This window comes from Triturus cristatus, chromosome 2_1 (assembly GCF_964204655.1).
Source record: "Triturus cristatus chromosome 2_1, aTriCri1.1, whole genome shotgun sequence".
NCBI classification, from domain to species: Eukaryota; Metazoa; Chordata; class Amphibia; order Caudata; family Salamandridae; genus Triturus; species Triturus cristatus.
In genome coordinates, this window is record NC_140581.1 from 271,233,722 (window position 1) to 272,309,073 (window position 1,075,352).

The following is a 1,075,352-nucleotide window of genomic DNA, read 5'->3' on the forward strand; positions in this document are numbered from 1 at the left end:
TCTATCCCATTTATTGTTAAGGGTGGCGTTGAAATCCCTGCCCCAAATGAACGTGTCACCTCCCGTTGCCAGCAACTTAAACCACACTGTGAGAAAAAAATTGTGGATCATCAACATTTGGACCGTAAATAGCCACTAAGGTAACCTGTGTGGACAGGAGTGTACCATTTAAAATAACATCGCGCCCGTCTGGGTCAGACTGCGTGTGACTGGTTGACCACCCAAGCCTGCGTCTGAACAGCACCAAGACGCCTCTTGCATAGTTGTAGTACTTCTCTCCTCAGTATCTGTTGTGCAGTTTAGGGTCCGTGCCAAATTTCAAGTGAGTCTCTTGCAGAAAGCACACATCTATGTGGTGCCTGATTAAGTACGAGCAAGAGACACACAACTGATGGACGGAATGCAGAACAAATCAAAACATTCACCCCCAGTCAAGAGATCTGGGTTCAATCCATCATTCTTTTGCTCACCATGCCACCCCAGTTTAGACCTGACCATATGCGGATCAGTCTTGACCCTGTACCTCATGGAAACAGTCCAGCCCTGATTAAGTACGAGTGCATTAATCTTGGATTTCCTAAAATCATTAAGCCCTCTTAAGTTCCATGTGAGGAATTTAGTTTGTCATGATACAGCAGGTACGTTCCGTAGTATGTTACTTGTGTAGGAAAGGTGCACATTGAAGACGAAAAAGAAAAAAAGGTCAGATGACGTTCCTAGACTAACTTTGGACTTTACGTCGGAAACTAAAATAACTGTGAAAGAAGACCAGCTGTACTCTACCATATGCATATACTGTGTAGTTAACAACGGTCTGAAAATACTGTGAACATCCTAACCCCCCCCCCCACACCAACCTCCCAATTAGGTTGTGACATGTGCCCCCCAGCCCCCTACATCCCCCAATCAACAAGAAAGCAAAAACACATGGGAGATCTCCCTGTGGGGCTTGGGACGCCGGCTTAGACCTGTCTGGTGACAGGGTGGCCAGGCTGTGTCCGTGTGCATGGAATCCGCCAAATGTGAGAATGGTGTTAGAGTGGAGTAAGAGGAAATGAGCAGTCTCTGACTTTAGCAGTTAAATCAACCAGGGTTATTATAAAATGTAAATAGTATAAAACACTGAATGATGTAGCTCACTAATCCCGGATAAACAGATCAGTCATTCTCGCTCAGTTTCTGTTCAGATTCAGTTTGCTGAGATAAGCAAAGAGGTGATTTTTTGGCACAGATCGGTTTGGTGTACTTTAGGGCTGCTTTGGCCTCGGTGAAGAAATGGGATTGCCCTTTGTGTGTTATCTTGAGCTTGGCTAAGTACAGCATGGCATATGAAATGGAGGCATTTTGTAGAGTACGTTTTGCCGGCGTGAACTCTATTCAAGTGAAGCGGGCTGTATGTAGAAATATACTACACTGCTTTGCGGTGGCAGATTAGGATTAAGGATGGCGATATCCTAGGATATTTTGGCCTGGCGAGCCCCTTTAGAAGGCAGCCATACTGCAGGTCTGCGAAATCACCCCCAATGCACTTCATCCTTCTTGATGCTACTCCTTGGTGCTATGTGCTTGACATGTGCAAACGGATGTTTCCATACTCCCGTCTCCTCTGATTTTATACAACTGTTTTGGGTGCGGGTTTGCTCCATGTATTGCGGTTTATCATGACATAATAAAACAAAAATATATTTTAAAACCAAAGAGAACGTGAATAAAAATGTCCTTATTAATCACAAGGAAAGATAGAACCCTTGGAGAAAGAAATATTCGTCCACGCTGCCCTCAAAAATTGAAACCAGAAGGAGCCTAAATCATAAAAGTTCATAGCCCAGTATTTTAGCTATTGATTCTATTAGGCATCCGGTTACGTACCACACAGCTCGTTATAGGTATTATGAAAGAATTTCATAAAACATACTGCAGTACACACGTCATCAAAAATCAAAACCAAACATTATGCAGGCATCTTCTACATGCACAGACTCTTTATCGTCGAATGTTTTAACTTTTTACTCACTACAAAGCAATAATGTTCATTCACATTAATCAAGAATCTGTTTATTCAAAAAGTACAGTTCAACAGGGCTATGGGTTCCCCGCCCAGATTGACAATATTCAAATCTTTCGTGCAAACAACAGTCAAATGGTAAAATATAACAAACGCACTCTTACCGTAAACTTTCAATAATATGCTGCACATTTTTTGTATGAATATGATGCCGCTCCAACAAACCATTGTAATTAGATCCTTTCAATGCAAGCTGTGAAATACAAGCATATAAATAATTAATTTATCTGTGGCTATAAACACTAAGAGGCACTAACTAGATCAACAAGCAATCCAAGAGCTATTGGTAATGTCTTTTAGCAATGAGGATTAGCAGCACAACTGTTCAGTATGGCTGAAAGTCATACAAAACAAGCATTGGTATAGCCAATAGGTCTCGCCTTTGGGACCTTATAAGTGTTTAGCCATGCAACAGTTGCATAACTAAATACTTATAAGGTCCCAAAAGCGAGACTTATTGGCTATGCAAAGCGGCCGTGAAAGTGATCGCAATCGCGATCATGATCAAACATCAAAGCGGCCGTGAAAGTAATCGCGGTAAAGCACAGCGCGCGCGCCCATGCACTGTAGCTCTAGGCTGGCCTGGTAGCACTTTTTGGAGCCCTCTCAATAAGTCTCGCCAGACCAGCGCATGCGCTGAGTCAGGCGAGACCTAAAAGCACCATGACCCAGTTTGCACTGTATTCTAAAGCGAAGAACCTCAATGGGAGATTTAAAATTATGAAATAAGTTATAGTGAGAAGCAGGCAATTTTAGTTTTGATCCAAATCAGCAATGAAACACATTTTTGGCACTAGGATATCCCATCAGGGTCACGTCATGCTCAATAAAAGTTCTTCATTCATTAACTTACTAACAGTGTAGTGCTAGAAGGAGCAGATGACTTTCAATTGGATACTACAAAGAACAAGCATTTGAAAGTTTGAGCTATTGTTGTTGCATTATTATTTGCAAAGCCAATAGCTCAAACTTTCAGTAATGCGGGACCTATTGAATTGTAAATTCACCTCTGTCACTAAGATTTTTGTATGGAGTGGCAGCGGGACAGTGGTGGTGGGGTTATTACAAAAGGTAAGGGACAACTGTTATTTCACAATCTGGAGTAACTGCTGGTCTGTGGTGATTTTATTGCCAATTCTGAAAAACCATGCTAGCTTACCCACAATCGGATTGTCATGAGAGTTCGGAAGCAAAATTCTAAACTAGTTTTGGATCACACAAAAATGGTTATTCAGCACTGGGTAGGTCGTGGCGGCCTGAGCTCTGGGATGCATGCAAGAGAGCGGAAGAATGGCAGAGAGACGGCTGACTAGCCACTGCAGTTTTATTTACGGATACAAGACAATGTATTCCTGCCTTGAAGCAGCGGGGCCTCATCTTTCCCCTTCATCCAGGCCGATGCGGAGCGCTGGATGAGCGCCGTGCAAGAGCTAGGGAAAGGCCGCAGGGCAGCAGCAAGGATTCCCCTCCGGGGGAAAGGTGGTAGCAGCAGCACACATGCTGAGATTGGCTCGCAGGCAGTTTGTGCTTGAGAAGGAAATTGAGAGGAAGTCTTTTACGGGCAATACAGTACTGTATTCACAAGCTCCATTAGCTATTTCTCTCCCCTCTTTAAGTGCATTTAAAGAGGTATACAAGGATTCACCCCGCAAAACTAAACAATCACTGTTGCACACTGGCCCAACAACAGCAGGGGGAGCGGCTGGAATGTTAAAAGATGAAGCCCGGCTTATCATTTGTTCGGTGCGGGTTTATTTTGGAACTTTTCGCGATGTGCGACATTTGGATGTCCCACATTATTTCAGCGTACGCAACAGCATATAAACATACGAAATGTACAATAAACATTGTTACAAAATAAAAAAAAAATGCATGTACAAAGCCTGCCAAAAAAACAAGCACGGGATTGAAACCAGTGGTGCGCCACAGAGGAGCAGGGGCGAGGGAGCGCGGCAGTGAAGCGAATGCGCGCTGCTGCGCGTAATAGACACCGATGGGAATGGGCGGAGCAAAGGCAGGACATGCGCCCGCCTTTGCCCAATTGTGGGCCTTATTTAAAAAAAATAAACATTTTAAAGCCAATGGCAGACGGTGAAAGCAAAACGACAGGCACGACTGGGTGGTCAGCTTTCAGAACTCCCTACATGAGGTCTCGCACTGCAACGCTATGCGCGAGACCTAAAAACGGCAGATAAACCTATTTCCCATTTGTAGGAAAGTACCCCCTTCTGACCTCATTACTCACCCCGCTCCCCTTTTTGCCTTACTCTGATGCATCTCTCATTGAATGTGCACTGGGTTCCTACTAAAAGGTTCCCAGGCGCCTGCGTGCTTTCCCAAAACCATACCTTTGTTATCAAAATTGGCACACATACAAGTCCCATGTAAAAGGTACCAGTGGTACCAAGGGCCTTGTGACCAGAGGGTCTCTAAGGGTTGCAGCATGTATTATGCCACCCTAACAGACCTCTCACCAAACACATGCACACTGCCACTGCATATTTTGATGCAGATAAAAGTGGAGTCTACCATGCACACACCCCAGTATGCCAAGCCTACCAGCACGGCAAGAGGTATAGGTAAGTCACCCCTACAGCATGCCTTACAGCGTTAAGGCAGAGTGTCACTATACCTCACATGAAGGCATAATTGTATAACAGCTATGCCCCTATAGTGTCTAAGTCCATTCTTAGTATGGCTTCACTGTCCACTTATAATGTCGGAGTAAATGGGCTGGGAGCTCGTCAATTAGAGTACCACAGCTCCATGATGGCTTCACCCAATTCTAAGATGTTTGATACCAAACATCTCAGATTAATGAGACCACACCGATGCCAGTGTTGGATTCACTAATAAATGCGCTCAGAGGGCACCGCAAAGGTGCCCCCTGAAAACACCAATCTAATAGTGTCTGCCTGACTGTTCTGCAACAGCCTGTCACCTCTAGACATGTTTCTGATCCCCTGAGGTGGGAGCATTGTGCTCTTGTGGGTCAGAAACAAAGCCTGCTATGGGTGGAGGCACTTCACACCTATCCCGAAGCAGGAACAGCATTAAAAAGCGGTAAGCCTCACAAGCTTCCAGTCCTTTGATATGCTGATCGGCGCCGCTCCAGCTAATGGAGATGCCATGTACCCCCAACCAAACCCCGCTTTTGACAGCAAAGTCAGCAGGAGGTGTGCCCCCTCTCAACCAGGGCCACCCCTGAGGTACTCAGAGCTCAAGTAGCGCCTCCCTCCTTTCAAAATCCTCCATATGGTTTTAGAGGAGACTAGCCAATAGGGCTAGGGGTATGCCCCTCCGCAGAGGGAGCAGACATACGAAGGGTGTAGGCACCCTTATGGTAAGTAGCCTGTTGGCTACAGCCTTCTAATCCCTGTAACGTCCCTGAATTGAGAACTTAGGGGCACCCCTGAACCTTCACCCTCAGATTACCGATGACCTACGAAGAAGAGGACAAAGAAGAGCCAAAGACACCTACTGACTTGGCCCCAGGCCTACTGGCTGGTCTGCAGCCCTCAAAGACCCTGCTAAAGAAGAGCAACTCGTCCCACCGCACAGCGATCTCCAAAACCCTGGGAAGACTGCCTGCCTTCTAAAAAGACTGCTAATCTCCTGTGGATAGTGGACATGACCAGAAGAAAACCAACTTTAAGACAAAGCAGTCTGCCTGTGGAATCACAAAACTGACCACTTCTGCACCGGACACCCACGGCCCGAGTCCATGTGGACCACCGGTCCAGAAGAGGTTCCTCAGCGATCCATGGCAAGTGTCCCTCGTGGGATGAACCCTGCCAGGCTCCACGTCGACACTTGCAGCCTTGGCACAATGACCCCTCCTCCCACCCTCATCTGCACTTGTAAGCTGATTTCTGACACCAAAGAATACCCCTGCAGCCAGAGCCTGTGGGCCTTGGGGAGATCTACTGACTTGTGTTCTGACACTCCAGCACACCCCCAACTTACCTCTGCAGTTGTAGGTTTCCATCTTCCAGGCTTTTGGCCTAAGCATGCAGCCTTTTTCAGACTTCAAGATTTTCCATTTGTTTGCACTGGGCGCCAGACGCTGTGTTGGCACTCTGCACCTGGCCTCCCCAGTGCCACCGAGGGTGTAAGTTTGGTGCTGCCTTGTGGCCCTCCCCCCTGTGCTTCCCTTAACCCCCCCCCAGAGATTGGGTTACCAAAGCAGTTCTACTTAACTTAGTAGTATCACTTCGATTGCCCCTTACTGCATTGGATAACAGTGGCACCAGATCTCGAGTTTGACCTCTGCACCCGGCCACTCCAGTGCCGCTAGTGGTGCAGTAAGGTCACTTCCCTGAACGTTGCTTGGTACTGATTCTTCATTCAAAATCTCAATAAGGCAAATCATTTACTTACCTGCATACTGCTGATTGCGTTTCCTCCAATAGGATATAACCAAGAAGGGGGGACTTAGGGCTTTTATATAGGTCCAGCATACATGCCCAATTGTAAACAAGCAGAAAAGGGTATGCAGTTCCTAGCAGGTAAAGGAATGAGGATGGCTAAGTGATCGGCAGTGCTCACTAAAAGGTGGGAGGAAAAAAAAAGGGGGGGTGGGGCGAATTCCTCCTGGTGGAATAAGGGCCCTCACACACCCAGCCAGCTAGGTGTCCTGTTTCATCCTAGGGCTTGTTCTGTCGTTTAGTTCCTATATGATATATACAGAATCTACATGTTTGGATAACAAACTGTGGGACTGGTTGCAGACTGATTCCGTGCACCACCACCGGGTATGTTAGCCTGTCTGTATCAACTAGCTCACAAGGAGAGAATAGATTCTGGCAACCTGAGAACAGGACAACCCTGATCCCTCAGGACCGTGGAAACAATATACTACCTTTTGCTCAGTCACTCGTGCTTACTTAGTTGGTCTCGGAGAGATACACCGAATAAAACAAGCTGGCGTTTTCAATAATCATTTATTTGTTGTTATTCTGGTGTAGAACAGATGTGCTGCAACAACCATTAGACAGTATAGGATAGAAATGATTAACAACTATGAAAGTAAAAGGATGGTATAGTTCTACCATCTACTAAAATCATGAATACATTCAAGTATATAAAACATATGATAATAAAAAGGTGCATACTCCTACGATGCCTCCCTAACTAGATGTACCCAAGTGTACCTGGCATGGGTGTAGGTGTTAAGCCAAGAATCCCTCTAGGATCTAGTCAACCCTATTACCTTAAGTGAGACTCCGTCCTGGTCTCGAGCTGGACACCCCACGAAGGATGTTAGACCACTGCGAGCTGAAGTGTTTGCATGCAGGAACCTCGGCGTCTCTGGTCAGTGTTTCGGACGGGAAGTCTTGGTCTCCTCTACATACATCTTAGCAAGATGGGATGTATATATACCCATAGGTCTCTCCAGGGGTCCTACCTTGCTGTATGACTGTCGGCCTAAGGAGGACGTCGGGCAAGAACTATATAGATTTTAGACAGGAGTTGGCAGTCCTACTTTGCTTCCAAGAACCATCTTGCATAATGTATGGGATTTGGAACTATGGAAAGCCAGCATTCTGAATGCAGTGTAATATCTAGGTAAAAGGTCATCCCTCGTAAACCGTGACAAGTGTAATGTAGGGATAGAATATAGGTGAAGGGTAACGAGTTTACCAAGGCCTACATTAAAGTACCTAAATGGAATATAACACCCACTCCTCTTCCGAATAGAAGACAAAGTATTAAATTCTACATGTACTACTAGGTGTTCTAGGTATGTGTACGCAACTATACAAAACATTAGTTTGTTTGTGTTACAAAAATTCTTTTTAAAACGTTTTTCTATAAAAAAAAAAAACTAAAAAACAATTGTTAAAAAAGAAAGTATTAGAAATTGATAGAGAGGCTATTGCTCGAATATGTCCGTAGGTATAGTTCAAACTACTACAAAGCAGTTTGAAAGTCATACATGCGTAAAATGAATGTTAATTTTGATATAGAGTTGGTTTTCTGTTTTGTTTCCAAAAGCCGAATTTCTTCCCAGCACACAATGGGCCAAATGAGTAAAATGTTTATGTGTCCTGGCTGGCAGATGCAACATTCTCGTTGCTTGCTTCCGCAGTTGGCAGTCCCTGTAACACCTCACACATTATGTGTATTGAGCACAGATGATTTTCTGTACTGTTCACAGTAGGTGCTGGGGCAGCTTGTGCAACCTGTCAACCATCCAAGGTCTGGGTGTCAGAGGAGGAGCCGGTGTCCATACCAACAGGAACATATACTACCTGTGGTGGCTCTAGAAATGCTGCCATCAACATGGGAATACCCTGGGGACACTGCAAAACACGGGCCGGTATTGGGTCCAGTAAAGCATCAACGTCCGGTCCCACACATGATGGGAGTGTCAAACAGAGATTCAACACGCATTCTTCTCAGCAAAACAGGCATCGGAGGACAGGTAAGATGCAGTTCATCCATGCTGGTCTAAATGACAAGAACCAAGGAGCACTTAGTTCCCTTAGGCGAGATGTGCCTAGAAGTTATACCATGCCATCACGGTATTTTCTCTCCAGGAGCACGGTTTCCATCTCCTTGGGACGTCCATTGCATAGCAAAAACACGACAATCAGGATAGCTGCTATTAGAAACAGGATCAGCAGCAGTCCTCCAAAAATGCTTCCCAATACGGAGTGTAAAAAGTTTGGAATAACTCAGAGGACCGTCTGAAAGGTGCTCAACAGTCCAGAACCTACGTTCTTAAATAGGTGGACAATGCTTGTCGTACCAGACATGTTAATATGTGAAAACATTCCAAAGGTTAGCAGATTTATGCAGAAAGTGATGCCCATAATGTTGATAGCAATACATTTTTTCAAAGTCTGATGTGTCTTCTAACATTTCATTATTAGAAAAAGCAGCAGATTTCTCCAAATCAGACAACATATTATTTACAGTTTCATAATCCCAATCGTCGGAAAATTTACTTGAGGTAATGATTACTCTCAATGTTTTCAATAAATGTGGCATTTTTAAAAGTTCAGTCAGGCCAAATATATCGAAATCAACCTTGTACCATACTATACCATCAGGTATAGGAAGTGCTGTAATGTTCACTGATGACAGGTTTCTTTCACGATGTGATGATAGGTGCGGTTTGAGGATCACATTCACTTTTTGTGCCGCAGAGCTTTCTCTAAGGTAAGTTCCATTAATAATTACACTAAAAACAATTGCAAGGCCTATCCAGAAAAGCAAGAAAAGTATTCCTGTAGATACCCAGAGTATCAACCAAGGTGATACCAGGTAAGTCTTTTTAAGAAAGTTCAGAAAAATCTTTAAAATCGCTGTAGACTAGTTTTTTGGGCTAGTGCAAAAACAACAATTGATGGACAAAATGCAGAACAAAGGCACACATTCGCCCCAGTACAGAGATCTGGGCTTAAATCCATAGTTTTTTTTGCTCACCATGCCATTCCAGTTTGGACCCAGCCATATGCAAATCAGTCTTGACCCTGCACCCCAATGGGAACAGTCCAGCCCGAACTGCCAGGCCAGGTCCTCCCTGGACTGGAAACAAGCATCCTGGGGACCGGTTTCGGGCTTTCAGCCCTCATCAGCCAGGATAGCTTGACTCCAGTGGCATGGAGAGCACGGAACCCACGTCTGGGCATATCCGTCCCACTTGGGGTGACAAATGCAAAAAGAAAAATTGATGGACAGAATGCAGAACAATGTCTTAAATTCACTCCAGTACAGAGATCTTGGCCTATTTTTGCTCACCATGCCAATCCAGTTTGGACCCAGCCATATGCAAATCAGTCTTGACCTTGCGCCCCAATGGGTCGCTTGCTCACTTTGCCACTGGAATTAAGCTAGCCTGGCTGAAGAGGGCTGTGAGCCCGAAACCGGTCCTAGTATGCTTGTTTCCGGTCCAGGGAAGACATAGCTTGGCAGTTCGGGCTGGACTGCTCCCATGAGGGACAGGGTCAAGACAGATTTGCATATAGCGGTCTCTGAACTGGGGTGGCAAAGTGAGCTGAAGAATGATGATGAATTCAACCCAGATCTGTGACTGGGGGGGTGAGTGTTTGAAAAGTTATAGCACTCCATCCATCATCTCCTAGTGTTTGCTTAGTTTTTTGGGCTGGCATCGTTTCAGGTTCACTTAGATCTAATGATAAGGTGTCAAAGTCAAAGAAACAGCCAGATGCAGTTCGATCAATTTTCGGCAGTTACGCAGGTTTTGTTGAAACTGTAGCTGCTAGTTGGGGCATGTTGACGTAGATATCAGTGTTTGGTAGAATTGCAATTTGTCTTTCAGTGGAGTTCTCATTTTGAACTTCAGTTTCAAGAGGAACGAGTTCAATTACATTGTTGCTTAGTCCTTCATTCCCTATAGGTGACCCTCCAAACGTGATGAGTCTTTCGGTTTGAACTTCTTGTATAGTTGCGAGAAGAGGGTGTCGGTTACTCCGGAGTCCAAGCAGCCTACTATTTAGTATCAGCTACATAGTGTGGTTTGATTAGGTCAATTGAGACAAATATTTTCTCCTTTTTACCACCAAGAGGTGGCAGAAGTACAGTTCTTGTTCCTTCAACTGCCAGGACAGGTACAGGCTCTCTGTATGATGGCCCAAATTATTTTTTTGTCTGCTATTATCTCTTTGACAAGATCCCAGATTTTAGGGATCCAGACAGGTCTTGCCGTGACACTTTTTACATCCCCAGTGGCGTACTTCTTTATATTGACATTACTCTGTTGTTCCCTGGTTTCATTCAGGTCCTGTAAAACAGCCAAACGTTTATGGATGTCAAACGTTTTTTATCCGCCACGGTGCCTTCACAATCAAGATCAGGTACCCACATTCTCGTCCCAAATAGAAGCTCATAAGAAGTGACCCCCCCCTAAAGAGCTTCTTGGCTGATTATTCAACGCCCTTTGTACTCCATACAGATGTTTTACCCAATTTCCACCAGAGCCTAATACTCTAGCTGTTAAAGATTGCTATAAGTCCCGTTTTTTTCCTCTCCACAACCGAATTTCCCTGGGATGGTACGGAGAGGAGAACCTTAATGCTACACCCAGACTTCCCATAGCTTCCTTGTAAGCCCTAGAGCTAAACGCAGGGCCACGTTCAGGATGAAGTGTGCCGATTGCGTATGTCCATATAAAGACTTCAAATCTTTTATAACACTTCGAGCATCAGCCGAGCGCTGGGGCCACACCCATAGGAACCTAGAGCAGGAATCCACTCCAACCATGATATACTTGCAAGCCACATCAGATTGTAAGGAGCCTGACAGATTTCACATTTCAAGACATATTCTTTAGTCTGCCTTCTTAGTTCTGGCCACCAGTAGTGTTGTTTCAATAAAGAAACAATAGCAGAAACTCCTGCGTGTGCAGACCTTATATACCCTCATGTGCTGCTAGGATTAATCATAACCTCCGATCCATATTTGGTATTACTCTATCCTCCACTCCAGGAATCTGAGCAAATGGAACATTGTTTGCATCTAACTTGTAGGAGTACTTGAGTGGAAAATTTTCGGTACTGCCAAGTTATTGCGTGTAGCAATAATTGCAACCATTATTTCACCGTCTATTCTCGATTTTGAACGAGTGATTGCAGCTACGGAAGCAGTGCATACAGCCCCCTTTCGTGGCCTTGTTTGCCAATGAATTCCATTCAACGTGAACGCCATCACGTTGATGACTCAATGTGTGTATCACATGAGCCCTTGGTAGTTCGTTTTTCAACTCCACTACCTGTTCCCAAAGCGTGTTGTGCTTAATTGTGCAACCTTTTGCATCTTTAAACCCATTCTGTCCCCAGTGTTTTAGATATTCATTGTATGACTGTACACAGTAAAAAGAATTGCACACGATTAGCGTGGGGAATTCTCGATCCGTATTTACCAATGCCAGTATTAGTGCTTTTAGTTCTGCCAGCACGCTGCGCAGTCTCCAAGAGACTGTTTTTGTGCAATTTGGATGAAGTTTTCCATCTTGCATCCGTCCTTTAACGATGGCACACGCGGCGCTGTATTGCGGTTTACTCCCTATGGCCGGTTGCGCAGAACCATCACCATAAAAAAATTATTTATACTGATCTAGAGGAATTCTCATTTGGTAGAGGATATTTTTGTTCGTATTGCAGAAACGCTCGTGTTTTTAAATTTGGGTTGTACCTGTATTCTACATCTGTTGCACTGAGAGAACTAGCCCATTGTATCCATCTTGGATGCAAGGCTTTAGCGTTGGGAACGCTTGCCTTTGTCGCAGCTTCAAGCTGAAACCGGGGTCAGGACTATTATACGTTTCCCTTGAGCCAGGCCTCTTTCTCCGACTACATTCTGTGCTGCTGTTAAAATGTTTTCTGTAGATGCGAAATGCATTTCAGCATTTGTATACAAGTGAGATTTACATGCTATTAGTACTGTTTCACCTTAACTATACGTTAGATAGGTGTACCCTGATTGACCCGCAACTATTCGGATCACCAGGTTGCGTACGTATACGCGTGTTTGTAAGTGTTTTGAAGCTATCATGTCAGCTTGTAAGGAACAAAGTGCATCTGTGTGTTCCTGTGTCCAATGTCTAAATGAGAAATCAGGTTTTATTAAATCGTAGAAAGGTTTTACTCTCTCTGCGTAAACCAAAATGTATGTTCTACCAAAATTAAGGAATCCTAGTATAGATTGTAAGTTTTTTACTGATTTTGGAGGTTGGAGCAGCGCACACTTTTCTAAAAAGTTAGCTGCCAGGCTTTTTCCTTCACTTGAAAACTCATAGCTTAGAAATAGGACATTAAGATGGCCAATCTTTGATTTTTTTAAAGTTGAATTTGTAACCCTCGGAGGCTAATCCCAAAATTATGGTATTCACCCTGTTCAAGTGTTCCTCCAAGTCATCGTCCGTTAGATAAAGATCATCCACATAGGACAATGCCTCTTTATCCAGGTTCTGAAGTAATTCAGTTACTCTGGCTGAAAACGACCCCGGGCTGTTCTTATACCCCTGTGGGGGTCTGGCGAGCGAAAGTTACTTCTGCCGCACTCCCATTCAGTAGTCGAGTCCTCAGAATTCTGGGCATGTTTGATCTTTAGACCTGTAACCTTCTTTTTGAACTGTGGTTTTGGTTTGGCTTCATCATCTTTTTTGGAAGTATATAGTCTTGAACATTCTGCTGGTCTCTTCTTGTCTGTCTGACCGTCCTTCCCGCTGAGCTTTTCGATGAACACTGAAAGGAATGAGAGGAACGTGTATTAGTATCCCAATACCCGTCAGGTTTCCTAATGTTATCCCTATTCCTAAGGTTATACCTCCTTTCAGAGGGCTCCTGTGAAGGAGATTTACCTCTGGATTGAGATCTGTTCTCTTTAATATTGTGTTTTTTTATTATTGTCCCACTTTTTAGAAGCGGTAGGCGTCCTTCTCGAAACTACCCACGAGTTGTGGTTTTAACGCTTTTTCACTAAACTGTCCCTGCCTAATTCTGCATACTCTCATTAAATTATTTTGGAGAGTTCCTGTTCCTGTTGCAAAGGGCTGAACTCCCTTAGGCGTTGGCATGTTGCGTCCCTTGGGCATGTGACACATTTTCGGCAGGCGGATGGGGTTCCATGGTGTCCCCCGCGTATGACTCGCAATTTAGCACCTTGTGGCAAGCGGCTTTGTGAATCGGCTGCCATTTATTCAGGTGGTTGCACCACTTGACCTGGCGCTGTCCACCTTTCTGTGTAACGTTTTCACCCCTTTTGACCCTTACCTTTCCTAGGACACTACATCACAAGGTGTCTGTACATGCCTGGAACTGATAGTATGAGCCATTGACCCTACAAGGAGGAGTCCTCCCTCTGTCCAGCTACCACATTAATACGGGTACCTTTTCAGACCCTTTGTTTTGAACTCATTTTGTTTTCCACTCAATGCACGAGCATTACACAACTGCGTGATGCATGCTTTTAAACACTTTGATTGTTCCACCACCACGTCATCGTGTACACTGTGTTCGGCGAATTACGCACGGGACACTTACTATGAATTGAATGGCGTCCTCTCTTTTAACAATTGTGTTTTGTTTTTACCAGGTTGGCTAACCAGATTTTCAGGTACCACATTTAGGGTGCTTCTTGTGGTCTATCACTGTGACTTTATGAGACTACCACAAGTAGTGTAGATAGATCAATAATTTTAGGTCTTGAAGAATTGCAGTCTATTAGACGCAGTGGCAAGAAACAGGTCAACCTCTTTCACGGAGAGCAATATCCTGTAGCATCACAACAGAAGTGTGCCACATCTTTTTTAATCTGGATAGAAGCCATTTTCATTAAATTTGTCCTGATTGGACTTCTATTCCTGTTTTAACCTGCACACGGTCTAGTGACCCACATTCCACACATCTACACCCCTTCGGTCCCTCACACGCACTGCACCAAATAATAGGAATAAAATATCTCCGCCAAAGAGCCCCACATAGGGTGCATGTCGGGTATTGCAGCGCCGACCTGAAGAGGAGCAAGCCCTATGATTAAGCAGGACACCTAGCTGGCTAGGATAGCGAGGGTCCTAACTCCGCCAGGAGGAATTGCCCCCCCTCCCCCCGTTTTTTTTTCTCCCACCTTATAGTGAGCACTGCCTTTAACTTAGCCAACCTCATTCCGTTACCTGCTAGGAACTGCATACCCTTTTTTGCTTCCCATCCCATAGGATAATACGTAACAGATTGAAAAATGCAGTGCCCACTTTTTACATTGAAAAACCGTGATATTGCAAAACGTATTTTACTGCAACTAAGTATCTTTAGTTCTATAACATAAATATACTAAAAAGTAAGATTCTTACAAACCATCGGTCTCAGATTCAGTCATCAAGTGTGTGTAATCATTGCCCTCTGATAAGCCCAACTGCTAGCCCTCACAACTACAAAAAAGCATTAGTAATATATACTTTGGCCTCTGAAAAGACTTTATGGATCCAATGGACTGTGCACACTATAACTTACTTTGGTACAGTATGTACAGAGCCAGCTTCCTACACTATTCACAGGATTTCAAAAGCGCATTGTTACCCAGAAAGGCCTCCCAACACTAAGACAGCAGTCAAGTCCCATGTCTTGCCCAAACATTTAGCTAAAAAGTATCGTTTTTAACACCGGTACTAAATTTTAGTTCAGTCTTAGCTTTCCTTATTTGTAGTGGGAGAGCATTCCAGAGCTACAGGACAAGGCATGCGAAGTAACGACTACGTCCCTCCTTTTTAGGTCTCGCCTAGCGCAGCACGCATGCGCTGCTCTAGGAGAGGGCCTCTTGGAAGCCCTCCAGACTTCCAAGAGACTTCTCCGTGTGGGTCAGACTCCTCCCACACATTCCATTGGCCTTTGCGTGTCGCTTTTAAAAAAGTGAAAGCACGCAAATGGCCAAAGGCGGGCTATGTCCCGCCTTTCCTGTGAACATTCACTCCCATGGCCTATGGGTCTCGGGAGCGAGCAGCGGCATTCAGTGTCCAAGCTGCATTCCTTAAATTCCATGCAGCGCGTGCACCACTCACGGGCTTGTTTCATTAAAGTGATCGAATTCAGACCCCACACTCTTCAATGAACATCTTACTTATATTGAGAATGGTCCTGTTGCAAACAAAATCTTTTAATACAGCACTCATTTATTCCTCTAGGCTAGGTTTACGCAAGAGATTTATAAAAACAAATGAGAATAAAATAGGCTCTATATTACGCTGCAAAAAAGTTCAGTAGCATGTCAGCGTTTCACAAAACAATTTAAATTAACAATTGTAGTCGTATAGGACGTCAGGGCCCACTGGTGAAATGCATATAAGACCAAAGGCTGAGTTATTTGTATACATCACCTAACAGGATATCTATTATAGGAGCCTAGGACTATTTCTCATGCATTTTTGTACACAATGGCTGCCTGACGTCATTCTGTGAATTACTAGTGTTCAACCCACTGGAATCCCTGAAATCTAAGAAGAATGATCTACCTCATTCCTAAAACCTGTTCCTTGGCACGAACAGATCCTGTTTAGGCTGGAAACTTTCACCTGAATCGGTCACCCCCACAGAAGAGATAGCGAGACCCCCTCTGCACACGTGCGTGTTGTGGAGGTCTACTAAGGGTCCTTAGGACTGGATGCTCATAGCCATGACTCACAGGGCTGTCCCAAACAAGAATCAGAGCAGGTGTCCTCAGGTGCACCGAGGAATCAAAACATGTCTGAGCCCCGCCAAGGCACGGCACATTCTTCAAGAGTTAGCTGGGGCGGGAAGATTCCACAATTTTAAGGAGGAAAAAAAACAGCTTGCGTCAACTCACGCTTGCAACTGCGAACCTAAGCCAGGGAGAGCAGTGTGCTGGACGCATAAACTGAAACAAAGTGCTGGCCTTTGGGAAACTCTGGATACAAACTGCAAAGCAGGCACATGCCCGGTTTCACATTTTTAATTTTTATTTATGCACTCAGGATTTCGCGCCCGCGCTTGTTTAAATTGTATTTCCTTCTCTTCTGTTACTCCTGTGCACACTCCCCATTGCTCCGGTCTCCCGCAGTGTTTACTCTCCCACCCCTGCTCTAGGGGCGCATCACACAGCAGGATGTCCTCTGCCACAGTCACTGCTGCCTCCTAGTCAAGGATTTCCGGTGCACACCCACCCAGATAAGGGAGGCTTTAGCTGAGCACAGATCTGTGCCTGCTCTGACTGCTGTCAGAGGGCTGCTCGGTTTTTACTCTTTTATACATGCCGCAGAGAGGCATTTTTTGGACGCAAGTAGAAGTGTCATTCGGAATATACCTTTTTTTCATGCTCATGCTCCCGCGCCCCTCCCGGTGTCTGCATTTCCTTTGCTCCCGCCCCCTCCCGCTGTACTTTGTTTTCTACTTTGCTCCTGCCCCCCTTCCAGCCGTGTTCACGATGCTCCCGCCCCCCTCCAACCGCTATTTCTGCAGAGCGGCAGAGCACCCAGGATAATGTGCAGCATGACTAACCACTTATACGGACCCAAAGACTTATTGGCTATGCCAATGCTTGTTTTCTTTATCCTGGGAACTATGAACAGTTGGTGGAGTGCAACGTTCTTGTAGGGTCGTAGGGTGTTTCTAATTTTTGGATCAGCCTTGGTCCTTTTTTTATACATAGCTCAATGAGCAAGGTGGAGTGCCTTAAAGTGCATTCTTTAAGTGCTGGAAGCAAGTGCAAGGTTGCCAGAGCCGCAGTTGCAGATTGATGGATAGGAATTTTCATCAGAATTCGGGCTGTGACATTTTGTATATCCTGGAGTCTTTTAATGACAGACTCGGAACTCCAAGTATAGGGCGTTCCCACTGTTAGGTAGCGAGATCACCAGGGCTTGTACCGCCACTCAGCGAGAGGATTCAGGCAGCTATCTCAATAGCTTTCTCAGAGTCCTGAGAAGGCTGAAACAAGTTGCTGCCAATTTCTTAGCTTGAGTTGCCATTGACAGCTTGTTCAGCCAAAAGTTAAAACTCTTTACCACAGATTAATGGGTGGGTTGGCTGGCAAGAAAGTTTGGCCAGTTCACCTCCATCCACCTGGTGGGGCGGTTTCCCAACATCATCACTTCCGCCTTTTCTCCGTTTAATTTAAGGCTACTTGTGCCCATCCCTTCTACTACATGTTTAAGGCAGGTATTGAGGTAGGTGGACTTCATTTCAGTTTGAGGATAGAGGGTGATAATGTGTGTGTCATCAGCATAGGATATTGAGGAGAAACCATTTTATTTTCTGATCTCTGCCAACAGGAAAACGTACAGATTGAACAAAGTCAGGCTTAGTGAAGAGCCCGGTGGCACACCACATTTTAGGGAATAAGCGTCCAACAGCTTCTTCACACACTTGGAAGATTCTATTTTGGAGGACGGAGGCGAGACATTTTAGTGCTGCTCTGGGCATACCTTCTACTTTCAGCCTCTTGACCAGTATTGGGTGCTAGACGGTGTCAAAGGTCACACTTAGATCTAGTAGGCTCAGGGCTGCGGGCCCATTTGATCCAGAATCGCATTGAATTCCTACAAAGCTACAAGCAAGGCATTTTGTGCTGCTACCTAGTCTAAATCCAGTCTGATGAGGATACAAGACTCCATTTGTCTCCAGAAACAGTGAAAGATGTTTATTCCGAAACTTTCCAAGATTTTACTGGGTCCTGGAAGATCAGAATTGGGGCAGTAGTTTTTCACATTGTGAGGCATCAGCCGATGGCCTTTTTATTGGTGGTCAAAGCGTTTCAAACCTTTCCAACCTTTAATGAATAGTAAAACCTGATTTTAAAGATATTAGAATTTCCAGTCTCGTTCCCATTATCCCCTTCAAGTGTGAGGAGAATATTTACTCCAGGAAAAAGTTGGCAAGCATGCTGCACCGAGATTCTGATGCAGGAGGAACAGATTTGTTCACCAGGTTGAACAGTTTTTAGATGAGTTAGATGAATTTTCAATCTGAGCATAGAAGTAATTAACACTGGCTTTCCTAATGGCATTTTGTTTACTGCCTTCTTATAGGTGATCTTGGCTCACATTTTCTGTGAGTTGATTCCTGCAGAGGCAGGTATTCATTATGGATCTGAAGTGTAAAAGAGACCACCCAATGAAAAATAAAAGCTTGTGTTTCTCACATGCGTATCAATTTGATTTTATTCCAAAGCACAGTACCGCTCACAATTTACGATGACTGGCACGTCTGGCATGCTCACGCTATTAAAGAATGGCTGTGCTCTTGCGCTGCAAGATGCAGAGGAAGCTTTTGATTCTGTAAGCTGGTCTTGTATATGGCGACTGCTCCATCATATCGGGTTGGGTTCTGGATTCATCTGATGGGTCCGCTTGTTCAATTCGGCTCCTTCTGCTATGATACATTCCAGAGGAATGGTCTCAGGCAAATTTAGGCTGTACAGAGGTGCCCTTTGTCACTGCTTTTGTTCGCGATCACTATGGAGCTGTTAGCAGAGACCCTGAGCTGCATGTTGCGATTATGTGGTATATCTCAGGGGCGGACCAATCATGTGGTCTCCATTTATGCTGATGACACTTCAGTGTATCTTCAGCAACCTGTTTATTCTGCACCTCTCCTGCTTAAGGTTTTTCAGACATCTGGGGACATCTCGGGTCTCCAAATTAATCAGAATAAATCTAAGTTGATTCCCTTGGGGAGACTAGTGGGAACACCAGATGATGAATTTCCTGAGGGGGGGTTTTCCTCGGTGACTTAGAGGGCTCACTATCTGGGGGTTCAAATGGCCCACACATCTCCGGCATATTTGGAACTTGATATCGGAAGGGTTCAAGCAGATTCTAGAAGAACCTACCCCCGTCTTTTATGGGCAGGATTACAATAGGGAAGATAATCTTACAACAATGTCTCTATGCCCTGCAAGTTATAAGCAGATTCCCTTTAGAATGCACCTGGAGAATATACATACACACTATAGCCCCATACAAAGCTAATATAGCATTCACAAAACAAAATATCACAAGCAATTTTTTTAAATATCTTACACGTCTACTACAATAGTACACAGTGTTTCTTTAATAAAATCACATTCAAAGACCATACAATTGATCCAATAGAAAAAAGGAGAATTTTACATTAAAACATTCCATAAAATCTCTACAACATATACTGTATCATTACACAGACATAAAAAACAATCACATGTACAAGAGAAAACACAATTCCAGACTCCTAAATTAGTCTTTTATAAAGACATATCATCTAAATCAGTGAGGATCAGGTCTGGTTCAACTTTTACTCGAAAGATAGCACGACCATATTCCCTTAGAGATTATGTCATCCAAGAAGCGTCGACACGTTTCGATGGTTTAACTCAAAATTCTCCCAGCTTTTTCAAGACATATAATTTCATAAGGTTTTCTCTACCTCGTGTCCTCATTATTAAAGATCCTGTGTGAAAATAAACGTATATACAAATTGGTATTTTCTATTTAAACTATGGTTTGCTGTTTACTACATTTATCACTAAAATATCAAAAGTTTACTTCTTTACATGCTAAAAAACTCATGCACTATTATTTTTCATTTGCCACTAGAATACTTCTGAATAGATATCTATCTGCATTAAACCTCATCACTTCTATTATGTACAATCAGGAGTTTTCCAATAAATGTCAAACTATTCCCTAATTTCATTACATGATGTATTGTGTTAACAGTGTTTTTATGCAACTCCCCTCATTCCTTTGAATTTGTTATTCCATACATTCATACCTTGTAAGGGTCTCTAGGCGCTGGGGGCCGTAGGGAAGATTAAGCAAGCTATCGCCCAGAGTCACATGGTGCTGGGCTAATCTGCTGCCGGCGCCGGGGATCAAACCGTGATCCCAGATTCCGGAGTCAGTCGCCCTGGCCGCGGCGCCACACCTCTTCCAGGAAGGACAGAGGGATTCGACACTGCATCCAGCAATCTAAATAAATAACAAGCATTGGCATAGCCAATAGGTCTCGCCTTTGGGACCTTATAAGTGTTTAGCCATGCAACAGTGATGTTGCACCAAGAACAATGTGCTGCATAACTAAAGACTTATAAGGTCCCAAGAGTAAGACCAATTGGCTATGCCAATGCTTGCTTATGTTAGGCATTATGCAATCCAATATACCTCTTCTGAATTCTCTACTGTTCAGACGCACAAAAAATATCAATAGTGCCGGTCTTCGAATGACTGCTTAATAAACAGTGATTTCCCTCCCCACACCGCGCAAACAGAACCAAAAGAACAAACGCTAGTAGATTTGGTCCCTTTGATTTTTATCTTTTTTAAATCTTCTGCAAATATATAGCACCACTGTAATGCAGTTTGGGCACAGATGACACGCTTCCCAGTCCCTAACTGCACATTTTGACTCTGGACTATTCTAAGGAAAAGGTAGTTTGGTTTCAAATCGAGCTTTACACAATAGCCCACGCTTGAAAAAAAAAACAGACATTTTAAAAAGTAGCCATTTCACAGGCTCGGAAACCGGGCATGTCCTCAATAAGTGGCGCACTTAAAATCATGTGCGCAATACGTGTTTTCTACTACTTGTTACCGTAGCAATAACTTTGGAACATAAAAGCAGGTTTTGTCAACAATTAAAAAATATCTACGCCATCTCCCGTTAAACGGAAACTGAATTTTACATTAAGGGCTTTACATCACACACAAACGTTCTACATTAACAGTAAATCATTACGTGTGTAAATTAATTTACAGGATATATAACATAAGACGGTAAGGGTTACAGGGAGTAGGAGCCACGTCTTTCATAGCTCACTATACTGTATTAGAACGATTACAATTTATGGACTGCACGTAAAAAAGGATCTTGGTGTTAAAAGTAGTGACCTACTTACCCAGCTACATAAAATAGAATTCTATCATCAGCGTGTCACATTACGTGCTTTACAGGAGACATATTAACCTTCTGTGCTACTTTGATTCAAAACTGGAACTAGGCAAAAAACAGATCTCTACAGGAAGTACACAAACCTACAAATTCTTACCATTATTATTATTCCTTGCGATTTACTGAGCATACAAAGATCTATGCAGCAGGTGCCTTAGCCCCATAATCTATCTTAAAATGCAGACTTTTAAACCAATGAAACAGAACAGATATACTGCAACGTTTCTCCTGGTTGCCAGTTTCTTTCTAGCAGAGTTTTAAAAAACAAAAGTACAAATAGAGGCCCACATTTTGCGCTGGGGGTATGTCACTTTTATGGCACAACTTCATTGCAAAATTTCATTTGTCAAATAATGTAATGCGCTCAAATGTACTCATGATAGACCTGCAAAATATACGTGTGAGGTCTTAAGATCTGATGTCACTTCTTGTGTTATCACATCCTGTGAGGTCATGGGTTGTGATGCCACCTGAGTTGTCACGCACCAGGATGTCACTAATATACTGCATAATTTGGTTAGCCCCCCTCTTCCTTTTTTTTTTTTTTTGGAGTCACCCTGTTCAGCAGTTTCTAAAATCAAGCCACCCAACATTGCACCTGCAGAACACACGGACGGAACCAAACACTCACCACAGCGCTCCGACAACTATCGCAACTCTCGACTGTGAAAGCAAGGGCTTCGCTCCTCTTGATCAAACTGTGATCTTGAGCAAACACTGCCCCAGATCCCAGCCCCTTAGATTCCCTATGAACAGGGCTTCAAGTGGGCCGGGTCTCACCAGGTCTAAGCACAGGCAGTTTTTTTTAAGGGGGCCTCAAAACGGGTCTCTATCGGGCTCTGTTTTGTGCCCTGGCAGAGACGGTCCGTTTTTTTTCCTGGACTGTAGTGACAGCAGGCACATGGATGTGGGTGTGCTCACACTGCTCACTTCTGACTAGTGTCGAAGTTACGGCATGACGTCATGCCAGATGAGCGTTGTAAGAGAAGGGAAATCCTTTAAAGAGTAATTTTCTCTCTGGATTTCCCTTCTCTTTTTGAAACTTAGTAGCAGCAACATTGTCGTGGTGTCACCAGGGCTTTAAGTGGAAGCTTTTTCAATATTATATACAACAAGCCATAGTTGCGGCTTATTTATCTTATGCAACTAACAACCACTGACAAAGCCAACAGTCCTGCCTGGTTGTGGGTATGATGTTACTTGTATCAGACATCTGCCACAGATTAAACTGAACGAAATGTAGGCATGCGGGGACCGCACAGGTTAAATTTGTTGTTTCGGACATGCCCACAACCGCGCAAGACCCTCTTTTTTGAACTCGCCTCCGGGCAGGCAGGCAGCCAGCCCGTACCTCCCCACTTGTCGGCGTTCCCACACCCAAAGAGCCTCGGCTGCACCCAAGACATCTGCCGGCACTTCCCTTCCCCGCTCCCACGCCCGTCACATTTCTGCAGCACCCAATCACTTCCACTTCTGTTATTAATCTGGAAAGAAGCGCATCGCAGGCGCTGCTGGAGGCGCGTGGGTCCACTCCCACCGGAGACGCTAGCGGAGGCAGCCACTGAGGGAACCGGTCTGTGATCACTACGCACGATGGCTCCGTTATCTCACCAGCCAGAGCAGGACTGAACCAGGCTGCCTTACTGCACAATTACCTGTTTTCATGTCTTCAATTGAGAAACAAATCTCCGGCGCCTCCTTTCCCCCCTCCTCCCCCAGAGTCCCCCTCGCCATGCCACGGGTGAAAGTACAGCGGCCCCTACTGAGAGTTAAGTGCTGTCCATATCGTGGTGCCTTCCACCTCTCCTGGGTGCAGCTGTTGTTCGCTGGACGCTGCTCGGGCTTCTGCAGCTCCACTAAGCAGCCGGGGCCAACCTGGCGCATTTGTTTCTTTTTTCTATTTCAAAACACACCCAAAGACTGTGTCAAGTGCACCTCTCCGGAAGTACTTTGATTAAACACTTTTCTGCCGGAGTCGTTATGCTCACATTTGGACTCGCCATGAGTCTTTAGCAGGAGAGAAAAACACAGACGTGGGGTTGGGCTGACAGACTGCCGTGCAGACATGAGGTCACAGAATTTCTCAAGCCAGCGTTGGATGTTCAGTTCCTTAACGCTGTATAGTCAATGAAATATTATGCAGTTGCCTCCACCCCCCCACCTCAAACGATGACCGGCCTCCAGCTGTTGCTCCGCCATTGAGAAATAGGAAGAGGCCAGAGAGTGCTTTCCATTCATAAAAATAGTGCGTCCCACCTAATGAAGGAGACCGTGTAACGCCGCAAGTGAGAGATCTAATCCCGGTAGGCGGGGCCAAAAGTGGACAGGGCGGTAACAAGGAGGGACTAAGAAGCCTCCTTTTCAATCGTGAGCCAGCATTTAGCATGTAGGATGACGCCAGCGAAAGAAAAAGATGGGCGAGGCTTCAAGACCACCTCTGAAAGCTACGGAATCCGTATTGATTCCAAGAAGCCCTCGCATGGCGAGAGCAGCGCATGCGTGCTAACGCCAGAGGAGACCTAAAAACAACGGATAATGGAGGCAACACAGTAGTCTGTGACATACAATACAGAAACACACCAGACACACAATAGAGAATATAAAAGAAAGGCAGAAAAAGAGGAGATCAGTGAATTTGTGCAGAGCGTTTTTATGGAAATCTTTAAGGAAGACAAACTTCTACACTATGAACAAAAGGGCACACAAAGTGAGGAGAGAAAGGCAAGACAGAGACATGGCCAAATGGCATTGCTCAAAGTGTCTTGCTTTTACCTTAAAGAGAAGATTATAAAGAAAGTTAAAAGGCAGGCTCTATTATGCTGCAGGAAACAAAGATAAAGATAAGACCTTTCAAGAAACTACCTGATAAGGATTTGGGAGAAATTTCCTTGGAGGTGAACCAAGGAAGATAGAATATACATTGTTCGGTGTCCTTTACTTTAAACTAGATGTCCAGCACTATTTAAGAAAAACCCATAAGAATGAAGACATTTTGAAACTGATGGCAATAGCACCAGAAAAACACGGGATGATGACTTCATGCAGGTCAAGATATTTACCATAAAAAGGTGGACACAGTAGATGTAATGTAAGCTTCCGAGCAAATGAAGGCGCTCAGGGGAGCACACCAGCTCCAAGGAAACGGAAACATGTGCCTCGAAAACTAGAGCGATCACAAAAAAAATTATATCAAACACTTTATCTATGAAATCTATACTAAGAGGATATTTGAGTGGGGAACAGGCCTAGTTTTGGGAAGTACCACCTTCATTTGTGGCTTTTCAAAGAGTAGTACACATTTATCAGGGCATATATTTAAGAAACTGTGTCTTGGTATTCCGTCAGGTTTTTAGTTTTGGGTCAGAGAGCGGAGGCCGGGGAAGGTTAATAAAGGGATAAAGAACAGATGTCTATGCCATAGGAGATGTAAACAAAGTTGCTGGATGTAAGGTTGTAGTGCCTGCATGCAATCAAGGCTTCTGTTTGGGAAAGAAACCGGAATGAGCAGAAACTTTCAAATAGAATACAGGAGGGCAATCCTTCATGTCAAGGGCTTTACTACAATAAAAAGTAGTTAGACATTACTTTTTATGTCTCCTCCGAGACAGCGCAGGTGCTGTCGCTTGCAAAAAGTTGTGTTAGCGACAGGGCACTTATACCATGCCCATTCGTTGACTTAATCGTCACTTATTTCCTTGCTTCTCCTTGGTCAGAGCTTACTGGCTTCCCTTCCTTTATCATGTGTTTCTCCCTTCTCTACTGCATGAGCTAAGTACTTGTGTCCTTCCCCTGCTGACACTTTGAGCTACTTTTATTTATTTATTTTAAACTGTATTTAAACAGTTGCTGTGGGACGTAAATACTCAGCAGGTTATCTATAACTCCCTGAAGAGACCCCTCTAAGCAGAGGGATCCGCCATGTGGATCTATGCAGGTCTTGGTATGGAGTAGTGGAAAGGACTTGCGTACAAGATTTGCCACTCCCCTTGCACCTCTGGTGAAGCCAGATTGGAATGCGCGGTCATAACCGTAGCGGCAATCAAAGGAGCATTTCGTGCCCAGGAAGTGGGTCTCTTGAAGCATAAGGCCCCCAGTAAGTTGGCTCTTGGTATATCGGAGAATGGCAGATCCTTTGATCCTGTCTAAAAGTCCATTGACATTCAAAGACAATACAGAGGAGTTAACCATTAGAGTTCAAGTGGTAGTGGAATGTTTCCAGAGGACTTGTTAGGAACCCCATTTGTCCCTTTAGAAGCTGAGGTGGGTGTTCGCCATTGTGTGATGTGAGACAAATAAGAGTGTAAAAATCAATTCCCAGGTTGGAGAAGGCTAGTGCAAAACATATCGAATAAACCCCCAAATCCTCCTGTCCCATATTTACTGCCCAGGAAATTCTGTCACCACGAAACACCTGAAGATGGTTTCTACTGAGTGAGAGTCTTTGGGGGACCTCCAGTAACTAAGAAGTGGGGAATCAACCACCGCAACCGGTGGCCGCGCACAGGGCCTACCGCTGTCAAGGCCTTAGTAAGCGAGGTGGGCACTGAGAAATCCTGACTCTCATTCCTTGTCCAGTGGACCTCATCATTGGGGTGGTGAATGGTCTGAGTGTCTGCCTGGGACTCCAAAGAGCAACCCGAGAGCGCCCTGGCGTGCTGGGTCCATCTTCACGTAGGACAAATCCTGGGATCTCTGTAATGTATTGTGATTTTTCCTGGATCTAGTTTTAAATTGTGAGCAAGTAACCGTTGGGTTCCGATGACTGGTGCTGCCCCTGGATCTGTCACAGACATACAGCCCAGGGACCTCTCGCTCTGCCGCACAATCCCAGGTCTCCTCTGGGGGGGCTGAAGAAGTGGGCCTATGAAGTATGAAGACTCTTCAGGGAAGACCAGTATATTTTTTTAATATACTTTTTATTGAACAAAAGAAAACATAAAACAGCAGTACAGCAGTGTATTAAGGTCACATTATGCATAAAGATTTCGTAAACTGGTCGGCATATAAGCAATAACATCGCAGGTCCCCATTTTAAGGTGCACTGTCTGTATTGGACAAAGCAACAAGTCTCATTCGTTCAAGCCGTAATTCAATTGTTGGAGATAGGCATATGTCCCCCCTTTATTTGTTCCACCCACCAGATTTGCGATCCTATTTTTTGGGGCACCCTTTGTTTTTGAAGACGTCTTTTTCGACTATCATGGCCCTGGACACTCGGGATCAAGTCCACCCCCCATTTCTGTGCAATGTTGCGTTTTGCGATTAACCATTCCAGTGAGACCCATGTTTGCTCTGTCTGCGCAAGATTGGTGGTGTCCCAAATGTTCAGTAAGCAGAGGTACAGGGAGGCCTTCAGGGGCTTACTCCACGCCCTTTCCATTGGTTTGGTGGCAGCGTCCCATTATAATCGTACAAGATCAGCATTTGTTGGAGGTTCATTGCCTTCAGTTTTTGTTTAAAGCTCTCAAAGGACTTTCACTTCTGTTGAACCAACTTTGAGTAGATCATTTTGTGAGCAGAATGATATTTAAGGGCTCCAGCTTTCCTTAGTCAGAGGATTAGGTCCAAATACCTGAAGTTAAGTATGACGGCAATCACTGGTCGCAAAGGTGCTCCCGGTGGTGGCTTGTGCACTAACGATCTGTAAGCATACTCCAATACAAACCAGGAAAAGAGGAGGTTATCTGGGATCCTGGATTTCAGCCAGGTTTCTAAAAGTTGTGCAGGATCGTTGCCTTCTTAGCCCTCTGGAAATCCTACGAACCGGAGGTTAATCCTCCAAGAACGATATTCCGATTTTTCTGCCATGGCCTAGAGTTGCTTCGTCGTGAGGGGCAATTGACTGACATGAGACTTGAGGGAGGACATCTCATGCTATAAAGTGGGACAGTGAAAGAGCCTTAGCCCACGCCCATCTACGTGGGCACTTTGCGGCACCTCATAGTGTATATAAGAGACCTGTGTAGTGAAGCCTCCGCTCTGACAAGTTTTACCAATGCGATTTCCCTGTCCGTAGGTGCCAAGATCAGTTAGGTGCAGCACGAGCAGTCAGTGAACCTGAGGAGTGGGGTCAACAGTGTCCACGGCTCAAGCAGATGTCTCGTTGGGACCCTCAGGGGGTGACGTCCATTCTAAAGTCCGCCGGTTGTAGTAGTAGTGGGCCAGGCACAGGGTAACATGAGTGGTCTGTCTGCTAGCTGGTATCGGCGAGGCCAGGTGGTCTCTGGGGAGTTCCTGTAATGGCTCACCTGAATTTGCTGCAGGGGCGCCAGGGATGGAAATGCTGCTAAACCCAAACTTCCCTCACCCACCTCCTTCGCCCAACTAAGTCAAAGCCAAAGAGGGAAGGTGGGGAAGGAGGGAAACAAAACAAGGGAAGGAAGAAGGGGTAGACGTCCGCAGGATCCTCTGTGGGAAGAGTCATCTACCACCCTGAAGGAGACGACACAAGGAATTTATATGCGGACAAAAGGAGCTGGCTTTGATTACCACTCCCTGTGTCTAACGTGTACCTTGAAGGGAAATTGCCAGGTATGTGTGAAGATAAGATTCCCAGGGACGACAGAACACCCCCACTGCCCATCATAAAAGATAAGATTCAATAGGTCATAGGAATGCAGAGGTCTGCATTCAACAAGGAAAGGGACAATAAGTTACACACCTAAATTAGAAACACCATAAGAGAGAAGACCCTTAAGTCAAAAGAATTACCAAAGTACCCGTTACTCCTACAAGTAGGGAAAAAACACATTCCCCTAGAGAGGAGGATGCACGAGACAAAAAAAATGGAAAAAAAACAACAAGGGTCACAAACTAGTCAAAAACACAATAGCGAGGCTCTATGATACTTTGCAATAGTGAGTATTCTTTTCATCTTTTTTGACAGCCAGAAAGTACCAATGAATGAAGTGAACACCAAGAAATATTTGTCAAGAACACGGTACTATCAGATAAGTGCAATTTCCTATTTCAGAAATTGATTTTAAAAACAACCAAAAAGAGAAGCATATGATCCTTTGCCTTTTTCTTGTCATACAGGAACAAAAGGACGAGGACGCAAAGGGTTAACCGGAGCAGAATCTCGTTAGCAACAAAAGGATCACCCAGGAAGGAGCAGCAAGTCAAGAAGTCCGAAAACACCCCAAAATACCCAGGAAGCAGAACGACAGACCAGAAGCCTAGCACCACGAACGAGGGACTGAAGCAACCAAAGCACAAGACCATGGAGACAGGCAAGTTGCGAAATGAAACGGCGGGAGGCCTGGCGGGATCTGAACTGGAATGCGAAGCGCGTTACCAGCAAGGATCCTGACTTTAAATACCCTCATCTGCTGCCCTCACCCGCTGACAGGAAACAGCAGGCGAGGCTCTCGTCTCCACGCTCAAGCACGGGAACAGGCACCGCTGCAGGCTCATCACGCCGAGCCTAACAGTTCCCTCCCCAACAACCAATATAGAGGGAGATATGCGTGTCCACAGGGGCCTAGGAGAGTCCTGCGTCGTGAGCCTCTATATGCTATATCTATAGGGAGGGGGCTCCTCAGTCATACTCCACCCCACCCCCCCTCCTCTATGGCCCCTCACAAGAGCGTCCACACCAGGACTCACTATCCCAGGAGCGGTTCCTCGATTGGAGCGCTGGAGCTTTGCCCTGCCTGTATTTTTTTGCCCCCATATTAAATTACATTTAAAAAAAAAAACTGTCTGCATTGCTTTTAAATCACAGATTTGGTGCCTTTCTGCATGAGGGTGGAGGTGGGGCTTAAATGATGGATATAAGGCATCTAGTCTAGAAGTGCGCATGTCAGGTTAGACGTGTACCTTCCTGTGTCCAGCACGACAAGCGCATTGGAGGCCTCTCCTATCTGCAGATTGTTAGGAGCTGGGGAATCAGAACCGCAGCCACCCAGTCTCCTGGTTTTCCTGCCCAAGCCAATCCGACACTGCTGTCACATTGTTCACTAATATGGAGATCCCGGGAGCAGAGTCTGGATTGGCAGTGGCACAGAAAATGAGAATAGGGAGGTTCTCTAGTTCCGACGTTCGAAACACGGCAATGAACAGGAGAGAAGTTAATGTCTAAGTGCCCTGATGGCTTCAGCACACGAGCACGCCGTTGCCTTGGAGCGGGTCCTGGACTTGCTGGGTTAAACTACCATCAGTAAGTAAATTAAAAATCACTAAGTAGCGTCCATCAGAACACACGCTCAGATTGAAGTCACAACGAATGCCGGGTGTGGTGTGTCTGTATGAAATGACGAAAAAAACATGCACAGACAAAGTTTGAAGGTGTTTGCTGTTGTGAGCGAGATCCATTTTAGCAGGTCTGCTGGCTGGCGTGGCATGAGGGGGGAGCTGGAGCGGCGAAGTGGTCTTGGCTGTCAAAGTTGTTGTAGATCATCTTGATATTGTGGCGGAAGAAGGTGCCAAGTCTGTTGTTGATGGAGGAGAGTCATTTGGTGTTGTATGCGTTAGTGAGGATTCAGTCTTGGCCGGATATTTTCCGTGTGGATTGATGAGTTGGTGGTGTGCAGTGGTGGCTGGTTTGTAGGCAGCGTGTGTTGCCAGGGTTTTGTTGTTCCTCCATGTCTTTGAGTCGTCTGCAGGAGCGTCTGGATTCTTGGAGAGCAGGAGTGAACCAGCTTGTTTTCTTGATATGGCTTCTGGTAGCTTTCTTGTTGGTGGTGGTGGTGGGGGAGGGTTTAGTGTGGCGGGGTTAGTGTGGCCACACACTTCGTTATCCAGTAGTGGAGGTTGCATGCTGCGGTGTTTGCTTCTGATGTAGTCGGTGGTGCGGTGCCGACGAGCATGGAGGTGAGCTGGTCTTCGGTGAATTTGCTCCAGCTTCTGTGGGGAGGCGTGCTTGTGTATAGTGTTTTTTTCTTTTTACTTTTATAAGGAGAAGTCGATGTAGTGGTGATCTGTCCAGAGGAGTTCCGTGGTGTGGCTGTAGGAGGAGCCGTTTCCTCCAGTGAATACGGGGTAGGGTGTGTGTCCCGCTGTGTGCGTGTGGGCAGTGACTGGTTGGTTCAGTCCTATGTTGGCAAGGTTCTCTAGGAGGGAGGCAGTGTTTGAGTAATCGTGGTTATCAGGTGGAAGTTTAGGCCTCCTAATAGGATGTAGTCGATGGATGTGACTGCGTGGGGTGCGAAGAGGTCGGCAAAGGGAGCACGGGCCCGGGAGGGTGGTCATTTGGAGGGTGCTTTTGGGAACAACGGTGATGCTTCCTCCTGGACAGATGGGGCAGTCCTTGCGACATCAGGACCTTTGAGAGTTTGGCAGCTAATTTAAGGTCAAAATAAGTCGAGGGTTGGCACAAACTTCTCTTCAGCGATTGCATTAACTACCCGATTTACCCTACCACCATACAATGTGATTCGCTGGTTACACACAGCTATCAGCGACTGGTGCCTTAAACCCCCCAAACTATTTTAAAATGCAGCATTTGATTTGCTAACTAATGCAGAACAGCTTTACTATCAGTCTCCTGCAATTGTGCTCTATAGAGCGGTTTGCCAAGACATTTCCCTTTGATAAAGTACAAATCAGTCAACCATGAAATTGCCCGAAGTTACAGGAAAAATTCCAAAACGTATAATAATACAACTTCTCATAAAAAATGTGTGTATTCTACGTGTTGCAGTCAATATTTGCTTCAACTGGACTATTACAGTAAAGATACACAGCCTTCTAAAAAGAAACCCCTGGTACCTGAAACCGTGTTCTGAACACCCTTAGTAAGCACATGAAGTGGAGTTCTTCACATAACATAGCCCTGCTGGCACTGAGCTCTAATTTGGGTTTTAATAGTATAACACCATCTTCAAAGTTTTTGGATGGGGAAAAACAGACAAAAAAATATTTCAAGCCCTCGTTCTACCCTGGGGTCTTCAGGTACTAGTACTTTATAGAATCTGGACAACAAGTACCAGCTACAGAGAGGTATAGTAAACAACGGAAGACAGTGAAGTGAGCTATTCTCATTTGAAATGGAGCAATATAGGCTATGAGCACACAACTTCCAAAATATAAGGCAAACATTATGGAAATGTGGTATATACCGACACTTTATGGCAACCGCTTACAAAGAAAGCGCAGAAAACACGGAGCCTGTGAAATCATGACAAAGAGAGATCAAGCATTGGCATAGCCAATGCGTCTCGCCTTTGGGACCTTATAAGTGTTTAGCTATGCAACAGTTGCATAACTAAATACTTATAAGGTCCCAAAAGTGAGACCTATTGGCTATGCAAAGCGGCCCTGCGGCCGCGAAAGGGATCGCGATCACATCAAACATCAAAGCGGCCGTGTGGCCGCGAAAGTGAAAGTAATCACAGTAAAGCGCGGCACGCTAGCCTGCGCACATGCACTGTAGCTCTATGCTGGCCTGGTAGCACTTTTTGGAGCCCTCTCAATAAGTCTCGCCAGAACAGCGCATGCACTGAGTCAGGCGAGACCTAATAAGGGATATTTACTTAAAACAAAAGGGGGTTGATCCGCCCAAGCTCAGGCAGAATCCCAGGCTAAGAAACTTCATTTGTGGTCTCCATTCTCATAAAAGGCCACAGACAACAAAGGGACAAGCTTCAACAAGGTCAATGCACCGAGCAGGTATTAGACTCAAACTATAATTAGCTTGTGTCTGTAAATTGAGCTGGTGTGCCTAAAAACAAAATTAATATGAACCTGTGCAATGTGACTGGTGCTCATGTGAAACGTTCCAGTAGTTTCAGGATGTGAGGAGTTTGTTTAGTAAAAATGCTTTAGAAAGGGAGGGGGAGGGGGGGGGGGAACAAGCATAGGCAAATGCATTAGGTTCCGCCTATGAAAATACTACTCATTTTTGGGGAGGGTTAAGTTTTAAGTTGGTGAGCATTTGTACAATACAAGTTAAAGAAACTCTAAAAGTGTTATGACTTGTTTCTTCGCAAAAGGCAATATATTGTGCAGTATGTGGTGGAACAGAAGGGGAGATACTAGCGTTATAATAAGAGGTGGCAAGAGACAGTTTAGAGATTGAGGAGCTGGAAACAAGTGTATGGAAGTTGAGAACAAGTGAGAGTGACAGGAAAGCCAACAAAATGGTAAGCAATGGGCGGGCTCCAAGCCCCTCTATGTTCTTGGTAAACCACAATATGACTTGAAACTGACAGCGCATGTGCGGTCTGTAGGCTCAACCTCATGATCAGTCTTCAAAGTTCATTTTCTGCCATTGTCTCACAATCAATAGTTTACAAATAAACGTACTTTCTGAGTTTTACTGCAGACCCAAAGTTTATACTGCAGTTTACACTGATCAGGATTCTATGAACCGTAATGTCATTTACGCTCATGTGTCACTTTTTACGAAATTACACACAACTTAGTTGTGCTAAGTGTATTGTGAAACTGTTGAAAAGAAAATAGCTTGGCTACGACCGGGTCCAATGGTATCCAAATTAAGCAGTAGGGTTGGCAAAATTACGCAGCAAGAGAAGGCAAATTATGCAGCATAAATCAGACACACATTAGTTTGTCATTGTTAAACTTCCTAACATTGTCTGGGCATAGGTGTGACCTCATTATTACCAGTTTAACATCCATAGATAACAATAAGCAACAGAAAGGTGACCAGTTAACATTCACAGTGTGTCTTCCACTGTGCAGGAGCGCATGTCGCTTAGTTGCTGCATTCTTAGTAACTTTTGATCGGTTTGAGCTAGAATTTATTCCACAAATATGTAGATTATGCAGCATCATTGTGTGGCTTCGCCCGCAAAATTGCGTAATTCCAGTGGCACTGCCAATGATGAAAAGCCTAAGCGCTCAAGGTATTTTGGTTGGAACCGGACGTTAGTAGTGTATATCTTCGAACAATGAAGTGCAGCTAGGAGAGAACAACTACAATGCAAGACATAATGCAATACACCTGTGATGGATGAGCAGAGTAACTATGTTGGTGAAAGGTCACACTGCTGTTGATCAGGTAAAGTAGAGAATAAAAGGTGTACAGACTTCACACTTCAACAACAGCCTAAGTCCAGTTAATGTGCGCTGAGGGCATTTTAAGGAAATCCCATATGTCTATGTGAGTACACTACAGCAGGGCAGGGACATTTCAAGATTTGATGGGAGCTATTTGCTCTCTTCTGGTATTTTATAAAAGAATGAAGTCTATAGACAATAAAAAATTAAAAAGACACGCAAAGGTGCTGACTGGAGGAACTGATCATTGTGAACACAATGCACACATCTTGCAGAATATCGAAATCTCATGTGTTCGCTTGTTTAAATCTTGCGCATATCTACAGTGCAGCAAACAATTTGTGTGTACACACACACTCACACACACTCATTCTCAGGTAAGACCAGGAGTGTTTGCCAGGGAGGGAAGCAATGCCTCTGAGATTGCCTGGTACCCCAGTCTGGTGATACAGTGTGGGTACATGTAGGTTACCTAAACACCGTGACATATGGGGTCAGCAGAGAGGCGGGCGCCTGGGGAATTGCGCATTTGGCAAGGTTGAGGAGGGAATAGGAGCACTGCACAAGAGGCGGCCCGCTGACAGTGCAGATGGGGAGGTGGAACAATAGCCCAATAAGGGCACCCGAGTGTGCAGCAGAACAGTTATTCACGGTTTCATGACATCTTTCCTCAGCGGTATCCCCAATCGCGGCCAAAGGTCATAATCGTTTGCAATAGGGTACTTATGCAGATCCCTGAAATTCTTCACTGTGGAGAACTTTGCCTTTTGCTAGCGCCCAGTCTTTGGTCTTCTAGTACCATGTAGGAACAACAGGGGCAGCAGGCGCCTTCAGGCAAAAAGGAATCACTCTTTTTGCCAGCAGCAATATTAAGTCCAAGAACCGCTTGGCTGCCCTTTGCACTATGGGGCATTTATAAAAGCCCAGAGTGCATAGCTCCCACATGGGCTGGATGTCTAAGCCCATGCAAGGAAACAAAGAAAATCTGCTGAAGCCAGGCTGGGGAATGGTAGGCCTGATGAAAAATAAAACAAGCCTCAGCAACAAAAGGGAGCACTAAAGTGAGTGCCTGCTTCGTCCCCAGGGGGACTGATGAGTGCACGTTGCCCCAGGGGACTGGTGAGTGCCGTGCCAGAACTGGATTAACCAGGTCTCCACTGAGACCAACACAGTGAGCTGAGCCCCCAACACTCGGGCAGAGCAGTAACTTTAAACCAAGGGTGTTGCTCTTGTTTTTATTTTGGATCCTGATCGCTGCTTGAGACGCTTAAAAGATGTTCCACATTACCTTGCAGATGGGAACCTGGTAAGAGAAATGAACAGAAGAACAGTAAACAGAATGCCTACACCAAGAGAAACGAGGAAAAGTAAAGGGACCAACACAAAGACCAATGAGAAGTGAAGGTGGGATGCAAATCCCTTTAAAGATATATTTAATACAAAATATTTCACAAGCACAGCACAAGCGTTGTGCAGGCAAAACCTAAAAAACAAATAATCTCTCAATCTCAGCATGAGCAGCAGATGGACATTATATTAGAGAAATCAATCTATGCATGGTTCCTGTTCCACAGCAAGAATCGGAATTGATATTTCGGCTGCACAGCCCAATTAAGACAGCTGCAAAGAAGAGTCACGCTGAAGCAGACAAATGGTAAGCAACGGTCAGGCTTCAAGCCCTTTCTGTAAACAATATAGTACATAAGTGAGACGCATACACTACCGCATGCTCTCACCGCCTCGCCCTAAAAATATAACAGGAGAGACGGCATAATTGTCTATTTTAATATGTATACAAATTGTTTGTCAATACAATTGTTTTTCAAATGACCGTATTAAGACAGCTTCTGTATAACTAAAGTAACAAGTACAGGGAAAATATATCATTTCCTGTTCATTTTACTTAAAATTTGTTAATGAATCAAATACTTGGTTTCAGTTTTAAAAATGTCAAATTTCCCCCAATATCTTAGAGGATCCGAAGTACAGATGTTCTGGAGGAATATTATTTGTTATAGCAAGTGTTTGCTGAATTAACTCATATGATATAGAGTTATAAATCTCATTTTAGGTAGATACTACAGCTAAGCAGAGGTAAGCACCCAGCAGATTGACACAGAGTGGCGATATCCATGGTCTTGGTTTTCTTGCTTACACTATACACATTTCCTCAGGTCTAATACTAACCTATTTCTATTTTTCATGGTTGGCTGTAGATATGGACAAGTGTGGATCAGTTCAGGGCATTCTGACATTCGCTCACCATTACGGCGTAATAGAAATTTGCCTAGCCTCGGAGAAGGTAAGTTTCAATTCTATTAAGGACATGGAGGCGAGGATTATGCTTTCCTTCGCTTTATTTTCCAAAATTCATAAACTTGCAGCTAATAACGAAAAACTACATTTCCCATGAAACCAGGGAAAAATCAATAACAGCAGTTTCATTAGTCCTATTTCAGTGTCCACATTCCAGGCTGCATAACACTCCGTGTCCCTTCCTGCAACCCCTCTTTCTCCGCGCGAGTGACGCCATTCCTTCTTGCTCATGCGTCTTGCTTCGATCCATCATTACCTAGAAAGACAACGTGCGTTAGTCTTGGTAATGCAAATTTGGTCGTCATATCAGCAACACGTCCGATAACAATTAAGCAAAGCAACATTGTACGGTTGAGTCACAGAACAAGCAATAATAAAAAACTGATTACTTACTCCCATACGTGTGGGTCTGCATCCATTCTGGTTGCTGGAAGGATAAGCCTCACCTCCGAGTCCTTAATAGAAATGAAACTAATCTTCTCCGAGGCTAGGCAAATTTGTATTCTATGTCAGGAACAGAGGCAAGGATTATGCTCCTTCAAAGCTTACTCACAACCACCTGGGGCGCATTCAGCACCGACTTGAAGTAACAATTCTTAAATGTGGAGTCTTCCACTCTCATGAGATCCTCCAAACAAGCGCCCAGACTGAAGGCCTTAAAAGCTATTGCCCCCGTGCTGAATGGGCCCCAAAGGCCTTTGTATTAATGCCTGCCTCCTGCATTACCCACCTGACCCAACGGGCTATCGTGGGTGAAGAAAACGCCTTGAACGGTTTTTTGAGAGCAATCAAGAACGTGGTCGGACTTCCTCCATAGCCTCCTCATAGGCCTTAAGACACTTTACCACACAGAGCTTCGGGTAGTCCGCGAAAGCCGGCTAAGAAATTGTACAGGTGTTTGACTTGGTGCGTCTACTCACTGTGAACGTTACCGCGTCCGGGGAAAAGACTCTAGCCGAAATATCTAAGGCTCAAACGTCAGACACTCCTGCAGGAAAAGAGGCACAATAACCGCCAACTTTGCTGACATTTTTTTCTGCGATAAGAACTGGTTGGGCTGCCAGGATAAGAAAAAGATCCAATCCAGCGGTGCCCCTTCCACCGGAGCGTGTCCCACTGAAATGGCAGACCCGACAGTGTTAATTGACCTATAGGCCAGACCCTTTTCCGCTAAGCTTGCCAAATAGTTGAGGACGTGCGTAAAATCTGAGCCCATGGGATCCACTGCCCTTTGCATACACCAGCAAACCCTTCATGTCCATGCAGACCGGTAACACTTGGATGTGCTGTCGGCCCAGGCTCTGGAAAGAGCTCAGCGTGGCTCGAAAAGGCCTGGGAGCCTCAAGCCATGAGGGGTAATGAACCCTCCTCCACCAGGCGATGGGACTCGATGGGCTTCGCCCTCCAGATTCATCAGAATGTGAGGAGAGTGGGGGAGTCGGACTGGAGAAGCCCATAAAGTTCCAGTAGAACCGTAAACTACACTTGCGATCTCCATAGTGGTGTGATCAACACCACCGTCATTTCCTGCCTGCGGATCAGGCCTGCCGTCCGCGTGATCATTGAGAACGGGTGAAACGCATAACTGTTCTCCCAACTCCAATCTTGGAGCAATGAGTCAGTAGCTTCCGCCATCGAATTCGGCCTCCAACTGAAAAACAGAGGAAGCTGGTGATCTAGATGGCACGCAAACAGGTAGATGGAGAAAGGGCCCCATTGATCCGCCAGCAGATGAAACACTTGTGGATCCAGCTCCCAGACACTGGTGTCCCGCAGATGGCAGGAGTGCCAATCTGCCACTTGGTTGTGCCGACCGGGGAGGTACTCCGCCATCACCGAGACCTGGTTGTCCAAGCAGAAGTTACAGAACTCCTTTGCCATGTTTGCCAAGGTTCGAGACCTGGTGCCTCCCAGATGGTTAATATATAGCACCGTGGAGACATTTTCCATCTTTAGGAGTACCAAGGACTGAACCCGATCCTTGGTCCAGCAGCAGACCAAAATGACCCTGCCAAAAGCTCCAGGCAGTTTATATGCAGGTGTTCTTGAAGAGACCAATTTCCGCCGGTGGAGAAATCCCTGCGCTGAGCGCCCAATCCTGACCTGCTGACGTCAGACTATCACCAAATCGGAAACGGAACCTTGGATAGCCCTTTTGTTCCAGGTGCATCATCCAATCGAATGGAAGCAGCAGGTCCCTGAGGAGATGGATACCCTCCCTCCATCTTGAAGTGGTGGTACACAAGCCACTCGTTAAAGTCCTTGAGGTTGATGACCGGTCTTCGACCCCCATCGGCCATGTCGACCAAGAAGATATTGCTGAGGAAACCCCCCCCAGATGAACCTGCGTGCGACAGACTGCTCCCTTCCACAGGAGAGCGGAGACCTCTTTGTCTATCATCACCGCATCGGCGGTGGAAAAAGATTCGCCAAGGGCAGGCGTACTGGTGGCGGGAGCCGCAGAACTCTATTTGGAACCCCTGTACCATCTCAAGAACCTAAGCGTCACCCGTAACTGCCTTCCAAGCGGGGAGAAACAATGCTAGCTGGCCCCCCACTCGCAGCTGCCCTGAAGGCAGAACACGCACCAATGGCGCCTCAGCCGCTGCCGCCTTTGTGTCCTCCGAGGCCCTTTAAGCGTTGACCACTTGTTGAGTAAAAGTTATTGAATCGTGGGTTTGCCTGGTATTGCCAGCATCCGGAGCCTTGGCCCCCTTACCCCCACCCTGCGGGGGGTGTTGAGGTGCGTTCCGGCCGGCAAAAGGACCTTAACATGACCAGCTCCTTGGAAAATCAGACTGTGGAATAACTTTTTAATATTTGACTGGGCTTTGTCCAGGGACGTGAATGTTGCGATAAACCTGCCTAACTCCTTGACAAATGGCTCGCCAAACTAACCCCCTTGTGCAACTGCCCCTGCCTCAGAGGAGGCTAGGTCACCCAACTTTGGGCCAACCTTAATCAAAAGGGAGCGCCGGCGTTCCGTCGACAGGGTGCAGTTAGCATTATCCATTAAACAGATAGCTCCCTGCGCCCATGCGGAAAGGACGTCAAGAGCAATCGGGGAACCGGACAGGTGGGCCTCTTCAGCCATGTCCAGAATCTTGGTCATAGGGCCAATAGTATCCAAGAACTTGTCCCGACAAGCTTGCCAGGACCGATCAATCCCCTTTTTTGGGTCTGTGACAAACTTTGCCAAGAACGTGGCCATCTTGGCATCGATATCTGGCATAAGCGCCACCTTCCCCTCCAACATGGGGCGGGGCACTCAGCCCCAAGTCAGCTGCGAGCCTCATTCCCTAGGGGCTTCCTGAGGCACGTCACCACATACTTCGCCACTTTATCCGCGGTACTCCTCTCTGCCAACTTCGGATGGACAATGTCGTCTGGGTCTGACAGGTCCTCCTTGGGAGGTTCCGGTGGCCCTGACTGCCGCCATGATCTTGAGGCCTCTGCCTCCTCATCCGATTCCACAGGGGAGTCTTGGTGTTGGGGAGAATCTGGCTGAGGAGACGTAGTATAAAGAGCTGGGAGCATTTGCGGTGGCTCTACATGCATCTTTATTAACCCCTTGCTCACATTTCTTCTTGGGAGGGGGGAGACAGGACAGCACTAACATCCTGGTCAGGGCCCTGTAACCGGCACAGTCCTGCGCTATCCTATCGGCCAACATCTGTTCCATGGGCGTCAGTTTGTTTACGGCCCGTAAATAGAGGTGGGAAATTTAGTTTTTCGTTATTAGCTGCGGTTTATACATTTTGGAAAATAAAGCGAAGGAAAGCATAATCCATAATCCTCGCTTCCCGTCCTGACATAGAATAATACTCCCAATCTGCTTTCAAATATTCCCTTCAAGGCCTTCAAAAAACAGTGAGCCTGATCTGCAACCTATAAAGTATAGAGTTCTCATCCAAGATAACTCCATTCAAATGGGTATAGTGTCTGGGTCCTTGTCTGGAAGTGAGAAATGCTTTCTCTACTAGTTGCCGTTTAATCCACCTTGTTCCCACAGAGCTGCTCACAGAGAAACCCTCGAATTTAAGACCCCGTGTTCATGGATTTCCCTTGCTCCTTCAACACCCATTCGCTGTATAAGTCATCCCTGAGCCCATATACTCACTCCCACAGCGACACTCCACAAGAGGGAGAACTTTCAGTGCGATGGAGAATGGTTTCTCATCCAGACCCTGAGAAAACCTATGGTTCAGCCCTTCAACTTCTGGTGGCAATCTAAGAAGCTGAAATTGGACTGCTGTATAAATGTTAAGAATGCTTGAACAATGCAGATTTATTCTCATCAATGCAGTGTTCAACGATTCAACAACTTCCACTGCACATGCAAGCGCTAAAGATTTTTTTAAAGAAATCTTCATATTGTGCCTGAAATCTAATTGTAGGTTAGAAGTTGCCAATAACAGTAGTCCTGGCATCTGGTTTTCAATCTAATCCTTGGCCTCCATGAAACTTAATGGGCATCAGTTTTCGAATAGAAGCCAGCCACTGATGCTGGGGGGAAAACAAAAAACACCTTAGGTTAGAAGTGAGACAATCAATTATCAGTAGACTGAATACACAGATTCCTATGTGTGCTGGTAAAACTGAAAACTCAAATATACTAGTAGGCAGGTTAAATTTCGAAGTGTTAAGTGGCAATATAATCTCCAGTAATCATTTGTATACGTTATGATAGATTGATCAATTACTAAGTGAAAGCATAAAAGGAGCATTTGACTAAAATGTTAACAGTCTCTTTATGACTATTTATATCTTTTTTGGGGTGGGGGGGGTGAATAGAGAGTCTCATTTAGACTGCAGGATTTAGTCATTTCAAAATATATTTCAATTGAGGCCTAAATTAGGTGTTTGGGTGTTTTGATATTGGTTTGCATTGAAAAACATTTAAATTCCTGCCACCCACCTGTCCTCATGCTATCTCTGTTTAAATTCTGCCAGCTTTCGTGCAATACCAATGATCAATCCCGTAATGCCTGCACTAAGTCAGAAACAAGTGAATGGTCACCCAACGTTAAGAGCAGTTCAGTCATTTCAAATAATGCACCATCTTAAATAAAATGCCCAGATCTTATACCAGAAACAAACCAGAACAGGGAACGTAAAACTGTGGGACTGTATTGAAAGTGTATTCTTGGGGGCGTGGCCAACTGCCAAGGGAAATGGACGCACGGTAGCGAAGCTCCATTGCGCCACTCCCGGACTATCTGTGAAACACAACATTGCCTCGAGCGAAACCTTCTTAAAATATCTCCATTTGCCTCTCATGCGGTGGCGCTCCACTCTGCCAGCTGTGGTTCCGAACAGACGAGTGTAGCAGCAGATCCGAAGCCGGACCTGGGACGCATTGGAATGTAAGGATCAACCCGAAGGTCGCAGACCGCCAGCGTACGAGCTCCAGGCAGCTCGGGGTGCGGCCCCCGCTTGCAGTATTTCGCAGTGGCCGCTCTGCCAGGTTCATCGTGCAACGCAGACCCGACTGACTGGCGAGGACTGCGTCACTGGTTGTTCGGCGGTGGGGCGTAAGGAGCGCACCGCAGCACCCTCACAGCCGGACCAGCTCGGAAGCGGCACCGGAACACTCAACACAATGGGCGACTTCCGGCGCAGCAAGTAAGAAGCCTCCATTGCTCCAACTCCTCCTAAAGGGACTCTGGCCTTAAACGCCTGGCCTATAATTGCACGCTGCCCTGGCACGACCACCCAAAGACTGCCTAGTGCTGACGGAGACACCGGGGCAAATACACAGCGCGCGGATCATGCACCGGCGCCCTCAAGGTCTCACCTACACCAGGATGGAGTGATACTCAGCGTGGCATGACCAGTGCGCCTACTTGCTCCCCCTGCGAACACCTTATCAATGAGCGCACAGCACGTAGCGACAGTACGGCAGACAACACAGCACAGTGGAAACTCCCACAGGACATAACTGCCCACCGGAGGCGTTAACCCACGGTGAGAGGTGCCTCGTCGCGGCGGTTTGTCCCCGGGGCCCAGAGATGACCCTAAGCTGCAGGCACTAGTGAGATGAACAATCAGCTACTATAAGGAGCAACACAAAACCAGCTATACCGTATTGGTCTAAAGCCACCACTAGGACCACACTATCACCGCATGCAACATCTGCATCGATCAAGTGAGTAGCTGGGTAATAACCGCCTCCCCCCCCCCCCCTTCGCTGGCTGATCTGAGTGCGGCTCCGCATACACCGTCCTCAGCCCCACCCAGCTGGTGAAACCAGACAGGCCGGACTGTGCGCAATCCCACACGCAGGCAGCGGTTATTAACCAGCTGGAGCCACTGTCTCACTTGCTGAGCCCGACGTACGGTTAACACCATGGCGAGTGGCTGTGGCGGACGAAAAGCGCTCCAGGCAAAGCTGGAAAATTTGCCTGGCAGAGGGGGCAGGAAGAGGCGCAGTCTACCCCAAAACAGACGGTTGACCCGCCAGAACCTACGCTGCTAGACATACTGGCTGCCATTACAGCGGTGCGCACTTCCCTGGAGGGCCGAATCGACAGTTACGTCGGAGTTCTCCCTGATCAGGGCAGATATGCGGAAAATGGCTGAACGTCTCACTGCAGTGGAAACCACAACCAAGGACCTAACGACAGACTCCAATCTTTTTAAGCGCCAGGTCACTGATCTCCAAGTTACACAGGACCAGCTGGTACGCCAACTCGATGACTCTGAAGGCCGCATGCGACGCAACAACTCCGCATAATGGGTGTGCCTGAACCGGCGAAGGGTTGAGTTTTAACGGGGTAAACCCATGAAACCCTACCCAACCCGGGTCAGTAATACAATATGCTCTAGAAGTTGTCGTGGTAGTATTTTTTGTAAAAACACATACAATGGAAAAAGCATTCACCGCTTGGAGCCTCAATATGATTCAAAAGACAGGAATTTAATTCCATGAATTACGCAGGTATTAAATGCAATATAAAGTCAAAGCATTAATGGTTAGCAACTCAGTTGCTCCAATCAGTAGTAGTGCCTTCAATATTTACAGTGCTTTCATTGTGAAGAAAAGGAAGGTTATGGTCAATGGTAGTGAGTCAGTGGGTGAGGGACAGGGTAAAGGTATAGTGACATATATACATATGTTGTTACATAGAACTGGACCTTTCCAGCCTAACATAGGTCAGTTGTTCCCATGTTTGAACATCGCTCAAAAGTACATATTGCTTTAGTCGTTTAATTCTTTGAGCTTGCGGACAGGTGGTAGATTGTCGACGTTTCGACCCCTTGGATATGGAGGGTGATTTATTCCTCACGTTGGGGTCTTCGTCAGGGCAAGGCTGGGAAGAGCACCTAGGGATAATCGAAATAAGTGGGGTCAGTGTAGTGGCGGTGTGTGCATAAGGGGTGAATGCTATTAGAGGTGCAGTGACTGTCACCTACTTGTAGAGGGAAGGACGGTCAACGTGCGTTGCCTTGTGGGCTATCAAGTAGCTCCTGAAATCTAAAAAGATAGAGTGTCAATGTAGTAGAATGGCGTTTTTCCATTGAATGCGCTTTTACAAAAATACTACCATGAACCGGCGGAGGGGCAGGCGGCAGACTTATTCGCAGAAGACCTGGTGTTGCAACACCTCCAACCTAAGGGCCTATCCAACTATTTCTCCATCGAGAGGGCGCACAGGGTGCCAAGCGGTAGACCAAAACCAGGAGCACCGCCCGACCTCTCCTGGCGCGAGTGTATAACTATCGAGACCGCAATGTCATATTGCATACAGCGAGAGCAGCCCGCCGGTTACTGTTGATAACAGCCAAGTCACCTTTTTCCCCCCAGACTGCACAATACGGGCCCAGAGACTGCGACGCAGTTTCCTGAAGGGGATACATGCCCTGCGCGACCAGGAAATCCAATACGCCATGATCATCCCTGCAAAACTGCATGTTGTCTCCGAAGGGAAAACATGGTTCTTCTAAAGTCCTGAAGACGCATGGGACTGGCAATAAAGATCGCCGCGGGACCGGACACCAATATCGACCGAACCAGCAACATGGGTCCCAGAGGAGCGGCGGCCCCGCCACGGAAGACTCATCGGAATCGCACCACACGGACTGAGGACATAAACACAGATACGGGTCTACATGGTTGACTCGGTGGTACCTTGCTACCTGAATCGAGTTATGTACTACTGTACAGCGGTGATAAACCACGACCACCTGCCGCTGCTACCCATGGACCCTGAGACGTAACTATATAACTACTGTTGGGGGCTAGGGGTACTTTGCGCATGTAATGAGAGATGACTTAGCTTCCTCTCCGGACACTTAAGCTCGGGGACAATGTAAATAACGAATCATTGCTCAAGAGAGTAGGGTTGATCCATGTACCCAATGTTTTTCAGTTTGGGCGATAAGCACTCTGCAAGTTGGGGGTGGCGGGAGGTTCATTGCCCACCGTGCAGGAAGGCAGGGAGGGGGGGGGGGGTTCCTGTTCGGGGGGTTCGACTTATTTTTGGGGGGGTGGGTGGGTTTGTTGTTGGGTAAGGTACACAACATGCAGCAATACTTCTTTTCTACAACGTCACAGGTCACAGCTTACACTCCAATTACACGAGGTGGGGGTCACGAGGGACGCCTGTGTGTATCCTCTCTGGGTCGCCCGCATATGCCGGGACCACGTGGACTCCCACACAAACACGCTGCTCAGTCTATTGTTCACAGTGTCACTAAAGTGCAATCCTTGACGCATTCCCCCTACTCTGATTCCCCATAAACCGACCGTCCACACATGCATGAACCACACGTAGACCTTAAGCTCCTCACGTGGAATGTTAACGGCCTTGGGGACAAAATCAAACGAGGGCTAGTCCTCCAATATTTGAGGAGACAGGCACCGGACATAGTCCTTCTCCAAGAAACGCACCCAATTAGCAATTCTTGCAGAGTCTTAAATAGGTGGGGATATCGACTGATCGCACATGCGGGATTCACATCGGGCTCGCGAGGGACGGGGATACTACTATGCAGAGACTGACCCTACACGATACATAAGACTTGGATTGATGACCAAGGCAGATACGTGGCACTCACCGGCACATGGAAGGGGAGGACACTAAACGTCGTGTCGACCTATGCCCCCCCTGGACTGCAGCGCTTTGCGTTACTGGACCTGGGAACACTCCTCCTTGATCTTCCGCTCGGCTTGTTGGTACGGGAGGGGCTTTAATCTTGCGATAGATGGCACCAGGGATCGCCTCCCGCCACGCAGAGACCTCCCCCAAGGGGATCCCTGCTTGCCGAGATCCTGTCCGCTATGGGCCTTGTTGAGGTCTGGTGGCAACTCAATCCCACCACAGCACAATTCACATTCCACTCAGGGCACACAACAGCCAATCGCGGATCGACCACATGTTCACCCACGCACAAGACATCCAAGAGTTCTCAGAGTCACGATGTCTTGCATGCGGCATCTCGGACCACTCACCTATCCTCACCAAGATAACTATTGGCTTCTCTTCGCAACGTAGGACCTTCACTATAAACCCCTGGGCCCCATATCAAAAAGACACTACTCAGGGAAACCGATTTGTATTTCAAAGAAAATGTATCAGTCTTATCGGCTCAAATTCTATGGGGTGCATGCGGTGCAGTAATGAAGGGTAGAGCATTAGCTTTGATGGTCGGCCATAAAAAAAAGAACTAGTTAAGCGTATAGAAGAGCTCGAGAAAGATATCCTGGTAAAGGAACGGGCACTTGCCCTCGCCCCCGATCAGGAGGCGCAAAACACGCTTGCGGTGGTGCGTCTGGACTACCAACAGCTCCTTACAGACGCTGCCAAAGCAAAGTACAAATCGACCTGCCATAAGATATACGAAGATAGAGAGAGAACTGGCAAACTACTTGCCTGGCTGGAAAAGAAGAAACAACTGTCAAGATGGGTACACCTACTACTAGGGCCCAACGGGAAGGCAATCACGGATCCCCTGCTGATAGCAGATACATTTGCCACCCATTTCGCGTCAGTGTATACATACACGGGTACCACCCAGTCAATTGCAGAGGTGGAATTACTCTCGACTATAAAGGTCACCCTTTTATCCCCAGAAAATAGAGACTCCCTGGAAAGCAAATTTACTGAACTAGAAGTTCAAGTAGCCAAATAACATGTCAGCTCAGGGAAAGCCATGGGACCCAATGGACTCCCGATTTGATTTTTTTAAACCTATGGCGTGCAAACTATACCCCCACTTACTTCAAATGTATATTGAAAGCAAAGGGATGCTGCCCGCAGGTATCCGAATGGCCTCCATAGTGGTTATTCATAAGCAAGGCAAGCCGCCAGCCTACCTGGCGCTTACAGCGGGACTGTCTCTCGGACCAGGTATTCAGGCATGAGCAGGAACATAGTATTCAGGATTACTTTACACACAATGCTGGTACAGCGTCTTCCACTTTGGTGGAATGGGACACATTTAAGGTCGTGGCCCGGGGAGAGTGCATGAGCCAAATAGCGGGAGTTAAACGGATATTAGAACAAGCGCTCACCACAGCGGAACAGCACCTCGCCGCGCTCACAAAACAGGATACCGCATCCGAGGGGGGGACGCAGCGATTAGCAGATGCCAAAACAGCATATCAGGCCGCCTCTGCGGATCTTCGTCGGTATAACTTCAGATCGTATGCCACACGGATGCATAAGAAGAGGGACAAAACTAGCACTCTCTTGGCATGGCTAGCCAGGCAGGACTCGGATGTCAAGCCCATTACCGAGATCCTGGACTCCCGGGGTGTATTGGTGCGGTCCGGGACGAGATTTTGGAGGCTTTTCACGACTATTACGCAAAGATATATAATGATCCAGTCGCTACCCCACAAGCCGTAGTGGAGCGATTCCTTGCTCCCTTAACTATGCCGAAAATCTCACGGGCAGATAAGGAGGCCCTAGATTTACCAATAACAGCAGCGGATGTGACTCTGGCCTTACACGCCCTAGCCCGCAATAAGGCACCAGGCTTAGACGGGTTCCCACTGGAATACTACTACTAAACATTTGCAGCGCATCTGGTCCCTCGCTTGGTAGCGTTGCTGACGACTGCGCTTGAGAAGGGAGAGCTACCGAAATCTATGAGAGAGTCAGTACTCATGACCTTTTTAAAGCCGCATCGAGATCGGCAGCAAATGGCCTCCTATCGACCCATAACATTGCTATCCGCTGACTGCAAACTTCTCGGGAAGATTCTTGCAGATAGATACCTACAAACAATCCGTCACCTGGTCCACTCGGATCAGTGCGGATTTATTCCGGGCAGACGCACTTCACAGAACATACGCCGGGTTTTCCACATCCAAGATCAGGTGCAAGAGATTTACCCACAGGCGGCCTGTCTCATCCTAGATCTCGAGAAGGCTTTTGATTCCCTAACATGGCAGTATCTCTTTGCGGTCCTACAGCGGGCGGGCTTTGGTTCCACCCTTCTCGCGTATACGCAACTTCTGTACACTAAATTGACATCACGGGTGCGCCTCGGCCGGTACGTCTCAGCAGAGTTTGCGGTCCAGAGGGGTACGAGACAGGGATGTCCACTGTCCCCTTTACTTTTTGCCCTGGCAGTCGAGCCCTTAGCCATACGACTCCGTCAGGAGGGGGCTCACTGGGGCATCCCTGTCGCGGGCACAGTGTCTCTTTGTATGCTGACGATCTGTTAATCTATATACGAGATATCACGGACGACCTGACCCCCCCTATGGGTGACTTTGTGGGAGTTCGCGGCGGCCTCTGGACTCCAGGTAAACTGGGACAAATCCACGGTATACCCGTTGCACCCAGGCCTTCCCCCTCAGGAGATTAGGCTAGGTACCCAACGCATCCCTTGGAGTGCGGATGCCGATCGGTACCTGGGGATTCGTCTCTACCACACTCCGACAGATATTTTCGAAGGTAACCACGATAGGGCATTAGCGGGCGTTAGAGCTGCAGTCAGCTTTTGGAGGAGCCTCCCGTTGGCCCCAATTGGGCGAGTGGCTTTAGCCAAAAGGATCATGGTCCCGCGATTATTATACTTTTTCACCAATCTGCCGGTGATTCCTCCAAGAACCTTTTTTCGGGACTTAGACTCCCTCCTTAGCACGTTAATTTAGGGATCCGCCAGACATAGAATAGGACTTAAAAAACTGCAGTTGCCCACCACGCAGGGCGGCTTGGGTGCTCCCTCATTCGAGGCCTATTTTTTAGCTGCGCAACTGCAATGGTTGTCCCATTGGACGGCAGACAAATACACTGCGGAAACGCATACCATGACGGGGCGGATCTCGGTTCCGGAGATACGGCGCCTGCTGCTCCCTGGCACTAAGCCGAAACGCGTGTACCCCCTCCAGGTGGCGGTGGCACGGAGGTGCATGCAAAGGATTCACCATATGTCCTCGGGGACACCGTTGTATTCCCCACTGCTCCCTCTGGTAGGATGGCCCAACCGGGAACACTATTACACAAGTGGTGTTCTGGGCACATGGACATCCTGTGGCATCACTGAGATGGATACCCTCTTCGAGGACGGGCAGCTTCGACCCTTCCACAGTCTGGTGGATGAATTCGACCTACCTCCAGGGCAGTTCCTGCTTCACCGTCAACTACTAGTTTAGCTACCGGCCATATCACGACCTTGCAAGGGGGGGAACCGCGCGCACATCCAGTCCTCCACACGATTCTACACATGGGAGCGGGTAGCCATTTAACTACATGGCTATACAAGGCCATACGGGAGCTAACCATCAGGCCACTTGAGACCTTGCGGGCCACATGGGAAACTGAAATTGGGCGAGTGCTTCATGAGAGGGAGTGGGAGAGGGCTCTGGAGTACCCCAAGAAGGTATCTAGAAACACACGCTTTAAAAACATTCAATACTACCTACTGCACAGAGCGTACTTAACACCCGCGTGCCTCCAACGTTACTACCCTGACACACAGTTCCTTTGTCCCAGATGCAGCGCGCAGGACGCAGATTTCCAACACATGTTTTGGAGTTGCTCCATCATTCGAGTGTTCTGGCAGCGCATTCACGCTGCTCTGTGTGACCTCACGGGGATTACCACTATGAACACATGGGAGGCCAGCGCCTTAGGGATCTTCCGAGCACGTAAGCAACAAAAGGTGCAGACTCGTTTTCTTTCCCTAAAGATGCTATTGGCCAAAGGCAGCATAGCCATGTACTGGCGATCCCCCACTGGCCCTCCTCTGGCAGCTTGGGTGGGAGCGACACATCGGCGGCGGCAGAGGAGGAGACATTACGGGAGGAGGAAGTGAGAGGGGCCCGCAAGAACCCTATATCAATGGAATGGGCCATGTTACTATTTCGATTCAAGCAATGGACCCCTGGCGAGGACCCTACAGATGACACATTCACACAATCTGCCCCAATAGAGTAGTCCCACATAGCCGGATAGGGCACACTAATGCCGCTGCCGGTCGACCCCAAGAGGAGTTCCAAGCGCGAGTTTACGAGGGGCCACACCCACACGACAGTTATACACTCGGCCACGCAGTCCAGAGGTAAATTTCCATGCCCTTCCCCTAGTTTAAACCTGTGTTACACCCCTGTTCACGTGACATAGTATTCATGCGTATCCATGGGATACACACACTGCCTCGTACTTGATCATAACATCTTTCTGAGGACTCTACATCAGGATTTACAGTTGGTGTGCAATACCGCATACTGTACTTTATGCCATACTTACTGGAAAGATGTGAATGATGTACAGTATATTAAATCTGAAAATGTCAATAAAAATATGTTACAAAAAAAAAACAAAAAAAAAACAAGGCAAGCCGCCAGACGATTGCAAGTCCTACCGACCCATCTCACTCCTAACAGTCGAGGCCAAAATACTGGCTAAACTGCTGGCTAATAGACATATTCCCCTCGTTGCCGATTTGATACATCCAGACCAATCAGGCTTTATGCCTGGGCAGAATACAGCCCTGAACTTAGGAAGGCTGCAAGCGGTACTAGGTAGACGCAGTACGATTAGAGAGGACGCCACCTTGTTATCATTAGATGCCACGATGGCATTAGACACCATCGAATGGGACTTCCTTTTCACGGTAAAGGCAAGGATGGGATTCGGACCCAACGTCATAAAATGGATCCAACTATTGTGTGCCTGCCTGAACGCACAAGTGGTGGTAAACAAACACACTTCCAGGCAGTTTCAATTAGAAAGAGGGACCAGACAGGGGTGCCCTCTTTCACCATTGCTTTTCGCCCTAGTGTTGGAGCCACTCACAGTCTGGATCAGGGGAGACCCACTTATTTTGCGGTCTGAAGTGGACGGAGAGCCATGAGGACCGTATTTCCTTATACGCAGATGACATCCTTTTATATATGGCCACACCATCACAATCACTCTGGCAGGTCCTACACATATTCCATATATTCGGCGCTCACTCAGGATACACTATCAACTGGACCAAGTCTCAGCTTTATGTGCTGTGGGGGACACCGCCATGCAACCCAAGAGGCTACGATATCCCAGTGGCATCGCGGGGCTTCCGATATCTAGGCATATACATCACAAACGATCCGGTCCTATTCTAGGAGACGAATCTGCTCGAACCCCTGGCGCATCTTCGAGCCGCGGTTAAGCACTGGCACTCCCTCCCCTCACTCTCATGGGACGTGCCGCCCTTTTTAAGATGCTTGCACTCCCGTGCTTCCTATACGCCCTGCAAAATACACCAGACAAGATCCCGGATACTTAATTCACTAACACCGAAAGCGCTGTGAGCACGTTACTTTGGGACGGCTGAGCCCCACGAATTACCACTAAAAACATTTACAGCGGGTTGGTACGACGGGAGCATCGCCCTACCAGATATTGAACTTTACTACCAGGCATCCCAGTTGGTCGCAGTTAACAAATGGCCCCACGGGGCCCATGATGATCCAAAGTTCCACACTGATTGGTGGCTGATGGGACAGGGGGGGATACCAGAGGGCACGATACACGAATTCCCGGAAATTAAACCTCACAGGGCCCACTGCGGGCACAGTGGAGACATGGCACAGGGTTAAACAAATGGGCTGGCGCAACAAACTCATGCGAGCCACACCACTTTGGGAGCCAGACCGCTTGGGCCGCCTCGGCACCTGCCCAGGGTTTGATAAATGGGACCTTATCGGTATCTTAACAGTGGGTGATCTGGTTTATCTCAGGGAGGTTGGCCACATTCGCAGAACTCCAGCAAAAACACCAACTTGCACAGACCGAAACATTTGGATGCCTACAAATAAGCCACGCTCTTAAAACAACACTTCCCAAAGACGGGCCTATACCGGAGGCCTCCCCATTGGAAGATAGATTAGTACTTGACCCTATGAATAAAAAAGTAGTATCACTCACGTGCAAAAAAACTACGGAATAACCGTCCCGACCCCCTGATACGCCTCAAGCAAAATTGGGAGTCAGACCTAAGCAAACTTGACTAGTAGCGGGACGCTCTGGCCTCTCACAGGGAGGTGGCTATTCCTATGAGACTACGCCTGGTTCAACTGAAAATCCTCCACCGAGTGTACCTGGATGCGGAAACCTTAGTCCAAATAGGTAGGAGAGACGACCCGCTGTGCCTTAGACACGGTCATCAATAGGGGACTTTTTTCTAGATCATTTGGGACTGTCCTGGTGTGCGGAAATACTAGGATGAAGTCACCAAGCAAATGGGAAGGGCGGGAGGTAAGAAGCTGAAGGCCCCCCCGCAACTCTGCCTATTGTATATCTGGGAAGCCACTGACCTCACACAACCGGAGAAAACGTGGGCCTCACTGGATTGGGCCATTGATAAACAAAATATCGCACACAATTGGGGGGTGGGGGGCGATCCCGTCAATGCGTGGTTGGGCAGCGGACATGGACAAAGCAATGATAGCTAAAAATGATGTCTTTAAAAACAGGGACGCCCCAAAAAGTGGGATCGTAAGTGGGGGGGTGGAATAAATACAGAGGGGACATCTGCATGTCTCCGCCACTTGAACTGCAGCGTGAACGGCACCGAATGGCAGACATATCAGATGTTGATAATGTGAGCTTACATGGGGATGAGTAACGTAAAGGTCTATAACTTGACAATTGAACAATTTATTTATGTGAACTACGACCTCATCGCAACACCGTACTCCAATTAATGACTGTGTAGGTTATTGAAATTATGCTTCTGTGTGGTGATGTGTAACGCGATTCAGAAATACATTTCCTTCTATACTGTGACCTGGACGCATAGCTGTAATGCAGTGTTTTTTAAATTTTTGAACAATAAAAAAAGTTTACAAAAGAAAGTGTCTTCTTAAATATAAATTGCATCTATGAACCGATGCCATGGCTGAAGGAGATACTATATTGATTGTAGGAAAGTAGGATCTGCTTTCATGGTTAGCCCCAATTTTGCTGGAGTCATTATGTTTTTCTGACTAGTCTGACTGGGATCCTGCTCATCAGGATCTCAGTCTCTGTGCTTCCTCCCTAAATTGAACCCTGGGGAGTACTTGGGTACCCTCCCCCAGATTGGTTACTGGTGTACCCTTATAAGTTCCTAGTATATGGTACTAAGGTACCCCAGGGATAGTTACACCAAGGGTCCCCGATGGGCTGAAGCATCTATTATGCCACCCATAGGAGACCACCCAAATTGACTACAGGCCTGCCACTGCACCACTTACGACAGATTTAAGTTCTCTTATATCTGAAGTGAGGTCACTACAGTTAAAACCTACAAGTCCTCCTTAAGGCAAGACTTTCAATTCTGAAGGCAGGGTGCTGGGTTATAAGTGTGAGGGTGCCCCTGCATGAGCAGGACATCCCTACAATCCTCGGAGTCCATTCTCCAGGGTTGTAAGTGCATCAGCCATTATGATACGTAGAGTGGCCATGCGTCATTACGCAATGGCTAACTCTAAACAGGCTTTAACAAACCCTGGCGTGTTTGGTATCAAACATGTTGGAATTACCCCAATACCATAAACTGTGCTAGAGGTATGATTCCAAACACTACAGGGCTCCTCTGGGAAGCCCTCCGTGCTCCCGGTACCAGTCTTCCAGACACGGACAGCAAACTATGGCTGCTGCTGACCAGAGAGACGATTCTGCCATCCTGCTGCTGAGCCAAGCTCGAGCAGGGGAAGGCAGGACAATAGGGTTCCTGTCACAGGAGGTGTGACCACCTCCCAGGAGAACTTATTGTAATGGGCCAAGGTGGGGGTGCTTGCCAGCTCCACTAGACCGCTTTGAAGGGCACATTTGGAGCCCTTCTTGCATACTCCAGTAGGAACCAGGTCTGGGAGCCGTTGGCTCCTGCTCTGGCGTGAAACTGAAAAGTGACATGGGAGTATCCTCCTCACTTTCCAGCCCCGCCTGTGGGAGGGACCATTTCCATTTCTTTAGGGAACTTAAGGGCTTATCCTGTGGGTCGTTCTTTAGATGCATAGTGGGACAAGATTCAGATCCAAAACCACTTCATCTTCAACTATCTGGGCACTTTGGACTTCACTGGACATCACCTTGGGAACAGAGAATGCAACTGGGAAGACTACTGCTGCTCCTGGTCTCATCGTCCTGTCAGTCTTCTGCATTGTCTGTGCCTGTGACTGTGCTCCATACAGGTTCTTCTACAGGCCTGTGGACATCTAAGACACCCGAAGGACTCACCTTTGCAGATGCGGGTGAAGTGTTGCCTTCACTTCAGACACTGCAACAAAGCGGATCAGTCTGCTGTTCCCCAGCTCCTATGGACTCCAAAAGGTTCATCTACACAGGTGGTGGTTCTGCAACTTCCTAGAGGCCTGCACTGTCTTCACAGTAAGTTTGAAGCCAGTATCTCTCGTCGGAACCACTGGAGCAGTACCCCTGTGCACTACTTCGACCTGCCGTTGCCAAGGCTTGTTGACTCTTCACCAGAGATCTTCGGGCTCCAAGAAGCTCCAGTCTCAAGCATTTCTTGCAACCAAGATCTTCGTCCACACAGCATCCTCTGCACCGTGAGCCTTCATCATTTGGTGAGGAAAGATGAACCAACTTGACTGGTGAAAACCTTGGCTTAAATTCTGCCCTTCACCCCAACACGTAGTAGGGGTGGAACAACCCTTCAAAAAACGTCAATTAGATTACACAAAGCCCCTCACCCCGATACACCGTAAAGGTGGAACACACCATTTGCACATAACTTTAGGTTTAAACACAGCCCCTCGCCCTAAAAAGTGAGAGTGGAACACCACTTCACACAAACCTAATTTGACTTCAACCCTGCCCTTCATCCTAACCCATAGTAGGGGTGGAACAACACTTCACACAAGTCATTTGGCTTAAACCCTGCCCTTCACCCTTTTCCCGTAGGTAGGGTGGAACAACGTCGTCAACTCTGCCTTTCACCCACACTCCCATGGATAGGGTGGCACACCTACATAATCCACAAGTAGTTTGGGCTTCGCTCCGCCCTTCTATCCTGAATGACTACTACTCAAAGTCACTACTTAAGCTGCAATAGTGGGTTATATTACTGCACTACCCAACACCCACGTAGAGTGGTAGACCTCAACCCAACCGCTACATCGTCCCACAACCACGTAAAACATGAATGGCTTCTCACGCAGTGATCACATACCCAAACACACTAGTACAAAATGGGTGACTTACCACCTCAAAGTCATCCCCAAGGATACATCACTACCAATATTTATGTGGTTATTTTATGGGGAAAAACAAAAAAAATGACAAGCAAGAACAGCACCTATAAACGGCATTCCCCCGTCATGCTTTAGTCATTTATACATCCTTACATCATATGTAAAACAGCATGTCAAAAATGCACATAAAAAGGTTTAAATATGGTTAAACATTTAAAAGCACACCATCATGAGCATATGCGGCACAAATACATGAGAAGGAAACATGACATTACTTTTGGACCGAAAATGCCCGCCAGTACGTAGGTTTCGAAGATGAATGGATCATCCTTCCGATACAGCCATATGTCCGTTTGACGGGAACTAGAGCTTCCTTCCGATACTGCCCATAACAGAGACAAGTTCCAATTGCGGTATGGCTTGCACATCTCTCATGCTGCACAGGCGGTACATTTCAAATCATAACCACAGCACTGATCATAACCGCAACGCAGCACTAAAGTACTCACTGAAATGTATCATGTCGAGATTTCCACTCTATAGGTTCTTGCACAAATCAATCCTCTGTAAGTAAACTCATGTCGATGACACTGGCACAGCTCTGGTAGTTCTCTCACTACCACTTCTCTGCTGCCACTACACTCCAGACAAGTGTTGGCATTAACAGCTTGTCACACATGACATTGGCGAGACACAGCTATGTCCCCAGCACAGCTCACAAATTCACTAGTTCGTCAGCCGGTTCACCGGACTAAACCACTGCTGGTTACTATTTCAACCGGTCACAGGCAACAGGCATCATCCACATAAGTCTTTGCCCTACTTTCACACCATCCATTTGACCAGTGAAAGTGGTGAAGTCCTGAGACAACAAACACACAGGTCACTATCTGTGCCGATTCTCCTCATTTCCAATTGTAACAGAGTCCCACAGGGCCACATGAAATTCCCATTCCGGAAACCTGGTGGACGTCATAGCAACAAGCTGTTCAATTTAAGTATGCCCTGGCAGGTAGGCTGTCCGGTGGAACTGGACACCGGTGAGGCTGAAGGGCATACTATCTTTCTCTGTACTTTAGGTTGCTTTAAAATTCTTCTTCCAATTGTTTCCTCAGCTTAGTTTCTTGTCAGTTAGTATCCATAGCTTCTGTCTCACAGTTCACACGCGTAGATTAGTCTTCGGTTTCTTTTCAAATCGTCGCCGAAATCTGTTGTACAAAGTAGACGTCCGGTTCCAAAGTAGGTTATGTAAGTAGGTTTATTAAGTAAGATAAGAGCCCCGCCAGGAGAAGCCTTCCTGCTGCTCAGCCCATCTTCCAACTGACCCCTCACTCTTCCAACATTCCACAGCATCATCACACACCAACATTCCACACCACAGTCACACTGCCTGAGCAGCATTTATAACAGTGAGCTGCTCGAGGTCCTCTTGCAACTCCTGGGCCTTCGGCTCATGGGTCCTCTTGAGTATCTCCTTTGGCTCCAGTGGGCACCCCTGCGTGCTCAACGCCTGCTCTGACTTACCTGCTCGTGGGGAGTCACTTGGACCTTGCTGGTCTAGACACTGCACCTTTGTCGCATACATTTGTTGCCATTGCCAAGGCTTGTTGGAGCTCATAACAGACACCGACCCCCTGGCTCTTGACATCGGACGTGGGACAGCTCGTGAGGATTCTCAGAGTAAAAACGCAGTCTTTCACAACATTGCCCGGTCCGCACAGCTGCAGCTCCAAGGGCACCGTCAACTTTTCTGTATCTCAGACATCGGTGGGCATTTGTCTCCTGGTCACTCCTGAGTGGCACAGGCTCTTTACCCTGTGCTTGCAGGTATCTTGAATCCATCTCACCGGACTCCATCTTCAGAGAAGTCCTCCATTGTGGCCTACGGACGGTTTCCGGATCCTGGTTATCCACAGGTGGAGTGACTCTCCAACCTTCCATCTTCCACTGTGTTTCTTCAGGGTCCTCTGGGAAGTGTCCTTAAAAACTGCAACCGCGACGTGCCCATTGACTTGTATTGAACACAAGGTTGTGTTCCCACTCTGCACACGGCCTTCGTGGGGTTCCTGGATACTTACTATGGGTAGTTACTTGGGTCCCTCGCCCTTCCAAGTCTACTGGGTCCAGTCTCGACATAAGTTGTGGTTCGCATTTCACTCTTAGTATATGCTTTGGGCTCCCCCTGGAGACCACTGTGTATCTGTGCTACTTACGTGTTCCATTACTAAAGTATTGTGAATATATCTCCAGGTAGGCGATATTGCAATGTGTTAGTGAATGTTTATTATAAATACATAATTTTATAACTACACTGTGTGGTTTGTTTTCCCTTAACCTACCCTATATGATTAGTACTGGTAAAACAAGCTGCTTTACACCTTCTGAACTAAACCTGAAGGCTGATTTCAACAGTTACCACTTGGAGAGCTTTCTAAAGTTTTCTAAGACCACTAAAATCACCATTAGGGTTGTCTGAATTAGTGCAGGGTGCTATACATAAGTGAGCACCATATATTAAGCCAGCCTCCTACATTGGTCTACAATTTGCCTAGGCAAAACCATAAGCTTCCAATTTGTCGGTTGTACTAGTCTCTTAAAGTCCTTAGTGACAACTTTATCGGTTATAATGTCCTAAAATTATGGGGACAAGTAGGAAACTGTAAGCCTGAAAATTCTTAGTTCACCCAAATGGATGTAAAACTGGTTTATTTAAGAGATTTCAAAATCTTTTTGAATGTTTCACCATATGAGAGCAGTATACCATAAAAGCTTCATTTATTTTTTTTTTACACAAGATTTGGAGCAATTGCATTTGGTTAAAAAGCCAGGCAGTAAAAAAAAGACTGGGGCAACAGGGATGAAAATACATCCAGCAGAAACCATATACAGTGCATCCAGACAGCCCATTAGTACTATTTCTAATCAGGAGCAAGTAATCTGTTGCTTCTAGCTTACATGTTTTTCTGGAGGAACACACGACTTCTTGTTATACCAGATCTGGTAACGCATGACTAACTTTTCAAAACATGAACTAAAGATTTATGTTGGGAAAAGGTGGCAGAGAAAGATTTGGGCTTGATTGTCATTTTAATATTTTTTTTATATCTTCCCATTTCTTCTCAAAATAAAAAAATAATTAACAGATCAATTTGTTTGAGGATCCTGACTTGCAAGTATTCATGTTCTCACATGGATGAAAATTTGCCAAATTATCATTGTCAGGAAAATGCCTTTTCATGATTCCGGGTTTCTGAACAGTGATTTTATATACTAAAAAAAGAAAACGAAAAGTAATTAAAGTTAGTTACATAATTTATGGTGGGGGGGGGGGTTGTAATTCGTAGTTAGAACTAAAATTATCGACATACAGTGCAGGGATGTGGAATTCCTATAGCCCGACGCCCAGGACATACTGTTTGAGAAAAACAGCAACAGGTTTTCATGTGTATTTTGTCCTTGGAACAAGTACGCCCAACCCCCTGCAGCACAAACCCTTTGGCTTTCAGTTTGCAGTACCACATTATAGATCAGGGAAGGACACGGTCTGCAGTTAAGGTAATATTTTTGTCCATCTATTAATGCTATTCAAACTTCTATTTATGGTTCATTAATTGAAAGCCTTTATTATTAGGGTGAGCTCTCTAAGTAAATGTTGTAAGCTCTAACTGCACTACTGACTGGTTCCAGTATAAAAAAAGTGTACACACGTTTTCAAAGTTTAGAAATATGAGGTTATGTTTAAGGGTCCCAGAATGCTCTCTGATTTGATGCAAATATTTGCAGATACTTGAAAGCAAGATTAATTTGATGATACTTTGCTTTCAAAATATAATGTTAATAAAAAAATGAAAGCGGGAAAAAAGGCATTTAGCTAAACTACTGTAAAACGTTAGGTACCATTTCTTTACATACAGCATCATTTAGTAACATGTGTTGATGCATGCTAGTATGTCCCAAAAATATTCACAAGCATTGGCATAGCCAATAGGTCTCGCTTTTGGGACCTTGTAAGTATTTAGTTATGCAGCACAATATCCATGCTGCAACAAAATCAACTGTTGCATGGCTAAGCACTTATAAGGTCCCAAAGGCGAGACCTATTGGCTATGCCAATGCTTGTTATATCTCTTCTGGCAACCCTCCATGATGCACTGAGGGGGTCACTACTGGTAATCTTGCATCGGATGCCCACTAAAGTAATCTTGCCTAATGTGGTCACTATTGAAATAGAAGCTCCGGGGGATTTTCATTGAACAGCAGTAGCTTATATTACAGAAAAGGTTGGAGACTTCTGTTCTTTGTAATGATCAAAGAGTGGTTTACCAGTAAGGAGATAGCAGTCAAATGTATAAACAAGTACCAGCATGCGTTGCAAAGTACAGCATGCCCTGCTCATAAAAGGGAATGGTAATTAGGGTAAAATTTCATATGGCACAGACAGCCTTTCCTGATGTTGCTCACTTGCAGTTTTCCTTAGATGAATCAATTTAGACCTCTGTACGTGGAATTCAGAATTTTAAAGCCAACTTGGCAACGCGTACTTGAGCAGTGTGAAAATACAAGGAATTTGCATAAGTCCTCTGTGCTAATTGATACTTTCCCATAAGTAAGCCATTTAAAATGGTAGACAGACAGATGCTTCAGTAACAGCAAAGTGAACGAGTGCCAGCCAGCTGAAGGAGGAGTAGTGATAAAGAGCCCTTCTAGGAGACCGCTCGCACCACAACTGCAGATTTACAACAAAGAAATTGCTTTGTGCGTTTTTTTTTTTTTTGAAACCGTTTATTGCAATCTCAAGTATATACAGGTATGGGCCTACAACCTTCCGGCCGGCCGCTAGAGTGACAGGAGCACATGACAAACTTACAACAGGGCACTTGGCGTTACAAAGAAGCAAATCAAGAGACATCAACGACGTGGGCCACATGACTCTAAGCCCACAATACGGTTTCATTTTATACACACGCAACAACATAGAAAAAACACACCCGCAAGGCAACCCGCAATCGAAGGTAATCACACGTGCTCCTCGAATGAGGGACCCCGACCATCCACAGGAATCTGAAGAGGGGGAAGGGAAACAGGTCCAGGACTGGGGGAAATCTGTGCCCGGGGCTGGGGGAGGGGGTCAACTAGGGGGACGGAGCCGGTGAGGCAGCAGGCAGCAGTGGTGGCTCGCAGATACCCCCGCGGTAGGCGTTCCAGGGGCCCCATATTTTCACCCACGCCCCAGGCTTGCCCCTCGCCACATACACCACCTTTTCTCGGAACATGCACCAATCCATATTTTCTTTCCAGGCCGACACCGCCGGGGGCCGCTGGGATCCCCACAGTTGAGCGATGTCACGCTTAGCTATCATATATCCCAGAGTCACCCATCGCGTCTGCGGAACCGAGTAATCAGTTGGTTCCCACACATTCAGCAAGCATCTCCTCGCTTCAGGCAACAGTGCGACATGCGTAACCACTCGCAGGACCTCATGCACACCACGCCAGAATCGCTCCACCTTCGGGCATTCCCACAAAATATGCAAAAAAGTCGCCAAAGCACCACACCCACGCTTACACAACCCATCTCCAGCATAACCCATACGCAGAAGCCTTGGCCCCGTCATGTAAACCCGGTGGAGTATCTTAAGCTGGACGAAGCGAAGGCGAGCCGGTATGGCCACCTCCTTCGGAGAGGCCACCGCGGAAATCCAGTCTTCGTCGTCCAACCCCAGCCCGTCGGCAACCCACGCCTCACGGAGGCCGGTCAGCAGGCCCGAGCGGTCATTAATCAATTTTTTGTAAATGAGGGAGATCGTGCTATCCGGAACGTGGCCATCCAGCACTCTATCCTCCAGGGGGGGAAGACTCCGGGATGGAGGCGGCGTCTGGGAAGACGGAGCCCAGTGCATGACGGACCTGCAAGTACCGAAAGTATTCACTGCCCTGCAGCTGAAACTCCGTCTGCAGCATCTCGAATGTTTTAAATCCCCCTCTCGTCCAGAGGTCCCCAACTTTACTGATGCCAATCGTGTCCCACTTCTCAAAGCCCTTCGAGGTCCACAGGGAGCCCAACCGCTGAGGCGCATACAACGGCGACGCCCGGGTCAAACGGTCCTTCCACCCCATAGCTGCATTGGCCGCGTGCCACACCCGCACCATGACACGCGTGGGCCCCGTCAAGCGGGGATCCGGCGCGCCAGAGTAGAGCGCTCGATTGTAGTCGCCACCGGGCAGGAGCATCTTGTCCATTTCAAATGCCGGGTTCAAGGCGGGCCCATAGAGGCCGTGATTAATTGCAGCTAGCTGGGAGGCCCAGTAATACCGCTTAATGTCCGGGAGGGCAATCCCCCCCGTCATACCACGGGAGCGTCAACTTCGCCAGAGCTATACGCGGCCTCCCGTCCCAGAACAGGCGGCGCTGTAGACTCTCCACCTCACGGAAGTAGCGTGCCGGGACTAGGTCCATAGTGTTCTGGAGAGCGTACAGGAAGCGCGGCAACGACATCATCTTAAACAATGCCGCCCGGCCGAGCGGCGAAAGCGGCAGGTGCCGCCAGCGCGCGACGTCCTCCTTCAAGCGCTGGAGGGGGGGAAGCAAGTTTCGCTCGTAACGGGCCGCCGGGTCCAGCGTGATATAGACACCCAGGTACCGAAACCCCTGCGAGGCAATCTGGATCGGACATCCCCGCGGGAGGACGGGAGCCTCCCCGGAAAGCGCATAGACACACGATTTAGCCCAGTTGATGACTAGGCCTGAGTTACGGCCAAAGGAGCGCAGGACATCAACCAGGACAATCAGTGATTTGCGCGGGGAGGCTAGGTACAACAGGATATCGTCAGCGTAGAGGGACACGCGGTCCTCATACTCAGGGGTCCAACGGAGACCACGGATGGAAGGGTGCCACCGTAGCCACTCCGCCAGGGGTTCCAAGGCCAATGCAAACAGGAGCGGCGACAAGGGGCAACCCTGTCGCGTGCCCCGTCCCAGCGCGAATGGGGCCGAGACTCGCCCATTCACTACCACCTGCGCTAACGGGCCCGAGTACAACAATTTGACCCAGCTGATGAATCCCGGTCCAAATCCGAACTTCGCCAGCATCGCCCAAATGTATGGCCATTCGAGCGTGTCAAACGCCATGGTGGCGTCTAAGGACGCCAAGATGGCCGGCTCCCGCACAAACGGAACACGCGCGAGCACCCCGTGCAAGCGCCGCAGATTGAGGGCCGTGTTGCGATGGGGGATAAAGCCAGACTGGTCTTGGTGGACCAAATCGCCCACCACGCCGACCAGCCGGTTGGCAAGCACCTTGGCAAGGATTTTGGGCTCCGCATTCAAGAGCGAGATAGGCCGATAGGAGGTAACCCGGTCTCGGGGTTTCCCCTCCTTGTGGATCACCACGATTGTAGCCAGACGTTGGTCCGGCGGGAGGGAGCCCCGTGAGTGGGCCGCAAGGAACATCGCGCGGATGTGGGGTGCCAGTACGTCCGGTCGCAGCTTATACAACTCGATAGGGATGCCGTTCGGGCCCATGGCCTTGCCAGATGCAACCGAGCGTATAGCGAGGGCAATTTCGTCCGAGGTAGGAGCAGCATCCAAAGACTCCCTGTCCTCCACCGAAAGGGAGGGCAGCGCGATCTCTCGAAGCAGGGCATGAGAATCCGCCTCCGAGCAGGGAGAGACCGGGGAATACACCTCGCGGAAATAATCCGCGAAGCAAGAGACAATGTCTTCTGGCTCGGTGACACGTACACCATCCATCCTCTCAATCAGCGGAACCACACGACTCGCTCTCTCCTTTTTGTCCAACCACGCAATCAATTTACCAGCCTTATCACCCACATCATACAGTCGCCCCTGTTGCTCTCTGCTGAGGCCCCTGGCTGCCTCCGTGACGAGGGCCCTATAGGCCGCTTGCTTAAGGTGCAAAACATGCAGTGCAGCATCCGTCACCCCACTCCCCAAATCACCCTCCAGTTCAGTAATTTCGGCCTCCACTCGGGTCACCTTCTCCTGCTCGCGCCTCCGGGCATGGGATATGAAGGAGAGGGCCTCCCCCCTAATAACTGTCTTGAAGGCCTCCCAAAGGGAGATAGCCGAAGGGACAAACCCCACATTCTCCTCGAAATACCGCTGCAAGGATTTAATCAGGTCAGCGCGAATAGTGGGGTCGCGCAGATACCAGGCATTGATTGGAGCTACCCTGCCCTCCCCCCTCGGGAGGACACCAAAGTGCAACAGGAGCGGGGAGTGATCTGAAATACCCCGCGCCAGATGGCGCACCTCTCCCACCCTCCCAGCATAGGCCGCAGGGACAAGGATATGATCAAGCCGCGAGAGGCTACCATGGGCACCCGAATGGAAGGTGTATTGCAGCTGCGTGGGATGTTTTAAGCGCCAGCAGTCCACCAATCCCAATGTATCTAAAAGGCCGGACAGCCATGCCTGCGCCCGGGGGAGGTCCCTAGGGGGGTGACGATCCATAGTCCCAGAAACCACCGCATTGAAATCCCCCCCCCAACCACCAGAAGCCCCCCCGGAAGGTCAAGGAGGAGGCGCCCCAGGTCCGCAAAAGTGGTAGACTGTAGCCCCGGTGGGACATACACTGAAACAAAGACAACCACTTTGCCCTCCATTCTCCCCACCAAGGCAGTATAGCGTCCCCTCTCATCATGGCGCACCTCATCTATTTCCAGCGGGAGCGAGTTCTTAACCATGATGCCCACCCCCCGCGAGCCAGACGTGAAGCCCGAGTGGGCCACCAAACGATAGCCACGCCGATTCATGGCAAAGAAGGAATTACCAATAAGGTGTGTCTCCTGCAGAAAGACCACATCTGGCGAAATTCGTTTCAGATACTGCAGGACCACACCTCGCTTAATCCTGTCCCCCAGGCCATTAACGTTCCAGGACAACAAAGTCAAGTCCCTACCCCCCATCACATACAGAAGCCATCACTCGTCCCCCCGAGAGCACATCAAAAACACCAATACAGTAAAGGGTTTGCCTTGCGGTAAAAACGAACAACACCCCACCCCAACCCACCCATCCCAACAGAACTCCCCCCTCCCTGCACCCCTGCATGAGCCCGAACAGCCCCCCCAAAGTGCAGTGTGCCTGTCGCCCCATAGATGAAAACACTAACTAGTCCCCCAGAGGAGGAGGGAAAGCCCCCAAGAGACCTCGTACGACCTCCACGGGAGGGGAACTTACACAATCAGTCAATGATGACAATAATGTTGTCCAGAGCAAGGCCTACTATTAGTCCCTCAGTCCTGATCCGGCAAGCCCTCCCCACCAACCGCGCCCCCCCCACCCCCCCGGCCCCGATCCCCGGGCAAAGTGTCCAACCAGTCCCCGGCCGCCTCGGGACGATCAAAAAAGTGCGTGCGGCCATCCACCTCTACCCTCAACTTCGCTGGAAAAAGCATCGCATACTTGAGGTTCAGGTCCCGTAGGCGACGTTTGACTCCGAGAAAACTCAGTCTCTGCTTCTGGACCGCCGGAGTAAAATCAGGATAGAAGTTTACATCCATATTGTCGAGTCTAACCGGTCCTTGTTGCCTAGAAGTCTGCAGGATAGCGTCTCTGTCCCGAAAGTTGAAGATCCGGGCAATGAGAGGCCTCGGAGGGGCTCCGATCTTAGGTCTCCCTCCGGGGACCCTGTGGGCACGTTCCACTGCGAAGAGTTTACTCAGCCCCCGGGGCTGGAGACGGGTGAGGATCAGGTCTTCCACAAACAGATCCGCCGCCTCCTCCTCACGTCCCTCCGGCACCCCGACAATGCGAACATTGTTCCTCCGGGCCCGACCCTCGGAATCTTCCAGTCGACGATCCATCAGGGCGCTCGCCTGGCCCAGTCGGCGCACCTCCTTTTGGAGGGCCGCCACGTCCGTTGTGAGGCCCGAGGTGGTGTGGGCCAAAGAGTCGACCCGGTCGTTCGTCTTGGACAAATCGGCCCTCACCAGGCCCACATCCACAAGGACCGAGTCAATCTTCTGCGCCAGAGTGTCAAAGCGCTGGTCGACTGAGGCCTTCATCTCGGCGATGGCGCCCATGACGTCCCGGAGGGTCAGATCCGCTGGCAAAGCAGGAGCATCAGTCGGGCCAACAGGGGACCTACGCGGCGCCTCTGGAGATCCCTTCTGGAGGGTGTAGCGGTTCATACTGTTAGACTGAGGGGCTGCGCCACGGCGGGTCGATTTCACCTTTGCCCGGTCGCCATCTTGTTTCGTGGACATGGCTCCAGTCCCCAATTCGTGCCAATCTCCTTGAAAGGGGCTGACACACCGGTTCACGGGCTCCGGGGGAGGGCGACCACCGCTCCGAAGGGCAGATCACAGCTGGCGGGCCGGCAGGGCACCCCGATGAAGTCACACCACCGCACGCCGCCTCGCGACCCTACCTCGCTTGGCAGCAAGGAGGGCGCGAAAGCGAAAGTGTGGGGTACGCGAATCGCCCAGCCTCGCCCGCCGCTGTTGTTCACTTTGTCTCCGGATCGCCCCACAACTCCAATCCGGGGGGCCGGCGTGGAGAAGGCCGCAAACCTCAATCGATGCTCCCGCCGGTGTCCGAGGTCCGATTTTGAAACGGAAAACGGATGGCACCTCAGCTCGGTCTCACGAACACAGTCCCCTCGTCAAGGACAGGATATAGTCAGGATTTATGCAGGAGGTCGCGGAGGTCCTCGGGAGCCTCGCACCTACGCGGCCATCTTGGTTGCGCGCTAGGCTCCTCCTCGCTTTGTGCGTTCTTGACTTGGCTGCCAGCACTATATGTTGTACTTTGCAAAACAGTCACTCCGGCTACACCTGGACAAATACTCATACCTCAACCAGACACCTACCCGAAAAGGACACACCATCATAGATATACAGACAGGCACACAAAAAGACACATACATGCACAAACACATACAAAATGTATATAGAAGTTTCCCAAATTCTGACACAGCATACAGAAACACAAACATACCGCACAGCCAGGCTACACCAAGACACACGCAACCCCATGCATATTAAGAAACACACCATTCACACGCATTTACAAAAACACTTAAATGAAAAGAAAGGAACATACAGACCCACTGAAACACGCGCAGAAACACATGCATTGAACAAGCACACGCACAGAACCATAGTCTTGCTAGAAGAGATTACCACCACATAAAGGCACACTAACAAGCACACAGGTAAGCAGGTCTACAAAACAAATAAAACCAGATGCACACATGCATGCACGCACAACTCGGAGAAAACCACAGATGGCCATTAGCACATGTAGGTAGATGCAGACATACTTGCACAGGTACACACACCCACAGGCAGAAAGAACACAAAGATACACACAACAAACATGCTGATACACACATACCCCAAATAGCCCCTTCCACACAGAGATACCCATAGACATGCACCTTTCCACATAGTGTGCACGCACATGCATGCACACAAGCAAACACCTTGAAGCTGCTGGACGTCAGACAGCGCAAGAAATCATCTTAATATTGCAGTCAGTATATTGTCATTTGGTAGTAAACCAGATTAATACATTCTCTGCGCTAAATCGGAGCTACGTCTTTATCTCGTGTCGATTGTAGGCTAGATTTGCGTGATTAGTGATTTGGAGTATCTTAGAGGTGGGTGACCTCTTCATTTGTGAACAAAAAAAGTTGAGCAAGTAGAACGGCGACAGTGTACTGAAATCATCCTTCGGCCCTGCAAAAGAATGCTAGTTTGGTTAATACGATTGTTTGCATTTATTCGAGCTGTTATTTGAAGTTTTTAGTAATTTTGTGGTACTGTATAAACCAGCATAAACTGGTATTTTTTTTCCAACCTCAAAATATACCATTACTTGAAATGCAGATTAGATTTTGCATATTTGCACTGAATCCTTATTGTTCTATTTGCCGGAACGCAATCAGACTATATTATTCATACAGGGACTTGTTTAATCAATGAAACTCAATGGAAGCACAAACGCCCTCTGCTGACCTAACCCCCTGGGTTTACAACACACTCCAGCCCTGGAAAGCACCACAGATGCAGACAGGCTGCTAATAGTCCTGTGCGAGCCGAATGCACACAGGGGGCTGGACGGGGAGAGGTGTTAGCCCCCTGCATGCCACTGCCTAGGAAGGGATTGAAGCATAAAAAACCAGGGCACTTTCCCCACAATATATACGTATTGAAGCAATAAAAAATGAAGGCGACCGGAGGGGTACAGTGGGGTGGTGCTGGGAGTGTCTTGAGCCTGAATAAAAATACAGTAAACAGCGCTGCTTCGGCATCCTCATGAAACAGACTACAATATGGGGGATCAAAGCACTGACGGGGATAGTATGATTTGTGGACAGAGCAAACAGACAGGAGGAAGGAGGTGGACGAAAAGTTTTCAAATGGGCACCCACCATTCCTTGCCCTTTCCTTCGTAAATAAATACTTAAATATAAAAGAAGCTGTGAAACAAAAGGCATGTATAAAAGATTTAGAATAGAAAGGCTCACTGTGCCTACTCTTGTTGCTGTGGAGCTCTGTAACTAGTTGCAGTCTATCTCTGAGGAAGACGTTTATAGGAGTGCAGTCTGTCTTTGATACAAAGCAATGGAGAAAGATTTGGCTGCGGCATCCGATGCTGCTCTAACAGAATGTGCTGTGTTTATCGCCGTGAAGCTGTGAACGCCGCGGTACAGTCCTATGGGAAAATGGCGGTGGCCCCAAAACAGCTGCTGTTGCCCAGACCCTGGTCCCGTCTGCTGAGCCAGGACAGCACCCACCAATAAAGACAAACACAACACTACTTGCCCTGGTGTGTGATGAACTGAAGGATTGAGCTGTGCGCCGTCGAAAATAGACTTGGTTAGGAGCGGCACATCACCCATTGTACTTTGCAAACATATTTAAAAAAAGCATTGGCTGCGCGCGCGCCTCGCGCTCAGTATGGGGGGGGGGGGTAGTGGAGGCCAGCAGAGTGGCGCGATCTATGGTGGGGGAGGGGGTAGGGAATTGAAGCGCAGAGAGGCACGCAAGGCTTTGTGAGCCTTGACAGAAACCCACATGGCAGCTGCGCACGTGCACGCAAGCGTGAGGCCAGCAAAAGCCTCTGATAGCACATTGAAAACCCCCTTACTAAAAGTCGAGAAAGCAGCGCATGCACTGCTCTAGGCTCGACCTAATAAGGGAAAAATCAGTGTAAGCAGTTTAAATAATATTATGGGAGGCAAAACTAAACAAGCATTGGCAAAGCCAGGAGGTCTGAAATTGGTGGTCAGCTTTTTAGTTTTGGCAATGTGTGAATTGTTTTGGCACGGTTTGTATAAAACCTTATTGTGTGGGAGCTGCCGGGCCCTCACCATTATAACAAACATTGGCAAAAGCAAAAATTATTTTTGGTCTCAAAAAGCACACACTGCCACAGTAGTTACAGAAACTGAACAAAATTCCAACTCTGAAAGAAGGTTTATGTCTGCCATTGTCAGAAGTAAATTTCCAACATTTCTCAGTATGGGAAAAGATTAGAGAAGAGTTGTTGAAACCCCTTAAAACATGCAAGTGAGCATGTTTGCACAGACTCAAAAGGTCATTCTAAACCTGGAACTTTTGATTACCACTACTTTCAGCCACAGTATGTAGATCTGTGGAAACGTGGCAACATAAGGGGATTGCAAATATTCAAACACTACTCTGGTATTGACCCTGGCATAACCAGAGAGGCTTTATCAAAGTTCTTATATAATGAGATTGCTGCCATAATGTGTCGCCGCACTACATGGCACCAAAGGGACAAGTGGATTTTGTTACAGGACAAGTAGATTTATGAAGCAACCTGCCCTATAGACAAGTAGATATTTTATTAAATTCCACACCCCTGACTGATTTTGTGGAGACTTTATTGATCAGATATCCTTTATTTGTGGAGCTCATCCCAAGGGTGGCTCCTAATGTTTGAAGTTTGAATGTTTACTAAAAATGGAATACGACACCTTAAGAGTGTGCATCGTCTCCTTCTGTCTTCCATACACCACTGCAGCAGACGGACTAATTTTTACCAATACTATGGACCAAGACGAGACTTACCTCCAGTAACACATTATCTGGTAGAGCCAATATTTAGCTGTAGATTCCTTACCTGTGAATTTCCCAGGCATCAAACTGGATCCAGAAACTTTTGTATGAGCAGTACTCCCTCCGCGCCATCGGGTGGCTCCGTTCAGCTCCACCTAGCGTCCGAGGCACCGGATATGATGTTGTGGTCGCCTACAAGGCACCACCCAGGCATGCGGATGTCAGTTACTTTTCACGACTTTCCACGCCAGGAGCGCGGAGCCATGAATTAGACTGACCAGTGTGTGTCCAAATGAGGGCCGTGACAAGAGAATCCACCCTAGCTCTAAAAATGTGTTTGCATAGCGGAGAGGAATGGGTGGGTCTGTAAGGCATATGCAGCTAGATTTGTCTCTACCAGATAATACTTTATTGAAGGTAAGTAACTTGGTCATCTGAGACACTTTTAGCTGCAGATTCCTTACCTTTGAAAAGATACCCAAGCCACTCCATCCTGGTGGTGGGCTGCAGACGAATTACTAGGCTAAAAGGTCCTGCAGAACTGAATGGGCGAAATGCCTGTCCCTGCGGAGCGGACTGTTCAGGCAGTAGTGCTTGGCAAATGTGTGTAGAGATGCCCACATTGCTCCTGGCTGATATACAGGATTGGAACATCACAAGCCAATGACATGGCCGCAGATTTTCCCCTGGTGGAATGGACGAAGCCCTCCAGAGGCTGTTTTTTAGCCAGGGCGTAGCAGATTTTACTACAGAGAAAGTTTCTGAACTGTCCAACCTTTTTTAGCTCCCACATATCCCCTGAAGCGTTGGTTGTCCACTCTGAACTCTTTTGTGCAGTCAAGGTAGAACGATAATGCTCTTTTTGGGTACAGGTGAGGGAGTAGCTCCTCTTCATTAGGAATAATGTGGAGGAGCATAAAATTTGGGCAGTGGGACCGACTGACCCAGAGGGAATGGGGTAACCACTCTAGATAGGAAAGAGGCTCAGGTGCGAAGCACCACCTTATCCAGAAATATCATAAGATAGGAATGCTTGGATGATAATGCCTGCAGCTCACTGTCCCTCCGGGCAGATATTGCCACTAGAAATGCTGTTATGATGGCAAGCAACCGGAGGGGACAATTATGTAGTGGCTCAAAGGCAACACACATAAGGTAAGTGAGAACCAGGTTCAGATAACACCGAGGCATAACGAAGGGCATAGGAGGAAACATATGTACACGCCCTTTCACAAACCTACTAACAATAGGGGACTTGAACAAACAGGGTTGGTCAGGCAGCTGCAGGAAAGCGGACAGAGCAGAAAGATACCCTTGAGAATACCCAAAGCAGAGCCCTGCTGGGCAAGGGTAAGAATAAAGAAAAAAGATCTGAAAGTGAGGCAGAAAAAGAGTCAGACTTTTCTGTACAATATTTTACACATTTGTGACAACAGCAGGCATATACAGTTTTGGTGAAAGGCTGACTGGCCACCAAAATAACTTTACAGACTTGGTGAGGAAGGTCAAAAGTCACCCCTCAGGTGGCGGACCCTCACCTGTTGCTGCGACTGAAGATCCTCCGGAAGCGGCAGTCTGATGGGAGGATCGATGCTCATTCAAGGAAGCTCATGTTACCATACTCTCCGTGCCCAGTCAGGAGCAACAAGAATGACTTGGGCCTGGTTGTTCCTGATCTTCTTAAGAATTCTGGGCAGGAGTGGTATGGGCGGGAAGGCGTACAGGAGGCCTGGGCTCTATTTGCAATGAAAAACGTCACAGATCGATAAGCGATTCGGAAACTCCAACGCACAATACTGCGGACACTGCACGTTCTCTTCAGAGGCGAACAGATCTAACCAAGGCTCGCCCCACTGCTGAAAGAGACCTTGCGCCACCTCCTGCTGGAGATGCCATTTGTGATCTGCTAGGCATCGCCGGCTGAGTCTGTCTGTCCTGGCATTCAGAGAACCTGCCAGGTGTTGATCTACTAGTTATGCACTGCTGTTCCATCCATGTCCAGAGATGTAGGGCCTCCATCAAAGGTTCAACTACCCACCCTGTCCTGCTGGTTTCAGTACCACATGGCAGTGGTGTTGTCTGTTAACACATGCACCAACTTCACCTTAACAGTGGGAAGAAATGCTTTCAATGCTAGTTCGATCGTTCGGAGCTCCAACAAGTTGATGCAGAGCCCTGATTCTCCTGGAGACCAGAGTCCTCTGATCCCCACTTCTCCTAAATGGGCACTCTATCGCAGGAGTGATGCATCTGCACTACTGTGTTATTTGGTTGGGGGAGGGAGAAGGGTCTGCCTCTGATCCAATCGTGGTTGGTCATCCACCACTGCAGAGCCTTTACAGTATCCTCCGAGATCGGAACCACATTGGACAGATTCCCCTGATACTGCACCCACTGGTACTTCACGTCCAACAGCAGAGCCCACACTCGCCATCTGGCATAATTTCCAAACAGGATGCAGGAGGCCATGAGGCCCAGCAGTCTCAGTTATTCCCACCGAAATCCGGGATAGAGGCCAAAACATCGGCATCATAATCCGTATATCCTGGATTCGCTGTTTGGGAGGATAAGCCTGAAACTGCCCTGTGTCCAGAATACCTCCAATGAAAGGGAGCGTCTGAGAAGGAGTCGGGTGTGACTTTGGCATGTGTATAGTGAACCCAAGGGGCTACCTTGAAGCGCAGGTAACGTCTGTGAGCAGGCAGGTTGAGGATGTGAAAATACTCACCCTGCAAGTCCAACACTACCACAGGCCTAGACCTGAGCCAACAAGAGAGTTAAGAATTTCTGCTTTTTGAGGAAAAAGATTGACTGTCTGGGGGTCTAGAACAGGACGGAGACCTTTGTTCTTTTTGAGTATCAGAAAGTAGCAGGAAAACCCACCATTGCCTACTTATAAAATCGGAACACTTTCTATTGCCACTTAGGCCAGTAGAGCTGCAACTTCCTCTCAAAGCAAGAAAAGATGATCCTCTGCCAGTCGTTCTTTAAATGGCAGTAAAGGAGGAGGGAAGAATTGCAAAGGAAGGGAGTAACCATTCACAAAAAGGAGAACATATAAAGGGTGATGGATTTTAGTTACAATATAAATCATTTATGGATGGCACCATCCTGGCTTTAGGAATTGTGGTGTGTTCTAAGGTGATTTTACCCTGAGGGAAATTCTTCTGCTGGGATTTCAATAATCATGTTTGAGAGAAAACTCTTTTCCCATGATTTCCCCAGAGAGATTTTAGAAGGTGCTACAGGGGCTATTTTCTGTAAATTCACACTCTTTCTCAGCCATATGAAAATTAAGTCTCACAGTTGATTCCCTTCTGTTCTATTGCAGCCTCCCAGAGAGCTCTAAAGCACAAGTAGAGCGCTAACAGTGTTACTCACAACAAAAGTATGGCACACCTGAAGCCATGTTGATAGAATCAAACTGGTAAAGCTTAAAACATTTAATTTACAAAGGAACAAAATGAGGAAGTTCAGTTTGTCATGGAAATTATAGTTAGTGCTGTAGAAAGAAAAAACTTAGACACATGTGAATGAGTTCTCAAATATCTTCATCTTCTATTTCATTAAGACATTCTGACATGCAGGCTGAAACCTGCACTTTCAACACCAGCAGCAGGCTGCCAGTTAACTCAGGGGATCTGCAGTTTTACTACAGTGTTCTGATGAGCAACTAGAGTGCTAACATTCTAACTTTATGCCGAAGGTGTGGCACATATCAACACCATCTTGATAGAAATCAAAGTAGAAAACTGAAAGCCTTTTTTACTGAGGATACTACAGTAAATGATGAAATTGGGGAGCTTCATAACAAATAAGTCTCCCAAGATGGAAACCGGGGATAAGAGAGCCCAAATATAGAACAAATGTAACCAATATGTAGTCCAGGTGTAGTCAAATGACAGAAATGTGCAAACACTTAATTATAATTATGTTTTTTGCAGTTTTATATAGTGCAGACTTGACCCAAAGGTACAGGAGTGTTTTACATGAGCATCAGTTACATTACACAAGGACACATTCATTCTGGTTTTAGGCATTGGGAGATTAAGTGACTTGTACAGAATCACAGGATGTCGAGCTGACGCAGAAACTCAAACCTAGTTCCCCAGTTGCAAAGTCTGCAGCTCTGGCAGCAGCGCCACATCCTCGCTCTCAAGTGTAACATATAATCAAGTGAACAATTGGAGGAAAAAAAATAAAGATATCAAATGATTTAAAAGAGTTTTGTTGCTATTTGAGAACTCAGAAAATGTCCTCATTTTAGTTGTTTAGAGCTCCAACCAAAATTTCTATGGGAATATACCCGCTCATGGAGGAGAGTGCACAGGCAACAAGTTGTCCACGATGTGCAGGCGGAGGGGCAGTGGCAGCACAACGGACAATAGAGGGCAGGAAAAAGGGGGGCAGGCGCAACAAACCAACCATGCAGTACAGGCTAAAGAGGTTGTGGCACTTTAAAAGACCCTTGAGGGCAGGGGCAGTACAACCATACATGCCAACAGAACTGATTCAGGTAGAAGACCCCGATGTTTTTAATCCCAAAAGGCCTTTAGTTTCCTGACTAAAATCTCTTCTTTTTCAATGTAAGTAAATGGGAAAATCAATCCTTCAGGCTTTTTTTCAAAATCTCCCTCTTACCAAGTTCAAAATGTTGGCAATAGGTTTGGTACTTTGGACACAGAGGGCAGGAGGAATGGAGTAGGGACACGTACTCGGACAAGAGTGGGTAATAAGAATTTCTTTATTCGGATGAGAACACATCCATAAAATTTACAATAATACAATCATGCAGTATAAAGATCATTACAGACCAATAAAACAACGGAACATTATTAAAACAAAGCAAGTTACTAGAACCTCGAGGATCTAAGGCTAAACACCCCAACAATGACCTAAAAAAATACAAAACTATGAGAGCTCAATCAATTCTTGATAGCCTGGATCTACGAGCTGCTCGCAAAAAACATCACTGCGTGGAGGGTATAGGAGTTTAATTAAAACTGCAAGTGCAAAGAGCCACTTTGGCCTGCCTAAACTTCAAACTCTTTAATAAAGGCAGGAGAAATAGTTTTCTTGGCATTGAGATCAGTTTACACAATAAAACAAAGTGACCCATATCCTGTGGAGATCGAAGATCTCAGCCACATGGGCCTCTTTGAATTTAAGGAAGAAATACAGACGGAGATGCGAAAAGATGGTGCAATTGATTGAATCTAAAACATGCAACTAACAAGCATTTACAATGCAATAGGTCTCGCAATTACATTGTTTTGAGCTAATCTGCATTATAAATGTTAGTTTTTTTTTTCCCCTTCGTGAAGCATTATTCAAATGGTGTAATGCAAAACAGCAAAAGCTCACTTTGTTGCAATTCCGAAATCTATTGCATTGCATTAGTGCGAGTTTTGTACTGTAAATGGTACTGGCTTTTATTAATGTTTTTTATCACATTAATCTAAAGCATTAAAATAAATTAATACCGGCTAACTAATCTCCATACGATATCTATTTCTTGCTAAAAATACGTCGGACGTCATAAGCAAACACGTGAATTTAATAACTGCACGGAAATGGAATAGTCGTGCTCACTTTATACCGCATTTACTGTTGTAAGGCGCATCTACATTCCTTTCTGCTCCCCACCTCTATCACGCACTCCTATGACCAAATTCAGAAGTGCGCTTTGTAGCTGGGAAAACATAACATGCAGACAAACTATTCTAGACAAAACGCAGATGTGGCCAAGTTATCTCAACAGAGACCGCTTTAAAATAGAACTGATTTAGCTAGGGGCTTTCGTGTGAATCGTACTAAAGACCAATACACCTACAAAGGTTCCCATCAAGGGCGACAGAAGCCTCTTACAATTAACAAAAGCAAAAACAAAATGTAGGGGTTGACGAAGAGTAAAAGCCATGAAGAGTTTATGACGTAATCTGTAAGTGAACTCAATCAGGGGGATAGTGATGATTGGGGGGAGGGGTATAAGCAATGGGAGAACTGGAGGGTAGGAGAGCCAGTTTACATGGTAACTTTATTCTGAAGGAGTTCATTTAGAGGTAATTAACATTCACATTTTGACTTTCGCACGGTTTGACAGAAAAGCCACTCTCCCACTACAATTTTGATAACTTTTGTCCAGCAGTTCAGACTTCTGAGCGGCATACTCTAGTTACGGAAAAACCCTTGTTAAATTCAAAAGGGACACATGTCGGGAACCCCAGCCCTCTGATATACCATGCGACCAGTCTGCACCGAATCCAACATGCTCATGGTTTCAATTTTGGGAATGGTTTTAAGGATGCTAAAAAGTTATTAGCTTAGGATTGAGGCATCGACAAGCAGCAAATCATATTCCTAACTGTGTTATCAACACATGTAGTAATCTCGATATCTCGTCTAAAGTAACACTCACATAACATTTATAAACACTATTTTTGTAACGTGTACCTTGCACTCTGCAAACAAAATAATTATTACTTTATTATAAAAAAGGTTATTTATGCTTAAACATTTGGACGGGGTGGCGAAAAAACTGATCTCTTAGTTAAAGGCTTTACCTAAGAAATATGGATTTGACAAATTGCTAATTGAACCAGAAGAAAAGTAGGCCATGTCAGATGTGAACAGAACATGGAAACATGGACATCTTACATGACACTATCTACAAAATAATCCAATAACATTTTTTTATCAAAAAAATGTTTAAGAAACTTGGATACTTAATATATCCGCTTGAGAAATAAATAAAAAACTAAAAGAGTAGGTCAGTGACAGCAATAAAAATCGTTTCACCAATCTCGACAAAGCAAGCCGGTAGTAATACGCCTCCTCGCCCAGCCCAACTACATCCCCTTGCCTTTATCAATCCCTGCTATCTTCATTCAGGCAGCCAAAGATTTCTGCCAAACGTGGGGGGGAGGGTTAAGTGATGTTGACATCTTTCCCTTCGAAACTAGCGACAGACCACCAACTCGTATCATGAAGAAATGTGTTACTTACCTGTAACTGCAGTTATCCAGTATTGGTATCTATCATAGATTCACATGCCTGAATTATTCCCCGTCATCGGGATGGGAGTCCCCGGTACATAAGAAAAGTAATGTCTCACTAGACATATAGAGAGATAGGCTAAAGGCCTCACATTAGTAACATATCCAGGTCCTTTTGTAATGAGGACCAAACTCTAGAGAACAGCCAATCAGCTATCACCACCCTCTGGAACCTTCCTGGAAAGAGCTCTAGTCCCTCAGTTTCGTAAGCACAGTGCTAAATAGATGCATCACTGAGAGAACCAGGCGAGCCCTTCCAGGGGAGGTGGGTGGGTTGCATGTGAATCTATGAAAGATACCAATACTGGATAACTGCAGTTACAGGTAAGTAACGCATTTCTTATCCAGTATTAGGGTATCTTTCATAGATTTACATGTCTTAATCAGAATAGCAAGCAATGATGGGCACATTTCGGATGGAACAGAATGCATAAATTCATCAGATAATAACATATCAATGCGAAAGCAGAGAAGTAACAACGTGCAATCAAAAGAAAACAGCAGAGAACCCAATGGAGAAATGTGCTTGTAAAAGAAAGGATGGTGGGATGAAAAGAAGGCTCACCTCTCTCGAAATAGATGACTTAACACCGCCTGCCCCACTGCAGCATCCTTCATGAAATCCGTATCCAAGCAGTAATGCTTGGTACATTTATGCGGCGTCTTCCATGTTGCCGCTCTGCAAAGGTCTGTGATAGGCACAACCGCAAACAGTGCCATGGAGGTAGAAATCGCCCTAGTGGAATGGGCTTGAACTGTCGAGTGCAAGAGATGGCCTGCTTGCTGGTGACAGAAAGTAATAGCGCCAGAGATCCACCAAGAAATACTCTGTTTAGTAAGTGGAAAACCTTTCCTAGGTAGACTGTAAGCCACAAAGAGTTGGTTGGATTTGCGGAACGTCTTTGTCCTATCAAGGTAGAATTTAAGGCAGCGTTTAAGATCCAGTGAATGCAGAGCCCTTTCTGCCGCCGTTTGAGGATTCGGAAAAAAGATTCACAAGACTATAGGCTCATTGAGGTGAAAGTCTGACGGGACCTTGGGAACAAAATTGGGATTAGTCCAAAGTATAAACCTATCAGGTTTGAATTGAAGAAAAGGGTCTTGAATTGAGAATGCATGAAGTTCGCTTACTCGCCTTGCAGATGTAAGGGCTAGAAGGAGTGCCGTTCTCCAAGGGAGAAACTGGAGGTTGGCTCGGAGTATCGGCTCAAAAGGGTGTTCATAAGCAGAGCAAGAAAGATGTTGAGTTGCCGAGGTGGAGACTTCACGGGAGGTAATGTCCTAAACAGACCTTTGAGAAATTGTTTAATCAGTCTATGTGACCAAAGAGAAGGACCCGTAGAAGAGCTCCTGAAACAGGATATCGCTGCCAGGTGAACTTTAATAGAGGCGTGAGCCAGACCTGAAGTCGCCAAATGGAGAAGATAAGGCAATATTTGCTCTGGAGAAGAAGTGAAAGGGTGTACATTCGCAGACTTACACCAGATGCAGAATCTTTTCCATTTCAAGGAATATGTTTTGTGTGTACTGTCGGCTCGAGCCAGAACCGCCCTGCAGTCTGGAGTAATGTCTAGGCCATGGAACTTTCGGAACTCAGGAGCCAAGCCAAAAATATGAGAGATGCTGGATCCGGATGTCTGACTTGTTCCCGGTCCATTGTGAGGAGAGGGGGAAAAGGTTGCAACGGAATTGGCGGTTCCAGGAAGAGAAGATGGAGCTCCGTGAACCAATGCTGGCGAGGCCACGCTGGCGCGATCAGGATTAGCGTGCAGAGTTCTGCCTTCAACTTCTTGAGAACCCTGGGAATCAGGGGAATTAGTGGAATCAGTGGAAAAGACGTTGAACCATGCTATCGAAAATGCATTCCCTAGAGATCACCGTTGGGGATGCCAGCTTCCGAAGTTTTGGCATTTGGCGTTGTGCTGGGTGGCAAATAGATCCAAGAGGTGTGCCCCATTGAGAGAATATGCCGTTGAGAACCTGCTGGTTCAATTCCCATTCGTGACATTCCTGGAACATATTCCGCTCGGAGGGAAATGTTGTGTTGGAAGTAAATCAGTTCCAGATCTTTTGAGATTCGCGAGAGAGTGGCAGTGAACGAGTACCCCCCTGCTTGTTCAAGCACCAGAGAACATTTGATCCTGGGAAAGAACGCCAGGAGGGCCAGATAAACAGCCCATAGCTCGAGAAGGTTTATGTGAAGCTTCCGTTCGGAAGGAGACCACTTTCCGCTGATCCGAAGTTCCTGGAGGAATGCTCCGCAACCCTCCAGGGACGCATCCGTTGTGATTATTTGTGGCGAGGCTTGAAGCAAGAAGGGCAGGCCTTGAGAAAGATTCCGTGGACAAGTCCACCACTGTAGAGCAGTGGCTATCTGAGGGGTCACCTGAACGGCATCGAAGGATCCTTCGGCTTGAATCCACTGAGTGGATAGTGATTCCTGGAGAGGGCGCATGTAGAGGCGCCAGTAGGGAACCAGAAGAATACAGGATGAGATCATCCCGAGAAGAGATTTGAAATTTTTTAATGGATCTGTAGTTTTAGCGGATCAAAATCACTGTATCTGTGTAGTGTTCTGGATCGATAAAGATTTGTACATATGTGAAAGTGTCTCTCATATATTAACTTACACTACTATGGTGGTATAGTGTTTATCCATTTGAGCACAACATACTCACTGCAGTTTTGTACTCACCCTAGACTCGACGGTTGTGCTGGCAGTCTGATTACCACTGTCATCTTGCCCTTTTTTCCGGTCCTATAAAATCTGATTGTCTATGGCCCACAAAGACAATCTGGATAAAAGGACCCGGCCAGGACCTTTACTACAGCCTCGATAAGAGTGAGCGGTACGATTGCGAGTTGTCCTTGTCCTCTTTTTTGTAAATTGGAATTATTGTAGCAGTAGACCAGGAGGGCAACGTCCCCTTTGAGGCGGACGTATTTAGGACTGGTGTTCAAAGAGGGGCCCAAACCTCAATATTATCACAAAAGAGGACCTGGGGCCTTGTTTAGCTCAAGCAGCTCTATGCTTGAGCTAAACCTCATCCAAGGAGAAGCTAATAGGGATTAGATCAGGACTAGGGGGTATATCTACCCACGGCTCCACCAAGGAGCCTGCAGTATAAACCTTTTCGAAATGGGAAACCCATTGATCTGACGTAATATGATGGCACACAATCGGTCTAGCTGGGTCCGTAAAGCAGGTATTATTAATGATCTTCCAAAATAAGGCTGAATCCCTCAACTCCTCCGCTTTGGATAGATCCTTCTAGGCCTGCTTTTGTAACTGGTGCCTGCGCACTTTCACATCTTCTTTGTAAAGACGCCAGCACTGAGCCACTGTCTTTCTCCCAGGGCACCAGCTTCAGAGCTACCTTTAGCCTCCTCAATGCTTGCGAGCACTTGCGGTCAACCCTCGCTGTCTGTGTAGTTAAAAGTTCAGACACAACCTGGCCGATGGAGGTAAACAAACTTAATATTTCTTCGCTCTGGGCATAAGGGTCCAAACAAAGGCCTATCTCAAGCTGACAGGAGGAGAAAAGGTTATGATTGAAGGCCTTGGCATTTATACTTGACCAACGTAGGCACCTAACCTGGTCTGTTGGAATTAGGGGGGCCTGAGATTTAAGAGGACCCGTTGTATGGCTACCCACCCCCCACAGTATGAGTGTCAGGGGATTAGGGTCACTGAATGGATTGCGTTTTATGTTGAAGGAACCCAGGCCCGCGCCCAAGGAGGTAGACACAAACAAAATCCAGAATAGTAGCAGAACCTCTACTTTTGTAGGAAGGGGCAGATGTGAGATAGGGGAGCACAACATTATGAGCGAGTAACCTTCCATGGTTTGCTCCATATGCAAGTTCTCTGTAAATGGACAGGGCTGTGCAATTGGGGAGGGGGGGGGGGGGAATCTTTATGAAAAGCTAACAGGTGACAATTAAACCCTCCTCCCCACCCCCCCCAACTAAGATAAGGTTCTTGCGCCCTAGGGCCTCACCCTTTAGGGAATCAAGGGCAAAATTTAGGGCATTAAAGTTTGTAGTCCGGCCCTTATCCTTCTTCAAAATTATAAAAGTAGATTATAGCAAGTGAGGGCTCTCGTCCCATAAGCAATTTTATACACTAGAACACCTGGGAATCCCACTTTCTGGTCTGCAACTCCTTGCATAGTTCTAATTCCACAAATGTGATAGGGCCCCCACTAGCTCTACCCATGATGGAGTCTTGTGCTGTTCTTGGTCTCCCAAGTTTCCTGTAAACATATAATATTGTATGATCTGATGTATGAAAGCCATCGGTCATCTGAAAACTTGGCAGACAAACCGGCCACATTCCAGGAGAGGAGCTTGAATTTTCTTCCGGGATTGTGGTTGGTACCTCCTAAATGGACTACAGGAGGGTTAGGTATATAAGGCCTTACCTGGGAGTCAGAGTTGGCCTTAGGGCACACCTCCAGAGGAGGATCTAATAAAATCCCAACTGGGCTTAAAACAGGTAGGACCCTCGCTGCCTCTGGACCCCGACACAAGGGGCCTAAAAATAATGGGGTGGCTGAACATGTATTGCCTCAGATTCACATAGTCAGTCCAGCTCGTCCTAGTTATCTAAGGGAGCATACAAGTTTGAGTTGCAGCTGCCAGCCCATACCGCCTTCAGTAAGCCCCCCCACCTCCTCCCCCCAAAAAAAGTTCCTCACCCGGATTGCTCAGTGGTGGTCTATGGAAAAAGCCCAGTGGAAGTAATTTAATGCATGAGCCTACTCAAAACGATTTGGATGCCCCAAAGAGGCTTTTCGTGCTAACTCGGGGTGACGTGTAGAGATGATGATGCAATCTCCATTGAACATTTTCCTTGATGGGCCTATCCAGGCCACCTTCCGCGCCATCAAACTATCATAATAATCACTAGCAGAAAACCCAGAGTGCTGTGCTAGCCAATGCAAGGCTTTACAGATCAATTGGATGGTAGTTTCATCTTTGTGTGCAGCCCGGCCTAGAACCCCCGACAGGACCATGGTGTTAGGAGCACATGCTGGTGGGTGGCAGGGGAGGAGGTGGGAGGTCAATCACTGGGAGCTGTAAAACCTTGGGCAATTGCACCCCAAGATGGGGGGCATCTACCCTATCTGGGGCCCAGGTAATACGAGAGAGGGAAGTCGGGTGCCCTTTGTCAAAGCACAAGCTACTGGGCCCTTGTGTTGCATGCTGAGCCGACACCCTTGGGGGTATTAGCATGCGGGTTACCACTGCTACTCCGGGGAATACCCAAAGATATAAAGTCAGGTAAGGGGGGGCACAATGGCAAATGGTCAGGTAGGGGTTTAGTCAGAGAAGTTAAAACCGTGTCCAAATTACGTGCCAACTCCCTAGAAGCCGACTCCAACTTGTCCAGTCTGGTCAGGATTGGTGATATAAGGTCAATAACAGTCACCTTAATTTTATGTAGTGCTGGGGCCAGCTGATTCAACAGTTCCTTCGTATTGGGCCCTGATATATCACTCGCCTGTTCCTGTTGTGTGACCGCAGAAGATTCCTTTACCCTCTTAGCCTTCCTCTGCCGTTTTGGAGCTGGTGGGCTTGCCACATAAACAGGAGGTGTAAGCTGGATAAGGGAGGGTAAGGGCTTGGAGGCTGCAGGCTCAGAGTTTATGGACAAAGGAGATGGGGCTGAGGATGGAGCGCCCAAGAGGGCCTTGACAACCAATGTTGGTGTAGATGTAAGACAAAGGCCTGAGCTTCCTATATCAACAGAAAGCTGCCTGTTAGTCCGGTCTATCTCCTTATTAATTGCACCCACAGCCTTTGCCAGAAATGTATCAATAGTGAGGCGCGACTGCCCCGAAGGTGTCGCAGGCTGTGCCTTCTTCTTACCCACTGCGCTATATCAAACAATAACAAAGGAATTAAAACCAGCTGCCCAAAGTGTCAGAAAGAGGGGCAACGGTGATTCCCTCTGATGTTGCACAAGAACCGAAGGTATCTCGCCAAACACAAAAAATACTTGCTGATGGTCTTCTGTCCTGATTCTGCCCCTCAATGTGGCGGCATTTGTCGGAGCTGTACAAGAATCAAAAAACTGACCCCAAGGACCAACTGATGGCAGGTGCAGGCGAAACCACTCGACTGGACACACGCTGAAGGGGACGAGGCATCGTTATAAGAGCTCCCAGTTTGACAGTTGTCCCCCCGATAATAATAAGAGCCGAGTAACAGTCTGGAGGGCTCTAGACAAGTAATCCCAACAGGGCAGACGACAAACAGGGGCTGCAGATGATTTAGAGTGCCCCGAGAATACCCACTCACCATCTTCAAAGACTCCACGGACCAGGCTCCAGAGGTAAGAGGGATGGCCCAGCCCGGCCTCTTCCGAACTTTGATGGCCTAAGACGAGCTACAATGGGCCAGTCTCGGCCCAGTCTTAAGACAGGCCCGTCTTCGCCCGGGCCGAGCCGGGGGATGGCCGACGCGCATCTCATGCTGCGTGACACCTCTGCTGGGTTTATGGCACTCCGGCGCTGCCTCGCCACGTCACGGTCCCCAGGGCAGGAAACAACTAGTGCGGTGGATGGAGATGGGAAGGAGTACCAAACTGACCCTACAGGGAAGGCATCAGGGGGACGCAGCAGCACATTACATCACACAGGGCAAGCGGGATGGGAGTGCAGCAAACTGACCATGGAAATAAATGGGGAGGGAACAGGGTCATGCACATGGACAACAGACAGCAGAGGGGAAGGAGGCAAGGGAAGCAAGCTGCCCATAGCGGACAGACAGTTGCAGCATAACTGATCATGAAGGGCAGGCGAGAGGGGGCAGGGGAACAACAGTGGACCAAACACGGCAGGTGGGAGGGGATAGGGGTCTGCACATGGAAAACCGAGGGCATGGGGGAGGGCAGGCGGGATGGGCACTGGAAGCACAACACACGATTAAGGGCAACAATGAGACTATAATGGCATACACAGAGAAGACGAAGGGAAGGTGGGAGGGGTTTAGGGGCAGCAAGCTGACCACACAGGCCAGATGAGGAGGGCTGTGGTAGCACAGAAGACCATGCATGGAAGCGGGAGGGTTCGTGGTAGCACAAGGGCCATAGTGGGCAAGCTGGAGGGGGGCAGTGACATGCACATCAGATCATGAAGGACAGAAGGGAGGGGTAGGGGCTGGACCCAGACAAAAGAGGGCAGGGAAAGGAACTTCACAACAGATCATGCAGAGCAGACAGGAGGAGCAGTTGCAACACAACAAAGCATGGAGGGTCAAAGGGAGTGGCAGCAAAACAGACCATGGAGGACAGGTGGGAGAGGATAGGGACATGGCAGGCAGGTTGGAGGTGGCAGGGACAGGCAGCAGCCATCTGACCATGCTCTGCAGGTGGGAGGGCCAGTGGCAGCTCAACAGAACACTCAAGTAGATAGGGGGTGGCAGGTCCACGGAATATAGTGGGCAGACAGGAGGGAGCAGGGCATGCACACAGACATGGGGGGGCAGGGAGAGGAGAGTAGGAACAGCAAGCTAAGCATAGAGGCTAAGCAGGAGGACAATGAAGCTGCATAGGATTGGGGTACAGAGGGTAGGCGGAGTAGGCAGGAACATCGAGCTAACTAGAAGGCAGTGGCAGCACATCGGACCATGCAGGGCAAGAGGGAGGGGCTGGTGCATGGACTTGGACAACAGAAGGTAGGGAGAAGGTGGATGGGGCAGCAAGCTAACTGTTTAGGGCAGGGAGAAAGGGCAGCGGCAGAACAACAGCCACACACAGTTTTATTGAGGGAGCAGGGTAATGGGCAATGGATGGCAAGGAGGAGAGCAGCAAGCTTGGGTGAGGGCAGGAGAATGCCAGGCCAGGTCCTGTGTTCAACCCTACCCCCACTGTGCATTGAGAGTGGCACCTTACCACACATTGGAAAAAAAAAAAGTGGAAATTCACTGAAAAAAACCCCACAAAGGTTACAGGGTCATTATACTTGGGCTCAGATTTCACTCGTACAAAACCAGTGAAATTCAGCAGTTCTAGTTAGCTGAGCTAACTAACTCGCACCCCTACAATACACTGCTTATGACCTCACAATTTGCATCCCTCATGACATGGTCATTGACATCACTGATGACATCATCCATAAAATCACCAATGCACCCACTCACATCCCCATAGAACCTTTCATACACCCATTCACAAACCCATTCACAGACCTATACCAGTACGCCCACTGATTCTTAGATCTACACACAAAACCACTCACTCACCCATACAGCCACTCACTAATACAGCCACTGACATATACACTCATACAGTCACACACACTGGGTCAGTCACCAATAGAGCTACTCACACCTACTCACTCACCCATACATAGACTAACACGTGCTCACTCACCTATACAGTCACCGACACAAGCACACTCACCCACACAGCTACTCTCACATTCACTCACCCAGTCACTACTATACCCCATCACTCACCCATACTGCCTTTTACATACCCAGTTACTCACCCATATACCAATGACACATTGTTGTAGTATGCTGCTCAGCCAGGATGTGTGTGTGTTAGAATGTTGGGAGTTAGAATGTTGGAATGGTTTGAGTCAGTTGGTCTATGGGCTGAGCAGCATACAGGCTGCTCCTGGTGGGGCTCGCCATTTATATACTTTAATACCTGTAACTTCAATCTTCAATAAATATACTTAAAGTTACCAACAACGAATGGACAATGATTCTTGTTCATTACAATTGGCGACGATTTGGAAAGGCCCTGCGCTTCCACTTTCAAGTAACCTCAAGATTAAGAATTCAAGCTACAGAAAACCGAGAAGCAGCATCTCAACTTATCTGGCACTACGAGCCCCACCAGTGACCTCCCACCGGTCGCCCTCAACTCCAAAGTGCCACTTCCTAACTGCAGATTCTGCTGCCTCCCAGTTTCTGCCTACAGTTCTTGCCTGCATGCCAGCTCTGGCTCTCCACTGCTTGTTTTCCGGCTGACTACTCCCTCGGAGCAACGTGTCCTTCTGTCTGCCTTTGCATACCGCTCCGGCTTGCTTGTTCCTCACAGTGTGACATCAGAGCTCATAATTTCCTCTATACTGCCTCCCTCTTTTTAACATCTGCCCCAGCTACAGGCATTATTGCCCTGCGAACTTTACATGCAGTTCGACTCTTTCACACCGACTACAGCGTGAGCAGACACTCACTGTCACCTAATCGAGGTCAGTCTTATTTTTTTATTTCCTGCATTTTTCAGAAGAAATGCCCTTTTCCAGCACCGTTACCGTTATTCGCCATGCGACATTTGAAAGTAGCGCGAGGCACCTCCTTACCTCGAGCTGTAGTCGGGCGGATCTTCTGTGGCAGCACCTTCCATCCATGGATATCCTCTCTGTGACAACTCTTCCCTGCGTCATCACCGCTTTTCAGCATTTGTCGAGCCTACTCTTACCGAGAGCCACCCTGCCCGACGTCTTCCTGCGTGCCGCCATTTTGAGTTTGGTATTTTACATCATTTCATGTGCACCTTCCAGCATACTTCTCATCTTGCTAACCACGTCTGTTTGCCATCCAATCTTCCCACAGTTCCCTGTTTTGCCATTCCGTCGGTTGGAATTTCTTCAAGGACATCGGAGCGCCTTTACGGATTTTCAGCAGGTTCTGTCTCATTTTATTTTTAAACCTGCTGCCTGTTCACATTTGTTTTGAGACAAGCCGTCTTCTTTGGGAACATTATACACCGCTTCGATCTGCTGTCTTCTTTCTCGAAGTACTGTAGTTTAATTTTTACAACAGCGCCATCTAGTGGTTATCTTCACTAACGCATCTCCTCAAAGGAAACAAGATTCCAGCTGATTCAATGCATATGTTCCTTCTATTATTTTAAATTGAAGTTATTCCATCAGGCTCAACCTCGCCTGGAGTTACCTGCAAGGCTCATATCATTACCATATGGCATTTACTATTTTCATGACTTTGACATCATTTTATGTACTTCACTTAACATGTGATTTGCGCTGTTACTGCAAATTGCATTTTTACTTAGTAGTATGTTTAGAAAAAAAAAAAGGGGGGATGGGTAGCTCTACAATTACGTTGTTCACATCATATGTTTTTATACTGTGTGGCACTTACAGCCACACCAAGCTATGAAGCTTCCTCGTTTTATGTTGCACTGTATGGAATTCATCACCACACTTTTACTGTACCATGTGGTATTGTCCACTCCACTTTGTTGTTTTCTTCATGTATGAATCGTACACTGTACTGTTATGTACCTATCTCAATTTCTACTTTTCATACATCTTACTTTGCTACGTGTGGTGCCTCCCCACACCTCTCTTCCCAACATGCTTTGAGGGAGATTTTCACAATTTCATGTGGCACATTGTGCCGTGTGCTGCTTCCGCACACCTTTCAACTCAACTTGCATTGAGGGAAATTTTACTGTTTCATGTGGTTTCACCACATCTCAGTCACATTTTTACAAATTGCATTTATTTTATTTCATGTGGTATTACCGCATCTCATGCACATTTCTACAAATTGCAATTACCTTCTTTCTGGTGGTACTACCACATCTCCTGCACATTTCTTAACTTTTTCATTGTTTCATGTGGTACTACCGCATCTGGTGTAAATTAATGTATTGTGTCATGTGGCATTTCCATATCTACTTTTTACTTATCTTGTTTAATGTGGTACATCCACATCCTATGCACGTTCTACTGTTTTATGTGGTGCGTCCTCACATCTATTTTATGTGATGTGTCCCCACATCCATTTAATGGGTCACGCCACATCTGTACTCTTGCATTTACATTGTTTCATGTGGTACTTCCACATCTCGTGTACATATTATTGCATCGTTTCTTTTGTTTAATGTGGTACATCCACATCTTATGCACATGTTCTACTGATTTATGTGGTGCGTTCCCACATCGATTTTATGTGGTGTGTCTCCACATCTATTTAATGTGGTCACCCCACATCTGTACTCGCAAATTGTTTTTGCGTCATGTTGTGCATTCTGCTTTCCGGGTTTTCTTCTTCACTCTCTTGATCGTACTCTTGTACTTCCTTCGTGTCGGCCCGGCCAGCTCTCATGATCTTTGTTCCCGAGTCGCTACTTGTTCTTGTTGTGGGAGTGCGTTGGTTGTTTTGTGGGAGAAAGGGAGATGGGTGATTGAGTCTTCTTTCGTGTCTCCCGTCTTCCTTATCGCCCTTTCCCACTCACCACTTTATCTTATCGCTTTCAATCAATTTTTCATGCAATCCGTTTTATTCATCATATCTTGTCATGTTTTGCTTAATTCTTTTAATGTGACTTTTGTTATACCTTTTTAAAGTTTGTCTCTTCTCATTGTAAAGAAGGGAGATGTTGTAGTATGCTGCTCAGCCAGGATGTGTGTGTGTTAGAATGTTGGGAGTTAGAATGTGGGAATGGTTTGAGTCAGTTGGTCTATGGGCTGAGCAGCATACAGGCTGCTCCTGGTGGGGCTCGCTATTTATATACTTTAATACCTGTAACTTCAATAAATATACTTGAAGTTACCAACAACGAATGGACAATCATTCTTGTTCATTACACACATCCACTTACTCTTCGACACAGACATACGCACACTCAATCACCCATACAGCCCCTCGCCGACACACACACCCTCACCAATACATACAGCCACTGACTCACCCACTCACTCATCCAATCACACACACCCTCACAGACACTCAGACAGGTACTCAGACAACCAATCACCCATCCAGCCACTTAGAAACCAACTGACAGATTGATACAAACATTCACACAATCAATAACTCACCCATACATTCGCTGAGACACCTAATCGCTCAAACACCCAATGAATCATCCACACAGGCACTCATTCACCCAATGATTCACCGATACACCTTGGTATATATATTTAACTCAAACGTTTTAAAAAACATTCAAAGTCACTGGTTGAGGTCAATGATGTCTTTTGAGAGGTCATCAGTGAGGTCACGGACCAAGTTGTGAGTGATGTAATATGTGAGGTCATGCCCAGTGCATTGCGGGGTTCTGAGTTATAGTTAGCTTTGCTAACTATAACTAATGAATTTGACTGATTTTGTACAAGTGAAATCTAAGCCTAACTATAATGTCCCTGTAACCTTTGGATTTTTCAGTGACTTTCCAAGGTTTTTTAAAACTATATTTCCTAATTATAATGTCCCTGTAACCTTTGTTTTTCAGTATATAATATATATTTACACACAATTTCAAATCAGACTCACGCAACTAATTAAAGCAAGTGGCTCAATACCTAGTTACATTGGTATAACTATTTGTGACGTGCACAGTCACCAGTTGTCTGAAAAGCCTCACAATTTGTTTAGCAAAGAGTTCCAATATTTTTCACAGCACACTGACAAGATTCTACCAGCTTATTCAGTTTTATTACATTTAGGAACTATTAAAAAATGTGCTGTGGCTGAGCCAAGGGATCTAGGGGTGAATACTTTTAAAGCTAGGGAAGTGTCATGTAAACCACACAAAGTATCATGAATTGCACTCGCAGAATTCTTCATAGGGAGCAAGTGCAATTGGAAAAGGGAAGAGGTGGGAGTGTAGGAGAATTTGAGAAGATCTGTGAACCAGACAAGGAGCATTGTTTTGAGGTGTTTAAAGGCTCCTACATAAAGTGGGGATATAAAAGGAGTCCAGCCTCGACCCAATTAAAGTTTAGATTGCACATCTTTTCCCACTGCTATTTAGGTAAGGGAAAACATTTCCTCAGATTACTGCAAATTGCTTTTCTCTACTGATAATATTTGCTATTTTGTGTTACATATATTTTGAGACAACATAGGAATTGTTTTACCACTGACAAATTAAAATCAAAATATCACTCCAAGACTCTTTGCTGGGGAGACAGGGAAAGGAGGAGTACTAATGTCCTGGCACCAGTAAGATCTTGCTTCCTCTGGACTACCAAGACTTCAGTCTGGTCTGCATTTAGTTCTAGCCATTAACTAGCCACCCATTTCCAAATAAACTTCACGGGCATTAGACGGTCTGACAGATTTAAAGAGCCACCTAAGTGGATTAATATTTGTGTATTTGCTTCTAACAAGTATAAATTGAGCACCTCTGTTTAAAGTGATAAGCTCAAGTTAAATAGATGAGGTGAGAGCAGTACTCCACACTGATTGGAATCAGCTAGTCAAGAATGTGTCAAACCACTTTAAGACAGTGCCTCCTAGACCAGCTATTATAAGACAGGCATGTAGAATACCATGGTAATCTATATCGAATTCAGCCAGCAAATACAACAGTACCAAAGCGTTTATGTAAAGATGGGTCTTAGACAATAGTTGGATCAAGCTGTTTATTCATAAGTTGCATATAAATAAACCCACCAGTGCGGATAACAGAGGCCCTCCAGCACCGGTCAGCACAGAACACGAAGTGACTCCAAGCATTCTTCCCAGTAACTAAGCAACATAGAATATACCTACATCATACAACTGACATCAGGGAATTCCATATAAACATCCTACTAATAAAAAGGACACTACACAACATGTCCCCCCTTTTTTTTTTATACAAATGAATCCCTGTGAAACCAATAAAACAAAACAAAAAAACAAATCATTTTAAAACAAAATCTTCGATTTTTTTAGGTAATTTCACAATCCTTTTCACAGGAACCTCATAAGAAGCCTCCCCAGAAATCAACTCCTCAGAGGAAGAGATATTGTGAGAATCAGTATTAGAAACGGACATCAGAACACAACTTGGAATTATTATCAGATGAGGAACTAGCTACATGTGTACCTTCAATAGTGTGTCTAAGATTGGAATCACATACACCTTTATCGTTGGAAGATCCTATATCCAAAAAAGACTCATCAGCATCAAGTGCACTAAACAACTTTTCTTGCCCAGGCTTAAGAAGAATTATAGAACTCTTATTCCACCACCCTCTTTTGTGTAAAAGAACAGCAGTATCAGAGACTTTAATAACTTGCACAGGAGCAGAAAATCTAGACAGACCTTTGCGTGGCAGACCAGGATTAATGATGCGTACCCAATCACCAACACTTATATTTTTGTGCTTGGTCCTGTGTATGTCATCATGATAAACCTTATTTTTAGATGCAGCTTCGTCTAAACTGTCTTTCACCTTATCTAGAGTTCTCTCAAAATCCTTATGAACCACTAACTCAAATGATGGTGACACTAGTGTACAACACCCTCTTCCTCTCATCAAATAAAAGGGAGGGACTCCTGTCACTGAATGCGGCATGGTATGATATGCCCAAAGCTTCTCATTAAGAAAATCCAAAACGTTCTTCTTACTCTCCAACGCACATTGAATGCCATCCTTAACGAATGTATTAGCCCTCTCCACTTGACCATCGGCTTTTGGACAATATAAAGGAGCTCTCTCAGCTCTAATGCCACACTTTAAGAAGGAAACCATTTTAGAAGAAATTAACTGGACGCCATTGTCTGACATAAGTATCCTAGGAAAACCTTCAACAATAAAAACCTTTTCTAAAAATTTGATCACTTCATCAGTGTTGGGATTTTCCACAAAAGTGTGGTAAATCCATTTGGAAAAATTCTCAATTAACACGATAAGAAATCTGTGTTGCCTACCTAAGATGTCATAAGGACCTGAAAAGTCAATGGATACCTTCTGCCAAGGTCCCTTGGGAATTTCTTGTAAACCAATAGGCTCACAGGAAACATTGTAATGTTTATCAGAACGAACACAAATAGCACAAGCATCCACAAATCTCTCCACTGAAGTATCCATACCAGGCCACCTGGTATGGAAAAAAGCCGAACTTGGACCCTTTGGTGCCAGCCAGTTTCAGGCCCATTTCCCTTTTGCCGTACCCGGTGAAACTACTGGAAAAATCTGTGAGCAAGACCCTATCTCAGTTTCTGGAGGAGAACCTGCTGTTGGATCGGGATCAGTTCGGTTTCCGCCCAGGTCACGGAACCGAAACAGCTTTAATCACCATGCTGGACCATCTTCGCATGCGAGCCGACAATGGGAGTGCTATGATTTTAGTGCTCCTTGATATGTCGGCAGCATTCGATACGGTAAGCCACTCTGTCCTGCTGGAGAGGCTGAGGCAGATAGGTGTAAAGGGCAGAGCGCTGCAATGGTTCCGCTCCTACCTTGAAGACAGACAGCAGGTTGTCACCCTAGCACCGTTCTCCTCTAGCAGATCCCCAGTTGCGTACGGGGTGCCGCAGGGATCCGCAATTAGTCCCATCCTCTTTAACATCTACCTGCGGCCCCTGTTTCCGTTAATGAAATCTTTCGGAGTCAGCTTGGTGAACTACGCTGACGATACGCAGCTGGCTTTCTCTCTGGAAGGGGAGGATGCATTGGCCATGGATCGCTTCCATCAATGCATGAACCAGACCATGGACTGGCTCAGACGGAACTCTTCAATTTAACAGCGGTAAAACTGAGGTGGTATTCTGCTCACCATTCAGGATTCCCAAACATCTTCCTCTCGAATTCAGTCTTACACCGGAGGAAGGACCCCTTATACCAGTCAGAAAGGTCCGCAATCTTGGGATAATCATTGACGACGATCTCCAGATGGTTTCCCAAGCCAGTAAAACTGCAAACGTCTGCTTTGCCCTGCTGCGACTGCTCCGAAGTATTCTACCTCTGCTCCCTAGGGAGTCGCGAGCTACAGTGGTGCGCAGCACGGTATTAAGCGGACTTGATTATTGCAACTCCCTGTATCTGGGGGCTCCGCAGTATGTCCATCAAGGATTGCAGAGGATTCAGTCAGCCGCAGCCAAATTGGTGCTCGATAGGCAACGCCGCTCTTCATCAACCAGAGCACTAAGGGACTTACACTGGCTTCCGGTGAGAGAAAGGATCCTCTTCAAGTCCTTGTGTCTGACTTTTAGAGCAGTGCACGGACTAGGTCCAGTCCCTTTACAGGACAGGTTTGCTCGCTACCTTCCAAGCAGACAACTACGCTCCTCTACAGCTGGACTACTGACGGTCCCGAGATTTAAGCGTATGAGGGTAGGCGGAAGAGCCTTCAGCACGGTAGCCCCTGGAGAGTGGAATAAACTCCCTGCGACAGTGCAACTCCTTACTCGAATTTCGTAAGGGACTCAAGACCTGGTTATTTCCTGAAGCTTAATCTTGGCATGTTTATTCGGTCCTCCTCTGTCATCTCTGATGCTCTCCTCTCAGTCTAAAGCGCCAAGATGCCCGTAGGGCGATAGCTGCGCTATATAAGTTTCACAATCAATCAATCAATCAATCAATCACCAGTAATGTTGTCTAAGAGATCTTTTAGTTCCAGATACACCATTATGACCAAGATGAGCTAATTCTATAAGCTTGGTCCTGAGACCCACAGGAGGAACTAACACACTATGTCTGACCAAAAATCCATTCTCAATACTAAGTTCACTTGAAATTTGTGCAAAACTGTGTAGTCCTGCTTCAAGATTCCTGAAAGGAGGCCAACCTCGGATCAAAAACTCTTTGACTTTGTTAATCAAAATGTCTTCACTGTAAAATTTGACCCAATCAGCTTCAGAAATGTTTCCTTCACAACTGTTTAACACATCCACCAAAGCAACTACACACTCATGATTATCAACAAAGGAATCTTCAGTGACATCTGCAGCGGGCAATCTAGACAAACAATCTGCAGTGATGTTCTTCCCTCGAGAAATATGCTCAATTTTAAAATTAAATTCTTGTAACCTAGCAATAAGCCTAATGAGTCTAGATCCCATCCTCGTCGCCAATGTAAAGATGGGTCCTAGACAATAGTTGGATCAAGCTGTTTATTCATAAGTTGCATATAAATAAACCCACCAGTGCAGATAACAGAGGCCCTCCAGCACCGGTCAGCACAGAACACGAAGTGACTCCAAGCATTCTTCCCAGTAACTAAGCAACGTAGAATATACCTACATCATACTACTGACATCAGGGAATTCCATATAAACATCCTACTAATAAAAAGGACACTACACAACAGTTTGTTTTTCCCAAGTCAGCTCCTAGTCCAGAGTCATCGTGTATGGCCTGTAGCACACATTCAGTCCTGTGGGTCTGCCTGAATCCTGCTGTATTATTTCCTAGAGTAGCAGTATTTTAGAGGGTTTAACATACTTGTTTTACTACTCGATTATCTAAGTTTAGCAGCAGCTGGTAGCAGAAAAATAGGTCTGTAATTTTTCATATCAAATGAATCCGATCCAGAATTCACAATTAACAGCTTAAAAGATTCTGCTCTAGAGAAGAATTAAGCAGAGATCTCAGAGATTTTGTGAGAACTGTATGATTTTTCTAATGATATTAAAAAGGACAACTTTCAAAAGGAGCTTCTGAGCGTAGTTGGGAGAGAGGCAATCTAAGGTCTAGGGAAGCAACAGGTGTACTGTATGCCCAAATTGGTGTATGGTGAGCCAAGGTGTAGAGTTTTGTTTTTTCAATGCCTGCTTTTAGAGTGCTGTGTCTATTTTTAAATGAAGTATTCAGTGGCTAGCACAGTAATTTAGATGTGAATATTTCCTGACAGACTGTTGAGTCCAGTTGCAACCTGTTCCTGCTTGTGATCACTGCTCCAGATGTCGATCCGGAAGTGGAAGTCTTGAGCACTCTTGTGTTCACCTCACGACTTTGTCCCGCTTGTGCCTTGTGGGGACCTTATCTGGCCTCACCCAACCAGTGCGGAGCAACCCGAGCTGCACCACTGATCCGCCGAGTCGAACCGCATCCTATAGCACGCCCCCAATATCCTACACCAGGAGCCGTGCCGGCTGTGCGAGGGAGGGCAGCAGCTGGAGCATTCCACTGGCAGTGGCGCAGAGGGGACAGAAGGAGTGGCATAAGAACTCTCCTATAGGGGGATGCTGTGCTCCAGGCTACCCTGCTCCTAACTTAACCAGCTCCTGCACTCAATCCTGTATCCATCGGGATGAAGGAGAGTACCACATTCATACTCATCGATCCTTATTCCCCCCCCCCCCCCCCATCAGCGCCTCAATAGCGCAGACAGTAATCAGGACATCTTTTCAGTGGGACTCTGCCCCATGGTAATTTGCACTAGGAAGCGTCTCGTGCATTAATGAGCGCTGAAGGTCAAAGCGCTGGCGGAGGAGAGTATGGCTTCGGTGTTAGAGCCCCCGCAATGCCCTCCAACCGGATAACAAACTGCCCTCTATGGTCCGAATAATCACTTGGCAACAACCCAACATTAAACCTGCCTCATCAATCCCCCTGACCCCTGTAAAAGATCTTCAACAAAGCTAGTCGGAACAGTAAATTCATCCTTTAAAAACAGCCTTTGCTCTTAAAAGGCTATTACTTCAAACGCAGAAGAAAGATGTTCTCTGGGAGGGTCAGGGCGTAGCTAATCCAGACACGGAGGAAGAAGTTGCAAGCTACTGTCGTTTTAAGAAACACCAAGGCAAAAGTCGACCGGGAGGCTCCATGTTTAATCTCTCCGCTGGCTGCCATGTTTGTTAAGTACACCAGAATACCTACAAAATTTGACTTTTTAAAAAGACCCAGCCTGGACAATATTCACTGCGACAGTGGACATGGTAGGACTAACTACACCGATTTCCCCTACAATAAGCCTTACCAGCCATAACAGTACGTCCAAAGTGGCCTCCCCTGGACACGGGGGGCCTCGAGGCAGACGATTATTTAGATATGTCACAAATTTAAACTAGGCAATATAGAAACTGCTTCGGGTCCAGTAATTAACATGGGGCTACTTTCTCTTGGGTCAACGTCACTCCCGACGCCTCCCAGACTACTACTATAAAATGGAGTCCCAGTACCATTAGAGATTCAGACCATTGTGGAGACCGGTTCAGACCACTTGAATTAACACATAATAAAAATGGCGAATATACAAGAAACATTCACAGGAAGTGGCAAATCAACAGGTAGCCCCATCTCCATGCACAGACTCTAATCTGGGCACCAATCAAGTCACGTACCGATCAAGTCGTAACCTCTCAGCCTCTGTCCGGGAAGATCAGGATCAATTCAAGGCAGAACCTTGTATGCCCACCAAAACAAAGACGGGGAGAGCTGTGTTACAACTGGACTAGCACCAGTGGGAGACCTCAAAAGACTAACATAACCAACAGTAGAGAGGGGAAAAGTGGTTTCAGAACAAATCGAGCTTGCCCAGTAGCCCCAACGGTCCGTCACCTTCCGCCCAAGGCTCTGTGAAAAAAGGACCCAAACAGGATCAGCCAAAGTGAGCTTGGTGACCCCCCCCCCCCCACCCCCCAATGAATAGCCCTCAGACACCCAGCCACAGGTGACCCAGAAGCCAAACAAGACATGGAGACATAAGGGAGCTGCTCCTCAGAACTTTACAGCTGACCACAGACGCCCTATCCTATCCTATCCTATCCTATCAATCACAGAAAATGGACATCCAAGTGGACCAATTAATACCCTAGCAGTACACATCACGGGGATCGAGCATAAGCTGGCAGAATAATTAGGGCTCAAAACTACGGTGAGATAAAACACGGAATGTTCCTGCACACTTATGATTGACAAACTCATCACAATAGCAAATGTCTTTGTGACACTAATCGAAGATCTGGAAGATAATCTAGTCCCCTCCTATTCTGCACGGATCATATGATCACCAGAGCAACATACCGGGAAACGCCAACTTAAGGGCAGCAGGTAAGACAAATAACAGGCCTCTTTCTGGGACAATTAGGGAGCCCAGGCCGTCCACAAATACTAGGACCATCTTAAGGGGATGATCCCTCACAGACCCAGCCAGTTACCATGCCAACAAGCTTATCTCTAGAGCAAAAACAAACATACTGGCAATCCTAATACGTAACTAAACTCCAAAGCCAATAGCACCAGATGAGATCAATAAAATTCACAGCCGAACATAATTAGAAAATGGATTGGAAAAGAAACACAAGGACAGAATAAAGTTAAAAACGGCTCGGTTCTTTAACCCTACACAAGCAAAAATCAACCCATAACATAATATGTCTGATGAGGAAATCCTCACTCCAGCACCTCCAGCTAATAAGGATCTCTCCAAGGAAATTAAGATCTTCCTAATCTTTAGCAAAACATTGGGAAATCCAAAGCATTTTAGTGAAATCACTCCACTCCACTCCCCCCCAAGGAACCAGACGTAGGTGACCAACTGCTTCCAAATCCAGATAGGACAAAGCCAAAAATTAGTTAACTTCGATAGAACCACCACTTGTAAACACATCCAGAAGTGAAACTGGCAGGCATAATCGTGTGCTTAGGATTGGGGAACATGAAACCTTGGGGGACACATCACCAATCATACAAATAAAGTCCCCTGTTCATCTTCGGGCACCCAAAAGAGATATCGACCTCATATCAAACAACAATGAAAGACGACAATAAGGGATTGGCTGACTACCTAAGGAGTTTCCATATCATACTGCAGCAAGAAACTTTGCAGTCTCAGCTCCGAACCCTTGAAGGATTCATTGGCTACTCAAGCCCAGCACATAAGATCAAGAGGTTCGGCTGCTCAAAAGGGGGCTTCGCGATTTTCATGGCTGCTTCTCTCAACCTAAAGAGCCAGTTGGTGGATTCAGGTGAGGAAAACATACTAAATGGTAAAGCTGGAGAAGTGGCATTTAAAACACAACACATCCCTCTAATTACTCAATCTTTACATTCACTCGGATCAAGGGGCAAGGAGAACCATATCACAAAAAATAACAAATATCCTGTTAAATATCAACATGTCCATGCACATCTGGACGTTTTGGTGATAAGTGATTTTAACATGAACCTCCTCCTTATGATAAAGACTACACTATGCAAGAGGATAATTTCTGACTTCTTCCTTACCAAACATAGAAGGAAAATATAAAGTCAGCGTCATGGTAATGGACATCAAATCTCTTGGTTTGAGGATATTTAATGGCAGGTATCAAGCAGCCTGGTATGATCAGCGGACGCCCACTAAATAATAGATTTTCAGCAACCACCCTTTCCCTATTCCACTTAACATTTTTTCATATAGAAAAAATGTAACAGACAGCGATCACGCCTCACAAATAATGGAGCTCAATATCAAACGTACCCTTCATCAAGCAACCACACTGCCATGGGATATGGAAACAGTACAAAACAAGAAAATCAGATGGCCCAAAAAATCTAGAGGAGCTATTGGAAAAGCTGCAGCCGATTTTTATTGAACTCTGCTTTAACAACAAAAATCATAACCCAATTCCCAAATGGGAGTGTTTCACAAAAAAAGGCAACAAAAAGGAATTGAACATCAGCCCTGTGTCTAAACACAAAAAGGGATCTCAATAAGGACCTATGGAGCGAACAGGAGCAGCCCAGCAACCAACAGATGCAACTCAAAGTGAGGTGCCCAACAAAAGGCTACAGAAAGATGATATGGTAGGAAAAACAAATAGCAAGACAAACTTAGTGGACTAAAACTCTAACTCAGCAAGATGAACTTGAGATTGTTGCGGAGGTTGCTGAACAGCCTTAACCGGCCATCAAATGCTATAAATCACTCACATCTCACAGAATCTAGGTCGGCCAAGTTCATATAGGGTCACTTTCACCTATCATGGGACAGACCTACACTAACACACATCATACCAAAAAGGCCAAACCCCAAAACGGTTGTATCATTGGACAAATATGGCATTAGCTTCATTGAAGACCAGGCCTGCAAAATTAAGGAGTGCAGACGGGATTGAGCCCCACGCCCGAACAGGATCCTCCAGGCTCTATATAAAGCCAATCACACATTCTAGCCAAAAACGCCGACCTCGGTCTTCCACAGAACACTGCAGCTAGAAAGTATACCTCACTTGTGAAAAGGTTCAATTATCAACCCCGTATTCAAGGGGGGTGACCGAGCACAGCAAGAAAACTCTTCTCATCACCCTCTTGGATACTCGGACAAACATTTTGCAGGTCTCTTCTACTAACAGAGCTAACCTGCTGGCCACAAGGGAAAAACATCATCCCTCCAGATCAAACCAGGTTCACACAAGGCAGGGGTACAGCAATTATTATCTTGGCACTATCAAGCACAATAGATCAATTGAAATTTATTGAACAGTGCCACCTCTGCTTTGTGGACTTCAAAGCTGCATTCTATTGCGTCCAGCGTAATCTGCTCTGGCAGAAATTGTCACAGTGGGGCATTCCATCAAGCAATCCAGAGGTTATAAACCGGTACCTGGACATGAATAAATTAGGGCTAGCCCTTCCCTATCTAGGAAAATATATACCTCCCATGGTGGGTGCGTATTAGCGCCATACTTATTCAACCTAATTCTAGCGGATTTGACCATATCCCTGGATGAAACAAACACTCATCCACCAAAGCTAGGGGACCTCCACGTCACAAACCTATATGCAGACTGTGTGATACTGCTTAGCCAACTGAAAGTTGGCTTACAATGTCTCAGTAACGAATTAGCCAACTATACAGAGAATAATGGCATGACTATAAAACAAAAGTTATGGTAGTGAGTAGTAAGATCCACAGACAAAACCAGTGGTTTCTACAAACTCATCCCCTGGAACGGGGTAAAACATACAGATATCTTGAGGTCCTGTTCGATGACGGAGGGAGCTTCATTCAACACAGGCAGGATCTTCAAAGGAAGGGAAGAGCATTAACTCTTGCAATCCAATCATTAAGGAGGTCCCTGAATGGCCTAACTTTCACACTACTTCTGAAGGTAATAGCAGAAAACTGGCTCCACGTCTTTCATATGGGAGTGAGGCCTTATGTGGCAAAATGCAATGACCCTGCACACAATTATCGCAAAAACATATTGGCTTCTTTTTCATCTCCCTCCTAATGCATCTCAGGCCTAAATTAGACTCGAATTTGGACAAGTCGGCCAGCAACTTGCCAGAAAAGGGGCATACATTAAAACTTGGAAAATAATCAAATCCACGTAGGGCAATTCACTGAACAAAGTCCTCTGGCATGAAATACAAAACAATCCAAGTGCTCAAGCTGCCCACTACCTAAACACAGACATTGATGACTTGAGAGTCCAAGTACCATGGGACTTAACATTCTCACGGGGTCCTTCAAAAAATGAATAAATGGGATAGTTAAAAAGATCTGTTGCCATGGACAAGGAGTCTCTAACAGACCACATGCCTGGACAGTAATAAATTAATATAAAATCCTTAAACCCCAGTCGTACTTGGACATTGGCTGGTCTATGCGGCTAAAGGACATTCATTAGGTACCTATTTGGCTTCCTCCCCAGTCATGTGCATGCCATGCCTTGGCTACGGAATAAAGAACTCTGTAAATTCACAGATTTTAAAAAGGTAGGATATGGTTCTAATAAACATTATCACAATTGCAAAGTGGATTTTACCTTTTTACAAGGCCGGGCGGTGAACTCTGCTTCATTTGCGGGGGTTTTCGCACTCCGCGGAGTTATGAAAAATGAGTTTTTTCTCGCTCGTGCTCGCCAGTGTTAAGTTGTGGAGCGCGAGCAAGGAAAATCCAACGCTAGACCACTTCCCAGCGAGATTTCTCAAAGCGGCAGTCGTGGATGATCGCTACAGTTCGCGTTGCGTTACCTTCCGTTGAGGTTGCTGCTGCTCAAGCAGAAATTTTACTCCAGCGGCACAAAGAAGCAGCGCCCTCTTGCGCTGCGTGTGATGCCGTTCGCGCTGATTTTACAGTGCGTAACAAACACCCGGCGCTAAAAATGAGTGCGAACGGCGCGAGATAACACACTCCACCACTTGAGGAACTCCACATAGCTTGGCAGAGTTTTTTTGTGACTTAGCGGAGTTCTGGCAGCGGAACTCCGCGAACTCTGCCCAGGCCTACTTTTTACAAGCACCTCTGTTTGTTACACTAATCTAAAGGCCCTTAATGGAAACAAATGTGTAATCAATATGTAAACAAACGGTTTAGAAAAAGCTGGATAGTGTCAATTATTTTTTCTGATTTACTACCTGTGTAATGGTTTTAATTACCTATGCACTTTACAAATAAAACTTGGACAGACTGTTGCGTCATGTGAAAATTCATTTAATGATTGAAAAAGGGCTTATTGAAGATAGTAATTTTAGTTGAATAATGTTTTTTTTTGCCCCTTAGATAATTTGTTCATACATATTCTGAGCTTATGTGAACTCTGCTTTTGCAAACTCTTCATAATTATTCCTCAGTTTCTGTTTATGCGGGCAAGTATTCACAATTTTAATCCAGAATTTGAAAACTCTATACTGTATATCTATTGAAGAAAGTTCTAGGTAAGCTTCTAAGTCTCCTATAAAGTTCACAATATAAGATTTATTCCATTATCGAACAGTTGCACCTTTTTTTAGGTCACTTTTTTGTAATTGAATAAAAAGGTCAGTTTCATAACAAAATGATCAGACATCGAACAAGTAGATATGGATATTCGCAACCTCTGGGGTGTATGTCCATACGTGGGCTAGGGTATGACCTTTTTCACGAGTACGAATTGTAATGTTCTGATGAAAGTTAACATGGCCATGAATTGATTGCACCCTTAGGTTTTTGGTTCCGAAAGGTAAGCCTAATTATTAAACTTCCCACTTGACAGTACTTTGGAATAAGTGGCATCCAAAGAAACATTCCAAATATTCTGTTGGAATAGAGCAAATATGATTCAGGGGGCGATACATTAAAAGAATGGGACTCGTATATGAGGGAGTTGGCGATATTTTTAGAAGCAAGTTTTAACATCCTTATTTGGATGAATTGTTTTGTGGATGCTTTAAGGGTGTTTAGCATTATCACAGCAAACACTCATCCTTTTTTATAGGTTATATTTATTAATATATTCTGAGTAAAAATGCAAGAATACTCTGGCAGCGCCACGAGAATGCAGGCATATTACAGCAAGTCACCAAATGTCGGTTAGGAGGGGCGATCAATACATTCTTGATTAATGAGATCTGACCTCAGCTGCGTGTTCACTAGTGAGCGAGTTTTAGTCTTATAAATTTAGGACTCCTTACTAAGTAAAATGCCAAAACGATGTTATTCTAACCATACCTTTATTATGAATTCTTTAAACTAACTGAGATATTGAACTTATCGAATAAGCAGGAAGAAAAAAAAGAGATCTTACTAATCTTTAATGAAAATAAAAACCCTTCAAACTAATTCAAATTCTCATTACTGACTAAAGTTTAGCATTAGGAATTGTAATTGTGATTAATGTGATTGTCTCCTTATTCTCATAAACGTTAGCCAAGATTCGTAGCACACTTGGGAGAAAATAAATTGAGGAACAGCTCTGTACACGAGACGATAAACCATAAATAATTTAAACTCTTTTTCGCTCAAACATACACAATATGTAAATAAATATGAGAAACCCATATCATTTAATATTGACCCCTACACCAAGAACGGTAATACGAGAGTTTTATACACCTTCGTGGCTCACCTAAATATTTGTATCAATGTTTATAAATAATTCTGTAATAGCTATGTGGATGGAAAATCAATATAGCTTCCACTGGAAGCTATAACCGATATTGCACGCTTAGCATCTTCCCTTCTTTTATTTCTCATGATCAGAAAATCCATATCATAAAAGAGAACACGGCTGCACTAAGGTGTTATTCAGGCAGCAGCTTCGTTCTTAGAGGCTAAGCCATACATAGCAGGGTCTGACCACCCAGCTCTTCTACTTATAGTGCATTGATAAACACCAGGCGGTCCTGTAGGTCAGAAATAGATGCAACTCACTGCACACTCCCAAAACAGCCACTCGTCATCTTTCGTTGCTCGCACATGCCAAGTCGAAGATTATAGACCACGTATGTCCATTTGTCTTCCTCCAAAAACACACATGGTTTCTTAACGGACACAGCAAGGAAGGATTTGTGGTTGGAAATGAAAAGCCAGACAACGAAAAATGCACAGGCGGGCATCACAATAAAACAATACACACCACTGTGTAAGGTGCACTAACCTATACTCTCAAACGTTGAAAGAAAACCAAAGTGACATATGCATTCTCAAACCTGCCCCATTGTGTCCGAAATACCCGACAATGAAATGGCTGTCGTGAGACCAGCAACTTCTTTCAAAGAGGGGCCAAAGAATTGTCAAATGCTAAAATAATTAAACTGTGCGTGTTCTGCACGAACTAAACTTGTACTTCTTAGGTTTGCGTCACTCGTTTTTCTACTACCTATGGATTACAAGAGCTCCGAAACAGGCTGGTCCCTCCTCAATTTAAAGACTGCCAAAAAAACACATCGGGATGGAAATCTCAGCTGAGCCCCTTTTGCAGAAACACTGTGACAAATATTACTCAGTAAGTTATTGTATCGTAATGAAGTTGCAATTTCAACAGGCTGTTTCAGCACTCCCTGTATAATGCAGGTATGTTAGGGTTGAAAAGTTGAGGGCTCGAGTTTCTACGACATTTAAGTCCCTTGACTCCTTGACCATTCGGACAGCACTCACTTTCTGGTGTTGGAATATAAATTCAACACCATTCTCTTTGTGCTCTACAGATACATGCTGCAGCAAAACTCTGAAGCCGTCTTGTTCAATAGGTATGGATTTCAGTTGGCAAACTCTGCGTTTTATCTTTCCACTGCTGATAAAATAAGTACCAATGAAAGAGTTAATAGGAGTTCCTTCCTGCAGCACTACTTAATAAAAGAAAAAAGTAAGCAATACAAGTTAAAATCACCTTTCAACATTTAGGAGTCTAACCTAAACCACACAAAATGTGTTTGCTACATACTATACATGCCAGTGTAGTGCACATATGTACTGTACGGGCAACAGATCTTTCTGTAAACTGCTCTTCATTAAGTTGTCCTGTAAAGAAAAGAAAAAAACAAGCATTGGCATAGCCAATAGGTCTCGCCTTTGGGATCTTATTTAGAAGTGTTTAGTTATCCAGCAATATATCCTTGGTGCAACAACATGAAGTGTTGTATGGCTAAACACTTATAAAGGTCCCAAAGGCAAGACATATTGGCTATGCCAATGCTTGTTTTGAGTGAGTGGCTCGTGTAGGTATGCCACTGTGAGGTAGAGATGCTGAGAGTGCTTTTACAGGAGCCCCTGTGACATTGCCTCTTCAAAATGTATCTTGGGTCTGGTGTTATACTTCTAGCCCCTATTCCCGTCTTCTCGCATCCAATGCATTCTTAAATGTCCCATGTACAGCCGGGATTGACACTCATATTACCACTGCCCTCCAGTGACACTTTACCAGTCATGGGTGGTGGTGGTGGACGTGGTGGTGGCACTGGACGTTGTGGTGGTGGTGGTGGACGACGTAGTGGTGGTGGTGGTGGACGACGACGTAGTGGTGGTGGACGACGCAGTGGTGGACGACGTGGTGGTGGTGGACGACGTAGGGGTGGTGGTGGTGGACGACGTAGGGGTGGTGGTGGTGGACGACGCAGGGGTGGTAGATGACTTCGTGGTGGTGGTGGACGACGACCTAGAGGTTGCAGAGTCCTGAAAGAGAGCAGATGCAGTGTACGAACACGGTAACAAACCCGGTCACAAACCGCGGGATGAAGAGCGGGCTGAGTTTTGTGACACCGAGCCGAGAGGGCTAAAACACTCTGCAGAGCCACTATAAACAAAGAAATGAGCATTAAACCGTAGTCACTCTTGGAAGCAACATTGAGGGAGGGCTTCCAAGTACTGCAGCCACGGTGAGAGAGGATAGTCTCCCCACCTGTAAATTATCTTTCTTTTGCGAACAACGATTTGTATATGCAATAGAACATAAGCCATGACAACGGCTGCTTCCAGGGCAGGCAGCACTTACTGTGAACGAAACGCAAAGCTCCAGTGGCGGTGCAAAATAATCATGGCAATGTCGCAGCTTCGCACCAACTACGTGACGCGCCGCGAGGACACATAGGGTGGAACCCGTGAACAATTGTCTAATGACTGACCAAGAGCGCGTGAGCAACGTCTGAGTTACTCTTCATCACAACAACGTATCCGGACAAGTACAGGATCATGTGAGAAAACCACAGCGATGTCGATGGGCTGTGGCACCTTCCACGAGGAAACCGCCCTTGGGCAATATGTTCTGCAATAAGTAGTATCACAGTACGACAGCAGCAGACAATATTCCCGTCGGCACTAGATGTGCCAGGAATCGGTCCGGACTCCTGGCACGTACACAGATTATTCATTTAAACCCACAAGGATTTAGAGGATTTAAAAGGCGTTTTGATGCACAGGACTGCGAAAATGAACAGACCAGGGTCTGTAAGGCACACGTTAACATTTAGAAAGTGACATTTTGGAAATAAAAAAAAATTAAAGAACAAGCGTGGCCCTGGCGAGCCTAGCATACAGGAAGGGGAGTGGCCACGTGAAGAGAGAGGGGGAGCAAGAGGTGAGCCTGCGAATGGTGCGCGCGTGCTTGGGAGAGCAGTCTGCTCATTTTCAAGCACTGCACTCAGGCTTGTGGCGTGCCGCTGCTCGCTCCTGCAAGGTGGATGCCGCCACAAGCACGAGTGTGCTTGAAAATGAGTAGAGCAACGGCTAAAGGCCCTCCTATGCAGCGCGGCATAGGCGAGACCTAAAAAAAAAACTAAAAAAAGAAAAAAACACTGGAGGCTGTCGTATACCCTCCACGCATCAGGAAAGTGCAGAGCTCCTGTTTGCATATGGGTGGAGACACAGTTCTCTTGCCTTTTCAAATACGGTGAATGTCGGCTCCATTGTTTGGCAAATTTCAATGTCCAAAGCCAATGTTAGAGCAGCAATTCTCAGAAGGCTCACTGCGTAAAAAGTTGTGCAGAAAGCAGTTTGCATAGAGACAGAAAGACGAAGCGACATTAGGGCAGCCCTTCCCCCATCTACGTGCACAATTGAGAACAGTGGCTCTTCTGCAACGCTCGTATACAGAGCGCTCAGTTATTTACCAGCAACGTGAGCTAGTTTCCCAGTGAACGATCAGGGATGCATAACCTTGGTTTGGTTATTCAGTAATAAGTGTCACAGGTCAAAGTAAAACACAGTGACTGAGTAGGTAGATCCGAATTACAAACTTGTAGTTGTGGGTGGGCAGGGTTGCTACTGCATTTGGAAGACTCTAGGACCATAGCTTAATCCCAACACGAATGAGCATTATGTGGGGTCTCCCGCATGTGGTTCTAAGATTAGAATCACCCGCAGATTAGTAGAATCAGGAATTTCATAATGTAAGGTTCCATAATTGTAATGTGTGTGATAGTGTGTCAGTTTGTGTCTAGACGACGATGGATGAGGTGTACAAAAATAAACCTCTGAAATGGTCCTTCACACGCATGTAGGTACAATCTTCCAAACTTTACAATGACCACAACGGGTGTAGGTACAGATTAACATGGAGAAGGAGGAATAACTAAGGTCAACAGTGAAGGAGGTGAAAAACGAAACTGAACTTGCAGAGAGAAAGAGCGGGTATTTGGCAATTTGCGGCAAGCATCTGTAGTTGTAGTGCTGCGTGTTGACCTTAGCAAGCGGATAACTTGGAAGGAAGAGGAGGGGCTTAGAGGCGGTCCATAAGCAAGAGTAGCGGCTGAAATGGGTGACGTCACGTGAGGCCGACAAAAAGTGGCGACAGCGCTTGAGCGTTTTCAGCTTGAACAGGTTATCAGTCCAAGACACGACTGACATCAGCTGTGCTCGATTCCCAAAAGAATAAGAAACTGCTACCAGCAGATTACAAGCGTAACAGGCCCCATCGCCTATTGAAACTTACATAGCAGCAACGTTACATCGGCCATTTTGAGAGCACTCGGTATTGCATTGTAGGACATGCACCAGCTGGGGCATTTGGAAGTTTGAGTATGAGAGGTTGGCTGGGTCGTCTAAAAGCAGTAAAGACGTGCCATCCTGGTGCATCGCTGAGAGGAACTGCTGTATCAATTACAATACAGCGGTGACTGGCACACCATAAAACAAGACGACGGACGATGCCAGTCTGCTCACATTTCAGTGTGATGCACACCTGCCTGTTTACATTTCGGTGACAGGCGCACCACAATGGGTCATCATTTAGTTCAATTTGTTGTAGCTGCTGCAGCGACAGGTATACCAAGGCCTGTCACTTGTGAAGTATTTGCTGTAGTGACAGGCATATTTGAAATCTATCGTTTTGACGTAGCACTAAATTTCAATGTGGGAAGAGAGCCCAGACTGTGGGTGGAGAGCTATTTGAATGCGACGGAGCACATTTTATGTGACTACTTGTTATTTTAGAAGACTTTCAGAGGGACTTCTAGCAAATAATCTTAAATTAACCCCTTCGCTGCTAGGCTTTTTCCCCCCTTTGCCAAGCCTTTTTTTGGCTATTTGGGGTAGTTCGCACATAAGGCCCTGTAACTTTTTGACCACATAAGGTATCCATGCCAAATTTGCATCCTTTTCTTCCAACATCATGGGGATTCTAAAGGTACCCAGGGTTTGTGGATTCCCCTGGAGTGGACCCAGAAATTTGCCAAAATACAGCTAAATTTTGGTTTTGTGGAGAAAAATGGGAAAGTGGTGCTGCAAATGAAAGTGTTTTCTTTCCCCTGCAAATGGTATCAAAAAAGGGTTTGTGGGGCTGAAATCACAATTTCCCCAGCTTTAAGGAAATGACAGGCTTTTGTCAGAAAACAAAAAAAAAGTTAGAGTTTTGGCATTTTTCTGGGACATATCCCATTTTTGCTATTTTTGTGCTTTCAGCCTCCTTTCAGTTAATGGTAGAAATGGGTATGAAAGCAATAATGGATCCTGAAGAGCTATATATTTCAGAAAAGTAGACATAATTCTGAATTCAGCAAGGGGTCATTTGTGTAGATCCTTCAAGCTTTCTTTATAGAAACGAACAGTTAAATATAGGAAAAATTGAAAATTAGTTAGAAAAAAAACAGCCATTTGTGACAACGTTTTCACCTACAACTTCTTCTAATTATGACAGCTCTTTGAAAGCAATATACCGTTACATCAGCCGGACCTTACTGGTTGTGGGGATATATAGGACTTGTAGGTTCACTGTTAGACCTGTCAGCCCTAGGGTGGTCTCCTCTTCTATTTTTGACCGTGCCTCATTTTTTCCACCCTCATTTTTATGTTGGACTAGGTCTTCGGGCGCCTTTTCATTGCCAATCAGTGTTAAGGTGCAGGTGCTCCCTTCTCCCAAGATGGCTGCCACAGACCCCTGCTACTGCAGAGTGGTCTTTATTAGTAGCACCCTAGCTGCCAGGAGCTGGCTGGAACCCCACAACAATGTTGCGACACCAGCCCGCCTTTTTTGTCCCATAGGTAGAATGGGGAAGCTCCTGGAATGTGCTGGAACCTTCTAGAAGGGAGGTGTGGTTTTACTTTTGCCGCCTTGGCTAGAGGTCACCTGACCTAGGGCTACATAAGTGAGGGAGGGAACTTTTTCTAGTTAGTTGGCCAGTGGGGTAAAGCAGAGCTGGAGTTTAGGCAGTAGGGCCTAGCCAGGGACTTATGCCTCTGAAAGTGACAGGGCTTAGGTGCTGCCTCTTAAGTGAGTGAGGGATCCTGTGAAACCCACTGATCTTGCCCAGCAGTAGGAGGAACCTCTGCCCAGCCTGACTAGGAAGGACCTAGTCGCCAACTCATCCCCTTCCCACAAGGAACAGAGCCCCCAAGGGCGCCAGTATCACCTGCGCCGCAAGAACTGAATGCTGAGACTGCATGACAGAAACTGAATGTTTAAACGTCGTGCCAAGAACGGACTACTGAAACTTCCTGCCACAACCGATTGCCTGACTGCTGGGGATCAACCAGGTATTAGCGAGTTGTTCCCTGCGCTTCTAAACCCGACCTGGGATCCCCTGCGTCGATCTACCGTCGAGCACGGAGCTGGCAAAGCTCCTGCTTAATTTGGCTACATTTTCGAAAGATGGGAGTCTAGTATCCCCTATCCTGGTGACTATCTGGATTTTACCCGCTAACTCTTTGGAACTTGCCTTCACGACTCGCGGCACCCGCTGCGCGGGCGCCGCTCGAGGGACCAAGACTCTGTTTTCCATACCTCTGGAGTCCTACTGGTGTCTTTGCTAAACGCTGCCCGGACCACCGAAGTTCGCCAAAGATCGGCGAGGGAGCGCACCCGGTCACTCTGTCCACTGTGAGTGGCCGGTGCTATCGGGACTGCGAGGACCAGGGTGCTGCGCGTGGCGCTGATCAGTTGCACCTGGTCCTCTTCCCGACTCCTCCCCCAATATTGTTTTTCTACTTCGTTAAGAACACAATTTTGCCTTCACGCGCTAGCGGGACGCGCGCGGGTCTTAGCACGGGCAAAGACCGGGCAAAGACCGGGCAAAGACCGGGCAAAGAGCGGGCAAAGAGCAGGCCGTTAGAGAACGGAAGAGACCGGACCGGGCCATCCCCCTAACACCCTTAACTCTGTGTGATTCGTGTACGTATTACTTGAAGTAATTTTAACATATTATATTATTAGTGTATATTTATGCTTTTAAAAGTGCGACGATTCCTGAATACGTACAATTAATCCCTTATCCACTTTCCACTGGTATCTAGGAAACATGGTACTAACGAGAGGGAAAAAATCTAAAGTGAAGGGGGGTGGAGGGAAACGCCTAGGCCCCATGGACGACTTTATAGCCAAGGCAAATACATTTATTGACCAGAGTATTAGCCTAATAGAAGATAGGGTCTCTCTGGATTTAGCTTTGGCCAAAAGATCATCCATAGGAACGCAAAAAGCCCGGTAACTCTTAGTACTGATGGGCGCAGGTCACCCTGCGAGGGTAGGCGTAGCCTCCCAAATAACGTTGATTTATCGGCCTCCCAACTATCTGAGTTCCAGACAAGTTTAGATTTAGAGAGGACACCAGACAGGATTCCCCAATTAACACCGGAAGAAGTGAGACAATCAAGAGGGAGGAGAGAGGGTGCCATAAGGAAACGAAAAATGCTTCTAAAAATTCTAGTCTTCGCCAAATTGCTGATCAATGCAGCAGGGAAGAGATAGAACCCCACAATGCAGAACATCCATCTGATCTAATAGCGATAAATCAGTCTACACAAGACATTCTAGAACTAACAGGCGAAGAAATTCCTATGCACTCACCTCACAGCAAAACAAGAAATGAGACTGACAATTCACAATTGATTAACAATCTTACGACCCTCCTAAAATCTTCCCTTGCTCCACTTGAATCAAGACTAATGCGGATAGAGCAACAGCTAGCGAACCTGATAGAGGATATAAAACTTAAGCAAGGCTCAGGGGATTGTAGCAAGGAGAGAACCAAGTTGCCCCCTCAAAAGCCAGCAAACAGACAACGTAAAGTTTTAGAAAATGTATCAGTAAAAGTAACATCAAAACTACCTCCTACTAAAGTGCGAAATGGCAACAGAGTAGTGGAATCCACCCTAAATCTCGTGACAACTCAGCCCCAGAATAACACCCTGTTATATCCTACTTAATTGAATAACATGTAGTCCAGCCCTGCTGCCACTAGCTGCTCAGCCAGAGCGTGAGTTGGTCATAGAATGTTGGTGTGCCTGTGATGCATGGAATGCCTGGGTGTCTGAGTGGATGAGTGTTGGCAGTTGAAGATGGGCTGAGCAGCTAGGGAGGCTGCTCCTGGTGGGGCTGGTACCACACTAGGCTGGCTGGAGTAGAGACAGATGTAACCTGAACTGGAGACTGAATAAAGATGGCATAAGAATACCTCCTGGCTCCAGGCGTCTTTCTACACAGATCACAACATTTATTTTGGCGACGAGCGGACTTGAACCCTAGAGACTCTTGGTGAACCACTGAAACAAAGGAACTACAAAGGAAACAAGGAGAAACCAAGAGATCCTACAAGCTACTACATCTATAAAGAAAGAAAGAATTCCCAGGGAAGCCAGCGCCAGCCCCACCAGTGTCCTTTCCAATGGACAGCCCACAGAGAAGTGTCATCACAAAAGGACACTACAGCCTGGGAATAACACAGCCATTTAAAGGAATAAAGTGAGTTGGAGGAGTAGCTAAGCTACAGCCGCATCTGGTGTTCCAGCCACAACGTTTATCACTTAAAGGATTACAGTGAGTTGGAGGAGTAGTTCAACTACAGCCGCTTTTGGTGTTCCAGCCACAAAGGAGATGAAGAAGTCAATTTGGGATTTTTAGTCATGAAGATGGAAGACATTAAAAGTCAATTTGGGATTTTGAATCAAGATGTATGAATGTACAGTGTGCAGTGGCTGCACAGATGGAGAATTTTCTTTGGAGGTTGGATTCACACTGCCAGTGTTTCTAATGACCACAGTGACTTTAATTAAAAGGTTCTATGTCACAACTATCTTCTTGCAGCAGTAGAACAAGTGGTCAATGTTTGATGCCTGACAGTACTTTCAATCGGTGTCTTGGGGCACTTTAGGTTTGTTGAACTTTGTCCCCGTCTGCATTGGAGTGGAGATCCATTCTTATCGTGTCTTGCACAGGAGTTTGCAGCCACAGGTTTGGCAGCGTCTTGCAGTTGGTGCACAGTTGGGGGGATAATGGAGTGTGCACACTGCCCTGCGACGACGCTGTTTACTAAGTGGAAGGATAAAAGGTGGTGATTCGACATCTTAAGGGTGATATATATTTATTTTTATCCTTGTGTAGCGCATTCATTTGGACAGTTCAACCGCTGTCTAGCGGTTTGAAAAACATCGCGCGTGCTGTCTCCTGTCCGCGCGCAGCTTTACCTCCTCTTTGGTTTCCTTCATTTCTCCATGGATTCCGGGTGACGTTTGTCTTTGTGCTGCCCTGCTGCCTCCAAGATCATAATGCACTGTCGTGCTGGGAGCCACCCGGCGCAACGTAAAAAAAACGTGCCGCCATCTTAGGGTTGGTGGTGGTGTATAGCCAAATATCGTTCTTGGCTGCCCTTTTGGTTTGCTCGCCAACCACGGTGTTTGTGTTTCTCTTCAATAAAGTTTTCTGCAAGTCGGCATGAGGGCCAGTGACAACGCGCTACTTTTCTCTCTTTCTTCATTTGTCAAGTGTTTTGTCAGGTGCACCTCTGGACGCCGGAGACTCGTAACACCGTATGTTACTTCGTTATGCAAGCGGTCTGCATAAGTGCTACATTAGATCCCGTTGTGCCTTGCCTTGGTATCGTATGTGGAGGTAAGGTTTGGTAAATTAATGAGACGGGTGGCGGCTTCCAGTTGTGACTTTGGCATGTTCTGAGTACAAAGGACAAGAGGTACGAGAAGCTCTGCAAGACTGTATTCAGAGAAGACTCTTTAGAGTCTGTGTGAGGAATTTGTAGTATTTTGTTTTTCGGAAAAGAATACATGCTCAAGTAATTTAGGCTACAGTGTGGGGTATTACTATTTACTTGTATGCATGTATACAGTGTTGTAACAAGTCATTATGTCGCTGTCTGGACTACCTCAGAGATTAGTCCTCCGTTTCATGTATGTCGGAGCGTTCTAGTTTGAGGGTGTAGTTCTTTGCAGGGAAAGTCCAGACCTGTCACAACTCGGGTGAGATATCGCTCACCGGTGAGTAGCACAATGTACTACTGTTTTACAGTTAACGGAATGGCTTTAATTGTTAGTATTGTGACAAGAGGAAAAAGTTGTGATGCCACAGGTGTATAGTTTGAGGATGGGTCTTCATTTTACAGTGATTGTTTTCCTGTGGGTGGTCATCACATTGTTCCCATACACGAGGGAAGGTTTTGGGTAATTACCCTGTGTTTAGTTTTGTGTGTTACTCCCATATGGGGGTATGTAACCTCTATAAGGGGTTTGGAGTACCTAGGTTAACCCTCACACAGGGTAGGGTTATGGTTTAGTCCATAGATAGTTGCGCGCAGTACTAATGTACATCTTTTTATGGTTAACCCTCACACAGGGTGGGGTTGTAGTTGCGCGCAGTACTATTGTACGTCCTTTCACGGGAGTTTCTATGGGTGACGACCCATATACATGTTTAGTTTCCTTTCTTTTGGGATTGTAGTAGTAGGGTATGCTATTTTTTAGTGCTACTCTAGGTTATGACTTTGGGCATTGGTTGTGTGGGGTCTTTTACCATTTCCGTTGTAGTGCATTACGTCACAGTGTTTAATGCAAAATGCTTCAAATGTATTTCGGGTAATGTTATTCTTGCTTCAAAATGTTTTTTATTTCTTTAAGGGAGGGATGGGAGATATTGTTTATCAAATGTATTTATCTTATCCGTTCTTTGTATAATGGTTCTTTCTCCTGCGATGTTTTTCTTTTATGTTTGCATCCTTGGGACTTGTACCATTATTCTTTTTTCTTGTGGATAGTTCTTCCTTGATGTTTTATCACTTGCATGTTTGTTTTCGTTGAAGAAAAAGGGATAATGTTATATCCTACTTAATTGAATAACATGTAGTCCAGCCCTGCTGCCACTAGCTGCTCAGCCAGAGCGTGAGTTGGTCATAGAATGTTGGTGTGCCTGTGATGCATGGAATGCCTGGGTGTCTGAGTGGATGAGTGTTGGCAGTTGAAGATGGGCTGAGCAGCTAGGGAGGCTGCTCCTGGTGGGGCTGGTACCACACTAGGCTGGCTGGAGTAGAGACAGATGTAACCTGAACTGGAGACTGAATAAAGATGGCATAAGAATACCTCCTGGCTCCAGGCGTCTTTCTACACAGATCACAACACACCCCGAAAGAAAAAACATCAGCTCTGATAACCCTGACACCAAAAACAGTCATGCCTAACAAAAAAATAACGCCGACAAACAAAGCCCCCAAAAAAACCGTGGTGCCAGATAGCAACAGTGGCGACGTAAGGAAGCCTCCTGAACCTAGACTGACTGTGGATTTGCCCCCAGAAGCAACTCCCTTCGTGGTTGTAATGACAGGCGTCCCTGAAATAGATAACCCAAATACAGAACCTACGTGGTCTTTAAAAAATAAAGTCCAATACTGGCTTAATACTAATCGTCCTGTACCAGTAAATTGGACTTGTAGGATTCTGATGGTACGCAGGACCCCATGGGTGGGAAACAGTAGAAAAACTATTCCAGGAGATTGTATTTTGATCACATTTGAGGACCCAAGAGTGGTTGACTATATTTGCTCTTGGGAGTTCTCGAATGTAAATGAGGAAATAGGAACTAGGAGACTCTCCTTTTTCTATCCTTCTGGCCTTGTTAAAGGGATCCCAAATCATGCCGTTCGCCCCTGGGAAGCAATAGTTCTACCTCAGGGGAAACAACCTAATCATTGGCAAATAGCGGGCTCCCGCCATCACGACCATGATGGTCCCTGGCATGCATCGGGACCACAACACTGGAGAGGAGGGCGGGAGGACTGGGGTTCTCGAATGGTATACAGAGAGCCACCCCAAAATGATTTTTGGACTAGTATTCCGATGACAAATAGGTATAGCGTTCTTGAATCAGTTGATTGACTATTAGACATGACAGAAACAACAACATGTAAATTAAAGTCCAAGGAAAAAACAATCTGTCCAACAACTGATCTTGTGACCAACCCGGAAATTACAAACCCCAAGACATGTTACCCAGAACCTAAAGAAAAAATGACCTATATAATAAATAAAGCCCCGGAAAATACAGAATTGCAGTATTTACCTATCCTCTTTTGGAACGTAGCGGGCCTCCGCTCCAAGATTAACGATGGGACGGCTGTTACTTTCCTGGAGTCGGGGAAAATCATATGTCTCCAGGAGACATGGTCTATGACCGAACTCCATCTTCAGGGTTATAAAACATTTTTCACACCCGCTCAGGGTACCAATGTAGGTAGACCCAAGGGAGGTTTGACCACATACATAGCAAATACAGTTAACTTTTTGAAAGTCTCTGTAGTTGTGTATGAACCAAACTTTCAGTTACTCTCCCTCGTGAAAAATAACAAAGAGACGATCCTATTGCTTAATCTTTACAACAACTTGGAAGAGGACAAATTTTTGTCTGTTTTATCCAACATTAAAGAAAGGATAACCCACAAACTAAGGATGGGAAAAGGGGCAGCCCATCTTTTATGGGGAGGAGACCTGAATCTACACCCATGCCCGCATGTCGGGAAAAACCGTTGCGGGATTGTGGATGAAAATGACACTCCCCTGATGCATTTTTTTCATAGCAAGGGGGGAAACGCAATGAATAATGTTTTGACAGACCTGGAACTTGTAATTATCAATGAATCAAGCCCAGGTACAAATTCCCTACAACCAACATAAGTGGGTCGGGGCCATAAAACCACAGTAGATTATATCCTTGTATCAACAGGACTGTTGCCCAGAGTCAGGCTGTTTGAGGTTTTGACAAACGATTTAAGTGATCATTCTGCCCTCAGGATGGAATGTCATCTAACCGATTGTCAATCTCCAACTGCTGTTATAGCGAAGACCCTCGCACAAAATAATCTTGAGATGGGAAGGCAAAATGGTTATACATTAAAATGGGGAAAAGTGGACCCAGAAGAATTTACGGGCAAATTGGTCAACGAGGCATATGAAAATATAATTAAGTGTTTGGATTTAGGAGTAACAGATGTAGAGGTCCTGAATAATTTTGCACAAATTTTAGAGAAAATTAAGGAACTTCTCACAATAACTTTACATAACTCAAATCCAACTACTAAAGGATGGTTTAACCATAGCTGTACTATGGCCCTAACTAAACTAAAGGAGGCATTAAACAAAACCAATAGAGATCAGGTTCAGATCCAATTCTTGAGACATCAATATCAACGGGCTCGTAAGCAAAGAACCAAAGACTTAAAAGAGAAACTTTGGAATGATTTACACTCTAGCGCCGTTTCCAAAAATAGCGCTGCCTTCTGGAGAATTGTTAAAACTCCTTACCTACAAGATAAAGACGGCCCAAAGATAGAAGTTGCAATAGAGGAAGATATCTGGGTGTCTCATTTCTCCAATATTTTTAACACAGTTACACCGACTGGGGAACAACTGCTACTTCCTACAGTTGTATACCCAATCTCTATGTACTTTGATATTTCCGAAGTTATAGAGGCCTTGGTAGCGAGCAAAAGTGGGAAAGCCCCAGGCCCAGATGGGGTTCCAGTGGATCTTTTTAAATTTAACTTAGATCTCTGGTCCCCCATCCTTACGAGAGTATGCAACGCATCAGTGAAGTTGGGCCTGTTAAAATCTTGGACTAAATCGATTATGGTCCCTATCTTCAAAAAGGGAGATCGTCAAGATGTGAAATGTTACCGTCCGATCTCCCTATTAGACTCCTTGGGAAAGGTTGCTGGCAGAGTCGTGCTCGAGCGACTCCGGAACTGGGCGGAAGAGAAAGATATTGTCTCAGACCTTCAATTCGGTTTTCGGGAGGGCTTTGAAACCGTGGAGCAGGCCCTTAATCTTAGCATGATAGTGGCCAAATATCTTCAAGCAAAGAATGACACAGTCTACATGGTTTATGTGGACTTGTCTGCTGCGTTCGACTGTGTCTCGCACGCAAAACTTTGGATGATTTTGGCCCACATGGGAGTGGATTCCCCCATTCTAGACTTTTTAAGAGAACTGTACTCAAATGCAACAGCAAGGGTTCACTTTGGCACAAGAGGGGAGCTGACAGCACCTTTTGCAGTAGAGCGTGGAGTCAGGCAGGGATGTGTCCTGGCTCCCTTCCTCTTCTCTCTATACACAAATGGATTAGAGGAGGCGATGTTGAGGGGGGCGCAGGACCTACCACGAGTAAAACAACGCCTGATTCCCGCCCTGCTCTACGCAGACGATGCTGTCATTTTGGCACGTACACCTCGAGAACTGCAAAGTTCCCTGAACAGATATGTCAATTTTATGGGCGGGCTGGATCTACAAGTAAATGTAAAAAAAAACTTTCGTCATGGTAGCGGGAAAAAACGTTTAAAGAACATTTACCTTAATGACCAAAAATTGGAGCTAACCACTCAGTACTTCTACCTGGGTATCATGATTGATGAAAAACTTAATTGGAGACCAGCAGTAGAGGCCAGATGTCATCTTCTCAAAAGAGCAATAATTTCCTTGATGAGTTTTTCTCAGAGATTGGGGAAGAGGCCCCCAGTGGAACTACTAAGAATATATATAGCCAAATGCCAGGCCATTGCATTATATGGGGCGGGACTCTGGGGACACGTAGATGTTAGCGCCCTACAGGTGGTTGAAAACACCTTTTAGTTTCCTGCTAGCAACACCACGTAGCACCTCGATCTACGCTTCTCACCTAGAACTCGGAATCCCTTATTTAGAGGACCTATTAAAGATCCAACCATTATTGCTTTGGCGGCGCATATGGACCTCTGATAAAAATAGTATAACTCAGGAAGTTGTTGCAGATTCAATGATCCTTGACCAATCATCAAAAATTAAATGGCTCCGATACATTAGAAATTTCTTCAAAGATCTTGGGTTGGAGAAATATTATCTTGAACCCAAAAATGTTATCGAAGTATCAAAACGATCACTGAAACAACTGGCCCTGACACATTTAGAAACACTAAGGATGGCAGCTGAGTGGTCGAAACCCTCGGTTCTCCATGCCAATATGATCCAGTTGACGTTTTTAATCCAGCCCTACCTTACATTACAGATTAGTACCTATGACAGAATGCTCCTAACAAGATTCAGACTAGATCTTTTTCATAGACTAGTAGCATTCCCTGACAGCAAAAAGTGGGATCTAACTCGCTCTACTTGTCCCTGTGATGAAAAATCAATACAGTTAAATTTACACACAATATTGTTCTGTAAATTCCATCACCCACACAGGAGGGTTTGGCTACTTCCCTTATTAAAGCAGTGGGGATTTAGACAATGTCGTCCAGCCATGTTACGCCTGCAACTGCTAGAATCTGAACTGGTCTGTTATTGTGTTCTCAATTTTTTAAAATGCATTGTAAAACACAGGAAAAATCTGTAAGACAAAATGTTACTGACATCATTAGAATTGCTCTCTGTAAAACACCTGACTTTGAATTTATGTAACTATTTCCCACGATCATCATTTTTTATTGTACATTTGCATTTTTTTGTGAAATGTACCTTTTATGGTTTTACAATTTGTAAAAACCGAATAAAGTTTATTATTATTATTAATTTGGACCCCCCCCCCCCTGGCGCAAGGGCCAGCAGCGCGATCACCGCCGCGGCCCGGAGGCCTCAGGGACGTGCCAGCACGAGGTCGGGGCCCGCGGAGAAGCCCGGGGCCCAGTCGCTGCCATCGCAGCGTGGTGAAGAGGAGCTGTTGGCCGTGACGTGTACCGCGCCGTTGTGCGTCTGAAGTGAAGGGCCCGGAGCGGAGCCGGATGACGAGAGAGGTAAAACCCCCGGGGGCTGGGAGGTAGCGTGGCCGTGGGAAGGCCCAGGACTCGCGCCCCCCCCCCCCGCTCCCCGAGAGACTTAGGAAGGCCCCGGTGCGCCCCCTGCCGAGTGGGAGCGACACCGCGTGGAGAGACTTTGACTATCACCCCTCCGCGGGAGACTCCCCTTCCGTCTGGGACTCTACTTCCCCCCCTCAGTGGGATTGCCCTTACCTGGGGACTGCCGTCAATCTGAAAGTTGTGCTCTTAGATGCAATGCGCTCCATGTAAGAGTAGCGCTCTATCGGAAAGTTAAGTTCTTCAATGCAGTGCGCTCCATGTGCGAGTAGCGCTCTAGTTTCAAGTTGTGTTCGTAAGTGCAACGCACTCCAGGTGCGAGTAGCGATCTCTCTCCCGGTTGAATTCCTAAGTGCAATGGGTCATATGTACGAGTAATGCTTTATCCTCAGGGTACGCTCAGAAGTGCAATGTGTCATATTTACGAGTAACGTTTTATCCTCAGGGTATGCCCCGAAGCCCAATGTGCCATATATACGTGTAGCGCTTTATCCTCAGGGTACGCTTGGAGGTCCTCAAGGTGCTAGGTGTACGGGTAGCGCGTTAGCTTTACGTTGCGCCCAGGTGTGCCTAAATCTTTGAATGAGCAGCGCTTCAACCTCGCGTTATGCTCGGGGGTGCCCAAGGTCATATCAGGAATGCTTTACCACTGGGGTGTGCTCAAGAGGGTGCACATGCACAGATGCTCAATATCGCTGTAGGGATCGCTGGAGGAACCGCCATGAGAAGCAGTAGTACCAATGTAAATATGTGCAAATTGAGAACCATTGTCATCTGAGAAACGGTGCGTGCTCTTTGACTAGATAAATCTGATTAATTTGCATTCACATTCACTGTGTGGCGTCCCTTATTGTGTGCGTTTACTACTTCAGAGGATGTGTGTGTTGTATGGTCGCTTAACACATAGGCCTTTGGGTGCCCAGCCGCTCATGTCACGTTACCCCCTTAGGGCCTGGTGACCCCAGGTCTTACATTGGTGGCAGCGGTGGGATTTTAGGACCTGTGACCATACAGCACCCTTCCGTGAAGCGGAGGGCGCCACAATTAAACGCCTATTGTTTTTTTTTTTTTTTAAAGCTCTGAAACCATTGATTGCTGTGTTTATTGATTCCACTGTCCAGGCTGAGTGTGTAAAAGAATCCTGGTTAGCTGGTAACTGTCACCCATATCCTAGGAATTTCTTCCTTAGTATCTAGGTCCCCACCTCTCACCGGTTAGCTGACCTCGAGGGGTACTCAGTAAAGCAACTGAGAGAGTTCGGGCAGGGGATGGGGGTGCCTGGGGTGCGGAAGGCCAAAGGACCGGAACTTCGCACCGCCATCAGGGCATGGGTAGAGGCCCACCCAAAAGGGAGAGGGGATGAGGGACAGGAAGCTCCAGATGCACCTCAGGAGGAGAGCGCCCAGGAAGTACTAGAGGTACTAAATATAGACGAGTCTGAAGGTGTGCCACCAGGGAGACGTTCTGGGGCCAGTAGTAGGACAGGGTCTAGGAGGAGCGCGTCTCCAGAGGAGTACGAGGACAGGAGGGAAGAGAGGCAATTAAAATGGGAGCTAGCGAAATTTGAACACGAAAGAGAAAACAAGAGATGGGCAATGGAGGAAAAGAAGCTGGCGCACGAGCTTCAGCTAAAAGAGTTGGAGCTGCGCGCCCTCCAATTGAATGCGTCCAATAAGGACAATGGTGGCAGCATACCTAAAGAGTCTCACGAGTCAAAATTTTACCTACCCAAGGAAGTCATTGCCAATTACACAGTGGGGGACGACATTGCTAAATGGTTGGAGGCATACGAGGTAGCCTTGACTGCCCATGGGGTACCCGAGAGTAATTGGGGAGGTGGTTTATATCGGTATATACCTCCGAATGTCAGGAACACCCTGTTATATTTGGCCAAGGCGGATCAGGTCAGGTATGCCCCCATGAAAGAGGCCTTACTCAAGAAATTTGGTCTTAACCCCGAGAGGTACAGGCAGAAGTTCCGTGGCAGCCATAAGCTGTCCACACAGACGTGGGTGGATTTTTTTGATTATGCCAGCAAGGCACTAGATGGTTGGGTGCGTGGCAGCGAGGTGCAGGACTACCAAGGGTTGTACAATCTTTTTTTAAGGGAGCACCTCTTGGATAAGAGCTTTCCGGAGCTGCGCCAACATCTGGTGGACCGCAAGTTGATGGATCCCCGTGAGCTTGCGGAGGAGGCGGATATTTGGGTGAGCACCCGGGTGTCCCACAAGGGCCCCGGGGGAGATGGCTCGAAAGGCGGACAGGGTTTCCCCCAGAAGAAAGAGTGGGGGGGGGGGGGGGGGGGGGAGATAAAAAGGTGGAGTTCTCAAAAGGCTCCCAAAATAAGTTTGGGAAGGGAGTAGAAACCCCACCCCCGTCCAATTCCACAAGACCCACTTACCCTGACAGGAGTCAGCAGCCTAGGATTGTGCGGTGCTACGAATGTTGGGAGATTGGACACTACAAGGGAGATCCCAAGTGTCGCAAGCGGCCCCCAGCCCAAACGGGCGGGAAAAGCCCCGGGGTGAGTAGTATAGCGCTTGGGGTGGAGCTGCCCTTAGATAGGGAAGGGGAGTGGACAGGCCTGACGCTGGATTCACTCGGGGATAGAGAGGTGGCCCCCGTAGAGTCCCTGCCCCCGAACAATGCTAAATATCAGCAGAGGGTGAGAGTTAACGGGGAGGAGGTGAAGGCTCTGAGGGACACAGGTGCAGCATGACCACGGTAGTGAGGCGGCTGGTGTCCCCAGACCAAGTAGTCCCCGAGGAGTTACATCCGGCCGTATTGGCTGACGGCAGTGTGAGTCACTATCCAGTGGCTCGTGTTCCATTTGAGTGGGGAGGAGTCAAAGGCCTACTGAGAGTTGCTGTGAGGTGCTTGCTAGGGAACGACCTGGAGCACACCAAATGGAGAGATGTCGAGTTTCAAGCTCACACAGAGATGCTGGGATTACCAGGGTGGACTTGCGTAGTCACGCGGTCCATGGCTGCCCGGCATGGAACTCACCCTGGGTTGGAGCCTGAAATCATGGCCCAACCCAACGCCAAACATGGAAAGAAGAAGGTGGTAGAGGACACGCCCCGTGAGATGGATGGGGAGGCCGCAGAGGTGCCCCCGGAGTCCGCGGAGGTGGATGTCGTTCCCGTGGAGGACTTGCCGACCCTTGCTGACTGGCATGTGGAAGGAGGGCCTACCCGGGAGGAATTCTGTCAGGCACAAAGGGCGTGCCCCACGCTTGAAGGCATGCGGCGACAGGCCGAAGCCCAAGTGGCCAGTCAGGAGATGGGAAGATATCATGTGTATTGGGAGGATGGTCTCCTATACAGTGAGCCCAGGGTGCCGGTACATGGATCTTCGAGGGCCATAGTGGTCCCCCAATGTTACCGGGCCTTCCTGCTGGAGTTAGCGCACGAGATACCCTTAGCCGGACATCTGGGTCAGGACAAAACCTTTGCACGGTTGGTCCCACATTTTTATTGGCCCAGGATGAGGATTGCCTCAGACACCTTTTGCAAGACCTGTAAGTCTGGTCAGGCAAGTGGCAAGACTGGGACTAAATTGAAGGTCCCGTTGGAACCGCTCCCGGTGGTCGGGACCCCTTTTGAGAGGGTCGGTATTGATATTGAGGGGCCATTGGACCCTCCGACCGCAGCGGGACACAGGTTCATCTTGGTTTTGGTGGACCACGCCACTCGGTACCCAGAGGCTATTCCTCTGAGGACCATCACTGCACCGGTGGTGGCGCGGGCACTGTTGGGGATTTTTTACCCGAGTGGGATTCCCCAAGGTCGTGGTGTCGGACAGGGGCACGAATTTTATGTCTGCCTACATGCAGGCCATGTGGAAGGAGTGTGGGGTGACCTACCGGTTCTCCACCCCTTACCACCCCCAGACTAACGGACTTGTAGAACACTTCAATAAGACATTGAAGGGAATGATCCGAAGCCTGCCAGAGGGCTTGAGGCGTAAGTGGGACGTCCTCCTCCCCTGCTTGTTATTCTCCTATCGGGAGGTCCCGCAGAAGGGAGTCGGGTTCAGCCCGTTTGAGTTGCTCTATGGCCATCCAGTTAGGGGGCCCCTCAGCTTGGTGAAGGAGGGGTGGGAGAAGACTTCGCAGAAGCTTCCCCGTGACATTGTCAGCTACATGCTGGCGTTCCGCAGCTAGATGGCCAAGCTGTGGAAGGCGGCCTCTGAGAACCTAGAGGCTAGCCAGACCGTTATGAAGGAGTGGTATGACCGCAACGCTCGGACGGTCGAGTTGGACGTTGGACAGAAGGTGTGGGTTATGGAACCTGGGGAGCTTTGTGCCCTCCAGGACCGGTGGACTGGCCCGTACGACATTGTGGAGCGACGAGGCCAGACCACGTACGTTGTAGATTTGAAGAGCCCCCGTCAGCCCCTCAGGGTGTTCCACGTCAACTGCCTGAAGCCGCACCATGAGCGATCAGAGCTTGCTCTCCTTATGGTGACGGATGGGAGCGAAGAGGAAGAGAGTGAAGCTCTTCCTGACCTTCTAGCGGTACAGGAGAAGGATGGTTCGGTGGAAGGTATAGTCCTCTCCCCATCCTTGACCCCAGAGCAACAGAGAGAGACTGTCGCCATGTCCTGGGACAGTATGCCTCGTTGTTCTCCCTCACGCCGGGAATCACTCATTTGTGTACCCATGATGTGGACACAGGGGACACCCCCCCCCCCCCCGGTGAAGAACAAGTCTTACCGGCTCTCTGACCGAGTGAAGGATAGCATCCAGCGTGAGGTGGCAAAGATGCTAGAGCTGGGGGTGATAGAACCTTCCAGCAGCCCGTGGGCTAGTCCAGTGGTGTTGGTGCCGAAAGCGGCCCCACCGGGTACGACGCCGGAGCTTCGGTTCTGTGTGGACTACCGGGGGTTGAACTCTGTCACGAAGACAGATGCTCACCGCATCCCACGTGCAGACGAGCTGGTGGACGGGCTGGGAGCAGCCCGGTACCTCAGCACCATTGATCTGACATCCGGATATTGGCAGATTGCCATGGCCGATGGAGCAAGGGAGAAGACAGCGTTCTCCACCCCCGAGGGCCACTACCAGTTCCGAGTGATGCCCTTTGGGCTCAAAAATCCTCCGGCCACATTCCAGCGGTTAGTGAATCAGGTACTATCTGGTCTGGAGTCCTTCTCAGCGGCCTACCTGGATGACATAGCTGTCTTCAGTAGCACCTGGGAGGACCATCTGCAACACCTCCAGGAGGTATTGCAGGCGCTGCAACGCGCTGGCCTAACAGTTAAAGCCAGCAAGTGCCAGATTGGACAGGGATCTGTCGTGTACCTGGGACACCTGGTGGGCGGAGGTAAGGTGCAACCCCTCCAGGCCAAAATAGAGACCATCTTGGCTTGGGAGCCCCCCAAGACCCAAACAGAGGTCCGAGCTTCCCTCGGCCTCACTGGGTATTACCGCTGGTTCGTCAAGGGATATGGTGCCAACGTAACCCCCTTGACAGAATTGACCTCGAAGAAGCAACCTCACAAGGTTGTATGGACAGCTGCTTGCCAAGAAGCCTTTGACACACTGAAACAGGCGATGTGTACCGCTCCAGTACTGGCAACACCAGATTTCAGCAAGGAATTCATTGGGCAGACAGACGCCTCAGAGCACGGCATAGGTGCGGTGCGCTCGCAACTCAACACTGAGGGCCAAGATCAACCAGTGGCCTTCATATCCAGGAGACTCCTCCCTCGGGAACGGCGATGGAGCACCATTGAGAGAGAAGCCTTCGCGGTGGTCTGGGCTCTGAAGAAGTTGAGGCCATATCTCTTTGGAACTCATTTCCTCATTCAGACCGACCACCGCCCCCTTCGCTGGCTCATGCAGATGAGAGGCGAAAACCCCAAGTTGTTGAGGTGGTCCATTTCCCTACAGGGGATGGATTTTCGGGTGGAACATCGGCCCGGAGTTGACCACGCCAATGCTGACGGTCTCTCTAGGTTTTTCCGCCTTAGCGATGAGGTTGGGTAGCTCTCCCCCCTTTCGGCTGAGGGTGGGGGGGGGGGGGTGGGGAACACGTGTTAGACCTGTCAGCCCTAGGGTGGTCTCCCCTTCTATTTTTGACCGTGCCTCATTTTTTCCACCCTCATTTTTATGTTGGACTAGGTCTTCGGGCGCCTTTTCATTGCCAATCACTGTTAAGGTGCAGGTGCTCCTTCTCCCAAGATGGCTGCCGCAGACCCCTGCTACTGCAGAGTGGTCTTTATTAGTAGCACCCTAGCTGCCAGGAGCTGGCTGGAACCCCACAACAATGTTGCAACACCAGCCCGCCTTTTTTGTCCCATAGGTAGAATGGGGAAGCTCCTGGAATGTGCTGGAACCTTCTAGAAGGGAGGTGTGGTTTTACTTTTGCCGCCTTGGCTAGAGGTCACCTGACCTAGGGCTACATAAGTGAGGGAGGGAACTTTTTCTAGTTAGTTGGCCAGTGGGGTAAAGCAGAGCTGGAGTTTAGGTAGTAGGGCCTAGCCAGGGACTTATGCCTCTGAGAGTGACAGGGCTTAGGTGCTGCCTCTTAAGTGAGTGAGGGATCCTGTGAAACCCACTGATCTTGCCCAGCAGTAGGAGGACCCAGGGAACCTCTGCCCAGCCTGACTAGGAAGGTCCTAGTCGCCAACTCATCCCCTTCCCCCAAGGAACAGAACCCCCAAGGGCGCCAGTATCACCTGCGCCGCAAGAACTGAATGCTGAGACTGCATGACAGAAACTGAATGTTTAAACGTCGTGCCAAGAACTGACTACTGAAACTTCCTGCCAAAACGGATTGCCTGACTGCTGGGGATCAACCAGGTATTAGCGCGTTGTTCCCTGCGCTTCTAAACTCGACCTGGGATCCCCCGTGTCGATCTACCATCGAGCACGGAGCTGGCAAGGCTCCTGCTTAATTTGGACCCCCCCCTGGCGCGAGGGCCAGCAGCGCGATCACTGCCGCGGCCCGGAGGCCTCAGGGACGTACCAGCACGAGGTCGGGCCCGCGGAGAAGCCCGGGGCCCCGTCGCTGCCGTCGCAGCCTGGGGAAGAGGAGCTGTTGGCCGTGACGTGTCCCGCGCCGTTGCGCGTCTGAAGTGAAGGGCCCGGAGCGGAGCCGGACGACGAGACAGAGGTAAAACCCCCGGGGGCTGGGAGGTAGCGTGGCCGTGGGAAGGCCCAGGACTCGCCCCCCCCCCCGCGAGACTTAGGAAGGCCCCGGTGCGCCCCCTGCCGAGTGGGAGCGACACCGCGTGGAGAGACTTTGACTATCCCCCCTCCGCGGGAGACTCCCCTTCCGTCTGGGACTCTACTTCCCCCCCTCAGTGGGATTGCCCTTACCTGGGGACTGCCGTCAATCTGAAAGTTGTGCTCTTAGATGCAAAGCGCTCCGTGTACGAGTAGCGCTCTATCTGAACGTTGTGCTCTTCAATGCAATGCGCTCCATGTACGAATAGCGCTCTATCGGAAAGTTAAGTTCTTCAATGCAGTGCGCTCCATGTGCGAGTAGCGCTCTAGTTTCAAGTTGTGTTCGTAAGTGCAACGCACTCCAGGTGCGAGTAGCGATCTCTCTCCCGGTTGAATTCCTAAGTGCAATGTGTCATATGTACGAGTAATGCTTTATCCTCAGGGTACGCTCAGAAGTGCAATGGGTCATATGTACGAGTAATGCTTTATCCTCAGGGTACGCTCAGAAGTGCAATGTGTCATATGTACGAGTAATGCTTTATCCTCAGGGTACGCTCAGAAGTGCAATGTGTCATATGTACGAGTAATGCTTCATCCTCAGGGTGCGCTCAGAAGTGCAATGTGCCACATGTACGAGTAACGTTTTATCCTCAGGGTATGCCCCGAAGCCCAATGTGCCATATATACATGTAGCGCTTTATCCTCAGGGTACGCTTGGAGGTCCTCAAGGTGCTAGGTGTACGGGTAGCGCGTTAGCTTTACGTTGCGCCCAGGAGTGCCTAAATCTTTGAATGAGCAGCACTTCAACCTCGCGTTATGCTCGGGGGTGCCTAAGGTCATATCAGGAATGCTTTACCTCTGGGGTGTGCTCAAGAGGGTGCACATGCACCGATGCTCAATATCGCTGTAGGGATCGCTGGAGGAACCGCCATGAGAAGCGGTAGTACCAATGTAAATATGTGCAAATTGAGAACCATTGTCATCTGAGGAACGGTGCGTGCTCTTTGACTAGATAAATCTGATTAATTTGCATTCACATTCACTGTGTGGCGTCCCTTATTGTGTGCGTTTACTGCTTCAGAGGATGTGTGTGTTGTATGGTCGCTTAACACGTAGGCCTTTGGGTGCCCAGCCGCTCGTGTCACGTTACCCCCTTAGGGCCTGGTGACCAAGAGCCAAAAATTGAGCAGCGACTTGCAATGGTTTTTATTGTGTACCGGATATATAGCAATTATTCTGGGAAAATTTATACATGGAAAAATCGGTACGAAAGACACCTATGTATTGCTGAAATGGGAACAAAATATAGAGTTTACAACCAGTAGATATTTGCACATTTCCGAAATTGGGAATACTCATACTAGCATGAGAATTACCTGTCATTTTTCAAAATGACTTCTTTTTCACACAGGTCTTTCATTTGGAAGGCAGAAAGTCAATAGGTAATAACAGTTGCTCTACAAATCTGCATTACCCTAAGTCTCCCGATAAAAATGGTGCCTCACTTGTGTGGGTAGGCCTAGTGCCCGCGACAGGAAATGGTGCAAAACACAACGTGGACACACCACATTTTACAATGAAAAATTACTCTTTTTTTGCTAAGTGCCTAGCTGTAGTTTTTTTAGCGCTAGCTCTGCCGGCAGCTAGGGAAACCAAGCAAACCTATAAATTTTTTTAAACTAGACACCCAGGGGAATCCAGGATGGGGTGACTTGACTGGCTCTCACCAGGTTCTGTTATCCAGAACCCCTTGCAAACCTCTAAATTGGTCTAAAAAAACCCACATTTTCCTCACATTTCTGTGTGGTAAAGTTCTGGAATCTGCGTGGATCCACAAAATTCCACCCACTCCGCATTCCCCAAAGTCTTCCGAGAAAAATGGTAGCTTACTTGTGTGGGTAGGCCTAGTGCCCGCGACAGGAAACGGCACAAAGCCAAGATGGCTACCGAGCCCGGGGCCAAAACCCCAGGTGCCCCCCCCCCACCCCCCCAAAACCAGATAGGGACGTCCCAGCTGCGCTTCTGTCACTTGATGCACATATGGCGTTTGACAGTATTGAATGGCCATACTTGTTTGCCGCTCTTACAAAATTCGGATTTGGACCGAAGATCCAAAGAAGGGTCAAGGTTCAATGTCCAGACTCTTCTGGCTCCATAGGGGCATGCGACAGGGTTGCCAACTGTCACCCGTGCTCTTTGCACTGGCTCTGGAGCCATTGGCGTCATGGACGTGAGCAGATCCGATAGTACAGGGGATTGATATGGGGGAGGGGGGGGTAGGTGAGTGGGAAGAACGTATCTCCTTGTACGCAGACGATATCCTCCTGTATACCGATAGACCCTGACAGACCTTCCATAGATTAATTCATATCATACGATCATTTGGGCAATATTCTGTTTACCGCATTAACTGGAAAAAGGCTTTGGTATTCACCCTTGCGGGGGAGTCACCGGTTTTAACGTGGGCCTGTATGGAATTGGTTCACAGGGATCTTTTCAAATACTTAGGCATATGGATCACTAAAACAAAAGAGGAGTTTATTCGTTTGAATGTAAACTCCTAATTAAAGAGGCTGAAGGGGGATGTTGTTCATTGGCGGCGCCTGCCAGTCTCCCTTATGGGGAGGGCAGTGCTGTTTAAAATTATGGTCTTACCACATCTTTTATATGCCATACAAAACAACCCGTTCCTAATCTCCGAGGGTTTTTTCCGTGCGGTCGAATCCGAACAACGGACATTAATATGGGGGGGGGGGGGGGGGGGGGCGGGGACGCCCCACGATTGCTCTGAAGGAACTACAGAGTGGGGTTTACGATGGAGGACTCGCGGTTCCGGATATAAGAAAGAATTACTGGGCAGCACAACTCGTCAACATTAAGGGATGGGTCTTCTCACCACTTGAAGAACCGGCCTACCGGGTCGATCGCCATGCTATGGAAGATGATGACTGGAGGGAGGCCATGTAAAGCCTCAGAGATCGCTATACGGGCCAGGTTTAGACTGATTCAGCTCCGCATTCTACATAGATCCTATGCCTCACGGTCTGCGCAATACCATATGGGCCACTGCACGTCAGAAATATGCATGAGGGGATGCGGGAAAACAGGAAAGATTTTTCAAATATTGTGGGAATGCTCCAAGCATTCAGGAGACCGGTGTCCCAGGTAATGGCAACGGTAGTGGGCGAGCAAGTCCCCGTAGAGACGAGGTGGCATATCCTGGGGGTGACGGGAGAGGCAGTCTTGCCTAAATGGGCCACAATGTGGCTAGCTCTTGCGGGAGCGAAACATAATATTGCCTAACCTTGGGGCGCCCAGACATCCCCAACAGTGCGAGCCTGGGAGAGCGACTTGGATTGGTGCCAGCGGGCTGAGCAGACCGTATATCAGAGCAGGGGGTGCCCACGCAAATGGGAGAGGATATGGAAGGCAAGGATGGCCTACAGAACTGAGCAGCCCACACCTTAATGTGAACATTGTTGATAACCTATACTATACGTTTTATGGCCCGGGCCCTGCTCTCCTGATGGGAGACACTGGGGGGGTGGGGGGGGGGGGGGTTCTGACTCGCTCTGCTCTTAATGTATCTGTGTATGCTGATATAACCGCTATGTATGATGTAATGATTACTGAAGCAATTGTTATGTTTCTTTATTTGGTTAATAAAAACTTTTTTTTTTTTTTTTTTTTTAAGTGAATGAGAAAGAAAAGGTGAGCATGGGTGGTGATGCAGGAAGTTGTGGAGATGTAGGAAGTTCAGTAGATGTGCAAATCAAAAACAAACAAGATGGTGCAACACTTCCTAATAGACATTTGCCCTGGCACCTGCTGCTGTACTTTTCCACTCTGGAGTGCGCAAATTAATTAATCGAGATTAAAGTACCAAATATTTGCCATACAGAAACTATTGGTTAATCATGCTTGGTAGCTATAAACGTGATGAGGAAGAACTGCTGTGTGCTTGCTAGTTGAAGAACTGCTGTGTGCTTGCTTGTTGCTGCTCTATACTATCTGCTCACCCCTCGCTATCATCCACATCTAGGCTGCCCTTGTGCCACCTTGCTGAGGTCAGTAAGATTCCCCAAGTGCAACAGGTATGCCCAGATGTGGTCCCACAGCTCATTGTTTCTTGGATCCATGCTCCATCTTGCTGATTAAACACAATACGTTAAAAATTGCTCTGGGGTTGCTGGTATCCTTGTTCAGAGGGACATGGCCTAGCAGCTCAGAATGGACTCTGGGGTTGCTTGTGTCCTTGTTCAGAGGGACATTGCCTAGCAGCTCAGAATGGACGGTTACTGTTATAACTGAACTACGGACGATTTGCAAATAGCTGTTGGCTCCCATCTGCAGTGGCACAATAAGGGACAAAAACACAACAGACTGGAAGGCGGGCGATCCAGAGTAAATCCTAGGGATAGAAATTTCATCAAGTATTCGGGGGAGGAGCCTAGCGCTTGACCAAGATGGCCGCGTGAGCTCTGAGCTCCCGAGACCCTCGCGCCCTCCGTCGACTATCCTGTCTCTAATCCTGTCTGCATGCATGGCATCGTGTAGATGACTTGTCAGGGAGGCGATTGATGCTACCCGAGGTCGGATCGCCCACCGGGAACCGGAGTTATGCATGGCGGAAGATTGCGGCCTATCTCCGAGGGATGCCAGGGGCTGGAGTTGGCAGGATGCCCGACCTCTAGTTGAACAACAGCAGCCAGGCGAGGCGTGAACTGTCGGATGGAGGTCCCCGTCCTTTCACTTTCACTTTCTCTCCCTTTGTCTGCCCTGCCCCTGGAGAGCCCTTGGTGGCTTTATTTTCCTTTGGACGCTCTACATGCTACTCTGGCGGCCCACTGCAGACCTGATCACTCCCGATTCCTCTTGCTGAGAGAGGGCCGTCTTATCGGAACCGAACTGCTTGGTGCCAACCATGTCGGGCAAAGCAGAGGTGGATCGGCTGAAGCCTAAGTCAACCAGGCGGGGAGCCTATTCTCAAGCTAATAATATGGACCGCTATGCTCTGCAGAAGGGGTCACCGAGTGGGTCGAGCCAGTCGCCGGATACCCAGAAGGAGGTCTCGCCCCTGGCCCCGGAGCTCTCGCTGCAGGATGTCATGGGGGCGCTCGAGGGGATGCAGACCTCGATTGGGAGACAATTTGATGCCCTGGCGCATAAAGTGGATACCATCTTGGTGGACGTTAACCTGATCCGTGCAGATTTGGGCAAAACCAACGAACGGGTTAAAACCCTGGACCTCAAGACCACGGGCCTCGCCGATGAGGTTTCGGAACTGCAGACCGAGGTTCGTAAGCTGAGGACCGAGAGTGATCTCGCCGCCCGTCGGCTGGAGGACTTTGAGAGCCGGGCCAGGCGCAACAACGTGCGCGTTATCGGGGTCCCGGAGTCCTCAGATGAGGCTTCGGTTGACCTGCTCGTGGAGGATTTGGTGCTTAACCACCTGCAGCCTAAGGGTCTTGGGAAGTTCTTCGCGGTTGAAAGGGCCCACAGAGTGCCGGGTGGGAAGCCCAGGGTGGGAGCCCCACCGAGGCCGATCGTCTCCCGGCTCTTTCATTTTCGAGATCGGGACGCTATCCTGCAAGCATCGAGGGTAACGGGCCCGGTCCCCTTCCAGAACGCGTCGGTGAATTTCTATCCTGATTTCACCCAGCAGGTGCAGAGACAGGGCTTTCTGGGGGTGAAGAGGCGCCTTCGGGAGAGGGATCTGAAGTATGCCATGCTCTTCCCTGCCAGATTACGTGTGGTGTACGAAGACCGGACATTCTTTTTTGAGTCTCCCGCCATGGCCGATGAATGGCTGGACGCTTTGCCCCGACGACGGACGGGAGAGGACACTGCCGCGGATGGGGACAGTGGCCGGGATGGGCAAGGGTGATGTTTTCAGAGCTGGTCTGACTTGATTTGACTTTATCTAATGACTTGAATAGAGTGCAGTAAATGCGGAGGGTTGCGGGAGGACGAGGGGAGCTCTTTCCTCCCTTAGGGTACTTTTTGTAGATTTGGGTTTGGTAGGGCGACAGGCACACTGCAAGTTGGGGGGGCTTTGTAAGCTGCAGCAGGGGTGCAGGGTGGGGGGGGATGGTTGGGACTTTGGGTTTGTTGTTGGGGGGTTTGTTTCTGCAAGGCGTAATGATCATTCTCGGGATTGTTCCATGGTGGCTCTTCGGGTGGGGGGTGGGCCTCTTTGTGTTTGGGGATGGGGGGTAGAGGTTTAAGTGTTATTAGCTGGAATGTTAATGGATTGGGAGATCGCATTAAGCGCGGGATAGTTTTGCAACACTTGAAACGGTCAATGCCAGATGTTGCCCTACTGCAGGAGACACACCTCATAGGTAATACGTGTTATGCTCTTAATAGGAAGGGTTATAAATTCATAGCTCATTCTGGATTTTCCTCCGGGTCCAGGGGTGTGGGCATCCTAGTCAGGGCCTCGCTACCATTTGAGGTGGACTCCACAATTGTTGACGATAGGGGGAGGTTTGTGGCGGTGGCGGGGAGGTGGGAAGGTAGAACTTTGGTTTTGGTTTCGGTTTATGTCCCTCCAGCCCTGCAGGCCTCCACGTTTACAGATCTGGGTAGGGCCTTGCTGGATCTCCCGGGAGGTATGCTAGTGGTGGGGGGGGATTTCAATGCTGTCGGCTCTGGGCTGCTGGATAGGTACCCGCCCAGAGACACTGGGGGGGCTCAGAAGTGGCTCCCAGACTTACTAGACACACTCGGCCTGATAGATTGCTGGAGGCTCCGGCACCCCACACAGCGTCAATACACCTTCCACTCCGGGGCGCATGGTAGCCTCTCTAGGATTGACTACCTGCTCACTTTGGCTGCGCACGCCCCACTGGTGTCTGAGGTCAGGCACATGGCGTGTGGCATATCGGACCATTCGCCAGTGTGGGTCAGGCTGGACATAAGCCGCGAGGGAGGGGGAAGGGTGGCTCCTATTAACCCCTGGTACTTTCGAGATTCTAAGATGCGCAGCGCACTGGTGAAGACAGTGGATAATTTCTTCAAGGACAATCATGGGTCCGTGGACTCGGCTGTGTCGTTGTGGGAAGCATTTAAGACCGTGCTGCGAGGGGAGGCCCTCTCACTTGTAGTGGCGGCCAAGCGGCGGAGAGATGGCGAGGTTATGCAAGTGGAGGAGGAGATCGGGGCTTTGGAGGGAGCGTTAGAGGAGGAGGTAACAGCGGCCTCACTGCATGAGCTGAGCTTGAAGCAAGCCGAGTATAAGGACCTTGTGACAAATGCCGCTAAGACCCTCAGTAGGGAACAGCAGGGCCGCCTGTATGATGTTGGTGACAAGGCCGGGAAGCTCCTAGCTTGGTTGGATAAAAAAGAAAGGGTTAATAGAGTAGTGCCGGAGTTGACGGGAGAGGGGGGGAGAGGTGATTGTGGAACCTGAGGGGATTGTATAGTCTTTCTCGGACTATTTCTGTAAGGTTTATGCCTCAGTGTCGGATAGGCCGCCCGAGGACTCGCGTGACCCCTTGAGGGATATCGCTCTGCCCTGTCTCTCTGATGTAGATAGAGATGATCTTGATGGAGACATAACGGTCGATGAGGTGGCGGGAGCTATTCGCGCGCTGAACCCGGGCAAGGCCTCGGGCCCGAATGGCTTGCCGATTGACCTGTATAAGCTGTTCCCGGATAGGGTAGCCCCTCACCTGCGCGCCATGTTCGTGGAGGCGCAGGGGAGTGGGACTCTCCCGTTGGACCAGAGGCTGGCGACAATTGTTGTGATACATAAAGATGGTAAACCCCGAGATAAGTGTGCCTCATATAGGCCCATCTCACTCCTCAACGCCGAGCCGAAGATTCTGGCTAAAATCCTGGCGGGCCGATTGGTCAGGGTACTTGGAGACTTGATTCACCCGGATCAATCCGGTTTTATTCCGCATCGCAACACCGCGTTAAACCTTCGGCGCCTTCATGGTGTGATCGCCAGGGCTGGCACGCTGCGAGAACCGGCTATTGTGGCGTCTCTTGATGCCACGATGGCCTTTGATACGGTGGAATGGGAGTATTTGTGGGCTGTGCTAGCCAAGTTCGGCTTTGGCCCTTGTTTTGTGAGTTGGGTGAGGTTGCTGTATGAGGGACCCCTTGCGAGTGTGGTGGTAAATGGCCGAGCATCGACTCCGTTCCGGCTTGGGAGGGGGACTCGGCAGGGCTGCCCCCTGTCGCCTCTGCTGTTCGCCCTTGCCCTTGAACCGTTGGCGGCGTGGATACGATGGCATCCGGACATACGTGGCCTTCGCTGGTCGCCCGAACACGAGGATCGCATTTCGCTATATGCTGACGACATCCTGTTGTATCTTGCCTCGCCCAAGAATTCATTCATAGTGGTTTGTGACGTCCTTACATCTTTCGGTAGGAACTCGGGTCTCGTCATCAACTGGAGTAAATCGTATTTATACGTCCTTAGTGGTGAGGTTCCACCGGTCCCGCGAACTTGTTCGATCCAGATTGCTCAGCAGGGTTTCATGTATCTGGGGATCTTTATCTCCATGGACCCCGCTTTGCGGTATGAGAGAAACCTGCTCCCCCCCCCTGGCGCGCCTGCGGCGGGATGTTGAGGGCTGGCGGAGGTTGCCGCTCTCCCTCGTCGGGCGCGCTGCCTTGTTCAAAATGATGTCACTTCCTCGGTTCCTCTACGCATTGCAGAATACTCTGGATTGGGTGCCGGCCAGGTACTTTCGGGAGGTCGAAAGCCTCCAACGAACGTTGTTGTGGGATGGGCGGCCGCGGATAGCGATTGCTAAATTGACGCTTCCATGGTATGACGGGGGTATCGCTCTTCCAGACATCCGACGCTATTACTGGGCCACCCAGTTGTCCGCGATTAACCATGGTCTTTATGGCCCGGCTCTCAGCCCTGGTTATGCCATGGACAGATGGTTGCTGCGTGGTGGGAACTATCTTAGGGCATTGTATTCGCGGTCCCTCGACTCGTCCCTCACGGGGCCCACTGGGGTGGCGGTGCGTGTATGGAAGATGGCTACTGACTCTCTGGGCTGGAAGGATAGGCTCACCCTAGCTGCCCCGTTGTTTGAATCTGAAAGGTTGGGTAGGCTTTGGCATACGAAAGGGTTTGATAAATGGGACTTGATCGGCATCTCCAGGGTTGGAGATGTGCTGATTAAGGGGAGGGTGAAGTCCTTTGAAGAGTTGCAGAAAGAGTATGAGTTGGGGGCATCCGAGTTTTTCCGATATGCTCAGGTGCGTCATGCCCTGCGGTCAGTCCTTGTGGAGGGTGAGAGGGTGCCTGAGTCCTCTCCTTTGGAGGACCGGATCCTTGATGGCCATATGCCAGAGAGCACGATCTCGCTCATCTACAAGAAACTGATAAATGTTCGGGCTGATATGCTTCTGGGGCTGCGGGACCAGTGGACCAGGGACGGACTCGAGGTGGATGATGAAGACTGGCAGTCTGCTGTTTCCTCTCCTAAGGAGGTTGCGATCCCGTCGCGTCTGAGGCTGGTGCAGCTCAAGATATTGCATCGAGTGTATGTGACGGGGCCGCGACTGGTTCATATGGGATTCTCTGAGGAAGGCCTATGCAGGAGGGGATGTGGTATGGTGGGTACTTTCCTCCATATCATTTGGGAATGTGGTGTCATCACGGAATTTTGGAGGCGAGTCCATGCGGTGATGGGGGAGGTGACGGGCATTGCTATGCAGCCGGAAGCGCGGTGTTGTCTCCTGAATGTCTGGGGGCCCACTGATCATGATGAGGCGCAAACCCAGTGGGTGACTCTGGGTAACATGGTTGCTAAGAGGGACATCGCGCGCTTGTGGGGTTCCGCGGGGCCCCCCACGTTAACCGCGTGGAAAGAAAATATGGACTGGAGCATGCTCAGGGAGAAGACAGTCTATTGCGCTAGAGGCCGCCCTCGGAAGTGGCATGCCATCTGGGGGAGGTGGAATCAATACAGGGGGGGGGGAATATGTCTTGCCCCTGATCTGGATCCCCCCGAGGAACAGCTTTCTTCTTGATCTTCTTTCCAGCTTAGTATGCAGATGTGATGGTTAATTGACTTCTTGGGCCTCTGCGTTCCCCCCGTTTTCCTCTTTTCACAGTACTGTAACTGTTAGACGATTGGGGTCCGGCTCCCCCCTGAGGGGCTAACACCGTGGGTATTCAGTGTTGTTGCCTTGCTGGGGTTTGTTGTGTGTTTGTAATTATTTAAAAATGGAACCTTTTCACTGCTCCTTCAATGCACTGTGGACGCTTCTTTGTCCTCTCCTACCGAAGCTGCCGAACCTCCGGGTTGTCGGCTGAATAGCTGTGTCCAGATTCTTGAAGAAATAAAGGTTTTATAAAAAAAAAAAATTTTAAAAAAAAGTATTCAACCAAACACTGTTTTCCCCATTTATCCATGTTCTCCTATCCCAGGACGTCTGCAACAACTCTGGCTGTGTGCTGAAGTTTGTCAGTTATTTCTGACATCCAGTTTCTTTACTCCGTGGTATAACCTCTTTAAAAACTTTGTGGGAATTTAGATATTCTTCTACTCAGACGTGCAATAATCTATTAACTCCCCTTTGTGGCTAATCAAGTACTGAAATATGTAGACAATTTGTTGTTCATAGGTGGAGAATGTACAGGTTTGTTTTCAAGTTTGGGCTACTCGATCATAACCTAGTTCTTAACTGACTATTTCGACTTGCTGTTTCAAAATATCTTTTAATATTTTTTTTGTCTTTCTTAAAATTTCACCTTAATGTTTTGACGATTCTAAAATCATTTTTGAAATTTCACAAAAACACACCTGCAGGACAATGCATCTTTAATTATAATTTTTCACCTTTAAAGGGAAGAAAAAAACAAAACGAATTATTGAACAACTTGCACCCAAATCTTCAATTTTATCAAAAATAATCGTACCTGCTTACGTCAGTCAATATATCCTTCGGTTATCGTTTTCAAATGGATAACTAAAAAAAGCAGATAATTTTTGGATGAGTCATGTGGTTCGTAGATGTTCCTCGCAGATACCAAGGCTGGTCCGCGCCCACTTACTTTCCTGGCATGTAATTTGTTCACCTTTCACCAGTTGCAATCCAACAAGTGCATGGTGACTGCTGTATGTTGCAATTTTGTTATTGTAACATATGTGTCATACTGTGCTCTGTGGTTCCTTCCAACCATTTCCCATTGACATTTTTTACCGCACTTTGTTTAGCCAAGATGGCTGCCCAGCTGTAAATGAATGTCTGGCACTGCCACCTGCACCAAATCGAAGGGGTGATAGTACTAGTGTGTGTCCGCATTCATTTTCACCGGCCACATGTGCAGTTCCTTCACTGGCGAGGAGGCAAGCATGTGACCTTGAGCATCACTTCAGCACAAGTGGACGACCTCCATGCAGTACCTATGCACTGAGACAGTGCATCTCACCACTGCTGATGTCCACTATTACCGCACAGGCCTTCGCCCTGCTCTGCACGAGGGCAGTCCGCACGGCCCCCCCTCCTGGAGCTCCCTTGGCCCTGGGGACCGCCACCCCCCAGGCCCGGCTCTGGCAATGTCCTGGGGTGCCCACCCCCTGGGACATTGCAGTTTGCAATGGCAGGGCGGGAGCATTGCAAATTACTTCACTTCATGGAAGCGAGAGCAGGAAACCTGCTCTCGCTTCCATGGTGGCCCACCTCCAAATTAAAAAAAAATAATAATAATAATAAAGGTGGGCCAGGCTCTGGGGGATGGGCTCCTGGCGTGTTCTGGGTTGGGTGATTAAGTCCCCTTGAATGCAAAAGGGTCCTTAGGGCCCAACTAGCCCACCAGGTACCTCCAGTAAGCCCTACACAGTGGGATTGCTGAGAGGTGGTCCAAGTCCAAGCCCCTTTTTACACCACTCTTCAAATGCGCCTCTTGGCGCATTGCTGGTGGGGCGATTAGGTCCTCTTGTGTCCTGAGGACCTCAGAACTAATGTGGACTTCATCCACCGAGCAGGGGGCGTGGCATCAGACACCACAGTTGACTACTTGAAGCTAGGGCCGGACTGGCCGTAGCGGGCACCGGGCAATCCCCCAGTGGGCCGGTTTTGGGTCCCTGGGAGCAGTTTGTTACAGGGCCGATTTTGCAGCTATAACAAAATGGGCCCAAAACCGGCCCTGACAAAGAGCTCGGACGCACCCCCAAACCCCCAGGGCGATGCCGGCCGAGCACTTTGCCAGGGCCGGTTTTTGTTCCCAGTCCGGCACTGCTTGAAGCACTCTACAACACCAGCAGAAATTAACCCTAAACTCAATAAGATATTAACCACCCAGTATCTAATCCATGGCTCATGCAAGGACAGCGGGCCTCTGTTCGAGCAAAAGCGTTGGCTGATTACCTACACTTGTGGACCATCAACCACATCAATATCTCACAGCGCAGACCTAAAGCCAATAGGGAATCCAAGAGCTTTATGCAGGTCATAAATATAAGCATCAGGAAACCTCAAGAGGCGAGACTGAACACCGAGATGGCTCGGTGTACTTTCTACAAGAGTATCACCTATTGCCTTGCCTGACTACTGGATGTCTGCTGGCTCAACTATGTATGGTTCTTACGATTAATGTCACTATCCTCAATCACAAGTCGTAGGTCACGACTGCTACTGACAAAACTGCTATACTGTCCCGCAGAGATTAAAGGAACAATCAATATCCACTGCCATGAAACCCTTTCTGAATTCCACAAGTGCACTCTGTGCTGGTCCGACCGTCATCCAGGCAGCAAGTTTCCTTCACCTACTATTTAAATCCTCATCCTTGAGGGTGAATGCGACAGAGATGGAGACAATTGCTCCAAACAGATCATTCTTCAAGAAGGTCATCCTTTGTCAAAACAGGATTACCAGAACAAGGATATGCTTGGTGGTGCCTCTGCACTGCCTGCATCACCAAGGAAACCACAAGATAACTCATCTGCTGGTTATACCAGCAAGGAAGAGGCTGATTAGTTTAAACTGTGGGACACTCCTCAGGTAGAGACCCTATTTCGCTGTCTCCCCTAGCAGTGCTGCCACCAGCCGGAACAGTTATGGCAGCACAACTATTGCCTCACCACTTTCTTCTGTAAGTTCCCAGTAGTCATGTTACTTCCTCAGACATATCCCTATTCCATCTCAGAAACATAAGGAAATTGTGCAGAGACTTTTTAAACAAGCTCAGTGATTTCGTTATAGAGACGTATGCAATTCAGACATCGAAGCATTGTTCATTTTGTTTGCTGGAAGGATAGAGGTTCTGCACATGTGCAACACTCTTTGATTCTTTCCCCCCCGTTCCTCTCTTCACATATTTAGCAGCTTTTGGTTTAGCCCATGACAATTTCCCTGCTATAAATAAAATACATTGTGCATGCCGCCCCACTGATGCGGCAGGCAGAGTAATACTATGTAATGTATCTTTTTTTTCTCCCTTAAATTGTAGTGCCCAGGTTCTTTATAAAGAATGTTATTGTTTGTTGCATCCATTCAGGGCCACTGGAATTATGAGAGTGCAGCCATGTTGTTCATCGCCTAATTAGGGATTTCCATCATTTGCCACATAAATCATCATCTGCTGCATAATCTGCAGATAACAAAAAATAAACATTGTTTCTAGCTCAAAGGGTTCAAAAGCTACTAAAAGTGCAGCAACGTGTGTTGACATGCAGTGGAAGGCCATTGGCAAAGGTTCACTGGTCATCTTTCTGTTGCTTATTGCTACATGTGGGTGTTTAGCTGGTCCTAATGAGGTGCAATCTATGCCAAGACAGAGTTAGCAAGTGTAAAAAAAAGACAAATGAATGAATACATAAAACTTGCCACATAATTTGCCCTCCCTTGCCGCATAATTTAGTCAACCCTGCCGCATTATTTACCCTCCCCATTCGCATAATCCCAGTGACCCTACATATATTTGAGGTTACAGGTCAGTTAAGCTCGATTTTGGTTTTAACTGCACCCTAGTGTGTGGGCTCCTAAACACTGTTCCTAAAGTCATCCGAAATACATTTATTCCTTCATATTTGATGATTAGATGCTTAGTGTCCACTGCGGCCTTCTTTGGTCAGTAGACTGCCACAAACCAACACAATTCCTTTTCTGGATGCACCAGTCAAATTCCTTGGACATTTCTCAAGGAGTACAGTGCTTTAGTGATCTCAGTGTTTGTGTAAGCAGTGGTGCAATGTCCCACACTACTGTATTTTGGTTCAGCGCAGAGGTAGGCTTGCAATAGATCAGCCACACATTGTTTGAATCAATGTGCTATCTCTACAGACTGTTTACGCATCTAGAGGAGTTTTTGGCTGGCTGTGGGGGAAAAAGGAGAGGAAGGGAGGTGAGGCTTTGCTACAAGTCAAACACTTTCTCCAGGGTTTGCCAGGCGCAAATCCCAACAGAGGATCTCTTGTCATGTAACATCAACTCTTCTTCACTCATCAACTCTTCTTCACTCAACATGCTGGATCTCAGCAGATTATGCCAAGTGTGCATTTTTATTTGCTCTTGGTTGTGTTGCGCATTTCACATAATGGGATTCTCTACTGTGCTTCCTTGTCACACGATTATATTATTGCCTTCTCTTTTGGATGTAGAGTTTCCGGACAACGTTTCATAATCTCCATTGTGCCTCAGTAAGAACTACTTTTTTTTCTCTTCATCAAGTCTGGTTTTCATAAATTGAAGGACTATTTGGGTGTTGTAAACAAGTCTTCTGTAACGATAATCAACATGCAGTGTGGTAATCAGCTGTCAAAGATTATTTAATAAGTATATACTAGCTATTGATAGAAATTCCTTTCCGACTGAAAAAAAGGTTTGCTATTAAATGTTCTTAGAAGAGAAGAGTCTACTCAATGTCCACTATTACTGCCTCCTCAAATTGTTAATGCTGCAGACTACGATTGTTACACAGAAGATTTGGATTGGTTGCAGAATCATTACTGAAGAACCTCATATTGTTATGGAAAGATGTTCATATGTGCAATCAACTTGTAAATGAACCTGGTAATTTGTACGTTTCCATTTTAGGAGCCTTGGTTGGCAGCTGTGGTTTTGGTAACACAGCAGATACATATATTCTGAAGAAAATTATTATTAGACATTTGAGAAAGAAAATCCAAGGGCAATTACTTAGGCATCACAAGTAAACTTTGGTGGAAACTGTTGGAAATGTGTCCTTTCTGCATGACTCCCCACCCCCAAAATTGTTTTACCTTTTTGCTCAACGCCATTTTTGTAGGCTATAGAACTATGTACACTTTGGCCCTGCTAACCAGTGGTAAAGTGCTTGTGCTCCTCCTTTCAACATGGTGCAATTGCTATATTCAACTTACCCATAAATCCCTATTCTATTGTGTCCAATGTGTACCCATGACAGGTAAGTTAAGTGTCAGCAGGGAGCTGCAACACTCGTTGTGCCACTCAATGCAGTGATAATGCAAACACGAATGCAGGCCTGGCTGTGCAGGTTTAAACTGTAAATTCAACCTGTCAAAATACCCTCTTTGGACAGATCTAAAACCATCCTTTTAACTATATACAAGTCACCCCTAAGCAAGGTTTACTAACATTAAGGCAGAGGCATTTAAAAGTAGTACATGTAAAGGTTAATGTTAAACATGATCTTACAGTGACTAGCACCTCAAAGCTATTCTCACTGTAGTAGGGTTGTTAGTTCCATAGGAAAGCACTAGAATGCAATATTAAGTACTAATACTGTATCTCAGGAATGGGACCGGCTAGAAAAATGATAAATATTTAAAAAAAACTTCAATGGTGAAGTCAGATTTTTTTTCTAGATAATATAATGGAAAAGTAACTTATAGAAAGTTACCTTTGCCTGCCTGGTCCCTGGAAGCTAAATATAAATTTTACTCTATAACTTCTGCCAGTCAGTAATTAGCATTTGAATTGGTGTGAATAAGTGTGAAATTGCTCAAGGACATGGGCAAAAGGCCCTGGGTGTGGGAAGGTGCTGTTTTGCCCTGGTGGACAGGATAGCCTGCATGCTGGGCCCAAGGTCTTAATTAATTTCAAAGAGGCCTATCCTGTCACAATCAGATGTAGCTAGCACTCAGGCATGCATTCTTCTATTGTCCCCAGAGCCAGACTGGTTCCCATCACAAAGGGCCTCTTGTTGACATCAAAGTCTCAGATCATGCTAGAGTATCCATACCTGATTAACTATGCTATTCTTTTTTTCCATGCGGCATTGAGACACTTCAAAACAGGGAAACAGAATGGCAAAACAATTTCTGAATATCCACAATATGGTTACTGAAAGCTCACCTTGGTGCCATTAGACTGCTGTCTCAGAGTTTGTGGGGGGCACAGGGACTGCCTAAAACTAGACTTTTATTGTCAGGTGTGGAAGGACAATAGGATTACCATGGTAGACTCCCCGCACACATCCCAACCCCCTACAGCACAAGTTTAGTGTGGTCGAAGACCTTGGCCAGCTTGAAAATGCCCGAGGGTTAGCCCCAGGAACTTTTACCCCATTGGTTAAGGCACCTCCAGCAGTAATTCCCACCCACTGGCTCGAGCCAGGTATAAATGGGGCATGTCCAGACACCCTTTTCAGAACTCCCCTGGACCAGTGAAAGATAGCAAGGGGACTGGACCAGCCATTTGATAAGGGCCTTAAAGGACATGATATGCTCTCCCTCTTGTACCCAGGACAAAGAAGCAGACTCAAAGGAGCATAAGGGTCGCCTCCTGTTAAAGCTACAGGGATTCAACAAGCTACAAGAGGCCTTTCCCTGAAAATGCCCAGCTGAATAAAGGTAACCAAACCTGGACTGGATCCTTTGTCCTCTACCTGACACCCTGTGACATTTTAAAGTGGTGAGCGCAAGAGTGTCTATACGAGTGTAATAGACAAGACAGAGAGTAAGAAGACAGAAGTGCATGCATGGAATATACTAGCAAACAGAGTACAGTGGAAAGGATCTACAAGATTTCAGATGCTATTCATAAGTTCCAGAAAATCTGAGCACTGGTGCTTGAGCTAGACAATCAATGTCATTCTTATTTGCTTTGATTTTGTTGCACCATTGTCAAGAACTGTGTATGTTGTATCTTGTTTGTTAGCTGTATGAAAATATAAAGCAGTTTTGGCAATGAACTGCATTTCGCCAATTAAATAGGATTTACAACAACAACAAAAAAAAGACAGTTGATAAGTGATGTGTGAGGAGACAAACAGACATCATGGTGTACAAAAGGGCTGAAAGACAATCTGCATGAACGGGGCAATGACCCAATATATTTTCCTTAGTTTACTTTATAAACGTAAGGAAATATATACATGCACTTTTTATTTTTGCTTCTAAAATTGTAACTTTTTCCTTCAGCAGATGTATTAATTTCTCACCATGTATTTACTTGTCCTTCTCTCACCCCACCAGGCCTGCAGTAAGTATTTGGAGTGTCTCTACACTTGATCGCTACTCTTGGATAACACTGGACTAGTAAATAAACTGGGTCTGCTAAACCGAGTAGTTAACTACGAATAAACTGATGTGGAGAAAAAGCCTACTGGTGTCAGGTGCATTAGGCATCTCGTTATTGGTGCATTATATAATGTAGGATCACCTGTGTAGAATATGACCAACAAGCAAAATCTGGATCCAGTAATAAACAACGTGTAACTGGTCAAATAGAGACTGAAACTACATTGCGGAACGCCATGCATGTAGAAAAGGTGGAACGAGTCCTCCAACTATAGGACTTCATCAGTGAGATTGGAACTGCAAAAGTGAATTTTGAGATCATACAGAACGCTTTCGAATCAATGATGTGACAATACTCGCTGTGTCTCACTACCTGACTGAGAGCCCAGAAGAAGTCCGTGAGGACGAAACGTGTTGGCTACGGTTCTTAATAGAATATGAAAAGAAGATAATGAATAATGGATTCCAAATCTAACGTGCCAGATTGCTGTTATGCACTAAAAAAGCATGTATTGAATGTGTATTATTTGAAGAAACTTTCTTGAAATATCATTTAGTCCAAGTGATAGGATATACATATTTTAGGGTGCTGAACCATTGCAGATTGATTTTGAAACTGGAACTTCACTAATGTGTTACGGAAATTAAGATACAAATGTGACTGACCTCTTCGGATAATCAGACAAAATGAGCAAAATTTAATATTTGATTAAATATGCTCATGTAGTTAGTATAAGAAACTCAGACATAAAAGGTTTGCCTATTAAGTGAGCTGGAATCTGAAAGTGTGGCGATGTAGTTTATGTAAATATTGTAGCAAGTGCATTGGAGAATAGAAAAACATGCTTCAAATGGACCTCACATGGCCTTAGTTGTGCTTGTAAACCCTGCTCTTCTGCATAAAACAATGCTGTTTTAACACACGCACTGTGTGAATGCGTGCAGCTCCTGCTCTGGCCCTATCCATACACAATCCCTGTACACTCCGCCTAGAGCTCCTGGACTTGCCCTGCTAAGGGTGTTAGCGTAATGGTCGCAGCTGACCGTGTTTAAAAAGAAATGCCCTCTCCTATAGAATCAGGTCCCACAGAAACTCCAAACCGGCGTCAAGACTGGGACTCATGGCAGTGAAGGAATCGGTGGGCAATCCAAGTCCTCTCTTTTGACCCAAAGGCTCCATGTCAACCAGCCTTGATCTTTATGTCCCATCGCTGCTGCCCGCCTTAATGCATGCTGCGGTCCCAGCGCAGAGCTGTGTACTATTGTTGACTGCCAGCGCCAACTACTTCAATCCTGATTCTGCTTTCATGTTGTTTCTACTAGTGAACAGCATAACAGCAGCACCCAGATTGGGTGAGGCAGGCAGACACGGCGCTCATGTAGTGACTAGGAGGCCTGATCTGATTTCTTCAGGCTCATAGGCCACTGCAGATTACGAAGTATGCATATCAGATTCGCCGTGGGAAACAGAAAAAAACCAAATTGACATGCGCAATTCATTTCACTGCGATGTGCAGGGTGTCTGCCAGTCATCCTGCGTTAACAGCCCACAGTATGTAATTGATGCCGGTGCGGTGATAGAAGTCACGGCCGGGCCATAAATGAATTGCTTAAAACTGGAAATATAGGGGGCGTGGCTAGGCAGGCCAACATGGTGGACGTAGCCTGATCGAGCTCCGTCCATCCACACTGTAATCCACCCCAAATCCTACCTTGATCCTGCCCAGAGACGTCTCACATCGATGTGACGGCTGCCCCTACGTCCTGGTACCGAGACACTACTCCCGATGAGGCGGTGAGCTGCGCTGTGGCTGCCGATTCCTGATGTCCCCACCTGGTTCACTATGGCCTGCTTTCTTCGCAGCGGCCTGACCTGAAGAGGAGGCGGTGAGCTGCGCTGTGGCTGCCGATTCCTGACGTCCCCGCCTGGTGCACTATGGCCTGCTTTCCTCGTAGTGGCCCGACCGGAGCCTCTGGGTTATAGCTGCGGGGGCTGGCTTCAGCCTGAAGGGGGTTGCGACAAGGTCCGCTGCCGGGCATCCTGTGCCACTTGTGGAGGCCGGTGCCAGAGAGCCTGAACCGGAGAGGTGATGCTGCGGTCCCCCCTGTTTCTCGGAGTCGCCGTCTTCCCCGCGTGGGGCGGAGTACATGGGGGAGCAGATCCCTGGAGTCTGTCCGGGTCCCGGAAGGTAGAGACACACCTGAGAGGACCAAGGGCTGACTGGTGCCCTCTAGATTATCCTGCTGCGGCTCGATCGATGGGGACAGTGCGCCCCGGCCCTGGTGGATTGGACCACACACGGCTGGTGCTTGACGGCGCTGAAGCCGGGTCGCGGACTCAAGAGGTGAGCGGGAGGCCCGCGCCCTGTGACGCCTCGGTGACTGCTGCTTCAGCCCTCCCCTCCCTCCTTCTCAGATCTTTGGGATTCCCTTCCCTGCGACGGCCTGCGTTGGAACTGCCGGTGCGTGGGAGCGCATCGGGGCCTGCCTCGGACTGCCCACAGATTCCAGCGGTGGGGACGGTGGCCTCTTGGTTGCACCGGCTGCCCTAGGCACGTGATGCGCAAGTGCCAGTAGTGATTTGCGAGGGCCCCCACTGGTTTTCCTGCTCTGTTGCCAGGCCCATGTGAGGCCTCCCTGGTGGGGGGCGACTGGCACTTTGTGTGAGGCCCTGGAGGACTGCAGCCGGGCCTGGGACAGATCGAGGCATAGAGACCGGCGTGCTGATCCTTTCCCCTTACTGGTGAGTGCGGCTGGCATTCGCCTGCTCGGTGCGGACCTCGGGGGTCTTCCTCCTGCAGCTAGTGGTGTGGCTCGGTGGCTCGGATATCAGAGTACGTGTGCCATCATAGCGCGCTCAACGATTGGGGTCAACACTATCTTCTGACCGGCAGGTCGCCTTGGGAGCTGTGTGGGAACTCATCCTTATTGACACTGCTGGGCTAAAGACCTGGGCCGAACCCTCCATCGTGTCATAGTCTCCTCTCGCACCCGGGTCTACTAGAGATGGGCAAGGGCAGGCACGGGGCCCTGGCCCCAAATAGGGCACCATTGATCAATTTACAACACCCGGAGGGCCCACGGGAGGAGATGGTGGCCCTGCTGCACCCGACAAAGCGGCCCTCCTGGCAGCAATTAATCATGCCAGAGACACTCTATGCCAAAATTGGCGTGGTGGGGATTGAAGTTTCCTTCCTACGCCAAGATCTTCGTACGGCTGTAGACCGGATTGCTGAGACCCAGGTCTCGACGGTAGAGGACACAGTGTCATCCCTCCCAAAAAAAGTGAATAAGCTCACCGTGGTGTCGCAGGAGCTGGCCTCCAGAGTGGAGGAGGCGGAGGGACACGCACGGCGCAACAATCTACGCTTTGTGGGCCTGCGGGAGGGATGCGAAGATAGATCGATGACCAACTTAATCGCCAAATGGCTCACAGACATCTTTATATCCTGTCTATGTCCTTTGTAGTGGAACGGGCCCATCGAGCTTGGACATAAAAGCGTCCTCCAGGGGCGGTCCTGAGGTCGGTCATCGCCAAGATTCGGAACTATGCTGACCGTGATGCGATCTTGCGGTTCGACAGAACACATAAAGATGGCCTTCAGTATTATTCCCACCCCATCATGGTGTTCCCAGACTATACGCGCCTGGTTCAGCAACAGCGCCAATCCTTCACGGCTGCGAAGCGCAGGCTACGCGAGCTGAACATGCAATATATGTTGCTATATCCAGCCAGGATGCGGGTGATTTACAACTCCAAATCCTTTTACCCCTGAGGCTGTTTTTGCATGGACTGATGAACGCCCACAGCTATGACCCAACTCTCCCCCAGTAGTGGACTCGGACTCCTCATGCACTCAACGCCCGCGGCGCACTTAATGCAAAAAAAAAAAAAAAAAAAAACATGGCTCTGGGTCCAGCAGAAGATCGGCAAGTTCGGAGCGGCCACATGGATGACTGGGAAGTCGTGTGTACATCTTAATTGCAAGTTGACTTGGGGGTCGTCTATATAGTAACTTTTTCCTATTGGCCTTCCCTGGGCGATGATCCGGGAGAGGGATTTTCTCCTCTTAAATGCAAGTTGACTTGAGGGCTGGGTTATATAGTAACCATTTATTCTCAGTCTCTGCTGGGCGGGTGTGGGGTATGGCCATGGGGTTGCAAGGCCACAGATTCAGTGCCCCCCCCCCCCCCTTGTTGGGTATGTTTATAGGGTGGGAAGGGATTCATTGGTGTGGGTGCGGGGGTATCCTACATTACACACCGCGACAGATACTCCTATTTTTGGGCAGTGTCGGTGGGGGGGTGATGGAAATATGGTTTTGTTGTATTTGTAGTAATATGTTTTTTTCCACAGACAGGTCATGCTCTCCTTCCTCCTTTTGATGCGTTTGTTACCCTAAGGGGTGTTAGTATCAGGTGAGGCTACATCGGTTGGGGACTTAACGGTGGTCTCTTGGAACGTCAGGGGCCTTCTTAGCAAGGTGAAACGTGGTGCAATCTTACACCAGGCCAAAAGGTGCGGGGCCAATATCCTATTATTACAGGAAACCCATTATTAAGCACCAAGACGCCCTGTCTAGCTCGATTTGGCTTTAATCATGTGTATCACGCCGGCTTTGTTCGGGGATCCAGGGGGGTGGCTATCCTCATCCATCGTAGGGTCCCCTTCCAATACATTACACATCAGGCGGATTTGGGTGGTAGATTCCTTTTCGTTACATGCACGTTATCAGTGAAGCGGGTCACCACAGGCAGTATATATGCGCCCCCTCCATTAGGGACTGCATTTATCGACAAACTAGTCGCAACCTGGGGCGAGGTGCACGAGAATTTGACACTGTTGGGGGGCGACTGGAATGACACCATGTGTCCACTGGATCGTCAGCGCAGTCCAGTCAGTGCATCCCTACCAGGCCAGACAAAATTGCATACCCTGGCCAGTACCCTGGGGTGGGCTGACATATGGCGCGAATATCATCCCTCCGAACTAAATTTTACCCATCTCTCCATGGCACACGGCTCACAATCGCGGCTAGACTATTTCTTCACTCCGCGGATACACTTGCACAGATTCTCTCATATTACTCATATGCCCCGGGGGCTTTCTGATCACTCACCGCTGCGATTACATTTTCATACTCTCTCCCGTAAACTCCCCTTCCGGTGGCGGATGTCACCATGGCACCTTCGAGACCCGGCATACCAAGATATGCTGCACACCGCAGTTAACACATACATTGAGGAGAACGGCCCCACAGCCCCCTCCCGGACTACTCTATTGAAGCCCTAAAACCGACGGTTCGCGGGGTTGAGATCAGTTATCGCACAAATGAAAAAGCGAGCGCAGCGGGACCAGTTGGAAGCTTTAGAGACATGTCAAGCGTCACTCGCTTTGCAACTCAATACTGACCCTAGTCCAGTTCTTCGCCGGAACCTGCTGCAGGCACAGCGGGACCTTCTGCAGCACCTCATGGGTGAAGCGAAAGATATGGGAGGCTTCCCAACACCGAATTTATCACTGGGGCGATAAGTCCAGTAAGATGCTCCATAGACTTTGCAGAGCGTATACGTCTCCGGCAGTAGTCCCCGCCATCCGTGGCACCGATGGGTCCCTCCACACAACACCGCAAGATGTCGCTGCGGAATTCACCAGGCAATTTACTGCACTCTATAACAGGCAGGAACATATTTCACTGGAGCCGATTGCAGAGTTTCTGGTGGATATCCCTCTGTCGGCTCCCCGATCACCTCTGGGAATGACTGGACGCTCCCATTACCAAGGAAGAACTCACTGGGGCTCTTAATGCCCTCCATCCCGGCCGCACTCCCGGGCCCAACGGGTTCCCAATTGAATTCCTCAGGCCCAATATACACACGCTGGGGCCCCATCTATTGGCTACAATACAAGAGGCTGCGGAATCTACCATCTTGCCTAGGGACTGGCGGCACGCGGAAATTGAACTGTTTCATAAGCCTGGCCGGCCTTCGGAGGACCCTTCCTCATACAGCCCCATCTCCCTCAAATTTTGAACCAAAATTGCTGGGGAAGGTGTTGGCCGATCGCCTGCGCAGCTGCATCAGTGACTTGATCCACACAGATCAATCAGGCTTTATGCCACACAGGGCTACTCGACATAATATCAGACGGGTACACAATGCCATGGCGGCAGCCCCGACATTGGTTCGACCAGCTGCTTTACTTCTCGCCGACATAGATAAGGCGTTTGACTCCCTGAGTTGGGTGCATCTATTTCAGCTCCTTGAGGCAAAAAACTTGGGGCCTCGTTTCGCGGCCTATGTGCGATTGTTATATACGGAGCTGACTGCGTCGGTCCGAGTTGCGGGATACCATTCACAGCCCTTTTTTTATCCAGCGGGGCACCAGACAGGGTTGCCCCCTGTCCCCGCTATGATTTGCTCTCGCGATAGAGCCCCTGGCGGTGTGGGTTAGGAGCGATCCGGTCCTTCGGGGGTTCGACTGGTCCCAGTGGCATTCAGACCATATAGCTTTGTATGCGGACGATGTCCTCTTTTTCATGACCGATCCTTGGAACTCTGGCCCTCGTATACTTGAAATCCTTAGGGTTTTTGGAGGTTCCTCGGGCCTCCATGCCAACCCCGCCAAATCTATTCTATTTCCTGTGTGCGGACATCAAGGACGCGACACCTGGGCATCGCAGCTTTCCCGGGCGACGGAGGGATTCAAGTATCTTGGCATATATGTTTCCCCTTGTCCGAAATATCTCCCCTTTGACGGCTAGTCTTCATAACGGAACCTCTGTGTGGTCCTCTCTCCCTCTTTCTCTGAACGCGCTCTCAGCCATTTTTAAAATGGTATCACTGCCCCCTATTTTATATAGTCTCCAGAATTACCCATACCAGATTCCACGTACATGGTTCGCACAAGTAGCAGCCATACGAAATAAATTCATGTGGAATGGCGGGGCGGTCAGAGTGGCGCTTCGCACATGTACACAATCCACATATTGCGGCGGGATCGCCGCAGTGGATATTTATGCTTATTATGTAGCATCTCATGTGATGGTAATAAACGAATGGTTGTACTGCTCCCCCACAGATCCCGCATATTCGGCAGAACATGCTGCTATGGATCAGGTCCCGCTCCTTCATTTATTATACAGCACAGTTCGCCTCGATGACTTACCTCCGGCCGGTAGAGTGGTGTTACAGCTCTGGCTCGCCAAGACCCGACAGATGGGATGGAAGGGGACGCTTACTCAAATGACCCCCTTATGGCAGGGCACATATCTCCGCGCCGTAGCAGCATTAATGGGGTTCAAAGGGTGGGACCGTGTCGGGATTTCGACTCTTGGCGATGTAATGGGCGGCACCACCATGAAATCCTTTCAGCAATTACAGACCGATTTTGATTTACATAAAACGCAATTCTATAAGTTAATTCAACTGACACGCACTTCGTCCCCAGATCCACACATTAGAATCCCTCCCCGAGTTTCACCCATTGGAGGGGCGACTGCTTACAGGGGATCTAGGACCTCACAAGATCAAATAGGTCCATCACACACTGACAACCCATTCACCCACCACACTGGACAATACAAGGCATGCTTGGCAAACAGACATACCTGACCTCACTGACGATGGTTGGGCCGAAGCCATCACCAGCCCTAGGTGTGCAGCGGTGTCCATGCGCTTTCGGCTTATCCAATTTAAATATCTACACTGCGCATATTACACTAGGGTAAGTCTGTGGCGGATAAGGGTTATTCAGTCCCCTGTATGCCTGAGATGTGGTGGGGAAGAGGGGACCTTCCTACACACGGTTTGGAGCTGCTCGGCGTTACAGCCATTTTGGCGCAGAATTCGCTCGAGTCTCCATGAGGTGCTGTCCTGGGATCTCCCGCTCGACCCCCGCCTTTTCTTGTTACATTCCACGGATGATATAGGGGGCAATAGGTATAAACAACACCTCTTGTTTTTAGCTCTCGCAGTGGCCAAAAGAGATGTAGCCCAAATGTGAAAGGCGACATCACCCCCGGCCCTGGGTAAATGGAAAACTGAACTGGACAAATGTATGGGGGCTGAGATTGCTGCTTTCGAGGCCCGTGGATGCCCCGCTAAACACCGCAAAATATGGACCAGATGGGCGGATTATCGCGGTATTGACCTTCCCCCCGCCTGAGAATTGTTTCATTGTGTTGTTTTGTATCGGTATACCCCCAATGAGCGTTTTTCTTTTTTAAAATATGTGTAAGCAGTATATTAAATGTGGCACACTATGATGATTGCACCGTTTGTACAAATTTGGAGACCGGAACCTGTCTATAAGTTTATGGTTTATGACACCTACGTATTTGGTAGGTGTTATTTGTCAGAAATATGGTTATTGATACAACTTAAACCTATATCGCGGTGGCAAAGGTGGGCCTGTGACCCCTATAAATTGCAAGATAACAAATTTAAAAAAAAAAAAAAACTGAAAATATTTTGTATGTGACAGATGGTGCACCCAGGGGGGGAGGGGGGGGGGGGGGGGGGGGGGGGGGGGACACCCTGGCGCTCCTGTGGACGGTCCACCCTGCCTGTGAGATTCTAGGTGCCTCCGCTGAGGGACTTTACAAGCGTACTCCTGTGGGGACTTAAAGGACTAAAGTCAGAAGGTAAAATCTTTGACCAGGACAAAGCTGGTTAGTGTCACCGACCCGTGCTCCATCACAGTCACCATCAAGTTACACCTAGGCCCTCTTATACAGCAACCATCGACTATCATTGACGCTTTGTGATTCCTGCAACCATCTCTACTTAAAGACTTTAAAATTCATATTTCTGGTTCCCAATATTGGATTTTGTTTATCAAACTATACAATATTCTTCTTTTTGAGAATTTTTATTGTTTTGCATTTCAACTTTATTACAGTTTTAGTACTGCATACATACTTAACACACTGCCTCCAAGTTAAGCCTGTCTGTTCTGTGCAATAGCTACCAGGGAGGTGGAATTAGGATAATTTAGCAACTTTAAGGGTTCACCCTGACAAGATCTGAGATTATTACTTGAGGTGGGTACTTATCCCTTTCAACTAATAACCCAATTTCTTACAGAACTGTAGTGTTTTGCAAAGCATGGCCTTTAAATGCTTTTTCTTATTCTCTTACATCTCATCACATTAAGTCGCCGCCATCCTGGGAAAATATTTCTCATTTCATTTTACAATACGAGGCTTTCTTAAAAATCTGGATGTGGTTCAATTGTCTTAGAAATGTATATAAAACTACTTAATTACACACAAAGGTGAGAGCATTTAGACTTTCAATAGAAATGGTTAACAAGTACATATTACAAAGAAGACAGGTCTTCTCTGTCAGGTAGCTTCTGGTTTTTCTAGAATACTTTTGCTGCCTTGTACTGTAACATCCCCTCTTCATCGTACCCCTAAAATGTACATTACGTTTTATATCTATTGATTATAAACAGCAATAATTTAGTAATTCATTGTTACCACGTAGCTCGACTACATTAGTTCAGTCTAGAAAAGTAGACCAAACATGGGAACACACTGCAAGACAGTAATGGAAATACTGTATATTTTAACACTTCTGGCTCAGTGCCACAACAATTAATTTGCCCACTGATCCACCCATGCATGTGGTTCTAAAAAAAAAAAAAAAAATACCATCCTTTTAGTGAGACAGTACAATTGGTCACCTTAAACAACTTAAATGTTTTTTTTGTAGAGCGCATAGCTACCCAGGACCGGGCTTCCCAGAGTTAGTAGGACCCAGTAAGACATACACAATTTTCGTTCAACAGATGTGATTTCAGCTGTTTCCTAAAGCTCAACCTATTTGTATTTGCTCTGAGCGCAAGGCTGAGTGAGTTCCATACTTTTGCAATCTGATATTCAAAGGAGCGGCCTCCACCTCTTGCTCTCCTGATTCTGGGGACCATTAATGGGGAGAGGTCATTAGATCTCAGCTCTGCCACCTTTGTAAGGGATAATGAGAAGCTGAAGTATATGGTCGCTGGTTGTATGTTTTAGCGAGTGAACAATACATAAAGCTTTAAATTGTGTTCTTCGGCTATTGGCAGTCAGTGAAGGTTGGCAAGGGCAGGATGCATGGATTCCCGTTTAGAAAGACCCAACACAAGACGGGCCGCTGCGTTCTGAATACGTTTTTTTTTTTTATGACATAAGAGGGACTTCCTATGAAAAGGGAATTCCCATAGTCCAGGCGTGATAACATAAACCCTTGGATGATTATCCTTCTGCTTTCCATGGGGAGCCACTTAGTTGTTTTCCTAAGAACTCTAAAAAGGCCAAAGCATGTTCCTATCACTTTCCAGACCTGTGAGGCCATGGCCAAATCTTTGTCAAAAATCACCCCAAGGATTTTGACTTCAGGGTTAGGGAGGGGACGCACCCCTAGGACGGATGGCCACAAAAGCTGATCCTATAGGGAAGGATTGTTTCCTACGACCATAACCTCTGTGTTGCCCCAATGTAATTTGAGGCAACTGGCCACCATCCAGCTAGAAACTCCTCCGCCCAATCCTATAATAGTTCCAGTTGGGGGATTAACAGAGAAATCAGAGTCCTCTAATAGCGACAAATATATGCCTAACTTTTCCCAAGAAGTAGCTGGCCAGTTCTTCACATCGTACTTGAGGAGGAGGACCCATTTCGGTGACCTTGGGTTTTAAGAATGAATTTACAATACAATACATTTCTAGTAGGCTGGGAGGAGTGATTGATTCTATCCGCAACATCTTTTTACCTAGCTTTGCGGATCGCATGCTGGTACTTCTTTAAAGCTTTCCTGTAAATTGTTTTCCATCATCATATTGAGTTCTCCATATCCTCTTACAATTGTTTTGGAGTTCCTTTAGCTCTGAAGAGAACCTTATTGCACAAGTTCTGGCTTGGGAACGTTTGCCTACTTTCATGGGTATTAACTTGTCCAATGTCGAATTTATCCACTCCCTGGATGTAGAATAAGAGGTAGAAACATAGCCTTCCAGACTTGGGATAGTGTTGGCAAGAGCCATCTCTCAGCTCTTAACATCCAACTTAGACCATTGTCTGGGTGGATGTGTCAGAGCTGGTTACTTTTTTTCCAGGGAATATAGAACTGCACCATTAGATGATCTGTCCATATTACTGGCAAGGTAGAGTCCACCTTCATGTTAGGCATGTTTGAATAGATTGGATCCAAGATTTAACTTTTAACATGGGTGGGAGAGAGGAACTGTTGAGAAAGCTGTATTGCTAATAGGTGTGTAGATGATGTGTCATCTATGTGAATGTTCCAAGTCCCCCAGCAGCATGCAATTTGCTGACTGAAGGCTATATGTTGCTACTATCACGGATATGAACTGAACAAAATCCGCAGCTGACCCTGGTGGTCTACATAAAAGCAAGCCGGTAAAGGTCAACAAGTCCAATAACTTAATTGGGAAAAGTAGGTTTTCAACACCTGCAATCTCCAAAGGGGAAGCTTGGCACCCAATTGTTTCCTTAAAAACAATAGCAACTTCTCCACCTTTTTTCCCCCAACCTGGTCATTCCTTACCATAGCGTACCTGGGAGAGAGTGCAATCACTATATCTGCCCAACTGTTCTCTGATAACCAAGTTTCCGTCAGGAAGAGAACTTCAGGCTGCTCCTCCTCCAAGTGAATAAATATCTCCAGCTTATGCTAAGGGGGGGTTTAGTAGTAGTATTTAACTACAAGCGGCAGGTTTTAAATTACTGAAATCCTGACAGCGGTTCAAGTTGACATAACATATCAAACAACACAAAATAATACAATCTAAGTCATACAAATCAATTAAGAAACAGAAAAAAAGTAAAGAGAAAGATAAATATGAAACCCATGTAAACAAAACATCAATTCATAGAAAATGTATTATTCATTTCATTAAAAATATTAAGACGGGGGGTGTGGCTAGCAGCCGACGAGCATGGCCGCTAGCTAAGAGAGTTCCCACATCCCCGCCGAATATCCTGCATTATCCTGGTCGTAGGGAGCTGTAAATTTGCTCCGAGATTGCGGCACAGCCTGTGCGACCAGCTGTGGGCGAAACGAAAGTGAGGAGAGCCCTACCTGATATGCTGCAAAGAGCCGAACGGACAAGGACGGAGGCTCCAATATGGCGGCGCCCAGGCAGGCGAAAGTGGGGCAGTGATTCCGGCAGCGCCTGCAAGCCGACACCTTATCTAGATAAGCTGTGGCCGGGAGTAGTGGAGGGGGGGGGGGGGGTCGGAGAAGGCGGCTGGCCTGGAGGAAACGGCTTGTGGGGTCTCCATCGTAGAAGCGACGGACTGAAGGTAACGGGGCAGATGTCCCGGGGCGAAGGCCATAAATTGAGGCCCCGGCTTTGAGGTTCTGATGGGCCTCGACCGGGCCTGGCCAGAAAGGGACTGTTTGCTGAACGGGGGAGAGCGGCAGGGAGAGGCGGAGTGTCCCAGGGGCAGAACCAACAATTTCCAATAGCAGTGCCTCACCCCCCCGCCTTCTCGAGTGGACTGGAACGTAGGCCTAGCGGAGGCACTGCGGATAGGGTAGCAGCTGCTGACATGATCCATGAAACCGGGGGTGTCCCAGAGGCTGCCTGAATAGCCTGGGAGGATATAGGACACAAGAGGGTTTCAGGGTGTGCATGACCACCACCACCACCACCACCACCACCTGAAGAGGCAAGTTCATTGTGCAGAGGGAGGAGACATCCCCCCGCACCTCCCATTTTAGTCAGAGGTGCCTTTAACCTCCGGAAAGAGAGCCAACCATCAAGAGATAGCTCTGGTCCAGGAGCAGCTGCATTGCCAGTAGGGATAGGCGACATCACCTCCAGGCCCAACCGCAGATATCGGGGAAGAGTAGGCGATTGGAGCACAGCTCCTTGAGGTCCCATCGATGTGGAATACCCACACACAGCGAGTGCCCTCACATGGAGAGGAGTCCTAAACACTAAGAACCGAAGAGAAGGGACCTTAGGGAAACCAGACAGGCCGACGGCGAGTTTGCTTGACTCGCTGGGTAGGCGGCGGGAACTACTGCAGCAGGCCCCGATTTTACAAAACAAGCTTGCCAAATTCGCCTGGAATAAAACAGGGGACGACCGAGAAGCGAATCAAACGGACAAAACAGAAACGCCATACGCCCCCAATCCGGGGTCGGAACCAACACTCCACAACGTCATGGCGCCCATAAGTGGAGTGTGTACCTCTCTGGACTCAGTTAACGTGGAGGTATCTCTAATCAGAGCGGACTTTCGAAAAGTGGACTAAAGGGTGAAGGACCTCAAAATTGTTCCGACAGCATTGCAGTCGGACACATCCCAGCTCCAAATGTAGGTGGCTGAATTGCAGCATAGACTGGAGCGAACGGCGCAGCAACTTGATGAATATGAAGGACGGGCCTGTCGCAATAACATGCGTATACTAGGCGTTCCGGAGCGGGCCGAGGGGCCAGCAGCCGACCTGTATGTAGAGGAATTGATGACCACACACCTACAACCAAAACCTTGTTGCGATACTTCTCAATAGAGAGGGCCCATAGGGTGCCAGGAGGTAGACCTAAACACACACCCCCCCCCCCCGACCCCTCATCGCCCATGTCTTCAATTATTGGGACAGAGATATACTGCAGACGGCAAGAGCCAGCCCGCCTCTGAGGATTGATAACAACGAAGTCACATAATTCCTGGACTTCACGGCCAGAGTACAAGCCCAGCGACGGAGCTTTAAGGCAGTGAAAAAAAGAGCTCCAGGAAGTGAACTACACCGTGCTGTTTCCGGCGAAGCTCAGGTTGGAATCTGACGGCAGGACATGGTTCTTCACATCGCCAGAGGAAGCGTGGGACTGGTTGGAGGGGTGGCGCAAGGTGGGGGGGCCAAAGAAGGGATCGTAATGGAGGACCCAGGCCAAAGAGGAGACACTTGGAGAACCCATCTGAAAGTGCAAATATCGCAGAAGTGGCGAGACTGTTGTAATGGTCTACGTACAAATGTGGTTGATTGGGGATTTAACTGTTGCATAAATTGTTTCAATTGCACCCCACTGAGGGAGAGACTCCCAAGACATTTTACAGGAACTGCCAATGGATAGGCCGCAACGGACAAGGTGTAATGTGCAACTAGCAGGGATGGGGGCTGGCTGAGCCCGAGTACTTCGGGATTTCAGGGGGGGGGGGGGCACTCTGACTAGTTGGGGAGTGGGTAGTTCTAAATCCACGGGCAGGGGGGCAGGGAAAGGAGGAGGGAGGGGTGTTCATTTTCTCAATGTTTGTTAGACTTGCTACGTGATAATTGTATATTGCAACGTACCGATGTTCTAGCCGGTTTCAGCAGCAGGGGAAATATGCAGAGGAAGGTTACTCGGGACCAGCTAGTATCGAATGCAGATTGTTCATTCTCATTGATTTACTGTATTGTAATTTTCACCATGGTATGAGATGGTGGATGAAAGAGATCGGTCCCTCTTTGTTCTAACCAGGAACGTGAACGGGATGGGAAACAAAATCAAGAGGGGTATTGTTCAACAGTATTTGAAGAGAATCTCCGGACCTTGTACTACTGCAAAAGACGCACTTGCTCTGGCATAAAAGCAAAGCCCTTACTAGGTGGGGGTACAAACTCCTAGTACATGCAGGCTACACCACAGGCTCCAGGGGAACAAACATCCTGGTTAAGAGAAGTACACCTCTTATTGTGCACCGTACGTGGGCGGACCCTGGGGGACGATTTGCAGTCTTGGAGGCCCAGTGGGAGGGGAGACCACTTAACGTGATCACTATATCTGCCGCCAGCATTGTGTCAAGAAGCCCTGGTAGACCTTGGTAGGATACTGACCGATCTTCCCGTGGGCACCTTAATCCTGGGAGGTGACTATAATATGACGATGGATGACACAGTTGATCAGCACCCACAGTGACTAGGAGCGAGATCGAAAGGGCTCATGGCGGACTTTACAACAGCGATGGGGCTGACTGATGTTGGGCGAGCGCTGCAGCTGACTGACACAATACACATATTTTTCCAATGCACACAGAAGTTTATCTCGTATCGATTATTTCCTAACACACACATCCTCATTAGGTAACTTTAGACACACCCCTAGTCCTGCCGAGTGGCATTTCGGATCATTCCCCGGTAAGGTTCGAATTCACACACTGGGAACGACAGCCACGCACCACGATTGTCCTAAATCCGTGGCTTCTGAAAATTCCTGACATAAAAGAGGAATTATGTATACAAACGGGCAACTATTTGAAAGAAAATTTGGGCTGGGTTGATTCGGCACAAACTATATGGGAGGCGTATAAAGTGGTCTTGAAAGGGCAAGTCTTGTCCTTAAAAACTGGGTATATTCAAAAGAAGTGCTGATTATTAGTTCAGGTGGATGAAGAACAACAACTGGAGTCTGACCATGCGAATAGCCCATCGGAAGACACTCTCCATCGCTTGGCTCTTAAACAAGAAGAATACAGGATTAAAACTAGAGAACATATGATGGCCAAACAACACGGAACACAGACTGTGTGAATTGGGTGACAGGGCCGGCAAAACTCTAGCATGGTTGGAGAAGCAGGGATGTGGAATTTAATAAAATATCTACTTGTCGATGGGGCAGATTGCTTCATAAATCTACTTGTCCTGTAAAAAAATCCACTAGTCCCTTTTGTTATATGTAATGCGGCGACAAATTATGGCAGCAATCTCATTATATAAGAGCTCTGATACAGCCTCTCTGATTATGCCAGGGCTCATACCATAGTAGGGTTTGAATACAAGCCATTCTTTTACATTGCCATGTTTCCGCAGATCTGCATACTGGGGCTGAAGGTAGTGGTATGCAATAGTTCCAGGGTCTGTGCAAACCTATTAACTTGCATGTTTTAAAGGTTTTCACTCTTTTCTAATATTTTCCCATACCGAGAAAGGTTGAAACTTTACTCCCGACAATGGCAGATGTGAAACTTCTTCCAGGGTTGGGGAAAAAATTTGTTGGCGGGAAAGTGAACTTGTAAACACTGAGATTTTCACGTGAGCAAATCTAGACATGCATATTTGCTCATGCTAAAATGCAGTTCACAAATATTTTCCAGGAGTACTATTTCTTAGCCTCCTCCTGTGTAAACTTGTTGAATTCCCAAAAGTTGGATATCTGCACGGACATATACCATGGGTGCACTTTTGAGACTTTCTTTAATAATTGGACCCCTAATTAGGTCTGGCATTAACCATGACCTTTTGTGTAAATTCTGTCTCTCTCTATCAACTGTTTTCATTGTGAGTGACGTCATTCTGCTCTTTCACAAGGAGCATATCAGCACACAACATAGTTTTGTTCAGTGCCACAAACTACTGTGGAAATGTATGCTTTTTGAGACCAAAAACAGTTATTGCTTTTGCTAATGTTTGTTATAATGGTGAGGACCCAGCAGCTCCCACACCAATAAGGTTTTACAAAAACCATGCCAAAACAAGTCACACATTGACAAAACCAAAAGGCTGACCACCAATTTAAGACTTACTGGCTTTGCCAATGCTGGTTTATTTTTATGTTTCCAGTAATCTTATTGAAACTGGTTACACTGATTTTCCATTATGAATCTTCTTTGGGTAATACTCGCATGCATCAACACATTTTACTAAATGATGCTGAAAAGAAATGGTACCTAAAAGTTTACAGTAGTTTAGCTAAAGGTTTTATTCCTACTTGCATTTTTTTGTGAACAATTTGTTTGAAAGCAAAGACTCCTCAATCTTGCTTTCAAGCTTATGCAAATATTTGCATTCAATCAGAGAGCATTAGGGAGCATTATATGCAGCATCGTATTGCTAAACTTTGAAAACGTGTGTGCACATTTTTATACTGGATACTGGAACCACTGTGAGTAGTGCAGTCCGAGCTTACAACATTTACTTAGAGCGCTTATCCTAATAATAAAGACTTTGCATTAATGAACCATATATACAGGTTTGAACAGCATTAACACATGGACACAAATATTACCTTAACTGCAGACAGTGCCCTTCTCTGATCCATAACGTGTTACTGCAATCTGGCAGCCAAAGGGTTTGTGTTGTAGGGGGCTGGGCCTACTTGTCCCAAGGACAAAATACACATTAAAACTTGTTGCCCCTGACCCCAAACAATATGTTCTGGGCGTCGGGCTAGAGGAATTCCCCATCCCCGAGAAGCGAGAACGGGGAACACGATGGGTACCTAGGTTAACACTGCCAAGTGGTGCGACACTTACTCATCCTAGGGACATAGCGGAGGAATTCGCTGGTCACTTCGAGAAGATATACTCCCCTCTACCGAATACACAGCAGAAGACTTTCGTCAACTCCTCTCGGACAGCGACTTGCCGACACTCTCGGAATCAGATAGGGATACCGTTGATGATGACTAGATTCAACGGGCCATTGGTCGAATCAGCTGGGGGGGGGGGGGGGGGGGGAAAAAAAAAAAGCGATGGGACCGAATGGCACTCCTGTCGAGTTTCTAAAAGTAACGGCCTCTCAAGTGGCCCCACACCTACCAGCTAGTTACAACGAAAGCTATGAGAAGGGACAGCTGCCTCAAGACCAGCGTCTGGCTACTATAGTAGTTAATTGCAAGCCAGGGAAGCCTGGGGACAGGTGTGACTCGTATAGGCCCATCTCGCTGATAAACGTAGAGGCTAAAATCCTAGCAAAAGTCCTGGCCATGCGACTAGTTGCAGTCATCTTCTCCCTAGTCCACCCTGATCAATCTAGCTTCATGCCAGGAAGAAACACAGCACTCAATACTCGTCATCTCCACAACGTGATGGCGCGCAGAGAATTCCTGGCAGAAGATGCAGTGGTGCTGTCGTTGGATGCCTCCATGGCATTCGACTCTATAGAATGGCCACACCTATTTGAGGTTTTAAACAGGATGGGATTTGGCCCCAAATTTCTGGGTCCGGGTTAAACTGCTCTATACCAATATACAGGGGCAAGTGAGAGTCGATAACTACACGTCCCGCGCATTCACGCTCGGAGAGGTACCCAACAGGGATGTCCTTTGTCTCCACTGATACTTTCTCTTATTCTGGAACCCCTTGCCGCGTGGATATGTCGTGACGCAATGGTAAGGAGGCTGAAATGGGTAGAGGGTCAGGAAGACCAAATATCCTTATATGCCGATAACATACTATTGTACTTTGCCTCCCCCTATAAATCCATACACGCTGTCCTAAATATATTTACAAACTTCGGAAAATATTCTGGATATGCAATTAATTGGAGCAAGTCGTATTGTTCGCGCTTAGTGGGCAGATCCCTCGTCTTCCAGTGAACTGTACAATAAAAGTGGCTAGAGAAGGGTTCCGATATTTGGGTATATTTGTAACGTCGGATCCGGCTCTTTTTCACAACCATAACCTAGCGACCCCGCTAGCCAGGCTACGAACTAATGTAAAGCACTGGCGGTCCCTGTCCCTAGTGGGCCGAGCCACCCTCTTCAAGATGCTGGCCTTTCCGCTCGTTTTCTACGTTCTTCAGAATTACCCAAACCGTGTCCCGGATGCATACTTCACAGCAGTGGAAAGTTTGGTCCGCACGCTGCTGTGGGATGATAGGGCCCACAGAGTGGCGCTGAAAAGCTACCAAAAAGTTGGTATGATGGGGTATAGCGCTACCTGACCTTAAGCTTTACTATTGGGCCGCACAACTGGTAGCTGTAAATCATTGGATATATCACCTCCCTAACGATCCAGACTACGCCCTGGACAGATACCAAGCAGACCGCTCGGGGTATCTAGGAGCCCTATATTAAAAAACCAGGAAGGGTAGATATTTTGGACCCACCTCGCACACACTAGGGATTTGGCACCACGTGAACTCTCGACTGGGCTGCCACCCTCACCAAGGCAACACCATTGCGGTACACCCAGAGATTAGGCATGCTATGTCACCAACCAGGGTTCGACAAATGGGACATGATAGGAATTTCAGCGGTGGGCGATTTGGTTAAAAAGGGTTCTATCTTAAATTTTGAGGAACTCCGGGGACATTACCAGATGGTTCAAGGGGAATTATTCAGGTACCTGCAAATACGACACGCCTTACAGACAGCTTTTCCAAATCTTAAAGATATACCAGAATCATCTCCATTAGAAGACCGATTGTTAGATGGGCCACTACACTCGAAAGCCATATCTTCAACATATAAAAAAACTATGTAACAATCTGCCCGACACCTTTAGTAAACTTAGAGAGCAGTGGCAGAAAGACTTGGGACCCATGGATGAGGAGGCAGCCGGCCCTAATGTCTCCCAGGGAAGCAGCCATCACACTTTGCTTTCGACTAATACAGCTTAGGATTTTACATCGGTCCTATATGACAGGGACCACCTTGGCTAAAATAGGCGCACGGCCTGGCGACCTCGGTCTGAAGGGCTGCCTACGACCTGCCACCTTCTATCACATTATCTGGGGTTGCCCTGCCGTCCAACGTGTGCGAGAGGAGGCCACAAATTACATTCAGACCGCACTGAGAAAAGAGGTGACTCTTGCACCACAGCTGAGACTACCAAATATCTGGGCAGCAACTGATCTTACGGAAATTGAACAACAGCTGTGACCCTGGGATACACACTAGTCAAGCGGGAACTGGCGAGAGGGTGTGGGGGGGGCTCCGCCTTCCACTCTAGTCTGGGCGAAAGAATTAGACAAGTGCATGATAGCGGAGAAGGAAGTATTTATAACCCGGGGGTGCCCCAAAAAAAATGGGACAGAAAATGGTCCAAATGGAATGCATATCGTGGAGACATATGTATATCCCCAATGATTGAGTTGGAAATACGCAGAAGTGAGAACAGAGATGTAATTGATTAATGTATACGCTTTGCTGACCCCTGCATAATATACAAAAGTATGAGTAACTGTACTATCCACTACTCTGTGTTGCATGTATGATTACTATTTAACTCAATAAAAAAAATTAAAAATAAATAAATAAAATATTAATTAAGACAGAGGACAATGAAGCTCAAGCACAGTACACGAACAATAAATAAACAATACAGTGTGTAATCAAAAAGGTGGCAAAGGGAAGGGTTTGTACATAAACAAAAGGGTTTGGGACAACACTAGAACACAATGCATAACAATGCGTTCTTCATCACTTGTCGGCCACATCAATGCGTCGACGTTTTGACCGCTGTTGACATTATCGGTCATCATCAGGACAAAACAATAACTACATGAGCGTCCAAAACATTTAAGTACGAATCTCTTCTGTTCTGGTAATAATTACAGCAGATTTGTGGTTTATAATTTACCAAGGACTGGTCGAGGAATGAATTAATTTAAATTGACGATATCATATAGGATGATCCACATAAAAATTTGGCAAATCAGACCGGAATTTCGTTAAAGAACAAAGTCCAAGTAATTGGCATTAGCCTGGTTTTACAGTTGGTACTCGCCACAAATTTGGGGACCCTTAGTTTACCACTGTATCACGTATACAAAAGATTGATACGTTAAGGCATGTTCCAAATAAATTAACCTCGAATTCCTCGTTCACAATTACAGCAGTGTTCCAAGCATAGCCCCACAATGAGCACTCACTCTGCACATTCGCAGGATCCAGAGGATGTTTACCCATCATGTTGGGCGAATGATTACATTTATTCAGAGCATCTGAAGAGTAACACAAAATATCTGATTTACAAGGGGCAGCGGCTCTGGCCAATGGCCCCTGGCACAGTCTGTGCACCTACTCGCTTGCCTTTGGCAGGGCCGTGCACCAGGCTGCATTAAATACTAGAGCAAGTGCTTGCCTAAATGTCTATACAAAGACGCGAGTGCTAAAAATAAAAAAAAACTACAAACGTTCCTGACAGAATTGGTAGTGCATTGAAGTTAAAACATCAGTTAAACAAATCATTCACTGTGTCCTAATCTTAAATTAATAATAAATACATTCTAAACCTCATCTCAAAAAAAAAAAAAAAAAAACCACACACACACACAAACAAACTGGTGACCAATTTGAGGTCCCTCTAGAACCCTAAAGTTCTAAACTCGATTTTGAAGGACCTGTAATTATGCGTACATATCAAAACTACTTATCAACGCATTTAAATTTTATTTTTTATTCTGAAGTTTTTTTGCATTTTACTTTTTGAAGGAATGGTAATTTATGCATATATAATTTTTCCCATAATACCATTTTCCTTTATATATGGAATCCACTGGCCATAGTAGTCTGTCAAACTGGGTGGTTTTCCTTAACGTGGCTTTAAAAACTGCACACGCTTTCTTACGCCATCATTCACCCAATCACCCTCTAATCAGACCTTCTCACTTGACCTAGTCTGCACTTTATTTTAATGTAGATGTACACACACACACTTACTTGTATATTTTATTTCTTACTTAGCTAAACACACAAGGAGCTTGTTTTGCAGAGCTACACAAAATTCAGGACCAATAAAAGCTCAAACTGAATTAAATATCGCAATGGCACAGGGCATTATCGTATTGCAATTTAGCCAACTTATTTAGTTACACTTTTTATAAACCACGCACATTATCCGAAGATGACAGCGCGCTGTACATTAGAAATATTTTGATGATGAACGTTTAGGTCATCCATCAGTGGACCCTTACTTCAACAAGTTGACACTAATGCCTGTCCCACTGCCACCTACGCCCCAATGGCACTCTAACCTTACAAAACCCATACCCCTCTAGTCCGTTGTGGTCCTTGCTCCTGGGCTCCGCCTCCCAGTTCCACGCTTTTCAACGAACCATTCTGCCGAGCAGACAGACACTCACTCACCAGTTCTTTCAGGTCCTCTTCGCTGAGCCCAGCATAACGATAGCGCTGCTGCTCGAACTCGTAGCGAGTGGTCTTGTCTACCACAGCCACACGGGCTGGCCTGAAGCTATCGGAGTGATGATTCCGACGAACGCCCAGAGCTCGGGCACTTCTGCGGCCGGCCAGGCATAGGAAGCACATGAGCCCGGCGGGGTAGGAGCCCATGCTGAGGACTCAGCCAGATTTAGCACGCAACTGCGTGGCTCACAAAGTCACACCTCCAACTTCAGAACTACGTTCCTTCTCTGCGCCGTGACGTGCAGCCAGATAACCGACGACCGGCGATAGGAGGCACGTGGGCTCTAATACCCAAGGCAAAATAAACAAGAGTCTTGTACCAACTTTCCCTGTCATAGAAAAAGGACTAGGCGACCGCCGGTATGTATGCGTAATCGTTGCGGCCATCTTGAAATGAAGTCACTCAAGTCTGCCTGGTCTGTGCAACCCAGCAAAGATGCAAAGGTATGATATTGCGTATGCGTGACATTTTCAGGATTTCAGTGTACATAAGAGTGACATTCAACGACCAAATGTGTGTCACTTAAAGTGAGCAAAAGTAAGCAGAAAGTCCATTACCCACCCACCTCACATCATCGCAGGATTTTACACCTCCTCTGACAACTAAAGCTGAGCTGCTTGTAGGACCATTGATGGAGCAAGGACTCGTATAAAAGAGACTTGCTCGGATGCAATCGTCTCATATAACTCGTAACACTGTATTCAAATCAAAACTTTCTTTATTCGGCCTTCCGAAGAAAGGTCTTAAAAGATACAAGTAAAATACATAATAAAATGTCACACAAAATCTCATCAATTTAAAATTCATCACAGACAAGAGTGATCACAGTGATTTCATTCACAAATTTAAAGTGGCAATGCATGCAAAGTATCTGGGTAAAGAGCATCAATTCAGTTTTTAACAGTCAGTTTGACAGTAAAATCAGATGAATAAAATCAACCTAGGTTCGGTCTATGTCGCATGGTATTCTGTAAGAAATTAGAAACAATGTAGACCAGCCCCTCCCCCTCCAGTGACTGTAAAAAGAGTAGAGCTGAGCGACAAGTACGAAAGCCCAAACGTTTTAATAAGGGGATTAGTAATTTTCTCCGTTGATCCATATAATATTTACAAAAAAGAATAGTATGGATTGTAGACTGGGAGGATCTCCCGTCACAAGGGCAAGGTGATAGTGTTTTAGCCCAATTATTTTTCAACAGAAAAACCACCAAACGATGGAAAAGATTCAGCCTAAACCTAACCAAAAGGAACAATTCATAAGAAGTAATACTATAAGTTAGGTAAGGCTGAATCCCAAATACCGTCTGGACTGTTAGACTATGCCTGACTGTTTGCTTCATAACCTCTGAGTTAAGTCGTAGGTCTTCAACATGATTGAAACAAAGTTTATAGAAAACCTTCCTCGTTAACTCCTGAATCAGAATAGGGTCGTGATAGTATTTTACTAACCCTAGATCAGTAAAAAAAAATTTGACATAGACTAACCATCTAGATCTATGTACATTATCAAGGGCCTTACAGTCTTGAATAATTTTTTGGGTGAAGACTGTTCTTTCTGATGACCAGATTCGGTGCCACAATAACAAAGGCTGGATTCTCGCCAGGTCTGTCACGTACGGAAGACCTAGTTCCAAATGGCAGGAATAATTTGCGGCTGTAGTTGGTAATGCGAGAAGGTATCTAAAAAAACCATTCTCTACTGCCTGAATGGGGCCCACAGCTGCATGGCCCCATACACCCGCTCCATATAAAGCCACTGAGATACATTTGGCTTTATAAATTTTGACCATTTCCACAGGTGCTTTTCTCCCGAGTTTCCTAGAGAAATTTACAAGTGCGGAAGTGGTTCTTACAAATTGGAGTTTTCTCACTTCAACTGCCGGTTTCCAGCTTAATTTTTCGTCGATCATGACGCCTAAATAGGGATATTTATCAGTGGTCGATAGTCTTTCCTTATTCAAGTAAATGGACCTGGTTTTATTTTTCTTGCCAACGCCCGCCTTCATAACAAAGGTTTTCCCAATATTGACTTTAAGGTCCAAACTGGCCATAAAAAGTGCATAGCTACTTAGGGCCCTCTGAAGTTCGTTTGGGGTACGGGCCAATATTACCGCATCGTCCGCACACAGGAGAGCCGGTATGCGGCGATTGGCTACCATAGGAAGGTCCTGAGCTCCTCTCAGCATCGCCCTCTCTAAACCATTAGTGTAAAGGGTGAATAGAAATGGAGCCAGGACACATCCTTGTCTAACGCCCTTCTCCACCCCAAACCACACAGTGAGTTCTCCACTGGTCCCATATCTAACCCTGGCAGTTGCGTCGGCATAAAGTTCCCTCATAAAGGTAACTGCAGTCCGATCCATCCCTAGATCTAATAAGATGGACCAGAGTTTAGAGTGACTAACGCAGTCAAACGCGGCTGACAGGTCTACATAAACCATGTAGAGTGCTCCAGCCTTGATATTTACATATTTATCGATCAGGAGTGATAAGTTCAAGGCTTGATCTATGGTCCCCAAACCTTCACGAAACCCATATTGTAGGTCGGATAAGATGTTATTTTCCTCTGCCCACTCCTGCAAACGATCAAGAATTATCCGCCCCATCATTTTCCCCGTGGAATCCAATAGGGAGATAGGGCGGTAGCAGGAAACTGAGCTCCTGTCCCCTTTCTTGAAAATCGGAACTAATATAGATTTTTTCCAGGATTCCGGAATGTCGATGGTACACATTGCGTTGAGGACCCTGGTCAGGAGAGGGATCCAAAGCTCAGTATGGGTTTTAAAGAAGTCTATTGGGACCCCATCGGGGCCCGGGGCCTTCCCTTTCTTGCTTGTATTTAGAGCCCGAGTAACCTGGTCAAGTGAAATGGACAAGTCAATAGGAAAAGGCGAAGGCTGTTGACAATAAAAATCGTTATCCCTGACATTAATTGATAATGGATTAATCATAAAAATTTTAGAGAAGTGCTCCACCCAGTCCCTTTCGTCTATAGCAACCTCTACTTTTGGAAAGCCACCCTCATCAATCAAAAAAGGTGATTTTACCACTTTCCAAAAGGCGGCACTATTATTGCTGAAACAACTCTCATGTAGTTGGTCCCAGAGTTGTTTTTTTAACTCCAATTTTCTTTCCTTTATAGCGGAGTTATAAGCCCTCCTCAATTCGGATATTTCTGCGGGGACCCTGACTGTCTTGCGTAAAGCAGATTTTAATTTAGAGTATGCTGCTGTGCATGTGGGATTGAACCAGCCCTGTCTATTCCTTGCGGAATGATTCTTTTTTGCCGTTAGGGCTTTTTTGACGGCCTGAATCACAATGCCAAAATTAATAATAATGTCAGCGTCTGTGGTAGTCAAGTCCAAACTTTTCATAATGGACGTGTATACGTCAGTAACCACAGTGTTAACAATTTCAGTGGGATCAACTAGGGCTCAATTAAGAGAATAGACATTAAGTCTGGTTAGTTCTAGGTTATTTTGGTCCAGAAGACTGGATATTTTAGGGTTGGGCCTGTCGGGAAGATAAAAAGTAATACTAAGAGGATAATGGTCGCTCAATACGATCTGGTGGGTGTGGAAGATGGTATCCCTTTTTATGGCTCAATTTGAGATCAGAATGAAGTCAATGGTGGAATTACATCCCCTCCCATGGTAAGTTGGGGCCAGCATTATGTTTGAGTTGGCTAGATTGTTGGCGATTCCCAGGTCTAACTTAAACATAATTTCGTTTAGGGAACTGCCTAAAATCGAGTGAGTGAAGTGGGAAATAGGGTTATCATCCTCGTCGTTTAAACCACATAAAAATTGATTTAAAACACGACAGGAAGTCTGGTTAAAATCACCACCCCATATAATAGTCACCTCTCTGGCTGATTTCTTAATAGTAGATAATATTAAAGAGGAAATGGAATTAACTATTTCCACTGCTTCTAAGTCAGAAAGATTATTATAATAATTGACCAAGAGGAAAGAGTTCTTCGCATTTAAACTGAAGCTAAGAAGCTGGAAACTAGGGTCAAGTTTTATGACCCTTATCTCATCCATCTTGATCAGATTTGATATATAGGTGGTTAATCCACCCTTAGCCCTACCAGACTTAGAAGGTTGGGCAGGTAAAAAATACGTTCTGTAACCATCCAGATGAATCACTGTTGTCAGCCATGTCTCCTGTAAGCACAAAATGTTAAAATTTAAGATAAAATTAATCCAAACGTCGTTCCCTAATTGTTACGAGCCGTCCCGTGGGTTCGTTGTCAGGATCGAACGGCGGCCTTTCTGAAGAATAACTACATTGCCCAGAGGTCTGTGCGGCGCACCTGGGACGTGCCTACGCATTTCCGGCACGTGATGACGTTTCCCGAGGCGCGCGTTGGTGAAGAAGGGAGCAGACGCGCAAGGCTGTGTCGGATATTCCTAACGGTTCCTGAGGTGCAGTAAGGCCAGGCGAGAGGCGGTCACGGTTGGGTAAGGGTGCTCATGCACCGTGAAGATTGCTCTTGGAATTCGAACGTTGTTTCTCGTTCATGCATTTGCTTCAGGCAGGCGATCCTGCCGCAGGATTGGAAATTACCAAGCTGTCATTCCAGGCTGAGTGCGAGTATGTTTAAGGAATCTACTTGTGTGCAGCGTGTATGAGAGCGAGAGAGAGAGAGAATTCGCGCCGTGAGGGAAACGGCTATATTCAGTAAAAGAGAGAAAGAGAATACGCGCCGTGAGGGAAACGGCTATATTCAGTAAAAAACGATTGTATAACTAAATCCCGCTAAACTCTGAGAAATAAGAGTTTTGAGGCGGAAACAAACTCTGGTACATGGTGGAGCACTGAGTGCCGAAGCCGGGGTGCGAACCGGCAACTAAGTACATTGACATTCCATGGGCGAAGCCGTGTTGAGAAACGGTGGAGGTTAGGGAATATCAGAGAGTGAATTAAGAAAGACTTTTATGGATGTAATAATCCTTTTGGTAAAATTGGCAGGTTCATTGTTGGGAAATATAAACTATGGTAAATAACTAATCTGCAGAAAACCCCATGAACCACTGCACTGTTCAGGACATTCTGTTAAATTCCTGGTTATTTTCTTTTACAGGTACTATAGCTTCCTCCAGGCATTTCCCATGTTACATATGTACTGTATAGAATACGCATAGATATCGTGTATAACCGTGTGCTTTACTTGTTGCAGGTCTGCCTCCCCGCTGTCCCCATCCTTTCCTTCCCTCACTTGATCCGCTCTATCTCTTGTGCTATTATAGCTTTCAGAGAGGAAACGATCAAGGGGTGGAACCCTTTTGAGCAACGAACCAATCCTGAAGAGGTCCAAGGATTCCACTCGAAGCTATCGGAGCTGACAGAATATCCGACCTTACCTATTGTTACTTCACGGTTGGTTCGGGGCACAATGGCCACCCTAGAAGACGTTATAGCAGCGTTACAAATAGTCCAAACTGAGGTAGCGGCCTCTAGAGCAGAAACAGCGGCGTTACAGGAGCGCGTAGAACGATTGCAGCGTAATCCGTTTGATGCAGTAGGGAGTAGAACTACTGGTGGAGGTGCATGGGGAGGGGGTCCGTCCCAAATGCAACCCACTCCAGTTACAGTAGAAATCCCCACGCCCATTCCCTTAGCCGCCCCAGAAAGATTCCATGGGGATGAAAAGAAGGTACAGGTATTTTTAACGCAAATCATGCTTCATTTCACGTGCCGGCCCAAGGTATTTAGCACCAACCAGGCTAGAGTAGCCTTTCTGATCTCCTATTTGGCAGGCGACGCAGCACAATGGGCGGTTCCCTTGGTAAGGAAAGATGATCCCTTTTTATACGATTGGGACGGGTTTCGGGAGGAGTTTGATCACGTTTTTGACCAACAAACCCAGTCTTATTCAGTAGATAGGGAATTGTTAGAATTAAAACAAGGGAACCGGGAGTTATTGGTATATGTGAACGCGTTTCAGCGATTAGTGGCAGAAACACAGTGGCCCGAGGATAAACAAGCAGCCATCTTTCACCATGGTCTTAGGGATGAGTTGAAGGACGTAATAGCCCAAATAGACCCTCAACCTCGATCCTGTACCGATCTCATTAACCTCGCTAGACGGTTGGATCATCGTCTCTCAGAAAGAAGGGGGGACAGAAAGAAATATGACCGTCCTTTTGTGAGGAGCGATAAACCACGCTTGTCGGTGGGGGATCTGGTTCAGTAACGGAACCTATGGAAATAGGGTCAGTGAGGGCGGCCCTTACACAGGACGAAAGGGAACAGAGGAGAAAGCAAGGATTATGTATGTATTGTGGGAAGAAAGGGCATTACATAAAGGACTGTTTGGCTAAACCCAAAGCTAGAGAAGGAGGGTTTGCGCAGGCTACTTCACAGATCGTACCAAAGGCGGAAAACTAATAGCCCCAGGGATTGGGGGAGGAAATGCCAAGGGCCAGTATGAAATTCCTTCTGTGATAGGCGAGAAAAAACACTTTTTTGTGAGTCTGCATTTACGTCTCCAGGGAAAAAAGGTAGAAGTAACTGCCCTTTTGGATTCCGGTGCAACAGGCATCTTTATGGATGACGACGTAGTGCAGAAATTTGAGATTCCAAAGGTAGCTAAAGAACATTTGGAAACCGTCCTGACTGTAGACAGTAGGAATCTGGTTTCAGGACCCATAGGATTTAGTACCCCCTCCTCCCTTGAGGTCAGCTGTGGGGAAACCCATCTCAAATGGTTAACCTTTAATATCATTAAGACGCCCTTGTATGGGGTGATCCTAGGATTACCATGGTTAATGATACATAACCCTACCATAAATTGGGCAGATCACAGCATAGTCTTTGATTCCCCGTTCTGTGACCACAGCTGTCGTCCGGAACAAAGACCGGTAGAAAGATCATTGGGAAGGGAGTACATGATAGCCACAGCGGCAGAAAAGGATGTGGTGTTACCTGAAATATACGGAGACTATGTAGATGTCTTTAATGAAAGACAGGCGAACCTGCTTCCTCCACATCGCCCATATGATTGTCAGATAGATCTGGTTCCGGGAGCGGTGGTGCCATGTGGAAGGATATATGCCCTGTCAGAAAAAGAAAATGAGCATTTGCGAGACTATCTGGAGGAATGCCAAAAGAATGGGTTTATTAGGCCATCCAAATCCCCAGCCGCATCACCCCTTTTTTTTATACCAAAGGCAAATGGAGAGCTACGAACGTGTATTGACTTTTGCGCCTTGAATAAAGTAACCATCAAGAATAGCTACCCGCTTCCACTGATATCGGTCCTACTGGACCAGGTAAAGAAGGCCGTAGTATACACCAAACTTGATCTCCGAGGTGCTTACCACCTCGTTCGTATGAGAAGGGGCGACGAATGGAAAACGGCTTTTCGCACCCGATACGGCTTATTCGAGTATCAAGTAATGCCGTTCGGACTTTGCAATGCGCCTGCCGCATTTCAGTACTTTCTGAATGAGGTGTTGCGGGAGTATTTAGACAGGTTCGCAATAGTGTACATAGATGACATTCTAATGTACTCAGAAGACGTCAACCAGCAGAAACAACATGTAGGAAAGGTATAAGAGGCATTGAGAGCCAATGCGCTATACTGTAAACTCAGTAAATGTGAGTTTCACGTAGACCAGGTTGAATTCTTGGGGGTGATGTTGGCAGCACACGGGCAAACCATGGCAGAAAGAAAGATCAAGGCAGTGCAGAAGTGGCCTACCCCTACAAACGTCAAGGATGTACAATCCTTTCTAGGATTTGCCAACTTTTACAGACGGTTTATCTTCCACTTTTCTGATATAGTGGCCCGATCACTCAGCTACTCCGGAAAAAGATCAAATTCACCTGGACTCCTGAAGCCCAACAGGCATTTGTACAGCTACGAGAGGCATTCACAACGGCCCCCGTTCTGGCAGATCCAGATCCTGAAAGACCATACTTGGTGGAAGCCGATGCCCCTGAGGTGGCCATCGGGGCGGTATTATCTCAGAGAGATCCCCAGAACGGCCTTTGTCAAATGTCAAATGTCAAAGATTTTTATATAGCGCACAAATCACCAAAGGTCGCAGGGCGCTAGTAACCAAGACAGAGAGACCGGGTGGTAACAGGATGTTCGAGTCCCTAGGCATTTTGAGAGAAGAGCCAGGTTTTTAACTTTCTGCGAAAGAGTAGATGGTCAGTTACGGAAAGTAGCTCCAAAGGGAGTTTGTTCCACAGCGTGGGGGCCAGGTATGAGAAAGAGCGACCTCCGTTGCGGGCAGTCCGGACGCGAGGTTGAACAAGGAGGGGTCTGGAGCTAGACCGCAATGAGCATCCTGGGACATACCTATGAAGTTTTTTCGCCAAATATAGTGGACCTGTGCCTTGCATTAGCTTGTGTGTAAGACAGAGGATTTTAAAACGCCCTCTTTGACGGATTGACAACCAATGAAGGGTATTTAGAGTGGGGGCAGAAGGAGTACGCGGGGGGAGGTCCAGAACTAGCCTCGCGGCCGTGTTCTGAAGAATTTGAAGTTTGGAAAGTAGGTCCTGGTTGAGTGCAGTAAACAAAGCATTACCATAGTCTAATCGACTAATGATTAGGCCCTGGACCAAAGGTTTCCTGGCTTCTATGGGTAGCCATTTAAAAATCTTGCGTAGCAGACGCATGATGCCGAAACAGGTGCCAAGTACTTGATTAATGTGGGACTTCAGGGACAAAGAATTATCAATTATAATACCCAGGTTGCGGACTGCAAGCTTGGGCGAGGGACAGGTACCCAGCTCTGGAGGCCACCAATCACGAGTCCAGAGCTGTTCCGCCTTCCCGAATAAGATGACCTCAGTCTTCCCACCGTTAAGCTGAAGCCTATTTAAGTGCATCCAGTCATTGATCTTAATCAAACAGCTCTTAAAACGAGTTTGAACATCGGGCTGGTCGGGATCACAAGTCACAAGCAGCTGAGTATCATCGGCATATGATAGTGTGTCAAAACCATAAGACCTGATGATGTCAGCCAACGGGGCTAAATAAACATTAAACAGCATTGGACTGAGGATGGAGCCCTGCGGGACCCCGACCGTCACTGGGTATGAACAGGAGGTGAGTCCATCCATAGAAATCATAGTAAAACGATCTGCCAGATAGCTCACAAACCAGTCCAGTGCCCTCCCTCTGACACCAATCTCCCACAGACGATGTTTAAGAATGCTGTGGGAGATGGTGTCAAATGCTGCCGATAGGTCCAAGAGGACAAGGATTGCCGACTCTCGACGATCCAAGGCTAATCTGATATTGTCCACCACCTCAATAACTGCGGTCTCCGTGCTGTGAGCCGCGCGGAAGCCGGACTGGGAGGGATCGAGGAGCCTATGGGTTTCGAGATGGACCGTAAGACGTTTATTAACCAGGAGCTCCAGGACCTTCCCAAAGTAGGGGAGCAAGGCGATAGGGCGATAGTTGGCTGGCACACTGGGGTCAGCTGAGGGTTTTTTAAGAATGGGCTTAACCTGAGCCAGTTTCCAGCTTCGGGGGAACGTGGCTTGATTAAAAGACAGATTAAAAACAAAAGTTAAAATATCCACAAATAGTGGTAAGATTTTGGCACAGGAACTGGGGGGGAAGGGATCAGCGGGGGAGCCAGACTTAATTCTTCCTAGGCTCTCACTGACTTCGGTGCTTGTTATGGGATCGAACTCAGTTAATAGAGGAATGTTTTTTAGTTGTGGAGGGGGACTAGTTTGGCTCATAGCGGTGTTGTGGCAGCCGTCATCAGTTACACGAGGGGAAAATGAGGCATAGATAGTCTTAATTTTGTTGTCAAAAAACAAGGCAATAGAGTCGACCCAGTCTTGGGTTGGAGCAAAGGAAGGTTGCTCAACCTGGGGAGCGGTGAATTCCTTCAGTATTTTATACAGCTCTTTACTCGAATGGGCTGCTTTGTTAATACGCTGAGTAAGATAGTCCCTTTTTGCAGATTTAATCTTATTCATATAAATGGAATGGAAATTTATATAAATTCTGCGGTGCTCATCGGTCTTAAATTTTCTCCACTGACGTTCGGCAGCCCGACATTTTTGTTTGTCGACTTTTAATGCCGCAGTGAACCATGATGAAGCACTATTTTTTATTTGGACCCTTGTAAGGGGGAGGACTTTATCAAGGGTCTTAGTGATAGAAGATTCTAAATTACTGACTGCAGAGTCAACCGCGTCAACTTTTGTTCCTTGTGAGAGAGGCCCAAAGTGAGAGAGAAAAGTATCGGTTGAGAGTTTGCGCCAGGGCCGTATCCAGGTGTTTTTCTTTAAACTATCATTGGTTGGCATAATTGCATCCCATTGCTTACATGTCCCGAAAGCTAACTGGATCCGAAATCAATTACACCATAGCGGAAAAAGAGCTGCTCGCCATACGGGACGCCTTCAAAGAATAGCGGCACTATTTAATGGGGGCCAAACATACCACTACAGTGTATTCCGATCACCGGAATTTGCAATATATGACCTCAGCTCGCCTGCTATCCCCCCGACAACTCAGGTGGATGTTGTTCTTCGAGGAATTTCGGTTTGTGCTCACCTACAGACCAGGGAGTGCGAACCAAAAAAGCGGATGCTCTTTCAAGACAAGAAAGCACACCCGCACCTACGGAACCAATCGCACGATCCATTATACAGCCAGAGCAAGCAATCTGTGTGGTGAAATCCGAGCAATTTCTCACTAAGGTAAAGACTGAGATGGAGAGGCCAAGATGGAAAAGATGGTTATCGGACCACCCGGATTGGAAGGTCCGTGAAGGCCTCCCTATGAAAGGGAAACAGTTATTCATACCTACCCCGAGCTTAAGACAAGAAGCTCTACATTGGTGTCATGCTTCCCCCACGTCGGGACACAACGGAAGAGAAAAGACACTAGAAAGTCTCCAAAGACAAGTCTGATGGCCATCAATGGCCAGTGATGTGCAATCACTGATACAGACATGCCTTGTATGTATGCAAACCAAACCCGATCGTGGTAAACCCTACGGGCTGCTTCGACCGCTACCAACCCCTGATACGCCTTGGGAACACATATCATTGGACTTCATCGTGGGATTGCCGAAAGATCAAGGGTGTACCACAATCATGGTGGTGATCGATAGTTTAACAAAGTTGGGCCACTTTATTGCATGCCCTCGGCTACCCACTGCTGGTCAAGTAGCCCAACTATTGCTCACGCATATAGTACGACTACATGGCCTGCCAAAGACGATAGTCACAGACAGAGGCACCCAATTCACGTCGCAGTTCTGGAGGGTGTGGTGTTCCGCATTGCGTATTGATTCAAACATGTCTACTAGCTTCCATCCCCAGACGGATGGACAGACGGAGAGGCTAAACCAAACCCTGAAACAATATTTAAGATCTTACGTCCACGGTGCTACCGAAGCTTGGGTTGAGTGGTTATGGCTTGCCGAAATCGCCTACAATAGTGCACAACATAGCACCACAAAATATGCCCAGTTTTTTGCCACTTACGGCTTCCACCCTCGGTTCCTACCCTTCAGTCTACCCAGAAGAGCCACAAAGGTACCAGAAGTACAAACGAGGGTAAAACGGATCCAAAGAATTCTCAAAGACACTCAAAGCAACGTTCAGAACGCAAAAACCGCATACAAAAGACAAGCCGATAAACACCGAAGACCAGAACCATTGTACAAAGAAGGTGAGGTGGTATGGTTATCCACCAAAAACATACGCTTTCGGCGCTACAGTATCTTCAACCCTCGCTTCATAGGTCCTTTTAAGATCCTTAAAATCATCAACCCGGTAGCAGTGAAACTAGCATTACCTAATCACATGCGTATTCATCTGGTTTTCCACGTCTCCTTGTTGAAGCCAGCTCACACTCCCGTACCCCGACACCCAAAACCCATCTTGATAGACAACGAACCAGAATATGAAGTACGTGCAGTGATGGACTCCAAGAAGAGAGGGAGGAAGGTGTGGTACGTGATATCCTGGAAGGGATACGGCCCGGAGGAAGACTCCTGGGAACCCGCGGAAGCAGTCCACGCTCCGCGACTCGTGCGAAAGTTTCATTTGCTGCATCCGGATAAACCGAAACCCTGACAACGTCCCTCGGGGGAGGGATGTACTGTTACGAGCCGTCCCGTGGGTTCATTGTCAGGATCGAACGGCGGCCTTTCTGAAGAATAACTACATTGCCCAGAGGTCTGTGCGGCGCACCTGGGACGTGCCTACGCATTTCCGGCACGTGATGACGTTTCCCGAGGCGCGCGTTGGTGAAGAAGGGAGCAGACGCGCAAGGCTGTGTCGGATATTCCTAACGGTTCCTGAGGTGCAGTAAGGCCAGGCGAGAGGCGGTCACGGTTGGGTAAGGGTGCTCATGCACCGTGAAGTTTGCTCTTGGAATTCGAACGTTGTTTCTCGTTCGTGCATTTGCTTCAGGCACGCGATCCTGCCGCAGGATTGGAAATTACCAAGCAGTCATTCCAGGCTGAGTGCGAGTATGTTTAAGGAATCTACTTGTGTACAGTGTGTATGAGAGTGAGAGGGAGAGAGAATTCGCGCTGTGAGGGAAACGGCTATATTCAGTAAAAGAGAGAAAGAGAATATGCGCCGTGAGGGAAACGGCTATATTCAGTAAAAAACGATTGTATAACTAAATCCCGCTAAACTCTGAGAAATAAGAGTTTTGAGGCGGAAACGAACTCTGGTACATGGTGGAGCACTGAGTGCCGAAGCCGGGGTGCGAACCGGCAACTAAGTGCATTGACATTCCATGGGCGAAGCCGTGTTGAGAAACGGTGGAGGTTAGGGAATATCAGAGAGTGAATTAAGAAAGACTTTCATGGATATAATAATCCTTTTGGTAAAATTGGCAGGTTCATTGTTGGGAAATATAAACTATGGTAATTAACTAATCTGCAGAAAACCCCATGAACCACTGCACTGTTCAGGACATTCTGTTAAATTCCTGGTTATTTTCTTTTACAGGTACTATAGCTTCCTCCAGGCATTTCCCATGTTACATATGTACTGTATAGAATACGCATAGATATCGTGTATAACCGTGTGCTTTACTTGTTGCAGGTCTCCCTCCCCGCTGTCCTCATCCTTTCCTTCCCTCACTTGATCCGCTCTATCTCTTGTGCTATTATAGCTATCAGAGAGGAAACGATCAAGGGGTGGAACCCTTTTGAGCAACGAACCAATCCTGAAGAGGTCCAAGGATTCCACTCGAAGCTATTGGAGCTGACACTAATTTGGAGCGTAGACCAGCTACGTTCCAAAATGCAACCGCTATTTTTGATTTGTTGGTCTCTTGATCGTGCATAGTTATGGGATTTAATGGAGGTATCAAAGATGTCAGCGTTTCATCCGTCAATTGAGGGTCGGTGCTTAATGCCGAAAATAGTGGCTTCCTATTATCAGGTACGGTATAAGTTAAAGAGGGAAAACAAGAATCACTATTTACTTGTACCTTCGTTGCACCATCAAAAGGGACCCGGGTATGATCTCCAATAGAAAGTCAATCGACGTCCTCTAACCCTCTGAGAGAAGAGAAACGATTGGAAGTAGGTATATTAAAATTAGAGCACCCTAATTGGGGCAGTAAATAGGTACTGGGCTGTGTTGAGTTCTTAAGTAATATCTGGGGGTAAAAATAGGTCAGGTCATAGGTTCTAATAACACTCTGGTCTTGACCTTGGAACCAATTGATTATATGCCTAGTTGCCCTGCGATCTCTGAAGTTGACAATAATCACATCGCCTTGAATTTCCTTCGGCCGTGAGCCAACCCAACCAAGTCTGCGGACATTCAGGATTTCTCCATTGATGTTAGGAGGTAAGGGTCTATTCTGTCCCAACCAGCGTATGACCTTATTTTTTAGGTCATAATAGCCCTCTTTTTTCCGTGTTTCTAGTGTTGGAACTCCTGTCAAAACTACAACATAAGGGACCGCCTCCGGGGGCAAATCTATATGATGCCAATTCGCGCCATCGCTTTTTCCCAGGGTAATGGCAGCAAATACAGTACGTGTTTTGGAGTCGGGCCCATTAATTTGGGAACAGGGATTTGTCTGACCACAATCTAGCTCGATGTTAATCTTTTGATTAGGTGACAAGTTTTTTAGGCTTAATGAAGATGGTAAAATTTTATTTGCCTCTAGATTAGGTTGTCTATCATCTATTGCTGAGGGTGGTTTGGAATGAGTGGGACTGCTTAAAGATACCAATCTATTGGACGTTAACTCTTTCAATTGATCAGTATTATTTAAAATCAGCTTCTCCATTGACCCAAGTTGTTTGGACATTCCCTTGATTCTTTCAAGGAGTGGAGGAAGAAGTGATTTAACAAGTAACTCCTATCGACCTGTGAGTTCATTCATTAAAGAGTCATAATTATAAAGGTCCGAGTGGGTTACAGAGCCTTGTGTCTGTTTAACAGCTGGGGGAACATGAATCGCAGTTTTTTCCACTTGGTTACACTTGTTATTACCCAGTGGGATAATTTTATTATGTTTCTTCCCTCCCCTCTTTCTTTTTTTCGGAGGAGGGCCTGCGTTAGTGGTTCCCCTGCCCTTCTTCTGGTGAGGACTAGCAGCGACGGCCCTGGGGGACATTAAATCCAATGTAATACAATCAGAAGAAAGATCAGAAGGGGACTTAGAAACATACGATGTTAAATGGGTATGAGGTTTTAACGGGGGATTAGAGTCTCGAATGGGCAAAGAAAGTCTGGTAGCATTCTGAGAGTCGTTTATTAAACAGGGAACAGGCGGTGCAGGCGCCGGTGAAATGGCCGTCTGAATGGATCCAAGCGAGGAGCGTTTGCCTTATAGATGTTCGGCCGATAGGCGCCGTTCTACCAAAGCAATCTCCTTCTCGAGGACTGAAGCGGCCCTTGTAATGAAGTTATCCAGTGTGCCTCGCACTGAGCCTCCCAACAATGAGGGTCTGCTTTTGGGAGTACGTGTTGACATGATAATAGTTGGGTGAAGTAGCTCTAAAACAGCACTGGGAAAGGTGATTGTCAATATCCAATTCACGCAGAATAAGCAGTCATGAACAAAAACAGAATGCGGGGTATGACAATCACGAAAGAGAATTTACAAACAGTACCTTTTCGTAGCAATGTGAAGGTATCAGAGAGTGGGACCAGCCCTGCCTCCTCCTGCCCCGGACGGCCACAGACGGCCCGCCCTTTGCCCGGGCTTCGTCCGGCTTCGCCCGCGTGCGTCCCGCGACGCGGAGAGAGCCTCGGTCTTTTCTGCGCCACCGGGCGCGTAGGAGGCGTCGGCGGCCGCTAAGATACCTGGGAGCTGTAGTCTCCCCCAGCTCACGGCCGCGTGATGGAAATGCGGCAGCAGGGGAGACAAACAGCGTTGGACCCCCAGGAGCGGCAAAAGAGCAGGCAAGTTTGCAGCAGGACCCCACGGCTGGTAGGCAATTAAAAAATGAAGGTTAACACTGTATTAATAAAGTATTGTATAAATTAATATGCACTACTGTTATGTTATGTATTTTACTCAGTTCCTTTCCTGCAGTCTGTGCCTTCGCGTTCCATAGAACATGTAACGCGAAGCGTGGAGAGGCGGTGAGCAGTTAGACAAGAGACAGCCAGCTGATCAGTTGTGCTTCTGTACCTGCCTGCTTTCTAGAGAAGCTTGTCTTAATGAAGAAATGATCTCCGGTGTCTAACTTAACAAGTGGCGAAGAGCGGGACTTTAAACGGGCCAATTACGGAAGACATCCTTTTAATGAACGCAGGCAGAGTTGACGCGACACTGAACAAGGTATACTCCGAAGGAGCTCATTTGTATTGAGCTGATGAATTCACACTGCGTAGGATTGTAATGAGCTTTCACCTGTGAGCAGTTATTGAAATTAATATTTTTTTCCTCCCTTGGGAACTAAAATTAAACTTACGCTATGCTAGGCCTTACCGTTCAATGCTAGAACTCTCCGAGTTCAAACAGTGGCTCCTTAGTAACGTGCAGAGTGTTGACTGCTCGCGACCGGCTGACGTCTGCCTCCTCAAGCTGCGGGTGATTCTGGGAGTATTCAGCTTACGCGTCACACGTTTCTGGTAACGGAACGTGGTTCGTCACATGACTCAGAGCGGCCATTTTGAATTGGGAAGGCCGACTTCGATTTGTGTAGCTTTTTTTGGAAATAAAACATATTTTTTCTAGCATTTCAAATCAAAAAAAAAAAAAAGGAAATTCTACATCAGCGCTTGGATTATTGAATATGATCCTTACATTCAGGTGATTTTGTTCCTATATTTATTTTCTTTTGACATTTCGTCATTTTCTGACTTTGATTAAAGTGGTGAAGAGAGGAAAGTGTTTTGCTGTGGTTTACAATGAACAATTCCACTTTATTTTGTGGCCATTAATATTTCCTGGAACTTCATATTCTTCGTGTTAGCAACTATAAGTCAGCAAACCTTTTCATTAAGTCCTCTGAAGCATTTTGGCCTGGTGGCTCTGAACCAGTTCTTAAATGGACAGAATGGAAAGAGTATTTTTTAAACTATATTGAAACGGTGGATTCAGATGGCAAGATGTCAGCTCAACATAAGAAACGTATTTTATTACATTCTCTAGGCCCCCAAGGACTTAAAAAATACAATCAGATGAACAAACCTGTTGTAGGTAGTGGTGACAGCAATGTTTTCACAGTAGCTCTGGACAATCTAGATAAATACTTTGCTCCAAAAGTCTGTATAGGTATTACTCGATTCAAATTTTTTCAAAGAAAACAACTGAAAAATGAATCTATTGATGATCACGTAAGTGAGTTAAAAAAATTGGCAACGGATTGTGCTTTTGGTGGGTTGTTGGAAGATTTAGGGGCCATATGTAGGTACCTAAATACCGGTCGGTAACGGCCGAAAATCGGTAAATTTCAGGTTACAGACCGGTATTTAGGCAATTGAGATGTAGGAGGCTGGATTTAAGGATTCGGTAATTTACCGATTCGTTATTTTAAGGAATAGGTAAAATACCGAATCGGTAAATTACCAAATCCTTAAATCCTATGTAGGGAGCACTCAAGCGAGTGCATTTTTATTTTAAGGATTCGTTATTTACCACCAACCACAGGTTGGTGGTAAATACCGAATACCTTTTAAAAAGCAATTGTGTGCTTTTCTAGAAATGCCATGTGGCAGACATACATGCCCTTAGGGCATGTATGTGTGCCACATGTGCATACATGCACGATTCAGGGGTGCGACAGGGTGTCAATGTGACACCCTGCCACCCTTGAATATGCTCCCCCTATTACCGATTCGGTATTTACCGAATCGGTAATAGTGAATGGCTTCCCATTCATTAGGAATGACTAGGAATGTATTCCTTATTACCGATTCGGTAAATACCGAATCGGTAATAACGAATATTACGGAATCGGTAAAATTTACAGATTTTTTTTATCTACATTCTATTTACCGATTCTTAAATACCGAATCGGTAAAATTCGGTATTTAGGAATCGGTAAATAGAAATGACCTACATATGGCCCTTAGTGCTTGATCAAGTTGTTATGCATGCCAATAATCCTGCTATTCAGGAACGTCTGTGAATGAATGGGGTTGCATGTTTAGACGATATTCTTGCTGTTGTCCGCAAAGCTGAAACATCTAGTAGATGTGCTAATGTTTTAAAAACTGAAAGTGTCGCTAAAGACACTGTAGCTAAAATAAGTCCTAGCACTAAAAAAAATGTTGGTAACAAACCAAAATCTGAAGGATGGAGTAAGTACAGATCGAACAGTGAACCACCGAAATGTTACAGATGTTGAAGTCTCGAGCATTTAGCTTTTGCTAAATCTTGCCCCGCTAAAAAGACTAAATGTGGTGCGTGTGGTATTTACGGACATTACACTAAAGCATGTAGAAGAAGAACTAAATCTGTTAAATGTGTTCAAGAAGACGTTGATTCTGATGGTGATGCGAGTAGTAGTGATGAGCAAGTCTCAGAATGTTCTGTAGCCGTAAAACAAAAATTACTCCTGAACATTAGTGATGGATGCTTACTTATTGAAAACAAACCGGAATGTTGGATTCACATAGGAGGTGTGCGTGTTAAAAGTTTTGCAGATTCAGGTTCACCTTATTCCATAGTTAATGAAGATGTATGGGAAAAGAACATCATAAGTAAGGTGGGTTCCGAACTATTTCCCTCCAATATCAAACCCGAAGGCTATGGTGGCGAAAAAATAGATATAATTGGCTTTCGCTGGTTCAAATTTGAATTAAAAAATCGCCATTCCTATGGTAAATTATATATTTCCAGAAAAGGTCCTTTAGTACTGGGATGGAAAGATCAAAGGAATTTACATATAATCCTTGACCCTAACTCTGTGGAACAAGTCCTGGTTATGGATGAAGGCACCAAAGTTGGTGAAAAACTTAAAAAAAGTTTCCTTCTGTGTTTCGAAAGAACATTGGAAAATTAAAGGATTTTGAACACAAAATAATTCTTAAGGATAATGCCGTACCAAAAATTCATAAGGTTAGAAGTATTCCATTTGCTTTAAGGAATGACGTTGCTGTAGAATTGGATAGATTGGTTTCATCTGACATTATTGATCCTGTAGAAGCGTCGTCATGGGTTTCTCCCTTAGTAGTGGTAAAACGTAGTATTGGAAAATTGAGGTTGTGTGTTGACTTGCGCCATTTAAACGAGAACATCGTGGTTGATCAATTTCCGTTACCTAAAACAAATGAAATGTTAGCTTTATTAGAGGGTGCAAAGTGGTTTGTGACAATTGACTTATCTGCTGCGTATCACCAGATTCCTCTTTCAAAAAGCAGCAAGAAATACACCACATTTATTACTCCACAGGATTGTTTCCAGTTCAAAAGGATGCCTTTAGGCTTAGCATCTGCTGCGGCTGTCTTTCAATGTCTTATGCATCAGTTGTTTTTTAACATTAAAAACACAAAATGTTTTCTAGAATATATTCTTGTTTTGGGAAAAAATAAAATGGAGCATGACAAAACTTTAGAGACAGTTTTGTCTATTTTGGAATCAAAAGGTTTAACAATTGATTTTTCTAAATGTACTGTTGCCAGTAATCATGTCACTTATTTGAGACATGTTATTGATAGTGATGGGATCAGACCTAAGCCTAATCTTATTGATGCTATTAAGTGTGCTCCTGCTCCCAACTGCAAACGATGTTAGATCTTTCATAGGTCTTTCTGAGTTTTGCTCAAAGTATATCCAAAATTTTTCATCAAGAACTTACTACATTAGGCAACTATTAAAAAACAAAAATTAATTTGTCTGGTCACCAGAGTGTGAACATGACTTCAATGATATAAAAGATTGCATTACTAAAGTTGCTTCCTTGAAAGGTTTTGACCCTGATGCTCAAAGTATAATAACAACAGATGCAAGTATCAAGGGTCTAGGAGCTGTTCTGGCCCAAGTGGTTCCTAATGGTAATGAACATGTTATAACTTATGCGTCCAGATCCTTGTCACCTACGGAGGAGAAATACTCAGTAATTGAGAAAGAGACCTTAGCATGTGTATGGGCTGTTGATCATTTTCGAGCATTTGTATGGGGTAAACAGTTCACGTTGCGCAGTGATCATAGACCTTTACACAAAGTTCTAACCACTGAAGGCACTATAAATACTTCAGCAAGGGTTGCTAGACTAGCAATTAGATTACAAGACTATTGTTATAAAATGGAGTATCTTCCTGGAAAGAAAAATTGTATAGCTGATTTTCTTTCTAGAATGCCTAAACAACTTGATATGTGTGAGGATGAAATTTGGAATTCTTTTCAAGTTGCTTATGTACAGGATTTGGGAGATTCTGGTACTCTGTAAGAAAAATGGGAAGAAGAATATTCAAAAGATGATGAATTATCACAAGTCAAATTACATCTTGCACAGTCTTGACCAAGGAAATTGAGCAAAGATCACACTCTAAAACCTTTTGGGGAAGTTAGGTTTGATCTTAGTGTTCAGGGTGAAAATATTTGGAGAGGTGAAAGAGTTATTCTCCCTAAATGTTTGCGTACATCAATAATTGCTTTGTGTCATGAAGGCCATTTTGGTATTGTCTGTTCTAAACAAACAGTCAAAACTTCGCTTTGGTGGCCTGGCATGGATGGCGATATTGAGGCATTTGTACGTGATTGTAAACCCTGTAAAGTTGCTGACAAATCGTTGGTGACTTTCAAACCTCCTTTAGGTGTTATGACTAGACCTAGTTCACCTTGGGAACATACTGTAATTGACATTATGGGCCCTATAGTAATTGAGCAGAAATATATTTGAGTACTCATTGATTTATTTTCTAGATGGCCTTTTGTCAAAATTGTCAACAAAGCTGACACTGATACTGTTCTTCATTTTCTTGACCAGTCATTTATAATGGAAGGCATTTCTTCTGTTTTATTAGATGATAACGGTGTACAGTTTATGTCTATTACAACCAAGGAATATTTTAACAAACTGGAAATTAAAAACAGAACTACCTCTTTGTACAACCCAAACAGTAATGGCATGGTTGAGCGCTTTAATAGAGATTCCAGGCATTCCAAGCATGAAAAAAGACCTCCTGTCTGGTTAGGGGATTACATTTCAGAAAGTTTTCCTTTGTAATTTCACCATGCATTACTTGCATTGTAGTTGCTATTCATATTTTCATTTGTATTAGCTGTGATGTTTTTTTTTCTCTTTGTGTTTAAAAGAAAAAAGGATGGGGATGATATGTTACATTGCATTTTTGTTTTATTCAGGATGGGGATGTGTTATGTTATGTATTTTACTCAGTTCCTTTCCTGCACTCTGTGCCTTCGCGTTCCATAGAACATGGAACGCGAAGTCTGGAGAGGCAGTGAGCAGTTAGACAAGAGACAGCCTGCTGATCAGTTGTGCACCTGTACCTGCCTGCTTTCTAGAGAATAAAGTTTGTCTTAATGAAGAAATGATCTCCGGTGTCTAACTTAACAACCACATTACATTTTTAGTAAAGATGAAGCTTGCGTACGTGTTTTACTAACAAGTAGCCTGAGTGAAATTTAAAATGGAGGCTAACGCGAGAAACTATACTGCGCTTGCGTCAGCTGCATCTACACAGAATGACGGAATAACGCTTGGAGGGAATTTTCTGCACTTGCGCATAAGCACCTAAAATGGCTGCTTGGAAGCTCACATGCTGAGCATCTGCCTTGCCGAAAACTAAAACATGCTATTAACTAAATGCTAATGCGGGGAGAGTTATCATAAGTAAATGGGATTAGAGTAGAGATAGGTGGTACATAGTGAAATCATTTTATTTTGAATTTAATATGTTTCTTTTTGACCTCTCTACTAGTTTGTATTTGGGCCTCCAAGTGAGACAGAAGTCCATACTTCACCTGACTCCTCATGCAGACGCAGAAATAACAAGTCAGAAGCCATGATGTCGTTTTTGAAACCCGTCCAAGGCCATCATTGTTACATATATAGGGAACCTGCTGGACATCCTGCATATTGAACAGACAACTGTTATATGTATTCATTTTCATTGATAAAGATGTGAAATGCGGGTGGGAAATAAAGCCTGGGAAAATAAATTAATGGGCGGGAACATTAAACAAAGAACCAAAGAAAATTATTAAAACTTAGCATGGTGTGATGATCATCCCCCCTTGCCTGTCCAATCCGAATTAGGAGTGCCATCAAGTTGAAACATTAAGAGGTGGTACATGCCATTAAGAAGGTATAATTGAGGTAGTCCTTTTAGTTAGGTAGGCTCGAGAGACGAGAATTCTGAGAGACCGGGATGCTGTCCCAGAGCTGAACGAATGCTGAAGAAGAATCGACTTGCAGACTTAGAATTTAAGCCAAGAATTAGAAGATCGCGGAAGAATCGAGGGGGAAGACAGTGTCAGAGAGGGGTGCGACGCAGGCTTCGGATCTAGAGGAGGTCATCTATCCTGTCCTGAATCCTGTCCTGAAACCTGTCCTGAAGACTTTGTCACCTGATCTATCCCAGGGGACCTTTCCATCACCTTGACCAAAGGGTTGGTTTCCACACCATTCTAGGTAAATATACTTCTGTGTAGTATGTCAATGTACTGCTCTCTCTATCCTCTCCTTTCTAAGTACTGTCATTGTGAAATCTCGTTTTAATATAGATGACTGATTATTGGATTAATTGACTTTTTCTTCCTTGGAGAAATGGAATTTGTACTGTATTTTTGAAATTTGTCTCACATGAATTTAACTAGATAAACATTTAAAACTTCTCACAAGTCTGTTGTTATTTCAAATATAGAAAGGAAATTCACTTTATGTCATTTCACCATCAACTAGTTCCAACTAATTGGTCTATTGACCAGTGGAAAGAACTTTTTGATCTGTGAAAGATTAGTTAAAATGACAGGTAACTAATCTTATAAAAAGCATATACAAAAATTGCCCCCCAGCAGTATTTACTAGCCTATGTGAACGTGTGTGTTTATGGGCCCAGGTGAGTATATGGTGTTTGAGTACCTGAGGCTGGTAACCCGCTGGATCAGTTTTCTGGTAGCAGAGCTATGGTTATTAGTGACTAGTTTGGTGATTATTAATTATTGATTTATGTTTTTACCAAACCCGTTTGTATCTGTTTTATGTTGTCTGGAAATTACCGGGAATTGAATAGCGGGTGGTAAATTGAAGCCACACTGCAGTGAGGTTACCCATCTGTTGAAAAAGCACTGAGAAGCTATGCAGGGCTGGCAGTGTTAAATTAGGGACTATTTTCGTATAAAAGTGAGAGTGATTGATAGCAAAAGAGTTCGCTGGCGAAACTTTGGTCTTATATCACCTAGAAAGGGTAACACCGAAGGAGTAACAGGTTAATCTGAGCTGGAGTGAAGGGTAAGCGGAAGGTTTTACCCCACAGTATATGAAAAGTAAGCAGAAGGTCTTACTTGCAGCAAAAGAAATAAACTATTCTTTGGTTTTAGCGGAATAGACAGAGTAGTGAATGTTTTTACGTTGTTATTAATGAAAATTTGATGCAAAGTTGTAAGAAAATAAGTTTTCGTGTTACCTTGTAAAGCAAAGGTCAGTTGCCCAAGTTGCACTAACGTCACAAAGGGCCGCGCTGGGATTGGTTGAAACAGCGGGTGTGTGACTGACGCGAATTTGTAAAGGAGGGGTCAGTAGTGAGGAGTGATACTGACATCACTAGTGTTGGCTAAATTAATTGCGTGAGCTCGAGCTTGATTGGATGAAAGAATAGAAGCCGCTCTAGGATTGGCGAAAAATCCTCCACCATATCAGGAAGGGCCTAATAGAACTACTCCAAGTGCCCCTGTTTTGGGAACACCCTTGGTTCCACAGGTTGTACATGATACAGTATCTGGAAGGGCACTTCAGGACAAGGAAAGAGAAGCAATAAATAAAAATAGAGAAGAACTGATACAGAAAATAACCCAATTGAATACACACCCTGAAGCATTGACTATACCAGTGATTATAGGTCCTGTTGTTCCATTGTATGGGGATAAAGCAAACTGTCCCAAACCACCAGTTATGACAACTCCCATAATCGAACCTAGAAAAGAAAATATAATAATTGATGATCAAGCCAGTGAATGCGATTCGGTCATTTCATTAATGGATTTGCCGATAAGAGGGCGGATAAATGAAACCCCACGAAGAGCTACACCTAGCTGTTCAAAAGAAATACGCTTAGAAACATCTGCAAGAACCAAAAGTGCCACAATAGTATCCCCGGAAGAATTAGAAAGATGGGTACAGGGAATAGACAAACCGAACCAACCACCAAAGATTTTAGATATTTACAAATTGAAAGTGGAATTGGAAGAAATGATAGCTGGTAACGTGGGATTAGATAGGCTAAATGCTTACAGCGAAGAAGAATTACTGTTCATTTGTAGAAGCATCACTAGAAATACCAAGATATTTCATGAGAAATTGACAGATCGTGCTTCCGAAAAGGGAATTGAAATAGGGAGATCTAAACTATTACAGAAACCATATAGAGCAGAATTTACTGATAAAGATCTGGAAAATATGAATGTGTCTGGAAGAAAATTACAGATTAAGGAGTTAATGACCATTTTACAAAAGTGGGGAGACTTAGACAAATGGAAAGCTAGGTGGATGAGGAAAAAGGAGGAAGCACAGGCAAGTCGAACAACATCAGAATTCTTGTTGACAGAATCGGGAAAAGCAGAGAGATTGTGCCCAATGAGAGAAGTTCCAGGAGGGGGATATGTACATGTTCCATTGTCTCAACAAGATATTTTGTCATTTACTAATGATTTTCTAAAGTTAAGAGAAAAACCAGATGAATGGTACAGGCAGGTTGAAAGGTTTGTGAAGGTTTCTAAGGTTTTGTTAAAAGACTTTGATGGTTTATTCGATATAGTGGCGCCTGCTGATTTATGGAATGAATGTAAAATCACAGTTGATTGGCCTAGTGATGAGTACCCGAGAGATGAGAAAATAGGAGCCCCTTCAGAGGAGGTAATGATGAAATATCACCAGGTGATCACTTTCTTAAAATGCGGAGATGATATTGAGAATAGATGTAAAAAGTTGGATGAAAAAGTGATGTGGGCACAAGTGAAATGGGCAGAACATCAGGAACTTAAATGAAACAGTCAGACTAATGATCAAGTGAAAGGACAGGGTCAGAATGATAAAATGGGGGAAAACCAAGAGGACGAATGAATAGAGAAGAAGCTAAGAAGAAATTTCCTTGTCATGGGCGCGGAAAATTGCGACAATGGAAAAACAAGTGTAAAAATATTCAGAATAATAATGGCCCAAATCAAAATTTAAATCCACACACAGAATGAGGTGATAATGAGTCAACCGCAGCAGGTTCTTAATCAGCACCTGCCCCCATGCCAAATTTTGTGAACAGAGCAAAGTACAGTGCGGATTTCCAGGAGGAAGTGGTAAGAAACATTTTGTAACTTCACAATTTCTTTTACAAAATAGTTACACCCCGGAAGATGATCAATGATGGTGCCTGAGGGGGGAGGAAGAGGAGTGCGTACTTGGCGCATTCTTACCGGTAGTTCAGTCAGGTCCATATATTGATGGCAAGGTAGAAGGAAAAGATATTACCCTTTTGTTGGACACTGGTGCTACCCGTTCTACTGTGAGAACAGCAGACATCCCAAACCTACCCCTCTCGGGAGAAGCCATCCAAGTAGTAGGTGTTTCAAACAAGCAGATTAGAACCCCAATTACAGAACCCATGGAGGTGCGCATTGGCAATTTTAGAGAGATGCACAAATTCGTGGTGTGTGACTCTAGTCCAGTAAACTTGCTAGGGAGAGATTTATTGTGTAAAATGAACTGCACAATTTATTGCACACCGGATGGTGTTGCGATTCAGACCCCTGATGAAGACGGTGTCTACAAAATAATGTCAGCAAAACAAGGCACAGAGGTAGATGAAATGTATTCAATGATGACAGAAGATGTTTTTACCAGGTGAATTAAAAACGACTGTGAATCCAGAGGTATGGGAGCTCACTGGAAAAGAAGTAGGGTTAATGGCAAATGTAGATCCACTAAAGGTGACTGTAAAGGAAAGTGCAGTCTATCCAAATACCAGACAATATAAAATGAGCCCTGAAGTTAAAGCAGGTGTTGCAGCAGAAATTGATCGAGTAATTAAACAAGGCATTTTAAAGGTAATAATGAGCAGTCCTTGTAATTCACTTATAATTAGCATTAAAAAGCCTAGCGGAAAATACCGGATAGTGCAAGATTTAAGAAAGATTAATAAGATTGGTGTGCCTTGTTGCCAAATCCAGCACTGATTTTGTATCAAATACCATGGAATGCAGGATGGTTTACTGTAATTGATTTATACCAAGCGTTTTTCTCCATTCCTTTACACCCAGACAGCCAGTATCTCTTTTCATTTAAGTTTGAGGACCGTATTTTAGCATGGAATCGAGTTCCTCAAGGGTATACAGAAAGTCCTTTAATTTTCAATCAAATTTTGAAAACGTGTCTAGAAACATTAGTGATGCCCAGAAATTCAGTTCTGGTCCAATATATCAACGACTTGCTCATTGCATCAAAATTGCGAGATGATTTTTTTTTAATTGTTTTATTTTTTTTAAACTCTATTTTCAGTTTATACATCATAAACAATAACACACAACTGGTATCAAGTCAGTGTATGCAAGCAGATCGACGACCTTATTAACGGCACTTAGGACTACAGGCGGCATCAGGGAGGGAACGGACTCATGGGGAAAGGAAACTATAACATACAATTAAAGCACCGTGAGGATGGAACCAGGCATGGCACTGATGCAGGTGGTGAACATCACTGGGGTCGACCCTCTCGCTCCCCGTCCGACCCAGACCCAACGGGCATGTCCAACCGCTGCCCTCACTGTCAGTTGTACCCTGTGGGGAGGGCTCCTCTTCTGCCAGCCCAGACGCACACATAACGCGCCAGGCCATTAAGTCGTCCTGCAGCTTCTCATCCCTCCGAGGGAGTTGCATGTGGGTTTCTCGGACATCTCTAAGCCAAGTGGGTACCTCCGGGGCCCTCTGCCCCATCCAAGTTATCGCCACCCTGCGTCTGGCTAGTACCACATTAGTTGTAGGAATTTATACGAGAGTTTATTTTTCTTGGTTTTCCGGACTAATGCAAGCAGACAATGCAGGGGTTCGAGTGCCAGCCGAAGGCCTGTAGCTGCAACTATTCGCTCCACCACCCCCACCCAGAATTGTTTGATCAAAGGGCAGTCCCATGCTTAGTGTAGGAAGCCCACTTTCTCAGCGACACATCTAGGGCATCCATCTCCCCTATCCCCAGAGATACGCTTCAGGGATACCGGGGTTAGGTAGGTGCGGTGTAAAAAATTTAAGTGCATCAGTTTAAACCTTGCGTTGCATGAAACCGTGCGCGTGAGGGAGCCTATCCGTGCCCATTGTCTCTGTTCCAGCGGAGTGTCGAGATCCGCCTCCCAGGCAGCCCAGGATGGTGGCACAGGGGGGGTTGAATCCTGTTTCATGGCCTTGTACAAGAGAGACATTAGTTTACACCCCTTGCCGCAGGAAAGGAGGATGTCCAAGGTGTAGGTCAGTGGTGGAACGTCTGAGTACTTGGACCAGGTGATCTTCACCACATCCTGGAGTCCCCGGTAGTGTAGGAATTGTCCCCGTCCAAGGCCAAAGGTCTCTTCCGCCTGCTCGCAGGTAAGGAAGGTCTTGTTAGGGTAAAGGTCAGCCAGAACTTCGCAACCACCCTCATTCCAAGATTGAAAGGACATATATTGCCCCATGTCGATGAAGGGGGCCAGTATCCAGATCGGGAGCTCCCTGTGAAAGGGTACCCTCCGTAAGACCTTCTCAACAAGCTGCTACCATATACCGGCCGTGTGTCGCACAACATAGGTAAGGGACGTGTCTGCCCCCCTACCCTGCATCAGGGTGACCTGTAACGTCTACCCTACCAGAGAGGAGGCGTGTCTCCCAATTGTCTGTGTCTGTAAACCAACGGGTCGCATGTCGTATCTGGGCCGCGTAATAATATAGGTCTAAGCGTGGAGCTTCGAGGCCCCCCTCCTCGTAGCTGCGGACAACGGTGTGAAGAGCTACCCTACTGCGTCGGCCCGCCCATAGCAGGGACGTGAGTAACGTATTGAGAGTGCTGAAAACTCGTGGTGGGAGCAGACATAGTGAGTTCTGGAGGACATATAACGTCCTAGGGAGCATTACCATCTTGGCGACGGCCAGCCGTCCCATCAACGAGAGTGGTAGAGAATTCCAAAAAGACACTTGACTGCTGTAAGGACATGATTATGCGATCCACATTCCGAGCTAGCGCCTGCATGTCTGTCGGAGCCACCTGTATTCCAAGGTAACGGAACCCTTCCCGTTCCCAGCGCAGCCCGAAGTCTGGTAGGTCTCCCAAGGGCACTGAATCCAGCCCTGCCAATGGAAAGATCAGTGACTTACTGCGGTTAAGTCGTAATCCAGAAACCTCCTCAAACCGGTCTAAGTGTTGCAACAGTATCGGCAGTGCATCCCAGGGAGAGGCCAGATAGAACAAGGCATCGTCCGCATACAGGGAGATAACGTTGCACGTGTCCCCCACCCTGATACCCTACTGTTGCATATCTGTCCGAACCCGGACAGCGAAGGGCTCTATGGCTAGGGCAAATAGTAACGACGAGAGGGGACACCCTTGGCGTGGTGTACCCCGTCCCAGCCTCCACTCTTCGGACCGTGCGCCCCAAGTTTCACCCTGGCACGGGGGCCGTATACAAAATGCGAATCCAGTGACAAAAATTGGGACCTAGCCCCACAGCGCGGAGGACCTCGAGGAGATAACCCCAATCGACTGTGTCGAACGCCTTGGCGAGGTCAATAGACACCATTTGCTCCTCCTGACCACGCACCTCATGTAGAATGTGATTCAACCGCCGCAAATTCATAGCCGTGTTGCGCCCTGTTATAAAACCGAACTGGTCCTCGTGGACCAAGTGAGTCATGTACGGCGCTAAGCGCGAGGCCAGGAGCTTGCACAAGATCTTAACGTCCGTGTTGATCATCGTGATTGGTTGATACGATGAAGGCTCGTGGGCGTCCCCACCCGGCTTCAGGATCATGCATATTTCCCCCAGCGTGATGCTCGGCGGTAGAGTCCCGCACTCAAACGCCTCAAGATAAACCTGCAATAGGAGTCGGGGAAGTGTACCCTTGAATGCCTGATAAAACTCAGGAGGGAATCCATCACTACCCAGGGACTTGGCTCTCGGTAGGCGCTGCAGGGCGGAGCGTACCTCGTCCAGCGTTAGAGCTTCGTCCAGGTCCTCCTGCGCTGACTTGAGGATAGACCGCAGGGTCAGTTCCCGAAGGTAAGGGAGATGAGACGCCTTGGAAACGGCGGGGTCGGCTGCATACACCCACTGTAGATGTCATGTTCCCCCTCCCTCGCCATAGTGTCAGGGGCCTCAGAGGTCTGTAGCTCCAAGAGGCGGCTTTCCGCCTCCTGCAGCTCTCGTTGGAGCTGCTTCCAAACCCCGTAGGTGAGGCTCATGCACGCCCCTCTCACCACCGCATTTAGGTGCGTCCCATTTCGTGGCCAGTGAGAGATCCCTCTCACCCCAGTTAAGGTCAACGTAGTCAGTTATGGCAGTTTCTAGGTGATGCTTCCCCACCTGGTCCTCAAGAATCTCTGTTGGTAACCTCCAAGTCTGTGGGCGACACAACGGGGCCCCCCAATTCACCACACAGGCCACAGGGGAGTGATCAGATAGGAATCGTGCCTGATGGGTTACCTCAAGGGACATGGTGGCCTCTGGATTTGCAAGTAAGACCCTGTCCAAGCGACTATGTGTATTGTGAGTGGAGGAAAAACAGGTGTATACCTTCTGAGTCGGGTGTCTCTGGCGCCAGACATCCTGGGCTCCTATATTCCCCATGACCTCCTGGAGTTTCGCTGTCATTCGTGGTTTCGTGCCAGCACGGGGTGGGAACCTGTCGAGAATGGGCTCTAGGCCACAATTAAAGTCCCCCAACCAAAGTAGCGGTACCTCCAGCTCCGAGACCAGGACCTCCTGCAGGGACTGAAAAAAGTCTGGGTCATTTGTGTTCGGTGCATAGGTGTTCAGTATGGCGACATCCCTACTATCCAGTTTAGCTTTAAGGAGCAGGTACCTCCCATGGATGTCAGCTTCCACATATTAAACGGCAAACGGGACCCCGGGGGCCACCCAGACTAGGACCCCCCTGGCATATGTGGAGAACAAAAAGTGGAAAACCTGTCCCCGCCATTTTTCCCCAATTTCTGCCCCCCTTCGTCCGTGAGGTGAGTTTCTTGGAGGCATGCTATCGAGACCTTATGCCTGCGAAGGGAGGACAGGAGCCTATATCTCTTGGTGCATGTACCCAGCCCTCTCACGTAAAGTCGCGAGATGATTGAGTTACTGATTCAATTGCCTTGTTAAATCATTTGGCTGATGGAGGACACAAAGTGTCTCCAGAGAAATTACAATTTTGTCGAACTGGAGTCAAATATTTGGGACACCAAATAGAAAGAGGAGTGAGAAAAGTGACCCCTGAAAGAATAAAGATAATAAAACAAATGCAGTTGCCACAAACCCAGAGAAATCAGAATGTTTCTTGGGGTAGTGGGGTATTGTAGGCAATGGACTGTAGATTTTTCTTTGTTAGCTAAACCACTAATACAGATGACACAGAAAAGGGCAAAGGACCCAGTAATTTGGGATGATAAAAGCATGGAAGCTTTTGTGAAATTACGAAATTGTTTGCGTGAAGCTCCAGCTCTAGGTATGCCAGACTATATAAAAGAATTTGCACTATTCTGTTGTGAAAGAGAAAATTGTGCCCTTTCAGTGTTAACCAAACGACATGGTTTGATGCGACGTCCAGTAGCATACTTTTCTGCTACCTTGGACCCTGTAGCGTCGGCATTACCTGGCTGTTTAAAAGCAGTAGCTGCTATTTGTATGAGTCTGGAACAAAGTGAGTCCATCGTGATGGGACATCCCGTGAAAGTGTTTGTTCCACATTCAGTAGAAATTCTTTTGACTAGAACACGAACACAGTACCTTACCCCTAGTCGAATGACTAAGTACGAAAGAATCATTTTAGGAGCAGAAAACGTGACTGTGGTCAGGTGTACTATACTAAACCCTGCTACTTTATTACCAGATGTACGTGGGGAAGAAGTAAGAGATGAAGTTGAGCATAACTGTCTGGATGTCACTGAGTTATGTACCAAGCCCCGTCCAGACATACAGGAAGAGCTCCTGAAAGAAAGTGAACATGAGCTATTTGTAGATAGCTCGTTTATGAGACATGGAAGGAGGATTAAGTGCTCCTTATGCTGTATGCACATTGACTGGAATAGTCGAAGCATCCTATTTACCATGAGTTAAGTCTGCACAAGTAGCCGAATTGATAGTTTTAATTAATTCATGCAAAATTTGGAAAAATTGGAAAGTAACTATTTACACTGATAGCCAGTATGGTTACGGGATTGTGCATGACTTTGGCCAGCTCTGGATGCAGAGGGATTTCATGACTTCTTCAGGATCCCCTATTAAAAATGGAAAATCTGTGAAAGAACTGTTGGAAGCAATACAATTGCCAAAAGAAGTGGCAGTGGTCAAGTGTGTTGCACATCAGTCAGGAAATGACTATGTGGTAGCTGGAAATCAATATGCTGACCAGGTTGCCCAGTATTTTGACAGAAATAAAATGGCACTAATCAGGAAAATTGAAACAAGTGGAATCAGAAGCCAACTTATGCTACTCTCAGCACTAGAAACATGGGATGAAGTGAGACAATTACAGGATGAGGTGGAAGTGAGTGGATAAAAACAGGGTGTCAAAGGAGAACAGAGGATGATGTGTGGATTTACCAAGATGGCAGACCAGTGATGCGAAATTGTTTACTCTCTCAAAAGGCCCAAATGTATCATGGAGACACACACATAGGCAGGGACGCCATGATCAGGCCCTTTAGACAGGATTGGTACAATCGAGATTTAGGGCTGTCGCAGAGAGTCTTTGCCAGAGATGTTTTAACTTGTCAACAAATAAACCCAGGCAGGAAAACAGTGGTCAGTTGGAGAAGAATTGGAAAAGCAGAAGGACCATTTGTGAGATTGCAGATAGATTTTATCCAGTTATCACCATGCAGGGGATTGAAATACGTCCTTGTCGTAGTTTGTTTATTCTCACGGTGGGTGGAGGCATACCCTCCTACGAGAAATGACAGCATAACAGTTGCCAGACTGATGTTGAGGGAGCTAATTCCGCGGTTTGGTTTTCCAGTAACTGTGGAATCAGATAGAGATCTCACTTTAATAATGAAATCATTTAATTAATCTGTGAAGCATTTAAAATAGAACAAAAACTGCACTGTGCATATCGCCCAGAGGCTTCTGGAGTGGTAGAACAAATGAATGGCACAATCAAATCAAGACTGGCAAAGGAGTGTGCATCCACATCACTGTGTTGGCCAGATACATTGCCTCCTGTTCTGATGGGACTCAGAAACATTCCTGATAGGAACACAGGATTGAGTCCCCATGAAATTCTCATGGGAAGAACAATGAGACTAGCATTTATACCAGGACATAAACTGTTGAGTATAACTGATGATCTGATATTAGATTATTGTAAAGGATTGGCTGACCTAGTGCACTCTGTCTCTCACCAGGTTGGAGAAGACGCAGTTGCCAGTCAGCCGGATCAAGCACATGATCTAAATACGCAGACTGGGTGGTGGTGAAGAATCGCACCCGAGAGTCGTGCCTAGCACCCAGGTGGTATGTGCCGCGACAGGTCATACTGGTTACGACAGCAGTGAAATGTGCAGGTTTGCCTAACTGGATACACGCCAGTCATACCAAAAGAGTACCAGGTCCTGAGGAAAAAGAACCACAATTGACACAAACAGTTGAGGACGCTGAAGGTAGTGCAGCTGAAGAATCTAGAATAACAGATTCTCAAGTAGCTGACCAAGAACAACCAAGCACAAATCAGGAAGACTGGATACCAGTGGTTGACATACCTGCGGTGACTATTAAAACGAAAAGCAGAATCAGATTAGAAAGGCAAGAAACTAGAGAACATCACACAGGTGTAGATGAACAAGCTCAGGAAAGGCTGAATAAAACTGTTGGAGACCCTGAGCAAGATCAGACAAGGAGAGAAAAATATACTCAGACAGATGTGAACCAACACATTCACAGATCTTAGGAGGGACAGATAGGCCTAGAAGAACACGCTCAGGCTGCAGAAAAGCAAAGTGCAGTAAGACCTGAGCAGGACCAGTTAGGAAAATAAGAACAAGTTCAGGAAGGAGAAGAACAAGCCGAAAGAAGACCTGAACAGGAACATATAGAGGAAGAAGAACACGTTCAGAAAGATGAAGTCACAACAATACGCCCTGAACCAGGACAGATAGAAAGGGACTCTGAAAATGAAGATAATCAAATTGTGCCGCAACATAACGAAAATAAAAGAATACTTGAAAGAGACGAGGAAAGTGAAAGTGCAGTACAAGTCAAAAGGGTCAGAAAGGGTGATTATTAGCCAGGTGGTGATAAAAGGTTAAAATATCACTTGAAAACAATAAGTGAAGAACCTGAGCAAGTAAATGAAGTCTCTAGTCAGTATGGGGAATTGACTGAAAAACCCAGGCGAAGGAGTCAACGACTGCAAATTTTGAACAATAAGCTTAAAGGTCCTGAATGGACCTATGTGATTCTTGAAGAATTTGGGAATCTAGATTTGAATGAAGAAAGTGACGAAGAAATCATTTTTGAACAGATTGACGAAGGAGAAGTGAGACCCCCTTGAAGATCAAAAACATAAAAATTCACAAAGCAAGTAAAGGAAAAGAAGAGAAATCTTCTTAATTAAAATGGCTGATGATAGAGTTACTGGAAGACCAAAACAAAATTGTATAAGGAAATGTTGTAGAATATGTATATGTAGCATACTTTTAGTACTCATAATTTGGTTAGTATTAACAATAGCCATCCCTAATTTGATAGTGTCAGAAAAGAAAAATAATACAGATACTAATGTAAAGGTAGCTAGCATAAAGGGAAACAGAGTAGAATTAGAAGCACCAGATGAGTTAGACTTACATCAAACTGTGACAAATAATGACACTGCTTTAAATGTTTTCACAAAATTATTAGGGCAGTACGTAGACACCATGGAGGTTAGTGATTGTCATGTAAGTATGAAATTACCAGCTTCAGTAGCAGAAGGTCTTACATACCACCATTTACCATTAACATATGGTATTTCATCTAGTATATTAGCTAGTTTATTTTATAGAACAGGGAGATTACAGTATTATTATTCTAATGTAGATGTGATATTTTCAGAGGTTCCTATTCATAAGAGTATGAATCCAGTTCTTAGTACTAAAGATGCACAATTTATGGGTGAATATTTCTTAACTATAAAAACAATAGATTTAGCAGAAGCAGACAAAAACAATGTAACATATTTATTACACGAAGAAGAAACAATATTTTTGAATTTAGTAGAGCAAAGGAGACAGGACTTCCAAAGAAAGGCTTCTGAAAAGAAACCTCAGATTCCTCAGTGGGCTGAAGAGGAAGAAATATATACAGCTGGCAAGACTCATGCTGCAATGTCCTTAGATTTTAAAAAGAAAGGGAAGATCTGCCTCCATAGATTGAAAACTGACTATAACAATGTTTTTATTGGTTCCAGTGAATGTGAACATAACCTTTTGGTTATTGGAGGATGGGGACTAAAAGGGGGAACAGCTCCAGTATTTCCTGGAGTATATTATCTGTGTGGGAATAAAGCCTATTTTAGGCTACCTGCACATTGGTATGGGAGTTGCTATTTTGGAATTGTATCCCTGTGATGGAGAGCGACCCCCTGACCATCACAACGACGGCGGCGACCTACTCAACATGGCCGCCGTCCTCGATCCCGGAAGTACAGGCAGCGGACTAGTTGCCTCTCCGGAAGAGGCGGGTGTTTCCGCTATAAGCGGCCGGCCGGATGGGACGAGAAGTCGAGAGGCGGAGGAATCGAGACGTGAGGCAGAAGAAGAGTGGAGAGCGAACGGCGACCAGGAAGAAGAGTGGAGAGCGAACGGCGACCAGGAAGAAGAGTGGAGAGCGAACGGCGAGGAGAGTGGAAACCCAGGAAGGAGAAGAAGGACGACGGCAGCTCGAGGAGCACTGCCCCTGAGACCACTGTTCTCCCAGGAAGTGAGGAGACTGGGTCTCCCATCACCACGGCCCCGGGGGAGGGTCGTGGCAGCAGGCAAGTGCCGAGCGGGTACTCGGGATTCTTTAGTGGGCTGTGGGGACGCATGAGGGGCACCCACGGACAGTCACCTACTATCCCTTCACCTTAGGCACCCAAACACGGTCGATAGGGCCCTGGTGACGGGCGGCACTACCTTCTCCCTCCTCCCCCTTTCCTTTAAAACAGTATCCAGACTGTGCTGTAATCTAAAGCCTGGTTTCTTTTTCTTTCCTTTATCCTTCCCGTTACGTGCCTAAATCCACGAGCACCTGTGTGAAGATACTGGGGAACTGGAAGAGGCCCGAGTGACAAACCCAACCAGAGGGACTCTATCGTCAAGGAGACCCTGCGGAGTTACTTACCTATGTGATGTCAACATATGAACCCTAAGAAATAAAATGAACGCCAAACCAGCAACTTACTTGTGTGAATAGTACTTGCCCGAAGGAGGGGTTTAGAGGGTGAGGGAACTCCCCACGAGGGAAAGACCACAAAGTGGTGTCAGAAGTGGGATACTCTCTGTCTGGAAAAAGATAGGACCCCACCATGGAGACCATAGTAACCCAGTTGGCAGAAGGGCAACGCCATCTGCAGCTTGTCTTCGAGGAACAGGCCAAACTAGCGCAGCGTGACAGAGAGGCTCTGCAGACTGTCGTAAAAGACCAAGCAACCCTCCTGACTGCCAACCAACAAGTGCAAGATACTGCAATCCAACGCCTTACAGACACCATAGCAAGCACCAGGGTACACCCAAATGTGCCGGGGTCAGTACTGCAGAAATTCCAACCAGGAGATGACCCTGATTATTTTTTTGTGAACTTTGAGAGGGTGGCTTCTACTGCTGCGTGGCCACCAGAACGATGGGGACAATATATCGCGCCTCTTCTATCGGGAGAGTTACAGGCTGCGTATCAAGCGGCCAACCCAGCCGGGGTCACCAGTTATGCAGATGTAAAAAGGGCTATCCTGGAAAGGTTGGGTTGTGATCAGGAATATTATAGGTCCCGGTTCCGGAAAGAGAAATGGACTACAGGCGACAACCCAAGGGCCCTGTATTACCGGATACGGGATTTGGGAAATCGGTGGTTGCAACCCACCTCCTCCTCCGTTGACGAACTGACCGAAAAAGTATACCTAGAACAGTACCTCGAGGCCCTACCTTATACCACAAGAGCATGGGTCAAACAACACCCCAACCCGTCGGTTACGGTAGCTGTGGACCTTGCATGTGCCTACCACCGATCCCCTGAATTCAAAGCTCCTCCACCCAGATCCAATGTAGGACCCCCAAAGACCCCAAGTAAACCGATCACACCCTACGTTGAACAGAGAGGTCAAGCGTTCCCCCGGGCCCCGGTCAAAACCACTCCCGCCGGACAGGTCCCATCAGGACCACAGTGTTTCCACTGTGCTGAATGGGGACACATCGCCCGGCACTGTCCTCCCCGACCTCCCCCTCAAGAGCCTATGGAAGTGGGGTATACTCAGGGACGGATCTTAGTTACAGGGACTGCTCCTGACAGATATAGGAAAAAGATACATTTAAATGGAAAACCGGTTCTTGCCTTTTTAGACACAGGGTGTCATCACACGGTAGTGGACAAAACCCTAGTACGCGACTCCCAATATATCGGTAACGAATGTATACAGGTAACATGTGTCCATGGTGAGAAGAAACTATATCCCCTAGCCGAAGTCCACCTAGACATAGAAGGGGAATCCCTGTTACGGAGGGTGGGGGTGGTATCATGCCTCCCTGAATCGGTCCTGCTGGGAACAGACCTCCCTAGATTCCATGACTACCTACAAACGTCCGCCCTTTCCCCAACCCCGGTAACATGGCTATGTGATGCCCCTTTTTACACTGAAGAGTTACAGAGAGCCTCCCCTAAGACCCCAAAAACACAAAGGGAGAAAAGGAAAGACCAGATCAGATATCTGTCCACCAAAGCTGTCTTAGCCTCCCCTGTCTTTGTCTCCTCAGACTTATCCCCAGGAACAGGACGGAGCTTCAGAGCAGCCCAAAAAGACGATACCACCTTACAAAATGCGTGGGAGCAGGTCCAGAAAGAACAAACAGACAAGGTAGGACCCTTCTTTTGTGTAAAAAGGGGGTTGTTGTACAGAATATCACAGGAAGGGGACAAACGAAAAGAACAGTTATTGGTCCCACGTCCCTTTCGAGAACAGGTACTGGCTTTAGCCCATAGCCAAACTGGGGGTGGACACTACGGTAAGGAACATACACTAAAGTACCTCTTACCTAAGTTTTATTGGCCAGGAGTCTACCAAGAAGTTGCCAGATACTGTGCGGCTTGTCCCCGTTGTCAATTGATTAACGTCCCTCCTATACCTAAAGCCCCGCTCCAACCCCTACCCATAATCGATGTACCATTTAGAAGGGTAGGGATGGACCTGGTAGGCCCCCTGATCCCGTCTGCTCGGGGACACCAGTACATTTTAGTATTGGTAGATTACGCCACAAGATATCCAGAAGCCATACCTCTGTCATCCACAACGACTACAGCAGTTGCCCATGCTATGGTCTCGTTCTTTTCCCGTGTAGGGTTCCCCCTCGAACTGTTAACCGATCAAGGAACCCCGTTCATGTCCCGCCTAATGAAGCAGGTGTGTGACATTCTCAAAGTGAGACAAATACTCACATCAGTTTACCACCCTCAAACGGATGGACTGGTGGAACGTTACAATCGGACTATAAAAACCATCCTGAAAAAAAGTATAGACAAAGCAGGAAGGGATTGGGACCGACAGCTACCTCTCGTGCTGTTTGCTATCAGGACGCATACACAAAAATCCACAGGGTTCTCACCTTTCGAACTCTTGTTCGGAAGAAGCCCACAAACCCTCTTAGATATGGCCGTGGAACAGTGGACCGAGGACGAGGACGGAGGAAAACCCCTCCTTCAATACTCTGCCTCACTGAAGGACACTTTATCCTCTCTATGGGAGGACGTCGACTCCAATATGGAAAGTGCACAAAGCCGACAGAAAAAGCAGTACGACCGACACGTGCGTCTTCGGGAATTCTCTCCTGGAGACCAGGTACTTATCCTATTACCAACCTCCGAAAAGAAACTCCTAGCCACTTGGCAAGGACCCTACAAAATAGTGAATAAAGGTACCCCTGTCACCTACCGGGTAGCGGTACCGCACAAAAAGGACGTAGGTCAAACATACCACATAAACCTCCTTAAAGCCTGGGAGGAAACCCCAGCCCACACCCTGATCCCGGAGACAACCGTCCAACACATCACGGTGAATAGGCCCCTCGAAGTAATCCTCCCGCCCCGAGACCAGAAAGAAAAGCCACCCCTACAACTGGGACCCCAACTAACCGAGACCCAAAGAAACCAAATGCTTACACTGTGTGCTAAATATTCCTCTGTCCTGTCAGGAATCCCAGGAAGAACGACATTAGTAGAGCATGACATCATCACCAACATTAAACAACCCATTAAACTAAGACCCTATCGCATCCCCGAGGCAAGAAGGCAAGCAGTAGATCAAGAAATCCATCCAAGACATGTTAAAGGCAGACATAATTGAGCCCTCCAACAGCGCTTGGTCATCTCCAGTAGTCCTGGTCCCAAAACCCGATGGCAGTATTCGTTTTTGCATTGATTTCGCCAAGTAAACTCGGTGTCCAAATTCGATGCATATCCCATGCCAAGGGTAGATGAGCTAATCGAGCGTTTAGGAGAGGCCAGGGTAATGACCACAATCGACCTAACGAAAGGTTATTGGCAGATCCCACTCTCACCAGCAGCCAAAGAAAAAACGGCCTTCTCGACCCCTTCAGGTTTATTCCAGTTTAAAGTACTGCCCTTTGGCCTACACGGGGCCCCTGCTACCTTTCAGCGGTTGATGGATGCCCTCTTAGCCCGACATCGTCATTTCGCTGTTGCCTATCTAGACGACATCGTCGTGCACAGCCCCGATTGGAATACCCATCTCACTCATCTAGAGGCTGTCCTACAATCCTTAGAGAAGGCTGGTCTTACCCTCAATCCAAAGAAAACAACATTTGGTACCAACCATATAGAGTACCTAGGTTACGATATTCGTGACGGCTGCATAAGACCTCAAACCAATAAAGTAAAGGCTATCGCAAACCTACCCCGACCCGCTGATAGGAAAGATGTTCGCTCCTTCCTTGGATTAGTGGGTTATTATAGGAGGTTCATACCCCCGATTCTCTGAGCTCGCAAGCCCCCTGTCCGACCTCCTCACAAAAACCTATAGCGGAAAACGCATACCTTGGTTCACACCACAGGAAGAGAGCTTCCAACAGTTAAAAAGGTCTCTTTGTTCTGCCCCCGTCCTTCTATGTCCGGACTACCAGAAAACCTTTGTACTTCAAACCGACGCTTCAGGGAGGGGCCTTGGAGCAGTGCTATCTCAGCCAGATGACTCCGGTGATCTACGCCCCATCCTATATCTCAGTAGAAAGATGTACCCCAGAGAAACCAAATACGACACAATTGAGAAAGAATGCCTTGCTCTCAAATGGGCGATGGAAGCCCTACAGTATTACCTCCTAGGACGCTCCTTTCTGTTACTAACTGACCATGCTCCTCTCACCTGGCTCTCACTCCACAAGGACTCCAATCCCAAGATCTTACGGTGGTTTCTTTCTTTGCAGCCTTTCACCTTCGAAACGATTCACATGCCGGGTAAACTCCAAACGAACGTGGACTATCTTTCCAGGGTTCCGATGCTCGAATGGCCCGAACGTCCATTCCGGGGAGAAGGCAATGTGATGGAGAGCGACCCCCTGACCATCACAATGACGGCGGCGACCGACCCAACATGGCCGCCGTCCTCGATCCCGGAAGTACAGGCAGCGGACTAGTTGCCTCTCCGGAAGAGGCGGGTGTTTCCGCTATAAGCGGCCGGCCGGATGGGACGAGAAGTCGAGAGGCGGAGGAATCGAGACGTGAGGTTGAAGAAGAGTGGAGAGCGAACGGCCACCAGGAAGAAGAGTGGAGAGCGAACGGCGACCAGGAAGAAGAGTGGAGAGCGAACGGCGACCAGGAGGAAGAGTGGAGCGCGGGCGGCGAGGAGAGTGGAAACCCAGGACGGAGCGTTGAAGAGTGGAGAGCGAACGGCGGGAAGGAGAAGAAGGACGACGGCAGCTCGAGGAGCACTGCCCCTGAGACCGCTGTTCTCCCAGGAAGTAAGGAGACTGGGTCTCCCATCACCACGGCCCCGGGGGAGGGTCGTGGCAGCAGGCAAGTGCCGAGCGGGTACTCGGGATTCTTTAGTGGGCTGTGGGGATGCATGAGGGGCACCGACGGACAGTCACCTACTATCCCTTCACCTTAGGCACCCAAACACGGTCGATAGAGCCCTGGTGACGGGCGGCACTACCTTCTCCCTCCTCCCCATTTCCTTTAAAACAGTATCCAGACTGTGCTGTAATCTAAAGCCTGGTTTCTTTTTCTTTACTTTATCCTTCCCGTTACGTGCCTAAATCCACGAGCACCTGTGTGAAGATACTGGGGAACTGGAAGAGGCCCGAGTGACAAACCCAACCAGAGGGACTCTATCGTCAAGGAGACCCTGCGGAGTTACTTACCTATGTGATGTCAACATATGAACCCTAAGAAATAAAACGAACGCCAAACCAGCAACTTACTTGTGTGAATAGTACTTGCCCGAAGGAGGGGTTTAGAGGGTGAGGGAACTCCCCACGAGGGAAGGACCACAATCCCCTAAAGTATATCATGTAAAAAGAATTACTGGAATCAATGAAAATACAAAAAAACTAACACGCAGAAAAAGAGCTAGTTTTTCAGAAATAGTAGGTGATATAATTAGTGCATTGATACCTTCAGTGGGAGTCATTCTGAATTCACGAAACATTTGTCAGTTATCAACAGTTGTTGATCTTCTAATGACTGATACTGCTGGAGGATTCTTAATGATCAATACAGAAATGGTTGCAATTAGATCAATGGTTTTACAAAATCGACTTGCTCTTGATATATTATTGGCAAAAGAGGGCGGAGTCTGTAAAATGCTGAAAGCGCAACATTGTTGCACTTATATTCCGGATAAAAGTGTAGAAATTGAGGGTTACATTAAAAATATTTCTAAATTGGAAGAAGACTTGAAACCACTGGAAGTTGATAGTGTATGGAAGAAATTAACAAATATTATTACTTCAATAGGGAATTGGTTTACTAATATAGGCAAGAGTAATATAGGTCAAATAATACTAGCTATTCTTGGAATAACAATATTAGTCTTAGCAATAATGACATGGTTCAAATGTTGTAGAAAGAGGAAAAGATTTGAAGTAAATGAAAGGGGAAAGAAAAGAAAGTATGAAGGAATTTAGTTAGAAGAAATGAAAGTCAAACTATACAAAAAGATGAACAATTTAAAAGATAAAAATGAAGAAGGAAATGATAAGACGAGAAAGGGAATTGAGATGTGCTAAAGTTTGGCATCTGGTTTGGGGATGGGTAAATTTGTGATGGCACAGATGCCATCAGAGAGGGGATTGATGGAGCAATGACTCGTATAAAAGAGACTTGCTCGGATACAATCCTCTCATATAACTCGTAACACTGTATTAATAAAGTATTGTGTAAATTAATGTGCACCACATTACATTTTTAGTAAAGATTAAGCTTGCTTACGTGTTTTACTAACAAGTAACCCGAGTGAAACTTAAAATGGCTGCTAACGCGAGAAACTATACTGCGCATGCGTCAGCTGCATCTACGCAGGATGACGGAATAACGCTTGGAGGGAATTTTTCTGCACTTGCGCATAAGCACCTAAAATGGCTGCTTGGAAGCTCACATGCTGAGCATCTGCCTTGCCGAAAACTAAAACATGCTATTTACTAAATGCTAATGTGGGGAGAGTTATCATAAGTAAATGGGATTAGTGTAGCGATAGGTGGTATACAGTGAAATAATTTTATTTTGAATTTAATATGTTTCTTTTTGACCGCTCTACTAGTTCGTATTTGGGCCTCCAAGTGAGACAGAAGTCCATACTTCACGTGACACCTCACACAGACGCAGTAATAAGTCAGGAGCCATGATGTCGTTTTTGAAACTTGTCCAAGGCCATCATTGTTACATGTCCCGGCAACCTGCATATTGAACAGACAACTATTATATGTATTCATTTTCATTGATAAAGATGTGAAATGTGGGTGGGAAATAAAGCTTGGGAAAATAAATTAATGGACGGGAACATTAAACAAAGAACCAAAGAAAATTATTAAAACTTAGCATGGTGTGATGATCATCCCTCCTTGCCTGTCCAATCAGAATTAGGAGTGCCATCAACTTGAAACATTAAGGGGTGGTACATGCCATTAAGAAGGTATAATTGAGGAAGTCTAGTTAGTTAGTTAGGCTCGAGAAACCAGAATGCTGTGAGACCGGGATGCTGTCCGAGAGCTGAACGAATGCTGAAGAAGAATCGACTTGCAGACTTAGAAATTAAGCTAATAATTAGAAGAATCGAGCAGGCAAACAGTGTCAGAGAGGGGTGCAACGCAGGCGTCGGATCTAGAGGAGGTCACCTATCCTGTCCTGAATCCTGTCCTGAAACCTGTCCTGAAGTCTTTGTCACCTGATCTATCCCAGGGGACCTTTCCAGCACCTTGGCCAAGGGGTCGGTTTCCACACCATTCTAGGTAAATATACTTCTGTGTAGTATGTCAATGTACTGCTCTCTCTATCCTCTCCTTTCTGAGTACTGTCATTGTGAAATCCCGCTTTAATATAGATGACTGATTATTGGATTCATTGACTTTTCCTTCCTTGGAGAAACGGAGTTCGTACTTTATTTTTGAAATTTGGCTCACATGAATTTAACTAGATAAACATTTAAAACTTCTCACGAGTCTGTGGTTATTTCAAATATAGAAAGGAAATTCACTTTATGTCATTGCACCATCAAGTAGTTCCAACAAATAGGTCCATTGACCAGAGGAAGGAACTTTTTGATCTGTGAAAGATTAGTTAAAATGACAGGTAACTAATCTTATAAAAAGCATATACAAAAATTGACCCCCAGCGGTAATTACCAGCCTATATGAACGTGTGTGTTTATGGGCCCCGGTGAGGTATATGGTGTTTGAGTACCTGAGGCTGGTAACCCGCTGGATCACCATGGACAATTTATAACATTCATTGGTTTCTCAGGACAATGTAAATTTGCCATGCCATTGTAACTTGGCTACATAAACACCTTTAATCACTTAGAAGTTAGAAATCCAACTCCTGTCCTCTATCTATACAGTACTACCACATCATCCCTGCCTAGTACCACGCATCAGGTGTTAGACTAATGCATTACAGCGTGGTGGTCTGCATCACCGAACTGAAATGCTTAGTCACTCATATTAGCGCCTGTGCCTTTCAAGCGCTGGGTCACAAACACTGGCTGTTAATTATTATAATAAAACAAAGTTGAGTGAAACAGGCAGGCAGAGCAAGGTGTGGCTGCCCACAGACTTTACTGAAATTATGAAAATGTCATACATATGAATCTGAAACCTTGGCAGCTATGAAGGTTTGGGCTGCTGGTTTTCATGCAGGTTTTGTGGGTGGCCTGTCAGCTTAGGAATTGTTACCTACATCGTTAAGGTGGCGTGGGTCATATTATTAACCCCTTCGCTGCCAGACCCCTCCCCCGTGCTAAGCCTTTTTTTGGCTATTTGGGATAGTTCGCGCTTAGGCCCCTGTAACTTTTTGACCAAATAAGGGCCAAATTTGCGTCCTTTTCTTCCAACATCACAGGGATTCTAAAGGGACCCTGGAGTGGACCCAGAAATTAGCCAAAATACAGCAAATTATTATTATTTTTTTTTTAAATGGGGAAAAAGGGCTACAGATGGGAGCGTCTGATCTTTCCCCTGCAAATGGTATCAACAAAGGGGTTGTGATGCTGAAATCACCATCTTCCCAGCTTTCAGGGACAAGCAGACTTTTGTCAGAAAACCAAAAATCTTTACACAGTATTGGCATTTTTCTGAGACATAGCCTATTTTTGCTATTTTGTGTGCTTTCAACCTCCTTCCAGTTAATGGTGAAAATGGGTATGAAAGTAATGATGGATCCTCGAGAGCTATACATTTCTGAAAAGACCACAGAATTTTGAATTCAGCAAGGGCTCATTTGTGTAGATCCTTCAAGGTTTTCATATAGAAACTAACAGTTGAAAATAGAAAAAATTGAAAATGAGTTAAATAAAACCATCCATTTGTGCCAAAGTTTTCACCTGTAACTTCTACTAAATATGACAGATGTTTGAAAGCAATATACCGTTACATCTGCTGGACCCGTCTAGTTGTGAGGATATATAGGACTTCTAGGTTCAGAAAGAACCCGAGGAACCCAGAGCCAATAACTGAGCAGGGTCTTGCAATGGTTTTTTATTGTGTACAGGGTATATAGCAATTCATTCGGAAAAACATAAACAGGGAAAAATCGGTATGAAAGTTACCTATGTATTTCTGAAATGGGAATGAAATATAGAGTTTAAAAACAGTAGCTATTTGCACAGCTACGAAATTGTGGGTACCCATATCAGGATGTGAATTATAAGTCGTTTTTCAAAGTGACTTATTTTTTACACATTGTCTTACATTTGGAAGGCAGAAATGCATTGAAAGTCAATAGGTAATACCAATTGCTCCACAATTTTGTATTCCCCTAAGTCTCCTGATAAGAATGATACCTCACTTGTGTGGGTAGGCCTAGTGCCCGCGACGGGAAACATCCCAAAACGCAACGTGGACACACCAAATTTCCACAGTGAAAATGTACCATTTTTTTGCAAAATGCCTATCTGTAGATTTTGAACCCTAGCTCTGCCGGAACCTAGGGAAACCTAGCAAACCTCTACATTTTTAAAAACTAGACATCCAGGGGAATCCAGGATGGGGTGACTTGTCTAGCTCTCACCAGGTTCTGTTACTCAGGATCCCTTGCAAACCCCAAACTTTGTAAAAGAAAAAACACATTTTACTCACATTTCTGTGGTGGAAAATGCTGGAATCTGCGTAGATCCACAAAATTCTACCCACCCCGCATTCCCCAAGGTCTTCCAAGAAAAATGGTACTTCACTTGTGTGGGTGGACACACCACATTTTCAGAGTGAAAATGAGCCCTTTTTTTGCAAAGTGCCTAACTGTAGATTTTTAACGCTAGTGATCCAGCGAAAGGCCAGGATATATCACTTACTTTGGGCCCATATATGCATTTGGATTTCCTGACTGTTTCGCTGGGGGTCAAGTTTTATTTTCCTTCGATCTGAATTTGTCTATGTCTAACTAATCTTCAAAGATCAATACTCTTACTTTTCGTCAATTAGTAGTTGATGGTTATATTAACTAAATTCATTACAATTCTCTTATAACTTTGCAGTAAATAATCACAGACACCAGGTAAGATTCAATAAATTTCATCTAATAATTTAATCAAAATGAACACTCATTTGTACAGATTCACAGTGCAAACTCCATCAACTTTCATGGGAGAGAAAAATTAATTTATCAAATTTCATTCAAAATACAGACTCTTTCAACAACCTCAAATACATTAAGAGTGATAGATGAAGAGAGAAAAGACACAATAATCTATACTTTGCAGCAAATATTCAAAATTTAAGGAAGAGTGATAGTTACCAAAATGAAACAGGAAACACAACCCCTGGCCAAAAGGATTGATGGAGGTCACCGGATTAAGAGTCAGGAGACAAAGACTTTAGGACAGGTGCAGGATAGGATTATACTTACTACACTTTTCTAGAAACCGATGCACCGGAGCGCATCCCTCTCTTACACTCTCTCCCTCCTCGATATTCTTCCGCAAATCTTCAATCTAATCAGGCTGTCTCTCAGTATTGAATCTTCCCAGTCTGTGCTTCTCAGTAAAAATTCTCGCCTATTCCTCATTCAGCATCAAGGACTCTCCTTAGCAGCAGCAGCAGCTCTCATCATCTGTTATGTTATGTTATGTTATACTGCATTCATAGCGCGCACGGATACTTTGGAGTGTCCCGGTGCGGAGTGCTAGTAAAAGGAAACAGAGGAGGCTAATCGTGCCAGGAGTTAATTAAAGAGCAGGGTTTTGAGATGTTTCTTAAACAGTCTGATATCGTGGACATTGCGCAGTTCCAAGGGAATAGCATTCCAGGCTTTAACCACCTTAAAAGATAAGGAGCTACCGCCCATTCGAGTGAGGCGGAAACGAAGAATTACTGCCAGACGGTGAGCAGCGGAGTGTAAATGTCTACGAGGAACATAGAAGGTGAAGCGCCTCCTAAGATAAAGCGGCCCCTCGCCGTGTAGAGCTCTATGCGCCAAGGTAAGAGGTTTAAACTGAACCCGGCGGGCCACAGGAAGCCAGTGGAGGTCCCGTATATGTTGCTTCATGCTTGACCTTCCAGAAATACCAGGCAGAACCCTAGCTGCCACATTCTGTATAGTTTGCAGTCTTCTTAAATGGTAACCGGGCAGGAAAATGCATAAAGCATTGGCATAGTCAATACGTGACAGGATAAGAGCACGAGTCACCATTTCCTTAGCTGACCGGTGCAGCAGGGGAAGAAACTTTCTGAGGGATTTCAGCGTACCAAAGCACACTCCTGCTAGTTTTTTGATCTGCGTAGAAAACCTGAGGTCTTCACTGAACCAAACCCCTCGGTTCTTAAAGGGATTGCCAACAGAATTGGGTAGGGGGTATTCTGAAGGCCAGATCGCTTCCCTGAAAAATGGGGGAAAGGATCCATACAGGAGGACCTCTGACTTGTCTTCATTGCACTTCAGCTGCGCCAGTGTGAGCCATTTAAAAACAGCGGAGAGACAGTCTTTCAATTTGTCCGAGGACAGATCATTTTTCTTCCAGGTGAAGATGAGCTGGATATCATCGGCTTACGCTATGATCTTCACTCCCTGCTCCTCTGCTAGGTAGATCAGGGGAGTAACATATATGTTAAAGAGCAGGGGGCTCAAAGTAGACCCCTGCGGTACTCCCGTAGTCACCTGTCTGGGAGCCGAGGAAAACGGGGGCTGTCATACCTGTTGGGTCCTGTCCTCTAGAAAGGATTTAAGCCACTCCCAGGCCTGGCCAGAGATCCCGATACTTGAGAGGCGAGCAAGTAGTTGGTAATGGGGCACCGTGTCGAAGTCGGCAGAGAAGTCCAATAAAATCAGAGCTGCTCTGCCGCCTGCTCTGCCGTCTGCCTCAGATATTTCAACTACGGCCGTCTCATTGCCATAGGATGCCCTGATTCCAGATTATGCTGGATGGAGGGCGCCGGAAGCCTCCACAAAGGTGGATAGCTGTTTAAAAACTGCTTTCTCGCATACCTTAGCCAAGGCCGGCAGAAGAGATATAGGTCTACAGCTAGCAAGTGTAATGGAGTCAAGGGAGGGCTTTTTTAGAAGCGGTAGCAGTTTAGCCTGCTTCCAATCCAAAGGGACTGTGGCAGTATGGAGGGATACATTTATAATGGTATTCACCTCAGAGTTGACCATCTCTGCTACCACAGCAAGTAGCCTGGCCTGACATGGGTCAGTCAGAGAACCTGATTTGAGTGATTTAAGAATGGACAGTGTATCAGGTGGGGCAACAGGTGAAAACCCTGTCAGGAGGGAAACTAGCTGGGCGGAGGCAGAAGTGAACGAGCTAACAGACCTAACTTGCCCATGTGAGTTAGAGCCCAGACTATCCTGGATGGCCTGAATATTCTCAATAAAGAAACTAGATAACTTCTCACACCATACGGTGGAGGCAGGAAGGGAAGTACGTTCAGCACAGGGCTTTAAATAACTCTGGACAATAGCAAAGATTTCCTTTGAGTTGTTTTTTGACCTGACGATGCGTTCCGTTTAGAAGCAGCTTTTTGCCTCCCTGATAGCGGCATAGTAAACCCGCCGGGACTTCCTTAGCACTATCTTGGCCAGGGGGCAGTAGGCCAATCTCCATCTCTCTCTTTATACTTAACCTTAAGTCACTCGAATTATACCCTTTAATTTTGCATGTCCCACCCTCAAAAGTTGCAAATGTCTGTGAATTCTGAACTATGATTGGGCCAGGGCAGGGGAGTTGTCATCACCTCATGTGGTCATCCTAAAATCTTTAACTAATTCTTTGTTTAGTAAACCCTTCCCACTTAATTTATTCACTTCTCATGACTCTTCCTGTTCCCATACATCTCACACAATAGATAGATACAAATTTTATATAATTTCTTCAGTAGAGGATCTTTTCTCAAGCTCTCGTCCTTGGGTTTTGGCAGGCGATCAATGTCCCGGTCAGCGGGTCACTCCGGGTCTTCAATGCGCAGACTCAACTTTCATTACGTTTCACCCACCATCTTTCTTTCGACTTAGCATATCAGGCCCAAAACGCTCACTATTAACGAAAGAATCATAAACAGATGTTAATTTCTCAAATATGTTATTATCACTGTGTACCTCCCCCTTCTACTCTATCATGTGTTATTTCTTCTTTGTTAAGCAAAGAGTTAGCAGCAAAAAACGTATTTTAAGATTCAGGCAAGCATATGCCAGACATGAGGTACTTCAAGACCTACAGTTACCAAGTCTTTGCGCATGTGTGAGAGTTTTCTTCTCTCATGGTTAATCACGTGGTTACTTGCACAGGACAGGTTCTCACATGCGCAAAGCGATTTTCGGTTTCAAGAGGATTTTAATTACGTAGCGAATTAATTTTTGTTATTTAACCAAGCAGGACGCCTTTTTCCCCGTGCATGAATGTTGTATGTATGTTAATTTTCATCTAACTAGGATTTCTACTTGTTTGTGTCTGTTAACGAGAGGTTGATCTGAGCAAGTTTCTTTGTCTCGAATCATTGTTCCATCACTAGCTCTGCCAACACCAAGGGAAACCTAGCAAACCTATACATTTTTTAAAACTAGGGGAATCCAGGATTGGGTGGCTTGTCTGGCTCTCACAAGGTTCTGTTACCCAGAATCCCATACGAACCTCAAAACTTGTCAAAAAACAAATTTTCCTCACATTTCTGTGGTGGAAAGTTCTGGAATCTGTGTGAATCCACAACATTCCACCCATCCCGCATTCCCCAAAGACTTTTGAGAAAAATGGTACCTCACTTGTGTGGGTAGGCCTAGTGCACGCGACAGGAAACAGCCCAAAACGCAACGTGGACACACCTCATTTTCACAGTGAAAAGGACCCTTTTTTTGCAAAGTGCCTAGCTGTAGATTTTGAACCCTAGCTCTTCTGGCACCTAGGGAAACTACCAAACCTATACATTTTTTAAAGCTAGACACCCAGGGGAATCCAGGATGGGGTGACTTGTCAGGCTGTCACCTGGTTCTGTCACCCAGAATCCCTTGCAAACCTCAAACTTTGTAAAAAAAAAACAACACATTTCCCTCAAATTTCTGTGGTGCAAAGTTCTGGAATCTGCATAGATCCACAAATTTCCTACCACCCAGCGTTCCCCCAGGTCTCCAGATAAAAACTATTACCTCACTCATGTGGGTGCCCCAAGCGATAGGCAAGGGCCCAAAATGTATTGAGCAGAAATCAAAATGACCTCATAAAAAGACGATCAAAATCAGGGTGATCTAGTGGCAACGCTAAATCATTATCGACAAAGTGCAGCATCCGAAGCAGAAGCAAATACTTATCACGATTCATGACTGCTGGAAATATAGCCGTTGCCATCAAGGGACCAGTAGACCAATATGAAGACATTGATGGCTTCCTTAGCAAGTCTGTCAAAAAATTAACCCCAAGAACTTCTTCAACTCATCCAGATTTGTGGGAGTCCAGCAGGGAGCTCTAGAGTGGGGCCTTAGATCACAAAGATCTATATACTCAAAAACTATACAATTCACTTGCAAGAGACAGCTACACTCACCAGCACCTACTCTACAGCAAAAACCAACGATATTCCATTAGAAAGAAAAAAACAAAACCAATTGCTCACAAGACAACAAAATACACATCAAGCGCAAATGCAAAACGTTTTCCACACTCAATAAAACAGAAGCTAAACATTCAGCTATTATTACACCATATTCAAAAAGACATCCAAGCAGGGAAATGAAACTTCCAAATAGTACAAAAAACATTTTCTTACCAAACACATGCAACTACACACACTGCAGAGCCACCAGTGACCAAACTGCAACCTGGGACATCAGTCAAAAGACTCAAACTAGAATAATAAGGAGAAGTAAAACATTACAATCGCAATTCACAAGAAATAAAAAACAAAAGGCCAAAAAAACAGGCTGATCTGTCCCCCGGGGGGATAGAAAATACATAAACAAATTTTACCCCCCTTGGAAGCGACCCTTGCCCAAGGGGTCAAATCCATTCAAAATAACAAAAAAGCAATCACTAGATTCTGTGATTGTGGCTGTTTTCTGCCTAGAAATTGAGCCAAACTGCCCCCAGGGGGCGCAGAAAACAGCCACAAGTGCACCAAAGAAATGGGGGCAGTCTTTCCCTAAGGGATCGCCTCCATGCACTATAAAAACAAATCCCTGGCTTTAGTGGGGTTTTCCGCCCCCCCCTGGGGGCAGAAAGGCCAAAAAACCCAGCCGATCTGTCCCTGGGGGGGGAAGGGGAAGGAAAGTCTGAAAAATAATATGCTCCTTTAGGAAGTCGCTTCCTTTTCTTCAAAAAGAAATCCCTGGTGCCTAGTGGGGGCATTCCTGCTGAATGATCGCGCATGCCCTGCAATGAGACATCTGGGGAGAGGAAAAACTCTTTCCTCTTCCCCTGATGCCTCAATGCATCCCAATTTCCTCCCCCCCCCCCGCCCACCAGAGCAAGGAAATTCACCTGTTTCCTTCTGGACACCTGGAAGCAAATGGCTTCCAGTGCATCCGGCTGCTCCTGATGACGTCAAATGGGATTGCCTAGGGGGTCGGAGGTGGCAGCGGAAACTCTTCAGCTGCCATCCCCCTTTGTGGGGGCTAGATAGGCAGTAGGTCTCCTGAGGCTTGGGCCGGGAGGTAGTGGTCTTGTTTACTTAATTACTACGAGCTCTTGTCATTATCGCGCTGCTAACTACTCATTTATTTTAAAACTGTTTTAATTGCTACCGCATCGCCTTACCGTCCCTTGTTGATTCTGGCAGCCAAGGCGAGGGTGGGAACTCTCTCCTGTACTCCGGCTTCATTCGCGGAAGTCGGGGGTCCTCCATCTTGGGTGCTATTAGGTCAGCGCACCAGCTTCTCACCAGAGCAGGAACAAAAGCAGATGCAGCCACGAGCGCGCAGCAGACATGCGCAGCTGGCGCGCCGAAGGCGCGCCTAAGGCAAGCCCGTCTTCGCCCGTCCCCGCCTGGACGTCGCCAGACACCAGACATGCTGATGGTTCTAATTCAGAGGCACCAAGCTATACCAGGGAGTTTTTGTTATCCATTGGCCAGCGACCAAACCCCTGCGGCTTGCACCTAGGGACCGCGGTGGAAGGGCCTTTTTGCTGCTATAAGTGTGGCTACAATTCCTACCCTTCATTGCCCACACCACCTTCTGCCCCATCTAAAATCCCTCTAAAAATTCTACACCTGAACGTGCGCTCTTTGGTCAAACACTATATGGAGATCTATGACCTTATTGAGGATGAAACTCCTGATGTGTTTTTTATTACTGAACCTTGGCTTACTGATGACACAGTGGCCGAACCAGGCCTTGCACTCCCCATGGGGTTCAGCATTCGGACTCTTAACAGAGGGACTAGAGGCGGGGGATTAGCTGTTATTTTTAAATCTCACCTTCACTGCACATTTGTTAAGGAAGACATCGTAGGGTGCGAATGCGCCCGTTTTGTCATCTCCTTTAGCGCACACTCCTCTTTCTCTGGCCTATTAGTTTACCGCCCCCCTGGATCCATCTCAGAATTCAAAACAGCCATTATTAAGGCTGTGCACTCCCTTGCACTAAGAGCCACAATTTTTAGCCTCATTGGTGATCTAAATATCCACTTTGATCGTCCTTCCGATCCAGAAATTGGCAGCCTGCTTGCGGATTTCGCTGCTTGTCAACTAAGACAGCTGGTAGTGGGATCCACCCACACTGCTGGGCATTTACTTGACCCAGTTTTTTCCAACATCCCCTTTCTTACGGTCAAGACCCCTAGCCCAGTGTGCTGGTCCAATCACCACCTTATTTCCATCGCCCTCCCTTTTTCTGAGGGCGTGACCAGAGCTGACCTTAGGGTCACCTTCAGACGCTGCTGGCATAAACTCAAGCTGGAAGACCTTCTTGCCTGTCTGGCTTCTTGCCCCCCTATTCTTGACACTAACCCGGAGCAATCGTATAAAGCAATCTGTGAGTGGATACTTCAGGCATTAGACACTCTTATTCCGGCCAAATGGTCCAAAGGCCACTGCTCTAGCTCCAATCCTTGGTACAACGATTCTCTAGCCGCTCTGCGCACCACATGTAAACAGCTAGAACGGGCCTGGAGAAAGAACTATGACCTTACAGATAAAAAACGGTATCAGGACGCGATTAAACGCTACCATAAAGCCATACATTTGGCTCGAGCAGCCTACCTCGCTAACGAGATTAAATCCAGCAAAAACCCTATGAAAAGCATTTTTAACATACTTAGCGATTTTAAAAGGAGGAAGGATCCCCCTACCTCGACGATCACATCTGGACAGCAATGCGAGGATCTGGCCACCTTCTTTGTCCAGAAGGTAGAAGCTATATATAAATCCTTCCCTACCTGCACCACGGAATACCCTCCATTTCCGAGGACGAGTTTCTCACATTGAGTACTAAGTTCAAATCGGGCTCCCCTCAAGACCCCATGAGGCCGGCCCAATTTAGAGACTGTCTACCTATACTTCTTACGCCCTTATGGCAGACGATTAACTCCTCTTTCAGCATGGAAGCAGGCAAAGGTGCTCCCCCTTCTGAACCCTCACTGGACCCCACCAAGCCGGAAAGTTTTCGACCTATTTCTCTTCTGCCTTGGGTTGCAAAAATCGCGGAGGCCCACGCCAATAGAGTCCTCTCAGACTTTCTGAACAACAGCAGGAACCTAGACCACTCCCAGAATGGTTTCTGCACCGGTCATAGCACCGAGACAGCGCTATTAGCAGTAAGTGACCATTTGCGGACCATTCTGGATGAGGGTCAAACGGCAGCGCTGATATTGCTTGACCTGAGTGCCGCGTTTGACACGGTCTCCCATCAGATCCTCCTGTGCCGTTAAGAGGAAGCAGGGGTAGGCGGCATGGCATTGGAATGGTTCTGGTCCTTTTTGTCCGACAGATCGTTTCAGGTCTCTGCCCCTCCCTTCCTCTCTTATGTCCATTCCATCAAGCAGGGGGTCCCCCAGGGCTCGGCGTTAAGCCTGGTTCTATTTAATCTCTATGTCCAACCCCTGGCAGAAGTTGCGCGAGAACATAGTTTGACCATGTTCTCCTATGCTGATGACACCCAGCTGGTGGTGGCCCTTTCTGATGACCAGTCTCGGGATGCTATTCAGTTCCGGAATGGTCTAGAGGCGGTCGCATGCTGGATGACCACCAACTGTCTCCAGCTTAACGCTAATAAGTCTGAAGTGTTGTTGGTGGGGAAGGACAACGGGCTTTGGAGTACGCAGTGGTGGCCAGTTTCCTTGGGCTGTGCCCCAACCCCTAAGTCGGTGGTGAAGAATCTAGGGATCTGGCTTGACTCCACTCTTGGATTTCAAGATCATACTAAAAAGATCGCTGGCACCTACGGAGTCTGAAGCCTATATTAGTGTTTTTTGATCCAGCCACACGTCAGCTGATAGTCCAGGCGACTATTTTGTCAAGACTTGATTATGCCAACTCCTTACTGTTAGGTGCCAATAAGGCGGAAGTGAACCGCCTTCAACGAGTTCTGAACGCAGCCGCCCGAGTTCTGCTCAAACTCCCCAGAACATGTTCTGCGTCGGGTACTCTACGCCGCCTTCACTGGCTTCCCATCTCCAAGAGGATCGAATTTAAGACACTGTGTTTAGTCTTTAACATTTTTAAACTCTCCACCCCTGAGATTCTATCCAATTTGCTGGTCCCCTATGTCCCCACCCGCCAGCTACGCACTGCTGAGCAAATCCTGGCTACTGTTCCCCGAGTGAAACGCACCAGGGCAGGGAGCAGGTCCATCTGCTATCTGGCCGCTAAGTTATGGAACTCCCTCCCTGTGCAGAACCGTCGTTTAGACTGCCTGTCATCCTTCCGCAAAACCATCAAAACCCACCTGTTTCCTACAGTCTAGCCCTGGCTCTCTTCGGACACTGCTATCAGCGCCGGGACGCCCCTTCGCTGGGGCAGCTGCGCGCTTTACAAGAGGATATAACATAACATAACATAACATGGGGAGAGCGCCAGCGATTTCCCCATGGGTGGGTGCCATGACGGAGCAGTTCCGTCTTGAGCACACGCCCACCATGGCTCATGACGGACCCGCTACGTCATGAGCACTGAAGGGGTTAAAGCTGGTTCCCCACCAGAGCTCACAGGAGGAAATTAAAACAGACAACCCAAGCAAGGCTGGAACGCGCTAAGGAGGCATGGCACTAATATGCCAGCAGTGCCCTTCCAGCTTCGTAGCCTTTTGCTTAAGGCTAGCATTAAGCAGCTCAGCCGGCAGCTCCCAATAAAGTCTGCGGGCAGCCACACCTCGCACTGCCTGCCTGTTTCACTCAACTTTGTTTTATTATAATAATTAGCGCCATAATTTTCGACGCAGCACTTGACAGGCACAGGCGCTAATATGCATGCGGACCACCACACTAAAATGCATTTGTCGAACACATGATGCATGGTACTTGGCAGGGCTGAACCTCTGCTGCCAGAGTAGCCCCTCCTCCACGCATGGCCAAAGGAGAGGTCGCGCTCGCTGGTGCTGAGGCTGGTAGGATGTTTTGGAAACTAGTGACCACACCGTCATCCGCTTCAGTCAACACGCATACACAGACATCACCCAAAGATTACACTGACACTTTATTTGTGGGTGAAGAACTGCTGCAGGTTTATTTCATACAACACAGTATGATAATAAAATTGGGTTATCTTACGGGCGATCCAGGGCAGGCAGCCCCTTGCTGCCCGCCCGCCTGGTGAGCCAGCACACACGGTGGGTCGATGCCCGGCAGTGTGGCACATAAATATCTGCAGATCATCCACTGGGTCACGTGATCTGCCTCCTACTCCCGCCCCTTCCGACAGGGGCGGAGCGAGTTGTGGCCACCCCCGGTTGGTCAGGCCCCCCAACCGCCCGAAGGACTAACGGGGCGCCGTCGCGGTCTTCCCAGAACCCCCTTCGGCTCCTGGACCTTGGCTCGGGCACCCTTACTGTGCCGGACAGGGGTACCCTTACTGTACCGCCTGTCGCAGAGGTACCCTTACTGTACCAGTCTGCATCCAGATCGCCCTGTAACTCCGCCTGCAACGCAAAAAAGAAAAATTAACATTCCAATAACGCGCTGAGCCTGACACGCGGGGTAAGAGGAAAGGGTGGGAGAACGCGTGTCCAGGCTGGGTGCGGCGCGCAGGAGACAGAGGAGGAACTGGGCGAGAGAGCCCACTAAGTAGGGAGTAAGCCGCGCCCCCCCCAGCCCGCCCCCAGCTCCACGCAATAGGGGGTTTTCCCAAGTGGGCGTAGGCCTCGCGCGCGAGGCAGCAAGGGGGAAGGCTCCGACGGGCGGCCACTAGAATGCTGCCCTGCTGATGTCCCACTGCTTGGGACGCGGGCAGCGGCATAGTGACCACACCGTCATCCGCTTCAGTCAACACGCATACACAGACATCACCCAAAGATTACACTGACACTTTATTTGTGGGTGAAGAACTGCTGCAGGTTTATTTCATACAACACAGTATGATAATAAAATTGGGTTATCTTACGGGCGATCCAGGGCAGGCAGCCCCTTGCTGCCCGCCCGCCTGGTGAGCCAGCACACACGGTGGGTCGATGCCCGGCAGTGTGGCACATAAATATCTGCAGATCATCCACTGGGTCACGTGATCTGCCTCCTACTCCCGCCCCTTCCGACAGGGGCGGAGCGTGTTGTGGCCACCCCCGGTTGGTCAGGCCCCCCAACCGCCCGAAGGACTAACGGGGCGCCGTCGCGGTCTTCCCAGAACCCCCTTCGGCTCCTGGACCTTGGCTCGGGCACCCTTACTGTGCCGGACAGGGGTACCCTTACTGTACCGCCTGTCGCAGAGGTACCCTTACTGTACCAGTCTGCATCCAGATCGCCCTGTAACTCCGCCACAGCTCTGGGGAGGCTACCGTCGCTGCCAGAGCCCCCCTTCCTCCTTTCGCTGTTTATGGGTGCCCGCCCCTGCGAACCAGCTTTTAGTGGGCTAAATAATGGGTCCTGTTCTGTAACCGTAAATATACGGCATTAAGTTGCAACATTACTCAGAAGCCCAGGGCAGACTAACCACGAATAACTCTGGACCCTAATGCCGCTCAGCTGAGGCGTGACTGGAGTTACTAGCCTTATAAGCGATGCCACTGCAGATCTTCCTATCGTAATTACGGGAAGATCTAGCACCTACAAATGGAGTCAGAACTAAACCATAGCTGAATTCGTCAATCCATCGCTTCCCTTCATAACCTAGCACTAAGGTGTTGATTTCCGCTTTGTCTACCCAGGGATGTATAGATAGCGGCATGGTACCTAAAACACAGCTGCTGCTGCGGGCAATTGCATGATTTCTTTAGCAGGACAGGAGATTTTTAACTGCTAAATGGACGTCTGCTTCTTTCATGACTCCGGATAAAGCCGATATGGCTGACTGAGCTGCCGAAGGTACATCGCTCAGCTCGAGGACCCAAATTTGTGAACGTTTCCCCCCCTCCCTGGCTCCAAGGAAATGCTGGGCGAGAAGGGTAACACCTAAATCTGATTTTCAGGCTGGAAATATGGCCTTGGTAACAGGGCATTGGTGAAATAGGCGCTTATGGACCTGCCATCCCCTTAATACTTTCCAATTGGCCAATTTGGGTGCCAACTGGCACGGAATTGTGTTCCCAACAGCTACAGCACCATAAGCAGGGTGAAGGTAACGTGTGAGTTAACCCCTTCACCTACGTATATAAACACAAGCTGACATCCCTGTTACCTGACTTTGCTCCCTTTCACATCGTATTAGTCTATTGTTTACTACAACCGGCCCATATCTTAGCAACATCTCCCGGTTTTGGCCTCTCTACTTGCAAATTAAGTTACCTTAAATTGGACGATAGAGTCGTATACTAGTCCCGCTGTTATCCCACTCTTTCCTTACTCTCCACTGGGACAGCGTATCCAATTCCTTGCTTGTTGAATAGCAGCTAGCTTTGGACTCTACTGCTGCTGAAAGGAGTTAATATCTTTGCCTACAGTCCCCGACTTCGGATACAGCCAATACGACTGACTGAGCTGCCGAAGAATACATCTCTCAGCTCGAGGACCCGAATTTGTGAACGTTACCCCAATTCCCTGGCTCCATGGAAAGGCTGAGCGAGAAGAGCAACACCTAAATCTGTTCCTCAGGCTGGAAAATATGGCATGGGTAACAAGGCATAGGTGAGATCGGCGCTTATGGACCTGCCATCCTATTAAGATTTATCCATTCGCCAAATTGGGGGGGCCTTCCTGGGATCTATCGTAACTAACCAGGTAATGCAGGTTCAATGAATATATTTGCAAATTAAGTTACATTAAATAGGTGATCGAGTCTTATTCCAGCTTTGTTGTTCAATGGTTCGTATAAACTCAAACTAAGATAAATATTATTGAAATATTTCGGTTCATTCCTACTTTTTAATATACTTATAATTAAAGTTTATCACCTGAAAGCGATACCACAACCGCCCTGGCTAAAGCGCGTGGGACTTTTGGTTGCAGGGGCTTGCCCCCCCAAGTGTATATCTGGACCTGTTGCTATATATTACCTTCAGCTGATACTCCTGCAGGCCTAACCCTTGGCTTTGGTGCCCGGCTCAGTGTGCTGATGGCTGGTGTTTGATCAAACGCTTGATCAACCATAAAAATGTATGCCTGTGTAATATGTACCTTTCATGCACAGCTATTACCAATAAATTGTAACATGTATTAGCAAAAAGTGGGGGGGCCAAGTACTCTTGGTGCTGAATAACAGATGGTTATTGCTCTCCAGCTCAATGGTACTCATTTTATCCATCTCCGAATGATACCAGGCTGGAAAGACCCATAGGGATCAGAACTGTGGCCAAACCCAGGCCATTATAATCCCCTAGGCCACCAGGCCCGACTCTACAATTTAGCACACTTCTGGCACCCTTTGCTGTACACGTTGCACTAATGAATTTTCCGGAAACGACTTGATGTTCCCAACTTCTAGCCACAACACATTTACTAGAAATGTTTTACGTTTTCATGATGCAAAATTGGTAGCTACATGACTTGCATTTTTGTCATGCCCCTCACATATGGTTGTGGGTGCTCTACACCGACTTCAGGGTTTTTTTTTTTTTTTTTTTTCCCTCCTAGTTTTTTAAGGGTGTCAGCTCCCCACTACAGTCCTCCGCTCTATCCACTGAGCAATCGAAGGCTCATGAGAACTGAAAACAAACAAAGCCTGCATATCCCTCCACGTCCTGTGTACAAAAGCGCCACTTTCCAAAAACGCAATAAGCAATCAATAACGTAGCCCTTGAACGGGACTTAATTATGTATTGAGGGTTGCATGGTGGTGTCTGCGTGAGTTTAGATTTTGTTAAATCCCCCCAGCCAGAAGTCAACTTCCTCCCCCACGTAACTATGGTTGTACAGGCAGGGGATGCTGTTTAATAGAAGCATCCTGTAACATGGCGAATCTTGAATGGAGATAATCTGGATTGAGGGGAGGTTTGTCATGTGCCCATAATTGCAGTCACTGCACCCCATGTGGGTGACCCATACACAGCCCCCCCTGCTTCCTTGCTATTGTCCTAGCCCCGGTAACCCTACCTGCTGACCAACATGACCCTTGGTGCTGCCAGCACAGAAAGTCACCGAAACTACTGCCGCAAAAGACCTATGGTGTCAAACAGAACTCATTTTACGATATATTGGATACACAGGCGGCTGCTGTAGAGATCTAGCTGAGTCAGTCCAGGCGGGGGCTAACAACTAACCGGCTTGCACAGGGGGGGATGCTCATACTGAAAACATGTGTGAGTAATATCTGGTGCAGCCCCTACCAGGATTAGCAGCAGCGCGTGCTGGACCTGTCCAACGAACGCGCAACCCATTCATGGGGCGCAGGATGAGTGTTGTGCGCACATTTGCTCGCAAAGTGCTCCAGAAATTACCCCTCTCCACCAGATGTATCTTTCGTGAATGACTGACAGGCGAAACCAAGGCAACCAGCAACAGCTGTATTTCCAAACAAATCATTCCTAGTCTGTGGAAACTGTATACAGTGAGGAGCTGGGCACAACTTCCTAAAAAACTTACAGTGAACTCAAAGAACAAGGTTGTATCGTTTATAACAGTGGCTGCTGCGAAGTAATGTCCGGGCGGGGAGGGGGCTGATGCTTATTGGTAGGGGCTGTTTGTCTCTACCAGAGATAATTGCCCGACGTTGTAAGTCATAAACGTAAATCCTACTCAAAAAGAGTGAACTCAATTGAAAATATGTATTCGTCACTTCAAAATCAGTTAGTGGTCAATAAAGCACCAGTAGGTCAAACCCAAACACTATACGTATCGATAATTCAGATCCGAATAATAACTACATTATTATCTATAGTTTGGCAACATTTCCATTTTCAAGAACAAAACGTAGTGGCGCACAACCGTTAGAGAAGCTCCACGCATGTTCATAGTACATTAACCCAGGAAAGAAATCGTTCCGGGCTTTTTAATTTGTATTCATGCATTGATGTGTATATAGGGGAACCGCCTTTAGAAAATAACCTCGTTGTTTGAAAGCACGTGTTTCATTTGGAATTACAGGCTGTCGATTCAACGTGAACACTCGTACTCCTACCTTCTAAACTTTTTCATATTGTAACCCTGGGCAAATCACTATCACTGTGCCTATAAACCACATTTAGGGACAACCCAAGGTAGCAGTTGGTATCTTTGGCTAGCTCTTTCGACCCATGGCATTGACTAACGCTGTCATTCCAGGGTTTATAAAGGGTAAGAATGGCTATCTCAGCCTTGCTTACATAGTGTAGCGTTGCCATTTCCCCACCCTTTCAGCACCAAATAGGTAGGTATGCATTACTTTATTTCTTTTGGAGTTTGATAATGCGCTGTGGGCAACCTTTAGGTAGTTAGTCTGTTTAGTCTGAATACTACCGCCCGACACTGCGTCAGATATGCTTCACTGAGGATGCAAATACAAGGGAGTTCATGTTTCAGGCGTGTATATAGCGCAAACGCCGAGCGCTTTACATGGGCGCCAGGTACATTACCCAGGATATATTCCTTTGAATAAATGAACATCGGGCTCGAACAGGGCATCTCAGATTGAAAGCTCCGCTGCTCTAGCCTTCCGCCGCCCTTGCCGACCAAACGAGCTACTGTTTAGTGTGCCTGCTGCAAAGAACGTGTCCCAAGCAGACTACAGAGTGCGCCTGATGTAATCGCTCAGAGGTCACTGTTCCCTACAAGAGGCATGCCTTTGTTACTTCCCATTTGTAACCTAAAGTCGTAATATTCAAGTGAGCTATCACGTTCATCCTAGACTGCATACACACCGCAAAGCATACACCAATAGAACATTGATTAATGTTGCAAAAAGGTTAACTTGGCAAGAAATTGACTCCGAGCTTGTGCATTACCACCCCAAGCAACCCTAAACTACACGGCCCACCAGTAGGGACGATACGAAACTCCCACACTTCGAGTCCTCCGGCCCAGGCAACACCTACTATACACCGATTCACACGCGCACCCGACCCAATAACTCGCAAGGGCTCAAGGACTCCAACAATAGCGCCACACAATAGACACAGAAAGGAGGCATACCACAAGCTTCCTCCGCTGCCCCACCAAGCGGGCGCGCATTCGGGGCAGTCAACAGCGCCTTTGGGAGAGGACGCGCCGGCATCCCAGCGATGGGCATTGCGGGGCGAACACAAGCAGACCGGCGCGTGGCTAGACACTACCTCCTTGAGAAAGTGGCATACGGGGCGCAAATGATAAAGCATGACCGGAGAGCCAATGTCTCAACTCGCGGCCAACCCGCTGGCCGGAACACCTCGAACCCCTCCCACCAAGGCCACCCGCGGGTCCGGGAGCAGGACCGAAAACCCCACTGAGTGAGGGAGGCATACCCCTCGGTGCAGCTGGCCCGACGGAACTCACTACTAACTTCAGCGAAGTCAAAATCTCAACTGTACAAGGTGCTGATCACTCACCCGGAAGGTAATAATCACACGAGTTGTCTTCACATATATGTGAGTCCTGGAAACTGCCGCAGAGAGAAACGCCGCATCAGGTGCTTCAGAAGCACAATAAACTTCCAAACACGGCGCACCCCAAGCGCCCCCATGGCGGCGACGTTACGATGCACGAGGTTGGAGGTAGGCACCACCTACTTCAAACTAACAGTGCTGAATGGATGAGGACGCCACTTTAGGCCTTACATAAACGGTGGCTGCAGAGACTGCGAGGGGTTGGCGACGGATTCAGGGACAGTCGAGCTCTACTATAATCTGCTGCACACAAGGCGATTAGCTCCTGGGCAACTACTTCCGCTTCCGGGGTCAGACATGCCACGCAAAAGACACCACGTACCGGATCACAGCTGCGCCCCGGGTGTGCCATCAAAGTGCCGCGAGCACCGGGTACGGCACGGGGACACCTAAACCCGCAGCATCAGAAGCACAATAAACTTCCAACCCCGGCGCCCCCATGGTAGCGACGTTACGATGCACAGGCAGGCTGACAATTGTTGCATATTTATATAGCGGTGCCAATATACCCTGTCTCCCCCGCCCTGCCTGCTGAGCTATCTTGTCTCCCAATACACTGCGGTGGGCGGTCAGCCCGCCTTGTAGTCCCGCACCGCCACTTTCACGACACCAAAGTGCCAAACGATCTCGCTTCAGGGCCCACATGGCTCGTGAGAGGGACAAACCACCCTGCTGCGCCGCGGAATTTTCCCGCGCTAAAACAGCTACCAAATGGCAAAGAGCATCCTTAAAGACCGAAGTCCAACCAGCAACATTCAAAGAACCCGCAGCGCTTCAAACAGTCAGGGCAGACAACTGACCAGAGTCCCCCAAGGGCATTAACACATCCCGACCTACAAATGCCCAGGAGTACAACGCATCACATATAACCTAAACATAACGCTTAACGATCGCCCCTACGTAAACAACATTCTCTAAACGGGGTGGCCGGTATTTATCAGAGACCCCGACACGTGGAGGGAGAAGACGTTCTTGGCTATGCCAGTTTAGAAAGGATAACCGGGAAACTAGAGACTACCAATGCGTACCACGTCTAAGGCACGTCATTCCGCTCTCCGAACCGAGCCGCCGCAGGGAACAGGGGGGGGGGGCGCAAGGGGGCACCGTGTTACAGCTCCCTGTCTTAACTTATTTAAATACACCTCCCCCGCCCCTGCTCACCACAAAGCCCAAGGACCCCCAACCCTTACCTCCATGTGCTACAACGCACCAACACCGAAAGCATCTGAGCGGAGATGCTCTACTCCCGAGGCCCTGCTCTCTCCACTCTGCAAAGCGCACGATTCAGACCAGCTGTCCTACGACCATCGGCGGTCCCAGATCGTCAACAGCACCGTCGCAAATAAAGCCGGACCCGACGACGACACACCGCAAGATAAGGGAGACCTCGCCAGTCGACGGCTGCTTCAGACCACAGCTGAGCGGTGCAAACAAGAGGACAATGCGTGCGGCCAGGAGGAGCGGCACAAGAACGCGTGTCCAGGCTGGGTGCGGCGCGCAGGAGACAGAGGAGGAACTGGGCGAGAGAGCCCACTAAGTAGGGAGTAAGCCGCGCCCCCCCCAGCCCGCCCCCAGCTCCACGCAATAGGGGGTTTTCCCAAGTGGGCGTAGGCCTCGCGCGCGAGGCAGCAAGGGGGAAGGCTCCGACGGGCGGCCACTAGAATGCTGCCCTGCTGATGTCCCACTGCTTGGGACGCGGGCAGCGGCATTCTACAGGCCCTGCACTGCCCGCCTCAGCAGGCCTTCCTTCCCAGGCTGCACCTTGGCCAGATATATTAAAAATATTCACCTGCCCTCCACTCGGGAGCACATAATGCACTGAGGCAGGGTATTTCAGAAGCGCCTAGAGCAGCAGGCTCTGTCTGCCTTCTCAGCTCCTCCCTCCCTGACCTTCAGGAGTCATGCACATTGACCGCCCCCTTCTCGGGCCTGAGGCCCTGTGAAAACGAAGGTTCGGTTCCTAGTCGATGGATTACAGCAGTGCTGCAGGGCTTAAAGAGAGTGTCATCTGGGCTGTCCATAGCATGCCGAAAACCCTCAAACCAACCACCAACACGGGGACAGTTTAAAGTTGACACTTATAAGTATTTATAGCAGCACTTCCTCAATTGGTGTTCATTTTCATTGGCCTTGTGGCAAAATATACATGTAATGAGAGCTTCAGGTATTTTGATGTACTGATGGACTGGGTTTCATGTAAGGGCAAACGTCCTCAAAACCGTGATGACTTGCCACTTTGGCTTGGACGGAAATTTGAACAATTTGAAGCTGTTTTCCACATACAGCTCCTGTAGAAAAACACAGGACCCTTACGATGAGTTTGCAGAGTGGTCTAATTCCCGCTTTAGCTGACTGGGCCACCTGGGACGGTGTATAAACTGTGCTATGGCACCCTCTCCATGAGCATTCTGCCAAGCATTCTAAAGAAGGTACAAGATGAAAACGAGGCTGGTCCAGCCCTGGATTTGGGGCTGAAGTTAGTGGTAATGTTACCTATTGTCTCCAATATGATTCTGGCCAATATTAAACGTGAAGCAGTTTGCTTACTAGTACGTCAACACCTCGCGGCGGTGCTGGACGTGGATCGGCAACATCAGTTGCCAATTATCATTGCGGATGAATATACATCTTTGGGTCACAATAGCTTGGGGATTCGGCCATTTGCTCAGCCATAATCTAAAGCCCCTCCTGAACAGTAGGGTCGTCAAGTCTTTCCTAAAAAGGCTCGGAACCAGAAGCAGAGGCAGCAACAACAGAAGCCTGGTTCACGTGCTGGTTCGCCACCACCTGACCCTTTTGAACGTAGATGTGATTTGCATGACCGCTCTAAAATTAAGACACCTGGCAGGCTCGAGGTTCCTGATCCTCGTTCTCCTTACTCCCTTCAGGAATTGTCGGATCAACAGTTCGGCTGGGGATGACGTCAGGATAGCAGACAGGGTGAGTCTGAACAAGCTAGACGTGACCCGCAGCGCCAGTTATTATTTTTTTAATTTTTATTTTACAGAGTTTTATATAGCACGAACTTGACCCAAAGGTATCGGGTATCAGAGCGCTTTACATAGCACCAGTTGTGTTACATGAGGACACATTCATTTTTTTTAGGCGAGGGGAGATTAAGTGATTTGCCCAGAATCACAGGATGTTCAGCGTCAATTCCGAGACTCGAACCTGGTTCCCCAGATTCAAGGTTGACCGCCCTAGCCGTTAGGCCAACTACTCTCACCAGTTTGATCTAAAATCAAGCTGGAGGAAGCACCTCAACATCGACCGTAGTTTCAGAAGAAAAAAAGTTGCTGCTTTGACTGCAAAGTATGCCTCAGACGGTGAGAACACTGCTCTGCGACAGGAGTTGGGCGGTAACCCTCCTCGACAGTGCAGCGGAGGTTACCATATTGTGGCAGACACTCCACCAGCATCTGGAGGCAAAAGCAACTGACGCTTTCATTACCGTAGAAACAGCCCCTCCTGATAGGCTTTATGAAGTGAGCCTCAAAATTGAAGATGGTATTAAACACCCGATTAAAGCAGTCTTTTGGGAAAATCTCACTTCTTCCTATGATATTTTATTAGCGGAGGTTGATTGGCCTCCACCTTTTGTCCTATTTTCCTCGAAGGGGGAAGATGTTATTCTACCCAGTTTTTCACAATATGTTTCTGATGACGATAAATTGGCTTATGCCTCGCGGTGGGCTTTATTCTTGGCCCGGAGTTATATCGCAATCAGGCAGGTTGGGACAAGGATTCCCCGGTTCATGTGATTCCTTTGCATTCCTCACCTCAGCCCAAACCACAATATCCGATCAAACAAGAATCTAAAGCATCCATAAGTGACATTTTGACTCAATTGGAATACCAGGGTGTGATTGAAACCTGTGTTTCATCGATCATGAAACCAGATGGCTCATATCGTATAGTTTTAGACTACAGACATTTGAATAGTCATGTTCGTACCTTTGCGGTCAGAACACAGATAGCTCAGCCTTGGTGAACAACATCATTTTAAAAAAGTACAAAGCCACTTTGGATATTTCCAAAGACTTTTTCAGCCACTCTTTGGTTCCTGAGAGCCGTGATTTGACCGCATTCAGTGCGGTGGGCAATCAGTGCCAATATGTGAGATTGCCTACGGGATATAAGAATAGCAATGGTGTGTTTGCGGCACGCATAATGTCCCTTTTGCATGAGGTCAATACCGATGCCTTCTCATATGTCGATGACATATACTTGACAGATGATGAATTACAGCTGCATCTCTTGCGTGTGGACCGCATTATAAAACATTTTGTAAACTTTGGTTACAAATTCAATTTTGCTAAGTCTCACATCACCTTCTTGGCGGTTCTTTTTCTTGGTTACAAGCTCAATAATGAAGGTAGGGGGTTGGCTCCCCACTTTCTGGAGAAATGTGCACAATTGCAACCTCTATCTACACTTAATAAATTGCAATCTTTGCTTAGTTTTTTTAATTTTGGGAGGACAAAGATTCCTAATTAGGCCCAGCATCTCAAACCTCTTTACTCATTGATACAACCTTTTTTTTGTCTTCCAGTTGGCTTCCAGAACATACTGCAATTGTTCAGTCTCTGCAGTCTGATCTGCTTGTGACCAACTTCTTGTTAAAATGAGACAATTCTACGAATTTGGTCATAAGGATTATATCAAGGGCATTAGGCTTTACTTACTTGACGTTCAATGAGGGGGACACTGTCCCCATTGTATATCAATCACATTTGTATACTCCAGCTGAGATGCGTTTCTCTTCTACAGAAAAGATTTTGACTGCTGTGTAGATGGCTATTCTTATGCGACGCTCTCTGGCTCAGGGAAAACGCATTTTCATGGTTTTGCCGATACCTGCTTTGGAAGCAGTTACAAAGGCTAGTTTCCCAAACTCTAAAGCCTTGCATCCATGTTAGATATAATGAGCTAGATCTTTGACGTCGGCTGATGCCAACTTTATCTTTGACCCTCCTTTGAAAACACAGCAGTTTTTACAATATGAACATGTTCATCATCCTCCTTCGTGTGTACTTCCTCTTGATCAGTACAAATGCATAATTTACACTGATGGATCTGCGCAGCCAGCCATTGGTTCTATTTGTAGAGTTTTATATAGCCCTAGCTAGACCCGGAGTTATAAGATCGCTTTACATAGATGTGGAGTAAATATACAGTTACACTAGTTGCGTCGGTTACAAGAGAACAAAGAAAAAACACAAGAACAAGTCAAAAAGAAACATAGAAGGTGGTGGGGGAGGGGAATTGAGCCCGTAGGTAGACATCGGACCAAGTCAGGCATACCGGCAATGAAGACGGTTAAACATCAGGAGTCCCTCCAAAGTCCACAAAACCACCAGAACGCTCGGGGACACGGAATCCACGGCACCCGCTCACCGCGCTGGAGCACCCTGGCTGTGGAGAGGGCCAGAAGAGGGGGGCGAAGTGGATATCTTGAACGGATCAACGTTATCGATAGGGAATAGGCGTCCCGATGGGGGGGATCGTCGAGAGGCGTAAGTCAGGCTGGCAAAACCATGTCAAAGACCAGCCTCATGTGGAGCTCTCAGAATCTGATCAACGCCGTCAAGATGGAGGGCTCGGGTCTCAGTCACATTGACCTCCCGCATGAAATGGAGGAATTTCAGATCCACCAAATACCAATCGGGGCGGAAGTCAATCTCAGGGTGCTGGACTCGATGGAGGGCAGCCACAGGGAACAAGAGGGCGGAAGACAGGAATTCACCGCTCTCTCCCTGGTTGTCAAGGAATCACTCTGGAATGCAAGGGCAGCAGCATCACTCGCTGCTCTGTCTGAGGAAAGAAAAGCAGCAGCCACGGGAGAAGTAGAAAGAGGAAGTTGTAGAGGGAAGACAAGCCACAGTGGCCATGCCCGGAAGGTAGGTGACGGCCTTGAACAACACCGGAGGGGTGATCCCCAGCCCATCTCCTCTCAGCTGCCTAAGCAACTCAACCGTGTATCGGCCATGATGCTTGTGCTCCACTGGCAGCAGTCTTTCCTGGCTTCTCGATAGCTGCTGTAGCGAGCCTCAACTCAATCAGCGGAAGCCGAGGATCGGCCCTGGAGAATCATGGGAACGCAGTCCGCGGATGTGGAGGTGGAGATGGTCCAATGGGGGTTTTTCTTAGGGATTTATGCCAAAGGGCAATCCCTTACCGTGGAGCTCCCGGCCAGAGCTCCTTACCCGTTGGCCATCTTGCGAGATCAAACATTCTTATTCTGCAGTTTGCTCAATTGTGGCAGGGAAGATCGTTGATGGAGATTTTAAATCCTCCTTGGTGTACACAGTCTCTAGGAGATTGCACGGCTCAATTGGCGGAGCTATGTGCTTTGGTTTTGGCTCTAGAGTTTGCTGATTCAGAAGTTCCAACACTTGTGGTGTGCGATTTGTTTTACTGTGTACAATCTTTAATAACAATTTGTTCTTCTGGACACAAAATGATTTCCGGGATTCTAAAAGATAGCGCAATTAAGCCTAAAACACTTTGTGTTCTAGTGGCCACTCTTAAGGAACGTTTGCAGCACGCACATTTTATTCATACGTTAGGTAATCAGGATGTGGGAGCACATGCTGTTGGTAATTCTATGGAAGATGAGGCAGCCAAATCTGCAGTAGCCACATGTTCAGTAGCAGCAGTCACTAGGTCTATGACTAAAATTGATGATGATATTTTGGCGGCTATAGCTGCGACAAAAGAGGGAACAGAATTGCCCAAGGCTTCCCTTCACGTTACACATACCACTTGTCACATGATCAAATTCCATTTGCAACTATTCCGTCAGTTGAGGATCGGTTGATTCCCAACGAGGAGCACACACTTTCTTTGATTATTGCTGCACATGAAGGCGTGGCTTCTACCCATGCTGGAGTAACTGCTACAATTTCACTTTTACAGCAACGTTTTTGGTGGCATGGTTTATATCAACAAGCACGTAAATTTGTTCTTTCTTGTGACATTTGTCAGCAAATTATGCCTTCTACTGTTGCACGTCCACCCCACACTCAACTTTACAATTTAAATCAACCTTTTGGTTGTATTTATCTTGATTACTGTGGTCCTTTGACATCTGACACTGCTTTTAAATATATCTTGGTTGCAGTGGATTCGTGCACTAGATTTTTTTGGGTTTGGCCGCAACGCAGTTCTGACGCTTGAACTGTTGTTGTTGGGACATTTGCCTGTGGCACTCTCCATTCCGACCAAGGTCCTGCTTTTGCCTCTAAGGCTTACCGGGATGCGATGAAGTCTCTGGGGGTGCAGGTGTAATTCTCGTCTCCATATCGGCCTGAGGGCAATTCTGTTGTGGAGCGGATGAACCGTGACTTAAAGCAATCTTTAACAGCAAGGGTTTTAGGTAGTGGCAAGGGCTGGCTGACTCATCTTTATGGAGTCCAGCGTGCACTTAATAATTTCCCAAGAAGATCTCTGGGTGGGTGGACCCCATATGAAATGCTCTTTGGCATTAAAATGTTTGTGCCAAACCATGATGGTCCGTTGTGGCGGCTCCGCAACCTTTGACGTAAATAACCATTGTGCTGTGTTACATCAACTACAAAAAGCTTGTGATTCACAAGCAAAAGCCCATTTGCCCTCTTCTGCGGATGCTGCGGGGCTGATTCCTGTTTCTGGCTGGCTTCCTAACGTTGGAGATCTGGTCCTAGAGACAGTGGAGAACAAAAAAGATTTTGGTCCATCATACCGTGCACCGGTCCTTGGTTTGAAAGTCACCCGTACTGTGATTCTGCCTCCACTATCTGGTCGTAAGGAGATTCGTTACATTTCCATGGAACCTGTCAAGCTACACCAAATCGCCGATACCGAATAGTATGCCTCCAAGCATTCCATGCTGAGATCTTTCACTGAATCCGATGGCTTCTGTTTCTTTGACTACCCCCAAATAATGGAAAGGGAGATGGAGTCTTCAACTGATTTGTTGCCTGTTTTACCATCTACAGCCACGACTGTGGATACTGAGTATGCTTCTCCTTCAACTGAGGTTATAATTGACATTCCTGAAAGTACAATACATTCACACTCCAATGAAGAGCAAGCTCCGTTGTCTCAGCTGGGGTCCAGTGGTTACTATATAGACCATACTAGCTTTTCGTCTGATACATCTTCATTGTCTTCATCTGAGGCGGAGCCCCCTACACGTATCAGTATTTTCATCTCCTGGTTCAAAAAGTCTTACCTGGTCCACCCTGGAAATACGTCTGGATGGTGCTGACAATGATTTTCCTCTTCATGTGGATTGGGTTTGTGACTGTATTTTTCCTGCTGATCAATGTCCATTAATTACCTTAACGCTCTGCTGTGTATTTTGTTAACGGTGTTCTGGCCCCACACACATCATCTCATAAAATGAAACAAGATCAACCCCTAGTTAATATTTCGGCACTCCAAGTTGTTGATAGCGTTGTTAATGATAAAGAACCATACGATATCCAAGGCCCGATGGAATTTTGAACATTTCATACGTTTTCTGCAGTTCCTTAGGAGATGTGGTTTTGCCTGATATACACTCTGATGACTGGGATGTTAACGCCATTTATTTCTTGTTTTATGATTTGAAATATTATACTGCTTTTGACACTGAAGATTTGTATTTAAATTCCGCCAACTATGCAGAATTATTCTGTTACCAACATTATGCCCATCACTTTTCACATAAAACCAGTAGTCCAAGACCATCTTTTAATTACACCCAATGGGAGCATTGCCCAATGCCGTTACATGGCAGTTCAAAGACCCAAGAGAGTACATTTATGTATTTTACTGGTTACAATCTTACTGACCCTCACTCCTATTTGTATAAACTAAAGATACCCAACCACACGAAATTTATGCTGACCCACACTAAATTGGTTTACTATTTGTCTTTCATAAATGATTTGTCAGGGCAGTGTTATGAATATTGTAAGGACACAATTGATTTAAAATCCATCTGGAGTACCAAAGATTGGCAAGTGCGGGGCACTGAGTCATTGCATCGCACATGTCTGATACCATCTCAGCTCATATTTTTAAATGAGACAGTACAACAGACTACTTGTTTTGGTTTAGCCACAGCCAAGAATCTAAATGTTCCATCCATTCCATTATTGGCCCCATTATGACACATGGCACAAACATATGAACTACACGATTGAAGACTTAGCTGTCATGTTTCAGAATGGCACACTTAACTCTTCCACTATTGACCCCTTGGGATCGTTACTGTGGCCAACGAGCTCAAATGCATGTCAATTACGCTTTTTGAATACAACAAAAGGGGTTACACAGAGTAGACATGACCCTCGTTTCCAACATCCCCATACTGTTACCACCTATTCTGTGGGTAAACTATATCAACAATGGTTGGAACATTCTACACTTTCGTCTGTGAAACAACACCTTTCTTTTTCTCAGGTGACATTGATCTGGCTGATTATCTTTTAGGTCCAAAGTCCCCTCGATCAAAACGTTTTGTTTATGCAGCCTATAACGAATTTTGGAAGCTATTGCAGATGGAAGCAGTGGTGCGCCTGCACCAAATTGACCAAGCTAATTTAGAAAAAGTTCTTGCTGTAGTAGATAACAGCATTAATACACTGTCTTCCTGTATATATACTTTGGATAATATTGTATCATTAGTCAATGACATTGTTCAACATAAAGTGTCTGTTTTGTATCATGGTCAAAATCAGTTATGTTCTGTAATGCAATTTGCATGGACCTTACAAACGCTAAAAAGTGATAAAGTACAGTGGGATTACCTGAATGCTTCCGCAATGTTTTTGCCATTTAATTTGACTGATAAACAGAAATGAATGTCAATGAAAGATGCAACATACACATTGCTACATATTACACAATCAGAACAGTTACTTTTTTCTGGGGCAGAGACTGATTCAGCTGTATGCTTAACACATGGGGTTATTTCACTGCCTATCTCACTTTTCAGTTTACGGCCTGCATGAAACATTTTCTGGTTGGTAATTTTTTTTTTTTAAAAACAAATTTTATTATGTCAATATAGCCATCTCCATGCAGAGCCCTGTAACCCAGAGACGTCTGCCAAATCCTTCATACATGTACATAAAGGCAATAGACAATTGTATATTCAATAACTCCCCAACTCCCGTCCCAACTCCCTCCCCGCCCCCCAAACCCCAAAGATCGCACTTCCTACTGCTAGCCCTCCTCTCCCCCCTCCATCCATCCCGCTCCCCCCTCGCAGCGTACTCATCCCCGCACTGCCCCCCCAGGACCACCAACGTCCGTGCATAGCTGCCCCTATGGATCGATCTCCCTCTCTGCGGGGGGTTCCAGCCCTATGCCACGGTAGTCTGCCCATCGTTTCCAGATCTTAAAGTGTTTGCGTGGGCACCCCCTGGCCTCGAAGACGGGCCGCTCCAGTCCCATACAAAAGTCTAGGCCGTTCTTCCATCTCATCATGGAAGGGGCTCGTGTCGCCTTCCACTCCCTTGCAATATCCCGCTTGGCTAGAGTGAGACCCAGCAACAAGAGATGACGTTTATATATATTGCCCCCTATATCCTCCATGACATGGAGTAGAGCCAGTTGCGGCGAGCGGGGGAGCTCCCACCCCAGTACCTCCGAGAGGCACGCTAACACTCCCCTCCAGAATCGATCAAGGGACGCGCACTGCCAGATAGTGTGAAAGAATGTGCCCTCTTCCCTGCCGCACCTCAGGCACTCCGGGGATGTGATCAGCCCCGCCCGCCACAGCCGCACTCTCGTGAAGTACACCCGGTGCAGGTATTTAAATTGAACCAACCGGAGCCTCATGGCTAAAGCAGCACCTCGCGGGGCGGCCAGCGCCTCCCTCCAATCCTCTTCCTCCAGAGCGCCCACCTCTGCCTCCCAGTCCCCCCGAAGTTTGCTCAGTGTGGGGGAGCTGTGCGTAACAAGGGATTGATAGATCCTGGAAATTTTTTTATCTGGTAGATCCCCCATGAAGACTTTCGCCTCCAATGGGCTGAAGTCAGGGAGCGAATCCAGTCCCACCAATGCGGGCGACAGGGCATGCCTGAGCTGGAGATATCTAAAAAATTGCTCATGTGGCATGTGGAATTCCTTCTGTAGCTCAGGGAAGGATTTAAGTATCGTCCCTAAACTGGTTGGTAAATTTGAGCTCCTCAGCAGTAGCTATATTCATGAATTATGGTTGTCGCCTTTCACCTTTAGATGTCAACGAGCGGATAAGGAAGATTTTCTTACAGGGGAGGTTTGCAATTCCCAAATAGGACATTCCCTAGTCTGTAAATAATTTAAACTTCACGGTGCCTGTAATGTTTCGGCCCCTAATCTGGCTTGTTTTTTAAAAGGTACCCCTGTCTCAGCTATTATTCCCGCATTAACTTTGCTGTCTAATGAAATTTATCTTATTTTGAACAACCACGATTCCTGTGGCTTGCGGGAGGCATCCCGCATATAGTAACAGTTTTCCAACGTGTTACATGTTGCAGCAATGTCCTGTTTCCACGCCCCCATGGGATGGTATATAGTTTGCTTTGGCCTTCCATTCTAACTTTGAAAACATATTTCAATTAGCTAAGCAAACTCAAAGCGCTATTGTTTCAACAAGAGGTGGCTCTCACATCAGCTCAAGAGACCTTCAAATTGCAGGTGGTGAGAACCGCAAGTGAGATACACTCACTGCTAAACACGAATCTCCCACTCCATTTTGGAGAATTAATTCACCAAATATTTAATGCGCCTGGTACTGAGGGCCTAGCCCCTTTTTTAAACTTGTGGGATCCGGGCTTGTCACCTCCTTTCATACTATTTTTGGCATAATACCCACTTTTATTCATTCTATTTTTTCCAGCGCCTTCGGAGGGTTTCCCACGGTGCTAGTTTGCGGCATGCTTTATTGCTATTGCTCCTTCGCAATGGCTGCTTGATTTGTGGAGCAGCCAAACCCGGTCCAGTTGCAGCTGTACTGTGACCGTATACACCAGCTTTTTGCTGCCATACCATTGAAAGCTCTTGACATCGACTACTGGCTGACCATCTGTTATGCCTACTTCACCTGTGTGAAACCTGTGTTTTACTGCCTCTGGTGCCCTTTTCAATGGGCCCTGGATGTCTGCCTCTCCAATACAACCCGCTCTGCCCTGGATTATGAACTGTTAATAGGTCTGTTAAAGGCCCATGAGTAGGAATGCATTGATACGGACAGTGGCATTAAAATGCGTTAGTCTAACCCCTAATGCGTGGTACTTAGCAGGGCTGAACAGTGATTTCCACACTTCGAGCACTTTCCACACATTGTACATTTTTTGGGAAGTTTAAAATGCAGAAGCATTTTAAGGTTACACAAGGGAGTTCTTGTGGCACAAGAGGTACAATTTCCCTTTTGCCATGTACTGGAATGAGGAACATTTTTTAAAGGAGAACGTATTAGCATTTTTGTGCGAAGAAGGTAGGGGCGTTTTTACTAATTAGAGAAGAATCCCTAATTTAGTTGTGGTTTAGTTAGCATAACTACGCCTTTAACCGCTTGCATTGTCATCTATTCATGTTTGCAGAAGGAAATGTGCACTTTCATTTTATGTGAACAAGCCCTCCCACATGCATGTCTCTATGTGCTTTTTCATTTCAGAAAATCAGCAAAAAAGAAGCCAAAGCCATTCTCTCTGTATCAATACATTGTATTAATGTGTGTTGCTCTTGAATAAACTATCCTGAACATGTTCCTTTCTTTGTAATTCCCAAGGTCTTTTGCTCAAGTCTTTTCTAGGAAGCTCAATCTGTATATAGTATCCAAAAATTCCACAGAAGGGAGGGAGAATCAGTGATTCATTCTGCTTCCATGCTTAAAATGACGAAGATTGGTAAGTGACATTAACTTACCCAATGTGTCAAAGTGATCGATCACGTTATCGCTATGACTAAGGTCCTGATGAAAGTTCACAGATCTTTAGAGACACCCATGGACTGAAACATGTTGACCACTGAAATCATCATTATATGTGCGGTGGACCATTCACACATCCACCAGAGCACCACACACTGGTTTTATTCTTACCCCATCCTGACAAATAAAACAAGAGTACAGGATAGGAGGCATTTTTAATTTATCACTTTTTTCCGCTAACACTATTGAAATCACGACCGTCAAAGAACCAGATGGTCTTCCTCCAGGTGGAGGAAGGTTGACTGCCTGGAGAACGGGAAACTCAGGCAGAAAAGGACCCAATGATAAAAACCAATCACCTAACCTTCTCAAGCGGAGAACTAAGATATACTGCTACCCACGGTTTAGAGTGTATGAGGTCATTTGTACAACACTTATAGACCTTGGCTTTTTCAAGATACATGGTTCATTCTCTGTATATGGTATGCCACTAGGTGGTTATACCGTTCACAGAGTCCAGGGGTTCCCCAAAAGTGTACAGAGCTCACTGTAAAAACCAAAGTGCTCAACTAGTGGTAGTGTGGGCGAGCAGCCTTAGGCCTAACACAGAGGAGTGTAAAATATATATTGCACAACACTGACCAACAATGGACACACGACTCAAAAACGAGATCCACACCAATTTTAGAAAAATAAGCATTGTTTTCATATTATTTTAAGACCAAGTTCTTCGCAATAAGGTAAGTATGTTTTTAAATAAAAATACTTTTTAGTTTAATAAGTCAGCACTTCTTGCAATTTCTGAACAGTTCAATATTATCCTCTGGGGAAAACAATATTCCGGTTAAACAGGTAAGTATCATGCTTTAAGTTCCAGTATTCTGGACCAAAGGTCAGCAAGGGGCAAGGATCAGGTGAGTACCAAAACTGAACCACCAGTGGCACAGGGGCAGCTGGGTGCAGAGGTCAAAATCGCAGTTTGGCCCGAAGCATTTCAATGGAGACGGGGTGCTCGACATCACACTGCTTGCAGGTAAGTAGATCGGTTGCAGAGGCCAAGCTTTAGGGGCAAGGGACGAGCCCAGGGGGGACGCACAAAGCAGCACCAAATGTATACCACCAGCAGCACATGGGAGGCCGGGTGCAGGTTGCAGTTTCGGCATTGGGAGCCCAATGCTCTTCAATGAGGATTCTGTTGTTGACAAACAGACTGCAAGCATTGCACCAGAGGTTGTAGAAGGAAGGCCAAGAAGACCTGAGGTAAGAAGAGCTGTCGGGTGTCTTAGGGGTACCTTCTGTTCAGCTCACCAAGGCCCAGGGGCTTCTGGTGTGGGGGTGCCTTTCGACGTCGGTGTCTTCTTATCAGAGCAGGTCACGGTCAGTGGGAGCCTCTGGATTCACACGGCAGGCTCCGTTGTGGAGGTCAGGAGAGGTAAACCAACACTGGACTTGAGGCCAGGATTGCTAGGGAGACTTCCCTCGGCAGGTGAGCCACTCAGACTCGGGCCGTGGGCGTCGGTTGCAGAGTGTGCAGGAGTTGAGGTTTCAGCTGGATCCGGAGCACTTGAGTTATTCAGGTCTGCTGTCCATGGCAGATTGGAGTCTTTTTCAAAGGCAGCAGTCCTTTCAGAGTTTTCAGAGGTCCCTGGCTACAAGACAAGTCGCAGGGTCGTCGAAGCTGGAGACATGCCGGTAGTCATCATCTGTTAGTCATCATCTTCTGTCTTCTATGCATGGATGTCTTCTTTCTTCTTATTTCATCGCAGACCTAGCTGCTGGATCTGGGAAAGCCTCCAAAAGAACACGTTACTTACCTTCGGTAACGATGTATCTGTAAGAGACATATGTTAGTTATAGATTCCTGACCTTAGAATTTCCCCCAGGCGTCAGACTGGATCCGGTGTGTTTTCTTTAATAGTACCCCTGCACGTTGGTAGGTGGCGTTGGTCGACTCCTCGTCCGTCATCGGCGTCTTGGTCACTGGGAGGATGTTGCGGTGTCTACTTAAACAGCGCCCCTGCGGTCTGACGTCAGTTCTGACACGACTTTCTATGCCAGAAGCACAGAGACGTGCAAGACACTGACCACTGGTGTGCCACAACTAGGGCCCTGTGAGGGAGTCCCTATCCCTAGAAATCACTTTGCAGAACGAGGAGGTTGGGTGGGGCTGTAAGAAATCTATAACTAACATATGTCTCTTACAGATACATTGGTACTGAAGTTAAGTAACTTGTTCATCTGAAATAGAAAGTTAGTTATAGATTCCTTACCTTAGAATAGATACCTGAGCAATACCATCCCCGGAGGAGGGACTGCAAACCAAGTTCACACCAGAAAGTCATGGATGACCGAAGGGGCAAAAAGCTGTAGCTCTGGACTTGGCTGTCCAGGCAGTAATGCCTGGTAAACATGTGCAGAGATGCCCACGTTGCCGTCTGTCAACTATCGAGAAGTGGGACTCCACATGCCAATGCAGTGGTTGTTGCTGTAGCCCTAGTGGAGTGAGAACGCAGCCCGCTGGAGTATCTTTCTTAGCTAAGTCATAGCAGCAAAGGACAACCCATTGTGAGAAGGTACATTTTTTAACATCCCTGCCCTTCTTAACACCAACATATCCAACAAAGAATTGATCATCCGGCCGGAAATCTTTGGTGTGGTCAAGGTAGAGTGACAGCGCCTGTTTGGGGTCCAGACGGTGGAGACTCTCCTCCTCCTCGAAAGGGTGCAGCAGTGGAAAGAATGTAAGGAAGGTGATGGATTAACCTATTTGGAATGGAGTAACCACTTTAGGTAGGAACAAAGGCCTAGTCCTAAGTGTAGGAAGCTGGATCTGTATATACTGTACCTAAGTGAGATATAGTGTGCACAGAGTCCAGCGGAACCCCAAATGTAGGCAGAGGTAAAGTTAGATAGCACCTCACTCTTTATTTGTGGTAGTGTGGTTGAGCAGTAAGGCAGTATCAGAGGACAGTGTTAAGCATTTGTTGTACACACTCAGTCTGCAAATAAATTCACACACTTAAAGACTGAACTTCAGAAGAATTGTTTTTGTATAATAATATTTCTTTCGTTATTTTATTTTCTAGACCCAAGCAGGCCGTGCACAGGTAAGTTGATAAATACTTTGCAGTAAATATACAGTTTGAAATGCAACTATACATGTACTTTGAAATGGTTACAGTTTGAATTACTGGTAATGCAATCCTGTGAAATGCTGTACATAGACTTTGTGTTGATTTTGCAATAAGAATTACAGGTAATTTACTTTTACATTACTTTTGAGATTACTTTTTCTACTCAGTGTGATATGCCTAGATATCACACTGGGACATTTCTTAGGGAAAAGGTAAGTAAAATCAGTTTTGCACAATTGTCATTTTTCAGGTTTCCATACAAATCAAATCTACACTTAGAACATTGTTCAGATAAAGACAGTCAATAGGTAAGTAATCGGTCTTTGGAGTTGAGCTTCTGGGGTTAGAACCAGTGTCACCTCAGGGTCAAGATTGCACTCTTGTTACACCCTCAGCGGCACTATGGCGGCCGTGTGCAGAGTGCTGAGGCCTAATGTTATCCAATGGGGTTGTGGAAGCAAAGCTCCGGGACTTTAGCTCAGGACAAATGGGGAAACAAGGTAGCACCAAAGATGCACCCTCAGCGGCACTAGGGCGGCCGGGTGCAGGGTATTGTTTCAACGTCGGGCGTCCTGTTGGTTTCAATGGGAAACTTCCGGTTTGCAAAGGCACTGCAGGCTCGGGGACGAAGGTCTTCTGGGTGCGACCACCACTTCGAGAGGTAAGTTGGGAAGTTAGGGGTTGGTTAGGCACTGTCGGTTTGGGCACACAAGGCCGTGGGGCGTCGGGTGTAGGGGTGCCTTTTGTGGTCGGATCTTCTTACAAGCTCCTGGTCGCGGTTAGGGGGCCTTCTGGATTTAAGCTGCAGGTGTCGGCTAGAGGTTTGAGCCAGGTCAGGGGTCGCCAGATATTGGGTCAGGATCGTCGGGGTTACCTCCTCGTGGTGTTTGCCCACTCGAGCTTGGGCTGTGGACGGCGGGTGCAGAGTGGGGCGGATCCGCGGTGTCTGGCCAGACCCAGAGGTTGCAGATTAACAACTCCGGTGTTCATGGGAGAGAGAGTCTTTGTATTTGAGGGCAGGCAGGTACTTCAGGGTTTTCGAAGTTGCTGGCTGCAGGACATGCCGGGATTTCACAGGAGCAGGTTCAAGGGGGAGACAGGCCAATAGAGTTAGGGCCAAGTCAGTGGGCGTCTTCCTCTTGTTTTTTTTTTTTTATATGTTTATTTGCATTGAAATCACTCGAATACAGTACAATCAACATCCAACACTTGCCTGGAACACACCAACGTACAACTCCCTTTGCACCAACATCCTTATTATGACTCCACAGTATACGGAGTAATTGGGTGCCTGCCCAGCAAACCTTGTGGGGTAACCCTTGGAAGTCCACCATCCAGTGTCCACATGTAGGCAGCTCGTATACACGTAGGTCGCAGAGTCTCCACTCAGGAGATTCCGCCATGCAATCGGAACAACTAAACTAAAGTCAAACAGCTACCCCACGTTACGTCCCTCCCCCCACCCACCACCCTCAACCCCCACTCCCCTCCGGCATGACTTATTGACAGGATACATGGCAAGGCACTCAAGTCTTTAACTCTACGTCTCCGACTTTCCCAACACAGGAGCACCAACCACCCAAGTGTGCTATTGTCCAATCCCTCAGCGATCCTCTAATCAGATGCAGGGGAGGGCGGGACCCGCCCTCTGCGTCAGAGGCCCCGTCCCCATCAGCGTCAGCAGCTTTTAACAGTTCCGCCAGCACACCCCAAGCTCGGGCCGACTCCAACGCCCTATCACTATGAGCACGGGTAGCCGACTGCATGCGAAGGACTGCTTCGCAATCTGCCCACCGAGTAAATTCTGCTCTCCACTTCTGCAAACGTGGCCCTCGTTGCAATTTCCAGTTAGCAGTGATTTCCCGCTTGGCTAATACCAGCCCTAGGTCTATAAATTTGCTGGTTATTTTATACTTGGAGGTGTGGGGAAACCAGTGCAATAAGCACGGGCTCATACCGAATTCAATCTCCCTGTCCGTGATAGCAGATAGTAACGTCCACATCCCCCACCAGTAATCTCTGATCTGAGGGCAACCCCATAACATGTGGCAGAGGTCAGCTCCCTCCGCTCGACAATGAGGACAGGGCGCCGTGAGAGTATGAAAGTAGCTCTGAATCTTGGCTGGGGTAAGATAAGCCCGGTGCAAAATAAAGAATTGGATCTGCTGGAAACGAGCATTCCTAGAACATTTCCAAGGGCGCTCGAGCAATTCAGCCCACACTCTATCAGGTATCTCCCTTTCAATATCCTCCTCCCAACACAGTTTTAACCTGTCAAGTGGGGCCAGCCTTTCATTCGTCATCCGCCGATATAAGCATGTGACCGCTTTGATAGCGCCCGCCGCCAATACCACATATTGACAAACCATAGATGTTTGCGGCTCCGATAATCCACTCTGCCACCGACGCTGAATAGCCGAAACCAGGGCTGAGTGAAGCAGGTAGTCCCCGCACGGCAGACCATAATGCTCACGAATAGATTCATAAGGCAAGAGTACGCTATCTTCATACAGATCCCCCACCGTCGTCAAACCCGCCTCGCTCCATCCCGACAGCGCTGACCAGTTGCCCCCATGCGGTAGCTGCTGGCACATCAATATAGGTATCTCGGGCGCATATGGACGGGCGATCCGCGCCCTCTGCTGACTCCTAGTCCAACACTGCCGAAAGGTCTGTACCTCAGCAGGCAACTCCCCCCCGCGGAGCGGCTGCTGCAGAATTATCTTATGCCAGGAGAGAGGCAGAAATCTGCCCTCCCGCACCCTCGCCAATTCCCCTGAACTCTCGGGCCACCGCCTGGGTCAACCACTGCAATTGCGCAGCCAAGCAATAAGTCTCTAGATCTGGGACCGCCAAACCACCCTCGCCCCGCGGCCTCATCAGCTTGTGCAAAGCTACCCGACGTCGGCCAGAATTCCATAAGAACCCCGTGATCATCTGCTGGAGTCGTTTAAACGTCGACGCCGGGACCCAGACTGGTAGCGTCCTGAAGTAATACAACAGCCTGGGGAGTGCCACCATCTTGAGAAGAGCCACCCGGCCCATCAGGGAGAGTGGTAGCGTCTGCCAGATGTCCATATCACCTCGAAGACCACGCACCGCCCTGCAAATATTGCCCTCCACCAGGTCCGTGCGGTCATGGTAAATGCACGTCCCCAAGTATGTTATGCAAGTATACTCCCATCGGACCTCCTCTGTAAAGCAGGGACCTCCCGCCTTCCTGGAGGCGGGGAAGAGACACAACTTAGCCCAATTCACCTTCAGACCTGCTAAGTCCTCGAGACAACCAAGCAATCTCTTGGCTCCCTCCAGGTCTCCCCGCGTATTGCCTAAAAACAGGAGGAGGTCATCCGCGTAGAGAGCGATATGGTGAGTATCATCATTCACCCGGAGACCCCCAAGCCAGCTCCCCTTTCGGGCCTGAGCCGCCAGTGGCTCTACGGCCAGTGCGAACAGCAGTGGTGATAATGGGCACCCTTGGCGCGTCCCCATGCCCACTGCGCAGGGGGAGGACACCAGCCCCCCCGTCCTAGTGCGGGCCGTGGAATCCCTGTATAACAGCTCCGTCCAAGACACAAAACGATCCCCCAGACCAAAGGCACGCAGGACCCGAAACAAATACGGCCATTCCAAGCTGTCAAAGGCCTTTTCTATGTCGACCGAGAAAATAGCGGCAGTTTTACGAATGCTGCGACTAAGCCTCCAGCACCCGGAGGAGTCGCCTGACATTACCGGCCGTATTACGCATGGGGATGAACCCCGCCTGGTCTCCATGAACCAGCCGAGTCATGTAGGGCAGGAGCCGAGAGGCCAATATCCGACTTAAGATCTTATAATCGGTGGTGAGCATCGCCAGTGGGCGGTATGCAGTCACATCGTCGTCTAATTCTACTCTACTGGCATACAGTGTCTCATAGTAACCAGCAAATATAGAGTTTATACCCTGCTGGGTATAACACAATTCCCCCGCCGGGTCCACCAGCGCCAATATGGGGCTCGACTGCTTCAAGGGATTCGCAAGCCATGCCAGCAACGCACCAGATTTATCTTGCTCCGCATGAGCTCTAGTCAGGTATCGCCTATGGTCATAACACCGTAGCCTCTCGACCCCCACTGCCACCGCCTCACGGGCCTCCAATAGGTTCCCCTGTCCCTCCGGATGTCCCGGGCGAGTACGCTCTAGGGTGCGTAGGCGCTGAGCCGCAACGTCTATGTCGTTAAGAAGGTCCCTCCGCACCCCTATCTTCTGCGCAATACAGAGCCCCCGCACCACCACCTTGAAGGCGTCCCATTCCACCGCTAGCGTGGAGGCAGTGCCCTCATTCTCCCGGAAGTACTGGGTCACCCCCTCGCCAACCGCGTCGCGGAAGACCGGATCTTCCAACAGCTCCGGGTTAAGCCGCCACGCAGGTAGCAGCGGGCGCCGCGGGGCCCAACACAGCCGCAATAATTGGGGATTATGATCTGACAATGTTCTGGACAAATATTCACTGTGCTGGACTGCCATGTGTATATCAGGGGAACATAGCACTGCATCTAACCGCACATGCAAGTCAAGAATCGGGGAGAAAAAGGAGTAATCCCTCTCGTCCGGGTGGTGCTCCCTCCAAGTGTCCAACAACCCCCAATTGGCCTGCCATGCGTCACGGGCCCTGGCAGCCCCAGCAGACGGTGCCGTTAAAAGCGGCAGATGGGACCTGTCAAGAGCAACGTCTGTAACTGAGTTGAAATCACCCCCAAGCATAATTGGGCCAGAGAAGAATGATGAAAGCTTACGGGACAGTGAAGCGAAAAAGGCCTGTTGCCCAGTGTTCGGGGCGTAGATACTACCCAGTGTAATGTCCCTCCCATCTAGCCTACCCTGCACTAGCACATAGCGCCCCTCCGGGTCCACAACCTGTTGTACCATCTGGAAGGGGACCCCAGCCCTAACCCACACTAATACTCCTCGCGCAAAAGCAGAAAATGAGGTATGGTACACTTGCCCCCTCCATCTACGGCGGAGCGCCAATCCCTCGCCACCCGCAATATGCGTCTCTTGCAGGAACGCCACATGCACCCCCCTCCGTACCAGGTATGCATGTATCTTATGTCGTCTGCTCATGGTATGCAAGCCCCTTACGTTCCACGTTATGCACTTTAGGTCGCTTAGTGTACCCATGATCTGTAATACAACCAGTGCCTCAAAGTCAACCCACCATAGTCATGCCGGAGACCCCGAAAAACATCCCACAACTCCCTCGCCCCCCTACCAAGAACAGTTACCTCAAAACTAGTACCCATCCAAACATCATGTAACTTAACAAGCATTCCTCCGACTACATCAGAGGTAGGGGGTGAACATGGTTGGCCCAGGGCTGGCTCCCCGACCAGCCAGCCTGCATCAACCGCCTAGAGAAGGACCGCCCTCCCAAAAGCCTCCCATCCCGCATGTAAACAAGTGCATAACAGTGAGGCACCCAACGCATTCCAATCCCGTCCCAGCACGAAGTCAGACTATATCATCCACACTCTGCGGTGTGACCACCGGAAGCCTTGTACTGCTGGTCGTGGAGTCATCCGTTCCGCTCTCCGCCGACTCTTCCGCGGAAGTCTCCTCCCCGCCCCTCTCCAGCGGGCCAGGCGAGCCCGACACCGACTCCACCGCCCTCAAGGCCGCCGCCCTTTCCAGTCCCGCCTGTACTGTCGAGGGCCCCGGTCGGGGACTCCGCCTCCGCCGTCGCAGACCAGATCCTCCAGGCAATCCTCCCCGGGGCGCCGACCCCCCGCGGCGGTCCACAACTGACAGCCCACCTGTGTACTTTTCCAACCACTCATAGGCCTCCGCAGGAGAGTCAAAGAAATGGGATGTGCCGTCAAGGGCCACGCGGAGGCGCGCCGGAAACAAGAGGGAATATTGCAAGTTCTCCTTCCTCAAAGCTTTCTTGATCTCCAAGTAAGAGGCCCTCCGGCGTTGGACCTCCAGTGTATAATCAGGGAACAGCGTCACCTTGCTGTTCCCCACCACAAAAGGTCCCACAGTTCTTGCCCTTTGCAGCAACAGGTCCCAATCACGGTAGTGGAGTAGCCGGGCAATAACCGGCCTCGGCGGCCTTCCCCAGGACCCTATGGGCCCGCTCCAGAGTGTAGAAGCCAGACAAGCCCTCCGGGGCCACCACCGTTTTAAGCCAGGTCTCAAGATACCCTACCATATCGTTCTCCTCCACGCCTTCCGGCAGACCCACCACCCGAACGTTATTTCTCCTATTCTTTCCTTCCGCATCGTCCGCTCGACGTTCCAGAGTGTTCACCCTCGCCGTGAGCGCGTGTAGCTGCTGGGCCACGTCTGCTTTAGCCGGCAATAACTCCGCTAAATGCATTTCAGCGTCCTTGACCCTTCCCGCCAGCTTCTTGTGCTCATCGCGCAGCAGACCGAGCCCAACCGACACCGTAGCAATATCTTGGTGGAGGGTAGTCTTCATGTCCGTTATGGCTGCTAAAATTTCTTGAAGCTGCCGCTGCACAGGATCCCCGGCAGCCCCCTGTGGTAAGCTGGTGGGCGCCCCCGCCGGCCCACGACCCGAATCAGCAGTTTTGGGCCTAGGCTTACCCATGGCGCCGATCCAACCAGCCGGTCCCTCACGCACAGGCCAATAACACTCTAACCAGGGGGGGGGGGTCTCTCCCTCTGCTCCCCCTGGCGCGCTCCACGCACTTTCAGCAGCGGATCCCAGCAGTACGTGGCCACTGACCTCCTCTCGGGCACACAGGGCCCGCTCCACCGCCACCTATTCCTGAAGACAGAGTCTCCACAACAGTCACCGGCCACAAGCAAGCCACTCCAGTCCGCAATCCGTAGGCAGGGACAACAATGCATGTATTCTCGGGTAGCGCCAGCCAGGGACAAGCGGTATCAAGTCACAGGCAGCCCCAGCGGCCCAGCAGATCCAGCTCCAGCCCTCCAACTAGGCCCCCTACGGGCCACGGGGCGCCATGCCCACCTCCAAACAGTAGGCTTCTTCACCAGGACTCCCGGGGGGCCCCCAGCGGCATCACCCCCCCGCCGGGACGCTCGGGGCCAGCCCTCCAACACGTGGGCAAGACTCGCCCCCCCATCCACTCAGCAGCGTTGGGCCCCGTCAGGCCAGGCACCGCACCGCCATCCACCTCATCTATGACTGGGCAAGGCTGCAAGGATCCCCAGCGCCCCTGGTCGCTTCGTGGTCGGCCCATCGGCGCCCGGTGCCCCAGCCCAGCACCGTCCCACCTCTCTAATAGGTCCGCTTGGAGGAAAGGCGACAACCCATGGCCTCTCGTGGGCGTCTTCCTCTTGTTAGCTGCTGCACGGGTGTTCGGTCCTAGATTTAGGGGCGTTACAGGTAGGTAAAAGGCAGGGACCAATGGGTCCCTTCCCTGGGGTGTGTACACCCCCTATTATGCCACCCCCCAGTGGGAGGGGGGCATGAGCCTGTTCCTGGTTGGCTGAGTCCCCCCATCTTCAAGATGACGTGGACTAAGAGCTGTGCTTCACCTCGCCTCCCCCACCTGAGGGGTGGAGTTGGCAGAGGTGGGCACACCTCTCTTCCTCACTTGTTTTTCCCGCCAGTTCTCCTGCCCAAAGTGCGGGTCAGAAACAGTGGGGACCAGTTACTGAGAGCAGCAAGTGGCCTGGGGAAGCTCACAAAGGCGGCAAGCCTTTGAAGCTTCCCCTTCGTGAACCCTGCCCATCCTGAGGAAGGAGGCTTGGCACCTCGTCCCAGGATGTACATTGTTTCAGGCCCTAGAGAGCAGGAGGCTCTCGACCCAGGGGTCCAGAAACATGTCTGGTGGTGGCAGCTGAAAGCAGCCACTCAGCCTGGATATTAGTGTTAGGCTAGTTTTCGAGGGGCATCTCTAAGATGCCCTCTGTGTGCATTTTTCATTAAATCCCACAGTGGCATCAGTGTGGGTTCAATGTGCTGAGAAGTTTGATACCAAACTTCTCAGTTTTCAGTGTAGTCATTATGGTGGTGTGGAGTTCGTAATGACAGACTCTCAGCACCGGATGTATGACGTTACAATGCGTGCTGTTACAACGCGTGCTGTTACAATGAAACTGTTACAACGCAAGTGGATTTACAACGCATGCCATTACAACGCAAGTCTTTACATCGACTTGCGCTAGATGGCGTGCTAACATTAGAAAAGTGTAATTTACTATTCCAACTCCAGTCCACTTAACAGTAGGGAAGGTGTTGGGATAGTAAACTACACTATTTGTAATGTTAGCACGCCATCTAGCGCAAGTCGATGTAAAGACTTGCGTTGTAATGGCATGCGTTGTAAATCCACTCGTGTTGTAACAGTTTCGTTGTAATGGCAGTGCATTGTAAAAGTTGCGTTGTAAAGGTTGTTCCCCCTCAGCACCATATACTCTTAATGGCAGCACTGCACGGACGAATGTCTAAGAAATGTACTTAGACACTGTAGGGGTACAGGGCTCATGCACCTGTATCCTCACCACTGGTATAGTGCGCCCAGCTAGAGGGGTGACTGATCTATGTCAGGGCAGTGGGTTGTAGGCATGGCACACATGTCATGCCATTTCGACTCTTCACTTTGTTCTGCACCAAGACACGCAGCCTGCAAAGGCAGTGTGTGAGTGTCAGAGTACAGGACCTCTAAGGGTGGCACAATAAGTGCTTCAGCCTTTAGAGGGATTCTCTAGTCACAGTGCCCTGGGTACCTGTGCTACCATTTACCAGGGGCTGACCTGTGGTCAGAGATGCCAATTGGGTTTAGGCTTTAATGCAGTTTTAGGGAAAGAACATAGGCCCGGGATACCTGATTAGCAGGAGCCCAGGGCACACTCAGTCAAAGCACATCAGCAATTCAACAAAAAGATGTCAAGATCCCCTAGCAAATGACTGCCATATGATTCTATCTTGCCCAGGGATTACCAGATTGTGGATGGACTTATGTGAATTTTTGACGGATGAAAAAGGAATTCAGATAGAAGTAACACCTTTACTTATATTTTTTGGATTAGGCCAAGATAGCATTTTGGTTTTAAATAAAATGGCCGCAAGATTAATTTTTTATGTTATCTCATTGGGTAGACGAGAGATCTGCAAAGCCTGGAAATTGTCCGTCCCACCCCTTTTTTCTGAGTGTAAAAATAATATCATACATATAAGCCAACTAGACATGGCATGTGACCCTAGAAGTTGAGAGAAGGTATGGGCCATGTTGGTCGATTGGTGTCAGAGGAATGGGGTCCAATGATTAAGTCAATAAATAGCTGTTGGTTCTGGTCCCCTTCATCTGCATGCTATGCGTGAGAGGGGTAGGAGTGGAAGCAGCTAGATTTCTTGTGTGGAAAGACTCTATTCCCATCCAGCCCCCAGTAAGGGAAAGGGAGTGTCGCCAAGAAGTCAATTTGCAGAATGAGGACCAAAAAAGAAAAAAAGAAATTCAGCAAAAAGTGGAGGCAACCATGCAGAAAAAGGGCACTTTCTCACACTAAGCACCACTTTGTCCGGATGCACAGAGAAGAAAGGGTGCTTGGAAGCTAGAGCTTGAAGCTCACTCACATTGCTAGCAGTAATAATGGCAACAAGGAAGGCAGTTTTTAGAGGCAGGAGCCTGAGAGGACAGTTATGAAGAGGCTCGAAGGGAGCACACATGAGGTATGTAAGAATGAGATTCAAGTCCCACTGGGGCATTATGAAAGGAATTAGAGGAAACAGATGAGTAATGCTCTTAAAGAACCTTATGACAATAGGAGACTTGAATTAGGATGGCTGATCTAGCAATCTAAGAATAGCTGAGATAGCTGCAAGATAACCTTTTAGAGTGCCCAGAGCAGAGACCTGCTGGGGTAAAGAAAGTATATACAGAAGAACCTCAGAAAGGGACTGCACAGCCCTTGCTGTGCACCATGCCACAAATTTGTTACATCTACAGGCGTATACCGGTTTTGTGGAGGGATGCCAGACTGCCAAGATAACATTACAGACTTCGGGCGGAAGGTCAAAAGCTGTCAACTGCTGCCGCTCAATCTCCACGCAGGGAAGTGGAGGCTGTACAGGTTCGATTGAAGAACCGCTCCCTGTTGCGACGACAGAAGATCCTCTTGAAGGGGCAGTCTGATGGGAGGATTGATGGCCATGCTCAGAAGCTCTGGGTACCAGACTCTTCATGCTCAGTCAGTAGCCACAAGGATAACCTAAGACCGATTTTGCTTGATCTTCTTCAGCACTCTGGGCAGAAGTGGTATAAGTGGTATAGGTGGAAAGGTGTACAGGAGTCCTGAGCTCCACTCACTGAGTGAGTACCGCCTTGGAAACTCTAACGCGCAATACTGCTGACATTGCATGTTTTTTGCTTCGGTGCCGAACAGATCTAACTAACCAAGGCTCGCTCTCCCCATCGCTGAAAGAGGCCTTACACCACCTCCGGGTGGAGATGCCGTTCATGATCAGCCAGGCACCAACGGCTGAGTTTGTCCGTTCTGGTGTTCAGAGACCCCGTTAGGTGTTGAACTACCAGGCTGACGTCCTGGTGTTCCAGCCATGTCCATAGGCAGAGAGCCTCTTGACAAATGGTCCACAACCCTACCTCGCCCTGTTTGTTGCATTACCACATGGCAGTGGTGTTGTCCGTGAACCCTTGTACCTCTTTCCCTTTGAGAGAGAGAAGTAAAGCCTTCAGTGCCAGTCGAATTGCCCGGCGCTCCAGCAGGTTGATATGGAGCCCAGACTCTGCCAGAGACCAGACACCTATGATCTCCACCTCTCCCAGATGGCCACCCCATTCCAGAAGTGATGCATTTGTCACTACTGTCAGCTCTGGTTGGGGAAGGTGAGGGATCTGCATCTGACCCAATCTTGGTTCATTAACCACCACTGCAAGCTGTGTCGCAGTCCCCTCTATGACCTGGACATAGTCGGAAAGATCCCCTGATACTGCGCCCATTGGAACTTCAGGTACCACTGCAGAGCCTGCATATGCCACCTGGCAGGATCTACCAGCAGGCTGCAGGAGGCCATGAGGCCCAGCAGCCTCGGAGTAATTCTCACGGAAATCCGGGATTTAGGCTGAAACATCGGTATCATAGCCCGAATATCCCATACTCGCTGTTAGGGAGGATAGGCCCGAAACTGCACGGTGTCCAAAACTGCTCCAATGAAAGGGAGCATCTGAGAGGAGGCCAGGTGTTACTTCGGCCCATTTATAGTGAACCCCAGGGAATGCAGGAGGTCCGCCGTAGTCTGTAGGTGGGAGACAACAGTCTGGGGTGTGCCCGCCTTCAACAGCCAGTCGTCGCGATAGGGGAAGACAGGAACCCCTGATCTGAGCAGATTAGCTGCGACCAACACTATCACTTTTGGGAACACCCGTTGGGCTCTGGTGAGGCCAAAGTGGAGCACGGTAAACTTAAAATGCTCATGACTCACCACGAACCATAGGTAGCGGCTGTGAGCTGCCAGGATGGGAATGTGGAAATAAGCGTCCTGCAAGTCCAACACCACCAAGCAGTCTCCGGGGTTAAGGGCAGACAGGACCTGAGCCAACGTGAGCATTTTGAACTTCTCCTGGATGAAGCTGTTGAGGGCCCAGAGGTCTAGCATAGGATCCAGGCCTTTGTCCTTCTTGGGCACCAGAAAGTAGCGGGAATAGCACCCACGACCTACTTCAGGCGTTGGCACCCTGTATATTGCTCCCTTGGCCAAGAGAGCAGAAACTTCCTGGCAGAGAAGCACCAAATGATCCTCCGATCGAAAGACAGTAGCATGGAGGGAGGGACAGTCTCGAGGGGGAGGGAGTAGCCCCTTCGGGTGATTGCAGAACCCACCTGTCCTACGTGATGGATTTCCAGTGGGGGAGGTGATGGTGAATCCTGACACCCACTGGCTGAAGATGAGCCTGGAACATTGGACTAGGAAGGCTTGGAGGCAGTGTCAGAGGGGGGAATGGTGGACTGGATGGCCGGCTGGTTCCTAGACCCGCAAGGACGCTGGGTCCCACATGCACGACCACGCAGAGGCTGGACAGCTTGCGTGTACCTGTGACTAGACTGGGCCAGACGTAGTTGGGTGCCCCTTCCGTAGCCATGAAAGGGACGAAAAGCAGACTGGGTTGGACGTGACGATGCAGTGAAGCCCAAAGACCGGGTCGTAGCTCTAGAATATTTGAAGTGCTCAAGCATCGAGTCTGCTTTATCGCCCAAAACACAATGGTTATCAAAGGGCATGTCCATCAATGTTGACTGGACATCCCCCGAAAAGCCAAATGTCCTCAACAAGGCTACCAAAGTGGCAATCGTTCTGCCTAGTGAGTCAGTGGTATCCAGTCAACACCTAATGGTGAATTTGGCTGCGTCTCTCCCATCCACAATAGCCTGGGAGAGAACTGCCCGGGCCTCCTCCAGGCACTGGGGTAGCACCTGCTCGACTGTATCCCAGATGGAGTGGGAATAATGGCTCAAGAGGCAAGCGGTATTCACCTACTGCAGTGCTAAGCTGGAGGAAAAGAACATACACTTCCCAAGGTGATCAAGCTTCTTGGATTCCCTATCTGGGGGAGCAGAGGGAAAGGCGCCCTTGGAAGAAGAGGCTTGGACCACCAAGCTCTAAGGGGGATGGTATTGGGTCAAGAACACTGGGTTGCCCGAAGCCAGGCTGTGCTGGGCTTGGACCAAGAACCCAGAAGGAAGTCCCTAAAGGCTTTATTGAAGGGCAACAGGGGTTCAGAAGTGGAAGCCGTAGGCTGAAGCATCTCGGTCAGGAGGGTAGTCCTGACTGCCACCTAGGGGAGCTCGAGGTCCAAGGACTCGGCTGCCCTTCTCACCACCACTGCATAGGATGCTCCTACATAGCCATGGTACGGGGAGAAAGCAAACCAGTGTCTGGAGATGTGTCAAGACCACTTTCATCACCCAGATCCTCTCGCCAGTCCAGTTCTTCCAGCTGGTCAAATAAAGGGTCCGCCGACCCCTCCCGATCCTCATCACCACCCTCTGGTCGATAGGGAAAACAAAGGATGACCAGTAGAACAAAAGTACCTCCGGCATCGGTTCCGACGTCTGCCGGCATTGGTCTGGCTCTGTGTCCAAGTCAAGGATGAGCTGGGGGCACAGCCGGCAACGAGGGCGTCATTGTTGGGATCGGCACCAGGGAAGGTTGAGTGCGATCAACCGGCGTCGATCCGGATCCAGGCCTGGATGCTTGTTTGTGGTTCAGGGAAAACCTGGCTTGGCAGTTCAGGCTGGACTGTTCCCATGAGGCACGTGGTCAAGACTGATTTGCATATAGCTGGGTCTGAACTGAGGTGGCAAAGTGAGCTAAAGAATGATGATGGATTCAACACAGATCTGTGACTGAGGGTGCATGTCTGAAAACTTTCAGTGCTTAGCCCATCATCGCCTTGTGTTTGCTTTGTTCTCCTAAATTGGCAGGGTATGCCCAGACGTGGGCCCCTTGCTCACTTTGCCACTGGATTCCAGCTAGCCTGGCTGAAGAGGGGTGTTACCCTGAAACTGGTCCCAGGATGCTTGTTTCCGGTTCAGGGACGACCTGGATTGGCAGTTCGGGCTGGACTGTTCCCATGAGGCACAGGGTCAAGACTGATCTGCATTTAGCTGGGTCTGAACTGAGGTGGCGAAGTGAGCTAAAGAACGATGATGGATTCAACCCAGATCTGTGACTGAGGGGGAGTGTCTGAAAAGTTTCAGCGCCCCGTCCATCATCTCCTTGTGTTTGCTTTGTTCACCCTAAGTTGGCAGGGTATGCCCAGACGTGGGTCCCTTGCTCACTTTGCCACTGAATTCAAGCTAGCCTGGCTGATGAGGGGTGTTACCCTGAAACAGATCCAAGGATGCTTGTTTCCGATTCAGGGAAGACCTGGCTGTGCAGTTCGGGCTGGACTGTTCCCATGAGGCACAGGGTCAAAACTGATTTGCATATAACTGGGTCTGAACTGAGGTAGCAAAGTGAGCTAAAGAACGATGATGGCTTCAACCCAGATCTGTGACTGGGGATGAGTGTCTGAAATGTTTCAGCGCTCCGTCCATATTCTCCTTGTGTCTGCTTTGTTGGCCCTAAATTGGCACGGTATACCCAGACGAGGGTCCCTTGCTCACTTTGCCACTGGATTCAAGCTAGCCTGGCTGATGAGGGGTGTTACCCCAAAACAGGTCCTAGGATGCTTGTTTCTGATTCAGGGAAGGCCTGGCTGTGCAGCTCGGGCTGCACTGTTCCCCTGAGGCACAGGGTCAAGACTGATTTGCATATAGCTGGGTCTGAACTGAGGTGGCGAAGTGAGCTAAAGAACGATGATGGATTCAACCCAGATCTGTGACTGGGGGTGAGTGCCTGAAACATTTCAGCACTCCGTCCTTTGTTGGCCCTAAGTTGACAGGTGTGCCAGCACACTCGGGCTGCCCAAAAATGAGGTTTAGGGCCCGTAAAAATTCTTACATTGGGCCTGAGATGCCCTGGCTCACGGAAACGGTGGGAGTCGTGGAGTGGAGAAGTAGGCTCCGGAGATGGTGCATTGGAACGACAACGCTCCGAGTCCCGCATCGAGTCAGCCGACCGACGGGGAGAAGGCGAAGAGCGCCTGTGCTTCTTCGCCTTTGATGAAGCATGATTTGTGAGAAATAATCCTGCTTGATCAAATGTGCTCATAATTGTGTTATTAACAAAACAATGACCAATGGTGTGACTTTTAACATTTATGTACATGAAAATATTCAAAGGTATAACATGAAAATGATGTGCAAGAAAGGCACACCATGTTAGTAAAATAGAACCTGGAATGTTTAATATGCTGAAAACATGGGAAATTCTATGACATGAATAAATAAGCATTTAGAATCATGTATATAGAAATATGCAATAGTAATAATGTGAAACACTTACAGAAAAATGTTTTGTGAATAGTTTATCTTAACTTCTTGAGAGAAAAACAAAATCTGATTAATAGTTAGATTATTGGGAAAGTTATATTATACTTATGGATCTAACTAGAATAATAAATCTTTAATTCCTATTTCTTTATGTGTTTCTTTTTCTAAAATATTAATGCATGTGTTTTCTTTCCTCAGAAAATGATGAATTATGCTTTCCGCCCGACATACTAATGGACCCCATAGTCTTTAAAATGGCGAGGCAGGGAACAGAGGTGAATGATTTATATCCTCTATTTACAGCGAATGATTTGCCTGTTGAGTTGAGCGATATAGTGTTCATTGATGTGTGAGATTTTTCAGGGAAAGACATTGGATTGATGAGAGGAGTAGCTCTAATTCAGATTACAAATAAAATCAAGCTCAGAATTTCCAAGAACGCCAGTTTACAAAATGTGTCCTGAAACAATTGCAGGAGTAATATTCCATGCAATTCACCTATTATGGGAATTCACAAACCTAATGGTAAATACAGGATAGTGCAGGATTTACGTAAAATTACTCAGATAGTAATACTTTGTTGTACAATTGTGCCAAATCCAGCTGTGATTCTTTATCAAATTCCTTGTGAAGCAGAATGGTTTTCAGTAATTGATCTATGTCAAGCATTTTTCCCGATACCCTTGCATCCGAATAGCCAATATTTATTTGCGTTCTGGTTCGGAAACAGTGTTTTGGCATGGGGCCGAGTTCCTGAAGGGTATACAGAGAGCTCCTCAATCTTCAATTAGATATTGAAGAAATGTTTGGAATCACTAGTAATGCCTGGAAATTCTGGCCTTGTTCAATATATAGATGATTTCTTGGTTGCATCAAAGACAAAAGAGGATTGTGTGATGGATACAATTGCTCTACTGAACCATTTGGGAGAAGGTGGGCATAAAGTGTCACCAGTAAAATTGCAATTCTGTCAAAAGAAGTTCTTTTCTTAGGTCATAAAATTGAGAAAGGAATGAGAAAAGTGTCTCAGGATCGGATCAATTGTATTTTGTAAATGAATCCACCTAAAACACAAAAGGACATTTGAATGTTTCTGGGAATGATTGGATATTGCAGGCAGTGCATCATTGTTTTTAATTGAAAGCCAAGCCATTACAAAGACTGACGCGTTAGATCCAGATGATGAATGCATGAAAGCATTTCTCGAGTTGCAAGACAGTTTATGTCGAGCACTCGCATTGGGAATACCAGATTTCAATAAGAATTATGCATTATTCTGCAATGAATGTGATGGATGCGCTCTTTTAGTTCTAACACAAATGCATGGAACAGCATGCCGTCTAGTGTCATATTTTTCAGCCACTCTTGATCCCATGGCTGCAGCTTTACCAGGTTGTTTGAAAGCAGTTGCTGCTACTTTATGAGTCTGGAACAGAGTGAAACGATTGTAATGAGACATCCGTTAAAAGTATATGTGCCACATTCACTTGAGACTTTGTTAACACACACACAGTATCTTACAAGCAGTCAGTTAACAAAATATGAGCAAGTGATATTGGGAGCTGAAAATGTGACAGTCACAAGATGCATGAATCTAAATCCAGCTACTCTGTTGCCGATTCCAGGCTGTGAAGTGGTGGATGAATCAGATCAGATCATGATTGTCTGGATGTTACTGAGTTGTGTACAAAACTAAGACTTGACATACAAGAGATACACCATTATCCGAATCTGATCTTATGTTGTTTGTGGATGGATCATGCTTGAGAGATACAGAAGGTACCTTGCAAGCTTCATATGTGATTTGTACGGTTGCGAGTGTCATTGAAGCATCATGGTTGAAAGGGGTGAGTTCAGCTCAGGCAGCAGAATTAGTTGCGTTGACAAGAGCATGTTGCCTTACAAAGCAAATGCGAGTAATCATATTTACAGATAGTCAATGTGGTTTTAGATTTTTGACCTCTTCGGGTTCACCAATACGAAACAGAGAGTGTGTAAAAGATCTATTGATGGCACTATAATTGCCAGCACAAATTGGGGTGGTGAAATGTTCAGCACACAAATCTGGATGTGACTATGTCACTGTCCGCAATAGATATGCAGTTGAAATTGCACAATTTAGTGCCCAAAATTCATATACAATCAATGGGGAACATTTGAGAGAACGATCTGATGAAGCAGAATGCAAGTTAATGTTCTCATCTGTTGAAACATGGGAAGAATATAAAGGATTACAAGATGCAGCTAGTAATGCAGAGAGAGAAGGGTGGATCAAAGCAGGATGTACACGCAGGGCAGATGATGAAGTGTGGATGTATACTGATGGAAGACCAATATTGCCAGATAGTCTGTTATCTCAAATGGCACTAGTTTACAATGGTCCTAAACATGTGGGTGAGATGCTGTGATTAGACTTTTCAAGCAGACTTGGTACAATCCTAAATTCAGAGTCATTGCAGAAAGTCTCTGTCAAAGGTGCATAATTTGTCAACAACAGAATGCGAGTTTTGTTTCAAAGATAACTCATCATATGAGCCACCCTAAATTAACTGTGCGTAAGAAAAAGGGATGCAGAAAAAGAGAGAGGAGAATTGAAAATAAGGACATGACCAGAGGCTCAGAAAATGTGTGGTACACAAATCGTGTGTTGCAAAATTTTTGGTACACAGATTTTTGTGATATTCAATTTTTATTTTGACATTTTGATTTTTGAAATTTAAAATGGATAAAACTGAGCCTGGTAATCAAAAAGCAAGGTTTATTTAGGTGAAGGCGTTTTAACGTTTGTTTTATATGTGCTCTTATAATATTGTTTGCTTGTTTAATACCAATTTTAGTAGTGCCTTGTTTTATGTAGACTACTGATGCAAATTCTACTAATAATTATGTAAATGTATTAACTGATGAGAAAAAAAGTCTTAAAGAAGATCCAGAGACTAGTATTAAAAAAAGCTAACAGGGAATGGCTTACATCAAGATAATTCTATTAATGATTTTCCTATAAATGTTTTTCCAAAACTTCTATATGAGTATATGGATACTATGGATGCAAGAGATTGTTATGTGCGCATGCAATTACCCTCGTCTGTTTCAGAAGGGGTGACTTACCACCATCTTCCAATAACATATGGAATTTCATGTGGTGCACTAACAAGTTTATACTATGGCAAAGAGCAATTTCAATATTATTACTCTAATGTTGATTTAGTGTTTTCAGAAGTTCCTATTAAGAAGAATATTAATATTTTAAATAGTGCAAAGAATGCAGACTACATGGGAATTTTTTTCCATACTACTCAATCTATAGATATGTATACACAAATCAAAATAATTTGACTTGTAGCCTACATATTCTAGAAATAGAGTTTATAAATACTGTAGAAGATAGGCAATAAGAGTTTAAAAGAAGAGCTGCAGGACACAAGACTAACATACCTCCATGGGCGCATAGGGAAGGTGATTACAAGAAAGGAGAGACATAAGTTACAATGACTCTGGACTGGCATCACAAAGAGAATCTTTGCTTACTATGACAAAATACTGAATATAACAATTATTTCATTGGTTCTAGTGAATGTGAACCTACCTTTCTAATTACAGAGGGTTTGGGATTAAGAGGTGGTACTGATCCAGTTTACCCTGGAGTTTATTATGTGTGTGGTAGAAATGCTCATTTGAGATTGTCACAACATTGGTATGGGTGTTGTTACATGTGCATGGCATTTCCTAAGATCTACCATGTGGATGAAAAACATGGAACCAATGAAAAGAAACTAACATGGAGTAAAAGAGGAATCAGTGCTGCAGAGATAGTGGGAGATAATTTTGGTGCATTAATACCTTCCGTGGGAGTAATCTTGAACTCACATAAGATCAGAAAATTGTCTACAGTGGTTGATCGTTTATCAATGAATACTGCTAGTGGGTTCTTGATGATTGACACTGAAATGGTGGAGATGAGATCTATGGTTTTTGCAAAATAGATTGGCTTGTGATGTATTATTGGCAAAAGAGGGTGGAGTCTTTAGTATGCTGAAAATTCAACAACGTTGCACTTATATACCTGACAAAAGCAAAGACTTGGAAGGATATATTGGTAACATTACACATTTGCATAATGATTTAGCAGAATAAAAGTTGACGGGGCATGGGAAAAACTTGGTAAGGGTTTTTCCTCAGTAGGTAATTGTTTTTTAACCTAAGTAACAGCTTCTTAGGAAGAATATTAACACCAAGAATTGCTATTGCTACTGGCATACTAATGGTAACATTAATATATAAATGTTGCAAATGCAAAGCGAAAGAGACAAAACGAAAAGCTAGGAAATGGAAAAAGTGATTAAATAGAATTAGAAGATAAAAAGGGTACTTACTATGAAGTAATGAAAGATATAGAGGGTGTTAGATTGAAACAAATTAGAACAACTACGTTTAGAAGCAAATCAGATCACAATCAGATTTTGTAGATTGTGTGATGGCTTGAGTCGCCATCAAATGGGGAATTGATGAAGCATGATTTTTGTGAAATAATCCTGCTTGATCAAATCTGCTCATAATTGCGCTATTAACAAAACAATGACCAATGGTGTGACTTTTTAACATTTATGTATATGAAAATATTCAAAGGTACAACGTGAAAAAGTACAAGAAATGCACGACATGATAGTAAAATAGAAGCGCCAATGTTTAATATGCTGAAACCATGGAAAATGTTATGAAGTGTTCTTACAAAGTTATGGGAGAGAGACATGAATAAATATACATTGCCCCCTCATGGGTCCTCCTTGTCCCAGTCATAACATAGTGAGGCAATCCTGCCTCATGACAGCCAATCAGAATGCTTATAATATTTTCAAAGGATATATAAGCCCCTCCCACCCACCGCCATTCCTGTTTATTTTTGCTGTCCGACGTCAGTCGGTACGCTGGTGGGCTCCGTGTTTTCAAGTTTGATGGGCTGGGTTTGCGGTGCCATGAGTTTTTTCTTTTCTTTACTGTTGTTTTACTTCTTTTGCTGTGCTGTTCCGGTCGGCCGCCTTACTGCTCCTTGACCAGAACGCGTTCCCCGCATTTGTGCTGGGCTGGGGCGGGGAGCTTTCTCTTGCGATCTGGCGACGGGTCGTTCCGGTGCTGGGGTCTTCTAGCGGCATCCGGCTCCCGGGGTCATAATGTTTGTTATGTGGCTGTGGGGGAGACTGCAGGGCTGTCCTTTTTTCTTTCCCGGGTCTTGTGTTGCTATGACTTGGTTGTTTGGGGACAATGTTTTATGGGAGTTGCTGGGTTCTTCCTGGTGTGTGCTGTGGCTTCCTGATACTACTGCATGTGGCCAGGTTTCCGCTCCAGTGCCTGCAAGATCTTTGTTTATGCATCATCATGTTTTAGGAGCTGCATGTGGTTGACCTGTTGCAGATTTCCAGGTCTAGCCTGCGGGATTTGGCTCATTTTGCTGTGATGCCTTCCCATGCAGGCTGCGCTGCTTGAGCCTTCTGCATCCTCTTCTCCAGAGGGTGGGAGTACGTGATCATTTTCCCTGCTGGGGGGTATGTCCAGTGAAAGTTTTTTTTTTCCGGTCATGTTGGTCCATTTTGTGAGATTCTCAGCGTTACGCCTGTTTCATTGTCTGTGGAGGGGTGACTCCCTCTATTGTTCCTTGGTGGTGCAAGACCTGCCTTTCCATTATGTCGTCTAGGAGGTTCTGGCTGTTGCATGGCTTGAGGTCGACATGCGGGGAATTCCTCGTTTTCTGGGGAAGCGAGTCTGCTCTCATGAGTTCTTCTGCTGCTTCTCGTTTTGGGGTTCGTGCTTGCACTTCCTCAGCCTCTGCTCCGCAGGTCCATTCTAGGAGTTTGGGTACCTGTTTGTCTGTCTTCCGGATCGTGGGATCTCACTCCTAGTTGCCCTGAGCGTCCTCTCCTTGGCTGCTGGGGGGGCGGCGGTGGCTGGTAGGAGGTCTTTCTAGACCGCGCTTTGGTGCCTTGACGCTGCGCAGACGCCTTGGTCCGTTACCTGCCTTTTGTGGTTCTCAGGTTGTTGGCTTACTCCAAAGGCAGTCTGTGCGGAGAGGCTTGTTTTGTATCTTTTCCTTTTTCTGGAGTTTCCGGGTTTTCTGTCTTCTTCTCGGCCCTTTCGTGGTCGGGGGCCGATTTCCTTTTAGTCCTCGGCCTCTGCAGTGCTTGCTGCTGCCCCCGGGTGTTGGTCAGATATAGTTTTTTTTTACTACTTCTTTTTATTGAACATCATCGACATATCAAGCGATCTTTATACTCAATTAGGAGACAGCATACATATCAGGCATCCGAACTAGTGCACAGAAGTTCTAATACACAGCGCAATATGCACAACACTTATTTACAGAAGTTCGTTTTGAGGCTGCAATTGATATTAGCGCTGACATACTCATTTCCCAAGCGAGTCAGTTAAAAGAAGGATAACCGGTAATTAGTATTTACAGTGCACTGCAGAGTTAGCGGTGACTCCCTTCTAGTTTATTCCTATGGATTAATTACCTGTAGAACTGTAACGCGGGCGATTTAAGAGCAACCTTTTCAAGGGACTAATTCTCTGAGACCAAGTAAAGTACAAAGTTAAAGTTTGTGGCCAGCAAGTCAACAAACTTTGTTTTCTTCAGATATATATATATATATATATATATATATACATATATATATATATATATATATGTATATATATATATATATATATATATATATTTTCAACAACCTTGATGACGCTGAACCTCCAACTTGGTGAACAGAGACACCACGAATCCCAGGAATAAGGCAAGATGTTGTTTATTTAACGGTGATGCACAAAATCTGACGCGTTTCGGCCGGTTGCCCTTGCTCACAGATGGTCAGTGCCTGTATTGCCATTTTTTTAAATCTGCTCTGTGTACACCACGTGGGGTAATAAACATAGACAAGCTACTAAGTGCCTAAATGCAACAACATGGTTCAGTCTTTCTTCTAATCAAAAAACGAGTCACTTTTGAAATATCAAATGTGAGGATCTGAAACACATGACTGTTAGCTAAGCAAATATCAAAATAGAAAAATATACGGCATGAATGCGAAAACTTATTTTAAGATGCTAGCTTGGTGTAATAGACAGAAACAAAAGGCGATTCATGAACACAAGACATGTGACAAATCAATGCTAAAATATGTGCAAACTCTGCTGATAAATATGTGCAAAATAAAGCAATTGCAATATGTGCAAATTACGCCGTGCAAATTATGCTATTATAATGTAAATACATTTCATATGATCAGTTTGCCAGATATATGTGCACATAACGCAAGCAATGAATAAAATTCGTCACATAATCTAATGTTATCCTTTGTCAATCATTTGATGTAAAATATATGGCCTGAATGCTCATAAGTCTAGTGTATGCCTTCGAAATATGAAGTCCTATTTATAAATGTTGATCCCAACATAAAAAATATTGAATTTTGAAATGGCTGAACCATGTCTTAATTAACCATGTCTGAATCGTTTTAAAATACATCAAACGTGAAAAACTAAATAAAACGAGTGAAATAATTATTTTACCCAAGAAGTGTACCACTAATATCTGATGTATCAATACCAAATTCTAAGAATAGAATAAAAAACATTTTTTTAGCAAAAATTGGCAATGTCACAGGGAAGCAGCTACATGTAAAAAATGCTACTAATGGTATTATGTCTGTAATTTATTGCTCAGTATCATTTCATAAAAAATGATACAGATCCTCAGTAGTGTTCAACCCGTTGGGGAACTTGCTGTCCAATTCTAAAATTAATTTTGATTCCAGCTTTCTCAACAATTTATCCCTGTCCCCACCTCTATGTAATTTAGGAATAGCTCCGATCACGTAATAGCTAAGGCATTGTAAGTTGTTATTGTGGACTGTTTTAAAATGCCTAGACACAGGGTATGAAGTATCGTTGTTAACGATAGCTCGAAGATGTTGGAGAATTCTGACATGCACCTGAAGCATAGTGCTGCCCACATATCTTAAGCCGCAGGTGCATGTCAGAACATAAACTGCGTATTCGGTCTTGCAGTTGTAAGTGCCCCTAATTTTAATCATATCTGGGCTGAAGGGGGTAGCATATTGCGTGGTATTTGTTCCGAACTTGCAGGCCCTGCAGCTGGAACATCTAACAAACCCCGGCCGGGGTTGCAACCACATTAAGTCTTTGCTTAATTCCGGAAAGCTTTTCGTAATTTGTGCCCTCATAGAAGGTCCCTTTCTGTAGGTGATGGTGGGAGCTGTGGGTAATCTGGGGGCTAAAACCCCATCAGTCAAAAGTATTGGCCAGCTATGTGTCAAGATGGATCTGATTTTCCTTTCTTGACGATTGAAAGTAGTCACAAACCTAGGAGTGCCTTCCATATCGTTAGCTACTGAATCTGGTGCTTGTGTGGATGGGGGATTAGTATCTAGCAATGCCTCTCTAGGTTTCGTTTTTATTTTAGCCATGGCTTGTTTTAAGATGGTGTCTTTGTAAACTCTGGCTTTAAATCTATTTAGTGCCTGTGTGGTGCAGTGTGACAAATCCTCCTCGGTGCTGCAGATACGTTTGAGTCTTAGAAGCTCTCCGTATGGAATATTGTTGATGACGTGTCTGGGGTGGGCACTGCTGGCATGTAGAGTGGTATTACCAGCAGTGCTTTTTCTGTGCAAAGTAGTGGCTATTTGCCCTTTGTGTATGTAAATTTTTACATCCAAAAAATCTACTTGTTGGTTGTTGATATTAGATGTAAATTTTAAATTTTGCTCATTAATGTTTATATTTTTAACAAATTCAATTGCACTTTGTTGGTCCCCTTTCCATATAATAAAAACGTCATCAATATAACGCAGCCATGTAAGAACATGATCATGGTAAGCAGAACTGTGTGTGTGCTTGAGGACCTGCTCCTCCCGCCAGCCTACGTGCAAGCACGCGTAGCTGGGAGAAAAGCAGGCCCCCATCGCAACTCCTCTCTTTTGTAGGAACAGGTTTTTGCCAAATAAAAAATAATTATTGTCAAGACACCAGGTTACTAGTTCTATAAGCATTTTGTTATGCCCATAACATTGTATCGGTCTTTTGCTTAAGAAGTACTCCAATGCCTTCAATCCCGTATGGTGTTCAATACTGGTATAAAGGGATTCAATATCCAAAGTAATGAATATCAAATCCGGAGTCCAAACTAAATTTTTGATCTTTTTCAAAAAGTCCCCAGTGTCCTTGATATAGGTAGGCAAACCCGTGACTATGTCCTGCAAAAAGTAATCAATGTATTGGGTGATATGTTCTGCAATTCCTTGCATGGCCGATATAATGGGCCTTCCAGGGACCGGTGATGTATTTTTATGCACTTATATATTATACTTTCCAACCTTTCTGGCAACATCATCCTCAGTAAGAATACCTAAAAAGAAGAAGAAAGACAGTTAATTCTTTTGTGTTTAAATCTACTGAACAATTTAAATATTTGCTGACTGAATTCCAGAAAGAAAGTCTACATATGTATTCCTACAAGACATAGAGAGAGGCTAAATCCACTATCTGACAGGTAATGAGATGTTAAATGTGATGTCTGTTAATTGGGATCTCTGAGGTGTTCAGGACATAGTAATTCTGTGCTTGTTGTTACAGGTGCAGGCATTCTCCTGAGAGATAGCAGAGAAGGCACCAGAGTGGCAGTCTCTCTTGTTTATGTCCCATTCCCCTTTCCCCCCCGTTTCTGAGTTCAGAGTGACTTCTGGTTCAGAGGTGTAGGGGAGTTGGGAACCTTACTTCAGCAGGACTTCAGCCCTTCTGCTCCCATGGATTTGCCAAAATTCAGGTATCGTTCTTGACACCTCCTTCCCACATCCACGTCCGCATTCCCCACTCCCTGCTCTACCCATGCGCATCAATCTGGGGCCAGCTACATATATTCTGTGGAGTATTTTAAGTTGAACCAACCGCAGTCGTGCCTGGATTGCCACCTCCCTCGGGTAGGAGACTGCAACTTGCCAGTCTTCCTCGTCTACTTCGAGGCCATCCCTCTCACATTTTTCTTTGAGCGACTGAAGTGGATCCTCCATGTTGTTAATTCCTTTTTTATATATCAGGGAAATAGTATTTTCTGGCAAATGGCCGTCAAGTATCCTGTCTTCCAATGGGGAGGCCGGGGGGAAGACAGATTTCGAAGTAAGGTGTGTTTGGAGGGCATGCCGGACTTGGACATATCTATAATGTTCTGTGTCTGCCAGGCTGTATTATTTCTGGAGGGAAATGAACGGGACGATTTCATCCTTGACCCAGAGATCATTGATCTGGGAGATCCCAATCCGATCCCATTTATCGAAGCCCTTAGTTTGCCACAAGCACCCCAGTTTTTGGGAGTTCCACAGAGGGGTTGCCAGAGTAAGTCGTCCGTCCCACCCCAGATATTTATTCACTACATGCCAAACATGGACTGCATGTGCGCCCGGCCCAGTTAAGTGATGTTTACCAGGTTTAGAATAGAGTGCCTTGCCATAATCTCCCCCAGGGAGGATCCATCTGTCCATGGCGTATCCTGGATCGTCCAAATTTCCAAAGGTCCCTTGGTTACTAGCCGCTAACTTGGCTGACCGATAATACTTTTTAATGTCTGGGAGGCTGATGCCTCCGTCAAACGAGTTCAGGTTGAGTTTGGGCAGTGCAATACGAGGTTTCCCATCCCATAGAAGATCCCTCTGTAGACTCTCTATTTCCATAAAATATGATGCGGGGACTGGATCCATTGAATTATGCAGGGCGTAGAGGAAGCGGGGAAGAGCGATCATTTTAAAAAGGGTAGCTTTACCTAACAGCGAGAGGGTAAAGATTTCCAGCTTTTTATGTCCTTTTTCAATCTTTGTATAGGTGGCAGGAGATTGCGTGTGAAACGGGTCATAGGACTCAGGGAGACAAAGATGCCCAAGTATAGAAAGTCCTCCGTCGCTATCTGGAGTGGGCAGTTCCCTGGAAGGGCAGGAGGCTCCCCCGTAGGACATAGACAACCAATTTTGTCCAATTTATAGTGAAGCCACAATATCTGCCAAACACTGCAAGGATATCGAATAAACATATCAAGGAAGCACTCGGGGAAGTTAAATACAACAGAATATCATCTGCATATTAGGATATTTTATCTTCCCAATCTAGTGACCAGTGCATACCATGAACTACTGGATCCTTCCGGATCCACGCCGCGAGAGGTTCCAGGGCCAGAGCAAATAGTAATGGGGACAGCGGACATTCCTGTTGTGTGCCCCGTTGCAATTGGAACGTTGGTGACGTGCGGTTGTTCACCACTACTTGGGCCATAGGTTTTGAATACAACAGCCGGACCCACTCACGAAGCTGGGCCCAAAACCCATTTTACTCAGTACAGCGAACAGGTATGGCCACTCCACCATGTCGAACGCCATGGTGGGGTCTAGCGACACCAGGACCGCCGGCTCTTGGATAGTTGCCACTCTGCCCAACACCCAATGCACTCTGCGTAGGTTCAAGGCTGTATAACGGTGCGGCATGAAACCAGATTGATCAGGATGCACCAAGCTATCTATCACCTTTACCAATCTGATCGCCAATATCTTTGCGAGGATCGTTGGGTCAGATATTGTTATGCCCAGGAGGAGTCACCGTGGCCTGATGGTTCTGGTTGCGGTCTCTTCCTCAAACGGTTATGTGTTCAACTCCTGGTGTTTCACTAGTTGTGAGTTCCCTGTCTACATTGTTGGCGATTTTGCATTTTTGGGGACTCGGCTTGGTTGTTCCTGGATTGTTGTTCTGGTCTGCTTTCCACCTGGTGGGTCTTGTCGGTCAACGGTCTTGGTTACCAGATTCCTTTCTGTGGCCGTCCCCCTTTTGGACTGTTTTCAAGGTTACCCTGTTGTCCATTGGCCCCGTGATGCGCTCTGCCATCTTCTCTGGAGTCGGCCTGTTTATGTCCTGGGGCACTGTTGTGCTGGTTCTGGTGACGGAACAGGGCCTGGGGTTCTATTTCTCTCTGTTCCTGGTCCCGGCGACAATGGTTTCTTCCACTCGGTTTCTGAATCCCCAGGCTTTGTGCAGTTTGGTGCGGCTGGGTCATTTTTGGATGATCCCCTGGCTGTCTATCGTTCCTCTCATCCTGGTGGGCGATTTTCTGGCTTCCCTGGGTTTGTAAGTCACCTGTTTTCACATTCCCGTCTATCCAGCAGGTCAGCGGTTCCTGCGGTTTGCGATGGACAGGTTCCATTACCATTATCAGGTGTCGCCTTTCGGCCTCTCTGCTGCTATCCAGGTTTTTCCGCGGTGTTGGCTCCTGCTGTGGGGGTTTTGCTGAGTCTGGGTTTTCCTGTGTTTCCCTATGTTGCTTTTGTCTAGTTTCTGCTTGGATCCTCCTTGTGGCTCTTCTGGCGGTGGTGGCGTTGATGGCCTTGTTTCAGGATCTGGGGTTCATGTTGGATCTGGCCTTTTCTCATCTGGTTCCTGTACTGGGACTTCAGTTTCCCTCCGGCTCAGTTCTCTGCCATTTCGACTCTTCTGAGGATCCTGCTGGGTCGCCCTTCTGCCCCGGCTTGGGGTTGGTTGCAGGTCTGGGGGGTTGGTGGCTGCCTACACGGCTGTGGTTCCTTGGGCTCGCCTGCGCCTCGGGTCCTTGTGATTCTTCTGTTGGCTCATTGGGACCCTTCCCTTACATGTTGCATGGCTCTGGCTTCTCTCTCCCCTGTTCTGGTTCCTAATTTGGTATGGTGACTTTCCTCTCCCACCCTGGTGTGGAGGTGCATTTTCTGCTTCCTTCTCTCCTCTTGTTGACCTCGGACGCCTGTCCTTGGGGTTGGCGGGCTGCACTGGGGTCCTTGGTGGCTGACGAGTCTGTTGGTTCGTCCCGACAATCTTGTTGTTGATTGTGCCTACTTGGGGGGGTCCTGGTGCGCGTCTCTGTACCTGCTGCCTTCCGTGATTTGTGTCTGGGTGAAGTCTCATTTGTTGGCATTGAGGGCTATGTACATTCGAAGGCATCTGAATTTCGTGAGGACGGCTTAGACCGCTTCATCCCGTCCTCTGTTTTGTGCCGTCTGTCTGTTCCGACACCTTTGTCTTCAGATCGGGTCTCTCTGGATTGGTCTTTTTGCTTCCGCTCACGACTCTTTTCTCTCCTGGTTTTGTTCCGAGGTGGTCCGTCCTCAGTCTTGCTCTCTCGTTTCCTTGGCCTTCAGGCATTTCTGTATGCCTTACCTCCTATTTCCCTCTTCCCGGGGTGTTGCAGAGGATTCGGGGGGTGAAGGTGTCTGTGCTGTTGGTTGCCTCTTTTTGTCCTTGCTGCCTTTGGTTTCCGCTCCTGCTGCTGCTAGAGGGGGCGGGTTTGGCCGGCTTCCCTTGACTCTGGTCCCGCTTCTATGTCCGCACCTGTCTTTGCCCTATCTTTGTCACCTGCATCTGTCGGCCTGGCTCTTGACCGGCTGTCGTTGGCATCTTTGGGCTGTTCGTCTGTGGTGGCCTGTGGCATTCCGTTGTCGTGTCGGCCTTCAACACTTAAGGACTGTGGTGCGCGTTGAGCTAAGGCCTCTTGGTGCTCTTCTCTTGGTCTGGATCCATGGTTGGTGGTCCGGCTTCTATTCTTGTCTTTCTCTGAGATGGGTTTTGATGGACCTTTCCCCTTCCGCCTTGTCTGCTCGTTGGGCTGTGGTTCAGGCTTGTTGGGGTCTCGGGCCTCTTTGGAGGTTGTGGCTCCTTGGGTGAGTCAGATTCTGTGTTGTTTTTGGCTTCCACATCTGATCTCTCCTGTGTTTTTACCTTCTTGGGTTTTCCTACTGTTTCTGCAGTTGCACCTTATTGTGCCTTTTTTTAGGTTGTCTGTAGTGGCTGTCCGCAACTGTGGCTTTTTTGTAGTCCATCTCCTCCGAGTGGCAGTTGGGTGAGTTGTGTGCTTTGCTTCTCTCTTTCCCTTATTTGCAGTTTCTGCTGCTTGGGGTTTTTTGCGGCTGGGCCCGTTTTTTCCCCTGGCCTTCCTCCGGGTTCCATTTGCTGCTGGTGGTGATTCCTTCCTGTTTTGCCTGGGGACGGGGATTCCTTTGTTCCTTCATCCTTGGTTGTTCGCACCCTTCGTTTTTCCTACCTCCGTACCTTGGGGTTTCGTCTTTCAACTGCCCTGTTTTTCTCATGTGGGGGTGTGGCTTGTTTTCTCCTTCCACCTTCACTGGCTATGTGCGTTTTCATGATCTGCCTATCCTGTGGGTCTGCCTCCTCCGTCTCTGGTGCTGGGTCGTTTGACACGTTCTGTGTCCGCTTCCTGGGCTGAGGAGGCAGGTATCTCTGTCCTGGTGTTTTGTGGAGCGGCCACTTGGCTGTCCCTTCACACATTTGTTCGGCATTTTCGCTTTGCTGTTTTCCGTGCCTCTGTGGTCCATTTTGCTGTTGGCGTTTTGCATGCTGCTGTTCCTTAATCCTTTGTTTGATTACGTTTTGTACTTTTGCAAGGATCCCTGGTGTCCTGCATTTATTCTTCTTGGGTCTCTGCTTGTGAGTTCCTCACTATGTTAGGACTGGGATTTACCCCGATTAGGGTCCACCTCGTCCCAGTCCTGTTCCCTCCCTCCCGCTGCGTTTGTGTCAGGACTTGTTGATAACAGGCATGGCGGTGGGTGGGAGGGGCTTATATAACCTTTGAAAATATTATAAGTGTTCTGATTGGCTGTTGGGAGGCAGGATTGCCTCACTATGTTAGGAGTGGGACAAGGAAGACCCTAATCGGGGTAATGAAGATTACCGGTAAGTAACAAGACATTTAGAATCATGTATGTAGAAATATGAAATAGTAATAATGTAAAACACTTACAGAAAAATTTTTGGGAATAGTTTTTCTTATCTTCTTAACAAGAGAAAAACAAAATCCTATAAATAGTTTGATTATTGGGAAAGTTAGATTATACTTATGGATCTAATTAGAATTATGAATCTTTAATTCCTATTTCTTTATGTGTTTCTTTCTTTTTCTAAAATATTAATGCATGTGTTTTATTTCCTCAGAAAATTGACGAATTATGCTTTCTCTATGAAGGCCTCTAAACTCTGCTAGAGTAATTTTCCTTTTCCCTAACATAGGCCACAGAAGAATGTATTTTGTCCATGACTATTTCTAAAAAGCTGATTTATTTGTTCAATTTTGCTTAGCGTATCACTAGGATTTCCTTCCTATGGTTAGAGTATTTCTTTCTATGAATAATTGTGTCAACTAATGCTGCAAACTGATGTGGAAGAGCGCGAGTACATGAAGTTATCAAATAATCTTCCTGCTTCTGAAGAGTGATGGTGATATTCAAGTTTAACAAAGAACTTTAACCGAGAAAATCCAGATGAACTCACTGAGATGATGATCACCTCATAAATTCTACAAATGGAATCGCGTGAAACCGTGAAATTGCAACTTTACGGGGATATAACTTTTTACCATTTGGGGTATAATTATTACTGTGAGAAAAGAACTTGGCAGTAGCTGTTTCTATGAGAAGAGAGACTTTGCTGCTGTACTCACTATGCTACTCTGGCTGGGTATTATCCTTGCAAATCCTGAGCGAGACTGTCCTGATCATCTTGCACTTCATAATCTGGTGATGTTGCTCAAGCTGTACCTTTTCGGCCAAAGGGTTAGCTATTTCTGACTATTGTGCGCTGTGCCTTAGTTTTCTCTGAATTAGGTTTGTATGAAATACTGAATTACATACTGAATTTGCAATTATTATTTTCTTTGTTTCTCTCTCTCGCCCCTCTCAGTGCTGTTATTGATTATACAATGTATTTGTCTATGAAATGTATTTCCTTGTTGTGATCTTACCTGTAACATTGAAATAACACAAAATGTATGATTCTTATGAATTTGTGTATTGATCATTCATTTTTTGAAATATTTAGGTAAAAGTGACTAGATAAGTATCTTGAGTTTGTCTTTATTAGTGAATTATTGAACATAACGTATGTTGTGATTACGATTGTTGGACAGGCTTTTCCTTCATTAGAGGTCCTCATAAGGGAAATAGCATCCGTCTCTTATTATCGAGTCCCTATTAGCTCTACCAAAGATCAATTGGAAGACCTGATATATGAATATGTAAGTGAATATTAAGATTATATGGGCCCAATCTCTTGGTTATAGGTAAAAATTCCTGATAATGATAAATTTGGGATAAAGTGAATTATTATAAAATTTACACCGCTTCTGCTGCATCACCTTCTTCTTGTGTTTGGACTTACCCGATGACCTCGACGACTTGGAGTAGGGGCTCTGCGAACGGCCTCTTGACCTTCCTCTCGAACAAGACCGGGAATGATGCAGAGCCGACCGGTGGTCCTCTAGCAACCGGAGCAAATTCAAAAATTAAGACCGACCACAATGGAGCACTGTTCGGCTGCACAAGATGGATTGAACCCAGTCTTTGCTTAACTGTAGACTAAGAAGAAAAATTGTACGGAAGTTTCCCAAGAAGCTAAAGTTCCGCAGGCAAAAGCAGCCGGTGGTGTCTGAGGAAAAGGTGTCGTCGTCGAGGAGCAGCTGGACGAAGTTGCCGTGAATATTTCTACGTTCGGACTTTGTCACTTTTTTGTACGTTAAAAACCTCCAGTGGGGGAAGCTGCAGCCTATAGCTGACAAGGGCCACACAAGACTGGATACCCCTTCAGAGAAGCCCTGCTGAACAGGATTTGCTGCTGTGAAGAAGAAGGTATTTTCTAAAGACAGGGGTCCCTAGACAAAATTAAATTATATAAGAAATAAATATAGGCTAAATAGGAGCTATATTCTTTGTCCAGCCGGACAGGGTTTAATCTCAAATAGGTATATAACATAAAATGCACAATGCACCATTGTCTCAGGTTGCTTGGTGCCGGGATTTCACCTACTGGATCGAAACCAAGATACTCCTCGATATTCATCGGAGAAAATAGCAGCTGCTGCTCCGGTATAGCCGCGACCCGACAGACTGGATCCCCATTGAGGAATCCTAATATTTTCAACAATCCTGGCGTCCTCCACCATTACCATTATTGGTCCTCTCGGCATCCAATTGTAACCCAGAGGCACATTTTCTGAACGTATCTAACTCGACAACCAGGGATCGCCGTTTGTTGTCCTTCCACCGGCTCTGACTCACATCATTTATTGTAAATACACTGGCAGTATTAACATGTCTTAAGGCAAATGTACACAGGCATGTAAAAGTAAAATGTCCTGAAGATGATCCCGATAATTTTTCCAAGGGATCGAAACGCCATTGGCAGTATTTACACCATATGCATTTAATATATTGTAAAGTTCATTGTGCAATGGTGTTCTTACGTTACATGAGTGTGCTATAATTTATGCTACGCAGACACGTTCTCTTTGCCTGAACCCTTCCCTTATTGTTGTCTTGTTTCTTTGTGTTAGTAGGACACTGGATGTGTCCCACTTGAATTTTTTGTGTGTATTTTATGTTATATACCTATTTGAGATTAAACCCTGTCGGGCTGGACAAAGAATATAGCTCCTATTTAGCCTATATTTATTTTCATATAATTTAATTTTGTCTAGGGACCCCTGTCTTTAGAAAATATATACATACCCAAGGTTCCTGACCATTTGCCTATTGGGTTCCCTTGTCCTTTAAAACAGTGAAGAAGAAGGTAGCAGAAGCTACCACAAAGTCAGGCCAGATTGGCTAGCAGGTAGGTCTCGGTATTTTGCCGGTTCTCAATCAATGTTTTGGTGAAAAATGTTTAAGTCCAAGTTTCAGGTTTTGACTGGAGAAGCTACTTTAGCACCATTTCTAAGAGTCCGCGGCTGGCTGGGCACCACTTGGGGGGAGGCATCAAGACAGACAGTAGGTGTGGGGTTCAAGGTTTCTGGAGCTTTTTATGTCCTTGTAACTCCCACAGAAGGCCAACCAACAAGCCCTTGGAGTCACTCTGGTAGAGAAGCAACAGGGTAGTCCTCTGAGGGTACAAGGCAGACTTTAAGCAGTAGAACAGTCCTCTGACGTACAAAGCAGGCCTCCAGCAGCAGACATTTCTCTGGAGTACAAGGTAGTTCTTCTGGTGGTCCTCCACAGGTCCAGGAGTGTACTGAAGAGTTAGCCTGAGGATCTAATAGTTAACCTAGTGGCAGCCTTTTAAGTGGGAGAAACATCTAGGCTATCCCTTAACCTGGTTCTGGAAATGTCCTTCTTTCCCTCGCCCAGGCTCCAAGAGGTCTATGGCTACAAAAGGCTGGTGTCAAGTTCCTTTGTGAGTGTGCAGAAGGCAGCCCTTTAAAATGTAAGTGAGGCATGAAATATCTCCGCATCACCTATCTTGGCAGGATGGCCCATGCTTCGAACACTTAGTCCCTCTTTGTCCAGCTAGTAGCATTTAATATACAGGCCCTGGGTACCTGTAGTACCACTTTACTAGGGTATTATGACATATAGCATAAATGTTGTGACACTGCATGTTCTCAATGGTGGCCAAAAGATCCAGCCACCTCGGGGTGCAACCACAATTTGTGATCGGCCAGGTGCCACCACTGAGCTTGTCTATCTGGAGTTTAAATGTCCCACCAGGTGGTTCATGATCAAGGAGATGCTCCCATGCATTAGCCAACTACAGAGGCGCAGTGCCTATTGGCACAGAACCTACTTTGCTTTTATGTTTGTTGCAGTACAATATGGCAATGGTGATGTCCGTGGGAACCTGCATCAGCTTCCCCTTATTGGATGGCAGGAAGGTCTTTTACGCCAGATGAATGGCCTGCAACACCACCAGATTTATATGGAGTGAGATATCAAGTGGAGACCTGAGTCCTCTGATCGCCACTTCTCCCAGAGGAACTCCTCAACCCAGCAGTGACGCATCCGTCAACACCATCAGCCTGCAAGGGGCAGTAAGAGGGGTCTGCTGTGGTCCAATTGTGTTTAAGTAGTCACCACTGCAGATCTCTTGCAGTCTCCCCCAAAACCTGGATGGAGTCCGACAGGTTTCCTTGAAGCAATTCATGGGGGATGGTCATTGTGTGCTGAAGACGTTGCTTTATCAGTGTTGGTGACCCTACTTTCACTAGCCAGTCATTCAAGCTGTGGAGCCAACTACCACAAACCAGCCATTCAAGTTTAGAAATACTTGGACTCCTAACCTCATTAGTGAAGATGTCAAAACTGTCAATTTTTCATGAACACAGGTGGCACAGTTGTAAGACCCTATTTGGGGGCCAAGCAGGGCTACTGAGCTTCAGGTGTGTTGGGCTGGAGTCCTTTGCCACTGATGTCCTAGGGTGCATCCTACAATGGCTCTGTGAACTCGGCCAAGAACAACCCCTTAAATACTAATCTCAGTGATAGTGATGGCAACCAATCACAGGCTTCTCGGGGAGAGAGAATGTGTGTGCTTCAAGCTCAGAACTCAACAATTACCCAGCAGCAGAATAATTGATTGTCCAACCCAGTGCTTATTTTTTATAAAACAAAACACTACACACTACAATGTAGAGGTACAAAACCTACTGATGCTGGGACACTATCCATAGATCAGGGTTCTGTACTTCCTGCCTTTCCCCCTTCCCCCTCCCCTTCTCTCCTATAAACTCGGGTTTGGATATAGTATGGTAGGTTTGATGCACAGATAGAGGCTAATCTCTCTTTTAGAGTTTTTTCGCTGAGTTAACAGAGTTCCAATATCAATATCCCACCAATGCGGGCTCTTCAGACCCATATATGAGTCTAGTTCTTGCTCCCTTCCCTGGGAGGAGACACACAAGCTGAGAGTGGCTGAGCAATCTTCATAAGCAACAATGGAGGCTGCGGCCCGAGCCTGTTCTGTCAGGCAGGCTCTGGCGCTGTTGATTCCCTCCAACTGGTAGCAGAACCACTTCTGGGCAGCAGGTTAGATGGGCAGTGAATTGCAGAGTTAGAGGTTAAAGGGACCACTGCGGGCTCTTCTTTAGGGGCATTGCATTCTTGACCCCACCCATGTTCATAGGACATCGTATGGTCCGTGCAGGTCCTTCAGTTGTCACAGTGGTGCAGTCCGCTCAGGCACAGTGTTAAAGTCCACAGTGGCACTTTTCATGGCAGTGCCAAGGTGCTGGTTCATTTAGGATCAGAGCAGCACAATCCGCTCAGGCACACTTCAGGGCAGAGCCATAGTGTAGGCCGCTTAAGCACAACTTCAAGGTTTCAGCGACGCTGTCTGCTCTAACACACTTTGGGCAGTGTCACAATGCAGACTGCTTTGGCAAGAGAGTCTGCGATTTGGTCCTAGGAGAAATACAGACTGCTCCTACTCAAGTTTCTCTGGGCAGAAGACCCCTCACCTCGAGGATCAGATGCTTTTGCTCACCTTCATCTGTTGCACCTCATGTAGGGTTGATGCACTCCTTCACTCTGTTCTCAGGTAAGTCAGCCTCTAGGTGCTTCAGGACTGGGGGACACCTTCCAGGTCAGGCTCCAGGTGATGTTCCCCTCATCTCTGTGAAACTGCCTATCAAGCAGATACCAGCTCTAGTTGCACAGTGGTCCACTGAGCACTCTGCGGGGCTGTTCCCTTCCTTGGATAAAGAGAATTTGGAGCTGCAACAAGAAGTGGGTCAGCAGCTCCCACCTCTTTACACTCAAAAGAGACAGGGGATGTTTATTCTTTGTCTGCACTCTCAGAACCGTTGAGGTTGATATAATGGGAGAATTTGACAAAATATGGTATTGAGAGAATTATTGAAACTCAAAGAGACCCACGAGTACATCCCTTGCAATATAACCCTAAATGAACGAAAAGTTGAAAATGAGCTTACGTGAAATAATCAGATCAGCAGACAAGGGCGAGGTATTGTGATCCAAGACCTGCTACAACACAAATAAAAAATCTACAGGAAATTAGAGAACAGAGGTCATTATGCCCCATTGTTCTCTAATCTGCTGCCGGAACTCTCCTATAATCTATTGTTGTTGTTGTACATCTTCCTCATTGCTGTCCTGTTCCTTGCTGCTCAGCCATGTGTGTGATGTCACTTAGAATGTTGGGTGTGAGGGACTGGAGGAGTTGGCAGTTGGAGGAGATGGGCTGAGCAGCAGGGAGGCTGCTCCTGGTGGGGCTTTACAGGGGCTTTACAGGGGCTTTACAGGGGCCTAGCTGAGGCCTTACATGAGATCTACATGGACTTTATGACCAACCAATAAATCTATAACTTGTTCTAAGCCACCTGTCTACGAGACATCTTTGATTATTACACTGGCGACGAGGATGGGATTCCAAAGAATTATCATGGATATTACCATCAAGGCTAAAGTGAAAGGCTTTGCGGGTAAAAATAATTTGATGTTCTGAATGCGAAATATCCATGTACTCCAGTACTGTATATGGTACCAATGATTCAATAGGGTCCCAACATGACATCAGGCAGACCAATTGTCTATGGGCGCCATTCTGTCTTGGACCCCCTTTTTGCATTTTTATTGAGAAACTTTGCCAACCAAACACGGAGCTATATAAAGAACAATGGTAGATTTATTACCAAAATTGAAGATTGTGTCTTTGATGGGTATGAGGAAATTGTGGTACATATGGCTATAGAATTCTTATATACAAAATGCCTGCGGATGAGAGAATTGAAGTGATTTCAGACCCTTCTAAATACTCGTCCAGAGCCTATTCAGGTTCCCACAGAGTTGATTACACCTCTTCTCGTGGTGGCTCTCAAGAAGTATTACTGTGTGATGGCACATATTACTTCCAAACCAAGGAGACTTCTATGGGGACTTCGTTTGTCCCTAACCTTGCCATTTTGTTTAAGATCAATTTTGAATGTCATTACAGTTTTGATCCCACTTCCAACCCTTACACAGCCACATTTGGCAGTGGAAATTATTTATGGATGACGTTTTTATAATTAGGTGAGGCAATGAACATATGCGGTCTGAAAACCTAACCAAGATTAATTTTCTCACACCAGATATGAGATTCACTTTTGTATGACAGAACAATACATGTCCTGACAACGCATGCCTAAACACGCGTTCTCAACCATGACCACATCTTTACCATGCATGCCTTTACAACAAATTGTAATGTAAAAGCATGATTGGTAAAAGCATATGTGTGGTAAAGATTAGACTCCAGCCCCTGGCCCTAAATCCCAGCCACCAGTCCTGCAAACCTCCTCACCCCAGTCCTAAAAACTATCCTTACCTCCCCACCCTAGCCCTAAAACCAGACCCCCCAGCCCTACTAATTACCGTGATCCCAGCCCCCCCAGCCCTACAAACTGTGTCTTCCCCCTGCCCCGAGCTGAAAAACCCGTCCCCAGCCCTAATAACTACCCCGATCCCAGCCCTAAAGATTGCCCTGCCCCCCCTAATCCCTAAAACCGCCCCCAGCCCTAAACACTGCCCTTTCCCCCTCCCTGAAACCTAAATAAAAGTGAAAATACTACTCACCAAGCCGACGTTTCTTAGAACGTTGTCTGCAGGAAGTCTCCAACCCCCTCACCCACATGCTGTAATGCTAGACCGCTAACAGCCTTTACCACGCATATGCATGGTTAAGGCATATGCGTGGTAAAGGCATATGCATGGCTAAGACATATGCGTGGTTCCGCTTGTGTTAAATTGACACATGTGGTTTTGCCAGCGTTGTTAATGTCGTTTCCCCAAGAATCACCCACCCCAATAACCAGAATTCTACTGATTTTCTTAACTAGACAATCTGCGCAGTTGATGGCCAAATGTGTACCAAGCTATTTTGGAATTCAACAGAAAGGAATACACTACTTCATTACACCAGTAATCACCCATGTGCACTTTGGGATGGATTACCCTTTGGTCAGTGAAGAGCCAACGATTGTAGGAAAACGAAAATTCTTAGCAACAAAATGTTGGCATGTGGTTACCCAAGAACACTAGCTAAATGATCCATTAAAAGAGCCTGATATTCTCCAAGGGGACACCTCCTTGGCCAAAAAAAGAGACTGACTGCATTGTTTGTGTTACCATATTTTGCAATATGAGTAATATATTAAACAAAATCATAAAAGTAATTGGTCTTTACTTTCCTTAATAGGCTTCAATGACCAGATTCCCAGATTCCCACTTTCTCCTTTCACAAGGCTAGAAACTTAAGGGATCATGTGGCTCATGCCAGTATTCACTCTGAACAGACCCGTACAAACATAGCCCCCTATTTAGGATTACATCGCTTTGTAGGACATTGTATTATGTGTAACTACATTATTGATTGATTGGAATTTGTTCATAGAAACATCAAACAGACTTTAAGGGTGTCATCTCGTTGTAATACAAACAATGTCATCTATGCAATCTGGTGTTCCTATAATTTGACATATATAGGCCAGGCCACTCATAAACTCAAGGTCAGATCATATCAACATTGGAGTCGTATCAAATGTAAGAATATGATTTAGCCCCACTTGTAAATCGTTTGGGGGGAAATAGGTTACACAGAAAATAATTTTCATTAGCAAATGGTGTAGACAGTGAAAAGAAAAAAACAAGGTGGCGCTGAATAGCGCAGAAAGCAGGTGGATGTTCAAATTATCAGGGTTCTTCATACCATGGAAGAATTCACCTGGTTGCAACATAAGCTACCCTTACGGCAGCTTCTTTAATAGCTCCTTTTGGAAGAATTGTTTTGATCGTCTGTGTATACAATGATTTTATGGCAAGACCGGAGGCTAACATTATTGCATTTCTCCTTTAACCTCTTGAGTGCCCATGACGAGATGGTCTCGTCATGGGCCGCGGTTGCGCTGTGCCCATGACGAGACTATCTCGTCATGAACCCCGCCCGCTAATTCAACGCCCGGCACAGGGCGGGGAAAGGGCGGGGCACTCAAGGGGTTAATGCCCTCTCCTTTAATGCCCCCACACAGCAGCTCCTTTAACAAATAGAAAACAAAAACAAAAGAATTCCATCTCCATAAAACCATAGAACACTCCATCCTCTTCCTTCTTTTTTGCTGCTGCAGGATGAGATGAGTATTGGGCAGCTCTGCTATTAATATTTCAAAATTTATATTAGATATATGATGTGTAAACATGATTGGAAGTGTGTTGGTTGGATGGTTTCAAGGTTTGAAGTAAATTGATTTAAAATCATTTTTTTAAATGAAGGGGTTTAGAAAGTAAAGTATATATGTATATTTGTGAGTTTATCGAAACATTGAGGAAATAGTAATTCTAAGTCAAATGCGTTAATCAGTGTTTTTGTTAGGAATTTTAATAGCTTTCCACGTTTTGGCTTACCTAGGAGCGGCAGTTGTAATCTTCGTTTGTTGCGCGGTATGAATGTTGCCATGGTGAACTGGGGGTATGCGAAGAAAAGATTAAGTCATCTTTAGTTACGCTCGCGTGCACTCAATGTAGCGAATGCAGGAGAAGTGAAGGAGCGTATGAAGTCATCTTAAGTCACGCTTGCGTGCATTCAATGTAGCGAATGCAGGAAGGAGCATCTTTTTACCAAAGCGGATAGTTTAAGAACACAGGCGCAAAGGGTGCAAGTGTTTTTTAGTTAAGCGGATCACTTTTAGTGTGATCGGAGCGAGCGGGAAGGATCAGGATTCCATTTTTGGTGCGTTTAATTAAAATACGGGTTGTGAGGACATTAAGAAAGGAAACAGTGGAAATAGATGATGGAGTCGAATTTTAGGATTGGGGCCATCTTAGACAATGTGAAAGAATGCTTTCAATGATATCGACGAAGGACTAAAAATATGTGGGGGCCATTTTATATGTCGATTTTAAAGAAAGGTTTTGACAGTCAGTTATTCACTGGATGATTTTTATGAGATGACAGTTTGTTATAGGAAGGAGTTTTATTGTGAAGAGATAGATTGAATAATGATCTAGATTTTGGAATTTATTATGAGTGAGCCAAGTAATTTAGGAAGTTTAGAGAGTGGAAGTATGGAGGATAGAATTTTGTATGTATTAAATAAATTCAGTAATGATTTTAATAATAGGATGGAAAAGAAATTAGATGATTTAATTAAGTCAAAAGGATTGAATGTACAAGAAGAAAGGTTTTATTCTGCAGGGGAGGATCCTGTAGTGAAAAACAGAGGTAAACCTTTTAGAAAGAGGAAACATTTAATTGAGGTGAGGAATGTGGCAAAGAGAAGTAAGAAAGGAGATAATTAAAAATTTTATGAAGATTAAAAGAAATGTGATGGTGTCAAGGACACACATGGGGCCAAGTAAAGGGTTCAGAATATTCAGGACGAAAGTCTATGGAAGGAAGGAAACATTCCTTTGTATTGTGTGACGAATCCTCTGGGAGTGCAGAGGTGGAGTTAAGTTGCTCTTCTGATTTCGAATCAGAAGAGGAAAGCAGGGGGATTAGTAAAATTTCCACAAACAAGAAAGATAAGATGGATGAGCAAGAGGCTCTTTTGGATCCCTTGGGGGATTGTATGTTTGATCCATCTATGATAAAGCACCCTTTATCACCAGAATGGGTTCCGGTGGCTCATGTGGCTGAATACATGGAATCATGGTTAAGAAAACAGATTCCAAAAGAGGTCAGACTGCGATTGAGATCGGAATGTCCTAGACCTAGCTTGGCAAACAAGGATATGGTAACACCTGAATTGGATTCAAAGATTGTTGCTTTTATTAGCAAAGGAGCACGGGATCCAAGAAAAGGTTTAGATAAAGGCCTAAAAATGTGCCAAGATCGGTTACTTGACATCTCAGGCCCATTGGCAAACGTTTTTGAAATGGTTGAGGAAGCATATGTTGGTAACAAAAGCTTGGATGTTGAGGAACTATGGCAATGGGTTCAAAGGTCAGTAAGTATGTTTGCTTGGGAATGCAAACATTGCCTTATCTGTTGAGGGTAGGAAAAGTATATTATTGAAAATCGATCCTAAATTGGTAGATCTTGCCAGTAATGAAGGGAGCCTAGCAGCAAACGGTATGCTTTTTGGAGATGAGTTCATTAAAGAGATGTCCAAATTTGTTGGTGCTTTTAGTTCTTTGCAGAAATCGCAAAGGGAAATTAAAAAAGTGTTTGACAAGCATGTTTTTGGAGGGGCCGGGAGAACAAGAGGTCGGTTCCCCGGCCGAGGCCAAGGAATTACTAGGGCATCATTCAGGCCTAGTTCATATCAGACCTCGTATTACGCAGGTGGATTCTTTCCACAAAGACAGAGGAGTAGAGGAAGAGGTGGAAGAGATGTTCGACGAACAAGAGGTACAGGTAAGACAAGACCCTTTCATTACCCTCCTACAGTTGGGGTGCAGACTTGCCCAATTTCATGGGAATTGGAAGAAGGTGACAAAAGATCCATGGGTCTTGGAAACAGTTTTGGGGTATCGGATAGATTTTATAGAGGAACCTTTTCAAAGACACCCCCACGAAATGTTGAGATTCAACAAAGAATTCACTGAATTAGTAGAGAAAGAGGTTCAAGAATTGATTGTAAAGGGTGCTATTGTGGAAGAAAAAGAAGACGTTCAAAGGTGTGTGGGCAATATCTTTTTAGTGGAGAAAAAAGACAAGGGAATGAGAGCTGTTATAAATCTAAGGAGTTTAAACAATTGGGTGAAATATCACCATTTCAAAATGGAAGGAATACATTTTGTGAGAGATATTCTACAAATGGGGGATTGGATGACTCGTCTGGATCTGAAAGATGCATATCTGACAATCCCGTTTGGGAGCCTCATTAGAAAGTTTTGAGATTCAGATGGAAAGGGAAGATGTGGAAGTTCACTTGCCTCCCTTTCGGGCTCTCATCTGCCCGTGGTGTTTCGAAAAAAGATGCTTCGTCCAGTAGCGGGCTTTTTGAGAGAGAGAGAGAGGGGGATCAGATTGATAATTTATCTAGACAACATTTTGTTGATGGATCAAAACAGATTGAAATTGGAGGAAAATACAAGGTTTACAGCGGATCTGTTCGAGAGTCTAGGTTTTGTAGTGAATACGAAGAAATCATGTTTGGTACCAGGTCAGGTGACTCAGTTTCTGGGGTTCATGGTGGATACTGTGGTTGGTCAGTTGAAACTTCCAAAAGAGAAATTGAAAAGAATAAGGAAAGATATATGGAGCGTTTTAGATGCGGACAGGCTTTCTTTGAGAAATTTAGCAAGGATAATAGGTGTGCTTTCCTCTACTATTCAGGCCATTTTTCCAGGACCTTTGAACTATCGGGTGCTCCAGACATTGAAAGCAGAACATTTGAGGAATGGAAGGAAATTTTCGGAGGAAATTGTTCTTTCAGAGGACAGCAGGGAGGAATTGACTTGGTGGTTAAAGAACCTGGAGGCTTGGAATGGCAAAGGCATATTTGGGGAGTGTCCAGAGTTGGTAATAGAATCTGACGCGTGTCTGGAAGGATGGGGAGCCAAGTGTGGTTCAGTATCAATAGGTGGAATATTGTCAGAGGAGGAAAGGAAGCTTCGTATAAATTGTTTGGAACTGTTAGCGGGATCTTTTGCAATAAAGAGTTTTACAAAGGACAAAGCAAAGTGTTCAGTGTTATTAAAAATGGACGTGTGTGTCAGCTGTGAGGTATGTGAACAAGTTGGGAGGTCCGAAATCAAAGGATCTTGCGAATCTAGCAAAGGTTTTCTGGGATTATTGTTTTCAGAGGGAGAATGTTGTGCAAGCAGAACATATTCCAGGAATGAAAAATGTAGAGGCAGATTGGTACTCAAGGAACTGTAGGGATTTGAGCGATTGGAAGCTGGACAGAGAGGTATTTCAGACTCTGATGAGAGTGTGGGGCCCTTGCGATGTGGATCTTTTTGCGAACAGATTGAATGCTCAGTTGCCAAAGTTTTTCAGTTGGCGTCCGGATCCAGATGCACTGGGGTTGGATGCGTTTCGACAAAATTGGAAGGGGCTCAGACCTTATGCTTTCCCTCCTTTTTCAATGATTGCTCGGTGTGAGAAAGTGCCATCTTTCTTGCATGGTATGCCCCCACTTTTTGCTGAATTGCTGAATGTACTTTGACTGAGTGTGCCCTGGACTCCTGCCAATCAGGTGCCCAGGGCCTATGTTCCTTCCTCAAAAAAAAACCAAACCCAAATTGGCAAACCCTGGCCCCATGTCAGCCCCTGGTAAATGGTACCCTAGGTACCCAGGGCCTTGTGACCAGGGAAGGCCTCTAAGGGCTGCAGCACTCCTTGTGCCACCCTTAGAGGACCTGTACCCTTACACACACACACTGCCTTTGCAGGCTGAGTGTTTGGGTGCAAGACAAAAAACAAGTCGACATGACACACATCCCTGTGTGCCATGCCCATCACCTACACTGCCATGGCATACATCAGCCACCCCTCTAGCTGGGTGCCTTATGACAATGGTGTGGGCACAGGAGCAGGAGCTCTGTGCCCCTACACTGCCCAGGTCCATTCCTGAGCACTGTAAGTGCAGTGCTGCCATTTAAGAGTACATGGTGCTGAGAGCTCGTCAAACACGAACTCCACAGCACCATAATGGCAACACTAAAGACTGAGAAGTTTGGTATCAAACTTCTCAGCACATTAAACCCACACTGACATCAGTGTGGGTTTAATGTGCACACTGATGTCAGTGTGGGATTTCATGTACACAGCACCCCAGAGGGCATCTTAGAGGTGCCCCCTTAAACCTAACCTACAATCCACATCTGCTCTGAGGCTGCCACCCAGCAGACATGTTGCTGGACCCCTGGGTAGGAGAGCCCTGCTCTCCTGGGCCTGCAACAATGCACATCCTGGGCGAGGTGCTAAATCTCCTCCCCCAGGATGGGCAGGGGGAAGCTTCAAAGGCATGCCGCCTCTGTGAGCTTCCCCAGGCCACTGCAACCCCCCACTCTGGCTGGAAGCTTTGGCCGGAAACCCCAAATAAGGACAGGGGATGTGCCAGCCTGCCAATCCCACCCCTCAGGTGGGGGAGGCGAGGTGAAGCACATCTGCGGGCTCTCGCCATCTTGAAGATGACCCTATCAGGACTAGGCTACTGCCTCCCTCCCACAGGAGAGAGGCAGGATAGGGGGTGTACCCACCCCAGGACAGGGACCCATTGGTCCCTGCCCTTCACCTACCTGTAACGCCCCTAAATCTAGTATTTAGAGGCACCCTGAACCTTCCTTCCCCAGATTCCAGATTCAAAACTACAAAGAAGAGCAAGAAGAAAGAAGACCTGCCCTGCAGCTGCTAAAAAGAGGAAGACACCAACTGCGTTTGCCCCAGCCCTACCGGCCTGTTGACCCTCGAACCTGCTGCTGCTCCAACCCGGCATCTCTTGTGGGCATCAACCTCACCAACCCCGGAGGACCTGGCTACCTTTTGGCTCTAAGCCCCGGGTACTCCCATGAGTGGAGGCTCTACTCAAAACCTACCTCTAATCCCTGGCAGCAGCCCGGAACCGCGAACCCAGCACACTCTGCACCAGCCAAACCTGGCCAGTGCCGGAGTGAACAAAGACCCAGAGGATGACCCCACGGCGACTTTGACCCCGAGTCCGGCACCCAAGGTCCTCCCTCGACACTCCTGAAGAAGCCTTCAGCCTCAGAACAAGGTGCCCCCCTCTACCGCGATCAACAGAGGGTAAGATTTCCCGACATCAAAAGGCACCCCTGCACGTGGCGCCCCGCGGCCCCCTGTGCCCAATCCCGGGGTACCTACCTATCCTCCAACTATCCAACTTACCTCTCGAAGAGGTGGTGGCACCTGAAGAGTCCTCGTCCCCGAGCTTGCAGTCTTTTTCTAAACCGGAGATTCCCATTGAAATCAATTGAGCGCCCGAAGGCTCAAAAGCACCCTGCACCCAGCCGCCCGAGTGTCCCTGGCAGTGAAAACTCTACACCTACCTACCTCCCCACTTGCCCTGAGTAAGTGACCAGGAGCCCAGCACCCACAGCTGCGTGGCTTGCCAGTCAGCAGCCACCAACCAAGGCTCCCCTATCCCTCATAGGATAACATTGGGCCTAACTCTCTTTGCACCCGGCCGCCCTAGAGTCGCCGAGGGTGAACCAACTGTACCTACCTGACACTGGGGGACCCCTGAGTCTATGCCCAGAACCTCAACTCTGCCAGTCTAGTACTTCCCCTTAAACCGATAACTCTATTTTCCTCATAGGGTAACATTGACTGGCTTTTTCCTAAAATTTCTTTTAAGTGTGGACTTTTCAAATCTTAAAATATTCACCAAAAATCAGCAGAGTAACGAAAACGAAATTACTCACATGATCTTAGGTGAGCTCCCAGTGCTGGCTCTTGGTGCCCAGCACTGACTCTGAAAAATACTTACAATTGTACTTACCCGTAACCCAATTTTCTTCCATAGGAAATCATTGACTGTTTTTCTGTGAAATTTCTTCTGTGTCAATTTCTGCAATCTTTAAATATTCTTCAAAAATCGTATAATATCTGAAAACGTAATTACTTACCTGTTTTGGATAAAGGTCCCAGTACTGAGTCTAGGCACCCAGTACTGGATTACAAAAGCAACGAGAACATACTGTACCTGCAACTTGAATTTTCTTCCATAGGGAATCATTGACTGTTTTCTTTGAAATATTTTTAAAGTGTCAACTTTTAAAATAGCTAAATATTGTTTAAAAATCATTACAGTAATTAAGTCGACTTTCATCACTTGATTCTGAGTACTGAACCAGGACTGAATCTAGGATCCAGTCCTGGAATTCCAAAATGTAATCTAAAAAGTAATCTGTTGCAAATAACTTGAATTTTCCATTGAGCTCAATGCATTGTTGTGTTTAAAATAGAGTTGCCTATTGCAACCACTTGTAACTGTTTACAAAAGTCAATTGCATATTGCAAAAGTACTTATATGAAACATCTCATTCTGAGAAAGTATATTTTAAATCCAAGTGTTGGTTCTAAAATAAAACAAGCATATATGTTTTATATATAAACCATTGGCCTAGAGTTCAGTTATTGAGTGTGTGAGACCATTTGCTGACTGAGTGTGTACAACAAATGCTTTACACTGTCCTCTGATACTGCCTTACTGCTCGACCAAGCTACCACTTTAGAGAGTAAGGTTATATCTAACTTTAACCTCTGTCAAACCCTGGGGGACTGTGGACTCTATACACCCTGTACCTATTAAGGGACAGTATATACAGAGCCACTTTCTCACACTCGGGTGACAGGAGTTTTGAGGAAGTTGAAGGAGACAGTAGTTTTGGTGACTCCTCTTTGGAGATCTCAGGTTTGGTATCCAGTTTTACTAGAAATGTCGATAGATTTTCCAATTCTAATTCCAGTGTTTCAGGATATCTTAATAAATCCTTGGGGAGAGAGGCGCGATTTGGTGACATCAGGTCAAATGGACTAGTGGCATGGAAATTTTCAGGAGAGTGTGGGAAGTGCCTGGACTTTCACAGGTGGGTACAAGTCTTATTAAGGACTCCTGGGCATCAGGTACAAGGAAAATGTATAGATTGGCATGGCAGAAATGGGTATGCTGGTGTGTGGAGAGGAGTTTTGATCCCGTTTCAGTTGATGTAGTTGAAGTTGTAAATTATCTGTCTGGTCTTTTTGAAAAGGGTTTGTCTTACAGAACAATTAATGGATATAGGTCTGCAATAACAGCAGGACATGTAGCGAATAGTGGAGTTTCGATTGGACAAGATTTGTTAGCAAGAAGGAGTATTAGGATTTCTAATCCTCCAGTAACTAGGAATAATTCTGTTTGGGATGTCTCTTTGATTTTACAGTATTTAGATAGGTTAGAAAATTATGATTGTCTAAGTTTGAAAACTTTGTCTTTTAAGCTAACTATGTTGTTGTGTTTAGTTTCTTATAGAAGAGTATCGCATGTAAGAGCTTTAGATGTGTCAAGTAGGATTTTTTTGCATGAAGCAGTGCGTTTTCATCTATCTAGGAGAACTAAGACTAATTCAGAAACAATATTTTATCCTTTTTTTGATGAGAAAGTGAATTTATGTGTGGTACGTGGTGTGAAAGAATATGAGAAGAGGACAGCTTCTTTGAGGGCCGTTGGTGAAAAGCAGTTGCTTATTTCATTCAAGAAACCTCATAAAGCAATTTCATCACCCACTTTGGCTCGTTGGGTGAAGGAGGTTATGAAATGTGCAGGTGTGGATGTAAGATTGTTTGGAGCGCATTCAAGAAGAAGGGCTTCTGCTTCAAAGAGTTTTTTACTTGGAGGTGCTTTACAGGATATCTTACGATGTGCTGAATGATGCAGTTTTTAGGAGATTTTATTTCAAATCAGTGGAATGTTCTGCTTCATTGTTAATGGAAAAGCTTTGAACTTGCAATAATGTTAGCCTCCGGTCTTGCCATAAAATGTAGATTTTCATCAGCTTGGTGTACTGAGAATCTGGATTTTATTAAAGACACGGAGACTAATATTATTCCCACCCTGGGCCCAACCCTATTATAATGGTGTTATTATTTATAATTTCAGCTCGAGCTCAAGTTTAAAGGAAAAGAAGAGAAAGATGGAATTACTTTTGGGATATTCATGGTGGAAGAAGATTTTTGTTCAGATTTATTTGTTGGGAAATGTTTATGGACATTTATTTATTAATGTTTTCTTACGAGTTATGTTTATGCAAAAAAAGAAGGACTAGGATGGAGTGTTCTATGGTTTTATGGCGATGGAATTCTTTTGTTTTTGTATTCTATTTGTTAAAGGAGCTGCTGTGTGGCGGCATTAAAGGAGACGGCATTATAGGAGAAATGCAATAATATTAGCCTCCGTGTCTTTAATAAAATCCAGATTTTCTGTACACCAAGCTGATGAAAATCTACATTGTTTTACCTGTATTATGTACACTGACTGTTAATGATGAACACATATTTAGTTTATATACACCCACCTTTGTTTTTTTGGCACTGGCTCAGTTTAGCAGAGCACATGTACATTGGTTGTATTTTTCTATTATATTTATTGATTGTAGCTGTATAACGTTGTTGTACTGTTTTAAAATATTTCACCTAAAGTGTCTATATATGGGAATGGGCGACCATTTAGTAATGATTGTTAAATTTAATAATTTATGATTGTTTCCTTTATGATTGGTGAGTCTGGACTGTTTTGTTACCAATTGCCTTTTTGTAAATCTGTTTTTAGTTGTTCCCCACCCTTCCTTGAATTTTACAAAATCAAATTTTTAAATCTACAAAATCAAACTGATTTGACATTGGTTTACCAACAGGCACTATTTTCCCTTTTTCACCCAGATTTGGTAAACTATACCAAATTGGCAGGTTTTTGTTTCTTGAGCCGGATTTGGAAAGTGTACTGAATTGTCCATCTTTTTTCCTTGTTTTCTAGGACCCTTTTTCTAATCTTTCTTCAATTTTTCACATCTGACAAAAGTCTGTAGCCTTTCTTCAATTTTTACAGAGGAGATCCAGGTCAGCCATTTTGTATTTAAAGGATGGTGTGTGAGCCGCACACTTGTTATATCCTTGCTCATCAGAATACTGACTTTTTGCAGCTGTTCCTCGGTGCCGCGGTCTGGCTGCATGTTCATGAGGTGTGCAGTGGGCTAATTCTTGTTGCCTTGCTGTGTGGATAGAAGTACCTTAAGGTATGTTAAACATATTTGCAAAACATACGGCCTTTTATTTGTTTTTCGTGGTTTAGTTAGCTCTGATTATTCATGATTCAGTTAAGCTTTATTTTTGTTTTTTTACAGTGAACGATTCTTCATCCTTTTTTTGCTGAGTCCTTACTGTCGTAACCTTCCCTTTAAGGTATCTTTCTTAATGGTACCACACTTCCTGGTGATGGGTTCACAGTTTTCTGATTCATTTCCCTCATTTCTTTTCAGGTTCACTTGTAGATTCAGATTGTTGTATCGTATTCAGTGAGTAGCTGAGTTTACCCCTTCTTTCAATAAATACGTTCTGGAGACACCTATTTGCATGATATCCCCTCCACATGTTCTTCAAATTTTTTGCTGTTATAATCGCTTGCTGCTTCTTATGAATTCTAACAGTCCTGATAACCAATAACAAGGCTAGGGTCAAAACCTCATCAACATTAAGGACGAATGGAACCTATATGAATGTATTAATTGATGGACCGATAATTGAATGGAAATTTAAAATCTACTCCTTGGGTTCCTTTGCTCATTTTATTTGTGGGCACACTGCGTTGTTTGTCATTTCTTACTGTGTTTACACCGACATGCACTGAGCACTTTTTGTATAGCAGCAAAAATTTGGGATTTTTGTTTTAGTGTCTCCCAACTTCATTAATTGTGTTTTGAAAATTCTCATCTATTGCTTTAGTTGAAATCTGCAAAAGAACACATTTTATTAGATGGAAAAGACAGGTCTAGGCCTTTGAGCACACACTTGATTAGCGGAAGGTTGAGGCCAAAATCAAACCAGGATACCAGATATTTGCAGTTGGGCACTCAGGGCATTCCTGCTCAAACAGCGGTCATTTATCCAAACTGTAGCACCATGAAGAGGTAGTTTTTGAACCCCAAGGTGGACATCAGGTAATGTCTGTAAGGGGGGTGGCTGGAAATTGAAAGTAGGCGACCTAGCAATATAGGGATGCTGGCCCATCAGTGCATTAAATGCCAGCATGACTTGAGTAAAGAACAGCTACAACTTGTCCTGCCAAATGAATACATTAAAAGAGGTGGAGATTGAAGAAGGGTCTCAGGGAATCAAGATGGATATGTTAAAAACAGGAAGCAGGTGCCGGCTCTCATTTCTGATTGGGTGTCTGCATTTCATTGCTAAAGCAAAAAATCAACATAGCAGTGCATCATATGACCCCAGGAGCTCTACATGTAGCTTGGGAATACACCAGTTGAAAGAAAGAATATAAAAGTGGTGGTTAAGCATTGTAGGGCTTGAGCAAACCATGCTGTTGGCACCACATGGGGGGATGGGTTCTAATGTGATTTATTGGCAAAGTATGGATGCCTAGAGATGGAGAATATGTGATCGCATGTCATAACTCCTTGCCTTGTGTGTTACCACTCCACTCCCAAGAAACCTTTATGTATATGGATTTTTTTCATAATTTTTATTAGTGTGAACTTTATTTAAAATTACAATTGCAGTAAATATAATTATATAAATTGATAATAATTATAACAGAATTTATGATTATATTAAGTACAAGTAAAAGTTATAAATGTTTTAACTAATTTCTTTTTCCAGAGCTGGTGGTGAATGACCATGCAGCATCATGAAGACTGAACAAACATATCCTGCCCCTCTGATCCCTAGTGTATAATTAATTTATGGTCAAATGTCCAACAAGGAGTTACGCTGACAAGCCCACAGGACTACTCATCATGGAAAACTTTGTTAGAGGCAGTTCAAGTGATGAATCACATTCCACTGTTAGACATTGCGAGAAATGTGGAAAGCAACACGGTTCCCCAAGTATTTTACCACAGGAAGAGCAGGAGCCTGTTTACTATGAAGAGAAATTTACAAACTATTAGGCAAAAAGCTGAAGCAAGTGTCAGTGATGACGGAACGAGTAAGAGCACGAGTAAGCGCTTAAACAGAAGAACATCATTAAAGTCTAAAGTGTATGCTGAAGAAGGTATATTTTGTGGAAAGATAAAATGCTACAAGGGAACATCAAAACATGAGAAATTAATCAAGGCCATGGTGTTTGGAGTTAACAAAAGGTTTCGATAGTGTGCAACCATTGTGATTCAAAGATCTTATCAGTTTGTAGTAGGGACATAGTGGCTGCAGAAGTCCATTATCATACAAAGACCCACAGACTCTGGGTGATACGACAAGGTTCGACCTCAAGGTGGGTGCTGTGAAAAAATATTATATGATGGCTGAACACAGAAGCGCCTTTTTGGGTCACATAAGGGAAATGGTTCGTAACAGAAAAGATCTTACTAACGCAGACCCACTTAAGTCACGAATTGAAAAAGACAAATATACTGTTACGAGATCTGTTAGTCTGGGTCAAATCTGGATAAGGATTATGGTACTTACCCTGTAAGCATCTGTTCTTGGCATGTTCAGCTGTAGATTCACATACTTTGCATACTCCTGCCATCTAGTGTTGGGTACGGATGTTTGCAAGTTGTTTTTCTTTGATGAAGTCTTTTCTTCTCTAAAGGGATATCATCTCGGCTCAAGCCCAAGGCAGAAGGCTTGACTTGCTGTTTCGGTGTTGAGCCAGAAGGTGAGACATTGGAATCACGAGTCTCGGTGCCAACCTAGGCCTGTTGGCAGTGGTGGCCTAATAGCCTTTTGTTTGGTTGGAGTGGGTTTAGTGGGCTAAGGGGCTTTGTTACTCACAGCACCCTGTTTAGCTGTAACGTCGTGGGACTAAAGTTCGATCGCCAACTTGCAATAGGAGTCATGGAGGGAGAAGGCCTCTTCCTCCTCAGCTGCCGACGCTTCCATCCCTTCTTGCTCAATGTCTTTTCTGAAAATATCTGGGGTGTCCTTGATACTCTGCCGTTGCATGTCTCTTCGTCGAGCCCGATGGTCCCGCACAGTCTTTTTGGAGCAGAATGATCGACACGCGTCGCAGTCTTCCTCTCTATGTTCTGGAGAGAGACAGAGATTACAGACCTTATGAAGGTCGGAGTGCGGGTATATGGAATGGCACAGAGGACAAAATTGAAATGGCGTCTGTTCCATCGGCAGAAGACTTGATGATGGACCTTCGATTGTTATGTTATAAATTTTATAGAGCGCACAGCTGCCCCACCAAAGGGGCGTCCCAGTACTAAAATGCAACTGTCATAGGCAGACCGGGTGACGCGCAGGGAGACCAATTATGCAGAAAAAAGATAGGTTTTTATGGCTTAACGGAATAGCGCGTGGTTTTGAATACTTCTGATACAGGGAGGGAGTTCCAAAGCTTCGGAGCGAGAGCACAGGAGTGCCCGTACTCTCTTAACGCGGGTCACAACCGCCATTTGCTGGCCCTTGGAGCGCAGACTGTCCAGAATATTGGGGGATTGGAGATTCATGATTCTATGGGCGATACAGAGTTTTAAACTGGATACGTTTCTCCACCGGCAGCCAATGCAGTCTGCGGATAGAGTCGGTGGTGGAACAGGTTCTCGGCAAGCCGAGAAGGGTCCATTTTGTGCCATTTGAAGGCAAAGTATCTCTGCTCTATTTGCTCCTAGGTATGGGGAACTAGCATAGTCTAACCTGGATAGTATTGTGGCATGGATGATCACCCGACGGATGGTGGGATCGAAGAATCCCAACAATGGTTTAAGCCCACGTAGGAGCTCAAAGCAGACCCCGGCTACCGCTTTTGTTTGAGCCTGAAAAGTAAGAGCGGAGTCCACCCATACTTAACCCTCTGCTCCTGGCTACTGATGCTAGGGGTTTAATGTAGATGTTAAATAGGTTGGGGATCAAAGCCGAGCCTCAAGGAACCCCTTAATGGACAGCATGCACCTGGGAGCAGAAGGGGGGGGGGAGGGGAACAGACACTTGGAAGGTTCTCTCCAACAGAAAGGAGGTGAACCAGCCCGGGGCATGGCCGTCAATACCGATATCCTCCAAGCGCTGCAGCAAGATCTTGTTGGACACTGTGTCGAACGCAGCACTTAGATCCAATAGGATCAGAGCTAGCTGAGGTGCGACAGACATCTAACGCGCCCCTTAGATGTTCTATTACAGCCAGAAGGGCGGTTTCAGTGCTGGGACCTGGGCGGAAGCCATTCTGGGAAGAGTCCAGCAGATTGTTGTCTTCGATGAACATAGTAAGAATAGAATTGATGTAGGATTCAGTGATCTTAGATACCAACGGGAGGAGAGAAATAAGGCAAAAATTCTCCGGTTTTGCGGCATCCAGCGTAGGTTTATTGAGTAAAGGGACCACCTTGGCATGTTTCCAGGCCATGGGGACTACCGCAGAGGACATAAATAGATTTATAAGTTTGCAGAAAGGAGAAAGAAGCTGAGGTAAAAAGTTCTGAAATTGATCCGGTTTGAGAGGGTCTGCAGGGGATCCTGATTTAAGTTTATTGCAGATCAAGCGCATCATTCTTCAGAGAGTGTCGGGAAAACAGAGAGTGTAGGAGTATCACTGGGCCATGGCGAGGAGCCTGTCCTGATCTCAGTGTGGGGGAAAGTCCTTTAGATGTTCTCTACCTTCTTGATAAAGAAGGCGGTGAGGACCTCGCATTGCTGATTGGAGGAAAGAGGGGTAGCTTTGGGTTGCCCGAACGGTCTGCCCATGTCAGTGCACTTGAGATCATTTAGACAGCAGTCACATGTTGGCAGTTTCCAGTTCCTTGTGTGTTTTAAGCTAGTAAATCTAACACAGCCTGACGTGCTGGCTGCTCCTTCATCCAGTCCACTACCAGTTGCCCTGCTCCCTCGTGTTTTTCCAACTTTCACCCTCTCCCAATTTGACTAGGTGTCTGTGGATTATTCAGAAGGCATCTCTTGCTTATAGCAGCTTGATAATCTGCACATTGTGCATGTTCCTTAGGCAGTCCCCGCAAGGTGGAAGTTGATGATTGCTGCAAGATGTGAACGAATGGAAGTGTAGGTTAAACCAGCACGCTGTAAATGCAGAAGGTAACAAATGATATTTTGAGTAGATGCATCTAGAGGATCAATATTGTTATTAGTACAATACATAACAAATTGTTTCCATTTAGCTGCATAGTATGCTCTGGTAGTAGGCTTTCTAGCTTCTTTAAGTATGGTCATGCATTATGGTGGCAAGTTAAGATATCCAAACTCTGACTTCAGGAGCCAAAGCGTTAGATTGAGCTCCTTGGGATTTGTGTGTCTGACTTCTCCATGATTCTGCGTGAGAAGACTGGAACTGAGATGTAGCTTTTGATGTGGAACTATGACAGTTCGTGAACCATGGTTGACAAGCTCAATTGGAAGCTACTAGAATCAGTATGAGGGATGTTTGCCTTGGTTTCCGAACCAGAAATGGAAGGAGAGGGAGAGGCGGAAAAGCGTAGGCAGATATCCCTGACCAATTCATCCATAGGACATTGCCTTTGGATAGAGGGTGTGGGAACCTGGAGTCGAAGTTTGGGCATTTTGAGTTGTCCACTGTGGCAAACAGATATATTTGTGGGAATCCCCATTGTTTTTTTTTTTTGTTTTTTTTTTGTTTAAAAAAGAAACCTTTATTGCACATTAAAGAGATACAAACAAGGGCCTACAACCACAAGGGCCGGCCGCTAGAAAGCTCGGGAGCCAGCAAGGCAACTCCATACATTCAAATGAACCAGAAGCAAAAGCTCCCGAAAGTTCGAAAGCACATATAACAGGCCGCGGCCATAGTCCAAGGGCAATCAAAAAGGACGGTTTCATATTTTCTAAAAAAAAAAAAAGGAAAAAAACCAACAATAACACACAAACAAGGCACTGAGAGTCCGAAATAGCAGCGTGCGCTCCCCAGGACGGTGGAAGATCCACAGTATCTGGAATAACTCCTGACAGGAGGTGGTAGTGGGGGGCGGCGGAGAAGAGGACAAAGCATGCACAATTACGGGAATCCCCATTGTTGAAAGTATGGAAGGAGAACCTGGGGATGAAGTTCGCACTTGTGAATTTGTTGCTGCCTTCTGCTCAGGTCAGCAATCTGATTGTCCACTCCTGGGCAATGCTCTGCCAGAAGATAGACTTTGTGATGAATTGCCCAATGCAAAATTGTCTGAGAGAGGCGTGACAGTTGCAGAGAATGGCCCCCCCCCCCCCTGTTTTTGTGCATAGTACATTGCTGTCATGTTGTCGGTGCGGACTAGGACAACGTTCCCTATGAGGTGGGACTAAAAAGCATTCAGTGCTAGATATACAACTAGAAGCTCTAAATAGTTGATGTGCAAAGCTTTGTACTTGTTGTCCCATAGACCTTTAATTGTCAAGTTGTGAAGATGGGCACCCCAACCTGTGAGGGATGAGTCTGCTGTTAGCATGATCTGTGGAACAGGGTCGATGAAGGGCCGCCTTTTTGATAGGTTTGGTGTGTTCCACCAACGCAGAGAGCGTTGGCTGTGACTGTTTACCAACACTAGATCTGTTCATTGACCCTGAGACTGATTCCACTGACGTGCTAAACACTCCTGTAGAGGACGCATGTGCAATCTTGCATGAGGTACTACTGCGATGCATGATGACATCATCCCTAGCAGTTGTATGTTCTGGCTGATGAGTACTGATTGGCCTGAAAGTGTATTAGCAGATATTGAAAATTCTGAATTCTGGCTGCACTGGGAGAAGCTGGAGCTGTGCAAGTGTTTAGAGTCGCTCCCACATAAGACTGCATTTGTAAAGGCTGAAGGTGAGACTTTTGAGCACTGACAATAAAACCCAATTGGTAGAGTAGGTCTAATGTAGTCTGAGTGTGGAGTAGACACTTTTGGTGTGTGCTGGCTTTGATGAACCAGTCGTCCAAATATGGGAAAACATGCATCTGTTGTCTTCTGAGATGTGCCGCCACTACTGCCAGATATTTTGTGAATACTTAAGGGAACCAGAGTACCTTGATTTGATAGTGTTTTCCTGCTGTCACAGGTATTTGCGATGAGCTGGGTGAACAGGAATAGGAAAGTATGCGTCTTTTAAGTCTAGTGAGGACATAAAATCACATTGCTGTAGCAGTGGAAGGACTTGTTGAAGCGTGACCATGTGAAAATGTTCTGAAAGTAGTACAGATTTAATGTCCTTGGATCCAAAATTGGTCCTAAGGAGCTGTCTTTGTTGGGGATTAAAAAGTACAGAGAGTACACCCCTGAACTTTAGTACTGTAATGGAACTGGTGATATAGCTTCTTTAGTTAAAAGAGCTTGTACCTATTGTTTGAGAAACTGCAGGTGTTCTGACGAGAGTTTGTGGATGCGATGTGGAATGTTGAGAGGATTGCTGGTGAGCTTCAGGCAATAACCATGTAGGATAATATCTAGCACCCATTTGTTTGATGTTAGGGATTGCCAAATGGGGAGAAAGTCTTTCCCCGCTAGGTGTTAGATAATCAGGGGGAAGCGTGGGCAAGTCACTGATTATTGGGAGAAGGGGAGTTACGTGTCGATGTGCCCTTACCTCTACCTTTAAAATTGTTTCCTCTGTAACCTCCCCCAAAGAAACCACTAGCAGAAAAGGGTTGCATGTTGGACTTGTACAAGTAAGTGTTAGGGTCTGAGGATGTACTTTTATACCCTGCTCTATAGAATGAGGGACTAAAGGAGCCTCTGCTTGTAGGAGATTGAAGTGCTCCCATGGATCTAGCCATGTCTGTGTCTTTTTTTATTTTTTCTAAAGCCTGATCAACCTGAGGTCCGAAAAGATGCTGTTTGTTAAAAGGAGTGTTTAAAATAGACACGTACTTCTGGTTTAAAGCCTGAAATTCTAAGCCATGCATGCCGACGTAAGAGAATGCTGGTGTTAACTTCTCTTGCTGCAGTGTCAGCAGCATCAACAGCACATCTAATAGAAGAGTTAGAAATGAGCTTCCCGTCTTGAACTAGCACTTGTGCCTTTTTCTTGTGCTCGTCTAGGAGGTACTGAAGTAGACCTTCCATCTCCTCCCAGTTTGACCTGACATACCTCGCTAGTAGGCTCTGCGTTTTGGCAATGCGCCAGTGATTAGCAGCTTGAGCAGATGCGTCAAATAAGCTTAGATTCTTTGTTTTGGAGAGGAGTATCTCCAGATGTCTGTGAGGTCGCTCTTTTACGAGCATTGAAAACGACCAGTGAATCTAGAGGGAGCTGTCCTCTAATGAAAACCGGATCAGAGGGTGATGGTTTACATTTTTTATCAACCCTAGGTGTTAAAATTCGTGTAGAGTCCTTACAAATTTCATCTGCATGTCTCATCATGTCTTTTAACATAGGGAGACTATAACTCTGTGTGAAGACCCTAGTGTCTCAAATAAAAAATCGTCATCCAAGGTCTCTTTATGCAGTGTAACCCCATGATATGCTGCTGCTCTATAGGTTGACTCCAGATAGGAAACATTATCATTTGGAGGTGAAGGCTTTGCAGGGTATAGGTCTGGATCATTATTTATAGGTTGATCAATATAATAATCATCCCACGGATCTGTAGGTAAAGGAACATTGTCATCGTAATCATTATTATTCTCATATCCTAAATCAGGCTGTGTGTGAGGAGATCCCTGTGGGGTTATGTGCAATGGACCTGAGCCTGGCAGTATTGGTAAAGGTGAAGATGGTGGGAGTGGTGGAGGGGATGGAAAAGTAGGATGGATAGGACTTGTAGCAATGTCCTTCTGCTTCTCCTTAAGGAGGATCTTGTGTCCAGTGTCCTCTGAACTGACTTTCCTTTTGGAAGGAGTTTTGGCTAATACATCTCCAGTGTCTGGATTGATGTAAAGCTTTTTCTGCTTTGGATCCAATCTGTCTTTCATAATGTCTAAGATTGGTTCCGGGGAACTGAAATATCTTCTTTGGATGTAGGCGCCGACTGTTTCGGTGCCGAATCAGACTTGTCCTTGGAAGTCAAATGTTTTGGCTCCGAAGGCTATCTGTCTCTGCTCTATTCCGAGCCAGAACACGTAACCACTTGTTTCGGTGCCGGGACCGAGGGCGGGGTTTCAGGAACTTCGTCTCGGTGCAGACCAAGGCCCGAAGGCAAAGGTGGTGCTGAAGCCTTATGTTTAGCAAAAGATAGCTTATGGGGTACAGGAGTTTTAGTACGACCACCTATCCCGCTGGAATGTCTTCGGACTCTATAATCCGATCTCTAGGTCGGAATCGGATTCTGCGACTGAGAAAGTCTCCTCTTCTTCTGCAGCTGTTGCTTCATGTTCGTATTCTTCTCCGAAGATATCAGGAGTATGTTGAGTGCTTTGGCAGTGCATTTCTCGTGTTGAGCTCGACAATCCTGAAGACTCTTTTCCGATCGGAACGACCAACAGGCCTCTCAATCTTCTTCCTTGTGCTGTGGTGAGAGGCACAAGTTGCATAATTGGTGTAGATAGGTGTGAGGGTACTAGGAGCAGTACCGAGGACAGAACTGAAACGGGGTCCATTCCATAGGCAGAAGAATGGACCGACGCGGCTAGGCCCGAATGCCGCCTATGATTTTTTGGAGCGAAGCATAGAAACTTTCCTGATCAAATGGATACGTGGAGAGAGGGAAACACGTACGATAACAACACCGTCGAGGGTACAGTGGATTGCGCACCGAGGGGAACACGAAGGACGGTTTCAATCTGGAGCGCAGCAATGTACGTCTGAACCCGATAGCGGAAAAAACAATCTAACAATGGAGTCGATTCCCATGCGCACTGTCACCAAAAGGAGGAGTCACCTTACCTTGTGACTAGGAAAAACCTCTTCGAAGAAGAAGAACTTGCAAACATCCGGACCCAACATTAGATGGCAGGAGTATGCAAAGCACGTGTATCTACAGCACCCATGCCTCAAGCAATTGTGTTTATGTTCACTTATGACATGCATTGTCTATGTAAGATGTAACAACTATTATTATTTGAAATTGCAAGTGAAAATTATACATAAAATCTATATCAATATATGAGGAATACAATGAAGTTTTATTGTTATCATTTTAAGGATGATATTGTTATTATTACAATTAATAACCAATTATTTTTAAATAATATTGAATTTAACCAATTTGGTAGAATTAGATTTCTTTTATTCACATGTTATGATGAATTTGGATGCTATTTATCAAAAATATGAAAACCATTATTTTTTTCAGAGTATGGTTGCTGGTCCAATAATTTAAAAAAAAAAAGTAGAGTACCAATGGGCAAAATTTGGGGTCCTGGCTCATGGCCTATTGTGGGCTTACAGTTGACGTCATCAAGGGGATACAAGCTCCCACAATGTCTGGTAGCCACATAAAAATGTATTGAAATTAATTCAGGATCCAACTATGAGGTGGCAGAATAACGCACAGAATGTGTAGCTAGATCAGGCTCATTTTGCAAAACTAAAATTCAGAGGTAAAGTCTTTTTGATGCAAGGCCAGGAGAGTATTGTTGTTATATATTAAAATCTCTTCTTGTTCAATGATATCCAACAGCAATAAATACTTTCAGCCGCCTAAGATCATAAATAGATGTTGAAAAATAATTCTCAGATGTGCTATGAAATAAATATTGCTTTATTTTTGTGATGAAATGGCATGCATGAAAAAACTATTGTAATTATACAATTTTGTACGACAAATGTCTGTTGTACACCAACAGCAGAACAACCCAGAAAAATTAGCAACCCATTATCAAAAGCAAGCAGCAACTCATAAATATTACACTAAATGTACAAAATCAAGACTGATTAGAGACGCAAACCTTGCAGCACGATTTGATAAAACAAGCAAACATTGTTAATCAGGAACTTATAAATAAAATGTCATTTTGGTTAATATAAGTTACTTTTAACACCCTCATTTAAAAATAAATTACATATACGTAAAATAAGTAAACAAATCCTTAAAACAAGAATTCTTTGAAGTACACTTGTTTGTGCAGAAATTCTCCATTGTTGGTATTGAGAATGTAAGATGTGATGAACTTGTGCTTATTGGAACCTTGTTTATATTAAACATTTAATTGTTTATTTAATACCCTTATAGGATGCCCGACGTTTATCAAATCCTAAAATAATTTACTGATAAATATTACTTTTTAAAATGTCTGCAAGCAACGCTGTATTACAATAACAAGGATATGTCTTCATTTCAAGGATTACATCATATATACTGTGATACTTTGAAACTAGCTGTTTGCGGAGTCAATCATACTTGTTGGTGAAACCAAATTGTGACTCAACAATCACAAACATACAGACTGTACTTTCTGGTTTTGAACATCCTTGATAGAACTGTGTCTGAACCATTACTTCCAAGCATCACTGTAAACAGTTCATCATAGAAAATGCAAATTAAAACCGGTATACAAACTGGCACAGCACGTGAGTCCTCATTTCAAATTTATTATTGCTTTGGTGCATGTTATAAAACCTCACAAAGCTTGTATGATTCAGGGAATGTTCTGAAACATTCAGTCCCATCACTTAAGTAAAGAGCTTTGTCTTGTACTTGCTAGGTTGTTTTTGGATTTAGATTCCATCAGAGGTACAATCCTAAAATATGAGGATTCAAGATAAAGGAGGATCACATTTTAGCAGGATGAATAATGGACCTATAAAGGGAATGTTTGTTTGCCGGTGGCTAGACTTTCGGACAAATTCACTGACATGAATATAAACGAATTATGGCCCATGCACCCACATCCACAGGAATTATGCGACGGGGAAGACCAAATTTTGTGGCAGAGTTGATTGAATTATGTGGCAAGAAAATGCAAATTATAAAGCATCATGCAGCAGGTTTTGTGATAGTATTACCTCATTGTTTTGTCATTTTGACACGTTAACACTGTCGGACAGAGGTCTCACCCCATTAGTTGCAGGTGAACACCAAATGAATAACATTTGCAAAGTGCTTAGCAATTCCGCAAAGCTTTACCAGCACAAGAGAGGGCCAGAAGTCAAACGACTACACTGCCCGAGGCCTGAACAGGGGTTTATGGGGGATAATCTTCAGGGAGTGAGTAAGCAAACTTCCATTTCTTACGCGCTAGTACTGAAAAGGAGCAACCCCTACACCGGACTGTCTGTAAAAATGGCCCTATAAGTGCAGAGTGGAGGGGGTGGTAGTGTTGGATATTGTTAATCTAGTACTGCAGGCCACGCTTATAGAAGGACCAATGCACAAAAACTAGCGCTTTGAAGAGAAGACAATGCCAAGGATAAAGATGTGAATGCCCACAATGAGATGCGCCGCAGCACTTTGTACTGTATGAAATCTTATTATCCATTTATAAGGAACATCCAGATACAAGATGTTGACGTAGTCCAGCCTGGTCGTTCTTAATACATAGACCACTATCCTGCAGGCTGCTAGAGAAGGATCAAGAACATTTATGATGGAGCACAGCAAGGCAAAGCAGGTGTTGGCTACTGACAGGATGTGGCTTATTTCCAACATTTATCATTTCTAATTGTACCATTTAAGTCTGCCATTTCTAGAATATGTAATGCTATTTCAAATAACTTTTTGCAAAAGAGGTGATGTCTACCAGTTGAGTGAGCTGACTAGAAATGCAAAGCAGGTACAATTTGTAGAAAATCCCCCTCAATAAACTTGTATGTATTCTGTAATATTTATATATTTATTCTTCGGTTTATAGAAATCCAGTTTTAAGGTATTTTACAAACTTTGCTATAAGAAATCGGACCAAAAGTTGAAATGGTAATTTGACTAGTACTGTTGCGAGAATGAGGACCGTTCCCTACCTATAAAGTGTGTTCAGCATCTGTGTTCTGATGTCACATTCTACCTACCTTATAAGAAGTTAACACTTTAATAAGGTGACTCTGGTGAATTTCTATCGCTTGAAATTCTAAAATGAAAATAGTTTTTTGCGATATTTGGCTACAGCAAGAATTTACATTTTTACAGCTGCCTACCTATATACATATCTATTTTAAGGGTGCGCTGTCACTGAAGGCATTATGGTGATAGAGGAAACAAGGAGTAAGCAAAAAAGGAAACAGGTGCATTCAAAAGCGAAATAATTGTTAGAAAACAAAATACCAGCAGCCCATTACTGAAGCAATGCTTCTGTGACATGTTCTTTCAATGTCTTTTACCGCTTTCAGGCGGACTGGTTGTGGTAAGTGATGTAGATGATTTGCAGTCCCCAGAAGGTTTGGACAAGTGATCAGCTTCATCGGCACCAAATGCATGGATGCCAAAAGTGTTCCCTGGGGATTTCCAATCCTGCTCCTTTAGTACTGGAAACAAAGGCATGTTCTGTCCAGAAGCAAGATACCGGTAGAAGACCAGGTATGCACATTTGTGACGAGGTTGTTAGATAACCACCTTTGTATTCATAATTGCATCGTCTGATGTTTCTATCATGAACGTCACATGCACTTAGAGTCTGAAAACCTAGAAGTTGGTTGAAGAAACGCTTTTTCAATATATTACAGATTTAGTTTACAAATGTTTTCAAATGTGCTGTCCTAATATATAAAGTACCACCTTATGGTGTCTTTTTTTTTTTAAATCACGTTTTAAACTTGTTTTCTCTATTTGGTACTTTTTTGAAAGCAAGCACCAATTAAAATATATCATCATCTTTATAAATACACTTGTACATGTGCTTTTTTGGCTTTCATTTCAAAGCATCATTTATTTTTGGGAGTTTGGTTTACAATTATACCGTATTTCTTGGTACCTGCTGATTTTGTACCCAAAACAACGCATATGTTTAATACTACAATGAAGGAAATGATGGTATGAATAATTCTGCGTACCTCACATTCATAAATTTAACAACATAGGCCCTACAGCGACCTAAATTCTACCAAATCTTTTCTTAATAAACAATGATTTCTTGATATTTGCTGCTCTGACAAAGAGCACTGATACTTCATTTGGTCAGAGCACTAGTATAGTAAATTTATGCTATTCCAAAATTCCAGATTTAACACTGAATATTAACAGAATTTGAAAAGGCACTTTGTAGCACATAAATATAGAAATATATTATTCTCTACATACCTTTATAGTGCAATATAATTTTAGATGCATTTGTATACCTTTAGTAACAATACAATTATGCACCTCATTTGCTTTGAGGTCACTGTGTGCGTACCGCATATAAAGTTTAGATTGTAAATGTAATATAAAGCTAGTTTAAAAAACATTATTCAAAATTCTTATATTTTTATCAAAATATGGCACTTATCTATGACTTTTTGTTCAATACAATTTCGAATTTTACACTCCGTTTTCAATCACATTATAAGGTCCATGCAGCAAACATTTAGGGATGAAATATGTACACCTCAAAATCTATTGCACACTGCTTTATACCAACATTTAAAAGAAATACAGCAAAGGTCACAGTAACGGACTTTCTCACGCATCAATATGATGAATGAATCTAGATTAGCCAAGATATTCTAAATTCATAAATGACATTTTTGACATAGCAGAAGCTAATGCTTAACCAACTTCTGTTAGATGCCATATGATAACCTATCATTTTCCTAGCTGAACGGGGCAAGAAATGAAGAAGTGGAAATTACTGAGAAGGGGGGCATTTTAAAGTGCAATGGTTCTTATTTCAGAGGTATGATACAGAGGTCCTCTAAAAAGCAATCTGCGTTAAAAACGTGTTGCATGAGGTTTTTAGAGTTCTCTGATGGATGAGTTTTTTCCCAGCATTTTCTCAAAGTGAGCGGTTTATCAAATGTGCAGTAAATGTCACAAATACATTACAGGCTCTCTGCGTATCCATTTTGGAGGATCTGAAATACAACATAAAAACAAAGGTTACTTGCTATGAATCAAACTGCTCAAACATCACAAGATGCTACACACACTCACTCTATTTATAAATATCCACAGATGACTACGCATTAGGTAAACAATCAAAAACCTATTAAGAAAATAAAGAAAAATAACTGACTGAAAATATACAATTATGGTTTAACTCGCCATCCACCAGTGAACCCGCCATGGCCTCACATCTCAGCTATAACAAATTACATCACGAACGGCATCACAAAGTCCAACCACCAATAAGAACACCAGCCTTTCTAACAGGGCACAGATGGGATGGCCTGTGGCCATGCCCTATATGTAGACTTAAATTTGCATGATCTTCACCACAGGGAGTACAGCGCACAGCTTGTAGAGAAGCTTTGTACGGTTTAAAAGGCAATGGGCAAACCTGTGTACGTGGCGGACACACAGGTAAATAGCTGTATGTAGCAGGCATGGAAGCCAAAGAGTATGGACTCTTACCTGTGTCATCTGTGAGAGCATTACTGTTGCATATCTAACCTCCAATTGAGAATGTGAGTGTTTTAGGTCTTTGATCATAGACATAATGGTTTTTACATGAATATTTATGTTTTCCTCATACTACTTTTGATTGGTAGTAAATATTTTTCTGTGATTTATCAGGTTTTGGAATGATATACCGTGACAACTAAATTGCTTATACCCCTGCACATGGCATGACCTTCGGCCAGCACCTACTTGGCATGTCTTTGGTCTGTGCTCAGTGAGTGCTTAAAACCGGTGTCCCATTAGGCTACGTCATGCTCCCAGTCCTTAACCCCCATAGTCGGCCTGAACAGCCATCGATCCTGTAAAGTGTTCTGTGGGCTCACCTTGTGAACTTTGCAACAACCCGCCCTTAGAGAGAGAGGCAGAGAGAGAGAGGCAGAGAGAGAGAGAGAGAGAGAGAGGCAGAGAGAGAGAGAGAGAGAGAGAGGCAGAGAGAGAGAGAGGCAGAGAGAGAGAGAGAGAGAGAGAGAGAGAGAGAGAGAGAGGGGCAGAGAGAGAGGCAGAGAGAGAGGCAGAGAGAGAGAGAGAGAGAGAGAGATTTAAAAGCCATTTCAAATGTGAGGAATGGAACCACAAATTCAATACTAGCAGTAAACATGCTGGCCAGAAAGTGCATGACTACTTAGATTAAATATATTTTTGTAAAAGTAAGAAATACAAAACTAACCAAGTAGAGAACAATGATTAAGTTGGAGAAGTACCAACTGTGGGCCTAACCTTGAAAGGGGTGACCCGTTTGTGCAGACAGTGGGACTTGATGCTGTCAATATACAAAGCATATTCCCTAAAAGGGTGAAACTGATGGGGAGGGATTGCCGGACTCAAGCTGAAAGGCCCAAAGACAATGACATGACCTGGCTTTCCTTAAAACGGTCAAATCCAAGTCCACCTTTCCACCAAACAAGTGGGAGTTGTTGATTTCCATGTTTATCAAGGACGCCTGGATATCCCTGGAGAAACCTGCGGATCTCATCCATACGTGATGCTAGAACACCAAGCTCATTCCCATATCCCGGCCTAGGCAGTCTGTGGTACCTAGGTCTGAGCAGATAATGAACTTGGTCTCATCCCTGCCATCTTGGATGGTTTGGCTTTGGGAAGCTAGTAAATCTTCTTGGACTTCCAACCAATCATGTCCCATAGCATGTGGGTTCAACATCCAAGGAAGCAACTGACTGACCTCAAGGCAAGGCTGGCAGAAGAAAACATTTGTTTGCCAAAGGTTTCTATACGGAAGGATTCTGTGTCAGGTGGGGTAGTCGGGAAGGCAGTAAGTTTCAGTCTACTGGTGGAAGCCTGCACCACCAAACTCTTAGAAGGTGGATGCTGGGTTATGAAATCCAGGCATCTTGCTTATCAACCAGGAAGGGGGGAAAGGGAGAAAGAGTGGGTAGAGAAAGGTGTAGTCCAAGTCCCCAGCTGTTTACCTGAGAGACCTTGTTGAAGGGCAAGAGAGGTTCAATTGGTGTCCGGCCAGGCTGAAGGTCTTCTGTCAGTTCATTTGTTTTTACCTCCATAGTAGAGAGGTGGAGATCAAGAACCTCAGTAGCCCATCAAATCACAGTTGCAAAAGATGTTCTTTCCTCCATTGTAGATCCAGAGGCAAACCAACCCAGTATGTGGCGAGGCGTCACCCATTAGCATCTTGTAGGTCCATTGTCCTCATCGTAAGGTGGGTAAACTCTTCCCTATCTCCTCCACTGTCATCACCATGTTGCTGGCTTTGGTCAGAGTATGGGGCAAAAAGTTAGTGTAGCATCTGTGGCAGGTTGTTCAACAGTGGAATAGTATCAGAATCTGACAGATTGAGCATTGGCTACGCCATATTAAGAGCTGGACGCATCCCAAGCCGGGATTGATAAGAATTTGACTTGAAGTCGTTTAATAGTACTAATAATAATAGCCATTTCTAGAGTGCATGGCAAGCTCAGAAGAGGTGTCCCGGCGCTAATAGCAGACTAGTGAGAGGTTCGAGTCACCCCTTATGACTGGATAAAAAGCCAGGTTTTTAACACTTTCCTGAATTCAGGTTCTGTTTCAATCAGGCGGAGGTGGGCCGGCAAAGCGTTCCACAGTTTTTCTGTTTTTACTGCAAAGGATCTGCCCCCTTGCTGGGCTTGAAAAAGTGAGGAACCCGTAGGAATACAGGTGGTTGGATCTCAGCGCCTGTTAGTATACCACCTTCGGTTATGTGAGTAGGTCTGCACTCTTGACTTTACATGGTGAAACATGGCAAAACTCCATGCAGGTCCCCCTCCAAGTCAGAGCTTCACTTTTCATTCTCGAATGAATTTAGATTCATCTGGATGCAGTTGTCACAGGTATTAAGTTGTGCATCAAATGCAAGCACTAGAGGCACAACTCATGGGAATCAGTCACAGACATATGTTTGCTACTGTCCCTACAAGGTTTAAACTCTGTAGTTTTAGGGTCTGACATGTTCCCTTGCACACAGGAAAAACTTGAAGAAAAAGAAAATAATCATCAGCACTTATGGGTGGGGCTTACACGCGGCTCCAATTGTCACTCCCAGAGTGGAATGGAGTCAACGCAGATGAGCACAGCTTTTTGAGTTTCATGGATCCAGTCTGGGATTGGGGTACATTTACACAAAGTGAGGAATCTGCAGTTAGAAGTATCTATAAGAAACATCATTTCTCTCCGACGATGATTCTCCATATTTAGGAAAAAATCACAATTTGTGGAACGTCTTCATGCCATTCTGGCATTGTGTGAATGATCTTACCTGTACTACCCAGTTATCTTTTTAAGGATAAGTGTGTATTCCCTGTCTTCTCAAGAGTGAACAACTACTGAAACAACAACAAGGTGATGAACGTAATGCTTCAATTAATTTCAGCCACTGGCAATCACTCGGGCTGCATGCCAATCCATTATTGTCTGACCACCATGCGACTCTAGACAAAGACATGTCTTATGCAAATCAGTACCAACCCTGCTCCTCGTGGAAACAATCTGGCCCAAACAGCCAAGCGAGGACCCCTCCAGAGGGGACCACAAGCAACCCCAGACCAGTTTTGCACTACTTGGGCTCAGCAATACCGTGTAGATGGAGTCCTATGGCACAGTGAGTAGGGACCCATGTCTGGAGATACCTATCACATTTAGGACGTCAGCTGCAACAACTAGTTGATGGATGTAATGCTTGAATTAATCACAGCTACTTGTCTATCGGTTCAGGGGGACCCAGGATAGACTGTTCTACTGGAGCACGGTCAAGACATATTTGCAAATGGCTGGGTCCAAATTGAGGTGACATGGTATGCAAAAATGAAGGTGGACTGGAATGTGGCCAGAATAATTACCAGTGGCTGAGAATAATTTAAAGCATTCCACTAAACACTTTGTTTTGTATAATTCAGCGCGACAGCTACAGCAAGGCACTTTGTGAATACCCTTGGCGTAGATTTTATCCTAAAAGGCAGGACCCTAAACTGATAGTTACCTTGTCCATGACGACCTTAAGAAAAGTCTTGTGCCTCTTGTTTAGTGGCAGATAAGCATCCTTGAGAACGGTTGTTGCTATGAAGTCTCCCTTCCGCAACTATTGAATAATCACCTACAGTGTGTTCATATGGAACCTTTTGATTTTTATGAATCTGTTGCGTGACAGGAAGTAGACAGAATATTCACTTTGATTTTTCTGTTCTTCTATAGGGTTTTTGCTTAGTTCTTTGATCTCTTGCTGCAGCATTTCTTCTTTGTTGCAAGATCTTATTTATTTTAAATATTTTTATTATGCTTTTCTTAAAGAACACAAAAAAACAAATCATAACAAAATCAGGTACAGTCATGAAGCATCGTACATTAATAGTCCATACATCAGATAGTACACTTTCATAGCCGCGGTGGGCTATTTGAGAAGATAGCAATGCAAACCCTATAGTTTCATGGGGTCTCCCTGTCCATTAGGCGCCAATGGCCCATTACATGTCGTTTTAACCCGAGAGGAACAACCATCCGGGACCCGACTAGTCGTCACTTACTGTGACATCAAAACCATAGTTCTTCCTCCATTTACCCCATATCCTGTGGAATTTCTTTGGGCATCCACTCGCCTTATAGGTGACCCTTTCTGCTGCCATATACATGCCCATCCCAGCTCCCCACTCTCGGAGTAGTGGTGTAGTCACGGCGCCCCACATTCTTGCCACTTCTCTCTTTGCCACCACCAGTGCCAATGCTATCAAGAGTATTTGCGGTCTACGTCGCCCGGGATTCCCAACAATATAAATTTAGGGTCCGAGGGTATATCAACCCCTAGTACTTTACTCAGTTCCTGCAATATCCTCCCTGTTAGATTTGGGGGTCTCTAGTTGGCAGAGGTAGGTACCTTTGACCAAATAGGGGCCCTTGCATCTAGTCAGGGTAAAGGGGTACACTCCTAAAATAACCCCTGCTCACCCCCTTGGTAGCTTGGTACGAGCAGACAGGCTTATCTCAGAGGCAGTGTGTAAAGCATTTGTGAACCAAATACAGTAACTATTTGACAACACTACAGATGGACACCACACAAGTTTTATATCAAAAATAAGTATTCTTTATATAGACTTATCACAAGATCACAAATGACAAAAATCCACAATACTGTACTTAAATGGTAGAATTAGCTTAGTTCTCTTTAGATGTAAAAACGCGACACCGAGTTCAACGTACCTTAGGATGCGTAACGCTATACAACAAAAGTGTTGCAGGGAAGGTGATGCGTCAGTGTAGGAGAGTAGAATCTGCACTTATGTTGCCCCCACTTTTTTTCTGATGTTCACACTGGTTTCTGGCTATAGTCTGGCTGGGTCCCTGCTAATCAGGGCCCCAGTCTCTCTGTTCTCTCTAAACAACTTGGAGTGCATACTAGACGCACTAGTGATTGGATACTGTGGTACCTTATGAGCCCCTAGTATATGGTACCCTATGTACCAAGGGCATAGGTACTTCACAGGCCTACCAGGGGCTGAAGCATGTATTATGCCACCCCTGGGAAGTAGACTAAATCGGACACCACAGGCCTGTTACTGCAGCCTGGGTGAGGTAGTGTTAGCACTCCTCACTGAGGTATAGGTTCCTATACCTCACCATACACACACATATAAACCTATCAGTCACCCCTAAGGCAGGCCCTATCAATCCTGAGGGCAGGGTGCTTGGTTTACAATGTGAGCGGGTGCCTCTGCATGAGCAGGGCCCCTCTGCAGCTGGCAGAGTCTATTCTCTGTGGCTGTTTGTGGATGCGGTTAAACCATATACTCTTTAGTGCATTATAAATGCTAACTTTGGAATGACTGCATCAAAACATGTCGTGTTTGGTGTCAAACACCTTGGAATCATACCCCCACATCAGTCCATGATGTGGGAGTATGATCCCACCCTTCTAGAGGGGACGACATGTCCCTACTGTGGTAACACGGTAGAAATCTGAAAGAGCCCTGGCATCACAAAATGGATGCCACCAGCACAGACACTGGGCTGCCCTCCTGCTGCTGACTGAAACTCGCAGTGGAGGAGGCCCAACAATAGGCATCCTGTCACAGGGAGGTGTCACCGCCTTCCAGACAGGATTTAGTGTATTGGGGCTGGGTAGGTGCACTCCTAGAGTGCTTTGAAGTCCTGCACTGGGGGAGCAGTAGGCTCCTCTGTGCATATGCCAGCTCAAACCGGTTCAGGGGCTACCTGTCCCAGCTCTGGCGCGAAACTGGACAAAGGGAAGTGGGTGTAACCACCCCCTACCCTGACCCTCCCAGAGGAGTGGTCATAAAGCTAGTCCCTCCCTTTCTTTTAGTATAAGATAGGGAACCCTTGCCATTACAAACTAGATATCCCTGGACGACGCTTTACAAGAAGAATCCTGGCCCTTCGACGTTCCACTACCTTTGGAAGACAGAAGAATCTCCCTTGGAGTCAAGGAGTGACTCCCCTGCTTGGCAGGCACCAAAAACTCTAATCAACGGTCGCAAACTTTCCCGCTCCCGCCGGAGTTCGAAGTCCCTGCAGCCCCGGAAGTGGATTTCCTGACTTCTCGACGACCATTGTGAGTCCCCAGCAAAGCTGAGGCGAGTTTACCCCACGAGTGAAGAGGAACTGCAATACCTGGGTACCGTGCACTATTGTCAAGTGCAACCCCTTCACGACGTTCTACGAACTTGTGCTTTGGACCATTTGTGGCCCAAGACTCCAGCAGTTTGTGCGGCGAAAATCAGAGGCCTACCCCGTCCCGAGTGACCGTGGGCTCCTGTGAAGCATTTCCTCATGAGGCGTCTTCGCGATCCCTTGCCCGTTGGCTTGTGGGTCCCCTGAAGACGTTCTGATCGAACCAAAGGGCTCCCCTGGTTGCTCCGGGCCTGCCCTCACTCACCCTCGCTGGTTGAGTCCCTCAGACCTTGCTGGTCTGCACCGCTGACTTTATTCACTTTCCATGAGACTTGCTGTTGCCAAGGCTTGTTGGCTCCAATCCGGTTGCCGACACCTCAGTAAGCTGCAGACGTCGTGGGACACTCCGAATCCAGCTGCTGGTCATCGTCGATGCCTCCTGGTCCTCGTGAGTGAAGAGTCAAAACACCCTTGATCGCCTGAAATCACCCGACTTCCGTGGGCATCCATCTTCCTGGCCCTGGGTCACTGGCAAGAGACTGTGAACACTGTCCCTTCTGCTTTCAGGTCATCTTCATCTTGAATCCAGCCTTGGATTCCACCGGACACGTCTTCAGTCTTCGCAAGCAGCAAACCTTCTTTGCTCTTCCACAGAACACAGCGACGCGACCCGACCCGACACCAAAAAACACCTATGCACCCGGCTTCCCTGGGAGAGGTAACTCGTGCACTCCAGTGCCCTAGTGTGTGCTGGCCCTCAAATTACTTACCTTGTAAGTGGCTTGCTTGTAGACTTCCTCGAAGTACCCTAAAACTTTAAAAACCCAACCGCGACTTGCTCCATTGAAACCAATAGGGAACCCGCGGCTGTGTTCTCATATTGCAATGCGTCTCCCCTGGGTCTTTTACTTACCTGCTTTTGCTGCATTAGTGAAGCCCCAGCGATTCTACAGGCCCTATGCCTTGTCCCCTTGCAAATCGACTTTCCTAAACCTCTTTTTATAGTATATGGTCTGGTACGCCCCTAGGGCCCCAGCCATATTTGTGCTTAACTTATCGTGAAACGTTGATATTTGAATGTGTTCCTGACTTCTAATCTCATAAAGAGATTAGTAGAGTGTGTCTAGAAATAAATACATATATATTTGATATATATACCTGTGTGGTGTCCTTTCATTTGGTAATTCAAGAGATTATAAGGTAAAACAAGCTGCTTTACATTCCTCTGAGACTTAGCCTGAAGGCTATTCTCCACATCTACCACTAGGATAGCTTTCTTTAAAAGGTTGTCTTAAACCTCTCTACCATAAGAGTCGAATTGGACTGGTGCAAGGTGGCCACTATAACTAGTGACCAGCATATGCCAGGCCAACTTTTCACAGTCAGTTCCTTACACGCAAGAACGGTGATGCGTCGGGTCCCTACTGCTGCGTAGGGTATGCGTTGGTTCTTCTCTGCGAGGGGAGGTGATGCGTCGGTTTCTTACTGCGCTTCTGTGGCGATGCGGCCCGCAACGCCGTGATGCGATGAAGATCCGGTACAATGCAACAAAGATGGCGTCTTCTTCTTGATGCAACACGATGAGGACTGCGACACGCTTCTTGGTGATGCAGCGGCGTCTGATGCGACGTCGATCCTCTTCTCCGGCGATGTGAGACGCTTCGGCAACGTTGCGAGCCGCGACAGGCCGTGCGACGCGCTTCTCGGTGATGCGACGGCATCTGATGCGACGTCGATCCTCTTCTCCGGCGATGCTAGGCGCTTTCTCGTTGTGAAGCGATAGCGGCAGTTTGGCGACACGCTTCTTGCTCGTGAGTCGCGCTACCAGTTCCTTGCGACACGCAGTCTCTCACAAAGCCCCGCACAGCAGCAGGCACTTCCAAAAGACTCTTGGGGAGCTGGTTGGTGAAGTCTGTTGTCCCTGAGACTTCAGCAGGAAGCAAGCTCTTTTCTCAGGCCCTTGGAGATCCTTCACAATTTGATTAAAAGTACACACAAAGTTACTTTCTCCTCTCTTTGGCAGTCAGGCAACCACTGCAGGCCAATCCCTCAAGTTTAGGGATAGTCTCTCCTCAGTCTCTCTGGTTCCTCTCCTCAGCAAAGGTTTCTTCTTGTTTCCCAAAGTGATCTAAAGTTCATGGATTTGGGTACCAATATTTATACTCAGTTTCTCTTTGTTCTCTGAAGGCAGATAGGCCTTTGCCTAGTCCAAACCAGTTCTGGAGCACTTTGTTGACAAGACTCCTTCTTTCCTTTCACAGTGCTGGACAGATACATCAGACACACCACAGGAGGTGGAGCCAGCATTGTGGAGGGAAGGCACAACCCTATTCAGGTCCCAGGTGCAACTCCTCCCGCCCATCTACATGCAGATCTCTCTATTCAGCCCTGTGCTGACTCACCCTGTTTCCTGGAATCCCACAGCCCCTGTCACTCAAACTCCAGACAAGGAATACAGAACCTAGCAGAGGCAGGCTTGGATGGTTAGACAAGTAAATTACCTACTTTCTAAAAGTGGTATTTTCAAACACAGAATGTTAAAACCAACTTCACTAAAAGATGCATTTTATTATTCTGAGTTCAGGCATACTAAATTCGAATTTCTACCTAGTTCCCTGAGTCAGTTAGGATTATAAGATGTAATAATCAAACTGCCCTTTCTGGCCTATGGGGAACAGGTAGCCTTTGTGAGAAAGTGCCATCTTTCTTGCATGGTATGCCCCCACTTTTTGCTGAATGTACTTTGACTGAGTGTGCCCTGGACTCCTGCCAATCAGGTGCTCAGGGCCTATGTTCCTTCCCTAAAACCCAAATTGGCAAACCCTGGCCACATGTCAGCCCCTGGTAAATGGTACCCTAGGTACCCAGGGCCTTGTGACCAGGGAAGGCCTCTAAGGGCTGCAGCATTTATTGTGCCACCCTTAGAGGCCCTGTACCCTAACACAAACACACTGCCCTTGCAGGCTAAGTTTCTGGGTACAAGACAAAACAGAGTCGACATGGCACACATCCTTGTGTGCCATGCCCACAACCTACACTGCCCTGGCATACATCAGCCACCCCTCTAGCTGGGTGCCCTATGCCAGTGGTGTGGGCACAGGATCATGAGCCCTGTGCCCCTACAGTACCCAGGTCCATTCCTGGGCACTGTAAGTGCAGTGCTGCCATTTAAGAGTATATGGTGCTGGGAGCTCGCCAAACACAAACTCCACAGCACCATGATGGCAACACTGAAGACTGAGAAGTTTGGTATCAAACTCCTCAGCACATTAAACCCACACTGATGCCAGTGTGGGATTTAATGTACAATGCACTACAGAGGGCATCTTAGAGATGCCCCCTGAAACCTAACCTACAATCCACGTCTTGTCTGAGAGGCTGCCTAGGCTGCCACACAGCAGACATGTTGCTGGAACCCTGGGTGGAGAGCCCCGGCTCGCCTGGGCCTGCAACAATGCACATCCTGGGCGAGGTGCTAGGTCTCCTCCCCCAGGATGGGCAGGGGGAAGCTTCAAAGGCATGTCGCCTTTGTGAGCTTCTCCAGGCCACTTGCTGTACTCAGCAACTGGCACCCACCGGTTCTGACCCCCACTCTGGCAGGAAGACAGGCCGGAAACTCCAAGTAAGGACAGGGGATGTGCCAGCCCTGCCAACCCCACCCCTCAGGTGGGGGAGGCGAGGTGAAGCACATCTCCGGGCCCTCGCCATCTTGAAGATGGGGAGCCCTACCCAATCAGGACTAGGCCACTGCCCCCCTTCCACAGAAGTGTGGCAGGATAGGGGGTGTAGCCACCCCAGGACAGGGACCCAGTGGTCCCTGCCCTCTACCTACCTGTAATGCCCCTAAATTTAGTATTTAGGGGCACCCTGAACCTTCCTTCCTTAGATTCCAGATTCCGAAACAGCAAAGAAGATCAAGAAGAAAGAAGACCTGCCGTGCAGCTGCTAAGAAGAGGAAGACACCAACTGCTTTGGCCCCAGCCCTACCGGCCTGTCGACCCTCGAACCTGCTCCTGTTGAATCCTGGCACCTCCTGTTGCCAGCAAACTCACAAACCCCGGAGGACCTGGCTACCTTGGGACTCTGAGCATCTGGGACTCCCACGAGCAGTGGCTCTGCTCAAAGCAAGTACCTAACCCCTGGCATCAGCCAGGAACCGCGAACCCTGCACACTCTGCACCCCCCAAGCCTGGCCTGTGCTGGAGTGGACAAAGACCCCGAGGACGTCCCCCGGCGACTGTGACCCCGAATCCGGCACCCAAGGATCAACCTCGACGCTCCTGATGACGCCTGCAGCCTCAGAACCAGGGACCCCCCCAACCACGATCAACAGAGGGTAAGATTTCCCAACACCAAAAGGCACCCCTGCACCCGGCGTCCTGCGGCGCCCTGTGCCCGACTCCTGGGTACCTACCTATCCTCCAACTACCCAACTTACCTCTCGAAGTGGTGAGCACACCTGAAGAATCTTTGTCCCCGAGCTTGCAGCCTCTGTTCATCCTTGAGCTTTCCCATTGCAATCCATTGAGCGCCCGAAGGCTCAAAAGCACCCTGCACCCACCGCCCAAGTGGCCCTGGCAGTGCAACTTCTACTCCTACCTACTTCCCCATTTGCCCTGAGCAAGTGACCAGGAGCCCAGCTCCCACTGTCACGTGGCCTGCTAGTCAGCAGCCACCAACCAAGGCCCCCCTGCCTCCCATAGGATAACATTGGGCCTAACTCACTCTGCACCCGGCTGCCCCTGTGCCGCTGAGGGTGTAACAACAGTACTTACCTGATCCTGGGAGACCCCCGAGTCTGTGCCCAGAACCTCAACTCTGCCAGTCGAGTACTTACCCAAAAGCCGATAACTCACTTTTCTTCCATAGGGTAACATTGACTGGCTTCTTCTGAAATTTCTTCTAAGTGTGGAGTTTCTAAACTTTAAAATATTCACCTAAAATCAACCGAGTAACGAAAATGGAAATACTCACCTGCTATTATGAGAGATCCCAGTGTTGGATCTTGGTGCCCAGCGCTGACCCTGAAAAGTACTCCCAACCGTACTTACCACTAACTCAATTTTCTCCCATAGGAAACCATTGACTGTTTTTCTGTGAAATTTCTTGTCGATTTTTGCAAACTACAAATATTCTTTAAAACTCGTACCAACTGTGAAAACGTAATTACTTACCTGTTTTAGATAGATGTCCCAGTACTGAGCAGAGGAGACCAGCACCGGATTACAAAAGTAACAAGAACATACTTTACCCGTAACTCGAATTTTCTGCCATAGGAAACCATTGACTATTTATCTATGAAATTTCTTCTAAGTGTCGATTTTGCAAACTTATAAATATTCCTTAAAAATCGCCTGTATAACTTAAACACAGTTTCTCAACTGCTTACAGGTAGTGCACTAGTGCTGGATCCAGGATCCAACACTGACCTAGAAAAAGTAACCCTGACCCCACTTACCTGCTAAGTGAATTTCCTTACGTAGGATAACATTGGTAATTTGATCATGAAAAGTTTCCAAGTGTCAACTGTTAAAATAGCAAAATATTGCTTAAAAATCACAACAGTAACTAAAAAGTATTTTCTCACTTGTTTCCAAGAACTGTCCCAGGGCTGAATCTAGGATTCAGTCCTGGAGTTAGAAAAGTAACCCTGAAAGTAATCAATCGCATATAACTTAAAATTCCCATTGAGCTCATTGTATTATTGTGTTTGAAATTGTGTTGCCTATTGCAACAAACTGTAACTATTGCATTCTAAGTCAATTGTCCTTTGCAAAGTATTTAACTAAAAGCATCTCATTCTGAGAAAGTATATTTTGATACTGTAACGCCCTGAACGTCTCAGGATCGTTTAACAGACACGACAATGAGGACGCAACCACTTGTGAAGGGTTAGTTCTTTTAATGAAGGCAAATAAAATACAAAGAACAAACAAAAGTTATAGTCACTGGAATCCTCCAGGCTAAGTACGTTACCAGCCCACAGCACGGATGGTCCTAACCGTCCTCTGCATATACGCCGATCCCGGCGTATGCCAACAGAGGGCAGAAATGAAATGGCCGACAATGCCAATCGGTAGGCTGTGAGGGGCACGAAGAGTGTTGGGGAGAATCGAGGAGTCAGGGAAACACCCAGCCGGGGTCTCTACCTGAAGGGAGCAGCCGCTCAACCTCTTCCTCAGACTGCACCGGGACGCGGAGTCACCTCCTGGTGATGCGTCACCGATACCCCAATCACAAGCAAGAAGACTGAACCGAGAGCAGCCGCTCGATCGATCCTGTGGACTTCCGAGTCTGTAACGCGGCAAACACCTCCTGGTGTGCGTTACAGCTGGCAGTCCCTGTGTCTCTGGTCGGGCTGGGAGTTACGACTCCAACCAGCAAAAGCGCCACTGCGCTTGGACTCAGCCGAGTCAAAAAGCGAAGCTCAATGGTTGACCGGTAGAGCTTCCGGGTCCTTCACAGGTGACGATGGGGCAAGACACGGCCCAGGGAGTAACGACTCGACCTACCTCCGTTCTTGCCTTACTGGAGCACCACTCCGGAACACTGCTCTTCACGAAGCAGGTACGTCGGTGTAAACACAATATCCGACAGCCTTGTACCTCCCGGTTCCTCCCTTTATAGGGCGTGTTTTCCTTGAGTTATGTAACAGCTCTCCTGTTTACATAAGGGCGTGTTTCCCTTGAGTTATGTAACAGCTCTCCTGTTTACATAAGGGCGTGTTTCCCTTGAGTTATGTAACAGCTCTCCTGTTTACATAAGGGCGTGTTTCCCTTGAGTTATGTAACAGCTCTCCTGTTTACATAAGGGCGTGTTTCCCTTGTATGACAGGAATTCTTGACAGATACCTCTTGTTGGTTCTAAAATAAAAAAAACATAGATTTTTATATACAAACCATTGGCCTAGAGGTCAGTTCTTGAGTGTGTGAGACCATTTGCTGACTTAGTGTGTACAACAAATGCTTTACACTGTCCTCTGATACTGCCTTACTGCTCGACCAAGCTACCACTTTAGAGAGTAAGGTTATATCTAACTTTAGCCTCTGCCAAACTTCTCGGGAGTGTGGACCCTATACACACTGTACCTATTTGGAAACAGTATATATAGCGCCACTTTCCTACAGCCTTGCAATAATGAAAAACGAAAATGGCTGTAATTCACTATTAGGACATGCCACACACATCAGGGCATGTCCTACCTTATACTTATAATGCACCCTGCCCTTGGGCCTACCATATGGGTGACTAATATGCAGAAAAGGGAAGGTTTGGGGACTGGCAAGTGGCTGCACTTGCCCAGTCAACATGGCAGTACCAGACTGCACACAGGCTCTGTAATGGCACGCCTTAGTCACACTTTAACAGGCTGCTTCTGTGGGTGGCACAACCAGTGCTGCAAACCCACTAGCAGCTTTTGGATTACCAGCCCTGGGCACTCCTGGTGCACTGTACTAGGGTCTGACAAGTAAACCAAATCAGCCAATCATGGAATCACTAATCCATACATCAATTTACAACAGGGAGCACTTGCACTGTGACACTGGATAGCAGTGGCACAGTGCCCAAAGCATCTAACACTAGCAAAAACACATGAGGCAACAGCAAAAAATGGAAGGGAGACCCACGCCAAGGTATCAGGTCTAACACTCCCCCAATAGACCTGTATTATAGTGCAGTCCCAAATGTTGTGATAAAAGTCGCCCTCTCCATGTCTGCATCTCTGACAGGTAGAGATACTGGCTCGTCCTATTTTATGTAGTCTGGCACGGTCGTAGTAAGTTCTATGGAGTATTTCGTACTGAATGAGGCGAAGGCATGATTTATTCGCCACCTCCCTAGGGTGCATTAAGGCTGCCTCCCAGTCTATGGTTTTAGGTGTGACCAAGTTCCCCTCCCAGGTAGATCGTAGCTTGCCCAATCTGTCCGGGGCATTATTATTGAGGGTCCGGTATGTTAGTGACACTGCCTTCGTAGGAATGTGCTCCTGGAGCAGACTACCCTCCAGAGGTGCATAGTCTGGCAGTGGGGAATGACCTATCTCCTCAACTTGCCATGTGTGCTTGATTTGAGCATACCTGAGAAACTGCGAGGTCTGTAGTGCAAAGTCTTGCTGAAGGGTATCGAATCTTTTAAGTTTACCCTGCAAGATCTTATTTTTGGTCTTATGACTGGAGGAGATCTTAACAGTTCCATACAATAGAGATGCCGGATGACATCCGAGTCCATATATCAAGGGTCATTTTTTCAATTTCTGGAGAAAAGCTCAGATCTTGCCCCATACGTGGGACCAATGCAGGGGTAGAGGGTGGTAGGTGGCCAATTACAAGTAACGTGCTTAAATGCATTGATTCTCGCGGAGAAGTACATCTTCCCCTAGCTCATCCTTGAAATGGAAACCTTGATGTGATCGTATAGTTTTACCTATTGGTGTAGTTTTGCAGCTTGAAGACTTTCTGAATTCACTATGCTGTGCATTATTCCGCCATCTAGTGGTTGGGTCCGGAATTGTAGTCTTTTTTCTCTTTTTTTCCCCCCGTGGCCCAGGTGGGAGTTGACATACCACCATTTGGTGTCCTTCGTGACGTCGACGTGCTTCCTCCGGAAGCTCCCACCTTTTTTCGCCATCTTCGGATTCTTTTTTCTTGTCTTGTGTTATTCTTGTTTTTTCATCTTATTTTCTATTTAATCCCTTTCCTCCCGACTCATCTTTCTGGCGGAGGAGGGTGGGTTCGCTAGTAAATCCAGAAAGTCTTCAAGCTGCAAAACTACACAGGTAAGAAACTATACGTTTTGCAGCGTGAATCTTTCTGGATTCACTATGCTGTGCATAGACTTTGTAGCGGTTTGTCCTTACTGTGGTGGCTGTGTGGAAGATGAGCACTGGTTACTGAATATGTGTTGTAGGACCTTCTGTCCCACTTGCGCTTCTTTGTTCATTTGGATATCCACACAGTAGTGCTTAGTGAACGTGTGCACTGAAGACCATGTTGCAGCTTGGCAAATGTCTTGAATTGGTATGTTGGCCAGAAACGCAATGGTTGCTCCTTTCTTCCTTGTTGAGTGAGCATGAGCTGGTCCTTTTAATGGTTGCCCAGCGTGTTTGTGGCATAGCTGTATGGTTTGTGCAATCCATCAGGCAATGTTATTTTTGGTAACTGGCCGTCCCAAAAACTGCTTGCCAAGGAAACAAAGAGTTGCTTTGTCTTTCTGCACTCCTTTGTCCTTTCTATATAATATAGTGCATCACCACCCTCCTGGCGTCCAGTGTGTGCAGCGCTCTCTCTGTGCTTGTGGTTGGTTTTTGGAAAAAGCTAGGTATTTGGATTGTTTGGTTGATGTGGAACCGAGACACCATCTTTGGCATGAAGTGTGGGTGTGTCCTCATTACAATCCTATCACTGTGTATCTGCAGGTAGCGCCTGCAACCCACTTACTCTTCGTAGTGATGTGATAGCCACTAAGGACGTCTTTAGTGTGAGCATGTGTAGTGTAGCCATGTGCATCGGTTCGAATGGTGCCTTCATCAATTGGGTCAGCACTATGTTGAGGTTCCATGCTGGTGCTGGCATCCTGTTTGCAGGTGCGATTCTCTTTGCCCCTTCAAGAAATCTTTTTACTACTTGTGAGGTGAAGAAACTTTTCCCCGTTTCTCCTCTTGTGTAAGCCACAATCGCCGCTAAGTGTACCCTTAGGGATGTGTAGCTTCGCTTACTTTGCAGTAGATGTGTTAAATATTTCAGTACTGTTGACTCGCTTGCGATCTTTCTTTGCAATTTTTCTCTAACGCACCATTCTGAGAATCTTTTCCACTTTGCTACGTAGCATTTCCTTGTGGTAGGCCTTCTTGCCTCCCTGAGCACTGCGATTGTGCTCGCCGGTAGCGTGAGGTGTGAGAACTCTAGGTCTTCAGGAGCCATGCCGCCAGGCTGAGGCTCTCTGGCTCTGGGTGTAGCACCCTCCCGTACTGCATTTTTAACAGGTCCCTTCATCTTGGGAACCTGTGTGCTGGTGTCTGCGCCATCTCCACTATTTGTGAAAACCATGACTGTCTGGCCCACTGAGGTGCTATCAGTATCAGTGACCTGTTGCTGATCCTTTATTTTTTTGAGTACTCTGTGTATCAGTGGTATCGGGGGAAAAGCGTATGCAAATGTCTTTGACCAACTTATCCATAGCGCATTCCCTTGTGACCGATGGTCTGGTTGTCTGGATGCGAAGTGTCGGCATTTTCCATTTTGGTGTCTATTTGCAGTGTACCCCACTTCCGGAATACTTTCTGTAATTCCTGTTGGTTGATCTCCCATTCGTGGGATGCTGACGTCTGCCTGCTGAGTCGGTCTGCTTCCACATTGCCCTTTCCTGGGAGATGGGTTGCTAGTAGGTCTATTTTCAGTGCAATGGCCCATCTCCATATCTCCTGTGCTAGCCCTGATAGCGCTACTGACTGTGTTCCTCCTTATTTGTTGAAGTAGAACATGGTCGTGGTGTTGTCTGTTTGGATCAACAACCTGTTTCCGTACAACTCCTTTTGAAAAGCTTTTAAGGCTAGGAACACTGTTTTTAGTTCCAGGTAATTGATGTGCTTGACCGAATCCTGTTGCGACCATAGCCCCTTCACCTTGAGCTTGTTTATGTGCGTGCCCCACCCCAGATTGGAGGCGTCCGTCGTGATGGTCACTGTTGGAGTTGGTTGTGTGACTGGTTTTCCCTGTGATATGTTTTGTTCGTTCCACCATGCTATTTCCTGATGCACTGCATGTGTGACAACCACTAGATCTTCCCAACTCCCAGTTGCCTGTGACCATTGCTGCTGTATCCATTCCTGAATGACGTCATGTGTAGTCGAATATTTTGGACAAGGTGAATGCACGACGCCATCATTACCATCAGCTTGCTCACCGTCCTCACTGTCAGAACTTGCCCCTTGCGGTACGGACGTGTTTCCTTCAGTATTGCCAATGTTCTCTTCCTGCTGGGGAACACTTTGGCCTGCCTAGTGTCGATCTCTGCTCCTAAGAATATCTTGATTTGCTCTGGTTCCGTTGACGATTTCTCCCAATGGATTGAGAAACCCAGTCGTGTCAGCGTTAGTATGACCTGCTGGATGTGTAGTTTGCATAGGCTGTACGAACTTGCCTTTACGAGCCAGTAGTCGAGATAGGGGTAAACGTGTATTCCTTGCCTTCATAGGTGTGCCGCGACAGCTGCTAGGCATTTTGTGAACACCCTTGGTGCGGATTTTAGGCCAGATGCCAGTACTATGAATTGGTAGTGGCTTTGGTTGATCACAAACCTTAGCAGGCGCTTGTGTCTGTGGTTGATGGGGATGTGTAAGTATGCGTCCTTCAAATCTATAGTAGCCATAAAGTCCCCTCGTTGTATCTGTGGTATTACCTCTTGTAGGGAAGTCATCCTGAATCTTTGTGTTTTTATGAATTTGTTCAGAAACCTTAGATCTAGGGTAAGGTCTTAGTGTTTCGTCCACCTTTGGCACCAGGAAGTAAGTTGAGTAAACCCCTTTGTTCCTTTGGTTTTGCGGCACCACCTCTATTGCCTCCTTGCTGAGCAGTTCTTGTCTTTCTAACTCTATACAGTATCCGTATTGTATGATGTTTAGTATCCATTTGTCTGATGTGACCTTCCTCCATTCCTGGATGAAGTTTCTTTTTCTTCCCCCTACCGTGTTGAGTGTTTGAGGTACTGTTTGTCATAGAACGCTCGGCTGCAGTTTTCCTTTATGTGTTTCCGCCCACCCTGAGGTGTTGCTAGGGTGGGGCTCTGTTTCCTGGTGAAGTCACTTGGATGAGGGCTGTTGGCCTCCCCTTCGTGTTTGTCCTCGTCCGTTTTCTCGCCCTTGCCCTCGAAAGGACTGTCCCCGGGGCTGGTACTTCCAGTTCTGCTGCTGCGGTCTCTGCTGCTGCTGGACTTGGTTGTTTCCTTGGTAGCCTTGCTGGAATGTCTGGTGCGATGTGGTAGGCACGTTGCCTCCTCTACCACCTGGCCTTCTCGTGGGTGTGCCCCTTCTCATCCCTCTGAATTGTAGCGCTCCCATGGACCTTGCTGTCCTATAGTCCTTCTTGAGCTGCGTCAACTTGTCGTCAACTGGTGTGCCGAACAGTTGCTCTCCGTTAAAAGGTGTATTCAGGACGTTGCTTTGCACCTCTGGCTTGAATCCTGAAATTCTGAGCCATGCGTCTCTTCTCTCAGTCACTCCTATCATCATTAGTCTGCTTGATGTTTCTGCAGCATCCAATGCAGATTTTAGGCATGTGTTTGCCATGCTTTTGCCTTCCTCTACCAGGTAAGCTGCTCTTTGTTGGTACTGATCTGGTAGATGCTTTAGGAGCTGCCGCACTTCATCCCAGTGTTGGTAAGCGTGCCTGTTGATCAGGGCGTTGGAGTTTGCGATGCACCAATAGATTGCCGCATTTTTCTCCAACTTTCTCCCTGTGAGATCCATCCTCCTACTCTCCTTGTCTGGAGGTGGTCCGGTATTAGTGGGCACATTGGCCCTCTTGCTAGCCATTGCTGCAATTATGGAGTCGGCTGGTACTGACCCTTGGATGTATGCAGGGTCCTTTGAAGAATATTTATACCATTGTATTTATTAAGGATACCTTATGTATTTATTTATGTATTTTTGAAGTTTGATAACTACGTGTGACATAATGATAATAAAAGAAAAATAATTTTGCTAATTAAATTCTATGGTCGAATTCCTTGAATATATGCACCTGTCAGCCCTAGCTGTTGGGAGTATAATATTGGGACCCTGTCCTTTGGGCCTTTTGCAATTTCTATGTATAGGCAGGTGGCCCGTGTTAGTGTTGGTTTCTACAAATTTTTCCCCTGCCTCACCTGCCTATCATTCGTCTGCAGGGGTCCCTCTTTGTATTGGTTATACTTCTTCTCCGTTCTTGGAGTCACAGCCTTGCATACTGCTGGTTCCTTAAAGGCCTCTCTTCCTTGATCCAGCACACTAGGGAGCATGGGCAGGAACTGGCTCCTAGTTTGTTGAGGCAGTAGAGTTTCCAGGAGGAAGCATGCCTCGGGCTTCTCCTGTTCCATTTTTACTCCATACGTTTGTGCAGCCTTTTGGACGACCATGTTGTAGACCCCAATGTCATCTGTCGGCGAGGGCCTCGAAGGGTGAGTGTCTACCCCTTCTTCCGGCGATTCAGTGTCGAGATCTTGCCATTTTAAGTCTTGTACCTCCAAGGACGTCGAGTACTGGTAGGATTGCAGATCCTAGTAGCCTTCTCCCTCGAAATAATAGTCTTCGTCCCCCTGTTCCTCGACTGGTTTGGGTATTTTCGGCGGTTCGGTGTCCTCGTCATCTCTTTCGACTTCGAGTGCGGGTTTCGGTGAGATGGTGTATTGGCTCATCTTGTCGTCTAAATCCTTTCTCTGCTGCAGGATGCTCGCCATTTCGGCCTCGAGCCTCCTCTTCTTCCTCTCCATCTCGGCGGCATGTTCGGTGTCGAGGGTTGGTGCGCCTCTTTTCAGGGCCGTCGACGACTATGTCGGACCTTCCTTTCTCGGCACCAAGGTGTCCTTTTCGAGGGTAACCTTCGACGACCTAGATTTTTTGAGGGCTTTTGCCAATTGGGAGTCCTTTTCGAAAGATCCGCTCGGCTGACTGTCCTTGGTTGCTGTTGCCTTCGTCGAGTGTTTCGGCGGCAATACTCCCTTCGAGGACTTAGCTTCACTTCTATGAGTGTCGCTTGGGGCTTGACCTTCACCCTTTCCAGTGTCGCTCGAGTGTTTAGGGGTCGACGACTCCCTTACCTCCTTTGACGTCTTCTTATGGACCTCAACGACCGTGCAGTCCTCCGGTCCTTCGGCTATGTTGTCCTCCTCTCCTCTGGAGAGACCCAGGTCTCGGAGCGATGGAGGGGGTCCCTGCCCCTGCATGCTGTGGTTCGCTCTTCTCTGTCTCTCCCTTACTCTGAGGGTCTTGGGTGTAAACGCCGAGCACGCGTTGCAGTCTTTGCTGCTGTGGTCGAGCGGCAAGCAGAGGTTGCAGAATAGATGCTGGTCCTTCTGGGCGTATTTGTGGTGGCAATTGGTGCAAAACTTGAACGGTGTTTTGTCCATCCCCGCGCTCAGAGAGCCCCCTGCAAGCGCATTCTCCGTCGAACGTCGAGATCTTCTCCCTCGTCATCCCGGTTACCTGACCTTTAGTCCGGTGTAGCTAAAAACCTGTTTTTCGTCAATTTTCTACGATTTTTCTTGATTCCTCTTCCAAAAAACTCTGGAACTCTTGCGCAACGATCCAGACCCAACGGCGGAAATAAGAATCTGAAGATGGCGACCAAAGGTGGGAGCTTCTGGAGGAAGCACGTCGACGTCATGAAGGACACCAAAGACACCAAATGGTGGTATGTCGACGCCCACCTGAGCCACGAGAAAAAAGAAAAGAAAAAAAAAAAAAGGAGAAAAAAGACTACAATTCCGGACCCAACCACTAGATGGCGGAATAATGCACAGCATAGTAAATCCAGAAAGATTCACGCTGCAAAATATGTATTTACACTGAGATGGTGCGCTATGTGAGCTGGGATGTTGCACAAAACTGGCGTGGGAAGAGACTGCTTGTGGTCCCCCTCTAGTGAGTGGTCGTCTTCTTTGTGCTGTTCCTCTTGGCTTGTAGAGATCCCATGACATTTGCAGTTTCACTGTCAACCTTCATCTTCTGCAGAGTGAGTCATTCACTGCTGGGCCAAAAACGCTTTTGCATGTTAAGGGCATATTTAGGACTACCACTTGCATTTCCTGCTTGAATCCTGAGACTCAACCATGCATGCCACTGTAGGGTGCTGCCTTCGCAGAGATGTCTGCTGTCTGTATCCGCCACATCCAGTGCAGATTTTAGCGATGTATTGGATATTATCTTTCCCTATTGGAAGAGCCTCTTTGACCTGTTTTGGTTCTGCTCTTGGCAGTGCTGCATCAGTTCTTGCTTCTCGTCCCATTGCTAGTGTCCGTCCCTGCTGAGTAGAGTGCCCCAGCTGGCGACGTGCCATTTGGTGGCCACCAACATCTCCATTCTCCTCGCCACCATCTCCATCTTCTTGCTCTTTCTTTTTGGAGTGGGATTTGAGACTCGGTAGTGGGAGCACTGGCGACGATGATGAGTCTGCCACCACATTGCCTCTGATGTAAACTGGGTCTTTGGAGGTATATTTATACTTTTTCTCCACCCTGGGTATACCACCTTTGGCTGCAGTGGGTTCCCTAAAGGCTTTGCGTCCTTGATTCAGGACACTGGGTACCACTGATTCTTCATGTGTGCCAGTAGGAAGATCTGCAGGACAAAACAAGACTCTGGCTGTTCCTTCTCTAGCTGCACCCTGTAGAGCAGGGGTCTTTAATCTGTGGGGCGCGACCCCCAGGGGGGGCGTGGAGTCCCAGAAAGGGGGTCACGCATTCCCATCGCACTTTCGCCTGTAACTGCCTGAAGCTGCATTCCAAAACGTTCGCTCTTCGTTTTGGATTCCGAATAGTGGCAGCTTCAGGCGCTCTCTGATTGGAGGACATCGTGAAAGCATACAGCGTCATCGGTGATTGTCCTCCAATCAGAGAAATTGCAGATTTAACATCAGGAAATGCCGGCCGGGAACTGCTCTGGCGAAGCGTCTGAAGTGCTTCAATGTTTGTTGTTGCTGCTGCTGCCTTGCACTCCTGCTGCATTTCCTGGACTTCCTCGTTGTCCTTGCTGCTGCTGTGTTTTTCCAGCAGCTGGTGTCCTTTTCGTGCTTCTTCGTGGCTGCCTTTGAAATAGGATCCCTTGGCTGTTTCCTGGTTTCCGCGGCAACCGGAACTTTGTGTTAGATAATAGGATTTTCTTTAGAGAACAATGGTTCTCTTTCAAATTTATTTGATTTGGACATACATACGAACATTTCAAAAAAGCAAAGTGGGAGATTTAAAAAAAAAAAAAAAAAAAAAAAAAATCGGGAGAATGGGTCCGTGAATCGGGTTTCTGTCATGTATGGGCTTTGGAAGTGTGCTGCTGCAGGATCGGACATTTGAAATGCACGTGTTTTTTCTTACCTTTCAGAAGCATGGAGCGCATTGGTAGGCAGAGAGAGGGTGATGCAAGTGTTTGGCACTGGCCTAGCATTTTGCTGGCAGTGCATACCCCCCCCCCCGTGGTAGCTTGGGCTGAAATCGTTTCCAGGGCACACACACAGCCCTGGAAACGGTTTTAAAGACTTCACAGGTCTTTAAAAGACCATTTACTTGCTTACGAGGCTGTGTTGGTACTTCACCCCTTCTAGAGCCCCTGTCGCGCCACTCTGACTATTGCTGGAAGAATTAGCATGTTACACAATACCAACCCCTGTCAGCTGAAACCCCGAGGAATCGGGTTTTTGCTTGCAGGAATCGGGAGCGGGAGACTAGCCTTGAAATCGGTAGTCTCCCGCCTGAATCTGGAGTGTTGGCATGTCTGGATTTGGAGGCACTAACAAACAGGATTTATATGGCACGTACTCTGCCAGTAGTTACAGTAAAACCTTGACAAATACGTAACTAACGAGAGCAGATGTTTTATTGAGAACGGGTGCCTCACAAGCAAGCAACGCTGCCAGTGTTTTTAGATCATATTTCGTGTCCTTTGCTATTAAATAGTTTCTCTCTCCCCTAAATCAAGTTCATTCTTACTTTCTCTCCCCGTTCTTGTTTCCATCTAATATCTTTCTTCATTACTCCTTGTATTTCAATTTTTTCTTGTATTAACCACAAAGATATTTTAGGCCCAAGTGTTTATATGAATGAAAGAGTGGGAGGAACAGAAACGGGGAGAAAGAGAGAGCGAGACTGAAGGTGAGAGGAAACAGGGAGATCAATCAGGAAAAAGAAAGACAAAACCAGGGATGGAGAGAGGATACAGGAGGCGTGATAAGCACATGGATAGAGAGGGATAGCGGAAGAGAAAAGTGAGCAGTGGGCGAAGGTGCAGAGTGCCTGAGGTGGAGGATAGGTGGCAGGCATGTTTGCAGAATGGCAGGGAAGGACGCAGTGTGGGAGAGAATAGCTTCGGGGGGTGGGGGTGGGAGGTGGAGGAGAAAATGGTCCACTGTAAAGGCCAAGGTCGAGAATAATGAGGTACATTTGGAGGGAAGGTTGGGACAGAGGAAAAAATCAGCAGAAAAGTCAAATAAGGAATTGCCATTTTTCTGTACACACTGGAAGCTCTGAAAACCTATTCTCCTCTTCTGTATTTGGTCCTGTACAAAATGTATTTCAAAGGCCACCCTCCAAGTGTAACAAAGATGGCCATTATCTTTTCTTTTACAAAAATAATCCATGTGCTGACTCTCAAATAATGAAAAAGTGGAGAGAGTGCGTAAATGATTTCACACAGGTATCCCTGAATTATTTCTTTCTGAGTACCTCTAGAGCAGGGGTCTTCAATCTGTGGGGCGCAACCCCCAGGGGGGGCGTGGAGTCCTAGAAAGGGGGTCGCGCATTCCCAACGCACTTTTGCCTGGAACTGCCTGAAGCTGCAATCCAAAACGTTTGCTCTTCGTTTTGGTTTCCAAATAGTGGCATCTTCAGGCGCTTTCTGATTGGAGGACATCGTGAAAGCATACAGCGTCATCGGTGATTGTCCTCCAATCAGAGAAATTGCAGATTTAACATCAGGAAATGCCGGGAACTGGGGCCATAAATATGCTCTGGCGAAGCGCCTGGAGTGCTTCAATGTTTTTGTCATTGCTGCTGCCTTGCACTCCTGCTGCATCTCCTGGACTTCCTTGTTGTCCTTGCTGCTGCTGTGTTTTTCCAGCAGCTGGTGTCCTTTTCGTGCTTCTTCTTCGCGGCTGCCTCTGAAATACGATCCCGTGGCTGTTTCCTGGTTTCCGCGGCAACCGGAAATGCGTGGAACTTGTAAGTAGGTTGCCTCTGCCCCACCTCCTCCACCATTCCCTGGCTTTTTACCCCTCAGACCTACACACAAGCATACACGCACGCGCGCACACACATTCTTAACTCCAAAAATTTACGCCCACCCTTTCCCCACTGCTGTCTTTGGGATTCCTCTGCTAAAGTAAGTCACACAACAATAACACGAGGTTGGAATAGTGAACGCAGGCTGGATAGCATTTCTCATAGGTTCAGCCAGGCACCTGCCGACATGCCTTGGCTGTGCTTTCAGATCTTTTATACTTTACTTGATATCACCAAAAACTCTGCACTGTGTTTTATGACTATTTAAACATTCTCTAAATATGTTATTCGTACATGAGCCGATACTGTGTTTCTGTGTTAAAGTACAATTTTCACACATTCCCATTCTCTTCCATCCTCTGCTTGAAACCTCATCTCTCCTTCCACACATCTTTGTCTTTTAATCTCATTTCTTTTCTTTCACTTTTGTCCTGCTGCTGACGTCACCCATATAATGTCAAATGTGCAGCTACCACCATAAAAAGCCCAGGTGGTCCCTTCGCTGTATTTCTGTTTGAAAGATTGTCCATGGCAGGGGTGTGGGGGGTGTATTACGCCCTCACCTCCTTGTCAAACTTCCGGTCTCTCTTCCTATCTCCTCTCCCTTAAAATCCTTCAGGTGGCTTCATCACGTCCGTTTTTGTTTTCTCTACACCTGTCCTCCCACTCCCCCCGCTGCCATCATGTCCAGGGCAGGCATGGCTCTCTGTTTCGCTATATAAGTGCAATTCCCTCCATCAGGATCATGTGGGTCCTGTCCCCTCATCTCTCCAGTGGTCAAGACCTAGCTCTGTCTTAGACAAGGTCTATCCTTCTGTTCTGAGTAAGGCGTGTCTCTCCCACACTGGAGCTCTCTCAGGTGGGTCCTGCCCTCTCACCCCTCCAATGGGTCTGCCAGGGCCTAACTCTCTATTCCACAAGGTCTCCCTCCGGTGTCTTCCACAGTTGGGGTCTCTCGGTGGGTCCTGTCCTCTCATCCTCCATCTGGCATGGCAAGGCCTTGCGCTCTGTGCCACAAGGTCTCCCTCTGTTGTGAGTAAGGGATGTCTCTCCCACACTGGGGCTCTCTTGGGTGAGTGCTGCCCTCTCACCCCTCCAGTGGGACTGCCATGCCCTGGCTCTGTTCTACAAGGTCTCCCTTCCATTATTATCCAACCTATTAACCAGGGATACTATGTTTTGACATTAGTGGTTTTCTGGAGAACAGGTGGAATTAACCATTTTTTGATTTGCCTCAAACCTCCTGTAGAACCTGGTCTCTCTGTAGAGAGGAACACTGTGTTTCCTGTTCTGCCTGTTTATTTGAACAAAGTATTGCTTTCTGGGAATTGTAGTCCTCCAATGTTTAAGATCAGTTGGATTGCTGCACCTGATAACAATAATTTGTAAAAATGAAAGCCTGAGAGTGGATGCATGGACCCTCTTTTACTAATGTTTTGCATGGGCGCTTGCACTCTGAAAGGCTACACAAAAGTTAGTGTCAATCTACTTACTTTTTAAAGGCCTGTATGCTTTATTGCATTGTTATGCACCCTCCAATATATACTTTAGTAAATAAATGCCATGGTGTTTGGCCTTTATTCTGAGATCTAGATCCATAGTGACCTGGTAGCATAGTGTAATATAGCGTCCCTATGCAAACTAGGGTTCTTTGCGGCGCTCTAAGGCTGGCTTCAGAGCCTGGCCTCTCGGTAAAGAGGGATGCAATGTAGTTCCCTGGAAAAGGTAAGTAAGGTGTGACACTGAAGAGGCAGGACTGGGTGGTCTGCTCCATAGCACCCCCTGGTAGTATGGAGGTTGTCCATGAGGAGTAAGCAGGTGGTGGTTTGCATCTCAATTTTTATTGATGGGGCAGAATGAAACCTGGGGAGGGCAAGAAGCAGTGGCAGTTGGCATGGACCCTGAGAAACAGAGATGGGTTGGTGAGTCTATCCTAGATACTGCATTGTCTGTGGTTGCCTTGTGGGTTGTGGTCCAGGTCCTGATCTCTGAGGGTAGCAACCCTGAGACAGAGAAAGTAAGGACTAGGAGGCAGGTTTCACCTGCAGCAGTGAGGCTAAAGGAGGGTAGTAGGAGAGTGGGCCATGCTTAAAAAGAATTGCTGAGAAACATTTTCTCCTCAAACCAGTCTCTTGCTGTCTGTATTTATCCATATTTATTTTGTTTTGTGAATAGATGTGATAACCCGTATATTTCCACATTTACTTAACAGATAGACGTGCACTCATACTTTCATGCCTGTCGCGGTTTAGCAAATTACACTGCCAAAATAATATAATACACACATCAAACAATTGGCATGATAGCACAAATACCTGTTGAGAAATGCAACAATTAATTTAAGCAAATCTCAGTGAGCTTTATAACTCCCTATGCTGGCAATGTGTGCAACTACTGGCCTGAAAGTCAATAAACTCAGCATAGTCACCCAAAAGAAGCCAATTACCAGCATTTTTCCACTTTCAAAAGTAGATACAGACAGGATATACAATGATTTCTGTCTGTAGTTATCTGTAAAAATCTGTAAAAATGGAAAACAGGGAGCACCAATTATGAGGAGTATTAAGTTCTAGAAATTTTTGTAAGGAGGGGGTCCTCATGCCTGAAATTTTTTGACAGGGGGGACTCGGCATCCAAAAGTTTGAAGACCTCTGCTGTAGCGCATGTAACACAGTAGTGTCATGGGAGGTGGGGGTGGACAGAATCCTAAAAATTCACATTATCACACACAGAGTGACTGACAATAGATAGATGACAGTGTGAGAAATCTAATTTGCAACTTTCTAAATATGAAAGGTCCATGCAACCAAATGGGAGAACGGAAGGCAGTGAGGAATCTGCGGTTACAGTGTATGTCCTTGTTCTGCTGAAAGATTCCTCAACTTCTGAATAATATCAAAGCAACACCTGCAAAATGAAGGTGGTTGTGAAAAGGACACCATGAAACCCTTCAGGAACGAGCAGACAAAATGACTCTCCTCTGGACACGAGAATCAATACAACATTGTCTGGTTATATTGTAGCCGGATGCACATGAAGCAGCCTGGAAAATGTCCAAAACTGGGCTAGGGCTGTAATGGTGGCTTTGGCTCTGGTGGAATGAGTCTTGACTAATATGGAGCCCAGTAGGCTCTTTATTAGCCAAGCCTGGATATTTGAGTACACAGCTTACCAATGATTCCTATAAATTCTTTGGTGAAAGACATAAACCACTGCACAGTCCAACCCAAAAATATTTAAGTGAACTATTTATAGAACACATGGCAAAACAGGGAAGTACGAAGGAATTTACAGACTTTTTGAAATGTACTATAAAACTGAGATGGTGTATCACAAGCAGAAAAAAGGCATAATTAATTAGAACTGGAATCTGTAAATCAAATAGCTAATATTTGAGCTGAGATCTGGTACATTAATATAAACATATTTTAGTGGTACCTGTTCTGTTGCTATCAAAGTGAATTGTTTCCAGGCTGTCTTCATCTTCATCACTATCAACATTCAGAAGGCCAATGCCAGTTTCTGGATCCGCTTCTTCCTGACTCACATTTGGCTCCTGATTTGCACTAATACGCAGGGCCTCCAGCCTATGATGTATTGCTGTATACAAGCGCCCCGCATCCTTTGGACTAGCCTATCAGAAAGATACATGCAATGTAAACTGTGTGTTAGAGAGAAAGTATATAAAGTAAGTTTGAAAAACAATAGATATGAACATTTTATTTTGGGTACCAGATCCAACTAATTAGCGTGAATACATTTTTATTGCATTTCATCAATAATAAAACCATGAAACCGTAAGCTATTTTGCCCAATCCACCCTCCCCTAATACTCCCCTTAACTGATCAATTCATATCTCCAAGTTATAAGCAAACAAATTGATTACAATTTCAGGTACAACCAAGGGGCAGCTTTCACACTTCACTTCAATCGTCCTTTCTTAGTCATGTAATATAGGTCCAATTGGAAATCTTCTAGAATGTGTAGGGCTCTCAGCGGTCGTGGACATATTTCATTACAAGACTGGAGGCTACCATTATGCAACAACCTTTATTGCTGCCAACATGCAGCCCTTTAAAGAACATTACTACATCATCAACCATGGAATGTTCAGAACATATAAGCATTCAGTGCAGATAGCCTTCGTCCTCTTTTATTGGCTGCTCCTTAACAGATAAGTACCTTACATTTTATGTGATTTATTCAGCTTTCACATCTACCACTTTGTTCTAGGTTTTAGGTAGTATTTGGATCTTTCCAATTTATTGATGGGTCTTTTTTCAGAAATCCATGTTATTTAGGATTAATTTTCTATATACATTGAAGAAATAATGTATTTTATTTCCTGCAGATTTCTGCTAAATTGTGTCCATTTGTGTGTGTTTGACATTTTGGGGATTAGAATGCTTTTATTTTAACCTTTCCAAACAGTTCGAGCTAGCGGAAGGACTGTCTTCGGATCGGGTGCACTGGCTGGGGAAGGTCACAGCGTTCCAATCACATTTGGCCTCCTTTGCTAACTGAGCCATACCCGGCGTATACGCGATTGCACTCTACTTCCTAAACAGCCGGACGCAGCTTAGAGCACACATTAACCTTAATGTTTTTTGGCACCTGCTGGCTTTTGACAGCGTTACCAAGCAACTGCTGTTGCTTTACAAAGGACGCCATGATGCGAAAGCCGGTAAATTAGTAACAAGTGTTGCTTCATGTATATCGCCATACTGCAACGCGATTAACAGCATTTCTCGTTGCCGCAGAGATGCGTCACAAGACTCACAAAGGACAAAGTCCTTCCACTATTTTTGCATTTTGTCCCGATCGTGAGGCACGCAAAGCATGTGGGATGAATACGTAATTTGACCCGCAGGAGAGCTGTGATATTTTAGGTTTGGATGATTATACAGACCAAGTCTCCACTTCTGCTGAAATAAGAGACCAACCAATAGGTGAGATGTTTAATCCAACTTTGATTAAACCGCCGCATAGTGGGGAATGGTGGGCGATGGACCACTTTTCGAAATATATAAAACTTTGGGTCAGGAAATCCTTAGATAAGGAAACCCACAATTTACTCCGGGCAGAGTGTCAAAGACCCTAAACCGAAAATAAGGTTTGTAGTACTCCTAACCTGGACCCAGATTTTGTAAAATTTTTATTCACATTTGGAAAGGACCGTAGGAAAGAGGTTGAGAAATGCATTAAACAAACTCGAGAGACATTGCTTAACATTCTGGGACCATTCACATGCATTTTGGACATGACTGAAGTAGCCAAAAGAAAAAATGGCAGAGATAATTTAGAACTCTTGAGAGGTTGAGCACAACGTGCCATCTGTTTACTAGCCAATGCCAATGCGAATACTCTCTCTGAAAATCAGTGCTTATGAGAATTGAACAAAAATTGGCGGATTTATCAACAGGAGAGGATGTCGGAAATTCTAAAGGCCTTTCGTTTGGTGAAAGTTTTGGCAAATCATTAGACAAATATGCTCAAACATTCACTGCCCACTGGAGAAGGTAACAGGGATGGGGGAAGCCAGGGCTTATTGCTTCGCAGGTTGTTTCCCTGTGGAAGGTGTTTCTATTGCAGCTCCCCTTCCTCGACCCGGTCTACGCTGATGGTAGTGTGACCTGGGTTGATGCTATTGCGTTGACCAGTGAGGGATTTGAACCCTCTGTTGGAAATACCAACGGTCGTATGGTCGGTACTTATGTGGAAAATCCTTTTGTTTCTCAAGGCCGACCACTTTTAATGTGTCCAGCTCTGACTTCATTTTGGATATCTCGTCATCGGCATGAGTGCCGAACAGGGAAGTGCCATTAAAAGGAAGATTTACGATTCTTCTTTGTGCTTCCGGTTTCAGACCAGTGAGATGCAACCAGGCCGAGCGTCTGGCGCAAATGCCATGAGCATAACCTTGTGCAGCCAAATCCGATGCATCTGCAACCAGACCACCTTCCTGCAAGACTTCCTGGAAATCCTGTTGGTCTTCTTTGGGCAGCTTTTCTGATCAACTTGCTGGCCCCCCTGCATTGAAACTTCATTAAAAGTCCCTATGTCATCGACTGGAGACACTCTGGCTGGAGGTGTAGCAGACAGGGTTGGTGAATAGTCTCTCATAGATGACCTTGAGGACATAGACTATGATGGAGACCTTCGCCAACTTCTCTTTGGAGAGGAGGAAGGGCGAGATCAAGACCTTCTATGTGGTATCCTGGATCGTGAATGGCGAGCTGAGGAGACCTAGCTTTTCTTGGGGACCTGTGGCGAGATGGTCTCATGGATACGGTAGGTTGAGGACCAGCAGATACTCTGGAGGGCGAATATGTTCTAGAGTAGTCCGAGCCAGGACTTCTGAGTGGAACCCTCGAATGCCATACACTCTCTAGCCACCTTGCAAAAAGTTTGATAGGAGGTGTCTGTTTTCCCGCAACCGAAGATCCCTCCAGCATGATCTGCACTATATTGATGCCAGGAGAAGAAACTTCCCTCGACCATATGGACCTCGACGTTGATCTCGGCCTCTCAAGTACTTCCCCCCGTAGCCGCCGTAGGATTTCCTTCTCTTGACAGTGAACGGTGACCTGTCACCGGCAACACAGGTTGTGCCACTCTCGACGTCGACTGCTTGTGTGGGGAGGCCTTTGAGGACTCCCGCCTATGTGACTGTGGCGATGTCCTCGACGTCGACCGCAGGGTCCTCGATGCCGAATGTCTGTGGCGGAGTCTTGGGTGACCTGCCGCAAGCGACACAGGTTGTGCCACGCTCGACGTCGACCGCTTCTGCGGTGAGGCCTTTGAGGACTCCCACCTTTGTGACTGTGGCGACGCAGAGTGTTTGTGGTGGAGTCCTTGAAGTCGGCCACCAGTATGACTGCGGCGGAGTCCTTGACGCCGACCGTGCCAGCTGTGACGGCAGCAGATATCTGGACATCAACTAGTGTCTCGACATTGGCGGGTATTTCTTCGACACCGACCCAATCTTTGACATAGACTTAGATTTCCCAAGACCAACATACTTAGAGTCCGAAGTAGTATGCCTCGACGTCGACTTACGTTGCAGCGACGGAGGCTCTAACCGCTTTGATGGTGATCTGTCCCTAGACGTTGTAGAATACCTTGCCTGTTTTTCCGACGTCTATCTCGAATCTGACGGTGAACAATCAGGAATCTGCTTCCTTTTTTATGCTGGGAAGGCAGAACAATGCCGTTTTTCCTCAATCTGTGTCTTTCTTGAGAGGAGGGCTTATTAAAAGCATGAGTGATTCCAAGGTCACTTTTTGAAGGTTCTTTTCTTCTCTCCAGTAAGGCATGCAGCTTTATCTTCTCTCTGTTTTGAAGTATTTTTCTGGAAAGTTGTTGGCAATAATAACACTTCTCTGGATTGTGTGAGGATAGTAAGCACACAGTACAGAGTGTGGGTCTGATTTTGCCATTTTCTTCCCACAGGAAGGACATTTATTGAACAAAGCTGGCATTTCCGACAGAAAAGATTATCACAATTGTGAGAAAACCCCTGAAAGAGTTGCCAGTAGTCAAATAAACGTTGTGTAAAGGTAGAAAAGGTTGAAATTAACCAATTTCTGACTAGAATAATCCAAATTTGACAAGCTCGATGCCCCAGGATCCTCACAGAAGGAGCTGGAAAAAAGAACTGACCTAACTTTTACCTGCAGGGTGCTCCTGGAGGTCTTAAAGGCATGGTTTCCAGGTTCCTGGAAGTCTTAAAGGCACAGTGCCAGTCTGATTACTGAGATGACTCACTCTTCCAGAACTATGTGGTGGGCCTGCCATTTATAAAGTTTAACCAATTGGCAACAAACAACTGTCAGACATATAAGCGTCACTATTAGCAAGAATTTTAGCCTGTAGTTTTTTAGGCAAGAACAAAAATCAACCTATGAGTTGCACAGCAACCGTTTACATAGGCTACATAAGAAACAAAATGTATTGCATATATAGAACCCAGTAATTATTCTGCCAAGTTGCACATAATATATTTATTCTGTTTTTATATTATAAAAATCACACACACTGTCCATGAAGAAAAAAACTGCGCCCTTTCCTCCAGATTAACGGATTCGCTGATCACCTTCTCCTAACCTTAGTGCACTCTCTATGCTTGGGTGCAGAGTGGGCAGGACTTGTGGATCCGCTTGGCACCAGAGTCCTTTGTGTTGGATTTTTGGAGACAGAACCGCTGTCCTCTGGAGTTCTGGTCTTTTTCGAAGTTCAGGCAGTCTTCCTCTGGTTTCTGGAAGTCGCTGGCTGCAGGGCAAGCATTGTCTTCTTGCAGGGTCTTGGAACCTGGAGACAGGCCGGCAGCGCTGGGACCAAGTCAGTCGTCTGCTTCAGGCTTCGCTGCACGGCGTCTTCTTCATCCTTCTATATAGGTAACAGGTAACTAACTTCTAGGTCTAGGGGATCCACCTGAATACTAAATTTAGGGGGCCTTTTAAGGGAGCAGTAAGTAGGGTCAATTGGCAAGTTACCTGGGGTGACTACAACCACTATTATGCCACCCTCCTGTGGGAAGGGCAAAGACATAGCCATAATTGAAGGAGTCCCCTCATCTTCAAGATAGAGGGGACTGAAAAGTGTGCTTAATTTTGCCTCATCCACTTGAGGGGTGGACTTGGCAAAGCTGGGAACACCTCCTAACTTTTTCAAGTTTTCCTGACCAAAGTGGGGGTCTAAGCCGGGAACTGCCATCTGCTGCTAGCAGCAGAGCTGGAGGTCACATTACAAAAGCAGCAGGCCTTTGAAGCTTTCCCTTCAAGCACTGACCTATCCTGGAGGAGGAGGTGTGACACCTCTTCCCAGAATGTGTATTGTTTCTGGTTTCAGAGAGCAGAGGTCTAAAAATATGTGTGTGTGTGGCAGGCTGCCTAAAGCCAGTCAGTGCCCACAGAGTTGGTAGGTTTTCAGGGGCGCCTCTGAGTACATGTTACAATAAATACCACAATGTCAGCAGTGTGGGTTTATTGTGAGGAGGTGTTTGGCACCACACAGTCCTGTGTTCAGTGAAGCTCGAGTTGTCGAGTTTCCAGTCCATGTACTCTCTATGGCTTCACTGGCACTTACAACATTAAGGTATAGACCCCAGTACTGTAGGGGTATATCTGCTCATGCAGATGTGCCCACACCTTGGATATAGTGTACCCTGCCTTAGCGCTGGGGTGACTTACCTGTATCTTAAGGAAGGCATGGCTTGGCAGTTCGGGCTGGACTGTTCCCATGAGGCACAGGGTCAGACTGATTTGCATATGGCCATGTCTGAACTGGGGTGGCAGAGTGGGCTAAAGAACGGTGGTGGATCAAACCCAGATCTGTTGACTGGGTGTGAGTGTTTGATTGGTTCTGATGCTCCGTCCATCGCCACACCCTTTTGTACCGCTTACCTGTATCTTAGGCAGTGCTAGCTGGCAAAGCACACAGGTAGTGTGCCATGTCGTCTCTGTAATTTTGTCTGAACCAGGCCATGCATGCTGCAGTGGCAGTCTGCAAGGCATACGTGAGCAGTCCCCCTTTTCAGTCCCAATGCCCTTGGTACTCAGGTACCTTTTACAAGGGGCTTACGGGGGGCTAGAATGGCCAATTGGTGAATAGTTTTTAGGGAAGAAGCACTGGCAGAGGCGACCTGATTGGCATGGACCCCGTGCACTACTACCTACACCACATCAATGTCCAGGCAAAAAGTGGGGGCGAACCAAGTCAAAAGAGACTTTCTCATACAGTACATATTTTTCCCTCATAGGATAACATTACTGCGCCACAAATTGCACTGCCAAATTCTGAAAACTGTAAAAATTAATAGTACTTACCTGGTTCCGGTTATCTTGGTATCCAAATTCATATAAAAGTATGTGTTATTTTTATAAATTCGTGTTGGATTTCTTAATTGAGTGTGTCTCTCATTTACTGCCTTTGTGTGTGTAATAAATGCTTAGCACTACCCTCTGATATGCCTAACTGTTCACCCACACTACCACAAAAGAGAGCATTTAGGGTGTCGTTTTGGCTCTGTAATTCCTTTGGGGTTTGCATAGACTCTTTACACCGTGTACCTCATTTTGGTCAACTATGTGGAGAGCCAGCTTCCTACTCATACTTGGCAGTTGATTACAACGTTCATCCATGCCCCATTGTCAACATTTAGATAATTTGTTTTACGGTAGATATATGTTTGTATAGAACAAGAGGGTTTGGCGAAGGCTTGCGCAGAGGTAATAAGCCACTCAAGCAAACACCATGAATATTGCTTGCTTGGTCCAACCTTTTGCAGAATTTGGTTAAAGCTGAATCAAATTTATAAGAGGCACTTGAAAGGCAATGCACACCTCCACGGTATTAAGACCCCGCCACCCCTTCCCCCACCTGAAAATACTTTAGGACATAAGATACCCAATTCCCTCTACATGACACTGTAATTATGTAGTTTTGTGCCCAGCACTACTGCTCTCACAGGCTAATGATGATGATAAGTCCCTCAACGGTGATGTTAAGGACCTGAAAAATGTGATGGCCCACCTTTGAAAATATAAAGAAAATTTGTCCACCGACCTCCACCATTTGTGTTATGCTAGGCACTAGTACAAAGTTGTATCTGTAAAACCTCATGTGCATTTGGCTTTCCCTTTAAGCATAACCTAAGAGATCGTCCCAATATTCCACAGCAGAGTAAGCTGAGCTGACTGTGTACAGTGCAAGTTCCATAAGAAGCAGGCCAATTTATTGTCTGCATAGAAGACACTAACAGTGGTCAAATTCAGCATAAGCCAAGCAACTAACAAAAAAACAAAAACAGAAAAAAAGGCTGTGGCTAAATGAAAATAAATTTTGCTACAGGCAAAACTGGAAGTAGATCATGATATGAGCTTCAATATTGACCGATTAGTTATAAAAAATAAAACGCGGTGAACAGGATATATTCTGGTGGTTAACTCAGCTTAGTGGGAGAAATGCATATTAGCAAGGTGCCCTGCCTGAAAATTCTTACAGTTGGATATAGTCATGGATATGTTTACACAGCACTAGGATCACCAAGTGCTTGCAATGAGACCTAAAGGTCCACAATACTTGAGGGATCCATAGAGACATCTGGATGAAATAAACAAGTAGATTTATGTGCATGCTGCCAGGCATGAGGCAAGATGCAATATGTAAAACATTACTGTAATTTTTTGTGTAAATTCAGGAAACCCACCTTAGGGGTACACAATATAAGGCAAAGGATCGCTTCAGTTACATGATGGTAGCCCATTCAGGATTCATTCACCTCTAGTTCCAGAGGGGTGGGAATACTGCTAAAAAAATAGTTGCCATACATAGTACACTCCACATGGAACAATTCGCAAGGTACATACGCAATAACCGGCACATGGGAGGGTCAGACACTCCAGTTTTGTTCCGTTTACATCCCACCTCGTCTACATGTGGTGACCCTACCAGAGGTGAGCTACCTACTCCTGTCAATGCCATTTGGAACAATTATTCTAGGAGGGGACATGAATGATCTGATGGACCCAGACATAGACAGATTGAAAGGGGTGACCCACGGAGGCCAAAGGTGTCCATTAAGCTCCTTTGTGAATGCCATGGGCCTAGTAGGCTTATGGAGGCTGCACAATCTGACACATAGGTAGTACATTCATCTCGCCTTGCACAGAATACCTACTCTCGCCTGGACTACATTTTCACACATGCCGCAACAGCAGCAAACTTTGTGGAGGCCAAACATTACGCGCGAGGAATTTCTGGGCATTCCCCAATAGGAGTCCTCATGCAGGGTCCTCCTAAGGAATTTTCGCGGATTCCCCGAATAGACACCTGTTTTCTCCGAGACACGGACATGTGAGAAAAGATAAGGGAAGGAGTTGAGTAGTATTTTGCCAAAAATCAGGGTTCAGTAGAATCAGCCTTGATCCTCTGGTAGGCGTTTAAAACCGTTGTCCAATGTCAGATACAATCATTAATGGGTGGGAAAAAGACTAGAGTGCGATGCGGCTGAAAAAGAAGTCTGGGCCCTAGAAGAAAAGTCCATCTATTGAGACTTAAACAGCAAGAATTCAAAGCTTTGGTGGAGAATAAGGCCAGGAGCCATACTCTGGCGACGCAACATGGCCTACACTATGTGGGTGAAAAGGCCTTTAAATTGCTGGACTGGCTAGAAAGAAGGGATCAGGCTAGGTCCTGGGTGATTAGAAGTAGTGGACAAACAAGGGACGAGCCACACATCCAATACACAGATAGAGACGTTTGCAGGTTTTTACGAGGAAGTATATACCCCAGGTGCAACCAAGATGAAGGAAGAGTGTGAGACCTTTCTCCAAGGAATTGGTTTACGTACATTTGAGGCGGAGGACAGGGAGAGACTGCACCTTGATATAACAGAAGAAGAAGCGATAGTGGCATCCGCAACATGCAAACCAACAATGCAGCAGGTCCAAATGGACTACCAATAGAACTGCATTAACTTTGCGCATCTCGGGTGGCTAAACAAATGTTAGAAATGTACCGAGTGGCAGACACAGAGTGAGGGACCGAAGAACAGCCACGATAGTCGTGATTCACAAACCTGGCAAGCCTACGGGGGAGTGCAGCTTCAACAGGCCAATATCACTCCTAAATGTGGAGTCCAAAGTACTGGCTAAGACTCTAGCGAATAGGCTTCATACTGTGATCACCTCTTTGATACACCCCAACCAATCGGGTTTCAGGCCTCATAGAAGCACCAGACTGAACTTGAGGTGCCTTTATGGGGTACTCCACATGACGGAGTCTAAGGAAATGAGGTTGACAGCTGTTAAGAATACTCTCACAGGACAAGTTGAAAGAAAGAGTTTTATTGTGGTCAGGATCCTTCAGTGCCCGCTCACAGAAAGCCAACGTGAACATTCTAAGGCGAGCTTCATCACAGTGTTCCAAGGTAGGGTAATACCAAGGAGGGCAAAGGAAGGGGGGGGAGGAACAGGGGAACAAGGGGGAAAAGGGAAGTTACAACACACCTCCCTGCTAAAAGGAGGACAGAAACTAAAATTGGTGAAACAGAAGAACATGTACCTCAATAGTGAGGGTTGAGCAGAACTGTGGATACACAACATAATTAACAAATTGTAAGAGGCGAGCAGAAATATGGATACAATAAGTGAATGAAAACTTAAAATTAAACTGTACGAGAAACTTATAGAGAGAAGGTATCAAAAGGTTACATTTTATAGTCAGCTTGCCAAATAGGTGGTCGGCTCGACCTCAACACCTTGGGATCAAAATCTATGGTGGTTGGAATGTTTTGACTGTCTCCACTGGGAGACGTGGGACCAAGAACTCTTGGACAGCAAGCTATGTTGTCCATGCTCCAAGTGCTACCGTCTTCCAACACTACAGTATTGTTGTGAACACGTCTTATCCTCAATGGTTTTGAAAATAAGGAGATCTTGGCTCTGGACACCTTGGGTTTCTTGACAACTACCCATTGACCTTCTTTCCAATTCTTGTTAGATGTACCCCATTTTGTGTCATACCTGTGCTTATATTCTAGTTGATGCTTCTCAACTTGTCTTAAAGCAGAATTCCTGTCTACCCAAACAGGAGACCCACCATTAAGCCAGTTGGGTGTGAGTTTAGAACCAGGGTTTCTTCCTTTAAGAGAGGTAAATGGAGAAACCCCAGTGACTGCATTAGGTGTCGTGTGATACGACCACAGCTTCTTCAACCGGTTCATGAGTGACCAATGCAAGTTGAATGGTGGCCTTTAACATCCTGTTGGCCCTTTCCACCAGACCATTAGCTTTGGGACAGTAGAGCGGAGATTTTGTTTACATTACTGTCTGAAACTTGCTTGACCTCAATTGCTTCTTTCATCTCATTTATACAATATGCAGTATGTTCTATACTCTTAGCAATGTCAATGGCGCGTTTTAAATCTGGAGCTGCCGCTAAAAGTCTTTCTTGTATTTTCTTGTCACTAGTGCATCTGACAAGCTGATCCCTAATAAGAGACTCTGTCAGTGTTCCAAAATCACAAGTTGAAGCTAAACACCTTAATACAGCTATATAATTAATCACCTTTTCGTTTTTTCCGTGAACACGCATAAAAAACTTGTGACGCTCTAGTACAATATTAATTTTTTCACCAAATTGAGCCTCCCATTTTTTTAAGGTTATTTGATACACATCATGTTGAACATCTCCCTCCCCTTCAGCATCAACATTTACATTATCAAGGGACAGGGGAACAAGGGGGAAAAGGGAAGTTACAACAACAGCCCTACTGGCCTTAGATGATAAAATGACGTTCAATAATATAGAGTGCGCTGACCAGGATGGACTTTGGCCCTAAATTCTGAGGATGGATGTGTTATTTTATGTTAATTTATTTTTATAATGCGTACAGCTACCCAAAAAGGGTTTCCCAGCGCAAACCTCGAAGGAGACTCTGAAAAGGTAAAAATCATTGATTGAAATTCATTGATTGAACAGCCTAGTTTTTAGTTGTTTACGAAAATTAGAATATAGTGTTTCTTTGCCCATCAAAGAAGGAAGAGAGTTCCACAAAAGTGGACGGAGGTAGGAGAACGAACGACCACCCATTCTCACAAGTTTGATCCTAGGAATCTGAAATTTTTCTTGAGAAGAAAAACGTAACAAACAAGAGGGTTGATAGGGCGTACCAAGTTTTGCAGGTATTTAGGTGCAGTGCCGTTCTTGATTTTAAACATATAACACATTTGCCTCCTTTATAGATCCCCCTAAGCACGTGTTCGAGTTAATGGTGTAGAATCAACGGAGAAGCTGAGAAGGTACACAACAGCTTCACATATCTAGGTATACATGTCACCAGGGACCTTTCTGGGCCTAAACATGGCCCCCCCAACTAAGTAGACTGAGGAATGATGTAGCTCATTGGAATTTCTTACCTATCTCATTGATGGGGAGAGCAGCCATTTTCAAAATGATGACACTTCCGAGGCCCCTGTATGCCTTCCAGAACACTCCATTCAGGATCCCACCAGACACATTCCAAAGAATACACAGGGAAGTCTCCACACTATTGTGACAGGGTTCAACCTCAAGAATAGCGCTACAAAAGCTCCAAGGGGGGGTGGGGGAAATCTATGACGGGGGGATGGGAGTCACAGATATTAGACTATATTACTGGGCGACACAACTACACATATCAGGGAGAGCCAGAATACCAAATGGATAGATGTGCTGTGAGTCAGGGCAGGTATGAGGAAATCCTATCAAAAAAAAGCAGCAGAGGGCTGGGATGGACTGCAAGATAACATTCCAAACCCGGCTCTGGCACAGCGATGAAGCGTCTGAAGGGATTTACTAGTTAAGAATTGATTGGTATAGTACTTATGGGAGACATATGGAGAGGACACTCCTTAATGTCCTTCACAGTTCTTCATCAAGAATTTGACATGGCTGAAACAGAACATTTTAAATACCTACAACTGGGGCATGTACTAAGAAAGCACATAATAGAAAACAACTGCCCGATGTGTCCCCTTTAGAAGACCGCCTACTAGCGGATCCTGTGCCCGAAAAGAGTATTTCTCTAGCTACAAGAAACTGATAAATAACTCCCAGGACCCGCTAATGAGGTTATGAGCGGCATGGGGAATAATGAGACAGAATGAGTTTGCAAATTGTATCCCTGTAAAGATGGTGGAGTGATGAAGTAACGTATGGAAAGAGCGATACAATTTGTTTTTTTTTTCAAAAAGAGCGGCATGGGGAGACGGTTTAGGAGAGATGGAAGATGACGAATGGCTAGAGGCAATACAAAGTCCGAGAGAAGTTGCCATTAGATCCAACTTCCGTCTAGTACAGCTCCCTGTTCTACACAGGTCATACTACTCCAGGACTGTCTTGCACAAGATGGGAAGGGCGGAGTCGTCTGCGTAGGTGTAACCAGGAAGGCACCTTTTTTCATGTTCTCTGGGAATGTCCAAGGATTCAAGAGTACTGGGCACAGGTGGTAGGAGTAATGGCACAGGTAACAACGAGGACGGTTCCCTTGGATGCCAAGAAGCTCCTCCTGAATATTAGTGATGAGGAACCAGGGCCTAAGTTTAAAAATATCTGGTTATCATTAGCGGCGATAGTAACCAAAAGAAATATTGCAAGAGAATGGGGAATGGCAGCCCACCACCCACACCTCACCCGACTAGGGACAAGTGGGAATCTGACATGGATTGGTGCCAGAGAGCAGAGCGGGTAGTGTACCAGAGTAGGAGGGTGTACCGGGAAGTAGGAGATGGTATAGAGAGACTGGCAGCATATACGGGTCTTTGACAATAAGGAATCCCGAGATCCATGTGGAATGTGAAAGTGGCAGAAGACCTCCTGGTTTTCGTCCGCTTGTTTTCCCTCTACTCTTTAACCCCCCCCCCCCTAACTTTCAGGTGAGGTTAAATACTAAGTTGACAAATCGGCCAAAAAGCACTAACATTGTGTAATATCTCCAAATGTAAGATATTAGATATCTGCAACAAATATTATCGGTTGAATACCGATTGCTGCTCAATATGCTGTGTATGTTGTATGATACAAACGTTGATAAAAAGAGTTTAGAAAAAAACATTTTGAGTGAATTGACTCACTTACTGAGACTTGAGTTGACCCTATGAAAACACAGTATCCTTGCCACAGTGTGTGTTTCAACAGCACAAGGTTTCACAGTAGGAGAGTCAAATTCAGAGAAGTGCCTACTAACTTTAGTAGTGTTTATGAATCGGGTATATATTCTGACACTTTCAATTTCATTTCTGAAACAGTTTTACTTACACCTTTCCCATGGTGCACATTAGTAAGTTACATTTTCAATGTTACACTGTAACAGCTAATGACTTACCTGTATTAGAAATACTCTGACATCACTGTCTTCTACATCGGTAGCAGTAATGCGCAAACTTTTTCTGTTCGCTCTTTCAATTTTCATCCGAGCCCACAATTTAGTGTTGAATATCAGCCGCAGGCTGCCTTGGTTTCTCATTACTACAATATAAGTAGTTAGAGAAGATTTTAACTGTTTCACAATGACTTGCTTATGTGCTAATTTTTCTTTCTCATACAATATTACATGAATTCAGTAATATGGTTCAACATACTCTCCGCAATATATACATAATCACTTCCTAAACATTTCCCCTAATGGTATTTGAACCACTGCTGCCTTTCACAGGCTGGACTATTTCTGATACAGAGCATGTTATTGCTGCTAGCCCACACATTCTTCTTACGCTAAACTTGGACTATTGGAAGCTGTGCTTCCCGTCACTCACAAGTGCTGCCTTTAAAATAGGCTTGTTTAAAAGAAGCATTGCAAGATTCTTGTAGCACACACAGACCAAACAAAAGAGATAGTCTAATATTTGTTACATTGGTTAGGATGAAATCTGGAAGCACGTATCTTCCCACGTGAGCACAAACACGTTCTCTGTGGTTTAAACCTGGGGGGACTTTGTAAACTCCAATTTGAGGTTAACTATATCTTGGCCCCATAGAAACAACAATTTATTGGGTGATATGTAGGCACCATGACCCTTGAGAGGAAAACTAATACCGAGCTGTCTAGCAATACAACCCCACAAGCATCTCTAAGTATGATGTAAGCATCTACCTAGTCGAGATTGTAGCGTCCCACATCCATTGCTCGATGTGTCGTTGAGTCGCAGGGATCCTCTGCCTTTTTCAGTCCATGACTGGGTAACTTTGTTCAAGACAAAGAGCCTGCAGTTCATCTGTAGAAAAAAAAACATACTTAGGAAACACACCAAGTAAATGTGTCTCATATATTATATATGAAACACTATTTATAATAGCATGATTAATGAGAAAAAAGAAAGAGCTACAAACTTCATGTAAATTTGCGATGTTTTTAAGGCATATAAGATGCTTGAAACTGGATCAATTGCCTTTATTAATAATTGTTAGAAATGGGATTTTTGGCAGGCTAGGGCATGTGTCAGAGCCAGGCAGAAACCACCATTCTAGTCAGGATAAGGGAGTTACACTCCTAAAATAACCCTTGCTCACCCCCTTGGTAGCTTGGCACGAGCAGTCAGGCTTATCTTAGAGGCAGTGTGCATAAAAAACAGTAATACAGCGTAAGCACTACAAAAGGACACCACACCAGTTTAGAAAAATATCCAATATTTTTATATACTTAAGACAAGACCAAAAACGATAAAAATCCAAAATACAGTACTTAAAAATCCACAGTTATCAAAATACACTTTAAAAACAAATCCCTTGAGGAGGAGCCAAGATGGCGACCGAGACGGCAGCGTAGACTCCCGGCTCCGTGACCCTCCGCATCCCGCACGGATATCCTGCATGAGATCCTCAGCCTGCGCGATGCGATCGTGTTTGTGAATGAGAGTGGCAACCGATCGTGTGACTCCGAGGTTTCTGGCTGCGGTACCGCCTGAGAAAAGTGCAATTTAAATTTGCGGCCCGTGCAGCCCTGGAGCCTGGACCTCGAGTGGACGCCTTGGCCGAGTGGCAGTTCAACAACAGCGGCCTGTGGTGACTGGGTGGAGTCGGTCCACCGGAGCGGTGCCAACCTCGGCCTACATTTCGCCGTGGCCGTTCCTGCCGCTAAGCGAAGCGGACCGAGTGCCTGCCCGGGGGTGCAACTCTCAGATTCCCCGGTGATAGCCCCTGCCCTTGGCGGCGAGCTGTCCGGACGCCGCCCGTAACTCGCCCTGATTCTTGCAGGCAGCTCCCGGATTTTCGCGGGAACTGGTCCGTGGTGGGGAAGACTGTTGCCCGTGCCCACGCAACGGATACATTTTTGCCTGCCCCCGGACCCTGTCTCCAGCGCCGTGGGCCTCGAGGCGCTTGTTCCTGGGTCCTGGCCCCCATACGGGTCGGGCCTACCCGACAGCCATTTTGTTGCGATGAAGCCTACCATCCTGTCCACTGGGTCGCAGCAGGATTGGGAGTGTGTGACTTTTGGGAGTGTGGCGGAGCGATCGCAGAGAGCTATGCTGGGGTACGGCGACCTCCTCGAGGCCCTCGGTGCCCTTCATTCCTCCCTGGTTCATGGCGTCGGGGTCTTGGGGAGTAAGCTCGATGGTGTGGCATCAGCGTTGGGACAGTGGCGGCCTTCCTGTCCTCAGGTACACAGGGACTTCCCATACTGCACACCGGAGGACAAAGTCGCGGCCACCCCTGAGATTGGTGCACAGCTGGACACTCCGGACAGTATGCTACAGTGTGATCGGCTGGCTGTGGGTCTGATCTGTTCCGGAGGTATTGGACCTGAGCGGGAGGTGGTGGCCTCGTTCCGTGCACGGCCTCCGGTGACCCAGGGACAATTCAGGCAACAGTTGTCTACTTTGGCTGCTTCCGCCTTCCTGGACCCTGTGTGCAGTGCAGACTCTGGGGCAGCTCTGGGAAGGCCGTCCTTCCATGATGTGGACTGTGTTGGTACTCAGAGACTTCCACCCCACCTGTGTGGGTCGCTTCCCGGTCGTTTTTGGACACTCCTTTACCTTGGAACATCGGACATGGCGCTGGGTCGAGGGGTAGGCATGGGCAGAATTGCAAAGAGTGGTCAAGGATAAGGCTGATCCTTCAGGGGTGGTCATCTAGTAGACAGGCGGGCTCAGGGGTTGCGTGCTCTCATGGTATAGCTATTAGCATAATCGGTGCATAATGCTCCCCATCTTTCTTTGATATGGTCGATTTTGTGCTGTTCACTGTTTGCTTTGGGGAAAACTTACCGTGCGGGAGGGGGAAGCCGGGGGTATGTTTTTGAAGGCCCTCCTCCAGTTTATTAATACTTTCTCTACCCCCCCGTCTGGTGGGGTTCTTTTCTTACTCCTTTTTTCCCTGTTTCTTCTATATTTCGGGTCTGGTTCCGGGGCGACAGGCACACTGCTGGGGGGAGGGGCCGTACTCATCTGCAGAGGTGCAGGGTAGGGGGTTGGGGGAAGGGGTTCTTTAGTCTTCATCTCCTTTTTCCATGGCCTCCTTTTTCTTCTCTGATTCTTCTTGTTTTTTCTTTTCTGGGATCAGCGTGGTACACCTCCTTTGTTGTGAATCGTCGCCTTTTCATGTGTGCCACAATTTCCGGGGTGTTCCCTGGGCTTTCGGGCAGGGGACTGCAGGCGCAACTGCTCATGATATTCTTCCCCATCCTGAATTTCCTGTGTCTGCGCCATTGATCCAATAGATTGCTGATTATTGCTTATGTCATTATTCTGCCTGCCTCTTATCGCTGTTGGGAAATTGTTCGGCACCTGATCCTTCTGTTTTTTTCATTATAAAATGAAAACCCTTTTTTATCCTGGTGTCCTACCTGCGCTGTTCCCTGGCCAGACTATATTAGCATGAAGATTCTGCTCCCCGAGGTGCTGCCTGTGTTCACACTTGATCTTTGTTGCTCTGATTGCTTAGCGGCCGGCCCCGGGGGGTTGTAGGCCCATACTTGTTATTGATTGAAATGTCAATAAAGGTTTTTCAAAAAAAAAAAAAAAAAAAAAAAAAAAACAAATCCCTTGATGTCGATAGCTCCGTGCGGGGCTATCACGGCGTCGTGAGCAAACAAATCCAAACAGTTCTGGCTGGTCGCAGGCCAGCTACGGTGTCAGGAAGACCCGCAAACAGTACCTTTTAGAAATGTAGGGCATCGGCGACCTCTCGTTGAGATTCTGAAAGCACGGCGTCCGTAGGCGTCGGTTCCGGAGATCAGTGCAGGAGTCGTCGGGGCCCTCGAAGTCACACGCGTTGCAGGTCGATCTCCTCTCTGCTGGAGTCGGGAGCGCTGGCATCGGGTGCTGCGGTGCGAAGTGGGGCATGCAGTGCTCTCAGGTCACGGTGCGAGCAGCGGCTCGTGGCGGCGTCAGATGGCGTCGGTGAGACCAGGGTCGCGGTGCGAGATGAAGACAGTGCTCGTCACGGTGCTAGCAGGTCACGGTGCAAGCAGCAGCGTCATCGTTGCTGAAGCGCTGTCATCGGCTGACGAACTGGAGTCGATGGCACCGGCGTCAGTAGGCGAAGGCTGCGGTGTGGGATGAGGGCGGCGTGTCGTGTAACTTTACGAGCGGTGCCCTCGAACCACGGTGCAAGCAGTGGTGTCGATTCCGGCGTAGAGCGGCAGCGTCGGGGATACCAAGGCCGCGAGGCGGGGCGGAGTGCGGTGCCCTCAGGACACGGTTCGAGCAACACCTTGGTGGCGGCATCAGATGGCATCGTCTTTGAGACCAGGGTCGCGGTGCCCTCTGCGGTGCCAAGGCGTCGTCGTGAAGCGAGGATGTGCGGATTGCGGTGCCCACAGGTCGCGGTGCGAGCAGCGCACCGCGACACATCCTAGCCTGCCAAAAATCCCAATTCTAACAACAATGTTACAAGTAAATGTAATAAATATCAAATCACTTTAGGTATAAAAGTACATATTTCATAGGAAATCATGAAATATTGCAACTATTTCACAGGTATTTGTGAAACATGGGTTTCATTATCAGGATGACAGTCCCCAAAGCAATCTGCAGAGCTTTACCATTGTCAGGGCCACTGGGATTATACAGCAATGGAGGACCAAATTCTGCAGCAAGAAAAAAACAATTATGCAGCATCATGCAGCACATTCTCTGGCTGTATAATTTTCATCAATTTGAGATAGAAACAATACTATTTGTTAAAATTTGCAAATTATAGGGCAAGCGTGGTGCAGCCACAGATTTATATAGTTCCACTGTTGTAGACACATTTACGAGGCTCACAAGAAGCAAAGAGGTACAGAGCGGGCGAGACACCTTGATGAATGTGTGGCTACAGGGTCCGCCTCCTCGGAACATCCATGTTGAAATGGCATACCACACCTTAAACTATAACGCAAAGTTGTGAATAGGGAAGCAAAGTGGGCTTTCTCACTCTCTCTCTCTGATAATTGTTGCAGATAAAAATGAACCATCTACAAAAAGATAACAAGAGATCGTTGTCAAGACAGTCATCTACAAAGTCACTTCTCTCAAATGGTGCCATCATTGTCAAAGTCTTCAACGCCATATGGTGGCTTTATCATCAATGGTGTGGTCATTGAGGGTGCTCCTTTTTTTGATGTTGAGAGGCTTGCCATTGACGGTAGGCCAAGCAAGAATTCTAAGACACCCTTCTTGGAGTCTGGGTTTGGTGCCATCTTGGAATATGAGTGATCCAGAGTCTTTTTCAAGGTACTGTTAAGAGGAATCTTTGTTTTTTTCCCTACTGAAAAATATCCAACTTTTGGAACTCGAATTGCTTCCTTTTTTGAGCCACCTTTCTAGAAGTGCATGGGAGAGCATGGCATTGTCCATTATGAAACGTCATTCTCCTTTACAGGAAAACATCTTCCTCTTATAAAATTTACAGCTTGTTGCATTTCACTTGAGGGCCTCTGATGGAAAAATGTGACAAATATCACTGTAAGAGGCCTTATTCTCAGGATATCTTCCATTTCTTAAAAGCAGAATAAATCTTAAAGAAAGATCTCTCATTGTTTTTCATGATGGCAGCTGTGCTCTTCCTCTGGCTTAGAAACAACCTGCGTAACAATATAACAACTTACTGTACAGTGCAGCTGATGCAGGAGTTTAGGGGTCAAACACATGTCACTTGTAGTCAATTTGGTAAAATACAGCAGATTTCTTTTGCATACTCCCTCACACACACAACGTGGGGCCAGTGTTGTTAGTGCATCAAACGCATAGATCCCTGCCACTTTTATCTGTGCTCATTTAATCGATGTTTTGCAGTTTCTCCAGCTTCTAGCAGCACAGATAAGATGATGACTAGAGGTAAGGCTCAGAATGTGCATAAAACGAGTAAGACATTTCACCAAAGAATTGAAAGACAAAATGAATTAAGTAATTTTTTCTGTTTTAGAATGTTTTGTACTCTGAAACCTAATAAGGGATAGAGAAATGGCTCTGGTGAAAGTCTGCCCGATCTGAATATTCTTGAGATTTGTGATTTGCTATATTTTTACGGCAGTTCACAAAATTATGTCCAGATTACTATACCTGTAGTACATTACGTTCCGCCTCTTCACCAGTAATAGTCTCTACTTTTTCCAATTTGATATTCAGGTTTGATCCAGAAGAAAAGGCAGCAGTTGATTCAACCAATGCTGTTGTACACATATAAGTTGTTCCTGAGTCAAGAATAAAAGAACAATTATGATGCTATAACAAAATCTAAACATGTTATTTATACCCTATATATTTTATGATGCCAGTGCCAAGTATGACACAGGAAAGAGATTCGTACCATTTCTCTCAAATTCCTATTGTGGTACAAACACTTAACCATTTAGACACCTGCACAAAAAAAACATTAGCAAACTCTAAAAGGAAAAGTGCACATATAATCAGGTTGTAAAATGCAGAGGACAGCAACAGTTATCAATACCATAGCAATAGCGTGCTGACTACAGATATACCATAAGATATGAAAAGGGCTAAGGGCTTGTTCTTGTAGATGGACAGAGTGTTTAGTCACAGATCTCGATTCCAGTCGTTTGATATAGAATCCTGTGTAAACTCACTTGTCAGGGAGCTTTGGTGGCACTTACCAGGAGAATAAAGAAACATGTGTAGCATTTTCCTTCAAGGTAAACACTCGTAGCCACATCAGCTTTCATAGCACCAGGAAAATACGGATTTTAAAGGACCGTCATTAGTAAAGTATAAATGTAAAATGTGTATATTGATGTAAACATTGGGCATAGCCTAGTTAAATAATGGGACTCGGTTACAAATTACAATACTTAGGTCGCATTGAGACGGATATTGACCTGCGCGTACTGTATGCGTGCACGAGAAAAAAAAAAAAAAAAGAAGAAGAACTTGCTGAAGCTCAAATTCAATATAGGTATTTGCATGTGCCCAGAATAAGCTACTAATGTGCAGATGCAGCAAGTCGAGGGTTGGCCCATTTGCACAGAAGTGAAAAGTGCCAGTGAGAGCACAATACCAATTCACAGAAGGGTGTATAAAAAAAATACATCCCTTCCACACATCCCCTCACTATCCTTCACACGTGTTGCGTCTATGCAGATCAAGGTCATACACAGGGTAAGGCCCAAGGCAGCCAGGTATTGCATCAGATGCCCTGGCTGCAATGCAAGTCCCGTATGGCTATGATCATGCAATGCAAGAGCTTAGCCTTACATTTGTCTGTTTGCACTGATTACTTACAGATATAAAAATAAATGCATGCCACAGGATGGATCAGACCATTGGCGTAGGCTCACATCATCCACATACATGGAGAGTGAGGGACCTACTGAGGTACGGTGGTCCCTGTCTTCCAAGTGTAGAATTGCTTTTTGTTTGCATGCAAGTGCAGCATTAGTACACACAGACTAGCCTTACAAAACATGTCCAGTTTGGTAAAATGTAGACCTGTGCATTGTGTGGCCCTAGACGCAAGGCTGACATGCACTGTGCATGTAGCCTTTCAACTAGAGACTTGGTTACAGTTACAGAATGATATTGTCATGAGGAACAGAATTATATTAATTTAACATAATCTAACACTTACATATAGCCACACAATAAATAGCCATTGAATTATAAACCACCTTTGTAAATATCACAGAGACTATCAAATGTTATTCATTGTAACATGATACATGTGCAGTTTAGGAAGTTTGATGGGTAATACCCTGTTACAAGTATTAGATCCACCTTTTAATCATATAGTTTATTTAACAATGTCATATCAGCCCAAATCTGCAAAAATAGAGTTCCTCTCAACTGCATGATATGTACATTAGGATATAGCAGAAAAAAGCTACAGTAAAATGTTTCAATAATATTCAAAAGTGCAAAAGCTTATGTTAGTTAATGAACGGTGACAACATCCTGCTCCACGGCCTGCCAGACAGCACACTGCCCCTCCGTAAGGGGATCTAACATGCTACAGCTGATTTAGAGCCTGTAAAAATACATCTAATGACCCCATATCGATGGTACTCCACTGGTTTCTCGTGCCAGCCCGTATCATCTTCAAACTCAGTTGCACCATCTACAAATTATCATGACAGGCCTATCTGGCTGACAAGCTCGCCATTCACAGTTACTCCTTCCACACAAGCATACAGGACACTCTCAGACTGGAGATGAAGATGTGCAAAAAAATAACACACCTTTATATAAGCCTTCTTCATTTGTGCACCCAGGATCTCGCACAAAATATCTATATCCACGAGGACCGCTCCAACTCGGGAAAGAGCTGAAGATGCACCTCTTTAAAGAATATTACATCACAGCAAAGTAATAGTCCACCTCCACTCTCAGAACCAAGCTTCCTCTCCAATCCCTCATTGACTCTGTATAGTGCTCTGCTGCTTTTGGCTAAGTATGTTGAATAAAAATACCACATAAATGCACACAGATTGACGGTCTGGACCTGTGCAGGCTATATAAGGAATATGCTACTTACCAGTATGCATCTGTTCTTGGCATGTAGAGCTGCAGATCTACACACTTTTGCATAGATCGCCATCTGGTGTTGGGCCCGGATGTTTGCAGTTTGTTTTTCCTCTTGGAAAGTCTTTGGAAGTCACAAGGTCGGTGACTCCTCCCTTGGTTCGTATTGCGCATGGGCTTCGGCTCCATCCTCAGATTGTTTTTCGCCAACAGGGAAAGATGGAGCGTAGTAATAATAGTGAAGAAACCCATGTGTGTTGTATCTAAATAAGATAGACTGGAACAGATACAGGTAGCCGAGGAGGCGGGTGGGCGTGTGTAGATCTACAGCTCTACATGCCAAGAACAGATGCATACTGGTAAGTAGCATATTCCGTTCGAGGCATATGAGCTGCAGATTACACACTTTTGCATAGACTATATAGCAGTTCCGAACCCTAGCGGCGACCACCGGTATCTGTTGCAGTGGTTTGAAATAGTGTTTTTAGTACAGCCTGGCCCACACTAGCTTGTTGCTTGGTTTGCACATCTACACAGTAATGTTTAGTGAAAGTGTGCGGTGTTGACCATGTAGCTGCTTTGCAGATATCATCTAATGGGATGTTCCCTAGAAAAGCCATAGAAGCCCCTATCTTTCGTGTAGAGTGTGCTTTAGGGGGAACAGATAGCGTTTGTTTTGCCTTGTGCTAGCAAATCTGTATGCATTTTACAATCCACCTAGCTATCCCTGATTTAGAGCTGGGGTTGCCTTTGTGTGGTGGAGAGAAAGAGACAAACAGTTGTTTGGTCTTTCTGAAAGGTTGTGTTCTCTGGATATAGTAAAGTAAGGCCCTTTTAACATCTAGCGTGTGTAGAACCCTTTCTGCAACAATTTGAGGTTGCGAGAAAAAAAACGGTAATTCTACCGATTGGTTTAGATGGAAGGGGAAAATGACTTTGGGTAGGAATTTTGGGTTGGTACGGAGGACCACCTTGTTCTGGTGCATTTGGAGAAAAGGTTCTTGTATAGTAAGTGCCTGTATCTCACTGACCCTTCTAAGGGAAGTGATGGCAACAAGAAAAGCTGTTTGCCATGTGAGAAATTTCAGTTCACATTTATGCAAAGGTTCGAAAGGCGGTCCCATTAGCCTTGTGAGAACTATATTTAAGTTCCACACAGGTGAGGGTGGTACTCTGGGGGGAATTATTCGTTTGAGGCCTTCCATGAAGGCTTTAATGGCAGGCACTCTGAAAAGTGATAGGTGCCGTCTGTTTTGTAGGTAAGCGGCAATTACTGCGAGGTGTAGCCGAATGGATGTATATGCTAGGTTACACCTTTGTAGATGGAGCAAGTAGCATATGATGTGCTGTATGGATACGTCTAGAGGGTTTATTGTGTTGTTATGGCAATAAACAACAAATCTTTTCCACTTTGCAGCGTAGCAGGCTCTAGTGGTAGGGTGTCTAGCTTCTCTGATGACGTTCATACAGTCAGGGGGAAGGTTAAGGTATCCGAATTCTAGGATCTCAGGAGCCAGATCGCAAGGTTGAGCTGAGCTGGGTCCGGGTGTCTGATCGCTCCATGGTTCTGGGTTAGGAGGCATGGTGAGAGGTGTAACTTTTGGTGTGGCACTACCGAGAGTTCCAGCAGCGTGGTGTACCACGGTTGTCTGGCCCATGTTGGAGCTACTAGAATCAGTGTGAGGGAGAGCTGTTGTAGCTTTCGCACCACTAATGGAATTAGTGGAAGAGGTGGAAAGGCGTACGCAAATTTGCCTGACCGGTTCATCCATATCGCATTGCCTTTGGACAATGGGTGTGGGTATCTGGCGGCAAAGCTTGGGCATTTTTTGTTTTCGTGGGTGGAGAAGAGGTCTATCTGTGGATGCCCCCACATCTGAAAGAACGGGTGAAGAACCTGCGGGTGAAGTTCCCACTCGTGGATCTGCTGCGTCTGTCTGCTGAGCAGATCTGCCATGGTGTTTTGGACTCCTGGGACATGTTGGGCTAGGAGAAAGATTTTGTGTGGAATTGCCCATCTCCATATGCTCTGTGCTAGTTGAGAGAGCGTGTGCCACCTTGTTTTTGAATGTAGTACATGGCCGTCATGTCTGTGCGAATAAGGACTGCCTTGCCTAAAATCTGTCTGAAAGGATTTTAGGGCTAGAAAGATTGCCAGTAACTCCAGATGGTTGATGTCGAGTAACTTTTGTTGCGGCGTCCATGTGCCCTGCACTGTGAGGTGTAATAGATGAGCTCCCCAGCCGGAGAGCGATGCGTCTGTTGTTAGGATTATTTGTGGAACCGGGTCCAGGAACGGTCGACCTCTGGAAAGATTTGCGGTGTTCCACCACTGCAGAGAGCGATGGGTGCGACCGTCTACCAACACCAGATCTGTCAGTTGCTCCTGGGCCTGGTTCCATTGGCGCGCTAAGCACTCTTGGAGTGGACGCATCTGGAGTATTGCATGAGGCACTATGAAAATGCAAGAGGCCATCATCCCTATTAGTTGCATAAACACTCTTGCTGGGAGAGAGTGTTGAGGTATGAATCTTTGACGCAAAGCCTGAATGCTTGCAATCCTGGCAGGATTGGGGTAGGCTATGGCTTTTGAGGTGTCTATGGTGGCACCGAGGTATTGCTTTGTGTGGGATGGTATTAGTTGGGACTTTTGGTGGTTCACCGTGAAACCTAGCTGGTGAAGTAGTTGGATTGTAGTGGCGGTGTGATGTACACATTGGTTGTAGGACGTGGCTTTTATTAGCCAGTCGTCCAAATATGGGAAGACGTGAATGTGCTGTCTTCTGAGGTGTGCCGCCACTACCGCTAGGCACTTGGTGAATACCCTTGGTGCTGTTGTGACCCCGAATGGGAGCACCTTGAACTGGTAGTGTTGCCCGTCCACTACAAATCTGAGGTACTTTCTGTGAGCATGTTGTACCGGAATGTGAAAGTATGCGTCTTTCAAGTCCAGTGTGGAGAGAAAGTCGTTCTGGGAGAGGAGCGGAAGTACCTGCTGAAGTGTTACCATGTGAAAATGGTCCAAATGTATGTATGTGTTTAAGAGGCCGGAGATCTAAAATAGGTTGTAGAGTCTCGTCTCTTTTTGGTATCAGAAAATATAGGGAGTAGACCCCTAAATTTTGCTGATTGGTGGGGTATGTTTGGGGGGGTAGATGTCAATTCTAGGCAGTACCCTGAACGAATAATTTGGGTCACCCATCTGTCTGAGGTGATGGTCTCCCAGACGTGAAGGAAATTTTGTAGCCTGCCCCCGACCGGAGTGGTATGGTCTGGAGGGAGCAGGGGGAAGTCATTGGGTAGGCGGTGTGGCAGAACGGGCGGTATTTGTTTTGCCTCTGCCTTTATTGTTATTGCCCCTATAGCCGCCTCTTTGATAACCCTTTGTGAAGGTGGATTGAGCAGGGGATTTGTAGGAAGTGGACGCGCTATCTGAGGAGTAGCCTCTGGCCGTACCCCGAAAGGAAGAGCGGCGAAAGGAGCGCCTAGGAGGGTGTGACTGCAGGGCTCCCATAGATTTTGCCGTATCTGTGTCCTTCTTCATCTTCTCTAGGGCCTCATCTATCTTTGGGCCGAATAGATGTTCTTGGTCAAAGGGATGATTTAATAAGGAGGCCTGTACCTCAGGTTTAAAGCCTGAAACTCTCAGCCAAGCATGGCGACGGAGGAGGACGCTAGTGTTAATGGCCCTGGAGGCTGTGTCTGCTGCGTCTAAGGCACAGCGTATAGAGGTGTTAGTTATAGTCTTACCCTCTTGAATTAATTCATTGGCCCTATTTTTGTATTTCTCTGGGAGATGGTGCATGATGGTTTCTAATTCATCATAATGCGCTCTATCGTATCGTATCTGGCCAATAGCGCTTGAGTGTTGGCGATACGCCATATATAGGCTTCCTGTAACGCAGTGCGCTTTCCTGACGTGTTCAGTAACTTTGACTCTTTGTCAGGTGGTGGTGCTTCGCCTGACGCCTGGGAGTTTCACCTCTTCCGTGCAGTGGAAACCACTAGGGAATCTAGTGGCGCTGGCCCTTTGATATAGGCAGGATCTGTGGGGGCAGCTTTATACTTTTTCTCTATGTGTGGGTTAATGACCCTAGCCCTGACTGGGTCTTTAAAAACCTCTGGCGCATGTTTTATTACCCCCTTGAGCATAGGTAGTATGGAGGTAGACCTATGTACGGTATCAAAGGTGTCGAGGAGGAAATCACCCTCTACCGGGTCAGTGTGTAGCTCTACCCCGTGATAATGTGCCGCCCTCTGAAGTAGGTGGTGAAAACCTAATGAGTCTTCTGGTGGAGATGGCCTGGATGGGTAAAGGTCATCTTGTGGGACATCTGGAATGTCTGGATTATTATAGTTGTCCCATGGGTCTGAGGATCCTGTAGGGGTGGGGTCTTGTGGCACATCCCCTGGATCGTAATATGGGTCCCCCTGATCATCATGGTCTGGAGACGGAGTTGGGGAGCGATGAGGCAGGGGTGGAGAGGGTGGAGGAGGTGGGGAAGGCACTCTGAAAGGGGAGGTAGCAGAGTCTTTCCTCTTTGGAGGTGGAGGCGGAGCCGGTTTGTCCAAATGTCTCTTTTTAGAAGAGAGTGCCAAATGTCCAATTTTTGGATCCTTGGTAAGTGTCTTTTGCAAGGGATCCGGTGTAAACAGTTCCTGAGACAATGTTTGTTCCGTCGGCGCTGATGACTTTTTAGGCTTGTCCGTGCCGTGCTTTTTTGGAACCTCCGATTTATTGCTGGGCGTCGAGATAGGCTTCGGCGCGGAAGTGTCGGTGCCGAGGGCCTTATGGTGTTTGGTCGGTACCGAAAGGCTGGGTTTCGACACCGAGGACTTTGGTGCGGAGCTCGGTGTCGAGGTAGAGGCCGGTCTCTTTTTCGGTGCCGAAGTGTGTTTGTCAAAAACCAAAGGAAATGATGGACGGAGTGTTGAGCATTGCAAGCACTCACCCCCAGTCAACTGATCTGGGTTTAATCCATCACCGTTCTTTAGCCCACTCTGCCACCCCAGTTCAGACATGGCCATATGCAAATCAGTCTGACCCTGTGCCTCATGGGAACAGTCTAGCCCGAACTGCCAAGCCATGTCTTCCCTGGACCGGAAACAAGCTTCCTAGGACCGGTTTCTGGCATTTCAGCCGTCTTCAGCCAGGCTTGCTTGAATCCAGTGGCAAAGTGAGCAAGGGACTCACGTCTGAGCATACCCTGCCAACTTATGGCGAACAAAGCAAAAACCAAAGGAAATGATGGACGGAGTGTTGAACATTGCAAGCACGCACCCCCAGTCAACTGATCTGGGTTTAATCCATCACCGTTCTTTAGCCCACTCTGCCACCCCAGTTCAGCATGGCCATATGCAAATCAGTCTGACCCTGTGCCTCATGGGAACAGTCCAGCCCGAACTGCCAAGCCATGTCTTCCCTGGACCGGAAACAAGCTTCCTAGGACCGGTTTCTGGCATTTCAGCCGTCTTCAGCCAGGCTTGCTTGAATCCAGTGGCAAAGTGAGCAAGGGACTCCCGTCTGAGCATACCCTGCCAACTTATGGCGAACAAAGCAAAAACCAAAGGAAATGATGGACGGAGTGTTGAACATTGCAAGCACTCACCCCATAGTCAACTGATCTGGGTTTAATCCATCACCGTTCTTTAGCCCACTTTGCCACCCCAGTTCAGACATGGCCATATGCAAATCAGTCTGACCCTGTGCCTCATGGGAACAGTCCAGCCCGAACTGCCAAGCCATGTCTTCCCTGGACCGGAAACAAGCTTACTAGGACCGGTTTCTGGCATTTCAGCCGTCTTCAGCCAGGCTTGCTTGAATCCAGTGGCAAAGTGAGCAAGGGACTCACGTCTGAGCATACCCTGCCAACTTATGGCGAACAAAGCAAAATCCAAAGGAAATGATGGACGGAGTGTTGAACATTGCAAGCACTCACCCCCAGTCAACTGATCTGGGTTTAATCCATCACCGTTCTTTAGCCCACTCTGCCACCCCAGTTCAGACATGGCCATATGCAAATCAGTCTGACCCTGTGCCTCATGTGCCTCAAGTGTGTTTGTCGGCACCGCTGGCAGGCTGGCTCGAGCCCGAGCCGCCGGAAGGCCTATTAGGCTTCTTCACCGGGCCCGAAGGTGGGGTGTTTGAAGCAATGTCTTTGGTCTTGCCTAGGCCCGGAGGTGAAGGCGTGACCGAAGCCTTTTTGGGTGTCGGCACGGGTGTGGGAGGGGGTATAGTACTCATGACCCTCTGCGCCGGGGTGATGTCCTCCACATCCGAGTTGTCGGCTTCGGAAGCACTGACTAGGTCCTCTTCGGTGTGTTGGTGTCCCGGAGCTTCGACGTCGTCCCCGAAGAGGTCGACTGGAACGGAGGTCGAGGAGTGCACAATGTTTCGTCTGGCCCTTCGATCTCGAATAGTCTTTTTCGATCTGAAAGACTTGCAGGCGGGACAGTCTCGAGCCTCGTGTTCAGGGGAGAGGCAGAGGTTGCACACCTCATGAAGATCGATGTGGGGGAATTTGGACCCACATCGAGGGCACTTCTTGAATGGAGTTCATTCCATCAGCCGGGACCGGAGCTTGGATAGGCCCGTAGGCCGCCGTCGACGACTGGAATCGAAGATGTGTCAAAGAGAAGGTGATTGAGGAGATCTGGATCTGAACAATACCGTGATGAGCGAGGATTACGCTTCGATCGTCGAACTGGAAATGTTCGGAACCGGAGCGCGAAGTATTACATCCGAGCCCGATGGCGGAAAAAAACAATCTGAGGATGGAGCCGAAGCCCATGCGCAATACGAACCAAGGGAGGAGTCACCGACCTCGTGACTTCCAAAGACTTTCCAAGAGGAAAAACAAACTGGAAACATCTGGGCCCAACGCCAGATGGCGATCTATGCAAAAGTGTGTAATCTGCAGCTCATATGCCTCGAACAATGATGTATATATTATTGTAGGTCAAAGAAGATTCAAATCTTTTAAGGCAGACTTACTCTTTACCGCTCGCAGGTCAATATGGGTATTAAGATTAGCATTATAGTGACATCTGCTGGAAGCGCTATCCGACTTTGGTGACATCTGCGCTTAAGACACTGTATATATCATTCGGACCATCCCTAATGCTGCCTTGAAGCATGGTGTTTAGCCCTCTTGATTATTGTACAAATCATATCTCTAAAAAATATGAATGAGAAGGTAGGGGATCTTGCACATGTGGTCCAATTACTCAGTTTTAATTGGGAAGGGTGAGAAAGCTGAGGCCCTGCAGCTTCAGTCACATTTTGAGAATTGATTTTGAAACCGAGGGATAGGATGAGTATTTTAGAGCCATGGGGGCTTTAAAAACAATTATAAATCTAATGTAAATACTGTAGTAGAAAGACGCATATTATTTTCAAGGGCACACTTACAGGGAAAATTGGTGGCGCAACATGTGAGGATGCTGGCAGCCACATATACATTTAAAAGATTTAAAAGAAGAGACCATCAGCGTTTTACGAATAAACAGAACCAATGATATAAGAACACAACAACACAACATTTAGAGGGAAGCTAGTTTGCAGAAAGCCATCAGCATTGCTAAGAGAATTGAAAATACACCAGGATATATAACAAGCATTGAAAATGCAATAGGCCTCGCCTTTGATTAAGTTAAAGCCATTTGATTTGCTAATGATATTATATAGCAAAGCAAATGGCTTTAACTTAATAAAAGGCGAGGCCTATTGCATTTTCAATGCTGTTTGCAGGCTCAGCTGATGCAGGGGCTCTTCGAGCCCAGCTGGACCCCGGCTCAGCTCTCCCCATTCATTTGCTGGGTGGCCCACCTCTAATCTATAGCCCCCAAACCCAGGGGTGAGGCTCTGGCTGCCACCGGAAGGCAAACACCTTTCTCCAGAGACAAGGGATGAAGCTGCTCCAAATGGCCCGCGTCACACGTGGCGCTGGGCGGCTGTACCGGCTGCGCCAGGCACTGGAGCACAGTGACCGGAACAGCGCGTGATCAGGACAGGTCGGCACCGGCAGCCGGTGCGTTGAGAGGGAGGGTGGGGGGACCCTCTAGGACAGGACAGGCCGTTCATTCCACCGGTAGGTGTAGAAGGGGGGAGGGGTGGGGAACCTACTTAGGACCGCGCATTTTCTCAGTGTGCTGGAGCACGGGGAGGCCGGTTTCGAAAACCCAGGGCGGCTTGGCGCCTCTGTCACTTTTCCCAGCTGCCCGGCAGGCAGGGGAGGCTTCAAGAGAGTAAGAGGAGAGGTAGATAGAAAGCGATCAGCGGGAGAGGGGAGCGAGAGAGTGGGTGAAGGAGAGGGGAGCAAGAGAGTGGATGGAAAGAGAGCCCGCAAGGAGACGAAGGGATCAGGGCTGTTTTTGATTCCCCAGTCCATCCCTGCGCCCTCATCAACCCGCGTAGGGGACGCTGTCCACCTCCGCTGTGTCACAAGCCTCACTAAGCATGCACTCACTGATGCAAGGCCTCCCAGTCTCTGTGTCACAGAAGAACAGATAGAACGAGTTGGGGGATGAACAAGCACTGAAATTTGCAGGAACGGACAAAGAATAATTTCTATACTTTGTGTAGCGCTCTCTACATTTTCTCTGACCTCTAGGCATTGAAAACAGTTGTTAATCATGACGAGGGCCTCTGGGATTATGCAGTAGGGAAGGACCAAATTATGTTGCATGTTTGACTAAATTATGCAGCAAGAAAAGACAATCAAGCAGCATAATGCAGCACATTTAGCAATAGCTTTACGTTGACATTTTTACAAGGGTTAACACTATCTGGGCAAAGGTTTCACCTCATTAGAACTAGTTTAGCACCCAAATCCAGCAATAAGCAAGAGGCAACAAGCTACTGTGTTTTTAGTAACTTTTGATCAGTTTGAGCTAGAAAGATCTTCTTTGCAAACATTTGCAGATTACGTAGCAGATGATGGATTATGTGGCAAATGCCGCAAATCCATTAGGCAAAACAACGTCAGGGCGAAAAATTGCAGATTTCCAGGAGCCCTGATGAATGACGCAACTCGATAGCACTCATTTTACCGACCTCAGAAGTATTAAAAGCTGAGTGACAGCACCAGGATTGGAACCAGTAACCATCATTCTAACACACATAATTATACAAAGGACGCATTAGTCCATTGAGCTATATTACATTTTATCCTAGGAAACACAGAAGTACACAGCTAAAGATTGACAGAGGCACACACACTGGGACAGTCACCCACTGACATACACACCTAACAGTCAGTGTTGTAACGCAAACTGTTGGGGCCCTCCTGCAGATTGTGGGGAGCCCCCCGCACCCCTCGCTCTCCCATAACTCAAAGATATTAATTGGTTGTGGCTCAATAGGGGGGACTTAAATGGGATGGGGCTCCCTAAATGGCTTTCCACACGCACCGCAGGGACCGCAGAGGCCTGTGTTACGCCTCTGAACAGTCATACTGTTGGTAGTTAATCAGATCGTGCTGATCAGTGAGAGCACATTTATAAAATGAGCTAAAGGGAGAGTGGAGGAAAATAGGGGCGACAAACAGCCATACGAACATGCACTCGTGCAGGATAGTGACAGAAGTAGTTCAGGGAGAACATGTAATTGGGGATACACACAGCGACGGCCAAGTGAAGAAACGCAAAGACGGACGGACATACGTTCAGAGCCTCACCATGGCGAAGCCAGAGAGCAGCGCAGATGTGCGGCTGGAAGCCTTGAGCTTGGCGCGGCTGAGGTAGAGGCGCCTTCAGTTGAGAGCGTGCACTGAGTGCTGGTTCACGCTCATCAGCTCCACGATGCTGCGGCTCACTAAGTCCCGGTAGCTGACGGCCGGCTCCTCTGTGAGGCTCGGGCTGCGCTGCTCCTCCTCGCCTCTGGCGTCGTCTTTGTTCCCGCCACCCACCTCTGCCGCGGGCTGCATGGGCGCGCAGGTACTCTCTGCCCTGCCACTGGGTGGCGCGGCACCGCTTCACCGGCCTGAGGCAGCGCCTGAGTCCCTGAGGTGCGTGTCGGGACAGCTGAAGCAAGAGAACACCCTCAACGGAAGAGCCCCCGCAGGCAGCTGCTGTCACAGTGAACCGGAGGTGCCGCTGTCATCCAGAGCCCAGGTAGTGAGTGGTGCCAAGGAGGCGCTGCAGCCGGATGTCCTGAGTGCGCCCTGGAATGAGGGCACTGACGGAGCTGTCACAAAGAACACTGAAGGGCCCGCGCAGGGGGCACAACCACAAAGGGGGCTCTGTAGCGGAGGGCTCCAGAGGACCTCTCATGATGGACCGGTGAGGGAAAGTCCCGCAGGCGTGCCTCACTCTGACAGCGAGGAATCCTCCCTCTGTAGGACCCCAGGCTCAGGCTGGAGAATCGCTTCGAAAGAAACTGATCTCTGCTGAGCTGCGGGCTGGGCAGCAGGGGTTTGAGTGGCCGGCTGCAGGAAGCACTGTACAGTGCAGCACCGGTATCTGTCCGCGCCCAAACCGGGGTGGAAGTGAGTCGCGGGGAGGGACCCAGGCACTCCTCCCCCTCCCAGTAGACATACACACACACATGAAAAGCACACAGAGCAGAGCGCGGAAGTGTTGGAGCGAGGGAGGCACACTCCCTCTGGGTCAGAAGTCTCACTAGGCATGACCGATGACCCCCCTCCCTCCCGCACAGGCGCCTGCTGAGCCCCCACTGCTCCCCAGTCCGCTTTCACTTTCGTCCTTTACAAAAGGCAATAAATGAGACGCACACAAGAATAAATCCAAGAACCATTTAGAGAAATAACTCCTATTTTTATACAAATTTTGATATCAAGAACTTCATTATCTAGTAAGCACTTTTTTAAATATGAATTTTCACAGTTAAGTAAACAGTTCACTTGAAAGAGTCATCACGGAGCAATGCTTTCCTGTGGGAGAAAAGGCATATGTTGCATACAGTTATTTACAGACAGGTTCATGGGGTCTCCTTCGGGGCTTAGGGTCGTAGAGGACCAAGGTCCAAAGTACCATTAACAGTTACTCGTTACCTGCCCTGGGGTATCCGGGTGCAGAGGTGCTGGTCGGGTTGGTAGCATTGCATGCTACGCCGGTGGAAAGAAGGTGGAGCACCTAGAAGCGGGATGCAGAAGGGGACTTGGAGACAAGTCTGGGAGTTCCCAACGTGGGATTCAGGTCACAAGGATCTTGGGGACTAGGGGGCACAGCGGGTTTGTCGGTACCCAGGCTGGGGCTCTAGAGTGCAGAGCGGAAAGGTTAGCTGGGCTCCGTGCGTCCTAGGGTCTTGCATTTGTCGGCCTAGCCGGTTGAGGGTGCAAACATCAGGACAGCTGGGCCACTTTGGAGGTGGGTCTCTGCGTTGGCATTGTCACTCGATGGCTGCTCAGTCTCTGTATAATGGGAGTCCAGACTGGACTCTCACGGGTTGTGTGTGCTGCAAGGGATTTGGCACCCAGTTAATGGTCCTGTGCGTTTACTTTGGTCCTGGTGTCCTTTCACTTGGTTTAGGAACATAGGGTCCTCTTCCTGAGAGGCTGCTGAATCAGGCTGGCCAGGGAGCGGCAACTCAGTAAACTGACTTTGATTGTCAGTGCCTGCAGCCTGCATTGTATGATACATATTGCACATGCGTGCACCGGAAGAATAACGTGACCGCCAGTAGCGATTGTGTCATCCCACCTCTTTAATTTTATTTATGATGCTGCAGAACATCAGAAAAAAGCATTTCGTTTTTCCCTAAGCTGTACAATATCGACAAAAGGGATGATCCAAAATGGGACATCACTGATTTTGCCAATGCTTGTTCACAACAATTGGTATTTCAACATGTATTTTTATATTTATTTACCAAGGCTTCAGCATGCCTGCCTTTATTAGCTCATAATTTAGCAAAAAAACCCTATTTATATAGCATATGTCACAATCCTTTGAAATCATCAAAAAATAACTTATGTCTTCATCCCTTGGGGTAAAGAGGCATGTGTGGAGCTCTCCTTTACAGCAACTCCATTCTTTACCCCCTATAAGTTTTACATTACTTCACAATATGTATGATTCCTTTAAAGTTATACAGGCAAATACTGCAGGCACCCCATAACCTGCTACCCCAACAGACAGTAAAACAGGTCTTACTTTGAGGGACGCCCGTCTGGAGTGCAGATTCTCGCTTATACTGGGCAGCCTCTATCTGACAGTCAGACGATTTTTGAGGACTCTGGAAATTTAGGAAACATAATATTTGAAAAATAAATGGCTAGATGACAAAGATATTATATAGATATTGCAGAGTACTTTCCATCTTACACAGTTCGTCGGGCAATATCAAAAACAAAAATGAAGCATGGGCAACCATCTTTGAAGCAGAGGCATGAGGGTTAACAAAGCATGCCATTGCCTCTTACTGTGGGGAAGGCTTCATTAATCCATGCAGCTAAATTCAAAACTACAGTAAACTAGCCTTCACTTTTTAATAGCACTGAAATGTTGTATATGAGCTCTGAAAAACTGCAGGATGCCAAATGTTTAAGTTGAGCTAAATACCGACCTGAATAAGCAATGGGCATTTCAGCCCCAAATGTGGTTTGAATGAGCCATGTAGTGCGCATTGACACTACAGATTAACTCTACGCCCTCTTAGAAATGCAGCGTATAGATGGCAACCACGATCCATATAGGACATATTTCAGTAAATAAGCACATGTAAGTGAATAAACATTGGCATAGTAAAATTGGCAGGCCTACTGTCCGTTGTGGTGCGCTTCACGGGTCTTGTGTGAGGCCATCAACAAAGATATTAACTTAAGTTTATACTTCTTTTCCACATTTGAAAATTGCACGCTTGGAAATGTAAGTTATTTTATACAATTCGGCAATGTTAGCAATATGATGTACTAGACAGCTGTCCTTACCGCCCAATAAGACAGCATTTACATGACCAAACGTAGGTACATTGGATTTCCAAAGTTTCATAAATACCCAACAGATCAAGAGGTAACACCCACTATCTGAACAATGGGTGCGTCATCCAATGGCTACTGGTATGCAGTTTGCAAATTTAGGACTTTTGGCCAATGAATACAGAAAGTGTCTTAGCTTTGTAAAGAGACATAATTTTAGCCGTAAAATATTATGGAATTAGAAGCTGTGCTCCGACTTTGAAAGACCTTTTCTAAAAACATGCATACAAAACTTAAGTAAACATATTCTTAAAGATTACGCCGAGGACATAGTATTTTGCCAAGGAGAATGGTGAACCCAAATGTTTTGAATACACACCGTGGCAACAATGAATCTCATTTCTGAGTCAGAGTGCGAGTCACTTTCCATTTTGCTAACAAGGTAATAAAAGGCAGTGTGTACTAGAAGCATACCACGATGGATATGTCCTTTCGTGTAAACAACCAATGAAACTGTTTATTAGGTACCTCGGTTATTGCCAATGGGTTGAATTCTGCTATTTGGCAAGATCTAAACATTCCCTTTTTCATCATACATTAAGGAGAGCACTGTGCTGGTCATAGCCTATGCACCAACATTTGATTTACCCTGTAGCATAGGTGAATGTTTATTGCTATTACCATTTTACTTTTATCTAAGAAGCAAGCAATTGTTAAATGAGGAAGCATAAACAATCATCACTCACCAAAACTCGCTCTTCCATGTTTTTGCCAAATACAAAATCAGTATTGGTGCTGTAGGACATGCCTAGGCCTTCCCCAGGCTGCCTTTTAGGAAAGAAGAAAAGACCAGATTGTGATAACATCCTATGAAATGAAAATATTACACAAATTCCACAAATCCAGTTACACATTTTTCCAGTTGTGGATGAACTGAAAACAAATGCATGCACCTGTAAAACTGAAAATGTAAACAGATCATTTGAGTGGGTGCTAATATTATGGGGTGCATTTGTGGGCAAATGGAGCTTGATACATGCCTGTCCAGCTCACAGTTGCTCTGCATTCTTTTTTCATTAAAGGATGCGGCATAAACAGCACACCAGCAGCTCGCTCACGTGCTTAAACCTCACAGCATCCAATTGCAACCATGACTTTATACTTAGCCCTAGTATGAAACTTCTTTCATGATGGCCACGCTGCAACTACACTACCTTTATTTTGACATCTTTCAGTTGTGTACATCTACATTATAATGTGTGAGTTCAACCATACAAACCTTGTGAGGCTTGAAAGCCACTTTTCCACTGCATATTGAATAGAGGTTTCTGTCACTTCTCCACGTAGTGACTGAGCCCGCTGCATACCTATCTCTGAAATTCATGAGAAAAATGGCATCTACGCTAGGAACAAATGAGGTGCTGCAAGTCCTCCACAACTGAGCAAATCCCTTTAAGCAAAATTTTATGATTGCATTTAGGAAGTAAAAAGAATTGTGTTTGTACATTTCTGCACATAGCTGTGTAAGTCTGTAATTTGCTCATTTGTTTATGTATGTATGGATTGATTTTTATACAGCATGAACCTAGCCAGGCAGCAATGGAGCGATGCACATTACTTGGGGGGGAATAGTAAATGATCTACATTCTACAAGATCGTGCACATCAGTTGGGGAGTCAAAATAAATTAGGCACAGGGAGATTAAGTGATTTGCCCAAAATCACATGATATGGAGTCATGCGCTGAGGTTGGGGTTAGAACCCTGATCCCCAGGTTGCACAATCAGAAGCTCTAGCCACTAGGCCATATCTCCTCCTGTATAATGTTCTTAGCTCCAACACCTTTCATTCACTACACACATGGTAGATAATCACAACATAATGGTGTCACGTGTGCGAGTATTTTTCACTTTTATTTATTTAAAACAAATTGAAATTACTCCAATGAAAAAGTTACTTTCCTTCCATAACTCTTTTTTTCGTGGATACTATTCACCTTAGAACATCCCCTAGACACCAGACTGGATCTGAATCTGGAACATATGGCTCTGCACTGACGCCATATTGCTCCACAAGTGACAGAGTGGAGGAGCACATAAAAGCTACACTTCCACGCTGACATCAGTTTCTTCAGATGTGGCACGTGAACTACTGTTGTATCTGGGCTGATCACTAATTTTGGACCTTTTTAGATGTTAAAAAAGGCCACTCAACAGAACTGGGAAATAGGGGGGCAGTGTGGAGTTAGGTAAGAGTATCCACCAGAAAGAGTGTTACCGAAGGTAATTTGTTTGTCTGATGCATACATCTAATTGCAGATTACCCACCTTAGAATACACACCAAAGCAGTAACTCCCCAGGTGGAGGGTTTGTGGAGTAGGATCACACCAAAATGTCTTGCAGAACACATTGCATTCTAATCAGCGATGAAAAGATCCAGAGAGACTTCCCCCCCACTGGCTGAAGACGCCCTGCACCACATGTGATGTAGAAACTACTTGTGACCTGCTAGATTACATCTATTTAGTTCGTCTGCTCTGGCATTTAGAGACCATACCAGGTGATTGGTGACCCAAAAGATGCACTGGCACTCTAGCCACTTTCCAGAAGCAAAAAGCCTCCTGGCACAGGACCCTACTCCACCCTGCTTCTTTCAGTAACACATAGCGGTGGTGCTGTCCTTAAGAAGCTGAGCCACCCTCCACTTGCTGAACGAGAAGAATGCCTTGAAGGCTAGACAAATGGTCCTTAGGTCAAGTAAGCTAATGTAGAATAGGTCCCACACTGGAGAACAGAGCCCTCTGATTTTTCCCCAAATGTGCCCCACCTAAACTAAACTGGTAGTGATGTGTCTATCACCGCTGTCAGCTCTGGGTGGGGAAGGGAGAGTGGGCTGCTACAGGACATGTTGTGATCAATCAGCCATCTCTGCAGATTTTCAGCCGAGTCCTCCGAGACCTGGATGGTGTCGGAAAGGCGGCCTTGATATTAGACCCATTCGGATTTCAGGTTCCAATGAAAGGTCCCATGTGCCACTTAGCACGGTTGACAAGGCAGATGCACAAGACTAAGAAGTCAAGAAGCCTTCAAACCATCCTGACCTGCACTGAGGATCGAACCTAAAACATCTGAATCATAGCCCAAATGTCCTGGGCTTGTTACCGCGGACATTAAACACTGAACATCACCATGTTAAATACCTCTGTGCAAGAATTAGGTGAGACTTTAGCTCGTTTATTGTGAAACCCAATGATATTAAGAGTTAATCAGTCGTCCGGAGGTGGTCCATGAATGAGTGTGGAAAGCCAACCTTCAGCAGCCAGTCGAGGTACAGGAATACAGTAACTTCCAACCTCAGAAGATGAGCAGCGACTGCTGCAGGTAACACATGTGAAACTGCAAGATGGGTGTATGAAAATATGCATCTTGCAAGTCAGAAGTACCCTCTCCCTTGGAGATCTAATGCTCTACTTAATTTCTTTCTGGTATGAAAGAAATTTTGGGTTGGGAGGAAAGCAAAAGTAGGGCGTAGCCTGAACAAATTAAGACCCACCTGTCGGATGTGATAGATTGCTGAATACTACTCCCCACTCGTTGGGCATTTGCTGCTGGGATCAAACTGTTGTAATCAAAGTAAGGTCCTTGTAAGTAATCAGCCCAGAAGCCAGTAGTGTTGATTATATAGGTAGGTTTATTCAGTTACAGGTAAGATGGTAAGCAATGTGCCCCACCGTGAGCAGCATCCTGCTGCTCAGCCCCACTCATTCCAACTGACCCCTCATACAAACCATGCACTTATGAACATTCTATTACATCACATTCTCACAGGATAAGCAGCAAGGAACTAGGAGACAACAGGATATAATTCAAATTACAACAGTTGGCTGTTGTAATAGGAGTTATAAAAATGGTGCAATCACTAAACCGGTGCCCCCACTAACCTGCAGGGCTAATGCCAATGCCATACATTGCACAGATAACATAACTGGCCATGCCTTGTCTGCCATGTATTGTCTGAGCCACAGGTCCTAAAATCTTTGGGACTGCCGACAAGATCTCACTGGCCAGGTCCCAAAGGTCATGTGTGTATCACCCAAACAGATAGACTGCATTTACGAATCGCAGTAACAAACTGGCAGAGGAAAACATACCTTTGCCAAAATAGTTAATCCTTTTGGATTCTCTGTCTGGAGAATTTGTCCGGAACGAGTTAGAGTTCACCTTACTGGGCAAGCCTGTACAATAGGGTTTTCTGTAGTGGGGTACTTGGTGAGCAAATCCAGATCACCAGGCGCTAGTCTAGGACATCTAGCCACCTGCGGCTAACAGGTGGGCAAGAACATGGTTTTGAGCGCATATCTATCAGTTTCTGTGAGGACACAATTAAATGGGAGCAAGTGCTCAGATGTTGCTGCCCAGACTGTATATTTTCCATCAAAAGACTTGTTTAGTCTCAGTGGAGGGAAGCTGTATTTCCAGTACCCAACCACCTTCCAAACTACCACTGCAAACGAGGCGCTTACCTTAGTTATGGTACCTGTTTTTGTGGAGCGCACACTCATCGATCGGTCTCTTGGCGCTGGGGTAATAGGAACTGATCACAATGCTACTGGGGAAGGTACTAAGTTGCCAGGTTGTTTGATCCCCTTACCTGACAACTTATGGATGGTCTTTGCAATCCTTCCATCCTACCATCATGCAACTGATGATTTTCACTGATGCTGTTCTATATTGTTTCAATTGTGAATGTGCGAATGTGGTTGTCTGCTAGTATGATTGAATTATTTTCTGCGTGACTGACTATGTGGGACCTCACATTTTGATAATATGTTTTGATGACACTTATGTTACATGTTTCTCTTATTTATCTGTATTATGTGCTGAGATTGATATTGTAATTATACAATTGAATTTGAAAAACATTTTTTTTTATTGTTTTCTGCATCCATTCTATTCAACACATATTTATATATAAATAATAAAAAAAGTAAAAATATAAAGTGATTGATTAATTGCGACTGTCGTTCCGGACTGTCTTTTACTAATCTGGGATCCTATTGATGACCCGTTAAATAGCAATTAGGGCAGGTTCCTCTTCTGTTGTTTGGTTACTGATTTTCCCCCGCTTACCTGCCCTTCATCCTTAACCGGGGGGACCCCCTTCTTAGTGGAACTAGCCATACACTTGTCTGAATAGTGGCCCAAATGGCGAATCTAGCGGTCTCCGGTGGGGTATCAAGCCCAATGGAGTTTCGTAAATGAAGATATATGGCATCATTAGTTTAAATAGTGAGGAGCAAGCCATTTTCCTCCACATCATCATCATCATTAATATCCTGGGGTGTGTCCTGCTCTAGCACAGGGTCAGAATCAGAGCCAAAGAAACAAATGAAAGAGCTCTGCTGATAGCTGTGACGTAGTAGAGGCACAGGATTAGAATTGGGGTGAGTGACAAAAGGTTGCACTTTTGTAATATCTTAGTGTGGCATTGGTCAAGCCGAAACCGGTGTTGGTTCGACATCTGACACTGGCATCGGGCCTGGATTATCCACTGGTGCCAGGAACCAATGTGGACTTTGGGGTCAGGGTGTACAGGCCCAGTAAGAGGGACTAAGGGGACAGACAGCACCGGGGAGGGACCCCCACAAGTGGCAACCTGACTGGAGACTGCAGTAGTTGCAGTAGGGCCCAAAGGCAGAATAAAAGGAGCTGGACGCAATATGGAAAATTTGCAGCATGTCCCCTTGGACAGCCTCGATCTGCTGCGGGATCATGGAGGAGCAGGAAACTCAGGCACGTCGGGACGGACTAATGAATCTAATACGTAGCAGTGGCCTTCACTTAGTGCTAATTTACATCTTTGCGCCTTTGTGCCTTCTCTTTTGAGTCAGAGTGGTGAGATGGGGGTGCACCAAAGTCACACTTCTGGCGGGTCTGTGAACGATATCTGCGTCCTGCAGTCCCACCATAGTTTGAATCCTGACATTTTCTGTGGGGACATTGCTCCCTGGAACAAAATGTTTTGGAGTCACCAGAAAACCAACAAAGTCAGGAGAGGATCCGTCAACATGCACCTATCAGTGCACAGGGGTGAAGCTTATGTGTGGCCCTGCTCTGTCATTTCTAGGGCAGTCTGGAGTCAAAGCAGAGCTGCACTATACCACCTAGGGACAGGAGAGCCCTGCTACAAAAGAATTCTCCTGATCCAGTCTGGCGCCTGGGAGACATTGGGAGGTGAGGAATCTGCAGTCAGAAGTATCTGTCAGAAATCTCATTGAGGCTAGAACAATACCTTTGTAATTTAAAGGGGTGTTTTCAAGATGCACACATATTTAGCTACACAGCATGTAAAATACTCAAATTAGCATCTCCTTTTATTGTATGTAAACTTACAGACACACTTCACTAATAAACATACCTTGAAGGTTTGGAGTTAGAAATGTGGGCGCAGTCATAGGAGCCAACAATTTTTTCTGGCTTAGGCAAATGTTCTGTAAGTGGGAGGAACTTTTCTGTGACATTCTGAAAAGAAAGGGAAGCACGAGTTTTAAAATCAGCACCGCAGAAAAGCGGCTGCAGCAGCTCTGCTAATCATTGCAGTTTAGGTCATTTGCATGCCTGGTCTTCATGTGCCAGATATTCCAGCCCTGAAACACTTGTTTACTTTGGGATAAAGTACAGACGAGTTACCGGCGTCACCTTTATTCTGGACGGTGTTTTTGTTAGGCAAGTTGGATGGTTTTCCGGGATCTTATCCGGGACCTTCTTCATTTCTTCTGGTAACAAGTTAACCTTGGGAGGTTGCAAGATGGCGGGTCTAATTACATTTCGCTGTGTGGTGTTCCCTTGAAAGCAAACGTAAAACAGAATTGTTAGGTGTTTGCAGTTTTACAATGGAATTCATAAGTACTTTGGCACAGTTGCTCTGAATGTAGTGTTCGGTATGAACGTGATAATTCTATACCTGATCCAATGGCGAGTGTGGCCTCAGTTTTTGTAGAGGAAAACGTTGAGGGCATGAAGACATTCTTTCTAACTGCAAAACAAAATGTTCAGTAGCTTTAAAGTATTTGTCGGTATAGCAATCTAAAAATAGGCTTTTCTGCCGTTCTTTCATCTACAAACCCACTTTTTTTAAAACTTTTTTCTTAATAATGCATGGCAGTGTATTGTGGCCTTGGGAGCTTTTTCAGCTTGGAATTAGGGTATCTATCCCCTGACCCGGTTCACTGGCGCATGGCCATCCTTTGTGCACTGGCAAAGTCTGTCACCAACAGGAACATATTTTAGAATCACAGGAGGGACTTTACTCTTGAACACAGTAGATTTCACAACACTCGGTCTTAATAATTTGTAAGTAGATGTGCAGTGGCCAGTAAAAAAAAGTACAACACAGGCAAGGGCTAAAATGTGCCGCTCCATTTGCCCATGATGTATGCTCTCTGGGAAGAAGCAAAATGTGAATAACAACAGCACAGACTGTGAAAGATGAAAACCCAAACGCTCCCTCTAACGTATATGTATTTTTTTTTAATTCATTTTTGGGATTGCTTGAGGCTGGCGTTAGAAAGCCATTGCTAGCCATACGTAAAAAAGAACTTCAATTCACCAGAATTATACAAAAACATTAATACGATTAGCAGTTAGTTAAGGCAGAAAAGGGAGGTGAGAATGGTAAACCAAATACATTTGTTTACTCCTAGAATCATTACTAAAATTGGTTGCAAGATACAGGATGTTCAACAGAGGTTGCGCCAAACCCCATGACAGAGTGCCAGACCATGAAGAGGCTGTGAGAAGCAAAAAACCTATTTTATAAGAGGGTCAAGAAAGGGACTTAGTTTTAGGACTAAAACACCTCCAATCCCATCTAGACACTACAAATAACCACCAGAAGGTGCACAGTCCATATAAAGAAGAATAGCTAACCAATAATTACTGTAGAGGAATGCATGAGATCCTACAGGTAATTGGGACACCACCTAGCAGGAGGTAAGAGTCCATCAGCCCACCCTTATTGGCGGAGCATCGTCATTTGGAACTCTAAGGAATCACGGTCTGAGCCCAGGGTCGCGGGTCACCAAAGACTCTGCTTGGTGCGCAGGCCAGTGATACCCAAGAAGAAAACAGACTCCTGCCAGGGTTTGTACCCAAGACTTGAGGACTCAAGTGATGTGCAGTGCTTATATGTGATGTGAAATTAAAAATGAATACTTGGTCAAAAAATATGTTTAATGAGAATTAACCAAGTTTCATATCTAAAAGAACCTATAGTCTTATTAAAATTCTATAGACTAATTCTTGGTTCAATTATGGTGTGGTCGACATGTTTCAGCCGGAGTGGTCACTTGACCCGGCTTTCTTCAGGACCGAAAAACACAACTAAAATGCTACTGCTAAACTAATAATAAGTGAAAAATCAAAACCCATGCAATCCAAATGTGAGTGTTGGGTAAGAAAGTGGCAAATGCCACCCTACCAGACAAACAGTCTCGTGCTTGAGCGCAAGAACAATGTCTCCATTTCTAGAAAAAGAATCCAAAGATAAAATATCGGAAGTAGACATCATGCACAACAGAACAGCACTACTAGTCGCTATTCAGCAGAGCTATTTCAGCACTGCCCTTATTTCAAAGAAACTCAAAATGATGTTTGCAAATACAACAGCATGTAAATCATAATGAAAAACTCACCCAGCTTTTTGTGGGAGAACTGCCTCACCTCACCCGGCTGACTGCTCGGAGAAGGAGGCTAGTTCTCTAGTAGTCTTATTCCGCTCCCTATCGTCTTTGACCTCGAGCATCCTCCCCATAATGGCTGACTTTGCAGGTCTAGCCTTTGATGATGAAACCCTGAGTAACATTCTATCAGACAATCCCAGTATCCTCGACTCCCTACCAGAAATAACTGGGAATCCCAAGGATGACTGGGCCACTTTACTCAATCTCAGGAAAACACAATCACGCACTGCAGTCCATGGCTTAGTCATGGCCGAATATTTACGAGGGAAATGTGCCCCTACTGGCTTGATTGTTACAAACGCCCCGAGATTGTTCCTTACAGATAAACAGTTTATACGAGATTGGTCACTTATCGCCTGGCGGTGTACCCGTGACTGGTTAATTCTAATTATCAGCACGGCGAAACGCCAGGCCGACGCCATTCTTGTCGAAATCCAAACTTTGGAAGGGCAAATCAAAACCACTATTACATCAGCCCTTTTTAACAAACAAATGGACGAGACGAATAAAACCAACAAAGAATACAGGGACAACATCTTGATCAATAAAATCAACAAATTCAAGAAAGATCTGGCCCGTTTCTCTTGGGAGAAGATCTATACATATACAAGTGATACCTATGTAGCCCCAACATTCAATAACAAAGGGAGACGCTATGGATCCAATTATTCATCGTCCGGGTCCGAAATTGGATCTGATGACTCTGATTCCTTTGCGACAGGGGCCCCCCAAGGAAGAGGGAGAGGGCAGTCCCGTTGGTACAACAGGAGACGTGGGAATCAGAATTTCTACCCTAACCAAGGTCAATGGTGGCCACCGGCCCCATGGGGTTATCAACCACCTCCTTTTCCACCACACATGCATACTTATCCACCACAACAGCAATTTTACCCTAATCAGTCTTTTTTAGAACAGGGACAAGGACGCACCAGAGGCAAACGGAGAGGCACTCCCACGGTTCACTGGCAACCGGATCAGACATTTCCGAACACTCGGAGCAGGAGGGGCAATCAACAATCATCAACAAACCCGACCAGCGAGTGAATGACCTCGTGGTCAATCTCAGCTCTAAAATTCTTACGCCAGATGAACAAAGTGTCCTTAATAGAGGTTTGGGCTTTGTGCCCACATACTCAGGCGACCCTTTCACTCTGCGATGTGAAATTGAGAAATTTTTCATTTTTCACTTATTATTAGTTTAGCAGTAGCATTTTAGTTGTGTTTTTCGGTCCTGAAGAAAGCCGGGTCAAGTGACCACTCCGGCTGAAACATGTCGACCACACCATAATTGAACCAAGAATTAGTCTATAGAATTTTAATAAGACTATAGGTTCTTTTAGATATGAAACTTGGTTAATTCTCATTAAACATATTTTTTGACCAAGTATTCATTTTTAATTTCACATCACATATAAGCACTGCACATCACTTGAGTCCTCAAGTCTTGGGTACAAACCCTGGCAGGAGTCTGTTTTCTTCTTGGGTATCACTGGCCTGCGCACCAAGCAGAGTCTTTGGTGACCCGCGACCCTGGGCTCAGACCGTGATTCCTTAGAGTTCCAAATGACGATGCTCCACCAATAAGGGTGGGCTGATGGACTCTTACCTCCTGCTAGGTGGTGTCCCAATTACCTGTAGGATCTCATGCATTCCTCTACAGTAATTATTGGTTAGCTATTCTTCTTTATATGGACTGAGGCTGTGAGAAGCCCAAGAGAGTGTACAACCGAAGAAATAGTTTGCCATGTTTCTAACAGACTGATAACTTTTAGGGATGGTTTCTTTCAAAGGAGGGGGAAGTCCAACAAAGGTATGTCTCTGAACAAAGGAAAACGCAAACAACGGGCGTAGAAGCAAACAGGACTCCCCTAGTCAGAAAGTTCAAGAAATAGGCAAAAGAGAGCAAGCAATGATGTATGAGTAGATCTTGAGCACAAACTGGTACATAGGGTCGGTAAACTAAACTGCTTAAACATGTACGCGGCTGAAGCCCTTTCCTTTATGACATATACACTCAACGAGTTTGTACTTAATTTAAACACAAACAGCCACTGCTGTGGAAAGATATGAATCTATCATTTTAGCCTGTAAAGTCATTTTTACCATTGCCGTAAACCTAAAAAAGGTAAGATTTTCAATTTTTCTTTACGAAAAAATTACCTTTCTGGCATGGTGGAAAGGTAGGAATGAAAGTAAATGATGATGACCGTACTCTTCTGCCAGAATCTGCAAAGAGAAATATGGAATCAATGGCCAGTTATTGAATATTCATTATACTACAACTTGCCACACTTTTAGATTTGCACATACAGAGCTTATTCTCACATTCTTGGCTAATTAATTTACAAATTCTGAGTAGGTTTCAGCATAATGCACATATTAAATAGAGCAACATAGAACTCATTTTGTAGTCCATATGATATGTATATTCTCTAGATGGGATAGAGCCCTTCCCTTTCTGACTAGCTGCGCTCTTTGGCTTAGTTTTCAGGCACTAACTCGTGAAAACACCGATGGAAGGAGCGATCAGTCTTTCTCGCTACTCACAGGCTCTTGCTGTGAGACGGAATCACTGCTGCTTCACCAAGCAAGATTGAAACCAAGCTCTGAAGTGAAGCTTACACAGATAGCTGATTTTGGAATACAAGACCACATGCTCTGAACAGCCATTTGGTGGAAACATCATTTTACAGCGTAATCCTATCAATGATGCTGTATTACAGGATAACGACCAGGGTAATATTAAAGCTACCCCTTTCCTAAACAAAGGTTATCAAGTGACCACACATTGGGAATACAGAGGTGGCCTTCAATGGTTTCAGTGTAGTATTTTAATGAGTTAAATATGCCCTTGTACTATCTTTCACCTTTACCACCTCCCACATTTCAGTCCTCATAAATATTTAATTTCAATCACATAATAACTGAAGAACTATTCTTTCACAACTCTATGACTAATGATCTGGACAAATAGTTTACTTTCCTAAACTAAACACATTTCTGTCATCTTCCATTTCATCAAGGGAGACCCCCCCATAGTTTAATAGAAAATTATTGTGAATTCCGATGTATTCAAGGCTTTCCTAGTCAACAACACAGGCATGAGAACTGCACAGTCCAATGTGACTGCCTCTCCGTCCTCAAATATTTAAGGCAACACTGCCTTTGTTTTGGCTTCAAACAAGTGTTGCTTTTCCTTCCTCTGTTCTTAACGTGTGCAAACCACTGACGGGTCACCTAGCTCTTAAGGAACTGAGTTGTCAATGTTGAGCATCAGACCAAAGTAAGAGATCCGCGCTGTGAGCCCGTGCCACATGCTGGAGACATACATGTTGATTTATGCTTGGAGCCAAGACGAAGCTTGAGTGCCTTGATGGCCTTACAAATGTTCAATGTGTTCTTCATAGGTGCCCGTAGATTGTGGGCATGTTTTACGTTGCATTGCCATAGGCTGCATACGCCTAACTCATGAAGCGGGGTTTAAACTCTTCAAATTATGTAATCCTGATCTGAATGCAGATCGATCAGAACATAAAAATGAGCATAAATGAGGAATGTATTTACCTGTAACCATTGATTTGCAGCTTATTCATTGTGTAGATTAATGTATGCATCTTTCAGGCATCCGGTGTTTGGGGTCAGAAATCCAGCTGCTCGCCATTCCCAGGGGGATTCGTTCTGAACTTTGGAAAGGTAATCCTCCCGCGCTATCAACAGGAGAATCATTCCACTACTCGGATAGGCTGGCAGAAGAAGTGCCACACTTTAACGACAGTAGCATTTAAATGACTGATATTAAGAAATGATAACTTCAAAGAGGAAATGAAATTAAAAAGGGAGCGAAAGTTATTGGACATCAACGATCTGACATAATTGAGAGCAATGGTAGTGAGCATGTGTGCAGTGGCTAATTAACAGTGGGAGCCAATGAGCAGGGAGCACCCCATTGGGTAAATGTGTGAGAGAAGAACGGGTGGCGAGGGGGATGGCTGGTGAGGGAAATGTCTCGCGATCTGGGACTAAGCTGCATCTGTACGGGGACGTTACATCTGAGTGAGGGAGGGAGGGAGCTGCTATTGAGAGAATGAGTACAGCAGAGTGGGTATCAGATGATATCGATCACTTGGTTAGGTAGCGGGTGATTATAGAAACACTTAGTCGTGGCGTGAATTATTACCGTGTTTACTGAGGACTCAACAACAGCTCAGGGAGATAAACGGGCTCCCTATGAAGCTCCTGGAGCCAAGAACATGTAATGAAGCCATCACTTGAATGTATTAAGTGCGCGCTGAGTGAAACAGGAATCTAAATTAACATAGAGGGACTCATGGAGAAAGCATTCGCAGATTGGGCATTGACCATGAGTGGGTATGAAACTCCAGAGTGTCCAGGGAAGTGGAGTGCAGTCAAACATCAAAGAGAATAAACCTCGAACAAAATGTTACGCGCCTTTCAGAGTAGTTTTGCAGCTTGAAGACCTTTGCTCTACTATGCCTCCTCTGTATCTTTGAGGATTTCCTGGGATGAGCTATGTCCTTGAGAGTCAGTTTGAACTGGGCCATTGTATAATGATCCCACCTGTGCTTTTCCCTTATCTTAAGGGTTCTTGGAAGAATTTGGCAAATGTCTTTGGGAGATAACATTTGGACACCTTGTGCTTGTTATTCTGTGCTATCCTATAATGGCACCTGGGAAAGAATCAAAAACAATGTTTTCCATCCCTGCAGAGACCAAGTGAAGGCTTAGAAGCGTTTACCACCCAGATGACATTCTCTGACCACGTGGTTGAAGCTCAACAGAAAGAAAACCTTACATGTCTGAGATTTTTTTCAATGACTTCCCTATATCTTTGGTGTCTCTCTCCATCATTAATGATATGTGTAACCTTCTTTATTGGTCTTTACCACTTTTTTTGGTGTCTTCCGATTTTTCGGTGTCTTCGACCCAGAACCGTGGGATCTTGCTCAGGGTCCAACGGAGGAAAAGACAATCTCAACATGGTGACAACCCCATGGAGTTTGAGGGCACCCGTCTAATGTAATAAGGGGAAGGACCAACCCACCTAAAGGTCGATGTCCAAGAGGAAAGAAAACAAGCATTTACAATGCAATGGTCTCGGCATTGTTAAAGTTAGAGGTATTGGCATTGCTCATGACAATTTTGTTTTATGTTTTTGTTTTGAAAACATTTAAAGAAATGGCATTGTTATTTACAATGTCAATAGCTTGTGACCTATCGGATTATGCACTGAGGGGCATTTATTACAAATTGAAGTTTTTGATCTTTGAAACATTCCTGCACCCTCCCCACCATAACGACAATGCCATTCCTCCCCACCATAACGACAATGCCATTAGTGAATTAGGAGGCAAGACTGTTATCCTCTCTACGCTACGTCTCCTTTATTCTTATTATATATGGAGCAACACAATATGAACAACTAAATAAACGTGAAAGAAGTTTTTAAACAGCTCACATCGCCAACTCGTGTATTTCAAGGCGCTCTGATAGGAAACAAGGAGGCACCGTGAAATAAGATATCTAACCGTGATCGCATGATCTGCCCAAGCAAGGAAGAGGGAACTGATCCCAGGTTTTCCAGTTTCTTATTGCTTAATTCATCCACTAGGTGATAAGGTATCTCTTTCTCTTCCCCGTGCTTACATCAAAGGCTAGTGGGTGTCTTGGATTCCTGGCGCATGAGGTTAGAGTGTGGGCGGCAGGCAGAGACCACGTGGAGGCTCGGCTCGTTTTGGGTTCTAAGGTTCAATAGGACCCCGAGCTGAGCCCGAGCCAGGCATCTGGATCACGCCTCTGGTTCGACCACCTCTAGTGCGCGTTTCTCTCTGAGAGAATAAGGATCTTGAGGCACACTGACAGTGTGTGGAAATTGTTTTATGCACTTAAGAATGTAGCCAAACCCGTCCTCTGCCCCAAGCACAGGATCCCATCCCCCCTGCCCAAGGCTGTCCAGCTCACAGGCCACGCTGGAAGTTAAAGTGAGCTGGCACCGGTGGAAGCGCCCCGAACGTGTGCCATATGTTTTTGTATCACTGAAATACAAACGGGATGCCAAAAATGTAGAGATTACGGCCATCCCTTCTCGGCCAGTTTGACCCCGCCCACTGCGCACGTTCATACTTTGATAAACTTGATGAGAACAGAATTTGGTACTCACTTTCGCACTACATTCACCAGGACGCTACAATCAAGCAAAATATTCGAAGTGAATCAACTCGTTTAAGGAGATGGTTCCCACATACAATATCTATTGCCTATGTAATGGCCACAACATCACTTTAAGCTGTTGTGGAGGTTCCATAAGCCTTCAAGGATGCTCCTTTCTAATAGTTTGGACCTTGAGATGCCTAAGAGCACATCTGAATATCCTCAAACCTTAAAGCACACAAAAGAGGCTAAATGAGAAAACTATATGTTTTCATTGGTTTCTATTGTATTTACATCTGCCTTTGTCTTTATTCCTATATATTCAGTATTGGTTTTGTGTGCTTTATATTCGGCTGTTCTATTCACTCTGTACACTGCACTTGTGCACTGGGGGTGAGACCCGCGTTCGGCACGTCATAAATAAATATGTTCATAAATAAATGTGTATGGCAAATGTGTACCCGATTTAATCTAAATTGGAATCTTTGATTTGTGTTTGGGACATCAACAGCTGAAACTCTTACATGCTGGGTACTGCAAGAATTGACTAGGTTACTCTCCTGTTTCCACTAGACATGCATCTCTACAAGTTGCTAATTGCATCATGGGCGGACAATAGGTATTGATGACCAGCATGCCTGTAACGTCACAAGCTGTTCGCTATGAGACAGAAACTTTATTGATGAATGCAAACGCCTTGCAGTTTAGAGGCATAAACTATGGAGTATTAGGTTCAGAATCATTGGTCTTCAATGACTTCTCAAAGGCTATGCTTATTTTGACATGTACCGAACCAACACTGGTGTGCGCAACATTGTTGTGAAATGCCTGCGTGCTCTCAGTGCAAGTCACTCCTTAATGGAAGTGCAAGAAAACTGTGTCTACTTCATGGGTGCTTTTTCTATGCTAATACTTGCACCAAGCATTAATTGTTTTCCTGGAAGCATCATTCAGTGCAATCTTGGACTACTGCCACACTCTATATGAAGGCCTCATGAAACTTCTACAAATATCAAGCCTTTCAGAATAGTGCCTCTGGGTCTAAGTTTAAGCACTAGCCTCTATGCTAATTTCTGCATTGGCTGTTACAATCAAGCAGGAAAAATAAAGCGCCCCCGGGTCACGGGGAGAAGGGAGGTGGGGAAAGAGCCAACCGACGACGGCAGCGAAACCACCGCCAACCCAACCACCCTCCCCATGGGTGGGCAAAAAAACTTTCAAACCGCTCCCCACATGCACACACAGACGCACAACCGACAAAACCGCATCAGACATGCTGCGAACAGCGGCCGAGAAGGGCCGGAAAACCGACGGAAACAAAATACACGCAGCACAAACGGACAGAGCACCCAGGATGGCGGGAGGGGAGTAGAAAGGAAAAGCAGATGCGGGAAGATGCACGCGTTTTTCTTAAGTCTCCCCACTCCTGTCCCAACCACCATCGCTTAAAGTCCACAAATATCCGTACACGGTTTAAAAGACTTCACCAAAACAGGGCCTCTTGAAACATTGCTTGTTATCATTTTTGCGGCTCACCTCAGCTGCTTGGGGAGGCTTCCCCTTCCTCTCCTACGGACACCGACGCGGCAGAAGCGCGCTCTGAAGAACGTCCGTGGGGAAGCATGGCGGGGAGGAAAGGGAGATAGTGACGCCTTTCTCCGAGGTCAAGCAGAAATGCCTCGGAGAAACGCAGCGTCATGTTCAGATTCGGGGGCGTGTTTTTCTTTCTCTCCTCTTGCCATTGGCTGGAATGTTTACATTCCAGAGGAGAGAAAGAAAGTAAAAAACACGCCCCCGGATCCGAAAAAGACGGGGCTTAAACGGACAGACGCCCCTCTCCTCCAATGGCTGGCCTCCGTTTAGGAAGCCAGCCAATGGAGAAGAGGGGCGGGTTCAAGCTCCGTACTGAAATCATTAAATCTCGCGAGCGAGACTGCGCAAGCGAAGCCTTCGCTAGCCGAGACCTGAAAAGAGAGAAAGGAGGGATTTCCAGACCCAACCACCAGATGGCAGAGTACTGCCCTACAGGTAAGACCAGAAAAATACTCTCACCGCAAAAATAAAGGTTTGTGAAAAATACAAAAGTAACAGTAAACATGAAGGTGTTCTACTTTTGTCATGCACCCATGGCACCCTATCAGTCCAGTACCCCAAAGCTGTCACTGCATGCACTGTGTGGCATTAGAAATGTATTGCCTCATATTTCAGGTTGCCAAAGAACTACCTGTGGCAATTTTTCAAAGGTGTTATTGTGCCCCTTTTTGATTTACATGTACATCAAAGATGGATCCAAACTTCTCCTACAAAATATCTACTTAAAAAAAAATCACTACTATATGCAAAATAGGGGAATATCTTACCAGCTTCGGGCAGGTTATAGGAGGGGCTGTAGGTGAAAGATGTGGATCGCACACGCTTCACCGGGCAATCGCTACAATCTGTAAAAAAACAAAAACACGATATTCTATGTTAAATTACACAGTGTAGAATATACAGTTAACATGTTGAGCTCTATATGTAGAACCTATCTAATGGTAAGAGAAAATGGGCTATTTTCAATAGAGAGAAATCGAATCAGAGAGTAAATCAATGCTCTAAGAAAGGAAAAAAATGAATTCCAGTAGCATGCTAAATATTACCCGTTATTCTAGAAAGCCCATTTACCAATGTTTCTAGGATTTAAACTCTGATGGTCACTGGGATAAACAGGATGGCAATAAAAAAATCTAGGGTCTTTAGAGTTATATTATGAATTATATTGAGGACTCTAGAGTAAGCTATGAATTTTATGGCACTGCCGTATATCAGTCACAGACACCGATAGCAAGAATACTACAATGTTCCTTTAAGTTTAAGTAGATGTGTAAGCAAGCGTGGCCACAAGATATACATGAGCTGCTGTTAACTTGTGTTCTCACATTTAACAAGGAGATACTTCAATTCACCATAAATTTAACAAATTAGTTTTAATATTTCTAAATAAATATGCACCTCGTTTGCTCGAAGTGTTCTATAAATTCACAATTCACTTAACATGTTGCAAAATGCAGTGATAAAGAGGTTCAGTGTTGTGGCTGTTCAGAACCGGTGCATTATTTAGTGAACGTTTTACCTAGGAATGTATTCCGCCCATTGCTTACCATTGGCTTTTTGTTTGCTCACTCACATTTGCTTGCTTTTTATTTACTTTTTTTGCGTTAGGCCGTGCATCTTGATTCTGTCCTACCACGGAGCATAGGCATAGCCTGTTTACCTTCTCTCCGATTGGCTCCTTCCATCCTTCCACGTGTGCTTACTCTCCGGGAACTATATTTTCTTTATCAATGAAGCACTCCATGAGAGTGCCTGTGTTTTACTGCTGTCTCAATTGTATACTACTCTCTCCTCACTGCCCATGCACTGTTCCTGTCTCGCACCATGTGTTACCAAGTACAAGGGACATAAACGCACATCATTTTTTGTACGTGTTTTAATCCTGCCATCATAAAGAAGTTCCCTTCAACCTTAATTTTGAGTTCTTTTTTATAGCAAAGTTTGGGATTTTTGTCCTATTTCGGTGCTCTCCGAATGTTCTCATTGTCGGTTTTCGGCAGAAAGTATTGCATTTTACACCTTAATCAGAAAGGCCCAGTCTTTGTGTGAGAATAAAGCCTTCTAACTATGTAGCTCAGGGGGAACGTGTTTCTTTTGATGACTGTTTTTTGAGATTATGTATTTCTAACTGCATAATAAGCAGGAAACGTTTGCTGTCCCCCTCCCTTCTCCACACGCTCTCCCTTTTTTCAGGAGAAATAAAAAGTATGCCAAAGAGCTGCAGCCTCTCAGTATTTTAGAATTATCTGAATATGTTTTTGCTTGTAATTTTAAACCTTCTTCGGAACATTTTTTGCAATCTAATCAGAAGGAGTTAATGGCATTGTGTCTTTGCCTTGACACAAGCTTCGCTTGTTTACAAGGGCATCACAGTTCCAACTTGAATAGGCAAACATGGTTTTTATCTCCGCTTCATGCAATCCTAGATTTTTACTGCAATTGAGTTGCTCTCTTTGTGGAATACTTAACTCTTGAAGTAACTTTTGAATTTCTAGCGAGTACAGCACTTATACGAACAATTTTCCTAACAATTTGGGTGAATATTTACATCAACATGTTTAATGTCTTCTCTCCCTGCATTAGAAATGGCCAGCCCCACAGCCCACATCAGTTACAACACGGAGCTGCTTCTAGTACACAGAATGTGTCTTCATTTACATATCCCTAACTTGGCTATAAAAGCCTGCCTTACCAGTCCCTCGCACCTGGTTTCAAAAGAACATCCGTCGTCATGCACCTGTAGTTTTCCTAAGCATTTTCTTTTTTTTTTTTTTTTTTTTTTTTTTAAAAACCTTTATTCGTGCATCTTAAAAGAACAAATACGGGCCTACAACCGTCAGGCCGGCCACGATACAGTGAAGCACTGATACCCACATTATATCCCCCGTGCGTCAACGGTCAAGATTAACAACGAGTTATGAGTTACACACTGGAGATATCTTTGACACCCGGGGAAGGAGAGGTGAAGGTTAATTTTAAGTTTTTAAAATAATTTTATCAGGGAAAAAAAGGTCAGTGAAGGATAAGAACAAAGGAGATTCGAGTCCGCAAGATAGCTTCACCACACGGGAGAGCAGCAACATCAGTAAAAACAACAATGGAAGTAAAATCTCAAGCAGTGAGACGGTGCAGAGATATAACAGGATAGTCACATGAGCAAGTACGCACCCCTCCAGAGCCGCCCCCACTCGATCCACCCCACACCCGGACCCCGAATCGAAGCAAGTAGAGCGTAGAGACATAAAAGAAAAAAGGCCCATAGAACTAATTAAGAACAGAGTATTACCCCCCCACCCTACACCAATGCGGAGGCTACGGCCTGCCCCCCCCCCCAGCATAGTGCCTGTCGCCCAATGAACCCGAAATATAGACAAGAGAGAAAGTAGGAATAGAGTAAAGAAATTAAGAAAACAGAAAAGAAGGTGGGGAGGAGCCCACGGGACACCAGAGCGCCCCAAACCATCAGCCAGTTACGGCCTCCACACACTGAGAGCCCAGTACGCCAAAAAACTGCATGCGAAGATACCATGTCACCACAATTTAAGCGAGGGAATACAAGTCGCGACGAGTGCGCACAAAACATACATACAATTCCAGTCCCAGGCCAGCCCGTCCATGAACCATGGCGATAGAAGTCAGTCTAGCCCTGGCCCGATCGCGGGCTTGGGATTAAACCAGCCCCTACATGAAGGCCCCGTGTCCCGAGCAGACAAAGACAAGATGGCCGCTTGTTCCTAAGCATTTTCAACTATTTTTTCCTTCGTTTACAATTTGTAAATTTCACTGGTGCTCCTTTGTTATTATACAGAAATATAATCGAACCCTTCTGCTTTCTGTTGTCCAGAAATTGCTTTTTAGTGACGATAAAATTACTGTAAATAGATTGAATGACGCGGCGACTCCTGAAAACAGACTCAGATGATTCGGCTCAATCACTTCTGGTGTGCAGTTTCAGAAATGTTTGAATTAATATCCTTTGATTTATCAGCCGGTTTGGAAATACATTTCACCATTTGTATTAGCTTCTTCCGCCATATCCAGGAACTTGGTGATGTGCTCCAGGTCCTGGCTCACACCCAGGCTCTGTCCATTGCGTTCCTAGGATTTCTCAAGTATTTGTACATAGAAGTACAATGTCGGAAACCCAACCTTAGTGGTTATCACTCTACTTTTGCTCAGTCTGGGTATCCTCCGCTTACTCTACTGTGTGCCTTCCACTGTGTAAGTTTCCAAACCTTGCACTTTCGCTTTTCTAATAGCCATGCAGCATAGCATCTGCAATACTGTACTGCATGGAAAACACAGATTAGCAAAGCCAATAAGTCGTATAGGCGAGACCTGCTAGCTCTGCCAATGCTTGTTGGTCGCTAGGTAATTTCATCTCTTCTATGTAGTTTTTACCACTTCAGTTTTTTTGCCGAATGTCCTTTTTATTTGGGCCTCCTCCCACGGCCATTAGCCACAGAGTAAAGCCTCCATCAATGCGATGCGAAAGGGCAAGCGCAGTGCATTCCCTGTAGCTGCTGCATAGGACTCAGTCTCACAATGGATACAGGGCTTTAAGTGGGCCGGGTCCTGCCGGTGCTCTGCACCGGCAGTTCTAAAAAGCAGGTGCCAAGTCGGGTCCCCATCGGGCTCTCCCATTTTTGCTCTGCCCTTCAGGGTGAAACAATTAAACTTAACTCTGTAGCAGTACCTCACTCCACTGCCTTTGAGGTACCTTCAAAGAGACTCGTTTTAGTTCTTTCACAGTGTCTCTTCATTTCATAACTGAAGCACTTTCAATATTCTATACTACAAAACAATAGTTGTTACTTATTTATCTTACGCAACTAACTACCACTGGCAAAGCTAATAGTCCTGGCTTGTTGTAGGTGTAATGTTATTTGTTGTAGTATAGATCTGGATGCAATAACAGAAACAGCAAAATACCAGTCGGGCGGCACACTTTGCTAAGCACAGATTTTTAGCTAATTACATTGGCCACATCCCTTTGAGAGACCCCCCTCGTTTTTTGTATTCCACTTAAAGCCCTGCTTAGATAACAGAAGACCTCATTCTTCCAAAGACTACATACAAAAGAAGAAGGTGCGTGGACACCCGAGTGCTGTAAGCATATATGCTGGAAGGAGAAACCGGTACGATTCTCTCCTTTAAGTGAGCATCCAGAACCAGCGTTCATGTATCTGCATATCCTTCATCTTCTCCAATAAACAACCACTGACAGACGTGGCTGCCCTCAATACCTGTAGATTGTTAGGGGCAGTAAATGATGACAAGTGACTAGAGGTGTTTTTTAGTTCTCGCCTGACCCAGCGCATGCGCTGGTCTGGCGAGACTTTTTATGAGGGCTCAAAAAATGCTACCATGGCCAGCCTAGAGCTACAATGCATGTGCGTGGGCACGCGCTTAGGAGCAGAGGCACCATATGGCAAACCACATCATGCTCATCAAGCGCCCGCGATCACTTTCACCCGCGATCACTTTCGCAGCACCCCTTTGATGTTCTCGTTCAAAGAACATCAAAGAACATGTTGTTGTGTTAATGCTTTGCTGCGCCCGTTTGACTTACAATGTGCTTTCTCTTTCCACAAACTCGATGTTTGTGTTCCTTTATTTTGAGATGCTTTTAGTATTACTGTTTTGTGACTTAAAGAACATTAAGGAAATGTTACTGTGAAACTGGACAACGTTCACAGTGTTTATTTCTGATCACAGCGGCTGCTTCATGTCCGTTGCACCATTCAGGGAGTCCTTTCGTTGGCGCTTTCATGAGGACATGATGAGGAAGCTGGAAACTTTTGGCACATTCTCTTTTAAAGCACAGCATGTTGGCGACTGGTTAATCGATTAGACCTATGTAGCGCTTTAGATCTCAAAGCGCTATAATGGGTGCAGCAGTTACAACTCATGAAATATGGGGTGAAACTCAAAAGGAGGCGGCAGGTTTGAGTGCACATTGGCTGCAATCGAACTCTTAAGATGATGGGCTGTGTGTATCCATTATCAGCACTCCCTCTTCGCTAAGTGATCTTGTTTGTTTTGTTGTTGTGTTAATGCTTTGCTGTGCCCGTTTGACTTACAACGTGCTTTCTCTTTCCACAAACTCGATGTTTGTGTTCCTTTATTTTGAGATGCTTTTAGTATTACTGTCATACACATAACCACACACACAACCACACGCACAACCACACACAGCCACACACACACAGCCACACATACAACCCCCCCACACACACAACCACACAAACAACCACATACACAACCACACACAATCACACCCAACCACACCCACACACAACCAGACACACACAACCCCCCACACCCCCCCGCCCACACACACACAACCCCCCCATACACACAGAACCAGACACACACAACCACACACATACACACACACAACCACACCAAGCATTGGCATAGCCAATAGGTCTCGCCTTTGGGACCTTATAAGTGTTTAGCCACGCAACAGTTGATGTGGTTGCATCAAGGATATTGTGCTGCATAACTAAATACGTAGAAGGTCCCAAAAGCGAGACTTACTGGCTATGCCAATGCTTGTACCTTTTGCACCCAATGTGTCACATACACATATGACAGAGTTACTTTTTAAATAGCACAAGATTTCATTAAGCATGATAGTTAAGCATTAACAACTCGAGCCGAAAACTGTATGTTCCAGCTACAAAGGAAAGCATTTTAATGGCTTTCTCATTACCACCACTTTAGTGCTTGCTTGCATTTCTGGGGGCTTAGGGCCCACAGTGTTAAATTAACATTAGGTCTGTTTACCAGTTGGTAACCCGGGTTTTCTTTAATGTTTCTGCCTTCTTCTGTCGTGTAACTGGCCTACTGATGCCATGATGGGAACTGGAATGGAAAGGGCTTGAGTCATGTGGCACTCATGCATTCCTCTGTAAATCTACACTTGCAGGTGCATCTTCACAGTCGTATATATCTGACTCACTCTCCAGACCATTTAACATAGTGCTCAACTTGGGTAAGCACCCTAGCAGTTTAGGTGTGGCTGTGGACAATCTTCTCATCTATACTCAATGAATTTTTATTTTCATTATGGATGGATGCCAACTGGACTTTCACGTTTGTACTGCCTGCTAATGCTGCTCTTTGCCTGCTCGCCCATAATCCATGAAATTTATGCTGTCTGTGCAGCTTCTAAATATCTGTCCATTTAGTGTGGGTGTTGATTACAAAACATTCCCCGACGAATTACTGAAACAAATGCTTTAACTGAGTAATGGACTGCACCAAGGTAAATTGACTGATTAGCTCCAAAAACTACTCTAGCCAACGCTCTGTTACTTAAACAAACATTTCAGAAACAGGTTGTGGTTCAAGACTGCAATCCGTTTAGGATAGTCTTGTGAGAATAACATTCAAAGATAAGATGTAGGTAGGCAGAACCAGAATATAACTCCTCTATCAGTGGCTAGTCCTATTAATACATTGCATGTCTGCTGTCTTTGTTTATTATTGTATTTTATTGTATTTATATAGCGCTTACTACCGCTGACGAGCCATCAAAGCGCTTTTTGCCGTGTAGCATGCTACTCCAGAACCCTAAAAGGATTAGTGGTGGATTAGTATATTGAAATTTGAGGTAATTTGAGTGCTGGACATGTGAGTCTTATGAAAAGGATAATGGGGGGATAGAAGAGGGAAGAGTCTAGAAAGTGTTTATTGGGAGATCATAGTAGTGAGATAAGGTTTGGGATGAGTATAAGGAGAGATGGAGGAGGGAAGAGTCTCTAGAAATGTATTAGCGAAATCATAGTAGCAAAATGAGTTTTGGGATGAGTCAAAGGAGGGATAGATGAGGGAAGATTTTAGAAGGGTTGTTTGGGAGATCATAATATTAAAATGAGGTTTTGGGTGATCTAAAGAGGGATAGTGGAGGGAAGAGTTTAGAAAGGGCTATTTTTGGAGATCTGGGTAGTAGAACGAGGTCTGGGATGAGTAGTTTTTTTTTTAGAGAATCCAATGACATAAATGCTTTCGCTGCCAAAGAGACATGGTAAATAGTTCTAGACAAAGAGGTTAGAACTGTTAAATAATGAGGTCTTTAATCTTACAGTGACAACAGGATAAACCAGAAACTCACATAAAGGCCTTCAGAATCTGCAGTGTATTACAATTAGTTCATTCATTCCTAATCTTTATAATTTTTATTTTGAACCATAAAAGAGTGTGTACGACATGCACATATAGTGAAACCGTTAGTTGCCCATCAACCTTTTTTGATTGCTCCATTTATAAAAACAAGTAGGTTTAGTTGACAGCATCTGTTAGCACGACAGGGCAGGCCTGACCGGAGTACGCCCAGCACAGAAGTTAAAAAAGACATAAACGAGGAACACTACTCTGACAGGAGCCCTTGGTGGTGCTACAATTCGAATTAGCAGGGGGTTTCGCTTAACCAGGATGTTCCTGAGGACAGGGGTGGATAAAAAATGAAGGGGCCCGGCACTGCCTCCTTTGGGCATAGACAGGCCTGTGCTGCGGGAGACTGTTGCACTCTATGTAGAGTGTTCACACCCAGCCTCCTAGCAGGAGTGAGGGGCTTTCTGGTCTATTCAGTCCGTCCTGAGAGCCCCACAACAGACTCCGTGCTGCAGGAGTCTTTTGCGCTCAACGTAGAGCACTTATACCCCACCTCATGTGAGGCGTGGGAGTCTTTCTGGTCTGTTGAGTCCATTTTCAGAGCATGTAACAAATGAATTTGCAACCCACAGAATTAAGAGCAGAGTCAAGACATTACTTAGAATGCTATTGAAGTTAATCATACAGCCTCTGGACTTACAAAACATATTTTTTCCATAGTTACTAGCTGAACCGTAACTTATTTCAAGAAATCTCAGCAGGACTGCTCTCTCCCCAGGAGGGAGGAAGCCCAATAGTATAATTCTGCTGGCTCCAGCCAATTTTCAACACTCTACACTATGGTTTCAAAGCAAGACATTATAATTATCACACTGTCTCCATACGTCATACTTTGAAGAAACTACTCCAGGCAAGACTGCCCCATGGTGTTCATTTTCTCGAGTACCTTGACGCAGACTAAATTCCAGATCCCCGGACTTCAATGTCCTCAAAACGTCTCTATTTTAATCATCCACTGGTTGATACTGATCAAAGATGCAGTAGAGTTTTTTTTTAGAGAATCCATAACGAAAGTCTCCCCCTGTGCCAAATGGGACTCCACTCGATGTTCATCATGAAGAACCTTGGGCAGCCGAACGGGGTAGTGCTGCTGGCAGAAAAAGTATTTTTTCTTCTCCTTGTGTCCCTTAAACTTTTACAAGGGTTTGATGTGTTAAAAATAGGGGAGCCTGCACCACTGTCGTGACTCTGCTAAGATGTACAAGACTGGAAGGCCAGTGGTGTTCGACCACCTATACTCATTCACGCCTCCATGGTCAAGGACCATGGAATGCTGATTAGTCAACTCCAGCTACTGGCATTCCTGTGATTACTCTACTGGTGCTGCCAAAAGTACTCCTGTTTGATGGACATAAGTGTGTCCCAGCGGTGTCCGTGCACCCTGAGAATCACAGGGAGCCTGCAGGTTTGGGAGCTGACGAGGCCAGGGAATCCCCAGCATCTTCTAAGTGTTGTCAGAGCTTGCTAAACGCTGCTCCAACAGTGTTGCCGTTCATGACACCATCTAGAATTTATGTTGGAGGAGGCAGCATCCGGAACCCCATCATCATGTTACCTTTAGATACCACAATTATATCCTTTTATGTATGCTCTCTCTAAACGAAAAATACAAGCCATTGCAAACTATCAGGAAGTGTATGAGTGAAAGGATGAAAATCCATTCCTACATTGACAAAACATATATAGAACGAAATAAGTACATCCAGTGTGCAGAGCATGATAGTACTCAGAACATTCCCAATGTTAACACTATCTAGCTGAAGTCAAATATACGCAAAAACAGAATAAGAGATTGACAGGCCATAGCCATGGGTCATGCATATTTCGTCTGGTTCACGTACAAGCACATGAGTGGCACAGCCAGGATGCCTTGGCTCAGCACCTGCAAGGGCCACTGTATACTCATTCCTTAAAAGAGGTGCCAAGGCCAGAGTTGGAAACTGTTTCCAACATGATAAATAGTAGACGCATTACATGCTATGTTTAAGTGCTTTGTAAACTGGGCCTCAAAAGCAATTGATTTGCCCTAAAAATCCAATACAAATCGACAAGTGACCTGAAACCCAAAGTGGGCAACAAAGTGGAAGAGCACTGCCAATGCAAAGTTAATGACCATCTCTCCAATGCATCTAAATGACATGCTGAAGGTGTGAGGGCATAACTACTGCATAATGGTCTACCTCTGCAGATACTTATTCATGGTGCGCATTATTACCGTGTTCTGCCTTGTAAACAAGGTCTTCGGCATGCCTCTGAAAGAAAAGAAGAAAATGAGCAATTACATATAAGCACTGAGTTGGTCAAATGTAGCAATATCCTTTTTTATCCTGATCACACAATCATTTCAACATGGCTCTCTACCAGAGCGTTCGGTGTAGCCGAATTTAACATATGGCCTGTGCTTTGGGCGCACATCACCCAACAGCCAAAGAAGTCACTTGTTCATGGTGTATCAAAATATTTCAAGGGGTGAAAAACTGAACCGAGGACCGGTCTAAAACCCCAGCATTTTAAATAGTTTCTTAGGAATCGTTGAACTTCGCAGCTTTATATTAGTAAAAAAAGCCACAAAAATATATCTTGGCAAAACGTACTCAAAAATGTGGACGGCCAAAATCTCGACACCATACAAATATCTGGCTACAACATTCAAATCCGTAGCCAATTGGTATTTAATTCTCAAACCTAGTCAAAGTCACGTGTCACGTGTATAATTAGGACCTTGCTAATGCACTTTTTCAAATACCACTCCGAGCAAATCTTGGTGTAAGTGCTTGAAAGGTGATTCGGCGTACCTCACAACTTTGTAAGGGGGGGGCAAGGTTTGGGTAGTCTAGATTTTGGAGGCTACGTTTTTGCAAAATATGTTTTTGTAATCAGTGTTTTTGCGTGTTTGCATAGTTAACACATTCTCAGATGCAGGTGCAGCTTGTCTGCGAGGGCTTTACCTATTTGAGGGGTGTCCTCTGTAATAAGGGCAGTAGTACAGATAATACCACTGACTGTCTCTTTGAGTTTTGGAAAAGAATCTTATTCAGGCAGTTTGTGTTTTAAAATGCTCTTAATTTTTGCTTGGTATTTGTAGTATCAGTTTCCCACAGAGCAACCCAAAAAAACCTTTGAGTCGCCAGTACCTCACCATCCCAGCCTTAGTGAAGTTTGTCTAAAGATAATAGCTTGTTTTTCATATAGCGCCTTTTTCCACGCTTTTGTCGTTTCGAAGTACTGTAAACAGCACGTGTTACTATTGCTCAGCCTGTTTGTGCAGGCACCAGAGGATAAATTATTTGGCACACCTTCCCTCACCCCTGCACGGACCTGAGGAACAGGCAAAAATATATAGGTGACGAAATAAACAAACTAGACAACGCCTTTTACGCTAGGTACAGTTCTGCTGAAATAGCTTTTCACCTGGGTCACCATTCCCTGACTCTGTTAGCTGAAAAAGTAAAGCCAAACCTCCGAGCACTCATTCACTAGGAAGAACCTAGTTTTAAAATCTAAGTGGTTTAAAACAACGTTTTTCTTTATTACTCCGTTTTAGGTCTCGCCTGGCATAGGCTGCACGCATGCGCAGTCTCGCTGGCGAGATTTAACGTTTACTGGTATTTTCTGTAAGGGGCTTTAAGCCCCACCCCTCTTTCCCATTGGCTGGCGTCACCATTTATGCTAAACTGTGGCCAGCCATTGGAAAAGAGCTGTTCCTGACGTTTTCGCTTGGCTTTTTCGCCCCTCCCATTTGGACGGGCTCGCCTGCTTTCCTTCTGAAGTAAAAGGTTTCTTATCTTTATGGGGCCAAACACATGGCCCCATAAAGATAAGAAAGCTTTTACTTAAGGAAAGCAGGCGAGCTCCTCCAAGTGGGACGGGCGAAAAAGTCGAAAGTAAACGTCATAGGCTGCCTGGCGAGCGCTTGTTTACAGGGGACCACTGCACCCGGAAGATGGCACCGAGCTTGTAGACTCGTTTCAGTTAGACCTATGATGCATCTGGCAATATCTGTTCTTCTCTCCGTTTGTTATTTTCTTACCGTTACATCCCACTAGCTGTATTGCGGCGCCTTCACCGTCACCATCGAGGACGCGTTGTTTTATATGTCAAACAATTTGTAAGAGTTTCTCTTTTTAAAGATGTTAAAAGGCAAAGGCAGCTTCCCTCCCGACCTTCACACTCGCCGACAAGTGTCGGAGCACTTCCGTCACATGAATCTGTCCTTGCTCTTTCCGCTGCTCCCTGTTTGGTGTCTCTTACACACATCGGCTGCAGTCCTTTATTTATGTCGATGGCTGTCTTTTTGAGCGGCTGTTGTGTCCTTCCTCTGTGTCTATGTAAGTTTAGAGTCCGCTACTTCCCACCCTGTCTGTTTCTTTTCCCGGGCCATCATGGCGCAGGTGCTGCTCCTACAGGGATGTGGGGTGAGGGTTCAAAGGCGGCGACTGGCCGAACTCCTGCGGGGGTCAGTGTCTGGCTATCACTGGAGGATATCTGAGGAGAGGAGCAGGCTGGAAGGCTTCGCAGGACGCCAGGTACGGGACCTGACTGTCTGTGCTCCAGGGGAGAGGTCAGGAGCCACCAGGGTAGTTGTGACAGGCAGAGGTACACAGGGGGTGTGGCTCAAGAGGAGAGTAACAGGAGAATGCAGACTTTGACAAGGAGTGAGCATGAGAAGTTATACAAGTAGGACTTAGTTCTGCCATGGAGAACTCGAAGAACTATCATGTGAGACTTAGAAAGCACGCTGGAATGAAAACCACAGCCAACAAGGAGAATAGTTAAAGTATATTGTCTGTAAACTATATACAAAGTGTGATTACAACTTCATATATAAAATATACAAAGCTTGCCACGGAAGGCATTTTTAGGACAGCTAGCTTACCACAAGAAGAACCTTTGCGAGTAGTGCCCAGTAGAAGCAACCCGGCTTGTCACAGGTTAAATACTGTCACCTTGCCTGGGAGAAAGGAGGACTCTCACAGAGCGACTGAGTGTGATGCACTCCTCGCTTTTCGGAGGGAGACGTGTACCTGGCATGCCATTCACAGAGAAAGTGTGTGTGAGAGCCCTGCAAGGCATGCCATAGGATGGGTGTTTATTTTATTGCTTTGTGCACACTGTAACATGTGTAACAGGTTGTACCCCTGACCCCACCGCAGGAGAGCAGTCCGGCCTGCATCGGGCCATGTGGTGTCTCAGTTGGCAGTGTGTGCGGCACGAGCTGAGACTAACGCAAGCTCCCCAGAGAGTGCGCGCCTCCCATCTCATAGCAGAGTATTGGTGCCCTCAGGCACAGGCCTCTCGCGCGGCTCCTCACCAGAGCCCTACCTGAACTAGCTCACGACGCCCAGGGCTGTTAGACCTGCAGCCAAATGGTGCACGGAGCTTTGAGGGAGCGCACATGGGGGCGAGAGGGGGAGGGACGTATCCATGTGCACACTCGAGGGAGTGGGGGCTTAGGACAGGGGTACACTACTCAGTTGAGCAATGTGGCATTTTGCGGGGTGTGCGTACACACACACACACACACACACACACACACACACGGCGCTATGTAGCTTAGACTGCGCCCATCTGAGGGACCATCACTTGGTGAGGGAGCTGAAAAATATTCTGAGTAAAAGGCGATTATGAGCGCTCCTGATCCCCCCAATCCCCTGTGTCGAAGTTGACACCTTTGCTGCTGCGTGGCACAAACCCCGCATATGTCTCTTCACCTCCACAGAACCAAGTGCACCCGGATAAGAGGCAGGCACACTCTTTATTACGGGCACACAAAGTACCACATACGAACCAACACACATACCGCCTTGTACAGCAATAATAGCGCTACATTGCAGCCAATATAAAGTGGGCCGCGGAAAGGAGCTCTAACTTAGAACAAGATGGGTGATGTGGCCAGCCTAGTCCAGTCCTGAACCCGATCACGATTCTAGGGAAAGGGGAGGGCGCAGGTTCCAATATTGACGCACATACAGTCACTAGTGTTTCACGAGGGTGTAAAAAAAGGGGCCAAAGGTCAGATGCCGAGGTCTATGGAGGGTAACAAAATGAGGGCAGTTAATTATCCGGTTTTCATTTTCAAACTACGAGAGAATGTCACCCTTGTCCTCCACGGGAAGTCAAAACGGAGGAGCCAGTGCCCACCTTTCATCATTTAAAAAGATGGCTGAGCGTCAACAGTTTACCGCTCCAGTTTAAAAAAGGATGTGGCCATGTCTTGCATTTCATCTTTGCGGCGTCGATGTAAAGAATCAAAGAGAGCACTCGGAAGGAACAAGAGCCTGCCCTTTTACCCTTCAAGAAAGAGTTGATGGTCATGCACCAGTTTTTTATCTATCAAGAAAAAAAGAGCAACAAAGTATTCTTCCGGTTTAAAAAGGATGAGGCTCAATCGTCATATCATGATTTCATCTTTCAAAATAAGACATAATGGCCTGAGGATCAGAATTTCATCACAGGGCAGCCATTCATCCTCCCACGAATGAATGGACGAGGGCCGGCCATACGCATTCTATCCTTTCGAGATCCTGCTGAGACTTGTTAGGTCAAGCCTAGCGGCATACTGTTGTAGGGTATGCTGTGGAAGCCTCGTCCACTCTCCGCCCATATTTGGCAGCCCTTGTGTTACTGGAGCAGCACTTTTGGGTCGATCACAGGGCTGAAAAGTGATTTGACGGTGCTTCCAACTGCTGATCGATGATGTATATGGCCAACAGTTTATATGTTTGGAATTCTTTGGCTTCCTACCAAGGGCTCATGCTAGAGAACATGTGGATGCAAGGTATGAACCTCTTTGCCAAAAGACAAATGAGTCCGGCAGAGAGCGAGACTAAACTCTGATGTGTGAGAGTGATGTCTCAGGGTAATGAGGTGAAAATTAGTTCAAGTGAGTTTCTGACACCGCTGAGGCACTACAACACTCTACACATTTGGACTTGTGGTAATCGTTTTCAGTATGTGTTTTAAGTTCTTTTACAAAAATGCGTTTTCCCCTCAGATATGTATGTATGTATATATATTTTTAGAAATGCGATTACTTTATAAAATTGTTTGAGGTCTGGGTTCAACGTGATGGTTGGCAGGTCGAGGAACACCAGAAATGTTGATCCTAGCGAAATCGCATGCATGCAAATAAGCTTTAACTTTTGTTTAAATTGTTTAAATTTGCTTAGAGAGAGTATGAGTGTTTGATCTGTGATTGCAAACAATGACTTTCTTGCATACCTGATTTATTTTAATTTGAGAGCTGAAGTAGGACCAAGAAGCTGCTATAGGGCTGAGTACGAGCGAATCACAGCCAAACAGTGGGTGACGAGCTGTTTAGAGAGGGGAATCAAATAAATCCATAGAAAGTAACTGAAATAGTTCGCAATAGATTGCGCTATCCACTTACCCACTTTCCCTAAATCCTTGCATGTTGCTAGCATGCACGTCACATGAGTGTACACAAAGCTTGGGAGGGCTGTATTTGTATTTGCAATGCAATAGTTCGCTCATGTGCGAGAGTTTAAGCTATTGGCATTGTAAATGACAAAAATGCCATTTATTTATCTGTTTTAAAAACGACACATAAATAAAAGTCATTGTCATTTACAATGCCAATAGCTCAAACTCTCGGAAATGCGAGACCTATTGCATTGCAAATGCTTGTTTAATCTACTTAGCTCAGTTACGTTTGAGGAGCTGAAACCTATGCACAATCTCCGACTTGAAATAGCCCTCTTTTTCAACTGGTTATATTGTGATGTAAGCTTCTTTTTGGCAGAGCTCTCTGTAGTTACACATCCTCCGCAAAAAAAGGTTTAATTAAACTGCATAGTCAAGACAACTGTGCTGGACAGACTTGCCGGGCACCCTGGCATTGCTAAATAGGTCAGCTTGAAAGGGCCAGTGTACAGACGTTTTTTTTCGTCCTGTCACAGCCCATGGGACCAAAAAACACTGGCAACTTCAAGATGGCCCATCTGGTAGTGCCAGAGTGTCCAACCAGCCTGTCCGGCACTGACAGACACATTCTGAGCAGTGCCTCAGGAGAGCATCAAACTATAAGCACATGGGCCATCTCAAAAGTGATTAACAATATACAATGAAACAAACACTGGCCAAGCCACTAGGTTTGGCTTGCACTTGAGTCCCAACTAGAACATTAAAGAAATGTTTACTGGACTGAAAAAACAAAACACATAAGATTTCCTTCTGTATACATCTGTGAAATGACAAATTCAATGTGTGATAATTCAGTGTATTTTTGAATTGTACAATATTGCCTCAGGTGTTGCAATGCAAATACTCCATAGGAGGTGGACTGACACAACAAAGAGCCAAAAGCATGGGGTGGAATTAATATTCCCCTGGGTCGAACCAAAGCACACCTTATGTATAATTTAAAGAGATAACAACAATAGGTATGCAAACGGTTGCGCTGTCAAGCCAGACCCAAAAACAGTATATTTTTACCTTGCATGATCGGTCCTTCTTTTCAAAGACAAATAGAGGCTGAGCAATCAGAGATTTCTCTGCAAAAAAAAAAAAGAATAAAAATACATGAATAAATTAAAGTTAAAAAAACATACAGCTCGTAAACACAAGCATGTACTAGAAACCAACATATTTTGAAAAGCAAGCAGACATCTACACGTTCAACTGTAACTTACTGTTTTTTAAGCAATTTTCAGATAAATGTTGTAACATCTTAAGAATCCGCAGACTACCGTTTCCATTAAATGTAGTAACTTTTATAGAATTCCGGAAAAAAAGCAATGTCTTACAATTGAAAAATATTTTTTTCCAAATTACCTATTCACATTCCTAGCCCTAGTCTTTTTTAAAATGAAATGTCTGCATCTCACGTTGCTAATGATTGAGCCGAGGAAAAATGACTATACGTAATGAGGACTATTAGGTGACATCACAGCATTTTGTCAAACTGTATATGCAGATAAAAAAAATACCTAACTGCAACAAAGTTACTAATAATTATTGCTCAACAATATTAGAACACATGATGTCATTTCATTGCTATAACTAGATGAAATGTGTTGAAATAATGCTAGTCTTATTACTGATTAGCATAGGGTCACTCTTTAACGCCTCATGCAGAGCAGTAAGTGATATGTAAATACAATTCAAATGGCAGAAGCGTACGTCAGCTTGCATGAGGGAATGGCAGGGTCTGGTCTGTAGAAGGTATGATGCAGGAGACAGAGGAACTTAAATTAATTGCTTAACTGGGAAGTGGTGAAGGGAGCGACAAGGAGGGGACCCCGTCATGCTTGTGTAGTCCACACACTATTCTCACAGCCACAATTAAGATGTTGGCGTTTTGAGATTACTACTCTGGCAGGCTGAAGCTAAACCGCACAACACTAGTCTAAATGGAACACCACACAATTCCAGACTACTGAAGCGTGCTTAGATGGAGGGATCAAAAACATTTTCTTTAGCATTTTTAAAGTTGGAAAGATAGTGGGCAAAACCGTAGAAATAGGTCAATGACACAAAAGACCAATGAATGATGAAGAGGGCTGGAGTAAGCCCCAATAAGTTAGGATATCATATATTTAATTGTGGTAACATCAAAAGATCTTGGCTCATGCAAGAACAAAAAAAAAAGGGAAACTACGATGATCAGTCAGACCTAGAAAGGTTGATACGCGTAGAGTGGTTGATCATGTCAAACCTGTAGAGGGGTCAAGACATAGCAAACCAATAGCCTCTCCCTTCCCTTATCCCACCGCGCCCTAAGCTCCTCAGAAACTGCCCCTGGTACAGATTCAATACTACAGCATAATAGAACACCTGTCAGGCCTTCATCTAGGAGGCGCAATGATTGGAGATAATCGGCCAACAGCTTAGCCAGATATGTATCCATCAGTTTGGCAAGAACCAGCAGCAATTTAATGTGGCGGAAGTTCTTTGGAACTGATTAAACAAGGACCGCCTCTTGGTTAATTGAGTAAAAAGACCTTCTTTACAAACACATTAAAAATAGGTCTCAAAGGTAAAAGGAGCACAATTCACAAAATGCATACAGACTATTCCACAGACATTTGTCATCCTGATCACACCAGTAGACGCTTACAAAAAGTCATACAGGCACAAATATTAATAAATATCTCTTAAACGTGTTACAGGGGCCAGGAGTTCTAGAAGCCTATGCATAATGTTTACATACAATTCATTATATAAACTTGTAGTTTATTTCTTATTGTATATTATAGTGGCTTTCTAACAGAGTAAGGGCTACGTTGGTAATCAAGCAGCTCATCAACCACACTGGCTGCTTGGTTTTAATCCTACACCTGTTCTGATTATGCTATAAATTAGTTGACTCAGACATACAAATTTACCCCTATAGCTCCCTGATGCAGTTATAGCTAGAAGCATCTCAGATCATGGCTGCAGAATTCATAGTTTTTGACTGAATAATGTTCTCACTTTCTAAACCATCTTGATCTTGGTCTGTGGTTCCGTTTTTATCTTCACTTCGTCAGATTACAGCCAGATGCTTGGCATGGATGGCTGATAAATGCTCTTTTCACTGGATTATGTTCTGATTTACACTCATTTAAACTGAGCAACTGTCTCACTACTTCAAGAGCACACACTTTATGTTAAGAGAGTACAAATAAAGATCAAAACGAGCTGTTAAAAGAACAGCAAGTTCTTCAATAAATTAGTTCTGGAAAAAACAAAGTGCTCCTATATACTTTGACTACCAAACTTTAACTCCCAGTATACTGAAACTGTGCTTAGAGTGGGGCCTTCGATCAAATATCTGATCTTACTGCAAGACAAAGATGTAGGCAAAAAAAAAACATACACAAGAGACTCTACTGAGCCAACAAAAGTGGCTCAAATAGCAAAGCAATTGGGAAACACTAACTAGTTTTGCCAGAAACATTTGAAAGGTGCTTAGGGAAAACAAAGGCTGAATACCGAAACGAGTATGTTCTCTTACCAGCCAATCAGTTATTTTCATAACAATGAGTTGAAAATATATTTTCTTAACTACAGCTGTAGTCCACACAGCTGGCTGAACTGCTGCCAAGGAGCTGTTTATGCAATTCACAGACAAAGTCGTTTAAAGGGCGTAAAGGTTTAGAATTGAGCAATATTTACCACAAGTGGTGCTAATAGCACAATTTTCGCATTCATATCCTTTAGAGAAAAAAAATACAAAAAATATATGAGCCAACAGATGCATCAATTTTGTCCAAGTACTTTATTTAGGAAGTGTCCCACCTCAGTTCATTTTCAATGAAACACCCGTCCCAAAAGAAAACCCCTGCATAAAGTTGGAGTTCCTACCCTTCCCAAAATTCCTTGTTCATCTACTCAAGCAGTACTGAGGTTGGGTAACGTTTGGCAGATGAAACTGCTGAGAACCAACTCTCTATTGATGAGGAAGTCACCAAGCAGTAGCAATCAGCATTGAGGCATTCATACTGCATCACATCTCAGAGTAATTAGAGGACAATTTGGCAGTCCTCACTGCCAGCCACCTTGGCCAGCACTTTACATATACCACAAAAAACAATGAAGATGAGCACAGCTCCTGACAACATGTACTCACAATCGACTGTGCATCATAAAATGAGTGGGCGGCGGCTCAAGCAACAGACCTGCTGTACATGTCAGACTTCCACAACCCCAAAAATCTGCTCTTGAGACTAACATACCCCTCTAGACTGAACCTAAGGCAGTCGCGGAAATGGGACATTACCCTGTCCTGAAACCTGGATAACAGTTGTTTAATCCATCAGTTCAATGCTGTGATCAATGGTTCGGAGTCCTTTTGGCATGAATCACAAATGAGGATGTCAGGCCAGTTGTTTCTAACACAAGAGGTCCTTCAATGCCATCCTCAAATTTAGGTGGAAAGGATCCACTTTCCCAGTGCCACTACATAACAAGTCCAAAAAGTGAGAACATCCTTCTGGCTACAGTGAAAATATGGTGAGATTTTGGAAAGAGAGTCTGGAGAAAGGTGAAGAAACAGGGATTTACAGAAGTGCAGACCATGGAAGTGACCCAAGCTCGCTGAATCTCCCTGTACAGGTATTGTCTTCAGGTGGAAAGTCTTCAGGGGAACCAAAGAGAATTTCCATGTGCATAGAAAGGACCTGACAAAGGGTTGGGATGCCAAGAAACATTTAAGGACACTGGATGCACGAGACCAAATATGTCAGATTATCTCTAGGGTACGCCCGTAGGAACTGCATCGCTTGTAACGGGGCACCATGTGTGAAAAATGTGAAATCCTTGAAAAACAGTCAGTTGAAAATATCATGTGCTCACTCAATAATAGGAACCCCCCAGTGGGACATCTCTGCTTCTCACGAGACTCAATTTCCAACAACATTAGCTTTGAAATCAAAGCCCACTTCCAGACAGTTTGACTACGAAGGTCCATACACTACAAATGTGACAGGATAATGAAAAGATCCATTCTCTTAGTGGGAACCAACGCTTCATTGTGTACTGGAGTAATTATGGTTGGAAAGGGTGCGATGTATAATACCTCCCCTGAGGGATTCTTTTGGAAAGAGATTTACAAATAATCTGTTTGTACAGAGATGGATTCTTAAAAAAGAAGCAGAATGAGTAACCCTCGTGCTGGAATTTATACAAGCACTGGCAAAACCAAAAGGTCTATTTGATATGCTAACGCATGAAGAAGTAGCATATTAGAGTCAGACACATGGGGGGGGGGCAGCAGGACAGAACAGAGATGGGTATAGTTGTAAAGTAGTCCCTCGTGCAGGTAAATGCAAGCAGCTGGAGGAAGAAGTATGCACTTAACATCATTAGATGAGAGAAGAATGTTACAAGTCTGGACATGACTGGACAGTCTCCAGCTGAAAGGAGCAATAGTTGAAGGGGTGGTCACTTAGCCCACTCTATTTATATTATTAGCAAGATATCTTGTTGACAGCTGTACAGTCAAAACCCAGACTGCAAAAAAATCTACTTATTAAATGGGGAGGACGGTAGTCCGACGTAAGGGATTCAGTCAGTAACCCGTTCAGTAGAGGCAAATGTTTCAATAAGTTATACTCGAGCTCAACCCCTGGTAGTTAAGTCAAAGGTTGCAACTGTGTCATTTTGAAGTCTGCGGACCATATATAAGAAAATTAAGTGTCCAATGTATCTTGTACACAATTCCCTGATGGCATAACACAACTGTCAGAAAGCAATGGTTATCAAATTAAAACCTTTGCCTGGATAAATGTTGTTCATTTTAGTACAAAGCTTTCACAGAACAACCGCTCAAGGTGAGAGAAGAGGGCATTTAATGATGAATAAAAGACCCAAACAGGCGAAGAAGTGATAAAAAAACATGGCGGGTTAGACAGGAGGATGAGAGGAAGATTGGCGGGAGAGAGGGACTGACTGCATGATGACAACACAGGGAGGAATCTGACTAAAAGAATTTGGAGGATGAGGCAGCAAGGTCAGGAAAACCTGGAAAGAGAAAACCTGGAGTCAGATTAACGAATGAAAATAAGATAGAAACAAGACGGGCAAGTGAATAAAGTGAGACTGTCACCTAAATGGTATCTTAAAAGAGGAAACAAGGGTAGGAACAATGTTTCTATGGGTACATGGGTTGACCACAGAAGTATAGTAAAGGATTTCGAATGAGACAGGAGAATGGGATCATAGAAATAGATGGAGCTAGAGAGCAGAGACTGAGAGCCTCATCACCAAAAGTGAGCACTGGGAGCGCTAAGTTAAGACTAAGTCTCTGCCACAGTTTTAGTTGACTGGTGTCTTAAGTAGTATAAAAGATGGCACAGTGTTATATTACCACCTTGCACAAAAGTTAATGGGTGCTTGTCACATGAACTTTCAGGGTATGAGCTGCTTTTGACTGGAAATACAGCAGCATTTGTTGACACATTTAAAGTAAGCTACACAACATAACATGATACCATACACAAAACAACTGTAGGATTCCAGATTTTTGTTGCAATACCACCTCCCACACTTTTTGCCTGGTTATCTGGAGCAACTTTGACTGAGAGTGTGCTGGATTCCTGCTAATCAGGTCCCCAGCACCGGTATTCTTTCCCTAAACTGTTACAAGGGGGATGAAGTTGTAGTAAGTCCCCAGTAAACTGTACCCCTGGTATCTAGAGCTCTGGAACTGAAGAGGGTCCATTAGGGCTGTAGCATGAATTGTGCCACTATAGGGACCCCTCACCAAGATCATGCAAACAGCAATTGCAGACTGCATGTCTTGGTGCGGACAAAACCAAAGAGTGGACATTGCACATAGACCAGTGTGCCACATCTACAGACACTGCATAAGAAATAGGTAAGACACCCCTACAGCAGGCCTTACAGCCCAAAGGCAGGGTGCAATATATTCCATGTGTGGACATATCTGCCTGAGCAGATGTGACCCTACAATATCAAAGTTCATTCTGAAACATTGTAAGTGAATAGGGAAGCCATACCAAGTACATGGGCTCGACACTCGTCACTAATCAGACCCCAGCTCCATGATGGCTTCACTGTACATCTGTTTGTCTTAATAAGTCTGCACTGATGCCTGTCGTGACACCCCGCTGTCGCTGAACCTTAGGGGAGTTTGAGGTCCTCCAGCAAATTTAACTGTGGCAGCAGGTCTTGCGCGACTATCCTATCCTTCGTTCGCTTCCCTCATTTTGTTCTGCCCTATGTCCCCGCTTACGTTTGAACTGCACTGCTCCTACATTACTCGCACATTACTCGATGCAGCGACTTGTCAACACCACTCTGTCTTTCCTGAGATATTGCCGCAAGCTTTGATGTAATTGCTGCGCACTGAAGGTTTCATTGTCATGTAGCTATCAACTCGGCTGTACACTGTTGCTTTCTCATCTGTTGCATGAGTGCTATTCTGACTGTATGTCTTATTGACTAATGTGCAAAAACAAACATAAGAAAAAGTTAATAACAAGCATTTGCAATGCAATAGGTCTCGCATTTACGCGAGTTTAAGCTATCGGGATTGCAAATAACAATGCTTTTTATTTATGTTTTAAAAACAAATATAAAAGGCATTGTTATATGCAATGTCAATAGCTCAAACTCGCGTAAATGCGAGACCTATTGCATTGCAAATGCTTGTTTTTTTTATCAATGCCTAAATAGCATCGGCAGAAAACACCTGCGAGACGTATGTGCTTTGCCAATATTTGCTTCTTACTGCAGTCAGAAAGGAAATGGCAGTTACGTGCAAAAGAAGAAAAAATATTGCTGAGGCATGAAAAATCAAACCCATCACCCGATCGCCTGCGTGCACCAAGGTCTGTGGTGTCAACTATAAGAGTCGATTGACGGAGAAAGAAAGCAGCTCAATACCGGGCCTGAGCAGAGGAAAGGCAGGCTCTTTCATTGTGCTGTCAATCAACGCAGAAAAAAGAAGACTAATAACACCAGCAGCTGGCCCCAGAGAGGGCAAGGGGAGCAGACACGCTTCTCGTGAAGAAGCACGTGCTGACGAGTCATCTTTGCTATAGAAACAGCAGCCCAGACGATATGACCAAATGGGCGGTGCTTAATTCGATAAAAAACGTGCAGAGAGCCCAACAGTTCCTGTAGAGGCCTGATACCAGTGCTGAGTGCTGGGTTTGCTGAATACCTACGCTCTCTACTTTTGATTCCACCGCATGCCTCTTTCTCCAGTCACCCACCTTTGCTGCCTCTCACGCCTGCAGGTTCCTTTGTATCCTTGCGTGTTCCCTTTGTCACTCTGTTTTATTGATAGAGTTGCTGCAGCCTCTGGTTTCATTGTATATATGCACGTCAGGTATCTTCAGTTTTCGAGCTAAGTTGTCTCTAGCCTAGAGGCTACAATAGGGAGTTTACCACACAAGAATCAACCCAACATTGTAAACAAGACAAGCCCGGCGGAGCGTGGCGCGCGCGCGTTTGGGGGCGGGGGAGCGGACCCTTTGAAGTCCTCCCAAAAGGCGGATTGCATGGCGGCACGATGCGCGTGATTGTGCGCGTGCTAGCCATGCAATCCGCTTTTTGGGAGCACTTTTCAAACCCGCTTTCTATAGTCTCGCTTTGCGATCGCTTACGCGATAGCAAGGTCAAGACCTAAAAACGATTTAAACAAACAAAAAAAATAAGTCTGCACTGATGCCAGCATCTGATTTATTAATAAATGCACACTGAGGGCTCCTTAGAGGTGCCCCCGTAAAACCTACTGACTGCTAGTGAGTTGACTGACTGGTCTCAGCCAGCTTGCCACCACTAGACATGTTTCTGACTCCCTGACGTGAGAGCCTTCACTCTCGTTGGTCAGGAACAAAGCCTGCTCAAGCAGGAAGGGCATCTCAGAGTGGGAAGCTTCAAAGGCCCTGCCGCCATTTCTCCCTGTTCTGACCCCGCTTTTTGGCGGGAAAATTAGTTAGATTAGGAGGTGGGCCAACACCTAGCCAGCACCACCACTAAGGTGGGGCAGCTGATGTGGACCCCACTTTTTATAATCATCCATCTTGTGCTGGAGAAAATTACCCTATATCAGGGTCAGAGTTATGCCCACTTCCCACAGGAAGTGGTCATATAGAGGGTATAGTCACCCTAAGGTAAGTAGCCCATCGTTAACTACCTGGTACTCCCACTAATGCCCCTAAATTGAATATTTAGGTGGCACCCCTCGAGCCAGACCTTCAGATTCAACAGGCCTAAAGAAAAAAACGGACAAAGAAGAGCTGCTGAGCTCGAGAACTGAGTGCCTGCTGTGGACTTTTGGCGCAAAAACCTACCTGCCGCTTCAAGATTCAACCATAGTGGTCAACTGTATCGTCCTGCAACTGTGAGCCCTACAAGAACCCCAGAGGACCGCCAGACTTTCGCCAATCACCCAAGACCTCCCTTGGAGTAGAGAAACTACTCCCCTGCAGACAGCAAACACTGAATACGCAGAGTCCAGTTTACAGACTTGCAGCTCCCTGGTCCGACCGACGCCGCAACCAACCAGGAAGAGGTGCTTTTGCTCTGGAAGGTCAACTCTTTCTCCCCACCCAGAGTGGAGCCATGCCATACCAATCCCCAGAGCACCAGACGTCCTGCAACCAACATCGACCAACAGAGTCCTATCGAGGAACGTCAAGACCCCTGAGACCTACTCCACGAGTGTCCCAGCAGTCCTGAAATCATCCGTGCAAGCTGCTTTCCCCTGATCAAGAAGACCGCCTTTGCACACTGAACTAGGCTGACCAACCTACTCTGCTCCCAGCCTGCCCTGCCTGGGCTGGCTGTGCTCCCGTGCTCCAGAGGCTCTTGTAACCTTAGCCCCCATTTGGGAGGTCTCCGACTTGCCTACAAGTCTCCCTTTGTAGTCTGTTTCTAGGTGCCCCCTCCCTCTCTTCATAGCACACCAGCTACCAAAGCCTGCAGCACCCTTCTCCCAGCAGAATCCGAACTTTTCTGCAACCACTGGTGGCCTCTTGAACTTTGGTGGGTTACCACTCCGAATCCAGATGGTGAACCCTGACCCAGCCCCACTCCCACCTCCACCTCCACTCCCGCCCCCCTCTCCTACTTAATGGTGACCGCTGCGCGGTCGCGCCGGAGGCGCGCCTGAGGCAAGCCCGTCTATGCCCGTCCGCGCCTGGACCGCACCCAGCGCCTGACCCCCTGGCCTCTACGAGCACCATGACACCCTACACCGCTACGACTCCAACACCCTCCACGCACTCAACGCCGGCCGACCCTCCTCCTGCTTCCAGGCCACCCTAAAGCTCACCCACGGACCCTTCACCTGCCGCAAATACAACTACATGAGCCAGCGCACACCTGCATGCCCTACCCATCACACCGTCGCCAACCTCAACAAACTCAGCTGCATACTACTCAACACCCGCTCAGCCCACAAACACGGCGTCGAACTCTGGGAACTGCTCGACTCCTCCGGCCCGGACGTCGCCTTCCTGGCGGAGAGCTGGATGAACACCTCCTCAGCGCCGGACATAGCCAAAGCCATCCCGGACGGCTACAAGATCACCCGCAGGGACCGTAACAACAACAAACCAGGTGGAGGAATCGCCATCATCCACAGGAACACCATCAGCGTCTCAACCAACACCGAAGACTCCCTCAGCATAGCCGAACACCTACACTTCCAGATCCACGTCAATCACAACACCACCCTCAGATGAACCCTTGTCTACCACCCCCCTGGCCTCCGCGCACAATTCAGCGATTCCATCGCCGACCTCATCAGCACACACGCCCTCGCCTCCACAGACTACATCCTCCTCGGGGACCTGAACTTCCACCTCGAGAACGCCAACGACAGGAACACCACAACCCTGATCGACAACCTCGCCAACCTTGGACTCAAACAGCTCGTCACGACACTCACCCATTCCGTCGGACACACGTTCAACCCCATCTTCTCCGCCAGTAACCACATCACCTTCAGCCACACCACCGAACTCCACTGGACCAAACACCACTGCATCCATTTTTCCTTCGGAAAACACACCGCGCACAACCAACCGCAACAGATCCCACACCGCAACTGGAAAAAAGTCTCCGAAGACCAGCTCATCACTACCCTCGCCCGAAACCCTCCACCAGAGCCCTCCGAGACCGACGCAGCAGCCCACACCTTCCGACAATGCATCGACAACTGCGCCAACACCCTCGCCCCGATCGGGAAACCCTCCAACAAGCGCACCAACACGAGAGCCATCTGGTTCAACGCCAACCTCCTGAACTCCAAGCACACCTGCCGAAGACTCGAGAAGCAGTGGCGCAACGGCCAGACACCAGACAACCACGCTGCCCTCACGAACGCCAGATGCAAACACCACCAACTCATCCGATCCGCCAAAAGAACCTCCTTCAAGGAACGCATCGACAACAACGCACACGACAGCAAAGAGCTCTTCAACATCGTGAAAGAACTCGCCACCCCCAGCTCCAATGACGTACCGCCATCACAAGAACTCTGCGACCCCCTAGCCACTTCTTCCACCGCAAGATCAGACATCCACAGCAGCTTCGACACCCAGACGCCAACAAACGCAGAGACCCCCGACTCAACACCCACCAAACACACCGACCTCCTGCTCTCCTGGAACCACGTCAACGACTAAGAGACCATCAAAATCATGAACACCATCCACTCCGGCTCACCCTCCGACCCCTGCCCCCACCACATCTTCAACAAGGCAAGCTCCATCATCACACCCCAACTCCGAAAAATCATCAACAGCTCCTTTGACACCGCCACCTTCCCGGAAAGCTGGAAACACGCTGACATCAACGCCCTACTCAAGAAACCCAAGGCCGACCCAAAGGACCTCAAGAACTTCCGACCCATCTCCCTGCTCCCGTTCCCAGCGAAAGTCATTGAAAAGACGGCCAGAAGACAACCGACCCGCTTCCTGGAGGAAAACAACGTCCTAGACCACTCCCAATCCGGATTCCGTAGCAACCACAGCACCGAAACCGCCCTCATCGCCGCCACTGACGACATCAGAACCATACTGGACAACGGCGAAACCGCGGCCCTCATTCTCCTGGAACTGTCGGCCGCCTTCGACACCGTCTGCCACCGCACCCTGTGCACATGCCTCCGCGACGCAGGAATCCGAGACAAAACCCTGGACTGGATCACCTCCTTCCTCACCGGCAGAACCCAGAGAGTCCGCCTCCCCCCCTTCCGATCCGAAGCCACCACGATCACCTGTGGCGTACCCCAGGGATCATCCCTCAGCCTGACCCTCTTTAACATCTACATGGCACCGCTCGCCAACATCGTCCGAGCACACCACCTCAGCATCGTCTCCTACGCCGACGACACCCAGCTGATTCTCTCCCTCACCAAGTACCCGGCCACCGCCAAATCCAACATCCACGAGGAAATGAAGGCCGTCGCAGACTGGATGAAGATCAGCCTGCTGAAGCTGAACTCGGACAAGACAGAGGTCCTCATCCTTGGATCCACCCCCTCCGCATGAGACGACTCCTGGTGGCCGGCCACACTGGGAGCCGCCCCGACACCCACCAACCACGCACGCAACCAGGGTTTCATCCTGGACTCCACGCTCTCTATGACCCGGCAAGTTAACGCCGTCTCCTTCTCCTGCTTCAACACCCTCCGCATGCTCCAAAAGATCTACATATGGATCCCCTCTGAAACCAGAAGGACGGTCACCCAAGCACTTGTCAGCAGCAGGCTGGACTACGGCAACGCCCTTCAAGCAGGAACCATGGCCACACTCCAGAAGAGACTCCAACGCATACAAAACGCCTCTGCACGCCTCATCCTTGGACTCCCTCGCCACAGCCACATCACCACCCACCTGAAAGAGCTGCACTGGCTCCCGGTCAACAAGAGGATCACCTTCAAGCTCCTCACCCACGCCCACAAAGCACTCCACAACGCCGGATCAACATACCTTAACGATCGACTATCTTTCTACACCCAGAACCGCCAGCTTCGCTCCGCCGACCTCACCCTCGCCACCGTCCCACGCATACGCCGAACGACCACCGGTGGCAGATCTTTCTCCCACCTCGCCGCAAAGACGTGGAACACCCTCCCCGCCCACCTACGGCAGGCCCAGGATCTGCTGACCTTCAGGAGACTCCTAAAGACCTGGCTGTTCGATCAGTAGCTGCTCCCCCCACCCCCTTAGCGCCTTGAGACCCTCACCGATGAGTAGGGCACTCTACAAATGTCTTGATTGATTGATTGAACCCTTAGAACCGTCTATGTTATTTTCTGTGCATTTTTGCTATTTTCTCTCATAAAGATTCATTGTGTGCAATTGTGCACAACTGTGAACTATTTTCTGAAATTTTAAAATTTATAAGAAATTAAGTATTTACTTGTAAACTAAGTTCTTGGTGGAAAAATAGATTTTAAAAATGCGTCATTTTTAGGTCTCGCCTGGCGAAAGCAGCCCATGCGCTGCACTCGCCATGGAGAGGACCTTTTGGAATCGATTCAGCCAAAGCTGAATGCACGCGCGTCCAAATGGACAAAGATGGCTGCTCTTGCCATCCGCAAAGCTAAACATGCACGCGTAGGGACAAAAAAATGCACGCGCATGTGGACAGCCCGACGCCATCTTTGTGCACATGCGCGCTTTTTTTGGTCCCTACAAGTGCATGGCGGCGTGCTCCCGCACAACCACCGCTCGACCCAAAAGAGCTGGCGCAGGGCTTCCCGCAAGCATTGCTTGTTGTATTTGCATTCAGGGATCAGAGGTGCTATTTTGGCCCATTATCAGATCAAAACTACAAGTACCAGAGGGTAAAGTAAAAAACATTGACTGACATAGCTATTCAAAGCATGGAGCTGGGAAAATGTGCGAGCTCTGTATAAATCCCCAAAACATAAATAAAACGTTTGCGAGGGCATGCCTTCCTCCCTGGGATGTTGTTCTGCGGGTCTTACCTCTCTGTCATCCCGGTTACTAATCGCCGTGCTGCCTCGCCCAGTTAGTAGGCTGCTGCTGGCCACGCTGGACTTTCCTCTGTAATTCCCTAATGTGCCGTCTCCGCACCGCCCCCTCTGGCGGCGGTCAATATTCCCCGTTCTCCCGTCCAACCCCCACTTTGCCGCGTTCAAATAGGTCTTTAATTACAGCCGGGCTCAGCGCCGAAGTCCCAGGGGGCAGCGCGCACTTGCGTCGCTGTTCAGTCACCTCCTGGCGGCAGTCGTCAATCATCGCCTATCGTGGCCTGCCAACATTTCAATTACAAGATATGTACTGTAATGGGGCGACTGAGTGCAGCTGAGCCGGGAGGTGTGGTGGGGGCTGGGCCATACCAGGCAAAGTTACGTCGCGTTTGGGGCTGGGAAGAACCGTTGGGCAAATAAAGGGCTTAGAAGTCCGTGCCTAAGAGGTAGAAAAGATGAAGGGTAATTTTTTAGTTAAGGCGACCATGCCAGGTGGACCAGACGACCCCATGACGTCATTTTTCCATTTCGAGACTTTGCTGTTACATATCATTGTTATCAGGTTTGCTGGTCCAAAGGGCTCAATTGAAATGAACCAAGACTACAACCCCCAGAATGCACTATTACATAAACGCAAAGTTTAGAAGTGCAATAGTTGTATGTGGGAGACATGGAACCATTTGGTCACGATAACCATGCCAAAAACTATAGTCGTGTTTATCCCATTATAAAACCGACACTGCACAGCATACAGTGCTGCGGCCCAGGGCAGCCTACTTTCTGTAGTAAAATCAACTGGTTTAAAATAACGGACTACGATGGTCTGTAAAAGAAAGACCCCCAACTTAAAAGTTGTGTCCTTGGTACCAAGCGGATATGTGAGACCACCTTGTGCAAACTGCCAAACCACCCCCCCTCCCCCACCTGCTCCCCCCATGCCGTGACAACATATTCGGCTAGCCCTGCTTTCCAGCCAACATGCTTCTCATCCAAAAACTTAGTGGATAGACTGGAGTAAAAATGACTTCAGTGATGCTTGAGTGGGCTGCTGCATAAATGTTCAATACAGTTGGAGCACTCGAGTTTCCTAGCTCCATGTGTGAGGAGCTTATCCAGGCCAGCTGTCTGCTTTGCATCCTTTTAATTTGTCGTCCCGATTTTATAATAGGATAACAGAGGACTACAGGTACCAGAGTGCACAGCAAAACACCTGGCGTGGATAAACTCTTTATGCATTGACTTGGGAAACATGCAAGCTCGTACAATACACTCATGGTACAGTGGCACCATTGCAAAATATGAGGTGCAACTGACTTCTGTTGTGCTGCAGCACCCTCTTCTCACAGTAACCTATGTACACAAATCGTCTGACTAGTTCTCTTTGTAATGATGGGCCCTAGGCCCACATGCTAGGTGAAGGAGGACACAGGACACATAGTTGGGGATAGTGGGAATGGCCTCGAGCACGTGCGCTCGGCCCCTTTTATTGACAGCGTCACCTGACACAGTGACGTCTGTGGTGGGTGGGTGTACAGTGTAATACAGCAGGTCGGAGCACTAGAACGTGTCCATGCTTGGACACTACATCCCTCCCAATTTTTAATAACAAAACCAAACGTCAAAGTTCAACCTGGGGGAGAAAGAAAGATATACACAGTTGTAATACAGTGACCAAACTTCTGCAGAATCGCTCACGCTTCAGCTGCTTGGAGTCGCAGAAGATGTTCTTCCTGTCGCGGACGATGCTCTTCCTGTCGCAGACGATCACCAGTTCACTGTGGCACCAGTCATGGGTGCTCGATGGATCTAGTCTGTTTGACGGCTCTGCCTTGAAGTTGTTCTCACAGTCTTTCCTTCGCTTTTACTTTCTTGGCGACAAACGCAGTTGAGTTCTTGTGGTTTTACCGCTAGATGTTGCCGTTCGTCTTTTCGTCCAGTCCTTTTCTTTATCTGTGGCGTGTGTTCTGTTTTGCAAAACGGATTGGTTGCAAGACACCCCTCTCACCAGGATGCCTCTCTCGCAGGTGTTCCCCTGCCACGGGATATCCCTGAGGCCCTCTGGCTCGTCCTGAGCTGGGTGTACTGTGTCGTGTTACTCGCACGCCGATCCGTGTGGGTGCAGAGGAGACGACAAGTCTCACCTCGGGTTCTGCAGTCGTGCCTGGAGGGTAGCTGTTGGCTCCTGTCTTCGCACACAATGTCTTCATCCTCCTGGGACCTTTGCTGGAGGGCGGCTGATGACCATCTCTCGTCGCGGGGACGCTCTCTCACTGGCATCCCTGAGGCCTCTGCCCCTGGGTCACCACGGCTGGCGTTGTCCAGTGTCCGTGTGACCCCAAAGGTGGGTGTTTCGAATAGTCCGGCCTGCTCACCCCTGCAGATCCCAGGTGCGCTGAAAGCATCATCAAACAGATGGTCTTTCTCCGTGCCACGGGTGTTCTTCAGGACTTGCGCACCGTGTTCTGACGCTTGTCACCTTCCTTGTCTTTGAGGTGTGAGTAGTCTTGCCACACTCTTCTCTCTTTCCTCTATGTCTTTCTCCGTGAGGATGTCATGTCACTCTGGCTTCTTCTTTTGTTGCAGTGGCAACCGTGCCACTCAGATCTCTTCCTTTCCCCTTTTTCCTTTAAGTGGCAGACGTGCCACTCTGATATCTTCTTCCTTCTTGTAGTGGCAAACGTGCCACTCAGACATCTTCTTTTCTTGTAGTGGCAAACGTGCCACTCAGACATCTTCTTTTCTTGTAGTGGCAAACGTGCCACTGCGATGTCTTCTTTCTTCTAAGTGGCGGACGTGCCACTCTGGTCTCTTCATCTCTTCGCTTCACGACCTACTCTGGACCGTTCCTGTTCTCCTCTTATCTGGCCAGGCTTCTCCATGCAGCGCGCGCACTCTGCACGTGTTCCCCCTGGTCTTGTCCTCGTCCGAGAACACTCTCTTCATCTTCCTCAGCATTCCGAGTTAGGGTCGTGACCTTCTCTTCATCTTCACCTTGTCACCAGTTACGTCGGTTGAAGTTCGTGGGGCCATGCTCATGGTCCGCTTCGGTCTTCTCCCTTTCACCAGTTGCTTTGGTTCTTCTTGAGCTTCTTTGGACCACTTGACGGTCCGCGCTGCCGATCACTGGCAGGATATCTTCGGTCTTGCTTCAGACCTCTTGGTGCAACTCCTGGCGAGTTGGCTTCTTTGGGTGCGACCATGTGGCAGGTCGGCTGGGCCTTTGTGGTGCGACCATTTGGCTGGTCGGCTTGACCTTTGTGGGGCGACCGTTTGGCAGGTCGGCTTGGCCTTTGTGGGGCGACCGTTTGGCTGGTCGGCTTGACCTTTGCGTTGCGACCGTTTGGCAGGTCGGCTGGGCCTTTGTGGTGCGACCATTTGGCTGGTCGGCTTCACGAGGTGTGTCGCGTCGTGTGACTACCTTTGTCCGCTGCCTTGTCAGGCGCTGGTGCGTGCTACTCTTCGTACCGTCGTGGTACAGCTTCAGTGTAGCGTTGCTCCTAGTATCATGATCATTTGATGTGGTGGCTTCTTGGCGCCACTGGGTGTTGCTCTGCATCCTTGGCCGCCAGTGTCGGATACTTGCTGCGCCCATCCTCTTCAGTGGGTTCCTCTCGTGTAGGCGCTGCAGTGTACCTTCCGCGTCCGGGGTACAACTGCGCTGAGTCCGTTTGTTCTCTCGAGGGTTGGCTCCACTTGATGCGGCGACAGCGCAGTCCTCGCTGGGGTGGATGTGGCTTGACACCATTTCCTTTTCTTCCTCCTTGTCGCTGGGGGATAGCGCTGCATCCCTGTGGCACACCGTTGCTTCTTCCTGTGCTTCTGTCGCGTTCCTGCGCTTCTGGCACATTCCTGTGCGCCTCCGTCGCATTCCCGTGCGCTCACCTTCGCGCCTCCGTCAGACCTTGCGGTACTTGCCTTGCTGCCTCTTCTCCCTTGCGCTGCGAGCCGTCGGTCTCCTGTGGCTGCTGGACTTCTTTGGATTGCTGTAGGCTTGTTGGTTTCTTAGTGCTGCAGTACCACCAGTGGCCACTGGGTGGCAGTGTTGCTTTTGTTTGGCTTCAGCAGCAACCTTCTGTACTGCCAGAACTCTATCCCTTGTTTTCCTTTTCTCAATTTCCCCAGGCTCCGGTAGAGTGCAGAGGGCTGGAGTGGGGCTGGAGCCAGGCAGACCAGTGAAGGGCAGGACCGGAGCTGGGCAGCAGGTAAGTCTCTTCATTCATTTTGTTTGTATGCTTAAGTTTATTGAGAGGCATGGGGGGGCTCAGGCATGGCCAGTAAGCTGCACAGAGGGCAACACAGCACCGCTCCGCTGTCACGCTGGGTTTTCCTTCCTCTTCGGAACTCCTAGGGGCATGGTGACAGGTAGTGCCATCGCGCACTCAGTTTGAGGTTAACTTTCGGCGGCGCTGGCCGCATGCTACTTGTGGGAGCACTGCTGGGGGTCCCGCATGCTGCTATGGCCGGCGGCGGCCATTCTTTACTTCTTGACATCGCCCTCCCTGCTCGCGGCAGTTTCTTGCGGCAGGGGGGGGGGTGGGGTGTGTCGGCACACTTGTGGTCATGCGGGGTAGGCACCCGCTGGTAGTGCCTTTATATCCTTTTGTTGTGTGCGTCGCGGGCCAGACAGGTCTCGCGCTCCTTCGCGGGTGGGCTCCGCTTTACCCTCAGCTCGTTCCTCCCCCGCAGCAGGTCGCGTCGCTTCCCCGACCGCGCGGGGGGGCTGCTGGTGCCGCTTCTTGTTGTCCGTCGCGGGTGGGCTCCGCTTGATACTTCTGCTCGTCCCGCCCCCGCAGCAGGTCTCATATCGTCACGGACCGCGCGGGGGGGGGGGCGCTGGTGGCGCTTTGCTATCGCGGCGGGGTAGGCTCCCGTCCGCTTCAATTGGTCCGGCGCTCCAGGGCTCACCTTATGCCCGGCAGGGCTTTTCACGCGGGTGGGCTCCGCTTTTACTTGCAGTTGGCGGGCCTCCTTCTTTCCGCGGGTGGGCACCGCGTGTTACTCGCCACTTGCCGGGTCGCAGCCGATGCGGGTGGGCACCGCTCGGCTCGCCATTGCTTCCGGGCACCTCTCGGCACAGCGGCAGGGTCGGGGTGGGCACCCGGCCTCCGCCTGCAGAACGACGGCGTCGCGGCCGATGCGGGTGGGCTCCGCACGGTCGGCACTTCTCCTGGGCGCTACTCGGCACCGCGGCAGGTCGGGGTGGGCACCCGACTGCCACGCTTCCTCCCTGGGGCACAGCGTCGCCTACCAGTCTTCGTGGCGGTGCGGGGTGGGCACCCGGTCACCGCAGGGCCTGCTGCGGGCTCCGCTCGCCTGGCTGGCTTCTCGGCGCGTGGCGCCTTCACCCGGGGGGGTGTGCTCACCGGGCAGTCCTCTTTCCCCCTCAACCATCGAAGCTGCGCCGATCGGGGCTTGCACACGCGGGGTAGATTACCCGCCTCGTCGCCAGTGTAATGATGGGCCCTAGGCCCACATGCTAGGTGAAGGAGGACACAGGACACATAGTTGGGGATAGTGGGAATGGCCTCGAGCACGTGCGCTCGGCCCCTTTTATTGACAGCGTCACCTGACACAGTGACGTCTGTGGTGGGTGGGTGTACAGTGTAATACAGCAGGTCGGAGCACTAGAACGTGTCCATGCTTGGACACTACACTCTTCACAGGACCAGCCGGCTTCTTCACGCACACGCTAGCCACGGGTAGTCTGAGCTGTCACGGGCGCGGACAGAGCGAGGAGGCCTCTCCTGGGCCCTGAGGCAGCCCCTCCCTTCGCCCGCGGCTCTGAGCAGTACCCGCCCCCGTGCGGTCCACGTGCAGCTTAAGGCCGGGGCGCTCCAGTTCCGGCCGGTTCTGGCGCATCTCATTCTCAGCTGCGGGGACGGATAGGCGGGGCCAGAAAACAAACAAACAAACGCCGCCGCCGGGTCCTCGCTCGCAGCGGTTAGGGGGCGTGAGTTGTGACGGGTCGCGCTCGCGCTGTTGGATGGTCCTCGAGAACAGCAGAGCTCACGTAGCGCCCGTACGCAGAAAGACGACCCTAGGAAGCCCCGGCAAAAGCCAGGTCAGGGCTACTTCACCTCTCCAACCTCTGTTTCTGCACGCTGGAAGAACGTACGCAATAGCTAATTATGGCACGGCGACTGCAGGCTTGTTCTCAAATTAGATTTAAGGGGGTGTAACTGTAAACAGCTACACTGCTCCCGAAGGCTGCTCTGGGATCATACTAAGTTTGAAATGTTTTATTATTTTTGGAGCAACATATCTTGCAACATTTACATTTCAACTCGCATAAAGTTTTGTAATTTACCCAAACAAGGTCCACATTCTACATAGCACGTTTCCAGTAATGAAAAAGTAACAATATATTTAAAAAAAACACAAAATGCCACAATGTAAAATATTCAGTAAGCGTCCCACAGGCATAGGAACAGTTATCCGGAGGGTCCTTGACAAAGTGACCAGCCCACTCGCTGGCTGTGTTGTTAGTTAGGCGGATTTATGAAGCATGGCTGCCCCAACATCGCGGCGTCCCAGCGCTAGCAGGGAGGGGGTTCAGAGCGAAAAAGTGGAAGAAAAAAAGACCGGTTTTAATCAACTTCCGCGGTCCCTATCTTGGTAGAACACGCATCTACAGGCGATAAGGCTGACATCCAAACGTGCAGTGTGGAGGGGAATGTGTGTTCAGAGCTCACCCTACCCCAGTGAAGGCTAGTAATTGCTGATTGGGTGTTATCTACCTATCGTGACCTCCATTCACACGAACAAGTGCGAGTACTCGGACACCGACAGTGATAATAAGCTTCCTTTTTGGCTACACGACACGTTCATTCAATCTATGCGTGCTACCACTGCCATCTGGATTGTTGTGTCATACCAAATACATGCCCCTTATTCAAGGGGGCACAAGCGAAGACCACTCATTGAAGCTCTCGGGGCCTCCTGTTCCTCACTTAGGTAAAGATCAGCGGTTTCTATAGAACTCGACAAGACCTATGCCCCCAACACTAGGCCAAGGCTAGAAGGTAGACCCCCCCCCCCTGCCGAATTTGCTTGGCCAAATGGGGACTAAAATACTTTTGGGTTTAACGGTCCAGATTTGCAGAATTAACTGGTTCCAAACTGAAAGACCACCTGATGCAACTGTCCTACTTGTTCTTTCCTTCTTATTTGAAACTTAACACCACATGCACCAGATAAAAGTAGTAGTCGACTGCTGCATTAAAATGGTATTTGTTTCGTAGTATGCTTGTTAGATTTAGAATATCTGTATTACATGATGCATAGTCGTGTGTTTGGTTTTCTGCCGCTGGTTGGGCCTTCCAGTACAAATTGGGTTGGTTACCAAAGGCTCTATCACTCTTTCTGTATTATAAGTACAAGAAGTGTAAGCATAGTTGGTGTTTTGTTTCTGATAATTAGATGTTTTATAAGCTTGTTAGTTGTGACTGTATAAGGTTAGGCGTTTCTCAACATTGTGACACTGGTGATCATGTCTTTGAGATACAAGCTAAGTGTTTTCTACATACTCGTATTACATACCAAACAACTGTTAACCTTTAGATGGCAGGGTCCTTTTTTGTAGCCAAAACTTAAAATCACTTTATTGTGCAGGTTTACAAACCGTATTAAGGTTCTTGAATTTGGGCTTGGGGTTGAAATCCCCAGGCAATGGGCCCCAACAGTTCCCACACGTTCTGTGCTAATTCCAATTCGATGTTAAATTATTCACAGTTAAAATGCATTTAGCTTTTATGGTTTTGTATTAAAGAGGTCTTTTCTATTTAACTAACTTTCACATCATTCATGCACATGGATGGAACACTTAACCAGTCTTCCGCTTCACAGAGGTCTATTTATCAAAAGAAGTCCGGTTCAATGTGGCGGAAATACTTGTGTGATTCGTACAGCTCAAAGCTGCTTGCCTGTGCAGAACACTATAACATGTTGTGCTCCAACAACTTGTTGGCCAACTGTCCTAATTGTGCTGACAGTTTAGGTCACTGCAGTCTACCCCCAGATATGCGGCGGAGGTTTTGAAGAACAGGATTTGCGTAGTCCTCAATTCACACCTAACTTTCATCAGTCATTAGTTTCTAGCTAAAAATTATAACACTTTCTTCAAACCCAAACCACTCTCAGTGGACCTTTCACATGCCAGAGGTGCCATAGAAGGGTACTCATGGGGGCCACCGTCAAAGTAGATATTTGCTCCACTACAGCCAAATTAGTGGTCATTGCCACTATCCGAAGAGGCAACAAAACAATTACAACCTCCTTATAGAGGTTCCTTGACTGTCTCTCTAGAAAATTCTTGACCTATTTGGTGACTGCAGCTCCAACCTCAAGCCTACACAACTATAGCTTGTACCTCCACACTAATGCATGTAATACCCCCAGCGATACTAATCTATAGCAACAAATGCTTGAGTGATCACAGCATTCATTTAAAAGTCTTGCAACTCTATTTCCCAATCTTGTATCTTCTTGCAAAATAATGACTTTGATAAAGTAAACAGGAAACCTTCCCGCACAAAGAGTGCTATACGATATTTCAACCACTCATAAGTGGGAATCGTATGGTTTGACAGTCTGATTCCAGTTAATTTGTCAGACCACCCCCAAATACCTTGCTATAAACTCGAGTTTCTGGTCACCTAAAAAATGACAATGCTGGCTAGATGGACAAAAGCATTCATATTATCAACCTAGAAGTGCATGTCTCAGAAAATCTACCCCAACATCTAACAATCGGAAGGACATTTCCTTACATCTCATTATAATGAGACCACGTCTAAAAACAGACAAACTTAAACGATCCTTCTCAGGAATGGCACCCAAAATATGGAACACGCTGCCCCCTGAAACCAGACTGAATGCCTCTACCGCATCTTTCAAAAAAGAAGTTAAAGCGTTTCTCATGGCAACATTTACATGAGCACAATCTATTCAGTCCCCGAGTTCTTTAGATCCTGTTATAATATCCATTACTATGTTTAAGCCTCCTACGCTATTTGCACGAAATGTTGTTTTATACAAGTGTTACCTGCACATTTGTTTGTTTAACTAACAGTTGGTTGTAATGTAAAGCGCTCTGATATCCGCAAGGATCTTGTTCGCGCTCTATAAAACTTTCAAATAAATAAAATAAATAAACATCCTCTGCGCATAAAAATAAAGAAGACCAAGAAAGGATTACAAACGGCATCAAAATCCCCCAAAATATAAAATGAAAACCGACACTCAGGGGAAAAAAAAAGAAAAGAAGCATATTTTTAAGTTAAGACCACCTCAAAAAGACTAAACAGCTTTAGCTATAAGCCAACCCCAAAACACCTTTTTTTGAGAACGGTCATATAGGTGACCAATCCTCCTACTTTCATGACCATTAACCCTGATAGCAAATGGGAGGTATTGCCTACATCTGGTTCTGAGTCGACTGACTGCACCATCACTGTATAGAAAATCCCATAATAATTAGACATTTAAAGAGATACTATTTAGCAGGTCTTGATGAGCTTATGTTAAATTACTCCTCGAAGCCCATTGTTGCCACATTTGCAAAATATTTAACAATCTATATGGTACCTTATGGAACAAACCTAATTAAACCTTTTTCTAGCTCAAGGTCAGCTACCACATTATACCTCAAATCTAAACAAGTCATATCTTCTAGAAGAAAAACCTCAGCAGACTTTGAAGACCTAAACAGTGACCATCCAGTGTCGGGTCTACCTTTCCAGCAAAGGAACTGTAGAGTTATTAGACGCTACACTCCGTTTGGAAGTGATTATCAGGAAACAGTACACAGGCGGCCATGCCTCTGATAAATAAAGATGAACTGGGTATTCTCAATAATTGTAATGAGAAATGTGTTACGCAGATAACAGAGGGATGTTTTATTTTCGAGTAAAATGCAATAACAAGCAACAGTTAAAACACAAACACCCTATATCTATGGAATGGGCCATGCTATTATATCAGTTCAAGCAGCTAACCCCGGGAACAGACTCAACAGATGGTTTACCCACACCGTCAACCCGGCACACACAGTCACAGACCCTCCCTAACCAATCTCCCGAAATACCAACCACATGACCGTATGGCCAGCCCCAGTATCAGGTATACTGTTGCAGCTCTAGGTCGAACCACATATGATAGGCAACCGTGAGTCACAGAGGAGCCTCCCCCATACGGCGTTACATACCTTGGCAAGAGTAACTGGGGATGTCCTTCCACTCCCGTCCCCCAGGTTATACCCCTGTTCCACCCCAGTTCATGTGCCATATCTGGAACCTGAGACAACAGGGTATACGCAATACGATATATCTATACGTTACGCATGCTCCCCGTTGACGTACCACCAGTATACACAGATGAACGGTACCACCATTGGATGTACAATTGACTTAACTCTGCGAAACTTTGTATAATGTACACTGTGTGAAATATGAAAATTGTAATAAAAATAAGTTTAAAAAAAAAAAAAAAAAAAAAAACAAGCAACAGTTAAAAGTTAAAGCAATCCACGTACGTACTATCGTTCATTTGGTTTTTACACCACCGGTCGTTATCAAACCCTGGGTATATCCTCCAGCTGGAACGTAATCCTGACCTCCTTTCACAGTATGAGAATTCATAGAACAAGGCAAACTCTGGGTCACGATACATTACCTGAATTAAAATCGGATTGTTAGAAGTAGAGTACATGTCCTATTCGAATGCTTCATGTCAGGGAAAGCTGCCCATGTGTTGAATAAGGGTCTGGAGATCTTCACTGCTGCCTTCCTATCAATTCACTTTCACTGTTGATCATTTAATTATATCCCGAAACAGTTCCTCGTTTGAAGATACCAACTGTAGTCTTTGCTTTTACGAGAGCACTGCTGGTGCGATGGATATGCCAAAAGCCTTGACCAATTTCTTAACTAAGCCTGTGGGTACCATTCGGAAGGCTTGCTCATTGTAGCACTGATGCATTTTCATAGAAAATGTAAAACTATATGGTTGTCAGACAGCTCAAAATTTACTGTCATATGACTTAATTGCAGCTGCATAAATTATGTGTGTTTTGTATCTGCTGAAGTGTGGGCAGCCGACAAAGACCAGAAAATGGATTCCGTTAAAGGGCTTGGCTATCGTTTGATATGCTGTAATCAAGTTTGGGCAGACTGTGGTTTTAAGCCAGAACCTTACGAATTTGAAAAATACAATGAACGTTAAATTGCAATATTGGCCTGGGCAGTAAAATCTTTTTGAGTGCAGTAGTCACATTTTAAGGCACCCAAGAACATGCTATCACATCTGGAAATATCTTGTAATAGGCATAACATTATTATAAGCTACACATAAACACAATTCCAAGCAGAGGCTTGCTCTCTCCTGATTATGGTCTGTTAGGACACAGACACTGAAGAACCATGTTTGTGGTAAGAAAACACCCCATTTAATGCACTAGCTAAAGAATGTTGAATATCTAAAAACCTTAAGTGAATAGTGATATTCACACTAAATTCAATATTCATTCATTCATTGGAGCACACACCCCACCTGTCCACCCTAGCTGTAATGCAAGCTCGCTTTTTGGCCAACTTGTACCTTTGCATGGATGCAAATTGACCCTCTATTCATGTTAAAATTCCCCTTAGTCTTTTCTAAAATATGCTTTTACTGAGTCCCAAACTAGTTTCCACTACCACACTCCATTAACTGCTCTCAAATGTGTTGTAATTCACCACGCACTTCTTTATCTAGCCCAAGGGCCCCTTAAAGCCCCCAAAAGCTTCCCCATCGAATATAAAATGTTCCTGTTTATGCTAGCTGCAGCAACACAACCGTGTCTCTTTCACAGCAGCACACGCGATGGCAGCCAACAGCACAACATACTACTAAAATCAGTGACCTCCGACTGACTCCTAAGTGCACCCATAGCACACTCAAGAGCACAGTGCTGCACTACATCCACAACAGCACACCCCTCTCACATTCAGCATTACAACAACATACCTATACCGCCTAACAGCACTATGCCCCTACTACTTGGATACACAGGACCACGCTACAGACAAAGCAGCGCAGCATCTGTCAAAGCAGTCTTTCTGCCCTACACAACCTCGGCAGTGTACCCATACCTGTGATGACCCAGCAGCCTACCTTCAGAGAAGGTATGACAGCCTCTGCAGATACACATTCACTGAGGGTGAACACAGCTCCCACCGCGCTCCCCAATGCTGCGTCAAGACAGTTGCTTGGAACAGCTTCAAGAGCAGCAGGCTATGGCCCACACTAGACGCGGCTCAGTAATCCTTGCCTTCACAAGAGGCAATGCTCTGGGCTAGAAGGCCCCTTAAATTACCCATAAGCAGTAGTGGCCACATCAACGCTATATATCCCAACTATGACTTCAGCTTACTCTAGCTCCTGTGAGTGGTGCAGCCATGCTGCATTGCACAAAGATAAAACTGGCTTGCAAGTCATGGTATAAGTCTGCCTTTGCTACGGTCCTAGGTAAAAATGCATGGCAAAAAAACATAGATTTTATCTTTATGGCTGTTTGTACTGAGATGAGGGCAAATTTAGAGTGTGTACATCACCCTTGATTCTACTTTCAATTCTGTAAAAGGCAAGAAAAAACACTTGTAAGACGGCCCTACATTGTTTCCTTACTGTTTCATGGGCAAGTGTAACAATGTGTGTATTTACAAACTTTGATTATTTTTGTGTACAGCTGTTACCAGTTTTTGTTACAGGAAGCCGAATACATTTTAGTAAACACCTTGAGTAAATGTGCAGTTGAAACGGCATGTGCAAATGAAACATATGTGATTTTTATTTTTATTTTTGTTTTCAAGGTCCTTTTAGAAAGATGCTTATTCTGAAACAGAACAACTCTGTACAACAGTCCTAAAATTAGCACGGCAGAGCTTCAGAGAGTTTAGAACTCTATTTTAGGTAAGCTGCTCTCCAGACAGCTCTCCTGTTGAAAATCATCCTAGGAACCTGTGAGGGAAACACAGCGATAAGTGGTTGACCACTATATGCTACCTTACATGTCTATCAGTGTACATAGAGGTAGACAGATTGTTCCAGGCAGAGATGCCTTGGGGTTGTTATCGCGTAGAGAAACAGGCGTAGATTGTTACAGGTAAAGCTAGCCTCGGATTGTTACAGATCGAGAGCGCTAAAATTGTTAAAAGTAGACGTCTTATCTTTTAAACGGAAATCCATGATCAGAGTTGACAGAGGTAGCTTAGTATGCAACTGGTTGAAATAACCTTAGATTGTTCTGGGTATGGTTAGGCTAAGATTACCCCAGGTATACATAGCGTAGGACTGTCACAAGGAAAAACAGCCCAGGGTTGTTATAGGTAACAAGAGATTGAAATTGTTACAGGATAAATAAGCCCCGAGTTAGATTAAGATTGGCACAGACATAAGATTGTTACAGGTAGAGGCAGGCATCGTGTGAACCAATTAAAACAGCCTGAGATTGCTGCAAGGGAAGGAGATAGACACTTAAATAGTGGGCCTAGATTTAAAGGGACACAGATGGAGATAACCTGAGTCTCACCAGCCAGAAGCCTGTTCCCAGGCAGAAATAGCTTGGCACTGAGAGAGACAGGCAATCCTGCTTTCTTCCGATGATGCAGAAGAGAGTTCGCCATGGTGCGGTTTACAGGTGACACACTGCAGACTTGCTCTTGTTACATCAGCTATGGTTGTTAACCTGGTGTCCTAACTACCTTTGAACACCTAATAGCTGCAGAAGTGGGGGGGGGGGGTAGGGGGGAGATGTGTAGGGCTCACTGCAGGCTCTGCATTCAGCGGGAAACACAGTTCCTGCTGAAAACAACCCAAAGGCCTGGAACAGCCCTCAGTAGGATGTCATCGAGGGTAAAGCTGCAGCCCAGGTGAGGTGAGAGATACGAGTAGGTGGGTAATGGGCATAGTGGTTGTTCTGTTATTGCCCTTCGTGCACAACTCCACGTGCAGCTAGAGGCCGACTGCTCTGGCTGATTCCATTCGCTGCTTGTGTCTGTGCTGTCGGCGACTGCAGTGCTTCTGCTGGAATCCCAGCATGCATTGGTGCTGAGGTAATCATAAAGGGCACTCCTGTCTTCCCCCACAGTGTGTCAGCTGATAACCCCGCAGTGACATGTTGTGATAGTGGGAGGGAGAACCCAATGGAATGTGTTCTCCCACTCCACGGCTGTCCTCATTCCTCCCTTCAACGAAAAAGCAAAATCCTCCTTTCAGTTCCTTTTTCCGGGTTCTTAACTCCTGTCAGCCTAGTAGAGAAAAGATGCAGCGAAGGAAACACATTATTTTACTATAACCCAGCATCGACGTTCATTGGACCCGGTCATGCTTTTTAGGTCTTGCTGAGGCAGCGCATGCATTGCTGTGCGATACATTTAGTGTATGAGTTTTCAAAGTGCTGCCACAGGCTTTTGGTGGCCTAAAGCTTGCCTGCACGCGTGCAGCCGCCATCTGCCTTTCTGTCATGGTTTATTAAGCCTTCCAGCGCGTGAATCATGCTCCTCCACCCCCTTGCTGTCTGCTCTCACTACCCCCCTCTCTTCTCCCCACCTCCCTCCTCGTTGGCTTGCTATTCTTAACTTCGGAAGCATCTGAGGTGAATTCTTCAAGGAGCAATTCACTTCCGACTAAGCCAATGCCGCCTCAGATAGGAGACATTTTCTGGTGCTTGTTTATCTATCCCTCGACTAGACCCTCCCCTCTGTTGCTTTTTGCCTTAGTTCCCCCCCCCACCCCCCCTCCCGAGCTGTTGCTTATTTCTTTAGTCTGCTCCTGCCCGTATCATTTTATGGAGAGGCATTGACTTCACTCATTTTCAGTCTGTGGCGCCTATTTCATTTGAAAATCTTACGAGCTGCTTTTTCTGTCACCTCCAATGTCAACTTCTAATAAAAAGAAAAAAGGTTCCTGGGTGCGGTAGAACTGAAAAATAAATAGATCATGTGAGACCACAACGCTTTTAACTTATTTGTTAACCCTGTTGAATGCACGGGTTGTTTATATAATTGACACACTTCATGCACTAAATGTGCTTGCTTCTGCTTCTGTTAGTTGTGTTAATCTGCAGGCAGATTGTTAAAAGAAACTGTGGTGGTCTTTGCACTTGCAATTTACAATGAGACTCCGCACATTAAGACATGTTTTCTGTCAGTTGCCTCATGGCTAAGGAACGCCTAATTTTCATAGTGTCTCGTCAGAATACAGACCGGAGCGGACTACATTATATGTATTTGGAGAACAGCTACAAACTCTCTCTAGAAACAAAATGACACATAGTAAAACTGTTTGCAGAAAGATTCACCGCGACGTGACTCAGGGCCTGCTTTTAAGGCACTGTTTCTGGCGAGCGGTAAATGATCTTGCAGCAAACATCGGCCTTTTATCACCAGTTAAAATTAAAAATAATTTCAAGGATTATAAAAGGAGTATATTGGATGACAGTGACCCACAATCTGCAGTTTTGTGAAGCTCACAGTGACAGATGCAAGATACAAAGCGCTGTGTAAAATACATAACATTCCAATAATCATGTGTTATTTTTAAGGGCATTGTTTAAATGTAAATTAGTGACTGAAAGCGGCTAGACTGCTTTATTTTAAGAAACACATGATGCTGTGTTTGCCAAATGACGCTTAGTCGAAACTGTTTATTTTTCCTTTCAGTGTTTATATTAGGGTATGCAATATTGAAAAACTAGCCAGCCTTATAAACCAAATTATGACATTTTCAACAGATGGATACGAAAACAATAGTGGACTATAAAATGGAGAAAACTCAGCTGACTGCACACCGTCTCGCGCTTCTGTTTTGCTGGTAGAGCTGGACTCACAGACGCTCTCTCTCGCAGACGCTCTCTCTCGCAGACTCGCCCGCGGCCACCAAAAGCTTCCCTCACGGCCACCAAAAGCTTCCCTCACGGCCACCAAAAGCTTCCCTCACGGCCACCAAAAGCTTCACTCAACACCACATCAGTATCACTCCGCATCGCCTTTGCAATAGTACACCACCACATCATCATCACTCAGCAAGACCCAAGTATCATCTCACCACCACCACATCATCCACCACAGCCTGTTCTTGGAATCTGCCATCTGTTGATTCTCCCTTAGCGTCTGGCCGCTGCTAGTGGTATAATACAGGTACTAGTTCACAACCTTCACACTCCAATTGTCTATGCCCCTCAAAACAAAACTTTAACAAGCATTGCAAGAATAAAACGAAAAATGAGGACATTTTTTATTCTACATACATTTTTTATATGGTCGTTCGGTTGGACATAATGCCTTCTTGGTCATATATAAGGTAACAAAAATGCTTCTGGCCGTTTTCTATTACAACTTTTCAGCATGCTGCACAGCAGCCACACTTCTCAACAGCAAACCTTAAACACATTGGCAAAGTCAATAGCTCTGCCTAAACACTTAAAAGTCCCCAAAGGCGAGACCTATTGGCTATCCCAATGCTTGTTACTGCTTGGACGGTTATCTACAAATCAACCTATCCCCTTGACCACCCCCTGCATCAAACCCACCTGCTACTGATGGCAGTCCTCCCGCATGTGTGTAATTAATATCAAAAGCACTTATTGAGGACTGGAAGAGAATCTACAAGAAACACCGCTAAGCTGCCATTGAAAGAAATCTACATCACTCAGTGCCTGCAACAGCGCTTTAAGTGGGATGAAATAGATGTGTGTGGGGGGGATTTATGACAGGGGCGTGGCATAAGAAGCGTATCCAAGAGGTGTAATCTCTGTAATTAAGGGCATGTCTTAAACTAGGCCTGGGCGTGAAATTCCGATCCGCTTGCGAAGTTTTCCCCACTCAGCGCTCTATGTAGAGTGCAGAGTTCACAAAAAAATCTGCCTCTGCAGGCTGCGTGTTTTGGTGCAGAACAAAGTGAAGAGTCGACATGGCACACATCCATCTGTGCCATGCCTACGACCCACTGCCCTGGCATAGATCAGTCACCCTCTAGCTGGGTGCACTATACCAGTGGTGAGTGTACAGGTGCATGTGCCCTGTACCCCTACACTGTCTAAGTACATTCTTAGACATTGTAAGTGCAGTGCTGCCATTAAGAGTATATGGTGATTGGAGGCTGTCATTACCTACTCCACAGCACCATAATGGCTACACTGAAAAGTTTGGTATCAAACTTCTCAGCACATTAAACCCACACTGATGTCAGTGTGGGATGTAATGAAAAATGCACACAGATGCCCCCTGAAAACTAACCTACCACTAGTGTCTAGGTGGAGTGGCTGCTTTCAGCTGCCACCACCAGACATGTTTCTGCACCCCTGGGTCTGGAGCCTGCTGCTCTCTGGGGCCTGAAACAATGCACATCCTGGGACGAGGTGCCACGCCTTCTCCCCGAGAGTGGGCAGGGTTCATGAAGGGGAAGCTTCAAAGGCTTCCCGCCTTTGTGAGCTTTCCTAGGACACTTGCTGCTTTCAGCAACTGGTCCCCACTGGTTCTAACCCCGACTTTGGGTGGGAGGGGGGGGGGGGGGGGGGGGGGGGGGGAACAAGTGAGGCAGATAGGAGTGCCCACCTCTGCCAACTCCACTTCCATGGGGGAGGCGAGGTGAAGCGTAACTCTGTCCCTGCCATCTTGCAGATAGATGGGGGGGGGGGGGGGGGGGGGGGACTCAGCCAACCAGAGTCAGGCTCATAATAGGGGGTGTACCTACCCCAGGTAAGGGACTCATTGGTCCCTACCTTTTACCTACCTCTAATGTCCCTAAATCTAGTATTTAGGGGCACCCCTGTACCTTGCTTCCTCAGACAAGAACCTGCAATAAGAAAAGGACTGAACAGCCGTGCCGAAGCTAACAAAAGGAAGACGCCCACTGACTTGGCCCCAGACCTACCGACCTGTCTCCACCCGAACCTGCTCCTGCGAAATCCCGGTGTGTCCTGCAGCTATCAACCTCGAAAACCCCGGAGGAACTGCCTGCCTTCTACCACACAGACTTTGTTTCCTGTTTATACCTAATTTGTCCATCTGCAACCTCTGGCTCTGGACACCGCAAATCTGCCCCACTCAGCACCCGCAGTCCACGGCCTGAGCTCGAGTGGGCAAACACCACGAGGATGTCTCCCCTTCGACCCCTGACCCAAGATCCGGCGACACCTGCAGCCTAAATCCGGAAGGTCCTCCCAACCCCGACCAGGAGCTGGTAAGAAGACCCGACCACAAAAGGCACCCCTGAACCCGACTCCCCACAGCCTTAGGTGGCCAAACCAATGGTACCTAACCAACCCCTAACTTCCCAACTTACCTCTCGAAGTGGTGGTCACACCCAGAAGACCTTCGTCCCTAAGCCTGCAGTGCCTTTACAAACCAGAGGTTTCCCATTGCAAACAGGGCTCCTGATGTCGAAACAGCACCCTGCCGCCCTAGTGCCGCTGAGGGTGCACCTTTGGTGCAATTTGTTTCCCCATTTGCCCTGAGCTAAATTCCAGGAGCTTTGCATCCACAAGCAGCCACCAACCAGAGGCCCCGATCCCCCCATTGGATAACATTGGCCCTCAGCACCCGGCCGCCCTAGGGCCGCTGAGGGTGTAACTAGAGTGCATACTTGACTTCCCCCCCCCCCCCGTGTCTACCCCCAGAACCTCAATTCCCACTAGCAAATGCTTACCTCAAAACCGATAACACTATTTTCCTCCAACAGGATAACATTGACTGTTTTTCTGTGAAACGTTTCTAAGTGTGGAGTTTGAAAACCTAAAGAAATTCTTCAAAATTGTACTGTTTAACAAAAATGATTTTACATACCCGTTTACAGAAAAATGTCCCAGAGTAGTATCCATGTATACTACTCTGTGTAAGGAAAGTAATCTCAAACGTAACTCACCTGTAATCTGAAAATACCATATAAAGTATATGTACTGTATTCTGAAAAGCATTGCATTATCAGTAACACTACTGTAAACAAATCAAAGTACATTTGCAATCCAAACTGTGTTACAATCTGTATATTTACTGCAAATTATTTATTGCTTACCTGTGCCAGGCTTGCTTGGTTCTAGAAAATAAAATAACTAAAAGAATATTTTTATACAAAAACAATTGGTCTGAATTTGTCTTTGAGTGTGTGAATTCACTGCTGACCGAGTACGTACAACAAATGCTTAACACTGTCCTCTGATACTGCCTTACTGCTCGACCACACTACCACAAATAGAGAGTGAGGTGCTATCTATCTTTACCTCTGCCTACCTTTGGGGTTCCACTGGACCCTGTGCACACTATACCTCACTTTGGTATATTATATACAGAGCCAGCTTTCTACAACAACCTCCCGGCGAGATTTCAAGTGTACCATGACAGCGTCCCTCTTATGCCTCACTCATTCTTCACTCATTTCTGATGCTTCATTCCTGCTTGTTAACTGAGACAGAAACTTCCAAAATAGCCAGAGCATGTGTGAAATTTAAAAATGCTGGAAAATCTGAGGGGAAATATGAAATTTGTAGGGATAAATTAAATCTACTATTTCCTGCAGAAAAATGTGACAAACGGATTATGTACTGCACCTGTTTATAAGGCTATTTATTGGCTGGAGTAATTTAGCATGACTTTAATATGCACGCAATTCAGATATTTCCACAGCACTAAAACAAGAAGCACCATCTCCTGTTTTTGCTTTGGTTATACTACATGACGTTTGTTTAACCCTTCCAGTGCGGCACAGGGAGGTGTTTTAAATTCTTGTTTTTATGCAGCTTGCTTGAGCAGTCTATGGTGATTGCATGTTAGGACAATTAAACAAGGCCCACTGCTGTATGTTCATAGGATCACAGCCATGGGGTGAAAGCGAATACGTGTAATCTGCTTTTTTATGTAAAAAATCTATGACACAGACCCTCATCACCAGCCGGCTTGACTACTGCAATGCACTCTATGCTGGCACCATCACTTCAATGAACTCATACAAAGACTCCAGACTGCTGCAGCCAGACTGATTCTCAACCTGCCCAAGAGGACACACATCACCCAGCACCTAAAAGACCTCCACTGGCTCGCCGTCCAGATGAGATGCCATTTCAAGCTCCTAACTGACACCTACAAAGCCCTCCACAACCTTGGAACTGCCTACATAAACCACCACGTGATCTCCCACCAACCTACCAGAAACCTCTGCTCCGCACACCTTGCCCAGACACTACGTATCCACTCCTTAGGACTCTCCTTCTCCCACATCCCCACCAAAGCCTGAAACACCCTCCACCTCTGCAATGCACCCTCGCTGGCCCACTTCAGGAAGGAACTCAAGACCGGGCTTTTCAACTGATATCTGCAGCACCGTACCTGAATACCCCCAGGGTGATTAGCCATGTTATAAACATACTGCTTGATTGATATGATATTAGCTGAATTAATGAAAAGAAACCTAAGTATCAGAAACATATATTCTGCTTATTTGTGGAATAAATAAAATTAATCAGAGGGAGAAAAGATTAGGAAATGCAAGCCTTTTCGGGCACCATATGATCAATACACATGATTGCCGATGGTTCAAGAACAAGCACTGGCAAAGCTAATAGGTCTTGTCTATGCAAGAGCTATTGGCTTTCTCAATGTGTTTTAGCCATGTTGCACAGCAGCATAGCTGTTGTGTGGCCTGGCTAAAAATTAAGGGGGGCACTATGAGGCAGCCAGCCCTGGCTGCGTCACAGCACTTTTTTCCCCAGGTGGGAGGGACAGGTGCTACGGGCAGTCAACTACAAGGAAGGGGATGGGGCAAGCAACACTGGGTTGAAGGCGACTGGGGAGGGAGACAGGGGGACTTGAAGAAGAACAAGCATTGGCATAGCCAATAGGTCTCGCCTTTGGGACCTTTCAAGTGTTTAGCCACGCAACAGTTGATGTTGTTGCATCAAGGATATTGTGCTGGATAACTAAACACTTATAAGGTCCCAAAGGCGAGACCTATTGGCTATGCCAATTCTTGTTTCACAGTCTCATCATTCAAGAACTAAAGCATTTTCAATGTTATAACAACGAAGCCATAGCTGTTGCTTATTTGTCTTATGTAACAAACAACCATTGATAAAGCGAATAGCCCTGACTTGTTGTAGGTGTAAAGTTACTTGTTATATATATATATATATATATATATATGTATATAACATTATATGTGGAGGCAGTGACACAAGCAGCAAAATACCAGTTGGGCGGCGCACTATGCTAAGCACAGATTTTGAGCTCATGTATTGTAAGCCACGCCCTTAATTACATCAGCCACACCCCTTTAAGAGACCCCTCTCCTCCCCACCCCCAGTTTTTCCATCCCATTTAAAGCTGTGGGTAGGTCTTAGTTTAGGTGTACGTTTATTGCTGTGTGATATGTTTTTATAAATTAACTGGAAACTCACATAATGGTCATTGCTTTGATTTGCTCGCAAAAATATGTTACTTGAAGTGTTAACACTCGACAATAGAATGTCACTCATGGGCAGACTGAAAGCATAGCAATGTCATACATAAGCGACCTGAAACCTTGGCAGCTATTGTCCTGCCATATTTACTTTCCCGCCAGAGTGTGAACGGCTGGACTGCAACTGCGAGACCTTCGAAGACCTGGCCAGGACCCCAAGACCAACATAAAAAGTCCCCACATTACCAGACGCCTGCATGGGTGGAGAGAGGCCCCAGGCGGAAAGGAAGGAGGTAACATGGCATGTAATTATTACACGGCGCCTAATGTTTCTTCAATGTCCAAGTGCGCCGTCCACTCGCCTGTCAAGAAAGCTGCGGATGCTCCTCAGCTTCTACATCGAGTGTCTGGGCCGGCTGGAGAAAGAGTTCATTCTCACTGCGAAGCCCCGGTCACTGCAAGCGCGGGATTGTGGACTGAGCGACCGAGAGGAGAAGCTCTTACCCCGCGATAACATTTCTGATATTCGGACTCGAACTGAGTAGGTGTGGGGTGCACGATGCTAAGACAAATGGAACTTCAGCCATTAAGTCACGGCACCAGCAAACGTTCCCCCCACGTGGTATGTATTTGCCTGTTTTTTCAAAATTAAACAAGGAGGCACATTCAGCAGCTAACCAGGCACGGTTTAGAAGGGAAACAAGAGCGCGTGCCTCGCGCTAACAGTTTAAAAAAAAAAAAAGCAACGGGTGAAAGAGGAGGATACCTGAATGGTAGGGGAGACGAGTGCAGGCTGCAGCAGTAGGGACGTCAGAGGGGGAGAGCGAGGCGGAGGGGTGCATGGTTGGGGAAACAGAGAAATAAGTCGGGTGCCAGGAGGAGGGAGTGATTTAGGACGAGGAAGAGGTTGTGAGAGAGAGGGGTAGCAGGAGGTGAGCCCGCGTGCGCTTGGGGGGGGTAGGGGGGAGGAGTAGTCTTCACTTTTCAAGCACCGCACTCGTGCTTGTGGTGCGCCGCTGCTCGCTCCCGCAAGGTGGATGCCGCCACAAGCACTGCTTGAAAAGTGAAGACCGATGGCTAAAGGCCCTCCTAGAGCAGCGCATGCGTGCTGCCTAAGCGAGACCTAAAAAGCAGGAGGGGGACGAGGCAAGTAACTACAGCAGGGCATGCAACGACAGAGCGAGATGGGGTGAGGGCAAGGATGGCTTGCAGACAAGCTACAAGCAAAAATAAAATGTTCCTCAGTGAAAGCGTGAGCAGTGGAAGGACACCGCACTGGAAAAGGAAGCAGCACTTGGGACATGGTCCTGGGAAAAGACCAACAGAAAAAGGGGAAATGAAACTGGCATATGTGGACCAAAAAAAGCATGGAGATGAGTGACTATGAAGCCAACCAATCGTAGGCAACGGCAGGCTCTAAGCTCCCTTTTTGTAAATGAACGGTCTTGCACGCAACAGCAAAAGTACTGCATCAGAGGAGACCTAAAAAAAAAATTTTTAAACGTGGAATGGTGGCAGGGGGCTGTTCTGCTACCTGATGGTTCACTTTTAGAAATCCCTGCTTTGCTAACCTCTCCTCCTCTTAAAACACATTTATAGTTTGCTGTCTACCATGATACCTGGGGGCAGAGTCTCCAACAGTACAAGCCACTGTGAGAACACCTCCATTCAGGGACCCAGCTTTAAGGAGCTAGCGGGTGACTGGCTTCTCAGCACACCTTTTGGTGCATGTCACAGGCTTTCTTCATCTATTACAATTTTGCATCTCTAGATTTATACTTGTGTTATCTAACTTTAATTTTGTTCTCGAGGAGTAGACTATGGCATGCATAGAAGACCCCTATCAGGAGCAAGAATCTTGTTTAAATAGCTCAATGTAAGAGACCACCAGGAGTTAGGTCTTGGTCACACCTGTAACCCAAAGTGAATCCCTACCTCGCATGCCACAAGAATGAGCTGGCAAACCTCATCACTGCATCAAACCTTCCTCCAGCTCTGGTGCCATGTTTAGACACACCACACCGTTTTTGGTTTTTCTCTTTCTATTCGCCCTCCAGTGTATCGTGTAATGCTCTGTAGAACCAGCAATGGGTTGTCCAATCTGGATAAAGCTAGCTGTGGCTAGAAATCCCTGGTAGTGTTGAGCCAGGATACACCCCAGGACCAAGCTGCCTAAGCTGATGATCCTTCAGACTAGAAGGTCTCTGCACCAAATTAGACACACAAGTCACACATTAGTCCTTTAACACACGTATCTTGGAGTCAAAGGCTGAGGACAAGCGTGGAAGCAGACCACACATGTACACCTCCACAAAGCCACCACTACTCACACAGAAGGCGGGCCTGAGACTGCAGCAGACGGGGAGAAGCAGAAACCAGTCAGCTGGCCTCCATTCTCCTGAACATGGAAGACCCTGATGCCAAAACTTTACAATAGGGCTTGAGATAGGCCTTGTTTCGGTACCATACTGATAACACCCTGGTATACTCATGCCCAGAATCATGGGTCTTCTACCCACCCCACCCCCAAAAGTGCACAATTTTGTTTTTATTAAATGATGTTAACATTAATGACATTGAGCCCAGTCTGATCTTAGAAAACGTTCATTCGAATGGACTATTTGGGGCTCAGAAACTTCTGTTTCTTTAGTCAGAAATGGATGCCAGCATTACAGAGCGGAAAAAAGGTCCTTTCCAAGCCATCAGAGAACGACTAGGTTTTATAAAAATAGACAAGAAGGTGGGCGGCAGCAGCAGTTTTGAAAAGCTCTAAATAAGTCAGCAGCACTCGTGCAACCACTTCTCAGCATGAGCTCTGCACAAACCTTTTGTAACCACTCTTGCAAGAGTGAAAGGCTCAGTTGCTCTCCTTGGAATTTTAAGTGCGATGAGCTAGTTGCGAGCAATTTAAATAGGCGGGTGCAAACATGAAAACAACTATCTTGCCAGCTGGAAATTCGCCTTCAGGAACCCGTGACTATGATAAAACAGAGTTCTGTGCTCTGATAATATGGTGACTTAAGCATTAGATTAATTAAGGTAGACATTCGAACAAATGGAATAACATACATGATACATTTTTCAACTAAACACTGAACTACCGGGTTTTATATGGTAATGTATTCAGAGCCTTAAATATTAATTGAGGTTTGCAAAACTTAGAATATTAATCATGGCTGTGTTGGGCAGTTCCTATAGAAGAACCAACTTACCATCTCTCCTACATTCACCCAGCACCGACCCCTGCTGCACAATACCGCGACATACGGGACCAGACTACAGACAAGCCAGCACCACACAACCCCTCAGTGACAAGTCTGTGGGGCCCCGCTGTTGGACCCAACTTTCGAACTATTCTACTATGAAGGGAGGTTGACCCCGCCTGCATAGTGAACAGAGCTACCAAAGCAACAAATAAAAAGCAATGTTTGATTGATTTTAGAAACAAGCATTTTCAATGCAACAAGTCTCGCATTTGCGAGAGTCTAAGCTATTGGCATTATAAATGACAATGCCTTTTATTTATGTGTTTTTAAAACCAACACACATATAAAAGGCATTGTTATTTATAATGCCAATAGCTCAAACTCTCGCAAATGCGAGACCACTTTAATGGTGGCCGAGCCTCTTTCTTTAGACGCGGCTTGCCGAATTCAGGTTACAGTGAGCAGCATCTAAAGAATGGGGCGCGGCCAACATTTAAGTGATAGCGCGGTATGGGGTGCTTTCACCCAAAAATAAATAAACAAATGTTCTGTAGCCCAGCCACTAAAGTTAAAGCTGACTGCGCTGGAAAATTAAATAAGCTACAGCAGACGTCCTGAAAAAGAAATCAAAAATAAGCACAGCAGCTATAGTTTAAACGGACCGCGCTGCAAATTAAATAAACAAGCGAGGCCGCTATAGTTAAAGCGGACCCGCAGCCATTACTATTAAAAATATAAAAGCAGGCGGCATGCTGCCTTGCAGGAAAGCACATCGTGGGCGGAATAGTTGAAGACCATTAAAGAAAATAGTGCTCACAGAGTAGATAAAGCAGACGGTAAGACAACAAAAGTAAAAAGTCCAGTCCTTATGGGATGTTACAAATGCAGACAAGGCGGTACTAAGGAGGGACTACTAAGCCTATTTGTCAATCAAAAGCAACAATTTCGAAAGGACAGTAAGAGGAGCCAATTGAAAAGATGGGCGGGAAATGGACAGAGCTTTTATTCCATACCTCAGTACAGCATGCCTTGCAGATCAGAGCATGCCCTACGCAGGCTTGGCCTAAAAATGGACCTGTATTTTTAGTAATAGTTATATAACGGCTCGTTCCAAGCGACATTTCTAGTATTCTCTCTTTAAGAAAGGTAACTAATCTCTGCAAGCCCAAAGGTACATCTAGTGACCCAAAATGTTCTGGAATCTGAGCCAGATGCAACCTTTTAAAGCAGCCAATTGCCACCAAATGCAGCCTAACTGCTTCTTTCCCCCCTGTGTGGCTTAAGAGGAGATCTTGCAGCATGATCTTCCTACCTCCCTGAATGTTTGGAGGATCCTACTCTTTCCTTCAGCATGACCTCAGTCTTTTGCAGAACAAATACCTTTTAAACATATTGATGGATGTAAAAAAAAAAAATGCACGCTAAGTAAATTAGTCTGTAGTACATATACAAACACGCTCATACTTAGGGGCTGCCATTATAGGACCAAGAATTTTTAAAAAGCTATATTTTAAAAATTACCAACATGCTGCTGAATTTGCATAATATGAGTATGAATAAGTATCAATAATAAAATATCAGTTTCAATAATAAAATATCAGTATTTGGGCATATCCTACCTCCCCTTAAGTAAAGTAAAAAAAAAAAAAAAAAAGACAATGGGTTCAAATAGCTGGTGAAACAGGCTCTTTGCTTTGGTGAAGCGTAGAAACTTAAAACTGGTTATCGAACTATATCCAACCACAGGGCTTTAGTGTGTGCTCTGAAGGTCATGGCCCCATGTGACTGTCTGTGGCTTCCTATTGTTTTCACAGAACGACGCTGTCATGTTCTCATGTTTTTGTTGTCCATTAGACCCATGTGTAAGACAATCCAATCAGCTGAAGGACTTATCTGTGATGTCACTGAAAGAAGGAATGGCTGGTTACTTATCAGTACTCTTCATTATCTGAAGTCGATACCCCCCTCTGGATGGGAGTGTTGGGACACCTAGACTGTGGCTGACTCAGAGTAACGAAGAGTACTGGTAAGGAACCGGCCAGTACCACTTTCATATTGTGCTCACACTGAAATTGCTGCGACACAAGAGCATCCCATAAACGGCATACTAAGATTCCAGGTTTTGAATGCGGTGACTATGGTTTGGAACTGTGCCTGGCTGAGATGGAGCTGGGTAGCTCCCATTTCTGAACCTTACTGGAACATCACAGTGGTCGGCGTGGTCTTTATTATACCACAACAATTTTGACAACGGTTAATCCTGCTAGGCATCTGGCCGTGCTCAGGGATTGTAGATACACCCAAAAGAAACCTACGCGAGTGCAGGAGTTGTGCGTGTGTGTGTTGGTTGTGCGCCGACGAAGACAGGAACGTCTAAAGTATCAAGTACAGCTTCATGCTCTGCACCATGATCCAGGAGCATACGGTATCGGGGGCAGTCAAGAGGAGAGACCGAACTGTAAATCGGGTAATGGCTGCTCCTGAGAGCTTGGGGACAGTAAGGACGTCATGAGGCAGATACTGTGCACCATGTTCTTGCCAACCACCTCGTCTGTCTTCCCCGTCACAGTCATTACCTTGTGAGCTAATACCCAAGCACGTAATTGGCTTCTAATGAAATACTTCAAAGCAAGAGATGTATCAAAATGTAATCCACTCAAAAAGAGCAATCGTGATTAACGTCATCAATGATTTTCTACTGAACGCAACACAAATTCCAAAAGCCAAATACCTATTTCTCCACCACCAACCTACATGCCACGATTAATAAAGGAGTAGGGAGATGCCCAAGTTGTGGCATTGGAATTTTCTGTCATTAAAGTGCCGCCCAAGGAGTTGCCATACTCGTTGACTTCACCTGCACTACACTGGGTAGCGCTTCTCCTTGAGCATCAGAAGTTGAAATGATGGCTAATTTTAACCAACAACTTAAGGTAGCACCTGAAGGCTTTAGACCCCGACCGGCCTGCCCAATGTTAAAAATAAAGCATGTGATTTTCTAAATGACACAGTTCAAGTCAAGTAGATCATCAAAACCCTTTTTACATCCAAAGAGCTTGCGCCTCATCTGAGACTGGTAATAAACACATTACCCGTAAAATCTGATCCTTGGAACAGTGAAATGATGATGAGACTGTAGGAAGGCATTATGGCCCTGATGAAGAATCACTTTATCAGGGAAAAACTCTACATGGCTGTATTTTATGTAGAGAGCCCAGTGGGTTTCTGCTTGTTGGGATGGAAAAATCCTACACGTGGTGATGTGCGTATACCCCTGCCCTGAGTGTCCCCAACTGCAATGATGTCTGGATCCCTGGTGCTGATTTTTGTTGTCATGGGTGAACATGCACCATGATCTAGGCCTGTCTCGCAGTCTGTGATCTGTTCGGATGGGAGGGGCACCCAAAATACTACTCATTGTGGTGAAGGGCTACTGCCTTTGTCAGCACGAGTGCAGTGGTGGCAGCACACCGTGTAGCGGTCAATAGAAGTGAACAGGCCTTTTTTCTTGTGTCACTGGAGTGAGGCTTACAGGCTCACTCACGTAACGTTCTTATGCTGTGTGCTTAACTCACCCATGGCCTACATTGGGTTAGTATTGAAGTGCACTTAGATTAAATACATGCACTAGGTGTATGTGTGCCTGTGAATGGTACAATAAATGGAAGCTGTAGTGCTGTGCATGTGTGTTATGTGCAAACCTTTGACCCAGTCCTGAGGCGGAAGCCGGGAGCTGGAGGTACTCGAAAGTTTTTAAAAACTGTTAACTCTCACTATTCTCTGCTTTGTGTGGTGTCACTGTTTTCTGTGTTTTAAAGAGTACAAACACTCACCTAAGCGCCTCATTGCTTCAACGCACAGCTGCCCTTGAGCTGACACGCCCATCTCGCGCTTCTCAGCTGCCGCCAATCTCCCAGGCGTGCGCGCTGACTCCGCCCCCTTCAGGCCACGCCCCCTGCTGGCGATACTTAAACCGCTGACTTCCAGCGGCAACGATCAAACCTTTGACCCAGTCCTGAGGCGGAAGCCGGGAGCTGGAGGTACTCGAAAGTTTTTAAAAACTGTTAACTCTCACTATTCTCTGCTTTGTGTGGTGTCACTGTTTTCTGTGTTTTAAAGAGTACAAACACTCACCTAAGCGCCTCATTGCTTCAACGCACAGCTGCCCTTGAGCTGACACGCCCATCTCGCGCTTCTCAGCTGCCGCCAATCTCCCAGGCGTGCGCGCTGACTCCGCCCCCTTCAGGCCACGCCCCCTGCTGGCGATACTTAAACCGCTGACTTCCAGCGGCAACGATCAAACCTTTGACCCAGTCCTGAGGCGGAAGCCGGGAGCTGGAGGTACTCGAAAGTTTTTAAAAACTGTTAACTCTCACTATTCTCTGCTTTATGTGGTGTCACTGTTTTCTGTGTTTTAAAGAGTACAAACACTCACCTAAGCGCCTCATTGCTTCAACGCACAGCTGCCCTTGAGCTGACACGCCCATCTCGCGCTTCTCAGCTGCCGCCAATCTCCCAGGCGTGCGCGCTGACTCCGCCCCCTTCAGGCCACGCCCCCTGCTGGCGATACTTAAACCGCTGACTTCCAGCGGCAACGATCAAACCTTTGACCCAGTCCTGAGGCGGAAGCCGGGAGCTGGAGGTACTCGAAAGTTTTTAAAAACTGTTAACTCTCACTATTCTCTGCTTTGTGTGGTGTCACTGTTTTCTGTGTTTTAAAGAGTACAAACACTCACCTAAGCGCCTCATTGCTTCAACGCACAGCTGCCCTTGAGCTGACACGCCCATCTCGCGCTTCTCAGCTGCCGCCAATCTCCCAGGCGTGCGCGCTGACTCCGCCCCCTTCAGGCCACGCCCCCTGCTGGCGATACTTAAACCGCTGACTTCCAGCGGCAACGATCAAACCTTTGACCCAGTCCTGAGGCGGAAGCCGGGAGCTGGAGGTACTCGAAAGTTTTTAAAAACTGTTAACTCTCACTATTCTCTGCTTTGTGTGGTGTCACTGTTTTCTGTGTTTTAAAGAGTACAAACACTCACCTAAGCGCCTCATTGCTTCAACGCACAGCTGCCCTTGAGCTGACACGCCCATCTCGCGCTTCTCAGCTGCCGCCAATCTCCCAGGCGTGCGCGCTGACTCCGCCCCCTTCAGGCCACGCCCCCTGCTGGCGATACTTAAACCGCTGACTTCCAGCGGCAACGATCAAACCTTTGACCCAGTCCTGAGGCGGAAGCCGGGAGCTGGAGGTACTCGAAAGTTTTTAAAAACTGTTAACTCTCACTATTCTCTGCTTTGTGTGGTGTCACTGTTTTCTGTGTTTTAAAGAGTACAAACACTCACCTAAGCGCCTCATTGCTTCAACGCACAGCTGCCCTTGAGCTGACACGCCCATCTCGCGCTTCTCAGCTGCCGTCAATCTCCCAGGCGTGCGCGCTGACTCCGCCCCCTTCAGGCCACGCCCCCTGCTGGCGATACTTAAACCGCTGACTTCCAGCGGCAACGATCAAACCTTTGACCCAGTCCTGAGGCGGAAGCCGGGAGCTGGAGGTACTCGAAAGTTTTTAAAAACTGTTAACTCTCACTATTCTCTGCTTTATGTGGTGTCACTGTTTTCTGTGTTTTAAAGAGTACAAACACTCACCTAAGCGCCTCATTGCTTCAACGCACAGCTGCCCTTGAGCTGACACGCCCATCTCGCGCTTCTCAGCTGCCGCCAATCTCCCAGGCGTGCGCGCTGACTCCGCCCCCTTCAGGCCACGCCCCCTGCTGGCGATACTTAAACCGCTGACTTCCAGCGGCAACGATCAAACCTTTGACCCAGTCCTGAGGCGGTAGCCGGGAGCTGGAGGTACTCGAAAGTTTTTAAAAACTGTTAACTCTCACTATTCTCTGCTTTGTGTGGTGTCACTGTTTTCTGTGTTTTAAAGAGTACAAACACTCACCTAAGCGCCTCATTGCTTCAACGCACAGCTGCCCTTGAGCTGACACGCCCATCTCGCGCTTCTCAGCTGCCGCCAATCTCCCAGGCGTGCGCGCTGACTCCGCCCCCTTCAGGCCACGCCCCCTGCTGGCGATACTTAAACCACTGACTTCCAGCGGCAACGATCAAACCTTTGACCCAGTCCTGAGGCGGAAGCCGGGAGCTGGAGGTACTCGAAAGTTTTTAAAAACTGTTAACTCTCACTATTCTCTGCTTTGTGTGGTGTCACTGTTTTCTGTGTTTTAAAGAGTACAAACACTCACCTAAGCGCCTCATTGCTTCAACGCACAGCTGCCCTTGAGCTGACACGCCCATCTCGCGCTTCTCAGCTGCCGCCAATCTCCCAGGCGTGCGCGCTGACTCCGCCCCCTTCAGGCCACGCCCCCTGCTGGCGATACTTAAACCGCTGACTTCCAGCGGCAACGATCAAACCTTTGACCCAGTCCTGAGGCGGAAGCCGGGAGCTGGAGGTACTCGAAAGTTTTTAAAAACTGTTAACTCTCACTATTCTCTGCTTTATGTGGTGTCACTGTTTTCTGTGTTTTAAAGAGTACAAACACTCACCTAAGCGCCTCATTGCTTCAACGCACAGCTGCCCTTGAGCTGACACGCCCATCTCGCGCTTCTCAGCTGCCGCCAATCTCCCAGGCGTGCGCGCTGACTCCGCCCCCTTCAGGCCACGCCCCCTGCTGGCGATACTTAAACCGCTGACTTCCAGCGGCAACGATCAAACCTTTGACCCAGTCCTGAGGCGGAAGCCGGGAGCTGGAGGTACTCGAAAGTTTTTAAAAACTGTTAACTCTCACTATTCTCTGCTTTGTGTGGTGTCACTGTTTTCTGTGTTTTAAAGAGTACAAACACTCACCTAAGCGCCTCATTGCTTCAACGCACAGCTGCCCTTGAGCTGACACGCCCATCTCGCGCTTCTCAGCTGCCGCCAATCTCCCAGGCGTGCGCGCTGACTCCGCCCCCTTCAGGCCACGCCCCCTGCTGGCGATACTTAAACCGCTGACTTCCAGCGGCAACGATCAAACCTTTGACCCAGTCCTGAGGCGGAAGCCGGGAGCTGGAGGTACTCGAAAGTTTTTAAAAACTGTTAACTCTCACTATTCTCTGCTTTGTGTGGTGTCACTGTTTTCTGTGTTTTAAAGAGTACAAACACTCACCTAAGCGCCTCATTGCTTCAACGCACAGCTGCCCTTGAGCTAATACGCCCATCTCGCGCTTCTCAGCTGCCGCCAATCTCCCAGGCGTGCGCGCTGACTCCGCCCCCTTCAGGCCACGCCCCCTCCCTCCCTTGATATGTGCCTGTATAGGAAGCGCAGCGGACGAGCGCAGCGGGAGCGCCGTTTGCGCGCCGAAGGCGCGCCTAAGGCAAGCCCGTCTGCGCCCGTCCTCGCCAAGTCATCGCCTCTCGCCAGACCCCCTGGCCAAATACCATCACCTTTTCTTGCCTATGAAAGTAAGACGCTCCATAGCTGGAACCCCGGAAGATCCTGTGTAAACATTACGGGTAAGCTTGGTCTTACCTGCCTGCAATGCCATACCTGCAGTTTCTCCACCACCGAACCCCACGCCGTCCGACAGTTTTTAGGTTCGGACAAAATCACCTCCATCACGATACTCCACCTCAATGTCAGATCACTAGTTAAACACCACCTAGAGGTTAACACTCTAATACTGGATGAAAACCCAGATATCCTCTTCCTCTGCGAAACATGGCTTCGCGATGGCACCACCACTATTCCCAATCTTACTCTACCAGACGACTACCGGATGTCGGCCATTAACAGAGAGGATAGAGGAGGCGGTCTCGCTATAATCCACAAAAAAACGCTTTCTTGTTCTTTTGTCAAGGAAAATCTGGTTGATTCTGAATGCGCCAACTTCAAAATTACCATAACTCCCAACTTCACCGTGTCGGGTCTCTACATCTATCGCCCACCTGGCCCCTCTTCAAAATTCATTGAGGCCCTCCTTGACTCAATAACCTCTTTAATCACCAAAAACCCCAATTTCACCATTCTGGGAGATCTTAATCTCCACTTTGATCTACTCAATGACTCCACGATCAAAACGCTCCTCGCAGATCTCTCTGCACTGCAACTCAACCCCCTCATCCTCACTTCAACTCACTTAGCCGGCCACATCCTAGACCCAGTCTTCTCCAACTTAGAAGAACTCACCTCAGAGCCACCCCTTCCTATGGGATGGACAGATCATTCCCTTATTAAATTAGCCATTCCGGTCTACAAAAGCAGGCACAACACGGCACCGATCAGCCGTCTAAAAAGACCGTGGCATAAACTGTCTCATGATGACCTACACAAGACATTAGGGGACTTTCACCCTGACTCTAACGCTGACATCAACACTAACTACAGCACGTTTCACGAGTGGATTACGAGCGGACTAGACAGTCTTATCCCTGCTAAATGGACAAAAGGCCGTAACTCGCCATCGAACCCCTGGTACAACGACACACTCAAAAAACTACGAAAAGAGTGTAAAAAGGCAGAACGCCTTTGGCGTAGGGAATACAATAAAGAAGGAAAAAGTAAATACCTTTTGCTACAAAAAACGTACCATAAAGCCATCCGTGCTGCACGGACCGCCTTCTACGCCGACAAAATTGAAACTAGTCCCACCCCCGCGAAAGAAATTTTCAAACTCGTGCAAGAACTACAGAGCAGTAAAACATCCCCCCCTATGATCTCCTCTGAGCAACAGTGCGAAGAACTTGCTAAATTCTTCGTTGACAAAGTGCAGAAAATTTACACCTCCTTCCCCCAGCATGACCCTAATACCATTAGCTACCCCTCCGCTTCTCTTAGCTACTCGACTTTGACCTACATCCCAGAAATCTCCAAAGACACTCTTACTATACTTTGCAATAAAGTCAAGTCTGGCTCCCCCGCAGACCCTATGCGCCCGGCCCAATTCCTTGATTCTATCAACTTCTTTCTACCAGCGCTAACCGCCATCCTGAACCTCTCCTTTACTTCAGCGTGTGTACCATCTGCCTGGAAGCAAGCGTGGGTTTCACCTATCATCAAGAAACCCACCCTAGATCCATCTAAACCGGAGAACTTTCGCCCAATCTCCCTGCTTCCATGGCTTTCCAAACTCGCTGAAGCACATGTTAACAGCGCTCTATCCCAACATATGGTCAAAAACAACATTCTGGACCCTTCACAAAATGGGTTCAGACCAGGCCATAGCACTGAGTCTGCTCTTTTAGCCACCACAGAGCACCTCCGGACGATCTTGGATGCCGGTCAAGGTGCTGCGCTGATCCTCCTGGATCTCAGCGCGGCCTTTGACACGGTATCCCATGTCATCCTTCTTAAACGTCTGGAGACCTTTGGAGTAACGGGCCATGCCTTGGAGTGGTTCAGATCCTTCCTCGAAAACAGGTCCTTCCGAGTCTCTGCCCCCCCCTTTCTATCTAAACCCCACCCTATTGAACAGGGTGTCCCACAGGGCTCTGCGCTAAGCCCCTCTCTTTTTAATCTTTATGTTCAGCCTCTAGCGGCAGTAGCCAAAGAATGGGGCTTGACATTGGTATCGTACGCTGACGATACACAACTGGCCATTGCCCTCTCAGACGGACCTTCCAACCTTTCCTCTAATTTTAAAAACGGACTCTCTGCGGTCGCCCAATGGATGACCACAAACTGCTTACAACTCAACGGCGGAAAAACAGAGGTGCTTCTCCTTGGCAAAAACACCAGCCTTTGGAATGAGCAATGGTGGCCATCCTCCCTTGGTACCATCCCTCCCCCCAAAACCCTAGTGAAAAACTTGGGTGTCTGGATGGACGACTCACTCAACTTTCGAGCTCACACCAAGAAAGTTGCCGGCACCTGCATTGGCTTACTGAGAAGCCTTAGCCATATACTAAACTTCTTTGACGCAAAGACCCGCCAACTCATCATCCAAGCCACCATCCTCTCGCGTCTAGACTATGCCAATGTACTCCTTCTTGGCGCCAACAAATGTGAGTTAGCACGACTCCAACGCGTGCAGAACTCGGCCGCTAGAACTCTGGTCGGCCTTCCCCGCAGATGCTCAGCCAGAGCAACCATCAGGAAACTGCATTGGCTTCCGGTTGACTCCAGAATCAAGTTTAAGACCCTCATCACGACCTTCAAAATTCTCAAACTTAACACTCCCCCTCTGCTTCAACCCCTTCTCACTCCCTATGCGCCGTCACGGAACCTAAGATCCTCCAACCAAAACCTTCTCTGCGTCCCACGCATAAAACTCTGCCGCATGGGCGGACGCTCCTTCAGGTTCCTGGGAGCCAAGATGTGGAACGATCTACCACATCATATTCGCGAGATAGACAACCTATCTGCCTTCCGGAAGGCAGTGAAAACTCTTCTATTCCCTTGTCCGTAAACTTTCCTCCGTCCTCGGACCCTCTAGCTCAGGATCGGATCTGGGTTTCAGCGCCGGGACGCCTCATTGCCGGGGCAGCTGTTGCGCTTCACCAAAACAATAAGATAAGATAAGATGTGCTGGGGGTATGTGTGTCTTTTAATGGGTTCCATTTTGAGAGACCCAGGGCTGACTGGAGGAGCATGTGGAAGGGCGATGCAAAGGAGAGGGCACTTGAAAGGAAAGCAGACCTCCCCCCCCCCCCCACTTAAATGTAAAAGGCTCAGATCCTAAATCGCATTTGGTGTCTGAAAATGAACTGCAATAAGGGAAGCTCAAGGCCCCCAAAACTGTCAAGCGGACAGTCGGGCCGTGGCAGGAGGAGAAGCTCTGCAAGACTTCTGTCTGTGACAAGGATTGGAGGAAAAGGCCCACCGGTCTCCCGGCTGGGTGAGGAGACCACCTGCCCCTGGAGCCCCAGTCCCTGCCTGCTTATCAAGATTAGTGTGCCCTGTGAGGGAGAGGAGAGTGCTGGAGGGAGTGAGGTCCAATGAGAGATCGTGGCAATTGGATCTCTGAAGCGAGGTGTGAGGAGACTGCTTCTGCACCGATCGCGTCATAGCCCTTGTGCAAAGGGAAGTCGATGACCATATATGCCAGGTAGGGCTGCCGTGAAGATTACTGCTGTGTGGATCAGGCTGAAGCCTGTGTGCAGAGTGAAGTTTAGGGCCGCTGCGCTGATTGGGCTGTAGCCTGTGTGCGGAGCGAGGACGGTGACCCTATTTGCATGGTGAGGCAACCGAGAAAAAGACAAGGAGAGTGGTCTGGTCAAGAACATACTCGAGAAGAATAGGCCACAGGGGTAACCTGTGCGGCTTCACACCCCCACTGATTATCTGCACCAAGAGTGTCAAATTCCTCCCCCCCCCCCCACCCCACCTGTGGTGAGGATCCAAGGAAACTTACCAGCATCTGAGGAGCCCCTAAAGAACCCCATCTGCTGTCCCCTCAGGACTGCATCTGAGATACTCAAGTACACCAGCCTGCTTCGCCTGTAAGGCCATGTATGCGGTACACATCGGAGACAGCCGCTTCAGAGCCCACGGGGAGGTGATTGGGGGAATAAGACACTCTCAGAGACTCCGGCCGTGCAGGTCCTGCTGGTCAGGGTAGGACTGATTAATGGTTTAAAATGCCCCGGGAGAACTTGCCTGTTATATAGCGCTTTGGCGCTAGAACATTTCAGACTTTAATGGGAGTGAGACTCCTGTGACTTAGACTTCTAGTGGGGCTTAACCTGAGTGTTACCTATAACAAATGAGGAATTACCGCTACCGAGAGGAGAGTGGTAATCGGGAACCACCTTTTGAAACACCAGAGCCCTAATCTCAGGGGACTGTGTATTTTTTGTGAATGCCGTATTTCACTTTGTGTTGATATATGAATACTCATTTTTTCACAAAAGCAAGCATTTGACCGGACATTCATTTAATTCTGCTATTGAACATATTTTGAGTTGTGAGCCTGTGTTCATCCCCCCCCGTGTCTACCTCCTCCACTGAGAAACCTCGGACTGCTCGACCTGTGCTACCACTGAGAGTCGAGTGCTAAAGGCTACTTGGCCCAGTTGCTCAGGATCCATAGGAGGTCGGGCCTCGGGACATTAGGAGTTAAAGGACTCAGTAGCTCCAGCTTGCCCCTGTGGCCCTCTGAACAGGGCTGTGACATTGCCTTTGTCACAGAGATGCTTTTGTTACTTGGAGTTCATATGTTAAAAACCTTCAAATAGAGCACATTTAGCTGTTAACTGGCATCAAAACCATACACGCAAATTGGAAGCATAGCTTTAGAAATTCAGCATTGTGTTTTTCCCCTCAATCTTTCATTATTCTAAGAGTGCCAAGAATGGTTCCTTCTGTATTAGTACAATGTTATTAGTATGGCTCTCCCAATCATTGCGTTATGCTTCAAATCCTTAGTTTATGGGGTGGATTTGGTAAAACTTTGCACCTGGTTTGCATCACACAAGTGACACAATTCTGGAATAAAATGTGGTTTTGGGGTTTATTTTCCGTTGAAAATCTTGAATTGCATTGTGAAGTATCCCTGAACGAATACAAAGTAGCACTGTGCGCTACTCTGTTTCAAGGAGGCGTCTCATGCACCCAATGGATTTTTTGTTGTTCATACAACTTTATAAAATGACAGTAGGATATCAAATAAACCCAGTACAAAAAGTGTATCAAAGGGTGACATGGACATGTGAGATAAACATTAAACACTCAGATATAAAAAAAATTAGATAAGAAAACATTTTAAGCAAGGAGCATTCAAGCTAAGTATTATTTACATTGAGCAGTTGTGTATCAAAGTCACTTAAACAGAACTTGGGGGTTCGACCCCAACAAGGATGAACAAAGAGTTAATTTATAGGGATATTTCTTGTAAGACGCCATCCCTTAGAACATGCTACACCTTAATTAGCTTCAAGGTGGCTTTGTGCTAGGTGCTAGCCATGAAGTTGTCTAATGTTTGCAAATTGATTTGAACCGGACCTTCCACGAAGACACCTATAAAGAGATGTCTGCACCCCATTAAAGGAAATCCAAATTTCCGTATGTCAACACCAACACTGGGAGTATTTTTCCAGTTTATAAGGATTATCGTGCAAGCCAGAGAAATCAAAAGATCTAAAAGGAGTCTATCCGTTTCATGAGGTACGCAAGTGTCGAGTGGTCACGAAAGAAGATATGTAACTTCTTCTATTGGTTGAATTTGGAAAAGTGATTTAATGAATTCATAAACTGACCTCGACCCGCGCAGACAGCTGCCCCCGCTGCGGAATCAGTGGCGCTAACTTCCTGCACTTAGCCTGGCACTGCAGCCTGATTCAAGACTTCTGGTGACAGGCGATCGCTGACAATCAGAACCGCGCACCTGCATATGGTCCCTTCTCCCCAGTGTTGCCTCTAGGGCAACGTCAAATGACCAAAAGGTAGGAAAATGCAATATCAATGTTTACAATAGCTGTTGGCTAGATGCAAGGTCGTCATCACCTGGATGGAACAATGGGTGCCCCAGATAGCGCACTGGCATTAGAATATATTGGAGTGGACTATAGCTGAGGAAACCCATGAAACTTAGCAGACGAGAAGACCAGGTGACCGATGACCTATCGGAATGGACAGACTTGTGTGACACTCCCGGATCCAGTGTTGGATGCCACTTCAAGGGACTGCGACGGTGTTGGTACATTGGTGGGGAGCTCCACTCCAGACAAGCTGATGGGGTGGAAAAGGTTTGAAGTATGAATCTGTTTTTTTTCCATGTGGGCCATGGTGTGCCCAGTTTACCCGGTAATGTTAACTGTAAAGCCATGCCCGATTTATCTGTACTTCATTTTCTACCAAATACGCCACTGCTTGCTGATTTGTTTCATTGGTAGCGTTATACAAAATTAAAATAGAGATTTAAAAAAAATTATTTCTTAAATTTCCTTCCAAAATGTTGTAAGAGTGGGGCCATAGAAGAACATATGGGATAAGTCGCCAATGTTATTGTTACAATTCCAACACCCATGGACTTTTAAGCTAATTTGTGTAAAAAATGATGCCTTCGGGAGACCGGCATGAAGTTGGAGAAAAGATCTATCTTTTCCAAAGCTTTGCATGTGTGCTGCACGGCCCATGACATATACAAAGTGGTAAACTTTGTCAAAGCGTAGGATTTTGTGCTGGAAGGGCACCCTGTTAATATAAAACCTAGGCATGCTATTACTCAAACACCTATGCATTAAGGTGCGAGTGTGTGTGTGTTGGAGCAAGGCAGTCTATAGCACACCGGGGGGAGAGAGCAACAGCCTCATATTGTGGTAGATCTGTGCTCTCCCTCTTCACGCAACGCAGTGCAGCAACCTTAGTTACTGCACACAGTGAAAACGTAATCTGCCCCAACGTTTCTCCAGACCAAGCACTCTCAACGCCTGCCAGTATGGATGACCTGGGACTCCTGCACGTAGCAGTCATCATTCTCGTAAGTAACATTTCCTATACATTGATTTACACAATTGTGTAACTCAGTGCCTCTACATAATATGTTTGTGAAATAAAACGCTCCGACACCCTACACTAGGATGAGCAGCGCTATAAAATAAATAAATGTGAGACAGGGGCTAAGTAGAGTTGCGGGCACCACTGGAAGGTGGAAGTGAGGGAATCCATGAAGGAGATGGGGGAACAAACACGGTTGCACTGCACCCCCCATGGACGTTACTACACAACCAGTAGCTGAGCGGGTAGCAGGCGGGCACCCCTGCCGTGCCACTGTTGTTACGGCTTCACATCCATAAACCTAGAAGGCTATACACAAGCCTTAACTAACATTTCCAAGCGATCACGTGTTGCGATGACGAAAGTATATAAGCATTGGAAATGTAACGAATGTAGGTCAACCGTGGGGATACCGCATTTCTTAAGCCCCTCCATCGGCGCTCACGCGCCGCCTCCCCGGGCCATGATAGGATGATCTTTAGAAGAGAGATTTAATTTCACGTTATTCGCCTATTAGAAAGACACCGCGTTTGCGGGCTGTCCCGTGGTGTTGGCGTGGCGGTGATGCCACTGCAAGGCACGGGGTGGGTGCACCGTGCAATGCAACTCAGAGAGGGTCCAGGGCAGGAAGCAGGCGCTCTTGACTGACTTGAGGCCGTATCTTGTTCTTCTGGGGACTGCGGGGGAAACACGGTCCCCTTTCTAGGCACATCGACCGATAGATAACACGTTCAGCCTCCTTCGCAACAGAGGCGCGTGCCTCAGCTGCCTTCAGAACCGGGGCAGGGTCCGGCCCCGCGCCGACCTCGGCCTGCGGTGGCCGATGGCGAGGCTCATCTGGCAGACATCGGCTCTGTTGCAATCAAGGCCCCAAGCCTTGAACTGCGTGGGTGCCAAGAACACTCTCAGAGGTAAACAAACACACGTGGTAGTAGTGTTCGGAGGCACAGGGCGACTGAGACCCCCGTAAGCGCCGTGCCTCTTAACTATAGCTGTCACAATTGGGAGGAACTAAAAACCGATGTTACCGCCACACAAGAAAGTCGGAAAACCACAACAGAACTAAAAATAGTGGGGGTTTTTGTAAATCGGCGTTTGGATGCGCACCTGTCAGACTCATGTACAGCCCCGCATATATTCAATTCGAGAGGTTCGAGCCTCCTGCGATGACATGACGTACAGTGTCCACGAGTGGCGCTGGCGAGCCCCCTTAGCGCCCGTGCTCCCACCTTTCACTGCGAGACCCAGAACTCCAGTAAAACTGCAGCACTCCCCGGCCCACACGAAGGATCGCGCAGCGAAGACGCTGCGGGCCCTGGGTACCACCAGACCTCTCCTGTCATACAATCACAATTACCAGTGCCTATCTACCCATCTACCCCTCCACCACACCGTTCTAGGTATAGAATCATATCCTCAAGCTGTCTCTACAGCGAATCAATGTTCCTAGTGAAGCGCTTTGTAGCTCCTCGAAGTTACATCAGCGCTACATCAAAATGAGAAGATTGCCCAATTCGCAGAATGTCTATGCGGAAGCGATGGCTAGCTGTCTATTTGGTGCCAAGTTTTTAAAGACACATTCGCCAGTGTTGCATGTTGGGATGTGTAGTTCTGCTTTGCCCGGCGTAACTGAATGTCTGCAGTATATCACTGCTGTGGTGGCTAAAATGCCAAGACCAGGTGCAGGTGTTGCACATGGCGGAGGGGGGTATGGCCGGGGGGCCTTGGAAGTTAGCGGACCCTGGTGCAATTTAGATCGCTTATCTCCATTGATCGAATGGTCATGGTAAACGTGGAAGTGCCACCGCCGTCACCCCTCAAACCCGGTGTATACTGAGTGCTAAATGAGATAGCATGCGACCTCACCTCTGCTGCAGACGTTACTTTCCCACCATCGTATGCTGCTGCTGCCGGGGGCGCGGCTTGGATACCCCGTTTCCGTGATGGGGCAGTTTCTGTCCTTCCTAGCGGGATACGCCGCGGTGATTGCCGACTCGCCGCACAGGGAGTCGTGCCCTCTGTCAGGGAGGCCCTGCTGGTTCCTCATGGCTGCAGTCCCTAAGCGCTGAGGGCTTCAAGTCGCGCTGTCCCGAGTGACACAGCTTCAGTATCTCCTGGAGCGGGTCTCCGCGCTTCGAGGCGCTCAGCGGCAGTTTCGATCTGCGGCAGCAGAGCAAGCGTCGGACTCTCGTCGCCTGTGCACACTGCTCGTCTCGTACCCCAAGCTGCATTCCCTGGGCGCCGGGAGTACGCGACCCCCCGTCGGATCGGAGCAGTTTGGGGTTTGTAAGCAGTCGTCGGCTCGGATCGCTTTGAAAGGCAGAATTCCGGCTCGATCTGGTGCGCGGGCAGTTTGCAGCGAGAGCGAGTGTCAGAATGGGAGGAGGGAGGTGTTAGGGGAGGAGCTCTGCGCCCTGGGCTGAGAGGATTAGGGCCCTGCTGGGGAGAGAGGGTCCTGATTGTGTACATAGTGCTTCCATAGGCCGAGCTCGGCTAGTCTCTGATCCAGCGCGCAGCTGGGCCACCCCTGCAGCTGAATAAAGATGCGAGGGGGGAAGTTATCGAGCACAACAGAAAGCAGCGATGGCCCGTTTTAAAACGACTGCGCTTTTTCAAAATATTATTATCATAACGCAATAGCCATTTGCATTATTCATTTTATACTACATGAGATCACTTAAACACCGGTTCTCAATCTCCAATTCATTGTTTTATTCGTTTTAAACGCATAATACCATTAAAATGGATCAATCCATACATAGCAATACAAAAAAAGTTATAACGCGATAAAAAGAAACACCATTATAAATAATCAGAAAGACTGGTAATCAAGTGCATAGAAAACGTGCATTAAAGAAATTCAGTAAACAAGCTCTTTACATCTTTTTTTAATTTCAGTCTAATCTGCAAGCACAATTTAAAAACTTCGAGGCTGCAAAGGAACGGTAAGGTATTCCAGTGCAATCAGAATACAGCACATTCGCCCATTACCACTCTTACACGAAGCGCCCTCGAGAAGGGAAAAAGCGCTTTCTTTCTGTCATTAGTATGAAGACAACCAAGAACTGACACGGCCCATAGGTCTTGCCACGAGAGATTTTGGCTTTGCTAATGGTTGTAGCCAGAGGCGCAACTAGACCTGAACTTTGGCGGGGGTGTTGGGCCAGGGCTGGCTTTTTTTGGCGCTCTCCTCTCCCGTAGCCTCCTTCTCAATGAATCCCTCACTACCGCTTTCCAACAGGGCGCCTCATAGCTCCATAGCCTAGGCTGCCTCTGACCTACATTTCACTTTTTTTATAGTGCACTCACACTCAGCTCACTCCAGAGGCGCAACTAGAGCCAAATTTCGGGGGGGGGGGGCTGAGCAAAAATTTCGGGGGGGGCTGAGCAAAAATTTCGGGGGGGCTGAACTTTAAGCAATAGGCAGAGTGGAGCTGCAGGGGCTCTTAGAGGGGGTGAAACAACAGCAAGGCCTCATTAACATGCAAATGGTCTTTTAAAGACCTGTGAAGTGCTCGGGTGCGGCTGCTTTTTTGCCCGGGAAGGTGTCTCAGCCCGGGCTGCCACACACGACGGGGGGGGGGCTGAAGCCCTGTGAGTCCAATGGGTGTTGCGCGCCTGGCTCACTCACACTCAGTTCTGTGATCTGCATGGTACACGTTCTTTGCAGCAGGCACATCAACCCTCCTCCCTGCGCTACTTTGCCACGAATCAAAACTGCAACTAGACAAAACTCCGAACTTTCACTAGTAGGAACAATAATCACAAGAGTTATCTTGATATTTCTGTTGTTGTCTGAAAACTACCCGATGATGCACATGGAAGTTCATTTGTTTTTAAACCCAAAAATATTTTTGAACACAGCGCCACCCACCAAAGTCAAAGCCAGGTGCATCTGCACCAGTCACATGCCATAAAGCCAGTCCTGCTGCCAGCAAAGGGGCAGTGCAAGCATTTCCAGAAATGGGGTGAGAGCTAACCTCATTATATGAGGGTAATGATCTATGTAAGTGGTAGGGTGTGATACCGTTTCCAAATTCCAGCAAACAAAACAAGTTAACACATTTTTTGTAGATGATTTAAGGGAGAGTAGACTTCTCCCCTAAGAATTTTTTGAAACCTTTGAGCAAATGTGATCCCAATCAATCAATCCATTTATAGAGCGCGCTACTCACCCGTGAGGGTCTCAAGGCGCTGTCTGGGGGCAGGGGGGGGTGCTGCTACTGCTCGAATAGCCAGGTCTTGAGGTGTTTCTTGAAGGTGAGATGGTCCTCGGTCAGTCGTAGGTGTGGAGGGAGGGAGTTCCATGTTTTGGCTGCCAGGTAGGAGAACGATCTTCCTCCGGTGGTGGTTCTGCGAATCCGTGGGACGGTGGCGAGGGCGAGGCTGGCAGAGCGGAGCTGGCGGGTGGGAGTGTAGAACGAGAGGCGGTTGTTGAGGTATTCGGAGCCCATGTTGTGGAGTGCCTTGTGTGCGTGGGTGAGGAGCCTGAATGTGATCCTCTTGCTGATGTGGAGCCAGTGCAGGTTTATCAGGTGGGCAGATATGTGGTTGTGGCGAGGGATGTCGAGGATGAGTCGTGCGGAGGCGTTCTTTATGCGTTGTAGTCGTTTATGGAGTTTGGCGGTGGTTCCAGCGTATAGGGCGTTTCCGTAGTCCAGTCGGCTGGTGACGAGGGCCTGGGTGACGGTCTTTCTGGTTTCGGTGGGGATCCACCTGATGATCTTTCGAAGCATGCGCAGGGTGTTGAAGCAAGAGGACGAGACGGCGTTGACTTGCTTGGTCATCTTGAGGGAGGAGTCCAGGATGAATCCCACGTTGCAGGCGTGGTCCGAGGGTGTCTTCGCGGAGCCCAGTGCTGCAGGCCACCAGGAGTCGTCCCAGGCGGAAGGGGATTGTCTGAGGATGAAGACCTCCGTCTTGTCTCAGCTTGATTCAGGCAGCTGAGCTTCATCCATTCTGCGATGTCTTTCATTCCTTCTTGGAGGTTGGTTTTGGCGGTGGCTGGGTCTTTGGTGAGAGAGAGTATCAGCTGGGTGTCGTCGGTGTAGGAGATGACGTTGATGTTGTGTTTGCGTGCGATGGCGGCGAGGGGGCTCATGTAGATATTGAAGAGGGTTGGGCTGAGCGAGGAGCCTTGGGGTACGCCGCAGATGATCTAGGTGGCCGCTGAGCGGAAGGGAGGAGGCGGACTCTCTGGGTTCTGTCTGAGAGGAACGAGGTGATCCAGTCCAGGGCCTTTCCTTGCATCCCAGTGTTGAAGAGGCGGGTTATTAGGGTGCGATGGCATACGGTATCAAAGGCTGCCGAGAGGTCCAGGAGGATGAGAGCGGTTGTTTCTCCGTTGTCCATCATGGTCCTGATCTCGTCGGTGGCTGTGATGAGGGCGGTCTCGGTGCTGTGGTTGGCTCGAAATCCGGACTGGGACAGGTCGAGCGAGTTGTTTGTCTCGAGGAAAGCAGTCAGCTGTTTATTGACGGTCTTCTCGATGACTTTCGCCGGGAAGGGAAGAAGAGAGATGGGGCGGAAGTTTTTGAGGTCTTTGGGGTCCGCTGTGGGTTTCTTCAGAAGGGCGTTGATTTCTGCGTGTTTCCAGCTCTCAGGGAAGGTGGCTGACGTGAAGGAGTTGTTAATGACGTTCCGGAGGTGGGATGCGATGATGTTGTCGGCTTTGTTGAAGATATTATGGGGCATGGATCAGAGGGGGAGCCGGAGTGGATAGTGTTCATGACGTGAGTGGTGTCTTCAGTGCTGATGGGGGTCCAGGCGCGGAGGGTGGTGGTCGGGGTCGTTGGTTCGGTGACTGGAGGCGGAGTCTGTGGCCCGAAGCTGTCTTGTATATCTGCGATCTTGCAGTGGAAGAACGTGGCGAGGGAGTTGCAGAGGTCTTGTGTCGGTATGATGTCGTTGCTGCTGGCGCTGGGGTTGAAGAGCTCTTTGACGATGCTGAAGAGTTCCTTGCTGTTGTGGGTGTTGCTGTCTAGCCGTTTTTTGAAAGATGGCCTTTTGGTGGTGCAGATCAGCTGGTGGTGTTTGTGCTGCAGATCGGCGCATAAAAATTCTCCCTGCTTCCACGGACAGAGTAAACCTACAGTCACACGCACATACATACATCATACGCTAGGGCCCATCACACTAAATTCACACTATTTACTCTATCCACACTGAATATAGGAGAACCAATCTGCATCTACAATGAGGTCAATGCGACCTGAATGATATTGCCCTGAGTCATGATTTTAAACATAAGAAATACATTTGGAAACTTCAATAAATGACAAGAAATAAACACCCAACAACTTAATTCAATCAATGCTTATTTATCTAAATTAATTCAAAATGGAAATTAATCATTAGCGAAATCATTATTCTCATAGTTACCTATTCTATCTAAAGGGTCAGGACAGGTCTCTCTGTAAAGTCTCTCGAGATGCCGTCCTCAGTATAAGTTCAGGAAGAAGTCCAAAACGCGATGAACCACAATGGAACGCAATGGAAGTAATGAGCGCAATGGAACACGGACCCTCTCTAGTCTAACATATTTATAGTGTATGTTGCAAACAAAAGTAACAAACAAATATTAGATATCCGTTGAGCCACTGAGCAGAGCGAGCAGGAAAGGAAGTCCCTCAGTTACATTTAGAAAAACCTCCGCTCAGGAAAAATCACAAAAATAAAAAGACGGAAGAAGGAACTCGAGTTTGCAAATGTATCTTTCATAAATGTTCTTCCTTGATATCTTAGCAGAGTCACCGCAGACTGGATAATGTTCATTGTACTTTATCCTTGTCCAAGGCCAGCTGGAATCACGCCCGGAGCTGCCATCCTCACAGAAGATTTTCTAACCAGGCAAAAGCTACAGTCAGGTGACTCTCGACCATATTCAGCAATGCCTCCCATCAAAATTCACTCACTCGAGCGCAGGCTGTAAAAGGCAGCCATCTTGGTTTAGGCCAAAACGGACCATCTTAATTAAAAGAAACACAAAACAACGTTACCACAGCATAATGATAAAACAGTGTTAATTCCCACTAATACCCTTATGTGTATGTAATTATCTAGCCTCTTGCAACACAATAAAGCATTAGTACACGTTATTTCAAAAGCGTTTCGTGCTTTAAACAAATAGCACTTTTCAACATTCATTTAATTAAAACCGCACATATTATTAAGCAACATATATGCATTCCCACGTGTAGTTTTCTCTCATTAGTAGTGTTGGTTAATCCGACTTCGACAAAACAATCTATGAATTAATGATTTTAAATTAATAATTTTAGTTAAACCATATAAACGAAACTGGAGCTTAAAACACGATAAATTTTCAACAGAAAACTCTGCTCCAGCAATCCCCCCTTTGGTGATATCACCACAAAACCCCCCCCAAAAAAACCAACCCAAAAACAAATTTAAGTCCCAATTTTAGGAGAAATCGAAAATGTCTTTTTTTCAACACAACATTAAACAACATTAAACACCAGACTCCCTCACATCATCCCTCTTTGTCTCCAAGTAAACACTCTCCCTCAACTCTTCTAATTCTATTTCTCGTGGATCTCTCCTTGATCTCTTTTGTTTCTTTTCTGCCTTTTCCCTAATTAATCTCTTTTTCCCTCCCCTGTTTTTACAACACAAACACCCCAATTTTAGTATCAGTAAAGCAACAATTACACATGTCAAAGGAAACAATATTTTACCAATAAAGGTACTACCTATCTTAGCAATAAAACTCTTAACAGCAACTATCTTATTAGCTATTTTAGTCCAGACACTTTCAGCTTCCAGTGGTACTAATTCTTCATGCAAATTAGTAATATTTTTGATATAGACCTTTAGGTCTTTGCTTTCGTCAGGAATGTAAGTGCAACAATGTTGAACTTTCAGCATTCCACAGACTCCACCCTCCTTGGCCAATAGAATATCAAGGGCAAGTCAATTTTGCATAGACATGGCACGTACAGCAATCATTTCCGTATTCACCAAAAGAAACCCTCCAGCGGTACTTGTCGATAAGCGATCCACCACTGTTGACAGTTTCCGAATCCCATATGCATTTAAAGAAATTCCCACTGCTGGAATTAAAGCACCAAAAATATCACCCACTATCTCTGACCAAGTTTTTCTCTTAAAACATGTTAGTAAATTAATGTGTTCTACATCTTCTATCCTATCTATATGAAAAATCTTTGGAAAGACCAGGCCCACATAACATGTGCCATACCAATGGTCAGGCAACTTGTAATAAGCCTTGTTCCCACAAACATAATACACTCCCGGGAAAACTGGATCTTCTCCACCTTAAAACCCCATCCTGTTGCAATGAAGTATGTATCATGACACTCACTAGTCCCAACAAAATATGTATCATATTGAGACTTCTTTCTGGTAATGCATAATTTACCCTTCTGTGGTGCATCTAAAGCTAAAGTTGGACTAGCTCCATTCTTCAACTCCTTTCCCATTTCAATGTCCCAAATTGTCTCACTCACTTTATATTTCCCTGCCTTCTCATGCATGCTCATTCTCCTTTCCTCTACCATGTTTAGAAAAGCTTTCTCCTCTTCTTTCACACTGCAAGTTAAATTGTTCTTAAAAATGTAATCTAATGTTAATTCTTCTTTTTCAATAAAAATCTCACCAAAAATGTTAGCTTCTTTAGCTGGATTCAGCTTTTGGTTCATAGGCAATTGCCCAAAAATACTATCTTTGTTAGACATCTCATAATCTATTTTCCCTAACAAATAAAAAACACTACTCAACACACTACATGAAATTCCATATGTAGCTGGTAAATGGTGATAAGTAACACCCTCTGAAACGGATGCAGGTAATTGCATGCAGACGTAGCAATCCCTAACTTCCATTGTCTTTACGTATTCGTATAACAACTTTGAAAAAACATTGCTAGAAAAATCATTAATTGACCTATCTTTATGTATGTAAATGTTACTAATTCTAGTTGGAACTACTTTTTGTGAACTTTTCTCTACATTAGTCACATTCTCAATATGTATTCCAAAAGTATCTATCGTAACTCTAAAAGTAACTAGTAAAGCTAGTACACCCCATAATAGCATTAACAATCCAGTACAGCAGCAGCACATTCTACACCATCTTTTTAAGAAGGCACATCTACTTTGATTATTCTCTGTGTTAGCCATTTTACTACTTTGGCAGTGTCTTTTGACTTAGCCTCTTCTACTCCACTACTGAGACTTAGAACACTAGATTATTTCAAACAGCTAATTTAAATTTTTCTCTTTTCACTTCTCCAAGTGACTCCTTTAGTTCACTCAGTTTGGATTCTCATCACTTTTCACTTCTTCTTCAGCAACATCAAATTGTATCAGATCATCAACAGCATCCTGTGCATCTGACTCTTCTCCAATGTCAGTCAAGATTACTTTCAGGATTCCAACAGTTTTCTCCTCAACCACTTCTCGTACGGTCCCCTTTGGATTTCCTTGACTTTCTGCCTCTTCACCTTCAGACAGTGCCACATATGTCCATTCCGGTGACCTATACTTCTGGTTAGGTTTTCTGATTCTCTTGATTTCCTCTGGTTCTTTTGTGATCTTTTGTTTTTCACCTTTTGCTTGATTCTGACTCGACACTTCGTTCACCTGTTCAGCTTTTGATGAATTTACCCGTGTCAGTCTGTACCTCAGCCTCTTTATCCTGTTATTAGGCCAAAGATCTCCTCTTACAACTCTCTTCGGTCTCACTTCTTTATTATTCCTTTCTCCAATCCAAGTTCTCTTTCTCAGAACTCGACCCTCTGATTTCTCATTTTTGCTCTCATCTGATTCTGTTTCATTTGCCTCTTGTTCTTCAACAGGTTTCTTTTGCTCCACAGTCTTTACCACTACTGATTGAGATTTCCCTAATTCTTTCCCTCCTCGGGTCTCCGACACGCAATCTTCTTGCTGTCTACTTGTCCCTTCACCTAGCTCAACAGGAATGTTCCCTACACCTCCTCGGGGGTCTTCAGCAATCTGTCCCTCTCTATCTTCTTCTGACCCTGCTTTTTCAGGTATAATCTCAAGTGGATTTTCAACCTCCTCATCTGATTCAGGAGTAGTCTCTGTGTAGTCTTCTGTTTTCTCCACTGCTTGTTAGAACTTCAGGCACTCTTTCAGAATCTGATCTTTCCCCTGAAACTCTCAAAGTTTCTCTTGAAGCCTCTCCTGGAAAGAAGGAATCACCTGACTCTCTTCCTCCTTCAGTTCTTTCAGGATTCTTCTTTCTTCTCACTGGTTCAGTCTCTTCATCATCACTCGAATCTGACTCTTCAAAATACTCTTTACCAGTTCCTTCTTTTGGATTTGGAACTCTTAGAGTATGACTTGCATGCACCCAGTTTTTCACACCGGCACACTTCACTGCAGTTGTCGTAGTCAAAATGACTTGTCTTGGCCTTCCCCACCTTGGAACCAAGCAATTTCTTCTTCTGTGTACCTTAATCCTCACCCAGTCCCCTGGACTCAGATCATGGGCTTGCTTCTTCTCAAGTGTGGTAGCGTCTCCTCCAACCTGGTGAAACACAGAATGAACTGCGTCAGCCAGGCCTTTACAGTAATCCAAAATCATGTCATCAGTTATTGTCATCAACTTGTTGACAGGCACAAAAGCATGTCTCATCGCACGTCCCATTAAGATTTCGTGCGGACTCAAACCTGTGGTTCTATCTGGAGTAGACCTAATGGTCATCAGCACTAGAGGCAAGACATCAGGCCATTTCATTCCAGTGGCTAAACACATCTTACCAATTCGGTTTTTTATTGTGCCGTTCATCTGCTCAACGACACCAGAAGCCTCTGGTCTGTATGCACAATGTAGCTTCTGCTGTATGCTCAATGCTTCACAAATTAAACCCATGAGCTCATTATAGAAGTGTCCACCTCTATCAGACTCAATTGTCACTGGGAACCCGTACCTAGGAATTAATTCTCTTAACAGTAACTTGGCAACTGTTATTCCATCATTTCTCCTAGTTGGATATGCCTCCACCCATCTCGAGAACAAACAGACTACCACTAGAACATACCTCAATTTGTTCACTTGGGGCATTTCAATGAAATCTATTTGCATTCTGGTAAAAGGACCTCCTTCTCTGCCTATTGTTCCCAGACTCACCACTGTCTTTTTCTCAGTATTGAACTGTTGGCAAATCAAACATCTCTGACAGATGCTTTCTGCAATCAACCTGAACTTTGCATTGTACCAGGTCTGCTTGAATGACCTTATCATCGCATCCCTCCCCAGATGTCCCTGGCCATGATACATTCTTGCCATTGTCGACAACATAGAGTTTGGCATGACTGGTCTACCATCCCTATAGATCCAAACATGATCTGTCTCTCTTGGGGCACAACCTGCCTTGATCCAATCTTTCATTTCCTCATCTCCTGCCTCATCCTGCAACTGTTTCACTTCATCCCACGTTTCTAGGACATTAGTAATCATCACAGAATTAAAGACATTTCCCTCTCTCGTGCCTTATTAATCGATTGATTTGTTTTCGCACAATATTGCGCTATGTCATTGGCAAATCTATTACCAAGAGTAACAAAATCATCTCCTTGTCCATGAGCAGCACACTTCACAACTGCTAGTTCTTTAGGCAGCTGTATCGCCTCAAGTAATTTTCCAATCACTTCAGCATTCTTTATTGGAGTCCCACTCGACGTCAAGAAACCTCTTTGTAGCCAAAGCTGACCAAAGTCATGAACGACTCCAAATCCATACTGACTATCAGTCATCACAGTCACTCTCAAATTCTTCCCAATTTTGCAAGCTTTTGTCAATGCCACCAATTCAGCCACTTGAGCAGATCTCACACCTTTCAAAGGCGAAGCTTCCATAACTTCTGAAACCTTGCACACTGCATATGCTGCACTCAGCACACCATCATCAGTCCTCAGACATGACCCATCCACAAACAACACATGATCACTCTCAGGCAATGGTAAATCTCTTATGTCTGGTCTTGGTTTTGTGCAGTAATCAAGCACATCCAAACAATCATGATCAACATCATCTCCAACATTCACATTCTCAGCATCTGGTAGAAGTGTCGCTGGATTCACATTCACACATCTCTCAAGAGTCACATTTGATGCTCCCAGAATGATTTTCTCATATTTAGTCAGCCGACTATGTGACATATACTGAGTTCTGCTTCTTGTCAAAAGAATTGCCACATCATGAGGTACGAATACCCTTACAGGATATCCCATTATTATACCCTCACTCTGTTCCAAGCTTCTGCATGTAGCAGCTACTGCTTTCAGGCAACCTGGCAAACCCACAGCTACGGGGTCAAGTGTCGATGAGAAGTACGCAATTGGCCTTCTCAGTTGTCCATGCTTCTGAATTAACACTGAAAGTGCACACCCATTTCTCTCACTGCAGTACAACTCAAACTCTTTCTCATAGTCTGGCATTCCCAAAGCAGGGGCTTCACACATTCTGCTCTTTAGTTCTTCAAATGCTGCCATTTGTTCACCATCCAATTCCAATGGGTCTCTCACTTCACTTTTTGTCAGTTTAATCAGTGGCTTTGCTATCAGCGAGAAATTACTTATCCACTGACGACAATAACCCACCATCCCCAGAAACATCCTCACTTCTCTCTGGGTCATTGGGGCTCTCATTCCTCTGATAATTTTGATCCTGTCATCGGTCACCTTTCTCAGACCTTTTTCAATATTGTGTCCAAGATAATGCACCTCTTTCTTGCAAAACTGCAATTTGGCTGGAGATACCTTTAACCCTCCATCTGCCAGATGATTCAGTAAAGCTATGGTATCTACTTCACAAGCTTCACGTGTCTTCGATGCCACAAGTAAGTCATCGATATATTGCACTAGTACTGAACTTTCAGACATGATCAAACTCTCCAATGATTTCTTCAATAACTGATTGAATATCAAAGGACTCTCTGTATACCCCTGTGGGATACGACACCATGCTAAAATTCGCTGGCCAAACCGGAATGCAAAAATCGGCTGTCTGTCATGATGCAATGGAATTGAAAAGAAAGCATGACACAAATCAATCACTGTATACAACTCAGCATCGTGAGGAATCTGATACAAAATCACTGAAGGATTTGGCACAATGGGACAACATGCCACCACAATTTTGTTAACTTTTCTCAAATCCTGTACAATCCTGAATTTCCCATTAGGTTTCTTCAGCCCCATTATCGGTGAATTACACGGGCTACTCAGTATTTCTCTCAAAACACCCCGTTGAATCATCTTGTCAATTATAGGTGTTATTCCCTCAATTATTTCTGGTGTCAATCTGTACTGAGGAATATTAGGATAAACAATACCCTCTTTCACTGAAATCTTTACTGGATCTACATTATTCATCAATCCCACATCTTCACCAGTAAAATCCCAAACTGCTGTTTTCACGTGTGTCTCAACTCCTGAGGCAAATCATCTGGATTAAACACAGCATATGTACCAACAATCTCACTCTCTCTATTATCCAGAGTCATTCGGTACAAGACATCCTCATCTGGTGTCTCAAAAGCTATTCCATCCGGAGTACAAAAAATTGTACAATTCATCTTGCACAATAGGTCCCTACCTAACAAATTCACCGGACTAGTGTCACAGACAACAAATCTGTGCATATCTGAAAATTTCCCTATACTCACCCTAACTGGTTCCGTAAGACGAGTCTTAATCTGTGTATTAGCTACACCAACTACTTGGATTGCTTCGTCCGAGAGAGGAAGATTTCTAATATCTGCTGACCTGACAGTTGATCTCGTTTCACCTGTGTCTACCAAAAAAGTAACACTCTCTCCATTTATTTTCCCATCTACAAATGGTCCTGCCTGGTCTATTTCTAGAGTTGCACCAAGTATGCACTCTTCCTCCTCTCTTCGGCACCGTCAATAGTCCCCTTCAGACTCACTCCCCTCATTCTTTAACAGTACTGTTGTACCAGACTTGAACGTCTCGGTTTGTTTACCTGTTCATCATTGTAGAATCCTGAGTCCTGATTATACTTTTGCGACCCTCTATTCTGCGGCAAGGGCGGTTTTGGCTCTTGGCTCTGCTGTCTGACAACCTTCTGTTGTTGCTGCTGTTGATTACACCCCTCGTTCTGCACCTGTTGATTTAATGATTTATTTTCATTACTCACTAATGGTAGATTGGTACACTCGGATCTCCAATGCCCCAATTGTCCACAGTTGTGACAAGGGAACTTCTTCTTGGCCTCCTCTAAATTCCCTTTTCCTTTTCCTGCATATCTGGGTCTATTTCCTGGATTATTTGCATTATTTGCATTATTTGCCTGCTCCATCAACTGTGCTTCTTGTCTTTCAGCAACCTTCACCTGTGCCCACATTGCCTTTTCTTTCAACTTTCTCTGTTTTGCTTCAATCTCATCACTGAAGTATTTTGCATGTCTCAGGATTTCATCAATCTTTTTACTCTGCCAATCCACTGTATGCTCACGTATCTTTTCACTTATCTCAGGTCTCAGGCCATATACAAATCTGTATACAAAATGACTCAAATCCTTGTCACTCAGGTGTTCATCTCCACTGAACTGTTTAAAAGCCAGTATCAGCCTTTCGTAAAAAGCATGAACTGATTCTTTCGCTTCTTGATGTGTTCGATCTATCTTAACCCAGTCTGTCTCTTTTGGGGGTACTTTATTTTTCAGGAACACAATAACCTGATCATACTTTCTCATAATCTCTGGATCTGGTGCTCCTGTTTTCTGATCTCTAGGATACTCCTTTGCAGGCCAACCTATAACTATTTTACACTCAGCCCACAAATCTGCTGGAACAATTATATCAAACAGACTATTCAGGTCAATCCACAGCACTTTTGACAATTTCACAAACCTGTCTACCTGCCCATACCACTCGACGGGCTTTTCTCTCAGTCGAGGGAAATCATTCGTGAATGATAAAATATCCTGTCTAGTCCATGGGACATGTACATATCCACCTCCAGGAATCTCTCTCATAGGATAGGCATCCACTGTTTTCTCTTTTTCTCTCACAGGGAAAGCTGAATAAGTCCTGTCCACTGAATCTTCCCTTTTCTTGTACCATCTATCCTTCCACTTTTCTACATCACCCCATTTTCGCAATAAAGCAATCATTTCCTTAATCTGCCCTGTTCTACCAACACCATTTAGATTTTCAATATCTTGGTCTGTAAAATCCATCCTGTAGGACCTCTGTAACACCTTCACTTTATCCATGTCAACTCCTTGTTCATTCGCTATTGCTCTTAACCTGTCATGTGTACTCTTAGCCCTCCAGGTGATGTTTTTACACATAAATAACAACTCCCCATCATGATGATTTTTGAGTATATCTGTAGGAATTGTCCCTGCAATAAGCTCCTCTAACTCCATGCACAACCTGGCTACATCAATTGCTTGTGAATCTTTATCCTTCTTTTGAAGAACCTTCAACCAATCATTCAAATCCTCAGCTGTTATTTCAGTAGACCTTTTCACTGCACCCACTTGTTCTGTCACCCTCTGTGGTTCCAGAATTGTTCCTCCCAAACAACCAGTATTCAATCCTGAATTAGGCTGTACATCTAATCCTCCACTATAGGTGTCATGTCTCAATTGACTCAAATTATTTCCTCCTGTTCTCATTCCTGATTCCTCCAAAGAGCACATACCCACCAAACCATTTCCAACATAGGGAACTGTCAAACCATTTTCACCCATTCTTTGTTTATCAAAAATAGGCACAACCGGACCTATAGTTACAGGCACTCTAACTGCTTCAAGATTTTTCGTTAGCTCCCTTATTTTCTCAGTCAGCTCAGTTGTGGTTCTAGCTAATTCTCTTGTTTTCTCGTCACTAACTCGATGCTCTCTCTCTCGCTCTCTCTCTCTTTCCCTTTCCGCGAAAGAGCTACCACTTTTCAAATCAGGTGTCACAACCTCAGTTTTAATAATCCGCAAAGTATCTCTTACAGGAGTAGCAGCTGACATACTCTCTTCTGGTTCTGGTCTATACGGAGGTGGTCTCTTGTAAATCATGTCATCCAAGACCTCATCCTCGTAATCATTAGCTCCATACCTTCTCACTTCTGCATCAGGCACCTTTTCTGCACCTTTCCTTCCTTCCGCTTCTTCAACTGTCCTCATTGGATATAATCCCTCTGACATACTAGCATCTCGCCATCTCCTCATTCGATCATGATGAGTTTCACGATCATATTTTCTCCCAAAAAAGTATCTATAATTATTTCCACTCCTCTGTTTTTCTCGCTCATGCACCTCATCTTCCCATTCCACCAATGCCTCGAACTGTGTCGGCCTTGGTCTAGGCTCTAGACACATCACTTTCTCCAGTAAATTTCTCAACACGGCCAAATTAAATGAACCATGTTCCGGGAACGCTAAAACACCATCTTCCTTAGTATACCTAACCCAGTTGTCCAACCATATACAGGTATGATACCCATATTTCGCAACCATGAAGGATGCAGGAGTTTTCGTCGGAGGTAGCAATTCACCCTCTCTGGTTATTATGCTCTTATCCTTGTCGAACCACTTCTTTATTTTACCGAACAAGGATTTCTTTTTCTTTTCCTCCGGTTGGTAATACATTGTAATGTTTACCAATATTCACTATTCCCTTCCGTACAATTACGATATTTTGTCCAATAACAGCGCGACTCACACCAACGCACCAATCCTGAAGCGTCTACGTCACCCTGTACTCCTTCCAATCCCTGCGCGGCTCACACTAACGCACCAATCCTAGCGCGAGCACTGTTCTGATTCACTACCCAATCAGAGCGTGGTCTGTATGATGTCAGCAGTCGCTGCAGTCGCTTCTGCTCTGTCTCCTGTCACTTGTCTACCCCTCCTTTACAAAGCCTTTTCAGTAGACTTCGTTTCAGATTCCACAAAATCTATTAGTTACAACATATAAACATCTCCATTGTCTGTTTCGCTAACCATAGACTAGTAAAGGAAATCTTTTTCAGAAAAATCCCGCTTTCTCTAGAACAGCACTTGCCTCTGCTCCACTACGGAATTATTACTCTCGTTGGCACAGTAGCACATCCCTCTACTCTGCCCTTCTAACATGCATCCATTAACTGTTTCCTCTAGGACTGCTCCAAAGAGTCTTACAATCAATTAAATGCTCATACATTCACGCACTTTCACACCAGAAAAATGTAGCACATGCACACAGAATCCTGCCTTTCTCAAGAACAGCGAACAGTCTGTCCCATTACAGAATTACAACACACGTTAACCAAGCAGCGCTTACCTCTGCCCAGTCCTTCAGACAAGCTCAGAGAATACCTATTACTCCTCCCGCGATAAGCTTTAACAGCAAACCTTACGGATCCCTGGGACTTATGACCAGAGTTTCACAGATAACCTTCCCTATCATACACACTCCTTTTATACCGAAAATATATCTAATAGTAACACACGACGATGTCACTTATTCCGAACCCAGACAATGTGACGCGCAACTTCAATTGTCACACGGTTTTCCTGCATACATACAGGTATTTCCAACAATCCCGTTTTTCCCGAGAGCAGCACACTCTTCCCTCTGCCCTACTACGGAACTGTTACCAGCTCCCAAGTTCCAGAAGCACTACATAAAACTCAATACGACGTCTTCAACATATAGTATTAGTACATATACCAACATCAATCAATAATCAATGAATCAAAAAGCCAATGTACAAGCAATCTAATCTGATCAAGACAATAATCAAACCATCAAACTGCTACCAGGAAACTGCTGCAGATCGGCACATAAAAATTCTCCCTGCTTCCACGGACAGAGTAAACCTACAGTCACACGCACATACATACATCATACGCTAGGGCCCATCACACTAAATTCACACCATTTACTCTATCCACACTGAATATAGGAGAACCAATCTGCATCTACAATGAGGTCAATGCGACCTGAATGATATTGCCCTGAGTCATGATTTTAAACATAAGAAATACATTTGGAAACTTCAATAAATGACAAGAAATAAACACCCAACAACTTAATTCAATCAATGCTTATTTATCTAAATTAATTCAAAATGGAAATTAATCATTAGCGAAATCATTATTCTCATAGTTACCTATTCTATCTAAAGGGTCAGGACAGGTCTCTTTGTAAAGTCTCTCGAGATGCCGTCCTCAGTATAAGTTCAGGAAGAAGTCCAAAACGCGATGAACCACAATGGAACGCAATGGAAGTAATGAGCGCAATGGAACACGGACCCTCTCTAGTCTAACATATTTATAGTGTATGTTGCAAACAAAAGTAACAAACAAATATTAGATATCCGTTGAGCCACTGAGCAGAGCGAGCAGGAAAGGAAGTCCCTCAGTTACATTTAGAAAAACCTCCGCTCAGGAAAAATCACAAAAATAAAAAGACGGAAGAAGGAACTCGAGTTTGCAAATGTATCTTTCATAAATGTTCTTCCTTGATATCTTAGCAGAGTCACCGCAGACTGGACAATGTTCATTGTACTTTATCCTTGTCCAAGGCCAGCTGGAATCACGCCCGGAGCTGCCATCCTCACAGAAGATTTTCTAACCAGGCAAAAGCTACAGTCAGGTGACTCTCGACCATATTCAGCAAGGCCTCCCATCAAAATTCACTCACTCGAGCGCAGGCTGTAAAAGGCAGCCATCTTGGTTTAGGCCAAAACGGACCATCTTAATTAAAAGAAACACAAAACAACGTTACCACAGCATAATGATGAAACAGTGTTAATTCCCACTAATACCCTTATGTGTATGTAATTATCTAGCCTCTTGCAACACAATAAAGTATTAGTACACGTTATTTCAAAAGCGTTTCGTGCTTTAAACAAATAGCACTTTTCAACATTCATTTAATTAAAACCGCACATATTATTAAGCAACATATATGCATTCCCACGTGTAGTTTTCTCTCATTAGTAGTGTTGGTTAATCCGACTTCGACAAAACAAACTATGAATTAATGATTTTAAATTAATAATTTTAGTTAAACCATATAAACGAAACTGGAGCTTAAAACACGATAAATTTTCAACATAAAACTCTGCTCCAGCATTTGCGCGTGGTGTTCTTGAGGGCTGTCATGTTTTCTGTTGTCCGTTCGTGGCGCCAGGTTTTTTCGAGGGTTCGGCAGGATTTCTTTGAATCTTTGAGGGCGTCTGTGAACCATGAGGTTTTCCTGTAGCCGGTCTTGCTTGGGGGGGTTCTTCAGTGGGGCGAGGTCGTCTGTGCATTTGGTGATCCACTGTGCGAGGTTGTGGGCTGCTTCGTTGGTGTCAGCGGTGTCGGCTGGCGGGTTCTGGCTTAGCGATGAGAGGAGCTGGTCTGTGGTGATTTTGCTCCAGCATCTGCGGGGGATCTGTTGCGTGCGGTGGTGGGATGTATTCTTATTGAAGGTGAAGTGGATGCATCTGTGGTCGGTCCAGTGTAGTACGGTGGAGTGGCTGAAGGAGACGTGGTTGCTGGCGGTGAAGATGGGGTCGAGCGTGTGGCCGGCGAGGTGGGTGGGGGTGTTCACCAGTTGTTTGAGTCCAAAGTTGGCGAGGTTGGCGAGGTTCTGGTGCTGGGCGTGGTCCGGGCGCGGACGGACGCAGACAGGCTTGCCTTAGGCACGCCCGCTGCGCGGCCTCCATATGAGGGGCTGTGGGAGGGAGGAGCAGCTGGGAGGCGGGGTGGCGAATGGGACTGCAGGGGGCGGGGCCACAGGGACGCAGCGACGGGAAAGGTGGCACGGAGGGAAAACGGGGGAGGCAAAGCGGAAACAGTGGGCACAGAAATGCAAAAACGGGGGAGAGGGGGCACAAGGGCACAGAGAACGAAGGCAGACAACTGTGAGCAGGGGGCACAGAAATGCAAAAACGGGGGAGAGGGGGCACAAGGGCACAGAGAACGAAGGCAGACAACTGTGAGCAGGGGGCACAGAAATGCAAAAACGGGGCACAAGGGCACAGAGAACGAAGGCTGACAACTGTGAGCAGGGGGCACAGAAATGCAAAAACGGGGGAGAGGGGGCACAAGGGCACAGAGAACGAAGGCAGACAACTGTGAGCAGGGGGCACAGAAATGCAAAAACCGGGGGAGAGGTGCACAAGGGCACAGAAAAATGAAGGCAGACAACTGTGAGCAGGGGGCACAGAAATGCAAAACGGGGGAGAGGGGGCACAAGGGCACAGAGAATGAGGGCAGACAACTGTGAGCAGGGGGCACAGAAGGACTTACTCAGGCAGCATGCAGCGGCGACGGCACTAGTGCGGCAGCGTCACAGCAGGACCGTGTGGCAGCTGGGGGTGAGGGGGGGCGACCTACCTGCTGGCAGGGTCAAAGGTCACCCCCCTAAACGCGGCAGACCATTATGGGCATTCATGAAATATTCCAGTACTTCCAGGGAAGCCTGGCCTTTCCCAGGAGTAGATCTCGTTTCTTTCAAATGTCTAAGCCCAGAAATTACTTCCACTATACCAAGGTACATTTTTTTTTTATGGGTGAGCCGCTTATGCCAAGGAGCACATTCAATATGATAGTGCCAGCAATGTACCATGGATACTTTAGCCACAGCCATGGGTACCTCCAAAAATTCCCTTCTGTTTATAAGGGTCAGTATTTTGCCATTGACACCCCCTGTAAAATGAGTACAGGAAATCATAGAACAAGAGTTACCTCAAATATCAGTTTCAACATTTTGCTACGGATCCACCCCATATGCTAAGAATTACATGCATCATGTTAGGGCTTTCGGCCAGGTTTGGTGGCCCGTGTTCTGTCTCCCTGCTGCGTGGTATAACTAGGCAAGCAGATTTTTCAGTTAGACTGTGAGTCCCCACAGCCAATGATGGTGTCTTAATAGAAGCATGTAAGGGCCTGCAGTTTGCGATAGGTAACGCCTCCCATCCATGTTCTAATTGTGCCCTTGACCTTAAGGCGAGAATAACCTCAGGCATTCCAGACCAGCAGGACACTTGCATGCATAACACACATACACTGACACACACACACATCCTCTCACACACACATTCTTTCTAAGGGCTACATGTATCAAAATTGTAAATTGCGAATACCTAATTGAGAATTCCTGAGAATTGCAATTAGGTAATCGCAATTTACAATGTATGAAACTCAAAGAGTTTCAGATAATGATTCCTAGGGGTTCGCAAATCGCTCTACCTCATTAATATTAATGAGGTAGATCACAATTTATGACCCCCTAGGAATCGCAAAAAAAACGGGAATGGTGGCCTGCTGAGGTCAGCAGACCACCATGTCCATGATTGCTTTTAAATAAAGCAATCTTTTTTTTGTAAAGCAGCCCGTGTTCCTTAAAGGAAAATAAGATGCTTTACAAAAAGTAAAATGAAAAGCTTTCTTTTCATTTTTTAAGAGTAGTCAGTGGTCGGTGGGACCACTGCCTGCTCTTAAAAAACGTTGTAACAAACATTCACAATGGGGTAGGGGTCCCTCAGGGACCCCTTCCTATTTGCAAATGGGTTACCACCTACATAAAGTAGGTGGTAAAATGCAAATGCTTGTGACTGCATTTCGGTCACAAAACATTCCTACATATCGATCCAATTCAGTATTAGGAAGGGACGTCCTAAACACACCCCTTTCTAATTGCAAATCGCAAACCCATTTTGTGGTTCGGTAACGTTACTGAATCACAAAATAGGGCTTGCTGCATCTGAAAAGCATTTTTTGCATTCACAAACGGGCCGAGTCTGCAAATCGGCCCGTTTGCGAAGGCAAAAATGCTTGATGCATGTTCCTCTTTATCTTTTGAACTCTTTTGCACATTTGTACTCAGTCTCACACACACACAGATACATTACCACTCACACTTCCATTTGTCAATCTGATTTTATTGAGTTAGAAAAACTTGCTCTCCTGCTTCTGCTCTACTTGCCTTGCCTCTTAGTGAAGCTTAATAAAAACGTATTCTCTATACACGATTCAAAAATTATAATATATTGCCTTGTCAATGTTTGTAACAAGTTTGATGTGAATGAAAAGTACATTTCCTTAAAATAGCTGTATCGGGCTTATATTTGGATTTACGTGTGGCTCAAGCAGTTACAGTATTGGAAATGAACTAATCTATGTTCTAATATGTAGTATCACTGCATCCAACTCATCTTATAAAATGCTTGACGTCATAATTTTTCTACAGCCTGAACAGCATCATCGGCTACACCTATAGTTAAGTATTTGTACATTTTTCCTATAAAACCCCTGCCCTTAAGTTGTAAAAATGAGCTTGCAGATTCCCCCAGCACATTAACAGTCAATAAACCTTCCCCGTTAATAAAAAAACCTCTAATTTGCAGGAATTTAAAGAAAGAGTGGTTCGGAATCCCAAATTCATCTCTAAGAGAAGAAAATGATCTAAATCCATCCTGATCATACAGTTGCCCTAACTGAAGTACACCGCAGTGATGCCAAATCTTCCAAGCAGAGTCCCCAAATAAAACCCCCAACCGGGGATTTCCCCTTAGATAAATATTTGCATGTAGATCTGGAATGTTATACAGCTTTGCAATATCACGCCAAATCCAGATAGCGTGTCTTAATATCTTGAAACGAACGCGCTTAAAGTAGGTCGGGTCAGACATCCTAGAGAGTACAAACCTATACTCCGACCCACATACTAACTGATATGCAAGCCACATTTGAGACATACCAAAACCTTCCATCAAACTCTGTATGCGCGTAGCAAAAGCAGCCCAAAAGTATAATTTAAAATCAGGTAGTCCAAAACCCCCCCTTTCGTATGGTAATTTGAGAAATTTGATAGCCCGTCTAGCCCTTTTATACCCCCAAATGAAACTGCCTATGATGCCATCCAGTTTTAAAAAAAATGCAAATGGAACCCGCAGAGGAATACTCCTAAACAAATACAAGAACTTTGGAAGGACATTCATCTTAATAATATTACAACGCCCCTAAATAGTTAGGGGGAGTTGGTGCCACTTGCGCAGGTCCGTAGCAACTTTCTTAATTAGTGATTCGTAATTAAGCTTCACTATTTCTTCCGTATGACTATTAAGGCTAACCCCTAGATATGTAGCTTTTTGAGTAACACCCAACATGGGTGTACCTGGGATATGTTCGATGTTAGTTATAGTTTGAGTTTTATTAGTATTGAGTTTATACCCTGAGATTAGTCCAAATTGCTGTGCTTCCAAAACAATCTCCCTCATCGCTTGAGCCGGTTCTGTTGTAAAGACAGCTATGTCATCCGCGTAGGCGGTTACTTTAATGTGTACTTGATTATAAGTAACCGGGCTAATATGCTGGTTCCGTAACATATGACGAATAAAAGGTTCAATGTACATTGCGAAGAGCAAAGGTGAAAGGGGACACCCCTGCCGGGTGCCCCTCTGGATAGAAAACAGATCCGATGTCAATCCATTAAGCCTAATAACGGCCTGTGAGTTCGTATAGATTTTCTGGATAGCCGAGACAAACTTCCGACCGATTCCCACTTCCAACATTATAGCCCAAAGTGCCCTCCAAGAAACTCGGTCGAAAGCCTTCTCGGCATCTAACATTAGCATTGCTGCTTTGCCACCCAAACATTGGGCAGCGTCAAACACTGCTATGGCAGTATTAATATGCATTGTAGTGTCCCGCCCGGGAACGAAGCCGTGCTGTTGATCCGACACTATTAGCTGTATAGATGGAGCAAGTCGAGAGGACAGAATTTTAGAAAAGATTTTGGCGTCGTGGTTGATGAGTGAGATTGGATGGTAAGAGCCTCTCTCAGCTGGGGGCTTCCCCTTTTTAAGAAACACAATTAAATTAGTCTGTTTCCTAGATGGAGGAGCATCTCTACCGTTCAGTATATCGTTCGCCACCTTCATAAAGGTCGGGCCCAAAATTCCTAAAAAAGTTCTATAAAACTCCAAAGGAAGAGCGTCACCCCCAACAGCTTTTCCTGGGGGTAGAGCCTTAATTGCTTCAAAAATTTCAGATCCATCCACGTCCCTGTCCATAGATGAGGTAGCGAGAGAGTTTAGTGCATTCAGACCACTCTCCTGTAGGTAGGCTGCCAACACTTGTGAATCACCAGTCATATCATCGCTATAAAGGTCTATGTAGAATTGCCTAAATTGCTCCAAGATCTCTACAGGTTGATGGTACGTCAGGCCATACCCCCGGTAATGCTCTAAATTTGCGTATGAGCCCTGGAATCCGCCAGCTGATGGGCTAGTACCCGTCCAATCCTTTCTCCATATTCATACTGTCGCAGCCTAAATTTATGATACTGGCTAGCAACTTTCTCCTTTAACTCACGAGTGATCTTAGCTCTCGCTATTATAAGTTGCTGATATATATCAACTTCTCGAGGGTCTTTATTCAGTATAGCTTTAATATGGCGCTGTTCTAGTTCCAAGCATTCCCTACGCCCAACCAATGCAAGCCGTAATCTAATCTGATTTTGACGGAATAGATACAGTTGGGTAATGCCCCTAATATATGCCTTAAGACTATCCCAAACCATAGACCATGCAGCAGTATGGGCATTGAAATCTAAAAAGTCCACTAATTGTCCTTGCATGAACTGAATATAATCTTCATTTTTAAGCAGATTCTTCGGAAATGTGAAACCCCTCACCGTGCGCTGTGTTGTTGCTCCTAAACGTATTGAAAATAATAAAGGATTGTGATCCGATGTAATTTTTTGGCAGATCTCAATTTCAGAATCTGCCAAACGAATTTGCTATTTTGGAACTAGTATTACTACAGCAGATTTGCACAGGTTACTATTAACTATTAATACCTCTGTCACCTCTGTTAATTTAAAACTTCAGCAACATCGTATGCTATTTCTTCTGTACTACATGCCTGAAATTATTTCTAAATGGGCTGCGCCTAATGTGACACCTAAAACCCACTGCCCTAAATGTTTATTTTTTGCTGCGGATATTAGACACATGTTTATTACGTGTCCAGCACTCTCCACCTTCTGGTCATTGATTGCAAAGGAGCTATGTAATCTGTCGGGTCGTAACATTATTATTTCTGAGAAAGAGATTCTTTTGGGGTTAATAGAGGACCCAGGCTCCATATCAACTGCATTATTTTCCATTATTATGGCTTGTTGCCGTTTATGCATTGCCACGGCTTGGATTGAGCCAAAACCTCCAACGCTTGCGGAGTTTTGGCAGTTAATAAGAGGGGTATACGAGATGGAGATTGCCTTAGCCAAGGTCAGGGAGGGGCCTCTCCTCCCAAATTAGAATAGAACAAATTTGGCTCTGTCTACAATGACAATGGGATTAAGTGTTACAGATTGTAAATGTATTTTTGTTTGCATTTATTCTGCCTTGATGTCTTGCCATGCTATGTAATTCTTCTTTTTTTCCCCCTCTTTTGGCAAATAAATAAAAAAAAAAAAAAAAAAAATGCTTGTTGTCTTTGGCAACCATAGATTTTATCCAGCAATACTTGCATTTTGGGGTTTTTGAGACCCAACTTACAATGTAAAAAAAACCTTCTCGTCCCTAAATGAAGCATTGTGGTGAATGGAAAGCCAGCAATGGCTGAAGGTGTCACACAAGCCTCAGTCCATCACCATACCCCAGAGCCTCAGCCCTAGACTCCCACCTCGCGCCACACCACATTCTCATAACACTCTCCACTCTTGCACCAGCCCTGTTGTTGCAGATGGAATTTAGTAGGCATCTAGTACTACAGAAAAAGCAGGTATTCTGTGGGTGCCTTTTGTAGAAATATGTGTATATTCATGAGAGTTGTGTAATTTTTATATGTGCAGAGTAAGAGGTGTGGTCATATAGTGCTGGTGAATAGTATGAGTGAGTGGTGCGAGTGTAGGGTGAAAAATGTGAGTGTTGGGTGAGCTGTAGGAATGCAATTTGAGAGGAGGGCTCCTGTGAGTGTGGGGTGAAAAGAGTGATTGCAGAGTGAGAGAAGTGAGTGCATGGTGGTGTGAGCTGTGTAAAAGCACGGTGAGTGAGGTGCCTGTGTGTGGTACAGGGTGAACTGCAAGAGTGAAGGGTGATCTGGGATCGTGACTGGTGAGTGCATGGTGAAAGGTGTGACTGCAGGGTGAGTGATGTGACATGATTTTGGATGCAGGTGAAAGTGCAGAGTGGGAGGAATGATTGCATGGTGAGTGATGTGCTTGTTTGAGTGAAATTGCAGAGTAAGCAGTGAGAGTGACGGGTGAGTGACGTGTCACATGAAAGGAGGGTGGTTGGTGTGCTCGTGTAAGTGTATGGTAAACAGCATGAGTGGTGTGAGTGCAGTGTGATCACTGTGAGTGCAGGGTGAGCGGTGTGCTCATGTGACCGCAGGGTATGTGGAAGAAGGACAGCGTGAGTTCATAGCAAGGGGCATGATTAATAAAAATTTATAACGCGCAAAACAATAACCCGCAGGTATCAAGGCGCCTAACAATACGATCAGAATTGAAGCAAACGTCCTTACATATAGGCTTGCCGAAAGAGGCAAGTTTTGAGGGCACTACGGAATTTCTGTAGGGAGGGTAGGGATTTGAGGTCCAGAGGAAGGTCATTCCACCATTTGGGGGCCAGAGTGGAAAAGGCCCTGCCACCCCACTTAGCTCTTCGCATGCGGGGAGCTGTCAGAAGCGATTTCCCGGAGGAACGCAAGTTCCTTCCTGGAGTGTAGTGAGAGATGATGGAACCAACTCCCGAGTCGCTGTTTTTTGCAATGGCTCTATATGTCATGCATAAGACTTTGAACCGTATTCGATGTTCTACCGGTAGCCAATGCAGCGTTTTCCTGGCCGCCGTGGCCGAAGAGCGTCTGGGAATATCCAGAACAAATCTAGCTGTGGCATTTTGAACTACCTGTAAGCGCTGCAGGAGGCTCCTGTTTAGCCCCGCATACAGCGCATTACAGTAGTCTAAGCGTGAACCAATGAGTGCGACAGCTATTTGCTTTCTGGACTGCAAGGAAAAGTATTTCCTAATCCTTCGAAGAGTGTAGATCAAGCCCCAGCAGGTGGAGATGGTTCTACTCACCTGTTTGTTCATATCAAGGGCAGGGTCTATCATCACCCCGAGATTCTTAGCAGATGTAGTGGGGGAAGGACACTTTCCCAGCGAGTCAGGCCACCAATTGGCTGACCAGATGTTTTCTTTCCCTCCAAACACCATCACCTCAGTCTTCTCCCCATTCAGTTTAAGAGAGTTCTGAATCATCCAATGACCAACCGCCTCCATACAAGATCTAAACTTGGAGGCGGTTTGCACATCTGAATGGGAGAGAGAGACGAGTATTTGGGTGTCATCTGCATAAGAAACTACCTCCATCCCGAAAGTTCTTATTAGTCTGGCTAGTGGGGTCACGTAGATGTTGAATAGGGTCGGGCTAAGCGCCGACCCTTGGGGGACCCCACATAGCACAAGTCGGGATGGAGATAGGAACTCCCCCAGCTTGACTCTTTGTTCCCTCCCATCAAGGAAAGAAGTCAGAAGATCTAGGGCTGCGTCCTTAACCCCCACATCCCTCAGGCGCGATGTAAGTACTGAGGGGGAGAGGGTATCGAAGGCCGCAGTTAGATCTAGTAGGACCAGGAGGGTGGTCTGGCCCCCATCGACTGTCGTGCGGATTTTATCAAGCACGATGGTGAGGGCTGACTCGGTGCTGTGTTCCCTCCTGAATCCATGCTGGGAGGAGTCCAGGCAGCCAGAGCTCTCCACAAAGACAGCGAGATGCTTGTTAAGATGTGCCTCAAGCATCTTCGCTGGAGCCGGAAGCAGCGAAATAGGACGGAAACTTTTTAAGACCTCCGGATCGAGAGAGGCCTTCTTTAACAGGGGTTTCACTACTGCCTTCTTCCACTCCAGAGGGAAGATGCCGTCTCTGATGGCAAGATTAATTATTTCTAGCAACGGTGGTAGGAGGGTCTCCCTGCACTGCTTGATGATTTTCAATGGGCAGGTATCCAGGGGAGAACCTGACTTAGTCTTATTAAGCAAGATCTCCAGATCATGCAAGGCCAGCGGGGGAAAGGAGTCCAGGGTGCACAGTGGGGAGATGTCAATAGTGGTCATATTCATCTCAACCCGAGCAGTTGGCACACTGATACAAGCTCTTTGTTCCTCAAGAGCCAAGTGGATATCCTGTATTTTCGTGTGGAAAAAGGAGGCAATCTTATCACAAAGGTCTTGAGATGGAATAACAGGATCAGGAGCCTGCAGGTTGACTAAAGAGTCAACGATTTTAAAGAGCTCCTTCGGCGAGGAGAGCGAGGTTGTCAGGGCTACATAGTAGTCTTGTTTGGCCTGCACAATCGCCGCTTTATATTTCCTGACAAGGAGTTTATGGGCTTCCTTGTTCTTAAGGTCCCAGCTAGCATGCCAGAGCCTCTCCTTCCTCCTCACTTCTTGCCTGAGGAGTCTAAGAGAGTCAGAGAACCATGGGGCAGATGGTCTCTTTCTGGCTCGGCGGCGGGTCTGTACTGGAGCCAATTCATTCAGGGCCTCCATAGTAACCTGTTCGAAATGGCCAACTGCGGACTGTACACTGTCCAAACCTGTAATAAGAAGGCTAGCAGCCCAGGGCGCGAAGGAATCACTGCTAAGATTTCTAAAGTTTCTAGCAGTTTCCTTTACGTGATTCCCTATTTTGCAGACACCCACCCTATGATATTCCAAGAAAAATGGAACCGCAAGGTGATCCGACCAAGATAAATACACCGGATCTTTGATGGTCAAACGGAGATCATTTGATAAAATGCCATCTAGTGTGTGGCCTGCACGATGAGTGGCCCCGCTAATTCGCTGCGTGAGTCCACAGGACGCCAGGGCCTCAATAAGACATGATGTATCGGATAAATCATGCCGCTCTAAATGAAAATGAAGTGCAGTGTGATCACTGCGAGTGCAGGCTGAGTGGTGTGCTTGTGTGAGCACAGGGTAAGATGAGAATGAACGGTGTGAGTACAAGCTAACAGAGTGAGTGCATTGTGATCACTGTGAGGGCCGAGTGAGCAGTGGAAGTGACAAGTGAGTGTAGTGTCATGCTTGCAGGGTGAGCGGTGTGCTCGTGTGAGTATAGAGTAGGAGAAGGGTGAATGACATGAGTGCACTGTGATCGCTGTGAGTTCTGGGTGAACATGAAAGTGAAGGGTGAGCGGCGAGAATGAGGAGGGAGTTGTCTGAATGCAGGATGTTCTCCTAGACACCTGGAGTAACTCAGCATTGTATTGAAGGTTGGCGTAGGGTTTCAGATGTAAGTTAAACTATTGCTATTATGGCATCGATCAGGGATGGAGGGTGGAGGAAATAAATAATGTACAGACCCTGCAACAAACTTTCAGTATTCTGATTAGGGTTGGCAACTGATGGGATTTATACCAGCACCACCAATATTTTGATGTCCCAACCAGTACAAAAACAAGCAAAATCACTTAAAGCTGGTATTTTTAGCACTTATTTGTGCATACTTCAAACAGTAAATATAAATAGCACTTTTAAATGTTTTAGGGCTGCATTAATGATGCATGACTAATAACGAAAGGAAACAAAGACAGAAAAGTCAAGTTACAAATTAATATATACCATTTTATTTACAGCCCTATTTAGTATCAAGGCGAGGGCTTTGCAAATTCTTAAAACAAGAAATGGGCAGTATTTTTCTCTTGGAAAGGTGACATCCCTACTTGTAAAATGCCTTTTAATTAAATGCATTTTCCCACTGTGGCAGTAAAAATAAAAAACAAATGTAAGAAATAGGCAGTATGCGGACCCACGGGGTAATGGAACCAGTGAAAACACAATGCCTCGTTAACCAGTTCACAAGCGCATTGTCGTGTAGTTCCTATAACCCTATATAGGATCTGCACATTTAGACAACACACACTGTAGGATTGGTGTCCGACTGATTCTGTACACCACTACCGGGTATGTTAGCCTGAATACCAGCTAGCTCAGAGTGCCAATAGAAACCCCTCTTACCAAGGAGAGAATAGTTCTTGGCAACTATCGAACATGACAACCCTGATCCCTCAGGGATCGTGGAAACAGTGTACTAATTTTCGCTCAGTCACTCGTGCTCACTTCATCTCACAGAGATACACAGAGTAAACGGTGGGGACGTTTTCAATAAGCATTTATTGAGCCAGCGTCATTCTAGTATAAAATAGGTGTGCTGAAACAACCACTAGACAGTAACAGATATGAATGATTATAAGCACTAACAGTGTAAAAGGAGGGTAGATTTCTACCATCGTGCTAAAACAATGAATACAGGGAAATATATAAAATACATGACAGTAGAATGAGAACTCCTATGATGCAACCCTAACTAGATGCACATAAGTATACCTAGCATGTTTGTAGGTGTAAAAGCCAAGAATCTCTCTAGGATAAATTCAACCCCATTATCTGAAGTGAGAAACTGTGGGACCCTGTCTTAGTCTCGAGATGGACACCCCGCAAGGGATGTCAGACCACTGCGAGCTGGAGTGTCTGCATGCAGGAGCCTCAGTGTCTCTCGTCAGTGTGTCGGCATGGAAGTTCTTTTCTCCTCTAAGTATCTCAGCAAGATATGGTGTTTGTGTTCCCAAAAGTTGTACCCACTGGAGATATACATTGCTGTGTCATGTCGGACTAGGATGACATAAGGAATGACCCCTGTACATAGTTATTATGCAGGAGATGTTAGGCCTGCTGTCCTGCTGTGATTCCACGAATCCTCATGCATAATGAATGAGGCTTAAGCTTTTCGGAGAAAACCCAATGTCCTCTTTGCATTACCCAAACTAGGTAATAGATCAGTACTAGAACCATTATGCAGTGTAATGTAGGGGAGAATATAGGTGAAAGGTTAGGTGACTACCTGAGCCTATATTGGGTTACCTATATGAAACAGAACACCCACTCCTCATCCGACTGGACGACATATTGCAAATTTCTAAGGTACAGCCAAATGTGGTAGGCAAACTATTAATAAGTCCATTAAAAACAGTACTTAAAAACATCAAAGTTTCCCAAAAATAGTAAAAGAAAAATTATTGCATGTGATGGAACTCTGTACTAAATACGTTTGTATATATAGTCCGAACAATGAGAGACTGAGAGCCATGCAGTTTAGACAAAGTGTCTTGTTTAAAAATCCAAATTTGGTTGTTTTATAAAAAGGCTGAATTTTTCCAGCACACGATGAGCCAAATATTTATGTGTGCCCTGCTGGGAGATGCAACATCACTGTTGTCTGCAATTGCAGACAACGGTCCCTGCAACACCTCGCAGATCAGGTCAATCAAGCACAGATGTTCCTCCATATTCACCGCAGCCGTTGCTGAGAATGTACTAGTGTCATCCGAGGCCTGAGTATTTGTTGAGGAGCAGGTATCCTTCCCGACAGGAGCCGAAGCATCCTGTGGTGGCTTTAAGAATGCAGACATCAACATTGGAATACGCTGAGGACACTGCAGAACATGGGCCGTTATCGGGTCCAGTAAAACATCAACATCAGGTGGCGCAATTGGAAGTGTTAGACAGAGAGCCAACTCGCTTTTTTGTCCGCAGAACAGACATCGGAGAACAGGCAAAATACAGTCGATCCAGACTGGTCTAAATGACAAGAACCAAGACTTGCTCAGTTGTCGAAGACAAGGTGTGCCCAGATGGATTACCAAGCGATCACGGTATCAGCGTTCCAAGAGCGATTTTTCCAACTCCTTGGTGACTGGGACGTCCATTGCGTAGCATAAAAATGACAATCAGGATACCTGCTATTAGAAACAGGATCAACGGAAACCCTCCAATGAAGTTGGGAATAACTCTGAGGATTGTCTGAAAGGTGCTTAACAGCCCAGAACCTATGGTCTTAAATAGGTGGACAATACCTGTCGTATCAGACATGTTAAAGATACATTGTACCATTTCTGTGAAATGGAAAGGGCAGTTTGTTCGCACTAGTGTCTGTATCGCAGCCGAGGACCTTGCAACCTGGCGATCATACGTTTCTCGGGTGGCGGTTAAGGGCACGGTTTGCTGTAAAAGCATGGCTTTCAGTCGGCTCAGAGTATCAAACTGAAGAAGGTCATAACAGCGCCTCCCTGACTGTATGGGTTGGTGAAACAATACTTGCATACAGCAAGTAATCATGGAGCTTACAGTGACAAGATATGCAATGCCCAGGAGCATCCCAGAACAACCTTGATCATTCGGCATCAAGTAACTCCCATTTGAAAGCAACTTGAATACCAGATTAATCATAGCAGCTGGGGAACCTTTCAAGTGACAGGATAAGTTAGCAGCTGAACCATTACAGGCCCCCTGAAGCATGATATCCTGGCATATGAGAGATCCACTTATGGAATTCTTGCAGTTGGTACAGCTAAGGAACACTTCCATGTCCTCATTCCTACATCGAAATCTGTATGGTAATTCCCAAGATTCCTTGATGAATTCCCTACCCATCGCTTCATATCTGCCTGCCTGCTGTTCTAGGCAATACTGAAACTGGAAAGTAGTGAGCAGTAGTGTTATATGGCCATGGATTAACCATTCTGTGGATGGTGACTCTGCCACAGTAAAAGATAACTTGTTGAGTTTTTCAATACGCAGTATTGTATATTTTGCTCCCCTTTGTGCCATTGTTATCTGTTTTTATGTTAGATTATATGCAGAAAAGAGTGATGTACTGTTGATAAATCGCCAAGGCACATAACCAGTGCGTAGTGATTGCAATGTCCAGCTTAATACCATAATAGGACGTAGTTGAGATTGTCCGTGTTGTAGTATGGACAAGTCCTGTTTTAGTATATCTATAGCAGAAGATACAATGTTGCCCAGTAAATAAATCCATGATGTTAATGTAGTCATACCATTGTCAACCACAGCTAACGCCTTTTCTAGGTTAATTTTATCTACTTCACGAAGTCTCTCTACAGCTTCTTTTTGAGAGCTTTTCCAGATTTCATTATAGACAGCGTAATAGAAACGTTACTAACGTGGCTTCCTGGAACCTAATAAAAAATCCCTTAGATCCACCTCTTCCTAGAGGAATGATATGTGCTGTTTCACCCGAGTCCGTGTCGAGGTTTTTAGCCAATCGAGGCACAACTTCCCAACACTGTATGATGCCACTACCCTTAGATGTTCTCTATGTACATATCTGGGTCTGGCCTATGGATACTAAACCCTTCGGTTGTACCCTTGAATCTTGATTGACATCTGTTGGTGTCTGTGGGCCAAACGAACCATCCCTTCCAATTTGGGTCCGAAGTATTGTACTGCATGATGTCATCTATTGTATTCCCTCCACGTGATGTAAAATTGATGTGCAAAGGTGTGGGAAACCGTGGTGTGTTCAAATCCTTGTTCTTGGCTAGTCCAAGACAGGAAGTCTGTTGCACTGTTTCATTCAGAAATATTATCTGCTGTGGAATGAGGCATGCTCTAAATAGTGCTTCTGTTCCCTGAACTTGCTATTCCTTAGAACCCCAGACTGATTTTGTGTCTATTGTGTCTTTCCATAAGTCAAAACCCTGTTCAGACAGTTGGGAAATAAAGGATGCAGAATATATGTTTGGTGTTAGCATATCTTTCTTTGCAGGTGTAGGTGCAACCTTATAGTAATATGAGTCCGGGTCAGAAGTGTTAAACCCTTAAAAATATGAGAATTTTTGTGCAAACGTTTTCGAACTACCTTTTGGTGGTGTCGGACAATGTTCCCATTGGTGGTATGTGAAAACATACTGGATTTGTGTAAAAAGTGATAACCATAATGATGGTAACAGTAGATGCTATCAAAGTCAGATGTGTCCTCTAACATTTCATTGTTTGAAAATGCAGCTGATTTTTCCGAATCAGACTGCATATTATTTACAGTTTCAAAATCCCAATCATCAGAAAATGTACTGGAGGTAATGATATAATTCAGAGAAATCTTAAATAAATATGGTATTTTCAAAAGTTCAGTGGGGCCAAATGCATCATAATCAACTTTGTCCCAAACTATATCTTCAGGAATTGGAACAGCTGTAATGTTCACGGAAAACAAGTCTCTTTGTTCATGATAAGATGATGTGTGAGGCTTTAGGACCAAGTTCACATTTGATACTGCTGAGCGTTATTGGAGATATTTTCCATTTAAAAGTAAGCAAAAGACAGTCACTAGGCCAATCCCGAACAGCAAGAACAACATTCCAGATATTATCCAGAGCTGGAGCCCAAGTGAAACTAAGTAAGTCTTTTTCAGAAAAGTGTAGAAATCACAAATTTGTTGCTTACGGGAAACTCGAGCTGGCATAGTCTCAGGTTCACTGGGATCAAGAGAGAAGGTATCAAAATCGATGAAGTAGCCAGATGCAGTTCGATCAATCAGGTTGTATTGAACTGGCAGGTGTCTCTTGTCGAGGCATATTGATGTAGACATCGGTGTTGGGCCAAATTGAAATTTGTTTTTTATTTGTAGTTTGAAGTTCTGTTTCCAGAGGAACAAGTTCCATTTTATTGTTGGAAATTCCATCACTTCGTATTGGTAACTCTTCGAACGTTACGAGTCTTTCCGTCTGAACTTCCTGTATGGTAGCGAGAGGAGAGCGTCGGCTACCCAAGAGCCCACGAGGCCTACTATTCAGTATCGGCGACATAGTGTGGTTTGATGAGATCAATGGAGGCTAATCTCTTTTCTTTTTTGCCGGCAAGAGGCGGAAGAAGTACTGTTCTTGTTCCTTCGACAGCCAGGACAGGCTTTCTGTATGATGGCCCAAATTCTTTCTTGTCGTTGATTTTTTCTCTGACCAGATCCCCGACTAAAAGACAGGTCTTGCCGTGACTGATTTGACTTCCCCAGTGGCAGTTCGTATTACTTGCACATTGCTTAGTAATGCTCTGAATTTGTTCAGATCCTGTAAAACAGCCAAACGTTTATTGATGTGAAATGGTTTTTCATCTGCCACTGTGCTTTCATTATCGAGATCAGGTACCCACATTCTCATCCCAAATAGGAGCTCATAAGTACTGACACCCCCTAGAGAACTTCTTGGCATTTTATTGAGGGCTCGCTGTACTCCATATTAATGATTCACCCAACTACCATCCGAACCTAATACTCTTGCTGTTAAAGACTGCTTTAAGTCTCGTTTTTTCCTCTCCACGACCGAATTTCCCTCGGGATGGTACGGAGAGGAGTACCGCAATGCTAGACCCAAACCTTCCATGGCTTCCATGTAAGCCCTAGCGCTAAATGCAGGGCCGCAGTCAGAATGTAATGTGCCAACTGCGTATGTCCCTATAAAGACCCGCAAATCTTATATAACAGTTTGAGCATCAGCTGAGCGCTGAGGTCATACACATAGGAATCTGGAGCATTAATCCATTGCCACTATGATATACTTGTAAGCCCCAAGTGACTGTAGGGGGTCACAGTGGTCCAAATAGACACAAGAGAGTAGTCTATCTGATATTAGTAAAGGTGTCTGCGAGGGACGTGCCAAGGTGGAACCCTTCATCTGCTGGCAGTTGTCACATTTTAAGACAAAATTATTTGTCTGTTTTGTTAAACCAGGCCACAAATAGCGCTGTTTCAGTAAAGGAATAGCTGCGGTAATCCCTGCTTGTGCAGCTAGTAGTAGACTCAATCATCGATCCATGTTTGGTATTACTCTATCCCACACTCCTGGAATCTGAGCATACGGAATGTTGTTTGCATCTAACTTGTAGGAGTGTTTGAGTGGAAAACCTTTCGGTAAGGCGGTGCTGTTTTTGCGTGATGCATTGACAGCTACCATTATCTGTCCGTCTATTCTCGTTTTTGAACAAGTGATTGCAGCTACGGCAGCAGTTTGTACTGCCCCCTTTGCGGTTTCATCGGCCAATTAATTCCCTTTAACGTGAACGCTATCATGTTGATGACTCAGCGTGTGTATCACGTGAGATCTTGGTAGTTCGTTTCTCAACTCAGCTACCTGTTCCCATAGCATTTTATGCTTAATTGTGCCACATTTTGAGTCTTTAAACCCATTCTTACCCCAGCAGTGAAGATATTCGTTGTATGACTGGACACAGCAAAAAGAATCACACACGATCAGTGTGGGGAATTCCCAATCCGTATTTATAAGTGCCAGTAATAGGGCTTTTAATTCTGCGAGCTGAGCCTTGCAGTCTCCTAAAGACTGTGTCTTCGTGTGGCTGGGATGGAGCTTGCCATCCCGCACATGACCTTTTACAATCGCACAAGCGCCTCTGTATTGCTGTTTACTTCCTATGGCCAGCTGAGCAGTGTACATAATGCATTCATACCGATCTAGAGGCATTATTTTATTCGATAGAGGATCTTCTTGTTCATATTGCAGAAATACTTGGGTTTTTAGTCTAGGGGCATATCTGTATTCTACATCCGTTGCAGTGAGAGAGTTAGCCCATCTTATCCATCTTGGATGTAAGGCTTTAGCATTTGGATCGCTTGCCTTTGTAGCAGCCTCTAAGGCTGGTGCAGGAGTTAAGACAATTATTCGTTTCCCCTGAGCCAGTGCCCTTTCTCTTACTACAGCAGTCTGTACTGCTCTCAGTATTTTTTCTATAGTAGTAAAGCTCATTTCAGCATTTGTGTACAAATGTGATTTGTATGCTATGGGTACTGTTTCACCTTTATTGAAGATTAGGTAAGTATACCCAGATTGACCCGCTATAACACAAATCACTAGATTGCGTACGTTTACACGTGTCTGCAAACTTTTCTGACAAATGCGCATGCGCGGGCAGCCGCGCATGCGTATTTGTCAGAAAAGTTGGAAACCAGGAAGAGGGAGCCCCGGAGATGCCGCGCTTCAGGTAAGTGGTGTTTAATTTTCTTTATTATAAATTAATGTTATCTTTTATAAAGGAGGGCGGGCGGGAGGCGGGTGGCGCGTAGTGGGGCTACGCGAAGCGCGTAGTGTGCGTAGATTTGGGCACACTACGTGCTGCTTCACGTAGCCCCACTACGCCCACTACGCCCACCCTTAGCCGTAATTCAAGTTCTCCCAAAAGAGACCTTTAACTTTTCTGGGTTTGTCCCCCTCCATTTGGAGTGTTATCTCATGTAACCTATGTGGGACACTTACGCCTGTATCAGGTGTTTCCACCGTGATATGCACATTCAACTCCGCTGTCACCAGAAATTCCATCAGGTTCTGGAGGTGCTATTGTTACTTCTGCTGCGCTGTCTAGCATCGTCAGAGCCCATTCCCCGTTTAGTAGATATGTCCTCAGAATTCTGGGCATGTCTAACTTTAAGACCTGCTACTTTCTTCTTTTTAAATTGAGGTTTTGATTTAGGCTTCTCTTCTTTCTTGGAAGTAAAATCTGATGCGCGTGCCGTGTCTCTGGACTTTGTACGCTCTTCTTGTCTGTGTTCTGACCGTCCTTCTCTCTCAGAGTTTCTTGGTGTACCCTGAAAGGAACGAGAGGAACGTGTATCAGTATCCTGATACCTGGTAGGTTTTTTAATGTTATCTCTATTCCTAAGGTTGTATCTCCTTTCAGAGGGCTCCTGTTGAGGAGACTCACTCCTAGATAGAGATGTATTTTCTCTAAACTTTTGTTTTTTTATTGTTATTATCCCATTTCTTCTTGGAAGAATCAGGTGATTGCTTAGTGTTATCCTTTTCAGGACCACCCATGATTTGAGGTTTTGTTGCTCTAGCTCCCAAACTATCTCTACCAAGTTCAGCATAGGTGTCTGTGATAATTTTAGGTAATTCACGTTCCTGTTGTAAAGGAGTGAAATCCATTTGGCGTTGGCGTATCACCACTACTGCTGCCTCCCCTTTTATATTTGCTAATATTATAGCTGATACCTGGACAAAATTACCTAATAAATTAATCTCAAAGTTCAGATCAGGTTCTGCTCCATACTCAGTTTGTATTTGTCTTAATACGTCTGGTAATACTGCTAATGACGGGATACCATGAATTCTGGTATATATGGCTGCGAAAACTGTACCCCAAGTCGTACAATCCTCTATCTGGGGCGCTATCTCCATTGTCAAGCATATTGTTAACATTCTGTGTTTTTCTTGGGGGCTTGTGTGTGGAAATACTGCCTCTAGCTTTGTTATTTTTTGAGCTATACAGAATGGCGTTTGTTCACATTTAGTGGGCATTTTACTCATAACTGCATATAGCGTTTGTTGTGTAATTTTAGTTGTAGAACTCAGAATTTGACTTGTTTGGGTAGCTTTTGTTGGCTGAAGTGTGAGTGTTCTCATCACAAACGGTGTCAGGTTTCTTTATAGTTTTATTATTTCTTTGTGAAGTGGACGTAGGTCTGCCACTGGCATTGTGTCAATGTCTGGATGCGGAGTGTAAGCCGCAGGACTTGCAAAGTGACTCCATCTCTTCCGAGCAGACTTAGTCTTACTTTGTCTTTTGTGTGGGGGAGGGTGCCTTCAAACCAGTTTATGTGCTCCTGGTAGGTAAGCGGAATTTCAGTGTCCTCATACGTACATTATTCATTTGGTGTTTCATCTTCAGTGTAAGAATGAAATGTATTTGATTGTACATCTGCTTGTGTGAATTTAATCCATTAATAGAATACCTCTATTCTATAAGACTCGTGAGCCTCAATTACGAATGTTACTGTCCCACCCTTAGCTGTGGCTCTGTAGTCTGTTAGCTTTTGAGTAAGGGCATTTATGACATTTTCTGAAATGTTAATTTCACCATACTCTTCTTCTTCCCTGTCTACAGCACGCTGTGCACGCACAGCGGCGTCTTCGTCAGCCATTGTTTTGAAGAAGGACAAAGTTTCAAGGAAACTGAGATGAAGGTTTTATGCACAATAAGAACTGTTCAGCTTGATAAACGTACAGCCAATGCATAGGATATGCCTACTCAGCTGTGGCGGATAATTCCCTTCCCACTCCAGACGTCTTTGGGGAAATGTGAGTAGGGGTCTCTGAGACTAGCATGACTGAACTACTCAGATTTGACTGTTGAATAAGTACCAAATCAACGTTGGCTGCGCCATGTTGTCTAGTTTCTATAAACCTATATAGGATCTGCGCGTTTAAACACACACAGTAGGATTGATGTCAGACTGATTCTGGACACCCTACCAGGTATGTTAGCCTGTATACCAGCTAGCTCACAGTGCCACTAGGAATCCCTCTTACCAAGGAGAGAATAGTTCTTGGCAACTATCGAACATGACAACCCTGATCCCTCAGGGATCGTGGAAACAGTGCACTACTTTTCGCTCAGTCACTCGTGCTAACTTCGTTTCAGAGAGATACAGAGAATAAACGGTGGGGACGTTTTCAGTAAGCATTTATTGAGCCAGCGTCATTCTAGTGTAAAACAGGTGTGCTGAAACAACCACTAGACAGTAACAGATATAAATGATCATAAACACTAACAGAGAAAATGGATGGTAGATTTCTACCATCGTGCTAAAACAATGAATGGAATGTTATGTTACATAAACTTGTAACGCGCACAGATACTCATGAGTGTCCTGGTGCGGTGCCTAGCGGAGTATGGAGAATGAACATTAAGCAATTAAATGTGTTTTCATTACGCAGGGCAAGAGGAAGGGCATTCCAAGCAACAACAGCCTTCAAAGCAAAAGAGCTGCCCCCTAACCTCTAATATTTAAAGCGAGGAACCTAAGCAAAGCGTAGGGTCATAGACCGCAAGGGTCGCAAAGGAAAATAGAAGGAAAAATGTTTCTGCAAGTAGAAGGACCACTACCATGAAGAGCATGATGGGCAAGAACCAGTGATTTAAATTTAACTCTATCCATCACGGGGAGCCAGTGAAGTGATCGCAACTGATGGTGGATGCTGTTCCTAGATGAAATTCCCAATAGAAGTCTAGCTGCCGATTCAATAGGTAGCTCAGAATACCACCATAAAGGGCATTGGCGTAGTCCAGCCCAGACAAAATCAGTGCACAAGTAACCGTTTCCCTCACCGCCTGGGGTAGGAGAGGAAATAACTTTCTTAGGGTTTTGAGAAGACCGAAACAACAACCAGCCAGCTTCTTAATATGCGTCGAAAAGGAAAGACTCATCAAACCACACCCCCAGATTTTTAACATGCTTCCCTGTAGATGTGGACAAGAGGAACTCAGGTGGCCAGAGAGAATCTCGGAAGTTGGAAGGAAATTTCCCAAAAAGAAGAATCTCGGACTTCTCTTAATTGCACTTGAGTTGTGCATCCGCCAACCATTTGAAGATAGAAGAGAGACAATGTTGGACCGAAAGAACAGAGTCCGCATTTTTGTCCCAGGTAAAAAGCAGCTGGGTGTCGTCGGCATAGGGCATCACCTTGGCCCCCAAACACTCTGCCAGATATATTAAAGGTGTGACATAAATATTAAAAAGAAGGGGACTAAGGGAAGACCCCTGGGTGACTTCAGTTGTCACTGACTGAGCGGAGGAGGAGGACGGCGGAAGCCAAATCTGCTGGACCCGCCCCTCCAGGAAGGACCTAAGCCAGCCTCAGACAGCGCCCGACACACCGATCCCGGCAAGTCGTGCAAGGAAAAGTGAATGAGGGACCGTGTCGAACGCCACCGAGAGGTCCAGCAAAATTAATGCTGCCCTGCCCCCAGCGTCCAAACACTCACGGATGGCCTCCGAGACCTCTACCAGGGCCGATTCGGTACTATGAGAAGCCCGAAACCCTGATTGGGCTGGGTGCAGAAGGCCCTCCCTTTCAATAAACTCCGTGAGCTGTTTATTTACCACTTTCTCACACACCTTGGCCAGAGCAGGTAGGAGGGAAATAGGCTGGTAATTCCCTGGGCTAAGGGGGGTCCAATGACGGCTTTTTTTAAAGTGGCAAGATCTTAGCCTGCAACAGGTTCCTAAAGAGACATGTTGATAATACTGTTCACTTCTGTGTTCATGATCTCTACCGCTGCTGCCAGTAACCTGGCAGGACAAGGGTCCGAGGGCGAACCAGACTTTAGACCCTTGAGAATTCTAAGGGAATCAGGCAGGTCGACTGGCCTAAACGCATGCAAGGAATGGGCAGGATCAACAGATTGAGACACCGAGTATGCCCCAGTACTGTTGTCACAGGATGAAAAAGCCGCCTGTATAGACCGGATCGTTTCCATGAAGAAGCAAGAAAGAGTGTTACATCACGTAGCTGAAGATGGAGACACACTAGCTTGGGCCAAAGGGGACATTAAGCTCTGAACAATGGCAAATATTTCTTTGGAGTTGTTTCTGGCCGAGTCAATGCAGGCTGAATAAAATTGCCTTTTGGCCAACGTTATGGCTTCATAATACATTTTTTGCTTGTCTCTAAGCTTCCGCTTAGCTACCGGGCAATATCCACTCCGGGCCAAGTACGCTCAAGAGTCTTACATGCTTCAATCAGTGGCGGCTGGTGACATTCAAAAAGTGGTGAGGCGTAAAATTATTGCCGTACTGTCCTATGGCTTGCGAGCTAGCCCAAACAACTTAAGGGGGAATCGGTGGTGTAAGCAGTGCTTCAATTGTGCTAGTGGTTGGCGTTAATGAGAACCGGCACTAATTTTGATGGACTGGAACTTCATTACCAGACTGACAGGCAATACACAGAGAAAGTAGGAAGAGAAAAGAAAAATAAACAGAGAGGAATCAGGGATGAAAACACCTGCAAGAAATAGAAAGGTTAGTGCCATGTCGTGTAAGAATTATGCATGAGCTCGACTCGAGGCTAGGTAGCCTTGGTGTACTGCAACCCTGGTATTGAGCAGTGTCTATCCTGGTCTCCTAAAACTTTGGGTCCCAGCATTTATTTTGTTTATTATAAGTAAAGCACTGGGTGTACAAGCGAGTCCGAACATAGGGTGAATACTATTTTATCATGTCCGTGCACCATCCATTACACCCACCAACTCTTAAAACGACGAATCCATGCCAGGACTGTCCAACATGCACGGAAATTAAGATTACCCTGACAATGTACGCGATCAAAGAAAAACGCAAGTTAAATTGTTCAAAGCAGACTGGATACTCTCGTCATAACGAAACTTGCCAAAAAGCATTAAATGAAGAAGGATTGCTTTTAATGGGACACGGCTCCATTGCGTATTATGTTGCACTGGGTAAGCCGGTCAGTAGTAGGAATATCACTGGACACCGGCATGGTGAACAATGTCCATCCAACAGCAGTGCAGTGGCAAAAAAACTATGTAAAGTCCCATAGCAACACAAGAGGTGGGGGGGGGGGGGGGGTCAAGGAGCTGGCCTACTGGTGAGAGTTCTTAAAATCGATTCTGTCAGGTGTCAGGGGAGCTGCTCCCCGGCAACAGATGTGAAGCTGTTGTGAGCCCCGTCCATTCCTCTTCCAGAGGCGTCTAAACCCAGGAGTAGCATCAGTGGCTGAGCACCTGTGCTTCTAGGCACAAACTAGACAGCCTGCCATGCTCCTGTAACACTGCGACATGACTGTGGAAATCACTGGCCGGGCACCCAACTGCGCACGCAGACCACAAATAAAGCCAGGGTGCAGAATCCTCCCAATCTCCCCCACAAATCGCCCCCCCCCACACAGATTACTATAAAACAATTCACTCTAAGGAAAGGGATATGGGCAATTAATAACACAGGCAGACTATACCAACGCGATGATGGCATCCTCACCGCGATTCACCAATCTTTCAACAGATGGATAATCTTGGGAGCATTCACTAAGCAACCGTTCTGCACTTAGCGCGGGAAAAGGGCAGGAGCTAATTCATCCATTACTCAGCAGGTGCAGGGGCCCAGAGCTCCGAGAGGACCACTGTAACCCAGTAAAGGCCATGTGTCTACTGCACAACCAGGATGTAAGAGACCCCTTTCAGTGCTTTCACTCATGCCCGCGATGACACCCTTGCTACACCACTGGGCACGGCGCGCTCTCAGGTAAACGTCCCTGTGCAAAGCGCTGTGACGAACCTTGATATGTGTATTAAACCAGTACAGTGTTTAAAAGCAGGCTTCTAACATAAAATGCAAAGCATGATGTATGCTGTGCGTGGACTAAATGTGCTGAAATAGCAAACCAGCATGATGCCAGGCTGCTCCTTTCCCTGCATGCTCGTCGTTCACCACAGAATCCACTTGGCCTTCACCTCTATCTAACACACCCACAGCTCTGTCGGCTCCGGGCATTCTGAATGTAAAGAAAAGTTTCACCGCCATGACGAGCATGAAGGCTCGAAGGGATGTTTGTACACTGCACCCGGCACAAGTACTTTTCAGTCACAGGCGGGTGGGGGGAGGTGGAAATGGGGTAGTCGCGGGGGAGGCGGGTTGGGGGGAGAGGTACGTTTAATTAAAAAAAAAAATATTCCATAAAACTTACCGTCCCGCTTCTGGATGGGTCCCGGCTCCCGCCGTCCTGCGTTTTTTCATTGCTTGCAGCTCTCGTCATCAGCGAAGGCAGCCTCCTTCCCCTCCAGGCTCCACCAATCACAAGTGGTGAGGCGCACCCAGCAGCCTACATAGAGAAAAAGGGAGAGTGGGCGGCCCTGGGGCCGACCAAACAGTCAGTATGCACAACAGTGGGCAAGCCACTCCCCCCCCTGCCCTGGAGCAGGACCGCCCACCCCCAATCAGGCACTTCTGCTTTCTCGCCGTGCGCGAAGGCAGATTGCAGAAACATAAAATGGTAGTTATTACCATTATGTTTCTGCCTTCTCACACAGCGAGAAAGCAGGGGGCGATGCCCCCACACCCCAATGGGGTAGCCGCCACTGGCTTCAATGCTTTAAGTTCTGAGTTGAACCACGGTTTAGAGGGAGATTCCCTAGCCAGCCTAGCGGGGCGTTGTGGGACTACCATGTCCACTGCATTAGAGACCCAACTAGTGAATCCAGCCAGACAATCCTCAAGTTCCCCCGCCAAAATAGGCCTGGAAGTTTCCAAGGCCTGATTGAATTCGGGTGGGTCAATTTTACCAAAGGCTGGTTTGCAGTATGAGCGCGTATATAAAATACATGACAGTAGAATGCGTACTCCTACGATGCAACCCCAACTAGATGTACCTAAGTGTACCTAGCATGTATGTAGGTGTAAAAGCAAAGAATCCCTCTAGGATAAAGTCAACCCCAGTTACATGAAGTGAGAGACTGTGGGTCCCCGTCTTGGTCTCGAGATGGACACCCCGCAAGGGATGTCGGTCCACTGCGAGCTGGAGTGTCTGCATGCAGGAGCCTCAGTGTCTCAGCATGGAAGTCCTTTTCTCCTCCAACTATCTCAGCAAGATATGGTTTATAAATATCCAAAGTGGTACCCCATGGGAATATACCTTGCTGTGTCGTGTCGGACTAGGATCAGGGCCAGATTTTCAATTCCGGGCACCGGGCAATCCCCCGGTAGGCTGGATGGGGTGGGGGCTGGTTTTGTGACAGGGGGCCGGTTTTGTTGCTGGGGCCGATTGGACCCTGAGGTGTGATCGTGACTGAGCAAACAAGCACTCTCTGCATAAAATGCAGCTGGTGGTGCTGCACGCACCGTTTGGGACCGTGTCCGTGATGTCACCCGATTTTCTTTCATTTAGGCTAGCCTCTATTATATATTAAAAATCCACCTGAGACCTCTGACCTGGGTGGCTGCACCGTGATGCGCGTCTGCGCGCCGCGGTACAGGCTAACCAGGCTGAGGCTTAAGCAGAGCAAGCGAGGTGGTGGTCACTTCACGACTGATTTACCAATGACCATGGATCGATGTGTAAAGTCCCATGCAGCCTGGTCACTGTGTCCGAAATCGTTGTGGACGTATGTATCCCCGATCCAGACCATGGCAGGGGGGTGTAAATCATTTGTGGCCTCTGCCAGGGGTTAATTCTCACTTCTGACGGGAGCACCTCTGGAGCTCAGTTTGGGAAGTCTTCTGTCTTCTCGAGCTCAATTAAGCTGCGTTAGCGTTACTACAAATATCTATAATTGAAGAGTAATTTTGCAGATGGGCTCCCTGGCTGCAGATGCTGCTCCCGTTTCCTGGCCTTGTGTTTCCGCACAATGAGGTGACCCTCGCCTGCTGCCACAATTATCCGTGCCGCCTCGCGCAGTCACTGCGGGTCACCCTGCAGGGCGCCCTGCGTCTTGGCAGCGACTGCAGATCAGGCGAGTGGGATTTGTTTCTGTGCTGCGAGCCAAAAAGTGGCGGCGTACAAACACCGGAGGACACAGGGTCAGCTTTCTCTCTCAAGCACCTGACAGAGAAAGACACCACGCTTGTGCACGAGATATTGTTCATTGCAGCACTCTTTCCAGAGGTTTAGGGACAGAACCATGGGCTCTATTGCCAAGAAAACAGGCCCGCCTCAGGCCTGGTCGCTGCTAGTGATGGAGTGCAGCGTCACCATTCACACCTTGGCAGGGTGTGAATGACGTTGCAGCAGAAGCAGACTGATGTACATGCCATGTGACGTGGTGGATCTATGAATAGGGTGACCAGACGTCACGGTTTTCCCAGGACGGTCCCTGTTTTTGGAGACGTATCCCCGTGTCCCGACACTTTTCTCCAAGTGACTCAAATGCCCCTGTTTTCAAACAGTGTCCGGGTTAAACACAGAAATGTCCCGGTTTTAGGTCTCACTGAGCCAGCGCGCATGCGCTGCTCGGAGAGCATTTAGTATACAGGTTTTCAAAGTGCTACCAAGGCCTAAAGCTTGAGTGCACGATGGCGTGCACGTGCACAGCTGCTGCTCGCACTCCCTCCTCCCTTCTCCCCCTCCCTTTTCGTCAGCTTCAATCAGGCTTCTCTGCTGCTGGCATTCCCCCCCTCCCTTCTCGCCCAGCCCTTCTTGTCACCTCGGCTTGCACTCGCCCCTCCTTTCTCACCTTTCGGCCGCTTTGATGTTCTCAGTGAGCCACGCGGCCAATGCTTGTTGGCATGTGGATTTACTCTCAAACCCCTGACCTCACCGTAAAAGCTTCCTTAATGACATCTTACAATTTGTTGCAATTAGGAAAAAAAACAACGGTCATCTAGATTCAAAGTCGCAAGCATAATGGTTTTTAAATCCAATCGTGAGAAAAATGGTGCATCTATTTTGTCCATTCAAGGAAACGGGGAATACTCTGACAATTCCATTGGTTCCCAAAATATACCAGATTACTTCCCAATTGTCTCTGGCCTTTAACTTTTGCCTTATAACATGCACATATTTGTACTCGCCTTTTATTTAACTGGGAAAGAAATGACAGTACCTTACTGTTGGAAGTATATCTTATTTACCAGCCTCGGAAATGTTCCTCTTGTGTTTATTACAAGGGATATGTGTAGCTGTAGAGTTACAATTACTCGCTAGTGGTTTGAATGCAGACATCTCTGCATAACTCTCAGAAAATCGAATGTAACCACAATCCCGCACAACCACACACAACCACACACACACAACCACACACAGCCACACACAACCACACACAGCTACACACACAACCACACATGCACACACAACCACACACACACAAACACACACAATAACACAAACACACAACCACACACACAACCACACACACAATAACACAAACACACAACCACACACAACTTTAGCTACACACACCACATCACACAACCACAACACACAACCACACCCGCAAACACAACCACACACAACCACACACACAATCACACACACAACCACACATACACAACCACAACCACACACAACCACACACACACCCACACACTCCTACACACTCCCACACACACACAACCACACCCATACAACCACACACACACACACACACCCACAACCACACACATACCCACAACCACACACACACAACTACAAGCACACACAGCCACACACAAACCACACACAAACCACACACACAACTACACACACAACCACACACACACAATAACACAAACACACAACAACAAATACACACAACAACAACACACACAACCACAACAACACTCAACCACACACAACCACAACAACACACACACAACCATACACACACACCCACACACACACAATAACAAACACACATCCAAAAACACACACAACCACAACACACACAACCACACCCACACACACAACCACACACACAACCACAACCACACACAACCACAAGCACACAGAAACACACACACACACACACACACACACACAGCCACACACACACCCACACACACACAACCACACACACAACCACACAAAACACACAAACACACACAACCATACACAACCACAACCACACACACACAACCACAACCACACACAACCACAAGCACACACAAGCACACACAAGCACACACAACCACAACACACACAACCACAACCACAACCACACACAACCACAAGCACACACAACCACACACACAATCACACACACACACACAACCACAATCACACACAACCACAAGCACACACAATCACACACACAATCACACACACACACAACCACACACACACACAGAACCACACACACACACAGAACCACACACACACACACACACAGAACCATACACACACAAAACCACAAACAAACACAACCGCAACCAATCACACACACAACCACACACGCACACAACCACACACGCGCACACACACACACTCCCACACACAAACCACAAAACACACAACTACATACACAACCACACACACAAAACCACACACACACACAACCACACACAACCACAAGCACACACAGCTACACACCACACACACACAACCACACACAACCACAACAACACACACAACCAAAACAACACACACAACCACAACCACACACAACCACAACACACAACCACAACCACACACAGAACCACACACATACACAACCACACCCACACACACACAACCACACATACAAACACACACAGTAACACAAACGCACATCCACACACACAGCCACACACAACCACAACCACACACACAACCACACACACAACCACACACAACCACACACACAACCACACACACACACAACCACACCCACACACATACACACAACCACACCCACACACCCACATACACACAATAACACAAACACACATCCACACACAACCACAACTACACACACCACCACAACAACACACAAATGCACACAACCACAACCATACACAACCACACACAACCACACCCACATACACAACCACAACACACAAACACACACAACCACAACCACACCTACACACACAACCACACACACACGCAACCACACACACACAACCACACACACAACCACACACACGCAACCACAGCCACACACACAACCATACACACACACAACCACACACACACACAACCACACACACACAAACACACATCCACACACACAACCACACACAACCACACACACAACCACACACACACAACCACAATCACACAACCACACACAACCACACACACACAATCACACAAACCCACACACACAACCACACACACACACAATAACACAAACGCACAACCACACATAAACACACACAACCACAACAACACACAACCACAATGCACAACCACAACAATGCACAACCACACACACAAAACCACAAACACAACCACAACCAATCACACACACAACCACACACGCACACAACCACACACACACACAACCACACACACACACACAACCACACACACAACACACACACAACCAACCACAACCACACACACAACCACACACACACACAACCACACACACACAACCACAAACACAGAACCACACACACAGAACCACACACACAACCACACACACACACAACCACACACACAACCACACACACAACCATACACACAAACACACAAACACACAACCACACACACAAACACACAACCACACACACACAACCAACACAACCACACACACAACCACACACACAACCACACACACAACCACACACACAACCACACACACACAACCACACATACACACAACCACACACACACACAACCACACACACACACACACACAGCCACACACACACACACGCACACACAACCACACACATACACACAACCACACACACACACACCCACACACACAAAACCACAAACACAACCACAACCAATCACACACACAACCAATCACACACACAACCACACATGCACACAACCACACACACACACAACCACACACACACACACACACACACACACACACACACCACACACAGTTTTTTGGGCTGTCAGCAAAAATACGCTGTCACCAAACACTATGACCACCTCGGGAAAGTTTGGGAAGTCACCCTCAACTTTGAAACCACTTGCTGTTGCAGAGTGTGTGCTGTACACATGGCAATACCTTGACACAGTGGACTGTTGCAAGGAATGCTTTGAGCCTCAGAGGCTGACAGACCTCAGTCTGTGCATTAGTTCACCCCGTCTTGGCACTGCATAAAAACAGGGTGCCCACTGTCCAGCATGAAGTGAGACCTTGTGTTTGGGGCTGGAGATGCTATTTAGCAATCTGCTTAGAACATTGTGTTTCATTTAGGGCATTAAACATAAAGGAGCATTGGCAACACTGATAAAATGGATTTCATTTTGAGTAGTGACTAAAACTTTAAAAAAGCCTGCCGTACTGAAACAAGCATTTGCAATGCAATAGGTCTCGTATTTGCAAAAGTTTAAGCTATTGGCATTATTCATGACAATGCCTTTTTTATCTATTTTATAAAACAAACACATAAATGCCATTATCATTTACAGTGCCAATAGCTAGTGTTGCATTATTATTAGCAATGCCAACTGCTCACACTTTTATAATGTGAGACCTATTTTATTGCAAACGCTTGTTCATTGTTCCGGTTGAGCATGCGTGCGCATGCTCTCCTTGCACTGTTTACAGCGTGTGACGTCACTGAGGTGAGCGCTGTAGCAGGAAGGGAAATCCTTTGAAGAGAGACATTTTCTCTCGGGATTTCCCTTCTCTTTACATGCAGCGCCACCTACGTCCTCGTGCCAGCCATATTTGAACAATTGCATATCATCAAAACTGAATCTTTGCTAGAGGAGGAAATAGTAATATTAAGGACCAACCCCAGTTTATGAACTTTCTGAACTTCTGTGATCTGTAGAGGCTGTGTGTTTGCTGCTCCCCCAGATGTCCCACCTAGAAGTACACGAAACAGAACTTAAAAGTATTTCTGAATGTTAGGATGAGTGTCCGATAACACATGTGTTGATGACGTCCCCAACGTCCTTCTCAAACTCCAACCATTCATTTCGACCAGTTTCAAGATCAGAATAGAAATCCTGGGAAATGGAACACTGGTGATCAGGTAAAAGGCTGAGTCACTATTTGAGGCCTTCATTCAGTGACTTCAGGTTAAACCTGCCTTGGCTATTAAATTTGCTCATTGTTTCCAACGTGTTTTTTAGATTGTAAAAAATGTCCCCTATTGTTGCATTATTTAAACATATTTACTAAAAGTGGATATGTGGCAATAGCGTATCTGTTTCATATACCAAGAACATATAGATTGCACATTGCACATTCCCATATCATGCCCTTTGTTTGCATTAGTCTTCTTTTAGTTGTATCAGTAGCCTAGATATTGCACATTCCCAAAGCCATTAAATTTCACTTAGCCAAAGATCTGTAATTAATAGCTCATCAGTTGCACATGGAAGTTGTTCATCTTTTGCTTGCATCAGCAGTTTATCAATTTCACGAGCAAGCATACTGTCCAAGTGGCAATCCAAAAGATCTTCAATTGCCTAGCCCATGTCTCTTACCAAAAGTTTCTACTTTGGATAAAACAATATTTCTTTGTAATGTAGCTTGTATTCATAGCCATACAAACTTTTCAGTAGCCCTTATGCATATCGTGCAAGGATTAATGTATTGCTCATTGCATGTTTTATTCATAACCAATTGATGCATGCTCTGTGTTCTCCATATCAAAGCTATGACTTGACCTTTTGACTGACCTTTCAGATCACGGCAAACTGTTTAGCTGGAAAGGACTTAAAGGAGCAGTATTCATGCCTGTGGAGGAGGCGAGCAGCGCTGTTCGAGCTTTTTGCTCAGGTCTTCACACTATTGCGCTATAAGATGATACTAATGGCTAGAGTGCACCATGCATACCCCAGTAAGGTAACATGACATCCCAGCAGTGACCACGCAAAATGTGGGAGGACTGTGTGGTTGGCCAGCCTTTGCGACCCTTAAGACCCTAAGGCAGTAATACCTGGAGAGAAGTGTTTTTCTTACATTGGTCCATGGCTGCCCTTTGGCAATTTAGTATTCCACAGTTTACCTCCCATGCTTTTCTGTCATGAGCAACTAAGCAACATGAGTGAGTTGTACTTTACGTGGTGCTGACGCGCAGCTATAGAAACGAGCATTGATAAAGCTAGTAAATCTGGCGTTTGCTAGACTCTGATGGTTTATTGATTTTTGGCAAATATATGCTATAGTCCTTAAAAGTGCAAATGTTATAAAAAGTACTAATGCTGCTGCGTAAAGGAGAGGGGTGCCAATAAAAGACCTCGGATTTGTTGTCTGTAATGCTTCATCTCGGTCTGTGGAGGAAGCTGTCATTGTAGTCCCTTTTTTATGTCTATGACAGCTGTCAAATAGTCCTACTTTTATGTCGATGGTTACTGCAAACTGTAGTCCTATTTCTATGTCTATGACCTGTCCCTCTTTTTTGTTTTGAGAATCTGGTCACCCTACCTATGAATCACAGATCCACCATGTCACACTGCATGTACATCAGTCTGCTTCTGTGAACTCTGGTGTTGCTTGGCCCTAGATGCCTTTCCCAGTTTCATTCTGCTTTGCCCTAAACACCAACTCCCGGCCTTCAATCAGCATGGCGAGCCGTGTCACATACATTCAAAGACGACGATCCGCCCGTCCTCCCCTCACTCCCTGCGCCATTTGTGTTACCCGACCTGGACCCTTTCACAGTAGGAGCACTGGGCAGACAGCAGCATAAAGCATAGGGATTAGGTAAGACGTTCACATTTCGTTTTCTTTTAAATTCATTTTGAAGTAGAACTGCATCAAGTTGACTTATAGCAGGAACAGGCTGGTTCAAAGCATCTGTTTTTAACAGCGTGCAGAGATAAGGAGGTAGTCATCAATCGAGTTATGAAAAAGGACTCCCGAAGTTGTGCTGAATTAAGAGATAAGGTGAAGTTTTAATAGCTTCTGTTAAGATGGATGGCGCAGGAATTCACCGAGAGAGATCTCACTCTCGTGTCATTTCCAGTTTGTTTTGCTTGCAAATTGCCTCTTTCTCTCTCTGTAGAATTAGCTTTGGAAATTTAAATATGTCGCTGAGAGAGACAACTGTTGGGAAAGTCCCTTGACCCTTACTGTAAAGGCCTTCTGGGCACTTTATTATTGCTTAATCAAAGAGAAAGGATTGCTTTATATTTGTGATACTTGGCAAATGACGTCAGTCGACACATTTACAGCTTGGTGCAGTTAATAAGGCTTGTGTCGTTACAATTGTGTAGATCATTTGTTTCGGCGAAGGGTCATCCAAAGAAGACAGTATTTTGCTAAATGCGGATAATATTTTAATAAGCATAGAAGACCCTGAACGATCTTTGCCCAGATATGCATATATGGGATATATGTGGGGACATGTCTGAATTCTTAGTTAAATGGGAGAAAACGATGTATATGCTGATAGCAGATGACCATATAGACATAGAGGAAGTGCGTCTAACCAGTGCTAAAGTGCTTGCGCTCTTTCCTTTAAACATGGTAAAATTAGCTTACACTGAATTGGCAAATTTAATTTACTTGTAATTCCCTAGAAATGTGGTTCTACATGTACCCAGGGACTGTAAATTAAATGCTGCTAGTGGCCTGCAACACTTATTGTGCCACCCACGTAAGTAGCCTATTTAAACATGTGTCAAGGCCAGGGCCTGTCATTGCAGTCTGCCTCTGCAGTTGTAAAACTGCCATTTGTGACCTGGCAAAAGGAACCTTTTGACAGGCCTAAAAATATTCAATTTTACTACATATGTCACCAGGATGTCACCACCAGAGCAAGCCCTTTCCATAAGGCAGATGCAGAGTGCAGTGTATTTAAATGGTCTGGCATATACTTTTAAGTTTTATATGTCCCAGAATAGACAAGGCTGAATTGCTACCCTTGTTCTTTGTGGGATTCTTGAATTTTTCACAATCCCATGACTTCAGTGATGTACAGGCAACATTGATGGCAGCACCCACACTCTGAAAAGTGTTCCAGTGCCACTGGCCTGGGTGCCTTTGTGTGATTTTTTTCATGCTTTCTGGCTAGGGTGCCATTTGAGACATTTCCATGCCTTCTGGCAGCCTGGGTGCTTATGTGTGACGTTTCCATGCCTTCTGGCTGCCTGGCTGCTTATGTGTGCTGTTTCCATAGTTTCTGGCCTCAGTGACCGGGAGGCTCATGTCTGACATTTCCATGCTTACTGGCGTAGGTGCTTATGTGTGACATTTCCGTGCTTTCTGGCCTGGTGTGACCAGGCCTGGTTCAGTGCTTATGCAACATTTCCACAGTTTCTGGCCACAGTGGCCTGTGTGCTCAGTGTGACATCACATGTCAGTGCTTAATGTGTGACAACGTGAGCGACAATTTATTGAAAATACAAAAAAGAATATCAGAATGTAGTTTGTATGCTGTAAAGTTATGACGTTGAAACAGTCTTTAAAAAAAAAAAGCCTAAAACCCATAAGGTAATCATTTACTATGCTTTAAAAGTTAATACAATCTAATATGTAATGAAAAGTGTGTTGAAAAATGCTTTGTTTTGGCCTTTGTCTCCAAATTTTTCTTGGGGGGACAACCCCCCAAACTCCCCCTAGTAGTGGGTGCTCACTGCGCTTGCTCGCTACACATAATGTGGGGGCTGGTCTCACTTTTACTTTGGTCTCTCTGATTCACTACTTGTGTCTATTTTTGGTGCTCTCTGAAAGAATGTCTGTGGGTACATGTGACTGGGTGGGTAACCTGGTGCTCTTTAAGGTCATCATCTACTATTGACTGTGCTTTGAAAGTTGATACAATTGAATATGTAATGTAAAATGTTCTGTAAAATTCACCATTTTGGTCTGTCTTTTTCCAAATTTTTCTTGGGTGGAGAACCCCCCCAAGCTCCCCTAGTAGCGGTCGGCCTCGCTTGCTGCGCTCGCTCGCTACGTGCCGGATGGGGGCTGGTCTGGCAAAATTTGCCTGGGCTGCTTTCAGTTCCCAGTCTGGCCCTGTGTGGGAGCAGGAGAGTTTAACACTGAGCTGACTGTGATAAGAATTGCTGGCCTTGATTTATACTAACAGAAGTTTACACCCAGGTTCTCGTCTTGGCAGGATCAATCAAGTCCTTCCATTAATACCAATTGCTTGCCATAAATGATCCAGACCTGAAGTCCAGAGCCCATAAAAGAATGTATCTGTTTAAGTGAACTGAGTGTTTATATTTCTCATATTGAGCTACGCACCTTTGATTGTTTTTCTGCTGGCCAGTCTGCTTTGTTCCTTGTCGGCAGGAAGGATCCTCTCATAGTTAGCGGCTGTTCAGTGAATGACACAATACACCTGGATCTGTTTACAGTGAAGCATTGCTCCTTGGACACCGCAGTACTTAAGTTACAGCAGTTAGGAAAAGGGGTGGGGTTGCAAAGGCGGATATTGAATGTGCTTCTAAATTGCCTGTTCACCCTGTACACCCTCAGGATTTCAAGTTACTGGGTTTTAAATTCCAGGGCTCATGTTATTTTGACAAGTGCATGCCTTTGGGCTGTTCAGTATCCTGTACTTATTTCAAACTTTTCAGAACCCTTTTGGAATTTGTTTTCAAGGTCCTTGTTTTCAATAATATTTACCAATACCATAAGGCTGTTCTGTTCATGGGCCCACCTGATAGCCGACGAAGCAAGAGATCGTGGCCACTTTCACAACACTTTGGTAAAGGTAGGGTGGCTAAAGAAATATTGGCGTGCACCTATTAACCGTCCGTATAACAACCCATTACAGGCAAGTGTCCATTAAAGTGGCATGTTCCTTAGTTGCTTAGCAGCTGGGGAGAACAGCCACTCCCATGATTTCCAAGATGGAAACTAAGGGGGTGATTACAATGACGGATGGACTTCAGTCCACCCGTCATCGTGTTGGGGAGAGGGACCACCCGCCTGCAAGGCAGCGGTCCCACCAGTGGCATTACTATGCCACCGCCACCGTGGCGATCGCATCTATCATCTTTAACATTGCGCCGGGTGCTGCTAGCTGCAGCACCTGCTGCAATGTTAAAGATGCACTGTTTACATTTCCCTGCACTAAGTGGCAGGCACCACCCGCTGCATGCCACATGGTGCAGGGAAATGTGGTGGGGCACCATAGGTGCCCCTCAAGTACCACAAGGAAGTGCCCCTGCACAGGGGGTGCCTCAACGGGCCCCCAAAGTACATCCCCGCCAGCCTGTGAATGGCGGTTGAACCGCTATTCACAGGCTAGCGGTAATGCAGCATCTAAATGTGGCGAATGGTGCCTGCTAGGCACCGCCACCATTTTAGAGATGCTTGGTGAGTCTGCCAGGCAATCGTAACGATTGCCTGTGGCGGACCTGTGGCGGACGGACTTTGCGTCCGCCAGCACACCGCCCGCCATCGTAATATGTCGGGCGGTGTAGTGCTTCACGATAGCGGGGAACCCCGCCATTGTAATCAACCCCTAAGCTCTGAAAAGTCTTTTAAAAGATTGCTAGCACACCACTCTACAAATAACAGAGCTCTCAATAGACCTTCATTGAATTGTTCTTTTTATTCCGTGCCAGTTTCAGCCAGTCAAAGCAGGTGTTTTCCTATGACTTTGTCAGGGCTATGGTTATGCTAATAATAATACTGCCATTTATAAAGTACATGGCTACTTCAAACAAAGTGTCCCAGCACTGAAACCCAACTCCTGAAGGTAAAGAGCACTTCCAATGTATCTAAACGCAGTCCAAACCTAGTAGCCAGGTTTTTAATTCTTTTCGGAAAAGAGATTCCGATGAGGCTAGAGGGGTAGGGAGTTCCACAATTTTGGCGCTAGGCAACCAAAAGAGGCATCCCTAATATGCACTCTATTAACTGTAGGGATGCTGGCCAGCAGGCCCCGGAGGATCTAAGACTCCTGGCAGGGAGATAAGGTTTAATAATAGATTGTAGATAGCGAGGGCCCTAATTTGTAGCAAATGTACAGGGCTTTAAAGGAAACTCTTTGTTTCAGGGGCAACCAATGCAGAGGCTGCAGCCCTCATAGAGACCGATCTGGAGAAATCCAGCAAAAGACTGCTTGCCGCGTTCTGCACTCACTGCAATCTTTCAGCAAGGTTTTAGACACCCCCAGGTACAAGATGCTACAGTAGTCCAGCCTGGACATAACCAGTGCCTGGACTACTGTTTTCTTTGCAGACTCTAGCAGGAAACAGAAAAGGTTTTTAAGGGTCTTTAAGACCCCAAAACATTTCCCTGCCAGAGCTGTGATTTGGCAATCGAAATCGAGCTTCTCATCAAACCAAAAGCCCAGGTTTTTAACGCTGGGCTTATGTTACAAAGTCATCCTGTGCCCTGGGCACCCCACAACTTTTTGCTGGCTGGAACTGGTGGTAACTGACCCTGGGCTCTGTTTAACCAGGCCCAGGGCCAGTGCCAAGCTAAAAGGAACACATTAGAATACAGTTAAGACAGCCAACATACACTAGGGTACACCATGGTATGGTGGGGTACCCCTGTAATTGGCATGACCTACCCCATATGCCCCTAGTATATAATAGGGCAGGGGATTGAAACTAGCTAGAAGTCCCCAGTATCCTGGGGCATGGCAGTTTAGAGGCCAGCAGATTTTCTGCACCGGCATGTGTGCAGTGCTGAAGCCTGAGGTCAGTTTAAAAGCAGCACTGGTTGCCAGGACTGCTTTTAAACCTTAAATTTTGCCCAAACTCGACTTTGGGTGTAGGGGCACTTAAAAATGAAAAATCTTCAATGTTTTTGCATATTATGGACCCCCAGGATCACCCCTCGGTATCCCAGGGGTGGTCAGTCAGTTATCTATAAGGTACACCCTAATGAAATGAGTTTTTATATGCCTGGGTAAAGTGAAATTTTACATTTCACTCCCCACATAGTATTAAAGAACTGCTCAAATTCGACTTTGATGCTAGAAGAACTGGGTAAGGAGGATCTGCAATATTTCTGCAGATTCAGAAACCCTAAAGTCTCCCTTAGTTGCACAGGGGGTGGGGGTCCTGTAGAGATTTGGGAAATACTTATAAAATATGTTTTTATAAGCCCTGGTGCTAGAAAACTGTCCCAAGTCATTTTCCCCATTGCAAACCCCATGGCCCATAGGTTAACATGGTAAGAAGTTATTGATGAATAAATATTGATAGGAGAGGACTAGCCGGACCATTCAAAGACTTCCCAGAATGGTAGTAGTAAATCCAACAATATTATATTTTTGAATTTCTCCTAAAGTGTACATACAAGAAGTTATAAGACTTTCTTGTTTGTAAGTCCAAATTCAGCCTTCCAGTGGTCTGCCCTGATTGGTCAGAGTTAAGTGGATTAGCCAGGCTGCTTTGAAGAGGTGATAAAGAACCACTCTGCTGGGAGGGCAGTGTGCTGGTCTATAGGAATGCCAGCCTAGGAGGTGGAGTCGTAAACTATGCTCTTCAAAGGCAGAGGGGAGGCCTGGGTTTCAGTTTCACTCTGACACTCTTGACCCAGAGTCAGGGCTAGGCTTAAGGAAGGTATGTGCAGATGGTAGGGGGAGAGTCCATGGAAATAAGCCATCCCAGGGGGTGTGTTTAGCCAGCTCTTACCTCATTGCTGGAAAATCAGCCGTTATGGATTTGGAAGAATTATGCACTCTGGGACAAAATAATGCCACACCCTACAGGATGTGGTCATAACTATGAGGAGTTGCCCTGCTCTCATTGGTAAGTGACCTGGTGCTTGACCCAGAGAATTTTGAATAAGTATCTGAGAGGGGCAGAGGCCTCCAGATCTGCTGCTTGAAACTGAATGAAGCAAGGAGTGCCCTGCTGAAAAGATTTTGCTGTGCAAGGAACTCTAAGGCCTGACCTCTGAAGACTGCATCAAGTGAAACTTCAGCCCTGTGTATTACCTTGCTGCCAAAGGACTCAAGAGTGGAACTCCCTGCAAGTTACAGGGTAAAAGAGCTCACCTGGACAGCCCCACAAAGAATTCCCAGCCTGGAGTACCAGTGGATTTGTAAGGGTTTTGTTCAAGTGGATTGCGGAATTGAAGTTTCACACTTTCAAGGACTCTCTTGGAGATTCCAGAACCTTGGACTGTGTGTTGGATACTTTTGGACCCGCAAGCAGAACTTCAGGAAGGAGTTCTGACCGGACCCGCCTGCTGGAGAAGGTGGCACAACACAGTGGTGAGATATTCTCCAGAACAGTTTCTAAAGGTGTGTCCCTGTCAGAGAAAACGAAATGACTAAAAGGGGCACTGTTAGTTTCTAAGCACTAGAAAGTGACTAATCTTTAAAAATTCATATCTCTGGTTCCCGACAGTGGATTATTTTCGTTTTGGTGTCATTTAAAAGATAAAAATATTACCTATTTTTATAAATTGGGGTTGGATTTTTATTATGTGTTGTTTCTTAATTATTTACTGAAATGGTGTTTTTAATTGCTTACATACCTGTCTTTGAAGTTAAGCCTGTCTGCTCGCTATGCTGGGTCCTGTCATGTGTTAGTGGCCTTATTGCCAGTGGCAGACCTACATTTGCCCCTACCAATAACCCACTTTCCAACAGCTTAGGCATAGGTAAAGGGCTAAGAGAGTTCAGCCACCATATGATGGCCCAGATCTACAGTTGTTTGTACAGGATATGAACCTCCGTTTTACCTGCGTTCAATTTAAGACAGTTGAGATGCACTGGGCAACTGTGAGGATCTGCAATGACGGTGCGTCGTGCAGCAGAAGTGATGTGCTGGTTCCGAGATGCAGAGAGGCTGATATGCGAGGGTCTGCGTCGTCTTCGAGGATAATACAATGGAGCTTGCGATGCGAAGTCCAGCGTCGGGGATGCGTTACACAGTCGGGACGATGCATCGGTTCCGAAGGGCTGTGAGGCTGTGATGCAGAGTCTATTGGCATCGTCGAAGCTGTTGTCGATGAGATATGTGAGGGTCTGCACCAAGGATTCATCACACAGTTGGGGCGATGCCTCGTTCCAAAGAGCTGCAATGCGGGTCTTTGAGATGGGTTTAATCATGCAGCAGCAGCAATGCACCTGTTCTGCTTGGTTTGCGCCATGCAGCAGAGGAGATGCCTTGGTTCCGCTGGACCCACAGAGGTTGGCAGAGCACATAAAGCCTACTTTCAAGGGTCCTCAACTGGGATGGCACTACTTGGCAGGGGAAACTCACAGATGGCAGAATCCAGGTGCTAATGCAAGGTTGTTGGTAGCCTGCTGTGTCCTCGAGGCGTCAGATCAGGAGGCCAGCCAACTAGACCCTTGAGTTATTCTGGCTTCTAAGGTTTAAGAGATGCAGGTTCCGTCCTTCTCACCCAGGCGAGAGTGCAGCAGGTCAGCACAGCAGGGAAGCAGATCCTTCCAAGTAGAAGTCCAGCAGAATGGCAGTCCTTTCAGCAGTAGAGCAGCTCTTCATTCCGGCAGAGTATCCACAGGTCCACAAGTGTACTGGAGGGTGGTGTCTGAGGTCTAGTATTTATAGCCTATTTTGCCTTTGAAGTGGCAGGAGGCATCTAGGGGCATGCTTTTGAATTGCACAGGTGCCCTCCCTTCCTGGCCAAAGACTAACTATGGGGAGATGAAGTCCTTTGTGTGGAGGCAGGGCACAGTCTAATCAAGTGTAAGTAGGGCTGGGTTCCTCCCTCCCATCCCGCCAGTGATGACCCGCCCAGTCACACCCATTGTGGTTGGCTGTCTAGGAGTAATACGCAAAGTCCAACTGTAAATACACCCAGTCATATGACCCAGAGACCGGCTGCAGGCACCAAATGGCTAAAGCAAGAAAACATGGTAAAGAAAAACAGCTGGCGTGCACTCGAATTTGCCAAATTTATCGTGTAAACACTGTAAACAAAGGCTGATAGAGACTTGGTGTGCTGTGCCTGAGGTGGTTCCACCCTCCCACCAAATTCAAAGTGAAAAATAAGACTGGAGCGGAATGCCCCAGACAGGAACTGCACTACCTTAAAACACTCAAAAATGAGTAGTAAACATTATGTACAACACTTTAAAGTTAGAGAAATCTATGCACAATGGAAACAATGTTATTCAGTAGCAACTTTGTAGTGGACGGTACAATCCAAATAGAAAACAAACTCCTTCTTGCTGAAGTAATGTTTTAATCACAGTACTTCTGGGGGTTCCGGAGATTCAGAACAGTTCAAAGTCCTCCAATTCATATCTCAAAATAATATGTTGAACCTTGATATACATTCCCAATGCATTTCGGGTGAATCTATCACCCTTCTTCAGGGGAATCTACAAACAAAATGAAATCATTTTATTCACTATACATATCATTCTAGTGAAAACAAAAAGATGATTAGAAATCTAGGAGGGGCTAAGTGCCACAGAGGAATAGAGAATACTGCGATGCCAGATAAGGAATAAGGACTCATAACCAGTAATTAGAAAACAGAAGGTGGGAGTGTGACCGTACAAAAAAGCGTGGGAAGCTGGAAAACTTCAAGTCACCATAATGTGAAATAACCCAATCACCATAAGTGCTATGTTTACCAAAAACTGCTCTACCTCAAAATAAGCGAAAAAAAGATGTCAGTCTGGATGATCAACCAAATAGAATGTGCAAATATCTGTAAATAAACCAGAAAATAAGTCTCCAGGTCTTAAAAGAATTATACATGTACACTGGCAGGGTAATCTAACTAGATTATGACAACTCGCCGGGCGTATTATTACGCTGTGTTACTCAACGGACAGTTAGAACGGCGTGCGTTGAAAACGCTAATCGTATGTGTCGAGATGCACAACAAACTGGAGGGATGGTGGATGATAGCCTATAACCGAAAATAAACACTAAGTAAGGTGTTTGTCTACAAACATGTAAAAGTATATATCTGCAAACGTATAAAAATACGTGTGAAAAAAAGCCTAAAATCACACTAGTCGATGAAGTAAAATGCTGAAGCATTTACCTGTGCACTCAAACTGCCAGTGGACGCGGTTCTACCGGAAATGTATTAGCGAGCGTGGAAGACATGCCGCTGTTTTAAGTGTGCAACCAATGATACTAACGAGCCCTAGCTGGTGACAGGAACAACGAAAAGGGACTAGTGGTGAAATCAAGGCGGCCATCTTGCAATAGTGAAATATGTGAGTGAAATAATGCTTAGAAGATTTTAGAGTGGTGAAAAATAATCCCCAAAGTGTGAATAGAATTGATAAAGGAACAGAAGTATAAAAGCACTTAAAAGGACCCGTTTTACGAAAAAACGGCAGCCATAAACAAAGCACTGTTTGCTCGATACAGTAAACAAAATCATCAATCCGAATATACAGACATCATAGATAAATGTCAAGAATGTTGCAAACTGGTCAGGCAAGCTCAAATAGTTCTTCATTCCAAGTATAGTCAATGCTGTTGCTGAGAAAATGAGCTCGTCCTTGCACAAGTCAATAAAGATTACAGGTGTTACCAAAATAAACAGAATAATTACAAAATAGTGAATCATACCCTCTATCACATTTGAAATGAATACCACAAATGTGAACTTAACAAGCATTGTCATGAAAGCAAGTTGCGCAAACACAAACAAAAAGGTTTCAAGAGTTACATAGTTTGTATATTATAATCCTAAAATGCGCAATTTATCCACATAAATTATGCTTTGTGCCCAGATTCGATGAGATATGAGAGCTTTTCATGTACACGTCTAAGTCTGGGTAAGTTGGTGAAAAGGTAATCACAAAAGCTGTCATTAACAAAGCAAGTTTTCGGAAAATGGCCTTTTCAAAAATGTAATTTAAAATCCGACTTCACCATAAGTTAGAATTTTTCATTACAATTCCAGAGACAAGGGACATGAACAGGTTACCTGTACCCATTTGGAAATTACACTTTTAAAATGTAATAAGGTAACTCCAAAGTTATTCTGTGGGAGAGGTAGGCCTTGCAGTAGTGAAAAACAAATTTAGGAGTTTTTCACTACCAGGACCAACAAAACAAAACAGCAACATCTAGTAAGGTAAAAACAGAACAAGGTGTCAACAAGGGTGCATATTAGCCCCAGCTCTTTTTAATTTGTTCATGTGTGACCTGGTACCAGCCCTGGATTTGGTTGTCAGTCACGCGCCAAAAGTGGTAAATTGATCTATAACTACTCTTCTGTATGCAGACGATGTAGTCCTTTTAAGCCAAATGGCACCTGGGCTACAAAGATTTATTAATACTCTAGATAAACACAGAACTTCAAGCAGATTAATTATAAACTTTGAAAAAGCAAACATCGTAATATTCAGCAGAAAAAGGGAACAAAAATCTGCCGCTTGGTTTCTGAACAACTGTTGCTTAATTAAATCAAATAAATATAAATATCTCAGCTGTTGGTTGGATGATAAAGGAGGCCACCTAACGCATCTTAATTTATTAAAGCCAAAATCTGTTTTGCTACAGTTTGCTTTTCAAACCATTTTAAGACAACAATACAGCCCACTATGGAACCATTGCTGAAAGTAATTAATGCCAAACTTATCCAGACGTTGGCATATGGTACAGAGTCATTTCCAGGGAAACCAGATGCTTTACTGAGCAAAGCACGGAGCAGCATCTTCAGGTTCTTGTTTAAGCTTCCATACAGTACCCCAACAGCCCAGATTAGGTTGGAATTCAAGCTGAACAATCAACATCTCATACAGAAAGCTAGCTTTTTTTTGTCAAACTTCTGTTTATTGACACTTTGTAATAATACATTGTATGACGTCACATGTTGCTCAGTGCAGTGAGCTTCAATTGCAAATTGTAAAGAACGAGACTAAGCGGTGGTAGATAACACGGGACATGTCCTACCTCATGTGATAATGCGAAGAAGAAAGTACAGTTTCGAACAACAGGGGGCCCGGACTAGGTTCCTTTGCTCAAGGAATACACAAGGAAACAGCCCAGTCCGTCTTTTTTTTGTGACGGAGGGCATCCATGTCCTATCAACGGGGAGAACAAAGTCAAGAAATAAGAAACTTCCCCAACAAACTCCTAATAAAAGGAAAACTAAACCCCTCCCTCCCCCAGGATGGTGGCGGCGGTATGAGGATCCTAGTGTGTACAGAAACGGTGGTTCAAGAAAGCTAGCTTTTTGAAGCATTTACACTCAGCACGAGCAGCTAAAGATGGTTCTCTAAAGAATTTAATCTGGCTGGAAGTAGCATCCGCAAGTAACCTGCAGCCTCACAATTTTTGGTCAAAAGTCTTCACAGAAGCCTTGGAGTTAAAAGGCGCTGCACTTTGTGGAACCTACACTTGCCTCACCAACAGTTCAAAGCAGCTCTAAACCAAGAGGTTCAGATATCCTCTTCCATGAACCTGATGAGAAGAAAGCATACTGACCTTATCATTGACAGTTATGCCCAAAGAGGGGTCCAAACGTACATCACTGAACGTTGCCAATACTCAAACCTGGTTCCCCAGATTTGAGGTCAACCGCCCTAGCCGTTAGGCTACATCTTCTCTCCTTTACTTCTTTTATGAAATGGTAGGAATGCATAAAGAGACATCGCTTACCTGCTTATCATATTTTAATGTCATAATTTTATATCCTGTTGTTTAGCATTCTAATGAACTTGAATGTCTAAATAAAGTATTTTTCCAATCCAATCCAATTCAATCCATAACCAGGACATAAAACTTAAAAGCACATGTTCTATTTTTTTAATAGGTTGCAGAATGCCTTCCTGAATGTCCAAGGCCTACCCTAAGGGTGACCTATATGTATTAAAAGGGAAGGTTTTGGCCTGGCAAAAAGCCCCCCCCCCCGCGAGCTTGACCCGAAGGTATCAGGTATCAGTGTGCTTTACATGAGCACCAGTTGCGTTACACAAGGACACATTCATTTTTTAGGCACGGGGAGATTAAGTGATTTGCCCAGAATCACAGGATGTTGAGAGTCGTTGCTGAGACTCAACTCCGGTTCCCTAGATTTGAGGTAAACTGTCCTAGCCATTAGGCCACATCCTCTCCCCTCTCTGGTTTACTTTTCCAGGTTGCAATGGCGGTTTAAAACTGCTAATACAGGCTGCAATAGTAAGCCTGAGACTGGTTTAAAGTGCTACTTAAGTGGATGGCACAATCAGTGCTGCAGGCCCACTAGCAGCATTTAATTTACAGGTCCTGGGTACAGGTAGTGCCACCTTACAAGGGACTTACAAGTAAATTAAATATGCCAATTGGGTGTAAGACAATTTTTCCATGTTTTGAGGAGAGAGCACGAGCACTTTAGCACTGATTAGCTGTAAGTAAGGTGCGCAGAGTCCTAAAAGCCAACAAAAATGGGTTCAGAAAACAGGAAGGTGAAGGCAAAAAGTTTGGGGATGAGCCTGTTGAAAGGGCCAAGTCCAACACCCGCCACCACAACCCCCACACAAGAATTGCTTATGGCTCCCATGGAAGGGGCAGTGCAGTTATACGTTAGACCCCCAGTTAGTAACCCCCATCCAGGATTTCTTGCCTCAGCCAACAGCTACATTTATTATCAGGGCACCCGAGGCCTTCGACACGACTTCCACGCCTAATTGCACTCCACATCACCATATGGCCATCCCTACCCAATGCACATAGTTAAGTTCTGAGCTTCAATGTTCACTGGCTAAATTCACCTGCTAAATGGCTGGCCCTCCTGTCTCTGCTCAGACTCGGACTGTGACATATGCCTGTTGCAGGATACACACCTCCTAAAGAAGATCTGAACGAAGATGAAATCCCACTTTTTGACGGCAAATTGTCTTCTCCAGGCCCACAAAATGAGCAGAAGTGGCAATCCTGCTGGCTACCAAGTTCCAAGGACACGTTCTGCAGACTCAGGAGAAGCTTCCTGGGAGACTATCCCTACGGATATTGATACTCAATTACACATTCACCCTTGCCACTGTATACGCACCCAATAAACACCAGGAGCTATATATCCTGTAGGCTCTAGGCCTGGTCACTTTTTCACCTGACGCAGATGTCATAAGGGGAGAGTTCAATCTCGTCCCTGACAACACGCTAGACAATTCGGCTCAGGGAGTGGGAAAAACTGACTCCCAGAAGGCCACCGTTAGTTAGCTTACGGGCAAGTGTGTGGCCCCTTCAGAAAGTCAGAGCTTGAACAAATCACTGTACTTTTCTTGGATAAAGATGGGAACTTTTCACCTACATCAGTGAAATGAAAAATGCTAAATATATGCAACATAACTCACACAAGTAGATGCATGACCTGTAAATGCTGTTCAAAGAAAATATATAGCACATTTTTAGGTCTCGCTAGCGTAGGCTGCGCACATGCGCAGTCTCGCTGGCGAGATTTAACGTTTTGGGGATTTTTCAGTAAAGGGCTTCAAGCCCCGCCCCTCTTTCCCATTGGCCGGCGTCACCGTTTATGCTAAACGGCAGCCAGCCATTGGGAAAGAGCTGTTGGTGACGTTTTCGTTCAGCTTTTTCTGCCGTCCCCCTTGGACGGCCTCGCCTGCTTTCCTTCTGAAGTAAAAGGTTTCTTATCTTTATGGGGCCAAACACATGGCCCCATAAATATAAGAAACCTTTTAGCAGGCGAGGCCGTCCAAGTGGGACGGCAGAAAAAGGCAAATGAAAACGTCTTGGCAAGCGCTTGTTATGTCCTGTGTCTACTATTGCCCTTGATTGCATTTTGTTGAGTTATGTTTAAATATCTGCTTCTCGTGGATGTCTGGGAAAGGTAGTGCCTTGTATTCCATCTTATCAGGTGCAGGTGCGCACAAAGTTACAGGGACAACGGAGCTGGCTGTTTCCCCTTTTCGGCATCTGTGTTTAAGTGGAAACTTCTAACGTCGTAACACGAGAGATGCTTGTGTCGGACAAAACATCAGCCGTCCCTGGCAGAACAAACCTGGCACAGCTTGGGGAACCCGCGCTCCGGCTGGCCGCCTTGGCGGACCCGCTCCACACGCAGTTACTAACAGTCCTTTTCGGGCGCCATGTTGTGTTTTGGGAGGGGGCTGTGAGAGGGGGGAATATGCTATCCAGACTGTTTTTTTAAAGGTACTAAAGCTTTGCAGGTCGAGGGGCCTCAGGAAGTGGGGAAGTGTGCTTGGTTTCGGAGCAGGGTTGGCAGGGAGGGGGCAGGGGGCGCATTGATTAAAATAATAAACAAGTGCTGGTGAAGGAAGGGTAAATGTGGGGATGTCAGTGCGGTGACACAACGCTGGGCAGGTTTCAGGGTTTAGGGACGAGTTACGGCCGAGGTTTGAGTGGGTTCTTGTTTGATGTCGTTCTCTTTCGCCTCAGCATCCTTTAGGCGGGCCGTAGGGAGGGTAAGAGGCCTAAAACTGGCTTGGCCATTACCATGGCAACTAAAAGTGGTCTGTGATGGAAGCAGGGGCGTGGATCCCTACATCCTGGTTTTGGTGAACTGTGAATTTTGTGTACCAGCATTTCTGTCACCTTTTGGCGACTGGTCTTTTTTATGCCGAGAAAATGCATTTTTTTTAAAACTGAAATTGTTGTGAATTGAGCTCGTCCGGGGCACTTTGCCCCTGCCCAGCGAGTAGACGTTTCTTCCTGTGTGTAATTGAGACCAAACGCTGGGCCTTGGGCGCCATGAGAGAAGGGCTGGGGTCTGCAGGTCATTAGTGAGGTGAGCAGAAGGGATCCAGCCCCGCCGAGAAGGCCTGCAGCGCCCGTTCAGCACCATGGGACCTATGCCGAGAGCACGCCTGTAATCCTGATCACACCGTCCGGGCATCCGCATGCAGCATCTTGGAAAAGCAGGTGCGGTGGGCCACTGCCATGCAGACTTGTGCAACCCTGAAGATGGCGTGCAGTACGCGGGACCTGCGAGCCCGGGAGATGCCTCGGATTTTAAAGGGGCCCCTATAACTTGGGGTGCGACGCTTTGCTGGAGGAGTTGGGGCCTTGGTTGCTGGAACTCCACGAGAAAGATGTAGCTATCAATGGATGCGTCATAATGATTGGCGTGAACTTCAGCCTGCAGGAGTTGCTGAACAAATTTTAAAAGGTAAGGTAACCTGGGTGGGTAAATCACCTGCTCCTGAGACAGGAGTCTCAAGATTTTCAATGTCAGACCTGAGTACTTATCCTGTCCTGCATCTATACACGTTTTTATTGTCATACTGGAAGTATTTCTTTTTACCAGTACTGTAAGAAATAGAATGCAAATGAAAAGAAATCGGAGCCAGTACCCTGTGTATTGCACCCCATAAACCAGCAGCGATCTAAGTGTGCCCCGTGTCATCCATGAGTGACCATGTCCTGATAAAAGCGGGCCTACCTACCCGTTCATCCTTCAGGAGTCTATCAGATGACTACTCTTGGGGACACAATGGCGCATTTAAGTCACAGCGCTTAGAAGATGCACGCCCCTGGCAGCGCTCTATATGTGGAGAGTGAGTTCCCTGTTCTTTCTTCCCTCCCCGGGCCTCTTGGTCCAATCTCCCCTTCCCTTGGTGAGCTGCAGCCTCCTTCTTGGAAGGCCATCTTGCCATTTATTTTCTTTGTCATTGTAAGTTCAAAATCTGCTCCTTTGGAAGGTTTCAGGGCTCACTGAAAAAGCTCCTTTGGCAGTGATTAGTGTCAGACAGCTTGTTGGCAGAGTGGGGGGGAGCAACGTCTCCCCCTTTCCCACCCAAGCCTGTTGCACATCTGAGAAGGGTGGGAAGGGGCGCGCTAGAGTGCACTCTCTTTGTTTTTCTTCGTTGTCCTGTAGTTAGTGTTGTTTTCTAGACGCCCCTGTTTCCTTCATTTGCTGTTTTTGGGCGCTTTAATACTGACACAGAAAATAATTTATAAGTACAGGAAGCAGTGTTTCAGCAGTCCTCGTTTACATACCGTTACACACCTTGGTGAATCGGTCCCAGAATGTCCACCATCTCCCTACTGTCGAAAGTGCAACGAGGGCAGAGTCCTTTCCATTTGCACTCAGCCTATATGAATGTTAACTTTTTCTATTTTACATGTTTTGAGGCCAATTCACAGAGGCATATAAGAGTATGTGAAAGAGTTGCAAGGGAGGGTTACATTTTTTACTTCAAAATTCCTTCGTCTCTCTTCCTTCAGTTTTTTTTCTGGCAAAATTCATAAGTTATTTACAATTCCTGAACCTGTATATAGCTGCATGTTGATATTTATTTCTGCCTCATGAGAAGGGCGGCTTCTTCTATGCATTAGGGGTGCGCGGAATGACTTGTCCATTAGAGCCAGCTGTAAGAAGTTATAGACTCCACACCTAAGTACATATGGGTCTGCTCGGGTGATCACATCTGTCGAAGGTCAGAAACTAGCAGCCCACTCTCGTCTCCATGATACAAAAAATATCAAATTACAAAAAAACCAATGCAGTGTGGCTGACCACCTTGTCTTGAGATTGTATGTAACACACAAACACGAGCCGCCTCTATTTCTAACTTTTTACAACTCAGACAAGCAAAGCTCACCCTTAGAGCGGGTTTAGCTACATGGTCCTGACTCTAGCCTTACTTCAGGCCTCTTATTGGACAATCCTTGAACTATATTCTGTGTTGCTGCATCACACATACTTTGCAGTCTCAAGAACTTACCTGGGGTGGTTCTAAAGCATACACATCTCCCTTTCAGCACTAGAGAGTACTCGCCATGCTTCATACAGACTTACTGAGCGTTGTTGAGGCGCTGGTTAGCATATGGTTTTCCTTTTGTGCTCCTTCAAAGTACACCAAGAAGCTGTGGAAGCATTTTTTTTTCAGACCTTCAAAGCCCAATCACTGAGCACGGTTGTGTGTACTTTCTCTTATTGGAGCAGTGTTTATGATTTGGCAAAGTGAATAGGACGCTGAGCTCGCTGACGCGCCCCCTGATGAATTTTATAAGACGATATGTCAAATTGTACTATAAAAAAAGTTTGTATTTGTGTCTCTTTCATATGGACTAATGAATTATTTGTTTCTGTACTACGAACTGTAATCTGTACCACATCTAGGTGCTTTACATTTTGATATAACGTGAACAGAGACATTTTGTGTGTGTGTGGAGGGGGAGGGGATGGTAGAGACTTGCTCAGTAAAGCAATCTTCAGTGGGGTGGGGAAGTCAGGATTTGAACCAGACTCAGAGCTCCTGACCACATCTCAACGCAGTAGTCTATACATCCACTTAATTTAGTTTGCTCTAGATTGTCTGGCTAGACTTACCAGGTGAGCCAGTGACAAACTGATTTCACATTTTTCGACAAGTCATCTGAAGCCTGTGTTTCCCATCATTGCATTTGCATCTAGGTGTGAGGCTCCAGATCGCTACCAGTCAGGTTACTCAATCAAAAGGAGGCCTGATGGCCAACTTCTGCCTTTGTTTTTGGTCTTACAACAAACAATTGATGGACGGAATGCTGACAATGCATACATTCTCCCCCAGTCAAGAGATCTGGGTTAAATCCATCGTTCTTTTGCCCACTACACCACCCCAGTTCAGACATGGCCATATGCAAATCAGTCTTGACCCTGTGCCTCATGGGAACAGTCCAGCCCAAACTGCCAAGCCATGTCTTCCCTCGACCGGAATCAAGCATCCTAGGACCGGTTTCTGGCTATCAGCCGTCATCAGCCAGGATAGCTTGACTCCAGTGGCGTAGTGAGCACGGGTCCCACGTCTGGGAATACCCATCCCACTTAGGGCGAAAAGCATTACAACAAACAATTGATGGACGGAATGCTGACAATGCATACATTCTCCCCCAGTCAAGAGATCTGGGTTAAATCCATCGTTCTTTTGCCCACTACACCACCCCAGTTCAGACATGGCCATATGCAAATCAGTCTTGACCCTGTGCCTCATGGGAACAGTCCAGCCCGAACTGCCAAGCCATGTCTTCCCTGGACCGGAATCAAGCATCCTAGGACCGGTTTCTGGCTATCAGCCGTCATCAGCCAGGATAGCTTGACTCCAGTGGCGTAGTGAGCACGGGTCCCACGTCTGGGATAAAAAAAACAAGCATTTGCAATGCAATAGGTCTCGCATTTACACAAGTTTGAGCTATTGACATTGCAAATGACTGCCTTTTATTTAAGTTTTAAAAACAAATAAAAGGCATTGTCATTTGCAATGTCAATAGCTCAAACTCGCGTAAATGCGAGAGCTATCGCATTGCAAATGCTTGTTACAGTTCTTCCCAACCCTGTGTGGGGCACTGAAGCACTTATTCATGCAGGTGACATGCATACCTATCAAACTCTTGGCTCAAAATGTGGGTGTAGACGTATCTAAAAGGGTGTCTCGTAAAGTTGAATGTGGAAGGAACACTTTTTGGCGAATGATGTGTTTCAAAAGCGGGTGACCTCATTAAATTTTGTGGAGGCATTTTGGTTCTGAGGTGGGTGAACAAAAGTGAAAAGATGTTGACACCCATCGAATACAGGTCAGTTGCCAGGTATGAACATGCTACACCATCTGTGGTTGGCAGAGGGTTGTGTTTGCTTTGAGCATATGTGGGAAATGTTTTTGTGTCGTGCGATTTATCAGAGAGATGCTCCTATCTTGGAGGTGTCCAGGTTCTATATGTAAAATATGGTGTGGCAAGGCAAGATGGCCGCCAGGACATAGCTTTCGCAGCTCACGTCCTGGCCCGTGAACAACCTCCTTAATCCGAGCTTGTTGCCTCATGAGAGGTTGATGTGCTGCTTGCTGCTGCTTTGGGGTCCCCAGCAGAGGTATTTTTAGATGGCGACATGGAGACAGCCCCTGTGCCGCTTGAGAAAGCTGTCTCTGCATGCGAGGCCTGAGACACCGCAGCCTGTGGTGACGATGTATGGACAAGCGGTGTGGTTTGGAGGCCAGACATCCACTGGATGGGACATTATTCATGCCGATTTGGGGGGACAAGGGCGTTGGGATGATAGGGTGGTGGCGACTGGGTAAGGAAGGATAATGGCATGCTTTCAGCTGGTGACATGGATTGTCCTTGAGCTCAACTCAACAGATATCTGGTGTTGGGAGACCTGGTGGCTGCCATACTGAACGTCTGAATTCTGGGTAGATTATTTTGGACCATGCACCGCTTTTGCTGGAATGGGGCATGGGTGGAACCAGGCCGAAGGTTCTCCTTTGTCGCCTCTGCCTGGAGGCGTTGGGAGGCACACTATTCCGAGAGGAGTTGCAGAAGGTGACCACCTGCTACTTCGAGACTCACTGGTTGTCATCTCTGCGGACGAGTGAGGAGTGGGATACCCTGAGGTTAGTGACCTGTGGGGAATATATTTCCCGCATTAGCTGTACAAGATGCCGCCTTGAGGTGGAACTGACTGGGGAGGAGAGGGTCCTGAAGGACCTTCAGCAGTAAGCACGTGGAGCTGGGGAGCAACAGGAGGCTTTACTGATGACGCAGAGTAAACACAGTGGACAACCCAATATACCCTTGAGGGCTCGGGCAAATATGAATAAACAGGTAGGCAGGTGCCTTAAAGGGATTTGTTTAACAATTAATTTGTGTAATTCCAACAATGAATGAAATGTAGGTTGATTAAATTCCTACAGTTATTATTTCTTAGCACGTTTTATATTCTTAAATAGGTTCAATGTAACTGGAAAAGAGTTACAGATAATGCGAATGTATCACCACATCTCAACCTAAGTACAATGAATGAATAAAAAGGAGGAGAAAGAAAAAGATAAAGTCAGGTGTATACGTAAAAATTGAATTTATATTCAAAATACAAAAAAGGGTACTTCAAATAGCAGCAAATATTCATACAAAGGAAGGAAATAAATCAATTCTTCATGCCTTCACTTTCAAATTTGTCAAACACTTTTTCACCAAAGTAAAAGAATTTTTCGAAGGAAAACAGTGTGAGAGTCGACGTTTCGGTCTCTAAATTTTCTTTAACAAGACCATCCTCAGGACAATATTATTTAAAAGGTCGACCCCTTTATATCTTGACTCTAAGCCAAATCAATCAGTTGAGCCGATGGCTTCAATAATCCACAAGTGTTGTAATGTCAGTCTTAAAGGGCTTTTTCGAGTCTTTAAGCAGTAGGCATTACTTCATTACATCGCAATCAAAGAGTTAGGAGTTTAAGCGGTTGTATAGACATCCACGAATTAATCTGTGGTCTATTATCAGGGATTATGCTTCACGTGCGGACATCTGTGCGGTAAAACAACCGCACAGATGTCCGCCTACAAGACTACAAGACCGGTGGGTGTATAGTTACACCCTCACATTTTGGGTGTGGTTACTTTATAACTTTGGACAATTCTTTTGGTGAAGGCTTGACTTGAATATCACGGATCTCCTAATCCAATTTCATCTTAAATATCACAAATATCGTAATCCAATCTCTAGACCTAGGCAGAATTTTTCCTCTTTTTCTCATCCTCATTCTATATAACTGTTCAGCAATTTATTGAATTTTCTCCTTTTGTATAAAATCCGTAAGAGAGTTTTCACTTTTTATGTTAACAGATGTAACGGACTATTACCTGTATGGCAGCTGCAATGTATATACATATATCAACAACATTTATTATATCTGTATTCTGTATTTCCAGCCTTGAAAAACTCTTAAAAAGACGAAACACGTGTTGGCAGATCTCTTGCTGGAAGTGTTGTTGCACAGATTAAACCAACAGTGAAAACTCTTTGGATCTTGTCCTTGGCATCCGTGGGGAAAGTATTTGTTTGTCCCCCAAAAGGACTGTTAAGTTGGAAGGGATACTATGCTCTAATTGATTAATATCCATTATAGAGGTGGTTGCAACAACTATTACTGAGGGTGCTAGTGTTGCAGTTTTATAAAGTATCTACTTATAGACACAAAATATGTCTGGGGGACAAAAGATTGGCAGGTTCTGGGAACTGAGCCCTTATTTAGAGCATGCCTCATACCACATCAAATGATTTTCCTGAACAAAACGGTGCAGCAAACTTCTTGTCTTGGTATATCCAGAATGAAGGATTTGAACACACAACGTATCCCCGCACTCTCACGCTTTGAGAATTTGAAATGCACATTTCAAATATATGAATTATATGATGGGCGAGACATGAGAACTATGATTTCTATGTCAGGGGAGCCCATATACACCCTGGTCTAGAGCAATGGTTCTTAACCTGGGGTCTGTGTAATCTGGGGGTGGAGGGGTCTACAATGCATACGCAGAGGGTCCGCAAGTGTTTACAAAATTAAATAATTAAGTACATATACATAAAAAAGCAGAATGTAAAACGGAAGAGTTTAAAACTCTTTGTAAATGTAAAGAAATTTTTAACTGGAGCTAAACATGAAGTTGGTGTCTTTAGCTGGATTCGTGGGAGCAGAGCAAGAGCACCAAAGAGAATATGTTATGGACGATTGGTGGCCTCATTTAAGCATTGGTAAGTGCGGACAAAAAGAGAGCATGTGTTAAAAGCAAAAAAAATGATACTCTGGAAAACAAGTTCATAAAAAGGCTATTGATGACCCCGAATAGCGCCCCACACTTCTTTGTCACCGAGCTCTCGGTGACAAAGAAGTGTGGGGCGCTATTTGCATTCCCCCTTTACTCCTATGAGCAAAAATGTGGTTGTCCGATGAATTAACGTTCTCAAGGGATGTGATTAAAGATTGTATTAAGTTAGATAGTGCCCTGTCGATCCCTTGACTTCGATCTGTGAGAGACACATTTTTATGAGATAGGCCTAGAGCACTTTTATGAGAATCCTGATAGTATCCTCACAAATGCGAAAGCCATTGTCAAAGAGGCGTATTATTCTAGGGCAGATAGGGTCCATACACAATCAGAGGCATGTGGTTTTTCATGTTTGCTCCCTGCCCAACAGCAATTTTGCTAAACCTTTACCACCAATGTACAGATATGATTTCTTTTAACTAGATTTCATCTACACACTGCACTTTTTAGTGGCATTCCCGAGACAATCAGGGTGGGCCGACAAACTTATGCCCTGCCAGTGTGACAATTTGGCAGCTCAGAGCACCTTGCACTTCATTCTATTTTGCCTTCTTTACAAAGAGCCATGCAGGGGCGTAACACAGGCCCCCGCAGCCCCCGCAGTGCGGGGGGGCCCCCGCGCTCCAGGGGCCCCCAAACTCAGTCTCAGCGGGGCCATCGAAGCAAGCCTCAAGTCTGTGCGCGCACCATTTAATTCATGATTGAAGTTCATTCATAAATTAAATGGTGCGCGCGCGCCGCGCGGCGCACGCCACAGTCAGCCGCACGGCCTCTACATTATTTAAATGGTACAGTGTTTGGTACCTCGGCGGCGCGGCCTCTAATTGGTTGGTATGGTGGTGCGCAGGCGCACGCCCGGCCACCGAGGGACTTTCACTTTTTGCACGCGCGGCGCTCAGGATAATACCAAATCTTTGAAGACTTTTCAAGACTACAAGTGGAAATAAAGCAAAAGCGGACCTGGGGGCCCCTGTAATTGCTACGCTTCACAGGTAAGCAGGCCCGGTTCTAGAGAGGGGACCGGGTGGGCCAGGCCCACCCCACCCAAACGTGAGCCTCGGCCTTCTCAGTGACATCGCAAAGGCCAATACAAAATGACATATTTAATTTAAACCGTTACTCCTAACATTGTTTTCTTTCCTTTTCTGGGGGTTGAGTGATTTGGCCTGGGCTCTTTCTCATACCCATCCCCAATCACCCAACTCCTTTTAGAAAGGTGGGCTGAGTCCTACATGTAAGGGGCATAGCGAAGGGGACAAGTTCTTTATTTGGCACTTTTGTCTACCGTCCTGCTGTGTGGATATTTCTTTTTCTGTTCAGCGCTAGAGAAAATACGTTTGTTTATTCCTATTCACGTTTCCTGAGCCTGGCAGCTGCATATCAGATCAGGCTGTGACACAAAGTTTAACCAATGGAGTAGGTAAGAGAACGTCTTACTATTTGCTTTTATTTTTTAAATCTGCACATGCTTCGTGTATGCTTCATTTAAATAGTTTTTATCATCATCATGGCCATGGATGCAAGACAGCAATAAAAATGTCCAGATAACTGGTGATTAATGATGCTGCTGGAGAGAAATCCTTTGCCTGTTGGTAGTTTTGGAATGCAGATAGGCTGTATATTATGTGGATAGTTCACTGGGATACTGCCTTTGTCACAGAGATTCTTTTGTAAAAAGAGTTCGGGCTGATATACATTTTTATTAGTAAAGCCAACCCCCAACCACTAGGGTATGCTTTAAATCCTGAGTTTGTGCCTCCCCAGCCCAAACCCTCTTTAAATATACTGCCCACCAGTATGGATGACATGTGATTCCTACACCTTGTAATCCTCATTGGCTTATGTGGCATTCCCTATAGACTGATTTACATATGATTTATTGTCTCTGTATAATGTGTGCGTGGTGTAAAGTACTGTGACACCCTACACTGATATGAGTAGCGCTATACAGCAAATGAAATGCATATATGAGAGGCTTCGGAAAGATGAATGGCACTGTTGGAGGGTGGTAGTAATGGTATCTGCAGAGAAAGAGGTCATTGGTGGAGCGCCACTAGCGCTAAAGCCGGCCCTTTCATGACCTTTCTAGTTTTATGTAATTAGCAGTCAGGTCATTAGTGCAACTTTGGAACATGTTAAAGTGAGTGCTAATATATTTACTACTATAGTCAATGTTTTTCAAGTTTGAAGGTGATTTTACTAAGGTTTTATATGGGAATAAGGCAAGTGGAGCTGGATGGTGGCTGATATGGGGCTGGGGCCCAAGGTCAGCTGTGAGATAAGGTGCACAGGAAAGGGATGGTAGAAAAGTAGATAATCGGGCCTGGAAGTACTTGTTTTGAAGCCTGGCCTGTTGGAATTTGAGGGTTTGCACTTAGTTTCAGACATTGCTCTTACTTTCAAATTACTCTCCACATGCTCTGTATACACACAGAATCGATCCATTGTATCATGGTGACTGTTTGCAAGTAGATATGATGTAATCTATGGCATGTAGGCTACCACAAGAAGCGACAAATTGGTCCCGCAGTGGCACACCCAAATGCATCCTTGGCCCACCCCCAAAAAAATCCTGGAGCCGGGCCTGCAGGTAAGACTGTGGCTGATGTGTCGCTTTCGACGTCTACCGCTGGCTGCAATGTCTGTGTCCTGCTACTGTTATGTACAATCGTTGCTGCTGTGCTGCCACGAAACGGTAAATTTCTTGAAAAAACTCGCCAGGGTTTGATGTTATATCACCTTTACACCCTTTAGAAATATATTTACTCCATTGTCTGTGCAATCAAATATCTCTTAAAAAAATTCCGGCCTGTAAAAAAGATCTCTAAAAAAAAAAAAGGTTGGTTTGTTCTGCAATGTGTAGTAGGCGTTAGCATGTATTCTTTCACTCTTGCTTCTATCAGTGTAAACAGAGCAGATGGTGCAAAAAATGTGCGACATCAAGATGTTTCTTGGTTTCCTGACTGTAGTGTGGACAGTATCAACCCATTCTTTCACTGGCCACTAAAGACATTATCACGTGTGATGCAGGAACAGGGCTACTGTAATTCTGCAAAAATTTCCAACACTGCAGGTGTTCAGTAATTCTGTAACCTAAATGTAACATGATATTACAAGTCTTCGACTGACGAATGAGGAAACAGAGGATGTGGACCGAGATTCTGACATTTCAGATATCATTTATGGACCCATTCTGTCAGGTTTCATCTAGTGAAATGCGTGTGTGGAAATCCCAAAGTGTGTGGCATTACCGCACTTCTAGTAATACCAGCGTGGGTCGAAACTCACATTTGCGCCCAGAACCATATTAAAACAAAACCGGGGATGAGGCCTGGGACTGTTCCAGCTTCTTTCATGTTTGCTATTTGGACACTAGATGAAATTGGCCATAAAAGTAGACTCCTGCAGTGTAGACTTTATTTTCATCACCATGCGTTCCTTGAACCCTCTTGCCCGATATTTTCTAATTCCACAAGACTACGCACACATTTTAGCAGCTATTACACCCTTAATAAAAAAATTAAAAAATCACATTTCATTCAATTTGTAATTACCTCCCTGTGTAGTTGTAGCTCAGCTCTGAAGCTAAATTATCTCCCTCACCCAATCCTACTTATCATATCATCCCCCAAGCTCTCCCACCTCCTTCCACCTTTACTCTTGCCTCTTGAGATAATACAGCACGTCAAGCCAATTCACTGTAACTATCTGGGGAAGGGCCTCTTTGCCCCTAGTAGATAATCTACTACACAATCTTTCAATTACTTGCTCCAGTCAAAGGTATGATAATCTCCACTGAACCTGCTACCATTAAACGAAATGGAGAGCTCTGATTGGTAGATACCTCTTCTGAAAACTACACTAATAGGAAAGCACCTGCGACAGATAAATGTCTAAGTACACTTCGGGTGTTCATAATTTTAGTGAGGGCAGCTATGTGTCCTTTTGGTCTAAAAAAAAAAAAGAAGCTTTTTATCCTGTTCCAGGAATATGTTTAAAAACGATCAAACCTGCTAATGCATACTTGTGGAATTACGTTGTATACATTGATTTCTTAGTTTTTTCTTTATTTTTCTTTTCAGTCAGCGCTAATAAAACCTCATGCCATTCCCGTGCAAAATCAATCATGTCTTTAAACAGAAAGCGTGATACCCGAAGTGCTCAAAATTAGAAAGGCAGGACATTTCGGTTTTGCCGCTGGATTATGTTAGGCTGACACATTAATCCATGTTTTTTTTTTAAGCTGCTTGTCTGTTTAATGTGGAAAAGTTAGAGAGGTTGTTTGTGGCTCATCGTGGTGCAAGCTGTGCTCTTTGTAGGAGAGAGGCGGCTTTGCCCAGAGGTCCGCTTTATAATGCTGCTGCTGAGGAAATAAAAAGTCAAATCTATAGGTATTCTAGCAGTAACAGTAGTTTAACGCAACACTATAGGCTCCCCAGAATGTGAGAGGGGCCCCTAAATCTCCTATAGCTCCCAGATAATCATGGGTTTAGGTTGAATGGGACTTCCCTGAAGGGATGAGGACCCTTGAAGGGTTGGAGTTTCCTGCACCACAGGGGTTATCCACCCTGTGTTATGCTCCTGAGTGGGAAGGAAGGGAGGAGAACAATCTTTTTAATGGAGAAGGGCAGTTGTCCACCAGGGTTCCTCCAATGTTTCAGTGTTAATTACCACCACCACCACCGATAATGCCACCACCCCCAATGAACATCTCAACTTCAAGCTCCACGCGGACAGCAGGAAAACCATCAGACGCACCCTGGCATACCGACCTCTGGACCCGCAATCTAACTTCTGCAACAGCATCACAGACTTCCTTGCACCCCTAGCCCTGGACTCCAAGGATTACATCTTCCTTGGCGACCTCAACTTCTACAACAATAACCCCAAAGACAACAACACTGCCCACCTCCTCGACAGCATGAGCAATCTCGGGTTGACCCAGATCATTGACGACCCCACGCACACTACAGGACACACACTGTCTCAAAGATACTTTGGCCTTTACTTACATCTGTCCGGCCAATGCACTGACTTTATAGTTACTGGCCGAGATCGCTGACCCTGACCCTTGGATTTAAACAAGCCGTGTCTGGTTTCTCCTTCAAGCATACCACCTGGCTTATCAGCGCCTTGTGTGGTGAAAAACATAGCTGCATCTATGCAGTGTGTTGATTGGCCCCTTATATTGAGCCAGTGGACTGCAGCTTCCCTTTTCATTGCCGCACCCACCGCCCGTGCATTATAGTCCTGAAGGGTAGCTGTGGAGGTCAGTGTGTGGGCTGGTTCATTTTGGCAGTATGTAGGCCGAATGGGTCTTTTGTTCTGAGTTTTAATGATGATTTCCCCGAACTTACAGCAATGCCTGAAGCAAGCTCAAATGCATGGCGTGATTACTGAAAAGTGAAAACACCTATAACGTGTATGAAGTGGTAGAAGGCAGCTATCTTATTTTCTTGCCTCACCCACTGCCGATAATGTCCGTCCCCAAAGGCTATGTGTGACAGGTCACAGTGTAGGATGATTTGTTTTGGCTGTTTGTGGGCATATAGGGTCTTGTGCATTGTGTTTTCTTGGTTATTTCTCTGCTATATAAACCTTGCCAGAGCAAGCTTAGATGCAGAGTCGACATCTCTCATACCTAAGTTATAAAACATATATAGAGCATATGGGTGGCAGCCTCCTTTTTCATTGCCGGTCTGCCACCTGTGCAGTACAGTCCTGTTGGGTAGCTTTGCAGGTCAGTGTGTCAGGTGACTTATTTCAGCCTGTATGGTCTGGTGCTCTGGGTTTTACAGGTGATTTTTGGATAATACAACAAAATTGCCTGAAGTATCCTTAAATAAACACAGTCGCACATTCCTTGCTAAACAAGTGGCAGCCTTCAGCTAAGAGCTTTCTTTTTCCTTGCCTCTCCCACTGCTAGTACTGTCCCCAAAATAGTAGATGTGACACCTCAGAGAGTGGGCTGATTTGTAGGCTGTTTGTCGGCCTGTTGACTCTGGTATGATGGGTTTCACTGTTGATATCCATTATATTACCACTAACTTTGCACTGCAGCAAGCATAAATTCATGCACTCTACCATACCTTGAAATCACATATATAGCATGTCTTGATAAGATAGAAATTATATCCCTATTTGTAAATGGGCTGCTCTTTTAGCTGTCTGATTTGCTAATGAGGGCCACTTTTATTTTGGCGCCAGGCTTACTTTCTGTTTCAGTGAGTCGCCAATCTATGAACACTTAAGGGCACGCTGGATGACAACGGGAGTTGCTGAGACAATATGTACCTTTATAACTTGAGGCAGTAAAGTACAGGAAGTCCCTTTGGGAGACTGTAAGACTCCGCAATCCATTGGTAAGGACGGCATTTAATGTGGTGAGAACGGGGGGCCTCTACATGCAGAAATTCAGGCCAGCAAGCAATCCAGAGTAAGATGGGGTAACACAGGCAAGGTGATACCATGAAAGGAGGAGCAGAGAGAGAGAGGGGGGTAGAGACTGAGAGAGAGAGGGAGGTGGGAGAGAGAGAGAGGGGGGGAGAGAGATAAAGAGAGATAGACATGTTGATTTCTGAGACATATGCAAGGTAATGCCGTGGACGAACATGAAAGATACAGTATCTGTACAACCAAGGTAGCTTCAACGAGTGCAGGTAGGTGGGAGTAGGAGAGTGTAGGCCAGTAAGGCATAACTAGAGAAGGCAAGCAGCACAAACCATGGGCCTGCGGCAGGTTGACACCTGAAAGCCTAGGCATGCTGTGACCAAAAAAAGAGGGCACCCACTCTGCCTATTCCTTACATTTGAAATTGACATGTACTGCTGTAGTGTGAGAATGCATTTCATGAAAAGGAATATAAAGTGGGGTTGCCAAAAGAAAAATGCCAGCCATGTGTTGTTTAAAGACCCTGAAAGACCTCGTCTTGACACTAAATAGGGTTATAAATAAAAATGTATGTATTTATTTGTAATGTGACTTTTCTGTCTTGTTTCCCTTTAACTATCAGTCGTGGATCATTCGGGCAGCCCTAGAACACAATTAAAGCGCATCCTATTTCTATTTACTGTTCAAAGTATGCACAGATAAGTGCTGAAAATACGGCTTTAGGTGACTGCTTATTTTTGTCGGTGGGGCAAATTGGTGGGCCGGGCCGCTGGGGGGGGGGCCCTCATTGTGCTCTGCAGGGGGGCCCCCTCAAGTTTCGTTACGCCACTGGAGCCATGGGATATATTTGTATCTCCGCTTTTAAGGGAAATTCTGCCTTGCACATACATACATTGATGGTTTTAATTTGCTGTATTCATTGGCCACTTCTTCTATTTGCATTGCAGTCTCTGTATAAAAGTTGCAAAGGCCATTAGAAAGCGTTATGAGCTATAGAAGTTGACTGGGAATGTTGTAATTTTTAATGTACCATTTTTATAACTAGTGATTCTTATGATTAATGATATATTCTGCTGTGCTAGGTCATTTGTATTATGAACTATATGTCTCTCGCAGCCAGATTCCTATGAATTCTATCTTTTATTAATCTTAACTACAGTTGTTTATAAATATGCTACGAAATTTTAAAACTGTGATGTTTGTTTGTCAAACTTGTATGGTCTTTGGAACCAAATACAATTTTTCTTGACTTGGCATTGGTAAGTGCGGACAAAAAGGGAGCATGTGTTAAAAGCAAATAAAAGTTATACACTAGAATCCAGTATATTTATTTTGCCTTTTCGAAATAAAATCATATTTTGAAGTGATTTAATTTTACCATTATGATTTAAATTCCGATTTTTCTTAAAATTTTCTTGCCCAGGATTTAATGATATAGTTCATATTTTGTTTATTTGTTTCAGGGAAGGCTTTTGGCATGGGCGAGCTGGGATCAGGCCCGGGGCATCTACAGTTAGAGCGGCGCACAGGTACCTGACCTCCTGAGCTGCGTTGAATAAATCTTTTATTCCATACAGCCAGTTTGGTTCATTGTTTTCAAGCTGTGTGTAAATCATGTTTTCTTTAATTTTCTCCTCCTTCAATTACCTCTCCCCATCCTCTCTCCCTCAGCCCGCTCCCAGGGGCTCTTTCCTCCACTTTAGGGCCTGAAATTTGTGATTGAGGTGAGGGGACAAGGTGCAAATGTGTGTTCCCAGGCTGTTGGAAGGAGACGTGAAATAAACACAATGCATGTGAAAGGTTGGTGACAGTTTATTGTCTCATAAACAGAAGGAGCCACGACAAAGTCCCGACCAGGTCCTCGTCCATGCGGAGCAACGGTCAGAGTGAAAATCTAACCACAAACTCCCAACCAGCCAGACCTAGGAACGTCAGTGTAGCGCAGCGGGGCCTGGCAATGTCTAAGCCGCAGCAGTGCTGTAATAACGCACACAAGACCACTGCTTGCACTCTCGTGGCTGGAAGACCCCAAGCGGTCTCCGGCTGTTAATTTATCCCCTCGGGTCGAGCCCGCCCCGAGGGGTGCGTTCAACGTGCCAAAACTGCAACAAAGTAGTAGAGTGCCAGAGTGGCTCTCTACATCCCACCTTTCATTTAGTTCCAGACCACCAAGTCATCTGAGTTAATGGAGACGAATATACAAAGTCCTTCAGTCTCTGACTTGGCGCCGGGTTCGGCTGGAGACCATATCTTTGGCTCCGGGAGTTGGAGCCGGCTGGAGCACTAGATGGGATGCACTCGGACGACTCCGATGCACCACCCGGACAGGTCGACACGGCGGCGTCCGTCCCGTTTTGGCTTACCTGCCTGGTCGGGCCCAACGGCGGACTCCCCACATCTGGAGTAACAGGGAGAGGAGAGTTCAGAAGTTCTTCGGGATAATCGTACCGTTCTTGGCCAGGCGCACCATCGCTCGCCTTCTTGAAGCTGGACACATTCCTTGTTATGGAGTGCTGTCCCTTTTGGGCAGTGACCATAGTCCCCTGGATACCTACGATGACCCATACTTCTGGCTCATATGGCGTCCGGAAATTCCAACCGGGGTGTCGGTCTTTGATCACCACCCGGTCTCCCACTCTTAGTTGAGGTTCTTGTGCCCTTCGGGCTTCGCTGGCCTTTCAGTTTGTTGTCTCTCTCTTTGTTTGAACTGCGTCGTTGTCCCGTTCCATGGGCATCCATGTCGGGTGAGATGGGATGCTGTCTCGTGGTGCCCTTTTGAACAGTAAATGAGCCGGAGCACACTTGGTCGTGCTGTGTGGGGTCTGTCAATATGCCCCCAGGAATTGGTCGAGAGCTGTTTCGGCGTCTTCTCCCCCATCCACAGTGATGCGCAGTGCCCGGTTGAGTGTCCTCATCAGGCGTTCTACTTGCCAGTTTGCTTGGGGCCATAGCGGGGTGATCTTTTGGTGCTGTATTGCTTTGTTTTCAAGGTACTCCTAGAACTCTCTGCCTTGAAACGGGGTCCCATTGTCGGACTTAACCTCTTCCGGCAGTCCCATCATTGCAAAAGTCCTGTCAAGGACCCTCTTCACCTGTGGAAACGCCGTTGACGTAACTACTTCCACGATGGGGAATTTCGAGAAGGAGTCGACAATGACCAGCATGTGACGTCCGTCCGGGAAGCTCCCAAAATCGAGACTGATTTAAGTCCATGGGGCCGTGCTTGGCTCTTCCGTGATCACTGGCGCCGGTGCGGGATTGCCCCCTGTGATCGTGCAGGCATGGCACTGCCTCACCATCTCCTCCAGCATGGAGTCCACCGCCGGGAACCAGACCTTGGCCCGCAGCCTGGCTTTCGTCTTCACCATCCCTTGGTGGCCAATGTCTGCCAGCGTGAGGAGCTTCTTCTGTAACCCCTCCGGGACCACTATGAGATGTCCTCTCAAAATTACTCCTTGCTCGCCCACGCTGAGTTCGTGGCGGATTTGCCACAGCTGCTGTCGGGCATGGCTGACCTCCGGCCGGAGGACGCGGGCCCAATCCATGAAATGTGTCCATCTGTTGTTCTCTAGCGCTTCCCTTACCCGGGACAGTGTGTGATCTTCCTGGGTCGCCCTGCCGATTTCTTCCAGCGTCATGGCCGACGGACACGCCCCTTGAGACACCATATTAACGAAGGCCTCGGTGTGACATGCATCTTCTGACAGGTCCGATGCTGGTGAGGATTCCGGGTGGCGGGACAGGTAGTCAGCTGGGTTGTGAGCGCCGGGACGGTAAACTACCTTGAAGTTGTAGGATTGCAGCTGCACCGGCCACCGGCCACCGTTCTATCCTCGGGGGCGCCAGCCGAGATAAGCCTGCAAACAGCGGGAGCAGCGGTTTGTGGTAGGTCACAACGTGAAACTCCTGGCCACACAGATACAGATGGACGTGCTGGCACGCCCATTTGATGGCCAATGCCTCCCATTCGATTTGAGCATATCTGGTCTCCGTGTCCGTGAGGGCTTTACTGGCATAGGCAACTGGCTTCCAGATCTCCGGACCATGTTCTTGCAGGAGGACTGCCCCTAGGCCTACCGGACTTGCGTGGACAATCAGCTCCGTGCGCCGCTGTGGATGGAAGTAGGCCATCACCGTCTTGTCAAGTAGTCCCGCCTTAATGTCGTTGAACGCCTTGTTGGCAGCCACCGTCCATTCCCATCTGTGGTCATGACATGTGCGGTCCGGAGTGGTTCTGATATGGCAGCAAGGTTTGGAATGAAACGCCCACAGTACGTGGCCATGCCGAGGAAGCTCCTCACCTCCGTTGCATTCTTCGGCGTGCTGGCGGCACGGATGGCAGCGGCTTTCTTGGGGTCTACTAGCAATCCATCCCGGGTGAAGGTGTACCCAAAGAAGTCGACTGTCTCTTGATAGAATCAGCATTTGGACTTGTGCAGGGTCAGGCCACAGTCTGTGAGTCTCTGCAGAGCGGCTCGGAGGTGAAGGTGATGGTCTTCCAGCGTGCTTAAAAATACCATGATGTCATCACTCAGGTTGATTACTCCCTACAACCCAGACAGCACTTCTCGGATGGCGTTTTGAAAGACTTCGGCTGCCAACAGCACCCCAAAGATGAGCCTCTTATATCTTCGGAGTCCAATGTGCATCGAAAAGGTTGATATACCAGCTTTCCGGCTCCAGTTCCAGCTGATGGTAGCCGGCGTTGAGATCTAACTTGGAAAACCACTTGGCTCCGTTTAAATCGGCCACTATGTCGTCCATCGTGGGCGTGATATGGCGTTCTGTCTTCACGGCGGTATTTGGCAGCCTCATATCGACTCAGAGCCGTATGGCTCCGGGTTGCTTGGGTTTAGGGGCTACGACCAGCGGAGAAACCCAGGGGGTTGGGCCAGAGACATTCTCGATTACATCTAGCTCCTCGAGTTTCTTCAGTTCTTCCTCCACCTGCGGGCGAAGGTTGAACGACACTCTCCGGTGTCTGAGGGCCACTGGTCTTACAGAGAGGTCGATGTGGAGTTTGAACCTTTTGCCCTTGAGCTTTCCTGGTCCTTCAAAGAGAGCCGGGAACTCCTGCAGTACTGATTCAGCGTGGGAGTCATGGACCTGATTCGCGAAGCATACGCCATGTGACAGGTAAGCAGGGTCTCTTTTCGTCCTTCCGTTCCTTTGAGTTGTTTCCGCTCATGACTTTGGCTTGTATGACTCCACGGAGAGTCCCTCCATATGCGTATATTCGGGCTGTAGAGGGTGTTAGCGGGGGAATTGGTGACAGGCGGTCGTATTGTGCTGAGTCCATCACGTTGACGGATGCTCCGGTGTCGATGAGGGCTCGTACTTCTGTGCCTTCGACGACGACTGAGCACATGGGAGGTGGTCTTCGGTGACGATCTGTTCTGCCAATCTACGACACCACAAACACCTCATCTTCGTACATGGGCCGTCGCCCCTGCAGCTGGTTTTTTGCGACCGTTGGCGGATCGTCGATGGAGATTTGGCGGACACGTTGTGCCATGCTCCTAGACCTTGACGACATTTGTCTGAACCGCCCACCGCGGCATACTTTGGCATAGTGGTTTAGCTTTCCACACCGGGAGCATATCTTTCCTTTCGCCCCGCAGACGGCCGTCGCGGGGTGGTCCTCTCCGCAGTATCCACACGGTCCACCTGGTGGCGGTTGCGGTCTGGGTGATTGGCGAGCCGCCAAGGGGCATCGTTGGATAGCTTCGACCTTTTCTTCTTTGATCGGCGTATGTCTGGATGTGGACGATGCGGCAACCGGTTTGTGCAGAGCGGCCTCCATTTCCTGCACTCGGACATCCAACAGTTCGTGGGAGCGAGCTAGGGCCAAGATCTCGTCCAGAGAGATTACGGGTTGCCAAAGGATCAGCTTCCTCAGGAGTTTGGAACGACATCCCAGGATGATCTGGTCTCTTATCTCTTCCCTCTGATCCGTGAATGTGCACGGCATGGCCAGCCTGCGCAGCCGTGCGTAGAGCATGTCGACCGACTCTGAGTCTATCTGCCACGCCCTTTTGAACTAGAAGTTCTCAAAATCGGGTTTGAGTTGCGGGTCAAAGTGCCTGTTGAGTGCAGCGACCGCCGCTTCGTAGTCGTCGCCATTGCCCGTGTTGAGGAGCGTCTCAAAGAGGTCATATATCTCCACACCTCCATAGTAGATAAGGAGTGAGCGTTTAACAGTGCCATCGGTTTCTCTCGTCCCCTTGAAGTAGTGGTTGAGCCGTCCAACCCAACCCACGCTTTCCATCTCAGCGTGGCAGTGGCAGGGTATGAGGCTTCACTGAAGGGGGGCAGAGGAGCAACCGCAGTGTGACTGTGCCCTGGGGGAGGCGGATTGGCACCTCCATCCGGATTGCGTCCTCCGTCTTGCTGGGCGGCAGCAGCAGCTGCCTGTTGGTTGCTCTTTGTGGCTGTGCAACGGTGCGTAGGTGCAAGGGCGTGGCCTGCGCGCTGACAACTAGCGCTGGGGCGTGTGCTTTAGCACGTGGTCCTGAGTCGCGGGCCATCTGGTGGCTCCGCGTGCGTACAGGGGGGGGGTGGTGGCCCTCTGGCGCAGCTTTGCGGGAGAGAGAGAGAGAGAAGCATGAATATCGGCAGGCTTGTGTGACCTTATCCCAAATCTTTATTATCCAGCTCCCCAATGTCCACAGCTGTCCTCCCCTTTTACAGGTGTGCTGCAATGACGTGGTCTTGCTGCTCCTGTATTGCTCTTGGTGTATCAGAACCGACAGCTCTGTCCCTTCATGTGTGTCTTTGTTTCTTTATTTCTTTATTCATTTTTGTTTTGTTTTTTAAATAGTGTCCACTTCACGATGCGAGTCAGGCAGCCCCCAGCCAAGGATCCAGGGCATGCACGCAGACTGTGGTGAGCGCGTGGTGATAGGCGCAGGCAGTGGAAGGGGCAGCCCAGTCACGGGGCCTCGCTGACGGGAAGCGGGCGTAGAGAGCAGTCGCAGGCCGGCGGGCCCAGACGTGGTGTTGGAGCGCAGGGAGGGCGGGAGCAGGCACAATCTCCAGCAGCTCCGTGGAGGAGGGGCATGCAGGGCGGCCAGTCCACAGCGAGGCATCCGGAGCACTCGCGCAGCGGGCACTTACCTACGTGGTCGCAGGCCACAACGAGCGCCGACGGCTGAACGTTCTCCCATTGGGCAGGGATTGGCGTGGGCAGGAGCAGGCCAAAGCAATCCTAAGGCGAGCAGACGCTGCGTCGACCGAGGCCCCAGATGGTCGGGGCCTTCGGGAGCAGCAGGCGCCGGGCAGACCGGAGCGAAGCGGGTGGACACCGCAAGCTCCCGGCAGGAGCCAGACAGGTAGGCGGTCACGGGTGGGGTACGACCGGTCTCATCGCCAATGTAGCGCGGCGGGGCCTGGCAATGTCTAGGCCGCAGCAGCGCTGTAATAACACGCACAAGACCACTGCTTGCACTCTCGTGGCCGGAAGACCCAGAGCGGTCTCCGGCCGTTTATTTATCCCCTCGGGTCGAGCCCGCCCCGAGGGGTGCGTACAAAGTGCCAATACTGCAACAAAGTAGTAGAGTGCCCGAGTGGCTCTCTACAGTCAGCTGAAAGCATAACAACACACAATTCTAAGAATCAATCTGTGCGTCTCGTGACGCAGCACAAGATACACGGCTCACGTGCAGTTTAACACATACAACACAAGCCCATCACTGTTCTGACGTATTCGGCCAGCACGGGACCGGCGAGCACACATTGACCCCCACTTAGATCCCCAATAGGAGGGGGTGGGTGGGGATGTAGTGGTGGAGGACGATTAGCGAGGGCACCAAATGTAGATTCACTGGGGGCCCTGGCTGAGATAAGGCTGGTGTTTCTGTACTGTGTTGAGGTTCACATTGAAGCTGGTGTGGCACCTGGCTTCCAAGAGTGAATCGGGGTTTGACAGAAGTCAAAGAACCGCTGTTCTAAAGGTGTCCTTGGTTGACGTCCTTAACAAAAATACAGATGTGAAAAAGCCTCGAATTTATGTTGCCAAAAAAACGTAAAAACATTTACCGTAAGCATATACACAACTGGACAGATTCAGAAGGGAGACTCCTATATTTTTAAGCCCAAAATTGCTTTCTTTTTAGCAGTACCCTGTCTAGAATTGCCTGTGCATCAATGTGGAAAATAAAGTGCCACGATTTATGTTTATCAAAACGTCTCTGTCGTGTCGAAATGGTGGCATTTGTGCGTAAAGCACATGCACGTGAACTACCAGGTTACAAGCGGCATACCTATTCAATTGAGGGCCCTCCCGTGACCCCATGATTGTGTCAAGCAGTGACGTACTAGGGCTCGTCACCAAACCTCTGCGCTTGCACATGGCACATTCCAGGGCCTGTTTGCACTTGTCAAACAATCGTTTTCCCTGCCCTGGCGTTTTAGCACCCAGCCGGGGGTGTCCGCTGTTATCTCTCACAACAATAGGATACAATGCCGCCAGGAGATTGCGCCGCACACCCTTCACATTCTGCCTGCTCTCCTGGGCGTGGCTGCTCTCGAACCCCTACGTGCCCGCTGATGCGTGCGCGCTGCCACTGAACACGGATGCCACAGCTGCGCTCGGCTGGGGGCAGCGCTCGGCGCTGTATCAGAGCGCGCGTCCTGCAGGGCGACAGGTGCTGCAGGACGTGGGGTGGGACACTGTGTCACGTCTACACGGGCGAGAGGCCACTCCCTTTCTGACTTGGCTTTCCCAAGCATCGGGAAGCCCCTGAAGACGTGACGCAGGTCACGTATGCCACATGGACCACTACTTTTACAGAATAACAATCATTTTCAACAGTCAAGATATTTTGTGTGTTATATGTGAACCTGTGGCAGGGGTGTCTTCGCTGTTTGGGATGGAAACCCTTTTCTAAAAGAGGTGTGGCAAACCTGTTAAAGGGTGGTGGACTACACAATTAGGGGCGCAGCCTAAATCAGTATGCATGCTGTTTGTTTTAATGGCCTATAAGACAGTTTATCAAATTCAGACATGATGTTTATAGCACAATGCACTGAGTTCACATTGTCCCTGGAGGACACGAACATATGCAAGCAGATGGCAAAGACTGTCCTGTGTATTAATGAAAATGTGTGCAATGGAACTGCTCAAAAGATAGAAATCCTTCTTTGGGATGAGAACCCTCACTCACCCCAGGGTGACATGCTTCATCATAGGGTTCCCTCCTCACACCGCACTGTGAAGTCCGTGGTGTGGGCTACAACTTTCCTATTCGGGAGGAGCTGAGGTGTTTTGATGATCGATGGAATGAGGTCAGTGAGGGACAGAGAGCAAGTGAATGTAGTATGTGGTGATAGTTAAAACTACCTCCAGAGGGCCAAATAACTTTATTCTTGGGTCCAATGGGATAGAGTTAGAAAGAGGACCAGGGCTGTAAAACATATATACCCCTCCCAATGTTCAACATGTTTCTCTCCGTACGTGGTCCCCAAAAGGGGTTCCAAGGCATTCCTCAGGACCCAAAATGTTAGTCACTCTGTTTACAGTGTTGTGAGTACCAAATATAATGGCCAGTCAGAGAACAAGGTGGCCACAATGATGTGTTGAGGGTCCACTGTCGTTCTAATACAGACAAAGTGATATCCACTTTCAAGCCACTGAGTGCATCCAGAAGCGCCCAACGGGTGGTTTGGTGCTGCTTGATTCCGGTGACCCAGCGAGGGTAGAGCAGACCACTGCCGTGATCTGATATCAAAAAACCTTATGTAATGTAACTGGTGCTCATGTAAAGCGATCCAAAACCTTTGGATAGAGTTTATGCTATATTTTCATAACATAAGGAAAGACAAATAGATACTCATTTACTGGCTGATTGTATAAAGTGAAACCAGAAGACCTGGATAAATTGCGGCTTTCCTACTTAAATTGTGTGATCTGTGGCAAATATTTTATTTCACCAAATCTCTTTTATCGTTATTATCAGGTATGAAAGAACTTTTAAATATGTGAGATCCGATTCTCAGTTGTACAAAACTATCACCTTTAACACCACTTCTCAGTGCAGTGCTATAATGTGCCCTATTAATGTCAAAGCATCCACATGCACAGTTTTTTGAATTTTGAAGAATATTTGTCAAATTGTGCGTGATGTTTGTTTATAGCAAAAATGTTCAGGGCTCGGCTAATGCACGGGCTCTAAGAACTAAGCCAGACCTCTGGCTCGGCTCTCCCTATTAATTTGTTGGCTCGCCCACCTCTATCACTCTGCAGTATATTTTTCAGGTGTGGAGCCATCAATACACTTTTGATGAAGTAGAGTCACCAGAACATGTTTATTTGGGATGGGGATACTATGAGATGTGGGGTGGATATATGGGGTTTCATTCAATACCACCCTCCTCTAAATCAGCCCCCAATCACTTAAAAAAATATAGCTCTGACCCAGTGCATAATTTTTAAAGGAATAATTGCAGAGGCCAAACATTTTGCTCAGAAGCCTGCAGCTGATGTTGTTGACTGCTGGGTTGCCGATTAAAAGGCTGCAGAGACTTCATTCCACCTCATGTCTCTTTCATCAAGCTCCATACTCCATTCTCTTGCTGTTTTTATTTTGTACGTCCCTGCTTTCTATCTATGGCACGATTTTCCCACCTTTCTCTTCATTCTTTTTTTCCCCTTTTGTGTTTTCTCACGCTTGGTCCGGATCATGGGCTGATGAGAAAAACAAGTGCCCGACCCTTAAAATAAGTACTGGTGGACCCCACATACAATCACCGGCCCCATCACAGCCGAAGACACTGCCTCGACCATGAAAGGCATCCACTTAGGGGCCCCACTGACCCCTGCCTTCCACAGATCTACCACAGAGCCGCCACCTCCATCGCACCCGAACTACAATGCACCATCAACACCACCTTCGAAACATGCACCTTCCCAGCCGACTGGAAAGGTGTAGAAGTCAGGCCCCTGTTCAAGAAGCCCACAGCTGACCCTACCAACCTCAAGAACTACCGGCCCATCTCGCTCCTCCCCTTCGCGGGCAAAGTTGCAGAGAAAATAGCCAACAAGGAACTGACACAATTCATCGAAAACAATGCCATCCTCGACCCGTTCCAATCCGGATTCCGAAGCAACCACAGCACCGAGACCGCCCTAATCGCCACCACAGACGACATCCGCACCCTCCTGGACCAAGGCTACTCCGCAGCCCTTATCCTACTCGACCTATCAGCAGCCTTCGACACCGTCTCCCACCGTATGCTCATCGCCAGACTACACAACGCCGGCATACAAGGAACAGCCCTAGACTGGATCTGATCATTCCTCACCGGAAGAAGCCAAAGAATCAGACTGCCACCCTTGCTCTCTGGTCCCACGAAAATCACCTGCGGAGTCCCACAGGGGTCATCACTGAGCCCGACCCTCTTCAACATCTACATGGCCCCCCTCGCCACCATCGTCCGACAACAGGGCCTCAACATCGTATCCTACGCTGATGACACCCAGCTCCTCCTCTACCTCACCAAAGACCCCGCCAATGCAGGACTTTGCAGTCTGGATGACCACAACAGCTGCATAAAGCTCAACGCCGAGAAGACAGAAGTCCTCGTCCTTGGAACCACCCCTTCAGCACGGGACAACACCTGGTGGCTGACCGCCTTCGGAAGCCCACCAACCCCTCGACCACGCCAAAAACCTAGGCATCGTACTCGACTCATCCCTCACCATGAACCGACAGGTCAACGCCATCGCCTCCTGCTGCTTCAACACCCTCCGCATCCTCCACAAGACTTTCAAATGGAATCCCCTGTGTCATGGAAGACGGTCACCCACGCACTCATCACCAGCAGACTGGACTATGGAAACGCACTCTATGCCGGCATAAACAAGTCCCTACTCCACAAACTCCAGACGATACAGAACACCGCCATCAGACTCCTCTTCGGCATCCCTGCACGAACACATCAGCCAACACCTACAAAGGCTCCACTAGCTCCCCGTAGAGAAAAGAGTCACCTTAAAAATCCTCACCCATGCCTACAAATTGCCTACACAACACCGGACCCAAATACCTCAATGACAGAATCAACTTCTACATACCCTAAAGAAACCTCCAATCTTCCAATCTTGCACTGGCTGAAACCCCGCACATCCACAGAGCCAGAGCAGGCAGAACATCCTTCTCTCACATAGCAGCCAAAACCTGGAACGAACACCCGGCAGACATCAGATGTGCCCCCTCCCTGAACACCTTCAAGAAGACTTTCAAGACCTGGCTCTTCGGCTAACAGATCTGCGGACCCCCCCCCCCCCCCCAACCCCAGTGCATTGAGACCATCACAGGTGAGAAGCGCGCTTACAATCCCCTGATTAATTGATTGATTGAAATAAGCACTTCTCTAACCTGTCATCGAGTTTATCCAGTGTGATTTAGTGTCATAATTTGTATGTGCCCCATACCCTCATCCACCTCGTAGAGTTAGCCATGACTATTTGCTGAGATCACTTCTTGAAGAGTCACATGTACAAAGGGAGTACATTGCTTATTCAACTAAAATTAAATTGTTCAATGGGATACCAGTAGTGTGTGGGAGGGTATGCTCAGACGTGAGTCCCTTGCTCATTGCACCATCAGGATTCAGGCAAGCCGGGCCGACGTAGGCTGTGATGCCAGAAACCGGTCCCCGGAAGCTTGTTTCCTTCCCAGTATAAGAATTGGCTTGGTAGTTTGGTTTGCCCTGTTCCCATCATGCACTGGGACAGGTACAGACTAATTTGTATGTAGCCAGGTTCTGAGCTGGGATGGTGCAGTGAGCTAAAAAACGGTGATGGATTAAAACCATGATCTCTTGACTTGGTAAGAGTATTCTGCATCATTCAGAAACTCTGTCCATCACCACCCACTTTTTCCCAAATCGTATTTATCCACACTCAGTGTGGGAGGGTATGCTCAGACGTGAGTCCCTTGCTCATTGCACCATCAGGATTCAGGCAAGCCGGGCCGACGTAGGCTGTGATGCCAGAAACCGGTCCCCGGAAGCTTGTTTCCTTCCCAGTATAAGAATTGGCTTGGTAGTTTGGTTTGCCCTGTTCCCATCATGCACTGGGACAGGTACAGACTAATTTGCATGTAGCCAGGTTCTGAGCTGGGATGGTGCAGTGAGCTAAAAAACGGCGATGGATTAAAACCATGATCTCTTGACTTGGTAAGAGTATTCTGCATCATTCAGAAACTCTGTCCATCACCACCCCCTTTTTCCCAAATCATTTTTATCCACACTCAGTGTGGGAGGGTATGCTCAGACGTGAGTCCCTTGCTCATTGCACCATCAGGATTCAGGCAAGCCGGGCCGACGTAGGCTGTGATGCCAGAAACCGGTCCCCGGAAGCTTGTTTCCTTCCCAGTATAAGAATTGGCTTGGTAGTTTGGTTTGCCCTGTTCCCATCATGCACTGGGACAGGTACAGACTAATTTGCATGTAGCCAGGTTCTGAGCTGGGATGGTGCAGTGAGCTAAAAAACGGTGATGGATTATAACCATGATCTCTTGACTTGGTAAGAGTATTCTGCATCATTCAGAAACTCTGTCCATCACCACCCCCTTTTTCCCAAATCGTTTTTATCCACACTCAGTGTGGGAGGGTATGCTCAGACGTGAGTCCCTTGCTCATTGCACCATCAGGATTCAGGCAAGCCAGGCCGACGAAGGCTGTGATGCCAGAAACCGGTCCCCGGAAGCTTGTTTCCTTCCCAGTATAAGAATTGGCTTGTAAGTTTGGTTTGCCCTGTTCCCATCATGCACTGGGACAGGTACAGACTAATTTGCATGTAGCCAGGTTCTGAGCTGGGATGGTGCAGTGAGCTAAAAAACGGTGATGGATTAAAACCATGATCTCTTGACTTGGTAAGAGTATTCTGCATCATTCAGAAACTCTGTCCATCACCACCCCCTTTTTCCCAAATCATAATTTGTATGTGCCCCATACCCTCATCCACCTCGTAGAGTTAGCCATGACTATTTGCTGAGATCACTTCTTGAAGAGTCACATGTACAAAGGGAGTACATTGCTTATTCAACTAAAATTAAATTGTTCAATGGGATACCAGTATTAGCAATAGTATTAATCACACACCCCTGCCTGGTAATCACACACTGAACTATAGATGCAGGTTTGAGTATTACATTGTGTAGAATAGGTGAAGAAGTACTACTTTACGTGCTGCAAAATGGCATTTGTAAATCAGACCCTCAATATTTAACATAGTTTGTAACAAGAGAAGAATTAATGTCAGCCCGTTATCTGTACACTATACGTTTTATGAAGGCAATATTATGAAGACAATGCAAATATACTAATGTGAATTGTAGTTGTCGAAACATGATAATACAGTATAGTTGTGTGAACATAGGCTGTTGTTCTTAAATATGAAAAATACTATGTTGACAAAATGTTATCTGTTTCAGTATAATGTGCAGTTGATGCGTCATCTGATGGAGCACTGGGCCTTAAAATGTAATCTCTTAGTCAAGTCATCAAAAATATTCCCCTATTGGTTGTACGGACCTTTGATAGCTCACTTGAAGCAATGAAAAGGAATTTCTGTTGAGAATACATTTCTAACTTTTGAAGCTAGAATGACTCCACAGAAAGGATCAGGCATCGCTAATTAAGGTTAAGAAAGGTTTTTTTTTTGGAATTAGCAATCCAATATATATACAGAGAAGAAATTAGTTAAATAAATGCAAGAATACTAAAGGCAAACTGAAATATCTCAGCAAGTTAAGGTGCAACAGAATAACATTTTAAATTGCAATAATCACAATTCTATAAACGCAGATTAAAGCAAACAGATGTTTCATAAAGAAACTCTGGAAATGAAGTTTTCTCTCCTAACCTGGATTAGATAAAAGGTCACCTAGTAGGAATCTCTACGTCAGGAGCCTGGGACAAAAGGAAGAAAGGCTTCAGTAAAATTCTGAAAGAAAAGGAAATCAGAGATTAGCATAAAGCTTCACATGAACAAGAATAGGGCAAGCAGTGAGGTCTGTACCTTCTCAAGTCTAAAGGAAATCTTAATCTACTCCACCTACAACTGTGTGAACACCTTATTTAAAAGTAAGAAGGAACCCAGTCACTGCTTGAATGTATCTGCAACATCAGTTCAGGTTCACACCATACCGAGCTATAACTCCCCACCACAGGTTGTCTGTCTTCTGATCCTTCTGTGGGCCAGGCAGCTCATCTCTTCATAGTGCAATCCAGCTCTCCATCACCCACAGGTCACAGCAGAAAAGTGTTAAAAAAATGCAGCATTCTCCCCACCCGATGGAGGGAAATCATCAGGACCTTCTGTTGCATTTGTCCAACACCATTGCAAAGGGTTGTCTTGATTTCCAGAAGATGTACCAGTTACCACCATGAGGAGGGGCCAGCATTTTCCTAAGTCTGGAGCTGTAGTCAGAAGCTTGAGCCAGCCCAAAGTCTGCTTTGTTTGAAATTCCTAGTCAGAATGAAGGACACTGTCCATTCTTTGTTGCGTTTATTTTTTGCAGGCTTCAAGAGCATAAAGTTCAACCTATTGAACTAGTCAGGGTGTTGAAGTGGATTTTCGCCAGACACAAATCTTCTAGATTCTACTGTTACAAGGTGACAGCCAATAACACAGGAAGAAAGGAGGTTTCACAGTAGCAGGGCAAACCCACTCTACACAAAAGGAAGGTGGTGACAGCCTTTTCCCATCAAGGAGGTTAAAAAAATAAAAAATGATTGGTCTTGGGAAGTGGACCCTGAGCACAGCAATGGTTAAACTGTCTTGTCCACCAAGGCCAAAGACAGCCTTCAGGAGAAATACCCTTTGTGCACTATGCATGCAGTCCAAATGGACACCACCATTAATTTGCTCCAATGAAACATGTCAGCCTCACACGTCCCACATGGCAATAGACAAGAAACCCCACTTATAGGGTACTGAGTAGTAGGCAGTTTCTCCAAAGAAATTCAGGTTAAAAGGCATCTACCGCTGAACTATGATTCCAGGGTGAGCAGTACCAATCTACACATAGCTGTGATGAGGGTGTAATAGCCACCCTCACTTAATTTGTGGTTTTATTCCGGTTGTTCCTCTTTATGCTGAGCATAGGAAAAATGTGGGCTAGGGGAAAGCGAATGGCTCATCTCTTCAGGCTTCCAACACCTCTTTTGCATTCTTATGATCAAAACACATCCAGGAGCTGAGTTTGCAGCAAATCTCACAGAAAGAAGAGATGAACCTCTGCAGAAGAGGAAAGCACAGTTTTTAAGGCGGCCCTGTCATAGCAGTTACGAAGCGGAGGGAAACATCACCATGTACAGTGATTTTCAAGTTGGTGGCTGTAGTGTCTTCCTCAGCATGGGAGCATGTAACAGACCACACCACACATAGAGCTCTGGTTATGGAACAAATCTTTTTATTGATTTAGTCAGAAGGTACTGTTAAACCTGAACACAGCCATTCGTCTACAACCACAGGGGCCGGCGGCTAAAGGACTAAGCAATGTAGATATGTATCTCGTTACTGCTTGTAGTCCAACATTCGGTAGGCAGGCGATACTCAAGGTGAGGCATATCAGGCAGGAAGAACATAACCGTCAAACAGAATAGGCTATAGTTTGCTGTCCCGTAATACTAAACAAACAGTAGATAAGAAAGACCCACCCTCCCTCCCACCCCCGCAATAAAACATGAAAGAAAAAGGGAAGAAAAGGGGAACCGTACCAAATACACTAAAAAAGTGTGCGAATTTAGGCGGCGGTGTCAGTGGGAGGGTCTGAAAGCGGTAGAGTATGCGCGGTAAAATTGTCATTTTGACCATGATAGATTATGCTTAGTCCACCAATCCACTTCCTTCCTCGTCTGTGTCACCAAGCACGCGTAGTTTAGTTCTAATATGCGTGGAATCGAGGGGGTCAAAAGGATGCCTAAGTAGGGCACAGGGTCGTTGGACCAATGTAAAGGGAGGGACTGCTGAAGGGCCTCCGCTTGGGCTTGCGGTAGAGGTAGATTAAGGACCTGGGACTTGCCAAGGTTAACCTTAAAACCTGAGTGCTGCCTGAATGATTTGAGTTCATCTACTAGTGCAGGGAGCGAGGTGAGAGGCTGAGCGAGGGAAAAGATGACGTCATCCACGTAGAGGCTTATTTTATGGATATCACCTCCAAACCCGATGCCATTGATGTTAGGATGATCGCGGATTTTCTGTGCCAGGGGTTCCATATAAAGTGCAAATAAATGAGGCGAGAGTGGGCACCCTAGCCTCGTGCCCTGGGCTATCGCAAAAGAAGATGAGGATATTCCGTTAACACAAACAAATGCCCGGGGCGCACGGTAGATGCACTACACCCTTTGGATAAAACGGGGGCCAAATCCGAAACCTCGCAGGACGTCGAAGAGATATGTCCAGCATACTCTATTGAACGCCTTTTCAGCATCTACCACAAAGAATATCGCTGCCTTTTGGGAGCGGTGAACACTATCAATTAGGTGGAGGAGGCGCTGGTGTTGTCACTGCCTTGGCCCATGGGATTAAATCCCACCTGGTCTGGGTCTATCAGACCTGCCATCTGGGGGTTCAAACGGGCTGCAAGTATTCCTGTAAAAAGCTTCACGTCAACATTGAGCAGTGAAATTGGGCAATAGGAGCTGCATTGCCCAGGGTCTTTATTAGGCTTGAGGATTACGGAAATCGCCGCCTCCGACATAGGATCCGTCACAGCTCCATAGTCTAAGAAGGAATTGTAAAGGCGGGTTAAGAAGGGTGCTACTTCATGACAAAATGTTTTATATAACAGGGCAGGGAAGCTGTCAGGGCCTGGCGATTTGTCAGGCTTCAGCCAGGAGATAGCGGAAATCACTTTGTCCAACCTGATGGGGTCCTCCAGCTGCTCTGCATGCGGGGGGAGGGAGGCAAGTAAAGTTGCTGGATTCTAGGTATGCCTGTGCATCAGGGGGTTCGTGAGACTCTGCGCTGTAGACTGTTTGGTTGAAGCGGCGGAATTCCTCTACAATCTGGGAATCCAAGTGGACTTTCTCACCATTAGACCGTATCAGAGAGGAGATATTCCCCGCAATTGCCCTGGCACGTAGTTTTCGGGCTAACATTTTCCCACACTTGTCACTTCCCAAGTAGAATCTGTGTTGGAGGCGCAGCAGTGCAAACTCCCCTTTATCCAGGTCCAGGCGTTTGAGAAGCAACCGCTTCTTTTCCAGGGATCGCCACACACTCTGAGCCCCTGTGCATTTATGTATCGCCTCTAGCTCTGCTACTTCCTTCTCAAGGTCTCAGCGGGCCTCCCGATGTTTTCAATTATCAGCAGAAGATATGGCAAGATATTCCCAGCAGGACACCGCTTTGAGGGTTTCCCAAACAGTAGCCAGGGACGCCTCCCCATTATCGTTGTGTTGGAGATTTCTAAAAGCTTGGTGCGCGTGCCTTCTACACTATGTGGGGAATGTAAGAGGCCTATGTGCAGTCGCCAGCGGGCAGGTATACGCTCAACCCCTTCAGGACTGGATATGTGTGCATGATCTGAAATAGAGTGTGGGGCTATTGTGGTATCGCTGACCCTCGGGAGGAGCGCAGGAGAGACCGAAAACATGTCTAAGCGTGCAAAGGATTTATGTCCGGCAGAAAAGTATGTGTGATCACAGAGGCCTAGATATTGGATGCACCATATATCATGAAGGCCATTATCGGCCATCCATTGTTTGCCTTCTGGAGAGAGGGCTCCCACCAGAGAGTATCGTTGGCTCTATCGGTCCCAGTCACTATCCATGACCAAATTTAGATTGCCGCCTATCACTAGAGCAGCGTCTGGGGAGGAAAGACCCTCTGATATGACGGCGAAGGAAAGCCTCCTGGTGGGCATTAGGTGCATAAATGTTGAGTAGTGTGAAAACAGTAGACTCCCATTGAATGCGAAGCACTAGGACCCTACCTTTGAGTTCATACAGAGTAGACAGCACCTTATCCTCAAATTTAGCCCCAAGCAGGATAGCTACCCCATTCTTCTTCGTTGAATCAGAGGACCAATACTGACGGGGGAAGTGCCGTGTGCGCATACGGGAAGTGTCTTTGGCAAGCAGATGGGTCTCCTGGAGGAGACATATGTCTCCGTCCGACTGGGCCAATAGGGAGAGAATCACTGCACGTTTTGTAGGGTGATTAAGGCCCCTCACATTGAGGCTGACGATCTTTAGGTGTCTAGTCATGATGGGTGGAAGTCAGCCTGAGAGGACCCATCGTGGAGAAAGGGTGCGAAGCACGATATGTGGGCAGAAGGGAGTGCGGGCCTGCAAGTGAAGGGTGGTAATGCAAAGACTGGTACGGGGACCCCTAAAGGAAAGGCAACAGATACATAAAAGAAAACAACCTGCAAAAATTGAACCCCAAGAAGAAACAGTAGACAAAAGTTTTTCTGTAAGGCATAGCCTAAAGGGCACATGGTCCTGAGGAAAACCACAGTGTAGGATACCTGGAGAACCAAGAGCCGCGGAGAGGCAACCCGTTAGATCAGGAGAGGTGGTCATCCCATGTGCCCCTTCGGCTGCGCTCTATGACATCCATCCCCATGGTCTATGCTGGAATGTTCAAGGGGAACACGATCGGTCGTGGGACTGGGAGAGGGAAGAGAGCACCGCCTCACGTTCTTTCGCCACTTCCTCCGGATCTGGCTTCAGATAGTTTGAGGTCTTCCTAACAGTCTCCCAATGGGGTGGTCGCCGCGGGGACCAGACCCTGGAGTCATCCCCCTTTGTTGAATCTTCAGCATTGTCTAATCCCAACAGGTCCAGAGCCTCCCGCAGTGAGCATCTCCTGGTATTTAAAGATTATGCAGAAGGAGAGGCCCCATGAATACGGGATTCCTTTGTCACGCAGATAGGAGGTGACCACACGAAACTCCTGTTGCTTGGCCAAGGTGGAGGCTGCAAGGTCCTGGAAGAGGGCTGGAGAATGCCCTTGGAACTGTATCTGCTGCATTGTGTGGGCTTTGCATAGAATCTGCTCTTTGAGCTGAAAATCGTGCACACACATGAGGATGTCAGGCAGGGGCGCTTTCTCTCCCCTAGGAAGGCCCACACGATGAACGCGGTCCATCTGGATTTCCTGCTGGCTGTCATCTCCGAGCACATATCTAAAGAGGGCCAAGATGCAGGATCGCAAATTCTCTCCTTTTGCCTTCCAGGGCACTGCACGAATGCGGATATTATTCCTCCGCGAGCGGTTGTCTAGATCTTCTGCATGTGCCTGTAGATCTTAGTTTTGATCCTGCAGCCTCAGCACTTCCTGCTGCAGTTGATGAAGATCTTCCTCCCGCGTTAGTTCATGTTCTTCAAGAACAGCCCCGCTTTCGGCCACTTCGTCAACCTCCCGCTGGACTTCTTTGAGATCTGCTGTGAGCTGCCCTTTAAGGTCGAGGATATCCTCTTTCAGCTCTATCATTAAGGCTTTCATGGCCGGTTCATTTGCGCACTCCAGTGATTCGGGATGACCCGGAGCTTGGGAGCCTGCCTGGGCTGTATTGGAGGTGCCAGATTGTTTCAGCAGGAGATCCTTGAGGGTCTTCTCCCGTCTCGCTCGGGCCACCGATATATCCTTTCAATGAGGCCGAGGTGTAGGACAGGCGAGGCCTCCAGATCGGTAGCTCCATAGGCGTAGAGTGTTCAGTATCACACTTGTTCCCAGGCTGAAGTGGCAGCTCTCCTACCCGTGCCAAGAGACTGACCCTCTGTCTCACTGGAGCTGGAAGATGCAAGGGGGGCAGCACGCAGGTTAGCTTCTCTGCTTCGCCTCGCCCCAGTAGTGGTCAAGCTAGCCCCTGGGTTAGAGGAGTGGACTCGAGCATCTATGGGGGTCCGTACGTGCAGTGGTGCCCAGGAATCTTGCTGGTCTCCCCCCAGTAAGGATATATGTCCACTCACGAGGCCGTCAGGGAGCCGCGTGCGGCCTTCGCTGGGGAAGCTGCGCTGAGGGGGCCAGGCGATCCCTACCCCGGTGGGCACTGGGGCTGGCTCAGAGTCAAGCTAGGCCGCAATATAGCCAAGACGTCTCAAGCAGCTGTCTGGGGCATCTGAAGAAGCTGTGAGGTGCCAGTCCTGCAGCATGAACAGTCGCCGCTCTGCCGTCAGTAAACCAGGTTGGTTTCAGAGGCCTGAAGGAAAGGAGCGGTACGGCAGTCCCCCAGAGCCACCAACACGCTATCCATCAGGTGCCAGGCAGAATCCCACAGGGCCGTAAGTGGCAACTTCTACCGGGGGGTCAGCTGGTGGGGACGGTAGACCGCAGGTCGCAGCGTTGACGGGCGTAATTCCCAGGCTGAGTTGTTGATGGCCAGGGATTATAGGCCCACTCACAAAAAGGTGGATGTACAGCAGGCTTGCCCCAAGATGGTGCATCGCTCGTAGCGTCAGCGAGGGTAGTGCTTTCACTCCGGGCCAAGCAGGAGGAACATTCACGTGTGCACCAGGATTCAAGTGAAGGGGCCCCAAAGCGCTGTTCTGGGCCGTCAGCAAGAAGGAGACTCCACCACGGAGAAGTGTGGCTCAATGATTGGAGCGGCAGACCCTGATGCAGAGGTCTAGCCCGGGACCAGGGTTCAATTCCCTGCCTCGGCGGGTCTTGGGCTAAAAATTTCCACGGACCTGATAATTCTCGCCTCGGTGCCTATTCCAATCATGGAGTCCCACTCTGCAACTCTGGCCTCCACCTTGGGGGTGCCCAGGAGTGGACGCCTCACAGGAAAAGCCAGGATGGGTTCCACAGCGGTATTCGTACAAGCGCCTTGAGACCCTTGCGGGTGAGTAGTGCACTATACAAGTATCAAATTTACAATTTACAAATTCACGGCAGGCCGGCAAGTAAAATGGTGGGCGCTCACATACCTTGCTATGGGCCGCTACCAAGTCCACGCGGCACGTCCGTTGCCAAGCCCCCAGTAAGTCGCAGTCTGGTCCCTGGGCTGTTCTCAAGACCAAAGGCAGCCCAGCGGCGCTTATGTGCAGCGCCACCGCCGTCCCCGCGTCAGCCCCACCAGGAGCGCAGCTGCGTCCGCCACGTCTCGTCTCTCAGCTCTGGCTCGACTCCGGTGATCACCCCGTCCGGAGCACCAACGCAGCTAAATAACACCTCCTCGGCTGCACCGGAGGGTACACAGGCAGCTTTCTGCTCGTGCTCGCCAGAAGGAGACCAGGGCATGGGGCAATAATAAAGCAAAGGAACGGCAGAGCCGTAGGGACAGAAAAGCCCGTCCTACCAAGCCGCCATCTTGGCCATGCCCCATGGAGCTCTGGTTAGCACGTCTTTATTCCTCAGCATGCAACCGTTAACCGAACCTACTGTGCAACAAACTTTATTAAACACATCCAACAGATCACGTAATACTTGTACGGAGTCTGTTTAGGGCCACTAGAGTCTTCATGCACATAAACACAGGACACAACATCTCCCCCTTTGTTAAATAAAAAGTATGAACAAGTATATACACATATACACATTACAATTCCTTAATGAGTCATCCAGGTGCTTGCACCAGCCTTCCAGATCTAGTTGTAGGAGATAGAGGAGTGTGCCTTCATCTGGCATCCCCGGAGAAGAGTTGGAGGCTTGGCTTAGGCACTCAAATGGACTTCCTCACCCACGAGGTCTGGAGCTGACAAACATCAAGGCAAAGGCTTAAAGTGTGACAAGTCTCTGGTTATGGATTTTCCAGATCGTTGGGCAGTTACAATATGTCCTCTGCTTGCCACAAATCTTAGTGGTTAAACATCAAACGGAATGTCAGTTTTGCAGTTCCACTTTTGTGTAACAAAAACTCAGTCTCCCTTCTCAAACTGCTTCTTCAGCATGAAGGCACTTGCTTATTTGCAAGAGGTGTCAGTGACATGAATCTCGTCAGGGTCTATTGACCGGCTGGTGGTCCATTGAGGTATCTTCATTCCAAGAGCTCTCCCTAACTTCAAGGTTGCAGGACTTTCTCCTGTCATGGAGTGAGGAGTGGAACAATAGGCACAAAGGGCTGGGCGCAGATCAGAATTGAGGCAGATGTCTTCCAATTCAGCATGTTTAACCACAAGTACTCAAAAATCATTCAACAACGCCATTTGCCTGTGGCCAGAGAGGTGTACTTTTCTGATGTCTTATGTTCATACGATTAAGAAAGTCTTTGAACTCTCTGCTATTAAAGGGTGGACTGTTGTCAGATTTGAGAATGGAGGGAACACCCCATGTTGTGAAAATGTAATTCAGCCTTTCAATGACTCTGTCATGAGTGGCTGATGATGGGTTTTCCACTAGAGAAAAACATGACATCTGCCCTGAAATGATCTCCGTTGTTGAATGGCCAGAAGAAATCAATAGCAATTATTTTGGGGGATTGGCAGTTTCATAGATGGCAAGCATTAAGTTCCCTTTCAACTTATCCGTCGAGACACGGGAACCACACTTGAGTGCTCCTTCATTTGCAGCAATGTGTAGTAATTCACTCAGGTGCAGGTTGTAATAAAGTGAATTTATTGAAGTAGATGACTACACAGCTCTTGAACTGCCAACCATCTTCACCATCAGTCAGTATCCTCCAGTTGAATTATAACATTCCAAATATGACATCAGAAGCTGACATCACAGACACTCAGCTTGAAGCAGGTGATGACTCAAGCTTACTTATCATTGACTACAGCATATAACATATCTCCTTTCCTCCTGAATAACAAACTATTACACAACAAAACATATTATACAAAATTAAACTTACATAAATTCTTAATCACAAAACCTATGAGGAATAACTCGTACTCTTGAACTCTTTCTACGATGTCCCACCACAAGCTTGGAAGTGGTGTGTACTTTGCTTGACGCACTTGACTCTTTAGCAATAGAAGATGACCTTGTTTTAATCAGTCTAGACAAATTCCACCAACTACCCCCTTCAACCTGGGCAGCATTATTGTAAATACGAATCACCTTGATAGGATCTCCAAACTTAGAAAACCCCTTCTTGGTGTGCACAGGACTCTTAATGCGTACAAAGTCACCCACAGCAAGAGCAACAAATTTTACACTTTTCTTGTTGTCAAACCATATCTTCTCTTTTCCTTGTGCAATATCAGAGTTAACCTTGACTTTTTCCATAAGAACATCAACATCACACAATGACTCCACCCATTTACCCATCCATCCTGGACGGAAACTTGTATTAGCTTTTCTACCTCTTAATATCTCAAAAGGAGAAACCTTTGTAGAGGAATGTGGTGTAGTCCTATAGAACCACAACATACTCTCGAGGGCTTTGTATACATCATGTCTCCCATTAACTGCCCACTTGACACACTCACCAACAACCCTATTCATTCTCTCAACGAGACCATTGGTTTGTGGATGATAAAGCGAGATTTTGAGATGTTTAATGCCACTTAGCGTTAAAAAGGACTCAAATTCTTCACTCAAAAATTGGGTCCCATTGTCAGAAACTAGGAATTGTGGAAACCCTTCTCTCAAGAAAACATCCTTGAGAAACTTGACAAGGCATGAAGAACTAGCCTCTCTGACTACCTTGATTTCCGGCCACTTTGAGGCATAGTCCATTACTACTAAAATGTATTTCATTCCCAGAGGAAGAATCTCATAAGGTCCCATAATGTCGATACCTATTTTAATCCATGGGCCCGATGGACATTCAATAGGGTGTAAAGGTGGCGTGGTCACCTTCAAAGTTTTCTCAGATGTTTTACACACCGGACAGTTTTCAACCATAGTAGAAATCTCCACATCCATGCTGGGCCACCAAAAGTCTTGACGGACTCTTCGTTTAGTAAGAGTGATCCCCAGGTGCCCCTCATGAGCCTCCTTAACAATGTTGACCCTCAAGGAGTGTGGTGGTATAAGCTTATCACATCTCATCAATAAACCGTCTTCTACTGAAATCTCTGACTCAACCTTCCAATAAGGTTGCAATGATGTAGACACAGATTTTTCTTTTGGCCACCCATTCCTGACAAACTGGCATACTTCTTGAAGAAGACAATCACCCAACAATGCTGCTCTCCAATCAGATTCAGAACCAACTGCAAGAATAGGAATATCTATTGAGGTCACCAAACAATCTTCATTATCTTCATCATTTAAATCTTGAAAACTGGTCCCTTCAGAATGTCCTGAGGAAAACGAGATAAAAAATCAGCTCTAACATTCTGACCCCCAGAAATGTGAAATACTTCAAATTGATATTGTAGAAGTTTGCTAACCATCCTTGTAATTCTTGGGGTGCAACACTTACTTGGACCAGCAGACAATATAGCAACTAAAGGTTTGTGATCCGTTACCAAATTGAAACGTCTTCCCCATACATAAGGTCAATACTTGTCTATAGGCCACAAACAGGCAAGAAGCTCCCTCTCAATCACAGAATACTGTGTTTCAGCACTCCTGAGCACCCTTGAGGCAAATGCAACAGTATTCTCTACATTGCCATTCTGTTGTGTAAGCATGGCACCCAAACCTCTCTGACTGGCATCAACAGTTATACAACATGGTAGGTCCGGATCAAATGGAGTGAGAGCATCACTTTTTTTAAAAACATCTTTAACTACCCTAAATGCCTGGTCACATTCCGCACACCACAAAAACTTCTTTGAAGACTTGAGTAACTCACTAATAGGCCTGACTATTGATGCATAATTGGGAATAAACCTAGAATAGTATTCTAGAAGACCTAATAAAGACTTAACTCCCTTTTTATCTTCCGGCACCGGGGCCTCCAAAATAGCATCAATAAGACCCTGCCTAGGCCTGATAACCTCCTGAGTCAACAAATGTCCAAGGTATTCAACTTCACTACAAGAAAACTTACATTTCTTAGTTTTGAGTACCACCCCACTTTTCTTAAAAATTTCAAGAACCTGTCTGATGATAACATCATGTGAGTCATTATCCTTAGCGTAAATAAGTACATCATCTTGAAAAACAACGACTCGTTGCGGAGGCTAACCCAAACAGCATTCTCCGATACCGAAACGTACCAAGAGGTGATACAAAAGCAGTTAGAGAACACGAATCAGGATGCAATTCTATCTGATGATAGGCACTTGCCAAGTCTAATTTTGAAAACAGACAAGCACCTTTGATACATGTGAAAAGGTCGGATATTCTGGGCAAGGGGTGGGAATCGACCCAGATCTCTTTGTTGAGTGACCTAAGGTCCACACACACACGCAACTGCCCATCCCTTTTGCGAGCAACAACAAGGGGAGACAACCAGAGAGAGGACTCTGTCGGCTCTATGATTCCTTTATCGCAAAGTGCACGAAGTTCTTTGTTGAGATCTTCCCGAACACTAAAAGGAACACCTCTAAGCTTATGCCTTACCGGGACAGCTCCATCTTTAACAATGATTTTATGTTTGAATCCTGAGATTTTACCTAGTTTGTTACTAAAGACAGAAGGAAATTTGTTCTTCCACTTGGTACACACTCCTTCAGAGGTGACTAACATCACTTGCTCTTTAGTTCCATCATGCCAAAAAGGCCCTGGTGAAATCACCCTAGAATGTTCAATCCCTTGACAGCCACATATATTTTCCCTCTGATTTTCCTTCCCTTGTAAATTAAAAAATCTTCAATGAAACCTAAGAGATGAATTTTTCGTCCCTCATAAGAAACCGGTGATCTATCGGGAGGGAATAATTCTCCATTTCTCCAGGTCTCATAAAATATCTTCTGGGTTATCATTGTGATTCTAGCACCAGAGTCTACGAGAAGATCGAGTTTCTTATCACCCACTATTATTTCAACAACAGGATCAACACAGCATGAACGGTCACCAGTGAGAGGTATAGATGTTTCATTGACAGGACCTTCATCATGGACAACAGAAACAATTTCTTCATCTGACTCGTTAGCAGATTCCACAACACAAGCTATAGACTTTTTTTGAAATTTCTTCTTGAGGCAGACAGTTGCAAAATGTCCCATTTTTTTACAGTAATTGCAAATTGAATTTATAGCAGGACATTTCCCTCCCTTGGCATGCGATGCATTGCCACATCTCAGACATACATTGTTAGGTATAGCAATATCAGATTTGTTAATTGACGAACTCTTAGTAGTGCTTTTACCTACTTTGCCCTTATTTTTCTTTGCACCCCCGACAAAACTGACTTTATCAACTGGCAAATCTTCAAGTTCCTTTAGTGAAACTTGGGAGGTCTCAATACTTTTAGCAACTTTAATAGTTTCATCAAGTGTGGGATTGTCCATAGAGAGTAGTTTTTGCCTAATGTGTTTATCTTTACCGTGGCATACGAACTGGTCACGAATAAGTTGTTCAGTAAAATTTTCAAACACACACACTGAAGCCAATTTTCTGAGAATGGAGATATAGCCATCAACATCTTCATTGTCAGATTGCTTTCTCTTGAAAAATGTATGCCTTAGCACAATCAAACTGGGTTGTTTGTCAAAACGAATCTTGAGTTTTGATACTGTTACTTGATAGTCGTCTAACTCTTCACCATTGTCGACTAACTCTGGTAAATGCTTAAATATTGACCTACCCTCAAACCCAAGCGAATATAATAACAGGTACTTTTTCCTTTCAGGGCGATATCTTAATGCACCGATTGCTCCTAAATAAGTCTCAAACGCATCGAACCACACATCCCACTTAACAGGAGGTTCACCTGGAGTTTCTAAAAATGCGGGAGGTGCGTTGATTGATTGCATACTTGACATGAAATGAAGATAGATTACGACAAAATGAAACTTTAAACTGCACACGTACAATGCAAAATAGCGTTAAAGCTAAAAATCGATAGTATCTTTTGATGCTTGAATAACTACTTATAGGCATAAACTAATGGAATTGATAAGTGTTCGATAAACCACCTTTTGATTCAGTAATTGTGTAAATTACCAGTGTTTTACTTTTTTTTTAAAACAAAAAAAATATATATAAATAAATGACAGATAATCAATAGATCACCACTAGTCACTGTAAATGAAGAATATCCTTGAAATGCAAATGTCCTTGAAATGAAGAATTGAGAAAAAAAAATATGCCTGGTTGGCAAAATACACTCGTGGTTGTCAAAATACTCTCTCGTGGTTGGCAAATAACAAACGTGGTTGGCAGCAAATGTATTTTGAGAATAAACGTGGTCAAGGAAACTTGAGAATCATCTGAGGATAAAGGTTTCTAGAACAATATGTAAATGAGCATCATTGTACTCATGACGTGCTGCCCGACGCTTCCTGAACCATTGTGCACATGCTCCGATCCGAGCTACTTCGTTGTGCACATGCGCGTGTAGAATGAGCTCGCTACAGCATTGTCCCCATGCTCCAGTCACAGTCAGTGCCTCGCGCGCATGCGCGTGTAACTTGCAATGTTGAACGGCAAGCTCGAGGGGAAACGCGCTGCTCGTAGCTCGAATAAAAACAAAAGCTCAGTCTGCGCGTGGACAGCCAATCCTTTTAAATTAAGGGCTCCAAAATAAATTAAAGGAAACGCCAGTAGCGTCGAGAATAGGCGCGGAAGAGAAGCGAAAGACTTCACTTAAGCAAAGTGAAAATGGCAAGAAAACTTAACACACTCTTCCCCTTTCAGAAATTCAGCTGATTTCTCATGAGCCCAGAAAACGCCACGCACTCTTCCCCCTTCGAGAGTCTAGCTGATACTCATGAGTCCTTGGCTGGATGTTGTCTCATTGTTTCATTGTTTGAAGCAGATTGCATCAGTGCACCGTCATGTAAAATACAGGAAAAAAAAAATCAAACAGCAAATCGAAGGAAACGATGGGCATCACAGGATAGAAGCAAGTACAGCACAGCAAAAGAAGTGCAGGAGAACCACAGCAGCAACGAACGAAGTGCAGACCAAAGCCTTGCAGGTAATGTTGATTCTTCTTGATGCATAGCAAAATAGTAGATCTTGATGGTTGATAATAGAATTGAAGATTGAGAGATTTGATAGTAGTTTTACGTGGGTTCTGCTGCGTAGTCAAGTCGTCGCCAAATTTCTGTAGTAATTCACTCAGGTGCAGGTTGTAATAAAGTGAATTTATTGAAGTAGATGACTACACAGCTCTTAAACTGCCAACCATCTTCACCATCAGTCAGTATCCTCCAGTTGAATTATAACATTCCAAATATGACATCAGAAGCTGACATCACAGACACTCAGCTTACTCAGCTAGAAGCAAGTGATGACTCAAGCTTACTTATGATTGACTACAGCATATAACACAATGCCACAATGTCCATCATGTGCTAGTACAATAACTTGTTGCCTCAGGTTTCAGGGATAACTAATCTTGCCACGGGGGCGGAGCTTGCCTGGCCTAAAGATGGCCGCTCCATGATCGAGCTCCACTGGCCACCGACACAATCCGGCATGAATTAGAAGCTTCCTAGAACGTACTTCCTGGCTGGAGTGCTGGACGGGCGTTGCCCAATGTTTGGTGCCGCGGATGCTGTGCCTGTATTGACAATTGCCCCGACAGATCCTGAGCTTTGCTCTGTGGTGCCTTACGCCAATGTGCGGCCTAGTGGCGTGGCCAGCGTGAGTGCGTCTTCTGCAGAGCTGCTCCGGCACGGGCGCTGAGCGGGGTCTGCTGTGAGCGGGGCTCTGGCTCGCAGGACTACCGGCCGGAGACTCTTGAAAGCTGTGGATTGCTGCGGAGGATTGTACTGGGAGCTCGCACACGCAAGGTGAGCTCTGATGCTCATTTGTCTGGGATTCGTAGGCTGGCCTGACTGACGGAGGCGCCGCCTGTGCCTTAGGCGCACTGCTGATTTGCCCTCGAGCCGCACTCTGGGGACCATCTCCTTGACGCTGCCTTGATGTGAAGCCCCTATCTATGCCTGGCTTGCCCCCCCAGCTCGATGCGACAGCCCCTCCTGCTTCATGGTGACGGTGCAGGGCCCATAGTCGACAGACACCGAGTGCTGCTGGAAGCCCAATATCAGCGCAGGTTGCATCCACTGCTGCTTGACCTGGCGTGCCCCTGTCCTAGTTTGTGACACCCTGGAAACGGGGCACCTAAAGGCTGGGCCAGGAGGGTCTGTTGTCTGGATTTGGTGCACAATCGCGCATAGTCCTGGGGGCTGAGTGCGCCGAGATGGGCAAGCCGGACAAGCCGCAGCCAAAGATAAATTTTGAGCAGACGCTGTGAGGACGCTGCGGAGTCCGCGATGTCGGAGCCTGATAACCCTGCAGAGGATCCTATCGGCGACATTAAGCAGATAATGGCGTCCATGCAGCAAGGCCTGTCGGCGATTGATGCTAAAATTGACACTTTGGCCTATAGAATGGACAGAATGTCTGAGCGCGTGGACACGCATTCAGAATGCTTAGATATGGCAAAGCGGCATATCACGGAAACTGAGAAGGCCCAAAATGACTCCAACAATGCCCAGAAACATGTGGAGAAAGCCCTTGTTGCCTTGCAGGACAGAGCCGACGATTTGGAAGCCAGCTCACCGTGCAGTAACTTTCAAATCACGGGCCTGTTGGGATCTACGGCGACGGGCAACATGGAGTCCTTTGTCAAAGTTGCTCAAAACTCTGCTGGGTGCTGATATTTTCTCCCCTATTTTTGTCGTGGAGAGGGTGCACAGCTCAATGGGTCCCAGGCCTCAGGCCGGTGCCCCTCCGCGGGCCATTATCACCAAACTCTTGAATTACGGCGACAGGGACGCCGCATTACGAAGAGCGAGGGAACTGGGCAATTTGCAGTATGAGAGGTCTTCTCTCTCTTTGTTCCCAGACTTTACTTCTAAGGTACAGGAGGCCAGGAGGCAATTCACACCCCTGAATCGCAAACTACGTGACCAGAACATTGAATACGCTATGTTATACCCAGCACGACTCAAGGTGCTGGTTGATGGAAAGGCCATGATATTTTCTGGCCAGCAATCTCTTGAGAAAGCCTTCAAAGATTGGGACAAGGCTGGCAAGCGTGGGAAGGGTCAGAAGGAAAGCACTTGCGCAGATGGTGCGAGTGGCAGCCTGGATTATAATGACTGATGAGCTGGTGGCGAGGCTGGTCCTGTCCATGTCCCTCCTGGTTTTTAGTTCCACTTATTATTGTACCATTTCGAGAGCTACGGTATTTTGATGGGTGTTTTGCGGTTACACGGGGCTGTTTTCTAGGTGGACTTTTCTCCAAAGGTGCTTTAATTCCGTCTGTTTATCTAAGTTTGGTGGGCTGCTGTGTGTGGGGCAGCCCGATTGACACTCTGGTATGGGGAAGCTATCCGATTCAGGAAATGTTTATGTCTTTTAATAGCTGTACACTCCTACAACTGAAGCTTTACAATGGCTTTTTGGTGGTTGGGCGGGGTGGTGGGCCAGTGGGCCAGTGTGGTATAGCTGGGTAAAATCCACCCCAGTGCGTTACACACAGTTTTTCTCTGCATTTACTGGGGTTTTTTGTTGTATATGTGTGGTATTTTTTCAGAATTATTTTGTCTCAGGGAGGTTTGATGCTCGTCTTTGCCTTGTTGGGGAGTGCAAGGCGTGGGAGCGGGGAGGGGTTGGGAGGGTTCTGTTATTTATTCTTTTGCAGATCCCATGCATTATTGTGTCCATGTTGAGTGGGGCTATATGTGAGGTAACACCGGGTAGCAGCACCAATTGCAGGAACTCTCTACATGTCTGGGCATTGCACAGGACGGGGGCGCATTAAGCTGTTGAGCTTCATGACGTGGAATGTCAGGGGCCTCAACGATCATAGGAAGGTGCGTAATTTTTTTGCGTTCTTGAAGCGGAAGGAGGTCGACATTGCTCTGCTCCAGGAGACTCACCTGCACCCTGGAAGCGCGATGCTTACAGGTAATAGATTAACAGGCCCTTTCCATGCTGCGGGTTTTACTTCACACTCCAGGGGTGTGCTGACATGGGTTAATCCTAAATCAGGGCTCAAACTAGAACGCTGAGACCGACCAAGCTGGCAGATATGTCCTATCCAGGTGTTATGGTAAAGAGCAGATTTTCCTCATAGATAACTCTTATGGCCCAAATCACGACGACCCACAGTTTTACCAGTCCATATTTGCACTCCTCAGGGACCGCAGCCCATTGGCGCTGTTTTGGGGAGGTAATTTTAATTGTGTTTTAGATCCAGCGCTTGACCGCTCGAAGGGCCCTCCCAGGCCTCCGTCTGCTTCCACCAGGGCCATTGCATATATAGCTTTACAAATGCAATTGGTAGATGTATGGAGAGGCGGGTTTACACATTACTCAGCGCCCCATGATATCCATACATGCATAGACCACTGGCTCATCTCACGGACTCTGATGACCAAAATCAGAGTCCGTGGCTCGGTCTTTCTCGGACCACTCACCCATTTTACTAGTGATCAATGTGCCATCGCGGGGTCCTCCTCTTTTTTTGTGGAGATTTCCACCATACTCACTACTCGACACAGTCTTTAAATCCAAGCTCCCTGATGCTATCACAGAATTTTTCCCTTTTAACGTTGGCTCTGTAGACGCCTTTGCCACGGTGTGGGGGTCATTTAAGGTCTTTATACGAGGAGTTGCTATTATCAAGCATGCTGAGGTGCTTCGTTCTATCAGAGACAGGCTTGCTCTATTAGAATCCCGAATGGCTAAATTTGAGGCAGAGATGGCAGTCAGAAACGATCCACAGACACGAGAGCTGCTAAAATCCACGATTGAAGAATACCATAAGGAGGCAGATAGCAAAGTCAAATATATGGGTAAATATGCCACAGCTAGAATATATGGGGGAGCCGACAGACCGGGCTCGGTACTGGCAGTGCTGGCCCGCTACAGATCTGAAGCTGGTGTTATTGCTCAGCTGGTTGACGAGGAGGACTCTATCCTAACAGAGCAGGTGGACATTAACAACCAGTTCCACAGATACAATCAAGAGCTATACAGCTCTAAGGTCGCTCCTAGTGATGATGATGTATTGAATTATCTTGAATACATCAAGTTTCCGTGGTTGACGGACTGGCACTGGGAATTTCGCACCCTTGAGGTTAGAGTGATACGATTTACATTAAGTTCTATGCGGGAGGACAGTGCCCCGGGGCTTGATGGGCTGACAGTGTCTTTTTACAAAGCTTTTAGTGACATTTTGATTCCACACCCGAGTACCCTGTTTCAAGAAATGGGAGCAGCTGGGGTCATGCCACCTTCTATGCGCGAGGTCCTGATCATTACATCTCGGTGCTTAATGTGGACACAAAAATATTTGCTAAAATACTGGCTAATCGTCTATCTCCATTATTGCCACTATTGGTAGGTCCGGAGCAGGCTGGATTCAAACTGGGCCACACTCTGTCCTATAATCTCAGGACTGTGTTTGGAGCCCTTCAGCATGTCCGGCTAGAGGTAAAGGCGGCTGCGGTCTTTTTAGACACAGAGACGGCATTCGATTCCATTGAATGGAAGTTTATTCTCGCTGTATTGCGTTGCAGATGTGTGGGAGAGGTCTTCCTACAATTGGTGTCGGTGCTTTATAACTCGCCAGTGGTACAAGTGCGCACCGGAGACTTGGTCTCCACCTCAGTTAATATATCGCGGGGCACTCAACAGGGTTGTCCCTTATCCCCCCTATTGTATGCGGTAGCCGCTGAGCCTCTGCTGAGGGTGTTACGTGAATATCACGGACACAGAGGGCTTCACTTCCCCAAATACAACTTAATTGTTTCGGCCTACGCTGATGACATGTTTTTGTATGTCCGAGACCCAGACGTCCACCTCGCTCCGGTGATTCGCGAGGTGCTACGATTTGGTGGTCTCTCGGGCCTTAAGATTAATTGGGATAAATCCATAATTTTTCCATTAACTCCGTCTACAGCACAGATGCCTCTTGACTTCCCTCTCCAGTGGACATCCGAACCGGTACGTTATCTGGGAATCCAAGTTCACTCCGATGCGGACCAAGTGATCAAAGCGAACTATGGCAGATCTTTTGCCAAGTTAGGTGATGATATAGATAGATGGATTACGCTCCCGCTTTCGCTGGTGGGCAGGGTCTCTCTAATGAAGATGGTGGTGCTCCCCCACTTCCTCTTCCTCTTCCTCTTCGTTAATATACACATGGTTGTGCCCCAGCAGGTATTCAGAGAAATGAGAACTTTGATGAATAGACTGTCTTGGGCCGGCAAGACTCCGCGAATAGCGCTAGATATCCTCACTTTGCCTTACACTGCGGGGGGCCTGGGCGTGCCAGATTTAGAACTCTATTACAGGATAGCGCAAGCTTCGCATGCCCACTGTTGGGTCCATGGCCCGCATGATTTGCCACACCTCCAGATTGAAAAGGTGGCTGCCAGCCCGGACCCCTTGACACTCATTTTAACTAAGCCGCCTATTAGACGCTGCAGAGAACTGGATTTGGTAAACTCTGTGGTACATGCTTGGCACGTACTACTTAGAATGCATGCTGGTGCTCAAGTATACTCGCCGTTTTTGAGGGTAGAGTGGTGTCAGTGGTTTACTCTCAGCTCAGAGCGAGGGGCCCTTCGCTCGCTGAACAGTACGAATGTACATGAAATGGGTGCTCTGTTTAAAGATGGAAAGGTGGGTTCATGGGAGGAGCTGGTCGCTGGGGTCCCAGGGACCTCTGCACTGACGCAATTTTATTTCTTTATGACTCTCCATGCTTTGCGCGAGGTACTAGGCGATAAGCTCTTAGAGCCATTGGAGATCCCGGCCCTATCCATACTATTGCGCTCAAAGTCACCTGTTAAATTAGTCTCGCTCCTATATGCCTCGTCACAACTTACTAAAACCACTTCACACACTAAGGCGCGGCTGGCGTGGCAAACGGACATTGGGGTTCCAATCACAGATGCTATCTAGTATTACTGTTGTGAGGCCACTCGCAAGGTCTCCCTGAATGGCTGCCATAGGTTGGCCCATTTTAAATTCTTACACAGGGTCCATTACACTCTACGACTATGTAGGTATGGTCTACGAGACACTGATTGCTGTGAGAGGTGCGATATGCCAGGGGAGGGTTTTTTTTCCATGTTGCTTGGCAGTGCCCACTCGTGGAGAATTTTTGGAAAAATATTTTTCAGGCACTAAATGATATTGTGGGCCTATCTCTCACCTCTGACCCTCTCATGGCGCTATTGGGTTACACAAAACCACTCCGGCAAAACGTTTGTAAACTGGTTGCTATGGGTCTGCTTCTGGCGAAACGTAGGCTGGCAGTGCGTTGGATGCGGGGCCCTGTACCAACGGTTGCAGAGTGGGAAAAAGACATGATGTATTGTAATACCCAATCGGATGTTTATAACGAATTGCTACACGTCTGCAGCCAGCCGAAAAGTTTCTGGGGTCTGTTTGCACAATATCAAATGGAACAGCAAGATAGTAACGAGGATCACAACTAAATGTTGTCTATTCGGAGCAGGAGGAGAGCGGGTGGGAAGATGGATGTACAGATTGGCTCAATGATCGGGCCGCTTCTGCCGCTGACAGGGGTCACCGACCCAAGGTACTGTTAGATACCAACATGACATCCCGACTGTGTTGTGGAAATGAGCCTTTTTAGGGGTCCACCGGTGCAGGGGTTCACCCTTCTCTGTCCACGGGTCCTTAGACTAACAAAGTAGAGATTGGCACTGAAGCTGGAATTCAAAATAACAAGTTTATTCACTCATGAGTGAGACCACATCCATACAACACCCTCAAGTATTCCAGGAGGTAGTGGCTTGAATACACAGACCATGGGTCTTTTATACTGAGTTTGTTGCAGAGTAAGCATGGATACTCAAATAGAAGGTACAGCTCTTCACAGAAATAGTTATCGACAAACATGGGCAGATGGATATCACTTAGTCAGCGAAGTGGGAGGGGAAACAGAACTGCTTACATCAGTAAGACATGATGGACAGTTACATTTTCAAACCGGTGCATTCTAGCAGCTACAAGCCTCTCTGAGCTCATATATTGCTTGAGCTTAGAATAGAAGGAGTCAAGTAAAGCTGATGACTCAAGCAGAATAGAAAGGCAAGCAACAGTGAAGACGGAAGAATCACATGCCTAACAAAATGGTCGCCACAACCAAGATGGCTTCAGCTCATGCTAACAGCAATTATTTTCGATTTCCTCAGACAGCCCTTTTAGCACTATCTGAAGACATCTCTATGATTTAGAAAGAGCATGGAAGATATCATGGAAGTCAATCATCATTGACTCAGTAATTTCTCGGTCTGTTACTAGTCGGGCATTTACATTCTTGCCATTTTGTTTAGCTGGAAATATAGAGGGAACAGAGCATCGGGCCACATTGTATACATAAGCAGCAGGTAAAAAGGATCGAAAAAAATATACATAGGACTGTTAACATTTTCAAGCCCCAGGTAGTGAACTAAGTCCAAAACCATCCAGTCAAAGTTCATGTCCCGGAATCTTGATGGAGTTCAGTGGCTATTTTGTGCAGCTTAGAAATCGCTTCAAAAACGGAAGGAGCGTGGGCAGGGATGTAGACACAGCAACTACTTCTGATGATGCAGCATGCTCCACCACGGTCCGCAAGGACAACGTCGAGGACCATCCGTTTTTGGAGCGCCACAATCCTCGCAATTTGCAGTTCTTCCGTGAGATTTCCAAGGGCCATAGCTGTCTGATTAGTTACAGCCTATACAACACGTGTCAAGCGCCTTATCTTTCTGCTGTTTAAGGCCGCACCAGCAAAGAAGAACAGTCCCAAATTAAAGTCAACATATTGCTGCAGTGCAGTATCAGTCTGATCCACCTCATCATGATTTAGTGTTCTCTTTGATCGGCTCTTAGAAATGTAATTGTACAGTTTATAGTCTTTTGGATGCAGGAGCCAAAAACTCAGGTGGTAGCAAAAAGGACACGTAACAGCTTATGGACCACCCAATAGGTAGGTGGTAATACCCTTTACTTCCACAAATGAAATAGGTGTTGTGTGATGACATAAAACTGCTATCGTTTATTCCAGTAATATTTAACACCAGAGTAAAATCACTTTCCCTACAGGAATTCTGCCAATACTGTTCACACAAAGGTCTGCTCGACCTCTAGTAACAGCTATAACAGGAGGTCCATTACCCTTGGCAGTTCGAGTGTTAGGGAAAACATAGTGTGTGGAGGAATTTCCTCGGCGATGCTCCATTTCCTATACAGTTCCTTTAGCTTGTGGACCCATCAGGGTTACAGACTTTATTTAGCTGAGCATTAAGTTCTCCTACACCAGTGTCACTTATATTAGCAATTTGAGTAGCCCACAGCAGCGCAAACAGGCCCTTCAAGAGCCAGTATGTGAAAACGGCAGAGGAATAAAAGGCGTTCCTCCCTTTTTCTGGTGGGCTGGCATCATTCCACACACCCAACAGTTGGTAGTGTTCGTAGCATTGTGGGTGTGATGCAATATTTGAATGAACGTATTGTTGAGATAGGACATTCAGTGCTTTTTCTCATGATAAGGAAGAGTGAAGTAGTGGTGTTCAATGGGGACAGGAGTAGTAGCAGTTAGTAGATTTCGAGCAGGAGCTACTCCTTCTACAACCCTTGTTATTACAGCGATCAGAACAATAATTGAAGTGAGTCCAATAATGAACATAGTCTTCTGATCACAGACTCTTGCAGCAGTTGATTTCTTCTCTGTTTGCATGTTCATCTCGACGTTGAACAACAAAGCAGCCGTTGGTTTCTTCACTGAGGTTGAGACGAGTATCACTAAAAGAGTCCCTCCCTTTGCTACTCAGACTTTCACTAACGCAGGACAGTGGCTCAACAAGTATTTTTCAGCAACAAAGTGTCTTTCTTCCGGGGTCGCAGCTGATATCGAGATTTACCAGGAATCGTGTGGTCCGGGAAGACTTCCCCATATCCTTCAGGTGACGCAGCTCCGCCTTTCTCGGTGTCCAGGATATCGTGGTGATCTTTCAGCGCAGCAGGTTCCACCAAGGCGGATGGCACCTTCTTACAGTGAGTGGAATGGACCCCGTTCTTCCGATTGGTCACTCAGACTGCAGTTCTCGTCGCCAGAAGAACTTGCTCAGGTCCCCGCCACCGAGGTTCCAGGCTGCTCGACCTCTGGAACACCTTCACCATCACCTGGTCACCGGGCCGCAGATCATGACCATCACCATTCGGCCTGTCAGGAAGAACTTATCGGGCCTGTTGAGGAATAGAAAGCAAGCTGTCAGTCAACTGTGACAAGTAGTCACTCATCAACACCTGGGGAACATCATGTATAGGGCGTGGCTTTGGGACCCACCCAAATATTCATGGGTCTGCGAAAAACAACCTCAAAAGGTGTAAGGCCAGATCGAGTATGGGGTATCGATTTTAATGGAGAGCAATGCTAAGGACAGGGCATCAGGCCATTTTTCACTCTATTCTAACAGGCACCAAAGACACAGCACTTGTACCCTAAACTCTAATCCTTCCCTAACTCCTGTTTTGCCCTGCTGGTGCACTGTCCTTTCGTCGGGGACGCAGATTGTACCTAGTGTGCCCAGGCTCCTCTTTATCAGCAACAAAGGTGCAGACTTGCATTCACTTGGGGACCGGAACTCAGAGGCCTGATGCACAGAAACTGGAGTATCTGAAGCAACCCTTGTTTCAGAGGGGGTCCCCTCAGGTAAAACCTCCTTGCTTTTGTTATCGGTCTGTGCCTCTATTAGCTAGGCATCAAAAAAGGAACAAAGCGAGAAATCAGATCTCCGTCCTGATTTGTGACCCCGTCTTTCATCCAAGATTTAACCGACCGTGGTAGGGGTACACGTTATTCCGGCCTTCCACCTTCACCTCGGCTCCAAATTAGACTGGTCCCCTGGTTGGATCTGATATCCTGGCCCCTCTGACAAGGGTTGTAGGGCGAAAAGCGTTACAACAAACAAATGATGGACGGAATGCTGACAATGCATACATTCTCCCTCAGTCAAGAGATCTGGGTTAAATCCATCGTTCTTTTGCCCACTACGCCACCCCAGTTCGGACATGGCCATATGCAAATCAGTCTTGACCCTGTGCCTCATGGGAACAGTCCAGCCCGAACTGCCAAGCCATGTCTTCCCTAGACCGGAATCAAGCATCCTAGGACCGGTTTCTGGCTATCAGCCGTCATCAGCCAGGATAGCTTGACTCCAGTGGCGTAGTGAGCACGGGTCCCACGTCTGGGAATACCCATCCCACTTAGGGCGAAAAGCGTTACAACAAACAAATGATGGACGGAATGCTGACAATGCATACATTCTCCCCCAGTCAAGAGATCTGGGTTAAATCCATCGTTCTTTTGCCCACTACACCACCCCAGTTCGGACATGGCCATATGCAAATCAGTCTTGACCCTGTGCCTCATGGGAACAGTCCAGCCCGAACTGCCAAGCCATGTCTTCCCTAGACCGGAATCAAGCATCCTAGGACCGGTTTCTGGCTATCAGCCGTCATCAGCCAGGATAGCTTGACTCCAGTGGCGTAGTGAGCACGGGTCCCACGTCTGGGAATACCCATCCCACTTAGGGCAAAAAGCGTTACAACAAACAAATGATGGACGGAATACTGATAATGCATACATTCTCCCCCAGTCAAGAGATCTGGGTTAAATCCATCGTTCTTTTGCCCACTACGCCACCCCAGTTCGGACATGGCCATATGCAAATCAGTCTTGACCCTGTGCCTCATGGGAACAGTCCAGCCCGAACTGCCAAGCCATGTCTTCCCTAGACCGGAATCAAGCATCCTAGGACCGGTTTCTGGCTATCAGCCGTCATCAGCCAGGATAGCTTGACTCCAGTGGCGTAGTGAGCACGGGTCCCACGTCTGGGAATACCCATCCCACTTAGGGCGAAAAGCGTTACAACAAACAAATGATGGACGGAATGCTGACAATGCATACATTCTCCCCCAGTCAAGAGATCTGGGTTAAATCCATCGTTCTTTTGCCCACTACGCCACCCCAGTTCGGACATGACCATATGCAAATCAGTCTTGACCCTGTGCCTCATGGGAACAGTCCAGTCCGAACTGCCAAGCCATGTCTTCCCTAGACCGGAATCAAGCCTCCTAGGACCGGTTTCTGGCTATCAGCCGTCATCAGCCAGGATAGCTTGACTCCAGTGGCATAGTGAGCACGGGTCCCACGTCTGGGAATACCCATCCCACTTAGGGCGAAAAGCGTTACAACAAACAAATGATGGACGGAATGCTGACAATGCATACATTCTCCCCCAGTCAAGAGATCTGGGTTAAATCCATCGTTCTTTTGCCCACTACGCCACCCCAGTTCGGACATGGCCATATGCAAATCAGTCTTGACCCTGTGCCTCATGGGAACAGTCCAGCCCGAACTGCCAAGCCATGTCTTCCCTAGACCGGAATCAAGCATCCTAGGACCGGTTTCTGGCTATCAGCCGTCATCAGCCAGGATAGCTTGACTCCAGTGGCGTAGTGAGCACGGGTCCCACGTCTGGGAATACCCATCCCACTTAGGGCGAAAAGCGTTACAACAAACAAATGATGGACGGAATGCTGACAATGCATACATTCTCCCCCAGTCAAGAGATCTGGGTTAAGTCCATCGTTCTTTTGCCCACTACGCCACCCGAGTTCGGACATGGCCATATGCAAATCAGTCTTGACCCTGTGCCTCATGGGAACAGTCCAGCCCGAACTGCCAAGCCATGTCTTCCCTAGACCGGAATCAAGCAAATGATGGACGGAATGCTGACAATGCATACATTCTCCCCCAGTCAAGAGATCTGGGTTAAATCAAGGGTTGTAGGGCAGCAGATATCTGTTAGAGAACAAAACGGAAATCTTTAGACACAACATACAAATAATCAATCCAAAGAAGATATTACATTTCAGAAACGCCCCTATATTATTCTTCTGAAGAACCTAAAAACAAAAGGAATTTCAAAACAAGTATTCTTTTAACAAACTTGTACTTACAAGTCATAGAAATCACGATACAGCGTCTACTTTGTGAACCTTCACTATTGTGCAAAACTGCAGACACCTCTAAAATTATTTTCCTTGCATAAGAACAACCATAAACTGTGACTGTAACAGAGATCCATATTACATGAATTACTGATAAATTAAACTTAACCTAGTAGGTACATGAATTTTCCAGCAGAACTTTGTGGCAGACAAGAAAGCAAGCAAAGAACATTTTGTTCTTAAAAATGTGTGCTAAGGGCATATGGGCATCTTTCCAAGCATTGTGAACCATATGCATCATACTTTTCACGATCGGGGCCATGTAATATCATATTCAGGGGAGAAACCTATTCACCAGCTCTAGCAAGGGCTGTTAGCTCGATTATGTAGTGCTGCAATAACATCAACAATAACGGAATTACCACCTGGGAATTTGGAACAAAAACCACCAACATATAGTTCCCCTTAAAGGTCAAATAAGGGAACATCAATCTATTCTACCCATCCTTTCATCCTTATCAAATTCCAATTTCATCAGTTTACAGAAAGGAGGGGTAGTAACATGGCGTATTTATTTATTCATTTTGTTAATTCTAACAATTTGTTTAAACAGTATTACCTAATAGCAGTGGTGGCTGGTGACATTTGAAAGTGGTGGGGCGTAAAAAAAAAGGTCTAAATGTGTTTTGTGTCATAGCGAGCCTGATTGACTAAAGGGGAACTGCAGGACCCTCACGCCAAGGAAATTTTGAAGAACAAAAAAAAAAGGCCCAATGGATGCAGGTTAAACCACATTTCAGAAAGCAAGAATATTTATAAAAGTAGGTAGGATATGTAGACTTGAAATAATTAAACACATTTAAAACTGTCCCATATCGTGCTTCATTCCTGCTTGCACCCGTGCCATCCATTTAGCCTGACTGCATTATTTTAAAAGAAAAGGGAACATTGGCGTTAGCCGCCTGACCTTATTGCCAAAGAAAGATGAACTATATGTCACCTCAGGTCTCCATTATGGCCAAAGATTGGGTGGCGAAAACAGTGACCAAATCTCCATAACCACACTCTCTCAGATGCATTGAATTAGTTATATAGCGCCACTCATACCAGTGCAGGGTGTCTGAGCACTTTGCATCACACGCATATTACACACAGACATTCAATCATACATGTGTAAATCACTGTGTAAGAAATGTTACGTAAGCCAAAGGACTAAAAGTGTAGGAGTCACATGTCATCCATACTGGTAGGCAGCATAGTTTAAGAGTGCTTGGTGTGGAGAAGCACAAACTCACGAGTCGAAAAAGAAACAGCATAGTTGGGAGTTTTCTTTAATAATAAGAATCGATTTCTAGCCAAATTAACCCTTTTTGCAACATTGATCAATGTTCTGTACTTTGCAGCGTGTATGCAGTTCTAGGATGAAAGTTAATACCTCACTATTCTATATTAGGACTAAGGACTTTAAATTATACATTGCAAGTAACCTGCTGATCTGTTTACATCTGTAATCTACATGGTACACGTTCTCTGCAGCAGGCATATTAACCCTCTGCACTAACTTCACCCAAGTCAAAACCACAACTATACAAAATGCTGATCTCTCTCTCCAGGAAGATAATTAATCACACGATATTCTCAGAGAAGAAAAGGTCTATTGGTGTGTGTATGAGGTGACGTAGACGCCTTCACGCGCGCACCGCTCCTCGGCTGCAGCCTTTTCCATCCGCCAATACAAGCGACACAACTTCCACACAGAGCTGAAATTCTGAGAAATGAACCTTTGTTTCCATCAGAAGAACGCGCCATCACTCTGGCAGTTTTTTCCAAAAAGCTTCCATTTACAATTCTTTGTTATCGAAACGGAATGGCTTGATGAGAATTAGAAGCAATGGCGGCACGAGTTATCTTGACATTTATATGAGGCCTGGTAATTGCGGGGTGAAAGAAACGCTGCAGCAGGTGCTTCAAAGGCATAATAAACTTTCAAACACGGCGCCCCCAGGATTCCAGCACCCGGTGTGGTGGCACCGATCGCACCGCCCTAAAGCCGGCCCTGACTGGCATTGATACGGCACCGGAGGGTCTAAAATAGTAATGAATGTACATAACTATTTTAGGCCTAAGGAGGGCCTAAAATAGTTTTGTACATTCATAACTTCACAGTAACGGCCGGCATGATGGGGGTGGGGGTCGTCACGGGGGGGTGGAGGCAGGTGGGAAAGAATATTATAAAACTTACCATCCTCGTCCTGCAACATCTTCTGGATGCGTTCCAACTCCCGCTCCGTCCTGCAACACCGCAGCTTCTGGATGCGTCCAAACTGCCGCTCCCGCCGTCCTGAAGCTCTCGTCGTCATGAATGAAAGGCAGCCTCCCTCCCTCCGCTCTGCCAATCACAACGCTGAGGCGCAGTAGAGAGCGCCCCAGCCGGGACCATTTTCGCTATGTAGAGTGGGCGCCGTGGGCGGTGCTGCTCGAGGGCATGGGGGGAGTGGCTTGCCCAGTGTTGTGCATACGGACTGTTGGATCGGCCCCAGGGCCGGCCAAACAGTCCCTATGCACAACACTGGGCAAGCCACTCCCCCCTGCCCTCAAGCAGGACCGCCCACCCCCGATCAGGCACTTCTGCTTTCTCGCAGTGCGAGAAGGCAGAAACATAAATGGTAGTTATTACCATTTATGTTTCTGCCTTCTCGCACTGCGAGAAAGCAGGGGGGCGGCGCCCAAACGCCCGTATGGAGGAGCCGCCACTGCCTAATAGCCAATTTGACGTGCACTGTTAAGGTGCTTTGTCTCTATTTATTCAAGAACATATTCACAGCATCCTGTGAAATGATTGACTAAAGCGAGCCCAACCGATTGTCTCAAGGCCATTCCTAGACAGCTCAGACAGGCGAGAAAGAGAGAGAGAGAGAGAGAGAGAGAGAGAACACAACAACAAGCTGCCCTGCGTACTTTCCACACAGAATAGCTCACAATAATACACATAGTAGGCACATTAAGCAAGGAAAAAGGACACAATAATACATATACCAAGCATAAAAACCAAAAAAACAGTGTATTACTTAATTTGGCTTACCCTTAATTTGCCCAGGAGGTAGTCTCCTACCCCCCTTTCGACAGTAGGTATCTAAGCAGGTGACCTCCTGTTGACAATACTCGCCCCTTTTGGCAGCTGGGCACGGACAGACTTGTAGGAGGTAAATAACTAGAGAAAACTACACCAAGAAGGCCATGTCCAATACTATTGGACTGCACCACTTAATCCAATGACCAACTACCAATTCCTTTAGCTGATTGTGCTGTTTAACATGATGGTGCATTAATGCAAGCTTTATTTAATTGCCTCCTCATCTGGCCCTGGCACAGCAACCTTAAATTAAAACCAGTATTCTGCATGTATGGCAAAGCTGCTCTCTGTGTCAGGAGCTGCACATAGCCCACAGACGCTGCTGCCCCTCCTTCTCTCTTATGGCTTCAGAGAACCTGCCTGGTCTTTTGCCATAAATAATAAGCAGAGCCTCCCCTCTCTCTCTACACTCTGGTCCCCTCCTTCGGAATGTCTTCCAAGGGCGAAGTGCCAGAGCAAGCCTGCCATAAAGAAATCCTCCTTCGTGGGCACTTTGCTTTCAGCAGTGCTAGTTTGCTTAAATACAGAACTTGGCCTCTGACCCTTAAACCTGTTGTCCCTTGTCTGAGCAAAGTTATCCCCATGTGGCCATCACAATTCAAAGTAACTCTTCGAGAAACATGACTGAGGGGCATTCCTGCTCCATGCCTGTGTGCTGATATTTTAAAGGTAGGAGGTAACTTTTGTTTTTTATTTTATTATTCTTGTGCACTGTGCGTTCTAGCACCTAAAGAACTGGCTCAAAATTTTAGGTTTCAGAATGCCATAATGCGCCCAGAACTGTTGTGCATTAAAGCGTGCGATGTAATTCACGTATAACTTTTAATTGTATTTGAGACTGCGGCCATTAGGCCATACTACAAATCATATTTTAAGTTTGTCACTAAGATACAGTGATATTGTCATTTGCAAAACCTTTTTATTGGATTTTGGAATTATACATGTCATACAACAATTAGACTCATCTGCTACTGCATTACAATTAATATCAACATATCTGCTTTGGATAGCCGAGTGTCCGTTGATGGGGGTAGGTGGGACTGCCTCTCTACCTCTGAATGATATGCTGGGGAACATACTTGAGGATGCTGTTGAGAGGGTTGCTGAGTCACCCATACCCGTATGACAGTTGCTAGTCCTTTGTTCCCTATATAGGGTAGTGCAAGATGGTAATCCAGGTTCTGAACTGAACTGGGGATCTATAACTCGGTATAAAATGGGGCAGGGGGAAGTGGGGTAGGGGCTAGGCGGGGCAAAGCTCCAGGGTGTTACGTTAACTACAGGCAATGGTTTCCAATGTTACTTGTGGTGTGGTCCCCTGAGGGCGGCCGGAGGGGTGAGCTAGTGTGGAGGAGGGGGATTTTGTGAAGGGCAAGGTGCGCTGGGCCCTGGCTCCATTCGGGTGGCTTGCAGGGAGTCCCCGCTGGTAGGTTGTGTTTGCGTGAAGTCATGAAGGATCATCGCCCAGTCCAATGATATGGGATGCCATCGCATACCGAAAGCTTCCTCCTGCCTGATAATATCTTCTTCGGCCGTGCCCCATTTCTATACCGTCCCCCACCATGCTGCTTTTGGGGGGCCCCCCGGTGAGTGCCAGTGCATTGCTATACTACGCTTTGCTAGGAGTACGGCTAGCATTTCAAATTTGGTTTCTACCTTTTTCGTCTTCTTGTGCTTAAAAATGCCAAGTTCGCACGCCTCCCACGTGTGGAATTCTGTCAGACCTCTGACCTTTTGTATTGTAGTGTGTATGTTATATCCTGTTTATGCTGATGCAATGCCAGTCTACCACTAATGGAATGTTCATGTGATGATGCTGTCAGAATGTTGGGAATCTGCAGTGAGTTATGACAGTTGACTGGGCTGAGCTGCCTCCTGGCTGCTCCTGGTGGGGTCTCCCTCTGGACCTGAACAGATCCTCATCTGGTCCTCTTTTTATCTACCTGTGATCTTGTACCAACTTCCAATAAACTTACTTAAATCATCACAACTGAGTGGACCTGATCACTACAATTGTTTGGCGACGATTTTGAACTTAAAGAACCTATTTCTGTCACCTCTACAAGATCTTCAAGCAACTTCAAAAATACATCAACCTCCAGCAACTCAACTCAAGTTATCTCAACTGGCATCCTGACCCCACCAGTGACCTCCCATCGGTCGCCCACTAGCAGTCTGCCAGTTGTTCCTGTGAGGAAAAGCGTCTGGGGAGTTCTACTTCTGCAGCTGTTCATTCAGTCTTGGGCATCTACTCTCCAGAGTTATTGCTACGCGTCTTTTGCTGTGCCTTCATGTGAGGGTAAGCCTACTTCAAGCTTTTCTACATCTGGAAAACTGCTGTGCCTTCAACAAGGGTAAGCCTGCTTGAGTAACTTCAGCCGCTACACATCCTTGTCTGACTGGAAAAGACATGTGTCTCTTTCATTTGTGCTCCTATCAAGGTTGCTACAGCGTTTTGTGGACTCAGTGCCTGTCTCTGCTGCTTATTGAGAGCTTACTCATGTAGTGCCTCAGTATTTGTCATGAGTGATTGCCCTCAACGTTGCTTACTAAGGAGACTACTCGCTCCCTTCGTGTGTGCCTCGAGTTAAAATGGGCATAATATGAAAGTTAATTGATCTGTCCTCTACGTTAAAAGGTAAAGTCTACTGGGAAATGTATTTTGACTTGTTTGCTCTTGGGCCCGTGGATTTGTTTTGCCGCTTTGGATACAACCTGTTTTTGTGGCACACGGATCGTTTGAGGAATTGCATCATTCTCAACATTGTACTTTTTCCCGAGTTTCCTATTTTCCTTGCGTTAAAGCCGGCAGGTACAACCGTCAGTCAAAGTTTCAAATTACCGATTTAGCTCAAAGGTTGGTGCTGCGACATGGCAGTTGAAGCGTGGTCATTCAAAATCTACACGAGCCTCCCAGCGCGCACACACTGACATCACGCGCAGCCTCTCCATACCTTCGTTCCCTCCGTGATGTCTCCCATGACGTGTGTGCTTTCTTCATTCTCCGTGCTGTGGATGACGTTTGGTGTACGTTTTTGCCGCAAGCCATCCGGTGCGGCGTCTTTAAGCGTGCCGCCATTTTAGGATTGGCAGATCAGCTACGTTTTGTTTCCTTCTTTTTCGGAAGGTGTTCCCTTCAAGTTGCCAATCTGATCACGCATCGATAACGTGGAGATGCTTGTGACTACGGAAGTCTGTGTTCTACCTAAGGGAAGGGACGCTCTGCAGTTAAGACTCTCGCCACGCTCTGCTGTAAGACTCTCGTGATGCTCTGCTGGTCATACTCTCGTTGGACTGAGGTACATTTTCGCACCATCGCAGTTGTATTTTTTTTTCTCTTCACCATCAAATGGAGTCTATGTCTGAGGACACAGGTGGCTTTCAATCTCGTAGGCAGGCATACCAATTTATAAGTCAGCCTGTTTGTTTCCCATTTGTTTCTGCATCTTTGGGGAATGGGTAATTTTAACATGGTATTTTTCATCTACCTGTACTAATGGTTTTAGCGAGTCCAAGCTTCGTTTTCAGACGTTCTGTATTTGGAGTTTCCCTACATATTACCGTGGGTTGTATTCCCACTTCCTCATTACTTTTGTGTTCTGTGCATGCTATTGGTTCCTTTACACAAGGGTGTTTTTTCTAGCACGACTCGGGTGAGAGATCGCTCACCGGCGTGTGTCACAGTTCTAGGGCATTACGTTTTGTTTCAAATGTTATTGCTTCGCATGTTTTCTTATGTCTCTATATTGTTCATGGACTCTAGGTATTCACCCGTAGGTACATACCGTCAGGGTACACGTCATTTTTAGTCCATTGTTCACTGTGTGCATGCCATTCGTCTCCCAACTTTGAGATCGCAATGGGTTTTAGTCCCATTTGCCAGCAATGGGTTTAAGTCCCATCTGCTCATTACGCATAATTCTCATGTGTAGTTCACTTGTTTTTTTTTACAAAAGATGTATGCAAAGGTTTCAGTCCTATTGCATAAGTGTGGGTTCCTACCTATACACTGTCAATTCTAATGCAAAGGTTTCAGTCCTACTGCATAAGTGTGGGTTCCGACCCAAACACTGTCAATTCTACCTTTTTACAGGGATTTCATGCAAAGGTTACAGCCCTTTTGCATTACCAGGGGTTCTTACCCAAATATTCCTTTCATTGGTTGGAATATGTCATGAGTACCTACTCATATGTTCTACATTACTTCAGTGCACGGTGTGGCTTTTCCACACAAAGTTTGTTCTTACACTTATATGTGTATGGGGAGCATTCCCAGTTTGGTGCACAAGTCATCTCTTTCCCAAGAGATCAGTCGTGGGTTCTCACCCATGCAGTTTAGTTCACATATTTAGCTTAGGTTTATATCTTATTTGAATGCTTTTCATATTTTCATTGCTAAGTATGTTCTGTTGATATTATATTTTATTGCTATTTTTGCACTGTTATCTTTCCATTACAATTTTGTCATTGCTTAAAGATAGTGGTGTTTAGATGGGGAATTACTCTTATATTTTTTCCTCATTTTTCTTGTTTCTTTCTTCTTTTCTGTTTCTTTCTGAGGTCTTCTTCTTGTGTCTCTTGTGGATTCTGGACTTTCTTTTGTTTTTCTGTCGTGTTATCTTCCTCTGCGTTTGTCGCTTTCTGTTGCCCTGTGTTCTTTTCGTTTTCCATTTTCAGCCTCCATTTCATTCCTGTTCTGGCCAGTGGGTATGTTTTGGGGCAGTCTTTTGCGTTTTATTTTATCCTTTTCTCTTACGTTGTTGTTTTTTTCTTCTTCGCTGTTGTGTAAGAAGGGAGGATGGTTTCTATGTTTGATTCTTCTCTGTTTCTTAATTTCTCTCTGGTTGCTTTTCTCTCTGGTTGTTCTCACACTGTTTTTCTTATGATCGTTGTTCTCCTTGTTTTTGTATAATCACTTTGCTTTCACTTTCTCAGGTTTTTCTCTGATGTTTCTAGCTTTATGTTTTCCCGTATAAGAAAGGGGGATATGTTGTATCCTGCTTATGCTGATGCAATGCCAGTCTACCACTAATGGAATGTTCATGTGATGATGCTGTCAGAATGTTGGGAATCTGCAGTGAGTTATGACAGTTGACTGGGCTGAGCTGCCTCCTGGCTGCTCCTGGTGGGGTCTCCCTCTGGACCTGAACAGATCCTCATCTGGTCCTTTTTTTATCTACCTGTGATCTTGTACCAACTTCCAATAAACCTACTTAAATCATCACAACTGAGTGGACTTGATTACTACAATTGTTCCATTACCCAAAAGGCTTGTATCGTGGGGCATGTCCAAAACATGTGGATAAATGGGGCATCAGGAGTGTGGCAGCGGGGGCAGTTAAAGTGTGACGTCGGGTAGGAGTGCTTAAGTTGCACCGGCGTGAGGTAAGCGCGGTGCAGTACGTTGAACTGGACATTTTTAAATCTTTGATTGCGGGACACTTTTTTGAGGTGTTCTAGGGCTATATGTCACTCTTTATCATGGAGGGCTCAGCCGAATTCCTCTTCCGACCGTAGTCGTAGTCGCGACAGGGGTGTGCGTATTAGTTCCATAATGGATTTATAGATCCACGTAATATGATGTCTGCCTGTTCCTATGTGCAGTAGTGTGTGCAGTACCGGGTGAGTCTTGGGTTCTCCGTCCGTGAGGTCCCAGGTCCTTCTGCAGTCTGCCACCAACTGTAAGTATAGCAGGAATTGACCGACCGGGAGCACGCTCTCTTCGGACAAGCCTGCGAGCGATGTCAGCTGACCGTCAGTGAATAGGTAATATTGTCATTGTTAGAGAAACTAATTTTCACCTTTTTAATTTTGATGCATAACATATTTAACCATTTAGACATTGAAATCTTAATGCACACTTTGCACAGGGTAATTTTTTACATTGCTAAATATTATTGATTTTTCAAAGTAGTGTTATTAGACATTATAAAGATTTTAGTGCAATGACTTTTAATAATGTTTTACATGTAGTCATTTTTTAATACTGATCACTAACCCTTTTGTTGTTTCGACATATGAAAAGCAAGCCTCATTCCTTTCCTTTTATCTTTAAATGCATTTATTTATAACACTTACAAAACTTATTTTGAAACTAAGCACAGAAGCTTTACTAAAACATAGAAAGTTTGTTTCACTCTTTAGAAAGTAGTAAATATTTAACATCAGATCAACAGGAAAGAAAGTCCTTACTTTTATCCTTTCTCTTTATTCCAAAATAATGAAGCTGTATTTCTAACTTTCAAAATTAGTAGTCTTTAATGCATGTGCTTTTATGCCATTGTGTACTAACTTAAAACCTAGTTGCCACAGTGTTTATTTATAGCTTGTGCCTGGGTAAGGCCTGTCTTATTTATTTAGCTGTGTTTTATGACTGGCAGGTGTTAGCTTCTACATTTTATTCAGGAGAGAAGGCATTGTGTTCTAGGACTGATAAATTCTGTCTGACAATTGATGACACAGGGCCCCTTATGATGCTATCTGTTTCCAATATGACAGCAATGTGCTGTATTCTAATGTCCTCACAGAAACCCAAAAAAGTTGATAAACCACTCATTACCTCCCTCTGCTCTGACAGACAGCTTCCTTCGGACAGACAGTTTGAGCAGCTGTTAAAAGCTCCCTTTCTGATGCTGGGAATGAGTCTCAGTTCATTCTATTAAAATCCAGGCATTCCAAGCCAGTCAAAATCTATTGTTTGCAGTGGGGTAAAAGGCGGATGCTTTTATTTTAGTAGCAACCAATTACTCATATAATGTAAATGCCTTTTAATATTTAATATGATGCATCTAAGGATAATGCTGTAACATTTTGCACAGCTGATAGTAGTACTAACAAAATGTTGGGCATCTATTTTTAATTTTGTTAAGTTTTAGTTGTGTAAAACACACATTTGTTTTTCCCTGTGAGGCCTACTTTTTCCTATTGAGTGCCTTTTTCTAGGTAAAGTTAGTTTTAACATTATATAGCTCTAGCTATACCCAAAGGTCTCAGAGCGCTTTATTTGTTGTGAGATAACATTTACAAGTGGTACATAAAACATAAACAATATCTTCTATGAAACACCGGACAATGTATGCAAAGCCCATTCTCTTTTTATATGTAATGCTAGGCAATTTTGCTTTGAATTTTAATTCAATTTTTTTTACCATTGTGGCAATATAATAATTGAATGTTCAAACATCTATACTTTGTTACTGCTTTACTTTCCATAGTAGCGTGCAGCTACTTAACATATTTTATATAATTCATTCTTTGAAATTTAAAGTGTAATTCTTCCAATGGCATCTGCAGAACACAATGTCGACAACAAACCAAATTGAGCTCATTCCAGACATTTTCAAGAAGGGGCCATACACTCATAACACACAACACAGCCTACTGAGGCAAGCCATCCATACACAAAGAGCACAGTCGCTACTTACTCAAACAAGTACTTCACAAGCATCACCACCGGTATCAGTCCACAAGCCTCATAGACACTCAAACACACAATCAAACCACAAATCAACACCAGGACAAAAACAAAAGGCAGCCCACAGACTGTACTCAAACCAAACGAATTGTAAATCATATTTACAAACAAAAGAGCTCTCAAAAGCAGGCCAGAGAATGCACCAAGACAAGTAAACAGCCCAGGGACTGTTCCATGTTCAGACAGGCTCTAGCCCCAGACGTTTTCCAAAATGCGCCGAATTACCAGTTGGTCTGGCAGAGTGTTCGCAAACACTCTGTGTCTTTACCAAATCATACTTATTCCAGAAGGCATGCCTATTACAGGGGTCCACAGTCCCACCCAAAACAAGATAGGGTAAAACCCCCAAGCCTTTACAAGAAGAGACCGAATTACCAATTGGCCTGGTAAAACACTCAAGAGAGCTCCGTATCACTACTTATGAATTTTACTAAATGCAGGCATGTGCTTCCAAGGATACCCATTCAAACAAATATCATAAGGAGAAAAATCCCCACATTATCTGCCTTTATTTATTGCAATAAATAAGCAAACAAACAAGACCAGAATCTTGGCCAAGCAAATCCAAAATCGAGAGTGCCGCTTTAGCGACCTTACCAAACAAAAGTCTCCAACCTCCACCAACCAAGCTCTGGGTTGACCTAATGGTCACTGCAATACTTACGCCAAAGGAGATCTCAGTCGGGGACCGGCCACCACCTGGAGGGTCAGATCAGGAAAACCAGAAAAGTCACTTTGTCTGCAAAGACAAGGGTCTCCTCATCCAGGGTACCTCCTCAGCAATATTCCATTTCTCCGTCAAGACCACTCCTTCGGGTGGCCGCGTCTCCGATGAGCCCCACGGGTCGGGCCCCAAACTGTGGAAAGGAGCCTTTTTAGGGGCCCACCGCTGCAGGGGTTCACCCTTCTCTGTCCACGGGTCCTTAGACTAACAAAGTAGAGATTGGCACTGAAGCTGAAATTCAAAATAACAAGTTTATTCACTCATAAGTGAGACCACGTCCACACAACACCCTCAAGTGCTCCAGGAGGTAGTGGTTTGAATACACAGACCATGGGTCTTTAATACTGAATTTGTTGCAGAGTAAGCATGGAGACTCAAATAGTAGGTACAGTTCTTCAAAGAAATAGTTATTGACAAACATGGGCGGATGGATATCACTTAGTCAGCAAAGTGGGAGGGGAAACAGAATAGCTTACCTCAGTAAGACATGATGGACAGTTACATTTTCAAACAGGTGCATTCTAGCAGCTACAGGCCTCTCTGAGCTCATGCATTGCTTGAGCTTAGAATAGAAGGAGTTAAGTAAAGCTGATGACTCAAGCAGAATAGAAGGCAAGCAACAGTGAAGACGAAAGAAGATGAAAGAATCACATGGCTAACAAAATGGTCGCCACAACCAAGATGGCTTCAGCTCATGCTAACAGCAATGATTTTTGATTTCCACAGTGTGACTCTGCCTTATTGTACATATATCTGTCACTGCCTTATATGATGTACTGTCGATGCATATTGGGTCAGTCCTCCTCGACCCGCGTAGGCAGTAAGAGCAATAAAAGGGCCAGAGATAATATATTGAAGTACCATTTAACTGTATATGGAGCAGGTGTCTCCAACCTTTTGTGTAATGAGAGGTACTTATGTTCAATGAAAATCATTGTGAGTTATGACTATTATTATGTTGTAATAGTGACCACATCAGACAAGATTACATTAGTGGCCACTGTATGTAAGATTACTAGCACTGATATCAGTGCATCAGACAGGGCTGCCAGCAGTAATTTAAAAAATACTTTGTCAATTTGGAATGCCACTAACAGGGGAATATAAAACATCCACAGCTGTAGTGTCCCAATACGAAAGTAAGTATATTAGTAATAAGTCTCCACACATGATTTATCACTCAAAAACAGCTTCAAAGTTATTTTGGAAATTCAGATATTGTTCTCCAAAAATCGGTTTATGAGTTCTGAAATTACACACATCTTTGGCTTGAATACTCAGTTTTGGCACACATACTTTAATTCAACCAATTAAGAGCTTCTAATTTAGTAGACTGGGTTACACACAGGAGAGCTATTTACAGGTAGCTGGACAGCTATCCTGTAGATCATGAGTTACTCATTGGAGAGGCTTGAAATGGAGCAAAAAGTATCAGTGGCTCCAGGAAGCAATATGCAGCAATGGGCATAGGCTGTAAAGAGCAGTAATCAACACCGGTATATCAGTGGCCCAGTTAGTAATCAACACCAGTGGCCCAATTTGAGATTAACATCAAATGTCCAGGTGTCAATAATGAATACCAGTGTCCCAGTCTGCTACGAAGAGGCATGGCCCAGTTTCAGCATGCCATAACAACTGACCCCCACCACTACCCCACCCCCTTGGCAGGACCCCTTGTTTTGATATAACCACCCACCCAGGACCTCGCACACTTTATATTGAGGACCAGTCTCACTCTGCAGTCTCACTCTGATTCTCTGGAAAATGGAAAAGCAATGAGGAGAAGCACATTGGGCATGCCATTTGCTAGCTGCCCCCATCAGTATTTACATTGTTATCACCACTCCACTCACTGTAATGTGAGCTGTTTGGAATGAAATGCTTTCTATATTCTATGGAATTTCTCTCCACGTTTTTATCTTTAAACTGTTTACGATGGAAATCCTTTTATTGGGAACGTTGATTCCATGTACTGGCCTTTTATATGTGTTTTTCACTTGTACAGCCTTGAGGAAGTCGTGGGACTACACTCCTTATGCGACGAAACACGTGTTGGCTGTGGAGTTTTTTATGAAGGCCTCTTGAATAAAAAGAAAGAAGAAGACGTGACTTACGACTCTTTGATACATGTGGCTTGCTGTGATTTGTGTTAACAAATATAAACCTTAAAGATTTGATATTTACGTGTGCTGGGGAATAAGAATAATATGTGCTAGCTTGTGCTTCTCTTTGTGGAGTTTGTGGTTCTCTACACCTTTCAGCACCGTCATGTAAGTAGATAACAGGAAACGGAGTGTGTGAATCTTTTAGTGGCGCCTATACACCTATGACTGATACCACGTGTCCATTTTGTAAACTGCCCCCATATATTTAAAGATTATTATGTCTTGATTCCCAGTCTTCTAGGAGGAGTTGCTTAATTGGATATCTTTTTTAGTTTTGAGTCCTAGATCAAGACTTGATTTTGAAGGACTGAATTTCAGATTATTTTCTGACAGTACTTTTCCTTGGCTATTGCTTGTGCTTGAAGGTCATTTGGGTTCAAGCCAGTAAGATAAAAACAGAAAGGTGCAGAGTAACCATGGTATTTTTAACTCTTCGACTTGAGGCAAAGCAGATGATATTGATGTGTACATATCATTAGTGTATAGACTGAGCATTAGTGGGGACAGCATATCTTACCTCTCACACCCTCAGCGACACCCTCCCTCTTGTTTTGTATTTTGTAGGCATGTTTTTCGGTCGTCATTTGTACGACTTGTAATGTCTTTATGTTTTCTGTTTTGCTAAATTCCCACTGCTGGTTCTTTTTATGGTCTTACTTTGTCCCCTCTTACTCCTTGTTTTCTTTATCATGACCCTTTTCTCCCTTTCTCTTCTCACTGAATGTCACTATTACCCTCCCCAATATTTTTTTCATTTCTTTATTATCCTTGCCACTGTAGACATACTAATTGTGCATTCTATTACTCTAGAATTGCGTTCAGGGTTACTTTGTGGAACATTAAAGGTTTAGGCCATCCTATTAAGAGGCAGAGGGTACTATCCCATTTAGCCAACCTCAAAACAGATGTGAAATTGCTTCAAGAGTCGCGCCTTTCTGAATTAGAAGCTGACAAATTAAAAATATGTTAGGTATGTACTGTATTTTCTTCCCCTGCACTGGGGAAGAAAAATGGAGTATTAAGTCTTTGTTATAAAAAATTACATATTACAGTTGTAAACCAAGAATCTGATTTGGATGGTCGATGGATTATTGTTAAACTGTTAGTTGATAATATCCTCCTAACTATTTTTAATGTGTATGGCCCAGTCTCTGCCTTTTGGATTATGTTTTCAGATACATTTCAACGCTATAATGAAGATTATATTATATTTGGTGGTGACTGTAATCTAATTTATGATCCTCTACTGGATCGGAACTTGACAGTGAAGTTTGTACACACTAAGATTCACAATTTAAGTCCACCATTCAACGTATATTGTTAGTTGACATATAGAGGTTATGCCACCCAGATCTCCTAGAGTATATTCTTTGCTCAGCACCTCATCATTCCCAATCCCAAATAGACTACCTTTTCCTTAGTAAATCCCTAACTCAACATGTCTTCCTTTCAGATAATGGATCAATTTTGATATCAGATCACGCACCAGTGTTCACAGATTTTAATTTTTTACCTTTCTCTCCACACACAGGTAGATGGCACTTTAATAATTACCTACTTTAGATGCTAAATTTACACCCCAATATTAAACTTTTGCTTCTGAGTTTTTTATTCAAACAAGACGCCTGATACCTCTTTTGTAAGGATTTGGGATGCTTTTAAAGCTGCAGCAAGAGGCTTCATAATAGATTTTATCTTGAAAAAAAGTCTGTGGAAGCTCAGTCAAATCAGTTACCAGACAAGATAAATAAATTGGTGTATAGTTATTATCACTCTACGAAGGAGATTTAATTGCAGCACATTATTGATGCAAAAACTACTGTTAATAGATTAACTACAAATGCAGCTTCCTCTTATCTATTGAAGAGTAGTTCAAGCTAATATGGAGGTCAAAATAAAATGGGGAACCTGCTCTGCAAACTAATTGAAGATCCGGAAAGACAGGTTTAGAATAGAATTTCTATGTAATACTTCAGGGACTACTCTCTTTAAAGATATATTAAACAAATTTGTTAACTTCTACACCGACTTATATTCACCAGAAACACAGCCAGTACCGTCAGACTTGACCAACTACTTTCAATCCATTGCTTCTCCTCCTTCACAACATATTGATTTCAAAGTCAAAGTCAAAGTCATTTATTGTGTTGATTATTTAAAATCTTACAACAGTACAAAAAAATGTAAAAGTTATATTCTTACTATAAAGTCACATAAAATTGCATTACATGGACAAACTTGGTCAATTAAATATTTGCAGTAAAAGCCTCATATTGATTTCAATTGACTAGGGGCAGACATTTCACTTTCAGAAATCCCTCATGTGTTTCCGTTTTGCGAAGTGGGAAAGCCCCTGATTGTTTTACCTTTGAATTTTATAATCATTTAGCAAAGCTTCTCCTCCCCAACCTTTTACTTTTGTTTAACTCCTTCAGTACTAAGGGGACATCTCAGGGTTCTTCCCAGGATGCCATGATTTGTTTAATCCCAAAAGAAAATAAACATCTTTCACAGTGTTAAAAATATCGTCCCACTTTGTTTGTTAATACTGATTATAAAATATTTGCAAAGGTTTTGGCATTACGGTTTGACCCTATGTTGACTGTACTGATTGGCCCTGAGCAAGCTGTCTTTGTTAAGGGCAGATTGGCCTCTGACAATGTTCGAGCCTTTTTTTAACATTCTGAGTACAGCCTTTACATTAGACCAACCTATTGTTGCTATTGCTTTAGATGCAGAAAAAGCTTTTGATAGGATTGGGCAGGACTTTGTTTCAGGCACCAAAATGGATTGGTTTTCTACTTAAACGGAGTGCTCTAATTTCTCTGTTATATGCAGGTCCTAAAGCTGCAATTTTTGTTAAAGACATACTTACAGATTATTTCCTCTTGTCTAGAGGAGTGCATCAAGGTTGCCCGCTATTGCCTCTCTTGTTTATTGCTCGAATCCTTTCTAAACGAAATCAGACAAGATGCACGCATATCTGGCATTCAATTTGGGTCCCAACAAATTAAGATGTCAGTCTATGCTGATGGCATTCTCCTTTACTGCACTAACCCAAGTCAAGTTTATTTCTTTATTTTTTTTATTTTACGGAGTTTTATATAGCGCAAACTTTACCCAAATCGGGTATCAGAGCACTTACATAGCACCAATTGCGTTACATGAGGACACATTCATTTTTTTTGTAAGCCACGGGGACATTAAGTGATTTGTCCGGAATCACAGAATGTTCCCCAGATTTAAGGATGACCACCCTAGCCTTTACACCAACTCCTTTTATTGGATTTTGTAAAAAATCATAAAAGAGTGGGAAAAGCACCATTAAAAAGTAATACATGAAATGTACATTTTAAAACTTGTGTTAAAAAGTGAAAAGACAAGATCGTTCTGCGAGCACTTGACACTGATTGAGTTAAAAAAAAGTCAGGACATACTGTCAAGGCAATATAAATAGGAAAATATATAGACTGTATATACTGGGGCAACTTAAGTTAGTTCACTTTTATTGTCCAGTTCTTTTGCCGCAATTTTCAGGAAATTTATGGCTCTTCAAGACAGTTGGATCGATGATCCTCCAAGAAATTGAATGAATACGGCTCTGCAATTTCTTATTTGTTCCTTCTTTAAGACTTCCCGAAGGACCGTTTTTCGGATTTCTAATAGGAAGGGAATTAGGTGCAATAATGACTCGTCCCCTTGTCCGCACAGGCGGCATTCCTTAGCTTGCCAGGAATATTTCCATTTCGGAGTCAGGTCTTTCGTTGGGAACGACCCTAGTTGCAGAAGCGTCAAGTAAGGCTTTTTCTGGAAAGAAAAGTGATCCAACAAGTATAGTTGAGGTTTCAGCATCTGATTTCCTTGAATCACTGCCCATGCATGATGTTTCTTTGAAAAGGCTGTTTTATCTGTTAGTAAAGAAATCAGTTTGATTGCTTTGTTCGATAAGAATTTGAAGGTGGAGTACGTTGTGAGGGTGAGCCAGGCCTCCTCCATCTGTAATGCCGAGAGGGATTCCTTTAGAACTTTAATAATTGAGGTGTTATGCCTGGCTTGATTTTCAATTTCTACCCAACAATGATGAGCTAGAGTGTTATCGCCAGCATCCCTCATCCTCCAATGGTAATTCACTAGTGCACCTTGTCTGACAGGATCCTGATTTTTTAAGCCATATTCTAATTGGATTTGAGCTTGTGAAATGCGTCTTGGGATTGAAAACAGTCTCTTGAAAAAAGTGGATTGCACTGTGTTTAGAACTGTGGAGTCTTTGAGATTCAAGATTTCTGAGGCATATGTTATGGAGGGTAGAAGTTTAGCTGCAATGACTTTTAACAGGTGCCCGGTAGAGCAGTGTTAGAAAAACACTCCCACACTGGAAGGGTGGTGGTGTTCTCCCAGACATACACTGTGGTAGCTTGGCTCGAGTGGTCAGGAATCAGGCACCGTGCTAAGCATACGTCATACCCATACAATAACCATGCGTGCATCCGTTCCAAAAACGACTCTACACCGTAAAAATTATGAAAATATCTTTCTTTATCTTCTTTTTCTCTTAGTTGCTGATTAGGTAAATAAATAACAATCACAATATACAAACTTTTTAAATAGTGCAGGCCAAATAAATACTGGCTTAATGATTCAATAAATAGGGGTGATCATAAATAATGAAGGCATAAATATAAGTGCAATACATACAGGCAATTAAATATTCTGAGGCAATAAATACTGTAAACCAATAAATATTGTGCATCAATAAATACTGTGGACCAATAAATACAGTGAAACAATAAATAGGTTAAATACAATAAATACAGTGCCTCCAATAAATAATTAAAAGCTGACAGTGACACTCATAGAATCAGATCACATTTGAGATTACTAAGGGCTGATTTGGCCCAGGCACAGCTTGTGGGGATGTGGAAGGCTTGAGGGTGTCTACTCCCTGGCTTGGACAAGGCTGAGGCCTAAACTGAGGTAGATCAAGGGGGGAATACCAGAGACCTGGCTCTCTCACTCTACACAACCCCTTTAAATTAGTCTCAGCTCACCCCTGGCACAGTCCAGCTGGTTCCAGCACCTCTCTAACCCCTAGAGTAGTCTCTTAGGATTCCACAGGGCCTTTGGCGCCCTCTATTCCACTTACTGCACTTTTTCTGATGTTCCGACGCCGCTGGAGTCGTGTCGACGCCGTGAGGCGGATCCGGTTCGACGTCGGCGGCCTCGGCACAATGTCAGTTCCTGACGACGCCGGTAGGCGGCTCCGGTTCGATGTCGGCGGCCTCGGCTCGATCTCGACCTCCGATTCGATGGCGTCGGGCAGTCTTTACTCGATGTCGACCTCGGGCGGCTCCGGTCCGATGGCGACCTCAGCTTCGATGACGTCGGCCGGCCTTGGCTCGATGTCGACTTCCGGCGACTCCGGAGTGCGATCCTCACTCCCGACCTCCGGTGCTCCTCTCCTCAGGTTTCCGGCGACTCCGGAGTGCGACCTCCACTCCCGACCTCCGGCACGATTCTCTCAGGTTCCGGCGACTCCGGAGTGCGATCCTCACTCCCGACCTCTGGTACACTTCACCTCGGTCTCCGGCGACTCCGGAGGGCGGACTTCACTCCCCCGTCGACACCGCTCACTCGACCTTGGTTAACTTCCTCCTCGACCTCTGGTACACCTCACGTCCTCCGTCGGCGCCCTCTCACGATCTCTGGCGGCTCTGGGCACGACGTCTGCTTTTCCAGTCAGCGCCGCTTCTCCACCTCAGGCTCCAGGTCTCCAGGCTACTCGACGTCCGGCTCCAGGGAAACCAATAAACAGGTCAGGTACTTGCTTTCTTGACTTCTAAGGCCTGTTCCTGCTGTCCAGGTCCTTAAGATGGTTTTTCTTGCTTCTTCCCACACAGGGCTCCAGGCTGGGCTCAGTCAGTAGGGACTAGTATCACGGGTGGGTTTATGGACCCCACTCCAGGCACAAGTTTCCACCCCTGCTGCCTCACTCCTTCCTCCTTCAGGTTTCTGCTGCTCACTCTTCACCAGTCAGGTGCCAACTGCCAGCTCCAACTGCCAACTCTCTGTCTTAGCTTCCCAACATTCTAAACCGCCTCCAACGGTCACAGGGTTCTGGAATGTTCAGGAAGGTGCTAGTAGGTTCCAGTGGATGCTGGTGATGTCACAGGTGGCCACCATTTTGTGCTCCAGGCCCTCAGACAGAAGTTTCAGGGGTAGCTAAAATGGCTCCCTGAATCTGCAGCAACACGAAAAACGAAAACAAATGAGGGAAAAAGGGCCAAGTCCTACATAACCCCCTTCCAGCCAAAAGCCAGGGTAGACCGATCAATGCCTTGATGGTCTTCCCTGCTTGGGGCAAGAAAAGGTGGACGCAGGCCCGCAACGGCAGGAGCACCCGCAAGTTCTCCTCCGCTCTGGAACCCAATGGTTCCCTAACAAGCCTCCCTGGACCAACAAAACCACCCCACTGGGGCTCCCTAGCTAGTTGTGGCCAGGACCGGCCCCTGGGCCGTCCAGATGTCTCTGGCCCGGGTGATCTCGCGGAGTGGGGGGCAGTAGCCCCAGGCCTGTAGTGCCCGTTGACCACTCCGGTCCTCCTCCTTGCAGTCCTAAACTGCCTCTGGTCCTTCCTCCTGGGGTTCACACCCTTAGGCTGACCAGCCTTCAGGGGCGAGGCTCTCCTCCCCCTAACTCTCCTTCTGGGGTTCCTCACCCTACCCTGCGAGGCACCCTCAGACCAACACTTCCTCCTCAGTCTAGGGCCTTGACCCCTCAACTGATCCTTCAATCTAGGGTCTAAACCCTTAGGCTGAGTCGGTGCCCGAGGCGAGACCTTCCTCCCTCTGCACCCCCTTCCAGATTTCAGCACCCTCCTAACGGGAAAAGTACCCCTGGAAGTCAATTTCGGGGGGACCCGGTTAACAGAGGCCCCACCCGCCAGGTCAGGCAACCCCTGAGCCTGGCATCCCAGCCCAGGACCTAAACCCTGAAACTGGGCCAACCCCAGAACCTCAGGCGCGCTGGTTACAGTCGCCCTGGGTCCTCCTGACACTAGGGGCTCCCCTGCACTAGAGGGTACATCGGGACAGCCTAGGCTCCCAACCTGGGGCTCCCTTGCGGAACTATCCAGGCCCTGAGACTTCGGTTGGGGCACCTCGGGACACCTCCCCGTCTCACGCCTTCCTACAGATAGGTCGTGAGGCTCTCTCCCTGGGACCTAGCTGGGCTATCTGCCACTTCTCCCACCTCGCTGGGTTGGGAGATCCCTGCACTACCCCCTTCAGGTTCCCACCCCAATGCCTCCTCAGACACCCTGGTGATGTCATCCTGGGGTAAATAAACTTCTAGCTCCTGTGGAGCTTCCGGTATGCTGCCACCAGTGTCCTCGCTGGACACACTCATTTGAAGGGCACGCAGCTCCAACTCCTTCATCCGAAGCTCGTGCGCCATCCTTCTCTCCTCCATCTCTTTCTCCAGCCTTGCTAAGTCCCATGTGAGCTGTCTTTTCTCCCTCCGGTTTGTTAACTCCACTTCAGACAAGCCACCGCTAGAGGCACTGCTGCCCTTCCTGGAAAGTGTCCTGGGCCCCGCTGACAGGTTCCCCACCTCCGGTTGGTACAAACCAGCTCCCTCACTGTCGGGCTCTCTATCCCTGTCCTCCTCCTCAGCCTTGCTTTCTCGGCGTGCCTCCCCCCAAGCCCTTAAGCTGGTTTGGAGTGTACCCTTCTTTGCTCCTGGGGGACAATACACCCCCTCCCGCTGGCAAAACTCCCTGAGTTGGGCCACAGTGTACGTTTCTAAATTCTCCAGTACAAACTCCATCTTGCCCACTCAGGTCAGAGGACAGTTATTTGCAGTAACAATGCAGGGGGGTACCTTTAATAATACCCCCTCCCACCACCAGAGTAAATTTGGAAAAAACAAAAACCCACAATTAGGAAGGCCGCTTTGAGAAAACTCCCGGTGTAGGCCTATGGACTACCCACAGTTATTGTTGAGTATACGTAGGCACAGCTCTATCCCACCACTGAACACCAATTATGTTAGAAAAACACTCCCACACTGGAAGGGTGGTGGTGTTCTCCCAGACATACACTGTGGTAGCTTGGCTCGAGTGGTCAGGAATCAGGCACCGTGCTAAGCATACGTCATACCCATACAATAACCATGCGTGCATCCGTTCCAAAAACGACTCTACACCGTAAAAATTATGAAAATATCTTTCTTTATCTTCTTTTTCTCTTAGTTGCTGATTAGGTAAATAAATAACAATCACAATATACAAACTTTTTAAATAGTGCAGGCCAAATAAATACTGGCTTAATGATTCAATAAATAGGGGTGATCATAAAAAATGAAGGCATAAATATAAGTGCAATACATACAGGCAATTAAATATTCTGAGGCAATAAATACTGTAAACCAATAAATATTGTGCATCAATAAATACTGTGGACCAATAAATACAGTGAAACAATAAATAGGTTAAATACAATAAATACAGTGCCTCCAATAAATAATTAAAAGCTGACAGTGACACTCATAGAATCAGATCACATTTGAGATTACTAAGGGCTGATTTGGCCCAGGCACAGCTTGTGGGGATGTGGAAGGCTTGAGGGTGTCTACTCCCTGGCTTGGACAAGGCTGAGGCCTAAACTGAGGTAGATCAAGGGGGGAATACCAGAGACCTGGCTCTCTCACTCTACACAACCCCTCTAAATTAGTCTCAGCTCACCCCTGGCACAGTCCAGCTGGTTCCAGCACCTCTCTAACCCCTAGAGTAGTCTCTTAGGATTCCACAGGGCCTTTGGCGCCCTCTATTCCACTTACTGCCCTTTTTCTGATGTTCCGACGCCGCTGGAGTCGTGTCGACGCCGTGAGGCGGATCCGGTTCGACGTTGGCGGCCTCGGCACAATGTCAGTTCCTGACGACGCCGGTAGGCGGCTCCGGTTCGATGTCGGCGGCCTCGGCTCGATCTCGACCTCCGATTCGATGGCGTCGGGCAGTCTTTACTCGATGTCGACCTCGGGCGGCTCCGGTCCGATGGCGACCTCAGCTTCGATGACGTCGGCCGGCCTTGGCTCGATGTCGACTTCCGGCGACTCCGGAGTGCGATCCTCACTCCCGACCTCCGGTGCTCCTCTCCTCAGGTTTCCGGCGACTCCGGAGTGCGACCTCCACTCCCGACCTCCGGCACGATTCTCTCAGGTTCCGGCGACTCCGGAGTGCGATCCTCACTCCCGACCTCCGGTACACTTCACCTCGGTCTCCGGCGACTCCGGAGGGCGGACTTCACTCCCCCGTCGACACCGCTCACTCGACCTTGGTTAACTTCCTCCTCGACCTCTGGTACACCTCACGTCCTCCGTCGGCGCCCTCTCACGATCTCTGGCGGCTCTGGGCACGACGTCTGCTTTTCCAGTCAGCGCCGCTTCTCCACCTCAGGCTCCAGGTCTCTAGGCTACTCGACGTCCGGCTCCAGGGAAACCAATAAACAGGTCAGGTACTTGCTTTCTTGACTTCTAAGGCCTGTTCCTGCTGTCCAGGTCCTTAAGATGGTTTTTCTTGCTTCTTCTCACACAGGGCTCCAGGCTGGGCTCAGTCAGTAGGGACTAGTATCACGGGTGGGTTTATGGACCCCACTCCAGGCACAAGTTTCCACCCCTGCTGCCTCACTCCTTCCTCCTTCAGGTTTCTGCTGCTCACTCTTCACCAATATATAAGAACAATGGTTCCGTAGGGAGAACAAATTATTTACAATTGGAATAAATCAATTAAAAAAATTAAACAAAACAACACAGCAAACGATGATCTAGCAAATAATTAATCCTTAAACAATGAAAAATAATTCAAAAAACGTAATAATTTATTTTTTTGTATTTCAAGTGAATTTCCAATCATTCATCAACTCCTTTGAATATGTACAAAAAATCAAAAAGGCTGTATATACACTGATATTTACAAGAAAGCGACGCAGTGACAAAGTGAATAAGGTGACTTGATGTGATAGTGAAACTGTGAATATTTACAATATATGTATGTGATTATCAATAAAATACATAGAAAGTTTTGCAAAGATTTTTTGCAAAAAAGTCCTCAGCTGAATTCTGGATAGATAGTAATCCTTGTAAGGCACTGGTCCTAATTTTTCGTGTATACAAGGAGTTCCAATTAGTACTGGACTGTGGAACCGTCAACGTTTCGACCCTATACCACCAGTTGTTCTATACAATCATAACGGGTCTTCTTCAGGACATGGGTGGTGTATAACAGCCTGCATAAAATAAATATATATGGATCAGTTTCTTTGCTGTGTTAAAGGTGTAAAGACAGGGAAGGAAAGAATTTTCCCAACAACTCACCTAATTGTAGGTGATATGGCAAATGTCCAGCAGTGTGACGTAGTTGCCGCTCAATTTCAGTCAGAAGAGACTACCTAATGACATGTGTGCACATTAGTAAGCACATGATAAATGTAGAGCTCAATTATATCACATTAGGGACGTGTAAACATAATTTACCAGTGTTGTAGAAGATCTAGGTTCGTCTTCGTCTAGTTATTTAGTCATTTTCTTCTTTTTCATTCAGATTAATGAGCCAGGTTTGAATCACTAAGGACATAAACGCAGATAAGGGTACTCAGAATGATGACCGGATTGCTTGAAAAAGGTATCAATGGAGATTCGTGGCCCACGTAATGGCTCACCTGACTTCCAGGTAGATACTCTGCGTTGCGGGAGGCACGGTTATCAGGATGCGATTTCGACTAGAAAAAACCATACATAACCCACATTAAATACCACTGACCTCATGTGGTCTGTAGATATTTCAAAAACACCCAACTGTTAAGTCATGGTCTGTCCTAATTCCCTGCGTTGGCAAAGTACAATGTGATCCTATTGGAGAGAGATGATTCAACCCAATCGGTGCATACGCGAACTAGGTAATGTATAATCAATCCTAAAAACATTTCTGAAGGTTCTAGCGATGAAACAACACAATCGATACATAAGAGCACCAGGCAGTGTATAATCAATCATACAACCATTTCTACCGGTTCTAGCTACTCTATATCACATAAACAAATCGGTCGTCATTAAAGGATAACTACTCTGCGCGTCACACACAACTCCTGAAGATTGTTGCTAACTTATGTTGTAGTCTCGGGCAGTCCGTCCGGAGCAAGTCACCGGCTCGAATCCGGAGCGTGCAGCAGCTAAATAGTAGCTGTTCATAGATATAGAGACAGGACTCTCTAAAGGACCGAACGGTCGAGTTTGGGAAATGCTAAACTTGTTAAAATGATTAAATCGGATAGGGTAATCAAAATCCACTTCTAATCCGAACAAAGTATTTGTGTAATCAACCCTAAAAATATTCCTGAGGGTTCTAGCGAGCGGTGCATGAGAGCACCAGGCAGTGTAAACGCGATCATATAAACATTTCTGAAGGGTCTTGCTACTTAGTATCCCATAAGCTTAACAGCCGTCATTTAGACGATAACTACTACCTGCTTAACAAGCGTCCCACACCTATCCTTAGAAATCGCTCATACCTGATGTGTGAATATATTCTTAATCTCGGGCAGTCAGTCCGGAGCACGCCACCAGCTCGAATGCAGAGCGTGCAGCAGCTAAATAGTTGCTGTTCATGGATGTAGAAACAGGACTATCTCAAAGACCAATCGGTCGAGTTAAAAATGCCAGATTTGTTAAAGTGTTAGGCTGCATGGGAATTAGGTCGGACAGGGAGATGATACGATTAATCAAACTTGTACTTATAGTCAGACCAAAGTGTTTGCACAAAAACATGCTTGCACAAAAACATGCTACAGCTTGGCAACATTAACAAACATCAGCTTACGAGCATTTCATTACAACGTTCATGAGTTTGTCAATGAAAAAATCAAAACAACATCTTTTTACATGCTTGGACAAAATCATTGATCGAACCAACAATACAATAGATTTTCTGAAAAAAACATCGCATTGCTATTATGATAAACGGCAGCTGTTCTAGATAGTGCACACAGTAGTGGATCATAAGTTTCCCTCAGCCAATTCGAATGGACCAGTTTAAGTATAGTGTATAAGCATATAGTAGTTTCATTAAGATGGTTGCTATATATAGTGTATTACATTTGGAGCACACGTGATGTAATTATATGAGGATTCTTCAACTTTGCGTCACACCTTGGTGACTGAAAAACAAATGGCGGTCATGGTATATAACTTATAAAGTATTATCAATAGACTAACATGCTCATCACAGATAGCATGTCACTAAGATGGTTTCGACCTTGCCGTGTAAAGTATGTTCCATATGGAATAACCATAGTATGAAGATGGTGTCATTAAATATGTATTTTCAAATGTACATCGAATCTTTAGACCAGGACTGAAAATCAGTACAATAATCATGACATGAAACTATGGATAGTTATCAAAGAACCCACAAGCTTATCATGGACAGGCGAACTATAATTACCTAAAGCATAACATTCCCAGTTGTTTATTAGTCTCCTCATTTTCATTGAGCCCTGTCTTTACAGAATCCAGAGAGTGGATCCATCTGCACTCCTTATAATTGAGCATGGAATGAATGTTACCACCCCTCGGATGCAGCCGCACCCTCTCAATTACCGTCCATCTCATACTGTCTGGTGGATGGTTGAGGCTTAGGAAATGGTCCACTATGGGTGCCACCGATTTTGGGCCATAAAAAAGGCGGAAACTGTAAGGCTTGTGTCTCATCGATAGAGGGCATGGTGTTTGTGTATGGTACAAAAAGCTACACGCGACCTACATTTACGAATTGTAATAGTAACAACGTTATTTATGCTATTTACTGCCCATGCGATAAAGTATATGTAGGGCAAACTACACAAAAAATCAAGTGTAGAATCTTGCAACACATGAGCAGGATTAAATGCAGAACACTAGGGGCACCCATAGTGGACCATTTCCTAAGCCTCAACCATCCACCAGACAGTATGAGATGGACGGTAATTGAGAGGGTGCGGCTGCATCCGAGGGGTGGTAACATTCATTCCATGCTCAATTATAAGGAGTGCAGATGGATCCACTCTCTGGATTCTGTAAAGACAGGGCTCAATGAAAATGAGGAGACTAATAAACAACTGGGAATGTTATGCTTTAGGTAATTATAGATTGCCACTTCGCCTGTCCATGATAAGCTTGTGGGTTCTTTGATAACTATCCATAGTTTCATGTCATGATTATTGTACTGATTTTCAGTCCTAGTCTAAAGATTCGATGTACATTTGAAAATACATATTTAATGACACCATCTTCATACTATGGTTATTCCATATGGAACATACTTTACACGGCAAGGTCGAAACCATCTTAGTGACATGCTATCTGTGATGAGCATGTTAGTCTATTGATAATACTTTATAAGTTATATACCATGACCGCCATTTGTTTTTCAGTCACCAAGGTGTGACGCAAAGTTGAAGAATCCTCATATAATTACATCACGTGTGCTCCAAATGTAATACACTATATATAGCAACCATCTTAATGAAACTACTATATGCTTATACACTATACTTAAACTGGTCCATTCGAATTGGCTGAGGGAAACTTATGATCCACTACTGTGTGCACTATCTAGAACAGCTGCCGTTTATCATAATAGCAATGCGATGTTTTTTTCAGAAAATCTATTGTATTGTTGGTTCGATCAATGATTTTGTCCAAGCATGTAAAAAGATGTTGTTTTGATTTTTTCATTGACAAACTCACGAACGTTGTAATGAAATGCTCGTAAGCTGATGTTTGTTAATGTTGCCAAGCTGTAGCATGTTTTTGTGCAAGCATGTTTTTGTGCAAACACTTTGGTCTGACTATAAGTACAAGTTTGATTAATCGTATCATGTCCCTGTCCGACCTAATTCCCATGCAGCCTAACACTTTAACAAATCTGGCATTTTTAACTCGACCGATTGGTCTTTGAGATAGTCCTGTTTCTACATCCATGAACAGCAACTATTTAGCTGCTGCACGCTCTGCATTCGAGCTGGTGGCGTGCTCCGGACTGACTGCCCGAGATTAAGAATATATTCACACATCAGGTATGAGCGATTTCTAAGGATAGGTGTGGGACGCTTGTTAAGCAGGTAGTAGTTATCGTCTAAATGACGGCTGTTAAGCTTATGGGATACTAAGTAGCAAGACCCTTCAGAAATGTTTATATGATCGCGTTTACACTGCCTGGTGCTCTCATGCACCGCTCGCTAGAACCCTCAGGAATATTTTTAGGGTTGATTACACAAATACTTTGTTCGGATTAGAAGTGGATTTTGAGTACCCTATCCGATTTAATCATTTTAACAAGTTTAGCATTTCCCAAACTCGACCGTTCGGTCCTTTAGAGAGTCCTGTCTCTATATCTATGAACAGCTACTATTTAGCTGCTGCACGCTCCGGATTCGAGCCGGTGACTTGCTCCGGACGGACTGCCCGAGACTACAACATAAGTTAGCAACAATCTTCAGGAGTTGTGTGTGACGCACAGACTAGTTATCCTTTAATTACGACCGATTTGTTTATGTGATATAGAGTAGCTAGAACCGGTAGAAATGGTTGTATGATTGATTATACACTGCCTGGTGCTCTTATGTATCGATTGTGTTGTTTCATCGCTAGAACCTTCAGAAATGTTTTTAGGATTGATTATACATTACCTAGTTCGCGTATGCACCGATTGGGTTGAATCATCTCTCTCCAATAGGATCACATTGTACTTTGCCAACGCAGGGAATTAGGACAGACCATGACTTAACAGTTGGGTGTTTTTGAAATATCTACAGACCACATGAGGTCAGTGGTATTTAATGTGGGTTATGTATGGTTTTTTCTAGTCGAAATCGCATCCTGATAACCGTGCCTCCCGCAACGCAGAGTATCTACCTGGAAGTCAGGTGAGCCATTACGTGGGCCACGAATCTCCATTGATACCTTTTTCAAGCAATCCGGTCATCATTCTGAGTACCCTTATCTGCGTTTATGTCCTTAGTGATTCAAACCTGGCTCATTAATCTGAATGAAAAAGAAGAAAATGACTAAATAACTAGACGAAGACGAACCTAGATCTTCTACAACACTGGTAAATTATGTTTACACGTCCCTAATGTGATATAATTGAGCTCTACATTTATCATGTGCTTACTAATGTGCACACATGTCATTAGGTAGTCTCTTCTGACTGAAATTGAGCGGCAACTATGTCACACTGCTGGACATTTGCCATATCACCTACAATTAGGTGAGTTGTTGGGAAAATTCTTTTCTTCCCTGTTTTTACACCTTTAACACAGCAAAGAAACTGATCCATATATATTTATTTTATGCAGGCTGTTATACACCACCCATGTCCTGAAGAAGACCCGTTATGATTGTATAGAACAACTGGTGGTATAGGGTCGAAACGTTGACGGTTCCACAGTCCAGTACTAATTGGAACTCCTTGTATACACGAAAAATTAGGACCAGTGCCTTACAAGGATTACTATCTATCCAGAATTCAGCTGAGGACTTTTTTGCAAAAAATCTTTGCAAAACTTTCTATGTATTTTATTGATAATCACATACATATATTGTAAATATTCACAGTTTCACTATCACATCAAGTCACCTTATTCACTTTGTCACTGCGTCGCTTTCTTGTAAATATCAGTGTATATACAGCCTTTTTGATTTTTTGTACATATTCAAAGGAGTTGATGAATGATTGGAAATTCACTTGAAATACAAAAAATAAATTATTACGTTTTTTGAATTATTATTCATTGTTTAAGGATTAATTATTTGCTAGATCATCGTTTGCTGTGTTGTTTTGTTTAATTTTTTTAATTGATTTATTCCAATTGTAAATAATTTGTTCTCCCTACGGAACCATTGTTCTTATATATTGATGAAGCCCAGGTTCCTTGGGTTATAGGGTTACCCCTGTGTGTTTAACTCCGCTCACTCTTCACCAGTCAGGTGCCAACTGCCAGCTCCAACTGCCAACTCTCTGTCTTAGCTTCCCAACATTCTAAACCGCCTCCAACGGTCACAGGGTTCTGGAATGTTCTGGAAGGTGCTAGTAGGTTCCAGTGGATGCTGGTGATGTCACAGGTGGCCACCATTTTGTGCTCCAGGCCCTCAGACAGAAGTTTCAGGGGTAGCTAAAATGGCTCCCTGAATCTGCAGCAACACGAAAAACGAAAACAAATGAGGGAAAAAGGGCCAAGTCCTACAAGCAGCCTATGAGCTTATTTTTTAGTATTTTAAATACGAACTGCAGTTGTTTAGCTTTCGTATGACCTTGATCCAGGGGTAGCTTATAATTGAGGTTACAATCTATTTGAAATCCTAGATATTTATATGAATCCTCCCGTGTCAAGCGTTGCTCATCCAGTTTCCATAAGAATTTGCCGATTTTCGTTATTTTGGAATATTTGGAAAAACACAACACCTTGGTTTTTTGATGGTTGATAGTTAGTAAGGCCAACGCGATATAGGTTCAGGTTCCAAAACTGGTAATTAGTCGCTGCAGGCCTACTGGTGTTTGAGCTAATAAGACGATGTTGTCCGCATATTGAAGACAAGGTGTTGCCCAATTTTGGGGGGTCTGATTGAATTGACCGAAGATGTTTGTCGAAGTCGGCAATATGGATGTTAAATAGGCAGGGGGCTAACACACACCCTTATTTTCTGTCCCTTTTTCTTGCTTTTGTGATTAAAAACAGGAGTTCCTGAGGGGGATCGGGGCTCCGGGTCCGTAATTGTCTTAGGTATTTATTTAGTTGTTGTTTTTGTTTCCTAAGACTTTTGGTGAACCAAGCTGACCGGGATGGTCTTCCTGTTTTACTGCCATAGGCCTGGTTAGAAAATGTATGATTTAGTTCTTGAATAAAAGACTCCCAGGCTTTTATGCCTAAGGGTTCAGCTTTAAATTTCTCCAAAAAGCCGGTGCAAGTACCCATGATTTCATCGATACTGTCCTCTTTCCATATAAGACGTTTAAGCATCTGGCATTGCATGTCTTGAGACAGCGCTTTGGCAGGTTTGGCAATGTTTCTTAACAGCGGAAAAATTGCGAATGGTGGTCACTCTCTGCCCTATCAATGATTTGAAAGTTCGTAATACACTGAAGAAAATCATGTTCTGTGAATGTGTAGTTGATAATTGAGGCTGATTTTTAAGAGATCCTTGTGTATGCCATGGGGCAGTCTGTCAAGCTTTGACCGTTAAGCACACACAGTAAGGTCAGCCAGATGGGCCGCACATCTCTTACCAAGGGTATCCTGTAGATTACAGACCTGTGGGGGTCTGTTAGTGCTTTTTTTTCTGTATTGCAATAAGTTCATATTGAAGTCCCCTGACAGTATGATATTGGCGTCCGGGTAAAGCTTTAATGACCCCAGTGATGTGATTAATTGTTCGGTTCTTGACCTTTTGTGTTTATGCGCTGGGTGGATGTAAATATTTAGGATAAGCAAACTATTGAGAGGCGGTGCATCGGGTTTGACGCATAGCAACCAGGTGGAATCGAGATCTACGGCAGAAGCGTGCCATGGAATATCGTTCGAAATGAAAGTGGAAAGACCCCCTTTAGATCTCCCATGTTTGGTGACTTTCTTGGCCGAATTTAGAAATTCCTTGTAGCCTAATATTGGTGATGTGTTTAACTGCCATGTTTCTTGGAAGAGGAATATGTTGTACTGTGTTATAAACTCCATGAAACCTGGATCCTCTAGTTTTGTGCTTAGGCCATGCACATTCCAAGAGCAGATATTACAGCCCTGGAGGAAGTTTGAGGCTGCGAGTGAATTAGTTAATGCCATTTCATGGGACGTTCCGGCCGAGTTCAAATGCCGGGATCCCGAGGGCTTGGTGGCTTCTGGATGGGCAAAGGTGATGGTAATTTTGCTAGCCATGGAGTCTGTAACTTTTAGTGGGCTATTATGGTCGGGGCCTTTAGCTCCCTTTTACATGCCCGCTATATGGTTTGTGGTTGTAGCGGGCTGGGATAACGAGGGTGGACGATCTTTTTTAGCTCGATGCCCCACTTGGCAAATGGATCCCTCTGCTGCCGGATTAGCTCAATGAGGGAGTTATCTGCAAAAGTAGCTGTTGTAATTTCTTGACCCATAAGGTTCGGGTTCTGTTTGAATTCTATACTAACTATGTCACTGGTGTTGATGTGACTCATGGGAGAAAGGGCTTTAAAGAGTTTAAGTAGTAAACTTCTGTTAAGAATGACGTGGTTTCCCCTTGAGTCGTAGTAAGGAATAAACTCAAATTTGTTGTTATAATTCAAGAGGTCACACTACTGTGCTTTGTCTGCACCCCTTTCCGTTGCATTTACGACTAAAGCATACTCTAGGAGATTCAGGGGTGGGTTCCGAAGGACGCTTGTATTGTGTTGTGTCTGAGTTTCGTTAACCCTTGTACTGGTGACTTCGTCGATTCCGTGGCTATAGCTGTGAGTTATGTCGGGATTGTAACTAACTTTGTTTGCGTTTTCCTTGTCCTGGTTGTTTGCACATGAGCAGATTGTACTGGATTCTTTCGTGGCACTCCTTAATGTCGTTGTTGGTTTAGTGATTTGTGTAGCTTGGATTTTGGAGCGTGATTTCTCTTTCCCTTTAGGATGCTTAAATATACTGTATATGTTTTCTGCAGAGGGTAGCTCCCCTGTGTTATGGTTTGTACTACGATATATAATAGACAAATTGGACGAGGGAGTCGATAGTTACTTATTACTTACTGCATCAGGGGATTTTGGAGTTCCATCTTTTTCGGTTTGTTTCCTTCCTTGTTCAGGCCTGGCGTAATTAAGTTAGATTCCGGTCTGGATTGTTTACCTTATCTTGCTTTTCTAAGACGTTTCCTTGGTTAGTGGTTTACATTCTTTTAGTAGTCTTACTGGTGACTGCTCACATTGATTAATCGGTTGAAAATCCAAGGTTTTTGAATTGTCAAGTACACTTGCAGCTGTAGGTGAAGTTGAAGGTGTGTTGGCCTGTATCTGGATTGGGTTGATTACTTAGTGGCAGTGACACTTTAAAAATATTGTTTCCCAATCTCGCTGCACCTTCTTAATCATCTCGTTGAAGCTTTGCAATTTCTGTTCAACCCCCTGGACATGAATTGCAAAAATATTTAAAAGATCCACTTGGGTATCTAACTTGTCGGCGTGGTAGTTCATTGCTTTGCCAATTGTGTCCATGGTGTTAAGCAGGAGCGGCCAAACTGAGGATGTTGGTGAACTACTTGGTTCTGCTGCTGATGATTGAACATAATGTTCCCGGTAGGTTGGGTGTTCTGGAGATGAATCACTCCCGGAGGCCAGTGTCCTGCTGAGTTCCTTTTGAAGAGGGGGTGACATCAAAGAAGTAAATTCCTGGATTTTGAACTGGAATTGCCGTTCCTCTAGTATTCGAAGCTGGGCGGGTTCCTGGCCCGTTTGCGGTTCCACTTCTGTATCCAGTGAAGGAGTTAGATAGTCAGGCTTGACCTGGCAGTTTGTGTTAATATTAGCGAACTAATGCACTTTAGGATATTGGACTCTTGACGGCGTGGGCAAGTTACCATGTGGACTCAAAATGTTAGTGCCCATGTGCTGTTTTTGACCTCCGTAGTATCCATTGTGGCCAGTGGGTCCGGGTGAATTTGGGTATAGCGTCTGCCGACAGGCGGTTTCTGGTGAGGACGAGAGATAATGAATTTGTGCCGTAATAACTTGCGGTTTGTGCCTGTGACCGGGTTCCGAGGAATCGAGAGCTTTGGACGTCAGAATTTGGAGGCTTGGAACTGCTCTGATTGCTGCATGCAGAGCTTCCCATCTCATGACCTGGGATGCACTCCTCTCACTCACAGAGCTTATAGTACTTCTGTCACTAGAAAGGTTTGTAAAGGCCTCACTTTGGGGAACTGTTGTAGTTGTAGGGAGCTTGGGGACGCTATGACCTCGCATTTCCGTGGCTGGTTTGATGACGACTTTTAGGAAGTCGGTGATCAGTGCACGTTTGCTGCTGTTTGGTCCTGAGTGGTGCCTGGTTGAAGCCTTAAGGGTTGCTTTTATGCTGCCTTCTCACTCTATGAGTATTTTTGTTGTGGATGTTGACTTGGCACGTGTGATTACTGGAGTAACATCTGTTGGGGCTCCCGGTTCTTCCTGCACCTCTTTGCTTTCTTTGGGAAAACTACACCTAATGTCTTTGGCGGCGGGGGCCTAGTGTTCCTCCTTATCCTTGTCCTTATCCTTTTCTTTTATCAAGGCCACCTGGGGATTCTTGTCTTTTTTCTCCCCTCCTCTTGTTCTCTCTGAACGCATCCCTGAATGCATTCCTGAGTGCAGGGCGGGCCTGCGGTTTGCAGTTTGCGGATAAAAGAACCGTGTGTTGGGTTTGCGCACTCTTTTACCGTGCTTCCAGGTTTTTGACAGGCGCCGTGAGATTAAATGTAGAATAATCGATGGCCGTGGGCGCAGTGAAACCTGGAACCAGGAACCTGATGAGGTGGTGAACGACGGTTAAAGTGAAGGTTGGACGTGTGGTGGCCTGGCTTGGCGAGTGGCAAGTAGCAAGTGGATCGGTCGTACAGCCCCCGGGGCAAACAGGGCAGTGTCCGGGAGCAGTAACGTTGTACGTAAAGATATGAAAAGATATGAAACTACTTTCATTAAGACGTTGGTTGAGATGCTGAAGACCTGGGCCAGTTGAATACTGGCAAGGTTGCTTGAGAAGCGGTGCAAGCTGGATTACAGGGCACGAGAGCATGGCGCGCTGGGGTGCCGCAAGTCACACCCAACCTAGTTGGGCCACCTCCATGGACACACCTGGGCACGACACTCTGCAGCTACTGCTAAGTGAAGCCGCACTCTCACGCCTCCAGAAAGCCACTAAAGCCACTGAAGAACCCTACAGCGCACTTGCACTTGCCTGCTGTCACCTGCTTCCTCCTTCCTCCTAGCACACCATGCCGCTGCTGCCCGTATTGTCTGGGGTTCGGATTCCGTGGCTAAAACAGAACCCGCTGGACCGGGTCTGTGCCCCGAGGGAGGGGCGTCCGGGGGAGCGTTCGAGTCCGGGTTGAGTCTGAGTCTGGGTCGAGTCTGAGTCTGGGTCTGGGTCTAGGTCCGGGCAGACTGAATCCGAGCAGCCCACGGCCTGACTCCAAACTACGGCCAGTCGGTCAATCAACAGGCTCCGAGCCTCTGCCCCCCGCCTCCACCTCTTTGCTTTCCGCTCAGTGCTGCGTGCTGTGTCCTGCGTCCTCTCGCTGTAAGCTCTGTGTGTGCAGTAGAATCGAAACCCTTGATAGACGTTGCACCTCAGGACAAGGTGTCAAAAGAGGGTGAATGCAGATGAAAGTAATGCTGAGTTGGCCCCCAGAGCAGGTAAGCGCTAACCCTACCACTTCCCTTCCTCCATTCTTTCAGCAAGTTGCCATGGTTTCCCAACTGTCAGGGTATTGCCTTAATACTGATATATGTGCAGTATAGCCTTTAAATGTTTTGTGCAATAACCAATTTTTTGATCAAACGGGTTTCAGTTGGCAACCTACTAAAATTAAGTATGTAGGGCTGTATTTTCACAGACTATCAAGGACACTATAACATTTAAATTGTATTATATTCTTAATACATTAAATGATAATATTACTCGATGGTATCCACTATTTCTCTCTTGGTGTGGGGCAGGATCGACTCTATCAAGATGATGCTCACATGTGATATTATGTGCTTTTGCATGATCCCAGTTCATATTCCTGATCACAATTTTTTTTAAATAGACTCTCTTTTATCAAAATTTGTTTGGAGAAATATGTCTCCATAAAAAGGAAAAATCTAATGGAGGCCTTAAATTTCCAGATTTTAAAAAGTATCGTTATGCGTTTTTCTTGAAACAAGCTTCTCCATGGCTTTTTCTAGACTGCGAGCCACACCCTCCTATGAGGTTGCAACTAGAAAAATCTCTCATTTCCCTTTTGATTTTAAGGAAATTCTTGCTTTCACATAATAAGATCTCCCAATCATGCAATCCAGTTATTTCCCATAATAGCAAAATCCTGACACCTCTTCTACCTTCATCATACCCCTCAGCTAATACTTTTCAAAAGCAACCTATTTGGCATAATAGACTATTGCGAGTTAGGAATTGTTCTATATACTGAAAAAAGTGGTGAAGCAGGGGATTGTTTTGGCTTTTGCAACTCTCCATTGATGATCAACTCCTCTCCTTCTCTGACCTTCAAGCTAAATTATCCCTTCTGTCTACTTCCGACCACAATATGATCTTTTGAGAACATCCCTTAATCAGTATGTTTCCGCATTACCCCCTAAATCTACCTCACCCCCTATTGCTATTACACTTATTCCATTGTTAGGTAGCAATTCCTAGGCTTCTATTATTTATAAGTCATTACATGTTGTCTCAGTTAGAATTAAATCAAAGACTGAGTTGGCCTGGGAAAAAGATTTAATGAATTGTTGGGCTACTACAGTATGGGACAATTTATGGCTTAAGCTTCATAAAACTACACGAGCTGCAAACACTATGAAAACTCTTTATTTTGTTTATCACCGTTTGTTGTTTACTACTATGATTGTAAAATCCTTTTCTCCAACTGGAAATTTATCTAGTTGGTCCTGTCCAAGCTCAATTGCTGATTTAAAACATATGTTATTTGACTGTCTTCCTATTCTCCAGTTTTTAGAAACTGGTCTGGCACACCAAATTAACAGAATATTTAGAACTAATATCCCTTTCTCCCTTACGAATATCTTTTTGGGCAGTTTGGCCCCTCAATGGCTTCGCTTAACCTTTAGTTATAAGTTGTTCTGCTTGGGGTTGGAATGGGCCACTGCACTTTGTTGGCGCCATGGTGGTACTATCTACCTACTGGAATGCATATGTGATGCATTTGTGAGCAGGTTATGGTTAGGTGCTGCACAGATGGGGTCCACAAGTGAGGATAAGGGTTCCCCATTGGTCAGTCCAATGGTTCAGGAGAGTATAGACTAAGGGATCTAACTAAGTTCAGAGAGGCATAAAACTGCATAATAGGGCCTTCATTCATGTTCTATCACCTAAGCAGGCAAGTCCATCAAGGTATTGATTAGTTTACCCTGGCTTTTGGCTGGAGATGAGGTTGTGTTGGACTTGCCCCTTCCTGCAGGGTCAATCCCAGATGTTTTGCCTTCACTCCTCAATTTTTGCTGAATTTGTTTTGTTGGACTTAGGACACTCTGCACTGTACCACTGCGAACCGGTGCTGTAGCGCATACACTCTTTCCCTAAAACATGGTAACATTGGTTTATACTTAAGTGGCATATTTCATTTACTTGTAAATCCCTAGTGAAGGGGCACAATGTGTGTCTGGGGGCTGTAAATTAAATGCAACTAGTGGGACTGCAGCACTGGTTGTGCATCCCACTTAAGTGGCACTTTAAACATGCCTCAGGCCTGCCATTGCAGAGCCCGTGGGTGCAGTTTTAAACTGCCATTTCAAACTGGCAAAGTAAACCTTTTATCAGGCCCAACCCGTTATTTTAAATACATATACGCCAGCCCTAGGGTAGGACCTGGACAGCCCAGAGGGCAGGGTGCAATGTTTTTAAAAGGCAGAACATGTACTTTTAAGTTGTACATGTCCTGGTAGGGAAAACTCTAACATTTGTTTTTCACTACAGCAAGGCCTGTCTCTCCCATAGTATAACATTGGAGTTACCCTTATGCATTTTATAAGTATATTTTCCAAATGAGAATACGTAACCAGTTCATGTTTGGTGTCCCTAGAATCACAGTTTAAAATCCTAACTCATGGTGAAGTCGGATTTTAAGTCCAATTCTGAAAATGCCACTTTCAGAAAATTGGCATTTTCTTTCCTTAGTCATTTTGTGCCAGCAGCCTGTCTGTGAGGCACATTACTGGGTGTACCTGACAGCTGGGTGTTGTATATTTCTCCTAGACAGCCACACACAATGGGGAGCTTAGGTGTGACTGGATGGGCAATCACTGGCAGGATGGGACGGAGGAGCTGGGGCAAGTCACACTTACTTTTGGATAGGATGTGTCCGGTCTCCACACAAAGGGTTGCAGAGCCCCTGTAGTTGGTCTTGAGCTAAGGCCAGGATGGCAGGACACCTATGCACTTCAAAGGCATGCTTCTTGAAGCTTCTCCTTACTTCAAAGACACACCTGTGTATGAGTACTGGACCTCAGACACCAACTGTTCAGTACACTTCTGGACCTGTGGATACTCTGCCAGGACGAAGGACCACTGTTCTGCTGAAAGGACTGCTACTCTCCTGAACTGCAGCTCTGAAGGAACTGCTGCCCTGCTTTCAATGACCTGCTGCCTGCTGCCCTCTTGCCTGGGGAGGAAGAACTGGACCTGCAACTTAATCATGAACTTAGGACATCAGAGTGACTCCAGGGCTGGTCTGCTGCCTCCTGATCTGAGCATGAGGGACATCAAAGGCTCCCCGACATCCTGCACCAGCCCCTGGACCCACCTGCAGCAAATTCCTGACCCCCAAGTGGTGCCTCTCAGGTCCTGGACCTTTGGTGTGGCTCACGGGCGTTGAAATCCAGCTTTTGTCCGCCAGCCCGACACTTGGCACTGCAGTATCGGCTGCTCGCGGGAATCACCACCTTGGAGCTCTAGCACTACCCTAGCACTACCCACCTGCGATGCCAGCTGGCTCTTTGCACTTTGCTGACAGCCTCCCACAACACTCATATCTCCGGTTTCACTGATAAATTTGTTTTTAGTGGTGTTTTCACTGTTTTACTGTTTTAAGTGTTGCACAAATACTTTAAACATTGCCTCTAAGTTAAACCTGACTTCTCTGTGCCAAGCTACCAGGGGGTGGAGCACAGGTTAATTTGGCATTTGCTGGTGTCTTACCCTGACAAGGAATATGGTTGCACTTGACCAGTGTCCACATCCCACTCAACCAGTAATCCAATTTCTCCCAACAAATATAAGACAGAAGTTGGTGGTTGAAGGTAGGAGTAGATGACGCAAGGACGGAATAATTTCAGTTTTAATAGAGTTAAGTTGAAGAGGTGAGGAGGTCATTTGTAAATGGCAGGCTGACCGGAATAGATGGTATTGTGAAGATTAGGAATTTTATTTTGATAAACAAGCATTAGTTTCCAACTCAGATAGCAGGTACAGATAATTGTATGTTTATCACCACATAAAGCACATTATATAACATGTTCAGTCATCCAATGCCAAAACATGGTATTCCCAACATTTACCCCAAATCTTCTCATTTTTCTGTGGGCAGCCTCGGGCCGCACAAATCGTTTTTTCTTGCTGTGCACACCAGTCCACCCATGCGCTTCACTCAGCCACTGTAGGAGGTTTCCTGCATCTCCTTCTCCATTTCTGCGCAATGTCCCTCTTAGTGACCAATGTTGTAACTCTTATGAGCGCACGCTCCAGTATCAGGCATCCAAGCTCTTCCAGCAATCCCAACAGGGCGACGCTGGGGGAGAATACCTTTGGTCTGTCTAGGACCGACATCAGCTCTTGTTCTATTTTACCACAAAATTGGACCATCCTTTTAAAGAGGGCTACTCGCCCTAGGATATGAAGGGGGAGGCGTGCCCACTTATGGAGATCTTTTTTTCATATTGTTGACCAGGGAAGTTAAATTGTCGTTCCAAGTAAGCTCTGGAAGTAGCGAAATATGGATACCCAATTATCGTAAAGTCAGATGACATATTGGGATCGCAGACTGCCAGGTGTATACACCTGAGTCAGGTCCTAACGGGACCACCAAGGACTTGCCTCTATTTACTCAGAGACCTAAGGCAGCCTCAAAACTATAAGGATTTCCATACAACGTGGACTGGTGATTTGCAGGTGCAGTAGGAAGAGCAAAGCATCAACTGCATAGAAGGCTATGTGTTCCTCAGGACCATCGTCCCACGCTAATTCCTGCACTCTGGCAACACAGCAGATAATCCTGCCAGGGGATCAATTGCCAGGGCAGAGAAAAGAAGGGAAAGAGGACAACCCTGTCGGAGGCCCCTACAGATTGGAAAAGGGAAGGAAAGGGATCCATTAATTTGCACCCACACCACTAGATTAAAGTACAAAGGCCCAATGAGCTTGCGAAAGTAGGGCCTCAGTTCCTCCCGCTTCAAAACCATAACGAGGAAGGGCCAATCTACCATGTCAAAGGGCTTTTGAAGTCTATCATGAGCAAGGCAGACAGTCCTTGTATATGGTGAGCTTGGGATACGGCCACCTGGACTCTGCAAATGCAATGGCGGGTTCCTTGGGCCGTCATGAAATCACATTTATCAGGATGGATCAAATAGGGCAGAGTCTGCCGCAGCCGATTGGCCAAGATCTTGGCGACCAGCTTAATCTCTGCATCAGTCAAGGAGATTGGCCCATACAAGTTGCATCTATCTGGTGGCTGACCCACCACGGTTGTGGCCATATCAATCCCTGGGGGGAAGGTTGCCTTGTGAATGCGGGACCAGGAGACTGCAGAATGTCTGTTAATACTCAACAAGAAACCCATTTGGCCCCAGGGATTTACCAGTGAGCAGCTCAGTAAGCGCCTTGTCAATTTCTTCAGATGTAATCGGCTGGTCTGGGTCGCTAGCAAACGATTGGAAGATATTAGGCAGCGGGATGTCCTTCGCCATGGGATACACTACCTCCGGCGGTGGACGTGGTCGGTGCTCATACAAGGCTTGATAGTAATTTGCAAACACCTGTAGAATATCCGAGGAACAGGTCTTTTCCCGCCTTTCGAGCGTCATGATTCGTGGAACCATCCTTGATGCAATCTCTCTGGTGGCCAACCATTAGTGGAGATTCCCGGTCTTATATCCGTGCTCATAGACCCACCTTTTGGACACTCTCCAACACTTTCAGGCCTCCTCCATCGAAATCTGTCTCACCCTTGTCTTAGTTACCGTGAAGTGACTTTCAATCTCCTTGGAGGGTGCTAACAATGCTTGCCACTCCAGGGCTAGGATTCGGGTCATGATTTGCTCCAATTTCTTCTTCTCACCGCCGGGGATATACCCTTTTACCAGCCTTCTAATGGTGGGTTTGCTGGCCATCCAAAGGGTTCCGGCAGAGCTCAATGTACCCAGATTAAACTCAAAGCTGACTTGGAGCTCAGATTCTACATAGTCGGAGCAGTCTTGATCTCTCAAATACCATGCGTTAAGACGCCTCATGTGGTATTGGGTGGTCAAACTCGGGATCTAAGCCCATGTTAAAGTCTCCTCCTATAACAGTGATACCCTGTGGGAGTGTCAGTAGGGGTGTTGTCACTGTGTGTAATGTAGGGGACAGCAATTGGTTTGGCATATAGACCAACTCAAAGTTATATTGTTTGCCTTCAAATGAACCCTCCACCCCTATGTATCGTCCCTGAGTGTCTGTGTGTTACTTAGTCACTGCCAAAGGAAAGCCTCTGTGTAATAAGAGAGCCACCCCACAGGGGCCTCAAGTGTACCCTGAGTGGTATACTCTTTAATATCCATATCGCTGAAGGAAGAGGGAGTGCCCACCCAGGAGATAGATTTCTCGTAACATAACTTTTTGCATAAAGGACCACAGTCCATTTGATACGGTCCAGAAGGCCATTCTCATTCTAGAACAGCAACTTAACTTCTGTTTTAGGGGGTTATGTGCATTACGTAATAAATTTGGGCTGTGAAACTGTGCTGTGGATCTACCAGTGCGCTTTGTGATCGGCATATTCGGGATTGTGTCCTTAAGGGAGCAGCATATGTGACTATGGTGGCCATGAATTCAAAACTGTACCATTAAACAGGTGACAACCCACTTCACTTTTTCTCCCCCTACTGCTCCCCGCTACCTACACCTGTCACCCTAGAATAAAATATAACAAAGACTTCAATGAAAACATTAAGCCAAAACTACATAACAGACATTTTCTCACTGTAATGTTGTAGCTAATAAACTAACACCCTCCTGCCAATAAAGATGATATACCACCCGGGTGAAGTGGACAGTCGCATACATATTACGATAGAGGGTGTCCCGAAACCTCATCCTGGGACCTGAAGAGTTCCGGCATGCATGTCGTCCAGTCATCACGCTTATTGGCCTAAGCGGCCTAAGCGTCCCTTTGTTCCCCTTCAGAACCAGGGGAAGTTGTGCAACCATGCGGGGGAGCACTGCCTTTGCGGAATCTTGTTCGCCTCCTCTTTGGCCAATTCAGAGAGGAGCAGAAGGAAGTCCTCTTTGCCCTTACTTCGGCCTCAGTAGTCTCTCTTGTACAGCTCGGTTGGCCAATCCCAGGCTTGTTCTGGCGTTTTGAAGAAGTAAGCCTTGGGCTTACAGCTCACCTTCAAATTTGCAGGGAAAATGGGCATATATTGAAGATAAAGAGCAAGAAGGTTTTGTTTTACTTCAGCAAAGGACCGCCTGCGTGTCTGCCCTGCTCTGGTATAGTCAAAGAACATCATCATTTGTGAGTTTTGGAAATGAAGTGCTCCGTTCGTTTTCGCACTTGCCGTAATATGGCATCCCTGTTGCAGTAGTTTAGGATCCGGGCGATCAATGGCTGCGCTGAGGCCCCGTGTGGAGGTCTCTGGGCCAGCGACCTATGTGCTTGCTCCAGCACAAACCACAGTGACAGCCTATCGCTAAGGGCCCGGACCACAGCCACTCCTCCAAGAAGTGCTTCGAGTCCAAAGTTTCTGCGCCTTTGGGGAATCCCATGAACAGTAAATTGTTCCAACATGATCTATTTTCTTGCCTTCGGCGCACTCTTCAACTACCGCTGTGGCAGAGAGCAATTTGGAAACCTGCTTTTATAGGGTAATCACATCATCCTCCACTAAGAATATTTGATTTTCTGCTTCAGTAACTCGACTTGCAGCATTCCTGAGATCCTGACATAGCAAGAAGACATCAACCTTAAACTCACTTACCCTGGTCTCCACTGCATCTCTTGAGTCCTGGATTGCCTGTAGGATTTTTGTGAGATCAGATTGCGCAGGATTTTGGTGCGACCCGGGAGGGCTGCAGGTGCTCCCCGTATTGCTTGTCCCTCCCCATCTCAGCTACCCAGCAAATGGGTGTCTGGCCCCCAGGCAGAACTAGCAGATCTAAACAGACCGTGTCCCGCTTACCTTAAAGGGCATCATAAGCAGCCAGGTCCAGGACAATGGTGGGAATTGCACTGGTGTTACCAGATCAATTGGCCCCCACCCAACAGGCAAGCCTCACAAGAGTTGAGCTGGTGAGCAGAATGTGAGGGATGGCGGTGGTCATCAGCCATGACCCAGAGCAGTGTCCAAGGATCTCCATCCAGACCTCCTCACCCTGGGATCCCAGGTTCAGCCCCTGGGTCGGGCGGTTTACGCCCTGTCTTGCTCCCTGGCCTCCAGGGTCACCTGTCTCTCAGGACTGCCCTGCCGTTCCTTGCTCTGTCCTCTGCCGCCTCCTCATTGGGCGACCCCTGGCCCAGTCTCCTGCACTCCGGCAGCACACCAATCGTTCTTCGGAGGTGGTGTTGTGGGGCCAAAGCCGTGCAGTCTGTAGATCAGGCCCACCATTTCCCTTCAAGTGCGGCCCCATCTTCTACTGCTGGGCCACCCTGATTCTCAGTTGGTTCTCATCGAGGGGGAGGAAGAGCCCCCAAGGCAATGAATGCCCACCAGGTCCAGGGCCAGGCCCCAACAGCCGGTCAACTGGCACCAATCACTCCCTGACTTGTCACATCAGGCCCAAAGCTCACTCGGCCTCCGTGCATCCCCTCAAGCAGTGCCGGGTCTCCTCACTTCAGCTGGTCAGAAGCTCCGCAGCCTAGCTCTCCAATCCGTGGCTGCACCTGGCCAACATTGCAGAGAGACAGACGGTCGGTCCCAGAGCCCATTTCTCTCGAGACCTTCCTCTGTGTGCGGGCCCCTGGCTCTCTCCGACGCAGGGTTTTCGCTACCAGGACGGTGATGGGAGGTTGGGGGGGGGGGGGGGGGGGGTTATATTGCAGATGTCTGGCTCGGATGGCAGAGGATTACGGAGGAGATTGGGAGCTATCTCAAAGTCTGATCGCTGTCTCGCCCGCCTTGGCCCCATGAAGATGAGGACTTAAAGAAAAAAATCTATATAAAATAACCATAGAGAGTAAATTATAAGATGGCAGAAGATAAGGGAATGGTACAGAATGAGAATGGAATTTTCCACAGTGAGGAGAGCAGATACTTTAGTGCCAACAGAGATCAATCTAAGGAATGCCAGGGTTGATAATAAACCAGTTATACAAGGAGTGAGCAAAATGCTGTCCATCAATAATTCTCCAAACTTTTGACAGTGGTAACGCAGACACGGGAGACAGGCGTAAACTACTACATACAGATTCCTTTGACACATTCCTAGTCTTAAGCACACATCATGCCGGTGCCTTATACAGCCATAACCACACTAACACATGGACGCTGGTGTTAGCGATCAAGCATGTACGCGAGTGGTCTTTGAGGACCACCCTCAGGGTCTGAAGGGTTATGCTTTTTTCAATCCTCAAAGGAGTTTCAATTTGCTTCATTCAACATTGCTATAACTTTAAAATGACCACTAATACCACAAAAGTATTTCAGTTATTGCTGGGTAATGTTTATTGTTTGCCAACTAGAAATGTTGAAGAATTTCATTCACATGCTCCCGTAAACTGGTTGCACCGAAAGCCAGTTTGTGTTCACTATAAATATAGTGAAAGAAATATTCACCCAAAGAAGCAAAGCCGGTTAAACGAGAAAACATGCAGCCCGGCATCAGCCAAGATGCATGAGTCAAGCTCTTCACTGAAGTCCACGGTAACAGGAATCCACTATTGCAACTTCCTGTTTTAACTCTCCCTCGAGAGAATAACGCCAACGCATCTGGCGCGATGACCCGACCTTCCAGGAAGTTTGCTTGTCTTTGAAATAACATCTTGATTGGATAGCAGTCACGTCACGTGACTGATTCCCCAAGCGTTCTTCTCTCTGTATTGAGATCTCTGGTGTAAGAGTAGTGGAAAGTTACAGGTACGCGGAAGTCAGTCCTGAGGTCACACGTTGCTGCTCACCCTGCTGCACCACGTGCACTGTGCTATAGAGAGGAAATATATTCCTACGTTAACAGAAAATGTTCCTCTGTTAGCAGTACAGAAGTTACTCCGTGCCTAATAGTTAAAGAGACAGTGTACACGCTGTAAGGTACTAGCAGCTGGGATACCCATGTCCCAGCGAGGTAAATACCATTGTGAGATCTGTAATTAAATGCTTTTTGGGTAGGGATAGAATTGCATACATGCCAACATTTTAGGACAGGGACGTGGGAGATTTAAAATAAAAAATCGAGAGAATGAAAATTCGCCATTGACTTCTATTATAGAAAATGCAATTTCAGGCGGGAGACAGCTAAAATAAAGCCATTTTTGGCTTGCAAAAATCGGTAGTCTCCCGCCTGAATAGGGAGTACTGGCATGTATGGAATTGTGGTGTTGCCAGTCAATGGCATTGGGTAGCCACTGAGAAGGTGGTGAGCGCCACAAAATTCTACGTTTGTGGTCATTCACTAATCTTTTCAATTCCTTTTTAACACCCGGCATGCAGATGTAGAGTAGAGGTAGGCTCCCATCTGAAGTTCCCCTCAGTGGATTTTCAGGAGCTGTAAAAACATTGTTTGCGTGCGCGACTGCATGTCACGATGTATATTTGCAGTGTTTAAACGATTGCATGATTATATCTTTAAGTATAGAGACGTTTGATTTATTTGATTGTAATTTTATTTAGTAAAATGCGCTTGAATATGAAAAATATACAAGTATAAATGTTCGAAGCTGGTATCGTTGCCACTGAAATAATTTTTATTTCTCGAGTCCGTGATTCATTAGGATCTGTCTAGAATCTTAGCTGGAGTACCTACTTTATTTAGTTAATGAAAGGAATATGGTGATATAACCAGTATTAAAATACCACCCCAAAATATGTTTTCTGCCTGTGTTGTGTTCTACTTACCCATTTGGATATAATATGCAAAGGTGGATTTTGCGCATAAGACCTTCTATGTGTCCCGGCTGTGTTTTAGCACAAAAGGCTTGACGATTGTGCATCTGCGTAAAGAGTTTCCAACATCTCAGGTCTCTGATAAATTTCCCCCATCCCCTACCTCTGTAGAGCAGTGGTTCCCAAACTGGGGTCCGTGACACATTCCCAGGGGGTCCGCAGGCAGCAGTTTTAAAAGCACTGCATAGTTCCTTGTATAATCATCAGTTTTTGGGCAGCATTAAAAGTGTCAAGATAACTCCGGTGATTAATGTACCTGCTGGAGAGAGATGGGGGTTTTGTCCAGTGGCAGCTTTGACTCATCTAAGGAAGCGCAGATGGTTAATAAGCCTGCTGCGAAGAATGTCTACCATGCATTTTTTTTTAAGCAGTATTTTGTTTTGTGCTTAGCTCAGTGGGTTCCTGCTTTTGCCATAGAGATTATTTTGTTATTGTGCAGGTCACAAGATCCAATCGTAATATAGCACAATGAGCTATGAACTGCCATTAAAGAGCTGCATGCAAACTGCATGGCACAAGTTAGTTAGTTATGCTTTTTCCCAGTCTTTCATTATTCTGATGCTGCTAAAAAGGTTTGTTTGGGTAGAAATAAATCATTGTTATTGTAGTCCATGCTAACCCCTGTGTTATGTTCTGAATCCTGACTTTGTGCTTCTCGAGACCAAGCACTCTTTAAAAAATGCCTACCAGTATGGATGACATGTGAATCCTACACCTTGCAGTCCTCTTTGCCTTATGTCACATTTTCTATTCACTGATTTACACACATATGATTCATTGTTTCTGTATGTGTGTGATGTAAAGTGCTCTGAAACCCTACAGTGGTATTAAAGGTGCTATAAAATAAATTAAATATACGTGACAGTGGAGCTATGGAGAGATGAGAGGCACTGTTTGTAAGGTAGTAGTGACGGAATTATTGTAGATTGTCATTCATTGAAGATTGCCAAAAGATTGTTGTATCCTGGTGAATAGTAAAGTCATTATTTACTATGCTTTAAAAGCGAATACAATTTAATATATAATGACAAACGTGTTGTAAAATGCACCATTTTCCCCTAAATTTTCTTGGGGGAGAGCCCCCCCAAAGTCCCCTTTGTAGTGATCAGGCACACTTGCTGCACTTGCTGTGCATTATACGGGGACTGGTGTGACAACATTTGCCGAAGCAGCTTTAGGTTTCCAGTCCCGCCTTGGCAGGAGCAGGAGCCTCGGGCAGCAAATGAAACCATGCAATGAAAAGTTAGTTGCGAGATGCAGCACCAACCTTCCTGTTAAGATTTTTTGATTTTTGCAAATATTGTTAATATGAAAATACTTAAATCTTTAGTAATTCAAGTCTAGTCTTTGGCGTGCACACGTGAGTGTTTATATTTTTGGAATTACAGATTAAATGTTTGACATTTAAATCTTACAAACTGCTTTGAGGGTCCCCGGCTTCCAGTAGTGACTCAATGGGGGTCCTCAGGAGTGAAAAGTTTGGGAACCACTGCTTTACATACTGCCTCTGAGATAAGCCTGACTGCTCGTGCTAAGCTACCAAGGGTGTGAGAAGGGGTTATTTTAGGAGTTTAACTCCCTTACCCTGGCTAGGAAGAAGGGTCCCTACTTGGACAAATGTAAATACCTCTGCCAACTAGAGACTCCCATTCCTAACAGGCAACTACTGAGGTTAGCATAAGCTTTGTAAAATCTTTATGAAGTTGTGTTCAGGAATTCTGGCCTGATGTCGTCTGGGTGCCATGGATGTCATATTTATGGCCATGAAGGGCCCTTGGGATGCGGTGATTATTAGCCAATGGGCCACTTGGTCTCTTAACACCCGATGACTACTTCCTGCAATATGTGGCAACTAGCTATGCCAGTGTTACACATTCATTGCAAAGACATCAGGGGCGAGTAACAAAATGTTTGTGTGCCATTGGAGAATGTTTCTCGTGCCCATGTTGTGTTCATTCCAGAGTCATTCAGCCATGCAGGAGTTGTATTCTCAGTTGATGGCTTGGTGGGAGGAGACGGTCTGAGAGACTGAGCTACAGTTCCCATGATTCCGGCTGAACCTGAAGTATAAAATCGACTTCCGGGTTCAGCGCGCTGCAGATTATTCTTGCCGGATCTCTGAAACAGAGCTGCTGTGCGTTTGTATCGAAGTCTTCTTGTGGGTATGGGTGCAGTGCACCAATCAACGTTTGGATTGTTTAAGCGGTGGCTAAGTGAAGGTTGCTCTCTAATCACCGCTTGGCTTTGTCTATTCAAACAAAGCGGACATTTCTTTCTGTGTTGGGAACGTGTTCCCCAAAACCTCTTTTTTATAGTGAAGTATTTGCCCGTGTTATTCCTAAGACAATTCCCGGTCCGTTGAGTATTCTTCACCTTACCTGGATAACTTGTTCATTTATGAATTCTTTGGTATTTGGGAAGGGAAACAGCTATGAATTTTACTAAAGAAAACACTAAACAACTGTGTGAAAGGATCATGGCTTCCCTACAATATTTTGATAGACTATCAGAGTATCGATTTTGTTACTGAGATAAAAATGTCCTAAGGAAATTATGAACTATACAAAAGGAAGTTGTGGTAATGAAAGTGAATAATCACAGATTCCTTGATTGCTATGACTTGAATCTGTTACCCTTGGAACATTTATTAGTTCTTTTGTATTCTCTTTCGATATCTTAATAGGGCATCATTTGAGTCCTGGTTGGTTCAATCCCTGTGAGGCTTCTCTTCTTGTTCTATTTGGTAGATATTCATTTTTATGGGAATGGGGAAGGAAATTGTAGAAATCTACCAGAACAAGTTTAGGTAGATAAATGATATTTTTATATTACAGTATTACTCTGGGAAAAGAGAATAGTGGGGTACTTGGACTCTTGTCCTTGGATACAAGGTTATCCAGGGTTATTTTCTTTTTCAGGTAAAAAAATTACATATACTAGTATAGAAGAATTTTGATGATCATTAATCGTTCAATATATAACAAGTTCATATGTTATGTTTTACAGATCTCCTTCCCTGCCGTTCCCTACCCTTCCTTCCCGCACTTGATCACCTTCATAATCTGTGTTGTAATAGCAATCAGATTTAAGGCTATCAAGAGGTGGACCACATGGAGCAGTGAGCAGATCCAGAGGGACTTGATTATTGAGACTCAACAGCCAGGATGCAACATCCTGCCCACTCACAAGATGGCAGAAGCACTCTCTTGGTGTGTGGATCTTGGTAGCCGCACTACAGGTATGGCTACCTGAGGGCTGCAGTCCCACTGGAAAACCAGTTTGTTAACCGTTTTCCCTTTCTTTCCCTGACGCCAACCCGTCTACCGGAATAAAAGAGCAGCCCCTCTCGTGTGTGTCCACCATTTACCCTTTAAAGGCAGCTTCCCCTTAAAAGCTTGCCTTTTAGGCACAAACCCTGTGTGACTTCCTGACAGGAAGAGGTGACGCCAGGGAGAGGTGACACCCCTCCGGACAGACCTCTATTATTTCCTTTCCTGGGAGTCGTTCACACCCCTTCTCAGGAAGGCAAAAGGCTGTCTGAAGGCCAGCATCTGTGAGTGGCTACCGGAAAACTTGGGCAACAGAGTGGCAACTTCCTAAAAGTTGCTTTTATTTAAAAGTAACATTAAATTTGGCCTGTGTATCAAGTCAGGTTTAATGTAACGATTATTTTGATATCTTGAAGTAGCAACTTTAGTAGTTCCATTCAGGAGCTAGCACAGCTGAGTTGTCAGTGTGTAACCCGGTCGTCGCTAACGGGGATACCAGTCATTCTACAGCAAAAACATCAAATTGTAATTTTTGCTGTTAGTACATCTAAAAATATATGTCCTTCTCTTTAATATACAGCACTCTGCTTTTAAGAGGCCTACTGTAGGAGTAACTTATATATAATAAAATGGGAGGTCTGGACTTTGCCATTAGTTTAGATTGCAAAATTTAATCCGGCTCTACCAGTCTGCAGTGGCAGTCAGGAAGACATGTTTTACTTTGTCACACTCAGGTTGGCACAATAAGTGCTGCAGCCCATGAGAGACACTTTAACTTACAGGGCCTGATATACTAGGGACTGATTAATAAGTTAACTTGAGACAATTGGGTAAAAGCTAATCTAAAATACACTTTTAGTGGTCAGGGCACTGGCACTGAGGTCCGATTAGCAGGGTCTCTCAGAGTCAAAAAAACAGCAGCGTTAGTCCAAACATGTGGGGTGATCATGCAGAAAGAGGCACTTCCATACAGGCAACAAGCATAGGATGTGGAGGACAGCTATAAACTGTAGATGAAATGCAGGGGTGAATAGATATAGCACAGCTTACCTCGCTTTGCTGGGAAGAAATGTTTGAACCTCCTTGAAAAGCAACTATCTGCTGCTGCTAACAGTGCAGAAAAATAAGAAAAAAGTAGTCCCTAATTGTAAGCAGTGGAAAGATACAACTCATCCAATCAGAAACAGCTATGCTCCCTAAGAAACCCAAACATAAAAAGAGGAAGGAAAATTGTTGAATAAGAAGCAAGCAAACAAGACTGACCAGAAAGCCCATCAGTAATAAGCAGTGGCCTGATCCAAACCCCATGCTAAGTATCATTAGTGTACACAATAGATATTTTGATGGTGAGTTCTAAAAAAAAGAGTACAATATAAATACAAACTTAAAATGTGTGTATGCACTTATATCAATATGCATTGTGTGTGAAAAGGGGTGAATGAAAAGGGAAAATCATTGTTTAATATGGGCAGACATAAGACCTGATTTTCTCTTCAAACAAAGGGGGTATCCTTACCGAACAACCCTTGCTGATTTCCAGTCCTGCTCTGGGGAGAAAAGGGATGGCAGCAGAGCAGTGGGCGAGGTAAGGACAGCCTACCAAAGCAATCAGTTCTCCTCCTGATCATTTGGGCCAAGAGGGAAGAGATGTGCCCTGTTTGAAGAGAAATAAGTATAACATACTCTTCATGCCTCTTTTGGAGGGACTGACTTGTCAATTACAGGCATTGAAATGCATTGGACTGAAGGAAAGATTTTGAACGTCGCAGCAGTAAATCTTTCACTCCTATGTCCTTCCGTATTATTCCTGCTGCCCTATGTATTATAGAGAATAGTTCAAGTTGAGCAGCGCCCCAATGACAGAGGACAGGGCCCACATTAAAACTTGGAAAGGTTGAGAGGTGTTCTGCATCGGAGGATGGATGTGGGCGAAGGGTGGCCATGTGGATGTGATCCTTGGATTAGTGCAGTGCTGGTAAGGTTGAGCTGACTGGCAGTTGTCATGACTACTAAAATAATTTTAGTTGTAAAGAGGTATTTATTCTACATGTGTCGTGGCGAATGCAGTTGTGTTAATGGTCCCGGTTAAAGGTACATAATGTATGTTAACAACTGACTGGTTACTTTGACTATATCGGGTTTACTTTCTCAATAAGATTATATTTAATTAAGAATTTTCAAAAAGACACATGCTATTCCTCTGTAACGCGCCGGGACACTCCTCGGAGTATCTGTGCACGCTACAAGTGCATATAACATAACATAACATAACATAATGTGCTTATATTTGAAAACCGAGATCATGTCATTCAAGACGTTATTATTCTCTTTCTTCTTTTCATAAGTCAATCAATTTTTACTGTTTTTGCCTTTGTTGCTGTCTTTTTTTATCATTTACTATAGCTTTATATGCAATATATTATCGCCAGTGCAAAAGGAGAAAAAGTCCTGAAATTTCACAAAAGAATATTTATATGAAGGATGTAGTCTAGGAAGTGCCAGGCATGTTCTAAGCTGAATCGAGGAACTGTAAAATGGTGGCCTGTGAAACTAGTGGGTCAGCCTAACAACTACAGAGGAATAGCATGTGTCTTTATGAAAATTCTTAATTAAATATAATCTTATAGAACTGTACATATGCAATTTTGAAGTTTTAGGTAAAAATAGCTCAAAAAGCTCAAAGCACCACTTGCAGCTATCTGGTCATGGGAGAATAAGTAAAAGTCACTAGTTCAGGCCGACCACGATGGAGCATGGGCAGAATACAGGGACCAAGTTAATCCCGCTGATAGTTACCTTCAAAAGTCAAGCATGAAGAGTACAGTTCGCAGTAGAAGGGGCCGCGAGGGCAAGGAAAGTGTCACAGATCGTCACTGTACTGCGAAAAGCGAAAAGCAGGCATCCTTGATGGTCATAGCTGTAGCACAAAGCTCATGTTCAGAGTCGCGAATGGTTGTTGCTGTAGGTTCGCCTTGGCAGTCACCGCAGGCTGTCGATGTAGTAAAAAGTGCAGATCTGACGTTATCGGTTGCTGCTGGTGGTCACTGTAGCTTGAAGAGGTGGGTTCACCAGAGCATCGCGTTGGCAGTCAGTGTGGGCAGCAAGATCTTAGTGCAAACAGACCCATTTGTGGTCACGAAGAAGCCAAAACTTCGGGATTTCTTCTGGTCTTTCAGGAGTTCAACTGGTGCCACATCAAGTTCCCAGGACCTGAGGGGGACCTCTTGTGGATCAGAAACTCACTCAAGAAGAGGCCAGCAGGGCTCAGGCAGGTTTAGCTACAAGTCCAGTTGCAGGCCCAGGCAGCAGGTGGGCCCGGCAGAAGCAGGCAGGCCTCTGGAGCTTGTTATTGGAACTCAGAACAGGAGGTCAGACAGCTGACCTTTGAGGTCACCTCAGCCTGGGATGAAATGTGCAGGTTTAGTATTCCTTCTCAGCAAGCAAGGCAGGTCTTAAGCAGCAGTGCAGGAGGGTGTCCATCTTCTATAGTAGCCACAGGTCCAGGAGTGTACTAAAAAGTTGGGTCAGATTGTCCAATATTTATACCTGGTGCCATTTTTGAAGTTGTTGTACAAGTTACAACTTTGGTGTAACTCTACAAGGTGTGCTTTACGATCCACGGGTGGCACGAATGAACTTGGTTCAATGCACCAGTGATGAATGTGAAAAACAAGTTATTGTAGCCCTGCAAGACGCTATTCAATGTGTATTTGATATAGAAGTGTTGCTTTTGGGTGACTAATGACCCAAAAAAAGGGTTAGGGGCACCGGGGAAACAGCGACAAACCTTATTACTTTATTCACAGTATCACACCCACAGTACTAAAAAGAGTGAACACTTTTGAATTAAAAGTATTAATTACTACAGGAACAATTTATTTATCAGGTTTTCTAAAACAATTACACAGAAGATTATAAGAACGTTATAAATAATGAGAATAAAATGAAAATTTTTAGCATAGTTAAAATGTTGTAGAAATGTCATCTAGTACTACCACTATAACGTCTTCTTCTATGCGCCATACTATGAGATTATGGAAGGCAGAGCAATTTGCAGTCTAGAGTTTCTGAGGGTGAAGAGATGCACTGATTACCTTGTTGACAACATAGCTTGTCTTTATCCGCGAAGGCACAAAGGCAGTGTTCTTTGCGAAGGGCAAACTCACACTGTGGTAGCAGTCAGTCGGTCGTTGTCCGGGACTCAGCGTTATCAACTTCAGGCGATAATCTGGGCGAAGAAAATCTCCTGATAAGTGGTCAAGTGGTCCTCCTTATATAGTAAAATGTTTAAGAAATTGGAATTTCTGAGAAAAGTTTAAGAATGTCTGACACAGATTATGTGCATCAAGGTATGCGCCCCAGATGTTATGTTTCCTTATGAACATATAAGGTAATAGGACATCAATTTAAAGCACATTATTTTGATTAAATGTCTATATGTGTTCTTAATTATCCTTGGTTCTGGTAGCACAATGAAATCGGTGACAGTACCCGCTCTAGTTATGTAGCAAAGCAGAAGCACTCAACATATACTATCATCTGAATTTTCCGTATTTGTAAATGTGATTCTTTCATCATAATTCATACACGGCTGACAGGGGCATCATGCCTAGAGAACTTGGGCGGAGCACAACCAGGCCTCATGCCCAGTTTGATATTTCTGCCAACCTTGCTTTTAGCCATAGTGATTTGCATTCTGGGACATGTAGTTTTACTTTTAACATTGTATGCACTTTTGTTACATGCAGATAAACATCAGCATCTGAAGACATTACACATGGGATGAAGCATGTAGCGCCTGCGTAAATGTATTTCTGACCGCAGTAAGGTAATACCTATATGCATGTTCTAAATTTTATAAGCGACAGAGGGAGGTAAACAATCCCTTATTCATGACAAAAGCTTTCGTAGTTCACACATTCTGTTTGAAAACTGATTCAAGAAATGCTTGTGGATTAAACTGTAAGAAAGTACAGGTATTGGTGAATATATATTTTAATATAAATTAGGCACTATTTGATATTAGGAACACTTGATATATTTAAGCTTCATGATAAAATGTAACTAGCTTCTGTATAAAAATGATACATTATCTAATATAACATGAGGATCCCTGAAACAGTATCTGTTTATGGGGGTGATGGCAGATTTCAAACATTCTGAATCATGCTGCTGCACCAGGAGGCGATGGATGCTACGCCTCCAAGCAGCCCACTGGTGAAAGATGTGGGTGAAAATTGTCTTCTTCTGCATGGAACTGTGAAACCTGATTTAGAGCCTGTACCGAGCACTACTGCACAGATGAGTGGCATTAAGTTTGGTGATACTGGTGCATCCCGTCCCATCAATGTAGGCCTTCTAGTATGCAATTTTTAAACAGACCTTCATCCACGGCACCATGCAAGTGCCTCGTGGCGAATCATGTGGATGCACATCATGGATAACAAGGCCACTGCTTTTGAGAGTTGGAGACATGACTTAGTGTTAGTCCAGAGGAGCAGGAAGCAGCACTGAGAGGACTGCAAAACCAGACCAGGAGTCTCTTCTAAATTGCACCACACACAGCGCAAGGATTGTGAGCAGCGACTCCTCAGCTGATAGTGCACATTGACTTGGTGTAGTAACAGGGACCCAAATGTGTGCCATTTCATATATGACTAGTCCTGCCCTTGGCCCTTGCTGTTCTTCACTTGTAACCTCCTACTTTCATGAGCACTGTCTGTCATCCAGCACACCCCACTACACAGTGAGGTGTTGATGGGACCCGACAATCAAGCCGAGATATGGCTTGTGAATATATTAGGGTGTGTTCTTCCCCATCCCCCAAACTATGCCCCAGCCATTTTGTCCCACTGAAGATTTGTGCCATGGGCCTGGACCCAAGTCCCCTATGCCAAAAGCCGGCACTGCTCCCTAACCCTTTTTAGGGCTCGCCTAGGCAGCTCTTGCACTGTCTCTTTGAGACATGCTGTATTCATGTATGGACTTGAAGCTTCGCTTATTTTCCGCCCATCTTTTCTATTGGCTCCTTTTTACTGTCCTTTGTAAAGGGTTTCTTTTGATTTATAATTCTCCTTAGTACCTCCTTTTCTTCTTTTGTAACCTCCTGTGAGGACTGGCTCTTACATTTGTTGTTACTCTGTATGCTTTTTTCACAGTCTGTGAGCACTATTTTCTTACATGACTTTCTCCTATTGCATGCACATGATGCTTTCCGCGCTTTATCTTATCTTATGTTTTTGCTTCAAGAATGGTGGCCGTGCCATTAACGCTGCTCACGCCATATTATATATTTTTTAAAGCACTGGTTTTAAGACACGCTTTATGTTCTTTTTGAAACGCGAGGCACTCTCCAGGTTCAAAACTGGCAGCAGCGCATTTCTTTTGTTATGCGTACTTCGCTTAAATCAATCAACACTCAGTCGACAATGGCACCCGCTGATCGCCGCCTGTCAACCCAATCCTGCCCCTGGTGTCGTGCTTTAGGTTTCAGCATGGCGCCCGCTTTTATATTAACAACACAGGAGCCACAATTTATGTTGCTAAGAGACAAGGGGTGTCCCAGCCGTCACATTCAGATGCTGCTAAACCAATTTAACAGACTGCAGGCCATCAATTCAATTGATATAGACTTGAAGCATTAATTGCTACTTCATTCTATGCACTTTACTCCAGATATAATCATAGGTCAGGTAAGTGCGGATACGTTTTAGTCAAGACCAAATTATACATATTAAAACAACAAATATAACAAAAACATACAGACTTTGATGAAGTAATGTGATGTTACAAACAATACATGAAGAGTAATACATAACAAAAATTAACTAAACATTATATCACCAGTCTTAGTTCCCAAAAGGAGCAGCTACTAGGACACCCTTTTTCCTTCCACAACGTATAACCAATTTGAGCAGCTGCTGCCCACGGGAAAAAGGAACATTAGACCCAGTAGTGAGACCATTCAAATAGCATTTCTACTGGGAGAATCTTAATTAACTGTGAGTTTCCCCGTGTTGTGTAATGCTGGCGCGTTTCGATTCCCAGGTGGTTTGCGGGATTCTCTTCGGGGCGTGGACTGGTTTATCTAAGGAACAAATAGGAGAAACTTAAAACTTCCCAATTGATCAAATTAATGGGTAATCTCTTAAAAGTACCTGTTTGAATAGAGAACTAAATTTGCATGTTGCAGACGAGAAAAGGCAAGTTGAAATGTAGATGGCACGATCTAGAATGAAAACGGATCCACTATCAGTCGTGTACATAATTTGGTGAATGTTTGTGTTTTGTAACTGAAGGAACAAGAAAAGGCACTTACTTGCGCCAGTCAGGCGGTGCTTTTACTAAAATTATAGGAATGCTTGCTGCCTGTTAGAGGGTGTAGCCTCATTGGACCTTGGAAGGGCGATCTAAAATTAGAGATGAGTGCTACATCAATAAAGTATCTAATTAGATACATTGTGGCTTCGTGGACAAGAGATAACACTTACTTTTGCTATGCCGGTGATGTTGTTGTTGAAGTTTCCTTTCAAAACTAAGTTGGTTTAGTGATTCCCAAAAACCGAATGTGTAACTTGAACGTGGTCACTCCGCTGTTAATTTCACGAAGCAATAAAGAAGGTTGCTACCTTTTAAAGTTCACACAGAAATGCACCACATCACGTCTCTCTGTGAAAACAGAAAAGGATGTGTCAGCATGTGTCTACTTTTGTAAAAAGAATCATATGCCCGTGTTATGAAACTTTGCATAGTCTTACTTGTAATCGGCTGTGCCAGTCAGCTAATGGTGTCTCATTCCCAATGTTCTCACTCTAGAACGCTTCCGGGTCACAGGAATTTTAAAGAGTGACCTGGTCCCATTGCATTATGGTTGAGTGAGTTTGTGAAGTTATTTAAACGAAACTATGCTACAAGTGAATCATATCCAAGGAAAGGATGGATCGTATATGTCGTTTTCAAGGTTTTTGAGTGAACTGGTATTGAAATATATATGCATATTTCCAAAGATTGTGTAAATCATGGTACAAACAGGAAATGCAAAACCAGACCTGGAGCCGTTTTAACATCTACCCATTTCTGACATTTCATTCAGTCCTTTGGTGGTGCTAATAAAGCGAGCTATCATATAGGCTTCTTTTCTTGACAGTAAAGCCTCAGTGTCACTTCCTCTTGGCGATGGTTTGATGACTGTTAGCACAGTCCACCTGAACTCAAGTTTATGGTGATTGCAATCAATTAAGTGATTCACCATAGGTGCTGTTACAACTTTATTTTTTATCCTTGATCGGTGCTGAGCTACGCATTGACAAATCTCTTGCGTAGTTTTACAACTGTAAATTCTTGGGTAGGGACAAACAATTTCATACATGATGTTTTTTGTCTTGCAGTTGAAGAACTTCCTCCTTGTCCGCTTAATTTCATCGTGTATAAAGTTAGTACCCACTATTGTCTTACTACGATTCATGCAGGTACCACATTTTTGGTGACCCATCAACGGCTTCATATTGAACAATGTTCTGAGGTCTTTTTTTCTGCAGGAAGGGGGTAAGTCTGGTCTTACAACTCTTTGTCCAATGCTCATATTCTTCTTCATAGCGAAGAGAGGGACATCAATCCCAAGGTCAGAATTCTGTATAAGGTGCCAATTCTTTCGTATAATTGACCGGAATGCATTCGTGTGTGGTCCATATGTCAAAGCACACACCAACTTCTTTATCTTGAGGTTGACTTTTTTATTGAGCAATGACTCTCTTGGTGTGCACCATGCTCGTTTGAATGCATGTTTCAGCAGGTTTTTGGGATACCCCAGTTCCTCCTTCTGCTAGCAGAACACCTCTCCATGTATTTGGAAGTCATCATTGCGGGAACAGTTCCTTTGGATCCTAATTAGTTGCCCATAAGGAAGGTTGTCTTTGAGATTTCTGGGGTGGAAACTACAATAGTGCAGGATGGCATTCTTCTCTGTTACCTTTTTGTGTAGCGTAGTAGCCAATTTGTTCTGATGGGGAAAGACCTCCTTGTCTAGAAAGGTTAGTGTTGTGTGGCTCTTAGTTAAGGTGAATTTAATGTCTGGATGTTGATAGCTGAGCCACTCGTTGAAGTTGTTTAATTCTGACTCGGTAGGACTCCAGAGACACCAAACATCATCAATGTAAAGGTACCAATGGGTGAGATTCTTCTTGAATGGTTTGTTGTTGTAGATAAATTTGTCCTCGTACCTAGCCATATAAAGTATGGCCATCTCTGGAGCAAAAGGACAACCCATGGATGACCCTTTGATTTGCCAGTAGAATGTCTCCTCAAACCTGAAGAAATGTTTCTTTAGTGCCACTTCAGCTAGTTGTAGGATGAAACTTGTGGGGACTCTGTGTGGTCATGCTCTGGCTTCTTAAAAGAATTCCATTGCTTCCAGTGCTTCATCTTGCGGAATCTGGGTGTACAGTGAAATCACATCAAAGGAGACAAGCCATTGCTTCGATTGGTCATAAAGGGTATCTTCCTCTTTATTAATAAAGTCCATAATATCCCGTAGATACGAAGGGACCTCAGGTAAAAACTCTTTGAGGAATGTGTCTATGAATTTAGAGATGGGTTTCTAGTATCGGGTCACACCCGATACTATCGGTCTCCCCGGGGGTTCAGGTAATTGCTTATGGATTTTTGGGAGGAAGTAAATGGCTGGAGTCCTTGGATGTTTCTTAATCAAAAATTCATACACCTTTGTCCCGACAATCCCTTGTTCAAAGTCCGCCTTGACTATTTGGCTTATTTGTTCCATAAGTTCACGTGAAGGATCCTCTTGGGTCGATCTGTAGCAGGAAAGGTTTTTGACCTGCTTATGTCCTTCGTTTAAATACATCGCTTTTGGTCCCACAACCACCGCTCCCCCTTTATCGGCCTGTTTAATGACTATAGAGTCGTCTTCCTTCAAGGCTTGTATCGCTCTGTGTTGTGCACTGGTCAGGTTGTTTTTACTGCTGGATTTTCTCTTCTCAAGTTGTTGAATAGAAGAGATGACGACGTGGTCAAATTCCAAAATTACTTTAGGGTTGGTATGAGCTGGTGGTATGAAGCTGGACTTGTTAGCCAAACCTGATGGTTCCAGTCTAAGTGAAGTCTCCCTGGAGGAAAAGAATGCCTTCAGTCAAATTTCACGGAAGAATTCCATTGCTTCCGTCTTCAGTCTAGTGAAGTCTGAATGAGACGTTTGTACAAATTGAAGGACTTGCTCTTCTTCTTTGGAAAGTTGTTTGTCTGACAGATTCACAATAATTGTCTTGGTTATGTTTGTAAAATTGGCACCGTGTGCGCATTTCCCAAAGCTGAGATTTGAAGCAAACTTTCTTTTGAGGTTGCCCTTTGTCTGAAGAAGAATTTTGCCTTAGTTGATTTCGATTTGATGGACCTTCGCCTGAATCAGATTCACTTGTGGACTCCGAGGAGGATGGTTCAGAGAATGTCTGGAAACTGCTCCTAGACCGGCCTTGATATCCCGACAGGGCCCTTCTGGATTCTGCTTTTGTGTAAAAGTCCTCTTTTAAGTTCGGATAAACCGACTCCAGGTTAAACGTTTTGATGTCTTTCTCAAGTTTAGCTGATTTAAAATGTATTGTATTGTTCTTGAATGCAGTGAGTTCCTTTTTGATCTTCTTCAAGAGAGATTTGGCTTCACTGGCAGTATGATTGTCCTTGATTCCTTGAGTGAGTTCAGCCTGTTCTTCAGCTTCTTTCATGCAAATGCGTTGTGCTGTTTCAATGTTGTGCACCATCAAGTCTTGGCTGCATTTAGTACTGACACAACTAAAGCCTTTCTTGTACACTGGATCGTCTGTAAATATCACCAGTACATTTTTAACCTGTAAGCCCCAAGGTATTATGCCTGCTTTGAGACTTTCCAAAAGAAAAAAGCCATGTAACTTCATTCTTGTGTGTTTTTTGTGGAGGCGCATTCGTTTCTCTAACTCGTTTTGTTGTTTAGCTGAGGATTAAGTAACTCGTAGAGAAGGTGGAAGGTGTAGTGATCAGTCTTTGAATGTGTTCTTCCGTGAATGACAACGTATCCCACTCTGACATTCTGTTTGCGTGGTGTCCAATCCCTAAGGATTGCACCAACTAAACCGTGAATGGTGAGTGATCTTTGTGTTTAGTTAAATAAAACCCTCGCGGGTGAGAACCCGCCCGTTAGCATAACAGCAACAACGGGTTTGGCCCAAACCCCTTCTTGCTATTACACTTTATGTTTCAGAACGGCGCTCGCTTGTCTTCTCTCTGCCCGACTGTCTGCTCATGTTTGAGCATGGCGCCCACTTTCATATTAACAACACAGGTGCCATGCTTAATATTTTAGCAGGGGCCCGCTTTCATTATTGTTTTTTTTTAAAGTACTGGTAATTAGCATTTTTTTACAGCAGTGTGCCACGCCACACTTAATCTTCACCAATGGCAGCTGCGTGGCTCACCCAACTCTATTTCAACATATTTCTACTTTTTTTTAAGCACCATGGCATGCCGCTCTTCATCAGGAATAATGGCAGCCACTCCTTTCTTTTTTTCTGCCTGGCTTGCACAACTTCCTTCGATCCCTCCACCCCCACAAACAAAAAATAAAAATAAAAAACATTATCATTCACGCCAATAGGCCTAACTTTCAGAAATGCGAGATATATTGCATTGGAAATGCTTGTTCTCGCTCTTGCAGGTTCCTTTCTCTCTTTCTGATAGTTTTGTAGTCCTTTTTTGTTTGTTTGCGGAACTCGACCTATAGGTATTGGAGCGCTTAACATGAGCACCTGTACATTACACAAAGACACATTTATTGTTGTTTGTTTCGGCACAGGGAGATGAAAATGTCCCTAGAATCACAGGATGTTGAGCCCACGCCAAGACTCGAACCTGGTTACCCAGAGCCAAAGTTTATAACTCTGACCATTACGCCACATCCCCTGTTCCTCTGTCTATTTCCTTCTCGTGCACTTGTTAAATATCTGATGTTATAAAATAAATGCCGGTCCCCAAAAATAAGTGCTGTGGCCCCAACTGGCAACAACTGGCTCAAATGAGGCACTGCATACACCTGGGCACTGAGCACACATTATGGGTACAGCAGTGTTCTGCACTCTATTACTAATACAAAAACATAATGGTCTTCCTGATCATGCCTTACGAGTCCCTGTGAGGATGTAGAGAGAAGAATACGCAGCAGAGAGTCATCTTGGGGTAAACCGATGGCTTCCCCAAAGGTGGGCTAAAGTTACCACATGGCTCCATGTTTGCACTCGTTGGCATAGTTTTAACAGCAAAACGCATTCTGAGAGCAGTATTCCCAGTTCACCTAAATTGAGTCAGTTGGACTAATGTTCTAAATTACAGCGAATTGTCGAAGGAAAAACTTGATGGGAATATGGTGTACCTGGTTACATGCCACAGAAACCAAACTATGTCTCTCTGACAAGGCCTAACTGGGCTGAATCTGGTCTGGGGTTGCGTTCACATGGGACCTGCCCAGGCAGTTTGGTCAGGATTGTTTCGTTTTTAAAGCAAGATTGGCTTATTTGCATACATATGATGTGTCATGGTGGGCAACAAATTATGGATTGGAATGTGGCCTGAATAATTAGTAGTGGCTGAGATTATTTCAACATTCTACCCATCACATTTTGTTTTTCTTGGTTACATGGGAGTCATTTGGTAAGCTTAGAATAGGTGCATTCTTTGATTGACCTCACCTGCTTGGTGGTCATATGACACCACCCTGATGGATCTTATTGCAGGGATCACATGTGGTTAGCATGGTCTTGGGTACCAGGAAAGGATGTGCATATGCATTGAAGGGCTATTGATGCTGAAGGCTAAAAAGAGTCTAGACCCCTTTTGAAATGTGAAGCTGCACCCCAGCAGGTGAAGGGCATAGAGCCCCCTTTTGTTTCTGAACAACACTTGTTTAATAAAGACCCAGAGAGCCACCAGCTGGAGATCAGGACTACATTTCTAGAAATGTGGCGAAATGTTGCATGAAATGATGTATAAACTCGTGAATATCTTAGCAGACAACATAGGTAAAGATATGTTGTTGCCAAAAAAAAAATCATATTCAATGAATCAGGGTTTTATAGAGCGCGCTACTCGCCCGTGAGGGTCCCAAGGCGCTGAATATTTCCTGTGACGTCCTCATACCTTGTTGGAGAACTTACTAGACCAGCACCAAAGATCATATTCCTATTATTGCGAAGGCAAAGGATGCGTTTCTCAGAGGGCAGACCCATGGCAGAATGTGTGCTATGCAAATATCAATGACGTGATACACACAATTAGCAACAGTATTTGTAAACTCAGAAACGCTCATAATTCCTCAGTGCTGAATTCACCACAATGTTGCACTTCAGTGTAAAAATAGCAATTAGTATATCGAAATGCAACTCTGTTGCGAATTCCCCCCTGAAACAGGCGCACTTGGGTAACAAAGAAACTTTTTGTGAGGAATAGACCAGGCTGCTTGGTTGGTGTAGACTTCACGTATTGTGTAACACAGTGCAAACAAGGAGCAAAAGCCACATGGATTCCAGCTACCACTGCTGTAAACCTTTGCATACAGCAAGACATCTGATACTTGCATTTATTTAATAGAAGTAGGTTTATTATGGCCCTGGTGGCTTTTAATCAATACTTTAGATTGAAAGGAGATACACTTCCCATAAGAAACACGTGTTTGTATGAAGGCACTCGGTGTTGAGCTGGGAACGGCTGTCACACACTCACACTCGGAAGTACCTTTCAGGCATACCTGTAACTTTCCAGCTCACATGTTCCCAGGGTGAAGAACCAGTCCTAGCATGCAATCCTAGCCCACAACAGTGTCATTTCACAGCCAGACTATCTTCTCGCGAGATCAGGATTCCTTCTTGCTTCAACTCTCGTCTGTACAACGTGCACACAATCTCATATCAGTGCACTGCATCGATTCCTCTCATGTGGCTACTCCTAATACATTTTAAGAGAGTTGTTTCTATCTTTCAGTTTTATAAACATTAAACACTGTATCACAAGATAAAAAGATGAAACTCAAACAAATAAAATGCAGTAATGACTTTATCTAGCAGAATAGGAGCAGAACAGGAGCAGTTGGGCTGATAGAACTAAAGTGAGATCATTTTGTGCTCAATATTTAGGCTTGGTGGCGGTAATGACCAGATCACTAGAAACAGATTTGAGTGGGCGGTGAAAGCTGTTGATTTTAATTCCTCAGCCGTAAACTGCGCTATGTTTAATATTAGACCCATATTGTATTGTTGGCAGTGTTACCTGGCTTACATTTTGGAAAACAAGTAAAATTACCAGCCACAGCTTTTACTATCGACAAACTGAAATACCACCAACACAGATGTGTTTATGCACTAAGACCAACAACACAGACAAACTCATACTGCTGACACAAAACCGTTTCCGTGATACAGCCCCATGGTTTTTATGCAACTCAGCACGTATGTATGATTTAGGCTATAGAAGGCAATATTATTTTAAAGCATTTATAATATTTTATGCTGATGTCTATATATTGTGAAACCTAGAACCACAGGACAGCGGCAATAGAAAATATACCCAACACGTGAGGACACAGATATGTAGGTATGTTTATAGTGAGAACTCAGGACAGTTAATGCGTAGAAACGCCCAAAAAACAAAGCACCACAGTGGGGTGAGGCGGGCGAGGAAAGGATACAGTATAGGATTGTAGGACGATTATAAAGAGATGGATTTTGAGCCCTTTCCTGGCTTTCACCACTGAAGGAACATGTCTAAGATGCACAGGGAACGCCTGCTCTTGGGGGTGTTTGATGGCCTTGATGGATCCCGGGCAGACAAGCGCTTCCTAGGTACAGCGGTAGCGGTGGCGAATCGGACATAGCGGCACTCTGGTCCCAGGCTAAACCGCCCTCTGTGAGGAGGTGGAGACAAGGAGTAGATTGGTGTGGAGCCCAAGAGGAGCCCCTTTCGCAGCCCGGGGCTGCCCCGAACTCTTTGGTAAAATATGGGGCAAGTGGTTCCACTTAAGACCCGCCTGAGGGGTCTGTGTGTGTTGGATACGTATATTCCGTTAAGTAGGTGTCATGCCCATTTCAAGGGTGTCTTACGAGTCATGGTCATCTTCAATTGAGTGTCTTTTGTCCCAATAATGTGTTTGATTTGCTGCCGATTAATTCTTGTCTTTGTTGTGAAAATGCAATAAAGTTGATTATCAAAAAAAAGATGCACAGGGAAGCCATTGTGGAGTCTGCCCTGCTCACACTTCTGTGTTACAGTGGATGTGGATATTATATATATAGATCTCAAGGAGATGCAGAGAGACGCTAGCGTAGAACAACCAAGTCTTTATTAAGTACGCGTCAGCCACAGTTGTGAATGCTCTCCTTGCTCAGAGCTGGCACCCACTGAAGCTCAACATAGAACTTTCGGAGACCAACATTATAATCCACAGCATCATTCCCATAGTGGGGAGGGGGGAAGGGGGGGCGAGACCTAACAAGATGGCTGAATACACGTGCCTTTCGGCGCTCCCACTGGTGACATCCCGTTGTAATCCTGTGATGTAAAACTTGCACTGGCCCCACAATCGGCTTCATGACCAGATGGCCCTTTCTGGGAAGGTTAGAAATGGGAACTGACCTCTTTGTCTCGGTAGCGGTGGAGACACTGAACCGAGGCTGCGGGTGTGGCGGAGCCATCTTGGGCGGACCAAAGGCAGACTCGAGACCCATTACCGAGGTGTATGGTGAGCACTGGAGGCTCCTCCGAGGCACGGAAGTGAGGGCGGTCTACTAGACAGTCCAAAATCTATCGCTGACAAGGAGAGCAAGATGATTAATCTGAGGATTCTCCATCGGGGATCGCTTGCGAGACCGGACTCACCTTGTGTGCATGGATGCCCCGGAGGTTGGACGGGGAGCCGGACCTGCCCCGTCTGTGCTGTAGAGGAGTCCGGGACGTGAAGGCAGACCCTGTGGGGACGAGTGGCGCAGAGACAGATGAGGGGTGCACCTCCGCTGGCTGGCAGAGTCTACCCTGCGGTGTCCAGAGAGGACAATAGCCAGGTGAGGCCTAATGCAATGCAGCAATGACTGACATACACATTCTTGGCTAGTGGTATCGGGAGATGACCCACGTGCGGGCCCTCCCCTTTTATTTAACCCTGCAGGCCACGCCTGGCCTGCGGAAGATGTGGTCGTTTTTCCGGCTAACGAGCCGGAACACAGGACTGCTAACTGTTACATTTCTCCTCAACTCGGATCTTGAAAACAAAACTTTGGGAAAAAGTCTCATGAATATAACCAGTTCCTACACAACAGTCTTGTGTGTCTCAGCATGCGAAATCCTGAAGACGCTGGTTAGGATGAGGGTTCGACCAGAGGCAGTAACGATGTTGCTGGCCTCGGATGGACGGCTCAGCCTGCATCGGTCTACTTGGAGGTGAGCCAGGAAGCAGGGGTCCGGGGGAGGTAGACTCTGGAGTGTCGTCATTGTCTTCTCCACGATCAGGCAGGTCCCTGCCCGGGTTCAGCGGGTGTCGAGGGTCAGACTCTGCAGATTCTGCTGGGACTTCTTTTAACCAGGAGATGTTGCGAGATATTTCCTCACTCCCTCTTCGGGCGGTCACCATAGTTCCATTGCTGGCAACAACTGTGCAGGTGCTTGGTTCATGGATGGTCCGGAACTTCCCCCCGGGCTGGCTGTCTTTTAGCAGGACAGTGGCAACTGGGTGGAGTGACCGGGGTGCAGCGTGGCATCGGACACTTGCCCGGTGATTCTGCAGTTCTCGCCATGCCTAGGTTTCCTCGATGTCTTGGGGTGGGGGTGTCCACCCTGGATCAAGTCTCTCCGTGGCCCTCTGAACATGAGGGACCAGGGGCTCCGCAGCGTGGGGCAATGTGGGGTGCTTCGGTATTCCCTGAGGAACTTGTGGAGGCGCCATTCCGGATCTACTTGGTTCACACTGGCAATATATAGCATTTTGTTTAATGTCCTCATAAAACGTTCTACGTCTCCATTGGCTTGGGGCCATTGGGGCGTGACGTGGCGGTGATGTATCCCTCGTTGATCGAGGAATGTAGCAAACTCAGCCCTGTGGAACGGGGGCCCATTGTCACTCCGAATCTCCGTGGGGAAACCAAACGTGGCAAACACCTTTTCCAAAACGGTGGCCACATGGTGAAAGCGGTCGACATGACTGATTCCACTACAGGATATTTAGAAAATCCATTCACAAGGACAAGCGTGTGTTTCCTCCAGGGATACTCCCACAATCCATGCTCACATTTGACCATGGGACGGTGCAGGCCTCTTTCGGGATTACGGGGGTTGGCCTCTCAGGAGCACTGGTTAATTGGCAGGCGGTGCACCGGTGCACTAAGTCTTCAACCATCGCTTCAAGTTCTGGAAACCAGACCTTTTCTCTTATTCTTGCCTTCATTTTGGTTACACCTTGGTGCCCCCCATGGGCCAGTTGAGTCGCTCGTTGCCTCAGAGCTTGCGGTATAAATAGCTTTGAGCCTCTTAGGAGCATTCCATCAGGCGTGGCGCTCAGTTCGCGCCTCACCCTCCATATCTTTGTCAGCTCTCCCCGATCTTCTGGTGCCCATGTATTGGCCTGTTGAATGTAGCTCCTCCACGATTCCTCTTGAACTGCTTGAAGAGTTCGGGTGTATATGGGGTCGTGCTCCGCAGCCTTCTTGATTTCTTCAAATGTCATCGCCATGGGGCACACCACTGCTGAGACCATCTGTACGTGTTGTTCCGACGCTTCAAGGTCATCCTCTTTGGCCTGGGGGGCTGGGTGCCGGGACAAAATATCTGCTGGATTCTTTGCTCCAGGCCTGCATACTACTTCCATCTGGTATGGCTGGAGCTGCACAGCCCATCGCTCAATCCGTGGAGGAGGATGAGGAGCTAACCCTTTGAAGAGGGGAACCAACGGCTGGTGGTCCGTTACCACGATAAACGGTTGGCCCGTCAGGTACAGATAGAGGTGGTTGCAGGCCCACTTTATGGCGAGCGCCTCTCGTTCGATCTGGGCACACCTTGTTTCAGTGGGCGTGAGGGACTTGCTGGCAAACGTTGGGGCTGCCCACTGACCTGGTTCCTGTTCCTGGGCAAGTACTGCCCCTAGCCTTACTGGACTTGCATCTACCAGTAGTTCTATTCGTCTTGCCGGGTCAAAGTATGAATGTGGATTCTCCCAGGAGTGCGTCCTTGATGTTCTGGAAGGCCTCCTCTTTCCACGGTCCCCATTGCCAGCTGGTGTCCTCTTTTGTGAGAGCTCTCAGCTGCTCAGCGTGGGTTGCGAGATCAGGGATGAACCTCCCACAGTAAGTAGCCATGCCAAGGAAACTTCGCACTTTAGTGGGGTGATGGAGCTGGAGCGCTACGGATGGCTTGCGACTTTTCGGGTCCACCTGGATGCCTTGCTGATTGAACACAAACCCAAAGAATTCCAGCGATGGTTGGAAAAATAGGCACTCCTCTCTGTGGAGTGTCGCATCGTGTTCACGGAGATGAGGCAGAGTATTCCTTAGGTGTTGGTGATGGTCAGCGGCCGTGGCAGAGTGGATCAAAGATGTCGCCGCTGACGTTTATCACCCCTGGCAGCCCAGACAACATCTCAAGAATGGTGTTTTGGAACACCTCTGCGACTGAGGATATTACGAAGTTCAGTCGTTTGTAACAATGCAGCCCTAAATGGGTACTGAAGGTCATAATGTATCGGCTTTCCACCGCTAAAGGCAGCTGGTGGTATCCCGCATTCAGGTCGATCTTCGAAAACCACCTTGAACCATTAACATCTGCAATCATGTCATCCATAGTCGGCGTGATGTGGCGCTCTCTTTTGATAGCTCGGTTGGGCAACCTCATATCAATGCAGAGGCGGATGGCACCTGGCTGCTTAGACTTTTCCGCTATAACCATCGGGGACACCCAGGGTGTCGGTCCAGAGACTTTTTCAATAAACTCCTAGTCTTTCCAGGTTTTCCAGTTCTTTCTCCACCAAGGGCCTCAGGTGAAAGGGGATTCGCTGGTGTCAAAGTGCGTCCGAGTCCTTGGAATAGTTCCGGGAACTGATCTAATATCTCGTCGACCTGGTGTGCTTGGTCGCTCAGGGCGAATGACACTAAGCCAAGGTCCTCTGCTGTGTGACTGCCTATTAGTGTGTCCGCTTCACGGTCTATGCCGTGGATGATGGTCGTAACTTCTCAGTCGTTGGATCTCACTGGGACGGATATCTTTCCCCTCAGTGGCAGGGGGGTTTGGCTCCCATAGGCAAATATCCTGTTTCGGGACGGGGTGATCGGTGGACGGGTTTGGGGGCGCCAGTTTTGAAAAAGACCCATCACGTTGATGGACGCCTAGGTGTCGATAATTGCTTTCACCTCCAATCCAGCGATACTAATCATACAGGTGGGCTGCGGCCTGTAGTGCTAGAGGCACTCCTGTGGTTTGACACCCTGTGATGACCTTTGACTACCATTATTTTAACTGACTTTAGTGTGTAATTTTATCCTAGCCTGGATGTACGATGGTCCTGCATAGGCCTGTTTCTCTTACAAGTTTCTTTCTTGTAATCTTGCTGTCTTCAGTGGGAGCTGTCACGAAGTAGGACAGCCTTGCCAAGAAAAGAGGTATGGAATGTACTTTTTGGTCTCGAAATGCAGTGTTGTGGGCAGTGATGCACACATGTGCTCGGTGTTGTACATTGAGAAATGAAGTATGTGAATCTATAAGCAGTTGTGCACAATTGTGCATTGTGTTGTACATTGATGAGAATTATGAAGGCTTTGATATGGCCTCTTGTCATCCTTTTTCCTGACTTCAACTTTTCTGCGTGCACAGAAGCACTTGCAAGTTGTTTGGGTTATTCACGTTCAAGGATTCTTTTTTGTTTAATGTACTCTGAAAGGCTTTGTGTGCTTCGTCAAGATAAAGGCTGGAACATGCGAGATTTGGAGAAGGGGACATGAGAACTCCTTCCTGCCATGGGAATGCTTGCTTGGAAACTAACCAGTTCTGGTAAGATTCCTCTAGCGCGGGGGAAGGTCTTTCCAGAACCTTCTAGTGTGTTTAAAGCTGAGGGTTGTTAACTCAGAAATCTGGAGTTTGGAATCTGGGTGGGGACGGACGCATCTACCTCAGAGTGTGGGACCCTGGTTGCTGAGGCTCTCAAGCTCGGCTATTTAACTTCCCCAGTCTGAGATGCAGTGTTTGCACCGGGTGATGTTATGAGTTTTGGTTATTGCCATTGTGATGTTTGGCCAGTGGCTTTGATCATTTGATGTATTTTCTTTGTGATGTGTGAGTGACTCAAGGTGCACCTCCAATGTACTTATTTGATGTATATATAGCTTTCTGATCTCTTGCAGGACGTCCCAGTAAATTTGCTTGAGTCTTAGTTTATATTATTTGCTGCTTGTTTATTCATCAGTATTATTCATGCATTATATTTACCAAGTGTGTTATTATTGCTTGCATATAAACATATATAGCTCTTTGTGTTTTTGAATCTTGTGCATTTGGCATCTGGGAAAGCCTTTCTGTTAGAGAGCATTGCGTAAAATAAAACCCCAAGCCTTATTATAAACGAGAGAGAATCCTTGCATTTTGTAAAATAAAACCCTTTTCTAAAGGTGTTGTTTGTTTTGTGTTATGTCTCCTGCTTCGCCTTGTGGGTTTGGGCTACCGTGTGAAAGATTCTGTATTATCTGATAGGCGCAAGCAACACATGGTCGCCTGCGACGCTTGAGCTCCCGCGTAAACGAGATCAGGTACGTCTCCCCTTCGTCGTCGTCTGTGGAGGAATCTTCTGGTCCTTGGTATCGTCAGCTTGTTCTTAGTGCCTCTTCCTTCGGCGCAAAGTCCGTAGTGGACAGGTGTCGTACTGCCCGTGAGGGTGGCTTTTTTCCTCGTGTGTCGCGGCCTCGAGTCCGTCTCTGGCACACTGCCGCGAAGTGGTTGGGGATCCCACAGTTTGCACAGGTTTTTCCTTGCCACGTGTGGCTCATGCCAACAGTTCCCACACCGTGTCTCGGGCGACTCGGGCCTTGTCTTCTTGGGTCTGTCGCTTTGTGTCTTCGTGCGGAGGGCATCGGCCCTCTCTGTCTTGATGGTCTCCGGTCTTGCTTGGGGCTTCTTGAGAGCCTGGTCCATTTCCTTAGCTCTTGCCATGGATAGATTGTGGGTCCTCGCCAGTATGAAAATGTCTTCCAGAGTGATTCTTGGCTGGCTTAGTATGAGTCCTCTCAGCGTCTTGTCTCTGCACCCTTGGATCGTCTGGGCTCTTATCTCCTTGGGTTGATCATCCTCTGTACATGTGCTGGCCAGTTCCCGCAAGCAGGCGTAAAATGCATCAATCGACTCCCCTTCCCATTGGCGGGCCTGGTGCAAATTGGAGTGTTCAAAATCAGGATTCAGTTGGTGGTCGAAATGCGCATCTAGTGCCTCTTTACAGCCCCGTCGTTCTCCCTGGTGGCTACAAAATAGTTATTCAGGTGTTCGATCCAGATTTTCCACCTAGGGGACGCTGTGGCCATATCTTCCAATTCACTGAAGGGTGGCAGTACCCCGGTAAGTGCGTGTTGCACCGGGAGTCTGTGTTGGGCCTGGTCATCATCGCCCATGCTGTCTGTGGGTAGGTATCTGTACCTCTACCTTGATGGTCCCCCCAACTGTACTCGTCCCTGGGTGGGAGCTCCCCTCCCTTGACTACTTTCTGGTGCACTGTGCGTCTCCTGTGCTGCCCACTCACTGCAGTCACTGTGGTGGTATAATATAGTCCTGTACTGTTTCCTCTCTGCCCCTTTCTCCTCTTGATGTTATGAAGCGCTCATGTCTTCCTCCCTTGATTCCCTTTTCTTGTTTGTATTTTTTTTCTTCTCTGTTTCTTTGTCCCTCACTGATGTTCCATCCGTGTAACTGCCCACGTGTCCTGCTTGCCTTTCCAATGTGTTTTGACCTCATGCGACCGTTCAATTGTTCTGGTGGAGCGCAGCTAACTCCCACACGGGCCTCTTCCCAATGAGGCAGGCACCCTGGCCGGTCCCACTCCTCACATCTGGGGCACGCAGGCTCACACCGTGCCTTGTGGAGGCACCGCAGCACGCACCTCATGAGCGCGTGCTGGTTAGGGGCTCGTCAACACCGCCCCAGGTGTGGCAATCCAAGGCGCCGATCAGCACCGCCTCCACGGTGATCACACACGACGTGTGGGAGGCGTGGCAGCCGGTCCCTGCAAGGAGGCACACACGCAGGCTGGGAAAGTTGTGGGTTGCCGCCGGGCTCTTTTCTGGGGCAGCTGGACTTCTGGGGCACCGCAGCAGGGTACCACACACCCGCGGGGCACAGATGATTTCTCTGTCGTGTCTTGTGCCGCGTAACAGGTTGCGCTTCTGCAGCATGGCAGCAGCTTCACCCGCAGCAGATGAGCCAGACAGGGTGGCTGGGGAGAGCGAGGGTCACGACCCCCTCGTCGCCAATGTGGTGTCCAGAGAGCACGATAGCCGGGTGAGGTCTAATGCAATGCAGCAATGACTGACACACACACACTTGGCTAGTGGTATCGGGAAATGACGCACGTGCGGGCACTCCCCTTTTATTTAACCCCGCAGGCCACGCCTGGCCTGCGGATGACGTGGTCGCTGTTCTGGCAAACAAACCGGAACACAGGACTAACAACTGTTACATACCCGACACCTGGCGACATTGGTTGATGGCGGAGGGGGACTTCCTCCTGGGCCCTGCAACAGAGAGCTTCGTGGTCCAACGGAGAACGCGGGAGGAAAGAAGAGGATCGGGACGTGGCCATGCTCCGGGTCGCAGCCCTTCTGAGCCCTGTTGATCTGGGTGGCTGCGGATGTGGCCCCGGCTCCCCTCATAAGAGGCAGGCCCGAGCTGGATGGGCTCCAGGGTGAGCCCGAGGCCTGCTGACAGCACAAGAGGACCTGCACCAATCTGTTTGAGGATGAGGGGGCAACCCAATACAAGGCCATCCCCGAAGACATAGCCCGGGTTCTGCGAAGGGCAAGACCAACGGAAAGTTGTACAGAGGTGGCCAGCTCAGCTGTTGGTGTTGATGGCAGACTTGACTCTTTGGTATTTACTACAGAAGCAGAGCAGGTGCAGCCACCCCAGACAAGCAGATAACGGTTCCTTAGACGTCAGTGATATGGCTTGCTGGGGAGTGGGGACACTGCAGTGAAACAGAGAGTGCAAAACTTTTTGTTATTTTCTTTTCTTTATTGAGATTTGTAAAGTACAAAGATGCATGAAATTATCCATTAAGATACATGGTTTCAAATCTCTCAAAATTATGCATCGATAACATCCAAATTAACCCAAACAATAAAACAAGATACAGAGTGTTTTCCTAATATGATTGTTGATCATCTCACCAAGATAACTCGTCCAAACAGTCCGCTTCACATTTCTCCATGTGTTGAGGTATATCATATTCATAAAAAATACTATTTGCCAAAAGACATAATGAAAGAGGGTGGCTATATACATCCCAAGTCAAACAACATCTGTTACATTTTAGTCTCGTTGGGAGCTTAAAGTGGACCCTTTTACAGCATGTATGTATCTTGCTCATTTCTCCTCCTCAGGCAGTACTATCGCAAAAAGAGGGCAACCTGTAGCAGCTCAACCTCCCTCCATCACGCAGGCCGAGGCCCATATACCAGTATCCATGCAAGAGCCTCGATCAGTCTCCAGGGGGTATGTCTGCAAATAATTCTTTAGTGGCTGCCAAATATCTTGTGGGAGCGAGGCCAGTGGTTGTAATGAGGCATATATTTCACTTGTGTAAAAATGTAAGTCCGTTTTTATATAGCGCAGCTACTCACCCTTACGGGTCTCAAGGTGCTGGGGGCCGTAGTGGAAATTAAGTGAGCTATTGCCCAGAGTCACACGGTGCTGAGCTGAGCTGCCGCCGGGGATCGAACTGTGAACCCTGTGCTCCGAGGTCAGCTGCCCTGGCCGCTGCACCACACCTCTCCACAATATACCAGGTCTCAGATCCAGGCCTTCACTGTCGGGGTTTGTATTCTACCCCAGTGTAGGGAGACTTTAAGAGTCGCAATCAGTAGGGCAATTGCGGCAAACCGATGGATTCCTTTCTGCAAGGGCTGGACTTATCCCAATAATGCCATCAATGGCGCAGGGTGTAGTCTATGCTCAATCATTAGGGATAAATGTCGGAAAACCTCCCCCCAATATGCCAGGATAGGCCCACAATTCCAAGCCAGATGTGAAACATCAGCTCGGTCAGCAGCACATCTGGCACACGCATGTGGGGCGTTAGGCTCCATTTTAGCTAGAAGATATGGTGTGATGTTTGCATGGTGCAAATATTTAAAATGTAATCATTTGTGGCGATGGTTATTTTGACACATAGAGTGTTTGTTCGCAGCAGTAAAACTACACCTTGTCAGTCAATGGAAGGTCAAGTTCTTGTTCCCAGACCAAGCGTGCTTTTGCTCCAACTGCAGGACAGGGATTCAATATAAATGTTATAGTCGTGATACTAAATGTGCCCCGTCTGGTGCAGTTATAACTAATGTGAGTGGGGGAAAGTCAGATGCTTCCGTTGCCGCATTTGGGAGTGCCCCTGCTAGGGAACAACGGACCCTGTTCAAGAGAAATCTGTCCATATAAGATGTATCTCCATGGAGGGTGAGCTCCACAACGGTGCATAATCGCAAGTCCTTAAAAAGAAATCTCCCACAGTGTGTAACCCGTGTCTGGCAAGCGGTAAGAGTTTCTGTTGTGGGGGGGATCCAGGGGTTGTCAGCTAATATTATATGTGAGGAATATAAAAAGTCTGCCTGTAGTTATCGCGTAACTCTGTCCATGCCCAGCAAGCAGTGGGTAATGTCTGAATTTCAGTGGGACTTCGAGGTAGGGCCTGCAGCAATATAGCCAAAAGTCGCTTAGGATATATCTGAGATCGTTCTGCTTTTAAATATTGGAGACGGGCATCTGGATGAGCGTGAACACTTAGGGTAAGGATCATCTGATATCTGGTCTCCTAGAGGGAACGCACCAGGGGGTGTGGTTTAGCCGAGTACCTCCTGAGCCCTAAACCAGAGTCAGAAGAGCAGCTCCCATGCTCAAGGAAAGGGACACAATAGAAAACGGAGGACTCACGAGTTAAAACCTATACTAGCCTGGACGCCTAGAGTGCTGAGCAGGCGAGGAGTGGCCTGAGATCGGTGGCAAGACTGTTCATTGACCCAGAATAATTTTTAAGCGGCCAAGCCAACATGGTGAAAGATAAGAGCAACCGAGTGCAGGCCAACAAGATCCTGAACTATGCGCATCCCTTTCCCCATGGAACGGACCGGCAGGAAATGAGTAAGGAGGAACAAGGGAATTGGGGCCACAAACTCTACACAGCGGGACCCTTCCCTAATGGATATCATGGCAGCGATCCAGTCTACCAGAGATGGCATGGTAAATAGATATCAACTTGCTATGATGTGACCTGCTCTGATAGGGGCACCACGAATGAGCAAAACGTGGAAGTCCTCAAAACAGAGTTTTGATCACTGAGGGAAACGGTCATAGGCTTACAAAAAAAGGTGATCAAACTCAATGACTGAGCCGAGGACCAGGATGGACGGTTTAGAAGGAACAATTTAAGATTTGTGGGATTTCCGGAACTTGCGGAGGGTCCCTCAGCTGAGCTGTTCCTGGAGAATTGGATTACTAAGGTCCTTGCCCCCAAGAGATGGTCTCCATTTTATAACATTGAAAGGGCCCATAGGGCACTGGTTCCTCTACCCCGGCCTGGAGCCCCACCGCGAGCAATCATAGCTCGTTTCTTTAACTACCAGGATAGGGACGCGATCCTGCAGGCTACTTGCACCAGAGAATCATTGCTATTTGAGGGTCACCGATCACAATTTACCCTGACTACACGCAACAGGTACAAGACCAAAGCAGGACAATCATGGTGGTCAAGCGACACCGGGATAAAGTAGAGCCTCCTCTTCCGAGCCAAACAGAATGTTGAACACAAAGGGAAAACTATATTCTTCTTTTCTGCGCTGGAGGTATCTGAATGGTTGGACGCCATGGGAGGGCTGGATGTCCACCGGGACTCTCATTCCGGAACATCCAAACCAACAATTTATTTGGGTCACCTCACAGGACTAGGTCGGCAGCCTCAAAGGACACCGCAGAAGGATGCTGGCAACCCGGATTGTGTCTGGGTATTCTCCGATGGAACACTATAATTAGCAGAGTCGTTGTCTGACTCAGATGTTGCCACACAGGACTTGCTGATGGACTCTAACGCTTCTCGAGATACTGCCTGTTAAATGAGATGGTGTGCGACCACACCCTAGAACAGTCAGATAAGTACTTCGAGGGGTGGATTTCAGATTGTGTTATATGTGGGGAATTCTATAATGTTATCCCCTGTGGCCGGCGGGGAGACCTCGCCCCCTTCAGGGGCTGGGATCTGTACAGGGGAGCTGGAGGTTTCGCACCCCGGCGATTGCTCTGCCACTGGCAACACACTTACTTTTTGGGACATGGCTACTGCATAACTGGAGTCCAGAAACCTCTCAGCTCACTGATATGGATAATGATGCAGTGGATAGTTGTTGTCTTGGGGAAACTTGAGGGAAGAGGAATGGGGCAGGAAATGTTGATCCTAACTCTTCACAGTATGGGGGGGATGGACCTGCATCAATGCCCAGAGGGAGACTGAGTTTAAACCAGTTGATTGTGTTCTGCGAAGTTTGGGAGGGGCTCAGGGGTTCCGTGCATGAAGGTCAGCCTAGCGCTACAAAATGTACCTAAGAGGAGGAGGGAACGACGGGAACAGGGGGATCACCCTGAAGGATGGTCGATCTGGTTTTCCACATAATGAAACTGCTTACCTGGAATGTACAGGGTATAGCAATGTTTGAAAAATGGAGACTGGTGTTTGCCTGTCTGAAAAGATATAAAATATCCATAGCATGCCTACAGGAAACTCATATCTGGGGTGATACACTACCCTGCATAAGACGCAGATGGAGAGGGCCAGTGCTTAATTTGTGCCGGTGCTTTCCGGTGCTTAGCACCGGCACTTATATCTTAGGGCCGGGTCTATTGAATTTTCTCCCTGCCCTGGGCCAGTGATTATTAAAAATAAATGTACGTACCTGTCCTGTTCCCAATTCGGTTCGGATGCCAGCGTGGTATGTCAGCAGAAAACGGCCCACCCAGGTCCTGGCATGATGACTGCATCACGTAAGTGATGTCAGCAGTGCACGCATGTCTTTCACCAAAGAGCGTCGTCATACTCGTTCCGTTTAGATAATTTGGCTGAGGGCGGGCTGATAGTGAGGTGGGGGCAAGGCAAGCTGGGAAAGTTGAGGACGTGCCGCTGAGGCCTGTTAGATGTGGTATTACTTTTGGCCACCGCAGCTGTCCAGAGGCCCACCATGTTTCCAGTTTTATAATAAACTCTTGGGCGCTTGTAAACTGTTAGCGCTTAGCAGGCCTGCACTGAGGAGGAATTGAATGCTTTGCTGCAGTTAGAGCCTTTACAGCGCGAAAGCAGCAAAAACAATCCCGGAGGCCGCACAGATTTATAATTCCTTATCCAGGAATTGAATTCAAGCAGCTGCAGGCACAAAAGGTGAGTTTGCCCGGTTTTTCACAGCTACTTTTTTCATGGGGTACTTCAGAGCACAGTTTTTGCAGCGTAGTAGTGTGTGCCATTTCAGTTCCCAAAATCAGAATTTTTTAATCCGAATGGTTATTGAAGTATGAACATGCAAGAACTGGTGCACTGAGAGCATGAAGATTTATAAATATGAGCGTGCGAAAACGAATTTATATACTCATTCACTTTTCCTGTATACCCAAGCCCTGCTTCGTTGACTTTCCCAGAGAACATGTATACTGGCACAGTTAGTGTTTTTTAGCCCATCATGAACTCCCAGAAAAGCTATCAACTGTCAAATAAAAAATCAGCGCCACTTCTTCCAAGAACTCGCAACAGGCGCCTCCTGCTGTTCATCTCAAATACGCTTTAATGAAAAGGTGAGGGCAGCCGCAGTTTTGAAAAGACACCCTTCGATTTCCAAATGTACTCAAATTTGTACAATTTTAGAACCTGGCTGCAGCACTCTTTGGAAAGAGATGTCTAAAATGATGTGAATGAAGGGGTCAGCTGCTCGCAAATTAGCCATTCTCACAGCTTAGTTGAACAGAGTAAGTAGAGGGCATATGGTCTAATCAATGTACCTGTTTGTTTGCTTCCAGAACCGTGAAAGTGTATAAGATGTAAAACTGCATTGACCAGTGTATTTATAGAGGCAGTGCAGTGGTAGATGCATTGTTTTTGTATTAAACTGATGCTTCGTTTTTGAGATTTGTCTGTGCAAAGGAGAGAGCTGGTAGCTACCGAAGCTTATCGAACAGCGTTATGCTTATAGATTTTTCTACATTTCTAATGTCAACAGCAAGCGACCCCCACCTTTTGTTCTATCCTCTTCACTTGAAATATGAGCGTAGAGAGACTCCTAAACATGGGAAAGAAAGGAAAAGTCGCTATGAAACCCAAACAAAGCACCCAAGAATGATCACACCTACTTGATATATATGGATGCAGTTTTTTCTGAGAGCACATTACTAATCGCAACTTCCATGGACTAACCACTAACCTTGCATTCCAGATCAATGCTTAAAAACATCTTTCCACACCCCTAAATCCCACCAGCCAATAGATGAATCCATAATATATGTTCAAAATGCACACTGTGAGTGTGCTGCAGCCAAACGCTTATACATGTGTTAGCAAACCAATAACTACAATGACCCTAATGAAATATATATGTGTTGCTTTTTCATGTTTTATGAGAATTTCCACAGTACTCAGCTATTTTTTAACAAAGGCTTTTATTTTTTTCCTATGCGTACATTCTGTCCCTTTACAGAAATCTATTGTTGACGGAAAATAAGGGGAAGAGCTTGAGCAAGGGTATTTCAACAAAGTTCTGTTTACAAGTGGTAGCTCTTGTGCTCCTGGTCAACTTTTGTTTTGTTTCTTCATATATTTTTTTCTTTTTTAAAAAGATGTTATTTCTTGTTTACCACCTACAAACGGCATTATGCCGGTAGGAATGTTGGCCCTACAGATCGACAGCCTTCAATCTACTGAGTGTGTTGTTAAGTTGGAAGAAATGTAGGGGAGCAAACACTCATGGCAGTTTGATACTCTTCTCATATTGTAATAGCTAACAGACCCTCAAATAAAGAGTAACTTAACAAAAACCCTATTTGTGCCAAATGTAAACACACATTGGTTTATTTTTCAGTGCCATATTATACAACTAGGGATAGTACTAATAATTAAGATTTCAACTGGTATTGAGAAATTGGGTTGTTGGTTGAAGAGTGTGAAAGTCCACCCAAGAAACAGCCACAATCTTTGATAGGGTGACCCACAAAAAGTCATTAAATTAACCTCTGCTTAATGCCAGGGACGATAGTCTTTGCTGTCCTGGTAATTAGAAAACACATTCAAAAATGTTATAAATTATAAATGAAATGTAACATGAACAGTTGTTTCTCGTCACTCATACTTCAGAAGATCAATGCATATGGTGTGTGTGCTCACAGTGTGGGTGTTTGGATGTTTAGATGAAATGTGCCACGGGGTTCTCTGAAGCTTCAAATGATAATTTTCATTCCATGTGTTAGAGACAGAGTTAGCTAAAACACAGAACTGTTTGAGGGTCAAACATGATGTAGGCCACTCGGCAGTAATGAATTATATGCCACAGTGGCCTAGTGGTTGTTACATGTGATTTCTACTGTGTTCATGTAGTGCTGAGGGCTCTGACTCTATCTAGTGGGTAGCAGGAATCATCTTCTATCTCCACTCCTAGTGAGAAGGTAGGTCTTCTGCTTCAATAGAGAGCTGTCAAAGGTGGTTGGGTATTAACCTTGGGGAAGGATAGTGGTGGAAGTGGGCCTATATCTGATGAAATCAGGGCCCCATCCTGAAAATTCTTCAGCACACTGATCACTGGACAGGTTTCCTGGATAGTTCTCCATCAGACGATGGGAGTCACAGTTGGGAGGAAAGATCTTTCTTCTTGTAGTCAGTCGCTCGTTGAAATTCTGATTGGGTATTAAATCTGTCTTTCAGCAGTGCTAGTTGTGGCTGTGGGAGGAGCCAGTAGAGGAAGTGGGTGGAGCCAGTACAGGAAGTAGGTGGAGCCAGTAGAGGGTGTGAGTGTGGTCTCCTAAATAAAATTGAGCATCTGCACTTAATATTTTACAAATTAAGCACTGGAGAGGGCAGATATACCCCACCTCATATTCAGGATTAGCACATGGGCCACTCATCTGGGAAGAATCTGGGGTTCCATTCCAACACTTACACCACGTGACAGACCCAGAGGGATGCTAACTGAATTTGCATGGCAGGCTTGATGGGTGAGAAGTATGCCTCATTAATGTATATGCTACTAACTCCGACTGCCTGGAATTCTTACCCGCTGTGGTGGCCACGGCAACTCCATATCTGGGGGCTGGAGTGGTTATGAGGGGAGTTAATTGTGTGATGGATGAGACACTAGATCATGAGCCCCCGGGACCTAATACCAAACCAGGGATAACAGAGGCCCTTAGGGACATCCTACTGGAGATGCATTATGGGAAATATGGAGGGTGAGATACCTGGTTCAAAGAGTCTTTTTTTATTACACGCCAAACACTAACACATTTAGCCGACTAGACCAATGCTTTCTATCGATGAACCTGGTTCCTGACGTAGAAGAGATAACTTACCTACCTAGATATCTCTCTGAGCATTCCCCAGTGCTGTTTACTTTTGGTACTAAGCGACCCCGACTGGCGACACCAACAAGGAGGTTACAGGTCGAGGCGCTCACGGACCCACCCTTTGTCGCGACAATATAAGAAGAGCTCTCTAGATATTCTGAGGAGAATTGGAGGGTCGACGTCCATGAGGGCGACGCAGTGGGAGGCCATAAAAATGGTGATTAGAGGGGTCTGCATAAAGACATTGTATGGAGTGTGCTGCCAGCTTGAACGGGATGTAAAGATACAAGAAGGAAAACTGGGGGATATTGAGGCGAATGGTGCACAGCATGCAGGGTACTATTGGAATCCCTGCGCCTCTTATAAAAAATTAATTATACAGCATACCGGCTGCGCTTGCATTAGGAGGGAGATAGATGAGGGGCCTTACTTGCTAAATTGATAAGGGGAGAGACACCAGTGTCTCCCATAACATGAATGCAGTCGGCGGATGGGACTATGGTATATAACCAAACAGTGATCCTTGTTATTTTGATGGATCACCTAGCTAAAGTATATACAAAACAACTCTCCCCACCACGGGAGCTGATTGGAGATTTTCTGGCCACCCTGGGTCTGCACCGGTTAGAGAATGAGGCAGGTATGTTGTTAGATGCCCCGATTACCAAAGAAGAACTAATGGAGGCCATAAAGGGTTTAAAACCAGCTAAAAGCCCAGGGAGCAACGGTTTCCTACCTGAGTTCCATAGGAGGTTTGCACCCTTACTAGCGGACCACCTATTAGAGGTATATAATGAGGCCCTAAAGAGACAGGCTCTACCAGCCTGTATGAGGGAGGCCCTGGTGGTCATGATCCCCAAATCAGACATGGACCCCCAGCTGCCGAGTTCGTATTGACCGATCGCACTTTTAAACTTGGATATGAAAGTACTGAGTGGGATACTGGCGGCTCGGCTTCTACCACATATACCTTATCTGATACACCCAGACCAGGCTGGATTCCTTCCCAAACATAGCACTGCCCTTAACCAACAGAGGTTAACACACATATTGCATTCTCCGTCCCTGAAAAGAGAGGACCATGCTTTGGCGCTGCTGGACATAGAACAAGCTTTTGATTCAGTGAATTGGTCCTATATGTGGGAGGTCCAGTGAGTAAAGGGGGTGGGAACGGGGTTCCTTAAGCAGTTACAAGTGCTGTACACTGCCCCCCATGCCAAGGTACGAGTAGGAGGCATGGTCTGGAAGGCCTTTGAGTTGAGGCATGGCACTAGACAGGTGTGTCCACTGTTGCCGCTTCTGTTTGCCGCAGCGATTGAACCGTTAGCGGCGGCTCTGAGGGAACAGATGGGTAGAATAAGTATCCCGCTGGGCGATACTAATCATGTGGTTTCTATGTACGCAGACGACACCTTGGTGTATATTTGACAACCAGCGCAGGCGGTCCCTATACTATTACACATACTGCAGAGGTTTGGCGAAGTCTCAGGACTGAAAACAAACCCCAGTAAATCAAAGCTAATTCCGATTGGACGGCTGTCCCGAGAGCTACGGGATGTGTTACCTGCGGAGGGGCTTCCATGATGGAGGCCAAACCCAACTATTTGGGAATTAGACTGACACATACACCCAAGAGATAACTAGAGCTCAATATAGGGAAGGTCGTAGAAGGTATATGGGGTTCGGTCCGTTACTAGCAAGAGTTACCGCTGTCCCTACTGGGCAGGATTACAATTATTAAAATGATCGTCTTGCCCCAGTGCTAATACGTAGTAGAACACTTGTTCTATAAAATCCCAAATCATTCTTTAAAAACATTAAATAGTTTGATAATAGAACTGTTATGGGGCTCAAACTGTAAACGGGTTAGTTTGATGACATTACAGAGAACATGGCAAAAAGCGGGGCTGGAGGTGCTGTTTGTAGAATTTTATTATATGGCCTCCCAACTGCAACATGCAATTCACTGGATAGATGAAAATGATAATTGGGAGAGGAGTCTCCTGGGTGGGAACCTTCGCGGGAGGCCCACTGCCGGAACTCCTTATGATGGGGACTAGAGTTCCCCCCACCTGCCCTTACATAATTCGTCACGTAGCTGAGGTCTGGGAATAAACAGCTAAAAAAGTGATAGGTCAAGCACCATATGCCACAGATATGCCCCTATGGGTGATACAACCCTTTTCGAAAATTGCGGACTCTGTCTGTCCACAAATGTTATGTTATGTTAAATTAATTTTATACAGCGCACAGCTACCCAACAAGGGTTTCCCAGCGCTAAACCTGACAAGGAAAAAAGCAATAAAGGAAATCAGAAATGCAGTACAAAATTATTGATTAAATAACCATGTTGTTAAAAGTTTACGAAAATTCATATATGAGGTTTCATTACGAATCGCAATAGGAAGAGAATTCCAAATCGATGGACCAAGACAGGCAAATGAACGGCCTCCCATTCTTTTAAGTTTAACACTGGGCACCAAAAATTTACCCTGAGTGGCCGAGCAAAGCACACGAGAAGGCTGATGAGGGTGAACTAGAGTTTGCAAATATTTACGAGCAAAGCCAGTTTTAATTTTATACATATAACTCATGGCTTAAAACTTCACACGGTTTTCAACCTTAAGCCAATGAAAATTACGCAGGGCACTGGAAGTTGAAGAGTTCTTAGAGAGCTGACATAGCAGCCTGGCAGCAGAATTTTGGACCAACTGTAGTGTCTGTGTAACATCCGTATTTGATCCCAGATAAAGGATGTTTCCACAGTCCATTCTGGAGGTCACAAGCGCCTGGACTATGGTTTTCTGAGTGGAAACCAGAAGCATCCAAATAATTTTTTTTAACCATTTTAAGATGGTAAAACAGGTGGCAGCCACCTTTACAGCCTGCTGCTTCATAGATAATTTATCATCAATGAGGACTCCCAAATTGCGAACATAGGCGGAGGGCTGAGGAAGATCACCCATTTCACACGGCCAATGTTGGGGGCCCCAAAGGTTTCAATTTTTTCCCAAAATGAGGACCTCAGTTTTTTCGCCGTTAAGCTTAAGAAGATTAGCTTGCATCCAAGATGCAATATTCCTCAGACCAGTCTGAAGAACTGAGGGTCCACGCATCTTTTCCGTAGAAAGGGAAAAGATGATCTGGGTGTCGTCAGAATAAGAGAACTGGCGCAGCCCTGCCTCCTCTGCTATTGTTGCCAAAGGTTTGATGTACAGATTAAATAAAAGAGGATTTAGAATAGAACCTTGGGGTACCCCGTAAGAAGAAGAGTACATTTTTGAAGTGGCTCTGGATGAAAAGACTTGAAAGGTCCGTTTGGCAAGAAAAGATGAAAGCCAACCAAGTGCTGAGCCAGTAATGCCAAAGGATTGCAAAGATTTAATTAGCACAGTATGGGACACAGTATCAAATGCAGCACTCAAATCGAGCAAAATTTGAGCTACGGTGTCCCCAGCATCCAATCGCTGTCGTAACATTTCTGATACTCCAAGCAGAGTTGTCTCAGTAGAATAGCTGGCCCTAAAGCCGGACTAAGAGGAGTGTAGAAGGTTAGTTGATTCAACAAAATGAGTTCGCTGCTGATTAACGTGTTTTTCCAAAATTTTGGAATAGGTAGGAAGCAGAGAAATAGGCCTAAAATTAGATGACTGAGATGGATCAGCATTGGTCTTTTTTAAAAGAGGAAGAACCATTGCATGCTTCCAATCTGAAGGGACAATGTCTTCTTGAATAGAGGCATTAAGCAGCTGCATAATTAACATCAGAGAGGATGAGTCCAGCTGCTGCAGCATAGATACAGGGATGAGATCACAAGGAGTGCCAGATTTAATACTATTTAAAATCTTTTTAAAAGAATTGCTATCAAAAGGTGTCCAGATTTCAAGTCTGATGGAGTCCTTCGCCCTATAATCAGACTCGGTCGTAGGAGGTGGCAGAACAGAAGCCACTATCTGAGTATTTTGTAGTACAGAGTATATTTGCTCTACCTTATCCGCAAAGTAGTTAGCGAGGTTGTCGTATTGTTGTTAAATTAAAATAGGTGGCATTGACTGTGTGTCAGAACCAGCAAGTTTTTTTCACCATATTAAACAAGGTACGCGAACAGTTCTGGGCATTGGAGATAGTGGAGGAAACATATTCCTTCCTAGCTAATTTACAAAGGGCTTGGTAATGTTTTAAGGCTTGTTTCTAATTAAATTTTGAGTCCTGCAAGTAATACCTCCTCAAGCTCCTTTCCAGAGTTTTACATTTGGTTTTTTCAGTTTTTAATTGCTCTGTAAACCAAGGGGCACTGGGGCGTTGACTATGTTTTTTTTTCATAGATAGTGGAAGGCAGTACTCAACTACATCCGAAATCCACTCATGTATAGTACTCAATGAATTAGTTGATATATGCTCAATAATAGGGGAATTATCAACAAGAGTCTTCTTAAAGATTTCCAAATCCAATTTACTCCAGTTCCGAAATCTTTGTGGACTACTAACAGAAGCAGCAGTTGAAGTCAATGAGAAAGTACACTGAAATTTAATTGCAAAATGATCAGACCAGCATAAAGGGAGAGCAGGATCACACAGAAGACAAGTTAAATTGGAAAAGATGGGATCCAACAAATGCCCAGCCACATGTGTAGGGCAGCTATTGCAGAGGAAAAGATTTAGGGCCTCATGTAGGTAGCTAAATACCGGTCGGTAACGGCCGAAATTCGGTAAGTATCCCGTTACCGGCCGGTATTTAGCTATTTGGGATGTAGGAGACATAATTCAGGATTCGGTAAATTACCGAATCGGTAAAATACCGATTCGGTAAATTCCGAATCCTGAATGTAGGGAGCACTCTAAAGAGTGCAAATTAGAATTAAGAATTCGTTATTTACCACCAAATACAGGTTGGTGATAAATAACGAATACCTTGCAAAATGCAATATTTTGCAGATGTAAGAGTGCCATGTGGCAGACATACATGCCCTTAGGGCATGTATGTGCGCCACATGTGCACACATGCAAGAATCAGGGGTGCAACAGGGTGTCAATGTGACACCCTGCCACCCTTGTATATGCTCCCCCCATTACCGAATCGGTATTTACCGAATCGGTAATGGTGACTGGCTTCCCATTGATTCCTATGGGCCTCCAGGCCCATAGGAATCAATGGGAAGGTATGCCCCATTACCGAATCAGTAAATACCGATTCATTTTAACCGAATTTTTCCGATTCGGTAAAATTTACCAAATCATTACCTACATCACATTTACCGATTCATAAATACCGAATCGGTAAATTCGGTATTTATGAATCGGTAAATGTGTTGCTACCTACATATGGCCCTTAATGCTACAAAATCCGCAATCAGTGTACTACTGATCGTACATTCCGATTTATCAAGATGCAAGTTAGAATCACCCAATATAGTAAAATTCGACGCCTTGAGAAGATGTGGCGTAACCAAATCTGGCAGTGAAGAAGCCCAGGAGCTAGAAGGTCCAGGGGGACGATAGACAAGAATGCCTGAAAAAGTAATTTGCGGTATCATTGTGATTTTAAATAAGGCTGCTTCACAGTTTAAAAAAGATAAGTCTTCCAGTTTACAGTGATAGGACTTATCATAAATTATAGCAATTCCTCCACCCTTTCCACTGACCCTGTCCCTTCTAGCTATAGCGTAATTAGGTGTTAAAGCTGAAGCAACATCAGGACCTGAACTGGTATGAAGCCATGTTTCAGTAAGAAAGATAGCATCTGGATGTTAAATGTTTAAAAGGTCAAATATATCCATTTTATGTTTGGGAAGGGAACGACAGTTGACATTCCAAAATGTAAAAACTTTACTAGCAGCATTCTTACCCAACAGCGAGACGTTATTTTTTAAAGGGCGGGGGAGGAGCTAATCAGAGTTTCATAAATCTTATCTTTGGAAAGTACTGTACAAAATGAAAACTGACAACAAGGGGAGCAAAAAACATCTTTAAATACAGAGTTGACATTATAATCAGGAAAGAATTGGAAAGAAGGTGGCTGCCTGACAAGGGGAGACCTCTTTGTAACCAAACAATTTATTACACGTGAAAGCACGTAGTCCACCTTTGAATTAGGGAATGCGCAGTTTTTGCAATATACGAAGATATCCCAGATGGCTCTGGAATTATGGTCCTCATTTCCGGAGAGGCCTCCTCTCACGAATGTGCTCCACTTAATGCTCTACATGGCCTAAGGACGTCGCTCCATTTTACACTTATATCGAGCAATCCGAGATGATTCGACGGTTCAGACACTCCCCATCCAAGCATGTTGGGATGAAGTTGTGGGTGATCCACTAATAGCGTAGGAATGGATCAAAATACATGAAGGGGTTAAACAAGTGAGCTCAAATGCGCGGTTTAAATTGGTTCACTAAAACATCATACACCAAACTTACCTTACCCTTAAAACACTGAGTAGAATTTATCCAAATCGTTCAGGCCACTGCCCCCTATTGGACTGGAATTTTAACCAAACTGAAAGAAGCCAAGGGGATGGAGGTACTTAGAGAGATCCGTACGGTGCTGTTAAGCGTATTACCTACTCCCAAGAATAAATAACAAATTCAATAGGAAATTTGTAATGCTTGGACTCGTACTCGCAAAGTGTCGAATTGCCATGTCATGGATGAGTCCCACCCCGCCGCAAATTATGTTGTGGATGAGAGATGTATGTGAATGGGCAACAGTAGAATATTAGGGTTTCCCTTGCATAGCTTATAAGACTCACAGAGACATCAACTCTTATGTACCATTACCACACCATACCCCAACTCAATTACAATCTGCAGGGCAAAATTAATATTCCCATTTAGTCTCAACCACCAAGCTCAAGATATAATATAATCAATTTATTAAAAAAGTTTTTCTGGTTATAAATGACACAGTATTTTACAGGAAAAAATTGGTTAAAATTAATATATTGCATCCAAATACATAAATCACATACATGATCAGTATTTATTAAAAACCGGCGGAAAAAAACAAAACCTGAAACATAAAAACATACAAGGACATTGGGGACCCTAGTGGTTGCAACTATTTGCATCCACTAGTTAACAAAAATGATCCAACATATCAACATCCAGGTGACAAACTGGTTGGTATATCACTATATTCCTATCCAGGATTCTTTGTCGTTGGATTCACATACAGTGGCGTTGACGCGTTTTGGTGATAATCAAACGATAAGAAACCACCTTCCTCAGGACAAAAGTGATAAGAGTTTTCTTTCCTCCTCAGGGATTTATCTAGATGGTTTCAATTTTAGTGTAGTGTATCTTGACTTCTAAGCACTAATTAGTGGTAGGAGCTGCTAGTGGGTGTGGCCAATATCCACATAATGCGATTTGCTCCGTAATATCTCTCTTAACTTATGTCGCTTGTACATATACAACGACCGTCCTTCATTTATTCAATAAGTGGGAAAATATCTCCTCCTTTCGGTGATTTCCTCTAGATTTAGAGGAATATTTATTACAATTCCGTGGTTCACTCCTATATCCTCTATTTTCAATCCTTTGTCGACAATGGATTGAGAATAGATGATATACGAGTGAACCATGGAAACCATTGGTTCCGTAACTGCATGACTGATACAGCCTGCAATTGTAATAAATATTCCTCTAAATCTAGAGGAACTCAATGAAAGGAGGAGATATTTTCCGGTTTGATTTGGTGGAAACACTGACCATCGCACTGTTGAATTTGGGAGGAGTAATATTTCCTTTGGGTGTACATCCTTTGGGTGTACATACTTTGTCCCTTGCCCTATCACTAGGATCTCTACCAAGGACTATACACTTTGCTACTCTTTCCATGTTCTGTATTCTTGGGTTTTCCCAGCATTTTTTAATATCTTCATTGACCTAGTGAATTCAGACCATTTTACGCTTCCCATGGGAGCTTTTACCTGAACTAGATCACCTACTTTAAAATGTATGGTTTTGGTTCCATGTATTCTGCCGTACCTTTCTTTGCGATCAGCCTGAGATGTATAGTCCCTTTTTAACTTGTGTGTCTTCTCTGAGTTGTTCACCTACCCCTTGTGCTACTTCATCAGGTACTAATCTTGAATTAGGCTTTCTTGCTATCATTAGTTCAGATGGGGTCTTGTTAGTGGTTTGGTGGGGTGTTAAGTGATATGCTTCCAAACGTTGTGTTATCTCTTCCCTCCAGCATAATTCACTGACTATAGCTAGTTGGATGCCGTCTTTGATGGCTCTGTTGAATCTACCAGCCCATTGGTTTCTGGGTGGTACAAGGCACATAGTTTGTGTTTTATATAATTACAATGTAGAAATTCATTTGTCTCTTTAGAGCAGGATTGGACCCCATTGTCAGTTAATATTGTGCTGGACAAACCCTCTCTCAGGAATACTTCAACTAGAAAATGTATGACCTTCATGTGTTGATCTCAGAATAAAACTTTATTTCTGGCCATCTAGAGAAAAGGTCAGTCCTTACTAGTATGTAAGGCGACTGCCTTTCACCAATCAAGGAACCCACTATATCCAGTGCTATATCCACCCACGGGCCCTCCGGGTGAGGTCTACAGTGTAGAGGTGGAGTATGTAACTTCAGGACTTTATCACTTGATGAGCATGACATACACTCATATTTTCCTCTCTGTGCATAAGCCAATATTTCGCCACCAGAAGTCTTCGCGTAGCCTCTGCTTAATTTTGGTGATCCTGAGATACCCCTCATGTTCCAAGTCAATGAGGTTGTTTCTTATTGGTATTGAGGGAACACATTTTTTAACCCTAATGAGACAATGCTCAACTAAAGACAACTCTTCACTAATCATCCAGAATGTCTTAAGATGTTCATCCTGTCTCTCTTGCCCCACCCAATCTTTTGTCGTTTTTTCACATACCATGTGCAAAAGGGGCTCAGATTTTGATTCCTCTTTCCACTTAGTTTCTTCAATGGCCCCTTGTGTTACGACTCATCATTTTCTGTCTGTATTTCCAATTCCTCTTCCTCCTGTACCATATCACCTTCCTTTTCTTCCTTAGTGTCATCAACTAAGCGAGAAAGGCAATCTGCTCCATAATTTCTTACCCCTGGGGCATATTCTACAAATAATGTTAACTCTTGGATGTTAACCACCCACATTCTGATTCAGCTGGAAATGAAGCTTAACCACTTTTTTGGAAAAACATCTGTGAGTGGCTTCTGGTCTGTCCTTGAGGTAAACTTTGTTCCCCAGATAACATTTTTGAATTTGTTGCATGCCCAGTGCACTGTCAAAGCCTCCTTTTTGATTATTGAAAATTAATTTCAGCCTGTCTCAACGATCTGGAGGCGATGGCAATAGTCTTTTCACCCTTCTCACTTTTTTGCACCATTGCAGCTCCTAAATCTTTTGAACTTGCATCAGTAGGTAGAACAGTCTTTTTTCCTTTCTTCCAGTCTATTTGGCACCCTGTACAGCCCATAATTTCTGGCCCATCAAATGAAAAGGGATCAGATTCATCTGGCTCAGACCTCATTTGGTAGGATTTTGTCAAGATTTAATTTGTGAAGTACTCCTTTCCTGGTACAAAAGCTTTTAAATTAGGGGCTGTAGGTAATGCAGTTTTAGTATCCTCAAATTCTGTTTGACATTTCTCATTCCAGTCAAAATGTACCCCATTTTTTAACAATCCATGAATGTTTTATGTTCTACTGGCAACATTGTTGACAATTGTACTGTAGAACTTCAACATTCCCAGAAATGGTTTGACTTCATCTTGACTTTTTTTGCGAGGCCAGCTTCGTTATGGAATCTTTTAACTATGATTTGGGCAGTATTCCTTCAGCAGTTATCCTATGTCCTAATTAGTTTATCTCAGAACATTCGATTTTACATATTTCCCCTTTGACTGTGAGTCCCTGTTCCTTAATCTCTGCAGCACTTGTCTGTTTCTTTTATTGTGTTGTCCTTGGAATTCCCTGAAGATCAGGACTTCGTCTTGATAACAAAATACGCCAGGGATCACTTATAGCATACCTGTCAATATTTTGTTTTAAACTTCTGCTGCAGTTACAAGTCCACATGGCATGCGTTTACATTTGTACACCCGCATATGTGTAATAAATATTGTGAGATTCTGAGATTCTGGATGTAGCCAGACCTGATAACACACAAATTTAAGATCTAGTGTTGAAAAGACCGTAGCCCCTTCTACTTTGGTAATCATTTCCATGATGTTGGGCAGTGGGTACTTATCCACAACTACCTAATTGTTCAAAGCTCTCAAGTCAATGCATAGCTGTATCGTCCCGTATGTTTTTCTAGCAACCGCTATTGGGCAAGCCATTCTGTGGTTTCTACTGGCTCTATCACCCCAAAACTGCAAAGTCTTTCTAACTCTTCCCTCACTGCTTCATACATTGACGGTGGTTGACTTCTTACTCTGGCTAAAACTGGATGTGCATTCTCTTTTAATTTCATTCTATGAACGTAACATTTTAGACACCCTAGGTGACTTGTGATGACCTCGGGAACTCTTCTTTCAAATCAGATGGTTTGTTTATTGTTTTAGATATATTCTGAATCCATATCTGTGGCTCCTTATTAGGATAAAGAATTGCCCAAGATCCTTCTGTGCTGCCATCCCAAAATGTTGTCCCCCTTGTGTGAGACATACACCTTGCTAACAATGTATCTGTCTTTGCATGTAATACTTCCCCAGAAATACCCCTTCATCTGTATGGACTGACCACCATATCCTCCCGGATTGACGTCCATCTTAGAAAGCTTCTTCAGCAAAGCTTATGATGACCCTTTCTCCCACATTTATTACATATAGTTTTTAATGCAGAGCACTCTTTGCTGTTGGCTCTTTGTCCAACTTTACCAAATCTATAGCAGCTGCTTCTGAATGCCACCACGTTTCTTGATTCTTTTGTCTCCCCTCTCGTATCTTTGATCACCAATACGTCACTTACATCTTCTGTTACTACATTTAACTTGGCGTTTACATCTGTATCTTGTTTTCTTTTACACACTGAATCATATGCTCAACTTGTTTAGCCACAATTAAAACTTCACCCAATGGAGGATCATCTTTTAACCCCAGTTCCTCACGTATTCTCTCAATTTGGCACATTAATAGGAACTGATCTCTTATCCGTTCCTCACAGGTTGCCCCAAACTTGTAGCTTGCAGCTAATTTTATCAATTCTGATACAAACTCTTCAACAGTTTCTCCTTCTTTTAGGCCCTATTGCCCAAAATGGTAACGCTTCATCATGGTACTGTTTTTGGTAAGTAATGATTATCTAACTTCTTGATATTTATCTCATACTCATTGAGACCCTTGAATAATGTATGATGATATCTGGGAGATGTTCCAATATTTCTTGATCTTCTGCCCCTGAATAGTGCTGTAATAATGCTGCTTTCCTTTCTAAGCCTAAATTGGGGCCACATACCACTGCATAGTTGTGAAACGGGGCACTCTGGTACTGTGTGAATGTTTTCCAACGACAGATGGCCGGAGCACAGGGCCACACAGCCTGCTTTCTTTTCTATGAGAGTCTGTGTGGTGAGCAGGGTGAACCTTGCGGGGGTAATTCCTCAGAATTCCTCAGCTGAGTAAAATGGCACAACCATTCTATGGGGAGATTCTCCTCCTAGTGCCATACGCCATCGGACATACAGAGTCTGAAACACGCTCTCAGAGTTCAGCACAGGGGCAAAAATTGCCTTTGGAGTCACACTCGCAAAACGTTGAAACACAGCAACTCTGAACCCAGAGTTTACTCATAGCCACGCCACTATTAGTCAAATCTTCGTTTCATTAGTGCCCCGCTTTAGTGTCAATGTCAGGACAGCGAGTCACTGCACCCTGGTCAGTCTTCACTCAGGCTCTTCTCGGAAATACTTTTCTCCGCCAGCGTGCTCTGCAACCCATCCTCTGTCACCAGTGTGAAATTTCGATAGCAAGATCTCAATTAGATGCAGAGAGACGCTAGAGTAAAACAATCAAGTCTTTATTAAGTACACCTTAGCCACAGCGGGGAGTGCTCTCAGAGCCTCGGAGCTGCCACCCACTGAAGCTCAACATAGAACTTTCATGGACCAACATTCTAATCCAAAGCATCATTCTCATAGTACAGTACAATTGACAGGGAGGAAATACTATTGAGTAAGGAGGGGTGGTAGAGAAAAGGAACATGTCTGTTGGAAGGTACCTCAGTAGTTATCATTAATGCAGCAGATCCATGGCACCACAGCCTAGGGATGTGAATGCCCACTTGTCTTGCTTCGCCCTCCCAAAATACCACTCCCACACGACAGCTCAAACACGACGAAGCAATACATATAACACAACACCACCTAGAAAGGGGTTTCACTTTATAAAATAAAACACATCAAAGACTCTCTTTTTAGAAAAAGGCTTGGAGTTTTATTTATGCAATGCTCTCTAACAGAAAGGCTTATCCAGATGTATGGGTGGATGAGTGTGTGCATGGGTGTGTTAGTGAGTGAATGACTGTCTCAATAGTGTCTTTATGAGTAACTGCATATGTTTTAAACTAGTATATGTGACTATTGGTGTATATAAGTGAGTATATGTGAGAGTGAGAGATTGAAAGAGTTCCTGTATGAATAAGTATGTGTTTCTATAAGTGATTGTTTAAAAGACTAAGTATATGTAAGTTTCTGTAGAAGTAAGTATGGTTGTGTGTGTATAACTGTATATGCAAGATGTTTGATTCTTTATTAGCATGAGTGACTATGTGTGTGAATAACCCTATGGATGAGTGGCGTTGTGTAACAGGATGTATAGGTGTATGAGTACATATGATGAGTGAGTACATGTATGAGTGACTGTATAGGACTGTTGGTGCATGAGTGGATGTGTATGTGGATCTTAGAATTACTGAATAGGTTGTTGTAACTGATATTGGTATGTCCATTGTTTTGAAAATTTTAGTTTCTATTTTTGAATGTGTGTATCAAAGGTTATATTAGGGGGAGAGGAGGTCTGCCACTCTATCACAAGGATGATGTCATCAGTGATGTCATTTGAGATGTCATCAGTGATGTCATGAGTGATGTCACTGACCATGTCATGAGTGATGTAATATGTGACGTCATCAGCAGTGCATTGCGGGCGCGCGAGTTATAGTTAGCTGAACTAACTATAACGGGGGAATTTCAATGGTTTTGTACGAGTGAAAAGTCCAGCTAACTATAACGCCCCTGAAACCTATGGTTTTTTCAGTGAATTTCAAAGGTTTTTTAAATGCTAATTTCTAACTATGCCTACAGAGATAGGACATGTGAAGAAAGAAGAAAAAACGCACAGAAAGAAAAAAAAGAAATGCAGAAAGAAGCAACAGAAGTCCTCAAAGACTAAGAAAAGTGCAGGAAGAAGGATAACGTGCAGAAAGAACAAACAGAAGAGCAGAAAGAAGCCTTGTTGCAAAATCATCCTGTACCCTCAACTTTTTCAGACGGATACTGGTGGTAACTGAGTCTGACTAACCAGTCCTAGAGCCAGTGCTTTGTTAAAAGACACTCAGAATACAGTGAAAACACCTACATACACTAGGGAACACTATGCGTTGGGGTCCCCCTGTGATCAGCATGACCTCCTCTGTAAGCCCCTAGTATATAATAGGGCAGGGGATTAAAACTACCTCTTAAAACGCGCCACAGGGCGTGTTTGCACACGTCACCTCAGGCCCCGTCCCCTCCCTTCCCCACTGTGTAAACACGCCCTCTGGCCGTTTTTTAAGTTGACAGATTAAGTCCCCTTGAATCCTGAGGATCCCTAGGGGCAAAATAGCCCACTAGGTACATCCAGTAAGCGCCATTGCAGAAAGGTGTAAAAAGGGGCACGGCCTGCACCACCTCTCTGCAACGCAGAGCAGTGGCGCTTACTGGAGGCACCTGGTGGGCTAGTTGGCCCCCAGGGTCCCTCAGGATTGAAAGGGCATTATTTCCCCAACTTAAAACGCGCCACAGGGCATGTTTGCACACGTCACCTCAGGCCCCGTCCCCTCCCTTCACCACTGTGTAAACGCGCCCTGTGGCCGTTCTAAGTTGAGAGATTAAGTCCCATTGAATCCTAAGGGTCCCTAGGGTCAAACTAGCCCACTAGGTACCTCCAGTAAGCGCCACAGAGCTGCGTTGCATAGAGGTGTAAAAAGGGGCGTGGCTTCAGAACACCTGTCTGCAACGCAGCTCCCTGGCGCATACTGGAGATATCTGTTGGGCTAGTTGGCCCTCAGGGACCCTCAGTATTGAATGGGAATTAATTCCCCAACTTACAACTGGCCAGGGGGCGCGTTTGCAGAGTGCTGCAAGGAGGGGGCGTGGCCTCCGGCGCAAGGCCGGTCTTTTATTTTTTTTATTTTTTTAAGAAGGAGGGCTGTGTGGACCCCCCTTCTTTTTCTTATTTACTGGCCCTGGGGACCCCATCCCCCAGGGCCTGCACCCTAATTGTTTTTTTGTTGAAAAAAATACATTTGGCGCTCCCAAGGCCTTAATCGGCCCCGGGGACCCCAACCCCCGGGTCATGGCCTTTTTTTTTTATTCTTTAGGAGGGGGCAGCGTTGCCTCCCTCCTCAGGCCACTTATGGCCCCGGGGACCCCATCCCCAGGGACCGGCCTTTGTTTTTTATTTTAAAAATATATATATTTATAGAAAAACCTAGGACATGCTGGACAAACCGTATGTACCTGTCACCATGACGATTTGCGTGATATTCATTAAAAGGCGACTATGCATAGAATGAATCCACGTGAAATGTATTTACACCGCTAGTGAAGCTCTGACGTGTCTGACGCCCTACCGTGCCTAATCCCGGCGCCCCCGCCGGTGGGTACTCTCCAAGTAGACACCCTTGTCGTTTATTTATACAGACATGGGTAGCTATTGACGGGCACATTTAATATACACGCACACCAAGCCATGCAAAGGGGATTCGACAAAAATTTGACCAAACTATGCAAGAAACGCCCCTCACTGTTAATAAAACACACATCCACCGCCGGATGTGTAATACTTTTTATTTTACTCTCTGGAAAGGAGACGAACCTCACTTGAGAGTCACAGCGTGCTCCTGGCTGAGCCCAATTCTGTATTACACCCACCAGTGTCGTCGAGTGCCTCACACCTCTGTGTTGTATTCCACCAGCTAGTGCGTATGCTATGACACTCTCTAGCCCATGTGCACTGTAACACCACCCCGTGAATGTCATGCTACACTTGCCTTCGCACGGGTTATATTGCCCCATCTAACGTGCCTTCCTCGATGCCTATGTTATAACGCACAGCGCTATGCCATACATATTACAATCTGGGATCCATATCTTTGTCACAGTGCATATGCAACGTTACACTTCCCAGCACATATTTTATATAACAACTTTAGAGACTAGTTAGGTTACACAACACTGCCCTGTGCATATTACACTCCAAGGCGCATATCGGATAGAACGCGCTAGTGCCTGTGCTATCTTGCACTCTCCAATGAATCTGTCATTGTGCACAATGTATTGCATATTATATTTCACACCCGGTTCATCTTATATCACACTTTTTGGTGCATAATTTATACCATATACTATATGTAGTTTTCATTTTCAATCATGCTCTCAGGACTATGTTCTTTATAACACTGCGTCCACCTACCCTTTTCACGGGCATTACATTTTGCGATGGGGGGTGCAGGGTCAGGGGGTGTTTCTGCCAAGTGAGCCCGGAGTCACAGTCACAAACGTCCTCTTCTTCCTGAATAAAAGTGAGATTATGCTGCATACTTGTTCATATTTTAAGTAGTTCGCACAGACACACATTTTAAAAACAATAAAGTTCCTAATACCCACCTTCTCTGAACAGTTAGATTGCTGCCCCATCCACCTCCTCCCTAGCCTCTGTTGTCTGAACCCATGGACTAGCCTCCTCCCTCCTGCCATGCATGGTCTGATGTGCTGCCACTGCCCTCCATTTAGCATGATGTACCAGTCCACTCCTCCTGCCCTCCATTGCCCAATTCTATGGCCCATCATTGACTTCCTGCTTAGCCTCTGTGCTTAGCTTGCTGCCCCTATTCTCCTTCCCCCTGCCCTCCGATGTCTTTGTGCATGCCCATGCTCCATCCTTTTTGCCCACCATGTTCCATGGACCTTCCACTCCTATCTACTCTGAGTGTTCTGTTGAGCTGCCACTCCCCTCCCACCTGCCTAGCATTGTCAGATGACTGTAACCTGTCCCTGCCACCTCCCCCTGCCTGTCCACATGCCATGCCCCTATCCCCTTCCTCCTGTCCTCCATTGTCCATTTTACTGCCACACCCTTCTGCCCTCCCTGGTCTGTTGTGCTGCAATTGCTCCTCCTGCCTGCCCCGCGCGGTCTGTTGTGAGGCCCGTTCCCCCGAACTCTTTTGTCTGTGCCCAGGTCCTGACCCTTCCTTCTATCCTCCATGGTCCTTTGTGCATGCCCCTGCACCCTCCTTCTTGCCCATCATAGCCATTGTGCTGGCACTAACCCTCCCGCTTGCCATGCATGGTCTTCTGTGCTGCCATGGCCCCTCCCACCTTCCCTGTGTGGTCAGCTAGCTGCCCCTGACCCCCTCCCACCTTTCCTCCATGGTCTGTGTGTATGCCATCATAGTCTCATTGTTGCTCTCCATGGTGTGTCTTGTTTCTAGTGCCCATCCTGCCGGACCTCCATGGTCATCTTGCTGCTCCTGCCCGGCCCCCTTGCCCCCAGCCCTCTGTTTCCATGTGCAGACCCCTATTCCCTCCCTCCTGGCTTGTCTGTTCCATTGTAATGCCCCTGATCCGTCCCTCCTGCCCTTTATGGTCTGTTATGCTGCAGCTTTCTCTCATGTCTGTCCATTATGGTCAGCTAGCTACCATTGCCTCTTTCCCCTCTGTTCTCTGTTGTCCATGTGCATGGCCCTGTCCCCTCCCTATTGCTTTCTATGGATTGTTGTGCTGCACTCCCGTTCCGCATGCGCTGTGTGGTGTATTGTGCTGCTGCAAACCCTGATGCCTGCCCCGTAGGGTCAGTTTGGTGCACCTCTCCATGTCCCTCCTGTCCTCTGTTATCCGAGTCCATGTCCCTACCCCAATTCCTCCTGCCTACCATGATCCAATGTACCATACTTGCGAACATTTTGAACTTGGTAAGAGGGAGATTTTGAAAAAAACTGGGGTATTGATTTTCCCCTTTGAGTTACATTGAAAAAGAGGAGATTGTAGATAGGAGACAGATCAAATTAAGCCCATTTGAGCTTAAAAACATTGGACGTTTCTTGGCTAAAACGGGTCTGTTGGCATTTATGGTTGTACTACCACTGCCTCTTCCTTCTGCCCACAATGGTCTATTATATTGCCACAGCCTCTCTTGCCAGTCCTGTATTGTTGGTTTGTTGCCCCTGCCCCCCTTTCCACTGCCCTCCATAGTCTGTTGTGCTGCCACTGCCCTTCCTGCCTGCCCAGTGTGGTCAAATTGTTGCATCTGCACTCTCCTACCTGCCTTCAATTGTCAGAGTCCGCGCCCCTGGCCTCTGCCTCTCAACAGTATCCCAATGAACAACTAGATTGCTAACATTCTATATTTATTACAAAAGTGTGGAACGCCTGACGTCATCTTGATGTAATCAAAACTGTAATACCTAGAGTATTTCCTTTAGAAATTACATATATGGGAGGGTCTTATTTGCATCAAAATAATGGTTAGTGCTCTAAAAAACAAAAATGAGGACATATTTTCTGAGTTTTCAAATAGCGACAAAGAACTTTTAAATTATTTGTAATCTTTATGTTTTTTTATCCAGTTGACCACTTGATTAAATGTTGCACCTGGGGGAGAGGATGTGGTGTTACTTCCAGAGCTGCATACTTTGCAACTGGGGAACCAGGTTGGAGTTTCTGCTTCAGCTCAACATTCTGTGATTCTGGTCAAATCACTTAATCTCCCCATGTCTACAACCAAAATGAATTTTATCTTGTCTAATGTAACCAATGCTCATGTAAAGCACTCCAATACCTGACAAGTCTGCACTATATAAAACTGCAAATACACAAACAATAAGTGTTTTGCACACTTCTGTCATTGGGCTACATGTGGGCTACATCTGGGTGATATTTGTGCTGCATTTGGGCTCTTTTGTCTCTGGTGGCCATCTTGGGAGATTTATTTGTTATGAAGTTTCCTAATTTCCTCATTTACTGCAGTCTCCTCAGTAGGAAATGCTTTCAGTTTTTTACTTTGATTCCATCAAGAAGGTATTCAGATATGTCACACATTTGCCATACATTCTGAATGTTAGCACTCTAGTTGCTCATTACATCACTGTAGTAAAGCTACTGCTCACCACGGAAGTCTGCTGCTGGTATTAAAAGTGCATGTTTCAGTCTGCATATCAGAATTTTTTAATGAAATAGAAGAGGATTTGAGAAGTCAAAATGTGCCCTAATTTTTCTTTCTGCAGAACTAATAATAATTTCTATGGCAAAATGAACCCCCTCATTTTGTTCCTTTGTAAATTAAATGTTTTAAGTGTTACCACTTTATTCCAATCAAGGTGGCTTCAGGTGTGCCATACTTTTGTCATAAGTAAGACTGTTAGCGCTCTAGTTGTTCGTTAGAACACTCTGGGAATTTTCTGTCATTGGGCTATACTTGGGCTACATCTGGGTGATATTTGGGCTACATTTGGGCTCTTTTGTCTCTGGTGGCCATCTTGGGAGATTTATTTGTTATGAAGTTTCCTAATTTCCTCATTTACTGCAGTCTCCTCAGTAGGAAATACTTTCAGTTTTTTACTTTGGTTCCATCAAGAAGGCATTCAGATGTGTCACACATTTTACATAAATTCTGAATGTTAGCACTCTAGTTGCTCATTAGATCACTGTAGTAAAGCTACTGCTCACCAGGGAAGTCTGCTGCTGGTATTCAAAGTGCATGTTTCAGTCTGCATGTCAGAATTGTTTAATGAAATAGAAGAGGATTTGAGAAGTCACTCAAAATGTGCCCTAATTTTTCTTTCTGCAGCACTAATCATACTTTCTATGGCAAAATGAACCCCCTCATTTTGTTCCTTTTTAAATTAAATGTTTTAAGAGTTACCACTTTATTCCAACCAAGATGGCTTCAGGTGTGCCATACGTTTGTCATAAGTAGGACTGTAAGCGCTCTAGTTGTTCTTTAGAACACTCTGGGAAGCTGCAGTAGAACACAAAGGAATCAACTGACAGTCTCTGCCCTTGTTGGATGTACATGTTTTACTGAGAATGTCAGACTTCATTCTCACATCACTGAGAAAGATAATGTGAATTTACAGAAAATATTCTCTCAGTTTAGCTTATAGATCACCTTCCAAACCTCTGTGGGAAAGGCATGAGAAAAATAGTTTTCTCTCAAACATGATTCATGATATCACAGCAGAAGGCTTTTTCACATGGTAAAATCACCTTAGAACACACCACAATTCCTAAAAGGAGTATGGTACCATCAACAAATGATTTATAATGTAACTAAAGTCTTAAAACCTTCTATTAACTGCAATGCTTTTTAATGAGGTGCTATCATGTATATTGGTCCCAAGATGGCTGCCAACACTTCTTGGATGAAGTGCTGACAGCCAATCAGATCTCACGATGAGATGTGTGGTTAGGCTCCGCCCAGATATATATGTGATTTTACTTTTGATTTTCTCAGGAACTACTGAACGGATTTACACCATTTAAGCAAAAGGCACGAGTCTGAACTGAGGACTACCTTTTTGCCAAATTTGGTGTAATTCCGTTCAGCACTTCGGGCTGTAGCTGCGTCAACAAGTCCTATGGGAAACTGCATGGGGAAAACACGTTTTGGGACCCCCCTTTTTTCTCGGCCCCCGCTTGACGAATTACCGTGAAATTTTCAGGATAGGAGCGGACCAGAGCTGGCCAAAAGTTTGGAAAATTTCGCAAAGATTCATCAATCGAACGTTATTCCAAATAGAATGTTGCGGATTTCCTATGGAAAGTAGGTCCTAACTATAACTACCTACTGGCGACTGAATTAGAAAAAAACGAGTGCGCATTGATTGTCTGCGTGAGGCTGAGGACTGCCTTTGAGAAAGGAGCTGGGGGCTCTGAAACATGTTAGGCCGTGAATAAACTCAGCAATGCAACTGCCGGATCCCCTAATGAAAAGAATTTTGACAGTTCGCCTGTGATGGAGTGCGTCCCCGAGCTCGGGACACACTTTGAAGGATATATATATATATATATATATATATATATATATATATATATATATATATATATATATATATATATATATATATATATATATATATATAATGTATTGATTTTCTCAGGAACTACTGACCGGATTTACACCATTTAAAAAAAAGTCTCTTACTGAGCCAAGGGATACCTGTTTGCAAAATTTGGTGTAATTCCGTTCAGCAGTTCGGGCTGTAGCCTGTTCCAAAATTTCCTATGGGAAATAACATGGAGAAAACATGTTTTGGGACCCCCCTTTTTTCTCGGCCTCCGCTTGACGAATCACCCCCAAACTTTCAGGATAGGAGCTGACCGGTGCGCCCCACCAGTTTTAAAAATTTCCTGGAGATTCGTCATCCGGTGCCAAAGTTATTGGGAGAAGAATGTTATGAATTTCCTATGGATAATAGGTCCTAACTATAACTACCTACTGGCGACCGCCAGTAGGTAATATACAATAATAACACATTGGCAGATGCAACAGTTAAATGCATGGATAATAATATGAAATAAAGCACAAGAATACAAGGTAGCTCTTCTGGACGTCCTGCAAGAAATTAGAAAGATATATACACTAAATAGTTCAAATGATTACTTTGGATGTGCACTCAGACCCCCTCACACATCACAAAGAAAACACCTTGGGTGATTATATCCACTGGCCATACATCACAATGGCAACAATCAAAAAATAAAACACTTCACCTCGTGCAATCTTCATCCTAACCCACTCCAGACTGGGGGACTCACAGCAGAAGTCATGAGACACAGCAACCAGTTGCCTGCACTGACGATGCGTCCACCGTTCAGGCTCAAACAGTCCCAGTTTCTAAGTCAACAGCCCTCAGCTTTATAGTCTCAACACACACTAGAAGGTTTGAGAGTCCCTCCCTCTGCACCAAGGAAACGTACTGGAATTGGCCACCTTCCATGCAAGCATTCCAAGGCAAAAGGAGTTCCCACGTTCTCTCTATATTCTCACATTTTCCAGCCTTTTATCTTAACAAAGCTTACATAAGCCTCTGAGGGTACATTGAACAATCTCTTCTCCCAAAACAAAGCAACCTTGAACGTGAATAACCCAAACAACTTGAGCACTCTGTGCGCGCAAAAAGCTCAAGCAAGACAAAGTCAGAATTCAGGATGACATGAGGCCAGGTCAAAGCCAATAGTAAGAACTTCATAATACTTCCCAATGTATCACACAATGCACATTTGTGCACCACTGCCTATAGCATCACATACTTCATCTCTCAATGTACAACACAATGCATATTTGAGCACCACTGCTCATAACACTGCACTTCGAGACCAAATAGTACATTCCACACCTTTTTCTCTCTTGTGCATTCAAATGCACATCCCACACCTTCTGTTCCTGGCAAGGCTATTCTACTCTGGGCCAGCTCCCACTTTGCTAAAACTGCAGGATTACACAAAAGAAACTTCAAGGGAAAAGGCATATGCAGGACGTACATTCATGCTAGGGTAATATGAAACACCAGTAAGTAGCTGTTTTTATACTATCAAGCTAGAGGAGGGGGTGACCCATTTCCTTGCTTACGTTAGGGCTCGTTGCAGCCTTGCTATGCCACTGGCCCATTGATATGAGTATCTTTATATTTATACTTACAAACCTATCATGGCAAGATAGCAACACCATACCTCTAGACTAAATAAAGTAAGTAGCCCATAGTGTTAAAGGAGGCAGGGAAATGGGCAGTAATATGATCCCAGCAGTCTATGTCTGAATCCAATACAAATGTATATCTATCTATCTATCTATCTATCTATCTATCTATCTATCTATCTATCTATCTATCTATCTATCTATCTATCTATCTATCTATCTATCTATCTATCTATCTATCTATCTATCTATCTATCTATCTATCTATCTATATATATATATATATATATATATATATTTAAACTTTTTTAATTGGCATTTCAATATGTGGACAAGGTATTATTACACGTAGTACATCATCTTCCCATACCTCCTGCCTCCTCCTTGTTCTTAAAGGTATAATTTTGTATCATGTCTCAGTCGGGCGGGTTAACCTGATCAATTTCTACTCTTATCCCTCTGCCTAAACCAATCGTTTTATATGAACACTGTTCCCCTCCCTCCCCCAGTCGTGTCTGGTCTCTTAGATCGTGTTTCCTCTCTACAGGCTATCTATTTTCTCACAGTGCTCCCTTTCTTCCTCTTCTTTGTCCACCCTTTCTTCATCGGTCTCTCCCTATCCCTCCATATCCGCCTCCGTAGTGTGGGCGGGGGGGGGGGGGTCTTTAGCCTCAATCATCATAAGAGACCAGGCTCGTGCATCGTCATCTATTTTTTCATCATTTCTCATCCGTTTCATTTGTACTAGTTCTGCTGTTGCCCATTCACTAAGGTCTGTCAACCATCTCTCCAAGGTTGGGGGATCGGAACTCATCCATCTGACCGCTATTCATCTCTTTGCCAGTACTAAACATGGCAACAAAATCTCCTGCTAAGTTTTTTGGTTTTGGGGGTAGGGAGCAGTTAGTTCAAAATGGTATGTTTTAACCAGTGGCGTCACTAGGGTTGGTGTCACCCGGTGCGGGTAACTCATGGTGTCACCCCCTCACGACTTACCGCATGGACCTCCTCCGCCCCGAGTCTGCCAGTGGACACAGTTGGCAAATAACGGGACCATACAGAATCCTTAGTAACGTTTGTAAATGTAGGTCCTATATATATAAAAGGTGCCTGTTAACAACAGTGTGATAATGACTCATTAATCAGGTTGTACAGTGGGCTACCTGCTAGTCAACAGTTTATTGGAATTTATAATATCATAGGTATGGTACTTTATAGCACCTTCTTCAGGTCCTTTCTTATTGTTTACAGTGCTTATGCATATCTCTTAATTCACCGTAAAGGGGCAGATGAAAGTCTTCTGGTACAGTTAGCTGACTTCTGCACTTTCACTGGGGCTAAGGTGTTTGCCATGTCTAATAGCCAAGAGTTAACAGCCATGGCGTCAGCCTCAGTCTTCCCGCTAGTACTCAGCAAACAGCTTCCAAGGAAAGACTCAATATAGGTAACTGTAATTTTGGACCAATTTCTATATGAGAGGGGAAGCTTGGGCCTTCTCCCAGAATATGACAGGCAGAGTGGGAAGTTTGTTTATTGAATTGCTTCAAATTCCAGGAGGACTTCTTTTCCATTAATACCCTGCCTTGAGGGGTCAGTCGCCCTGTCGAGATGTGTACTCAAGTCACACAGGGCCGCGAAATTGGAAGATTTGAGGAAGTATTTAGGTGAGATCTCATCCTGAGAGTTGAGGAACTCTCCTGCATATCCTGGGGGTCGTTAAATCAATGCTTAAGCCGGGGATTTATTGGCTGATACTGAGAGACAGAAGCCAAGGGCTTCTGCCCACTGCAGTTCATTCAACTCAAAGGACACACATTTGAAATCCTTTTTTAAAACAATAGCCTCACCCTAACTCCTCTTCCCTACTTTATCAAGATGTAGCATAGTATAGCCCCCTAGTATCACAAGCACTATGTCAGGTCCAGGTCTCTGTAAGCAATAAAAACATTCAGCTCTTCCTCTTTAAGTAAATCAAATATATTTAGTGTATTTGTATGCAGTAGCCGAACGTTTACAAGTGCCGCCTGTATATCTACAAACCACTTTATCTGTTTCCTAAGCGAGGACTGAAGGTGGAGACTCACGCCAGCCCGATCTATTTCAGGGACGGTGGCTGCCCATTGGTCATAAACAATTGGCATTGTATCACAGGACTCTAAACACATACCTCTGCAGTAAGTCCTAGGGCAGAAAGAGCAGAGTGCTTGTGAAGATTAGGTAATTGGCTAGCTTTGGGCAATGCCAAAACGGGCAGCATGGCTGGCACTGAGCGAGGACCGAGCACAGACTGGCGCAGATGAGCTTACCTTAGGTGCACCTTTGGCACGCCAGTTGCACCTGCACATTGGCTCCTCTTATAAGGGGTCAGGACAACCCCTTTCCAACAACTAGACTACTGCCTGCAAAGATGGAGGCTTCCAGGACAGAAAGAAAAATGTCTCTGGAGCAGCCAGCCCGGAGAAAAAAGGCATACAAACAGGTACAGAGCATCCAGCAACACAACCCTCCTCAGGACCAGCTAATAATTATTTGGTTATAATTTCATTAGCAATCCATAGAAAACATCAACTCAGATCAACGACGGTTAACTAATATAAAAAGTCTGGCAAAAAAGTCAATATAAAACACTAAGCAAATTCATACAGTCAGCAGCAGCATCAAGGTAAAAACAGATTGTGATAAAATTATCTAAAAATAGTGTTTAGCAGGTGTCCGCGCATGACTCAACGTAGAACCACGACATCAGACAATAGCACATTCTAGACCCAACAGAGGTCCCTTCCAATGAGTGGCGGATACAGCATATGTCGGATTTTCCACAACATGTCAATAAGGTGGAATTGTGAGAGCATTGTGAAGGTTGAGAGAAGAGGAGAGGAAAACAACTTGCACATAGGTGTAAACGTGTGTCTGAGGGCATGTGTGAGTGCAGGACACAAGTGCAGACATTTCAGTGCATAAGGCCTAAGGCATCTATAGGCATTCACGTCCATAAGAGTAGGAGAACAACAAAGCAGGTCGTGTAGGAGTTCCATAGAACTTGTTAGGGAGCTACAAAGCACAAACAGGCTAGCTTGCCTTCAGAGTTGAGTTCATTGGTCACACTGTGGGGGGTTGTGGGTACCTCAGTTATAAAGTGCGCCACGTTGAAAACAGGAGCAAATGTTTTTTGCTCTAGTTTCTACATATAAGCCCATTACAATTACACATGAAGCACCATCTTGATCGGATTTTGCAATTTTGATTTCCCTCTAGCGATTCGCGAATGGAAAAATGGAGCACAAAAAGAGATGCGTCCATGTTGGGTAGTTTTCTAAAATAAGGGCTCTGAGAGAAACCAGCGCTGTATTCGCCTAGGAGGGCCCTGTATACGTAAAAGGCGGGAGCAGCGGTGTATGAAAAGTGGAAGCGAAAGAAGGTGTACCAAACCATTAGGATTGCCAATAATGCATCATGCAGTCAAAATTACCTGCCTTGAGCGCCTTCGTATCCAGTGTGTTGCTCTATCTAGCCAAGACGGTGCGTGTTCCGTTGGAGTCGGCGGCCCTCGCTGCCTCGTCCCCAAGCTGCTGCCTTGAACGTCACTGCCGAGGCGCCGGCGCGCAGACGCGGCGGAGGTGGAGACAGTGCGCGCTGCGCACAGGCACCTCCTGTGAATCGAACAAGCCAGGTTAGGTTGCGCGCATCGTCGTTGCGTGGACTGCTGGTTTCAATAACATTGTGTACGGACAGTGACACACCGACCGGACCGGCCCTTTGGTGTCACCCCCCCGTGAGGGTGTCACCCGGTGCGGTCCGCACCCCCCGCACCCCCCTAGTGACGCCACTGGTTTTAACTGACATCTTCACCTAACTATAACGTCCCCCTAACATTAGGTTTTTTCGGTGAATTTCTACGTTTAAAAAAAAAAAAAAAATAACACATTATTACTTATCCTAACTTAACCGTGACTTTAATGTGTTTTTTTCTTCAGTGAATGTATATATATATCATGCAAATGCTTCTTCCATCACATAGCCACTCAACCACCTACGTAGTGGTGACCCGCAGCCAAATATTTCATAGAAATCCTCTTCCAAGGAAGAAAACCATGCCCACACTCTGAAGCAATTGAAAGGTGGTGTAATGGCTCACATGTTCTGAATTCCACAGCCTTTCTGAATCCCAAAGTGCAAAGTGTTTGTGATTGGTATAAAAAACAGACATTTCATGGCCATGAAAAAAAGTTCTAATTCCCACATAGTGAATCTGTTTTCTCTCGATTTCTTTCAGTTCATTTCATGTTGCAAATTAATCATAGAATGTCACTGCCTCCATGTTATATATTCCAATAAAATCACCCAACAATCATATATCATTGTAAACATGTCCTAGGAGCTGTGTTCATAGTACGTACCCAGACCTTGCTAGATTCATGGATATAAATAGAGGGAACAAAATGTACCCTGATTACACATTATTTTAAGTCTGTGTTTCCAATACAAAGAGCTTGTATAATATGGATGTGTATGTCATCTTGACTACATGGTATCACTTTACTACACTGTTACTATAACAAGGTGGTGGTAACTCTCATTTCCCCTTAAATGTAGGAGACGTCTTGCATCTGCTACATTTTTGATGACCAGTAACCTTGTGGAGTAACACAGTTGTTGGTTCTACAGAATCCTTCTTAGACCTGGACTTTCATTTGGTTGTCAATGGCTCTTGGCCAACCCCCACTCTTCTACCACCATGCCAAAAAATATTGGTTTTACTATCGTCTACTGTATTCATTGATCTTACCTTATTCCCTCGTTACAAAGTTTGCTGAAAAATTCCTCCTTGCCTCCGCGTTAAAGGGAGACTGTCGGAGATCGAACCAGGTATCTCATCCTGTTTGTATTATTGGAAAGCAGCCTTGATTGGGTTACCTAAATATATTATCTGTCACCTTGAGGTTACAGAAAAGGCAGCTGCCACATCTGTAACTTAATTTACCTCAGTAAACCTCTACCAGTTGGAATTCCTCTGCAGCTAATCAGTGAATAAAGGGATTTTATTCACGATACTTTGCATGATGCATGAGATACTTGCTGGCATTTGTCCTGAACATCTCAGCTCTTCTTCCCCTCTCACTTACTTCGTTTCCCTTCTTATGCACTCTTCGTTGTGCCCATGTTCCATCGCACCGAAGAGGAAGAGGTACAAGGCTTCCATGTGAGTTTATCGTGATTGATGTGCCTTTAAGTGTGCAGGTTGCAGCACATTAAAGCCAGACCTACTGGAATTGCCTGTGCTTGTTTGAAATGTTATTATCATATTTTGACTAGACATGTGTTACTCAATTTACATGCCAAATATTTTGATGGTTTGGCTTGTACTCCTTCTCTAGGGCCCTGGTAAAGTTTTCTCTGCTTTCCCGCCCTGAAGCACTGACAGCGACATGTCGATTCTCCAGATGGAACCACCAGATGCTCTGCGTGTGACCTCTGTGTGTGACCTCTACGGGGTACAGCTCGACTCAAGCATGCCGGTAACTTTCCACTTGCCACGTGCGAAGGCTCTCGCAGCACCCAGCTCAGGGGCAGGAACCGGTTTCAGAATCACCCCGGGGAACTGACACTCAAGCCTCAAAAATGTCACTTTACAACCAAGCCATCACCTCATTGGATGATGAGGTCATTGAGAAGATCTCGCGGCGACAAAAACAGTTTCTCAATAGTGGATTCCATTCATGGCTGGAACGGGCCCGACAGAAACACTTTTCTTAATGGATGACGGCGGCTTCTTTGTTTCGCATCTTTCCAGATTTGACAGACGTTTACCATGTGTAACCATCTCTGTAGATTGCTTTGGACGAGGAACTTCTATTGCGAATGTCCACTTCAAAAAGTAATATATACGAAATCAATCCACATATCTACTGTGGTAAAAGAATAACAATTTGAAGGATCAATCACACTTTACTACTTTATAGTGACGCGTTTTGTCATGCTTCCGGGGTTTAATAGTGTTGCATCGAAACTATTAAAAGAAAAATAAATAATTACTGCAAACCCTTTAATGTATTTAATTTAAGGCTTCACTAAGGTGTTAATTTACAGACACAGTATGTAGTGTTTCGAAGATCTAAGGGTGCCATTTGTAGTTGAATTGTATAGTTGCATGTATGTAGCTGTAGCATGTCAGACCCCTGACGCACACTAGCAGAGGGAGTGTATACTGGACACGTTCTAGTGTCTCAGCGGGCACAAGTTTATCAGCCACTCCCTTGCGGGCTGGCCACACACACACCCATCCAACACAGGTGTCACGAGTGACGTGGGCCTAGTGCACGTGCTCAAGGCCAGTTCAGTGTAGGTCACTGAACAGAGCAAGAGTTGACTTGTTCATGATATGCGCAGCATGAAATCAGTCTGGTCTATTTAATATCCCAGGGAATGAGGACGCCGGCCTGCAGGCGAGGCATACAGTCAGTTGTGTTGGATGACTTCAGGCAGTCTTTGCCTTGCACTGGACACAGGCAGTCAAACTATAGCGCTAAGAACTCCGTCCATAAGCCTAGGCTGTGTAAAGTGAACTTGCCACGAGTTGCTCCAGTCACAACAGTGAGCCTGATAATGAGTGCCCTGGTACTGTATTGGTATTTAGGCATTCCAGTTGTTAGACCTGGCACCATTGGCGTGGGTCTGCCTTCCATTTTTCGCTGTTGTCTCCTCTTTTTTTGCTGGTAATAGATGCTCTGGGCGCTGTGCCACTGCCATTCAGTGCCACAGCGCAAATGCCCCCTGTGTAAAGATGACATGTGAATTGGTATATCCATGATTGGCTTATTTGGTTTGCCTGTTAGTCCCTAGTAGTGTGGCCTGCGTGTGCCCAGGGCTGGTAAACCAAATGCTGCTGGTGGGCCTGCAGCGCTGGTTTGCGCCTCCCACAGAAGCAGCTTGTAAAGTGTGTCTCAGACCTGCCACTGCAGTGTCTGTGTGCAGTCTGGAACTGCCATCTTGGCTGTGAAGTGCACCCACCTCCCAGCCCCTGAACCTTCCCTTGGCATCATGTAAGCCACCCCTATGGTAGGGTGCATTGTATGTGTAAGGTAGGACATGCTCTGATGTGTGTAGCATGTCCTGGTAGTGAATTACACCCAATTTCGTTTTTCACTACTGTAAGGCTACCTGTTCTCCATAGGCCAGAGTGGGAGGTTTGGCTATTACATTCTACAGTCCTAACTGACCCACAGAACATGGTAGAAAAACGAATTTAGTATGCCTGAGCTCAGAATATTAAAATACATCTTTAGTAATGTTTATTTTTATATTCTGTGTTTGAAAATACTACTTTTAGAAAGTAGGTATTTTCTTGCCTAAGCCTTCCAGTGTGCTCTGCTGTTATGTTTTATTGGCTGTCTGGTTTTGGAGGGACAGGGCAGGCTGAGTCAGACCTGGGCTGAATAGAGATCTGCATTGGAGTATGGGGAGGGGTAGCTCCTGGACCTAAATAGGGCTGTGCCTGGCAAGGTGAATGCTGGCACCACCTCCCACTGTGCGTCTGATGGCAGACCCCCCTCTTTCAGAAAGGAAGGATGCAGCCTTGTAAACAAAGTGCTCCAGGGCTGGGCAAACTGGTTCTGGCTGGGTTCAGTAACTTGTGGCTTCTTAGAACAAAGACTTTTGGGGTATAAATATCTGTGCTCAAACCCTACAATTTGTATTGCTCCTGGACAACAAGAAGAACCTCTGTCCGTGTAACTGAAGGAATCTGCAGGAGAGGACTGTCCTTGTGCTTTTGTGCTGTTTCTTGGACTGGCCTGCAGTGGTTACTACTGGACTTGGAAGGAGAGGAAAAGGACTTTGAAGGAACTTTTATTTTTGCTACAGCAATCACCCAAGGGCTAGAAGAGAGCTAGCCTCCTGTAGGAGTCTCAGGCACATCATACTCCACCACCAGCCTCCTGTTTCCTCCCAGCGAGGATTTCTATCTGCAGGTGAGGGTCCTGTGAGTTCCAGGGCCTCTAGTTCTACTGTGGAGAAGAGAGAGCTGAAAATCGTCGCTAACGCCCGTTAGCGAGCCGCCGCAGCTGAAGAGCGTAAGGAAAATCATCGCGCTGCTGCCGCTGAGTGCTCGCTACCGGAGATCATCGCATCACTCGTTTGCAGGCTGCCAAATGCTCGCTAACTCGAAGATGATCGCATTGCATGTTTGCGGACCTCAAAGTGCTCGCTAACCAAAGATCATCGCATCGAGTTCATCGCTTCATGACATCGCAGCGCGGACGCCGAGCGTTCGCCATTTTCATCGCATCGCATCAGGATCGTCGCTCCCTCGCGGAGCGCCATTTCTTTTCATCGCAACAAGATCGCACACGCAACAGGCTTGGCGCATCATCCTCCCTTCGCGGCAAGGATTTCAGCGCATCGCCGGCTTAGCGTGTAGAAGTTTGTCGCTTTGTCCTGCACACAGATCAGCGCATCTTCCTCCCTTGCGGCAAGGATTCAACGCATCACTGGTTAGCGTAAGGAAAATCATAGCTACAACTCCTTAGAGACATTTTGGTTGCTTTGCTACAGAATCCAGGTATCTTGTGAGTAAAAGGTTAGCAGAGACCACTGCCTTGAACTGAACTCCTCTTTGCACACCTTGACCTATTTTTGCAGCATTTTAAGAGTATCCCTATTTTTCTAGTATTGTGGATTTTTACTGTTATTGGTCTTGTGTTAAGTCAATATATAAAGATACTTATTTTTTATAACTACTTGTGTGGTGTCCCTTTGTAGTGTTCTTCACTGTGTTACTGTGTATGGTCATAAATGCTTCACACACTGCCTCTGATATAAGCCTAGCTGCTCGTGCTACGTTACCACAGGGTTGAGCAGGGGTTATCAAAGGGTGTAGCCTGCTTACTCTGACTTAGGAAGAAGGGTCCCTACTTGGACAGTGGCCAGCCATTGCCAACTAGAGACCCCCATTTCTAACACCAGTAAATATCGATGCCCTGGAGATAATTTATTTGATGCAATAAATTACTATAATGACACGTTTTATCCCTGAAAATAGGGCATAAAATGCTGATTTTGGTGACTGCTACACCCAAATGTCCCACTATTTTACAGGCCTTTTCCCCAGTAAATAACAGAAGGTTTTGGCCTACTGATATTTACCTAGAGAAAATTGCGGGGTGTGGTGTTTGTCCCTTAACTCCCAATTGTGATATGTGCAGTAACAGGATTTAAGGTACTGTTAGACCTGACATCCCTGGCATCGTATTCCCCAAACGTTTTGCCTTCATTCTTTCTGTTTTGTTAAATTTGTTTTGTTGGCATTAAGGCTCTGTGCACCATATGACTGCTAACCAGTGTTAAAGTGCTTGTGCCCTCTCCTTCAAGCATGGTAAAATTGGCCTATACCTAATTTGCACAACTTATTTACTTGTAAATTCCTAGGTAATGGCACTACATGTCCCCAGGGCCTGTAAATTAAATACTACTAGTGGGGCTGCAGCGTTAATTGCGCCACCTACTCAAAAAGCTTTATAAAACCTGTCTCAGGCCTGCCACTGCAGCTTGTAGTGGAGTTTTGAACTACCATTTTGACCTAGCAAAATACACCTTCTGCCAGGCCTAAACTTTCATTTAAATAATTATAAGTCACCCCCAAGGTAGGCCCTAAAGGCTGATAGTGCAGGGTGCTTTGTATTTTAAAAATAGTACACATGCACTTGAGTTTTACATGTTCTGGAATTGGAAAACTCCTAAAAGTCATTTTCCATTGTTGTAAAGCCCATCTCTCCCATTTACAAACACTCAGTTACCTTATTACATTTAATAAGTGATAACTTTATATTGTGAGCAGATAGAGATATACTGTTTACACTCGAATTAATTTTAATTTTAAATCCTCTCTAATAGTAAAGACTCAGTTCCGGAATGGCCACGTTTTTAGAAAGTTCAACCATTTATGCCTTCTGCTAGTGTCCTGGATCACATGACTATGAATGACTTTGCTGTTAGGGTTTGTGTATTGCTTCCAGATAGTAATACCAAGGGGGCTTAGGTTTGGACAGAATGGGCCCTCCTAGTAGGATGACTGAGAGGGGCTGCACTCAGCCCCACCTACATTTCAAAGGGCGTTGCCTTCAGCACACATTAAGGAATCTGACACCAGCCATGCCCTGTCTTTTGTCACCTTGACCGGGGAAGGGGAAGAATTTTCCATAACCAGGTGTGGGGATAGTATAGGGAATTCCACCACACAAAGCTGGCACCAGGTATAAATTCTGAATCTCCAGAGCCACTCTTCAGAACACTCCTGGACCTGTTGACACTGCGGAAGAAGGACTGCTGCCAGAGGGCTGCCCTGCTGCTGAGGACTCCGTTGCCATCTGAGAAGGAAAAGTGGACCTGCTTACCTTCATCCCAGGCTAACCTCAGCAACTCCAAGGGTCAGTTAATTGAACTCCTGTGTGAACTACAGGTACATAACAAGCTCCAGGGTCCTTCCTGCTAATACCCAGCGGACCTGCTGTACCAGACCTGCAACTAGACCTGCCTGAGCCCTGCTGGCCTCTGCTGGAGCTCCTCCAAAGAAGAAAAAGTGAAATTCTGAAGTTTGGGCTCTTCGCCACCACAAAAGGTCCCTTTGCGCTGATATTCTGCCACCCGTGATGACTGCCAAAGCGAAGCTCTGGGGAGACCTGCTTTTCACGCGACAGCAACCGCCAGTGATGAGAGGCAATAGGAGTTCTGCACTCTTGCAACAGCAAAGCTCAGTGACCTCCAACGCAAAGCTCTAGCAATGACTATCCGCAGTGTCCGACCAGCTCTTCGTGCTACAGTGAGGACAGTCTACGACGCCTGGCCTGTTCTTCGTGCAACAGCGATAACCATCAGCAATGGTCTCCCTGCTCCTCGCGGCCTCCTCCATCTCACTGTGGACTCTTTACTCTGGACTTTGAGAAGGTCATTTTTTCAGTGGGATTAACCTGGTCCCTGTATCTGACCTGTGCTCCGTTGCAGTCAGCCTGAACTAAGTAGGACCAGGAGACTGCGAGCGGCTCTTTGTGCTCTTAGGTGCTATTTTCACTACAAACTTTGAATTTGAATATTTCTGGTTTTACTGATTGGATTTTTGTTGTTCTGGTATTCTTTTATTTCATAAGATTTGCTCAACTTTTCTATTTTCCTAAATTGGTTTGGATTTTTCTTGTGTTGTGTTTTCATTATATCACTGTACGTGTGCTGCATAAATACTTCACATATTGCCTCTAAGTTAAGCCTAAATGCTTTGTACCAATCTACCCGAGGATTAAGCACAGGTTAATCTAGTGACTCTTTTGGTTTACCCTGGCACTAAAGTGGCTATTGCCTCATTGGGGCTTCACCTCCCTCAACCAATAACCCAATTTCTTACAGGTACATATCACAGTTAACCTGGGAACTCAGAATCTGGGTGTAAGTATATAGGACCATCTTGAGATACGTGAGAACTAAATGCGCAAATTATGTAACTATCTATTAGTGAGATGTAAGATACATTTACTAAAGAATACACTGAGCAATACATTTGTAAGGTACTCTACTACTTAGCTCCCAAACCACTACCACACCTACTGCTCATCCCCAGAACTACATCTTTATGAAAAGCTTGTAATGCTAATGATGCTTTTACATTTAAATGTAATTGTCTGAACAACCACGAAATAAGTGAATTGGACTTTATATCTTGTATTTTCCTGGACTCGAGCCTGGTCCTGGTTTATCAGGAGCGGAGATAATCCACCTCTCTCCCTAAGATAGCGCATCCTTGCTGTGATGAGCAACACTCCTGAAGGTAATGCTACTCGGGGGAAAAGAGGGTCATAAGAGAGAGAGGAGTAGACGTGATCCTGATGGCAGTGTGATGTCTTAGAATTTACTTGGATGCGTTATACCTTCAGATTGCTATTTCCAAACACACATAACATTAGAAACAGATCTATAATGACCATTAATGTCTCCAAGGTTCAAAACTCAAGGTTTTGATTACCGGGTGTGGGTAGGGGAAGCGTTGTAACTAGCCTCCCAGCTACCAGGACACAGTCACAGAGTTGAAAGGGTAAGGAGCATTGAGTAAGCAAAACTTTGGTCTTGGAATCTTCGGGAAGCAAGTCAGTGATGAAAGAGGAAAACCAAATGGTGAGTAACACAGGACTGTGGCAAAACAGATGGGAAGAGGAAAATGGCAGAACCCTTCTTAAGGGGGAACAAACTGCCCTTGGAACTAAGTAATGGGAAAACACAATAAACGTGTGGGCTCACCAAATGGATGAGAACTGAGACGAAGCAGAATAAAGCCTAACAACTGTTGTCATCAAGCTCAGTGCTTAATGATTTCTATCCTTTTAACTAACTGGTACTGCCTCTCATAGCCCTGGAGTGAGACCAGTTCTCAGCCCCAATTCCCTTGAACTTGACAGCCCCAGTTGTAAAGGGCTTCCCAGACTCCGCCTTCCTGTCTTCCAGAGCTTCCAGGCCTGTGTATGTTTGGGCCACTGCTTTAACTTGCCACAGGCCTTGGTAAATTATGTCCTCACTGGCTGGAGATGTTTTTCTGTAGACCTCACCCCTGGAGAACTCCATGTTTTTATAATGATTCCTGACAATATTGTATTTGCATGAGCATCTAATTTCCAGACCCCAGTTGGATCAATATAATCGTTTAGATGAATGAGGGTTGAAGTATGTTGACATTTCATATCAGTATAATGGAAAAGTGAGCCCTTTTGTATATATTGCAGATAAGAGACAAAATACATACATAAGACTCACTGCTTTCACGTGCCATGTATCTCAGAAGTTGTTTTTTATTAATAAGGAAAAAATATGTCCAGGGTGCTGTAATTCAAATGGTGCGATTTTAGTGCAACTCCTGAACTCATTGTCCTACTTCCAGTCTAATAGAGGTCTCAAAAACACAGCATATTCAGGGACACTAGTCAAGCAGAAGTCATCGTTATTTTCTCTATAACTCTACAGCAAACCTGCTTCAGCTAGAGAAGACATTCTTCTTGGAATTTGTTATATGGGACATAGTGAGAGCAAATTGAACACCATACCTACACAATTGAATAGACTCACTGGTTTATTGGTGTGGACCAATGGGGTGATTTAGAATTTGGTGGACTAAGTAGTGTCCATAAGAATGATGGAGGAGATTACCTTCGCCATTCCGAAGATACTCCGCCCGCCAAATTTAGAGTTGTCAGCCTGCCCAGTGCACAATTCTGTGTACATAGAAAGGAATCTCCATCAAAGGAGTTCCTCTTACTATTAAGAAAAGTTTTGCATCCGTCCGCCATCGGTTTTGACAAATGTACACATTTTTCAAAACGTTTCGTTTTCTAAAGAAAACTTCCAAAGTGGGGTGGGACTTAGTTATTGACAAACAAAAAAACAATGACTCCCACTGCCTGTGAGGTATGGGTGGGCTTTATAATTTTTTCCCATTCCTCACTGCCAAATTTTACCCAGCAGTGACAGACAGAAAGAAAACAATACACCATAACCCTAAATCGGATGGGTGGTGTGATGTCCGTCTTCTAACGACCCTACCCCAATTGAACCGTAAGAGGAAAATTATTCAGACGGAGCCAATAGGGACATTTTCAATGGAAATCTGGTGGTCTGCCCTGTTCTAAATGAGTTGAGGAGACCGATGATTTGGCGAACAGCGTACTCGCAAATAATTAACAGAGGTACCCTCTAAAGGAAGGAGGAAAAAGGGAAAGAAAATAAATAAGTTGCCTTGCAGAAAAACAACTCAAAAGAAATTCTTTTCTTTTTCATAAATCCCTCACCCACCCGGGTTTCCCCTTCATGGCATGCTTCATCATTGGGTCCATCCCTGCCCTCTACGGACAGGGGCGTACTATGACCTACGAATACGCGGGAGCACTAGTTGTGTAAAAATTGGGGGTGTCCTCGTACACCTAACCGCTAATGGTGAATCAGAAGGAAGTGTTGGTTTTTTTTGTTACAAAAAGTAGAAAGAAAAGGGAAATTTAAAAATACCAGATTAGTGGGTCCAAAAAACGATTTTATTTCTTACCCCCAAAAAGCTATGCTAAAATCTGGGGATGCGTGGAAACACTCTAGGCTTAATTACCTAATGTTTCTCTTGGTGGTCAACTAGTTTCATGCCTATCCCCAAAGCATTTCATCAGGACCTTGAAAGGAGAAATGATGTTCCCACTTCAGGTGTTGTTTTAAACACAATAATAATAAAAATACAAAATAAACATACAGCAGCTAATTGGTCTGTGTTAAATCAAAAAAGACCTGCAAGGATAGAAAGGAGAGATTAAAAATAAAACACGACCCTTAGGTCTATATTGTATTCTTTTGGTCGTGATAATACTATGGTAGTGGTGGTGAAATATATTTTTCAAACGTTGCCCAAAGGCGTGCGTACTTCTGTGAGGCACACAAGACAAAACAAGCATTTAACATATATTACAGAGTCACCAGCATAGATTGTGTTTGGATAAGTACATACTTAAAATGTGACCATCATTGGGCCCCATGAGTCCACCGAGGAGGTTAAAGGAGGCATGCCTGTAGTTAAACCCTACACGTATTGTTAAAGATAGAAAAAATGAGTGAAAAATGATCTGGCAGAAAGTGTCAAATAGTGTGTGTCCTGAGGTGGGCAGGACGCCCCTATTTACTCCGTCAAGGCTACTCCCTCTCTGTAGACCTGACCTCACTCCTCCGAGGCTCCTATGTTACTGGAGCCATGGGGAGAGCTGTTTTTAAACACGTGAGCTATTCAACGTGCCTCTCAATGGATTGGAAAAAGGCTGGACCGTGCACCACGGTTCCTGTGCACTCAGTCTGGTTACTTCCGGGTTCCTACAGAGATCCTAGAATGTGAGCTGTTGCAAAATACTAACATTTCTTCGTGTTATTGTTAAATAGACAAAAAAAGGTAACTGAAAGGAAAAAACTAATGGTTAGGGGTTATGACTAGAGAGGTCGGCATCTCCTAGACATTAAGTTGGCATTACGGAAAAACTTTATTGAAACGCGTAAGCGGACATTTACCATCCGTATGGTTAAAGTTATCCCTTGGTTGAAGTGCTCATTATAAGCAAGTAGGTAGTGTGAATTAATGCCACTCTGCTATACTTTGAGGGTGTAGTCGGAATTATTTTACCTTTGAGACTTTATTGTTTAACCACCGTATTATTAAAGTCGGGCTGCAAGCATGCGTTGGTATTGCTAACCTTGGTGTGATCAGATTTTATGTAGATCGCAGGGGAAGAGCCATTCCGTTATGTCCACAAGGAATAACCGAGGTAAACGGTACCGGTGTAAGGGATTTTTGTGTTTGAATGAAGAAAACATACAGGGTAGTCACGTGGTGGACTTTCAGGTATTATGCCCGAAAAACTATCAGAGGCAAATGATACTGGTGTATGGTTTGTTGTGTGTATGGTGTAGTCATACAGGATAGTCATGCAGGGGAATCACAAGTGGTACTGTCAGGTGTTGATCATACAAAAGTCTTGATTTTGTGTTCAGGTAAAGTGACCCCATGGTATATTCGCGTTCAATCCTTTCTCAGGCGATTTGAGTCTATAGACCCATCTCTGCTCTTTTTCATGGAGGTCAGCCTTGTTTATAATCAGTTCCATCACAGTCCATCTCAAATCCTTAAGGGTGTGTTTCTGTTCCAGAAAATGAGAGGTCATTTTAGTTGTTACTCTCTGGCATCTGACATTAAAGCGATGTTCGCACATACAAGATCATACTTTCCTTGATGTCATCCCCATATAGTGGAGATTGCAAGGGCATGTGATCAGCTATATGACATTCTTTGACTCACAGTGAGTGAACCTACATTGTTCCCAGATCGTGCCATCATTGAAGGTGATCTTCTTACTGGTGCTTGTGATGTGGCACACACTACAGTTGCCACAGGGTCCCAGAAAAACCTTGGTTGGGGATGTTGTCTAGAGGTTTTCGTGGACGTGTGTGTACCAACATATCCTTCAAGTTGCGGTTCCTTTTATGTGAGGACATGGGTTTTGGTAGAGTCACTACGCTCCCACTCAGAATGCGCCAGTGTTTGTTTATTATCTTGCTGAAGCTATTAGAGGCACTGTTATATGTTGTGATACATATAGGACATGTCGTGTCTGGTTCTTTTCTGGTGTGTTCCAGGAGGGTTTGCCTATCGTTGTTCCTTGCTCTTGTCCTAGCACATGATATTATTCTATCTGGATAGTTTCAAGCTCTCAACTTGGCACTGAGGTCAGTTGCTTGTGGTTTGAAATCCTTAACCTCTGAGAAGTTCCTCCGGAGGCATAGGAACTGCCCGAATCGTAAGTTCTCTCTCAGATGTCACGAGTGATGGCTGTCAAAGCTCAAGAGACAATTCTTCACCGTGGTCTTGAAATGTGTCGTCGTCTTTAGGCCTGCTCCATTGACAATGATATTCAAGTCCAGAAAGACCATCGTGGTTCTTGAGATCGTGTAGGTGAATTTTAAATATTGATTTTGGTCATTGAGCCATGCGATGAATGATTCTGCTGTGTTCTCATCACCATTCCAGATGACAAAGACGTCATCTATGTATCTCTTCCAGACACTAATGTTTTCTTTATAGGGGTTGGTAGATGACAAAATCTTCTGTTGCTCAAGGTGGTGGATGTATAAACCCGCCAAACTTGGAGTGAACATGCTGCCCATGCTGGTCCTGTTCTTCTGTAGGAAGAGTTGGTCCTCGAAAGCAAAGAAATTCTGTTGGGGCCAGGTGGCAACACTCCATCACCAGGTAACGTGGTGTTTGGTATTCCCAATCAGTGTTAAAAAGAACCACCTCTAGTATATTCAAGGTATCTATGTGTGGGAGGCTGGTATATAGGCTCTCTATTTCGAGCCCTATGAGGCATTGCATTTCTTCATCAAAAGGTAATGTGTTCAGAATGCATAGAATGTCCTTGGTGTCTTTCAGGTAAGTTTCTGTTCCTAGGATAATGGGTCTCAAGAATGCATCAGCAAACTTGGGCAGAGGTTCCAAGATAGACCCTATCCCTGAAACAATGGGACGACCAGGGGGTTTCTACAGGTTTTTATGTATCTTGGGGATGGTGTAGAAATAAGGCATGACCGGTGTTTAGTTGATGAGGAAATCTCCTTCCTTCTTTGATATCCAGTCGTGAGCTAAGGCCTCCTCCACCATACTTCTTATTCGTATTATGATCCTTTCAGTAGGGTCTACGGTCAATTGTTCATAGTTCAGTTGGTCTTGTAACAGGCGAAGGCATTCTGTTTGATATTCTTCTTTGGTCAGGATTACTATTGTGCCCCCTTTGTCCGCAGGTTTTATTACTAGATCCTCATTTTGTGAAAGATCCTTTATTCTCTTTTTGTTTAAATCTTTTTATTGATTAACATTTTTGCACATTTTAAGCATACAGTCAGAGCGGTGCTCATGCATCAAGAAAGAAAGAAAGAAAAGGGATTGCCAACAGCATAATGTGCAGTACCCAACAGCAAAAGGAGGGACAGATGAGTAGATCACAGCGACCACAAGAAGTCATGGGACAGTGTCCATAGACAGGGCGGATCAGTGCTGAGAGTGAAAGATTCTTGATGGCCTGTAATTCATCCCTTGAGGTAGTGTGGAACACCCTGTTGTTCCTAGGTTTCAGATCTCCAATTTCCTTCAATACTGCCTTTTCAAAGGCCAGGATTTCCACTGGTATGCTAGAAGAGGGTGGTGTGAAAGTCGATTTATTCCTTAGTCCTGTGTCGTCCTTTTGTTCGCTGTCATTCTGTTTGTCTGAGAAGAAAGCCTTCAATTTGAGCTTTCCTATTAACATGTTGATCTCGCAAGTTACTTTGAACCTGTCCAAGTTGGATGTGGGGACTAAACCAAGCCCTTTTTCGAGGATGCCTTGTTGGGTGGAGGGGAGAACAGTGCCAGTGAGATTATCAACTAGACTGGTTGGTTGCGGATTCCTGCTTGTTGATTCAGGGAGTCTGTCATGCTCCAAGTTTCAAGACTTGAGGTTTGCTGGTTCGCCGCCCAATGTACCCGGTTCCGTTTCCCCTTCCTCCCTCTCTGGTTGCCCAACCCTTAAAATGCCTCATTATGGTTATCTTGTTGTTGTCCATTGTGGCCATGGGGTGCTTCCCAAGGGTTGTAGAATGGTTGATGTGGTGGCATTTGTGGTGGTGGTGAACCATAGAAAAATGGTGGTGGGTATAGGGGTGGTTGTTGTTAATGGCCCCAATTGCCTTGTGGGCCTCCGTTGTAATTTCTCCGGTAGGATTGGCTACCCCGATCAATGGTCCTACTATTAGAGCTTGAGTTGGAATGATCAGACCCAGTATCTGATGCTTCACTGTCAGTATTATAGCCATTGTTCCTCTTCGAGGATGTGCAGTCCATTCAGTGACTTATTAAGTTCCTCCAAGTTCTTCTTCAGGGAACTTACTTATTGATATGATTTGAGGCGAACCTCAAGGCCCTGTATTTGGATTTTCATTTCTTGGGCCAGTCTTGTTGCTGTTTTTATCATTAAGATGAGCCAATCCCTCGTGCAATGCCACAAGATGGGTGACCAATCTTTCTTGAAAATGTTGTCCTGTTGGAAGATGAAGGGCTCATTTCTTACGATGAGACCCTGCGGTACCACATTGGCGTGTAAATACTCAGTCATCATGATCCCATGGATCAAGGTCTTGATTTGGTTCCTCTTCAGGGTGCTCAGTTCATTCCAATCATTATTCCCGAGGTCCAAAGGGTGATCACCAGTTCCCTCCAGGGGTAGACTGGCTGCCAGAATCCCCTCGACTTTCTCAGCTGAAAAAGTGAGGCCATTGATCTCTGACATCCTTCTTATGTAGTATGCGTTGTGACAAAAAAGGTAAAACAGGAAAAGCTAAGGTGATAATACCATTGGTTACTGAATGTGAGGAAGAAAGGAAGGGGAAGTAAAAACTCCCGCAGCTGTCCGCTGCCTGCGGAACAGCGTACTCGATCACATTTTTTATAGAGGACCCTGTCTGTTAAACTCTAACTCATGGGCTAAGTTTGGAATTCATTAACATCTGCCAGTTTGCAACAGCAAACTTAATTTAAAATGCCTACATAGCAGGCATTGACAAATGTTTGTCCATATCTAATTAAGAAGTTCCCTCTTATGTTCAGCTGCTCCCACTTGCGTCTTTTTTGCTCTAATTTTGAATTTGGATCATTTCACAGATTTACTTCTCTGTTATGGTCAGTTTTTTGTTTCTTTATGCAGCCTATCCATGAGTTCTGCCCTTCCTAATCATCAGCTGGGTCATGCCTTGAACATTATCTCCTCCAGCTCTTTGGAGTGCAATCATGTCATCCTTTATCAGTGCCCTGGTCTCACCATTAGTGCTTTCCTTTCCTTGCTTCTTCCAGAAGCAACTCAAGAAAGCGCTTGTCACTCGATTTACTAAATTTTGCAACTGGAAGAATGTATCTGCAGAGGCTTTGGTTCATCTTCTCCCGACAAGCTCTGTCCCTACATAGACTCTGATCCTTAAAAACTACTAGACTTTTATGATTTTTGTGTTCGATTCTGTTTATTGGAATTTGTTTTACAGGTTGTTAACAAGAAACAGTTCAGTTGCTTAGTGGTTACAGGTCTCCAGGAACGCAGTGATATGAAATACAACAAATGACGGTGTACTCAGAGGTGCAGTGCCAATCAAAATCGACCATATAGCAGTCTAGGAATGCTTGTCAGATTCCCTGCACCCACATAGGAGAGAAGATATGATACATGCATAGTATTCCTATTCCGCTAAGAGGCTTATCAAGATGGGTCTCACAAAATAAACTGACAATTCCAACAAAGAAACCTGAGCTCGTATGCCAGTGGCTGTGGCCGCCTATCTTGAGTGGTAGGGCGGTTGCAGGATGAGGGCAGGGATTGAGGGGCGTTAAAATAATAAAAAATAAAAAAATAAAAGACTTAACTGCCGCTCTGCTGACGGCCACATCGCTGCTCCTCTCGTCGCCGTAAGGCCGAAAGGGGATGAGCCCTTAGGGCACAGGCTCCACACCCAACTCAGACGCTTCTCTCACATGAGAGCAGCGCCAGGATTGGTCTGAGTGGCCTCTTTTGCCGCACAGGCAGTGCATTGGAGCCTGTGCCTTTTCTCCGACTCTGCTGTGTAACACAGCTGGGTTGGAGACCCTAAGTGAGCATGTGTGCTTGGCCAGCCTAGGATACCCGGACAAGCACACATGCACACTTATGAGTGCACTCTACTCCTCTCTGACATGCCCGGCCTACCCTGCCTTAGTCATTGTGGGGCTCGGACAAACAGCATAAAAAAATAAACAAATAGCTGTGTTATTGTCATTTTATTTACCGCCTGCTGGCTTGGGCTGTGGGGCGATGCACCTCCGCCATTACAGAGAAGCCATGCCTGCCGTAACACCCCCATCAGCCACATACATTGTTATTAATCAGGAGAATACGTGATTCGACTGGGTAAAATAACAGTTTCGTGCCTTGGAACTTAGTGAGCAGGGGAAAGTCATGCACCCGCGGAACGCCATGCAGTAAAACGGTTTTACGGTCATTGGTCTATCCGACCTCACTTTCTGATGTGTTTAATGGGATATCAGGGGTCAGTTGTGCGGCAGTTTGAAGGTCAATCGGGTTAGTGTCCTAATTGGTTGCGATTGGATATTTGCGCAGCCCCAGCTTATCCTCCCTGTGCAAGGCCACACTCTCCGCCTGGGCACATGTGATGAGGGATTGGGTTGAGGCTGCAAGGGCTGGGTGCTCATGGGATTTCCATCCCCGGGTAATGAGACATTGGGCTGTCAGTAATCCAAGGTCAAGAAACTGGGAAGTGACCCTCTATTTCTTGTCCCGGTGATAGAGGCCCAGGAGACAGGCCTCCCATGTGTACAGAGCAGGGCACCCTGTGCAGGTGGATAGGTGGAGCGTGACACCTTGCAAGGATCGCTGAAAGGATGGGCAGGCCCGCAACATGTGGAGTAAATCCACAGCTACCATATGGCAACAGGGGCAGGCCCCATCAATGCAATGGAAACAGCAGTTTATTTTGGCTGGGGTAAGGTAGGCTCTGTGTACAATATAGAATTGAATAAGTTGGAAGCGGGCATTGCATGTAATTTGAACGTGGCTTTCCAATAGGGTGACCTGTTTACTCATGCAGGGATGAGCCATGTCCCCCTCTCAGCGATGGCACAGGGGTGTAAGTTGCAGGGCAGCATGAGCCTGCAGTGAGTCTGCAAACGAGTGGATCAGGTGTCTGCCCGGTCCCATCACATGAAGGTACTCAATAGTAAGGTGTGTCTGGTGCTCATGTGCCATATCGCTCCACTTGTTCCCTAGTGTTGTGATCAGAGAGTTGTATAAAAGAAAGTGGCCAGGGGGCAGGTCATTATCCTCCATCAAGGTCTCATACGGGAGGAGGGTTCTGTCGCGTGAGGCCTACTTCATGTCAAATGGCAAGTTCTGCGGATGAGGTGATGTTACAGCCCCTAAGTGTACCAAGCAGGGCCATTTCTGGAGCATAGGGGATCTTCAAGTTTGTAAGGTGCAGACATCGGTGGAAGCTGCAGCATGCTACTCCCAGAAGTAAGAGGTCTGGTATTGACGCTCGGATATAAGTGTGAAACAAGTTAGGGTGTTGGGCAAGTTCCAGGCGGTTAGCATTGTGGCAGTGTCAACAAGCTGCAAGCCTCCTAGCCAATTAAATACCCATTGAAGTTGGGATGCCAGGTAGCACTGTTTGAGATTTGGTACCGCAAGCCTGCCATGGTCTGTGAGCAAGTAACGTTTTGAGAGTGCCACTCAATAGCGAGATTTAGTCCATACGAATTCCATCATTAGTTTCTCGAAAGAATGAAAAAAGGGAGTTCGGATGTAGAGAGAGAGATTGGCCACAATAATATAAAAGGTGGGTGGGGACGACTATTTTAAGGAAGGCTACGTGCCCTCCCAGCGACAGTTGCAGTGTCTGTCAGAAGGCCATTTGGCCCGTAGGGATGTGGCAGCACGCATGAGATTACCATCAAATAGGTCCGTAAGTGAGTGATACACCTGTACACCTAAGTACCTGAAGGTAGGGGGTTACCAAGGTATTGGGACTCCATCTAGGGTGTTGTTTGGGTCCAGCGTTGCAGGAGGGAAGGGGAACAGGCAGCACTTAAACCAGTTGACTTTCAGGCTGGAGATATCAGCAAAGTGATTGAGTGTCAGGGCAATCGTGGTGGGAATCAAGTGCACATCTTTGAGATAAAGGAACAGGTCATCCACATAAAGAGAGATGGAGTGGATTCTGTCTCCCAAGTAGATGCCCCATTTCCCACTCCGCTCCCGAAGGGCAAGTGCCAATGGCTCTATTGCCAGGGAGAAGAGCACAGGGGAGCGCAGGCAGCCCTGACTGGCGCCTCTGCAAATTTGTACCAGATTGGACACAAGGAGGACCGTCGTTACCCTAGCTGGTAGTGGAGTGTATAGTAGTTTAAGTAGTTTAACCAATTGTACGAAACAGTTACTGGTACCATATTGCAGCAGCGTCTCAAACATTCTAGGGAGTCAAAGGCCTTCTCTAGGTCAAGCACCAGGCATCCCATTTGGGGCCATTGATATGGCATACTTCTTGACAAGAATGAAGCACAGCAAGTTAAGAGAGGTGTTGCGGGCCGGAGTGAACTTGTTTTGAACCGGATGGATCAGCGACGGGACTAGGGGTGCTAACTGATCTGCTAGTATTTTGGCAAGTACTTAATAGTCCGTATTGAGTAGCACTGGGGCTCTATACACGCCTAATAAAGTATGATCTCTGTCCAGTTTGGGGAGGGGAAGGAGTAGTGCCTTGTGGAGAGAGGCAGGGTGCATGAGGCTGATAAGGCCTCCTCATATAGTGTTTGCAGGTGAGGGAAAAGAGCGGGGCATAGGCCTTATAAAATTTGTCGGGCAGGCCACCCGGGCCTGGTGTTTTGCTTGTAGTTATTGCATCCTGTATCTCAATATTCCACACTTTGGTCCAGTGTAATGAGAGGCACGGGCATGGTAGAAAGGAAGGCGTCAATGTCCCTTAGGTTGGCGGTGAACAACCCCTGATATAGTGGTGTGTCAGCTCTTTGTGTGTGTCGCATTGAGTGTAGACCAGAGTGATAGAGGCTGCCCTTAGTGCCATGATGGGATGTTGTGATTGATCTTGGCGTATCGGCCGTGACAGCTGTGAGTCAGACTTGTCAGCAGTGGAATGGGTCTTAGCAGAATGGGCAGCGTAATTGAGGTAGCGCAACTGCTATAACAGTAAAGCATGTTCTCGTTGTGCCGTTAGGAGGCGGCAAGAGTTTTCTCTGTCGCACACCATCTGGTTTTCATGTTTTATGAGCGTGTCCTCAATTTGGTAGATGTCTTTGCCGAGCTGTTTGCGCATATTCCATTTCACACCTAAACAGTGATTGCCACCTTAAACGCATCCCACTTGAACAGTCTGGTTGTTTCCATATCATTATTAAGCTGGAAGTAATCCTGACTAGCAGAGCTGAGTGAGGCACGAAAGGGAGGGTCTTCTAGTGCTGCTGCTTGTAATCGCTAGGTGGGAATGGGAGGAGGACCCGTATCCCATGTGAATTGTAAATATTGGGGATTGTGGTCAGAATGGGTACGACCCAAATAGTCAATTTGTGTGACGTAGGGGAGAAATTCAGTCGTGCCAACCAATCGGTCGATCCTTACATGTAGGTGGTGTGGTGAGGACAAAAAAAGGATTATACTCTCCTGGTAGCGTTTTGCCAAATGTCAGCTAGCTACCAGGTCTGAAGCCAATCGCGTAGTGCTGGGCATAGGAGGATGCTGTTGTGCGAGGCAATGGAGGGAACGATCGATCAAGGTCAGTGTTCGAGACACAATTGAAATTGCTGCCTATGAGCCATGGAACCCCATTGCAAATGGGAGAGCAACTCGAACAGACTTTGGAGCGCCGAGATCGGGTCTGTGTTAGGTGCATATATATTGCCAATGAGGATGTGGTGGCCGTCAAGGCCGCCTCTGATGAATACATAGCGGCCATCTGTGCCTACGACAACATCTTCTGCTCTGAAAGGGACCCCTGGTTTGACCCACATCATTACATCCCTGGCATAGGAGGAGAAATTGGTGGCAAACACTTGTCATTTGCGCCATGTTGCTTCAGCAAGTGTTCAGTGCGTTTCCTGCAATAACGCTACGTGAATGGAGCAATGTTTGAGATATGGGTTGACAGCATATCGGCGCGAGGGGGTGTGCATTTCCTGCACATTGCAGGTGATAACGTTAGTGTGGGTCATGTTGGTGGAGGAGGATTTAATGGTCAGCTACCTTGCACAGAGTGGGAGGCTAGCACAAAGGTAATGTTAGTGTCATGTAGGTGTGGGTGTCAGGGGCAGGTCCCAAGTAGTCCCGCCGGCCTAAGCATTGCACTGAGGCCTAGAATAACTACATAATGTCAGCAATGCTTGTCAAAGAAATGCAGAAACATAGCTACTGCATGTCAGCTGTAAAGCAAGAGACTTTTTTAAAATACAAGTCAATCCACTCTAGGTCATTGACATTTCATACATATCAAGCAGACTACAGTGGGTCATGGTGTATTGTTCAAATGATGTAATCAGCTGTCTGCAGAGTTACATCGGAGGAGACCATTGTGTCCGTCCCAGAGAGCCATGCAGCAGAGGAGCTATCATCACTAGAAGATCTGGTGGATTTATTGTCGGTGTTGAATGAGGGGCGGCTTTGCGCATCACAGCTTCTTTCCATTATTACTTGTTCCAGATTCTAGGCCTAGGGCCGCATTGTGATTGGCGGCAGCGGCCCCCACACGAGCCATGAGGTAGCACGTTTTGCAGTGGAGACTGGCGAATGGCTGAAGGCCCAGATGACTTCAGCCAGTCCCAGTCCCAGGCGTCTTCAGGGGACTCAAAGAAGCGCATTGTCCCATCAGTGACAATGTGAAGACATGCAGGGAACAAGAGTGAATACTGCAAATCCAGGTTGCGGATTTGACGTTTGACAGTCAAGAAGGAGTTCCTTTGTAGTTGCACTATCACAGTGTAATTTGGAAAAAACACGATGCAGGCATTGTCAATGAAAACTTGTCTGAGTTTCCTAGTTTCTCGTAAAATTGAGTCGTGATCATGATGATGGAGCAGCTGGAACAATAGTGGTCTGGGACTGGAGCCAGGTGGGGCTCTACGTGTTGGAACACAACGGGCCCGTTCAATGTAGAAGAACTGTGAAAGGGATGTTTGAGGGAGTAGACGGCGCAGCCAATGTTCAACGTGTTATACCGCATTTTGCCCTTCGACGCCTTCTGGGAGGCTGACCACGCAGACATTATTTCTTCTGGAGCATCCTTCCTTGTCCTCCGCCATACACTTCAGGGTGTGCATGCTGTCCACAAGTGCAAGCAGGGCCAACTCCATCTCCTGGGACCTCGGCTGAAGTTCAGCAATAGTTTGCTCTGCTGAGTGTACCTTGTCAGCTAAGTTACAGTGATCTGTCTGTAGCAGTGTGTGGTCTGCCCTCATATTGTCAATTTTGATCTCCAAGGAGACCCGGGTGTTTTCCAGGGATGCTGGGTCTTCTCCTCTACATCCAGGTCAATGTCCAACTTGTCCACAAAGGACAAGGGATGACTGGCGTGATGCAGTCCCTGGGGAGGGGGGGGGGAAGTTGAGGTCACTGTGTCTGCGGGCTAGCTTGCCAGCATCTGCGAATTTGCACAGATACTGCAGCACAAACTGCCCAGCATGGGCAGATGCTTTTGGGGGTCACCTACGGCTGGAAGGGCACCAGTGGGAGCAATAGCGAAGATCAGGAGTGCACCCCAGTAATCCTTAGGTGTGCTCCACTCCGGTGGTAGTAGCTGTACAGTTCACAGTAGGCGAGGTCGGTAAGGAGGCAGTGAAGCTGCAGCGATGCAGTGGCACCGGTCCAGCAGAGCACCTTGTTTTAGTGGAGCGGGAGAGTTTATCCCCCTCTCAAGTTCTGGGTCCCCGTGACTGCAGGAAGGCTCGGAAGGGGCCAGATGGGGCTGCAGGAGGGTCTAAGTGAATCAGGCAGCAGTAGAGAAGGGGGTGACAGTGCCATGCGGAGGTAGCAACCCTCTCCTGGACTCCGACAGTGTGGACTGTAATGTATTTCAACAGTGCTCCACTACAGTGTAAAGAGGATGTGGGTGTGGGCAAGGTAGGGGCCCGGTCCTCCAATTCTGCAGCAAGGAGCCCGCCCTCAGGCCAGAGCATTGATTCGGGCTCCCAGCCATCCAGCTCCCTGCACTGCTTCTAGTTGCAGGTGATTGCGGCTCCAGCGAGGCAGTTTGAGTCAGCAGACGTGGTGCTGTGGGCAGCAGGGCTGCGTATGTCCGGAGTGGCAGCAGATTAGTGCAGGCCTTATCATGGGGCCATGCTGTGGATGAGAGCCGTAGCTTGTGCCCTTGATCCCCCCACAAACCCCCCAAGGGTGGGCCCGGACGCCTCAGGTTATAGCAGCTTGGGGTGTCGTGTCTCAGCTACCCGAGCGGGACCTGTCCTCACAGCAGGCCCAGGCCTCAATTCCCAGCAGTGGTGGCAGCATGGTGGGTGGCAGCTCCTCCGGCCGTCGCTGTCAACTGTGTTGTGGGACAGCCTTCCCCAAGGGAGGGCCACACCAGGTTTGTGGCAGGGACCGTTGTAGTCACCAGTGCAGACAGTAGACAGGATGATGTTGAATAACTGGGGTGTAGTAGCGGAGCCACGCTAAAGTTAGTCTGCCATCCTGGCTGTGCTAGCCATGCCCCTAAGTACTAGACTCTTATGATACCCAATTAACATCAAATTTGAACAAAATTGCTCCTTTAAAAAGGACAAATCGTGAGACTTGCAAGCATGCAAAGATGGCTGCCCCCAGCTAACTCCCTCCGGTGCCCAGTATTTAAATGATGTTTTATTTGCATATCAGGCAAGTACAGCCTCCTATTTTTGTTACCTATGTTGCATCTCTATGGTCAGCGCTTCGACTGGATACCGTTGTTGGTGGTTTATGCAATTGTTTTTCTTTGTAGCTGCCTCGTCTGCTGCCCCCACTCTCTTATTCACCATGCAGCTGCATTTCCAGCCTGGAAGGTGGAGCTGCTTCCAGGAAAGTGTGAGGCTGAGGCCTATACGACTCCCACAGTTGGTTTTAGCTGCTGCACCTTTACCTATTGTGGTATATTTATATATTGTTTTATAATCAATTGTTATTTCCCATTTACTTGCCTTTTTGATACAATTTGCAATAATAGAGAGGTGAAATATACATGCTGTTAACAATAAACACAAGCAAACAACGTCTCCTCCTCTAGTCAAGTCAAAAAGTGTGAATACTAACAAACCCACATTATCCACTTTACTGGAAGAATTACAAGCTGTCAGTAGTAATACAGACAACAATACCTCTGAAATAAAAAATAATTTGTAAGGATATGGCAAGTTTATCTATGAAAGTTTCAGACAAGTCAATTAAAATTCAAGTCAGCAAATCGAAAATTGACAGCATTTTGACCATCACTGCCAATGTGGTTCCGATGAGCACTCTTTTACTCGATTTACAAAATCGTAATAGAAAATATAATCTGTGCATTTCAACCTTGCAGAAGATATGGAAGGCAATGACTGTAGACGTTATCTGGAGAACTTACTGCCTAGCCTTCTACACTTGAAATTTTGTGAAACATTTGAAATTAATAAATCACATAGAATTCCATAACACCGTAATCCAAATCACACTAAACCTTGTCAAATGATCTTCAAGGTACAACACCATCATCATTTGGTAATGATTTGGAAAGCACAGAGAGATGTTCCATCACTACTAATCAATGGTAACAATATTTTCATTCATCAGTATTTCGCCAAAGACAAAGTTAATATTCGTAAAAGATTTACAGCACTACTTCCAACACTAAGAAGTTATGGTTTTAAGTATGGGCCTGCTTGACCCTTCCACCATAAGAATTTGGAAAGATGGTTTCTCCAAATTATTTCGGCATCCAGAAGACCTTCGTACCTTCTTGGATCACCATTTTCCGCTCTCTATGGATACTAATGAAACTGCACTGCAATCTATTGTTATTGCTACTTCTTTTCATCTGTTCTGTTTTATTAGTAACTTTGACATAAGAGGCAAAATTAAATCCCCACCAGGCACTACAAGACCCATTATAGGATAAACGTAGAGGAATAAGAGGTGCCTTCCTTTTGACTGAAGATGGCAGGAAGCCACATTTCCAACAATGTGTAGCATTATATCCAAGGTGGGCATAATCTAAAACCTGAATGAATGTATTATTCACATATTGCAAGTGGTGTGCTTGCTTATGAGGGGCAAGAGTTGTGTACTGATGCTCTGGTATTGGTGTGGTGACTGATGTCACTGATTTAGAGACTGGGTGGTTTTCTTCTAACCACCAGAACAACCCTAGTATTCATAATATTATCAAAAGACACAGAAGCACAACCATTTTCACTTTCTTGGTCCAAAATTGTTGTTTACCAGACACTGGAGTCTTCTCCTCTTGCCATACATCAGAGGGTGATTTCCCAAATAGTCTCGGTTCAATACTCCTAGTATTACCTATATTGTATTATGTGTGTGGGATGTACAAATACCTGTTCTTGATGAGTGATGCTTCTCCTAATGTTTGTTTTTATGCTTAGACCATTCTCCCTTTTTTTCTCTTTTCTACCCTTCCTTTCCTTGGAAGGATAACCTTGTTTTTGGAGGCCTTTTCCTTTTTTTTCTTTTCAAAAAGAGAAACAAATCAAAAACACCTAACAGCCAAAAGCAAAGTAACGTGGCTAAGACCTCCTTAAAATCCCTATATATTCTACCAAAGAACATCAAGAGTTCCCAGTGTCCTTTACTTCAAAGCCACACTGGCAAGCTTATGTACAGGTCCAGACATTGGCAGTCTTGACCACCGGCATGGGTTACTATCGCTCCAGAGATAGTTTTTTCATTCAAAGTCTATAGTTTTTGACAGTCTTAGGTCTCAAATTATACCTAGGCAAATCACAATCCTGATGCTCAAATAGAGGTATTGGTATACATTTGGGCTCAGCAGGAGTGGAGTTGACCAGTGGATGCGCTACTTCTTCAATCAGCTCACCATCATTAAAAGATACTTGCTGTAGAATTTGTTCACTTTCCGAATCAGGAATTCTTTGATTCACACGTTAATCATAAAACAAAGGCAATGGAGCTTTCTTAATGTGGCTGGCATGCAGCCAGTGTTTGTGTCCAATGCACTTAACAGCAGTCTGAGTGGCGAGTACTACTTGCACCGGTCCTTTCCAGCGTGGCTCAAGACTGGATCTTCTCTGAAAATGACAGGTGAAGCCCCAGTCTCCAGGCTTCAGATTATGACCTGAACCTTCAATCCGAGGAGGGAGACTGGCATTCACCTATGAATGAATCAAACACAACTCTTTAGTCAATTGTTCACAATAATCAACAAGCTGAGGATATTCAATTTCACAATTTTTTTTCTTTAATGGTACACCCCATACATTTGCAGGCCTCCCCATGACTACCTGAAATAGAGATAAAACCATTTTCGAGTGTTCAATATTGCGCTTTGAAAACAAAGCTATGGGCAAAGCATCAGGCCATTTTAATTTTGTTTCAGCACATATCTTTCCCAGTTTTCCTTTCAAGATACCATTGTATCTGTCCACTTAACCTGCAGCCTGTGGATCGTAAGCAGCATAGAACATTTGCCTTATCTGCAAACCTGTGCAGACCATGTCTATCACTTGACCAATGAAGTGTGGACCATTGTCGCTCCAAAGAACTCTGGAGTACTTTTGCAGTACTTAGGGCTATGTTATCTCGTAGAAGGTAAGCTTCCACCCACCTACTAAAAGGTGCAAACCACCACTAAGACATACTTAAGCTTGCCCACTCGTTCCCTTTCTATAAAATGAATTTGCAGGACTTTAAAGGGAAACTCTGGGGGTGCAAAATGGCCTGTCGGAACTGGGGTACCTTTTCCTGGATTATAAGAAGCCGTATCATGCATCTTTTGACATGGGACTCTGCCAACCTGGGAATCAGTTTGTTGAACCATACCTGGTCTAATGTTGCCACTATTCCTTTGGCACTAATGTGAGCCAGGCTATGTGCCATAGTAACAATAGCGTTAACATAACAATTAGGGAGCATCCATCTTTGTTTCTCTGACAGATCGATCCAACAACCAGTATCATCTAATTTTCCAAACATCTGCCATGCCTCTTTCTCTTCCATGGTAGCTTCCTGTCATATCTTTCTAACACATTATAAGTTATTGTTACACATTGGTACTTCAGGGACCCCTCTAGCTGGTCTTGTAACCTACATTAAACTATATTCAGATCTGGCTGTTTGCTTGGCTGTTTCATCTGCAAAAGCATTTTCCTGACCTACTTCATCAATAAACTTTTTATGGGCACTGCATTTAAAAATTGCAACTTTTATGGTAACGTCAGAGCATCCAATAACTTTACTATTAATTCCCATGTTGTATTTTAGTATCATGTGAGATCAAAAAGACTCTTTCTTTCCATAATCACCCAAATGAGTGGGCAACAACAAAGGTGTACTGGCTGTCACTATAAATATTTACAATCATATCTTTACTCAATTCACATGCCTGTGTAAGAGCAATTACTTCTGATGCTTGTGCGTACATTTGTGGAATATTACATGACTCTACCACTGTTTTCAAAGTGGTGATGGCATATGTAGCAGTGTTTGAACCATCCGGTAATTTGAAACATGAACCATCCACAAACCACTCTCCCTGTGGGTCAGATATGGGAGTATCTATTAAGTCTACCTGTCCCTTGGTCTCTTCTTCAGTGGTGAACACATAATCATGGTGTTCTTCCCCTGAATCACTGGGGAGGGGTCACATTGTGGCTGGGTTTAAAACATTGCAACGTTTCAGATTGATATTTGGAGCAAAAAGTGTTAACTCATACCCTGTTAAGCGTGCACTGATCAGGTGCTGGGTTTGGGTTTTGTTTAGTAGCATATCCACAGCGTGCAGTACCATAACTGTCAAATTGTGACCTAGAAAGTATATTTCAGATTGTCTGACTGCAACGGCAGCAGCTGCTACTGAGCACACACAATTTGGCAGAGCCTTAGCTACTGGATCCAATGTGGAGGAAAAATAAGCACAAGGTTTATTCCTCCTCCCATTGAATTGTGTTGAAACAGATAGACCACAGCCTTCTTTCTCATGGACAAACAAACAACATTTCTTAAAATAATCAGGGTTACCCAAAGCAGGTGCCTTGCATAAAGCATTCTTTAGTTGTTGAAAAGCATGATCACACTCATCTGTCAAAGGGAGTGAGTTACTAATATTCTTAGATGTAGGAGCAAGCAAAGCTTTTGCAATTAAAGAGAAATTAGGTATCCACTGCCTGCAAAAGGAAGTCATACCTATAAAGGCGCTAACATCAGATTGGGTCTGGGGACGTTTCATTTTCTGTATTAAATCAATTCTTTGTGGGTGTAGTCTTCTACCCCCCTTTGACAGGAGGTGACCTAAATAGGCAACCTCCTGTTGACAATATTGCATTATAGATGAGGACACTTTATGTCCTGAGAGTGCTAAATGATGTAACATATTAACTATTGTCTCCTTACATCCTTCCTCTGTATCTGAGGTAATAGATCATCAATATATTGGAGTAATATAGAGCCTTTTGAGGGGGTAAAAAGATCTAATTGTTTTTTCAAAGCTTGACTATATATACTAGGGATTTCTGTATACCCTTGAGGAGCACGCCTAAATTGAAAGGAGTGCCCTTGGAATAAAAATGAAAAAAGGTATTTAATTCCTTTAATAATGAGCTCACACCAAAATGCATTTTTTAAATCAAGCACAGTAAAATATTTGGCTGAAGACGGGATCATGATAAAAATAGAATTCATTTCAGGAACAATAGGATATTGGGGTACTACAATTTTATTAATGGCTCGCAGATCAATCACTAATCTATAATTATCAGGGATTCTCTCTGTGTTTTGTTTTTTTAGAACAGGAAGTATAGGACTATTACAAAGGCGGCCTTCTGTTTCTTTTATTATCCCCTTATGTATCAAGTCAGAGATAACCTCTTTTGAGACCTTCCTCTCCCTCGCGGGATATTTTGTTTTGAGGAATGCGGGATAAGGGAATGCCTCATTTAACAGTGATTACTATGGGATCTATGTCCATTTTACCAACATCATTATCTCTTAATACCCAGGCAGTTTTATCAATTGACTGTAATTCAGGTGATAGTTAAATAAAATCTGTCATTGTAGAATTTCTTTTTTTAATTATCAAAGCCATTGAGATAAAGACACCATCAGGAGAACAATAAATGTTAGGATTCAGTCTTTTCAATAGGTCCAGACCTAATAAGTTCTCAGCACAATTTTTAGTGAGCACAAGTGAGGTAGAGGTGGTGAAGGGACCTATAGTAACATATAGGGGTTTGGAGACTGGGCTCTGGATAGGGATACCTGAGAATCCCACTGATATATTCATTCTGCTGGAGAGGGGAGCCCCTGGAAATTGGTCATGAGCCACCGAGGTGCGAGTGGCACCTGTATCAACAAGGAAGTTGCGTACTTCCCCTGGTGACATATGGACCCGCTTGATAAACTGGAATCATGACCCTATTTCCACCCTTTCCATAGCTGTCCTATTGTGAATACTCAAAGGTATTGTAATCAATGTCAGTAAAATCTTCAGTGTAGAAACTTCTGTCAACTTGTTGGCCATCAAAATAATTCTGACGTCTATTGTCATTATGACGCTTGGTGAAATCTTGCCTATTTGTGCCACCTTTCCCTGTACCCCTTGGCACTGAACCACCTCTTCCTCTTGCCACGATTGCTTGGCCCTGTAGGCTAGGGCATTCATCCTTCCAATGACCCTCTTGAAAGCTATAGGCACACTGATTGTGGCCTAATCCTGCTCTGTGTTGCTACGCACGAACTGACGAGGCTCTGCCAGCCCCTCTTTCACGTCCACCTCCCCTTACATTTACCATACCCCTTTGTCTTTCCCTGTCTGGGAATCCTTGCTATAGCAAAAGCTTTGTTTTTAATTCTTTCATTTTCTTTCTTTATTTTCTGGTAATTCTCATAATATGTAGCCATTACCAAAAGATCTGTGGGTTCTTTAGTTGGCCAGGTGCTCTCTGATACTTTAATCAACTCTCCTAATTCTTTCATCAAATTATTCACAAATGTGTCAGCAAACGTTCTTTTCCCCGTAACAGTTGCCCAATCCTGACCACTATGAGCCCTGAATATTTTGTCCATCCTAGTGAAATAGTCTGAGACTTCTTCTGTAGGTTTTTGTTTACAAGCTGTTATTTTATCCCAATTTACATCTTCCCTTAGTATTATTCATAGCAATTTAGCAATAATAGGATCAGGTAAATCAAGTATAAGTTGATCTGGTTTGTCTCCTGGTCTTCTCTGCATGTCAAGATTTTCAAAATGAACCCAAGCATGCACGAAGTGCGCTACATTATCATGTCTACGTATTCCATTCCATATTTCTCTGGGGAGTAAGGCATAAAAAAATAGATCCAAGTCCTTGAATAATATCACACATAAATTAGTGGCTGACTCTAGGGCTTCATAAAGCTCCTTTGGGTTTTTCATAAAGTCTGGCAAATCTTTCTTTATTGCCATTAATTCATACCTACTCCATGAAGTATGAACAAATTGAGGAATGGGGTACTGAACAGGAACACCAGCAGCAGCAGAGGGTGCAGGAAGGGGGTGTATTTCCCTCATAGGATATTCCCCATTCATTTTCTGATATTTTCTTCTAACCTTAACACCCCAGTGCAAACAATTGTCAATAGCCTGTGGGACATCTGGGGAAGGGATCATGTGACCTTGAGCATCAATTGTAACACCTCTTGTGGGGTATTTTTATTACGCCATGTCCGCCAGTCCTCTATCCTTTCAGTCATATATTGAATGAGTAAGTTTTACTGAAAAACATCAAACCTATTTACAGTTGGCATAAAAGTATTCATGGTGGCATTATTTATTTCATCCATCCATCTACGGGCTATCTTTTTTAACTCTTCTGGATCAGCTCTCTGTGATCCATATCTAGTATTAGGTCTGTCCCTCCAATACCTGCAGGCGCATTTCCAGCAGATTGGGATGCAGAAGGGGTTCGTCCGGTCACTAGCCTTGGTAAAAAATGTACCTGAGGGGTAGTCAATACATTGGTGCAGGTATCGCTTGTCCTGCTTGTGACTGCTGTTGAACAGCAGACGGATTAAGTATTGGTCTGGGTGGGACAGGCAATTGCTGACCTGGTAATGGGGCAGGAAGAATTGGTACATTTGAAATGGGTACTAGAGGTGCATTTCCCTGCTGACCTATCTGTAGTAGTATATTTTGTGCCTGTACTGCAAGTATGGGAACCTGTGGGAAATATGGTGGGGGAGTCTCCAATAGTATCTCTAATACCTCATCCTTGTCCACATGGTCTTTCTTTTGTGTCACATATGTCTCGTTGGTAGTCATTCTAAACTCCCTGTCCATACATTCAATACTTTCAGTTTGTTTGAATTGATCATATGCTTTGGCTTTCTGCAACACTCCCTTTTTCTGTTCTCGTTCCTTCTCTTTTTGTTCTCTAATTACTAACATTGAGGCATGTTTTCCCATTTATTAAAACTGTCCCACATTGCTTGTCTGACCTTTTTCTCAGACAAACATTGCTGCAAATATTGAATTTTATCTAGATCAAATGAACCGTCCAGCGGCCATCTCAAATCCTAATTTCCCTTAGTATATCGATGCCATAGTTTGTTCCACAAGTTCACACCTGTCCCATATTTCGTCATCATCTTCCATGCAGGACTACCCTCAACTGGGACTGGTTGGGACTCATCCAGGCATGGACTCATGAAAAAGCAACAACAACACCGTGAAATATATTTTATTAGTTAGCTCACTGTGCCTTAAAGTCAAAGATCAACTAAATGAGAACTTACCAATCCAATCAATACAGGCCTATTTATCAGGTCCAACTTGAAACCCTAACAATATAATGCAATAAAATTCTCAATACCAAAAACCAGTCAATAATTCAAAACACCTGTTACAAAATAACTCAGAACAATCTCACCAGGTATTTGCTGAAGATGTCTGACTTTCTGTAATCTGCAATTCAGCCACTTTTCGCTTGACCAGTTTGGAACCTCTGCCGGGGTGATCCTGTTGCAGAGGGACAGCAGTTCGGGACTTCAGATGGCAGCTGGGAGAAACTAATCTCATTAGCAGGGGCCCCAGCAATCAAGTTAGCCTCAGGTTGTGTCACCTCAGCCACAGACACAAATGCGGTTGGATATACCACGTAGTGGCCCCACGTTTGGGTGCCATTTGTGGAGAATGCACCTCTGTGCTCTGGAAAATTCCCCCCTTGTCCACTTTAATTCAAAGGAGTACAGGTAGTTGGAGGTAAAACAGAACAGTTTATTCACGCTTAGGCAGATGTAAAACCAACAAGGAAAAACCTGTTCCATGAAGGTAATGAACAACTGAAAGAATTCTCCATTCATATTTATACTATACTTCAAACAAGTCTGCGTACAGACTCCACTCCCCTCCCCTAATCCATTGGAAATGTCCTTCCAGTTATACATACAAAAAGAATAGCTAACCACACTACATTTTCAAGGCAAGTAATCACAAACCATCACTAAGTGCAAATTGAATGGAAAAAAAACAGTGTGGCTTTTCATCTCAGAGAAGCACATATGATTAACAAAGTGTAATTATTCTAGCAACCACTCAGTACTTTTCCAAGGGCATGGAGAAAAATAAAAGAATGCACAATGTCAGGACGTACATGGAAAATTCCTCAGACAACATAGTACAAAGTCAGGTGGATTTTAAAAAATATCTGCACCCATGTTCATGTCATATAACCTTTTTTCCTCACCGCCAGGGGCTCCTTTGCCACTGCAAACAGCAATGGGGAGAGTGAGCACCCCTGTCTTGTACACCTCCCCACCTCCCAGCCCTCTGGCAGAATGCCTCCACTATGCACCCATACTCCTGGGGAAGTGAATAGTACCCTTACCCAGTGAAAGAATTTCGGGCCGAAGCCCATAGGCTGCAGTACCCTCTGTAGATATGTCGATTCAACCCTGGCAAAGGCCTTTGTGATATCCACAGACAAAAGCGCAAGGTTCTCCTGACTGTCTTTCACCGCATGCATTACATATGCCAGCCTACGCAAATTCAATGCCCTGCTCCGCCCCGGGATGAATCTGCACTGGTCTTCATGCACTAAGTACCTCACTACGCCCGTCAATCTCCCGCCAGTATCTTGCACAATACCTTGCTAATGACATTCAGCATTGTGAAAGGTCGGTATGCTGCTGGGTCCGTTGCGTCCCCCCTGGGTTTGGGCACCATACAAATCACTCCTTCCCTGAGTATCAGAGGCATTATCCCCTTCTGTCCTGCTTCTCTGTATACCTCTAGTAACGGCGCTACCAACTGTTCCATATATGCCTGGTAGAACTCTATTGGAAATCCATCACTTCCCAGAGTCTTTCCCCTGTTCAGTCCCTTGATTGCTTCTTTTACCTCTTCCAAAGTAAGGTCCGCTTCGATTTCCTCGCTAACCTGTCGTTCCAGTCAAGGAAGCTCCGCCCACTCTAGGTATTCCTCAAGTTCCCCTTCCATCTGCTCTGCCCCCCATATACACTTCTTGAAAATGTTCCTTTAGCATATCATTTATCAGTGTCTGTGTAGTGGCAATTAATCCGTCCTGCCTCCTCAGCATTACTATAGGGTCCCTGGCTGTTCCTCTTTTGAGCAGCCACGTAAGTATTCTGCTAGGCTTATCACCTTCTCCGTACCTGCAGTCTTTGCATATACATTTATCTAGTCTAACCCATGTTTTGTCCAACTGTCTCCGCACTCTGAGCTCTTTGTCCCCATTGTCCTCATTGTCCCGTCCCGTAGCCTGCCTCTGCTGCACCTCTGTCAATTCTATTTTCAATCTCCTCAATTCCGCCTGTAACTGCCTCCTTACTCCACATATCTTACCAATACATTCTCCGCGTACCACAGCTTTTAGTGCTTCCCATTCTATGCCCCGGCTGACAGCCGTGTCCCAATTCCCTTCGATATATTCAGTGATTTTTTCCACTAATTCCTGTCGGAAGGGTGCATCCATTAGCATATCTGGTTGCATTCTCCAAGTTCTACTCCCCTGTCCTGCCACTCCTCCCTTCCACTCCAGCAGCAGCGGGAGTGATCAGACAAGTACCTGCACAAATATCCCACTTTGTGTGATTCTACCTGCATGTGTTCCATGCCGAGCGCTCTGTCCAAATGCTATATGTGTTGTGGGTCACCAAGTAACATGAATTTTCCCGTCTGGTTGGGTATCGTTCCCTCTAGAGATCTTTACAACTTAGGTTGTGCATTACATCTTTGAGTGTGCTTACCATGCCTGGTTTGGTCATAGCCCTCAGGGTGATCTATCCATACTGGAATCCAGTACACTATTGAAGTCCCCTATCCAGAGCAGCCTTTCTATCATGTTATCTGTGATCATATTTTGCAGTTTAGGAAAAAACTCCCTGTGGTCCACATTGGGCGCGTACACATTAAGTATAGTCATGTCTATACCATCTAGCACCCCCTGCACCAATATGTATCTTCCTTGTGTATCCACCTCTGAGTACACCAGGAGAAACAGGGTAACAGGAGCTACCCATATTGCCACTCCCCGTGCATATCCGGAATATGTGGATGAGTATAGCTGTTCCCTCCATTCTTTCTGTAACTTCTGGGCTTCTTCCTCTGTGAGACATTCTGTACTTCAATGCTTTAAGCACTCTTATGTAAGTTTTCGGTCCTCTTTTATTTATGGTCTTCTCATCTTCCAAACAGAATCAATAAACTATTTTGAACACAAAAAGAAGGGCAAATAGTTCATCTGTGCTGCAGTTAATTTTTCGAGCATCTAGCGGCCATCAAATGCTCACTACGTACAGCAGAGTGAAGCTGGTGCTAAGGTTACGATACTAATATGAAAACCGAATGGAAGAAACTAAATTACACTGATAAAAAACACAATTAAAAAGGTAATGGCCACCTCCTAGTGAGCGAAATTGTGATGCGCCAAATACAGCAGCAGCTATTTTTCGGTCACAAAAAACTTGAGAGTTGTGCCAAAACAGCCTGACTCCTGGGTGTTAGAAGATAAATGTAATTAGATAGTCCACTTTTTATAAATAAAAATTCTACCATAACAACAACTTTTTTGGCCCACATACATCATCACTTCTTTCCCACACATTCATCTTCCAACTCTTGCTAATTCTCTATCTAGGAAGATTCTAAATCATAAACGTCAGTTCGTGCAAGCACACCAGTGTACAATAATGACTCCTTCTTGTATTTAAACAGACAATATTCTTTATTTCAATCTTTTTTTCAGAGTTGATCTAGCCTTCTTGTACCAACACGTGTTTCTCCAGACGTGTGTTGCCTCGACTTCCTCGGGGGTGAGCGTACTGTCTATATCTAAGGTTCTTACCTTCTGTGCCTGTCTCCTTCCAAATTGGATATTGGCAAGCATCCCCATCAGACCGTCCTCTCTTTGGACCCTTCCTTTTTGGACTCCTTATTTGAGACCACAACCCATCCCTGTTACATGCGTGGAAAAACTATGTCAGTCCAGGTTAAGGTGGTTGGTACATTTTGTCATTTTTAGCTATGTGCGCGAAACATATTTTATATCTGTTCTCCTTGTCTGAAAAGGTGTTAATTCTCAATACATTCATTTTTGCCCCTTTATATTACTGCAAGGCACTTTATCTTGACTTTCATGATTCTCTGATTGTAAAACTGTTTCGATGCTGCCATATCATATTGGGGTGCCTTCTAAAAACGACTCTCTGTTGCCCCTGCTCGTACCTGGGGTCTGGACGCCACTGTCCTCGAGTGTCCTGCTACTGCCCTGTCCTTCCCCCCCCCTCCCGCCGCCGCGTGTGAAACCTTCGTGGCCGCAGCGTGGAGGGAGGGCGTGTAAGGACTACATTACCCAGGATCCCCGGGCCCACGTCGGAACCAGCGTCATCGGATTAGCGCCCGGAGGCGCTTAAAAATCGTCAGCACACCCGGCGGAGCGGGTGCCTTCTAAAAACGACTCTCTGTTGCCCCTGCTCGTACCTGGGGTCTGGACGCCACTGTCCTCGAGTGTCCTGCTACTGCCCTGTCCTTCCCCCCCCCTCCCGCCGCCGCGTGTGAAACCTTCGTGGCCGCAGCGTGGAGGGAGGGCGTGTAAGGACTACATTACCCAGGATCCCCGGGCCCACGTCGGAACCAGCGTCATCGGATTAGCGCCCGGAGGCGCTTAAAAATCGTCAGCACACCCCGCGTCGCGGGACGCGCGCGGGCGGCGCCGGGCTGAGCCCGGGCAGAGGGCGGGCCGTCTGTGGCCGTCCGGGGTCGAACTGGGTCGGGTTGGCCTGGTCCTTAACAAGGTGTTCCCGGTTCATCAAGGTCTGTATATTGGTCATCATTTTTAACAGCCATGGGCAAAAGGAAAACCCCCGAGGGAGATTCGGACTCCTCACGTTCCCTGCCTGTGAACTCTAAGACAAGGAAAACTAGAGCAAAGAAAGCTCGCCAACATGCAGCCAGTAACTGTGTCATGGATCGCATTGAGGTTATTGTTGATGAATGTGGGGAAATACTTAACGCCACCCCCTTGCAGGCTACTGGTGGTAGAAATGTGGCTACTAAAAGCATTGTTATAGTCCCGGACATGTTCCTATCGAAAAAGGGTGGGGAAGAACAATCAAGTGGAGTAAGGGGCAAAGCTGTGGTCTCTATCACCCCCATAGTATCAACGGAAGTGAGCCAAGTTCACTCTGACAAATCCCCTTCTGACTTCAACTGTCCCCCGGGTATAGCTTGTAGCAATAGGTTTTCCATTCTGAGTGAAGTTGATATTGATGCTAGATGTCCAGCCCTGCTCCCTCCAGCAAGCTTGGATGCAAATACAGGTCCTCTTTTACCTCAAGATAGTCCTATCATTAACCTGCCCGAGGAATTCATGGGGACTGAATCCTGCAAACATGATATAAAATCTCTGTTGGTTCTAGTGAAAAACCTGCACTCCCTGATTGAGACTATGCAACTCAAGATTGATACACTATCAACCACTGTCACGAAGTTGGGGGAATCTAAGCTGGCTACTGATACTTATTCTAAGCTAAACTCTGTTAATTCGGAGAGGGGTTTGGTTAAGGCCTCCACAGAGGTGACCGATGGGCCGTCAGTAACATCTAATGTTATTGCTAAGAAACTGCCCCATGTTTCTCACCCTGCGAATATCCAGTCTCGTCTTTTAGCTATATCAAAGGCTAACTCTGCCGCTGCTTGCACCCCACCTTCTGTTAGACATCCCATCAGAGTCTCTCCTGGTATGCCTCAGGCATTACCACGCGCTGAAAGATCCTCTCTTACTAATGAGAGAACAGGAACTACTTTTAAAGGTAATCCCTACCATCAAACTCAAAGACATGGGCCACACAGTCGCACTTTTCACCCACGAAAGGTCCTTATGGTAAATGTTCCAAAACTGTCCTCTGGGTCCCAATTTGAAAGCAGTGAATCTCTGGTTAACAAGGTCATACACTGGCTCAGGCATGTAAGGGGATGTTGCTCTGTAATCAGAGCTGATATAGAGGGAGCTAGAAGGATTTCTCAGAATGATAACAGGATGGACCTTATAGAGGTCACTTTTTTCGATCCCATCTTAGCAGATAACCTCATCAATCTAGAATACAGAAGTTGCCCTCCTGACCATTCTACAATCCAAATCAAGTCCTCCCCTATACAAACTTCTTGCTCAGGAGGTGTTTGGCCACAGCCCCTGGGAGAGTCCGGCCTAGAATTAAATGATTGACTTTGTAATGAAGCTAGGCTAGTGGTTTCCCTTGCCTCTCCTCTTTTGCCTAACAAAACCCTTAACACCGGTACTCAGGCTAGTAGGGATAACCAACATGCTTCCAAAGTCTATGTAAGGATGTCTTCACCGAGCAGCATCCCAGAGATTAACAATGTCCCTGTCATTGGTAAATTGGGTAGTCTGGATATGCATTGTTCTCTTGCAAACCCAATAGAGAACACTCCACTGAATGGTACCCTAGAATCTATTCAAGAAGATAGTGCAACCATCTCTGAGTATGGCACACTTCTGTCCTGGAATATCGCAGGACTTAAATCTAAGTTGAATGATCCTAACTGGGTACGATTCATCAACTCTTATGACATTTGCTTATTCCAAGAGACCTGGCTACTGGAGGCTCAGTTTGCAGCGGGTTTTCTGAATTTTAACGTCTTGGCCGTAAAGGGCAAAAAGGGGCGTCCTTCAGGTGGTCTCACCACCTGGATTAGACAGGACCTAGGTATCATTGTTAAGGAGCTTTCAACTTCTCACCCAGATATCCAACTACTTAAGCTCAAGTTTAGAAACGGCAAATCGCTGGATATCTACAATGTTTATGCTAGAAGCACTGGGGGCAAGAAATCCGATATTATAGCACGTTTGGAGGAACTCTTGCTTCTTTATTCTCACCACTCACATGTCATTGTAGGTGGTGATTTTAATATAACCTTTGAACCCCTTTCTGGTATTGATTGGAATATCTCGGCGGCTGAGGATGCCCTATGGGGCGTCCCATGCTTAGATCTTGAACCTGTCACTCGTTGGTCTGAACTGGCAATCCAGATCAACGCTCTTTGCTTAAGCAAGGGGCTTCGTGCAACAAATGGAAGGACTGAACAGGATAAATCTGGATCTATCACCTTCAAGAGTGGTTCCCGCACAAGCAGGATAGATTACATCCTTCTATCTCTAGATTCATGGGAATCCCTGAAGGGCATGGAAGTTATAGCCAGATTGGAGAGTGATCATAACCCTCTCTCTCTGACTATCTCGCTTTGGGTGTCTCCAACTGCCCACAATAATCTTTCTCCCCAGGTCCTTCAAGACGTGGTTATTTCAAATGATATGCGTCACGTAAAGTGGGCAAAGGTTGCTCAAAGCCAAGAAAGCTTAACTCATATTTTTAATAGATTAGTGCTTGCCACTCAGGATATGGGGGCCGTACTTAACCAGTGCCCATCGGCAACTCATTGTAATCTGGGAACTTCGATCCATGAAACCTTCTTCTCAGAACTCAAAGATATCTTTATTAGACCCACCAAAAAAAAAACTAAACCTAATATCGACTTCTCACTACGTTGGTATTCTACCGATTGTAGAGAAGCTCGTGCTAATCTGGGCACCGCATTGAAATCTGGCGACATCTCCTTAGTTCGTCCCGCTAGGTATGCATATAAGCAAGCCATCTTTAAAGCTAAGAGAGCATGGGACTTCCAAAGATGGCAGGAACTTAGGGAAGCAGGTGCCCATAAAGACATGAGACAATTCTGGTCAGTTTTTAAATGGGGGGCTGGCGGTAACCCTGATAAACCACAAAACTGGGTTACACAAGATGATTGGGTCAAGCATTTTGAATCTTTATATGCAATTGATGAAAACACATGCCCATCTCAAAATTATCAATATACTTTTTACAATGAAGATGCCTTTAGCTTGGGTGATGTTGTTACTGCCCTTAAGTCATTGGTTCCTGGGAGGGCTCCTGGGATGGATGGAGTCCCTGCTGATATTTTCTCCTGTAATAGTGAGTCATGGGGTAACTACATTCTAATTTTAGCCAATTTGATTGCTAGAGGCGCTCCTATCCCGAGATCCTGGAAGGGAGCAGAAATTATTCCTGTGTTCAAGAAGGGGGACAAGTCTCTCCCCGCTAACTACCGTCCTATCAGCCTGATAGATACCACACAAAAGATCTTAGGCAGGTTGATCTTGAACAAAGTGTTGGATTGGGCCCTAGATAATGCAATCCTTTCCCATCTACAAGCTGGCTTCAGAGCAAGAATAAGCACCATTGATCAGGTGCTGCATTTTGCTATGCTTTACTGGAAGGTGGTCTACTTGGGGGGAGGCAGCCTATATGCAGCTTTTATAGATCTTAGGGCAGCCTTTGACTTAGTCCCTCGGCAAACCCTATGGGCTGTCTTAGACAATCTGGGGATGCCAGCTGCTCTAGTTTCTCTAATTGCTAGACTCCATTTAGACAACTTTGCGCAGATTAGATGGGGTGGTGTTGGACAAGTGACCAGGCAGTTCCCCATCCAAAAGGGGGTCAGGCAGGGCTGCGTCCTCGCGCCAACCTTATTTTCTCTATACATTAATGACATAGCAAAATTATTAATAGATGCGAAAGTGGATGCCCCTTCTCTGGCAGGTGCGAAAATTCCTATTTTAATGTTTGCCGACGATTGCCTCATAATTTCTAAAACCCCGAGTGGCCTACAGAGGTCCTTAAGTTTGTTTGAGGCGTTCTGTCTAGCCCGTGGGCTTGAAATTAATGTTTTAAAATCCAAATTCATGTCTTTTAACCAACCAAAATCTTTTAAATGTAAGATATTTATGAATAGTTTGCTACTGGACCAGGTCCAAGATTTTACTTATTTGGGCATTTGTATTCAGCATGACTTGAGCTGGAAAAAGCAGGTTAACTTGGCTTCTCTTAAGCACTCCCAACTCTCTGGTGCTTTAAGTAAAGAACACGCCAAATCTTTGACCAAACCGATTGATCCTGCTCTTCGGGTCTATGATGCAAAAGTGGTTGGAGCAGCACTTTATGGAGTTGAATTGTGGGGATTTGAAAATTTACATAAGCTATCTTCCTATGAGAATAAATTCCTTCGAAATTTAACAAGTCTACCACAGAGCACTCCCCTTTGCCCTCTATTCTATGACCTTGGTATGAGACCGATAGCATTAATTGCCTCATTCCGCCCTATTCTATACTGGAGGCGGCTATGGGTTACCCCCGAACTTAGGCTTTTTGCTCTTGGCCTCATGGACATTATCAAATTGGACACTTGCCGAAAGGTCAAGTGGCTCCGTAGGATCTATGAGTCACTTCGGGACCTGGGTCTAAAAAACCTGTGGGAGGATCCTCAAAATGCTTGTTTCCCCACCAAACAAGTCCTGAAGTCTCTGTACTGGGAAATGGTAGCATCCAGAGTTTTCAGAACAACAGCTCCGCTTTCACTATCTGGCATCTTCTTGGACTTTAAGGATACCATTTCCTTGGCACCTTTCTGGGATGATATAACCAGTCCTTTGGACAGGAAGCTTTACTTTCAGCTCAGAGTTGGTAGTCTCCCAGTAAGAGAGTTTACATCTAGATGGTCTACAGAAAATGTACTTAATTGTCCTGGTTGCACTGCACCTGTTGAATCTGTTAATCACTTTTTGTTCCAATGCCCTTCCTACATAATCCCTCGACAGACCTGGCTTAAACCAATGTGCCGGACCTTGGGTACCACGAATACCAAGGTGGCTGTTCGCATTTTGCGATCTGCTGAAACTTCATTTGTTTATATATCTGTTGCAAAGTTTCTTGGTAGGGCATGGGTGATTAGGAGCAAAATGCTGTCTTGATTAATTTTCCTTCCAATGAATTGCTGAATCAGTTTGTAAATATCTCTATTTTATTTATTGTTTTAAACCATTTTAAAATATCTTAAAATGTTTTTATCTTCTAATATGTATGATATGAATATGCTTTTATGACAATCGTCGAATAAAGCTTTCTTGACTTGGATATTGGCAAGCATCCCCATCAGACCGTCCTCTCTTTGGACCCTTCCTTTTTGGACTCCTTATTTGAGACCACAACCCATCCCTGTTACATGCGTGGAAAAACTATGTCAGTCCAGGTTAAGGTGGTTGGTACATTTTGTCATTTTTAGCTATGTGCGCGAAACATATTTTATATCTGTTCTCCTTGTCTGAAAAGGTGTTAATTCTCAATACATTCATTTTTGCCCCTTTATATTACTGCAAGGCACTTTATCTTGACTTTCATGATTCTCTGATTGTAAAACTGTTTCGATGCTGCCATATCAGTGCTGGTCCTGAAATGTAGAGGTTAAGCACTAGAAGTAGGGGTGCCAGTGTTATGCAGCACCCCCCAAAATAACCATGCTGGAGTTCCGAAGGTGAAAGAGCAATAAAGATGTCTTTGAATGTTATCTTTTTATCTTGCTACATTTCCTGTGCTTTCAGAGACATGGGTCAAATGTCAGGCTTGTCTTCTGATGAATCCCTGCTTTTCTTTTAATGGTTTTATTGGTAGCACAGAATATAGCATGCAACAGTAAGCAGTAGAGAGCTCACCCGGGAACATACATAAGTGATAGTACACCAATATGTAAGAGAATCCGTACAGCCTCAGGCTTTGTTAGCCCGATACAATATTATAAAGTAGAAGAAGAAGAAGTATTGGGAAAGAAAAGAAAATTGTGGGGAAAAGGGGAATAACGATCTAATAACACGAGAGCTCTACGTTTCACAGTATACTAAGCATAGCATGTTAAGTCCGTACATATTGATGGTAATGCAACAACAATCTGCTAAATCCCTGCTTATTCGTACAATATGGTGATTGGTATTTTCCTTCTTTTGCTGGATGCAAAATTACAGGATTTTGTAAAGTGTACTATGTGACAATCTTGTTGGAGTGGAACGGAAAGGCTGTGGGAGGTCAAATTCTTCACATACAACAAAATCTAAATAGCTGTAAATGAATTATACAAATATTTCAAAATATGTCAGTAATTATGAAAGCACACAATAAGCTTTTTTTGTATTGCCAAGTGTGATGGAGTAACAAAGATTTCAATAGGATCAAAACAAACCAAGACACTTTACTTGGTTATGTGGCAGAAACCTGATTTCCACACATTATCACTTGTGCGCTATATAGTTTTATCAGTAAAATATGACTGTACAAATTAAGTGTCCATATCAATGGAGAATATGCTGTTGGTAAATGACAGTGCACCACCAAACCAGGCTTCAATAATATATTTGCCACAGTGTGCTCCAAAATCTTCCACCGATTCCATACCACACATTTCACTCTCCTGCAGAATATGTGTGGCTCAATTTGCTACACTTATTCTTTAAGTGACGCTTGGAGTTTTCACAATTCCTGTGAGTGCATGTAAGATTGATGCCAGCAGCCCACTATAAAACAAGCATCAGTAATGCATCGGTTTCGCCTATGTAGTGAATAAAGATCTGTTTTCGTCAATCATCGTCTGGGAGAAGAAAGAGCTCCCTGACAGATAACATAGGGTGGAGAGGATGTGGCGCAGCGGCCAGAGCTGCTGACTTGAGAGCAGGGGATCCCAGCGCCGCAAGCAACATCCAGTGTTTCTATGCAAATCACTTAATCTCTCTGGGTGATAAGCTGTCAAAAATGCTACGAACTCGAGCGTAATGGTACAGTCTCCTTCCATAGCACCTGCAGATACCTCCTCAAACTCTGTTTTTGATCCTATCTTAGTTTCATTAGGTTCTCCCGATTCCGTGTGTGCGCTCGGATCACTACCGCACAGCACTCTGGGAATCGTAGTTTCAAACATGCCTGTACCTTCACCGACTAATATCGCTGGAGATGAGGAGGCCCTGAATATTAATATCACTACAAATGCTCAGACTATCTCTCGGACCACACCTGCTCAGCCCCTATCAGCGTCCATTGCAACACTGTCTCAGGAATCTGCCTTGGAGCCTACTGAAATTTTTTTTTCCATGTCAGACCTCACATCTGATGAAAGCATGGATAAGGATTGGGCTGATTATCCAGAAGACAGCACCTCGGGCGAGGAGACAGGTGCTAGCGAATCCTCACCTGTCTCTAGTGTGACAGTGAAGAAGCATAAGGCCAGGGCCAAGAGAACACCTCCAATTCGGAATAAGTCCAACAACACAGCAGACTCTTTATCCACTCAAACTAATCCTTCAAGTGACTCTGTTATTCGTGAAGAGCCGGAGCCGGAATCCGATCTTTGCCCGGAAATAACTCTTTCTGTGATATATCAAACTATGCTAGCTCATCGATCAGATACTAAGATGGAGATTGCTCGCACACAAGGCACATGTCAAAAAGTCAAAAAAGCCGTCCGTCGCATCTCCAAAATCTGTACTGACATGACGGCCAGAGTTCTTGAAGCTGAGACCAGGATATCTTCTCTCGAAGATGAAGTTGTTACACAAAAAAAAGAGCTCGCTGCTGTCAAAGCACAACGGGATGTTGTCAGCTTCAAGCTCGCCGAGATCGAAAATCAATCTCGGAGAAATAACTTGCGTGTGCTTGGAGTTCCTGAGAATGTAGGTGGTTCAGACATTCGGAAATTTATTTGCGATCTCTTCTCGGAGGCATTCCCCGAACTCACATCTTGGAATTGGCCTCTGATCATTGAACGTGCTCATCGCTTCCCGTTTCAAATTAAATCCAGACCAAAAGAGGGAGTCTATCCGAGAGCCATTCTGGTGAGATTTAATAACTTCTTGGCAAGAGAGGCTATCTTTGATCTCGCCAGACCAGATAAAAAACGCTCCGCTAAGGGCTGTTGTTTCTTTGTCCGGCCGGATTTTTGTCAGTCCACTGTTACTAAGCGATGGCAGTTAAGACAACTAATGGCTGGTTTCCAAGAAAAAGGCGCTACGGTTTATCTACAAAATCCAGCCAAACTCAAAGTCATTTTCAAAAACCAAACTAGATGTTTTGTTTCCGAAATTATCGCAAAAGACTATCTCGACTCTCTATGATTAATGTCTACTCTCAAAAGAATGACTTTCAAATATTATAGTTCCGATCTAGTAATCTTGGGCTGACTCTCCCGGCTGGTTTAAACTCATCTCTGAATTGTAATTTTCTCCTTTTCTCTCTTTTTTTTTTCTTTTTTTCGGGTCATCTGGGAGCGGGGCAAGAGGGCACTCGCTGACCCCAGGGATTGGCTATCCCTGTGCCTCATATGGCGGGTGGGGGTGGGGGGTGGTGTCGGGGTGAGGGGAAGGTTCTAGGGGTGGGTTGGGGGGGGGGTGGTGGGGGTGTAATTCAACTTCAGTCCAATTTGAGCAAATCATAATGAAAATGTTTCGCTATTTGCAAGCTATAGTATGTCCTTCAGATTGCTTTATTAATACCTCAAAACTAGGGACAACAATTACCTTCATTGTCAACCCGGCTCGAATTCAACTATACTCAGAGCCCTGCTCGATAATGTCTAGCCTCCCAATTTTTTCTTTATGCTTTAAATTCTAATGGATAAGATAATTAATATCTGTACTTTTAATGTTAATGGTCTTAATGATGTGAAAAAGCGAGGTATCTTGTCCAAAATGATCCACTTGCTCCAAATAGATATACTTTGTCTCCAAGAGACGCACCTATCATGGGAGAAAAGAGACCTGCTAAAGAGCCTAGGGTTGGAACTCGTAGTGGCTTCTAGGCAGACTGGTATCAAACGTGGTGTTGCTATACTTATGCGTAAGAATCTTGGTATATCAATAAAGACTGTTGCTGACAAATGGGGCCGCTGGGCCATGGCAGAACTCTTAATTTCTCAGAACAGGTTTATGATTTATTCTGTTTATGGCCCCAACCTCGACGATTCCGAGGTTTTTAATTATCTCAATCACGAACTCGCCCTGTGCAGTTTACCTATTATTTTCTGTGGGGATTTAAACATTCATATTGACGCGGCCCTCAACATTAGACAAAACTCAAAGTATAAAGGATCAAAGCCACGGTCTTTCAAGGCTCTACGATCTTTGGTATTAGACAATGCTTTATCTGATGCTTGGCACACTCTCCATCCAGATGAGTATGGCTACACCTTTTTTTCTGCTCCACACAAGAAACACGTTCGGATTGATTACTTTTTCTTATCTCAGTTCTTTTTGGGCAAAATTGTGGTAGAAATTCTACCTAGGCTGTTGTCGGATCATAATCCCCTTTGTTTAAAATTTAGTATTCCATCAACTGAACAAAGGCACAGATCAATCTGGACCTTCCAACGGAATTTACTTTTACAACCAGATTATTTTCAATTTATGTCCAAAGTCATCCGGGATTTTTTTGAATTTAACAATCAATCAGCCTCAGTCCCAGTAGTTTGGGACACATTTAAATCTGTGGTACGGGGAGAGACACTAAAATATTCTAACTTTCACTTAAAAGAAAAGCGTAACAAATTCAAAAGGAATTGTGACATGGTTTTATCTGCAGAGACTCGGCTAGCTGAATGTATCAAACTTAATCGCGACATAGAGGAATCCCAATTGGATCTATCAATTAAACGTAGCTTTGTTTATACCCATATTGCTGAGCAAGTAGCTTTACTCCACAATCAACATCGCACTGAAAGTTACGAACTAAGTGAACAAACTGGGAAAATCTTAGCAATCAGATTACGTCAAAAAGCTACTGTAAATGAGATTCTCAAAATTCAAGATCTCCATGGAGTCTCTAAAACCTCTAAAGAAGACATACTTGCCGCTTTTAACTAATTTTATCAATTGCTCTATCATCAATCGGATAGTGTTCCGGATCTCGATATAAAACAATATCTTGATAAGATCAAAACTACAGGAATGTCACCAGAACATGCGGAGTGTCTCAGTACCCCAGTTACTTGGGACGAGATAGAACTCGCTATTACCGGCCTGGCGACTGGGAAAGCTATGGGCCCTGACTCTATTCCTCTAGAATTTTATCGAGTATTTAGAGTAATTTTAAAACCAGAACTAATGAAGATTTTTTCTTCAGCTTTCGCTGGCAATCCACCTCCCTCATGGTCCATTGCAACCATTGTAATTTAAAAAAAAAAAAGGTAAGAATAGCGAAGAATTAGGCTCATATTGCCCTATCTCCTTGATTCCCACCAATAGTAAAATTTATTCAAAGATATTAGCTAACAGACTGAACTCATTGATGCCTACTCTCGTCTCTATCAGACAACATGGCTTTATTTTGAAAAGAGACACTACAGATCATGTTAAAAAAATAATTGCCTTATTAGACTGGGCTCAGACATCTGAATCTCCTGTTGCGGTGGCCCTGTTGGACGCAGAAAAAGCGTTCGACAGGGTCTCCTGGGAGTTTCTTTGGTCCACCATGCTCTGGATGGGCTTCCCTATTTCATATATTAATGCCGTCAAAGCCCTCTATGTCCAACCTAAAGCTACCATCAGAATAACCAATTCTGTCTCGAAGGGCTTTCCGATAACAAGAGGGACTAGACAAGGTTGTCCTTGTTCTCCCTTGTTGTTCGCCCTTTATTTAGAACCGTATCTTCGTAATTTATCCCTCGCGATAGATATTATACCCGTTAAAATTAACACCAATTCATTTAAAATTTTTGCCTATGCAGACGATGTCGCCGTCACCACCGTGGATATTAGCCGTGCATTACCAAAAATTATATCTCTGGCAGAAGAATTTGGCTCGCTATCCGTCCACAAATTAAATGTCGCCAAAACCCAACTGATCCACTCTGGTTTTGGCCGACCTAAAGAAATGGTCTTCGATTTGGAAGCCCAATATCTGGGGATAACGATATCATCCAAAGTGGATGATATTGTACGCTTAAATATCGAGCCCGTCCTGAATTCATCTAATAAAACCTTAGAGAGACTTAATAACCTCCATTTCTCTCTTTTTGGCCGCGTTAATATCATTAAAATGTTAATTTTACCAAAATTTCTGTATTTATTTAGCACCATACCGCTTCTGTTTCCGGCACATTATTTCACAAGAATTGATAGAATGATTTCTAGATTCTTGTGGGGGTATCACCGCTCTCGTCGTGCGTTAAAATGGTGTTTCTTGCCAAGGCTGAAAGGGGGGTGGGGTGTACCTAATTTTCATCTGTACAATTGGCTCATTTGTCTAAGGGCACTTCTTTTCGCGGACACTATTACCGAGGAATCTATTTATCCTTCAGTTTATGAATTACTTCTAGGTAAGGCCGCCCCACAATGCTTAGTCAAAATTATCGAACCCAGCTACTATAAAAAGACCAAATTTAAGATTATTTTAGCATGTTTTACAATTTGGCGACAATTTAGGAATAAAATTTTATGCCTAGCTGAAATTACTTATTATTCTCCAATCATTAATAACCCTGCCCTGCCTCTGATATTTCATGATCAAACTATCAGAATTTGGTTTCTTTCTGGAATACAGACTCTAGGTGATTTATATGAAAAAGCTCAATTTCTTTCATTCTCGGCTCTCCGAGCTAAATATTGCTTACCACAGCATCATTTCTTCAAGTATCTCCAGATTCGTAGCTTTTTAGAATCAAAAGGACTTCTTATTAACTCATGCATGCACCATCATAAGATCTTAGAAACTATTAAGAAAACAAAAAAAATAGGCTCAATCTATCAAATGATTATTAATCACTCCGAAGATGATCTACTCTCCATAGAGAGTAAATGGCAAAGGAGGCTAGATATACTAAAGTTTAATATAGGCAGATCCATCGAAATATCCATGAAGGTACTTTTCAATGGGTCCCTTCAAAGCCAGCACTACATGTCTGTTTTCGATCTTTATTATTCCCCCGCTAAGCTCGCCAAGTGGAAGGTCGGCGGTGATTCTAGATGCAATCGCTGTAATGAGGTGGATGCGGACTCTATCCATATGTTCTTTAAATGTGAAAAATTACTTCGTTATATCACAGATATCGAATTCTTTATTAATAACAATCTACGGATTCTCGTAAAACTTTCTCCTGAGTTGGTAATTTTTGGTGTCCAAGCAGATCAATTCGGGAAAAGACCTTTTCCTGAAGAAGCATTTTTATTTATCTGTATGTCCGTTTTCCGTTTTTGTATCACTTCTCGGTGGATTGATAATGAACCTCCGACCTTTCATCATTGGCAATGCAAGTTAATTTCCATCTATCATATAGAATTGGCTATGTATAAGCTTAAGGGGATAAGGAAAAAAAAACAAGGTCTGAAAATTTGGGACCCAGTCACTAAATGGATCTAAGTGATCTATCTCATTTTCTTTATGTACCATTGTTTTTCCTAAATTTATTTATATCACGCTTGCTTTTTGTTATACTGCTCATTGCCCGACTGTTTGTTGTAAATTAAAACTTTAAATAAATAAAAAAAAAAAAAAAGATAAACTGTTTTATTAATATGCTACAAGAGTAAAAGGCAAAACTTTATGAAATTAAAATTCCACCAAAGCGGATGTTAACAGTATATCAGTGGCAGGAAACTGATAAGAGAAGCAGACAATGAACAAGCATTTGGTAAATGCAGGAAAATATGCTACAACCAATAGAAATGGAGAAAAGGTAAGTGGCATGCACAGGAACCAGTGAGAAGCCAGGAAAGAGATGAGGCGGCATGTAAGTCCCTTTTAAGTTTATATTAAAAACAAAAGATTTCTCAGGCACAGCGCAAGCGCTGTGCAGGCGAAACCTAAATAGTTCCAGCACTACTGATTTAGAGACCATAATTCCCCAGATCACAACACACTGCACTGGCCCCCTGTAATGGAGTGCATCGTATTTAAATCTCCCTGCCTTGTCCATGGAGCAATTTACACCCTCAATCTTTCACTACTGTGCAGACGCTCTAACAGGTAAAGTCCCAATCATCGGCTGAGATCCAAGAGAAAATTTCTCATTGGAATTTATAAATAGCGTTTCAAATGCTATCATTGACACCCTACAGCAACTAAGTGGAATGCCGTGCTTCACCACCTTTGATGGGAAGAGAATCTATACAACTTTCGGAAGACTTAAAGACTTTTTGGTTTCCCTCTCCTCTTCACCATGTTGAATCTTACATCAAGGAGTAGTCTGCTTGGATCACTTGATTGGTTTTAACTCCAAGCTTAATTACCTTACCTCATACAATTGGATTGGATGGTTGTATTCTGCTTTTCTTAGTTTCCTTGTCTCCAGTTAGTTATTGAATAGTGAGATGTCCCCTGAAGATGAGTTTCCAATGCCGATAGGGCGCTCATCATTTTTCTCTTCCGTACGTGTAATCAGGAGTAATGAGCTGTCTTATTGGCTATTTGTTTGACTCCCTGCCTGTTCTAACATTTTAAGTCTCCTTGACACACATTTAATTTAATTTAATTGTGGGTTTATATAGCGCTAGAATCGACTCCCGGAGGAGTATCTCAGCGCTTCGACCGCTGGGGAACCCGTCCTGGCTCACCCTGAGAGATGGTCCCTGATGGGTATCTCTAAGGTGCGACCAAGCATCCCCGGCGGGCCGTTGTGAAGATGAGGCAAGCTAATGCCCAGAGTTGCCGAGTGTGGTCCCTGACTGGAGTAGGCACCGAGGCGAGAATTATCGAGCCCGCTGACCCTGGTCCACGACCCTGCCGCGTCGGGAATCGAACCCTGGTCCCGGGCCGTCCTCTGCTTACGGGTCTGCCGCCTCTAACCAGTGAGCCACACCTCTCCACATCATTAACAATTCTATAATGGATCATTGTGAGTCCACTTTAAGCTTATCTGTGATACTGAGCACTTAACATCGGCACATTCATACATGGTCCTGAGCTTTCTGCTGTATTCCAGATGGTTTCAGACACCCAGCTCAGGTTTTGGGATAGATGTAAAAAAGTCAATGCATGAGTGAAGTGGCTCTTCAGACACAGTTTCTGTGTAGTTTATTTCATGCTCCGATTTGGGTGCCGATCACGATCCGGTAAAAAATTCCCCCGTGCGACTCGTATCGGGTCTTTTTACCGTACGAATCGTACAAGTGCCGTACGAACTGGCAATCACGATTCGCATGGTAAAAAGTCCATACGACCCGCACCGGGAATCATTCCCCACACGTCCTCGGGTCGGAAAATGTGTCCGACACGTCCTCGGACGATTTACCTTACAAACGTAAAAATCCAAGTCCGACCGAGGAATCACGATCCATCCCGTGCGTCCGAGCCTACAACCGTATGGAAAAAACACCGTCCGCACCGAACACCAATAGCAACCATGGAGACATGTGCCCGCATACGCGCCCAACACTCCCCCCAGCCCCCGTACGTCCGACACGTACCCCCCGGATATGTATACCCCCACCCGTCTATGTACACCCCAGTACGTTCCAGTCGTACCCCCACCCCAGTACGTGTCGTACCACCGTCAATGTTAACCCCCCCACCCCTGTACGTGTCGTACCACCGTCAATGTACACCCCCCCACCCCTGTACGTGTCGTACCACCGTCTATGTACACCCCAGTACGTTCCAGTCGTACCCCCACCCCAGTACGTGTCGTACCACCGTCAATGTAAACCCCCCCACCCCTGTACGTGTCGTACCACCGTCTATGTACACCCCAGTACGTTCCAGTCGCACCCCCACCCCAGTACGTGTCATACCCCCCGTGTACCTACACCCCAGTACGTTCGAGCCACACCCCCACCCCAGTACGTGTCACAGCCCCGTCTACCTACACCCCAGTACGTTCCAGTCGTACCCCCACCCCAGTACGTGTCGTACCACCGTCAATGTAAACCCCCCCACCCCTGTACGTGTCGTACCACCGTCTATGTACACCCCAGTACGTTCCAGTCGCACCCCCACCTCAGTACGTGTCGTACCCCCCGTGTACCTACACCCCAGTACGTTCGAGCCACACCCCCACCCCAGTACGTGTCACAGCCCCGTCTACCTACACCCCAGTACGTTCCAGTCGTACCCCCACCCCAGTACGTGTCGTACCACCGTCAATGTAAACCCCCCCACCCCTGTACGTGTCGTACCACCGTCTATGTACACCCCAGTACGTTCCAGTCGCACCCCCACCCCAGTACGTGTCGTACCCCCCGTGTACCTACACCCCAGTACGTTCGAGCCACACCCCCACCCCAGTACGTGTCACAGCCCCGTCTACCTACACCCCAGTACGTTCCAGTCGTACCCCCACCCCAGTACGTGTCGTACCACCGTCAATGTAAACCCCCCCACCCCTGTACGTGTCGTACCACCGTCTATGTACACCCCAGTACGTTCCAGTCGCACCCCCACCCCAGTACGTGTCGTACCCCCCGTGTACCTACACCCCAGTACGTTCGAGCCACACCCCCACCCCAGTACGTGTCACAGCCCCGTCTACCTACACCCCAGTACGTTCCAGTCGTACCCCCACCCCAGTACGTGTCGTACCACCGTCAATGTACACCCCCCCACCCCTGTACGTGTCGTACCACCGTCAATGTACACCCCCCCACCCCTGTACGTGTCGTACCACCGTCAATGTACACCCCCCCACCCCTGTACGTGTCGTACCACCGTCTATGTACACCCCAGTACGTTCCAGTCGTACCCCCACCCCAGTACGTGTCGTACCACCGTCAATGTACACCCCCCCACCCCAGTACGTGTCGTACCACCGTCAATGTACACCCCCCACCCCTGTACGTGTCGTACCACCGTCTATGTACACCCCCCCACCCCTGTACGTGTCGTACCACCGTCTATGTACACCCCAGTACGTTCCAGTCGTACCCCCACCCCAGTACGTGTCGTACCACCGTCAATGTACACCCCCCCACCCCTGTACGTGTCGTACCACCGTCTATGTACACCCCAGTACGTTCCAGTCGTACCCCCACCCCAGTACGTGTCGTACCACCGTCAATGTACACCCCCCCACCCCTGTACGTGTCGTACCACCGTCCATGTACACCCCAGTACGTTCCAGTCGTACCCCCACCCCAGTACGTGTCGTACCACCGTCAATGTAAACCCCCCCACCCCTGTACGTGTCGTACCACCGTCTATGTACACCCCAGTACGTTCCAGTCGCACCCCCACCCCAGTACGTGTCGTACCCCCCGTGTACCTACACCCCAGTACGTTCGAGCCACACCCCCACCCCAGTACGTGTCACAGCCCCGTCTACCTACACCCCAGTACGTTCCAGTCATACCCCCACCCCAGTACGTGTCGTACCACCGTCAATGTACACCCCCCCACCCCTGTACGTGTCGTACCATCGTCAATGTACACCCCCCCACCCCTGTACGTGTCGTACCACCGTCAATGTACACCCCCCCACCCCTGTACGTGTCGTACCACCGTCTATGTACACCCCAGTACGTTCCAGTCGTACCCCCACCCCAGTACGTGTCGTACCACCGTCAATGTACACCCCCCCACCCCAGTACGTGTCGTACCACCGTCAATGTACACCCCCCACCCCTGTACGTGTCGTACCACCGTCTATGTACACCCCAGTACGTTCCAGTCGTACCCCCACCCCAGTACGTGTCGTACCACCGTCAATGTACACCCCCCCACCCCTGTACGTGTCGTACCACCGTCTATGTACACCCCAGTACGTTCCAGTCGTACCCCCACCCCAGTACGTGTCGTACCACCGTCAATGTACACCCCCCCACCCCTGTACGTGTCGTACCACCGTCCATGTACACCCCAGTACGTTCCAGTCGTACCCCCACCCCAGTACGTGTCGTACCACCGTCAATGTACACCCCCCCACCCCTGTACGTGTCGTACCACCGTCTATGTACACCCCAGTACGTTCCAGTCGCACCCCCACCCCAGTACGTGTCGTACCCCCCGTGTACCTACACCCCAGTACGTTCGAGCCACACCCCCACCCCAGTACGTGTCACAGCCCCGTCTACCTACACCCCAGTACGTTCCAGTCGTACCCCCACCCCAGTACGTGTCGTACCACCGTCAATGTACACCCCCCCACCCCTGTACGTGTCGTACCACCGTCTATGTACACCCCAGTACGTTCCAGTCGTACCCCCACCCCAGTACGTTCCTGGCGCACCCCCAACACAACCTCCTAAGTACGGAGCGCACCCCATGCCCCAACATCACAACCGCATGTACGAGTCGTACAAAGCCACACACAAGGACCAAATCGTACAACCAAATGGCCCATGTACACACCGCACACACGCTCAAAACGCACGTACACAACAAGGACAAAACAAAACAACTCAACAATACACCATTCGAAAGGCACACAGCCACTAAACATGGCCAACAACCACTAAAATAACACAATCACTGACCTGCAACTGTCAAAAACAAACAGAGGCCCAATACACCACCACTCCTTATAACACACCCACCCAAAATTCAAACACTGCCACACCCACCCATGGACCAATAAAAAGGGCCCACACACACAAACCATGAGCCTTTGCAACAGACCCACTGCTGCCAGACACCACAGAACCAGACTACAAGCGACACCACATCTTACACTTGCACACCTTCACACGACCACCCTCACAAACACCCTCTCATCACATTCACACACACACACAACCATCCACACCCCCCCCCAACATCCACACACCCCCCACACCCACACCATCCCCACCCACACCCCTCACCATGCCCACTACCAAGAATCCAAAGTTCAGTCACCGAGAGTTGGAGGTCCTTGTTGATCAAATCCTCAGAGTCGAGCCACAGATCTTTGGAACATTGGTCAGAAGCACCAGCCAGGCAGCCAAAACAGCCATGTGGCAGACCATCGTCGATGCTGTGAATGCTGTTGCGGACACCAGGAGGACCAAGCAGGATTGCCAGAACAGGTGGTACGATCTGCGGAGGAGGGTCAGAGCCAAGAGACAGGAGGAACACGACCAGGCCAACGCCACCGGAGGAGGGCCCTCCCGCAGACCCGTACAGTACCATCCCTGGGAGGAGAGGGTGATGGCCATACTGCCGGTGGAGGCAGTTGAAGGAGTAGAAGGACTCCGAGACCCGGGTGAGTACACAAACAACGCACCTCACATGGGGGGAACTGCAACCACAACCAAAATTAATAACAGGCACGCAAACACCACAAGCCATCGCATTACTCAACCACACTCCATGAGCAGGCACATGCCACTGCTGCCACCATGCCCCATGCACCCAGCTGGACAATGTCAAGTCACAGGCCACAGAAGACAACAACACATGACACGGTAACCCGGATGGCGGGAGGGTGGGCACCAAGAATCACATAGTGCGACTCCAAAGCAGACAACAATGCCCTCTGCCCATATGGCCTAGGTCACAGCCAGACAAACACTGTGTCCCAACACAGGAATGACTTGCCAGCAAATGGCGGATGCCTTGCATCAACACATGGGGGTGAAGGCACTGTTTTGCACATGTCAGCAGCTAATGAACAGCCAACAGTGTGAAAGAGTGGCAGCACACACCACCACAGCAGCAGCGCACAGACACACAGCAGACAAAATGGGTGCCTGGAGATCAGAAACAAACTCACATCAACAGGCCAAGGGCCACTCAAAGATCTGCTAACAGTGTGTGCCCAGGAAGCTGGGCCAAGGTGACAGAGGGTGACACACGGAGGGAGGGAGAGGGGGACACAGAGGGAGGGAGAGGGGGACTGAGAGGGAGGGAGACACAGGAAGATGGACAGAGGGAGGAGGCTGACACACAGAGGGAGGGAGAGGGGGACAGAGAGGGAGGGAGAGGGGGACAGAGAGGGAGGGGGACACAGGAAGATGGACAGAGGGAGGAGGCTGACACACAGAGGGAGGGAGAGGGGGACAGAGAGGGAGGGAGAGGGGGACAGAGAGGGAGGGAGAGGGGGACAGAGAAGGAGGGAGACACAGGGAGAGCAAATCAGTCCTTTGGTGTGTGGGAATGTCTGCTCGTCAGCAGGTGGACTGCGTGCATGTAGACAAGGGTGCCCAGTGCCAGAACCCCCCCTCTTCATCATGGCAAAACGCAGGGCCATGTTACAACCTGTACACGAGCACAAGGACAGCCACCTGCATCATATGAGTGTGTGGATCCACTCCATGTGCACATGTACAGTGCTACAAGGAAGGCGCAAACGCATAGCTCGGCACACATGCACACTCCACTGCTGACTGCAGTCACACTTGACGCAGCAAGTAAGACTGTGCCACACATAGTTAAAGGGGCCAAATTGGTGCCCAAGGGACACACACATGCACAAGTGCACTGTGAGTGGAATGCAAGACAGATCCTAATTCCAAGAGGAAATGTGCCAACTTTGTAACGGATGAAACATGGATGTTGCATGGATCAAAAGTAACATTGTCTCTCTCACACACAGGTCAACGTCGTGCTGCACCCCCCAACACTGGGGGGGAACACTCACAGGACCCGGATCTGCAGGAGACCGATCCCACCGGCAGCGACCACTCTCACCACTCTGCGGACGACCCCGACCGACCTGGCCCCTCTGGTGTCCAACCACCTGCAGCACCTGCGTCAGGTACAACCGTGCCAACCACCACCCCCACTCCTGCCACATCCCAGGAGACACCCAGGATCCCTGCCCCAACACCACAATGCAGCCAGGCTCGCCAGGAGGGACACGGTGTCCCGGGCACCCAGGAGGAGGCAGGCGACAACGCCAATGCCACCCCTCAGGGGTCCCGGAGACCCCATGTGCCCACAAGTGCAGGCCAGACGCAAGTGGGCAGGGGTGGTGGGAGTGGAGAGCGGCGGAGGCGCGAGCCTGACCAGTTGGCTGGGGATCCGGTATTTTCCCATGTCCGTAACATCCTGGACTCATACCGGCAGGACACCACGGGCATGGCCCAGGTTGTGTCCGTCCTCGAGGGGATCAAGGTCCAGCAGGCCCAGCAACATGCGGAGCTAATAGCCTGTCTACAGCTACACCAACGGAGGATGGAGGACAGACAGGCTGAGCAAGTGACGGCGTCCCAGGGGATTCACGCTGAACTCCGTCGGATGGCCGACACCATGGCCGACCCTCCCTGTGCCAGAAGGCGGAGAACATCACCACCCACAGGGAGGGATCATGAGGAGGAGGAGGAAACATCCGACGGAGCATCCCAGACGTCGTCACGGCCTGCTGCTGAGGTTCCCCGCAGGAAGCCGGGTCGTCCACGGAAAGGACCGTGAGGGTGGCTGCTACATCACCATCTCCCAGGACACCTGGCCTGGCACCTGGCCCACTGGAGCAACAGCATCACAGCATCAAGAGACATTCTCTGCCACATGGCCCTGCTGGTCACTGGCTGACCAATGTTGACAAAGACTGTGGCATGGACTCTGAGGATTTCCAATGGCAAGGACACCAACTCCCCTACTGAACTTTGGATTCCCTAATCCCGGAAAGGCCCTCACTTGGCCCCCCCCCCCAATAATAAATCACACTATTAAGAGTAGATGCCTGCTGGTAGCATTATTACCTAACATGTGTCTTGTACAGTCTAAACATGCCTGAGTCATCTGTTCACTTCAACCATCCACACCCTGGGGCCTGAGTCTGGCACAGGACACATGGGTCACAGTTTTCTAGGCAAGACAGACATGGAGCACCATACACACCCGTGATGGTCAGAACCAGCTGAGGGGGTGGCCGAACAACCGTGCTGACAGACACATTGAGTACAGCAACAGTCATGCGCAGAGGTCAGGGATCCTGGCCCGTGTCCCGGGGGGCACCCAGGTACGTGTAGACAGGTGGCAGAACCATGTCCTGCAAGCTTGAGTCCGGTGGATGCAGAGAATGGGGTCATGGACAACGTTGGATGCATGGGGATGGCACATGTCACAATACCCACACAGTCATGGACATCATGCCCATTACACAGTCTCAGCACACACACACAGCTTGCATCTTGCCACTCGACACATTGACACATAGCCACAATCAGGGAATACCATGCCAGACATGCAGGATGCACCGTGCCAACACACCAGCATTGACTGAGAAGAGGCACCTTGGAGGCATAGGGACACCTTTAATAGTCATGTGTTTGGGATTGCAGAGGCAACTTGAAGTACACATGAACACATCATGTGGAGTAACATGTGGCTCCAACACTGGCACCCCCCTTCTGCAGCACAAATGCGTGATAGCCATGGAACTGGCACACAAGTGTCGGATAATAGCTAAATACCCACAGCTGCTCACGGAGAGCCTGCCATACACCATACATCCGCTGATGTGGAAGTCCCACGCCATGTCAAGACAATGTTAACCGTATGTGTCCGAGGGCAGTGTCACACACATTGATGCCTTCATCACAATCCACCATCCCATCACTGATGACTGACAACCAGGCAGCCCATCTATTCAGGTGTACCCAGCTGCATGTCGTGTCCCATGGGGATGCCACATGTCTGCAGAGGACCCAAACCCCGACCGGGGCAGTGTGCACACATCGTGAACAACTGCCACACCCAATACACCCCAGATGCATCCCTTACCCCATGGAGACTTCCAAACGTGTCCGTGCCTGTAACGCTGAGTCAGCCCACGATGCCATGTCCATGAGGAATAGCAGTGCCACAACAATGCAACCAGCAAACGGCATGCGCAGGTACCTGGGGAAGAGAGACACACAAGAAGTCAGCCACAAGAAGCACAGCCACTTGCATGTGCATTTACTCGACACATGTATGTATGACAACATGCTAGGTCACAATTATGCCTGGGGAAATACTACCATCACTGCCACCATCACTCCAGTGACACACCCACACACACCTCTGACCCACGTGCCATACATGCAGGTGGAGACACACATCACAACGCATGCCACACGGGGACCAATGCGTGCACACTCAGACCCTGGTACTCACCACTAAGCAAAGAAGTCGCGTATGAGCCGAGTCCGGATGTCCTCTTGCGGCTCCACATCCTCCACATCACTAGCCCCATTGCCAAGCCCTTCGTCCTCCACGGGTGGATGGTCCTCGTCATCTTGATCCAGGATGAGGGGCACAGCTCTTTCAACTGCCATGTTGTGCAGCATGCAGCAGACCATGAAGATCTTGCAGACCTTCGCCGGGGCATATGGGAGTGCGCCGCCGGCCTTGTGGAGGCACCGGAATCGGCTCTTCAGCATGCCAAACGTCCTCTCTATCACTCGCCTTGTCCGGCCATGGGCGGTGTTGTAGCGGAGCTGGGCCGGCGTGATGGGGTTGCGGAGAGGTGTCAGCAGCCAAGGCATGTTGGGATAGCCAGCGTCCCCTAAATGGAAAGCACATGGATATCGTTAGAACTGGCGAAGCGGTAGTGCTGCTCGGCCAAACAGAATACAGGACAGACAGACTGTACCCACCAACAACACATGCACGTTCGTTGCGCAGCTGCATCATCATATCAGGCATCCCGCTACGCCTCATGATGTAGGCATCGTGTGCTGATCCTGGAAAACGAGCACAGACATGTGAAATCACCATGTTGGACAGACACACCACAAGGGCATTGATGGAGTGGTAGTGCTTCCGATTGCGGTACGCCACCTCCCGTGCGTGTGGTGGTACCAAACCTACATGTGTCCCATCTATGGACCCAATGACATGGGGCATCCCTCCCAGGGCATAGAAACCACGTTTGACCTCAGTCATCTGTTCAGGGGTTGGGAACTTGATGAAGTCATCCAGGTGAATCAACATGGCCTCCAAGAAATCATGCAGCACACCGCTGAACATGCTCTGGGACATGCCACCAACATGAGCTATGGTATATTGGAAGGTACCCGTGGCAAGGAAATGTAGGGCAGCCATTACCTTCAGCTGGGGTGTCAGTGCCGTAGGATACCTGTGCTGCGGTTGCAGGTGTGGTGCCAGTCTCGCCGTCAGCTCCAGAATCAACGGTTGGGTGAAGCGGTAGAGCCGGATCCTGTCATTCTCCTGCATGGTGGCCAAGTCTGGAATTCTTCGGGCAACAGGAGGCGCTCTGCAGTAATTTGGAAGTGACAAGGAAGAGTGAGTGCACTACGAGAACAACTCATGTCTACTGAGCACATGTAAATCTGCCAATACACACATGCCACATAGGGAGTCAGGCATGTGCTACATGCCCAGGACACGTATGGATGCAAGGTGACACACCTTCCAAGACCCAGCTACACACGGTGATTGAGAACCTCCCCATGCCACGCCATGGGAATAGCTGTGTCCCAGTGCAAGTGCACTGCCCGACGCAAGACAGGAGTGACATACACCCACACATCAGCAGAAGTGTGATGCTGATTGCAGAGACTGGCAGCGGAACACTTGAGCCACAGGTCACATGACATTACACTAGTCCAGCCCACACACCTTGCCATGAAGGTGCACATGTCATGACTCCCCACACATTCCTTGTGAGTTTGCTGACATGGCCTTGTCACGCTACTCCGTGTCCCTTGCATACATGTGCACCTCACATCCGGTAACACATGTGGCATGGTGTTGGGAACAGTGTGCAATGACAATCTACACACAGCCACATGTCGGTTGCTGCAACGGCTGCAGCTTTTGAGGGTGCAACAACATCAACCCGATGTAAATCCCGGACACATATATGGCATAGTCACATTGTGCACTGTGGGTAGTGATGAGTCATGTGTCATGACCCCTGTACCGGGCATCATGGGACACTTCCGTGTGTTGGTGTCCGTGCCATGCCAGTGACGCTCACCCCAAGTGTGCAGTACGACATGCACACATGTCAAAGGAGTCAAGGGCATGCCTGGCACACATTGCACCCTCACACAGTACACATGTACACATCTCATCATACATCTGGTGCCTTCTCCACTCAGGAGGCATGTTCCACATCACAGCCTGTGACACCTGTGCCCAACACATGTGGTAATGCACAGACGATGCCTTGGTGTCCATTCCTGGACAAGTATGTCCATCCATGGACAAGTATGTCCGCCCTATTCCGACATGTGTGTCGCCTATCACCACAGTGATGTGTAAAATCCGCCATACTGCTGCTGAGAGGGCCTGTGCATGTTCCCAAATCACTGTGGGAGTGCTGCCGTATGTGTACCCATCGTGATGGCGAGCGTAGATGCGAGTGTACGGTTCGTACCACTACGGGTACGCATACGCGTGCAGACCCATAGTGATAGTGAGCGTAGATGCGAGTGTACGGTCCGTACCACTACGGGTACGCATACGCGTGCAGACCCATAGTGATAGTGAGCGTAGATGCGAGTGTACGGTCCGTACCACTACGGGTACGCATACGCGTGCAGACCCATAGTGATAGTGAGCGTAGATGCGAGTGTACGGTCCGTACCACTACGGGTACGCATACGCGTGCAGACCCATAGTGATAGTGAGCGTAGATGCGAGTGTACGGTCCGTACCACTACGGGTACGCATACGCGTGCAGACCCATAGTGATAGTGAGCGTAGATGCGAGTGTACGGTCCGTACCACTACGGGTACGCATACGCGTGCAGACCCATAGTGATAGTGAGCGTAGATGCGAGTGTACGGTCCGTACCACTATGGGTCTGCACGCGTATGCGTACCCGTAGTGGTACGGACCGTACACTCGCATCTACGCTCACTATCACTATGGGTCTGCACGCGTATGCGTACCCGTAGTGGTACGGACCGTACACTCGCATCTACGCTCACTATCACTATGGGTCTGCACGCGTATGCGTACCCGTAGTGATAGTGAGCGTAGATGCGAGTGTTCGGTCCGTACCACTACGAGTACGCATACGCGTGCAGACCAAAAGTGATGGAGAGCGTAGGCATGCATGTACGGGCCGTTGCCATGCATTTGGGGTGCCCTAGGGCCCCCACACGCACCGTACCTGTGTGTTATGCTCCAAATTACATGGGGGACAAGTATTAAGGCCTACATGCATGCTGGTTGTCATGGAGACCAAGTTCAAAATTGGAAATTGTTCTGGAAGGTGCACAGCAGAAGTCAGTTGGGATTTGTCTACTTTGTTGCAATGTGTTTGTGGGGCTGACATCATGCAGGAGAATGAAACCGATAGAGAACCCACAGACTGCTAGGTTTGAAGGGATTGGTGGAAACATAGGATGCAAATGTGAGTGACCAATCTCTCTGTACTCCTGTGCATGAGACTGGGCAGAAGGGCACATATAAGGCAGCCAGGTCCCATGAGGGAGCACTTGCCTGCACATCTTTGCATTCGTCGACCCAGCTGCTGCTACTGATTCCCTGGAACCATGTCAAGGGCTGTGGAGAGGACACAGCCATTCACCCTGGAGGAGAACATGGCTCTGCTGGATGTGATCCTCCCACAGTACTCCATGCTGTATGGGCGACCAGGTTATCAGGTGAGTGCATAGGCCACTGCCACAGACTGTCCCTATGTGGTGACTGTGACTTCTGCCATTGCGTCCAGGTGTAACACACATGCCATGTACTGTCGGGGGGGTCCCAGGGGGGGGGGGTGCCTGATGTCTCCCAGCAGTGCCCTGAGACAGGAGGGGTGGGGGACTATCACTCACAGCAGTGCCCTGAGACAGGAGGGGTGTGTGCAGAGTCCTCCCAGCAGTGCCCTGAGACAGGAGGGGTGGGTGCAGAGTCCTCCCAGCAGTGCCCTGAGACAGGAGGGGTGGGTGTGGAGTCCTCACAGCAGTGCCCTGAGACAGGAGGGGTGGGGGCCTATCACTCCCAGCAGTGCCCTGAGACAGGAGGGGTGTGTGCAGAGTCCTCCCAGCAGTGCCCTGAGACAGGAGGGGTGGGTGCAGAGTCCTCCCAGCAGTGCCCTGAGACAGGAGGGGTGGGTGTGGAGTCCTCACAGCAGTGCCCTGAGCCAGGAGGGGTGGGTGTGATGCACAGTGTGAGCCTAGATCATTGATTGTGACATTGCCATCATTCCACCTGTGTACCCACTGTGGCACGTACTGCTTTTTCCCTCACCAGGGGATGATGTCCCTATGACAAAGCTGCAATGCGTTGGCTGCATGACATGCCTTGTTGTTACCAGCTAATTTGTACCCATATGTCTCTCTGTGACATGTGGCTGGTGTATTGATGTGGTGTCACTTGTTCCTCCTCACAGGTAGGCGCCACTGCCAAGGAGCAGATCTGGCTGACCGCCGTCAGTGCCGTGAGGGGTGTGGATGGTCGGAGGCGGCGCCTGGCCCAGGTGAGGAAACGCTGGCAGGATATCCGGTGCTGGACGCGGAGGATTGCACGGCTCCTGCTGGGGGACTCACCTGAGAGCCACAAGAACCGCGGCCGCCGCCGTCTGAGCCACCTCCACAGGCGTGTGCTGCCGGTGGTCTTTCCAGACCTGGAGAGGCGCTTACAGGCGATGCAGCAGCCGGAAGGGGGTAGGTACATGTGTGTTTGTTGTGTGTCACCGGCATTTGTAAGGGCACAGTAGCATGAATCCACTGGCAGGGTTTAAAGGTGCTGTGCAGATCCTGTTTGGCCCAGTATAGCGCTGTGCCCCTGCCACCCTTCCCCTCCTTGCAATGTGTTCCCTGGTCTGTGTGTAGTCACTCCTTCCCAGGGTAATGTCGGCTGGCGCTTTGTCCACGGGAACAATGTCTGTAGCATCATGTGTGGGGGTGGTGTGTAACAGGTTGTGGGACCTTGCCTGTGCACTGTCAAGTTCACTGCATGTGGGTTCCATGTCAGTTGGCACTGATGCTGACTCCAGACATGGGAGTTGGTCTCTCATGTGTCATGCCTTACAGCGCGCATGTCCTATGTAGTGGCCTGTGACATGATGTGCATGACTGTGCGATACACATAGTGCAGGGATGGTGACGTGTGTTGCTGTCATTACCATTCAGTAGCATGTAGTTGCGTGCCCACTACTGTCCCCTGGGGCACCTTTTCCTCAGTGGTGTATGTGTCATCATGAACGTGGCCACTGTCAGTGTCTACAGCGTAAGTTGTGCTCTGTGCCATTGTCCCCTGTCACCATGTATATAGACGTGCTAATTTGTACAGGTGTCCACTGTGCAGCCTGACCTGATTGTCCTTCTTCATACTCACAGTTGCCAGTGCCTGTGTGTCTTGTTATACTCATCTGAGGATGGGCACTGGTACCTCATTATTTGTACAGGCGCACCTTGGCTGTTTGGCGTCAAATCTTGCTTTTTGCCTGCCCCTGTGTGTATCACCCAGACCATGAGATGTTGGTGCCACCTGTGTCTCCACAATTTGCCTCGTGTAGGGTCTTGTTGGGGCGGGCAATGCCTATGTGTTAAATCCTGATTACCACTTGCTGGGTCTGGGTAGTGTGTGATGTGCCTGGACACACACGCAATGTGCAGTGACCGAGTCATGTTGTGCATGTTTTCAGCATTACCTATGCAGCATGTGTCTCAAGTTCATGGATATGGTCCCTGGTCATCGGTATTTTCGCAAACGCTGTGTGGTGCAGATGCAGTGCTGGATTGTCCCCAGGACCTGGGTGCTATGTCAGACTCCTTTTCCTGTGTTTAGCTATTGTCTCATGCCCTCCATGGTATTTCAGTGGCATGGTGGCTCAACCAACTGTGTGTTGCATGCCCTACATCGGTACCCTGTTCAGTAGATGTTAGGGATCTTCCTTTTCAGGCCATGCAATGTTACCTATGTAGATTGGACTCATGTGACAGATGTGTACAGGTGTCTGACTAATTTCTGTCTCTCCACCCTGCCCACAGCATCGTCGGGGGACACAGAGGGAGACATGGACACAGACCAGGCGGAGGGACCGAGCACCAGTGCCAGCCGTGACATCGGGGCTGGCACATCGAGTGGGACAGAGGCGGAGGAGAGTGTGGCCGAGGACCTGTCGACTGGCACATCAGACTACGAAGCTGACAGGTCCGGGGACGATGTCTCCGAGTGGGCGGAGGCTGCACCAGCAGCTGACAGCGGAACAACACCTCGCACCGCCCCCTCAGTTTCCACCAGCCGCCTCCCACTTGCTCGTGTCCCTTCCCAGCGTGCCCGGTCACAGCATGTCTCCTTCCTGCCAGGCACCGCGCCCCCTGCCCCTGTCTCCACTGCTGCCGCCAATGCAGAGTCTGTGGACATCCAGCGGCAACTGCAGGTTGGTCAGGCTGCGATCCTTAATGTCCTCCATGCCCACGGCAAAACCCTCACCAACATCGAGGCTTTCTTGGAGGGCATTCATTCATCGCAGGCTGACCAACGCAACTTGCTGAGGTCCATCGACTCCACACTGACTGCAGCAGTGGGTCTCCTGCAGCGCGACCTCCCCCCACCTACCCCTGCCCCATCCACACTTCCCACTCCCATGCCTGTCACACGTACACCCAGACGTCGGCATGCACCCACATCAACGGACACGGGCACCACACCAGCAGGGAAGGTCCACCGCACTCCTCCTGACACGCACACACAGGGTGAGGTAGGCACACCCACTGGGTCGGGGGGCAAACGTGTGACACGCAGCCATAGTGGGAGTCCGCATTCCACCCAGTCCACTCCCTCCAAATCCCCTCCCCTCAGCTCTCCTGGCCACATCTCCCCCAAGGACTCCTTCATGGCCGCTCTGTCCCTGAGCCCCACAGTTACACCACCACGCAAGCGGTCACGGAGGTCCCCGGTCAGGGTGGTTGAGTCTCCCCCCCTGTCTCCACCCTCCCCCGGTGGCGCTGCGACCCATCCCTCTGACCCCCCCCCCTCCTTGGGGCCTGAGGTCCCTTCGGGTGCAGGGGACTCCCTGGATGACCTTGCAAAGGTGTGTAGTGCCATCCTGGCCTCCGCCTTTGGCACTGACCCACCCCCTGTGGTGGACTCCTCCATCCCTGCACCCACAACGCCGCCCCTTTGCCCTGATGTCCCTGCGGTGCCTGTTGCTCCCCCCCCCCCTGATGCCCTCACCAGTGTGGAAGACGATGCCATTTGACTGTGCAGGCAAGGTAGGGGACACGCATCCCACTGTGTCCCCCATCCATCTGAGAATCATTGACTGCCCTATGGGCTTTGTGAAGATTGAACTGCCTGCGATCCACGGACATTGTGCTCCTGCAGAATAAAGCTTAATTTTGTTTTCATTATCACACTACTGCTATGCTGGTATTGGTGTTGGTGGGGCTGCTACATGGTTTTGGGTGGTGTGTAAGGGTTTGGGTGTGTGGGATATGTAGTAGTGTACTGCTCATTGGTGGGACCCTGTGATCTGTGTGCCATCACAAGGTGTTGGCTAACTTTCTTTGTTCATGTAGGCAGTTACTGCATGGTGCACTTGTCCAAGGGTGTATTCCTTCCTCTGTGTACCCAGCTTTCTTCCCTGCAGGGTGTTCCCAATGTTTAGCGCAGAGCTGTGTCTACATGAGCTGTGTGTGTGACGGAGCCCTTCTACTTTGGCCATGCATGCAGGGCCATGTCTCCACCTGCGACAATCGTGGCATCCTTGGTGATCACTGTACTTGTGTGTGGAGTCTGTTGACATGAGTTCATGGGGACATGTTCCCTTGTAGCCAGTATGCATGTGGATAATTCTGGCCTCACACACATGTGTTACACCCCTCCAGTCTCAGGGCACTGCTGGGAGGACTCTGCACCCACCCCTCCTGTGTCTGGGCACTGCTGGGAGGACTCTGCACCCACCCCTCCTGTGTCAGGGCACTGCTGGGAGGACTCTGCACCCACCCCTCCTGTGTCTGGGCACTGCTGGGAGGACTCTGCACCCACCCCTCCTGTGTCAGGGCACTGCTGGGAGGACTCCACACCCACCCCTCCTGTCTCAGGGCACTGCTGGGAGGACTCCACACCCACCCCTCCTGTGTCTGGGCACTGCTGGGAGGACTCTGCACCCACCCCTCCTGTGTCAGGGCACTGCTGGGAGGACTCTGCACCCACCCCTCCTGTGTCAGGGCACTGCTGGGAGGACTCTGCACCCACCCCTCCTGTCTCAGGGCACTGCTGGGAGGACTCCACACCCACCCCTCCTGTGTCTGGGCACTGCTGGGAGGACTCTGCACCCACCCCTCCTGTGTCAGGGCACTGCTGGGAGGACTCTGCACCCACCCCTCCTGTGTCAGGGCACTGCTGGGAGGACTCCACACCCACCCCTCCTGTCTCAGGGCACTGCTGGGAGGACTCCACACCCACCCCTCCTGTGTCTGGGCACTGCTGGGAGGACTCTGCACCCACCCCTCCTGTGTCAGGGCACTGCTGGGAGGACTCTGCACCCACCCCTCCTGTGTCAGGGCACTGCTGGGAGGACTCTGCACCCACCCCTCCTGTGTCAGGGCACTGCTGGGAGGACTCTGCACCCACCCCTCCTGTGTCAGGGCACTGCTGGGAGGACTCCACACCCACCCCTCCTGTGTCTGGGCATTGCTGGGAGGACTCTGCACCCACCCCTCCTGTGTCAGGGCACTGCTGGGAGGACTCTGCACCCACCCCTCCTGTGTCAGGGCACTGCTGGGAGGACTCTGCACCCACCCCTCCTGTCTCAGGGCACTGCTGGGAGGACTCTGCACACACCCCTCCTGTCTCTGGGCACTGCTGGGAGTGATGGGCACCCACCCCTCCTGTCTCAGGGCACTGCTGGGAGGACTCCACACCCACCACTCCTGTCTCAGGGCACTGCTGGGTGGACTCTGCACACACACCTCCGATTTCTGGATATGTGCGCTTGGCACATACACGGTGGGGTTACGCACACTGCATTAGAGGTGAGGGTACGAGTCTACTGACACTGGTGTGGTGGGGGTACGCTCCGTACGTCCGCGGGTGTGGGTACGGGTCGTACTTACACTGTTGGGCAGGGGGGTACGCTCCTTGCATTCGTGGGTGGGGGTTCGAGTCGTACTTACACTGTTGGCATGGGGGGTACGCTCCATGCATACGCGGGTGGGGGTACGGGTCGTACTTACACTGTTGGGCAGGGGGGTACGCTCCTTGCATTCGCGGGTGGGGGTACGGGTCGTACTTACACTGTTGGGCTGGGGGTACGCTCCGTACGTCCGCGGGTGGGGGTACGGGTCGTACTTACACTGTTGGGCTGGGGGTATGCTCCGTACGTCCGCGGGTGTGGGTACGGGTCGTACTTACACTGTTGGGCAGGGGGGTACGCTCCTTGCATTCGTGGGTGGGGGTTCGAGTCGTACTTACACTGTTGGCATGGGGGGTACGCTCCATGCATACGCGGGTGGGGGTACGGGTCGTACTTACACTGTTGGGCAGGGGGGTACGCTCCTTGCATTCGCGGGTGGGGGTACGGGTCGTACTTACACTGTTGGGCTGGGGGTACGCTCCGTACGTCCGCGGGTGGGGGTACGGGTCGTACTTACACTGTTGGGCTGGGGGTACGCTCCGTACGTCCGCGGGTGTGGGTACGGGTCGTACTTACACTGTTGGGCAGGGGGGTACGCTCCTTGCATTCGTGGGTGGGGGTTCGAGTCGTACTTACACTGTTGGCATGGGGGGTACGCTCCATGCATACGCGGGTGGGGGTACGGGTCGTACTTACACTGTTGGGCTGGGGGTACGCTCCGTGCGTCCGCGGGTGGGGGTACGGGTCGTACTTACACTGTTGGGCTGGGGGTACGCTCCGTACGTCCGCGGGTGGGGGTACGGGTCGTACTTACACTGTTGGGCTGGGGGTACGCTCCGTACGTCCGCGGGTGGGGGTACGGGTCGTACTTACACTGTTGGGCTGGGGGTACGCTCCGTACGTCCGCGGGTGGGGGTACGGGTCGTACTTACACTGTTGGGCTGGGGGTACGCTCCGTACATCCGCGGGTGGGGGTACGGGTCGTACTTACACTGTTGGGCTGGGGGTACGCTCCGTACGTCCGCGGGTGGGGGTACGGGTCGTACTTGCACTGTTGGGCTGGGGGGTACGCTCCTTGCATACGGGGTGGGGGTAGGGTCCGTACATATCCGTCCCCACGCTATGTGATGTTTGTGCGGCCCGTACCCAGGCCTTTGCCACGTGGGTGCGATCCGTCCCGCCATTGTTGGGGTGACGTGTGTGGGCGTGGTCCGACTCGTACCCACGCTCTTCAGGCGTGGGTACGGGACGTACCTGTCTGGTTGTGTTGCCGGTTCGCGTGGTGACGGACTTCCGTTGTGGCGGTCGCTGGATTATCAGGACACGCCCCCACCCCCTCGTGGTGACCAGGGCATGGGAGTCAGGTATGTCCAGGCCATGTGTAGTGTGTCACTCATGTGGTTGTTTTGTTGCCTGCCCTGGTCGTGCCACCCCCACCCCACCCCACTTTCCCCCCTCCCTTAGTTATTCTGACCTTCTGCGGCGTCTGCGTCGTAACCTGTAGAGGAGGTGTACTGCTATGAGGGCAGGGATGACTCGTAGGTTCGGGTCCATGTCTGTCCGTCGCGTACTGGTACTCCTTGCTCGCGTCGTCCTGTCGCGTACGGGTCCTCCTTGATCGCGTCGTCCTGTCGCGTACGGGTCCTCCTTGGTGGCGTCGTCCTGTGTGTCCGTCACGTACTGGTCCTCCTTGTTCGCGTCGCCGTCTGTCCGTCGCGTACTGGTGGTCCTTGTTCGCGTCGTCCTGATTTCCCGGCAGTTTTTGGCTGCCGCAAAATATTCACCGTGCGGGGTGACGTCGGTGCGAATCGTGATTCCTGGGTCGTGAATGGCTGGCTGCGTGCGTCCCGACGTCAGGTCGGCGCTTTCCCGGATCGCATTGGTAGGTTTATTTTGTTCGGTCGGGCTTTTTTACGAATCGTACGGAAATGGTGTTCCCGTGCGATTCGTAATTCCTTGTTTGTAAATTTTGACGACCGGGTACGCGTCGGACGGAGAATATGCTCCGTCCGACGGTTCGTACCCGGTTTTTACCGGATCGTGATCGGCACCTTGGTGTTTACGCTTTGACAAGTGCCTTGACGTACCACCATCAGTGTGGATTAATGAAACACTCTGGGACCTATTGGAAGGGGTATGGTTGATAGGTGCCCATGAGACTGACCAGTACATTAAGAGGGCTCTTCCCTGGCCAGAGAGTTGCAGGTGGGCATCCACGGACAGGGCAACATTTATTGCCATACATTGTAAACAAGGAGCCTGTTTTTGGAGCATATGAGCTCCTTATTCTGCTCTCACCAGTTGAAACAATCAACACATGTTTTTTGTATTACTAATCATCGTGCATCATTGATTGATTTATAGATTACTTGGTTATGTCAATATGACAAATAGTGGCTGAAATCTGATTGCCACTTGTGCACTATATAGATGTATCAGTAAAATATGTCTGTACTAAATAAGTGTCCATTTCAATGGAGAATGTGCTGTCTGTAAATGACAGCGCACTACCACACCAAGCTTTGCTAATGTATTTGCTACAGTGTGCTCCAAAATGTTCCACGAGCTACATACCACACACTTACCACGCTCCTGACGAATAGATGTGGGTCAATTTGCTACACTTAGCCTTTGTGTGACACAAAATGTTCAACTGGCTCCATACCATACACTTACCACTCTCCTGCGGAATAGGTGTGGCTCAATTTGCTACACTTATTCTGAGGAATGACCTCCGCCTACACCTGCGAATGGCACCGTCCCTGGCAGTCTTCAGAAAGCAACTCAAAACCTGGATTTTTGACACAGATGCAGCAACATCAGCGCCCAGATACCCCAAGGGGTGATAGTGCTGAGCTTTAAAAATGAATGATTGATTGATCTACTTTGGCCTTTATCTCTCTTGCTGTCTCAGTAGGCTCATTAAGTCACTTGCCACCTTCCTTTCTTATTGTGGGTATGTTGAATTCATGAGATGAGTAAAACCCAGCAAGTTTGAGGTGTGGTTCAGATCCACTCATATCATCACCATACTCCAGGTTGAAGCAAATATGTGTTGCTTCTGAGGCCCATGTAATAAGCTGTACAATTTGTATTATTTATTTTATAGGGCCCTTTGTAGCAACTCCATTTGACCGAAAGCACCTGATGGAAAATGTCTGAACACCTCTTCTGCATCTCCACTCTTGTACCTCTAGAGGGGATGGTTGTTTTTGTTTGGTGGAGTTTTATATAGCGAAAACTAGATCCGAAGGTAACAGAGTGCTTTACATGAGCACCAGTTATTTTACAGTCAGACACATTAATTTTTGTTAGGCACGGGGAGATAGGGGAGATTACGTGATTTTCCCAGAATCACAGAATGTTGTGTGTCCCTGCCGAGATTCGAACCCGGTTCCCCAGGTCGACCGCCCTAGCCGTTAGGCCACATTAGAAGTCTACTATAAGCCAGGGTCTAATATTGAGACTATAAAAAAATGTAACATAAATATCTGCTCAGATTTGGGTGCACTGTTTACCAAGGCTGGTAGTCTTAAATCCAGCTCATGCCTCGTTAATCCACTACCAGACGCTTCCTTTCCCTTTCGTTCACTCTTGCAGGTTCCTGCTTTCTCCCTTTGAGACGGTTTTGAAGTCCTTTTCTTCCTTCATTCTTTGAACTTTGGGTATTTTCCTCTCTTTGCTTGGAAAATTTCTACCTTGGGAAAATAAGTTCCGCCTCTCAAAAATAATTGCTGGTGGCCCCCACCTGCTCAAAATAAGCACTAGAGCCTTTAATCCAATCCAAAATCCAGCTGTGCAAATTGGTCAAGACTCACTTTGGTAATATAAAAGGGGGCGTGGAGGGTGTCAAAAGAATCAAGCAATTGGTCATACGTTTTAGATGTTATTGTGTGTAAAGTATTCCTCACAGGAGATCAGGGCTGTAGCCTTGATGTCCGTCTGCCCCCATGTAGAAAGGATGTAAATTGATTTTCCGCACCCTGATGTAAAGGAGACACTTGTGCTCTGAGCCGCCACGTGCCCCGATCATCCGCCTGGAGAGCTAATAACAGAATCCAAATCGAATTAAGTAGAATGAGGAGGGCAGCCAAGATAGAGACATAAGTATTCCGGAACCGGAAATAGAACCAGCACACAGATTCAATCATCATGTTTAGAGTTTTAACTCAGAAGCACAAATCATGCAATTAAACAATTGCTGGTGGTTGAAAATTAAATTTGGAAATAATATGGTTCCTTTGCCCTAAAGATACCCCAGTGTGTTGAAGTCCGTGATCCTCGTTTTAAAGAAATTTTAAACCTGATTTGTCAAGCATTATTTTGATGGAATCAAAGATACCCCAGTGTGTTGAAGTCCGTGATGCTCGTATTTAAGTCATTTTAAACCTGATTTGTCAAGCATTATTTTGATGGAATCTTTTAACACAATTATCTTTAGTTCAATGTGGTTTGCGGCTGAGAAGGGCCCCGCGGACATCGGATTTAAATGGGCTGGACCATTTCTCAGGCAGTTCAGAAGTTTGCTTTCCAGCCAAGGGGTCAGAAACAAGAAGTGCCCTTTAATAAAGGGGGTGATTATTGAAGGTAGAGTAATAAAGACCAGAAGCGCGCCCGTACTTCTCCACTCACACTTATCTATGTGTTACTTACGAATACACCTTTCAGGCCTGACAGCTGTCCACTAGTTTGCCTTCCCTGAGTGTAGACTACAAAACCCTTCATCTCTCCATATGTATTTAGGTTTCCTGGACCCGCTGACGCACGAAGAGACATTAAGGGCCATGGGAATATTTTTGAAACGTTGAGACATTTAAGCCCCCCCCCCCCCCAGCACACACACACACTCTAGGGGTGCCTGCAACGAGGATCCGAAGGTCACACAGAAAAGTTAGATTTAAAGATTTGATTCATGTTTGATACTTACATTACCAGGATGCATGCATGTAATCAGTTCAGTTCAGTTCATGCATGTAATCAAGAGTGTTACAATGGCGTGCAGGAGTAAGTGAAGACTGTAACAACAACAACAGCAGTGGAAATTTCCACTGAGAGCTTTCCAAGCGGAGGAATGAACCACGCCCAAACGAAGGGGTGTGTGTACTCTCTTCATAAACACACTGGAATGCTCTGTCGCACTGTTTTACCCTCAAGCTCTTCTGACATGCTTTGGTTTCGGCTGTCACGTGCATATTCGGTAAACTGCGCGGGGCCTCTGCTTCGTCCAGCAGTTCATTTTTACAACGTAGACTTTGTTCAGATAGTCGAGAGTTCAGTTTTCGGCACAGTTGAGAAATGAATAAATAAACGTAAAACTAGGCCGAGGCAGGGTGTTAGGATGCAAACATCCATTTCAGTTTTCTGCCACAGTTGGAGTTTTAACACCATGATTAATACACCAATCACTTATCATAAATCTTAATTACTTTTATTAACCCTCACCGCCCCACGGCAGGCCCGGCTTTAGCGCTGGTGGCGCCCAGTGCGACAATCATTTTTGCCGCCCCGCGCCCAATGACCACCTCCTCAGATTTTCTACCTGCCACCAGGCAAAAGTGACCCTCATCTCTACAATCATAAGTTATTGCTAAACACAGCGCCCCCCCCCAACCTGAGGTCGGCATCCCTTAAAGCCGGCCCTAGCCCCATGACAGGCTTTAGAGGTGTGAGTTCAGCTCCCTCCAAGCACCACAACATGACCAACCTAAGCCAACTAACAATCCTCTCTACGTCCTCCTCCATTATCCACCTCAGTCCCTCCCCTCAAAAGGGTACCATATTGTTTGTCTGGTCTTGTGTAGGGGTGGGCAAAACTCACAGGGTTTCACTCTGCGAAATTCTGCGGAGTTATCTGAAAACTCTGGGATATTCCACGGAGTTCCGTGAGCGGCAGAGTTTGGGTACGTTGCACTGCTCGCGCTGATTTTTAGTGTCAGGAGCTTGTTTTACGCTGTAAAATCTTCGCGCTTGCCAATTTACCATTTGCGAGCCACGTGTGAGAGAAGATTTTTTTCAGCACTCTACACTCGGAACACAGAGTGGGCAAAACTCGGCAAACTTCGCCGGAGGAGTAGATTTGCGGGCACTAGTCCGCTGTCATGGCTGGCACTTCCTTTCTTGCTTGTTCTATGGAAATTCTTCTGCCCAGTAATTTGCAGCGAGAGAAGCGCTCTGCCTGGGCTGGAATTTACTGCTACTTTCTTTCTTACAAATATGGAATGTTTTGCAAATGGTCAGGCTGCATAGTGCAGGTCTTCTGGGTGACGTGTCCTGGCTTCCTGCTCATTGTCTGGTGGTGGATGTAGCAAGCCCAGTTTCTATTACAGAGACACCACTCTATTCCTCATAGTCTGAATGAAGAGGTTTCTGTGGGAGCGTGCGTTCTGCTTAGGCTAGCGCGGCTGCTTCTCCCTCTCTTCCAACGGGGATGGCCTTGTGATTTTGAAGCCCCACAGCGGGCACTTCTCACTATCCTAAATTTGTGTCACAGCATCTGGAGGCTAGAAGTGGGAGGGTTGGTCTCCATTTTGCTGGCTTCTTGGAGGCAGTGCTACTGCCTATACCAACTGTCTTGTCATGCTTTTGTGATGAATTTTGCATCAGTGCATATTTTTCTCTTTGTCTTCTTAATTACTGTTCAGTTTCAAGAGGTTTTATGGATTTCTAAATTATTTCTGTAGTCCCTCTCAGTCTTTTGATTCCCGGTCCTTCTGAGGATTCCAGGTCCCTCTGTTGTGGCCATAATCCCGTGTGGGACTAAAGGTCTGCTGACTCTTAAGAGCACCGCTTAGCCTTGCAGTAGAAGTCTCTGTCTCTCAGTCTGTAGGTTAAGGGTTTAGGTCACCATGGCTCTGCATGGAAATGACATTTGCACTTAAGGAGTTTTTAACTAAGACACTTTAAGCTTCTTTTATTTGGTTAGAGAGGTTGTGATGGTGTTAGATATTTATTTTTCTCTCATCACTTTTTCGAGTTCTCCTTGTTGTGGTTGGGTAGGGTCTCGCTGTTGTGTATTTCTGTGGTCCCTGTTGGGCGCCTTTCTACCCTTTTCTGGTAGGTTGGTCAGCTTGATTTGGAGCTATAGGATTCTGTTTTTATTTTCTGAAAGCCAGCTCTAATGGGACTACTTTATCAGGGTAATCGTTTTGCACTTGTTTCCTGCCCAGGCTTGGCCTTCTGGGCAGTTCACCCTACTGCAGGTTGGCTCATCCGTGGCTCTTGGCTGGGCCCTATCTCAGTGCCTGTTGGGACAAAAAAGTCCTCCGTATGGTAATGGACGTGCAACCCTGCCTGAGTGCCAAAACTGTACTGATGTCTGGATCCAATGTGCTGATTTCTGTTGTCATAGGCAAACACAGATCATGCGTGTGCGCCATGACATAGGCCTGTCTCATGGATTGCGGTTTTGTTTCACTGTGGGGGGGCACCCAAGGATCTACCTTCATAGGAGTGAAAGGCCACTGCCTTTATGAAGAGTTAAGCGGCACATGTGCAGTGGTGGCAGCACACCGTGTAGTGATCTGGAGGAGTGAACAGGTCCTTTTTACCAGTGTCACTGGAATGAGACCTACTGACTCACTCATTTAAAGCTGTGTTTTTGTGTGCATAAATCGCCCTTGGCCTACATTAGTTTGGTGTGTAGTACTGCACAGTGCATGTGTTATGTACATGTGCTGGATATATGTGTGTCTGTGAATAGTACAATACATGGCTAATGCAGTGCTGTGCATGTATGTTATATGCATGCAAGTGTATATGTTCCTGTGAGTGGTACAATATATAGCCGGGTCTGGTGGCTCAGTGGACTAATGCGTCCATTGCAGGGGCCTGTGTTCTACCTCATGGTCACAGGTTAAAATCCTAGCAGGTCCACTCAGCCTTTCATCCATCTGAGGTAGATAAAATGAGTACCATTGAGTTGGGTAACAATGAACATCTGTTATTCAGCGCCAAGAGACCTCTGGGTGAAAGTGCGCTTTACAAACACACATGTTATGTTATGTGATATGAAACATATAGTGTTGTGCAGTGCGTGTATGGTATCTGCATGTGGTGGCTGTATGTATGCCTGTGAATGGTACAATACATAAAGGATGTAGAGCAATGCGTGTGTGCTGTACACATTATTATTATTATTATTATTATTTAGGTTTTTATAGAGCGCGTAGTCACCCTCGAGTATCCCAGCGCTGAAACCTCGAACTCCTAAAGGGGGGGGCAAGGGAGATTTCAGATAAATCAGGGAAAGAGGAGAGTTTTGAGGGATTTCCTAAATCTTAGAAGGTTTGGTTCCGCTCTAAGGTTCGGGGGAAGTGCGTTCCATTTTCTGGCCGTGTTTACCGAGAATCTGCGGCCGCCAAAGCGGGTTTTCTTCACCCTAGGGACCACGATAAGGTTTCCCTGTTCATACCGGAGCGCTCTCGGTGGTCTGTATGGGGTGATCCATGTGCTCAGAATGAGGGGGCCAGCGTTGTGCAGGGTCTTGTGGGCCAGACAGAGGGCCTTGAATGCGACTCTTTCCCTCACGGGGAGCCAATGGAGTTTTCTCAACGCTGGTTTGGCCGATGTTCTTGATGGGGTGTTTGTGAGCAGGCGGGCTGCGGCATTTTGGTTTTTTTGTAAGATCTGGTAGGTTGCTTCCGGTGCGCCGAGGTAAATGGCGTTGCTGTAGTCTAGCCTTGCTAGCACTAGACCTTGAATTAGCAGGAGGCGAGACTGGAATGGTAGTAGGGGAAGTACCTTTCTGCATGATCTCAGAAGCCCATAGCAGATGCCGGCAGTTTTCCTAGCCTGAGTCCTAAAGGTGAGATCTGTCTCAAGCCACACTCCTAGACTCTTGACCTCTGTTTTGGGGGAGGGGGGGTCACCCATACGGGCGGGCCAGATGTCAGGTGGAAGACTCGAGGATTTGTGGCCGAGGAGCAGGATCTCTGTTTTTGACCCGTTGAGCTTTAGGTCAGAGTCGCTCATCCATTGGTGGACGGTGGAGAGACAGTCACGCAGGTTGGAGGGTTTTAGCTTGTGGTGTGAGAGAGTCACCACTAGCTGGGTGTCGTCAGCGTAGCTGACGATCGTGACTCCGAATGGGGCGACCAACTCCTCCAGTGGGGCCATATACACGTTGAAAAGCGTGGGGCTCAGTGAGGAGCCCTGAGGCACTCCACACCGGAGGGGAATTGGGGGGGAGCGGCTTTCTCCTTCCCAGACTTGGAAGGAGCGTTGGGAGAGGAAAGATGTGAGCCATCTCAGCGCACTGTCTTGTATGCCTGTGTTGTCTAGGCGCTGGGCTAGGACCTGATGGTTGACAGTGTCGAAAGCCGCGCTGAGGTCCAGGAGGACCACTGCCACTGATCCTCCCGTGTCAATGATTTCCCTCGCTTTTTCTACGGCCGCCAGGAGGGCGGTGTCTGTCCCCTGACCTGGTCTGATGCCGGTTTGGGAGCTTTTTAAGAGAAGGTTAGCCTCCAAGAAGTGGGACAGCTGTTTATTTGCAAGCTTCTCTGCAACCTTCCCTATCCAGGGGAGGAGCGAGATGGGTCGATAGTTGGACAAGTCCGTGGGGTCTAATGATGGCTTCTTCAATAAGCCTTTGACCACGGCCTCCTTCCAGCTTTGAGGGACTTCTCCTTGGGTAAACGAGGTGTTAATGAGGGCCGTGAGTCTAGCTACAATAGTCCGAGCGATGTTTTTTATGAACCGTACGGGCACTGAGTCGCTGGGAGCGCCACTTTTCGTGGCTGCTAGGGTGGTTGCCACTTCTTCTTCCGTAAATGGTCCGAATGAGGCTAAACGAGGGAGTTCGGAAGAGTCCGTGGGATTTCTTGATGTGAGGATACAATCCTTGGCTGATCCGGGGGGGGCCTGATTGGTGGTGGGTAGGGCGGAAAGGATTTTCTTTATTTTATTATCAAAGAAATTAGCCAGGTTGGCGCATTTTTCCTCGGCTGCTTTGGGGTCCAGGGCTATCTGCGGGGGGGCTGGGACATGGAGAAGCTCTTTAAGGATGGAAAAAGTCTCCTTAGCAGAGCACGCTGAGCTCTTTATTCTTTCCTCAAAGAAGGAGCTTTTTGCGCTGTGGAGGGCTTGTTTGTATGCCTTCATGGTTGTTTGGTAGGCGTTTTTGTTCGTTACCGATTTATTTTTTCTCCAAGTCCGCTCCGTCTTTTTGCACTCCTTCCTGAGGATGTTCAGGGCCGGAGTGTACCAAGGGGCATGGTTAATCCTTTTTACATGCTTGAGGGCGCATGTTAGTGGGACGAGGCTGTCTAGGGGGTTGGTGAGCCAGCTGTTAAACTCCCTATCGGCGGTGTTGGGGTCAGTGGAGAGGGGACCGTCGGATTCCCTCAGCTTCATTTCCCATTCTTCTGGTCTTAGCTTGTTCCAACGTCTGGTTAGAATCTTGGTTTTCTGTTTAGGAACCGTGGCGGGCTGATAGGACCAGTGCATGGGGACCAGAAAGTGGTCGGTCCATGGAAGAGGGGTGGGGTCTTGTGTTTGAAGATTTTTGATGTTAGAGAAAACTGGGTCTAGGAGGTGCCCTTTCTCGTGCGTGGGTTTCGAGTTCAGGAGCAGGAGGTCAGCTGACATGAGGTCTGCTTGGAGATTGGCGGCCGTGTTATCTGCTTTGTCTAGAAAGTGTAGATTCAAGTCCCCTAGAAGGAGGAAGTTGGGCGTTTCTAATGTTTTTAAAAGGATGTGGTCCATCAGCGTGCTTGGGAAATCACCTATCGCGCCTGGTGGTCGGTATACCAGCAGACCCGATAGTGAAGTGGTGGGGGAGATCTGGAGGGTGAAGTTACCGTTTTCACAGTCCTTGACCGTGCCCTCGTTGATCCTGCAGCTGAAATTACTTTTATAGAGAATGGCGAGCCCGCCACCCCTTCCAACTGGTCTATCAAGGCAGCAGACTTGATAGCCGGGGGGGGTTGCATTGACCAGGTCCGAGCCGTTGCTGGGGGTCAGCCAGGTTTCGGTCAAAAATAAGGCATCTAACGAGAGGGTTTGAGTGAGAAGGTTGATCTCATGCGAGTGTTTTGCTAGCGACCTGCAGTTCAGGAGGCCCAGTCGAAGCATATGGCAGGGTTCCGTAGCTTTGTGGGTGTCGCACAGGGGACATCCTATGAACGGGGTGTCATCCTTGAGAATGAAGTCGCACTGAGGACTTTTCTTAGTGTTCCAGAGACGGAGGGTATCCGGGGAGTAGAATAGGTGGGGCTGTGATTTGGGCATAGTGTCTGGTCCTGGGGCCGGCTGGGCCCGGACGGGCCCAGACGGGCTTGCCTTTGGCGCGCCTTCGGCGCGCTGACGGCGCACCCGCTGCGCCCGTCCGCTGCGCGTCCGGTGATTGCACATTTTTAATGGGTGGAGAAGGTGCGGGTGGGCGTGGCCTCGGGGTAGGCGTGGCCTGTTTACCTCGCCGTCAATGGCGGCACAATTGTTAGTATGCCGGTTCCTACGTTGCAGCAAAGGGTCGCTGTTCGGCGCTTCTATCGCCTGTTTTTCGTGATGGCAGGGGGTGAGTGCAGTTTTAAAATGCAAATAATGCGCAAGGTGAAAAATACGAGAATACAATTTTAAAAACAAGATGTCTCCCGGCTTCCGCCTCAGGAGAATTACAAGGTCTGATTTGGTGGCGCTGAAGGCAGCGTATTTATACTGTGGAGGGCGGGTGGGCGTGGCCTCGGGGTAGGCGTGGCCTGTTTACCTCGCCGTCAATGGCGGCACAATTGTTAGTATGCCGGTTCCTACGTTGCAGCGAAGGGTCGCTGTTCGGCGCTTCTATCGCCTGTTTTTCGTGATGGCAGGGGGTGAGTGCAGTTTTAAAATGCAAATAATGCGCAAGGTGAAAAATACGAGAATACAATTTTAAAAACAAGATGTCTCCCGGCTTCCGCCTCAGGAGAATTACAAGGTCTGATTTGGTGGCGCTGAAGGCAGCGTATTTATACTGTGGAGGGCGGGTGGGCGTGGCCTCGGGGTAGGCGTGGCCTGTTTACCTCGCCGTCAATGGCGGCACAATTGTTAGTATGCCGGTTCCTACGTTGCAGCGAAGGGTCGCTGTTCGGCGCTTCTATCGCCTGTTTTTCGTGATGGCAGGGGGTGAGTGCAGTTTTAAAATGCAAATAATGCGCAAGGTGAAAAATACGAGAATATAATTTTAAAAACAAGATGTCTCCCGGCTTCCGCCTCAGGAGAATTACAAGGTCTGATTTGGTGGCGCTGAAGGCAGCGTATTTATACTGTGGAGGGCGGGTGGGCGTGGCCTCGGGGTAGGCGTGGCCTGTTTACCTCGCCGTCAATGGCGGCACATGTTCTGGGTGTTTGTTTGCCGGCAAAATGTACAATGCATGGTTGAATCTGGGTTCCATTTTGGAGAGCCAGGGTTGCATGGTGAAACATGAGGAGGTAGAGAAACCCCCCCAGACAGATTTGTGTATTTCTGCATTCCTGTATGCTGGGTGGGACCTTACTGTACGGAGCATCAGTTCTGCCAGAAAAATCCACTAGCGTTCTGGATAAAATCTATTTGAAAGAGCTGAGATCTTTATTGACCCTCTGTTCATCATTTCCCTATCTCTAGCTTCATTAACAGTTCATCGCTCAGCAGCAATACTGAACTACTTCTGTGACTGTGCAAGAGCAAACAAAGATTCACTGATATCTATAATATACAATGAGGTAACAAACTATCAAGATTTGGGTCTGGGGCTGAGCCTGGCATATGTTAATAAAATAATTGCAGAAAACAATTAACCGCTATCTGCTGATCTCATAAATTTGCCCTGAGTGAAGTCGAAGAGGTGAATCAGGCAGTCTCTTTGGAGGAACACAAGAGCTGCGGATTTACTGACATTGCAGACTTATCGAAATGCTCATTATACGACAAAGTCATATTCTAGATTAAAACAAGAATATTTAGCCTCTAATTTGAACCCAGGATGCAATCACAAATATATGAGATTTTGCTTCCTGCTGATACCAAAGCTCAAATTGAGGGGTCTTGGAACACTGACTGTTTACCCTCACAGGCCTGCCCCTTGTGCAACTACAAAGAGAAGTCGATCGAGCACTTAATTTTTTATGTCCTAGTTTACTAGATCTATGAAAGAAATATCTGAAAAAAGTTTTTAATGTAACTAATTGTACATCTATCAAAGAGGCTGTTGCGTACTGTTTCTCTACAACATATTACCAATTTATTGGGAAATGAACTAAATTTTTAGATTATGCTTATTGCCGTCATAAGGAAGTGGGATTGAAACGTTGCTCTTATGGACTACTTGCAGATATGTTTGTGATTTTAATGTTTTTGATACTTTTATTGTGATGAATATTTTAATATATTTTTATACCATAAAGATAAATTCATTAATTAAGTCATTCAACACTTTCTATTAATCAATCAGGGGAATTGTAAGCGTGCTACTGACCCCTGAGTGTCTCAAGGCGCAGGCGGGGGACGAGTGAGCCTCTCCCTATCAGTCGAAAAGCCAGGTCTTGAGCGTCTTCCTGAAGATGTTCGGGGGGGGGGGGGGGGGGGGGTGCGTCTGATGTTGAGTTGGAGCTCGTTCAAGGTCTTGGTTGCGATGTAGGAGAAGGTTCTTCCACCTGTTCTGGCTCTGCGGATGCATGGGGTTTCGGCGAGGGAGAGGTCGGTGGATCAAAGGTTTTCGGGTACGTGGAAGGAGAGCCTTTCGTTGAGGTATTGGGGTCCGGCGTTGTGGAGGCATTTGTAGGCGTGGGAGAGTATCTTGAAAGTGACTCTCTTCTCAACGGGCAACGGGGAGACAGTGGAGGTTTGTGTTGAGGAATGCCGAAGACGAGTCTAGCTGCGGTATTCTGTATGGTCTGGAGTTTGCGGAGTAGATACTTGTTGATCCCAGTATTCGTACTGATTGGAAACAAAAAATTCCCTCTATAGTCTCATGTTATTCTCATTTTACATGTTTTGGGGCCAATTCAAAAGGCATGTAAGCATACTTAAAAGAGTGCTGCAGGAGTACTCTTTACGTATTAGAAAATACCTTTATTAATAGGCCCCATACTGATCCTACGCATTGTAGAAACAGTGGAGACAAATATTACAGCACGCAGTGCCTACTGAGGTGGCTTTATCACTTTACTATTAGGTGTGATTTTTACTCAATATACCGATAAAGCTGAAAGGATCAAAAGCTGAACACTTAAAAAAACATACAGCTACTAGGTACATAGGGATTTCTGGCGAAGATGCTCAACCCCCCCCCCCCCCTCCCCACCGAGTCATATTTTCATAATTTACTGCCTGCTAAGTCTTCTAAAATAACAATCTAGGCAGAAACAACTTTAAAAGTAAATATATTCCCTCACTCCATTCATGAAAGCAGAGCACCTCCAGCCCCAACCACTGGCCGAAGATGAATCACTCGAGTGCGCGAGGAAACGGCAACAACAAACGCCTTTGTAAACCCTGCTCCACTCTTCCGCCACGCAGTGCATATCGCGGACAGCATCACTTCCGCCCGGTGAGATTAGTTTGGCTTTTAGTGTTGCGAAGGCAGATGCCGCCTGCTGCCTGCCTGGTGACGCGCGGGTCAGGGAGGTTGTGTCCTGTTTTACGGTGTGTTATTTCAGCACTTAAACCAAAACGTTCTTTGACACGACAGACACAGGTTCTGTTGTGCTGACTGGAAATGTGCACAACACTGATGTAAATTCTATTTACTCAGTTCCGTTGTTTCATTAGTTCTGGTGGTTGATGTTAAGTCACTGTCTGATGCGTCTGTAGTGAGTAAGGCACTTGCTTTATTTTTAGAATTGACTTATGGAGATCCTTTTTGGCTGCTCCTACTGAGATGGCGTAGGTTGGCATTTTTTCAAAGAGAAAACCATGAGATTTGTCTCTAGAAAACAAAAAGCAATACCTCTATGCTTTTCTTGCAGCGAACGAACTGGTGGGAACATTTGAATCTTTTTCCTGTCTGCAGCAATCATTTAGACTAGTCAATTTAATGAGGAACCTAGAACTAATTGCAATACAATGTCTGTGAGTGGATTGTTATTGAAATTCTTCCGTAGAAAATGATGGTGAAAAGTCTACCACTCTATCATGACGCGTTAATCCAATATGGCGGATTTTTCAAAATGGCTGCCCATTATTTGAGTTATAGGGTATAACTGTTTATATGCCCATGTGTGGTATCATTTTATATGTTTTTAGAGGCGAGAAAGTCTAAAATAAAATCAAAAATTGTTTCTGAAGACCATAATATCACACAATCGCGGAATATGTCAGATAGACAAAGTTTTTATCATTTTTTCGTTGACTTATATGACAAAGTGTGAAGGAACGTAAATATTACAATTAACTTTTGAAATAAAAAGTTTGCTATTATTTGTGTTTTGTTTTGTAACTTTGTTGTTATTGTTTTTTTTTTTGTTACTCAAAAATTTTTCATTTATGTGTTACATGTTCTTGCGAGTTGCTGTGAGATACAGTGAAAATGGACGCAGAAAAGTGTTTCATTTGTGATGTGGTGTTTCAAGAAGATGACAATGTATCTGTTCTCACTGAAAAAGGAGTGACTGGAATTCAAAAAACATGCAAGGAGAGAAAAATATCTAAGTTTCACGTTTGTGTTGGGCAGAAAGTTCACAAGAAATGTAGAGCGCGTTTTGTTAACTTGAAAACTCCGTTTCAGGAGAAAGAATCAGATCCCACAACTTCTCATGTTCTACGGTCGTGTGAAACCCCGTTGGATTTTAGATTTTTTTTTTTTCTGTGGTACTGAGTTAAGTGTATACTTCAGGGAGAGGAAAAAAAATGTGTGGTTTAATGCACGAACAGTCGAATTCAAATCATCAGTTTTACAAAAATGCAACGAACGCAATGATGAATGGGCAGACAAAGTTAAAAGACGTATCCAAAATGTGTCTGATTTACATGCTGTAGATGCATGCTACCGCATTCACACGCAGTCAACAGTTTGAGCCATCACCGTTCTTTAGCCCACTCTGCCACCCCAGTTCAGACATGGCCATATGCAAATCAGTCTGACCCTGTGCCTCATGGCGAACAAAGCGGTACAAAAGGGGGTGGTGATGGACGGAGCATCAGAACCATTCAAACACTCACACCCAGTCAACAGATCTGGGTTTGATCCATCACCGTTCTTTAGCCCACTCTGCCACCCCAGTTCAGACATGGCCATAAGTTGGCAGGGTATGCTCAGACGTGAGTCCCTTGCTCACTTTGCCACTGGATTCAAGCAAGCCTGGCTGAAGACGGCTGAAATGCCAGAAACCGGTCCTAGAAAGCTTGTTTCCGGTCCAGGGAAGGCATGGCTTGGCAGTTCGGGGTGGACTGTTCCCATGAGACACAGGGTCAGACTGATTTGCATATGGCCATGTCTGAACTGGGGTGGCAGAGTGGGCTAAAGTACAGTGATGGATCAAATCCAGATCAGTTGACTGAGTGTGAGTGTTTGATTGGTTCTGATGCTCTGTCCATCATCACCCCCTTTTGTACCGCTTTGTTCGCCATAAGTTGGCAGGGTATGCTCAGACGTGAGTCCCTTGCTCACATTGCCACTGGATTCAAGCAAGCCTGGCTGAAGACGGCTGAAATGCCAGAAACCGGTCCTAGGAAGCTTGTTTCCAGTCCAGGGAAGGCATGGCTTGGCAGTTCGGGCTGGACTGTTCCCATGAGGCACAGGGTCAGACTGATTTGCATATGGCCATGTCTGAACTGGGGTGGCAGAGTGGGCTAAAGAACGGTGATGGATTAAACCCAGATCTGTTGACTGGGTGTGAGTGTTTGATTGGTTCTGATGCTCCGTCCATCATCACCCCATTTTGTACCTGATTGGAGAGTGCCATTGATGTCTTCTCCCTCCTCCATTTCCATAACACTCCCAGAAGGATTGTGGGATTTAAAATAGCCCAATACAAGATTACGACCATATTCTAGTTTTACTTATAGGAATTCCCAAACCATTATGGCCACACCATATTTCCGAGGTAATTTCCTGCTTTAGAGTATAAAGGGAGCTAATTCCTCTTCCTCCTTGTGTCACAACACTTCTTCGCTCCTGTTGGTGTGTTGCCTCATGCCTGCTGATATTTTTCCTTGCACAAGCTGGTGTTTTTCTTTGCTCCGGCTTTCTCCAGGATTCAGTCTCCTTGTCCTGTGGCTCCGGTTGATTCCTTGCAGTCTTCCATGGGCTTCTGGCTTTTCCACCTTCCTGTCTAGTCATCATGGAGCACACAACAACTGTGGAGGTTTTTTGTCTCCAGGCTTTTTCCTTGGGCCTCCTTCTGGGAAGCACTATCTGCTAAGGCACTCTCGAGTGTCGGCAGCATTGTGGCTACTAGGAGGGATCACCCTTATCTCTTGCAGACCAAGATTGTCAAGAACTGAGCTTCAAGACCTTTCCGCTATCCAAGGTTAGTGATTCAGGGTTCTCCTTCTGAGAGACTTGACAAACGCAGTGCAGCATGCCTAATTGCTGGGCTGCGTTGGGTCACCTGAAGTAAGCAGAACTGAAACATTTCTTCCCAGAATGGGCACAGTTCTGCCATCTCCATGCACTCGTGCACTTTGGGCTGCCTAAGGCCAACACAGGCACATTTGCACCATAGTGCAAGGGTGTCTACATTATGAAACAACAAAGAATCCGTAGGTCTGCGAGCATCAAACTAATAATTATAAACCACAAAAGCAAATGCTAATAATGACTACAAAAGTCCTCATAAGGAGGACGGAGTCCCATAACCCACCGTGGTGGCATGCTTCATCATCTGGGGCCTCCTATTAACCACAACCTGGTGTGGTTAACGAGCTACAACTCCTGAGGGAACTAATGAAGGAGGAGCTCACGGATGTTTTAAGGATCTGAATGACCTATTGAGGCTGAGTGAAACAGAGACTAAAGCTGCCCTAAGTGTGGTGAACTAACATAAAGGGTACAGAGTGAGTGCAAAAAATAGTTAAAATTGACTATCCAGCGAAAAATATGTTTAATCAGTATCGTTGGGTGTCAAGAACTAAAACAAAGTGGTCAACATGTTTCAGCCATTGTTGATCACAAAATTGTGATCGAGGCTTTCATCAGGACCATATGCTACTCCTGTAACATTGAGCAATGTCAAATGAGGACAAAAATTGCAACTACATGAGAACAAAACGATACCTCCAGCAGGTGCAACCACTCAATAATTGGAAAAGTGGGGCTGCAGGGGTTCTTAATGTAGTACCCGTCGTAGATCGGGAATATGCATCAACGCTCCTGGTGACAACTCAGGGCGTGAAGCAGCGCTCTCTCCGTCGCTACTCCAGGTGGTCTTCCTGGTTGTCCTAAGCGGGAAGACCACCTGCAGTACCCTGCAAGAACCCCTGCAGCCCCACTTTTCCAATTATTGAGTGGTTGCACCTGCTGGAGGTATCGTTTTGTTCTCATGTAGTTGCAATTTTTATCCTCATTTGATATTGCTCAATGTTACAGGAGTAGCATATGGTCCTGATGAAAGCCTCGATCACAATTTTGTGATCAACAATGGCTGAAACATGTTGACCACTTTGTTTTAGTTCTTGACACTCAATGATACTGATTAAACATATTTTTCGCTGGATAGTCAATTTGAACTATTTTTTGCACTCACTCTGTACCCTTTATGTTAGTTCACCACACTTAGGGCAGCTTTAGTCTCTGTTTCACTCAGCCTCAATAGGTCATTCAGATCCTTAAAACATCCGTGAGCTCCTCCTTCCTTAGTTCCCTCAGGAGTTGTAGCTCGTTAACCACACCAGGTTGTGGTTAATAGGAGGCCCCAGATGATGAAGCATGCCACCACGGTGGGTGATGGGACTCCGTCCTCCTTATGAGGACTTTTGTAGTCATTATTAGCATTTGCTTTTGTGGTTTAGGATTATTAGTTTGATGCTCGCAGGCCCACGGATTCTTTGTTGTTTCATGTTATAGATACTTGTGGGGATTTTTTCCGTGCCAGACTTTAAACTTTCCCTCTGACCCTCGTGCTTTATCGGTATTTTTGTGGTGTGTCTACATTATGGCCAGGATAGTTTTGTTGCAAGAAGGGGTACCTTCCTGCACAAAACATATCTTTGGAGGCCTGCTCCTTTTTGTTTGTGTGCTGCATTCTGCAGAATACAGCACACACATGTAAGAAGCTGGGTTTCTGTTGCAGTAACCTCCCCTCTTTTCGCCAGACTACTGATGCACTTTGACTTGATGTGCCCTGGGTCCATGCCAATCAGGTTCCCAGGGCCTGTGTTCTTTCCCAAAACTGTACCTTGTAACCCCGCCCCCCAATTGGCACCTCTCTGGCCACATGTCAGTCCTTTGTAAAAGGTACCATGGGTACCAAGGGCACTGTGGCCAGGGAAGACCTCTAAGTGCTGCAGCACTGTTCAAAATGGCCCTTTTTGCAGGGTAATCCCCAAACTTTTTGTTTCTTCCTCCTATTTTTTCCTGACCTGCTGTTGTTGGTTTTAGGACTCTGGGCCCTTTACCACTGCTGATCAGTGCTAAAGTGCATGTGCTCTCTATGTAAATTGTGTTATGGATTGGGGTTTCCATGATTGGAATATTTGATTTACTGGTAAGTCCCTAGTAAAGCGCACTGAGAGTGCCAGGCCCTGTAAATCAAATGCTACTAGTGGGCTTGCAGCACTGGTTGTGCCACCCACAGAAGTATCCCAGTAAAGGTAACTCAGACCTGTCACTGCGGAGTCTGTACGCAGTTTGTAATTGTCATGATGACTTGGCAAGTGCACCCACTTGCCTGCCCTCATCTTCTCTTTTCTTACATACAAGTCACCCCTAAGGTAGGCCTAAGGTACCCCTGTGAGCAGGGTGCTGTGTATGTTAAAGGTAGGACATGTACTGGTGTGTGTGACACGTCCTGGTAGTGAATTACAGTGCATTTTGTTTTTCACTATGGAAAGGCTATCTGTCCAAACGAAGAGAATGGGAGTTTATTTATAACATCTTATAAATATAACTTCCCACTGGGACCAGATAGGAAGATAAAGTTTAGCATGCCTGAACTCAGAATGTTAAAATGCATCTTTTAGTGAGGGTGATTTTTACATTCTGAGTTTGAAAATACCACTTTTAAAAAGTAGGTATTTTCTTGATTAGCCATCCAGTGTGCCTCTGCTAGGATGTGTATTGCCTTTCTGGCTTTGGAGTGAAAGGGGCTGGGGATGTGCAGTGGCTCCAGAGAGTCTGGATGAGTCAGGGCTGGGCTGAATAGACCTGGGCTTCATTGAGAGTAGTGGAAGGAGTTTTCACTAGCACCTGAATAGGCCTTGTCTGCCTTGGACAATGCTGTCTCTGCCTCCTGCTGGGAAGCTGGGCCAGAGAGGACCAAACGGTTTAGACTACGCACAGACACTCTCTGCCTCAGAGGACAAAGGAATTTGGAGTAAAAATATTGGGGCCCAGACCCCGGAACTTTAGAACTCTTTTGTAACAAGTAGACTGCCAAGAAGAAGAGCTGGAGAAGCTGTGAGGAGGGACCACCACTTTGCTGTGTGCTCTTCAGTGTTGGCCTGCAGTGGCTGCTTCTGTCTTGGGCAGTGAAAGGACTGGACTGAACTTTCTGCAACTTCCTTTTTGTGAGTTTCTCCAAGTGCTTGAGGTAGAGCTTGCCCCCTGTTCAAGAAGTCTCAGGAACAGCAAAGAGTTCAATTTCATTTGTTACCAGCACTGGGGACTGTGTGTTTGTGCTACAACAGAAGAAAAAGCAACTCGACACTGTCAACGACGCCACTGCAGACTCAGTGACCTAATGCCACCGCAGAGGGCACCGCCACACTGTGCACCACAACCCTGGTCTCACCGACGATGCCACCTGACACAACTGCTTGCACCACCACCTGTTGGCACCGCACTCCGCACCACCTTGCTTCACGCCGCCGCCCTGGTATCACCGACGACGTTGCTCCATGCCGACATTGAAGCCACAGCTTGCACCGTGGTTCGAGAGCACCGCTCGTAAGTTACACGACGCACTGTCCTCATCCCGCACCGCAGCCTTGGCCTATCGATGCTGGCGCCATCGAATCCAGTTCGTCAGCTGACAACAGCGCTTCAGCAACGACGACACCACTGCTTGCACCGTGACCTGCCAGCACCGTGATGATCACCCCATCACTTCGCACAGCAGCCCTGGTCTCACCAACGCCCCTGGAGACCGTCACAGAGCCACTGCCTGCACCATGACCTGAGGGAACTGCATGCTGCGGCGCTACACTTTGCACCGCAGCCCCGACACCTGCCGACGCCGGTGCTCCCGACTTCAACTGCAAGGCGTTCGATCTGCAACGTGGGTGACTTCGAGGCCCCAAAGACTCCTGCACCGACCTCTGGTACCAACGCCTGCAGACGCTGGCCCTTCGGGGCTCATGGAGAGGTCGCCGATGCCCTATATTTCTAAATGATCTGCTTTGTGGGTCTTCCCGACATCGTAGCTGGCCCACGATGCTATGTTCAGCCAGAACTGTTTGGATTTGTTGCTCACAACGCCATGATAGCCCCAGACGGCGCTATTGACTTCAAGGAACTGTATGCAAGTCTATTTTGATTATTGAAGATTTCTGAGAACTTAGGGGGGATTTTTTTAAATCGTTTTTGGTCTTGTTTTTGATATAGAAAAATATTGGATATTTTTCTAAACTGGCGTGACGTCCTTAAGTGATGTCTTCACTGTATTACTGTTGGTTATGTGCAAATGCTTTACACACTGCCTCAAAGATAAGCTTGACTGCTTGTGCCAAGCTACCAAGGGGGTGAGCAGGGGTTATTTTAGGAGTGTAACTCCCTTATCCTGACTAGAAGGAAGGGTCCCTACTTGGACAAAAGTGCAAACCATTGCCAACTAGAGACCCCCATTTCTAACAAGCACTTATTGTGCCACCCTTAGAGGCCCTGTACCTTTACACACACACAGGCTGCTTGTTTTGGTGCAAACACCATTAAGAGTATATGGTGCTGGGAGTTTGTCTTTACGAACTCCACCTGACCATAATGGCTTTACTGAAAACTGGGAAGTTTGGTATCAAACTTCTCAGCACATTAAACCCACACTGATGCTAGTGTGGGATTAAATGAAAGATGCACTCAGAGGGCATCTTGGAGATGCCCCCTGAAAAACGACCAGCCTCTGGTGGGTTACTTGACTTGTACTCACCAGCCTGCCACCACGAGACATGTTTCTGGACTCCAGGTGTGGGAGTTTTTCCTCCCTGAGCCCAGAAACAAAGCCTTGGGTGCAGGTGGTCTCCCTCAGGCCAGAAAGAGCCATCTGTGGTAGGGGAGTTCTAAGGCCTTGCTGCCTTTGTAATGCGACCCCCAGCCTCTCCTGCTATCAGTAGCAGGCCCCCTTTCCGTCTCCCCTCCTTTTAGGTGGGAAGACAGGCGGGAAAAATTAGCACAGCCCAGAAGGCGTGCCCACCTCTGCCAACCCCACTCCTCAGGTGGGGAGGGGGGTGAAGCCCACTCTTCAGTGCATGCCATCCTGCAGATGGCAGGCACTCTCCAATCAGGATTAAGGATTGTGCCCACTCCCCATAAGTGGGGTAAGCACATCAAGGGTGTCAAGACCCCTATAATGTCCCCCAAATTCAATATTTAAGGGCAGCCCTGCACCAAGAAGACAGATTTCCACAATCTACGAAGAAGAAGGATGAAAGAAGACGCCCAGCAGAGGAGACTGCAGAGAAGAACTGACCTGGCCCCAGCCCTACCAGCCTGTCTGCAGCTTCCGGAGACCCTGTGCTAAAAGTCGCCTTGTCCTGCAGCCAGCGACCTCCAGAACCCCTGGGAGGACTGACTGCCTTCAACAAAGACCGGATGTCCTGTGAACAGCAGCTCTGTTCAAAAGAAACTCCCAAGACAGACTCTGAGCCTTGTTATAATAAAAATGTCTTAACTGTGCTGATTATGTATTGTACGTCTCCAGTTAGCATTCGCGGCACCATTTTATGTTTAGCCACCATTTTGAGCCATGATCAAAACTAATTTCTCTCTCTGCCTCTGCTGAAAGCAGCTGTGGTAGTTTTCGTTTCTCCAAGGTTGGGCTTTGCTGTACTACTGAATACACTGTTCTTATTAGCGCATACCTTTCCCACTAGATAGAGGCCTGCTCCCACCTCTAGAGCGGTGGGCACATGCAGAATGACCTAGAGATAGTGTGTGCCCGGTTTCAGGATCGAAACTCATCCTTCTGTACTTTCTTTGTCTATCTGCCTCCAACTGGAAATTTCCATTCTGAGCGTGCCTTCATTGGTTCTGATTCGTACATAATGTATCACCATGTTTGCTGATGTCAGTCCCTCTCCAGCAATCCTAGGAGACTGGGCCCCGCTCAAGTATACTTGAATAAAATATAATTGGTTTGTATTTTCTACTGTCTGACCGACTCTTCATTTGTGTGGAAGGCTGAGAGGTGGTCGCGAGGGAGCCGGGTGACCCTAATCGGGTCACGTCCTTCAGCCTGCTGAGGACAAAGAAACCAGACGCCTGGAACCACCACTATACCCGATGCCTATGGCCCGAATTTGGGTGCCCCACTGGTCCCAACGAGGTCCCCCAGCGCTCCAGAGTCCGAGTCCACCGTGGAATGACCCCTCCAGGACTCCCCGACTCCACCTGCAGCCTCTGCACAGAGAACCCCCAACCGCCAGTGCCCCCAACCTCAAAACACACCCCTGCATCTAGCCACCCTGCACCCTGGAGAAGAGAACCCGAGGTGCACCTACGTCTCTGAGCCCTCCCACTTACCTGCCCAGCTGTTGGTTCCTCCAGGAAGTCTTCCTGGATCAAACCTGCAGCCAAAATCCAAAAGCGCCAACTCCCATTGAAAACAACAGGGCACCCGACGCCAAAACAGCATCCTGCACCCAGCTGCCCCTGCACCGCTGTGGGTGCACCTTGTGTGCTAACTTGGATCCATGTTTGCCATGAGCCTAACACCAGGAGCTTTGTTCCCACATCCTTGTGGCCTGCTAGTGAGCAGCCACCAACCGGAGGCCCCCTATCCCCTATTGGATAACATTAGGCCTCAGCACTCTGCATCCAGCCACACTAGTGCTTCTCAGGGTGTTTCAAGAGTGCATCCTTGACCCTAGGGGAACCCTTGTTCTGACTCTGGAATACCAATTCCCACAAACAAGTACGTACCTGCAAACCGTTAACTTAATTTTTGCTCCATAAGAATACATTGACTGTTTTTCCTTAAAATTGTTCGAAGTGTGAAGTTGGTTTGTATGGAACATTGAAAAACTGCCTATGTACTAAAAGTGAATTACTTACCTTTTGTCTAGGAGATGTCTCAGTGTGATATCTAAATGAATAAAGTGGCCTGGGCCCTACGTGGTGACCAGGACAGCAATCTGCACTGCTATTGAATTTTTGACATTCAATACAATTTATTACTCAATTGGCATTAGAATATTAGCATTTTAAACAGAATCAACATTCAATGTTTGTGAATCAGGCATATATTTTTCTATGACAATTTTTCACATCATTGGTATTTTTCATTATACAATTCATCACAACAATTGCTGTGGTACCAGAACCCTGGTGCCAGAAACCCAATGCATTTCGGGACACGGAGTCCCTTCGTCAGGGGTGTTTCTAAAAAAAGAAAGAAAAGGAGACCATTCTCAGTTGGTGCACTTTTGGAATTACTTTTTTAAGTATCATGTTCCCTTCACCATCGTGTTGTGTCACCATGCATGTGTATAGCTTTCACTTACTATGTTATTTCCGCAAGATAATCCGTCACTGCATAAAAATAGAAAAGACCTAAGTTCTATTGAACCAGACCATCACTAAAAAAGTAATAATGAATAGTAAACATCAATGGAAACCAGACTCATACCTGATAGCAATAGGTATGAGTGATCAATATTTCAAAATCCCGTTCCCTCTCTGGAACATCTGAAAACATAAAATGTCATTTTATGTACCCACATTATAACGCATAATTCTCACCAATAGAAAACAAAAACGTCAAAGCTACAGATCAACTCACCTCATTAAGAGCATGAATTTTTGTTAAACGCGACATTTCGGAAAAATACACGCTGTGTGATTCACTGAATGATTATTTCCTCCAATAACCCAATTTCTGTATCTCCCTAAAACATATAAAGACCCTAGTAAAAAAATATATACATTCGAATATTTGCTGCAACTATCTGTCTCTATGTAATCACTAATCGCTTACCGAAGATCGCAAAAAGCAGACTTCCAAGTCAGTCTGACGTTCCCGAAGAGTAAAAACCGCGTTTGCGTCCATTAACCAAGGACGACTTCCTGTGTTATATTTAACGTCATCACGCGTTTAAACATAGAAAGCGGACTCATTTAAACATGAAGAGCGGACTCAAAGACGGCGTCGTATGCCGTACTTAGGTCGTTCAGCTTCAATACTCGACACTAAGAACAGACTTCAGTCGAGCCACTGAATGAAGGCATCCAACGCGCAGCAAACCGACTCACAAGACTACAACGCAATAATCAGAAATTGTGTCGGTGTCCTCAGAGACCTGATGTTATTATAAAAAATTTCAAAGAGTATGAAATGTGATTTGTGCCCACCACCAAAGTGTAACAAGATACGTGTGGATAGTCATAGCTCATTAGGCATTATTTTAACACATAATTATATTTCCACCATTAGAAATTGGAACAACATAAAAGCATTAAAATTGATCTATTACAAAAAAATGCATTGTAAGCAATATAACTCAAAATTATGCGTTTCAAATTGAACAATAAAGTTTATGTGTTTGATAGGTCTGGTGTCTGTTTCTATTATGTTAATGTGAATATATGATTTTTCTAAAGTAACGCGTGTGGATCTTTTAGTGATTACTCAGATTATAGTTACGTGTATTTATAAAAAACAAGCCATTCCAATTTATCATTAAGACCGTATGGCGTCATATTCTGTAATTTTTTGATCCAGAAAACTTCCTTTGAGTTGTGTTCTTTGGTGATGCTGTTCATCCCAATGTGTTGCTAAGCTGGATGTGGAATTCTTGGTTCGAATTTTACTTTTATGTTCGTTTAACCCACGTATAATAGTCCGCATGGGCATTTTATTGTGTACACCACGTTTTCAGAATTGCATGTCGTTCTATTAAGAATCTTGATTTTGGCTCCGGTACGTGGGTGCAACAAAGTATCCCCTGGGATTGTATTATTGCAATGAATGCAATTCCAACATTTGAATGTGCCTCCTTTCAAGGTAGTAGATTCCATAGTTGTAGTAGATTTTTTCTTCTTGGATAATATTTCTTTGAGGTTGTGTGCTCGGGTATATGCAAACAATGGTTTCTCACTAAATACTCCGTTAAAGTCCATTTCAGATTCTAGTAGATCCCACCTCTTACATATAATTCTCTTAATAGCGGGCGATGTTGTAGAATATTTTGACACAAACTCAGTACGAGTATTTTTTGATGTGATCTTCTTTGTCAAAAGTTTCTCACGAGGTATATTCTTCACTTTATCTAGTTGTTCTTGTAAGAGATCTGCAGGATATCCTCTTTGCACATAATTCTTTGTTTGTTGCTGCCATGTTTCCTTGCAAGTTTCTTCTGTGGGTGAAATTCGGCGAGTTCTCAAAAATTGGGACACGGGTAAATTTTTGATTAGAGACGGTGGATGAAAACTGTTGAACAGTAAAGCGTTGTTTTTGTCTGTGGGCTTTTTAAATACACTGGTGTTAATTCGCCCCGTTTCAATATTAATCCAGACATCCAAAAAAGAGAGTGCCTTTTTGCTGATCGTATGAGTAAATTGTATTCTGGGATCAATTAGGTTGAGTGTGCGTATATTATCTGTTAGTGCTGTCTCTGATTTCTTCCAGATGAGGAAAATGTCGTCAATATATCGACGAAAGAATACTAGTCCTTCTTGCCATGTACAGTCTGATAAGATGTAGTCATTTTCGAATTTTGCCATAAATGTATTCGCATAGACTGGTGCTCCTGGAAAACCCATTGAAGTACCGTTTAGTTGTGTATAGAAATCATCTTTCCAATAAAAGTAGCTATTCTGTAAACAGAATTCCAGTAATTGAATGCTGAAACTTTTAGGTGCATCTAGATCTTCTTGACTGAGCAAAGCCCATTCCACTGCTTCAAGTCCGTCAGCATGTGGTATGGATGTATACAAGGCTACTACATCAATGGTGCACAAAATCCAATCTTCACTGAATTCATAATCAAGAGTCTCCAAACTCCGCAGGAAATCAGTTGTGTCTTCTACGTATGTTCTCCAATTTTGGACAAATGGTTGAAGATAAGTATCAATAAATCGTCCTGGTTTTTCAAAGATCGATTCACAGCCTGAAACAATTGGTCTAAATGGAGGATCAACCAAACTTTTATGTATTTTAGGAAGGAGATAAATTCTGGGTCTCCATGGAAATTGATTTGTGAGATACTTTTTTGTCGACGCATCTATCCACTGTAACTCATCTGCTTTGTCTAAGATTTGGTTGAGAAGTTTCAATATCTCAAAAGTGGGATCCTGTGTCAGATGTCCATAAATTGCTTCCTTATTCACATGTTCCATAACTTTCTTATCATAGTATACTGTGTCCATCATTACAAGGCCCCCTCCCTTGTCCGCTTTTTGAAATATTATGTTTGGATTTCTCGCTAGTGATGACAATATACTGTGTTCAGCTCTACTTAAATTTTTTGATTTTTTTGTATATTGAATGGTTTTAAAATCCTTTTTGACGAGAAGTTCAAAAGTATCCAGGGTTTTATGCGACACTGGTGCCATAAACGTGCTTTTGGGTTTAAAAGTAAGAGATGATGCTTTTTTGTTAGATTCAGTGGGGCAAATATTCGTGAAAAAATTCCGAAGTCTTAGTGTTCTCATGAATTTGAAGAAGTCTACTTCTGTTTCTAGGTCTGTTGTGTTATATGTACTCACGAAAGATGTTCCTTTGTTAAGTACTTTTTCTTCTGCTTTTGTTAATTGGACAGAGGAAATATTGATTATGAGACTTTCGTTTGGCTCCTCAAACCTTTCTTGCTTTTTTCTTTTTCTTTGTCCTCTCCTGGTTTTGACGAACCACTTTTGCTTTGATTGTTGTCTTGAGTTTGTTCTGGTGGTCGATCTTGATTTTTCCCTTTTTCTAAAAAAGAAGAGGAAGCATTAGAAGTGGTTGCAGATAAATCATCTTCAGGAGATTTTCCATAAGTCTTCCTGCCCTCTGTGCTCCTAAACGGGGTTCTAGCTGTGTTAGTTTCTGATTCAGATACTACACTTTCTTCTGAAGATGTTTGAATATTCCTCTTGTTGAATCTTCTTTGGGCGTAGACATCCGCCCATGTATAAGCTTTGTTCAACTTATAATTGATTGTATCTCTTTTAAACTTCCTTAATTTCGTTTCTTGCAATTCTTTTCCATATTTGTCAAGTTTACCATTCAATTCTTCCAGAAATTTACCCCACAATTTATGGAAAAATGGTACGCAATATTAAATAAATGTTCGCTGGACCTGATTCTACTAATAATTGAGGAATTGTCAAAAACCATACACGATTTAGAAGAAGAAATCATAACTTTAAAAAGTGATTTATCAACAAGGATGGATGAAGAACCATGGGGTAAATTTCTGGAACAATTGAATGGTAAACTTGACAAATATGGAAAAGAATTGCAAGAAACGAAATTAAGGAAGTTTAAAAGAGATACAATCGATTATAAGTTGAACGAAGCTTATACATGGGCGGATGTCTACGCCCAAAGAAGATTCAACAAGATGAATATTCAAACATCTTCAGAAGAAAGTGTAGTATCTGAATCAGAAACTCGCACAGCTAGAACCCCGTTTAGGAGCACAGAGGGCAGGAAGACTTATGGAAAATCTCCTGAAGATGATTTATCTGCAACCACTTCTAATGCTTCCTCTTCTTTTTTAGAAAAAGGGAAAAATCAAGATCGACCACCAGAACAAACTCAAGACAAGAATCAAAGCAAAAGTGGTTCGTCAAAACCAGGAGAGGACAAAGAAAAAGAAAAAAGCAAGAAAGGTTTGAGGAACCAAACGAAAGTCTCATAATCAATATTTCCTCTGTCCAATTAACAAAAGCAGAAGAAAAAGTACTTAACAAAGGAACATCTTTCGTGAGTACATATAACACAACAGACCTAGAAACAGAAGTAGCCTTCTTCAAATTCATGAGAACACTAAGACTTCGGAATTATTTCACGAATATTTGCCCCACTGAATCTAACAAAGAAGCATCATCTCTTACTTTTAAACCCAAAAGCACGTTTATGGCACCAGTGTCACATAAAACCCTGGATACTTTTGAACTTCTCGTCAAAAAGGATTTTAAAACCATTCAATATACAAAAAAATCAAAAAATTTAAGTAGAGCTGAACACAGTATATTGTCATCACTAGCGAGAAATCCAAACATAATATTTCAAAAAGCGGACAAGGGAGGGGGCCTTGCAATGATGGACACAGAATACTATGATAAGAAAGTTATGGAACATGTGAATAATGAAGCAATTTATGGACATCTGACACAGGATCCCACTTTTGAGATATTGAAACTTCTCAACCAAATCTTAGACAAAGCAGAGGAGTTACAGCGGATAGATGCGTCGACAAAAAAGTATCTCACAAATCAATTTCCACGGACACCCAGAATTTATCTCCTTCCTAAAATACATAAAAGTTTGGTTGATCCTCCATTTAGACCAATTGTTTCAGGCTGTGAATCGATCTTTGAAAAACCAGGACGATTTATTGATACTTATCTTCAACCATTTGTCCAAAATTGGAGAACATACGTAGAAGACACAACTGATTTCCTGCGGAGTTTGGAGACTCTTGATTATGAATTCAGTGAAGATTGGATTTTGTGCACCATTGATGTAGTAGCCTTGTATACATCCATACCACATGCTGACGGACTTGAAGCAGTGGAATGGGCTTTACTCAGTCAAGAAGATATAGATGCACCTAAAAGTTTCATCATTCAATTACTGGAATTCTGTTTACAGAATAGCTACTTTTATTGGAAAGATGATTTCTATACACAACTAAACGGTACTTCAATGGGTTTTCCAGGAGCACCAGTCTATGCGAATACATTTATGGCAAAATTCGAGAAATAACTACATCTTATCAGACTGTACATGGCAAGAAGGACTAGTATTCTTTCGTCGATATATTGACGACATTTTCCTCATCTGGAAGAAATCAGAGAAAGCACTAACAGATAATATACGCACACTCAACCTAATTGATCCCAGAATACAATTTACTCATACGATCAGCAAAAAGGCACTCTCTTTTTTGGATGTCTGGATTAATATTGAAACGGGGCGAATTAACACCAGTGTATTTAAAAAGCCCACAGACAAAAACAACGCTTTACTGTTCAACAGTTTTCATCCACCGTCTCTAATCAAAAATTTACCCGTGTCCCAATTTTTGAGAACTCGCCGAATTTCATCCACAGAAGAAACTTGCAAGGAAACATGGCAGCAACAAACAAAGAATTATGTGCAAAGAGGATATCCTGCAGATCTCTTACAAGAACAACTAGATAAAGTGAAGAATATACCTCGTGAGAAACTTTTGACAAAGAAGATCACATCAAAAAATACTTGCACTGTGTTTGTGTCAAAATATTCTACAACATCGCCCGCTATTAAGAGAATTATATGTAAGAGGTGGGATCTACTGGAATCTGAAATGGACTTTAACGGAGTATTTAGTGAGAAACCATTGTTTGCATATACCCGAGCACACAACCTCAAAGAAATATTATCCAAGAAGAAAAAATCTACTACAACTATGGAATCTACTTCCTTGAAAGGAGGCACATTCAAATGTTGGAATTGCATTCATTGCAATAATACAATCCCAGGGGATACTTTGTTGCACCCACGTACCGGAGCCAAAATCAAGATTCTGAATAGAACGACATGCAATTCTGAAAACGTGGTGTACACAATAAAATGCCCATGCGGACTATTATACATGGGTAAAACGGAGAGGAAAATGAAAATAAGATTGACAGAACATAAAAGTAAAATTCGAACCAAGAATTCCACATCCAGCTTAGCAACACATTGGGATGAACAGCATCACCAAATAGCACAACTCAAATTCCAAATCATAGAGGAAGTGCCTAAATATCCTGATAGAGATAATTCGAAATATCTTTTACAGAGGGAAGTTTTCTGGATCCAAAAATTACAGACTATGATGCCATACGGTCTTAATGATAAATTGGAAATGGCTTGTTTTTTATAAATACACGTATCTATAATCTGAGTAATCACTAAAAGATCCACACGCGTTACTTTATAAAAATCATCTATTCACATTAACATAATAGAAACAGACACCAGACCTATCAAACACATAAACTTTATTGTTCGATTTGAAACGCATAATTTTGAGTTATATTGCTTACAATGCATTTTTTTGTAATAGATCAATTTTAATGCTTTTATGTTGTTCGCATTTCTAATGGTGGAAATATAATTATGTGTTAAAATAATGCCTAATGAGCTATGACTATCCACACGTATCTTGTTACACTTTGGTGGTGGGCACAAATCACATTTCATACTCTTTGAAATTTTTTATAATAACATCAGGTCTCTGAGGACACCGACACAATTTCTGATTATTGCGTTGTAGTCTTGTGAGTCGGTTTGCTGCGCATTGGATGCCTTCATTCAGTGGCTCGACTGAAGTCTGTTCTTAGTGTCGAGTATTGAAGCTGAACGACCTAAGTACGGCTTACGACGCCGTCTTTGAGTCCGCTCTTCATGTTGAAATGAGTCCGCTTTCTATGTTTAAACGCGTGATGACGTTAAATATAACACAGGAAGTCGTCCTTGGTTAATGGACGCAACCACGCTTTTTACTCTTCGGGAACGTCAGACTGACTTGGAAGTCTGCTTTTTGCGATCTTCGGTAAGCGATTAGTGATTACATAGAGACAGATAGTTGCAGCAAATATTCAAATGTATATATTTTTTTACTTGGGTCTTTATATGTTTTAGGGTGATACAGAAATTGGGTTATTGGAGGAAATAATCATTCAGTGAATCACACAGCGTGTATTTTTCCGAACGGCCGCGTTTAACAAAAATTCATGCTCTTAATGAGGTGAGTTGACCTGTAGCTTTGTCGTTTTTGTTTTCTATTGGTGAGAATTATGCGTTATAATGTGAGTACATAAAATGACATTTTATGTTTTCAGATGTTCCAGAGAGGGGACGGGATTTTGAAATATCGATCACTCATACCTATTGCTATCAGGTATGAGTCTGGTTTCCATTGATATTTACTACTCATTATTACTTTTTGAGTGACGGTCTGGTTCAATAGAACTTTGGTCTTTTCTATTTTTATGCAGTGAAGGATTATCTTGCGGAAATAACATAGTAAGTGAAAGCTATACACATGCATGGTGACACAACACGATGGTGAAGGGAACATGATACTTAAAAAAGTAATTCCAAAAGTGCACCAACTGAGAACGGTCTCCTTTTCTTTCTTTTTTTAGAAATACCCCTGACGAAGGGACTCCGTGTCCCGAAATGCATTGGGTTTCTGGCACCAGGGTTCTGGTACCACAGCAATTGTTATGATGAATTGTATAATGAAAAATACCAATGATGTGAAAAATTGTCATAGACAAGTATATGCCTGATTCACAAAAATTGAATGTTGATTCTGTTTAAAATGCTAATATTCTAATGCCAATTGAGTAATAAATTGTATTGAATATCAAAAAGTCAATCGCAGCGCAGATTGCTGTCCTGGTCACCACGTAGGGCCCAGGCCACTTTATTCATTTATAATACATATGTATTGCAGACATATTGGCAATATAGCATGCACATCGCTTTTAAACCATTTTCAAATTTTACAAATCAAACAGAGTGCGCTCTCCACCACATCGTTCAGTGTGATATCTAGGCATGTCACACTGATTAGCAAAAGTAATCTGAAAAGTAATCTAAAAAGTAACGTACACAGTAATCTGTAAAGTAACTGAAAAGTAATTTCAAAATATTGACTTACCTGTAATTCAACCAACTGCATTTGAACCTGCATTCAACATAAAACATTGCATAAGATTTCGGCAAAGTATTATTTCCGTTACCTGCACCTGGCTTGGCTTGGTTCTAAGAAGTACAAGTAATGAATAATAGTTTTGATACAAACAAATTGGTCTGAGTTCAGTCTTTGAGTGTGTGACATCATTTAGTGCCTGAATGTGTACAAAAAATGCTTAACACAACCCTCTGATAAAGCGTTACTGCTCGCCCACACTACCACAAATAGAGAGTATGGTGCTATCTACATTTACCTCTGATTCCCTTTGGGGTTCCACTGGACTCTATGCACACTATACTTCATTTTGGTATAGTATATACAGAGCCAGCTTCCTACAACATGCAAAGAGTGAATAACAAGGAGAAATAAAGATATTTGTCCTCATTGCGCAAGCCTCAGATAGGTGCACCATTTTGGCGCAAACCCATGTCTACAACTCCTTGTAAATATGGGTTTGTGTCAAAATCCATTGGTGGATGCACAAGAACGCGCATGCACCACCCATGGAATGCAAATCTGCCGCAAAGTAACGCAAGGCAATGCACCACCTTTGGTTACTTTTCTTACTAAGCCACACAAATTAGCATTTACATGGCTTTGTAAATAACAAAAATAAAGTTGCATCAGGGCTGCGTCAAAAAAGTGATGCAGCCTAAATACAAAATCTTTGTAAATCTGGGCCTAATCATATTCACGTTCCTGATTCAAAACATGAACACGTTTAAACCTCATAGTGAAATCAAAATGACAAGGAAAACCAACACAGACATAGTAGACCAGGCTCAGAGCTCCTAGACCGGACTACTAAGTCAAGAATGTATTTATGTGGAAGGTGTCACACCCAAACATCCCCTCTGAAGCTATGTCCCTGCTGATATGCTGATGATTAACATTCTCCTATGAAAACATTTTAGGCAGGACACCCTCACCTCCTGAGCGGAGCCTACAAATTCTTCTACCAGGCTCAGTAAATACCAGTCTTTGGCCTCTTTCTGCATCCACCTGGATATATTCTGAGATATTATGCTGATATGCCCAACTATTTACCATTCAGAGTAACAAGCACTGCTGATACTCCTCTGTAGTAAAGTTTATGATACTCATATTTTAGAATCCTGTATTTACCCTCCTGCTTTAGACATATTGCCATATAAGTGCAGCAACTCATTCAGCTTTATTGCTGCACAAGCATGGCCAGACACATGGTGACCTTATACTGCTTTCTTCAGTGGTGCTTCATTTTTTTGGAAGAGGTAGGTATTGCCACAGGGCATGATGGAGAGTTGAATACAATATTTATTTATGTGCAAGCTGGGTAGCTAAGCACCTAGCTTGCCACGTGCCAGTGGCCTCCAGTTTCTGCTTGTTCCAGCCTGATGTAATTGTTCTTCCCACCAACAGAAGCCCCGCCCATCCCAGGACCTACCTAATGCAGGCGGCATCGCGACTGCATTAATAGACACCTGGGCACCTAGCCTGCTACTTGCAAGTAGCCTCCAGTTCCTCCTTGTTCCAGTCTGATCCAGTTGCGGCCTTTTGACCAAGTGACATTGCTGCTGCCCGGGTTTTCTAAACTGACATGACTTGGAAAGAGAACATCTCCGGTACATGAAAATAAATATTTACCCCAAAATCTTACCTTCGGTGAAAGACAGGCTAACATGAACCTCCAACAACACGAGGAGTTAATAATCAAAGAGGTGGATAGAAGGGGCAATACAGTCGTCTTACACATTCACAACTATATTCTTGAAGCAAATAGGCAACTATCGGACAATACATGTTACCAACTATTGACTCAGGATCCAACTTTGAAATCCAAACCAGGATTAAGACCAAATTGGAAGAGTGGTACACTCAGGGTCTGTTGAGCATTGAAGATAAAACGTAGCTTCTGATTTCCCATCCTACAATGCCTAAAATACATAAAGGAGTAAACCCATCTCCAAAATGGCAGGAATTAACTCGCCCTGCTCAAGATTGGGTGAATACATTGATAAGAAACTCCAACCATTTATGAAGGACATACCATCATTTAATCAAGATAGCAAAGATACCCTTACCAAACTAGGAAATAGCAGTTGGGAACCAAACTTCCTTCTGGTGACTATTGATATCGTGATCCTGTACACTTTTATTGAACACCAAGATGGCTTAGCAGCCGTCAAACGCACACAGACAAGACAACTTCCTAGAATCAAATAGGATGCTTCTTGAGATGCTTGAACTCTGTCTGACTAATAACATCTTTAACTTTCTCTAGAAATTCTACTGGCAAGTACGCGGAACCGCAATGGCACAAAATTCGGGCCACCGTATGCATGCATCTTCATGAGCCACGTAGAGAAATTTTGGCTATGAGATTCTAGGTTCGCTAGCTTTACTTCGCGAATTATTTTTTGGGGTCGCTATATAGAGGACATTCTCTGCATTTGGCAGGGAGAGCAAGATCATCTACTGAGATTTCTATACAAATTGGATAATAACTCCTGGAAGATAAAAACAACACATATTTTCTCCAAATCGTAAGTTAATTTCCTTGATCTCACATTGTACATACATAAAGATCAACTACAAAGCAAAATGTTCTGCAAAGAGACCTCAGTTAATTCTAACATAAGGGCCAACAGTTGTCACCCCTGACACAATATTTACAATATAGCTAAAGGCGAGTTCCGAAGAATCAAACGCAACTGCAGAGAAGACATGATCTTCGAATTAAACGGCCAAGCGGCAATTACACGCTTAAAAAATCGTGGATACAAAAACCACCACTTGCTGACAACAATGAATACCATCTCAAAAATGGAGCGATCTTCTTCACTCTATAAGAAACAAACACCATCTACTAAGAAGGAAGATCGAATTCACTTTATTACAGATTACCACAATGGCCAACATAACATTAGAATGGCATTAAAACGACACTGGCATTTACTCCAATCTACACCAGGAATAAAAAGACACCTACGTGAATACCCGGAATTGAGTTTCCGCAGAGCCCCAAATTTAAAACACCTTGTATGCAAATCGAAGTTTGTTGACTAAAGGAAAATCATTAGAACTTTCCTAGACAGACTAGCTGGCTTTCATACTTGCCACAACCTTAATATATGCAAATTGGGTAAAAACAATTCAACACAGATCTCTACGATATCAAGATCGCCCATTAAAATAAAAGAAAGGATACATTGCAATAGTAAATTTGTGGTTTATGTAATCATCTGTCTCTGTGATTGTCCTTACGTTGGGAGTACTATGCATCCAGTCAGAATTAGGATTTAAGAACATTACTGGAATATTAACAAATTCACAACGGGACATCCTCTGACTGACCACTCCATGAGGCACATCATCACAACAAACAATTCATCTTTTTGGGTATTGAAATAATACACAAAAATAGACGAGGAGGGAATCGAGAACTCAGACTTCGGAGGAGAGCCAGTGAACTAATTCTGCAGTATAAGGCAATGAAGTATGGACTAAATAAGGCTGCGGAATTCCAATAATGGATTGATCAAGACCAACCTAACTGTGTACATGGTCCCTGATGGTCCTCTTTTGCCATGACCGAAATATGGAGATACTACCATTGTAATTGATTTATTAAATTGAAGAAGTGTTATGATATGTGTTACTCAAATGAGTATCTGACTATTACTGCTCCAAGTATTTTTTACTGGAGACAGTTCTAAATCAGACGTATGCTTTGTCCCTTGAAATTATGCCTTTTATACCTTTTAATTTTTGCATTTGCTTATACGTTCCTCTTAAAACGTATCTAGTTGTCATCTCTTTCGCTGAAAAGACGTGCCATATGCTATAAGTGACCTTACTCACGTCAGGCCACTTTACTAGGGATACGTATATTTAAGTATTGTCGAAATTACCATCTCAAGAAAGCGCGCCCTTGATTCTCAAAACTGGTGTCTTCTGGAATCGGAAGCCCTCACCTGTGAGAAAGGTGTAGGGCTTCCGTGTACCCTATTTAATCGTCCCTACAATCACAGGAAATTTCCCACGCCGACTGACTTGGACCGAAATGCTTAGAGACTTTGGAAGTAAGATCCAGCAGACTTAGGGGGTTTTATTACACTGAAGGGAGTTGATGGTAAATGTTGATACATTTCTTCCCCCACAGATTTCATTTCAAACACGTTGAACCGTTCAATTTTGTACGCTCTAACATAGGTATTAAGCTATCCTATATATTTTTTATATGTACTGTAGCGCACTGGCCTCAAAGTCGATTTTGTTATGTATACATGATTAACGTGTTTGGGCTCTGTCTACATTTGTTTCAGAAGCGATGATCTTAAAATAGAATTTTGACATCCCTCGACATTTGTGTGAACTCGAAGACAAGATGGTAAGTGAGGGGCCGATTCACAGAACTAATCTGAGACAAAATCCTAAACTTACTACTTTTGGTAGTCACAGAAGGCATTTAGTAGTAGTAAAGTTAAGACTACTAACTTTACTACTACTAACTAAGACAAAATCATAAACTTACTACTTTTGGTATTCACAGTAGACATTTAGCAGTAGTAAACTTAGGACTACTAACTTTACTACTACTACTCCTAAGACAACATCCTAAACATACTACTTTTGGTAATCACAGAAGGCATTTAGTAGTAGTAAGGTTAGGATTTTGTCTTAGTAGTAGTAAAGTTAGTAGCCCTAACTTTACTACTACTAAATGCCTTCTGTGAATACCAAAAGTAGTAAGTTTAGGATGTTGTCTTAGTTAGTAGTTGTAAAGTTAGTAGTCCTAACTTTACTACTACTAAATGCCTTCTGTGAATACCAAAAGTAGTAAGTTTAGGATTTTGTCTCAGATTAATTCTGTGAATCTGTCCCATAGAGATGAACTGAAATTAGGTGACTGGGCTTTTTCGGCACACCCTCTCTTCCCTCTACCAATGAGACACATGTTGGCAAACTATAGGGTTCTGACCTGATGATTAGATCACAACAATTATAAAATCACGTCGGCATGTAGCATTTCTCGACAATAAGACACCGGGTACTCTAAGAATACCTCCATGGTACGTTAAGGTTAAATATACCCACCACTTCTTTTCCCCCTGGAAACACTTAAAAATTATGTTGACGGGAAAAAGGTTGATATTGAACAGTGGAATAACTAAAGTGTAGTACTTTGCCCTTCTCCCTTTTTTTTGTTTGTGTTGTTGCTCATGACTTCACATGAATTTATGATTGCTGATGACATCCGAATCTCATTAATGCAAATATGTATATGATTGTTAAAAAAAAAATTCTATGTATCTGATTAATGCTAATTTCGGTGTGGTAACCGATTCTGTCACTGGTTGCTACTATATTGTTGGGAACTCCGGTAATTCTGCTGTATATGATTTATAATATTGGGAATCCAGGTAATTTCGTCTTTCTTGTTCTTAACTGATAACCTAAATATTTATAATATTCAATGCTGTTTCCTTTTTACATACCTTTCCTTTTTTTCATGTGATGATAAATATATATAAATCTTTTAGGATCCTTCCTTTTCCTTGTTTTTTCCCTTTTATTTCTCTGATTACTATACTTTATGTTGGCTGTCAAAATGCTGTGTTTCTCATATCTCAATTTTTCTCTCTCATTTTCCTCTTTCTGCCTTTCTTTTTCTCTTCCCCTTCTCTTTTCTTGCTCTTCTTTTTTCCTATTTTTCTTTTTTTCTGGTTCTCTTTCTCTCCTATTTTCACATTTCAACTATTTTCTTTCTTTCTGATCAATGATGATGACTTTGGTTTCTCTAATTACTGACAACATACATAATATCTCTTGTATAACGGGTCACTTTCACTAACTAATGCGTGTTTCGTGTTGCATATATGATATTCTGGGAACGGGGGCTTACTGTTACTCATATCAGCCTTGAGAAAGACCCAGCCCAAGGGTCACAGGGGGCGAAACACTTGTTGGCTATGCCTTACAAAAGTAAATTCTTGTCGTTATCATCCATGGCCCTAAAATAAAGTCGAAGAAGTCAAGAGTTTCCAACTTCTTTGTCGACTGCCTTCAATCAGCACTGGACACAAAACATGGATTTTATTGCACTCTTGTGAATACCACTACTTGTCCTGGTACCTTTTCACTGTGATTGAATTAAGGGGTTTCCCATTTCCACAGACAAGTGATATCGGAATTATCCTCATTAACACGCAGGAGAAGCTAACAAACTGGATCCATTACCCCTGCTAGCCTCCCTCTAGGTATAGCCACAGGGCATGATGGAGAGTTGAATACAATATTTATGTGCAAGTTGGGTACCTAAGCACCTAGCTTGCCATGTGCCAGTGGCCTTCAGTTTCTGCTTGTTCCAGCCTGATCTAGTTGTTCTTCCCACCAACAGAAGCCCCGCCCATCCCAGGACCTACCTAATGCAGGCTGCATCGCGACTGCATCAATAGACACCTGGGCACCTAACCTGCTACTTGAAAGTAGCCTCCAGTTCTTCCTTGTTCCAGTCTGATCCAGTTGCTGCCTTTTGACCAAGTGACATTGCCTCTGCCCGGGTTTTCCAAACTGTTTTTTACCTCTCACCATTCCTCCTACCAACAGAAGCCCACCCCAGAACATACTTAATGCAAGCCGCAACACGACTGCATCAGTAGGCACCTGGGCACCTAGCTTGACACTTGCGAGTGGCCTACAGTTCCTGGTTGTTCCTGCCTGATCCAGTGGCCACATTTTGACCCAGTGACGGTACCGCTGTCCAGGTTTCCAGGTTTTCCCACTCTAGTTTTCCCCTCTCACCGTTCTTCCTGCCTGTCCGCACCACGACCGTACCCAGCCAGCGCCAGGAACCCTGACCCCACGACCAAAGGAACACCACAACCACAGCTTCCACTAGAGCCAATGAACACTGCCACTGCTCCTCCACGATCTCAACAATACACACCGGCAAATACGCTACTGCTGCGCATCCTACAGCACCACAGTAGGACTTTTGGCCTGCATCCATTGTGATTATATCTGCAACACCTCAGACACTGACACTACCTCCTCCAAAAAACCGACTCACATCACCACCCTGCATCAACTGTCTGCCATGCTTCTCAATATCGAATCCCTCAGAAAAGACTCCACTGAAATCTGGAACCTCCTCAACAGAACCACACCCAATCTTCTCTTTGTGACCCAAACATAGTTCAAACCAGTCTCTAACCTGGACATCGCCACAACCATCCTAACCGCCTACAAAATCACACTCCAGGACCAGGACAAGCAAGTGGAGGACACACATTCATCTACAAAAATACAATTGTCTGCACCACCTCCACGGACTTGGACACCAACCTTATGGAACACCTCCACTTCAAAATATGAATGGACTACAACACCATCATTAAGCGAACCCCCGCCTACCGGCCCCACATTGCAGACTTCAGTGCTCCCCTCTTCATCAGATCAACCAACTTCATCCTCCCAGGGGGACCTCAATTGCCACCTGGAAGGCACCACAGTACCTAACTCCACAACCCTCCTCGACAGCCTCAGCAACCTTGGTCTAACCCAGCTCATACAAAGACCAAGCCACAAAGCAGGCCACAACTGCAACCCTATTTTCTCCTCCAACAAATGGTTCACTACCACCCACACAACCCACTCACATTGTCCAACCACTACATCATACATTTCAAGAACCTGCTCATCAAGCCACCTCACCAGAAAAAATAAAAGCACCATCTAGACACTGCGGTAAAATATCCAAAGAGACCAAGACCAAGACCCTACAGGAAGGCCCACCCAACCACACTGGAAACCTTGATGTTGACAACAGCTCTTCAATAAATTGCTCGTTGACTATGCCAACCGCACCTCCCCCACCAGAAACAAGACCCACAAAAACAACAAATGACCTCAGAGTCCAAGCGCCATTACAAACAACTTGAGAGAAAATGGATACTCAACAAAAATGCCACCACATGAACCACATACAAAGCTGCCCTCAACCTCCATCACCAACAACTACACGACACAATGAAAAAGACCCTAACTCTCAGATTTGAAGCCAGCTCCAACAATGGTAAAAAACTCTTCACCATTGTAAAGGAGTTCTCCAATCCTGCAGCTGCCAAAAATGACATGATCCCATCCCAAGCACTCTTTAATAATCTTTCTAACTTCGTCAAAAAGAAGATTGCCAAGATCTACAACACATTTGACCAACAACATAACGATACAAACTCCTCTGACCAGCTAGATGCCTCCTTCAGTGCCAGACAGCAGCTAAGCAACTGGAAGCCCCTCTCAAATGAAGAGACCACCACCCTGATGAATACCATCCACTCAGGAGCCCTCTCACACCCCACTTCACATACACCCTTACAAGAACCATCATCTCCCACGAGCGCACCACGTCATCAAAAACCTTCATAACCAAGCCACCTTCCCGTTTTTCTGGAAAAATGCAGAAGTCAACGACCTATTGAAGAAACAAACAGCAGACCTCAACACCCTCAGCAGCTAAAGACCCATCTTGCTCCTGCCTTTTCCAGCTAAAGTCATTGAAAAAGCCATCAATACCCAACTTGCAGACAACTTAGACCTCCGAGACAGTTCTCAATCAGGCTTTCGTACCAACCACAGCACAGAGACAGCCCTCATTAAGGCCACCGGTGACATCAGAAGGATCCTTGAGTGAGGAGAAACAGCCACACTCATCCTCCTCGACCTCCCTGCAGCTTTTGATATGGTCTCCCACAAGTCACTCATCAGAAACTTCCAGCACTTGGATATGTGCAGATTGCCCCTCAAGTGGATATCCTCCTTCCTCACGGGCAGAATTTGAGTTAGGCTTCCCCTCTACACCTCAGAACCCAAGAAACTCATCTGCAGAATCTCTCAAGGTTCATCACTCAGCCCAACACTCTTCAATGTCTGCATGACACCCCTCGCAGACATTGTTAGAGCCCATGGCATCAACAGAGTATCCTATGCCGATAACACGCAGCTCACCCTCTCCCTTACTGACTCTTCCAGCAGTCTCAAAGCAAACTTCGCCAACTGCATGAGCAACATTGCTCCTTGGATGAAAAACAACTGCCTCCAGCTTAAGACAGACAAAACCGAAGTCCTTATCTTCTGCAGCAACCACTCCCCCTGGGACGTCTCTTGGCGACTCTCTGAAATTGAACCCCCACAGATCCCTACAGACCATGGCAAGAACCCCAGGATCATCCTGGACACCAACCTCTCCATGAGCAGACAGATCAACGCTGTAGACTTGATTATGGAGATGCCCTCTACATCAGAATCCTGGCCCATGGCTCTGGCCCATGTCCTATGCCGACTCCAATCTCCAGAATACCCCCCCCCCCTCAGACGCCATCCTGAAGATCCTGCAAAAATAACCACATCTCTACTCACCTCAACAATCTGCACTGGCTCCTGGTCCAGGAAAGATGTTAAAGCTACTCACCCATGCCTACAAAGTTCTCCACAACACTGGTCTAGCTCACCTCAACCACTTCAACTTCTACCAACCCACCAGGCACCATTGGTCTGTGTCCCAGGTAAGAGCACACCTCCTCACATCAAGAAGCCCAAAAGCTGAGGATGCTCCTTCTCATGCCTCGCAGCCAAGACCTGGAAGGACTTCTCGAAACACCTCAGAATCTCCTCCTCCCTCATGGATTTCCGAAGGAACCTCAAGACATGGCTCTTCCAGATGAAACACGCATGATCTCCTCCTTCCTCTTCAGGCGTGCCATACTCAGTGCCTGGATACCCTCCTGGGTGATTAGCCGCACTGGACAAATTCACATTATTTAACATAAGAAGTTTATGTAGACTGCGGTGACACAACCTTTGAGATACTGTTCCCAAAGAAGTGTCTCTGTTCTGTTACTAAACCTAATTGTGTCCCATCTCACTAGCTCAGGAAAGACTGCAGCCGCCCTATCTCACAAATAAATTTACATAAAGCTGACCTGCCAGATGTTTGAGACCTTAAGCCTTAAGCGGCTCTTTTAGTGGCTGTCTGGTCAAAGTACAATCCCATGGTTGGTAGGAGTTCCTCTGAGCGAGTATTTAGTCTATGGAACAGCTGAGCAGTGTCTTTTCTAGCCTTCAGAAAGGCAGTACAACAGTGCCTGTTTTGATGATGGTTGCTGTCCCTTCCTCGGTCTCTAGGTATGATTAAATAAATGAATCTCCCTTCAGCATTGTGTAAATGAGTAAAGCACATTGTGTAAGAATGGTAAAACATACCGTAAAGCTTTGACTTGTCGCCTGTGGATAGATATGAAGGAAAGGAACATTTTCGTCAGACTACGTTCAAACATCAAGTATTCAGCATGATTGGGGCTCTCTGTCTAGTGGTGCTGCAAAATCAATTCAAACATTTAGCAGAATCCTGGACCAGTACAAATGGTGAGAGGAGAGGTGGTCGATGGTTAAGTTGCTGACAATCCATTCCAAAAATCTCGTTTTGAATTCCATCTTCTAATCTCAACTCTGGCACTTGCTTAAAAACTTTGTGATTTCAGAAAAATCATGTTGTATGCCTGAAATTCTAAGTATGTGTAATGTAATACACATATGTATGATGTGAATATTGAAAAACACCAACACAATTATAGTAGTCAGATACTCCAGAGGAGCCTGGAGATGATGATCGAGTTACATTATATCCCATTCACAGTTCTCCGTTTTTTTTCTCCCCAGCTTTCAATGGTCTCAGAGCATCTACATCTCCTAAAGGTTATTCTCTGTATGTGCTAGAGTCAAGGGATGAAGAAAATATTTTCCAATGAGAAAGATGGTTTTGTTCAAGAGACCTGGCATAGAAGGCACCACCAACTATTGAACCTGGGAGGAGGTAAGTCATTGAGGAGTGACAATAAGTCCAATAAATTGACTGGGTAGTGTGTATGAATTATTTACATGAATGATGCATATTTCCATGTGCCAATCTTCTGCTCTTACAAGAGGTGCATATGTCTCGTAGACATCAGTCAATACCAAGGTGGCATGAGCATGTACTATGCTCATACCACCTTGGTATGGATGATAGGAGCAGCAGACCAGTCAACTTTGTTGCTGTGCCTGCAGATGCAGGAGAGTGGCTACTTCACTCCAAGGGAGATTAGAATGGCTGCCTACTCAATGAAAATTTAAATGCCAATGCAATTACCTGAAAACAAAAAGTCATAGCATTGTTGCACATAAATGTCAGGCTGAGTTATTGAGAGGGTGTAATCATAAGGTCCACACGGATCTCAAACAAATGCAAAAGCTCAGAGATGCTAGTAATTTGCTTTCAAGGTACCAAGTCCAAAACAGAAATTGAGCAGTCCATGGTTCATCTCAAGTGAGATGTGTGAGGAGAGTGTAAGCACAGTAAAACATAGATGTCAGAGGCATATTAAAGTATTAATGTCCAGCCATGGTAGCATATGATATCCTCTAGGTTACACAAAAAAAAGCAAGAGGTGAAAAATGCTAAATTCTTATCCTCCTTTCATAGATTTACACACAACAAAGGGTCCCACAACTATCTAAGAGAGCTCTCTGGGAAAAGCAGGGCCCTCACCCACCGCAGGATATGGTATGTTTCATCATCAGGCCTTGCACACCCAGGACCCAAGGTTTTTTTCAAAGGTGGAGTATGTACTCCACATCAACCAGATATAGGAGGTATGAAAAAATGTTACAACTGCCTAGAACTATTCTAATCTATTAATTTTATTTGTGGATGCCATGACAGGATAAACAAAAAAAAAATACACATATATATATATGTGTGTGTAATTTTTTTTAAATTCTTTATATATATATATATATATATATATATTCGTTACCAACTTTTGTTGATCCAAAAGAAATCCAGGACACGCAGGAGTGAAATCAGCAAGATTTAATGGGCAAGGTCACGCCACATCAGCGCGTTTCGCTTTACAGCTTTATCACGATGTAATTCACCGAGTTTCACTTCCTGTATTTTAATACTATACAATTCATGGGCATAGAGAAGGGACTTCAATGATAAACCATCATAATCAAGTGCAAACAACAGCGCCATCTTAGCAAAGTCTGGCAACATTGCCGTAGCTCAATACAAAAGACTGCATAAACAAACATTTCATGTTGTATTGATTGCAAGCATTCGTTATAACTCTGTGTTCGCAAAGTTCCTTTTTGTAAACATTTTCTTGTTTTGAAGAATGAAACTTAAGACTTTCGTTATTAACACATGATTATGCGCGCACATAGATGATTCATGGATTAAAAATAATACCCACAAAACCCCAATAACTTGTGAATCCAAGTCATCAGAAAAGTACTAAAAAACAATTACGCCCCAGTGGGCTCAAATCTTCTTAAGCACTGTAACAATGTTCTACATGGTTTGAATCGGTTAAAAAAGCATCACATAAACAATAACTAATTAATATGCCATTGATTAAAGCTTATTACTGTAAATGCTTACAAAAATCTCGCCCCAGTGGGCTAATACTGTGAACATTATTGAACTGTATATAGAAAAAAAAAGGGGAAGGAAAAAACTCTAGTTTATAAATAATCTTGACTTGCAGTGTTGTTATTTAACAACTTGCTATAACTTCAATAGAATGCTTCATAATATATTCATGCAATAAAACAAATTCATTTTACGAGAAACCTCATAATATTTAAATTTCAAGATGTACAGCCATTTCTTCGCTAGAATTGAGTCCTTCCGGCATCACTGTGTCAAAATCAATAATGTACCTCGATTCCAAACATCTTAGTTGGCGCTCTCTGTCACCACCTCTCTCTTGTCGTTTAATTGCATCTAGAACAACATAAGATAGCAATTTTTTATTTTGTTTGTGTACACTAAAAAAGTGACGAGCTACAGGATATTGAATATCGTGTTTTTTAATTGCACGTAAGTGCTCCAGAACTCTTTTCTTTGCTTGATGCACTGTGTTTCCTATATAAAATTTCCCACACGGGCAAATTAAACAGTAAACACAATAATCTGTTTTGCAGTTGAAATTGCCTTTTATCACAAAATCTCTTTTCATTTTAGGCAAATTCAAAATCTTGCAGTCTGCGCTATGGGCACAGGCCTTACATCGTTTGCACGTCACAAAGCCTAAAGGGCATTTAAGATGATTAAAGTCTTTGGTGGTTATAGCATTTTTGCTTAAATCATCTTTCAGAGATCTGCTTCTTCGAAACGTGATCTGCGGATTTTCGTTTAGATATCCACTGAGGACACGATCACTTTTAAGAATATGCCAGTTTTTCTCAAACAGTTTTCTTATTTTAAACGCACTTTTTGAAAAAGTTGTTATAAATCTAACTGATTCTCCAGTTTCAGATTGTTTTGGTTTCTGGCATAGCAGATCTGATCTCTTCAATGTATCAGCTTTTATCATAGCTTGTTTTATGATTTTTTCACTATACCCCCGTTGTTTAAATCTGTCACACATGATTCTTTTTTCATTTTCATACTCATCAGATGTACTACAATTACGCTTAGCTCTGATTAGTTCCCCATAGGGGATACTATGAATCAAGCTGGACGGGTGAGCACTTTGGGCATTTAAGAGACTATTGCCAGCGGTTTGTTTCCTATGCAATTTGGTAATTAACCTGTTGTTCAATATTGAAATTTCCACATCTAAAAACACAATATTGTCAGGACTGATCTGGGAGGTGAACTGAAGATTTTTATCGTTGGTATTAAGGAGATTAATGAATGATTTGACTGACTTTTCATCTCCTCTCCAGATTAGGAATATGTCATCTATAAACCTTGCCCAGGTGACAATACTGTCACCATGGGCTTCCTGACAGTGGAACACCTGCTCCTCCCACCAGCCCATGTATAGATTCGCATGGCTGGGGGCGAAGCAGGTGCCCATCGCTGTCCCTTGTGTTTGTTTGTATATGTTTTGATTGAACAAAAAGTAGTTATTTGTCAGGCAATATTTAATCATCTCTAACAACATTTCAGTATGTGCCAGTAATGAAATTGGTCTTGCTCTTAAAAAATGCCGTATGGCCTGGATCCCCAGGTCATGTGGTATACTGGTATAGAGGCTGGTTACATCCAAAGTAACCAGCAAAAAATCATTCTCCCATGATACATCATCAATCAATGTTAAAAAATGGGTGGTATCTTTGAGATATGCAGATAAAGCACTTACAAAATTACGCAAGTAATGATCAATAAATTTAGATGTTACCTCAAGTTGGGAACCCATAGACGACACAATGGGTCTACCCGGGGGCTTTTGGCTGTGTTTATGTAATTTGGGGAGCAGATATAAAGTTGGCAGTCTGGGGTGCTTACAATAAAGGCTGCGAAACTCATCCCACTCTAATAAGCCTTGATCTTGCCAGTTTACCAATAATTCGTTATATTGTGCGTATGAAGCTAACACATCCGATTGATTACTAGGTATATAGCATGTCGTATCGCTGAGTTGTCTCACACCTTCTTTCAGATAGTCAGTTTTACTCCATACCACCACATTGCCCCCCTTATCAGAACATCTAATTACAATAGAATCATCTTCACGTAAGCTTTCAATGGCTTTAAATTGTTGCTGATCTAGATCAAGGCTTATTAGAGTGGGATGAGTTTCGCAGCCTTTATTGTAAGCAACCCAGACTGCCAATTTTATATCTGCTTCCCAAATTACATAAACACAGCCAAAAGCCCCCGGGTAGACCCATTGTGTCGTCTATGGGTTCCCAACTTGAGGTAACATCTAAATTTATTGATCATTACTTGCGTCCTTTTGTAAGTGCTTTACCTGCATATCTCAAAGATACCACCCATTTTTTAACATTGATTGATGATGTATCATGGGAGAATGATTTTTTGCTGGTTACTTTGGATGTAACCAGCCTCTATACCAGTATACCACATGACCTGGGGATCCAGGCCATACGGCATTTTTTAAGAGCAAGACCAATTTCATTACTGGCACATACTGAAATGTTGTTAGAGATGATTAAATATTGCCTGACAAATAACTACTTTTTGTTCAATCAAAACATATACAAACAAACACAAGGAACAGCGATGGGCACCTGCTTCGCCCCCAGCTATGCGAATCTATACATGGGCTGGTGGGAGGAGCAGGTGTTCCACTGTCAGGAAGCCCATGGTGACAGTATTGTCACCTGGGCAAGGTTTATAGATGACATATTCCTAATCTGGAGAGGAGATGAAAAGTCAGTCGAATCATTCATTAATCTCCTTAATAACAACGATAAAAATCTTCAGTTCACCTCCCAGATCAGTCCTGACAATATTGTGTTTTTAGATGTGGAAATTTCAATATTGAACAACAGGTTAATTACCAAATTGCATAGGAAACAAACTGCTGGCAATAGTCTCTTAAATGCCCAAAGTGCTCACCCGTCCAGCTTGATTCATAGTATCCCCTATGGGGAACTAATCAGAGGTAAGCGTAATTGTAGTACATCTGATGAGTATGAAAATGAAAAAAGAATCCTGTGTGACAGATTTAAACAACGGGGGTATAGTGAAAAAATCATAAAACAAGCTATGATAAAAGCTGATACATTGAAGAGATCAGATCTGCTATGCCAGAAACCAAAACAATCTGAAACTGGAGAATCAGTTAGATTTATAACGACTTTTTCAAAAAGTGCGTTTAAAATAAGAAAACTGTTTGAGAAAACTGGCATATTCTTAAAAGTGATCGTGTCCTCAGTGGATATCTAAACGAAAATCCGCAGATCACGTTTCGAAAAAGCAGATCTCTGAAAGATGATTTAAGCAAAAATGCTATAACCACCAAAGACTTTAATCATCTTAAATGCCCTTTAGGCTTTGTGACGTGCAAACGATGTAAGGCCTGTGCCCATAGCGCAGACTGCAAGATTTTGAATTTGCCTAAAATGAAAAGAGATTTTGTGATAAAAGGCCATTTCAACTGCAAAACAGATTATTGTGTTGATATCTGACGTCATCAGCAGAGTATTGAGGTCGCGTGAGTTATAGTTGCCTGCAGTAACTATAACGGGGGAATTTCATTGGTTTTTTACGAGTGAAATGTCCAGCTAACTATAACATGTGTGAAACCTATGGTTTTTTAAGTGAATTTGCAAGGTTTTTTAAATGCTAATTCGTAACTATAACGTGTGTGAAACCTATGGTTTTTCAGTGAATATATATATATATATATATAAATTGAAAGTTTGCCTTTTGTGGGAAGCACTCGATACAGATTCATATCGCACCAGGGACCCGCTGCAAGCAACCACAAGACAGTTCCTGCTGCTACGCGTTTCGGGCCTTTCGCCCTTCTTCTTGGCAGCTATCACAGAGATGAACAAACAAAACTGCCAGGTAAATCCCTCAATTTATTAAATTGATTGAGACACGCCCTTGTGGGCCGGCAGCTCACTCTCCGCCTGTTTTAGTACATCATGGGCCTGGTAGTCTGTTCTTCAAACACCATGTAGATCGCTTGTGAGGAAACAATTAAGTTCGTTAATATACCAAAGCTGCAGCACGTTCCCCTGTAGTGCAAATCTGTTACTCACGATGATGGCTGCCCCAATAAACAGCCATGGACCCGCTGACAATGCGCGGTGGTGCTTACCCTCGACCTGGCAGGCCAATTTAAATGAATTGAAAGTTTGCCTTTTGTGGGAAGCACTCGATACAGATTCATATCGCACCAGGGACCCGCTGCAAGCAACCACAAGACAGTTCTTGCTTCGACGCGTTTCGGGCCTTTCGCCCTTCTTCTTGGCAGCTATCACAGAGATGAACAAACAAAACTGCCAGGTAAATCCCTCAATTTATTAAATTGATTGAGACACGCCCTTGTGGGCCGGCAGCTCACTCTCCACCTGTTTTAGTGCATCATGGACCTGGTAGTCTGTTCTTCAAACACCATGTAGATCGCTTGTGAGGAAACAATTAAGTTCGTTATTATACCAAAGCTGCAGCACGTTCCCCTGTAGTGCGAATCTGTTACTCACGATGATGGCTGCCCCAATAAACAGCCACGGACCCGCTGACAATGCGCTGTGGTGCTTACCCTCGACCTGGCAGGCCGATTTAAATGAATTGAAAGTTTGCCTTTTGTGGGAAGCACTCGATACAGATTCATATCGCACCAGGGACCCGCTGCAAGCAACCACAAGACAGTTCCTGCTGCGACGCATTTCGGGCCTTTCGCCCTTCTTCTTGGCAGCTATCACAGAGATGAACAAACAAAACTGCCAGGTAAATCCCTCAATTTATTAAATTGATTGAGACACGCCCTTGTGGGCCGGCAGCTCACTCTCCAGTAGATAGTTATAGTTACAACCTAGTTTCCATAGGAAATCTCAAAATTCTATTTTGAATAACTTTGGCGCCGGTTGACGAATGCTCGCGAAATTTTCAAAACTAATGGGGCGCTCCGTTCAGCTCCTACCCTGAAAGTCTCGGGGTGATTCGTCAAGCGGGCGCCGAGAAAAAGGGGGGTCCCAAAACACGTTTTCCCCATGCATTTTTCCATAGGACCTTTAGTCGCAGCTACAGCCCGAACGGCTGAACAGAATTACGTGGAATTTGGCAGAGAGGTAGCCATAAGGTCAAGGAAGTGCCTTTTGCAGGTCTGGTGTAAATCTGTTCAGTATTTCCTGAGAAAATAGCATTTAAAAGCATATCAATATCTATACGCGCGCACCGTGCGCGCACTTTGCGCGCACCCTGCCGTGCGCGAGCGCAATTCTGATTGGTTGTTAGATGTCGGTAAACATTCGAATCGGTCGAAACCAGGAAGTGTCGGCCGCCATTTTGTCTCTCGCAGTCTGAGGGGGTGAAAAAAAAAGGTGGAGAACACGGTGTAAAACCTGAAGAAAAAACAAAAAAACATAACTTAGCATTTAAAAAACCGTAGAAATTCACTGAAAAAACCATAGGTTTCACACACGTTATAGTTACGAATTAGCATTTAAAAAACCTTGCAAATTCACTTAAAAAACCATAGGTTTCACACATGTTATAGTTAGCTGGACATTTCACTCGTAAAAAACCAATGAAATTCCCCCGTTATAGTTACTGCAGGCAACTATAACTCACGCGACCGCAATCCTCTGCTGATGACGTCAGATATTACATCACTGATGACATATGTGTCTTTCTGAAAAATAAATATTTGTAATATATGTATAGCTAAAGATTAATGGAAGAAGACATGGGTAAATAAGTGTCTAAATACAGTGATGTAATATCTGACGTCATCAGCAGAGTATTGAGGTCGCGTGAGTTATAGTTGCCTGCAGTAACTATAACGGGGGAATTTCATTGGTTTTTTACGAGTGAAATGTCCAGCTAACTATAACATGTGTGAAACCTATGGTTTTTTAAGTGAATTTGCAAGGTTTTTTAAATGCTAATTCGTAACTATAACGTGTGTGAAACCTATGGTTTTTCAGTGAATATATATATATATATATATATATATAAATTGAAAGTTTGCCTTTTGTGGGAAGCACTCAATACAGATTCATATCGCACCAGGGACCCGCTGCAAGCAACCACAAGACAGTTCCTGCTGCGACGCGTTTCGGGCATTTCGCCCTTCTTCTTGGCAGCTATCACAGAGATGAACAAACAAAACTGCCAGGTAAATCCCTCAATTTATTAAATTGATTGAGACACGCCCTTGTGGGCCGGCAGCTCACTCTCCGCCTGTTTTAGTGCATCATGGGCCTGGTAGTCTGTTCTTCAAACACCATGTAGATCGCTTGTGAGGAAACAATTAAGTTCGTTATTATACCAAAGCTGCAGCACGTTCCCCTGTAGTGTGAATCTGTTACTCACGATGATGGCTGCCCCAATAAACAGCCACGGACCCGCTGACAATGCGCGGTGGTGCTTATCCTCGACCTGGCAGGCCGATTTAAATGAATTGAAAGTTTGCCTTTTGTCGGAAGCACTCGATACAGATTCATATCGCACCAGGGACCCGCTGCAAGCAACCACAAGACAGTTCCTGCTGCTACGCGTTTCGGGCCTTTCGCCCTTCTTCTTGGCAGCTATCACAGAGATGAACAAACAAAACTGCCAGGTAAATCCCTCAATTTATTAAATTGATTGAGACACGCCCTTGTGGGCCGGCAGCTCACTCTCCGCCTGTTTTAGTACATCATGGGCCTGGTAGTCTGTTCTTCAAACACCATGTAGATCGCTTGTGAGGAAACAATTAAGTTCGTTAATATACCAAAGCTGCAGCACGTTCCCCTGTAGTGCAAATCTGTTACTCACGATGATGGCTGCCCCAATAAACAGCCACGGACCCGCTGACAATGCGCGGTGGTGCTTACCCTCGACCTGGCAGGCCAATTTAAATGAATTGAAAGTTTGCCTTTTGTGGGAAGCACTCGATACAGATTCATATCGCACCAGGGACCCGCTGCAAGCAACCACAAGACAGTTCTTGCTGCGACGCGTTTCGGGCCTTTCGCCCTTCTTCTTGGCAGCTATCACAGAGATGAACAAACAAAACTGCCAGGTAAATCCCTCAATTTATTAAATTGATTGAGACACGCCCTTGTGGGCCGGCAGCTCACTCTCCACCTGTTTTAGTGCATCATGGACCTGGTAGTCTGTTCTTCAAACACCATGTAGATCGCTTGTGAGGAAACAATTAAGTTCGTTATTATACCAAAGCTGCAGCACGTTCCCCTGTAGTGTGAATCTGTTACTCACGATGATGGCTGCCCCAATAAACAGCCACGGACCCGCTGACAATGCGCGGTGGTGCTTACCCTCGACCTGGCAGGCCGATTTAAATGAATTGAAAGTTTGCCTTTTGTGGGAAGCACTCGATACAGATTCATATCGCACCAGGGACCCGCTGCAAGCAACCACAAGACAGTTCCTGCTGCGACGCGTTTCGGGCCTTTCGCCCTTCTTCTTGGCAGCTATCACAGAGATGAACAAACAAAACTGCCAGGTAAATCCCTCAATTTATTAAATTGATTGAGACACGCCCTTGTGGGCCGGCAGCTCACTCTCCAGTAGATAGTTATAGTTACAACCTAGTTTCCATAGGAAATCTCAAAATTCTATTTTGAATAACTTTGGCGCCGGTTGACGAATGCTCGCCAAATTTTCAAAACTAATGGGGCGCTCCGTTCAGCTCCTACCCTGAAAGTCTCGGGGTGATTCGTCAAGCGGGCGCCGAGAAAAAGGGGGGTCCCAAAACACGTTTTCCCCATGCATTTTTCCATAGGACCTTTAGTCGCAGCTACAGCCCGAACGGCTGAACAGAATTACGTGGAATTTGGCAGAGAGGTAGCCATAAGGTCAAGGAAGTGCCTTTTGCAGGTCTGGTGTAAATCTGTTCAGTATTTCCTGAGAAAATAGCATTTAAAAACATATCAATATCTATACGCGCGCACCGTGCACGCACTTTGCGCGCACCCTGCCGTGCGCGAGCGCAATTCTGATTGGTTGTTAGATGTCGGTAAACATTCGAATCGGTCGAAACCAGGAAGTGTCGGCCGCCATTTTGTCTCTCGCAGTCTGAGGGGGTGAAAAAAAAAGGTGGAGAACACGGTGTAAAACCTGAAGAAAAAACAAAAAAACATAACTTAGCATTTAAAAAACCGTAGAAATTCACTGAAAAAACCATAGGTTTCACACACGTTATAGTTACGAATTAGCATTTAAAAAACCTTGCAAATTCACTTAAAAAACCATAGGTTTCACACATGTTATAGTTAGCTGGACATTTCACTCGTAAAAAACCAATGAAATTCCCCCGTTATAGTTACTGCAGGCAACTATAACTCACGCGACCGCAATCCTCTGCTGATGACGTCAGATATTACATCACTGATGACATATGTGTCTTTCTGAAAAATAAATATTTGTAATATATGTATAGCTAAAGATTAATGGAAGAAGACATGGGTAAATAAGTGTCTAAATACAGTGAAGTAATATCTGACGTCATCAGCAGAGTATTGAGGTCGCGTGAGATATAGTTGCCTGCAGTAACTATAACGGGGGAATTTCATTGGTTTTTTACGAGTGAAATGTCCAGCTAACTATAACATGTGTGAAACCTATGGTTTTTTAAGTGAATTTGCAAGGTTTTTTAAATGCTAATTCGTAACTATAACGTGTGTGAAACCTATGGTTTTTTCAGTGAATATATATATATTATATATAAATTGAAAGTTTGCCTTTTGTGGGAAGCACTCAATACAGATTCATATCGCACCAGGGACCCGCTGCAAGCAACCACAAGACAGTTCCTGCTGCGACGCGTTTCGGGCATTTCGCCCTTCTTCTTGGCAGCTATCACAGAGATGAACAAACAAAACTGCCAGGTAAATCCCTCAATTTATTAAATTGATTGAGACACGCCCTTGTGGGCCGGCAGCTCACTCTCCGCCTGTTTTAGTGCATCATGGGCCTGGTAGTCTGTTCTTCAAACACCATGTAGATCGCTTGTGAGGAAACAATTAAGTTCGTTATTATACCAAAGCTGCAGCACGTTCCCCTGTAGTGTGAATCTGTTACTCGCGATGATGGCTGCCCCAATAAACAGCCACGGACCCGCTGACAATGCGCGGTGGTGCTTACCCTCGACCTGGCAGGCCGATTTAAATGAATTGAAAGTTTGCCTTTTGTGGGAAGCACTCGATACAGATTCATATCGCACCAGGGACCCGCTGCAAGCAACCACAAGACAGTTCCTGCTGCTACGCGTTTCGGGCCTTTCGCCCTTCTTCTTGGCAGCTATCACAGAGATGAAAAAACAAAACTGCCAGGTAAATCCCTCAATTTATTAAATTGATTGAGACACGCCCTTGTGGGCCGGCAGCTCACTCTCCGCCTGTTTTAGTACATCATGGGCCTGGTAGTCTGTTCTTCAAACACCATGTAGATCGCTTGTGAGGAAACAATTAAGTTCGTTAATATACCAAAGCTGCAGCACGTTCCCCTGTAGTGCAAATCTGTTACTCACGATGATGGCTGCCCCAATAAACAGCCACGGACCCGCTGACAATGCGCGGTGGTGCTTACCCTCGACCTGGCAGGCCAATTTAAATGAATTGAAAGTTTGCCTTTTGTGGGAAGCACTTGATACAGATTCATATTGCACCAGGGACCCGCTGCAAGCAACCACAAGACAGTTCCTGCTGCGACGCGTTTTGGGCCTTTCGCCCTTCTTCTTGGCAGCTATCACAGAGATGAACAAACAAAACTGCCAGGTAAATCCCTCAATTTATTAAATTGATTGAGACACGCCCTTGTGGGCCTGCAGCTCACTCTCCACCTGTTTTAGTGCATCATGGACCTGGTAGTCTGTTCTTCAAACACCATGTAGATCGCTTGTGAGGAAACAATTAAGTTCGTTATTATACCAAAGCTGCAGCACGTTCCCCTGTAGTGTGAATCTGTTACTCACGATGATGGCTGCCCCAATAAACAGCCACGGACCCGCTGACAATGCGCGGTGGTGCTTACCCTCGACCTGGCAGGCCGATTTAAATGAATTGAAAGTTTGCCTTTTGTGGGAAGCACTCGATACAGATTCATATCGCACCAGGGACCCGCTGCAAGCAACCACAAGACAGTTCCTGCTGCGACGCGTTTCGGGCCTTTCGCCCTTCTTCTTGGCAGCTATCACAGAGATGAACAAACAAAACTGCCAGGTAAATCCCTCAATTTATTAAATTGATTGAGACACGCCCTTGTGGGCCGGCAGCTCACTCTCCACCTGTTGTAGTGCATCATGGGCCTGGTAGTCTGTTCTTCAAACACCATGTAGATCGCTTGTGAGGAAACAATTAAGTTTGTTATTATACCAAAGCTGCAGCACGTTCCCCTGCAGTGCGAATCTGTTACTCACGATGATGGCTGCCCCAATAAACAGCCACGGACCCGCTGACAATGCGCGGGGGTGCTTACCCTCGACCTGGCAGGCCGATTTAAATGAATTGAAAGTTTGCCTTTTGTGGGAAGCACTCGATACAGATTCATATCGCACCAGGGACCCGCTGCAAGCAACCACAAGACAGTTCCTGCTGCGACGCGTTTTGGGCCTTTCGCCCTTCTTCTTGGCAGCTGTCACAGAGATGAACAAACAAAACTGCCAGGTAAATCCCTCAATATATTAAATTGATTAAGACACGCCCTTGTGGGCCGGCAGCTCACTCTCCGCCTGTTTTAGTGCATCATGGGCCTGGTAGTCTGTTCTTCAAACACCATGTAGATCGCTTGTGAGGAAACAATTAAGTTCGTTAATATACCAAAGCTGCAGCACGTTCCCCTGTAGTGCGAATCTGTTACTCACGATCATGGCTGCCCCAATAAACAGCCACAGACCCGCTGACAATGCACGGTGGTACTTACCCTCGACCTGGCAGGCCGATTTAAATGAATTGAAAGTTTGCCTTTTGTGGGAAGCACTCGACACAGATTCATATCACACCAGGGACCCGCTGCAAGCAACCACAAGACAGTTCCTGCTGCGACGCATTTTGGGCCTTTCCCCCTTCTTCTTGGCAGCTATCACAGAGATGAACAAACAAAACTGCCAGGTAAATCCCTCAATTTATTAAATTGATTGAGACACGCCCCTGTGGGCCGGCAGCTCACTCTCCGCCTGTTTTAGTGCATCATGGGCCTGGTAGTCTGTTCTTCAAACACCATGTAGATCGCTTGTGAGGAAACAATTAGGTTCGTTATTATACCAAAGCTGCAGCACGTTCCCCTGTAGTGCGAATCTGTTACTCACGATGATGGCTGCCCCAATAAACAGCCACTGACCCGCTGACAATGCGCTGTGGTGCTTACCCTCGACCTGGCAGGCCGATTTAAATGAATTGAAAGTTTGCCTTTTGTGGGAAGCACTCGATACAGATTCATATCGCACCAGGGACCCGCTGCAAGCAACCACAAGACAGTTCCTGCTGCGACGCGTTTCGGGCCTTTCGCCCTTCTTCTTGGCAGCTATCACAGAGATGAACAAACAAAACTGCCAGGTAAATCCCTCAATTTATTAAATTGATTGAGACACGCCCTTGTGGGCCGGCAGCTCACTCTCCACCTGTTGTAGTGCATCATGGGCCTGGTAGTCTGTTCTTCAAACACCATGTAGATCGCTTGTGAGGAAACAATTAAGTTTGTTATTATACCAAAGCTGCAGCACGTTCCCCTGTAGTGCGAATCTGTTACTCACGATGATGGCTGCCCCAATAAACAGCCACGGACCCGCTGACAATGCGCGGTGGTGCTTACCCTCGACCTGGCAGGCCGATTTAAATGAATTGAAAGTTTGCCTTTTGTGGGAAGCACTCGATACAGATTCATATCGCACCAGGGACCCGCTGCAAGCAACCACAAGACAGTTCCTGCTGCGACGCGTTTTGGGCCTTTCGCCCTTCTTCTTGGCAGCTGTCACAGAGATGAACAAACAAAACTGCCAGGTAAATCCCTCAATATATTAAATTGATTAAGACACGTCCTTGTGGGCCGGCAGCTCACTCTCCGCCTGTTTTAGTGCATCATGGGCCTGGTAGTCTGTTCTTCAAACACCATGTAGATCGCTTGTGAGGAAACAATTAAGTTCGTTAATATACCAAAGCTGCAGCACGTTCCCCTGTAGTGCGAATCTGTTACTCACGATGATGGCTGTCCCAATAAACAGCCACGGACCCGCTGACAATGCGCGGTGGTACTTACCCTCGACCTGGCAGGCCAATTTAAATGAATTGAAAGTTTGCCTTTTGTGGGAAGCACTCGACACAGATTCATATCACACCAGGGACCCGCTGCAAGCAACCACAAGACAGTTCCTGCTGCGACGCATTTTGGGCCTTTCGCCCTTCTTCTTGGCAGCTATCACAGAGATGAACAAACAAAACTGCCAGGTAAATCCCTCAATTTATTAAATTGATTGAGACACGCCCCTGTGGGCCGGCAGCTCACTCTCCGCCTGTTTTAGTGCATCATGGGCCTGGTAGTCTGTTCTTCAAACACCATGTAGATCGCTTGTGAGGAAACAATTAGGTTCGTTATTATATCAAAGCTGCAGCACATTCCCCTACAGTGCGAATCTGTTACTCACGATGATGGCTGCCCCAATAAACAGCCACGGACCCGCTGACAATGCGCGGTGGTGCTTACCCACGACCTGGCAGGCCGATTTAAATGAATTGAAAGTTTGACTTTTGGGGGAAGCACTCGATACAGATTCATATCGCACCAGGGACCCGCTGCAAGCAACCACAAGACAGTTCCTGCTGCGACGCGTTTCGGGCCTTTCGCCCTTCTTCTTGGCAGCTATCACAGAGATGAACAAACAAAACTGCCAGGTAAATCCCTCAATTTATTAAATTGATTGAGACACGCCCTTGTGGGCCGGCAGCTCACTCTACGCCTGTTTTGGTGCATCATGGGCCTGGTAGTCTGTTCTTCAAACACCATGTAGATCGCTTGTGAGGAAACAGTTAAGTTCGTTATTATACCAAAGCTGCAGCACGTTCCCCTGTAGTGCGAATCTGTTACTCACGATGATGGCTGCCCCAATAAACAGCCACGGACCCGCTGACAATGCGCGGTGGTGCTTACCCTCGACCTGGCAGGCCGATTTAAATGAATTGAAAGTTTGACTTTTGGGGGAAGCACTCGATACAGATTCATATCACACCAGGGACCCGCTGCAAGCAACCACAAGACAGTTCCTGCTGCGACGCATTTTGGGCCTTTCGCCCTTCTTCTTGGCAGCTATCACAGAGATGAACAAACAAAACTGCCAGGTAAATCCCTCAATTTATTAAATTGATTGAGACACGCCCCTGTGGGCCGGCAGCTCACTCTCCGCCTGTTTTAGTGCATCATGGGCCTGGTAGTCTGTTCTTCAAACACCATGTAGATCGCTTGTGAGGAAACAATTAGGTTCGTTATTATATCAAAGCTGCAGCACATTCCCCTATAGTGCGAATCTGTTACTCACGATGATGGCTGCCCCAATAAACAGCCACGGACCCGCTGACAATGCGCGGTGGTGCTTACCCTCGACCTGGCAGGCCGATTTAAATGAATTGAAAGTTTGACTTTTGGGGGAAGCACTCGATACAGATTCATATCGCACCAGGGACCCGCTGCATGCAACCACAAGACAGTTCCTGCTGCGACGCGTTTCGGGCCTTTCGCCCTTCTTGGCAGCTATCACAGAGATGAACAAACAAAACTGCCAGGTAAATCCCTCAATTTATTAAATTGATTGAGACACGCCCTTGTGGGCCGGCAGCTCACTCTACGCCTGTTTTGGTGCATCATGGGCCTGGTAGTCTGTTCTTCAAACACCATGTAGATCGCTTGTGAGGAAACAGTTAAGTTCGTTATTATACCAAAGCTGCAGCACGTTCCCCTGTAGTGCGAATCTGTTACTCACGATGATGGCTGCCCCAATAAACAGCCACGGACCCGCTGACAATGCGCGGTGTTGCTTACCCTCGACCTGGCAGGCCGATTTAAATGAATTGAAAGTTTGCCTTTTGTGGGAAGCACTCGATACAGATTCATATCGCACCAGGGACCCGCTGCAAGCAACCACAAGACAGTTCCTGCTGCGACGCGTTTCTGGCGTTTCGCCCTTCTTCTTGACAGCTATCAGAGAGATGAACAAACAAAACTGCCAGGTAAATCCCTCAATTTATTAAATTGATTGAGACACGCCCTTGTGGGCCGGCAGCTCACTCTCCGCCTGTTTTAGTGCATCATGGGCCTGGTAGTCTGTTCTTCAAACACCATGTAGATCGCTTGTGAGGAAACAATTACGTTCGTTATTATACCAAAGCTGCAGCACGTTCCCCTGTAGTTCCCCTGTAGTATATATATCTATATATATATATATATATATATATATATATATATATATATATATATATATATAGTATTGGAATTTAGTATCCCTATCAACCACTATATGGTCAACATGTTACAGCAGTCCTTTCTCTACCCGATAAGGTCAGTGACCTTCTTCGGGACCTACAGTCTCTGGTTACTTAAGTGCCACCAACCCCACAACTAGAAGGTAAGTAGCCATACAATATGTTATCCTGTGTAACCCTTAACTATTGTCAATTAGATGCTAACTTTTCATAATACAAACAAACATAAAACATGTAAGATAACTCCTCTTACATATCCTTCTTCCGGAGATCAATGCTCGGCGCTGGAAACTCCTCGGCATTGTCCGGTGGCGTCAGACTCTTGGAGTAAGTGTGACAACTGAGCGACGCCCCTTGGGATCCCCGGGTTAAGCTTTTCCCCTCCTTGTACCTGGAGCATTGATTTCCGGAATTAGGATATGTAAGAGGAGTTATCTTACATGTTTTATGATTGTTTGTGAAGTTTTAGACTGCCAATTTGACTTGGCAAAACAAACCTTTCCCCAAGCCTAAAAGTCCATTTTAATACATCTAAAGACCTACCCACTTGCCAATCCGCCCTTGGTGGTCAGCTTGACTTTGCAGTAGCTCCTGCTTCATTCTTCTCCTAGCAGCAAATTCCATTCAACGGCTCCTCTCTCAAAGCGTATCCAGCCTCCTGGAGCCCTCGATGGATACAGCCTGCAGTTTTGTCCCTCTGGAGATTTTCGACTTCCAAAAAAGTGACAAAGTCCGAACCTAAAAATCTTCACTGATGCTTCCTAATGATGATGCCTCCTCCTTGGACACCAATGGCTGCCTTGCACTGCTAAACTTTACCATCTCAGACATTTTTCTTTGAAATTTCTTCTAAGTTCAAAGGTAAGCCAATACTGGGCCCAATCCACTTCTTGTATCCAAATCACATTCCATTGTGGTCGACCATAACTTTTGACTTTGCTTTGGTTTCCCTCGTCTAGATGTCCACAGTTGGCGCTGTAGTGTCTTTGATGTTAGGAGCGCTAGGACCCTTGTGGTCCTGGGAAGACTCTGAATAGGAAGTTACGTAATCTGTTCGACGGTGTTAAGGTGTGGCTATTGAAATCAAGTTGTGATGTGTGCAGTGAGTGATCGTACTTGAAAGAATAAAGACATCTGTTACGGAGCTCCATTGTGGGATCTTCATTTACATGATCTCAGGCTGGGGAGGATGTTTCATCTGGTGAACAGTAGGGGATACGTGCCCCGCAGAAACAAGACTGCGCTCCCTGAGAGTTTGTAACAGTATAGCAAACTGCTTGTGCATGCCACATGCACTTCAAATCAATGCAAAGCAGTCTGAAGTTGGTGTATGCAGAGCCAAAACCCCACTCCAGCCCAGACATGATCGTTAAAGAAGTTGAATGCCCTGTGGAAGAGCACATTTGAAAAGCCCGTCAGAATCTATTGTCATCATATTCATCATGTAAAGATTCTTCAAAGTCATTATCAAGCGCTAACAAAGATGGTGGATGTGTGTTTATGATGTCGACTAAGGAACGACATGCCCACATAGGATTAGCTGCTTGGAAGGAAGATCGAAAGTCGGAAAAGAATCACAAGACGAAGCAACCAGATTCTTTTGGGCACTGCCCCAAGATTACCTTAAAGGTAAACGGCTGCCCCATAACGTTCATTATACTCAATGGTGTGCCGATTAACATCATGCCAGTCGAGAAATTCAACAGCCTATCTCCTGTACCACACCTTACTCCATCAAACACAAAGGTATACTTATGGGCTGCTGCAAACCCATTACAGAGTCAAGGGTCATTCATGACAACCATGCAACACAAAATGAAGTCAGTGCAAGCGCCAATTCATGTCCTTCAAGGAACATCATCCAGTGCTTGTCTGCTCAGTTTTGCCACTGCTGCTGACATGGGACTGATAGCCCTCATTACAACCTTCATGCACAGTGTGACATTGTGAATCAGTTCCCATCATTGTTTCATGGTTTAGGGAGACCCAAGACAATGAAACTATAACTTCATATCAATGAGGACATTTGCCCTGTTTTACAACACCACCATAGAATTGCTTTTCACTTATAAGAAGGTGTTAAGAAAGAACTAGAAACGCTGTTGAACCATCAGATCATTGAATGCTCCACTGGTCCTACACCATGGGTTTCACCCATAGTGGTGGTGCCCAAAATAAGACAGTGGAGGTACAGTGCGCATCTGTGTTCATATGCGCCAGGCAAACAAAGCAATTGAGAGAGAAAGACATCCTGGTGCACACATAGCAAGCATGATCATGCAACTGAATGGAGCCAAAGTGTTCCATTGTCTTGACCTGAACGAGGCATACTCTCAACTTGAGCTGGAAGAAAACTGTAGGCACATTACTACTTTTTCGACTCATTTTGGTTTGTTCAGATATAAAAGACTGAGTTTCAGATTGTCTTTAGCTGCAAAAATATTCCAGGATGTTATACGTCGAATAATTTAACCTGTTAAACATGCTTTGAAATACAATTATGACATACTCGTATTTGGGACAACACAAAAGGAGCATGACAAGACTCTTACACAAGTGTGCCAGCTTGCTGATGCAGGTCTTGTTCTGAATGCAGCAAAGTGTGAATTTCAGAAGACCAAACTTAAATTCTTTTGGCACATATTCTCTGATGGGGTAATGACTAGGCCTGGGCGGTAAATTCCGTTCCGCTTGTGGAATTTGCGGAATTTGGGTAATTTCGCGTTCCGCGGAGAAGGCGGATTAGCCAAAAATTCCGCGATCCGTGGCTTCGCGCAATTTTTTGCTTGTTCGCGCTTTCAAAATGCGTGTTCACGAGATATTTCCCCCCGAGCACGCAAACAGTGTTTGCGAACAGGAAACAAGCATCTCAAATGGGCGGAACAAGCAATTCTGCATGTTCGCGGAATTTCTGCGTGCTCGCAGAGATTTTTTACCGTTTGCAGAGCTTTGCTTAGCGTGACTACGCAAATTCCGCCCACCCCTAGTAATGACTCCTGCCAAGGTGCAAGCACTGTCATCCGCCTGCCCCCCACAAGATGGAATGCAATCTTTCCTTCGCACGGCCCGTTATTGCTCAAGATTTATTTGGGACTTTGCTACAGTGAGTGCTCTATTGAGAGAGTTGGCGAAGCGAAATGCCCAATTCCAGTGGTCTCCTGAGTGTGACCAAAGTATCAAAGGAATAAAACATGCAATTGAGAAGGCTACTAAAATGGCCTATTTTGACCCCAAACTACATACTGAGATCACAATAGATATGAGCCCAGTGGGGCTGGAAGCAATCTTTGGCCAACACAATGGTCATCCAAATGCTCAGAGACACATTGTGGCCTATGCCAGTCGAAGCTTTTCTGATTCTCAGCCATAAAAGGAGAGTCTGGCTGTAGTGTGGGCCTGTGAACATTTTCCTTTTGGTTTGTCCTTCTGTGAATAGGGACTCTGTCCACCTTTCTTGAGGTTCTCCGAGCTACCTTCTTTGACAATCTGGTACTAACCCTGAGGTCAGTGACGACACTCTGATACAAAACCAGAGGTCAGGCTCTTTCTCAAGCTCTCTGGGTACAGTGTTCTTGGAATCAATCAGGCATTGGTACAGGTCTAGCTTTGCAAAGCAATTACTGAAAATGCGCTCTCTCATCACTAGATTGTACAGCCGATCATAGACACTTACTTTGCTGCTATTCACCAAACCATCTCGTGGCTTACTGGAGTAATGTACAAAATTCTCCCAGTATTAGTGAGACATTTTTTGGCTGCCCCTAAACTTCAAGCAGTACTTCTCTGGATTAAGAACAAACTTGACAACAAGGCTCATCCGGTCAGCTTTATCTAGGGCCAGTAGGGTATCTTTCCCAGTCACAGGCATATGATTCCAGAAATCATCCCCCCAATCCTCCCCTGTGACTCTCTGCATGCATAGAACTACCTCATAAGCCTCAAACAATTTCTCAATGTCATCCCTTACCACAAAACTAGTCAGCAGGCCTTTGGAGATATGGGCCCTTTTACCTGCTTTATGTACTTCATTTTCGCAGCCAACATCTTCACAGGACTCTGTGACTCTCCTGGCTCTCAGGTCCAGTTCATTATGGCTCACCACATGGGCCAACAAGATTTTCTTTTCCTCCAGAGTCAATGTTTTCTCCCCCAGGGCTGTGACTGCTGTTGCTTCAACTGTCCTTTATTACCTGGCCAGCTTTTTCACCTCCATGGCCACAGTGGCCAGTTGCAGCCTCAGCTCTCTCTCAACTTTCTTGTCCTCCAACTCTTCAAAGGTCAGGTTGTGAGAGGACACGCTGTTCTCCACCCTGGACCTCTCAAGGAACCTCACACCTGTGGGCACTCTTCTTGCGTCTGACTCTGGGGGCATTAGCATGATATTCTCTTCCTCCTCTTCTGTTTCATTTTCCTCTTCTGCCCCATCATCTTCCAGCCCCTATGACGTAGACTGCAACATACGGGCTGCTACCTAGGTTCTGGGGGCTATCTTGTCCTCCAGTTTCTTGGAGCCTTTTTTTTAGCTGCAGCACCCTTTCCTTACACAACTTTTCATCTCTGTCAGAGTACATTTGTGCATTCTCCTAATCCCATCACTGAACACCAATTAAAGAAAGGGAAATTTAAGTTAAGGGGGTGAGAAGCCAATTTAAATAATAATCACAATCCTTGTCAGGGTGAACCACTAAAATCACTAAAATAAACCGGTGCTTGACCCCTTGGTAGCTTAGCACAAAACAGGCAGGCTTAACTTAGAGGCAATGCGTAAAGTATTTATGCAGTACTCAAACAGTAACAAAGTGAAACACAAGAAAATCCCAAAGCAGAAGGGGTTGCTGGCAGGACGAGCTGTAACCAGGATCCAAAGTGGGGCTTGACGGCGGTAGACTGTTGAAAAGCAGGATCCTAGTGTGGTAATTGGCGAAGGTGGCAAAGCTCAGAGCGGTTGAGGCAGAAGTCTGTGCCCAGGTAGGCCTCGATGTCGACAGGTTGCTGCTTGATGCTGATCCCAATGAAGCCCTCTATGTTCAGACGTAGAAACATTTTTGGGAGTCAGATCTCCTTTAGTAGGGCAAACCAGCTAGCTGATGCCGGCCGGCGATTCAACTTTGATGGCTGTGCCTTCAACTGCGATCCCGGTCTCTGTCTGTTTTCCAGGCAGAAAGTTGGCAAAAGGTTTTTTAATTCCAGCTTTTGCAGTTTGGAGAGGAGGAGTACACTCTAACACCAGCCATGTATCCAGGTCCTGGAGGGCACCACTTGGGGGTTAGGACTCACTCCAACAGAGGCCAGCAGCAGGGTCTAGGACAGATCCAGTTGGAACTGACAGCTGTGCAGTTGCACGGAGAGCTGGAAGCTCTGGAAGCTTGTTGTGTTCCTGTAGCTCAAACAGGAGGTCGGCCAACTGATCCCTGGAGTCACTTCTGGGGTCCTGGGTTCAAGGCAAGCAGGTCCAGTCTTCTTTCAGGTTCTTCAGACAGTAGTGCAGTCCTTCTTCTGATTTTTCACATGTCCAGGAGTGTTCTGAAGAGAGGTATGTGGGGTAAACTGTTATGCCCAGTGTCAGCCTGTGGGTGGGGGACAGGCCTTTATGCCACTAGCATTTCCTCTACTTCTGATGGGTTTAATTCTATCCTGATAAGACAAGGGGGAGGGGCAGGCCTAGGTGTAAGCTTCATCTGCTAGCTACAAGGTAGGCATCCTCTGAAGCTCAGGAAGGGGTTGGGCACGCCCCCATAAGCCATCCTGTCAAGGGAGGAGATACCCTCTCCATTCCCTGCCCCTTTATCCACTGTGTGTGAGCAGTGCATAGCTCATCACAGAGGAGCCATCTGGGGCCAAGTGACAACCAGACACTGGTAGTAAGGTATTTTGGTTTTAGGCAGGAAAATGACATCTTTCTAAAAGTGTCATTTCCAAAACATTCACCTTCTCCATTAAGTTGGATTTTAAACTGCTATTAAATTAAAGAAAGTCAATTTTTTCTAGCTACTTCGAAACGGAATTTAGCATTTAATAAAGGTAATAGTGTAAATTAGTGTTAACCTATGGCAGGCCAGCCTTGCCACCGTGAAAAACGACTTTGTAGGTTTTTCACCTCTGGGACATGTAAAACATAAATTGGGCATGTACGGCCTGCCTTAGGGGTAACTTATAAATATTAAGAAGAAGGTTTAGGCCTGGCAAAGGTTTATCGGAATAGCAGTTTTAAAACTGCTCACCCCGGCTGCATTGTCAGGCCTGGAGACATGTTTTAAAGTGCTATTTTCATGGGTGGCACAGGAACGACTGCAGCCTCCTAATAGCATTTGATTTACAGGCCCTTGATACATGTAGTTTCGTATATTAGAGGCTTATAAGTAAATTAAATGTGCCAATTAGGCATGTGCCAATTTTACTGTGTTTAAAAGGGAGAGCACAAACACTTTGTCACTGATTAGCAGGAGTAAGTTGTGCTGAGTCCTATAGCCAACAAAAACAGGCTCTGCAAAAGAACGCAAACATCCAGGGAAATGCCACGTAAAAGATGCTAATTTCTAACACATTCTTATATACAGACAATACTGTATCTGGACTTTGACTGTAATGTAGGTTAACTTTACATGAGGCATATTATAGGGGTGTTATGTCATTCCTATGACTTCACTGCAAGTGAAATAATTGCACTTGCTGATTAGATAGAAAGCTTTATTGTATGATTTATTTAAAATGGTTGCAATTCCTATAAAATCAAGATGAATTAAATGTAAAGCTCATGGGGGCGTGGCTAGCCGACACTCAAGATGGCTGCATTGGAATAAGGCTCCGGTCGGCCGCCGACTAATTCTCCCCCTATATCCGTTCCATTGATCAGTTTGCCCACATTTTGTGAAGCCGCTGATGCGCCTTGAGACGAGGATCCTTCCGATCCGCTGTTGAGCCCAGTCGGACCCCGTTTGCTGAAAATATTGCCGCTGGAGGTTGCTGACTGGGAGCTGAGTAGATCTGGCCGTGATGCTGCATGGCTTTCCCGGCTGCCAGCGGGCGCGTTGAAGTTAGCCGGCCCGGGGGACGCCTACCGAGACCAGGCCCCTCGTCCACCAACAGCCGCCAGCTCTACATCCTTCAGGCACGGAGACCTCAAGATGCTGCCGGTGGGGGTAGGAGACCCGCGGTGCTGGAGACATCGCGCCCAGGGTTCGTGGCTCCTCCCCGCTGGCTATTGCTTGTGTTTTCGGACGGAGGCCCCCGTCGCGGTGTGTGCTGCAGATACACTGTGTTGGGGCCCGTTGATGTTACGGGATGCTTTTCCCCGTCCGTCCCCCTCCTCCCCTTCATTTTGCGATTTGGCTCTGCTGGGGGCCCGGGGGTTTCTACAAGACAGGGATAAGTCACCTTCCTGATTCTGTTACCTCGCCACACGCCAGTGCTGGGAATGCCTTCACCCCTTGAGAGACCTGCGACACCGCTGCCATCTTGTGTTTCGGCCTGCTTCCCGTCGACGGGTCTCTGGAGCAGTTGCACCGACCTCTCCTGTCTGCTTGCCAGTATACCCGGTGCTCGACGCTCCCCTGATCTCACCATTCTCAGTCAAAGGGGTGAAACAAGACACAATGGCCGCAGCTAGGAGCCCCGAGACGTCCGCCTTGCTAAAACTAATGAAATTCACCCATTCCAAGCCCGGTGACACGGAGGAGAAACTGGATGATGCGGGGGAGAGGCAACAAGCTGACGATGGTGGCCCGACTTTAGCAGACATTATGGCAGCAGTCCAGGGAGTCCGTACGGCACTGGAACTCAAGATTGACACGGTCTCGATTGATGTCAACCTTATCCGCGACGATCTAAGAAATATGGGGGAACGAGTTAAGGCGAATGTAGACTCCAGCGACATGCTCACGCATTCCACGACGCAGCTGGAATCGACGGTCAAGCAACTGCAGGCCCAGACGTCCGATTTTGAGGCTCGGTTGGAAGATTACGAAGAACGAGCGAGAAGGAACAACGTACGCATTTTGGGGGTTCCCAAACGGGTGGAGGGACACGCCGTGGACCTGTTAGTTGAAGACTTAATCCAAAATCATCTACAGCCCCGGCCCCTTTCCAACTACTTCACTGTCAAATGTGCCCACAGGGTACCTGGAGGTCCTCCGAAGCCGGGCGCTCCGCCGCGTCCCATCCTGGAAGGGCTCTTCAATTTTCGTGACCGGGACATCATCCTTCAAGCTGCGAGGAGCAGTCCTCCTCTAAAATTAGAGAACTCGAACATAACCTTTTTTCCGGACTTTACCAACAAAGTACAGCAGAAACGCCACTCCTTCCTGGAAATAAAGCGAGCTCTCCGGGGCCACAATTTGAAATATGCTATGCTCTTCCCCGCAAAGCTACGTGTGCAATCGGATGGTAAGTCGCTGTTCTTTCTGTCCCTGGAGGTGACCTGGGACTGGCTGGCGGGATGGCCCCTCCTCTGTGGGTTGTGATGGCTTGACCCGGAATCAGCCACATGGCACCGACCGTCTTCGAGGAAAGGTTGACTGAGTTCCTGTGACACAGGTATTTGCAGGCTTAACATGAACTGGGGTCTGTACCCCGCGTCTAATGACCAGCTACGATATTTACTGGGGTGCCCTTGGTCGCATGCCTTGGTCTTAGATGACGAGAGACACTTGGTTTCTGGACATTGTTTGCTACATATGTTACCTTCCATGATGAGCGTTTTATGATTGTTATAAATGTTTGATTATGGTGTGGGTTGGGGGGTGGTGCTGGGACATATCTCCTGGACTGATTGTAGCTATGTGTTCCTGATATGGGGCTCTGACATCCTTTAGGCTTTAAATGGGCAACAGTATTTTCCCCTAGGGGGGGAAGTGGGTTGAACCTTGGGATAGTTTGGCTGTGTAACGTTCCCCTATACATGGTTCTAGGTTTGGGTCCACAAGCGCTCTGCAAATTGGGGTGGTGGGCGGTTCTGAGTCCACATTGCATGGAGGCAGGGTGGGGGGGGTTTGGGGGGGTTCCAGTGTGTTTTCTTGAGGGTTTTTTTTCTCCATTGTTTTGTTGCTTTTTGAGCAGTCTGTTTATTATTATCACACTCAATGGTGGAGTAATAATCAAAACACACGACAACCCACCCTGTATATTTTTCACATTCTGGGGGCTCTCGTCTCCCGGTGGGGCGATACGTCCCATTACGCACTGTCATTTTATAGGCCTTGTGGGAGGTAGGACTTCCACTCTCCGTTGTACATCAGTGATATTCCTATGGCCTCTGCCCCCCTGGGTCGGCTTAAAATAATCTCCTGGAATGTGAATCGATTGGGTGACCGGATAAAACGGGGGATAGTTTTGCAATATCTTAAACGTCACACACCTAACCTAGTGTTGCTTCAAGAAACACATATTCCTGGCACCACATACTGCGCACTAAATCGGTGAGGTTACAAATTACTTGCCCACGCGGGTTACACATGAGGATCAAGAGGGATGGGTATTCTGGCATGCGCATCCCTTCCCTTTCAAGTCACAACAATTGCACGCGACCCTGCTGGCCGCTTTGTTACAGTGTCTGGGCGGTGGGAGGGTCACCCCTTAAAGTGACCTCGCTCTACATATCCCCCAAACTCCACTCCTCCACTCTGACTGATTTAGCCCCCCATATGTTGACTCTACCCGACGGGGACATTTTACTGGGAGGGACTGTAATGCCGCCCTGGCTGGGGATTTAGATCGTCTACCACCCAGGCATGGTGAACCACAGGGGAAACTCGGATCCTACTTCCTAATGGCCATGGGACTGGTAGATGTATGGTGCACACACCACCCCTCCGATCGGCAATACACCTTCCTTTCCAGGGTCCACGGGAGCATGTCCCATATTGATTACCTCTTCTGCCAAGCCACACAGCTTTCTATGTTCAGTGACATCACCTTTTTACCCAGGGGCATATCTGACCTTTCTCCTGTATTGGCCCACTACGGGCGTGTACCATCCCGATCCCATCAGGAGATGGCCCTCAACCCATGGTATCTTCAGATTCCGGAGATTCGGGACAAATTGATACAGGCCACGTCAGACTTTTTTGCTGAAAAAGAGGGCTCTGTTGCATTGGATGTGATGCTTTGGGAAGCATATAAGACGGTTATTCGTGGGAGCGGTGGTAGCAGGTCACCAGAAGGAGAAACGTAAGCAACTAGAGGGTATAGAACTAGAGGTGACCAACCTCGAACGTGAACTCATCACATCCGCCTCCCCTGACACGTCCCACTGACTTGCAGTGAAACAAAAAGAATATAATGATATAGCCAGAGAGGCAGCCCAAGCGCACTACCGATCCACTCAATATCGGGTATATGAAATTGGAGACAAGGTAAGTAAATTGTTGGCATGGTTAGATAAGCGTGAGTTAGCCAATAGGTGGGTGGCTGAAATTGTTACTCCAGATGGAGTGCAACGATGCGACGGAGATGGGATTTCTGAGAGTTTTGCTAGCCATTTTGAGCAACTCTATGTCCTCACATCCACCTCCACCCAAGAGGAGGCAGCTGACCTGCTTTCCACTCTCCCCCGCCGAGGTTAGACCCTAAGGATGTTGCGTACCTCGACACTGCCTTGACTCCTGAGGAGGTGTCTAAGGCGATTGGTGCACTACGTTCCGGGAAGACCAGGGGTCCTAGTGGTCTACCAGTCGAGCTTTATAAAGCAGTCTCTTCGATATTTGCTCCGTTTCTAGTGAGAATGTATGATGAGAGTGTGGAGCGTGGAATCTTGCCCGAAACACAACGATTGGCTAACATTGCGGTCATACATAAAAACGAGAAACCTCCAGATCATTGTAGTTCGTACCGACCGATTTCCCTTCTTGACCCAGGAGTCAAAATCCTAGACAAACATCTGGCCCTTCGCCTCGCATCCCATCTCCATACATTAATACATCTGGATCAATCCGGTTTCATGCCAGCCAGAAATACGGCGCTCAACCTTCGTCGCCTCTTTGGAATGCTGGGGAGAGCCCCCACCATACAAGAAGACACAGTAATTTTGTCCTTGGACGCCAAAATGGCGTTTGACATGATGGAGTGGCCTTTTCTGTTTGCTGCTCTGGAAAGGTATGGCTTTGGCCCGCGTTTTATGTCCAAGGTGCGTTTACTATATACCAAAACCCTGGCTCGCGTCTTGGTGAATGGTGGCAGATCAGTAATTTTTGAGTTGTGAAAGGGCACAAGGCAGGGCTGCCCCCTGTTGACGTTGCTGTTCGGCCTCACGCTGGAACCCATTGGCTTTATGGATCAGAGGTGACCCCTCTATCCGTGGACTGAATTGGGCCCTGGACTGGTCGGACAGGATCTCCCTCTACGCGGACGATATTCTATTATATGTGGCCAAACCCCGGGCTTCTCTTCACGCGGTGCTGCACATTCTTACTCTTTTTCGGAAATACTCGGGCTACACCATCAACTGGGACAAGTCACTGATCTATGTCCTCAGTGGGGAGCCCCCACGGCTCCCTCCAGGCTGCACTGCCGGCATAGTCACGGACGGCTTTCGCTACCTGGGCATCTACGTCACGAGAGACGCAGCCGTCTTTCACCAGAAGAACCTTAGCCCTCCCCTGCATCGCCTCCGGACTGACGTGCAGCATTGGAAGACACTACTCATTACTCTACTGGGTAGAGCTGCCCTTTTTAAAATGATGGCACTTCCGCACTTCGTATATGCCTTACAGAATGCTCCTTATCCTGTCCCGTTTCAATATTTCCAAACGATTGATTCCGATGTCCGTTCATTAATATGGAACGGAGGCGCGGCCTGAATTGCACTGACAAAACTCACGCATAGCTGGTACGATGGAGGTATTGCTCTCCCTGCAATCAAACTATATTACAGGGCCTCACAACTGGTGGTCCTCAACCATTGGGCTCACCGGCCCATCTCAGACCCCGCGTACAGAATGGATAGATATAATATGACAGCGGGCAATTACATGAGGGCATTATACGGGGGGCTCAAGCAGTTACCCATTTTCACCCTTACATCCACCACAGTCTCGATCTGGCATACAGCGACTGCCGCGCTGGAAGGGTCAAATTACATGGGCTACTCCACTGCTGGATTCCTGCCTCCTGGGTATGCTATTGAGCCAACCGGGGTTTGACAAATGGGACCTGATCGGTCTTTCCACGGTGGGGGACTTGTGGACGGGGGTTCGGTGGTTCCTTTCAGTGAATTGCAAGCACAGTATCAGTTACATGAGGGCGAAACATTCCGGTATCTTCAGGCACGCAGTGCATTAAATAAAGTTCCAAATTGCCCGTCTCTTCACCTCTCGAGGACAGACTTCTTGATGACTATCTTCCAGATAAGGTCATCTCTCTGACCTACCACAAGATACTTAATAACTTACCGGAACCTCTCGATAAACTCCGCGCGAAGTGGTCAGATGATGTGGGGGAAATGCCTGACGAAGACTAGAGGGAGGCCCTGGCATCTTCCAGGGAGGTGGTAATCCAGTCCCGCTTTAAGTTGATACAACTTAAAATACTTCACAGGGCTTATTACACTAACACAGCACTTCTTAAAATGGGACTGACGATCTCCCCACTCTGTCCCCGAGGCTGTGGCTCCTTAGGTACTATCTTACACCAGTGGTGGGACTGTCCTTTTCTTCAACAGTATTGGAGTGCAGTGGTGTCTACCATGCCCTGAATATGTCGGAAATCAATTGAACTCTCCCATCGACTTTTATTGTATTTTAAACATTTGGGACGCCACCGATATCAATCCCACCGAACAACTATGGGTTTCTCTGGGTTGTATTATAGCAAAACGTAATATAGCCAGGACATGGAAGGGGGGAGTCATGCCCCGCAACAAGGACTGAGCCGAAGACATGGACTGGTGCATGCAGGCTGAAAGGGTAATATATGAGAGCAGAGGCTGCCCAGGCAAATGGACCAAAATATGGGGCCCTTGGAACGAAAGCAGAGGGTTTTTGTGTGCCCCCTTTGAAGATGACTCCCCATTTAATGTTGATAAAGAAACATTACAATGGCTTACTCTCCCTATGGGTCACTATCATTATCTGTACATTATCTGTATTGTCTTTTTTGCGTTTATTGATTGTATGTATGAGGTGTTTAGCTTTCGTGATCTGTTCATTTTGATGGCTGCTCTTTTTCTTTGTGTTGATGTCTTTATGGTATTATTGTTTTTTGCTCCTTTAATAAAAAAGATTTATTAAAAAAAAGAATGTAAAGCTCATAAGACCAATTAATAATAGTGATTTGAAAAATAAAACAGCCCGCCATTGATAAAATGATCTGTCAAATTCATATTTAAAGGTATTTACCCCGCCACGAGAAAATAAGTTATCAGAGTGCTAATGGCTGTGCTCTTTCCAAGACAGGCCGATAAAGTGCAAGATGTCCTCCAGGTCCGACTTGACCTTACCAGTGTGGAGAATTAATGTACAGAACCATTCAGAGCATGATTGAGTATGCCGTCGGCCTCATATTAATTGAGTCAGTTTCATTTGCCTTAATGCCCCCGGCTCGTGCCTTGAATAGATCACAGGGGGCACAGATAGTTGATTGTCAATTAGGAGTGTGCAGGGGAAGCTCTGCACAACTCATCAATTGCCTTCTTCATAAATGTTAAGAACCAAACCTGTTAGTTGGCTACATTCACCACAGTGGCGAAACAATAGCCCCCACAGCCCCTGTGGTTGGGGGGCCCCCGAGCTCCAGGGGGCTCTCTCGGGCACTTTGTATGGGCAGCGGGCAGTGGCGGCTCCTCTGCTACGGCGAAGGAGTGTCGCCCCACGGCCAGGAGCAGCAAAGAAAGGGAAAAATAAAATTATAATAACGGAATGTTCTTATAATTTAATTTTTCTCCTCCTGCGGCAGTGCGTGAGAGGGCAGAGTGAAGCTGCAGGGGAGGAGTGGTAGACACTCCTGTGCTCAACGACAGTTTGGTAGGTCCTTTCGAGCCGCCCAAAACAGTCATGCGCACTTCCCTGTTCTCCATGCAGGCTGCATTACAGCCTGCATGGAGAACATGCCCACGCCTACAGCCCCTGGCTGAGCACCGTGTCACAGCTCTCAGACCAATCACAATGCTCCAATGCGTTGTGATTGGCTTAGGGGTGGGAGCCTGGCTGCCTGCTTTCTGCTCCAACCTGGAGTCGGACACAGGCAGCAGGAGAGAAGACGCAGGACAAGGCAGCTACAAGGTAAGTTTTTATTTTAATATTATATATTTTTTTAAAGCATCCCGCTACCCCCCTCCCTGCGCGCCCGTCCCCCCACCCACCTCCTGTGCCGGCCTCATTCTGGTAGCGGGCCCCTGGACTGAGAGCTTCTGACTTGGTTCGGAAAAGGAGGGTCCCCTCAAGTTTTATTACGCCACAGATTCACCCCTTAAACATTTTTCCACTGTGGCCTTGCAAGTGCAGATATTTAAAACTCTGAAAAGTGGGGAGGAGGAGCCTAGCGCGCAACCAAGATGGCCGCGTAGGTGCGAAGCTCCCGAGGACCTCTGCGACCTCCTGAATTAATCCTGATTATATCCTGTCTTTGACGAGGGGACTGTGTCTGTGTACCCGAGCTGAGGCGGCACCCGTTTTCCGTTTTCGAATCGGACCCCGGACACTGGTGGGAGCACCGATCGAAGATTGCGGCCCTCTCCGCGCCGGCCCCCCGGATTGGAGTTGTGGGGCGATCCGGGGACAAAGCGAACAACAACGGCGGGCAGGGCTGGGCGACTCGCGTACCCCGCGCTTTCACTTTCGCTTTTGCGCCCTCCTTGCCCTCAAGCGAGGTAGGGTTGCGGAGCGGGGTGCGGTGGTGTGGCCTTGCCCTTGTGCCCGGCTGACCCGCCGGCTGTGAGCCGTCCTGCGGTGCAGTGGTCAACCCCCCCCCGGAACCCGTGAACTGGTTTATCGGCCCTTTCGAGGAGATTGGCACGACTTTGGGAGTGCGACATGTCCACAAAGCAAGATGGCGACCGGGCCAAGGTGAAATCGACCCGCCGCGGCCCGGCACATCAATCAAACAGTATGGACCGCTACACCCTCCAGAAGGGATCCCCAGAGGCACAGCGTACATCCCCCGCGGGCCCGGCTGAGGCATCTGCTCAGCCCGCGGATCTGACCCTCCGGGACGTCATGGGCACCATTGCCGAAATGAAGGCCTCGGTGGACCAGCGCTTTGATACTCTGGCGCAGAAGATAGACTCGGCCCTGGTGGAGGTGGGCCTGGTGAGAGCCGACTTGTCTAAAACAAATGACCGGGTCGATTCCCTGGCCCACACCACCTTAAGTCTCACTACAGACGTGGCGGCCCTTCAAAAGGAGGTGCACCGGCTTGGCCTGGCGAGCGCCATGATGGACCGTCGATTGGAGGACGCCGAGGGTCGGGCCCGGAGGAACAACGTTCGTATTGTCGGGGTGCCGGAGGGACGGGAAGAGGAGGCGGCAGATTTGTTTGTGGAAGACCTGATCCTCACCCGTCTCCAGCCCCGGGGGCTGAGTAAACTTTTTGCGGTGGAACATGCTCACAGGGTCCCCGGAGGAAGACCTAAGGTCGGAGCTCCGCCGCGGCCTCTCATTGCCCGGATTTTTAACTTTCGGGACAGAGACGCTATCTTGCAGACTTCCAGGCTACAGGGACCGGTCAAGCTTGATAATATGGACGTGAATTTCTACCCTGACTTTACTCCGACGGTCCAAAAGCAGAGACTGAGTTTTCTCGGAGTTAAACGTCGCCTACGGGACATGAACCTTAAGTACTCAATGCTTTTTCCAGCTAAGCTGAGGGTGGAGGTGGATGGTCGCACGCATTTTTTTGACCGTCCCGAGGCGGCTGGGGACTGGTTGGATACTCTGCCTGGGGACCGGGGCCGGGGGGGTGGGGGGGGTGCGGTTGGCGGGGAGGGCGCACCGGATCAGAACTGAGGGGTGAATAGTAGGCCTTGCTCTGGACAACATTTTGGTTACCATTCACTGATCGTGTATGTTCCCTTCCTATGGAGGTCGTACGGGGTCCGTTGGGGGCTTTCCCTCCTCCTCTGGGGGACTAGTTCGTTTTTCATCTATGGGGCGACAGGCACACTGCACTTTGGGGGGGCTGTCTGGGCTCATGCAGGGGTGCAGGGAGGGGGGAGTTCTGTTGGGATGGGTGGGTGGGGGTGGAGTGTTGTTTGTTTGCACCGCAAGGCGAACCCTTTACTGTGTTGTTGTTTTTGATATGCTCTTTGGGGGACGGTTGATGGCTTTCATGTATGATGGGGGGTAGGGACCTGACTGTGTTATCATGGAACGTTAATGGACTGGGGGATAGGATTAAGCGTGGTGTGGTCCTGCAGTATCTGAAACGAATTTCACCAGATGTGATCTTCCTGCAGGAGACACACCTTATAGGTAATTCCTTTCATGCCATGAATCGGAGAGGCTATCGCTTGGTGGCCCATTCGGGCTTCACCTCGGGCTCGCGGGGGGTGGGCATCATGATTAAGAACTCGCTCCCATTGGAGATTGATGAGGTGCGCCATGATGAGAGGGGACGTTACACTGGCTTGGTGGGTAGAATGGAGGGCAGAGTGGTCGTTTTTGTATCGGTGTACGTTCCACCGGGGTTGCAATCTACCACGTTTGCGGACCTGGGGCGCCTCCTCCTTGACCTCCCGGATGGGCTTTTGGTAGTTGGGGGGGACTTTAATGCGGTGGCTTCAGGATCTATGGATCGTCATCCCCCCAGGGACCTCCCCCGGGCACAGGCGTGGCTGTCCGGCCTCTTAGATGCACTAGGATTGGTGGATTGCTGGTGACTTAAGCATCCCGCTCAGCTGCAATACACCTTCCACTCGGGTGCCCATGGTAGCCTCTCGCGGCTTGATTATATCCTTGTTCCTGCGGCCTATGCTGGGAGGGTGGGAGAGGTGCGCCATTTGGCACGGGGTATTTCAGATCACTCCCCACTACTGCTGCATCTGGATGTCTTCCCGAGGGGGGAGGGCAGGGTGGCCCCAATTAATGCCTGGTACCTGCGCGACCCCACTATTCGAGCCGAATTGATCAAATCCTTGCAGCGGTACTTTGAGGAGAATGTGGGGTCTGTCCCTTCTGCCATCTCCCTTTGGGAGGCTTTTAAGGTAGTTCTTCGGGGGGAGGCCCTCTCCCTTATCTCCCAGGCCCGGAGGCGCGAGCGGGAGGAGGTAACCCGGGTGGAGGCCGAAATTACTGAACTAGAGGGTGCCCTGGGGAGCGGGGTGACGGATGCCACATTGCATGTTTTACACCTCAAGCAGGCGGCCTATAGGGCCCTCGTCACGGAGGCGGCCAGGGGCCTCAGTAGAGAGCAACAGGGGCGACTGTATGATGTGGGTGATAAGGCTGGTAAATTGATAGCGTGGTTGGATAAAAAGGAGAGAGCGAGTCGTGTGGTTCCGTTGATCGAGAGGATGGATGGTGTATGTGTCACTGAGCCGGACGCCATTGTCTCCTGCTTCGCGGATTATTTCCGTGAGGTATATTCCCCGGTTTCTCCCTGCTCGGAGGAGGATTCCCATGCCCTGCTTCGGGACATCGCGCTGCCCTCCCTTTCGGTGGAGGACAGGGATTCGCTGGACGCTCCTCCCACCTCGGACGAAATTGCCCTTGCTATCCGCTCGGTCGCATCCGGCAAGGCCATGGGCCCCAATGGCATTCCTATCGAGCTGTACAAGCTGCGACCGGATGTGCTGGCGCCCCACCTGCGCGCGATGCTCCTGGCGGCCTGCTCGCGGGGTTCCCTTCCGCCGGACCAGCGTCTGGCCACGATCGTGGTGATCCACAAGGAGGGGAGACCCCGTGAGCGGGTCACATCCTATAGGCCTATCTCGCTCTTGAATGCGGAGCCCAAAATCCTCGCCAAGGTGCTGGCCAACCGGCTGGTCGGCGTGGTGGGCGATTTGGTCCACCAAGACCAGTCCGGCTTCATACCCCATCGTAACACGGCCCTTAATCTGCGACGCTTGCACGGGGTGCTCGCGCGTGTCCCGTTCGTGCGGGAACCGGCCATCTTGGCGTCCTTGGATGCCACCATGGCGTTTGATACGCTTGAGTGGCCATACATTTGGGCGATGCTGGCGAAGTTTGGCTTCGGACCGGGCTTCATCAGCTGGGTCAAATTGTTGTATTCCGGCCCATTGGCGCAGGTGGTGGTGAATGGACGAGTTTCGGCCCCATTCGCACTGGGACGGGGTACGCGACAGGGCTGCCCCCTGTCGCCTCTCCTGTTTGCACTGGCCCTGGAGCCCCTGGCGGAGTGGCTGCGGTGGCACCCTTCCATCCGTGGTCTCCGTTGGACCCCCGAGCATGAGGACCGTGTGTCCCTCTACGCTGATGATATCCTTCTATATCTCGCCTCCCCGTGTAAATCACTGATCGTCCTAGTTGATGTTTTGCGCTCATTCGGTCGCAACTCAGGCCTCGTCATCAACTGGGCGAAATCCTGTGTATATGTGCTTGCCGGGGAGGCTCCGGACCTACCACGGGACTGTCCGATCCAGATCGCCTCCCAGGGGTTTCGGTACCTGGGTATATATATTACTCTGGACCCGGAGGCCCGCTACGAGCGGAATTTGCTGCCCCCCCTCCAGCGCTTGAAGGAGGACGTGGTGCGTTGGCGGCGTCTGCCGCTTTCGCCGCTTGGCCGTGAGAGGGCAGAGTGAAGCTGCAGGGGAGGAGTGGTAGACACTCCTGTGCTCAACGACAGTTTGGTAGGTCCTTTCGAGCCGCCCAAAACAGTCATGCGCACTTCCCTGTTCTCCATGCAGGCTGCATTACAGCCTGCATGGAGAACATGCCCACGCCTACAGCCCCTGGCTGAGCACCGTGTCACAGCTCTCAGACCAATCACAATGCTCCAATGCGTTGTGATTGGCTTAGGGGTGGGAGCCTGGCTGCCTGCTTTCTGCTCCAACCTGGAGTCGGACACAGGCAGCAGGAGAGAAGACGCAGGACAAGGCAGCTACAAGGTAAGTTTTTATTTTAATATTATATATTTTTTTAAAGCATCCCGCTACCCCCCTCCCTGCGCGCCCGTCCCCCCACCCACCTCCTGTGCCGGCCTCATTCTGGTAGCGGGCCCCTGGACTGAGAGCTTCTGACTTGGTTCGGAAAAGGAGGGTCCCCTCAAGTTTTATTACGCCACAGATTCACCCCTTAAACATTTTTCCACTGTGGCCTTGCAAGTGCAGATATTTAAAACTCTGAAAAGTGGGGAGGAGGAGCCTAGCGCGCAACCAAGATGGCCGCGTAGGTGCGAAGCTCCCGAGGACCTCTGCGACCTCCTGAATTAATCCTGATTATATCCTGTCTTTGACGAGGGGACTGTGTCTGTGTACCCGAGCTGAGGCGGCACCCGTTTTCCGTTTTCGAATCGGACCCCGGACACTGGTGGGAGCACCGATCGAAGATTGCGGCCCTCTCCGCGCCGGCCCCCCGGATTGGAGTTGTGGGGCGATCCGGGGACAAAGCGAACAACAACGGCGGGCAGGGCTGGGCGACTCGCGTACCCCGCGCTTTCACTTTCGCTTTTGCGCCCTCCTTGCCCTCAAGCGAGGTAGGGTTGCGGAGCGGGGTGCGGTGGTGTGGCCTTGCCCTTGTGCCCGGCTGACCCGCCGGCTGTGAGCCGTCCTGCGGTGCAGTGGTCAACCCCCCCCCGGAACCCGTGAACTGGTTTATCGGCCCTTTCGAGGAGATTGGCACGACTTTGGGAGTGCGACATGTCCACAAAGCAAGATGGCGACCGGGCCAAGGTGAAATCGACCCGCCGCGGCCCGGCACATCAATCAAACAGTATGGACCGCTACACCCTCCAGAAGGGATCCCCAGAGGCACAGCGTACATCCCCCGCGGGCCCGGCTGAGGCATCTGCTCAGCCCGCGGATCTGACCCTCCGGGACGTCATGGGCACCATTGCCGAAATGAAGGCCTCGGTGGACCAGCGCTTTGATACTCTGGCGCAGAAGATAGACTCGGCCCTGGTGGAGGTGGGCCTGGTGAGAGCCGACTTGTCTAAAACAAATGACCGGGTCGATTCCCTGGCCCACACCACCTTAAGTCTCACTACAGACGTGGCGGCCCTTCAAAAGGAGGTGCACCGGCTTGGCCTGGCGAGCGCCATGATGGACCGTCGATTGGAGGACGCCGAGGGTCGGGCCCGGAGGAACAACGTTCGTATTGTCGGGGTGCCGGAGGGACGGGAAGAGGAGGCGGCAGATTTGTTTGTGGAAGACCTGATCCTCACCCGTCTCCAGCCCCGGGGGCTGAGTAAACTTTTTGCGGTGGAACATGCTCACAGGGTCCCCGGAGGAAGACCTAAGGTCGGAGCTCCGCCGCGGCCTCTCATTGCCCGGATTTTTAACTTTCGGGACAGAGACGCTATCTTGCAGACTTCCAGGCTACAGGGACCGGTCAAGCTTGATAATATGGACGTGAATTTCTACCCTGACTTTACTCCGACGGTCCAAAAGCAGAGACTGAGTTTTCTCGGAGTTAAACGTCGCCTACGGGACATGAACCTTAAGTACTCAATGCTTTTTCCAGCTAAGCTGAGGGTGGAGGTGGATGGTCGCACGCATTTTTTTGACCGTCCCGAGGCGGCTGGGGACTGGTTGGATACTCTGCCTGGGGACCGGGGCCGGGGGGGTGGGGGGGGTGCGGTTGGCGGGGAGGGCGCACCGGATCAGAACTGAGGGGTGAATAGTAGGCCTTGCTCTGGACAACATTTTGGTTACCATTCACTGATCGTGTATGTTCCCTTCCTATGGAGGTCGTACGGGGTCCGTTGGGGGCTTTCCCTCCTCCTCTGGGGGACTAGTTCGTTTTTCATCTATGGGGCGACAGGCACACTGCACTTTGGGGGGGCTGTCTGGGCTCATGCAGGGGTGCAGGGAGGGGGGAGTTCTGTTGGGATGGGTGGGTGGGGGTGGAGTGTTGTTTGTTTGCACCGCAAGGCGAACCCTTTACTGTGTTGTTGTTTTTGATATGCTCTTTGGGGGACGGTTGATGGCTTTCATGTATGATGGGGGGTAGGGACCTGACTGTGTTATCATGGAACGTTAATGGACTGGGGGATAGGATTAAGCGTGGTGTGGTCCTGCAGTATCTGAAACGAATTTCACCAGATGTGATCTTCCTGCAGGAGACACACCTTATAGGTAATTCCTTTCATGCCATGAATCGGAGAGGCTATCGCTTGGTGGCCCATTCGGGCTTCACCTCGGGCTCGCGGGGGGTGGGCATCATGATTAAGAACTCGCTCCCATTGGAGATTGATGAGGTGCGCCATGATGAGAGGGGACGTTACACTGGCTTGGTGGGTAGAATGGAGGGCAGAGTGGTCGTTTTTGTATCGGTGTACGTTCCGCCGGGGTTGCAATCTACCACGTTTGCGGACCTGGGGCGCCTCCTCCTTGACCTCCCGGATGGGCTTTTGGTAGTTGGGGGGGACTTTAATGCGGTGGCTTCAGGATCTATGGATCGTCATCCCCCCAGGGACCTCCCCCGGGCACAGGCGTGGCTGTCCGGCCTCTTAGATGCACTAGGATTGGTGGATTGCTGGTGACTTAAGCATCCCGCTCAGCTGCAATACACCTTCCACTCGGGTGCCCATGGTAGCCTCTCGCGGCTTGATTATATCCTTGTTCCTGCGGCCTATGCTGGGAGGGTGGGAGAGGTGCGCCATTTGGCACGGGGTATTTCAGATCACTCCCCACTACTGCTGCATCTGGATGTCTTCCCGAGGGGGGAGGGCAGGGTGGCCCCAATTAATGCCTGGTACCTGCGCGACCCCACTATTCGAGCCGAATTGATCAAATCCTTGCAGCGGTACTTTGAGGAGAATGTGGGGTCTGTCCCTTCTGCCATCTCCCTTTGGGAGGCTTTTAAGGTAGTTCTTCGGGGGGAGGCCCTCTCCCTTATCTCCCAGGCCCGGAGGCGCGAGCGGGAGGAGGTAACCCGGGTGGAGGCCGAAATTACTGAACTAGAGGGTGCCCTGGGGAGCGGGGTGACGGATGCCACATTGCATGTTTTACACCTCAAGCAGGCGGCCTATAGGGCCCTCGTCACGGAGGCGGCCAGGGGCCTCAGTAGAGAGCAACAGGGGCGACTGTATGATGTGGGTGATAAGGCTGGTAAATTGATAGCGTGGTTGGATAAAAAGGAGAGAGCGAGTCGTGTGGTTCCGTTGATCGAGAGGATGGATGGTGTATGTGTCACTGAGCCGGACGCCATTGTCTCCTGCTTCGCGGATTATTTCCGCGAGGTATATTCCCCGGTTTCTCCCTGCTCGGAGGAGGATTCCCATGCCCTGCTTCGGGACATCGCGCTGCCCTCCCTTTCGGTGGAGGACAGGGATTCGCTGGACGCTCCTCCCACCTCGGACGAAATTGCCCTTGCTATCCGCTCGGTCGCATCCGGCAAGGCCATGGGCCCCAATGGCATTCCTATCGAGCTGTACAAGCTGCGACCGGATGTGCTGGCGCCCCACCTGCGCGCGATGCTCCTGGCGGCCTGCTCGCGGGGTTCCCTTCCGCCGGACCAGCGTCTGGCCACGATCGTGGTGATCAACAAGGAGGGGAGACCCCGTGAGCGGGTCACATCCTATAGGCCTATCTCGCTCTTGAATGCGGAGCCCAAAATCCTCGCCAAGGTGCTGGCCAACCGGCTGGTCGGCGTGGTGGGCGATTTGGTCCACCAAGACCAGTCCGGCTTCATACCCCATCGTAACACGGCCCTTAATCTGCGACGCTTGCACGGGGTGCTCGCGCGTGTCCCGTTCGTGCGGGAACCGGCCATCTTGGCGTCCTTGGATGCCACCATGGCGTTTGATACGCTTGAGTGGCCATACATTTGGGCGATGCTGGCGAAGTTTGGCTTCGGACCGGGCTTCATCAGCTGGGTCAAATTGTTGTATTCCGGCCCATTGGCGCAGGTGGTGGTGAATGGACGAGTTTCGGCCCCATTCGCACTGGGACGGGGTACGCGACAGGGCTGCCCCCTGTCGCCTCTCCTGTTTGCACTGGCCCTGGAGCCCCTGGCGGAGTGGCTGCGGTGGCACCCTTCCATCCGTGGTCTCCGTTGGACCCCCGAGCATGAGGACCGTGTGTCCCTCTACGCTGATGATATCCTTCTATATCTCGCCTCCCCGCGTAAATCACTGATCGTCCTAGTTGATGTTTTGCGCTCATTCGGTCGCAACTCAGGCCTCGTCATCAACTGGGCGAAATCCTGTGTATATGTGCTTGCCGGGGAGGCTCCGGACCTACCACGGGACTGTCCGATCCAGATCGCCTCCCAGGGGTTTCGGTACCTGGGTATATATATTACTCTGGACCCGGAGGCCCGCTACGTGCGGAATTTGCTGCCCCCCCTCCAGCGCTTGAAGGAGGACGTGGTGCGTTGGCGGCGTCTGCCGCTTTCGCCGCTTGGCCGAGCGGCCCTGTTTAAAATGATGTCGTTGCCGCGCTTTCTGTACGCTCTCCAGAACACGATGGATTTGGTTCCGGCGCGCTACTTCCGAGAGGTGGAGAGTTTGCAGCGTCGCCTGTTCTGGGACGGGAGGCCACGTATCGCATTGGCTAAATTGACGCTCCCGTGGTACGATGGGGGGGTTGCCCTCCCGGATATTAAACGGTATTACTGGGCCTCCCAGCTAGCTGCGATTAATCATGGCCTTTACGGGCCCGCCCTGAACCCGGCATTTGAAATGGACAAGATGCTCCTGCCCGGTGGTGACTACAATCGGGCGCTTTACTCTGGCGCGCTAGACCCTCGCCTGACGGGACCGACGCATGTCATGGTGCGTGTATGGCACGCGGCTAACGCAGCTATGGGGTGGAAGGACCGTTTGACCCGGGCGTCACCGCTATATGCATCGGCGAGGTTGGGCTCCTTGTGGACCTCGAAGGGCTTCGAGAAATGGGACACGATCGGCATTAGCACAGTGGGAGATCTCTGGACGAGGGGGGGATTCAAAACTTTCGAGATGCTGCAGACGGAGTTTCAGTTGCAAGGCAGTGAGTACTTCCGGTACTTACAAGTCCGCCACGCGCTGGGCTCCGTCTTCCCGGATGTCGCGTCCATTCCGGAGTCTTCCCCCCTGGAGGACAGAGTGCTGGATGGCCACGTCCCAGACAGCACGATCTCCCTTATATACAAAAAACTGATTAACGACCGATCGGGCCTGCTGACTGGCCTCCGCGAGGCCTGGGTGGCCGACGGGCTGGAGTTGGACGACGAGGATTGGATGTCCGCGGTGGCTTCTCCGAAGGAGGTGGCCATCCCGGCTCGCCTTCGCTTTGTCCAGCTTAAGATCCTCCACCGGGTCTATGTGACGGGGCCAAGGCTTCTACGTATGGGCTTAGCTGAGGATGGACTGTGTAAGCGTGGCTGTGGTGCTTTGGCAACTTTCTTGCATATTCTGTGGGAATGTCCAAAGGTGGAGCGATTCTGGCGTGGTGTGCACGAGGTCCTGCGAGTGGTTACGCGTGTCGTGCTGTTGCCTGAAGCGAGGAGATGCTTGCTGAATGTGTGGGAGCCAACTGACTACTCGGTTCCGCAGACGCGGTGGGTGACTCTGGGATACATGATCGCTAAGCGTGACATTGCTCAATTGTGGGGATCCCAGAGGCCTCCGGCGGTGTCGGCCTGGAAAGAACACATGGATTGGTGTATGTTTCGTGAAAAGGTGGTGTATGTTGCGAGGGGTAAGCCTGGGGCGTGGGTGAAAATCTGGGGCCCCTGGAACGCCTATCGCGGGGGTATTTGCGAGCCGCCGCTGCTGCCGGGTGCTTCGCCAGCTCCGTCCCCCTAGCCGACCCCCTCCCCCAGCCATGGGCGCGTGGTTCCCCAGTCCCTGATCTGTTCTCATTCCCCTCTTCAGAGTTTAGCGATTGGTTGGGGTTCCCCACTTAAGGAGCGCGTGCTGTCACTTGGGATTGCGGGTTGCCTTGCGGGTGTGGTTGTTTTTGTGTTGTTGTGTTTTGACAAAAGGAAACCGTATTGTTGGTTTGGAGTTTTGTGGCCTGCACTACTGATATCTCCTGATTCACCCTTTTTGCACCGCCGAGAGATTTTTCTGTATGTATGTCATATGCTACTGCTACTCTAGCGGCCGGCCAGACGGTTGTAGGCCCATACTTGTAACTATTTGAGATTGTAATAAACGGTTTCAAAAAAAAAAAAAAAAAAAAAACTCTGAAAAGTGGTTTAAGCTAAACCTGTCTCAGGGCCAGATGTTTGGGGCAAATACAGACAATATGTTGCAGGGTCTCTGGCTGTGCATTGCCTACATGATCGCCCAGCTTTGGTCCCAATTCTTCCATACCAGTAAGCTCTGAAAGGCATTAGGCCCAGCTTGAACCTCGCCAGCTGTCTCTTTTTCTCAAATATCATGGGTTGTTTTAGGAACAGTTGTGCTGAAGATGAATTATAAAGGGATACGGCCAATTTAGTGTATGATTTTCTTTCCAGCTCCTCCATATCCAACCGGGCTGAGAGTAGTCTGGCCTGATTATTTAGTAATTTGGATTTTATTTTCCTTTACAACCTCATAGCCCAAATACCTTTGGTGGCTAATTCTCATAGGTCTGTGGTAAGATATGATTTCCAGGGGGAGTTCCCATTTGTTAGGGCTAGCCATAATAAACGTTTAACTGAATAGAAGGGGCCCCCTTTAATTTCAAGGAGTAGGTTACAAAACCTGAATAGATCAACGACTGATAACTTGTTAAATTAAATCCCAAACGAAGCTGAGCTTGCTTGACGACTGGCAATCGAAAGGCATGGCCAAAGGCATGGCAAATGGTGCTGCACGGCAATTTGTCCAGCCAATTAGCAAGCTTATTTCTTTTTTTTAATTTTTTTTTATTAAAGTTTTATTGAAAGCACCACAAAGTTGCATAACATAACTAACAAAACAAGCCAGTTAGTGCTGCATTTGAATAGCAATTATGGCGCTAGACATACCATCTATGTACATACATCTTTATCCGTGGTACTTCTGACAACGCGATAGACACACACATAATATACCCCTTTGTTCATGCTAGGGGCAGACCGGCTGCCATGCCTACGTATTAACATGTGCAATCCAAACCTGGTCTTTCAGATACAGTTGGAGTATCGATACAAAAAAATTATCCGCCCATACTCTACCCGAGTTGCCATTAATCAAAGCAAGCTTATTTCTGAAAGCTACCATGCTACACAGCAAGGGCGTCATTTATGGGTCACCAGCGGTCACAGCTGCACCCCTGACTTGCCCCTTGCGATCCATGGCACTGCATTTGTGACCCCTGGCCTCAGGGGTAGCAAAATCAGTGCCAGGAACCTATGGGTGGCTTGTCCTTATGGACATTAGTTAGGGCACCAATCTCCTCTTTTTTATCATTTGTTTTATTAAACTTATAGTGAATGATATATTATTCTATATTAGTGTAATAAAAAAAATTGAATATGAATCTCCCTTGGAGCAGAAGTAAATAAGATACAGTATTATTAGTGTAATAAAAAAAATAGAATATGACCCTCCCTGGCAGCAGAGGTTAGTAAAAATAATGCTTTTACATGTATGTTGAGTGCATGTGTGCAGATGAGACTGTATTCATGTGAGAGAGAATGTGTGTATGTGTGATTCTGTGCGTAGGTGTAAGCATGTATGTGTTAATGTAAATGGCCTATTCAATTCAATTCAGAAAAGTCTTTATTGCGATTATTCATCTTAAAAGACAGAACAGTCAGTATATTAAAATTAGATACAACCAAAAATAAATATCTATATTTACATATTAAAACAGTTCCTAATACAAGATTAAATATATCCCACGCACAAGACTTTGAACACATCATAAAAACCATAAAAATACATAATTCCACATAGTTCTTTCAATACCCCAAGGGAAAATATCTTAGCTATTCGGGACCCCCATTTTTCATCCGCAACACCCATGCCCAACTCAGGAACTTAGCTACTCCTATTACTGCGATCTCATTATAGCCAGATTTCAGCAGCCTCTTAGCGGCCATCGCAGAGCTGGTTCCTAAGGACCGACATGCTGGTTTTAGCCACAAGCTACGAGGTTTGTGATAGACCGGACATACAAATAGGAGATGGTCAATATCTTCAGTATGATCCGGGCAAAATCGGCACTTATCACCAATTCCTGGTTGCCACTTACATGTAAACTTCCGGAGTGGCAATGACCCAACTCTGAATTGGTGGTAAAGCTTATGGTCTGATGGCTTTGATATAAGGTCCCAATAGCTTTCCAGGCAGGGTTCATCTTTTAGATCTAAAAAATCTCTAGACAGAATGGGGCTAGTGACAGAGGAGAACTTCCTTATATTAATTAGCTCCCAATATGCTGCTCGATAGGATTCTTTGGAAGGAAATTCCACCGATTCAGGGCTCTCCCAAAGTTCCCTCATCCCCATGTCAATAAGGAGAGATTTTATGCCAATCAGCCATGGGATCCTATGCAGGCGATCCAACCCCCTTACTTCGGACAAAGCCCTAGAAAAGAGATGGAGCTCTGGAGTAATCCAGAGACTCCTCCAGAAGGCCAACGGCCTATAATGGGCAGTATCCTCAATACTATGACAGCCTAAGTCAAACAGCAGTGGAATACAGGGGGACGATTGGGGCAGGCCCACAACCGATCTCATAAATTTATTCTGGCCTGTGGACAATTGGGTCAGGTTACAAAACCCCCAGATTTCAGCACCATATAAAATAGCGGGAATAATTTTAGTCGTGCAAATTTTGACCACTGGAGCTATTGGCTTAGTTAATGATAGCCTGTGTTCCTTGGTCAATACTCCCGCTAATTGAGTGTGTTTCAGTGCGAGGATCTTAACTTGGGGATCCCAGCTCAACTTATCGCCAAAGGTGACACCCAAATAGGTGAAGACTTTTGTCTGCTCCAGAGGTTTCCCACCCACAAAGACTCGTGCTTTAACGGGCTTGGACCCATGGAGCACCATAAACTTAGTCTTCCCTGCATTAACCACGAGCTCATGTTCGCAGCAAAATTCCTCAAAACGAGACAGAGCTAACTGCAACCCCTGTCTCATCTTGGATAGTATCAGCGTATCATCCGCGAACATGAGCAGGGGCATCTTTTGGCCGGCGAGCATCGGCGCGTCCGTTGGTTGGTCAACAAAATCCTGCACTACCCCGTTAATAAATAGAGAAAACAGGGTTGGTGCCAGCACACACCCTTGCCGGACGCCCTTTCCTACCTCAAATTTCTTTGTAACCTCGCCCAGTTTCCCCCAACGAACCTGAGCATACGTTGATTCGTGGAGTCTAACTACGAGGGAGACTAACTCTTTAGGCATCCCCAGTCTCAATAGTACCTCCCATAATTTTGCTCTTGGCACGAGGTCGAAGGCAGATTTCAAATCCACAAAGGCAGCAAAGAGCATTCCCCTACCCCAAAAACCTCCTTCCAATATATAAGGACAAATCTAAAAGCCTGATCCAAAGTCCCCATATGACACCAGAACCCCGCCTGTAAAGGAGATAAAATATCATTTTCAGACATCCAGCCCTGGATCCTACCCAGTATTACACGTGCTGTTATTTTTTGAATAGCATCAATTAAGCTGATGGGCCTATAATTGGCCGGAGCGGAACGATCACCCTTCTTATAGATAGGGGTGATTTCCGCTCCGGACCATGATGCAGGAATTGGAGCTCCACCAGCTATCGAATTAATTAAATTTGTAATATAGGGTATCCATAAATCAAAATCCTGTTTGAATAAATCGGCTGGAATGCAGTCAGGCCCCGGAACCTTACCACCTTGGATAGACTTAAGAACTGTCTCTACCTCTTTTGTGTTAAACAGCAGAGGGACGTCAATTTGGATTTGTGGGACAACCCCTGACCTCTCTGAAACCAGTTGGAATTGTGTTTCGAAGAAGATAACCCATTGCTGTGGTTCGACATTATTATTCGGGATTATTGACCGATGTCCATTCTCCCATTTAATAATATCCCAAAATTGGGTCATATGCCTGCCTCTACATGCTATCAGCAGACAACGCCAACGATCCTCATCCCATTCTTTCTTGGCGTGTCTGATAGCCGTTTTATAAGTTGCTATACACTGCTTGATAATACCATGGATCCTAGATTTAAAGGCTACCACTAGAGCATTGTGAGCTAGCCTACACGTGTTGTTATACCATGAGTTAGGTTTATACATACTAATCTTTTTAGCAGGTCCAGCCTTTATGAAAAACCTTTTTAGGCCGCTAAAGAGGTCACTATGGATTCCCCCCAACTTGGCATTTAGGACCTCCTGAGAGCCACATTCGGAAAGTTCCTTTAAAGAACCTGACACTAGAGCCCTAATTTCTGCCACGTTCTTTCCATCCATTGCTACCTTGGCCCACCGTACCCTTCTTAAATCATTCGAAATAGTTACTATATTGGGGCAAGTGTCGCCTTCCATCAATACTGGACCACAAAAACTCCTATCATCAAATTTAAGAACCAAGGGGTTGTGGTCACTTTCAGGGCGACATTGCACTTCCATGACTAAAACTAGTATCCATTTCTCCACATTCACAAGGATATAGTCGATGCGGCTTTTGGATCTACCATTATCAAATGTCACCGCACCATTGGCATCGGACTTAGTCCTACCGTTAACCGCCCTTAGGCCTCGTTCCAGGTATAACCCTTTCATTTGAAGTGCGGCCTCAGTCCATTTTCTAATAGGCTCGAGATCCAGTTGCGGGATCCCCCAAAGTGCATCAATCTCTTCACTAAGCCTGCCATCTTCTGAATCTAGTGGTTCAAAGCAGGTATTGAAATCCCCTGCAATAATTAAATCATCATTGGGGGCCAATTGGGACAAATGATTCTCTAAAGCCATTATGACCTGGGAGCACCTCCCACCAGGTTGACCCCTAGCGTAAACATTATAAAAGGTTAAATCAAGGCCGCTCACTGATCTGACCCTTATGGCCAGAATATCTGGGCTATCAATGCTGACCTCCTCCACCCTTATCCCCTCAAATTGTCTCACCCAACAGATCAGTCCACCAACTGCTCTACCCCTATGACCCCTTATTGCTGGTTTGAAGAAATTCAAATATCCGACGTGAAAGACCCCATCAATAGACCATGTTTCCTGGAATGCCCAGATATCTGAGTCTCCTATATAAGTTATCCAATCAGCAGACGAGACTTTTGATTCCAGCCCTGCTATGTTCCAAGAGGAAATAGTCATTGAAGTTCTCAACGTTGCCTGGCCACCACACCTAGGGTCTATATTACTTCTCACCTCAACCCCTCTAACTAATCCCGGCCGTTCATCCATTCCCAGTCAGTCAATATCTTCGAGTGAGGATAAAACCTCATAACGATTATTGATCTGTATGGGATGGTCATTCCAGATATGAGAATCCTGTGGTGCCCAAAAATCCCTTTTTCTATGTCTTTTGTGCTGTTTATAAAAAAAGCCAAGGGGGAGCAGTCTAATCGCATCTGCAGTAAAAGGTGAGTGTCCAGCTAACTCAAAAATGTGACGAACCAAAGCAGGTGACCTGAAGCTTAGAACCACACAATGGCCTGGCATGGATTTAGTTGAATGTCCGACCCACTTTATGCGTCTAGCCATTTTGAACTCATAAAATAAGTCTTCCCCAATACCAGTTTTCTTACTCAAATAGTGTAGTGCCTTATTTCTAAGGGTGGACCAATGCTCGCGTGCCCCCGGGGTGAGACGGGGGACGTTCGCTAAAATGACCGAATATGGGGTTGCTTCTGGTGGGAGGTGGAGGAAGCTGATCTTATCTGACCCGCCATCACTGCTAAGTTCCACCTGCCTCCAATTTCCCTCAGCCCCAGCAGACTGCTGCTGGGGCATAGGCTTAGCGTTACTAACATCATAGTGAGTTGTGCCTGTAGCCCTCCCTACTGGTTGCACCTTGTCCACTATTATCTGTGCATTCACCATTGTACCCTCTTGTTCCTTATGAATTTCCCCCACTCCTGTTACCCGGGGGTTTAGCTGTACAGGAATCTCTTGGGGGGACGTAAAAAAACTTCTTTAATCTTGTTAAGCCTAATATCGATGGAGTCTAGTCTTTCCATTAAAGGGTCGATGAAGGCTACTAATTGTTCCCTTAATAGGGAGCTAAAGTCGGATTGGTTCAACAACGGGGTAGTGTTAGCAGTGGTGATGGTATCTACCATATTTCTACTTGGATTACCGTATACAAAAGCCCCGCTTGATTTGCTAGTACCTGGCAATACCTTTTGCTTGTTTAAACCACACCCCTTCCTTTTTTTATTTGGAGGTTCCATGCCAGTGCGAGCAAGGGCCTTCTTCCCTCTAGTAGTTACCATAGCTGGGCTCCCAACACTACTCTGAGACTGTGGAGGGATCAGGTTAGGACTATTAGGCGACAAACTTAGTGGCCTCAATGGGGACCGCTCATTTGTAGGAGCAGTGTCAGAATTGGACTGAATATTTGGCAACTGTGCATTAGGTAAGGACCCCCCCCTTCAAGGAATCGGTTCAAGTGAAAGTCTACGCTCGGTTGCCTCAATTTCATGAATTAAAAACGATTCGGCTCTTATTAAAAAAGCATCAAGGGTCCCCACCACCCTATCCCCCACATTCCTTTTACTCATTGCAAACAATTAATGTATTAGCCCCAAACAGCCAGCGCTGGAGTCCGATATTAATTTAACGCTTACTGTCCTTATATAAATATAAAAGTGTCAATAGTGGATCCCTGTCCGGCCTCTTCCGACCCCGGACGGGGGGATTCCGACGTCCTTTAGTGCGCCGCCTGGTGCGGAATTAACGTGGAAGCAGCGTCCAGCCGCAAGGGACCCTGGGAGATGTAGTCTCTCCGCTCAGCAGCCGCGCACAAGATTAGATCAGGCAGTGGCGGCGGGGGAGACTAACTATACAGCGTTGCGCGTCCTCGCACCCTGTCAGACCCCCAGAGCGCCTCAAATGGTCCGGATTTCACTTTCCCGGGCCCCACGCTTTAAATTTTGCTGTGTGCCTTTAAAGGGGACGGCCTCCGTTGCCCTGCGCCTGCAGCCACCGGGTTCCTGCGGTGAGCCTGCTCCCTGCTGAACAAAGGGAAATGGCTGAAACCCAGCAAGAGTCCGTTGCTTGCCCACACATCCGCTGCTGAAATTCGGGCTTCTGGGTTCCGTGCTGGCTTTCAGCACGGAAAAGGCACGAAACCGCCAAGGGCTCGTTGCTTGCCTGCGCCGCGGTTGTTTCCTTTCGCCTGGTCCGCGATACCGGCCAGGTTAATCTGCAGACTCGCCACGAGTAAATCCGAAAACAAAAGAGGGGGGACGAACAAAACCACCGGCAAATGTCTCTTGCTCTCTCTCGACCTCTGCTGTTGTGATCTCCCGATCCTTGCCCAGGAGAGGTGTAGGGTCCGGTCCGGTCTCCGAGGGTTCCTCACGCGGTGGTTGCGGAAAGCATTGCTCCGGTCCTCCTGACCTCAGTCATCTGATAAAGCTTAGTTTGTGTAGCAGCGTCTCCCGGTTTGTGTAGCAGCGTCTCCCACTCCTGTAGCAGCATCTCCCACTCCTGTAGCAGCGTCTCCCACTCCTGTAGCAGCATCTCCCACTCCTGTAGCAGCGTCCTCCCACTCCTGTAGCAGCGTCCTCCCACTCCTGTAGCAGCGTCTCGCGCTTGTTCAGAGCCGGCTTCCAGCTCGTGGCACATGGGTTGACAGAAAGAATTCTACCTGGCCTATTACTTACTGGTAATCTTCATTACTCCTGGTACTAGTGTCCTTGTCCCATTAATTACAAGTGAGATTACTATCTCAGCAGACAGAAGAAAAAAGAACAGAGGAATACTTGTATGCACTGCCCCAACCCCTACTACTGGGGGTACTTAAGCAGTACCTACCCAGCATTCCTCCTGAACTTACCAAGCACCCCCATATGAAGGCCGGTGGTCCGGGGGGGAGGGGTGTAATGAATGGGATGAGGACAACAGAACAAGGAGTAATGACAATAAGGATACTCCTACAAAGAGTGTAGCACCCCATAATGATTTATTCATACTGGCAAAAAGGCAATATTATGAAACAACCGCATATAAATACCTAAACCAAGTTTTTTATCATTAGACAAAATATTTTGCAACCTGTAATGCTTAACAAAGGTTTTAGAGGATGCCCATGTAGCAGCCCTGTACATTTCAGAAATGGACACCCCTTTCAATTCAATTCAATTCAAATCCTTTATTTGATCTTACACATAAGATAAAAAAAGTACTTACAATCACAATTTATAAAAAGACATAGATAAAAAATATCATGAATCCTGATAATTAAAAAGGTGCTATCATCCAATTTATCATAAAATCCGTTTCATCTATATATATATAAGCTAGACACAGTAAAAGTGTAAAAGGCAGTCCTAATTCGTCTTATGGGCCAGCCTGCTTTCTCTTTTTCAAGCATGCCCATAAAAATTATGCTAGGGAAAAACACACAAAAGTGTTCTGCAAGGATTTGAGGAAAAACAATGCTACACGACAAAATTTAAAGTTGTAACACTTACAAATCGGTACAGTAAAATTATGTCTTTCCTGACGGTAAAAACTACAAAAGAATAAGACATGAAGATCATTTTGTGGGGATAGATTGTCGCACAGGCACATGGAAATATCAGAATGTTTGTATTTCTTCCCTGGGTATCCTACCATCAGTGGAATCAAATTTAAACAGAATCTTCATAAAATATATTTGTGGTGTGGCAATGTGACATCAGCCAGGTAAAAATAACTTCCCTTCTCCAGCGCTGGTGTTAGATCATACAGGTGAGCTGTCTGGGTGTGGAATTGTATTTCTCTTCTTAGATATTGGGCCCTCAAAATGAATATCTCAGCCCATTTTCGCTTTGTTAGGGACTTGCAGGTAGATGGATCTTTAAAAAGGCGACTTAGACCAATTACAGTTAGTTGCAACTTCACATACTTTAGCCACCTGATCCTGCTGTAGTTGTTATTAATTTTTGCGTAAGGGGGACTGTCTCCCTACGCCAAATGGAAAGCCACAACAGGAGTGGTACCTTTTTGATGGAATCCATAATGTATGGTAGAGCCAGTTCCACGTGAAGCACGTAATTAGAGTATGACTGATAGAGGGACGTAAATGACTTTAAAAATTTGTTATCGATGGATTGCGAGGAATCACTGGGAGCCATCCCCAATACTCCTGCCCTGTACAGCGCTGCCACCTTTGTTTTCGCGTGATACATTTTTTTCATTGGGATTAGAGGTTTGGCTCCTAACCTTTTGGAGAAAGTTTTCAATGCCATAAGGCTTCTCTGCATACTCATTACTCTTCCCTCTAGCAATTTGGACCATGATTGATTTTTATCAAATAGAACTCCTAGATAGGGAAACGAGTCCACCACGTCAATTTTACCAGAGTCCATAAAAAAAAGGTGGTTTGTCTCGTTTCCCTGCCCCCGCAACGGTTATAAAAGATTTGGTCTGATTGACCTTTAAATCTAATGAATTCATAAAAACCGTATAGGTGGATATAAGATGCTGGAGCCCCATCCCAGTTTGGGCCATCAGAACAGTGTGATCAGCGTACGCCAAAATCAGTAACCGCTGTTGATTAGAGAGCACAGGGACATCCAAGGCTGCGCCCTCAAGATGTTTTCCCACACCGTTGGTATAGATGGAACAAAAAAAAAATTGTGCCAGGATGCAGCCTTGCCTTACCCCTCTTAAGATTTTGAATGATCGGATACACTCTCCGTTCTTCCCATAACAGACTGATAAGGAGACGTCAGAATACAGCTGTCTGATGAAGTCAACCAATGCCTGATCTATTCCCATCTCCTCCATTATCTGCCAGAGTTTAGGGTGGGACACGCAGTCAAAGGCTGCAGATAGGTCCATAAAGGCAAGATAGCTCTTCCCACCCTTGGCTCTGACATATCTGTCCATGATCAATGAGAGGTTCAGGCATTGGTCTATCGTGCCCTTTCCCTCTGAGAAGCCATATTGGTACTCCATTAAAATATTCTTGCTCCTCACCCATGCCTCCAATCTCGTCAAAAGAAGGCGGGCCATGAGTTTGGCCGTCGTATCGATCAGCGAGATTGGTCGGCAATTTTTAGGATTACTTTTGTCTCCCTTTTTGTGAATTGGGACGATTATACTGGTTTTCCAAGACATGGGGGGGGGGCAACTATAGCGATTTTATTAAAAACATTGGTTAAAAGGGGGACCCATATGTCCATGTTCTCAAAGAAAAAATACATTGGGACATGATCGGGACCCAGGGCTTTCCCATTGCTGCAGGCCTCTATCCCATTCCTAACTTCATTATTGAAAAAAGAAAGATGATTCCCGAAGGTAATACAAGCAGGGGGTATCGGGTAATCAGTTGGGGCGAAAGTCACTTTAAAGTGAGCCACCCACTGCTCCTCCCCTACATTGACATCAAGCCCTGGGTCATTAAGCGTTTTAACGTAGGGGCCATTAATTATTCCCCAGAACTCCTTAGAGTTACCTGCTCTAATTTGGCCCAAGTTTCTTCCCTTAGTGCCTTCTCTCTATTTTTCCTGGCCGTTTTATATTCCCTACGGAGAATGGAAATTTCAGTAAAGTTTCTTGGTTTGCAGCCTAAAGCTTTGGTGAGGGCTTTCTTTTTTTTTTAAGAGATAGAGTCAAACCAGCCCTTATCCTTTTTTAATTTATTGGTATTTTTCCTATTGAATGTCTTCCTTATGCATTCTAAAAATTCTACGAAGGAAGACACCATGAATTGGGGATGATTATCAGAATCTAGGCAGTTACTAATATTATGAAGGGCATTCCTAATCAGTTTGGGTATCACCTTTGCTTTATCAATTTTGGGCCACTTCAGTTGGTATCCATTTTGCTTGGCTAATATAGGCTGACCAATTACCTGATGGGTTGTCACGGCCCTCTGCATAAGTTGGATTTCGCAAAGTAGAATCGCATGGTCACTAAAGGCGTTAAATTGAATAGTTACTTTGCTACACCTGGTGTTTAAGGGATTTGTGACCAATATAAAGTCAATAGTTGATTCCTGATATTCCCAGTGAAACGTTGGAGACAGAGTTTCACTAATAGTGGCTAGGTTATTGACCATAAGCATATTTCTCGTTGAAATTAACATATTCAAAGTTTTTCCATAAGTATTATGCGAGAAATGATGGACAGGATTGCCCCTCATATCCTCCGCACCACAAACCAGTTCTGCGTTATGGTTACAAGGATGTATGTTAAAGTCTCCCAGCCAGATGATGTATAAGACAGCCTTTTGTTTAATGAAATTGGTCGCCTAATCAATGGCACATTTCACTTCATCTAAAACTTTATGCATATTGGGGCCAAAGTTGTTATTATGAAAGTTTATTGAGAGCCATTGATCTCGATTAGCGAACTCTAAAATAATAAGATGAAAGTATGGGGAGTTTCCTTCTAGCATCTTTACTTTTATTGCTAGTGTATTTGGAATCAGAGTTATTAATCCCCCTTTAGCTCTTCCCGAGGGGGATGGGGTGGCTCTTGTCTGATATGAGCGGTAACCATTTACAAAGATCTCTTCTGTGGCCCAGGTCTCCTGCAGGCAGGAGATATCTTGAGCCTGCCATAGTTTAAGCCACTGGGTTTATTTGAAATACCTGCAACATTCCATGATGCTATTCTTATTACATCTGAGTGCCCTCTCTTGTTATTACTGGGGGTAATAATTGCTTCTCTGCCGGTGTTGTTTGCGGGAACCGTCGTGGGCAATAAGGCCTGCCCCACCTGCCTATTCTCAGGTAGTCAATCGCACATTTCTAACCCTGAAAGGGGGGCAAATCTATTCTCCAAGGGAATTCCCTGGTTATCCATCTGATTGTAATTCCCTGGGTTTTCCCTTGTATAAAGTGACGATCCCAAGAACAGCGGTGAGAGGGGCCTAAAGAAGTAGCCCAGTGAAAATGCAGTGATCTGTGTCCATACGGGAGACATTCTGCGCAGGTAGTCTAGAAGAAATTTTGCGACATAGGGATCATTAAAATTAATAACAACGCAATCACTGTGGGTCACTTTTGGGGACACCCCCAACCACCCTACCCTTCTGGCCATGATGATTTGATTGGCTAGATGTGCCCCCCTGCAACCGGATCCCGCTGCATAACAGTTCAGCCAGTGAAGGGACTTATCCATCAGCTGGGAAGTAGTTTCCACTTGACCCTCCCTCAAAGGTGGAATGTTTCTCAGTACAATCACTAGGGCCATTGCTGCAGGGAGGAGATGGAGAGAATGATGTTCACTATTGGTATATTGTCTTGATTTGGTTACTTTGTCACTGCCCCCCCTTGTGGCCGATTGGGAATTAGTTGGATGGCTAGATCTAGTAGGAGCGGATACAGAAGGTAATTTTTTCTGAACCCTTATACTTCCTTGATGCTCACCTTGCGGGAGATTAATATTATACGTATTAGGGGCGGCTCGCTGATTAGAATTACCCAGGGTCTGATGCTGGTGCAATACACTGTCCCCCACCTTCGTTATAGACAAAACTGACCCCCCGACCCTCTGACGAGAATGCGAACCCAGGAGTCTGGTGAGAAACGTGGCTGTCCGTTTCCTCACTTGGTGATATAACTAAAACCGGTGGCTGGGCCGGCAGCCCCTCTAGTTCTTTTGTCTGGGTTCTATTGACATAAGTATGGTACAATCTACAGCCAACCTCCATTGAAGCCAGCCGCTGTTCAATTCTAGATAATTTATACAGGAGAGGGTTCAGAAGTACAGAAACCATAGTCTCGACCCGTTTCAAGAAGTCCCCCTCAGCCAAGTATGTGGGTAAAATAACAGTATCTGTATCCATAGACCTGACTGGATCAGGTTGACCCGCTTCCAGATCGTCTGTCCTGGTACATTTTCCAGCGCATGCCCCTTTCGTGGGTTTTTCGGTTGGTGGGTCCGCCCCTCTTCTTCTTTTGACTGGGGGTCCACTGTGACTAGGATCAGGCTGGGCTGGCACTGACTTGGCCCGGGTCACTATGTTGCCGGTCGGTATCACACACAGAGGTGGAGGGGTGGTAGGAGATGTAGCGACGACCGGGTTAGAAGCAAGCTGTTTTAGGGACCTCACAGGCGGGGGTTCCGTGCTAATGGTGCCAAGGGAGGAGCGCTTTTGTATCATAAAAGAGTGCAAGGAAAGCCGTCGCTCCATTAACTCTATTTTGTGAGTTAAAACGGTCTCTGCCCTCATGAGCAAGGCCTCCTCAGCGGGTCGCACCCCGCTCAGCTCCTACCAGTAGGCCGCAGCACCGGGTCCACCCCGTCTTCTACATTTGGGGGCCCCACCGCACTCCACGGCTGATTGCGTTGCCCACCTGGGGCCATGACAGCCCGCCGTCGATGTCTGGAACGCCCTGCGGCCCCCAGCAGAGGCCTCGAGGTCCGTGGGGTTCGCCGATAACACCGCGCTCAGGCGCCTCAGGCCGGCCGGCCCTCCGGACCTCTGCTGCAATCCTTGAAGCGCAGGGCAACAAAACCACCACTAGAGCCGCAGAGCAGTTCCCCACCACACACCACTAGAGCCGCAGAGCACTTCCCTGGTGGACACCCCTTTCAATTCTGCTCAGGTAGCAGTGACCCCCCTGAGTGGATTGACCCTGAACCCCCGCAGTAGGAGGAGTCCCTAATAAGGAATAAGCAAGAGAGATCAACTGCTTTATCCACCTACTGATGGACAAAGAGGATGCCTTGTCACTTGGGAAAAATCACCAAAAGAAACAAACAATGAGTCTGTCTTTCTAAAAGACGTCATCTGCTCTAGATAGACCAACAAAGCCCTCCTCACGTCCAACAAAGACCATTGGCCTGGTGTGGGACAAACTAACTCTATCATCCAAAAAAGACAAAAAGGTTCCATGGCCATCAAGGCCCCCAATGAGCCTTGCAAAGGTTATGGCCACCAAAAACACCGCCTTAAAACTCACAAACTTCATGTCGAACAATTCCAAGGGCTCAAAGGAATAAGAAACCAAGGGCTTTTAAAACCAAAGGCAAATCCCACAAAGGCTTAATCAAAGGGCAAGACCGAGATAAGCTGCACAACAACTGCACCACAACATCCTCTACGTCAGCCAAATTCCCCAAATGGGACCTAAAGTCTTAAAAGCCGTCCATTGAACTCATAGAGTAGAAACAGCTAAACGCTTCTCAAAGCCTTCCCACAAAAACTGCAGGATCTCATTTAGATTACAATCCAGAGGAGACAGTTGAAGAGGTTGACACCAATGCTGAAAACTACCCCAATGCCTCCCGTAGGACTTCAAAGTAGAGGACTTATGGGACCACTGGATAGCAACCACTAATGACCTGGGCAGCCCCTTACTCTTCAATCCCTCCCTCTCAACTTCCAAACCAAAAGACGCAGCCTCTGAAAAGACAGAAAGGAACAAGACCTTGGAGGAGAGGGGTAACACAGGATTATTCATGGACCCTGAATCATCAGAAATTTGAGCCTGGGAACCATGAGCAATGGGGCCAAAACGAAACCACCATCACCACAACCCGCTCTTCCCCTTAGAACTTTGCCAGGAACTTGGGAATGAGTGGAACCGGAGGGAAAGCATATAAACAGGTGATCCGGCTATGGACGGGTCAAAGCACCCCTTCCCATGCCCCCTCCTGTGGACTGAGGGAACAAAACCTGGGAGCTTGCACATTGAGCCAGGAAGCAAACAGGTCTAGGAAAGGCACACTAAACCTCTTGCACAGCATTCAGGAAGCTGGAATGGCCTCCCCCTTGAAAATTCAGATAGGCCACCATAACCTGGTTGTCTGACCGGACCACCAGATTGTGACCCACCAGGAGGAGTCTGAACCCCATCACAGCTTAGTAAACAACCATCAGTTCTCGTCAATTGGAAGAGCGATGTCCTTCCTGCAGACTTCACCATGCCTGTAGAGATCTGTCCCCCAACGTGACACTCCAACCAAAGGAACTGGCGTCTGTCATGAGAATCAATGTAGGATCTGGTTACAATGCCATGCCTTTGGAGAGCACGTCTTGAAGAGTCCACCAACTCAGAACCTTGATAACCTACGCAGTCACTGGCACCACACATTCGAAGACCCCGTACTTGGGATACCAAAACAAATGAAGATGAACCCACAGAGGTCGAAGATAAAATTGGGCCCAAGGAACCGTAAACACAGCCGCCATGTGACCCAGCAGTGTCAACCATTGACGGAAAAGGGGCAACCCATTGCCCTCAAGGCCAGAGACCTCATTAGCACAGCTCTGAGAGCAGGAAGGAATACCCCGTTCAGATCGGTACTGAACCTGACCGCTATAAAAGTCATATCCCTGGATGGCACCAACTGACATTTCCCCAGATTGAGCAGGAACTCATGAACCTGGATCATCAAGCAATCCAAGGCCAGATCATGAAGGAGCTGCTTCTTTGAGGGAGCAAAGATGAGCCAATCATCCAGGTAAGGATATAGGTGAATGCCCAGCAAATGAATTGATGCCACCAAAGAAGCAACTGCCTTCATGAAGACCCTGGGAGCTGACTTGAGGCCGAACGGGAGCACCCTAAATTGATAATGTGTCTCTCGTACACAAAACCTCAGATACTGCTGGAACTGAGGGTGAATCGGCACATGGTGGTATGCATCCTGAAGATCAAGGGTGCACATCAGATGACCCTTGATTACCACGGAAATCACTCTCTGCAGAGTTTCCATTTTGAGTGGCAGGGAACTGAGCAAACGTGTTGAAGTCCACTACAATCCTAAAACCTCCCATGGACTTTGTTACAAGAAAAATTATGGAACGGAAACCCTTGCCCCTCTCCAACCAAGGAACCTCTGGAATCTCTTCCTTCTGCAGAAGAGAGGAGATGCCCTGAGCCAGAGCCAACCTCTTCTCCATCCGAGATGGCCACGGAGTCAGACAGACTCCTGACTGATGAGGCAGTGCCACAAATTCTATCCTATCATGATATGCAACACCCAGGTGTCTGAAGTCGATGCCTCCCAGGCTAGGAGAAACTGCTGGATCCGACATCCGACCACCTACACTTGATCCGCCACCATAAGTCAGGAACAATTGATGAGATTTTGCTTTCTTTTCATGACCCCTATGCGCCTGAAAATGCCCCCTAGACTGTGAATATTGCCTCTGAGATGGCTGATGGAATGGAGACTTGGGTTTCACAGGTTGCTTCTCAGCAGAGGCATGTTTCAAGGTAGAAGAATGTGTCTTTTCTTTAAATAACTTGTGGAGCTTATCTTACAGCTCTGCACCAAACAACTGGTTATGCTGGAATGGTAACCTGGGTGCCGAAGCCTTTTGAGCCGAATCAGCATGTCATTCTTTCAATACAAAGTTTTGCAGAGGGCCTCTGGACAAGGCCCTCACCACATCAAAGGAAACATCTGAAATGTACTCCACCTAACGTTTGATCTTCTTTAGCAAACCCAAACAATCAGATGCATTGTCCATAGATCTGTATGACTTAATGTCTGAGTTCAGAGACTGAGCCACATATGTGCCATATATCCCAGCCCGCAGAGCCTGATGCGAGCCTGAATATAGCTTACCCAAGGAAGTATCAATCTTTTTATCCACAGAATCTTTTATGACAGCATCCTCAGCCAAGGACAGTTTCCCCACCAAACTGGCCGCAAAAGAATCAATAGGGATAGAATCTGGAAAATCCACTACATATCTTGCAACAGATACAATTTGGCCATGAATCTAGGGAGCATAATTCTCTTTAGGTCCTTCGACTCTCTTTTAAGGACCTCATTAGTGTATAGATGCCCAGGAACATCCAAAGGAGTTGTGCTCTGAAACTGATAAAAGAGAGACTCTGCTGACATTTCTGAAACGTCATCTTCTGGAAGAACCATATTAGATTTAACATGTCTAATTAAGTCAGGTAGCATATGCCTAGTATTGTACTTGCCCTTATGATCCTCCCCCTCTCGCATCTTATCCTACGAGCCTGAGGATCGAGAAGACCCTAGAGACAGGGAATCCTTTGGCCTCACTTTGTCAGATCCCAAATCCATCAAATCTCTTCGTTCTGGCAGCATCACTTTCACTATGTCCTTTGAGCAGCAGTGCAGAGGATGAAGAGTCAAATGAAGAAGAGGAGGACTCCGCATGTCTCCTTTTCTTTTAATGCTTTCCCATCCTGAAATCACCAATATAATGCTTGAATCCCAATGATCAACTGTCTGCAAATAATCCATCAATTTACAGCAATCCAAAACGATGTGCCATCAAATTCTCCACACAACATATCTACAATGATCAAAAATATACTTTGCGGTACTCACCACAAGAGCCGGCAAATAAAGGCTTCTCATCGTCATGCAAATGGAAAGCTGACACCGGCTCACGCTTGTGCGAACTCCCTGTGCGGCACGCATGCACATTAGTAGAAACTGCAAGCAGGAAGTAAGGCACGAGACGGCCGTAGTGTTGCATGTCACTCCCAGAGGACCTCAACAGCCCCGACATGCTTCCTAAATCCAGCACAGCTGCACCGGAACCAGGTAAAGGCAGTCACTTAATTAACTTAACCAAAAACGCTTCAAATCCCAAAATCCATCTCTCGCCTAATTCACGCGTCTCCCCCCAACCCCAGCAAGCAGGAATTTGCGCAATTCTGCAGGTCCAACATCTCTGCCTAGCTGTTTATTTGGCTTGTATCACCGAAAAAAGCAACTTCAGCCCCACAGGAGCCATTGCAATCGCCGTCCCATCATTCTGTCGGAAGGCAGCTAAAAGAACAGAAGGAATGCTGGGTAGGTACTGCTTAAGTTCCCCCAGTAGGCAGGGGTGGGACAGTGTATACCCGTATTCCTCTGTTCTTTTTCCATCTGTCTGGTGAAATAGTAATCTCACTTGTAATGACTGGGACGAGGACAAGGAAGACCAGGGGGTAATGTCAAATGGTGGATTATGTCACTTCCGCTACTCCTGGCCCTTTGGCGAATTGACGTTCATGTTGCATAGTGATGTAGGTGTTAGTTTGCATTCCATGACTTTTTATATCCTGGAGACATCCGGAACAGATACATTCTTCAATGACTAGGACGAGGACAAGGGGGACCAGGGTGTAATGTCAATTGGTGTGTGATGTCGCTTCCGCTACTCCTGGCCTTTTGGCGAATTGACATTCATGTTGTATAGTGATATAGGTGTTAGTTTGAGACATCCGGAACAGATACATTCTTGCGCGTGCTTGTGGATGTCTGTCCGGCCACGTTCCTCAAACTACACTCCCTGGTACTCCTACATAGTAACTCTATTTGAGAAGAGTCTGATTTGCCAGGCGCCCCTTTTCTTCACCATGGCCCAGCAGGAGTGCTGAAACTATTCAGACACTCACCTTCAATCACAGATCTGGGTTGAATCCATCATCTGTTCTTTATCTCGCTTCATCACCCCAGTTCAAACACAGCTATATGCAAATCAGTCTTGACCCTGTGCCTCATGGGAACAGTCCAGCCCGAACTGCCAAGCCATGTCTTCCCTGGACCAGAAACAAGCATTCTAGGACCAGTTTCGGGCTAATAGCCCTCATCAGCCAGGCTAGCTTGACTCCAGTGGCAAAGTGAGCAAGGGAGCCATGTCTTGGCATACCCTGCCAACTTAGGGAGAACAAAGCAAACACAAGGAGATGATGGACGGAGCGCTGAAACTTTTCATACACTCACCCCCAGTCACAGATCTGGGTTGAATTCATCATCGTTCTTTAGCTCACTTCACCACCTCAGTTCAGACCCAGCTATAAATATGCAAATCAGTCTTGACCCTGTGCCTCATGGGAACAGCCCAGCCCGAACTGCCAAGCCATGTCCTCCCTGGACCAGAAACAAGCATTCTAGGACCAGGTTCGGGCTAACAGCAGGCGAAATGCTGCCAGACATGTTTGCTTTACCAAGCTAGTTTTGGCATATGTTCAGTCCATTGTTCACTGTCTCCTGTTTTATCGCGGCCACTGGGACTCAGTAGCAGGAAGATGTTTGAACAAATCACGGAGACTCCGTCCTGTGCAAGGGGAAGTGGGTAAATGGGCGCAGTATCATCAAAACTCGTATTTCAATGACAACAAAGCCACGCTTTGTGACACTGCAATTGGCCAGGAAAGCGCGCGAGTGCTGTGTTTTGGAAACCCATTCATCCATCCTCGGGGCTTTTATGGCTGACGAGTCAGTTTCCACCCAGCCTCCTCAGCCCTGGTGTTTGACGTGCACCTTCCTGCCTCCCGCCTGGTCCAGGCCGCCTGCTCTGGTTAAGACAGGTTTCGGCCTCTCTCAGCCCTGCTGGTGCGGCCGCTGTGTTGCTTTTACCTGAAGGATAAACCGCAGCTGACAAGGAACACATTATTACAACAACAGGTGTGACTCATTCTGCACGGGTCACTGATTCCATGACACCTCATCAGAGGCACTTTTTTATGACCCGATGTAGTGGAATTCGCCCTAAACTGTAGGGCGGGGTATTTAAGAAAAACAAAAGGTCCGCCCGGGTGTTAGCTTCTGGAATTATATTTCAAAGATTTTCAATTTGGCTCCTTTTGCAAGCTGGGATGCGAAAATGTTTTAGTGAAAGTGCAGGATAGCTATGAACAATATCAACGAGCAGGTATAAAGCGTAGACATAAATAGATACAGGCCAGGAGTAGCTAGAAAATGAAATGCTCACATATTCCGCTAAAAAAATGTTAAAAGCTCCGACGTGGCACCTGGTAACCCTGATGAAACAGACCAGAAATATCAATAGCCCGATGCAGTAAGTGGAAAATCACCAATAAGGAGGCAGCAAAGAGGTATCACTAAGGGACAGCGCCAGAGGAGACACGTGAACGTTCCAAGTAGTCAGAATGATTCCATGGAGACGCACCAAATATGCGTCATCAGGAAGAGGCGAACGTGCGTGTCAGGGACATTGTGTCAATGCATGTGGGCAGTGATGGACCCTTATTAGCCATTGCTCCAGTGCAACATCTCATCTGATCATTGTAGTTTTCATGTCATAGCTTTAAAATTCATTTAATTTAATCTCATCGTTTTTTTTATTTTATTTTTTCTGCCTGACAGAATACAAGTGCTTGCTTTTGTAGTTCTAGAGCGTTAGTCTGTCTGTGTCCCACTCATGTTCACATTTTTCTTAATCTTTAATTGTGCAGATGTTTCTCGTTCTTAAGCCTACACACACATCATAAATAAATTTGTATTTCTATTTCATCGGCACAATCATAGCCCCAACCCAACCCACTCCGCAAAGCTGAATTATGAACTAGTTTAATTAGCATTCTATTCGTAAGAGATCAATCTAACCTTAAGATTCTAATTTCAACCAGTGCCCATTGTCAGCTGCGCCTTGAAGAGGACAACTTTAAGGATGCCCGTATCCCGCAAACATCATATGATTTTTAGGAAAGCAAAGGGTTTTTTTCACAACCCAAAGTAAATATTAGTTTTTTACCTTCTTTTTTCTGCAGACAACCAAACGGTATAGTTCAGTATTTTACAAACTGTTTTATATAATCATTTCTCTGTTGGGACAAAATAACTTTTCAGGCTAACTGCCATGAAATAAACAAGGCATTTTGAAATTGTATACTGGCTAATGTGTAATATAGTAATTTATTTCTATCTTGGGGCGTTCTGATGAGATTTACAAACTACTTAGCCTTCAGTGTCACAGTTTATGATATCAACAGAACCCCTTTGATGCTTATCTATCTATCTATCTATCTATCTATCTATCTATCTATCTATCTATCTATCTATCTATCTATCTATCTATCTATCTATCTATCTATCTATCTATCTATCTATCTATCTATCTATCTATCTATCTATCTATCTATCTATCTATCTATCTATCTATCTATCTATCTATCTATCTATCTGTCTTACATTGGATATTCACTGAAAAATTAAAGGTCAATGTGCAGTTATAAGTAGGTCTTCTAATACTAAAACAACTACTATTTTAAAACCAAAAAACACTAAGGGCCTGATTATGATTTTGGCGGACAGGGTTACTCCGTCACAAACATGACTGATATCCTGTCCACCAAATTTAAATTCCATAATATCCTATGGAACTTGTAATACAGGGACGGGGTATCCGTCCCGTTCTGTGATGGAGTATCGATTCCCATCTGCCAAGATCGTAATCAGGCCATAAGATTCCCTACTTATTGTTAACTAAACTAAGTATAACCTGCACTGTCCTAGATTTCATATGTCATTGTTGTAATATGTGAAGTCATCACCAGTGCATCATAGTGATACTAGTTATGTCTAGGTACCTAGGTATGTGGTTGGTTGTAGGGCCTGGTTTGCGCCTAACCCCTCACCATGCACGGCCTGTGGCCATAGGCTTGGCATGGTGTAGATTGTCCGCAGGGACCTGCAACCAACCCCCTCAATCAATCAATCAATCAATCAGGGGTTTTTATAGTGCGCTACTCACCCGTGAGGGTCTCAAGGTGCTGGGGGGTGGGGGGAGCAGCTCCGGATCAGTGGAAGAGCCAGGTCTTGAGGTCCTTCCTGAACGTATGCAGGGTCGGGGAGCGTCTGATGTTTACAGGGAGCTCGTTCCAGGTCTTGGCTGTGATGTAGGAGAAGGCCTGTGGAAGGTAAGCCTCCTGCTGCCACTGCCTTTGGCCGTGTGAAACATGGGCTTGTCGCCAGGCTCTACATTCAACCCCTGCTGGCACTCAAGTCTACGTGAGTGGACAGCTACCCGCAGATCCCACCCTATATTCTTCTTCATTCAATTTTTTTTTTCCGGTCCCGGGGAATCTCCCGGGAGCGCAGGGGTCTGCGCTGGCTCCCTCTGGAATCCCGTGGGAGTCGCTATTCTTTTTACCTTAATTTCTCAATAATAGTGGAACAGATTCACACCAAAAATCTAGCTTTCTGCTGTAATTCTGTTCAACCGTTTTTGTGTATCGTTGTCTAATTTTCCCTATGAAAATTGTATGGGGAAAAAAGTGTGTTGGGACTCCCTTTTTCTCGGCCCCCACTTGACAGATCACCCCGAAACTTTCCAGGTGGAAGCTCAGGTGGCAATAAAAATAAATGGCACATTATGTCCCTTAAATCTTATTGAGTTTATTAGTTTTATGTTCTTAAAATATATGCAGTTTTTAGCTGACCATTCACTATAATGTAATGAAAGGGTTTCAAATATTAAGGAGTTTAGCACTAGAATATTGACATTAGATATGACAGCAATTACCTATATTAGTATAATGTATTTAGCCCATCAAAAGTAAAGATATATACATAAAGTATAATAGTTTGTTTCATCATGTTATAACAATAAGTTTCCCTCATTAAATCTGATGGCTTTCATGTTGAGTAAGTGCAAAAGGTCCACGGGTTTTACATTGTTAACAGCTTATTGTGTAGCTAAAAAAGTGAATAAGGTTATTGTTGTTTGGTAAGTTCCCAAAAACCTCTTAGCAATAGTACACTGGGTAGATATGATGGCAACTTGTTCTATAAAACGGAGTCTTGGTGAAATTGATTATCTGCATTCAGTTATTACCAATACGTATTGGATACTTTGTACTTAACCAGCTGGTCATTACACTGTTATACAAACAAATATTTATTTACAAAGAAAGAAACCCACTTTCTTTGTCTTCAGGCTATAATTTTCTAGCAGCAATGAAAAAGACCATATACAAGAATCGGGCACAGGTGCGATCTCACAGTTAGACTGAGCAAGGAACTATATTGATTCAATGGCAGTTGTTAACTTGTCTAATGTGAAGAATTTGCGTTCTGAGTCTGAGACACAGTACTTTAGGTTCTAGATTCAGTCCTTGTGTTACCTGTTTGCTTGGATGCAGTCTGGTCCAGGGGTAGGTGGTACGAATATGACACATTGCAACGCGTACTAATACCATGCGTGCCATTACAACGTGGGTTTTACTACACGATGTCAATTACATCGACCTACCATTACATCGCATACTTTTACCACGAATATGCCTTTACCACGCATGCCATTACAAAGCAAAGGCCTGTATGGTAAAGGTATACTCTTTGTAAAAGTTTCTAATGTAAGTTTCACTACCCTGCCTTACCCTAAACCCCAATTAAGTACCCTAAAACTACCCCCTGCAAAACCCTCCCCCAAACACCAGTCCTCTCCCTACGCTTAAACACTACCCTGCTAGACCCCTAACCCTACCTAAACCCTAAAACACTACCCTGCACTAATAATAATAATAATCTTTATTCGGTTTTTAACATTACAAAACCATAAAAGATATCATGACATACAAATGTTCATAGTAAAATTTGTTTAAAAATATGATTAAGTATACAGTTAAAAAAGAGAATGTAAGTAGTTAGGTGATATGGAAATTAATTCACTGTTTTACAAATTGTTTCTGTGCTTCATAATACACTTTAAAAAATTCAGTACGTGATACACTGTACATTCGGAGTCCAAAGTTTGAAGTGCCAGCATGGCTGGACGACATTGTCTGTCGCCCCATTTTTTTAATAAAGGGATTAGCCAGATTTTTCGATGGGTATGGAAGAATTTGTAGAACAATAGTGTGTGCATAGTGGACTGTTGTGAAAGATCATCACATGGGCACGGTTCCATCTGAGTTTTCCAGTTATTTTTTTCGGGAAATGACACTAGTCTGAAAAAGAGATTCATTCTGAACCTTGTTAGGAGCATCTTTTCGTAAGTTGTGATCTCCAGGGTCAGATATGGCTGGATATTCAGGGACTGCTGTATCATAATTGCGTGAGTAACCGATTTTTTCGCAATCAATGATGCCAGTCTAAGGGATTCCAGGTGGCTCAAGGCAGCTAGTTTCAATTCCTTTTTGGGTATTTCCTTCAATTCTTCTGGCATATGGTAATATTTTTCTAGACCCAGGTCGGAGAAAAAATGTCTTACGTAAGAGAGCCAGGCTATTTTATGAGCGTGGTCCAGATCCATGGTGTTGCGTAAGATGGTTTTAGTCAGACTATTTTTTTTTGATACCCATACTCGCCTCCAAAGCAAAAGAGGTTGAATTTTTATTAGATCTTCAATATATGGGATTCCAAGTTCTATGTGTGAGGCATAGATGGAAGTGCCTCTTGGAGTTGATAAAAGGAACCTCATGAAGATATTCTCCTCTTTTTGCATAGAGCCGGTGGGTGTGTGTCCCCAGATCCCTGCACCATATAATGCGGTGGCTTGGCATTTCGCAGCATAAATCTGTAGCAATTCTACTGGTGGTCTTTTCCCGAGTTTATTGGAGAATTTCATCAGCGCCATGATCGCTCGTTTGAAGAGATGTCTCCTGGCCTCAACTGCCGCTTTCCAGTTCAGGGCATCGTCGATCATGATGCCTAGGTAGGGATACTGTGAGGTCTTTTCGATTTTTTGTTCCTTTAGAAAAATTGACTTAGTTGTTTTTCTTGATCCGCCAACTACCATAACGAAAGTTTTTTTGACGTTTATGTGAAGGTCCAGGGCGCCCATGAAGTCTGCGTATTTGGATAAAGATTTCTGCAGTTCAATGGGGGTACGTGCTAGGATGACTGCATCGTCCGCGTAGAGCAGCGCGGGGATCAAGCGACCTTTTGCTCTTGGGAGGTCTCTCCCTCCTCTCAGCATAGACTTTTCTAGGCCATTGGTGTACAAAGAGAAGAGGAAGGGGGCCAGGACGCAACCTTGCCTCACTCCCCGCTCTACCCTAAATGGTGATGTCAGTTCTCCTTTTGTCCCGTACCTCACTCTCGCCGTGGCTTCACTGTATAGCTCCCTCAGAAAGTCCAAAAGAGGGGGATCTACCCCCATTTCACTCAACAGTGACCAGAGCCTTGCGTGCGAGACGCAATCGAATGCGGAGGACAGATCCACATAAACCATATAAATGGAGCCAGGTTTTGCATGGGTATATTTTGATATTAACAAACTTAGATTTAGGGCCTGTTCAACCGTTCCAAAGCCCTCCCTGAACCCGAACTGTAAATCTGATAGAATGTTTTTGTCTTCTACCCATTGCTGTAACTTTTCGAGAAGGACTCTGCCAACTAGTTTGCCCAAGGAGTCGAGGAGCGAAATTGGTCGATAACACTTAGTGTCTTGTCGGTCCCCCTTCTTGAAGATTGGGACCATGATGGAAGATGACCATGACTCTAACAGCCCGAGTTTCATTGTTGCTAGGCAAACTCTAGTGAGTATTGGTACCCAGAGGTCTGGAAGATGTTTAAATAAGTCGACTGGGACCCCGTCAGGACCTGGAGCTTTCCCACTCTTACTTAGTGATAACGCCGTATCAAAGTCCTGCAGCTCGACCTCCATTAAAATTGGGTAAACTACTGGGTTGATATTGGGATGATGTTCTTCACTCGTAGATGTCAGTTTGAAGATTTTTGAAAAGTGGTTCACCCACGAATCCTCGTCGATGGCCACGTCTATTTTTGGGCCATTGTTATCCGTTAACAAAGGGGATTTGACTATTTTCCAGAATGCCTGGCTGTTTTTCTGGAATGCACTTTTGTGCAAAGCCTTCCACAGAGATTGTTTCAGTTCTTTTTTCCTTGTTTTTCTGGCGGTGTTATACTCCCGTCGAAGAGATTGGATATTTGTTTTGTCTCTGTTTGGATTTCCGAGAGCTTTTTTCAACTTGGTATGTGCCTTAGTACAATCTTGGTTAAACCAGCCTGTAGAACTTATATTGTTTTGTTTGGGTGTTTTAGTTAGTAGTTTTCTAACTTGCTCTATTATTATCTTATAGTTTTCCACGATTTGATTCATCTCTGCATGGGGGTCGAGACAGATCAGGATGTTATTATAGGTGGATTCTACTAACTGTTTTGTAAGAATATTGGGGTCCAGTTTTTCCCATTTTATGGTATATCCGTTGTTTTTCCCCAGTTCTATCCTGTTCTGTGTTAAGGTTTTTGCTATGGTTGCCATATGTGTTCTTGGGTGGTTTGTTTGGAAGTTTATTTTTAAAGCGGAATGATCGCTCAAGTTGTTTTCCAGAATTTTGAAGTTGTTAATTTGGTCTTTGAGGCCTTCTGTGATTATTATGTAGTCAACAGTGGTCTTGTGGCCCCTTCCTCTGTAGGTGGATTCTAGTTTATTATTTGATTGTTGAATGGGGTTTACGATTTGCAGATCCAGATCGGAAAGTACTTTGTTCATGGCTGGACCCACGCTTGAATGGATAAAGTGGACTAAAGGGTTCTCGTATTCGTCCACCATTCCACAGATGTCGTTATTGGGGCAGGGATGAAGGTTAAAATCTCCACCCCAAATTATATTGGCGTTTTCGTTTTTTTGCTTGGGGTGCCCGTGTTCATTTATTTTTTCTGGTATTAGGGAAAGAACGTTCAGAAAATTGTCATCCGTTAGGTTATTATAAATGTTAATTAATGTAACGAAAAGTTTTTTCCCTATTTTGAACGTGAGGATCTGGAAATTTAACAGGAGGTCTACCTTGGTAATCTTCATGTCAGAGATTGTATTTGCTAGGTAGATGGCCAGTCCCCCTTTAGGTCTACCTGAAATACTAGGGAGGGCAGGGGATGTAAATGTTCTATATCCCTCGAAGTGTATGGGCGTCGTTGACCAAGTTTCTTGTAAGCAGATGATTTGAGCCTCCTTCAAAAAATCAGCTGCAGAACCGTCCTCTATTTTGTTTCGGAGACCCGCCACATTCCAAAAGATCACAGGAAGCTGTGAGGAAGTGCAGTCTAAGGCTATAGCTTTTGTTTGTACAGCGGCTGGAATGAGGATGGATGGGGCTAAGGTTGTTTGTGGGGGCTCCGGGGATTTAGTTATTAGTCAATCGACCATTTCCAGACCACTGAACCGATTCATAGTCGGTATGCCTAACCAATTTTGCCCCTTGGTGGTATCTCTATGGTTGAATCCATATGGTTGGTAGGGTGGTCTCTCCCACTGCTCCCAGTTTCTAGGTCTATTTTGTGGGCCCATAATCTGCCATGGGACTTCTCTTTGCTGGAGATTCTGATTTACTGGCCGCCAGGGGTTATGAGGGTCACTATGTCGTAGCGGTAGTTTTGGAGCAACGACCTCTAACTCCCACGGCTGTGGAATGGGTTTCCGCCAGATGTTATCAGTGTCATATAGGGTGTTATTGTTACTGAATCTTTTTGGGTAAAAATATGACAACGATCTTGTAGCGATCCCCCCTGTGGTGTTATTATGTTCCCAGGAGCAGATATACTCAGCTATAGTGGGGTCCTCGAAAGTAATTACGACACAGTCTCCCCGAATAGTTTTTTTCCTATGGCCCACTCACGAGGTCCTACTGACTGATACTATTCTGGTTTTCCAGGGTGGCGGAACCGGGCGGTTTGTGTTCAGCCAATACTGGACTTTGTTCTTCAATGACCAGTTTGGTTCCGTCCCCTCAGCTGTAAGTTCCGGGACCCCCGTCATGACTACCACATATGGGCATGCCTCAGGTGGCATGTTTAGGGTAGGTCTTTGCTCAGTGGTCCCTTTCAGGGGTCCTTTTGTTTTTGATGGTTGCGTGTTTGTTGTAACTAGGTTTTTAGGGGCAGATGTGCCAGTGGTTGGGGTATTTACTAATGATATAGGTTGGGGATTAGTTTGTGGGGGAATGATCAGGGCTTGGGAATTGGGTTTTGTGCAGTGAGAATGTTTGGTACTGTCGAGGGTTTTAATGAAGGTTGTTTTTTGGTATATGGAAGAGGTAAAGTTACAGGTTGTTTAGGTGTAGGAAGAGTAGTTGTGGAATTTAAGGCTGGTTTTAGAAGAGCTTGAGAGGATATAGATTTGATAGAGCCAGAAATTTTTGTTATTTGACTCTCGATGTTACTCAGTCTAATTTCTAATGGGCGAATATAAGAATTTAGGAGCGAAGCTATTTCTTTAGTGAGTCTTGATAGATCTCTTTCTTTGCCTAGATGTTGTGGGCTTGGGGAATCTGGTGTAGAGATGTCTTGGCGAGCATGTGGTGGCTGATGGATTTCTATTGCGTTGTTATTTAGGGGGACAGAGTGGTGGGGCAATACAAGTAAGTCTGTATCACCGACCAGAACTGTGTGCTCAGTTGATTTGATATTTTCAGTTTGGTTTGGATTTTTCCTAACATTCCTTTTCTTTATGGCCCCCTCCCGCCTCCCTCTCTTTTGCCTTGCTTCTTCGGGGGTTGGATCAGAAAAAATAATTGGGGTTTTTTCTAGGTCGCTTTCTGTAGAGGTTACTGTGAGTTGGGAGGCTGAAAGGTCTACGTTGTTTGGGAGGCTAGGTCTGTTTACAGCTGTATCCCTTTGAGGTAGCGATGGCTGTATGACTGGAGATCTTGCGGTTGCTAATAGTCCCATTGAGGATCGACGTGCTATTGCAAGTACCCTGCACTAAACATACACACCCCACCGACCGCTTCTTACCCTAAAAAAGTAACGCCCACCCCAGGCCTAATCCCCCTTACCTCTCTCTCCTCGTGGTTCCTGCTGCACGTCAGGTCTGAGGGGCAGTGCATGTCGTTGTGAGGAAACGGAAGAGCCTCTGTTTCCTCACAACGAGGTGGATCGCCTATTTTTTTTTACTTCACATGCGTGGTAAAAGCACATGCGATGTAAAGAAAATGTGTAGTAATGACTACGCTTTGTTACATCGCATGCGTTGTAACACTTGCGATGTAGTGGTATGCGGGGAACCGCTGCGTTGTAATGGCTGTTTCCCGGTGCTATACCCTTCACAGTTACATAATCAGCCTCTCAGCTGGTGGGCATGAGCCGCGGGCCGCAGCCCTGCCTCTTGGGCCTTGAAGTTGGATGCAGAACAGCAGGGCAAGCCGCTACACCTTTCACTCATCTTCAGCAGTAGGGCGGTGGGGGTCCTCCACTGCAGTCAGTGCTCATCGTGAGCCGGTGGTTGCAGATGGGGCCCACTGGCACACTTTTGGCTGCCAGCACTTATTTTTTCTCAACACATTTTTTATCCAGAGCAAGAGATAAGAACTTAAACGGGGAAACAAGGATGAAGATAACGACTGGGAAAACAGTGAGAAAGGGAGAAGTCAAGGACAAAAAGCTTCTTGCAAGAGTGAGCAAAAGAGGCAGGGAGTGTCTTGTGGCAAATTAAAGGGGCAAGAGTTGGGATCGAGACTCTGCAGGCTTGGCATTCTGCACTCCTATCTTTAATAGTGCTGACCACGAGTTTCTGATCAGAACTTTGGGCCAGGCACTTATTCTTTCTCAAATTAAGCATGCACTATAGTGGTATTGGGCTTTGAAGGCCTCAAAGAATGTTTATGGCAGTACAGAACAGGTCCCTGAGGCCATGCTGTGGCAATACCCCATAGTATGCGGTGACGTGGGGTTGAAAATGTTTCATATACTTTGCCACATTACCACGCACAGATTTTGGGATGCTTGGGATACTCCTTGTACTTAACTCGACATCGGTTACACACGCTCTCGGAATATGGCTGGGTTTATCTTCTTAGACAACCCCCTATTTCCGTACCAGGCACACTCCTTTCTTCTCTGTACAGGTAGGCAGGCTTCTAGGCACTAGGCAGACCCACAACTCTCTAGCAAGTTGCACAAACGTCAGATGATGTCCCCTCACTTCTAGGAGCCGGTTGTCGAGCAGACACCAGCCCTGGATTATATTAACTATTTGAGGACTCTGCGGAGCACTCCCTTCCCTGGTCAAGAAGAGCTTGGAATTGAAAAAAAAATATCAAGGTTTGGGTACCATATTTTTATTGAGTTTCCAGACATCAGATCATGATTTACTATCCAAAGTCCAGGAACCAATTTGGGGCAGTCACCTTTCAAATTTCATTTTCTGGCTACTGTACAGACACTGTCTTTGTGAAAACTGAAGGCCCTTACTGCAGTTTGTCAGGATCAAACATGAGCACAATGATGTGTGAAAACTCGGCAACTGGCTGTCATCACCCTTTCTGAAGTAGCACTCAGCAAGATACAGAAGAGCAGGCCATGCTTAGCAACGTCGTTCTCTCTAACAACAAAATCTGCTGACTCACCCCTGTTACTCTACCATCAACCAAATGCCAGTGCTTGGGAATCTTCTACTAAAAAGCCTTCAAAGAATTTCTAAAAGCTGCATTGTTTCCATCCTCCAAAACGTCAGCTTCTAGGGCAAGCTGTACTCCAAGACCATTCTGTAAAACTAGGGGCAATATAGACTGGATCATTTTGATCTCACCAGTCATCCACTCACCACAACAAGAAGTCCTGCTGCCAACAACACTATACATATATATATATATATATATATATATATATTTACACACACACACTCTCTCTCTCAACATGCACATGGAATGTCAATTCAAGGGTCTTGGAGCCACATACAAACCGTACTTTAAACAAGTGGGTCATGTAGGCACTGCATTCCATCTGAACCAGAGAAAAAGGTTGGTTTGTTACTCTAATCCAAAGATGGTTTACTTCCACCACCACTTTATGTCATCAACCCAGGCCATGGACAGTAGTCCCATCTCATGGTAGAGGGTACGCTTTGTGAGCCCCTTAAGATCATAGAATAGGTTCTGGACCTCAGAATCATAATGGACAGGTCTAGGTGTCAGTGTGCATGCATGCATGTCAGATTACCATGTTAGGTTGGCCAAAGAAAAAGGGTTACCTGTTTCACATACAATCAGGTCACTTTACACAGGGGTACAAGTTTTTAATTGAAGAAATTTGTGTCATTCGGTATTCCGATTAACAGCCAGATGTAGCAACTATTTTGTTTATGCAAACAGTGCGATTCACAAAATCATAAGGTTTGTGAACGCAAAATGGTTTGAACATTGTATTAACCATTTTGTTAGGCAGGAATGCATATCCAGCTTGCAAGTTGGGTTTAGTGACACACACTGAATTGCAATTAGGAAGGGGTGCTCTATCCTATTTGCGATTTGATATGATATGTACTGCAATTGTGGTTGCAAAGCATTGACCAGTTACCAATACCTCAAAGGAGTAAGTACCGGATTCTCCAAAGGAAAGGGGTCCCTTTCCCTTCGAGCACCTTGTCATGTAGCCTCGTGGATAGCAGGCAGTGGTCCCAGCAGGTACTGTTTCTAGGTACCCTGCCTACCTGCTTCCTTCAATGTCTTCCCAAAGAGGATTTTATTTTAAGAAGCAGAGGTTCCATTAAGGAACACAAGCTGCTTTAAAAAATAAAATAACAGTTTCCATTGGGAAATGCAGACACAGGGATAGCGTGCTGTTGTTTCTTGCAGATCAGTTCATGAGAAAAGAGATGCACTCCTTGTTGTTTCTTGCAGATCACCATCCCTTAGCTTTTTGTTATTAATTCATTAAAGCTTTATTAATTCATTAAAGCAAGAAAACAATATAATTTACACAAACTTGATAAATCACAATAAAAATTGTTACAGTTGAAAAGATTAAACTCTAAAAACTGCTGGAGAAAATTCGTGAATACAATGTCAATGAATGTCATGATATGTGCAGGCATGACAACAACAATATCAGTAAATGCAAGGTGAACATATGCCATAGCTTGTGCCCAAACCATGCCAGTCACTGCAATCTCAATTTATACCGTAACTTGTGCCCGCACAGCAGCGCAAACATCAGCAAGTGATACCAATGTATGTACCAGTCCATGCTCGTATGATAATTTTGTTGTTGCGAATAAGACCAATGTAAATGTACGTTCACACCAGAGCAAATATAATCCCATAAATACCAGTACAAACATATCAATGTGCAAAATGACAACCGTAAGCCTTATGATGATGATGTCGATAAAAATGATTCCAATGGCTGCCATATTATGTTTAGGCGTTCCGATGAACTCACATTCACGCTTCAGATTCATCCAAGGTGACCTCCCTATCATCCCTGAGTCAGAGATACCTGGTCAGGCAGGTCCTGCGACCCATGCCCCCGCTTTAAAAAATAAATAAATTGAGTGGATATCCAGCCTTGTACTTAATACAGAATAAAAAAGGAAACTTACAGAATTGCATTAAACAGCCCTTGTCCAAAATAAAATCTATTCATAAATATATAAGACAAAGTGCTAGTGCAATTAAAATACAGTACTGATAATGAAATCACTAATATAGTCCAAATATCGCCAAGATATAGAAAAAAGCAGCAAATTACTTTACATCAGATTTGAATCCAGCAATAAGGTGCAGTTTAATATAAGAGGTTAATTCCCATCTACACGAGATACAGCCTACCTAGTGGAAAAAGCTTTAAAAAGCACTAAGGGATATGGGTATCAAAATAAATTTCTAAAATAAATTATTAGAAAACCCTGATCAGGTCGCTGCAAATCTACAAAGGGACCCTATGTGTTTAGCATATGCTTCCTCCCAGATATATGTCTTAGTCGTCTTTTCTTGCCAATGCTAAATCGAAGGTATCTTATCAGACTTCCAATTCTCTAGAATTGGAGACCTGGCCACTGCAATAGCTGTAGAGCAGAAATATTGCTGAAACTTTGACAAATGTTGAACCTCTAATGAACGCCCAAATGGAACTAATTTAAGAGAGGGGATAATATGAACTGCCAATGCTAATGATTGATTAATCCTTTGAAATACGTCAGACCAAAATGGTATAGTTTGCAACAATTATAAAAAATGTGGTTCCAAGACCCTATCTCTAGACCCTCACATCTACAACAATACTCTGAGGAAGTCGGGAACAGCTTATTAAGTCTTTTCGGTATATAGTAAGTTGACCTTCTTGACAAAAAGGCCATTCTTTTATAGTTGGCAGCTTACAGTGCTCTATGGCCGACTTCCCATAAAGACTGCCGTTCTTTTTTGCTAACACTGCACCTGTTTTTTTTAACAGTGTAGCAAAAAAGTTATCAATCACTTTCTGTTCACCGAGCTGCACTAAACAAGAAAACCAATTACTGACTCCCCTTAGGCCCTGAACATATAATTGGCTTAAAATCCGAGAAGCTGGATTATTGGTCGTTACATCATTTGCTTTTAAAAAGCTTGATATTTGATTAAATCTAAATGAAAGAGCTAAAAATCTAGGGCCCAGCTGCTGGGAGAGCGTCTCGCTGGTAATCATATTTTAGATGTTAAAAACAATCCCCCAAGTATTCAAAACCCACCTCCTTCCATAATTGCAGAGACCCCGTGAAAGCTGCAAGCCAAAAGCCAGAGATTTACCAATTTTTGAATATAAATGATATGTAGGAATTTTGTATAGTTTGAAAAATACCTGTACACAACAGGCTAATTCAGATATTGTCTTGAATCTCGATTTTGTGGGCAATTTCGGGGAACAAAGAAACACAGGTAATTGAATTGCACTCTCGGCCAACATAGCATTTAGCATAACATTTTCAAATTTAGATGCTATCATTGGTAGCTAGACCAAGAGATTCAATAATACTGCCTGATAATACAGCTCAAAGTTAGAGAGGGCGCGCCCTCCCTTTGTTAGATCTAACTGTAGAATTGCTAGTGAAGTTCTAGGCTGTTTCTTTCCCCAGATAAAACTCTGAATTAATTTATGTAGCTCTGCAAAATATGATTTAGGAATTTTAATAGGGAGATGAATAAACAAAAATAAAAATAATGGTAGAATAGACATTTTAACCAAAGATACACCGCCAGTTAAGGGAAGAAGAGACCATCTATCTAATAAGCTCTTAGATTTTTGTAAGTGTCTTTCCATAATTTAATGTAAATAGTTGATCATACTGGTTAGTCACAAATAAGCCTAGATACCTAATAGGTTTCGAAACTGCCTGTGGGACAAGATGTGGTGCAGAAGGAGCATTAAACCAGAGTGCCTCAGTCTTTGCTTGGTTCAACCTGTACCCCCCTATTTGTGTAAAAGCGAGTATTTCATCAAATGCGTTGAGGATCTTAGCTGGTTCTGCTGATAGATAAAGAATGATGCAGTTTGCAAATAATTTATTCTTTGGCATGGCCGCTAACGGAGCCACTATCTGGGGATTGTTACAGATTTTTATTGCCAAAGATTCTATAAAAAGTGAAAATAAAATAAGGGACAGCGGACATCCCTTTCTAGTCCCACGCCAGATCTTAACTACACCTGCCTCTTCCTTATTTATCAATTCTTTTGCCCCTGAACCCATATAAAGCTCTTTTAGCATTTTGACCAACTGCTCCGGAAAACCGAACTTTAACAATATAAAAAACAAAACCTGCCAGTCAACAAGGTCAAATGCTTTTCTGCATCAAGCATTAGGATTGCTGCCTTGACTTTGTTGGCTGAGAGGTAATCAATTGCTTGGGTAAAAAAATATGTGTTAGGAGGCTGTGGCATAACGAAACTTGAGCCACCCCCCGCAAAGTACATGGAACCCCCCCCCATTCTCCGCGCCAGGTAAGACCTCTTAAGCCAGTGACCCGCCATACTGCAGGGGCTGCGGGGCTTTGGTTACGCCACTGTTACCAATACAGCAGTTATAAGTAACCCTGGATGGTGGAGTTAATAGTTGGACTTAGTTTGCTGGCAGCCTATCATAGGTAGTGGTCTATCCATTACAGGGTCCCTGCCATGAGTACGCTAAGGAAGTTTGCCCTATTTTAGGTTGGTTTCCTGATGCAGACTCCTGTCATGCTATACAACATCGGGCCCAGTCATCGTTCAGTTTTGCCAAACCAGAGTCTTCACTGGTGTCTCTAGAGAGGCCAGATGGTGCCAGTTCCCCAGTGTTATTTGTCCTGGCTCCCGTAGTGCCCACCACTAAAGCTGCTCAATATATTGGGTGACAACACCGAAAACACAGACACTGCACCTTGCCACACACTTTAAATTGTCCAAATCAGTGTTGTTTGATTAAAATGTTTGAATCTCTCTCTCTCTCCATCTACATACACACACACACACTCACAACATACAAAAAGGCCACTGATGGAGGAGAGGATTTTGCTGGAGTGGGGGACACATCCTTACCTCTGACCCACCACAAGCACTTTTTATTTTGAACCATGTATAATAGCCTTATTCAAACCCCTTCACTTCCCTAATCACACGCACAGCATTCTTGTTGTTTTCTGTACAGTGACATAGCAATGTTGTTGCAGACTCTTATGCAAACAAAAAAAGCCTGAGCAGGTTAATACCTCATAAACAGAGACATCCACATTAACACAGCTCCCCAACCCCCACGGCATATTCCAAAATAGGAAAAGGTAAAAAAAAGAGTATAATGCATGAGGTGCATCATTTAGGTCAGCACATTGGCTTAAAGAGGATGTACACTTTTTTTGTGCTCAGAGTACGTTTATCAACATTTTCCATCAGTTGTGACATTAGTAAACCTGGTCTTGGAATCTCTGCCTGCTGCCTTTTAATTTCGCTAATTGATTGGTAAATTGTAAAGACAAAGCAGGGCTAAGGTTTTTAACACATGCAACTGTCTGTTAACATTCTTGACCACAGTATTTGTTAAGGACAGATGTGTTTAAACAGTCCATTGTTGTATTTCCTGGATGCTAACAACTCGCTCTCGCTTCTTTTTCAGCTTCCACGCCACTACCTCACAAAGCCATTTACTGATAAGCACCACTATCGATGAAGGACAAACCCCCCCCCCCTCAAAATAAGCTGTGATCCAACCCCACACCATCTTCCCAATAACTCACTTTAAAATACTCTGCAGAGGGCTGATCTATTTAATGTTTGACAGCAGCCCTCGAAACAGACTTCCTGTAGAGCATCACAACCCATACCACCTGCTACTATTCAGAGAACAACTCAAGGATCTCCTGCCAACACCCAACCTACCTACATGTGATGCCACTACTTAAGACTCACTAGTTTTCCCCAACTCCTGATTTATTGATCATCAGCCCAAAACTAAGACCAACCTCTTTCTCCAACTTACTTTCCAGCAGAAACAATCCAAGGTGTCTTCCCCAAATTGCTCTAAATCAATAAAGAAAAATACACCAGTCACAAACATAACCTTTCACACTGTGCAGCTTTCTCTTACAGGTTGTCTGAGAAACTGACAGACAGACACACATTGACTGTAGAGTGAGTCCCAGCACTTCTCTTGTCAATTGACAAGAGACAAGGCCGTGCTGAAAGATATCAATGCAATGTTTGCAACATATATTCCCTGTCTTTCTAGCTACGTCCTACTGAGATTCCCCAATGCCAACACACCCTCTACACTCTAACAAAGGGAAGGCAATGATAATGGTTTGGCTTTGTGTGGGGCTAAACATGTCATCAAAGCCAAATGGGGCACGGATACATTGTCGTCTCACTTTAGCTGCATAAACTGTGGGACCTTACAGGGATGGAAAAGCTTGCTGCTTCCCTGCAGAACAAGTTGCTACACTTTGACAAAATGAGGGGCCCATGCATCCAATCTCTGGCACAGGACTTTTGGGAACTTACTAGTCCTCTTTACTTATGAGTTCACCAGCTTACAGGACGAAGGGGCACGCCTGATCAGCAAAACAAAGACTGACCGCAGTGCGTAGGACGCTCTAAAAGACCCAGCCTGGTGACACTGAATACGTTGTGAAAGAGCTGATTCTGGTGAGAGAGGCTATGCTCCCTAGGTGACAACCCCTGATATTGTATCCTCCCCTTCCGCCTTTCGTAGTCCCCCCTGGTATCCTCCCTTCCTCATGTTCTATATCCTTCTTCTGTTCTCCCGCTTTTATGTCCCACCGTTCTCCCTCATCGACCTTTGGATTTAGGTAAGAGTATTTGTTCCTGGATGAATTAATAAAAAAGATCTGAACCATAAAAGATCAATGGGTCTGCAAAATATTTGAATTTTAACATTGTTAATATAATATTCCATAAACACAAGTAAAATTCAAAGTGGTTTACGTCAATAAGAAGCACTATTTACAAGGAGAATAAAGTGAATTAAAACGTTATAGGGAAAAAGCCAGGACCTCATTATATCAAGCAGAATAGAATATGCCACTAAATACTTAGATATTCTAATTGTACCAAGATTGAAGAAAAGTACATTCAGGTTGATTAGTGTGATGGTAAATGTGAGCCTTAAATGTCGACTCATCAATGTATTAAGAGTTATCAGCTTGGGAAGTTCAATCCCTGACACAGAGTTGTATTTTAATTATGGAATATGCAGTAGTGCTCCATGAGCCTTAATGAATGAACCTCGATCCCTCTGAACAGTCTGAGAAGGTGTTGGGGATACAGCAGTGGCTGATCAGACCAGTGTGAGCTATTTACACTTAACTAGAGAGTTTCAAACTCTGTGCTCACAATCCAGCACATCACACATGCACTGAACACTGACAACCAACTCATGTAAAGGGAATACTGTTCTCCTCTACCTTCGGTGTTTCCTTTATCTAATTTTCTTCCTGTGTGTCTCCTTTACCCATTGTTTCAGTGGATGTCTCCTTCCGCATTATTTCTCGCTCTTTTGAAAAGTCTTTTCAGAAGCCTTATCCCTTTACCCTTTGTCTTTCACTGGAGCTCTCTTTTACTTTTCCACTCTCTTTGTGGGTTGCCGATCTCTTCCACCCATTTTTCTATTTGGGATCTTTTTACCCTACATTTATGGGCCTCTTTCTTACTTTCTTTCTCTTTTTCAACATTTTTCATCACCTCTCACTGGGCTTGTTTCTTTCACCCTTTCTGCCTTCCTGGGTCCCATACTATCGCTCCCTAAGGCCCAACTTCATCCATCTTCGCCCTATGTCTCAATCTATTTGAAAAGGGATTTCTTTCACTCTCTCCTAGGTTGTCTAACATTACCTTTCTCTCTTTGCTTATCCTCTCTTTATCTATCCCCTGACACTGGTCCACACAACACAATCTACCATCTCTGGCTTCTTTAATTTTCTTTGCACAACATATTTTGATGATGTTCAACAGAAATATAACGTATTGTTTTTCAGTGATCCAAACAAAACTCAAAATTCATATGCTCTATCTCTTGTGGCTTAGCTGCCTTTCTCTCTCATTTTCAAGGGTGCCTCGTTTGCTCTTGTCGGTCTCCTTCACTCTTTATGTGGCTCTCTGGGTTTCTCAGGCTTCTTTTATACTTTCTTGGGGCTTTCTTTCACTTTTTGATCATGTATTCTTTGAAACGCCAGAGTGTTTTTTTTCCTAAGTACAAATTAATACATTTTCCATAGCTCTAATCCTGTTTTCTTTCTCACATGCATACATTTGTGCTCTTTAAAGATTACTTTTTTCCTCCCTGTGTATATATTCACATCTCAGGGTGATCTAAGGTTTCTAAGATTTGTGGTCTTATATTTTTGCTGTTACTCTCAAATACTGTAAACTTATTCCACTCTCCTTTGGTATGCAGAACTCTCAGATAATCCTCATCACCTCAAGGCACCTCTTATAATTAAGTGTTTCTTTCTTCTGTATTTCTACAGTCTCAAAGCCATTATTGTACAAATTTACCAACCTCAAAAAGATGAAACTATGACTTGGCCTAGTTGAGATTCAAATTCACGAACAACAGATCACAAAACATGTCTTCTCTTTTGATCTCATTGTATCTTCTCTCTCATTTTCTCCCTCTCAAAGTCTTCTTCTTCTCTTCTTAGGTGCCGATTCAAAGAACTAATCTGAGACAAAATCCTAAACTTACTGGTAAACAAGGTTTTCCATGAATCTTTTTCCCTGCAGGGAATCACAACGTGGTCGTTACAACGACCGCGTTGTGATTCCGCATACCATTACTCCGCAAGTCAGAACAACGACTTGCGGGGGGGGGGGGGGGGGAGGTGTTGGATTTAATATCCAACTTCTTCCCTATTGTCCACACAGACTGGAGTTGGAATAGTAAATTATACTATTCCAACATCCAGTGCCCCCCCTCCGCAAGTCGTTGTTCCAACTTGCGGAGTAATGGTATCCGGAATCACGACGCGGTCGTTGTAACAACCGCGCTGTGATTCCCTGCAGGGAAAAAGAATGCGTCATAAGAACATACATTCAAACTTACTACTTTTGGTGTTTATAGATTACTTCTGTGAATCGGGCCCTCTGTTCTCTCACCCTTCATCTCTCTTTCTCTCTCTGCCTAATTTACTCTCATCCTTTCTATTTAACCCCTTCTCATTATCTTGCTTCCGCCCGTTGTCCCTGCCTTCTACCCTCCCTCCACCCTCCCATTGTCCATGTCTTCTCCCCTCCGTCCGCCCTCCCATTGTCTGTGCCTTCTCCCACCTTCCGTTGTCCATGCCTTCTCCCCCCCGCCCTCCCTTCATTTGTCCCTGATGCATACCATTTGCAATGCAATAGGTCTTGCGTAAATGCAAGACCTATTGCATTGCAAATGCTTGTTCATGCGGGGCATCAGGTTTGCCATTGTCCTGGTTCTTTCCCTTCCCATCCCATCGACGGTGGCACCATGGCAAAAGCTTGCCAGCATGAACTGCATGTTGTGTACTTGTGTCTGATACGACTTAGCTGACCTGATTATCATCTGTTCTACCACACAAGAAAGAAAACAATCTTGAAGGAGCGAGAGGTACACTTCACCCTCGCCCTGGCGCGAGGCTTCAGTTTCGTGGTCAGAATTTTTTTTTTGAATCTCCCCTGCTCTTCTCCTTTTGACATCCGTCAACTGGAAACATAGCCGGGGGAGGGGGTTACACTCTTCACACAAAAGTAATTATGTGTTGTGTAAATCATTTGCACAGTGTCACGGGGTCAATTCAAGTGGCAGGGCGCCGGGCATGCAACGCTAACAGACATGGGCCCGTCGAGAGGGCACAGGAAGGAGACTTGAAAAAGAAACTAGCTGGTGCAGTACATACGACCAGCAGGTTACTACGCATACTAAACGCCATACATGCCAATGTGGAACTCTTTGAGCATGGAACATACATTACACTAGGAGACGCAGATATGCCAATGTGAAACCCTTCGAACACAGAGCTCACTTAGACCGTGGAGACAAGCGTAACAATGTGAAGCTATTTGGGCAGTTCTTCACATACCAGAAAGACAAGTGCACACCAATGTGAAACAATCTGGGCACAGGACATACTGCACATACAAGGCGACATACATGTTATCAAGAAACACATTGTAGGGGACGTGCATGACAATGAAAACTATTTGGATACATTAGAATCACAAGAAATGTGTGCATGTCATCGTGAAGCTATCTAGGCACAGTTCATTTTGCACCTGCTAGAAGACATGTACATGGCAATGAGAAATGTTCTGGGAAAAGTACACACTTCACATCTGAGGACAAGTGCATGTAAATGAGAAACTATCTGGGCACAGTACATACAGAGTTTACCTATGTGTATGCCAATGAAAAACTATTTTGTTGCAATACATACAACACTCAATAGGAGACAGCTTCTTGTCAACGTGGTACTATCTGGGCACAGTACACATTGCACTCACTACGAAAGATGTGTATGCCAATGTAAATCTTTATGGGCACAGCACACGCAGTGCCTTGTTTGTGAATGCACAACTATCTGGGCGCAACAGACACAGTGGCTTGTGTGTGAATGCAAGACTATCTGGGCACAACACACTGCCTAGTGTGTGAAAGTAGAACTATCTGGGTACAATGCCTTATGTGTGAATACAGTGCCTTGTTTGTAAAAGGAAAACTATCTGGGCACAACACAAACAGTGCCTTGAGTGTGAATACAGTGCCTTGTGTGGGAATGTAAAACTATCTGGGCACTGCACACACAGTGCTGTGTGTGTGTGTGTGTGTGAATATAAAACTATATGGCCACAGCCACAGCACCTACAGTGCTTGGGTGTGAATGTAAAACATTCTGTTCACTGTACGTAGAGCACTCACTAGGAAAGCTGTGTGCATCAACGTAACATTTTCTTGTCACAGATCATAGAGAGTTCTCTAGAGAAGGCGTGTGAATGTAAAACTGTCTAGAGACAGCACATAAGGAGTTCTCTAGCAAAGATTTGTATGGCAATGTAAACCTTTCTGAGTGCAGTACATACAGGGCTGTGTGAGTTAATGTAAACCGATCCGGACTCGGTACATACAGCGCTCACTGGGTAAGGTGTATGTGCCAATGTAAAACTATTTGTGTGCAGTTAGTGAATACATGGCTCACTGGAGATGACGTGTGCTTGCCGTGTATACAGTGTTGTGTGTGTCAATATAAAACTATCCGGGGGTAGTACATGCAGTGCTCGCTAGCAAGCAAGCATGCAAATGACGAATATTTGTGTAAAGTACAACAGAAACTAGAAAAAGCATTTGCAATGCAATAGGTCTCGTATTTTCGAAACTTTGACCTATTGGTATTGTAAATGACAATGCCTTCTATTTATGTGTTGTCTTTTAAACAAATAAATAAAAGGCATTATCATTTACAATTCCAATACCTAAAATTGCGTGACCTATTGCACTGCAAATGCTTGTTTTTCTACCTGTCCTTCCAGTTTCTTTCTCTCCAGCGAGTGAAAACAGAGAGGTTGGTGCAGGGCAGATACGAGAAAAAACAATGATCCGAGGAGCCAACAAGTAAAATAAATGCAGTCTACACAGGCAAGATGACCCCCTTGCTGCTGAACCCCGGTGCCACTGCACTGGCTGCACCACCGATAGCTCTGCCCCAGATGTTGTACCTTCCAATGCGTCACAGCAGAGTTGTGTTCCTGGAGCTGCAAACCTTCTCCTTCACCAGTCCACACTGTGCTGCCTCATTCCTTCTCAGAAGAGCAGTGCCCTGTGGAGAATGCTCTCGCTGAGGGCCCCCACCCTTGTCATGGTCCTAGTGGGCTGTGACTGAAGAGAAACAATGTAAGTTGTTACTTTGTTTCTCTTCATAAAGCGCGAGGAGCTCAGAGCAGGCTGCACACTGGAGCTGCTTTAGAGCAAGACACACAGCTCTTTACAGATGAGTTGAGGGGGCCCCCTTCATTTACTAATATTTTATAATCTGTTTAATAGGCTTATGGGTCGATATGAACCAGTAGCCTTAGGATACTTATCTTTCTTAAGAAAACATACCACTCCTGCTTCTTTAAAGTTTTTAGATACAGGCTCATAGTTTTTTAAATCAAATAATAAAGCCTAGTAAGGAAGGGCAGAAGCAAGGGCTCAAAGACCTTAAAAACTTCAACAGGGATGCCCTTGTTACCTTGAGCTATTGCATTAGCTATAGATTTCAATACATTGCTAACTTTGATTTGTGAGACAGGTTTATCGAGGGAGTCACTCTTTGAGATAGAGGGCAATTCTATAGATTACAAATATTGTGTAAGTGAAGCTGAAGTAATTTCCTGTGTCACCTCATAAATAGTTCTGAAATGATGCAGAAAAACCCCAAGAATTTCATTCTTTGAATCTACAACTGAGCCCCTAAGCAGATCTCTAATCTGGGTGACTGTATTTTGACTTTTCTGGATTTTCATACCCCAGTCCAGATGTCGTCCTATATGTTGACTCTCCTCGTATACTTTTTGCTTAAAATCCTTACTCCCTTTAATTGCCTCTAAATTTTAAAAAACTGCCTCGCCTTATCTTTAGCTGCTGCTAAGTCTTGAAGGGAAGCTGCTTTTTGAGATTCAGACCTGGCCTTCTTTAATTTAGCAGAAGCTTTCTCCACTGCCAATTGTAGCGCCAATATCTCTTGGGACCAAAGCCTATTCACTGCAGATATGTATGCTATTACCTGCCCTCTGAAGGCTGCTTTAAAAGCCTCCCACATAGAAAACACCAGAGCGGTATACTCATTAACTTAGAAAAAATGCTTGATGAAGGACTGCATTACCGCAATCCACTCTACATCTACCAAAAGGGATTTATCAAAATACCACCACTTGCTACTTCTAGACCTTGTTGTATTCCTCTGGATTCTTATGGAAATAGCTTAATGGTCAGAAAAAGAGTTGTAAATAATATCCGATCCCCTCCGGAAAGCAGATTGTCAATCCAAAAAAAATCTATTCGGAAGGCGGTCTTATACCTAGAAGAATAGCAAGTATAGTGAGACCGCCCTGTATGATTTTGACGCCAGGGGTCCAACAAGGCAAAATCTTGTTTCATCCTATTTATCTACTTAGCTGATTTAGGTTTTAATTGCTTCTTAGCTGGATTTGAAGTATCTAAGCGGATATCCTGAATAAAATTGAAACACCACCCCATAAATTATTGAACCCTTGGAGCCAACCAATAAGTCATAAATCTGGAGCAAAGCCGAAGTATTATCAAATATAGGACCGTAATAATTCAAAAGATCAGCCTTGAACATCTCCACTGATTTTTTGTACTTCACAGTTGCTAGAAAATATAATCACCACACCACGAGAAAACACATTTGCAGAAGCAAAATAGGCTTGATTATACCCCTTAGGAAGAACCAATTTGGGTGAATTTGACTTAAAATTAGTTTCCTGCAGAAACAAAACCTTTTGAGAAAAGGTAAGCAGCTGAGTCAACATTTCTACTTGCTTTTCTTGAGTTCAACAACCCATTCGCATTGCAATAAGTTATTCTGATACTATCCATTTGTTATCGGAATAACAACTTTCATCACACAAAAACACCTGAGCTTAAATATTGAAAACTAAAAAAAACCTATGTAAAACACAAGATGACTTTGATCCACTCGTTTTTTTGCTGCTACGCCAACCTATCCCTCACCCAGCCCACCCTACCCATCTACCTGACAGGTGCCTCCCTTGCCACAAGCCACACGGAATCCCTATCTGCAGGATGCCATGCATCCTATCCTGTCAGAATCGCCTCCCCCACCACCACCCCCGCTCCCCCAAATGGGCCCTGCAGACCACAAAAACCAAAGGGGAAAAAAAAAGATTCATGCAAATCCTTAATACATCTTTAGGTTTTGATTAACTTTAAAAAATCTTGGGCTTCAGAAAGAACATTAAAGATCTTGAATTGTCCTTTCCAAAGAACTTTGAGTTTTGTGGATTGAACTAAGGAGGCTTGAATGCCAATTGATCTAAACTCAAAGGCTAGTTGTTGAAACGCCTTCCTACGCCTAGCTGATGTCACGGAAAGATCAGAAAAAATCTCCAAAGTGGCGTTTTGCAGGACTGTAAACGTCTTCTGCTGGATTGCTTTTGTGAGAACTTGCTCCTTGATCTGAAAGTCCGAAAAGTTGACCGGGATAGTTTGTGGATATTTAGCCCAAGGTGTTTGATGAAAAGGAACTCTATGTGCCCGCATAATTGCCAAATCCTCGGGTGCCGATGGTAAGATGTAATCTTTGATCAACTTAATAATAAGCTGAGGAACTGACTGTATTTGATCCTAGGATTCACTCCCTTCAGGATTTCCTCTGAATCTAGGATTAGAACCCCGTGTGTGGTTCTCCAGTGATTCTAGTTTCAGCTCTAGCTCTGTAATTTTTGCAAATTCAGCTGTGGAACGAGATTGCAGAGGCACCAGTTTATCCTCAATATCTGAGATTCTTTGCTCCGCTGCCTGTAACTGTTTTGGAAGTACCAGCAGAGTCTTCTCCATCTTAATAAGTCTTTGGTTTATTAACTATGTGTCTAAAGCTTGCTGGACCTTTAGGCCACGGATCTCCACCAGTATTGTATACAGTACCTTTTTAACAGATTCTGAAAGAAGCTCCTGTGATGCACTGGAGATTTTAGAGCAAGATGCTTGTGCAGGAACATTAGGAACATTAGGTTTAAGAGCAACTGCGTGATAACTGGAGCAAGGGCAGGAGCTTTGAACAACAGAGAGTCCAGAGGAAGATTCATCTGGGATTGCAGGAACAGTTGAGGCGCTAAAGTTTAGCTTCTCCTGCTCATTAGAGTTGCCCCCCTGGAGATGTCAGCAGCGTTGACCCAACTGTAGTCGAATTACCCTGCAATAACTCTGTCCTGGCCTCATCATGGCCCACCTCGCTGGCGGGCTTAAGTCTGACCTTTTGAAATAGGGGAACAGTTTTAACTTTTTGAGGAGGCCGGCTCTCTTCCTTTTTATCAAGCTCCCGATCTGACGTCAGCAAAGCTAAAGCCGGAGCTGGAGAAGGAGTTGAGTTCTCTGAGCCACTAGAGATTGCAGAGAAGGTACGTGTTGTTTCTGCTTGGGTCTCCACCATGCTCAACTTATGCAGGGTTGATCCACCGACTAGACCCTTGCCCTCCTCATCCACTGCCTGGCCATGATGAAAAGAGAAAATGGAACCGGCTGCCAAGGGCTCCATCTGTTTATCTCACCAGCCAGCTACTCTGCTCTGGGCAGCTTTCTTGCGTTGGTTAGGAGGGACTGGTGAAGCAATTTTAGTGCAAAGCTGTCGCATGACAGTAGAGCGCATATAATGTTAGTGACTAGGAAAACATAATATACCGGTAATGGACATAATAAGTACTTGTAGAAGTAAAATGCCAACAGTACCGGTTAATGACAGTCAAGGTCCCCCTACAAGAGGAAGCTATGAAAAACGCCTACCTGAGGAGGTTGCCTTACCGCCCTTTTTCCCCCTTCTTTTTCTTTCTTCCCTCTCCTTCCTCCTTCTCTCTTTTCCGTTCCCTCGCCCTTCTTTCCTTTACCTTCCTTCCTTCCTCCTCCCTCCTGAAAAATCACAGGAACCCCCATTGAGCAGCAGAGCAATCCAAAATCCGCTGCTGCTGGATCGCCCTCTGAAGACAAAGCACAAGCAGGCACAAAGGCGAAGCCTAAACCTCAGCAGAAGCTGAGCTACAGCTCCCGAAGTTCCTTCCGCCTTTCTGGACCATCGGCATCTGTCCACAAAAAACAAAACCAAAGGGGATGATGGACGGAGTGTTGAACATTGCAAGCACTCACCCCCAGTCAACTGATCTGGGTTTAATCCATCATCATTCTTTAGCTCACTCCGCCATCCCAGTTCAGACATGGCCATATGCAAATCAGTCTGAACCTGTGCCTCATGGGAACAGTCCAGCCCGAACTGCCAAGCCATGTCTTCCCTGGACCGGAAACAAGCATCCTGGGACCGGTTTCTGGCTAATCAGCCGTCATCAGCCAGGCTAGCTTGAATCCAGTGGCAAAGTGAGCAAGGGACCTACATCTGGGCATACCCTGCCAACTTAGGATGGGGCAGTTAGGGAAACATTTTCATACTTGAGTGAATCAGGTATAGCTTGTGTCTGGCCATAGAGAGCTGATAATATCAGGTTATTCCTTTTTCTCCGATCAAATTGTTCCTATTTTTGTCCGCTTTTGTGATATCTTATCGGGCTCACCTGGTTCCGCATATTGTGCAGAGCATGCACTCTCCAGGGGCCGTAGGCACTATGAGAGGGCTCAGTTGTTTGGACACAATATTTTTTTGCTGTCTACTTTTATTGTCTCTTTTAGGTCTTTTCCATTTATTGATGATGTGGTGCTCTCGCATTTTGCTAAATCATGCCGCATGTTTAAATGTCTGTCTCATCAATAAGTCTGTGCTTTTAAGTAATGATAACTGGTTTTCCAAATCAAAAGTTCATGATTGCTAGTTTTCTGCTGCAAAAACAATTCGCACTGTCCTGAACTAACAATTGCACTTTTGTTACAGTTTGTTATCACTTCATTGCATTATTGTCTCTATTTTAATGTTAACCAATTTTATGCATCAGGTTGTTTTTGAGCTCATAACCAGTAAATTGAGTTTTGGTACCACCCTCATGTACACAGTTTCCCCAAATAACAGTAGAATTGGTAATTAATTTTAAAGCAAGTCTCAAGATAACCAAAAGTTAGCATCCCTCATGGAGACTCTGTTAGACCACATGCAGGCAAAGTTGCCCAAATAGTCTTGGAGACTATAAAGACACTGCCGTGAGTGACATGCCCACACTAAGACACACAGATTCCCCTTGCCTAAAGGGGGCACGTTTGACACCAATATCATAGCATACACCAAAACTTTCATTCAGACCACACGAAAGTGGTAAGAGAGACAGCAAATGACCCTGTTAAGGATGTGGGCCAACAGGGAGAGGGCCCCATAATGCACAATACACAACCACAGAGCTAGTAGCAGCGAAGAGGAAGGCTCCAGCTCCTCCAAGTCCCATAGTGAAGTCGAAAGACTAGAATGGGACCTGCCCAGCCAGGGAGCAGATAGGGAGCGCTCGTCAAAGACCACCCAGGCACATAAGAACCTGGTCAACTCCCTGGCAGCCCCGGATAGCCTTGAGGAGGGCCTCATGATCACAATTCTCTTAAGCAAAACACTGTGGTGGCTAGGTCATGCCTACAGAAGGAGCAACCCCTCTATCAAAGACCACTACCACAATACTAGGAATTTCGGGATTCACGGCCAAACTCCCTCTCACTGAACTCCTCGAGCTGGAAAAAGGAGGAAGTAAGATCAGGGAACAGTTGATCTATTATCCTTCCTCTCTGATCAATATATTAGGACGGGACCTATTGTCCAAATTGAAAATGTCCATTCAGTTCACTGAGAATGGAACAATAACCTACTGGTCCATTGGACTCTCCCCCCTAGAGTGCGGACCAACACCATCCTCCCACTCCTTTAGAATTCTAGCCAGAGCAACCCCGGCATGTCGACTGGTCCTTAGCAGAGCAGTCTGGGGTTATATGGAAAATGTCTTAAGATTGTACAAGCTAGCACAACAGTGGACCGGTCAGGCACACTATCGCTTCGTAGAAACGGCCAAAGCAGTAGCATGAAGGGAACACAGGGAATTGGGGATCCCTGATCACAGCATGTTCAGGACCATCACATGCCCCGAGGCTAGGGGGGAGGCTGGCTCAGGGCTACCTAATTCGGCCTCTGCCACAACTCCGGTGCCTCGTCAAAGGAGGAAGAAGCCAGGCGAAGCAACACGCAGGTGAAGCTAGGAGTGGTAGGTTATCTCCTACACTCTCCTCCCCGTAGTTCCGCTGGAGCAATCAAGAAACTGGTGAAAGCACCCCCAAAGGGGTCGGGTGACCACGAATATACAGATGGTGCCTGATGGGGAAGGAACACAGTCACTGGACCCCACTGAGTTCTAGTACCTGAAATCCAAAAGGCTGATGGCCTCAAACCACCATAGAGTGCCACTACTGCCTCTGAAGAAACCACAAGTCCGCCAATTGTGTCCACAAGGTATACCACGTACGGAATACACTGGCATCAGGGTTATCCCTGCAGAATACCTACACACAGGGAAAACCCCAGAGCCCCCCGAACAAGCAGTGATTCCAGAGCCTCATCAACCGCACCCACTACACTCTCTCTTCCGGAAAATCACCACAAACGAAAAAACACCATCACAACAGTAGGGACAACTCAAAACCTTTAATTTAAGCCATAAGAATACCTCAAAACACTTATTTAACAGCAACGGTATGGATAACTTCAAACATTTTAACACCAAGCAGTAAGGATAATTCAAAACCTTTGAGTTCACACAGGAAAACCTCAGGACAACCATGCTATGTTGATCGGAAATCCACACTGGTGTTCCCCATCCAAGTGCCCACAGGCCCCTCCTGCTGTTGATACCCCGAGGTGAGTTAACTGACTGTTCCCCCCAGGGGGAAGACAGTCTGACAAGGGAGCAGGGCGGCCTCCACCGCTGCATGAAAGCAGGCACCCAGGTCCTCATGCCCATACCACCAGGGAGCGCCACAGTTCAAATGGACCCCACTCTCCAATGCCTTTCAGGCCTCTTTCAAATGGAGGCCCGCCTATAGTTCAAAAACTTGGCGAATGCTCCAGTGGTGCAAGCTAGCTCTTTCAGGTGGTTTGGGAAAGAGGGTTCGAAAAGTACACTAGAGCTCCACGGGTCTCATACTACTCCAGCACTGAGTCAGTAGATAAATCCATCAGCGAGCAGCAGTTTCAGTTCACCTACTCACCACGCAATAAGCCCCAAACTGCTCACTAGACTCCCTTCAGTGGGCAGAGCATTCGGCTTTATCCTCCTCTCCTCCAAAACACTTTCAAAACCATCTGAGGTCGACCCATTGGATCACACCTTGCCAGAAGCAATAGATCTGGAACATCTAGGGTTCAGGGGAGAGGGGAGCGGCGGGAGGTAGAGGATCTCCACAGATAACCTTCTCAGCCTGCTTCCGGGGTGGGCACGTCAACGATTCCTATCTGGTCAAAATGCCACTCACAGGGCGCCAAGAGGCTGCTTCCAAAGGAGTAGACGGCCCTATCCCAGCCATGGCTGAGTTCAAACTACAGGGTCCGGAGAACAGCCTCCCTGCAACAGATCCTCAAAGCCCGAACAAAAAGCCCAGCTCATGGGCCTCACTGCATCAGAAAGTCCCACCAAGTTCATTTACGCCACCACCATCAGGTTGGATGTCTAAAGCCCGACGGGACCCCTTGTGCAAAGAAGACACTGTAAGCAAACATAGTCCCAGCCATTCTTTCTTCTGCAGGTACCCAACAAGGGGTTCACACACTACCGTCCAACCACCCCCAGTATCCTTTGTTAGAAGTGGCAACACCCACGAATAGGGAATAGCCCACCAGGACAAACACAAAAGAGCCCAAAGGTTCTCGACCATTCCAGAAGAAGGGCGGGACCCGGAAATTAGGCCAAATTAGAAAAACCTTGTCCCATGACACGTGGAAAGACCTAAACGGTACGCACATGTCAATGGAACATTAAACTTAAAAAGCAAACATCTGCCTCTATTCACAATTGTATGCAGCTCAGATAGGTCAAAAGGACACTTCAGCACCTGCTTAAACATTGAGCTCTGAACAGAGTAGCTTACAGAGAAAATACTGTCTCTTCTGCAACGTGACAAGAGGGTGGGGAGAGGGGGACCCAGAATTCTAAATTCATTTAAATTAGTTTAAAAATCCCCAGTCATCCCCAAAATTCTAAATGCATTAAAATTAGTTTAAAAATCCCCAGTCGTCCCCAAAATGTTAAAGCTCTCTAAAATAAGTAAATTAGTTAAAAAACCTCACCTATACCGTTGAAAAAGCTATCACCACCATCCAATCCTGATAGGTAAAGTCGCTCCTCAGTAAAACCATATAGCAGGATCTTTTTACAGATGAATCAGTAATGTTCCAATAAAAGCCTAACAAATGTATTTTTCCCAGTTAACCTACGACCCAAAGCTCTTATCCAACAGGTCCGTGATCCAACATTGCTGTAACCTGCCATTCTTTTCAACTGGATCCTCAAAAGACTTTCAAAAGGCCAGTTGCTCAAGTACTACAGAATTCAATTGACTTTCTGACTTCATTTTTAAGAGACACTCTTTCTACACAGCACCAAGATGGCAAACAGCCCCTTGGTGCCCCAACAACAGCCACCAGTCCACAGACAGCGAATAACAAAAGACCGACCCAGACGCCTGCCGTCATCTCTCCTGAAGACAATTTTACATTCTGCAAATGCTTTCCAAGTTATGTAGCCTTATATTTTTGTACACGCGCTCCTTAGCCGGGGTACTTTCTAGCTCCTCCAGGACCAAAAATGTACATGATTTTGTAATCTCTACATTCTTGAAATGGATGCACAGATCCTCTCTCATCTCACATACACCTACGTCAACCAAACGCTGGTATTCCTGAAGCACTACACAGCGCACTCCTCACAACATCTGGTACTAACACATGTCCGAGGTAGGGACACAAACTACGAACAGATCATGGTACATCTGTTTGTTGATACCTCACGCTGTAGGAGCAGACAGACTTAATTTAGCACAGGAGATAGCCCCTGAAAGAACAAAATGCCACATCCTTCTGTACCTCTGTAGGATCAAGGCAAAAATCCAACTCAATAGACTAGAACTCCGTAGGACATTAGTAAACATCACCCGGTATGAGACCAATCCCACTGCACTATATCTCTTCACTGAGCCAAGTGACATCCAATCTGAGGTAGAAAGGATGTGCAAAAGGGCACCACAGGGGAGGATACTGTTTGCCCCTGGGACTTCCTGGAGAAAAGGTTCTTGGAGGTAGCACGATCACCACACCAGTGCACAAACACATTCGCTCTTGTGTCCGTCTGCGGTCCCAGAGTGGCTCTTAATATCTTTGGGGCCACCTTCTTCAATGATCAATAGACCCTTGACATCGACTTAAAGTGCAGGGACATTCATCTTAATCATGCGGAGGAAACAAGTCCCATGAAGGGGGTCCAACACCAACATAGAAACCCCTTTCCAGGAAATCTGGGATAGCGTGCACCTGGTTGGAGGGGAAGGAGTAACCCCTAATTTTACCAAAACTTACATTGTACACTTTATGTTTCAGAGGCAAACGAACCACACTGTTGGGCAGCAATATTCTTCACGTACCGGACCTGCAATGGGGCACCTCCACGCTAATGGATGTCTACTGGCAATGCAGTGACCTTGCCTACAACCAGCCCGTCCCTGGATGACGGGCCTCTGCGCCCTCGTGACCATACACACCCCAACCTTGGTCATCCCTGGAGAAGATCTGTCCGAGTTGTCTCAACATCCGTTACAGAAGAAAGCAACCCTGTTGCATCAGGCTCAAAGGAGAAGAACGGCTGATTATTTTGGCTGGAATCAGTACAAAGACATTTCAGATTAATTCAGATTATTCACAGAAGCTCAAGTAATCACTGGTGGATCAACACCCATTTTCACCGTACAAACAAAAGCAAATGGCTGATTGTTGCAAATAACCAGATGGGAGTTGATGCAAATGATTATTAATACTGAGCTCAGCCTAAACTCTATCAAGAAGGAACTATGAGCAATCCCCCTTATGGTGATGCAACATCAGTATGTGCTGGACTTGATGACTTGTTGTACTTTTCCCCCCAGAAATTACATAAACAATGGGACATTAGCGCATGCCATCCAAGATCTGCCTAATTTACAAGCCGATATGAAGAAGGAGGGATGTGCCCAAAGCAGGACTGGTTACATAGTATGTTTTCGTGGAACACCTATTGGGTGTCCAAGTTATTAACATCCGTGTTGCCATTTCTCCTTGCTGTACTTCTGCTATGTTGTTTCCTAAAAGTGGGGGTTTCTTGCTGTAAAAAAGCAGTCCTCAAATTGTTTTAGTATGCCCTCAGTTAGGGAAAAAGCAATCAACACTACACACACACTTTCAAATAACATAACTGTTATGACATACAAGAAGGATGGAATATTTGACTCAACTAGAGGCGGTAATGTTGGGATGAGTGAATATGATGTCAATGAATGTCATGATATGTGCAGGCCCGATAAAGACAATATCAGTAAATGGAAGGTGAATGTATGGCATAGCTTGTGCCCGCACAATGCTCGTCAGTGCAATCTCAATGAATACTGTAACTTGTGCCCGCACAGCAACACCAGCAAGAGTGATACTAATATATGTAACAATCCATGTCCGTACGATAATTTTGTTGTTGCTGATAAGACCAATGTCAATGTACGTTCAGACCAGAGCAACATAATCTTGTTAATACCAGTACCATCGATATCAATGTACAATTACGTATGCGTCATGATGATAATGTCGATAAAAATGATGCCAATGGATGCCGTACTATTTTTAGGAACTTCAATGAACTCACGTCATTGATTTCAGATTCCCCCAAGGTGACCTCCCTATCAACCCAGAGTCAGAGATACGTGGTCAGGCAGGTTCTGCGACTCATGCCCATACTTATCATATAACAAGTCACAGGGGAGGTCCCCATAAATAACTGGCAAACACACACCCAGGGAAAACTCTGATCGATTCCACAGATAGATACTTGCACCACAAACAAATGTGAGATAATTGGCCCAAATAAAACCCATTTGGCCAAAGACTCACGTTCCCCAGAAATAACACAAAACTAGATACCACATGCAGATAGGTACACTCAACCAATCAGGAGACGACATGCACACCGCATGTAGCGATCATGCGCCCCTCACACCGAACATCTGGACACATACACACTGGTCCACATTTAGCTCTTCTGAGGTCGAGAGCCACTTGTGTCCTTATCAGATGCATACATGTGATTGATTTATGACTAAGATGCTCTTCTGGTATGTAAAGAACATTTTCTTGTACCTCATGCACTGTATAAATTGAAGGCCAAAACTTTGTACATCGAGAAATTTTGAGCAGATGCATTCTGTTCAGGCTCTCCCAGACACAGCGTTTAATTAAACCAACGTGTTCCTGTTTTGCCAAACGCCTCTTGTATTTTCATTTATTTAAGATAAATTTGTATCTGAGCAACATTACCATAGACAATTTCTGCCTGTAAAAACAAGAGTGTGGAACGACATTCCTTAAAATTATGGTCGGGTAAAATTGGCCATTTAAAGTGTTGATGCGGAACCTCATAAAAAGGGCAAAAAAAAGATAATGTGTAGAGTGCATTGGGTAAACACATCATCACAATGGGCAATTAATAGGAGCATTCGACTAGTCATTAATCCTAGGAAAAGTAACAAAATTATGAAACATATTTAATCCAAAATGCGTCAAGATGAACCTCTGTTGGCATTTTTTTTACAAAATTGAGATAGGGCTGTAGACCATTGGGAGAGGAGTTGGCCTAACGGCTAGGGCGGTCGACCTCAAATCTGGGGAACTGAGTTCGAGTCTCGGCAGTGACGCTGAACATCCTGTGATTCTGGGCAAATCACGTAATCTCCCCGTGCCTAACAAAAATTAACGTGTCCTCATGTAATGCAACTGGTGCTATGTAAAGCGCTCTGATTCCCGATTCGGGTCAAGTTCGCGCTATATAAAACTCTGTAACAAAAAAAAAAAACAACAAGAATCATCTGATTTTTTATGACGCTGGCCTTCACTAATTCCATGGGTAATCAGCGATCACTCAATAAACACAGACATTGAGCCTTGAGCTCCTTACTACGGATAGAATGGAGATCAGAAGGGTTCTCAAAATATTCAATATGGCCAAGGTCTGAACAAAACATTGATCCAAGATAATGAATGTGCCCGAGCCAGTTTAAAACAATCATTAATACATTTCCGATTTAACACAGTTTGCTCGCAGGTCCAGACTTTATACGAAAGTAATACCGGCTGAACCCTATTCAGGCCCGACAGAAAAGGAACCCCCAGTTTGGCATAATATTCATATGAGGAGCAGGACTGAGGAACTGACAAACGGTTCTAAAAAACATTCTCCACAACCTGGAGCTGATTAATGTTACTGAAGCCCAGATTCCAACCCCATATAATGTGGTTGACATGCTTTTTACGCTATATAGTTAATATCTCCTTAACTGGTTTCTTGACAAGTTTAATGGAAAATGTGTGCAGTTTTGTTAAAAACAGCCAGTGCTTAATTTGAGCTGGTGGTTTCCAGTGCTTAGGGAGATTATGTGATTTGCCAAGAATCACAGGATGTTGACTCAACTCTGAGACTGAAACCTGATTCTCCAGTGCCAAAGTCGGCAGCTCTGGCCATTACGCCTCTTCCTTTCCCCACTTTCATGATTAGTAGTTGGTTCTGCTTTAGGCGGCGCTAATAGGAGAAATGGGCTGATGCAAGCCGCCTCTTGCTGAGCCACGGCACTTATATTTTTTACAAATTAACCACTGGTTAAAATACAACTTCCTAGTGTTAACTGTTGAATTCCAGGAGCCCTGAGCCTCAAACAAAATATCTAGGTAGGAAAAGGTCGGGATGAAACTTAATTTTACATTAGCAATCATAAAACCTCGACACTTCTTAACTGTGCTCCCACATTTCATAATTAAGGTCTTACAAATATTAACATTCAGGCCCAAACGGTTCATACAGTTGACAAAGCAGGTAAGTAGTCGCTGCAAACCCAACGGAGTGCGAGACATAAGAACCGCTTCGTCAGCATACAGCAGACAGGGGATGGGTCTGTGGGAGACCCTTCCAGCATTTAGGCAAAACAGAGCCCAGACTGCTGATGCGCAAAGTGAATAAAAAAAGTCCGAGAACACAACCCTGCCTGGCCCCTCTCTCAAGGTCAAAGGTGCGAGTGCATTCAGCCCTAGTGCACAGCACACCCTTGCCCTCCCCTGCATGCATGCCTTTGAGCAGGGATATTTGTTGTCAATCTAAGGGGTTCACAAATGGCTACCTGTCTCATTGAAATGCATCAGGCAGGTTCTACTACGATCCTCTGCAACTGGAGATTTTACAGCCTGACCTAACAATACATTGGGCTCATCACAAAATCAAAAACCGGTTGCAAAATGTTGCAGCACAATTTGTGACCCCTTTTTGCGACCTGTTTCTTTGTATATCTGGCCCTTAGCCTTTTTTCTGCCTTGATAAACAAATGACCAAGTGGCCAGTTTCTTCCTGGCATCATATTCTGCTTCTCCCACTCCTCGGGTTGTTATTGTCTAATGTGACATGGAACTGAAAGTACACTCTGCCCCTGGGTTATTCCTGAAAATGCTGTGAATGAGACATTGAATGTGCCAAGCAGATCTATCCATGATCTCATCAAAACGGAAAAATAAAGGGTATGTGCCCAGCAGTGATGTGAAGAATGTGTGAAGCATATCACATGCTCAGCAACATTTATGAGTCTCACAGAGACAACTATTTCGTATACTGAGACCTCCCTGTATTATATCTGGCCTTGTACTGCCATCTGCTGGCAAAGTCCTATAATTGCCAATATGTGTATTAAATAAATGGGTTTCATCCATTATTTTACAGTGGGGAATTGCTGGCATTTAAAATTTTACTGTGATGAAGTGTGTACCCTATTAGTGGAGGCTAAAAAACAGGTCAACAATAATTTCAATGAGAAACAATTAGGAACAAAATCGATAAATAACTGAAGCATCAACAGCAATAAGAACTATTAGCAAATAACTTTCCTCTAGACTAGAAACGCCATGCAACTAATCTGTAAGCTAACTCTAATTATGTTGCATAATGTACTACTAACTGCCCCCCTTATAACCAGAACGATGAGGCATATTTATCATCAAGTCCGCAGTGCAGCCCAGTAAGCCCCCGTGCTGCGCTGCATGACAGGGAAAGGGCAGAAATGCACTTTGTTTAACATAAGTCAGACATTCTTGTCTTTTCCAGCGCTGGCGCACAATGCGCTGCCTTGTGCCAACCATTGTGCAAGGGTGCCTGCAATGCAAGCACACAACAAATCCCCTGAGGCATTTTGCTTTTTCTATGTGTGCTGCAGAATGCAGCATGCTTAGAAAGAGGAATTAATGAGGAGAAATAAAGATATTTCTCCTCGTTGCACCTCCCCTGGGGATGTGTAGCATTTTGACGCATACCCATGTCTACCAGCAAAGGAAAATCTGTGAATGCGCCAAAATGTGTATTGCATGGTAACACCCACGCACCACCCTTTCAACACCTCCCCTATGGCTTTCAAGCAGCGCTAATTTTTTTAACTTATTTTATTTAAAGTTTTGCAGTTGCAATTAGTTTAGGGTGGGGCTGTGACGTCGAGAGAGGAGGAGTGGTTGCCGCACCTTTATCTCTTTTAGTAGAAAGATTAAGTTTTAGACACATGCAGAAGTGTTAGTATCATATCTGCCTTCTATCTAGGCTGACATATTTTTATTGTTTTTGTTATGGATGTTGCCATAACATCCTGAGGACTTCCTATGGAACCTGACATGTTTTTATTGTTTTAGTTATAGGAGCATGTTATTTATATGCAAATCGAGATGATGAGTTTATTTGCTGTAATAGTTTTGTTGAGGCTTTATTTAGTGCGTGGCAGTGCTCTTTTATTTTACAAATATGAGATAAAATCGGTGATCAGACACTTTATAAACCTAGGTATCTTATTATTATTTGGAGGAGTTTCATGCTTGGACTATCAGGCCAGAGGCCATGTCGGTTAGCAGCGACAACCAGCCTCGGAGACTTCAGGACTTGTGCACAGAAGTGGCCTTTAGCCTTGCCTATTATTCCTAGCCAAACACTCTGATAGAGAATAGCTGAGATAAGGTAAACCTCATCTAAGCAAACTTAGTTTATAGGCTTGCTATTTATTGCATCTGCTAAATTGTAGCATAGTGCTTAGAAGCATGATAGGAACTTGATAACAATATTGGAAATGCCCATTTTATTTTATCTGGCATTATCATACATTGCTGCATATATTTTTCATTTTGCTTGATTGCCGTTCATGTTCTACGCACTAGACCTCGGTTTTAGAAATAAACATTTTAAAGTGCATATCCTGTTTCTTGGTGCTATTTTGAGTGTATTGTTCATTTGTGAACGACAGAGTTCCCCTGTGTCTCAGAAAATATCTTGTGGGACTAATCGTGACCAGACAACACCATCCGCACAGTATTGCTTAGTGGGCTGTGTATGAGTCGCCAGTCCAACTAGATTTTTAATTTGTGTTGCTTGAAATCTGACAACTGTGGACCAAATCGTGACAATGGGACCTCTCCATTTCATGCTGGGAACTCTGATCGCTGTCTGAAAACTGGTGATATTAACCCCTGGAACGGAGAGAGAGAGACTATATATATATATATATATATATATATATATATATATATATATATATATATATATATATATATATATATATTACCTACTGGCGGTCGCCAGTAGGTAGATATAGTTAGGACCCTGTTTCTATATATATATATATATATATATATATATATACACATATATATATATATACACATATATATATATATATATATATATATAGTCTTTCCAACGAAAGAACCAGGCACGCGCACGGGCTTGCTTAGACCAGCAGATTTATTTGGACGGCATAATGCATTTTGGATAGTTCCTTCATCAGACGCCATTCCCCAAACAGGCAGTGCTGTCGGTGTCCAGTTTTAAAGTCATGCCTGCATCGCTATGATAGGCGAAGAACATGCAGTGGGCGTGGCAAGGATTCGAGCACCTGCTGTAAGTACCTTCCCCCATGTGAATAGTGCTTTCATTCCTGTCAGTTACACCACTGTCCTGGGCATCACCCCAGCTGATCCCACAAGCCTTCACCCAGCCGCTCTCATCTCCGCGGGAAATCCCGGAATGGAGTATCGGACCGATTCTGGTCCCAACAAGTGTTGTTTGATGTTGGAGACAGCGGCGGTGCAGCAATTTTCCACACGAAAGAAACACCAAAACTGCCTCCGGAGGCTCGATATGGGCTGCTGAAACTGTCCTTAATGGAACGTGAGCATGTAACCTACTGGAGGGTGCTATTGGTGCAAAATTAGGACTATGTAACCCAGCATGCAATGAAAATGTTTTTTAATCAGCACACCGCAGGCCATTCATTGGTAATTTAATGTGCATGCAGGGGCAGTAGGTCACGCACTAATTCTTACCTGCTCACGGAGGCCTCTGAAGAAGACGGGAAAATCCTTTGAAACGCGTCAGGCCACAGGACATCAATGCGGGAGGGGAAGCTGCCTGTTTTCAATAATAAAGACTGTGTCTCACCTTCTATGGAGTGCGGCCCCAATTGCTGCTGCAAGTTTTTGTATATATATGTATATATATATATATATTCACTGAAAAAACCATAGGTTTCACACACGTTATAGTTAGGAATTAGCATTTAAAAAACCTTGCAAATTCACTTAAAAAACCATAGGTTTCACACATGTTATAGTTAGCTGGACATTTCACTCGTGAAAAACCATTGAAATTCCCCCGTTATAGTTAGTGCAGGCAACTATAACTCACGCGACCGCAATCCTCTGCTGATGACGTCAGATATTACATCACTGTATTTAGACACTTATTTACCCATGTGTTCTTCCATTAATTTTTAGCTATACATATATCACAAATATTTTTTTTTCAGAAAGACACATATGTCATCAGTGATGTAATATCTGACGTCATCAGCAGAGGATTGCGGTCGCGTGAGTTATAGTTGCCTGCACTAACTATAACGGGGGAATTTCAATGGTTTTTCACGAGTGAAATGTCCAGCTAACTATAACATGTGTGAAACCTATGGTTTTTTGAGTGAATTTGCAAGGTTTTTTAAATGCTAATTCCTAACTAGAACGTGTGTGAAACCTATGTTTTTTTCAGTGAATTTGTACGGTTTTTTAAATGCTAAGTTATGTATTTTTATTTATTTATTTTTTTAAAGGTTTTTCACCGTGCGCGTACGGTACGCGCACGGTGCGCTTCGCGTACTGTACGCGCACGGTGCGCTTCACGTACCGTACGCGCACGGTGCGCTTCGCGCTCCGTGCACGCGCTGTGGGCGCACGGTGCGCTTCGCGCACCGCGCGCCCACGTTACGCAGTTCGCGGAATTTTTCCGTTTTTACCGTACGCGCACACTACGCGTACTACGCGATTTTTCGCAAAAAAATGAAAGGAAATTTTGGCCCTTGGGGGTCCTTCTGGACGTGCATGTGTTGATGTAATTACACATCCACTCACTGATTCCATGATCTATACACACATCCACTCGTTCACTCATAGACCCACCCACTCACTCACTAATACAGCCATTGACATATCCACTCATACAGGCCTACTAGAGCTAACACAATGAGTGAGTCACCCATAAAACTACTGGCACACCTAGCTACTCACCCATACAGTCAATCATAGAGCCACTTACTCACCCAAACAGTTACACACCCACCCAGTTACTTACTCCTAGAAATGGGAACACATACTCACTCAGCTATACAGTCACTGCCAAAAGCATGCACTCATCTATATACCCACTTTCACATTCACTCACTCATGCATACAGTCACTCATATACCCCATCACTCATGTATACTGCCTTTAATATACTCAGTTACTCACCCATACTGACACAAGCACTCAATCACCGATACAGCCATACAGACACTCAATCACTCATACAACTTTTCACACATGTAACAGTACCCCTTACAGCCACTCACTGATCCATACAGTCAGTCACACACCTCCTCACCCACACAGACACCCAGACAACCATAGATGTAGTCAAACAACCAATCAATCACCCATATAGCCATTCACGTACCCACTAACACACTCATACACCCACTTAGACATTAACTGACAGATACACACATTCATATAACTAGTCACTCACCCATACATTCACTGAGACACCTAATCTCTCACTTATACAGTCAGTCACACACACACTGAGTCATCCATACAGTCACTCATAAACCCGCAGTTTTACCAAAACACCTTGGTAAATATATTTAACACTCATAAATGTTTAGAAAACACTCACATTCACTTGAACCATCACTCAGGAATTCCGCTGCGTAATAGCCAAGAGGCGTGTTTGCAGAGTGGTGTAAAAAGGGGCGTGGCTTCTAACCACCTCCCAGCAATCCCACTGTGTGGGGCATACTGGAGGTACCTGGTGGGCTAGTTGGCCCCTAAGGACCCTAAGCTGCGATGGGGACTTCATTCCCTAACCAAGAAGGCGCCAGGAGGCGCATTTCTAGAGTATTGCAGAAAGGGGGCGGGGCCTCCGGTGAGTTGCTGGTTCCATGTTTTTTTTTATTTAGGAAAGGGGGCTGTGAGGCCCCCCTTCCCTTGGCGCTTTTAGGCCCCAGGGAATCCATCCCCCGGGGCCTGACCCTTTTTTTTTAAACAAAAAGGGAGGGGGGCCGCATGGCCCCTTCCAGAGGCAGATATATGCCCCAGGGACCCCATCCCCCAGGGCTGGGCCTTTCAATTCAGAATATTTGTAAAGTGGATGGGAGCTTCCCCATGCCATGGAGGTGGCGGTCCCCGGGGCTGAGGGTGCTGCAAAGCCCCACACTTTTAATAACTATAGCCCCAGGGAGGTGGCGGACCCCGGGCTGTGTAGGGAGGGAGCAGGTGCCCCCGCCATGCATTTTTCTTTTTAAAAAGCCCTGGGGAAGTGGCGGTCCCCGTGGCTGCGGGGGGGCTTTGCGCATTTTATGAGCATTTTAGGGGAGGTGGCGGTCTCCTGCATGAATTTTTGATAATTGCCCCCATGACCTGGCCCACCCGGGAGCTTAAAAGAAAAGAAGCGCGGGAGCCCACACTTCGTTTAAAAACAAAATTTGGCGGGATTTGTTGACCCAACGCGACACCTGCTGAAAATTTAAAAAACAGGTGCATTTTGGGCCTTGGGAGTCCCTGTGGGATTCCCAGAGCTGGCGAAGGGGGTCAGAGTGTTTCTACCCTGCTCCCTTTTCTTGTATTCTATCCTTTTTTTACCTTTTTTCTTGTGACTCGGTTCAACCGAGTCACAAGATGGCTGCCTACACTTCCTGGTTTGAGTGTTGGTTGCCAATCAGATTGCAGTCTCGTGATCGGCAGGGTTCGCGGATCCTCAGTGGGGATATTTGTAGGAACTTCTGAATGGATTTACACCAGTTAAAAAAAAGAGTGCTTTCTGAACCAAGAGGTTACCTTTTTGCCAAATTTGGTGTAATTCCATTCAGCAGCTCTGGCTATAGCCGTGTCTGAGGTTTCCTATTCCTTTTTCTCGGCCCCCGCTTGACGAATCACCCCGAAAATTTCAACACAGCAACTGAAGTGAGATGGCCATTAGTTTTAAAAACTTTGCGAAGATTGGTCAAATGGCGCCAAAGATATTGGCAGAACAAAAAACGCTTTTCCTATGAAAACTCAGTCCTAACTATAACTACCTATAATAGTAATACATATATAATACATATATATATATATATATTATCTACTGGCGGTCGCCAGTAGATAGTTATAGTTAGGACTGAGTTCCCATAGGAAATCTGAAAATTCTATTTTGAATAACTTTGGCGCCGGATGACGAATCCTCGCGAAATTTTCAAAACTAATGGGGCGCTCCGCTCAGCTCCTACCCTGAAAGTCTCGGGGGATTCGTCAAGCGGGGGCTGAGAAAAAAGGGGGGTCCCAAAACGCGTTTTCCCCATGCATTTTCCCATAGGACCTTTAGTCGAAGGTACAGCCCGACCGGCTGAACAGAATTACTTGAAATTTGGCAAAGAGGTAGTCCTCAGGTCAGGCATGTGCCTTTTGCATATATGGTGTCAATCTGTTCAGTAGTTCCTGAGAAAATTGCAGTTAAAAGTACATAAATTTAAGACGGTGATCAGGGGTCAGGCCATCTCAGTGATTGCAGGCAGGCGAAAGGACAAAGAAAAACAGCTGATAGAGGTCGAACGTGAAATCGCTCGGCTAGAGGAGAGGACAGGGTGTGGTCTAGACGATGACACTGCACACCAATTGCAGTTAAGAGCGGCGGAATACAAATCCATAGCTACAGACGCGGCACAAATGTGGGCGCGTGACAGGGATGGACGTATCTATGATCAAGGTGACAAGGCGGGCAAGCTGATAGCCTGGCTAGATAAAAAGGAGAGGACACAGAGGTTTGTGCCCGAACTTAAAAGTGCGACGGGTGTTGTCCTCACCGAACCACACGATATAGCAAGAGAATTTGCTATACACTTTGAGAGGGTGTACCGGAGAGACTCTGAGTTCACGGAGAGCGACTCTTCCGAATTCTTGGCAGACATTAAACTGCACACTCTCACTAAACAAGATCGTGACATGATGGAGGAGGACCTCACTACTGAAGAGCTGACTACGGCAATAGGAGATCTTAAGGTTGGCAAAGCGCTAGGGCCCAACGGCCTTCCTATTGAACTGTACAAGATCAAGCCAGATAAGATAGTGCCTCATTTGAAAGCCATGTTCTATGATAGTAAAAAGCTAGGTAAGCTGCCAAGAGACCAGCGCATAGCAACATTGGTCACCATTCCCAAACCTGGGGAACCGAGAGACGAATGTACATCGTATAGGCCTGTATCCCTGCTAAATGCTGAGCCTAAAATTCTTGCTAAATTATTAGCAAACAGACTCCGCCGTATCATAACTAAGCTAGTACACCCGGACCAATCGGGATTCATACCCCATCGAAATACAGCCCTCAATCTCCGGCGCCTTCATGGAGTGCTGGGGCGTTGCCCCCGGAATCCAGGAGGATGCAATAGTGGTCTCGCTGGACGCCACTATGGCGTTCGACACCCTCGAATGGGCGTACCTCTTTGCGGTGCTTCAAAAGATGGGCTTTGGGCCCAACTTTATAAGGTGGATCCACCTTTTATATGCGGACCCGCTAGCACAAGTGACGGTCAACAATAAGAGGTCGGACGTGTTCGCCCTGGGCAGAGGCACTAGACAAGGGTGTCCTCTTTCGCCGCTAATGTTTGCCCTCTCCCTGGAACCGCTCGCGGCATGGATAAGGAACGATATTTCTATCCGTGGACTTCGTTGGGCCGAGGGCTGGGAAGACAGAATTTCGCTGTACGCGGATGATATCCTTTTGTATCTCTCTTCCCCCGAGCGTTCACTGAGAGTAGTGTTAGATATTTTTGCCAGTTTCGGACGGAACTCGGGCTTCCGAATCAACTGGAGCAAATCGACACTCTATGCGCTCCACGGGGCCGCTCCTTCCCTTCCTAGAGACTGCACGATACAGGTTGCGAAGGACGGATTTCGATATCTGGGCATATATATAACCACCGATGCCAGGGTTAGATACGAGAGGAATTTGATTCCTCCCCTGCAGAGATTGCGAAGAGATGTAGAAATATGGAGAAAGCTGCCCTTGTCCCTGCTCTGGAGAGCAGCACTGTTTAAAATGATGGCTTTGCCTAGATTCCTATATGCCCTCCAGAACTACCCGGACGTGGTACCTCATACATTCTTTCGGGAGGTCGAATCCCTGCAGAGAGATCTATTATGGGATGGTAGGCCGCGAATAGCGCTTAGTAAGCTTACGCTCGGATGGTACGACGGGGGTATCGCCCTGCCTGACATTAGGAAGTACTACTGGGCAGCACATCTGGCGGCAATCAACCAATGCCAATACGGAAATGGGGATGACCCAGCATACGGCATGGATAGATGGTTACTGCCCGGTGGTGGGTTCACGAGAGCACTTTACTCCAAACTAACTAGATTCACACTCACAGGGCCCACGAAGCACGCTGTACAGCTATGGCACGTAGTCAATAGAGCGCTAGGATGGGCCAATAGGCTCACCATGGCCACCCCCCTTTGGGACACTGAACAGCTGGGAACTTTGGGGCGAATAAAGGGGTTTGACAAATGGGACCTCATAGGTATCTCGAATATAAGGGACCTCTGGGGGAGGGATGGAGTGGTACCGTTCCTGACACTACAACAGACATATGAACTGGCCGAATCAGAGCGCTTTCGCTATACACAGATTAAACACTCCCTGCAGGCCAACATCCCGGTTGGTACGGAACTGCCTGAGGCATCCCCACTCGAGGACCGGCTGCTCGACGGGCATATACCAGAAAAATGCATATCACTCACATATAAAAAGCTTATACACCACACCCCTGATCCCCTCACTGCACTAAGAGAGAAATGGGTAAGAGATGGTCTTGAGATGGACGAAGAGGAATGGCAGGAGGCACTCTCGTTGCCAAAAGAAGTGACCATCTCTGCTAAACTCAAGCTGGTTCAACTCAAGATCCTACACAGGGTTTATCTCACGGAGAAGCAATTATTGCTCAAAAGCGTGGATGGGCAGTGTAGGAGACGGTGTGGGATGGAAGGGGGATTCCTGCACATTCTTTAGGAATGCCCGTTAATCCAAGACTACTGGTGAAAAATCTTGAAATGTATGAGCACGATCTGGGGAGTTCCTCTTATGCCCGAGGCCAAGAGATGCCTTTTGAACATTTGGGAGCCCACCGACCTAAATGTGAAGGGGAGGATATGGGCCACACTTGGGCAGATGGTCGCTAAGCGTAATATAGCGCAGGCATGGGGAGCCGCAGTGCCACCGAAACTAAAGAAGTGGAAAGAGGACATGGACTGGTGTATGGTGAGGGAGAAAACAGTCTATGTAGCTCGGGGATGCCCCAAAAAATGGATTGCAATATGGTCTAAATGGAATGTGTATCGGGGGGATTGTGCGAGCTAACAAACATATGTACAGAAGGGTCATAGGGAAAATAATTAAAGACTGAGAGATCTCAAATCCCCACTCAAAAACCTGACAACTAACAAGAGATGCTCAATCTAATGAAACTAAACAGGTACCTACTGAGACTGGTGAAAGAGAAACTAAAATAAGAAACCTGGGAGATCAGATAGTTTGTTCACACATTGGTAAGATTATAGAGTCCATCAGCCCACCCTTTATGGCGGAGCCTCGTCATCTGGACCTATAGGAGAGCAGGATACCGGCCATATTATTGAGCCACCAGGCCCATCTGGGAACCTGACCCTGATACTCCTGTAGAAACTCTTGACTAGATGTATATCCGAACTATGTGGACTCCCAAAAATTTTTTGTATATGAATGTGTGTGCAGTGCTCTAGTGTACGTGCTAGTTAAAAATGACTACTGGGGCAAGAAACTATGTTTATTGTAAATATGTCCAAGTGTCATGTCTAAAATCACCTAATAGTCTTAAGATATATAGACTAATTCCTAACTGGATGCAATTGTGGTCGACATGTTTCAGCCGGAAGGGTCACTCGACCCGGCTTTCTTCAGGACCTAAACAAATGTAAGGAATAAACAAAAATAGCTACTGCAAAAATGAACGCAGAAAGTGCAAGTGCATACATAAGACAACTCTTATAACAAATGATTATGCATGTACTGGTCCAACAAAACTGTGGCAATCGCCACCCTACCAGATGACTGGACCCAGTAGTAGGAAGGTGGGAATCACCTCTTCTTTCCTAAGAGAATAAGAATCAAACTATCACAACCTTACTAAGTGCAGAAATAACTACTAAAGATCACAATTTGTGAAAAAACACCCTCTCAAAGAAGTACCTGTTAATTAATGCCAATTATGCACTAATATTTTACAAAAAAGAACCCTCAAGGTGGTCACATTTATCCAAGAATTAAATTAAATTGTATCGGACTTACCCAGCTTTATGTGGGAGAACCGCCTCACCTCACCCGGCTGACTGCTCGGAGGAAGAGGCACCGCTCTGTTAGTAGGTAGAGTAAAAACAGAAAAGTTGCCAACTTTTCTGCAAACTCCACCCAAATATCAAACATTGTAAGAACCCAAAAGGGGCCTAACACCCGCGAACCACAGCGCCCCTGATTGGCATGGCTATGCAGGACGATAGCTTAAGTGGGACCCAAAGGATGAAAGGAGTCCTCATAAAGAGTCTGACACTGAAGATTCTGAAACCTAAAGAACTCCCAGGGCCCAGAAGAAACCTCTGTTCCTAGACCCTCATTCCTGAATATTAAAAAAAACAGTAAATATAAGCAAGGCATACTCGCTGTACCTGCTTAAAAACTGCTAAAAACGCCATCATGCTGAGAATTGGCATTGAGGTGGGAGAGGGACTCAGGAAAAAACAACAACAAACGGCTAATAACTACATGGAAGTGGACACGCTTGGCTTACTCACCTATCCGTCGGTACCTCGGACAAGGCTGCGAACAGTCTGGGAGGTGACGGTAGGCGGAAGGGAAGCTCTATTTGAACCCACCGTAATTAGTGCCAAACAACTGAATTGAATGCAGCTGCCGCTGTGAAGGCTGTTAATGGGCATGCGCCAGAGTGCTGGTAGTGCGCGCACAATGACACTATTATAGACGCATACGCACAAGACGCATTGACCTGGCCGCCGTGCCAGTAATGCCGATGCGGCCGGCTCGTAAGAGGAACACCAATACTAACGCATGCGCGCCGAGGTGGAGGTTTATAATCTTGACCATGATAGTGTTTTCGCCCTAACCACAAAGAATAGGCCGATCGTTACGAACCTAGGAATGTCCATAATAAACAAGCATTTACAATGCAATGGTCTCGGCATTGGTAAAGTTAGAGCTATTGGCATTGCTCATGACATTATTTTTGTTTATGTTTTTGTTTGTAAAACATTTAAAGAAACTGCATTGTTATTTACAATGCCAATAGCTTAATCACTATCAAATGCGAGACCTATTGCATTTGCACCCACACACAGATTAAGCTATTGACATTGTAAATTACAATGCCGTTTCTTTAAATGTTTAATGGGGAGAAAACTAGTAAACTAGTAAAGTAGATAATACACTATAGTAAATGGAGTGGTAGAAGTGGGAGGAAGGGTACTTCCAAAGGGAGTGAGGAATGGTCATGCAAAATGGCATGAAACCACAAAATATCAAGCATTTTACATGGTTTCCAAATGGAAAAATTTAAATGTTACATATGCTAAAGCGTATGCATATTTCAGCAATATTTTCTTTAGTATACAATCAGTAAGAGTAAATTAAGGGCAGAAGGGGAACATAAGGAAATGTATGATCTAGAATTATTTTTGTTAATCGCGATTTTTTAAAAAAAAATTTTAAAATCGGATTGAAAGGGGAGCACGTTTTAACGGTGTAGCTCCATAGTGGTGTAACTGTTTCCTTTCTGATGCAAATCAGAAGGCCAGAATTAGCTCTGCCACATTAGAAACCAGAGCACATCTTGATCTTTCCTGTTTTACAAAATCTAACACCTCTCAAAGGACACAACCCAGTGCCAGATGTATGCAGCTTTATATGCGAGTGGGGGCTTGGAAACTACGCAGAGTAGGAGCACACCCAAAAAAAACGCGAACATTTTCAAGTTGGTTCAGACCATACAACACTGGATGAAGACGGGTTTCCTGGGCTCAGTGGCACAAACACGGATGCATTGGCAGTCCGAGGAACAGGGAGCACACATTGCTCTTTTCTTGTCTAGAGAAGGCGCGTTTATTTGGACAGCCGTATAGGGAGTTCAACCCCTGATAAAGACATCCCCCGGTAAACGGGGTGGCCGGACAATCGCATGTCGAGATATATATATATATATATATACACATCGCTTTAACAGCAGAATGCCGTACTTCGAGTCGGCTATCCCTGCTGTATTATTTCACCCGGTCAGCGCGCCGCTAGATGCCATGATCACGCTGGAACATTGTACTCTCTGTTGGGGCTCCCTATCCTTAACAACAGTCGTTACGCCCATTCCTAAGGCTCAACATGCTCTTGAGGAGCTCCCCAAACTTATTCCATAGACACCCCCCTTTCCAGGTCCCGCCACAGCCCTCACGGGCAAGTAATGTTCTCTTCCACACGCTGCCTCACCTCCGCCTGCAACAAATGGTCGACAACGAAAAGGAGGAAACCCTGCCCCGGAAGTGCTCTCTAAGACCACGAGTGCAGACAGGCGTACAACTTCCGGTTGCAGAGGTGATCTCCTGCGCGCTCATGGACAGATTATTAAAAGTATTTTAGAAAACCGTACTAGCATCTGTGGCCTTCATGCATTGGCATCAGAAATAGAAACCTCCGTAAGATTTGTGCCACAGTCAAGCAATTTTGAAATATTTGCGAAGGCATAACAAATGCTGCGTGTGATATTGAAATGAACTTTTCGGGGCCAGTCTTTTTGCTTTGATGTCTGTGGCTATCGTTTAGTGTGTTACCACGCTTGTGAGGCAGAGCAAAAGGCACACCACCGCCTTTCTCCGAGGCACAGCAGAAAATGCCTCGGAGAAAGGGAGCGTCCTTTTCGGATTTGGGGGCGTGTTTTGCTGTTGTCTCCTCCCTGAGACTTCTCGCAAAAAACACGCCCCCCGATCCGAAAAGGACGGGGCATAATCGGAGTGACTGGACCTCTTCTCCAGTGGCTGGCCAGCATTTAAGAGGCCAGCCAATGGAGAACAGGAGAGAAGAGGGGCGGGTGCAAGCCCCTCTTCTTAAAGTCATTAAATCTCGCGAGCGAGACTGTGCAAGCGCAGCTATCGCTAGCCGAGACCTAAAAAGGGCTTATCTGGGTTACCATCCAGGCGTCAGTATGGAGAAAACATGTGAAAAACATGTAAAAAACACTCAAGATGAGGAGAGAACAGCAGCAAATGTTGCGCAAGTGCTTGCAAGACAAAAATCTTGATAATAACCCACATCAAATTAAGGCCATGAAAAATTCTTAGAACATGAAGGGTTTACTGTATCAAGACTGTATCAGGGGGAAACAAAAGCACAGTGTGCATCATGCCTGTCCCAAGATGACAATATGTAAAAAACAATACGGAGCCAAGACATCTAACTCCGGTACAGCAAATGAAAGTCTTATTACAATCGATGGTGAATTCAGATGAAGTAATCATGTGTCATGAGAATGACTGCATAAAGTCAGAAATCTACTCTGGGAAATGGACTTGACCTAACTAGAAGGGCAGGTGTCGAACAGCAAAATCCATGATTATATTAATCCTAGTTGTATTAGGGGGTGCACAAGTAACGTCTATGTCAGATTTGGCCCCTAATTGGAAAGGGCTGAAACAATAAAACAGTAAGTGCAAAGATAACGTCAATGTCATATTTGGCCCTTAATTGGAATATGCTGAAACAGTAAAGCATATATCCCCAGATTAAATGGTAGTGCGGGTATATCAGTGTATTCGACTCATGGGCATTGTCATAAGTTATGTTCAATGGAAATGCATATAAGGGTCTATTACCAATAGGTAAGCAATAAACTAGTCTATGCCTTGTTAAGACCCAATACTGGCTGAGAAAATAAGAGCAAATGATAAGACATATACTTATCATGTCAGTTCAGAATGTCTTACAAATTGAGGTGTCTCAGAAAAAGGCAAAAGGATCAAAACCTCAAATCAGAGACCAAGGAATACAGTCGTTTAAACCCTGTGTGTCCGTTTTCATTTTAAAAATCCATTTCTGTTCTTTAAGGAACAGAAATCTAGAGACATCTGGCACGTGTCGAGGGATCACCGGACGTTCAAGTACCACCCAACGCAAATCATCCGCCTTGTGATTTTGAGCAAGGAAATGATCGGTAAGACAAGTAGACTGCTTTTTGCACCGGATGGTACTCTTGTGCTCACTAATACGTAACTTAATTTTACGTGTAGTATAACCAATGTATTTGAGAGCACACGGACACGTAATCATATAGATCACGCCGTCGGAGTTGCAGTTGGTGTGACGCTGCAGAATCCACGGGCGACTAGTACCTACATCTACTGATGTAGTTTTGGTTGTCTGGGGGCAAACACTACAAGTGCCACAGGGATAATGGCCTCGTACCGGACTCAAGGCCCACAATGTGTTGACTTCACTCGTGGGTTGTGATAGGGGTCGTGTATGGACCAAACTGTTCCGTAGGCTAGGACCTCTCTTAAACGCAAACAGTGGGGGCGGGATGTTATCGGATGTGACATTGAGAATCCGCCAGTGTCTCCTCACTGTTTTCTGCAATTGGTTAGATAAGGTGCAGAAGGTGGTCACGAAAGTTAGCCTTTCATTCGTGTTCTTACTAAGATTATGGTCCAATAAGGCATCGCGGTCATTATTGGATGCTCTCTTAAGGGCTTGGCGAACCAGACGCTTCGGATAATCTCGCGCCCTTAATTGAAGTGCAAGTTCACTGGCATGTTTATCAAAAAGGTCTCGGGTAGAGCAGTTCCTTCGGACCCGGAGGAACTGGCCTACCGGGAGGTTTTCTCTGAGAGCCCTGGGGTGATGGCTGTCAAAGGACAGCAAAGAGTTCCTAGACATTGGTTTTTTAAAAAGTTCACAGTGCAAAGTCCCTTCATTTGGAAAGATGGAAATGTCTAGGAAGGAGAGTCGTTGTTGACTATACTCAATCGTGAACTTCAAAAAAGTATTTTGTAGATTGAGCCAGGAATGAAAAGCCAACAAATCAGGAGTGGTGCCGCGCCACACCACTAAGACATCGTCTATGTACCTCTTCCACAGCACCAGATGTTGTCGATAGGGGTTGCTGTGGTTCAGTACATAGTTCTGCTCAAAAAGATGAACATAGAGGTTGGCGAGGCTGGGTGCAAAAATGCTACCCATAGAGGTCCCGGAGACCTGGAGAAAAATTTGGTCCTCAAATCCAAAAAAGTTCTCCATCATTGCGATTCTGGCGCACTCCATAATGAAGTTGACAGGAGTTATGCTTTCCAGATCGCGAGCCTCTAATAGTCCTTTGATACACTCCAGAGTCTCCAGTTGGGGTATACAAGTGTACAGAGACTCTACGTCAAAGCTGGCCAGAATATCAGTATCGGTGTTAAACTCTATCTCAGGTAGAAGCCGTAACACATCCGAAGTCTCTTTGAGATAGGTAGGCATTTCCATAACAGTAGGTCTTAAGAAGAAGTCAACGAACTTGGACAAAGGCTCAAGTAATGAGCCTATCCCCGAAATGATGGGTCGTCCTGGTGGTGGTCGTTGACTTTTATGGATTTTCGGTATGCAGTAGAAATAGGGCATGACCGGATTTGTATTAACCAAAAAACTGGCTTCATCTGGCGTGATCCATCCTTCTGCCTCTCCTTCCTCAACCAGATGTTGTATCTCCAAGCTGATCCTGGGTGTAGGATCTGTGTGTAGCACACACATTCATATACAAAAATTTTTTTGGAGTCCACATAGTTCGGATATACATCTGGTCAAGAGTTTCTACAGGAGTATCAGGGTCAGGTTCCCAGATGGGCCTGGTGGCTCAATACTATGGCCGGTATCCTGCTCTCCTATAGGTCCAGATGACGAGGCTCCGCCATAAAGGGTGGGCTGATGGACTCTATAATCTTACCAATGTGTGAACAAACTATCTGATCTCCCAGGTTTCTTATTTTAGTTTCTATTTCACCAGTCTCAGTAGGTACCTGTTTAGTTTCATTAGACTGAGCATCTCTTGTTAGTTGTCCGGATTGTGCGAGCTCCCATCTATTCCGTCTACCGAAGATCACTGTATGGTATAAAATCACACTGCCAGACTGGTACTTTGCATGAAATACCGTAAGTAATGTACTGATGCCTCTCAAGAACGACAACTATTGTAATGTACGATACATGATTCTGTAGCGCATGACCCTGTTTGTTTAATTTCAATAAATAGATTTATAAAAATAAAAAAAGTACATAAATATCTATATGCGCGCACCGTGCGCGCACCGTGCCGTGCGCGAGCGTAATTCTGATTGAAGGTTAGATGTCAGTCAACATTCGAATCGGTCGAAATCAGGAAGTGTCGGACGCCATTTTGTGTGTGGCAGTGAAAAAGAAAGGTGGAGAAGGTGAAAAGGGGGCAGGGTAGAGAGTTCCTGACCCCCTAGCCTTTGTCAGGGGGTCCCTGAAGGACCCCAAAGGGTGAAAAAACCATTTTTTTTTTTTTTTTAAATCGCGGGGTGCGCGCACCGTGCGCGCGCCGTGAAAAAAACTTTAAAAAAACAAAACATTTTAAACTGTTTATAAGTTTATAGAAGATATTAACTATGCTGTTCAACTTTATCCAAATAAAAAAAAAAAGAGCTGAGCGATTCCATATTACAGGATACAGTCAATCTATAACTAAATACATAGGTAGTTCATTGTAAAATAAATATATAAAAAATATAATAATACATACATAAATTAGCATTTAAAAAACCTTACAAATTCACTTAAAAAACCATAGGTTTCACACACGTTATAGTTAGAAATTAGCATTTAAAAAACCTTGCAAATTCACTTAAAAAACCATACGTTTCACACATGTTATAGTTAGCTGGACATTTCACTCGTAAAAAACCATTGAAATTCCCCCGTTATAGTTAGTTCAGATAACTATAACTCGTGCGACCGCCACTCTATCACAAGGATGATGTCATCAGTGGTGTCATTTAAGATGTCATCAGTGATGTCATGAGTGATGTCACTGACCATGTCATGAGTGATGTAATATGTGACGTCATCAGCAGTGGATTGCGGTCGCGTGAGTTATAGTTATCTGAACTAACTATAACGGGGGAATTTCAATGTTTTTTTACGAGTTAAATGTCCAGCTAACTATAACATGTGTGAAACCTATGTTTTTTTAAGTGAATATATATCTAATATATATCCACAACAGTTCTTCGCTTCAACTCAAGCCTCAAGCTACGGCGGGCCGTGGCGGGTTAGTGAAACCCATAACATCCATATTTAATGATTTCCATGCCGCAAACAATGATCCACGGCACCCAAATGCTGTAAGCAGACGTTATTGACAAAAGCACGACTCAACGCGTTTGGGAAATCACGTTTCCTTGTTCATGAGTGTTGAGGTTGTGGTTGACAGTGATTTAAATAAATATCACGTGACTTGTGACTAAAAAATAAAAGTGAAAACAGACTTCAAAATAACAAGTAATGCACCATAACGTAATTGAACACAATATTAAGTCATACTGGTATTTACAGGTTAATAGTGCAAAAAACTGCTGTTATTCATGCATGGGTGATAAACGAGTAACTGGTACAGAAAAGTGAAGGAAACATGTCATGAAGCCAGCAGAGCGGATTGAGTTGGTGTTTTTTCATTCTTACTGAACTTTATTGTTCCCCAGATGGCTATTGCAAAGACATTTACTAAATCTCCAAATCAGAAGATTTGAAGAAGTAAATTGATGCACGAAGTTCATTTAGGAAAATAGGTGTTGGCACTGCTAAGTTAATCACTGATGCGTTTCTTGTGGCTATTATCATCATAATTTGCGGGATGGACTGAGCTAAAGTGTTTGCGAAAGACCTGGTCATACACGAGGTATAATTCATAAACCGTAAATATGGTTCCATATTCATAATCTAAAAGAACCTGAAGACCCAATGCATTTAATCAAAAATAAAGCGCCAGTGCGCCAAAGCCCCCATTGCGATCTAATTCAGGGGTAGACTTATTAAGCCCCAGTGGGCAAAAGTCAATTTGCAAAAATGTGCTCATAGACAAAAGGTGAATTTCTTCGTCAAAATTAATAAATAAGATAGGGGGGATAATTGTTCCAAAATATTTATCTACTCTTGTCATTCCGCTGATATTCCGAAGCTTGACATTGCTGTTCCAACTCGTTTACCAAAATTCCCAGTGTAGAAGATTTGAAAAAGATACATGTAACAAAAGAGTGTCACAGGAATTGTATCTAGAACACAAAAGGAAAGGAGGCTGGTGTTTTGTTTGTGCGCCTTTTTCGAAGTGTCTAGCTATTGGGTATTGCTTGTCATCTTTTGTGATCGCACTTAAGTGTTCCAGGACTCTCTTTTTGGCAGGATGGATAGTGCTGCCAATGTAGTATTTTTCGCATGGACACTTAAGGGCGTACACCGCATAGTCAGTGTTACAGGAGACATGTTTAGTTATAACAAATGGTTTGCAATTGGCTGACAATTTAACCTGTTTGCAATTTCTCAAGCCTTGCACTTGTTACAAGGATAGAAACCGCGCACCATTTTGACCCCTGGTTTGGTAATGGATGCTACAGTGCTTTGACATATAATGTCTTTTAGTGATTTGGCCTTTCTGTATGTGACCTGTGGATAATGCTCTACTAGTGCGGAGAGATCTTTATCTGTTTTAAGGATTCTCCAGAACTTGTTTAGACATTCTCTAACTTCATGTGCCTGATTAGAGTAGGTAGTGATAAACCTGATCTTGGTCTCGGGGTCATTGCAAGTAGGCTCAAAAGATTTTCCTTTAAGTAGATCATTTCTATCTCTTGTTTTTACTTCTGCACAGCCTCTTTCTAGGAAACGTTTGATCATTATCTCTTTTTCTATTTCGTATCCCTGAGCGTTGCTGCAATTCCTCTTGGCTCGCAACAACTCACCAAGGCGAATGCTGCGTACCAAATTCATGGGATGGCAACTTTCTTCGTGAAGCAGGCTGTTGCCCGCCGTTTCTTTTCTGAATAAATAGCTCTCCAAACGTTTTCCTGCGACTACCACTTTTAGATCCAAAAATCCAATAGTCTCTTTTTCAATCTTGTTACTGAATTTTAAATTCAAAGTGTTATCGTTGAGTGTATCAACAAACTGGTTAGCTTGTTCGGCAGTGCCCTTCCAAACACAGAAAATGTTTATCTATATATCTTACCCATCTAACGACACACTCTTTGTGCATGGGTAATGCAGTGGTGACCTGCTCCTCCCACCAGCCTAGGTAGAGACCCGCAAAGCTGGGAGAGAAGCAGGTCCCCATCGCAATTCCGAGAATCTGACGATAGATCACTTTGTCAAATATAAAGAAATTTTGCGTAAGGCATTTGTACATCATGTCGACTTTTAAGGAAGTGACGGCAAGCCTTGATCCCTGCCTCGTGGGGGGATACATGTATAAAGGCTTGTAACATCAAGGCACATCAGTAAAAATTGGTCATCCCACTCAATCTGGTCAATCACTCTTCAAAACTCACTTGTGTCCTTAACAAAGGACGGTAACCCCTGGACTAGTGGTTGCAAATAGAAATCAACGTATCGTGAGGTATTTTCAAGGCAGCTGCCTCTAGAGGACACAATAGGCCTACCGGGGGGGATTGGTGTTGTTTTTATGTAGTTTAGGGAGTAAATACAGTGCAGGGAGTTTGAGGCACTTGCATTGGAGAAATTCATACTCCTCCCATTCCAACAGCCCTCGCTCCCTCCATTCTCCCAGCTGTTCCTGATATGATTTATTAGCCTGTTCATATTTGGTTCTAGTGGTGATTTCGTAGCTGTCCCTGTCATCAAGTTGGCGATGACCTTCTTTCAAGTACATCGCTTTGGACATGACAACCACGTTACTCCCTTTGTCTGATTTCTTGACAACTATGTTTGTGTCATTCTTTATGGATTGAACAGTTTCAAACTGGTCTTGAGTGAGGTTGTGCCCCCCAAAATGTTTCTTTCTGCATGAATAACAGCATTTTTTGCACTATTAACCTGTAAATACCAGTATGACTGAATATTGTGTTCAATTACGTTATGGTGCATTACTTCTTGTTATTTTGTAGTCTTTTTTCACTTTTATTTTTTTGTCACAAGTCACGTGATGTTTATTTAAACTACTGTCAACCACAACCTCAACACTCGTGAACAAGGAAACGTGGTTTCTGAAACGCGCTGAGTCGTGCTTTTGCCAATAAAGCCTGCTTACAGCATTTGGGTGCCGTGGATCGTTGTTTGTGGCATGGAAATGATGAAATATGGATATCTGTATGTATATATATATACATATATATATGTATATATATATATTTTATTCCTAGTACCTGATCTCCTATTTTATCTGGATCAGGTAGGTGAGAAAGGTCAAGACTATAAATTAGAGCTCACATAGGCAAGGTCCAGAGAAAGATTTAAAAATGCCCAGGAACAGTGGTCTGTCAGGGACAAAAACTTTCTTACTCCAGCAACACCATTGTACGGTAGTGTCAAATCCCAGCCCCGTGTTTAGAAGTGAATGTCCAGTCAGTCTTCAATACTGGGAGTTGAGCTGCTGACTCATTCAACTGAGAGTATAAGCATGCATCATCCTGTTGATGTGAGTCAGGGGATCCAGCATTGGTCTACCCCATAAAGTGTGGGAGCTTCACTGTAGAAGGAAGGATGGCTTCCTCTTTGGGCACCTGAGTTGCTGTCCCAACCTGTGACACTCTTAAATTCTTCCCCTCCCCTGCAGATGAATTTAGCTCCTTCTAAATTTAAGAACACTGCTGATAAGTAGGCAACTGGCTCAGTGAGTGAGAAGCCTTATAACAGGAGAAACAATAAGAGGCTGGCCACTCTAGTGTTCAGCTATGGTTTCACCCCGTGATAGGCAAGAGGCTAAATGAAAATGCAGACATCAAGTGGCACCAAGAAAATTCAAGTCCATCTCTTTAGTTCTCTACACGATGAAATCTTGATGGGAGGTACGTGAGTGGAGAAATACGTGAAATTGCCTTCTTCACTCCCACACTAGACCTGCGGAGGAGATGCATTAACACTGGAATACCATGTTTAATCCTAGGCTTCAGGTTATTTTATTTTCCAGCTGATACTGGTGCTCTGTCTCTGCAGGACTCTGCGCCTAGAGTTCCCCTCTGGCAGATCTAATGACACACGTCAGATAAGGAACACAACTGAATACTGAGGCAGACTATTCTTGTGCAGTTGAGTTATCTGTTTCTCACCTCCGAGTGCACAGTGTAGCTCCTGGTATCCTACTTACTGCTCGCTGAAGCAGAGGTCTTCCCTTTGCAGAACCACCCCTGGATTCTTCCACTGTGACAAGTCCATTTGTCTCCACCAGGACCACTCCCGCTTCCCCTCCAAGACCATCTGTGATGAATGAGGAACCAGGTGATTATTCCCCAGATCCCTTTCCCAAAGAGGCAAAGGTTGAGCAATATGGAACTAAATTAAAGATACCAATTAAAAGGTTATACTTGGTGGGAGGCAAGACTCTTGACCTTTTGTCCACTGGAATTTTGGAGCTCCTGGTGGGAAATGTAGGGAATCTGTGTGATCGGCACAACATCAGCTCCAAATGAAAACCAGCACAAACTCACATTGGACCCGTAAGTCTTTAAGGGTACCTGATGGTGTATTCAACCTCAGAACATGACAACCCTAATCCCCCCAACAAAATAGTGGAAATAGATCTATCCTTCCCTTGTTAACTCGGGCATGCCCAAAGGGAGACACAAAAACTACACAAATTGGCATTTCAAACATTTATTGAAGAAATTGGATTCTTGTGTAAAATACGGGTGCTGCAATGATTAGCAGAAGGAAACAGAGCATTGTAACCAGCATTACAAGAATAGTGAAACAGATAAATAATTCAGCCATTATAATTATTATTTTATTTATTTTATTTATTTTAGTTTCAAGGTTAAATCGTAAAGCAGGTAACAAACCCCAACAGTGTCATTCATGGTACAGGCCATATCAAAAATACAGGCAGCGACATTAGTAATCTAACATTTTCTCCACCTATCATCCCGCCCAGTGGCCCAGAGCCCACCAACATCAGTGGCAGAAATGTGCCCGCGAGCCGTGAATTGACACAGAAGGCAGCTATGTGTTAGGTGTGTCAGAAGTCAGGGTGTTCGTTCTGTCCGTATCAGTCTGTCGGAGGTAGGTTACAAAGGGTTCACAAATGTCCTTGGGACGTGTTGCTAATGGCATCAGGTCCCAGTAAGCTGCCAATTGTTTCTGGCAGTAGGAAATGTCCGACTAGAAACAAAAGCAGCTAGGCATGCACTCAATATTCAAATTCAAACTGTAATACAGCAAAGTACTCAAGAATAGTTAAACTTCAAACAATTATGGTGTGCACCTGAAAGATGGCACTGCCAGCCACCTGCATACAACAATGTCGAGAAAAAATCTAAACAAATGTTTAGAAAAACAAGTGCACTACTCCGAGCCCAGGTGGGGCTATTGGTATTTGAACATAAATGGATAACGTACTATAACAAATGTTATCTGGAAGAATGAAACAAATAATCAGAAATGACACCAATTGAGTAACGTTTAAATCATCATAGTGGTTAGTTCTCCATGCTTAAAACAATGAATGTCGAAGCTGAATCCATGTGTCCATGTAGTATTTACTCGATAGCAAGAAAAAGTAAACAGAACAATGTTCATTCTCAACGAGAATTCGCAGTTTCTATTTCAATATTCATTTAAGAACACGCCGACGCGGGCGGCTTTTTTGAAGAGCCAGCGTTGTTAGCGATCTGAGGTGGAACGTAGTTTTACTTGGTAGGTGCTAATGTTGTTTTCACCTTAAGCGGTCTTGGAGGTCTACCAGCTTGCTAAAAATTGTGTCTTGATATTTTGTAGAGTTCACACGCTGGCTGCGCTTTAATCCTTCTGGCTGGTTAACCATTCGATTAATCTCACTCGTGTGAGTTTTCAGGGTAAGCCTTGCATCTTGGATACTTAGACTGTTGTTGAAATGAGCTGTTACGATTAGGTTTCTAGCATAATTTTCATTTATTTCTTATAGTGTGACTTCCGGATTGTTAATTGTATATGTTGCGTTGTGCTTTTGGCACACCGTTTGTGGTTTACCCACTATATTTTCGCAGGTATGTTTTGTTTTGTTTTTACGATTCTGGCTCATCTATTTGGTTTCTTAAGGTGTTGGTGTCGCACTGTTTCTTTACTGGTATTGGGTCTGTGTAGCTATCAATAGGGAACTGGTTTGAGCATTTTTTTGTCTTCAATATACACATTTTTTCGAGGCTTCTACACCATATTTTTCTGGTTTCTGCGGTGGTGGCACTTTACTCCTGGTGTTATGACTATAATGTTATCCCCTTGCGTTTTCCTTGTACAGTAAAATTGAATGTAGTATAATTTTTGACATACTTTCAATTGATATGTATATATTGTTTGTTTCTAGAGATTCCCCTGACGAAGGGCTATGTGTTAAGCCCGAAATGCATTGGGATCTGCCTTCTGAAACTGCGAATTCTCGTTGAGAATGAACATTGTTCTGTTTACTTTTTCTTGCTATCGAGTAAATACTACATGGACACATGGATTCAGCTTCGACATTCATTGTTTTAAGCATGGAGAACTAACCACTATGATGATTTAAACGTTACTCAATTGGTGTCATTTCTAATTATTTGTTTCATTCTTCCAGATAACATTTGTTATAGTACGTTATCCATTTATGTTCAAATACCAATAGCCCCACATGGGCTCGGAGTAGTGCACTTGTTTTTCTAAACATTTGTTTAGATTTTTTCTCGACATTACAGTAGGAAATGTCCGCCATCCAGGCCTGTTTGGTCGGAAGCAGCCGTCTCCCCAGTGCATCGTCATTCTGCGCTTTGCCAACAAAAGCAGCATCGCAGTGAGGCACCTGTGCGCATCCGGGGCATCTTTTACATAGCCCAGGAGACCGGTGCGAATGGGGCCTCAATGATGGCGCTCACTGTTTTACAGACCATAGTCCAGAAACTCGCCCCTCCAGGGCAGGTCCACGCCAGATGCAAGAAAGTAGCTCCATGCACTCGGCAGCACAGTCAATGCAAGTCGGCAACCTGCCCGATTTTGTGGAGCTGTGATGGAGTGCGATACGTTCTATGCAAATAATTAAAGTGTATTAATGGCAATCTATAGTTAGGGGACAGCCTCTAGGTTTGGGTGCAGCAGTAGCTCCACTGCGCTTCTAAAATAGCTGAATCCAGGGCCCTCTTCCAGGCAATGTGAGCCATCATAGTGTCTATTGGGTGGCAGCCTGTGTGAGTGTATATAGCCGGGTAATAAGTTTACGTGGTGACGTGGATAAGTGAATGTAGTCTAGCGCTATAGAGAAAGGAGGGGGAGCAGGAAAGGTGTCATTTAGTGTACGGCAAGTAGCTCTTATTTGGCAGTATAATAATGTACCGGATAGTGTCGGCACTGGTGTATCAGTGCAGGCAAAGCAGGGGACAAACTCGCAATCTGGGTAAAGGTCTGCAAAATGTTTTATGCCTCATGCACCTGCACGTCTGGCAGCACCCTTGTATTGTAATGGGGGAAGTATAGGGGTATCTGTCAATGATGCAGAAGGTGTGTACAGTGTCGCAAGACTAGCCCATTTCCAGAGGCCGTCCCAGACCCGGCGTACGCTCTCCACTGTGCTAATTTTGGCATTGGGAGCCTTGTAAGGCTGGAACAGCTCAGTTGCGAGTAGCCACTGAGTCGCTCGATCCTGCTCGACCGCTAGATGTGGTTGGAACGGGGTAGGATGTAGCCAATAGTGCAGGAATTGCGCCTGGGCGCATAGTGCATATAACTGCATATCCGGCGCACCCAAGCCCCCACGCGCAGGTGGCAGCTTCAAACGTTCGTAGGCTACCCTCGGTTGTCGGCCTGCCCACGCCAGCATAATCAGATTGGACCATAGTCTTTTAAAGAACTGCACGGTAAGTGGGAGCGGAATATTTACAAAGAGATTTACATCTGCAGCCAGTCCATAGCATGGCCATAGTTCACCCTTCATAACTCCTCCGGGTCCCTACTGAGCCATATGCCCAAGTATCTTATCCATTTCAGGGGTTATTCAGTCTCGTTGGGTATCATAGCCTCTGTTAGTGGAAATAGGATCGATTTATTCAAATTTATATGGATTCCCGAGTGTCCAACATATCAAACCGCTTCAAGTGTTATGGGCCCCAAATTTGTCAGCGGATCTCGTACATACAGAGCCACATCGTCGGAATACATGGAGACGACTAGGCCGCGGGTAGTGAAGTCAATGCCACGTTCAGCATGTTGTTGCCGCAGTCTGGTTGCCAGTGGCTCCATACCTTTGGTAAATAGCAGCGGAGATAAGGGGCATACCTGCCTAGTGCTGCGAGTGATTGTTATAGGTGCCGAGACATGTCCATTCAGTCTAACGCGAGCCGTGGGGAGGGTATGCAAGAGTTGTATTTTCAGGATAAAGTTATGACAGGTGCAGAGCAACGGGAAAACGAAGGTCCATTTAAAGGAATCAAACGGCATAGTGGCATCCAGCAAAACAGCCACTGCTGGAATGGAAGGGTGAATGTGGTGCATTACTGCAAATAATGCGATGTGCGATCTGGCACCCATCAGTTCAGCCACATACGTGGAAGCATGAGGCTTGTGCAACAGCCCAGCTAGCGTCCTTCCAAGGTGGTCCCCTCGCCATATCTTCACGCCAGAGCTTCCTTTCCCAGGTAGTTTGCCTCTCTTTTGGCCTCCTAGCTATAGGCTATGAGTTTATCTATGATGTCTGCTGATGCGGCAAGGTTAGGGTTCCTGGAATATTCCCCTTCTAAAAGCTGGATCTCCGATTCCTCTTTGCACAATGAACCGTGTATCACCTGCAGTACCCCTGATTGTTTTGCGAAGACAGTCCCACGTATTACCACCTTGAACACCTCACATAAAGTGGAGGGTGACTCAATTGACCCAGCACTAAGTGCAAAGTAGTCTATTATTGCAAGTTGGTTTCTCCTCTCTAGAGGCCGCATCTCGTGTGGGGGCACTCACCATGAAAATGCATGAGGATAAGTCTGTGGGATCTGGACTGTCAGCCTCACTGGCTCATGGTCAGAGAGCATGTGTGGAAGATGTGTAACTGATGTAGTCCAGGATAGAGCATTTCCGGACATGAGCCAGTAGTCAAAGAGGGTCCACGTATTGTAATATGAAGAGAAGCATGTGCCTTCCTGCGCAGTTGGATGAGTGTGACGCCATGCATCTATGAGCTGGTTGTCTAAGATTAGCGCATTCAGGGTAAAGGCATCTAGCCGGTGCTGCTGTCGTGCACCAGAATGATCCAGTGCCCCCTCCAGCATTATGTAAAAAATACCCACCCCACAGTACTGTCTGTGGCCCATAATCTGGTACCTGTCTCCAGACTCGCAAAGAAAAATCCGGATTGTCCTTATTACCACCACCAATATCAGTGGCTGTTTGTACAGTGTGCTTACCAGAATGATATATCTGCCCTCCTTGTCTGTGAGGGTGTGCGTGGTGTGCCATGGTAACACTTTCTTAAGCAATATCGAGACGCCTCGGCTGTAGTTAAAATATATCAAGGAATCCGTCTCGCCCCACCAGTGAGCCTGGAGTCGAGGTGTAGTGCAATTAGTCAGATGTGTCTCTTGCAAAAAACACACGTCAACTTTGTGGCGTGCAAGATATGCATGTACCAGGCGAGATTTACGGTGATCATTGAAGCCTCATACATTTCAGGTCCGACAATTGATGCTTGCCAATATGTCAAAGTGTGTGTACAGCTATCATTGCTTGTCGTGTCCGTGTGTAACAGGGCTTTCTGCGGCAATGACATACACAGGCCTATTGAGTGCAAAGGTGAAAAGGGACACAGCGGGGTTGAGTCTTACAGTTGACAGGTCATCCAGAATGACTATCCAGAGATAACGCAAGCCGCCCTCCCCCTGCCCTACCCAACAGCTCCTGTTGTTAAGAACGAAACCATACATATTCTACCACATACCTACTCCAACCACCCAAACAGGTTGAGTTATCAGTCCCACCCACTCCCCCACAACTTTGATCCAGAGACAACATAACTAGGTGCAGGAATTATCCCATGGGGACATGGGTTCACCCACCAGACGACCCCGTCACAAGGACCAGGGTGCCCAAGCGGGAGATCAGGGGGAACATGAAAGCCAGATGTCAAGAACGTGACAGGCTTCTGGTGGCATGTAGTGCTCCATGTAGACAGAGAAAAACAAGAGCCAACAATGTTTTCGTTCGAGATCAATTTCCATTCAAGGGAAGCAGGACATTAGCAAGCAGCCGTAGATACAATTAATCATTGTCACTGGTTTGGCCTTCCTCTGATGAGCGAGGAGATTTGGATGAGGTTCTCTTGGCAAATTTCAGAGCTGCCACAGGGTAAGGAAATGCATTTTTCCATCTTGTGAGACCCGCAGCTTGGCCGGATAGAGAAGAGCATACGGCACCCCAAATTGTTGTAGTGCGCGCTTGACTGGCAAAAACTAATTTCTCGCGGCCTGCACCGCCAAGGTAAAATCAGGATGGAAGGCGAGGACATTGCCCTGGTGCTGAACCTCCCCACACTCTCATGCACACCATAAAATCATGTCACAGTCCTGATAGTTTAGCAGGCGGGCTATTATGGGGTGGGCCGGGGGCCCAGCCGGCGACCTCGGGCCAAGCGAGCGATGAGCTCTTTCAACAATGAAGACTGCAGATATGTCGGAGCCGAATAGTTCACGCATCAGGGCTTCTACATAGTCTTCCATCCTGGAAATGGCTCTGGATTCCGGGACCCCAGTAATGCGCAAGTTATTTTTCTGGAGCGGGATTCAAGGTCTTCATTTTAGCCTTTATGGCCTCTAGTACTCTGTCTATTTTTAGCAGCCATTGTCAGTCTTCAGCCAGTCTATCATCCGTATCTGATACCCTTGTTTCAAGGTGGTTTATTTGAGTGTCATGCGTATCGACCCGCTGCTTAACCTGGTCCAGGCAGGCAGTGAGGAGGTCTAATTTAGAATCAATGGTCTTTTAGCTGGTTTTAACATCCAAGAGGAGTGAGAGGATGTTCTCGTGCCAAATTCCGGTGTACTCTGTTTGCATGGACTGCTCTTCTGCACCTTGGGAAGGCTCTCTCTGTCTGGTATGGCGTCGGCCTTCACATGTGAACTTGGGATGTTTGGAGTCAGGTTTGCCCATATCTCCAGGTGGGTCTCAATGCAGCACCCCCAGTGTCCACACAAGTATTTTTTCGCATGTGCACACCAGCGGGCCAGTGTGCAGCTCTAACATGCACCACCCAGCAGTACCGGGACACACGCCGCCCATACCGTCACTCACCAGCACAGGCATCTGGTAGGTACAATAATAGGCCTTGATGTCGGTGACAAGTAAGGTGACTAGAAGCAAGGAGCACAGTGGATCATACAGTTTATGGCGCGTCGGGCGCGGGGGCAGGAGCACTGGTAGGTCTCTGTACAGGTAGCAGCAAGCGGGGCCAGAGCACCGCACTGCTGTTGCAGACATTCAGAGTCGGGGAGCTTCAAAGAAGGATTTCAACAGCATCAGTTTAGGTGCCACAGGGGGCCAGCAGGGTTCTGCTATTTGCTGTGGGCGGGGAGAGCCGCCGATACGCCAGACTCCTCCACCCTGCCTTATTGCAGCTTAGATGGACAGTTCAGATGGCCATCAGTCCCCATCAAAGGAGCATGGGCCCTCGAGAGGCCAACAAGGATCAGTCACCAGCCTTCAGGGGCCTGACCTCACCAAGGTGCTTCCTCCCCGTGCCGCTCTAGAGCACGGCAGCAGCTGCTCCCACCTTCGGTCGCCGTTAGGCCCTTGGAGCATCTCTCTTACTTCATGGTCCCCCACTTGCCTCAACGCAGCGCTGCTCCTCTCCGGCTCTCTTACTGTCCTGGCGCCGCAGCTGCAGCCCGGCAGGCCGGCAGGTCTTCCTCAGCGAGTCAGCACTTCTCACTTGTCTCGGCCCTGGCAATTGGCTCTCGCGATCTTGCCTCTTCGGATCGGGCCCATGTTTCTGCAGGGCAGAAGGTCGCTCCTCGCTCAAGGGGTACACAATCAGGATCCACTTCAGGTGGGTTACGCAGCTCTCCGCAGTCTCTCGCTCAACTGCCCGCCTCCCGAGTAGGCTGCGAGGCAGGCCGTCTCCGCTCTCCAGCGATCTATGTCGCCTCGTGTGTGCACGGTAGGCTGTTGGATTCTACGGCGTCAGTATACTCCACATGTTATCTGGAGTGAACATCACCATTCCTGAAAGAGCAGTTTGTTCCCAAGTCATCAGATTATATCGGATTTAGTAGCTCGCCAGCAGAGCCCACTCAAGGTGTGGCCATCTTGCAGCCAGGCAAAGCCATGCCCCCCCGCCATTATAATTATTGCATTGATTATATGAATACATTTAATTGTACTCCTACCTAGCAGTACCTATTATAGCGAGCATAGGGTGAATGCGGTTCTAACTCCCTATTTACCTGTGTACGTTTTTCATCCGGAAGCCAATCTGGTGTAGAACAGGCCGCTGTCCCTCTCAGGATAGTGATGAAATTTAGCTGGGCTAGAATTCAGCCATGGGGCGACCATGACAATCCATGGCCTGGGACAGTTTATATATTAAAAGCTGGACCCATTCGCACTGTACCTGAGTTCAGATCTGGCTGTCATTGTTGATTGGACCAATTCAGACCTGTCTCCGAACAGACAATAATATGCAAGGGCAGTTTGTGCAGTGTGCTTGGTGCTAGGATAAAATGTACAATGGTATGATAATGTGCCTACGAAGAAATATATTTGTAAGCAAAACACTTTCTGAGTATACTACGTCACGCAAGCAAATTGTGCTAAAAGTAATCGTCTAAGAAGATGTCAACTTTAAGCATGAACATGTAAAAATGGGACGGTTAGTGCATGGGCCCTATTAACCTCACGACATAAGAGTATCAAGTTAATTCGAATCATTTTGGATTTAGATTTGCCTTTCCTTCCCCACTGAGAGCGAACCAAGTCATGGCAATCAGTGCCATTTTACCTAGTTGTTTCTGATGCTTTTGGAACAACATACATCTTGCATTAGGATGATTTGCCCTGTAAATCTACAGCCCACCGCCTTGTCAGCACTTTGTTTCCAAGCCTAGCTAGATTCTAGTTTCTATCTCCAGGAGTGCGATGGTGGAGCCATGCCAGTCTTTTCATGGGTGCCCTTCCTGTCTCCCGTAGTGGCAAATCATAGTCTTGGCTGACTCAGCAGGTTGCTTGTGGAACAGATCAGATGTGTCCCTCCCAGATAAATGTTGCAGCTAAAAACTGTTTTTAGATTAGTGCTGGATGCACTGACCACAGCACTGTCCTCTTCCCATTTCGACACCGGGGAGCACTAACTCTCTGCGACTCTGGTGACTGGTAGCAGAAATGTGAGTGAGCACCAGCCTGGAGTTGGAGAGAGCGCATAGCTTCTATGGAAAAGTCCTCGACTCCATTGTGCCGCACCATCAATGCTTGCACAACTCACCAAAACCCCAGGTGCAAGAGGCTCGCCATTTGAATGGGAAGATGGGTTGAGTCCTTGGAGGAAGGTCTGATGTTAGTTGGAGACGGAAGCTCCTGCATGCTTTTGCTCTAACCCTATGATTCTGAGAATCCTTAATAAATCTATGTACTGACTTGGACATCTGGTAATTTGGACTTTTCCGGCTCAGTATGATCTTCTACAGTTTAAGAGGTAACAAGTCTGTCTTGTCGAGGTTAAGGACAAATGTCCATGAAGGATTAGATTCTTGCACCTTCCCTTACAGTCGCTCAAATGTAGTTCCTGGTTTCTTTACCCAAATGTACCCCTCTGCAGAGAACCTCGATGTCCTCGTAGATGCAGCGACGTTGTAAACCAAAGCATAACAGAGCAGCAAGTGGCCACATTTCTGTTATTGGTCCTTGATGAAGAATATTAACCCACACGCTTGATTGATGCTCAACGCCATGTCCTTTTCTAGACGCTTTGGTAACTCAGGGGTCGAGTCGAAAACCTGCACGGTCCGCTCAGAAACATTTGGGGCTTCCAGATTACAGAAACAGTCAAGGAGAATCCTTCTCCACCAATAACTAGATGGTCAAATGACAGATCTGAATCACTCATTTCCTTAAGTCAGGTCTTGCATGAGACTTTAACTTTTTTCTTGCCAAAATGAGTCACTAAACCAAAAAATCCATGATCTTCTAGCAACTTCAAGCGTCTCTCTAGGAAGAGTTGCTTCCTAGTAGCCATATATTTGGCCAAGCGTATTCATGAGTTTCACATCCTCTGCATTCCTGAACCATAACTGTGTTCTATTGAAACAATATTGTTGGTTGTATACCAAACCTTTTAATTGTTTTTTTTTTTAAGAAGTCAACTCCCAAAGAAGGAGTCTGTTTCTGGAAAACAAAAAACTAATGACCCCAACATGGGAGTTTTCTTAAAGGGTGTGTGTGTGTGTGGGGGGGGGGGGGGGTCATTATTTGCTTTCTGTCTCTCACTGCTAGGTTTTTCCTGATGGTGACGAACAAAAAAAAAAGACTACATCCCCCTAAAATAGGGTGGGCAGCCTAATATCCTTTTTCTGACAGCCCCAACTCATTCGGGCCATTGGGGGACGTTTTCTCTTGACAGAGCCAATGGGGCTCTGTTGACTGAAAACTTAAGGTATGCCCATCTCAAAATGATGTGGAAGGACCGAGGCTTTGGTGGACATGATACTCCATTGCCTTTATGATGGAAATACTCTGTCCGCCAAACTCTAAATAGGGTTCTACATCTGTACCTGTCCACAGCTGGCATGGCCTTCAGAGAGATGCTTTCAAACTGCTAGTTCGGTTAGTAGAATGAGGAGACTGCTGTTAGGGACAGTTGGTCATGCAATGTGTGTCTTTCTCGCGCTAGATTGGTTGTGCATGATCCGATATCCTGTCACTTTGGCGGAAAGACAGAAAAGGCTGCTGGTTGGCTGCAAAAGCAACTGCTGCATGCTTCCTGAACTGAATCGGGAGCACTAAGGTGCAGATCAGCTATCCGACCCATTAGCTTAACAGGTAGAATGAGGAGGATGCTAACTGGATGCAAGTGCAAGTTTAATATATATATTTTATATATTGTTTTGCCCATAGTTAGTCCTGTTGCACAGTCTGAAAATAAAGGCACAGCCAAATTGCCCCTCAAGCCACTGCGAAGTTGTTGTCTGAGGTTCGTGGGAAGTAGGGTCGGTAACTGAAGGGAAAAAAGGCAGATATTTCAAAGAGACTTGCGGAGTTGGGACATTACTTGATGCTGTCAAAGCATCAGTAGTAATATCTAAGGCCCAGTCTTAACTGGGGGGAGTGTGAATCTGATATTTCATAATATATCGGTCTTCGTAAGTAAACCTTCACCTCTTGAGGCATGTTGATTAGTGCTGAAATACAGATGTAAAAATTAGACACAGCTACAGCTAAAACGGATGACTGAGATTACACCAACTTTGTCAGAAAGTTAGATCATGGTCCAGAAAGCGTGCTTTTTTGTGATTTGGTGTAAATCCATTCAGTTGTGTTGAGGAAATTAAGGTTAAAAATGTATGTATATATCACAACGCGGAGGAACCGCATAGCCGACAGATCTAGCGATAAGATCGGATTGACTGCCACCACATTAAAACAAGCATTGGCATAGCCAATAGGTCTCGCCTTTGGGACCTTATAAGTGTTTAGCCATGCAACAGTTGATGTTGTTCCACCAAGGATATTGTAATGCACAACAAAATACTTATAAGGTTCCAAAGGCAAGACCTATTGGCTACGCCAATACTTGTTTTATTTTATGTATTTTACTTAATCTTGCATTCCGTAAGAGTGCTAGCTAATTCCAGGGTGTTGTTTTTTTGTATTTTTTCAGTGTAGCAGATTATTCTTCTATAGTGCATACTTTGAACGGAGTTCTCGATGTGCTCATAATGGGCAACAATTGATAAGTCTGGATTGGAGGCTGAATGCAGTGCTTGTTTTGACGGTGCTTGTCAGTGGGTTAAACAGGTGTTCAGAATGCGTGGTCATCCAATCCTTGGCCCCTCTGCAGGGCACACACACAGTGGTCACATATTTTAGTTGCAATTGTGATTCAGTCCAAATGTGTGTGATGGAGGTATACAGTTGTTAAAATGTTGCATATGGTGAAAGTAAAAGAAATTGCTGTGTTTCCAGGTGAGTGGGTGCGTTGTGTTTGGTGTGGTGAAGTGAAGAAGATGTGAGGAAGTGCCTTTAGTAAAGAGTGAAAAGAGGGTGGTGAAGAGGAAATAGATGGGCAGTAAGATTTGCAGATGAAGGAGATGTGGTGGGAAAAGGGCATACACCTCCAACACACAGTGAACAGAACAGAAGAGACCGAGTCACTCTGAAGACCACTATCCCTTCCACAGTCCTCGGTAATATTTAATTCAGTCTCACAATTTCAGGATTTAAATATTTCCAATATTGATTATCGAGAACAAAATAATTTCTATTACTAATTTATCATAAGCATCTAATTACCACCGACAAAGCCAGAAGTCTTGGCTGGTTTTAGGTGTATGTCAGTTGTAGTCTTGGATATCTGGATGCAATAACAGAAAGCTCAGAGAGGCTCCGAAACACTGGTTGGGTGGCACACTATGATAACCACAGAAATGTTGTTTACGTGTATAAGCCATGCCATTGATTAGTTGGGCCACCTTTAGATGCCCCCACTTATTTCATCCCACTAGTTCAGGGTAAGCCATGTGTGCATGGCCGGTGCCTACCAGGAACACAGAGTCCGGGGCATGGCACAAGGAAAGAGCCTGAAGAGGATATATACTGTAGTGGACCGGACAAGAGTAACCAAGGCATGCCAGCGGATCAAAATCCGCACTTCACTAATGAGTCACAGCATGTGAGAGGGCAGAGCCAATGAAAGCGACAGTGGACCCCGCACGCCAACGTACACAGGCAGAACCATCGAGCAACATGGAGGTCAAGGCATGTCCATAGAAAAGAGCACTAGGCATTCCAAATGAGGCATTGCCCGAAAGAAACATGGGATGGGCGGACGCTGTGGCGGGCAGACCGAAAGTTGGACAGACATTCCACAGGTGCAAAAGCCTCACACGGGCAATGAAAACGACTCACATGCACATGAAAGCCATGACATGGGAGAGGGAAGAGACCCAGACATGAGCAGACCAAGGCCCAGCCAGGCAGGTAAGTTTGCAGAAGCTCTGGCATACGAGGGGTGGTCCAGGCCCGAGTGGGCTTGAGGGGCAAAGTTTGAGTATTCGAAAGAGAAGCCTGCCTACCAGGCAGGTGAGAGCTCAAGAAAGCCAAGGCACAAAAATGGAGTACAGGAAACAGGCATGAAACAGGTAACATTCAATGCCACCACAAGAAAGGCAGGCCATCAGATATAGGAAAGGGCCGGTGCGTGAGGGAATTACAGAAAGGAACGTGTTGTGAGATGCTGGCATGACACATGAACGCAGAGATGTGAGGGCCAACATTAAAACGGCATTGGATCACAGAGGGGCAAACCTAAGAGGGATAGGAGCATAAACAATGACAGAGGAAAGGCTGAACGATGGCCTGCCAAAATATTAAGAAAAAATCCCCACAACACAAGAAGAAACCGGAATGGTAGAAGAGGCGAACGTTTCTTGTACAAAACGAAACTCCCCCTGGTGTTTCCATATACTGTTTAATATGAATACGGGGTACTTAGTAGACCATTTTGAAGGTTTGACAGCTGTAGTCCGGCTGTGAAGGGGCCGTCTCTACCTCTTTGGGAAAATGTTGTCATGTGATGTCCCATACACTTCCCTTGCGTCTCTTTTGTCCTCCTTCCACGTCCCATTCCATTGCATTCATCCTCAAATTTTCCCGAAAATAGCCCCTATAAGGTCCCAATCCTGTTTGTCATTATTCCAATACGTTTCCGCTCTCGGACCTATCATATGAAAGAACGGAAGTGAAGGTTGGCAACTCTATTGTTTTTTGTAAACTTATACAAGACTCAGCACTGTACATGCTGTGCGCACTTCTCTAAAGTGGAAAAGACACAGGCTTTATTTTTCCAGTGCAGGCGGGGGTGGGGTGAAAAGGTTCACTGATTTCAAAAGGCACCTCCTATCTTAAACTATCACGCGCGCCCAACAACAGCAGCAGCCTAGGGGGGCGTGTGCTTTCTGGGTGTGAATTAAAACACCGCCTGAATATGCCAGACCTGCCCTGTGTAGGTCTGCACTTATAAGGACATTTCTGGTATATGGAGTGTCCTTAAATGTCTGTTTCATAACCACCATGAGTCAGGGCCGGCTTTAGGGCAGTGCGACTGGTGCGGCCGCACTGGGCGCTGACCTGTGGAGGGGGCGCTGTGACCTCAGGGGCGGCGCTGTGCTTAGCAATATCTTGTGATAGGACAGATGAGGGGCACTTCTGCAGGTGGTGGTGAGAGAATCCGAGGAGGCATTCAAGGGACGTGGGGGCGACAAAAGTGATTTTCACACCGGGCGTCCCCAGGCCGGCCCTGCCATGAGTCACCGCATTTTACCTCAGCTGCTTGTCGTGTCAGCTTCCTCCCAGCGAATACAAGAGTTAAAGGCCGGTGAAACGATCTGAGCATAGACCGTTCATTGTGGCCCAATAAAGTGTTCCACTCTCCAGAAACCCTGTTCGGAAGCCGAAAGACATTGCTTACGTCTCTCAAACTACAACGTGGCATGCACCAGGTCAAATTTCAATGCCCGGACTTCACTGCGCAGAATCAATCGATGATTAAAAGTGCCTCTACAGCACCGAGATTGATTATTATAAGGACTGTATACAGGTGAATACGGTGATCACCTAATAGAATATGGAACAGTGCATATTTTTGGGCTGCCTGCCGGTGTGACGCTGGAAGCTAGCTACCGAAACTGTGCGTGTTTTTAAAGTGTGCAAAGAAAGTTGGTTCACCCTAAGAATCGAACCATCTAGATTTGGACACCTTTTATGGGGCTCAATGAAAACAATATGTAAAGATGGCAAAAAGCAGTCTTTGTTACAGTAGCAAAACTCTTCCTTGAGACATTAGTCTAAAATATTCACCCCAGTTTCCTTACTCTCAAAAAACAATCGTATTCTTTCAATAGCGCTCGTATTTTTCAGCTTTTCTTTGGAAAAACTGCAAACTCAGTATTCTCCCGGAAGCCTAGCAGTCACAGGTGATCCATTAGAATACCAATGAGAAGCAACGGCATAGACGTACACATCAGTACAATAAAGCATGCATCACGTAGTGCTGTGAGACAGTGAAACTTTTCATTCAAGGTTAAAAGCTTGAGATGGGATGGCCAAATCGGGCAACCCTCCTAGAGCCAGATTAGCAGTGACAGCTAGAGCTATCTCTTTACAAATCTGGGCCATGCAATTTACCCAGTACCTTATTAGCGTAAATTGTTTAAGAAATCAAAACTCACAGATAAAATAAAATGAAAGCAGCTGCAGCATCCCGAGAGCGGTGCGCGCGCACTCGTGTGAAATCTGACACAAAACAGATGGCACACTGCGCGCCGCTGCTCGTAACCGCAAGCCGTAGGCTTTTTCACATGCACAACAAGCCTGTGAAAAGTCCAGAGCGATTCCAAGAGGTCCTTTTTTAGGCTCGACCTAAAAATGTGATGGCAGCCATTTTAGGACACATGAACTCAGTTCCCTGTCCTTAAAAAGAGTTAAAAAAAATATATAGGGAGACAGGGTATGGATACCCTCTCTAGGCCTGGTGGGGGGTGTTCTTGACGGACCCCTTTGTGGCCAAAAACAGTATTATTTTTTGACGGGTCCAGTCATATAAATGGGCGAGGTCCTGCCCTGTATAATGTTAATTTCCTCCCTGGGTGAGCAAGGCTGGGGGTGGGTTGCTTTTTTATTTATTTTTTGGGGATGGGGCATGTGGCTTTTTTCCCCAACCTTTGGAGGACCCCTGGGACCGTGTTAAATTATATTGGGGAGGGTGGCATGTGGCCTACTCCCTAAGCTGTGGAAAGGCTCCGGGACTCCATCCCCAAGGCCATGACCAGATTTTTGGGGTGGGGGATTGCGCCACCCCTCCCCGAGCCTTGTGTCCCACCCACAGGGCCCGTGTTACATTTTTTTATGGGAAGGGGCATGTGGCCCCAGTCCTAGAGCTGCAGTACAGCCCCAAGGACCCCACCTCCCCGGACGAGAGCAAACTTTTTGTTTTTTTCCTGTCCATGTTAGGTCCCGCCACTGGAGCAGAGCAAGAGTCTGCTCCCAAAGGTTTGGTGATGTCGACCCCTGTTCTCTTTACCTCCGTTCTCTCAAATAGACCAATCTCCCCAGGATTACAACTTAAAAATTGAATTATCTGATGGTCTATTATATGAAAATATGAACAAACAAATTTTGTACTAATCACTAGTATCCGCACCTGTTCTCAAAAAACTTTATTTAACACAGGGCGTTTACACTTGTTTCTGAACAGGCTGTATTTGTTAATGTGTCGTCAATTTGTTTAGTCTTGTATGTTCATGTCTCTAAGTGCACTTAATGTTGTCCTTTGAATGTTTAATGTGTCCACTAAATATTTTGTAAAGTGATATACATTATATGTGAGTTGTGACATTTTTTGATGTCTTTGTATATATTGGATGTTTTTTGTATATACCTTTCAAGTCTCTATTTGTTGTGAAATAATTTTTGTTTAAAAAAGGTCCAACAAAAAATAGAAAAAAACTTTAGGAATAAAATCCAAAATAAAAAGAAATGTTCATAAGAAACCAGACTAAAAGATTGGTCTTTCCGAATTGAGGATTGTTACTCAATTAGCAGAAACTATTGAATTGAAGTGCAGTACTGGCATTTTTTTGTTGACCCAAAGGTTTGGAGCATACTTGTTGCTGGCTCCCATCCGCACTCAGGATGGGTTCTGGCTAGGGAGCTGGCAGGGCCTCCGGGGACTAGGGCTTCCTCATGACTCCCAACAGATTTGATAAATGTGGGGCCCCAGGTGGGCACCGCCGCACCCACAAAAACAAAAAGTGTCTGGCTCCTGTCGTGGGACCTAGCAGGGTCCAGGGCCCCAACTTGTTTGATATGTGGGAGCCCGGGCAGGCAACTACCAAAAAACAAACTTTTCGCCTCCCACCAGCACCCACAATGGGTGCTGGCTGGGGAGCTGGCAGGGGCCGTGGGAGCTCTGGGGCTTTCCTTGATAGGGCCCCCAACAAAATTTAATGGTGTGGGTGTCCCAGACGAGGACCGGAACACCCACAAAAATAATTTTTACAAAATAGAGAGGACAAAAAATATTTATGAGCGGCTGAATCCGCTCATTTATTATTCACTGCTTCTCGAAGGAGCACCTCATAAAGCCCTTTGGGGGCTAATTTTGTTTAGTGTTATGGGGGGCTGCAGAGAGTACCTCAGGCCTCCAAAATGCTTAAAAAAGTAACCCTATATTTCCTGGGGTCTATATAGCATGACCCTGGGAAACGGTGATCATTTTTCTGAGCATTGCCAGAGCTGGATCGTTTTTGCTGTTCAGGTTGAGAATGCAGGGACCCCTTGTGGTTGGTTTTATGGCTGCAGTCTGTGGTTTCAGAGGTGTAAAGGAAAGGGTCTCTGACTTGTTTATTATTGCTTTGATAACAAATGCTTTATTTAAATGTTTATGGAAAGACATTGCAACGACCCCTTGACCAGACTTACAGGCTTGTTATTTATACATTGACAGTGACCTAGTCTAAAAAAACTTTTTAATTCACCGACAAAAACAGGGGTTAAAGTGACAGTTATGGTTAGGTGGTTGTGCCAATTATAAAATTACATTTGACACAAAAAACACTGACATTCACTAATTATAGTTAGCTGAAGTAACCATAACTCAAACTCTTACCATGCACTGCTTATATCCGCACATATTACATCACTCATGACATGTTCTGTGACATCATTGAGAACGTCACTGCTTACATCTGAAACTACATCTTTGATGACAACACTGCGCATGACATGTTCTGTGACATCATTGAGAACGTCACTGCTTACATCTGAAACTACATCTTTGATGACAACACTGCGCATGACATGTTCTGTGACATCATTGAGAACGCCACTGCTTACATCTGAAACTACATCTTTGATGGCAACACTGCGCATGACAGGGGCGCAAGTTAAGGCTCGAGCTATAGTTAATTCAGTTAACTATAACTGGCAAATTTCAGTGCTTTTTTTTAAGTTCAAAATGTAATGTTTCTGGCTGCTGCGGTGTGTCAGGGGCACTGTTTTCTCTTCGTATCCGTGTTCAGGTGACTGCAGTTCAACGAGTTGTGAGTGTAGAATATTTATGTTTAAGAGTTGGTTATCTTGTTGGTCCGCCATACAAGTCCATTGCCTAGCGGATGTGAGTGTTCGTGGGGGGCAGTTGCTGTTTGGAACCTCATTTGCCCAGGGGTGGAATTTTACCCCAGGAAGAAGACAAATGTCAAAATAAGTTGTAGGTTGAAATTTTCATTCACTTTGTAGCTTTAATTCTTTCCTCCTTAATCTTGGAATATTACCTGTTACGTTATTGCTACTTTAAGCGCGATTTATATAACAAACTGGAGTCAACGTTAATTATAAGGCAACATTTTGCCACAAGATGGCAGCACAAGCATATATTATTGACTGGTGCGCTGCTATAGCACCATATTTCATAGTACGTGGTAGTAACCAAACACACGATTCGGATCCGAATCCGTTTGAAATATCCCTTTGCTGTCCGTGTAGTGTATAGGTCTAACATATATTTTTTTTTTTTACAAAGTGTGGTCGTTTCTGAGCATATAAATCGCACCCTGCGAATATGAACGTGTTATGTTTTGTCAGAGAAGTAATCATCTGCGGAATAAACACAGATGTAAGTGCCTGGGTATGACAGGATGAATCAAGGGACAGGGGTAGTGCACTGAAGTCAGGTGAAGTTAACAGGCGCAATGTGTCCACCTTTGTGTGAACGGAAAAGGCATTTGCTGTGTGCATTATCCCTGGTCTCCAGGTGGGAGCGGAGGAGATGTACTCTAGTGGCTAACATGACGACTATGAAGCTTGGTGACCTGGTTCCAATTCTGGCCGTTGCTTAAAATTGTGGGGAATCTCCTTGTGCCTAAAATGAATTAATAACAGGCTAAGCTGCTAAATTCCAAAACATTCATATGTGGTTGCCCTTTAACCTGCACCAAGATAGCAAATGCGTAAACATGCATGTCTAGTACAGTACAAGCCACTGTGTGACCCTCGACACCCTACAGTGGATGGGCTCGTAGCTCACGGATGGACGAAGCCAGCCTGGTACTCCTGCCACCTTTGAAAACAGCCCCTCGCGCCCTACACTGCAGCGTCCCACCAAGATCCATCAATGCCTCTAGTCTATAACCCATTCAGCCAGTGCTTGAAATGGAAAAATAGAAGTGCAGGTACTCTGAACCATAGTACCTGCTTGTTTCTGAGAAGTGCCTTCTCTCCAATTAAATGTATTACGTCACTCTTCAAAAGTGCCCGTACTCTCCCTCTCAAAATAAAAAAGTGCTGGTACTCAGTACCGGGCAGTACCGGCCCATTTAAAGCACTGATGTCTTCAGCTCCCTTTACAGACCTGATCAATTCCTTCACACTGACATTCTACAGCTATGCAGACAACACACACATCATTCTAAAAATGACAGTCTGGAAGACCTCCATGCGTCAAGACTGGATGTCTGCCTTGAAGGCAGCCATCAGATCTTGGCTGGGGCGATCAACAACAGTTCGAAACTCAATATTCACTAGTGGATGAAATAGAGATCTTGACCCGCCGGTAGTGGCATGAGCAGCACCCTACAACTATATGGATCAGCAAAGTTGATTCCCTGCCCGCCATGTCAAGAGAAGTGAAGAACCGGGAAATAACCACGGACACAGACCTGCCCATATCCAACATGTCGACAGAATCACTAAGGAAACCTTCTACAGCATGAAAACACTAACGCTCCCTTGAGACCGCCACTTTCCCCGACACCTGGAAGCATGCCGAAGTCAACCCCCTCTTCAAGAAACCCTCCGCAGACCCAACGAACCGCAAATATTTCAGTCCCACCTCGCTGCTTCCTTTCTCAGCCAAGGTCTTCAAGAAGGCTGTCAACACCCAGCTAGCACACTTCATAGAAGCCAACAACATCCTGGACATCTCCCAATCTGGATTCCACAACAACCACAGCATCAAGACCGCCCTCTGCGCTGCCACAGAAGACATCCGCGCTCTCCTTGACCAAGGCCAAACAGCAACCCTCATCCTCCGGGATCTTTCAGCAGCCTTTGACACTGTCTCCCACCGCACACTAGCCACCAGTCTCCACGACGCTGGCATCCAAGGAAAGGCTCGAGTCTGGATACGCTCATTTCTCATAGGCAGAATACAGAGAGTGAGACTCTTGCCCTTCCTCTCGGAACCGACAGGGACCAGATGCGGATTACCCCAAGGATCCTCCCTCAGCCCCACCTCTTCAACGTCTATATGCCCCCCAGGCAATCTTCACAAGAAACCATGGGCTTAACATCTTCTCCATTGTCTCCTATGCCGATGATACCCTACTCATCCTCTCCTTCACCAAGGAACCCAATGTCACCAGGCACAACTTCCAAGAAGGGATGAAAGCCGTCGCAACCTGAATGAAGAAAAGCTGCCTGACAATCAGCTCAGAGAACACAGAAGTCCTGATCCTCAGCCCCACCCCCTCAGCATGGGACAACATCTGGTGACCCCCCGCCCTTGGAAACCCACCCACCCCGACAGACTATGCACGTACGGCATCATACTGGATTCATCGCTCACAATGAATCGCCAGATCAACGCCATCTCCTCTGCATGCTTCAACACCCTCCGCATATTATGTAAAACATTCAAATGGATACCCGCAGACTCCAGGAAAACGATCACTCACGCCCTCATCACTAGCAGATTGGACTACGGCAATGCCCTCTACGCTGGAATCAACAAGAAACTCCTCCGCAAACTCCAGACCGTCCAGAACGCCGCAGCCAGACTAATCTTCTATATCCCAAGGCACAACCACATCACCCAACACCTCTGTGACCTCCACTGGCTCCCCGTCGAAAGAAGGATACCTTTCAAGCTGCTCATGCATGCATACAAGGCCCTCCACAGCATTGGACCTCAATACCTCAACAAAGGCCCCTTCCACGCACACAAGAGAAACCTACGATCCACTGACCTCTCCCTAGCCACCGTCCCATGCTTCTACAGGAATAAAGTGGGTGGAAGGTCCTTCTCCCCTACGGCAGCCAAGACATGGAAGGAGCCCTCCTTCCGACGAAGCCCGACACTGGGCCAATTCAAGAAAGACCTCAAGACCTGGCTCTTCGGATGACCCCATGACCCACATCACCAGCAGTCTGCAGTCAGCACAGAACCCAAAGAGTCTAAGTGGCTGCAGAAAGTGCATGAATGAGATGCAGGGATGGAAACCTAGATGCAGATGATAGGGCATATGTGAAGGTTTGGGACACATACAGACATAATGTGGTGGTTATCCAAACTGCCATGGAGACATCCTTGTGGAAACTTTTCAAACTTGTACTGGGCATGCAAGTCTCTGCAGGCATGCAACGTAAGACCTTTACTCCTGTAAACTAATAATAAAAGTTTTTGGGGGGAATTGCAAAAGTTTATACTGCATATCAAAAGGACACATTTGGAGAACAAGCTTCATGTATTCAGAACCTACTAATAAAAAGCATTTGAATACAGTAAGAAATGTAACTGTGTGAATGCTTAGTTTTTCACAAGGAGGTGCATATTTGGTAAGGTGATCCACCTCTCATAAGAGAGCATGTAATGATGGTGGAGAAATCAAGGGGTCAGGTCTAGCTGGATTTGGCCTTGCCTAGTTTCAAGATCCTAATGTGCTTCTGGTGCATCTTTTTGTCACAAAGATTGTGTTTTCAAGTAGCATGCATTGAAATGTGGGTGGATTGCTGACCCACCATTTTCGAGTAAAGCTCCTTTGCACCAGTATATGCCCTAAATGTATCAGGGGACCAAGATATCAGCTGACATCTATGCTCTCTTTAATATAGAGAAGGGCCAATTTGGGTGATAAGGGAATCAACAAACCCATCACTATTGATAGGGTCAAACACTTTACCCAATAATTACTGAATAATTGGGCATTCCCAAACCATTTGAATGAAGGTTAGCACTTGTGAGTACATCTGAGGAACGTTGCTGAAGAATCTGGCTTATTCGCTACTGTTTACCACGGGAAAAATATGCACTATGGAGGTATTTGAATTAAATGAGCTGATCTCGAGGGGAGATGGCTACTCTTTGCTACTGAATATCAACACCATCAATACAGTGGGACAAGAATATTGAGTATATAGAAAACTAAGGGAGAAAGAAAGGCTGAGAAGGGCCCACGCCTGCCTCTTCAGTAACTATACAACACAATGATGGCATGGTGTCATTATATTGGAAGCATCTGGAGGGAAATGCCAGAAGCCAATAGGATGATTCAGTTGTTTTTTATATAAAGAAAAATATTATGTTTGTTTGTCTCCTACTGAAGATGGCAATTCCAAGAACTCCTTGTCAGTGAAATTGCTCTCCCCCCCTCGCTGCTCCACCATCAAGTGAGGCCTTCCCCCGAGCCCCTGCACACTCGAGTGCTGGTGTTCGAGGCCCTCCTCCACCCGCAGGTTTTACCTGCGACTCATCCCTGGTGGTCCAGTGGAACTCTGTCTCCTTTCTCTCGCTCTGCTCTCTCTCTCTCTCTCTGATTACACTTGTTTTTCACTGATTTCAATCGCCCCCTTTTACTCTCCTTCTGTGTCTTTCCTCCGTTTTCTCTCATTTTTTTTACTGATTTCAATCTCCCCCTTTCAATTCCCCTCTGTGTCTCTCCTCTGTTTTCACTAGTTTTTCACTGATTTCAATCTCCCCCTTTCACTCCCCCTCTCTGTATTTTTTCTCTGTTTTCACTCGTGTTTTACTGATTTCAATCTCCCCTTTTCACTCCCCCTCTGTCTCTCCTCAGATTTCACTCGTTTTTTACTGATTTAATCTTCCCCTCTCCCTCTCCTTCTGTGTCTTTCCCCCACTTTTCTTGCACCTTTCACTGCCTCATTTCCACTCTTTCCTCTCTTTTTGCCTTTTCTGCCCGTTTTTCCCTGCCGCTGCTGCCCCTGCGGCCCTTCCCCCCCAGCACGACCAACGCGACCGGCCCAATCCAGCTCCCCTCCCCGCTCACACCTCCCAGCTGTCCAGCCCTCCCCGACCCCTACTTAATCGCGGACGCGGGCAGCGGGCACTCCGCTGGCGTGCTGAAGGCATGCCAAAGGCAAGCCCGTCTGCGCCCGTCCACAACCCGACCGCGACCAGCGCCAGGAACCCTGGACCTCCTCAACGCCAAGGCTGCGACCCAGCGGCACTCCACGCTCACAACCCAGGACGCAACAAGAACTGCAAGCTAGCATCACCAGCTGACACTCACGGACCCTTCAGCTGTCACCGCTGCCGGCACACCTGCAGCACCACCAAGACCACAGAGCCAGTGCAACGCGCCCGCAAGACCACAACCCAACCGAAGACCCTGCAATGCATCCTCCTCAACGTCCGATCCCTCCACAAATGCAGCACCGAAATCTGGGACCTCCTCGACAGCACCACCCCGGATATAGCGTTCTTCACCAAAACATGGACCAACACACCTCGGTACCGGACATCGCCATCGCCATTTCCAAAGGATACTAGATCTCCAGGAAAGACCGCCCCACCTGCCCGGGAGGAGAAATCGCCATCGTCCACAAATCCAACCTCCGCCTGAGCACACTCCCTGACGAGCCTACAGACCTGATAGAACACCTTCACTTCAAGATACTGGCCAGCCCTACCACCACCCTCCAAGGAACCCTGATCTACCGATCCCCTGGACCCCACGGACTTTTCGCCAACTCCATCAAGGACATTATCTCCCCGCATGCCATCGCGTCCACCAACTACACCCTACTGGGAGACCTCAACTTCCACCTCGACAACCAACTGGACCCCAGCACCACATCCCTCCTGGACAACCTCAACAGCATTGGACTCCGCCAGATCGTGACGGACCCACACACTCAGCAGGACGCACCCTCGACCCTCTCTTCACCACAGGTAGCTCCATCACCTTCAGCCACACCACCGAAATCCTATGGACTGACCATCGATGCGTCCACTTCACCCTCAGAACATCCACCATCCACAGACACCTGCTCCCACGAGAAGCTGGACCAGAATCACCGACGACCAGCTAACCTCAACACTCAGCAACTCCACCCCAACCATCACGGAAAACGACGACCCCAACACCGCAGCCCGAACCCTGCACAGATGGATCTCTGACAGCACCAACACCATAGCCCCCCTCAAGAAAAACAACAACACCCACGCCAAGAAAGCCAGATGGTTTACCACAGAACTTCGAGACTCCAGACGCACTTCCTGCCGCCTCGAAAAGGCCTGGCGCAACACCAAATCCACAGAAGCCTACAACAACTTCAGAGCCGCCACCAACGCCCACCACCAACTCATCAGAAAAAAAGCGATTGAAGACAGAATCTCCATCTAAATCAGGGGTCTTCAAACTGTGGGGCGCGACCCCCAGGGGGGCCGTGGAGTGATGCAAAGGGGGTCGCGCCTTCCCAGTCACACTTCTGCCCAGGCCCAAGGGCTTCAGCCCCCCCCCCCCACACTTCCCCCGTACTGTGCCTCAGCCCGGGCTGCTGCAGTGAAACTTGAGCTGCTGGGGACTCAGCTGGGCAGTGTCTGGATTGCTATCTCCGGCACCCCCGTGTTTTTTCACAGGTCTTTAAAGACCATTTGCATTTTAACATGCCTTTGTAAACTGCTTACAGAGGCTTAGGTTTTTTTGCTGGTTCCAGTACCCCCTGGGTCCCCACTGTGCCTATTCCTTACATTTGGATTTTACATTCACTGCCGTAGTGTGAGAATGCATTTCATGGAAAGGAATACAAAGTTGGCTTCCTGGGGGCGCCGTGAGTGAAAGTTTATTGTGCTTTTGAAGCAGCTGCTGCAGCGTTTCTTTCCCCGGCAATTACCAGGCCTCACATAAATGTCAAGATAACGTGTGATTAATTATCTTCCTGGAGAGAGATCAGAATGTTGTATAATTGAGGTTTTGACTTAGGTGATGTTAGTTCAGAGGGTTAATATGCCTGCTGCAAAGAACGTGTACCAAGTAGATTACAGAGTGCGTATGATGTGAAGAGATCAGCAGGTTACTGCTTTCAAAAGAGACATCCTTTTGTTACTTGCAATTAATAACTTAAAGTCCTAATAGAGAATAGTGAGCTATTAACTTTCATCCTAGAACAGCATGCACACTACAAAGAATACATTATTAGACCATTGATTAATGTTGCAAAAAGGGTTAATTTGGCTAGAAATCAATTCTTATTATTAAAGGAAACTCCCAACTATGCTGTTTCTTTTTCGACTCTGAGTTTGTGCTTCTCCACACCAAGCACTCTTGAACTATACTGCCTACCAGTATGGATGACATGTGACTCCTATACTTTTAGTCCTTTGGCTTATGTAACATTTCCTATACACTGATTTACACACTTATGATGGATTGTCTCTGTGTAATGTGTGTGTGATGCAAAGTGCTCGGACACCCTACACTGGTATGAGTGGCGCTATATAACTAATTCAATGCATCTGAGAGTGTGGGGTTATGGAGACTTGGTCACTGTTAAAGGGTGCTAGTGAGAGAATCCGTGGTTGGGGTGGTCATTGTGGGGGGCACCAACAAACATTGTCGCACAGGGCACCACCAGCACTAAAGCCGGCCCTGGGAAGTATGCACAGATAAGCGCTGAAAATACCGCTTTAGGTGACTGCTTTTTTTTGTACCGACTGGGCCACCAAAATAATGAGCTGGCAACCCTAACCATAGGACTGGAAGTTTGTTGCAAGATCAGCACATTATTTATTTCCTTCACCCTCGATCCCCGATTAATGCCGCAATAGTTTAACTTAGATATTAAAGTCTACGCCCCCGTCAATAACATGCTGAGTTACTTCATGGGTCTGGGAATGCACCCTGCATTCAGACAACTCATTCTTCATTCTCGCCCTTTATTGTCACGCTCACCTTGCACTCACAGTGATCACAATGCACTCACACTGATCACCATGCACTTGCACCATTCACCCGCTCACCTTGCACTCACAGTGATCACTCTGCTCTCAAAATGCACTTGTCCTGCTCACACTATACCTCAACCTGCAGTCACACGAGTACACTACTCATCCTGCACTCATGTGACACTTCACTCACCTGTCCCCCTCACTACTCAATATGCAACTCACTCAAACAAGCCCATCAGTAATCATACATTCATTCATCCCATTCTGAACTTGCATCCGCACCCAAAATGAGAGAGGACAGCAAGGGAGTGAGAGAATTTGATTGAAGAGGTCAGGGATGAGGAGAAATGTGAATTGCCGAAGAGAAGTGTGGACACGCAAGAAGTGAGTGTGATCCAAAGGTGAGGGCTTCTGTTAGAACAAAGGGGAGATGTGAAAGAGGAATGGGGGGACTGGAGAGGTGTAAGATACAAATAGACAAAAATTTGAATGAAGAGACGAGGTGAATGAGAAGTGCTGAGGGGCACGGGAGGTGACAGGGCCAGAGAGGCCATGAGATAAATGTGAGAGACTGTTAGAGATGAGGGCAGTGAAAGGACAGAATGGCAAGAGGTGATTAAAGGTGAAGTGAGAGGTTGAATGGGGAGAGTTCAGAAGTTGTAAAAAGGGGTGAAAGAAAATGACCTGCAAAGTGAGAGAGGGATCCGGGGTTAGGAGAGGAGAGAGGGATGGAAGGGAGGGGGTGAGAGGAAAGCTGCATGGGTAAAAGGCTTAACTCTACACAAAACCGCCAGGGTTTTAAGGGACCCCTGCTTCTTCCGGTCAGGGCCAGGTGAGCTTCTAATGTGGCAGCACGTATTGCTGCAGAGTGGAAGGCCCTTCACAAAGGTTGACTTGAAATCTTTCTGATGATAATTGCTGTATTTTGGTTATAAATGGGTACTGATTGGGTGAAATCTTTCCTCAGCGTTACTGTGTGTAACAAATATCAAAATAATGAAGCAATGCTATCCCAAAATACGCGGCATCACATAACCTTATTTACATTTTCATCCCACGCAGTTTAGGTTTAGACATTTTTGTCAAGAGGGGGTCCTTACGCCTCAAAATGTTGACAGGGGGGTCTCGGCATCCAAAAGTTTGAAGACCTCTGATCTAAATTAAAAATAAAATAAATTAAAAACCAACACACTGAACCTTCACTAACCACCCCCGACACCCTGAAGCCAGCGATCGACAACTGGACAGCCCTCACCACCGACGACACACTGAAGACGATGAAGTCAATCCACTACAGAGCCCCCACAGACCCCTGCCCCCACCACATTTTCAACAGAGCCACCGACACCATCGCACCCATGCTCTGCCACACCATCAACCGCTCCCTGGCAACCGCCACGTTCCCCGACGACTGGAAACACGCAGAGGTCAACCCCCTCCTGAAGAAACCCTTGGTGGACCCCACCGAACTCAAAAACTACAGACCCTTCTCCCTGCTCCCGTTCCCAGTGAAAGTAATCGAGAAAGCCATCAACAGCCAACTTGCCACATACATCGAAGAGCACAACATCCTCGACTCCTCTCAATCCGGCTTCAGAAAAAAAACGCAGTACGGAAACCGCCCTTCTCGCTGCAACAGACGACATCAGCACCTTACTGGACAAAGGAGAAACAGCAGCCCTCATCCTCCTCGACCTCTCAGCGGCGTTCAACACAGTCTTTCACCGCACCCTAATACGCAGACTCCACGACGCAGGGATCCAAGACAAGGCCCTCAACTGGATCTGCTCCTTCCTCTCCGGCAGAACGCAGCGGGTCAGACTCCCCCCTTTCCTTTCCTCTCCGACCCTACACCTACCACCTGCGGAGTCCCCCAGCGGTCCTCCCTCAGCCCTACACTCTTCAACGTCTACATGGCTCCGCTCGCCCCCATCGTCAGAACCTACGGACTCAACATTGTGTCATACGCAGATGACACCCAACTCATCCTCTCCCTATCCAACGAACCCACTACCCCCAGACACAATTTTCGAGAAGGCATGGAAGCCGTCGCCAAATGGATGAAAAACAGCTGCCTACAACTAAACACCAACAAAACAGAATTACTCATCATGGGCCCAAACCCTGACGCATGGAACGTAACCTGGTGGCCCCCCTGTCCTCGGAAGCCCGCCCACCCCCACGGACCACGCACGCAACCTGGGAATCATCCTGGACTCCGAGCTCAAAATGGACCACCAGATCAACTCCGTCTCGTCCTCCTGCTTCCACACCCTCCGCCTCCTACGTAAGTCCTTCAAATGGATCCCCCTCGAACACAGAAAGACTGTCACTCATGCCCTGGTCACCAGCAGACTCGACTACGGCAACGCACTCTATGCCGGAATGAACAAAAACCTCACCTGCAAGCTACAGAACATCCAGAACGCCGCCACAAGACTGGTCCTTGACCTGCCAAGACACTGCCACATCTCCCAGCACCTGCGCACACTCCACTGGCTCCCCATCAAAGCTAGAGTCACCTTCAAGATGCTCACCCACGCCCACAAGGCCCTCCATGAAACCGGACCAGCAAACCTGAACAGCTGACTCAAATTCCACGCACCCCAGAGGACCCTACGATCTGCCCAGCTCTCCTTCGCTGTGGTCCCCCGAACCAGAAAGACCAGATCGGGAGGCCGCTCTTCTCCTTCCTCGCGGCCCGAGCCTGAAATGCCCTGCCGCTCCACCTCAGACAGACAACATCGCTCCCCATCTTCGCAAGAAACCTCAAAACCTGGCTCTTCGACAGACCCCCCCTTGATGGACTGGATCCTGCTAACCCCCCAGCACCTTGAGACCCTTACGGGTGAGTAGTCGCGCTTATCAAATGCCTGACTGATTGATTGGACGAGGTAGGCTCACTCACGTAATGCTTCTACAACAGAGATGCCCTGCTGGGCTCATATAAGAAACCGTGGTAACCAAGACCCATTTGTGTGATCACCATTTGCCCCAGTTCTAACCAAGTCATGAAGCTGTTAAACAAAAATAGGGGTATCCTTAGCCTAAAGATTGAAAAAACAATGTTCTTGTTCAAACGGAGCCAAAACCTACGGGATGCTTTAGTACACACATGCCCAAAGAAAGCACCCATGGACACGCAACAAAGATTGTGGAACATCCCCACCCCAATGGGCCACCAACCATGTGGCAACTGTCGAGTATGCCAGCTCACTAAAAAGTGTACTACAGTGAATCTGGGAATGACAACACCGTGGGTATTAGAAAATCTCGCAAACTGTAACTCGAGTGACGTCATCTACATCCTGAAATGCCCATGTAACCTATCGTATATGGGCATGACAACTAGTAATATATGAACACGCCTCACAGAGCACAGGAGCAGGATAAGATGCATGAGAGATAACACTAAGCTCATCAGACACTTCAGAGAACAAAAACATACTGCAGACAATATTAAATTATATGTCATAGAGAAACTAGAACATAGACATACAGACATGAGCAGGGCACTTCTGAAATATGAACAACGCGGGGTGTTCCATTTAATAATGATCATCCCCCCTTGCCTGTCCAATCAGAATTAGGAGTTTCATAAAGTCGAAACATTAAGGGGTGGTACATGCCATCAGGAAAGTATAATTGAGGTAGTTTAGTTAGTTAGTTATGCTCATGTTGCTGAGATGCTTAGAGACCGGGATGCTGTCCGAGAGCTGAACAACTGCTGAAGAAGAATCGAATTGCAGAACTTAGATCCTAAACTTAATCAGAATTAGAAGAAGATTGCAAAAGAATCGAGGAGGGAAATAAGGCAAAGAATTAGAAGAAGATCGCAGAAGAATCGAGGAGGAAAATAGTTTCAGAGAGGGGTACGACGCAAGCTTCGGATCTAGAAGAGGTCACCTATCCTGTCCTGTAACCTGTTATGAAGCTTTGTCACCTGATCTGTCCCAGGGGACCTTCCCAGCTCCTTGGCCAAGGGGTTGGTTTCCACACCATTCTAGGTAACTATATTTCTGTGCAGTATGTCATTGTACTGCTTTCTTTCTTCTCTCCTCTCCAGGAACTGTCATTGTTGGTAATATTGTTTAAATAGATGATTGACCTAATTTTAATTGTCTTTCTTTCTTGGAGAAACGGAGTTCTTACAGTATATGAATTTGCTCTCGTGAAATTAACCAGATAAACATTTAAAACTTTCCTGAGTCTGTGAATATTTCAAACCAGAAAGAAATTAGATTTATGTCATTTCACCATCAACTAGTTCCAACTAAAAGGTCCATTGACCAGAGGAAATAACTTTTCGATCAGTGAAACATCAGTTAAATTAGGAGGTAACTAATCTAGAGTAATCACAAAAATTGACCCCCAGCGGGATTTACTAGCCTATACAAATGTGTGTGAGTTTATGGGCCCAGGTGAATGTATGGTAGTTGAGTACCTGAGGTTGGTGACCCGCTGGATCAACACCATGGAAATCCCTAGTGATCAGTAGGATGTCAGGAGGAGCGTCAAGTAAAACTGAACACAACATTGACAGAAATGCAGATAACACAGTAGTTGGTGCATATACGTTGAGACAGTTGATTTTATGGCCTTCCAGGATTCTGGAAACCAGTACATATCCAGCAATCTAATCCCTTCAGACTGTCTGGATGTGAAAAGGCGAAGTTCTGTGAAATAATAAATCTACCCCACTTGAACCTCCAGTGATGCTATAGTGTATAACATTTGTGAAACGGTGACAGCCAAAGGAATGGAAAATGTATGCCCGATAAGTGAGTCTCATCTAACAAAAAAATATTTACAGTGGTCCTGTTGGCAGCCTTCAAAACAGCCCCTCTTTGACCTTGTCCTTCTGCCTATTGACATTCCACAACAAAATCCAGAGGGGATGTAATTCAGGCAAAATACTTCCAGTGGCCATAGACAGGAGATACAGAGATGAGAGGTGCAGTACTGTTACCCTTTATTAAGGATGGATCCTTCTCAACCTGATGCTACCCCAAAATACCATATTATATTTTATACAAACAAGGGAACCTGAAAAATGGCTAAGGACCACGGGTATCAATTATATATGTAGAAAACAATGGTCCTGAGCAGACACTAAATTTTACATAAAATTAAATATAGACCACAATGGGTTACTATACACATCTGATGTCCAGCCGGACAGGGGATTTTTATTTTTCAGATACTAAAGGATATGGTCAAGGATAATGAAAACACTACATTTATCGTGGGGCACAATCCTGCACCCTACAGCATGGGGAAGGTGCGGGGGGAAAAAAGGAATAACAATGCAGACAGTTTAGGACAAACAACAGTTACAGGCAAAGACTGAGAGCCGTTGCAACTTGCAGGCATAAATGAAGTTGTAGCAAGTTTGACAAAATAGAGACCACAACGAGTAAGCACAATGGATATTTGTGGCACTATTTTTAAAAAGTTGACGTTTCGATCCCAAGCTCATTGATTAACGGGATCATCTTCAGGACTAAATTTATAACATTTGCCTGGTTTTTAACGCCTGTCAGAGTAAAGAAAACAAAGAAAATAGCTTGTGTGGACAAGGGAAAACTTAGAACATATTAAGATTACTCGAAAGTTATAGCATGTCAGAAGGTCAAGGTTATCAATTGTGCACATGGAGTTGTGGTTAAAACGATCGTGCTCGGGCCTATTCCGGTCAAGTGAGTGGGGATTTGTTTGTGAGTGTGCTATGGCAAGCAGGATTTAATAAGTGACATTCAATGGGGGAATGATGAATGACTGGAGGTGTTTGGAAGTTTAAGACATCGGCGGACTACCTAGTTTCTACGTAAAAATGGTTTAAAAACTAGAACCACGTGAGTTATTAAAGGTGTGTGAATGTGCATTCCGATCGTGAGCGGCATGGGGGACAGTCGTATTTATTAAAAAATAAGAACCGGTATTGGGAGGACGTGAAGTTATGAGAAACACGTAACCGGGGGTGTTAACCATTACGGAATGGCGCGTGACTCAGTGAGAAAAGTGAGTGTAACATGTATGCTTACCCCAATTGAGGACATAGGGGTATCACATATGGCAGGTCAGAGTGGAAACTGACAATGAAGAACAGCGTTGTTGCTTTTGGTTTGGTTGCTGTGAAAAAAGTTACATTGCGGTTGGATTTGGTGTGTCATAATCGATGTGGGGTTGGGATGTAAATGAGTCTAGGGCACATACCTTGCAGTTAAGGTTTCTATAAAACTTAGTGGGCGCTGGAGCGTGCTGCTCCTTGCCTGGATCGGCTGTTGGGTAGTTAGACTGTGGTGCAGATGGGCCACATTTCAATGCGCCAAGATATTGCTTCAATATTTTGCCTGTAACTGTTGTTTGTCCTAAACTGTCTGCATTGTTATTCCTTTTTTCCCCCCGCACGTTCCCCATGCTGTAGGGTGCAGGATTGTGCCCCACGATAAATGTAGTGTTTTCATTATCCTTGACCATATCCTTTAGTATCTGAAAAATAAAAATCCCCTGTCCGGCTGGACATCGGATGTGTATAGTAACCCATTGTGGTCTATATTTAATTTTATGTAAAATTTAGTGTCTGCTCAGGACCATTGTTTTCTACATATATAATTGATACCCGTGGTCCTTAGCCATTTTTCGGGTTCCCTTGTTTGTATAAAATACGATTGGCGCAATCGCTGGATTGCAAGGGTTTTCTATACCCTTCCCTACCTTCTTACAGGCAGGGCCTTCCTAGTACCTCTCACTTGTATGTGTCTTTACACCCTCTATTACTCTTTAGCTCAGAATGTCAGCACTTGCACCTCTTTATTCAGACGATTACATTAAGAAAATATGCTCAGGTCCCTCCCTTCTCTCAGACACTCCGGATGCCCCAACCCTCACTAACTCTTCTCTCCCCAAGCAACTTGAAAAACTTAAGAAAAAACAAATCCGGTTACAATTAATGGTGTTAGTGCTTACGGAATATTTGAAAGCAGAAGTAATCCCCGTAGGCTTACAAGTCAGGAACATCCCCGGTATCTTCACAGACAATCCCAAATATATCTCCAACTTTAGTTACATTGGCACTACCTTTTCCCGACACTGGCTAGTGTTAGGAATAGATATTGCAACTGAAACCCTTAAAACATTAGGGGCCTCATGTAGGTAGCGTACCAGTTACCACTTCTTAAATACCGAGCCGTACCGACTCGGTATTTAAGAAGTGGTAACTCGTATGTAGGTAATGAGTCGGTAATTTTTACCGATTCGTTACTAGTCGGTGATTACCGAATCGGTATTTACCGATTCGGTAATGAGGCATACCTTCCCATTGATGGGAAGGTATGCCTCATTACCGAATCGGTAAATACCGATTCGGTAATGGGGGGAACACATACAAGGGTGGCAGGGTGTCACATTGACACCCTGTTGCACCCCTGTTTCGGCCATGTGTGCACATGTGGCACACATACATGCCCTAAGGGCATGTATGTATGCCACATTGCACACAGCTACGCGCGTAAAAATGCATTTACACATACATTCATTATTTACCACCAACTATAAGTTGGTGGTAAATACCGACTCTTAAACACACACACACACTCCCCCTACATCTCGATTTTGCTTTCGGAATTTACCGAATCGGTAAAATTACCGATTCGGAAAAGTTACCGATTCGGTAACATTACCGATTCGGTATTATTACCGAATCGGTAATTTTACCGATTCGGTAAATTCCGAATTCCCCCTACATACCAATGGCCAAAATACCGGTCGGTAACGGTATTATTACCGAAAATCGGCCGTTACCGACCGGTATTTGGCTTCCTACATGAGGCCCTAGATGCTGAGATTTTGGACATTGAAAAGCAGCTTCAGGACTCAGGAAGTACAGAAGAAACCAAGAAATTATTAGAACAGGTCGAAAAAACAATCGCTGACTTCCATAGACTAGAGCAGAACAAAAAGTCTAATAAAATCAAAAAAGATATTAAACTATACAATATAGAAAACACCTACCCCTATCTCCAAAAAGATTTTTCCAACAATAGATTCTACTCTAACCTTCAACATAGTAGACCGTGGGGTCGATTCAACAGGCGCCAAAACCTGGTAGGCTTTTCAGATACCTCTGCCGACTCGTCAGATAGCTCAGATCAAGCTCAACAAGTCGAGGAGGAGCTCATTCTGACAATTTTTTAGGCAGAGGCCAAGTAGACACACCACAACGAGGGAAAGCGAAGAAAACACAATGGTGGTACAACCCACCAGGGGAACGCAAAACACGCAACAACTATTACAAATGGTAGAGTCCCCCATCGACACCACAGCAATGACGGATATCATTCCTATTTTCAACTTGTCCAAACAAATATTAACAGAGTCTGAACTTTCCTTGCTTAAGAAAGGGCTCTCGTTTGTACCTACTATCCGTCCCAACTTTATGGAGCTACAAACGGAACTCCTCAGATTTTTTAGACGGATCCGCCTTAAAGACTTTTTTCAACTCCACCCATCCCCTACCAACACTGCTAATACCCCTTTCCGTTCCCCATCTACATTTTCACCCACTGCTAGTATGTTACCGGTGGAGATTCTGACTTTTGAGAAGTTAGTACTCAAAGATCTGGCCAATCTGGAGAGCAAAAAAAGATTTATACCTTATAACATTACTCTCCACGAGAAACAAGCGATTAATACGCTCAAAACCAATGAAACCCTGGTGATAAAGAGTGCCGACAAAGGTGGCGGCATAGTGCTCCAGGAGAGAGACACTTACACAACAGAAATCCTACGCCAATTGGGCAATACTGAACACTACCAGAGACTTCCAGGCAACCCTACCAAGGAAATTCAGGCCCTTATCTTGAAACTTACAACTGAAGCTGTCAGTCAGGGCTTTTTAAGCAAAAAAGAATTCATTTTCTTAAATGTGAAATCACCACGCACACCGGTCATCTATACCCTTCCCAAAGTCCACAAAAATTCTACCAACCCTCCTGGACGCCCAATTGTGTCAGCCTGCGGCTCAATCCTTGAGCCTCTTGGTTCTTACGGAGATTTCTTCATCAAAGAATTTGTACCTGTCACTGCCTGCTATGTGAGAGATAGCATGGCTATGATAAACCTTATCGAACACCATCCATTCGACCCCACATCAGATACACTATGCACCATGGACGTAGAGTCCCTGTATACCAACATTCCCCAGACAGCGGCTTTATTTGTAATACAAAAAACACTTGACTCCCGCCCCCGCCCCCATACTGTTCCAACACTATTCATTTTACAACTGTTAGAAATCTGTTTGACAAGAAATTTTTTCACTTTTGATAACCTGTATTACCAACAAATCAAAGGGACTTCTATGGGCGCAATTTTTGCCCCCAACTTAGCGATTCTGTTCATGGACCAATTGGAGATAGGTTCCATTCTCACTGACACAAATCCATTCCTCCCAGGCATTTGCCTATGGCGAAGATATATTGACAAAAAAAGGGGTTGTCCAAGTGCACACCTGTTGTACAAGTTTCACTACAGTTTCTCAATTTAATCTTTTTAGCGTGCAGCCCAGATCGTGGTCCGCCCTGTTACCACGTGTAGACATTCAACCAAATCAGGAGCGACGTCTCGCTCCAATCCGAACGCACAGCTGAATCAGTGACTTCTAATAGAAGATTCCACAAATGTATACGCTTTTTAGAATTTGTTTATTCCTTGTATTTTAGCCTCTTTATCAGTTATTCCTCATGTCCATTCTTCGTGTCACATGAGAGGCGAAGCATATTTAAAAACATCTAATACTTCAGATATGCCAATCCAGGCCTTTTTCGGAAGCAAGAAAAATACACAAATCATCCTTAGTGAAAAAAGTTCTTCCCAATGCATTTCGGGCATATGTTTTGCCCTTCGTCAGGGGTTCACTAAAAGTAAAACAACATCGACATTTAGTTTATATGTCCAGAACTATATATATACAAGCACCAAAACTGTTCTTGCCCCTTCACTAGTTTATAGTACTAGCCCATGATCAACATTATCCCTCTAGTTGCGTGCTTACACGCTATCTGGTAACCAGACAGAATGCCTCCGGATGCTTACTTTCTACCCCGTATGCTGTGCATGTACCCTTCAAGATTAATTCCCACCAGCTTGTACCCCACCCCTGCGCAACCAGTCCTCTCTGCCAAAAACATCAAACCATCCCTTTCAACCACTAGCAACAATGGTTCCCTCCCACTTCACCCGCTCTTACCCTCACTACGATATTATCACAACCTTGTTAGTATTGCATTATACCTTAATCATCGGTCGCCTAATACCACGTCCCTCCATCCGCTTTCCTAGCGCGAAAATGAAAACGCGCTACCTTTCGCTTCTTCCCTTTTTAAATGCGAGAAGACTACATATCGCCCATCCCAGTTAACCTATGAAGTGCAGTGTCGTCAACCTTACGCCTACAACTCCCATAATCCTCCCTTTAACATCCCTTAGTAAACTGCACCATACACGTGTAGCACCTGTGGATGCACTCCACCTCCTCACTACTTCGGAGTGAAACTTTTCAACATTACTCCCTCGATTACCCCGCCCACCCGCTGTTGGTATTCAATATGTTAATCATGTAATAGAGCCAAAAATTATAACGCATATCACAAGTTAAGTACAAAACTCTACTTCAATACGGTGATTACATTTCAGATTTGGTTCAAATGCTTTGCTGCTAATGTTCTGCGTAACTGCAAAGTCTTACATAAAAACCGTCCATCATATCGTTTTCCGGAGCAGTTCACTAGCTCCCGTGTTAAAGATGACGTCATCTCTCATGTGACAATTCAGTTTTGACAATTTCATTTAACTTTCTTCATCTTCATCCATGGGTGCAACTTGTCCGTAGGGCAGGCAAGTAATACATTTCAAAAAAAGGGGTTGTCCAAGTGCATGAAATGTATTACTTGCCTGCCCTACGGAAAAGTTGCACCCATGGATGAAGATGAAGAAAGTTCAATGAAATTGTCAAAACTGAATTGTCACATGAGAGATGACGTCATCTTTAACACGGGAGCTAGTGAACTGCTCCGGAAAACGATATGATGGACGGTTTTTATGTAAGACTTTGCAGTTACGCAGAACATTAGCAGCAATGCATTTGAACCAAATCTGAAATGTAATCACCGTATTGAAGTAGAGTTTTGTACTTAACTTGTGATATGCGTTATAATTTTTGGCTCTATTACATGATTAACATATTGAATACCAACAGCGGGTGGGCGGGGTAATCGAGGGAGTAATGTTGAAAAGTTTCACTCCGAAGTAGTGAGGAGGTGGAGTGCATCCACAGGTGCTACACGTGTATGGTGCAGTTTACTAAGGGATGTTAAAGGGAGGATTATGGGAGTTGTAGGCGTAAGGTTGACGGCACTGCACTTCATAGGTTAACTGGGATGGGCGATATGTAGTCTTCTCGCATTCAAAAAGGGAAGAAGCGAAAGGTAGCGCGTTTTCATTTTCGCGCCAGGAAAGCGGATGGAGGGACGTGGTATTAGGCGACCGATGATTAAGGTATAATGCAATACTAACAAGGTTGTGATAATATCGTAGTGAGGGTAAGAGCGGGTGAAGTGGGAGGGAACCATTGTTGCTAGTGGTTGAAAGGGATGGTTTGATGTTTTTGGCAGAGAGGACTGGTTGCGCAGGGGTGGGGTACAAGCTGGTGGGAATTAATCTTGAAGGGTACATGCACAGCATACGGGGTAGAAAGTAAGCATCCGGAGGCATTCTGTCCGGTTACCAGATAGCGTGTAAGCACGCAACTAGAGGGATAATGTTGATCATGGCCTAGTCCTATAAACTAGTGAAGGGGCAAGAACAGTTTTGGTGCTTGTATATATATAGTTCTGGACATATAAACTAAATGTCGATGTTGTTTTACTTTTAGTGAACCCCTGACGAAGGGCAAAACATATGCCCGAAATGCATTGGGAAGAACTTTTTTCACTAAGGATGATTTGTGTATTTTTCTTGCTTCCGAAAAAGGCCTGGATTGGCATATCTGAAGTATTAGATGTTTTTAAATATGCTTCGCCTCTCATGTGACACGAAGAATGGACATGAGGAATAACTGATAAAGAGGCTAAAATACAAGGAATAAACAAATTCTAAAAAGCGTATACATTTGTGGAATCTTCTATTAGAAGTCACTGATTCAGCTGTGCGTTCGGATTGGAGCGAGACGTCGCTCCTGATTTGGTTGAATGTCTACACGTGGTAACAGGGCGGACCACGATCTGGGCTGCACGCTAAAAAGATTAAATTGAGAAACTGTAGTGAAACTTGTACAACAGGTGTGCACTTGGACAACCCCTTTTTTTGAAATGTATTACTTGCCTGCCCTACGGACAAGTTGCACCCATGGATGAAGATGAAGAAAGTTAAATGAAATTGTCAAAACTGAATTGTCACATGAGAGATGACGTCATCTTTAACACGGGAGCTAGTGAACTGCTCCGGAAAACGATATGATGGACGGTTTTTATGTAAGACTTTGCAGTTACGCAGAACATTAGCAGCAATGCATTTGAACCAAATCTGAAATGTAATCACCGTATTGAAGTAGAGTTTTGTACTTAACTTGTGATATGCGTTATAATTTTTGGCTCTATTACATGATTAACATATTGAATACCAACAGCGGGTGGGCGGGGTAATCGAGGGAGTAATGTTGAAAAGTTTCACTCCGAAGTAGTGAGGAGGTGGAGTGCATCCACAGGTGCTACACGTGTATGGTGCTGTTTACTAAGGGATGTTAAAGGGAGGATTATGGGAGTTGTAGGCGTAAGGTTGACGACACTGCACTTCATAGGTTAACTGGGATGGGCGATATGTAGTCTTCTCGCATTTAAAAAGGGAAGAAACGAAAGGTAGCGCGTTTTCATTTTCGCGCCAGGAAAGTGGATGGAGGGACGTGGTATTAGGCGACCGATGATTAAGGTATAATGCAATACTAACAAGGTTGTGATAATATCGTAGTGAGGGTAAGAGCGGGTGAAGTGGGAGGGAACCATTGTTGCTAGTGGTTGAAAGGGATGGTTTGATGTTTTTGGCAGAGAGGACTGGTTGCGCAGGGGTGGGGTACAAGCTGGTGGGAATTAATCTTGAAGGGTACATGCACAGCATACGGGGTAGAAAGTAAGCATCCGGAGGCATTCTGTCCGGTTACCAGATAGCGTGTAAGCACGCAACTAGAGGGATAATGTTGATCATGGGCTAGTACTATAAACTAGTGAAGGGGCAAGAACAGTTTTGGTGCTTGTATATATATAGTCCTGGACATATAAACTAAATGTCGATATTTTTTTACTTTTAGTGAACCCCTGACGAAGGGCAAAACATATGCCCGAAATGCATTGCGAAGAACTTTTTTCACTAAGGATGATTTGTGTATTTTTCTTGCTTCCGAAAAAGGCCTGGATTGGCATATCTGAAGTATTAGATGTTTTTAAATATGCTTCGCCTCTCATGTGACACGAAGAATGGACATGAGGAATAACTGATAAAGAGGCTAAAATACAAGGAATAAACAAATTCTAAAAAGCGTATACATTTGTGGAATCTTCTATTAGAAGTCACTGATTCAGCTGTGCGTTCGGATTGGAGCGAGACGTCGCTCCTGATTTGGTTGAAGATATATTGACGACATTTTTATCATTTGGAGACATGATATCAGTGCACTACAACAATTCCTTCATTGGTTAAATAACAACTGCTCAGGCCTATCGTTTACGATCTCCACTGATAAATCTGCCATTGCCTTTCTTGACCTGACAATCTTCCACTCTGAAGGCGAATTGCTCACACGCCTGTACAGAAAACCCACTGAGCGGAACACGCTGCTCAGTTACGGAAGTAACCACCCCAGGGCCCTGAGGGATTCACTTCCATATTCTCAATTTCTGAGAATCAGGCGCAACTGCTCTTCCAAAGCAGACTACTTCAGAGAGGCAGCCACTCTCTCATCTAAACTGAAAGATCGTGGTTACCCCAAGAGGATAGTAAAAAATGCATCCAAAAGGGCATGGTACTGCCCTCGTGATGTACTTCTGACTCCCAAACCCAAACGTGAACTCGAAAGAATAGCCTGCGTCACTACCTTTTCACCAGTATCCAACCAAATAAGAAAGTCTATAATTCAGCACTGGCCAGTCATTAATGCAGGTAGTCTTAGCATTGAAAGACCGCTATTCGCTTTCCGTAAAAGCAGAAATTTGAAAGATCACTTGGTAAGAGCAGCTCTTCCCACCACTGTCCCCCATGTAACACTTGATTCTTTTTGGGGTCTTTCTCCTATCCTAGGACATTTCAAATGTGGTGGTTGTAATGTTTGTGATTTTACGATTGAAGGCAAAAGTTTCACTGGCAATAACATTACAGTTAATTCGAATGCCTTCTCTAATTGCAATACCTGCAATGTTATCTATTTAATACATTGTCCTTGCATGAAACTGTACATTGGCCAGACTACACAAAAAGTAAAGACAAGAATTGGACAGCACAGAAGTCGTATCAGGTGTAACACACCCAACGCACCACTGGTGGAACATTTCACGGATGCCAAACACAACGAAGATGACATCCGCTGGACGATTCTGAAGGTACTCAAATTGCCACAGAGAGGAGGCAACATGACCCATTTGTTAAACCGTGAAGAACTAAAAGCAATAATCCTTTTTGATACAATCAAAAATGGCCTGAATAGGAATGAGGACTGGACTACCCTCTTATGAATTGACTAATACCATACTGCAACACCTTGGATTTTAATTGGTTGTTCTGGTTGATCTCTTGAGAAAATTCTTAACCTTGACTTGTACCTGTATATGCCACAAACTGTGACTTTCAACTGTATATACCACATTCGTCAGTACATGTTCAAATTTTACTTCCAATTGTGCAGGCCATTATCCCAAGCATGTTCTGTAAATAACTGTAATAAGTTAATGCGTAAATTACTCCTTTTTTGTCACACATTGACACTTACGCACGCCCTTGCATTGCACTTCACACTAACCGCACTTGGTTTTTCACTCACCCAAGATGGCCACCGCTGTTACACACAGCTATCACCCATCCATAGTCCTTCCTCCCTTTTGGCACCCCTCTGAGGTCCTTCAGTGGTTTCCCGCTCTATTTAAATGAGAGCACTAAGCACCAGCGCCCAGTGCCTGCCATTGAGCCGGTTACTACACAGCACATTGTTGCTGAGGACAGAGATCTCCATTGCTGTATCTCTCCACAGGTAAGACAACCCCTCACCCCGATGTAATTGACTGTTTTAAGGATTTTTCCTCACTTAGGCAGCCTTTGACTAAAACCTCCCCTTATTTTCAATTCCCTCAAGCTTGGACTGTAACATATCAGTATATTGAAGCAATACCTTGGCGCATTGAAATGTGGCCCATCTGCACCACAGTCTAACTACCCAACAGGCGATCCAGGCAAGGAGCAGCACGCTCCAGCGCCCACTAAGTTTTATAGAAACCTTAACTGCAAGGTATGTGCCCTAGACTCATTTACATCCCAACCCCACATCGATTATGACACACCAAATCCAACCGCAATGTAACTTTTTTCACAGCGACCAAACCAAAAGCAACAACGCTGTTCTTCATTGTCAGTTTCCACTCTGACCTGCCATATGTGATACCCCTATGTCCTCAATTGGGGTAAGCATACATGTTACACTTACTTTTCTCACTGAGTCACGCGCCATTCCGTAATGGTTAACACCCCCGGTTACGTGTTTCTCATAACTTCACGTCCTCCCAATACGGTTCTTATTTTTTAATAAATACGACTGTCCCCCATGCTGCTCACGATCGGAATGCACATTCACACACCTTTAATAACTCACGTGGTTCTAGTTTTTAAACCATTTTTACGTAGAAACTAGGTAGCCCGCCGATGCCTTAAACTTCCAAACACCTCCAGTCATTCATCATTCCCCCATTGAATGTCACTTATTAAATCCTGCTTGCCATAGCACACTCACAAACAAATCCCCACTCACTTGACCGGAATAGGCCCGAGCACGATCGTTTTAACCACAACTCCATGTGCACAATTGATAACCTTGACCTTCTGACATGCTATAACTTTCGAGTAATCTTAATATGTTCTAAGTTTTCCCTTGTTCACACAAGCTATTTTCTTTGTTTTCTTTACTCTGACAGGCGTTAAAAACCAGGCAAATGTTATAAATTTAGTCCTGAAGATGATCCCGTTAATCAATGAGATTGGGATCGAAACGTCGACTTTTTAAAAATAGTGCCACAAATATCCATTGTGCTTACTCGTTGTGGTCTCTATTTTGTCAAACTTGCTACAACTTCATTTATGCCTGCAAGTTGCAACGGCTCTCAGTCTTTGCCTGTAACTGTTGGTTTGTCCTAAACTGTCTGCATTGTTATTCCTTTTTTCCCCCTGCACGTTCCCCATGCTGTAGGGTGCAGGATTGTGCCCCACGATAAATGTAGTGTTTTCATTATCCTTGACCATATCCTTTAGTATCTGAAAAATAAAAATCCCCTGTCCGGCTGGACATCGGATGTGTATAGTAACCCATTGTGGTCTATATTTAATTTTATGTAAAATTTAGTGTCTGCTCAGGACCATTGTTTTCTACATATACCCCAAAATACCAATCCAAAACAAACAAAAAATCAGTTAAGCTCCAGTAGGATTTGCTTGGACATTGAGAAAATATGCACTCTCTTTGCGAAAACCAAGGAACGATAGACATCTTTACAATACGAATTGTTCAGATAAGGGAAGAGTGGGAGAGGATGGAGGGAAGATACCTGAGGGGGGGAAATGATGTAATACTGTGTGAATCTTTTAAATCATGGAAATTACACAAATATTGCAAACAATATATATAATATAAATAAAGAATTATTAAAACAAAGTACATGGATTACACAGGCATGGGCACCATTTAGCACAGTGGGTGCCGAAAGTTACTCTTTGACCACAGGAAGTGAAATGCTCCTTCTCATACATCAACAGCCCCAAAGGGTGTGGCCTCATCAGTGTTCATCCTCAAAACGTTTCTGTTGCTGTTAGATTCTGGTGTTAAACCTTCTGTATATGCATTTTTAGCTCTTAGTTAAGGGAACTGCTGTAAGGGCACCATCTCTCTTTATGGCCCACGCATGATCAGTCTCCTGTCAAAAAGACATCTGAGGAACAATATAGTATAACAAGATGATTTTGGTCAGGATAGGTCCCTTGTTAGACTGGTCATACTCTCAAAGACTTTTCTTTCTCAGACCTATTACTGTCTGAACACCGGGGTAATTCCTATTTCTCTGCTCTCTCTCAAGCTATACTCAGCCTCCGAAGCCATGTATAGAATTGGACAGCCTCCACCAACCAATGGATTCAACCTCTGGCTCTCATCTTCTCATACTCATCCTTTTAAAAGTGACCTAAATGCCACACATAGGCAGCCCAAATTTGTTGATGTGTTCCAAACATAGTCCTGGTCAAGCAACAGCCACAAATCCTTGCAGGGTGAACCACAAAAAGTCACTAAATTAACCTGTGTTTAACCCTGGGTAGCTTGGCACAAAAAGCAGTCAGGCTTAACTTAGAGGCAATGTGTAAAGTATTTATGCAGCACACAAACAGCAATAAGTCCCACAAGACCGAGTTAAAGTAAAAAAATATGGCCGTCCGCAATAGAGCGCGGTTCAGATCCAAGAAGTGGATTGGGCCCGGTCAGCGCTTATCTTCAGACTTAGAAGAATTTCTGAGAAAAATGTTTTAAGAAGGTAAAGTTCAGCGAGGTGAGGCTGCAGGAGGTGTCCGAGGAGGGAGCGTTCTCGGTAAATAGCCTTCGATCGAAGCTGCTGTGAAGATTTCTGCGTTCGGACTTCGTCTCTGAAATGGAAGTCAAAAATCTCCAGTGTTACGAGGCAGAGGGCTATAGCTGAAGACAATTCCTTGAGACCGGATACTCCTTTGGGGAAGGGCCTCTGAAAAGAATTTGCTGCTGTGGAGAAGAACATAGCGGGAGTAGCCACAAAGTCAATTGACCGGAGATGCACCTCGGGTGGTCCCTGTCTCCTCCTCATTCTCAAAGCAGTATTCGACCAAAACTTTTCCAGGTCCTCAGTTTTGGGATATGGCCATATGGGCACCTTCAGCACCACAACCAAGGGTCCAGGACTGGCAAGACACATCTTGGGGGTTCAGGACTCAAGCTGGGTCCAGGAGCGGGTTCAAGAAGGTGTGAGCCTTTTTGTGTCCCTATGGCTCTGAACAGGAGGTCAGCAAACTAGCCATTGGAGTGATGGTGGAGTGATTCAATCAAGTCGTTTGAAGAATTCGGGACGTGTTCAAATTGAGATCCGCGAGGCGCGCGCGATAGGCACAGTACTCTAAGCCTGTGCTTTGAAACGCGTTGGCATTCTAAAACACTGAGGAACTGTCAAAATTATACTTTTACGGTTGAGGGAATCGAACTGAAAAATTAATTCCCTTCCTATATGCAGAAAGTAGTTTCCTCTGTTAGGCGTTGCCTTGATTTTTGGTCTAATTGAAAGCCTGAAGGTTTGCCGTGTGTTTAATGAAATGGTGTAAAAAACAACAACGTTTACTTATAGGATTGTTGCACTTTTCAATGTTTTGTCCATGAATGTAATTTTGTGAAATGTTTCATGTACTATTTGTTTATGTCATTTGAAATTTATGTGTATCTTCTTTTCCTACTTTTGAAATTTCGCCAAAAAATATACGAAAAAATCTTAAACAAAATGGTTTAATAAATAACTTAAATAAAACATAAAAGGTATTGGTTTGACTGATGATATAAATAGATAAAAGCTGAAAATACCAAAGGAGTCAGGTACCCCCCTTTGCCTTTGATAACTTTCTAAAAGTGGCTCTTCAAAGTTTTTATGAAAAATTCAACTTTACCATTAAAGGGAGCTAACTGGTCCCAATTGGAAATTGCAGCTTATCAAATGTAATAATGAATCTCCAATGTTATCCTATGGAAGGGGTAGGCCTCACAGTAGTGAAAAACAGACTTAGGAGTTTTTCACTACCAGCACTTAAAACTATGGACTACCTATGGCCTACCTTAGGGGTGACTTATATGTAATAAAAGGGAAGTTTATGGCTTGGCAAGGGGATTTTAAAGCCAAGTCGACATTCGCAGTTTAAAACCACATACAGGTGGCAGTAGCAGGCCTGAGGCAGGTTCTAAAAAAGTGCTAGTTATGTGGGTGGCACGATAAGTGCTGGAGGCCTATTGGTAGCATTTACTTGGGTATATAGCATACCACAGGTGAACAATAAATCGGAATATATATAAATCAGGGATTTGTGCTACTCACCTGTAAGGATCTCAAGGCGCTGGGATTATGCAGTGAAACTTGAGTCCCTTTCATCAGAACCACATGAATTTTGCTGCGATAAGTATACATTGCCAGTTACATTCATCATGTACAATTTGAATTATTGTAGGTTTTCAACTACTCAAGAGAAGTTTAGCCTTCATATTCAAGACTCCAACTAACTATTATGGCCCAATATTACTAAGTAAGTCGGTTAATTATGCTGATTCCAGCTCTTAGGGTAGAGTGCACAAACTTTGTGATGGATCCAGGGATCGTGCAGAAGGATCACTCGAGGCAGGTCAACGAGGTGAGAATTACGTTTATTTCTAGATAGGAAAATCCCATCCAGGCACAGCACCAAGGTCCGTCAACAGTCATGGCACAATTCAAAATCTTACATTCCAACCCACCGTAGCTAAGCTACCAGGACAGAGCATGTGACATGCGTTCCCTCGTAACCATGGCATCACAAGAACAATAGGTAAACAGATGCAGATGCCACACACCTTCCCTCCTTCACAAAACAAACAAGAAAACAAAAAAAAAAAAAGAATTTAAAAAAACATACAGTAAATATACAAAAGATACCTGAAGAACAAGACTTAGCACTTACAATCTACTGTACAAAGTCTTTCAAATACAAAGGCTTCGCTTTAATCCTAGAGGACAACCTGGGAATACTTGCAGAATCATTTTTGTCACAGTCTCTCACAGGAGAACGAATAGTTGCAGAACCTTTATTATCACAGTCCCTCACAGGAGAGCTCAAGGGACCTTTGTATGGAACAACCCTTCCCAGGTCCCATATGCGATGATCCTGCGTTTTAATTGCATTGTTGAACAACTTAATCACCCGAATGGGTTTTGAAAATTTTGAACTTGATCCTGGTTGTTTGATGACCACTATGTCATCAACGGCAACTTTGGTACTTTTAACAGCCTTCCTAGAATCAAAGAGGGACTTCCTAGCTATTGATTTCCCAACTTCTCTCTCATGCCAACAGTCAGTGCTCACATCCTTGCATGACGTCCCCTCCAAATCTCGCACCTAGGACGGTTCGACTAGGGTACATGGGGTTCTGCCCCTGAACAAAATAAAAGGGGATTTCCCAGTAGTACTGCGGGGAGTTAATCTGTACATCTAGACATTCTTAATGACCTCCTTTTTCCAGTCAAGACCACAATCCTTGGCTAAGGTGATAACCTCCTTTAAAAATCGGTTAAACCTTTCAACCATACCATTGGTTTCAGGGTGATAAAGAGAACATTTTTATGCTTAATCCCACGCCTCTTTAAAAATGTTTCCATTTCCCGAGAAACCAACTGAACACCATTGTCGGTTAAAGTGGTATTGGGATATCCTTCCCTTGCCATGAGGCTCTCTAAAAAGGCAATCACATGCTTGGTCTCAATCCCACTGGTAAAGCAGACTTATGGCATCTTGAAAACATATCTATGGACACAATAACAAACAGTTGCTGGCCATCCCCATGAATGGGACCAAGTATGTCTAAGGCTATTTCCCTCCATGGCCCGCTGGGCAATTTCCTGACTACCATGGGTTGTACCCTCACAATCTTGGACTTCTCGCACATGGCACACTCCACGCAATCTCTCACCAGCCTTTCCACCTGTAAGTCCATGCCAGGCCACCAATATGATGCAGGTCAACGAGGTGAAAATTACGTTTATTTCTAGATAGGAAAATCCCATCCAGGCACAGCATCAAGGTCCGTCAACAGTCATGGCACAAGCTACCAGGACAGAGCTTGTGACATGCGTTCCCTTGTAACCATGGCATCACAAGAACAATAGGTAAACAGATGCCTCACTTGGGGGCATATTATCAAGAAACGATGTTAATTTTAACGCCGTGCTTGATAATATGCCCCTTTGTTTGTTTGTTTTTACATAAGAAGTTCATAGCATTTCAAGTGTATTTTTTCCTTCTTTATTTTAGTGACTCCCAGTTAGATGTCTTGATGAAAACCCCCCAAAAAATTGGGACTTGAAACGCGTCGACAAGTTTTAGTACCACCTGAGAGGCCTTTTGCTAGTAGCAATGATTTGGCCTTAAGGGAATCTTTGTATATGGACTTTTTGATTGATTTTGATTAAAGGCCCCTATGAAAAACATAGTAAAACAAAGTGATTATTGATACCCCTGGTGCTTTGCCTTACCATTAGTACTCCCAAGCTAATTTTTGTTAGTGCTGGGGCTTTTTGGGTTCGAAAAATGCGAGAACTGGGATTTGCTATATTTGGTTTGTTTTTGATGTAAATCATGGTGTTTTGTATATACTGTAGTTTGTGTACAATTTGTGTAGCACTTTTCTGTATAATTGCTAAAAACGCATTTAATGATGTATGTCATGTTTTCTGTTGTTGGTTCTACGTGTTTGACAGACATTTTGACAGTGATTCAATTAAGGGTTCTAATACGTACTGTTAAGGAATAAAAGAAATGAGATCTGATCAGTTATTAAAAAAGCTCACATCAAGTAGTGTCAGTACTGGCGCTTTCTTGGTCTTTTTTCAGTATTTAGTGGCCAATCCTTGCTGACAATAAATAGGCCCAACCCCATCAGTGTTTATCTACTTTTAGAAAGTTGGCATTTTCCTGTACCAACAATTGGTGTTTCCTGCATGCATACTGGGTCACATGACTCACAAGGGGGTTTGACAATAATCTATTGTGACCCCACACAATCTGGGGTAAGGGCAGGGATGCAGAAAATTCCAAGCACCTCTTGGGGTGGAAACCTCTAGAAGCTTATTGTGAGAAGTTGGCCTGGTATATGCTGTCCACTAGTTCTAGTGGGCACCTTGCACCAGTCCAAACAACCCTTATTGATGATTAGGTTTAAGATAACCTTTAGGGCTTGGCCAAGACGGCGACCGCTTAGGACCTGCCTAGCAATCGCTCCGGCCCGCTAAGATCTAAAGCCTTACTTCAGCACACCATCCAAAGAGTGTGCTTCCCTGTTGCGGGCCCACTGGGGGGCCTGTCCAGAGCCCGCGGCCCGCTGAATTGAGAGGCGATGGGGCACCCACCATTTCGGAGTGACTGAACCAGTGGCAGAATCTACCCTCATGCATGCTACTCGGCGGAGCTGCCTTGTCCAGCTGGTGGGATTGGCAAAGGGGGCCTCTGTGATCCCGAGGATTGAGTAGAGCCCTCCAGCTGGCATCTGGGTCTGCCGGCGTGGGTCTGCTCCGGGGCGGGGATCGGATCCCGTGGCCCACGCCTTGCGACTGCTGTGGGGGACGGGAGCACCCGCCATCTGGCTATGGCTCTTCCTGGGCCGAGTCCTGCCCTTCCGGTGCATCGTCGCTGTCTCTCCTCCCCTGAGGTGTGCTTTCCCTGTAGCAGGCCCACTTGGGGGCCAGTTCAGTGCTTGTGGCCCGCCGAATTGCGTTTCACTCTACAAAACCCACTATCTACACCCGGGATACACAGGCGGGCTCTTGCCCTTGGTGGCTGCTCAGGCATTATTGATCCCCCCCGGAAGGTGAGGAAGGCCCCCCTCGGGGCCGCGACTGTCAGTTGCGCCTTTCCAGATTTTGGACACCACACTGGGCTCTGTTGGCACTGCTGCTCTTGGGACAGAACAGAAGAGCTGGGCCCTACCCAATTGCGTGCCTGATCTCTGTACTCCACCATACATCCCATCGGATTACAGATTCATCTCACAAGCCCCCCCCGCAGGATCGACCTCAGCACCGGGGAACTCACGCTGCTAACGGCCCAGGCCTTGCCACGCTAACCGCGGTATACAGCCCACCCGCTACTGACATCTCTGTACGGCCTGCTGAGTCACTCGGTGACAGAGACTCCCACATCCGGCCTTACGTACAGCAGGCCTTCATGGCAGCGGGACGAACGAGAAAGCAACGATCGGTCAGAGACATGCTACAACCCAAGGCGGTCAATCAGGGCTCGGTGTCGGCTATGGGGACGGCGGAGGGACTAGATGCGCCGGCCACAAAGGCCTTTATGACCCTGCTTTTCTTAGCGCTCAAGGAGCATCTCCAGGAGCTCAAGGACCAACTGGAGGTGGACCTCCATGAGGTTCGCCAAAATGTCTCGGATATAGGCGACAGAGTGGCGACCCTGGAGGAACACGAAAACGGGCGGGATGAAGAAATTGAGGCATTACAACAGGAAATTATTCTCCTCAAGGAACAGCACGTCGATCTACAGGGGCAGGCGGAGGACCTTGAGAACCGCTCCCACCGCAACAATGTTCGCATTCGTGGTGTGAATCAGGGAGCGGAAGAAGGCGACATTGGAGGTTTTGTGCAAGCCCTGTTTCATCCCATTCTAGGCCCGGAACACACATCCGAGATCCAAATTGACAGAGTGCATCGAGAGGGCCTCCCCTGACCAGCCACGGCGCCGCCCCCAGACATTCTGGCATGTGTCCACAACTTCCAATTGAAGGAGCTTATCCTCCGCAAAGCTAGAAACTCACACCCTCTGCAGTTCCACGGCCTTGCTCCGACACTTTATCAGGACCTCTCTGCAGTCACCCTTCTTAAACGGCGGAAATTTAGGCCATCACCCAACACTTGAGGGAGAAGGGGATCCCTTATGCCTGGGGGCACCCCTTTTGTATCATCTTTAAATTTGATGGAAAACTGCGTCAGCTGCGCTCCCTCCAGGAAGCCTCAGATCTTTTGGGTCTCCTGCCTCCGGCCACGCCTTGCCCACAGATATCTTCTACGCTTCGCGGCGACAGGCCGGATCATTGGCACACCGTGGGCAAGCCTTCCTCACCCTCTCTTGGGCCAGATGCTGCCGCTCGAGCAAAAGAGAGGGAAAAGGTTCTGGCCTCGCTGACAAACAGCCCCGCTAATACCTTCCCTGCCTGACTCTTTGCAATAGCACGTTGATGGGACCCTCCTCTCGAGCGGGCGGGAGGCTCGGCACCTCTCCACTCACATGGACTTGGTTCGTCACCACACCCTCGAACTGTACCCTTTTGATGGACATGAGTCACCCCCGCACTGTTGCGGGCTTCCTTTTTCAACAGAGAGCGGCCGACCCCGGTATGGCCGGACACAGATGTTGTTATTGCAGCTGTTTATTTTTTGGGGTTGTGTTACCGGTTTTGGGGTAGGGTTGGTTGTCTCCTCAGTGAGTTCCTTTGTCAGCTATGCACAGGGTGCCTTTACACGTTTGTCTATTCTCCGCTACCATGCACTTAGTGCCGTGTCTCCCCAGGGGGATGGATTGTTCCCCCCTAACGTTTCTCTGACCTACACTCCCCCATCTGGAGCTTAAAATCACTAGTCTCAATGCTCGGGGCCTTAACAACCCAGTTAAATGTAAGACGATATTATCTCTCTTAGAAAACTCCGAGGGTGACATTTGCCTTATCCAAGAAACCCACCTGCTACAGACTGACACTCACCGTATGCCCCGTGGCCATTTCCCGCACAAGCACTGGCCCTCGACCAATAACAAACGGGGTGGGGTTGCCATACTTTTTTCTAGGCATTTTAAGGGCTTAGTATTGGGGACGGTCACGGAGATCAAGGGGCGCCCCCTAACTCTGCGGCTCCAAGTCGGCACCTCCACATACACGATGGCTTCCCTTTACTCCCCCAATGAACGCCCAGAGAGGTTCTTGATGGACGCCTGCACCGAGGTTTTGCAATCCCCCGATGCTGTAGTGATAATAGGTGGTGACCTCAACCTAATAATGAACGGGGAGTTAGACCGTTCTGGTTCTCGCTCGGGGGGCATGGGCGCTCTCTTGGCGATGGGCATGGACTGGTTGCGTGACGCCGGGATCAGGGACGCATGGCGTTGCTTACACCCAGCTGAAAGAGACTTTTCTTACTATTCGGCTGCGCATAAGACGTATGCTCGGCTTGACCATTTCCTAGTTACTCCAGCTGCCTGGCCCCTGGTTACGGGTTCTACTATCGAAGCTAGGGCTCTATCTGACCATGCGCATATCACTCTATCCCTACGCCTCCCTTCTGAACGCTCTGCCGCTGCGCCGAGATGGCGCCTGCGAGACTCACTGCTTAGATCTCCCGACGTAGTGGCAGGCATTAAATGAACCATCCTGGATTATATAGCGCTTAACGATCAAGAAGATACGCCGCTTTCCGCGGTCTGGGAGGCGCTTAAACTGGTGGTGCAAGAGGCTCTCATAGCGAAGGGGGCCTTCGAGAATAAAACTAAAAAAACGAAACACGATGAGCTAGAGGCATCATTAAAGGAACTTGAGGCCATACACAAGCGCACAGGCGCCCCCAGAGTTTGGCGGCAATTAGAGAGGGAGCAACTCCAGCTCCAGCTCCGTCGCCTAGACCTCGACCAAGCAGAACACGCGGTGGTTCATCTAAAGTACAAATACTTTGTGGGCTCCAACAAAGGTGGCTGCATGCTAGCCCATTGCCTTCATAGCCAACAGGAAGCCCACGTGGTGACGATGCTCCGCTCTATCTCTGGTGTCGCCGATATAGTCTCGACATTTCGATCCTTTTACAGCTCTCTCTACGCAGCTGATCCTTCCCTACGCCCTGATCCCTCTCTCTACCTCGGCGGTGCTGCGGTGACACCTCTGCCGGCGGGCGAGTCCACTGCCTTGAACTCGCCCATCCGCATTGAAGAAGTGATTTCTACAATTGCGCGACTGAAGTTACAGAAGGCCCCGGGGCCTGACGGCTTTAGTGCCCTTTTTTCTAAGACTTATTGCGCCAAACTCGCCCCGTTGTTTACCCGCTAGTTTAACTTGTTCGCGGACACCGGGTCCCTCACCCCATCCATCCTGCAAGCGTCTATTTTGCTCATCCTCAAACCGGGCAAAGATCCAGAACTTTGCAGTTCCTATCGTCCAATCTCACTATTAAACATAGATGCCAAACTTTTTTTTAGCATCTTAGCGCACAGACTTAACCCCCATATGCCAGGTCTTGTAGACCCGGACCAATCCGGTTTCATCCTGGGGCGGCAAAGTGGGGACAACACCAAACGTATATGTCACCTGATCGATAAAGTGCACCGGTCTAAAGAAGAAGCCCTTCTGTTGGCAACTGACGCGGAGAAGGCATTTGACCGAGTGCATTGGCCATACCTCTTCGCAACTCTAGAGCATTTTGGACTGGGGCCGCGGTTCCGGCACTGGATCGGGAGTATCTATAGTGCACCCCAGGCGTCGGTACAGGTTAATGGAGTCCTCTCTGACCATTTTAACGTCGGGCGCGGTACAAGACAGGGCTGTCCCCTCTCGCCCCTACTTTTCACCCTCTATATGGAGCCATTAGCCAAACGAATCCGCGGCAACCCTCTTGCACGAGGCATCCCCTTCTGCCTCGACCACCACCTTATTAGCTTATACGCAGACGACCTCATCTTTTCAGTGGCACACCCACTGACCTCTCTGCCGGCTATTGTGGACGACCTTCAGTTGTTTAGTCAGTTCTCCGGCTTTAAAATCAACATGATGAAATCACAAGTACTCAATCTCACTGCCGCTCCACAGACAGTGAGGGCGCTCCGCAATAGCTTTACATTTGTGTGGGTGGCAGAAGGCATTACCTACCTGGGGCTGGTCCTCCACAGAAGCTTGGCACAGACAGCAAAGCGGAATTACTCGTCCCTTTTTAAACGGATTTGCGCGGATATGACTTGTTGGCGCCGCCTTCCCCTGACTTGGTTTGGGAGACTGGCTGCGGTTAAAATGAACGTGCTTCCATGGGCTCTGTATTTATTCCAAACGCTGCCACTGGAACCACCCCTCCGCACACCCTGAAACGGATGCAGTCGGCAATTGAGGGATTTGTCTGGGGCCCAACCGCACCGCGTCTGCGGAAAACTCAGCTTCAACGCCCTAAGAAATATGGTGGTCTAGCCTTCCCTAATCCTACACAATATTTCCACGCTTCGCAGTTACGCTTCTTGGTGGAGTGGAACCGCCCTATGATGGAGAAATATTGGGTCGTCATAGGCCAGACGGTAGCAGGCCACCGCATTTGGCGCGATGCTTGGCTGCCAAGACCGGATCGTACCTGGGGCCTTTACTCCTCCCCTGTTACGCGCCACACACTGCTGGCTTGGGATAAGGTCTCCCGTAAGGCAAACCTGACCACATTTACCTACCCCATGACGCCGCTTTTCATGAACCCGGCTTTTCAGCCGGGGTGAATAACGGCGCTGCCTCACGATGCATTGAAGGGGGCTGTAAGTGACTGTGGCACCTCTTTGACCTCAGAGGCCTTATCCCCTTTAAGGAACTTCAATCGGACTACAACCTGCCTGCGACTGATCTATACTTGCACTCCCAAATGTCTCACTGGATTTCTGACTCCGCGACGCGCTCCGTAGCATTTCGGCCGATGTTACCATTTGAGCCAAGGCTCATGTCCAAGAAAGACGACAAACACCTCATCTCTGAAATTTACTCATTCCTTTCCTCCACCCTCCCTCGCCATCGCACTGCGGGTCAGAAGTGATGGGAGGCAGAACTAGAACATGAGCTATCTGACAAGGAGTGGGAGGACATTTTCTACCGCACGCACCACACAACGTTTTCCTCGAGCCACACGGAAACTGCCTTTAAGATCGCGACATATTGGTATCACACCCCTGACAGGCTTGCTAGATGGCATCCCCAGTGCGATGGCCTCTGCTGGCGGGGATGTGGTAGTCCGGGGACACTGATTCATCTGCTTTGCATAGCCCCAAATTGACCCGATATTGGGAACAGATCTTGTATGATATTGACACTGCCTTTGATACCTTCATCCCCTGGCTCCCAGCATGCACACTTTTAGGCCTTCCAAACGCAATCACCGTTCCTCTGCGATCGCTTAGGGGGAGACAAATGGCGCTGGCACTGAACGCTGCATTAAGAGTTATTTTGGCGAGGTGGAAATCAGACCGGGTCCCGGAGCACATACATTGGGTGCATCAACTTTGGGGCCTCCTGGCCATGGAGAATATCTCTATGACAGCTGCTGGGAAGAGTGACGCCTTTGCCAAAACTTTCTATCTATTCTCACCACAGAATTTCGAGAATTGTCCTGCCCACAATACCTACGTATTCTGAAACTGATCCCTGAAGACCTCTCTGCCCTCCCGTGAGAGCGCGCGGCACACGCCCCTTTCCATTTCCCTTGGCGATAGACCTCGAACCACACCCCGGTGCTCGGGCTGTTGGTTCCCCTTCCCCTTTTTTGGTTAGCTCACTGAGGAGATGGGGTGGGGGGTGGGAGAGGGCTCAAATGTTTTTTTTGTAGTTTTCAGCTTTTGTTTTTTTTTTTTGTTGTTGATGTTCTGTTTACGATTTATCTGTGGCTTATCCCATAGTGCCTGCAGCCCTTAAGGGTTCCTTCCACAGCTCCAGAGCAGCCTTGTCTATCACCTGCTCTATAGATAGCCTTCAACACAGGGTATTGTATACTGCCTCCTTCAGATGCGGCCGGCCCTGTTGGGTTGTAGGCGGCTTGCTGTGTTTAATATTCGGTATTCATACTCACATTGTACCTTGATTTGCCTATCCTGTCTATGCTCACTGGGTTGTAGGCACCTCAACATTGTTCTCTGCACTATAAGCCATCAATAAAAACGATTTAATACTAAGATAACCTTTATTGAAAGCTATCCTAGTGGTAGCTATGGAGAGCAGCCTTCAGGCTTAGCCTTGAAGGAGTGTAAAGCAGCTTGGTTTATCAGATTATAACCTCCTGAATGACTAAATGAAAGGAGAACCACACCAGTTATATATATAAAATATATGTATTTATTTCTCAACACTCACTACTAACCTCTTTATGAGATTAGAGAGCAAGGCACACAATCATACAGTTATTAAACGGCAGTAAATAGCACAATATACAATGGGCCCCAGGGGGAGACCAAACCATATATTAAGAAAGTGGTATAAGAACCACGACTTGACCAGACACAGTGCCTAGAGCACGTAGAATCGCTGGGACCCCAAGGAACCACCCAAGGCAGTGACACAGGAGACCCACGGGGGACGTGTGCAGTGTGAGAACACAGCCGTGAGCCCCGTACAATTCAATGGGAAAGTCGCGGTTGGAATTTTAAAGATAAGGACACTTAGGAGAGGACTTTGAGCAAATCCCTTTAGACTTAGAGGGTTCTAGCACCAGCACCCACGGGAGCACCGGAGTACTCGTGTTACCTCACCCAGGGAAGCCGGGTGCATAGGTGTCAAATGGTATCGGGAATCGTCATTGATTTTTAATGCCAATGTGCTGCAAAGTGCTGCTGCCATGGAAAGGAGAAGTGTCTGAGGTGATCCAAGCCTGGATCGAAGATGTGAAGAACCTGAAATCAGAGGGGATAGAGCCTGGGTCACTTGCCAGTGACCAGGGTCACGATAGATGAATGCCCACCGATGTCGGGTGTTTCAGGTGCGAAGAGGTGAAGCTTGACTTCACTGCCACGAGGACCAGGAGGCGTCGACCACAACCACAGTCTGCAAGCTAGCTGTCCCATGAAGGATGTCAAGTGCTGGGGGGTCGGTGTCCGGATTGGAGACCAACAAGCCTTGGCAACGGCAACCCACGTGGTGAGAGAAAATGGCTTCTGTGTGGAACAGCAAGGTCCTGTGGACTCCCCAAGCAATGGAGATTCAGGGCACATCTGGAGAAACCAGGTAAGCCCCTTGAAAGTTAAAGTACCCTTCTCAGGGACCCACAAGTCGACGGACAAGGGCTCGCAAAGGGACCTCAAAGGAATTACTAAATACCAGCCCACGGGTCACTCGATGAGTGTAGGCCGGTAATTTTCAGTGGACTCACTGCTCGGGGTCTGGACTACAAGTAGCCCAAAGCACAGCCTCAGGGATTGCCAAAAAGCATATGCTGCTGCAAATGGTCGCGGTGTCCATGGGTTAGGGTTGCACTGTCTCCATGGGGGATACAGGCCTCAGACTTGCTGAGCACACAGATCAACCTCAGAGACCATGGGAACCCACCTCCTGTGTTGCAATATTCTTCAGAGTCCTCAGGAGCTTCGGAGATGCAAACCGGACAGATGCGTCTTTGGTGCCTGCCAAGCAGGGGAGTAACTCCTTTACTCCAAGGGAGATTCTTCAGTCATCTAGTTCAATGTAGATCGTCGAAGTACTGGTTTCTGTAGCTGAGTTTTGTCCTGGTAATATCTAAAGTCCTGTAGTCAGGGGTTCCTACTTTATACCCAAGGAAGTGGTGGGACAAACTCTGGGGACCCACCTATGGGAGGGTCTGGACAGAGGGGTGGCTACACCCATTTTCTTTGTCCAGTTTCACGCCAGAGCAGGGGCTGGTAGCCCCTGCAACCAGTTTGAGCTGGACTATGCACAGGAACACCAAATGTGCCCCAGTGCAGACTTCAAAGCACTCTGAGTGCACCCACCCAGCCCCAATACACTAAAGCCTGTCTGGTAGGTGGTCACACCTCCCTGTGACAGGAAACCTATTGTCCAGGACTTCCCTTCTGGAGTTTCATCCAGCAGCAGGAGGGCAGACTCGTGTCTGTGGCTGGCAGCATCCATTTTGTGATGCCAGGGCTTGCAAAGCTGGTACCGGGTATACCGGTGCTGTCATATTTCTCCCTCTAGTAAGGTGGAATCATACCTCCCACACCAGTTACTGGTGTGGGGGTATGATTCCAAGGTGTTTGACACCAAAGACGACATGTTTCCATGCAGCCATTCCAAAGTTAACATTTACAGCGAGGTTATAATGCACTTGAGTATATGGTCTGGCTGCATCACAAACAACCCAGGAATAAAGGTTCCGAAGGCTGCAGAGGGGCTCTGCTCATGCATGGGCACCCTCTCACATAAAAACCAGCACCCTGCCTTCAGGATTGATAAGGCCTGCCATAGGGGTGACTGATAGGTTAATATGTGCAGTGGTATGGAGAGATATATGGAACCTATATCTCAGTATGGGATGCATACAACACCTTACACAGGCTGCTGTAGCACACCTGTTGTGTCATTTTAAATGGCTTCCCAGGGGTGGCACAATACATGCTGCCGTAACTAGTAGGCCTCTGGGGTACCTATGCCCTGGGTACATAGTATACCATATACTAGGGACTTATGAGGGTACCCCAGAATCCAATCTGGAGTGTACCTAAAGTACATGCAATCATTTTAAGGGAAGAGCAGATAGGCTGGGGTCCAGAATAGCAGGATCCCAGCAAACTAAGTCGAAAAACCAGCAAAACACCAGGAAAAAAGTGGGGGCAACCATGCAGTCAGATTCCACCTTCCTACACTTATCCTACTTCAAAGTGCACACCAGGTGTAAATATTGGGTCTCAGACCCCCAACTCTTCAGATCACTTCTTGACCTGTCAGGAAGAGGGACTGGCCAGTTGAGAAGTCTGCCCTGCTGACCTGCTTTGTTGCCCAAGGACTTTTCTGCTTCCCAAGGACTGCTGTTGTTGCACCAAGACTCTTCTGCTGTCAGCTGCTCTGCTGAAATCAACCTGCTTCTGTGTTCCAGGCCTCTAAGATCTCAAAGTTTCAGTCAGCTGACCTCTGGTTCTCAAGCCACAAGGACACAACAGGCTTTTCTGCACAATGCAACTTCGATGCAGGACCGTGCATCGCCTCAAAAGCTCCAAAAGCCTAATCCAGCGTGGCGCATCTCAATGCTGATAACTGGCCTAGTGCCGCGCAGCTCCTCACAGCTCAAGTGCAAGACTACGCTTCACATCAGCTGATCCGCCAGCTTGACCCTGCACGATGCATCTCGACGCTGACAACTGGCCCATCTCAATGCACCATGGCGTATCGGGACACAAGCCCTCGCAAACCCCAGCGACTTCCCCAGCATGACGCACCTTGACCTCAGCACCAACTCATCGCTACACAAGTCTTCGCAAGCGCCAGCGTCTTCCTTGATGACGATGTAGAACCTTGCTACGTATCTTGGTGCAGGACCTTGCATCACAAGCTACACGTTGACGGCTCCTCGACACCGGCAAGTGCAACTCAACACAAGGACTTTGCATCGCTCTGCAACAAGGATTCAAGGAACTCTTATTCAGAGCGCCTAACTGGGGCTCTGTAGCCAGCCCACAGTCCATCCGTTTGGCCTGAATTTGTGTTTTTTTCCTGGTCCGGTGTGACCAGATGACCACAATCAGTGCTTTGTGCTTTTTGGCACTATTTTTACTGAAATCTTTAAAACTACATATCTCTGGTTCTACGGATTGAATTTTAGTTGTTGTGGTCTCAAATTATTTATTACATTTTACTCTGTTTTTCTAATTTGGGGCCTTATGTAGGTGGGCTGGCATTTACCACTTCATAAATACCGAATCATACCGATTCGGTATTTATGAAGTGGTAAATGCAATGTAGGTAATGAGTCGGTAAATATTACCGAATCGGAAAAATTCGGTAATTACCGAATCGGTATTTACCGATTCGGTAATGAGGCATACCTTCCCATTGATGGGAAGGTATGCCTCATTACCGAATCGGTAAATACCGATTCGGTAATGGGGGAGCACATGCAAGGGTGGCAGGGTGTCACATTGACACCCTGTTGCACCCCTGATTCGGCCATGTGTGCACATGTGGCGCACATACATTCCCTAAGGGCATGTATGTCTGCCACATTGCACACTTAAACGTGCACAAAAATGCTTTTTTTCACCTATTCGTCATTTACCACCAACCTTTAGTTGGTGGTAAATAACGAATCCCCACACCCACCACACACTCCCCCTACATCTCATTTCATGATTCGGTATTTACCGAATCGGTAAATTTACCAAATCGGTAATATTACCGATTCGGTAATTTTACCGATTCGGTAAATACCGAATCATGAAATTCTCCCCCTACATCTCAAAAGCCAAAATATCGGTCGGTAACGGTATAATTACCGAAAATCGGCCGTTACCGACCGGTATTTGGCTTCCTACATGAGGCCCTTAGTGAGGGCTTTTTCTTGTGCGGTGTTGTCACATTATTTCTGTTTGAAGTGCTCCATAAATACTTTACACATTGTGGCTAAGTTAAGCCTAACTGCTTTTGTGCCAAGCTACGAGAAGGTTAAGCACAGGTTACTTTGGGGTTTGCTTGTGACTGCACCCTAACATAGCACTGTGTTTGCTGCTTTGGTAGGGTTTCACCCCGCTCAACTAGTAACCCAATTTCTGAAATGTGTGAACTCAATTGTCAAAACATAAGAACAATAAGCAGCCGTCCTCATTCGGCTGCTTATTTCACTCGTGCCACACTCGTCTTTATTCAAGCTTTAGTGTCGTCATAGGCAGTCTCAGTGAATTACTTGCGTCCTGCGTCACTCAAGGTGAGCCTCGTTTTCATGCTGCTTCCTGTACCAGCTGTAGGCTCTGATCTCCTCATCTTCATCTTGTGAGCACCAAGTGAACCATCTGCAGTGTGCTTGTTGTTTCTAGCTGCCTCCATGTCATGAGGGCCATCTTCAGTCTGCAATGTTGTTTTGCATATAACATTGAAAGAAAAGTAAATGCAATTAACTTTACAAGCACCCTCTGACCCCCTGACTTCACAGAGCATATCTGGCTCACTCTGCCATCTTGCCTGATGGAAATTCTTTATTTTCCTGGCAACCATTTCTTTTAAACGTAGCCTGCCACATTTTGATCTAACATTTCAATCAAATAGCGGCAGTGCTCTTAATCTTTGAAGTGAGAAATAGAGATTCTCCTTATGAGATAAATCAGTAATCAACAAGTTCCATACCTTAGTAATATTATTCTGTTTGAGCCATAACAGGGTTATATTCCGTTCGCCGTTAGTTACCACTTTTTTTTAAAACCAATGCAAGATGCCTGGGGGGGGGGTTCTTTTTTATTTCAATGTAGTACCCTAAGCATTGATTCAGCCCCCAGCATTTGCCCCACTGGAGCTGCACCAGTGCCCCATCTGTTCTCTAAGGCTAGTGTAGGATGGTCCAACAGAAGACTGCTGAGAAAGGCTCACTCACTGCCCCTCTGCTGTGGCTCGGGACCTCCTTCCAGAATGCTTCCAGTCATGTCTGCTCCCACCAAATACGCATTCAAGAGCCCATCAAACCCTTCCATTTGCAAAGAGTGTCCGATGCCATGCTGCAGATATGGCGAAGTCCATCAAGTACCAGTCGTATAACGTCTTAAAGGCTGCCTCCCTATAAGGAATACTCCGAAAGATTAAGGTACACATTGCTCCAAGTCTGCATGCTAACCAAGCAAATTCCCAAAGAGGCCATCCCACGCCATCATAATCTATTGGGGTTCCTTTTTCTCTGAGCCCCCTGCTGCCACTGGCTCTTATCTGGAGATGTGGTTCTTGATCACATTTCACTGTACGCTGGGCTGTCAATCACCCCTCGCCCAAGGTGCTCAGTTCTTCCTTAGTTCACTCATGCCCTTCTGCCACCCCAAATGAACACCATTAGTTTTCACTACAAAGACTTCTGTTCTGCCACAGGAAGTAAAACAAGAAGCGATTGAAGATGCAAAAGAGTCTAGGAAATAAGTTCACATTGGTAAGGTTATTTTAACCCGTCCCTGAAATGCACATTGATCACCAGATACCGAAGTCCCCGAGTAGCTGCTCTTGAAATCCCGACTGATTTTCCTCATATCTTCCCTCTAGACTTCCAGTTGAACGTATACTTACGAATTTTATAGCATTACCTTCCAACCAAATCCATCATGTATTATTTATTATTGGTTTTAGGTACTTCTTCTATGTTTTAAGTTGTCTTCAACACAGTTTTATTGCAAAATATTTCATGAATTTTAATCTTGCTTTTCTTATCTGAGAGATTAGATATATTGCTCTATGCTCTTTACTCCTTTGTGATGGCCAGTGGATTTGCGTCTCCTCCTACGGGTACTTTTCCGTATGCCGGACGGCATAACGGACCCGTCAGAAGCTATTTTAGGACCTTCTCTTGAGGTTTCTGCTTTTCTGGCACCATGTCTTAGTATGTAGTTGTTTTATTGAGGGCACTCCATTGCATCTATCAAACCATTTGTGCCAAAGGTCGCATTTTTAATTTGTATTACACCAATCAATTGCATTGCAGCAAAATGAGTTTTGTATTTGATTGTGTTTTATTAAAGTTTTGTATTTGATTGTGTTTTATTAAGATTGTGTTTTATTAAAGTTTTGTATTTGTTCACATTCGTGTGCTTCTATTGTTCTTCGAACCGAAATACAGTAGTTTGATGATGGTAATGCTCAGAGCCCATCTGAAGGGGCGGGCGGTTTGCACTCTACATTCTTGTAGCCAGCAGTATCCTGGATGTTGGGGCTCACAGCGCTTTCCCTATCACGAGTCTGTCTCTACACGGCCTCGCGTTTTTACCTGTGGCTGGAGGTGCCTGTGGTGACAACCCCGAAATCTAACGTAGTTTCACGTGCTAAATGCTAACCAATGCTTCACCTTGCCAACATAATATGTAGGTGGTTCCTTTTTACATTTATTTTCAATGTATGTGTGTATGGGCAGCACTTAATCTAAATTTAACGGAATCAAATTTTCCATTTCATTCAATTTTTTTTAATTTGTTTCTTCAGTTAATCGGTTCCTTTATTTTTTTCAGCGATCTCGTCCTTTTTCGGTTTTACTAATGAAGTGATGCCTGCATCTCTGCACACTGTATATTTGATGTATTTTTATTGGGTTTTATGTAGACTTTACAGTAATACTATGAAATTAGAGTTCCATTTTCCAGTTTCAACAGCAGCAAGCACCAATACATTCCTTCTGAAAACATAGATAATCTCGGCGACTCATTCTTTTGGAGAAACCCGTGTTGCCATGTTATTGTAAAGGGTGGAGGAAGTACAGATTGCCCTGGGGATAATAATCCTCTGTTCGGATAATTCTCGGCTCACCTTGCCCTTCCGGGGCTTCCCTGTGGCACGAATGACCCTGCCAGTCATCCGTTTTGTGTAATTACGCATAAGCAGCGCAGCGTGAGGAAGTGCATAAAAGGATGGGTTGTCGGAGGCAGGTTAGTGAGTGGCATTTAGCATAATTTGCGTATTGTGTGTATGTTCTGAGCGTTGCTGGGAAATCAAAACTTGTTTCCACAATAGCAACATGTAGGTTGATTTTCCCACGGTCATAATTCCTATGGATTTTTGTGATGAAAATCGCCCCTCTCTCCCCGGAGTTAGAAACACTGCCGTTGGATGGAAAAGAAAACAAGGCCCTCTTCACATAAGGCTTCTTTGTGAGTAGTTGTGTTATTATTCTGCCTCAGGTGTGAATTACTACTGAATGTCACTGTCTGTTTCAGAAAGCTCTTTCTGTGAGTTGCTGTGCGTTACTTCACATCTGGACCATGTTCTGTCACTCCCGCACTTTCCTGGTGATAAGGGCCGGAGCTGGGGAACCAGGTTCGACTCTCGGCATCCGTTCAACATCCTGTGATTCTGGGCAAATCAGTTAATCTTCCCGTGCCTACCAAAAAACAATACCCCCCTGTGTAAGGTAACTGGTGCTCATGTAAAGCGCTCAGATACTGTGGGGTCGATTAGCGCTATATAAAACTGCAAACAAAAAGCCAGAGGTCTGCTTTCCGAGCACGCTGCACTTCCATGACCCAACCACGCCCCCGTGGCCTAATTCTGTTTAGGGGTTTTCACAGCGTGAGGCCCGTTTGGAGATGTTTGCCAAGAAGGCTGCTGGTTTTGGTTTCCGCTCTTGCCCTGCCCCACATCAGACTGAAGAACCTGAGGTGTACACATGCCAGCCTTCTACAAAATAAGATTTGGGAGGAGTAACACGGGAGGAAGGCACAACTTCTCAATGAAAAAGCTTTGCGAGTCAAGGCAAATAACGTTATGGTGAATTGGCCGCCTGCAGGGGCTTGGCACCGGCAGCCGCAGCTCCCTGGGGGCTCATTAGGGTTTACACGCAGGTGGACAGGGCCTGTAATCCCCGCCTGGCCCCGGTCCACGCAGCCTGGCTTGTTTCTGAACACGACACTGTGGAATCTTTGTGCAACGAGCTCGCATTTTCCGAAATACTTTCACGGGTTTCTGGTCACAAGTTGTGTAAATGGTTCTTGCTTTACAAATGACGCTGCTGTTCCCACTGCATGTAGGGATGTGAAGGGGGAACTCCCTGCAGGCACATTTGGACGTTCGTAGCTTCTTACCTGTCATTGAAACTTAGAGCTTTGTTGTTTGCTCACAGCCTCACTCAAAAACCACCGTGACACTTGTCATTGTTGTCTAATGGTGTCCATTGTTTCAGTTTGACTCTTGTCGACTGTGATGAAACTCAAACGAAGCACTTGGGTCCATTAGAAACTTTATCACAAAAACAAAACAAAAAAATCTGAAATTGTGATGTTAGGGTTTGCATTAAACAACACACATCTCTCTTGAAGCACTTTATTGCAAATTGTAGCAGTTTTAATGTAAATACTGTATATTATCCATTGTATAAATTTCAATCGATTTTTATGTACATAGGCATTTTATTGGTTTTCACTAAAACAAGTCATTAAGCACCCTGTAAAGTACGGCCTTCCTCAACTCGAGATCAAAGGGCAGACTCGAGGACAGGCACTCACGTTTCCTTCAGGCAGGGAGGACCATGGGAGGTCCTTGCCTGGGGCTGTGTCCTCGTTTGCTTGAATACCTTGGTCTGAAATGTATATAGGGAAGCCATGTATGTTATATGTACTGAGTATAAACTCATCATGAGCGATGCACAGTTGGATGTGGAAATATTTTAATTTTGTCTTATTGTGAAACTTTTTATGGCCAAAATAATAATGGCATATGGCCAAAATAAAGTATTGCAAACTAAAAAAAAAATATCACAACGGGTGTGCATCACCTTTATTGTTAGGCATGTCTGCCAATGCGTTCACATTATGTTGGTTCTATAGGGCAAGTTCTTTTGAAGGAGTCTCACAGAAAGAGGCACTGAATGATGCTGTGCAAGGTACTCATGCGGCATGTCTTTAATAGGAAGAGTTGCTTCACACCGTAGCACAACTCCCTCTGGGTTTTAATCCCGTTTATCTACTATTAATCCAATGGATGTAGATTTAGAAACTGTGTCTCCTACTGGTGCCATCCAGCAGAGCAAAAAAATGGGGCAAAACCTCCAATTTGGCCTGCGTCCATTTCTATTGTTCGTGGCTCTGCGTGTTCCTGAAGCCTCCGAGCCTGTTTCATCAGCTCTTGGGACAGACCCAAGCGCCACGTTCACAAGGTCAGACATTTTGTGGCAGGAGCAGGCACGCGGCTTCCCTTCCGTGGGAGCCGTGGAGTCTCAGCAACCTGATCAGTCTCACACACACAACAAGGGGCTTTGCCAGGATTCATCATTTCACAAATCAGCTTCATGTTTGTAGGTGCAATTTGTTTTTGTAGTTTGTAGAGCACAAAGTAAGCCAAACCCTGTGGGTGTCCTAATGATGTACGTAGTTGTTGGACTAGCGGCGTAAATCACAACAGACTTGACTCCATACTGCAAGGCTGTTTTATTTAATTCCTATTTGAAAGTGTTGTTGTGATATATCACCTATTGATCCAAGCGTTTGATGCCGGGGTATCTGTTGTTATTGTACGTAGGTGCACCAGTACCTTTCAGGAATAGCAGCGCTGTAGAACATTTTAAATAAATAACAATAAAGCAAATGACATAGGGCTGTGCTAACAATCACAACCAAGCCAATGCCTTACAGCCTAAAACAACCTCTAAACTTAAACAGGACTCAATAGGTACAACCGACCACCGTTAATCTACCCATACATGACCACCTCTCCCCATGATTCTCTAGCTCTTCGCGTCCATCTCATGGCATCTGATGTCGCCTACAACCCTAAGGACAACGTTCCTTTACTCGTTAGCTGTCCTAATCTAATCGCCTGTTCTCCTGCTGTCCTTATCAGAGCCTCTCCGCATCACAAGCTGGTTCCTCCAATCTGTGACAAAGCCAACCTCCTCAAGCCCCCTCAAAGTCCTCCCCAACCGGCGACGAGTAACCCCCTCCAAAGTTTTTTCACACTCCACCCTACTCAAACCCTTCAGTTTCCCACTTTTAAAAAGCCCCTGTATTCACTAACACCATAAAGAAACACTTAGCAATTGAACCACTACATTTTGTAACTCCACTTAATGGCTACCAAGTCCTTTGAGAAGATAGAAAGACCCACTCAATCCTCTTAGAATAATAAGCCAACTTTATCTCTTTATCCTTAATATTTGAAAACATTCTGCTGCACAAGGTCCTCCCATTTGACGGTTGGCTTTTCTCCAAGAGCTATTGGTCGCTCTTAGTTTTTTCACTCCCCTAAATCCTCCCATGAACCAAGGCAGTCCAGATAATATGTTTCTGATCACCGCCTCTTTACTGGCTGCAATCTTTTCTCCCCTCCCTTATCTGCACTAAACAGTTTCCCCTCAAATGGATCACTAACATAGTAGAGTAGACTCTAACCCCCACTGTAATTCAACCTTGAATGGCAAGAGCTGCTCTCCAAAGCATAACCCCTCTTCCCCATTGTGAGAAGTTGGCCTGATGTATGATGTCACTAGTTCTAGTGTACACCTTATATCAGTCCAAACAACCCTTATGGTGATTGGTTGTAAAGTCAACCTTATAGACCAGCTATCCTAGTGGTAGCATGGACAAGAGCAGGCTAAACTCTGAATGGCATGTGAAGCCAGCTGTGATACCATATATAATCCCTTGAATACCAAAGGAAAGGACACCACAACAGATATATATATATATATATAATAAAGTGTATTTATTCTAGTCAAACCCTCAGCACTCTTTATGAGATTAGAGGTAAGTACAACACAGTCTTATTTATGCATACATTAAGTCACACAGGTAAGTAATACAGTTAGGCCCTAGGGGCCACGCAAACCATATACTAAAGAAGTGGTATAAGGACCACTGTCACGGAAATAGGATAGGCCTAGGCCTAGGGAATCGCTGGGGCTACACTACACTAGCAACAGTTAGGAGGTGGGAGGCCCACAGGATTCAGGTGCAGAGTGGAAACACTCACGCGTAATGCGTAAAAGTCAATAGAATTACTAGCAGTTAGAAATTAACAGTTTAAGGACACTTCATAAGCAGCTAGAGAGTCGAGACTCGGAAACTAGACCCTAGGATAGTCACTACCCTTGTGAGCACCGAAGTACCCAAGTTACCTAGCCCACGGAATGCGGGTGCATAGGTGTGAACTTGCGTCGGGTTTCGTCGTGGACTTCTATGGATGCCTGAAGGAAAGTTGCTGACAGGCAGTCAGTGAAGAGTGTCCGGTGGATCCCAAGGCTGGGATCAAGAAGAGAGGATACCTGCAAGCAGAAGGGACAGAGTCAAGGTCACTAGCCAGTGACCACGTGGAACCAGGAAGGAACCAGGCGATGTCGTGAAGATTGCAGGTGAAGGTGAAGCTTGTCGCTGCAGCCACGGGGACCAGGAGACGTCGAGGACAACCAGGACCAGTAGGCGAGCTGTCCCACAAAGGCTCTTGCTGTCGGCGGCGTCGAAGTCGAACTAGGACTCACCAAGCCTTGGCAAGCGGAACCCACGAAGAACGGAGGACTTGCTTCTGGTGCAGACCAGGAAGGTCTGGGGTGCTTCTCTTTCGCAAGGAAGCGGGAGCCAGTCTGGAGGAGCCAAACCAGCAGTGAAGATTTCAGGATGCGTCGTCACAGAGGCCACTAGCCAACGGGCAAGCAACCGGACAGACGCGGCAAGCAGGAAAATGCAGAAGGGCCCCACGCAGGACTCGTGGAGTGTGGGGGGGCTGATCTTCGGTGCAGATAGTGCTTGGGGTTGGGGCTTCTCAATCCCCGGTGCACAACTTTGAGGGTACCTCAGAAGCTGCGCTGGAAGATACTAGCCACTTTTCCCAGGTAGCCGGTCCCACGTCTCTCGTCGCCTCCACGGATCTCAGCTCGGCTGTGGATGTGGATCAGGGTCGGAGAAGTCTGGAAGTCAAGGCTCTGGTTGGGCTCTGCAGTCGGTCCCTCGTAGAACTTCAGCAAAGCAAAGGGTAGTCTCTTGATGGTGCCTGTTTGCACAGGGTAGCCACTCCTTGGCCACAAGGGAGATTCTTCAGTCTTCTTCTTTCGTCGAATGTCGAAGGTCCAGAGTTTCTGTTCAAGTTGCAGGTTCAGGATAATCTAATCTCCTGGGGCCCAGCTACCACTCTTATACTAATCTGGGGGGGCTGGGTTGCCTGCTAGGTCACGCCTTATGGGTGGGACCTGGGAGGGGGGTGGTTACACCCCCTTCCTTTGTCCAGTTTCGCGCCAGGACTGGGGCTGGAGTGCCCCAGCACCGGTTTGAACTGGACTATGCATGGGACACCTTGTGTGCCCCAGGCATGTCTCATTCCTTTCAGCCCTCCCTGCCCCAATACACTAAAGTCTGTCTGGGGAGGTGCTAGCACCTTCCCAAACAGGAAACCTATTGTCCAAGCCTCCCTTGCCGGGATCACTCCCAGCAGCAGGAGGTCAGACTCGTGTCTGTGGCAGCAGCATCCATTGTGTGATGCTGAGGCTTTGGTTAGAGTTAAACAGCAAAGTAGGATTTTAACATGTCTCTCCCTCTAGAAGGGAGGAATAATATCCTCATCACCAGAAATGGTATGGGGGTATTATTCCAAAGTGTTAGACACCTTACACGACATGTTTTGATAAAGCCAAACCATAGTTACCATAACCGTTTAAGATTATAAGGCACTTTAAGAGTATATGGTAGGCTATATCATAGAACAGCTATAAGGACATGGTTCCGAAAGCTGCAGACAGGCTCAGCTCATGCTAGAGCACCATCTCACATGTTACCAAGCACTCTGCCTCCTGGATTGTTAAGGCCTGCCATAGGAGTGGCTGATAGGTACACATGTGTCTATTTTAAGGGTAGATATAGGTATACTATATCTAAGCAAGGGGTGATTACACGACCTTGCCCCAGCTGAGTGATCAGCCAGTTGTGTCTAATTTGAAGGCCAGGCCAGGGGTGGCATAATACATGCTGCAGCCCCTGGGTGGCCTAGGGTACAGCTATGCCCTGGGTACCTAGGGTACACTGTACAGGGTCCAATAAGGTGATCCTTACCAATTGGGAATGTACCTAGGGTACACGGAGTCCATTTTAAAGAGAGAGCAGACAGCCTGAGACCCTGAATGGCAGGATCTCAGGCCAACTAAGTCGAAAAACCAGCTAGACACTAGGCAAAAAGTTGGGGGTAACCATAGTCAGATATCCACCTTCCTACACAACCCCCCCTTCCCCCAAACGAAAGGAGATGAGGCTGGCCTTGACAAGGTAAGCCTCTATTGCCTAAGTGGCCATATAAGGAAGAACCAGCACTGGCATGGTTACCCCCTGTCTCATGGTCCACTAAGCAATCCCTCATCCTAAAGGTATCATAGGGTCTCCACCATAGGGAATCTCTACCTTTGGTGTGTCTTTGCAAAGTAAAAGGCTGGTGTTGAGATGGAGTACTGAAGTGAGTGTCCTCAAAGTGAGGCCTCAGCTTCCTCCAATCATCCTCCACCATGGATGCCTTTCTTTCTTTCACTGAGTTGCACTGTGCTCTCAGGGTCAGCCTCTGGCTACCTAAAGCTGGAGGCTGGGTCCCTTTTGTGGGCTTACTGGAGGGACAGGTCAGGTTTGGGGCCCTAAGGTCCCATGTTTGCCTGTGCCCAACAGAATCCCTCTGGGGGAGGTCCCTAACTACCTGTAAAGGGGATCCCTCAGGAATGTTTTTACCCACCACCTGGCTAGGGCTACTAGCCAGGCAATCCTCATTCTTTTGATGGGGGGGGGTCTTGTGGACAGGGGCCCTCTTGGGGTCCACTGGCCTCCCTGACCTCTGCAGCCATGGGCTGACTGAGGCAGGGTAGAGAGAGGCAGGCTACCTGCACCAGACTGGGTCCCACCTTGGAAGGGGCCACTGACATCAGAGGCTCTGCCAGGCCAGGCCTGGCTACCTCTGGGGCAGTTCCTTCACAAGGGGTGAGGTCAGATCCCTGAGGAGGCTGACCTTTTCCTAATGTCTGGGGAGAGGGAGACTTTTCTTCCTCCCCACTACTCTCTGTTTGTGTGGAGTGATCCATAGTTTCAGGCTTCACTACACCTATGTCAGTCTGAGTGTGGACTGAGACCATTACAGTCCTGCCAACCTTTTCAGGGAGGCACTCAGTTTGGGTTTGAGCTGTGACTGTCACAGCTCTTCCAATCTCTACAGGGAAGTCTGTCTTTGGCTGGGCTGTGGCTAACACTGCCCTTCCAACCTTTTCAGGGAGGAAATCTACTTGGACAGGGGTTGTGGCTGGCACAACCCCACTACCCTTTTGTGAAAGGCTTACCATTTTAGAATGGGTGTCTTGTTCAACTCCAGCCCAAGCTGAGAGTTCTAAGTCATTCCCCAGTAAGCAGTCCACAGGCAAGGTTGGAGATACTGCCACCCTTTTAGGGCCAGTGACACCTCCCCAGCTGAGACATACCTCTGCCATGGGATGACTGTTCTGTTTGCCATCAATGTTAGTTACCTGGTATGAGAAACCAGGCAAAAGCTGCTCAGAGGGAACTAGCCTATGGGCCACCATAGTGATGCTAGCTCCAGTGTCTCTGTAGGCCTCAGCTTTTCTACCATTGATGTAGGGCTCCTGTCTGTACCTACCCAAAGTGTTGGGACAGGCAGTGAAGTTGGCAAACCCCATGCCACCATCACAGACAAGAGTAGCTGCTGTAGGGGAATTGGCTAAGCCAGAGTCCCTCTGTGTTCCCCAAGAAAACCCAACCACATTTTTGGGGGCACTCCCACCACCTGGGGGATTACTGCTGACAGTAATAGGTGGTGTGACAGGAGTAGTTGGAGGAACAGTTTTGTTTTTAGCCTTTGGGCAACTGCTGTCAGTTTTCCAATGCCCAGGAGTTTTACACTCATGGCAGTAAGGCTTTTTAACTGTGGTAGATGAGGGAGCTTGGGACCCACCACCCTGTGTGGAGTTTCGGGGCCCTGAGGAAGATTTCTCTTTTGTTTTATCCCCACCCTTCTCTTGAGGCTTGGTGATATCTTTCTTTTGGTCACCACCCTGATTTTTAGGCCTAATCCTGGTCCTGACCCATTTATCTGCCCTCTTTCCCAATTCTTGGGGAGAGGTCAAATCTGAGTCTACCAGGTGTTGATGGAGAAGCTGGTTCTGACAATTACTAAGGATCTGCTCCCTCATAATCAAGTTGTACAATCCTGTATAGTCCTGCACCTTGCTGCCAGTTAACCAACCTTCCAAAGCCTTAGTGGCACAATCCACAAAATCAGACCAGTCCTGTGTCTGTGTCTTCTGGGTGTCTCTGAACAACAACCTATATTGCTCAGTGGTTAAGCCAAACCCATCTATCAGAGCACTCTTCAGGACTTTGTAATTGTTAGCATCCTCATCACTGACTGTGAGGAGCTTGTCTCTACTTTTGTCAGAAAAGGAGAGCCACAAGATAGCTGCCCACTGACTCTGGGGTACCTGCTGTACTTTGCAGGCCCTCTCCAAAGCAGTAATCCACTTGTGGATGTCATCCCCATTCTGATATGGGGGGACTATCTTGCTTAGGTTTCTATGGTCATAAGACCTATCCCTATCTCTAGGAATGTTGCTGCCACCAGTGGGTTCTGACCCACACAATTTTTGCTCTCTGGCCAGAGCAAGCTTCTCTTTGGCAAGGGCAAGTTCTTCCCTTTCAATCCTCAGTTTGGCTTCCTTCATTCTGGCCTCATGCTCTCTCCTTTGGGGGGAGGTCATCCCCCTGTGGGATGAAGCATTGGAGCTTCTTGAGTGATAGGAGTGGAGAGAGTCCCCTGAGGGAGATCTACCCCTCCTATCTCTCTTTTTAAGATTACTTGGGGGCCTGTAAGGGAAGCTCCCATGCAAGCTCCCATGCAAGCTTAAGTTAGCCTGACTAAGTCTTCTGACTGGGGTCTGGCTACCTCCCTCTTCCTCTGAGGTCTCTTCTAACTCATCTGTATCAGTTAAGTCAGAGGTCTCTTCTGTGGAGGGGAGGCCCTTATCTACAGCTATGGCACCATACTTGGCAGCTCTTTCAGCATCATAGGCCTCCAGAAGCTCCACTAGCTGTCTAAGGGTAGGGTTGGAACCCTGTTTTAATCTCCTGGAGGTACACAGTTGTCTCATCTCCTGGAAAGTGAATGCATCATATCTAGAGGGAATCTGTCCAGGATTCTCCTCTCCTGAGGGAGTATCAGTGTGATCTCCATTCAGGGACATGATTCTATTGAGGGTGTGGTGTGTGCACCTACCTACACTAGTTGTTTCTACTAAACCTCTCTGGTAGTTGTAGTCAGGGTGTGTTACTCCCTTCAACCTACAACCACTAAGTCCAGTAGAACTTAAGTATTATAATCTATGTTATATGTACCTAAACAATATCTGTGTGATCTTTCAATTTAGTATCTCAAGATTACAATGGTATTACAACAGCAAGCTCAGATCCCAACCGCTGCTCACCAATGTGAGAAGTTGGCCTGATGTATGATGTCACTAGTTCTAGTGTACACCTTATATCAGTCCAAACAACCCTTATGGTGATTGGTTGTAAAGTCAACCTTATAGACCAGCTATCCTAGTGGTAGCATGGACAAGTGCAGTCTTAGGCTAAACTCTGAATGGCATGTGAAGCCAGCTGTGATACCATATATAATCCCTTGAATACCAAATGAAAGGACACCACAACAGATATATATATATAATAAAGTGTATTTATTCTAGTCAAACCCTCAGCACTCTTTATGAGATTAGAGGTAAGTACAACACAGTCTTATTTATGCATACATTAAGTCACACAGGTAAGTAATACAGTTAGGCCCTAGGGGCCACGCAAACCATATACTAAAGAAGTGGTATAAGGACCACTGTCACGGAAATAGGATAGGCCTAGGCCTAGGGAATCGCTGGGGCTACACTACACTAGCAACAGTTAGGAAGTGGGAGGCCCACGGGATTCAGGTGCAGAGTGGAAACACTCACGCGTAATGCGTAAAAGTCGATAGAATTACTAGCAGTTAGAAATTAACAGTTTAAGGACACTTCTGAAGCAGCTAGAGAGTCGAGACTCGGAAACTAGACCCTAGGATAGTCACTACCCTTGTGAGCACCGAAGTACCCAAGTTACCTAGCCCACGGACTGCGGGTGCATAGGTGTGAACTTGCGTCGGGTTTCGTCGTGGACTTCTATGGATGCCTGAAGGAAAGTTGCTGACAGGCAGTCAGTGAAGAGTGTCCGGTGGATCCCAAGGCTGGGATCAAGAAGAGAGGATACCTGCAAGCAGAAGGGACAGAGTCAAGGTCACTAGCCAGTGACCACGTGGAACCAGGAAGGAACCAGGCGATGTCGTGAAGATTGCAGGTGAAGGTGAAGCTTGTCGCTGCAGCCACGGGGACCAGGAGACGTCGAGGACGACCAGGACCAGGAGGCGAGCTGTCCCACAAAGGCTCTTGCTGTCGGCGGCGTCGAAATCGAACTAGGACTCACCAAGCCTTGGCAAGCGGAACCCACGAAGAACGGAGGACTTGCTTCTGGTGCAGACCAGGAAGGTCTGGGGTGCTTCTCTTTCGCAAGGAAGCGGGAGCCAGTCTGGAGGAGCCAAACCAGCAGTGAAGATTTCAGGATGCGTCGTCACAGAGGCCACTAGCCAACGGGCAAGCAACCGGACAGACGCGGCAAGCAGGAAAATGCAGAAGGGCCCCACGCAGGACTCGTGGAGTGTGGGGGGGGCTGATCTTCGGTGCAGATGGTGCTTGGGGTTGGGGCTTCTCAATCCCCGGTGCACAACTTCGAGGGTGCCTCAGAAGCTGCGCTGGAAGATACTAGCCACTTTTCCCAGGTAGCCGGTCCCACGTCTCTCGTCGCCTCCACGGATCTCAGCTCGGCTGTGGATGTGGATCAGGGTCGGAGAAGTCTGGAAGTCAAGGCTCTGGTCGGGCTCTGCAGTCGGTCCCTCGTAGAACTTCAGCAAAGCAAAGGGTAGTCTCTTGATGGTGCCTGTTTGCACAGGGTAGCCACTCCTTGGCCACAAGGGAGATTCTTCAGTCTTCTTCTTTCGTCGAATGTCGAAGGTCCAGAGTTTCTGTTCAAGTTGCAGGTTCAGGATAATCTAATCTCCTGGGGCCCAGCTACCACTCTTATACTAATCTGGGGGGCTGGGTTGCCTGCTAGGTCACGCCTTATGGGTGGGACCTGGGAGGGGGGTGGTTACACCCCCTTCCCTTTGTCCAGTTTCGTGCCAGGACTGGGGCTGGAGTGCCCCAGCACCGGTTTGAACTGGACTATGCATGGGACACCTTGTGTGCCCCAGGCATGTCTCATTCCTTTCAGCCCTCCCTGCCCCAATACACTAAAGTCTGTCTGGGGAGGTGCTAGCACCTCCCCAAGCAGGAAACCTATTGTCCAAGCCTCCCTTGCCGGGATCACTCCCAGCAGCAGGAGGTCAGACTCGTGTCTGTGGCAGCAGCATCCATTGTGTGATGCTGAGGCTTTGGTTAGAGTTAAACAGCAAAGTAGGATTTTAACATGTCTCTCCCTCTGGAAGGGAGGAATAATATCCTCATCACCAGAAATGGTATGGGGGTATTATTCCAAAGTGTTAGACACCTTACACGACATGTTTTGATAAAGCCAAACCATAGTTACCATAACCGTTTAAGATTATAAGGCACTTTAAGAGTATATGGTAGGCTATATCATAGAACAGCTATAAGGACATGGTTCCGAAAGCTGCAGACAGGCTCAGCTCATGCTAGAGCACCATCTCACATGTTACCAAGCACTCTGCCTCCAGGATTATTAAGGCCCGCAATAGGAGTGGCTGATAGGTACACATGTGTCTATTTTAAGGGTAGATATAGGTATACTATATCTAAGCAAGGGGTGATTACACGACCTTGCCCCAGCTGAGTGATCAGCCAGTTGTGTCTGATTGGAAGGCCAGGCCAGGGGTGGCATAATACATGCTGCAGCCCCTGGGAGGCCTAGGGTACACCTATGCCCTGGGTACCTAGGGTACACTGTAAATGGTCCAATAAGGTGATCCTTACCAATTGGGAATGTACCTAGGGTACATGGAGTCCATTTTAAAGAGAGAGCAGACAGCCTGAGACCCTGAATGGCAGGATCTCAGGCCAACTAAGTCGAAAAACCAGCTAGACACTAGGCAAAAAGTTGGGGGTAACCATAGTCAGATATCCACCTTCCTACACCCATCACTAGATTTAGACATGGCGTGAGGTGAATTACAACATAAATACCCCTCATGCCTGACATAACAGCACTCAGACCAACACAGAATGTCTCTAAATTGTCCTTCTAAAAACAACTCTTCTAACTACTGTTACTGCCCTAATCTGAACCCGATGGCATGTCCAAATATACCAGCTGTATTAATGCTGTTAAAAACCTTACAAGCTCTAACTGGTCAGATTTTATCAAGGCCACTATCTTTACCTTACTCATCTGGTCTGTCTTCGATTTTCAGAGGTATAGCTGAATCACCTTACCCCAAAGAGAACCACCTCCCAATACATTCATCCCATCACCCTATCTATTTCAACATTGTTAAAACCTGAAAAGCCCCACTAAATCTAAACGTATCGGTATGGACTCCCCGATTGCGAAGCCTCAAGATGGGGAGAACTCTGCACACATAAGTATAAGTATAAGGGGTGTGTATTGTAAAACTCTGTACATAGTTTGTGAATACCTAAAAGTAGTCAACTCACACAAAAATGTCCGTTTACCTTTATGTACCAGGCCCCGAATGTATAACTCATTATTTCACTCTTTGTCTCATTGTCACATTGTCACTTACTCTCATTCACTCAGTGTCTCATTGTCTTACTCACTTTCTACCATGCTGTCTCACACTGCCTCTCCCACTGTCTCACGCATTGTTTTACTCACCGGCATTCATAATCTCATTCAGTCTGAATCAAATGCTCACACACTGTCTCACATGCTAACACACACTGTCTCACATGCTGACACACTGTCTCATAAGCTAACAAACTCTCACATGCTCACACACTGTCTCATAAGCTAACACACACTGTCTCACATGCTAACACACACTGTCTCACATGCTCACACACTGTCTCATAAGCTAACACACTGTCTCACATGCTAACACACATTGTCTCACATGCTCACACACTGTCTCATAAGCTAACACACTGTCTCAAATGCTAACACACACCGTCTCACATGCTCACACACTGTCTCATAAACTAACACACACTGTCTCACATGCTCACACACTGTCTCACATGCTAACACACACTGTCTCATATGCTAACACACTGTCTCATAGGCTAACACACACTATCTCACATGCTAACACACACTGTCTCACATGCTCACACACTGTCTCATAAGCTAACACACACTGTCGCACATGCTAACACACACTGTCTCACATGCTCACACACTGTCTCATAAGCTAACACACACTATCTCACATGCTAACACACACTGTCTCACATGCTCACACACTGTCTCATAAGCTAACACACACTGTCTCACATGCTAACACACACTGTCTCACATGCTCACACACTGTCTCATAAGCTAACACACACTGTCTCACATGCTCACACACTGTCGCACATGCTAACACACACTGTCTCACATGCTCACACATTGTCTAATATGCTAACACACACTGTCGCACATGCTAACACACACTGTCTCACATGCTCACACCCTGTCTAATATGCTAACACACACTGTCTCACATGCTCACACACTGTCTCATAAGCTAACACACACTGTCTCACATGCTCACACACTGTCGCACATGCTAACACACACTGTCTCACATGCTCACACATTGTCTAATATGCTAACACACACTGTCTCACATGCTAACACACACTGTCTCACATGCTCACACCCTGTCTAATATGCTAACACACACTGTCTCACATGCTCACTCTCATTGGGTTACACAGACACACACACAGAGACACATAGACACTCAGCCAGACAGACAGACAGACAGACACACACACACACCCCATGCATGTTCATATTTAACTTACGAGATTTCTTTTACTTGTCCTCAGTTGCCAGTGCTCTTTTTGAAGTTCTCTCCTCAAACAATGAAGCAGGAAGCGGAAACCTGGAGCCTGCACAGAGCATCAGCATGAACCCGCCCTCTTAGGGTCCAGACGGATGCACCTCAGAAGCTTCAGCTTTCAGCCTTTGGATTTTTCACTCTACCCATACTAACTCTGTAATGAGTTGGGAAAGGGTGGGTGTTGTCAGGTGCTGTGCAGCAATGTAAAGGAGCCAACGACTCTGCAGCAACTCAACGGTCAAACATTAACCTTCCAACAAGGAATGAAACAACACAATAGATCCACAGGTTCTACTGGGCAACTGGAACGTCAACCCAGCACTCACCATTACAGTGGGTGACCGGCTGATTGACACTGCAGGGCTGAAGGCTAATGTAACCGGGGCTACACTAACTAGTGATGCTGTTGTGCACCACAAATGGGGAGGTACTGAGGCAAAGTAAGCCCCTGAGGTCAGGGCTGGAACCTCACAAGCCCTGGACAATTTGTCTGATGGCTAGTGCAGACGCCTTCATGTCCCTTTGCCAGACATCGCACTCAACCACTCCATCACAATCAGTCTGACATCGCCTGGTCACCCGAGATTGAACTTCTGATCAAGACTCTGCATTTTCTGATAACTTAACAAAATCCCTCTCTCCAATCCCCCGTATCCAATTTTAATCGTTTTTTTGTCTCTTTGATCATTAAATTGTTCTCAGTTTTTCTAAATTAGTTTTATTGTGTAGTTTTCTTTTTTCTGTTATATAATAATTATTTGGCATTTTGTTGTATAGACATAAAAGGTAAGTATTCAATGACATACACAGTGGATACATACTTTATAAGGACTTACAATTACATACAGTCCCACGGTCCTTCCATGCGTGATGTGCTGCTCCTTCCTGACCAGGTTTTTTCTTTACATTTCGGGACTTGTATTCTTGTCTATTTAATTACAAACAGGACTACAAGTCCTAAAATTCAAAGAAGAAAACTGGACTGGAGTAGCTCATCATGCATGGACCTGGGAAACTTGAAAGCTATGGTCCCATTGCGTATTCCATTGTTCGCCCAGTCAGTGGTATCTTAGTAAGTGTGGCTCCATATGCAGATTATCCTATTCTGTAGACCTCCCCACCATGAATGAGTCTCTACTGTGGACCTCAAAGTGGGAGCCCCGAATAGGCACCTGTGCACCTCATATTTTTCCATGTTGTTCTGAGAACCCCCTCGCACAGTACACCGATTCCCATGTACATGCAGTGGTCCGTCGTTATTCATCATGTGCGATGAATAATGCCTAAACTCGTAATCAGGCCAAAAGCCTTTTACTGGATAAGTATTCGGTGTAAGTATTTGAATTGAATTAGTAAGAAGTTGTGCCTATACAGCTTCTTCACAGGAGTCCGTCAGGTGTTATGGCACTGCTCCTCTGAAAAAGGACAATGATGAAGCACCAGGAAGGACTATCTATTTTAAGTTAATCCCATCAGAGCCAGCTTGGGCCCACCTTCTAAAGACCAGAAGGGATCTACTGGAGTGCAAGGGGAGCAACGTGAGAGCTTCATTGACCACCAGGTTTGACTTAGGTTGAAAGTATAGTTTTTGTATGTGCTTTTTTATTTTCCTAATGTTTTTTTTATTACAGTATCTCAATGTATTTGAATCAGTTTCACAGTAGCTCGATTTACCTTTAAATGTGTTCAAATTGAAATAGTCATAAGTCTTCAGATCATATTTTGTTCCATTCCAAATCCTAAAAATATTGTCTATGCATTGACCTCAAAAAATTACCTTCTCTTGTGGAGAGGGCACACTACCACACTTATTCATCCTCTCATACCAGCTTATAAACAGGGTGGCATAGGAGGGAGCAAATCAAGAGGCTATGGCTGTACATCCTTCTTGGTTATATATTATGCCTTGGTATAAGAAAAGATATTTTACTAGTACAAATCCAGTCAGATGTGTATGGGAATAAGCACATGTTGTGTAAAAAACTAGCTGAGTTCATAAAATAAACTTCCTGGCCATTAGGCCTCTGGAATGTTCAGTAACAATGTACAAACTATTCACTAGCAGAATTAATTTCAAGAACTCCATGGCTATCCATTTTCACTAATAAGTATACTTCCTGCCTCGGTATGTCATTAATACTTTTCAGTAAGAGTTTAGTGTCCCTAATGCATGATGCTAACCCAGTCACCATTGCGTAAAGATGTGATAGCGCGTGGCACAGCGGAAAAAAGGCAGAGTGTATAACATTTATACCACGTGCTGACACAGTTGATAAATCCCTATTTATATGACTATGTTTTGGCCCATATTAACATCAGGTCCTCCGAAAGATCGGAGAGTTGACAGGGATTTGGCAAAAGATTTCGATGACTATCCCCCACATGAGGACCTACAACAAAGGGAATATTTTCAAACCACACTATATACAACTGTCTATTTTCCTTGATAGCATATGAAAGGGTCAAACAAAGATACAGTATCGAACTAGAATCCCCACATAGGAGAACACAATTCATTAATTCACAATAACATCTCAATTAAGGAGCATGAGTTGAGCAGATAGTGTAAGAGACAAAAGAGCATTTTTATGAGATCAATCCAAATTCAGTATTTCATACAAACCTAAGAAAACTATAGCACAGCGTGCTATTAGCTGGAAATGCTAACCCTCCATCCGGAAGGGAAAGCTGGGGCAATCCTCACAAAGTATGAGGAGCAAGATTAAGGAGTCAGCTCACAGACAGCATCAGCCAAAGGATCTCAGAGAAACAGCCCACACGAACGCCTCACACAGACGTCTTGTTCAGATCTGACCACTCCAAAAAAATGGAATCTATCACTAATAGTTTTACCCTAAAATTAAAGTCCGTCCCTACTCCTGTACCAAAATCCGGTAAAGTCTCTCTCCTCATAGGTCTAGAAGCATAGGGTGTTAAGTCACACTACTTCCGTCGCTTCTCTTTCAAAAGTTCGTTATTCAGTTTTACGCCGTCATCATCGTCCTTAGCAAAGGAAACCAAAACCTTCTCCTTCCTCGACAGACGCACAGCCGAACAAATGTTGCAACAATTTACTAGCAGAGTTATCCACAAAATTAGATATTTCCTCTAACAGTAGGAAGTCTTGCTGATACTCCGAACACGTAGCAGCCATCAACAAGAAGGAACACAATAGTCATCTATGAAGAATTAAACACATTTTTCTGCATTTCTACATTCTATAACAAAATTAACCCTAAAAGCAGCTTTGGCCCTTCTTTGTAAAGTGTGGAGAAATAAACAGATTCAGTTATTTGCTCAAAATTAAAACTCTATTTCATAATTGATTTCAACCTTTCATCAGTCTAATATGAGCACAATCATTTTAAACTATTATTCTATGTAATTAATACTACTTGATTAAACAATAAACGATAAATGATAAACACATTTTCTTTCCATTTTTGCTCATGGAAATAATACATTGCTCCTTATTTTGCTGTCTTTTCGTACAGGAATCATTTGTGGCCTTCTAAAACCCATTGTCATTTTCCCGCACCTTTCTTATTTCTTTTTCTAAGACTAAAGGTTAATAATACTTTTTATTTTTCATCAGTTAGTTTCAAAACTTTGTTAAGGATTTTCACACCATAGAAGGTTTAATCTGAGCAGGTTTTATTTACGGAAAACCCTGCTTCATCAATCCCCCCCTTTGATGGCTAATTAAGCCATCAAAAATCCAAAAATCTGATTACAATCTGATTGTATCAGAACATACTTCTTCTCATTTGTTTCAACCTAACCCCAGCTATATCTTTCATTGCCTCACAATTATTTCTCTTCCTGTCTTCCATTTCTATTTCTTCTCTCTTTCTTTTCTTTGATCTTCATTTTATTTCTAGTGTTTTCCCCTTGCATTTGCATTTATATATTAGAAACAGCATTATTATTCCAGTAGCAATAGCAGTAATAGGTATTAGTATATTTCCTAACAAGCTGTTACCAAATGTTGAAAACCAGTCTCCCATAGAAGAGAAACCCTTACCATGTTTCTCAAAAGCACCAACAACCTTCAGTTCAGTTAAATCTTCCCTTAAATGTGTAATACTAGCAATATATCCCACTAGATTCTTACTTTTATCAGGGATATATGTACAGCATTGTTGAATTTTCAACATGCTACAGACTCTGCCCTCTTTTGCCAATAATACATCTAGGGCAAGGCTATTTTGCAAAACCATGGATCTCATTGCCACCATTTCAGTGTCAATCATCAAAAATCCACCTGCATTATCTGTTGATAAACGATCAACCACCGTGGACAGTTTTCTAATTTTGTGCGAATTTAAAATTACTCCAACTGGAGGTATCAATGCTCCAAAAATATCACCCACAATCTCAGCAGCACTAATTCCCCTTTTGTTACGTATTAATCCACTTTTACTCCTTTCATTGGTTCCATGATTCTTATCAACATGGTAGACCTTAGGAAAGACTATACCCATATAACAACATCCATTCAAACGTGCTGGCAACCTATAATAGGCATTCTTACCGCACACATAATAAATTCCAGGGAAAACAGGATCCGTACCACCCTTCAAACCCCAGCCTCCTGTAATCAGGAAGGTATGATCACATTCACTAGAACCAATGAAATTGTAATTATAATCTGTCTTTTGTCTTAATAAACAAAGCTTCCCTCTATGATGCCAATCCAGGGTCATTGCAGCATATGTCTTGCCTTTCTTGTAATTTCCCCCTCTATGAGCCCAAGGAGGAATATGACTCTTTTCCTCCACAGCTTTCTTTTGAAAATGTTCTCTTCTATCTTCTACAACATTAATGAATTCAATTTCCTCACTCCGTAAACTACAAGTACAATTATTTCTATGGGCATATACAGTATCTATTGTCTTAGTAGTATGGAAACACTCCCCCATATATTCATCATTCTTCGCACTACTTCCTACATTCATATTCTTTCGAATAGGAATTTTAGAAAATACAAAATCTAAGTAAAAGTACTGAATCTGACCCTTTTCATAGAATAAACTTGTTAATACACTACACGAAATACCATATGTTAAGGGAAGGTGGTGATAAGTCACCCCTTCTGACACAGAAGACGGTAGTTGCAAGCACACATAACAATCTCTAGCATCCATAGTGCTTACATACACATAAAGAAGCTTAGTAAAAACATTTAACGAAAAATCATTAAAAGAATTCCCAGTTAATCTCTCAATGTTAGTGTGTGGGTCTTCTTTAAGAGTTTCTCCCACATTTCACTAATACATTAGTTGTATCACTCTTAGTAGGAAACAAAAAGTAAGGCACAACAACTATTAATATTAACCAAGAAATTACTATTAGTAAAACACATAGACAACAAATGTTAATACACTTACGCTTGGTTAATCCCTGATTCTGATTACCAGTCTCCTGTCCTAGCCATTTTAAATTAAAGAGCTAAAAAACCCCAAAAACGTTAGAAAAAAACAAAACATTTTTTAAACTTGTTAAAATATGCTTATCCAAGCACTTTCAGGCCTTAGGTCTTCACAGCTTCTTTTCTCTCTGAAACTTCTCCAAGACCTCCTTCAATCCCCTCCTTTTAAAAAAAAAAGTATGTTCAGCACTTCTTTCACAGTTTCAATTTCAATTTATTTTCTGTATTTCCAGAAAATCTTCAATGTTCTGCACCCAAATTTTTTAACACAGTTCATTTTTGGGGTGGTTCATAGCAATTTCTGTTACTTGATTCAACAGTTTCTTTTCCACAATTGTCAACTGTTTCAGCAACCAAATACGTCCATTTAGGTGATGTGTATTTCTTGTTTGGTACTCCTGCTCTTTTTGTTCTTCGAACTGTATTTTCTTCTTTATCACTTTGATCAGATATTTTGACTATTGTATCTGGAACACTCTCATTCAAAGTGTATTTAAGTCTTTTCACTCCTCTTGGCCATACATCTCCTTTTCTTGCTATCTTCTTTTATATTTTCTTCAGTTTTATTTGGTTCAAGACTTGTTTCAATATTTCTTTTAATTTGATTCCTTTTTTCTTCTTCACTGTTTTGTTCTGGAATCCATCTCTAAACTGTATTGACATTGGCAGTCTCACGAGACCCAGAAGCTGGTGCCAACTTTACTCCACTTTCAATCGGTTCAGGTCCTTTTTGATAACTTTCTTTATCACCTTCAACTGATTCTTCACTTTCAAGTAGACTTGGGACTCTTCGTGTATGACTAGCATGAATCCAATTCGGCAAGCCACCACATTTTACTGCAGTCGTTGTCACTTAATATGGCCGATGCCAACGAGGTTCCAAACACGACTTCCTCACATGCTTCTTGATAAGAACCCACTCTCCAGGATTCAGGTTGTGTGCCTGTTCTTGCTGTGTTGTGGTTGCGACTTCTCCAACCTGATGAGACACAGAACACACCACATCATCCAATCCTTTGCAATAATCATGTACCAAATCATCAGTTATATTCATTAGTCGACTGCCTGGAATTACTGGCTGTCTCATGGCTCTGCCCATGATGATTTTATGCGGTGAAAATTCATTTTTCTATCTGGAATACTTCTCAGACTCATCAGGACCAATGGCAAATCATCAGGCCATTTCAGTGTAGTGGATGCAGACACCTTAGCAAGTCTTTATTTGATTGTCCCATTGACCTGCTCAACCATACCTGAAGCTTCTGGTCGATAGGCACAATGCAATTTTTGCTGAATTTGTAATGCAGAAAAAATCATCGGAATTATTTCATTGTTGAAATGCGTTCCCCTATCAGATTCTAAAGAGACTGGAAAACCAAATCTAGGGATGATCTCTCTAAGAAGCAATTTAGCAACTGTTAGACTATCATTATGTCTTGATGGGTAGGCTTCCAGCCACGGAGAAAACAAACAGACACTCATCAGAACATATTTTAGTCCATTACATCTTGGTAATTCTATGAAATCAGCTTGTAATCAAGTAAAAGGACCTACTGCTTTTCCAATTCATCCCCAACTAACAACTGTCTTTCGCCCTGCACTTTGCTGCTGACATGTCACAAATCTCTGGCAAATACTTTCTGCAATGACCCTGAACTTCGGGTTAAACCAGGATTCCTTGAACATCCTAATCACAGCATCTCTACCAATGTGTGTAGGACCATGATAAAACCTCGCCATTTGGGATAACAGACTATCTGCCATTATTGGTCTTCCATCAGGAATAATCCACACCTCATCCTCTTCTCTACGTGAACAACCTGCCATGATCCAAATCTCTTTTTCTTCTGCACTTGCTTGTTCTTGTAACTGTCTAATTTCTTCCCATGTTTCAACAGATGAGAACATCAGATTGCATTCTGTTTCATCAGATTTCTGTATCTTTTTATTTATTGAAACTTAATTTAGCGCACAAAACGCTCAACTTTATCAGCATAGTTATTTCCAACCATGATATCATCAATGCCAGATCTGTGTGCTGAACATTTCACAACCCCAATTTCTTTAGGCAATTTTAGTGCCAACAGTAGTTCTTTTATATAATCTCTATTTTGAATTGGTGAACCTTATGAGGTCAAGAAACTACTTTGAGACCACAATTGTCATGGACAACCCAGAAACCATACTGCCTATCAGTAAATATGGTAACTCTCCAGTTCTTTCCAAAATAGCACGATTTTGTTAAAGCAACTAGATCCATTATTTGGGCAGATTTTACTCCTTTCAAGCATGAAGCTTCAATGACATTAGCCACTGTACAAACTGCATAGGAAGCTCGCAAGTTACCCATTTCATCTCTCAAGCAAGATCCACCCACAAACATCACACAATCAGACTCAGATAACAGAATATATTTTAAATCAGGTCTTGGTTTTGTACACAATTCAGTCACATCAAGACCATCATGATCTGCTTCGTCCACCACTATTTCACAATCTGTATTTGGCAACAAAGTGGCTGGATTTAGATCCGTACATCTTGTCAATGTTACATTCTCAGATCCCAGTATCACTCGTTCATATTTTGTCAGCCGACTACTCGTAAGATGCTGTGTTTGAGTTCGTGTCAACAAAATCTCAACAGAATGCGGTACATACACCCTCAATGGCTGTCCCATCACAATGGCTTCACTCTGTTCCAAACTCACACAAGTAGCAGCAACTGATTTCAAACAACCTGATAAAGCTGCAGCTACACAATCAAGGGTTGCTGACAAATATGCCACTGGATGACGTGCTGTTCCATGCATTTGCGTTAGAACTGAAAGTGCACAACTGTCTGTTTCACAACAGAACAATGCAAAATCCTTATTGAAATCTGGCATTCCTAATACTGGTGCATGACAAAGGCTGTCTCGCAACTCAACAAATGCCTTCATTCTTTCCTCATCCAATTGAATCGGGTCTGACACATCTTTGTGAGTCAGTTTCTGTAATGGTTTAGCTATCAAAGAAAATCCATTGATTCACTGTCTGCAGTATCCAACCATACCCAAAAATATTTGAATTTCTTTCTGTGTTTTCGGAAGTTTCATTTGCAAGATCGCATTTATTAGATCTTGTGACACTTTCCTGACTCCTTTTTCAATTTTGTGCCCCAAATAAAAAACTTCTTTTTGACAAAATGGCAAATTTGCTGGTAACACTTTTTGCCAACCTACTGCCAAATGGTTCAGTAGAGCAATAGTATCTGTCATACAAGCTTCTTGCGTCTTTGATGCAACAAGCAAATCATCTATGTATTGGACTAGCTCTGAGTTATTTGGCATTACCAATGACTCTAAGCACCTCTTCAAATCTGATTGAAGATTGAAGGGCTTTCAGTATACTCTTGAGGGACTCAGCACCATGCCAAGACACGGTCTCTGAACCGGAACGCAAACAAATATTGGCTATCCGGATGTAAGGGTAACACGAAAAATGCTTGACCCAAATCGATCACTGTGAACCTCTCAGCATCACATGGAATTTGATAAAGAAATACTATTGGGTTTGGTACTATTGAGCAACAAGGTACTACTATCTGATTAATTTCCCTTAAATCCAGGACAATCCGATATTTCCCACTCGGTTTCTAAATTCCCATAATAGGCGAATTACAAGGACTGCTCTGTATTTCTTTTAAAATACCTTGTTCAATCATCATTTCAATCACAGGCATTACTCCCGCAATTGTTTCTGGACTCATTTTGTAAGGTAGTGTTTTTGGAAATTCTGCACTTTGTTTGGCTATGATTTAAATAGGATCAACTACTCTCATTAATCCAATGTCTTTCCCTGCAAAATCCCCCACATCAGTCAACACAGTTTCTCTCGAATCAACAGGCAAATCCTGTAAATAAAGGATACAAATCTTTCACCTCTGTCCCTTGCCTTGCAATTTTTAAAACAACATCTTCATCCTTTGTATGAAATGCAATTCTATCTGGTGTACAGTAGATGGTACAATTCATTTTGCACAACAAGTCCCTACCCAAAAGGTTAACTGGACTTGTATCACACACCACAAATTTGATCAATTGATTTGAAATGCCTACAACTTGGATATTATCTCCAGAGAGGGGTAGGTTAGGAATTTCCACAGTTCTCACAGTGGAACGGGTAGCACCAGTGTCTACAAGGAATGTAATCACATTACCTTCTACTTCTCCATCCACAAAAAGACCACACTGATCTACCTCTAGGGATGCGCCAAGCACGCAATCCTCCTCCCCCTTCAGGCACCATCATAGAGATGTATTTGAATCACTCCTTTGGGACTGTAACCAATATTGTGAAACCATTTATACATTTTGCTTTGCTGATTAATCCGTGTGAAAACCCATATGCGCACTGTATTTCTGTATTTGGCATAGGAGCTTGAGGTATTTGAGGTTGAGGTATTTGTAAACCCGGTCCTCTCTCATCTGGTATTAAATTCTGATTTTGCATCTGGGTTTGCATCTGATTCAGCTGATTCTGATTCATATCATTAACACCTGTACCACTACCGGTATTTGTCAATAAACTCCTACACTCGCGTTTCCAGTGTCCAAATTTACCGCAAGCATTACACGGATATTTCTTCTTCATATCCTCTTTATTATTTTGACCTCTTGCACCACCACCCTTTGTAGTAGCAGTATTCTGATTATCTTGGACAACCTGATCCTTGCCCTGAAAACCTGATTGAGAAAAATCCACAAATCCATCTTTCTGTGCTGCTTTCATCAGAACCCACATTTATTTCTCTTTCAACTTGTTATGTCTTGTTTCAATATCATCACTACAGTATTTTGCATAACGCAATATCTCATCAATAGACTTACTCTGCCACCAGATTAAATGCTGTTGAATCATCATGCTAATCTCTGGTCTCAATCCAAACACAAACCTACATACAAAATGACCCATATCCTCGTCAGTAATATTCTCAATGCCACTATACTGTTTAAACACTTGAAGAAGCCTTTCATGGTAAGCAAGCGCTGTTTCTTTAGTTTCTTGTGTAATTCTATCTATTTTAACCCAATCTGTTTTTTTAAATGAAATCTCCCTTCAAATAGGTAATGACCTGATCATACTTTTTCATCACCTCATCAGATGGTGGTCCAGTTTTTGTATCTCTTGGATATTCTTCTTTGGACCAATCTACTGCAATTTTACACTCAATCCACTAATTAGCTGGAACTACAATATCAAACAAACCAGCCAAGTCTTTCCACAAAACCTTTGCAACTTTCACAAACCTCTCTACTTGTTTGTACCATTCAACTGGTTTTTCCCTCAATCTGGGAAATTCATTTGTAAAAGACAATTTATCCTGTCTTGGCCATGGGGCATGAACATATCCACCTCCAGGTACTTCTCTCATGGGAGACATCATTTCAGCGTTTCTTGCTTCTTTTTAGCCCATCTTCCTTTCCAACGGTCTAATTCTCCCCATCATTTCAAGGTGTTAATTAACTCCTTAATCTGCAATCACTTACCTGAAGCATTCAAACTCTCCAGATCTTTGTCACTAAAATTCAATCTGTATGTTTTTTGTAAGGCCTTTGACTTTTCTATATCCACTCCATACGTCTGTGCCACTTCAGCAAATTTCTCGTGAAGGTTTCTCGTTTTCATTGTGATATTCTTCCCGATACCTACTCAATCTATCTGGACTAATCGTACCCAATATAATTTCATCCAAATCCACTTTTAACCTACCTACATCCATGTTCACTTTATTAGATGTCAGTCCTCTAATCCATTCATCCAATTTCTCAGGTGAAGGCCCTAAAGACCCTCCTGATGTAGGTCACTTCCTGCGTTTTCTGAAACAATCTCCTTGGATCAATCTGTACACCACGTTTTGGAGTTTCTACTGATCTTTCAGAAATATCAATCAAAGATTCTGATTCACTCGCACCATTACTAATTCTGCCATTTCGAGCTGTAGGAACTGTTAAAGCATGCACATGTGAAACATTTTGTTCATTAGTATATAATGGAACTATAGGACCAATAGTCACTGGAACTGATAAATCATCTGAATTCAAACTTAATTGATTTTTTCTTTTGCCTGATTTACTACACTTGTATTTTTCCTTTGAAAATCTTCTATTTGAATCAATGGAGCCCTTGGTGATGGTCTCTCTTGTTCTTCCTGATATGGTGGAGGTCTATTCATTAATAGCTCATCCAACAACTCATCATCTACCTCATTCGGAACTGATTCTGTCTCTGAAATATTCTTTTTCTTTTCTTTCCATTTTCCTCCTTCATTATTCTCCACTAGTACAACTGGATACATTCCTTCGCCCATTGCCATTACATCTCGTCTCCATATTTTCATCTGTGCATCCCTTTTTTGCCTCTACTGACAGTGTTTCTGTATCTATTCTCTGTTCTATCCTTATCTCTTTTGTATGACTCATGTTCCCATTCTTCAAGCATGTCATACTGCATAGGTCTTGGACTTGGTTTTAACTCATTCATTTGATATCATAAATTCTGTAAAATCCCAGTGTAGAAAGTACCATGCTCTGGAAATGCCAAATTACCATCTCTCTCTATATACTTCACCCAATTTTCCAACCATGGACACATATGATAACCCCTTTCTAGCAACATAAAAGAAGCAGGCGTACCCTCAGGAGCTACATTAAATCCCTCTCGAATAGGTATAGGTTCATCCTTTCTAAACAAGGTATTCAACAATTTTAACAATTTCATTTTTTGTCTCAATCACTAAAACCCCTATTTGAGAAATCCTTCTGTTCTTCTAACAAATCCAATTTGTTCACACTAACCAATACCAGCAGGACTCACACCAACCAACCAATAACAGCACAACACTCCTATGACAATTCACACTGGCTAACCAATAGCAGCATGGTTCTCTATGATAACTCACGCTAACTATCCAATTGCAGCACGGCTTTCTGTGACGTCAGTATAACTCTTGCATCTGACCCTCCCTTTACAAAAATTATCGGCAACTATTTACAAACATTTAAGACAAACAATATAGAACACATAGACATTCCAGCTTGTCTGCTCCACTAAAAGAAGATAGATACAAACTCTACAAGAATACTCTTGCTACTAGTAAAATCTCCGACCAGCGTGATTCTACTCTCATTTAAGTGAAGACTTTCGGGACTTCTCCAGATGCACTTTCTAAAGGTACCCAAATAAGTCTCTACTATACTAACTCCAAAGTTCCCAGTGCAATACTGACAATACGGATATTGTTCAATACTTGCATCAACAGCAGACAACACAATACTACTTAGTGTATGCCACACTAAGACAAGCACTTGAGCTTATCCCAGGATCTTAGGCCTCTTCGGACCTGCTAGCAAATTCCTTTAAGGTCAAAACCGGTATGACCACTACATGTAACAATAAGTAAAAAAGATAAACAACAAACAATAATTCTCATCTTAATCAATTGCCAATATAATCAATCTACACTAACCATCCTAATCTGGCTACCAAAAACTGATAGCGTATGGCACAGCAGGAAAAAAGGCAGAGTGTTTAACATTTTTACCACGCGCTGATACAGTTGATAAATCCCTATTTATATGACTATGTTTTGGTCCATATTAACATCAGGTCCTCCAACAGATCGGAAAGTTCACAGGGATTTGGCAAAAGTTTTAGATGAATATCCCCCTCATGAGGACCTAGAACAAAGGGAATATTTTCAAACCACACTATATACAACTATATATATATCTCATTATTTATAATAATCAATAACGACAGACTCAGTTTCTCTATTACTTTGCTTTTATCTATTTTCCTTGAAAGCATATGAAATGGTCAAACAAAGTTACAGTATCAAACTAGAATCCCCATATAAGAGAACACAATTCAGTAATTCACAATAACATCTCAATTAAGGAGCATGAGTTGAGTGGATAGTGTAAGAGAAAAAAGAGCATTTTTATAAGATCAATACAAATTCAGCATTTCATACGAACCTAAGAAAACTATAGCCCAGCGTGCTATTAGCTGGAAATGCTAACCCTCTGTCCGGAAGGGAAAGCTGGGGCAATCCTCACAAAGTATGAGGAGCAAGATTAAGGAGTGAGATCACAGACAGCATCAGCCAAAGAATCTCAGAGAAACAGAGAACTCCTCACACAGACGTCTCGTTCAGATATGACCACTCCAAGAAAAATTGAATCTATCACTAATTGTTATACCCTAAAATTAAAGTGCATACCTACTCCTGTATCAAAATCTGGGAAAGTCTCTCCCTCATTGGTCTAGAAGCATAGGGTGTTAAGTCGCTCTTCTCTTTCAAAAGTTATTTGTTCAGTTTAAGCCGTCATCATCGTCCTTCAGCAAAGGAAACCAAAATCTTCTCCTTCCTGGACACACGCACATCTGAACACATGTTGCAACAATTTACTAGCACAGTTATCCACAAAATTAAATATTTCCTCGGACAGTAGGAAGTCTTACTGATACTCCAAACACATAGCAGCCATCGACAAGAAGGAACACAATAGTCATCTATGAAGAATTAAACTAATGTTTCTGCATTTCTATAACAAAATTAACCCTCTTAGCAGCTTTGGGACTTCTTTGTAAAGCGTGCAGTTTCTCTAGGAGAAATAAACAGATTCAGTTATTTGATCAAAATAAAAACTCCATTTCATAATTCATTTCAACCTTTCATTAGTCTAATATGAACACAATCATTTTAAACTATTATTCTACGTAATTAATACTATTTGATTAAACAATAAACGATAAATGATAAACACATTTTCATTCCATATTTGCTCATGGAAATAATATTGTGGTCCTTCTTTAACTGTCTTTCCGTACTGGGATCATTTGTGGCCTACTTAAACCAATTGTCATTTTCCCGCACCTTTCTTATTTCATTTTCCAAGACTAAAGGTTAATAATACTTTTTCTTTTTCTTCAGTTAGTTTCAAAACTTTGTTAATGATTTCACACCATGGAAGGTTTATCCAAGCAGGTTTTATTTACGGAAAACCCTGCTCCATCAGATGTATTTTAATATATTTCTGTTGACGATGTACATATTCTGTCAAGAGCAAGACAGTGTGTGACTATGTTTGTACACATGAAGATGTGATAAATGACAAAAAAATGAACCAAATGTTTGAACTGAGAAGATACATATTATATGCATGGAAGAATTAAAGGATCTTTATACCAAAGCAAATTTGGACTATGGTTTTGTGACACTCATTATTTGGATGCTGCCCTTTTGGCTTAATTGGATAGGAGCGGATTAAGACCCTGAAGCCTACTACAGAAAAACTGAGATGTGGTGTTACCTAGCCATCTCTCTGGTTTATATTGTGGTGTGGTTGTTGCTTTAGTCTAGAATTCAGTGACAAGACTTTTAGGGTTGCTGCTTCAGTTTTCCCACATGCTTTCTTTTCATTAAATGCTGTGTGTTGACAGTCCTCTCTCTGCTCCACAGGGTGTTGTGGTTCTGGTAGTTGTTTGTGTATGCCTTATCCAGAGTTTTGAAAACATCTATTTGTGTTGCATCTCGTTGTTCTTGTCATTTGTTTGGGGACAATAGTCAATGCAGTAACAGCAACGACCCAAGTAGGTATTAAAAATCTTCATTACTCTGAGTCCCGGTCTTCCTTGTCACAGAACCAGTTAAGAGTGTAAGAGTGGCTTCTTATGCTTGTGTGTAATGCTTATTAAATCGTAATTTCACTTGTGTTATTGTCTCTCTCAAGTAATAAAGACCTCCTGCTCGGCGACCTCAACTTCCATGTTGATGACCCTATGGACCGGAATGCCACTGAACTCCTACAAAGCCTCAACAACATCGGACTCACATAGCTCATACAAGACCGGACCTACATCACCGGGCACACACTTAACCCAGTCTTCAGAGACGGAAACAAACTCATCTTCAGCCACCTCATCCTGCTCACATGGACAACCACTCTATCGTACACTTCTGCATCAACACACTCCACCCAAACAAACCAAAACCAGTCACCATCCTTACCCGTGATTGGAACAACATGACAGAAGCAGACTGGACTCACACCCTCAGATCCAATCAGCCTATTCTCACAGGCAACTTACAGAAGGATCTAGCTGCCTTCAACAACTGGATCTCTAACTGTACCAACACCCTGGCGCGCCCTGAAGAAGATCAGACATACCAGAACTCACACTCAAGCCTGCTGGAACACGGAAGACCTAAGAAACTCCAAATGCTGTTGCAAATAATTAGAAAGAAGATGTAGAACCAGCCACAACAGCGCCTCCAGAGACACCCACAAATCTGAAAACAGAAGAAATCATGCTCAGCTCAAAGAAACCAGAAAAGTAGCTTTAGGTTCAGACTTGAATACTGATTCAACTCTGACAAAGAACTCATCAACATCGTCAAAGAATTCCGACAGCAGCCTCCAACACCATCATCCCCTCACATGTCCACTGCTACGACTTTCTGACCTTTTCCACACCAAAATACTCAAGATCTACACCATCTTCTCACCCCAACTCACCATAGAGGACATCATCATGCAACCTTCCACCACCTCTAGGACCTCCCACCTCCTAACATACTGGAACCCCCTCACCTTAAAGATACCACCAGAATCACACAGACCATCAACTTAGGGTCCCCTACAGACCCCTGCCCACACCATATGTACAACTTAGGAGGCACACTGATCAGCACCAGCCTCACCACCATCATCAACTCCTCCATTCTCAGTGGAAACTTCTCAGACAGCTGGAAAACAGACAGAGGTTAAAGCTCTCTTGAAGAAACCCTCAGTCAACCCAAATAACCTCAGCAGCTTCATACCCAGCTCGCTCCTGCTCTTTCCAGCCAACGTCCTAGAGAAAAAGAACAACAAGCAACTCTCCAGCCACCTTGAACAGCACCACCTCCTGGACTCCACCCAAGTCAGGGTTCTGTAGCAACCACAGCACGTAAACCGCCCTCCTGGTAGCAATGGAAGACATGCAGTCTATTATGGACAGATGAGAAACCACTGCTGTCATCCTTCTCGACCACTTGGTGGCTTTCGATACCTTCTCCCATGACACCCTGATCACCAGAAACCACGTCCTCAGGTCATCAACCTGTGGGAGCAAACGCAGTAGGGAATTCTCCGGCTGATGGGGCAGCCAAATCTGCAGTATCCACGTGTAAAAGTGCAGCAATTAGTTGTTCCAAAACACGTGTTGATAATGACTTATTGGCTGTCGTGCATGCTTTTCAGGCTGACACCACTTTACCCAAAGGTTTTCCTATAAAATTCTCTTATTTTTTTAATGAACAAAATGTTCCATTTGTGACTTTACCTGGGGTTTTGGATCATTGTATCCCCAACCTTGACCGCAGACATTCTTTAATAGTTGCCGCTCATGAAAGAGTCGCTTCGGCACTTGCTGGGATGGATGCCACAATTTCACTCTTACAGCAACATTATTGGTGGCAAGGTTTATATTAACAAACTAATGTTTTATGTTGTAACATCTGTCAACAAATTAAAAGTTCTACCACAGACACATTTGTTTATTTCCAATCAGCCCTTTGAATGTGTTTACTTAGATCATTGCAGTCCTTTGACTTCTGATACTGCTTTCAAATGTATTTAGGTTGCATTTGGATCATGCGTCAGGTGCCTCTGGGTTTGGCCACAGCGCTCGGCTGATGTTTGAACTGTCATTAAAGATTTGCATGTCTTCATTCCACTCGGACTAAGGCGTACCATGATACGATGAAGTACATGGGTGTGCAAGTGCATTTTTCTTCTCCGTATAGGCCTGAGGGCAATTCTGTTGTGGAGAGAATGAACCGTGACTTAAAGCAATCCTTAACGGCTAGAGTATTAGGTACAGAGCATGGTTGGTTGAATCATCTCTTTGGGGTTCAGCAGGTATTAAATAATCCCCCTAAAAGATGTCTGGGTGGGCAGACCCCGTACGAAATGCTCTTTGACATAAAGATGTATGTTCCAGACCTTGATGGCGGCAGCCGCAACCTTTGATGTAGATAACCACTTTACTGCCTTGCAGGATCTACAAAAGTGCAGTGATGACCTACCTCGCAAACATTTGCCTGCACCTCTCTCTCTACGAGTCCAGAAACTCAAATTCCTGTATCTGGTTGGCCTCTCAAAGTAGGAGACCTTGTCCACAAAAAAGTGGCCCTCAAGAAGGAATTTGGCCCAAAGTACCGTGCTCCTGTTCCAGTCCTTGGTATCCAGGGTGCAAAAACTGTAATTTTGCCACCACTCTCAGGACATAAAGAAAATCTCTTCGTTTCCATTGAACATACATTACACCATATGGCTAATACTCCCTAGTATTCCCAGAATTGGTCCTTCACAAGATTTTCCTTTACAGTCCGTGAACACCATCTGTTTCTACTTCTCCATCTTCTACAATGGATGTCGTTTATACTGATCCGCCGTTGGCAGCTCCTTCTGAGTTACATTTTTCAAATCTGACTGCTGAACCGCAACCACCCCTTTTCCATTTGAGTGCCTCAGGATACTATATGGATCAATATCATTTCTCATCAGACAGTTCTTCAGTTTCTTTGGTTCTGCATCCACCTCTAGCGCAGATTTGCATTTTTATTTCTTGGTTTAAAAACCTAGTCCCTCCTTGGATATACATTTGGACCATCTTTTCTTTGGTTCTTTTATTCATGTGGATTGGATTTGTGACTGTCTTTTTTATTCTGATCAACGGCCATTTCCTCCCAGAAAATTCTGCTGCAGAACTGGTAGATGGGGTGCTGGCTCCCCCTTCATTCTCACATAAAATGAAGACTTTTCCCTTGTCAAAATTGTATCTATTCTAGTGACTGATGGAATTGTTTGGGATGAAATTGCATTCGATATATATGGTCCTACGGAGACCCTGCAGATTCCATATTTGTTCAAAGTTTCTATGGTCGATGTAATAGTACCGGGGTAAAAATCAGATGATTGGGATGTTGATACTGTGAATTCCAGGCTTTCCGAATTGCAATATTATACTGTGTTTGACTCTGAAGATTTAGATCTTAATTCCGCTAATTACACTGCGATGTTCTGCTACCACCATTATGGACATCATTTTTTACATAGAGCAAGTGGCCAGCATCCCTACTTTAATTATACACAGTGGGAACATTATCCTACCCCACCACAGGGAAGTTCAAAAGCAGAAACAGATAAACACCCATATTACACAAGTTATGTCCTTTCAGATCCAAAATCATACTATTTTAAATGTGAAAAAGTCCAAAAAGTATATGTTTGGTCAGACCAAGCTCATATATGCGGCTTCGTTTGTCGAACAACTGGTCCTTAAGGGTTATGATTACTGGAAAGACAATATAGACCTGAAATCAGTTTGGGGTACAAACCTCTGGCAGGTCCAGGGCACAGAAAGTCTATTTTAAGCCTGTCTGATTCCCACTCAATGTATTTCCCTTACCGAAACAGATCAACTGACAACTTGTCTGGGATTGGCTAAAATTAAAGAATTTCATGCACCGACAATTCCTTCAATCGCCCGTTTTGATAATTGACAATCTAAGACAAATTATACAGAAGACCAGTTAAGTAGAATGATACAAAATGGCACATTTGATTTGTCATTTGCAACTTCTGGAGGTTGGTTATTGTGGCCAGTAGACACTAATGGTTGTCTTTCTCGTTTTCTCAATTCCACCTCCGGTTTTAATTCAAGTAAACTAGACCCACTGTACTCATAGTCAACGCATTTGAACACTATTACCACTTGTTCAGTGGGTAAACTATGCCAGCAATGGTTAGAACATTCCACACCGTCTGCAGTGAAACAACATCTTTCTCTTCTGTCCGAGGATATGAATTTATCTGATTTTTTATTAGGTCCCAAATCCCCTCGTTCTAAAAGATACTTAGATGCAGCCTACAGTGAAATTTGGAAATTATCATAACTTGAACCTGCTATGCACTTGAAACAAACTGATCAAGATAATTTGGATAAAGTACCTGCTGAAGTAGACAACAGTATTAATACATTATCATATTGTATTTGCAATTTGAACAGCATTATGTAATCTGTTATTGCTGTTGTACAGAATGAACAATATTTCGACATTGCATCATGGTCAGAGTCAGCTCAGATGTATTATGCAGTTTATGTGGACACTTCAAACACTTAAAAATGGACTTGTTCCTTGGCATTACCTGAATTGTACTGCTTTGATTTCTGCCTTTAAATTTAACTCACATATGACAATCAATGGCTAAGAAAGACACCTCATGTATCATGTTACATTTAAGAAATTTAAAAAAATCCCAAATAATGTAGCCAAAACATCTTTAGCAGTATTTTGTTCCGGTCTGGCACTCATACCTAGACACAACACAGAAATACAGCTGTTGTTTATGAACATTGGAACCTTGTCATATAGGTATGAACAGCAATAAAACAAAGAGAGAGAGAGAGAGAGAGAGAGAGAGAGAGAGAGAGAGAGAGAGACAGATATTTTGTGCGAGAAGATCACGGCTGTATCTGAGATGTAGAACGTTCATCTGTGTATGCAAAGGTACGGGGTCCGCTGCTAAACCCAAAGTTCTTTGATATATTATCAGTTTGCTTCTGTAGAAGTGGAGGGGGTTAGGCTACTCTGTCTTATAATACAACAGGGCTTTTCACAATTATATGGTTTATTAACAATGCTGATGGTATTTTTGCTAGACGGTTGTTTTCCTATTGTGGCACGTATACTTCATTCCAGAGCACAATAGTTTAAATAAACATTTCAAAATTCCTTTGTGTCTCTGTCATATCGTATTGTGGAGGAGTACGAGTTTGTGAGTGAAAGGGAGTGTCCTGTCACCGCGATCCCTGAGATGGTCAGAGTGTTGTGTTCTGGGGTGTCAATTCACTTGCCTCTCTGGTTATGAGTAGGAGGGCAAGTGAGACACTATATCTAGTCGGACTCAGGTTCATGGTACTGAGGTGGTATGGTGACTCAGTCCCTATCTACTAATTTACTATGGTTCCAAGCATAGTCCTTTTCCTGAGCAGAATCCCTTCAACAATTGTCAGTGCCCAGAACCACACCTTTAGCTCTTCACTGACATGTGAAAATGCTAACTTACAGGCTTCTTTGGGTTCAAGTTGTCTGTCTGCTGCTTGGGAGTGGTGTGTTACCACTTCTGGTTGTAAGCACCCTACCTCCACTGCCACTGCCTCAGGCTGAGTAGTTGCCTGACTAGTCAGGTCCTTTTGTGGGTCAGGTAGGGCTTTACCAGTACCAACTTTGGAGTTCTCCCCTTCTGGTGTAGAATCTCCTTGGCTCACCAGAACTGTGGCTAACAGTTGTCCCCTTTCCTACACTTCTTCTTCTTTTAGGGCTTAGCTGCACTAGCTGTAGGATCATCCCCTCCATATTCCTTGGGCGAGGCCTGGCACTAGACCAGTACCTCACTTTGGCTCAAACCAACCTCTGGGTGGTCATTACCATGGAGACAGTCAAGCAGGAGGTCTTTACTGACTACCACCCTTTCCCAACGAAGGAACCCTGCTATTTCTAGGGGCACTACAGCCACAGACTTAACAGGGACCCCCCCTGGTATAAAAATACAGCTGTTGTTTATGAACATGGGAACCTTGTCATATAGGTATGAACAGCAATAAAACAAAGAGAGAGAGAGAGAGAGAGAGAGAGAGAGAGAGAGACAGATATTTTGTGCGAGAAGATCACGGCTGTATCTGAGATGTAGAACGTTCATCTGTGTATGCAAAGGTACGGGGTCCGCTGCTAAACCCAAAGTTCTTTGATATATTATCAGTTTGCTTCTGTAGAAGTGGAGGGGGTTAGGCTACTCTGTCTTATAATACAACAGGGCTTTTCACAATTATATGGTTTATTAACAATGCTGATGGTATTTTTGCTAGACGGTTGTTTTCCTATTGTGGCACGTATACTTCATTCCAGAGCACAATAGTTTAAATAAACATTTCAAAATTCCTTTGTGTCTCTGTCATATCGTATTGTGGAGGAGTACGAGTTTGTGAGTGAAAGGGAGTGTCCTGTCACCGCGATCCCTGAGATGGTCAGAGTGTTGTGTTCTGGGGTGTCAATTCACTTGCCTCTCTGGTTATGAGTAGGAGGGCAAGTGAGACACTATATCTAGTCGGACTCAGGTTCATGGTACTGAGGTGGTATGGTGACTCAGTCCCTATCTACTAATTTACTATGGTTCCAAGCATAGTCCTTTTCCTGAGCAGAATCCCTTCAACAATTGTCAGTGCCCAGAACCACACCTTTAGCTCTTCACTGACATGTGAAAATGCTAACTTACAGGCTTCTTTGGGTTCAAGTTGTCTGTCTGCTGCTTGGGAGTGGTGTGTTACCACTTCTGGTTGTAAGCACCCTACCTCCACTGCCACTGCCTCAGGCTGAGTAGTTGCCTGACTAGTCAGGTCCTTTTGTGGGTCAGGTAGGGCTTTACCAGTACCAACTTTGGAGTTCTCCCCTTCTGGTGTAGAATCTCCTTGGCTCACCAGAACTGTGGCTAACAGTTGTCCCCTTTCCTACACTTCTTCTTCTTTTAGGGCTTAGCTGCACTAGCTGTAGGATCATCCCCTCCATATTCCTTGGGCGAGGCCTGGCACTAGACCAGTACCTCACTTTGGCTCAAACCAACCTCTGGGTGGTCATTACCATGGAGACAGTCAAGCAGGAGGTCTTTACTGACTACCACCCTTTCCCAACGAAGGAACCCTGCTATTTCTAGGGGCACTACAGCCACAGACTTAACAGGGACCCCCCCTGGTATAGTCCTCACTCTTATTGTCTCTCCTGGGACATCCTAGTTTGAGAGTACCAACTTGTCATGCACCTCAGTGTGACTGCCCCAGGTATCTCTCAGGACAGTGGCTGGGATCCCATTCATCAGTAGGTGGTGGAAGTATTTATCCCCCTCTGGAATCTCCAAATCACCTTGTGTGCCCGCTTTCCAGTTAAAGGCTAGTAAGACCTCCTCATCTGGAGAATTAACCTCATAGGCTACACTGGTAACCCCTGGAGCTACACTAGGGCGTTGGTTTTTAGGACAGCTGGGGTCCTTGGTGAGGTGTCCTGTCTTTCCACAGTTGTGACACCATGCCCTATTAGGAACCCAATTTTTTACCTTGGTACCCAGTTGTGGTCTGCGAGGTGTCTTTGGGCTCACCCTCCTAGACAGTTTTTTGGGGGCCTACCTAGGACTCCTTCCTTTAATTTTTTTCAGTGGTCCACCGTTTTCTCATGGGGGGGCTTTTTGACCTCTTTCTTTTGATCTCCCCCTTCATAACTAGTCTTGGACACTCTGGTTCTTACCAAATGATCCTCCCCAAAACTGGGGAAAAAAGTGGCCCCAGGTCTGCTAGGTATTAATGTAACTTTTCCTGCACGCAATTACTTAACAGATGTTCTTTCATTATCAAATTATAAAGACCATCATAATCATGCACATTGTTATGATTTAACCAACCTCCTAGTGTTTTCACTGAATAGTCTACAAAATCCACCCAGGTCTGGCTTTGGTTTTTTTTGTCTCCGTGAATCTAATCCTATACTCCTCAGTGCTGAATCCAAAGCCCTCAATCAGGTTACCCTTCATATGGTCATAGGATGTAGCATTCAAACAGGTGGCGGGGTGGATTCCCGCACACAGCTAATCCACAGAAGAAGCTCAGATCGTGTTACTCGTACATGTGCCCTCTTGTTGCAGGCAGATTAGCGACTATCACATTGCTATGCAGGACAATTGGCTCACATACAGCCGCTTCGCTGGTGATTCACAGATTGCAGGGGACTTCAAGCCCCAGGAGACCTTGCTGCTCGCGCCTGGAGGCGCTGACGCTACTGCTGTGCTCCTATACCACTTCACCAACCTCCCAGTTATCCCATCCCGCCCCTTCTTCCGAGAACTAGACACTCTCCTCGCCTCACTCGTTTGGGGGGCGGGCCGACACTGGGTAGCCCTATCCAAGTTACAGCTCCCAACAGATCAAGGAGGGCTAGGTGCTCCAATCTTTGAAGCCTACTTCCTAGCAGCGTAACTCCTGTGGTTTTCACACTGGACAGCAGAACGTCACATGGGTGAAACCAGCTCCGACACAGGGCAAATCACGCTACCGATTATCCGGCACCTATTGCTACCTGGCACAAAACCCCAACGTATATACCCATTACAAGTATCGGTGGCTCGCGCCTGCATGCTGCGTATACACCGCAGGGCCAGAGAGAAACCGCCCTACTCCCCATTACTCCCACTAGTGGGGTTTCCGCACCGTGAGGGTCACTACACGGTGAGAACACTGCAGGACTGGACAGATAGTGCACTAACGGAATGGGAGTCCCTATTTGAGTGGGGCCAATTGCGACTGTATGAACAACTAGTAGACAAATACAATCTCCCCAACGGACAATTCCTCCTACACCGATGACTTCTGGCTAGTAGCCGCCCATTGTGGAACCCACAGGCAGGAGAACCACGTTACATCCAGTCATACACACTATACTACACATGGGGGCGGGCAGACACCCCGTCACATGGCTCTATAAAGCGGTCCTAGAACTGACACTCAAACCACTGATCTCCCTGAGGCAAGCATGAGAGGACGACCTTAATAGACCTCTACATGACAAAGAGTGGGCACAAGCCCTGGAATACCCCAAAAAAGTCTCCAGAAACACACGCTTCAAAAACATACAATTCAACGTTCTACACCGATCATATTTAACACCACAGCGCTTGCAACAATACTACCCAGACACCCAGTTCGCATGCCCCAGATGCCAAGCCCCTATAGCGGACTTTCAACACATGTTCTGGAATTGTCCCACATTGCAACACTATTGGCAATACGTCCACGATACCCTCACATCAATCGGTACCATCCCAGGAATCGACACATGGGAGGTGTGCATGTTGGGAGTGTTCCGGAGGCGAAAAATTGATAAAGTACAACTATGCTTCACGTCCCTTCTACTGCTCCTAGCAATGAGAGCCATAGCCATGCACTGGAGGACTCCGGGAGGACCCCCGGTTGAGGCTTGGGTGGGAGCCACCATATTTCCATGGAATGGGTGTAAATCCTGTACCAGGTTAACCAGCACACCACACAAGCAGAACTCCCAGAGGCCTCCCATGCCCAGCCGACCCCTGTCACGCCAGCCCCGCCAGTCAGCAGCTGTTCCGCATTACAACGCTTGCCCATAGCGGACACTCCCCTAGGGCCCGCACCACAAAACACAGCCCAGGAGCCCACGATATAAACTAGCTGAGTAAGTCTTCCCCTCCCCCCGCACCGCATGTCACTAGAACAACAATGCATGCTGCCATGGAGGACCCACTGAACCCCTCCCGTCTGCGATCATTCCCCCCATCATTCCCCCCTATTGATCCCACATCAATACCCCAGTTCAGCACCCAGGTTTAAGTCCGGATACAAATCAGTTACCTAACCAACACCAGAGAGGGACTGAGCACACGGCCACACATTAGAACAGTAAGCTTTAAGTACTCATGGTAACAACGAGTAGACCAAGCCCCGTCACCGAGGCTCTGATGACCAAACAAAACTCAGAACACACAAGTCTCACATAGAACATCATCACCTATGCACAAAGCAGGGACTATACTGACCCATTAACACAACTGTAAGAGACTGCAACTATACATGTACATTGAACAAGCCTACAATACCTTTGTATACCTATGAATGTACCTCAAGATTGAAACCATTGCCGATGTTTAACTGTATCAAATATGTTTAAAAATCAATAAAAAAAACAAAAAAAACATAGACAAGTAATAAACACAAGACTCAAAAAGGAGATCCACACCAATTTTTGAAAAATAAGCTTTGTTTGCATTTTACTTTAAGACCAAGATCTTTGCCATAAGGTAAATACGTTTTCAAATATAAATACTTTTCACTTTCAAAAATCGACACTTAGAGCAATTTTGAAGCAGTTCAATGTTATCCTACGCGGAAAACAATATCGTGGTTAAGCAGGTAAGTATCACACTTACAGTTCCAGTCTTTGGGACCAAAGGTCAGCAAGGGTCAGGTGAGTACCAAAACTGCACCACCAGCGGCACTGGGGCGGTCAGGTGCAGAGTTCGGCCCAATATGTTTCAATGGAGGCTGAGGGTGCTCAGAGACACACTACTTGCGGGTAAGTAGATCGGTTGCAGGGGCCAAGCTTTGGGGGTTAGGTTAAGCACAGGGGCACAAAGCAGCACCAAACATACACTATGAGCGGCACAGGGGCAGCAGGTGGAAATTCAGCATTGGGTGTGATTCTGTTGTTTGCAAACAGGCTGCAGGCGTTGGACTGGAGGTTGCAGGAGGGAGACCAACAACAGCAGAGGTAAGTATAGGTGTAGGCGGTCATAGGGGCACCTTCAGTTCAGCTCATCAAGGTCGTGGGGCTTTGGCTGCAGCGGTACCTTTCGACATCAGAGTCTTCTTACTGGAGCCGGTCACAGTCAGTGGGAGCCTCTGGATTCACACTGCAGGTGCTGCCGTGGAGATGAGAAGAGTTCAGCCAACACTGGACTTGAGGTCAGGATCGCTGGGGAGACTTCACTGGACAGGTGAGCCGCTCAGACTTGAGCATGGGCGTCGGGGACAGAATGGGCAGGAGTTGTGGTTACAGATGATATGGAGCCTTTGGAGTAGATTCTGTTGGGCAGGGCCTCTTTCCTCAGGAGAGTGGAGTCTTTTTCTAAGGCATTAGTCCTCCCAGAGTTTTCAGAGGTCACTGGCTGGAGACAGGCCGGTAGGGCTGGGGCCAAGGCAGTCGCTGTCTTCAGTCTTCTCTGCAGAAATGTCTTCTTTCTTCTTAGGTCATCACAGATCTAATTTCTGGGTCTGTGGGAGCCACCTAAATACGAAATGTAGGGGCATTTTAGGGGAGTAGTATGTAGGCTCAATGGGCACCTTACCTAGGGTGACTACACCCACTATCATGCCACCCTCCTGTGGCAGGGGGCATAGACCTAGCCCTGGCTAGAGGAGTTCCCTCATCTTCAAGATGGAGGGGACTTAAAAGTGTTCTTAACTTCACCTCGGGGGTGGAGTTAGCACAGGTGGGCACACCTCCTACCTTTCCCTCCATTTTCACATCCAAAGTCCATATTTTGTAAAGCGCAAACTACTCACCCTTACGGGTCTCAAGGCGCTGGGGGCCGTCATGGAAATTAAGTGAGATATTGCCCAGAGTCACAAGGTGCTGAGCTGAGCTATCGCCGGGCCCGGGGATTGAACCGTGAACCCTGTGCTCCGAAGTCAGCTGCCCTGGCCGCTGCACCACACCGCTCCACAAAGTGGGGATGTAAAGTGGGGCTGCCATCTGCTGCTAGCAACAGCGGCTGGGGGTCACATTACAAACATGGCAGGACTTTGAAGCTTCCCCTTCGAGCACTGGACCATCCTGGGGGAGGAGGTGTGACACCTTTGCCCAAGATGTGCATTATTTCTGGTCCCAGAGAGCAGATGCTCTCCACCCAGGGGTCCAGAAACATGTCTGTGTGTGGCAGGCTGACTAAAGCCTGTCACCAGGGTCGGCAGGTTTTCAGGGGGTACCTCTGAGGTGCCCTCTGGGTACATGGTTCAATAAATCCCACAATGGCATCAGTGTGAGTTTATTGAAAGGAGTAATTTGGTACCAAACACTCCTGGGTTCAGAGAAGCCATAATGGCGCTGTGGAACTCAAGTTCCCAGCCCATGTACTCTCTATGGCTTCCCTGGCACTTACAATATTAAGGAATAGACCCTAATACTGTAGGGGCATATCTGCTAATGCAGACATGCCCACACCTGTGATATAGTGCACCATGCCTTAGGGCTGGTGAGGCCTGCTATATGGGTGACTTCCCTATATCTCGGGCAGTGCTAGTTGGCATGGCACCCAGACAGTACAGTGTTCCATGACGACTTGGTTGTTTTGTGTGCACCAGCCATGGACGCTGCAGTGGCAGTCTGCATGGCCTAGGTGAGGGGTCCCTTGGGGACCCTCTTCAGTCCGCATGCCCCAGGTACCAAGGTTCCTTTTAATAGGGACATACTGGGGGCCTGAAAGGCCAATTGTGGTGCAGTTTTAGGGAAGTAACACTGGTACTGGGAACCTGGACAGCAGGGACCCAGTACTCTACAGTCAAAGTTGCATCAAAAGCCAAGCAAAAAGTATGTGTGGGGGCTACTGCAACTTGACCCCATTTTCTCACCCCGACATTATTGCTTCGACCACCTGTATCATAATGAGGGCCCTAATATAAAAACGCCATCACAGGAATATGAATGTTCACAGACATATAGCATTTTTTTGTTTAGTTCATTTTTTGTAAAATCTATCCCATATTCGTTTACCTCTGCACATGTTCACAATGTGGATTCTGCTTGTCGCTTTTCAAATAAAGGTAAATATGCCACGTAAGAAACACACAGAACAATAACAAAAAGACATGTGCAAGAATGAGATATTTTAAGTTGGGTTACATTGACACAATCTACTTATTGGACTAATTAGACCAGGGTACCATTTACTAGGGACTTACAGGGGGTAGAAGTACCAATTGAAGATTTGTTCTTAGGGAAGAAGCACTGGCTAAGGGGACCTGGTTGGCTGGGACCATGTGCACTACAATTGAAATCATATTAAGAGCAAGCAAAAAGTGTGGGGGGGTAACCATGCAAAAGAGGTAACTTTCTCACAGTGTATCATTGCACTTCCACGGGAGGGCTTCAGTGTCTGAAAGTATAAGACTTTATTGTGCTTACAAATACAATGCTTACAAATACAATACAATACAAATGCAGGCTTGCCCAAATGTTGTTTGCATGTGTCAGCATATCATAGCCAGACTGTTTAGCTTTGCCATTGCTTATTTAAAATTTTCAGGGATCGACATTTATAGTAGCTTTCACAAATTCAATCCATTTTTTTTATTTACATGATGGCATAAGGCGTTCACAACAATGTAACTATTTTTAGAATTGGGTGCAGATACAGCAGTGGTATATGATGCATCTTGCCCCTGCAACCACTATGTCCCCAGGAAGGTCATAGGAACCACTGGCTGTTCGGCCTTTCATTCTGTGGTTTAGCTTGGTTGAGCCAACCTGGAACATTCCTGCATGCACTGCAGCACCTGGTAATATTCCACATGCCAAACTGTGGCAATACCAGTATACATCTGTAGTAGTGGCGGCCGCCACAATCAAAAAGTGGTGGGAGCTTGGGAGGAGGACTGCAGGGGGAAGTTTAATTACCATTTTAAAAATGGAAGACTTTCCTGAAGCTGCCAGCTGCCTCCCGAGTCGCGCCTCTGTGTTCTTCTTCCTGGTCCCAGCAGACACTGAGACAACATTAAATACTCCCTGTGCAATCCCCACTCTGATCTCATGCTACAAGAGAAAAAAGAAACTGATTGGGTAAAGGTTGATAGAACTCACCAAGAAGTAAAAGAATCTGTACATGCCTATTATGAAAGGTTGTTATTGGCTTTTAAACAATGCAGTGGTGATGAAAATTTGAGTGAGAAAGATTTGAGTCATTTTGTATATCGATTTGTGTATGGGTTGCGTCCTGAACTAAGTGAAATGATTAAACAGCATACTGTGGATTGGCAAAATAAAAAGATAGATGAAATATTGAGGCATGCAAAATATTTTAGCGATGAGATTGAAGCCAAACAACGTAAGTTAAAAGAAAAAGCCATGTGGGCTCAAGTGAAAGTGGCAGAAAGACAGGAAGCCCAACTGATTGAACAGGCAAATGGCATGAGCATGAAACAAAAACCCAATATTGGGAATGGAAAAGGACAGATTAGTATAGAAGAAGCCAAAAAGAAGTGGCCATGTCCTAACTGCGGAAAGATAGGGCAATGGAAATCCGAGTGTAAATTTCCCCCAAGTGCTAATAGCGATAATGCATCATTGAATCCACAGGTGCAGAATGAGGTGAGTTGTCAACCACAGTGACAGCAGCAGGTTGTTGCCCAACAGTGTCAGGTGCCAAAACCGCCTTTTCCACAGAGCGTAAATCCTCAGACATACAGTAATGAGACAGGATTCTACAACGAAGAACAGGTAACTAAGCTGCCGCGCGCTAGTGCTGTTTCGCAGTATTGGCTACAACGCGATGAGAGTGAGTCAGAAGAGAGTTATTGATGGTGCCGAGGAGAGGAAGAAGAGTGCGTACTTGGCGCAACTCTGGAAGTAGACCAGACAGGCCCTTTTGTGGATGGAAAGATAAATGACGAAAACTTTACTTTCCTAGTAGATACTGGTGCTACTCGTTCAACTGTTAGATCAGCTGTTGCTAAAAATCTTCCTCTCTCGGATGAGACAATCCAAGTAGTTGGAGTATCCAACAGACAGATGAAAACGTATCTTACTGGACCAGTTAAGGTCAAAATAGGGAAATTTTCCGAGATGCACCGTTTTGTTCGTGTGCGATACCAGCCCTGTAAATTGGTTAGGACGGGACTTGCTGTGCAAGATGAACTGCACAATTTTCTGTACTCCTGATGGCATAGCCTTTGAGATTCCTGATGAGCATGTACTGTAAAAAATGTCTATAGCTAATATGGAACCTGAAGTTACTGAGGCATTTGCTGTATTTGACCCAGAGGAATTGCCTCAGGTATTGAAGAAAACAGTGAAAACGGAGGTATGGGATTTCACGGGAGAAGACGTGGGATTAATGAAAAATGTAGATCCCGTAAAAATTACTGTAAAGGAAGGAGTAAGTTACCCAAATATTCCACAGTGCAAATTGACACCCGAGATAATTGCAGGAGTTACTCCTATAATAGACAGAATGATTGAACAAGGTATTTTGAGAGAAATAATGAGCAGTCCATGTAATTCGCCAATTATGGGTCTGAAAAAGCCTAACGGAACTTTCAGGATAGTACAAGACCTGAGAAAAGTGAATAAAATTGTTGTATCATGCTGTCCCATTGTACCAAATCCTTCTGTGATTCTATATCAGATTCCTCATGATGCAAAATGGTATACAGTGATTGACTTGTGCCATGCTTTCTTTTCCATTCCATTGCACCCTGATAGCCAACAGATTTTTGCGTTTCGGTTTGGCGAACGTACTTTGGCATGGTGCCGAATCCCACAGGGATATACAGAAAGTCCATCGATATTCAATCAGATTTTGAAGAAGTCCCTAGAAGATTTAAAAATGCCCGAAACTTCGGTACTGGTCCAATATATCGATGACCTATTGGTGGCATCGAGAACTCAAGAAGCTTGCGTAGTGGATACTGTTGCATTGCTGAATCATTTAGCAGATGGAGGACTTAAAGTATCCCCATCAAAGTTACAATTTTGTCAAAAGGAAGTACAGTATTTAGGCCATAAAATTGAAAAAGGGCTAAGAAAAGTGACTGCAGATAGAATCAGGATAATCAAAGGAATGAGAGCCCCAATGACTCAGAGAGGGGTGAGAATGTTTCTTGGAATGGTTGGATATTGACGTCAGTGGATTAGTAATTTTTCATTGATTGCAAAACCTCTGGTACGTTTGATAAAGAGTGATATAAAAGACACCATTGAATTAAATAAAGAGGAATTGAAGGCTTTTAAACAATTGAGAGATGGTTTGTGTGAAGCCCCAGCTCTTGGCATGCCTGACTATGAGAAAGAACTTGAGCTCTATTGCAGCAAAAGAAATGGATGTGCACTTTCCGTACTAGTACAGAAACATGGAAAATTGAGAAGACCAATTGCATATTTTTCAGCTATACTAGATCCCGTAGCTGTGGCATTGCCTGGTTGTTTGAAAGCTGTAGCAGCTACTTGTAAGAGTCTGGAACAGAGTGAAGCAATTGTGATGGGATATCCTGTGAGTGTGTTTGTGCCTCATGATGTGGCGATCCTTTTAACTAGGAGCTGCACTCAGTTTATGACACATAGTCGTCTAACTAAATATGAGAAAGTCATATTAGGTGCAACAAATGTGAGCCTTGTGAGGTGTCTGAATGTGAACCCTTCAACACTGTTACCTGATGCTGAGATTGTGGAAGTCAGGGATGATGTGGATCATGACTATTTGGAAGTGCTTGATTTTTGTACCAAGCCACGCCCTGATATAAAAGATGTACCTCTGACAGAAAGTGACTATGTGATGTTTGTGGATGGGTCATGCTTGAGAACAGACGAGGGAATTTTGAGTGCAGCATACGCAGTGTGTTCTGTAGCAGCTGTACTGGAAGCATCTTGTCTGAAAGGTGTGAAATTAGCCCAGGTTGCTGAACTATTTGCATTAACAAGAGCGTGCAAGTTGGGAAAGAATCTGAGAGTGACTGTGATTATCGATAGTCAGTATGGCTTTGGTGTGGTGCATGACTTTGGGCAAATTTGGTCCCAAAGAGGATTTTTGACATCGAGTGGAACTCCTATAAGGAATGCAGAAGTGGTTGGAAAGTTGCTTGAGGCGATACAGCTGCCTAAGCAATTGGCAGTAGTAAAGTGTGCTGCCCACTCGAAGTCCGCTGATTATATATCGGCAGGAAACGAGTTTGCTAATGACATGGCACAATATTGTGCACGAAACAAGAATTCAGTGAATCGTGGCAGGGAAAAAGAAATGAATTCATGTCCCTTGCTTTTTACTAACACTGTAAACACATGGGAGGAAGTGAGGCAGTTACAAGAAGAAGCAGGAGACGAGGAAAGGAAACAGTGGCTAAAAGCAGGATGTGCACCACGAGAGACAGATCATGTGTGGGTTTATCGGGATGGAAGACCAGTCATGCCTGATAGCATGGTTTCTACCATGGCACGGATGTATCATGGACAAGCACATGTGGGAAGAGATGCTATGATCAGACTTTTCAAACAGACATGGTATAATGCCAAGTTTAGACTTGTAGCTGAGAGCCTATGTCAGAGATGCCTTATATGTCAGCAATACAATCCTGGAAGAAAACCAGTGGTAGGTCTAGGAACGATAGGACGAGAAGGAGGGTCTTTCACAAGAATGCAGATTGAACATTGCACAACAGTGGGGGGCGCAGTCAGCCCCCTCCCCCACGAGGTGGTGTCGGGATCTAGACGGGGCCATGTTGGCGGAAGGGGTAATGTGTAGCAACAGGGGGTGCCCCCGTAGATGGCAGCGGATTTGGGAAAAATGGAACAAATTCAGGGGTAATATATGTGAACCCCCTCGGTCGGCCTCAGAGTCCGAACTAAGCGAATGAAGGATGGGCAACATTGCACTATTGGGGAGGTCACGACAAGAGTACGGGAGAGAAGATGGGACAGACAGTAGGATGTGTGAACATGGTAGTCGCAAGGACAAAATACGGTTAATGAGTGTTGTACGATGATAGATTTGATGACGAACTGGGTTATGAAGATGAAACCTGTATTGCTAAAGGTGTACATTTCTTTCAATAAAAATTGTTTCAAAAAAAGAATGCAGATTGACTTCATTGAAATGCCCCCCTGTAATAGGTTGAGGTATGTTCTAGTGGTAGTTTGTCTGTTTTCTCAATGGGGGGAAGCATACCCAACTAGAGAAGGGATGGAATTACTGTAGCAAAGCTACTATTGAGAGAGTTCATTTCCAGATTTGGTTTTCCAGTCACGATCGAATCGGATAGAGGAAAACATTTTCATAATGAAGTCATGAAACTGATTTGTAAAGCATTGAATGTACAACAGAAACTGCATTGTGCTTATCGCCCAGAGGCTTCTGGTGTGGTGGAACAAGTAAATGGCACCATTAAAAACAGATTGGGAAAAATGTGTTTAGCCACAGGTTTGAAATGGCCTGATGTCTTGCCTCTAGTACTCATGACTTTTAGATCTATCCCTGATAGGAATACTGGATTGAGTCCCCATGAAATACTAATGGGAAGGGCAATGAGACATGTTTTCATTCCTGTCAACAAACTATTGCCTATATCTGATGACTTGGTGTTGGATTATTGCAAGGGATTGGCTGATTCCGTTCATTTTGTGTTTCATCAGGTTGGATCGGATGCAACCACTCTTGAAAAAAAGCCAGCTCATGATCTAAGCCCAGGTGACTGGGTGAGAATTAAAGTGCATAGAAGAAGAAATTGTCTAGCCCCACGGTGGGGTAAACCACGTCAGGTAATCTTGACCACGACGACAGCTGTGAAATGTGCAGGAGTGAAGAATTGGATTCATGCTAGTCATACCTTGCGAATTCCAAATCCAGTGGATAACAGTGAAGAAGAATACTTTGAAGAATCCGATACCAGTTCTGAGTCAGATTCGGAAGAAACAAGAACAAGATCAACTCCTGAAAGGGGGGAGTTAGAATCAAGTCCAGTTATTGCACCAGCGGATCTACCATTAAGAAGGAGATTGCAAATTTCTGACACTAGCTCAGAGTCAGATACTGAACCAGTACAAGTACATGAAAGACTAAATGAAAACAGTGAAGAGACTGTCAAAGAAATTCTTGATAAAGAAACTCCGCATGAAAAAACAAGAGAAATTCCACCTGAAATCGCAGAGGTAGATGGTGAGGTACCAGATACAGATAGAGAGGGAAAGATTGTTGCGGAAGACCCTCGAGGAGGTGTAGACCATACATCCAGGTAGAAGAAGGGATAGTTAGTCAGCAGGAAGATTTTGTGGAAGAAACACGAGGAGGGACAGAAGTAGATAAGAAAAAGGAAGTGGTGGAAAGAAAGACTACTGAAAGTAAGAGTCAAGGTTGCACTGAATCTGAGGACAGTGAGGACGAAGTACAGGAAGGTCGAGTTCTGAGAAAAAGAGCATGGAGAACTGAGAGAAGTGAAAAAGGAAATAAGTTGAAAAGGCCAGCAAAGGAGGAAGTTTGGCCAAACAAAATAAAGAGATTGAGATACCGATTGACACGAGTAAAGTCATCCAGAGCTGAACAAGTGAATGAGGTGTCTAGCCAAGAGAAATCAAAAGACGTTGAACAGACACCGTGAGAGGAAAGAAAACAGACTAGGAAACCTAACCAGCAGTATAAGTCACCAGAATGGTCATACGTGGCACTTCCTGAAGTACAAGAGGAAGCAGACAGCCAAGGGGATCTAGGGGTGACTATACCAGTGGTTGAGGAAAATGAAGAATCGGAAATCCTGAGAGTTATCTTGTCCGACATCGGAGAAGAGACGGATGTTCAGGAAGTTCTGAATAAAGATTGTGAAAGTAAAGTGAAAGACGATCAAATGCCAAATTGATGAAACCAAGGTGTTCCAGAAGAGAATTTTGAAAATACCGAACAAGAGACATGTCAGAAAAGAACCAAGTAGGCGCCTAGAGCCTTGGGTTTAGACGAAAGTTGTTGTGTGTGGACGAGGCTAAGTCAAAAGACACTGATCATTTTCCGAAATGGCGCACACAGAAAGTAGAAAATCTACATGTGTGTTCCTTCGAAGATGGTGCAAGGTGTGTTGCTGTTGTACAGGCAGGATTACTAATGCTTCTGTGGAGTGCGTTAGCTTTAATAGTTTCATTTAAAGTAACGTTTGAGACGATAGAAGGTCGTAGTGAAAATAAAACTGATGTAGAGAAGATTCATGATATTAATCCGACTAGAGGAATAGATAGAACTTATTTACATAAAGATAGGTCCATAACTGATTTTTCTAACAATGTTTTCTCAAAATTGTTGTATGAATATGTAAAAACAATGGGTGTGAGAGATTGCTATGTCTTCATGCAGTTGCCTGCATCAGTGTCTGAGGGAGTCACTTACCATCACCTTCCAGTAACATATGGAATAACATGTAGCGTATTATCAAGTTTGTTTTTATAAAACAGGGAAACTAGAATATTATTTTTCTGATGTAGATAACATTTTTTCACTAGTACCCGTAGTTCCTGAACTAAATAGAGTAAAACCTGGTAAAGTTTTAGGTGAATTTTTTCTAGAAACTAGAGAATTAACTTTAGAATCAGTATTTAGAAATAATCTCACTTGTAGTTTGAAGAGAGAAAAAAAGACGTTTCCAGATATGGTAGAAGAAAGGAGAATCAAAATGAAAAGGAAGATACCTGAGGGAAAAGAAGAAAAGACAGTCTGGGATGTTGAAAGAGAAAAACATTTGAAAGGAGAAACTAGTCCAGCTATTGCTCTAGATTGGCCTCAGAAAGGGAAATTGTGTATTAGAAGAAATCAAACTGTGTATGATAATTACTTCATGGGTGCAAGTGATTGCCATGATACTTATAGAATCATGGGTGGATGGGGATTTAAAGGAGGAAATGATCCGGTATTCCCTGGATTATATTTTATCTGCAGGAACAAAGCTTATTATCGATTACCTGACCATTGGTATGGCACATGTTACCTAGGCCTGGTTTTCCCAAAGATATTTCATGTGGGAAGGGGAAAAGATGGTGCACATGAGATAGGTAGGCAACTAACACGTAGAAGGAAAGAGAGTTGTGCAGAAATTGTAGGGGATATATTTGGAGTACTGATACCAGCCGTTGGAATATCTCTGAATGCACACAAAATTAGAAAATTGTCTACAGTAGTGGATCGCTTATCAACAAGCACTGCTGGAGGATTTTTATTGGTAAATACAGAAATGGTTGCCATGCGAGCCATGGTGATGCAAAATCGACTTGCCCTTGATATTATTTTGGCCAAAGAGGGTGGAGTCTGTGGAATGCTGAAGGTTCAACATTGTTGTACTTATAATCCTGACGAAATTCAAGATTTAAAGACATACATAAAGAATATAACTGATTTGCATGAGGAGATTGCTCCACTGGAGGTTGAAAGTGTTTGGGAGAAGATTGGAAAAGGGTTCTCTACTATTAAGAACTTTTTACTAAAATTAGGTAGTACATTTATTGGTAAGATTTTAATTCCAGTAACGTGTGATATTTTTAGTATTAATTCTGAGATTAGGATGTTTATGTGGTAAAAGAAGAAAATTACAAAATCATATAAAACGAGAAGCTGCTGAGAAAAGAGAGAAAGAAAGAAAGGAAAGAGAAATGGAAGATATAGAATTAGAAGAATGGAAAGAGAATGTGTATAAAAAGACAAGAGAGGATGAAACAGGGGAAACAATCATGTGACCTAACAAAACTTAAGAGAACTGAATTCATTTCTATTATAAAAGTTATCAAAATTTAAGGGATTTATGGTGATATTAAAAATCACCAAAGGGGGGATTGATGGAGCAGGTAAAGCAACATTTTGTATACCTTCTCTATTTTGCATGAAAATACTAATTACGTAATCGATTTATATTATAATTTGAATTAACTGGGTGCTGTGTTATACTAACCAACAACTTGCATTTTTGGTAAACACAAATTACAACCGGGACTCATTGCTATTTGCATGGCAGAATAACTCTAATAACTAATTGTGGTACGCCTATTAACAGTAGTATGTGTGGCGATAGAATATTGCATGATGTATGTTGCTTTGGTGACGTTTGCGTTCCTGTTAGGACCGAATGGTGAGTTTATCGCTTTAAATGTCGCTATAAGCTAGGAAAATACTAATACATAAAGGGATTAGTGAGGGTTTAACATTAGAATCTTCATTTCCACATGCTAATGACTCTTTTGTGTTTGTTTTGCTTAAGTTGGCATTCAGGCCTACCAAGCCATGACATTCAAAAGGGAGTTCGGAAGTGGCCACCGTCTCGTGAGCGCGATGTTTACTGCTCCGTAGATCTCCAGGCATCCTCAATTCAGAGCACAGTGTTCCTGGTCAAGGATAGGAACATGGAGGACTGTCAAACTTCAGTCAGAGAAAATCAACGCAGGAAACAATGATCTTCCACAACCAGGAAACAACAATGTTGCATGATTATGACATAAACCGAGGAAGTGACTCAGCACTTCTCTGAGAACCAAAGTCTCTGGGAAAGTCGAATGATGTTAAAATTTTCTTCAAATGGACCAATCAAAACTCATTATTGCCAAATAAATGTTTCATGTTCCTCAGAATTTTATTATAAAAAGGGTAGTAGAATAGGGAGGAGTTATCACGCACCCCTTTAACCCACAGGGGATGACGGATGAGCTACATGCTTGCACGATTTTTGGTCCTTTGGGGATCTTTGGGACTGTGTCGTGCTGAGCAAAGAATTTTCCCGGACTTCTGAGTCTTGACCTGCTTTCTATTGGGACAATTGAGCAGAGAATTTGGTTTATGCAGACCCAATTGAATTAGAAAAGACCCCGATAGCAAGAATAGGTAAATAAAAATGTCATGCAATTTGTGTTGATTGACTAAAATTAAAATTTGATTGACAGAAATGCTAATTATATAATTGCAAACAAGATTTTAGATAAACAAAAATTTAATTAACAGAAATTATGAGTTTGTGGTTTTTCCATTAGGTGACTAGAGGAATCTGAAGCTTTAATGTGTTTTAGCTGGTTCTAAATCACCATCAACCAGTCCAACTAATTGGTCCGTCCACCAAGTGGTGGAGTGCCTTGATGTTAAGGTTAGGATTCTATAGGTGGTGATGTAAATATGTATATTTTGTAATATAATTTTTCTTCCCAATAGGTAATAAGGTACATCCCCACATGTCCAGCGGGATACATCGATTCCTCCTGTACACAGACTCATGAGAGAAAACGGATGTGTGTTGGTGTTATGGGCCCCACCAAAGAATGCGTGTGTGAATGAGTCAGCGTGACGACGAGTCTGTGGCGCAGGGAGGATATGTAAAAATTGCCCCTTTCGTGCTGGATCAACACCTACCATTAAATCCACTAATGTTGTCTTTTTTTATATTTTTTCTCTTTGTCATTTTAAAAGTAATTGAACTTCATTTCTTTTGTCTTCAAACATCATATAAAGTCTTTCCAATTGTTCAGGCTCTTCTTTAGAAGCTTCTTCAACACCTTCCATTTGTCTGACACATTAAGTATTTTTACTTTTCTTTTTAGCATCTATCATATTTTGTTTGTCCCAACTTTCATTTTTATTCCATGTCTCTTTTTTTCCTTTCTTGAATCTGCATACACTTGCAAGTGTTATCCTATTGCTGGACATGTTCTCAAATGTGAAATTTTAAATCCACATCTATAACATAACATTCTTCCTTTTGTTTGAAATTCTATTTTTTCTGTATTACTAATTTTCATTGACATCTGTCTTACTTATTTTATAGTTTTCATTCTGCTTTGTACCATGTTTGCAGCATGTTTTTGGACTCTCATTTCTGTTTTTACCAAAATTTCCTGTAAATCATAACTTTTCTCTAGAAGTTTTTTTTCCCTAATCTTTATTGAGTTGCAACCTTGAATTATTCTTAATCATTATGCGTATTTATTATTGAATTTTTCAAATTCACAGAAAGTTACTAATTTATGTAGTTGTGTAACATACTCATCCACTGTCTCATTTTCCTTTTGGAATGCCATACTAAAATTATATCTATCAAAAGTCTAAGTTTATTTGTGGATCAAAATTTTCATTTAAACATTTGATGAGACCTTGGTATGTATGTCGTTCTTGTTCAAGAAATGTAATTATTAAGTCATCTACGTCATCTCCCATTGAGTAACAAATCTTTGGCCTGTTCATCAGTGTACTTTTTCCACGTTGCTTTAAAAAAAAAATACAAATCTTCTCCTCCATTTTTCCCACCTTTGCGTAATATTTTGCTGATCTGAAATGTCAAAAGGAAATGGCCTTCTAAAAATTGTACTTGAGACACTTCCTATACTTTCGTCTTCACTATATATTTCAGAGTCTACATTTATTGTTGCTTGACTATTTGTTTCTTTGTTCAAAATTATTTTTAACCTTCTTTTTGTAATTTACTGTTCAAATTATCAGCAAATATAAATTGCCTGACATTAAAAGATCACTGTATTCTTTCCAATTGTATTGTCCCAATAATGTGCCTTGTTCCAAAATGGCCGCAGAGATTTTAACACAACCTCGCAAGATTTAGCCTTTCCTCCTTTATTATTATTGTATTGTTATTTGTAATTAATGCTGGCAAGTTTCCTCAGATTTATTATCCACTCTCTCATTTATTGGCCTCTCGCTTGTTATTGGCTTCTCGCTCGTATATATTAATACACGGCACAACGCGAGTGCCTGATTTCAAAATGGCGAACTTTGCTCAAATTGCGCATGCGCGATGCCCGTAACTACTTTCCTCTGCTTGCTTTTTTTTTTATTGGCACTCACCGCTTGCTTCGCACACTGCCGCTTTCCAGTCTTTCCTGCCACAGAAAACTTCCACATCGGCTGCAGCACATCGAATTTACGTCTCAACAGGTGGCAGTGCTGTTCTTCAAACGTTGCACGCATTAGTCTCCCATCCTCGCCGCCATTGTAAGGAACCCAAAAGCCACCAGAAACCCAATATGCCATCCCTGTAATTGAAAGCATTCATTACAGGCTGTATGATACGTTGAACGACATCTTGTAATAGCTCTGCAGCTGATGGTACACCAAAACGTAGTCTCTTATAATGGAACTGACCAACATGTGTAGAAAAGGTTTGTTATGTACCTGCACTTCTCCTCAAGTTCCAACTGATGATATCCTTCATTCAGAGCCAGGTGAGAGAATACCTTTACCTAATTCAATTGTGTTATCAGGTCAGTAATGTGCAGACCTGGATGTCGTTCTCCTGCCATGACCTTGTTCACTTAACCGCTTAACCGCGGCGCGAATTCGGTTTGAAAAAGTGGGCAGGGCGCGTCGGCCAATGGATGTGCGCAGCACTAGCCAGGTAGTGCTCGCGACAGCCGTTGGCCGACAGGAGCACGGAAGGGGTTAACGCATTGTCACACAGATGTGTGCTGCTCCTTCACTTTCCTTTTTGGGTACTACCACTATGGGAGAAACCCCGGGAGTTGGACCAGTAGAACACTCAATGATATTGGCTTGAGTAAAGATTCAAGTTCTTTTTCAACAGCTTCCTGTAAGTGAAAGTCAACTCATCTGCGTCTTTGAGCAATAGTACAGATGTCCTCATTGATGCGTAATTGGACTTTCATAGTCCTGAGCTTGCCCAACCTGTGAAACCAAGTGAATTGACTTACTATAACATTTCATGATGAGCATTCATGTTATAGTTCATGGATCAGATATCAGTCCTATATCAGCGGCTGCGCTGAAGCTGAGTAAACTGGCGCTGGATGCCGTACCTTGAAGTACATGAATGGGCACTTTTACTTTGTTTTTTTTATGCTTCACCATAGCCACAAATGACCTTTGACTTTTTATGGTGTTGATGCAGCTCATGTATACACTTTAGTTTTCAATTACGTAAGTCAGGGCAATGGAGACAGTTCATTGTATTTCTCCTCAGGCATAATATTTATTGATGCACCACTATCGATAATGAAAGGTATTGAACAACCGTTGACCTTTGGTGTGATCTTGAGACCATTTTTGAATGACTTTGGTGTTTTGTCATGTCAGTTTCTCTTGCACCAATGTTTTTCCTCACAAGCGGTCAGTACAACATGTGCATGCTTCTCTGAAGTGAACATCGACATGGCACACCCATCTTTTTCATTTTCACTTGTTGTTGACACAGACGAACTATTTGACAAAGATTTAGATGTCAATCAATTTCGTTTGGTTTCCATTTGCCTCAGCTGATGTGGTCTCTGGGCCTTATGGGCATGTGTCGAATGTCGCTTCTGGAACGTTTGAACGGCCATTTTGTCTTTGCGCTGTGACGCACCTACTTTTTCTTTCCTCTTGCAAACCATCACAAAATCATTCTCCTTTCCACAGCCTTTGCAGATCTGCTCAATGATGGGACATCTAACTTTGTGTGGAAACAAAAATCCACACCTGAAATACAACTTGTTTTTATGTGGAGAATTTTCCTTGTGTCCCTCGGTCTTGTGCTTTGACTGATTTCTCACATTCATGACTGACTCATTCTGAGCACCTCTGGCCACAATGTCACAAGCTTGTCGATCAGCATGCTCTTCAGCTCTGGCAGCCATGAGTACTCGCTCTAGACTGAGAGTTTCTCTCAGCATTCATCATCTGAATGCATCTGACAAGGATCTGTCAATTACTCTGAGGCATGTAGCTTCCTCATCATTAAATTAATTGAACTTATAATGTTTGATGAGCGTATCCAGTCTCTCAATGAATTCATTGATGGTCTCACCAGCTTTCTGTCTTTCTTGATTAAAGATGTATGTTTCGTAATCTACATTTGGTATTGGGTATTGAGACTCAAGACTTCTTTGATGTGACTGTATGTAATTTCGTCAGCTCATGGCCTTTTCTTTATGACTTCTTTCACACATTCACTAGCAAGACTCTTAAAACATGATCATTTTCTTGTTATCTTCTTCTTCAGTTGCATAAATGAAATCATCAAATGTTTCTATCTAGGCAGTCTATCTGTTGGCAATATTGAACATTTTGGCTGTATCGAATGGCGGTAGGGGTTATAAGAAGGGGGTGTCATTGTAACCATTGGTGGAACTTACTGACATGGAGAGTATAGTTCTCTCCACCACTGCTTGGTGATCTTTTCAATGCAAACTATCCCTGAGGCCTTGTGACCTGCTGGCCTCTGAATCATCTTTGATAATGCCATGAAACAGGACCCCTTTCTTAGTCTCCATTGGAGAAGCAAACAGTCACAATTCCTATCTTTGCTATCAGCTCTCTGCACTTCAGGAACCTATGGAGTTGTTCTGAGCCCAATTCAGCAACTTTGTTGGGGTGCTGCTTCAGATATGGATGGCTCTGCAAGCATAACCCAGGGTGCTTTCCCTAGAGTCACTCACTCCAGCATTGTGGCATGATGACTCTATTTACTCAGAACTGGAAAGCAGATGACCGTTGCTTTTATCACTTTGCCTTTAAGCGATTCTTTGTGTTGTCCGACACCTGGTTGATCTGCCTCTAGCATTGTTACTCCGTACAAATTTATGGCTTTGAGTTGCTTAGTATTGCACTACCTTTCAGTGATACTTCCAGAACCTTCAAGTGCTTTACATGGAATTGGGGCTGCGCTTTGACTCCACATACGCCAAATGCCGATTTCGCGTTTCGACGAAGGCGCACGTGGCACGCCAAGCAGTTTGCTAGACCACGTCAAACTCTCTGGGAGAGCAATGTTGATATTTGGGTTACTTATCCCCTGTCTCGTCGCCAGTTGTAGCATCCTCCCCAGCCTGAGCACTCACCAATTACTACGCCACACAGAGCTTAGTATAAAACGTCTTTATTCTTCTGTGTGTAACTGCGAAATCAACTTTCTAAACTTCCATTCACTTAACTACGCTCTAACATTTACATCTCAGTTCTACAGAGTCCATCAGGAGCTACAAACATTCCATCATTACATGCTCACACGACACTACAATTAGTGTAATAGAAATGATAGAGACAGTGACCTCTATTGGTCTACTCTTATTTTGTTAAATGGTTACCATAGTTTCTGGTGAATCAAAAAGAGAAAAAATATGAACCAAAGCAATTGTTGATAACTTCTTTGTGCAAATCTCAGCAAAACTGATGACTTCTTTCACAACGCATTCAGGTTCAGTTGCTTTAAGTCAGAATCCGCACTTGCAGCTGCTTCAGCTTGGGTATCTGTGGCTACCTGTGACTCAGTTACTACAAACCCTGAACTTGCTCCAGCTGACTCTGAGGCTTCTAATCACACTCTTCGTCTTCTTCCTTGGGACTCCCAGGATGTACTGGATTTGTCCTTTGTGCCTCAGTAGTAGCTGCCTTTTCTCCAGCTTTTATTCATTCTCCGAGTGTGGGATTCATGTATCCAGTTCGGTAGATCTCCACATTTAATGTCAGTAGTAGTGACCAGGATTAAATAGAAGGGGCCACACCATCAACGATCCAGGCACGATTTCCTCAAGTGCTTCTTCACCAAGATCCAATCACTGGGATTAAGGTCTGAGCAGTGTTCCTGCCTCAGGAATAGAGTCACCAGTTCAACATGATGGGAGACAGAATGCACATAATCAACCAGGCCTTTGCAGAAGTCAAGAACCATGTCATCTGTAATATTTACAAGTGCAGTCGCAGGCATGGAAGGAAGGGCGTTGTGCCATTTCAGAGACGTGAATGCATACACTTTAGCAAGATGGGACTTCAATGTCTGATTAACCTGTTCCACAATTCCGCAAACTTCAGGATGGTAACTACAGTGAAATCGCCAGCTCACCTGCAACGCTGCACACACGTTTCATGACCTTATATTTAAAATGTCTACCATGGTTTGATTCAAGAGAAACCATAATCCCAAAATGAGGATTTAACTGTCTCAACAGCGATTTGACCACAGTAAGACTGTCATTTCTTCTGGTAGGGAGACCATTCAGGGCCGGACTGGGACCACAAACCAGCCCTGGCAATTACATCGGACCGCCCACCCGGGCAGGGATTTTAGGTGCTGGTGGAAAACACTGCTGTTGCAATTTTGTTACAGCGGGCTGATTTTGCAGCACTGCTGCAAAACTGGCCCCCATCGGTCCAAAACCGGCCCCCTACCCTCCGCCCACCTGGAAAACGCCTGCTGCCTGCTATGGCCAGTCTGGCCCTGAGCTCATTGCAGACAGGCATCTCAACAACATTGAGCTGCATATGATTCAAGGCACCACTGGATCTTCTTATGTGACTAGGGAAAACTGGACTTCTTCCGCTTGCATTCAGCTGTTGACACATCACACACCTGTGACACAGATCGGTTGCAACTAACCTAAAACTGGGGTTGAACCAATATGTGCAGAATAGGCAGACAATAGCATTTTGACCTCTATGGGTAGCACCATAGAAATAACGTGCCATCGGGGGTAACATCCAATGAAGCAACACAGGGCAACAGTCAACAGAGACACAAGCTTCATCCTCATTTGTAATGCACTATGCTTGGACCAACCTCTTCTGTACACACTCAGGCACCCCCAAGTGCAATCCTTTCACCTCTTTCAACATATCAGCAGCAGCAAGCAACAAGTTAAAAGAAGTGTCATCTTCTGATTAATTTTAAGACTCAAGTCCCAAGAGTTCAATATATGGAAATTTCATCAGAATAACTATTTCCTGCAGTGAAAAAATAATTCCATTCTTTGTGCTGCTCACGTCACCATGGCTACTTCAGCCAGCCTTTGTAAAGTTTCAAGGAACTCAATGACCTACTGTCCATTGCGAATCGTGAAGCCAGGCAAGACCATAAAGCCTCGCTGAGATCACAACTGTCTAAAATCATGGACCTCAGAAACCCATACTGGCTATTAGTGTAAATGGTGACTCGCAAATTGTCAGAGACACAAAAAGCTCTAGTAAGAGTAATCAATTCTACCATCTGTGTTGAGATTACTTGGTGCAAACAGAAGGCTTCCACTACACCTTCTAAGGTGCAAGCGGCATAAACTGCTTTCAACATCCCTCTATCGTCTCTCAAATAAGAGCCACCCACAAACAACATGATTTAGGACACAATTCATTCACATTGTGACATTCATGGTCTACCTCATCATCATTTTCATCTGCTTCAGTCCCTCAGACAATGGCAACAACGTAGCAGGATTTAAACAAGAACACCTTTTCAACATCACGTTTTCAGTAGCAAGTATTTACTGCTCATACTTTGTTAACCAGCTATGTGTCATGTGTTGAGTGAGGGTGCAGGTAAGCAGAATCTCTACAGAATGGGCCACCATAACAGTCAGATGGTACCTCATTACAATGCCTTTGCATTGTTGAATGCTAACATCAACTGCGGCCACTGCTTTAGGCAACCCAGCAATGCTGCGGTTACGTGGTCAATAGTGGCTGAAAAGAGCGTTTTGAGGTTCTATGCAGCTAAGTCAGTACTGACAGGGAGCTCCCTTCCTACTCAGAACAGTAAAGAGTAAAGGATTTCTCATAATCTGGCATTTAGAGCCGGGGCAGGTCAGACATAGTCTCTTAGCTCCAAGACACCTTTTTAACAGTCATTGTCCTGTGGTAGCAGATCTGGTACATCCTTCTGTTTAAGCCTCTGTAGATTCCTGGCCACTTGGAAAAAGTAGAGAATTCACAGTAGCCCACTATTCCCAGAAACACACTGACTTCTCTCTGTGTTTTGGGTATGCTCATCCACAATATAGCAAAGATTCTCTTCTGAGACACCTTTCTTGCTCCATTTTCAATGTGCTGCCCTAAATTGAGGACTTCCTTTTGATAGTACAGTAGCTTGGCTGGGGACACCTTATACCCGATTTCGGATAGGTGATTCAGCAGTACTATGGTATCTTGTTTGCATATTTCTTATGTTGTTGATGCCACTAACAGATCCTTGATATACTGATTAAAGGACTCTCTGGATACTCTTGTGGGACTCAGCACCATGCCAGAACTCTGCTTCCGAACCGGAATGCGGAGAAAAACTGACTGTCTTCATGCACGGGGATGAAAAAAAATGCTTTTCCCAAATCAGTTGCAGTGAAGCACTCAGCGTTGCAAGAAATTTGGAACACACTTACAGCAGGATTCACTACCACAGAACAACAAGGGACAACAAAATGATTGATCTTTCATAGTTCCTGAAGGACCTGTCATTTGTAGTTTTTTTTCTATATCCCCCATGAATGGAGAATTACAAGGACTTCCTAAAATCTCTTTTAGGTGCCCTGAGTCAATCACGGGGGCGATTACAGCCTAGTGAGAGGCTTTGGGCTTTCGAGGAAACTCAGCCAGCATCTTCCCTGAGGGTTATTTTCATGGGTTCAACATCCTTGATCAGATGAAAATCTTTGCCAGTATAATCCCAGACTTCCTCTGTGAGAAAATGTGGTGTAGTATATGGTGTGATTGTGCAACTTCACTATATAATACACTTACCAACCCCTTTAGGTCCCTACGGTTTCGTTTGTCAGACCTTCAGCTCAACCCTGGCTAGCTGTGGCTCTGAGTAGCAAAGCTTACACAAAGGAACAATTGTAACGCATTTAACCCCTTCGGCGCTCATGACGGAACGGTTCCGTCATGAGCGTCGGTTGAGCTGTGCTCATGACGGAACCGTTCCGTCATGACCATGCCCGCGCAAGCAGCGCTCAGCACAGCGGGGGAATCCGCCCCGCATGGAAGGGGTTAAAGGGCACCATAACAACTGAAGAAGAATTGACACGACACTCAAGAAATCTGATACCAATCTACAAAAACAGATTGCATTTTTTTACAAATTTATACACCAAAATGAAAAAGATCCACTGGAGGGTTTCAGAGATATCAAATTTACAAGGAATAGTAAATCAGAGCATTTTACTCAACCGAAAACAAGCACTGACAAATTCAACAAATTTGACAATTCGAAACTGTTTGTCAAGGAAAAATTTGGACAAGTATCAATGCTGTTGGGTATGGTTACTTGGGGTGACCAACTTCAGCAGGGATCTAGTCAGGACGACCAGAAAGGTCCTCAGTAACAGTTACCTCCACAGAAGAAGCAGTTTCAAGCAGTCCCAGGCACTTTATCCCCGTTGCAATGTATTCCTATGAGGTGGTACTGATACAAGGGATGAAGGATGCTGAAGATGCTCCAAGCATACTGTGGATGCAACGTGGTTGACCGGGGGGTCTTCCTGCAGGCACTCCTCATTCCACAAAGATGGTGCAGGTCCTGATTGCAGGGTCGACTCCAGTCTAGCCGAAGTCTAGTCGCCCTGTGTTGCCATCCAAGGCCAATCCTTCCTTGGTCGATAGTTTGCCCTCTGAGGGTCCCAGCAGCTCTGCAACAGCACTCCCGGGCTCAGCAAACTCGGGTGCAGCTCTGTGTGTTGGGTCTTGGTCCCTGGTACTGCAAGGAGGTGGTGGAAACGCCTTGATGACTTTGGGCTACCAGCTTGCCAGAGGAGACTTCTTCAACTATTGTGTCCCTATGCTACAAACAGGAGGTCAGTCGGAAGGTCCTTGGAGTCACTTGGCTTTGCTGGGCTCTGGAGACACTCCTCCTTGAGCAGGCCCCGCAGGCACAGTACCTACTTTGCTAGCCACAAATTGCAGCAGGTGCAGTCCTCGATGGTGTAGCCATCCCTCAGTGCAGCAGGGCAGTCCTTCTTCCGTCCTCCTTCCAGATCAATTGAGAGCTGACGTATGGGTGCCAGGGGTGCCCCCTTTATGCTCAGAATATGCCCCCAGGGCAGGATACGGTTGGTAGCCAATGGCCTACCAGGTTCCCTCCCACCTGGTGACCACTTCCTGTGGCGTGTGGATTCTGGCTATCTCAGGATGCACCATTCTGCCCACTCCAAAGATGGCGAGACCCTTTCTCGTTGTTCAGACCTCACTAGCCCACCCCTTGATTGTTGCTACGTCAGGGCTTCACGCCTCTGGGGAAACTGGTTTCGCAACTGATTTCCCTTCTATGCTCCCCGTGACAGCCTATCTGCCTAAACAATGGGGCAGCCCTCTTCCTCAGTGCGACACATCTGCCCTTCAAAGTCTGCTTCAACTTTGAAGCATGCCTTTTGGGGCTAACACCTAAGTGGCTTCCTGCAGGAGGGAGGTAACATCTCCCTTGCCTGCAAACCTTCCTTGTTCCCCTTCCTGAGAGTCACTGAGACATCTCTCAAGGAGGGCAGAACGCTGTTTTGTAGAACAGGATCCATGTTCCTGGGAAGCACTGGAGTTTTAAAAGCAACAAAGTAGCAGCTTTAATTAAAAGTTGCAAACATTAACTTGATTTGAGATATAAGTTGGGTTTAATTTAACGAGTTGTTTGATACCTCGAAGTGCCCACTTTGAGGCACATCGTTCAGGAGTTAGCACAGCTACCTGGTCAGCGTATAATCCTGTATTCGCCAATGGGGTGACCAAGTCTTTCCACAGTAAAAACAAAACTGTAGTTTTGTGTGTTTACTGTCAGGACTTGTAAAATACATATCCTGCCTGTGTCTTTTGTTGCACCCTGCCTTAGGACTCAGATAGACCTACCAGACCGGTGACTTACACAGATGTATTGGGGAATTAGTGGCTTTACTATTGTTTTCAATGACAAAGTCGGGCAAGCAGTGCACTACTGCTCTACCAGTCTGCAGTGGCAGACTGGGGGACTCATTTTACATGGGGGGCCTCAAGAATTGCCCAACCAGTGCTGCAAGCCCTGGGGTGCTCCTCTAATAGGTGCCCTGGGTTCCAGGGTACCATATACTAGGGACTAGCCATTTCCAATTGAGTACAGCCAATTCGACATACACTGGCACTGGAGTCTGGTCAGCAGGTCTCAGTGCACTTACGAGTAAAAAAAACAGCAGCAATCGTATAAAAACTTGGGGGTGAACATACAATCACTGGCATTTCCTTACATCTGCTCCTACTGAAGCTCTCAAATTGGGTGGTAAATCTTCTTTTGTCGGAATGGGGAACAACCCAGCAACAGGTTTCTGTGTGCTCAGTTTAAAATCAGTATCGCTATTAGGGTACAGTAAATTACACAACTGAGCTTGCTCAAAAGGTCCCTCCCTGTATGAGTCACAGGAGTCAAATCACAGGCTACAAACTGATGGTCTTCCTTAAAGGACCAATTTTTACAGGGACTTTAACTGAAACAGGGTTAATAATTTGCTTGTTGACAACCGGGCTTGACGAGCCAAGATGGCGGTCGCACCTTGAGTGTGCTCCTGGACCCCTCCACCATCCACCCGTGATCCGCCCAACAAGAGAGCCATCCGACCTTACTATCACTGGCAGGGTCGCCGTCACGCCTCCGGCTTCACCCCAGGCTGTTCGCATTCCATCTGTGGGGCGCCTCCGCGAAGAGAACGACCTGCCGGCGGGGACCGGCATCTAAAATGGCAGAGCGCTCATGTTGATCAGCGCGCCCTGCGGCCCTCGGACATCCTGAGCCGTTCTGTGGCCTGTGCTTTGTGAGGGGGCTGGGGTGAGCTCCCTGAGATCTGGGAGGACTGCGTGTGTGCCGTGGATCCCGGAGCGCTGCCCGTGCTCTCCCCTCCCTGTGATGCCTGTCTGGAGGCGGGAGGCTGTGTGGGTCGGGCCAAGCCCATCGGCCCTGTGGATCCGAGATCAGAGCGGGCCACCTAGCGGGCCCTCTCAACTGAGACTCCAGCTGCCATTCCAGGGGGTCCGCGACAGAGTGGAATCTTCTACCGCTAGCTCGAGCGGTGGAGGCTGGTGGCTGCCTGGCTGAGGCTCGAGCGGCAAGAAGATCTGCGCTCGACTACGGCCGATATCTGCACCCGACACTGAGAGCCCTCGGCCTGTGCCCGCGCGCACCACCGCTTGTGTCGGCCGCTGGAGGAGGGGCCTGCTGTCTGGAAGCTCAGCGCTACACCGCTTCATAGGCGGTAGGTCCCAGCGGTGGGTGGGGGTCCTGGGTTCTCTGGGGGGGCACCCCCTGCACACAAGGGCGGCCCATCGCGGAAGGAAGCTTTGAAGGCCCGGCCTGCATCCTCGCGACCCTCCCTCGGGCTCCCTGGGAGGCCTTAATTCAGAAACGGAGCCTCGGTCCTGGGGGTAGGGGAGCGGTGGAGTGGGGTCGACCGCTATTTTGAGCGGCGGAGGAGATCCTGGTTGGTGCTGCGGGGATAAGGGGTGCTCGGCCACGCTTATCGAGTGGCATGGGGGTCTCTCTCTTGAGTCCTCCCCACCCCCGGGCTCAGCAAATCCAGGGGAATGTGTGTGCCATCCTCCCCGGCAGCCCGCCTTTGTTCCCTGGTCCACTTCTCTGCACTCCTACTGGACGCCCCTGTGTCTGCTGCACGGGTCGAGCGGCGGACGGCCTCGGGGGGGGGGCGCGGCCTCCATCTTGGGCTGACCACCTGATTCTGTGCCTTCCCGAGCAGCCCATTAGCCCCCTGTGGTGTGCGAGCCCTGGGACACCTGGGGTGACGCCATGGGCCGGAACGGACCAGCCAAGACCCCGGTCACCCACACCAAAATGGACTGCTTCACCACCTCGGACACTGGGGCGACGGGAACTGCGGACAGGGATGCACCACCGGCAACGGACCTGTCCACCATCCTCCAGGCCATCCACACTTCACAATCGTCTGTGGAAGACAAGATCGCGGAGGTCCGGGTGCACATGATCCTAATTCGGCAGGACCTCCGGAACGCCACGGCCAGGATTAAGGAAACTGAATCCCATATATCATCTGTGGAAGACGACGTCCAGCAACTTAAGGGGCAAGTGGCGCGCCTCCAGTCACACACCCAGGAGCTGCATCGAAGGGCCAAGGAAGCAGAAAACAGATCCCGCCACAACAACCTCCGCCTGGTGGGGTTCCCGGAGGGGGCGGAACAGGGCCGCCCAGTGGAATTCATCAAGAAATGGTTGCGATCCTGGCTCACCGATCCCTTGCCCCGAGGCCTCCGGCGGGAGCACTGCCAAGACCGGTCATTATGTGCATCTTTAACTGCAAAGACCGAGACTCTATCCTGGCCGGAGCCCGCAGGCAACGACACCTGCTCTATGTGAACCACACGATCATGATCTTTCCGGACTACACTCGGGAGGTCCAGGGTCAACGGCGCTTGTTTGGTGAGGTCAAGCAGAAACTAAGTGCCCTCAACATCCAGTATCAGCTCCTCTTCCCAGCACGCCTGCGTGTGGTGTTCGCAAATAAAACTTTATTTTTTGACTCGCCGACGGAGGCATGGACTTGGGCCACGGAAGAACGTACCCTTCGGCCCAATGGTCAGATTCATCTGAGGGACGGTGCGGAGGATGGGCCCATAGATACAGGACCTCCAGAGCCTCGGCCCCAGCGCCATCACTCACGCAGGCACCGTGGGCATAGAAGGGCCCGCTCAGACTCCCCATTGAATCCTTCCCAACTGCCCGGATCACCTCATGGGGATCACCGGGCTGTGCAGCGCTCCGGCTCCTCCGGTCATCTGAGTCGTGGGGAAATCTTGCTTGCCTCCTCTAGGCCCGATCTCCCAGACACTGACCTCTCCCGTAGCCCAACACTTCTCAGCAACCCAGCTTGAGCCCGTTGGGCTAGCTCCGTGGCCGGTGGCGTTGTGCCGGCTCAACTTTGTTCTCTCTCTTGTTGGCTCTGAATATGAACATCCTATCATGAGGAGGGGTCCTCCACGGTTCGCAAGTTTCCAAGCCTTTTAGTTTGGTCCTGTGATGTTATTACTGTTAGGGCAACAGATGCTTCTGTTTCTGAAGTATAGGGTGGGGGTGGGGGGACCGTTGTCCCGAGTTTTGTTTTTTGTTTTCTGTTGTTTCCTTGTTTCATCGCACCAGCATTTACAGGGTGTCCAGTTCCATGCATCGTGGGACAAGGTAGCTGATATCAGGGCTCCCGATCATGCATTACGGCGTCCCTGCCCCTGGCCTCTCCGCTTTCCCGAGATAGTCTATTGGGATGGCTGATATAACGTAACAGGGTATATGCTTACACCTCCTGTCCTGGAATGTCAGCGGTCTCCTTGACCGCCTCAAGCGTACAGCGGTACTACGATATGCACAGCGCCTGAGGGTGGAGGTCTTAATGCTGCAAGAGACACACTTATTGGGCAACCACTGCCCCTTTTTAGTGCGATATGGTAACGACAGGGTCTGGCACTCGGGCTTCACATGCGGATCCCGTGGGGTTGCGATCCTGGTACAACACTCCTTTCCTTTTGTGGCAACACGAATCATTCATGGTGATCAGGGGACCTTTTTGGCCCTGTCGGGCACCCTGAATGGCATACCCCTTAATTTGGTGTCATTATACTCTCCCCCATTGCAGCTGACTGCGACCCTGGCCGCCTCTGTTGAGCTCCTGGCTTCCCTGCCCCTGGGCTCCACTTTTCTGGGGGGGGACTTCAACGGGGTCTCTTCCCCGGCTCTGGACACGATTGGGCCCCCTTCCCACGGCAGATTGGCACAGGCGAAACACCTAACGCATTGGGCTGAATCCCTTGGTCTTTGCGATGCTTGGTGTACCTGGCACCCGCGTTCTAGGCAATTTACCCACATTTCGGCAGCGCATCATACACATGCACGGATAGACGCCATTTACATTCCCTCGACTGACTGCCTTCTGCTTCAGGACGTCACTATCCTTCCATGGGGTATATTGGATCATTCCCCGGTGCGGCTCACTGTGGGTGCCCCTCCTGCCTCAATGTGTCAGACATGGAGACTGAATGTGCGGTTCCTTCAAGACAAAGACTTCCGGAAAGTGGTAGAGCGGGAACTCCAACATTACTTCCAGACTAATGTGGGATAGGTGTCATCGACTGGTACCCTATGGGAGGCTGGCAAGGCCACGATCTGTGGAGTCGCCAAGGGGCAACTTAAGATCCAGCGGCGCGCGCATCTAGACCAGATCACCTCACACGAGTCTCAGGCCTTGCGCCTTGAAAGATCCACCACCCTGAAACCTGACGCCTCAGAAGTGAGGATCCTTGTACACATCCGCAAACTTATTCGGCAATTGTCGATGGACGCGGCCAAACTCCTTTGGCACTCCTCCGTCGCCAGGGTGTACGGATGGGAAGACAAGAACTGTTCACTCCTCCATAGACTGGCCACCTACCCCAGAGCGAACCACAGAATCCCCGAGATCATAGATCGGGTCGGTTTGATATGCAACTCCTCAGCCGCCATGGCCCGGGCCTTTGCTCTGTATTATCGCCAGCTATACACGGCCGGGACTCCCTCCCTGTCTCTCTCTGACAAGTTACGAGCTGGAACCAGCCAGCTCCCTCGCCTGGACTCGGTTGTTCAGGAAGACATGGACCGTCCCATCACCCAAGAAAAAATTGGGGTAGCAATTACCCTCACTTCGTCCGGCAAGACACCGGGTCCAGATGGTCTTCCCCAGGAATACTATGCCCTATACCGCAAGACGCTCACTCCTCACCTCGCTCAGCTATTCAGTGAGGCAGTGGAGAAGGGATCCTTTCCTTCCGAGACTGACATGGCCACCATTGTGGTCCTTCCTAAATCCCAGCCACCCTCCCCCCGGTGCGCGGACTACCGTCCCATCTCCCTCATAAATACGGAGCTAAAATTGTATGCCACGATACTTGCTCAGCACCTTAAACCACACTTGCACAGGCTGGTCCATCCAGACCAATGTGGATACATGCCATTGCGTGGTACCCGACATTGTGTGCGGATGCTTCATTCAGCCCTGGCCCACTGTAACTCGATCACTCCCTACCTCGCACTCCTCCTGGTAGATTTTGAGAAAGCTTTTGACTCAGTAGACTGGGGGTTCTTAGAAGACGTATTGACGGAGATGGGTTTCGGACCCCGCTTTCGTGGTTTCATCTGTGTACTGTACGCTCGCCCGAGGGCACGTGTTCTGGTGAACGGGGTCCTATCAGAACCCTTTCCGATCTTCAGGGTAACGAGGCAGGGGAGCCCCCTCTCTCCCTTGCTCTTTGCACTGGTGATGGAGCCCGTGGTGGCCCTGATACGCTCGAGCGGACAGGTGTAGGGTTGGGAATGGCCCACTACAGACAGAGACAAAATTGCTCTCTACGCAGACAATGTCCTGATTTACTTGGCGGACCCCGCGAACTCAGGCCCTCACTGCCTCCGGATCCTCCGGTCCTTTGAACAGGCCTCCGGCTTAATCCTGATAAATTGGTCTTGGTCCCCCTTCACGTATCTAGAGAATGCTTTGACTGGCAGTCCACCATACTGCTCCGCCACCAATCATTCAAGTACCTGGGGATATGGGTGACCTTACTCTTTGAACTCAGCTGGGTTCCTAATGTCACTCCCCTCGTGAAGCGGGCTCGGGTGGACCTGTCAAAATGGCAGTCTCTGCCACTGAATCCCATGGGAAGAGTTGCACTTTTCAAAATGATGATTCTTCCCAGATTCCTGACTTCCAAATTCCTCTGGGGGAAGGGTAGGTCCCGATTGGCCCTGGGCGTTTGTCGGATCCCTTCCTTTGCTGGTGGCTTAGGGATGACCCATTTATACGTATATTATTTGGCTACACGTCTGCTCTCCCTACATGATTGGTTTAATGGGGGATGGTCTGATCCGGCGTATAGGTTGGAACTCAGTAAGTTGGGCCTGTCCAATATCCAGTCGATGATGTATGGGGCACCGGTCCCGTCCCGTCTGCCGGAGGTGATGCGTTCTGTGTTCCTGGTCTGGCGGGCCACATTGCGTCACACCAAGTGGACCCACACACTGACCCAGTGTACTCCCTCGTGGCAAGGTACCTGGCTTAGGTAGGTCAACGGGCTTCAGGGCTTTCAGTCTTGGGACCTTATAGGCATTTCACAACTGGGCGACGTTTGGCTGGGTGATCACATGCGCTCCTTTCGGGACCTTCAGACTAGGTTTTCCCTACATCACTCGCAGTTTTTTAGATATTTACAACTTGCCCATGCACTTCAAGCGCACCTCACATCCGGTACGAGACTCCCGGACCATAGCCCTCCTGAGGCACAAATCATGCTGGGGGACCTGGGGAGGGTGGCATCTCCCACATTTACCAGACACTCCAACATCACTTGATCGGCTGCGGACTCATTGGGAGAAATGGGTGGGCACCTTGGAGGAGGAGGACTGGCGTGATGCCCTTATGGCCCCCAGGACAGTCACTGCCTCCGCCAGATTGCGGATGATACAGCTTTATTTCTTACATGCCTCCTACCTGACACTGGCACACCTACATCGCGCAGGGCTCCAGTCGAGCCCTGCCTGCGCTAGATGTGGTCACGAGCCAGCCGACTTTCTCCACATGGTATGGACATGTCCACGCTTGGCACGATTCTGGGGGGACATCGAGGAGGAGCTCACTGAGGTTCTGGGGTGGGCGATCCCACACGACCCGAAACATGCGATGTTAGGCATCACAGACGGGCTGGACGGGTCCAGAAATGAAAAACTATTTTATACCACGGCGATGGTGGTGGCTAAGAGGGACATAGCGACTGCTTGGAAATGCCCTGATCCCCCCACCGTTGGGAAATGGTGGGCCGGGGTTGACTGGTGTGCCACGCAGGAGAAGACAATGTATGCAGCGCGTGGCTACCCCAAGAAGTACCGTAGGGTCTGGGGGAAGTGGTTGGGGGGCATGGTTTAATTTCGCTGAGTATGCTCTAAAATTTGTCCTTTTGATTTTGTACGTCCTTGATTTTTGGGTTGTCCAGATTACTGCATATATTCATCTGTTATCTTGGTATCTTGATGATTTGCTGGTGCTTTCTGTGAAATCAATAAAAATTTGTTTATCAAAAAATATTTTGCTTGCAGGCAATGCCTACAACAAGGATCTATTTTCCTGAGAGGGGTAGGTTTGGAACTTTTACTGTACGTACATTAGAACTGCTAGTACCAGTGTCAATTAGATCATTCACCTCCATTACCACATATGGACCACTCTGTTCTACCTTTAGGGTTGCGCCAAGAATGCAATCCTCCTCCTCTTTCAAGCACGGTCATTGTGATTGATCTGACCCTGGGTCTTTCAATGTTAAAAACAGGGAACTGTTGCAAAGTACCTGGACTTTAGAAAGGGTACTGTGAAGCTCGGACACTCACATTTGCATTGAATCTCGGCATATACAGATTATGTTGCATCAAAGGGGCTTCGGGCACATTAGGATTAGGGAGTCTTTCCATTTGCACATTCTGAGCTGAGCACATTGGGCCCTTGGCTATCAAATTGACCTCAGTTTGGATGTGAAGGACACTCACATTTCCAATGTCCCAACTTGTTATAATAATGACATGGTGTTGTCTCCTTTGATGTAGCTGTATCCATTCCCAAGTTCGGGTTAACAGGTATTCCTCATCCCCTACCGAGTGGGCCACCATTCCCTCTATGTGGTATCTACTCACCGCTTTGGTAATAAACTCCCTGCATTCCATTTCCACCACTAAAGTCATAACCAGAATTTGCCAGGAATTTAACATTTTTAAATCCTTTCTGAGCAAATTTCAGCTGAGCCAATATGAATTTCTCTTTAATTTTTTCCTGCCTGGCTTCCAGGTGAACTTCCAATATCTCAGAATTTCGTCTAACTCTTTGGATTGCCAACAAGTCACATTCAGTTTGATATACAAACAAATCTCCAGGCAAAAACCAAGGACAAAGTGGGACACAAAATTTACAAGATTCCCCTTGTATGTAATTCTCAACACCATTATCCTGGCGGAACACTTGAATAAGTTGTTTGTAGTATTCATGCACTGACGCCTTTGACTCTTGTGTGATCAAGATTTTCAGCCAATTTCTGGGGAACTTTAATTTTTTTTAAACATTATCACCTGAAGATATTTCTCCATAAGTAGAGGCGACAGGGCATACATCATACTCTTGCTGGCCATTACACCCAGACCTTACATTCACCCCACATACTATTGGGACCAAAAATATCGAATAAAGTATTGAGGTCCTCTTTAAGTATCTTTGAAATTTTTACTAATCTATCAACCAGAGTATACCTCTGATCAGGACTTTCCCTCAACCGTGGAAATTGGTTTGTAAATGAAAAAAGATCATCACAACTCCAAGGCACATGCATATAAGCTCCTCCATGAACTTCCTCAAAGAATAAGCTTTTGTCCTGGGGACACTTCTGCTTTCATTCTCTTCTGCCCCTCTCACTTCATCTTTCCTTTTCCTCTTTCTTTTCTGAGCCCACCTATCTCTATGCTTTTGGGTGTTACTCCGCAACTGAATGTTACCAACGAATTCCTTCAACTGCACCTTTACTTGAAACCTGTTTCTTAAAGGTTTTTCATGAAACAATCCAAGACATGGGGTCAGATTTACAAGGAGCTGACGCACCTGCATAGATGCATCAGTTTCCTTGCGGCAGTGCCAAATGTCCTTGCGCCACCATGGGTGCGCTGGATTTACAATATAGTGCTCCATGGCGCAAGGATTAACAGATGTTTCAGAAATATTGATGCATCTGTTGGCACAAAAGTGACGCATTGCTGGAGTTGCTCATGAAAGTGACACAACTCCAGCATTGTGCCACAATAGATAGGTGAGTCCCATACAAAAAGGCATGCATCATTCCTTATGCCTGGTCTGAGCAGGCCTAGGGATTTTGACGCAGTGAGGGCGTAAATGTTGTAAATGTCACTGCGCCAGTTCTACATGGCTTTCAGCATGGGAACGCCTAGCGCAGGTATAATGTGACGCAGGGCTTTACAACGTGACGCATCTCCCTAGTTGTTTGCGCCGCCATTGTGTCAAAAAAGCAACGCAATGGCAGCGCAAAGAGGTGCAAGGGGCTTGTAAATCTGCCTCATGGTTTCGGGTGCAAGTCCACTACGCTTACATATAGCATGGCATGTTGGTACATTGGTAATCAATGTGACAGGCATGGTATGATATGGAAATAGATGCAGCAGGTGTGGAATACCTAACAGGAGTGATTAAGTAGCAGGTATACATGTCACAAAACAACTAACAAACGAAAATTGAGTGCCTCAGAGGGAGTCCCAGGCCTGTGTTACTGCATTAGAGAGGCGTAAGTCAGGGTCTTTCTGGGGGGTGAGTATCCAGTACACTGTCCCCCGACGCGTCGATGGGCAGGCTTTTTAGTCAAAGAGTTGTAGTGCTTTGAGCTTGGGTGTGGTGAAGCAGGTTTGCTCAATTAGAAAGAGATAGTCAAGTAAAACCTACCAAATACGTGTGACTTTTTCATCAGTGTGGGACAATTTGTGGGATAACTGTTCCATTGCAATAACATGCCAGAGATGGTAAACCAAAGGACGATAAGTGGGGCTGTGGGTTTCTTTCAAGTGTTTCGCAACCCCTAACATATGATTAATACGCCACCAGTCTGCATGCGTCATAGCCTCGAGTGCAAGCAGCCGTATACCTAATATGACGGTGGTGTAGGATGTAGGAATTGGGAATCTTAGAGTGCATTTTATATGTTCAAGAATCTCCTTACAGAATGTGGTTATAACAGAGCAGAAGTGGTGGAAATCTCCTGGCTCTACTCCACACTGTCAGCAGAGGACAGATGCCGTGGGGAAAATGGCATGCATGTGAGTTGGAGTGTAGTACCATTTTGTCATGATTTTATAAGCTGTCTCTCGTTGGAGTATAGTTCTGTACGTTACACCAGAGCGTTTCCCATTGTTATGCAAGATGCCCTTAGAGGTTCTAGAGTCACATTGCATTTGGTACTTGTGAGTGTAGTGGGAGTGAAGTGCGGGAGGATTTGGTACGTTTTAGATACGAGCCTTCTTGACACATCATAGGCTCTGACAAGTTTCTCAAAGGGTATATAGGCCTGTGTGGCTCCAGGAGCATTGAGGGGTGAAGTGCCCAGTGGCGCAGTTGGCAATATTGTAGCTGGGTTGTTTCATGAACCTTAAAATCTAGTTTACATTGGTCAAAGGGTTTGATGTTGCCACCTACGAAGAGGCAGTGCAGGGTTCTACATTTACCAAATTCCCAACTGGAGAACATATGGGGTTGAAGAGCTGGAGTGAAGTCCGGGTTTTGGGCAGTTGGCGTGTTGGGGGGCGGGAAGATAGTGAGACCTTTCTTGAGCGCCAGCTTGTCCCAAATCTCTAGGACTGGTCTGGTGGGGGTAGCGATATATGCACTTCTAGGTGGCTTGGGGAGCAATTCAAAGGAAGGCAGGCCATGGCATGGTCCATGTGAAACCAATGTTTGCTACTTTTGTGAATGGCCCATTCAGAGATAAATCGAAGATGAGCCACCCAATAGTATTCAAGTAAGTTAGGGCAGTCCAATCCACCCCTGTCTCCAGGAAGCGTTAGTAGTGCGTTGAGTTACTGGGCCATTTACCTCCCTAGTTAAAGATGCGTATGTCCTACTGTAAGCACACAATGTCTTCAGAGCGGATAGCTGTAGGAAGGGTTTGGAGGAGGTAGTGTATTCTGGGGAGGACGTTCATTAATTTGACCCAGCCATAAGATATGCAATTTTCTTCCATTGATGGTGGTGTTCTAAGATGGATTGCCACTATTCTGGCCAGTTGGCTTGTGTCCAAGAATGCAGTGTGGGAGTTAAATTGATGCCTAGGTATCATATTGAGTGTGAGGCCCATTGATAGGGGTTAGAGATTGTAGGGTGGGGACGTCCTGCTGGGGTATGGTGAGGTTCACTGTGTAAGAGCTGGTCAGGTAGCTCGTTGTGAGAGAGTAAGTAGCAGGTCATCCTCAAAGAGACTGATTTTATGGGATTGACTATTGAAGCGGATACCTACGATAGCCGCAGTATGTCAGATAGTGATGGCTAAGGGCTTGACTACCAAGGAGAAGATCAGCAATGATAACAGACACCCCTGGCGGGTATCCCTGGTGAGAAAGATAGGACTTGTGTGTTGTTCGTTAAGACAGATGGAAGCAGTCGGGGCTACATAGGATGCCATGATTTTGGCAATCATTCCCGGGCCAAGTCCAATTTTGCCCAAGACAGCGCGGAGAAGGGCCCAGCTTACCCTATCAAAGGTCTTCTACGTATCTACAGAGAGAAGGCAGGCTGGGATATTGGGATGATGGGACTTTTCGACGAGGTGCGCAATCTGATGTTTTTTGTGCGCACCTTGCCGATGGCAGATGTAGCCAACCTGATCTGGGTCTATGAGTCGGGGGGATAGAGTTCAAGCATGTTAGCTAAGATCTTCTTGAAGATCTTGGGGTCTGAGTTTAAGAAGGCTATGGTGCAATATCATGAGCATAGTGTATGGCTCTTGTCTGGCTTGGGAGTAAGGGGGATTTCAGCGGCGACCATGGTAGGTGTGAGGCCAGTGTTCTCGTTGAATACATTAAACAATGGCAGCATGCAGTCTTGGAGGCTGGAGAGGAACGTTCCGTAGAAGATGATGGGTAGGCCACAGTGCCCGGAGTTCTTCGAAAGGGCAACTCCCTGTGTGCCTGATGGAGCTTTGCGGTCATGATGGATGCATCTCGAAGTTCAGCGTGATGAGGGTTGATTGGGACCCAGTCATAGTTGCGTAGATAAGCATCTATCAGGGACTGAGGGATCTCATCCCGCATGTGAAGAATTTGGTAGTAGTTGTGAAAAGCCCTTTCAGTGTCTGCCCAGGTTGTGTTTCCCATCAGTATTTAAGAGATGTGGGTCTTAGAGCATTGGTGATGCAATTTATGAGCAGGTAGTGTGCCAACCTTGTCCCCCCGTAGTATTTCTATTTTAAGACTAGAAAGGAACGTTTTGCTTTATTTGTCCTGTGCGCTTGTACCTGTCTGCGCAGAATTGCAAGCTGCCTTTTGTTGTAGCTGGTGGGGGCTAGATTCTTTCAAGGGCTTTAATCTCTGCTGTGAGGCCCACCTCTATCAATCGGGATTCCCTCACTCTGACGATGGTCGAGATTACACCTCTGATCGAGGCTTTGAACCCACCCCATAGTATATAAGGTTGCGTGTTTGGGAGGACATTAAGCTCAGAGTATTCCACAATTGTCTATTGTATCTCTGCAGTGTCCACTGGGTCTCTAAGTAGCTGTGGGGGGAAGCACCAAAGCGGTGGGCTCACCGAGAGGATGCACCACCGGACCAGACCAGTTCCACATGCGTGTGGTCCAATATTGAAATATCGGAGATGGCCACCATTTCAAGGTCACAAAGTAGAGAGTGTGTAAGGAAGACATAATCGATGCAGGGGTAGGAGGCGTGTACATGTGAATAGAAAGAATAGCCAAGTATATCAGGATACCTATAATGACAACTGTCTGCCAACCCCAGCTTCATATGGTCGTATTTAAGTTAAGCGGACATTGCGCCAGTGCCCCGGTAAGATGCAGTGCTGCATTCTAAAACTGAGTCCCAGATAAGATTAAGATCGGCACCCACAATAATGTCTCAGCAAGTTGTTCCTTGAGTAAGACTCAGTGGCGGCTGGTGAGATTTGAAAGTGGTGAGTGTATTGCACTGCAGCAAGCGAGCATAGCGAGCGGGCCCGAACAACCTATGAAGGGTTCAGGGGGGTTCTCCCCCCGAGAAAATTTTGAAAAAAGAGTGGGCAAATGTGAGAAAGCAAGACGGTTCATAAAGAATTGTGAAAGTGTAGTTATGACATCAATAAAGAGATTTCATATGATAATGACATAGGTTCCTGTTGTTTCTGAGCTCAGTACTGCCCAGAAGCAGTCATTTTGTACATACACTCCAATTCATACGCAACCAGCGTAATAATCTATGTAATATTTCAGCCCACAGAAGCAAGATAAAATTAGCCTTTTAGAAATCTAAACTGTATACAGTGTGCATACACACATTACAAACAGGTTTTGAGGGTCCTACAAAGCGAACAGTCCAAAGTAATTTGCAATGGGGCAGCGAGACTGGGGCTTGGTGCTTGACAGGTCTTATATACAAGCTGCAGAACAGCAGGTGTTCCTGCTGGATAAGTACAATCAACCATTCGCTATAATGGTGCAGATGTTTTCCTTATTTAAAAAATAAAACACAAGGCTCTGCTCCTTTCAGCACTCCTGCAGTTTAAAGAGATAGATCTGTTCTTGTTTAATGGGTTTAGAACTACCATACTGCAACTTGTTTTTTCTATTTAACACTTTACTCTACATTTAGTTTAAAGGTATCATTAGCCATTTAAAATACACTCACTTTACCGACCTCTTGAAGATAAAGGCTAGGTTGGCCCTGCCAGGGACGAAGCTGGTGACATGCAGATCTACCCATGTGTGAAGCAGTTCCCTACGCGGGCCATCCACCAAGCGTGCGAAGAGGGCTCAGTGGTCAGGGAAATGGACACAACCTGGCAACAAAATGGCGGATACTTGCATAAAATCCGTTTTGTGAACCCCATAATGGTAAATTCACGACCAATCTACATATAATTGCTAGACGTATCAAACTGTGATCCAGCTGCAAATTGTCCACTTGCTAATTAGCGCGCCAATGTGAAAAGATAAGAGTGGGGGCAGTTTGCACCTGTGACGACGGGTCATTTGTAATTGGGCTTTTATAATTGTTTTACTAAACTAATTTTCGTTTTTCTTTTCGCTGTTTTTAACTACAATCTAACTCAAATAATTGACGTAAACTATACAGGTCCTAATTATAGTTTGCTAAGGGCGTGATAATTAGCAGATGAGTAATTTAGACCAGATTCTGAGGTTGATGCCTCGGTATGAGGAACATTGAAAACCATGCACAAATTGCACATGAATTCACATGAAAACTGTCACTTTACAATTTGCCTATCATGCTGATTTGCCCCACGTTTTCCGAGGCAAACAACGAAAACAAACAACGAAAAGGTAAACACCTGCTTTGGGAACACTTGCATCCAAATTGCAATCCTTTTTAGGAGTTATGAAAAATTGCACCCAAAACAGGATTCACTGCCCAGTCGCAATGAGGTCTGTAGGAAGGAGCAAAATGTATGGCCACCTTCCGAATGTCACCAAATAGTTTAATGCAGATTTCTTACTTCTCTGTACCATATTTGACTTCTTCCCATCTTTTCTGGTTTTCTATTTTTTATTCAACCCAGATCCACGACCTGGAGGTGCCATTCACAAATTACAGAGTACGTGAAATATGTGTCAAAATGAATACACATGGGGTCCGGCTAACCACAGGTAGGGAAACACACTGGAAAAGGCAGAGGCCATAGTGTATTTAGCAGTTGAAAAATAACACTTTTCATTACCAATGTATTCGCTCCACTGCATATAAACCGGCGCACACGCCACCTGTCCATTTAGTAATGCTGACTCTTGTGAATGAATTAGCGCTGTGTGGAAAAAACAAGAAAGCACAACATTTGGCATCCACATTGGAAGAGCCATTGCTGTATTTTGCTTGGTTTGCGCCACGGAAATACATACCACATACAAACATACATACTAGGCCGATTTCGTCCTCTGAGTAGGTTCTTTACCGTTAGACCTTTGTGCGCCTTGTACTTAAAGTGCAGTATTTGGCTTCTATTTCGATGTTATAAGAAGCCCAGTTATGTAAGTCAGAGCTGAAACGGTGTCATGTCAACGGTGGTTGGTGTAATGGTCAGGTTTACCCGGCGGTCACAGTCTTAACGGGGTGCACCAGCAAATACAGATAAGTAAACAAGATGATGCATGCCAAGATGGCGGCAATGACCAACTACCATCGCTCAGTGCATAACATTAAAAACACACATTTGGAGGGTGCTGTATGTTTTCCCCCTTCCTCACTGTTCTTTACCATCTAGCTCAGCTTTCCGCTACTGATGGGAAACAGTGCTTCACATAGGGTATGGGTTTTAGTCAGTAAAGCGTGCAAAGTGTGAAACCGCGTTCCATTCACCTGTGATAGATGGCACTCTAAGCATGCCGTACCTTCAGCAGATTATTCAACGACAGAACTGGTTGTGCTAGGCTCTCTGATCGCAAGTGACCTTGAGTTCTTAGGCCAGGGCCCCAGGCTTTCCGGTGGTCGTTAGGCTTTGGTGCTCTGCTCTCTGGTGGACCCTACTTCCCTAGGCCACAATCCTAGGTTTTCTCGTGGTCGTTAGATTTCAGTGCAGGCTGTTTCCTAGTAGTCAGAGTTCGGTACAACTACGGTTTCCAGTCGGCAGGCACGTGAGCCGGGCTCTCCAAACCTAGAGGCCTCTGTTAATGATGTGAAATGGCGCAGAGATGGGAAGGTGATTAACGCAGCACGCGCGGAGGCTGATTCCCAGCGATGGCATTTGTCTCTCTCCATTAGGCTTAATGGGCTGAATTTATGGCGCTATTACTTGAGCTAACACTGTCGCGCTGCGAATGCAGATGAAACGGTTCACCCTAATAATGAAAATAATAATAAAAATAAGGGGCACAATTAGGCCGGGGTGCATTCGCGCAATAACCACTCCACGCTGTGTCTTAGCGTAAAAGGCCATTTTTATTAGGACAAGGTTGACAACAATGCTTTAACCAAACATCAATAAACATCTACAAATCCCCAAACTCAGATCTTTCATCCATCAGCCATTTACACACTCCAGTTACTCTCTCCCAGTTCACTCAGTGACCTCTTCCCTTCTTCCATTCCTTCCTCACTTATCTTTCAAGCTCCTCCAGCATCTCCAGCCATCACACTCTTGCATGCCACACCCCCATCATGCACCTGTATCTCCCTCCCCGGAAGGGTGAGTATGCCCCTCATGGACTCCCCACCCCTCCAAAGTACTGCCAACCAGGAAACCCCCGAAGGGCGGTTACCTGCCCCCCCCCCCACCCGCTCCAGTGCACCTTTCGCTCTCAGACCCGACGGCACCAAATGGACTCATTCCACAGCTTACTGATGACATCCCTCATTTCCATCATGTAGTATGCGTTACCCATGTGCGAAAGGTGCACTCCATCGTCACGGAACAGCAGTGGCTCTTCAAGCCGCAATCCCGCATGAGCAATCACTTTAATACCGTTGTTCCCACAAAAAACTCTCATCGCACGATTCAATTTTCGCCTCGCTTTCTCAACTGCAGCGGGCTTTAGAGCTCCCTGCCAAGTCCTTCTTGGCACAAACTCAGTCCATACAATACAGGCGCCTGCCAGATTGCTCCTCATGGCTTCAAGATCCCGTTGCATCAAATGTAGCAGGGACACACCGGATTGTTTGATCAAGTCATTTGCCCCCAGGTGGATAACCAACATGTCCAGGCAGCCTCTTTGAGCCACCTTTTTCGTCAGCCAGGGCAACAAAGCTCCCAAGCACATCTCGCTCTTACCCCACCAGTGTACGATTCAGGTGAGGTGCGTACATCCCTCTTTTTCAAATTAAGCTAGCACTATATAACTGGTGCTCGATTCAGGAACGTGCGAATTCAGAGGCGGTTTGTTCTTGGATGAAATTTAGGAGAATTGGACAAACGCGAGTGAATCCCTCCCCGATTTAGTAAGTATTTATACCAGCGGGTATCGACCTTTTCTCGTATTACACACTTTGCTATTGGGGTTTAGCGTTATTTCTATTTTTTCATTCTGATTTACCTTATGTACAATTTAGTACTCGTACCTATAGCCCGACCTTGGAATTCCTGTGGTTCCTTTTTTCCATCCCCGGCAGACTTAACGTGCTTTGTATTTTGTAATATGGGGGACCGGAGGCCGTTTCTTATTACATGTATTGACATGTATTGCTATTGTGGTACAGCGTTATTTCTATTTTTTCATTCTGAACTATTTTGCTGTACCCCCTAGTATCCATTCCTATAGCTCGACTTTGGAAGTCCCGTGGTTACTTTCTGCCATCCCCGATATACTTTATGTGCGTTGTATTTTGTAAATGGGGGACTTGAGGTCGTTTTTTTTTTTTTAAACTGAGTTTTGCTAATGCTGGTTCCCCCCATTGATCCATTTAGTTGAAAAGTTTTAAGTTACACCTTTGATGGTGTTTCCTAACACTGGACCCTCATATAGAGTTCTGTTCATTATTTCTTTACAGAATCTATTGAATTGAGATTGGTGATCTACCGTGATAGTAAAACGGGGACCACTTGCCTCTTAAGGATTTCGATATTGGTGAAAAATACCACCTCAATGAAAGTTACATTATACTAAGTAAGTTCTATGTACTCGCTGAACAGTTCATAGGCTTCATGTTCGGATGGATATGTTTTTTATTGAAAGATTATCAGTATGAATCAGGATCCATGGTCTGCTAGTTAACGTTTTTCTTTGCATATTACATAATACTTTTTCATCTTTTAGAATTCTTCCTTTTCTCCTTATGAGGCTGTAGCATAGATGAACACTTTTATACACACATCGTTGGAAAGGTGTAGACTTTTAGGTAGTCTTTATTCATTTTATGAGGTTTTAGCATAGGTGAACACTTCTCTACACACATTTTTGGAATGGTGTAGATTTATAGCAAGGACTTAATTAATTTTTGAATAACTAATACTATTCTCTCTTGCAGTTATCTAATAACTACCTTGGATTTAGTCCGGTGAGCTTCATCCTGGACTCAGTAGAACCAGTATCTCCTCATACTGTACATCTTCTATAATACGCTAGACTTGTGCGAATACAATCTTGGGAAGTCTCTTTCCGTGATTTATCCTGATCCTACCAGATTACGTTCTATTTTAAGTTTTTGTGGCTTAACAAGTATGTACAATTTAAATATCTTTATATGATTTATTTGTGGGAGCACCTGTTGGTGTCTTTTTATTCTACTTTTTTCTACACTGGGCTTATGATGTTTTCATATAATTCTCTCTAATGGTCCTTTAGGTTATTATTATTTCATAGATGGTCTATGATGCATGATATTTTCTATACTCTTTACCCAAGCACCTATGAAGCTCTTTTGATGTATATAATGTGTGATTTATTCAATAAAATAAAATTGAGTCATCACTATCCTCACAGATGAGACTGACGAGGCATAAAGGAAACCTAAGAAATTGAATGATCTACTTGATTAAACTTATTGTATTAAGTAACACTGTGAGTTTTCACCGTTTGAAAATGCCATCAGCGCCCTGAGTAAGGAAGGTGTATGAGATTCCGAAACGCGCGTCGGCGCATTGTTTTTTTCTGGTTTTTTGTATTGTCTTTATTCGTATATGATTGCTCTGTATGTTTTTACTGATTTTTACACTTTCGTATGCACTGCACTTATTGTAATTGTCTGTAATGTGTTTGTGTAAATTGTTTATGCACCTTTAGTATTTGTATTGCTTCGTCAATCTACATAACTCTTCCTAGTCAGATGACTGTTGTCATGTTTTTGAACAAAAAATCTAATGATTAACTCAAAGAGAAAAGTAGATATATATTTATACATTTTTTTATAATAAATACAAAAGAATGGTATAGATAATTGTTTGTTTTCTGTGGGATAGTTTTTGCTTAAAGGGGTTTTTCTTGTGGTTACTGTAATTGTGTTTTTCCCTGCGACTTTACCCCGTATATGTTATAATACAGGGACCCTCTGATGTATTATTTGCCCAAAACCGGAAGCCCCTGCTGCATCAGAGAAAAGCTGCACCTGCCAAACCATCTTGTCATCCACAAAATCCCTTCGAACTGCATCCCTAGCAGGGAGAAATCCGCAGAGTGAATAGGAAGGAAGCGGAAGGCTGACTTTATGTCACACTTTGCCAATTCCGTCCCCCGCCCACACACCCTCACCAAACTGATCGCATCGTCAACTGAAGCGTACAAAACCCTGGAATACTCCTCCGCAATGAAATCATTTACAGATCTCCCTCTCGGCCAAGACAAATGATGAATTAGCCTGAACTCCCCAGGCTCCTTCTTAGGCACCACTCCCAAGGGTGATATAATGAGATGTGCGACAGGCCAATGGTCAAATGGGCCTACAATCCTACCCTCAAGCACCTCTTTCTGCAATTTAGCTGCAACCACGCTTGGCAATTCCTTTGCTGACTTCAAATTCTCTGCCCATCTCCGCTCCCGGGGGCCCACCAGAAAACCCTCCGTAAAACCCCAATGAATCCTCAATGCGGCCTCTCTATCAGGGTACCTAGAGAGCCACGGGCCCATGGCCTCAACATCAACCGGCGTAGGAGCCTTTGGGCCCAGGCTGCCCCCACCCTTTTGTGACCTGCCACTGTTTAGATGGTGTGGCCAACATGAAACATTGCATGAGAGGGTGGCATTCTCTACACTTGGAGCACTCGTGCTTGAATCTGCAGGGATGCCGAGTGCAGAAACCCTTGTTGAAGTTCCAGCATGCACCTGTACTACCCCCCGTCGGCTTGGGCGTCAGTCCCGCTGCCCCAGTGTAAGTGCTCTGACCTCCCGCTCCGGTGTACGAGCTCAGTCCCCCCACGCCAGCCTGGGCGGGGCGCGACTGAAACGGCCGGTACGTGACTGGAAGGCCACTGGCTGTATGTGTAGATGCCGATGACTGAGTGGAGGACATCCACTGCATCCAGAGCTCTTGATATACCTCCCCCTATGGCTTATCAGGGTTGACGCTAATCCTAGCCCTAAACTCCTCATCGTAACTGAGTCACGCGAACCCACCGAAATGCATCTGCGGTTTCCGGATGATGTCCATATACTTAAGCAATGCTATAGCCCGGTCCAAATGCTTCTCGCAGTATATACTCGCGGAAATCAGAAACGCAGACATCCAATAATCCATGTTAATCGGCACCCTCGGCCACCAAGTCAGTTCCCACTCTTCCTCTTTGGAACCCTCCTTGGCCTGGATCTCCCTATTTAACAACTTGAACACATCGACATACTCATGTTTCCATATCCGCGACTTCGTCTTCTCAGACAAATGCGACCCCAAAGCCATTGCCAGGCCCATGTATGGCAACTTTTTCTTATGTTTGTCATCACCTTTGTCATCTTTCCTGTCCTGGTCGTCTGTCTTGTCCGTCTGTACGCCTGCCCCTGCCAGCTGCTTGACCCCCCTATGGGTACCACTGCTGGCTTGGCAGGCCCTCCCGGGTCCCGCACATACCCCTTCCCCACACCCACTGACCGGCAGGCCTTCTTTCGCCCCCCTGTGTGGCTATTGTCCCAAGCTGCCCACCAGGCACCCTCACCTGATAAGTTAGCGGCCGCCTACCACTCCTTTCCTCTGGCATCAGCCGTCTTCTGGCTCACCTTCTTGCTCCCGCTGATGGTGGCCTGTGGCGCCTGCAAAACACCAAGCCATCCATTTGCCGCCTTTGCCCTCCCCCAATTCTCACCATCCATCACTTCACCCTCTTCCAGGTCATCACTTTCGTCCTCATAATCCAGTTGCTCCACAAGCTCATCCTCAACAGGTGCCCCAACACCTCACGCACCGCTCTCTTCAAACCTTTCCCTTTTACACCAGGCACAACACCACACTCCGGCTCCACTGATGCCCGCTCCCTCGATGGAGGGCAGTCTGCCGCAGACCCCCCTGCTGCTTCTGCCAAGCGTCTGGGGGCCATCTTGCACCCCGCTGGCCCACCCATGCCTCTACCCGCCTCCACCGCTGGCTTGTGCCCCCCCCGACCGTCTAAGCCTGAGGGGGCCCCAGCGCCATCAGGTCTCTGAGCCGTCGCGGCTGTCCCTGCCCCTGACCATGGGAGACTCACCTCATCTACCCAGATCCACTTGCCTGGGTGCCCAGAGGCCCCTCGGCCGAACCCTGGCCCTGCCTTCACCTCCAACCCGTGCGCCGGGGGCCCATCCCCCCAGCACACACCCCCATGACCGGAGTCTCTGGCCGCACACAAAGCCTGCAACTTCCACTCTGTCTCCTGGATAATGCGCCGCTGGTCCCGGATCTTCTCCTCTAGGGACATGCCTGCCCACCTGTCCCCCCTGGATCTTAGGCTCAAGTCATGCATAGTTTGCTCCTGTGCCTGCGAAGGGCCTGGGGCAACACCCCTTGGGGGCTCAGACATCTGCTTCAACGTGCCCCCTTTCAGGGGCCCCTTCCCACCGCCCCCCCTCAGACAGGCCCCTTGCCGGCCCCTGGTGAAAGGTCCACAGGCTGGTCACACCACTCACCGTCTTCTTCCCCCCCTGCAGATTCACTACCCGATAGCAGGAGGGCAAAATCCTCCTGCACTGGCTCCCCCCAAGCACCCTCCTCCTCCCCCCCTCCTCACTGTCCGCCCCCAGAACCCAGGAAACATCTCCCGGCAATTGCCCGCCCACCGCGCACGTCTGTGTCACGCTGGGAACGCTCCTTAATGCCTCAGCCTCAGCCCCCCCGCTGCAGCCCTGGAATGCCCCTGCCCCCTCCCACCGGCCCTGCCGTTGTGGCAGTACTGGCCGCCTCAGTCTGTAGATGCGCGGGGAGGCTCTTACGCTGTCCCCCGTGCTTCGCCGGCTCAATTGGACGCAGCCGCCAGCCCCACCCAGACATAGCTCTCTGGCGGTGGTGGCTCTTCTTGACACACCACTACCGCCGTGGCAACTCCCGCTGAGGCGGACCGAGGCGTGCGGGTCATCCCGACCCACACCTGGTCCAGGACGCCGGGCCGCAGGAGGTCAGCTCTCCCGGCCCGGCCCAGCACTTGAAGGGCAGCGCGGACCGCCGCCGCATCAGGCTCTGCCATAACCGCTGCCCACAACAATCGTCGCCGTCGGGGGAAAATTGAAATCTCCGCTAAGGTTGAAGGATGGGGGGGCAATCGGACCCGGCTGCCCCGCAATACAGCCTGCACCAATCAGCCGATTGGGCCTACTGAGCTCTCTACGCTACGCTAAAGCTCTCTCCAATTTCGCTACACCCTTTCCTAACGGCGCTGGGGGCAGGAAGAGGATGGAACTTCCTCCCCTGCCCCTTATAACCTTAAACTCCAAACCCACCCCATAACCCACCCCTTAACCCCTAACCCCTAAACTAACACCTTGTCCTAGCCTCGTGCGAACACCCCAGGGGAAGACTGGTCTGTCGACCTTACTTCTCCTGGGGGCCGCAGTGGGGGTCTGGAAGAGCGTGTCCATGCCAAGTAGGACTCAGGACGATGCGGGAGCTCCAGTAAATAACGATATCCCTACACGTTAGCCTACTCTTCATATAGCCGAATTTGTGTGCATTTCGTTGTAAAAATAAAACGTTACCTACCTTACGCACCGCCTCCGCTCCTGGACGGTGTGTAATGCTGCAGCCGGTCCCGCCACGTGTTCCTGAACAGGGAGCACCGAAGCAGCAGGCAGGCAGCCTCCCTCCCCCACCTGATTGGTGAGGCGCAGCAGAGAGCGCCCCAGCCGGGCCATTTTCTCTATGTAGGCTGCTGCATGCAGCCTACATAGAGAACAAGCATTGAAAATGCAATAGGTCTCGCCTTTGATTAAGTTAAAGCCATTTGCTTTGCTAATGGTATTGTATAGCAAAGCAAATGGCTCTAACTTAATTAAAGGCGAGACCTATTGCATTTTTATCCGTTAGTATCACTAAAGTAAAGACCGCTGTCACTGTCCGGAGACTACAGCAGGGGCTCTAAGTGTGATGGACTAGAGTAAGTGCAGCTCTTGGTGTCATGTCCCTGCAGTAAGGGACAATATCCTGTGCGCAGTGACTGTAGCAGGGGCTAGCTCCCAGTGTGATGGCACAACAGCCGTAATGCAGGCGAGCCAGTCCGGATGGGCCGGACAGAAAAGCGAAAAGGAGGCACCCCAGAAACCTTATTTCCAATGGCAGCCCACCGTTTAACATAAACAGTGACACACGCCAATGGAAATAAGGGACGGGGCTTCAAGCCCTTTTCTCAAAGTCCTCATCTGCAATAAATCTCGCAGAGCTAGCTGCGCATGTGCGCAGCAATGCTATGCGAGACCTAAAAAGGGAGAGTGCACATGACTGAGGGCCGACCAACTCAGTCAATATGTTATGTTATGTTATGTTATATAATTTTATATAGCGCACGGCTGCCGCAGCAAAGTGGCGTCCCGGCGCTTTGGAGAGTAGTAAACACAACACGACAGAAAAAATGAAAAAGATGGGCCTAAATTGTGGTGAAAAGGAAAGTTTTAAGAGCCTTTCTAAAAGGAAGCAACTCAGAGATGGAACGCAGAGGGGCAGGCAGAGAATTCCAAAGAGTAGCCGCCAACACTGAGAAAGAGCGTCCGCCCATCCTAGATTTTTGGAAACGTGGCACGATGACCAGATTAGATCCAGCAGAGCGAAGAGCTCTGGCAGGAACATAGTGCTGGATAGTCTGTGCAAGGATGGGAGGGGAGGCTGCTTTGAGAATCTTAAAAGTTAAGCAAAGAGCTTTAAACTTAATTCTCTGCCCCACCGGCAACCAATGAAGATCCTGAATAGTCCGACGGGCCGAGACAAACTTCGGAAGGCCAACAAGCATCCTAGCTGCCGCATTCTGAACTCTCTGAAGACGAGATAACTCGGCCTGATTAAGACCCAGAAACAGGGAGCTAGCATAATCCAGCCTGGTGAGAACCAGGGCTTGGACAATAATCTGTCTGGTCTCCGCATCGAAGAACTTAAAAATAGGTCGGAGACACTGCAGGGTACCAAAACAGGTACCAGCCACACGTTTTGTGTGGGAAGTAAAAGAAAGCTTATGGTCGAACCACACCCCAAGGTTTCTAACCTCAGTTACAGGGGAGGGAACGGGGCCAAGATCGGAAGGCCACCACTGATCTCCCCATAATTCACTATCCCTACCAAAAATAATAACCTCGGTCTTAGAGGCATTCAGTTGGAGTCGATTGTTCGCCATCCAGCCAGCCACAGCTTTTAAAGCTGACTGAAAGGTGGGGGCATCCATGTTGTGGTCACCATTAAGAGCCACCGCCAGCTGCGTGTCATCGGCGTATGACACTAAGGAGAGACCAAAACTATGGGCTACCTTCGCTAATGGCTGAACATATAGGTTAAACAAGGTAGGGCTCAGGGCCGACCCTTGGGGAACACCCTGGAGTATGGGGCGTGAAGCAGAAACAAAAGGGGGTGTGGAAACCTTAAAGGCTCGATCTTTAAGAAAAGAGCGAAACCACTCAAGTGCCACCTCTCCCACTCCTGCTTCCATCAGGCGGTGTAAAAGAATCTGGTGAGACACCGTATCGAAGGCGGCACTGAGATCCAACAGGATCAGCGCCGCCGTCTGACCACGATCTAGCAGCTGCCTGATGTGTTCCACCACAGCCAGGAGGGCAGTTTCTGTGCTGTGGCCAGCACGAAACCCATTTTGGGAATTGTCCAATATATTAGCTTCCTGTAAGTGGCTTACCCACAACAGTAGGTAAGCCACTCCCCCCATGCCCTCAAGCTGGACCGTCCCCCCACCGGCCCCCAGCCAGGCACCAGGCACTTCTGCTTTCTCGCAGTGCGAGAAGCAGAAACATAAAATGGTAGTTTTACCATTTTATGTTTCTACTTCTCACAGTGCGAGAAAGCAGTAGGGCGAAGCCCCAACGCTCCCATGGTGGAGCCGCCAATGGTAAGCCTTGTATATAGGAATCCTGTGGGAGACAGCGTTTACAACGCTGGCAATACCACGGGGTAGATAACAACGCGGTCGTTACACGCGTGGCATTACATCGCAAATCATTTCAATGACTTGCGCTAGGTGGCGTGCAACACCAGGGGGATGTGTTGGATTTTAAATCCAACACCTTCCCTGCTTTTGCACTCACTCGAGTAGGAATAGTAAATTATACTATTCCAAAGCCCAGCGCGCCATCTAGCGCAAGTCGTTGAAGCGACTTGCGATGTAATACCACGCATTGTAACAACGCGGTCGTTGTAACGACCACGTTGTTACCCACCGTGTGGTAACACCACGCGTTGTAACATCATACATTCGAATCCTGTGCTTGATTGGGCCATAAATATGAAGCAGAATTAGAGGATGCATGCCACTTAGGATGTTTATTTTCCAAAAGTACCCTGCCTTGTTCTTGAAGACCTTTAAAACTGAGGAACAAAAGCCCTATTTGCACATAATAGATGCTCCCAGGGTTTTTCTGGAGGTGTGGGCCCAAAAGCGATGGGGGTATTTCGGGTGTGGCATATGTTGACTGTCCCACTCCAGGAGGTGCATCTCCTGTAAGAAGATAACGTCCAAGTCCTGTTGGGGGAAATATCGGCAGACTTGCTTACACTTGTTAGGCGAGTTCGGACCCCGAATGTTGAGTGAGAGTAGTTTAATGTATTGTGTGCAGTTCTCGTAGCTGGTGTGTGCAGATTTAGTTGCTAAGCAATTGGGCCTACCTGATCCAATATGCATCAGGACATAGGCAGCCTGGCCTGGGAGGGAGGTCCTGACACCCCAAGAGGTGTGTGTGCAGGAAACAACGGGCGCAATGAAAATCTCATCAGGGGGACTGATCAGAATGGTAGCTAGGAGTATAGGGCTATACAGCCCCTTATGTGTTAATGCAGAGCCCATATGTTGTAGCAAATGAAGACCTCCGCCAGGGGGCACATGGCTGAAGTACAACAGGAAAGGAACAAATAAAATGTACAACACTGAGTCAACAGGGCCCAACAACGCAATCCAGACCCAAGGGGGGTAGGCACAGACGTGCTCTAATCCCACTAGAGGTGTCACTGTTCCGGGTTACAAATTGAGGTGAGCAGGCCTCAGGTAAAGGCTGTTTTCAGTCAGTATAAAGTGAGTTAGGTGGGGTGGTGTACAGGCAGACATGTTCCAATATCGAGTATAGTCTTCCAGATCCTCGTGGTCTGTTCCTGCCGTGGTCTGGGGCCAAAACATTGTTAACGATGAGACAGTCTGGTGAATGATCCCTCACTATGAGAAGGTGATGGCTATCCAGTATAGTTGTCAGCCAAGCATGTACGTGGTCCGGGAGGATTCCTTCTTCATGATCTGCAGTTGAGTAATGATGTCTTGCTTGGTCTCCCAAAGAGCACGCTCCTTTTTCAGCTTCTCGTGTCGACAGGCTCAGACTGTCTGTCAGGCCGGGTGTCACCTTTCCCCAGCTATTATGCAGGACGGGGATGATTCTCTGCTGGCTCTATCATCCGGGATGTCCAACATTTTGTTCGCTTTAGCCAGAGAGCGTAGGAACCACTGCTTCCCCTTCTAGTGAATGATAAGGGCAAATGGGTGGCCCCACCGGTATCGGATGTCCAATACCCTCAGTTTGTCAATGACTGTCTTGAAGTTGCACCTCTTGTGCAGCATCACCAGGGAGAGGTTTGGAAGAGCTGGATGGTGTGGACATGAAAGACCAGGTCTCCTTTTCCTCAGGATGCCCAAAGGATGGCTTCCTTTTCGGTGAAGTAGACCCTCGTGAGGATGTTTGGTGCAGGGTCCGGGCACCACGTGACCGGGGACACCCCATGGGCCCTGCCCAAGGCCACGGGGGAAGCCTTCACACCCCCTCAGATCATCTGAAAGAGCTCAGCTGTGAAGGCCCTGATGTTGTCAACTTCAATGCCCATAAGCAGATGTTGGCGCGGTGGCTTCTATTTTCTAGGTCTTCCTTTTCGGCCTGTAGTTCTACTTGTTGCTTTTTGAGAATCGTCATCCTGTGGCAACACGTTTCTTTATCTTCTGCTCGGGTGTCAGGTGCGTTTACAGTCTTCAACTAACACGGGAGCAGAATGATGCTAATTTCCCAATGCCCCCATCGGAACGTTTCCGCGAGAATATGTATAACTCTCAACGGGTAAGTGTCGACGGGGGAAAGGGGAATTGGACAGAGAAGAGACAGCCCTGGATATCTTCGTCGTTGTAGAGAAACGATTCTGCAACAATTAACTTTTGTTCACTACTCAATTCTTTAAGCATTAACTTACTGTATATGAGGTAATGAATTAGCTTGTCTTACCAGGAGGTATTCAGGGCCAAACCCCTCTTCTATTTCTCAGTTGCTTGAGTGTGTAACAACTGTCTTGCTCAGGCTCTTGCTAACCCTTTCTTCTTCTTCTTTTCTTACAGGAGTGAAGGTGGTGTCGGGTCTTGGAAATAGAATTAAAAGGTGAGTATCGTGAATCTTATGTGTCAGGTATTACTACACTGTTGTTGTGTAACTGTTAACTTACTTCATCTTCTAGCCGTGAGCATATTGTACTTTTATCGTTGAGCTTCAGCCTTAGGTACAGGTAACCGTAAGCTAGGCGTAAATGGACTTCCTAGTTTTGGTAACCTAATTCTCTATAATGTCTGAGGTACTGTTCGCTGCTTAGATACTATGGAAGATTTACTCGGAAGCTCCAAGGATAATACACTATTTGTGTTTTGTCCCAAAAGGAATTAAACAAGAACAGTGCGAGATTGGTTTCGCGTTGTTCAGGTTTAATCTATGAATTCTCTGAGAGAGTCTTATTCCTCCTGCGGAATAAACTCAGAATTGTCACCGGACTCCGAACTACACATTGTCTCTCATAACTAGAATTCGGACTTCCCTACTTTTGTCAGGAACAGATTCTTCATACTATTCAAGTTACAATCAAGATACACTAACCTGAGTATGTATGGTGACCGTCGAAGATTAACGCGACGAAAATCCTCGACGCGACCTACCCTAACTTCCACGACGGTGAGGTACATGTTGCTTCGATAATTTCTCTGGTGAAGTGCGCTCGAGAACGTTGACAGGCGCGCCTCACCTGCTGCGTTAGAATTCAATAAAGACTAGAACGCCGACCCATGAATGCGTCAGCGGCCATATTGGAAATCCAGCGGCGCCAACAAATACGCCAACTGAGAGCCCCATGAATTCCATCACTCGGTTTAACCGAGAAGATGGTATTCACAGTGGTGGGTTCCGAATTACGCGGAGGAAACCTCCCGTGAACCCTGACATCGGGAGTCAGCCGTTTGGTCCACTTGTGTCCCTATTTCAGAGACATCACTGCATAACTCCTGAAGGCAGGACCTAAAGTCAGTTTTGAGGGTGAATATCCTCAAGGAACTGTTCCATGTAGTCTTAGAAAATGGGTACAGAGGCCGATCCTCCGACTGCTGCTGGTGGGATGCTCTCCTTAGAGTCCATAGCAGCTGTTGAAGCTTTGTGCCAAAGAGACGTTACTGAGCTTTCTTTAACAGGCTTAAGACGTGGCATAGTGTGTTAGCTTGTAAAAGGGGTTGTCTGGATCCAGTGGTGGATCAGCATTGTTGTCTGCCCCTCGCTTTGCTGCTGCCACCCGCAAGGGGTCTGGATGATGGAGCAGTAGCCTGTCAGGGCTCAGAAGGAAGAGGCAGGCGCTGATCCCTTTGCTGGTTGGTTGGAAAGGGAGGCAAGCTGCAGAAATGGACTTATATTTAGGGGAAAAGCATGTTCTTCAGGTTTCTGGCCTCAGTCCACTATTTGCACAGCCCCAGGAAGCCACTGCAGGGTCCAACCCTCTCCACAACCACCAGCAGCCTCTAGAAGGGGCTGGGTGAGCCAGGACACATGCTCCACTAGTTGGACCACATTTTGGGCTCCTTAGGTCTCTTAGCCGGGGTCCCGCAATGGCCTGTCCGCCCTCCTGTCCATCCGCGGTGTATGCTGGGCAGGCGTCTGGGTGACGGGGTGAACCTCAGGGCTGCAAGAGGGGGAATGTTGCAACCAGTCCTCAACCAACAGCTGTCACCGTCTTCCTCAGGTGGCAAGCCAGGGAGGGCAAGCATCATCAGGGGGCCCTGACAAGTTTGGGGCAGGGTCAATGGCCTCAAAGGGCTCACAGGGCGGTGGGCAGGGTGGTGGCCTTAATTGATCCAAGGTCCCCAGTAGCCAACACGGGGACAAGCAAGGCAAGGGTCAATAGATACGGCCCATGCTGCAGTCCAGGCCTAGTCCCAGAGGGTCTTTATGCCTCGCCTGCCCCAGGCCTCGCCCCAGACACTGTCCAAAGCAACCAAACACCACAAGGCCCTGCTGCTCCTCCTTCCCCATGCACTCCAACAAACTCACCCATGGTGGGAGGGGTCTCACCGATGCTCAGGCCCCTAGCCTTCAATCCACGAGGCCATGCCACAGAGATCCCAGGCTTGCTGCCAGTGAGTCCGTAGGGCCACAGACAATAGGGGGCAGTCGATCCAAGTTGGCACCGGGCCCCTCAGGTGCCTGCAACAGGTGGCATGTCTGGATGGTGCCGAACAAAAAGCTGAAGAGGGAGTCCCTGGTGAGCCCCGCACCAATGTCAAATGTCCAAGATGGTGGTTTGGCGAGGCTCTGCTGGGCACAGGGGCCTGATACCACTCCCCAAGCCCACACATCAGGACCCCAGGTCCGCAACCGGCTCAAGGAGGCCCCCAGGCAGTCGTGCCGGTGGAGAGAGGCTACAGAGACAGGTCCTATTGCACATTTATGGCATGGAAGGCCCATGGGGATACAGAGCTTAATTTTAGCACATCTCACTCCATTCCCATCTTGGCCAGGCCCTTCCTTGAACTTCACTTTCAACCCAAGAGTTTGCAGGCTATTAAGAGTGTCATCTGTCATAAAACAATTTAAGTTCTTTCTCAGAATCGTACGTTTTGAGAGATCACTTCCAAACTCAGTAGCCATGGTTTTGAGAGCCTCATGCGTCACACAAGCATGTCTGGTGGCTTCCTTACACAAATATAAGAACTCTGTTTCATTTTATCTGTCTATGAACCCTAAATCCAAAGTAATTATTTCCAGCTCAACCTTCACCCTCACAACATCTAGCCCCGTCAAAGGGTTGCCAGTTTCTGATGACTGGGAAAAGGCTAGCTGTTCATCAAGTCGTTCTATTTATAGCAGAAGCTGCTCCTGTTCAAGGTCTCCCTCCCACTTCTGAAAGGACTTCTAAATCTGATGCAGCATTAGAATTCTCAGGAGATCCTCCCGGTGGGACTGGAGGTTGAATAGGCAGTCAGATCTGTGGAGCTGGAAGTGGAATCAGTGACTATACCTGGGGAGCTAGAAGTTGGGTTGGTGGCCTTACCTGGGGAGCAGGAAGTAGAATTGAGCCTAACTAGGATTTTGGGATACCATAGGCATTAACTGTAGTGGAAGAAGTATATTTGGTGCCCATTTGTCAAGAACATTCTAGTCAACTGGGGTCTCATCACTGACAGGGGTCAGAAGTACTGCAGATGGTTTGTTTTTCCCTTGGTAAGGCTAAACTATATGGGGCTGGTCGATAGAACAGTAGTTCATCTAAACAGTTATCACTAGAATCCTTATCCCTCTCCTCCTTATCCTTCGCTTTGGACTCTTCCCACTCTCCTACTTTCTTTCTTCCTGGCTTAACGTCCGTCAATGCAAGATACAGCCTGAATCCCTCTATCATTTCTCTCCTCCCTATATTGTTGTTCAGCATTTCACTTCGCATCCATCCAACTACAGACAAGATGTCCCTTTATAATCAACGAGCACCACACAGTGTGGCACACTAACTCATCAAGTCTTACAAGACACCACAAAACTTAGCAACATTCTCGAAGACACATAACCCTATTATACTCATGCTCCTTGGACTCTGCAATCATTCAGGAACTCAGGAACACAGCCAATTCTCCAAGTTGGACCATTAGAACCTTGAGAATACAGATTGGGCTGCGGAAAATTCAGACTAATTTTGGGGCAAATGCTAACTATCTATGTCTCAGTGAGAACCATCCTCTGCTACCAGATTTGCTAGCGAGATTAGATAAGCTAATGGATCTTCTATTTGTACCTTGCAAATTTCTGTACAGCTCAAAACTTTGCTATAAACACCTAAAGGGGTCGTTGCCTTGAACTATGGCTGAAATAACAAAGTTTGATAACATTTCATCAACAATGAAGCCGATTTTTGCTCCACACTAATGACAGAAAGGAGTAGATTGCAGACCACAAAGGTTTTATTGTTCAGATTAATTAAATGTCATCTCAAATCTGTTCAATCACATTAAACAGGTTTTTTTCTTGGATACAGCATGCATGACTGTGATCCAAGCAGTAGAATAAACAATACAGAGAATTAGAAATTCAAAAGCATCATGTATAAGGCAAAGCTAAGACTCGTTTCCATGAAGCAAAAGCCCTAATTCTATGCTAAGGCTGTGGGCAAGTCGGGGAATTTCTATGGCAGTTGGTATTAGCAAATATAGAATCGAAAGAGGAATCAGATAAAGGTTCCAATCAGAAAATTGTTGTCTTGTTAAACAGTCCTCTATATGTCTAGGATGCATGAAGCACTGAGATTCGAACTTTGTGCTATATCAATTCCCGATGTTACTGTGTATGTTTTTGTTAATGACATAATAAAAGATTCCAAAAAATAAAAGATTGCTCTTGAGAACATTTCAGCCAGTAGAACAATAAGGAGCATTGGTCTTGGGAGATGAGAGAAGACGTCCACCTGCAATGGTGGATGGAGGCAAGTGATCTAGCTAACTAACAAACTTTCCCTACTTAAAATACCACATTCCATCCAGAAGTTACAATCTTCAGTTTCCCACCGATCCAGATAACCGATCCAGTGTTATCTCTGTGCCTGGTGTCAGCTTTCTTCTCATGGACTTGAACAATGCCAACCGTTTCTTCTACTGCAACCCTAATAATATCATACAAAGGAGCATCTACTCACACTTGTTGCAGATGTTAGGGTTTTGTTCCAACCAGCTAATTTCTAGAAGATAAGGTGTTAAAAACCTTATCTTCTGCAGAATATACAAATACGCAATGCAAAAATGCAGTGTTAGCATCCACTTGAAACATGTGGCAGAGCAAATTTACGCCTAAGAACTGATTTTAAAACTCGGGCAAACATCTTGAGTTCTGGAGAGGATAATCAGCCACAGCTCAGATTGGTGACTGTGTTAGAATGTTCATGAGTATCACTTTGAGGCCACATTCATTCCTGAGAGAAGCAAGACTACAGATAATTGCTTATCACGTTTGCTGACAAATGCATACCCATCTTTTGATAAGGCAAACCATTTTCAGAAGTGAACATCAAGGAAACATGGACATGTCTTCACCCAAGAATTTTCCTGTGCCGTACTTGGACAAGGCAAACACAAGGAGAAGATGAACGGAACACTGAAACTTTTCAGACACTCACCCCCAGTCACAGATCTGGGTTGAATCCATCACTGTTCTTTAGCTCATTTCGCCAACTCAGTTGAGACCCAGCTATATGCAAATTAGTCTTGACCCTGTGCCTCATGGGAACAGTCCAGCCCGAACCGCCAAGCCAGGTCTTCCCTGGGCCGGAAACAAGCATCCTGGGACCGGTTTCGGGGTAACAGGCTAGCTTGAATCCAGTGGCAAAGTAAGCAAGGGATCCACTTCTGGGCATACCCTGCCAACTTAGGGCGAACACAAGGAGGTGATGGTTAATACTGATTTGCATATAGCTGGGTCTGAATCCAGGTGGCAAAGTGAGCTAAAAAACAATGATGGATTCAACCCAGATCTATGACTGGTGGTGAGAGTCTGAAAAGCTCCGTCCATCATCTCCTTGTGTTTGCTTTGCGGCTGGGACAAGGACACAGATTTGTTGCTCAGACATTGGGAGATTTGTACCATGAGCAATAAGATAGATACGGAATGCTTGTCCACGACTCCTGTCTGATGGCCCATGAGAGCATGACAACATTAGCCTTTGGCATTGTCAGACTGTTCAAAAATCTGCACTGACCCATGAATTATGCTATAATAGATCGTCACTCGAAGTAAGTTGAAGCTAAGTTTGTAGAGAATGCAACAACTGAGAATGTCTTGAGCTTTCTGTTGGAGGTGCTCTGTTAGGGCTTCTTGGAATATCTGGTCCCTAACAATGACGAGCAGATATTTCTGAGGATAATAAAAAAATACCAAACATAACTCATTACTTCAGCACTGTATGATCAATCAATCAATCATAGCATTTGTAAAGCGCACTACTTACCCATGAGGGTCTCAAGGCACTGGGGGGGGGGGGGGGGGGGGAGGGGAGTGCTGCTACTGCTCAAAAAGCCAGGTCTTGAGGAGTCTTCTGAAATTGCATTCACAATGCAATGGAAAGATGGAGCGTTTTAACAGTTTTAACAGTTAAATCAAGGCAGTGTCTACCTCACTTTGCGCATGAATGCTCCGTGGATTGATACAATCATAGAAAGATGATTGATGGTCAGGATAAGCCCACATGCTATGACGGAAATTGGTCCTTTCGTCCTTCTTGGAGGACACACCCTGTATCACAGCTGTATCCATGGTAGAATAAGCAGCTTCTGTAAATCACATATTCACCGAAGGAAATTGAGGAAAGATTAGAATAGAAAAAGCTAATTTAAACACAACATTCTAAACTACTGTATGAGGAGAGGCACAATCTTAAGGACAATAGGATTAAGATTGATGACATGGTCCGAATCATACGAACAGTGCACATTGACAAAGGTAAATCCTTTTTACTATCCCATCAGAGTTCTCAAAGAAAACAAAGGTTGCATAGTCATCCAAGAAAGGAGGTGCTGGTCATTAGAAGGGTTGCTATTTTCAGCAGAATTACCCTCATGGCAAGAAAAGACAGGATACACAAGAGTATATTGATCGTGGTCATATAGAATATCCCATGGTTGAAGGATCCTGTGAAACTAAGCAGAAAGGCATTCTGTGGTTTCTAATCCCACCGATAATGGTATTGAAATAGAGTTGGGTAGCCCTCAAAGCCTCCCAGTCAATAGGATGATGATTAAAACATTGCTGAGAGAGTGAAGCTTACCCTTAGACATATGAAACCATCATGAAGGCAATCACAAGAATAACACTATTTAGCAGTATGAATATGTTGTAAGAATGTTACTTTTAGTGTTGTGGTTTGTTATTTATCCTCATGTCTTTATGTTTTCTATGGGGAAGCACATGTTATACTGAAAATCAAGTGATATCTATTGTTTATGGTGAACCTTTCTCCATCCCTTTCCTACTCCTCCACTGAAAAGCTTCTCTGAGCTTCAATCAGTGAATATTGGAAATAATAATATTTGGGAAGTGGTGATAGGAGTGAGTGAAAGTGAATGAAAATTGTTATTGTTTAAGTTAATTAAAACCATAAAAATTCAATAAAATTCAACAATCCGTAGAGGAAAATATAAGATACATATTAAAATAATTAATTGCCATTATTAGGGTTTATAGCTTTTGATAAAATCATATCAAGACGGTATTGTCAGTAATGTTCTATGCATGTTAGATTTGCTGATGATCTGCCCAAAAAAACAATTACCAGTAAATAAACCGGTATTAAACAATGCATCAAGAATATTCCTCTCTTTGATAAAATACCATTTAAATACAATTCTAGTTAATTTCTCACATAAAAGTAAAAAGTTTACCAATTTACAGTTAAGTTGCGGGTCATTCGGATCAAGACACCTTATTATGGCAGATCTACAAGTGCGTATGCCCCTGGCATTAAAAGGATTTTTTGACAGTAAAAGACAATTTCATTTTAAAACGGGACATATACAGATCAGATGAACAAAGTCCTGCTTCGGAGCACCACATAAAGTGCATAACGTCGGGCCACTATATTTCCAGAGTGGTTGATCAGCATTAGTCGGTAGTGCCCCAAGACGTATTGCTAGCAGTTTCCTTTTTAAATGTATAGAGTACGTTATGTTCAAATAAGCCACCGGTCGTAAGATCGTATAAGGTTGTAGTACCATCCAGGCATGAGAGCGCTTGCTGAATTTAATTTTGTCCTCCGTTAACAAGTGCCTTTTTGCTGCTTTATTTATTATTTGTCGGAAAGTTGTAAATGGTAGGTTCAGATTCCATAAATCCGATACCTCCGTTAACTTTATTGATAGCTGCAAATATTAATGGTAAGCAGATCGTGGATCGTTCTTCTGTGCTTCCCAGATGACACTGTTTAACGGGTTCTGGCAGTTTAATCGGATTTTGTACCATTGTTTTATTGTCGCATACATTCTTGCTAGACGTTGCTGCAGTAGACCAAATTCTAGGCGAATCTGCGCTGGGGATGAGTTTCTCGGTAACCCAAAAACTGTTTTATATGTCTTAATTTGCATTCTTTCAAGCACAGCTGTTTCCTTGCTGTATTGAACTTCAGTAGCATAAGCTAGAGTCGGCAAGAGCTTCGCTTTAACAACAGCCAATAGTGGCTCCAATTAAAGTCTTCGCTATTACACAGAATGCATGTATCAGTTTGTTTCCTTTCTTGATTAAACCATCATTATATGTTCTAAAGTTAAATCGGCTGTCGATGTTTAAACCGAGGTATTTATAATTTGTGACTCCCTCCAAATTCACACTGCCTAGTTTAAATTGTTGTCGTCCCTGCAAGCGGTGGCTTATTGTCATAACCTTTGTTTTCGCTACATTTAATTCTAATAGGTTGTCCCTCGCAAAATCACTCAATATATTAATCTCTCTTTGAAGCCCTACTTTCGTTTGGCTCAACAAAACTATATCTTCTGCATAGGATAAGTGTGTTAGTTGTAAGGGGCCTAGGTGTGGTGGATGTAAATTCGCCTGGTCCAACTTAGGGGAAAGATCGGCCATAAACAAGTTAAACAGATGAGGTGCTAGAACACAACCTTGTTTCAGGCCGTTTTCCGTTTGTATTTTCCTCGTAAGTCTAGAACCATCTGCCACTCCGACCTGCATCCAGGTATTTGTGTATAGCTGCATTATGGCTCGGAGGATATGTGCTGGAAGCCCCCATTGCCTTAATTTGTTCCATAGTATACCTCTGTCTACACGGTCAAATGCCGCTTTGAAATCTACAAAGCATACATATAGGCATTTCCTCTTTTGTATGATCTTGGCTACCATTGAGCCTAATGCTAGGATATTCGTAATTGTGCCCGAACCCCTACGAAATCCAGACTGATTGATGGGAATTATGTTATTAATTTCCGACCAATGTCCCAAGTCTCTAAGAACCAGGAAGGCATAATATTTAGCTTCTGAGTCCATTAGCGAAATCAGTCTGTAATTTGCTGGTTCCTCCAAACTGCCACCTTTATACACAGGATTGATTATGGTGCCTCTCCAGCTTTCAGGTAAAATATCAGAGCTACTCACCTCGTTGTATAAATGTGACAAAGGAGTGGCCCAAAAATCCGCGTCCAATTAAAAAATTGCCTGTGGGGTGCCATTTGGTCCTGGAGCACCATCCATTCTACCTGATCTTATTATATTGTAAAAATCATCTTGTGTATCTATTGTCTTAGTAGCTCTTCGGATGTGCTGTTTGCAATTGCTTTCACATCCTGTAATTGTGCCAATGTCTTACCAGTGTTAAAAAGTGGATTGTTCTGTCCAGCGTGACTATATGAAATCGGATAGATAGTGTCCCTTATTATTAGTTCTGAAGTTGCGTTGTCATCCTTCATTGGCAAATATTTCATGATGTTTATAACTTAATTTCTCTTGTTTTCCGCTTTCCCAAAAGTGTTTATCAAATGATTTACCCAAACTTGCTCTGAGAGACAGGGAGCATTGATTATCTTTTTTTGGTCGTTAGGCAGTTGACCTGTTCCCAGAAAGCTTTGGCATTTGATTGGTTCGCGTTGAAAAGCAGCTTGGACCAGAAGTTGTCTGTTTGCATCTTTCTGTCTTCCCAAATATCCTTTTTATACTTTTTTTAAAGAGATTTTATTTTTTCCCATGTACTATTGGAGAGGGGTTGCCTTTGTAGATTTTACCAGTGCTCTCAGTTTTCCTTGTATTCCAAGCTTTAGTCCCCATACGTTTAAGAGGCATCTGCCACATTTGTATGGCACAATTTCTTGTAGGAACATCATTTAGCAGATTTCTTTGGGAAATTTTCCAGTGGGCTATCAAGGACCCCTCCCTGGGATAGTGCACTGTTACCAGCCCCTTTGCTTTAACAGCTATCTCAGGGAGGGTGGTGGTCGTCCATCTTATATGCTTTAGATTAATTGTTGATATTTCTCCTACTGACGGCAGGGCTTCCATAAGCCTTGGTGGGGCGATTAGTAGTTCGAGGCGCTGATGCGAATGATCACTTTTGACGGTATATTTAATGGAAAAGTCTTTTACTAGTGCGAGCAGTGGCAGGGTGAGTATTGTGTAATCTATGGTGGACCGTGCCTTCATCCCATAGTATGTAAAGTTTGGAGGGGTATCACTCTGGGTCCTTCCATTAATTACTCTCATACCGAGATGTTCTAAGTTTGTCACTAAATTCTGCCCTTGCCGGTCGCTTTGTTTAAGGTATGATGCAGCTTGTGTTTTCACTGCCCAGATTGCATTTCCGGCATTTAAGTGACCATCTTCCTCTGGTGTGAATATCAAGTTAGAATTGAAGTCACCTGTTATGATTATTTCCTATGAGGGGTTCTCGAACCTTATATTGGTTATTACATTAACTAATTTGTTAAATAGTGCCTTCTTCCTCTTGCTGATTGGATGTGCGTACAAGTTTATAAGGATGATGGTATTTATAACATTGCCGTGCCCCAACCTAATACTGATCAACTGCATGTCAGATGTTTCTGCTGACAACTGCACAGATGCAAGGTTTAAAGCTGTGGAGATATAAACGGCAAGGCCACCCTTTGGCCTGCCGTATCGTTGAGTTCTTGTTGACTTTACATGATGTAAGATGTAGCCTGCTATCTGTATTGGCATGATCAGCCAGGTTTCTTGAAGGTCAATTAGATCTAAATTTTCCCAATCATCCGGTGCCAGGTTATGCTGTAGTTCTTGTTTTGCACCTGCAATATTCCACAATAGAAGTTTTTATGATGGCTGAATTTCGTGATTGCTGTCATTATCATGTCAGTCTCTTAGTTTAGCCGTTCTCCATCCGCCATTTACAACATCAACTTTTCTTTGTGTTTTTAACTCAACGCATCTCAAGTCGCCTTTTGCATTTTTTAGTACAGAATAAACTGATTTTATGCTTTGCCTATGTCTTTGATTATTAACCCCTTCAGTGCCCATGACGAGATAGTCTCGTCATGGAGCGCGGTTGCGCTGTGCCCATGACGAGACTATCTCGTCATGAACCCCGCCCGCTAATGAAACGCCCGGCACAGGGCGTGGAAAGGGCGGGGCACTGAAGAGGTTAAGTGGGCACAGCAGAGGAAATGGATAACATTGCTTTGCAGGTTTAGAAAATGTTATGCCCCAGTCCTTGAACTGCTGGTCTGCTTTTAAGATCAATGAGACTAATTTGGATGACTTCCAAGTAAATAGAGTTTGCCCTTTGTGGTTCATAGTTCCCTGGTTAATAAACTCAATAGAAAGAAGATCAGTCGTATTGAGGTGGCTTAATGACGGGATAGCTGCCATTAAAATTAAGATGTTGCATCTGTTCAAATAATCCTATGGACCTTGTGATATATATCTTGTGGGGTTAATATAATCTGATTGTTTACATTCTGTGTTTGCTCCTGAATTTTTAACTGAGTTAGCGGTTGTGTGGCCAAGACCGTCTTCATTGGTAGTTGTCCTGGGGATTGTTGCATCGTGGTGCTCTCAGAGGGATTGATTTTGATTAGTAACCGTTCCTTTAGATCCTGGCTCGGTTGGGGTACGTTCTGTAATTCCACTTCTCGTTGTTTTGCATAGAATTTATTGTTTTGTTTATGAATTTGGACTATGTCCAAATTATTTTTTTCTTTCATTTCTTCAGCTACTGTGGGCACCATATTTTGACCAATTTCAGATAAGCCTGTATGCGTTCTAAATCGGTTACTACATTCAGTATTCCCTGCCATTGTAGGGATCTGCTTCCTTTGATCAGGACCGGTTTTTGTTCCTACCGAATTACTCTTTGTTGTGAATCTTGTAGAATTATCTGGCGATTCGCAAGCCTTTTCCTCAGTCCTGATTTCACGAACTGGTTGTTCCAATTGCGGAGCATTTACCATGGTGCAATTTTGTTCTTCCGTGGGCTCCTGATTGGTTAAGTTTTGCTCCTTAGGTTTTGGAGCAAATATTGGATAGAATCTATTTGCCAATTGTACCACACTTCCTTTATATTGCTGATTGTTCCTGTCCTTCCTAGCGCGTTTCGTTTGCCTTTTAGTCTGATGAAAATTTGGGAGTTTTCCTGCGTCATCTTGTTGCTTTATCATTTTCTCTGCTGAATCTATGTTACTGACGGCTAAGATACTTGATGTTGATGGGTGATTTGGTAATGTTAATGATTTCTGATCAATTTCACTAGGATCATTAAGTGGAGTAAATCTCTTTGGTTCCTTCTTGTTTGTTAATACATGTGTTTCGTGTGGCATCGTTCTACTGACTCTTGTTATCTCCTGCAGCGGAAATCCAGATGCCGCAGTCAACCTATTGGTCAGTTTATTTTCATTCAATATACTCATTAGGATTGCTGGTACAGTACTTAGTTTGTCCACTATTGGCCCACATACACAATGACCCTCTGTTATATTCACGGCAGGTTTGTCTTTCCTCAATATAAAGTCCGTCAGCATTTCAATCTTTGACTTTATGTCCACTATATGGACTGCAATTATGTCCATTAAATTAATCTGGATATCCAATTTGTCCGACTGCATGTTGAGTGCATTGACAGTAGTTTGCAAAGAGTTTAACAGTACTGTGTGTGTTTTTAGAAAATCTTCCATTTTTATTTTTAAAATATCCACTTTATAGTCTTTTACTTTTGTCATTGTTGGGGTAGTTACTTCATTTTTCCTTCTACTCACTTTTGGTGGTGTTCTACTATCCAGGAGGCACTCGCTATCCTGCATGTCGGCCAAGTTTATTAAATCATCGTTTAATATTTGATGCTTGTGAAAGAGATTTTTATCATTACTGACCACTTGTTCTAATAAGCTGGAACTTTCAATTATTCCTTGTTTTTCCTTTTGTGTCCGGAATTTTTATTAAAGTTTGTGGTACTTGTATTATATCTACATTGTTTGTCAGAAAAATAAATTCAAGCCATAAATCATTTGTTTCATTTGCTTTATCCAAACTCTCCATCAGATGCAACTTTTCCTGTTGTATACTACTTCTCGAGTGCTTCCGTCGTGGGGTAGAGAGAGTTATGTTTGTGGAATGTACTTGTGCATGTATCACATGACTGTTTTTTGTAGGAATTATTGCAGAGTTTGTTACTTTTAAATCTACACTCTTGTTACCTGCTCATTTTGGGTTTTGACTGTTGTTGAGGATTGGTACTATATGTCTGATGGTGATAGGAGTGCTGTGAGGGGGCTTCGGGCAATGCCTGACCTCATGTTGATGGATTGAAATGTGTTTGCTCATCTTGAGCTACTAGACAATCTCTTCTTCACTAGATTGAATAGCTAGTAGATTGCCATTTTTATCTGTAAATGCAAGTTTACAGCTGCAAGTAGCTTGGTGAAATGGGCCATAAGAATCACAATGTTCTGGAGTACAGCTCTCAAGTTTCCAAGTTCATGTGTGAGTACGGAGTAACTCATTGAGTCCTAGTTCCTATTTTGCTTTCTGATACTTGACATCCCATATCGAGGGCTACAAATAGTAGGATCCAATGAAAAAAGCTGGAATGGATGAGGTACTCGCACATGGACGTGGGAAGGTAAGAACTTTTCTTCTAGCAACAGCTGCACTACATACTCTCTGGAACTGTTTTAGCATCACAAGTCTCCTTGAGAATCCGAATGATTTGTTTCAGGCTAAAAGTTGTGAACCAGTTTTTCCACACCAGGAATGATTTCAACAAAGTTTTCAAACACAAATTCTACTTTATATAGAACATTGTCAATAAAGATACATAGAAGTGGGAATTGTGGAGGGCGCTAGAGGGCGCACAGCGGCATGGCTGACTCTTGAGGCAGCTCCGTCGGTCAGGCCGAGTCCGCGGCGAAAAAGAGGCATTTGCGGATCGCGAATTGCCGTTAAAATGAACACGGATACATCGGAGGTGTTGGGGCAGAGTTTGCTGGAGTGCTAAGCCTGGGGACTCACGAAGGACGATATTCTGTGCGTTTTTGCAACTCACTCCGTTCGTAGGCGGATCGGCGGCACAAAATGGCGGCGCCCAGCGGCGCGGCGATTCTGCCCCCGACAAAGGCTGTAGCGGCTTAAGTGATGGCCACGGCAGAACCGACTAGCTCCTGCAAGGTGAGCGGTGTGAGTACGGCGGCCACTACCGATTGAGGAGCCAGGTCACAGGTCGGGAGAGCTGAGTGAACACAACACGGGGACCATGGTGCCTGACCCCAAAATGGCGGCTGAACGACGGCGACGGACTCCGGGCTGGGGGCTCCTGAACGCGCCGACAGTGTAGGTGGTGTACGGAACAGCGTGAATGCGGGCTGATGGTGCGAGCGGGGAGATCGTGCTGGATATTGGAGCCAGGAGTTGCGCAGGCCACAGATGCCTACTTTGCTGCACGGGCGCTTCGAGATATGCGCGATTGTGCTATCACCCAGTGTGGTGCCTCTGAGGGTGAGAAAGGACGTCCCTGAACCCAACTGATGCAGCAATTAAACGTGGGCCACTGCTGAAGGTTGTGAGGTAACACTGGAGATAGCGTGGTGAGCGCTGGGAAGAGTGGCGGAGTTGGACGGCCTTGCGGTGGATGGCCCTGCTGATGCTTTGGCAACAATTGGTGGTGGTGGGCTTCTGAGGACATTGTGCTGACTGGTGCTGCTGAATGGTGGGTCCGGTGAATCATCGGAGGAGTTGCTTCCAACGTCGACTGCAGTGGGGTGCTGAATGGTGACGAGGTACCGCCCAAGGGAGTACTGCCTATTGTGGGTGCGGAAACATCCCGACGAGGGGGGTCAGCGACACCCAGGCTTGGTAGAGGACCGCTAAATCCGCTTCCACTATGGGCAAATTGGACAAGCAGCAGACAAAGCTCTCTTTTGACACAAAGCGCCCCACGAAAAATGCATCGGGGCCCTCAGATGCCGGACGGGAGGAGGGAGCAGAGGAACATACACCCATGGCGCAAATCCTGAAGGCTATACAGCACAGTTTACAAGACATCAATGGCAAACTCGACTCTTTAACGAATAGGGTAGATAATATCTCAACAAAGTTGGATAAGCAAGGCGAGCGGCTGAATGAAGCGGAGAAACGTATCTCAACCGTGGAGGACGAGTCGCAAAGTACAGCGCGCAAATGTGCTGATATGGAGAAAACGGTTGAGACCCTAAATAAAAAGGTGGAGGACTTGGAAGCGAGGTCTCGCCGCAACAACATCAGAATTGCGGGAATTCCGGAATCCACCAATACAGGGCGAATGGAGGCATTCGTGGAGGGTCTGCTGCGGGATGTTTTCGACGCTCCTCAATTATCGTCGGTTCTTATAGTGGAACGTGCCCATAGAACACTGGCGCCGAGGCCCCCTTCGGGTGCTCCGCCAAGACCTATAGTAGCTCGACTCCTGAATTATCGAGACTGTGATGCAATATTGCGTATGGCACGAGAAAAGCAGTGAGTGACCTATCAGGGTAACGAATTGGCATTCTTTCCGGATTTCACCATGGCGGTGCAGTTGGCACGAAAGGACTTCAACCCAGCGAAACAAAAACTGAGGGAGCTGGGGGTGGAGTACGCAATGCTCTACCCGGCTCGTCTTAGGGTGACGCTTGATGGCAAGCTGACGATTCTCCACTCTCCAAAGGCTGCCCACGATTTTATCAAGAAACTGTCTGGTCAGCGCAGGGAGCGTAGACAGGCGGCGCAGAACCGTGACTCCGAGTGAGGCGCACCGGAATGTTCTTCTAGGATGGGGCGGAGTTGGTTGCGCCGTGGGGCTGCGCCCAACACGCAAACGGGAGAGGTAAGACGCAACGTGTATGTTTCCTCCGGCGGGGGATTCATGCGGGATTGCTGTGCCTTGGATCCTCTCCGGGAGACTGCTTTGGAGCTGCCAGAGGAGCGGGAACTGAAATAGCGTACCCCAACACTGGATGGGAACTGTCTGTCTGATGCCTTCCCCCACTACCTGAACTGAGATTATATGCGCAATGAAGGTATGTTGGGCTATACAGATGATGTAGACTGAGGCGCAGGGAAGTGGTCATCGCTGGAGTGTGATGTGGGGGGGCAGGGAACTGGATGCCTTCTGTCGGTTGTGATGGGAGGGTAGGACTCATTTGTGTTACATAATTTCAGGTGGCTCCGAACGATTGGTTTTCCTTGTGTTCTGACATATATCGAAAAACTATTGGCCAGGCCGTTGATGGGCTCAAGGGGCCTGACCGCTAACGTGGGCTATTAGATCTGCATATATATTGCATTCCTGACCGCATCCATGTTATTGGATGAAGATGTGTGCCCTCGGTGGTACCCTCATGCGGGTGCTCCCCTTCAAATGTTTATTTTTGGAATGTTGTTTTGTTTGTTAGGGATGTGGCTATGGCAAAGTTGGGGTGCTGAAGTGGGTGGGGGGAAGATGGGGTGGGGGATTGTTAGTCAGACTGTGGTGAGTGAGATACAGTGTACAGTTGTGTCAAGACAATTTTCCATATGTGAT

At 45.9% G+C, this 1,075,352-nt stretch overlaps 2 protein-coding genes and 1 long non-coding RNA gene across 9 annotated transcripts in view; 1 reads left to right on the top strand and 2 right to left on the bottom strand.

Moving 5' to 3' along the window:
* Positions 1-163,639, bottom strand: part of NADK2 (NAD kinase 2, mitochondrial) — a 690,519-nt gene extending 526,880 nt beyond the window's left edge. For all 3 annotated transcript variants that reach the window (XM_085631046.1, XM_085631045.1, XM_085631044.1), the window contains exons 1-2: positions 163,293-163,639; positions 2,170-2,258 (exon numbers count right to left, since the gene is read on the bottom strand). In XM_085631046.1, coding sequence (XP_085487172.1) covers positions 2,170-2,258; positions 163,293-163,496 — 293 coding nt within the window. In that variant the 5' untranslated portion in view covers positions 163,497-163,639. The remainder of the gene's footprint in view (positions 1-2,169; positions 2,259-163,292) is intronic.
* Positions 163,640-299,463: 135,824 nt separating this feature from the next.
* On the bottom strand, positions 299,464-454,098 carry RANBP3L (RAN binding protein 3 like). 4 transcript variants are annotated; one of them, XM_085631048.1, is made up of 16 exons: positions 453,644-453,976; positions 399,766-399,824; positions 393,527-393,563; positions 383,898-383,975; positions 377,530-377,595; positions 373,593-373,664; positions 373,328-373,473; positions 373,047-373,150; positions 367,376-367,457; positions 365,866-365,947; positions 351,340-351,470; positions 349,839-349,883; positions 345,951-346,071; positions 345,183-345,325; positions 331,753-331,948; positions 299,464-303,704 (listed from the first exon to the last, which is right to left on the bottom strand). In XM_085631048.1, the coding sequence occupies exons 1-16, from the start codon at positions 453,822-453,824 to the stop codon at positions 303,661-303,663; spliced, it is 1,587 nt and encodes a 528-aa protein (XP_085487174.1). In that variant the 5' UTR covers positions 453,825-453,976; the 3' UTR covers positions 299,464-303,660. The 4 variants fall into 4 exon arrangements, with proteins under 4 accessions (XP_085487174.1, XP_085487173.1, XP_085487176.1 ...); XM_085631047.1 differs by having other exon boundaries at positions 373,319-373,473; XM_085631050.1 differs by lacking the exon at positions 349,839-349,883 and having other exon boundaries at positions 453,644-454,098.
* Positions 416,859-882,939, top strand: LOC146864091 (uncharacterized). Of its 2 annotated transcripts, XR_014970049.1 has the most exons (5): positions 416,859-416,937; positions 533,153-533,218; positions 626,207-626,286; positions 788,568-788,721; positions 881,037-882,939. It is a non-coding gene; the product is annotated as an uncharacterized LOC146864091 (long non-coding RNA). The 2 variants fall into 2 exon arrangements; XR_014970051.1 differs by lacking the exon at positions 533,153-533,218 and having other exon boundaries at positions 416,866-416,937.
* Positions 882,940-1,075,352: the final 192,413 nt, after the last annotated feature.

Excerpts from the sequence above, each read along its gene's own strand:
- RANBP3L (XM_085631047.1), bottom strand. The coding sequence starts at position 453,824 with ATGAGGAACCAGCAGGGCCTCCCTGACAGAGGGCACGACTCCCTGTGC. Across the intron at positions 399,825-453,643 it reads AAGTAACGTCTGCAGCAGAG|AGAAATCTCTGATTGCTCAG; the intron begins GTGAGGTCGCAT and ends TTTTTTTTGCAG. Across the intron at positions 365,948-367,375 it reads ACATGGAAGAGCGAGTTTTG|AGTCCTCAAAAATCGTCTGA; the intron begins GTGAGTGATGAT and ends CTAAATTTCCAG.